The sequence below is a fragment of the Oncorhynchus clarkii genome, chromosome 28, assembly GCF_045791955.1.
Source record: "Oncorhynchus clarkii lewisi isolate Uvic-CL-2024 chromosome 28, UVic_Ocla_1.0, whole genome shotgun sequence".
Lineage (NCBI taxonomy): Eukaryota > Metazoa > Chordata > Actinopteri > Salmoniformes > Salmonidae > Oncorhynchus > Oncorhynchus clarkii.
In genome coordinates, this window is record NC_092174.1 from 24,549,795 (window position 1) to 25,703,227 (window position 1,153,433).

The window sequence follows — 1,153,433 nt, forward strand, 5'->3', positions numbered from 1 at the left end:
TCACAAAAACAAAAAACAGGGTTGATGTGTTACGCTCGATCCGCTCAGTTTTCCACTACAAAACACCAGAAAATGGACAGAAAGTGTAGAACCAGCTCAACTGCTTTACACTAAGATTTGACTATTAGATACGGATGATCAATACAGAAGTGGTCCGATGAAGCTGATGCTAAGCTACAGGACTGTTTTGCTTGCACAGACTGGAATATATTTCCGGATTCATCCGATGGTATTGAGGAGTTTACCACATCATTCACGTCTTCGTTAATAAGTACATTGACGACGTTGTCCCCAAAGTGCATATCCAAACAAGAAGTAATGGATTACAGGCAACATCCGCACTGAGCTAAAGGCTAGAGCTTCCGCTTTCAAGGAGCAGGACACTAATCCAGATGCTTATAATATCTCTCCTACGTGAGAATGCTGTTCATTGACTACAGCTCAGCGTTTAACACCATAGTGCCCTCCAAGCTCATCAGTAAGCTAAGGACCCTGGGACTGAACACCTCAATTTGCAACTAGATCCTTGACTTCCTGACGGGCCGCCATGAGGTGGTGAGGTTAGGCAACAACACATTCGCCTTGCTGACCCTCAACACCAGTGTCCCTTAGGTGTGCGTGCTCAGTCCCCTCCTGTACTCCCTGTTCACCTCCCACTGTGTGGCCACACACATCTCCAACACCATCATTACATTTGCCAACGACATGAGGTGGTAGGCTTGATCACAGACGACAATGAAGCAGCCTATAGGGAGGAAGACAAGAGACCTGGCAGTGTGGTGCCAGAACAACAACATCTCTCAACACGCGTAAGACAAAGGAGCTTATCGTGGACTACAGGAACGGAGGGCCGAATACTCCCCCATTCACATCAACGGGCTGTGGTAGAGCGGGTCGAGAGCTTCAAGTTCCTCTGTGTCCACATCACTAAGGGCCTATCATGGTCCAAAAACACCAACACAGTCGTGAAGAGGGCACAACAATGCCTCTTCCCCCTCAGGAAGCTGAAGAAATTTGGAATGGACCTCAAATCCTCTACAAAGTTCTCTGTATCCAACCAAGGAGCTACAGAGGGTATACGGCCCAGTACATCACTGTAGCCGAACTCCCTGCCATCCAGGACCTCTATACCAAGCGGTGTCAGAAGGCCATAAAAAGTTGTCAAGACTCCAGCGAAGTCAAGTCTGGGACCAAAAGGCACATGAACAGCTTCTACTCCCCTAACCATAAGACTGCTGAAAAGTTAATCAAATGGCTACCCTGAGAATGTACATTGACCCCCTTCATTATGTATTTCTTTATCTTAATTGTTTAGCACCGACTCCCTTGCTCTGACTCTATGCACACTCACTAGACTCTACCCACACACTCACACATACTACACTAAAACTCCCGCACGCACGTGCGCACACACACACACACACACTCACTCACACTCTCTCTCTACATATGCTGCTGCTACACTGGTTATTATATGTCCTGATTACCTAGTCTCTTTTACCCTACCCACATGTACAAACTGTATTACCTCAACTACCTCGTACCCCGGCACATTGACACGGTACTGATACTGCTTGTATATAGCCTCATTGTTTTTGCGTTAATATTTTATACTTTTTTTAAAGCAAATATTTGTCTTACTTTTTAACTCTGCACTGCTGGGATTGGGCATAAGCGTTTCACTGTAAAGTCTACATCTATTGTATTCGGCGCATGTGAGCAATAAAATTGTATTTGATTTGATGTTCAATGTTTCTTTTGAAAAATATGTAAAAATGAATAGTTTCACCATGCTTTACAATGATGGTAAAAACTTTGAGAAACGTTAGCGTTAAGGGGCTTAAAGTCAGAGGATGCTTAGAGGGACTGAATTTTGGCACTTTAGCAAGTCTTTATTCGTCTTATAATCTGATTTATTGAATTTTCCATGTGGTCTATGTTAAAAGACACTTCATTTAATATAGAAGGCTTTTAAAATTCAACATTTGTGCACAGTTTCAACTTAAAATAGCAAAGGGACACGACCAAACTGTGACACTAGGGTAGAGTTGAACATAGCCTCACAGCCTGGGCTTCCGAGGCTAAATTTAACATAATCAAGTCATACAATGTTGAAAGGGAAGTTCAACCTCCAGGTCTGCTACTATGCCAGAGGACAAGGCTGCTTTGTCTGAGGAGCCCTTCCTTGATACAATATGTCTAGTCCTTTTCTCCACACATGACCTAAGACATGCAAGGAATACCCTCACCCCTCAGACAGAAAACCAGTCTCAGGCATGCAAGGAATACCATCACCCCTCAGACAGAAAACCAGTCTCAGGCATGCAAGAAATACCATCACCCCTCAGAAAACCAATCTCGCAAGGACACCACATACAATCTATTCCAGCCCTAACAAAGTAAACTCGTCACTCAAAAAATTATTAGCTATGGTCTGTGAAACTATGTTCTTATGGGATGCCAAAGAAATCAGCTTCAACATAGAGTAAATAGTAGGCAGCTGCCTGCCACTGGGTTATTAACTTGTCAGGCAACGCTCACATTTGGGTGTGAGAGTAGGTGCACGTGTATGACCGGTTATACTGGAAGTTTAGTCTTGTTCCCAGGTGTGATATTATCAGCACTGGCACGGGAAGATTTTTTTTTTTTTTTACAACTCAGTCCTTTACTCCTTTCAGTTTTAAATCTCAAAGTAGCTGGGAAATATTCTGACACCCATTGCGTGAAACAGCAACATGGCCAGCTGTAGCCCAATAGGCAACACTATTCACACCATGCTAACAATTATGGTCTAGAGCAGGAAGTCCAGATTTAAGCTTATGATCCCAGATTCAGCTTAGTTGAAAATTGAAGTCTCCCTTGTGCATGTGCTCGTGAGAAATATTTTAAGACTATTATTCTGGATTCAATTACTGTGATCATGTTCCTGGGCATCAATGCCAGATAATACCCTACAGTGTTTTTTTCCTCTCTCAATGTGTTAACTGCAATAGTGTCCACCAGAGACCCTTTCCTCAGTCAGCCAGTGTAGGGGACTTCTAGTTTTGCGCTCAGTGGGCATTTCATGCAATGAGAAGAATTTCAAAGGAACTTGGATGACCTTAGGATTTCACTTCCGAAATGCCCTGGTTCCTATACCGTCGCATTAGTCCTACATGCCAAATTCTGGCATTTCAGTAAACTGGTTGAGACAAGAATCAGAAAGTCAAGTTTGTGGTAAAATAAAGGTTTAAATGTAAAAAACAAAAACCAGGTTCAGCAAATGCAGCTTCTACCAAATCAGGTGCCATAACAGTATATCAGGACAAAAAAAAAGGATAAAACTCCTTCATGAGTCTTACAGGAACGCTACAATTGGCAAGACAGAGCCGAATGTAAAAGACAGTGTTTGGAGCCAGACATCTAAAGAATGTACCAGACAACATGATCCAGGAATGTGTCAATCTGGAGACAGAAACATTGCCATTTAAATACACTTCCTAGTTTGTTAACATTGAAACAGTACATAGTTTAAAAGGCAGGTCAACATACAAAGTACACAAACTAGCCATAGGTTTTATTAAGAAAGTGACACATGCCACCCAGCCCTAGTCTTCAGTGTCAATATGTTCTTTAGAGCATTTCAGTTCAACAGACTGCAGGGAAAGAGACCAAATGAGGACTTAGTTACGTTACAAATACTCCCCACTAGAAAACAACCAACACGAGAGGGGAAAGACCATACCCTGTCAGACATTCTCCCCCCCCCCCCCCCCCCCCCCCCCCCATATGTTAACACCAGATTTAATTCCATGTTAAGTTGACCAGCCAACTTTAAGCTACATAAAAATGCAAGGTTAGAATCATTTCAGTGGAAAATAAAAATGACAAATACAGTACTAGTTTGACTTTTCAGCCATTTAAAAAATAAAAAATTTAAAAAAAAGAGGGTGAGGGGAAGGGGACTAAGTCCAGAGAGCAGTGAATCTCATTGGGTCTAATAGTCCACAGGTTCATCTCCCTCCTCGCTGAGCAAACAGGTGCGGATCAGAGCCTCCGTCACGGCATACGGGTCGCAGTTGGCCGACGGGCGGCGGTCCTCAAAGTAGCCCTTCTTCTCCTGGCCCACGGTGCGAGGGATGCGGATACTGGCGCCACGGTTGGCTACGCCAGCAGAGAACTCGTGGATGTTGGAGGTTTCATGGTGGCCGGTGAGGCGACGGGCGTTGTCAAGCCCCCCTTTAGGGTCGTAGGCGCGGATGTGGTAGCTATGCCTCTTCCCCAGCCTCTCAATGGACTCCTCAATGGCCCTGAGCAGAAAAGATAATTAAATTAAAACACAGAAAAGTAGACAGGTGGGTCAGCACCATTTGCATTACATAGAGAACATTCAAGTAAGTCTGGCTTAATTCAACATCCAAAAGACATACAGATTGGGTGCTCGTGAACAAACGATGCATGCCAATTTCTCATTAAACCTTGCATGAATGCATCTTGATATGAGCCAGTACTCACTTTAACCCGCCTTCTTCCCGCATCTCTTTGGTGCTGAAATTGGTGTGGCAGCCAGCACCGTTCCAGTTCCCAGGGATAGGCTTGGGGTCAAATGAGGCCACCACGCCAAAGTCCTCACACACCCGGTGGAGGATGAAGCGAGCCACCCAGAGGTGATCACCCATGGTGATGCCTTCACAAGGACCAACCTGGAACTCCCACTAAAAATGGACAAAACAAGTGTTTGAGTGCGTCAGTCTTTTGAGTCAGACTTTTCTATTGGCGGATCCTATGCAATCACAGAAACGCCAAATTTTAAAACAGTATTTGACCTTACCTGTGCAGGCATTACTTCAGCATTGGTGCCACAGATCATGACCCCAGCATACAGACAGGCTCTATAGTGGGCTTCCACAATATCTCTACCATAGGCCTTGTCAGATCCCACTCCACAATAATAGGGACCTATAGAGAAACATGGTTAGATAACAATTCAGATATTTAACAAACTAATGCATCTGCTGCGAGAGCAAGTTGTATAAGGTCAGTCAAAGGTCACTATGATAGGTTTTTACCTTGTGGGCCAGGGAAGCCGTTGTTGGGCCAGCCAAATGGGTGTCCATCAGTGCCTAGGATTGTGTACTCTTGCTCCATGCCAAACCAAGGGACCTGGTTCTCAACCAGGTCCATGACTTTCTTACAAGTCAAACGAAGGTTGGTTTCTGTTAAATAAATGTACCCATATTAGACACAAAAGCAAAAAAATTACAATAAATAAAAGTAACCTTAACAAGACCGAGGCACACCAATAATTCTAGGTTACCTGCAGGCTTGTGGTTGTACTTCAGCACTTCACACAATACCAATTTGTTGGGGTCTTTGCGGAAGGGATCTCTGAACATTGCAGAAGGAATCAAATACATATCACTGTTTGAGCCCTCAGACTGGTAGGTGCTGGAGCCATCAAAGTTCCATTCCGGCAGTTCTAAAGAATCAAAGCAAGTTATTTAGTTAACGCATGTCAGTCAAAACAACTAGGCAGGCTACAAAATAAATTATGCCTACAACCCCCAGAACTCAAATGCCAACCAACAAAGAAAAAAGTAAAGTAAACCCTTCCGTTCTAATTATTACATACCTTCGATGCTCTTGGGCTCCGAATCCAGCGTTCTGGTTTTGCAGCGGAGTCCCTCTCCGGTTCCATCGATCCAGACATACATGACTTGGACTTTGTCTCCCTGAGGGAGTTCCATGTACTGCTGTTTAACAGCCTTACTTAGTTCGGCGCTGGCGGACATAGCCATCTTGTTTGTTATAAAACACCTAAGAAATGACGAAAAGACAACAGGCACGATGAGACTACATCAAAGCAGCCGCTTACTTGACCAGCATTGATTTGTTTGAATAAACATGTTGCATAACAGCGCGTTCGGAGACAGGGTTGTGTATTGTTCCAAAACGAATCAAAGCACGCACGCGAAGATAGCCATTTTCTTTAGTGTAAATCCATGTCAGAGCTAAAACAGCTGTTAGCACCACTTCAAGTAGAGCAAGTCTGACAAAGATAAGTCAATGTCTGCCATATTGATCACATATTACCATTCCTAGATTGTTAGGCTGTGAACCACCATAATCCATGTTGTACTAATTAACACATTTCCCAACAATAATATTTTATCATCAACCTCCTTTATTACCCAATGAAACTGACTACCTCTTGGGTCTTCTGGGGATTGCAGAAACACCACCCACTGTAGTCATGGCTACACACTATTGCAATTCTAATATTACATCGCACATTTCCTTCAATTTACAGAACAATTAACCTAACACAACATCATAGAGAGGATATCAATACATTAGGAAAGACACCACAAACTTCACTTAATCTGACAAAAAAAAAATAAGCATTTCCATATCAGGAAAAAGTGACCAAACAAGGTGTCATGTACTTCTCTGGAACGGGAAATAACTTGGCTACAATAGAATAGCTGAAGTAAAAAAAGGTAGGTTATACTATATCATAAGGAATAAATAGAAAATTACCTGGAAATACGAGAAATTTTAAATAAAATTTAAAGGACTGGCAAGTCCAATATAATGTCAAAAAATATCCCGATAGTTGTTCTCTCATTCTAGCTTCGACTTCTTGTTTCAGTTCAATTTATAACAAGAGAGTTGGAGCTCGGAGTCTTTGATTGGTCAGAGAAAAACACGATTTGTTTATTCCAAAGTGAGTGACAGCACACCCGGCTCGATCATTGGACAGGGTTCGAGTCGCAACGCCCTCTAGTATGGTTAAAAAGCATTGCGTGTCATTTTGTGTGACTGATACAATGTATCCAGTACGGTACAGTTAATACAATAACCAGTGTAGGCTATTTAGTACCTACACCATTACAAAGAGCAGAAAACTTTAGGTTACAAAGTACTACAATAGATAGAAATATATGCATATTTAAAGCCAATCGAGATTTGATGGGAGATAGACCTAAATTCCATCTCAGGGAAAATAAAACTCCCTCAAAAAGCCTCATCATTTCTGTTGATGTAATGATGAGGCTTTTTGAGGGACTTTAAAAAAAAAATAGTTGACAGGAGCTATATTCCCAACGCCACCCTGTGGTACAAATAGGCTATTGATGTACTGAGAAACCAATAGTCAAGGCCTATAATTACAAATAACTGAATACCAATTACATTTATCTAGTTTCTCAGCTTAGAAAATATTACATTTGATGAAGAGCCTTTGTATGCTATAGAAATCATTCACATTAGCATTTGTAGGTAAATGTTTCTCATTTCTGGAACATTGATCAAATAAGAGGTCTGCACAATTAATTAACTACTACTACAGGACCTTCATTTCTGTATTATTCTGAAGTAGGCTATATCATGGTCACTGTAGAGTAGCAGAAACATTTTCTTTGGCCTTGGGGTATTGGTTTTCCATGAGGGGAGAGAAGGATGACTAGACTACAGTAGGCTACAACGTGAGAGATGGTGTCAAGACATTCCAATTTCACTCAACAATGATACATTTGGAACATTTGCCGTTTATGACATCACTTCAAGAATGCAAAACTTGTGAAAAGACTTTGCTGTAAAAAACATTACTAATGGTGTTCCTATAGGCCTAACTTTTATTTCTAAATGCACTATGTAATATGGACTACTTAACTACTTAATCTTACCAGAACGTCATTGATCAGGCCTTTTGTAAGTTTAAGACGACACACATCTCAAATGACACAAAGAACAGGTGTGTAGCTATGACGGATGCACGTTTTAACTCTGTGTGTACTAGCTTAGATACATCAAATTTGAATTTCAAATGAAAATGTAACATTTAATTTAAGAAAATTGTCTTTCACTTTCTGTGGTCTACTTTTAGGAAGACAATGTGATAAAGCACTTGCGGACCTTATCAAAGATTACAATGTTTTGAATGTCTTCAATACATTTGAATTTGCCAGTATGGACACATTTCTTCAGTTAAATCAGTAGCTACCATTGTTGATTCTGTATATCTTGGATTCACTTATTTCTCATGTATATCTTGGCCTAGGTGTTTGGTCAGACTCCGTTATGTGTTCTATCCTAAAACAATTGGTACTTGTGTCCTCAAATTCCATGCATCCAGGTAACCAAAGCATCTTTGACAAGACAATTACTTACTCACACTGATTTATGTTTATAAAACAATCAAATGATCAACAAGATTCCCATATTCAAGCTGATGAGTCAAATTGCTACTGAGTGGCCTGTCATTCATTGCAGGATGTGAGAAGAGGTGGGTTCCTGGTATGACAGATCGTATCGGTTTGTTTACTTCAAAACAGACAGCTGTATCACTACTACTTTTTGTGTAAAGAGTTCCTGCAGTTTTCACATGACAAGCTGAAAGTAAATATGTTTGGAGTAGAATGTTAAATAGGTTGTCATCTTGACACGTTGCAAGATTGTGCTTTTTTCCTGATTAAAAGAATGTTCGAAAATATTGAATATTCATTAGGCCCTAATCTATGGATTTCACATGACTGGGAAGGGGCACAGGCATGGATGGGCATGGGAGGGCATAGGCCCACCCACTGGTGAGCCAGGCCCAGCCAATCAGAATGATTACTTACTCACAAAAGGGTTTTAATCCAGACAGAAATACTCCTCAAAGTTTCTTCAGCTGTCCAGGTGGCTGGTCTCACACGATCCCACAGGTGAAGCCGGATGTGGCGATCCTGGGGTGGCATGGTTACACGTGGTCTGAGGTTGTGAGGCCGGTTGGACGTACTGCCAAATTCTCTAAAACAACGTTGGAGTCGGCTTATGGTAGAGAAATTAACATAAAATTATCTGGCAACAGCTCTGGTGGACATTCGTTCAGTCAGCATGCCAATTGCACACTCCCTCAAAACTTGAGACAATTGTGGCATTGTGTTGTGTGACAAAACTGCAGATTTTTAGAGTGGCCTTTTATTGTCCCCAGCACAAGATACACTTGTGTAATGATCATGTGGTTTATTCAGCTTCTTGATATGCCACTCTTGTCAGGTGGATGGATTATCTTGGCAAAGGAGAAATGCTCACTTATAGGGATGTAAACACATTTGTGCACAAAATTTGAGAGAAATAAGCTTTTTTCATACGGACAATTTCTGTGATATTTTATGTCAGCTCATGAAGTATTGGTCCAACACTTTACATGTTGCATTTATATTTTTGTTCAGTGTATTTTGTCTTCTCACCTGTCCATTGTGTTTTTCCCTTGTCAGATGAACTGAAGTGGACATTTGCAGACCAGTGTCTGCTGAAGAGATGCCTGGGCAGTGTGAGAGGGATGAGGCGCTTCTGTTCTTTTGTCAAAGGCACTCATGGTATGTATTTTTATTGTCTCAGATGATTTAGGTTTTAGAAACTACTTCACAATCTTTTATGGCCTTGAAAAGTATACATTTGTGTTCATACAGTTTTTAATCACTTTAGTGCAATTTTCACAAGTATGTGGTACATTTTCACAACTCTTAGTACAAAACTCAAAAGGATTTCCCCAGGTGCATGAACAATGAGAATATTTACCACGATTCCGATGAGAACCTTAAGCCAAATGCTCAAGACAGGCTTGTTGCAAACTAGCTCCTGCTAAACATTGTTTGTTTCATTTCTTTAAATTGTGAAATATGTCTTCAATGATCACACATGGGATCAAATTATGGAAATGTGATGTTCAGTCAGTTTTAACGGGTAGTGAAAATGTATTGTCTAATGTGAAATCTGTCACGAATCCCGTTTCCTGAGTCTGTTTTTTGCCTATGTTCTGTCCTGGAGAGTTTTTGTCCGGCGTCCTGGAACGCACCCTGTCTGGTTGCCGGGCAATGTAGCCAGTTGGGGTTTCTGATTACCCGCGCCTGTATCCCATCAGCTATCTGCACACCTGGTCCTGATCATCATCTCTCCTCTTCATAAGCCCGGACCTGACACCCATTCCCTGCCGGATCGTTAGCCATGAACAGTATGTTGTGCCAGAGAATCAGCCTCAAGTTGGATAGAATTTGTTATGTTGTTTGTTACGTATTGCTTGCCTTGAACTTACCGCCGTTTGTTCTGTCTTCAGTTACTCACCCGGATCATTTACCCCGTTCCCGCCTGGTCGTCGGAGGATTCCGCTTCCCCATTGGATCCACCTATTTACTCCAATCAACTCACCACCGCTACCCGCTACGCCACCTGGATATATCTACCCATTCACTTGTAAATAAATACTCACCTTCTTCCTCCTCTCCTTGTCCTGGTCTGCTTCTGGGTTCGATTTTGAAGAAACGTGAGAAAAACAGTAATGTACTGTAATTTACAGTGCCGTAGCATGCTACAGTCAAAGGGAACTTTTTAAACATGTATCTTACATTTTTTGCTATTGGAATAATTAATTGTTAAAATAACTAATTTGAGACGATATCATTATGTTGTGTTTTGGTGATAAAACCAATGTGCTTATTATATTTAAATGGTTTTGAATGTAAAACTGGCTGCCTTACAAGTGTTACCAGTTTGGTGTTTTATACTAAGATACACATACTTGTGAAAATAGTACCAAAGCGATAAAATAAAATAAATAACCTGAGATAAGAAGTTACTGAAATGTATGTGGGAGTAGCCCTTTGTGTGTGTGTGTGTCTGCATGGGTGGGTGTGTGTCTCGTGTACCTGAAGGAGAGGAGCGGGTGACGTTCACTGTGAGAGTGCAGTGATCGACTGGCAGCAGGTTGAGACAAAGAGAAACCGCTACCAGGCCCTGCTCACTGTCATCAGGACTGTCCACCTCACGGAGGGCTCCAGCATCGTGACCACCTGTTGCATCCCTGCTGGTAACACAGGAGGGTCTGCGTCCCAAATGGCACTTTATCCCTTTATTGTGCACAACCTTTGACCAAATACCTATGGGCCTTGGTCAAAAGTAATACTTTGAATAGGGTTCCATTTGGGATGTGTACAGGGGTTAGCCTAGTGGCAAGATGGAGGGCAGAAGCAAGAGGAGGAAGTGGGAGCTCAAAGATAAGTACCAGTACTCTTCTCCTCAGAAAGTTGAGTTCTGTTACCTTTGGGTCCAGCACTGGCCCCCTCCCAGTCCTGCCCATCCTCCCATCCAAGAGCCTGCCCAGCCTGGGCAGCAAGAGCAGTGATCCCATAATCCCCCCTCCCGCCTGTATGGAGACCCCGATCTGCCACCTTCCTTCTGGAAATATGATGCCCTGGATGTACATGGCCAAGCTGGAATTATACCAGGTGGGTGTTACTGACTGCAGTATGTGCTTGACCGCAAAGTGATAACATGGACAGTCGTGTATTTTCTGTACTTTTTCCTCACCCCTTGATTACAAACTCATGTATACAGTGTCAGTACAAGGTTATCCCTTTCTGGGTTTTTTTTTGTAGGTCCCACCTACAATGCATTTCTGGATAAAGACAAACTAACTTCTAATCTGATTTTTAGAATAGAGGAATTTGGAAACAGCTATGCCAGATCGTCTTGTAGTTTTACTCCTCTGTTGATTTCTCTCAGTTCACTCAGAATGAGGTCACGGGGAAAGTGAGTCGTGGAGTGACAGCGCCCTCTAGTGCTCCCACTGCTCCAGAGCAGCAGGTGAGAACGACGAGGGGGGCTCTGGCTCACTGGCAGGCCTGTACTGAGCCTCTCTCACTGAGGAGACCTGAGCCCTGCTGCCCTTAGAGGACGTCGGGATGGAAGGCTTAGTCCACCTGCACTACAAGAATACCAGTAAGAAAATAATGAGTGCCATTTGGTTGTAGTAGAAGTACTCTATGGACAAAAGTTGTACCGAATAATGCAAGGATGCGACAGAAAGTTGTAATTGTGGATGTTCTTCTCAGATCTGTACGACCTTCCATTTCAAACCTTGGCTTAGAATTACCCCAAGATGGCTGTGGAGGAGATCAGTAAAACTCAGTCTCCACTGTGACTGGAAGCCAGTACAGGGTATGACAGAAATTACATTAAAACTTTTCCTATCAGATTCAATGATAAGTCAATGAAACATACCATACTGTAAAAATGTGTCCTTTAGAGAAGCCAGTGGTGACATCCACCAGTAGTCCTGTTAAGAAGGACCACAGCTTTGCCCAAAGATAATCTATGAGACCAAGGTATTTAAGGAAGATGAAAAGTCCCACCAACCTGGACTTCTTCAAGCGTTGCCTGAAGGCCTATGATGCTCATGGAGCTCTGAAGTTCTACCAAGAGGTGGACAAGTTGCAGAACAGACCACCTTCAACAGCATTGTGGCCCGCTTCTTCAGATGATCAGACCTTGGTAACCAGTGGTGGAAAATGTACCCAAATGTCCTACTTGAGTAAAAGTAAACATACTTTAATAAAAAATGACTCAAATAAAAGTTAAATCACCCATTAAAATACTACTTGAGTAAAAGTCTAAAAGTATTTGGTTTTAAATATACTTAATTTGAAAAGTAAACGTAATTACTAAAATATACTTAAGTATCAAAAGTAAAAGTATGTTTAAATTCCTTTTATTGGGGTGGCAGGTAGCCTAGTGGTTAGAGGATAGGGCCAGTAACCAAAAGGCTGCTAGATCAAATCCCTGAGCTGACAAGGTAAAAAAAAAAAAAGTGTCCTTCTGCCCCTGAACAAGGCAGTTAACTCACTGTTCCCCAGTAGGCTGTTGTTGTAAATAACAATTTATTCTTAACTGACTTAAATAAAGGTTACATTTAAAAAAAAAAAAAATTGAGCAAACCAGACAGCATCATTTTCTTGTTTTTTAAATGTATGGATAGCCAGGGGCACACGCCAACACTCAGTCAATATTTACAAACAAAGCATGTGTGTTTGGAGAGTCTGCCAGATCAGAGGCAGTGGGAATGACCAGGCATGTTCTCTTGATAAGTACATGAATGGACCATTTTCCTGTCCTGCTAAACATTCAACATTTAACAAGTACTTTTGGGTGTCAGGCGAATTGTATGGAGTAAAAAAGTACATTATGTTCTTTAAGAGTGTAGTGAACTAATAGTCAAAAATATAAATAGTAATGTACAGATACCCCAAAAAACTACTTTTTACTTAAGTACTGTACTGTTGGTAACCACACTGAATAGATAATATAATAGTTTCCCCTCTGACAAGGAAATTCATTTCCTGCCTTATAAATTCATGAATAATCACATTTGAATCAGATTTACTGCAGGCAATGTTGTCACTATGGGCATCACACTCACGCGTAAGATTCCCCTGTGTGCGCTGGAGTTAATGACATGCGCATGCCAATATAGTTAGCCTACTATTTTTAAGCAAGTGTAGGCCTACAACTGCTAAACACTCTCCATTGCTAACAAGTTTCAGTTCTCTTTGTAGATCCAGTATTTTTATTTTCAAAAGTTGCCAAAATGCTACGTCCATCCACTTATTGTATGTCAGTGTATTCGTAACAGCCTAGCCAGTACAAATGTATGTTAGATCAAACAAGCCTCACATAGCGATTTAGCAATTCTATTTGTTGACCAATTTCGAAACTCATTGACCTCCATACAAAAAAATCATAATTTCGTGGTTTTCCTTTCCTGCACAGATTTTGGACGGAGTAAACACTCATATCGCCTCTTCCTCTCTGGTATGGCCACACACCCGCAGATTTGGTCATTGTCAATGTATTGTTTAGCGAGATCTCATATTGGAAACGTATTCAGGTTTGATTGAGAAATGCCTATGAATATTGTGGCGTTATAATAGTCTACTTTGCCTTCAGATTCAGAAATTAGGTTTTAAATGATGTATTATGTTTGCCCTGCTTGTTGAGGCAATGGTTTTGCCGAAGGAGTGTTAAGAGGTTTTCTCCTTTCGGCAAAAATTCGTCATCTCCTCCATGATCCAGAAACAGATTAAGTGGTTGAGTAGCATAGAGATTCATCTTTGTATCAGTGCCATTATAGTGTGTCAGAGACAGACAATCTCCATTTTAAAGTAGTCAATTTTCTTCATTAGCTGATTGCTCCCAACTCATATCCCACCCAGTTGACTACTTTAAAAATGGTGGAAGCCCTCAATGGCAATGTACATGTTCAAACGGGATATAGCCATGGTGAGTCCTCAATCTCTCTCTCTCTCTCTCTGTATCAAGTGGTCGAGGAGTGTGTCAATTCTTTAGTAGACAAACGGAAGATGGTCCTCCATGACTCGATAGCCTCCTTTTGGCAAGGTAGACAAGTGAATCCTACTGCGGAAGAGTTTTGATATCTTGATATCCCTTTGTATCAGACGTAGGCTATTGTCAGAGAAAAGCATGCACACATTTAAAAACTATATTCTCCTTTGATTATATACAAAATGTCTTTCACAACTAACTTAATTTGTTTATCACTTTACAAATGTGTTGGATCCACCCCTGTAAAACATAATTTGCTAATTTCTTTACACGCCGTTTTCGTTCTTTCCTCGCTGCCTCTCCACGATTGCCATTGCCTTTTTTCCCCAAAAGGAGGCAAGAGAGGACGGAAGAGAAAGAACGCAGAAGTTGAGCAAATCTAATTGATAAAATAAATGTTTCTACTTGGCATTGCCACTTCTGTAAGTTCGGAAGGCAAGGAGAGAGTATTCGTATAAATAGATAATTCTCAGAAACTGCCACCAATTGTTTTTCTTCCAATTTAAAAAATACAAAAATACATATTAGGATCTGTACATTATTTCATAATCAGTTTTTTTTTTAAATCAGATGTGCATTTAACCAACATCTTCACAAAAGTAGCATTACTGCAACAGTTTGACATCCAATAAAGTAATAAACAAATTCATATTTCAAATAGTTTCAAAGATTTCATTATGGGAACAAAGGCCTGAGTTAAACATAACACTGAAAATATATATATTTCAAATGAAATTTTACAATTATAAAATGTAAAAAAATATATACTTTTCCCAATTTGAGCGTTTTACCTGTCTCGGTAATGAGAAGGCCAAGTGGGATAAAAGGGGTGTTTGAGAAGAAGAATCTCATTCTGAAGAGAATACATTTACTTAACTTGTGCTCATCTAAGGACTAATCCTTTACTCTAAAGATGCATCATGGGTGAATACAACTCTATTTAAAAAATGTAGTGGAGTTCACACAGGAGCTTGAAAGTGTTATGTAATGAGATGTGTCCACAGACACTGTACATAATAAGGCTTTTTTAAGGATAAGAGCCTGAGATAAGAATAGGAAAGCAAACTATCAACCAGGACCTTTCTGATGTTGCACAGTCTTGAAAAACACCCTGATATTTATAATACAATTCTACTAATGTTGGAGATGATTGTGGACTATAGGAAAAAGAGGACCGAGCACGCCCCCATTCTCATCGACGGGGCTGCAGTGGAGCAGGTTGAGAGCTTCAAGTTCCTTGGTGTCCACATCACCAACAAACTAACATGGTCCAAACATACCAAGACAGTCATGAAGAGGGCACCACAAAACCTATTCCCCCTCAGGAGACTGAAAATATTTGGCATGGGTCCTCAGATCCTCAAAAGGTTCTACAGCTGCATCATCGAGAGCATCACTGCCTGGTATGGCAACTGCTCGGCCTCCGACTGCAAGGCACTACAGAGGGTAGTACAGTACATCACTGGGGCCAAGCTTCCTGCCGTCCAGGACCTCTATACCAGGCGATGTCAGAGGAAGGCCCTAAAAATGGTCAAGGACTCCAGCCACCCTAGTCATAGACTGTTCTCTCTGCTACCGTACGGCAAGTGGGTACATCTAATCGAATGGCTAACCAGGCCATTTGCATTGCCCCCCTTTTACACCACTGCAACTCTCTGTTGCTATCATCTATGCATAGTCACTTTATTAACTCTACCAACATGTACATGTTACCTCAACTAACCGGTGACTGCGCACATTGACTCTGTATCGGTACTCCCCCTGTATATAGTCTCGATATTGATATTTTACTGCTGCTCTTTAATTAATTGTTTCTTTTATCTCTTCTTCGTATCCATATTTTTTTAAACTGCATAGTTGGTAATGGGCTCGTAAGTAAGCATTTCACTTTAAGGTCTACACCTGTTGTATTCGGCGCATGTGACTAATAAGACTTGATTTGATTTAATGGTGCAAAATGTATCTTCCAGACTTAGGGTCTATACTACTGCTGGCTATGCTACTGTTGGCATAAACCTGTCCATGTAAAATAAAACATTTTATTTCAAAGTCAGGAATGGTTGAATGGTGCTGGAATGGATAGCAGCCGTTTAATGGGCTCCTGACCAATTCTGTTAGTGTTTTTTTATTGTTGTTGCTGATCTTAACATTATGTACCAAAGAAAGTTTCTGCCATTGTTTCCTGTGACCGAAATAGCTTCTGGACATCAGAACAGTGATCAATAACCTCGATTTGGATGAAGATTTCTACTTCAATGAGTCGGAGGCGCAAGACGTACGACTCACACTGGACCAGGCCCTAATCCCAGATACTCGAGAGGCAGACGTGAGAGGCAGACGTGCAGGCACCCTACGTTGGCGAGTACATAAACCACCTCTACCCTCCATTCTATTGTCGAACGAACGATCACTGGAGAACAAACTGGATGAGCTCAGTTTGAGACTATTAATGGGACCTGAACTGCAATATCGTATGTTTTTCGGAGTCGATGGCTGAACAATGTACAGTACATCTAGCTGGTTTTTCTATGCATCGGTAGGTCAGAATGGCAGCACCGGGTAAGCTCAAGGCAGAGGTGTGCTTCTTAACAGCTGGTGCACAATCTCTAATATTAAGGAAGTCTCGAGGCTCTGCTCACCTGAGTTAGAATACCTCATGATAAGCTGTATTTACCAAATGAGTTCTCAGCTACACTCAGTGTACAAAATCTCTTTCCATGACAGACTGACCAGGTAAAAGCTATGATCCCTTATTGATGTCACGTGTTAAATCCAATTCAATCAGAAGGGGAGGAGACCAGTTAAAGAAATATTTTTCAGCCTTGAGGCATCGATTTTGTATGTGTGCCATTCAGAGGGAGAATTGGCAAGACAAAAGAGTTAGTGCTTTCACAGTATTCATACCCTTTGACTTATTCCACATTTTGTTTTGTTAGCCGGAATTCAAAATAAATCTAATACATTTCTCATCCATCTACACACAATTCCCCATAATGACAAAGAGAAAATGTTTAGAAATGTTTGCACATTTATTGAAAATTAAATAGAAATATATAATTTACATACGTTTTCACACCCCTGAGTCAATACTTTGTAGAAGACCTTTGGCAGCGATTACTGAGTAAGTCTATAAAGAGCTTTCCACACCTGGATTGTGCTACATTTAACCATTAGTATTTTCAAAATTCTTCAACCTCTGTCAAATTGGTTGATCATTGCTAGACAACCATTTCTTAGGTCTTGCCATGGATTTTCAAAGTAGATTGAAGTCTAATCTAACTCTGCCACTCAGGAACATTCACCGTCCTCTTAGTAAGCAACTCCATTGTAGATTTGTCCTTGTGTTTCAGGTTACTGTCCTGCTGAAAGTTGAATTCATCTCCCAGTGTCTGGTGGAATGCAGACAACCAGGTTTTCCTCTAGGATTTTGACTGTGCTTAGCTCCATTCCGTTTATTTATCTTGAAAATCTCCCCAGTCCTTAACGATTACAAGCATATCCATAACATGATGCAGTCACCACAATTATTTTTTTTCTCCACAATTTAGTGATATCCAATTGGTAGGTCTTGTCCTATCGCTGCAACTCCCCTACAGGCTCGGGAGAGGCGAAGGTTGAGAGCTATGCGTCCTCCGAAACACAACCCTGCCAACAACTCTGCCATGCCGCACTGCCATGCAGCTTCTTGACACACTGCTTGCTTAACCCGGAAGCCAGCTGAACCAATGTGTCAGAGGAAACACCATCCAGCTGGTGACCGAAGTCAGTTTGCAGGGGCCCGGCCTGCCACAAGGAGTCACTAGAGCGCGATGGGACAAGGAAATCCTGGCAGGCCAAACCCTCCCCTAACCCGGACGATGCTGGGCCAATTGTGGGTCACCCAGTCACAGCCTGGGATCGAACCTGGGTCGGTAGGGACGTTTCAGACCTCTATGCCACTCGGGAGGCCACATCAGCCACCACTATGCTTGAAAATATTGAGAGTGGTACTCAGTAATAATTTACGTTGGATTGGATTTGCCCCAAACATAACTTTTTGTCCTGAATATAAAGTGTTAGTTAATTTGCCATATTTTATGCAGTATTACTTTAGTGCCTTGTTTCAAACAATATGCATTTAAAAATATATTTTTTTTATTCTATACAGGCTTAATTCTTCTCACTCTTTCAATTTTGTTAATAGTGAAGAGTAACTAAAATGTTGTTGATCCATCCTCAGTTCTCCAATCACAGCCATTAAACTCTGTTTTAAAGCAACCATTGGCCTCATGGTGAAATCCCTGAGAGGTTTCCTTCTTCTTCAGCAATTGAGTTAGGAAAGACACCTGTATCGTTGCAGTGACTGCATATTCATACAGCATCCAAAGTGTAATAAATAACTTCACCATGCTCAAATGGATATTCAACGGCAGCTTTTGTTTGTATTTTATTTCCAGCTGCCAATAGGTTTCCTTCTTTGCAAGGCATTGGAAAACCTCCCTGGTCTTTGTAATAGAATCTGTGTTTGAAAGTCTGCTATACTGAGGGACCTTACATATGATTGTATGTGTGGGGTACAGAGATGAGGTAGTCATTTGAAAATCATGTTAAACACTATTATTGCACACAGAGTGGGTCCATGCAATGCATGTGACTTGTTTAGCCCATTGTTACTCCTGAGCTTATTTAGGCTTGCCATAAGTGTTTCAATACAACGTCAACAGTGAAGAGGCGACTCCGGGATGCTGGCCTTCTAGGCAGAGTTCCAAAGAAAAAGCCATATCTCAGACTGGCCAATAAAAAGAAACGATTATGATGGCCAAAAGAACACAGACACTGGACAGAGGAACTCTGCCTAGAAGGCCAGCATCCCGGAGTCGCGTCTTCACTGTTGACTTTGAGACTGGTGTTTTGCGGGTACTGTTAAATGAAGCTGCCAGTTGAGGACTTGTGAGGCGTTTGTTTCTCAAAGTACACACTAATGTACTTGTCCTCTTGCTCAGTTGTGCACCGGGGCCTCCCACTCCTCTTTCTATTCTGGTTAGAGACAGTTTGTGCTGTTCTGTGAAGGGAGAAGTACGTAACGTTGTACGAGATCTTCAGTTTCTTGGCAATTTCTCGCTTGGAATGGCCTTCATTTCTCAGAACAAGAATAGACTGACGAGTTTCAAAAGAAAGTTATTGGTTTCTTGCCATTTTGAGCCTGTACTCGAACCTGCAAATTCTGATGCTCCAGATACTCAACTAGTCTAAAGAAGGCTAGTTTTATTGCTTCTTTAATCAGGACACAGTTTTCAGCTGTGCTAACATAATTGCAAAAGGGTTTTCTAATGATCAATTAGCCTTTTAAAATTCTAAACTTGGATTAGCTAACACAACATGCCATTGGAACACAGGAGTGATGGTTGCTGATAATCGGACTCTGTACGCCTATGTAGATATTTCATTAAAAATCAGCTGTTTCCAGGTACAATTGTCATTTACAACATTAACAATGTCTACACTGTATTTCGGATAAATTTGATGTCATTTTAATGGACAGAAAAATGTGTTTTTCTTTCAAAAACAAGGAAACTTCTAAGTGACCACAAACTTTTGAACGGAAGTGTATTTTTGTTCAGGGTATAAAGCATGAAGATGACATGTTTAAGCCACTGCAAATGGTTCTCAATCTCAAAGCAATTAAGATCATTGAGTGAGCATTTGTGAAGCACTATCTGCCAAGTGAGTGAGACCATGTACAGTGCATTCGGAAAGTATTCAGACCCCTTGACTTTTTACACATTTTGTTAAGTTACATCCTTATTCTAAAATGTATTAAATATACTTTTTTTCCTCAATCTACACACAATACTCCATAATGACAAAGCAAAAAGTTTGGAATGTAGTAAAAAAATATTTGCATAACTATTCATACCCGTTGCTATATAACTAGAAATATAGCTTGGGTGAAATCCTGTTTCCATTGATCATCCTTGAGATGTATCTACAACTTGATTGGAGTCCACCTGTGGTAAATTCCATTGATTAGACATGATTTGGAAAGGCACACACCTGTCTATATAAAGGTCCCACAGTTTACAGTGCATGTCAGAGCAAAAACCAAGCCATGAGGTCAAAGGAATTGTCAGTAGAGCTCAGAGACAGAATTGTGACGAAGCATAGATCTGGGGAAGGGTATCAACATTTTTTGCAGCATTGAAGGTCCCCAAGAACACAGTGACCTCCATCATTCTGAAATGGAAGAAGTTTGGAACCTCCAAGACTCTTCATAGAGCTGGCCGCCCGGCCAAAACTGAGCAATCGTGGAGAAGGGCCTTGGTCAGGGAGGTGACCAAAAACCCGATGGTCACTCTTATAGAGCTCCAGAGTTCCGCGAGAACCTTCCAGAAGGACAACCATCTCTGCAGCACTCCACCAATGAGGCCTTTATGGTAGAGTGGCCAGACGGAAGCCACTAATCAGTAAAAGGCACATGACAGCCTGCTTGGAGTTTGCCAAAAGTCACCTAAATGACTCTCAGACTATGAGAAACAAGTTTCTCTGGTCCGAGGAAACCATGATTGAACTCTTTGGCCTGACTGCCGAGTGCCACGTCTGGAGGAAACATGGTACCTACGGTGATGCGTGGTGGCAGCATCATGCTGTGGGAATGTTTTTCAGTGGCAGGGACTGGAAGATGAGTCAGGATCGAGGGATAGATGAACGGAGAAAAGTACAGAGAGATCCTTGATAAACCTGCTCCAGAGCACTCAGGTTCTCAGACTGGGGCCAAGGTTCACCTTCCAACAGGACAACGACCCTAAGCACACAGCCAAGACAACGCGGGAGTGTCTTCGGGACAAGTCTCTGAATGTCCTTGACTGGCCCAGCCAGAGCCCGGACTTAAACCCGATCGAACATCTCTGGAGAGACCTGAAAATAGTTTAGTGACGCTCCCCGTCCAACCTGACAGAGCTTGAGGGGATCAGCAGAGAAGAATGGAAGAAACTCCCCAAATACAGGTTTGCCAATCTTGTGACATCATACCCAAGAAGACTCGAGGCTGTAATCACTGCCAAATGTGCTTCAACAAAGTACTGAGTAAAGGGTCTGAATACTTATGTAAATGTGATTTCAGTTTTTTATTTATAATACATTTACAAAAAAATTCTAAAAGCCTGTTTTTGCTTTGTCATTATGGGGTACTGTGTGTAGATTGGGGGGGGAAACTATTTAATACATTTTAGAATAAGGCTGTAATGTAACAAAATGTGGAATGTCAAGGGGTCTGAAAACTTTCCAAATGCACCGTACATTGTAAATGTATCACCATAGACACTCTTGCTCATCTCAACAAAGTGCATCAGCAAATGTTTGGCATAATCAAGGTCATGTCTCCTCCTGTCATCTGAATCTAGCAAAATTGACATGCCTACACTGCAGGACATAATGGTGATAGACCTCTTTGAAAACAACATCCTTCAATACTATTGGACACGTGTTGAGCAAAAACTGCCTGTACTCAGTGGCCTTCCATCGGTCAAGTTCTGCCAGTGACGGAGGTTGTCAGGCAAATTATTTTGGCAATAAGCCTCAAAAGGAGATCAGAGCCTCTGATAGTTTGGTTTTCTGATAGGAAGATGGTCTGCATGTTTTTGGACCTCGTTTAAGGAAAATCAACATCCTCATGACACCTAAAGCCCACCATATGAGTACAATCTAATCGAAACCCTGAAATACAAGAAACGCTGGTGTCTATCAATGGAAATGCAGCCACAGTCTTTGATGGCTAGCCATATAGGCCAGCCATCATTTATCTCCTCTCAGAGTGCAACACTATCCTTCAGTTCCAAGAACCTTTACTCTGATATCTTTCACATGCAAAATATCCAGTATAGAATTTGCTACATTTTAGCATGGCTCGCACTGGTGCATCAAAGAAAAGCTTTGATTGTGATATGGTGATGACCATTTGTTAGATTGATACCTGAAACTATGAGTACATTCAACTCAGGTCACCAGTCAGGTAATCATCCATAGGGACTGGCTTATCCTCTCCAGTGAATAAGGCAACAACAAAATAATGTAAATTATTAAAGCTGCGTACAATAGGCCAAAGTTGGCAGCTAGATGATTCGGAGAGGCACACCAACATTCAAATCAAATTGAAATCAAATGTATTTATATAGCCCTTCGTACATCAGCTGATATCTGAAAGTGCTGTACAGAAACCCAGCCTAAAACCCCAAACAGCAAGCAATGCAGGTGTAGAAGCACCTGTTCAAATCCTCAATGAAATCTGAATGCTCAGCGTCTTCACTATACTCTGCTCAACACCATAATATGGATAGTTACCAGAGGTGTGGACTCGAGTCACATGACTTGGACTCGAGTCAGACTCGAGTCACAAATATGATGACTTGCAACTCGACTTTGACTTTAACACCAATGACTTGTGACTTAACTTGGATTTGAGCCTTTTGACTTGAACTGACTTGATACCCTCCCCAAGCCCAAATATAAAAAATTGTCTGTCTTTCATGTATTTCCATGGAAATATAAAGTTTATTTGGAAAGTAATAAATATATTTTTTAAAGCATTCGTTATTTGCGTCAATGTAATATACTAACTATTACTCTTGTTAAAAGTTTGAAATGCTATTACATTTGGTGAAGAGCACATTATGACTTGTTTAGGACTCGAAACTCAAAGTTTAGGACTTGAGACTTGACTTGATACTTGTCGGTCTTGACTTGAGACTTGACTCGGACTTGCCTGTCTTGACTTGGGACTTGACTTGGGACTTAAGTGCTAAGACTTGAGACTTACTTGTGACTTGTAAAACAATGACTTGGTCCCTCCTCTGATAGTTACCCCCACATTTCTCAATAGGGTTGTACTCTCTGGGTGCATGCTAGCCAGCAGATCCAACCCACTTGCTTACAGCTGCACTAGGGTCGGATAGACTTCCTGTGTAGATTAAGACATCGCAGAGTCCGAGTGAGATGTCTCTGAAAATATACCTCAATAAGAAATGCGTTGTACTCGGAATTGTCCCAACTGTTACCCGGAGGTGATTGAACGACTGCTACTTAACTAGCAGTTGTTCAATCTTCTTGTGTAAAAATTGGAATAGTGGGACAATTCAGAGTACAACACTTTTTTAAATTGAGATACGGTTTCCCTTGACATATCTTGCTCCAGCTCCGCAGTGTCTTAATCTACACAGGAAGTCTGTTCAAACCTTGTAGTTGTACACAAGCGGATCGGATCTGCTGGCTAGGTGTATGCATCTTTTAGAACATTAAGCCCCTCTCTGAGAATTACCAATAAAAAAAACTTACCCAAGATGCCAGCTTCACACATATACCACTCTTTGTTGCAGTTTGAGAAGATACTGCTTCATACACTATCAGAAGACCACTCAATCGCATCACTATCAAACAACCTTTTAGTTTGATCACTTGTAACACCGGAGGAGGTGTCACTCAAGTTACCATCTACACTAGTTTCACTAGAAATGTCAGATGTCCGTTATTGCTAGACTCTGCCAGAGCTACAGTAAAACATCTGCATGGAATTTAAGTCACCGTTTATGATAAGCCAGAGCTAAATTGCAGTAATCCAACAAACAATCAAACTAAGTACCATTTGCATTCATAGTTGACTAAATGATTGTGTCTTACCTCTTCAGCCATTGTCATCTTCTCCACATGGCTTGATTAGCTTGAAATTGGTTGTGCTCTGTGTTAATGATCACACGATACCCATACTAAAAAGGCAATCATGTCAATTGGCTGCATCTCTCAGACGACGGCACAAACAGGTTGACAAGCAGCATACCACCCTGCATCTCACTGCTGGCTTGCTTCTGATGCTAAGCGGTGTTGGTCCTGGTCAGTCCCTGGATGGGAGATAAGATGCTGCTGGAAGTGGTGTTGGAGGAGGCACCCTTTCCTCTGGTCAGAACAACATCCCAATCCCATGGCAGTGATTGGGGACATTGCCCTGTGTAGGGTGCTGTCTTTCAGATGGGACATTGAATGGGTGTCCTGACTCTCTGTGGTCACTAAAGATCCCATGGCACTTTGTGTAAGAGTAGTGGTGTTAACCCTGGTGTCCTGGCTAAATTCCCAATCTGGCTGTCACCTTATTCTCTCCCCTGTAACTATTCCCCAGGTTGTTTCTGGAAATGAGAATGTGTTTTCAGTCAACTTACCTGGTAAAATAAAAACAAGGCCTGTTTTTCACTAGTGTGGCAACACTTCATGCAATGTAAATCACAAAACATCATACGGCTACTTAGCCCTATAAATAGAATGCCAAATTCATGACAATACATTTGTCTTTGTCTTATCCATATATATTATGAATAACATATTTATAAAGACAATATCTAATGGCAAAAGTTTATTATTAATATAATGAATTTGGCATCCTATTTATAGGGCTACTTTTGAACTTCTAAAGATCAATCATGAATGAATGATTATATACTTATCTACACATTGAAATGATGGTGTACTTTGGGCAAATCAGATGTCAATGTACTATATTGAGTGTAGCCTACATAAACCCAACCTCACTATGAATGTACTTTCACATAGATTGTGGAAAATGAGTTAACTTTTAACTATTCAATGTTAAGGTAGAGCATAGGTATGCAAATGAGTATAAAAGCTGATCACTTTTTTTGTGTGTTGACATGAAAGCTCAGTAGAAATGAACACAGGGTACATAGAGGTAAGCATCTGAATGGTAGACATGTTCTCCTCATATACCAATAGGAGTCACTTTTTAGGCAGGAATCGTTGACTGTGGCTTCAGATTTGATTTAAATATACCTCTAGGTATCGCTTTATTTTGGTTGATGGCATGCCATTGAAATAAGGACATTGATTCAAATATACCATTTCAGTATCAACATTGAAACAAGGTCAAATAAAATATGTCTAATCAAATATGAAATTCAACATTATTTCAACCACCCACCTATTTAATATTGGATGAAAAACAGATGTTGATGAAACAATGACAATATACAAAAATGTCAACATCTAAAATATTTTGAAAATGGGACGTGGATTGGATGTTGCATGTTCAATATATTTACATATCCACATGACTTGAATTGTGTTGTAATTTCCACTTAGATTCTACATTAGATTTTTTACCATTCTACGTGTAATTTTCAATGCAATTTCAACGTATATATAGTTTTGATGATTATGTGTAAATGAAATTGATGTAACAACCTGTTATTCAGGTTAAATCATTGTATTTAAGTTGAAGTTTTACTCTAATGTTAATGTTTGCAATGCTGGTTGAAATGATATGAAAACAGTACTGGTTGATGACTATTTGCAAATCCAGATTGAACGTGATAATACATTGATAAATTACTTTGAAACAACATTGATTCAACCAGACTGTGCCCAGTGGGATGCTGTATGTCACAACTTCCTCCGAAGTCGGTCCCTCTCCTTGTTCGGGCGGCGTTCGGCGGTCGGTGTCACCGGCTTTCTAGCCACTGCCAATCTACTTTTCCTTTGTTCTGTCTTTGTCTTATCACACCTGTCTTTACTTAATCAATTACTTGTTTATAATTGAACCCTCTGTTCCCCATGTTGTGTTGGTGAGTGATTGTTTATTGTAATTCGGTCTGTGTTTGTGGGCTATCATTGTTGCCTTGTATATTTGTATTTTCTTGAGTAAAGTACTTTGATTACTCAGATCTGCTGTCCTGTGCCTGACTCCCTACACCAGCGACACATAGGACCATTACACTGTAATAGTTTTCCATTAAATTATTTCTCACGCAATAATTATGTTTGGAATGTCGGAGAGTGGCCTGAGTGGGGAGGGGAAAACTGAAACTTGCTGTTATTGACAGAGGTTTGGAACCCTCTTCATTATTAGTCTATATTAACTAAAGCAAAACTCCACCCATGTAAAACCTGCTGATTATAAGGTCCTGTGTAGATTGTATTTTCAACCAGCAACTATCAGGAAATAACAATGATAAAACAAATTCCACTCTTTTACAGTGTTAGATTCATCAGCTTTTGTACAATATGATATAAAAAAAATGTATTTTGACTGCACTGTGCCTTTAATAAAACCAACATTTTGTCACCTTATCTTTTGCCTCCTGCTGCCTGCCTGCCTTCCCTTGAGACCGTAAAACCTTTTCACACACTGAGCCAAGCTTATTATTAATAACCAGTATTATTTTGCTCCCCTGTCTGTGTGCCTGTCATTGTAGAGGATTATTTTCAGTGCAGTGCCAACCTCATCTCACAGATCCCGAAGATGAGATAGGTTTCTCCCGACTCCCTCTTTGTTGCTCAGGATCTGGTTATCAAATCTCTGGAGGCAGACTGGTAGGCAACTGAAAGATGATAAGTGGTACCAATTTTCCTTATTTATTACAGCAGTTTATATTATATTAGTTCATTTTTAATGCCCTTTTTCCCTTGCTGTTCTCCACATGTAGGCCAATGTGAATTTGAGCTATCTTTAGACACTATCTGCAGTATGCACGACACCTGCCTTTTACAGAGTGAAGTTGGATTATAACATGCACATAAAACAGAGATAGGCAACTAGATTCAGCCGCAGGCCGATTTTCATTGGAGCAGATGGTTGGGGGGCCAGAACATAATTCGAATCATTTGTACACTGCAAATTGACCACAACTAAGCCCCAAAAAGATTTTAAAATAATCATAATTTAATGATCACATTTGTCTCTTTTTTAAAAATTTGTGGGAATACTTGGGAACAGATTTCCTAAATTAACAGGTTTTCCTGAATTACACTATTCTTTTATGAATTCCTGGTGATTTTACAGTCTTTTCTGACCCAAAACTAAAATCCTTTCTTTGGGAGGCCCAAAACTAATCACTAAAGGGACGGTTTTGGCTCACGGGCAAGTTACCAATCCCGGCAATAAAACATGCATATTTTCCAACAGACGTTTGACTGGTTGACTTCAAATCATTAAAGTTTAATGGACACAGATGTTATTTTGTAAGGCAAAATTGTGCTGTCCTCTTTTGTACAAAGTAAACACTTGTTCTTTATAATTTTGTTCTTTATAATTTATTAGACGTGGCACAGCAAAGTAACAAAACATTATGATGTTGTACTATTATTATTAAGTCTATTTGAGCAGGGACAATGTTCAACAAAACAGAAGTCTCAGTACACTTGAGAAAATATGCGTAATACCAGATTCAGCCAACAGATCATTTCCGTCTGCAGTCCCCGGGCGGGTGAACATATAAACCATAAAAACATTATTTACGAACAGACAACATCAGTACAAACATCAGACATACATTTTTTTGAATCTTTTTTTAAGTTCGGGACATACAGATGAGTTTTTCCACCAAACTTTTGATTTAACATTCTGTCATAAAGAGCACATGTTCAACTGACCAGAGTCGACTTGTAAGAATATACAGTAGTCCATAGGCCACGCGTATACGCCTATTAATGTGACATCACTGAAGAAAGCGTTCTATTCTTGTCAATCAACATTTCTGCTTAGATCTTCACAGTCTAAAGCAGTGGTTCCCAAACTGTTTATAGTCCCTTCAAACATTCAACCTCCAGCTGCGTACCCCCTCTACCACCAGGGTCAGGGTACTCTCAAATGTTGTTTTTTGTAAGCCTGTTGTTTTCTTTGTAAGCCTGTCACACACACACACACTATACGATACATTTATAAAACATAAGAATGAGTGTGAGTTTTTGTCACAACCCGGCTCATGGGAAGTGACAAAGTGCTCTTATAGGACCAGGGTACAAATAAGAATATAATAATAATCAATAATTTTGCTCTTTATTTAACCATTTTACATATTAAACCTTATTTGTTCATGGAAAATTGTGAATAACTTGAAAGGATGCACATAACTCTGCAATGTTGTATTGGAGAGAGTCTCAAGTCTTAAATCATGTTCCACACACAGTCTGTGCCTGTATTTAGTTTTCATGCTTGTGAGGGCCAAGAATCCACTCTCACATAGGTATGTGGTTGCAAAGGGCATCAGTGTCTTAACAGTGTGATTTGCCAGGGTAGGATACTCTGAGCGCAGCCCAATCCAGAAATCTGGAAATCTGGCAACGCTTGTTGCAATTTCGATGAGGCTCTCTTGTTCAGATATTGGTAAGTGGACTGGAGACAGGGCATGAAAGGGATAACGAATCCAGTTGTTTGTGTCATCCATTTCAAGAAAGTACCTGCGTAATTGCGCACCCAACTCACGCAGGTGCTTCGCTATATCACATTTGACATTGTCTGTAAGCTTGCGTCCATTTGCACACAAAAAAATCATACAATGGAAAGATCTGTATGTGGTTCTTGTTAATGCAGACAGAGAAGAGCTCCAACTTCTTAATCATAGCCTCAATTTTGTCCCGCACATTGAAAATAGTTCTGGAGAGTCCCTGTAATCCTAGATTCAGATCATTCAGGCGAGAAAAAACATCACCCAGATAGGCCAGTCGTATGAGAAACTCGTCATCATGCAAACGGTCAGACAAGCGATAATTATGGTCAGTAAAGAAAGCTTTAAGCTCGTCTCTCAATAATAAAAAAACGAGTCAAGACTTTGCACCTTGATAACCAGTGCACTTCTGTATGTTGTAAAAGCCTTACATGGTCGCTGCCCATATAATTGCATAGTGCAGAAAATACACGAGAGTTCAGGGGCCTTGCTTTAACAAAGTTAACCATTTTCACTGTAGTGCCCAAAATGTCTTTCAAGCTGTCAGGCATTCCCTTGGCAACAAGAGCTTCTCGGTGGACGCTGCAGTGTACACGTTACCACTCCACCATGTCTCTGTCAGTGGAATTCCCGCAAGAGGGTAACTGTTAATGTGATTGGATTTTAATCATTTGAATAGTCTACCTGTATTTGACATTGTATTGTTATTTTGCTGAACACTAAACGGTTAAATTTTATTTTGGGCAGTGAAACGAGTGAAACTCAGGCGAGAAAAAAAAACTAACTCAAATGTATAGCCCCATTGGAAAATATAAATGGACTGTTTGAAAATGTGAAGAAAAATAAATGTCATAAAAATATAAAAATGTGAATTGCATTTATATTTGGCGTGTCCCCCAACGGCATTACCCCCAGTACCCCAGTTTGGGAATACCTGGTCTAAAGTAAATTCCCCTGAAAATCTTTATTTGTAAGTTTTAACATTTTGAGAATATAGAGACATTGACATCAATACAACATCCCCAGTCCTTTATTCCACCCACCCACCCATCCCTTCCTCCCTCCCATGCACCCGCCAACCCATCCCTTCCTCCCTCCCATGCACCCGCCAACCCATCCCTTCCTCCCTCTCATGCATCCGCTAACCCATCCCTTCCTCCCTCTCATGCATCCGCTAACCCATCCCTTCCTCCCTCCCATGCACCCACCCACCCATCCCTTCCTCCCTCTCATGCACCCACCCACCCATCCCTTCCTCCCTCCCATGCACCCACCCACCCACCCATCCCTTCCTCCCTCTCATGCACCCACCCACCCATCCCTTCCTCCCTCTCATGCACCCGCCAACCCATCCCTTCCTCCCTCTCATGCACCCACCCACCCATCCCTTCCTCCCTCTCATGCTCCCGCCAACCCCTCCCTTCCTCCCTCCCATGAACAAAGACTTGCACCCCCCAGGATGCACCCCCCAGGATGCACACCCCCCAGGACCAGGAGAATCTAGTCCATACAGAAAAAAGAAGGCAACAGTGCTTAGATGACAGAATATATATATATATGCAATTAATTAAATAAATAAGATACACGAAAATAAAATACAATGAATACAATAAAATAGGTGTCACAATAATAATGTAATCCTATATACACACTGTAGCCACTGACATATGGCATCTGCCTATACTGAAAAAAACTATAGCCATTCTCCATTAGCAGAACAAACAACATCTGTCCCATAACAGCATCCCCCAGTCCTGGCACCCATCCATGCCCCCGCATCCAACGCACTCGACTCCAGTCAGAAGTTTGGTCATGAGTTGGTCAATTTAACCAAGTGTGCCGACGCTGAGGCAAGAACAAAGACTTGCACCCCCCAGGATGCACCCCCCAGGATGCACACCCCCCATGACCAGGAGAATCTAGTCCATACAAAAAAAGAAGGCAACACTGCTTAGATGACAGAATATTAAAAAGAACAAAGATCATTAAACAGGTATGACAGTACCAGTGGATTCCTATTAACACATCATAGCCACTTACACAGGACATGACTATACTGGCATGTGAGAGCTAAACTAGGTGAAAGATAGGCTCTCTACATGTTCCAAGAAAGGGGACCGCGTCAGGCCAAACTTCTCTCAGAAGCCCCGCACAGCGTATCTAACCATTTCTAGTGGCAGACATCATTTCCTTAACCCACTGTGTAAGAGAAGGAGGTCCTGCCGACTTCCAATTAAAGAGGATAAGACAGTGAGCTAGAAGTGAAGGAACTGCTGCTGCATTAGTCTGGTGGGTGGTAACAGTAGAAGCCAAAGGTGGTATGCCAAAGATAGCAGTGAACAGATTGGGGCCAACAGTTTTGTTACATAGATGTGAAAATGCCTGAAATATTGGGTCCCAAAACCCCCTCAGAGATTGGCTTGGCCAAAACATATGCCCCACAGTTGCTGGACTCTGATGGCATCTCAAACACTTTGGGTCCACATTTGGATATATTTTTTCCAGTCTGTCATTTGAGTAATGGAGACTGTGTAAGACTGAATGAGTCCATCCATGCCTTATGCAAAATGAGGCTCTATACTACGTTGTCATATCTCAACGGGTAGCTCGCCACCCCTGTCTTGTTCCCATGCAGACTTGGTATTTGCGCAGAAAGGCGCAATAATGTTGCATATCATAGGGGTTAAGGTCTAAGCACCTCTCAACTTAAATATTTGCAGGCAGGAGCGGAAATGAATGAAAATGTTGCTGCAAGTTGAAAAGCTGCAAGTTTGGAGATACCTAAAAAAAAGTGGGAATATTATGGTCAACGCTCAGAGTTTCAAATGAGACAAATGTGTTATCAAGGTCAGTAAAAAACACCAGGCCATTTCTATGTCAGGACTGGAATGCAGTGTCTGTCTGTGAGGCTGGGAAGATATGATTAGATGTTAATGGGGAGAAGCAGCTTGCTTGGTTAAGTGATTTTGGAACTGGGACCAGATTTTAAGGGAGTTCTTGACAATGGGATTCAAAACATGGGTGCTGAGGTTTATAGGCAGTGGGGAGCACAGGAGAGAGACCGGAGCATTTAGAAGGCTTGACTGTAACTCCATGATAGCCCAAGGTGGACCATCCTTGTTTTGAAATGTGGAAACCAAATAAACACATTTAGAAATGTTTTCTGACCCGTAGTAGTTTTATACGTTTTAGGTCTCTCTTGATATACCTTCCTCATTCTTGGATTTGACTTCCAAATGAAGTTGGAAATGCAGCTGTTCAGTTGTTTGTACATTGACTTGGCCAGATTTTTTTTTTGATTTGGAATAAGTACAAAAACCTAGGTAGGACAGTCATCTTGACAGAGTTAATGCGACCTGCTAATGAAATGGGAAGGGACAGCCACCTTATGAAATCCTGCTTATTGCGCTCCAGGTGTGTTTTGAAATGTTGTTTATTTTTTTCTGCAGTTGGGTTAATACAACACAGTTTAATTCAAATGTATATAAATTCTCCTCATTACATGGTTATATCTATGTAATACAATATTTATATAAAATCTTGGAGTGATTTTGAGAATAAACAAAACCAATTTATATAGAAGCTGTATTTGTCTCATCAACCGTGTTATCATCTTCAACACCATTACCCTACTCTCAACCCTGTTACATGACCATTTTTCTGATAAAATACTGGAACGTTTATGAAATATGAATTTCTTTGTTGAGCTCAGTCTGAAATATTTAGAGTAATCATGAGAATATTGATTTGAGTTAAAATTCTGAAGTGAAACCATACTTTTATTTTTTTTTAATGATGAGGCTGCTGACACACAAAGTGTCGATTTCAGGCTTTAATACAGCAAAAGTGTGAGATTTTATAAACATTTTATATTTACAATTATTGAATTAGTTTGAGGGACATATGGTAAATGTTGATTTTATTACAAGTATCTTTTATAATAACATTTAGACAACGTCCATATTGTCCATAACTGGGTTGAAGACAAATGGTGTCCATATCAGAAGATAATGAATAATAATAAGTCTTTGATGCCTGAGATGGGAAAATATTTAAGTATGTCCTTCATGTCATGGGGTGTTAAAAAAAAAAGATTTATTTTGGTAAACAAGTTGAAAAATGTAAAAGTCCAAATGGTACCGTTCTGGTGGAATGACCCACACATAGAAACGACGACATCATACAAACATCAACTACACCACACCTGGCCAGACCCACTAGCCCTCACCACACCTGGCCAGACCCACTAGCCCTCACCTCACCTGGCCAGACCCACTAGCCCTAACCACACCTGGCCAGACCCACTAGCCCTCACCTCACCTGGCCAGACCCACTAGCCCTCACCTCACCTGGCCAGACCCACTAGCCCTCACCACACCTGGCCAGACCCACTAGCCCTCACCACACCTGGCCAGACCCACTAGCCCTCACCTCACCTGGCCAGACCTACTAGCCCTCACCACACCTGGCCAGACACACTAGCCCTCACCACACCTGGCCAGACCCACTAGCCCTAACCACACCTGGCCAGACCCACTAGCCCTAACCACACCTGGCCAGACCCACTAGCCCTAACCACACCTGGCCAGACCCACTAGCCCTAACCACACCTGGCCAGACCTACTAGCCCTCACCACACCTGGCCAGACATACTAGCCCTCACCACACCTGGCCAGACCTACTAGCCCTCACCACACCTGGCCAGACACACTAGCCCTCACCACACCTGGCCAGACCCACTAGCCCTAACCACACCTGGCCAGACCCACTAGCCCTAACCACACCTGGCCAGACCCACTAGCCCTAACCACACCTGGCCAGACCCACTAGCCCTCACCACACCTGGCCAGACCCACTAGCCCTAACCACACCTGGCCAGACCCACTAGCCCTAACCACACCTGGCCAGACCTACTAGCCCTAACCACACCTGGCCAGACCCACTAGCCCTAACCACACCTGGCCAGACCCACTAGCCCTCACCACACCTGGCCAGACCCACTAGCCCTCACCACACCTGGCCAGACCCACTAGCCCTCACCACACCTGGCCAGACCCACTAGCCCTAACCACACCTGGCCAGACCCACTAGCCCTCACCACACCTGGCCAGACCCACTAGCCCTAACCACACCTGGCCAGACCCATTAGCCCTCACCACACCTGGCCAGACCCACTAGCCCTAACCACACCTGGCCAGACCCACTAGCCCTAACCACACCTGGCCAGACCCACTAGCCCTAACCACACCTGGCCAGACCCACTAGCCCTAACCACACCTGGCCAGACCCACTAGCCATAACCACACCTGGCCAGACCCACTAGCCCTCACCACACCTGGCCAGACCCACTAGCCCTCACCACACCTGGCCAGACCCACTAGCCCTCACCACACCTGGCCAGACCCACTAGCCCTCAACACACCTGGCCAGACCCACTAGCCCTCACCACACCTGGCCAGACAGACTAGCCCTCACCTCACCTGGCCAGACCCACTAGCCCTCACCTCACCTGGCCAGACCCACTAGCCCTCACCACACCTGGCCAGACCCACTAGCCCTCACCCCACCTGGCCAGACCCACTAGCCCTCACCTCACCTGGCCAGACCCACTAGCCCTCACCTCACCTGGCCAGACCCACTAGCCCTCACCACACCTGGCCAGACCCACTAGCCCTCACCTCACCTGGCCAGACCCACTAGCCCTCACCACACTTGGCCAGACCCACTAGCCCTCACCACACCTGGCCAGACCCACTAGCCCTCACCTCACCTGGCCAGACCCACTAGCCCTCACCATACCTGGCCAGACCCACTAGCCCTCACCACACCTGGCCAGACCCACTAGCCCTCACCACACTTGGCCAGACCCACTAGCCCTCACCACACCTGGCCAGACCCACTAGCCCTCACCACACCTGGCCAGACCCACTAGCCCTCACCACACCTGGCCAGTCCCACTAGCCCTCACCACACCTGGCCAGACCCACTAGCCCTCACCACACCTGGCCAGACCCACTAGCCCTCACACCCATCTCCAGCACCTTATTACTTTCCACCACATGGCAAAACTGTCTCTTCGTTGCACACGCACTTTCAATTTTTAGATAGTAAAGCATTTTACCTTTCCATTGCGTGAACATCAGAGGATAAGTTGATTTCCAGTTTTTAAAGTATATGTTTTTTAAGATGATTGTTGAGAAAAGTACTGTCCAACCCATCAGGTATCTCACTGCACCCTCATGTGCCATGTCTTGAAATAGGAAGACAGACAAATTAAAAGTACATTTACATTGTAATACTTCTGACAGCAATCTTTCCAGCTAAACCCTCAATTCCTATTGTGGTACGTCTATATTTCTCAAATGTTAACTATTCTTTTATCACAAAAAGATTTCCTCTTTTTCTTCTTGAAACATGTGTTGATCATCTTCTCCTGGTTCATCTGTAAATTCCGGAATGCCATGAAGGACATTTTGACCAGGAGCCAGTTTGAGGCCTACCTCAGATACAACTGGACTGACATCTCTCTAAGTAAGTTCCCCTGTTTAGCTTTACCATTCCGGTATTTGACTTGTGGTGTAGCTAATGCTATTAGGGATAGATTTAGAGTTAGGGTTGACAGTTTATCCTCTGTCGCCCATCTAGTAACAAAGGTGTCTTTTCCCATGTTTCTCAGAGTGCATGTCGTTAATGAAAATGAGACCCTAGTCTCAGTAGGACTTCTCTGTCAAAATAAAGGTTTAAAAATAATGGAAAGCCAGCAGATTGAATCAGTCAGCTTGTGTTCAGAGGATGGAGACTTCTCCCACATGAAAAGGTGGGTCGACAACCACAAACTGATAGCGGTGGAATTCCAAGTCAACAATCTGTCATTTTACCTGGAGCGAGAGAGTTAACTATTGAATATGGAGAGGATTTTATGGAGAAGGATTGTTTGCTAACTTGAATTGAATTGTTCAGTCAACTGAATATGGAAAACATATTCATATTTTATGAATATTTTGCCTACTTACCATAATTGGATCGTTAAGTGACTACTGTGAGGGTGTGTTCGTATCAGGAACATGGCTGACTCAGGCCCTATAATGGCATCAGTGGGCATGAAGTGGAGAATGACGATGCCCTCCACCAGAAAGCTGAAATGATCTGCAAACTGTTCCTCAAGTCAGAGATCTCTCCCGAACTCAGGGTATGTTTTCTTACTAACTCATACTCTGACTGTACTGTATCCGTATCTGTACTCTGTACTGTATCTGTACTCTCAGTCGCCCTGATCTCCCATTGGAACGCTCTTAACATATTAGAGCTGATCAATAACACGTGAAGTACTTACCTTGCTATTTACATTGCAATTCAAGGAGGATGATATTAGATTAAAAACTATTGAGAACACAGATATTGTTAAAATTCCAGAATTTTAAATCCTCTATGTCTATCTCATCTATCTCATGATTCTGATTTACCGGTATCTGATAGTGTCCTCATTGTCTCCTATAGATCAACATAGCAGAGAGTGCCAGGGAGTCCATCCAGCAGGCCTTTGCCATGGCCAAGGTCGACCGAGGACTCTTCTATGAAGCCATTATGGCTATCTTCCCTAACCACATCTTGTGTTGGAAAAAGTAAGTGTTAGGGCAACACCTTGTCCCAAGTGTGCCCAGCACCTTCTAAAACGCTCCCCGCCTTTTGCCCACAGGAATGATAAATTATGACTAAGGCCAAATGTTTTTTACCAACCATGTGACCTTTTACTATCTGATGATGGCTGTATTTGCCTTGCAGGTTCTGTAGCCAAAAGGAGAAGAAATGTATAGTTGGAGATAATGCTGAGAAAGAAGCCTCCACAGCTCTTCCTGACTACCTCCATCGATTCAACTCTGACTGGTACCAAAAGGTCCAAACTACCATGACAAGTGAGTCCTGAGGGATGTTATTTCAACACAGTGTTTCATATAAAATGATGAACCCTTATATAGTTAGGCTTATGGAAAGCTAATTATTTAGTGGTGTGTAGAGTTTTGTGTGGTAAGTCTGTTTATTTAAGTACACTAAGATTGTCTTCTATCTCTGTTCACAGATAAATACACCATCCTTAGGTTTACAGTGCATTGTGGTCTCAATATGGTCCTTGCTCAAATCCACTCCTCAGAGTAAGTTCTAAGTTCCCAACCAACTGTCATGAAGTAGTGGTGACCCATGCAGTGACCAGTTCAGTTGTTTCTCTGGGTTTTTATTGACTTCTGTACTTCCCTGTACTTACTGTTCATCTGTTATCATTTATGTTAGATTTCCACCACTGGAGGTGTCCAACCAACACAGAAAGTCTGCATGTCCCATTCTCAGGTAAGCATATAAATGCACCTCATAGAGCTTAGTGGTACATATCTATTACAGTACTGCAATAACAGTTAGGTTAGGATAAGTCAGCACCAACAGCTACAATACAGATGTGAATTGGGAAAGCCTTTTTAAACACGCCTGCTCATTCACCAGCAGGGGGAACCACTGACCAATACAGAACACTGCTATCAGATCTATTATGGCATTGATTATTTGCCATATAGACTTTTAGCATGCAATATTGTTTTGGTAGTTATTTCTCTAATTCCATTAGTAAGAAAATATATTTACTGTGGTCAAAAGTTTAGTACGGACTGTGTGTTGAAGTGATGTGTGTTGAAGTGTCTCATCCTGTATAATAATCTCACCATGGAGCTTTGTACTCTTTGTCCCAGGAGGGATAGAGGTTTGTCTGAGGATAAGATCAGTAGAGACAAAGCATTAAGCGAGATTCACTTTCCATACAAGTCTTTCATCCATGACACTGACCCTTCCCTTCCCCCCAACCTCCCAACTGCACAGACTAAATCTTTTCCCCCTCTCAAAACACTCCTCCCCTCCCCTCTCTTCTCTCACCCATCATCCCCCTCCACAACCTCAACCCTTGTTGTCCCATGTCTGTCATATATCAGTATGTCTGGCGATACTCAGGACCCATCTAAACTCAGGATAAGAGTCCACCTTAAAAATGAATGAGGCTAACAATGTCCCTGTCTCCTAGCTTTAAATGTCCCGTGCATTATATCTCTAAGCCAATGACCCAAAGTCTTCCCCTGTGACTAGTCACCACTGGAGTTGTAAATCAAAGCTAAAGGGGTCTTTTAGGATGCTGCTTCCCTAATCCGCTTATCACTTTATTTGGATCATCAATAACCAAAGACTGCATACATTAATTCATATGGCATCATTAAATACTGTAAATTGTGCTTGAAAAGGCCATTTGCACCAATATTGCTTGGATTCAATACTCAGTGCCGTGACTCAGATCACAAAGTACATAATTTTCATTTAGAATTTGTTTTACATTGTGGTTACAGTGAGGTCCAAAAGTATTGGGACAGTGACACCTTTTTTGTTTTGTTTTGGCTCTGTAATCCAGCACATTGGATTTGAAATTATATTATTATAATTATAGAGGTTAAAGTGCAGGCTGTCAGCTTTAATTTGAGGGCATTTCATCCATATCGGGTGAGATGAGAAAGTTACAGAGGCATAAAGATCATGCTAACCTGCCCTTTTTTTCTTTCTTTTTTTTTCTCCCCAATTCCGTGGTATCCAATTAGTAGTAGTTACTGTCTTGTCTCATCGCTGCAACTCCCGAACGGACACGGGAGAGGCAAAGGTCGGGAGCCATGCGTCCTCCGAAACACAACCCAACCAAGCCGCACTGCTTCTTGACACAACACACATCCAACCCAGAAGCCAGCTGCACCAATGTTTTCGGAGGAAACACCGTACACCTAGCGACCTGGTCAGTGTGCACTGCACCTGGCCCGCCACAGGAGTCGCTAGTGCGCGATGAGACAAGGATATCCCTGCCGGCCAAACCCTCCCTAACTCTGGACGACACTGGGCCAATTGTCCGTCACCCAATGATCCTCCCGGTCGCGGCAAAGCCTGGGCTCGAACCCAGAATCTCTGGTACACAGCTAGCACTGCATCGCCTTAGACCACTGCGCCACCCGGGAGGCCAAACTCCCCTTTTACTGGTAGTGGATGTTAGCATGTGTGATCTTTGTGCCTCTGTAACTTTCTTACTCATCATCATTCACGATTCATTCAGGATTATCCACAGTCATGGTAGCATCCACATTAATGTAGCATCCACATTAAGTGTTCAGAAACATACTCTACTGTTATAAAATTGACTTTGACTCCAAAATGACACAATACTGTCATGTATTGTCATGTTGTGTGTTTCTGTCCTTTCCCTTCACCCTGTCTCCCTCTGCTGGTCGTTGTTAGGTTACCTTTTCTCCCCCTCTTTCCCCCAGCTGTGCCTTGTCTCCTCCTAACTACCCATTCACCCCGTTTCCCACCTGTTCCCTTTTTCCCTCTGATTAGGTCCCTATATCTCTCTCTGTTTTTGTTCCTGTCCTTGTCGGATTCTTGTTTGTTGTGTTTCATGCCTGAACCAGACTATCGTCATGTTTGCTGTAACCTTGTCCTGTCCTGTCGGAATCTGCCGGTCTATCTGAGCCTACCTATGTTTGGTTATTAAAGAAGCTCTGTTTAAGTTAATTCGCTTTTGGGTCCTCATTCACTCACCGTAACAGAAGAATCCGACCAAGAATGGACCCAGCGACTTCGGATCCTCTCCACTCAGCCGTCGAGATCCAGGGAGCGATGCTAGGCAGACACGAGCAGGAATTGTCTGCTGCTCGACATGCCGTTGAGACCCTGGCCACCCAAGTCTCCAACCTCACAGAACAGGTTCACCATCTCCGCCTCGATCCACCGGCCACTTCCAGGGCTTTCGAATCTCCGGAGCCCAGAATCAATAACCCGCCGTGTTACTCTGGGGAGCCCACTGAATGCCGCTCGTTCCTCACCCAGTGTGATATTGTGTTTTCTCTCCAGCCCAACACTTACTCCAGGAGCACTGCTCGTGTCGCCTACGTCATATCTCTCCTTATTGGACGGGCTCGTGAGTGGGGCACGGCAATCTGGGAGGCAAGGGCTGAGTGTACTAACCAGTATCAAGACTTTAAGGAGGAGATGATACGGGTTTTTGATCGATCTGTTTTTGGGGAGGAGGCTTCCAGGGCCCTGTCTTCCCTATGTCAAGGCAATCGATCCATAACAGACTACTCTATTGAGTTTCGCACTCTTGCTGTCTCCAGTGGCTGGAACGAGCCAGCCTTGCTCGCTCGTCTTCTGGAGGGTTTCCGCGCAGAGGTAAAGGATGAGATTCTCTCCCGGGAGGTTCCTTCCAGCGTGGATTCCTTGATTGAACTCGCTATTCGCATTGAGCGACGGGTTGATCTTCGTCACCGAGCTCGTGGAAAGGAGCTCGCGCTCTCCGTCGCCTCCCTCTCCGCATCACTACCATCTTCCTCTGCCGGCTCGGGTGCTGAGCCCATGCAGCTGGGAGGTATCCGCATCTCGACTAAGGAGAGGGAACGGAGAATCACCAACCGCCTCTGTCTCTATTGCGGTTCCGCTGGTCATTTTGTCACTTCATGTCCAGTAAAAGGCCAGAGCTCGTCAGTAAGCGGAGGGCTACTGGTGAGCGCTACTACTCCTGTCTCTCCTTCAAGATCCTGCACTACCTTGTCGGTCCATCTACGCTGGACCGGTTCGTCAGCTTCCTGCAGTGCCTTAATAGACTCTGGGGCGGAGGGCTGTTTTATGGACGAGACCTGGGCTCGGGAACATGACATTCCTCTCAGACAGTTAAAGGAGCCCACGGCCTTGTTCGCCCTGGATGGTAGTCCTCTCCCCAGGATTCAGCGTGAGACGCTACCTTTAACCCTCACTGTTTCTGGTAATCATAGTGAAACCATTTCTTTTTTAATTTTTCGTTCACCTTTTACACCTGTTGTTTTGGGCCATCCCTGGCTAGTTTGTCATAATCCTTCCATTAATTGGTCTAGTAATTCTATCCTCTCCTGGAACGTCTCTTGTCATGTGAAATGTTTAATGTCTGCTATCCCTCCTGTTTCCTCTGTCTCTTCTTCACAGGAGGAGCCTGGTGATTTGACAGGGGTGCCGGAGGAATATCACGATCTGCGCACGGTGTTCAGTCGGTCCAGGGCCACCTCTCTTCCTCCACACCGGTCGTATGATTGTAGTATTGATCTCCTTCCGGGAACCACCCCCCCCCGGGGTAGACTATACTCTCTGTCGGCTCCCGAACGTAAGGCTCTCGAAGATTATTTGTCTGTAGCTCTTGACGCCGGTACCATAGTCCCCTCCTCCTCTCCCGCCGGAGCGGGGTTTTTTTTTGTCAAGAAGAAGGACGGGTCTCTGCGCCCCTGCATAGATTATCGAGGGCTGAATGACATAACAGTGAAGAATCGTTATCCGCTTCCTCTTATGTCTTCAGCCTTCGAGATCCTGCAGGGAGCCAGGTTTTTCACTAAGTTGGACCTTCGTAACGCTTACCATCTCGTGCGCATCAGGGAGGGGGACGAGTGGAAGACGGCGTTTAACACGCCGTTAGGGCACTTTGAATACCGGGTTCTTCCTTTCGGCCTCGCTAACGCTCCAGCTGTCTTTCAGGCATTAGTCAATGATGTCCTGAGAGACATGCTGAACATCTTTGTTTTCGTTTACCTTGACGATATCCTGATTTTTTCACCGTCACTCCAGATTCATGTTCAGCACGTTCGACGTGTCCTCCAGCGCCTTTTAGAGAATTGTCTTTTTGTGAAGGCTGAGAAGTGCACTTTTCATGCCTCCTCCGTCACATTTCTCGGTTCTGTTATTTCCGCTGAAGGCATTAAGATGGATCCCGCTAAGGTCCAAGCTGTCATTGATTGGCCCGTCCCTAAGTCACGCGTCGAGCTGCAGCGCTTTCTCGGCTTCGCGAACTTCTATCGTCGTTTCATCCGTAATTTCGGTCAGGTGGCAGCTCCTCTCACAGCCCTTACTTCTGTCAAGACGTGCTTTAAGTGGTCCGTTTCCGCCCAGGGAGCTTTTGATCTCCTCAAGAATCGTTTTACATCCGCTCCTATCCTTGTTACACCTGACGTCTCTAGACAGTTCGTTGTCGAGGTTGACGCGTCAGAGGTGGGCGTGGGAGCCATCCTTTCTCAGCGCTCCCTCTCTGACGACAAGGTCCACCCATGCGCGTATTTTTCTCATCGCCTGTCGCCGTCGGAACGTAACTATGATGTGGGTAACCGCGAACTGCTCGCCATCCGGTTAGCCCTAGGCGAATGGCGACAGTGGTTGGAGGGGGCGACCGTTCCTTTTGTCGTTTGGACTGACCATAGGAACCTTGAGTACATCCGTTCTGCCAAACGACTTAATGCGCGTCAGGCGCGTTGGGCGCTGTTTTTCGCTCGTTTCGAGTTCGTGATTTCTTATCGTCCGGGCTCTAAGAACACCAAGCCTGATGCTTTGTCTCGTCTCTTCAGTTCTTCAGTAGCCTCCACTGACCCCGAGGGGATTCTCCCTGAGGGGCGTGTTGTCGGGTTGACTGTCTGGGGAATTGAGAGGCAGGTAAAACAAGCGCTCACTCAGACTCCGTCGCCGCGCGCTTGTCCTAGGAACCTTCTTTTCGTTCCCGTTCCTACTCGTCTGGCCGTTCTTCAGTGGGCTCACTCTGCCAAGTTAGCCGGCCACCCTGGCGTTCGGGGTACGCTTGCTTCCATTCGCCAGCGTTTTTGGTGGCCCACCCGGGAGCATGACACGCGTCGTTTCGTGGCTGCTTGTTCGGTCTGCGCGCAGACTAAGTCCGGTAACTCTCCTCCTGCCGGCCGTCTCAGGCCGCTTCCTATTCCCTCTCGACCGTGGTCTCACATCGCCTTAGATTTTGTCACCGGACTGCCTTCGTCAGCGGGGAAGACTGTTATTCTTACGGTTGTCGATAGGTTCTCTAAGGCGGCTCATTTCATTCCCCTTGCTAAGCTTCCTTCTGCTAAAGAGACGGCACAAATCATCATCGAGAATGTTTTCAGAATTCATGGCCTTCCGTCAGACGTCGTTTCGGACAGAGGTCCGCAATTCACGTCTCAATTTTGGAGGGAGTTTTGCCGTTTGATTGGGGCTTCCGTCAGTCTCTCTTCCGGCTTTCACCCCCAGTCTAACGGTCAAGCAGAACGGGCCAATCAGACTATTGGTCGCATCTTACGCAGTCTTTCTTTTCGTAACCCTGCGTCTTGGTCAGAACAGCTCCCCTGGGCAGAATACGCCCACAACTCGCTTCCTTCGTCTGCGACCGGGCTATCTCCTTTTCAGAGTAGCCTCGGGTACCAGCCTCCGCTGTTCTCATCTCAGTTCGCCGAGTCCAGCGTCCCCTCCGCTCAGGCTTTTGTCCAACGTTGCGAGCGCACCTGGAAGAGGGTCAGGTCTGCACTTTGCCGTTATAGGACGCAGACTGTGAGGGCTGCTAATAAGCGTAGAACTAAGAGTCCTAGATATTGTCGCGGTCAGAGAGTTTGGCTCTCCACTCAGAACCTTCCCCTTAAGACGGCTTCTCGCAAGTTGACCCCGCGGTTCATTGGTCCGTTCCGTATTTCTCGGGTCATTAATCCTGTCGCAGTTCGACTTCTTCTTCCGCGATACCTTCGTCGCGTCCACCCGGTCTTCCATGTCTCCTGTATTAAGCCCGTTCTTCGCGCCCCCGCTCGTCTCCCCCCCCCCCCCCCCCCCCATCCTTGTCGAGGGCGCACCCATCTACAGGGTCCGCAGGATTTTGGACATGCGTCCTCGGGGCCGTGGTCACCAGTACCTCGTTGATTGGGAGGGGTACGGTCCTGAGGAGAGGAGTTGGGTTCCCTCTCGGGACGTGCTGGACCGTGCGCTGATCGAGGATTTCCTCCGTTGCCGCCAGGTTTCCTCCTCGAGTGCGCCAGGAGGCGCTCGGTGAGTGGGGGGGTACTGTCATGTATTGTCATGTTGTGTGTTTCTGTCCTTTCCCTTCACCCTGTCTCCCTCTGCTGGTCGTTGTTAGGTTACCTTTTCTCCCCCTCTTTCCCCCAGCTGTGCCTTGTCTCCTCCTAACTACCCATTCACCCCGTTTCCCACCTGTTCCCTTTTTCCCTCTGATTAGGTCCCTATATCTCTCTCTGTTTTTGTTCCTGTCCTTGTCGGATTCTTGTTTGTTGTGTTTCATGCCTGAACCAGACTATCGTCATGTTTGCTGTAACCTTGTCCTGTCCTGTCGGAATCTGCCGGTCTATCTGAGCCTACCTATGTTTGGTTATTAAAGAAGCTCTGTTTAAGTTAATTCGCTTTTGGGTCCTCATTCACTCACCGTAACAAATACGTTATTTACCATTAATTTCTGTTGGGCACAAAATAATCTGAAACACAACGAAAACAAACTGCAAATGCAAATGTGGCTGACTGTGAGCCAGGCCTAATCACCCAACATCAGTGCCCAACCTCACTAATGCTCTTGTGGCTGAATGGAAGCTATGTTGTAACATCTAGTGGAACGCCTTCCCAGAAGAGTGGAGGCTGTTATAGCAGCAAAGGGGGGACCAACTACATATTAATGACCATGATTTTGGAATGAGATGTTCAACGAGCATGATACTTTTGGTCGTGTAGTGTACTTGGAACTGAGGTCAAGATATGATTTTTGAATGGAGACGATGATATTTAATTCCCATAATGCCTTCTGGAAGGATGAGGCATTCTGCCTCTTCTATGTCAATATCAGAGCTGCTGGCGGAGAAAGAGGCTCAGTGCTAGGCATCATGGGTTTTATTTAATCCAGCTATTCTCTTTGTGATAATAACTTTTTTTGCTTCATTCTGGACCTTGTCTGTCAGCTTGACATAGCAATATCTTCCAATTCCACTGTTTCATAGTCAGTTTCATTTATTTCAAAACACCATTTCACACCCTGCTGGCTTTAACTAGGTATTATACAGCATTTGGGGAGAGGGCTGTAGATTGAATCGTGACAGAGACAAGGTCTTTTCCGGTGAAAAATAAGTGAATATTGTAAATGGCAGACTGTATAACATGTTTTTTTGTCCCTTTTCTCCCCATGACTTTTTATTGTTTACTATTCTTGTCTCTTATATCCTTGCTTTCTTTCATAACTTGATAAAATTCTGCTTGTTCAAAAGGCATTGCCATTCATTTTATCTGTCATTATTGTTGGATTTTAGCATAGACTGTACACTTTGGTGATGTATCTCCAAATCAGTAGAAAACAATCAACACAAAGGTTTGTTTTTTGAATCTCAAGCTTGTAATATTTCTTTGTAATATAATTGTTTAACCAATGAAGTTTAAATCAGAAGGGCTGATGTGAATTTTGTCTATTGGATTCCTTTTTGTTATGTATAATAGAGGAAGAAATGCACTTTTAAAGGTCCAATGCAGGCTTTCTTTTTTATCTCAATAGCTAATCGTTTTGGAGTAAAAAGGAAGTACCTTACTGTGATTGTTTTCAATTAAAATGGTCAACAACCAAAAATATATAGCTTCTTAGCAAAGAGTACTGTCTAGGAGTGGTCTGAGTGGGAAGGGGAAAACTGAAAATGTGCTGTTATTGACAGAGAGGTTTGAAACTCTCTTTCTTATTGGTCAATTAACTAATTTACCACATGGTGATGTCACCAGGCAGGCCCGAAACTCCATCCCACCAAAGCAGGCTGAACTTTCGGGTGGTCTTTTGAAGTAGCTCTTACACAAAAAGGGTATTATCATAATTTTCACAATTTCACAGTATTATTCCAACCTAGTAGGTGGAAATATATATAAAACACAGGGGAATCATGGGTATGACTGTACTGGGCCTTTAACCAAATATTTATTTAATGAAGATTTTAAATTCAGCTTTTTAATCTAATCCTCTTCAGTCTGTTCTTTTCCCTTTTGAGTTGTCTGATATTAGTCTGTCCTTCAGTAAAAACCCAGCCACTGGCAAAAATCAAATATTATGCTAACATATTCTGCATCTTCCAGTGCCTCAGTGTATAATGAGACTAATATCCCCTAAGCATTACTGTGATTGGAGAGTTTTGGAAAGGGACTGCTGGAGTTTTGGCTGTTACTTTGGCTGGGGGCACAGCTGTTGTCCTCTTTGACACACAAAAAAAGACAATTGTGATTTGATGGCAACTACTTCTCAGCTGAAGGTTGTTGAACTGTGGTGAGAGTCTTTGTGCTGTATTCATGAAACACATCTCAATAATTGTGCATTCAAGTATCTTATTTTAACCTTCAAACTAAACCATACAAGTAGCCTTCAGCCTCATCTTAGTACAATCAGGACTGTAGATTACTGGAACCCTCCTCAGCTTTGTACATTGAACAATTGCCAGGCAAACCCATTCTGACATTAACAGACAGTTATGGGTTTTACTGTCTGTGAAGTATTGATTCATACTTCATATCCTGCCTGTTTACAGTCTGATCATCACCTGGTGCTACCCTCCAGTGCCCTCCGGGGCCCCCTTATGGAGCGGGCTGCCCAGGACCGGGTGTGCCAGGCCAGCCGGTGGTCCTGCCTGTTTACAGTCTGATCATCACCTGGTGCTACCCTCCAGTGCCCTCCGGGGCCCCCTTATGGAGCGGGCTGCCCAGGACCGGGTGTGCCAGGCCAGCCGGTGGTCCTGCCTGTTTACAGTCTGATCATCACCTGGTGCTACCCTCCAGTGCCCTCCGGGGCCCCCTTATGGAGCGGGCTGCCCAGGACCGGGTGTGCCAGGCCAGTCGGTGGTCCTGCCTGTTTACAGTCTGATCATCACCTGGTGCTACCCTCCAGTGCCCTCCGGGGCCCCCTTATGGAGCGGGCTGCCCAGGACCGGGTGTGCCAGGCCAGCCGGTGGTCCTGCCTGTTTACAGTCTGATCATCACCTGGTGCTACCCTCCAGTGCCCTCCGGGGCCCCCTTATGGAGCGGGCTGCCCAGGACCGGGTGTGCCAGGCCAGTCGGTGGTCCTGCCTGTTTACAGTCTGATCATCACCTGGTGCTACCCTCCAGTGCCCTCCGGGGCCCCCTTATGGAGCGGGCTGCCCAGGACCGGGTGTGCCAGGCCAGCCGGTGGTCCTGCCTGTTTACAGTCTGATCATCACCTGGTGCTACCCTCCAGTGCCCTCCGGGGCCCCCTTATGGAGCGGGCTGCCCAGGACCGGGTGTGCCAGGCCAGCCGGTGGTCCTGCCTGTTTACAGTCTGATCATCACCTGGTGCTTCCCTCCAGTGCCCTCCGGGGCCCCCTTATGGAGCGGGCTGCCCAGGACCGGGTGTGCCAGGCCAGTCGGTGGTCCTGCCTGTTTACAGTCTGATCATCACCTGGTGCTACCCTCCAGTGCCCTCCGGGGCCCCCTTATGGAGCGGGCTGCCCAGGACCGGGTGTGCCAGGCCAGCCGGTGGTCCTGCCTGTTTACAGTCTGATCATCACCTGGTGCTACCCTCCAGTGCCCTCCGGGGCCCCCTTATGGAGCGGGCTGCCCAGGACCGGGTGTGCCAGGCCAGCCGGTGGTCCTGCCTGTTTACAGTCTGATCATCACCTGGTGCTACCCTCCAGTGCCCTCCGGGGCCCCCTTATGGAGCGGGCTGCCCAGGACCGGGTGTGCCAGGCCAGCCGGTGGTCCTGCCTGTTTACAGTCTGATCATCACCTGGTGCTACCCTCCAGTGCCCTCCGGGGCCCCCTTATGGAGCGGGCTGCCCAGGACCGGGTGTGCCAGGCCAGCCGGTGGTCCTGCCTGTTTACAGTCTGATCATCACCTGGTGCTACCCTCCAGTGCCCTCCGGGGCCCCCTTATGGAGCGGGCTGCCCAGGACCGGGTGTGCCAGGCCAGCCGGTGGTCCTGCCTGTTTACAGTCTGATCATCACCTGGTGCTACCCTCCAGTGCCCTCCGGGGCCCCCTTATGGAGCGGGCTGCCCAGGACCGGGTGTGCCAGGCCAGCCGGTGGTCCTGCCTGTTTACAGTCTGATCATCACCTGGTGCTACCCTCCAGTGCCCTCCGGGGCCCCCTTATGGAGCGGGCTGCCCAGGACCGGGTGTGCCAGGCCAGCCGGTGGTCCTGCCTGTGGGTGGGTGGTTCTGCTGGATCGGGTTCAGTCCCTCCTGCTGCTTCTGACATATCAGCTATGTTTATTAAGAGGATGACAAGTATATCAGGTCCCATAAGCAGGCCCTCATGCGCAGGAATTCCTTTGTTACTTTGCGAGGAGGGTGTCATCAATCTTGCTGCCAACGCTCCTCTCCTGAGCTGTTTATGTCAAACTCAGATTCCCTTCCTTTCTGCCTGGCCTCTTCCGCCTCTCCTCCTCTCGCCTTGCAGAGAGAGAGCTCCTCACTCTGACGGAGGGAGCGACAGAGCGGCAGTCACTACGGGTGGATAGTCTAGGTCTAGGAGTAAATGAGAAAATGTGATGAAAAGATATTGACAGGTGGTGCTTTGGCTTGTAAAGTTTCAAGTTGTGTTAATCGTATGTACGGGATACGCATAGTATACATCGTCCAACGAAATGCCTTCTTTCTCGACAATGCAACAACAATAAGAAATAGTAAAAATTAAGAATACGAACATAAAGTAAATGGCAGTAGAATAGAATAAACATTTTTGCATAAGTATAATACAGGAAGGCTCAATTTACAGTACAATATTTACACATATATTAGAGAGTGAGGGGATGGGGTGAAAAGTGTATAAATTGAGCAGTATAAGAAGAGTCTGGTAGCAGCAGTGATGTGTGTTAACGTGCGGAGAATCAGAGCAGGTGGTCAGTCCAGTTCAAGTGTTCATTTGTCTGATGGATTGTAGATATAAACTGTCTCTGAGCCTGTTGGTATCAGACCTCATGTTCCGATACTGTCTGTCCGACGGTAAGGGAGAGAACAGCTCATGGCTCAGGTGTGTGTGGTCCTTGATGATGCTACATGCCTTGCTCAGGCTTCAGTTTGAGATGATGTCCTGGATGGGTGGAAGCATGGTCCCTGTGATGTACTGGGCTGTCTTACCGCCCGCTGGAGGGCCTTGTGGCCGTAAACTGAACAATTCCTGTACCAGGCTGTAATGCAACTGATGCTCTCGATGGTGCAGCGGTAGTACTTGGAGAGGACCTGGGGCATACCAAATTTCTTCAGCCGCCTTAGGATATAGAGACGCTGTTGCACCCTCTTGTGGTGTTCTCAGTCCATGTCAAGTCCTCGATGATGTGAAGATTCCTTAAATCAACAATCAACTCCTTTTTCTTGCTGACGTTGAGAGAGAGGTTGTTGTCATGACACCACAATGCCAGTTCACTTACCTCCTCCATAGCTGACTTGTCGTTGTTGGTTATCAGGCCTACAACCGTGGTATCTCGAGCAAACTTGATGATGGAGTTGGTGTCGTGTAAAGCCACACAGTTGTGGGTAAACAGAGAGTACAGCAGAGGACTGAGGACACACCCCTGGGGAGGCCCTGTGTTAAGAGTCAGTGTGGAGCAGGTGTTGTTGTCAACCCTTATAGCCAGAGTTGTGACTGAATACATACATTTCTCTCTGCTGTGCATTCTAACACACACACACACACACACACACACACACACACACACACACACACTTGCAAACACACCCTTTCCAGGCAATTGGACACACTTGTGTTGTGTACTGTATGTGCTTCACATTTATTTCAGTATTTTAATTTGATCTTCTTATGTAATGAAATCATATCTTCCCACAAGTTCCCACAACCCATTATCCGTAGCAAGTGAATCCTTAATTCCCCTTAGCATGGCCACATGTGGTTGCTGTAGATGTATGTACAGTACTATAGCTGTAGTGTCTCCTGTCCTCTACTGTACTCCATGTACTGAGCCTGAGACTGTGTTTAACAGAGATGGACTGTGATGTATGGCCTCCCCACTCTAGGATTGACTGAGGTCAATGACTTCATACATTTGTTTGACAAGTCTGTTATTTCTTTCTTTAGTGAAAGTTCAAATCAATACTCAGGGCAATAGTACTGCCAAGATATCTTATGATGGCTTTTCATTCTAGAATATTTGAAAGTTAGGCTGAAATGTTAAGGAGAGATGAGAGAAATGAGAGATGGAGAGAAAAGAAGGAGGAGAAATATAAGGTTGCATTCAAATTGTGGCTGTCTCTCCATTCTTAAAAAACTTTCTCAGAATGTGGATGATGATAACCATAGAAATATATGTTATGTATCTATATGGTGATAAACCAGACAATAATGTTCTGAGGATTACTGATTATCTATGCAATGGAGGAGAGGGAACAGTCCATAGAAATATAATTACTATTCTATTGAATTACTCTTCTATTTCTATGGAACAGCCTCAGAGACTAGATTTCCATTTTATTCTCAAATCAAGGCCAAGCTGTTTCATTCGTCAGTCAACAATAGGCAATAACAGGGGAGGTGTGAGGCTGTGCTGCCTTTGTGTGCAAACTGTGCATACAACGCCAAAAATATCAAGTCAATCTCATACATTAACATTGCAAATGTGTTTGCCAATGGTTTCCCAGACACTGTATAATTGGCTAGGAGATATTGTTAGTTCAGGTGTTCCACGTAATTGAATTCTGTAATGCAAATCCTGTGAATGTGAAATGGCAAAATAATTTATTGAAAATAATAATTGTGTATCTGAGGTTTCTTAGAAAGGGACTGATCAAACCTCTCTAGATTGGTGAGTTCATTTCTTTTTTCTATCAATGTGTAATATTAGATGCAATTATAGTTGCCTAATTGTTTGGCTAATGCATTTTACATAATCATGTGGAACACAATAGTTTTTTTTCAAAAGTCCATAGTGGAATCAGTCCACTTGTGTGAGTCCACTTTAATAGATGGTAGTTCGTATTCCTCATGTGTTCTCATTTTGATTATCACCGTCCTTAGTTGGAGTTAGAGGAGCATAGTTTATCCAACTTTTTGATTAATAGCTTGTCATATTTCAAATGTTAGAGGTGGTTTTCAATTATAATTATGTCCCTGTGTAAGTGATTCGGTTTGCTAGTATTGTCGGGGAAACTTGCATTGTACTTCAAAGATTACAGATTTGTACCATATTTCATTTTCAAATTAATAGACTCATTGAATGACATTATATTGATTACCTAGATTTATTGTTAATTTTCCACAACTACTAATATGTGTTCTGTAAGTGTTCTTGTTTGTGTGTTTGTGAGAACGTACTTCTGTGAGTGTGTCTGTCCCTCTTCATATGCGCATGTGTAAGTAATAAGTTTACTGCATCCAGCTGGACAGAACTGTTGACAGAGCCAGATGATATATCTGATAATAGTTGGGGGGAAAAGCCTTGACTTAGTTTGATTCAGCTGCACGGTGCTGACCTGCTGCCTCGGCCCAATCAGTCACCTTGTCCTCCCTTTGACTTCTCACCCCCTGATCCTTCTCTACTGCCCCAGAGGACCAAGAGAAAACAACCAGAGAACAGTTCGCCTGTCAACTATCTCTAGCCTTCCCTTAATCCCCTCCCAACTGCTAAAAGCTTTTAGTCACTTCCAAACTCCCCGTCTCCTCTCTGCTAGAAATGAGATTGGAAATGGAGGCGATTTGACCTCCTATGCATCATGACTTCTGAATCTGTGCTTTCTAATTCGATGAATGTGTATTTGCCTACAGATCAACTCTCAGGGATAAGCCCTATATGTTATTTTTCCTCTGCATTTATTAGACAGTGTGAGTAGTGCCTAACAACGATCAATGACGGAGATGTTCCAATGACAGAGACGTTCCAATGATGGGACAGAGAGACAGAGTGCTATTTGCCATTACTGACATCTTCATCCGATAACTTTCCTTGTTTCTACACCTTTGTGAATGCTGGCATCTGTGGTGTTTCCAGGTGGATACCCTGCAGTGGACTGGGAATTCACAGTATTCAGACTAGGCCACAGCAGCTTGAGCAGGTGGAGAGCGATAGCCAGAGAGAGAGAGAGAGAGAGAGAGAGAGAGAGAGAGAGAGAGAGAGTCAAGAAAAAAGAAAGACAAAAAAAAGAAAAAAAAAGAAAAAAAAAAGAAAAAAAAGAAAAAAAAGAAAAAAAAAGAAAAAAAAAGAAAAAAAAAGAAAGAAAAAAAAAGAATCAAGACCTCCTTTGTGTTTTGGGTATCTCATCATGAATAAATACTGAAAAAGAGACAGCTAGTGAATAAAAGAACGACATGAATCAAAACCAAAAAGTAATTGATTGCGAGCAGAGCCTGCTGCTGGAAAGACTATTGTAGCACTTTATCCACTGAATAACAAAAGCACAAATAGGAAAGTTGGAGAGAAAAATCTATAAAAAGGCCATGTAGATATCAACCTTTCAAACACGTACCCTCGATAAATGCCAAAGTATTTCTGCACTCTCAGCTAGCTTACTCAATTTAATTAATTCCCCACAATTTCAATTACATTTGAATATGATTTATACCAGCAAGTATGACAAACAGGCAAAAAAACTGTGCTCCAAGTAATAAGAAAATATTTTCCTTTGTTCTCATCTGATACACAATGTACTCTATGCCTCATATATGTTTATTTTTATGAAATGTTTTTGCCTTGTCCTGGCTCAAAGGTTCATACAGTACCCCCGGCTCTGTTGAACCTTTTGTAGTAGAGAATAACTTTTGTTCCTAGAACACTCGTAGACTACCAGTTTCAGGGCACGTTTGCTTTCTCTGTGGGGGAGAAACGTCTGGTTTGAGACTACGACACCAGAGATTGTCCTTCTTCACGTAACACATTCATATGGATTAGTATCTATCAATGTCCCCGCTCGCTATTTCTGCTCTAATTAGACAGTTAGACAAATGTGAAATAGATTAATTTGTAGATACACTATAATTATCTTGGACTTTTACGACTTGCAAGATGTAAGTTTCACATCTACTAGTTTTGGTCTAACCTCTAGGTCAGTGCTGACTCAAAGACACACACACACACACACACACACACACACACACACACACACACACACACACACACACACACACACACACACACACACACACACACATTGTCTCTCTTTTATCTACATCCTTTCATCTGTGCCATCCTTACACTGCTCTCTGCTCCAGAGATGCTCGCTGTGTCTGACTTCCACACACTCATCCACTGGCTGCTTTGTACTGTATATGAGATGTATATGAGATGTTTTCCGTGGTGTACGTTTTAATTCCAGGCAATTCAGAAAGAAAACTAAATTCCAATTACAAATGTTCCTCATTGAAAAGCATTGAAAGGACTTCCTCAATGGACTAGAATTGAAATGGAATTGGCCTCAACCCTGGTACATACTCTGTTGAGGCGTCAGTACAATGCTACACAATTAGACAATAGAGCAACGCTTCTTAAACCATTCTTGAATGCAGCTTCGTGAATCAAACTCATCAGAAACACATCAGTATCAAGCATTAAATGGCTTTATTGTGCATTATGACATCTGAACATCCTTCATGACAATATGGTAGTCTTGTTGGTAATTGATGGACAGTAGTTGTGTCCTGAAGAGGGAATAACTTTAGGAGTAGTTTGCCTCCTGCGAATGTCTTCAGTTATTTTTTGTCAGCACTTGTACAGACAGAGTCGATGTTTGTAAGGGCCAAGAGAGTAAACTCAGGCTAGTTAACAGAGCCTGTTGCGTTGCCAGAGACCCACAGTGTCTGACCCTCTCCTCTTTTGTCCTTACTGGCACTGTGCTCTGTTTTTCTTTATCTCTATGGCAACCACCAGTGCATGTCATTGTGTTGGTGTTTGTCCACTGCTAAGGTGTTGCCTGCGTGTTTGATAGACCACAGCAACACAAAGGCTTTGGGAACCACTCTGCATCTGCATTGCCCATTTTCCACAGTCTGCTAGCATGCCACAGTTCATTCTGTACCCAAGCTAAATTACTGCCCTCACAACCTTTACCAACATATCAAAGGGTCCTTTCACTTAGCAGACAGCGGGAACACTGACATTTGCATAGTGCGGAATAGAGAGGATACAACCTGACAAGTGGTGTACTGCAGGCCTATATTTGTGATTGTGGATACATGTCATTGTACTGTTTTTAAAATATACATTTCAATTGATTGATTGACAGACCCAGAGCAACGTTCCTGTCATGTAGCTCTATGGGTTTTCCGTCTGAAAAAATTATTATAGCCATTTTCCTGCAATGAAATGTGAATCTAATTCTTGCAGAGAAAAAACATGTATTGTAGTTTAGGGAGACAACGGTGCATGGATTTAACAATCAATAATACAGAAAGCCCGTTAAAATGGCATGAAATAATATCTGAGGCTAATGTGCCACAAATTCTCATCTAAGACCCGGTGTTCTAACCTCCTTAGCGCAGCCCCTTGAGGAAATGGGGGATATGATTAGGAATTCGTTAGCAGGCTTCTATTTTTATGCTGATGACACACTTTCTCCTCCCGGGCTCCCGATGTTGCTGGCTCTTGACTTTCTCACTGTCTTTCTAAAACTAGATCAGCTCTTTACCACCATGTTGAAACGTGACATGAAGTTCACCGACTCAAGCGCCCAGAGGTGCAGAGTGATACCAGTAGAACTGAGAAAGGGGGAGAAATGAAATAAAAACCCTTTCATCTAGTCTGGTCACACATGTTGACTTCATTCATGATCTTCTTGAATTTTTTAAATAAGAAACAGCTACAAAGCACATATTGGCAGACTTGATTTAGATTTTATTCTTTACAGTCCTGCGTGCAGCTCGATTAAGCCTATTGATGAAATGACACACAAAGGACAGACAAAACCAATACACAGAGCTAAATGGTTTTGTTGCTATTCAGCCTGTTTATATTGTGTGTGTATCCCATCATGTTTGGAGTAGATTACAGTGTCCACAGCCCCTCCTCCTCTGGCTTGGTCGAGCCCTCTGTGGTTCAGTTATTGTGTACTTTCCAGGCAGGCAAACATAGCCTTTTCACACTATCGTGCCAACCCCAGCCGTACTGTGCTGGCTTGGTTATTTTCCTTTCACAGCACAATTCCTTTCCAGCGTAGTTCCAGCAACTATGGTGGATGCATAAGCGGTGCAATACAGTTTAACTCTGCTTGGTTTGGCTCGGCTTAGTAGTGTGAAAAAGGTAAGGCTAGCCTTGCAGCTCATAGGCCCTGTGTGCTGAGGGAATGGACAGACAGTCACTAGCCAGCCGCAGCATTTGTTTCCCATTGAAAAGGATTACAGATCCTGACGGCCATGATTAATCACCCAGCAGCAGACATCTGAATACGGCCCGGGAAAGGTTCAACTTTTTAATTCATCCCACACGCAATCTATTCAAACCAGCTGTTGGCAGCTCTCCTCTCTCTCTCTCTCTCACTTTCTCTCGCTCCCTCTCTTCTTCTCAGTGACCACAGCCTTCCACCGTCTTTCTCTCCTCATCTATGCCTCACATAATTATCTGGGGAAGACTGCTTGTTGCAATTGTGCTGGTTTTGGACGTCATTTGGGGCTTTTTTTCTGTTAGAGATGGATTTCTTTCTTCCTTTGTGAGAGAATAGTTAATTTACTTTTTTGTTGATGCGTTTTGGGATCACTGTTCTCTCGGCAATGAAAGACCTTTATGGAGCTCTGCGCATCACATTGTTTGCTATGTGGGTGAGCACGGTCCTCACTAGGAAAATACAGTTCTTCTCAGTACAAGGTGTAGAAACATCAGAGTCAAATCAGTTTTGAAAAACACATTTTATTTTGAAACAATAACACGTATATTTAGGGGTCATTATAATATAAATAACTACTGTATATGTTTGGAAGCAAAGCTGTCACCATTTTCATAACCAGCAGCCATATGATCCTTATGAGTCTTATTAAGAGTCAGCAGGTTATATCATGGTACAGGCAGATATCCCAGAAGCCAAATGAACAGGGACAGCTACACTGCTTAATGCAACGTAGCCTAGCAACAGATACCGTGATGGCTGTTGGAAACATACTCTCATATTTATGTTTACATGAGAGAAGGATTTGTCTGTCAGCCTGATGGTTCCTAATGTTCTCTTCTCTCAGGAGCATTCTCTCTGCAGCGAACCCTGGCTGACACCCTTAAGGACAGCCTGTCCCGTCCTCTCTTCCCAAAAGTCACGAATAGTTCATTCTTTAATACTGTAAGTATGTAAATAATGGTAATGGCATTTGATGTGGAGCACGGTAGCTTGAAAAGCACTGAAAACAAGATGTGCGTTGAAAATTGTGAGCATGTGAAACAGTAAGAAATTGAGAACTTACAGTATCAAGAGAAGGCTTATTGGTTGGATCAATAAGTAAGCACTATAAATATAACATGAGGGAGCAAAGAGAGAAAGTCATTTTACAATCAACGTACTCTTCATACCTGGGAAAAGGTTTTATGGCACAACAAAGTGCATTTTACAACATCCACTGGATCTGGTGTCATGTCCATATTGGAATTATATAACAATCTAGACACAAGCGTTGGATTTCCTGGATGTCGATAATTCGTTTCTGGATCGTTTTTTTCTGGTCAGGTCACGTGGTCAGAAAAAACTCCTAGTCATTGATCAATAACATCTTGGGCCTGTTTCCCAGTTTTCCGTGGAACATGCTTTTTACATAGTCTATAGGCTTAATCGTGTCCGGGAAACTGACCCATACAGTAGCCTATATGTACTGTATATATGACTTAACAGATCTCCTGTCTCTCTTTACTGTATGCAGAGGTCCTCTAGGGACACACAAGGCCTACATCAACTCAATTAACTGGGCACAGCCCCAGTATTACCACCATAGATTAGATTTCACTGTGCGTTGTTTACCGGAGAAGAGTGGCCCGCAGAATAATATCTTCACAATTTGTGTTAAAGGAAAATGATGATGTTATCTTAGTGCAGAACAATAAAGATAGACCTACTCCTGCGTCTGGGTTAGAGGGGGGAGGAGGGACTCGTAGAAATAGAAGTCAACCTTTTGTCGCAGAGTTCATACACCTGGGAAAGTTATGATCTTGTCTCCATGGTTACATTAGTGCTGTTGAACTGGTGGAAACCAGATTGTTTAGCTGATGGACCTTTACATGGACTCTTGTCACTTCCTCTTTTGATTTTCAACCAGCATACAGTAAGACTAAATCAACCACCACAAATACTTTTAGGTATTTTGCCAGGACTGAAAGGATGAAAAATAAGTGAAAGACGTGTACTGCACTTGACTAGTGGTTGACTTAGAAAAGGCAGAATGACAAAGTGTCATCTCATCCAGTGAAGGTCGTCTAAAACTGTTAGTCTCTGTCATTACAAACAGAATGCATGAACGCAGCTTTGGCTACGTGCTAATGGTTTCCCCTAAAGATCGATCATTGCTGTGTTGTTAGCCACATGCTAATGTATTTATATTATGAGAGCTCCTCAATGGCATGCTGTTAGCTTCATGCTAATGGCCTTAAAAGAGAGTTAATCACTGCTGTGCTGTTTGCCACATGCTCATCTATTGCTACAGCATCACAGTGATGTGTTCCAGAGGTTAGCAAAACAGTGACTTAACACATGATCACTCTTTATGAGTCTGGGGCCAGGAAGAGAGAGAGGGCCCACAGACGATGCTAAAAAGACGCTAATGACAAGCCATTCAAAGCAATCCAATTATGCAAAAGGGGTCTAAACAATTCCATCATCCCCTAAATTAGATTGTCCTAACGAGATAAAGGCACCAATTAATCCTGGATTAATATCCACAGCTCATTTTCCCGCAGAAAACACTCTAATATGCAAATGAAAAATAGAGAGAGACATACAAGTGCCCTTCTGCAATTTCAGATAGGTTGTTGTGTTTTGGGTTTAATTGAGCTTAGCATAGAGGTCTGTCAAAAAGGAAGAAAGATAACAGGGAATGGGTGTTGGGAAAAGGAATAATTACTAGCACATCTGAATTGAATTCAGTGGGTTCAGTTTGAGGAAAGGGTCACAGGTGTTTGTGAAAAGATCCTTCACATACTAAGGGATTCTGACCAACTCAGGAAAATGAGAAGAGCATCATTAGAGTCAACAAGTGTGCCTCTGCTTCTGCGTCTGCAGTACTTAGGTTGGAATGTTAACTCAGCAGATTTCAAATGTCCATATATGCCTGGGATTGCTGGCATTACTACTGCTTAAAACATTCCATTTCAATAGATAATAATTAATTAAATAGATACATACAATTTAGACCTGAGCGCTTTGTAGGACGTGCACCAGTCAGAATTTCTCTGCTTTCTTTAAAAACAAAGCAATTAAGAATTCAGTTCATCATCATCATCATTATCATCTTCACAGTCCTAATTGTTTGCCTGCCAGCTGTCGAGAGTGGTGATAATTGAGTATTCTGACAAATTTTTTACAACAGCTTTTCTCAAAACAACCTTCCATCATGACTGAGTGCTTGTTTACAGAAAGGCACAATTTAGAAAGCTGTGATTTTAAGACATTCACTCAAATCTTCCATTCCCCTGATAACCTTATCATTTCAGTTTGAGACTAATGGTCGAGGGAGAGAAACAGCCATGATTGCTGGTCTCACTAAAGGTGAGACATTTAAACCTAATGTGACAGGTTATAGGATCCTAGGCTTATCTTCATTTTTTGACAAAAACGTTTTTTTAAACTTTAGAAAAGTACAGAGTCAGAGCTTAAAAACTGGAAATCATACATTCTAATTAGAGAACGTAATGGGAAAGTAATGCTGCTTTGAAAATGTAGAAACTTGTTCACCACCTTTGATAAAAAAGCCTAAGAAGATTTTGGTGCTGTTTATACCCATTCAACATCGTCCACACTCTTACTCTTAAGCCTTAGCGCCACCCATCTCTTCAGGAATTTACATGTAAACTCATGTGAGTCAGCATGGCATTGTCCTCCAGAAAGCAGGCTCTCACAACTTTCTGCCACTGAGCTTTGTCGATAGCACCAGCTAAATTCAGGGTAACAATGTTGTTGATAGCTAAAGCAACACTTTTGCAGTTGTACATACAGTTGAAGTCGTAAGTTAACTTACACTTAGGTTGGAGTCATTAAAACTATTTTTTTCAACCACTCCACAAATTTCTTGTTAACAAACTATAAGTCGGTTAGGACATCTACTTTGTGCATGACACAAGTAATTTTTCCCACATTTGTTTACAGACAGATTATTTCACTTATAATTCACTGTATCACAATTCCAGTGGATCAGAAGTTTACATACACTAAATTGACTGCGCCTTTAAACAGCTTGGAAAATTCCAGAAAATGATGTCTTGGCTTTAGAAGCTTCTGATAGGCTAATTGACATCATCCTAGTCAATTTGAGGTGTACCTGTGGATGTATTTCAAGGCCTACCTTCAAACTCAGTAACTCTTTGCTTGACATCATAGAAAAATCAAAAGACTTCGCCAAGACTTCAGAAAAGAATTGTGGCCCTCCATAAGTCTGGTTCATCCTTGGGAGCAATTTCCAAATGCTTGAAGGTACCACGTTCATCTGTACAAACAATAGTACGCAAGTATAAACACCATGGGACCACACAACCATCATACCGCTCAGGAAGGAGACGCGTTCTTACTCCTAGAGATGAACGTACTTTGGTGCGAAAAGTGCAAATAAATCCCAGAACAACAGCAAAGGACCTTGTGTAGATGCTGGAGGAAACAGGTACAAAAGTATCTATATCCACAGTAAAACGAGTCCTATGTCGACATAACCTGAAAGGCCGCTCAGCAAGGAAGAAGCCACTGCTCCAAAATCGGCAAAAAACCCAGACTACGGAGAATGGAGAATAAGAGCACCTCCTCCCAGCTGCCCACCGCACTGAGGCTAGGAAACACTGTCACCACCGATAAATTCACTACAATGGAGAATTTCAATAAGCATTTTTCTACGGCTGGCCATGCTTTCCACCTGACTACCCCTACCCCGATCAACAGCCCTGCACCCCCCACAGAAACTCGCCCAAGCCTCCCCATTTCTCCTTCACTCAAATCCAGATAGTTGATGTTCTGAAAGAGCTGCAAAATCTGAACCCCTACAAATCAGTCGGGCTAGACAATCTGAACCCTCTCTTTCTAAAATGATCTGCCGAAATTGTTGCAACCCCTATTACTAGCCTATTCAACCTCTCTTTCTTATCGTCTGAGGTTCCCAAAGATTAGAAAGCTGCCGCGGTCATCTCCCTCTTCAAAGGGGGAGAAACTGGTCATGGGTGCACTTCAGCCAAGCTCAAGGTCCTAAACGATATCATAACCACCATCAATAAGAGACATTACTGTGCAGCCGTATTCATCAATCAGGCCAAGGCTTTCGACTCTGTCAATCACCACATTCTTATCAGATGACTCAACAGCCTTTGTTTCTCAAATTATTTTCTCGCCTGGTTCACCAACTACTTCTCTGATAGAGTTCAGTGTGTCAAATCGGAGGGCCTGTTGTCTGGACCTCTGGCAGTCTCTATGGGGGTGCCACAGGGTTCAACTCTCGGGCCGACTCTCTTCTCTATATACATCAATGATGTCACTCTTGCTGCTGGTGATTCTCTGATCCACCTCTACACAGACAACACCATTCTGAATACCTTTGGCCCTTCGATGGACAATGTGTTAATCAACCTCCAGACGAGCTTCAATGCCATACAACTCTCTTTCCATGGCCTCTAACTGCTCTTAAATGCAAGTAAAACTAAATGCATGCTCTTCAACCGATCGCTAACCGCACCTGCCCGCCTGTCCACCATCACTACTCTGGACAGTTCTGACTTAGAATATATGGACAACTACAAATACCTAGGTGTCTGGCTAGACTGTAAACTCTCCTTCCAGACTCACATTAAGCATCTCCAATCCAAAATTAAATCTAGAATCAGCTTCACAACAAAGCATCCTTCACTCATTATGCCAAACATACCCTTGTAAAACTGACCATCCTACCGATCCTCGACTTCGGCGATGTCATTTACAAAATAGCTTCCAACACTCTACTCAACAAATTGGATTCAGTCTATCACAGTGCCATCTGTTTTGTCACCAAAGCCACATTTACTACCCACCACTGCGACCTATACACTCTCGTTGCCTGGCCCTCGCCTCATACTCGTCGCCAAACCCACTGGCTCCAGGTCATCTACAAGTCTCTGCTAGGTAAAGACCCACCTTATCTCAGCTCACTGGTCACCATAGCAGCAGCCAACCGTAGCACGCGCTCCAGCAGGTATATCTCACTAGTCACCCCCAAAGCCAATTCTACCTTTGGCCGCCTTTCCTTAAAGTTTCCTCTGCTGCCAATGACTGGAATGAACTGCAAAAATCACTGAAGCTGGAGACTCATATCTCCCTCACTAGCTTTAAGCACCAGCTGTCAGAGCAGCTCACAGATCACTGCACCTGTACATAGCCCATCTGTAAATAGCCCATCCAACTACCTCATCCCCATACTGTATTTATTTATTTATCTTGCTCCTTTGCACCCCAGTATCTCTACATGCACATTCATCTTCTGCACATCTACTATTCCCGTGTTTAATTGCTATTTTGTAATTACTTCGCCACCATGGCCTATTTATTATCTTACCTCCCTTATCCTACCTCATTTGCACACACTGTATATAGACTTTTTCAACTGTATTAGTGACTGTATGTTTGTTTATTCCATGTGTAACTCTGTGTTGTTGTATGTGTCGAACTGCTTTGTGTCACGCCCTGACCGTAGAGAGCCATTTTATTTCTCTATTTGGTTAGGTCAAGGTGTGATGTGGGGTGGGCATTCTATGTTTTGTTTTCTATGTTTCTTTATTTCTAGGTTTTGGCTGGGTATTGTCCTCAATCAGGGACAGCTGTCTATCGTTGTCTCTGATTGGGAATCATACTAGCCCTTTTTCCCTCCTTTCAGTGTGGGTAGTTGACTTTTGTTAGTGGAACTATAGCCCTGTGAGCTTCACGGTTGTTTCTTTGTTTGATGTTTTGTTGGCGACATTTTAAATAAAAGGAAAATGAATGCTCACCACGCTGCACTTTGGTCCACTTCTTTTGACGACCGTGACAGAACTACCCACCACCAAGGGACCAAGCAGCGTGGCCAGGAGGAGCAGGGATCCTGGGCCCGGGAGAAGAGAGAATGGAGGACATCTTGGACATTGGAGGAGGTTGTGGCAGGGGACAAGACCCTGCCATGGAAACAGGCTGAAGTAGCGAGGGAGGAACGACTTCGCTACCAGGAGTCACGTTAATGGAGCAGGCACGAGAGGCAGCCCCCCACGGGGAGTTTGTCTGAGTCAGGTTGGAGACCTGAGCCAACTCCCCGTGCTTACCGTGGCAAGTGTCATACTGGTGCGCTACCTTCCAGCTCCCCGAATCGGCCAGGTTACATTGGGCATCCAGACAGGTCGGAGGGTGCCGGCTCACCGCATCTGGCCGCCAGTATATCTCTACGGCCCAGGATATCCTGTGCCGGCTCTGCGCACTGTGTCTCCAGTGCGTCTGCACAGCCCAGTGCTTCCTGTGCCTGCGCTCCGCACGTGAAAAAGTAACAGTGCGTCCTATGCCTGTGCAGTGCGTCCTGTGCCTGCGCTCAGCCCATGCCGGGCGAATGTGGAGGGGTCCCTTACCTTCCAGTATCTCCTCCCAAGTCCAGGAGTCCAGAACCCATTGAGCCTAAGGGAGAGGTGCGAGTGGTGTATACCAGATCTCCAGTGCTCACCCACAGCCCGGTTCAACCTGTGCCTGCACTCTGGAGGGTCCGGGCTAAAGTGGTCAGCCAGCCTGGAGGAGTGGTGCCAAGGCTGCGCACCAGAGCTCCAGTGCTCCCCCACAGCCCTGTCCATCCGGTGCCTCCTCCACGCACCAGGCCTCCTGTAGGTCCTGTGGCAGCCCCATGCACCAGGCTGTCTCTCCGTCTCCTCCCTCCAGGTTCTCCCGTCTGTCAGGAGCTGCCAGAGCCGCCCGTCTGTCCGGAGCTGCCAGAGCCGCCCGTCTGTCTGGAGCAGCCGGAGCCTCCCGTCACTCAGGAGCTGCCGGAGCCGCCCGTCAGTCAGGAGCTGCCGGAGCCGCCCGTCAGTCAGGAGCTGCCGGAGCCGCCCGTCAGTCAGGAGCTGCCGGAGCCGCCCGTCAGTCAGGAGCTGCCGGAGCCGCCCGTCAGTCAGGAGCTGCCGGAGCCGCCCGTCAGTCAGGAGCTGCCGGAGCCGCCCGTCAGTCAGGAGCTGCCGGAGCCGCCCGTCAGTCAGGAGCTGCCGGAGCCGCCCGTCAGTCAGGCGCTGCCGGAGCCGCCCGTCAGTCAGGCGCTGCCGGAGCCGCCCGTCAGTCAGGCGCTGCCGGAGCTGCCCGTCTATTTGGGGCCCGCTGCAAGGGTCCCCAGTCCGAGGTCGGTGACGAGGGTCGCGCTCCTAAGGCGCCACTTAAGCGGGCCAAGACTATGGTGGAGTGGGGTCCACATCCCGCGCAAGAGCAGCCACCGCGGACAGATGCCACCCAGACCCCCCGCTATGGGTTTAGGTTTTGCGGCCGGAGTCCGCACCTTTGGGGGGGGGTACTGTCACGTCCTGACCTTAGTTTATTTTTTATGTCTCTATTTTAGTTTGGTCAGGGCGTGAGTATTCTATGTTTTTGTTCTATCTTTTGTATTTCTGCTTTTGGCCTGGTATGGTTCCCAATCAGAGGCAGCTGTCAATCGTTGTCTCTGATTGAGAACCATACTTAGGTAGCCTGTGTTCCCACTATGATTTGTGGGTAGTTGTTTTCTGTGTCTGTATTTTCCATACAGAACTGTTTCGGTTTTCATTTATTTTTCTTGTTTTTTTTTATTCTGTGTTCAGTTTAATAAATACATTATGGACACTTACCACGCTGCGCATTGGTCTGATATTTCATACTCCTCGTCAGAGGAAGAAGAAAATCGTTACACTCTCTACTATTATTCTGATTTTTCACATTCTTAAAATAAAGTGGTGATCCTAACTGACCTAAGAGAGGGAACTCTTACTAGGACTAAATGTCTGGAATTGTGAAAAACTGAGTTTAAATGTATTTGGTCAAGGTGTATGTAAACTTCTGACTTCAACTGTAGCTATATCGTTTCAAAAAATTAGCAAAGGTTGATCTATAGTGAGTGCCAAAAGATTGAGACATTGACCGTTTTGGCTCTATACACCAGCATTTGAAAGGGTACTATGAGGTTAAAGTGCAGACTGTCAGCACTTTAACCTCAAGGTGTTTTAATCCATATTGGGTGAAGCTTTTAGAAATTACGGCACTTTTTGTACATATTCCCCCAATTTTAGGGGACAAAATGTATTGGATGAAAATACCCTCAAAATAAAGTTGAAAATCTTGCACTTTAATAGCCTTACAGTCACTATCATTTAAAATCCAAAGTGCTGGAGTACAGATCCATAACAACAACAAAAATGGGTTTTTGTCCCAATACTTTTAGAGCTCACTGTATATACTGACTGACCATGAAAGCATCCATTCTGTTCTAGGCAGAAGCCTGTAACATGACAGAACAATCAGGACTCATCTCTCGGCATATCCAGCCCCTCATTATCTCAGTCAATCATGTCTAGCCTAGAAGGATCCTGTCTTTCTTTTCAGATCACATGCAAATGTATAATTAAGGCACATGAAAGTTCACGTGAAAGCCTAGTTTGGAAATGGAACAATATATTTTTTGGACTTTGCACTTTGAAGAATGGTGATGTTACTTTTTTACATGCCTATACTGATTGAATCTTTCTCTTTTCATTGACCTTGTCTCTGTCGGGAGAAGGAAAAACATGATTATTTTGTTTGACATCATAACTGGCTGTACATACACTGATGATGTTTCATAAAGTGACAACAAAGCAATCTAAACACAGCTGATCTTAGCCCTGCTGTTCCTGTTATTGTGTCCGCTTTGACTTATCACGGAACCCAGAACTAAATCTTGTGCCAGACTAGTTTGAGTGAGAAAGTGAGTGAGGAAGTTACAGATGCACAAAGATCATGCCTCTAAAACATGCAAAAATTTCACCATTACCACAGGGGAGGTTAGCATTTTGGGGGGGGGGTGGGTATGATATTTATGCCTCTGTAACTTTCTCACTCATCATCATTCACGATTCATTCATGATTATACATAATCATGGTAGCATCCAAATTAATGTAGAAGTGTCCAGAAACATATTACATTCTTATTTACAATCAAATTGACTCCAAAATGACACAATACATAATCTACCATTCATTTCTGTTGGGCACAAAATAATCTGAAAACACAACCAAAACAAAGTGCAAATACATCCAACAAGTTTGTAGAGTCACAAGCTTGATGTTATCATTGAGTTCCAGGAATATGGGACCAAATACTAAACTTTTGACTACATTTAAAATATTATAAGTACATTTGTCCCAATACTTATGACACCTTCAAATTGGGGGACTAGATACATAAAGTGCATTATTTTCTAAACTGTAAAACACACTCAAATAAAAAGTGACATTTGATGTTAAATCCAAAATGCTGCAGTTTAGAGCCAAATTAAAAGTATTAGCTTCACTGTCCAAATAAATAGGTAGGGGAGGGAGTGTATATATTGTGACAGTGTAATTTTCACATAGGGTTTGTATACACTATGTAGATTGCTTACAGGGTCAGTAGTATTCTCTCTTCATGTTTTTAAGTATGTGATGCCTCCTCACTCACTTTGAGCCTCTGGAATGAGAGAGAAAAGACTAAACCAATGAACTGTGACACGGAGAAAAGATAATCAGAGATCAGAGCCTTTCTTTCTTCCCACCTCTCACTCCCCTCACATCTCCCCTGCTCTCCCTCTCACCCTTTCCATGTCTTCCTCTTTCTCTCTCAGTGCTGTGCAGTAGTTATTTTTCATCTCTGTGAGGCGAGGCAGTAAATACCATGCTCCTCAGACCATGGACCCGATATGACCCTGCAACCTCTGTGTCTTCAACGTCTCTCCCAAGGTCCCTGGTTCCAGTGCCCTCCTGATGCACCGATACTATGGCTGAAGCGCGGCCCAGGCATGTAATTCACCTTGCTGCTAGATCGCCTGCCAGCAGCTATTGATTTTTGTTTCCCCAATCTCCAGGAGAGAGGGAAAGAAAAGATTAAAAACACTTTGTCAGTTTGGTGGGGAATAAGAATTCTGTGCAAGGGGATACCTAGGAGGGCAAGGGGTCAGGGCTGAGGCACTGTATGTCTTTATGGCTTTAACCATTTCCCTGCCAAATACATTTTTAAAAACATATCTCTCTATTCTGTCTCTATTCTGTTTCTGTGATTTCCTGCTTAGTGGGAAGGAAATACTGCAGTACTGGAGAAGGGATGAAGGTAGGGGGCTTGTTACATTCCACCCCCCCCCCCCCCCTGTTCCTGGTAGTCTAGGTTCTGCTTTATGAGTGTGTCTAATGGTTATGAGTCAGCACTCAACATTTATATCTCATCCCTGCCAGTTAGGAAGGATGACATGATCAGGCCCTGTTCAGTGCAGAATATGACATTGTCTTAACCTAGTGTCGATGTCCGCGCCCGCATGGAAATCTATTTAGCATAATAAAAAAGTCCCCATCAAAATGTGTCTGTTCAAACTGGAGATATCTTTTGCATGGGCTGCTTCTCAATCCATCGCATCTGCCAATGTCGGCTTGCCACATCTGCAGTGGAAGGTAGCAGAGCTACAGCAGTGTTTGTCAGACCAGGAGACATCCCAAATATAGGTCTTCTCACAAAAAATGTATGTAGTGTCCGAACGGAATATGACCTCACCATCAATAGCAGAGAATCCCACGAACACCTACAGCACCAGTCAAAAGTTTGGACACACCTACTCAAGGGTTTTTCTTTATTTTTACTATTTTCTATATTGTAGAATAATAGTGAAGACATCAAAACTAGGAAATAACACATATGGAATCATGTAGTAACCAAAAAACTGTTAAACAATCTTCAAAGTAGCCACCCTTTGCCTCGATGACAACTTTGCACACTCTTGGTATTCTCTTAACCAGCTTCATGAGGTAGTCACCTGGAATGGATTACAATTAACAGGTGTGCCTTCTACGTTGTAGTACAAAAAATACAAACTGGAATGAGTAGGTGTGTCCAAACTTTTGATTGGTACAGTATATGCTCACACGCTTCTCGGGACTCATCTGAAGTTTTTACGGTCGATATGTCAACTTCTGTCTGTAGCATCCGCACGGTTTGGGCTACAAACTAATATGACCCCACCATCAAAATCCACAAGCCTCACAACCCGTTCTTTTATAGCTCAATACTCACAACACTCTTGAAGGTAACCCGGTACCAGTTTGGGGAATGAAACAAAAGATGGGTTTAATATGGGTAAAAAAGATTTATATAACAATTTCAAGATCTTTTGGTAATGACCTTCGGTGGCTTGCTTTTGGAGTGCAGGAGTGATTGTTAAGTCATAATGTCAGGATGCTCTCGATGTTGCAGCTTGTAGAACCTTTTGCGGATCTCAGGACCCATGCCAAATCTTTTTTAGTTTCCTGAGGGGGAGTAGGCTTTGTCGTGCCCTCTTCACGACTGTCGTGGTGTGTTTGGACCATTCTAGTTTGTTGTTGATGTGGACACCAAGGAACTTGAAGCTCTCAACCTGCTCCACTACAGCCCCGACGATGAGAATGGGGGCGTGCTCGGTGCTCCTTTTCCTGTAGTCCACAATCATCTCCTTAGTCTTGGTTACGTTGAGGGATGGGTTGTTATTCTGGCACCACCCTGCCAGGTCTCTGACCTCCTCCCTATAGGCTGTCTCGTTGTTGTCGGTGATCAGGCCTACCACTGTTGTGTCGTCTGCAGACTTAACGATGGTGCTTCTCGGTAGAAATGGTACGAATAGGGAGGTTCAAGACCCTGGTAAGACATCATGCTAAAATAGAAGGATATATTGCAAAAGGAAATGTATTGGGAAAGATGGGTTAGTCTTTGGATATCTGAGGGTGGAATTAAGATTGTAGTCTTCCAGGAACAAGGCCTAACAAAACAAATAAACTGGTACTTATATGTTTTTTTTAAAATGTTTTTTATTCCATTTCTGTAACCTCTAACTTCAGTGGACTAAATCAGGGTCACACAGTGTTTCTTGGTAGTCTTAAACAATTCTACCTTGAAACAAAAGTATACACCTCATACACATGGTTATGGGCTTAAAAAACATGACACATGTACCATGTCAGATATAGGGCTCTAGTTTAATCAACCTAACGCAATGGTAAATCTAAGTGCAGGTGGTAGTGCTATAAGTACAGGGGTGTGTCACAATTATTGGCGCACTTGCTGGCATTTGCACAAAAGGGCTGGGTTTTGGGTGTGTCGAGGCTAAGTTGTGGATGTGTTGAGGCTTGGCCCCTCACTGGCCAATCAGAATGTGCTCCATGGAGAAATACAGTTGAAGTCGGAAGTTTACATACACCTTAGCCAAATACAATAAAACTAAGTTGTTCACAATTCCTGACATTTTATCCTAGTAAAAATTCCCTGTTTTAGGTCAGTTAGGATCACCACTTTATTTTAAGAATGTGAAATGTCAGAATAATAATAGTAATAATAATTATTATTTATTTCAGCTTTTATTTCTTTCATCACATTCCCAGTGTGTCAGAAGTTTTCATACACTCAATTAGTATTTGGTAGCATTGTCTTTAAATTGTTTAACTTGGGTCAAACGTTACAGGTAGCCTTCCACAAGCTTCCCAGAATAAGTTGAGTGAATTTTGACCCATTCCTCCTAACAGAGCTGGTGTAACTGAGTCAGGTTTAGTGGCCTCCTTGCTCGCACTCACTTTTTCAGTTCTGCCCACCAATTTTCTATGGGATTGAGGTGATGGCCACTCCAACACCTTGACTTTGTTGTCCTTAAGCCATTTTGCCACAACTTTGGAAGTGTGCTTGGGGTCATGGTCATTGGAGTCAAGCTTTAACTTCCTGATGTCTTGAGATGTTGCTTCAATATATCCACATAATTTTCCGGCCTCATTATGCCATCTATGTTGTGAAGTACACCAGTCCCTCCTGCAGCAAAGCACCCCCACAACATAATGCTGCTACCCCCGTGCTTCACGGTAGGGATGGTGTTCTTCGGCTTGCAAGCCTCTCCCTTTTTCCTCCAAACATAACAATGGTCATTATGGCTAAACAGATCTATTTTTGTTTCATCAGACAAGAGGACATTTCTCCAAAAAGTACGATCTTTGACCCCATATGCAGTTGCAAAACGTTGTTTTACTGTGGATATAGATACTTTTGTGCCTGTTTCTTCCAGCATCTTCACAAAGTCCTTTGCTGTTGTTCTGGGATTGATTTGCACTTTTCGCATCAAAGTAAGTTCACCTCTAGGAGACAGAACGCGTCTCCTTCCTGAGCGGTATGACGGCTGCGTGGTCCCATGGTGTTTATACTTGCGTACTATTGTTTGTACAGATGAACGTGGTACCTTCAGGTGTTTGGAAATTGCTCCCAAGGATGAACCAGACTGGTGGAGGTCTACAAAAAATTTTCTGAGGTCTTGGCTAATATCTTTTGATTTTCCCATGATGTCAAGCAACGAGACACTGAGTTTGAAGGTAGGCCTTGAAATACATCCACAGGTAAACCTGGAAAAATTACTTGTGTCATGCACAAGGTAGATGTCCTAACTGACATAGCCAAAACTATAGTGGTTGAAAAATGAGTTTTAATGACTCCAACCTAAGTGTATGTTAACTTCCGGCTTCAACTGTGTGTGGTTGCATCAAGTTGTGTGTTTTTACGGTCGTTTATGTATTGCCTTGGAATCAACTCCAATTCCAATGTTAGTAATTTATAGTTTGTTAAATGTCTTACAGAAACAAAATAACAAAATGTAGACCTATCTTTGCTAAATATGTTAACTTCAACCCATTTTCAGTCCACATTGTTTTAAGTAATTGCATAGTTTCAATAGCATTCACACTGATTTAGGGGCTAGGACTACTGTAAATTATATCATGGCTGAGCATGGACATGCCAAAAATTGTCAATAAACAGATTAAATTAATTATTGATAAGGCCTAAAAAGAGAGAGAATAATTCCAGTGGCAACCCGTCATTTAGGGCAGTTGTGTTGAGTTAATAAATCTGCATACAAACATGGTCTCTTTTTTGTTTTCTTGAGTAAGACAGCGCCAAAGAAAATCTATTCTATGCTGCTGCATAAATGATGTAATATGCCAGGAATATATGTATACTGTAGCTAAGAAAGTAATACTAAGTGTATGTTGTGTAATAAGATGTTAGTAGCCCATGTGCCTCACCCTAATAATTTGGTCTATTTACCCCTCTTAATTTGACCTACTGTTCTGACTTGGTGGTGCAGCCTATAATCTGTTTTAGATAAATGTAATCATCGAATATTGTAAGAGTTTTCTTTGTCTGCTTATATGCCTCCTTTATTTATCCTACGGTTCTGACTTGGTGTACAGGGACTTGGTGTACACTGTAAAAACTGCCCATTTTCTTAATTCTGTCCTATACATTTCAAAAGTGCTGAACAAATAGTTATAGTGACTACATCCGTCCTAGCTCGCTCATTAATGTCTTAATCGAAATTACAGATTGCCTCTTATCCGCTTGTCGTCCCCTTATGCCATAGTTTGTACATCTCAATTGTCATTAGAAACCACATTTGTTTAAGCAAATCATCCATATCAGATATGTTTTTTTAAAGGCAGTAAATGAGGCTTCACTGCCAGACAATGCTCTGCTGATAGCCAGGTGTAGCAGTGGTAAAGTGCAATTCATGTATTGTTTCAGTGTTGTGTTGTTTCACTTTGCTGGCATGCATCCCACTTTTTTTTTTTGCTACCACCAAGATTTACAAACAAAAATCGCCACTGCATATCAGCTATGGTTTTTAAAAGGTAGTAAATGAACTGTTTCGCTGCCAGACAAGGCGCCGCTGATAGCCAGGTGTAGCAGGTGTAGCAGTGATAATATGTTGGGACTGCTGTTAGGATAGCTTTATGTAGGCCCTAACAGTTTGTGGGCGCCGTTTGTCACCATTATAGTGCAATTCGTGTATTGTTTCGTGTTGTGTTGTGTATGGGCTTTGCTGGCATGCATCCCACTTAAAAAAATAAAATCCCCACCAATATTTACATGCTAAAATCGCCACTGAATAATTCTAATCAAATTCTAAACAAAACAAAACAACTTATTTTAAATAGGCTATGTCACACTTACAGGCACCATCCTTTCTCCCATTGGGCATACAATATTAAAACAACGCGGTCTACGGATGTTTTTACGCACATCCAAACGTTTCACAGTAGCTGGACAAAGTTCCAATAAAAATAGAAAGGGAGAATGTCCACTCGTCTTTATACTACTTCCAAATATGTTTTATGAACATCATCTGAACCATTTAACAGATCAGACCTCAGACGCCACGGACATTGTCACCATTATACTAGGAAGGTGAATCATTCTAATACGTTTGGTTGTAATCAAATTAAACGAAAAACAAGCTATATGTTTTTTTTAAACAACAATAAATACATGTAAAATGTAATGATATCGTAAAATCGGCAGGATAAAAAAGACACCTTGCCGTTGACCAAACCTCCGTTATCTGGAACCTGTAAAATGTAATGATATCGTAAAATCGGCAGGATAAAAAAGACACCTTGCCGTTGACCAAACCTCCGTTATCTGGAACCTGTAAAATGGCTTGTTTTCCGTTTCAAATGTTCAAAACCCAAGCCCTCCCTCAGGCCTAATATAACTTCTAAACATGAGGTTTATGATGGGCATGGACACGTAGCATACACCATGGAGAGGTTTTTATGCACTTCCAAAATCGGACCTGCATAGCTAAAATAATATGGACCTGACTACAATGCAACGATTAAAAAGGAATGTCAGCTCACTGTTTTACTCCTCTCAAACTTTATATTTTAATAATTCTTTGGTGAGTAAGATTTATTTATTTATTATATTTCAAAATACGAATTGTACATGCACCAAAAGCACATTAGTCTACTCTTGTTCCATGCGCCTATGGGCAGTGTGGATCACGGCTGGATAGGCTGCGTTTCCGCTGTCACAATTCATACCATAACCAACTGCGTTACCGCTAAAACCAGCTTTTATAGTTGGTCTTAAATATCCCTCCCTATCAGTGCTGCCTGAAATTAGCACTTTGGATAATATTTTTACGGACACACCTCAAATATTCCCACCACGCCAATCTGAGCGCAAGTGATCTGATTTAAGACAGATAAATTGCTGAACCTGGCGTTAGGGCTGGAAAGTGCCAGCGCACCAGTTTTTACATGATCAAATTGCAAACTAACGTGTGTTTGACACTAGCGCTGCTTTAACAGCCGAAAATAGAGCCCATAGAGTTGACATGTATTGAATGTTGAGTTTGCGTCCCAATATTACACTTTATTTACATAACAGAAGAATGAAACATAACAGAACCGTTTGTCATAGAAACACCGGATTTTCAGCAATAATTTTGTATGTATGTTTATGTATTATGAAATGATGAAAAATATTAATCATATTCCACCCATGAGGCCACTAGGGCATTTGACTACATGAAAGGGCTAGACTGTTGAGAATGAGTTGGCTGTCCCAGAAATTAGGGTTGATATAATTGCCTTACATGACCATTATTTTATAGAGATTAAATATGTATCTATTGGGGTGTAGGACATGTGAATGTAGGGATTCGGCTGACATTTGTTCAATATTTGATTGGTTCTACAACTCTGGAATATCATGTCCCACCTTTAATCCGGATGTTCAATTTCCTATTGGGTTTAGATCAGTCCATCTGTCTTCAGTTTCTAATGTTGCATGCTAAGCTCTCTAGCTCTGAGTAGAGGTCTTGTCATGTCCGTTCCAAAATGGACCCAGGGATTTTCTCCCCGGTTCCTACCCAAATATATATATTTTTAAATATGGAGACCTGGTCCGAACAGACCCGAGGACAACTAGACCCGGCCCCGTATAGGCCTGGTCGTTCTAGACCCGGTCTGATCTGATCCGAGTAAGGGGAGGTAGTAGAAAACCTGTTGGCTCTTGGTCATTATAGCCTATCCGCCTGATTTAACATTTAATTCTTCCATTGACTGATCTAAGTGGCACACACAGAGCCAGAGGCTATTGCCGCTTTGATGACTTGTGATTGGCCAACAACAACATCAAACTCTCATAAAAAGCCTGAGCAACAACTCTCTAGGGTCCTTACCGTCAAATCCGTTATAATTACACATACACAAGACCCGTGACAATCAAATCAGATCTGACCCGGATCCAACAGCACATTATGGAATTTCGGGCCGACCCGGTCGGGTCCTGGATATTCAGGTCCGGCTGGACCCGTGAATACCTCTGAGTATTTTCACTTAATCTTAGTGGAAAAAGTAACACCTTATATTAACAGCCTCAGTAACAAAATATATGGGTTGGGTAAATTGTAAATGGTAAATTTAGAATATTCTTCTAAATGAGAAGTCCAAGGAACCGCTCATGACTGATTTCCATCCTACTGCTTCCTACTAAATGTCTGTCTGCACCATGATAAACTGTTGTCATGCAACGCTTCTCTATCATATTTAGACATTTTTATTTTAATGTACTTTTTGATCAAAAATATTACAGATTTTTTAACAGATCAACATCTCTTTAGCATAATTGAATGTATCTCATCAGCCCATAGAAATCAGCCTGCTTGTGTTGTATTGCGTTCTGACCTCCAACAGATAGAATGCTTGGAAGTACAGTTATCCTAAGAGAACTGGTGGTCTGCTCCAAGGCATGTCATTGTATTCTCTCATGCATATTCACTTATTAATGTAAACCTCTGAGCATGCAGATTAGTCATGTCTCCACAGTGGACTCTTTTACCGTGTCCTGTTGTTTTTGTTTGATTATGTGCTATTTGTGCACCCTTTTGTACTGTGTGTGTGCGTGCATGCGTGCGCGCAGCTAGGTGGTACATGCTTGTGTGTATATGTGTGCATGCGTACGTGTGTGCGTGCATAGCTAGGTGGTATAGTACGTGCTCGTCCATGCCTAGACACATGGCTTTGTCTTGTCCTGGCACCATGCTCAGCTCACCAGATGTTCCCCTGTTTCATCATGCTCCTCTAGCACTACATGTTACAGAGGACAGTTGTGCTGTGTTAAGAGCTTCTCGCTGGCTGCTCAAAATACAACCTGCACTCTTTCATTGTAAAGTCTTGCTCTGTAGAGAAAGACATTATATGGAATAATATTTATATGGAATAATAGTGATTGACAATGTCTTGATTAAAAATAGGTCAAAGAAAAAAAAGACTGACTATGGCTGTCTTAATTAGCCTACCTGTGATCCTTCTGGGTTCAGTGACATGGTACAAGTGGTTACCAACCGCATTATTAAGTGTTGTTTACTGTGCTCTGGGCCTCACTGGTTATAAGATCACAGGTGGTGGACCTTGTGTAATGGAGAATTGTCATGATAAAGGGGAAGGATGCACACACAAACACACACACACACACACACACACACACACACACACACACACACACACACACACACACACACACACACACACACACACACACACACACACACACACACACACACACACACACACACACACACACACACACATGCTAAGCAGCTGAGATACACCCAGGTTGAATTGGAGCAAGCTGTCCCCCTTGTCCACCCCGCCAGTCACCCACCCTTCACACACACCCACTCACAAACACATAAAGTGGAGCTGTCAAATAAGGCACCACTTGTTTTGAAGGGGAAAATTCAGACTTATTAATTCAAAAATGAAGCATGCCTTGGGATTTTTGGAGGGAGGCAGACATGAAAACAAGGAAAACTCTTCTGACAAGGAGAGGAGTAGTCTCTTTATTAATGCAAATGAGTGTGTGAAAATTCAAGGAGCTGCTAGTGGGCTCTGAGGCTCCTACATCAGTCACATCAGCCTCCCACTCCCCAGCAGGCAGAATTAAAGCAGAGAGATCTATAAGACCTAGGAGCATAACAGCTAAAGGGCCTATAGCTAGTGTTAACAGGCTCATAGGGCATGGAAGTCCTGTGGCTGGCTGGCTGGCATTTACTGTGTATATCACTGATTTCTGTTTGTTTCACAAAATTATAATAATCCCTTTATACTTTTAACATTGGAAGTAAATGACCATGACTAGGTTTGTATGTGGCATTAGCAGCCATATACACCAGCCATGAACTTTCTCAACCTTCAGTCTCTTGACCGTCCATCTACTGATGATGATTAATGATGTTGTTGTTTTTAAATAGCTTGTTTTGTTGTTGTTGCTTTGCAGCACTTTGAGATTTCTTTATGTAATGAATAGCGCTATAATAATACATTATTATTATTATGTTAGATTGCCATATCTGTATTCTGTATTTTTCTTGACTTGAGTGCTGGAATAGAAGATCAGTGCAGTCTAGAACCTGAGCTATGAAATGTTGAGTTCACTCCTGCCCTCTCATCTGTTTGAGGCTTTATTAAAGTTTAATTAGTGCCCATCTCGACCAAATACCACTGCCTGTGTGTGTGTGTGTGGGGGGGGGGGGGGGGGGGGGGGGGGGGTAGTTTTAAGCTGAGCCCAGGTCTTTTCTCATTCTCTCTCTGGGCCCCACTTTATTCATGCCTGAGGGACACTGGAAGCAGCAAGCAACTAAATTTTTCATCAAGGTTACTTCCTGGAAAGATGGACTCTTATGTACCTTACAGTCATGACTTTCCACGTCAACCTGTATATAACTTGCATTTTCCTGACCTGCAGTTCTTTACAGTGAGTTGTTTGATCATGGTACTGCTAGATAGGGGAGTGTGTACAGTAGGCTGTGTAGCTGACGATAGGGATTTTGTTCAGGAAGTATTCGATACCCTGAAGTCTATCAGAGTCTGTATTGTCTTTTTTTCTCATTCAAATGGTTTGGCTGGGGATGATTTTGTATAATTGGAGGCAATGGAACTAGCTCCTATTGTGACTGGGAATCTAGAACTGCTTAAATATGAAACGTTTTAGTTTTTTACGAAAACAACTCTTCCCATTTACTGTAAGGAAGCAGGAAATATCAAATATTTATACGATTTTTTTTGTGAGCTTCATTTGCAATTCTAATCAAATCGGGCTGAATCTTTTTGGGAGACTTCTAAACACTGCATCAACACATTAGGTTTTAATAGAGGGGATGTGCAATGTCAGTCCATTTTTTTTCATTTCGGCTCCACTGCTGTTTTCCTGAATTTGGAAGTGGTGTAGTGCCACAAACAAGGTCTTGTTTATTCAGTTATCCTTCTAATATCTGTCTTATAACCGTAATGAAGGGATAAAATACTTTTTTAGAGAATGATATCTACTCCAGCTAACCGACTCCACTATTGGGCCGGTATAGCTCCAATCAAACCGCTGAACATTTATCCCAGTAATATCTGAAATATATTATTTTCTCTCGTACATTAGTAAATAAACAGAATTCTGAATTTGAGTGGAACCTGTGAGTGACTGAGTGACAGATGTGGGTCACCATTATGGAATCAAATTCCAATTAAATGTAAAGGCTGTTACACACAATACTCCACAATAGATTTATCCAACACTATTGCTCCACCTCAAGGCTCTTTGGAAAGAGATTACAAAGATAGATATATGATATGTTCATATGGCAGAAATCCATCACAGTTTTATCACATAAAGGGGCATTGGTGTAAAGAGAGGGCAAACTCCTGAGTGTAGTGTCAAGGTGCAGTATAGAGGTCACACACACACACACACACACACACACACGCACACATGCACACTCACACAGACACGCATGCGCGCGCACACAAACACACACACACACACACACACAGACACACACACACACACACACACACACACACACACACACACACACACACACACACACACACACACACACACACATACACACACACACACACACACACACACACACACACACACACACACACACACACACACACACACACAGACACACACAGACACACTCACACACAGACACACTCACACAGATGCGCATGCGTGCGCACACACACACACACACACAGACACACACACACACAGACACACTCACACACAGACACACTCGCACAGATACGCATGCACACACACAGACACACACACACACACACACACACACACAGACGCACTTACACACAGACGCACTCACACAGATACGCATGCGCGCGCACACACACACACACACACAGACACACACACAGACACACTCACACACAGACACACTCACACAGATACGCATGCACACACACAGACACACACACACACACACACGCCCTGCCCCATGTGACAATTACTGCCTCACCTCCTATTCAAAACTTTATGAGAAAATGGACTGAAGAATTTAACTCTGGTCATAACAGGAGAGAAGGGCAGTGCCATGATAGCATAGATCAACTGTCCTGCTCTTTGGTATCAAAGACATCCAAAACAACAACTTTGGTGTTAACACAAATGTTGTTTCCACGGTTAGGACCAGGTCCTTTCATTTAAAGTAGTCTTCATAATAACATACTATATACATACTATATCTATATAGACCTAAATACATAACTAGAGCTGTACCGAAAATCTGCTTGATCTGTTTTAGGGTAAAATGAAAAGTAAACATATTTTTACTTGGCATATTGATTGATGTGAATAAGTAATAGCCAGGTTAATCTGTAGTGGAACAAGACAATGCATTATTTAAGACAGGGGAGTGTCTGTTCCTTGTGACATAAAAAGCAGACATCAGTAGCAGAGTGTTGGTGCCAAGCAACATGATTTATTACATATTCAGTCTCTATCCATCATTGTATTGCCATGCACCCCGTCCAGACCCAATGTTAACCGTCATATATCCTTACGTTTATTGCCGCGTCCCACCTTCCCGAGAAATATGATCGACGTTTCTACAGAAGACCGAGGTAGGACTTACTTCTTTTCTTCTTCTCCAATCGTGGTTTAGGGGGCGGAGGCTTTTATTCCATACTCAGGTTATGTGTCAGTTGCTAGACATAAGCGAAACAGTAACAGTTTACAGTTGGTGTTACTTTCAACATCTAACCCTCAGAGAGAGTGACTACATGTTTCGTCCATCAAGCTTTCAAGGAAATTGGGAATTGCATATTACAGGCTTTGCGCACGTCACTTTTGACACGACACGAACCTTTAAGTTGAATCTGCTTTTTTCTACAGTAGGCTAGCTGTGCAGGAGTGGTCAGAGCCAAAACCAGCTATTCAGATCGGATTTCACCCAAACCAGCTGGGAGAGAGCATTTGTCATTTTGATTCCCTCCCCGATCCAGGAAAGCTTAGTCTACCAGGGAGAGAGAAAAGAGAGAGAGCGGGTGAGAAAGGAGGAGAGACGGGGGGGTTCCAAAGGAATTTCCAAGGATATTTATTCTGTTGCCGTAAGAAAAGTGTTGGTCAGTTGGGGGCGAGGCAGAGACCGCGGTCAAGGATGGACGAGCAGCCTCGGTTGATGCACTCCCACGGCGTAGGCATGGCCGGACACCCCGGCCTAGCACAGCATATGCAGGACGGCACGGGAGGGACGGACGGAGATGGAAGAAAGCAGGACATTGGAGACATATTACAGCAAATAATGACCATCACAGACCAAAGCCTGGACGAAGCGCAGGCCAGGTACGGTGGTATAGGAAATTACAATATGTTCAAAGCGTTATCAAAATAACATATTCATGAATTAAGAAATAACTACTGTGCTGTACATTGTAACAATATGATGTGCGTTCATTTCAGTGGGCTATCCAACGAAACAATTAACGCCCACCCCAACGCAACAACTACTCGTAGAGGATAACGTGCCTGACGTTAAAACTCCCTTCAGCCTAACAGTTTTTATCTTGTGAAAGTGAACTTTTATATTAACAGTGTTATCAAACATGTTTTAATGTTTAAACGTGAATGACACTATTAAACTACTGCAACTATGGCTATTCTGAACTGTGGAGCGGGTTGCATCCACTTCTCAATTTCCAAATCGCTTTATCTTGTTACAAACGAGATTACGCAGTAATTCCTCGCCGTAATACATGTTGCGGATGCATTGCTTTTGGATACTTTGTTTCTTTTTAGCCAATGGCAATAAGGATTATCAAAGCACCAGTGCTGTGCGTCGAAATTGAGCCAATGACATCTATTCACATGCTCCTGTGCAAGAATAGATTACATAGGATAGACTTTGTCCTATTCATTACGAACATCCCACTGTGTTTTGAAATTGCAATGACCCTTTCATGTTAATAAATCATAGTTCATTGGGGATCAAGTGTAGTGGCACGACAAGGGTTCCAGATGTGGTTTGATGAGACAAAAGTATTTTCTACATTGAAGAATAACACTATGCTATACAATAGGTGTTTAGATTAGATCACTTTGATTGAAGGGTTGGTTGGTTTAAGTGTGTAAAATCTGAACAAATATACAATATCAATACCCAAGATGAGCTTTACTTTTCCTCGTCAAATTGACAGTGATCAAACCAGTCTGCTCATTTTAGATATGATACAAGCACAAGCAGAACACTTTACCACTAACTATTACCATCTCCTGGTCTTATTGAATATGGTTTAAAGTTGTGTGTTTTCTCTTTTTATAGGAAACATGCCCTGAATTGTCACAGGATGAAACCGGCTCTCTTCAACATCTTGTGCGATATAAAAGAGAAAACAGGTAAGGTGAAATTCTACCACATTAAAACAATGACTTGCATCAGCATTTTTATAAAGCAATTATGGCCTGGACAACTTGTGGCCTACACTATTTATAACACCATCGTTTGAATATGAGAAATGTTGATATCATATTTCTCTACATATGTGGTTCAGGTGATCACCCCATAGTCTAACAAAATGGTTCTATAATACAACATGATGCTTTGTGGCATCCTACTGTATCTACTATTATCTTTGCATTGTCACTTTACAAATGACCTCAACTAACCTGCACATTGACTCGGTACCTGTACCCTCTGTATATAGCCTCATTATTGTTATGTCATTTTCTTGTGTTACTTTGATTTGATTCGATTTTTTTAAACTTGAGTTTATTTAGTAAATATTTGATTAACTCTACTTCTGGATCTGCATTGTTGGTTAAGGGCCTGTAAGTAAGCAGTTCACGGTAAGGTCCACACCTGTTGTATTCGGCGAATGTGGAAAATAACATTTGATTTGATTTACATTTATTCCCTCAAAACCAAACATCCTTATGTGTGTCAGTCGGTATTTGAATTTGTATTTAATATGGTGAGCCATAGCAGCCACAAACATTCAGAACAGACAGTAGAGAGGACAGGACTTTACCGTGGGACCAAGTTGTTGTCATTGAGCCATTTATTAGGGCTGTACTTTATTCAATCAGTTCTGCATCATCATGTTTTTCCTTGCCAAGTGTTTGTTTGTGATGAGCTTTTAGTGTTTCTACATGCTGATGCTGGCCAGAGGGACTCTCTCTGTTTGGGTTTGAAGCGAGGGTCAAAGTCATGTAGAGGAATTTGGGAAATATAGGCACTTAACACAAGATTAAAAGAAAGATGTGCTTGTCTCTGTTTATGAAAGAAAGCATGTGAATATGCCTGGAAGAACAGTTCTAACCTACTAAACATGTCTCTTTAGAAAATGGAAATCAAACTGCAATCTCTAATACATCTCTCTGAAGGCAATAATCTCTGAACATGCCTTTTAACGGGATCCTCTTTTCAAATTATTAGAGGATGTTATCACTTTAAAGTGAGAAGTGTTACCAGCTACTATTATGACGGTCTATAACCAGCCAGAGAAATCCGAAAACAAATGGAAGATCAATAAAATGAGTCCGTTGTATCGTCTTCCTAATTTGCCCTAAAGGCTAATTTACAGACATTTCATTACTGTGAGTCAGACTCTGGCGCAGGGCTTTAAAAAGACGAGTTATTAACAGAAGACACTGTGTGATTTTCATTTTAGAAAAAAAGGGAGAGAAGAAATGAAGTCCATTCTGAGAAGTAGCCAGTGAGGTTGGCCCCCTGCCCACGGCCCCCTTACTTCTCAGGAGAATGCTTAGAGCAGGGAGAGAATTATGCCTGGCTCTTTTTAAACTGCCTGGCGTCGCTCTGGGTTCAACCAGAGTTCGTTTCCAAAATGAAGAAGAACAAAGTGACTTGGCCTTTTTCCTGCCCCCCCCCCCCCCCCCCCCCCCCTCCTCCCCCTCCCCTGCTTCTCGTCTCTTCCCACTGTTCCTGGCAACCAGGAACCTGGGGGCTTCTGACTAAAGCAACTCTCTTGGCCTGCTGACTCTCTACGTCTTAATTTAGAGGGAAAAAATGGTGTTGAAGGTAACGTTTCAACATAGATTATCGTAGATTTTTTTGTTTGTTTTCTACTCCCTTTTCTAATATCTTGAGTGAATTTAGTTTGGCTAATGTTTTGGTCTCTGTCGAGTGTTTAGCCTCCTTTGACAGGGTTTCAGTTGGTCGGTCGGAATTCAATGTACTTTGGCCCTCAGGATAAAAGCACCATGGGGGAATCCCTTTTGAGGAGTTTACTGGTTTAACCCCCCCCCCCCCCTCTCTCTCGTTGTTACATTTTATCTGGATGATGCTTCTCTCAATGAATGAAGATGTGCTATCAGCATGTGGCTAAAGTATTTTAGTGCAAAAACAGAACGCTTTGTTATTTGGATGAATTTTATCCAAATAGAAAAAAGGTCTTAGACCACTTGGTATCACACTATTCCTTCTGTATCTTTTCACACGTGTGTCTAGTTTCTGTTCATCTTGCGGGCGTAGATAGTTACCCCCCTGTGCAGACAGAAGCCCAGAAATCCACTGCAGCGACAGTAGAAAATGACTCAAACCTTCACCATGACATTTACAGCCAAATGTGCTGAGCGCAGTGTGCAAAAAGAACAGCCCGTAATTTGTCAGGTCTTTTTTAGATTATTTTATAAAGAGTCAGCTTCTCCTCAGTTTTACATTGTTGCAGCCAGAGTCTCTGGAGGATTGAAAGGAGAGACTATTAAATCAGCAGGCTTATGCGACTGTTGTGTCCCCTTCCGTGAAAGCACTAAGAGGATATTATAGATATGCCCCTGTAGGTTGAATATGACGCTGTAGGTTGGCTTTCCTTCTGTAGATCGGATTTAGCATTTAAAGAAAACGTTTTTAATTCAATTGTTTTAAGTATCATCATCTGGATATAATGCAACATGCAACAATTGCAAAGATTTTACTGACTTATAGTTCATATAAAGAAATCAGTCAATTGAAATAAATAAATTAGGCCCTAATCTATGGATTTCACATGACTGGGAATACAGATATGTATCTGTTGGTCGCAGATACCATTCAAAAAGTAGGGGCATTGATCAGAAAACCAGTCGTCAGCATCTGGTGTGACCACTATTTGCCTCATGCAAAGTGACACATCTCCTTCGCATAGAGTTGATCAGGCTGTTGATTGTGGATGGTGGAATGTTGCCCCACTCCTCTTCAATGGCTGTGCGAAGTTTCTGAATATTGGTGGGAACTGGAACATATTATGTAGATTATGTCTGCCCATACCATAACCCTACCGCCACCATGGGGCACTCTGTTCACAACGTTGACATCAGCAAACCACTCGCCCACACAAGGCCATACATGCTGTCTGCCATCTGCCCGGTACAGTTGAAACCGGGATTCATCCGTGAAGAGCACACTTCTCCAGTGTGCCAGTGGCCATCGAAGGTGAACATTTGCCCACTGAAGTTGGTTACGATGCCTCACTGCAGTCAGGTCAAGACGCTAGTGAGGACAACGAGCATGCAGATGAGCTTCCCTGAGACAGTTTCTGACAGTTTGTGGAATTATTATTTTATTGTGCAAACTCACAGTTTCATCATCTGTCGTGGTCGCTGGTCTCAGATGATCCCACAGGTGAAGAAGCTGGATGTGGAGGTCCTGGGCTGGCATGGTTACACGTGGTCTGCGGTTGTGAGGCCGGTTGGACGTACTGCCAAATTCTCTAAAACAAAGTTGAAGGTGGCTTATGGTAGATAAATTAACATTAAATTCTCTGGCAACAGCTCTGGTGGACATTCCTGCAGTCAGCATGCCAATTGCACGCTCCCTCACTTGAGACATCTGTGGCATTGGGTTGTGTGAAAAAAACACAAATTTTTGAGTGCCGTTTTATTGTCCCCGGCACAAGGTGCACCTGTGTAATGATCATGCTGTTTAATCAGCTTCTGGATATGGCACTCCTGTCTGGTGGATGGATTATCTTGGCAAAGGAGAAATGCTCAATAACAGGGATGTAAACACATTTGTGCACAACGCTTGAGAGAAATAAGCTTTTTGTGTGTATGGAACATTTCTGGGATCTTTTATTTCAGCTCATGAAACATGGGACCAACAATTTGCGTTTATATTTCTGTTCAGTGTATATGTGTCTATGTATGCATGGCGTGTTCCCTGGTTGCTTCTCTCCTTGGTGTGGCATGTAAGTGGTGGGCGCGTGTTGACAGCAGCGATATGGCCTTCCTTTGGAAAGCAGCTGACAACTGAGGCAGGACTGCAATTCCAATAGCAGACAGAACAGGCCTTAACTCCTGACCCTACTCCCCGACCCCCCACGCCCAGCCCACGCCCATAGATTTGTGCTCCCCATAGATCTGTGCTGCGGTCAGCCAGGTGTCATGGCAGAAGATATTTAGCCAGCTTTAACAAGCATAGGGCTGCTCATCAGCTGTGAAATTTACAGGTGGGTTGTGTTACTGTTTTCAGCTATTTCAGGAAAGCGTGTTTTTATTTGTAAAATTCCTGAAAGTGCTTAGCATTGTGTTTTTATTTGCCATGTGTGTATGTATGTGTGTGTTACCTGTACTTGTGAAACCATTGCGGATAGTGGTGCTGGCACGTACAGGTTGACAAAGTAAGAGAAGCCAGACACTAAGACTATGTTTCTGGGTGTCAGGTTACAGGCCAGAACTCTCTCTCTCTCTCTTGTCTCTCTCTCTCTCTCTCTCTCTCGTCTCTCTCTCTCTCTCTCTCTCTCTCTCTCTCTCTCTCTCTCTCTCGTCTCTCTCTCTTTACCAGGCCAATGTGTGTCGACAGCCACACATTACTCCCAGACTCTGGTCAAATTAATATCTCCTGCATGTTAAATATGATCCCACTTTGAGTTGTCAGAGCTAAAGACCTGGCGAACTCAGTGACCCATGCCATCAAGCTACTAGTTTTCACATTACTGGATAATATGATTGCTGTGCTTTCGATGTTGAGCATATTGCAGCACTGTAAATTGTACCTGTGATTGAAGTTGAAGTCTGGGTTGGTTCTTATATACTTAAACACATCTGGAGAACACTGGTATCCTTTCATTAGACTAGGGCAAACCTGCACATATTTTATTTGACCACATTTGCTTTGATGGCTATGTATTTACTAGCTAATGATTTAGTGGTGGACTTGCAGTAGATTTAGTGATACTAGAACGTCATATAACTATTCGGTTGGTTCCATAGCCCAGTAAGCTACTGTAGTAAATGCATCAGCTACATCAGTATTGTGGATTATGGTCTGCTTGGTTTAGCCACGGAGAGTCTGGACTGGACACTGGTGTTGTGTTGTTGTAGCTGCAGTTTTTCAGTATTTAATTGACATGGCAGTCCATGATGAGTTCAGAGGTCAGTGTTCCCTCTCTTTGTTACTCTCCACTCATCTCCGCTGACAGATGGAGGCATTAGTCTGTGATGTGCCGCGGTCTGTCCTGAAACTAATGGCTATGTCCTTGGTTTCCCCACCGTGTTAGCAGGCAGACAGTATATCTGGCCTGCCCTGTTGGAAGTGCAGAAGCAGCATTTTATCCCATCCAGGGTTTTAGTTTCAACAGAAATAAGAGTGAACACAGCTCTCTCTGTTCTCTCATAAATGGTACCCAAAAATCTTTCAAAGTTTTTCCAAAAACGTACGTAGTTTCTACATTGATTAGCCTAGTAGTTTGAACTAACCTCTCAACGCTCTCCCTAGCAAATGTAAATATAGGATAATGAACAAGAGTGGATTTATTTTGTATTTTCAGAAAATATCTGTTGTACAGAAATAGACTAGATGCCTTTACCGGTGGGAAAACTAATGCTTTGTCTTTCCCTTCTGGGATGCTGAAGAAGATTCTCTTCCTATCTACGGTGTAGGACTTTGACAGAGCTAACAGACAGACACACTTCAGAATCACTTCAGTTGTTCAGAGCCGGCAAGACATGACCAGTGTTTCTGCTGTTCCCCATTCTACCATCATCTGAACCCACACTTGCAATTAGAACAGCTTATAAATTATGCAAATGGTGAGTGTGGTAATTGAGACATGTTAATCATGTTTTAATAGGCTAATTACACCCTGTATATCTGAGGTGGGAGCTGGTAATTTGCTATGATAACAGGTCTAGCGATTGGAATGGTCATATGGGGTGGCAGGTAGCCTTGTGGTTAGAGCTTTGGACTAGTAACCGAAAGGTTGCAAGATTGAATCCCTGAGTTGACAAGGTAAAAATAAGTTGTTCTGCCCCTGAACAAGGCAGTTAACCCACTGTTCCTAGGCCGTCATTGAAAATAATAATTTGTTCTTAACTGACTTGCCTAGTAAAAATAAGGTAAAATAATAAGAAGTTGGAATAGTGTGTGTGTGTGTGTGTGTGTGTGTGGGAGGGTACACTGTTCCTCTGGGTGATCAACAAATTGTTATATTAATACAAATAATTTCCCTTTGGGTGGAATAATGTTCAGTATCGATTCCTCAGGTGAATGTGTCATTTTTTTGGAGTGTGCATAAATACCTAGATATTGGGAGTATTTCATGAAGCTAAAGGGGAAGTTGTTCCCATTGATTTTTGCCACTTGAAATAGCCCATCATCCCTGTATCTACTGTTCAGTTTGTGCTCAACCAAACATTTTCCTCTTGTGTTCTCCCCAACATGTTATACGCCCTACCACTCTATGGGAACAGGTAGGATAAAGAGAGAGAGAGAGATATTTCATTGTACAGTACTTATTCAACAATCATATGAATGTATTGTATTTCTATTTACAGTCTGTTTACTGCACTCCTCTCAATTTGGTCATCTGATACAGCAGTATCGTATCGGCCATTCTGCAAACGCGGCTTTTATAAAAGGCTTTGTTCTTACTTGTCTGACAGATATCATATTCAGATCCATTACGGTAAGAATGTCTTCCCACTTATCTGACACTAAATTGCTTTAGAGAGGAAATTTGCTTCACAGCGCAGTGGAGTTTTTAGTTTTATCTGATGTTTGTCTCTAATGCAGTTTTCAATCCTAGAAAACAACAACAATAACAAATGAATCACAGTGGAGAGTCTCCTCGACTATAGTTCTTCTTTGGGAGCAATTTGAAGTGGTTTTCTTAGATGGTTTTCAAATGTTCATTCATGCAGTCTGAAATTCCATCTGCTTTATTTCTGTCTAAAAAAGGTGGTCAAATCACACTCAGTTACTGCAGGTACTGTGTAGTTCATATGTGGAATTGAAATGTGTGAAATTGAAATTTCTCAAAGTTTGTACTGACAGATATTGAATATCGATATAGAATATGCATAAAATGCATCCCCCAATTACGTCTGCCTAATGTCTCAGTACATGTTTAGATGTTTAATACCTTCAAACACCAGGTTAGGCATACCTAACTTCAAAATAGGCAATGGTATCATCACTGTCATTAGTCAATGATAATTCTTCACGTTTTACCAGTGAAATGACCAAACTGCATCTGCATGTCAATCATTTGATCTCAATCAGTTTAATGGGAATGTGCATTTAGATGTTCTTTAGTTACTGTTTCGTGAGTAAATTAGAGCTTATGGTGTTAGCAAACTATATAGCCTTCCTGTATTTTGTTTAAATCAAAGCCCATAGTGTGCGCGTGCTGTTGAGTTTTGGCCCCAAGAAATGAGGTGGTGTTTGTGGTGTAACAGTAACGTTATACTATCATTGTGATCTTCCAAGACATTGATTCAGTTTTGATCTAACTTTACTAAATGAGCACCAGTGTGAGAAGTTGCGCTCCGGTGTGCTCCGGCAGCACTCTCTTGATGTAGAAACAAGAGACGATGTGTGGTTGTTTTATTGAAATCTCTGAATATTTGGCCAAGGAAACATTTCCGGTTGGTCTCAGGGAATGTAAATCAGTTAGGTTTGGAGTTTTTTAAGACTAGATTGAGTGAAGTATAAGCAAATATGTTGAATGAGCAAGTAAGAGCTTCACAAGTTTGATGAAATTACCTGATATCTTTCAGTCTAATAAGGCTATTTACGTACTGTTATAGATCTTAATCAGAAGCACGCTGTTTGGAAGTAATTAAGTGGTTAGGATGCCTAACTGTCCTCTCCAAGTTCAGCTGGAATATTGTCCAAAAGGATTTGAGAAAAATAATTGGTTCACGATAGGCCTATCACATTTGCCTATGTCTCATCTTGCACTGCGCAGGATATCAGATCTCAACAATGATTGGAGAAGTGTTTAATATCACCAGTGGGCTTAGCTACCTCATCCTTATAATATACAGTGCCAGTCAAAAGTTTGGACACACCTACTCATTCAAGGGTTTTTCTTTCTTTTTACTATTTTCTACATTGTAGAATAATAGTGAAGACATCAAAACTATGAAATAACACATATGGAATCATGTAGTAACCAAAAACAAATCAAACAAAATATATTTTATATTTGAGATTCTTCAAAGTTGCCACCCTCTCTCAACCAGCTTCACCTGAAATGCTTTTCCAACAATCTTGAAGGAGTTCCCACATATGTTGAGCAACTCATCCCAAACCACCTCAATTGGGTTGAGCTCAGGTAATTGTGGAGGCCAGGTCATCCTCAGCACTCTGTCACTCTCCTTCTTGGTCAAATAGCCCTTACATGGCCTGGAGGTGTGTTGGGTCACTGTCCTGTTGAAAAACAGGACAATGACCCACTAAGCGCGCAAACCAAATGGGATGGTGTATCGCTGCAGAATGCTGTGGTAGCCATGCTGGTTAAGTGTGCCTTGAATTCTAAATAAATCACAGACACCATCACCAGCAAAGCACCCTCACACTATCACACCTCCTCCATGCGTCACGGTGGGAACCACACATGCGGAGATCATCCGTTCACCTACTCTGCGTCTCACAAAGACACAAGGTTGGAACCAAAAATCTCAAATTTGGACTCATCAGACCAAAGGATAACATTTCCACCGGTCTAATGTCCATTGCTTGTGTTTCTTGGCCCAAGCAAGTCTCTTCTTATTATTGGTGTCCTTTAGTAGTGGTTTCTTTGCAGCAATCTCCTCCTCTGAACAGTTGAGATGTGTCTGTTACTTGAACTCTATGAAGCATTTATTTGGGCTGCAATTTCTGAGGCTGGTAACTCTAATGAATGTATCCTCTGCAGCAGAGGTAACTCTGGGTCTTCCTTTCCTGTGGTGGTCCTCATGAGAGCCAGTTTCATCATGGCGCTTGATGGTTTTTGCGACTGCGCTTGAAGAAATGTCTTGAAATTTTCCACATTGAATGACCTTCATGTTTTAAAGTAATGATAGACTGTCATTTCTCTTTGCTTATTTGAGCTGTTCTTGCCATAATATGGATTTGGTCTTCTATATACCACCTCTACCTTGTCACAACACAACAGATTGTCTCAAACGCATTAAGAAGGAAAGAAATTCCACAAATTAACTTTTAACAAGGCACACCTGTTAATTGAAATGCATTCCAGGTGACTACCTCATGAAGCTGGTTGAGAAAATGCCAAGAGTGTGCAAAGCTGTCATCAAGGCAAACGGTGGCTAATTTGAAGAATCTCAAATATAAAATATATTTTGATTTGTTTAACACTTTTTTTGGTTACTACATGATTCCATATGTGTTATTTCATAGTTGAGATGTTTTCACTATTATTCTACAATGTAGAAAATAGTGAAAATAAAGAAAAACCATTGAATGAGTAGGTGTGTTCAAACTTTTGACTGGTACTGTACATACTTTCAAGTGCAACGTGACTGCAAGAGACAGGTTGGAATGTCTGTCTGAAATACGGGACAAATCAACCTTTTTTTCTAAATTGGTGGTGTTTGAATTTGTTGATAAAATGCGGGAAACGATTGTTTGGTTGCGGGATGCGGGACATAGGGTCACATGTGGTCACCTTATGTCCTACGTGCATGCCACTACATAGTAACACTTGTAAATTCTTTAGAATGAGGGTTCCTTATTCACAGCTGTCGCTTGTTAGGATTTATTTATCTTGTTTGTAGGCTACTATGTAGTAATGTGGGCTGCTGTACCGCAATGTATTTCAACCTTATCCAATCAGATGTATTTTTAAATATCTTGGTTGATTGCCATATAAACACCCCGTTTATTTATATTGTTTAATTTGAGTGTCTGGGATCATGTCTCTTGCGCCCTCTGCTCACATTTGACTAGTGCAGCGTTTGGCAACATGGTGGTGTATAAAGGAACCCCCATGGCTGCGGTGAAGAGTCAAACATGAAATGGTGAGAGGCCCTTCCCTGCCCGACTTCGTAAAAATGACACAAATTAATACACTCTACTTAAACCAGAACAAGAGTAATGGTTGCCTTTCGCTGCGGCTTAGGAGCACTGTCAGTCGCTGCTCACTGCCCAGATGGAATCAACACCAATCAATGTTGCTGCTCCCTCCCCGCCTCTGCTCTCACTGGTTAGGATGGTAATAGGACTGCTGTAAAGACACACACATGCATACACATACACACACACAATGTATTCTTTCACACTCACACATGGACGTGGAAGTGTAAAATCAATGTCTGTGTGTGTTTGTGTGTGTTTGTGTGTGTGTGTCTGCGTATCTATCATATTTTATTTACAAAAAAAAAAATATATATATATATATATATATATATATATATTTTTTTTTTCGCACTGTAATGCAGTGTTTGCCACCAACGAAAGCTACTCAGTGTATTTCTATATTATTTACATGGTGGCATGCTTAATCAGGTGCTACATAGTCAGATGGGGAAGCGCACTGGGCCCGATGCTTCAGCAGTGATTGGATGTTTCAATTACTGATATTAATGCCTTGGTGTAGTGACTCATGCAGTGCAGATAGCACCATTCATTTCCATCAGGACAGGGGGGTTAGATGGGTGTGGAAATGTCTCCCTCATCGCAGAGTAGTTTCCCATTTAAATGCCGGGAGGTGCTGACACAGACACACACGTGCCTTGCGCACACATGTACATGCACACACACACAGACAGACACGCATACACACACATGCACACACACACTCCCTCTCTCACTCTTTCACACACACATGTTCAGGTGGATTGAGAATGGAGGAGAGGTTGCCGTGGGTAACGCATAACGACGAGGTACTCTCTCGCTCTCTCTGTTAGTTATTCTAATTTATGTTAATAAACCTTGCCGTTGCCGTGAGAGACAAAGGGGCCACAGATGAGTCTCTGTCAGCCTCCCACCTTCAGCAGGAGGAAAGGACCAGACAAATAACAATGCAGAGAGAGAGAGATTGAGCGAGACAGAGAGAGAGAGAGAGAGAGAGAGAGAGAGAGAGAAATTTAGCATCCATCCTGAGTCGTTTGGGGTCTGCAGAATCAAACCGCTTCACATCCACAATCCCCAGTGTGCGTGTTTGTGTGAGTCTCTGTACTCCGTCTATGTGTTTGTGTCGCTGGGGAATTTAAATGTGGTTTTGGATCACTTCCCGAGGTGGACATGAGTGACATCCCAGGTAGTGTTTAGCACAGCGGGGTGAGAGCAACAGTTTTAACACAGGTCAGCGCTTGGCTGCTTGGCAACAGATCACAGGAAAGGTCATGTCTGGGAGCCAGATTGTAGGGGTCCTCTGAAGTCCCTTTAAAACACCCAGGGAGAGTTCTTCAAGGAGGGCTGGAAACCCAATAACTTGGACTTAAAGAGTGTCCTGTGACGTAGACTTGGTAGTAAGAACACAAAATACTGTTGTTTCAGATGGTGAATCAGGAGGACCAATGCTATTTGGTGTAGTTTAATTGTGTTGTACCGATTTTCACAGTTCTATTGTGAGAAGGATGTGAATGTATAATCTGAAATGGTTTGGCTATTTGTGGTGTGTGTATGATATGTCCAAACTAATATATGTTGACCATGATGACAACCTTTAGGATGGAACTAAATCTCATGCTACAGATTAAATACACTTTGCATCATGCAGCTTATTCTCACTATGTCGTACTGCATATATCCCAAAGATGTTAAGCTGTTGGTTCCCCCCACCCATCCCTGCTGTCTGCCAGCTTGCCTTTGGCAGTGTTAGTTCTGGACAGTTAACTCCCACTGATATGATGTTAATTGCTGTCATTTTCCTTTTTAGCTTGAGCATAATCAGAAAATTATAGACTTCTCTAACATGTAGTATTAGACCACATCCCCATCACATGGACACCTTACCCTTGGAGCACGGAGTTGGGAAAGGCACAGGTGGCAGGTTTATGTGAGTGTGTGTGTTTGTGTGTCTGTCAGTGTGTGTGTCGCACTATTTGAGGAGGGGGCGAGATGCATTGCATAACAACCTCCCCTCGGAAAAATGGAAAGTGAGTCGAGAGGCATGTGTTGTGAATTTAACGACACTTCACGTGAGTATGTCTCCATCAAGTGTAAAGCTGACATTTCCCGGCCCTGTTTCCCTATCTGACTATCTCTATACGTTTTGACATATGATTGATCATCAGATGTTGTTCTTCACTTGCCTAGGTGTAATTTCTCCTTCATTCTCTTCCTCTCTCGTCATCACTGCTATGCTCCATGGTAAACATGGCTGTTTTACGACCCAGGGGCGTAAATAGATGTTGTGGTGATATTGAGGGCTGGCTAACTACTGCACTCACACCACCGAGGCTAGGCCGTACTTTTTGAATGAACTTAAATGTATTTAAACGATATTAAAGTGTTTACCGTCTATTAAAACAAATTGGATTTGAATGTGTAGCCAAAACCCATCAAAATAAAATTGGGATGTGCAAATGTAGCCATAGCCTACACATGTTTTATTATTATTATTATTATAAAAAATGTGTTATATACAATACATTATAATACATTTTCCAGACCTTTTTCCTCTCAAATGTCAACACTAATATCCAAAGTTATTTTGGCCAATATTGTGTCACTGTTGATCTGAGGAGGATTTAAATTAACTCTTCTATTGTGACCTTTGATCTTTGATCTCCTTCTGCCCTCTTTACAGCCTCTACTAGCCTGCTCGTTTTATAGGAGATGGCCTTCGACAACATGTTTAGCAGTCTCCTTCCACGTATACATAAAATCCTATTATGTCCCTTTATAGTGTCCCTCCTCTCCTTCCTCCTCTCTCTTCACCGATACTAAGACAATTCGTAAAATACATTTCAAAATTTGCCTTGAGTCTACAGGTATGTGATGCCGCGGTTTGACACGCTTCCAAATCAACCACAAAACCGGGAATCCAAAGCTCCGATAGTATAAAAACAAACAGAAATTTATTTGCCAGACTAAGGCTACACGTTTCCAATTTAAAGCCTAATTTCTTATGCTATATTCCAGCCATGAATAAAGCAAAAGCGATCCGATTTAAACAGAACACATCAGGGTATAGTAGCAGCTTTCTTTAGATCAGATTTAAATAGAACACATCAGGGTGTAGTAGCAGCTTTCTTTAGATCAGATTTAAATAGAACACATCGGGGTATAGTAGCAGCTTTCTTTAGATCAGATTTAAATAGAACACATCAGGGTGTAGTAGCAGCTTTCTTTAGATCATATTTAAATAGAACACATCAGGGTGTAGTAGCAGCTTTCTTTAGATCAGATTTAAATAGAACACATCAGGGTATAGTAGCAGCTTTCTTTAGATCAGATTTAAATAGAACACATCAGGGTGTAGTAGCAGCTTTCTTTAGATCAGATTTAAATAGAACACATCAGGGTATAGTAGCAGCTTTCTTTAGATCAGATTTAAATAGAACACATCAGGGTGTAGTAGCAGCTTTCTTTAGATCAGATTTAAATAGAACACATCAGGGTGTAGTAGCAGCTTTCTTTAGATCAGATTTAAATAGAACACATCAGGGTGTAGTAGCAGCTTTCTTTAGATCAGATTTAAACAGAACACATCAGGGTGTAGTAGCAGCTTTCTTTAGATCCGATTTAAACAGAACACATCAGGGTGTAGTAGCAGCTTTCTTTAGATCAGATTTAAATAGAACACATCAGGGAAAAGTAGCAGCTTTCTTTAGATCAGATTTAAACAGAACACATCAGAGTGTAGTAGCAGCATTCTTTAGATCCGATTTAAACAGAACACATCAGGGTGTAGTAGCAGCTTTCTTTAGATCAGATTTAAATAGAACACATCAGGGTGTAGTGGCAGCTTTCTTTAGATCAGATTTAAATAGAACACATCAGGGTGTAGTAGCAGCTTTCTTTAGATCAGATTTAAATAGAACACATCAGGGTATAGTAGCAGCTTTCTTTAGATCAGATTTAAACAGGACACATCAGGGTGTAGTAGCAGCTTTCTTTAAATCAGATTTAAACAGAACACATCAGGGTATAGTAGCAGCTTTCTTTAGATCAGATTTAAACAGAACACATCAGGGTATAGTAGCAGCTTTCTTTAGATCAGATTTAAACAGAACACATCAGGGTGTAGTAGCAGCTTTCTTTAGATCAGATTTAAACAGAACACATCAGGGTATAGTAGCAGCTTTCTTTAGATCAGATTTAAACAGAACACATCAGGGTGTATTAGCAGCTTTCTTTAGATCAGATTTAAACAGAACACATCAGGGTATAGTAGCAGCTTTCTTTAGATCATATTTAAACAGAACACATCAGGGTGTATGAGCAAAACAAATGAAAAATCAAAGGTGGATCGGCGATGGCTAGAAGACCGGTGACGTCGATCGCCGAATGCCTCCCGAACAAGGAGAGAAGTCGTGACAGTACCACCCCCCCACCCCCCACCCCCCCCCCACCCCCCTTGACGCGCGGCCCTAGCAGCGCGCCGACACCGGCCTCTGGGACGACCCGGAGTGCGAGGTGCAGGGCGATCCGGACGAAGATGGTGGAACTCCTGCAGCGTACTCCTCCTCGCCGGGCACCTAGCACCTTTCCTCCGGACCGTACCCCTCCCACTCCACGAGATACTGAAGGCCCCCCGCCCGACGCCTCGAATCCAGTATGGAGCGAATGGAGTACGCCGGGGCCCCCTCGATGTCCAGAGGGGGTGGAGGAACCTCCTGCATCTCAGACTCCTGGAGCGGACCAGCCACCACCGGCCTGAGGAAAGACACATGGAAAGAGGGATTAATACGGTAATCTGGGGGAAGTTGCAACCTATAACAAACCTTGTTCACTCTCCTCAGGACTTTAAATGGCCTCACAAACTGCGGACCCAGCTTCCGACAGGGCAGACGGAGGGGAAGGTTTCGGGTCAAGAGCCAGACCCGGTCCACCGTGGCCTCACTGCGGTGACGGTATGCGTTCTCTTTTTGGCGCAGCACGGCCCGCTGAAGGTGAACACGGGCAGCTTCCCATGTCTCCTCCGCATGCCTGAAACGGTCATCCACCGCAGGAGCCTCGGTCTGACTCTGATGCCAAGGTGCCAGAACTGGCTGGTACCCCAGGACACACTGGAAGGGAGAGAAGTTAGTGGAGGAGTGGCAAAGCGAGTTCTGTGCAATCTCGGCCCAGGAAACGCCGCCCACTCCCCCAGCCGGTCCTGGCAATAGGACCGCAGAAACCTGCCCACATCCTGGTTTACTCTCTCCACCTGTCCATTACTCTCGGGGTGAAACCCTGAAGTAAGGCTGATCGAGACCCCCAGAGATTCCATGAACGCCTTCCAGATCCTAGACGTGAACTGGGGAACCTCGATCAGACACTATATCCTCAGGCACCCCATAGTGCCGGAAGACGTGCGTGAACAAGGCCTCCGCAGTCTGTAGGGCCGTAGGGAGACTGGGCAGAGGGAGGAGATGACAGGATCGCGGTGTCCACAACGACCAGGATCGCGGTGTTACCCTGTGAGGGGGGAAGATCGGTAAGAAAATCCACCGACAGGTGCGACCAAGGCCGTTGTGGAACGGGTAAGGGGTGTAGCTTCCCTCTGGGCAGGTGCCTAGGAGCCTTATACTGGGCGCACACTGAGCAGGAGGAAACATAAACCCTCACGTCCTTAGCCAAGGTAGGCCACCAATACCCCCCGCTCAAACAGCGCACTGTCCGACCGATCCCAGGATGACCAGAGGAGGGTGACGTGTGGGCCCAATAGATCAACCGGTCACGAACAGCAGACTGGATGTACAGATGCCCAGCGGGACACTGGACGGGAGCGGGCTCTGCACGTAATGCCTGCTCAATGTCTGCGTCCAGCTCCCACACTACCGGCACCACCAGGCAGGAGACGGGGAGTATGGGAGTGGGATCCATGGACCTTTCCTCTGTGTCATACAGCCGGGACAGTGCATCTGCCTTCACGTTCTGGGAGCCTGGTCTATAGGAAAGGGTTAACACAAAACTGGTGAAAAACAAGGGTTCAGTCTCCTCGCTGCTCGGATGTACTCCAGATTGCGGTGATCAGTCCAGATGAGAAAAGGGTGTTTCTTCCCCCTCAAGCCAATGTCTCCACGCCTTCACGGCCTTGACGACAGCCAACAGCTCCCGTCTCCCACGTCATAGTTTTGCTCCGCCGGCTGAGTTTCTTCGAAAAGAAGGCACAGGGGCGGAGCTTTGGGGGCGTACACGAGCGCTGAGAGAGCACAGCTCCTATCCCAGCCTCGGACTCGTCCACCTCCACTATGAACGCCAAAGAGGGATCCGGATGGGCCAGCACGGGAGCCGAGGTAAACAGAGCCCTCAGGTGACTAAAAGCCCTGTCCGCCACAGCTGACCACTGCAAACGTACCAGGCCCCCCCTTCAGCAATGAGGTAATGGGAGCCGCTACCTGACCAAAACCCCGGATAAACCTCCGGTAGTAGTTGGCAAACTCTAAGAACCGCTGCACCTCCTTTACCGTGGTGGGAGTCGTTCAATTACGCACGGCTGAAATGCGGTCACTCTCCATCTCCACCCCTGAGTTGGAAATGCGATACCCTAGGAAGGAGACGGACTGCTGGAAGAACAGGCATTTCTCAGCCTTGACGTACAGGTCATGCTCCAACAGGCGACCAAGCACCCTGCACACCAGGGACACATGCTCGGCGCGTGTAGCGGAGTATATCAGAATGTCATCAATATACACCACTACACCCTGCCCGTGCAGGTCCCTGAAAATCTTGTCTACAAAGGCTTGGAAGACTGATGGTGCATTCATTAACCCGTACAGCATGACGAGGTTCTCAAAGTGCCCTGAGGTGGTACTGAAAGACGTCTTCCACTCGTCTCCCTCCCAGACACGCACCAGGTTGTAAGCGCTCCTGAGATCTAATTTAGTGAAGAAGCGTGCCCCGTGACTCAATCGCTGTGGCTATGAGTGGTAGCGGGTAACTATACCTCACCGGGATCTGGTTTAGACCCCGATAGTCAATACACTGGCGCAGACCTCCCTCCTTCTTCTTCACAAAAAAGAAACTTGAGGAGGCGGGTGAAGTGGAGGACAGAATGTACCACCGACGCAGGGATTCTGAGACATATGTTTCCATAGCCTCCGTCTCCGCCTGTGAGAGGGGATACACGTGACTCCTGGGAAGTGCAGCGTCTACCAGGAGATTTATCGCACAATCGCCCCGTCGATGGGGTGGTAATTGAGTCGGCTTCTTTTTGGAGAAGACGAAGGCATATTCGGCATATTCAAGGGGAATGCACACGGTGGAGACCTGGTCGGGACTTTCCACCGTAGTAGCACCAACGGAAACCCCTAAACACCTCCCCGAGCACTCCTGCGACCACCCCGTGAGAGCCCTCTTTGGTTAAGGAACAGTGGGGTCATGACAAGCTAACCAGGGTAGGCCTAGCACCATGGGAAATACAGGAGAGTCAATAAGGAAGAGACTAATTCTCTCCTTGTGACCCCCCTGCATCACCATGCCCAGAGGAGTGGTGGCCTCCCTAATCAACCCTGACCTTAATGGTCGACTATCTAAGGCGTGAACGGGGATGGGCATAACCACGGGAACAATGGCGATCCCTAAACTATGGGCGAGCGATCTATCTATAAAATTCCCAGCCGCGCCTGAATCGACGAGCGCCTTATGCTGGGAATGCGGGGAAAACTCAGGAGAAGTGACATACACAAAATATGTGCAACAGAGGGCTCTGGGTGAAATGGTGCCGGCTCACCTGGGGTGACGCATGAGCACCCTGCCTGCTGCCTCGATACCCAGAGGAACCAGCCCGGCACCGACCGGCAGTGTGACCTCTGCGGCCACAGATAATGCACGAGTTGGAACCCCCTCCGGTCTCCCTGCGCACCGCCCCTCCCAGCTCTATGGGTATCGGAGAGAGGGTGCAGGGGGATGGAACCAACAGACCCCGATCTGAACGTCCGCAGGTAGCCAGCAGGTTATCCAGCCGGATGGACAGGTCCACCAGCTGGTCGAACGTGAGGGTGGTGTCTCTGCAGGCCAACTCCCAACGGACGTCCTCGCGCAGACTGCAGCGATAATGGTCGATCAGGGCCCTGTCGTTCCATCCCACGCCTGCACCCAGGGTCCGAAACCCCAGGGCGAACTCCTGGACGCTCCTCGTCCCCTGCCTCAGATGGAAGAGGTGCTCACGTTCGACCAGTTTGAGGAGTTCACCCGCTCCTTCCGGGCTGTCTTCAACTACCCGCCTGAGGGTAGAATGGTAGGTGAACTCCTCAAACTGGTCCAACGCCGCATCTCCCTCTCTCCGAAGGAGCCAGGTGGACGGTTGCCAGGTATAAGTCCAGCTGCAACAGGAACCCCTGGCAGTTCGCAGCCGTCACATTGTTTTTCTGGGGAAGGGAAAGACAAATCCCACTGGGACCAGGAGAAGGAGGGGCGCGTAGTGGAGACCCCGGTTGTGCTGGTGGAGGCACTGGGAGAACTCCCTGTCTCTCCCAGCGGTCCATTGTCTGGACAACATGGTCAATGGCGGTGCCAAGATGGTGGAGCATTGCTGCGTGCTCCCGGATGCACTCATCCACTCCTATACAGGAGTTGAACGGTTTAGGTCCGGTACCCCGGACCTGCTCCTGCTGACTCCATAAGTTGGGTCCGGAATTCTGTAGGTGCATACTGGAGGCAGAGAAGTCAGGTGTAGGAGAGCAAAAACTGATTTACAACGGCGCAGTTTAGTAAACAAAATCACCGTAATCAGATCACTAACTCAATGGGTAAAACAAAACCTGTTACACACCACCATAATGTGCACAAGCACTACAATAAACAATACCAGACAATGACATGGGGGGAACAGAGGGTTAAATACACAACATGTCATGATGGAATTAAAACCAGGTGTGTGGGAAGACAAGACAAAACAAATGGAAAATGAAAGGTGGATCGGCGATGGCAAGAAGACCGGTGACGTCGACCGCCGAACGCCGCCCGAACAAGGAGAGGGACGGACTTCGGCGGAAGTCGTGACAGAAGGTAAACAGAAGGGAAAAAGGGGTGTGCTCAGGTGAGACTCCATATTTCTTTCAAATAACCATGAAAACCAAAAACATGATTTCATCAACCATACTCCATAATTAATAATGAAATATTTACATTTATATTCAATAAGTCAATATTTAATTATTCTAATTAGGCAAAACATAAACATTTATTATAAGACTAAAAGTAAGAGAATTTGGCTCCAGCAGATACGATCATAATGATAGATTGATATTGGGAGAGCCTATGCGTTGTAAAGGAAGGAGGGTTAAGAGCTCTGTGGATAGTTTAACCTTGATAAAACAGTTGTTTCAGGGAGCCTGATTTTCGCCCATCCGTCTTCATCCGACAAGGCCCTGCTGAAGTATGCTAATGAAGCCAGCGGAGGGGAGCACCGTGTGCGGTTAAATGGGGCGTTGCGAATGTGCGGTGTACCGCGCTGCTAGGGTGATACTACTTACTGTCCAAATTTAGTGTGTCTTCTGTGAACGAACAGAAACCCCACACATACCCCCCACTCCTTCTTTCTGTTCCTCAACGGCACCACATTCAGAATATACAGCCCCTGGGTGGATGGGGCCTCTCATAAAACATTACTACCATGTAAAAAATTTACACTTCCACCCACGTCCTTGTTGATGTTATAGCTGTTTAATGTTTTGTGCTCTGCCATTTGTGTATACAGTATGTGTGTGAGAGAGAGAATACAGAATATGTGTTTGTGTGCATGTGTGCATGTGTGTGCGTGTGAGTGTGTGTTTCCAGTTTGGTCTGTTTTATTGTGCCATTTGAGGAATATGTCTATTTATAGAGATCATTTGGAGAGTATTGGGGTGTAATAGTAATCATTTTTACCATAATAACTGTTTGTGTTTTAAGAGTAAACGCAGTGCAATGAGCTTCTGGACCCCATCACCAATAAATCAGGTTCAATGTGTCACGCCCTGACCATAGTAAGCTGGTTTTTCTCTGTGTTGGTTGGAGCGTGATGGGGACTTGAGGTGGGTCATTTAGGTGAATTTGTATTTTTATGTTGGCCTGATATGGTCCCCAATCAGAGACAGCTGTTTATCGTTGTCTCTGATTGGGGATCATATTTAGGCAGCCATTTCCCCTTTGTGTTTCGTGGGATCTAGTTGCCTTAGTGCACATCAGTAGCGTCACTTTTCGTTTGGTTGTTTGTTGTTTTGTTCAGTGAGTTTCGATTTATTAAAATTATGTGGAACTCTACTCACGCTGCGCCTTGGTCCGATCCTTACGACGAACGTGACAGAAGATCCCACCACCAACGGACCAAGCAGCGTGTTCAAGAGGAGCAGGGATCCTGGGCCCGGGAGAAAAGTGAGTGGAGGATATCCTGGACCTGGGAGGAGGTAATGGCAGGGGACAAGACCCTGCCATGGAAGCAGGCGGAGGCAGCAAAAGAGGAACGGCGACGATATGAGTGGACACGGCTAGCACGGAAGCCCGAGAGGCAGCTCCAAAAAGATTTTGAGGGGGAGGCCCACAGGGAGGCACAGAGGGAGATTGGTGGAGTCAGGGTTTAGACCTGAGCCAACTCCCCGTGCTTACCGTAGGGAGCGTGTGACTGGTCAGGCACCGTGTTATGCAGTGATGCGCACGGTGTCTTCAGTGCGCATTCATAGCCCGGTGCGCTCTATTCCAGCTCCCCGCATTTGCCGTGCTATAGTGGGCATCCAGCCAGGACGGGTTGTGCCGGCTCAGCATTTCTGGTCTCCAGTACACCTCTTCGGACCAGGATATCCTGCGCCGGCTTTACGTGCTGTATCCCCAGTGCATCTTCACAGCCCAGTGCGCCCTGTGCCAGCACCCCGCACTTATCGAGCTAAAGTGAGCATTCAGCCAGGACGCATTGTGCCAGCTCTACACTCGTGAACTCCAGTGCGCCTCCACAGTCCAGTACGTCCTGTGCCTCCTCCCCGCACTCACCCTGAGGTGCGTGTCTTCAGCCCGGTGCCACCTGTACCGGTCCCACGCATTAGGCCTCCAGTGCGCCTCCACAGTCCAGAGCTTCCGGCGACAGTTCCCAGTCCAGAGCTTCCGGCGATGGTTCCCAGTCCAGAGCTTCCGGCGACGGTTCCCAGTCCAGAGCTTCCGGCGATGGTTCCCAGTCCAGAGCTTCCGGCGACGGTTCCCAGTCCAGAGCTGCCGGCGACGGTCCACAGTCCGGAACCTCCAACTACGGTCCACAGTCCGGAACCTCCAGCGACGCTCCCGAGCCTCCAGCGACGGTCGGCGGTCCCGAGCCTCCAGCGGGGGTTCTCAATCCAGTTCCTCTGGGGACAATCCACAGTCTAGAGCCTCCGGCGACGATCCACTGTCCGGAGCTTCCGGTGATGCGCCCCGCTCCGGAACCACCCCCGACGCCCTGCGTCATCCATCATAGATGCCCACCTGGACCCTCCCCTATTGAGTCAGGTTTTGCGGTCGGAGTCCACACCTTTGGGGGGGGGTGGACTGTCACGCCCTGACCATAGTAAGCTGTTTTTTTCTCTGTGTTGGTTGGGACGTGATCGTGACTTGGGTGGGTCATCTAGGTGAATTTGTATTTCTATGTTGACCTGATATGGTTCCCAATCAGAGACAGCTGTTTTTCATTGTCTCTGATTTGGGATCATATTTAGGCAGCCATTTCCCCTTTGTGTTTTGTGGGATCTTGTCTATGTATAGTTGCCTTAGTGCACATCAGTAGCGTCACTTTTCGTTTGGTTGTTTGTTGTTTTGTTCAGTGAGTTTTGCCTTATTAAAATTATGTGGAACTCTACTCACGCTGCGCCTTGGTCCTATCCTTACGAAGAATTTGACACAATGTTTTATTGTTGTTGTTTAATATATATTTGCTTCCACTGTTTGGTGTTAAAACTGGGAAAATATTATCGTCAGCTTTTGGTATGTTGAATTCATTGGTTTTGGCTTCATTTGCCTGATAAGTTGTGTAGGTGTTTGTGTTTGTGTTTTGTTTGTTTATTTATACTCACGTGGCAGCATTATGATTGATTTCCTCTCTCACTCTTTATTTTGTTGTTCACTTCACAACTCATTTCAGAAAGTAGGCCACTGGAGAGGCCTGGCTGGAACAAAAACCACACATCTCTCCTCCATCGTTACCGACACCACACATATAAAGCTGTCAATCAACTATTCTACTGCCTGGCCCTGTGTTATGACATACTGGCTGTGTGGGTGGGTCCTCAGCGTGATGGATGGCACCCACAGCCTATCAGGCAGCACAGAGCATCCATCTCTGTCTGGAGCCTGTAAAACAAGCTTGGGAAAGCAGCCATGTAGTTCTAACCACCATTGGCCTCCACTAAAAAAAACATTAACATTAATGAAGGATGGCTTTTAAAGTTCCCTAGTAATAGGCTGGAATTAAATTTATGAGTCAGACGGTTGGCCGGAGAGACGTTGTGATTAACGGTTGTGGTGGATGGATGGGAAAGAGACCTTTAAACCGTTCAATTTGAAGGGGAGATTTGACTGGCAGATGAGCGTCAACATAGAACATGCTTCTGTATCATCATGCCTCTCACAGTCCTCTTCCTTCTGTCATCGAGCTGTAAACTCTTTCTCCTGTCTCCTCAGTGGCTTATTGGAGAAACAGAAAGGTGTGTGATGTTTGAAGTGACCACAGAAATAAAAGCTGCCACTCTGTGTTGTTGTTTTGATAGTGACGTTCACATTGGACCCCACTGTTATTGAAAAGCCTTTCTGAAATGCTTGCGGTAGGTAACTGCTGAGCTTTTTGTGCTAGTGAAAATAGCCACACTATTTTAATACAGTCTACCTGCCACTTTACCTGGCTGACAGGTCATTTTAAGACAGGTGACGTCAGGCTGCCATTGACGACGGCACGGCACCTTTCAGTGGTGGTGGAGGCCATAGATTACTGTAGCAGCACAGGGTAATCAAACACTAAAAAGTTCTGATTGCACAGGCAGAACATCTATTTCAGAATGCTAAAGCATCCTGCTTATGCTATTCAACACTGCAGTCCACCACTGTATACTGCAGGAAAGATTGTCATAGTGCATCAAATGGAGAGGGGTTTTGTTTTACTGCCACCTCCTGTCATCAGGACTGGCATTTTAAAGGGAGATTTAGAAATCTATTTGGACCAAACTGTGGCCTGGTATGTTACATAGTAGTAAGAAATATCAGCAGACCATGAACAGCCTCTCTCTCTCTCTCTCTCTCTCTCTCTCACATTCACTCACTCACTCACTCACTCACTCACTCACTCACTCACTCACTCACTTACTCACTCACTCACTGACGTTTTCTCTCTCTGTCCCTCTCTCTGCTCGCCCCATCTCTGCTAACCTCTGATGCCATTAGGAAGGGTTGAGGGGGAGGCGGGGAGGGTGGGAGAGAGGGTTCTAGGCTTAATGAATTCCACTGCGTCCTCCCACTCCCCCACCTAGTTAACCCCACCCCCTTCGATGCTCAGGGTGTCAAATTAGAACCGCCTGGAAAGGAAAGCGCAAGGAGATGGGAATGGAGCGTCTCCTCTCTCATCCACGCCTTTGAATCACCTTCAAATCACCTAATGCAACATGACATTCATGAAGGAAACCTACAGAGCTACAGTAGTACTGATTTCATTACCATTCACTCCAAGTTGTTATACCGACTCAGTGTTACTACAATACACGGTACCTACTCAGTGTTACTACAATACACGGTACCTACTCAGTGTTACTACAATACACGGTACCTACTCAGTGTTACTACAATACACGTTACCTACTCAGTGTTACTACAATACACGTTACCTACTCAGTGTTACTACAATACACGTTACCTACTCAGTGTTACTACAATACACTGTATCTACTAAGTATAACCACAATACACTGAACCAACTCAGTATAACTAGAATACACTGTATCTACTCAGTGTTACTACAATACACTGTATCTACTAAGTATAACCACAATACACTGAACCAACTCAGTGTAACTAGAATACACTGAACCAACTCAGTATAACTAGAATACACTGTATCTACTCAGTGTTACTACAATACACTGTATCTACTAAGAATAACTACAATACACTGTATCTACTCAGTGTTCCTACAATACACTTGTATCTACTCAGTGTTACTACAATACACTGTATCTACTAAGTATAACTACAATACACTGTATCTACTAAGTATAACCACAATACACTGTATCTACTAAGTATAACTACAATACACTGTACTTGTAACGATTGTCTTCCTCTTCTGATGAGGAATAAGAAGGTTTGGACCAAAATGCAGCGTGGTACGTGTCCATGATAACTTTAATAACTCAGAACACGAGAAAATACCAAAAGAACAAAGTGCAGGAAAGAAATGAAAATTGAAACAGTCCCGTATGGTGCAAACACAGAAACGGAAAACAACTACCCACAAATCATAGTGGGAAAACAGGCTGCCTAAGTATGGTTCTCAATCAGAGACAACGATTGACAGCTGCCTCTGATTGGGAACCATACCAGGCCAAAACCAGCAATACAAAACATAGAAAAAAAACATAGAATGCCCACCCCAACTCACACCCTGACCAAACTAAAATAGAGACATAAAAAAGGAACTAAGGTCAGGATGTGACAGTACCTACTCAGTATAACTACAATACACTGTATCTACTAAGTATAACTGCAATACACTGAACCTATTCAGTATAATTACAATACACTGTATCTACTAAGTATAACTACAATACATGGTACCTACTCTGTGTTACTACAATACACTGTATCTACTTAGTATAACTACAATACACTGAACCTACTAAGTATAAATACAATACACTGTATCTACTAAGTACAACTACAATACACTGACCCTACTCAGTATGACTACAATACACTGTATCTACTAAGTATAACTACAATACACTGTATCTACTAAGTATAACTACAATACACTGTATCTACTAAGTATAACTACAATACACTGTATTTACTCAGTATAACTACAATACACTGTACCTACTCAGTATAACTACAATACACTGCATCTGCTAAGTATAACTACAATACACTGTATCTACTAAGTATAACTACAATACACTGAACCTACTAAGTATAACTACAATACACGGTATCTACTAAGTATACCTACAATACACTGTATCTACTAAGTATACCTACAATACACTGAACCTATTCAGTATAACTACAATACAGTGAACCTACTAAGTATTACTACAATACACGGTACCTACTCAGAATATTCAGAGTATCAGTATTATCTCCTGATACTAGAATTGTAGCATACTCCACTAACCTAACCAACGCTGATCACAGTACTGTATATGGGCTACCTGATGTTGTTATTTAGTTCCATAATGGTTTGATGGCTGACATTCCTGACTTAACAGAGATGTGTCATCATCGTGCCGCCCGGTGCTTACTCACTCCTCCTGAGCCATGCGTTTAGTTTTCCTTGGCAGGCTCAGGCCACAGCTCATTAGACTAAGAGAATGCGCCGCCTTAATTAATGATATGTAAATATCCTTGAATTGGCCACATTTGCATATTAAGAGAGATTTGCGGAATCTGTGGAGTAATATATTTTAATTAGGGATTAATTAAAAAATAATGGGAATTTAATTTTGCCTGGCAGGTTGTGTTTGGTGTGAAGCGCACGTCTCGCTCAGTGTCTGACTGCTGAATCAAGCTATACCAAAACATGAAGGAAAGGAAGCTTTTCTCTCTCGCGCACACACACACAATCCACACTCCTGGAGCTGCCAAAGGCCTTCCCAGGGGGTCTCCACATCACAACATGCTAGCTTGGAGGGGGGAAATCAAACAATATCACACACACCACATACATGCTTTGTGTGGGGTGTGTGTTGATGGGGGGTGTCCCAGATTGACTTAATTTCCTCTCTCTCATCTTTTCCTTTTTTCTTTCTAGAGTATAGGGAATGGCCCTCAGACACGGAACACTAGTTGTGTTGGCAATTATGTTAATAGAATGCCATTAGGCCATGATTCTGTATGAGCGATTGGGGAGCGAGGGCACGTTTTCACAGACCAAGTCAATGCCAATACCAAGTCAATGCTGCATCTGCTTGACACCTTTCCAGTGGACTCATTTACATAAACATACAGCCCTACTGTACCTGGCAAATCATGGAGATCGTTCTCTTTTCTTTGTTGTGATTACAATCAGTCTTGTCATAAACTAACACAAAGCCATGTGTCATGAAATGAGACAAACTGTTAGTCATAGCAGATGTTCATACTGCTTTAGGGTTTCATTACTAAAGCTTTTATGACACAGATAGATGAAGAATTACAGAGACCTCTGAAGTAATTCAACTGATGAGGGTGTATTGTTTCTAATAGGTGTTGTAGAATAGACATGTATTAATAAGGTCTATGTTAGTAATAGCTAGAACTAGAGCAGGAGTAGACACACGAGGGAGAGAGAGATCCTTTGGCATTTCTGATGTGTAGTCAGTAGCTTGCTGACGTTATTGATCCAGGACCTCTGGATTCATTATGAGAGCTGCTGGTGGAACTGCAACCGCACACCCACCCACCCACCACCCTGCACCCCACCAGAGCTTTATTTATGCTCCTCCTCTCCTCTCCTCTCCTCTCCTCTCCTCTCCTCTCCTCTCCTCTCCTCTCCTCTCCTCTCCTCTCCTCTCCTCTCCTCTCCTCCTGCATGGCACAGCCTCTCCTCTCCTCTCCTCTCCTCTCCTCTCCTCTCCTCTCCTCTTTTATTCTCCATGCATTATTCTTTTATTATTATTTTACAGCCGCCTTATCGGGTGTATTTCAGCGTGGATAAGACCTGTCATCTTTAGGCCCTGCCTGGGAATTTGATGGGGGGAGGGGAGAGGAGAGGGAGGGAGTGTGAGAGAGAGAGTGAGAGTGAAGGGGTATGAAGTGCCCCAGTCACCCCCTCCGCTTGGTCTGTGAGATGGACTCTCTTTCTCTCATCCCTCTCTCTGTCTCTCATCCTTAATGAGAATCCCCCTCTAATTGTGTGAGCGGGCAGCGGTGCGGTGTGCAGGCGGGGGTGAGGGGAGGGAGGCTGGCGGGGTTATATTGTGATACTGGCTACGTGACCGCTATGCTGATGGAGGCAGGGGATCAATAATTTATGCCCTGACCTTAATGGTAGTGTTAAAAAGCTCATCCGTCTGGAGTCTGGAGACTCAGACCCTTAAAGGTGCAGCGCAGAATAAATTGAGACTGAGGAGTTAGCTGGGGCCATAGGTAGGCGTGGGGGATGGTGGGAGAACAGAGGATAGATAACAGAGGAGGAGTGGTAGGAGAGTCTTTCATCAGTGGCTCAGTCTAAGTCCTTTGAAAGGGATAAACTTTGATTTGATTGTCTACTACATTGTCTCCTTCGTCCACATGCATTTCCCCAAACATTCATCCTCTTGGTTATTTAAATGAATGCTGCCATAAGCTTTGGCTTGTATTTTTGTCTGGTTGTGGAGGGGGTGTTGGTGGTAATCCGTTCCATGAAAAATCCATCCCTCCATTTTATCCACTGAGGCTTACAATACTTGACCCAGTCAGAGACACCAGAACTGAACAAAGATAGAGGGCTGTAATGATGCTTTACAATACTTGACCCAGTCAGAGACACCAGAACTGAACAAAGAAAGAGAGCTGTAATGAGTAGCTTTAATCTGGTTCTGGAGCTTGTTTTCCTCTCCCAGCCTTGAGGCCATACACATTGAGAATTCGGACATCCATCGATTTGATTCGGGATATTAATGTCAAGCCCCCCCCCCCCCCCCTCTCTCTCTCTCTCTCTCTCTCTCTCCTCAAGCACAGGCGGACAAGGCTTTCATTCCCCTGATGGCAGGATGCAACCATCTCAGTCCCCCTCCTCTCCTACCTCACCCCCTCCATCTCCCTCTCTCCACTCCCCCCTTAGGGCATGATATATTAGATATAACCAATTCAATTTTATGCAGCCAGGACAGACGCCCTGGGGACATAAACACGCAAATGTTTAATACACTCCTCACCAGGAAGTCCAATGCAGTGGGAGCCTGGCGGAGCCTGCTGCCTGCCCGCGGCTGCCCAGAGTCTCCTCTCACACACTCAATTATTCATGGAACGGCCAAAGTGACTTCATTAAATAATAAAGACAACCTCCCTCCACGCAAAGGAATGGGACAAGGACGAGTCACGGAAGGAGGTAGCTTTGCCAAAAGTCATATGTTGTAAAAATGAGGTAGAAAATAAACAGGTGGACTAACCTTCCGTCATTCTGGCTGATGCAATATGATGAAATGTAACATTTATGTGAATGCGCAACCCCTTATCGCCTTTTGAAATGACCAGTTTTATAAGACAGCAAGAGAAACTGTTTTAAGGCTGGGGGTTAGCTAGGGATTTAATCATCAACTAATCACCATGGGAGGTCAGAATCCAGCATAGGCATAGTTGAACTACTGCATGCTACTTTGAAAAGGCTAATTTCCTCAGTATTCTGTATTTCTGCCACCTCCAGGGTCGCTCTGAGGAAGTACAGTCCTCTGTCTTTGACGTGATGAAATGTGGCGTTATCTTTTACTTGGTTTCATTAGATTCACTAGAGATTGCACACTCTGGCTCTCCCTACCCTCTAAAACTGGCTGGTCTAGCCCGCTCTGCTCTGCTCTGCTCCAATACGATGACAAATCCACTGGCCCCGGGGCAAATATATTTCCTTCTCCTATCCCGAGATCGTTTCTCGGGTTCATGCCTGTTTTAATGTGTAATTAATTATTCAAATTAATTTTGAATCACAAGTTACATTTGAGTGGCTCATTCAAGGGCACAGGCAGTTTTTCCCGCTAATGGCTAGTAAGCTCCGCCGTTAGATTGAAGAATAGGCCCATTGTGTCCTTTGGTGTGGTGGCGGGCTGCGATAAAGGATGGCGACAAACTGAAGTGTTTAAATCTGCGAATTGAAATGAATGCCCCCTCAAAGCCAGCATTGCTGATGATACATTAAAGCTAATACTCTGGGAAACAAAGACTAATGTTTGTTTACACACATTAAATACATTGAAAACAGAACCCTTGGAGAGAATGGAAAGATTGAATTTCACCAAAGCAGATTTTCCCCTCAGAACTCAAATCATAGAGGAGGGAACTCTTGTACAACAACATAGGGTCACGGTGTTCATTTCTAACTTTGCATAGAGTTGATTATCATAATTTTTTCTACTCCTTTCTTTAGAATCTATTACATCTTTAATGCCTCTATGGTCATTTCATCCTTTAATGCTTCATATTTAATGTTGATATGTCCCTTTCCTTCTCTTGTGCTACTGACATGTTGAGACCCCTTCAGAGGTCATGCATCAACTCTCATCTTTTATTTACACTAATTTTTATTTATTCATGTTACTTTTGCATTTAATAATTTAGTCTGTTGAAATGTTTCTTTTTTCACCGCTAAGTGCCCTCCAGTGTGACACATTGTGACACTTAAAAGTGTCCTGTGACAAGCCTTTACAAAATATGCTGTTGTTGTTGTCAGTAAAGTCTGATGAATATATTGATTGAAATTACCCTGCATTTGCACTTGTAGCTAATGGCCAGAACAGAGACAGACCGAGCCATTGTAATTGGCAGAGACTACAAGAGTCTCTTTTTGTCCCTTTTCCCTTTCCCTTAGAATTTACTGCCGAAGGCTGAGAGTGGTATTTATTTTCCTCAGTCTCTGCTCTGCTATCCCGGAGTTGGCAGAGTGATTTTGTAGAATAGAAACATTATAGACTGTTACTGTCAAAGTGTTAAATGTGATGTATAGAGCTAGGGGTTCAGAGGGAGGAGGAGGAGGGGATGAGGAGGAGGGGGAGGTAAGAAGGTGAGCAACGGCACCGCCAGGCAGCCGTGACTGCAGCAGCAAGTTGCTCTGGGAGTGAGGGGAGAGAGGGTGGGGGGGAGATAGAGAGGAAGCGAGATGAAGTAGAGAGAGACGATGTAGAGAAGAGAGAGACGACAGAGAGAGAGACGAGGTAGAGAAGCGAGAACAAGAGAGGGAGGGAGAGAGAGAGAGACAGAGAGACAGAGAGAGCGGGATGTGAGGGATGGCAGGGTAATGTAGCGGGAGGTAATGGTTTCTCTCAGCCCACTGGAACAGAGGGGAGATCATTAGGGGGAGGCTGTCGCCCCTCACTGTCACCATCCCCGTGCTGTGCCTCGACGCCGTTTACCCCCCTCACCTCACCAAAAGCCCCCGTCAGGGTGGCGAGACAGGGAGGTAGACACACAGTGTTTGTGAGGAGAGACAGAGAATGGGGGAGACACAGTGTGTTTGTGTGGTGGTAGCCCACCGTAGCAGAAGCACATTGGCAGAGTGGCGCTCCAAGGAGGCGATAGTGATTTGATGAGTGGCTCATCGTACGCTCCCTCATAGGGAAGGATAGACCACATGCTTTGTTTTAGTGGCACTCCCACACAGACAGGCAGACACACATATATATATTGACTCACTCCTCCTGCATCCCTTCCATTTGGATTAGATGCATTCAACTGTACTCTGTGTTCTATGATTCAACTGTTCATTTGGCACCAATTTAAAAATGATTAACAAGTATTAGTGAGGACGTTTCTCTGGTTGCTTCCCTAGACGCAAATTCGGCAATATGTACAGTGCATTTGCAGACTTGAATTTACATTTGATTCAGACCCGTGTCATTTTTGTGTGTAAATTTCTTCCACTCATTAGAGTCAAATAAAGTAATGTTTGCGCCTGAACGTGTACGGACTAAAGGTGCCGTGGGTCGGGCAGGGAGGAATCCTCCTCAGACAGAAACGGTTAACAGCTCTCTGAGCTGCAGGTCGATTTATCCCCTGGTGAGCTCCCAGCTCTCTGTGACAGGAGATTGGACGTCATTAGTCCTACACTCTGCCCACTACACTGCCTGGGGGAGAGAGAGAGGGATATGCTGGGTTCTTGAGGGAGCTTGTCTGGTATTTTCTGTGTCTACATTGTATATTATAGAGACATTGTATATTGTCTATAGCCTACTGTTTATAGACATTTTATCAGTGGAGGTCGGTGCTGTTTAAGATGAGGCAGGATGATAAAACAAATTATGAGCATGGCCTTATTTCTATTACAGCATATTGGATGACTGTTATTCATATTCCATTCACTCAGCTCAATGTAACATCGATAGGTTTAGGCTACTACATGACATTTTTCTATGACCATCATGAGGTTGCTACAACATAGCCTTTGAGTAATCAAGGTGACAGACAGTGACACATTCGTTACCGCCTTGTACACTCTTGCCTGCATCTAACTGATCTAGGGTTTAACCATTAGTCCAACAGTTGCAAACAATAGTTTCTAATGGAGATATTCAGGTATGTTTATCCCCGTTTGCTTCCGTTTGCTTCCGTTTAAGAAAGGGTTTTCAACAGAATCCGCGGAATGAATACACCCCTGATCACATGCAAACACAGTTGACTTTCATAGCTGCCACATACAAACAGCATGATGCATTTTCTTGTATAATTCCTTCTCACATCTACGCATTCTCCTCCTCTCACCTTTTCCCTTTGCTTGTGGACTTCAGTGCACAACAAATCACTGTCTGTGACCAGGCGTTCACTAGCTAAGTGAAAGTGAAAGTGAAAAATATACAACGAAATATAGCTCTCTCTCTCTCTCTTGCTTCTTCATTTTTAAAGAAATGAATTTGTTCAAAACTCTTTAACTATTGCTTTCTCTTTGATTCAACTACTCACCACTGCAGTGCTATCTAGCTGTAGCTTATGCTTTCAGTACTAGATTAATTCTCTGATCCTTTGATTGGGTGGACAACATGTCAGTTCATGCTGCAAGGGTTCTGATAGGTTGGAGGACGTCCTCCGGAAGTTGTCATAATTACTGTGTAAGTCTATGGAAGGGGATGAGCCTCCTAGGTTTTGTATTGAAGTCAATGTACCCAGAGGAGGACGGTTGCACTATGTTACTACCCTACTGAGTGCTGTTGAGGCTACTGTAGACCTTCATTGCCAAACAGTGTGTTTTAATCAATTATTTGGTGACGTGAATATATTTACTATAGTTTAATCTAAAAATGATGACTTTTTTGTGTTTTTTACCCCCTTGTCTCATCGCTGCAACTCCCCAACGGGCTCGGGAGAGGCCAAGGTCAAGTCTTGCGTCCTCCGAAACATGACCCACCACACCGCGCTCCTTAACCTCTGAACGCTTAACCCGGAAGCCAGCTGCACCAACAAGTCGGAGGAAACAAAGTCCAGCTGGCGACCCAAGTCAGCTTGCAGGTGCCCAGCCCGCCAGAAGGAGTCGCTTGAGCGCGATGAGCCAAGTAAATCCCCCCTCGGCCAAACCCTCCCCTATCCCAGATGACGCTGGGCCAATTGTGCACCACCCTATGGGACTCCTGGTCACAGCCGGTTGTGACACACCTTGGGATCTAACCCGGGTCCGTAGTTACGCCATAAGCACTGCGATGCCTTAGACCACTCAGGAGGCAGAAAGGATCTCTTTATTTAATCTTTCATAATTTGTATTTGTATTAAACTCACTGAGAAGGATGGTCCACTCCTTCCTTCTCTGAGGAGCTCCCACTGCATTGTATAGAAATTGTAACATTGTCCTGTATATCTAAGATTACGAGAGCTTGGGAAGCAACTACAGCAGTTGATTGTCATGTCATAGCATCTCTGTATTTTGATATTTTATTTTCCCTCCGCTCAGTTATAATGGTTAAACGTTAAAGACAACATGACTTAATCCGTTTCACTGATCCTCCACATGTCTTATTCAAGACTGATTCATACTGCGGACGGGGAAAAAGCTTGTGAGAAATATGATAACACTAATAAACCAGACCAATTACTCCCCATTGACAACCTTCAAAACCCCTTTTTATGGCTGGTTCAGTCAAATAAAACTTAATTGCACCAGTGGAAGAGGACACTGTCATTTTTGCATATATTTTCCAAGCCGCTGAGATTTTATATGATCACGGTTATTGCACCTCTGACATTTTCTACTTTATTGAACAAGACTTTAAATTCTGGTAGGCAGTATATAAAAAGTGAGGAATTTATTTATCTGTTTCAGAGACCTGACTGAAACAGACTGTGACGATTGTTGGTGTGGGTGTCTGCTATTCAGAACCAATAACTCATTCATTAATTGGACCTCTGAAAGCAGGATGTTGTGGTATAATCCCTATTTGAAACATTAGGGAAAATCCCACATTAAAAAAATCCACCGTTCTCTCACCTGTCTGTGTGTAAGAGAGAGGGAGAGAGAGAGAGAGAGAGAGAGAGAGAGAGAGAGAGAGAGAGAGAGAGAGAGAGAGAGAGAGAGAGAGAGAGAGAGAGAGAGAGAGAGAGAGAGAGAGAGAGAGAGAGAGAGAGAGGGGGGGGGGGGAGAAGGAGAGAGAGAGGTAGAGAGAGAGGGGGAGAAGGAGAGAGAGAGAGGGAGAGAGAGAGAGAGAGAGAGAGAGAGAGAGAGAGAGAGAGAGAGCGAGAGAGAAGGAGAGAGAGAGAGAGAGAGAGAGAGGTCCTGTAATTAAAAGGAGGTGTCTGTCAGGGCGGCTGGGTCTTTGTGTGGGCCCATATGTTTGGGTGCTGATACAGGGAGGATTATTCTGTTTGGAAGGCTGATAGCAGCCTGTTTATAACCTTGGCACAGACCAAGCCCCAATCTGTCAGGAGCACATCTCTTCCCCCTCCTCCCTCACCACTACTGTAGAAAGTCTACACCCCCTTGGATTTCTTCACATTTAGCTGTTTTACAAAGTGGGATTCAAATGGATTTCATTGTAATTTGTTTGTCACAAAATACCCTGTTAAAGTTTTATTTAAAAAATAAATAAAATTAAGATGAATGAAAAATATAACACTAATATACCTTGATTAGATAAGTATTCACCCCCCTGACTCAATACATGTTAGAAACACCTTTGGCAGCAATTACAGCTGTGAGTCTTCTTGGGTAAATCTCATAATATCTTTGCACACCTATATTGTGCAATATTTGCCCGTTATTATTTTTATAATTCTTCGAGCAGTCAAGGTGTTGGGGATCATAGCTAAACAGCAAGTCTTGCCATAGATTTTCAAGCAGATTTAAGTCAAAACTATTACATGGCTCTTCCGGAACATTCACTGTCTTCTTAGTAAGCAACCCCAGTATAGATTTGGCTTTGTGTTGTAGGTTATTGTCCTGCTGAAAGGTGAATTCCTTTCCCAGTGTCTAGTGAAAAGCAGACTGAAGCAGGTTTTCCTCTACGACTTTGCTTGTGCTTAGCTCCATTCCATTTCTTTTCATCATGAAAAACTCCCCAGTTTTTGCCGATGTTAAGCATACCCATACCATGATGCAGCCACCACCATGCTTGAAAATAAGGAGATAGTTACTCAGTGATGTGTTGTGTTCAATTGCCCCAAACCTAAGTCTTTGCATTTAGGCCAAAAAGTGTATTCCTTTGCCATGTATTTTTTTTTCAGTATTACTTTAGTGCCTTGTTAAATACATATGCATGTTTTTAATATTTTTACTCTGTATATTTGTATTCTTCTTTTCACTCTGTCATTTAGGTCATTATTGTAGAGTCACTACAATGTTGTTGATCCATCCTCAGTTTTCTCCCATCACAGCCATTGAACTCTGTAGCTGATTTAAAATCACCAATGACCTCATGGTGACATCCCTGAGGAGTTTCCTTCCTGTCTTGCTGCTCAGTTTTGTTTTTTTACCTTTATTTAACTAGGCAGATCAGTTAAAGAACAAATTCTTATTTTCAATGACGGCCTAGGAACAGTGGGTTAACTGCCTTGTTCAGGGGCAGAACGATTTTTACCTTGTCAGCTCGGGGATTTGATCTAGCAACCTTTCAGTTACCTGAAGGACGACTGCATCTTTGCAACAAAATGTGAAAAAGGTTCAAAGGGGTGTAGACTTTCTATATGTTCAGTGTGAAATGTTTTCTACATATGCAGAGCGTGCCATACTTTTACACCATTTAAAGGTGTAGTGGTGTGTTGTTGCTACCTTTTCCCCCTCCTATTCTAAACTGAACTAGGCACTTAATGTGGCCTTGTGATTGTATTTCTTATCCTCTATCAGTCTTACAGTTACAACTCTCATTATTTCTTTGAACATTCTGCTATTGACTGTAAGTTTACACTCTGAAAAAAGGGTTCCAAAAGGGTTCTTAGGAGAACCCTTTTTAGTTCCAGGTATAACCATTTTTGGTTTCTACATGGACCCAAAAGGGTTTTACCTGGAACCAAATCTAATTATTCAAAGTATTCTCCTATGGGGACAGCTGAAGAACCCTTTTAGGGTTTAGATAGCATCTTTTTCTCCCTAAGAGTACACCTAGTGTGTAGTTTTTGCCAAGGTTTTGTGTGTTTAAAAGTAATTTCTTTTGGGTTTTGAGAAACATTTGAGAGCATATTTTCGTTATCTCTAGAACATTCAAATTAATCTAGTATTATGCAAATGTGGAAAGCACTAACAATAGTTCTATGAAATAGTATTTTAAGATACAGTACTTTGAAGGCATTCAACAAATTATGGATTGTCCAACCAACACTGAAGACATTTTAATCTACACCCTGATTTAGGTGTCAGGCATTACACTTACACACACAGAGAGAGAGCGAGAGAGAGAGAGCGAGAGAGAGAGAGAGAGAGAGAGAGAGCGAGAGAGAGAGAGCGAGAGAGAGAGAGAGAGAGAGAGAGAGAGTGGGAGAAGGAGAGAAAGAGAGGGAGAGAGAGAGAGAGAGAGAGAGAGAGAGAGAGAGAGGGGGGAGAAGGAGAGAGAGAGGTAGAGAGAGAGGGGGAGAAGGAGAGAGAGAGAGCGAGAGAGAGAGCGATAGAGAGAGAGAGAGAGAGAGAGAGAGTGAGAGAGAGAGAGAGAGAGAGAGAGAGAGATAGTGAGAGAGAGAGAGAGAGAGAGAGAGAGAGAGACAGAGAGAGTGAGAGAGCGAGAGAGAGAGAGAGCGAGAGAGAGAGCGAGAGAGAGTGAGAGAGAGAGAGTGAGAGAGAGAGAGAGAGACAGAGAGAGAGAGACAGAGAGAAAGAGACCTTAACCAACCACAGGGACTGCTACGGTTTGAGTGGCAGGAAAAGGAAACTGTCAACATGTGACATTTCCTCCCGCTTCTTCCGTCTGATAAATTAAAGTTACACCGTGTGCGCGTTGTAGTGTTGTGTAGCAGTGGAAGGGAAGGCTGTGCTGTGCATCAGAAAGCCTGGCATCGCAGTGTCTCAGGAGATATCAAGCAACTAGGTCAGACTGATAATGTAATCCGCTGACTGCAAGGATCCTCAGACCAACACATCCACAAAGAAAAAATGACAGGAAAAAGGAAATATAGGAGGAAATATAACTTTATGATGATGTTGTTGCACTTGCTTTGTCTTAGTGTTGCTGCCTAAATAAAAACAGAGGGGGGAATCTGTTATTTCACTTTTTTAGGAGAGGAAACTGATGTTGTGATGCTTTCTTCAACAATAGGGACATTTAACATGATCATTATCAGAATTATTATAGTATATAGTGTGTTTTAAATGATAATGGGAAAGGTAAATCCACATTGATACTCTTACATCAGTTTTCAGATGCTCCCATGGTTTAAAAATACGCAAAATATATATACACAAAATATAAATAATAATAAAAATACACAAAATATATATATTGTATATTTTTTATTACATTTTTTTTGCTATTGTAAGTAGCGTTATCTAGTGCTAGTCGGCTGTAGTTTGTTCTCCATCTTTCAAAATAGTGAAGCAACATTTTTTCTCATGCTCTGTCTTGTCTCTCTACCACAGACATATAGTGAGCAATATGTTTGGAACATGAAATCGCAATAAAATCGCAGTATCAAATCACAATACATATAGAATCGTGAAAATCGCAATAAATGATCATGACTCAGGATATTTTTATTTATTTAACTGGGCAAGTCAGTTAATAAATTCTTATTTACAATGACGGCCTAGGAACAGTGGGTTAACTGCCCTGTTCAGTGGAAGAATAACAGATTTTTACTTTGTCAACTCGGGGAGTCAATCTAGCAACCTATCGGTTGCTGGCCCACCGCTCTAACCACTAGGCTACCTGCCGCCCCCAAACGCACTTTCCCATTGTTTTTGATATGACCCAGATGCAAACACAGGAAGTGAATAGTACAGTTCTCAATAATGTATTATAGCACGGGGCAAAGGGCAGATCGAGGACAGGCAGAGGTTCGTAATCAGATCAGAGTCATGCAGGTACAGGATGGCAGGCAGGCTCGGGGTCAGGGCAGGCTAAATGGTCAGAACCGGGAAAACTAGGAAACAAACACTTGAGAAACAGGAAAACGGGAAAGCACGCTGGTAAGACCTGACAAGAAAAGATGAACTGGCAACAGACGAACAGAGAACACAGGTATAAATGCCCAGGGGATAATGTTGAAGATGGGTGACACCTGGAGGAGGGTGGAGACAAGCACAAAGACAGGTGAAACCGATCAGGGTGTGACATGCATATCGTATCGGCACCCTAAGTACCGTGATAATATCGTATCGTGAGGTCCCTGGCAATTCCCAGCCCTACCCACAACATCAGCCTATACTGTACATTATCCAGCATACATACCGTATATCAATAACATCACAGTCTCATTCCTGGGAGGAGAATGAGGATGAGAAGAAGTTACTGCATCAGCAAAGTGCATTTTCATTCAGATGCATTATTCCAGAGAGGGTGAGGGAGAGAGAGCGAAGGAAAGAGCGAGAGACGGAGAGAGAGGGAGAGATACAGCCCGACTGTGACAACTCTCCCTCTCCGCAGGTGTGGGAATCAAACGGGAGCTAAAAATAAGCCTGGCAGCTGGGAGTTATTCACAGTGACGGGAGGGGGAGGAGAGGGGTTGTGGTGGGGAATCAGGGGGTCCAGCTGGGGAGGCAGGTGTGTACGGGCTGACCGACAGAATACACCTTATATCCCACCGTGACTTAAAGACATCTTCACTCGGATTCTGATATGTAGTTGGTGGTCTTTCTGTAGCCTTGACCTAGCCTGGTCCCAAATCTATTTTGTGCTGTCTTGTCATTTCCTATGGTTATTGTCACACCAAGACAGCAGATCTGAGTCTGGGCTAATGTTGACTAGGGCTGTTTTTATCGAATACAACATACATGTATTGTGAAACATGAAGTCGTATGAGTGCCTTCTGATGAAGATCATCAAAGGTTAGTGATTCATTTTATCTCTATTTCTGCTTTTTGTGACTCCTCTCTTTGGCTGGAAAATGGCTGTATGTTTTTTTGTGACTATGCACTGTCCTCAGATAATTGCAATGTATGCTTTCGCTGTAAAGCCTTTTTGAAATTGGACACTGTGGTTGGATTAACAACAAGTTTATCTTTAAAATGGTGTATAATACTTGTATGTTTGAGGTTTTTAATTATGAGATTTCTGTTTTTTTTATTGGGCACCTTGCAATTTCACTGGCTGTTGTCGAGGTGGGACGCTAGCCCACATATCCCAGAGAAGTTAAGCACATTGCTCAATGAAAATAAACCATGGGGAAAAGCGTCCTCCATTTGCTATGTAAGTGCATAGATGACATGTATTTTTTCCGTCTGCCCCTGTTAGGTGCATGATAATGGTCCATTCTACATCAAAATCAAGAATAGCATGATGGGTGAAAATATTACCCTATCACTTGTGAATTATATATTATCACTCGTGAATGATGCCCAGCAATAGAAACAATGCCTTTTTTGCGTAAAACAGTTTTTGTCATGCTTGTATTGGTTGTATTCATTTGGGATCTGTAGCATCCCACAACAGTCCCAGACTATGTTTGGAATATTTATTTATCGCACAGAATAGAATAGTTCAACTTTTGTACTATAGGGGATAGTAGATTGACATAGGCTAGTGCTTTTGCTGTTCATTAGGCCTACTCATCTTGTTGGCTGACAAAAAATAAATGTGGACAGTTCTTCCAATATCTTCAATGTGCACCTCGGAATTGGATAAGGACGCAGAATGTGTCTGTTTTCACTTGTAGCCTGTGAGAAAGACCCTATCACCTGATGGAGAGCCATGTGAGTGAAACGGTGATTCGGAGCGCTCAGCACTTAGGGAGAAGAGAACAACGGCCACTGGCTGCAAAAGACATGGAGATACCGCCGTGAAATTTTAGGCATTATCAAGTGCTTGTCGAATTGTGAATGAGTGACTGATGTAGTGTGTACAGCCTGGGGAAAAAGCAAAGCAGAGGTCATGCCTTTTAAGCAACTTTTTTCAATTCATCATTAGAGTTGCATCTTGCAGGCTTACAATGTATTAAAAATCAAAACACACTGCCCAACGTTTGTAGAACAACTAAATAATAACTCTAAATTAAGCATATAGAAATACCTATTGCTTTGTTAACCGCTCAACAGCGCCGTATGTGCTCAAATCGTTTGGAGAAAATATTATTTCTATTTTATTCAGCTTTGTTCAAATGTATTCTTCCTACTCTAAAATGATGCCATGGAATCAAATCTTGTCTGCTAAATGAACTAGTGTAGCCCACAGCCATTTGCCATGGCCAGATCAGGACCCAACATAAGAACAACTCAGAGTATGCTATTCTGTTCTTCTGAAATAGAGTACATTTTCATCATTTCATGTTTCTTTAGATCTGTCTAATATAAATAAGGGACTTATTGTGAAGGTGTAGGCTATATTACATGGATTTATTCGACTTTTTAAAATGTAGATTATACAAAGGTCTGCATCAGTGTGTTGAAACCAGGAGATGCTAAATGTGTTTATGTTAATTAACGGTCAATTACCGTGAGACCGACAGTTATTTGCTTGACAATCACCGGCTGACGAAATTTTGTAACCGCCACAGCCCTAGTATTGACCTGTCTATAATATTTTCTATTAACAGAGTTATCACCCTCTTGGGGTGGCAGGTAGCCTAGTGGTTAGAGCGTTGGGGCCGTAACGAAAGTTGCTGGATCAAATCCCCAAGCTAACAAGGTAAAAATCTGTCAATCTTCCCCTGAACAAGGCAGTTAACCCACTGTTCCCTGGTAGGCTGTCATTGTAAATAAGCATTTTTCTTTTTCCTTTTTCTTAACTGACTTGCCTAGTTAAATAAAGATTAAATATATACTGTATATATATTTAAATATACAGGACCAGGTCCGCTCTATTTGTGTGATGTTCAGGCATGACACTCCCTTGTCTGCATGGTGTTGCTAGTACTCCTTTTTGGTGATTGCCCCAGGGCCAGCAGTACTGTAGATTGGAGACTTGACCCTTCCCTGACAGTTAAAGAAAAATATTTAGACTATGTTTTTCAAAAGGGATGACTTGGCAATTGGCTTTTGGTACAAAAATGCAGTTTTCTTTCATCTCATCGACTTGATCTGTCTCTCATGCAAATGACATTTTATATCTCTGTTTTGCATTAGAACTTTTCGCTCCCGTTAGCCTGTACCCTCGCCATGGCTGGAGGCTAATCCCATGACCCTACTGCCAAACACACACACACACACACTGATGATTGACAGCAGGGGCTCCCTATGACCCACTATTCTTGCATCAATTCAACCCCCCAACGGCCTGTGGCTATGATTAATGACTATCTGGGTCTGCTACATTGGCGGTAGTTTTGGGCAGGGTGTGGGGTGTGTGAGGGGCCTGTGCCAGTGCCACTGTCTGCTAGGCATGGCCATAGATTGCCTGTCATATCCAGTATCTTCCTCTACAGTCCTATAGGAACCTCCCCCGTCTCCCTCTCCCTCTCCCTCTCCCCCTCCCCCTCTCCCTCTCCCTCTCCCCCTCTCCCTCTCCCCCTCTCCCTCTCCCTCTCTGGATGATGATCCATGCTGCTAATTACTGTGATTAGGCTGATTGCTAATCCTTTCTATTGAAGGCAATAGTGGTTGACTAATGAGAAGAAGAAACTTTGCGATTGAAGTCTGAACGAAGGGTCAGGGGGTAGTGCGCTCTTAGTCAAAGCTCAAATGTAATAATTTCACAGCGTTGTGTCATATTTCTGCTTTATATTATGTAAGCGGACTAAAATTAGGGTAAGGATGTAAAATAGACAGTCAACACTCTGAAGGAAGGAGATTATTGGACGTTATTAAATACTTGTTTCTTTTCTCCTGGTTAAATATTGGCCCTGTCCAAGCTGACCCCTTGTAATACAGTGTGATGGCTCACATTGTTTTCCTCCTGTGACTGCCAAGAGCAGAGTAAGAGTTAGCAGCAGCAGGACTCAGCCGCAAGAACAGTTACCCTCCTGGGGATCTCAGGCAGCTAGTGACAGCCTCTAAACAAATCTCACTCTCCAGACGGACTTCAGCCTTGATGGCATTGGAGCCTCCCTGATAAATGCAATGAGGCCATATTTACACCCAGAGCAGCTATAGCTCTCAAGATTTACAATATTAATGGTCCTCACCCTCTATCACTCTATACTCTGTAGTGTTCAGTCAGAGAACAGACAGTCATGGTATCACATGTACAGTACATACATTCATTGAGGATCCTTTCCTCTTGTTCTTTGCTTTCTGTGGATCTGCTAAATTCTTGTTACCAACCAGCTATACTGTAAAATAACATTAAACAACAACAGTGTGTGGGAAAATCAGTGTTCTTCCATCCCCTTAATGTTTCATATTTATATATATACATATATATATATATATATATATATATATATATATATATATATATATATATATATATATATATATATATATATATATATATATATATATATATATGAGAGAGAGAGAGAGAGAGAGAGAGAGAGAGAGAGAGACCACCACCACCACCACAGGTAATAGTGTGGTTGTTTACGAGTGGCCATATGGTGGATGTCCTCTGCCTGGTAGCTGCAGGGAGACTTTCCCCTGGAGATGAGATGATTCTGAAAATATATCTATTTCCCACCAACCCATCCTCACCTGTTCCTTGTTCCAGGACCCTTATCTCCCTCACAGGGGTGTAAACACCCCCCTAAACTGCAGAGGAAACTCAGGAATGTCCCAGGTAGGCCTAACCAAACGCTGTCAGATGGAGTCAGTGTCTCCCCCAACTCAAAAATAAATCCGCCCGCCCTGGCTTGTACAGCCCCGTTCCTTGCCTGCCTCCAGATGTGGCTTAATTTACTGCGACTCGGGCTAATTACTGTAATTAAGGATTAATTACTGCTAATTACCTTCGCATAAACTCATCACCAGTCAAAGAGTGGAGCCTTATGAAATGTGCCATGCACACGAACACATACCACGGGCCCCAGAAGGAGCATGTTGTTGGCTTCTCGTTGGATGCCTGATTGGTGTGTTGCTGAGAGGCCTTGTGTAGAGCCACAGTAAAGGGCAGGACTCCAGCTACTCATGGACAGTCACCTCTGAGCTCCATACGGTCCTACTTCTAACTATCCATCGCTTCCCCAACTCCTGGATCACTGGGTCTGTCTCTGGCATCTGCTGTCATTTGCTGCATGACTTGCAGGCTAACAAGTCTTTGCCGAAAGTTAGGAAAACCATTCAGTGCATATTGATAAGGCCTTGAGTTTTTTGTGACCTCACCAAGAAAAAAACTCATGGCCCTACTTATGACTAATTCTGACTACCCACCCATATTTTGGGGGTAATCTAATGGGGGAACCCTAAAACAATCAGGTGTGCTCCCGAGTCTAAGGCACTGCTTCTCAGTGCTAGAGGCTTCCCAACAGACCCTGGTTCGATTCCCGGCTGTATCACAACCGGCCGTGATTGGGAGTCCAATAGGGCGGTGCACAATTGGCCCAGCGTCGTCTGGGGTAGGCCGTCATTGTAAATAAGAGTTTGTTCTTAACTGACTTGCCTAGGTAAATAAAGGTTCAATAAAAAATAAAAATTCCCATTTCCTTGCAGACAGTAAGTCAGTCAGTGTGTCGTGTCGGTTATAATTAGTTAGAGCTAGGATAGGTAGATGGTAGACGCCAGAGGCAGCTATTTTAATGAGCGTACCCCCCACTGATTCCCCCCTTAGGAATGGAGATTAAGTCACAAGCACCCGGTCCCTATGGTACACCAGTGACACACACACAAGCGCACACACACACACAGAATTAACAACCTTTTTAAAAGGGACTCCTCCTGTCAATGTTATTTGATTGATCATCTAGAATTGGGAGGAATGTTGATAATTAAATGTGATTTAAATCTCTATGGTCTTCCTCAGATGAATAAGTCCTAGGCCCTATAGTATATGTGTCACATACACCATGTAACAGAACACATCAAATATATGACATTTCAACACAGGTCAACACAAACAGATAGTAAGATAACAGGTCACTGTAGTAATTCACCAGCTCGGTGACTCACTACACTCAAGAGCACAACTGGTTTCATCTCTCTTAGATGAGAGACCATTAGTAAACTAAGCATTATTCACTTGTTTTTAATAGACCAGCAAAGCTACCAGTCACTGTGTTGCTGTGTTGTACTCTATGTTGTCAGCTTACATAGGGTACATAATACTTCATATAGAGGCCTTTGTCTCTCTCATAGTCTATTGACTACACTGCTCCCTGCTCAGGAACACTCGTGACTGATCAAGAATGAGATATTCAGCCACCATGATTTCCACTGCCGCCCCGGGCAGATTAAAACTGCATGGGCCAAGCATGGGTTTAATTAGATCAAGACGATATATATTTGAAGACACCTTAAGAATGGACCGATGATTGCTGGGGGGCTAATGTATTGCCTATTTTAAATAATGAATAATTTTAATGAAGGGGCCTTTAGAATGCTTGGTGGGGGTGGGGGGGTGTTCTGAATGGTCTTTCCTCCTCTGGCGGGAGGGAAGCATTGGCTGCTGCTGCCTCGTTATCGGGACCGGCCCCTCAGGCCTCAGCCTGGCCTGCGTAAGCCTCAGATGACCACCATAATTACTGTTATTATGAGTAGCTGGAGGGGGAACTTGTCCTGAAAAACACCCACTAAGCTGAGTGCCCTACGTGGACTGTGTCTTGCCCTGCCATGCTCCCTTTACCCTGCCTTGCCTTTCTTCGCCTGGCCTGTCTCATGAGGAACCACTGGTCGCAGAGGGGGGTGAGAGGGTAAAGGAAGGAATGAGGGGGGAAGAGAGGGAGAAGGAACGGCCACCAATCCGCCTAATGTGACGCCTGTCAGCTCGTCTCTTACCAGCTGTCACCTCCCAAATGCACTGGGGTTCATTATTTTAATTGACTCCTCACTTTCCTATTCTATTTCAATTTTTCGCCTTTCCTCTATCTCTCCATCCATCCATCCCTCCCAATCTTCCTTCTTCCTCCTCTCTTTCTTGTTCCCTTCTTTTTCATTGTCCTTGTCGTCGTCTGCCCGGGCCTCTGTCAGCTGCTATAACACTCTGGGTTCTGCCCACTTTTGAACATGACACTGGAGATGGCAGATAAAGCATAAAGCAAGTGTTTTAGAGGGTCTTTATGGCTTTACCCTTGTGTACCGGAGTTGTTCTAGTCCCCATTATCTAATGATAGAGTGGACATTTTGGGCCATGGAGACTTTCCTGTGAACACAGTGAGGAGTAAACCTTTCTAAGGACAAAACTGCTTTGTGATTTTTTTAAAGGAACAGAACATGCTTGTTGACTGACTTTAATAGGTACTGTGCCACCGATGTCGGTGGACACCCATGCATTTAGTAACTATTGCTGAGCATCAGTAGCTTACGCGTCTATCAGACGAACCACATTGAAATGAATAGAATTCATTGTTTCTATGCTAACAGATTATTCATACCATGCTGCCATCACATGCAGAGCAGTGGATTATGTTGATGGCTTGAACAATGAATCCTTAAGGACCAGGGAAGTCAGTTGACAATTTGTTTTAGTTGTGATACTCGTCATGTCCATTGTAAATCATCACACTGCTTCCTCAGGATTCCAGATTGTTGTTTTTTCTGTCCCAGAATGCTGTGTGGCAGGGATGAATGGTGGTGATGTTCGATTATCATGTGTCTGTCGCTACCATTCCCGCTGACTGGCCTGTGGCAGGCCCACACACACACTCACACTCACACACACACTCACACACACACACACACACACACACACACAGGGTTTGTGATAGGCCCACACAGACAGGCACTGCGCGCCTGCGTCAGGAACACGGCTGATTTATGAACTGCTGAAACCCTGGATGACGTGTGCCCACAGAATCAATACAGACTGTGCTTATAGGCCTTTGCCTGACGCTGTGACGTGGTCCAGAGATATGCACACACACGCAGACATACACACACACACCCACAGAAACACACACACGCACACACAGCATTGCGGAGGAGTGTATTGCTTTACTGTATCGACATGAAATGGATCCGATCCAGCATTGGTTGCTAGCTGCCAGTCAAAGGCGAGGAGGGTAAACTTTCATCATGGCTGTCAGGGACATCAGTGCTGCCTTGTTTGGCCGTTCATCTTCCTAATTGTGACAGAATACTTCAACATCATTAATTAAACATGCTTTCATTTGAAAGCGCTCACTGGGAGCCAGGGCTGGAGGCTGAGAGAGAGGGGAAAAGTCTGCCAATGTGCAGAGAAGGCTGTTTTATGTATGGGCATTTTCTCTGTGTGTGTGTTTGTGTGGTAGGTTTGTGTTTGTGTACATACTAGTGCTTTGCAAACATCTTGCAGCCCAGTAAGACAGAAAGGTATGACTATGAGCCATCATTTAAACAAACAATAATCTTAATTCAGAACATGAAATTATTTCAGTTATTTCATCAGATGGAGGGTTACTTCACCATTTTTATTTTTCATATTGCTGCTCTGTGGGGGAAAGAGAGAGGTTGAATTAAACATGAGTACAGATGGAGGGAGAGGGGGATTGGGAGTCCTCTCACTGTTCAATTAAAGTCTGTCTGTAACGGTCAAGATGAAATGATCGCAGTCTTTTTATAGAGACACACTGCTAGTCTAAGAATACTGGCCTGAGGGACCTATCAATGAAAACAGTAGGACCAATGGGAAACAGAAGGAGACATTCTAACAATAGTACAGTATATTAAAGGGGCAATCTGGGATTGGTACATCAATTTTTGGACATTTAAATGATTATATAAAGCCATTGTTTCTTGAAGAATCCGCCTCCTATTGCCAGATGATTATGATGTAGTGTTTTAGGGTGGCAGAGTTCACTCTATGATGCTGGACTGGCGTTGAGGACTTTCATCTAATTCATGGCCATTACTGAACAGGAATAAGTCAATCTGATGGCTATGGTTAGAGTAATTATGCCACAGCACAGTGAATTGTATCATTATCTTTATTCATTGTATTTATTTAATCAATTTCATGCTTTTAGTGTTGCACTGGAGGATACTGTGAAGGAATAAATCACCATTTGCCTCATTAGGTTTCCTCTCCAGTTGGAGGTGGTCTACATGTTGTTGTCAGAAAAACCTCACAGTGTTCTAGTTTTCCTACTCTGCAAGAAATAGCAAGGCAATATTTGATGTGTTGCTCTCTATCTCGTCTCAGTCTTTTAGATTCAGAGTGGACAATTAGGTTAGAGACAGTGACATTGACTGAGAGATTGTTGTTTGGTCGGTTGGGAGGGTTCTACAGCTGATGAACGAGAGATTAGTTAGGAGATGACTGACTGAGGTGAAATATCTTTAGGGCTTTTTAAGTTTGAAGGAACGCAAGCAGGAGAAATATTGCAAGTGGACAGTAGTCAACACCCACAACGCATGCAAGCAAACACACCCACACACATACACACGCATACACACGCACGCACGCACACACGCACGTACACACACACACACACGCACGCACGCACGCACGCACGCACACACACACACACACACACACACACACACACACACACACACACACACACACACACTCTCCTTTCTGAAACCCTGACCTTTCCAGTCTTCTGATAACCATTGACATTTTCCATTTTCCCTCCTGAGTCTGCATGCTCAGATGGTGAAGCTGATCGGGTGTGGATGGGGGGGGGGGGGGGGGGGTAGAGGCTTCATGGGAGAGACAGGTTTTCCGTGAGGGCTTGGGAATCCATCTTGACCCCACTCTCACTTGAGAGGTCAGCAGGCAGACAGCATATCTCTGTGGACATAGCCACAGACAAAAGCATAGAGCAACATACAGTAACATGGGCCAGACAGACAGTGTACTCCAGCACATCTCTCTCAGCAAGCCACCTCTTTCATTTACTGCCATTCTGTTGAATTGTCACTCTTAGCAATTGTAAATACGGTATGTTTAAAGGTAGTGATTTACCCCTTATAGTAGGTATGCATATATATTAATTGATGCAGACATGTACTATGTCCAGGCAGTGTAAAGATGGTGGATGAAATGAACAGGCTACCCCTGGTTGTTTTTACCACCTCTGAGAGGAGACAGATAGCTCTGCTCCTTTACTTAGGGAGCCTTCTAGTGGCAGACAGAGGAAGAGCAGTGTGGTCCATGTTCACACACCACTCACAGTCCTGCTAGTACCATAGTGACTCACAGCGCTGCTGGTACCATAGTGACTCACAGCGCTGCTGGTACCATAGTGACTCACAGTCCTGCTAGTACCATAGTGACTCACAGTCCTGCTAGTACCATAGTGACTCACAGCGCTGCTGGTACCATAGTGACTCACAGTCCTGCTAGTACCATAGTGACTCACAGTCCTGCTAGTACCATAGTGACTCACAGCGCTGCTGGTACCATAGTGACTCACAGCGCTGCTGGTACCATAGTGACTCACAGTCCTGCTAGTACCATAGTGAAACACAGCCCTGCTAGTACCATAGTGAAACACAGTCCTGCTAGTACCATAGTGACTCACAGTCCTGCTAGTACCATAGTTAAACACAGTCCTGCTAGTACCATAGTGAAACACAGTCATGTTGGTACCATAGTGCAACACAGCCCTGCTGGTACCATAGTGAAACACAGCCCTGCTGGTACCATAGTGAAACACAGCCCTGTTGGTACCATAGTGCAACACAGCCCTGCTGGTACCATAGTGAAACACAGCCCTGCTGGTACCATACTGAAACACAGCCCTGCTGGTACCATACTGAAACACAGCCCTGCTGGTACCATAGTGAAACACAGCCCTGCTGGTACCATAGTGAAACAGACCCTGTTGGTACCATACTGAAACACAGCCCTGCTGGTACCATAGTGAAACAGAGCCCTGCTGGTACCATAGTGAAACAGAGCCCTGCTGGTACCATAGTGAAACAGAGCCCTGCTGGTACCATAGTGAAACAGAGCCCTGCTGGTACCATAGTGAAACAGAGCCCTGCTGGTACCATAGTGAAACACAGCCCTGTTGGTACCATAGTGAAACACAGTCCTGCTGGTACCATAGTGAAACACAGCCCTGCTAGTACCATAGTGAAACACAGCCCTGCTGGTACCATAGTGAAACACAGTCCTGCTGGTACCATAGTGAAACACAGCCCTGCTAGTACCATAGTGAAACACAGCCCTGCTGGTACCACAGTGAAACACAGCCCTGCTAGTACCATAGTGAAACACAATCCAAAATATACAGTGTTGTCCTCACTAGATCACACTATTGGCTGAAAGGGGCTGTAGTGGACATGTTTCTCTCTCAAAGATGCTCCACTTCATCGTTTGTCAGACATGATAGACATGATTTCACTGTGGAGCACACACCACAGGAGGTTGGTATCACCTTAATTGGGGAGGAAGGGCTCGTGTTAATGGTCAGAGTGGAATCAGTGGAACGGTATCAAATGCCATTCCATTTACTCTATTCAAGCCATTATTATGAGCCGTCCTCCCCTCAGCAGCCTCCACTGATACGCACACCATTTAACTGTATATACCACAGGAGGAACAGATGAAGGAATGTTATCTTCAAACAACCTTTGGTGTTTGCGTTTGTAGATGGGTGTGTGGATTTGTATGTGTGTCTGGGTACGCGTGTATCTGTGAATGTACGGGGGTGACAGGTGTTGCTTATATGTTCCTCTGAGTGCATATACCATGGAACATCATTTTGCACTCTGTGGTACTGGCTGATGTTGGTGTGTGGCATGTCACAGCCACCTCTCCAGTGGAGCAGCGGGCGAGGGGGGAGGGAGCAGAGAGCTAAGTGCCTATGGGGGTGTGGCCACCACTCCTATCACTGAGACTGGACACCCCAAACTGTGTGACCAGGGCCAGAAGTGGGCCGGTAGCCTAAATAGGACTGACAACTACCTTGTTAGCACCCTTTCAGCAGCCGTTAGGGGAGTCTTTCAATTTTGCTGCTTGTTTGCTAACTGTTATTCAAAATCTACCGTAGCATTGATTTAGTAAGTTAGAAACGATGGTTGTGGTGTGACAGTGACCCATAAATAAGACTATACCGGCATAGCTTGTCTGGTGTTAATAAATCGTTTTTGTTCCTTATCACTGAGATGATCCACATTGATATTAGACTCTTCAGCTGCAGTAGATCATTATTGTACCATTTTTCCCCCGGTAAGGTTGTGATGATAGTATTAGTTTGCCTGACCAGGAAGATTATTATCTTTTTATGAAAATGTGTTATTGTTTTAGCCACTAAGTAAACATCATAATCTGCTCTTCAGGAGTGCAAAGAAAAATGAACTCTCTTGGAAGTCTGTGTTAATTATTTCCCTGAAATGATATTCAAAATCAATGAGATGATAGTTTTATTATCGTGGGTGCTGCCAGGCTCAGTAAGATCCAGGTTTTTATGGCACAGACGTGGGCTATTAAAGAGACGGTCATATTTCAGATGGAACAGGTTGAAGACTATAGAAAGAAGAAAGTACAGTGGTAGACTGCAGTCACTTCACTTCTCATCCAAATAGTATTTGTTTTATCACAGCGCTGTCCACTAATGTTAACTTTGCCTCTTTCCTTTGCAGTGCCACTGCTAACAATCAGATGTTGTGCTAGCGTCAGTATCAGTAGTTTGTTACTAACTGTTATTTTTCTTCTCTATTGTCTCTACAGTGCTCAGTATCCGTGGTTCCCAGGAGGAGGAGCCTCCAGATGCCCAACTCATGCGATTGGACAACATGCTTCTGGCGGAAGGTGTGTCCGGACCGGAGAAAGGGGGCGGGTCTGCGGTGGCGGCGGCTGCAGCAGCAGCTGCAGCGGGAGGAGGAGTGGGCTCAGACACCAACTCGGCAGAACACTCAGACTACCGGGCCAAGCTGACTCAGATCCGCGGGATCTACCACACAGAACTGGAGAAGTATGAACAGGTGAGGACAGACCACGCCCCCCATAACCGCTCTCTCCCTTCCCATAAACCCCTTCGGCTCTAAGAAGACCCTCACAACTCCTCTCACTTCGTATAGGCAACCCCTCTCTCCCTTAAATCCTGTCTGCTCTGAGTTCTGCCATCTCTCTACATACTGACGACCAAGCCACTTGTAACTGTCCTCTCTCCGCTCTAATAGACAACCCCACCGCCGTCTCACTACACTCACACTACACACACGTTTTGTTATACGCAGATAATTCTTCTCAAATCAAACCCCCCAAAGCACCTCCTGAGTAACCACGCTTTCAGAAATCACTTTTCAGCTGGCAAACATTTTATCAGTCACACACTCATCCTTCGCCAAAGAGAGCATCCTGTCATATATATTACCGCCTGTCATCATCTCAAGCAGACTCGTCATCACTACCTGTCACAGTGTTACTTATGCACCTGAGTATACCCATGTCACCGCTATGTGTACTACTGATACAGTGTGTAAGAGCGGAACGGCTGTTGCACTGAACTGTGTCTCGTTTCAACTGACGCGACCCCGGTGCTGACAGTCAACAGACTCCCCTGTCCCCAAACACAGCAGACACTTCCCAGTGACTGATTCTGACAGAGAGAGAGAGAGAGAGAACGAGAGAGACACAGTGAAAAGACAGAGAGAGAAGTGAAGAGAGAGAAACAGAAAGATAGTTCAAACCTGGTGAACAGGAAAGAAAGCCTCCTGTCATTTTAGACATCTTCATTTTTTTCTTAACTGTTGAAGAAAAGTCTCCTCAATATACAAAGAAAGTCTCAGCTTAGTTGTATAACTAATCCACTGCTTTTGTGTCTGCCACAAACAACACTGCAATACGTGTATTACTACTACTACTCTTTAGTACTTGTAGTACAACTACTAGATTTCGTCATTGTCGAATGAGAACCTATTTTCTCCAAAACAGAAACTTTTCAGGAAATGGAAAAAACAGATTTCTTCCCCCATTAACGAACATACAATTATGAAGCTATTTTGAATCGATTTTCTATAGTCTCAAAATCTTCAATATTATAATCATTCAAATTGACAAAAGTGTTGTTTTCCAACAGCGACATACTACTACTTATGAAACTAACATTACTTACAATGCTTGCAGTGTCTTACTTATCTGCTGTGTTCAAGTCAGTGAGATTGCTATCTGCCTCATATGAGTGCGCCTGTCGGTCTCTTTAGGCATGTAATGAGTTTACCACCCATGTGATGAACCTTCTGAGGGAGCAGAGCCGCACACGGCCCATCTCGCCCAAAGAGATAGAACGCATGGTGGGGATCATCCACCGCAAGTTCAGCTCCATCCAGATGCAGCTCAAACAGAGCACCTGCGAGGCCGTCATGATCCTACGCTCCCGCTTCCTCGATGCCAGGTCTGTGTGTGTGTGTGTGTGTGTGTGTGTGTGTGTGTGTGTGTGTGTGTGTGTGTGTGTGTGTGTGTGCGTGTGTGCGTGCGTGCGTGTGTGTGTGCGCGTGTGCGTGCGCATGTGCGTGCGCGTGTGTGTGTGTGCGTGTGTGTGTGTGTGTGTGCGTGTGTGTGTGTGTGTGTGTGTGTGTGTCTTTCTCTTTATTGTTATGAAAACCTTTGTTATGATGCAGTTACATTATTTGGACAGCAATTGCCTTGTGATAGTAAATATGTTCTCTTTCTCTCTCCCCCTTATTCTTCTCTCCCCCTTTCTCTTCTCCCCCCCCTCTCTCTCTCTCTCTCTCTCTCTCTCTCTCTTTGTCTCCCTCTCTCTGTCTCTCTCTCTCTCTCTCTCTCTGCAGACGAAAGAGGAGGAACTTCAACAAGCAGGCAACAGAGATCCTAAATGAGTATTTCTACTCCCACTTGTCCAACCCCTATCCCAGTGAAGAGGCCAAGGAAGAGCTGGCCAAGAAGTGCTCCATCACAATGTCACAGGTATGTGCCGCCAGTCGCAAGCCTCGTATCCATCCTGTGTGTGATGAAGCGAACTCTAATCTTCTGTTGTGCGTGTACATGTATGGAAAACACAGTATGGCTCCTATCATGCCACAGGAAGTCAGCTAGCATGGGGTCATACAGCTCCAATGTTTAATGCTGCATTCTGTAATGGAATCACATAGGCTGTCTTATGATAGCATGTGATAGCTTTCTCAAACAATTGTTTCAACACAACAAAAGGCGATTTACTATAGACATTTCTTCTCACATAATTTGTACTTTAAATGTTTCACAGGTATCGAACTGGTTTGGAAACAAGAGAATCCGATACAAGAAAAACATTGGCAAGTTCCAAGAGGAAGCAAACATGTATGCCGCGAAGACCGCCGTCAGTGCAACCAGTGTATCAGCCCATGGCAGCCAGGCCAACTCCCCCTCCACCCCCAACTCTGCAGGTCAGTATCAATACCAGCCAGCCATAGTGGATGTGACCAGTATGGTACCAAGTCAGTACTGTTAATGTTAGTTTGGCTGCGTACCCCCAATTCAACATGAGCACAGATCATCATTATCAAGAGCTGAAGCATTATATATGTTACATTGGGAGGGATCCACATTGCAGTAGTATGGACAAATCAATTCAGAAATACAACATTTTTGGGCAGAAAGGTGTAGAGCACTGTCATCTCAACCCTGGGCCCCAACTCAAGAATACAGTCGCTGTCTCTGTTCCTTTTGACTAACAAAATGCTGTCTGTACCCCCCCCCCCCCCTTTTCTGAACTAACCCAATAACTTCTGGCCCAGTGGTACGGTCCGTCTCTCTCTCTCTCTCTCTCTCTCTCTCTCTCTCTCTCTCTCTCTCTCTCTCTCTCTCTCTCTCTCTCTCTCTGGGGTTTGTCTGGTTAACACACCATTTCAGACTCATTCTTGGTTAGAGAAATAGTTCATCCATCCTGTGACTTGGTTGACCTCTTGTGTGTCATTAAGCTATTGACGGGGCGCTCCAGCCTAGTCCTTTGTCATCATGGTGACCCTTCAGCTATATTGGATTATGGCCTTGTCTTGTGTTTTTTTTCTGCCTTCAAATCAAGTTAGGCTGCGTTCTCTTTTAACATCTGTGGATTTTGTCTCCATTAAAAGGACAAAGAGGATTCTTTCAGTCTTCCTGTCGATCAATTAGCACTTCCTTAATGATCCAACCAGTCCGGTAGCAAGGAACTTAAACAACAAGACAATCCATCTATTCTGTTTCAGTTTCATCCCGGTTTTAACCCCTAACCTTATTCTTAGTAATATGATTGGCATCCCAATTACCACAGGAGTAACAGTTGGTGTAATGTTGATCATTAGTACAGTATAGTTTTCTTAGAATACCCCTTAGCCAGATTTTTCAATTACTTTTCCATAGGTACATACAGTATAGTAGACGGTGGCTGGTCACTGATGTGGTTCCCTGTTCACTACACCATATTTTGCTTTCAACCCTCTCCTACTAACCCAACTGACTGCACTTTTTCTGCTGCATGATCGTGTTAACCCCTCTTTCCTTTTCTTCTCTTCTCTCCCTTCCTCCCTTCCCCCTCTATCGCTTCCTCCCTTACCCCTCTCTCTTCCTCCCTTCCCCCTCTCTCTCTTTCTCTCTTTCATTCTCTGGCCTCTCAGGTTCTGCTGGCTCTTTTAACATGTCAAACTCCGGAGACTTGTTTATGAGTGTGCAGGCTCTGAATGGGGACTCATACCAGGGGGCCGGGGTTGGGGCCAATGTTCAGTCCCAGGTAGGACCCTCGCAGAGACTAGTACGTTATCTACGTAATCCATACATTAGTACACTAGTTGTCATGTAGATAGATACCTAGCTAGCAGTCATACACTAGTAGCCTATTAGTGGCCTGTTGAAGACAGTCATTGAACCTCGGCGGGCAGCCTTATGAGGTCTAGTATTAAAAGACTGAATATCCCTGCTCAGTTGTTCAAGCACTGCCCGGGCTACGAGGTTTCATTGAAATCTGAATCCCAATCTCTTGACCTAGTCCGTGAGACAGAGGTCATTTGTGATTTTAGCCGTACACTGATGTGGCGGCCATTATCAGGCTCATGAATGAATAGACGACTGCAGACAGATTTGGAAACAATACAAGACTCGTCAACACTGCTGACAACAGTTGTCATAGCCACTGGTGTACAACAGTCCTCTGACCTTGCCCTGTTGGACAACGATGACTAGCACAGAGTTTTTTTTTAGTTTTGTGATTGGGAGAAAGTCTCATTCACCATAGGTTGGAAGAGGACTGAAGAGTGAAGAGTCTGCTTCGTCTCTCCATCCATCCCGCCTTTATTTTTAAATCAACTCTCCAAATGCTTGAGGTGTTTCATGAATATGCATAGTATTAACCCCTGGGGTGGACAAGAGATCTCCTCGGTTGACCTTGTCAGGAGGTCATTTGGCTGCACACTCATTCCGAGCCACTGAGGAGAGGAATTTTGAGTCGTAGAAGCAATTTGATTTGTTTAATTTTCATTCCTTTTTGAATTGTAATAGGATATTCATATGCGTTCCCTTGTGATGATATTTGTGGTTGTTTGTCGTTGTTCTGTTGTGATATCTATTGTGTTGAACCTGTTTTACAGGCCAAATCATTCTAAACTGTTGCTGTGGTAACCTTTCCCAGTGCATGATACCCTTTTGCTATCAGACTGACCTTTCTTATGCATGAAGGTCTTTTTCATCTAGAGCTTTTGTCTGTCTGACCCGCCCTTTTCTCTACGTGTGTCTGTGTGTGCGTTCGTTCCAGGTGGATACTCTTCGCCATGTTATCAGCCAGACAGGAGGATACAGTGACAGCATCGCCGCCAGCCAGATGTACAGTCCACAGGGCATCAACGTAAGAACACCACCAAACAACAACTTTCTTTAATTTCATCACAATATTGCCTAGTCTTACTTTGGTCTCTTTGAAAGAAAAATAACTATTTCTATACTATACTTCTATAGCTATTCTTCTTTTGTTCCAATGCAATGTGCTCATACATTTAACCAACAATTCCATAGAAAGCTGCCTTTATTAGGGTTTCAGTTTTTCCCCTTGCCCAATTATTTGGAAGCCAATGTGTGTGGGATGCCACTTAGTTAGCAGTGGCCTGTTGGTGGCTGGGCTGTTGTCCAGGCGACAGCCCTTGTGTACTGGTAATGCCCCGGGCGCCAGGTGAAGAGGCAGGAGTCAGACGGAACGAGAGGCGGCCGGCCAGGCGTACGGACACGCTCAGAGCCTGCCTGTCTGGGGACATTAGTGTTAGCGAGGCACCTGCAGCCGACAGGAACAAGGCCACAGGTGACACCCTGCCTGTCCAACACTCAGCTCACGTGGCACCAAATGAAAAGAAACACAGACCTAATTTCTTCCCCATTCCAAGAGCCCCCCAAAAAATAATCGCCCCAGAGTACAAGCTTCAATCAAATCTATCTACCACCCTAAAAAAGAATGCCATGTTCTGATGGGGTTTTGGTAGGGCAAGGCTGGGAACACTGGAGGGTGTGTGTGTAGTGTTAAGATCTACAGTGACAGGCTGTGTTGTAGAGAGGGGAATCAATAAGGCAGTCACAGCAGGGTGAGAGGGGGTCTGGGCCAGCAGTCTGAGTGCATCGGTCGCGTCATTCGTCCAACAACCACAATGACACTGACAGCAGCGAGCCCTGTAATGTCCAACCCAAGATGCTAAAAAAGGAAGTGATGGTGGACTGAAGACGTTCTACTGAGCTTCCTCAGTAAACTATGCTGTAACTAAGCTACATGAGGGCTGATGAAAATGTGCATTGTTAAGATCACTGTCTGTTATTCAGTGGATACATAGTAGGTGGTTTCTGTGAGGCAGCCTTTGACAAACCAATACGGGCATTCACATTTGCAGCACATCAGTCGTCAACACCTAACTGTGTGTAGATATTATGACCCTCTGCCCCCATACCTCAAAATCTGAGCCGAATCCAAATGAACTTTTTATGCAATTATGTTTTCAAACAATGTATTCAAATATCGAAATATGATGTCCTTGTAAGACACTTCATTTATATTGTAGAATCATATTATTATTTTGATGTTTAGAGTTTTCTATAGAAGCTTTTAATCTTGGATGGATCTTTTATTGTGCAGCTAAACAATTTCCACTCATTCTGAGGTTTCTAATGACTGAGCTGAGGCAGTGAGCAGCCTTCACATGCCGGAGCTCTAACAGTAATTACGGCTGTGAAATAGGCGAAAGGTGTCACCAAAGCTGAAGATTTTAAAAGTGTTTTTTGCCCTCTTCGGTTCTAAATGTGATGAAAGACTTGCTCTATGTGAAATAACAGGGTTTGAAAATAAGAGGGTGCCAAAGCCCATCTCCAACAGCTTTCAATGATGGCATGGAAATTGCTATTAATGTCCCAAATGCTCTTTAAATCGACCTATCTTCCCGGGATTGGAAATTGCCTCCTATTTTACGCACCCATTATATTTTCATCCCAATAGCCGATGTGATAATCTGCTATAATTGATTCTACCATCAACCATCTTGTAGGTTTTGTGTGTGAGAGGTCTGTGCGTTCTCAATAACATTCTCTATTGTCTCTACATGAGGCCATTTTGAGACAGATGGGAGATGAAGTCTTGATAGAGGAATTGTACTATAGTGTATTTTGAAGATGCGCAATCCGGCAGAGTGCAAAAGGGTACATTTCAGTTAAAGAGTTTCATGTTAGCTACCGATGCAGCTAAGAAAATATACATATGTGTTGTTATTTCCGTATCTTTTAGGACATTTGACCTGAAGCATACAACAAATTGTCTCACAATTGAATCTCTAGATTGAAAAATATAAATTTTTGAAGGACTTTTGTCTTTGACTCCACAGACAAACGGTGGCTGGCAGGATGCTCCGACCCCCTCGTCAGTGAACTCGCTCACAGAAGGACCCGGAAGTGTTCACTCGGATACCTCCAACTGATTATTTTATCCTCCACACCTTCCATTCCCACAACCCATCGATGAACTGGCAGAGCCAATCACAGTATTAAACATAGAGGCATACTACACAGTGTCCTGTAGATTTCAGGGGTGCATAACTAAAACAACCTTTCCTAAGCTACAGTACTATGGGACATTTGAGATACATACAGTAATAGGAATGTCAGAACAAAAATCTAAACAATGCAAAAAGGATGAATACAAATGTTTGTTCAGATTTCACAGGATATTTAGAGGGCTCCGGTTGCTTACTCACCTGTGATGGTTTCACTCATATTGATGATATTCAGTGACAAGATCAATTCAGACAACCCAATCTGTATATTTCGATTTAAATGCTTCATTCTACCTCTCGGCAACTAAAAAGTAAAACAAATCATAAGAAAGAACATTCATTTGTTTTCTGACTAAAACATGAACTTTGTCATTGTATGAAAGAAGCACTTCGTCATGCTTTGTTTTGTGGTCCCTCACCCAGTCTATGGTACGACATTTAGGCTTTTAATGTTGCTCCCTTGTTTACAGTGTGTGCTTTAGAAACGGTGTTCGCTTTCCCCTCTCCCACAGAGAAATAACCAAGACGACTTAGAACTTGATTTACTACATCTTTTTCTATTCGTTTCTCCATAGAAGACTTGTTGGGAAAGCAGGTCAGCCTAGTGAACTCTGAGGACCCTTCACCCTGACTAGCAGGTCTTCAATCTGGGTGGAAGGCGTTAGAAAAGGAAAACACGCTGGTATGAGAATGCACATTGGCTGATCTAAGGGCTTTAATGGAAATTGAGTAGACAATTTAATATACATTGTAGATGTGTGTCTTCCTGGTTTATAAACTTACAGTGCCTTGCGAAAGTATTCGGCCCCCTTGAACTTTGCGACCTTTTGCCACATTTCAGGCTTCAAACATAAAGATATAAAACTGTATTTTTTTGTGAAGAATCAACAACAAGTGGGACACAATCATGAAGTGGAACGACATTTATTGGATATTTCAAACTTTTTTAACAAATCAAAAACTGAAAAATTGGGCGTGCAAAATTATTCAGCCCCCTTAAGTTAATACTTTGTAGCGCCACCTTTTGCTGCGATTACAGCTGTAAGTCGCTTGGGGTATGTCTCTATCAGTTTTGCACATCGAGAGACTGACATTTTTTCCCATTCCTCCTTGCAAAACAGCTCGAGCTCAGTGAGGTTGGATGGAGAGCATTTGTGAACAGCAGTTTTCAGTTCTTTCCACAGATTCTCAATTGGATTCAGGTCTGGACTTTGACTTGGCCATTCTAACACCTGGATATGTTTATTTTTGAACCATTCCATTGCAGATTTTGCTTTATGTTTTGGATCATTGTTTTGTTGGAAGACACATCTCCGTCCCAGTCTCAGGTCTTTTGCAGACTCCATCAGGTTTTCTTCCAGAATGGTCCTGTATTTGGCTCCATCCATCTTCCCATCAATTTTAACCATCTTCCCTGTCCCTGCTGAAGAAAAGCAGGCCCAAACCATAATGCTGCCACCACCATGTTTGACAGTGGGGATAGGGTGTTCAGCTGTGTTGCTTTTACGCCAAACATAACGTTTTGCATTGTTGCCAAAAAGTTCAATTTTGGTTTCATCTGACCAGAGCACCTTCTTCCACATGTTTGGTGTGTCTCCCAGGTGGCTTGTGGCAAACTTTAAACAACACTTTTTATGAATATCTTTAAGAAATGGCTTTCTTCTTGCCACTCTTCCATAAAGGCCAGATTTGTGCAATATACAACTGATTGTTGTCCTATGGACAGAGTCTCCCACCTCAGCTGTAGATCTCTGCAGTTCATCCAGAGTGATCATGGCCTCTTGGCTGCATCTCTGATCAGTCTTCTCCTTGTATGAGCTGAAAGTTTAGAGGGACGGCCAGGTCTTGGTAGATTTGCAGTGGTCTGATACTCCTTCCATTTCAATATTATCGCTTGCACAGTGCTCCTTGGGATGTTTAAAGCTTGGGAAATCTTTTTGTATCCAAATCCGGCTATAAACTTCTTCACAACAGTATCTCGGACCTGCCTGGTGTGTTCCTTGTTCTTCATGATGCTCTCTGCGCTTTTAACGGACCTCTGAGACTATCACAGTGCAGGTGCATTTATACAGAGACTTGATTACACACAGGTGGATTGTATTTATCATCATTAGTCATTTAGGTCAACATTGGATCATTCAGAGATCCTCACTGAACTTCTGGAGAGAGTTTGCTGCACTGAAAGTAAAGGGGCTGAATAATTTTGCACGCCCAATTTTTCAGTTTTTGATTTGTTAAAAAAGTTTGAAATATCCAATAAATGTCGTTCCACTTCATGATTGTGTCCCACTTGTTATACAAAATACAGCTTTATATCTTTATGTTTGAAGCCTGAAATGTGTCAAAAGGTCGCAAAGTTCAAGGGGGCCGAATACTTTCGCAAGGCACTGTATGCCCCACGACCCCTTTGATATCTTATCAGAATGTGGGAGCGCTGTGGGCCCACAAGCACTCACAGGGCTCTGTTCCAATATCCATACGAGTGTACCACTTAAAATGCATGCCCAATACATGCTTCATTCGAAGTATGCTAGTGTCGATATTGGAACAGGGGAACAGAGTGTGTGCTATTGATTGTCTGAGGGCCTGTGAACAAGAGGAGCGCCCTCCTTTTAAACAACCACCTCATTGAGTATCCATGTGTCTCATCAGAGGTAATCGTGTGAAGTTACAGTTATGTCGTGTAAAAAATAAATCATAAATACAATAAACACCTGTCATCAAAAACCCATACGAGCTTGATTCACATTAGTCACCTAATGTTACTGTTAACCAAAACCTTTATACTTATTGATCTATTGTTGACATTTTATGTGTACTTTCAAGAGGTCCTAACCCATCTAGCTATATTCACTCATGTACTTACATGTTGGATTTTTTACTGTACCTTTTGCTAATTTTCCCAATTCTGGTGGGGGATGATAACCAACTGAGCAATGCTGCCTAATTGAAAAACAATGTTGTTGATACAGTCCAATTCAGAAGAAACCATTTCTGTTGAAAAATCTTTCAAGGATCTGTGTAGTAACTGAGTTTGCTTTTACGTACATTGCATCAGAATCCAGTTAAACAGGGAAGTCGTTACGTTAATAGGATTTAAAACATAAATCTGCGGATGCAGGTAACACCAGGACTGAACTTACAGTAGCCATGATGCACAGGTCATGCATGAGATGCTTTGTACTCCATGATTATGTTGAACAGACACAATGTTTTGAAGTCAGTGTTCAATACTGTTCAATGCTGTTCAATACTGTTCAATGCTCTTCAATACTGTTCAATGCTGTTCAATACTGTTCAATACCCTCTCATACAATGGAACTGTACTATTCTTTAAACCCAGAGTTGATTTCTGTTTCTCTTTCCAGGCATTTTTGGGGCAGTTTAATATGTATTACAGTATATGACAGCATTCTTTCTTCCACTGTATTAAGAACCAAAAACCTACATTATAATGTCACCTGTATCCTTGCTTTTCACTTCTTCAACTGACTTGTATGAATCCTCAGAATTCATAAGCATATTGAATGTTGATGTGCTGAAAGGTCTAATGTCCATAGCAAAACTAGAGGATGGAAAATTCTTTCAGACAAACAAAGATGATATTTGGACATTTGATATACTGTATAGTACTTGTCCTTTTGTTGTGTGGACTATATAGTTATTCTTTAGTATTTGGTTATTTACTTTTTATGGTATGCTATTGTATGTCATGGTTCCCATATTCTTGTCAATTAGCTCTCTCATGATGTGATTATGTGAACATTGCCACATTGTACTTGACTTGCTTTGTTGAACAATAATTTATGCAGTTTCAACATTAAACTTATTATACTATGTAATACACCAAGACAAATCAGTGGCATTTTATTATTGAACATTTGAGTGAGAAAACAAGAATAATACACTGTTGGTTGCCAGTTGGCAAAATTGTATATATTTTGACATGTGATATAGATTGAATGCACATATTGTAAATTCAGCTTCACAAACAATGTAAGTTCAAGTTTTTTAAAAAAGCTCACTTTTCATTTCCCTTCTAATTCATTGTTTTGTTGTGCCGAAGTAGAAGTATTCATAATTTATTCATTTTGAATAACTCTCAATAAAACTGTCTGTAACTCCCCTATGAAATACAAGTGAATCTCAACTACTTGATAGTCTGTACAGGGGCCCTGAGCTCAACAACCCATTTGCTCCACATCCAGATTTAAAAATATGCTTGTTTGCCAATAAATGCAATATGATAATGACGCATATAAAATAGCTTTTTAGTTTTGATAGCTGAAAAAAAAGGTTCAGGATTCAGTCATTTGTAAAAAATAAAATAAAATGTTTCCTTTGTTGCATGTAATGTGTTCTTTAATAAAATACTGCAGTGTTTTTTAACCATTTGTCATACATTTACATATTTTTTCCGATAGTAGTCTGGTTCACTTGGTCTTGTCCCAGACCTGCTGTTTTCGACTCTCTAGAGACAGCAGGAGCGGTAGAGATACTCTGAATGATCGGCTATGAAAAGCCAACTGACATTTCCTTCTGAGGTGCTGACCTGTTGCACCCTCGACAACCACTGTGATTATTATTATTTGACCCTGCTGGTCATCTGTGAACATTTGAACATCTTGGCCATGTTCTGTTATAATCTCCACCCGGCACAGCCAGAAGAGGACTGGCCACCCCTCATAGCCTGGTTCCTCTCTAGGTTTCTTCCTAGGTTCTGGCCTTTCTAGGGAGTTTTTCCTAGCCACCGGTGCTTCTACACCTGCATTGCTTGCTGTTTGGGGTTTTAGGCTGGGTTTCTGTACAGCACGTTGTGACATCAGCTGATGTAAGAAGGGCTTTATAAATACATTTGATTGATTAATTGAAACACGTACAGGTAACTAACTGCCTGCTTAAAGGAGTCACCGACATAAAGTGTCTTAATAGGGCATTGGTCCACCGCGTGCTGCCAGAACAGCTTCAATGCTCCTTGGCATAGGTTTTACAACTGTCTGGAACTCTATTGGAGGGATGCGACACCATTCTGCAACGAGAAATTCCATTATGTGATGTTTTGTTGAGGGTGGTGGAAAGTGCTATCTCAGGCACCGCTCCAGAATCTGCCATAAGTGTTCACACACACCCTTAATTAAAAAAAACCTAAGGTCGATGTCTGCAGAAATCCAGTTAGCATCATAAAATAATCTCCATATCGGTCTCCTCGCAAAATCGTCGGTAGCGTCTATGGAATGATGAGACTCTCATGATGGTGTTCTCCGTTTTGCTCAAAGACCTCCACAAGTGTCAGGAGACTTGTCTGAATTCGGTACAGCCGATCTGCCAACTTCTGTCTGTACCGTTCTAACAGTTTGGGTTACACACTAATATGAGCCTCTCACGAACATGTACAGTACAAGTCAAAAGTTTGGACACACTTGTTTTTTTATTTTTTTATTTCACCTTTATTTAACCAGGTAGGCTAGTTCAGAACAAGTTCTCATTTACAACTGTGACCTGGCCAAGATAATGCAAAGCAGTGCGACACAAACAACAACACAGAGTTACACATGGAATAAACAAACATACAATCAGTAAAACAATAGAAAAGGTCTATATACAGTGTGTGTAAATAAGGTAGGATAAGGGATGTAAGGCAATAAATAGGCCATAGTGGCGAAATAATTACAATATAGCAATTAAACACTGGAATGGTAGGATGTGCAGAAGATGAATGCGCAAGTAGAGATACTGGGGTGCAAAAGAGCAACATAAATAAATAAATACAGTATGGTGATGAGGTAGATTGGATGGGCTATTTACAGATGAGCTATGTACAGGTGCAGTGATCTGTGAGCTGCTCTGACAGCTGGTGCTTAAAGCTAGTGAGGGAGATATGAGTCTCCAGCTTCAGTGATTTTTGTAGTTTGTTCCAGTCATTGGCAGCAGAGAACTGAAAGGAAAGGCGGCCAAAGGAGGAATTGGCTTTAGGCGTAACCAGTGAAATATACCTGCTGGAGCGCGTGCTATAGGTGGGTTCTGCTATGGTGACCAGTAAGCTGAGATAAGGCGGGGCTATCTAGCAGAGACTTATAGATGACCTGGAGCCAGTGGATTTGGCGATGAATATGAAGCGAGGGCTAGCCAACGAGAGCATACAGGTCGCAGTGGTGGGTAGTATATGGGGCTTTGGTGACAAAACTGATGGCACTGTGATAGACTGCATCCAATTTGCTGAGTAGAGTGTTGGAGGCTATTTTGTAAATGACATCGCCGAAGTCAAGGATCGGTAGGATAGTCAGTTTTACGAGGATGTGTTTGGCAGCATGAGCGAAGGATGGTTTTATGCAAAATAGGAAGCCGGTTCTAGATTTAATTTTGGATTGGAGATGCTTAATGTGAGTCTGGGAGGAGAGTTTACAGTCTAACCAGACACCTAGGTATTTGTAGTTGTCCACATATTCTAAGTCAGAACCGTCCAAAGTAGTGATGCTGGATGAGCGGGCAGGTGTGGGCAGCGATCGGTTGAAGAGCATGAATTTAGTTTTACTTGCATTTAAGAGCAGTTGGAGGCCACGGAAGGAGAGTTGGAGGTTAGTTACTACAGTGTCCAATGTAGTATACAGAGTATACAGAGAAGAGAGTCGGCCCGAGAATTGAACCCTGTGGCACCCCCATAGAGACTGCCAGAGGTCCGGACAACATGCCCTCCAATTTGACACACTGAACTCTGTCTGAGAAATAGTTGGTGAGCCAGGCGAGGCAGTCATTTGAGAAACCAAGGCTGTTAAGTCTGCCGATAAGAATGTGGTGATTGACAGAGTTGAAAGCCTTGGCCAGGTCGATGAATACAGTTGCACAGTATTGTCTCTTATCGATGGCGGTTATGATATCTTTTAGGACCTTGAGCGTGGAGCCATGACCTGCTTGGAAACCAGATTGCATAGCGGAGAAGGTACGGTGGGATTCTAAATGGTCGGTAACCTGTTTGTTAACTTGGCTTTCGAAGACCTTAGAAAGGCAGGGTAGGATAGATATACTGTAGGTCTGTAGCAGTTTGGGTCTAGAGTGTCTCCCCCTTTGAAGAGGGGGATGACCGCGGCAGCTTTCCAATCTTTGGGGATCTCAGACGATACGAAAGAGAGGTTGAACAGGCTAGTAATAGGGGTTGCAAAAATGTTGCCGAATAATTTTAGAATGAGAGGATCCAGATTGTCTAGCCCGGCAGATTTGTAGCGATCCAGATTTTACAGCTCTTTCAGAACATCAGCTATCTGGATTTGGGTGAAGGAGAAATTTGGGAGGCTTGGGAATGTTGCTGTGGGGGGTGAAGGGCTGTTGACTGGGGTAGGGGTAGCCAGGTGGAAAGCATGGCCAGCAGTAAAAAAATGCTTATTGAAATCCTCAATCATCGTGGATTTATCGGCGGTGACATTGTTTCCTAGCCTTTAGTGCAGTGGGCAGCTGAGACGAGGTGCTCTTATTCTCAATGGACTTTACAGTGTCCCAGAACATTGTGTAATTTGTGCTACAGGATTCAAATTTCTGTTTGAAAAAGCTAACCTTTGCTTTCCTATCTTCCTGTGTATATTGGTTCCTAACTTCCCTGAAAAGTTGCGTATCGCGGGGGCAATTCGATGCTAATGCAGTATGCCACAGGATGTTTTTGTGCTGGTCAAGGGCAGTCAGGTCTGGAGTGAACCACGGGCTATATCTGTTCCTGGTTCTAGATTTTTTACATTTAAGATGGTGAGGAAAGCACTTTTAAAGAATAATCAGGCATCCTCTACTGACACACCTACTCTACACCTACTCATTCAAGGGTTTTTCTTAATTTTTTACTAATTTCTACATTGTAGAATAATATTGAAGACATCAAAACTATGGAATAACACATATGGAATCATGTAGTAACCAAAAAAGTGTTAAACAAATCAAAATATATTTTATATTTGAGATTCTTCAAAGTAGCCACCCTTTGCTTTGATGACAGCTTTGCACACTCTTGGCATTCTCTCAACTAGCTTCACCTAGAATGCTTTTCCAACAGTCTTGAAGGAATTCCACATATGCTGAGCACTTGTTGCCTGACTTTCCTTCCCTCTGCGGTCCAAATCGTCCCAAACTATCTCAATTGAGTTGAGGTCGGGTGATTGTGAAGGCCAGGTCATCTGATGCAGCACTCCACCACTCTCCTTCTTGGTCAAATAGCCTTTACACAGCCTGGAGGTGTGTTGGGTCATTGTCCTGTTGAAAAACAAATGATTCTCCCACTAAGTGCAAACCAGATGGGAGGGCGTATCGCTGCAAAATGCTGTGGTAGCCATGCTGGTTCAGTGTGCCTTGAATTCTAAATAAATGACTGACAGTGTCACAAGCAAAGCACCCCCACACCATCACACCTCCTCCTCCATGCTTCACGGTGGGCAACTGCACCGCCCTCAACCGTAAGGCTCTCCAGAGGGTAGTGAGGTCTGCACAACGCATCACCGGGGGCAAACTACCTGCCCTCCAGGACACCTACACCACCCGATGTCACAGGAAGGCCATAAAGATCATCAAGGACATCAACCACCCGAGCCACTGCCTGTTCACCCCGCTATCATCCAGAAGGCGAGGTCAGTACAGGTGCATCAAAGCTGGGACCGAGAGACTGAAAAACAGCTTCTATCTCAAGGCCATCAGACTGTTAAACAGCCACCACTAACACTGAGTGGCTGCTGCCAACACACTGACACTGACTCTACTCCAGCCACTTTAATAATGGGAATTGATGGGAAATGATGTAAATATATCACTAGCCATTTTAAACAATGCTACCTTATATAAATGTTACTTACCCTACATTATTCATCTCATATGCATACGTACACACTGTACTCTATATCATCGACGGTATCCTTATGTAATACATGTATCACTAGCCACTTTATACTATACTATGCCACTTTGTTTACATACTCATCTCATTTGTACATACTGTACCCGATACCATCTACTGTATCTTGCCTATGCTGCTCTGTACCATCACTCATTCATATATCCTTATGTACATATTCTTTTTCCCCTTACACTGTGTACAAGACAGTAGTTTTGGAATTGTTAGTTAGATTACTTGTTATTACTGCATTGTCGGAACTAGAAGCACAAGCATTTCGCTACACTCGCATTAACATCTGCTAACCATGTGTATGTGACAAATAAAATTTGATTTGATTTGATTTGATTTGATTTGATTTGGGAACTACACATGCAGGGATCATCCGTTCACCTGCTCCGTGTCTCACAAAGACATGGGGGTTGGAACCAAAAGTCTCAAATTTGGACTCATTAGCCCAAAGGACAGATTTCCACCAGTCTAATGTCCATTGCTCGTGTTTCTTGACCCAAGCAATTCTCTTCTTCTTATTGGTGTCCTTTAGTAGTGGTTTATTTGCAACAATTCAACAATGAAGGCCTGATTCACACCTGATTCATTCTTCTCTGAACAGTTGATGTTCAGATGTGTCTGTTACTTGAACTCTGTGAAGCATTTATTTGGGCTGCAATCTGAGGTGCACTTGACTGTAATGAAATGATCTTCTGGTAATGATGGACTGTCATTTCTCTTTGCTTATTTGAGCTGTTCTTGCCATAATATGTATTTGTTCTTTTACCAAATAGGGCTTGTATACCACCTCTACCTTGTCACAACACAACTGATTGGGTCAAACACATTAAGAAGGAAAGAAATTGCGCAAATGATCTTAACAAGGCACACCTTGTTACATGCATTCCAGGTGACTACCTCATGAAGCTGGTTGAGGCAATGCCAAGGGTGTACAATGCTGTCATCAAGGCAAAGGGTGGCTACTTTGAAGAATCTTTGGTTACTACACGTGTGCTATTTCATAGTTTTGATTTCTTCACTATTATTCTACAATGTAGATAGAAGAAAAACCCTTGAATGAATAGTTGTGTCCAAACTTTGACTGGTAATGTGCATGCCCACAGGCCTCACAAGACTCATCTGAAGGACCCCCGGTACCAGTTGACATTTTTTGGGGGAAGTACAGTGCATTCGGGAAAGTATTCAGACCCCTTGACTTTTTCCCTATTTTGTTACGTTACGGCCTTATTCTAAAATGTATTAAATACTCCAGAGTAGCGCAGCGGTCTAAGGCACTGTGTTGCAGTGCTAGCTGTTTCACTAGCGATCCTGGTTCGAGTCCAGGCTGTCGCAACCGACACAATTGGCCCAGTGTCGTCCGGGTTAGGGGAGGGTTTGGCCGGCAGGGATGTCCTTGTCCTATCGTGCTCTAGCGACTTCTGTGTCGGGCCGGGCGCATGCATGCTGACACGGTCGCCAGGTGTACGGTGTTTCCTCTGACACATTGATGTGGCTGGCTTCTGGGTTAAGCGAGCATTGTGTCAAGATGCAGTGCAGCTTGAATGTGTTGTGTTTCGGAGGATGCACGGCTCTCGACCTTCGCCTGTCCCGAGTCTGTACGGGAGTTGCAGCGATGAGAAAAGACTGTCACTACCAATTGGATACCACGAAATTGGGGAGAAAAATGGGTAAAAGTAAGAAAAATAATAATGGAAAAAAATTATTACATTTTTAAAAAATCCTCATCAATCTACACACAATACCACATAATGACAAAGTGAAAACAGGTTTTAGAAATGTTTGCAAATGTATTACAAATAAGAAACTGAAATACCTTATTTACTGTACATAAGTATTCAAACACTTGCTATTAGACTCGAAATTGAGATCAAGTGCATCCTGTTTCCATTGATCATCCTTGAGATGATTCTACAACTTGGTTGGAGTCCACCTGTGGTAAATTCAATTAATTGGACATGATTTGGAAAGGCACACACCTGTCAATATAAGGTCCCACAGTTAACAGTGCATGTCAAAGCAAAAACTAAGCCATGAGGTCAAAGGAATTTCCCGTAGGGCTCCGAGACAGGATTGTGTCAAGGCACAGATCTGGGGAAGGGTACCAAAACATTTCTGCAACATTGTGGCTGTAATCGCTGCCAAAGGTGCTTCAGCAAAGTATTGAGTAAAGGGTCTGAATGCCTATGTAAATGTTTCCTTTTTTTAAAATAAATTACAAAAGAATTCTACAAACCTGTTTTTGCTTTGTCATCAAGGGGTATTATGTGTCGATTGATGAGGTCGAATAAAAAACATGATTCAATGTGGAGGTGCTGACTAATGGCAAATAAACTATAAACTATAAACATAAAGAGAGCCGCACACTCCATATATAAACTCCCAGTAATTTATTGGGTAAATCACCAACGTTTCGGCATCACTGTGCCTTCTTCAGGGTGAAAAACAACAATTTAATTAATTTTAGAATAAGGCTGTAACGTAACAAAATGTGGAATAAGTCAAGAGGTCTGAATAGCTTCCGAATGCACTGTATATGATCATAGGAGTCACATCTGAGAAGGAGAGCATTGTGAAGGGTTTGGGCTCTCACAGTTTATATGCTAAAATACCCTTTAGTTATGGAAATGTTGAATCCTGGAGTGTTTGGTTACACTTCACATGAAGCACATTCAATTTCAGTGTCTTCCAAGAGCTTTTGTGTCAATAAAATCCCCACAACGTTTAGACAAACCAATGGTCCCCCTTTACCACATGTTATCTGACATTTCCACAGCTCTTTCAGTAGAAATAAACAGGGCCACGGTACAAAGTGTCTAGCCAGATGTGCTCTTCAGAGAGCATCCCTGGTAAGGTCTGGTATGGCCTTCTTCACACAGAGGGAAGAAGGCCATTGCCATCCAAAGCAGTGATATTTCACATAGTTTATCTGAATTGGACGATATTGGACATATTGAAAAATACAATAAAAAACATGGCTATGGATATGTCTGTGCTATGCATACCACTACTATGGTGTGGTGGTTTAAAGATTGTGAGGAGTTTATTCTCTCCACAGGGTTGATTGGATAAGGACTGGCAGATGGAGGACTGCAACATCTCACAAGTTATGTTTAATACTGTATGTAGGTCCTCCAAGAACCCAATCACCTCCTCTTATTGTCTAGTACCTTGAAATTAGATCTGAATGAAACAGGCAGCGGAGCCGGATTGGCCATGTCGCTGTTGGGTTTCACCCTATACTACCAACAACGACATTGACATTATTTGGCTGGACAGTGGCATGTCTGGCAGAATTACTTTCACAACTGCTACATATTCATAATTACCTAAATATAGTGTGTGATGGTGGGGGAGAAAGGGATATTGGGCAGAGAGGGCTGTAGAATAGATGGACACTAGGCTTGACTGCTGAGCGATGGTGAAATGCCAGCACTGGACTGCCCACCGGCCCCAGGGCTGCGAGGAAACAAAACCCTTTCTCTCAGAGCAGAGACAACATCAAAACAATTTGACCACACATACTTGATCAGTGTCCAAACCTTGATCCCTCTCAGCTCAGGCTAAATTAGAATGCTGAAAACTAAAGGAGAGCATTGCCCGTCACTTGATGTTCATACTATGGTATACGGTTTGTGACATGATCAAAGTCTGATGTCCATTCCACAGAACCATACTTGACAGCTTGTTGACACTTCCAAATGTTTAATGTACCACAAGAACCTTATCATTTAATTCAGGACATTCAATGACAATGGTCTGCAATGAACGTCAAAACTCATTATTTCCATATTTAAGAACTGAACTCACATGGACAAATCAAATCAAATGTTATTTGTCACATGCATCAGAAACAACAGGTGTAGACTAGCAGTGAAATGCTTACTTACGGGTCATTTTCCAACAATGCAGAGTTAAAGACAAAGACAATAATAATACAAATAAAAATAGAAATAGTGACACGAGGAATAAATACACAGTGAATACCGAATAACAATAAAGAGTAAAAATAACATGTATATACTGTATACAGGGAGTACCAGTACCGAGTTGATGTACAGGGGTATGGGGTAATTGAGGTAGCTATGTAAATATACTGTAGGTAGGGGTAAAGTGACTAGGCAACAGGATAGATAATAGACTGAGCTGTAGCAGCGGTGTATGTGGAGCCGTAGCAGCAGCGTACATGTGTGAGTGTGTGTGTGACATCAGTATGCGTGTGTGCTCATATTGTGTGTGGGTGAATGCCAGTAGTCCGGTTAGCCATTTGATTAACTATTTAGCAGACTTGTTTAACAGTCTTATGGCTTGGGGTAGAAGCTGTTCAGGGTCCTGTTGGTTCCAGACTTGGTGCACTGGTACCGCTTAAAATGAAGTAGCAGAGAGAACAGCCTATGGCTTGGGTGGCTGGAGACTTTGACGATTTTTTGGGCCTTCCTCTGACATCGCCTGGTATAGTGGTCCTGGAAGGCAAGCCTGGTCTCATAGACTAGACGTAACACAGTAGATGTAAATCCGGGACATTCAAAACAGTATGATATGTTACACTTGGTATGGTTACATAAAACAGATGGTTACTTAAGGAAAAAAATGTAAGTAGAGTGTGTGGTCGGGCATATAACGGGAATGTCTAGCAACCCAAATGTCTAGCAACCCTCTCATCAAGGACAACTTTAGCATTTTAATAATTAGCAAATACTTAGCATGTTAGCTAACCCTAACATGTTAGCTAACTACTTATTACTACTTTTTAGCTACTTTGCAACTACTTAGCATGTTCAGCTAACCCTTTCCCTAACCTTAACCCTTTTAACTAACCCTAACCCTAGCCTGAACCCTTTAACCTAACTCATAAACTTAACCCTAAACTCTAGCCTAGCTAACATTAGCCACCTAGCTAGAATTCCTAACACATCATATGTTTTTGTACACATTTGAAACATATTGTACGTTTGGCAAATGTGTTACATATTGTACATTTTTCAAATTCGTAACATGTAATCCAAATTGTAATTTGTAAAATATCATACGAAATGAGTGATGGATATTCACAAATTAATACATACCATAAAAACATAACATAGGCTAAATAGAGTCTCTCAGATTATCCTACAGAATAATGCGAAATGCTCTGAGACCAGGTTGGGATGGCAGGGAGCTCGGCCCCAGTGAAGTACTAGGCCCTACTCACCACCCTCTGTAGTGCCTTGCGGTTGGGTGCCTTGCAGTTGCCGTACCAAACAGTGATGCAGCCAATCAAGATGCTCTCAAATCTTTTCAGCCTTCTGAGGTGGAAGAGGTGCTGTCGTGCCCTCTTCACAGCTGTGTGGATGTGTATGGACCATGTTACTTCCTTAGTAATGTGGACCCTGAGGAACTTGAAGCTCTCGACTACAGATCTTTGAATTCTTTTTAGAAACCCTGGGTTAGTGTTAAACTACCATTCCTTAGAGGTGACACATCAAACTGGCAGATCAAAATCAAATGTTTCTCTCTGTTGACATCTGGCTCTCCAGCTGTTATCACACCCTTGTTTAATAATTACAGCTACTGTGGATGTGGATGGGCCCGCTCTGTGAAGCATGGCGAAGGAGGGTGGCCCAGACACCTTCTCCAACCATCTTAAACAACCCCCAGCAGCCACCACTAATGTGGAGCGACAGAGCTATTCCACAACAGACCTCCTGGTGTAAAACAAAATAAACAAAAAGGATCCTGTCTGGTTTTATAAAATGGGAGAGGAGAGGGTTCTCGGATTCTTGGCCATGACCTCTCAGAGGAAGTTGGGATATACAAAAAACAAATTTCCAATTCACACATGAATATAATATGCACTTGTATGTGTGTGAAATAGGACAAATATAAGCATCCACCTTATTACATTAACTTATATGGTTAAATGTTTCAGTGGAACATTAGTGTTTGGTACATGTGTGGGGCCAGTGGACCTCTGAGCAGAGGCCAGCTCTGCAGTGTGGTGTGTGTGTCTGTGTGTGGGGAGTGGCCCTTAATCTTTTAACAGACGGCCCTCTTGTGGTGAATGAATATACTACATGGATGTACTCACCACCACATCAGTAGCTCTATGCAAAAACAAATTCACACCGCAAGATGGCAACGTTAATCCATTTCCCTCAGTATAATGAGACAAATTCACATGGGAGTTTAGACTGATTTTGAAGGTTGAAATACGAGCAATTAGATGGACTATGTATACATGATTTAAAGAAATGTTTTACTTTTGTGATCTTTTAAAAGTGCATCCATGCACGTATTTACCTATGACTTTCTCTAACGCTTGGATAGGGGTTTCATCCATTATAAGGTGTTTCATGCATTGCCTGGAAACCAGGCATTGAATTGCATAGAATTTCACATTGGGCAGCTTGAATCAGGAAGGTTTCCTGTCATGACCTCTACAAGCCAGAAAGTTCAATACGATTTTATTTTAACGTACTTTACCATGCAGCTGTTCATTTTGGCGGTAGGAATGTAAGACAATATATCCAAAGGAGAGTATAATTACATCAGCTTTTGAAAGCACTGGTAGTGCATTCAGAAATACAGTTGAAGTCGGAAGTTAACATACACTTAGTCATTAAAACTAATTTGTGTGTGCTGGGATGTAAGGGAAAAGGGTGTATTCTTATTCATCAGGATGCCTACACATCTGCTGTTGCTACATTAAGTGGCAGCATAGGCCTCTCCAACCCAGCTCCTCTTTAAATATTACATTTCAATTGTTTTGCCCACCCAAGCCAAGCTGGTCAACCTCCCATCCTTGCCCACCCAAGCCAAACGTGTCAAAACCTCCCGTCTTTTCCCGCCCCCCCTTTTTCGACACATTTACACCCATCCTTACATCAACTTACTAGTCCATTTTCCTTCATTCACATACAACATATTCATTCTCTACCGCCCTCCTACACATATTCACTCTCCCTCACAGTCCCATTCATTTGCAGTCACACACACCTCCCTCAATAGAACCGTTTACATACATGCTATATTTCCCCCTTTGTATTGTCTTTGTCAGAAATTGTGAAAAACTTAGTTTAAATGTATTTGGCCACGGTGTATGTAAACTTCTGCCTTCCACTGTATATCACTACGTGCGCGAGCTCGATGCATGCATCTCTTGCATGTATTTATTTTTTTTATCTTAGAAGCATGCTTCAGGGGAGCACTACCAGCATCTTGTAAAGTTGACAATAATATTGTTATGGGGATATTGTCTCACATTCCTACCGCCAAAAGGACCAACTGTATAGACAAGCTGTAAAGTAAGTTAAAATATAATTGTATTCAACATTCTGGCATGTAGAGGTCGTGAGAGGAAACGTTCCTGATTCAAAAGCAAATTTCAATTCAACTTTGTGTTTCCAAGCAATTTCACGCATTGCTTGTTAAGGCGAGAAGAGAACATTCTTTCACAGTGGCGCTCCTCCTCCCTCGTGATTCGACACTCCGCCACGATCTTCGACTGACTTGTGAGTACTGCGGCTCTGAAAACGAGTTCGGGTTCAAGAAAACAACATGGCAGACGATTTGACCATTCAAACTGGCGGAAAAGACGGAGGAATTGTGGTAATTACAATGAAATTGGTTGGGAAAGTGATAGCCTACCGAACTGATGTGATAGAGGTCGACATAAAATGAGTGCATGATGTGTAAACCTCATGTGCAACAAAGTATCTAACGTTGTAGTCTACTGTGTTCTTGCATGCATTGAACTTAAACAGTAAATAAATAATATTTGTAATGAATACTATATTTTCCCTCCTAGATCAACGATGACTGGCCAGGTTACAGTTTAGAGCTTTTTAACTATCCAAAACACTATTCTGGAGATCTAGAGTGTGTTTACATCCCACATGGTGTCATCATGGACAGGTAAACTATATAGCATGAATGCAGTAACGTTAGGCCTATATACGAATTCACTTGCATATTTCTTTCTGTGTGATCACTGACATTGGGAAACTACAAGACTATCAGTCGCCCACTCCTCAGTGGTTAAACGGAACAAGGGACAAGGAAGGGCAGTAATTAAAATCCATTATCAGGATGTTATCAGAGTGTGTGAGAATGTAAAGCCAATAGCCTACCTACAGCATACAGAGATGGAAGTTAGTCACTTGAATGTCTGTGACTCTCATAATCACTTAAAATCCTTTCCTGCAGTCAAATGACCAAATCGCCCTCTAGTGGTCTCATGGGTGGAAGGTTATTCATATTACCCACAGAAAAAAGTGTTCCTATGTCATACGGTTTTATTATATTTCAGTCTTCTGAGATGTACATAAAGTGTAATATTGGGATACAAACTCAAAATGGAATACATTTAAATTATATCTGACATGGTACAGGTGTCTTCTTTTTTTAAAGTCTATAACCATGTGTATATTTCTGTTTTAAAGTACATTTGTTTAAGACTACCAAGAAACACTCTGTCCCTGATTTAGCCCACTGCAGTAAAAGGTTAAAAGACCTTCGCTCGGAAAAAGAAAAAAGCCAAATGGGCCAATTGTGCGCTGCCTCGCTCGTCTCCCGGTCACGGCCGGCTGTGACACCGCCTGGGATCAAACCCGGGTCTGTAGTGCCGCCTCCAGCACTGCGATGCAGTGCCTTAAACCACTGCGACACCCGGGAGGCCAGAGATTCCGTTTTTAGTTCAAATTATTTGTTTGCAGTATGTGAACTATAAGCTAAGACAGCTTTATAAGCTGTTTATTCACTTGTGGGGTTTGAAGACGTGTGAGAAGACAACATATTTGGTGAGAATTACAGCAGGGTACAAAATCTATTCTAGCTCTTAAAGGGGCAGTAGCCTAAATTGGGTGTACAGTTTTCCATTCCAGAATTATTTAATCTATAGTTATTCTTATGCTATTTATTCTGTTACTATTGACATGTAAACATTATTGGTATCTTCTCATCTTTTAACTAAATGGAATCTATTCGCTTCCAAAATGTAAGTAGGTGTATATAAAGCTTTCTCATAACTCCGTACTGATGGAATGGCTTGGCACTTTGTAAAAACCCAGAGTGCATTGAGTGAATGTTGGAAAAGGTTACTTTATAAACCTAGCAATGTGAATGCAAAGAGGACTCGGATCACAAAATAGGTGAACTGAACTGGCAAAAGAGCTGAGTCCTCATTCAAAGGCAAGGGCAGTGTGAAGACATAGAGAACGTAGTTATTTTGCTTTTTTCTACCCCGGAGTTCACTTTAAAGAGGACTGAGATTGGTTCTTTTAAAGAGAACTATATGTAAAAACACCCTTATAAGCTGACCAAACTGCCCACATTGCAAAATAAATGTACACATACATGTTATTCAATAATTTCATACAAACTGTTTCAGCGTGTCAACGGGCGTGTGCGTAGCCAGTCACTAAAATAAACTATTCTAATATAGAACTAGGTTCTATAAGTAGAGCACACATGATTTTGTGACTTAAAATGGGTCAAAATTCTACAAAGATCCAGCAAAAAAAAGGACCATATGCATCTCCGGTAAAATAGCAATCCTATTTTTTTCTCCCAAATTAGCAAGCAACCGCAGCAAGCAACAGCAGCAAGCAACAGCAGCAAGCAACAGCAGCAAGCAAGCTAAATGTTAATGAAAGGTTTCATGTGTGTTTCGACCTGACCCCAAATGAATATAGTTGGTTCATAGTAGGTTTTGGTTATTTTAACCTGCATGTCATGAACGCGCCTGGTGGGGATAGACAAAGTCAAAATGCGGACACACTCGCCGAGGCTGTTTAGTCAGCATGTGAGTCACACAATTTTACATCTAACTAAGATGTTTGGTAAAGTATTTCTTAAGTGAAAAAATGTGCAAGTCTCGTTGAATGACAACAAACACATAATTGAAAAATCCTTACCGTATTTCCCACTCCTACTATGAGTCGTACTGTTGACTTCGGCTACCGAACTACCGACTCTTTTAAAATGTGCTCGAAGAGCCGGATAAAAAGCTGCCGACAATCAAAATGAACAAAAACGTCACAGAATTGTCATAACTGTTTTTACTGGAAAGCATGTGACAGGCTTTACTCCTTTCCTTCACATACTTGTGTTGCAGGACAGAACGGCTTGCCCGTAACATAATGGGTGACCTGGGCGACCATGACATTGTGGTGCTATGTGTTCTGAAAGCCGGGTACCAGTTCTGTGCTGACTTGGTGGAGAGGATCAAAGCACTGAGTCGTAACTCAGACCACACTCTACCCATGAGTGTCAACTTCATCCGCCTCAAGAGTTATGTGGTAAGGACCTAAATAACACTTTTTTTTAGTGCTGGACAAGTGGAAAATTCCTCCATGATGCAATCCAATCCAAGACCCTGTGAAATCAGATACATTTTTCTTGAGGTAAAATTGTCACAGCTTGAATTGTAGTGTTTATTTTTCCGGTCCTTGTATGCCTGGTATGGGCTTCAGTCATGGCTGTTGTCATTTACAGCTGGCATTAATATACTTTTTATGTTATGACAGTATTATTAATGTTCTATATTACTGTAAGCTTTTACACCAAACTTGACCAAATCTTTCACTTTCTTGTAGAATGATCAGTCCACAGAGGATCTCCACATCGTTGGAGCAGAAGACCTCTCTTTCCTGACTGGAAAGGTAAGTAGCCCTGCTGTACACAAGAAATATAACATAAATAAATACTATTTCAAATATACTACTGTTCAAAAGTTTGGCATACTTAGAAATATCCGTGTTTTTTAAAGAAAAGCAACATTTTGTCCATTAAAATGACATCAAATTGACCAGAAATACAGTGTAGACATTGTTAATATTGCAAATTACAATTGTAGCTGGAAACGGATGATTTTTTATGGAATATCTACATAGGTGTACACAGGCTCATTATCAGCAACCATCATTCCTATGTTCCAATGGCACATTGTGTTAGCTAATCCAAGTTTATAATTTTAAAAGGCTACTTGATCATTAGAAAACCCGTTTGCAATTATGATAGCACAGTTGAAAACTGTTGTTCTGATTAAAAAAGCAATAAAACTGGTCTTTAGACTAGTTGAGTATCTGGAGCATCAGCATTTGTGGGTTCGATTACAGGCACAAAATGGCCAGAAACAAAGAACTTTCTTCTGAAACTCATCAGTCTATTCATGTCCTAAGAAATGAAGGCTATTCAATGCAAGAAATTGCCAAGAAACTGAAGATCTGGTACAACGCTATGTACAACTCCCTTCACAGAACAGCGCAAACTGGCTCTAACCAGAATAGAAAGAGGAGTGGGAGGCCCTGGTGCACAACTGAGCAAGAGGACAAGTAAATTAGAGTGTCTAGTTTGAGAAACAGAGTCCTCAACTGGCAGCTTCATTAAATAGTACCCGCAAACACCAGTCTCAACAGTGAAGAGGTGACTCCGGGATGCTGGCCTTCTAGACAGAGTTGCAAAGTGGCAAAGAAAAATACATATCTCAGACCTGCCAATAAAAAGAAAAGGCTATGATGGGAAAAAGAACACAGACACAGGACAGAGGATGATTGGAAAAAAAGTATTATGGACAGACGAACCGAAGGTTGAGGTGTTTGGATCACAAAGAAGAACAGACTGAAGAAAATGAAAAGATGCTGGAAGAGTACTTGACACTATCTGTCAAGCATGGTGGAGGCAATCTGGGGTGCTTTGGTGGTGGTAAAGTGGGAGATTTGTTGTGGGAGCAGCTTGACCGTAAGCCGTATGGTACGTAAGAAGTGCCCATCAAACCAATCCAACTGCTGAGAGATGGGGTGAAATCTCTTCAGATTACCTCAACAAATTAACAACTAGAATGCCAAAGGTCTGCAAGGCTGCAAATGGAGGTATCTGTGATGAAAGCAAAGTTTGAAGGACACAATTATTATTTCAATTAAAAATAATGTTTATAACCTTGTCAACGTTTTGACTATATTTCCTATTCATCTTGCTACTTATTTAATGTATATTTTCATGGAAAACAAGAACATTTCTAAGTGACCCCAAACTTTTCAACGGTAGTGTATGTATATAAACTCAGCATAAATAGAAACGTCCTCGCACTGTCAACTGCGTTTATTTTCAACAAACTTAACATGTGTAAATATTTGTATGAACATAACTAAGATTCAACAACTGAGACATAAACTGAACAAGTTCCACAGACATGTGACTAACAGAAATTTAAAAATGTGTCCCTGAACAAAGGGGGGAACAAAACCAAAAGTAACAGTCAGTATCTGGTGTGGCCACCAGCTGCATTAAGTACTGTAGTGCATCTCCTCCTCATGGACTGCACCAGATTTGCCAGTTCTTGCTGTGAGATGTTACCCAATTTTTCCACCAAGGCACCTGCAAGTTCCCGGACATTTCTGGGGGGATTGGCCCTAGCCTTCACCCTCTGATCCAACAGGTCTCAGATGTGCTCAATGGTATTGAGATCCGGGCTCTTTGCTGGCCATGGCAGAATACTGACATTCCTGTCTTGCCGAAAATCACGCACAGAACGAGCAGTATGGCTGGTGGCATTGTCATGCTGGAGGGTGATGTCAGGATGAGTTTGCAGGAAGGGTACCACATGAGGGAGGAGGATGTCTTCCCTGTAATGCACAGTGTTGAGATTGCCTGCAATGACAACAAGCTCAGTACAATGATGCTGTGACACACCGCCCCAGACCATGACCCACCCTCCACCTCCAAATCGATCCCGCTCCAGAGTAAAAGCCTCGGTGTAACGTTCATTCCTTCGACAATAAACACGAATCCGACCATCACCCCTGTTGAGCCAAACCGCAACTTGTCAGTGAAGAGAACTCTTTGCCAGTCCTGTCTGGTCCAGTGACGATGGGTTTGTGCCTATCTTACAACAGGCCTACAAGCCCTCAGTCCAGCCTCTCTCAGCCTATTGCGGACAGTCTGAGCACTGATGGAGGGATTGTGCATTCCTGGTGTAACCCGGGCAGTTGGTGCCATCCTGTACCCGTCCCGTAGGTGTGATGTTCAGATGTACCGTTCCTGTGCAGGTGTTGTTACACGTGGTCTGCCACTGCGAGGACGGTCAGCTGTCCGTCCTGTCTCCCTGTAGCGGGGCTATCAGGATGAGGGGTAGACCATTTGCTCTCACCCTCTCCAGAGTATGGGGGGATCAGGCCCACTGGAGGGAAAGTGTACAGAAGCACGTATAGCCACTTGTGGGTCAGCGCGTCCACACTTAGAGGAGCGTTGTGATCTCTCATCGCGAAGAACAAGCGTTAAGATCGACGGAAGCCCTGCCATAACGCCACTACACCACCTCGACAACTTCGGGATGAATTTGCCACTCCCCGGATTGTGGGTTCCACCTCGACAGTAAATCTTCAACTGGGTTTAGTATGCCTGGCACATCAAATCAAATCAAATGTATTTATATAGCCCTTCGTACATCAGCTGATATCTCAAATTGTTGTACAGAAACTCAGCCTAAAACCCCAAACAGCAAGCAATGCAGGTGTAGAATCACGGTGGCTAGGAAAAACTCCCTAGAAAGGCCAAAACCTAGGAAGAAACCTAGAGAGGAACCAGGCTATGTGGGGTGGCCAGTCCTCTTCTGGCTGTGCCGGGTGGAGATTATAACAGAACATGGCCAAGATGTTCAAATGTTCAAAAATGACCAGCATGGTCAAATAATAATAATCACAGGCAGAATAGTTGAAACTGGAGCAGCAGCACGGCCAGGTGGACTGAGGACAGCAAAGGAGTCATCATGTCAGGTAGTCCTGGGGCATGGTCCTAGGGCTCAGGTCCTCCGAGAGAGAGAAAGAAAGAGAGAAAGAGAGAATTAGAGAGAGCATACTTAAATTCACACAGGACACCGGATTGGACAGGAGAAGTACTCCAGATATAACAAACTGACCCTAGCCCCCCGACACATAAACTACTGCAGCATAAATACTGGAGGCTGAGACAGGAGGGGTCAGGAGACACTGTGGCCCTATCCGAGGACACCCCCGGACAGGGCCAAACAGGAAGGATATAACCCCAAGCACAGCCCCCACACCACTAGAGGGATATCTTCAACCACCAACTTACCATCCTGAGACAAGGCTGAGTATAGCCCACAAAGATCTCCGCCACGGCACAACCCAAGGGGGGGCGCCAACCCAGACAGGAAGATCACATCAGTGACTCAACCCACTACATGAGCACGCCCATGTAATGCTTTGTAAGTTAGCAGTAAAACCTTGAAATCAGCCCTTGCCTTGACAGGAAGCCAGTGTAGGGAGGCTAGCACTAGAGTAATATGATCAATGTATTTTGTTCTAGTCAGGATTCTAGCAGCCGTATTTAGCACTAACTGAAGTTTATTTAGTGCTTTATCCGGGTAGCCGGAAAGTAGAGCATTGCAGTAGTCTAACCTAGAAGTGACAAAAGCGTGGATTAATTTTTCTGCATCATTTTTGGACAGAAAGTTTCTGATTTTTGCAATGTTATGTAGATGGAAAAAAGCTGTCCTTGAAACAGTCTTGATATGTTCTTCAAAAGAGAGATCAGGGTCCAGAGTAACGCCGAGGTCCTTCACAGTTTTATTTGAGACGACTGTACAACCATTAAGATTAGTTGTCAGATTCAACAGAAGATCTCTTTGTTTCTTGGGACCTAGAACAAGCATCTCTGTTTTGTCCGAGTTTAAAAGTAGAAAGTTTGCAGCCATCCACTTCCTTATGTCTGAAACACATGCTTCTAGCGAGGGCAATTTTGGGACTTCACCATGTTTCATTTGCTCTGAGAGACAACAGATCTTCTCTGCTCCATAGCAAGATCTCTCTCGCCAGAGAGTGTTGTTGATTAGACCGCATTCTTCCTTGGCTGTTGATATAAGCCACCATAGACTTATTGTCTGACCTGACCAGGACATGTTGGCCCTGTAGGAATGGACGGAAGTGCCTGAGGGCTAGTAACACAGTGTAGAGCTCGAGAACGTTGAATGGGCTGTACTAATAGATTATGACCATATGCCGTTCACTGTACACCCTTCGCCTTTCTCCCGTAGAGTGCTAGGGCGGCTTCGGCACACTTTGTGAATGTCCATGGGGCAAGGGAACAGACCGTCTGATAAAGTGAGATATTCGTAGGCTATGCCCTCGAAGCCGAACCTTAGATATCTCCTGTGTGCAGGATAAACTCAAATGTGGAAATAAGCATCCCTAAGTTCTACTGTGGTGAACCACTCATCAGAGTTGAATCAAACAGCATACCATGCGTTAGCATTCGAAATCTGTAGACTCTCAGATGCTTGTTGAGGTGCCATAAATCCAAGATGGATAATGGCTGAAGAAGCCCTGGTGAGCTTCCTCCTTTGGTACCACGTGTATGGCTCCCTTGGTCAACAGAGACTGAATCTCGTCTCTGAGGACTCGGATCGCTTCCCTGTGTGCAGTGAACTGCACTGTTACCATGAAACGCGGGGGACCCCTGCAATTTGTAGTCTGCACACTTGGTCTACTGGATGTAAGACCCATGGGGAGACTGCACATGCGCACCACTGCTCTCTGTGAGGGGCAAAGGAACCCGCCTGTCCCCTGGGGGCAACACTGCATGTGGGCAACCTGTCCCATGGAAGGGACCGGGGCCTGCCGGGCCTGGTGGCCCAGACAAGGACGCCCTCGAGACTTGGGGAACATTGGTGTTGACCTGCCCCAACAAGGGCTTATGTGTCTTATGGTGGGGGGCTCCTGTGCTACACTTCTGCCGTGTGTAAATGAGCTTGTGTGTCCCGAGGAGACTCTGTTTGTCGAGGCCAGAGGAGCTCTGCCAGCTTTTCGAGCCCCGGCCTTGCGCTAGGTGTGCCGCTTCTTCCCATTCCCTCCGGGTGGAGCCGAGGGGGTCTCCGCTGCTCATTGCTTGGAGTGACACCTGTGCCCTGAGGCAGCGCGTTGCTGGTGAGCGGACTATGTTTGTCCCTGGGTCGGCGTGGCCAGAGAAAGCTGCTGAGGCGTCTTAGGGATCCTTCTGTTCTGGGAGGGAGGCCTCATGGTTTCGACCTGGGAGAACGTGGGCATAGGGGCTTGTTTCCGTGGTAACTTGAACCTGGTCTGTATCTCCGATATGGCTGGTCCAATCAGTCTGGTGGAATTGATCTGTACACTCAGGATCTTTCCCTTCTCCCTCTGACACCCTTGCGTTGTTCAGCTAGAGGACTTTCTGGCCAAAGGTCACATGCGCCATGACCCTCCCAGAAGCGTCAGCGGTACACTTGAGGGTCCGGGTGGTTTGGTCGGCAAGGTGACTTAGCTTCATTAGCTTGGAAGGTGGGGGAGGCGTAGGATACTCAACATCAAGTTAGGTGGCAGCGGGTCTGATTGCCTCGAAGATGTGGAGGTCAGTTATTGACTCCTGGCCCACCTCTTCAGTCAGTCTGGCTAGGTAGCACAAACTGAGCAGAGGGGAGAAATTCTTCAGGGGCGTAATCCATCTCCTGGTCAGAGAGGGCGCTGCCTGATGCGGCTAGAGACATGCCCTCGTCCGCACTTCTGGATTTCGTCGGAATCAAGGTCCACGCCCTGGGAAAGGTGGGGGTTCTCCGAATCATCCTGAAGCAGGAGATGCCTGAGTAGCTTCTCCTTCCTCTGAGAATTTGTTATCAACAGAGTCGTCCTCGAGCAAGGACGAGGCCTGGGCAATACTTTCCATGTACTTCGCTCTACGTCTAAGGACACCGGAGCCCAGCTGAGCGCAATGCACAGAACTAGCGGGGTCAATGAGGGATGCGGATGGGAATCCGTTCCGGATATGCAATGACCACAATTGCCATGGCAAGCTTTGCTAGGCTTGCGCTGCTTTTTCTCCCCCTTCCCTGACAACTTGGCCGATAAGCCTGTTGATATCTCGTTTCGACCGGACGAACAGAGCAAATGGAATTGCCGTGGGGCTAGCTAGCCACGCGCTACCACTACAACGTGAAGTTGGGAGAGACACGGGGTAATTTGAGCTTGAGCCGGGTAAGTAGAAACAGAAATCTTTATTTACCAGGGTGGTGGGAAATAAATCCTGTCTTTATACTTTTGGTGTATTGAAAGTAGTGCCAACAGTGATGCTAGCTAATTAGCTGGCTATCTTCACCTGAGTGAAGATGGTGGGGTAACACACTGAATAAATAGCACCGCACATTCCTAGCTAAACAACCTAAATGGGATTTTAGCCCAGAGGTTGCTAGCTAAAACACCAGTGGTGCCATTAGCCCACTAACTAGTCAAGACATTCAAAAGTTCAGCTAGCTAACTCCGAACGGTGGGAACTGACTGAGAGCTAGAGACCCTGGGTAGAATGTGTGGGAACCTGCTATTAGCGGGATGCTAAAGCAGTGGAGCTAGCTAGCTTACAACGACAATTGTGTGTAGGCAACAGGTGTACTGTAGCTAGCCAACAACTGAGGTAACTTCACTTGGTAAAGCAGAATTCCTGAAAATAGAAAATAAGCCACTCAACGCTCCGTGGTGGGGTGGTAACCCACACCGAAAGGAAGTTAAGTTCAGAGCTAGGTTTCTGAAGAAAGCTGCTTAACGAGTTAGTAACCAAATAGACTTGTGAAGAGGCAGAGAATGAGAAAACCAGAGCAGTGCAGGGTGTTATATAGACACGGGGCATACACCCACAAAGCTCTGATTGGCCTGTTAGGCGTGATTGAATAAGGCTTCAACCAATGACCCGCAAAAGAAGACGTGTCCCATAGTGAGATGTCGATTCTGAGTCGACTGAAATATAACCTTTATTAGCAGATATATTTATGAGCCAATACCGGTACTGATTTTTTTTTAAACTAAAATGTGTCTTGAAAGCAGTGGATATGATCATGATCATGTGTTTCTCAGTAATAGTTGTTGTTAATCTGAATTTGGTGAGATTTGGGCAGTGTCTCTCAGCAACCACAATGGGGCAGTCTTCCCCATGTCTCTTCTCAGAAGAAGTGTCACAGAAGCTTTGGAGCTCAAATCAACGGCTGTGGTTAGTATGGCCCTGATCAGAGCTATGACCACATTTTTCCTTTTCTGCCAAGACTAGAATTTATCACTATTTCTGTCACTGCTGCGACCAATAGTCCTGCTACTTATATAGATTATATTAGCAGCATGCTGTACATTTTGTTTAAATATCTGCTGATGTCATACTAGAAATGTCACTATTGCTCATTGTCTCTGAAGAACAAGACAATGGTTTAGTCTAATCTGTTTGTGTGCATACAGCCATTAATGGGATCAAAGGTCAGCGAGGGAGATGCTGCTGGCATATAAATCAAAACACACACACACACACACAAGCTGTACACACACTGGTACACCCTGTAGTGAGGTGTGGCCCGGATGTCAGTGTGTAGGAACATGCTGAACCACTGAATTATGGGGTGGTGAGTTTAACTCATTGCTCTATTGCTTTTCTTCACAGAGAATATTTGGACTGTGTGTGAAATATTTTAGAATAAGTAATTGCGGCCTAGGGAAAGTTGCCACTTTTTATTAATGATGTACTGTAGACACTAGCTAGAGATTATGCTAATTGATCATTAATGTTATTATGTCACACCTTCCAGTTTGTATCCATGTAGTTAACACTGTCTGGATTGAGGATTAAGGTTAATAATTCTTTACTGTCTGGAAGGAATTAATGACACTACTGAGCCCCAGACAGACAAAGCATCAACTCAGCATGGCTTCATTTCTGCTTGACTGCATCCTTTGTTTCACGTGAAATGACAGCACTACTACTGTATGTAGCTAAGTTTGTTTTCACACATCATGTTTGGGATGTCTTCTCTTGAGAATGCCTTGGTTCATATTAAGCAGATAAGCAAGGCATCCTTTAGACATGCCTTGTGTAATCACTAATATCATGTAGTAAGTCACACTGCTAGCATTAATAATCAGGAGGAGTATGATCATGCCCCTGGATGACGGGGTAGGAAGCCGTTGTTTTGCCCAGATGCCAATATTTTGTCCCCAACATGTGGTGTCTGGTATTGGCTGGCTGTCCCTTCCTGAGTGGGTCAACAGTGTGAAGCATGCCTCTGATTTTAATTTTGCAATATCAGGAATGTTCTGTTCTTCTGTAACTGGAAAACAAGACTTTTAATCATAATGAATCACTTTGTCTACAGGGAAAACACCAATTGAGTAGCTAGTATTATGAAGCCATTAGTCACTTGTATGTTACTGACTTCACAATATCTTTGTGTGAGCATAGGGGCAAGTCCAGAGTTATGGTAAAATCTCCCACAGTTACTTATACGACCACATTTTCCCCGAACTGTTAAATATCTGCTCCACATTACGATTCAAATATGTTTGCAGAAAGAATGGGGTGTCAGCTTTGACATGACTCCTTGAGTTTAAAAACAAATATTTTGGTTATTGAACTAGAGTAGGTGAAGTGGAATTACATCCGATAACAAAATTAAGTCCCTGATCTGTATTATACAGAAATGCATAATTATGGATATGAATATCATTCTCTTCATGGTGATGTATCCTGAATAGGTACTCAAAGGTGGAAATATGTAATATCCGTCTTTTGCATGTTTGGGTATTATTCCACACACTGGCTATAATTGTAATAAGCTCCACCCCCAAACATGACCTAATTTGCTTGGTCTGGGCGAGACCAAATCTGAAACAATCATAGACGTCTATGTTTCACAAATTTGGACATCACAGTAAAGTTCGGTAGAGTACAGGAAGGTAGATATGTACAGTACAATAAAGTACATTATACTGTATTCTACTCTACTGTTCTGTACTATCCAAACTTGTGAAACATAGACGTCTATGATTGGTTCAGACTTATGAGGCGCATTCGCGTACTGAAGGGACGCATAGGGTGTGAGTAGCTCCGTTCTGTACCGACAGAACTGATTATATGTAGAAACCAGACAGAGTTTAAATTAATCCTCTAATGGGGCCTCACAAGTGGCTCAGCGGTCTAAGGACTACACTACAGCCTCGTGTTCGATCCCAGGCTGTGTCACAGCCCGCCATGACCGGGAGTCCCATGAAGCGGCGCACAATTGGCCTAGTGTCATCCGGGTTAGGGGAGGGTTTGGCCGGCCAGGATTCCCTTGCTTTCCTTGTCTCATCGTGCTCTTGCGACTCCTTGTGGCGAGCCGGGCTCCTACAAGCTGACAACGGTAGTCAGTTGGACGGTGTTTCCTCCGACACATTGGTGCGGCTGGCTTCCGGGTTAAGTGTGTCAAAAAGCGGAGCGGTTTGGCAGGGTCGTATTTTGGAGGGTTAAGTGTGTCAAAAAGAGGAGCGGTTTGGCAGGGTCGTATTTTGGAGGACGCAGGGCTCTCGACCTTTGCCTCTGTCGAGTCCGCGGGGGAGTTGCAGTGATGAGACAAGATTGTAAATATCAATTGGATACCATGAAATTGGGGAGAAAAAAGGGGTAAAAATAAATAAATCCTTAAGCCTCTAAAATCAATAGATAAATATATCCCCAAGCAACTGGGAGATAGTGAGTGGTCAGTTGTGTACAACAGCGAACCAATCAGTTGGTAACGCAATGCAGTGACACAAACGCAACAAGCCATGGCTTCCCCCAGAGGAAAAGGAGCAACAAACGAGAGTAATGAACAGCTAAAGGGTATCCAGGAAAACATAGCTAAATTGCTCTCAATGCCCACCAAAACAAATGAACTGAAAATAGAATGAAATGAAAGTAGATTCACTTGAAAAGAAAGTAGAGGCTATCGTGTCAGATACGCACAAACAAGGTGTGCGCATGAATGAACAAGACAACAAAACGTTATTTTTTGGAAACACTGTTTCAAACTTTAGAAGATGAATTGGACCGGCAAGAAAATAGAATGAGATGAAACATGAGAATATTGTCCTTACTGGAAGATGAGGAATAAGGAGACCTTTCCAGCTACGTGGTCAAACTGATATCAGAAGAACTTCACGTGAGTATATCACCAGAAGATCTGTAAAAAATGCCATAGGAGCGGCATGAAACAGAAGAACGCTAAATACCCTTGCATGGTAATCTTCAAGCCATGCAACTTTCAGACCAAAATCAACATTTGAAGGGTTAAGGGGGAAGGAGATCAAAATCCACAGCCAGTCTATTCAATTCATCCAGGACATGTCTGCTAGGCTGAGAAAAAAATGCAAGAAATACATTCTGATCAGACAGTCACTAGAAGAAAAGGGATCAAATCTCAGCTTCCCGACAGTGCTGTGGATATGGAAGGGAACTCAAAGGATGGATTTCACAAGCACCGATAAAACCCTAAACAAGCTGCAAGAAACGTTTCCAATTGAAGGAGTAGAGCCCCTTGCACTGAGGAGAGGATAAAGAGGAAGAACATCGATAAGCACACTAGGCTACATACAGTGATGCCTAAGACCAGTTTATCGTAAATTGAGACAATATTCTTTCCACCTACCCCCAATACAATCTATACTCTACTTTCCCCAAGTAACTATTCTTCTCTATGAAGTAACCGTAGAAGTAGCCAATGCTAATGGGCTACATAAACACTGAAAAGACAATACAAAGGGGGAAATATAGCATGTATGTCAACTGTTCTATGGAGGGAGGTGTGTGTGACTGCATATGAATGGGACTGTGAGGGAGAGTGAATATGTGTAGGAGGGCGGTAGAGAATGAATATGTTGTATGTGAATGAAGGAAAATGGACTAGTAAATTGATGTAAGGATGGGTGTAAATGTGTCGAAAAAGGGGGGGGGCGGGAAAAGACGGGAGGTTTTGACACGTTTTGCTTGGGTGGGCAAGGATGGGAGGTTGACCAGCTTGGCTTGGGTGGGCAAAACAATTGAAATGTAATATTTAAAGAGGAGCTGGGTTGGAGAGGCCTATGCTGCCACTTAATGTAGCAACAGCAGAGGTGTAGGCATCCTGATGAATAAGAATACACCCTTTTCCCTTACATCCCAGCACACGGACCAAGGAGGACGTTTTTCTAATTTTGAATTGTATTTTACATGGGGAAAAATACACAAAAGTGGTGTTTTTACAGTTGAAGTCGGAAGTTTACATACACCTTAGCCAAATACATTTAAACTCAGTTTTTCACAATTGCTGGAATGTAATCCTAGTAAAAATTCCCTGTTTTAGGTCAGTTAGGATTACCACTTTATTTTAAGGATTTGAAATGTCAGAATAATAGTAGAGAGAATGATTTATTTCAGCTTTTATTTCTTTCATCACATTTCCAATGGGTCATAAGTTTACATACACTCAATTCGTATTTGGTAGCATTGCCGTTAAATTGTTTAACTTGGGTCATACGTTTTGGATAGCCTACCACAAGCTTCCCAGAATAAGTTGGGTGAATTTTGGCCCATTCCTCCTGACAGAGCTGGTGTAACTGAGTCAGGTTTGAAAGCCTCCTTGCTCACACACGATTTTTCAGTTCTGCCCACAAATTTTCTATAGGATTGAAGTCAGGGCTTTGTGATGGCCACTCCAACACCTTGACTTTGTTGTCCTTAAGCCATTTTGCCACAACTTTGGAAGTATGCTTGGGGTCATTGTCCATTTGGAAGACCCATTTGCGACCAAGCTTTAACTGGTGTCTTAAGATGTTGCTTCAATGTATCCACATCATTTTCCTGCCTCATGATTTGCCACATCTTAAATTTAAGCCTACTAGAGAGTGTGTGCCGTCAGGCCTGGAGGGAAGCTAAAGTCATTCCACTAACCAAGAAGAGTAAAGCCCCATTTACTGGCTCAAATAGCCGACCAATCAGCCTCTTACCAACCCTTAGTAAACTTATGAAAAAAATGGTGTTTGACCAGATACAATACTATTTCACAGTAAACAAATTGACAACAGAATTTCAGCATGATTATATGAAAGGACACTCAGCAAGCACAGCACTTACACAAATGACTGATGATTGGCTGAGAGAAATTAATGATAAAATGTCTGTGGGAGCTGTCTTGTTAGACTTCAGTGCAGCTTTTGACATTATCGATCAAAGTCTGCTGCTGGAAATGTGTTATGGCTTTACACTCCCTGCTATAATGTGGATAAAGAGTTACTTGTCTAACAGAACACTGAAGGTGTTCTTTAATAGAAGCCTCTCAAATATAATCCAGTTCGAATCAGGAATTCCCCAGGGTAGCTGTTTGCTTTTTTCCGTTTTTACTAATGGCATGCCACTAACTTTGGGTAAAGCCATGCTGATGATGCAACACTATACACGTCAGCTACTACAGCGACTGAAATGACTGCAACACTCAACACTCAACTCAACAAAGAGCTGCAGTTAGTTTCAGAGTGGGTGGCAAGGAATAAATTAGCCCTAAATATTTATAAAACTAAAAGCATTGTATGTGGAACAAAACACTCACTAAACCCTAAACCTAAACTAAATCTTGTAATAAATAATGTGGTAAATTGAGTAAATTGAGATGACTAAACTGCTTGGAGTGACCCTGGATTGTAAACTGTCATGGTCAAAACATATTGATGCAGTAGTAGCTAAAATGGGGAGAAGTGTGTCCATAATAAAGTGCTGCTCTGCCTTCTTAACAACACTATCAACAAGGCAGGTCCTACAGGCCCTAGTTTTGTCGCACCTAGACTACTGTTCAGTGGTGTGGTCAGGTGCCACAAAAAATAACTTAGAAAAATTGCAATTGGCTCAGAACAGGGTAGCACGGCTGGACCTTGGATGTACACAGAGCTAATATTATATTAATATATTAATAATATTAATACCTCTCCTGGCTCAAAGTGGAGGAGAGATTGACTTCATCGCTACTTTTATTAATGAGAGGTATTGAGATGTTGAATGCACCAAACTGTCTGTATAAACTACTGGCACACAGCTCGGACACCCATGCATACCCCACAAGACATGCCACAAGAGGTCTCTTCACAGTCCCTAAGTCCAGAATAGACTATGGGAGGCACACAGTACTACATAGACTACATGGAATTCTATTCCACATCAAGTAACTCATGCCAGCAGTAAAATTAGATTTAAAAACAGATTTATGGAACAGCAGGGACTGTGAAGCAACACAAACAATGGCACAGAGACATGCATACACACACAATGACACGCACTATACGTACACATGGATTTCGTACTGCAGATATGTGGTAGTGGTGGAGTAGGGGCCTGAGGGCACACAGTGTGTTGTGAAATCTGTGAATGTATTGTAATGTTTTTAAAATGGTATAAACTGCCTTAATTTAGCTGGACTCCAGGAAGAGTAGCTGCTGCTTTGGGATCCATAATAAATACAAATACAAATGTTGTCTTGGGATGCATGCGCATCCACAAGTACAGTGAAATGCCTTTCTTGCAAACTAAAAGATTGGTAGATAAGTCATTATGTATTCCTACCCATGCATAACTGCTTCCTTTCTCTTTTTTCTATGACATGCTCACAAAAGAACGTCCTAATCGTAGAGGTGAGTCAACATGCTTTTCCCCCCCTTCCTCTTCTCTATTTAAGTCTGAGTGCATCCATCAAATACTCCATCACTTTCTCCACATGTTTATCCAGGCCATGGGGGAGCAGAGGACATTGCCTCATGGCTTTCATTCTCTGTATGTAGGTCTAGGTTCTACCAGACCAGGGTCATATTCATTGGGCACCAAACTGAAGAAAACAGACAAACAGGGAAGGACTATACAAACTTATCCAATAAGAAACGCTTGTTTTCGTTATAAGTTGAAAAACATTATGGTGTGCTCTAATGAATACGACCCTGAATTGGACATAGTAAAAACTTTTTTAATTGACTATCTCTGTCCATTAGGGAAGTTTGATTGTCCCTTCTCAGAATTGATTCAAGAAACTTTCCTCTCAGCAGCACAGTAATTGGGAGCCTATTATAGGGACCTCTACTTTGGGAAGGATTCTCTTTGAAATGACTGAAAGCATTACTGTCATACAATGAGTGCTTACATTAAGCAGAGATCTTTAGAACTAGCATATGAATACAGCTGTGTTCATTAGTAGTCTATACAGAAACATGGATAAAATGTACAGAATCAAAGTAAATTGCATTTATAATGGGGGAGGGGCAGTAATTGGAAGTTGGGTATGCGGTCTATCAAAATAAGCCCTCATCAAGTCCATACCCCTTCCATTTTCAATTACCCTCTTTATAGTTTGTGCAGCCCTGTTCTTTGTATTACAGAGTAGGTCTTCATATTAAAAGGACATAGTCTCTAATTTCTAGTTTCATCCTCATTATTATTATAGGGAAATGTGTTCTATGTCATCCCCCTCACAATCTCCCACCTACACACACCAGTCCTGGGTTAAGCTACTATTTCAGTTATTTCAACTTTACTTTTCAATACATTGCAAAACAAGTATTCAAATAAGCTTTATTTGAAAAAACAAGTAGTTTCATATTTTAATTTGGGAGAATCTCTTAGACAATTGGTTAAAGTTATGTATACTAACCTTTAGGTATAAAATAGTAAAGAATGGCTACTTCTCAGAAAGTATTAATCTGTCGAGGAGTAAAACAAGGCTGTCTGCTTTCGCTATATCTATTTATTATGGCCATCGAAATGTTAGCTATTAACGTCAGATCCAACAATAATATGAAGGGGCTAGAAATCCAGGGCTTAAACACAAACTTGTCATTGTATGCTGAGGATTCATGTTTTCTTTTAAATCCACAATTTGGATCCCTCCACAGCCTCAGAGGATCTAGATAATTTTTCTTACCTCTGGGTTACAATGAAATTATGATAAGTGTACTAGTAATATTACGTATTGGATCACAAAAAAATACATATTTTACAGTACCGTGTAGTTTTCCATGGCCTTTTTCCCTTTATTATTGCCATTCTTTAAGCAAGCCATAGAAAGTTGCTTGATATTTCAGTTTAATTGACTTGGAAAAGACTGAACAAATATTACAACAAATTGTAAATTATATCATAAATAGGACTGGTGGAGTTACTGTAGTTGGGAAGAGATTTTCGATGTACCGATTCCATGGCACATGGTTTATGAACTGATACACAAAATGACGCCGGATTCAAAACTGTTTTTAAATGTAAAATTACTAAATACAATTTTTGCAACAAATAGAATGTTATATGGAGGATACAACCATACCAGCTCTGCAGATTTTGCTGCGAAGTGACAATCATTAGATCACTTGTTTTGGTACTGCCCATACAGTGGGGCAAAAAAATATTTAGTCAGCCACCAATTGTGCAAGTTCTCCCACTTAAAAAGATGAGAGAGGGCTGTAATTTTCCTCATATGTTTTGGTTACCCTTTCCCAGATCTGTGCCGTGACACAGTCGTGTCTCGGAGCTCTCCGGACATTTCCTTCGACCTCTTGGCTTGGTTTTTGCTCTGACATGCACTGTCAACTGTTGGACCTTATATAGACAGGTGTCTGCCTTTTTCAAATAAAGAATTTACCACAGGTGGACACCAAGTTGTAGAAACATCTCAAGTATGATCAATGGAAACAGGATGCACCTGAGCTCAATTTCGAGTCTCATAGCAATGGGTCTGAATACTTATGTAAATAAGGTATCTGTTTTTTATTTTATATAAAAATAAAAAATACATTCTATAAACCAGTTTTCGCTTTGTCAATATGGGGTATTGTGTGTAGATTGATGAGGGAAAAAATAATTGAATCCATTTTAGCATAAGGCTGTAGCGGAACAAAATGTGGAAAAGGGGAACTGTTCTGTTGGGAAACAAATGATAGTCCCACTAAGCACAAACCAGATGGGATGGTGTATCGCTGCAGAATGCTGTGGTAGCCATGCTGGTTAAGTGTGCCTTAATTCTAAATTAATCACAGACAGTGTCACCAGCAAAGCACCCCCACACCATAACACCACCTCTTCCATGCTTTACGGTGGGAAATACACATGCAGAGATGATCCGTTCACCCACACGTCTCACAAAGACACGGTGATTGGAACCAAAATTTCCAAGGGTGGCTGTATGAATCTCAAATCTCAAATATATTTGGGTTTTTTTTCACACTTTTTTGATTACTACATGATTCCATATGTGTTATTTCATAGTTTTGATGTCTTCTATATCTTATATATATATTCGACAATGTAGACTATAGTAATAAATAAATAAAAACCCTTGAATGAGTAGGTGTTCTAAAACTTTTGATGGTAGTGCATATATTTAACAGAAAATATATGGGGGTTGAAAATGATGCAGACATTTATATTGATAGAAGCCACAATCTATCTGCAATATTAAGATTGATCTACCCCTAAAAAATATTGGAAGGTATTTGGAAATACACAAATACATTGACTCAAATACAAGGGAGTGGTTTTGAAAATAGTATTCTAAATAAGTATTTGAAAATACTTTCAAATACAATTTGGGCGACTATTTGGTTTTTAGAAAATAACATGAAATTCTGAAATAAAAGTAAGTGTTTTGGGTTGTGTATTTGAACCTAGATCAGACATGCACACACACACACAGAACAATGAAGAAGGGTGGCTATGTGTCAGATTATGAATAGAGGGACCACACAATAGAGCAGTGATCAGCTGACATAAACAAAGTCAGACAACAAGACATCAGAGTGGATCCGTGCCACAACTCTGGGAACCATAACAGCCTACCCCTCCACCCCAAACCGATGACTGAAACCACCAGTTTCACTAGATGTGTTCCCGGGTGAGATGGGTTTCAGTCTAACCCTGGGTCACACTTTGGTTGTCCTCCATTTCACTGTGAGCTCAGACTGCTCAGTGGGAGCGGGGCTACACACTCAGTGTACACACACACTCTTGCACGCATACACACACTCTTGCACGCATGCACACACACACATGGATTTTTTAAAGCACTCTTATTTGTTTTGTTAGTGTGAAAAACCAGTGAGCTCTCAGCTTGGTGTATATTTGACTTTGAGTGTTGACAGCTAGTCACATAGTCCTGCTGCTACAGTTTTTTTGTGTTTGTTGTCCTCCGCAGGCAATTGTAGACACAGGCAAGACAATGAAGACTCTCCTAAAACACGTGGAGGCCTTCAGGCCCAAGATGATCAAAGTAGCAGGGTGAGTCCTGTTATAAAACCACTAACACCACAACAGACCAGGTGACCTTCGCTTAGTCACTCAATTCCATCTTTCTAGTCTAGACAGAAGAAATGAGCAGAGTGTCAGTGTGCTACAGGTAGGGATATTGGGGATGTTACATGCTTGTGTTGCGTGTGCCTCCTGTGTTCTGTTTCAGTTTGCTGGTGAAGAGAGTGCCAAACAGTTCAGGATGTCTCCCAGATTGTATGTAGCAGTTCTATCCATTTTGCTTTTATGTTTTCATTATTATATGTTATATGTCCATGTAAGAATGATTTACTTGTCTTATATTACCTGTAACATGACCAGTTACAGGTAATAGCTCAGTTTTAAATGGTCTGTTCACAAACAGATGGTTTGTTTGTTGTGTTTTGGGAACATTGTTGCAGTGCTAATCCTTCTGCCACATCTCTTCCATTTCAGATGTTGGTTTTGAGATACCCAATCGTTTTGTAGTTGGATATGCCTTGGACTACAATGAGTATTTCAGAGACCTCAATGTAAGTTTTTCTTTATTCAAAACTGATTTTAATTTCAGTGATGTACTTCACTGGGTCCTCATTCACCACCCTGATTGGCTGATGGGATGTCTAGAGCACAACCCTCTTACCCAGATGAACAGTCATTGGTCTATTATAATCAGATCGCATTCTGACTTCATGTGGGCCAAAAGTTCCATCCCACCTGAAAAGGCTGAAATTCCAGAATTTTGTTTTAAACAGCTCTTACAGAAAAGGGGCATTATCATAATTTTCACAATTTCAGAGTGTTATTTCGACCTCAAAGTGTGGAAATATCATCATAAAAAAACAGGAATCTATTTTTAACTGCACTGCTCCTTTAAAGCGCAGTGATATTTGTCATATGACTTCCTTTTCCCTCAGCATATCTGTGTGATCAGTGAAAGCGGGAAGCTGAAATACAAGGTCTAAGAAGTGATGTTTATAGGATTCTGCAGAGGAAATGTTTCCACAAGAAGCTTGGACACTTCCCATGAGAGGCCATGCAGTAACAACGGTTATCAAACCCAAAGACCCTCACTCTCGCTCTTTGCTGGTTGACACACCTCAGGGCCTACCCATAGACCATTGGACTCGTTGCATAATAATTAGAACCTCCATAGTTATTTTTATAACAAAGCTGTGAACCTGTGATGTACTGTTACAATGTTCATGAAACCTGTCTGTGTTGATGAAAAATATATAATGAACAGACATTGTTATGTAGAATTTGTAGCCATCAATGTTTCAGTTTAGTGACATTTGTTTATCTCAACTTACTGCTACTGTATTTTGTGGGACACATTTGGCCCATGTAAAGGTGGGCACCGTCCGGTAGATTGAATAAAAAAAATACAATAATAATTATAATGTTTTATCGTCACATACATCGGATAGGGGCAGCGAAATGTGTTGTTTTACAGGGTCAGCCATAGTACTGCGCCTCTGGTGCAAATTAGGGTTAAGTTCCTTGCTGAAGGGCACATTGACCGATGCCATTTGTTCTTATGAATTCCTACTGTCCTTTTAATTCAAATTCAGCTGCTTTTCTGACAAAAGGGAATTGCACTGTATTGTGAGGAGAATGTATTTCAACCTCCATTGGTCATCTCATTAATTATTGAATAAACGTAAATGAACCTATGCTGTATAACAGGGTATGAGACATTGCAATGAGGTTTGTTCTTTCTGCATAGTAAATAGTGTCTTTTTGCTTTTGATACTTTACTGTAGAGGTTCTCACAAGATAGAAACCCACTGTACACGTCTCCCTGAGGCCTAGTTTTTATTTTATTTTTTACATTAAGTTCTGAAGTCTTACTTTATTCAACCAAAATTATCTTGTGATGAGCATTATTGTAGTATACCATAGTCATGGCATATTTAATATCCCTGAGATACTATTACATGACAACACAACACAATTGTTGTCCTCATTTTCTGTTCCTGGACAAACAAGGAGTCATTCTACAGTGAGTATAGCAAACATTAGGAACACCTTCCTAATATTGAGTTGCATGGACTACAATGTGTCAAAAGTGTTCTACAGGGATGCTGGCCCATGTTGACTTCAATGCATTATAAACCAGTGTGCCTGGCACCTACCATTCCCCATTCAAAGGCCCTTATACTTTTCCTCCCCTTCATCTTCACTGATAGACTGAGGTGAAAGCTTCAATCTCATGAAAAGAGCAGGGGTTCTTTATTTTTTTCTCCCAATTTCAATTATGATCTTGTCTCATCGCTGCAACTCCCCAACGGGCTTGGGAGAGGCAAAGGTCGAGTCATGCGTCCTCCGAAACATGACCCGCCAAATCACGTTTCTTAACACCCATCCACTTAACCTGGAAGCCAGCTGCACCAATGTGTCGGAGGAAATAACTTTCAACTGACGACCAGAGTCAGCCTGCAGGAGCCCGGCCCGCCACAAGGAGTCACTAGAGTACGTTGAGCCAAGTAAAGTCCTCCCGCCCAAACCCTCAACTAACCTGGACGACGCTGGGCCAATTGTGAGCCGCCCTATGGGACTCCCGGTTACAGCCAGTTGTGACACAGCCTGGGATCAAACCCAGGTCTGTAGTGACGCCTCAAGCACTGCGCCACTCGGGAGGCCCAGAGCAGGTGTTCTTAATGTTTTGTATACTCAGTGTATTTTCCCAGTTCTTTGGTCATAAGTACCTGGCCCTCCTGGAAGCCTTTTAGAGTTCTGGTTTCTCACCTTGTAGTGGTGAAGTGGATCAAAGAGACATCTTTACAAGATTTGAACTTTGAACTCACCTCAGTATACTTTGACCAGGTAAATGCACTGAAAAACTAGGTTAGTGACAGAAGGACTAAATACTCAAAGGACCAAAAGTGAGCAAGTTGTGTGTGAACTGCGGGGCCCTTTGTATACACCTGACACATGATTCCACTGTGTTTGAGAAGCAAGACAAGCATCGTTATAAAAACAAAAAGGTTTGGTCTGTTTACCTGTTAGTGAACTAACTCTTATTGTATTCGATAAGTGATGGCCTCTCCATATAAAACTGAGCCATCTGAGATTACTCTAGGCCTACCTCTTCCAGATGTTTATTATTTTGGTTATATCATGTTTCGTACACCTTCTAAAATACAGCTGACATGCACTGTGTATTCACTATTTAGCTATATAAGAATGCTTCCTAACCACCCCTGCCCCTGGCAGAACAGTTGGAAGTAGAACTCACAGCCGTTGGAAGTAGAACTGGCCAGGGCAACATTATGAAAGTCCCCTGGCCAGGATGACCTCCTTGACAAAGGTCACCAATCCCAGGAACAGGTGGCCCCTTCTGTTGGGAGGAATGAATGGGACATTTGTCTTGGCCCTGAAAACACAGCAGTTTTTAGTCCCTCCTTTCTGGTTTATGTGTGTACGTGTGTGCAAGTGTGTGAGTATGCGTAAAATGTAACAAACCACAACACAGACCATGTCATTTGAATTCCACACTGATCTAACCAAACAGATCAAAGTATTAAATGTTAAACTAGCGCCAATGTCAAATTACCAAAAAAAAAAGCAAAACAGCAAAACCTTAACCTAAAATGCTGTAATTCCAGTATAATTCAGTCGGCGAGCCCAGCCAGTGTATGCCAGATTTTACTGTGGAGGAAAACCAGAGGGTCATGATGATTGTGTTGATGATTATGGTGGGTAGGGGGAACTGTGCATGCCTCTCTCATTCTCTCTCTTTCTCTCATACAGTGGGAATACACATTCCACGCCACTGCCATACACATGCCAAACCCTTCTCACCCCACTTTGAACCAGCCACCATGTGACTCTTGTAATCTAGCCAAGCAGTTGCTGTTGTTGTATGAGTGTTTGTGTGTGATAGAGAGAGATTCCGACAGACACAGGGTGGCTCACAGTTGAGTAGTTTGACCAGCATTGATGTCTGATACAAGCAGCACAAACTGGGAAGTTGTCTTGAGGTTTTATAAAAACATTTAAAATCAAACTTTTCAAAGTGATCATGTTGCAACAGGCAGATTTCAGAACTATTTTATCCCCGTTATTTTTTATTTTCTGAAAGTCCAAAAAGTTTCTGCCTCATTGGAATAACAAAAACACAACCTTTGTGGATGAGTTTCTCTTGCGACTTTGTAATGAGTTATACGATTGGTCAAGTTTGAAAGCGGAAGTTACTACATTGATTGTGATTGGCGCTGGCGAAAGGAGGATGATCTTTGGGATTCGGGAACGGTGGAAGCAAAATTCCAACTTCCAGCAGCCGCGTGTGTCTCCCTGGAGTTGGGCTGGGATACTTTGCAAACAACTGTGTATTTCGTGAGGATATTGAAATATGATCGAAACATATACAGGACCAAAATATTTTTTTTATTTTTTTTATGGGAAATAAATACGTTCCAACACAGTATGTAACGTCGCTTTTCACAACAGGTAGGTTGTCCCATTATTAGCATGCTAGCTAGTAGTTAACCTCAAATTGCATCGATAGGCAGTTTTTTATTATTATTATCACCAACGACAAGTTACTGAAGAATAGCTAGCTAAACAGGTTCCACATAAGGTTGGAAAGTTTCTTAGTTAGATTACAAAATTACACTTACGAGAACCCTGTTGTATCGTGTCATGTAATTTTAACGTTCACTCACCCCACAACGAAGTTGTTTGTTGAAGAAAACTTCGTTTGATTTAGTATTGATCAGAGCCAGCTAACGTTAGCAGGTTAGCTGCTTCAAGTTAGCCGGACAGCCAGGGCACTGCTTGAGGGCAGGAGGAACATCGGCGTGCCTGTCTTTTGTTTGCCACTTGACATATTTTATACTTGATCTGATTAGAAAATAAGTTCACAGTTAGCAAGTTGACCAGTGAAATACGTTAGTTAGCCAGCTAGTAAATCTATTTTCGTTCTCGTTCCATTATTAACCGAATACGAGAACAAACTACTACTTTTGTATAAATTCTGTAAAAACCTGGTTGCATCGAAGCTAGAGATCAACAGGGTGGCGCGTTTTGCCTCACTCCGCTAGCGAGTCTCATCGATCGCCTTCTCCTGCCCACTTGTTGCTTCTGGTAGTAACGTTAATCATTCATACGGCAGTTTTGCTGAAAGTTAATACTGATACTTGATACTTCAAACATTAGCTTGCTATCATGTTCACATTTTTATCAATGTTGTGATCATATAATAAAAAACTATTGATAAAAAAAGTTGGTGCCCCCTAAAATGGGATTATACAGTAATGACATAGCTAAACAAAACAAGTGTATTTTGTGTTTTCATACAGCAGTAACTAGCTAACGCAATTCGTTGAAATAATCTTGTTTCACATTCAGCTCAACCATTTGGACCAAAGACTAGATAAAGGATGGCTGTGTGAACTGTAGAGACGAACTCTACTTGGAGGACTCTACTGCTGTCTATTTGGTGGGATCTATAGCTTTCGATGTGGACACTAAATGATTGTCACCTCTTGTGTGAAGTGAAATGATGGCGTCACATTGGAAAGGTCCATGCGATGAAGAGGACGAGGGACTGACCAGATCCTCTTTGTGCGAGGTACATAAGCCCCACACACATTCATGCCCTAAATTCCAACAGCTTACCCCCTCCCCACACACACACACACACATTAAAGGTTGTTTTTGGGTGACCCTAAACTCTTGTCATGGAAATTGGGGTCCTGGAGATTATTCATTAGATGTAAGCTCTGTGCCCTCTAAAACACAAACCATTTGCAAATCTGTTTCTTGGTGTCATCTCTTTGAGGACAATACACCAATCCATAATATGTGTTGTGAATTGCATGCCATTTTTATTTGTAGTTTGTATTGACCGTCGATGGGGAAATCAATAGAAAAGGCTGGGAGAATTGTTTCTGGCAGATTTTCTGTCCATGTTGGACACATTGTTGCAAAGGCTTTTCTAAACTGTCTGAGAATATGCCTACCTCATCCTCCCATACAGTGGGCCTCATATTTTAACATTAATCTCCAGGTGTTCATGTCACATCCGCTCTTTTATTATCTCTCTGGTCTGTTCCTCATCAATGTTTTTCCTTGGCCAATCCCCCCCACACTTCCCCCCCTCTAGTTCTCTACAATCCTATATTCTCCAATTCTCCTCATCATGTCCCACTCTCGCTGTCATCTAGTCTCCCTCTGTTTCTTATTCTCTCCCATTCACAACTCTTTCTTCAGATTTTCATTATTTTTTGATTTGAATTGGCCCCATTCACTAGCAGGAGAGCAGTCTTATAGCATACCTGTATTGTTGTGTGTGATTAGGCAACAACCTTTACACTCACTCCTTCCTGTTTGGTGTGGGAGACTTTCCTGAAAGGTTTGACACTTTAGCACAGCTGCTTCTAGTTGTTGTTATTGCATCCCTCTGCGTTGTTTGGCCCTGGGAAGTGAGAAGGCCCTCCATTGGTGCTTGGTAATAAATGTAGAGGGCACTCATTGCTGGTGATGCCAAGGGTGTTTTTCTGAGACCTTTCACTCAGAACAAATGATCATCAAAGCACAAAGATAGTTGAAGCTAAAAGTGAGCCTGCCCATCCATCCTCTGTTCCTTACTGTAGATAGGGGTGTGACGGTCATGGAATTTTGGATGACGGTAATTGGCGAGCCGAAGTTGTTTGTAAAAATGTTTGCCCACATTTTCTCCTCCCCTCCTGACTGCATGTGCTGCCATAGACATATAATGAAATAATTATATTTCTATGTGTGCTGCTGCTGCACTTTGCGTTCACCTTTCTGTGTGCTCATTTGCTACAACACCTTGCTTGTTTCAGCAAGGAGCAACAACGTTTCATCCCATTGTTAAGAGTCCATGTTATCACAGAAACTCACTCAACAAATGCACAGCCGTACTGTCTTCAGTTAGCTGTTCGTTCCAAGCGATAGATAGATATCTATATATATATATATATATATTTTTTTTTTTACAGTTGTGACAGTTATTTTATTGTCATAATAGTCTGCATCATAACCATCGGTTATACGGTAATTGTGCCTGCCTTTAATTGTAGTAATTGGAAAGGTCAACATTTTGTTTCATGGGCTGTTACTTCTGAAGTAGACTCAGACACCTCAAGTTTCATCCTCAATAGTTTGACTGTTCTCCTTTTTAGTTTGAGGTCTCCTTTTACACTGTAGGTTGTCTGTCATCTGAATGAAGACCTTTGTCTAAACGTCTTCAGCCCACGCTCCTTTCGAGTGGAAGGTCACCTATTTATAGGATCTGCAGAATTCGGGACACATCATTGGCATGGCCCCTTCCCCTTTAATCTAATATTCAGCCCTCCACTTCAGCCTTTTCCTCTCTCTGTTGAGTAGAATCTGAGGGAGAGTGGGGTTAAAATGGATAAAACCAATAGAACAGTGAAAAGCTATAGGTTAGTTAATCATACATAAACTATTCCCACATTATAATTACACATGAATGCCTTAATAGTTTCAGTTTAGGTAGAAAATCCACAGCTGAAGTCTTTTAGACTTTCAATATTAGCAAACTGTTTTCGAAATGTTATCACTGGGCGTCCCATTTGTAAAGATTTGTATCCCTGTAATCAGACTACCCCTCAGTCCCACACTCGGTTACTAATTAATGTGCTTTTTTGGAGCTGGAAACCCCCTGGAGGGTGTCTACAGGACTTACTGGAAATGATGACAGGAAGCTGACAGGCTTTGATTCATTGATTTAAGAACAAACTCCTGAGTGTGTTACAGTGCCTTCAGAAATTATTCTTACCCCTTTACCTTTTCCACGTTTGTTGTGTTACATCCTGAATTTAAAATGGATTCAATTGAGATTTTGTGTCACTGTCCTACATATAATACCTCATAATGTCAAAGTGAACTTGTTTTCAGAAATGTTTACTAATTCATTAATGAAATTAAATGCTGAAATGTCTCAAGGCAATAAGTATTCCACTCCTTTGTATTGGCAAGCCTAAAATATGTTCAGGACTAAAAATTAGCTTAACAAGTCACATAAGTTGCATGGACTCTGTGTGCAATATTAGTGTTTAACATGATTTTAGAATTACTACCTCATCTCTGTACCACACACAAACAATTATCTGTAAGGTCCCTCAGTTGAGCAGTGCATTTCAACCACAAAGACCAGGGAGATTTTCCAATGCCTCACAAAGGAGGACACCTATTGGTAGATGGGTAAAATAATAAAGAAGACATTAAATATCCCTTTTAAGCATGGTAAAGTTATTAATTACACTTTGGATGGTGTATCAATACACCCAGTCACTACAAAGATACAGACGTCCTTCCTAACTCTGTTGCTGGAGAGGAAGGAAGCCGCTCAGGGATTTGACCGTGAGGCCAATGTTGATTTTAAAATAGAGGTTAATGGCTGTGATAGGGGATAACTGAGGATGGATCAACAACATAAATGAAAGACGCATGTACAGAATAAATAGTATTCTAAAACATGCATTCTTTTTGCAATAAGGCACGAAGTAAAACTGCTGAAAATTGTGGCAAAGAAATGAACTTTATGTCCTGAATACAAAGCGTTATGTTTGGGGCAAATACAACACATCACTGAGGACCACTCTTCATATTTTCAAGCATAGCGGAGGGGTGCATCATGTTATGGGTATGCTTGTCATTGGCATGGACTAGGGAGTTTTTTAATACACAAAGAAATGGAATAGAGCTAAGCACCGGCAAAGTCCTAGAGGGAAACTTGGTTCAGTCTTCTTTCTAACAGACACTGGGAGACATTCACTTTTCAGCAGGACAATAACCTAAAATACAAGGCCAAATATGCATTGGAGATGCTTACCAAGATGATATTGAATGTTCCTGAGTGGTCTAGTTACAGTTTTGACTTTAAATTGGCTTAAATCTATGGCAAGACGGATCAACAACCAACTTGAGGGCTTAAAGATCCAATCCAGGTGTGCAAAGCTCGTTGGAGATATACCCAGAAAGGTAATCGCAGCCAAAGGTGATTCTAACATGTATTGACTCAGGGGTGTGAATACTTATGTAAATGAGTTTTCTGTATTTAGTTTAATACATTTTCTAAGAATTCTAAAATATGTTTTCACTTTCTCATTATGGGGTGTTGTGTGTAGATTTAATTGAATCCATTTTGAGTTCAGGCTGTAACACAACAAAATGTGGAATAAGTCGAGGGGGTATGAATATCTTCTGAAGGAACTGTTTTGATGTTTTGCTCTGTGGAGGTACAGTACTTTAACCTCAGGTCAGGCTCACTTTATCTCCTAGAGGATGCCCGAGTCTTACTACAGCTTGATGACACATCCCTGACTTTCAATTGACGGAAACATATTTTTCATGATTGGCAGCACTACTACAAGCCTACTACAATATATGTAGCCCCTTTTTCTTATAGGCCTAGAAGAAATGTGACTTTGCTTGACATTGTCAAAAAGAAGCGAGTGGGGGGAAAACAAGCCGGTTCCCCAGTCACAGTCAAAGTAGGTTCTGCTCTTCACAAGCACTTGTTCCAGGGCATACAATTCACTTTCTGATCCACCAGCCAATTTTTTTTCCCGGCTAAAATTTCACCAACAATACACAAAAAAATGAATGAGCGTTCTTTTAATGTTTCTAAAACAATAAATGTATCACTAGTAATAAGTAATGTGGTATTTAATAAAAAATGTGTGACCTGTGTATTTTTTAAAGTATCACAGAGGAGACCCAGAGGAAATCACTCGAGTCATGTTTGTTCCTGTGAAGTCTGTTTAATCTATTATATAGAAACCTATTTTTATCAAGTTGCCCCTCACAGATATTTGAGAGTAAACCGTTGTGTAGCTAGAACAAAAGAGACATAGTATAGTGATGCATCCAGTCTAGCTATTCTCCATGGTAAGTAGTGTGTCATTATTGAATGGGATGTTTTTCTCTGAGGAGCCCTGACCATTAAAGGCTCTACTAGGCATATCCTCCTCTCCTGTGATCTGTACCTCATTAAAGCCCATGGCTTAACTAGTTTAGCAGCCATTTACAGAGCATCATATGGCTGTCTGATGGATAACGGAAGGGAAAATTGATCTTCAATTGGATAGAGGGTGGCTCTTACTTCCTGTAGCCTTTGGGTTGTCTGTTACGTTCAGTCTCTGGTAAATATAGGGTTAGCTTAGGCTATCTTTTTTCCCCTTCTCCATTCCACTTTAAGGCTGGACACTGAGAAATGTGTAAACTTTAACACTGTGTAAAGTCTATATTGCATAATTAACCCCGCCTTTTTAGATGGCACTCCTAATCAACAAGTCAGTCAGACTACTATTTCAATGAACTGAATGAGTTCATTGATGGTGGCTGCAAAACCTAATATGCTTCTATTAGACTCCCATCACATTACAAAGCCAGATGGCCAGTGTAATGTCTCAAGGGTGAGGAGTTTGGGTGTGCATGTTTACTCTACTGCTGGTTGTGTATATATTTTTTGAAGGCTTAATACTTCTGCATGGCGTAAAACAATTGTTTTGACATTGTCTATTTGCGCCAGCCAACCTTTGTTCAATCTATTTCAGCACTGCGATAGTGGAGAGCACTGTGCAGTGGGCACGCCCAGCCCTCATTAAGAGATGTGACACCTGTGTGGAGAGAAATGTTTTTTAGGAGCAGACCTGCAGGGTGAACAAATGCCATTTTCATTTGTTTATTGTTCCCATTCCCCTTTCCCTGAAGTTTAGGGAATTGTAAAACAATAGGGCATAAAACCTGAACTGCAAGTACTGCTTCGGGACATTCTGATTATACACCACAACCTTCAGCCAGGAAGTGGAAGCATGACTGGCTCACAGAAGATCTGAGGGGGCTGCCGTTCCCATGCTTGGAACAACCACTCACTCATAGTTAAGGCAAGAGGGGCTTGGCTGAGAAGTCACGCCAAGCTCAACCCCAATTGTCCCAGAAATGTTCCTTCCTCTAGGCTGTCAAATATCTCATGTTCCTTTCAAACGATCTTTCGGCACATGTGGTAGGTCCTAATCATCTTAAAAGGCCAGAAATCACAGAATGGGGCAACTCCCTTCTGCACCAAGATTACAGGTACTGTAAAATTGTATTACATATTAGGCTACATAACACGTACAAGGTATGTGGGTAACTAATGATACTCAAGCTAGTTAGCGCCAGCATTACTAGACTGAAACATCCCAGGCAAACTCACACCAGAGGCCCTCTGCAGCATCATCTCAGGCTTTTCACAGTGAAGTGCTTGGTTTAGACTGGATGTGGTGTAGAATTTGGCAGCCCACAGAGAGATTTCCTTTTTCACACTGAGGTCTGATGTATTTAGGCCTGATGTCTTGTGGTCTGTGCAGTGTGTCATGGTGTGATGTCATCGGAGTCTCTAAACATAGGGGCCATGCGTCAGTGTTTTCTCATACTTGTGAAAGACTAACGAGATAATTGCCTTCATCCCTTCTTTGTTTGAAGAAAAAAAATACTTGGAGAACAGTCGTTGTCCAGGCTTAGCTTAGTACCAAAGTGTGTGTGTGTGTGTTGTAGTTTTTGTGGCATGGAGGGATGGGCCACAGCCTCAACCTTAAAAATGACCATAACCACTCCGTCTCTAAAGCATGTTACCTAATATGCCAGTACAAGTATGCCAGAGGCATTGTTGGATAACGATGCCAGATAATGTTTTAAACCACATTATGGCTGTCTCCAGCTAAAAAATAAAATATCATATTAAAAAAGTAATCTCTTCTTTAGACCAATCGATTGGTCTACATTTTTAATGGTGTCTTCTTCCATATATTGACACATTCTATTTGTTTTAATCCAATCAACTATATTCGCTGAACTTGTCTGATGCTTTAAGCAAACTGTTTGATTAAATAAATAAGACACACAAATGACTAGAGGAAGTCCGACCGGCAATTGATTTGATTCTGCAGGGCCGGGATCAGACTTTTTGCCCTGTGTTAAAAAAATCAAAAAGACAGCAGTGTCTCTCTCTCTCCTCCCTGCTGCAGCGACCGCCACAGAACATCAGTGTTTATCGCGTTGTCACGTGACCAAATACCTATTCTCACAGGACTAGTATTACTAGAGAACATTGGTTATGGACTCCAGAATGTCCGTTATTCCAGAGGACGATTCGGACAGGATTCGTTTTTCCTAAACTGCCCCCTGTAAATCTTTTTTTTTTTTTCAAGAAATTGACAGTTACGATGTAAGCCTGGAGGTTTTTATTCTAGGCATAAAGATGGAGTAAGTATTTTAGCATGTCCAGGTGGTAGGGCCACACACAACTCGAGCTTGGTTCCCAAGTTTATGAACCATACCAAACCATCTTTGGTATAGTGTCGCCATAATATTTGAATTAAGGAAGTGTGATATTAATCTTTAGGATATTTTAGCAGTCCGCAGTAGACATCCTAAATGCCCCTCAGCTTTCAGATGTGAGCTAAACAGTGCAATTTCACTTGAGATGAGTTTTAAAGCTTTGGATGAGAAAGTGAACTTATCCTTTCTGAACGTTTAGGTTAGTTGTATGCTGCTGCTTTGTGAGCTATTAACAGCAAGGTTTGCTTTAAATACATTTTTCTGATGCATTTGGCAATATTCAATTCATACGCACAAAAGCATTCACTGTGAAAGATGATAGGCTACATGTAGGCCATTCATATATAGCTTAAATGCAGAATTTAGTTCAATCTATCAAATCAGTTATTGTTTTCTTGCGTAAACCGCTAGCAACACCTGTCAAACTCTGACATTACTTTCAAAACATAGGGATGTCGATTTGCACGGGACTCGTATTATCAGAGGACCTTGGAGTTCACCAAAAAACAGGTTATTCTGTCTGGAATTGTTACTCTTCTGTCATGTAAAAATGACTGCCATGGCAGATTCGGACAGGACTAAAATGAGATGTAGTGTTTTGTGCTCTTGCACAACATTTCATTACCCGATCTCCCCCAGTAAAACAAATCCTTTCAGAATAGTGAACTATAAGGCCTGACCTATCGCATATCAATAAATTGGTTATAACTAACTCTAAACACTGTAACGTGATAGAAAAATGGATGCAGAGAACATGTCAAATAAACTAGAAATGGGGGAACGTTTACTGGTGGCTCATGAGGTAAAGGGAAAGTCAGATGTGTGGAATAAATTTGACTAGTTGTGGAAAATACTGGAGATCAAGAAAAATAATGTAAGGAGAAGGCTCTGCTTGCATATTATGTGTGCCAAACAGATGCTGTATAGAATGTATGAATGAATACAATGTAAACACAAAATAAATTATAAGCGTAGCAGGTTCTGTAACGTTTTTGTTGAGCCTTTATTACAGCAAAGACTAAAAACAGTTGCGTTCATTCGTGAAAGTTTTATTTGTTTAAGCTAATTATTCAAGGCTCGCTTTATTTGACATTAAACCTAAAATGCTTGATTGCATTTCAAATCATGAATGACTGGTATGCTGTGTGATGACATGAAGGAATGAGTGATGGATTGATACAGTAGCCTAAAGAAGTATTGGAATGTAGACCTCAGTAAGTTACGGTATTAGCATTTCGCCTCACTCGCATCTGCTAACCGTGTGTGTGTGTGTGACTAGTCAAATTTGATTTATTAAGACTAAACAGAATGCGGTCTTAGGCCTACAGCTCAATGGTGGTTATACAAGGCTGCTATAATAAGCCTACGAATGATAATGACATTACTTATAATAACAAAGATCAAGAAAAAGGAGCATTTACTATTAATATTATATATCTTTTGGACAGTTTGGAACAGCTTAAACAACACTAAATACATTATAAATAGTACAAGACATGTTGTTCTAATGAAGAAAAAAGTGTAAAGCCTTTATTAAAGCAAATTTGTGGAATTGGTGACTAAATGGGGTAAGTCCTAAACCACATTCAAAGTCATGTTATGTCTCATGTTGTCCTTAAACATTTAGTTCTGTAACCTAAGAGTCATGTTTTCCCCGATATGCTCGACAGCACATTCAGTAAGTGGTGACCATGGCACAGGCTAGGAATCCATTGAGGTCCTAAGCTCCAAAAGACTGATGTATGACTTCTGATGCTCTGATCTGCTCTCTTTTCCACAGTCTGATATGAAATGAACCAGATCTTTATTAAGTTCAGTCAGTGCTTCACACACTCCCTGTTCCCACTGCCACACCCAATGCAAACACTAGACTCTGCCATTCTGGTAGTGATTCATACACTGAAAGGCATGTGTGATTATTTGTGTGTTTCTCTGTAATGTGCTTGTATTTTGTAGTTGATGTGTGATACATGAAGTTAGTGTTTGCACTGAACTGATAGTAACCCATGTTCTCATTTTGTCTCAATAGCCAGAGGCAATAGATGCATCACATTTTATTCATCCTCCCCATTTAGGTTTCCATTGTAACCATCAAACTTGCCCCAGTCATAATCAGTGTTTAACTGGAGAGGCAGTGCCTCTGTTTGGTTGTCTAGTCCTGCTGCTTTCAGCATGCAACTGGCACATTGACTCAGCTGAGAGGGAGGAAGGCGAGAGCCGGTCGGACTATCAGGGAATGTTTGCATGTCATTTATTGGCTGGGGGTCGGTCACAACAGCGTTAACTATGTGAAGAGCAATGACAGCCCTGCTAGGCATGCGTCTGTTTCTCAGGACTGAATAGCGGACAGCCAACAACCCCCAGCCATCCTCTCTCCACAACTGAGGACTGGAGATGTCTGGAATGAGATCCACGGCTAAATTAGATCCGGTGAACTAGGGTTGGCATGCCCGAGGGATCGGAAGGCATTTGAGGCCTGCACAGTCCTTCTCCAGTGACTTTCACCTCATTTATCACCTGATTTTTACAGGGCCCTCCATAATTACTGGCTACCTGTGATGCTTATCTGATGTTACATAACAGCACAACATACAGGGCCCTCCATAATTACTGGCTACCTATGGTGCTTATCTGGTGTTACATAACAGCACAACATACAGGGCCCTCCATAATTACTGGCTACCTATGGTGCTTATCTGGTGTTACATAACAGCACAACATACAGGGCCCTCCATAATTACTGGCTACCTATGGTGCTTATCTGGTGTTACATAACAGCACAACATACAGGGCCCTCCATAATTACTGGCTACCTATGGTGCTTATCTGGTGTTACATAACAGCACAACATACAGTACCCTCCATAATTACTGGCTACCTATGGTGCTTATCTGGTGTTACATAACAGCACAACATACAGTGCCCTCCATAATTACTGGCTACCTATGGTGCTTATCTGGTGTTACATAACAGCACAACATACAGTGCCCTCCATAATTACTGGCTACCTATGGTGCTTATCTGGTGTTACATAACAGCACAACATACAGTACCCTCCATAATTACTGGCTACCTATGGTGCTTATCTGGTGTTACATAACAGCACAACATACAGTGCCCTCCATAATTACTGGCTACCTATGGTGCTTATCTGGTGTTACATAACAGCACAACATACAGTGCCCTCCATAATTACTGGCTACCTATGGTGCTTATCTGGTGTTACATAACAGCACAACATACAGTGCCCTCCATAATTAGTGGCTACCTATGGTGCTTATCTGGTGTTACATAACAGCACAACATACAGTGCCCTCCATAATTACTGGCTACCTATGGTGCTTATCTGGTGTTACATAACAGCACAACATACAGTGCCCTCCATAATTACTGGCTACCTATGGTGCTTATCTGGTGTTACATAACAGCACAACATACAGTGCCCTCCATAATTACTGGCTACCTATGGTGCTTATCTGGTGTTACATAACAGCACAACATACAGTGCCCTCCATAATTACTGGCTACCTATGGTGCTTATCTGGTGTTACATAACAGCACAACATACAGTGCCCTCCATAATTACTGGCTACCTATGGTGCTTATCTGGTGTTACATAACAGCACAACATACAGTGCCCTCCATAATTACTGGCTACCTAGGGTGCTTATCTGGTGTTACATAACAGCACAACATACAGTGCCCTCCATAATTACTGGCTACCTATGGTGCTTATCTGGTGTTACATAACAGCACAACATACAGGGCCCTCCATAATTACTGGCTACCTATGGTGCTTATCTGGTGTTACATAACAGCACAACATACAGTGCCCTCCATAATTACTGGCTACCTATGGTGCTTATCTGGTGTTACATAACAGCACAACATACAGTGCCACCTGTAATTGTTGGGACAGTGAAGTATTTTTGTTCTTCTTTTGGCTCTGAAATCGATGACTGAGGTTGAAGTGCTGACTGTCAGCTTTAATTTGAAGGTATTTTCATCCATATCAGGTGACTCGTTTAGACATGACAGCACATTTTGTACATAGTCCTCCCATTTTAGGGGACCAAAAGTATTGAGACAAATTCACTAAAGTGGCTGATTTTAATAGGAATACAGATGAAAATCTGTTTCCCTTTCATTTGGGACTTTTTATTGTACTGATAAACACATTTTTTATTTTTAAGTGCGTGCTCTCTCTAACCAGTAATGATGTCATTCACGAGGCAAGATGGTGGCAGCCCAGTCAGTTCCCTGAGGCAATAGATCATATTTGGTAGAGATGTGAGAGACCTTTTTTTTTTTAAGTGAACTAATACAGTTTTGGTGGCAACCTGCTTTGAAAACTGTATATTTAGCATTAGCACAAAGTACTAGGGTAGTGAATTGATGATAGCTTCAGCTGTAAGCTAGCAAGAAAAATTAGCCTACAAAGCTGGAAGCTACCGGTATCCTCTTGCATCGTAAAGTGTTCTAGCCTGTAAGGAAATTGTTTTGCGAACAGTAATAAGTTTAAACATTTCTACATGCCGTGTGGCATTCTTCAAGTGTGTTAAACTTCTGTGCATCGTGAGTGGGGAGCTAACATGATGTAGCCCAGACTTCCAGTGCAGGCTACGTGCTTTTGTGCTGTAAGGGGGGCATCCGCTGTGCTGATACAGTTGAGCCGTGCGGCACATTTGACAGAACTACCGAAAGTAACACATTCTAGTATCAAACGGGTTTTCATGTTCTAGTATTTTCGGCAGTGGTGTAAAACTACTTTACAGTACTAATAAGTTGTTTTGGGGGGTATCTGTACTTTACTATTTATGTTTTTAACTTTTACTACACTACATTCCTAAAGAAAATAATGTACTTTTTACTCCATACATTTTCCCGTACACCTAAAAGTACTAATTACATGATAACAGGAAAATGGTCCAATTCACACACTTATCAAGAGACATCCCTGGTCATCCTACTGCCTCTGATCTGGCGGACTCATTAAACACAAATGCTTTGTTTGTAAATTATGTCTGTGTTGGAATGTGCCCCTGGCTATCCGCCAATTTAAAAAATAATAATAAACCTTTTGTGCCGTTTGATTAATATAAGGAATTTGAAATGGTTTATACTTTTACTCAAGTAGAATTTTACTGGGTGACTTTTACTTGAGTCATTTTCTATTAAGGTATCTTTACCTTTACTCAAGTATGACAATTGAGTACTGTTTCCACTACTGATTTTCAGTATACCATGCAACACTACATTAGACCAACTCCTTGAATACCCCATTCCTTGAAGTTTGCTGTTGTCAAAAAAACACAATTTTGCTCAATCTGTATTGTTTTACCATTTTAGTGTGTGTATTTTACTGTGTTTGTACTCCGGATATCACTTTTCAACAGTAAAAGTCATTTAAAAAAAATTGCTGGTGGAAGTCGACGTACTGTTGTCATTCATAAACTCTTCAATTGTAATAAAAAAAAAAGAAGAGCTGTCTGATTCAAAGATGGCTTTTTACTGAATAGCATACATATTTTTACAGGTAGGTGCGGATCAGCATAGTTGGGCCTAACTTACAGAAGGACCCGCATACTACATAGCCTAATTATTCTGAAACATTCCATGGATTTGAGTGGAATGAATGTAGGAAAAACACCTACACACAAACGGGGAAGTCGTGCTGGAGCCAGGGAACAACATTTACAGCTGGGGAAGACACGCAGTCAGAAACCTGTTTGGCCAGTTAACTTCCCACCCAACCAAACTGACTCGGGTGTCACACAGCTGCACCTGCAGCTCGGTTTCACAGCAGCCATTCTGCCATTGGCTCGTACTCCCATGATAAGGTTGAGCCCCCCGATGTCTTTTGTACCTCTGCTCTGTTCAACATGTGTTTTGTTGACCACAGAGCTGGAAAAGATCCCAAAGGGTTCTGTTGTTCCGTTGACATAGCCTACGTGTTTAGCCCCAGTAGATCTAATTCAACTGATTTTACCAACAGAAAGATGTAGCAAAATACCAGTCTCAACATGGTAGAACCCTTGAGGCTGTTGATTTGCATAACTTATAAGCTGTTAAACTAAAAGTTATAGAACGTTCTTCCTGTATAATGTTTTGCTGACTGAGTGTTTAGAAATCAGAGGGTTTGAATGTTTGTGAAAAGTAAACTGGCTCCCGCTTTGCTTCTGCAATGTGTTTTGAGTCCATCAAATGTATTGCTTTGATCCACAAAACAACCATGAAATGAATGTCCTAATCAAAATGACCTGTGGTTTGTTTTTTTTTGCTGTGGATATGATGTTGTCATGTCAGAGCGGAGGCAGTTTGCTGAAATATATACATTTAGCCATTGAATTTGTTGGCCCAGGTTGGCTTTGGTTAGCATGTAGCTGAATCCATTTTCTGACATCTACTACTTATCACATTTCCCCAGGCAGCAGCAGGGTTTGTGTGAATGCAAGCTCATCACATTCCTCTTATTGTGGGTGAAGCGCAGGGCCAGGAGGAGGGACGTTAAGGGGGTCGGAGGGGGTGTGTGTAGTTTTTGGTGAGTGCTGTGCTGGAGAGGGTTGCAAAATTCAGGGAAATTTCAATACATTCCCTTGTTTCCCAAAAATCCTGGTTGGAGTATTCTGGATTTTCTGCTTCCCTTCTGATTCCGGGAATCCTACAACTGGGATTTCAGGAAAACCCAGGGAATTTATTAAAAGTTCCCATAATTTTGCAACCCTGGTGCTGCATGAGGCCAGGGAGAGGGGGAGGTTTGAGGTTGAGTCAGAGAGCAAGCAAAGCAGGCAGGGATTGACTGTTTGAACAGTGAGTTTCCTGAAAGTTGTTCTTTGACTGGAAATTTGAGCTTGGGGACTAGGAGGGAGAGGATGGGAGCTGCACCACAAAGGTGTGAGGCTATAAATAACCACTAAACACAGGGTGGGTGTTTGAGGCCCCAGGCTCTGCCCTACTCTACAGTAACACTGGAAATGTGACACCAGCACTATGGCACGATGACTCTGTTACAATTACTCACTTAGATGAGCTAGCACAGATGAGGTAGCTGTAACTCCTTGGTCGAAGTACTGGAGGCGTTTCTGTGAATTTCCTCTAGATGCCATGTTTTTGTTGACCTAGCTAGTCTAGACACATGATGTCAATTTAACTTTGTTATTATTACTGTTGTTTATGAACCATTATTCAGCAGGATACGGAACATAGACAAGACACTGAGTCGTTGCCAGACTCGTGATTTATTTTCCCCGAAGGAATAAATGTATTTATACAGCATGTGTCGATTTTAGTCTCTGCATTAACTTGGTACTACTTTCATGCAATCCTTACCTTTCTCAGTGAAATATGAGTAGCTTAACGCTGAACCACCTGCAGTAGATCTTATTTCAGTCTGTCATACAGTTGTGTTCAGTATAATAATAGCATCTCTCTCCCTGTCTCCCGCCTGCCTTTCCTTGCTCCCCTCTCTCTTTCTCCTTCTCCCACCAGAATAACGTGCCAGAGTGGCGTGTGCAGGGGGATTCCCCTGCAGGCCTGTTCAACCTGCAGGGAGAGGAGGAACCCTTCTCTTGGCCAGGGCCTAAGACACTCCGTCTTCGACGCACCTCTCAAGGCTTTGGCTTCACTCTGCGCCACTTCATTGTCTACCCACCCGAGTCAGCAGTGCACCCGTACCCCTTCCCGGTAAGCACCACATTCAGGGTTGCATGAATATCCCAAAGCCCTTCCATTTAGTTTATTGAATTTTGCTGTAGCATTTTGTATGATGTCATTAGCTAGGTTTCCATCCACTTGGCAATCAGATTTTCATGTGCATAATGAAAAATCTGCATAAAATCAATATGTGCATTTTCCCACCTTACGTGTTTCTATCAAATTGACCTGTTGCGGCTCAAAGGCTGTGCTTGATGACCTAGTGCACATGAAACAAACTTTTGCTGTTAAATTAAAAAATAAATAATACAAGTTTAAATGTGTTTCCATCACATTTTCAAATGTGCGTTATATTGAGAATGTGCCCACTCTGGTCTTGGCTAGAGGTCAACAGATTAATCGGAATGGCTGATTTAATTAGGGCCGATTTCAGGTTTTCATAACAATCGTAAATCTGTATTTTTGGACACCGATTTGGCCGAATGTATTATTATTATTTTTTTTACACCTTTATTTAAATATGCAAGTCAGTTAAAAACACATTCTTATTTTCAATGACGGCCTAGGAACGGTGGGTTAACTGCCTTGTTCAGGGGCAGAACGACAGATTTTTACCTTGACAGCTCGGCGATTCAATCTTGCATCCTTACGGTCAACTAGTCCAGCGCTCTAACCACCTGCTTTACATTGCACTCCACGAGGAGCCTGCCTGTTACGCGAATGCAGTAAGAAGCCACGGTAAGTTGCCAGCTAGCATTAAACTTATCTTATAAAAAACAATCAATCAATCATAATCACTAGTTAACTACACATGGTTGATGATATTACTAGTTTATCTAGCGTGTCCTGCGTTGCATATAATCGATGCGGTGCGCATTCGTGAAAAAGGACTGTCGTTGCTCCAACGTGTACCTAACCATAAACATAAATGCCTTTCTTAAAATCAATACACAAGTATATATTTTTAAACCTGCATATTTAGTTAGTATTGCCTGCTAACATAAATGTATTTTAACTAGGGAAAATGTGTCACTTCTCTTGCAACAGAGTCAAGGTATATGCAGCAGTTTGGGCCGCCTGGCTCATTACGAACTGTGTGAAGACTATTTCTTCCTAACAAAGACAGCAAACTTCGCCAAACGGGGGATTATTTAACAAAAGCGCATTTACGAAAAAAGCACAATCGTTGCACGACTGTACCTAACCATAAACATCAATGCCTTTCTTAAAATCAATACACAGAAGTATATATTTTTAAACCTGCATATTTAGCTAAAAGAAATCCAGGTTAGCAAGCAATATTAACCAGGTGAAATTGTGTCACTTCTCTTGCGTTCATTGCACGCAGAGTCAGGATAAATGCAACAGTTTGGGCCGCCTGGCTCGTTGCGAACTAATTTGCCAGAATTTTATGTAATTATGACATAACATTGAAGGCTGTGCAATGTAACAGGAATATTTAGACTTATTGATGCCACCCGTTAGATAAAATACGGAACGGTTCCGTATTTCACTGAAAGAATAAACGTTTTGTTTATTATGATGTTCCTAGTTCGAGCCCAGGTAGGAGTGAGGAGAGGGACGGAAGCTATACTGTTACACTGGCAACAGTATAGCTTATACTGTTACACTGGCAAGAACATCCAATAGTCAAAGGTATATGAAATACAAATCGTATAGAGAGAAATAGTCCTAGAATTCCTATAATAACTACAACCTAAAACTTCTTACCTGGGAATATTGAAGACTCATGTTAAAAGGAACCATCAGCTTTCATATGTTCTCATGTTCTGAGCAAGGAACTTAAATGTTAGCTTTCTTACATGGCACATATTGCACTTTTACTTTCTTCTCCAACACTTTTTTTTTGCATTATTTAAACCAAATTCAACATGTTTCATTGTTTATTTGAGGCTAAATGGATTTTTATTGATGTATTATATTAAGTTCAAATAAGTGTTCATTCAGTATTGTTGTAATTGTCATTATTACAAATACATTTTAAAAAGTCGGCCGATTTAATCTGTATTTTTGGTTCTCCAATAATCGGTATCGGCGTTGAAAAATCATACTCGGTCGACCTCTAGTCTTGGCACATGCTCTCTAGCCAACAGCTCGCAGATACAGTGTGGGTAGGATATCCCTCAAACTCAGCTCAGGACCTCGAAGCTAGTTCCACTGCATATTTTTCATTGTTTCCCTTTAATCAGGGACTGATTTAGACCTCGAACACCAGGTGTGTGTGCAGTTAACTATCAGGTAGAAAAGAAAACAAGCAGGCTCTGGACCTCTTAGGGTAAGAGTTGAATACCCCTTACCCCACATGAGATTATTATGGACAAAATAGCGAGATTATTTAGATTTGTCAAAAGGCAGACAGGCATCAATCGTCTTGTATCCAGAATGAGATCCTCAATATTTATAGAAAAGGAGTATCAAGCTCATCACCGTGCACTTTCACCACCCTGTGAAGTTCATCATAATTTATTTAATCTGTGACCTAATAATCGGCATGCTTTCCCGAGCCGTAGTGGGAGGACCACACAACATGTCATCGCGTGACTCCAAGTTTACTTCGATATGATGATTTTTATATCAATATTTGTGCATTAAGGCATTTACATTGTCATTTCTTGCATAATATATTTTACAGACACAAGATCCCACCTTGTCTTGCATATTTTGTTTAGTCAACATTTGTCAAGTTTACTGACAAATTAGCTGTTTCCATCAGGCCTGTCGTGACATTTTATAACCAACATGTATTTTATCACGTTAAAAGGTTGTATGGAAACATGGTTAATGTGGAAGAAGTTGCAACAAAAGAGAGTGTAATTCCCCAACCAGAATTTCCATTGAGTAAAACGAATGAATCCCTCTAAGCAACTTTATGACCCATCATTGCTGGTGGCAAATAACATTTATCTTGTCTTTTTACAGGAGGAAGAGCATGGCCGCAGAGGTAAGCTGAATGACTCTACCTTGCACACAGTTCCTTCCTCCTCTTTCTGTCCTTCAGTACTGCATCGTCAATCTGCCTCCCACTTTGTATGATTTTTTCCATCTGTTGACGTAGCTCTTTTACTTCCTTGTTATGCACATGGAACAGGGTAGCTGTTGTGTTAAGGTGACCTTTGTAGAGGCCTGACTGAAACGGTTTGGCCAGCATCACCACCTGTTACTGTCCTCAACTGACCTTTATCCAACTGCACTTTGTTGTCACCGCACAACAAAAAGTTGCCCAAAGTCCTTGTTTTTAGGTTTGTGCATTTTTCCTGTATGTTTGTAGGTATGTGCACTTGTGCATTGGTGTTTTTGTTACTTTTAGGAAATTAGTCCTGTTGAAAAATAATTTGTAACCCCTGATCCATTTCACCACACATCAGTTACCCAAGTTTTTTGTGTGTGTGTGGGAGCATGCAGGTGTTTGTTTTTATAGCACACTACTTCTGTAAAAATAAAGCTCGCCATCTCAAATGCTCGAATGTTTTGCATGTTTTAATCCAATCATGTCCACACTGAGGAATCAGTTTGGCCTGTGGTTTGCTGTTCCACTGTGTCTCCTCCTCTAAACACTGCTGTGGTAGTAGGAGTGTGTTTTTAGATCTCCCCGTGGATTGTTTGTGTGTTTGGTAACACTTTACTCGACACCCAGCGTCGTAACACATTGTGACACGGTCTTAATCATGTCATGTCTTAACAGCTGACATAACTTGTCATAATATGGTCAGAACCAATGTTCCCTCTAAGCTGCGGGCGCGCAGTAGACCCTTACAGCTCTCCCAGGACTGCCATGCAGAAATATCAGCCCACGGAGCGAAGGACGAGATTGAACTTCACTCAACTTTCTAGAGCAGTGTTTTTTTTTAACCGTTTCATGTGTCTGAAGTAGGGATGCACGCTATATCGGTGAACATATCGAAATCAGCCGATATTAGCTAAATATGGCAACATCGGTATCGGCCCAATGTCTAGTTTAACACCGATGTGCAAAAACGGTGTCAAAGCTGACGTACATATCTATATAATGTGGGTACATGACGTAATGACGCCACGTAAAATGTTGCGCTACACGTGCAACACAGCATTCCTAACCTAGCCCACAATGTCTGCTGTGTGGATTGAGCAGTCAACAAGTCAAGCAGTCATTTGAGAGACTAAGAAGATTTCAGCTAGACAACTCCAAGGCGAAATCCATTAACTCCAAGATAATGGAATTCATTGTCCTTGACAATCAACCGTTCTCTGTCGTGGGGGATGTTGGCTTTCTTGACTGGTCGAGCACTGGTACACACTACCGGGTGTGCTATTTTTCAGATATTGCCCTACCGGTATTAACTTCAAGACATAATATGGAACGCTGTTATGGTCTTTGCCTGTCTCAAAAGATGCACATCAAATAACACTATTTGACGCGTTAAATAAGCTTTTAATTTGACACGTCAAATAACACAGTTCTCTTATAAAAATGTTGTGTGTTCTGAATTTGCACGTGCAAGCTAAGCACCACCACTACTATCAGTAGCACTGTCAAACCTGTGCAAAAAAGTCTGAGAACGCCACGAACGATGTGTTTACAATGCCGCGTTCGTAAGAAAGCATTATTTGTTCAACCACAACTTCTGGGGTAGCTAGCTAGCATCAATACAATCAGCCTGAAAACAATGATCAGAAGAAACTGCAATCATTTTCATTATTCTTAGCAATGATTTAGGAGTCCTTGTGAGTAAGTATTTGCTAGGTAGCCACTTGTTGTTTGCCTATTGAAATTGAATTATTCATGAGAATAAATAGCTAGCTAGCTACTTAACTCTGTTGCCCAAAGCTAACCTTATAAGCAGCCAGCTAGCTTCATCTGGCTAGTGAGGCTCGACCGCACTGGGTTATGTGATGTGAAGCTAGCCACAATAAGGATTAGGCACAATTGTGGAATTTGCGGTTTGCCTTCAAAATAAAAGTACCCCTTTGAAAGTGATGCAGAAGGTTACAATTGGTGGAATCATGCCATATTTAAACTAGATACTGTTAAACAAGGTTGGAATGTGAAGCAACGAAATGGGGTATCAGTCTACTCGGTGACACACAGAACACAACTGTGAAGAGTTTACGCAAATATTAGCGTTGTAGCTCTTATTGCAGGACTGTGACTTTGTGAAATCACCTCCCCAGTCAGCCTGTTGTGTGTATTAACATTCATATTGCACTGTACAGCTTTACCTAAGGATTGGGGATCAATGAAATGGGGTATCAGTCTACTCAATACCCAATATAGTTTTTCAAAACATCCTCAAGAGTTATCATACTCCAAGACATCCAAGCAGTATTGTTTTTCCTCAAGAATAGTGTTCAATACACATAGGTTGACAATAAATGTGGCTCAATTCAGTTGTTTCAGAGTCCCGCAATAACAGTTACGATGCTAATGTTCTCTGGGTGTCACTGAGTAGACTGATACCCCATGTCATTGATCTACAATCCATAGGTAAGGCTGTACAGTGAAATAAGTATACCCACAATGCAGTTCTAAAGTATAATACACCCAGTGTGATTTCAACAGGTTTTTGTCAAATTAACAAATTGCCTTTTGTTGAAATTTATATAACATTCCAACCTCGTTTAGCATGATCTATTAATTTATGGAATAATTATCTCTACCATTTGTATTAGTTTGCGTCACTGTCATTGACATGCTTTTATTTTGAAGGCTAACCGCAAAGTCCACTATTGTGGCTAATTCTTATTGTGGTTAGCTTCACATAGATGAGTCCGACCACCATTAATCAAATAAGAACTGTCTTGTAAATTAGGGTCATTTTAGATGACGCATAGCTATATAGTTAGCTGGCTAACAACTATAGCTACTGAAAAAGATTGTCGTTTTGGGGGAAAAACATTGTTTGCATCCATGGGCTAGCTAGCTTTTTTTTATGTCCAACTCTGTAGGTGCGTGAGAACTTTACCAGCATCATAGCATACGTATCGATGAATCGTTGTGACATGAAATACGAGTGATTGATCTCACTAATGTGTAATAACTACGTAAAAAATGTATGAACGCGTTATATTATTTTGTGATGTGCCGTCATATTCAGGTTCTGATTGGTCAACAAGCTTATTTGGCACGTCAAATAGTGTTATTTGAGACATCTTTTTTGACACGCAAAGACCCAAATGGCGTTCCATAGAAATCCTGGTTGAGAATGAAACGACTTAACAAATGAACAACAAAATAGCACAGCAAGTAAGTGAAAGAAAATAGGTTTTGATGATGTTTTACTGGTAATTGGGGACATATGTAAATGCAAACAAAATCACTTTTTTTTTTTGTGTGTGTGTACCCTTTTTTAACTAGGCAAGTCAGTTAAGAACAAATTCTTATTTACAATGACGGACTACCCAGGCCAAACCCGGTCGATTGTGGGCCGCCCTATGGGACTCCCAATCACGGCCGGATGTGATACAGCCTGTATTCGACCAGGGACCGTATTGACGACTCTTGCACTGAGATGAGGTGCCTTAGACTGCTGCTAGTGTGTGTGTGTGTGTGTGTGTTAACTATTTAACTGTACTTTAATGCTTAAAAGGCTTTTTTTTGTTATATCAGGTATCAGGTTTTTTTTTGGCAAGGGAAATATTGGTATCGGCCACATGTCATATCGGTGCATTACTAGTTTGAAGGCACAAACTCTGTCTTTCCACCATACCCAGAGAGCAAACCAAGTGCACAATAGGCCTACCGCTGGCCAATCGAATGGCTCAGGTGACAGTGTCTGCAGTAACATAGCAGGCATAACAGAAAGCTTCAGCAAAGTTGATATTGAGAAACTGTCAATGAATATGGCAGAGAGATGCTGTTTTTATGAGTGAGTTCATGTTTATTCTACACTTTTTCCACCCAGCGCTACAACCAAGCACTGAATGAGTAGGAAAGTACAGTGCCTTGCGAAAGTATTCGGCCCCCTTGAACTTTGCGACATTTTGCCACATTTCAGGCTTCAAACATAAAGATATAAAACTGTATTTTTTTGTGAAGAATCAACAACAAGTGGGACACAATCATGAAGTGGAACGACATTTATTGGATATTTCAAACTTTTTTAACAAATCAAAAACTGAAAAATTGGGCATGCAAAATTATTCAGCCCCTTTACTTTCGTTGCAGCAAACTCTCTCCAGAAGTGCAGTGAGGATCTCTGAATGATCCAATGTTGACCTAAATGACTAATGATGATAAATACAATCCACCTGTGTGTAATCAAGTCTCCGTATAAATGCACCTGCACTGTGATAGTCTCAGAGGTCCGTTAAAAGCGCAGAGAGCATCATGAAGAACAAGGAACACACCAGGCAGGTCCGAGATACTGTTGTGAAGAAGTTTAAAGCCAGATTTGGATACAAAAAGATTTCCCAAGCTTTAAACATCCCAAGGAGCACTGTGCAAGCGATAATATTGAAATGGAAGGAGTATCAGACCACTGCAAATCTACCAAGACCTGGCCGTCCCTCTAAACTTTCAGCTCATACAAGGAGAAGACTGATCAGAGATGCAGCCAAGAGGCCCATGATCACTCTGGATGAACTGCAGAGATCTACAGCTGAGGTGGGAGACTCTGTCCATAGGACAACAATCAGTCGTATATTGCACAAATCTGGCCTTTATGGAAGAGTGGCAAGAAGAAAGCCATTTCTTAAAGATATCCATAAAAAGTGTAGTTTAAAGTTTGCCACAAGCCACCTGGGAGACACACCAAACATGTGGAAGAAGGTGCTCTGGTCAGATGAAACCAAAATTGAACTTTTTGGCAACAATGCAAAACGTTATGTTTGGCGTAAAAGCAACACAGCTGAACACACCATGCCCACTGTCAAACATGGTGGTGGCAGCATCATGGTTTGGGCCTGCTTTTCTTCAGCAGGGACAGGGAAGATGGTTAAAATTGATGGGAAGATGGATGGAGCCAAATACAGGACCATTCTGGAAGAAAACCTGATGGAGTCTGCAAAAGACCTGAGACTGGGATGGAGATTTGTCCTCCAACAAGACAATGATCCAAAACATAAAGCAAAATCTACAATGGAATGGTTCAAAAATAAACATATCCAGGTGTTAGAATGGCCAAGTCAAAGTCCAGACCTGAATCCAATCGAGAATCTGTGGAAAGAACTGAAAACTGCTGTTCACAAATGCTCTCCATCCAACCTCACTGAGCTCGAGCTGTTTTGCAAGGAGGAATGGGAAAACATTTCAGTCTCTCGATGTGCAAAACTGATAGAGACATACCCCAAGCGACTTACAGCTGTAATCGCAGCAAAAGGTGGCGCTACAAAGTATTAACTTAAGGGGGCTGAATAATTTTGCACGCCCAATTTTTCAGTTTTTGATTTGTTAAAAAAGTTTGAAATATCCAATAAATGTTGTTCCACTTCATGATTGTGTCCCACTTGTTGTTGATTCTTCACAAAAGAATACAGTTTTATATCTTTATGTTTGAAGCCTGAAATGTGGCAAAAGGTCGCAAAGTTCAAGGGGGCCGAATACTTTCGCAAGGCACTGTATAGTTTATCTTAATGGCCACAAGGAGTAATAATGATTTGTTATTTGATGAGCTGGTTTTCACAATACATTTTTCTCAATGTTGTTTTTTAATTTGAATTGGTCCGAACATGTACTGTTTCTTCTTACCTTTGGGAAACTCTGATTTAGCAGACACATCCATTTTTGTGTGAAAATATTTGAATATATCTTATAGGCTTGTGTTATTATTAGCGGCTTGGGTCTTTTTTAATATTGAGGAATATTTCACTTTCTCTGTTCATAGGAGTAACAAATAGGCAGAAATAATGCGGTGCGACATGAGTTTCGCCATCAGTTGGAAAACTGTCCCTTTTTTGGCAGTGTCAGCGTACCCTCAGTCTGCTGCTCACTCCCTCCACTGAGACTGACCATCAGATGCAGACACCATCAGCCCAGTAAAATATAAAGCTTTTAAATGATTTTAAATGCTCACTCATCCGTGCCTCACAATTAATACAACAACGGATCTATTACCAGGTGTGATCAAATAGCCAACCTCAATTATTTTTTTTTTTTTTACAAAAACAAACTATGCAACAGATTTAGTTATATATAGGCAGAACGCATCGGAGTAGGATTCTATTCCATTGACACGCACTACTGTACTCTACACAGACCGGTGCAGCATAAACAAACAGAGCGTCAGTAGGCCTATATGTAAATAGACTATTGCCATATGGATCTGTGCCATTTACTTAGACCTGGACTGTGTTTACAGCAGGAGATGCGTTTGTTTTGAGATCAAAGTGAGAGCTGCATGTAGCCACGTGTGCACATTTTGTTCATATCCTTTGCTACTTGGTGAGTTATTAGCCCAGTTATAGATCATTTGTAGTCTGCAATAGGGGAGTGATTGCTTCCTTCAAGAGCACAACATATCCATCCTTGAAAAGCAAGTCAGGTAAAGAGCTTTTTTTTGTCTTAAAGGGGTAATGTTGTAGTTTTAAGGCAGGCTTGAATAAGCTAAATAGCCAATAGGCATACTTTTCCCATTCTCTGTAATAAAGTTATGGGAATAATAATGCATTTTCTATTTTGTGAAGTGGTTTCTGGCATCAAACACAACTTTTTCAGTCACCTCCTTGTCTGAAGGACAAGTGGATAACCAGGTTAATGTCAAGCTCTGCATGTCATTTAAAAAGAATGGATGCTACTGTGATATAACAGCTATTTCCATGTTAAAATGTTATGGGAGGCATTTTCTCCATAGTTTTTGATGGTAGGCCACTCTGGTAGGCCTACATTATGATCACATGGCCACAGTAGCCTACTTGGCCACTGTTAACACTAAATTTAAAGCGGCCACAGCCTCGGTGTTCGCTGTAAACGCCCGCTGGAAGTTGCACAGAATTATCACAACGTTCAGGTTTACACTCAGCAGATCTGCAATGTTCTCGTGCTGAATTAGTTTTGAGGGAACATTGGTCATGACCCATATATTTACACCTATTATTGGTACATACACTATATACAAAAGTATGTGGACATCACTTCAAATTAGTGGAATCGGCTATTTCAGTCACATCCGTTGCTGACAGGTGTATAAAATCGAGCACACAGCCATTCAATCTCCGTAGACAAACATTGTCAGAATGGCCTTACTGAAGAGCTCAGTGACTTTCAAAGTGGCACCGTCATAGGATGCCACCTTTCCAACAAGTCAGTTTGTCAAATTTCTGCCTTGCTAGATGCTCTTGTCAAATCACATTTTATTGGTCACATACACATGATTAGCAGATGTTATTGCGGGTGTAGCGAAATGCTTTGTGGCTGAACGGAAACAAGTCCCCCCAGCAATGTTCCAACATCTAGTCGAAAGCCTTCCCAGAAGAGTGGAGGTTGTTATAGCAGCAAAGGGGGTGACCAACTTCATATTAATGCCCATGATTTTGGAATGAGATGTTCGACGAGCAGGTCCCCACATACTTTTGATCATCTAGTGAATAGTATGTTATTTTATGGCTAGTTATGATGCCTGCATAAGTGTCAACTCACATTTATTCAAATGTTTTTTTCCCCCTGCCAAGAAGTTCTTTCGTTTTGAAAGTTTGTTTCTTAAGTCCTTTTGTTGTTGTAATTAATTATAATGAATTTTTTTATTTTTCATATTTTAAATAACTTGCAGAAAATACACTTTGATACTATCATGAAGCATTATGACCATCCTCAGTACTTGACAAAGAAAATGCACTCTGACACTCAAGAAGCATTAGACTGTTATAATCATAGGCCTGTCACATACAGTGCCTTCAGAAAGTATTCAGACCCCTTGACTTTTTCCACATTTTGTTAGGTTATAGCCTTATTCTAACTTGTTAAATTGTGTTTTCTCCTCACCAATCTACCCACAATACCCCTTAATGACAAAGCAAAAACAGTTTTTTAGAAATGTCAGCTAATTAAAATTTTAAATAAACTGAAATCACATTTACCTAAGTATTCAGACCCTTTACTCAGTACTTTGTTGAAGCACCTTTGGCAGCGATTACAGCCTGGAGTCTTCTTGGGTATGATGCCACAAGCTTGGCACACCTGCATTTGTGGAGGTTCTCACATTCTTCTCTGCAGATCCTCTCAAACTCTGTCAGGTTGGATGTGGAGCGTCGGTGCACAGCTATTTTCAGGTCACTCCAGAGATGTTCGATCAGGTTCAAGTCCGGGCGCTGGCTGGGCCGCTCAAGGACATTCAGAGACTTGTCCCGAAGCCACTCCTGCGTTGTCTTGGCTGTGTGCTTAGGGTCATTGTCCTGTTGGAAGGTGAACCCTCGCCCCAGTCTGAGGTCCTGAGTGCTCTTTAGCAGGTTTTCATCAAGGATCTCTCTGTACTTTGCTCTGTTCATCTTTGCCCCGATCCTGGCTAGTCTCACAGTCCCTGCCCCTGAAAACATCCCCACAGCATGATGCTCCCCCGACCTGGCACCACTGTAGAGATGGTGACAGGTTTCCTCCAGACTTTACGCTTGGCATTCAGGCCAAGGAGTTTAATCTTGGTTTCACCAGACCAGATAATCTTGTTTCTCAAGGTCTGAGAGGCTTTAGGTGCCTTTTGGCCAACTCCAAGCGGGCTGTCATGTGCGTTTTACTGAGGAGTGGCTTCCATCTGGCCACTCTACCATAAAGACCTGATTTGGTGCAGTGCTGCAGCGATGGTTGTCCTTCTGGAATGTTCTCCCATCTCCACTGAGGAACTCTGGAGCCCTGTCAATGACCATCAGGTTCTAGGTCACCTCCCTGACCAAGACCCTTCTCCCCCAATTGCTCAGTTTTGGCCGGGAGGCCAGCTCTAGGAAGAGCGGTTCCAAACTTCTTCCATTTAAGAATGATGGCGGCCTTCTTGGGGACCTTCAATGCTGCAGACATTCTTTGGTACCTTTCCCCAGATCTATGCCTTGACACAATCCTGTCTCTGAGCTCTACAGGCAATTCCTTCGACCTCATGGCTTGTTTTTTGCTCTGCCATGCACTGTCAACTGTGGGACCTTAATATAGACAGGTGTTTGCCTTTCCAAATCATGTCCAATCGATTGAATTTACCACAGGTGGACTCCAAGTTGTAGAAACATCTCTATGATGATCAATGGAAACAGGATGCACCTGATTTCGAGGCTCATAGCAAAGGGTCTGAAGACTTATAAGGTCTTTCTGTGTTTTTTTATTTTTAAATTAGCAAACATGTCTAAAACCTTGTCATTCTGGGGTGTTGTGTATAGATTGCGGATTTCTTTAATCCATTTTAGAGTAAGTCTGTAACATAACAAAATGTGGAAAATGTCTAGGGGTCTGAGTCCTTTTCGAAGGCACTGTACATGCCCTTATGTCAGTCATCAGTCATAGAGGTTGCTTTGCTCCTGAACTCTGCTCCTGCGTTCATCCCAGTCATCAACACTTTGGTAGGTGCATATCTGACGTCAATTTGTGCGCAATTACAATGATTTAATATTGTAATTTTTTTAAATTGTACTAAACGTAAACATACTGTTGACAAGTAGGAATGTGGAGTGTTTTGTCTTGTGTGGTAGGTTTTGTACATTTTGATTAGTCTTATGTAGGTTTCATGATCAGTTTTCATAACCAGCCTAATTATAGGTCACAACAGGTTTAAATGTGTCAAGACGGTGTTATGACATGGTTATGACCGTGTCTTAACATGTTATGATGCTGGGTGTAAAGTGTTACCGTGCAGAGGAAGGGGAGGAAACCGGTTAAAGAAGGATTTTTAAGCAATTGAGACATGGATTTACTATGTGTGCCATTCAGAGAGTGAATAGGCAAGACAAAAGATTTAAGTCCCTTTGAACAGGCGAGTAGTAATTGTCAGGCGCACCGGTTTGTGTCAAGGACTGCAGCGCTGCTGGGTTTTTCGCACTCAAGTTTCCCTCGTATATATAGAATGGTCCACCACCCAAAGAACATCCAGACAACTTGACAAAACTGTGGGAAGCATTGGCGTTAAATTGGGCCAGCATCCCTGTGGAATGCTGTCGACTGCTTGTATAGTCCATGCTCCTACACACTGAGACTGTTTTGAGGACAAAGGGGGTGAAACTCAATATTAGCTAGTTGTTCTTAGTGTTTTGAACACACATACGTACAATCCTGTTCAGAAATGTTAAAGTAAATTGTTTATCTATGTGCATATAGACTAAGGTTATTATTATTTATTTTTTCAGTGGAAATATCTTGAAATAAATTAGAAACCCACACACTGCTCTTGCTACTATCACTTATTTACATTAAAGCTTTTGTATCGGCCTCTTGGTCTTCCTCAAAAGCTCTGTGGAAATATGCTAGGATTTTTTTTAGATTTAAGACATTCACCAAAGAAATATGGAGGAATGTCTAAATTCTCCTCTGAAGGATTGGATGATGTAGGAAGATATTTTCTGTCTGAACATACTGTAATGGAGAAATACGATGAGCTCTTTGACAGCCACTAGGATTATCCAGAGAGGGAGACCATAACTTCCATGACTGGGTCTCATGCGTCTGGCCCTCAATAAGGGCAGGGGGAAATATGAAGAAATCCCGGCCTTGCATTTTGTAATGCTAGACCCTGGAAAGACTGACTGAGGACAGGCATGGGGACCTATTGGCTTGCCCTGCTGTGACCCAGAGTAGTGAACACGGCCTAAAATGAACACCGCCCACTAGCCACATGTGGGTAGATTTGGCATTGGCAGGTAAGATGTCCATTTCACCAGCCAGGTTGGTGGGTGGTCAGGGCTCCACAGTGTGAGCATTCCAATCGAATGTGTGAACACAAGTAGTCCAGTATGATCACATGTATAGGAAAATAAATGCTGCAGTAGCTGTTTCAAAGTATTTCTGCCGTTTTGTTTCATTGCTGGTAAATTGAATCGCACTGTCAAAGAACTATGAATCCTATATTGCCTGTTCCACCTCGCACTGCAACACTGCCTGGCTGGGGGTTGTGTGCATGTGAGGAGCTGCGCACAGGCATACAAGTTGGTATAATTTACTTGAAACCGAAGTGAGACTTTGTCCTTGTGTTTTGGCTATTTACATTGTTTTGTTTACAAGCTAGGTTGTTTTTCTATGTTTGAGTTTCAACTGCTAGAGAAGACTGCTTCTACTAGTCAGACTCAATCTCACAGACGCATGCATGACTCGAGTCATGTTACCATGGTAACCTCCCGCCCTTAAAGGGGCAGGTGAAAATTTCTCATCTGCGATATTTTGGTTAAAACACTCATGTCACAAAAACAATTAAACAATATACCACATTACTTCTTACGAGTAATACATTTGTTTTAGAAACATTACAAAGCATACATTTAAAACATATATATTTTGGCTAGCAGTGTTTTCCTCTGGAAACTTTTCCCACACAGCTAACAAATGTATCTGTGGGGGGGGTTCTGGAGTCCTCTCCCAAAACAAAATATGTTTAAGTACTAAAAGGCTTGGTTCTAGTGACTTTTTAAAAGGAAAAAACTCAAACCATCTAAAATATAATTTCCACCCCCAGAAATGAGCTCAATAACCTATTGGTAAAATTATTATAGTTTGCAGGATGCAATTTAAGGTTGAGTGCTGCAACGATCTAAAGAAACACTACATCGACTGATCAGTAAAAGTTATCTTGACAAAGTTAACAGGAACATTTGACTGAACATGAATTAGAGCCCACTTAATTCATGTTCATCACAAAAGGAAGGCTTGGAAATCTCTGTTCTGACAAAAACCTAGTTCTGACATTGTTTACAGCCTTTGTCAGAGCAATTTATTCTTCTGGGCTTTTGGAAAAAGATTTCCAAAGCCCTCCTGTAATTGAGCTCTTTATTAACGGGAGGGCTGTTGATGGAGAGCCACATGCAGTCGGCTAGATGCTCTCCCTGCAGTCTGTTCCTCAAGTCTGTTTTGACCTGCAATAACAGAAGGACTAATAAGAGAAGGGAGAGGGACAAAGGATCTACTTTCCGTTTAAATGATTTTAAATCAAAATCAAATCAAATTTATTTATATAGCCCTTCGTACATCAGCTGATATCTCAAAGTGCTGTACAGAAACCCAGCCTAAAACCTCAAACAGCAAGCAATGCAGGTGTAGAAGCACGGTGGCTAGGAAAAACTCCCTAGAAAGGCCAAAACCTAGGAAGAAACCTAGAGAGGAACCATGCTATTGTGGGGTGGCCAGTCGTCTTCTGGCTGTGCCGGGTGGAGATTATAACAGAACATGGCCAAGATGGTCCTAGGGCTCAGGTCCTCCGAGAGAGAGAGAGAGAGAGAGAGAGAGAGAGAGAGAGAGAAAGAGAGAATTAGAGAGAGCACACTTAAATTCACACAGGACACCGAATAGGACAGGAGAAGTACTCCAGATATAACAAACTGACCCTAGCCCGCCGACACAAACTACTGCAGCATAAATACTGGAGGCTGAGACAGGAGGTGTCAGGAGACACTGTGGCCCCATCCGAGGACACCCCCGGACAGGGCCAAACAGGAATGATATAACCCCACCCACTTTGCCAGAACACAGCCCCCACACCACTAGAGGGATATCTTCAACCACCAACTTACCATCCTGAGACCGAGTATAGCCCACAAAGATCTCCACCACGGCACAACCCAAAGGGTGGCGCCAACCCAGACAGGAAGATCACATCAGTGACTCAACCCACTCAGGTGACGCACCCCTCCCAGGGACGGTATGAAAGAGCCCCAGTAAGCCAGTGACTCAGCCCCTGTAATAGGGTTAGAGGCAGAGAATCCCAGTGGAAAGAGGGGAACCGGCCAGGCAGAGACAGCAAGGGCGGTTCGTTGCTCCAGAGCCTTTCCGTTGACCTTCCCACTCCTGGGCCAGACTACACTCAATCATATGACCCACTGAAGAGATGAGTCTTCAGTAAAGACAAAGGTTGAGACCGAGTTTGCGTCTCTTACATGGGTAGGCAGACCATTCCATAAAAATGGAGCTCTATAGGAGAAGGCCCTGCCTCCAGCTGTTTGCTTAGAAATTCTAGGGACAATTAGGAGGCCTGCGTCTTGTGACCGTAGCGTACGTGTAGGTATGTACGGCAGGACAAAATCAGAGAGAGCAAGGAGCAAGCCCATGTAATGCTTTGTAGGTTAGCAGTAAAACCTTGAAATCAGCCCTTGCCTTGACAGGAAGCCAGTGTAGGGAGGCTAGCACTGGAGTAATATGATAATTTTTTGGGGGTTCTAGTCAGGATTCTAGCAGCCGTATTTAGCACTAACCAAAGTTTATTTAGTGCTTTATCCGGGTAGCCGGAAAGTAGAGCATTGCAGTAGTCTAACCTAGAAATGACAAAGCGTGGATTAATTTTTCTGCATCATTTTTGGACAGAAAGTTTCTGATTTTTGCAATGTTACGTAGATGGAAAAAAGTTGTCCTTGAGATGGTCTTGATATGTTCTTCAAAAGAGAGATCAGGGTCCAGAGTAATGCCGTGGTCCTTCACAGTTTTATTTGAGACGGCTGTACAACCATTAAGATTAATTGTCAGATTCAACAGAAGATCTCTTTGTTTCTTGGGACCTAGAACAAGCATCTCTGTTTTGTCCGAGTTTAAAAGTAGAAAGTTTGCAGCCATCCACTTCCTTATGTCTGAAACACATGCTTCTAGCGAGGGCAATTTTGGGGCTTCACCATGTTTCATTGAAATGTACAGCTGTGTGTCATCCGCATAGCAGTGAAAGTTAACATTATGTTTTCAAATGACATCTCCAAGAGGTAAAATATATAGTGAAAACAATAGTGGTCCTAAAACGTAACCTTGAGGAACACCGAAATTTACAGTTGATTTGTCAGAGGACAAACCATTCACAGAGACAAACTGATATCTTTCCGACAGATAAGATCTAAACCAGGCCAGAACTTTAACGGAAGACACTGGTATAGTCAGTGCTATTGCTGCCAGCTGGCTAAGGCAGGGGTAGAGCTGCCCCCACTCAAACTGCGAGTCCAGCTTTGTCATTGCCGTCAGCTGGTCCATCCCCTGAAGTACACGAAAAACAAAAATATGTACAACATTTAAGAACCAAAAGAGTGGTAGTTCAACAGGAAAAAGGTTTGGTGAACACTGTCCTAAAAATGTTCTTGTCAAGTTTCACACTCATGCCATTCCTTGATTGCGCCTACTAGCACATGTTGCTTGAAAGAGGGCCACTTGCAGCTCTGCAGCCTCTGGTGCTTGCAGCTCTGCAGCCTCTGGTACTTGCAGCTCTGCAGCCTCTGGTGCTTGCAGCTCTGCAGCCTCTGGTGCTTGCAGCTCTGCAGCCTCTGGTGCTTGCAGCTCTGCAGCCTCTGGTACTTGCAGCTCTGCAGCCTCTGGTACTTGCAGCTCTGCCGCCTCTGGTACTTGCAGCTCTGCCGCCTCTGGTACTTGCAGCTCTGCAGCCTCTGGTACTTGCAGCTCTGCAGCCTCTGGTACTTGCAGCTCTGCCGCCTCTGGTGCTTGCAGCTCTGCAGCCTCTGGTGCTTGCAAGAGGCTCTGGTTAAAGGTGTTTATCCTCTCACTAGAGAATTCAGCCTGAGGTCTCCCAACACACTGAAGGCCCCCAGAATCTCCAGGTGTTGGAACGTCCGGTCTAGGCTATCCTGGAGGCCCCCAGAATCTCCAGGTGTTGGAACCTCCAGTCTAGGCTGTCCTGGAGGCCAACAAGATATGGATCCATGTCCCAATTACAGCTCAAAACAGAAAATAAGTTATTAATAGCTGTTTGTTTTATTTTATCCAACACATGATGTAACGTTGTTTTCATTAGCATTTGAAAACAAATGTTTTTACCTCCTCTCTGAACCCATCCCAGAACTGCTCCCTGGTCTTTGTCTTCTCCTCCTTGATGTTGAATGCCCCCAGACCCATTGGGTCATCGAGGTCCTGGTGGAGTTGGCTCAGAAATGACCCCAGGGGCTGAGAATCACCAGAATGTTTTTAATGGTGTGGAGTGATTTGTCACAGGGACCTACAACACAGTTGTTTTGTTTGAAGTTATGAAGTGTCAGTAGTTCTTAAATATTTCATTGCTAAGTGCTGTCCTGTGACTCTGTTAAACTGACACATTTGCACATGTTTGAACATGAAGATAATGTACCTGCTCTGTTATGGCCTGGAAGTTGACATCCTCCTTTGCAATACGTTTGAAAGCCACGTCAGGTGGGGCAGCACATCCGCCTGCAGGTAAATTGCTGCCACAAATCTGTAGAGATGGGAAAAGTGTTTCACTCCACAACGATACATCAATTGACAATACAAAGCAGGTTTTAAAAGCCACATTGCGGACCATTCAAATAGTCTTGAGACACTGAAAGCAGTAACCGCAACATAGTACATTATTTAATTTGGAGTCCACTATAATCTATAATACATGTAGTCTTACCTTTACGTGGCACAGGAAGCATAGCGGCCCTAGGTAAGAAAGATGAGCAGAGTAGCCAAGTGAAGAAATGTGATGCATAATCTCACCTTTATTTTTAATTACCCAAGGCCCAGGGTTGCTGAAGCAGCTTTCAAAACTTCTGTCTTGTTACTGCTTTTGGCTAAGTTACTATGGAGCTGCTGCAGGTGCTCCTTGAAGGTGTCCATATTAGCCTCCCGGGTGGGGCAGTGATTACTGTACTGCAGCGCCAGCTGTTCCACCAGAGACCCTGGGTTCGCGCCCAGGCTCTGTCGCAACCGGCCGCGACCGGGAGGTCCGTGCAGTGCCTCCTTGATGGCTGCAAAGATGGTGTCTGCCTTGCCATCAGGGACTGACACCAGGTCCAGGAACTGGGTGTAAAGGTGTCTCTCTTGGTTCATGTATCTGGAAAACATACACAAATCCATACACAATTTAATTATTACTCATGATACACAATTTCGTTATTACTCATGGATGCAGTGACTGTAGAATATCAATATTAAAAATAAATTATACCTGACATGTAAATCCAGCTGCTTATTAGTTGCCACGTCTGTAGTTTCATCAGCCAATGACTACAGATGACAATGACTACAGATGGCATGTCGGATAGGCTCCTCCACAACTTGAGTCAGAATCTTCAACATTACCTCCACTATTATGTGTGACCTACAGTTTGTGTTCTTGCCAATGTGAAATAAGTCTGGTGACATTTAAATATCAAGTGAAGAAAATATGAACAAAAACACAGAATTATTGAGCACTGATTCATCTTGAGCTTTGTGAAATGGTCACAACCCAGCAATTCAGCAAGGTCCAGCAGTTGTGGGAAGTTTGTATGATGGGCCTGCTCCCACTTTGTTAGATGGTACAGACATTTCAAACCCGGCCTCGTACTCAAGCTCTGTAATTGGCTTGAACGCGACCATGACTGAAGAGCCTGTGAACAGCAACAGGCATAATGCGTTATAATTGAGCCTCGGTTAGTGCACAGTCTGAGACATCTTTTACATTAGAAGACATTTTGAGAAATGGAAGAAGTCTTTACCTTTTTGCCAGCATTGCATGAGCCCTCATACTTTCCAGGTGGTGCTCTGTCCCTGGGTGCCGGTTAATGTAGTCCAGCCGATGACTCTGGGTCCCCTATTTCAATAAAAGGGCGCTTTGGCAGACCCCTCTTAGCAGCCTGCCTATGTTGACGGCACAGGCGGCAGAACATTCCTTGATGGGATGTAAAGTGTAGATTAGTGGAATTACTGGTGTCTGGAGCGATACCTATTACAGATAGCAAGCATTACAACAATACACATAAAGCTGTAGACTAGTACAGACCTAAATATGCACAAACATTTCTAGCCCTTAGCCTAATTAACAGAAATTTGACTAACCATGTGGCATATTCTATAGCCACGGCTTCAGTCTGTACATTTTAAGCCACTTTTGGCCCCATCTGGATTGCTGGTGGTGCGCCCTTGGCCTTGCTCCTCTCTCCTCCTCTCCTTTAATCTTCTCCTATTTTTTTTATCCTCTCTGCTCTCCTCTGCTCCACTCTGTCCCTCAGGCATCCCTACCTCACTCCCAGGATTCTGCCTCTTTTCTGTCCAGTAAAGCAAGCCATACACTTGTAATAAAAATGATAGCTGAAGCTTTTAAAGAGTTAACTAACTAAAAAAAGTGTCATTTAGTTCGGGCTGATTTGACGTTAGCAATCTAAGTTAACATCACCTGACACTCTTGTCCCTGCTCCCCCTTTCTCTTTCGCTGCTCTGGCTGGAAATATTTCAATAAACTCAAACTTCTACAAATAAATCAAAGTCGAAGACTGATAAATATAGCCATCTTGCTTGCACTTGCTAGACTAGTAACGTTAGTTAGCCATGTTTCTATCAACAACATAGTTGTGGATATTGGATAGCTAATTGCCGTTACAATTGTGGCAGCAATATTATAGATCTAAATTACATTAGTAGAGTTTTTAGGTTATAGCTAGCTAATGTAGTTAAGTAGTTGGTTAGCTAACATTAATCAAGCAAACAACCTGATGTACCTTTCTTGCAGTTTCTCATGCAGGTGCACTCTGAAGTGATTGAAGTGAATTGTGTTTCGCGCCGCAGTGTCTGTCTGTATCGAGCACTGGTCACAGGCTGCCTGCCACAGCTCACAGAGCTAAATAACCTTCAGAACGGTGTTGGACCCAGACAGATCATCTATTTACCAATAAAAGCAAATGTGATTTACAGAACTTTTTTGAAACTATGTTTGGTAGAAATTAGATGTTTTCTTTTTGTGTGGCGCCAATGATTCTGCCGTGGTGCAGCGCCACACGTAAATGAACGCAGAGGAAACATTGTTGGTAGTTTTTAAATCTACCTGCCACAGTGGCTGGTGGACTTTAAAAGTACATTTTATGCCCTGGTATTGAAAACAACCTGAGATACTCACAAACTGGCTTGGCTGTGCTACCACTCAGGGGGTGCAATTTCACAATTGGAATGTGATACATCTCCAGCACATCTAAAACCAAAGTTGCGCCCCTGCTACCACTACAGGTTAGCTATAAACAATGTTACTGCATTAAAAATCATGTAGCTCAGAGAGGGAGAGGGGCAGATCTTAAATCACTACTTTCAGTTTTGCATTCGTCTGTGTGCTTGTTTCTGATGTCACGTAGGTTACGTCTTCAATCTCTGTCATATTACAGTATAATGTATAGGTGGCATATAATATTCCCAGATATGTGAATGTGTGGTGTGACTGTCTATGGAGACTAGTTTGCTGACTGGGTTATCCCAGGACTGCCATTGTGAAGGCTGAAACAGGGCGCGTTCGACATTGTAGCCGAATTTAAAGGCGAGTCGAGACTGACTAACCTTGCATCATAAATAACTACTCTATATTATTTGTAGTTCAGTCACTCACAATTTACCCATGATACATTGCAGTTTTGATGCTCTCAAACACAGCCAAAGCCTTCATGAACATGCCTACTGCTGTGAACCCGGTGTTGCATCATTGGAGTCTCCCTCCCCTGACTGACTGGTGGATAACACATGTCTCTGGTGCACCCTCTACTGGCTATTCCATTTAATTTGTCTTAATGCATTCCATGATTCCCTGCTGGGAACAACTTGAGATTGTTCTAATAAAAAACAGTATGAAGAGGAAATGAAATGAAAAGGACTGGGGTCAAGATGATTTACAAATGATTTACACTGTCTGGGACTGACTGAGCTCATGTTAGTGTTGGAAATAGTCTCATCAGCAGTCACTGAGTTACTGCTAGTATCAAATCACTTTATACTTTTATTATCAAGCAGTAGGGTTGTTATGGTATGCTGTGGTTCTACCACTTGCCACAAGAGGGAGCCTGGTAACACTGATGTTGTTGGGAGGTGAGGCTCCTGTTGCGTTATACATAACACATTCATATGTGATTGTGAGCAACAATAGGTTGTGTTTGTTTTAACACGCTGTCCAGGTGATGGTGGTGCAGGTATAGCATGCATAGCCTTGTCTCTTCTAAGAAAGGTTCAGTGGCTCAACTCTAAGGTGAGGAAAATCAGATATGTGAACCTGTTATAACTGTTTACAGATGTGTCCCTCTCAATCTGTCAAACACCCACAGGGAGAAGGAGAGAGCAGTGAGTGGGTGCTCCGTGGCGTATCAAACACCCACTCCCATCTTTTTCAATCACTTTTCTCTCTCTCTCTCTCGTTCTCCCTATCAATCTCTTGCTTCTCTCAATCACTATCAAACACATATCACTAATGTGTTTTATTTTGTATTGAAAAACCTGTATGGCAAATGATGTTGCTGCCACCGTCAGTGCTTACCAATGATACTTCATGCTTACCATTTGAGTATGGTTACATGCACACAATAATACGATTACTGTGAATAGTCAGATTAATATAATAGTTCCCTTAAAGCGTTTACATGCTTTGCAAGAATAACGATTTCCCTAATAATTCTGTTTACATAGCCTTAGGGCTGTCCCCGACAAAAACAAAATATTGGTCGACCAAGAGTCATCTGTTCTTTTAGACCAATCGATTAGTCCAAATTGATTAAAACACATAGGATATACAGACACGTCCTATGTGTTTTAATAAAATCAACTTTATGCACTGAGCTTGTCTGATGCTTTAAGCTCACTGTTTGATTAAATAATTAAGACACACAAATGACAAGAGGGAGTCCAAACGTAATTGATTTGATTGTACCTGGCAGGGCTCAGACTTGCTGCGCTGTGTTTAAAAAAGAAAATGGCAGCGAGTGACGGTGTGACTAGCACTTGTTGTCTCGCTCTCCTCCCTGCTGCCGTGACCACCACAGAACATCAACAGTGTTTATCACGCTGTCCGTGTTGCTGAAGCTGCATCATAATTACAGGCATTTCTGACTGAAAAGTTGTTACCGAAGTACCTCAAATGGATGCAGAGGGTGTGACAAACTAAAAACTGAGGAATATTTACTGGTTGCTCAGGAGGTAAAGAGAAAGTCCGATGTGTGAAATCAGTTTGACTAGTTGTGAAAAATACTGGAGCTCAAGAAAGTTGCTTCCATCTGGCCACTCTACCACAAATGCCTGATTTGGGGGAGTCCTGCAAAGATGGTTGTCTTTCTGGAATGTTCTCTCATCTCCACAGGACCTCTGGAGATCTGTCAGAATGACCATCAGGTTCAAAGGGTCTGAATACTTTCCGAATGAGCTGTAGATAAGTGTGCCTTTCCAAATAATGTCCAATCAATTGAATTTACCACAGGTGGACTCCAATCAGGTTGTAGAAACATCTCAAGGATGATCAATGGAAACAAGATGCACCTGAGCTCAATTTAATTTGCAAATATTTCTAAAAACCCTGTTTTCACTTTGTCCTTTATGGGGTATTGTGTGTAGATTGATGAGGGGAATAAAACATTTAAAACATTTTAGAATAAGGCTGTAAATAACTAAATGTGGGAAAAGGGAAGGGGTCTATATTTAAATCTAGGCTTAAGTTAAGGTAGTAAGACTAAACAGGATACGCTCTTAGACTTACAGCTCGAAGGCAGCTATACTAAGACTACAAATGATAATGACATGACTTATTATAATGATGATCGTAATAATGAGATCACGAAAAGGGAAGGTTATTATCATATCATTTTTCAGAAAATCTGGAACAGTGTAAACAATAAATAAATGATAAATAATACCAGAGAGGCTGTTCTAACAAAGTTTTTAAAAAGTGTGAAGCCTTTTATTACAGCGTAGCAAAGATTGAAAACAGCCAAATTTGTGAAGTTATTTATCCGACATGTAGTTGCATGTGGCTTGGTGCTCACGGAATCAGTAGACTGTTAAACAAACCGGCAACAGAAGCAGGACATGCCGTATTTCTGTAGATATACAGTATATGGATTATTCATAAAGCCATTCCCATTAAGCAGTTAGGCTATTGATTATAGACCTAATAAAATGAGTTTCTTAGACAATTAAGTCAAGGGCTGTTTTCTCGTCTCCTAACTCCACCGCTGCCATATTGTTCTCAACACCAATATGCTGGTTAACTTTGCTATTATTCACATAGCAACATGGTCTAGGAAAAGGTGCCAATTCAGCAGCGCCCTGATATTTCATAACCGCGGACAGCGACCACTATCGCGGGATAAATAATATTTGTTATAAAATATTATTTTTATTATGGTTGCAGCTGTTCCTATGTAATATAATCATTTTCAGTAGCGAATGTCTTTTTTTAATGTGTTTTTATTGAATATTATAACATACAATCTACTTGCAGTGAAGCCGCTCAACATTTCCATCACATTAGTCATCTAACAGACTCCCATCCAGAGAGACACACAGAAGCAACCAGGGTCAACGCCCCCCCCCCCCCCCCCCACACACACACACATACGGTCGAAAACAGGGACCTGAACCAGAGAACTATCACCCCCCGACTAAGCTCCCAACCGCCAGGCCACCAGCCCTCCAAGAGCTGCCCCTCAACCATCTGACACCGCCCCCCAAGCCCCCGCCCCCCAAATGCACCAACAAAATTAAAAAGAGAAAGAAAGGAAAACCGAAAACATCCATGCAAAAAAAACTAAAGACAACTAAAGTCATAACAGCAAGGCCAACTGAATATGTTTGAGTGCATGTATGGCACTATTTATGTGTGTGTGTCTGGGTATGTACACGTGTGTGCATTTGAATGAGTGTATGTGTGTATGCATGTGTAGAAACACCTGTGTGGTATCAGCCTCAGGCAAACGGGTGTTAGCTGTAACAACACTGTCCCTCGGTGTCATTCAAACTTACGTTTGTTTTGTTTTAGCAAGTCTTAGTCATGGCCTGTGCCACCCCTACGGCCTCCACAATGGATTAGTCCACTCAAAGCCGCAAATCAGCCTGGTGTCTTGAAAAATGTTTTTGTTGTTGTTGTTTCTGGTCAACTAAAGAAATATCGGTCGACCAACAGCCGATCGACCAAACAATCGACCAGTCGACTATTTATTTCACCTTTATTTAACCAGGTAGGCTAGTTGAGAACAAGTTCTCATTTACAACTGCAACCTGGCAGTTGTACTAAATGGGGTCAGCCCTACGTGACCACTAATGAAATCAGGCTACATGATGGGACTTTGATAAATGCAGAAATTCTGCTATAAATGTTTTATCACAGTGACCATGTTATCTTTATGGAGCATATTTGATTCTGAGTTCGGACATAAAGTTTGTATGTGAAATATTGTCAGTTTTTCCAAACTCATGCTAGCACATGCGCATATCAGATACCCATCTATAACTCTAAGACGTTTACATGTCCTAATAATTTTTTTTAAATACTCAGAAAACCAGGTGTTTTAATCGGCGTATGTTTACTTCGAGTATGACTGTACGTCGATTTAAGATAAAGAGAGTAGTGTGTTTACATGACTAATGCCGTAGTCTGCCTACTGCCATAACCAGTTTAATATCAAATGTACTCACTGAGACTTCCACATAAGATACAACATTCCTATTCAATAATAATTCACCAACTTACACAGTGATAAGTAGTTGGACAGAGCTTTGTGTCTAGTGAGCCTGGAGCTGTGTTTGTTTATTGGGAAGGAGTGGGAGTTGTGCAGCTGAGCTCACTCTCTGTCTGCTCTCCCTCCCTCTTACTCCCTCACTCTCCTTTGCTTTCCTCTCCTATGCAGCTGCTAGGAGACGGGGTAAGAATGAGCAAACAGGTTCTCCAACTAAACTCAGATGTATTCATTTCCCTTCCCCAAATCCCCAACAGCTCACCCACCATATTAGGAGGCTTTCTTCCGTTGAATTCCTTCATTATCATTCTCATTTAGTCTTGTTGTATGAGGAACAGCCAATGTGACACACAGAGAAACCAAACCACTCTGTTATTCTGCTGTCACTGTAAAGCAGTGCTTCTGAATGTTGTGACAGTTCCTCCTTATCTATTGCTCTATATATCACTTTCTCTGTCTCATCCTGTTGCTCTTGCTCCTACTCACTCTTTCTCCCCTTAGTAAATGTCTACAATTTAGGGTTGTGTCTGGTAGCTGTTCATGGGGTGTCTTGTTAGGCTGGCTGCTTTGAGTGCGTCTCAGTCTGGGTGGTGTTTAACTGATAGTTGTGGGTGGGTGGTGCATTCTAGTTTGGGTCCTCTGCTCTTAGTGTATTGTAGGTCTGCTGAGGTCAACAATGTGTCTTTCTAAAGGGAAATTAATCTGACTTACTACCCTTCTAGACACTTCATGGTAACATCCTATTGTACCTAATCTGGGCAGATATGTAGTATGACTGGGATTATTCATTTAATGACTACTGTGTCACTGTTATGAGCAGATCTGGTATGTCACCACCATGTGACCTCCAGAGGAATGTGTTTAATGGTTGCTGATGATGACACTTTGTCTTTGTTGTCAGGGAGACAACGGAACAGGCTGGAGCCAATGGACACCATCTTTGTGAAGCAAGTGAAGGAGGGAGGTCCTGCCAACGAAGCTGGACTCTGTACAGGTAATTGATTAACGGCAACGCACTGAAATTGTACCTTCCTATGTTCTCTGGTTTCTGTTTTTATCATTGCTAGGTGACGTCATAGAGGTAGATATTATAGAATCAATATATTAAAGCAATTTTGTGAGTTTTGGAAAAAGAATATCAACTTGACTGTATTCCCCTACAATACAGCAGGACTACAATACTTATGGTGCACTATTGGACATAGTGTTGGTCCAATCCCATAGATCTGAAAATTATGATTTCAGTCCACCCTATGCTGGGCAGTTTGCTCAGAGATTCTCAGTAGTTCGCTCAGAGATTCTCAGTAGTTTGCTCAGATATCCTCAGTAGTCTTCTCAGATTTTTTCATTCGTTTTCTGTTTGTGAAGTTGTTAGTAGAGGCAGACAGCTCAGCTTCCTCAGGCACTGAATTATAGTAAACACACATCAGATGACTGATCAGTTTCCTTTCCTCATTCCCCTCTGACTGTCAGCCTAGTTGGGAAGCTGCCTCTTACTAAGGGACTACTACCCTACAACAACCTCTCTTTAAAGACACACATACACCTGCCATTAATGCTGTCACTCACATATTACCAGTCTAACTTCTAACCCTCTCTCTCCTTCTAATTGTCAACAGGAGACAGGATAGTAAAGGTGAATGGAGCGAGTATCATTGGGAAAACCTACTCTCAGGTCATAGCCTTGATCCAAAACAGGTGAGGGCTCAACATAAAAATACCTTTATTGTTCTCAGTGACTGATTTCCCGCTTGTCTTTTGTTTACCTTTTATGTCTTTGTGTTTCTATTACAGTGATGCCTTTCTTGAACTCTGTGTTATGCCAAAAGATGAAGACATACTGCAGCTGGTAAGTTTGTAAAGATCGTTACTGCAGTGATTTAGTCTCTTCCTATATTTAGCCACTATAAAACAGAAGTTCTTCTGTCTGCGTCTCTTTCCACTTCTAAATCATCAACTCAGTCGCTATTATTGTGATCAAGCATTAGATCAGTGAATCAGTTCTAGTTTCTCTGTGAAGGGTGTATGTGGGGAGACTAGTCCTGCTCCAGAGGGGACGGGCAGTACCCTGATGAACCCCCCCCCTCCCCCCCCCCCCCCCCACTTCAGAGTGCTCTATCTGGGCCTCATAACCAGGCCACCACAGCCTGTCCTCTCCACTGACTGCTGCTGGAGCTCCAAGTGCTGCTAATGCTTCTCTGCTGCAGGGCTGACCTCATTCTGGGAGCTGGAAGGGTCACTTTGAGACATAAACACTCTCACACACTTCAGAAACTCACACACTTCATAAACTCACACACACTTAATAAACAAACAAACACACCACACAAACACACACGCAGAAACTCTTAAGTCTCGACTTTTGACATGGAGAAGAGTTGCATGTTAGTAGGTCTGAGGCAAGATGATTTTTTTCTACTCAGGGGAGAAATGATTTAGAATCTAGGCAGCTGGGTACTGGCATAAATGCATATGTAAACTAAAGCATGCTACAGACTCCCTGCTGGTTTCTGTTTCTCGCCCACTATGTTCTTATGCAACAGGGATCAGCATCAGACATGCTCTCCAGAGCATGTGACAGGCAGTACTCCAGGTTTGCGCCTTCACAGCCAATCACCCACAGCCAAGAGTTGATCCTTACCTTTTGGAAAAATGTTGTGCACAAATGTTTTTCCTCTTGCAAATAATCACGTTGTATGAAAGCATTTTCAGACATTCGTCTTCTGCCTGATCAACACATTTTGCCATGGGGCTGAGAGAAAATTAGCAGTTTAATTTCCTGTAATAAAAATAAAAAAAGAATAGCAATAATTGTTTTATTGCAGCGGACGTGATTTAGTAGAGGCGGTGCAACGCTGCTAAATGCATATAGGGGAAACACTGGCACTTGTAAAGTATTGACTATCTCTAAACTTTTGTTATCTCTCTCGCATGGGTGAGATCAAAATAATAAGTCAAATATAGAACATTTTGGAGAAAGGAAAGAATGCCGTTCCTTACTAATTGTGTACTCCACACGCACTAATAAAAGTTGTTCATCTTAATGCATACCATCTCTCTTAGTACAGTTCTATTCAGAGAGGTTGGCTGTGTCAACACAGGTTCCACCCTTTTGCACCACACTAGCTGACCTGTCACACCTAGCCTGTTGTCAACTGTAGCACAAACTGTCCCCATCAGCTTAATGACTCCAACTCCCTATTGTCTAACAGCTGAGCCTATTAACACTGTGTTGGAATGTTTACCTTACCAAAGGCTCTGTGGCCACTCATTGACACATGCTCCCCGTCGCATAGAATAGCTAGAGAGAGGTTACAAAGGAATTGGCCATGGAGGCATTGCTGCGTGAAATCGGTGTCCGGTATAAATAGTTGAGTAGAGAGCCTAAGAGGTTCAGCTTGCCTTCTGCTGACATTTCATTTTAGATTAGCACAGGGGGCAGGCAGAGATGGGCAGATGTCAAATGGAGCTCAATTGATGCCGGAATAGCAGGGAAATTTAGGTTGTAGCATTCTCAAATTTGCACATCTGAAACGGAGAAAAACAACATCTACTGAGATTGTGGGAGTTTAGTGCTCTTGGCAGCCAGTTCATTCTCTTCACCTCCCTCCCTCCATCTCTCTCCGTCTCTCTCCTCCCACAGACTAGTCTTGCATGTCTCTGTACTGTAGCAGTGAATTGAGTGCGGTTGAAGGAAGCCCACATGACGTTACCTTCTCAGAAAGTAACGTGCCTGTGCCTCCACTCTCATCATTAACTTTTCATGCACAATAGCTACTGGCAACTAGAGGTGCCTGATTAGCATTCTGCTGCAGGTTCAGTAGGAAGGTAAACTCAGTTTGCTGTGCTGCTAAATATCTGTGCGTAATGAGTATATGTTTATAAGTAACAGAAAGAGGAGTACTCTCACAGTAGTATTGTCATTTAAATAAACACGGTGGAATCATCTTATTAAGAGCCTTCATTGTCTCCCTTACTCCTCAAGTCTCACTGTTGGCTTGCCACAGGTGACACCATTTAGGAATGAGGGTGGGTTGGATCATACACTGGGTAACTGTCCTATTAAGATATTTCACAGAAGCCTGAATTAAAACAAAGCAAGCTTCAGTACCTGAGCCCCTCAAGCTGGCATACATCATCATAGAAGAGTAGAGCCTGTAAACATCCATCTATTCCCTCTGCTTCCTCTCCCTACCCTCTTTCCTTCTCTCCCTTCTTATTGGCTCAGCCACCTCCCCCTCTCCCTTCTCTTTTCCCATCCCCCACTTCTCTACTCTCCCTCTCTCCTCCCCTTCACTGGGCTGTGTTGCACATCTGTTGCTTTAGCTAGCGGCCGCTGGTCCACAGCGCTAGGATAGCGGGGCGTATGAAAAGGCTAGCCACTGCTGAGGCAGAGTATCACGCTACTGATGCAGCTGTGCCTGGGTTGGAGGATTAACATCGCGGCTCGCTGGGTGGCTGACATTATTAACTAGAGGAGGAGGAGAGAGACTCCAGTACACACACAGAAAACCAGCTACAGCGGAACACGTCAACAGCAGTAAAATCAGTGGCTTAGCAAGATAGAGACGCTGAGTGAGGGAGTGGGATGGAAGATCATCAAACCAGCTGTAGTCAGCTGACAGTCCCTTAGTTGTGAACAGGTTGATGCTGCTGAGAAGGAGGGAGAGCAGAAGAGGATGGGAAGCAGGATCATCTGAGCTGAATGTAGAATCAAGCAGCTGCTTCCGTCATGTGAGCGATACCAGATAGAGTGGATGGAGAGTGTGAGTGATACCAGATAGAGTGGATGCAGGGATGGAGAGTGTGAGCGATACCAGATAGAGTGGATGGAGAGTGTGAGCGATACCAGATAGAGTGGATGGAGAGTGTGAGTGATACCAGATAGAGTGGAGGCAGGGATGGAGAGTGTGAGCGATACCAGATAGAGTGGAGGCAGGGATGGAGAGTGTGAGCGATACCAGATAGAGTGGATGGAGAGTGAAGGATACCAGATAGAGTGGAGGCAGGGATAGAGAGTGTGAGCGATACCAGATAGAGTGGAGGCAGGGATAGAGAGTGTGAGCGATACCAGATAGAGTGGAGGCAGGGATAGAGAGTGTGAGCGATACTAGATAGAGTGGAGGCAGGGATGGAGAGTGTGAGCGATACCAGATAGAGTGGAGGCAGGGATAGAGAGTGTGAGCGATACCAGATAGAGTGGAGGCAGGGATAGAGAGTGTGAGCGATACCAGGCAGCAACTCATCCAGTAAGTGCTGTAACCTGGCTGCTGCAGTCGGCTGGAGGGAGCAACAGCGAGATGGAGAGCTCGGTGTTGTCGGAGGCAGCAGGCTACCTCTGCTCCTGCCACCTACACCTCGCCCAGGTCAGACTGGAACACACAGCTGGCATCGCTAATATGACAGTCCTGCCACGGCCAACGTCCGTTCCCCGTTTTCGCTTTCCCTCGATGTGACTGCAGCTCTGATGGATTTTTAGTGCTTTGACTCCAGGGCCCCGGCATCAGTGATCAAGACTACCACTGTTCTCTTTTCTTTTTTATAGTGTGTGTGTGTGATTTGCTGCTAGCCGTTTCCCTATTCTTCTTCTCCTCTCACTGCTCTCGTTTTCTCCTGCTGTAACTAACGCTAGCCTTTTTCACGGAGACCACTGATCTGGTAAGCTAGCTGCAGCAGGGATGATGACAACCTGACCACACATGTTGATGTTGTGCTCCCCCTGTCTAATTCTCTCTTTGTAATGCATGTTGTCATGTTTTTGTTTGAGAATGGGTTGAGGTAATGTACTGTAATGTTCTCACTTAGCTGCTTTGCTAGTTAGTAGTGTCATTCATTCGATTGCCATGTTAGTAGGCTAATTCCAGGCTACTTCTGAAATGGAAAGCTATTCCCTATTTAGTGCACTAGTTTTGGTCTGCATATAGGGAATAGGTTTCTATGGCTTTGGTCAAAGTAGTGCACTACATAGGGAATAGGGTGCCATTTCAGACGCAGACATTGATAAAAGCCCTTGACCCGTGAACTCTCCACTAGTGCCCTATTGGTGAAGGGAGGGTCTAGTGATTGCCTGTAAAACACTGATTGTGGATACAGTTGAGGCTTACGTAACAATCGTAATACAATGCCAGGTGCTGGGGTTTAAAGTCCACCTGATTCTGATGTGTCACTTTTTGGGCTTGCTAGTTGCAAGACAAACAGAGAAAAGTAATATGGAAAGGCATTTGACAAATGGACGAAGGCTGCACAGCCAGCTATACGGAATCTACCATTGATGGAATCTATGTGTGTGATCATCGTTGTCTGCTGGCGTTTCGCTGGAAGGAGTGTTGAGGTATCATTGCTGGAGTGTTGACAATCTGCCTGGGAGTATGATAACGGAGGTTAAGTTTAGCGCTGTGAGGACAATTGTGGGTTCTGGGCGTCTTCCGCCCCCCTCTATCTCTGTGAGTCTCAGGTCTCGCTCTAACAGTGCCAGTGCTGTCAGCCAGAAGGTGGGTAAACCAAACAGATAGGCTACCTTCCTGTATATCACTGTTTGGTCTTGCATGCCAGTCTTGTCTCTTTCCTTCTTTCTTCCAACACATCTGTTGCTTCTTGTCCACTCTATTCAATCACAGATCACCTGACTAGCTATGCCTGCTGGCTGGCTGGCTACTCAGTAGTGTTTCTGTTTGCTCTTTCATATCTTTTATAACAGAAATCAGTAGGGGAAAAAAGTTCCCGAAAAACATTTCCATCATTGGATCATTTGCTCATGTTGCGGCAGCACAGCATGCTCTTGTTGCATAGTGAACAGTTAGCTAGTTCTCTGGCTACTGTTATCTAAATATGGTGAGAGCAGATGAACAGTACCCAGAGAACTAGCTATCTAAATATGGAGAGAGCAGATGAACACCAGTGACTCTCCTGACCTGCTAACCGCCTCCGCACTCACACTACAACATTCAGCTCCCTGCCTGCCTACCCACACACACAGCAGCTATCATTAGTAAATGTTCACTGCTCCAGTTCTTTACCAGATGTATTAGAAATGCAATGTTGAATATTACACACATTGCTGATTCCATTTAGCTCCCTACCCCATTTTGCTCCTGTTCGCCCTATATTTTCAGATCTGAAGAGTCTAGTCTAGATAGATCGAGGCAGTGTAGAGTAGCGCTTCCACCATATTGCTTCCACCCTACAAATCTGCCAACTTTGAAGGGTTAGGGCCAATGGGAAGGGTTAGGGCCAATGGGAAGGTTTAGGGCCAAGGGGAAGGGTTAGGGCCAAGGGAAGAAGCGGTAGGGAGTGAATTGGGACCAGTGGACAGTGTTATTGTATCTTACCCTCTCATCTTTCTCTCGCCAGGCCTATTCCCAGGATGCGTACCTCCGAAGCCGCAGTACCTACAGTGGAAACGCCCGTCACATCCCCGAGCCGCCCCCCATATGTTACCCTCGTGTAGACTGTAAGCCCCCAGGGATGGCCCAGGCTACAGAGACCCCCTCCCCAGTTGGAGTGGGGGTACAGGGAGCATGCCGGGGGGCAACACCACCAGCCACGGGGTACCGCATGGAGATTCCCGTGCCCCCCTCCCCTCCTCCTCCTGCACACCCGTACCCCAAATCCCAGACCGCGGCGTGCATGCGCAACGACAGCGTGAGGACTGTGGTAGTTCCTCCAGAGCTGGGCCGTATAGGACCCGCACACAGAATAGACTATAGCCTGGTTGGGTCCCCTGACCCTGGCCTCATCAGAGTGCGTCCTGGGTCTGTGTCCCACTACCCCCTGCCACGGAAAACAGACATCTACCCCTCTGGGGCGAGCCTCCTCAATTACAGTGCCCCGCTACACCAGTACTCCCCCAACCCTGTCTCTCACCAAAACATAGACTGGCGGACGTACCAGACCTACAGGGAGTACATCGATAACAAGAGTATACACGCCTATGGCAGCCGGACCATCCAGGAGAGACTAGAATGCCTGCGAGCCGCCAGCCAGAACACCTTCAACTCCTCCCACCACATCCCCCGGGGTGGCTGGGGCCCCAACCCTAAGGGTCTCCGGCGCAGGAGCACCTCCCACGACCGCGCCTACCATGGACCTCCGCCCCCCTTCCCCCACATGCCCCCCCGCAGCTCTTCCCAGGACCGTATGAGTATGGCGGAGCGGGGGGTCCACCCCAGGAACTGGCCTCCTCGTAGTGTGTCCCAGGATGGGTTAACACACAAGGCCCGGGCTCGCTCCTCTGACTGTGACTATGTGGACTCTGTGGAGCTGGGCCGGCCCATGGTGGATAGACGAGGCTACGCTAGCAGGCCGGACCAGGTTACACGCCCCAGCAGGCAGAGCCTCTCCAAACAGGCTGTCCATCACCGACCCCCTGCAGGGTATGGTAGGGACAGCCTCCGGGGAACGCCAATGCCCAACCCTACCCTCTATGCTAAAGGACCAGAGCAGCTCCAGCACCAGCCTCACAGCGTTCCTAATATGACCCAAGACAGACCCTCTCACCTGGGGAAGATTATCAGCTTGGAGCCCTCCCCAACCGACCAAAGAGCTGGGGTCAAAGATGTGAACCATGTGAGCCAGAGCAGGGGGCGGCCGGAGACCATGCAGCCAGCAGGGGAGGTGCAAGGGAGAGAGGTGGCAGCGGTGGTGGGCCATAGGTCCTTGTCCTTAACCGCCTCCCATCAGAGACCACAGAGGCTTGGGATTCTCAAAACCTCCCACCACCACCCACCTCGCACAGAGCCCCAGGCCCAGGTGAACGGTCGCGGCCCTTCGGCCTCAGAATTGGGCGTAGTCCTCAGGGAAAAGTCTCCTGGGTCGGTGAAGAACCCCAGCCCCCTGCGCCACCCTTCCTACATCCTGGCGGTGAACGAGGAGGACGGTTCGGAGCCAGCAGCAGACTCTGTGTGCTGGCTGCCCAACGATGCGCGGCGGGAGATGCACATGCGGCGGCTGAGCAAGAAGCAGGAGAAGGACCAGACCTCATGCTCCTCCAGCAACCTGGAAGAGTCCCTCGACTCAATCCCCTTTATCGGTAAGAGGCCGAACACTAACTTCACAGTTGCGTCCAAAATTGCTTCCTATTCTCTATTTGGTACACCACTATACTTCAAAAGTAGTACATTTTTATAGGGAATAGAGTACCATTTGGGAAATGACTCTATCCATTTCATCGGTAAGAGAGCTCTAACATCATGGCACTGTGCAGTCAGTCTCCATGGCACCAGAAGCACCAGGCATGTAGGCAGGGAAAAGAGTAGACTAGGGGGCCAGTAGCAGCAGCAGTTTGTCAGTACAGATAAGAATGGGAGGGGAAATTGCTGGGGAGAAATGACAAATCATTATATTTAGAAACATGGTTTTATAGTGTTTTTTACATTTCATACTGGGCCCATGTTTACCACCTGATCAATCCTTGACTAGCTAGATGTACAGTATGTTGTTAAGAAGCTTTGGTGGCAGGCAGTGAGTGTACAGGGTTTTTTCTGCCATTGAAATCCTTTGGCAGGCCACCTAAGAGTTTTTTTTTCTCTCTCTTAGTTCGCCGAAGTCCAAACTATGTAATAAAAAAAACTGTTGCATATACCCTGACTCTGCGTGCAATGAACGCAAGAGAAGTGACACAATTTCACTTGGTTAATAATGCCTGCTAACCTGGATTTCTTTTAGCTAAATATGCAGGTTTAAAAATATATACTTGTGTATTGATTTTAAGAAAGGCATTGATGTTTATGGTTAAGTACACATTGGAGCAACGACAGTCGTTGATTGATTGTTTTTTATAAGGTAAGTTTAATGCTAGCTAGCAACTTCCCTTGGCTTACTGCATTCGCATAACAGGCAGTCTCCTTGTGGAGTGCAACGAGAGAGAGGCAGGTTGTTATTGCGTTGGACTAATTAACTATACGGTTGCAAGATTGGATCCCCCGAGCGGACAAGGTAAAGATCTGTCGTTTTGCCTCGTTCCTAGGCCGTCATTGAAAATAAGAATGTGTTCTTAACTGACTTGCCTAGTTAAATAAAGATTAAATAAAGGAGTAAAAAATAAATAAATATATATAAAAAGAATCGACAAAATCGGCGCCCAAAAATACAGATTTCCGATTATGAAAACTTTAAATCGGCCCTAATTAATCGGCCATTCCGATTAAACGGTATTCTAGAACCTCTAGTTGTTACACGTGGTCTGCCACTGTGAGGACGATCAGCTGTCCGTCCTGTCTCCCTGTAGCGCTGTCTTAGGCGTCTCACAGTACGGACATTGCAGTTTTTTGCCCTGGCCACATCTGCAGTCCTCATACCTCCTTGCAGCATGCCTAAGGCACGTTCACGCAGATGAGCAGGGACCCTGGGCATCTTTCTTTTGCAGTGTTTTTCAGAGTCAATAAAAAGGCCTCTTTAGTGTCCTAAGTTTTCATAACTATGACCTTAATTGCCTACCGTCTGTAAGCTGTTAGTGTCTTAACGTCCGTTCCACAGGTGCATGTTCATTCATTGTTTATGGTTAATTGAACAAGCATGGCAAACTGTGTTTAAACCCTTTACAATGGTTCTTACGAATTATCTTTGAAAGATAGGGTCCTGAAAAAGGGAAGTTTTTTTGTTTGTTGCTGATCTTATATACAGTACCAGTCAAACGTTTTTACTTTTTTCTACATTGTAGAACAATGGTGAAGACAACAAAACTATGAAATAACACATATGGAATCAAAGTGTTAAACAAATCAAAATATATTTTAGATTCTTCAAAGTAGCCACCCTTTTCCTTGATGACAGCTTTGTCACACTCTTGGCATTCTCTCAAACAGCTTCACCTAGACTGCTTTCCAACAGTCTTGAAGGAGTTCCCACATATGCTGAGCACTTATTGGCTGCTTTTCCTTCACTCTGCGGTTCAACTCATCACAAACCATCTCAATTGGGTTGAGGTCGGGTGATTGTGGAGGCCTGGTCATTTGATGCAGCACTCCATCACTCTCCTTCTTGGTTAAATAGCCCTTACACAGCCTGGAGGTGTGTTGGGTCATTGTCCTGTTGGAAAACAAATGATAGTCCCACTAGGCACAAACCAGATGGAATGGCTGTGCTGGTTAAGTGTGCCTTGATTTCTAAATACATCACTGACAGTGTCACCAGCAAAGCACCCCCACACCATCACACCTCTTTCTCCATACTGTTACCAGATATAAAGTATGCAGAAAAGGTAACAGACCTATGTATTTTAAAATATACAGTGGGGCAAAAAAGTATTTAGTCAGCCACCAATTGTGCAAGTTCTCCCACTTAAAAAGATGAGAGAGGCCTGTAATTTTCATCATAGGTACACTTCAACTATGACAGACAAAATGAGAAAAAAAATCCAGAAAATCACATTGTAGGATTTTTTATGAATTTATTTGCAAATTGTGGTGGAAAATAAGTATTTGGTCAATAACAAAAGTTTATCTCAATACTTTGTTATATACCCTTTGTTGGCAATGACAGAGGTCAAACGTTTTCTGTAAGTCTTCACAAGGTTTTCACACACTGTTGCTGGTATTTTGGCCCATTCCTCCATGCAGATCTCATCTAGAGCAGTGATGTTTTGGGGCTGTTGCTGGGCAACACAGACTTTCAACTCCCTCCAAAGATTTTCTATGGGGTTGAGATCTGGAGACTGGCTAGGCCACTCCAGGACCTTGAAATGCTTCGTTGCCCAGGCGGTGTGTTTGGGATCATTGTCATGCTGAAAGACCCAGCCACGTTTCATCTTCAATGCCCTTGCTGATGGTAGTCTTTGTTACTTTGGTCCCAACTCTCTGCAGGTCATTCACTAGGTCCCCCCGTGTGGTTCTGGGATTTTTGCTCACCGTTCTTGTGATTAGTTTGACCCCACGGGGTGAGATCTTGCGTGGAGCCCCAGATCGAGGGAGATTATCAGTGGTCTTGTATGTCTTCCATTTCCTAATAATTGCTCCCACAGTTGATTTCTTCAAACCAAGCTGCTTACCTATTGCAGATTCAGTCTTCCCAGCCTGGTGCAGGTCTACAATTTTGTTTCTGGTGTCCTTTGACAGCTCTTTGGTCTTGGCCATAGTGGAGTTTGGAGTGTGACTGTTTGAGGTTGTGGACAGGTGTATTTTATACTGATAACAAGTTCAAACAGGTAACGAGTAACGAATGGAGGTAACGAGTGGAGGACAGAGGAGCCTCTTAAAGTAGTTCCCGGGAAAATGTTGTCCAAGGTTGCAATAGTAACCTTAGCAATGGTCAATGGATTCTTTTTTTTTAACATTGTATTTAGCAGTATAGATTTTGTTATTATGTATGAGCAAAAGAACATGGCAAAATTCATAGAATTGCAGGAAATTAGATTTAAAACTGCAACATGCGGTCTACACCACCAAGATGGGGGGGGCCTCTAAACATTTTTCTCTCCCCCTGCCACGCCCACAACCTAATCTATGATGTTGATGGTGATATGAACACTTGTACTCATAACAAGTGCTCTAAATGTCACTCTGGCTAAAGCCCGTGTCTAAAATTATTTTTTGCATTTGTGCATTTTCCTTTTATCTCTTAATTTTGCTGATAAAGCTTTCAGCATTTTTAGCATTTCATAAACAGCTGAATTAGACAACGTTTCCTTAAAGGGACAGTGGGATGAACACGTAGCTTGTTCTGACTATCCTGTCATTACACTGAGCTCACAACCTGCAATATTCAAGTTATTTTGTTTCAGGAGTCAGTCATACTTGTTTTTCTTCAATCTTGTGGACAGCTAAGACATGGATGTATTATTACTGATTTGAAAAGTTGGGTCAGGGTGTACTCTAGCTAAAATACATCATATTTTACTGGGCCACTCAGTAAGTGCGATCAGTAAGGTAGGACACGCCTGTTTGCTGATCCACTTACAGTGTTCTAGAAGGACGCTGAAGAACATTGTGCATTCTACAGGTGTGTGTTCTCTGGAACTGGGTCACAGTGAGGCAGCAGAGATGAGGCATGGTGATTTTTAGTATGGCCCATGGGACAGAAGTTAGCTAGAGTTTGGTCGTAGAGCCAGCCAAGCCTGTTGTATTGTACCACTGGGATACGGGGGCAGCAACTACCACTAAGCAATTCATCATCAGACATTCAGATATAATTTGCGCTTCAAATCACATTTTATTTGTTACATGCGCCGAATACAACCGAATACAAATTGAGTAGACCTTACCGTGAAATGCTTACTTACAAGCCCTTAACCATCAATGTAGTTTATGAAAAACAAGAGTAAATATTTACTAAATAAACTAAAGTAAAAAATAAAATGGCAACAATAAAATAACAATAATGAGGCTATATACAGGGGTACTGGTACCGAGCCAATGTGCAGGGGTACAGGTTAGTTGAGGTAATATGTACATGTAGGTGGAGTTAAATTGACTATGCATAGATAATAAACAGAGTAGCAGCAGCATTCATACAGTCATTCCTATTGATGGCACAGAGGATTACCAGCAATAGTGTGTTTTAAATATGTGATATTACAGTAAATCAACTCTGTCATGGTTTATACCGGGACTTGTTTTACTGAGGCCTGTGTGTGTCAGTCATGATGAACCCGTATGTAGCCTGGGCTTATTGTGTTAGCGTGATGTACGCTGAGGCTTGTCATATCTCATTTAGGTGTTGGTTGAGGTGCTGCTCAGCTGACAGGAGTCTTTAAGGCGTCTGCATGTTTCCCACCCGAAACAGTTCGGTAGAGTTTATGCGTATATTATTTTTCGGCTGTTCGGGCATTCCATTTTTTTTCTGGAGGCAAGCTAAAGTTATGAGCCAAAGTCTAGGCCCCTTCAGTGATTGGTCAACAGTAGGGATTCTTCAATAAAATATTTGTCATTCAACGAGGGACGACTCGTTTTGATGCAAATTATTTTGAGAAATACTGCACCAAACATCTTAATTTGATGTAAAATCTCTTGCAAAAACGTCAAAATTAATGACAGAGTTCTTCTTGATTTATCTTAGATTAATTCTGACTATTTTGATAAAGTGTATACTGGCTACAGCTTCTCAAAATGGACAAATAGTACTATTGTGCTTTTTCAAGCGACGATCTTAATAAGGATCGTACCCCCTTCTTTTTGCCTAAAATGAGCTACCCAAATCTAACTGCCTGTAGCTCAGGACCTGAAGAAAGGATATGCATATTATTGATACCATTAAGGAAACTTTGAAATGTGTGTAAATGTGAAATTAATGTGGGAGAATATAACACATTAGATCTGGTAAAAGATAATACAAGCAAAAAACATGTGTTTTTTTTAGCTCCATCTTTGAAATGGAAGAAAAAAGACATACTTTCAGATAGGAGTCTAGATGTCATTTTAGCCACCAGATGGCAGCAGTGTATGTGCAAAGTTTGACTGATCCAGTGAAGAATTACATTACTGCACAATATTTTTTTATCTCGTTTGCCCAAATGTGCAGAATTGATACATTTTCAAGTACATAACTATAGAGAACATACAAAAATTATATGGTAATAAAACATTTAAGTTTACTCACTCCCATGAATGTCATACATGATGGATAATTAGCTTATACACTAACTTTCAAACCTAGATAGCTGGGTGGGGTGTGTGTGGAGCCAGACACAGCACTGGGGTCAAAATGTAGACCCCAGTTCCTACATTTGAACATAAAAATGTATTTTATCAAGCAAAACTATGCTACATTTTATCTCTGGGACCCTCAGGATGACAAACACAGAGCAAGATTACTGAATGTAAGTACATTATTTAATAGACGATTTGCCTATTAGAGACAATATAATTTTATCACTCACATTTCTTGTGGACGCCCCTCCACACAGCACTTATGACCCCATCATCTCTGTTATACCAGCCTGCCTTACTGGTGATGATGACCTGAAATGTATTTTTGTGTCATCCAGCATGTAGCGGTTACATATCTACCTGTCATGGTACTTCCATACTGCTACTGCTGGTAGTGGAACAGGCAGGGCCAAGCCAGGTGCAGACAAAGCAGACAGTGAGGATGATGGGGCAGCCACAGCACCACAACTCTGGGCCTGGTGCCCATGATGTGATTCAGAGAACAGAGGTCTGATTGAGCCGCTCTAACCAGCCCTCTGGCTCCCATCAATGAGCCATTTGAAAGACCAGCAGGCCACTGTCTGTACGGTTGGAGCCCTCCTCGTCATGTGAGGTCAGATTCCATTCCAGTGGCCCAGAGTGGCAAAGCCGGTCGCTCACTAGTCTTCTTTAGCCAATGCTCTGGTCAAGGTTACATTCTTTACCCTCTTGGATCTAACAGCTGACAGTCTCAGTCTGGGTTTTATTGGGATTTAAAACATGTGGGGTGTTATTAGAATAAGATCATCCATCTTCCACTGAATTTTAGTTTAAAGAGTTCAAATGTGGATTTAACTTCGACTGTCTCAACTAATATTGTTATGAGGGTCTTCAAATGCGATCCCTCGTTGAGGATTTATCTTGCAATGTTTCACCTTTGAGCTTTGCATGGAACTCCAGGACTTGTATGGGAGTACAACCACTGCCAGAGAATCTGGAATGTTGTTTCCATCCCAGAGTGAGGAGGTCTGGTACTGGGTCAGTCTGATTCTGACCAGGCCAGGTGCGGTGATGGTCCTCTCCCAGCATGCTGCTGGTGGACAGGCTGGGCATGGGGCTGGGGTCCTGGGCTTGGCTGGACCAGTGGGCCTGGTGCAGGGCTGGCCAGAAGTGTGAGCTTCGCTATCTGACGCTGGAGGAACCAGACGGCGTGTTGAGTTCCACAGACGGGAAGGGGGCCGTGTGTAACCTAGAAGAAGTACAGTTTCTTGTATGCAGTTATTTTCCATCTCAAAAGGTTAAGTGGGTGGTGTAGTTACCTCCTTTGTATGCTCTTTGATGTAGACACCATCAATGGGGTTGTTGTACATTTGGCCCATGTTGTTGTCTAGCTGTATTTCATTTAACACTAGATCTAAAGATATCAGGGGGTGTTTGTCTCTACAGAGAGGGTGAAACTGCCTATGGGGTAGGCCTATATTGGTGACAGATACCTATGGGGGTAGGCCTATAATAGTGACAGATGCCTATGGGGTAGGCCTATAGTAGTGACAGATGCCTATGGGGGTAGGCCTATATTGGTGACAGATGCCTATGGGGTAGGCCTATAATAGTGGCAGATGCCTATGGGGGTAGGCCTATATTAGTGACATATGCCTATGGGCTAGGCCTATAATAGTGACAGATGCCTATGGGGTAGGCCTATAATAGTGACAGATGCTTATGGGGTAGGCCTATAATAGTGACAGATACCTATGGGGTAGGCCTTTATTAGTGACAGATGCCTAATAGGTTAGGCCTATATTAGTGACAGATGCCTAATAGGTTAGGCCTATATTAATGACAGATACCTATAGTTTAGGCCTATATTAGTGACAGATGCCTATAGTTTAGGCCTATATTAGTGACAGATGCCTAATAGGTTAGGCCTATATTAGTGACAGATGCCTATAGTTTAGGCCTATATTAGTGACAGATGCCTATAGTTTAGGCCTATATTAGTGACAGATGCCTAATAGGTTAGGCCTATATTGGTGACAGATACCTATAGTTTAGGCCTATATTAGTGACAGATGCCTATAGTTTAGGCCTATATTAGTGACAGATGCCTAATAGGTTAGGCCTATATTAGTGACAGATGCCTAATAGGTTAGGCCTATATTAATGACAGATGCCTATAGTTTAGGCCTATATTAGTGACAGATGCCTATAGTTTAGGCCTATATTAGTGACAGATGCCTATATTAGTGACAGATGCCTATAGTTTAGGCCTATATTAGTGACAGATGCCTAATAGGTTAGGCCTATATTGGTGACAGATACCTATAGTTTAGGCCTATATTAGTGACAGATGCCTATAGTTTAGGCCTATATTAGTGACAGATGCCTAATAGGTTAGGCCTATATTAGTGACAGATGCCTAATAGGTTAGGCCTATATTAATGACAGAAGCCTATAGTTTAGGCCTATATTAGTGACAGATGCCTATAGTTTAGGCCTATATTAGTGACAGATGCCTAATAGGTTAGGCCTATATTAGTGACAGATGCCTAATAGGTTAGGCCTATATTAGTGATAGATGCCTAATAGGTTAGGCCTATATTAATGACAGATGCCTATAGTTTAGGCCTATATTAGTGACAGATGCCTATAGTTTAGGCCTATATTAGTGACAGATGCCTAATAGGTTAGGCCTATATTAGTGACAGATGCCTAATAGGTTAGGCCTATATTAGTGACAGATGCCTAATAGGTTAGGCCTATATTAATGACAGATGCCTATAGTTTAGGCCTATATTAGTGACAGATGCCTATAGTTTAGGCCTATATTAGTGACAGATGCCTATAGTTTAGGCCTATATTAGTGACAGATGCCTATATTAGTGACGGATGCCTATAGTTTAGGCCTATATTAGTGACAGATGCCTATATTAGTGACGGATGCCTATAGTTTAGGCCTATATTAGTGACAGATGCCTATGGGGTTACATTGCCGCTGCTCCTTTACAACCCTTCTCCTTGGCCCTGGTTGAGGTGAGAGATGGGTGCAGCCTGGGAGTCTGGAAAGAAGGAACTAGGGCAGTGGCTTTTAAATTTAGCTCCACATGCCCCACGGCTGCAGGTAGAGAGCAGCTTTGTACTCTGAGCTGTTTTGGGCTTGGAGCGCCAGGGGTGGGCGGAGTCGGAGATGCTGCACTACTCAGCAGTTAAGTTTCACACTTTAAAAAAAGGGGGGGGGGGGATATGTCAGAGAGGGGAAGAGAGCCGGAGAGATCCTCATTTCTAGCAGCCGTGTTGTTGGTGTAGTGCCATGCAAGGGTTACATTGGGACTCTTCTTAATGCTGCAGTGGTCTACTTGCTGAAGATGCAAAACTGAAATATCTCAGGAAGCTGAATAATTTTTTAAATCCATTATGATGAGGAAGTTCATGGGGTTGATCATGATGATGTTTGTCCATCATGTAATACCGAAGTGTGTGTTGTGTGATTGCAGACGAGCCGGCTAGCCCTAGTGTTGACCATGAGGCCACGTCCATTCCTGCTTCCGCCGTGATATCTGGCGTTCCAGCCGTACTCCCCCTGAACCCAAGCTCCTCCCCGTGCCCTTTCATTCGCCGACAGATGTCACATGACCAAGGTAAGAGGCACTCTGGGGGTGGGGCTCCTGGTTGTCATAGTTATGGTGCAGATACAGGTCTGTCTGTTGCTGTGTTGTTAATGCCGTTGTCTGTTTCAGTCATTAGTGGCATCTGAAACATGGTACCCTATTCCGTATGTAGTGCACTAATGTTAACCACATCCCCATGGGCAAAAGTACTGCACTATATAGGAAATACTACCGTTCCGTTTCAGCCACCTCCATTGTGTTGTTTTCTGAGAATGCATGACATTGACCCAGTTCTTTGTACAGGCTTGAAAGCAGCGAGGATGTCACCTTCATCAGTGCTGAATCACTTTGAAGTAAAATTTGCAGTTTGACATTGCTTAGAAATCCCATTCACTTTGGGCTGTGCATTTCAACACAATTCTGTCCTGAAAAAACTTTTGGCCGGTCATGCTTATCGGTCTGTAGGTTAATTTGCATAATGTTTGTGGAATTAAATTGCCCTGTGTGTTTTTGTTAGTCTTTTATTTATCCCACGCACAGCTTACAGAGCCTAGTTTGAGGAGCGGAATAGCCTACCACCTGTCAGACAGGATACAGAGCCTAGTTTGAGGAGCGGAATAGCCTACCACCTGTCAGACAGCTTACAGAGACTAGTTTGAGGAGAGGAATAGCCTACCACCTGTCAGACAGCTTACAGAGCCTAGTTTGAGGAGTGGAATAGCCTACCACCTGTCAGACAGCTTACAGAGACTAGTTTGAGGAGAGGAATAGCCTACCACCTGTCAGACAGCTTACAGAGACTAGTTTGAGGAGCGGAATAGCCTACCACCTGTCAGACAGGATACAGAGCCTAGTTTGAGGAGCGAAATAGCCTACCACCTGTCAGACAGGATACAGAGACTAGTTTGAGGAGCGGAATAGCCTGCCACCTGTCAGACAGCTTACAGAGACTAGTTTGAGGAGAGGAATAGCCTACCACCTGTCAGACAGCTTACAGAGACTAGTTTGAGGAGCGGAATAGCCTACCACCTGTCAGACAGGATACAGAGCCTAGTTTGAGGAGCGGAATAGCCTACCACCTGTCAGACAGGATACAGAGCCTAGTTTGAGGAGCGGAATAGCCTACCACCTGTCAGACAGGATACAGAGACTAGTTTGAGGAGCGGAATAGCCTACCACCTGTCAGACAGGATACAGAGACTAGTTTGAGGAGTGGAATAGCCTACCACCTGTCAGACAGGATACAGAGACTAGTTTGAGGAGCGGAATAGCCTACCACCTGTCAGACAGCTTACAGAGCCTAGTTTGAGGAGCGGAATAGCCTACCACCTGTCAGACAGCACCAGAGTAGCTCCTCAAGGCTACTGGAGTGAAGCCTGCTTTTGGAAGCTCAGTCACTGCACAACATGTAACATCTCTATATGCGATCGCATGGTACACTTTGGTGGCCACAATTAAAAAGTAGCTATTTTTATTTCCCAATCTCAACTTGTAAAGTTTGTCTCCCATTCGCCATTAGGAGGCATAAACTATAGCCTGCCTACTGTCAGTGGTCACCACCACTTTGCAATGTGAGCTTGAGGCAGTAGACCTGTTTGAAACCTGATCGTTTTACTTCAAAAAATGAGGCATATCTTACCTTGTTCAAAGTAGCCTAGTGAAAATCCATCCATAGAGACGTGGAGGCAATTATTTAATAAAGTCTTCCTCTAGCCATTAACCAGCATTTCTCTCCTGTTCTATTGGTTTTCATATCAACTTTCTTTCATTGTCCAGAAAGCCAAAGGCACAGTCCTAGTCATATAGCAACCCATCATGGTAGTTACTCTTTCTAAGTTTCTAACAGCGATGTTCATCCCTGTCACGTGTGGAACTGCTCACATTAGGTCTGCTGTTTACAACGGTGTTTTCCGCTAATTGTATTTGGGTAAATGTTTGAAAATGACGTTTTATCTGCTTAATTACAGGAGTTGCATGTTCAATAACAGGCTATTGTTGCATGTTTTCATTAAGCTCATAATGAAAAATGTCCTGTCCTTGTATGCATGCATAGTATCAGAGAGGAAGAGTCAACGCGAGAGGTTTCACTCTCGACAAAATCTGTCCAAAGTAAGCCCAATGCGTTTCAATGGACTTATTTTGGGCCTAAGCTTGTTGACTGCCTTCCCGCCGACACTTCCCATTGTTAGTGCGGAAACATACGCATCTCGTCATTATATACAGATATCTGATAGTATTTTCTGTTGGTCAAGTCATTTTACCATTGGGGATTTTTTTTACTCTTTGTTGACTGGTTAATGAGGGTCAGTTAGTCGGCAGAAAAATGGGCCGAATTTGAATCTCTAGTCCTGTGATATTGAGCTCTAATACCACCACTGACCCTCACCAATAACACCCAGCTGGAACATCACTCTGCCCTGACTCCTTAAAACACTTATGTACCCCTGTTGCCATGACACAGCCCTTCACACTGTCGTTGTATACATCTTCCGTTCTCAAGAGTCTCTCAGAAATGCTATCCTGGAGTCTGATGCTTCGACCAAACAAGAACGGTCCAAATCCTGTGACGAGGGTCTGGATAACTACAGAGAGGAAGGCAGAGGGTAAGTCCCTTTTGAAATTTGGTCTGATTTCTCATGATACTCTTTTCCAATGGTTCTCTGTTCATCCTCCTAATATCTGCCATTTTGTCCCCCTCCTTCTCTCGGTCTCCAGCCGGTCCAACAGTAAACACATGCCTGGACTGAGAGGCCTAAGAAAGGTGAGGACACGGATCTATCCAGGGTTAATTAACCACAACATGTCGGCTGTGTTTATAACAACTGTAAAGGGTTATAACAGCTCTATAAAGGTTTATCCATGACATGTTGGCTGTGTTTATAATGTCTGTTAAATTGCTAGGGACTATTATGATTAAGGTCTTCTGCTTTTCCCCACATTGAGTGTCCAACGGCGTGCCAAGCTGCTACTTTTTAATTCAGTCTTTCTACTCTCCCTGTGCCTTTGAAATGTTTTCTAATGACATTGACAGGATGTGTTGTGTGGTTTTTGGCTCATCTTGATTTCCTCAGCCATAATGAACTCGCCTGTCTGTGATTTTCCTGCGGTAGTCAGGCTTTGATGCTCCCGAGACTCCTGGGGATTGACGCTCTTTAAGAGTACAGGCTCGCTGTTTCTGCTGATACTCCTCTTGGTGTGTGTGTGTGTAGGCTCTGGATGGACACAAGTCGTCTGATGACTCTGGTTCCAGAAGGGACTCCTCTTCAGATATCTTCAGTGACTCTTCTAAAGAAGGCTGGCTCAACTTCAGGCAGCTCAACACTGAGAAGAGCAAGGTATGTGTTTTTATATTGTCAAATCATGTGGCGGTCTACTGTGCTGATCTGGTTACAATCCACCATAGATGCTGGAAAGGACCATGTGAAACAAAAATATCTACAATAGTGTGAAAAAGAAAACATGCACGCCCACCCCCACAATGCAAACAATTTTGATCTTCACGCAGAGCCTTATCTCGTTTCTTTCTCTCCCCAACTCTCTGTAGCGTGTAAGCGGGGGTTCGAGGTCGTGGAAGCAGATGTACGCTGTGCTGCGAGGCCACGCCCTCACGCTCTACAAGGACAAGAAGGACGGCGTCTCTCACGCCTCCTCCCACTCCCAGTCCGACGACGACCCACAGCCAATCAGCATCAAGGCCTGCCTGATTGACATCTCCTACAGCGACACAAAACGCAAGAACGTGCTGCGGCTGACCACGTCCCACTGCGGGTACCTGTTCCAGGCGGAGGGCAGGGATGACATGCTGTCTTGGATCAGAGTCATCCAGGAGAATAGTAATCTGGATGATGAGGTGGGTTCTTCTGGGAAAGATGCTACGCTCTAATCTACTGCATTACTAATCTAATCATAATCACATGATGTCATTGTAGTGCGTTTCAATTCTTTGGTGACCAATCTTAGATTGAATCATTCTTTGCTGAGCACATGTTTTTATCCAAAGTGACTTGCATACAGTAGCTAGCATTTATACCAAGATTCAGGTGCCCAGGTCATAACCTTACCTCAAGGCAGTTGTTTGAAATGCCTGTGTCCTTTTTTTGAAGCAGTCACTTGTGAGTAGCCTGCATTTGCACTTCTTGGATCTCATTTACACCAGTCATTGTCACTGTCCTTGGTCACTAGAAGAAACAATAGATTTTGGACAGAGAGACTAAACCATCTTCGTTCACTGCTCCTCCCCTTGGGTTAACTGCTATGAAGAGTTTGTCCGGTTGCCTTGGTGTTCCTGTTCTGTGGGTAGACTGACTACTACTGCCTTAAAGTAACAATGTCAAACCATTTTAACACTAGGGACAGTTTCCCTAACATAGATTAAGTCTATTCCTGAAAAAGCATTGAACATGTATTTTAATCCAGAATTATGCTTAAACTGTCTGGGGAAACTACCCCTCGACTACTAATGCTTACTGTATGTATGATATCACTAGGCTACAGAAAATACAAAAACATCCCCTGCTGGACTCTAACAAGAATGTTTTACTGTTGCTGTTCTATCACCTCGTCTGTTGGCCTGTGAAATGAGCTAACAGTTCACTTGCTTGTTCAGCGGTTTGCCCCTTCTCAGTTAGCCTTCCTTGGGTCTTTGTCTGTGGTCTCATTCTCCCACAGAGTCTCACTACTGGAGACGAGCCCATGACTTCTAAATAGCACAAACAGGATTCAGTGTGGTAAACTACTAAATCATGTTAACTTTAAACTCTCTGCACAAACGGTAGATCAGTGATTAACCCTTTTAGGTTTGATTCTTTACATGGACTGACTTTGTTGTCTGTGATGTGTTTCAGAGTGCTGGTATAACCAGCCAGGACCTGATCAGCAGAAAGATCAGAGAGTACAACACCATGATGAGGTATGCAGCCTGACACACGCCCTCTTTATTTCACCCACAATGCAATGTCCCTTTAGACCCACTCCTATGCACAAGCCATTCAAGTCACACATAGTATTATTGAATGTACTAGAATATCATATTTGTGTCTCTGTGTTGGATCCAGTGCCCCCAGCACCAAGACTGAGCCTTCCCCCAAAACCCCCCGGCAGTCCCTCAGTATCAGACACACCCTCCTGGGGGGGAAGGGAGAAGGCAAGAGCCCACACTCACCCAAAACAGGAGAGAGGGGTAAGATTACAAAAGAGGGCTTAAAGCCAGCGATTACATTTACCACCAGTAGACATGCTGTGTCCTTTACAAACAGCTGAAAAGGAGTGCATAGTGCCGAAGGTATAGCTGTTCTACACAGTAAAGGTGCACAGTAAATATGGTAGGCCTTCATGTGGAAATATGTTATTGAAAATGTTTATCTTTGGCCGCCTGCAGAAGCAGCTGTTGACCCTCCAGTAGCTAGTGTGGTTTGAGTGTGTACCTTTAGTGTGGATTAGCTCTGACACGGCTGCTTTGTGTGTGTTCTGTCAGATGACTCCAGTCCTCCACGGGATAAGGCTGCCTGGAGGAGGGGCATCCCCGGGATCATGAGGAAGCCCTTTGAGAAGAAGGCCACAGCTGGGGTCACCTTTGGGGTGCGCCTCGATGACTGCCCATCTGCACAGACCAACAGGGTAAGTGAGAGAGTGTGCGTGTGTTCACATGTGAGAAAGACATGGTGGAAATGATGTTGAATGAATTGAGCATGTGTTTTGTTCCCCTTTGATGGTCTTACATTTGCGAGGTTTAAGTTCTATGTTATGTTTATGAAAGTGGTATCTATTTATTTGTTTCTTGATTCATCCAATATGTATAATGCTAAAGGCTTAATGCCGTGTAGTTTATTCCCCTCATCGTGGAGGTGTGCTGCAAGCTGGTAGAGGAGAGGGGGCTGGAGTACACTGGGATCTACAGAGTACCAGGGAACAACGCTGCCATCTCCAGCATGCAGGAGGAGCTGGACAATAAAGGACTGATGAGTGACATCGACATCCAAGAAGATGTGAGTGACACACACAGACACACACCAACCTCTCCTTGTTCCAGTCTGTAATCCCCACATGTTTTAAGCTAACAACCATCATTCCTGTTCCCAAGAACTCTAATGCGTCATGCCACAATGACTACCACCCTGTAGCGCTCACATCTGTAATCATGAAGTGCTTTGAAAAGCTGTTTATGGCCCACATTAACTCCACCATCCCAGCCACCCTAGACCCACTCCAATTTGCATACCACCCCAACAGATCCATAGATGACGCAATCTCAATTGCTCTCCACACTGCCATAACCCACCTAGATAAGAGGAATACCTATGTGAGAATGCTGCTCATTGACTAAAGCTCAACGTTCAACACTATTGTCCCACCCAAGTTCGTCACCAAGCTTAGGACTCTGGGTCTGAACACCTCCATCTGCAACTGGATCCTGGACCTCCTGACGGGCTGACCCCAGGTGGTGAGGGTAGGCAACACAGGGGCCCCACAGGGATGTGTGCTTAGTCCCCTCCTGTACTCTCCGTTTACCCACGACTGAGTGGCCAAGCACGACTTCAACACAATCAAGTTTGCTGACAACGCAACGGTGGTAGGCCTGATCACCGACGACGATGAGGCAGACTACAGGGAGGAGGTCAGTGCCCTGGCAGTGTGGTCCCAGAACAACAACCTCTCCCTCAACGTCAGTAAGACCAAGGAGCTGATGGTGGTCTACAGGAAACGTGGTGGGGGGGGGGGGCGATCATGCCCACATTGACAGAACTGTAGTGGAGCAGGTCGAGAGCTTCAAGTTCCTCGGTGTACAAATCACTAAAGTCTTAAAATGGTCCAAACACACATGCACAGACGGGAAGAAGCCGCGACAGCTCCTCCTCCCTCCCAGGACGTTGAAAAGGTTTGGCATGGGTCCTCAAATCCTCAAAGTTCTACAGCTCTACCGTTGAGAGCATTTTGACTGGCTGCATCACTGCCTGGTCTTGCAATCGCGCCGCCATCGATCGCATGGCTCTACAGAGGGTGGTGCGGACAGCCCAGTACATCACTGGGGCCGAGCTCCCTGCCATCCAGGACATCTGTATCAGGCGGTGTGAAAGGAAGGCCCGGAAAATTGACTCCAACCACCGAAGCCATAGACTATTCTCTCTGCTTCCGCATGGCAAGCGGTACCAGTGCATCAAGTCTGGTACCAACAGGCTCTTGAATATTTTCTATCCCCAAGCAATAAGACTGTTAAATAGCTAACAGAATAGCTACACAGACTATCTGAGTCTACCTTGTATCTTTATTGACCTTTATTTTTGCACTGTCTCAATGCACATTCACAGGGCCCTACACACATACACACACACACACACACACACACACACACACACACACACAATTCAATCTGCTCATAGACACGTAATATGCACGTACATTTATACTGACTCTACACATACAAACACACCCACTCACATACAAGCTGCTGCGACTCTGTTTATTATATATCCTGTTGCCAAGTCACCTTACCCCTATACATATCTACCTCCATCACTCCAATATCCCTGCACATTGTAAATATGCTATTGGAACTGACCCTGTATATAGTATGCTTGCTTGCTTGCTTGCTTACTTACTGTGTTCCTCATGCTTCTTATTTTTTGCTCTGTGTTACTGTTTTCTTTAAGTATTACATTCTTATTGATTTATTGCATTGTTGGGTTTTGAGTTTGCAAGAAAGGCACTTGTCTGTACTTGTGCATGTGACATTAAAACTTGAAACATACATATATATCTCCCATACCTCACAATAACTCCTTTAATGGTTTTCTCACTTGTTTTCCCTGACAGAAATGGAGGGACCTAAATGTGATCAGTAGTTTACTGAAATCCTTCTTCCGGAAACTTCCAGAACCCCTTTTTACAAATGGTGAGATACTGAACACATAGTAAATGCATGCATATAAAGAAAAGACAATTGGTTAAGAAAGTTAATTAATCCTATTTATTTAGTCATGGTTGTTAAAGGAACTAAGTGGTCCTTGTATTCTATTTACAGAAAAATATGCAGATTTTATTGAAGCCAATCGAACAGAAGACGCAGTGGAGAGGTTGAAAGAGCTCAAGAGGCTGGTAAGTTACTGTTCATTCTATGAGGGTTTTATAGATCTATAGGAATAAGAGCTTCATATAGTCTAGTGGTAGGTTTTAATTGTTGCATTCAAGCATTGAAGGTTGGTTCTCTTCTCTTCGCAGATCCTTGAATTGCCTGAGCATCACTATGAAACCCTCAAATTTCTCTCTGGACACCTTAAGTTGGTCTCTGAAAACTGTGAGAAAAATAAGGTATGTCCGTGGGATAAAATGTTTTTTAAATGGAGCCTTTTAATATAGAGGCCTTGTGTATGGACTTGACTGAATGCCACTCACGTCTCTCCCCCCCCCCCCCCCCCCAGATGGAGCCTCGTAACCTGGCCATCGTGTTTGGTCCGACTCTGGTCAGGACCTCAGAGGACAACATGACCAATATGGTCAACCACATGCCAGACCAGTGCAAGATAGTGGAGAACCTCATTCAGCAGTTTGACTGGTTCTTCACTGAGGAGGGGGACGATGACCCTGTTGTACGTAGCATCTCTCTCGCCATCTCGCTACTGCTTTCTCACCCCGCCCACACACCTATCTAAACACACTCGGTCATGCTACTCTCAGCTGGTAATAACACACAATGTTCAGTGTGTGATGTAGTGGATGTTTGTTAATCTTGCTGGTTGGCTAAAGTGTTGTATGAGGTGAACATTTTTCTCTCTGCATCCCTCGTTGACTTCTTTCCTCTACGTTCCTCTCCCTCATTGGATCTCACTCCTGCAGACCTCAGTGGAACAGGAGAGTACAGTGCAGTCTCAGCCTGTGCCGAACATCGACCACCTGCTGTCCAACATCGGCCGGACCACAACAACCACCTCAGCTGCGGAAGTCTCAGGTAACTCACCTTTTTCTCATTGTTACCACGCCTGGCGTGGCTCTAATGCAACACTCCTGTGACCGTTTTACCAGTATACTAATGAGCCTCAGAAAAAGGGACACACGCATTTCCTGGGTATGTTCAGAATGTACCTGTTAGTCCTAAAATAAGAGGCTTCTTGTTTGCTTTCCATCAGATGATCTAAAGCTAAGCAAGTCTACTGAAAAGTCTCGTGCTTTTGTAAAGGCAAGCTATTTTAGCAATTCTTCAATGGAAGGATTTTCGGTTATCCAATTGGAAATTGCTGAAAAGAATTTGCAAATGTTGTTAAGGTCTGTTTCGTTGTCATTCTTTTTTCATTTGCCCAAGACGATAAATTGTCTTTTACGTTAGATCATTTTCCCAGTTCTCTCTTTTTGCTTTTTTATGATTATTTTTTCCTTTGCTCATGTCATCTCTCCCTGTGCTTTGCTCATGTCATCTCTCCCTGTGCTTTGCTCATGTCATCTCTCCCTGTGCTTTGCTCATGTCATCTCTCCCTGTGCTTTGCTCATGTCATCTCTCCCTGTGCTTTGCTCATGTCATCTCTCCCTGTGCTTTGCTCATGTCATCTCTCCCTGTGCTTTGCTAATGTCATCTCTCCCTGTGCTTTGCTCATGTCATCTCTCCCTGTACTTTCCTCATGTCATCTCTCCCTGTACTTTCCTCATGTCATCTCTCCCTGTGCTTTCCTCATGTCATCTCTCCCTGTACTTTCCTCATGTCATCTCTCCCTGTGCTTTCCTCATGTCATCTCTCCCTGTACTTCCCTCATGTCATCTCTCCCTGTACTTTGCTCATGTCATCTCTCCCTGTGCTTTGCTCATGTCATCTCTCCCTGTGCTTTGCTCATGTCATCTCTCCCTGTGCTTTGCTCATGTCATCTCTCCCTGTACTTTCCTCATGTCATCTCTCCCTGTACTTTCCTCATGTCATCTCTCCCTGTGCTTTCCTCATGTCATCTCTCCCTGTACTTTCCTCATGTCATCTCTCCCTGTACTTTGCTCATGTCATCTCTCCCTGTGCTTTGCTCATGTCATCTCTCCCTGTGCTTTGCTCATGTCATTTCTCCCTGTGCTTTCCTCATGTCATCTCTCCCTGTGCTTTGCTCATGTCATCTCTCCCTGTGCTTTGCTCATGTCATCTCTCCCTGTGCTTTGCTCATGTCATCTCTCCCTGTGCTTTCCTCATGTCATCTCTCCCTGTGCTTTGCTCATGTCATCTCTCCCTGTGCTTTGCTCATGTCATCTCTCCCTGTGCTTTCCTCATGTCATCTCTCCCTGTGCTTTCCTCATGTCATCTCTCCCTGTGCTTTCCTCATGTCATCTCTCCCTGTGCTTTGCTCATGTCATCTCTCCCTGTGCTTTCCTCATGTCATCTCTCCCTGTGCTTTCCTCATGTCATCTCTCCCTGTGCTTTCCTCATGTCATCTCTCCCTGTACTTTCCTCTTTATGTTGAGATGAAGACTCCTTTTCTTTCAGTTATTTTCTTCCCCTCCCATATAAACCCGGCATGTTCTTTCCCCCAAAACAACAAACAAACAAAACAACAGAGTGGAAGTATTAACCCTTCTGACCCCTACCCTTGGTTTGTGTGTAGTGTGTTTTTTTCTCCCCTGTACCTGTCCAGCACTCACACATTGACCCAATCTGACACAGGCCAAGTGGGTGGCGTCTTTCACTCGCTGATGTCACTGGTGGACTCTGTAATGTCAGTGGTGGACAGCTGGGACTGTAGGAAGAAGGACGATGAGTGTTGTCCCCAGTGTAGCTGCCTAGTCTGCAGAAACCCTCAGCTCTGTTAACTTGGGGGGAAACATGAAGGAGCGGAGAAAAACAGAAAGAAAGAGACGTCGATGTTTTGTCATTTCCTGTTGGTGTGCACGTTTTTCACATTTCTCTAAAATGAAAATACCTTATAACCTAATGGAAACATACAGAGCAGTGCCTGCAGTAGTTTCTTCTGAAAGCCTTTCTGCTGTCTCTTGTCTCTAAAGCTGATCGCGAGGACAAGTAGCATGGTACGGTCAAACCACGGTTTCACTACCGCCTGCTCATGTGGCATTACTGTCATGGTGTCTGGGGGGGGTTGTAGTGGTGGGGGGCTGAGCTGGCTGTTCTCTAACACATTCAAAAGACATCTAGGAGAGATCAGAACATAGTTACACACACACACACATTGACTAGGGTGGTTAGAAGGATGCCGGTGAGATAGTAAGTAAAGTTGCTCTGGTTGCTTTTGTCCCTTTCTGCCCTCCTGTCACATTTGACTCTCAATCATACATTTGAGATGGACATCATAGGGTGAATCTCGAAGGTATTGTACTATTTATTGCGTGCAGTCTACTCAAAACGTTAGATGGAAGCAAGGACAGCATTGGGGGAGACGGTCTGAGGAGATCTCTCCTTGCTTCCCTCTGATGTTATGTGAAAGAGGTGAGGAGATGATTCAAGGAATCAGGAAAAGACTTCTGAGATTCACCCCTAGTCTTCTTAATGAACCACTTTTTTTCTCAGCATCAGAAACACCAACTACAGCCGAACACTGCCACCTAGCTCCTCCCTCACTGCTACGTACTTCTACCACAACACACCGACCATCCACGTCTATCAAACACCCACCTTCCCCATCAGAATCCTTGTGTAGCACACTGATATACACAACAGATTTGGGGTCAGTTCCACCTATATTCCAAATGATTACGGTAAAATAGCATTTCCTATATGGAGATATTCCATGTTCCATGTCCAATACAGCTGACAAGAATTTAAATGGAATTGACCCCAACTCGGACACACACAACTCGGAAATCAAGCAAACACACTTAAAGGAAAATTCCGTTGTTTCATTAGTATATTATTGTTGATATAGTCCCAAACTGTTTTGCATGTCAGCGATCAAGTTTTGAAGATATAGAATTTTCTAAATATAGAAATAGAGTCGTTATGATGCATTTTTCATCATACAGTGCATTCTGAAAGTATTCAGACCTTTTGACTTTTCCCACATTTTGTTACGTTACAGCCTTATTCTAAAATGGATTACGTTGTTGTTGAGGGAAAAAACAACAATCTACACACAATACACCCCATAACACCCCATAATGACAAAAGCAAAAACAGGTTTTTATCAAAATAAATATGGAAATGTTACATTTACATAAGTATTCAGACCCTTTACTCGGTACTGTGTTGAAGCACCTTTGGCAGCGATTACAGTCTGGAGTCTTCTTGGGTATGATGCTACAAGCTTGGCACACCTGTATCTGGGGAGTTTCTCCCATTCTTCTCTGCAGATCCTCTCAAGCTTTGTCAGGTTGGATGGGGAGCGTTGCTGCACAGCTATTTTCAGATCTCTCTAGAGATGTTCAAGTCTGGGCTCTGGCTGGGCCACTCAAGGACATTCAGAGACTTGTCCCGAAGCCACTCCTGCGTTGTCTTGGCTGTGTGTTTCGGGTAGTTCTCTTGGAAGGTGAACCATCACACCAGTCTCAGAACCTGCTCCAGAGTGCTCAGGACTTCATCAAGGATCTCTCTATACTTTGCTCCGTTAATCTTTCCCTTGATCCTGACAAGTCTCCCAGTCCCTGCCTCTGAAAATCAACCCCACAACATGATGCTGCCACCACCATGCTTTGCAGTGGGGATGGTGCCAGGTTTTTCTCCAGACCTGAAGCTTGGCATTCAGGCCAAAAAGTTCAATCTTGGTTTCATCAGACCAGAGAATCTTGTTTCTCATGGTCTGAGAGTCTTTAAGTGCCTTTTGGAAGACTCCAAGCGCGCTTTCATGTGCCTTTTACTGAGGAGTGGCTTCCGTCTGGCCACTCTACCATAACGCCCTGATTTGGTGGAGTGCTGCAAAGATGGTCGTCTTTCTGGAGGGTTCTCCCATCTCCACAGAGGAACTCTGGAGTCTGAGTGACCTCCCTGACTAAGGCCCTTCTCCCCCGATTGCTCAGTTTGACCGGGTGGCCAGCTCTCGGAAGCGTCTTGGTGGTTCCAAACTTCATCCATTTAAGAATGAAGGAGGCCACTGTGTGTAGATTGAGGATTTTGTTAATCAACTTGAGAATAAGGCTGTAACTTAACATGCACTGTATGATTCTGTGTTTTGCATCATATGTATCATACTGGCTGTATGATGCATTAAATACCAGCAGATGGTTTTTGCATGGAGTTTTCCTTTAAGCCGTACCCCCCCACCCCCCACCCAACACACACTATTCTGGCTTGATAGTTGCAATATTTATGTAGGGAATGATTTCTTTGATAAGGTTTTTGTACGGACCCTGTTTTGTAGTGTTTTTGGTTGTCAATCATATTCAATTGACCTAACCCAGAATGTTCACGAGTGCTACAGGGATTATAGAATAGAGTTCGAGACATATTGCACAACCTGCCCATTTTATCGTGGCTAGCCTGTATGGGTGGAACAACTACAACACACAGAGACGTGTTGTCATCCCTTCCTATGTGATTGATGTCTCTGAGATGAGAACAAATGCCCTATTGCTGGTGGCTGACTGTGTATTGTAATCGTTTGTGACTGATGTAACCTGTGGTCCGTGATGTGTTGATGTACCCTTTGGGTACGTCCTGTTATGAGCATGAGCTGCTTCCTGTCCTAGTGCACACTGCCGGGTTTCATCTTGTTCCTGTCATCCCTCCATTCCTGGCCACCTCCTCTCTTCCTCCTCTCTCATGGACAGTGCCTTTCTTCTGTTTCCTTCCTTCATCTCTGTGAGCTACAAATCCCCTCTGTTGAATCTCCTGCCCCCTCACAGTGCAGGTTTCTGTCGGTCTCTTCACTCTACCCTGTGATCTGCCTACAGTCTGTCCTCTCTCCCTGACTTGATAATTGTGTTCAGCAGATTGTAAATGCTTTAAAGATGGTTTCTCATGCCTTCTCCTCTCCCAGATTCAGCATGCAGTGACTCCTCCAAATCAAAGGTAAGTGGCACCAAGTTTTCTGTCCATCTTTTACCTCCTATTTTCTCTTTTTTGTTGCCATTTAGCAGATGGTCTTATCCAGATTGATTAGCAATTGACCATTCAGTTTCAGAGCAGAATTTGAATTTATGTAACCAGGTAGTCCAGTTGAGAACAAGTTGTCATTTACAACTGCGAGCTGGCAAAGATAAAGCAAAGCAGTGCAACAAAAACAACAACAGAGTTACACATAAACAAACGGACAGTCAATAACACAATAGAAAAATCTATGTACAGTGTGTACAAATGTAAAAGAGTAGGGAGGTAAGGCAATAAATAGGCCATAGAGGTGAAATAATTACAATTTAGCATTAACACTGGAGTGATAGATGTGCAGATGATGATGTGCAAGTCGAGATACTGGGGTGCAAAAGAGCAAGAGGATAAATAACAATATGGAGATGAGGTATTTGGATGTGCTATTTACAGATTGGAAGTGTACAGGTACAGTGATTGGTAAGCTGCTCTGACAGCTGATGCTTAAAGTTAGAGAGGGAGATGTAAGACTCCAGCTTCAGTGATTTTTGCTATTTGTTCCAGTCATTGGCAGCAGAGAACTGGAAGGATAGGCGGCCAAAGGGGGAGTTGGCTTTGGGAATGACCAGTGAAATATACCTGCTGGAGCGCGTGCTACGGGTGGGTGTTGCTATGGTGACCAGTGAGCTGAGATAAGGCGGGGCTTTACCTAGCAAAGACTTATATATAGATGACCTGGAACCAGTGGGTATGGCGACGAATATGTAGTGAGGGCCAGCAAACGAGAGCATAGACGTCGCAGTGGTGGGTAGTATATGGGGCTTTGGTGACAAAACAGACGGCACTGTGATAAACTACATCCAGTTTGCTGAGTAGAGTGTTGGAGGCTATTTTGTAAATTACATCGCCGAAGTCAAGGATCTGTAGGATAGTCAGTTTTACGAGGGTATGTTTGGCAGCAAGAGTGAAGGAGGCTTTGTTGCGAAATAGGAAGCCGATTCTAAATTTAATTTTGTATTGGACATGCTTAAAACATCTCTGGGATATGTGGGACGGTAGCGTCCCACTTGGCCAAAAGCCAGGGAAAATGCAGAGCGCCAAATTCAAATAAATTCCTATAAAAATCAAACTTTCATGAAATCACACATGTAAGATACCAAATTAAAGCTACACGTGTTGTGAATCCAGCCAACATGTCAGATTTCAAAAAGGCTTTTCGGCGAAAGCAAACGATGCTATTATCTGAGGATAGCATCTCCGTAAACAAAAGAGAGAAAACATGTTTCAACCCTGCAGGCGCGACACAAAATGCAGAAATAAAAATATAATTCCTGCCTTTTGACGAGCTTCTTCTGTTGGAACTCCAAAATGTCCCATAAACATCACAAATGTATCATATATCCAAAATGTGGAGCTTGTTTGGAGCTTATTTGGAGCTTTTGATCCAGAAAAACACTGGTTCCAACTTGCACAACGTGACTACAAAATATCTCAAGTAAATAATCGATAAAATTGAATCTGTGTTCAATACAGGAAGAAAACAAACTGACGCTAGCTTTCTGGTCATGCGCCTCTATCAAACAGTACACATGAAGTGACCCTCGTTTTGAACAGGGCTACTTCTTCATTACACAAAGGAAAAACCTCAACCAATTTTTAAAGACTCCACATCCAGTGGAAGCGGTAGGAACTGCAAGAAGGTCCCTTAGAAATCTGGATTCCCAATGAAAACCCATTGAAAAGAGAGTGACTTAAAAAAAAAATCTGAATGGTTTGTCCTCGGGGTTTCGCCTGCAACATACGTTCTGTTATACTCACAGACATGATTCAAACAGTTTTAGAAATGCATATCTTACCTTCTGGGGATGAGTAGCAGGCAGTTGAATTTGGGCATGCTTTTCATCCAAAATTCCAAATGCTGCCCCCTATCCTAGAGAAGTTCATGTGAGTCTGGGAGGAGAGTTTACACTTGAACAAGACACATAGGTATTTGTAGTTGTCCACATATTCTAAGTCAGAACTGCCCAGAGTAGTGATGCCACCCGGACAGGCGGGTGCGGGCAACAATCGGTTGAAGAGCATGCATTTAGTTTTACTAGCATTTAAAAGCAGTTGGAGGCCACTGAAGGAGTGTTGTATGGCATTGAAGCTCATTTGGAGGTTTGATAAGTGTCCAAAGAAGGGCCAGTTGTATACAGAATGGTGTCATCTGCATAGAGGTGGCTCAGAGAATCACCAGCAGCGACATCATGATATATATCATTGATATATACAGAGAAGAGAGTAGGCCTGAGAATTGAACCCTGTGGCACCCCCATAGAGACTGCCAGAGGTCCAGACAACATGCCCTCCAATTTGACACACTGAACTCTGAGAAGTAGCTGGTGAACCAGAAGAGGCAGTCCTTTGAGAAACCAAGGCTATCGAGTCTGCCGATAAGAATACAGTGATTGACGGAGTCGAAAGCCTTGGCCAGGTCGATGAAGACGGCTGCACAGTACTGTCTTTTATCGATGGCAGTTATGATATCGTTTAGGACCTTGAGCGTGGCTGAGGTGCACCCATGACCAGCTCGGAAACCAGATTGCATCGTGGAGAAGGTAGGGTGGGATTTGAAATGGTCAGTGATCTGTTAACTTGGCTTTCGAAGATTTTAGAAAGGCAGGGCAGGATGGATATAGGTCTATAACTATTTGGGTCTAGAGTGTCTCCCCCTTTGAAGAGGGGAATGACCACGGCAGCTTTCCAATCTTTGGGGATCTCAGACGATATGAAAGAGAGGTTGAACAGGCTAGTAATGGAGGTTGCAACAGTTTGGGCTGATCATTTTAGAAAGATAAGGTCCAGATTGTCTAGTCCAGCTGATTTGTAGGGATCCAGATTTTGCAGCTCTTTCAGAACATCAGCTGTCTGGATTTGGGTGAAGGGGGGGGGGGGGGGGTTAGGCAAGTTGCTGCAGGGGGGGCTGAGCTGGGGTAGGAGTAGCCAGGTGGAAAGCATGGCCAGCTGTAGTAAAATGCTTATCGAAATGATCGATTATCGAAGATTTATCGGTGGTGACAGTGTTTCCGAGCCTCCGTTCAGTGGGCAGCTGGGAGGAAGTGCTCTTATTCTCCATGGACTTTAGTGTCCCAAAACTGTTTGGTATTAGTGCTGCAGGATGCAAATTTCTGTTTGAAAACGCTGGCCTTAGCTTTCCTAACTGACTATTGGTTCCTGACTTCCCTGAAAAGTTGCATATTGCGGGGGCTATTCGATGCTAACGCAGAACTCCACAGGATGTTTTTGTGCTGGTCAAGTCTGGGGTGAACCAAGGACTATATCTGTTCTTAGTTCCACATTTTTTGAATGGGGCATGCTTATTTAAGATGCGAGGAAAGCACTTTTAAAGAGCAACCAGGCATCCTCAACTGATGGGATGAGGTCAATATCCTTCCAGAATACCCAGACCAGGTCGATTAGAAAGGCCTGCTCGCTGAAGTGTTTAAGGGAGCGTTTGACAGTGATGATGGGGTGGTCGTTTGACCACGGACCCATCGCGCACGCAGGCAATGAGGCAGTGATCGCTGAGATCCTGGTTGAAGACATCAGAGGTGTATTTAGAGGGCAAGTTGGTCAGGATGATATCTAAGAGGGAGCCCATGGTTACCTATTTAGGGTTGTACCTGGTAGGTTCCTTAATAATTTGTGTGAGATTGAGGGTATCTATCTTAGATTGTTGGATGGCCGGGGTGTTAACCTGTTATGGCTGCAATCCCCCTATCGGGATAAGTGTCATCATCAACACCCGCTGAATAGCATAGCGCTACATACAATAAATATTACTATAAATATTTGTATTCATGAAATCACAAGTGCAATATAGGAAAACACATCTTAATCTTTTGTTAATCCACCTGTCGTGTCAGATTTTGAAATTATGCTTTACAGCGAAAGCAATCCCAGCGTTTGTGTAAGTTTATCGATCGCACGATAAAACATTAAGTACACTTAGCATCAGGTAGCTTGGTCACGAAAATCAGAAAAGCAATCAAATTAATCGTTTACCTTTGATATTCGGATGTTTTCACTCACGAGACTCCCTGTTACACAACAAATGTTCCATAAAGATGATTTGTTTGCCGCGTTATGTTCAGAAATCCACAGGAAAGAGCGGTCACGACAACGCAGACGAAAATTCCAAATAGTTTCCATTATGTCCACAGAAACATGTCAAACGTTTTTTATAATCAATCCTCAGGTTGTTTTTAAAATATATAATTAATAATATATCAACAGCAAATGTCTTTCACAGTAGGAGAGGGGAAAACAATGGCTGTCCAAATTCTGTTGAGCAAGCAAAACTCATCTGACCACTTGACGCGATGTTATCGTTCTGGCTCATTTTTCAAAATAAAAGCCTGAAACTATGTCTGAAGACTGTTGACACCTTGAGGAAGTGATAGGAAAAGGAATCTGGTTCATATCCCTTTAAATGGAGAAAAGGAAGGCTATGGAACATGGAGTTTTCAAAATAGAAGCCACTTCCTGCTTTGATTTTCCTCAGGGTTTTGCCTGCAATATCAGTTATGTTATTCTCACAGACAATATTTTGACAGTTTTGGAAACTTTAGAGTGTTTTCTATCCAATACTAATAATAATATGCCTATATTAGCAACTGAGACCGAGGAGCTGGCCGTTTACAATGGGCACCTTTTCATCCAAGCTACTCAATACTGCCCCTGCAGCCATATGAAGTTAAGCATACCCCAGTTTAGGTCACCTAACAGTATGAATATCCCAGTTTAGGTGACCTAACAGTAGGAACTCTGAAGATAGATGGGGGGCAACCAATTCACATATGGTGCCCAGGGCACAGCTGGGGGCTGAAGGGGGTCTATAACAAGCGGCAACAGTGAGGGACTTGTTTCTGGAAAGGTGGATTTTTTAGAAGTAGACATTAGTGATTGGTGTGTGTGACTGACGTCCTGGTGTTTTGTCCCAGCAGGGCTTGTGGGGCTCTGGGAAGGACCAGTGTAGCAGGGAGATGCTTCGCTCCTCCTTCTTTGTCAGCCGCAAGCGTAAGAAGCCCAAGGACAAGGCTCAGCCCAGCAGCTCCGACGACGACCTGGACGCCGTGTTTGCTAAGAAGGAGCAGCCAGAACAACAGAGCATGAGCCACCAGGACCTCCACCCAACCTGGTCCCCAGACAGCCAGACGGATGTGGAGAGGGAGGCCAGCGAGAGAGGGGAACAGCCAGGGGACAGGGTCCAAACCAACGGGAAAGAGTCCCGTTCAGACGGCCTCATGTCTCAGCCCTCTCCATCCCCCTCTCCCAAACACACCCCATCCCCCTGCCTCCATACCTCCTCCACACGCTCGCCCTACACCTCCCAGTCCCCCCGCCTCGGCCACCGCAGGCAGGTGGCCCACCAGTCATCTCTGTCGGACCCACCCTCCAACTACGATGAGGTCTCAGACCTGGGCACCATGAACAGCACCAGCTCTCAGGCATCTGTGACGGGACCCAGGGTGAGGCATGTCAGGACAGGGGCCCTGGGACCAGAAACTGGGGCCAGTGGCCTGGGGGCCGAGGTCAGCTCCATCACTTCAGATTACTCCACCACCTCCTCCATGACCTTCCTCACCGGGGCCGAGCTGAGCACGCTCTGTCCAGAGGTACACTCGGTGGCCGAGAGCAGGGGAGGAGATGACGCTGATGATGAGCGTAGTGAGCTGATTAGTGAGGGCCGGCCCATGGAGACGGACAGCGAGAGCGACCTATCGGTGTTTATTGGGAGCGTGAAGGAGACCCGGCCGGGGAAAGATTTCTGCCAATCAGACGTGCCGGATGCGCCCAGGCCCCTCCCCTCCCACAGACTCATCGAGTGTGATACTCTCTCCAGGAAGAAATCTGCTGCGCGTCAGAAGACTGACAGCGATTCCTCTTTGGACGGAGGGCAGAGCGACAAGGATTCCAATAGGCTGTCTCGCGTTCTGGGGGTGGTTAAGGGGCGTTCCACCAGCAGCCTTAGCTCCTCCTCCCGCAGCGAGTCAGAGAAGGGGATTGAGCCTGCATGGCGTCTCAAGATCACAGACCGGCTGAAGTTCCGTCTGCGGACGTCTGTAGACGACATGTTCGGGGTGGGTACCCAGCAGAGCCGCTCTCCAGAGGGACGCAGGGACAAGAAGAAGAACATCAGACGCAGACACACCATGGGAGGCCAGAGGGACTTTGCTGAGCTGTCTGTGATGGGGGACTGGCAGGGGGGGATGGGCGGGGGCTCGCGGGCAGAGCTCTCGGCCGTGGACCGGCTGAAGCCCAAGTGTTCTTCCCAGGACTTCTCCATCCGGGAGTGGATTGCCCGCGAGCGCCACCGCACCTCCAACCCCGAGGTAAGCCTGGACTTCTCTGAACACCAAGGGGCACTGCTCCTCCTACGCAACCCCGACCCCCAGAACCCCAACCACCAGGTCCAGGAGGCCCCGTCGTCGTCCCTCTCAGACCCCCTCTCACCACGCCCAACTCCAGCTGAGCTGCTGAACGGAGACACAGGTCCCCAGAGTAAAAGCCTGAATCTGTCGGCCACCGCACACCCACACAAACTCTCTGGTGCTCAGGTGGTCCAGTCTCGCTTCTACCAGTACCTGTGAGAGGTGGTGTCTGTCTGTCTTTCTGTCTGTGAGATGTGTATGTGTTTGAGAGTCTGTGAGTGGATGTGAGTGATGTTTGTAAGTGAGCATGTACAGGTACTGTGAAGTGACGTTAGTGTTTACTCAGTCTTTTTGGTGGTGTGTGTTTGTACGCTTAAAGTAATAAGGGTTACTGCACAGGGGTGGTTTATCTGACTGACACAACAAGGCATGGAACAAAACATTCAATTCATGTTGATACATTTTCTCCTTTTTTATGACAAATGACAGACTTTGGGATGGGCGTTGGGGTAGAGATATCCTCACAGAAATCCCTGTTATGCTGAAGATTGCGACTCGAGGGCCTCTTGCTCATGGATGAACTGATGAGTCAGAAAGTTGATTGGTGTAAGGAAGTGTAAACATGGCTGGTGTTTCAAGTTAAAGATTGTGAAAAGGTTGGTAAGTGAAAATACAGTAACTGACTTGTAGGCTACAGTAGTGAAAAAATACAGATTTTTTTTTAAGTATTGCAGATGAGCTATTTTTGTTGTATGAGGGTCTCGGTTGGTTAAAAGTGAGTCCTTCAGTAACCAAATTTTAAGAATGTATGACGTGCTTGCTGTAATACTGACTAAAGCTTTAGTTGCTTGTTCACATTTTAAATTGTACAGATTCCACTCCCTTTCTCTCTACTTGAAGTGTGTTTTTATTTTCGGGATAGCCTGTGTTTTGGACTGCCATATGTGCTCTGTGACGGCCGTCGAGTGACCTCTTTCAAGGTGCATTGTGACAAGACTCTGGACTAACGGCGTCATGAAAATACAAAAAAAACTGTTTTTATTCCACCCTGTTAAAAGCAGTGAACTACTTCACTCTAATTCAATATGCTGTGTGCTTGTGGTTTCATGCTTTGGTAAATTAAGGGCATCAGATGGGGGGGGGGGGGGGGGGGTCAAAAGGGAGAAAAATATGAATAATCAAATCAGAAATCATGTTTCTTTCGCAATAGGAAGTGCCTCATAATGAAATGTAAAGGGTGCCAAATCGTCTTTGTTGAGATGCATAAAGATTTTACTGTGAATGACATTATCGTGGACTCACACTGTCATTCTACAGGTTCTATCTTAAACAGAGGAACGCCGAGCTTCCATTTCCTAGGCATTCCACTTTGGTCTTCACCTTTTTTATACTTTTGTTTTTTCATTTTGGATTAGCAGAACTTGAATTTAAAATATTTCTGTATAAAGTACCATAAATGCCATGTTTTAGCTGCCTTTTTGTTTCATTTCCATCAAATTTCCAAGTAAAAAGTACAGTATTGAGATGTTGCTGATGGTTAGATTACAGACTGGTGATAGTCCAGTGGTTCTCTGGGAAGCGATGAGAGATTCCTCCCTGCATGTGAAAACGCTTCATTGAGCTGCCGGACCGTTTGTATCATTATGGCATGTTCTCTCTGAGTGGAGGGACATGGGCTCCTAAACACTGGAAATAAATCTTATCAATGGCTACAAGCATATGGCTGGTGTTTTTACAATCTACTGCACTACCTTCCCTGGTTAGTTCCTACTAAACAGTATTGTTATATAACCATCATGCCCTAATGTCTACCTCAACATCCGTTATGGTAAACTTCCTTCTTTAGCTGGGCAGTGTCCAATGAAAACAAAGCCACCAAGAACAAAATGTACAAGTAAATTTGAAAATGCTTTATGTACAAGTCACACACACACACAGTTCTAGTTAGACTTTTCAACATTTTGTAAAACAGCTGACAACTTTCACTGACTACTAACTGAAGTGAGGTCATGGGGACAGTGTCAAGCCACTGAACACTTCATTTAAATGAGCTGATAGAGAACCAAACATTAACTCACCAACAAAAAAAACATTCTAAAACCTACACTGAATATGCCTCATGAACCTTTTGATGTAGTTACAACAGCCAGAACTGCCATGTTTGTGTCTATTATACAAGAATAATAGTACACAATTGCAGTACATTTTCAACCATATGGACTAGTCTGAGCAATGATTCAACTCAAGTAAATTATGTCCAATGTACAAATCTTTCTTAGATGAAAAATTAAATGTTACAAAAGTGTTATAGTCCTTGACATGAATATGTTTACCCCCAGTAGTAAGGCACAGTGACTAAGCGCTCGACACAATCAGTAGCACTGAAGAATCTGCACTACAAATTTTAAAGCAATGTTCCCACATTCAGAAGTTACCTTTACATTTCAATTGCGCTATAGCACAGATCTTCAGCGCTACGGATTGAATTGTGCCCTTCCATAACACTAGAGCAACCACTCCAAATGTATTACTTTAACTTTGGGATCATAACATTGTACCCTCAGTCATTTGAAAAGGAAATCATGGGCCGATGTGACCACCATACATTAACTCAAATCCACATTACTTACTGAAGGACATATTGAACATTACAAACAGCAATTAAGAGAAATACATTGTTCTGTGTGCTGCTGTTTTAACATCAGAATCATGGACACAAACTCTGCTGGAGTCAACCGGTAGCTCTTCCATGTTTACTGCAATGAAAATGACCCTTGATGTTCGTTGCCCACTATAGATTTACTTGTGTGTGTGGTGGGAGAGGAAATGCAGTCAGACAAGTTGGAGTGGTGGTTCACTACTTTAGCTGTCCACAAGGGGGGTTACTAGAGGGCTCTTCAGTGACCAGATTATTTGTTCACTGCTAAGACTTTTTTTTTTTTTTTTACCAAAGTCAACAACATCCACGATGGAGATGTCTTGCTGGCCAGTCCAGTTGTCAGCCAACCAAAAGTGATGAAGAATAAAGAGTGAGGTCCTTGGTACATGCAGGTACTGTGCTCTAAAGAGGAGCCCAAATTATACAGAGGGTGGAGTAGGTTGGCCTGCTCATAGATCTGGCGTGCCAATGCCAACACTAAATGAGCATTGTCACAGCTGACCATCAGAGTTGGCAAGACAGCACAAACCGATCTGGGCCAAGATAGGGGTGGGGGTAATGAGTCGAGAAGGATTTGTTGCATATTGTGCTGTGGTAGCTGGAGTGTTAACCACGTGTCAGCTGGTTTAAACATCTCCCTCATCCTCCTTATCCTTCTTCTCCTCTCTTGGTAAGTCCGGCAGTCGGAAACACTCCTCAAAGAAGTTAACTAGTGATTGGCTCAGGTGTTGCCGTGTGCCATCGCTATGCAGGAAGTGTCCCTCATCTGGGTAGATCTACAGTACAGAGACATTACAAAATAAAAGGCACGTAGGTAGGTAATAATATTTGGCACACTGCTCATAATGCCTTCATAACAATGTCCTAAACATATTGTCAAGCTTACCTGTAGAGAGTAATTTGCCTTCTCATTGATTAAATGGTTGATGAATTTTGCAGAGTGCTGGAAATGGACTTTCTCTTTAGGGAAGGAGAGAGAGTAACATGACATGTAAGATGTGTATATTCAGTCACAGTACTTCAACATTCAGCCTCAAAGTTAATCAGTTAATAAGACTACTTTGACAGTAACTTAGCCAATGCCCAAATAGCAGTTGGCAAGACAGCACAAACCGATAGATCTAGGAAAGGCTAACTTATTGATAGTAATGACTGTACCATCAGCAGTTGGATGGATGATCATGTACTTCCTGTCCATTAGGTGAGCTGCCCGGTGTGCTAAACTTGCCACCTGAAGGAAAGAGGACAGCGAACGGCAGCATGAAATACAGATGATTTAACATCTTGTCTGACTAGCGGATAAAGTGTACGAAGTGATGGATCTTTACCGAGTATACTCGAGAGTCTGTCTTTGGTGATCCAAGGTATCTCTCTGAAAATGCTGAAGCTGGTGTATAAAGAAGGAACACACAATAGCATATTATAAAGGCACTGTTCAAACTATAATACATTGTTTGTGGTGAGAAATGATTCATGCAGCAAGAACTGATGCAGCAAAAGCAAATCATTACGTTATACCATATAACTTGAAATCTGTGATGGGCGAGACGGCTGCTCCACATTTAAGCAAGGAGTCTTCAGAACTTAAAAGCAGGGTGGCTAAATATCCTCCATAAACCTATATAAACAGATAAGGTACAGTTAGTGAGGGACACTTAATAGTATCGTGTTCCTTGAACAAACAGTGTAGAAATACATTGTTGAAATATCAAGGCTCGAGCCTTCACATACACCACTCCAAAGACAAACTGCATACAAATTCTAACTTTCTATAGACAAATGAGGACTGAGTTCCAAACTGAAACCTGATTGAAATATTTGTTGTTGCTGGGCCGTAGTGTGTAGTTGCTCTCGTAGTTATGAATCCCAAATGGGACCCTATTCCTTTTATAGTGCAGCATAGAGCAGAAGCTCGCCACATATCTAAACTCAGCAAAAAAAGAAACGTCCTCTCACTGTCAACTGTGTTTACTTTCAGCAAACGTAACATGTGTAAATATTTGTATGAACATAAGATTCAACAAATGAGACATACATTGAACAAGATCCACAGACATGTGACTAACAGTAATGGAATAATGTGTCCCTAAACAAAGGGAGGGTCAAAATCAAAAGTAACAGTCAGTATCTGGTGTGGCCACCAGCTGCATTAAGTACTGCAGTGCCTCTCCTCCTCATGGACTGCACCAGATTTGCCAGTTCTTGCTGTGAGATGTTACCCCACTCTTCCACCAAGGTACCTGCAAGTTCCTGGACATTTCTGGGGGGAATGGCCCTAGCCCTCACCCTCCGATCCAACAGGTCCCAGATGTGCTCAATGGGATTGAGATCCAGGCTCTTCGCTGGCCATGGCAGAACACTGACATTCCTGTCTTGCAGGAAATCACGCACAGAACGAGCAGTATGGCTGGTGGCATTGTCATGCTGGAGGGTCATGTCAGGATGAGTCTGCAGGAAGTGTACCACATGAGGGAGGAGGATGTCTTCCCTGTAACGCACAGCGTTGAGATTGTCTGCAATGACAACAATCTCAGTCCAATGAGGCTGTGACACACTGCCCCAGACCATGACGGACCCTCCACCTCCAAATCCCGCTCCAGAGTACAGGCCTCGGTGTAACGCTCATTCCATCGACGATAAACGCGAATCCGACCATCACCCCTGGTGAGACAAAACCGCGTCAGTGAAGAGCACTCTTTGCCAGTCCTGTCTGATCCACAGTGGGTTTGTGCCCATAGGCAACGTTGTTTTCGGTGATGTCTGGTGGGGACCTGCCTTACAACAGGCCTACAAGCCCTCAGTCCAGCCTCTCTCAGCCTATTGCGGTCAGTCTGAGCACTGATGGCGGGAATGTGCGTTCCTGGTGTAACTCGGGAAGTTGTTGTTGCAATCCTGTATCTGTCCCGCAGGTGTGATGTTCAGATGTACCGATCCTGTGCAGGTGTTGTTACACGTGGTCTGCCACTGCGAGGACGATCAGCTGTCTGTCTGTCTCCCTGTAGCGCTGTCTTAGGCGTCTCAAAGTACGGACATTGCAATTTATTGCCCTGGCCACATCTGCAGTCCTCATGCCTCCTTGCAGCATGCCTAAGGCACGATCACGCAGATGAGCAGGGACCCTGGGCATCTTTTCAGAGTCAGTAGAAAGGCCTCTTTAGTGTCGTAAGTTTCCATAAATGTGACCTTAATTGCCTACCGTCTGTCAGTAAGCGGTTAGTGTCTTAACGACCGTTCCACAGGTGCATGTTCATTAATTGTTTATGGTTCATTGAACAAGCATGGAAAACAGTGTTTAAACACTTTACAATGAAGATCTGTGAAGTTATTTGGATTTTTACAAATTATCTTTGAAAGACAGGGTCCTGAAAAAGGGACAATTCTTCTTTTTGCTGAGTTTAGATATGTGGGAGTGAGCTTCTGCTCTATGTTCCAGACAGAGTAAAACCCTCGCCTACTCTTTCTTCAGCTCAGATACTGTACTTGAATTGACAAGAAGAGGAGTAAAGGGAACTTTTTTTCTTCTTTTTTTTTTTTACATGGTTTGAATAAGTAGCTAGCTTCTTTTCTTCAAGCATTGATTCTCCTTACCTTTCCATATACTCCAATTCGACTTTTGTCGATGTACATTTCTTTCGATATCAGTCTAGAATAAAGAAGAATAAACAATCAATGCTTTGTTGGTATTAGATTTCAACAACACAGTAACGTACTATAATAAAACATTTTATCAGTTTTTCCCACTGTAGTTAAACTGTACCTGCAAATAGCAACTGTAAGATGTGGTAACATGGTGTTAGCATATAAAGAGGGAGCAATTATTTGAATTCTCAAAGAAGATTATACTGTGTCCAGGTGTGTCTCTCTCTCCTTCCCACCTGAGGGCCTCCATCTGGTCCCTCTCCTCGATCACGCCCAGTTTCCTCCTGATGCGGTGCAGGAGGTTGGTGCCCTGGAACCCGGACCCGTGGCCGTCAAAGCGGATCACAATGGTGCTATAACTGCTCACCAGCACCGTGGCCCAGTCCACACGGAACTGCTCTGTCACCATCTGTCCGCCAGGCGTTCCGTCCCTGGGGGAAACAGGACAGGCGGAATCAATGATCCATTATAGCGCTCTGTGATGGTCCAATGTCAAAACAGAATATGCTATAATTATAATATAATCTCTACTGGGGATTGTATGATATTTTTTATCTAGATTAACATAGTAACTGTATTGTGTGTGTGCGGGGGTAGTTGTTGCCATACTTACACTAGTAGCAGGAGGGGGTAGTGAGCTGTGTCTATGAAACCAGCTGGCTTCAGAATCTGCATCGTCAGAGCTGCAAGAAACAAGACTAAATCAAATGTGGTTCTTCTTAAATGATCATATCAAATCTCCTAACTAATGCCATTGTTAGAGTGCAGCCCAGTAGTGCATATCAGCATTTATGAAGACATTATACAAAAGGTGAGTCTAATCTTGAATGCTGTGTCATGACTGTCCTGTGAGGATACAAATAGGTCAGATCAGCTTGGCAATGGATGACTTCAACCTCTCACCGACAGAGAGGGGAGAAGGTAACTGGTGGGGGTTGACACCTCATGCCCTTTTTTAAATTGGAGGAGATCCAGGGTCTCCCTCTCCAAATTCACCAAGGAATGTGCTTTGTCTCCAGAGATGTTTTCCCGCCGAAACTCAAACACATTCTAAAGCGAATACTAGAACATTATTTGTAACATAGAATGTGGGGAATTGTCAGAGGCGATCTAAAGAATAATAATGTCATATGGGTTGTTATTTTGTGATGTCATTAAAAATGTTAAAAAGGAAATACTGTAACTTGAAGATTATATATACACTACATGTACAAAGTCTACATCCTTAACGTTGTGTATGAAATATGAAAAATTATGAAATTATTTTTGTTAAGATAAGAATGGGATTTTAGGAGCCATTAGAGATCATTTGTCTCCTATAAACTTTGCACAGTAAGTAGCCACGCCCGAGTGAGGTCAGAGCGCGTGTCAGCCTGACGGAACCACCCCTTTCGACCAGAGTGCATAAAGGATTGGTAAAGAAATTAACTTTCAGACCAGAGAGGCGTGTAGCTGCAGCTCACATCCAAAGTGGTTCGAACTCTGAATATGAACATAAGGTAGAGGTGAGAAGCTCACCTCCCGGACAATCATTGGTAAGGCTGATTAGCTGTCCTAAGTAAAGTATCTAGAAAAGTGAATTTAAGTGGGACCATTCTACTACTCTTCTCAAATCACTGTAGTATGCTACTCTCACCCCCCAATGGGAACCATCGACAAGCTGGCTAGCCTATCTTCAAAGAGGCAGTTTCAGGAGCGATTGGAAGGTTTGTGTGATTACTATGAGAGTACAGTGGCAAGAAAATGTATGTGGACTCTTTGGAATTACCTGGATTTCTGCATACATTGGTCATAACATTTGATCTGATCTTCATCTAAGTCCCAACAATAGACAAACACAGTCTGCTTAAACTAATAACACACAAACAATTAGACGTTTTCATGTCTTTATTGAACACTGTGTAAACATTCACAGCGCAGGGTGGAAAAAGTAAGTGAACCCTTGGATTTATAACTGGTTGACCCTCCTTTGGCAGCAATAACCTAAAACAAAATGTTTTCTGTAGTTGCCGATCAGAGCTGCACATTGGTCAGGAGGAATTTTGGACAATTCCTCTTTACAAAACTGTTTCAGTTCAGCAATATTCTTGGGATGTCTGGTGTGAACCGCTCTCAAGGTCATGCCACAGCATCTCAAATCGGGTTTAGTTCAGAACTCTAACTGGGCCACTCCAGAAGGCGTATTTTCTTCCATTCTTTTGTTGATTTATACTTCTGTGTTTTGGGTTGTTGTCCTGTTGCATCACCCAACTTCTGTTGAGCTTCCATTGGCGGACAGAGAGTCCTGCAAACTGTGTTGATAAACTTGGGAATTCATTTTTCCGTCGATGATAGCAAGCTTTCCAGGCACTGAGGCAGCAAAGCAGCCCCAAACCAGGATGCTTCCTCCACCATACTTTACAGTTGGGATGAGGTTTTGATGTTGGTGTGCTGTGCCTTTTTTCTCCACACAGTGTTGTGTTTTCCTTCCAAACAACTCAACTCAACTCACTTGTTTAATCTGTCCACAGAATATTTTGCCAGTAGCTCTGTGGAACATCCAGGTGCTCTTTCGCGAACTTCAGACGTGCAGCAATGTTTTCTTTTGGACAGCAGTGGCTTCTTCCGTGGTGTCCTACCATGAATATCATTCTTGTTTAGTGTTTTACATATCGTAGACTCGTCAACAGAGATGTTAGCATGTTCCAGAGATTTCTGTAAGTCTTTAGCTGACACTCTAGGATTCTTCTTAACCTCATTGAGCATTCTGTGCTGTGCTCTTGCAGTCATCTTTATAGAACGGCCACTCCTAGGGAGAGTAGCAACAGTGCTGAACTGTCTCCATTTTATAGACAATTTGTCTTACCGTGGACTAATGAACAGCAAGACTTTTAGAGATACTTTTGTAACCCTTTCCAGCTTTATGCTGGTCAACATTTCTTCTGAGATGTATTTTGTTCGAGGTATGATTCACATCAGGCAATGCTTTTTGTGAAAACTCCAATTTTGTGAGTGTTTTTTATAAGGCAGGGCAGCTCTAATCAACATCTCAAATCTCGTCTCATTGATTGGACACCAGGTTAGGTAACACCTAACTCCAATTAGCTTTTGGAGAAGTCATTGGCCTAGGGGTTCACCTACTTTTTCCAACCTACACTGTGAATGTTTCCATATAGACAAGAAAAATACAATAATTTGTGTGTTATTAGTTGAAGCACACTGTGTTTGTCTGTTGCTGTGACTTAGATGATGATCAGATCAAATTTGATGACCAATTTATGCAGAAATCCAGGTAATTCCAAAGGGTTCACATACTTTTTCTCCACAATTTCGTGGTATCCAATTGGTAGTTACAGTCTTGTCTCATCGCTGCTACTCCCGTACGAACTCGGGAGAGACAAAGGTTGAGAGCCGTGCATTCTCCAAAACACAACCAAGCCACACTGCTCACTTAACCCGGAAGCCAGACGCACCAATGTGTCGGAGGAAACACTACCATGTCAGCGTGCACTGCGCCCGGCCCGCCACAGGAGTCGCTAGTGCACGATGGGACAAGGACATCCCTGCCAGCCAAACCCTCCCCTAACCCGGATGACGCTGGGCCAATTGTGCGCCGCCCCAAGGGTCTCCTGGTCACGAACCCAGAATCTCTAGCGAAACAGCTAGCATTGCGATGCAGTGCCTTAGACCACTGCGCCACTCGGGAGGCCATATGATGACATATATAATGTCATCATAAAGAATTTAGATGAAAAGGGCATTGTCTAGCTTCCTATGCATAGTTGCACCATGGAGGGATACCTACTGTAATCGTCTATGGTGATGGTCTCGTACTCCACTTTGGGCATCTGCATGCTGTGGTACGTGTTATTCACTCCCTCGTTAGTCTCCAGGTCCAGGACCTCTGCAGTGACATGGAAGAAACAGTCTCATTGTTCACTTACAGTATAGTCTGAGTGGCAGCTTCATGAAGCATCAAACACATTTCCCATTGAATTTTTTGTGATGTGATATTAAAGACACTATACTGAATAAAATGCCCCTCTGCTTCAGTGCCCTTTATGGTACGGGTCAGGCTTCATAGCACTCACTCTGTCTGTCTTTTGTGCTGTAGATGGCAACACTGGGTACATCGGGGCCTGGATGGGTATACATGGGGGTTGGGTGGGGGGCAGAGAAAGAGAGAGAGAGGTGGAGGTTATTATAGGAATAAACACTTGAAGGTTCATATAAATGGCCTCTAATGGAAAAGCCAACAAAATACACATTTCACTGTATTTAAAAAACAGAGATTGTAAAAAAAATGCCTCTCACTCTCTTTCCATCTTTAGTAATGCAAGTCTAGAAATAACCCTTCTCAGCCAGCCATGTGTCATTACTGAGAAGCCACTGTCTGTCTGTAGCACCCTGGGGAGCAGCTGAATGAATACCTGGGTGTTATTATTACTCCTAACAGACCAGGGCTGCTCTCCACTCACAAGATCGAATTAATGAAAAGGTTGTTGCCCTTTTTCCTCTCCAAAGCGGACCCTCTAAACAAATCAGCTGCCATGGCAACTGCACCGGTAGGAGAGAACGATGATTAACGTTCTCAGAGAGAATGAGAACACAGACATAAAAAAGGCCATGCAGCGCTGAGCCCGTCCTCATCTGTCCCTCCCTGGGCCCTGCTCTCATTTCAGACAGAACCTGTCTGACACACAGGAAGCAGGGCAGGACATACTATGCCAACTACTGTAGTTTGATACAGCAGGAACACTATAGGATGCAGGCTGGCAGTTCACATTGAGCTACATCTGATTGGCAAGTAGAAACAGTGGTTAGTGGTGTACTGCAGTCAGATTCAATACAACCTTTTGCCATAGCATTGAACATTAATTCAATTTAATATTTTGACTCAGATGTTTTATTTATGTTATATATTTGACACTAAACACCCCACTAAAACCTCAGCAGCATAGCCAAAGACTTTTTATTTATGTATCACAAAAATCTACTGATTCAGGAAAGTACAACATATACTGCTTAGTGTTCAGGATTCAAGGTCAGGAGCACTCACCTTTACAGTTAAGCAGGAAGTACTGAATGTTGTGGCTGAAGGAGCCCTCCACATAGCCACACTTGAACTCACATGAGAGACAGCGGCGGTTGAACGGGCCTTTAGTGTCCGCACTGATATAGGATAGATACAGTAAACCACGCTATTAGCATTATCTGGAGTATTTCTGCTGTCTTATCTGGTGTCCTATGTGAATTTAAGTTCTCTCTCTCCCTCCCTCCCTCCTTGAGCCCTGGGACCATGCCTCAGGACTACCTGGACTGATGACTCCTTGCTGTCCCCAGTCCACCTGCTGCTGCTCCAGTTTCAACTCTTCTGCCTGCGGCTATGGAACCCTGACCTGTTCACCGGACATGCTACCTTGTCCCGGACCTGCTGTTTTCGACTCCCTCTCTCTACCTCACCTGCTGTCTCTAACTCTGAATTATCGGCTATGAAAAGCCAACTGACATTTACTCCTGAGGTGCTGACCTGTTGCACCCTCTACAACCACTGTGATTATTATTATTTGACCCTGCTGGTCATCTATGAACATCTTGGCCATGTACTGTTATAATCACCACCAGCACAGCCAGAAGAGGACTGGACACCCCTCAGAGCCTGGTTCTAGGTTTCTTTCTAGGTTTCTTCCTAGGTTCCTGCCTTTCTAGGGAGTTTTTCCTAGCCACCGTGCTTCTAGATCTGCATTGCTTGCTGTTTGGGGTTTTATGTTGGGTTTCTGTACAGCACTTTGTGACATCAGCTGATGTAAAAAGGGCTTTATAAATACATTTGATTGATTATACCCTGTTAGATAAAAACAATTACATAGTGATCTCTCACAGAATAAACCCTCTAACCCTACCTGTAGAGGTGTCGTCGTTTTGGATCATCCTCTGTGCTCAAAAAGTATCTGTAAAACATTGTGATGAAAATCAGTTTGGAGTTCGATGACTATTACCTGAACAAGAGAAGGTAAGTTAAGTTCCCATGGTAACATTTGATCAACTATAAGTGATAACAAATTATATGTATTTAGGAATCATAGTGGTACTATTTGGTCACGTTACTGTAATGTATGGGTGGAGAGACTTACATGAGCTGCTTGTCTTGGCTGTAAGCTAGTATCTGAGTAACGTCCCAGTCTCCTGATGTCAGGGACTGCAGAGTGTCTGTGCTGGTGTTGGGCTGGAATGGAACAATACATGTCAACATGACAACTACAGGTTAAAGAACAGTTGGCTACAGTTGGCTCTGGCAAACAAACAGCAGAGACCTGAGGACACCATCCAACCTGGAACTGAAACAGACCAGATACAACTTCAATAATCACTGAGGTGTCGAAGCCTTTGAGTCCAACAAATGGCAGGAATCTCGCAGGCTACCCCACCCAAATCCAGAGGCTTTTGAAGCCCTCTCCCACTGTTCAGAGACCACCCACTGGCATTTTCCACAAGAAATCTGCCTCCAGAAATAAAAGCTTTTCCCAAGTGGGTGTAATACCTACTCCTGTTGCTTGCTGCTGGGGTTCCACCTGGCGATCTGTTCACCGTCTGCCCTGTCTTGTCTCTCCCTGTCTGGTACAGGTACCCCCCACCACACTCCCCCCTCTCTCCTGAGCTTTCGTTCACCTCCAGCACACAGGCACCGTTGGGGAGAGTGACTGAACTTACAATGGCTAGCCCCAAGTCATTATGTATTTTTTATTGTGCATTGTACTATTTGCCTTATGACTCCTGTATGCTTTGTTGACTATGAGCTTTCTTGTTTACCCAACCGTGCTACATACTATGTTTGTTCCCACACTCAGGACTGACACTCTATTGGTTACACAGACTTTTGGCCTCCTTATAACCACCTCTCGCTGGCTTTGTATTCATGTTTTTTTTTTTTTCCTGCTAGGTGACCTAGACTGGGACATGTTTAAACCAACCGGACCAAGTCCTAAAGCAATGGGACTCCCTAAATCTTTCTCAGATTATTACCAATCCCACAAGGTATGACTCCAAACAGCCAGAAAAGGCTACTTTCCTCGATGTTATCCTCACAAATAATCCTGATAGGTATCAGTCTGGTGTTTTCTGTAATGACCTTAGTGATCACTGTTTTACAGCCTGTGTTCGTAATGGCTGTTCAGTGAAATGACCTGTCCTGATTTGTCATCAAAAATTTTTAATGAGCAAACCTTCCTTCATGACTTGGCCTCTGTAAATTGGTACAGAATCAGCTTGATCCCCTTTTTTTTCAGTGGTATTGTTAACAAACAAGGCCCCATAAAGAAAACGAGAATTAAAAACAGGTTCAGCCCCTGGTTCAACCGTGATCTTGCATCTGTGTTCTTTTTTGCCCATCTTAATATTTTATTTTTATTTACCAGTCTGAGATACAGCTTTTTCTTTGCAACTCTGCCGAGAAGACCAGCATCATGGAGTCGCAACTTCACTGTTGACGTTGAGACGGGTGTTTTGAGGGTACTATTTAATGAAGCTGCCATTTGAGGACTTGTGAGGTGTCTGTTTCTCAAACTAGACACTCTAATGTACTTATCCTCTTGCTCAGTTTCTATTCTGGTTAGAGCCAGTTTGCACTGTTCTGTGAAGGAGGTAGTACCCAGCATCGTACAAAATCTTCAGTTTCTTGGCAATGTCTCACAATGAATAGCCTTCATATCTCAGAACAAGAATAGACTGACGATTTTCAGAAGAAAGGTCTTTGTTTCTAGCCATTTTGAGCCTGTAATCGAACCCACAAATGCTGATGCTCCAGATACTCAACTACTTTAAAGAAGGCCAGTTTTATTGCTTCTTTAATCAGAACAACAGTTTTCAGCTGCTAACATAATTGTGAAAGGGTTTTCTAATGATCAATTAGCCTTTTAAAATGATAAACTTGGATTAGCTAACACAACGTGCCATTGGAACACAGGAGTGATGGTTGCTGATAATGGGCCTCTGTACGCATATGTAGATATTCCATAAAAAATCTGCCGTTTCCAGCTACAATAGTCATTTACAACATGACCAATGTCTCCACTGTATTTCTGATCAATTTTATGTTATTTTAATGGACAAAAAAATGAGCTATTCTTTCAAAAACAAGGACATTTCTAAGTGACCCCAAACATTTGAACGGTAGTGTACATAACTCCAGGAAGGAGGACAGTGTTGTTCTACCTGGGAGGTTGACATGGAGATATGGAAGAACTTGCCCCTCCCACCCTGAGGTATAGCTCTGGTAAAGAAGAACTTGTATCCATCATGGGAGAAGAGTGGCGCTTCGTTCTACAGTAGGGAGAGAAAGGAGGAGTGAGTCTGAGTACATGAGACAACTAAATCGGTAAAATGCACTTCTGTCCCTCCAACCGCCTCCCCTTCTTCTGTAAGTGTTGACTGTAATGTATGGGTTGTTTGTTTATGTGTGTTGTGAGTGATAAATGTTATAAAATGCTTTTACTGTTCATATCACTTACCTGTTTGTGTAGCCAGCTATCACTTTCATCCTCATGTTTCTGGAAAAGTATGAGATAGCAAGTAAGGGCTAGGAGCCAGTGTAAGAGGGTGGCAATGTGTGCATGCATGCATGCATGTTTGTGTGTGTTCTTGTGTGTGTGTTTGTGTGTGAGTTTCACCTTAGTGCAGACTCCTGTGGTGGCCTCACACAGTGTCAATATGGAGTTGTTCTGGGCTCTGTTCAGCCAGTTGACTGCCAGCTTTGTGGTGGTGGCCCACATAACCATTGTGATGTAATATTCCATTCTACAAAAATAACACAATGGGATGAGTTACAAGTTTAGGTAAATTAATTTCCTATGTTTCAGAATTGCCATGGTTAATGCGGTATACATTATGATGCAAGCTTATTCCATGATGAATATGGCCCGTAGTCCAAATTTGGCCAGCAGGTGATTTTATATGCCCCCACCAAGTAAAAAAAACACTTTTTTTTTTTTTACTCCATGCATACACACACACACACACACACACACACACACACGTATATATATATATATATATATATATATATATATATATATATATATATATATATATATATATATATATATATATAGACACACATATATATATATACACATATATAAACATACAGTGGGGCAAAAAAGTATTTAGTCAGCCACCAATTGTGCAGGTTCTCCCACTTAAAAAGATGAGAGAGGCCTGTAATTTTCATCACAGGTACACTTCAACTATGACAGACAAAATGAGAAAAATAAATCCAGAAAATCACATTGTAGGATTTTTAATGAATTTATTTGTAAATTATGGTGGAAAATAAGTATTTGGTCACCTACAAACAAGCAAGATTTCTGGCTCTCACAGACCTGTAACTTCTTCTTTAAGAGGCTCCTCTGTCCTCCACTCGTTACCTCCACTCGTTACTCGTTACCTGTTTGAACTTGTTATCAGTATAAAAGACACCTGTCCACAACCTCAAACAGTCACACTCCAAACTCCACTATGGCCAAGACCAAAGAGCTGTCAAAGGACACCAGAAACAAAATTGTAGACCTGCACCAGGCTGGGAAGAAGGAATCTGCAATAGGTAAGCAGCTTGGTTTGAAGAAATCAACTGTGGGAGCAATTATTAGGAAATGGAAGACATACAAGACCACTGATAATCTCCCTCGATCTGGGGCTCCACGCAAGATCTCACCCCGTGTGGTCAAAATGATCACAAGAACGGTGAGCAAAAATCCCAGAACCACACGGGGGGACCTAGTGGATGACCTGCAGAGAGCTGGGACCAAAGTAACAAAGCCTACCATCGGTAACACACTACGCCGCCAGGGACTCAAATCCTGCAGTGCCAGACGTGTCCCCCTGCTTAAGCCAGTACATGTCCAGGCCCGTCTGAAGTTTGCTAGAGAGCATTTGGATGATCCAGAAGAAGATTGGGAGAATGTCATATGGTCAGATGAAACCAAAATATAACTTTTTGGTAAAAACTCAACTTGTCGTGTTTGGAGGACAAAGAATGCTGAGTTGCATCCAAAGAACACCATACCTACTGTGAAGCATGGGGATGGAAACATCATGCTTTGGGGCTGTTTTTCTGCAAAGGGACCAGGACGACTGATCCGTGTAAAGGAAAGAATGAATGGGGCCATGTATCGTGAGATTTTGAGTGAAAACCTCCTTCCATCAGCAAGGGCATTGAAGATGAAATGTGGCTGGGTCTTTCAGCATGACAATGATCCCAAACACACCGCCCGGGCAACGAAGGAGTGACTTCGTAAAAGAAGCATTTCAAGGTCCTAGAGTGGCCTAGCCAGTCTCCAGATCTCAACCCCATAAAAAATCTTTGGAGGGAGTTGAAAGTCCGTGTTGCCTAGCAACAGCCCCAAAACATCACTGCTCTAGAGGAGATCTGCATGGAGGAATGGGCCAAAATACCACCAACAGTGTGTGAAAACCTTGTGAAGACTTACAGAAAATGTTTGACCTCTGTCATTGCCAACAAAGGGTATATAACAAAGTATTGAGATAAACTTTTGTTATTGACCAAATACTTATTTTCCACCATAATAAGGTACACCTGTTAATTGAAATGAGAAGATGAGAGAATGCCAAGAATGTGCAAAGGGTGGCTACTTTGAAGAATCTCAAATATAAAATAGATTTTTGGGTTACTATTATTATTATTATTATTTTATAGTTTTGATGTCTTCACTATTATTCTACGATGTCGAAAATAGTCAAAGAAAAAAGAAAGAAAAACCCTTGAATGAGTAGGTGTGTCCAAACTTTTGACTGGTACTGTGTGTATATATAGTTGGATATAAAAGACTGTAAAAACACCAGGAAATCATCTCCAAGTGATTTTAATTTTGGAAATCTGTTTCAAAGTATTCCCACGCATAATAGAGAGATACTGTATATGTGATCGCATACAAATGTAAGCAAGATTTGAAATGATTATGTTTTAGTCAAAAGTTATTTCTGTGCTTCTTGCGGTCAATTTGCAGTCTACAAATGATTTGTAATTTTGTTCCGGCTCCTGACCGCACGCTAAAGAAAATAATTGTCCCGCGGCTGAATCTAGTTGATGATCCCTGCCCTATGGGATAATAAAGATTATCTTGAACCGTGCAACTGTGTCATTCAGTCAGTGAGACACTTACCCTATCCTGGGGTCGTCTGGTTTCTTCATCTCCACCGTGTGAAGGGGGCCGTTCAAACTCACTACAGACAGGTGTACTACAGGGTTCTCCTCCCCAGCCTGCAGGGGAAAAGACAGGTTACGTCAGAAATCATATAATTCAGTGGGTTATACGGTATCTATATGGATCATTTTTGTCTTTGTGAAGTCAACTGTCAGATCCACACAACTCTGTAGAAGAGTTTATCCCTTTTCTGTTCTGACCTGGGTTTGAACCAGGGACGATCTGCACAACAACAATTGGTACTCATTCAATACACTCACCCAAAAACGTCAGGGCAGTGTAGGGCAAAGAGGACAGAGAATATAAACAAGAGGCTGTCTCTGGGATTTACCTTGGGGTAATGGTACTCCAGCCCTATTGGATACGGGGCGCCAGTGAAAATAGGGACCTCCATCTTGGGCACCAGGGTGTCGTTGATGGTGGCGTAGGACAGTCTGAGACCATCTGGAGACCACCAATGGGCTATGTGGGTCTGAAGGATCTCCTCTGAAACAACAAACCCCATAAACAATGAACTACTGTATCACACTGTATAAAAAATAAGGTGATAAATAACATCCATTCATCTTCAAGGCAGGCTTTAAGACTATAAGGTTACCAAGATTAATAATAAAGCTAATAGTCTGTTGTTTACTGATACGATGTACACTGAACAAAAAGTTCAACGTTTCAAAGATTTTAGTTACAGTTCATATAAGGAAATCAGTCAATTGAAATGGATTCATTAGGCCCTAATCTATGGATTTCACATGACTGGGAATATAGATATGCATCTGTAGGTCACAGAATACCTTTAAAAAAAGTTAGGGGTGTGGATCGGAAAACCAGTCAATATCTGGTGTGACGACCATTCACCTCATGCAGCGCGACACATCTCCTTACATAGAGTTGATCAGGCTGTTGATTTGGCCTGTGGAATGTTGTCCCACTCCTCTTCAATGGCTGTGCGAATTTGCTGGATATTGGCGGGAACTGGAACACACTGTCGTACACTGTCGTACACGTCAACACAGAGCATCCCAAATGTGCTGAATGGGTGACATCTGGTGAGTATGCAGGCCATGGAAGAACTGGAACATTTTCAGATTCCAGGAATTGTGTACAGATCCTTGTGACATGGGGCCGTGCATTGGGCCTCAGGTTCTCATCACGGTATCTCTGTGCATTCAAATTGCCATCGTTGGTCCCCCCCCTAAAATGCAATTGTGTTTGTTGTCCGTAGCTTATGCCTGCCCATACCATAACCCCACCACCACCATGGTGCACTCTGTTCACATCAGCAAACCACTTGCCCACACAACGCCATCTGCCCGGTACAGTTGAAACCGGGACTCATCGATGAAGAGCACACTTCTCCAGTATGCCAGTGGCCATCAAAGGTGAGCATTTAACTGAAGTCAGTTAAGACGTCGAACTTCAGTCAGGTCAAGACCCTGGTGAGGACATGTTAGATAAATATGCTTTTTGTGCGTATGGAACATTTCTGGGATCTTTTATTTCACCTCATGAAACATGAGAACAACACTTTACATGTTGCATTTATATTTTCGTTCAGTATATACAGTTGAAGTCAGATGTTTACATACACTTAGGTTGGAGTCATTAAAACTCGTCTTTCAACCACTCCACAATCTTCTTGTTAACAAACTATAGTTTTGGCAAGTTGGTTAGAACATCTACTTTGTGTATGACACAAGTCATTTTTCCAACAATTGTTTACAGACCGAAGAACAACATTTCAACCATTAAGCACAGGGGTGGCAGCATCATGTTGTGGGGGTGCTTTGCTGCAGGAGGGACTGGTGCACTTCACAAAATAGATGACATAATGTGGAAGGAAAAGTATGTGGATATATTGAAGCAACATCTCAAGACATCAGTCAGGAAGTTAAAGCTTGGTCGCAAATGGGTCTTCCAAATGGACAATAACCCCAATCATACATCCAAAGTTGTAGCAAAATGGCTTAAGGACAACAAAGTCAAGGTATTGGAGTGGCCATCACAAAGCCCTGACCTCAATCCTATAGAACATTTGTGGGCAGAACTGAAAAAGCCTGTGCGAGCAAGGAGGCCTACAAACCTGATTCAGTTACACCAGCTCTGTCAGGGGGAATGGGCCAAAATTCACCCAACTTATTGTGGGAAGCTTGTGGAAGGCTACCCTAAACGTTTGACCCAAGTTAAACAATTTAAAGGCAATGCTACCAAATACTAATTAAGTGTATGGAAACTTCTGACCCACTGGGAATGTGATGAAAGAAATAAAATATGATATAAATTATTCTCTCTACTATTATTCTGACATTTCAAATTCTTAAAATAAAGTAGTGATCCTAACTGACCTAAGACAGGTAATTTGTACTAGGATTAAATATCAGGAATTGTGAAAAACTGAGTTTAAATGTATTTGGCTAAGATATGTGTACATTTCCGACTTCAACTGTATGTCGTCATATCCCAAAGTCACTTCATTAGCTGTGTGTGCTGATAAAGGTTATTTCCACCACACAACACAGTAAACAGATGCTGATGGAGCAGATGTGTTGTGGCCTGTCTCTGATTTATGGCACCCATTTACTGTACTGTCACTGGAGTGGAGGTCCATTACTCATAGCTAGTGATGAAATATGTTGCAGGGTTACCGACAGAGATACAGAGGGATGTAGAATGTCAGATTATGTTCTGGGTCAATTTATTTCTTTATCATCCATCAGGTGTGGAGGGTGCATGTCAGAAGGTCATTTGAAAACAGAGGTAAAGAAAAGGACAAGATAAGTAATTAAATTAATGGAGTTATATGCCCAGTCAAATATAATCCACAAAAGCCCACCAGGTGGAAGCACAGACCTTCCAGGAAAGCTTCCTATCAAAGGAATCGTACAAACAGCAGCCTTTCCCTGAGACAAACACAATATGACTCAACTTCGGTTGACAGAGGATGAGGATGGTCTATGAAGGACGATGAAGACCAGCATACAGAGATTGTGTGGGAGAGCGGTGTACGATGATTTGACAAACATGTTGACTCGTCGTTCCCCTCTCTAGGGATGAGATATGGATCATTAAATAACTGATTGAATGCTCTCAAGGACAATGTTCAACACAATCTTCAGTACAGTATGACAGCATATATCCAACATAATCTATTGATGCATAGCAAAATACCATCTGTATGAGGAGTCGAAGCAGGGTATAGGTGATCTGAAAGAGCTGTGCTCTCTGCTGACCCACTGATAATCAATGGGAGGAAATATTGCTGAAACTGGCCTTGCATTTCAGAGCTTTGGTGAAGGAGTTCCGAGTTCAGTGGGTCTGGTTACTTACTGTATTATATCAGTCTCAGTGTGGTCATGGTGACAGCATGAGGACCATGACCCAGATCTCCACAGCCCTCAAGGAGAGACAGATGGTCTACTAGAAAAATGTCTATATGTTTTCTTCCACTTTGAAAATGTGGAGCACCAAAAAATAAGATGTTTTTAATTGAAATACAGCCTATATTGGGCCTATATGAATTCGAGCTACTTTTGAAGCACATTTTGTGCCCTAGAAACTAATAAGTAAACTGTAAAGACATTAGTTTATTATAAAAGCTAAAGTGTTATATGAATACCTGTCATTGTGTGTGTAGGCACTGTATATACTGAATGTGAAAATACAGTATTATGCTTACTATGCACAGTAGCCTAATTCCCCTCAAAGGAAGTGTTGCTTCGATCCAGTGCACATATCTCCACATCACCAATCAATAACACACTTCCTATTCCAATACATAACCCCATAGACAGACAGACAGCTTCTTGTTTCCTGTCGCGACACGTCTGGGGTGATAAATCGGCACTGGGGTGTTGAAAAGAGATCCACGCCCTGCGCTGTCAGTTTTGTGTGACACTCTCTCTGCTCTGACACTCTCTCTGCTCTGACACTCTTTCTGCTCTGACACTCTCTCTGCTCTGACACTCTCTCTGCTCTGACACTCTCTGCTCTGCATGACAATCACTCCTGTCCTGCATGGCTGGAACATAAACCTGTCTCATTACTATACTACACCACACTCACACCAATCATTCTGCTCTGGTAAGACAGGGAGAGGGACACACACTCACACGCACACACCAGTCTGATGATGTTGCTCTGAGATTTTATTTTACTTGATTTATTTCACCTTTATTTTTGCAGGGAGTCCCATTGAGACCAATGCCTCTTTGTCAAGGTAGCCCTGCATGAACACAATTTATCAAATGTACAACATTCAAACATAAATCAGGTTCTGCAGTTCAAGAGTCACTGTATAACACTAGTGGCATACAAATATTATGCAACTACACTACATGCATACAAAAGTATGTGGACACCTGCTCGTCGAACATCTCATTCCAAAATCATGGGCATTAATATGGAGCTGGTCCTACTTTGCTGCTATAACAGCTTCCACTCTTCTGGGAAGGCTTTCCACTAGATGTTGGAACATTGCTGCAGGGACTTGCCTCCAATCAGCAACAAGAACATTAGTGAGGTCAGGCAGTTCGACACTGATGTTGGGCAATTAGGCCTGGCTCGCAGTTGGCGTTCCATTTCATCCCAAAGGTGTTCGATGGGGTTGAGTTTGGCTCTGTGCAGGCCAGTCAAGTCTTCCACATCGATCGACAAACCATTTCTGTATGGACCTCGCTTTGTGCACGGTTGCATTGTCAAGCTGAAACAGGAAAGGGCCTTCCCCAAACTGTTACAACAAAGCTGGAAGCACAGAATCATCTAGAATGTCAATGTATGCTGTAGTGTTAAGATTTCCCTTCACTGGAACTAAGGGGCCTAGCCCGAACCAGACCATTATTCCTCCTGCACCAAACTTTACAGTTGGCCCTATGCATCTAGAGATGAATTTGGTGCGAAAAGTGCAAATCAATCCCAGAACAACAGCAAAGGACCTTGTGAAGATGCTGGAGGAAACAGGTACAAGTATCTACATCCACAGTAAAACGAGTCCTGCATCGACATAACCTGAAAGGCCGCTCAGCAAGGAAGAAGCCACTGCTCCAAAACCACCATAAGAAAGCCAGACTATGGTTTTCAACTGCACATGGGGACAAAGCTTGTACTTTTTGGAGAAATGTCCTCTGGTCTGATGAAACAAAAATAGAACTGGTCATAATGACCATCGTTATGTTTGGAGGAAAAAGGGGGAGGCTTGCAAGCCGAAGAACATCATCCCAACCGTGAAGCACGGGGTTGGCAGCATCATGTTGTGGGGGTGCTTTGCTGCAGGAGGGACTGGTGCACTTCACAAAATAGATGGCTACATGAGGAAGGAAAATTATGTGGATATATTGAAGCAACATTTCAAGACATCAGTCAGGAAGTTAAAGCTTGGTTGCAAATGGGTGTTCCAAATGGACAATGACCCAAAGCCTACTTCCAAAGTTGTGGCAAAATGGCTTAAGGACAACGAAGTTAAGGTATTGGAGAGGCCATCACAAAGCCCTGACCTCAATTCCATAGAAAATGTGTGGGTAGAACTGAAAAAGCCTGTGAGAGCAAGGAGGCCTACAAACCTGACTCAGTTACACCAGCTTTGTCAGGAGGAATGGGCCAAAATTAACCCAATTTATTGTGGGAAGCTTATTGAAGGCTACCCGAAACATTTGACCAAAGTTAAACAATTTGAAGGCAATGCTACCAAATGTGTCAACTTCCCCACTGGGAATGTGATGAAATAAATAAAAGCTGAAATAAATCATTCTCTCTGCTATTATTCTGACATTTCACATTCTTAAAATGAGGTGGTGATGCTAACTGACCTAAAACAGGGAATTTTTACTGGGATTAAATGTTAGGAATTGTGAAAAAACGGTTTGCCAACAACACCCGTGCCAATATGTCCTCCAAACACCTTCTTTGGCATTATCACTTAAGTAGAAACTTCTCGGAGCAACAACGGCTCAGCTGCGAAGTGGTAGGCCAGACAAGCTCACAGAATGGGACCGCCGAGTGCTGAAGCATGTTGCGCGTATATATCGTCAGTCCTTGGTTGTAACTCAGTAGTGAGTGTTGAAAACTGCCTCTGGAAACAATGTCAGCACAAGAACTGTTTGCCGGAAGCTTCATTAAATGACTTTCCATGGCCGAACAGCCGCACACAAGCCTAAGATCACCATGCACAATGCCAAGCGTCGGTTGGAGTGGTTTAAAGCTCGCCGCTATTGGACTCTGGAGCAGCAGAAACAGTGATGAATCACGTTTCACCATCTGGCAGTCTGACGGACTGCCCCAATGAGACAGAACGTGTCTCCTTCCTGATCGGAAGAACGTTGCCAGCCAGTATGGCAATGGAACATTTAGAACGAATGACTGGGTCACATCCATAGATATAGAACAAAAAGACTTGTCAGACCCAAAACGACAGGGTTGCGTCTCTGGCAACCAAACCAATACAACCAACGACCAGTCGGCTTTGGTAGCAACCCTAGATTTGTGTCGGGACTATATATTTATTAATATTTATAGTATATATTTATATATATATAGCTTGGAAAGACAGTACTGTGCAGTACCGAAGAGCCCTTACTGCTGCTCGATCATCCTATTTTTCTAACTTAATTGAGGAAAATAAGAACAATCCGAAATTCCTTTTTGATACTGTCGCAAAGCTAACTAAAAAGCAGCATTCCCCAAGAGAGGATGACTTTCACTTTAGCAGTGATAAATTCATGAACTTCTTTGAGGAAAAGATTATGATTATTAGAAAGCAAATTACGGACTCCTCCTTAAATCTGCGTATTCCTTCAAAGCTCAGTTGTCCTGAGTCTGCACAACTCTGCCAGGACCTAGGATCAAGAGAGACGCTCAAGTGTTTTAGTACTATATCTCTTGACACAATGATGAAAATAATCATGGCCTCTAAACCTTCAAGCTGCATACTGGACCCTATTCCAACTAAACTACTGAAAGAGCTGCTTCCTGTGCTTGGCCCTCCTATGTTGAACATAATAAACGTCTCTCTATCCACCGGATGTGTACCAAACTCACTAAAAGTGGCAGTAATAAAGCCTCTCTTGAAAAAGCCAAACCTTGACCCAGAAAATATAAAAAACTATCGGCCTATATCGAATCTTCCATTCCTCTCAAAAATTTTAGAAAAGGCTGTTGCGCAACAACTCACTGCCTTCCTGAAGACAAACAATGTATACGAAATGCTTCAGTCTGGTTTTAGACCCCATCATAGCACTGAGACGGCACTTGTGAAGGTGGTAAATGACATTTTAATGGCATCGGACCGAGGCTCTGCATCTGTCCTCGTGCTCCTAGACCTTAGTGCTGCTTTTGATACCATCGATCACCACATTCTTTTGGAGAGATTGGAAACCCAAATTGGTCTACACGGACAAGTTCTGGCCTGGTTTAGATCTTATCTGTCGGAAAGATATCAGTTTGTCTCTGTGAATGGTTTGTCCTCTGACAAATCAACTGTAAATTTCGGTGTTCCTCAAGGTTCCGTTTTAGGACCACTATTGTTTTCACTATATATTTTACCTCTTGGGGATGTCATTCGAAAACATAATGTTAACTTTCACTGCTATGCGGATGACACACAGCTGTACATTTCAATTAAACATGGTGAAGCCCCAAAATTGCCCTTGCTAGAAGAATGTGTTTCAGACATAAGGAAGTGGATGGCTGCAAACTTTCTACTTTTAAACTCGGACAAAACAGAGATGCTTGTTCTAGGTCCCAAGAAACAAAGAGATCTTCTGTTGAATCTGACAATTAATCTTAATGGTTGTACAGTCGTCTCAAATAAAACTGTGAAGGACCTCGGCGTTACTCTGGACCCTGATCTCTCTTTTGAAGAACATATCAAGACCATTTCAAGGACAGCATTTTTCCATCTACGTAACATTGCAAAAATCAGAAACTTTCTGTCCAAAAATGATGCAGAAAAATTAATCCATGCTTTTGTCACTTCCAGGTTAGACTACTGCAATGCTCTACTTTCCGGCTACCCGGATAAAGCACTAAATAAACTTCAGTTAGTGCTAAATACGGCTGCTAGAATCCTGACTAGAACCAAAAAATTTGATCATATTACTCCAGTGCTAGCCTCTCTACACTGGCTTCCTGTCAAAGCAAGGGCTGATTTCAAGGTTTTACTGCTAACCTACAAAGCATTACATGGGCTTGCTCCTACCTATCTCTCTGATTTGGTCCTGCCGTACATACCTACACGTACGCTACGGTCACAAGACGCAGGCCTCCTAATTGTCCCTAGAATTTTTAAGCAAACAGCTGGAGGCAGGGCTTTCTCCTATAGAGCTCCATTTTTATGGAACGGTCTGCCTACCCATGTCAGAGACGCAAACTCGGTCTCAACCTTTAAGTCTCATCTCTTCAGTGGGTCATATGATTGAGTGTAGTCTGGCCCAGGAGTGGGAGGGTGAACGGAAAGGCTCTGGAGCAACGAACCGCCCTTGCTGTCTCTGCCTGGCCGGTTCCCCTCTTTCCACTGGGATTCTCTGCCTCCAACCCTATTACAGGGGCTGAGTCACTGGCTTTACTGGGGCTCTCTCATGCCGTCCCTGGAGGGGGTGCGTCACCTGAGTGGGTTGAGTCACTGATGTGGTCATCCTGTCTGGGTTGGCGCCCCCCCCCCCCCCCCTTGGGTTGTGCCGTGGCGGAGGTCTTTGTGGGCTATACTCAGCCTTGTCTCAGGATGGTAAGTTGGTGGTTGAAGATATCCCTCTAGTGTTGTGGGGGCTGTGCTTTGGCAAAGTGGGTGGGGTTATATCCTTCCTTTTTGGCCCTGTCCGGGGGTGTCCTCGGATGGGGCCACAGTGTCTCCTGACCCCTCCTGTCTCAGCCTCCAGTATTTATGCTGCAGTAGTTTATGTGTCGGGGGGCTAGGGTCATTTTGTTATATCTGGAGTACTTCTCCTGTCCTATTCGGTGTCCTGTGTGAATCTAAGTGTGCGTTCTCTAATTCTCTCCTTCTCTCTTTCTCTCTCTCTGAGGACCTGAGCCCTAGGACCATGCCCCAGGACTACCTGACATGATGACTCCTTGCTGTCCCCAGTCCACCTGGCTGTGCTGCTGCTCCAGTTTCAACTGTTCTGCCTTATTATTATTCGACCATGCTGGTCATTTATGAACATTTGAACATCTTGGCCATGTTCTGTTATAATCTCCACCCGGCACAGCCAGAAGAGGACTGGCCATCCCACATATGCTCTCTCTAATTCTCTCTTTCTTTCTCTCTCTCGGAGGACCTGAGCCATAGGACCATGCCCCAGGAATACCTGACATGATGACTCCTTGCTGTCCCCAGTCCACCTGACTGTGCTGCTGCTCCAGTTTCAACTATTCTGCCTTATTATTATTCGACCATGCTGGTCATTTATGAACATTTGAACATCTTGACCATGTTTTGTTATAATCTCCACCCGGCACAGCCAGAAGAGGACTGGCCACCCCACATAGCCTGGTTCCTCTCTAGGTTTCTTCCTAGGTTTTGGCCTTTCTAGGGAGTTTTTCCTAGCCACCGTGCTTCTACACCTGCATTGCTTGCTGTTTGGGGTTTTAGGCTGGGTTTCTGTACAGCACTTTGAGATATCAGCTGATGTACGAAGGGCTATATAAATAAATTTGATTTGATTTGATTTGATATTGTGGAAGGATGAAATAGTATGAATAAATTAATCAAAATAACGGTTTTATTGAAAATATGTAAATAATTATTTTAATATGTTGGTTACCCATTGTATAAAAGTGATAATGCCCTTGAAGCCGGTGTTTGGAGGAACCAGTTGAAGTTTACATACACTTAGGTTGGAGTCATTAAAACTCCACAAATTTCTTGTTAACAAACTATAGTTTTGAACAAGTTCCACAGACATGTGACTAACAGAAATGGAATAATGTCTCCCTGAACAAAGGGGGGGGGGGGGGGGGGGGGGGGGGGGGTCAAAACCAAAAGTAACAGTCAGTATCTGGTGTGGCCACCAACTGCATTAAGTATTGCAGTGCATCTCCTCCTCATAGACTGCACCAGATTTGAGATCCGGGCTCTTCCCTGGCCATGGCACAGAATGAGCAGTATGGCTCGTGGCATTGTCATGCTGCAGGGTCATGTCAGGATGAGCCTGCAGGAAGGGTACTACATGAGAGAGGAGGATGTCCTCCCTGTAATGCACAGCGTCAAGATTGCCTGCAATGACAACAAGCTCAGTCCAATGATGCTGTGACCCAGACCATGACGGACCCTCCACCTCCAAATCGATCCCGCTCCAGAGTACAGGCCTCGTGTAACGCTCATTCCTCCGATGGTCGGATTCGCATTTACCATCACCATCGGTGAGACAAAACCGCGACTTGTCAGTGACTGCACTTTTTGCCAGTCCTGTCTGGTCCAGCAACGTTGGGTTTGTGCCCATAGGCGATTTTGTTGCCGGTGATGTCTGGTGAGGACCCGTCTTACAACAGGTCTACAAGCCCTCAGTCCAGCCTCTCTTAGCCTATTGCGGACAGTCTGAGCCCTGATGGAGGGATTGTGCGTTCCTGGTGTAACTGGTGTTTTTCAGAGTCAGTAGAAAGTCCTCTTCAGTGTCCTAAGTTTTCAGAACTGTGACCTTATTAATTGCCTACTGTCTGTAAACTGTAACCTTAATTGTCTAACGTCCTAACGACCGTTCCAGAGGTGCATGTTCCTTAATTGTTTCTGGTTCATTGAACAAGCATGGGAAACAGTGTTTAAACCCTTTACAATGAAGATCTTTGAAGTTATTTGGATTATTTATGAATTATCTTTAAAAGACAGGGTCCTGAAAAAGGGACGTTTATTTTTTTGCTGATTTTACATTTAGCTAACATTAGATAGTTAATCCAGAGATTCTTATTCTGCCTCGATTTGGTAGTCTCGTCCAGATCATCATGGCATTTGTAGTTATTTATGATAGCCACATTAGCAGCTAATTAGCATTTCATTTTTAGGGGGTAAATACAGGCGAATATAATGATAAAAGTCACCTTGTCCTCGAGATATTTACAAAGTGAATGGTGAAAAAATGATTGGAACCATTTCCCTGTTTGACCTTTATGTTTTATGGGTATTATGACTCATAATGTGGTACTCTATGGGCCTACATAGTGATAGAGGAGTGACCTTAGGGTAAACAAGTGTGTTATAATGATTTTATAATCCTCTCAAAAACTGATTTGGGATCAAGAATGCCCTGTGGTTGAACTGCAGCGACTAGCAGAGAGAGGAGGTACTACCTTCACCTTAAACCTAAGCCTGCTGTTATGAAACTCAGTCAAAACACTATAAAACCTACACATCCCATCCAGTAATGAAGTTATATAACGGGTTACATCGAAAGTTTTAAAACCATCAGCCAGCCAACAAAACAAATCAAAATGGGGGAAAATGTTAAAGAAATGAATGAAAAAATGAATACAGTAGGTAGATCTATAGAAAGCTCACATACAATATTGAGCAGGAAATATTTAATATCACGTTACAAATGGAGGCAGAGTAGTGTAGATGACAGCCAGCTGCAGATTGCAGCGATGCAGACATGAATTAATGAATACTGCCTAAACACAGAGACAAGCTAGGGAGCTCTGGGGACAAAGATAGTGAAATGCAACCAGATGTTTGTCTTTAAAAGGAAATAATTTACAAACACAACCCATAGATAGCCTGCTGTCTTGGAGGAGAGGGAAAAACTGATCTTAAAAACAGCAGGTAGCTTAGCAGTTAAGAGCTTTGGGCCAGAAACCAAAAGGTCACTGGTTTGAATCCCTGAGCTGACTAGGTGAAAATGTGTCGATGCGCCCTTGAGCAAGGCACTTAACCCTAATTGCTCCTGTAAATCGCACTGGATTAGAGCGTCTCCTAAATGACTAAAATGGAAACAAAATGGTCTCTATTCTTTGTTATGGTTGTATTATTCCTTATCCTTGTTTGAAACATTGTACAGCATAGATGGAGGGGTTTCTTTGTGATTCCATGCCCTGTGTTTCAATACCGCTGCAATACTGGGGTGTAACTAACAAGCGTTCTCTATCCAGATAGTATTTGTAGTTCTGTATGCAGTAGTGATGCTGTATTTGTAGTTCTCCTACCCTCATACAGCCAGTCACTCAGGCCGTTGAAGATGACTCCCTCCTTCCCTGTGGACACCAGGCGAATGGTTCTGCTCTCCACCGTTGCTCTGTAGTAGATGTTGTTCTCAAAGATAAAGATCTGGGTAAAAAAGGGACATGACGCTGGAGTGAATACAGCATCGTACCATTACATTTCAGAGATTTTGCTTTTGCTTCTTGCCAGGCTTTCAAATGCGTTCTTTTCAGCTTGACAATATGGCTGCCTTATAATTACTACAGTAGATAAAACATAATTACTACCTTATAATAATAAAACTGTATAACCCTTAATGAATTACTAGATAAAGAAAAAAGACTGACACTGCTTCTGGGTAATTTTCATCACAGTGGGACATTCACTCAGTACTAAAAACACCCATCCATCCTTCAGCCTGGAGACATTTCCACTCACACAAATAGACTCGTCAACCCAATCTGGACTGAGTGACAAAACATGCCTTAAAGCATTGAATACAGCAGATATAAAAGGAAGCAGATTTCATTAGAGGTCATATTCCACTCCATCTACAAATAGAGTAGTAAGCAAAACACCCCTCTGCTTCGAATGAAGGTACTGTAGCTGTCAGAATCACTGAAGGGGCACACACACACACATCCATGCACACACATACACCTACAAACACACAACCATGCACACACACACATTCTGGGTGATTGAGAACTGGGGTGGGGAGGTTGTGGGGAGTGGGGAGGTTGGCATTACTGTGTTAAGCTGCTGATGCTATGTTGGACTGCTGGTGCATGCCCACTGTGCCCATGGTACCATAGTGAGTAGTAGGGATTAAGAAGACTACTGCTGGGGAGTGGATTGACAGACTACTGCTGTCAATCCACTCTCCTCTCCTGTCCTTCAGCTTCACCCTGTGTCAGTGGGAGAGGGTTATATCTGAGCTGTGTCCGTCAGACAAACTCTCAAACATTGATTTACTCTCTTCATTTTCTATACCCTTTGTACATGGGGCTTGTGTGTGTGTGTGTGTGTGTGTGTGTGTGTGTGTGTGTGTGTGTGTGTGTGTGTGTGTGTGTGTGTGTGTGTGTGTGTGTGTGTGTGTGTGTGTGTGTGTGTGTGTGTGTGTGTGTGTGTGTGTGTGTGTGTGTGTGTGTGTGTGTGTGTGTGTGTGTGTGATGTGGAACCAGGGGACAGAGAAGCATCCTGCTGTGATCATTAAGCCATGGGAAATTACTCTACATGACAGAGGAATCAGCACCACTGGATCCAAACACACGTTTCATATGCAATGTCATATAATGGACAATCTGACAATTGTGACAGGTTTTAATATGCAAAATCATTACGTCCAGAAATGGGAGAAGAATAACTATCTGGTATTATCAGGTGAGAGTAAACACATCGGCTCAGACAGTTCACCCATACAGCCCCATCTCTTCATTAAACAAACACGCAGATAAACATCAAAACAAAAATAAACCAATCAGGTACTATATTACCATATGCAAATGTAGCCGCTTTCTCACTTGGCAGACGACGAAATCTCATATTGTAGTAGCTTCAAATATTAATATTTTCTCCCTCTAAATGTGTCTGTAGCCTAATGTAGACAAATGATATGATAAGAGCAATTACAAAACCTACAGATTTGCAATAAAAGGTGGAGAAACACAAGGGAATACAGCCCATTAATGTTGTTCTGTAATTAGTCCTGTCTAAAGTGCTGTGTGTTATGAGGTGAATGAGGAAGTGTGTATTAATGAGGGAAAACAACAAAGATATTGTAGCTGTGAGAGACACTGCTCTTTTTAAAAGACCTCTCTCCTTTCCCACAAAAACAACAATGTTGTTGTTTTAACCATAGTAACAGCATTTTGACATCACATCCAAAGTGGTGCTGTGGAGAAAGGGAAAGCATAGAGGGGCTTATCATGGTGTCTGTCAACTCTCTCCCTTTGTCATACCTTCAAAATGCTGGAACAACATTTGTTTCAAGTTCAAGGCTGGAGCATATCGGTAATTGAGGTGTGTGTGTGTGTGAGCGCGTTTGTGTGCATGTGTGTTTTTTTCAGTGAGACAGTGAGGGTGTAGACATGTGTGTGGGGTCTCTTACCAGCTGTTGGCCCTTAGGTCCCCATCCAGCATACTGCAGCGGGGCATTCCGTACCTCAGGAGGATTCAGACTCCATGTCTCCCTGTGGAGATAAAACACACACTCTGTCATGGTGTCTGTGTGTGTATGTGTTTCAGGGTGTGTGCCTCAGACTGTGCACAAAAATACATGGAATCTTCCAGTGAGCTATCTAGGTTGCTTCTGTAATGGTAAAATCAATCATCCAAAGCTAAATTTAGCACTAGAAAAGTTTCCTTAACTTTAATACTAAGTATAAATATGGAACAAAAAGCAGGCCAGACAGAGTGTGTGACAATACAACCCAGCAAACCAGGAATATTCCCAGAACAATTAAGATCAAGTTAAGCTTTTTTAAATCTAATATTAGGTGATAACATCCCAAAAACATTCGGAGAACATTTTTGATCTAATAAATTTATTTAACAAAAATGTTTTAGATGAAATATCATTGGAAGGTTCTAACATTCACCAAAATGTTATGCACAACATCTGTAACAACCACCACAGAAACTTTCCCCAAAAGTTTGTTTGAAACAATTGACTGATGTTCTATAAAAGGTTCCCAGAATGTTTCATTATGGTGTGGGAAACAGTCTGGTGGGAACATCACAAAATATATGTTCCCAAAACATAAAAACTGTCCAGTTGTGCAGATGATTCTACAATGTTTCTTTTAGGGTGCAAAAAAAAAATCACCTGACGTTGCAAGAACGTTCCAAGAACACACTTTGTCTGTTCTTAATAAGGTTCCCAGAATGTTTCATTAGGTTGTGTTAACATTGTTAGGACATGACAAGATATACAGTTGACGTCGGAAGTTTACATACACCTTAGCCAAATACATTTAAACTCAGATTTCGCAACAGTCGATTTAGTGTATGTTAACTTCTGACCCACTGGAATTGTGATACAGTGAGTTATAAGTGAAATATTCTGTCTTTAAACAATTGTTGGAAAAATGACTAGTATCATGCACAAAGTAGATGTCCTAACAAACTTGCCAAAACTATAGTTTGTTAACAAGAAATGCGTGGGGTGGTTGAAAAACAAGTTTTTAGGTGTAGGTGTATGTAGACTTCTGACTTCAACTGTAACTAACCCAGGGAAATATTGGTAACTGGGTTGTTCACCATCACTTTATTCATCCTCTTTATATACAGTACCAGTCAAAAGCATGGACACACCTACTCATTCAAGGGTTTTCTTTATTTTAAACATCAAAACTATGAAATATCACATGGAATCATGTAGTAACCAACAAAGTGTTAAAAAAAAATCTACATTTATTTTATATTTGAGATTCTTCAAAATAGCCACCCTTTGCCTTGATTACAAGTTTTCACTCTTGGAATTCTCTCAAACAGCTTCATGAGGTATTCACCTGGAATGCATTTCAATTAACAGGTGTACCTTGTTAAAAGTTGATTTGTGGAATTTCTTTCCTTCTTAATGCGTCTGAGCCAATCAGTTATGTTGTGACAAGGTAAGATGGGTATACAGAAGATAGCCCCAGCTCAAATAAGCATAGAGAAATGACAGCCCATCATTAGTAGAATACATGAAGGTCAGTCAATCCGGAAAATTGAAAAAAAAAATTGAATTTGAAAGTTTCTTCAAGTGCAGTCGCAAAAACTATCAAGCACTATGATGAAGCTGGCTCTCACGAGGACCGCCACAGGAAAGGAAGACCCAGAGTTACCACTGCTGCAGAGGATAAGTTCATTAGAGTTGACTGCACCTCAGATTCCAGCCCAAATAAATGCTTCACAGAGTTCAAGTTTTTCGTAGAGTTCAACATCAGCTGTTCAGAGGAGACTGCGTGAATCAGGCCTTCATGGTCAAACTACTAAAGGACACCAAGAAGAAGAAGAGACATTAGACCGGTGGAAATCTGTCCTTTGGACTAATGGGTCCAAATTTGAGATTTTTGGTTCCAACCGTCGTCTCTTTGTGAGATGCAGAGTAGGTGATCGGATGATCTCTGCATATGTGATTCCCACCATTAAGCATAGAGGAGGAGGTGTGATGGTGTGCTTTGGTGGTGACACTGTCTGTGATTAAACTAGACTTAACCAGCATGGCTACCACAGCATTCTGCAGCGATTCGCCATCCCATCTGGTTTGCACTTTGTGGGACTAGCATTTGTTTTTCAACAGGACAATGACCCAACACACCTCCAGGCTGTGTAAGGGCTATTTGACCAAGAAAGAGAGTGATGGAGTGCTGCATCAGATGACCTGTCTTCCACAATCATCCGACCTCAACCCAATTGAGATGGTTTGGGATGAGTTGGACTGCAGAGTGAAGGAAAAGCAGCCAACAAGTGCTCAGCATATGTGGGAACTCCTTCCACTGTTGGAAAAGCATTTCCGGTGAAGCTGGTTGAGAGAATGCCCAAGTGTGTGCATAGCTGTCATCAAAGCAAATGGTGTCTAATTTGAAGAATCAAAAATATAAAATATATTTCAATTTTTTAACACTATTTTGTTTACTACAAGATTCCATGTGTTATTTCAGTTTTTTAACTACTTAACTACTATTCTACAATGTTAGAAAATAGTAAAAATAAAGAAAAACTAAGTAGGTGTGTCCAAAATTTTGACTAGAACTGTACATTTCATACTTTTCCTCCTCCGTACTGGTCCCCCGTGAGAATCGAACCCACAACCCTGGAGTTGCAAGAGCTACAAACTGAGCCACACAGGACTGATTATGTGCTGATTATCACAATGTCTCTATTAGCTTGCAAAAAAACATTTGCCTAATGTTCTTTAAAAGTTCCTAAAACATTTATTTAGGTTGTTGGAACTTTGTGGGGATATGACAGGAGATGGTTCCTATAACACTAAAACTGGCCAGTTGTGCTGACATTCAGATAATGTTTGTATCAGGGTGCATAAACAATCCTTTGATATTGCAAGAATGTTGACAGAACAGCCTTTGAGTTCTTTAAAGGCTCCCAGAACATTTAATTAGGTTGTGGGAACAGTGTGGTTACATCACAAGAGATAGGTTCCATGTTGGCTAGATGTCCTTTCAGTGGTGGACCATCCTTGATACACACTGGAAACTGTTGAGTAAGAAAAATCCAGTAGCGTTTTGGGGCATATTTTGTCTGTACGCAACATTTATAAATGAGGCCCCAGGTGAGTGTTTTTGATACCCTAAAATAAACATTGGTTGATTAATCCGCACAACTGGACAGTTTTTGTGTTTTGGGAACAGATTAAATATGTTTTAGGAATGTTCTTGCACCATCTGGCAGATGTTTTATGCACACACTCTATAATCATCACCACGACTGGGCAGTTTTTGTGTTAAGAGAACATTTGCCGTGACCTAACAAATGTTCCGGGAACCCAATTTTGGTTTGCTGGGAAGAGACCATTACATTGGCTGATATTAGGGATGGGGTTTGAACTTCATCCACCAGTTGGCAGCACAACCAACCAGGTGCACAGATGTGACCACCGACACTAAGCACTTATGTAGCAGAAGGTCAAGCTGTCCCCGAAAACATTCAACAGTTTCCTGTTTCATCTAATACTTAGACAAAAATAAGATGAGAGTCTAAGAGAGTGAAAGAAAGAAAGAAAGAAAGAAAGAAAGAAAGAAAGAAAGAAAGAAAGAAAGAAAGAAAGAAAGGAGAGAAACAGAGACAGACAGACTTACGGTGTGATGAGACTACAGATGATGTAGAAGGCCGTGTAGGAGTGCTGGTAGACCTGCAGAGACAAACACAACTTCAGCATCCAGCATTCAACCTCGCATGGCAGAAACAACCCATAAACTCTGCATCTGAGACAAAATAAGAAGTGTGGTCCTTTCTACTTACTGGAGCCACGTTGTAGGCCAACAACACATGTTCCAGGTCTGGAGATATGTGGTACTTGGTGGCTTTGAACATTTCCTGGATAACAAAGAAGCATGTTTGAGGCATATTTATTACAAAAGGTCATCATACATTTTTCAATACCATATCACCTACATGTTCGGGAATAAAATTAGCTAATACTCACAAACTTCCTGTTCTCCACCAAAATGACCCTCTCCTGTGTTTCGATGTTGAGTTTGACCACGTCCCCTTCTCGTGTTCGATACAGCAGTACATTGTCTGGAAATAATAAACAGCATTGAAGAGAGAGCATTACATTGTGGAATACGTATCCAGCTGTTTCAAACAGTACTTACAGTGCTGGATCAGGCATTCTAACCTCCGGCCATAGTGGGGCCATGAGGGACCAGCCTTCCACACCAGACTGAGAGCAGATATCTTTTAGGGGGGGCACCAAGGTACAACTGGAGCAGGCCTTGCTGGCATCCTGTTACCTCTGCAGCATATACAGGAGCTGTAAGGTGTGGATACATACAGTGTGATCCCACTGGGCACAGACGTCAATTCAACGTCTATTCCAGGTTGGTTTAACGTATTTTCATTAATATGACGTGGAAACAATGTTGATTCAACCAGTGTCTGCCGAGTGGGATGGTCCAAGTGGTAGACCATTTTCACATTATTGTGCCGACCCAAAACATATTAAGCTGGCTCCGGTATTTGGTTCCTATGGTGTATGCATAAAAAGGCAAGGACAGTACAGCTTGGCTTGGTTCCACTCAGCTCTGCTCCACTCAGCAGTGTGACACTGGTAGTGTTGTCCTCTAGACCAGAACCGATTCCTCAGTCTCACTGTGTCCTGTTCGGATAAACCCCTCTACCAAGAGAAGTGCAGAGAAAAGGTTCTTGCTGCTCTCTCCAATGTTTGAACCCTTCAAATAAAAGTTGATTGAATAGCCATCTCATCTCCCTTACTTACTATTTGCCATCGCAATAATACTGGAAGGACTTCATATTGCTAGACATAATTGAGATTATTTAGATTTTGTGGTAGTGTGTTTTTCTACTAAATTAACTTCAAGTTTGTTTGCTTTTGTATTCTGTTTTGAAAACCTTTTCCTGCTCTAGTCCAAATATTTGCTCAGTCATGACAGTTCCGCTCACAAAACGATCAAAATGGATGCATTAGGAATAATGGAAAGTGTATGAGTATCCTCAGTGGCAGGTAGATTAGTGGTTAGAGCATTGGGCCAGTAACCGAAAGGTTGCTAGATCAAATCCCTGAGCTGACAAGGTAAAAAAATCTGTCGTTCTGCCCCTGAACAAGGCAGTTAACCCACTGTTCCCCGGTAGGCTGTCATTGTAAATAAAAATTTGTTCTTACCAGACTTGCCTAGTTAAAAAAAACTGCTGAAGGCCTGACATCTTTAACAAAAGCCATTCATTAAATTGCTTTAATCAATGAAAATTAATGAGAGCAGAGTACAGTACACAGTGTCCCTATAAGACCACAGACAGAGTGAAAGTGACTGAGTCTCCTTCCTGTTTCTGTGTCTTAAAGGCAGGGCTCGAAATTAACAATGTCCCGTTGTCCCGAGGACAAAATATGTCTGGAGAGTCTTCAAAACAGACTCTGGGACAGTTCTGTGACAATAGATCCAAAATTCATACAACCACTGCACATCAAAAACATTTAAAAAGCAATGAGGCTGATGCAACGGATCAGAATGTTTAGCTTAAAATGATGATAAACTATTACTTCTTCACATTTTACGCGCAGAAATGTGCACACAGCAGTAAGCTATGTGCAAATATATATATATTTTTTTTAGCAGGAACACAATGTTCTAAAAAGTGCATCACACATGCGAGCGGTTTCACGTGATAGATGAAAATATCCATGCGAAATGTTGAAAGAGGGGAGATCTACAGATGCAACAACTAGCATGGGTTGCTAATATGTCTAAGATTGTGTCTGGCTGCTGGACAATAAAAGAAAGCTGGTTTCAATGGCATAAGGAAGTGTTTATCAAATAATTCCCTAAAAATGTCTATGGTCTGATATTGGCTAGGCTACTTGAATCATGCCCCATGACCTACAGGTTTTAAATGCTGATTGCCTCCACTAAGATTGCAAGCTGGGTGATACTTGGTGCAAAACAGATACGGGTCTTTCTCTCCGCTCTTGTAATTGATGAATGACCAGCTTGCAAGTAGGCCTTCTCCAACAGAATCAATCCTTTAGACGTTAATGTTAATTATCCTACATTATATTTGTCAAACATGACTGGAGATTGTCCTATATTAATGTAAATAAAAAGTCACATTTTCTGGCACCTCCCTCATGTCAAAATTGATGTGGACACATCACCTAAGCTACACTGAGATGTATGCTAATTTTATATGTACAGGTAACTGCAAAAATAATGGACAATTCAACATAAAGGATCTTAATAGTATCAAGGCACAAGGCGAGACCCAGATGCAGACACAGGAGGCAGATGGTCGCAGTCATTATGTTTATTAATCAAAAGGAGTAGGCAAGAGTAAGGTCGTGGACAGGCAAAAAGGTCAAGACCAGATCAGAGTCCAGGAAGTACAGAGTGGCAGACAGGCTCGTGGTCAAGGCAGGCGGGTACAAAGTCCAGAAACGGGCAAGAATCAAAACCAGGAGGACTAAAAGAAGGCGAATGCAAAAAGCAGGAGAACGGGGAAACCGCTGGTTGACTTGGAAACATACAAGACGAACTGGCACAGAGCGACAGGAAACACAGGGATAAATACACTTGGGAAAATCAGCGACACGTGGAGGGGGTGGAGACAATCACAAGGACAGGTGAAACAGATCAGGGCGTGACAAATAGGGCATTGGGTCACCAAGAGATGCCAGAACAGAACTTGGCATAGATTCTACAAGTGTCTGGAACTCCATTCTACTGGAGGAATGTGACACAACACCATTCTTCCACGAGAAATTCCATAATTGTTTTTTTGTTGATGGTGGTGGAAAACGCAGACTCTGGCGCCACTCCAGAATCTCCCATAACTGTTAAATTGGGTCGAGATCTGGTGACTGAGAGACACACACACGCTTTAAACTCCCTATGCTCCTTTGAAACCCCTCTTTTAAAGTCACTGAGAACTCTTCTTCTAGCCATGGTAGCGAAAATAATGGACAACTGGGGATTTTTATACATGACCCTAAGCATGATGGGATGTTAAATTGCTTAATTAACTCAGGAAACACACCTGTGTGGAAGCACCTGCTTCCAATATACTTTGTATACCTCAAGTGTTTCTATTATTTTGTCAGTTACCTGTACATTCATGTAAAATAAATGTGAATATTATTCCAACGTTGGCCATTTTAGAGGCAAATTATTTTATGTGAATTTCTGGCTCAGTTGACAGACCCATTTATCCATTTCAGTAGTAGACCTACTTTTATTAGTGTTTTAAATCACTGTGAATGACCTACAGTTGAAGTCGGAAGTTTACATACACCTTTGCCAAATACATTTAAACTCAGTTTTTCACAATTCCTGACATTTAATCCTAGTAAAATTATCTGTTTTAGGTCAATTAGGATCACCGCTTTATTTTAAGAATGTGAAATGTCAGAATAATAGTTGAGAGTGATTTATTTCAGCTTTTATTTCTTTCATCACTTTCCCAGTAGTTTACATTAACTCAATTAGTATTTGGTAGCATTGCCTAAAATTGTTTAAATTGTTTAACTTGAGTCAAATGTTTTGGGTAGCCTTCCACAAGCTTCCCACAATACTTTGGGTGAATTTTGGCCCATTGCTGCTGACAGAACTGGTGTAACTGAGTCAGGTTTGTAGGCCTCCTTGCTTGCACAGGCTTTTTCAGTTCTGCCCACACATTTTCTATAGGATTGAGGTCAGGGTTTTGTGATGGCCACTCCAATACCTGGACTTTGTTGTCTTTAAGCCATTTTGCCACAACTTTGGAAGTATGCTTGGGGTCATTGTCCATTTGGAAGACCCACTTGCGACCAAGCTTGTCTTGAGATGTTGCTTCAATATATCCACATAATTTTACATCCTCATGATGCCATCTATTTTGTGAAGTGCACCAGTCTCTCCTGCAGCAAAGCACCCCAACAACATGATGCTGCCACCCCCGTGCTTCACGTTTGGGATGGTGTTCTTCGGCTTGCAAGCCTCCCCCTTTTTCCTCCAAACATAACGATGGTCATTATGGCCAAACAGTTCTATTTTTGTTTCATCAGACCAGAGGACATTTCTCCAAAAAGTATGATCTTTGTCCCCATGTGCAGTAGCAAACCGTAGTCTGGCTTTTTTTAATGGTGGTTATGGAGAAGTGGCTTCTTCAGGTTATGTCGATATAGAACTCGATTTACTATGGATATAGATACTTTTGTACCCGTTTCCTCCAGCATCTTCAAAAGGTCCTTTGCTGTTGTTCTGGGATTGATTTGCACTTCTCACACCAAAGAACGCGTCTCCTTCCTGAGCGGTATGACGGCTGCGTGGTCCCATGGTGTTTATACTTGCGTACTATTGTTTGTACAGACGAATGTGGTACCTTCAAGAGTTTGGAAATTGTTCCCAAGGATGAACCAGACTCGAGGAGGCCTGCAATTTTTTTCTAAGGTCTTGGCTGATTTCCTTTGATTTTCCCATGATGTCAAGCAAAGAGGAACTGAGTTTGAAGGTAGGCCTTGAAATACATCCACAGGTACACCTTCAATTGCCTCGAATTATGTCAACTAGCCTATCAGAAACTTCGAAAGCCATGACAATTTTCTGGAATTTTCCAAGCTGTTTAAAGGCACAGTCAACTTAGTGTATTTAAACTTCTGACTCACTGGAATTGTGATACAGTGAATTATAAGTGAAATAATCTGTCTGTAAACAATTGTTGGAAAAATGTATTGTGTCATGCACAAAGTAGATGTCCTAACCAACTTCCCAAAACTATAGTTTGTTAATAAGAAAATTGTGTAGCGGTAGAAAAACAAGTTTTAATGACTCCAACCTAAGTGTATGTAAACGTCTGACTTCAACTGTAGGTCCTACAGTAAACCTATGTTGGCATATCAAAACATATAAAAAATAAACAAAGTATTTTAGCATTTAGGATGGTTCATCTTCAGTTTGGAACGGTTGAAATTGCACTTCGGGACAATTCTGGGACGGTGATTAAAAAAGTTGGTCTTAAGCCCTGCTCAAAGGAGAGGTTCAAAGAGACCGGTGACAAGCGGTGGTCAAAGAGAAACGCTGAATCAATTATGCATCACTCTGAATGAAACCAACGCACCACATATTGATGAGGACTACTGAAGTACAAGGTTGCACGATCCTACGCATTATCACTGCTCATCAGAACCAAATGTTGAGCTGATTGCATTAACTTAACTTTGACACGGAGGAATGTCAGACAATGAATCACTAAGATTTTATCGGAGAAGAATGATAGAGAACATTCCAATGTTGCTTTAGAAAAATACACACTTTGAAGTTTGTGTGTGTGTGTGTATTTCTGCTGGTGAGGTTAATTATCATGGTCCATTTGATGAGGGAAAAGCCCTTTAGCCTGCTGTTTAACTTCTCTGCAGACACCATTTCCCTGCATTGTCCTTTGACTGTCTTTTACACAAAACACTGGACATCAGCATGTTGCCAAAGTCATGGCAGGGCCGACTGGGCCAAAATATTCTGCCAAGATTTGAATTTTCAATTCAGTTTAAATTCTCTTCCGAGATATCCAGACTGAGTGAGTAATTATATTATATTGTGAAAAGGTTACTTTCTGGAGAAGAAGATAAGCTATGTTACTGCTGCATACAGTGGATAAAGTTGTATATAAATCAGTATGTAAAAGTATGTGGAAATAAAATAAATTCTGGCACTACTTTTGTGCTTAATGGAGAGTCAATGAAAAAACAAAGTAGTTTGAGTCTCTAACACTAGAGGGCGAGCAGTAGCTTGGTCCAACCTTCATGTGTTCTGCAGCTTGCTTTCCACATTACGTTGTCAAGGTTAAAAAAGGTCATATCAGACCAGCCCTACATCTGTTTAATTTGGGCCTGTCCTGTACATGCTCTGCATACATTATAGCTACAATACTGTATGGTGCATAACGGCATAAACAGGCACATTTCAAGGTTTCACTGGATGGCATGGCTCTATCTCTCTGTATAACGCTTACTTAGTTCTGTGGGCTGTCTGTCTCTGTTGTGTTGGAATAACCATGAGACTATAACCATGTAATCCTTGAGGGCTTGATAATAAGCATTCACAGTAAACACATTGGCTGAGTGATCTATTATGCCTTTAAATCAGGATTTGGGTTTCTATGATTATGTTTAAATTCAATAGGCAATTGAAGTGCTAGTTAGGTTTCAATATGTTTTATGTGTGGTCCTCTTGTTTGATAGTAATGGCTGTCTAATGGGAAAAGTAATACGGCTTGGAATGCATACGGAGATAGAGTCATTGCCTTAGCGACCGCCGTCTACAATATGTAAATGTGGTGCTCTAATAATGTCAACTGATACGTAACAGTTCCTGGTTGGTGGGTGCTGTGTTAGCTTCAGTTTCTATTGGCAGATGAAAGGGCAGGGCGTAACTATAACAACTCACCACTGAGCCATGTAGCGTCGGGGTCGTGCACGTGAAGATCTCCTCCGAAGACGTCCTCAATGGTGACTTTCTTCTTGAGGGCAAGGCTATCATCTGCAACTGCCAGTGGAATATATCAACAAAACAAAAGTGGAAGAAGTCATAGAATTAATCAGGTACAAGAATATGATACTGTTATGTTTCAATTCTCTTTCACATAAAAAAAGGGACCTGGCCACCTTTGTTACCTGGTGACGGTCACTTTTCCTGCAAAAAGTTGCAGGGAGTCATAAAAATAGGGTAGGAGACATCTGTCAGAGTCTGACTATTATGCACTGTCTCTGTCTCTGGAGATAGTAGGACTGTAATTCCCATATCACAGGCACAGTGATTAAGGAAATGTTACAAAGAAGAAAGAGACACTTGAGACACTCCATTGATCCGCCAGCATCAACTCACAACAGCATGGCCAGTTTTTCCAGGCAGCCGTAACTCCCTCTAGCTGCACAGGGTAAACAGCTGAGACCGGTCAAGGTAGACAGCAGCGCTAGAGGGTTGAGTTACATAGAGAGACTGTGTGTGTGTGTGTGTGTGTGTGTGTGTGTGTGTGTGTGTGTGTGTGTGTGTGTGTGTGTGTGTGTGTGTGTGTGTGTGTGTATATGCCCCTTCAACCCCATATGGGAGCTTTACATATTTATCTTCTACATTCACCTGTCAGTTTATTCAGGAAAAGACATTAGAGTACCATCAGTAAGAGATTCTAGAAGGGATGTATGTGATGTATGTGTGTAGAGTACCATCAGTAAGAGATTCTAGAAGGGATGTATGTGATGTATGTATGTAGAGTACCATCAGTAAGAGATTCTAGAAGGGATGTATGTGATGTATGTGTGTAGAGTACCATCAGTAAGAGATTCTAGAAGGGATGTATGTGATGTATGTATGTAGAGTACCATCAGTAAGAGATTCTAGAAGGGATGTATGTGATGTATGTGTGTAGAGTACCATCAGTAAGAGATTCTAGAAGGGATGTATGTGATGTATGTGTGTAGAGTACCATCAGTAAGAGATTCTAGAAGGGATGTATGTGATGTATGTGTGTAGAGTACCATCAGTAAGAGATTCTAGAAGGGATGTATGTGATGTATGTGTGTAGAGTACCATCAGTAAGAGATTCTAGAAGGGATGTATGTGATGTATGTGTGTAGAGTACCATCAGTAAGAGATTCTAGAAGGGATGTATGTGATGTATGTGTATAGAGTACCATCAGTAAGAGATTCTAGAAGGGATGTATGTGATGTATGTATGTAGAGTACCATCAGTAAGAGATTCTAGAAGGGATGTATGTGATGTATGTGTGTAGAGTACCATCAGTAAGAGATTCTAGAAGGGATGTATGTGATGTATGTATGTGTCAGTGCCAGTAAGTAGCTTTTGCAGAGAATTGAGAGAACTAAAAATAACACATTTAAAAATGTAACTACATATATACAGTACCTTTGCAAGTCTCTGAATTTGCAAATGATCTTCATCTGTTGGTAAAAGACCATTGAGAGGGATTCCCAACATGAGGCAAACAGCACCTCTGATGCACTGGCAATTGTAAAAATGACTAGAGCTATTACTGCATAATAATCTTCATTAAACAAGACTGAATGACATTTTACATTAAAGCCCCATTACCTAGTGAGAGGATGACCTCACTTCGTCCTTCTGAAAAACCAATATGCAATCTCCAAGCTGACACATCTCAACATCTCTACTCCTGTCTGTCTTTGAATGAATGGGTTTAGGAAATTAAATTACCTACTGGGCTGTCTGCTAGCAAGGCCAATTGCAATCTCTAACTAGAAGTTTTCTTTTGGTGGCCTGACTCAGGTACTTATGTACTGTAGGATCTTAATTTGACCAGTTTCTCACAGCAGAACAATAATCCAGCAGCAACAGGAAATGTGAATTATTATGTGGATTATAATGAATGGAAATATTTGTAGGGATTGATACATCTTTAGTTAGGGCAAATCAAGTCAGATATTTTAAAGTGGAAATTACAAACTTTAGAAGCCTTTTTTTAACCTTGTCTACACCACAAATGAGCATTTTCTGCTATGCAGTGTAATAGGTGTTAATAAGTGTAATGTAATAAGTGTAATGTAGTGTGATGCAGCATTGTGTGTTACATACTTGGGGTGAGCAGGATGACAGAGGTGACGATCAGAGACAAGATGATGCAGATGACCAGCAGGGCGATGACTATCCCCTTCCAGTTCCTCTGTGGAGGGGCACTGCCCACCAGGTCCTGCAACACAAACACACACAAAAGTTAATAGAGGTCAATGGGGAGAATGAAGGGGAGGCGATGAGTACGGTTACATACACACAATACAGTGATTATTGTGGATAATCAGATTAACATAGTTCTATTAAAACGTTGACATGCTTTGCAAGAATAACGATTACCCTAATAATCCCATTTACATGGACACATCTGAAATCAGGCTACCCGATGGCACTAAATACAGACCCGTTTACATGGATACACATCTGAAATCAGGCTACCTGATGGCACTAAATACAGAACATTGCCAATCAAAATAAATGTTCTACCACAGCGAACATATTATTTTTGGGAAGCATATTTGATTTTTAATTTGTATAAAGTTTGTATGTGAAAACTACTTCTAAGACGCATCCATTCAGTCGTTCCGAACTCACTTCACTCACGATAAAGAGGGAGGCTCGCTCGGCTGGTGCTTGCACATGCGCAGATCATATACGATTAAGGTGTTTACATGTCCTAATAATTCTAAAGATTGCTCAGAAAACAAGTTGTTTTAATCTGCGTATGTTTACTTCGATGTTGACCTTACACCGATTAAGGTAAGCAGAGTAAGGTGTTTACATGACTATTGCATAATCTGCCTACTGCCATAATTAGTTTAATGTCAAATTATTACTGTGCATGTAAATGTACTCACTGACTGCGTTTGTGCTACTACTGCAACACTCCTGTGATAGGCTCCCAGCCACACAGCTGTTGAAAGAACCTAGAGGGAATCTAAGTGACAGAATAAGCTCTGATGGGGGAATTGACAGGAAAAACCAGGAATACGCTGAAGACAGTTCCTTATGTTAAAATGTGCTGCGTTGGGAGATCCAGAACACCTGAGCATATCCCCAGAGTCTTTCACACCTTTACACCGTTCCCTTCCCTTCCCACTCTTTCTGTAGGACAGATCACCATCCTGCAGCTTCTACAGTCATTCTACCTCCTCTAGTATTGTATTACAGTACCCCATGGTCCTAGTGCTCAGGATGAGTCACTTTGCAGCCTCTTTGCCTGGGTTGAGTGGCGTATGTACTATGTGCTCTTGCTCCATGCAGAACGAGAGAGAGAAATGATGAGCCTCTCCTGTCCTTTCCTCAGAGACAAACAAATGATAGACAGTCTATCAACCCTAATACTATACACACATACAATCAATTGCACATGACATACAAAACCTAACTATATCCCTATGGAGGTGCAGTGGCTGTATTGGTTACCCGATAAGACTGACAATCGAATGTAAACTGAGGCAGATAATTCACTGCACACCATCTCAGTTCAGAGTGTAGAGGGATGAGTGTCCTATAGGTGAATCAGGGTTAAGACTTTGCTCTATCTGTTGGTATCCCAGGCTGATTCTAGCCTGGTTCCAGTCTAGACTACTTCCAGAGGCATGACAACTGAGTTGGCTAAAGCACTTAAGAGGTCTGGAAGTAGGCTAAACTGATTAATGCAAATATCTCTGTATGGTGTCTCCTCATTAGGGTCTATGTCCCTCTCCCCTCCACTGAGCTCTGAGCAGTGGCTGGAGCACAGCATGTCACTGTGGGCACATAGAGATCAGGCTTAATTGGCAACAAGGTAATCAACAATAATAATATGGATCAGTGTTGCTCTATATCTTTCTGTTGAGGCCGTGGTGCGTGGCAGTGGTGCGTAGTACGTGGTGGTGGTGGTGCGTGGTGACTCATGCGTGTGTGTGTGTCAACACCAGCAGGTGCATATATTATTGCAATAGAGGCATCTCCCTCATATTAAACTGATAATGAGATAAGGGTCTGAGATAGAGGAAATGAATATTCCTGTGTTATCACCTCCTAATGGAAAAACCCCAACACTGTGGGTTCATCGGGGAATCACTGTCTGCTGCCCTCTGACCTCCACAAGGAATAAACCATTTTAGTCTATTGAAAGACCAAATTTCAGAGAAAACAAGCACTCATTAAGATCAGGTGAAGCGAATTAGTGTGCGCGGCCAACTCACCTGAACACACTTAACAGGACAGCGGATAGAGAGAGTTTTGTTGATGCTGAGAACGGAATGTATATGTTTGTAAATAACAATCTTAGAACATTCTCAGAATGTTGAAGTTTTAATGAACATTTTTCTTAATGTTCTGAGAACGGAATGTATGTTTTTTTTTCTTCTTTATTACTTTCCCCTAACCATTCTACCCTAATTGGAGTAAACTAATGGACAACAATACTTAGACTTCTACTTCCAGCTTATACATACTATATACATTTTACATTAGTTATCTTTTTTTAGGTTCACCCTTCACCTACCCATCCATCTCTGAAAACCATCCAGTTTGTATTTCTACTTGCCATATATTTTTAAAATGTGCTGAACCTTTCTTTTCTGATACTTTCTACAGATTATAAATAAAGATGACAATTTTTACTAAGAGCATTATTATATAATTGATCGATTAACTAGTTTTGGGTAAATGTGATTTTTTTTATCCATTCCTGAACCTGTGACCAAAAACAAGCTACTAATGACTCGGTCTCTTTGAAGCAAAATTTATAGAGATGGGGTGTTTGTATCCCCCTTATACAGTGGGGCAAAAAAGTATTTAGTCAGTCACCAATTGTGCAAGTTCTCCCACTTAAAAAGATGAGAGAGGCCTGTAATTTTCATCATAGTTAAAGTGTACCTATGATAGACAAAGTGAGGGAAAAAAATCCAGAAAATCATATTGTAGGATTTTTAATGAATTTATTTGCAAATTATGGTGGAAAATAAGTATTTGGTAACCTACAAACAAGCAAGATTTCTGGCTCTCACAGACCTGTAACTTAATCTTTAAGATGCTCCTCTGTCCTCCACTCGTTACCTGTATTAATGGCACCTGTTTGAACTTGTTATCAGTATAAAAGACACCTGTCCACAACCTCCACAAAACTTGAGTGTTTTCTATCCAAATCGACTAATTATATGCATATCCTACCTTCCTAGCTTCATATCCTAGCTTCTATCCTAGTTTACTTTGGGCACACATTTCATCCGGACATGAAAATACTGCCCCCTATCCCGAAGAGGTTTTAAGAGGGATAGGCTCTTTAAGAAGAGCTCTCCAATAGGTGTACCAAAACATTCAAAGGCCATTTTCTCAAAAGTGAGGTTACAAGTTTGTCAACTTTCAAAGCAGAATTACTTTCCCATTGTTCCTCAACTGTAGTGTATGATATACCATTTTCTAGTTTTGAGCCTCTACTTTAATCCAATGTAAAGAACACAATTTCAAATGTTGCTACATATGACTGAATCGAGCGGGTCGGTCACATATAAGGTCCCACAGCTGACAGTGCATGTCAGATCAAAAACCAAGCCATGATGTTGAAGGAATTGTCCGTAGAGCTCTGAGACAGGATTGTGTCGAGGCACAGATCTGGAGAAGGGTACCAAAGAATGTCTGCGGCATTGAAGGTCCCCAAGAACACAGTGGCCTCCATTATTCTTAAATGGAAGAAGTTTGAAACCACCAAGACTCTTCCTAGAGCTGGCCACCCGGCCAAACTGAGCAATCGGGGGAGAAGGGCCTTGGTCAGGGAGATGACCAAGAACACGGTGGTCATTCTGACAGAGCTCCCAAGTTCCTCTGTGTAGATGGGAGAACCTTCCAGAAGGACAACCATCTCTGCAGCTCTCCACCAATCAGGGCATTATGGTAGAGTGACAGAAGCTACTCTTCAGTAAAAGGCACATAGCAGCCCGCTTGGAGTTTGCCAAAAGGCACCTAAAGGACACTCAGACCATGAGAAACAAGATTATCTGGTCTGATGAAAGCAAGATTGAACTCTTTGGCCTGAATGCCAAGTGTCACGTCTGGAGGAAACCAGGCACCGCTCATCACCTGGCCAATACCATCCCTACAGTGAAGCATGGTGGTGACAGCATCATGCTGTGGGGATGTTTTTCAGCGGCAAGGACTGGGAAACTAGATCGAGGGAAATATGAACAGAGCAAAGTAGAGAGACATCCTTGATGAAAACCATCTCCTGAGTACTCAGGACCTCAGGGCGAAGGTTCACCTTCCAACAGGACAACAACCCTAAGCACACAGCCAAGACAGCGCAGGAGTGGCTTTGGGACAAGTTCTGGAGAGACCTGAAAATAGCTATGCAGCGATGCTCCCCATTCAATCTGACAGAGCTTGAGAGGATCTGCAGAGAAGAATGGGAGAAACTCGCCAAATATACTGTAGGTGTGCCAAGCTTCAATAAAGTACTGAGTAAAGGGTCTGAATACTTATGTAAAAGTGATATTTCAGTTTGAAATGTTTTATACATTTGCAAAAATGTCTAAAAAACAGTTTTTTCTTTGTCATTATTGGGTATTGTGTGTAGATGAGGGGGAAACGATTCAGTCTATTTTAGAATAAGGCTGTATGGAGAGAAACAAAATGGTGCAGTTTGAGGCCTTGTGGCCCGCGTAACTCAGTTGGTCGAGCATGGCGCTTGGAGTGGCAGGGTTATGGGTTTGATTCCCACAGGGTACCAGTATGACAATATATGCAGTCACTACTGTAAGTCGCTGTGGATAAGAGAGTCTGCTAAATGACTAAAATGTAAAGGTAATGTGGTGGAGAGTGAGATGTGGGTCTGGGCAGGTGTGATGTAGTTGCCGTTTGTATGTGTATGTCTGTATAAAAAAATACAAAATAATCTTACAAAAAAATTAAAAAAGGAAAAATGAAAGCTTGCAACAACCATGTGATTATTCATTATGAGTAGGAATTATTTTATTTATTTTGTTTCCATTGTTCATTGTAACCACAATGTCACAAATAATTGAACACACACACACACACACACACGAGCAGATTATTAAAGACATTTTCAACCTGTTAAAGACAATCAGAAAGAAAGTTGGTACTTATTTATTTTGATCCAAAGCCATGAATGAGTGAATCACTCAGCTTTATGCTGACAAATATAGTTTTATGCTATATGATAGCCTACTAAATAGGCTAAGCCTAACTAATATATTAAAGTGCCTAAATAAACTAAAACATTTCATAAATAAAATAAATTAATTAAGTAGCTCAGGTCTTGAAAACATGGTCAACCTTTTTCCGCTTCCTATCCTCGCCGGACTCTTTCATTCAGTTTCTTCTTCACATCAGCAAATAAGGACTCTGTGTTTCAGAAATTCACTTTATATAGAGGGGCAATCAAGCCAGTTTGCTATTTAGAATTCTTTCTTTCTGTTTTTAGAGGGAGAGAAACCAAAAGCTCACCGTGCCTGGTAACAGGGTTGCAGCTGGCTTCTCTCTGAAACCACAAATCCATCTGTAGGTGACGCCACACAATTACCAGGCGGATAGTAGGCCTCTTGAAGCGATAGAGGAAATCAACAAGATCCACAAGTATTCTTTCACAATAACTAGTCTTACTGTATGTTATCTGCAGTTTTGAGCTGCACTGTCCCACTCCATGGTGGATAACACCCACTCTTCGTTTATGTAATGGGCTTCAAGGCACAAGTATCCAAATTTTCGAAAATTGTCAGTCCACATGTCAAGTGTAATTGCACATTCTATTTACCCAAGCTCTCTCAACTACGGGACCACCCACCAGAATTTTTTTTGTTGTTGCCTGATGCAGGACTCTAGTGCCAGAGGAGAGAGACTCTCGGACTGAAACATTCACATCTTAATTTATTTACAAAAGGATAGTCTAATAGGTGTGAAAAATCTCCCAATTTGTACCACAGTTTAGACTACTGATAGATCAGCATTCTAACTCCCACTTGTGACAGTGTTGCACAATGAAAGAATGGCGTAATTTACCACCATCTACAACAAACTGCTGCAGCATGAGCTCAAAACTTTAAATTGAGAAACCACTGTATACTATCCCTAACATCAGTACCCCGTAGCAACGGATGTGGGATGCATACACGCACACACCCTACCCCCACAAACACCTCTACCCCTCACACACACACACACACACACACACACACACACACACACACACACACACACACACACACACACACACACACACACGTCCCCCATTGACCCTTCTTCCCAGGTACCTCTGTGCAGTCAAATTTGACTTGTCACTTAAAACTGTCACAATGTTTTACTGATGCACAATTGAAAGCATCCTGTCGGGTTGTATCACCACCTGGTATGGCAACTGCACCGCCTGCAACAGCAAGGCTCTCCAGAGGATGGTGCGGTCTGCCCAACGCATTACCGGGGCCAAACTACAGCTTCTATCTCAAGGCCATCAGACTGTTAAACAGCCATCACTAGCACATTATAGGCTGCTGCCTATAGGCATAGACTAGGAATCCCTGGCCACTTTAAGGAATGGAACACTAGTCACTTTAAAAATGTTTACATATCTGGCATTACTCATCTCATGTGTATATACTGTTTTCTATACTATTCTAATGTATCTTATTCAGTTCCGCTCTGACATCACTTGTCCATATGTAAACGTCCTCTCACTGTCAACTGCGTTTACTTACAGCAAACTTAACGTGTAAATATGTGTATGAACATAACAAGATTCAACAACGGAGACAAACTGAACAAGATCCACAGACATGTGACTAACAGAAATGGAATAGTGTGTCCCTGAACAAAGCGAGGGGTCAAAATCAAAAGTAACAGTCAGTATCTGTTGTGGCCACCAGCTGCATTAAGTAAGACAGTGCATCGCCTCCTCATGGACTGCACCAGATTTGCCAGTTCTTGCTGTGAGATGTTACCCCACTCTTCCACCAAGGCACCTGCAAGTTCCCGGACATTTCTGGGGGGGAATGGCCCTAGCCCTCACCCTTCGATCCAACAGGTCCCAGATGTGCTCAATGGGATTGAGATCCGGGCTCTTCGCTGGCCATGGCAGAACACTGACATTCCTGTCTTGCAGGAAATCATGCACAGAACGAGCAGTATGGCTAGTGGCTTTGTCATGCTGGAGGGACATGTCAGGATGAGCCTGCAGGAAGGGTACCACATGAGGGAGGAAGATATCTTCCCTGTAACGCACAGCGTTGAGATTGCCTGCAATGACAACAAGCTCAGTCCAATGATGCTTTGACACACCGCCCCAGACCATGGCGAACCCTCTACCTCCAAATCGATCCCGCTCCAGAGTATCACCCTTGGTGAGACAAAACCGCAACTTGTCAGTGAAGAGCACCTTTTGGCAGTCCTGTCTGGTCCAGCGACGGTGGGTTTGTGCCCATAGGCGACGTTGTTGCCAGTGATGTCTGGTGTCTGGTGATGTCTGGTGAGGACCTGCCTCTCTCAGCCTCTTGTGGAGAGTCTGAGCACTGATGGAATTATTGTGCGTTCCTGGTGTAACTCGGGCAGTTGTTGTTGCCATCCTGTACCTGTCCCGCCACTGCAAGGACGATCGGCTGTCCATCCTGTCTCCCTGTAGCGCTGTCTTCGGCGTCTCACAGTATGTACATTGCAACATCTGGCCACATCTGCAGTCCTCATGCCTCCTTGCAGCATGTCTAAGGCACGTTCCCGCAGATGAGCAGGGACCCTGGGCATCTTTCATTTGGTGTTTTTCAGAGTCAGTTGAAAGGCCTCTTTGGTGTCCTAAGTTTTCATAACTGAGACCTTAATTGTTTAAGCCCTTTACAATGTTTAAACCCTTTACAATGAAGATCTGTGAAGTTATTTAGATTTTTACCAATTATCTTTGAAAGACAGGGTCCTGAAAAAGGGACGTTTCTTTTTTTGCTGCGTTTATATAGTCTTAATTAATTCCTACTTAGATTTGTGTGTATTTGGTATATTTTTATTTTACCTTTATTTAACTAGGCGAGTCAGTTAAGAACAAATTGTTATTTTCAATGACAGCTGTGTTGACTAGTTCAAGTAGGCCTACGCTCAATTAGTCATTTACTGATTTTAGTCGATCGATTTCCACGCTGGTTGTGAAAAGCATAGGTCATCTGTGTCTGGTTCTCAATGTTTTCCGTGGTTGGCTACTCTCCGACATGTTTTGGCGTTGACTGCATTGGTAGTATTTGTCAATAAACTTCTCTAGCCTTGTTGTTTTGAGTTGTTATCCAGCTTGGATATTATTGCCCAGGAGTGAGCTGATCAGCGTTGGCATAATGTGCTACTATTTAGTTGGTTTTGGGGACATCGTATCCTACGTTTTCTTCACAAGGCATTCAGCACTGCCATCTTCAGTTCACCATTAATGTTTTTAAATAACCTTCTCTGAACGTTACAAAAGTTATCTTAACGCTCTCGTAAACATTTTGAAAACACGTTATGCTGAAGTACTGAAATTTCCACAGAAGAACATTGTTTCTTAATATTCTTGGGACAATTTGAAAACATGAATTTAAATAGAACCATGAGGAAACATTATGCTGAAGTTCTTCCCACAGAAGAATGTTGTTTGTCAACATTCTCTGAAATATTTGAGAACATTCCCATTGTTAAACCAGTTGGAGAACGATCCTAAAAAACAATACCAAAATAAAAATGAAATGTAACCATGTTTGAACTTTTAGGAAACGTTCTGATAAAGCAATGAAATAGGTACCAAGAAAATAATGTTTTTTTTTGTCAAGTTCCTTAAATGTGCTGAGAATGATCCAAAGCCAAGCAACTATCCTGCATCATTCCCAGAAGGTTATATGCAAAATAACCATAGGACAACCACACTCTCACCAAGCTCTAAGAAACATTTGGTTCTCAGAATGTTATGTGCTAGCTGGGGAGTCTTCTCCTCCTTTCCAGTCTATTCCTTCGCTTTATGTTATCAACATGCTCACAGTAGGGCTGTTCAACATGGGTTTGGGGCGGGATGCTCACAGTAGGGCTGTTCAACATGGGTTTGGGGCGGGATGCTCACAGTAGGGCTGTTCAACATGGGTTTGGGGCGGGATGCTCACAGTAGGGCTGTTCAACATGGGTTTGGGGCGGGATGCTCACAGTAGGGCTGTTCAACATGGGTTTGGGGCGGGATGCTCACAGTAGGGCTGTTCAACATGGGTTTGGGGCGGGATGCTCACAGTAGGGCTGTTCAACATGGGTATGGGGCGGGATACTCACAGTAGGGCTGTTCAACATGGGTTTGGGGCAGGCCTGTATGAGCCTTTGAGAAGTAAACAAAATTGCAAGTATTTCAGAAACATCCCTACACCTTACTTCCTAATCAAAATACACAGTTATCTTTATACAAGTTGCCAACACTACATCATCTTAGAACAGAGACTATTTATATCTCTTTTGTTTGTTTGTGTGTTTCTCAGTTCCTGTAGCAACTTGTGTGTCGGCCAAAAGTTCCTTAGTTCATCGTTTCACCAACACCTGCCAGCTGCTGGTGTTATCTGAACCACCCACCTGGTTACTGCTAGCTACTGTCAGTCCCCTCCATATCTCATCCTCTAGCAACAATAGAACAAACGCTGCTGTGACAATAGGTGAATTTAGGCCCATTGCCTCCACATAAAACATACCAGGTTGTTTGTGTTTGTAGCCTGCAGACACACAGTACCTGTACTGAATATAAAGGACCAAATGATTTGTGTTCATACTCCTTCATGCACTGAAAGAGTCAAATTGGATGGAAAAACATAAATGAATAATATATGCCATTTAGCAGTCACTTTTATCCAAAGTGACTTACAGTCAATTGTGCATACATTTTTCATATGGGAAGCCCCAGCATTAATCAAAGCCACAATCCTTGGCTTTGCGAGCCCTATGCTCAACCAACCGAGACACACAGTACCACACAGAACCACAAGCACTTTGCCATTCATAAACATGCACTCTAATCAACATAAATTCACTAAACTAGTTTGTACAATACTCTTCTATTGTTGTTTACCATCTCAACAAAGAGAATAATTCTGAGCTAACAAAAACTGAAAATACTCTACTGAAGTTTTTTTTAAATGATGTACCAACCAACAACCCTCCCCACGGAATAATAGAGGCAGACAAAACTCAGATGTTATTTTTGTCCTATCTGCCAACAAACAAGCCATACTGATGTAGGATCTTAAATTTGAGCCAGTTTGCTACAACAGGAATATAATACTGCAGCAACAGGACATTTGAATTATTATGTAGATTATAATTAATTGACATTTTTGTAGAGGTTGATACATTTTTCATTAGGGCAAATGTCGAAATTAAAGTGGAAATTAAAAACTTTAGAAGCCTTTTTAAAACTCAAACACACTAAACGTTTGCATTTCCTGCTCTACAGGAACATTCTCAGCAACACAAGAGTGATCAGATTAAGATCTGTTTGCTCCAGCTCTACATTACACAGACATCTGCACAAACATCTGCACAAACATCTGCACAAACATCTGCACAAACATCTGTACAAACATCTGTACAAACTCCAACTTTGGCTTTTCTCCAGAAGGTAGACTCATCCACCCTCACCAAAAGGGGTCATGAGCCCACAAAGAGTCAAGAATACTTTATCTGAACACAAGACGAAGTGCAGAACTCTTGAGAGCGCTTACTTGGGCATGGGAAGGGAAGTATCATGAATTCAGCTGTCCTCGTGTGTTAGCCTGTGTGAAAATCAAGCCAGCATGCACCGAGTTTGATAACAATAAGAGGCTCCATAAGTAAATGAGGCCCAGAGCCATTTTCACCTCCGCTGTTCTCATCAGACAAACACAAAGCCCCTGTAGTGCATCTCTCCCTCTCTCTCTAGTTCTCTCCCTCTAGCTCTCCCCCAAATGACTAAACAAAAAGAGTAGGAAACCACCAAGAGAAAATAACCAATTCTGTCTTTCCATTTGTCGTTTTATGCATTCTATTTTCAGGTGTGGACTGTAAAAGTTAGCCATCCACCTAGTCCCTGCACCTCTACATGAGTGGCTTTACTTCTCAAAATGTCTCTCTCTGTCTCTCAGTCTCTCTCTCCATCTCTACCCCTCTCTGCTGTGTAGTGTAAAATGGATGTTCCACAGGAACCAGGTGAGTCTTGGAAGTCAGAGGGGCAGAAGCAGAGTGGGGGTACTGTATCTCTGACAGGTGGATAGGGAACAGATACATATGGGGTTGAAGAAAATGATTGGAGAGTGGAGAGACTTGAAGTCATGGTTCTGAAACACAGGCGTAAACACTTGAACAGGTGACCATGCAGTTCCAGACAGGTTAGTCTGGTAGTCTTCTGACACCTGTCACATGATCTATCACTCAGCTATCACATAGCCATAGCGATGGCCTGAGAGGGGTCAAGCCCTTCCCTGTGAGTGGGGGTAAACTTCTCCGCTGAAACGCCATCATCAATAAGTCATGGGCGTTAACTAGTGAGATTAAGAATGCATGCCAGCCCAGCAGGGCATTGAGTTTACATATCAAATCAAATGTTATCGGTCACATGCTTGTATACCACAGGTGTAGACTAACAGTGAAATGCTTACTTACGGGTCCTTTTCCAACAATGCAGAGAGAAAGCTAGGGCATCTGTCTGAGGCTATTCAGTGTGCCACCGGCACCGTCCGCTGCTCCATTCGGAAAAACTTGAACGCTTCTGTCCTCCTGCAGTCAATCAAGGTCTGAATAGGGCCAATTAAGTCTATTGTCTGAGGACAATGGGCACCAACTGCTCTTTGAATCAAATACCTGCTGTGGACATTATGATAAAGAGGTCAATTCTGATTGGGGCGTATAATATTTATGTTGAAAGATGGGTAGGCCTACAAATCAAGGTGTACCTTTTCCATACAATATAGAGTACTGTACTCAGCCAAAGAAAAACATGTTTGATAACTTCAAAAAAGTGAAGGTACACATAGCCTAAACTCCAGAAATTCAGAAATCCTCACAACTTATTAGTGTTGATCAGTTGAGCGGAGTTCACTGAAATGACTCATACAAGTGTCCTTTCACTGTGTTGAAATACAATGGTGAAATACACAAGAATAAAACAAGTGCATTGTGTTGTCCTCTTTTAGAATCCAGACAAAATCGATTAAATTATTTATACCTCAGCCTTTACTCCTGTCTGTGATTTATTGTTTTCTCTATCAGAAAGAAAGGAGGACCAAGGCACTTCATTTGTATAGCATGTTCAATGGAACAAGACGTTATAACTCTGATACGTTTCGGCTGCATGGCATTCGTCAGTGAGTACAAAGACGCATGAAGAGTGCCTTGGTCCTCCATTCTTTTTGATGACCAATTTACCCCTTTCACAAAAGCGCATCTTCTATCTACAAAAACCTAGTATTGTTTACCCTAGCAGCGCTTCCCTTCTTTTTTTCTATTTCATATCCATGTTCTCTCATGAGCTACACCTAGAGAACGTTCTGTTTTGCTACAGTGAACACTGTGGTAACCTCCTTAAATACCTTGCCATGGACAAATGGTGAGATCACTAACAATTCATACATGTAGACATCACTGACAATGCCACACAGAAAAGTAATCAGAAACAAAACAAATACAAAAAGACAGAAATTAGTCCTTCGCTTCCTTCTTTTGAGTGAGTGTGTGTGTTTGTGTGTGCCTGTGTGTGTGTGTGTGTGTGTGTGTGTGTGCGTGCCTGTGCGCATACGTACATGCGTGCGTGTGTGTGTCAGTGTGTGCCTGCATGCGTGCCTTCCTACCTCCTCTTCAGTTACCATCAGTAAATTGATATCTGACATTGAGCACAAAGGGACAGACTGTGTACTGTCTATAAGACTGACTGCAGGAGGTCTTTCAGCATGTGTTATTGACAGAAAAGTGAACCCAACCTCAATGCAATAAAGTTCATCTCTATCTGTCCACAGCTGTGCCACCAAGGACCATGCACTGACTGCAATAACTATAACACAAACATCAACCTCTTATTTGTCACTTCTCAACAACTGAACAACTGAAAAACACTTCCTGAACACACAGAAACATAGTTTTAATCATGAGTCTTTTCGGAAATGCATTATTTTCAGAGCAGTTCAAGAAGCAGAAACGCTCAAGGCGACAAGACGAAAGAGAAAGTTTATGTATATTCAACTGTTTGAATGAATTTCCAATTGCAGAACTCAACACCCCAGAGAAAGCCCCTGATACAATTATCTATATTATGATTTAAATCTTTTTTGACCTTTATTTAACCAATGAAGGCCTCCTGTGGAGACAGGGGCTGAACACCCCCCCAAAAAACCCAATGAAAGACAAGACGAACAACAGATAGAAGACACTGGCAACAGCACAAATACAACAGCAAACAAACAGTGGATGTCTGTGTGTGTGCGTGCAAGCATGTGTGTGGTACGTGTGAAGTAAAACACGTTCAGTTGTGTAAAGTACTTAATAAAAAATACTTTGAAGTGCTACTTAAGTAGTTTTTTTAGGGTATCTGTACTTTACTTTACTATTTATATTTTTGACTATTTTTACTTCACTACATTCCTAAAGAAAAGAATGTTGTTGTTTTTTCAAATACTGTATATTTTTAATCTCACTTTCCACCTACGATCTAAATATACTTTCCTGCAACCCGCCTCACCCAATGTGGTACGGATCTGCTATTTTTAGACGTTATAACTGGAACCTCCATCAGAAGCTAGCCAGCTAACTAGCTACTAGCTAGTAGTCACTGTTAGCCACAGCTGGCGGTCTTCACCTTCACCCTCAGTCTGCACAGCGCGATATCAACCCAGAGCACATCGGACTGCTTTTCTCCACCACATCGCCGGATTCCTGCCGCAAGCTCTGGGCCATTACACCGGATCATCACAGCTAGCTAGCTGCAACCAAGTAGCTACTGCTGGCTAACACCTCTGTAGGCACCAGTTAGCCTTGACCTAGCCTCGAGCTAGGCCCATCTCCCAACAGGCTTTTCCGTTGAGATGTCGCCGTAGACCCATCTGCTATCCCCGGCCCGCTAGCTTTCTGAATGCCGTGCCTCCCACTCGCTAGCATAGTAGCGACTAACAAACAGCTCCCTGACTCACCTATTGCTGCTCATTGGACCCTACGATCACTCGGCTACACATGCCTCTCTCTAATGTCAATATGCCTTGTCTTCTGCTGTTTTAGTTATTTTTATTGTTTTATTTCACTGTAGAGACCCTAGTCCAACTCAACATGCCTTAGATAGCCCTTTTGTCACACACCCCACACATGGTTAGACCTCACCTGGCTTAACTGGTGTCTCCAGAGATACAAGCTCTCTCATCGTCACTCAATGCCGAATTTTACCCCCACTGTATTCACATCCTATCATACCCTTGTCTGTACATTTTGCCCTGAATACCCTATACTACCATGCCCAGAAATCAGCTCCTTTAATTTTCTGTTCCCAACGCACTAGACGACCAGTTCTTATAGCCTTCCTCCGTACCCTTATCCTACTCCTCCTCTGGTGATGTAGAGGTTAACCCAGGTCCTGTAGCCCTCAGCTTTACACCTTTACACCTACCTACACTTCTGTAAACATAAAAGCCTTGGTTTCATGCATGTTAACATCAGAAGCCTCCTCCCTACAATTGTTTTATTCACTGCTATAGCACACTCTGCCAACCCTGATGTCCTAGCCATTTCTGAATCCTGGCTTAGGAAGACCACCAAAAACCCTGGAATTTCCATCCCTAACTAATACATTTTCTGACAAGATAGAACTGCCAAAGGGGGAGAAGTTGAAATCTACTGCATAGATAGCCTGCAGAGTTCTGGCATACTATCCAGGTCTGTGCCCAAAAAGTTTGAGCTTCTACTTTTAAAAATCCACCTATCCAGGAATAAGTCTCTCACTGCTGCCGCTTGAAATAGACCCCCTTCAGCCCCCAGCTGTGCCCTTGACACCATATGTGAATTGATTGCCCCCCATCTATCTTCAGAGTTCGTACTGTTAGGTGACCTAAACTGGGATATGCTTAGCACCCCGGCCGTCCTACAATCTAAACTAGATGCCCTCAATCTCACACAAATTATCAAGGAACCTACCAGGTACAAACTTAAATCCGTAAACATGGGCACCCTCATAGATATCATCCTGACCAACTTGCCCTCTAAATACACCTCTGTATTTCAACAAGGATCTCAGCGATCACTGCCTCATTGCCTGCATCTGTAATGGGCCCGCGTCTGTAATGACCACTGTCAAACGCTCCGTAAAACACTATAGCGAGCAGGCCTTCCTAATTGACATGGCCCGGGTATCCTGGAAGGATCCCATCAGTAGAGGATGCCTGGTTGTTCTTTCAAAGTGCTTTCCTCAACATCTTAAATATGTATGCCCTATTCAAAAAATGTAGAACTAAGAACAGATATAGTCCTTGGTTCACTCCAGACTTGACTGCCCTTGACCAGCACAAAAACATCCTGTGGCATACTGCATTAGCATCGAATTGCCCCCGCGATATGCAACTTTTCAGGGAAATCAGGAACTAATATACAGTCAGTTAGGAAAGCTAAGCCTAGCTTTTGCAAACAGAAATTTGCATCCTGCAGCACTAATCCCAAAAAGTTTTGGGACACCGTAAAGTCCATGGAGAATAAGAGCACCTCTTCCCAGCTGCTTACTGCGCTGAGGCTAGGAAACACTGTCATCACCGATAAATCTACGATAATCGAGAATTTCAATAACCATTTTTCTACAGCTGGCCATGCTTTCCACCTGGCTACCCCTACCCCGGCCAACAGCTCTGCACCCACCGCAGCAACTTGCCCAACTTGTTCAATCTCTCTTTCGTATCGTATGAGATTCCCATAGATTGGGAAGCTGCCGCGGTCATCCACATCTTCAAAGGGGGAGACACTCTAGACCCAAACTGTTATAGACCAATATCCATCCTGCCCTGCCTTTCCAGCCTTCGAAAGCCAAGTTAACAAACAGATCACCAACCATTTCGAATCCCACCGTACCTTCTCCACTCTGCAATCTGGTTTCTGAGCTGGTCATGGGTGCACCTCAGCCACACTCAAGGTCCTAAACTATATCATAACCGCCACCTCCAAACAAGTTTCAATGCCATGCAACTCTCCTTCCGTGGCCTCCAACTGCTCTTAAATGCTAGTAAAACTAAATGCATGCTATTCAACCGATTGCTGCCCGCACCTGGCCGCCCGCCCGCCTGCCTAGCATCACTACGTTGGACGGTTCTGACAGAATATGTGGACAACTACAAATAGCTAGGTGTCTGGTTAGACTGTAAACTCTTCCAGACTCACATTTAGCATTTCCAATCCAAAATGAAATTTAGGATCGGCTTCCTATTTCGCAACAAAGCCATCTTCACGCATGCTGCCAAACATACCCTTGTAAAACTGACTATCCAACCAATCCTTGACTTCGGCGATGTCATTTACAAAATAGCCTCCAACACTCTATTCAGCAAATTGGATGCAGTCTATCACAGTGCCATCCGTTTTGTCACTAAAGCCCCATATACTACCCACCACTGCGACCTGTATGCTCTCGTTGGCTGGGCCTCGCTTCATATTTGTCACCAAACCCACTGGCTGCGGGTCATCTATAAGTCTTTGCTAGGTAAAGCCCCGCCTTATCTCAGCTCACTGGTCACCATAGCTACACCCACCCATAGCACGCGCTCCAGCAGGTTATTTCACTGGTCATCCCCAAAGCCAACACACCCTCCTTTGACCTCCTTTACCTCCAGTTCTCTGCTGCCAATGACTGGAACGAATTGCAAAAATCACTGAAGCTGGAGTCTTATATCTCCCTCTCTAACTTTAAGCATCAGCTGTCTGAGCAGCTTACCGATCACTTTACCTGTACACAGCCCGTCTGTAAATAGCACAACAAACTACCTCATCCCCATATTGTAATTTATTTTTTTGCTCTTTTTAACCCCAGTATCTCTAATTGCGTATCATCATCATCATCTGCACATCTATCACTCCAGTGTTTAATTGCTAAAATGTCATTATTTCACCAATATGACCTATTTATTGCCTTACCCTCCCTAATCTTACTACATTTGCACAGACTGTACATAGATTTTTCTATTGTGTTACTGACTGTACGTTTGCTTATCCCATGTGTAACTCTGTGTTGTTGTCTCACTGCTTTGTTCTATCTTGGCCAGGTCGCAGTTGTAAACGATAACTTGTTCTTAACTGGCCTACCTGGTTAAATAAAGGTGAAATAAAATAAAATAAAATATTTTTTTAAATTGACTTTTTACTCCATACATTTTCCCTGACACCCAAAAGTATGGGTGGTTAGCAGGACAGGAAAGTTGGCAAATTCACGCACTTACAGTGGCTTGCGAAAGTATTCACCCACCTTGGCATTTCCCCTATTTTGTTGCCTTACAACCTGGAAATAAAATAGATTTTTGTGTTGGGGGGGTGGGGGGGGGGGGGGGGGGGGATATCATTTGTATCACAACATGCCTACCACTTTCAAGACACTAAATATTTTTTAAGACCAAGAAATAAAACAAAAAAAACAGAACTTGAGCATGCATAACTATTCACCCTCCCAAAGTCAATACTTTGCAGCAATTACAGCTGCAAGTCTCTTGGGGTATGTCTCTATAAGCTTGGCATATCTAGCCACTGGGATTTTTGCCCATTCTTCAAGGCAAAACTGCTCCAGCTCCTACAAGTTGGATGGGTTCGCTGGTATACAGCAATCTTTAAGTCATACCACAGATTCTCAATTGGATCGAGGTCTGAGCTTTGACTAGACCATTCCAAGACATTTAAATGTTTCCCCTTAAACCACTCGAGGGTTGCTTTAGCAGTATGTTTTGGGTCATTGTCCTGCTGGAAGGTGAACCTCTGTCTCAGTCTCAAATCTCTGGAAGACTGAAACAGATTTCCCTCAAGAATTTCCCTGTATTTAGGGCCATCCATCATTCCTTCAATTCTGACCAGTTTCCCAGTCCCTGCCGATGAAACACATCCCCACAGCATGATGCTGCCACCACCATGCTTCACTTTGGGATGGTGTTCTCGGGGTGATGAGAGGTGTTGGGTTTGCGCCAGACATAGCATTTTCCTTGATGGCCAAAAAGCTACATTTTAGTCTCATCTGGCCAGAGTACCTTCTTCCATATGTTTGGGGAGTCTCCCACATGCCTAATGGCGAACACCAAAAGTGTTTGCTTATTTTTTTCTTTAAGCAATGGGTTTTTTCTGGTCACTCTTTCATAAAGCACAGCTCTGTGGAGTGTACGGCGCTTAAAGTGGTTCAATGGACAGATACTCCAATCTCCGCTATGGAGCTTTACAGCTCCTTCAGAGTTATCTTTGGTCTCTTTGTTGCCTCTCTGATTAATGCCCTCCTTGCCTGGTCCGTGAGTTTTGGTTGGCAGCCCTCTCTTGGCAGGTTTGTTGTGGTGCCATATTCTTTCCATTTTATAATAATGGATTTAATGGTGCTCCGTGGGATGTTCAAAGTTTTTTATATTTTTTTATAACCCAACCCTGATCTGTACTTCTCCACAACTTTGTCCCTGACCTGTTTGGAGAGCTCCTTGGTCTTCATGGTACCGCTTGTTGGTGATGCCCCTTGCTTAGCGGTGTTGCAGACTCTGAGCCCTTTCAGAACAGGTGTATAAATACTGAGATCATGCGACACTTAGTTAAATAATGTCTACCTGTGTGCAATCTAAATATGTGACCTCTGAAGGTAATTGGTTGCACCAGATCTTATTTAGGGGCTTCATTGCAAAGGGGGTGAATACATATGCACGCACCACTTTTCTTTTTTTTCTATTTTTCATTTCACTTCACCAATTTGGACTATTTTGTGTATGTCCATTACATAAAATCCAAATAAAAATCCATTTACATTACAGGTTGTAATGCAACAAAATAGGTTAAAATGCCAAGGGGGATGAACACTTTTGCAAGGCATTCTATCAAAAGAACATCCCTATTCATCCCTACTGCCTCTGATCTGGCAGACTCACTACACTTTATGTCTGAGTGTTGGCGTGTGACCCTGGCGATCCGTCAATAAAAACAAAACAAGAAAATGGTGCCTTCTGGTTTGCTTAATATAAGGAATTTGAACTGATTTTTACTTTGATACTTAAGTATATTTTAGCAATTACATTTACTCTTTGATTTACTTTTGATAATTATATTTAAAACCAAATACTTTTAATCAAGTAGTATTTTACTGGGTGACTTTCATTTTTACTTGAGTCATTTTCTATCAAGGTACTTTTTCCACCACTGAACATGATTTCTTACATAAGGCAATGCAAACCAATAACATTGGGTGACAATTAGAAACAACTACATGCCAAAACAACCTGTTAATCTATTTGTCCCTTGAACTTTGAACACCAGGTTCTAGAGTTTTGGGTTGGCTTGGGGGGAATTCTGGGGGCTGAATAATGAAATGACCTTTATCTGTGCTCTGTAAACATTTCTGGGACTGTTAGCACAACACAAGGTTGAGATCTGAACATGAATGTGTTTTGAGCTAGAACAGAGGATAGACAAAATGGCAGTTTTCCTAAAATGGCCTTATAAATAAGAATCTAACAGTGCTTGAGCCTGCGTGTTGCTAGTTATGTCCACCAGAGAGCACTATAGAGATCACAATGGAGAGTTAGACATCTCTGATTGGTGACAAAACGAAGGGCTGTAAGATATAGAGTCAAGAGCCTTCAGTGTAGAATTTGAAACAGATATTTGGATGTTTTGACTTTCTCTATTGAATGTCCTTCCAAGGTAATTACATGGTTTTCAGAGTGTTTAATATTGGAAAATACCATGCATTTTGTTTTAGAGGAATTCCGAACAAGATTAAATCATACAAATTCTATTAAACAACATTAAAAGCTGTTTGATTATTTTCAAAAAGTTGAAGTCAAACTGCTGCCAGCTGAATAGAGAGCAGTGTCATCTACATGAAAATAATCTGTCTCAATAGTCTCCCATAGAGAATAAATAGAAGGGGACCTAAAATGTATCCTTGAGGCACACCCGAGCAGAACTCTACAATGTCTGACATACAACCACCTGCCTTAACACACAGGGTTCAATATGACAGGTAGTTCACAAACCACTCTAGAGCATGAACAGTAATCTGAATACACTCCAATCTCTACACCAAGACAGTACCGACCACAGTGTCAAACGCCTTTGGCAAGTCTATGAATACAGATATAAAATGCAGTTTCTTATCCAAAGCAGAGTGAATATCATTCAAAACCTTCAAAGTTGTTGTGACAGTTCTGCGGCTAAACCTGAAATCTGATTGCATACCACTCACAATATTATTTTCCTGAAGGTAGACCTTAAGCTGCTTATTGACTAGGGACTTCAATACCTTTGCCAGAACAGACTATTTAGATATGGGCCAATAGTTATTCAATAGAGTGGGATCGCCTCCTTTCAAATGAGGTAGGACAAATGCTGATTTCCACAACTTAGAGATTTAATTACATTCTAGGGTGAGGTTAAAGATGCATGTTAAGGGGGGGGCAACGTTTGCTCAGAGGTAACTATGTGATACACAGCTTGGCTGTTTGGGCATAACTGAAAGTGTATTGATTTGCTGGATGAACTTTCTAAAATCTTATTGCTATGTAGACAGAGAGGAATCTACCATGCTCTCTATGGAATGTATAATAATCAAGATCAATAAATTAATCCTCTGGGTAATTCATCTTTGCAAATGTGTAGGACGCAACACACTTCTCAATGAGTGTTGGGGATAAAGATGTTATAGGGCATCACCTTGATGTACTTGAGAAGAGGTAACTATGAACACGTTTTGGAGGGCACACACATTATAGTCTTATCAGATAATAAAAGGTAAAGCTTTAGAAAGAGAAATCTTGCGGCTTAAAAGTGAGGCCACTGGTAACACCACTGAGTGCCAATGGTAACACCACTGAGTGCCACTGGTAACACCACTGAGTGCCACTGATAACATCACTGAGTACCACTGATAACACCACTGAGTACCACTGATAACACCAGAATGTCGTCTCAAGAACTTCAACTGGACTAAAAGGTATTTGAAATCCTCTAAAGAGTCAGACAGGGCCAGTGAATTGTAAAGAATAAGGAGAAGACTGACATTTGGGCTTTTCTTCGGAGCTACACTAGGCTACACTACGCCAAACATTAGGAACATCTTCCTAATATTGAGTTGCACCACCCCTTTTGCCCTCAGAACAGACTCAATTTGTCAGGGCATGGACTCTAAAAGGTGTTGAAAGTGTTCCACAGAGATGATGGCCCATGTTGACTCCAATGCTGGCTGGATGTCCTTTGGGTGGTGGACTATTATTGATACACACAGGAAACTGTTGAGCATGAAAAAAAAACAGCAGAGCTGCAGTTGTGGACACAAACCGGTACATGTGACACCTACTAACATACCCTGTTCAAAGGCACTTAAATATTGTCTTGCCCATTCACCCTCTGAATGGCACGCATACACAATCCATGTCTCAATTGTCTCATGGAATAAAAATCTTTCTTTAACCTGTCTCCTACCCTTCAGCCACACTGATTGAAGTGGATTTAACAAGAGACATCAATTAAGGGATCATTTTTGGAGCAGACCTTTAATTGTTTGGGACCAAACATGAATACATCTTCTATCTACTACACATTTTAATGTGATTGAAAATCTAAGATGACAATAATGACCTTTGTGAAGAGAAAGATGAGTGACTCTTCAAAGTGTACTGGGAACCTTACATCTGGAATCCACATTAGACGAAACAGTACTACGGTTGGCCCAGTACATTTGTTATTGTTTTTGTTTTGTTTATGAAACGGGAGGAGCATTCAACAATGTCTAAAAAGACATATTCAGCTGTTCTATTGCGCATGCAATGATATGCAATGATTTCAATGGAACAAATAATATTGTTGGAAGTCATTTCTTTGTTGAAATATCGCAAACGGACGTGGCAGTTTCACCATTACTGACTCCAGCTTTAAGGGGAGGCAGCAGCGCTACATTGTATCTTCAGGGGTAACTTTACCTCTCTAACTTCATATACTATTATTTTTCAAATGAAAGCCCCTGTGAAAACTGTCAGACAAGACTGCATTCTTCCCAACATCAAAACAGATTGATATATGGCAGGAAGTTGATAATCAAAAGCTTAGGAGTGTATGGGACAGAACTTGAGGGTACAATTAATGAACAGTAAACCTGAGGAGTGGTTCTGAGCCACTTTAGGGCAACATAAGGGCGCAGCTGGATTATAATCAGGTTCTAAAAAGGACACCTTACTATAAATCATTATTTTGTTAGGTTACAAGATTAGTCTAATAATTGATTAAATTGTTCCCCCCCCCCCCATCAATCTACACACAATACCCCATAATGACAAACAAAAACAGGGTTGTCAATTTTTTTCTCTCTAATTTATTACAAATTAAAAACTGAAATATCACATTTACATAAGTATTCAGACACTTTACTTAGTACTTTGTTGAAGCACCTTTGGCAGCGATTACAGCCTCGAGTCTTCTTGGGTAGGATGCTACAAGCTTGGCACACCTGTATTTGGGGAGTTTCTCCCATTCTTCTCTTCAGATCCTCTCAAGCTCTGTCAGGTTGGATGGGAAGTGTCACTGCACAGCTATTTTCAGCTCTCTCCAGAGATGTTAGATCGGGTTCAAGTCTAGGCTTTGGCTGGGCCACTCAAGGACATTCAGAGACTTGTCCCAAAGCCACTGCTGCGTTGTCTTGGCTGTGTGCTTAGGGTCGTTGTCCTGTTGAAAGGTGAACCTTCGCCCCAGTCTGAGGTCCTGAGCACTCTGGATCAGGTTTTCATCAAGGATCTCTCTGTACTTTAATCCGTTCATCTTTCCCTCAATCCTGTCTAGTCTTTGCCGCTGAAAAACATCTCCAGAGGATGCTGCTGTCACCATCATGCTTCACCGTAGGGATGGTGCCAGGTTTCCTCCAGACGTGATGCTTAGCATTCAGGCCAAAGAGTTCAATCTTGAATTCATCAGACCAGATAATCTTGTTTCTCATGGTCTGAGAGTCATTTAGGTGACTTTTGGAAAACTCCAAGCGGGCTGTCATGTGCCTTTTACTGAGGAGTGGCTTCCGTCTGGCCACTCTACCACAAAGGCCTGATTGGTGGAGTGCTGCAGAGATGTTTGTCCCTCTGGAAGGTTCTTCCATCTCCACAGAGGAACTCTGGAGTTCTGTCAGAGTGACCATCGTGTTCTTGGTCACCTCCCTGACCAAGGCCCTCCTCCCACGATTGCTCAGTTTGGCCGGGCAGTCAGCTCTAGGAAGAGTCTTGGTGTTTCCAAACTTCTTCCATTTAAGAATGATGGCCACTGTGTTTCTAAATACCTGTTTTTGCTTTGTCATTATGGGATATTGTGTTTAGATTGATGGTGATTGATGTATTTCTTATCCATTTTAGAATAAGGCTGTAACATAACAAAACGTGGGAAAAGTCAATGGGTCTGAAGACTTTCCGAATGCACTGTATTGAGAAGGTTATCCTTGCCCAGCCACCTGCACAGGCCAACAGACAGAAGGCACAGACAGGCAGCTATCACATTTTGGCTAAAGGTTAGCTAACTTCACCATAGAAGTCTGGCATAGACCAGGATGATGCCAAATTGTAAAAATGATTTCTGCGACACAACACAATAATTACCAATATTTGCATCCAAAAACAAGAGAGGGAGTTGTTTGAAGACAAGGTAGCATGGTTTCAGAGGAGATTGAGTGAGTGGGAGGTATAAATACGCTCTATGCCTCTGCATCTGCAAAGGTATGATGAGATGAGAATAGCAACTGTATGTTTGGCAGTAGAAAGGGCTAAGACACTGCACACACACATTTATCTCTGTGTGTGTGTGTGTGTGTGTGTGTGTGTGTGTGTGTGTGTTCATTCTCTGATATGATTTCAGAAACAAAAATGCACCTAGCACCAGTGTTAACTAGCTAGCTACTATTTAGGATTCATGGGAATATTGGCGGTTAGCTGTGCAGCACAGAGCTGATATGGCTAGCCAGTGAAGAATTGAGATGTGTCTCTAGTCTATCACCCTTACCCCATCCACTGCCTTTAAATGATTCAAATGTAAAGTACCATCCAGATTTCAGACCTTACAGAGTTTGAAGAAGTTACGAGAGAAAGAACAGAAAAGGGCAGCAATGTTATCTGGCTGAACAAAGAGACATCTATGGAGTTCGATAACAAAGAGCTGCAGACAGTTTTAGAATGGGTGGCAAGTAATAAGCTAGTCCTAAATATAATCAACAGCGAAAAGCATTGTATTTGGGACAAATCATTTGCTAACCCCGAAACCTCAAGTAAATCTTGTAATGAATAATCTGGCAATCGAGGAGCTACAGTAGACTAAACTGCTTGGTGTAACCCTAGATTGTAAACTGACATGGTCAAAACATATTGATGCAAAGGAAGCTAAGATAGGGAGAGGTATGTCTGTGATAAAGCACTGCTCTGAAGTCCTACAGGCCCTTGTTTGATCACACTTGGACTACTACCCAGTTATATGGTCAAGTACCACTAAGGACATTAAATTACAGTTGTCCCAGAACCGAGCAGCACCGCTGGCCTTTAATACTGGCTCAAAGTAGAGAGATTGACTGCATCACTACTTGTCTTTGTGAGAGGTATTGACATGTTGAATGCACCGAACTGTCTGTTCAAACAGCTAACACACAGCTCAGACACCCATACATACCCCACAAGACATGCCACAAGCGGTCTCTTCACAGTTCCTATATCCAGAACAGATGCTGGAAAACGCATACAGCCATACTACATACAGCCATGATCACATGAAACTCTCTTCCACATCAAGTACCTCAAGTGAGCAGTAAAATCAAATTAAAAAAACATAAAACCTCACGGTAGAACACGGATACACACACACACATGCACTCCCTCCACACACACACACAGCAATATTGTAGTATTGTAGTAATAATGTTTTGTATGATATATTGTTTTATTTATTATGTAGGCTGTTGTGTTTAGATGTAATTGTTTTAATCCTGCCTTGGCAGCAGCTAATGAGGATCCTAATAAATACTAAATAGCCTATTATTTATTTGTAAAGTCTAATCCTTTTTAAGCTTGCTGAATATTCCAGTTGAGAATGCAAATAGCCAGCAAGCCTGGAGTATTCATTAGAGCAGGAGAAAACTATCACCCTGACAACAGACTTTGACCTTTCTCTTGAGTCTTGATAACCGGAATGTTCAGCGAGTGTTGGGCACAACCTCTGAAGAGATAGATACAGTACATCTGGAGACTCCCCACACTGGCTGATCTTTGAAGGATCCAGCACAAATCGAAAGACTATTAGCAAGATGTTCCTTTGACTTCCAATTTGCATTCCGGCAGCTACAGAGAAAGAGTTTGTGTCAAACACTTATTTAGTTCAGGTATTATTTCACCTCTGGTTAAGTCTGTGATACAGAAACCCACAAGAATATTGAAAAGAAGTTAAATTAACACTATCTGATGGGAAATTGGGGACGTATGTACTGTAGACTAATCTCCAGACAGACAGACAGAATTTCATCCCTTCATCAATCAAACACACATACTGAAATGTGATTGTGTTCATGAGATTTTCTGCTGAACCTACTCAGCACACATGTTAATCCCATCCAGGAACATATTATCAGTGCCGACACATTACGGAAATATCCATTCAAAAACTACCCAGAGGTCTTGTCTTAAAACCTAAATCAGAATCACTGCTAGCTAGCCAGAGCCGTCTGCACGGTCTTCACCTGAACAAATAGGCAAAATCACAGGCTTCGTCATGCACTTGAGGGGGTGTTGCTTACTAGTGCATATGCGTCACACACATTTTTTTTCTAGCAGCCCAGGTGGGAAAATGGAAGAAACAAATAAATGTATATTGCATTGCCATCTACAAGGGCTGTATATTACATTTTAATTAGAAGAATTTAACCAAATTTAACTTGCAAGATGGTCTTTAAGGTCAGAGAGCGATTGCCATGGGTCTTGAAGCATTTTCACACTGATATCCTGTTGTCTATAAGCAACAAATCAAGGATGGTTCTTTATTGATCTTGACAAGTATACAATATACAGGATGCTCACTCATATTTTCGACATTAAAACCCCATCAAATATTCAAACAGAAGTTCCAAAGTTTTGCCTATATACACAATGACTCCGCCATGAGCCACGGCCCTTACTCACCCACCACCAACAAAAACCCTCAAGTTATACATAAATATCTAATTTGTCTACAATGGTCCATGCAAATGTTAACTGATGAGGATGTTGCATGTCTTAAAAGTGAACATTGACATCAATGACCAGCAACATATTAACATCAGGTTGGGTAAGATTGTGTTTCTTTTTTGTCCTTTTTTTTTACAGAAATTAGAAAAGCTTCAGTAATTATTCTCATGGCATTGTATACAACTCCACATGCAGACTACTGTGAGAAAAGAGAAAAACATGTATGCACTCACTACTGTAAGTTGCTGTGGATAAGAGAATCTGCTAAATGACTCAAATGTAAACTGTAAAGACAGACGAAAGCTTGAATAGCTCCCGATGTCTGCATGACAAGATATTTGCTAAATACATAAATACATCTATTAAGCTATAAAATGTCTGTCAGTGAGCAGAGAAAAGGATCAGACCCAGCCCTCACTGTCAGCAAACATCTGTAGATTATCCTGACCATGTCTTGAATAAACGGTGCAGTTTCTTAAAATGTATTTTAAATAGTTTATTAACATATTTGTCTACGATTTATGAATAACCAATACACTAGTAAAACATTCCATACCTGCTCTTCTTGCTTTTGAGTCGCATTTGGCTCTTTGGGAGTAGTCATGATAACTAACTACACAGCGTAGAGATCACAGCTGTCAAGTCCTGAACAGACAGGTGCGGAGTGCTGCGAACCGTACCGTGCTTTACATTTCAATGCAGAGAGAGAGCGAGAGAGAGAGAGAGAGAAAAGAGAGAGAGAAAAAAAGAGAGAGAGAGAGAGCGCTCAACTTCACACCAATCCCCGAGATGTCACACGGACGGACGCCTTTTCTTGTTTTGACAAGGACTATAATTTGGTAAAGCAATCATCGCTGCAGCTGACTGCATATGGCACTGGCAGTTGCTTCAGCACAGAGAAAGTGACATTTGGTGGGTGGTCGAGCAATTCAGCTTTCTCCATTATTATTGTTATTATTATCACCATCATCATCACATCTGATGTTCAACCAGTTCTCTGACCACTTCTGCACCAGTGTTGCTGCAGATGACAGTTGAAACTTGACCCCAAAAAGTGTAATAAAAATGCATTTAGAATATCCTCCTACAGTAATAAAATGGTAGATCAAACGTGAAGGTAAAAGTGAAATAGTTAGGCTATAAAAATAAAGTGTTGTCAGTCAGATTTCTTAGGTCATGTTTTGCTGATCTTTTATTTTACTTTATGAATAATTAAATATTTTGCACTGAACTAAAGATTAATCTACACTGCAACTACACAAGGTGTTCTCCAACTGAGGCAACTATGCAAATAGGGTTGGAATAGAAAGCAAGAATTACAAACATGCATAAAAATAGTAAAAATTATACTACACACCCACAAAACTTAGAAACCATCAATGCACTTTCTTAAAAAAAAGTTATACATTTGTCTGTCTTAAAACCTCTCATTTAGTTTCTGTAACACAATTAAGCCCAACTAATTAGACAATCCTTACATTTTGATCACATTGACATTGTTAATTAATGTTGGCACTGTTCCTACCCCTCTCCTGCTTTTCTCCCTCCTAACGCTTACAGGTCTTGCTCAAGGCTAATTCATGTTGAACCACGTTTTGCCCTCTATATTGTCCTGGAGTCCCTGTGCCTCCGCGGTACCCATGGGAGCACACGGTTCTGTCCTTCAACCACAGAGCCTAATTTTAGAAGTCTGCCAATCCAGCCCTCTCCTCCTCCCCACTGCACAATGAGCTGTGAGGACTGAGGAGCCTTCCGCTCTGAGACCTGATGTGTCTACCTATTCAGCTCACTTTGAGCAGCCGGCACCCCAGCCCTATTGCCAGCAATGGCGCGCATGGACACACGCTCACATAGAAACACGGGTCTGCATTGCTGGGGAAGGTGATTCAAGTTTCAAGAATGAGAATGTGAGTTCTTACATGATCTTGGTTATTAGTGTTTATGCTTTTCAGGTTCTCCTTTATTCATTACTGGAAAAACTTGAAAGCGTCTCTGCACACTTCTAGTCAGATCCACATTTATTTTAATAGTAGCTACTGTAAGCTTTCAGCTTGCTCTGATGAAGGTCGACTGACGAAAGCTTAGATATTATTAAAATAAATTAGGATGTGACTGGAAGTGTGCGGAGACTTTTTCCTGTTTCTCCTGTTGGGCATTTTATCTCCAGCACCTTCAATAATGGGTTTTGGGTGTGCGGTAGATTTAGCCTATTATCCTCATTTAAAGTTTCTCCAGTTCCTCATGCAATCATTACAACTATAGATTATGAGCCACTGGTTCTGCATAATTTGGTAAGCAGCAAGTTTATAAGATTGGAGCTCTTGACTTTTCCTCACTTTATAAACTAACAATGATGTAGTCCAATGGTCTGGTAAATAACATTGTGTGCTGATTTAATTGATAACCATATACTCTATCTGCAGGTTGAGGGAGCACATATCCTCACCTCGTGAGAGAGATGCTGAAGGTAAGCGCAGCGGACACCTCAATTACAGTCTCGAAAACGTCACCCTAGGCAGCAGAAAACTTGTGTAGAAACCGGTGTGTCCTCTTCAGACAAACAGCTCTCCCAAAAAATAACGAGGCAGACATGCCAGAACGTCACAACTCGAAACAACATTTTGCAGGCAAAACCTTTGCAGTGGTTTGAGTTAAGGTAGTTGATGCAAACTAGCCACTTGTGAAATGCAATCATTAAAAATAACCTCTGTGAGGTCTCCATCTTGCTAGCTACTATTTTTATTTTTAAGCAGATAAGGACACAAGCATTGACATAGTCTCTCTATGCGTAAAGAGTTTGTCCTTGAAACCAGACCCTAGTCACTGTTGCCTAGCAACAAAGAGATAACAGCAAACATACAGGTAACTTAGTCTAGTTAATATGGCCTCCAGTGGGGTTACTGCTGCATTCTGATTGGCCAAGATATATTTTTGTGATTCTGACCATTGACCAAGGTATTCTTGATGATGATTCAATGATCTGGTGGTCCCTTTGTTGAAGCCCCCATTCAGAGGAAGGCCAGAGAGTAATTGACTCACAGTGATAGGTCTAACAAATGGGGGTTCGTTTTGGGGACCATTATCATTTCTCCTTGTTATTTATGCAGTTAGTTAGTTATGCAGACAAAGACCATGAGTCTCTAAAAATAGAGGAGCCTTGAATGGATTACACCTCTCAAATCAATCAATAAACACCTGTTTACTCTTCAAGACCACAGAGAAAAAACATAATAATTGTAATGATGTTTGTACTAATTAGTAAGCAGTGTAGGCATCTCCTCCCATATGCATACATGGCAATATAATTTAATTAGTATAATTTATATATGAAATACTCACAATAAACACCCACAATGAATACCATTCTACAGAGCATTCATCTACAGTAAGTCGAGTCTCTGAAAAGAAAGTGTGGCCATGCAGCCCCTTAAGAAGTGATGTTACATAATACTACTCCCACATGTAGTATAAATAGTTCCCATTCCTTCCCATCAGACACTCTGTTTTTACTGGGGCTGCCTGCATCTCAAGCACTCTGTAAACTCCATAGAGATACCTTATCTCTATGCCAGTATACACCTTGTTCAAAAGGAGATCTTACAGATGTAGGTAGGATCTCAATGTGATCCTCCTTGCTACAGCAGGACATAATCCTGCACCAACAGGAAATGTGAATTATTATATGGATTATAATTAAATTGACATTTTTTGTAGGGATTGATCCATTTTTCATAAAGGAAAATCAAGTCTGAAATTTCAAATGTGGAAATTACAAACTTCAGAAGACCTTTTAAACCTCAAATACGCTACAAGTTATACATATCTGGCGTTGCAGGAAAGTTCTCCTTTAAAAGGGTGATCATATTAAGGCCAGGCACGTCAGGCTAAAATTATTGCTCGGCATCTACTTATCAATTTTAGGATTTATTGGTATTTTGGTCCATTAATATTAGTATTTTAAAAAGTAAAAAAGTTAATGAAAATATATATTAATGCATCCTGAGCTCTCCTTTAACCTCTCATATTGCATTGCACTAGAGGATAAGTTCCCTCGGCTTAGACCTGTGTAGTTTGACGGCCCTCCATTGTTATCTTATCTTATCTACCACTTATCTTTATCTTTCTTGTTTCTTTTAACTTTTACGCCCTTAATCTGGCATATGTAGCCCATTTCTGTGTTATCTGCATCTTAAAGGCAGTCAACATTTCATGAATTGTAACCTCTTAACATGGAAATATATTCATAATTTCAAAGCTCACACTATATGTGGTAACTTACTTTGAAGAGATGGTGATTGGGTCTAAATGGATGTTTGGCAGTCTAAATTCAGTGTACTTGTCTTTAACTGCCATTTTCCCGAAAGTCAAACTCGTTTCACACACCAGCTATTTTTTTCTCAGCCTCAGAAGCATATTTATCCACAATCTGCTATGTATAAATCTGGTCCTGGAGTGTCTTAACAAAATTCAATATTTAGGCTGATTCTAAAAATCTGCCAGAAAAAATGGATTTGTGTGATATGAAAATAGGCACATATTTAATGATATCACATAATTTGCATATTTTAACAATATTTCAGAAACATTTTAATACAAAAAAAGTATCATATTTGTGTCCACATTCAACTGGTAAAAGTTGATTGTGATATGATTAAGGGGGGGGGGGGGGGTCTAACAAATGGGGGTTCGTTTTGGGGACCATTATCATTTCTCCTTGTTATTTATGCAGTTAGTTAGTTATGCAGACAAAGACCATGAGTGACAAAGACCATTGTGATATGATTAAGGGGGGGGGGGGGGGGGGGGGGGGTCTAACAAATGGGGGGGGGGGGGGGGGGAATCCCTATTAGGGTGTGATGCCTGGCCTTAAGATGATACATCTGTAGTTCAGCCTGCATGCCTGCTTATTTGTATTAAACTGATTCTATTCTCACGATCATGAAAAGCCTATACCCTATTACTGTAGAGGTCAGAGCCAATCTCAACCGAGTGACCGCCCTCTTGCACTAGTCATCTGTGGGGAAATGGTAAACTCACCCCTCTATTGAGTAGAGTAGAGCTGGGAACATACGCCTGGCTCAGTGATGGAAGCTTGAATTAGGAACAAACCAATATTTGTACATTGTCTCATATAGAGGAGATGTCTAGAGGAATATCTGTAGGCTGTGTGTGGGTATGTGATACCTCCACTTATAAACAGGAACCAGTGATGAGCAGCAGTTTTCAGAACCAACTGTGGACAGCTCCATTGACAGATTTCAGCACCACATGAGATGGACAGCTTCCCTGGCAGATTTCAGCACCACATGAGACGGAGAGCAAATGGACAGACATTCACATTTAATTGGAGAAATCTAACAATGGTGGTTCAGTGGAGTCTTTTGTAGCCGTTCGAGCATGCATACACACTGACTGTCTGAAGCAACATTTTAGATGATTTATTTATATTCATTTTTCCTCTCCGTCCAAGGACACAAACACAATAGTGGTCTTAGCACTAGAACCTTCCCTTTGTGTTGACCATCATGTCAGTCAATGATCCGTCAGTCCACAGTGCTGCCCCAGCCTGTATGCTAGCTCCCTCCAGTGATCACCAAGGGAAGCCACACCCCTGTATGTTGGTCAACACCATTTACTTCAACAACCCTATGACAACTCAATGTACATTGTTAAGATACTGTACATTACCACTCAGTCATTACCCAGGCAGTTTTTGCTATTGGATGTAGAAACTAAAGACACACTATAGTAATATTCCACAAATAGGAGGATTATAGTGTCTAGACTGGTGTTACAGTTCAAAGGGTATCTGTCTTATACAATCCAGGTTGCAGACAACAACCACTTTGAACCAACTATGTCTAAAACAATGTTAAGAGCTATCTCTCAGGAAAGATTAGACCTATTGGCCTGTATGTTAATGGTGTGTGTACATGGGTGCATGTGTGTACTGATTCTCATGGCCAAAATAATCGCTGCATAAAGAACTCGCCAACTCACTGCACATCTTCAGTCCACTCATGTAACACACTGTGTGCCTTCAAGCTCTACCCATATTAGACTCTGTGGATCAATGAGGTAGTTGTGAGGGGTCTCAAGGTTCCCATACTGTGGCTACAGGAAGGAACAACGTGTTCCCAGGGTAACCACAAGACCAAGCCAGCTGTCCGACCAATCCAGCCAGAGTCCATAGTCTGTCATGCCCCCTTTGCCCTCTGGCATCACTCCAGTTGGCCGTCGCTGACCGCCCCCGACCGACCTTCCCTGACTGTTTGGCTTTTCACACCATGCACTTACACTTTCCAATTGGCAGCACACAACACCTGCCTAAGCTGCCTCTCTGTTCCAATTTAACATAGCACTGAGCAACCCTCCATCCCATCCACAGCGCTTCTGTTCTACACCTTGGCAGAGGCTGTAAAGTCAGAGAGAAGGTTAAACTAGTAAGATTGGGGAGTAGCGGCATAGTTTGTCACAGTTCATCTGTATTCTAAAAGGTTGTCCATTCAGTTCTGTAAAAACATGTGGTTCCATCTGTCATGTAATAATGATAGAGAGGGAGAAGTTTGGAAAAGAGTCTGAATAAAGTCGTTTTTCATCGCCCAGTCATTACAGAGGGGTAATTAACAAGTCTAGGGCTCCTTCATCAACCTCATTATCTCCCTTTTACCATGAGGGGAGTTTCACAGGGAAATCATTAATTTGCCATGAGTGTCTGTCTCTTATACACACACACACTCATATACATGTGCACGCACACACAGTGAGCACAGAGACAGGCACACACACACACACACACACAGCAGTGTTAATATCCAATGGTCATCTTAATAAGGAGACTTTCATTGCTATCATTAACCTTTTGGCTACTTTCATGGCTTTTTGTACGGTAGGCTTATATGAGTTTGATGTCAGAGTCCCTTCAGTTACAAAGGAACTTTTCAAAGCGTGCGTGTGTTCAGTTGTGGAGTGAAAAGTGTTTGTCTGATGATTGCAGCTTTACACTGTAAACAGTGGTGTCTGCTTACCCATGTGTGGTCTCTAGTCCCATGGTAAATCAACACAGGCTTGGAGCCAGTCTGCATCATGTTTACTTATGTTATGACTCCACTGGTGTCTTCTTCGTCTCATGCTTCTCTCATATCCTCATATCTAGTGTGGGGAAAACCAGGAGTAGACAGATGTTGTGCCATCTCTTCCATCTCTGTGATGAATATTTAATCAAAGCAACTTTTGTGGAATAGTTTAGTGACAAACAAAAATTACCCAAAATGACCTCTTAGCAACTTACTGCAATTTGTCTTCAGGCAGACTATTAACCAAAACAGTTAAATCATATCGAAGGCAACAAAACTCTTAAAAACTCATGACAAATCATGACAGAAGAAACAGCAGTACATCACTCAGACTTTTATGTTGAGTGTGTTAAAGACATGAATAGGTTCTCCAAATAACAAGAACAAGTATTTCGGAAGCTAAATACCAAGAATTCCTGTTCAGCAGTGTGAAACGTCACAAAACGATCAGATAGAAATGTATTGTGTAGAACAGATAAGTTTGTCTTTCAGGTAGAATAGACATTGTGTCAGCTCTATTCCTTACATTTCTACCTGCAACATTGATACATTGAAATCTGTATCCACAGGTCAAATCAAATCAAATCAAATCACATTTTATTTGTCACATACACATGGTTAGCAGATGTTAATGCGAGTGTAGCGAAATGGTCATCTTAACAGTTTGCAAAATATCTGCAACGTTCACCTGAATAAATCCACCCCTGATCCACACCCTCTTCATCATGACTCATGAATATGCTGTTATGGTGACATAAAACAGATTTATGAGCCTCATCAACTTTATTCATCCTCATTAACTGCTTACAAAGGAGTCAAACAAAAAAGTCAAAGGACCTTTAAAATCAAAGCTATTTATTGGCAAGTAGTTACCATGGTAATCTAGCATGGCGTGAGCACAAGAACAGCGATAAAATATGAATTAATAGTAACAGGGGGCTTTGCAGAAGCAGGTCAAGGACTTAATACATTATCTACAGCAGAAAAAAAAAACATAGCACGCCAAATCTGACAATGACCATAGGAGTTGGCTAGCCTGCACAAACAAATATCGGATCAGGCTGGAAGAATGTACAGAACTTCAGGAATAAGATGAAATAATATGACTCAAGGAGGAGAATGTTGTTGATCAATCTAAAGATACAATTTAACAGACCCTGGTTCATGCCATGTGAAAGGGGAAAGGAAGCTAAATATATCCTGGGGCAGAGTCAAAGGCATGACGAGGAATACATCCATACAAAATGTCCTCAGTAATTACTGTTCAAGGAGAGGAAGGAAGAAGGATAACCACAGAAACAAACGTAGGATATGCATGGAATAAAGGAGAATCCGGTGTAGGCCAATTCAACTGTGTAGACTAAGAATGATATTTATATCAGATTTAATCCTTTCAAAAAAATCATTATCTAACTGTGTGTTACGTTTTGAAAGCCTCTCTCACTGTCATCCTCAGTTTTCTCAATTGGTAATACAGTTCCTCTTCTCTACAGACCAAACTAAAACACATGTTCCAGAGTGGTGGGTCACATGTTTTATTTTTTAACTCCTGGAAAAACTCCTGGCCTTGGGGATGATGAAAACCCTGTCAAACTGCATCAACCTGGTACTTGTTCATATTCATTACATTTTAAAGAAGGACTAGGGGGGCTTCCTATATTCCTGTGCAGACTCCCATACAACCAGATGTTCCGGTTCAGGGGAAATGGAAAGAGAGCCTGTGACGCACGCAACTTCCGCTTTTGGATGTTAACCTGGTGACACTTGGTTGAACAGTGCAGAAGAGAACCTCTGACTGTTTTTTTCCTTCTCGTCAAGACCAGTATGTAGGGGATCTAGTGTAGTTTAAGGCGCTTATTTTACACCTGCTACATGAGGTTACCTGTACACAGACACAGAGAAAGCAACATGATTGGACAATAAAACTCACAGGGCTGAGCTTGCTTTATGCAGGATTGCCTCATGTAGTCCTGCCCAATGCAACTGTAGGCCTAATTAAACATTTACTCACAGTCTATGTCATCTATTGTGTTTATTGATTTTGAATTGAAAAAGTCTATGTAACCTAGTCAGCCCAAGTTTGAATATAAACCAAATGATCCCATTCACATTTTCTCACAAACAAATGGGCTATAAATATACAACCTTACCGCTTAGTTTACCCTGGCCAGCCCAGAGGAACAGGGTGCATACTCTGTCAGACACCATGAAAGCCATTTCATTTTTACAATTATTGTCCAAGAAGTGTTTAAAGGCCTGTTTAATTCTAACAGCTTTAAAAATATATATAATACAAATCCCCAAACCTCTTTTTGTTTTGTTTTATAGCACTATTAAATGCTCCAGGGCTTAATTCACATTTTGCCATGTTTTACTAGATTTACAACATAAAACAACATTCGTAAAGCAAACATTATCCCTTAGACGTAGCAATCTTTACTAACGACATGTTACTGGCATGACACTGAGTAAAGCCAGTGTGTATGTATGCGGATGACACTATATACACACTATATACACATCAGCTACTGTACAACAGCGACTGAAATGACTGCAACACTTAAAGAGCTGCAGTTAGTTTCAGAGTGGGTGGCAAGGAATAAATTAGTCCTAAATATTTCTAAAAACCTAAAAGCATTGTATTTTGCACAAATCATTCACTAAACCCTAAACCTCAACTAAATCTTGTAAGAAATAATGTGGAAATTGAGCAAGATGAGGTGACTAAACTGTTTGGAATAACCCCTGACCAACTGTCATGGTCAAAACATATTGATACAACAGCAGCTAAGACGGGGAGAAGTCTGTCCATAATAAAGCGCTGCTCTACCTTCTTAACAGCACTATCAACAAGGCAGGCCCTAGTTTTGTCGCACATCGACTAGTGTTCATTCGTGTGGTCAGGTGCCACAAAAAGGGACCTAATGCAATTGGCTCAGCACAGGGCAGCACGGCTGGCCTTTGGATGAACACAGAGAGCTAACATTAATAATACGCATGTCAATCTTTCCTGACTCAAAGTGGAGGAGACATTGACTTCATGTACATGTACATGTATTTATGAGAGGTATCTGTTTTTTGTTTTTAATAAATGTGCAAAAATGTATACAAACCTGTCTTTGCTTGTCATTATGGGGTTTTGTGTGTAGATTGATGAGGGGGGGGGGACAATTTTATAAATTTTAGAATAAGGCTGTAAAATAACTCATGTGGAAAAAGTCTCTGTGTCTGAATACTTTCCGAATGCACCGTATATGCAAATGAGATGTGTCAGTACTGCTTGAGGAAAATGGTGGTCACTCTAGACACTGACTGGTTAACCTTTTTTTAAAGGTATCTGTGACCAACAGATGCATATCTATATTCCCAGTCATGTGAAATCCATAGATTAGGGCCTAATGAATTTATTTCAATTGGCTGATTTCCTTATCTGAACTGTAACTCAGTAAAACCTTTGGAATTGTTCCATATTGCATTTATATTTTTGTTCAGTGTACTTCAATTGTTAAAGCATGTTGCAGAACAGTGATTAAAATCGTTTTTCAGAATATTGACCAAACAATATTGACTCCACTCAGTCACTGACAAGCCAGTGACGGAGTTGACAACAGATACCACAAAACAGACATATTTTTGTTTATTTTTTACAAATAAAAGTTCAATTCAAACATTTGTCAAATATGGAAAATTATTCATTTGAAAATCCCCAATAAAAAACAAAAAGTTACCCTGCTTGCTAAATAAACACAGAAGGAAATTGGATAGCGCGCTTTGTGTGTTGTGCCTGGCCCACACAACCTGTGATTTCAGTGAATCTGATTGGTCAAAACAAGCAAAGAGCCTGCAGCAGCACTCCGATGTGAAGGACAGAGAAATTGTGCACCAGTTGACAAATCATGAGGCAAATCGGTCTAAAAAACAGCACTTTGTCCCTTTTAATTTGAACCAAACTTGTCCATTATTATACACTTTACATTACTACTAACTCATCGGATGCTTCGCTGTAAGTGTGCTTTATTTGGGGTATAGCAACTTTGTTCTTTCTAGCCTGTATAGCATAACACTATTCAAATAAAAACTATTTGTTCTATTGGTAAACATCGGGGAAAGGTTTTCTGAATACTGCTTTTCTTTTCAAGCTGAGAAGAGTTATTTGGACCACATATTGCCCAATGTCAGACTCCTTTTATGTTAGCTTCTCTATACAGAACCTAGCTGTGAATTTCAGCAATTAGGCCTTCTGTTTTGTTACAACAGTAAATTCCCAGCTCCTATTACCTTGAATGGAAAAAAATATTTTTTCATTACTATGCAACTTGTTCCTGGAATGTGCAGCAACATTTGTTTACATTTCATCATTTATTTGATGTGCAATGAAAGATAGAGAAGTGTACCAAAACTCATTTGTTGTAAAGCCCTATTTCTTCAAAGTTAGAATGCAACAACAAACACCTCAAAAGGTTTGACTGGGGGCAAAGGATAGATCACACTGATAAATGTCTGAACCATCTGAGACAGTGAATAGCAAGTCACAACACCCATTCTTCAACTAATATACTAACAATCTTGGTAATACACGAAGATAATACAAAAAACAGTCCAACAATACGTTCCCAAATACATAAATATAAATCTACAAAGCTCTATACAGCAGTCAAATCAAAATCTAGCAACATCAGAGTTTTCAAAGTAATTCATTCACACCAAGGAAATATTAATACGTAGAGAGGCCAAACATACCTTTCATACTCTTATCCAAAGTGGAAACTTGCGAGTTTTCATTCCGAGTGTTAGGAAGGGCTGTTAGTATGAGCCAGACATATGGACTGGCTGAGAAAAGCTGATTCAAGATCTGTCCATAGTGGAGACACACCTTACCCCATCATGGTGAGAGCCATCATACACTCAGTGATTCAGCATAAAATCCCCACAATTCACACTAACGAACTGAGTTTGTGTGCATAAGTGTGTATGTGTGCACACACTTAGTCTAGCTTAGCTCAGCTAGACACAGAGACACTGCCCTCCTTTCTCAAGTGTAGACAGGCGCCATTGTAAGGACCCCATGTTGAGCTAGCCGGCAGTGGCTAGAATGTGACACACCCTATCAAACTAAAGCAGGCCGGGTCAGTACACAGGGTGACTCTTCAGTATCAGATAGAACTAACTGTCTGACAGTTACGGATGGCCGCACACACACTCTCTCTCTCTCTCGCTGACACACACACCGCAGCGCTGCTAAAACACAACACTATGGGAGTCTATGGGAACAAGCCAGCCAGCCCAGCAGTCATGCAGGCTCTCAGCATCATCTCCTTCACAACAATCAGCACTAAGCCACTTACCAGGGCCATTATCTCCCTCTCCCCATTCAGTCCAGATCAGCAATAACCGTCACCACCACACAGCAGCCACATTACAGCTGCTCTATACCCTCCATGGGCTGGCTGTTTATTCTTTCTGCTTACGTGCCCCTCTCCCTTCAGCTCCCAGGGGGAATTCACTTGTACTTCACACTTATAGGACAGAGTCGTCTCTCTCATTCACCGTTTATGAATACAATGAAATAATGGTCCAAAACAGAGTGTAGGTAGGCTCAGTGGTGGCTGTTTGGGTCTGAATGTGTTTAATAGAAATGAATTGGTATTGTATTGTCAGTAATTGTTGTAAAATGCACAGTAACAGAGCTGACACACTGGTCTTTCTCCATCACCATGGTGTTTTATGTTCAGTTCCAGATGGATTACCAATACAACACTGGTCTTTCTCCATCACCATAGTGTTTTATGTTTAGTTCCAGATGGATTACCAATACAACACTGGGATTTCTATTAGTGTGAATATTATGATTTTATACTCTGAAACATGTTCTGGTATATTTCATTCTTTATGAGTGTAGAATTTTGTGAAGTAAGAATTCATCCACACGTTATAGTCTCTCTAGACAGACGGGTTGCCTCCCACAGTGTACCAATGCTCCAGTTTCCACGTTTGTAGAAGTTCCTGCGTAAATTGGGACAGAGCGGACGTGTCGGAAATGGGACGCAGCGTCACCGATGACGTCACTGGTTTATGACAGTCATAAATACCTCTTCCCCCCTTTTTCCTCTCTCTACCCTACTGAGGTTACATTTGCAAAACCCTTGGTTAACATAGAGATTCTGGGAACATCAGAAGGTGGGGGGAAATTAACTATATTCTAGTAATCCGACCAATTGAACACATGCGGTGGTACTTAATGAATATGATGTCAGTTCGGTTGTTATCTGAGACATTCTCATCAATGATAAGATGACAAAGTCTACAGTGGAAAGTCTACACATCAGAGTTATTGGATTCACATGGAATTGTTGTTCAATTTAAATGTTTGAATATGAAATTATTTGTGATGTGATTAATTGTGATTTTAGCTTCTAAAATGTGAGATGTGGGTTTTCATAAGATAGGGCTGCTCACTCAGTGGCCCGCCCACGTGAAGAGACAGAGGTTGTAAACTATGAAACACACCCCTTTTCTCCCTTCCTATATATAGAACTTCCTGTTCCGGGGATGTAGGACGACGGTCCTATGTCAGAATGGTTCAGATAATAACTACAGAACGAAGCCAAAATCAGCGTGAGCTTTGGTTGCGAATGGTATGAACTTTGAACTCTTATTCACTACAGAAGTGATACCTCCTAGCCGTTGAGTTAGCAACCGCAGCTGCAAACGCAGGTTAGGAAGGAACAGATAGAGTACCCCGTCTACCACACAACGACGTTACTACAATGTATCCAATTGACCACCAGAGACATTCTTCAAAGGACAAAGGACTCGGTTTGGCAACACAGCCTTCCATCTACCACCAACCTACTGAAGCGCGGCTCAGAGTAAATATTTATTGCATTTTCCTTTTCCAAATGTGCGGTAATTTAGAATGCATAACATACTGTATTTACGATAGCCCAGCTTCTTCCCTTTGTTCCTCAGTCATCCCACTCCTTCACTCAACCCAGCCCCTTTTCTTTTGTGTAACAAGCTGTAATATCTGTTCCGCCCGCTAGGGACGTTTTCCTTTATGATGTAATTTGTAATCAAGTTATGATTTAATTATGTGTATGTGTAATTCTGTGTGATTAGTTAGGTATTTAGTAAATAAATAATTAAACCCAATTTTGTATTGCTGATTCAAATTGTTAGCCAGGGTTCGTGCAGATAACTAAGAATTTACAACTTTCAGATGAGACTGAATTAAGGTGACGATTGATATTGACTGCTGTTGATGTAAAATACTACTAGGTCTTTAAGAGTTTATTCGGAAGATAACAGCTCTATAAATATTATTTTGTGGTGCCCGACTCTCTAGTTAATTACATTTACATGATTAGCTCAATCAGGTGATATTAATTAGATAAATTATTTTATAGAATAGCATGTCATATCACTTAATCCGGCATAGCGAAAGACACGACACTATGAACGCGACCCAGTCATTCGTTCCAAATGTTCAATTGCCATACTGGCTGGCAACGTTCTTATCCCTTGCATGCTAGCTAGCCAACTCCGGTAACTTACAGTCACGTCAAAAAGTGCAGCCAGAATAACAGCAAAGTAACTGTTTTCTAGTTAGATTTATTTGGATACATCCATAACAATGAGCTAATGATGCGCGATTATGCCTGGCATAGAAAATGTACTCGTCAGGACACTGTTCAGTCAAAAGATAGACAATCCACGGCATTCGTTTGAGTTGATTTTTATAAATGAAACCATACATTCTCTGTTATCCACCACAGCTGAGATAGCCAAAACTCCTTATTGTATGTCCCATTTATCTGTGCATTCCCCTGGACGGTGCATTGGTTGAAATATCTGTCGGAGTCTGTGCTACTACTTCTGCTGCCTTGCTTCAGCCTTTTGGGTGTTGATGATGCTTCAGTGTTTCTCTTTGTTTTCGGCAAGGATGTTGCTCCAGTGTTTTCTGTCTGTCAGTGAGGGACGCCAGTAGCGAACCTTTGCGTCGTAATCTCCCTCACTTCTAGACTGGACTGTCGTGGACCTGATGCTGTGATTTGTGTATGTAGTTGTTCCCGATGCCCTGCAGATCTTGGGTAGAAGTGCCAGATAGTTCACTCCCATCAGCTCTGATGTGTATCAGATCGAGTCCCCGATACACTCTCCTCTCCTTGGGTGGAGATAAAAATGCAAGGGCGTTCTCTGGGCATTTCGATAGATATTTCTCCAGTGATGCCACCGGGCATAGTGGGTTCCCTGGCTGCTCGAACATTGTCACGACTTCTACAGAAGTCGGTTCCTCTCCTTGTTCGGGCGGTGTTCGGTGGTCGACGTCACCGGTCTTCTAGCCATCATCGATCTATTTTTCATGTTCCATTTGTTTTGTCTGGTTGTCGCACTCACCTGGTTTCAATTACATGTTGTATATGTTCCCTCTGTTTCCCCCATGTTCTTGTCGGGAATTGTTTATGTTAAGTATGTGTGCTTCATTGTACTGGTGCGTTACGGGTTTTTGTGCCCATGTGTTTTGATATTTTTGTACGCCGGTAGTTATGTTCATTAAACGGCTCCGGCTATTTACCACGTTCTGATCTCCTGCTCTTGACTTCCATACCACCAGTTACGCAGCCTTGACAAACATGAATCTCCTCTTGGACTCCCTGCCCCTCTCCCTTGGGTCCAGATGATCTCCTGCGTTTGACTTCCATGCCACCAGTTACGCAGCCTTGACAAACATGAATCTCCTCTTGGACTCCCTGCCCCTCTCCCTTGGGTCCAGATGATTCCTTGAGGCCTCGTTGTATGCGAGAGTGGCGTATCGGAGTGAAAGAATGCGTTGTTATAACATTGTTTTCCAGTAGCCTAATTACGAGTGCAACTTAGAAATAACACAAACAGGCTATGAACAACATACCTTAGACCGTTCTCGGCTGTTTTTACAAGGAATGAGGTGGGCTTTAGTTTTCTGTTCCTCTCTTTTCCTCTTTGACCCAGATGTAACTGGAGGTTGAACCACACTTTCTGGACCAGACCCCTTGTTGTACCGGGATTCAGAGCCTGGGAGTTTTAGAGCTGGGGCATGTCCTTATCGGTGATGGGAGGGTGGCTGTTTGTGATATATATTTTCCTTGCCTTCTTAGCTGTTTGATGTTGCCCAGAAATCGTAAATTCAGTGTCCTTCATAAGGCAACAGCTGTGACCGATGGGTGGGTCATTTAGAAACTGGTTGAGCCCACTCCGGAGTGCCAGGTAGTTACTTATGCTGTACTGTTCCCCCTTCCCATTTGGTACATTTCCATAAAACTGTCAGAGAAGGATGTTATACTCTTCCTTAGTGACAGTTTTGAAGTCAACAACTTTTTTATTCTCTGCTAGCCAACTCTCGAAGCACCGCACAGTCCAGTTTGTATTTTTAACTGCGTTTTCGTCATTGCGGCTTTTCTTTAGGTCATTCAATGCAGTATCCCCCAAATCTGTATGCCTGGATACTCTTTCTCCCATTCATCCATAAATCATGCCGTCAAAAAGATCAAAATAAATGTTCCACTCATCCATTTTAGTTTTCGCAACAAGTATCGATTTAGCCAGTCAACTGAACAAAAAAGTTGTGTATGTTGCTATGACAACCAGCTCAATGTGCTGTCTGTCTCATTCGGACACATTCACTTTATATGGAACAGCTGGAGATCGAATTTGATGATTGAAACAATGTTACAAACGTCGAAGAGACAAACTGCAAGGTTTATACAAATCTCCACTGTTGAAAACCAAGTGCTAGGAAATAATGTCTAGATGCTTTTTATAGTGGAGATCAAGTTTATAAATTGCCTGGCAGGATTTATGAGAGTGGATTGCGCAGTGAAATGGAACAGTGGAAATAGGCATCTCAACGTCATAGATTTAGCTGGTGGTAACTTGTGGCACAGACACCGGCTGGAATGCTTTAAAATATATATATATATATATATATATAAGCATTCAGGATTAGACCCACCCGTTGCATAAAGTGCAGATAAATTCATAAAATGTATCATTTGACACAATATCTCATGGTTGGCCAAATGCCTGACCAAAATGGCTGACATTTATTCCATCATAAGAATATACATTTTTCCATTAGTATTCAAATTCCTAATTCTATGGTATTCGACGCTTACCCTACGAGGTCAAGAGGCTGATGGTTTTCTGTTCTACCTGATACTTAATTGCACCCACCTGGTGTCCCATGTCTAAATAATACTGTGATTAGAGGGGAACAATTTAAAAAAGCAGTGGAACTGGCTTCGAGGTCCAGAGTTGAGTTTGAGGGGTCTAGACAGTATTTTGGCCCAAGCACAGTTGCATTTCTCACACACTAACTTGCCAGTTTTGTCACAAGCCAGTTGGACACATCAGCGGAACCAAACAGGTAGAACAATGCCATCTGTTCTCATGCTATCAACAAAGACTTCATCCTGTATTGAAATAGACCATAGTTCAGTATGAGTGCAGACTGGGGATATTTAGATTAACTCATCCAGCAATAGAGTTATTATATTCCCATGATTTGACAAACAATCTGGGGAGCAGGATGAACATCAATCATGTCAGATCTGTTCTCTGTCTCTGTGGGGCTCACTCAGAGGGGTTGCTGGTTTTCCAGAATGGGAAATCACGATTTTGAGTTTCATCTCTCCCCACCACCCCTCCTCTTTTAAAATGAGGCAATCATTATCTACTCTAGGGATCATTATCTAGATTCAGCCACGGGACAATATTTTCTTGAGCGGATGGTCAGGGGCTGGATCATACAAATAATTTGTAGAGTACAAGAAGCCCAAACAGATATAATGTTTGACAAAATTAACATTTCAAACCTTGCTTTCATTTTTTATACAATCACGTGTGTCTGTATTATTCGTGGGAATACCTGGAAACAGATTTCCAAAACTACAATCACTTGGAGCTGATTTCACAGTCTACGTCCAACAATGTAAAAAAAAGATTTGCTCTGAAAACTTGGGAGCCAAATAAAACCACCCACGGGCCGCCAGTTGGGGAACCCTGATCTACTTTATATCTCTCTCTTATATCTCTCTCAGCTAGTTCCATGTGAGTCTCAGACAGAACATCAAGAGACCAGCGGTACAGCCACTAGACTCCCTGAACAGGGAAAGGCAATCTGCTCTGCTGTCCTGAAAGTTGTGTGGTCTATGCATCCATGAAGCTTGAAGCTCTACTGCTGTTGCCTGGGAGGAGGAACAGGGGCTGAAGTGAAAACAGAGCAACTGCCAGGACAATGTAGGGTGGGGCGAAAAAGTATTTAGTCAGCCAATTGTGCAAGTTCTCCCACTTAAAAAGACGAGAGGCCTGTAATTTTCATCATAGGTACACTTCAACTATGACAGACAAAATGAGGGGGGAAAAAATCAGAAAATCACATTGTAGGATTTTTTATGAATTTATTTGCAAATTATGGTGGAAAATAAGTATTTGGTCACCTACAAACAAACAAGATTTCTGGCTCTCACAGACCTGTAACTTCTCTGTCCTCCACTCCACTGTATTAATGGCACCTGTTTGAACTTGTTATCAGTATAAAAGACACCTGTCCACAACCTCAAACAGTCACACTCCAAACGACACTATGGCCAAGACCAAAGAGCTGTCAAAGGACACCAGAAACAAAATTGTAGACCTGCACCAGGCTGGGAAGACTGAATCTGCAATAGGTAAGCAGCTTGGTTTGAAGAAATCAACTGTGGGAGCAATTATTAGGAAATGGAAGACATACAAGACCACTGATAATCTCCCTCGATCTGGGGCTCCACGCAAGATCTCACCCCGTGGGGTCAAAATGATCACAAGAACGGTGAGCAAAAATCCCAGAACCACACGGGGGGACATAGTGAATGACCTGCAGAGAGCTGGGACCAAAGTAACAAAGCCTACCATCAGTAACACACTACGCCGCCAGGGACTCAAATCCTGCAGTGCCAGACGTGTCCCCCTGCTTAAGCCAGTACATGTCCAGGCCTGTCTGAAGTTTGCTAGAGAGCATTTGGATGATCTAGAAGAAGATTGGGAGAATGTCATATGGTCAGATGAAACCAAAATATAACTTTTTGGTAAAAACTCAACTCGTCGTGTTTGGAGGACAAAGAATGCTGAGTTGCATCCAAAGAACACCATACCTACTGTGAAGCATGGGGGTGGAAACATCATGCTTTGGGGCTGTTTTTCTGCAAAGGGACCAGGACGACTGATCCGTGTAAAGGAAAGAATGAATGGGGCCATGTATCGTGAGATTTTGAGTGAAAACCTCCTTCCATCAGCAAGGGCATTGAAGATGAAACGTGGCTGGGTCTTCAAGCATGACAATGATTCCAAACACACCGCCCGGGCAACAAAGGAGTGGCTTCGTAAGAAGCATTTCAAGGTCCTGGAGTGGCCTAGCCAGTCTCCAGATCTCAACCCCCTAGAACATCTTTGGAGGGAGTTGAAAGTCCGTGTTGCCCAGCAACAGCCCCAAAACATCACTGCTCTAGAGGAGATCTGCATGGAGGAATGGGCCAAAATACCAGCAACAGTGTGTGAAAACCTTGTGAAGACTTACAGAAAACGTTTGACATCTGTCATTGCCAACAAAGGGTATATAACAAAGTATTGACATAAACTTTTATTATTGACCAAATACTTATTTTCCAACATAATTTGCAAATAAATTCATAAAAAAATCCTACAATGTGATTTTCTGGATTTTTTTTCTCATTTTGTCTGTCATAGTTGAAGTGTACCTATGATGAAAATTACAGGCCTCTCATCTTTTTAAGTGGGAGAACTTGCACAATTGGTGGCTGACTAAATACTTTTTTGCCCCACTGTATATATTTTTTTACAAAATTCAAACCACAGTGCAGTGACCACAAAACTACCACTAACAGATCCCGAATCATATAAATAAACCAAATACCTAATTCAACAGCACTAACGTTAGTAGGAGGACCTATGCATCTTTATATGATTTGCCACTGATATAAATCGCTCTGCACGTCATCGTTGTTAACAGTTGGCTTCACTGCTCTGATAGCATATCTAGAACCAGACTACAAGATGCCATGTTGAAAAAGTGTGATGGCCTAGATGGAGAAATTGTACAATGATTGCTCTGCATGTACAAAGCGCGAACTCTAAAATACCATACCTGGCAATAACAACAGATTGTTGGATGTCTATGAACATGCTGTCATGCATAACTGCAATGAGCCATCACACTGTAGAGAAGTGGGACATGAAGTCCCATGTACTGCCAACTGAGAACATGGAGGAAAGGATCCTAAAACAGCATTAACTACTATCGTTGGTGAGTGTGTGGGGGACAGCAGTAAGATGGGCGCTGTCTGATAAGTAGCCAGGACTGAGGAAGATTGAACTGCACTGCCACCTAGCAGTCATATGCAGGATTATATCTGAACTGTGCATCCACGTAATTTTATGATTTTTTCTTATCGTTTAAACTATTTAAAAAATGCAGTTTAAACAAAGAGCAATTGTACATTTGTCACATCCCTAATAATTAGGCAGCTAACCTACAGTAAGGTCTGTCCAAGCATTCTGAGTTTAAGATGGAGAGAGTCAAATCTGATTCAAGGCCTATATTGTGCGGGTATACAACCATTTCCCCTTTATATGGTAGTATATATTAGAGGTCGACCGATTATGATATTTCAACGCCGATACCAATTATTGGAGGACGAAAAAAGCAGATACCGATTAAACGGCCATTTTTTTAAAATGTATTTGTAATAATGACATTTACAACAATACTGAATGAACACTTAATATAATACATCAATAAAATACATTTTAGTCTCAAGTAAATAATGAAACATGTTCAATTTGGTTTAAATATTGCAAAAACAAAGTGCCGGAGAAGAAAGTAAAAGTGCAATATGTGCTATGTAAGAAAGCGAACGTTTCAGTTCCTTGCTCAGAACATGAGAATATATGAAAGCTGGTGGTTCCTTTTAACATGAGTCTTCAATATTCCCAGGTAAGAAGTTTCAAGTTGTAGTTATTATAGGAATTATAGGACTATTTCCCTCTATACCATTTGTATTTCATTAACCTTTGACTATTGGATGTTCTTATAGGCACTTTAGTATTGCCAGTGTAACAGTATAGCTTCTGTCCCTCTCCTCGCTCCTCCCTGGGCTCGAACCAGCAACACAACGACAACTGCCACCCTCGAAGCAGTGTTACCCATGCAGAGCAAGGGGAACAACTACAAGAAGGCTCATAGCGAGTGATGTTTGAAATGCTATTAGCGCGCGCTAACTAGCTAGACATTTCACTTCGGTTACACCAGCCTCATCTTGGGAGTTGATAGGTTTGAAGTCATAAACAGCGCAATGCTTGACGCACAACGAAGATCTGCTGGCAAAACGCACGAAAGTGCTGTTTGAATGAATGTTTACGCGCCTGCTTCTGCCTACCACCGCTCAGTCAGATACTTAGATACTTGTATGCTCAGTCAGATTATATGCAACGCAGGACACGCTAAATAATATCTAGAAATATCATCAACCATGTGTAGTTAACTAGTGATTATGATTGATTGTTTTTTATAAGATAAGTTTAATGCTAGCTAGCAATTTACCTTGGCTTAATGCATTCGCCTAACAGGCAGTCAGTCTCCTTGTGGAGTGCAACGAGAGAGGCAGGTCGTTATTGCGTTGGACTAGTTAACTGTAAGGTTGCAAGATTGAATCCCCCGAGCTGACAAGGTGAAAATCTGTCGTTCTGCCCCCGAACGAGGCAGTTAACCCACCGTTCCTAGGCCGTCATTGAAAATAAGAATGTGTTCTTAACTGACTTGCCTAGTTAAATAAAGGGTATAAAAAAAATAGTATGGATTCTAGAGTAGTTCCAGTTTCTCTTCACTGTAAGGCTTTAATGCAGACAAAAATACTTTGGGATGCAACCTGAATATTTCCCTCATGTCTAATTTATCAGCAAGGTACAGAGGAGACGAATGGTGAGAAGACAGGAGCAAAGAGAGGAGAGAGAGCTCTTCCTTCTGCCTTGTAGGCTCACACACAGTCTTTCAACCGACTGTGAGTAACCTGCAGTGCCACAGAGTCTAAACACAGTTACTTATGAGAGTGAGTCAAATGAGCAAATATGTCCCGAAAAAGACATACAGAGAATGTGTGCAGTAGTGTGCTGTATTATATGCCATTTTATTTAAATAAAGTGTGCAACATATCATCAGGAACTATATTTCCTTGATGAACATTGAGCACATTGTTTAATTGATGCAGTAGGCGACCTGTGCCAGTATTGATGTAGCCCTCTCTGCCCTCGGTGGGTGTGTAGTCCCGGAGCTGTGGTGCTATCATGGCAGGGTCGATAAGAGAACTTGCCGGTGTGACACAAAGGATTACTGCTGCCTACCTGCTCTCATCTAAGAAAAAACCCAGGCTTCGTCCCAAATAGCACACTATTCCCTATTTAGCTCATTACTTTTGACCAGGACCCATAGGGATCTGGTCAAAAGTAGGGTACTATATAAGGAAAAGGGTGCCATTTGGGACGAAGCCCCTGGCTGGACCTGTCTTGTCTCCCTGGGTCTGTCCCTAATGGCAGCAATTTGAGACTCAGACCCAAATATATTGGAAAAGAGAAGCAGTTAACATTATGGTCCCTGCTGTATAAAAACTGTGCTGTCCCACATTTAATTAATTTGCGATACATTTAACTTGGCAGTTGACACTTGGCAATTTTGTGTTTGTCAGGTGGCTTGTTTCAGGTCAGGCTGGTCTGCCTCTCCCAGCGGCAGTAGAAATCTCAATGAGCACAGAGGCAGGAATTTGGGTCTCTTTTACATTCTTGTTATTTATGGAGAGGTGCTTTTTAGGTGATGGATTGATGTGGTCAGTCTTTGCCTTACTCCTTCATGTGTTACTAGCTATAACACTACCTCTTCCTTTCTGTATTTCTATCAGCTGACCTGCTCCATGCCTCCTTACCCATCTTGCCAGTGTGTCTAGCTACCTTTCTCCAAGTTGGTTGATGATATTGGCTGGAACATGAGAGCCTCTAGTTGCCATGTTTATGTATTGCATGGAATGGAGAGGCAACCGCTTTAGCTGCAATGCCTTTGTACCTCTAGGTCATCCCTAAGAAATTATCCCCTTGACACAAAGCATGTGCATAAAATCACAGTTTACCACCTTTCAAACAATGCTGTACATCATTGCTTTCAAAGCAACGAAATAAAATAAACAATTGGCTATGTGAACATGCAAACTGTACTGCAAAGTTTGCATTTGACATTTTTCTGAGTCTGAAAGATAAGTGTTAAAACAAAAAGGCACAATAAACATCAGGATAATGATTAGATAACATAATAAGCATTAAAGTGTAAATATTAGGGATGTGTATATCTAGATACATGGGCTCCAATACAATATATACAATTAGTTTGAAACGATTCAGTTTTATTAGTTGCAAGCTAAGCTTTTGCCAATAATATTTCCTCTAAAAGAAGACATCTCCCAGACAACTGGACTGTCATCCATGTCTAAACTTCCAGAAACTAAACAGGGTTTCAGTTCAAGAGGACAGGAAATGGGAACAGGCAGGAGATGTAAATAAAGAGAGTTATATTTAGCCAAAGACCTGCACTGTCTGACACATGCAGAGAGAGAGAGAGAGAGAGAGAGAGATAGAAGAATGAGAGAAAAGGAGCGAGAGAGAGTTTCTAAAAGTGACAGAGAGGTTTAAGATCCCTGGTGATGTATACAAAAAGGTGGAGTGAGTCTGCTCCTGTGGGAGATGCAGATGCCGGGGGTGAACGTGTGCGTCGGGGGGAGTTACTGTACTGCCACAGGAAAGAGAAAAGAGTCAGACTAGTCCAGTGCTGACAAAAGAACATATTCTATCAACCACTATGAATATTTAAATCAGATAACGGTCAAACTCTAACTTCAGCTAACAGTCCGAATTTCAGTTACAATTCAATGCAATTCACCACAAAGCAAAACAAAATATTGCTTCCCTTGTAAGATGAAAAAGCACATACTCAGGCGATCGACAGATTACAGTAACTAGAAAGGTGACCGAATTTCAGTGCAAACAGGCAATTCACCAAAAAGGCAAACAGAATCAACATTCACCAACGACTATCAGTTGCCAGAATACTATCCTCAACAAGCAATTATTGACCATGTCCTAATGCAAACACTAACAGCAGTATAGTGAAGACAAGTCTGTTTACCAGTAGAGTGATAACAGACGCAGGAAGGCAGCACTATCCTTTGTCCGAAATATGTTTAATTGTCGTGACAATGGCATAGGTGTTGGCAAGACAGCACAGACAGATCTGGGACTCAGGCTAAGGCAGCGCCACTATGCGGGGTCCATGTTGATGTGCTGTTGACAGACAAGCCCATAAAGGAGTGTGTCGATAGATGGCATGGTGTCGACAGACAGACAGACCTTTGAGAGGCTTGGGCATTTTCAGAGCAGAGGGGGTGGATGGCCTGTTGAGAGGAGAGGCCTCACGGGTCGGGCAGCAGGACCAGGAAACAGGTTGATAGATACTCAGTGACAGACATACAGGGTGTCCAGATTAACAGAGCCTTTAGGACTAGGAGGTGAAAGGGCTTTGTATTTTTATGCTGCCTCCAGAAAACACAGAATAGACCCAGTTTGGGCTTTCATCTAGACCTGTTTGTCAAAGGAGAAGAAAGCCAACTGCCATTGTAGGCCGAAGCATACAATGACAGACGTGACATCCGCCATCATGGTTTAAGTGAGTGGCCTGCTGCTGGTAGGGGCATGTGCATGCTGCGTCATCTCCAGATGGCAATCAAACGGCAGCAAGCAAGCAACGTGTGAGAAGAGATTACGCTTCACCCTCTCCACCTTTGAAACCATGGCAACGCAGAGCAGGAGGTCCTGGCTGAGGAAGAAGCTGTGGTGTGGTGAGGAGGAGATGGCCTTGGTGGCCACATATATTATATTAGCATAGAATAGATTTACTACATGTAGTCAGTCTACTTCTATGGGTGGCAGGCTGCTATAATATATTGCATGTTCTTTCTAACAAGAAGCATGGCCTGGATGGATATACATTATACACACAAAAGTATGTGGACACCCTTTCAAATTGGTGGATTTGGTTATTTCAGCCACAAATGTTGATGACAGGTGTATAAAATTGAGCACATGCAATCTCCATAGACAAGCATAGGCAGTAGAATGGCCTTACTGAAGGGCTCAGGTGACTTTCAATGTGGCACCGTCATAAGATGCCATCTTTCCAACAAGTCAGTTCCTCAGATTTCTGCCTTGCTAGAGCTGCCCCGGTCAACTGTAAGTGCTGTTATTGTGAAGTGGAAACGTCTAGGAGCAACAACGGCTCAGCCGGAAAGTGGTAGGCCACACAAGCTCACAGAACTGGACCACCGAGTGCTGAAGCACGTAAAAAAAAAATTGGGGCCTATTCTTGGTTGCAGCACTCACTACAGAGTTCCAAACTGCCTCTGGAAGCAACGTCAGCACAATAACTGTTCGTTGGGAGCTTCATGAAATTGCCGAGCAGCCGCACACAAGCCAAAGATCACCATGCACAATGCCGGAGTGGTGTAAAGAGCGCCGCCATTGGACTGCCAGGAGAACACTACCTGCCCCAATGCATAGTGCCAACTGTAAAGGTTGGTGGAGGACAAATAATGGTCTGGAGCTGTTTTTCATGGTTCGGGCTAGGCCCCTTAGTTCCAGTGAAGGGAAATCTTAACGCTACAGCATACAATGACATTCTAGACGATTCTGTGGCAACAGTTTGTGGAAGGCCCTTTCCTGTTTCAGCATGACAATACACAAAGTGAGGTCCATGCAGAAATAGTTTGTCGAGATCGGTGTGGAAGAACTTGACAGACCTGCACAGAGCCCTGACCCCAACCCCATCGAACACCTTTGGGATGAATTGTAAATGGGACCGCAAGCCAGGCTTAATCTCCCAACATCAGTGCCCGACCTCACTAATGCTCGTGGCTGAATGGAAGCAAGTCCCCACAGCAATATTCCAACATCTAGAGGAAAGCCTTCCCAGAAGAGGCAAGGCTTTTATAGCAAAGGGTGGACCAACTCCATATGAATGATTTTGGAATGAGATGTTTGACAAGCAAGTGTCCACATACAGTGCCTTGCGAAAGTATTCGGCCCCCTTGAACTTTGCGACCTTTTGCCACATTTCAGGCTTCAAACATAAAGATATAAAACTGTATTTTTTTGTGAAGAATCAACAACAAGTGGGACACAATCATGAAGTGGAACAACATTTATTGGATATTTCAAACTTTTTTAACAAATCAAAAACTGAAAAATTGGGCGTGCAAAATTATTCAGCCCCCTTAAGTTAATACTTTGTAGCGCCACCTTTTGCTGCGATTACAGCTGTAAGTCGCTTGGGGTATGTCTCTATCAGTTTTGCACATCGAGAGACTGAAATTTTTTCCCATTCCTCCTTGCAAAACAGCTCGAGCTCAGTGAGGTTGGATGGAGAGCATTTGTGAACAGCAGTTTTCAGTTCTTTCCACAGATTCTCAATTGGAATCAGGTCTCGACTTTGACTTGGCCATTCTAACACCTGGATATGTTTATTTTTGAACCATTCCATTGTAGATTTTGCTTTATGTTTTGGTTCATTGTCTTGTTGGAAGACAAATCTCCGTCCCAGTCTCAGGTCTTTTGCAGACTCCATCAGGTTTTCTTCCAGAATGGTCCTGTATTTGGCTCCATCCATCTTCCCATCAATTTTAACCATCTTCCCTGTCCCTGCTGAAGAAAAGCAGGCCCAAACCATGATGCTGCCACCACCATGTTTGACAGTGGGGATGGTGTGTTCAGCTGTGTTGCTTTTACGCCAAACATAACGTTTTGCATTGTTGCCAAAAAGTTCAATTTTGGTTTCATCTGACCAGAGCACCTTCTTCCACATGTTTGGTGTGTCTCCCAGGTGGCTTGTGGCAAACTTTAAACGACACTTTTTATGGATATCTTTAAGAAATGGCTTTCTTCTTGCCACTCTTCCATAAAGGCCAGATTTGTGCAATATCCGACTGATTGCTGTCCTATGGACAGAGTCTCCCACCTCAGCTGTAGATCTCTGCAGTTCATCCAGAGTGATCATGGGCCTCTTGGCTGCATCTCTGATCAGTCTTCTCCTTGTATGAGCTGAAAGTTTAGAGGGACGGCCAGGTCTTGGTAGATTTGCAGTGGTCTGATACTCCTTCCATTTCAATATTATCGCTTGCACAGTGCTCCTTGGGATGTATAAAGCTTGGGAAATCTTTTTGTATCCAAATCCGGCTTTAAACTTCTTCACAACAGTATCTCGGACCTGCCTGGTGTGTTCCTTGTTCTTCATGATGCTCTCTGCGCTTTTAACGGACCTCTGAGACTATCACAGTGCAGGTGCATTTATACGGAGACTTGATTACACACAGGTGGATTGTATTTATCATCATTAGTCATTTAGGTCAACATTGGATCATTCAGAGATCCTCACTGAACTTCTGGAGAGAGTTTGCTGCACTGAAAGTAAAGGGGCTGAATAATTTTGCACGCCCAATTTTTCAGTTTTTGATTTGTTAAAAAAGTTTGAAATATCCAATAAATGTCGTTCCACTTCATGATTGTGTCCCACTTGTTGTTGATTCTTCACAAAAAAATACAGTTTTATATCTTTATGTTTGAAGCCTGAAATGTGGCAAAAGGTCGTAAAGTTCAAGGGGGCCGAATACTTTCGCAAGGCACTGTACCTTTGGTCATGTAGTGTACCAGAGACATACACTGAGTGTACAAAACATTATGAACACCTGCTCTTTCCGTGACATAAATTGACCACGTGAATCCAGGTGAACGCTAGGAGCCCTTATTGATGTCACTTGTTAAATCAACTTCAATCAGTGTAGATGAAGGGGAAGAGACAGATTAAAAAAGGATTTTGAAGCCTTCAGACAATTGAGACATGGATGGTGTGTGTGTGGGCAAGACAAAATATTTAAGTGCCTTTGGGGGGGGGGGGGGGGGGGTATGGTAGTAGGTGCCAGGTGTAGGGCTTTAACAGTCACAAATTTTCATCAGCCGGTGATTGTCAAGCAAATAACTGCCGGTCTCACGGTAATTTACCGTTAATTAACATAGACACATTTAGCATCTTCTGGCTTCCACACACTGATTTGGTATTTGGAGATTTTATTAGGATCCCCATTAACTGTTGCAAAAGCAGCAGCTACTCTTCCTGGTGTCCACACAAAAAATAATACAGAATGACATAATACAGAACATCAATAGACAAGAACAGGTCAAAGACAGAACTACATACATTTTTTTTAAAGGCACAAGTAGCCTACATATCAATGCATACACACAAACTATCTAGGTCAAATAGGGGAGAGGCGTTGTGTCGTGAGGTGTTGCTTTATCTGTTTTTTGAAACCAGGTTTGCTGTTTATTTGAGCAATATGAGACGGAAAGAAGTTCCATGCAATTAGGGCTCTATATAATAAATACTATACGCTTTCTTGAATTAGTTTTGGATTTGGGGACTGTGAAAAGACCATTGGTGGCAGTTCTAAGATAAGAGTGTGTGTCAGAGCTGTGTGTAAATTGACTATGGAAACTATTTGGGATTTTCAACACAATGTTTCTTATAAAAAAGAAGAAGTGATGCAGTCAGTCTCTCCTCAACTCTTAGCCAAGAGAGACTGGCATGCATAGTATTTTTATCAGCCCTCTGATTACAATTAAGAGCTAAATGTGCCGCTCCGTTTTGGGGCAGCTGCAGCTTAACTAGATCTTTTCTTGCAGCACTCGACCATACGACTGGACAATAATCAAGATTAGACAACACTAGAACCTGCAGAACTTGCTTTTTGGAGTGTGGTGTCAAAAAAGCAGAGCATCTCTTTATTACGGCCAGACATCTCCCCATCTTTACAACCATTGAATCTATATGTTTTGACCATGACAGTTTACAATATAAAGTAACGCCAAGTAATTTGGTCAACAGCCACACCATTCATTACCAGATTCAGCTGAGGTCTAGAACTTAAGTTCTCTCAGTTTTAGAGATGTTGAGAACCAGTTAATTACTGGCCACCCATTCCAAAACAGACTGCAACTCTTTGTTAAGGGTTTCAGTGACTTCATTAGCTGTTTGCTGATGCGTATATGGTTTAATCATCAGCAAACATGGACACACATGCTTCGTTAATTGCTAGTGACAGGTCATTGGTAAAAATAGAAAGGAGTAGAGGGCCTAGACAGTTGCCCTGCGGAACACCACACTTGACATGTTTGAAATTAAAGAAGCTTCCATTAAAGAAAACTATTTGAGTTCTATTAGATAGATACAGTTAAAGTCGGAGGTTTACCTTAGCCAAATACATTTAAACTCAGTTTTTCACAATTTCTGACATTTAATCCCAGCAAATATTCCCTGTCATGGGTCAATTGGGATCACCACTTTATTTTAAGAATGTGAAATGTCAGAATAATAGTAGAGAGAATTATTTATTTCAGCTTTTATTTCTTTCATCACATTCCCAGTGGGTCAGAAGTTTACATACACTCAATTAGTATTTGGTAGCATTGCCTTTAAATTGTTTAACTTCGGTCAAATGTTTCGGGTAGCCTTCCACAAGCTTCCCACAATAAGTTGGGTATATTTTGGCCCATTCCTCCTGACAGCGTTGGTGTAACTGAGTCAGGCTTGTAGGCCTCCTTGCTCGCACACGCTATTTCAGTTCTGCCCACACATTTTCTATAGGATTGAGGTCAGGGCTTTGTGATGGCCACTCCAATACCTTGACTTTGTTGTCCTTAAGCCATTTTGCCACAACTTTGGAAGTGTGCTTGGGGTCGTTGTCCATTTGGAAGACCCATTTGTGACCAAGCTTTAACTTCCTGACTGATGTCTTGAGATGTTGCTTCAATATATCCATGTAATTTTACGTCCTCATGATGCCATCTATTTTGTGAAGTGCAGCAGTCCCTCCTGCAGCAAAGCACCCCCACAACATGATGCTACCACCCCAGTGCTTCACGGTTGGGATGGTGTTCTTCGGCTTGCAAGCCTCCCCCTTTTTCCTCCAAACATAACGATGGTCATTATGGCCAAACAGTTCTATTTTTTGTTTCATCAGACCAGAGGACATCGCTCCAAAAAGTACAATCTTTGTCCCCATGTGCAGTTGCGAAACGTAGTCTGGCCTTTTTTAATGGCGGTTTTGGAACAGTGGCTTCTTCCTTGCTGAGCGGCCTTTCAGGTTATGTCGATATAGGACTCGTTTTACTGTGGATATAGATACTTTTGTGCCCGTTTCCTCCAGCATCTTCACAAGGTCCTTTGCTGTTGTTCTGGGATTGATTTGCACTTTTCGCACCAAAGTACATTCATCTCTAGGAGACAGAACGTGTCTCCTTCCTGAGCGGAATGACGGCTGCATGGTCCCATGGTGTTTATACTTGCGTACTATTGTTTGTACAGATGAACGTGGTACCTTCAGGCATTTGGAAATTGCTCCCAAGGATGAACCAGACTTATGGAGGTCTAGGATCTTTTTTCTGAGGTCTAGCTGATTTCTTTTAGATGTTTCCATGATGTCAAGCAAAGAGGCGTTTTCAACCACTCCACACATTTCTTGCTAACAAACTATAGTTTTGGCAAGTCGGTTAGGACATCTGCATGACAAGTAATTTTTCCAACAATTATTTCACTTATAATTCACTGTATCACATTTCCAGTGGGTCAGAAGTGTACATACACTAAGTTGACTGTGCCTTTTAAACAGCTTGGAAAATTTGAAGTTTGAAGGTAGGCCTTGAAATACATTCACAGGTACACCTCCAATTAACTCAAATGATGTCAATCAGAAGCTTCTAAAGCCATAACATAATCCAAAACTGTTTAAAATGCACAGTCAACTTAGTGTATGTAAACTTCTGACCCAATGGAATTGTGATACAGTGAATTATAAGTGAAATAATCTGTCTGTAAACAATTGCTGGAAAAATTACTTGTGTCATGCACAAAGTAGATGTCCTAACCGACTTGCCAAATCTATAGTTTGTTAGCAAGAAATGTGTGGAGTGGTTGAAAACTAGTTTTAATGACTCCAACCTAAGTGTATGTAAACTTCCGACTTCAACTGTAGCTCTGAATCCACGATATCGCAGAGGTTGAAAAGCCATAACACATACGTTTTTTCAACAACAGGTTATGGTCAATAATATCAGTACAGCACCGACAATCTTCTTTTTATCCATTTCTATCAACCAATCATCAGTCATTTGTGTCAGCGCAGTACATGTTGAGTGCCCTTCTCTATAAGTGCGCTGAAAGTCTGTTCTTAATTTGTTTACAGAGAAATGGCATTGTAATTGGAGATGTGGAGATTCTGCAATTCCATCAACAACCATGTTGTTCCGCCTTGATTGTCCCTCAAGATAGTCTGATTTATCTGTCATTGTTATCATTGATTCACACACAGAACTGACCTGTCCTCTCTCAATGACTTACAGATTGCTGTCATCTTGCCATTCTCCTGTTTCAACTCATTGAGCAGACCCTGGGACAACTGCAAACTGTTCTTCAGGTCGTGGACCTCTCTGGTCAGGTCGTCCATTCTTTTATTAGTAGAATCCACAAGTATTTGGACAAAACACTTGAAGATATTTTCTTGTTGTTGTAACAACTGCTTGTAGGTCTCTTTTTGTATGTTTAAAAGATCCTTCATGTGTGATAGAGAGACACCATTGTCTTCAATGGTACTCCGGCCGGCTTTGGTCTTCGTCATGGTAGCTAGCAACGTGTTACTCCTCGCAGTTCCAGACAGGGCAGGTCACGGGGAAGATTGAAAACAACAAACAGCAGGGATCTAGACATCCACAAACATGGAACAATCCGCGGTCCCAGCGACAATTGCTAACTTGAATGCAAACTGCATTCAAGAAAAGCATAGCATGATATGCTAGCATGATATACAGCTAGCTAAAAATATTTTTTTAAATATGGCTCTCTGTCACGTGATCGGGTCTTTCTCACAGGCTATTAATTAAATCAGACACATCGTGGACACAACTGCGCGCACGTCCTTATCCAATTCCGGCACGCATATTGAAGATATTGGAAGAACTGTCTACATTTACTTTTCATCAGCCATCAAGATGAGTAGGCCTAACAAACAGCAAAAGCACTAGCCTACAGTGGGCTCCAAAATTACTGGCACCCCTGACTGGCAGACCCTGCACAAACAATGCTTAAACAAATATAAACAATATAATTATAGAGATAAACTCAAAATACCAACATGTGAGAAACACTGTACTTTATTAACCTCTTGGATCTCTAAGGGCGCTATTTCATTTTTGGATAAAAAACGTTCCCGTTTTAAGCGCAATATTTTGTCACGAAAAGATGCTCAACTATGCATATTATTGACCGTTTTGGAAAGAAAACACTCTGAAGTTTCAGAATCTGCAAAGATATTGTCTGTAAGTGCCCCAGAACTCATTCTACAGGCGAAACCAAGATGATACGTCAACCAGGAAATGAGCAGAATCTCTGAAGCTCTGTTTTCCATTGTCTCCTTATATGGCTGTGATTGCGCAAGGAATGAGCCTACACTTTCTGTCGTTTCCCCAAGGTGTTTGCAGCATTGTGACGTATTTGTAGGCATATCATTGGAAGATTGACCATAAGAGACTACATTTTCCAAGTGTCCGCCTGGTGTCCCTGCGTCGAAATTGGAGCGCAAAGCCAAGTGCAATTATTTTTCCATTTGAGAGCAAGGAGAAACCAGGCTTCCACGAAGGATATATCATCGAAGTTGTGGAAAAACACCTTGAGGATTGATTCTAAACCACGTTTGCCATGTTTCAGTCGATATTATGAAGTTAATTTGGAAAAAAGTTCGCGTTTTGAGGGCTGAATTTTTTTTATTTTTATTTTTTTTATTTTTTTTTTGGTAGCCAAATGTGATGTACAAAACGGAGCTATTTCTAATACACAAAGAATATTTTTGGAAAAACTGAGCATCTGCTATCTAACTATCTCTCCTCATTGAAAACATCAGAAGTTCTTCAAAGGTAAGTTATTTTATTTGAAGGCTTTACTTGTTTTTGTGATAGTTGCCTGCTAAATGCTAACGCTAATGCTAACGCTAAATGCTACGCTAGCTAGCTACTGTTACACAAATGATTGTTTTCCTATGGTTGAAAAGCATATTTTGAAAATCTGAGATGACAGTGTTGTTAACAAAAGGCTAAGCTTGAGAGATGGCATATTTATTTCCTTTCATTTGCGATTTTCATGAATAGTTAACGTTGCGTTATGGTAATGAGCTTAGGTTTATAAATAGAATCCCGGATCCGGGTTTGGTCGTCGCAACAGGTTAATGTTTCAATAGAACCAACCAAAATAATGTATTAATTGAATTAAAAATCAATGTCCTCCAAATCAAGTTTTCACAATTAAATGGCACCCTTAAAGATGTACCAAAATTAAACCACAAATTAAATTTCACTTTTACCCCATTTTCATGGTATCCAATTGTTTAGTAGCTACTATCTTGTCTCATCGCTACAACTCCCGTACGGGCTCGAGAGAGACGAAGATTGAAAGTCATGCGTCCTCCGATACACAACCCAACCAAGCCGCACTGCTTCTTAACACAGCGCGCATCCAACCCGGAAGCCAGCCGAACCCAGAGTCTCTGGTGGCACAGCTGGCACTGCAGTACAGCGCCCTTAACCACTGCGCCACCCGGGAGGCCCACTTATTTAAGTTTATCTAAGTCTGCAGGAACAATATTGAGCCATTACATCACTTCCTGTTTCACTAGGGTATAACAATTAGGTAACACACATGCAATATTCCTCTGTCATCCAACTCCATGAAGAAAACAAAAGAACTAGCAGTTCAAAAGAGACAGATGGTCATAGACCTTCCTAAATCTGGTAGTGGCTACAAGAAGATCCACAAACAATTGAATATACCACTGAGCACTGTCAGGGCAATTTTTAGAAAATTCAAAAGATATGGAACAGTTGAGAACCTCACGGGTAGAGGACGCAAATGCATTTTGCCCCCCAGGATAGGGAGGAGGATGGTGAGAGAAGCAACAAAATCCCCAATAATTACTGTGAAAGAATTGCAGGCCTTAGTGGCGCCACCTCCACATCCACAGGCTCTTTGGAAGGGTTGCCAGAAGAAAGTCCTTTCTGACCCCAAGACACAGACCCAAGCGCTTAGAGTTTGCCAAGCGTCATTTAAATTATGACTGGAAGAAAGTGCTCTGGTCAGATGAGACCAAAATTGAATGTTTTGGTCAGATACAGGATCAGCATGTTTGGCGTCGAAACAGATGCATACAAGGAGAGGCACCTCATACCCACGGTGAAATATGGAGAGGGTTCAGTGATGTTCTGGGGCTGTTTTAATTCCAGAGGTCCAGGGGCACTGGTTAAGATTGATGGCATAATGAATTCTACCAAGTATCAGGCAATTTTTTTCTGACAATCTGGTTACCTCTGCCAGAAGGCTGGGACTTGGCCGTATGTGGACTTTCCAACAAGACAATGACCCAAAACATACCTCAAGATCCACACAGAAATAGTTCTGTGACAACAAAATCAATGTTCTGCCATGGCCATCTGTTGCCGGACCTCAATCCAATCTAAAACCTGTGGGCTGAGTGGAAGAGGGCAGTTGATAAGCGCAAACCCAAGAATGTGAAGGATCTTGAAAGGATCTGCATAGAGGAATGGTCCAAAATCCCTACAAATGTGTTCCTTAACCTTGTCAAACATTACAGGAAAAGACTCCATGCTGTTTTCCTTGCCAGAGGTGGTTGCACTAAGTACTAAATGAGAAGTGCCAATAATTACAAAACCTTGATTTTGGTTACATTTATTTTGTATTAAATATTTGAATGATTTTGGTTGGTTCCATTGAAACATTAATAAAGTACACTGTTTCTCACATGTTGGTATTTTGAGTTTCTCTCTATAATTATATTGTTACATTTTTTTAAAGTATTGTTTGTGCATTGCCAGTCAGGCGATAGACTCCGGTGCCAGTAATTTTGGAGTCCACTGTATGTCAATCTACTATCCCCCATAGTACAAGTTGACCTATTCTATGCGAGAAATTGTCACGGTCGTCCTCCTCTTCATCTGAAGAGGAGAGGCGAAAAGGATCAGAGGACCAATATGCGGCGTGGTAAGTGTCCATGGTAAATCTTTAATAAAGAAAGTACTGAACACTGCATACAAAACAATAAACAAATAACGACCGTGAAGCTACAAATTAGACCTGTGCTGACACAAGCCACTAACATAGACAATCACCCACAAACAAACAGTGCAACCCAGGCTACCTAAGTATGATTCTCAATCAGAGACAACTAATGACACCTGCCTCTGATTGAGAACCGTACTAGGCCGAAACATAGAAATGCCCCAAAACATAGAAAAACAAACATAGACTGCCCACCCAACTCACGCCCTGACCATACTAAATAAATACAAAACAAAGGAAATAAAGGTCAGAACGTGACAGAAATAAATATTCCAAACAGTCTGGGACATTTGTGATATGCGATAGATCCCAAATTAAAACAACCACTAGCATAAAAAAAATACATTTTTAAGCAATGAGGCTGACGCAACAGATCAGAACATTTAGCTTAAAATGTTGATAAACTATTAGGCTATTCCTTCACATTATAAGCACAGCAATGTTCACACGGCAGTAGGCTATAAGTGTGATCGTTTCATAATATATATTTGTGAAATCTGCTCAGTTTAGAAATGGACTATTATCATGCACCTGTCTCAAAACAGGGGCAGGGGAAAAATCTACACTGCTCAAAAAAATAAAGGGAACACTAAAATAACACATCCTAGATCTGAATGAATTAAATATTCTTATTAAATACTTTTTTCTTTACATACTTGAATGTGCTGACAACAAAATCACACAAAAATTGTCAATGTAAATCAAATGTATCAACACATGGAGGTCTGAATTTGGAGTCACACTCAAAATTAAAGTGGAAAACCACACTACAGGCTGATCCAACTTTTATGTAATGTCCTTAAAACAAGTCAAAATGAGGCTCAGTAGTGTGTGTGGCCTCCACATGCCTGTATGACCTCCCTACAACGCCTGGGCATGCTCCTGATGAGGTGGCAGATGGTCTCCTGAGGGATCTCCTCCCAGACCTGGACTAAAGCATCTGCCAACTCCTGGACAGTCTGTGGATGGAGCGAGACATGATGTCTCAGATGTGCTCAATTGGATTCAGGTCTAGGGAACGGGCGGGCCAGTCCATAGCATCAATGCCTTCCTCTTGCAGGAACTGCTGACACACTCCAGCCACATGAGGTCTAGCATTGTCTTGCATTAGGAGGAACCCAGGGCCAACCGCATCAGCATATGGTCTCACAAGGGGTCTGAGGATCTCATCTCGGTACCTAATGGCAGTCAGGCTACCTCAGGCTACCTCTGCGGCCCCCCAAAGAAATGCCACCCCACACCATGACTGACCCACCGCCAAACCGGTCATGCTAGAGGATGTTGCAGGCAGCAGAACGTTCTCCACGGCGTCTCCAAACTGTCACGTCTGTCACATGTGCTCAGTGTGAACCTACTTTCATCTGTGAAGAGCACAGGGCGCCAGTGGCGAATTTGCCAATCTTGGTGTTCTCTGGCAAATGCCAAACGTCCTGCACGGTGTTGGGCTGTAAGCACAACCTCCACCTGTGGACGTCGGGCCCTCATACCACCCTCATGGAGTCTGTTTCTGACCGTTTGAGCAGACACATGCACATTTGTGGCCGGCTGGAGGTCATTTTGCTTGGCTCAGGCAGTGCTCCTCCTGCTCCTCCTTACACAAAGGCGGAGGTAGCGGTCCTGCTGCTGGATTGTTGCCCTCCTACGGCCTCCTCCACGTCTCCTGATGTACTGGCCTGTCTCCTGGTAGCGCCTCCATGCTCTGGACACTACGCTGACAGACACAGCAAACCTTCTTGCCACAGCTCGCATTGATGTTCCATCCTGGATGAGCTGCACTACCTGAGCCACTTGTGTGGGTTGTAGACTCCGTCTCATGCTACCACTAGAGTGAAAGCACCGCCAGCATTCATAAGTGACCAAAACATCAGCCAGGAAGCATAGGAACTGAGAAGTGGTCTGTGGTCCCCGCCTGCAGAACCACTCCTTTATTGGGGTTGTCTTGCTAAATGCCTATAATTTCCACCTGTTGTCTATTCCATTTGCACAACGTTCTTAATATTAGGAAAGTTGGAGAAATATATATAGTAAGCCAAGCCTAAAGAAAGTTGATAGGATCCTCTTCTTTTTAATAGATGCCATCACTCTGTTTTCTCACGCAATTGCATAGCCTATAGAAATGTTACGGAACATGAGCTCATGGGCTCTCATTAAGTGTTTGATTAGATTTTCGATTATATTTGCATTGATGTCAGAATGTTTGAGGGACAATAGAGTACTGAGTACCAGGTAGTTAGCAAGTTTGGTAGGCTACTAATGACCATCAGCTGCATCAGAGCTTGGATAAGCCTAATTAGCATTTGACTGCCTTCAAGACTCGTGACCGCCGGTGTGACGGTAATACGGTCACCTTAACACCCCTAGCAGATTTGTGTCAAGAACTGCAACGATGCTGTGTTTTTTACGCTCAACAGTGTCCTGTAATTATCAAGAATGATCCACCACTCAAAGGAAAAAGGACATCCAGACAACTTCACACTACTGTGGGAAGCATTGGAGTCAACATTGGCCAGCATCCCAGCATCCCTGGCCCGACGAATTGTGGCTATGAGGGCAAAAGGGAGAGGGGGGGGGGGTACAGGTGAAGTCGGAAGTTTACATACACTTAGGTTGGAGTCATTAAAACTAGTTTTCAACCACTCCACAAATTTCTTGTTAACAAACCATAGTTTTGGCAAGTTGTTTAGGACATCTACTTTGTGCATGACACAAGTAATTTTTCCAACAATTGTTTACATACAGATTATTTCACTTATAATTCACTGTATCACAATTCCAGTGGGTCAGAAGTTTACATACACTAAGTTGACTGTGCCTTTAAACAGCTTGGAAAAGTTGAGAAAATTATGTAATGGCTTTAGAAGCTTCTGATAGGCTAATTGACATCATTTGAGTCAATAGGAGGTGTACCTGTGGATGTATTTCAAGGCCTACCTTCAAACTCAGTGCCTCTTTGCTTGACATCAAGGGAAAATCAAAAGAAAATTCTAGACCTCCACAAGTCTGGTTCATCCTTGGGAGAACATTTCCAAATACCTGAAGGTACCACGTTCATCTGTACAAACAATAGTACGTAAGTATAAACACCATGGGACCACGCAGCCGTCATACCGCTCAGGAAGGAGACGCGTTCTGTCTCCTAGAGATGAACGTACTTTGGTGTGAAAAGTGCAAATCAATCCCAGAACAACAGCAAAGGGCCTTGTGAAGATGCTGGAGAAAACAGGTACAAAAGTATCTATATCCACAGTAAAACGACTCCTATATCGACATAACCTGAAAGGCCACTCAGCAAGGAAGAAGCCACTGCTACAAAACCGCAATAAAAAAGTCAGACTACGTTTTGCAACTGCACATGGGGACAAAGATCGTACTTTTTGTAGAAATGTCCTCTGGTCTGATGAAACAAAAATAGAACTGTTTGGCCATAATGACCATCATCATATTTGGATGAAAATGGGGAGGCTTGCAAGCCGAAGAACACCATCCCAACCACGGGGGTGGCAGCATCATGTTGTGGGGGTGCTTTGCTGCAGGAGGGACTAGTGCCATTCACAAAATAGATTGCAACATGAGGGGGGGAAATTACGTGGATATATTGAAGCAACATCTCAAGACATCAGTCAGTCCAAATGGACAATGACCCCAAGCACACTTTAAAATTTGTGGCAAAATGGCTTAAGGACAACAATGTCAAGGTATTGGAGTGGCCATCACAAAGCTCTGACAATTTGTGGGCAGAACTGAAAAAGTGTGTGCGAGCAAGGAGGCCTACAAACCTGACTCAGTTACACCAGCTCTGTCAGGAGCCAAAATTCACCTAACATATTGTGGGAAGCTTGTGGAAGGCTACCTGAAACATTTCACCCAAGTTAAACAATTTAAAAGGCAATGCTACCAAATACTAATTGAGTGTATGTAAATTTCTGACCCACTGGGAATGTGATGAAAGAAATACAAATTTAAATAAATCATTTTCTCTACCATTATTCTGACATTTTACATTCTTAAAATAAAAGTGGTGATCCTAACTGACCGAAGACAGGGAATTTTTACTAGGATTAAATGTCAGGATTTGTGAAAAACTGAGTTTAAATGTAATTGTCTAAGTTGTATGTTAACTTCCGACTTCAACTGTATACAAATGAAAGGAGCTATGGGAGGATAGGCTCATCGTAATGGCTGGAATGGAATTAATGGAACGGAGTCAAAATGTGGTTTCCATATCTTTGATATGTTTGATACCGTTGCATTTATTCCATTCCAGTTATTACAACGTTTTCCTAATTTCCATGGAGCTGAGAGAAATGTTTCAGTGTGAAAGCTAATTTGCTACGGATCTACGCATTTTGCCATGGCTAATTCTGTGTTCTTAAGCTCAAACATTACAACAAAACCAATGGAGGTCCCAATCTGGGCATGTACCCTGCATTTTCCTGTCAGTAATCTATATATGCCAGAAATACTCCTATATGCAGTGTTTGTCATTCAGGCGTGTTTCCTGAAAGCTTTACTTTACTTTATTTCCCTCGACAACCCAGACTCAAGCCACTCCTATAATATTAAAGTGCTTCCTTTGACAAATGTCATTTGTTCAAGAAAAACTCACCACTATTTGGTTTAGCTGATCCTGCAGAACCTGAATATATCCAAACTGTGTCCCTCCTAACACGATTGTGATGCCTGGGATCTGGGCCAAGCTTGATTCAGGGCTGACTGCACAAATCTAGAGTGTGTCCTTAAAGTAGCTTCTATCCAGACCAAAATGTTCAGCTGGCTGGACTGGCAAGGGTGGGTCCTCAGAGCAGAACAGACCAGCAGAAGTGTATTCTATTCTCTGACTAACAGGCAGATGGAGCTGGGTCATTCTCATGAAACCATTAAAATACCATGGCAGTAGTGATTTTAAATATAAAACATGTAATTTAATAATGTAACAAAATATCCTAATAATGTTCTCTACCAGAGTAAAATGAAGATATTTCAGAAAAAAAAAAAAATATTTTCTAATAGATGTTTTTAAATGACAGAACAATTATTAACTGAATATTCATGTATAATAACGAAATGAAAAAATATGAAGTGTCCATGACCGATGTTCTCATCCTACGCAACATTTTTGAAGGACTGTTTACACACACACAGAGAATTTTAAATAAAGTTTGATTTTGAATGACGCAACACATTTGCCAGTACCATCAAGATGGCTACCAGGTAAGCAGATCTCTTTATATTTATCCAGTTAAGTTAAACATTCGCTTGTCAGACTGCGTACACGACAGTATCATTACTGATACAGGTAGTTTTCCACATTTAGAAAATATACTTCATTAATGTCTAAATATGTACATTGAGAAAACATTTTGCTTTGTCATCATGTCTTCTCTATTGTTAGCAATCCTTCGCAACACCATTCTCACTTACCCCTGCAATTTAAGGTCAGTTGCGGTAGAGAGAACTGTTTCGGTAATGAGAATTTAATCATACAGACTATATTTTTAAATATAATGAACTATTAATTGAAATATTATTTACTAACTGTTGATATTTTGCTTTATGTCCTGTTAAATTACAGACAGTCAGCAAGTGACAAAAATAAAGCTTTAGCGAAGGCTAGGCTGACAAAGTTCAGAGAAAAAGTTTACACCAACCCAGACCTGCTGAAAGAGTAGAGAAGGAAGGACAGAGAGAGGTTAGGGGTTGGAGAGGTTACAGCAAGCGTAATTAGCATATATAGTCTATAGGAAGCCTATGCCCCATACAGCATCTATAGGAAGTCAATACCCTACAGTGCCCTCTGCTGTACAGTTCCTACTGGTCCAACCAATCTCTGAAACACACACAAGCATACACACACACACACACACACGGTCAGTAAGCCATTCAGTGTCTACTATAGGATGACGTGTCCATAACAGTAAGATTTTTCCCATGTTTTGAGACATGCTCATTTCATGTCATGCATCCTTCCCATTTCCAGATATCAAAAATGAAAGCAAAATTGTAAAATCAAGAAAACTCCAGATCTGACAAAGAAGCAACATGAAAAGAAAGAAAGAACAGTGGCGGGAAAACTCAAAAAGGTATTACAGAAGAAACAGCTAAAAGCTGTATTGGACATGACATCATCAAGCCAGGAAGATGATACACTTCAACATGTCCAAGAAGCAAAATGAAGAAGTTATTCAAAATCTTCAAGAAGACACAGCCTCCCCAAGAGAACAGCCATTCTCAACTCAGCAGGTAAATATCCCTGCCATCAACTCAACTCCTAAAAGAAGATATACATCTCTACAGACATCTCTACAGACACCAGGACCAATGAAGACATCTACCCCAAAGGAATCACCCAAAAAGAGGAACAGAAGAAAGAAAACATTATCAAAATTGAGGTCAAAGTTGCGCTACACAGAAGAGAAGCTGCTGGAGAGGACCAAAAGAGAAAAGCTTCCTAAGGCTGTGCTGAATGGCACAGCCAAGTGGATCAGGTCAGACTTTCTATTGTGATGAATTACCCATTATAGGTGAGCATTAAATGTGTCAGTGCACAATAGTAATTACCAACATAATTGCCACAAAAGTAGCAACAATTAGTCTAATTGAATGTTATCTTATTGTCAGTTAAAATAAGTGTTCAAGAATTCACACAGCACACCATACTCTCCAGTGCCCCACATCAATGAAATCCAAGCTTAACAATGACCTAGTGTATCAGGTGATTCGATTAAAATCAAATACAAGAAACTCAAAATTAAGTAAACATGTATGAATCAAATCGACAACTCTCTGTCATGAGATACCAAGGTATCCTGCACAGTTCACACTCATGTGTCACCTTTCATTGTCAGGGGAGGAAGAGCTCAACAGTAGGTGGTGTTTGAGTTCCTCTGTTGGCTGGCTGGGGACCCAGGAAAAGTCAATATGGCTCCTGCTCACAAAGGGAACCTGCTCCACAGGTCACTATCCTTTAAATGTCGGCATATTTTAGACTACAGCCGGCCCGCGATGATTAATTAAAGTCACTTTTTTGGATTTCAGCCCCGGCTGCCATTAGCAGTAGAGGGTAATGAGAGAGAAATAACTCTGGCTGATATCCCAGGGGACTCTATAATACTGTACCACAGAATCCGGTTACTGCTGTTAACATACTGTACATAAGTTAGATGGTGAGCATTACAGTGTCGAGGACACCAATAATCAGGGGTGCAACTTTCACTTATCCCCCCCAATTTTATTATTGGAATGTGATACAAAACGAGACATATGTGTGCATTAGGACAATGAGGATGCCTTCAAGCGGTCAGGAAGGCTGTTTGGAGTGTTTATGCAACTGGACAAAAAACACATAATAATATTTTAGTTTTATGTTCCCCCCAATTCTAAAGCCAAAGTTGCGCCCCTGCCAATCATAATTACATTACAATGTAAAAAACTGCATTCCAAATTTAATATGCTGCAAGTCAGGAAGATTTTCCTCTCAGAAAAGAAATGTGAATTCCCACTGAGGTCAAGAAAACAAAATTTCAACCTAGGAACCGTGAAACTCCTCAACTTATGAGGCAAAAAGTAATTTCATGCTCCAGTACTCCTAAGGGGACATCAGGAGGACTGAAGGTGAGCTGAAGGTGAGCTGTGCACTCCTAAATATGTTACAGGAAACATAGCAATCTGAGAATGGTTCCTCTGTTTTTTTAGTTACACATTGGAAATAACCCCTGGAAATAACCCTAGTAACCCTAGTAAAAAAAAATACACCTATCCTTAACCATGTTAAGTGCAATAAAATCCTGAAATGTAAAGATATATGAACCGGACCCTATTACTATTACTTATAGCACATAACTCATTAAATGCAGAGACCGTTGTGGCAGTAGGACATTGGGGAATATGACACAGTCTAACAATGTCATTACACAGAGTAATTAACACCTATGCGTGGTGTTGTGTGGTGTGGTGATGTGTCATTTTGTGTGATGTGTTGTGCTGTGTAGTTCTGTGCTGTGTCCTTTCGTGTTGTGTTTCTTTCAGTGTCAACAGTATCAGTGACAGAGGCAGTGTGTTCACTCCCTCCCTGCTTGTCATCACAATACACATCAATAATGCAGAGGAGACATCCTCCTCATGCTGACAGCTTCACTATCTCTGGAGAGAGAAAAGAGACTAGATGGACACTCAGGTGGAGCTCAAATGACAATCAAATCAAATGTATTCATATAGCCCTTCGTACATCAGCTGATATCTCAAAGTGCTGTACAGAAACCCAGCCTAAAACCCCAAACAGCAAGCAATGCAGGTGTAGAAGCACGGTGGCTAGGAAAAACTCCCTAGAAAGGCCAAAACCTAGGAAGAAACCTAGAGAGGAACCAGGCTATGTGGGGTGGCCAGTCCTCTTCTGGCTGTGCCGGGTGGAGATTATAACAGAACATGGCCAAGATGTTCAAATGTTCATAAATGACCAGCATGATCGAATAATAATAAGGCAGAACAGTTGAAACTGGAGCAGCAGCACGGTCAGGTGGACTGGGGACAATGTGTAAACACTGATGTCAAATACGTGCCTTCATAATGCAGAGCATTAAGTGTTCAGAAACTATAGTGAAAATGAACTAAATGTTTGCATTTAAATTAAGCAGTTGTCATTGGGCATGATACTAATGCTGAATTCCCTTCCTTATGCTGGCTACAGCTAGACCTACTCTGCAGCAGCTTAGCTGGAAGAGTCACTTTAGGCGGCCAATTCTTCACAGGATCCAAGTTTCTTTTTCAAGCCTGAGACATAGGCTTGTGGCGAAATCTGCACGAAGCATTCACCGTGCACTGCCACTTTAAGAGCGCGTGAGCAGTAAGGAAGGAGAAAATAAACAGAGCTCGTTCAGCTCTTTGGGGAGGGGCTCTTTGGTGGCGCGACAGTTTGATTGTGTGTGCTGTGCTGCAGAAGTTTTGTTTGCAGCAGACCGTGGTGAACCATCCAAATGAAATGTTGGGAATTGACCTCATGGGAAATATTTACAAGATTCTCTGAATCAGGATATTCAAGGAAAACTGCACCGGTTCAAAACACAAATGGAAACTAACCATCATCAAGTCATACTCTTTCTTGAGGACGAACAAAAACAGAGAGCAGAGGAGTCAGCCTCTGTTGTGAAGGGAGTGTGTTCTTATCTGAAGGAAGTTATGGAGGACATGAAGAACTCTCTCACAGGGGAACTACGATTTTTGATTGAACAGACTCAAAAGGACACCGTTAATGAGATGGAAAAAGCACAGAAGGCCACAGACCTTCAACTGGAAGGGCTGCACCAGGAGGTAATGCAGTGCTTTTCCCTTCTGGACAAATCTTCTGCACCTCCCTCAGGTTTTACCTCTGCCACTGGCTTGGCCAGTAAGGTAATAGGAACAGGTAGTACTACAAAAACCCCTCTGAAGATACTGTTAAACAACAGAACTCCCGCTGCCACTGTCATGCCTCCTCTAGAGCGCTCCCTCCCTATCAAACTACTTTTCCCCACTTTTGGCAGCCCAGAAGATGATGTTGATCCACTGTTTTTCTTATCTAAGTGTAATGATTTTCTTTCTATCCGGCCCCTTACTGACTTGGAGGTTCTTGCCACCCTCCGCAGTGTTCTCCATGGTACAGCAAGAGACTGGTGGGAGATAGCCCGTGAACATGTGTCAACCTGGGAGGAGTTTCAAAAAATATTCCTTTTAGCCTTCCTCTCAGAGGACTATGGGGATGAACTGGCGGAACGTGTTCGTAACAGAGTCCAGGGTGAAGCAGAGCCCATACGGGACTTTGCCTTCTCCTATCGAGTTCTATGTAGGAGATGGAAGGCTGACATTACTGAGCAGGAGATGGTCAAACTCCTTAAGAACATGGTTCCCCGCCTTGCTAGTCAACTTCGAGAATGTGTGCAAAATGTGGATGATCTGGTGCGTCTTGGGACTCAGTTTGAGAAGGACTGGAAGCGCCACCTCCAAACTAAAAACCTGGTTCCCTCATCCCAGTATAGCATACAATTGGGTCAGCCTTAATGCCCACCATGAAGCCTTTAGACAGCACAGCTAGCGGTCTTATTCCTATTCCGCAACAACTATTGGTTCCTCTGACTGTTAGGAACTGGAGAGGGAAGGCCATAATCGACACAGGGGCATCTTACACCCTGATGCAAGAGGCCCTGTGGCAGAACATGGCATTACCTCATGAGGAGCTACGAACATGGGAGGAGGGACCATTGTACTTGGCCAATGGAGAACCTACCACTCCCTTGGGCTGGATTAGTATAATAATAAAACTGCATGGTGAGACTATTAACCTTCCTGTGGCAATTCTTGCAGATTCAAGCCTTGCATTTGCTGTAGTCCTTGGCCTAGACTTCCTGTTCTTCAGTGGACTGACCATCTCGATGTCCGAACCCTCCTATCGGCTGCACTCTGACTATTCTCAGCCTCATCCATTTCAACCTGGTAATGCACTGATTTCAGGTTGGAGCCTGCTACATTATGCAGAGTCCGGACAAGGTCAAGTCAGAGACAGAGAAAATATAAAGAGACAAAGACAAAAACATGTTCCACCAGTGAAGTCTGAGAACCCAACTATCACCCTGATTACCGCCGTACCCCCCCTTCTATCCGAGAGCAAAAGCGAACCTGATGCTGATTTCTACATCAAACAAGCGGTGGAACAGGCATGTGTGTCGGATGATGAAAGGTGGCAGCTATCCCAGATGTTGGACAGTGAGGTCTGTACTCTTACACTCGGCCGTACAACCGTCTTCAAACACAAAATCTATACCCGGCATGAGGTCCCCATTAAGCAGCGTCCCTACAGGCTGTCCCCCGCCAAACTGGCCATTCTCAATGAACAGCTCAAAAGCATGTTGGAGAATGGAATTGTGGAACCTTCTTTTTCCGGATGGGCTTCTCCGGTTGTCCTGATTCCTAAGAAAGATGGTGGATATAGATTCTGTGTGGACTACAGGAAGCCGAATGCCATAACAGAAAGCGATGCCTACCCTCTACCAAACATAAATGACATACTGGAATCTCTGGCAGGAGCATCCATCTTTAGTAATCTGGATCTGAACAGTGGCTATTGGCAGGTGTCAATGGATCCCGCTAGTCAGGACAAGACTACCTTTGTCACCCCTGCTGGTTTGTACTCCTTCAAAGTCATGCCTTTTGGTTTGAAGAATGCTCCAGCAACCATCCAAAGGTTGATGGAGACTGTCCTGGGAGATCTGAGGGGTAGAAATTGTCTTGTGTATCTGGATGACATCATAATCTACTCCTCCTCTGTCACGGATCATCTGCAAGACATTCAGTCCGTCTTCGACAGACTAAAGGCTGCAGGTTTGACCTTGAACTTGAAGAAGTGTCGTTTCTGTCTGCCAGAACTCAAGTTCCTTGGTCATGTGGTTAATGCTGAAGGTATCCATGCAGATCCAGCCAAAGTTGCAGCCGTGCAGGAATTCCGAATTCCCACATCCCTCAAGGCTGTTCAGCGGTTTCTGGGTATGGCTGGATGGTACCACAGGTTTGTGCCTGACTTTTCAAAGGTATCCGAACCCCTCAATCACCTTAAGAAGAAAGGTGTGAAATTCCAATGGACCCCTGCATGCCAAGGTGCATTTGAAGCACTCAAAAACAGTCTAATTACTCCTCCAGTGCTTGGACATCCTAACCTGAATGCTCATTTCATTGTGTACACGGATGCAAGTCAAACAGGACTTGGAGCAGTCTTGGCTCAACAAACAGGACTTGGAACAGAAGAAGTTCTTGCCTATGCAAGTCGCACCCTTAATTCAGCCGAGAGGAATTATTCAACGACTGAAAGGGAGTGCCTCGCTGTGGTCTGGGCTTTGGAGAAATGGAGCTACTACTTGGAGGCAAAGATCTTCACCGTTGTCACAGACCACGCTGCTCTGCAGTGGGTTCTGGCATCAGGCAAGACCAACAGCCGTCTTATTCGCTGGTCTATCAGACTGCAGAAGTTTGACTTCATCATTGAGTATCGCAAAGGAAAACTGAACGTTGTACCAGATGCCCTTTCTCGGATTACAGAGACTGCCAATGTTTGTCCTCCCTTGTGCAGTACCTATACTACCGCTAAATGTCTGGATGATTCCTTTCCTCTGGATGATGAGAGTGTATGGAGAGCACAGCAGAAAGATGCTGCCATCATGGCGATCCACAAGAGTCTGTCTGAAGACTCCAAGAGTCGCTTCAGTGATAAGTATAGCATAATTCAGGATAAAGTGTAGATGGAATACACAGCACCCATTATCGCGTCTTCATTCCCTCTACATTGAGTGACCAGATAATCCAAGCTTATCATGCCAAATGACAAGTCTGCCAGGCATGTGGGTTGATACCCGGAAGTTTGTACAAGTGTGAAGTCTGCAGAAATACAAACCAGACATTGGCAGACCTGCCGGGAAAATGCAGCAGACCGTGGTGAACCATCCAAATGAAATGTTGGGAATTGACCTCATGGGACCTTTTCCTCCCAGCCGGGGGACACGGAATGAATTTTTATTGGTGGTAGTGGACTACTACACACACTGGGTGGAGTTGTTTCCCCTCCGCAAAGCCACTGCATCAGCCATTGCTCTAATTCTGCAAAGGGAGGTTTTTACCAGATTCGGAATTCCGGACCAAATCCTCTCTGACCGAGGTCCGCAGTTCATATCAGGAATATACAAAGAGCTCTGTACCTACTGGGGTGTAATTGCCAAGCTGACCACAGCCTATCATCCTCAGACCAACCTGACCAAGAGGGTAAACCGAACCCTGAAGGGGATGATTGCTTCATTCGTGGTGGATCAGCACACAAGGTGGGATCAGCATCTCCCTGAATTTCGCTTTGCACTGAACTCTGCCGTGCAGGAGACTTCAGGGGTCACTCCCGCCGAACTCCACCTGGGAAGACCACTAAAAGGTCCGATGGACAGGGTCTTGCAAAGTTCAAATGTTTCACCTGACTGCCCAGCGTTTGATGCCGTACAACACCACCACACCTTGCTAGCCAGAGTGGAGGCCAGCAAAACCAAAGCCAAACAACGACAGCTGAGAAACTATGACAAACATAGACGAGACGTGTGTTTTCCACCCCAGGCTCGTGTCTGGGTACGTTCACATCATCTGTCAAAGGCATCTAAGAAGTTCACTGCCAAGCTAGCTTCGAGATGGAAAGGTCCATACCGTGTAGTGCAGCAGTTGGGACCAGTGAACTACTTGGTCTGTTTGGAGGACACTGGGGAAGATGTCAGGACAGTGCATGTTGTTGACCTAAAGCCCTGCTACCCTACGGCAGAAGAGCTGGATCGCAGGCAAAAGCAACACCTGCAGGACCTCTTCGTGGAGGACTCTGATGAGGAGGACTTCCCTGGTTTTGTGTAGCAGGAACATGAACCTGTCAAAGCCTGCATCCTCTCTGTTTCTACAGGCATTGTTTTTTCATGGGGGGAGGAGTGTGGCGAAATCTGCACGGAGCCTTCACCGTGCACTGCCACTTTAAGAGCGCGTGAGCAGTAAGGAAGGAGAAAATAAAGAGAGCTCGTTCAGCTCTTTGGGGAGGGGCTCTTTGGTGGCGCGACAGTTTGATTGTGTGTGCTGTGCTGCAGAAGTTTTGTTTGTTTTCAGCGTGTGTAGTTTATAGAGTGTTTAACTCAATCATCAGTGTAATCGCTCTAGGTCGTGGTTGTTTTCGTTTGGGACCGCGGCCGTTATGGATCGCATGGATTAGTAGCAACATTGTTGCGAAGCTTTAACATACAAACCATCGGACAGTCAGACAGTACACCTGCACGCCTGAAGACCACAGCTAAGATCTCTCGTTCTCTTTCTCTTTTTCTCTTCCCTCTATCGTCCCAGTGCTTTACCCTGCAACAGACTCTTTATTTTTCCAATGCTCTTCCTATTGAAGTTCATTAGAGCTGGACTATTATTGCCCTGCCAGAAGTATTTGGACATTTTCGTTAAAAGGGAGGTTGCTTGCAAGTTGTGTATTGTTATGTGAACTGTATTGAGGTGTACTAATGACATGTGGCCGAGAAGACTGTGGACATTTTTAAGGCCTTTGTTGTGTCGATGAACACCCCCACATTCATACCCTCTGCACTCATCCACTAGACAATAATACAGATTATTGCAAATCCTATGTTGATGACTGGGTTCATTCTTGTATGAAGTTGCTGTTGAATTGCTCTGCCATTATTAGTATTAGTATTATTGTATGAGGTATTCTTGTTGGTGTTACCCCTGTGCTGTGATGTGGGTTTTATATGGTGTGTATTCTCTTTTCTCTCCACTGGCTATCTGGTAAACAGGCTACACTCTAGGCAGTCTCTTCTGCTGATGTGTGTGGGTCTGGTAGTGGTTCTCTCTATTCTACTCTTTTCCTTTCGGCATGGTTAATACCTGCCTGGCGCCCGAACAAAAGCTTTCTTTACCCCTCTCTAATAAATACCGCTACAGGCTATACTGCTCATTGTCATTCTACAAGTCATAATTATTATGGCTAAACCACAAAGCAAGACTACATCAGAATTGTCTTCAACATATCCAATATATGGGCTACAGCGCATAATCATCTATTGGACCTCCACATGTAAGTCCTTGCAAAACAAGAACCCATGAAAACTTGCCAACTTCGATTAGATCATTAGATTGCAAAAGAAGGCCAAATCACTGAATGTATTACATTGGGTTTTCATTTGCTTCTAAACTACAAATAGAATGTTTAACTGTAATTAGTTTCAAGCAGGGACAGTTTCAGGCATAAGTGACATAGCAGTCGCTTAGGACCCCTGGTCGCTAGAGGGCCCCAGACACCCCCCAAAAAACTAAAGGTGGTGTCTCTACTTGTCATTGAGAGTAAGAATAGTAGAATACACCAGGTGCAATTTCAAAATGTTATTGTGCATAAGCAGTTTTATTCTTGTTATGTCAGTCGCTGACAGTCACCTAATTAGCCATGTCAGCTAAGATTTTTTAAATTGGTAGTAAGTCAAGCCAGCTATCTAATCATGGCCCAGGGGCCCTGACCTACAGGGGGCTCCCATTGATCCCAGGGGGCTCCCCAGTCATTCTCAATCAGCTATCATATTAACATGGCATAAGTCACAGAGGTAGAATTGCATGACATATGCTGTAAAACTTGCTTTAAAAAAAAGGTCCAATGCAACAGTTTTTATATCAATATCAAATCATTTCTGATTAACAATTAAGTACCTTACTGTGATTATCTCCAAAGAAAATTGTCTTCGATTATAGTCACAGCCGTGTATATACCCCCCAAGCAGATACCTCGACGGCCCTGAAAGAACTTCAAAGGACTCTATGTAAACTGGAAACCATATATCCTGAGGCTGCATTTATTGTAGCTGGAGATTTTAACAAAGCTAATTTGAGAACAAGGCCACCTACAGTTGAAGTTGGAAGTTTAAATACACCTTAACCAAATACATTTAAACTCAGTTTTTCACAATTCCTGACATTTAATCTGAGTAAAGATTCCCTGTTTTAGGTCAGTTAGGATTACCACTTTATTTTAAGAATGTGAAATGTCAGAATAATAGTAGAGAATTATTTATTTAAGCTTTTATTTCTTTCATCACATTCCCAGTGGGTCAGAAGATTAAATGCACTCAATTAGTATTTGGTAGCATTGCCTTTAAATTGTTTAACTTCGGTCAAAACGTTTCAGGTAGCCTTCCACAAGCTCCCACAATAAGTTGGGTGAATTTTGGCCCATTCCTCCTGAATGAGCTGGTGTAACTGAGTCAGGTTTGTAGGCCTCCTTGCTCGTACACGCTTTTTCAGTTCCGCAGACAAATTTTCTATAGGATTGAAGTCAGGGCTTTGTAATGGCCACTCCAATACCTTGACTTTGTTGTCCTTAAGCCATTTTGCCACATATTTGGAAGTTTGGAAGACCCATTTGCGACCAAGCTTTAACTTCTTGACTGATGTCTTGAGATGTTGCGTCAATTTATCCACATAATTTTCCTTCCTCATGTTGCCATCTATTTTGTGAAGTGCACCAGTCTCTCCTGCAGCAAAGCACCCCCACAACATGATGCTGCCAACCCCGTGCTTCACGGTTGGGATGGTATTCTTCGGCTTGCATGCCTCCCCATTTTCCTCCAAACATAAAGATGCTCATTATGGCCAAACCGTTCTATTTTTGTTTCATCAGACCAGAAGACATTTCTCCAAAAAGTACGATCTTTGTCCCCATGTGCAGTTGCAAAACTTAATCTGGCTTTTTTAATGGCCGTTTTGGAGCAGTGGCTTCTTTCTTGCTGAGCGGCATTTAAGGTTATGTCGCTATAGAACTCGTTTTACAGTGGATATAGATACTTTTGTACCAGTTTCCTCCAGCATCTTCACAAGGTCCTTTGCTGTTGTTCTGGGATTGATATGCACTTTACGCACCAAAGTACATTCATCTCTAGGAGACAGAACGCGTCTCCTTCCTGAGCGGTATGACGGCTGCGTGGTCCCATGGTGTTTATACTTGCGTAATATTGTTTGTGCAGATGAACGTGGTACCTTCAGGTATTTGGAAATTACTCTCAAGGATGAACCAGACTTGTGGAGGTCTACAAATTTTCTTCTGAGGTCTTGGCTGATATCTTTTAGATTTTCCATGATGTCAAGCAAAGAGGCACTGAGTTTGAAGGTAGGCCTTGAAATACATTCACAGGTACACCTCTAATTGACTCAAATGATGTCAATCAGAAGCTTCTAAAGCCATGACATCATTTTCGGGAACTTTCCAAGCTGTTTAAAGGCACAGTCAATTTAGTGTATGTACACTTCTGACCCACTGGAACTGTGATGCAGTGAATTATAAGTGATGTCCTAACCGACTTGTCAAAACTATAGTTTGTTAACAAGAAATTTGTGGTGTGGTTGAAAAACGAGTTTTAACGACTCCAACCTAAGCTTATGTAAACTTCCGACTTCAACTGTAAATTCTACCAGCACATTGACTGCAGTACCCGCTCAAGCAAAACACTGGACCACTGCTACTCTAACAAGGGCCTCCCCTGCCCTCCCTTTGGTAAATCTGACCACGACTCCTTGCTCGTACCGTCCTGAAGGCATAACCTCAAACAGGATGTTCCAGTGACTAGAACCATTCAACGCTGGTCTGTCCAATCAGAATCTACGCTTCAAAATTATTTTGATCAAGTAGACTGGAACATTTTCCCAGAAGCCTCAGACAATAACATTGATTTATATGCTAACTCTGTGAGTGAGTTTATTAGGAAGTGCAAGTTATACCCACTGTGACTATTAAATCCTACCCCAACCAGAAACTGTGGATAGATGACGGTATTCGCACAAAACTGAAAGGGGCGAAACATCGCATTCAACCATGAAATGAGGTCAGGGATTATGGCAGAATATAAACAGTGTAGTTATTCCCTCAGCAAGGCAATCAAACAAGCTAAATGTCGGTACAGGGAGAAAAATAGAGTCGCAATTAAACGGCCCAGACAGTATGTGGCAGGGTCTACAGGCAATTATGGACTACGAAAAGAAAACCAGCCACATTGTGGACACCGATGTCTTGCTTCCAGACAAGCTAAACACCTTCTTTGCCCACGTTGAGGATAATACAGTGGCACCGACGCGGCACGCTACCAAGGACTGTGCCTCCCCCTCCTTCTCCGTGGCAGACGCGAGTGAGACTCTTAAACGTGTTAATCCTCGCAAGCCTGCTGGCCCAGTCGGCATCCCTAGCCGCGTCCTCAGAGCATGCGCAGACCAGCTGGCGTGTTTACGGACATATTCAATCGCTCCCTATTCCAGTCTGCTGTCCCCACATGCCCCACATGCTTCAAGTTGGCCACCATTGTTCCTGTACCAAAGAACGCAAAGATAACTGAACTAAATGACTATCGCCGCATAGCACACACTTCTGTCATCATGAAGTGCTTTGAGAGACAAGTCAAGGATCATATCACCTCCACCTTACCTACCACCCTAGACCCACACCAGTTTGCATACTGCCCCAACAGATCCACAGACAATGCAATTGCCATCTCACTGCCCTATCCCATATGGAGAAAAGGAATACCTATGTTAGAATGCTGTTCATTGACTACACCTCTGCATTCAACACCATAGTACCCTCCAAGCTCATCATTAAGCTCAAGGCCGTGGGTCTCAACCCCGCCCTGTGCAATTGGGTCCTGGACTTTTACGTGCCTCCCCCAGGTGGTGAAGGTAGGAAACAATATATCCACTTCACTGATCCTCAACACTGGGGCCCCACAAGGGTGCATGCTCAGCCCTCTCCTGTACTCCCTTTTCACTCACGACTGCGTGGCCATAAAACGTCTCCAACTCAATCATCAAGTTTGCAGACTACACAACAGTAGTGGGCTTGATTACCAACAACGACGAGACAGCCTACAGGGAGGAGTTGAGGGCACTCGGCGTGTGGTGTCAGGAAAAACAACCTCTCACTCAACGTCAAGAAAATAAAGGAGATGATCGTGGACTTCAGGAAACAGCAGAAGGAACACCCCCCTATCCACATCGACGGGACAGTAGTAGAGAAGGTGGAAAGTTAAGTTCCTCTGTGTACACATCAGGGACAAACTGAAATGGTCCACCCACACAGACAGTGTGGTGAAGAAGCCGCAACAATGCCTCTTCAACCTCTTTTCACCTAAAACCTAAAACACTCAAACTTTTACAGATGCACAATCGAGAGCATACTGTCGGGCTGTATCGCCGCCTGGTACGACAACTTTACCGCCCTCCAGCGCAAGGCTCTCCAGAGGGTGGTGAGGTCTGCACAAAGCATCACCAGGGGCAAACTACCTTCCCTCCAGAACACCTACAGAAACCGATGTCACAGGAAGGCCAAAAAGATCATCAAGGACAACAACCACCCAAGCTACTGCCTTTTCACCCCGCTATCATCCAGAAGGCGAGGTCAGTACAGGTGCATCAAAGCTGGGAGCGAGAGACTGAAAAACAGCTTCTATCAAGGCCATCAGACTGTTAAACAACCATCACTAAGAGAGGGTGCTGCAAACATACAGACCCAAATCACTGGCCACTTTAATAAATGGGTTCAATAAAAGGTATCACTATAATTTTAAGTAATGCCACTTTAATAATGTTTACATATCCGACATTACTCATCTCTTATGTACATACTGTATTTCATACCATCTATTGCATTTTGCCTACGCCGCACGGCCATCGCCCATCCATATAGTTTTATATGTACATATTCTTATTCCATCCCTTTACATTTGTGTGTATAAGGTAGTTGTTGGGGAATTAGATATTACTGCACTGTCGGAAACTAGAAGCACAAGCATTTCGCTACACTCGCATTAACATCTGCCAACCATGTGTATATGTGACAAATAAAAATGTATTTTGTTTTACATTTAAATGGTAAAAGAGAAACAAAAATAGCTTCTTAGCAAAGAGCAATTTCTCAAGCAAGAATTTTGCTAGGACTGTCTGGGAGTGGCCTAAATAGGAAAGAAAAAAAATAGAAAGAGTTTTAGAACTTTTTCTTATTGCTCTAAGTTTAATAACTAATGTATGGCATCCAAACAAAATAGGCTGACATTTCAGGCAGTCTTTTCAAACAGCTCTTAGCTAAAAGGGCATTATCATAATGTTCACAATATTATTCCAACCTTAGTGTGGAAATGCAGTACCAGTCAAAAGTTGACACACCTACTCATTCAAGGGTTTTTCTTTATCTTTACTATTTTATACATTGTAGATCATGTAGTAACCAAAAAAGTGTTAAACAAATCTAAATAGATTTTATATTTGAGATTCTTCAAAGTAGCCACCCTTTGCTACTTTTAAGCAGTTATAGTTGGCAAGCATCACAACATAGAAAGTGACACAGCCTATTCAGACACTACACAAGGCCAACCATCCAGACACAATACGTTTCTTGAATAGCAACCACGCCTTGACTGGTGGAGCGTCTAACGCTCTGAATTCATAGCCTACTGATCTGAGAATCACGGGGTAACACATGCTGTTTTAGTTGCAAAACCATTTAGGCAAGAGTGAACCAAGAACATAATTGCAGCAACATGATAGTTTAGGTCTAGAGTAAAATTATTGGGCAGACAATAGAAAGCAGATAGGGGCTATACAGGTGATCTGTTAAAGTTGTCAACGATTATCAGATGAAGGTTTGAGTGATCAAATCCATAGGCCTACACCAATAGTTTAATTGTTTAGAGGTCTTACACGCTCGTCCTCGCTCGCATTTTTCTTTCGGTGGGGAACATGGGGTCTGCCGTCGGCCACGGGCTGCGGGGTCTTCCGTGTGTTGTTCTCCTCGTCCGCTACCTGTCCGCCGAGTAGGTGACTGGCCTCAGGTGGGTGTGGGAAAGAATTCTTCGTATTGATCTTACCGGCGAATCTCTGATACAGCGAAGCCATAAGTACAGTCAAAACCACTACAGCATGTCAAAGCAAGAGAAACCTCTCGTCTACGGGGACGAGTGTAGGCTACTGCTTCTTTTCTGTGGCTTTGGAGAGATCCGACAGCGGGGGGCCAATTTATCCTCTGGAATAAAGCGGAGATGGTTCCAAAGAGAACAGGTAAATTATCCCGATAAAATAACTTGTAAAAACTGAAAACGTTTCCCTGGTTGAATTATAAAACAAACAGCCTAACAAGCAAGTCCTCATCGATTGGATGTGTTTTGTCCTAAGGGAGCGGTGAGCAAGGCTACAGTAGGACGTTAATAGTCTGTGTCTGTATTCAGAGCACGTTGGTTCCCCTCTTCAGTTCGTTGATGCCTTCTCACAGCGCGATAGCAGCCCGTCTCTGTGGGTTTCCAATCTGATATTCAATACAGTCTCAGAAAATTGAACCCAATCAAAATAACTAAAGGCTGCTAGACTTTCAACAGCTGTTTGGCGGCAAGAAAGACCCGGTGTGTGTGTATGTGTGAAGGACGCCGAGAACCAGTGGCGCCTCGGTGGACGCGTTCTGCATGAGAAGTGAAGTAAACGGACTATGCACAACCTATTATCTCAACAACACACCGCAGACTATAGCATACTGTACATAATGCACATTAATATGGGGTAGAGAAGATTTCCTTTAATCCAATATTGCATTAGTCAATAAATAGTCCTGTCTCAAATGTGCTAATAGGCTACAAGCAGTCATGTAATCTGTAGAAATATTTTCGTTATTCCGTTCATTCCAGTCCCAATAACTGTTAATCCAGGACGGAGCTCGAGTGCCTCTCTGTGGCTCAATGAGAAACAACACTCATTCAGCAGAGGACGATGTTTATGACAGTTATAGTTTATAGTCTACATTGTATTTTATTCAATTTGTCTGAGCTTCTTCTCCACATTTGACTCTAGAAGGCCTTGGCTATCTCTAACACGAATTCAACACATTCCTCTTGAATCCAGATACAAAAAGCGTGTATTAAATCACGTTCTCTGGGAATGCGATGAGTGCGATTCAGTACCATGGACAGCGCCATAAACAGCACCCTGGACGCAGGTTGAGATTAATATGTTCCTAGATAAAAAAAAAAAAAGTCTAATCAAAAATTAGCTTTTTGGTATTAATTTAAGGTTAGGCATAAGGTTAGGAGTGCGATTGAGGTTAGGTTTAAAATCTGATTTTATTACCGTGGCTAGGCTACTTAATGACCACTCTGTAGAGCTGTCTCCAAGACAAGATTTATCCAAAAATGTCAACCTGCGCTATGGACATCAACTGTGAACCCATTCAGTGAGCTTATATCATAAAAATGACAGTGTGTAGCTAATTATTGTGACTCAGAAGCACAGCGAGACCAGCTAGTCTTCGCCATCATATACCTTTCCTCACCTGCCCTAGTGGCCTTTTAGTAGTCAGCATTGTAACCTATGAGGATGGAGTTGTGAGGGATTCAAAGAAAACTCAGGCATGTCGGTGCATGCTGTTAAATGTATAATGTATTGGGGTGTTTGTGACACAGGAGGCTACTGAAGGGAGAACGACTCATAATAATGACAGGAACGCAAATTAATTGGCATCTAACACCTGCGTTTGATGTATTTGATACCATTCCACCGATTCCGCTCCAGTCATTACCAGGAGCCCGTTCTCCCTAGTTAAGGTGCCACCAACCTCCTGTGGTATGTGACCATGGTCAGTGGGGACAGGCAAATGTGGAGAGCTGAGAGCCTCCTCAGTCAGTTTCAGAGTGTCAAAGCACCCTGGCAGGCCTCCTCCCTGTGACAGCTCAGACCTCCATACTGGTGTTATGGTGGATTTCTGAGAAATGGGTCATCTACTGCACACACAAGTACAACTTCAAAGCAGCACCACTCAGTATGATACCAAATAGACCATGCTGCAGACGCCATCAAGCGTTAATGTCATTTGACTAATAGGCTAGGACAGAAATCTATTGAAGTGGATTAAAACTATCCTCCTGATTCATTTCACAACTGTCTCATCTGCACAGAGAGACTAGAGTAATCACATGCTCCATCCTAATTAGAAATGACAGTTGGGAAAATATTGTAGATTCCAAAGTTAACAATGAGTGGGTTTCAATTAATTTTCCTTTTTCCATTGCGAGTCATTTTCATATCATTCCCCAGAGCCGCTGGAGGCTCATTGATTCATGAATTGAATTAAAAATGCATCCCTCCCTCTTCACTACAAAAAAACTTTTCCATTCCAAAACCAAGGGCCTAGAACACGTGTCAAACTTATTCCATAGAGGGCAGAGTGTCTGCAGAATTTCGCTCCTCCGTTGTACTTGATTGATCAATAAGGTCACTGATTAGTTAGGAACTCCCCTCACCTGGGTGTGTAGGTCTTAATTGGACACAAATTGAATGGAAATAATGAATATCAGCTTACACTTGGCCCTCCATGGAATGAATTTGATACCCATGGCATAGGATAAGGGTCATTGGTTGGAAAGGGTCATTTTCAACCATAAATGTTTATAAAATGTCATAGGTAAAAGTACTTTGGTTGGTAAACATTCAATTTTTGCTACAATATTCAGTGTACTACTCTCTAAAACGACTCTCTAAAACGAATGGGACTCTCTAAAACAATGGGTTGAATTGAGATATTCAATATAAATACAAAAATATGTGGTCACCCCTTCAAATTGGTGGATTCGGCTATTTCAGCCAAACCTTTTGCTGACAGGTGTATAAAATTGAGCACACAGCCATGCAATCTCCATAGACAATCATTGGCAGTAGAATGGCCTTACTGAAGAGCTCAGTGACTTTCAAAGTGGCACTGTCATAGTATGCCACCTTTCCAACAAGTCAGTTCTTCAAATTTCTGCCCTGCTAGAGCTGTTATTGTGAAGTGAAAACGTCTAGGAGCAACAACAGCTAAGCCGCGAAGTGGTAGGCCACACAAGATCACAGAACGGGACCGCCGAGTGCTGAAGTGCATAGCGCGTAAAACCGCCTGTCCTCGGTTGCGACACTCACTACCGAGTTCCAAACTGCCTCTGGAAGCAACATAAGCACAATAACTGTTTATTGGGAGCTTCACGAGATGGGTTTCCATGGCTGAGATGCCGCACACAAGCCTAAGATTACAATAAACTATGCCAAGCATTGGCTGGAGTGGTGTAAATCTCGCTGACACTGATGAATCATGCTTTACCATTTGGCAGTCCGATAGACAAATCTGGGTTTGGTGGATGGAAGGAGAAAGCTACCTGCCCCAATGCATAGTGCCACATTTAAAGGTTGGTGGAGGAGGAATAATGGTCTGGAGCTGTTTTTCATGGATCGGGTTAGGCCCCTTAATTTTGGGGGGTGGATGGAAGGCATATAACACAAACGTAGAGCAACCCAAATGTTGCGATTTCCAATCTCATTACAGAAAACGTTCACATGTTAGCTAACCTTTCCTCTAACCTTAACCCTTTTAGCTAACCCGTCGCCTAACCCTAACCTTAATGCTTTAACTCCTAAACTTAACCCTAACCCGTAGCCTAGCTAATGTTACTGTAGGTAACTTTCTCTTGCCACTTTACCTTCACCTATTGTGTTGTACTATTGGAGTTGGTGATACTAGTTCAAATTAGAGGCCAAGTTATTCTACTTCTTACTGTGAACAACTTAATCAAGCCTAAAAATATACAAAACTGTCACATTAATAAAGGTAGTTGTGTCTTGAGTTACTTGAACTAGCATTGAAATTTGAGCAGTGAGGTTAATTTCTCCCCCCTTGTCTCCACTTGTTCCAGTTTGAAAGACATCCCACTGTGACACCCTGCAGATATAAATAACTTGGTGTGAACCTCCCTACACCAGGATGATCAACATTCGCCAGGATATTATTCAGGAGTGTACATCACCATTTTAGACAAAGGTCAAAAAAGTACCCAATTCCAAATGTCATTGCCTCAGTAAAAGTATTTATACCTTAATAGGAAGTTACTCAAGTAATAGTGAAAGTCACCCAGTAAAATACTACTTGAGTAGTACCTGACTTTCTGCCGAAGTCGATGCCTCTCCTTGTTCGGGCTGTGCTCGGCGGTCGACGTCACCGGTCTTCTAGCCATCATTCTTCCCTGCCTCCTATACACACACGACTCTGACAGAATCTCTGACCCAACATGAAGTCAGCAGGAGAAGGTACCCCAGCCATGGAGGTGGAGGAGCGCGTCATTGAACATACGGAGATGATTTACAATCTGAGCGCCGCCATGGATCGCGGTGTCCAGAATATGGACCGCTGGGAGACACAGGGAGTTTTTCCAGCGCCTCCACCAGCACAATCGGGGTCTCCCCTGAGCGCCCCTATCCTGCCTGAACCCAGCAGGATCCATCTATCCATGCCACAGGTGTACGGCGGAGATGCTGCCGGCTGCCAGGGTTTCCTCCTCAAACTAAGCCTGTATCTGGCCACGGTCCACCCAGCTCCATCGGACCGTGAGAGTTACGCCCTCCTCTCGTGCCTCACCGGGAAAGCCCTGGAGTGGGCCAGCGCTGTGTATGGAGATGGAAATGTGGCGTTGGACCATTTTGAGGAGTTCACCCACCGTTTCCGGGCAGTATTCGACCACCCACCCGAGGGCAGAGCGGCGGGTGAGCTCCTCTACCATCTGAGGCAGGAGACTAGGAGCGCCCAGGAGTTTGCTCTGGAGTTTAGGACCCTGGCTGCCGGCGCTGGATGGAGCGACAGGGCCCTGATTGACCATTACCGCTGTAGTCTACGCGAGGATGTCCGTCGGGAGCTGGCCTGCAGAGACACCACCCTCACCTTCGACCAGCTGGTGGACCTGTCCATCCGGCTGGACAACATGCTGGCTACTCGTGGACGTCTAGATCGGTGTCTGGTTGTTCCATCCTCCCGCACCCTCTCTCCTGTACCCATGGAGTTGGGAGGGACGGTGCGCAGGGAGACCGGAGGGGGATCCCGCTCGTGCACCATATGTGGTCGCAGAGGACACACTTCTGGTCGGTGCTGGGTTGGTTCCTCTGGGAATCGAGGCAGCAGGCAGGGCACTCTGGCGTCACCCTAGGTGAGTAGGCACCATTCTCATCCAGAGCCCTCTGTTGCACATATGTTTGTCTCTGTCACTTTTACTGAACTTTCCCCGCGTTCCCAGCATAAGGCGCTAGTAGATTCAGGCGCGGCTGGGAATTTCATTAATAAAGTGTTAGCTCATAGTTTAGGGATCCCCATTGTTCCTGTGGATGTGCCTTTCCCCGTTCACGCCTAAGATAGTCAACCATTAGGGTCAGGGTTTATCAGGGAGGACACCGCTCCTTTTGAGTATGATGACGCGGGGGGTCACAAGGAAAAGATTCTGCGTATTCTGTGGTGCTGGGCCTACCCTGGTTAGCTTGTCATAACCCCACTGTTTCTTGGCCAGAGAGGGCTCTCACGAGGTGATCGCAAGAGTGCTCAGGTAGGTGTTTAGGGGTTTCCGTTGGTGCTACTACGGTGGAAAGTCCAGACCAGGTCTCCACCGTGCGCATCCCCCCCAGAATATGCCGATTTGGTAATTGAGAAGGTGACTCCATTACCACCCCATCGACGGGGGGATTGTGCGATAAATCTCCTGGTAGACGCTGCACTTCCCAGGAGTCACGTGTATCCCCTGTCGCAAGGGGAGACGGTGGCTATGGAGACATGTCTCTGAATCCCTGCGTCAGGGGTACATTCGGCCCTCCATTTCACCCGTCTCCTCGAGTTTCTTTTTTGTGAAGAAGAAGGATGGAGGTTTGCACCGTGCCTTGATTATCGAGGTCTCAATAAAATCATAGTGAAATCACACTTATCGCTACGGCGATTGAGTCAATGCACGGGGCGCGTTTTTTCACTAAACTGGATATCAGGAGTGCGTACAACCTGGTGCGTATCTGGAAGGGAGACGAGTGGAAGACGGCATTTAGTACCACCTCAGGGCATTATGAGTACCTCGTCATGCCGTATGGGTTGATGAATGCTCCATCAGTCTTCCAATCTTTTGTAGATGAGAATTTCAGAGACCTGCACCGGCAGGGTGTAGTGGTGTATATTGATGACATTCTGATATACTCGGCTACACGCACCGAGCTTGTGTCGCCTGTTGGAGCATGACCTGTACGTCAAGGCTGAGAAATTCTTGTTCTTCCAACAGTCTGTCTCCTTCCTAGGGCATCGGATTTCCACATCAGGAGTGGATATGGAGAGTGACAGCATTGCAGCCATGCGTAATTGGCCGACTCCCACCACGGTAAAGGAAGTGCAGCGATTCTTAGGATTTGCCAACTACTACCGGAGGTTTATCCTGAGTTTTGGTCAGGTTGCTGCTCCCATTACCTCAATGCTAAAGGGGGGCCCGGTGCGCTTGCAGTGGTCAGCTGAGGCGAACAGGGCTTTTAGGCACCTGAAGGCTCTGTTTACCTCGGTTCCTGTGTTGGCTCATCCGGATCCCTCTTTGCCGTTCATAGTGGAGGTGGACGCATCCGAAGCTGGGATAGGAGCAGTGCTCTCTCAGCGCTCGGGTGCGCCACTGAAGCTCCGCCCCTGTGCCTTCTTTTCGAAGAAGCTCAGCCCCGCGGAGTGAAACTATGATGTGGGGGACCGGGAGCTGTTGGCTGTCATCAAGGCTTTGAAAGCGTGGAGACATTGGCTTGAGGGGGCTAAACACCCTTTTCTCATCTTGACTGACCATCGCAATCTGGAGTACATCCGGGAAGCGAGGAGACTGAATCCTCGCCAGGCAAGGTGGGCCATGTTCTTCACCCGTTTTGTGTTTACCCTCTCTTTTTTCTAAGTCCTGTCGTCTCCTCCCTTTGCCCGGTCTCCCTACGGCCTTACAAACTGCGGAGGCCCCGTTTCCACACGTCTTCCGGCACTATGCTGTGCCTGAGGATATAGTTTCTGATCGGGGTCCCCAGTTCACGTCAAGGATCTGAAAGGCGTTCATGGAACGTTTGAGGGTTTTCTCAGGTTTTCACCCCAAGAGTAATGGGCAGGTGGAAGAATCCCAAATATAAAATATATTTAGATTTGTTTAACACATTTTTGGTTACTACATGATTCCATATGTGTTATTTCATAGTGTTGATGTCTTCACTATTATTCTACAATGTAGAAAATAGTTTTAAAAAATATAGAAAAACCCAGGAATGAATAGGTGTGTCAAAAGTATACAGTACCAGTCAAAAGTTAAGTATCAAAAGTAAAACTAAAAAGTATAAATAATTTCAAATTCCTTATATTAAGCCAAGCAAACAGTACCATTTTCTTGTTTTGAAAATGTACGGATAGCCAGGGGCACACTCAGACATCCTTTACATACGATGCATGTGTTTATTGAGTCCGCCAGATCAGAAACAGTAGGGATGACCAAGTGTTCTCTGAATAAGTGCGTGAATTTGACTATTTTCCTGTCCTGCTAAGCATTCAAAATGTAATGAGTACTTTTGTGTGTCAAGAAAAATGTATTGAGTAAAAAGTTCATTATTTTCTTTAGGAATGTAGTGAAGTAAAATATAAACAGTCAAGTAAAGTACAGATACCCCCAAAAACTTCTTAAATAGTACTTTAAATAATTTTTACTTAAGTAGTTTACACCACTGATGTTAGATTCACCCATGTTTTTGATTATCATGCAGGTTTGTCTGGACATTGTAACTTTTGAAGCTCATTGTAAATACATATGTGATTTCTGTCTCAGGGGATTGCACTGTGTGCAAGTGTTCAATTTAGACCACAATTAGTTGAATTAGGTGTTAGTGAAGGGCTGGAACAACAACCTGTAAACTACTGTCAGTGTATAAAAAACCCTGTGGCTGTCATATCAAAATGTGCCCTCATGTAATGAACACGCTTATGAATGTTGGAGGTTAATCTCCTTGATCGGTCCCTCACTTGGGAATTGCTAGAATGGCGCTGAAGGGAATAGCAGACGTATTCCTGACCAATTGTGCTATATTGTGTGTGTTTCGTTTTTGCGCTGATCTTAACTTTTTTTGTAAATATTGTTTCCGCCAAGTCCAAAAAGAGCTTCTGGACATCAGAACATTGACCACTAAAGGAAGAGGCGGCATTATAGAGGCTGGCATGCGGGACACCTGACGAGACTACATTGGCGAGTGGGTAAACCGCTTCTACTCTCCATTCTATTGGCGAACATGCAATCACTGGAGAATAAACTGGACGAGCTCCGTTCGAGACTATCCTATCAACTTGATCTGAAGAAAGGTGTTGTACATAAACTTTTTGTCATCTGTAGCCGCTATGACTTGAAATGGCGTCCCTTCCATCACACTCCCGCATTGTCTCTGTGCTGCTGTAATATTTGTTGCTACTTGGCTACCTGATCATCTTAGCTTTTTACTTTTAATAACCATTTAATCAAACTCTGTATTTACCAAATTTAGTTTTGTACTCAACTTTTTTCATTAAACTTTTTCACCCCTTTATCTGGACATGCGGGACCTCCACCAGCCGAAAAAGCTAAGTAACATTATGTCGTCTAATTGCAGTAGCTGTACTCATAATATGCCGTATCGCCTTACGGTGACGATAGCCAAGTTGCAAGCCCGGCTTCAGGCTCAATCCTTAGGCAATGGCAATAAGTGGATGAAAGGATGAAACAGTGTCTGTGCCACCAGTAAGTACAGGTAGTCATGTTTATCCCGCAGCCGAACAATTTTCTCACGGCTTCTGGAAAGAAATGCTTTCGGCATGCTCAACCGGTATCACTCATTCAGCCAATATAAATATTACCTCGGTTTTCCCCACAAAGCAGCAAGTCGGTGTCATAGCATGAGCCTTCTCAGGTCTCTCTTCCACCCATTATGGGGTCTGAGCCGCCAAAGCCTCCCACCATTAGCTCTGACAAAATGAAAACCCGCAATATTAGAAACATTTAGCGATCATACATTGTTTACCAGGGGGCAGGGCTACCGCCATAAAGGCTAATCTGAAGATTGTCTGGCGAAGGCTAAAACTGATGAGTGTAGAGAGCACAAGGATATACAGTTGAAGTCAGAGGTTTATGTACACCTTAGCCAAATACAGTTAAAAACTCAGTTTTTCACAATTCCTGACATTTAATCCAAGTAAAAATTCCCTGTTTTAGGTCAGTTGGGATCACCACTTTATTTTACGAATGTGAAATGTCAGAATAATAGTAGAGAGAATTACTTATTTTAGCTTTTATTTCTTTCATCACATTCCCAGTGTGTCAGATGTTTAAATACACTCAATTTGTATTTGGTAGCATTGCCTTTAAATTTTTTAACTTGGGTCAAACGTTTTGGGTTGACTTCCACAAGCTTCCCACAATAAGTTGGGTGAATTTTGGCCCATTCCTCCTGACAGAGCTGGTGTAACTGAGTCAGGTTTGTAGACCTCCAACTTCCTGACTGATGTCTTGAGATCTTGCTTCAATATATCCACATCATTTTCCCGCCTCATGATGCCATCTATTTTGTAAAGTGCACCAGTCCCTCCTGCAGCAAAGCACCCCCACAACATGATGCTGCTACTCCCGTGCTTCACAGTTGGGATGGGGTTCTTCGGCTTGCAAGCCTCCCCCTTTTTCCTTCAAACATAAGGATGGTCATTATGGCCAAACAGTTCTATTTTTGTTTCATCAGACCAGAGGACATTTCTCCAACAAATACGATCTTTGTCCCCATGTGCAATTGCAAACCGTAGTCTGGCCTTTTTTATTGCGGTTTTTGAGCAGTGGCTTCTTCCGTGCTGAGCGGCCTTTCAGGATATGTCAATATACAGTGCCTTGCGAAAGTATTCGGCCCCCTTGAACTTTGCGACCTTTTGCCACATTTCAGGCTTCAAACATAAAGATATAAAACTGTATTTTTTTGTGAAGAATCAACAACAAGTGGGACACAATCATGAAGTGGAACGACATTTATTGGATATTTCAAACTTTTTTAACAAATCAAAAACTGAAAAATTGGGCGTGCAAAATTATTCAGCCCCTTTACTTTCAGTGCAGCAAACCAGAAGTTCAGTGAGGATCTCTGAATGATCCAATGTTGACCTAAATGACTAATGATGATAAATACAATCCACCTGTGTGTAATCAAGTCTCCGTATAAATGCACCTGCACTGTGATAGTCTCAGAGGTCCGTTAAAAGCGCAGAGAGCATCATGAAGAACAAGGAACACACCAGGCAGGTCCGAGATACTGTTGTGAAGAAGTTTAAAGCCGGATTTGGATACAAAAAGATTTCCCAAGCTTTAAACATCCCAAGGTGCACTGTGCAAGCGATAATATTGAAATGGAAGGAGTATCAGACCACTGCAAATCTACCAAGACCTGGCCGTCCCTCTAAACTTTCAGCTCATACAAGGAGAAGACTGATCAGAGATGCAGCCTAGAGACTGGGACGGAGATTTGTCTTCCAACAAGACAATGATCCAAAACATAAAGCAAAATCTACAATGGAATGGTTCAAAAATAAACATATCCAGGTGTTAGAATGGCCAAGTCAAAGTCCAGACCTGAATCCAATCGAGAATCTGTGGAAAGAACTGAGAACTGCTGTTCACAAATGCTCTCCATCCAACCTCACTGAGCTCGAGCTGTTTTGCAAGGAGGAATGGGAAAAAATGTCAGTCTCTCGATGTGCAAAACTGATAGAGACATACCTCAAGCGACTTACAGCTGTAATCGCAGCAAAAGGTGGCGCTACAAAGTATTAACTTAAGGGGGCTGAATAATTTTGCACGCCCAATTTTTCAGTTTTTGATTTGTTAAAAAAGTTTGAAATATCCAATAAATGTCGTTCCACTTCATGATTGTGTCCCACTTGTTGTTGATTCTTCACAAAAAAATACAGTTTTATATCTTTATGTTTGAAGCCTGAAATGTGGCAAAAGGTTGCAAAGTTCAAGGGGGCCAAATACTTTCGCAAGGCACTGTAGGACTAATTTTACTGTGGATATAGATACTTTTGTACCCGTTTCCTCCAGCATCTTCACAAGGTCCTTTGCTGTTGTTCTGGGACTGATTTGCACTTTTCGCACCAAAGTACGTTCATCTATAGGAGACAGAATGCGTCTCCTTCCTGAGCGGTATGACGGCTGCGTGGTCCCCTGGTGTATATACTTGCATACTATTGTTTGTACAGATGAACGCGGTACCTTCAGGCATTTGGAAATTGCTCCCAAGGATGAACCAGACTTGTGGAAGTCTACAATATTTTTTCTGCGGTCTTGGCTGATTTCTTTTAATTTTTCCATGATGTCAAGCAAAAAGGCACTGAGTTTGAAGGTAGGCCTTGAAATACATCCACAGGTACACTTCCTATTGACACAAATTATGTCAATTAGCCTATCAGAAGCTTCTAAAGCCATGACATCATTTTCTGTAATTTTCCAGGCTGTTTAAAGGCACAGTCAACTTAGTGTATGTAAACTTCTGACCCACTGGAATTGTGATACCGTGAATTATAAGTGAAATAATCTGTCTGTAAACAATCTTGTGTCATGCACAAAGTAGATATCCTAACCAACTTGTGGTTGAAAAATGAGTTTTAATGACTCCAACCTAAGTGTATGTAAACTTCCAACATCGCACCAGCGGTGTTAGGATGAAACAGTTAGAGATCACCAAGCACAACATAGCTTCAGCGTGAAACTTAGCTAGAAAGATGTTTCGGCATCGAGTAATTGTCTCTGGCCCCCTCCCAGTTAGGGAGAGTGAGGAGCTCTACAGCAGACTTGTTCAACTCAATCACTGTTTGAAAACTGTTTACTGCTCCTCCCAAAATATTTAATTTGTAGATAATTGGCCCTCTTCCTGGGACCAAGCCTGGCATGCTGAGGAGTGACGGATTCCATCCTAGCTGGAGGGGTGCTCTCATCTTATCTATCAACATAGACAGGGCTCTAACTCCACAAAGAGATAGGGTGCAGGCTAAGCAGCAGGCTGTTAGCCAGTCTGCCAGATTAGTGTAGTCTGCCCCTAGCACAGTCAGTGTGGTCAGCTCAGTTTTCCACATAGAGAACGTGTCTGTGTCTAGATCTAGGTCTCCCAAAACTAAACATGGCGGTGTTCGCCTTAGCAATCTCATTGGAATTAAGTATTCTTCCATTCCTGTCACATCTCAAAAACAAGACTACTAAAATGGTAGTTCCCTCACTTCCCAGGCAGTAATAGTCAATGAACAAATCACTGATCATAAACTCCAACGGACAGAAACATGGCTTAAACCTGATGAATTTACTGCGTTTAATGATGCCTCTCCTCCAGGTTACACTAGTGATCATATCCCCTGCACATCCTGCAAAGATGGAGGTGTTGCTAACATTTACGACAGGAAATGTCAATTTACGAAAGACTGCATTTTTGTCTTTTGATGTTCTAGTCATGAAATCTATGCAGCCTGCTCAATCACTTTTTATAGCTACTTTTTACCGTCCTCCTGGGCAAATTTTATGAAAATCAAATACAGAAATATTCTACTTACATAAGTATTCACACCCGAGTCAATATAATAACTTTTGGCAGCGATTACAGCTGTGAGTCTTTCTGGGTAAGGCTCTAAGAGCTTTGCACACCTGGAATGTACAATACTTGCACATTATTATTTAAAACAATCTTCAAGCTCTGTCAATTTGGTTGTTAATCATTGCTAGACAGACATTGTTAAGTCTTGCCATAGATTTTCAAGCCCATTTAAGTCAAAATTGTAACTAGGCCACTCAGGAACATTCAATGTAATCTTCATAATCAACTTCAGGGTATATTGGGTCTTGTGTTTTAAGTTTTTGTCCTGCTGAAAGGTGTCTGTTGGAAAGCAGACTGAACCAGGTTTTCCTCTCGGATTTTTCCTGGGATTAGCTCTATTTCGTTTATTTTTATCCTGAAAATCTCCCTAATCCTTGACGCTGACCAGCATACCAATAACATGATGAAGCCACGACCATGCTTGAAAATATGAAGAGTGGCACTCAGTGAAGTGTTGTATTTGCCACAAGCATAACGCTTTGTAGTCAGGACATAAGGTTAATTTCTTTGCCACATTTTTGGCAGTTTTACTTTAGTTCCTTATTGCAAACAGGATGCATGTTTTGGAATATTTTTTTATTCTGTACAGGCTTACTTCTTTTCACTTTGTAGTTACTCCACAATACTAACCTAAATGACAATGTTGTTTATCCATCCTCAGTTATCTTCTATCACAACCATTAAACTCTAACTCTTTTAATGTCACCATTGGCCTCATGGTGAAATGGTGAGCAGTTTCCTTCTTCTCTGGTAACTAAGTTAGGAAGGACAGCTGTATCTTTGTAGATACAAAGTGTAATTAACAACTTCACCATGCTCAAAGGGATATATTCAGCAGTGATGAATTCGTGAATTTCTTTGACAAAAAGATAATGATAATTAGAAAACAAATGATGTACTCCTCTTTGAATATCCGTATTTCTCCAAAACTTTGTTTTCCTGAGTCTTCAAAAAACTGCCAGGACCTCGTTTCAATGGACACACATTTTTTTTATCCTGTATCTCTTGACACATTCATGAAAATCGTCATGGCCTCTAAACCTTCAGCTGTTTACTGGACTCTATTCCAACTAAACTATTGAAAGAGCTACTTCCTGTGCTTGGCCCTCCTACAGTATGTATAACATAATAAACATCTCCCTACCCTCTAGATGTGTACAAAACTCACTAAATGTGGCAGTAATAAAGCCCCTCCTGAAAAAGCCCCACACCCCCCCAAAAAACTATTAGCCTACATCGAATCTCCCATTCCTCTCAAAAAGGTATATCATCCACTACAGTTGAGGAACAATGGGAAAGCAATTCTGCTTTGAAAGTTGATAAACTTGTAAACTTCTTTGTTTGCACCCATTCAGCATCGTTCACACCCTCTTAAGCTTTAACCCCACCCATCTCTTTAAGGGTTGAGCCGAGCGTTCTGTCCTTACAACAGCAGTCAAGCACCCAAGCTAACTGGCAAACGTTGGCTAGCTTGCTAGCTACTGCCAGACACAAATGAAAGAACAGCTCACTGACCATTTTACTCACCCTAGCGGAGCTGGTTAAGCTGCTTTTCTGTTATCCAAAGCATTGGTGATGGCAACTGTGCTGCTGGCAACAATTAACTTTTTTGCCAACGTTTACTGACACCGGCCATATTCAACGGGTGATGAGCATTTGTAAATTCGCACTCTAGCTAGCTAGCTAAACAATGAAACGTAATTCCAACTCATGACGTTACTACCCTGCATGAATCTGCAGGTAGTTAACCAACCAGGTTCAATATTAGCTAGATAATATTAGGCTATAACTAGAAAAGCAAATAGCTCTGAGATAAGAATAATATTACTACACAGATCATACACATAACATTAGCTAGCGAGCCAGCCAGCTAACGTTAGCTAGCTAGCCAACAGTACACTTTAACTTGAAATGAAAACAACTTTCTGACAACAAAATTAGAAATGTGTAATATATGAACATGTAGCAAGCTAGACTCTCTTACCCGTACATATGGACGGACGCTTCTCACTCTCTGTCACGGATGCCATGGTTGCCCTTAGTTTGAAGATGTAATCCGGAGACGGGTGTTCTCCATCTCCTTAGCTATCATACACTAATTCCATTGTTACAAAAGTCAGTCCTCCAGAAAGTGGAGAGCAATACTTATGCAGTTCCACTACGCGATATACATTTTTTTAAAGCCACGTTAGATAGGATTACCTACACATACTGACATAAGTGTGCTATATGGCAGACCAATCTGAACTCATCTCTCGGCATGTCCAGCAGCTTTTTCTATGGCTAAACCAACTAGACTCGTAATTTAACATTTGTATTCATATTTACAAATTTGCATACAAGTTTGTTATTAAGGCACATGAAAGTTCACATGTTCCAAAAGGCATTTCTGCCAGAAAAAAGCATTTTGATAAAAAAAAATTACGTTCAAATGGCTCTCCTGTGAAGTAGTGACGTGCGACATACACCTAGTTTCCTGAAATGAGTCACATATGCTGCTGCTACTCTGTTTATTATCTATGCTGATTGCTTAGTCACTTTTACCCCTACCTACATGCACATACAGTATTACCTCTACCTCGTAACCCTGCACATTGACACAGTACCAGTATATATAGACTTGATACTGTTATTTTATTGTGTTACCAATTTCCTTTTTTATTGAGCACATTTCTCTTCCTTTTAACTCTGCAGTGAGGGTAGAGTTGAAATCTACTGCAGAGATAGTATGACAGAACTCTGCAGGCTATCCGGGTCTGTGCCCAAACAATTCGAGCTTCCACTTTTAAAAATCCACCTTTCCAGAAACAAGTCTCTCACCGTTGCCACTTGTTATAGACCCCCTTCAGCCCCTAACTGTGCCCTGGACATATGTGAATTGATTTCCCCCCATTTATCTTCAGAGTTTGTACTGTTAGGTGACCTAAACTGGGACATGCTTAACACCCCGGCCATCCTACAATTTTAGCTAGATGCCCTCAATCTCACACAAATTATCAAGGAACCTACCAGGTACAACCCTAAATCCACAACCATGGGCAACCTCTTAGATATCATCCTGACCAACTTAACCTCTAAATACACCTCTGCTGTCTTCAACCAGAATATCAGCGATCACTGCCTCATTGCCTGCGTACGTAATGGGTCCACTTATCACTGTCAAACGCTCCCTAAAACACTTCAGCGAGCAGGAATTTCTAATCGACCTGGCCCGGGTATCCTGGAAGGATATTGACCTCATCCCATCAGTAGAGGATGCCTGGCTGCTCTTTAAAAGTGCTTTCCTCACCATCTTAAATAAGCATGCCCAATTCAAAAAAATAAAATAAACTAAGAACAGATATAGCCCTTGGTTCACCCCAGACTTGACTGCCCTTGACCAGCACAAAAACATCCTGTGGCGTTCTGCATTAGCATCGAATTGCCCCCGTGATATGCAACTTTCCAGGGAAGTCAGGAACCAATATACACAGTCAGTAAAGAAAGCTAAGGCTAGCTATTGCAAACAAAAATTTGCATCCTGTAGCACTAATTTCAAAAAGTTTTGGGACACTGAAGTCCATGGAGAATAAGAACACCTCCCAGTTGCCCACTGCACTGAGGATAGGGAACACTGTCACCACCGATAAATCTACAATAATAGATCATTTCAATAAGAATTTTTCTATGGCTGGCCATGCTTTCCACCTGGCTACCCCTACCCTGGCCAACATCTCAGCACCCCCTGCAGCAACCATGGCCTCCAACTGGTAAAGTCCCGCCTTATCTCAGCTCACCATAGCAACACCCAACCGTATCACGCGCTCCAGGAGGTATATTTCACTGGTCATCCCCAAAGCCAACACTTTCTTTGGCCGCCTTTCCTTCCAGTTCTCTATTGCCAATTACTGGAAAGAATTGCAAAAATCACTGAAGCTGGAGTATTATATCTCCCTCTCTAACTTTAAGCATCAGCTGTCAGAGTAGCTTACCGATCACTGTACCTGTACACAGCCAATCTGTAAATAGCACACCCAACTACTTCATCCCCATATTGTTACTTTGCCTCTTGCTCTTTTGCACCCCAGTATCTCTACTTGCACATTATCATCTGCACATCTATCACTCCAGTGTTAATGCTAAATTGTAATTATTTCACCTCTATGGCCTATTTATTGCCTGTACATAGATTTTTCTATTGTGTTATTGACTGTACGTTTGTTTGTGTAACTCTGTGTTGTTGTTTTTATTGCACTGCTTTGCTTTATCTTGGCCAGGTCGCAGTTGTAAATGAGAACTTGTTCTCAACTGGCCTACATGGTTAAATAAAGGTGAAATAAAAAAATAAAAAAGAGTTGGGAAAGGGCTCCAGTAAGCATTTTGCGATGAAGTCTACACCTGTTGTATTCGGCGCATGTGACAAATACAATTAGACTTCTTTGGTACAATAGACTGTGTTTAAAGGACTCATGCATAGGGTTTTTGCGGGACCGTATTACCTCCACACCGGAGGTCACGAGTCATGAAGGCAGTCAAATTCCATGTGACCGTTTAGGTCACTGTAATTTCTCCAAGCTCTGATGCCGCTCATGGTCATTAGTTAATCGACCAATCTTGCCAACTGCCTGGTACTCAGCACTCTATTGGTCCTCTAATCACTCTGACATCAATGAAAATGTAATCGAAAAGTCGAATCAAATCACTTAAATGAGCGCCCATGAGCTCATGTTGCCCAACATTTCTATAGGCAATGCAATTGCACGAGAAAACAGAGTGATGGCATATACTAAATAGAGGATCCCTTCAGCTTTCTATAGGCTAGGCCGAATTTATTTATTTCTCATCTTTCCTAATATTAAGCACATTGCGTATCTTTACAACAGGAGTATGTATAGCCTACCTGGCTGGCATGAAAATGAATCACGGGAAAGATCGTTCTCCATCCGCTATTTATTTGCATAGATGACATGTACAGTCGTGGCCAAAAGTTTTGAGAATGACACAAATATTAATTTCCACAAAGTTTGCTGCTTCAGTGTCTTTAGATATTTTTGTCAGATGTAATTATACTTCAGTATTTCATAGTAACAAGCAATTCATAAGTGTCAAAGGCTTTTATTGACAATTATATGAAGTTGATGCAAAGAGTAAATATTTGCAGTGTTGATCCCTTCTTTTTCAAGACCTCTGCAATCCACCCTGGCATACTGTCAATTAACTTCTGGGCCACATCCTGACTGATGGCAGCCCATTCTTGCCTAATCAATGCTTGGAGTTTGTCAGAATTTGTGGGGTTTTGTTTGTCCACCGGCCTCTTGAGGATTGACCACAAGTTCTCAATGGGATTAAGGTCTGGGGAGTTCTGGCCATGGACCCAGAATATCGATGTTTTGTTCCCCGAGCCACTTAGATATCACTTTTGCCTTATGGCAAAGTGCTCCATCATGCTGGAAAAGGCATTGTTAGTCATCAGACTGTCCTGGGATGGTTGGGAGAAGTTTCTCTTAGAGGATGTGTTGGTACCATTCTTTACTCATGGCTGTGTTCTTAGGCAAAATTGTGAGTGAGCCCACTCCCTTGGCTGAGAAGCAACCCCACACATGAATGCTCTCAGGATGCTTTACTGATGACATGACACAGGACTGATGGTAGCGCTCACCTCTTCTTCTCCGGACAAGATTTTTTCCAGATGCCCCAAACAATCGGAAAGGGGATTCATCAGGGAAAATTATTTTACCCCAGTCCTCAGCAGTCCAATCTCTGTACCTTTTGCAGAATATCAGTCTGTCACTGATGTTTTTCCTGGAGAGAAGTGGCTTCTTTGCTGCCCTTCTTGACACCAGGCCATCCTCCAAAAGTATTCGCCTCACTGTGCATGCTAATGCACTCACACCTGCCTGATTCCATTCCTGAGCAAGCTCTGTACTGGTGGTGCCCCGATCCCGCAGCTGAATCAACTTTAGGAGACGGTCCTGATGCTTGCTGGAATTTCTTGGGCACCCTGAAGCCTTCTTCACAACAATTGAACCACTCTCCTTGAAGTTCTTGATGATTCGATAAATGGTTGATTTAGGTGCAATCTTAATGGCAGCAATATCCTTGCCTGTGAAGCCCTTTTCCTGCAAAGTAATGATGACGGCACGTGTTTCCTTGCAGGTAACCATGGTTGACAGAGGAAGAACAATGATTCCAAGCACCACTCTCCTTTTGAAGCTTCCAGTCTGTTATTCAAACTCAATCAGCATGACAGAGTGATCTCCAGCCTTGTCCTCGTCAACACTCACACCTGTGTTAAATAAATAAAATAAAATAAATAAAAAAAGAGAGAGAGAATCACTGACATGATGTCAGCTGGTCCTTTTATGGCAGGGCTGAAATGCAGTGGAAATGTTTTTGCGGGATTTGCATGGCAAAGAGGGATTTTGCAATTAATTGCAATTCATCTGATCACTCTTCATAACATTCTGGAGTATATGCAAATTGCCATTGTGAAAATTAATATTTGTGCCATTCTCAAAACTTTTGGCCACGACTATATTTTTTACCGCTGCCCCTGTTTCGAGACCGGTGCAAGATAATGGTCCATTCTAAATCCAAACAATTTTCACATATTTAGTATACATAAAGACAAGATTAAATCAAGAATAGTCTGATGGGTGACAATATTAGCCTTTCACTTGTGAATTATATATTATCACTTGTGAACGATGCCCAACAGTTTTTTTGGCAAATTTTTCTAATCATAGTCGCACACCTCATGTAGCCTAGACCTATATGTTTGATAAGGTTTGTATCCCAACTAAATTGGCCCAAAAATCTCTTAAGATAAAGCGGATTCATGTGCTTAACAAGGGGTTTAGTGCCTAACTGGCATACATAAACAGCGCATGAGTTTCAAGTTTGGAGAAGATCATTTTAACCATAAAAATGCACCTTAATAATAAAAGCATTACATGCATAAATCCCAATTGCGGTCACGTTTGATAAATTGTAGCATTCCTGCTTATAGCCTTCTGTCATGTGCGCATTGCTGCGCCTATAATGTGAAGAAAAAGCTAAATAGTTTATCAACATTGTAAGCTAAAAGTTGTTGTGCCAGCCACATTGTGTAAAAAAATATTTTTGGTGGTTGTATTAATTTGGGATCTATTGCATCCCACAACTGTCCCAGATAATGTTTGGAATTTTTTTTCTCACACAGAATAGGTTGACTTTTGTACTATAGGGGATAGTAGATTGACATAGGCTAGTGCTTTTGCTGTTCGGTAGGCTTACTCATCTTGTTGGCTGATGAAAAGTAAATGTGAAAAGTTCTTCCAATATCTTCAATATGCACCTCTCAAAATTGGATCACCCGATCATGTGATACCACCCTCCATCCCACTGCTGGCTTGCTTCTGAAGCTAAGCAGGGTTGGTCCTGGTCGTTCCCTAGATGGGAGACCAGATGCTGCTGGAAGTGTTGTTGGAGTGCCAGTAGAAGGCACCCTTTCCCCTGGTCTATAAAAACCTTATCCCAATGCCCCAGGGCAGTGATTGGGAAGATTGCCCAGCGTAGGGTGCCGTCTTTCGGATGGGACGTTAAACGGATGTCCTGACTCTCTGTGGTCACTAAAGATCCCATGGTAAGAGTAGGGTGTTAACCCCGGTGTCCTGGCAAAATTTGCAATCTGGCACTCATACCATCACGGTCACCTAATCATCCCCAGCTTACAATTGGCTCAATCATCCCCCTCCTCTTTCCTGTCCCTATTCCCCAGGTCGTTACTGTAAATGAGAATGTGTTCTCAGTCAACTTACCTCGTAAAATAAAACATAAATAAATGCAGAGCACTCAGGGAGAAGGGCACAACAAAAGCATAGATTTTTTTAGGGTGCATTACGGCCACGAAGGGGATGCCACCGGGAAATTCAAGGCATTATAAAGTGCTTGTCAAATTGTGAATGAGACAAAAATGAAGTGTACAGCCTGCGCAAAAAAACAAAGCAGAGCTCATGCCTTTCAAGTAATTTTTCAAATAATCATTAGTCGCATCATGAAGCCTTAAAATGTATTTAAAATCAAAACATCTCGCCCAACGTTTGTAGAACAACTAAAGTTACATTAATAATTCTAAATGAAGGATATAGGAACACTTATTTCTTTGTTAACCGCTCAACACATAACAGCCTCATGTGCACACAAAGCTGAATAAAATAAATATTTTATTCATCTTTGTTCAATTGTATTCTTCATACTATAAAATAATTCCAAGGAATTCTAAGCAAATATTGTCTGCAAAACGAACTAGTGCAGCCCACAGCCATAAGGCATAGCCACCCCAGGACCTAACATAAGGACAACTGAGAGTATGTTATTCTATACTGAAAGACAACATTTTCTGTATATAATTTTTCTTTAGACCCGTCTAAAATAAATAATGGATTTATTGTGAATGTGTAGGCTATATTACATGGATTTATTAGACTTTTTAAAATGTAGATTATACAAAGGTCTGCATCAGTGGCTTGTGTTGAAACCAGGAGATGCTAAATGTGTTTATGTTAATTAATGGTCAATTACCGTGAGACCGACAGTTACAGTGGGGCAAAAAAGTATTTAGTCAGCCACCAATTGTGCAAGTTCTCCCACTTAAAAAGATGTTTGTAGGTGACCAAATACTCATTTTCCACCATAATTTGCAAATAAATTAATACAAAAATCTAACAATGTGATTTTCTGGATTTTTTTTTCTCATTTTGTCTGTCATAGTTGAAGTGTACCTATGATGAAAATTACAGGCCTCTCTCATATTTTTAAGTGGGAGAACTTGCACAATTGGTGGCTGACTAAATACTTTTTTGCCCCACTTTATTTGCTTGACAATCACTGGCCGACAAATTTGTGACCGCCACAGATACAGGAAAAACAATATATATATTTTTACATTTATTAAAAATGACAAGTGTTGATGTCTCCACATGTTTCTGGTTTTGAGGCTTGGGCATCTGGTGACTGCAGTTCATCTGTATAATCCCCTGCAAGGAGAGAAAGGAATCAATAATATCATAATGCTCTATTCATTTCACTAAATATATACATACAATGCATTCGGTATACAAAGTATTCAAACCCCTTGACTTTTGCCACATATTGTTACGTTACAGCCCTATTCACTACACAGCTATTTTCAGTTCTCTCCAGAGATAATCGAGCGGGTCCGGTCTCTGGCTAGGCCACTCAAGGACATTCAGAGACTTGTCCCGAAACCACTCCTGCGTTGTCTTGGCTGTGTGCTTAGGGTCGTTGTCCTGTTGGAAGGTGAACCTTCGCCCCCAGTCGGAGGTCCTGAGCGCTCTGGAGCAGGTTTGCAATAAGGATCTCTCTGTACTTTGCTCCGTTCATCTTTCCCTTGATTCTGACTAGTCTCCCAGTCCCTGCCACTGAAAAACATCCCCACAGCATGATGCTGCCACCACCAGGCTTCACTGTAGGGATGGTGCCAGGTTTCTTCCAGACATGGGGATTGACATTCAAGCTAAAGAGTTCAATCTTTGTTTCATCAGACCAGAGAATCTTGTTTCTCATGGTCTGAGAGTCATTTAGGTGCCTTTTGGGAAACTCCAAGAGGGCTGTCATGTCCATTTTACTAAGGAGTGGCTTCCATCTGCCACTCTACCATAAAGGCCTGATTGGTGGAGTGCTGCAGAGATGGATGTCCTTCTGGAAGGTTCTCCCATCTCCACAGAGGAATTCTGGAACTCTGTCAGAGTGACAGAGTTCCTCCCTGACCAAGGCCCTTCTCCCCCGATTGCTCAGTTTGGCTGGGCGGCCAGCTCTAGGAAGAGTCTTGGTGGTTCCAAACTTCTTCTATTTAAGATTGATGCAGGGCCCTGTGTTCTTGGGAACCTTCAATGCTGCAGAATGTTTTGGGTATCCTTCCCCAGATCTGTTCCTTGACAGAATCCTCTCGGAGTGCTACGGACAATTCCTTCGACCTCGTGGCTTGGTCTTTGCTTTAACATGCGCTGTCAACTGTGGGATCTTATACAGACAGGTGTGTGCCTTTCCAAATCATGTCCAATCAATTGAATTTACCACAGGTGGACTCCAATCAAGTTGTAGAAACATTTCAAGGATGATCAATGGAAACAGGATGCACCTCAGCTCAATTTAAAGTCTCATAAAAGGTCTGAATACTTATTTAAAATGAGGTATTTCTGTTTTGAATGGTTTATACATTTGCAAAAAAATCTATAAGCCTATTTTTGATTTGTCATTATGGGGTATTGTGTGTAGATTAATGAAGAAACATTTTTATTTAACTATTTTAGAATAAGGTTGTAACGTAACAAAATGTGGTAAAATACAAGCGGTCTGAATACCTTCCAAATTCACTGTATATTCCTGTTTGATATGAATTTATGTAATAATATTGGACATGTTATCCTTTATCACATGCCACTATTTGTTTTGTATCCAATGCATTTAGCTTACATTTGGATGAAGCAGCCTAATCGAGTTAGATTGCATCATGTCACCTTTCAATATTAGTTATCAACGAATATAAAACCATGTTAATTTGAACATCGGTGTCATTTAATAATATGCACGGTTGTGAAAGTTGTATGAATAAATCATAATGCAGGCCTACTCATTAGAAAAAAACAGCAGCTCAAATGCAATATTGGCTTCACAGTGAAACACTGTCTATTAATCATTCTGAAAACAGTCAGTAAAATAGCTTATTTAGCTATTTTTTTTAAATGTAACCTGCATGATATCATGCATGCAAGCTTACCTGTCATGTTCACAACCATGGACCAGCAGACCAATCAATATGCAAGATAAGGACCCTATACCGTAACCTAATTATTCTGGTTTGTGTCAACTTCATTAATTAAAAGGTACTGAGGAGATCGATTCTGCTACTTGTTTAGTTATTATTCATGTCAGAAGAACACTTTCTGTTTCCAGGTAATAATATGGGGGCAGACGAAGAACCCTTTTGGAACCCTTTTTTCTTAAAGTGGCTACAAATGTCTAGCGTTTGGTGGAATGTGAATCCGTTATCACCTAATGCTGCCTTCAAATCCTGTCCCAAATGCCAGTAACCTACAGAAAAAGTGCTACCTATTAATGTAGGTGCCTTTGGAGGCAGGTAGACAGCAAGCAGCTGTCTTTGGATTGGTTAAATAATAAAGATTGCCCAGCACTGTGCGTGAACTCATGACGCTAGGAGCGAAGCATGCGGCTCAGACCACAATGCTATGTCAGTTTACAATGCTTTATCAAGCCATGAGAACTGATGATACTTGATGGTATGAGGTCTGTTGGTTTGCAGAGCCTTCCCCAAACCATAGCCCCCTAGGCACGGTACTACATTGTATAGCCTACAAACTTATTTGAAATATTCATTCAAATCTTCCTGCTCCAGGATTATTTTCCTCCTGCGAAAAAATGGGTCATATTAAAAGCCGACATCTGTAAGGACCTAATAATTTCCCTGACTCATCGCACAGCCAGGGTTGTGATGGGATTGCACTGTCAGATTAGATATGGTGAGCTGTGTATTCATAAAATAATGCTAAACTCCTCTACAGATGTAGGATCTTAATTTGATCACTGTTGCAGGAGAAACTTTTAGTGTATTTGAGGTTAAAAAAGGCTTGGGAAGTTTGTAATTTCTACTTAGAAATGTTAGATTTTTTCGTAAGGGAAAATCAAGTCTATCAACCCATACAAAATTGTCCATGAATTATAATCAACATTTAAAAAAAAATATGTACATCCAACCCATCACGTGCACGACAGAAGCACGTATCAAACAAAAAAGGAATATCTGCCATTCTGGTATGTGCATGGTGATTTAAAATAATATACAATTTCATTCGATTTTAATTACAAACAAAAAAGATACATCTTAAACTTCAAAGGCTTGCGAGTTGTAACGGGTTTTAAATGGATTTCCATCAGCATTACAACCATAAAAATTATAGAATCTATTAGACCAGAACTGTCGCTTGCTTGAAGGTTGACAACACATGCCTTCCTCACTGTGTATCAAAATGTAATTATACCTCACTGAAGGCCAAACGTAATAGGATTCTGGAAGCGGAATACGTTCGTTATCATTCAATTATACTTCAACACTCCATTACAACACTTTTCATTTCAGCCTGTTGTAACGTTGGTGAATGCAATTACAATCTGTTGCAAGTCAAAGCACTTTATAACTGCTGTGACATGTTCTATCAAGAAAAACTGTCTCCACAGATCACTGGAGCTGGTTAAATTAGTTGAACTTACAATTCAATGCTAATTCCCTTCTTATTCATGTATTTACAAACAACTGAAACCTAATGCATGTAGTACAACCAAGAGACCAATCTATGTAGTATATTGCAAGTGAGACTGTCCACAACTGTAGATGTTTCTATAGTCCATGTCCATGATAACTTCCCAGTAAAAATAAACCTGTCTCAGTTTACACAGTATGTGCAAATCAATATTAATGTGAAAATGCATAGCCTATTGCTCTCTGAAAGGATTGACACCAGTCCTGAAATATCTGCCATATAAACTTTAATCGTGCTTCCAAAAGAACTGCTCTGAACCATCCAGTACATTCCAGAATGGAAGACACACTGACTTATAGTCCAAATTGAAATGGCAGAAGATAAGGCTGAGGAAATTGACTTTTAATGCAGGATGATGTGGAGCTGACTGAACGGTCTATAGCTACTAGGCTTGACTGCAGTGTGACACCAGATGATGATGAGGAAGATGAGGAAGAGGCCACATGTAAACTTGTTAGACAGTTAGCTGCTGCCAAAACAGTAAGTGCACAATAGTCAAACCTTAACTCCAAGACGTCCTACCCCATGATACAGAATAGCAAAGATATTCTGAGGCTTGAGGTACAAAATGAAGAGTCTTGTTATAACAAAAAATAATAGAGCATATGCAGAGCTCGCTCCTGTGATTGGCACAGTCAATCACAGGAGACAGCAAAACCCTCATCTTCCACACCCGTTCTGCACCTCACACTGCTCAATTCAGCTGTTGCGTTCGTTGTCTTTCTTTACTGCTTCATTTTGGGAGCCTCTATTTTCCCGCGGTTATCATTAACACCCCCACATGGCTCTACAGCTGTGTGTTCTGACTGAGAGCCTGAGAGACTTTGAAACAGCACAGATCACCTCAAAGCTGTCAGACTCTGTGGTTTTAACATTGCCATAGTGTATGGTGGTTATATACTGGTGTTGGCTAAGGAGCCATGCATGCCAATGTGTCATAGTCATTCAATTACATAGATTTGATGCTTCTCGCCATTGGAATACCAGGTATAACTTACTTCCTATGTAATGAATTCAATGGTGTGAATCAAAAGACACAACCTATAGATAATCCGTAGTATATCATTCACAGTGATTATGCACTGTCAAAAGCATTTAGTTACGGAAGGGATAATCAACAAGAGGCTATGCATTCTATGGAAAATAATGAATGACGTGGAAGGTGTTTTCCATGACGCGCTAGCAAAAGCAGTTGAAACAGAGAACATGTAAGAATGAATTATAGCCATTGAATTCTACCGTGCAAATATACAGTGCTCTACTTAAGTGATAATGCCCGAGAAGCGGGTGTTAGGAGGATATATTGGCAAACTTGCTGCACTTAATTTTTAGTTGACCTTTTTTTTCAATTGACATTTCTTTGTATATATCCATAAAATTGATGCCAGCTGATTCATGATTTCGACTGGCTGAGAAACGCTGCCTGCCTGTCTCATCCCGACACGTTCATTACTATGATATGTTGAATATTGAAACAATGTTGCAAAATGTCAGAGAGACAGCAAGGTTTAAACAAATCTCCGCTGTTGAAAACTAAATGTTAGACTTAAAGAAGTGTGAAATAATGTCTAGATGCTTTTTATAGTGGTGATCAAGTTTATAAATTGCTTGGCTGGGCTGATGAGACAGTAGATTGAGCAGTCAGATGGAACAGGGTAAATAGGCAGAGTAAATAGGCATTTTAACATCATAGATGGTAACTTGTAGAATAGGTGGTAACTTGTAGAATAGACACTGTCTGGAATGCGCTTCTTAAGGCAAATAATGCACACTCTAGAATGCCCTTCAAGCCAATCAGAAACAAGTATTCATGGTATAAAGTACTATACATCATCCTTACCCCACTTGGGGCAAGAGTCAAATCAGGTGTTATTGGGTTAAGGAAGAAGATAGAAATCAGATATGTTGGTGATGTTCAACCTCATCCTCTGTGTGAAGTGTTCATTCAGTTCATCCAGAGTTTCTGTTTGCAACAAGTTGATCCACAAACAAATGTATCACCCTATACTCCAAGACAGATTTGAAACATGATCTACTTTAAACATAGAATAAAAAAAATCTAAATCCAAAAAGCCCTCACATTCTCTCTAAAATACTTATTCTATTCACCCACAAGTCTCAAGATAACATTATTTTCCTCAGTGCATACTTGACATGGAATGCTTAGCTCTCGGCGGCAGGTCTCCTAGCAGTTTAGAGCTTTGAGCCAGTAAACAAAAGGAATCCCCGAGCAAGTTGGAAAAATCTGCCATTCTGCCCTTGAGCAAGTCAGTTAACCCCCAACAACAACTCCTCTCTGGGCGCCAATGAACATTCCGGTTGAATGCATTAAATTGTGCAACTGACTAGGTTATCCCCTTTTCCTTTCCTCACAATTTGCTCTATGCATTAGTAGAAACCAAAACGTCACTGAGAAAAATATTATTTTACACTTAACATATTTATTCAAAGGCAAATCAGAAATTAAATGATCCAGCAGCACATGCCCATCAAGAGCGTCGGAAATAATGTCTGTCCCTTGCGGTCCTGTTGCTCTTACAGAAACGTGGCAGTCAGCAATAAGAGTCCCCTATAGACAGACAATGTCCCAGGCAGCATCACAGTATGTATCCTAACAAGGCCATGCTTACCTTTCTGGAGGAGCTGGTGGTGTCTATCTTCAGCTGGCCAGTGGCTATGAGAACAGACATGGTGACTGTGGAGCGTTGTGTCTTTCACTCTCACGCAGTCTCACGACTGGCTTCAAAGTCCCAGACACACCTTCTCCTCTGAAGTTAGGGTGAAGGCAGGGGTGTTGGGGGAAGCGCTTCAGGAGGGGGGAGTGTGGCCTGGGGGTCCAGCAGCCTGGCTAGAATGACTCTCCAAGCGGAGAGAATGAATCACACACTCTCACACAAGCACACACACACACACACCAGTGTCGCTCCTACAAGGAGGGGTGGAATTCCTCTGCACAGACTCTCGGTCACTCCAATCTGTGCCCCTATAAGCCACCCCCTTACTCTAAGGACTTTCCCAGAAGAGTGGGGGAGAGGTTCAATGGAATGAGGAAACTAACACACACATGCTCACAAACACAAGTTGATATGCAATAACGCCGATTACCCATCAGTCGGAATAGTGCATGGCATGCATTTGTTTGGATGTGTGAGCCCTGCGTGGACATGCAGGCATGCACATACTGCACATGCACCCAGTTGAGTGAGTGTGTACGTTACCAAGAAATTGATTAATTCAGTCAGCTCCCTGGTTAGACTGTATTTAAGCACAAGTCATTTTTATTCTTCCCCCCTCCCCTACTCCAATCCACCCAACCTAAAAGGACAGAAGCCTGGCATCATACAACATTGTTGGTTTATTTACATAGTAGTTTGTGTATTGAATCCATCCTGGGGCTGAGACTGAATAACCAATTTACCCTCCAAACCCAAAGACAATCTGCATGCTGCACTATAGGAGTTACGCAGGGAGGAGATACGGAGGGTGAATGAAATGGGAATGGCTTTTGGGAGATTAGGATTCATTAAAATACGTCTTCAATGAAAGAGAAAGCCAAACAGTGCTGCTGCCTGCTTCCCAAACTAATCTAATTTACTCAGTAGAATGTGACCAAGAGAGAGAGAAGAAACAATACTTAGCACAGAGAGCATGTATAGCATGGCATGAATACCTAATTCATTAAAAAGTGTGTGTGTTTATGCCCAAGACCACTTAATCGTAGTCATATATCCACACTAAATATCTTCCATGCAGTCAGAACTTGACAATTACTGTTATTGATATTTGCTGCGCTGTGCTTGCATATCAGATCAGACGTTGCTGGGTTGTGAACATTCAGGGCACGTGAAAATCAAATGTCTACAATGGATACTGCGTTGTCATCAGAGCTAGCTTTCCAGTTACACCTGTATCTTTCAGCTTCCGTTTTATGGAGCTTGGGTCCTAATCCAAATACACAACATTCATTCAAACCATCATAAAAAATTGCCTTGCCAAATAGTCAGTGAAACGACAAATGAAAAGGAAGAGAAGCTCAAGTTCTTATTTCATGGATGAGGGTTTTATTTTGTCCCAAGAGAGGCAGTAACTAGTTTGGGGTTTCACTCCCTCTCATAAATACTGATAAATTAAAATCATCTAAAAAGTTATTTTCCACTGCATTTTGATGTGTTTAAATAGGCAGTTCTCCGCCAAAGGTTATCGCTCCTGTGCTGCCAATCAGGCCCAAACCGCCTGTCTTTAAGTTACATACTGACAAGCTCATTTTAACAAGCTTCTGGGGAATGGGCAATTATTGATAAAACAGTGAGGTGGTCAAAGGCTGATAATGAGAGGCAATTCTCACAGAACTCAAGACAAGGATAGAAGAATCAGAACACAGAGCATGAAATGGTGGAATCTCTCACGCTAGTGCTAAAGAATGCTATTACAGCAACATTTTATCTAAAGAGAAAATGTTGTTCTTAGCAAGCTGATTTCCTACTCTGACATTTCTCCTGGGCCCTTTAAACTCACTCCTAATTGAGCATCTCCTAAATTCCTTTATGTCAGATTTACAGCTGTGAAATACCTCTGATCACAAACATAGTATAGTAAGTCATTGTAATTGCAATGAAAAAAGGTCACTGCTGTTATTGCAGCAGTTATTGCAATGAAGCGGAGAGGTGTTATTCTCACACTGACAGATGGTAAATGTTTCTTTGAAATGTGTCATTTAGACACAAACACAATATGCTATAATTTCCCCTTCGCTTTTCCCACTTCCCATGTTTTTGCTGATCTTGCAAATCTCTCTGCGCCTCCACTCAACCCTTTTAGCGTCTAAGCTAACACATGCAATTGTTTTAACATGGTCATGCCAAGGATCATTTAGCTATTTGATTTTGAAGGTACAAAACATTTTTTTTTATTAAATATTGAATTTGGCATTACTTCTATTAGCCCATAGAAACGCAATGAATAACAGATTCACTATATTGAACAAGAGAAATTCAAAATGAAGTTTGTTCTGAAGTGTCTGTCCTATATCTGAGATAAGGAAAAAGGAAACTATATATATTTTTTGGGGTGGGGGACATGTATTTAACCCCTTATTTTAGACACTAAACTATCTCCATATATACTTACATACATTTTTTTAAACTGGTACCGCTGACCTTCAGACAAGTCTTGTGTGGGTTGTGGGCATCCTAGAACAAAAAAACGATATGTGTGTGTGAGTGAGAGACTCACCTTTCCAGATTAGTGTATAGCCCAAACTGTTTGGATGCTACAGACAGAAGAAGTTGGCAGAAGAGGCTGTACCAAATTCAGACCAGTCCCGTGACGCTTGTGGGGGTCGTAGAGCAAAAACGGAGAACTAGGGTTTTCCCCCCCCGACAATTTTTTTTTTAACTTGCTCAACCGAGAGTCGTCCTGTTCTTTCGACCAATCGATTGGTTGAAATGTTTAAACATATTTTTACATATAGACAGACACATAAAATCTACATACAGTATGTACTGAGCTTGCCTGATGCTTTAAGCACACTGTTTGATTAAATAATTAAGACACAGTGCCTGTGAGACTGGCGCACGTTGTCTCGCTCTCCTCTCTACTGCAGCGAAAAGGCACCACAACACAGCAAATGTTTATTACGCTGGTCGTGCTGAAGCTGCAACATCAATGCAGCCATTTAGTTACTCGTTTCTGACTGAAAAGTTTTGTTACCGAAATCCATAATTTGTTTAGGAAAAACATTCCCTATTCCCTCAACCCTTGCTCTTATGTGAAACATGTAAGCGACCAATAGAGCCTGACCTATTAGTCTAACATAATCACATCAATAAATTGTTAATAACAATCTCCGAGAACAGTAACATGTGACAGAAAAATTGATACGATGGACGTGAAAAAGAAACTCGAAATGGGTGAATGTTTACTGGTTGATCAGGAGGGAAACAAGAAGTCAGAAAGACATTTTTTAATTTTTTAAACTAGGCAAGTCAGTTAAGAACAAATTCTTATTTTCAATGACAGCCTAACTGCCTGTTCAGGGACAGAACGACAGATTTGTACCTTGTCAGCTCGGGGATTTGAACTTGCAACCTTCCGGTTACTAGTCCAACGCTCTAACCACTAGGCTACCCTGCTACCCTGTGGAAACTACTGGAGATCAAGAAAAAGGATGGTTATGGAGCAAGCGTTGCGTGAGTATCGTGTTCCTAACAGTTAGATTGCAATATTATACTTTTTTCTGACCATTTGGAACAGACTAAATAAACAACACTAAATAAATAACTACCAGAGAGTCTGTTCTAATGAAAGAAATATGATATATAAAGCCTTTATTACAGCAGACTAAAAACAGTTGCATGCATTCGTGTATTGCAGTTTATTTACTGTTTTGGCTAATTATTCAAATCTCCCTTTGTTATTTCATTTAAAAACTAAAATGCTTGATTGCATTTCAAAGTATGAATGTCTTGTATGCTGTGTGATGGCATGAATGAATGAATGAATGATTGATTGATTGATTGACAGAGTAGCCTATATATTGAAATATAGGCCAAAGTAAGTTACCGTATTAAGACTAAGCAAGACGCGCTCTTGGGCCTACAACTCGATGGTGGTAATACAAGGCTACTATACAAATGATAACGACATAATGATAACGACATCATAATAATAATAGTGATAACAATAGATCAAGAGCGCGCCATGTTTCTCATCAAAAGAAGATGATGGCGCCGACAGACACGGCAGCTCTCATTCCAGCTCCTAAGCAACTTTGCAGTATTTTGTGTTTTTTGTAAGAAATAACACGTTCTGGGCTAATAATGTGTTATTACATACAGCAAGAAATAACTTTTGGATATATATTGGTAACTCACCAGCATTACGACTTTCCCGAATTGCATCCTTTGTTAGTACCCCCCAGGGCAATTGAACTTAACCCAGAGGCTGCCTTAAGACGCCACCGGCGGAGAAGAGTGCACTTCTAGTCTGACTCAGGAGGCAGGCACAACATCCACAGCTTCTGAGTATATTACTCGCTAATGTTCATTCTCTGGACAATAAAGTAGATGAGCTCAGGGCGAGAATATGCTTCCAGAGAGAAATCAGGGATGGTAACATACTTTGTTTTACAGAATCATGGCTCTCTTGGGATATACTGTCTCCGTCCATACAGCCAGCTGGGTTCTCAGTTCATCATGCAGACAGGAATAAAGAACTCTCCAGTAAGAAGAAAGGCAGGGGTGTATGTTTCATAAATAACTATTCATGGTGTGATAGTGGTAACATACAGAAACTCAAGTCCTTTTGTTCACTCAACCTAGAATACCTCACAATCAAATGCAGACCGTATTACCTCCCGAGAGAATTATCTTCGGTTATAGTCACTGCCGTGTGTATTCCCCCTCTAGCCGATACCACAACAGCCCTCAAGGAACTACACTGGACTTTGTGCAAACTGGAAACCACATATCCTGAGGCCGCATTTATTGTAACTGGGGATTTTAACACAGCAAATTTGAGGAAAACACTACCGAAGTTCTATCAACACATTGACTGTGGTACTCACTTAGGAAAAACATTAGATCACTGCTACTTTTTGAGATGCCTACAAGGCCATTCCCGCCCTCCCTTAGGAGCAAAATGGAGTCGTGATCTGATTTGCCTCCCTTCCTAAAAGGCAGAAACTCAAAAAGGAAGTACCCATGCTAAGGTCTATTCAAAGCTGGTCTGACCAATCAAAATCCATGCTTAAACATTGTTTTGATCACGTGGACTGGGATATGTTCTGGGTAGCCTCAAAGAATAACATTGATGTTTACATGGACATGGTGAGTGAGTTTATAAGGAAGTGTATAGTGGATGTTGTTCCCACAGTGTCTATTAAAACCTACCCAAACCAGAAATTGTGAATAGATGGCAGCATTCGTGCAAAACTGAAAGATCTAACCACCGCATTTAACCATGGCAAGGTGACAGGGAATATGGTTGAATACAAACAGTGTAATTATTCCCTCCGTAAGACAATCAAACAGGCAAAACATCAGTACAGAGACAAAGTGAAGTCACAATTCAACGGCTCAGACACGTATGTGGCAGGGTCTATAGACAATCATGGATTACAAAAGGAAAAACAGCCACGTCGCGGACACCAATGTCGTGCTCTCAGACAAGCTAAACACCTTTTTCACCTGTTTAGAGGATAACACAGTGCCACCGACTCGGCTCGCTCCCAAGGACTTTGGGCTTTCGTTCTCCGTGGCCAACGTGAGTAAGACATTTAAGTGTGTTAACCCTCGCAAGGCTGCCGGCCCAGACGGCATCACTAGCCGCGTCCTCAGAGCATGTGCAGACCAGCTGACTGGAGTGTTTACAGGCATATTCAAATTCTCCCTATCCTAGTCTGCTCTCCCCACTTGCTTCAAGATGTCCACCATTGTTCCTGTCCCCAAGAAAGAAAAAGGGAACTGAACTAAATTACTATTGCCCCGTAGTACTCACTTCTGTCATCATGAAGTACTTTGAGAGGCTAGTTAAGGATCATGTCACCTCCACCTTACCTGACACCCTAGAAATACTCCAATTTGCTTACCGCCCAAATAGGTCCACAGATGATGCAATCGCCATCGCACTGCCCTAACACATCTGGACAAGAGGAAACCCTATGTAAGAATGCTGTTCATCGACTACAGCTCAGCATTTAACACCATAGTACCCTCCAAACTCGTCATTAAGCTCGAGACCCTGGGTCTCGACCCACACCCTGTACAACTGGGTCCTGGACTTTTTGACGGGACGCCCTCAGGTGGTGAGGGTAGGAAACAACATCTCCACCCCGCGGATCCTCAACACTGGGCCCCCACAAGGATGCGTTCTCAGCCCTCTCCTGTACTCCCTGTTCACCCATGACTGCGTGGCCATGCACGCTTCCAACTCAATCATCAAGTTTGCAGACGACACTACAGTGGTAGGCTTGATTACCAACAACGACGAGATGGCCTACAGGGAGGAGGTGAGGGCCCTCGGTGTGTTGTGTCAGGAAAATAACCTCACACTCAAAGTCAACAAAACAAAGGAGATGATTGTGGACTTCAGGAAACAGCAGAGGGAGCACCCCCTATCAACGGGACAGTAGTGGAGAAGGTAGAGAGTTTTTTAAGTTCCTAGGCGTACACATCACAGACAAACTGAAATGGTCCACCCACACAGACAGCGTGGTGAAGAAGGCGCAACAGCGCCTCTTCAACCTCAGGAGGCTAAGGAAATGTGGCTTGTCACCAAAAACACTCAAGCTTTTACAGATACAGGATGCTCTCGATTGTGTCCGGCTTTATCACCACCTGGTACGGCAACTGCTACGCCCACAACCATAAGGCTCTCCAGAGGGTAGTGAGGTCTGCAAAACGCATCACCGGGGGCAAACTACCTGCCCTCCAGGACACCTACACCACCCGATGTCACAGGAAGGCCAAAAATATATTTTCATTTGTTTAACACTTTTTTGGTTACTACATGATTCCATTTGTGTTATTTCATAGTTTTGGATGTCTTCACTATTATTCTACAATGTACAAAATAGTGAAAATTATGAAAAACCCTTGAATGAGCAGGTGTGTCCAAACTATTGACTGGTACTTTATATGGATGATTTATAAAGCCAGGCACATTAAACAGTTAGGCTATGGATTTTTGACCTAATTAAGTTAGGGTTTCCTCTCTCCTCACTCTTCTTAGACAGTTAGGTTAAGGCAAGGGCAGATTCCTCGTCTCTGCTGCTGCTCCCTCTGCCACATTTGTCTCAATCCCAATATGATGGTTAACTTTGCTATTATGCACATAGCATCATAGGGAAAGGCGGCAATTCTACGGCGTACTAAAGATGTTTCAGAACCTCGGACAGTGACCGTTTCCAATGCGGGAGAAAGCACATTTGTTATAAAATAACATTTGATTTATTAGAGTTGCACCATTATTTTTATATAATATAAACATATACAATTTCTTAGAGTGATGGGCTGTACTATCCCCATGGCCTCTGCAATGGATTAGCCCACCGAGACAGGCGCGAATCAGATAGGTGTCTTGTGCACAATGAATAAAATGAATAAATTGCAACTGCTCGACTAAAGAAATCTCGGTCGACCAACAGCCTATCGACCAATGGGGTCAGCCCTACGGAGAACGCGATCATGTTCATAAGAGTCTCATCTTTGCACATCTGAGACGCAGGCCATGAAAATAAACAGATCTAAAAAAATAAATAAAAAAGAGCTTAAACAGACTGATTTTGTATTATTACGTTAATTAGATGTCCACATGGCCATAGAAATTGTAGGAGAAGGTTTAAGAGGCTAAATTAGTGTTTGAATAATGGGAGACGATGCCCGGAGCATAGAACGATAAACACTTAGGGACAGTATTAACTCAAGAACCCCACCGCATTGCTAATGCTAGTGGATTCACCTCACACCTCTAATGAGGGATGGACAGAAAGAAGCAGTGAGAGGCTAGCTCTGCTCATTACAGAAAAGCAGCGTTGTGCCAGGGAAATAGTAATGAAGTCATCATTAAAAAGGTACAATAAATGTACGTTTTGGGTGTAACCCACTATCTCAAACTGAGGTTAGGTGGTCATCTGCCCAGGTAATGGCTTTAATCAATTAATAAATCAAAAATGATCCTAAGATCCTTTCTGGTAAACACTATACAAGGCATATAAACATGTACTGTATAGGAGCTGTAACAAAAGACACTTAGTATCCCGTATTGCAGTTTTCCCTCCATTTTCCAGCATCTCATTAATGTTTTACATATTAATCACCGCTATAAAACAGACACACTCTAGGATGCCAGCTTGGGCCAAGGCTTGTGTGAAATATGAATATACTAATGAAGAAAACAGAGGAAAGAATGGAGAAAGAGGATATCCAGAGAGAAACTGTGTGTGTGTCTCAGACTAACTCATGAGAAAGACCTGGCCCTGTACTCGACCTTGAGTCAAACAATTGGCTCTGTTCCCGACTATTTTCCATCCAGAGGCCAGCAACACATCCTTAACCTTCACCTGAATATTTCCCTGGGAATATGAAGGAATTATGCATCTGTATGCTCCTCAGTTAGGGCCAGTCTCATGAGAGCTGGGAAATGGCCACTCTTGCTAAGATATTGATAGTCGGACAGGCTTTTATTTATAGCAATAACCATACTGCAAATAACTTACTGTCTTAGATGTACAGCACATGACAAGATCATGATAATAAAAATATTGACAACATTGTTTGTTACAAATCAAGCAGGATCACTATGACATGTTCTTGTACAGGTAACAGTGTGAATGTCGTAAGACAAGAGGTTCCCTAAGGGCCAGAGAAGAGGTGATTATGACCAGGATGTGGGAATGGGAACTGCATTAAGCACTTTAGGGTGGCCCTACTGGCCCAGGCCACAAAACCTGGACAGCTTTCATAAATATGGTCCATGGCTAGAGAGGAAGCCATCCATGTCGCACCGCCAATCCCCAGTGCAGCACTTGTAAATGACAGACATGAATGTTGTGGTCCTCTTTGGAATATTTTTAAGGAGACCACAATGCTCTCGTGTGAATTCATTATTTTTAACAATGCTCTATTGGCTCCTGATATGAAAATGTGCAACATTGTGTGTGTGTGTGTGTGTGTGTGTGTGTGTGTGTGCGCATTGTACACAGTTTATATGGGCTATTACTTAGCTGTGGGTAAGCAGTAAGATGTTTTCAGTCTGGCTGTTCAAAGTCATTCAAGTTCAGTTGATGAATACAGAAACCTATTACAAAGGCTTTTTACCAGCTAACTCTCAGAGGACCACATATTCTGTCTGCATACAAATGAATGTGAGTGAGTCTGTGGCTCCAAATTGCACTCTTAAAAATCACAATGGAATCTTTCATTTACACCAAAAAAAACTGTCAAAAAGCTGTGAGAAAGGTTAACTAAAACTTTGGCATAAAAAGGGCCTTGCGGGTGAAACTAACTGTATCATCTGTTTGGAAAAGGATGTGCCATAATTTGGTACATTTATTTATGACCTAGTCAATGTGCTTGAATTACATACTGTTTACACACTTGAGCAATAACACAATTGTATATAATTTAAACACAGATCTCTATAATTCTGAATATTACGCTGTGACTTATAAAACAGTTTTCTACCAGAATAATACAACAATAAAGTTGTAAAACTCCTGCCTCACTCCCTGCTACTTTCAGACAGCAGCAATCTGGCAATGCAAATCAAAGTTTAGACCCAGTCCAGAGCCAACTACTTGCCTCCAACGTGTCAGACAGAGCAAGCAACACCGGAAGAAGAGCTAAAACTACAGTATATATCTGACAGGGATCCACACTGAGGGAGGCTATGAAATATTCCCTGCTCCATTGGCAAAGGGGCAAATTAATTTCAGTTATTCTATCGAGGCAGCCTGTGCCTGAATAGACTTAAATGATGCCGTCTAACCTTTCCAGCAGATTCATTTGATGAGGTAGGCCTGTTAAGGGAGGGGCCCCATCAGGCATTAATATAACAAATGCTGACGATTCAGCAGGTCCTTTGACAGTTTGAGGCATGGGCCAATTGAAAGACAAAGTACAGAAGAAAACTGTAGTTTGTCTGATATAAAAACAAGGGAACCTGAGAGTGTGCTCTGGGAGTTAAGAAACACTGAAAACGTGCCACAATTAACATGAGCATTGTGCTCCCTGAAGAAAGGTCAGAGAAGAGCTACAGTTGCAACAGGTAATGCCAAGAGCCTTCCATTAACAATCCTAATGGAAGTTCAAAAATCCTGATACAACTTCAGATTTTGCAAGCGTTTGTAAAATGTCAACAGTCAATGTCAACTGTCATACTGAAATACAAGGAGCAATGTTCCATTAACAATTTGCTCGGGTCATAAAGTAAGTACACACACTAAATGCCTATTCATCCATGGATCCATCCAACTTTAATAGGTGATTGGCTGAGGAAGAAGGGTATGGAAATGAGTCAAATTACTAAAATAGCAGAAACTGACAAATGCCTTGCTTTTTTGTACAAGTCTCATAGGACAGAGAATGATTTACTTCAGATAGTTCCTCTTCACTTTACAATCCATATGATTTACATACGTACCTGTGTTGTAATCTCAGTCACTGTCATGGCTGCAATGACTCACATCAAAGAGGGAGAGAGAGAAAGGGAGGTGGGGGGAGACAGAGAGGAAGAACGCGAGAGAGGACCAACCAACAGAAGCTTGTCTTTATGTCACTAGATACAAGGCCATCCAATTACCTTTTTTCACCTCTACAAATCAATGTATAAACTCAATTTTACTTTGACTGTCATTGGTAAAGCTGTATCCTTTCATTATACATCCCAGGCAATTTTCATTAAATGGTGAAAGTGAGCACTCACAGCTGGCTTATAACAGCAGGGACTTAATGAACCTTATTGAAGAGAAATCGGCATTAACTCTGAAATTACAAAGACTATTCTCAGAGGAGACAGACTGTATTGGATACCCACAACCACACTTATTAATTTATGTTCTATCCAAATTAGTCTTGAGATTATGCTAGAATTATTTATCCTAACTTCTATCTGTGACTATGTAGAATAATACACTGGGTGTCTTTATAAAGTTAAGAAAGAGTTACGTTTCTCTAACCTAAAAATGTGCTACTCTGTGTATCATGTTTGCCATCCTACAGAAAAACAAGTTACTAAATAGATGTAATCTACCGGTGCCTCTCAATGAACAGATTATACAACGTGAGAAAGTAGTCTAAAGGCTGAAAATGAAAAAGATAACAATGAGCATGTAGTGAAAACACCTGACAACAACCAGAACAGGTTAGAGGTGACAGTTAAGAGGTCAGTACCATATCCCTCCAGCAGAGGGCAATCTCACTAGCATTATTGGAACCTATGCCATGACATTGCTGCTATACCATTTGAATGATAATTGTCATCACGCCACTTTGACTCATTATGTTGGTTGTGATATTGATGCATTAGTGAATTAATTGAAATCATGAATGAAGACACCACAGAACAGATAGAATACTAGCATTATTGCCAGTGTATCACCATAGTGGTTGATCAATTACAACACAAATGTGCCAAACCAAGGTAATGACCAACGTAAAGATAGAGGTAGTAGAGGTCTTTCAGTAGTTGAACTGACAAGGCTGCATGCCGTGATCTTCCTAATCTGGCTGCATGCATGTACAGTACGTTTCTGTCATAAAACTGTCAACACATAATCTGAAGACATTTGTTGGGAGGTCATTTTTATTTTTATTTGTTTATTTCACCTTTACTTAACCAGGTAGGCGGGTTGAGAACAAGTTCTCATTTTTAACTGGACCTGGCCAAGATAAAACAAAGCAGTGTGACACAAATAACAACACAGAGTTACACATGGAATAAACAAACGTACAGTCAATAAAACAATAGAAAATAATCGATATACAGTGTTTGCAAATAAGGTAGGATAAGGGAGGTAAGACAATAAATAGGCTGTAGTGGCGAAGTATTTACAATTTAGCAATTAAACACTGGAGTGATAGATGTGCAGAAGATGAGTGTGCAAGTAGAGATACTGGGGTGCAAAGGAGCAAAATAAAATAAATAAATAACAGTATGGGGATGAGGTAGTTGGATGGGCTTTTTTCAGATGGGCTATGTACAGGTGCAGTGATCTGTGAGCTGCTCTGACAGCTGATGCTTAAAGTAAGTGAGGGAGATATGAGTCTCCAGCTTCAGTGATTTTTGCAATTCGTTCCAGTCATTGGCAGCAGAGAACTGGAAGGAAAGGCGGCCAAAGGAGGAATAGGCTTTGGGGGTGACCAGTGAAATATACCTGCTGGGGCGCGTGCTATGGGTGGGTGCTGCTATGGTGACCAGTGAGCTGAGATAAGATGGGGCTTTACCTAGCAAAGACTTATAGATGACCTGGAGCCAGTGGGTTTGGAAACGAATATGAAGCGAGGGCCAGCCAACGAGAGCATACAGGTCACAGTGGTGGGTAGCATATGGGGCTTTGGTGACAAAATGTATGGCACTGTGATAGACTGCATCCAATTTGCTGAGTAGAGTGTTGGAGGCTATTTTGTAAATGACATCACCGAAGTCAAGGATCGGTAGGATAGTCAGTTTTACGAGGGTATGTTTGGCAGCATGAGTGAAGGACGCTTTGATGCGAAATAGGAAGCCAATTCTAGATTTATTTTTTGATTGGAAATGGTTAATGTGAGTCTGAAAGGAGAGTTTACAGTCTAACCAGACACCTAGGTATTTGTAATTGTCCACATATTCTAAAAGTCAGAACTGTCCAGAGTAGTGATGCTGGACGGGCGGGCAGCGATCGGTTGAAGAGCATGCATTTAGTTTTACTTGCATTTAAGAGCAGTTGGAGGCCATGGAAGGAGAGTTGTATGGCATTGAAGCTCGTCCGGAGGTTAGTTAACACAGTGTCCAAAGAATGGCCAGTAGTATACAGAATGGTGTCGTCTGCGTAGAGGTGGATCAGAGAATCCCCAGCAACAAGAGCGACATCATTGATGTACACAGAGAAAAGAGTCGGCCTGAGAATTGAACCGTGTGGCATCCCCATAGAGACTGCCAGAGGTCCGGACAACAGGCCCTCTGATTTGACACACTGAACTCTGTCTGATAAGTAGTTGGTGAACCAGGCGAGGCAGTCATTTGAGAAACAAAGGCTGTTGAGTCTGCTGATAAGAATGTGGTGATTGACAGAGTTGAAAGCCTTGGCCAGGTCGATGAATACAGCTGCACAGTATTGTCTTTTATCGATGGCGGTTATGATATCGTTAAGGACCTTGAGCGTGGCTGAGGTGCACCCATGACCAGCTCGGAAACCAGATTGCATAGTGGAGAAGGTACGGTGGGATTCGAAATAGTCAGTGATCTGTTTGTTAACTTGGCTTTCGAAGACCTTAGAAAGGCAGGGTAGGATAGATATACTGTAGGTCTGTAACAGTTTGGGTCTAGAGTGTCTCCCCCTTTAAAGAGGGGGGTGACTGCGGCCGCTTTCCAATCTTTGGGGATCTCAGACAATATGAAAGAGAGGTTGAACAGGCTAGTAATAGGGGTTGCAACAATTGCAGCAGATAAGTTTAGAAAGAGAGGGTCCAGATTGCAATGCCCTCTAGAGGTAGTCAAATCAAATTTTATTGGTCACACACACACACATGGTTAGCAGATGTTAATGCGAGTGTAGCGAAATACTTGTGCTTCGAGTACTGGCAGTGCAGTAATATCTAACAATTCCCCAACAACTACCTAATACACACAAATCTAAAAGGGATGAATGAGAATATGTACATATAAATATCTGGACGAGCGGCAGAGATGGTCTAAAATACAGTATATACACATATGATATGAGTAATGTAAGATATGTAAACATTATTAAAGTGGCATTATTTAAAGTGGCATTATTTAAAGTGACTAGTGATCCATTTATTAAGTGGCCAGTGACTTTGGTCTCAATGTAGGAAGCAGCCTTTCTGAGTTAGTGATTGCTGTTTAGCAGTCTGATGGCATTGAGATAGAAGCTGCTTTTCAGTCTCCCGGTCCCAGTTTTGATGCACCTGTACTGACCTCGCCTTCTGGATGGTAGCGGTGTGAACAGGCCTCTGGAGAGCCTTGCGGTTGAGGGCAATGCAGTTGCCGTTCCAGGCGGTGATACAGCACGACAGGATGCTCTCGATTGTGAATCTGTAAAAATTTGTCAGGGTTTTGAGTGACAAGACAAATTTCTTCAGTCTCCTGAGGTTGAAGAAGCACCTTCTTCACCACACTATCTGTGTGGGTGGATCATTTCAGTTTGTCTGTGATGTGTACACCGAAGAACTTAACTTTCCACCTTCTCCACTGCTGTCCCTTCGATGTGGATGTGGGGTGCTTCCTCTACTGTTTCCTGAAGTCTACGATCATCTCCTTCGTTTTGTTGACGTTGAGTGAGAGGTTATTCTCCTGACACGACACGCCGAGTGCCCTCACCTCCTCCCTGTAGGCGGTCTCGTCGTTGTTGGTAATCAAGCCCACTACTGTTGTGTCGTCTGCAAACTTGATGATTGAGTTGGAAGAGTGCATGGCCACGCAGTTGTGGGGGAACAGGGAGTACAGGAGGGGGCTGAGCACGCACTCTTGTAGGGCCCCAGTGTTGAGGGTCAGCGAAGTGGAGATGTTGTTTCCTACTTTCACCACCTGGGGGGGTCAGAAAGTCCAGTACCCAATTGCACAAGGCGGGGTTGAGACCCAGGGTCTCCAGCTTGATGATGAGCTTGGAGGGTACTATGGTGTTGAATGCTGAGCTGTAGTCAATGAACAGCATTCTTACATAGGTATTCCTCTTGTCCAGATGGAATAGGGCATTGTCCAGTGTGATAGCGATTGCATTGTCTATGGACCCGTATGCAAACTGAAGTGGGTCTAAGATGGCCGGTAAGGTGGAGGTGATATGATCCTTGACTAGTATCTCAAAGCATTTCATGATGACAGAAGTGAGTGCTACAAGCGGTAGTCATTTAGTTCAATTATCGTTGCCTTCTTGGGTACAGGAACAATGGTGGCCATCTTGAAGCATGAGGGGACAGCAGACTGGGATAGGGAGCGATTGAATATGTCCGTAAACACACCAGCCAGCTGGTCTGCGCATGCTCTGAGGATGTGGCTAGGGATGCCGTCTGGGCCAGTAGCCTTGCGAGGGTTAACACTTTTAAAATGTTTTACTCACGTCGGCAAGAAGAATGGGAGGGGGGTGCACTCCTTGTTAGCGGGCTGCGACGGTGGCACTGTATTATCCTCAAAGCAGGCAAAGATGGTGTTTAGTTTGTCTGGAGGCGCGACGTCGGTGTCCGTGGTGTGGCTGGTTCTTTTTGTAGTCCCGTGATTTCCTGTAGACCCTGCCGCATACGTCTTGTGTCTGAGCCATTGAATTGTGACTCAACTTTGTCCCTGTACCGGCATTTCGCTTGTTTAATTCCCTTTCGGAAGGAATTACTACACTGTTTAATTTCAGCCATATTCCCAGACCTCTTCCATGGTAGAATGCGGTGGTCCGCGCTTTCAGTTCTGTGCGAATGCTGCCACCCATCCACGGTTTCTGGTTAGGGTAGGTTTTAATAGTCACAGTGGGTACAACATCTACAATGCACTTCCATATAAACTCACTCACCGAGTCAGTAGATAAATCGATGTTGTTCTCTGAGGCTGACCGGAACATATCTCAGTCCACGTGATCAAAACAATCATGAAGCGTGGATTCCAATTGGTCAGACCAGCGTTAAATGGTTCTAGTCACTGGTACATCCAGCAAGATGGCGTCGTCGTCAGATATGCCGAAGGGAGGGCGGGGAAGGCCTTTGTATGCATCGCGGAGGTAATGCATACAAAGTAACATATTGTAGGTTGAATATTTAATTTTGCACAGTTTGTCCAGACTATGAGATTAATAAAAATAATAAAATTATGTACTCCAATCTCAATTAATGTGTTTTATTGATATTTCTCCCAGGAAATGAACTGCCCAACAGTTTCCCAAATAAATGTGGACAGTATCATTATCTCTTGGGAATCAAAGCAAAGCTTTCACCTCTGTTTTCAGCAAGAGGACAGACTGTATGGTCCTCTGGGGATATCTTCAGAAAATGACCTTAATTGATCCATATTGTGCACTTGTTCACTACTGCATTGGATTGGTGTAGGAATGTGCTAGAGGGAATTTCCTTTCAAATCCATGAAGGGAAGTGAACAAGTACACAGAAAGGAGAAGGAACAGATTATTGAGACGCAACCATAGTAAATCAAAACAACCAGAGATGGAAGACTACAGTTCAGGTGCAGTACAGATCTGCACAAGTGATGCCATGCCACAAAACACAAGGACCAATGATACCTGTATTATGGAAACTGATATTACCCCTTCAAATCATTTTAAGTGGGGATTAAATGGCAATATTTGTATGTTTCTCATAGATACAGATACATTTTCCCCCATAAACTTTATGTTCAAATCATCCTAAAGTGTCTAAAATGTATTGCGTAGCTCAATAATTTATGATGATTTGGATATTGGGGATATAATTTTGGGGATATTGAAAAAAAAGTTAGCATTTGAAGACAGTGCCAAGTAAACAAAAGCAAAGCATGGATTTCTGTCTTACGTTGTCCATAGATTGCTTACAGTGTAAGTAAATCAAGATGTCATTTAGTGGTAATTTGGGTTAACTATCCCAACACTAGGCAGTTCAGTCACCTCATGATCCAGCAAATACACACCAGCACCTTGGACAGCTACCAGTCAGCTGTTCAGTGAGATTAGCTTTAGTGTTTCTAAAATTTTAGTAATGTAGCAGATGGGGATCTGTGAAACTCACTCCTCAGCCTGAAGTGTCTCCACTTGCGCTGCCATGTTGGCGTGAGTGGGTAAGACACTTTAGGAGGGCGGTCACGTGTGTTTGTGAGGCAGAGTTTGGGTTCAAGCCTTGGTATGAGCCGAATCAAGGGGAAGCTGCACTCGCTAAGGGACAGATTGAAATGTACTGGCTGGTCCAACTCAAGGTGTCATAAATAAAATGCACTCCCCTTCCCAACATTACAAATATTTTCACATGATCTTCTCCTTGTACTGTAAAATAAATGTAATATCCTCCCCCCTCATCGAATTAACTCAAAATAATGTTTTCAACCAAAAATAACTGTAGCAACCCTGTGTTTATAAAACATGGATATCGACTTCAGTATGCTTTTGTGGCACAGTTGATGCCACGCGCTGCTCCGGTCCAGAAGGTTGAGGGTTTTCCAACCACCACAGATGAGCTCATTCTCTCTGCCTGTTTCATTACACCACAATCAGTCGGCTGCAGACAATGATCAACTAAGGGGAAATCAGATTTTCAACATTTTGATGCCATATTTATAATTGTATAAAATATATGCAATTCATTTCCCACTTACAGGTTTCTGTGCCACCTCACCACACAACCAATAAAAAAAAGCATACCGACCTCGGGCACTACCATGGTTTGCATTTTCAACACCACAATAAATAGACTATGTCAATCTCGACAAACAGAAAATACATCCCTCCCTACCTGGTTGGCTTACCCAGTATTGAAGGGTTGGCTTGACAATCTCAGAATGTCAAACTTTTTAGTGTTTTGCAACCAATCACTCTTTCTGTTCATGAATTGGCCGCTGCACAGTATGGATTGATTGATTTTACTTGTCAGTTAAAAAAATAAATATACACACAAAGTCGGGGACTTAGTTCCATTTTGATCCCCTATTTTCTACATAAATACAATTACATAGACACATCACAGATATAGAGACAGAAAAATGCTTAACCTACAGATGAGTATGAGGAGGGAGTTTAAGTCCAATTCTTACACGCTTGTTTGGCTGGTAACTTATCGTTTAGATGTTTGGGGCTGCTGGTGAACCATGATGTGCAGGCATAATCAAAGTGACACTGGACTGGTGCACTTGACAAAGTCTTTAGGGGGAATAGCTAGGTTTCCATCCAATTAGCGACAGATTTTCATGTGAATATTCTAAAATCTTCATAAAAACAATATGCCATTTCAGAGTTTCCTTTAGGAAAATTTGGCACCGGACAACATGACAGGGAGGATTTTAATTTACCGGACATTTGAGAAATTGTACGGACATACATATGCATTCAGATCCGACCTTGGTCAGCCTGTCCCATCAATAAACAATGGATGTTGGCCAAATGAGCCACATTTACATGTCCTTAAAACAAAAAATTAGAAAAACACTATCCCTTGTGTTTCGATGTGTAGCATATGCAGAACTTTATAGCCTATCTTTTTTAGGCTACTTTCCTAAAATAATAATTATCCACCTCACAGTTCAGCTGTCAGAGATTTAAGCACTAAATGTATCAGGGCGTTGCAAGCAAAGGCTTAGGTGTCCACTGTATGAGATATATATATATGAGCCTATAAAGGAAGAGAAGCACATGTCTAACCCTAGAGAGAAATAAATAGATGTACAGAAGGAGGCTAATTCGTACATTTTCTATCAGAATATTTTGAATAATGATAAGCATTATATTGCTACATTATAGGAGTAACTCTGGTAGGCCTGGTCTTCCTAACTTCAAGTTAAACTGTCAGAGTTAGTTGGAGCGCCGGGTGCACTACCTTCATATCATAGGCCTGCAGTAGATAAAGCTTAAGAATACCCACACCATACCTTCACAAACGTTTCTAAACTTTATTAAGGTAATATCAAAAGTCAGTCAAGCCATTGTTTATAGGGAAAATGTGAGCAGAAGTGTGAATGTAAGCCAGGGAAAAACCGCACTACCCTCCCCTGTGCCCAATAAAAATAACACAACCATCCCCAAAGCAAAAAAAAAGTTTGACTCCCCTATTTTGGACAACCCCTCCCCCCAGTGAATGTTGATCTGTCTAAGCAAGCAGCGTGACGTCCTTTAAACTAAGAGCAATTAACCTGGTTATTTTATTTATTAGCTATATTAAATAACAGAGGAAAAGTTGGGGCATGTATTCCCTGGGCTCACTGCTGAAAACCAGGGGTGCAACTTTCACTGGGGATGGGACATGTCATCCCCCCACATTCTGAAATTGCATTTTTAAGTCCCCCCCAGCTGTATCATTGGAATGTGATACAAAACGAGGCCACGGTGTGCTTTATCCAACTGTATAAAAACAAGAATTATGTTCCCCCCAACTCTAAAACCTAAGTTGTACCCCGGGTGAAAACACAGTGTTTGAAGTTCAGCAGGGAAAGGCTAACAAGAACAATGCCATCCCCTGGGTAGCATAATGGGATTCACTTGACATCAAAGAACTGCCAATCAACCACTAATGGACTTGGTGGTGCACGGTTTGTTCCAGTTGGCATCTCTTTAGCGCTGGAATACAACACAAGGCTCGCTATTGTTTGTTTTTTTAGGGGGGTTGCAGTCACCACTTTCTGGCACAATAAAATAAAACAAAACAGCCATAATGGGCACGGCTGCGCGGGCATCGGTCTGATCGGACCGATGTTAAATTGTTGAATTGAAAAACTGTGAATGAAAACACCTGAACAGACCAACACGGGTCTCCTTGTCTCGAATCATGTTTTTCGGTGTGGGCGAGCTGCCAGACTACCACGGTGTCACCCAATGGGGCGAAAACGGATTTTAATTTACAGCAGCAACAGCGAATCTTTCTTGGGCGCACATAGTGTGGAAAGTAGACTATTCAGCACAACTAAAAGGAATTGGGAACATATAATTGATATGAACCTACTCCTTGCTGTCTAAATATATGGTATGTTTTAATCAAATACAAAACAGTGGCACCTGGTAAGGCTACTCTGTACCTTTTGTATACGAAAAGGAGAAGACCTTTGAGGTGGATGAATTTCACGCACTCATTTTACGCAAAGGTTTGATAGCATTGCCTACCTTCTCTCCCTTAGTGGAGCCCCTTCGGTAGTTGCCTGCACCTGCTGAGGAGTTCATGTTCTTTCGATTGGTAGGCTACCTGAAAAACAGAGCTAGCTATATGCAGAGCTATACAGCTGTTTCGTTCATAAAGTACGTTCATCTCAACATGGCCACTCGAAAATGAAAACACACAGTGCGAGTAGAAAAGTGTGCACGAGGCAAACTAACCAGAATCAGTTGTCGCGCCAAATTTAGCAGAATCAATCGTTCCCTCGAATTTCCTCTTCAGTGTGGTATCATTAAGTGATGTTAATCAAACGTGTAGTTGGCCTAGTTATTTATTATGTTAGAGTAAATAAAAATATTCTTCACTTTGTAGTCCACGTTTCACAAACTGCTCATTCAGTAGCATTCAGTCCACACTGGTCTTTGGCGCTCGAGCCTTCGAAGCCAGTGATCTCCGGGGGAAAAAAGCGCACGTGTCTCCAAAGGCTGCGTGTGAATCACTTGCAAAGTGTGTTTGTTTTTCCAGAATGGTTATTATTGCAAGGCTTTTTTTTTAAGTGTTGCTCCACCACTGCAGCTAAAAGGTACGGCTCCTCCACTCTCAGGAAGCTACAAAGGTAAACATGTCAACGAGTTTGTTTAGTGTTGCCTCAAGCACACTCATGGAATGGCGCAATACATACTGCAAAATACTTATGTCTATCTAGACTGAGCAAAAATATAAACCCGACATACAACAATTTCAACAATTTTACTGAGTTACAGTTCATATAAGGAAATCAGTCAATTGAAATTAATTAATTAGGGCCAAATCAATGGATTTCACATGACTGGGAATATAGATATGCATCTGTTGGTCACAGATACCTTATAAAAGGTAGGGGTGTGGATCAGAAAACCAGTCACTATCTTGTGTGTTCACCATTTGCCTCATGCAGCACCACACGTCTTACATAGAGTTGATCAGGCTGTTTATTGTTGAATGTTGTCCCACTCCTCTTCAATGGCTGTGTGAAGTTTCTGGATATTGGCGGGAACTGGAACACCCTGTCATACATGTCTGAGTATGCAGGCCATGGAAGAACTGGGACATTTTCAGCTTCCAGGAATTGTGTACCGTGGTAGAAATTCTATAGGAAGAGAGACTGCAGATTCTTTCAAACAACTTTATTATAAGATTAGCAAAAATTAAGCAATCAACAACCCCTCAAATGGTTCATGATTGAAAAGCTCAACGAACAGAGCTGTCCCTCTCCTTTTATAGAAAGTACATTGTTTTATCTTTGTGACAGTTAGCAGATGTGCAGAAACAGGCCCTGGGAACAGAGTTGTAAAAAGTAATTTAGCTCGTCTGTGTAGATCAAGATAGCTGATATTGCCACCATTCTCTGTTCCTCCCTGCACTTCCCAATTAGCTAAATTCTTGTCGAGCGTGAACACGGGAGGTCACAAACTGCGGTCACACCCAAGTGGCTCATTAATCTGTACGCTCAGATTTATGACTAAGTCACATGACAAGTTTGTATCAGTAAAAATACTAGCATATAATAATGGACAATTTAAGTAAAAAACAGCCTAGTATGACTAATTGTAATGAATATCAATTTCCTCCACAGTACAGATCCTTGAGACATTGTGCATTATTATGCTGAAACATGAGGTGATGGCGGCGGATGAATGGCACGACAATGGGCCTCAAGATCTCATCACGGTGTCTCTGTGCATTCAAATTGCCATCGAAAAATGCAATTGTTCTTGTTACCATAACCCCACCGCCACCATGGGGCACTCTGTTCACAACGTTGACATGAGAAAACCGTTCGCCTACATGATGCCATACACGCTGTCTAAGTTCTGCCCAGTACAGTTGAAACCAGGATTCATCTGTGAAAAGGACACTTCTCCAGAATGCCAGTGGCCATAGAAGGTGAGCATTTGCCCACTGAAGTCCGTTACGACGCCGAACTGCAGTCCGGTCAAGAGCCTGGTGAGGACGACGAGCATGCAGCTGAGCTTCCCTGAGACCGTTTCTGACAGTTTGTGAAGAAATTCTTCGGGTTGTGCAAACCCACAGTTTCATCAGCTGTCCGGGTGGCTGTTCTCAGACGATCCCACAGGTGAAGAAGCCGAAGGTTGAGGTCCTTGGCTGGCGTGTTTACATGTGGTCTGCGGTTGTGAGGCCGGTTGGACGCACCGGCAAAATGGAGGTGGCTTATGGAATAGAAATATACATTAAATTCTCTGGAAACAGTTCTGGTGGACATTCCTGCAGTCAGCATGCCAATTACACACTCCCTCAACACTTGGGACATCTGTGGCATTATGTTGTGTGAAAAAACTGCACATTTTAGAGTGGCCTTTTATTGTCCCCAGCACAGGGTGCACCTGTGTATTGATCATGCTGTTTAATCAGCTTCTTGATATGCCACACCTGTCAGGTGGATGGACTATCTTGGTAGAGGAGAAACGTTTCTGGGATCTTTTATTTCAGCTCATGAAACATGGGACCAACACTTTACTGTTGCGTTTATATTTTTGTTCAGTGTAAGTACCACCTCTGTTTGCATATCTGGCTGTTTTGGATAACTTAGAGTCTGGAAATCTAGCCTACAAAGGGTTCACGTCGAGAGACAATTTACAGGATAAAGGCAATTAGCATGAGAGCAGGGGAGATTAAAGTGTAACTTTTCCTGTTGGAAGTAAATATAACTTTTCCTGTTATAAGAAGGTAAAGTGTGACATAGGAGTGTCACAGCAGGGGGTTAAGTGGTGAGACAAGCTGACTTCTAAACTTCCATAGGCTACTGTAGCTAATTTGGTTGGTGCAACCTATTAAGGAGGTTGCACGGAAAAGCTAGAGACCAGTGTGCATAGACCAAGTAATGAGGAGGACATGGCAGAGCACGGCTCACTCTGCGCCCCTTGTAAATTAATATGCTATTGGATTACAGGAGATAAAGTAGACTACATTTGTAATAAAAGGAAACTGGACACCATTGTTGTACCAATATAGTTACTAAGTAGTTACAACAAATACATAATTGTCTTCCTCTGTCTCATATAAGAAATAAGTTAAATCAGGTTTGACACTAGGCTGTGCAGCCAGTGACTCCACCAAGCCACCAATTACAGATCAGCACCTTGGACAGCAACCAGCCAGGCGGGAGCTACAGTAGAAACAGTACACTGTGGTGGTGATAATAGAGGAAACAGATTGAGAGCCATAGGAGGTTGAACTTCAGATGTCTTACACTGCTGTTCAGTAACAGTTGGAAGACTAATTTTAGGGACACCATAACTAAGACTTAAAACCAGGCTACATTTTAGATGGGCAAGATAAAGGAAAAGAGGTCATGTACGCAGTATATACAAATATTCTTGGATGTCATTGCAACCCACACAGTCAGTGTTACTGCTCCCTGTCCTGCTGTGTGAATATGTTACTTAAGTAACTTGTCTTTATGTCTGTGTTACTTAAGTAACTTATCAGTAAAATGCTTTACTGTTTATACAGTGAAGTGTTTGAGTGGGCTTGAGGAGAGCAAATGGAACTTCTACACCTGTGAACAGCTCTTGAAAATAATAGAATATGGCAAAGTGTCCGTTTTGGTTTTTAAAGATACAGTGATTGACTGTTCTTCACCACATAGTGTTTAGCTGTGCTAGAACGAGACAGAACAAGAGTGCGATCAGTGTCCTAATTTAGTTTAACAGTCAAGTATCTTATTACACCACTGTTTCCATTAGGGGGAACTGTGACAATTATAGCGTTAACCCAGAGGTGTACTTCATGTGATATTAATGTGTCTCCACTACTGGTGCACACCGACTGATCATGTATACAGTGTTTTTGTAGTTTCCATATGTATCGATTGACCAGTATTAGAAAGTATCAGTGTTTCAAGGTTTCTGTTGTCCCTGTCGGGAAGAAAGCAGACGAGTTCTACAACCTCGGAAGCATATTCTCCGATGTTGTTTCCGCTATGATCAGTATATTCTGTATATAACGATGCTGACTGTGTGTTTCAAAAGATGTAATATAGTTTATAGAAAGATATGGATATGGAGTATGGATAAAACTGATGATGGTTGACATTTTCAGGTCTTGCAACACTTTGATTTACGAGAACATTTATTTCATGACCGTGCATACAATTAGTCTTATATTTTTGTTACTACAGCTGTAACAGAGCTGGAGAGAAATCCAGTTCCATTCTCAGTGAGGTCTTTCAGAGTCTCCTTTTCTTCATTAGAATATCAATAAAGCTGAGCACAGGGGCTACAGAATTTAATCGCTCAGGGGGCCACAACTAATCTAAAAGACTTCTGGTTTTAAGAAATGTGCACTTTGGGGACTGATATAAGAATTCAAACACCAAGCTCCAAGCCCATGAGTAGTAATGACCCAAATGACAGTGAAATCTAAGTCTACAATCAACTTCAGAGGCTATGGTTTCCTCTAACCAATACCTCTATCTAACCTTGACTGTGCGCCTGAAGAGGTGATCTAAGGAGTGAGGTGAACAACATTGCTACTGCTCTCAGTTTCTCTTTCTGTCCTTCCTTTGGTTCAAGCATATGTACAGTTCAGTGTGCCTCGTGGTGAAGAGTAGAGAGGAAGGAGGAAGTAGTGTATTAAATGTAACATGTTGACTCACTGAAAGCCTATCTCAACAATTAATGCATAATCCCACACTATCACATTGATACTCAAGAGAATTCAATTGATGAAAGTGTAATTTCCTGTTGGGTCATCCTTATACAAAGCAGAGAGAGAACAGTAATTATATTCAAGTACTGCATGTTCCTCAGTGGAGAATCAACAACATGCACACCTGCATCAGTTTACAGGGGCAGGTTTCGTTGTGGGTGTCCGACAGCTCTGATTAAGGACAGAACCGCCACAGTGACTTCCTGCAATATCATCTTCCTTCTATGCAGCCAGGCACACAGCTCATATTAACCACTCCTCTGAAGTCTTTGCAGTAATTAGAATTGAACCCACATGTCAACATAGACAGCTGAGAGGTGGGATTGACATGGAAATGCACTGTCTACTACTTACTGCAGAGTACAGTACCCAAAATGTTAAAACTCCTTTTTTTTCAAATCAAATTGTATTGGTCACATACACATGGTTAGCAGATATTAATGCGAGTGTAGCGAAATGCTACACTCACATTAAAATATCTAACAAGTAATCTAACAATTCCCCAAAAACTACCTAATACACACACAAATCGAAAGGAGCGAATGAGAATATGTACATGTAAGTATATTTTTATTTTATTTTACCAGGCAAGTCAGTTAAATGCAAATTAATTACTTAAAAATCATACAATGTGATTTTCTGGATTTCTGTTTTAGATTCCGTCTCTCACAGTTCAAGTGTACCTATGGTAAAAATTACAGACCTCTACATGCTTTGTAAGTAGAAAAACCTGCAAAATCGGCAGTGTATCAAATACTTGTTCTCCCCATTGTAGAAGCTGTTTTTCAGTCTCTCGGTCCCAGCTTTGATGCACCTGTACTGACCTCGCCTTCTGGATGGTAGCGGTGTGAACAGGCAGTGGCTCGAGTGGTTGATGTCCTTGATGATCTTTTTGGCCTTCCTGTGACATCGGGTGCTGAAGGTGCCATGTAGGGCAGGTAGTTTGCCCCCAGTGATGCGTTGTGCAAACCGCACCACCCTCTGGAGAGCCTGGCAGTTGCCGTACCAGGCTGTGATACAGCCCAACAGGATGCTTTCGATTGTGTATCTGTAAAAGTTTGTCAGGGTTTTGGGTGACAAGCCTCTGCACTGTATGGTCTGGGAATGTCATAGGCCATGTGTCAAACCCATTCCACGGAGGGCCAAGTGTCTGTGGGTTTTCTCTCCTCCATTGTACTTGATTGATGAATTAAGGGCACTAATTAGTAAAATACTCCCCTCACCTGGTTGTCTAGGTCTTAATTCAAAGGAAAAAACAAAAACTTGCAGACACCCCTGTCATAAGTAGATTTTGTGAAAGAACATTAGCTACAATATATACCAGCCAATGTCATACTCGATAAGCGGACCTTGGTTTGGATCCAGACCCAGAACCTGGTCCATACAGTCCCCAAAAAACTCAAACAAACAATTCTCAGTAGGGTTTGAACGAACTGCTGTTGGGAGTTGTAATAGTAGAAAGCACAAGGTGCAATTTCGAAATTTGGTAGTGTATGGGCAGTTTTCCTCTTGTTATGTCATTCACTGACAGACCTTAGAGACCTACATATAACCTGTCAGAAATGTCCAGTTGACCAACTATCCCATGTCAGTAGGTAGGTAAATTAGGCTAAACAGCTATTTAAATATGGTAGATTACTTACCCAGAGGCCGCAACCCCCAAAATCAAGCCCCCATAGATGAATTAAAATATATATATATTTCATCTTTATTTAACCAGGTAGGCCAGTTGAGAACAAGTTGTCATTTACAACTGCGACCTGGCCAGGATAAAGCAAAGCAGTGCGACAAAAACAACAACACACAGTTACACATAAACAAACGTACAGTCAATAACACAAATATTTGCAGATGGGCTGTGTACAGCTGCAGCGGCCGGTAAGCCGCTCTGACAGCTTGACGCTTAAAGTTAGAGAGGGAGATATAAGTCTCCAACTTCAGTGATTTTTGAAATTTGTTCCAGTCATTGGCAGCAGAGAACTGGAAGGAAAGGCGGCCAAAGAAGGTGTTGGCTTTGGAGATAACCAGTGAAATATACCTGCTGGAGCGCGTGCTACGGGTGGATGTTGCTATGATGACCAGTGAGCTGAGATAAGGCGGCGCTTTACCAGTGGGATTGGCGACGAATATGTAGCGAGGACCAGCCAACGAGAGCATACAGGTCGCAGTGGTGGGTAGTATTTGGGGCTTTGGTGACAAAACCAAAACCTTGTTGAGACGTTCAAGCTTCATATGGACACACATAAGACATGGAAAAATGTGCAGAATTGCAGGAAATTTGCATTAAAACTGCTAAATGTTCTCTCCGCCCCATGGCAAAATGTGTAGAATTGCAGGAATTTTGCTTTAAAACAGGAACATTTTCTGTCCACCAACAAGAGTGGTGTGAACCTTTTAAACAGTTTGGGGTGGCATAGGTCCCGGGGTGGGGGTTTGTTACTACGCAATAAATTACAATATCCATCCGGACCACCTAGGAAATGTGTGTGACTGGACCTTCTGCAATATTTTTTGAGTTCCGCTGATATACTGTATAAAGTAAATCAATGTTACTTACAGCAGTGACTACACATCTGTTCTGTTCTGCATATAACTTGCTTGCTGCTCCTGAGGGACGGACAACTTGGGGACCGTTTGAGTAATCTGATTGTATAATCAACCATCAATTCTGTCCTCCATGAGAAAAAGTTTGTTTGTGCTTGAACACACACGCACACACACACACACACGCGCACACACACACACGCACACGCACACGCATACACACGCACACAATTTGCATTGTCCCCACCCCCATTTTCACACCGTTACTATTCTCTGTTTATTATCTATACATAGTCACTTTGCCTCTACCTACATGTACATATTACCTCAATTACCTCAACTAACCGGTGCCCCCGCACATTGACTCTTTACCGGAACCCCCTGTATATAGCCTCACTACTTGTTATTTTATTGTTGCTCCTTTTGGGTATTTTAACAGAAGAATTATAACTGCATTGTTGGTTAAGGGCTTGTAAGTAAGCCATTTCACTGTAAGATCTACTACACCTGCTGTATTATCTCTCCTTATTGGACGCATGTGACAAGGGCTGAGTGTACTAACCAGTATCAGGACTTTAAGGAGGAGATGATACGGGTTTTTGATCGATCTGTTTTTGGGGAGGAGGCTTCCAGGGCCCTGTCTTCCCTATGTCAAGGCAATCGATCCATAACAGACTACTCTATTGAGTTTCGCACTAAGAGGTAAAGGATGAGATTCTCTCCCGGGAGGTTCCTTCCAGCGTGGATTCCTTGATTGAACCATTGAGCGACGGGTTGATCTTCGTCACCGAGCTCGTGGAAAGGAGCTCGCGCTCTCCGTCGCCCCCCTCTCCGCATCACTACCATCTTCCTCTGGTAAAAGGCCAGAGCTCGTCAGTAAGCCCTCTCCTTCAAGATCCTGCACTACCTTGTCGGTCCATCTACGCTGGACCGGTTCGTCAGCTTCCTGCAGTGCCTTAATAGACTCTGGGGCGGAGGGCTGTTTTATGGATGAGACCTGGGCTCGGGAACATGACATTCCATAGCGAAACCATTTCTTTTTTAATTTTTCGTTCACCTTTTACACCTGTTGTTTTGGGCCATCCCTGGCTACATTGACTCACCGGTTAGACTATACTCTCTGTCGGCTCCCGAACGTAAGGCTCTCGAAGATTATTTGTCTGTAGCTCTTGACGCCGGTACCATAGAACCCCCTGTATATAGCCTCACTACTGTTATTTTATTGTTGCTTGGCCCGTCCCTAAGTCCTTTCTCGGCTTCGCGAACTTCTATCGTCGTTTCATCCGTATTTCCTCTCACAGCCCTTACTCTTATAACTGCATTGTTGGTTAAGGGCTTGTAAGTAAGCATTTCACTGTAAGATCTACTACACCTGCTGTATTCGGCGCATGTGACAAATAAAATGTGATTTGATTTGACTATCACATTATAATGCCTTTAGGGGATATTAGAGATGCTCAATTGCATGCATCCAGCATGACCATCTGTTTTGTGACACATCATAACTTGCTTACATGTATCATGATATTCAGTACAGTTACTGTCTGTTTGCCTATGCGGTTAACATAAATCACATGTCGTGTAATATGTCAGTAACATCCAAAGTAAAGTCCCATTGTCATTGCTGTATTAGAGTGATAAATCACCCCATTAAGGGGGACAGTTGATGTCACATTGCACAATGCCACAAGGAATATGGCCTTTTCACAATTCCATCCTCCTCGCGTCCTCTCTCCTCATCTCCTTCTCAAAACCCATTGGATGTGAAAGGCTAGAGCCCCCCCCCCCCCCTAACCTTCTCCTCCAATGGGTTTTGAGAAGGAGAGAGGACGCAAGGAGGATCAATTGAGAAAAGGCCTATGTGTTTTTCCATCAGAGGGGGACAGTTGATGCAGTTGCACAATGCCAGTAGGAATGTGTTGCTCCATATTAAGCCTCACATAAGCCCACAATTCAGTATCAATTCAGTCTCTGTTATGTTTTTATTGTAATCTTCTCTCTCAAAATGAAAAATGTATTGAAGAATAAGCCCAGAGAAAGATTTGAATTTGGACATTAGAACACGAAAGATTTGAATAGTCTCAAATTGCAATTTTTTGTTCTGATGAGCTAGACAAGCATCAAATAATTATAACTAGTATGAATGAATACATAACATGTTGGGAATCGATGTCAGGGCTTGGTGAAAAGGTTTTCATGTTAGATGTGTGTTGCACAGATACTAAAGCGCCACCATATATTACAGTACTTAAAGCACTGTCCGTGATTTGCTCGCTAAACTACTGGGAATATGGGATACATTGCACTCTCTAAGATCAAATCTGAGCTCTTGTAAGGATACTCCACTGACAGCCTCACCAGATCAGTCCCTGGACCTCAACTTTCATTCATCACCATGACAGCACAGTAAGCCATGTGCTTTTCTATGGTAGGATTGGATTGTGAAAAGCGATTCACATTGCTCATATTGGCAGAAATACAGTACACAGATGTTTGTGGGTTACAGTATGCACACACATATACACATTTAAAATGCCCCCTTAAATATTACTCATCAAAGCCCTTTGTCTCTGTGTTTTGTCTGACAGTTCATTTATCACCAAGAATAGGGAGACTCCTTGTATTTCATTGTACAGTTGGATACTACATTTAATTACAGTAACCATTGTGTAGTCTTTCAGTTTGGGACAATGGTGATTTATTTAACAAAAGCTTCAGTATTTTGGGTGCAGTCATTTATCCCACTTAAGTGTTTATATTTATGTGGAGACAGCAATATATGTACTCAGGTAGTAGCACATTTTCTGTATAGACTGTTTTGAGTCGTCAGCAGAACAGAATTCTGCATGATGCTACAGTATTGTAAATTATAGTAAATATTTTTTATCAATGGTTCAAATTCAGTTGGAAATGAACTGGAAAGCAGAAAAACTTCACCTGGCTGTCCTAGTTGTCAGGTGCTCTGCTTTACTGCTTGTTTACCATTCTATTCTGGGGTAGACAGCTGATGTGTCTGAGCTATGGAAATTGCCTTCTGTACCAGTGGGGTTCTCAATTTTACCATTTCAAAAGGCCCTGCAGGCAAAAGGAAAACTGTTTTCACTATTTCTCTCTCTCTCTCTAATCTTGTCAGCTGCACATGGGTTGGGACTTGGGACAAAATAAACAAGACAACTGACACTCACTTTTGACATCACTATCAATCCTCAAGACCTTCAGACATCTATGGCATGGCAGTCTTGTGTCTCCTCACCTGCCTCATCAAATTTGGAAAAGATCTTTAAGGTGCAAGTAGAAATTCAGGCTTTAATGGACCTGGGTGGCATGACTTATTTATCAGGTTCACACTCCTGGTTTGGAGATAGTTTTCATCCAACCACTGTTGGTTCACAGGCTCCACCCTCTCCTGTCAGAGATCCCTTTAAAAAATACATGAGCGCATAAAGGTCCCACTGGGCACAGATATAATTTCAATGTCTACTTTTGATTTACATTTGGTTGTTATCAACTAACATGAATTCAACATGAAATCAACAAAACCTTTCACCATGTCATTAGATTTAGGTGGAAAAAACGAATTAATTAAAATAATTAAATAACTAACTAATAACTAATTAAAAAATATGAAATTCCCTTACATTGATGACTTTTTGACCATACAATCAATTTTACAAATTGATTCAACATCATCACATAAAAAAAATTGTTTGTTGAAAGTATGGGGAAGCAATGTTAATTCAACCATTTTTTTCTCAGTGGGTTGTGATTAAAGGTGGTCTGTGTTTTCAGATGGATGGAAAGGGATGCCCCAACTTGGCAATCTATTTCAGTAAGCTTGCCAGAGGTATTTATTTGAATGTTTACACTGCTGGTGAAGCAAGTTGACTTTCTAGTAAATCCCTTTAGATGAGATTATAGGAATTCTCTCAATAAAAAAGGGACAGATCTAGGATGGAATCAGTCTTATACATGGGCCAAACTATGGGTAAGCAGAACAACAGTAGTGATATCATCACCTCCATCTGTGATGAGTAGTTGCCTGGTGAAGTCTATGCCTTACCTAATGTGTGAACCTAAGGGGGGGATCAGAGATCACAAATGTGGACCAGCTCAGGAGGGGTATCGGACTGGAGGAGGATATTGCGTCTGCAGTGGAAGACAGGCAGCTCTGGAGGACCCACTTTTTATCCCATAACAGACGACCAAATCAGCACCTGTACACAGAATCAGATATCGTAAATGTAATTCAATGGTTGCATGCATATTAAGAAGTTCTCTAACTTCCATCTTACTGAAAGGGACCAACTTACAGTAAAGTTGGCATACAGACAACCTACATTCTGCTTCCCTGTGACTGTCACCCTAGTGGTGTGTTTCACTTCCTATGCTCACATAATGAATTATTCAACAGCTCGTCTCTTCACACTCCCTCTACCCCAGTGTAGAGATTTAGAAAAGCATTCATTGCATTGGGCTCTGTACACTGGCCTACATTTCCAAAGGGTTTTGGTCGTTTCAAATATATGCTTTTAATGATTAACAGGGAAAGGCAAAGTTAAATAGGTGGGGATTTATATATTAGCTAATGCTCTCAACGTCCGGCGGTCTGTCAACTTTAAACTTTTACAGTACAGTAATTACAGTACAATAAAAGAAGGTGTTCTCGCTCCTATAAGTCGCCAGTCATGAACACTTCCCTTATACACTTCCCGTACAGGTTGGCTACATTCAAAGTCCAACTGGATGTGTCTGACCAGTCCTATACTCTCTGACAGTGTTGTTTCGGTTGAGATCGCAGCTCATGCTAATTATCTATGTCCATGTGAACCCAGGGTGCAGGATTCCATATGTTTGTGTGTGTGCTGTGGTGGCTGTCGGTGTACAGTCTTTTCTATCTCCAAACACACTTCATCTTGCGTCCTTGGGGAGAGTTGATAGAGATCTGGACCTAAGATGCTGTGATCTGTGTGTGTAGCAGCAGATTGCATGAGGTGGGAGGTTGTCATTCCCTCTGATCCTGCATCACAGATTGTAACCTTAGAACCATATCTAATCCCAGATTGGCCCCAATGCCCCGTTCATAATGTAGAATGACAAGTTATTTGCAACTGGGGGTCTGGATATGGACACGATAAAGGAGTTCAATACACAATATGCAGGCGTTTTTAATATAACTGACGTGGGTGGTTCAAATCAGAATTTCTGTGATACCAAACCAGGACACTCATTTTACCGCAGGATAATCCCTTTGTTATGTATGTTACATGACATACCCACATGCTCTTCATTGCACAAGTCACAAAAAGCTGGGCTTCGAGCTACAAAAAGCCCAGGCATGACAACATATTGTCTGACTTTATGTAACCATAAAATGTTCTCTTGTAAAAATCTCTTAAAGTAAAACCACTTACCCTGACTGCACATCTTAAAATAACTTAGTGAAACTAATGCTGTGTGAACAATTAGAGTGCTCAAATGCAAAGCCTAATCTTTTTAAAGCTGCTGTTACAACTCTCAGAGGACGCCTTGCAGGGAATGTTTCTTGACTGGCCAACCATAAAACACTTTAGTGTTTAATTACATTAGGGCTCCCCTGAGATGCTCTTGTTTGACTGAGAGTTAAAATGGTCCTATGAACCCTCAACCGCCACAAAACGCTGGCCATATTTTACAGAGCATGATTTGGAGAAAGCAGAGCACTGCCGTTACATAGGCGAAGTGACTGAACACTCAACCTTGTTTGGCTGTGCTTCAAAGTGTGGCCATGTTGGCTACTGTGGTAGCCATTCTGCTTCTGCTGCGCCGGTTCTGTTCAGCACAAGAAATACAAATTATTACACTGTCAAAGTATCGTTCAAACTGTATGTACAGTGCATTCTGAAAGTATTCAGACCCCCAAATTACAGCCTTATTCTAAAATGGATTAAATAAACAAAGAATCTCAATCTACACAAACCATAATGACAAAGCGAAACCAGGTTTTTAGAAGTGTTTGCAAATGTATTAAAAGTCAAAAACAGAAATACCTTATTTACATAGACCCTTTGCTATGAGACTGGAAATTGAGCTCAGGTGCATCCTGTTTCCATCATCCTTGAGATGTTTCAACAACTTCATTGGAGTCCACCGGTGTTAAATTCAATTGATTGGACATGATTTGGAAAAGGCACACACCTGTCTATATAAAGGTCCCATAGTTGACAGTGCATGTCAGAGCAAATACCAAGCCAAGAGCTTGAAGGAATTGTCCGTAGAGTTCTGAGACAGGATTGTGTTGAGGCACAGATCTGGGGAAGGGTACCAAAACATTTCGGCAGCATTGAAGGTCCCCAAGAACACAGTGGTCTCCATCATTCTTAAATTGAAGAAGTTTGGAACCATCTAACCTCTTCCTAGAGTTTGCCTTTATGTTAGAGTGGCTAGACGGAAGCCATTACTCAGTAAAAGGCACATGACAGCCCCCTTGTAGTTTGTCAAAACGCACCTAAAGGACTGTCAGACAATGATAAACAAGATTCTATGGTCTGATGAAACAAATATTGAACTCTTTGACCTGAATGCTAAGTGTCACGTGTGGAGGAAACCTGGCAGCATCCCTACAGTGAAGCATGGTGGTGGCAGCATCATGCTGTGGGGTTTTTCAGCGGCAGGGACTGGGAGACTAGTCAGGATTGAGGGAAAGATGAACGGAGCAAAGTACAGAAAGATCCTTGATTAAAAAAAAATGCTCCAGAGTGCTCAGGACCTCATACTGGGGCAAAGGTTCACCTTTCAACAGGACAACGACCCTAAGCACACAGGCAAGACAATGCAGGAGTGGCTTCGTGACAAGTCTCTGAATGTCCTTGAGTGGGCCAGCCAGAGCCCGGACTTGAACCCGATCTAACATCTCCGGACATAACGGAAAATAGCTGTGTAATGATGCTCCCCTTTCAAGCTGACAGAGCTTCAGAGGATCTGCAGAGAAGAATGGGAGAAACTCCCCAAATACAGTTGTGCCAAGCTTGTAGCGTCATACTCAAGAAGACTCGAGGCTGTAATCACTGCCTAAGGTGCCTCAACAAAGTACAGAGTAAAGTGTCTGAATACTTAAGTAAATGTGATATCATTTTTTTTATTTGTAAAAATTTGCAACAATTTCAAAAAAGCAGTTTTTGCTTTGTCATTATGGGGTATTGTGTGTAGATTGATGAGGGGGTAAACTATTTAGTCCATTATAGAATAAGGCAGTAAATAACGTGGAAAAAGTCAAGGGGTCTGAATATTTTCCAAATGCACTGTAGATTGGTGAAGTAGATTGGAGAATTTGTGTTAGATCATAGCTCTCCACTAAGAGCCATGTGTGCTATTTTTACTTCCCAAACTTACCTCCATATGAACAAACATTCACCACATTCTCTATGGCTGGTGACATGGTAGCTGTGCAATAAACAGAGGAAAGTCTTGAGTGTAACACACAGCCTTACAAATAATCACATCCAAAACAATTCAAACAATTCCATTCCACACAGAAATGATAACATGAATAAAGCCTGAGAGCCTTTTCCATGAATAATAATAATAATGTATCATAGTTATAAACAAACTGTCATAGATGTTTCTGCACTGGGTTGTATTACTGTTACGACTTCCGCCGAAGTTGGTCCCTCTCCTTGTTCGGGCGGCGTTCGGCGGTCGAAGTCACCGACCTTCTAGCCATCGCTGATCCTCTTTTCACGTTCCTTTGGTTTTGTCTTGTCTTGTATCACACCTGGTTCCAATCCCATTCATTACATGTTGTGTATTTAACCCTCTGTTCCCCCTCATTGTCCTTGTCAGTGATTGTTTGTTTGTAAGCATTGTGTAAGATATGTTCTGTTGTGCAACGGGTTTTGTTCCCACTTGTATTATTTTGTATATTTTGGTTTTCGGAGTTTTTGAGCACTTATTAAACTGCTCCGTTTATACCAAGTTCGATCTCCTGCGCCTGACTTCCCTGCCACCAGCACACACCCTTACAATTACTATGATTAGTTCATTTCCATATGGACATGAAATGACCCTGAACCCAACATACAATTTAAAGGAAGTGTTGACATTTAGACAAATTGAAAACAGTCAACGCTGATGTGTTTTGTAATCTTACAGCTACTGTCTTCACAGGTTGACAACCATCAGTCGAGGCTAATCCCACTGCAAGGACATGCTGATGCTTTTTTATTTTATTTTAGAGAATGTACAAATATTTCATGTTTCTGCTCTAGTTTTCACCTGCTCTGGGTGTTGGTTTGGCTGACACTATTTTAGTTACAAGTATCTTGGGAGTCCATTTCCAGGTATTCGCTCACAACTGCTCAATGCTGGGAAATACTCCAGCCATACTCCAGTCTCCCAAGTCTCTAAGTCTCTCTATTGGGAAATATTGGGATATTTCAAATATTATCTATGGTTGGCTGCTTGGTATGGAGGTAATTTGCAATTCTTTATAGGCTTATAATGAATGTTTTTTTCATTGGTTGTTTGATGCAGCAAAATGAACTTCATTGGCTTTGAATGGCAATGAAGATGTCTAGACAGTGTTGTTGTAATATCTGAATAATAATAATGAACTCCATATCAAGCAGCCAACTGTCTGGGAGACTGAGGACTCTTATCATCAATCCATAATGATAGTGTTCAGACAGCATTTTATTATCTCTTTAACACAGATAATGTCAAATCTATTAGCAATTAATCTTCAAAAGCTTTATTGACAAATGCTATCCTAAGCCATTAACGCATGAGAGACAACAGACAAAGTTTCAACCAATTATAACAGCACAACACATTAGACAAACACACTTTATATTTGACTTTGCTGGCCTTTGCTTTATATGTCAAGTAACTTTCAATTGGAATTAGGGGACACACTACAAAACTTTGTTCCAACTTCAGGTAAAGGAAACCTGTGTGTAATTGTGCATTGCATACTGTACTGACATCTACACAAAGTCATATATAAAGTCCAATTCACCATGACACTTTTGTGAAAAGTAATGAAATAGACCTTTGAGGAGAAATATGTCAATAACAGAGGTATTCAACCGGGGTCTGCAGCCCCTTGATTATTTGCATTAATATCGCTAGCAAACACACAGAATAAACACATTTTGGAATTATATACCTACAGTAGAAAATAGGATCATATTTTATTGTTAATGATGTCAACTTTATTTCTTAACTCCTAATATTGAGCAAATGTCACATGTGCTCCTTCTCCGGCCTCTAGGTCACCAGGCTGCTCATTATGGTGCACACCTGTCACCATCGTTACGCGCACCTGTGTGTCATCAGACTCACCTGAACTCCATCACCTCCCTGATTACCTTCCCTATATATGTCACTCTCTTTGGTTCCTTCCCCAGGCGTTATTGTTTCTGTTCCAATGTTTAGTCTGTGTGTTGTTCGTCTTTATTTTTAAAATCTTTTTTATTTATTTCACCTTTATTTGACCAGGTAGGCCAGTTGAGAACAAGTTCTCATTTACAACTGCGACCTGACCAACATAAAGCAAAGCAGTGCGACAAAAACAACAACACAGAGTTACACATGGGATAAACAAACGTACAGTCAATAACACAATAGAAAAATCTGTATACAGTGTGTGCAAATGAAGTAAGGAGGTTAGGTAATAAATAGGCCAATAGTGGCGAAGTAATTACAATGTAGCAATTTACACTGGAATGATATGTGCAGATGAGGATGTGGAAGTAGAAATACTGGTGTGCAAAAGAGCAGAAAAACGAAAAATATGGGGATGAGGTAGGTAGTTGGTTGGATGGGCTATTTACAGATGGGCTGTGTACAGCTGCAGCGATCGGTAAGCTGCTCTGACAGTTGACGCTTAAAGTTAGTAAGGGAGATATGTCTCCAACTTCAGTGATTTTTGCAATTCGTTCCAGTCATTGGCAGCAGAGAACTGGAAGGAAAGGCAGCCAAAGGAAGTGTTGGCTTTGGGGATGACCAGTAAAATGCATTTAGTTTTACTTGCATTTAAGAGCAGTTGGAGGCCACGGAAGGAGTGTTGTATGGCGTTGAAGCTCTTTTGCAGGTTTGTTAACACAGTGTCCAAAGAGGGGCCAGATGTATACAGAATGTTTCTTGTTTTGTTTTATATTGCATTTATTTATTTATTAAAACACTCACTCCCTGAACTTGCTTACCGACTCTCAGCGCACATCATTACAGCAAATTACACTCATTGGAGCCAATTACACTCACGCACTTGCGAATAGGCTACCAGTGCGGCAAGAGGCTGCTGGTAAGTTTTCTTGATTTGGACATACATTTTTTTGCTAATACATGGCAAACCTTTGTTTAAGGCCCAATGCAGTCAAAAATGTGATTTTTCCATTATTTTAAAAATATTTCTACACTGAGGTTAGAATAATATTGTGAACATTATGATAATGCCCTTTTAGTGTAAGAGCTGTTTGAAAAGACTGCCTGTTTTGACCTGTCTGGTGACATCAGTTAATAGATCAATAATAAAGAGTTCTTAACCTCTCTGCAAGTAACAGATTGTTTTCAGTTTCCCCCTCTCCACTCAGGCCACTCCCAGACAGTCCAAGCAAAATTCTTGCTTGAGAAATTGCACTTTGCTAAGAATATATGTCTGTTCTTCACAATTTTAATGTAAAACAATCACAGTAAGGTACTTAATTGTTACCCAGAAATGGCATCCTCTATGGACCCAATTTGAGGTACTGGGTCAATGGTCTCAATCAGCAGGGAACCCCTATCCTCATTACTGATGAAGTCAGCTTGGGGAACCAGTGGGGGACTCAGAAATATCGTGTTGGGCTTTTTGTCTGAGTGCTATAGAGCAGGGGGATGGTTGATGGACTGAAGATGATCATTGGAGTGGCCTTGGCCATGAAAAGAAAGAAATGGCATGGTACAAAGTTTGATGAAATGTCCCTCATAAAACACTCACAATTTCATGAGTATACTTTTCAGCACCAAACTGTACGGAGACATACTGTACATTTATAAATGGACATTCTAATTTATTATTTTGTCAATAGTTTGAAATAGCCTTCCTATTTTTTTCCTTCAAATGAGTGATGTCTGCTGTGTTGACTGTATCGGATGTACAACCCTCTGTCAGATGACTGAATGAAACATTTATGGACAGATACTAAGGGGGAACTGGGTGGATTTATATATCATAGATTCGATTTGTTTTCATTCCACAAAGTTTGCAGGGTTAGACACAATGTCACACAATGTCATTGGAGTTTGAATTTACTGTGATGTTTTGCTGCACTTCTCACACATGTCAAATGCATTCAAATCAGTGTTTCTGGTTTATTGTGGTGCTGTGTTTGTCCATACTATAATCTCTCGTGGACAGATGCACTGAAAATAAATGGTGGTATCATCTGTCGACAGACTGTTGGATGGGACAACTAACAAGGAACTTTGTTCCTAAGCAGATTTTTCTTCAGCGATCATTTGGACATTCAGTTCACGCTGCCTGTTCCGTGGGTAAACAAATGCTCCTACCACTGTCTATCCCAAGCATTTTTGACCTGTGTTTTGGCTTACTGCCCCTCATACTGCTTGTATCCACAGTTCTAACTTGGAGGTTGGTGATCTCCCATCCGTTTAGTAAAGTGCAGCCAAGTTCTCCGCCTCTCTGTTTATCGTACTGGTGCATGTGTGATCAAGCCTGTATTGCTTGTGTGTGCTTGCCATTTCACTGGCAGAGCTTGTTTTCAGGATGAGGGGTGTGGGTTGTGTTTGTGAACTCATTTTAGCTCACAAGCTTGTAGCACAGCTAATACTAGATAGAAAAACACAGCAAAGCTCAATGTGGAAGAGGAATACATATCAAGCACTACACTCCATGAACTACTCAATCAACAAAAACAGTTCTATAAAGATCTAATAGATCTGCAGGAAAATAACTAAGTTCTTCCTGCAACTCTTTATGGATTCTACCAACAAAAGGGTTGATGATCTGTTTAAGGCTGTAATGGAATTTAAACACAGTTTGGAATTTACGCAGTCAGAGGAGGAGGAGCTAAAGGGCGCGAATGTCACCAGGCAAATCGCATTTAAGACCATGTCTGAGGATTTGGCGCTCTTTCAAAGGAGACTACCTCAAAACCAATCAAGGAGCAATAACATTGTAATCGATGGAATTGAGGACGTAAAGGATGTGAAAATTGGCATGAAACAGAAGTCAAGGCCAAGAAACTCCTGGCAGATCAACTCAAACTGGACCCTAAACTCATCGAAAGGAGGAGTGCATAGGAATGGTACTTTCTTCCCCGATGGATGGCCCAGATCTATAGTGGTGAAACTGCTCAGGTTCAAAGACAAGGAGGAGATTCTCAGGAGAGCCAAGTGCCTGAAGGGAACCAAAATCTTCATCATTGAAGACTTCTCCGAAAAGGTACGCCTCAGAAGAAAGGAACTGCTGCCACGACTAATTGAGGAACGGAAGAAAGGCAACATCACATACCTGAAGTATGGTCATCTGGTCGTTCACCACCCCTCTCGTAGGCCTATGGCAAGTGACTCCGCTATAGTCAACTGAGTTGGCCCACACTGTCACGCTGTCTGTTTCACCTGTCTTTGTGCTCGTGTCCACCCCCCTCCAGGTGTCGCCCATCTTCCCCATTATCCCCTGTGTATTTATACCTGTGTTCTGTTTGTCTGTTACCAGTTAATTTTGTTCGTAAGAACCTACCATCATTTTGTTTCCCTGTTCCTTGCGCCTATTTTCGTGTTTCCCGGTTCTGACCGTTTCTGCTTGCCCTGAGCCTGCCTGTCGTCCTGTACCTTTGCCCAACTACTCTGGATTACCGACCTCTGCCTGACCTGACCCGACCCTGCGCCCGCCTGCTGTCCTGTACCTTACACCCTCTTTGGATTATTGACCACTACCTGACCTGACCCTGACCCTGAGCCCGCCTGCTTACACCCTCTTTGGATTATTGACCCCTGCCTGACCTGACCCTGACCCCGCCTGCTTACACCCTCTCTGGATTATTGACCCCTGCCTGCCTTGACCTGTCATTTGCCTGCCCCTGTATAAGAAACAATGTCTGCACCTGGGTCATACGTGATACAAACACACATTTATTCTACTTTGTCCATGTGTTTCACCTAACCTCATGACCAAAAACACACATTGCTCTAAATGTCATAACCTTCTAAAGTGTCACTGTTATGTGGACTGTGTCAATGTACATTCCATCGAAAGTGCACCCCATTGATTAAACTAACACAAATGTATGGTTGTATTGGACATGTGAGGCAACACTTGTTTCCGTTCCACAATCTGGATGAATGAGACTGTGTATCTACCTTAGTATGGGAGGACATCAATCCTGATAACATGGTCTTTAACCCATAAGATATTAATGAAGAGAACAATAAATATAAGGATTGTGTTGGGTCAATTCAATCATTTCATTTGAACATTCGCAGTCTTCCTTAAAATCACAACCACCTTGTTCATTATCTGTCTTCTCTCAATCATTCATTTTTCCCTTGCTGCCCTTACAGAAACATGGTTGACTGAAGAGACTACCATGCTTTATGACATGTCTCCTTATAATGCTATTCACCACTGTAGAACATCAAGATTGGGAGGAGGAATGTCCATTTATGTTGAATTTATGTTGAATCTCTTTTCATAGAAATTCACTCCTGCAGAGTACGCCCTGACCTTCCGGACAGTAGCCATGCAAAACAGTCTTAAATTGCAATAAATCTGTCCAATTAGCTGATTCGCTTTCAATACATCCACTCCTTTCGACACACCCACTTGCCGGTTGCAGCTACCCATAGTTGAAACAATACCCCTCAGCCATACTCCAACCATTCTCTACATTACTCAAAAGGTCAAGCTGTTCATTTTGGGGGACATACAAAATTCTGAAACAAAACAGGCAAAGATCTGAGTCTTATTGTTGGTTTTCTAACACAAAATGTTTCTGAATAATTAGCCCACAGACTTCCAAAAGGTTAAAGATTCTTTCATCTCCCCTGTGTTATGACCTAACTTTAGTTGACTGAGGGATATGCAAATCTTTGAAAACATGACTACATTGATGAAAGGAGACAAGTAAACGATAAAAAATGTATTCACAACAATTGGTATCTGGTGCTGTGAACTCAAACACTTCCATGTGGATATACAGTACCCCTTCAAATGCATCTTGACGTCAAATACAAAGTGATCAAAGCATCAAAGATACAATGTGAAATCTAATCCATATACTAAACTAATAACTGTCTCAATGTTAATTTTCAAGGGCTTGTAATTTGCTTTGTCGTTATTGGACCTCCTGCTCTGCTTAGTGGGATGAAATGAAAGACCCCTGTGCCATGTTATTCATTGCTATTTAATTGCCTATTTACCACTGACTTTCATATCAACTACTCCCATTATCCAGAGACAGTTAAAACATGTTGTGAATAATGAGTTCTCGAACATCAGGTGAGCTACACAGAGGACGATGCCTACTGTATGTTCTATCTAATTCTGTAGTGCCATACTTAAGCTCCAGTTAACTATGCTACAGTAGCTTCCAACAGGATCCGATGTCACCCCAATTCCATCTAAAATGCTTGAAAGCCATGTCATGTCAAACACAGAAGAGGGACCTCTGCCAAAACTGCCTGGCTGTCACACCCTCTGGTGTGGAACAGAACATGACTTACAAAAAAAAAAAACCTGGGTAATTGAAACATGTTTTATTCATTTTTTCTTTAAACAATAATGTTGTAACAAGGTTGTGCTGTATGTAGGATGTGTGAGTCCTTCTCTGCCATCAATGAAGGACCAACATAACATAATAGGGCCCATTGCTACTGCAAGGACACCGGTGGTTTGAGGCACTACAGTGGATAGTATAACAAAAACATGACATTGAATATAATCATGTAGAATAACCTCTAACCCCACTTGGACTAGTTTGATATGTCTTAATATTCACCCAGACCTTGGGAATATGCAAAACCCACACAGGCACCTGGCCTTGGCTTGATAGAACTCCACAATTGATTTCAGCACTGTAGGTGTCCTGGAGGGGTACAACTCATCTGTAGGAGTACTTCATGGACATCTGAGAGCTCTTGGCATAGTGAGTGAGCAAGAGAGACAGAGATTATTGAGTCCTCCAGAGTGAGGCATCAGGGCCAGGGGAGTCTACTGGACTTAGCTCTCATATCCTCTGGCTGGGGAAGAGTGTGAAGTAACACCAGGTGGAGGAGTGGGAGTATTAGCAGACGGGAGAAGAAGAAGGGCAGCTTTGGCTTGAACAGAGCCAAGAAGCAATCACATCAAGATTCATCCCATTTAAATTGAGATGTCAAAGGGGAGATGGAGTGGTCTGGAGAAGTGCACTCACCTCGTATCATCAACATGTCTGTTTTGACAGACAAAATAATGTTTTTCACATTCAGGCAACAGATTGTGTTTACCCTGTCTCGTTACCGAAAAACTCTGCCCCCTCCTGCTGCTCTGTTTATGTGAATGCGAATAAAACATATATTTTTAATGTCTACAGTATCATTGACCATTTCATCTTATTGCTGCTTTCAAAATTCTGTTGTTTCACAACACTCAAATGAATATGTCACTTAGCGAAGCAGTAGGGAGAGCGTGGGCTGTGTTAGTGGAACAATTTAACTACTGAGTATCGACCCCAAGGTTGTTTTCATGTCCTGTTCCTGTATGAGTGTGCATGCGATTAAGTGTTTTAGTGATTTGCGACAGCAGGTCCATGTTGTGCTTATCTGTGAATGAATGATGGCCGGCTCTGCTATGATGAGCTCATTTGAGTGTGCCTAGCAGTGTTACATAATTACGGAGACATGCGCCGATGGCTAATCAGTCAATCATTCACCTGGAATCGGCACTGTCTGGTCGCGTACCAAGTGCCTTTTTGTCCCAGACACTACATGAAAGACGCCCATAGAATCACTAACCTGGCAAAGGTTCAATGTTTCCCATGCAGTTTGGATGGAAGTGGATCCAAAGTCTGGTGATTTCTATCAAAGCAAGCTGTGATAATGGTGTTAGGAATATAGTCATCTCCACTTAGACGCGTGGCATTGTGGAGCACTGTTGATGCAGAAAGGCAGACTGGACTTTACAGACAGTAACTGTATTTCTGTGTTTTCCCAAATCATAAGGTGACAGGTTGTCTGGAGAAGAGAAATCAATGCATCACTAAATGTCTCATCACCAAACCCTTTCTATTCACATATCAATCTGACCATGTCCTACATATTAACATTACCCCAAGCAAAGAAAAACATATTTCTGATTCTTTCTGCATGAACTTGATCATTAGACCCTAGCCTTATGCCTCATTCAATCAGCACCACATGTCATCCTGATTACCCTGCTTGCTTGGACATGCACGATACATATATCAATATTCTTGATTTTAGCTACAGTATCATGGATGTCTGATTGGTTTCATCACACACCTCTCGCTCACACAGCTCTTAAGATACATTTCCCCATGATTATAAATAGCTTCTAATTAGCTCCAGCCATGGGCAACAGAGTTGTTCATCAAACAGGGACCATGGTGCTCTGAAGCCCTTTTTACACTGCAGATTTATGGAGAAATCAGGAGGACTCAATTTGAAAAATACTTTCTTTTTTTAAACGATGGAATTCATTTTCCCATTTTTTATCAGTTCTGAAATAATTCTGCTGTGGTGGAATCAATTTCCTTTGTGGATTCTGTGAACTTTAAAAAGAGTAACTTCAGTATTTAACCTCACCTCCCTTTTCAAGTTCCGTTACATAACTGTGGTAACAGTTGATAAATAAAATCTATGAACAACAGCTACTTTCGGAACATTTCCAACTCGGTGTAACCATTTGTAAATGGACGTAACACGTTTGAATATAATATATAAAATGAATAACCTTCCTCTGGTTGGCTGAATCAGATCCCTCAATCTACACTCATTATCTGTACATGGGCCAGATTGATTGGTTCCTCCATTTTACACATCACCTATTGGTCAGTAACATAAAAGAGAACTACTACCTAATTACATGGTCTATCAATAGCTTAATGAAGTGCTTTCATATCTGTCCACCATGCATGAGCACGTCTCATATCTGATTTCCCTGTGACCTACAAAAAGCCACGCGGTTGGTAATCTCTTCCTTCTCCCAGAGGAAGACTTGCCTCCAAGCATTTCTTTGGGTAAATGCTCATTCAATTTCACATTTGAGAAAGAATGAGGTGAAAGGGGGAAGGAGACACAGACAGACAGGCAGACAGAGAGATAGAGAGAGACTCATTCTAGATCATTGTGATGCTTAAATGACAACGAGAGACTGTATAGTAAGTACATGCATATAGACTGTAGGTTGGCATTGGTGTATTTTATGGCAAGCCGGGTCAATCTGTTCTCACACATCTGACAGGACATAATGGAGCCCAAGGGCTCCAACAGAACTACTAATACATAGTCTCTTGATTACAAAGATAATCCTATAATTTGAGGGAGGTAAATAATGTTTAGTCAGTATTTAGATGGTTTTGTACACCACACTGGCTTTACTATTGCAACATTTATTTGTAAACATATTGGTTTGCTCAACATCCCATTGATTTACAGTTGAAGCAACAGAGGATTATTTTAACAGGGACAAACAGTTTATACTTCCCTCACATCAAAAACATGAACAAACAACCTCATGCACCCCTCAAAGACATGTTGCACCTATCATTTCCTAATGATAAAAACACCTACACTGCCAGGGAGAGCTCTCAATCAACAGCTTCAAAGAGTTTTTAAAGATATTTATTTGGAATATACAGGTAACGGCCAAAATAAAGAAAACACTTGAGAGTAAATGAGGGATACCAAGTATATTGAATGCAGGTGTTTCCATACAGTGGTGGTTCCTGAGTTAATTTAGCAATTGACATCCCATCATGCTTATTGTCATTAATAAAAATGCTCAGTTGCCCATTATTTTGGCTACCGTGGCTAGAAGAAGAGATCTGTGACTTTGAAAGAGGGGTTTCAAAGGGTGTCTGTCTGTCTGTCTGTCTGTCTGTCTGTCTGTCTGTCTGTCTGTCTGTCTGTCTGTCTGTCTGTCTCAATCACCAGATCTAAACCCAATTGAACACTTATGGGAAATTGTGGAGCGGCGCCTGAGACAGCGTTTTCCATCACCATCAACAAAACACCAAATTATGGAAGTTCTCATGGAAGAATGGTGTTGCATTCCTCCAATAGAGTTCCAGACACTTGTAGAATCTATGTCAAAGCACATTGACGTTGTTCTGGTGGCTCGGTGGCCACCAGACCAACACTTTGTGTTGGGGTTTCCTTTATTTTGGCAAGTAACTGTATATGTTTTACATTCTGCATCTGGATTCCCAACAGTCATATGAACACATCTTCCTCTTTCAGTCTGTTCACCCCCACCATAGGCTCTGGCCAATTCCATGGTAACAGAATCATACTGAGATTGTGATTTTTCACTTTATAATGTATGCCAAACAAAAACCATTAATTTCAAAGCTTAAGAAACCATACAACTCTATGCATATAGACTACTTTGCTTACCTGGCAAGACAGTAGCTCCAGTAGTTATTGGGCGCGATCCGCTGCCCAGGCGTTGCTGACGCATGCCAGATCTTACAACTCCTGGATAGGTATTTTAAGTATCAGCTAACCACATCATATGTTATAGCAATCTGTCAGACGATGACAGTTGATGATGTGGCATGCAACCATTGGTTGATGCATTCAACGTCTTGAGCAGGGGAACGCGACTATTACCTCATCAAAAACTAAATGTCTCTCTCTCATTGGTGTTCTGCCACAATATACATGGAGTTATGCCACACATGGATTTCAATACCTTAACCATAAAACATTTTATGAAAAAGGCTTGATTGATTAGGAACCCATTTATTGACAAATTAACCAATAACAATCCATTAATAAAATCAATCAACACACACCTTCTGTAGTAAGAAATATTTAACTTATTCCTACATATGCCTACTGGAAAGAGAAATAACTTCCGGCGCCGACAGAGATCGCCGCCTCGCTTCGCGTTCCTAGGAAACTAATACTGTACATGATGTTTAATTGTTTCTATTTCTCCTCCTCCCTCCTATGGTGATGATATGGCTTCACAATGCCTCGCCAGTAGTTGTATTTCCTGTCCTGCAAATAAGTCACGTCAACACAAAGGCACTAAACTCAATGGGACACCAAACAATTGGACAGATTGCCTGCCTGTCAGTGTTTGCCAGAGCGGTCAAGTCTGCTCAATAGATGGATTTCAAATCCCTTTTGTGTGTCTGTCCTTTCTGAGGTTTTTAATGCCTTTGAAAAGTATAGTCCTCAGATTTCATTATAACAAGTATTGATTCCCAACACCTCGCAGGACCATCACCAACTCTCCCTCCTGGCCCTCTCTGGGCTGCCTTGCTAATCACTGCATGACTAAAGCTGAAGCAGAAACAGATAAGAAGTCATGAGGGATATTCAGCACTGTGATATGGAAAGAGAGACGCAGGGAAGATTATTTTGGAGCTATTAACAGACTGTGAGCAGTGAATAAACATCCTGCTCTTGCTATTGCCACAGGGTGAGCAGTGAGCATCATTCCCAGGAGCTGTCACATATACGAACACTGAATAAACAATCATTGACTACTAAGTATCTGTTTTCTATGGAGTGGCATACAATGTTTGTACATCCCAATAGCGTTTAAAGCAGTGAAGTGCAGGAAACTATTTTTTAAATTTTATTTCACCTTTATTTAACCAGGTAGGCTAGTTGAGAACAAGTTCTCATTTACAACTGCGACCTGGCCAAGATAAAGCAAAGCAGTGCGACACAAACAACAACACAGTGTTACACATGGAATAAACAAGAGTACAGTTAATAACACAATATCATTTATTTTTTGTCTATATACAGTGTGTGCAAATGCCCGTGAGGAGGTAAAGCAATAAATAGGCCATAGTAGCGAAGTAATTACAATTTAGCAGATTAACACTGGAGCGGTAGATGAGCAGATGGTGATGTGCAAATAGAAATGCTTGTGTGCAAAAGGAGCAGAAAGTAAATAAAAACAGTATGGGATGAGGTAGGTAGATTGGGTGGGTTATTTACAGATGGACTATGTACAGCTGCAGCGATCGGTTAGCTGCTCAGATAGCTGATGTTTAAAGTTAGTGAGGGAAATATAAGTCTCCAGCTTCAGCGATTTTTGCAAATTGTTCCAGTCATTGGCAGCAGAGAACTGGAAGGAAAGGAGGCCAAAGGAGGTGTTGGCTTTGGGGATGACCAGTGAGATATACCTGCTGGAGCGCGTGCTACGGGTGGGTGTTGTTATCGTGACCAGTGAGCTGAGATAAGGCGGAATATTCAATATTCCCATAGGAAGACGGATGTTTAACATGTTTGTGTCAGTGTTTAGTGATTACTTGCATTAACTGATGCATTAAAGGGTCATTTACACTGGCCCCTTGCTGCCAAATTAACAAGGCAGTGGGCTGAGTGTCCTCTCTTGTGCAAACGGACAAGTAATCCTGTTAAACTGATTAACCTTTAAACAGTATTGTCAGCTTTGTGAAATTAGATAGTTACACTGGACATTAAGTTTACACTGAAAAACAGCCCGAGCTTTATGGCATCAGTAACCTGAAATGCCTCCTGTTGTTGGACGATAATCCTACAGGACAAGCTGCATCAGGTGATAATGTTGTGATGGTTTTGACAAAAGACAGGACCTTGTGTGTATACAGTAACAGGGGGACATGGTTCTGAACCACAAAACCAGTGACCTGGTCTCCCTACAGAGAGGGATAAAGTCCACTATCAATGGTTTTACCCTGCATGGTCTTCAGCCTGATAGAAATAATCAGGGATGGAGCTTACTCAATTTTGTATATGGTGTCATACTGCCCCCTACCTCAAACAGAGGTCATACAAGCAGGAAAAAATGTGTTGTATACACAGAAGAGAATAACATAGGGGAGCACAGTACTGATATATCACTGATCTGAACTGTCAGTTTTGTTCAAATGAGTATTATTACAATGTCATTACCTACTAAGGTGTTGCAAAATCAGACACAGCAGTCATCTGTTTTAGAGATATGATCTCTGTTTTGTGCAATCTACTGCACATAAAAAATAAAATACAAAATCTAAGACAGCAGTTGTTCATGACTGCAGACCTCTTGTCAAACTGATACATCCTGATAACTAGTTATATTTATGAATCATATAAGTTTTAGATTGAACCTATATATATATATATATATATATATATATATATATATATATATATATATATATATATATATATATACTCTATAGCAGTGGTTCCCAACCAGGGTACTAGGACCCCTTGGGGTACTTGGTTTATTCATAAGGGGTACTTGAGAAGCCGCATGAGATCATAGGCCTACTAGTAAAATGTGGCGGTACTTCTAGGGTACTCCAGGCAGAGCAACATTTAGTTGGTGGTACAGTAACCGAAAAAGGTTGGGAAACACCACTGCTCTATAGGACTGAGACTACACGTGTACAACCACATGGTGGCAATATTGATCAATTTATCAAGCCCTGTTCTGTACAGCCGATATGTTTCAACCTGAGGTTCAGCAGTAAATACATCTGAATCCCTTCAGGTCGAAGCGCTTCTCACCCGTAATGTTTGCACAGCGGTGACGAACACGGGATATTCTTCTTCTTCTTCTGTGGATTTTATATGGTGGTTGGCAACCAACTTTAAGGTGTATTACCACCACCAACTGGACTGGATTGTGGACCAGAGACACGGAAGGTCTAAATCCTACCCAATATTCTCATTTCCCTAAGGAAACAAAATACATAATTAAATACTAAATCCCCGGTTTTTATTAACCCCTTGGCTGCTGATTACCGATTGACAATTCCAACATTAGCATGTTTAAGATTCTGCTTGGTGATAACATCCACCTCCTCATTCCCTCTACTCCCACATCACAAATACGCCTATCTGTCTCAACCTATACAAGCACTGCAAAATCTCATACAATACATCCTGCTCAGAGACACAAAATAATTTAAGCTCATCAGTGCTGCACAGGAGTCAGAGCAGATGACAACCCTGCCAGGCCTCACCTCCTCCACCCACTCTAGGGCCAAGAGAATGGCCAGCAACTTCATTGTGTAAACAAATAAATTATCCATTGCTCTTTTTGTCTCTGCCACCTTCAACTCAGGAACACTAAAAGCTGCACCTCTCCTCCCTTGTCCTTAGATCCATCTGTGAATATATTCAAGAAAGCATGGTTAGCTATTGTGTTCTTAAATATTCACTTATAACGGAATCTACTCCTTCCTCAACAGCTCTTACCCTCTCAAGCAACATAGATCTATCACTGTCAGAGGGAGCAACCAAGGTGGTATAGCAGGAAGAACCACAGAGGGGCTAAACTCCCCTCCAAAGAACCCCATCTCTCTCGCCCTGCCATTGCCTATCCACCCAAAACTTTATTCAGATTTTGCACTCAGGTGGAGTACCTTTTTTATAGGATTTGTAACCTTACGTAAAAAAAAAAAAAAAGATTTACCCAATACGTCATGGCTAGCTGTTGTTTACTTAACTTTAACGGCATCTCTCCCAACTCTACCTGCATCACTGCCACCGGGGAGTTGCTGAGGGCTCCACAACACATTCTTAGGACTTGGGCCTGGATTACATCTAGCTTTTTTAAAGATGTCTGAGCTGCTGATCCATATGATACACTTCCATAATCAGTGATGACCTTAACGGCGCTATAAATAGCAATTTCAACGCCATTCTATCTGCCCCCCACTCCATTCCTGACAGGCAGCGCATCACATTCAATATTTTATTTCCTTTGACAAATACTGTTAATATGCTCCGCCAATGTTATTCGAGTGTCAAACCAGACCCCCAGGAAGGTAAACACTCCCACCCTCCCCAGATTCCTTCCATACAACTTCAAGTATATTTCTTCCCCAACCTTCCTTCTAGAAAAAAACACAGTCTGTGTTTTCTCGACTGAAAACTTGAAGCCCACCTGAGGGACCACTGCTCAACTTCACTGATCACTTCTTGAACTCTCCTGGCTGTATGGGCAGTTGCGTGTAGTCATGGACGCCAAAGGAAGCTTCCCCCCAAAAATGACCAAGATTTTTTTTACATTCTAAAATCTTTTGCCAATTTTCCTTCATTTCGCATAGAGGCTGAATGTATCTCACAGGAGAAAGCATCCGAGCGAGCAAAACAGTATCCCTCTGTCTCTACCAGTGGTGTAAAGTACTTAAGTAAAAATACTTTAAGTACTTTTAAGTACTGCTTAAGTAGTTTTTGGAGGTATCTGTACTTTACTTTACTATTTATATTTTTGACAACTTTTACTTTACTACATTCCTAAAGAAAATTATGTACTTTTTACTCCATATATTTTCCTTGACACCCAAAAGTACTCGTTACATTTTGAATGCTTATCAGGACAGAAAAATTGTAAAATCCACGCACTTACCAAGAGGACATCGCTGGTCAGCCCAACTGCCTCTGATCTGGCAGACTCCCTAAACAAACATGCTTTGTTTCTAAATTATGTATGAGTGTTGGAGTGTGCCCCTGGCTATCCATAAATAAATAAATAATATAAGGAATCTGAAATGATTTATACTTTTACTTTCAATACTTAAGTATACATAAACCAAATATCTTTTGACTTTTACTCAAGTAGTATTTTACTGGGTGACTTACACTTTTACTTGAGTCATTTTCTATTAAGGTATCTTTACCTTTACTCATGTATAATTGTAACGGAAATGCTGAGAGTCGGTGCTGGTGAAATATTTAATAAAACAACAAACATTGAACGATTGTCACAGTTGTCGTAAGAACGGGACCAAGGCACAGCGGATGTTGAGTTCCACATATTTATTGCAAAGTGAAACTTAAAGAAAAAACAATAAATCAATAATCAAACAACTAAACGTGACTACATGGTGCACATGCACAAACACAAAACAATATCCCACAAACACAGGTGGGAGAAATATCTACTTAAATATGATCTCCAATTAGAGACAACGATTACCAGCTGCCTCTAATTGGGAATCATAAAACATAGAAAATATAAACTAGAACACAACATAGAAATTATAAACTAGAATACCCCCTAGTCACGCCCTGACCTACTACACCATAGAGAAACAAGGGCTGATGTCACAGATGATGTCATCCGCAAACAATGACCTCCCAATATCAGGTCCCACTCAACAGAATACATCTTGAATCATAATGGAGAACAACAAAGGACTAATGACACTTCCCTGCGGAGTACCGTTATCTAGCTCATAGCTGTCTGACATAGAGCTCCCCACCCTCACATCTATTGATCGCCCAAAAATAAAATATTTTATCCAATTAATAACACTTCCTTCAACCCCCATGATATCCAGCTTGATAAGCAGGCCTTCCTTCCACATTATATCATAGGCCTTCTCTACATCGAAGAAAACAGCTAGCACCACCTACTTATTTGCCTGTGCCTTCCGTATGACTCACTTGAGGCACAGTACAGGATTCATCATTGCCCTGCCTTTCCTGAATCCACTTTGATCTGGTGACATTAGTCCTATACTCTCCAGAAAGTAAGTCAGCCTTTCCGTTATCATCCTTTCCATAAGTTTACATACATGAGATGTCAACTAGTAGGGTCTTTCCCTGGTTTCCGTATCGGCACCACTACAGCCTGCTTCCAACATCCAGGCATGTTCCCTTCCTGCCACACTTTATTGTAAAGGCCCAATACTTTCCCCATTGCAGTGTGACTGAGATGAGCCATCATGATATAACACATATCATCCTTCCCAGGAGATGTTACCCCAGCTTTAGCTAATGCTCTCTTCATCTCAGCCAACATAAAAGTGTCATTCAATGCATCCTCCACCCTCTCTCTCTGATCCAGGACTCCTGGATGTTTTCCTCTGACCCTCTCTCTCCCACGCTGCCCCTCTTCTGTCAGATTATTTGAGCTGTGCAACTTCACAAATGCATGGGCTAACATCTCTGCCTTCTCCATATCTCTCACTGCAACAATCTCCCCACTTTTCAGCACAGGGAGATCCTAATCTTGTCTGACCCTACTCATTCTCTTAATCATCCCCCACACCTCTCCCACAGAACCGGCGCCAACACTCCCTCTTAGCTGTCCTAATGATCGTCCTTACTATGGCTTGTGCTTGTTTACTGAATCAGGTGCTGGTAATTCTGGAACCTTTTCAACATTTTGAAGGCCCTGTTGCTACTCTTCACAGCTTCTCTACACTCTTCAGTCCACCAGGGAACTGTGTTGCTCTTTTCCCCCCTGTACCCATAGGAATCACCTGCCTTGTGGCCCCTTCTATTGCTCTTCTTACTCCATTATTCACTGTTTCTATATCTGAATTGAGATCAACCTAAGACAGCTCCTGTTCACTCAACTCCTGAAACTGACCCCTCTCCACAAATATCCATCTCCTCAATCCATTTCCTACTGAATCTTCCACCCTCGTTCCTACAGTACACATGATAGGATAGTGATCACTATCCTCTGTAGATTCTTCCAAAACCTCCCAACTGCATCTGCCTGCCATTGAACTTCAGATCAGAGTAAGCTCTAGAGCAGATTAATTTCCAGTTACTGGGTCAAATCCTGGTTCCCCTCCTGTTATTAAGACTCACAAGCCATTTATCATCAAGTACTTCCTCCAACACTTGTCCGTAACCCTACCCAGAGCGTACAATGAGCATTAAAATCCCCACACCACATTATCTGTCTCCTATCTTGACCTTCTACATTCCCGAGGGCCAGCAACTCTAGTCTCTTACACGGGTTGTAAAAGATCACTAATACCATATTCCCCCCTCCCAACCACACCTCTACCACTACATTCTCCTGTTCAACTCCATCTCCCACCCACCTGTATGGGATCCCCTGCTTTATAAAACTAGCACACAACCCTCCTCCCCTGCCACCCTATCACTACGGACTGCAACTTAACCTTGTATTACAAAATCTAGAGTAGGTTTACGCCATGGCTAGTAATTCCTCAAGAAACTGTTTGAACTTTTCCCCATTAGCCATCAAACCTCTGGCATTGAAGGATTAACAGCTTTATCAAAATGAACCAATACATGATTCCTGGCTTAACTGATTCTCAATCTTATCAAATCAAATTGTATTGGTCACATACACATATTTAGCAGATGTTATTGTGGGTGTAGTGAAATGCTTGTGTTCCTATCTCCAACAGTGCAGTAGTATCTAACAATTCACAACAATGCACACAAAAGTAAAAGAATAGGACGAGCAATGTCTGAGTGGCATTGACTAAAATACAGTAGAGTACAGTATATACATATGAAATTAGTAAAACAGTATGTAAACATTATTAAAGTGACTAGTATTCCATTTAAAGTAGCCAGTGATTCCATGTCTATGTACATAGAGAAGCAGCCTCTAAGGTGCAGGGTTGAGTAACCGGGTGGTAGCCGGCTAGTGATGGCTATTTAACAGTCTGATGGCCTTGAGATAATAGCTGTTTTTCAGTCTCTCGGTCCCACGCCTTCTGGATAATAGTGGGGTGAACAGGCCGTGGCTCGGGTGGTTGATGTCCTTGATAATCTTCTTGGCCTTCCTGTGACATTCAGTGTTGTAGGTTTCCTGGAGGGCAGGCAGTGTGCCCCCGGTGATGCGTTGGGCAGACGGCACCACCCTCTGCCGTCTGAGGACGCAGCTAAGGATACCGCGCTTGCGGGTGGTGCAGTTTCCGTACCAGGCAGTGATACAGCCCAACAGGATGCTCTTAACTGTACATCTGTAAAAGTTTGTGAGGGTCTTAGAGGCCAATACAAATTTCTTAAGCCTCCTGAGGCTGAAGAGTCATTTTTGCACCTTCTTCACCACACCATCTGTGTGGACCATTTCAAATTGTCATTGATGTGTACGCCAAGGAACTTGAAGCTTTTCACCTTCTCCACTGCGGTCCCATTGATGTGGATAGGGGCATGCTCTCTCTGTTGTCTCCTGAAGTCCCCGATCAGCTCCTTTGTTTTGTTGACGTTGAGGGAGAGGTTATTTTCCCGGCACCACTACGCCAGGGCGCTCACCTCCTCCCTGTAGGCTGTCTCGTCATTGTTGGTAATCAGGCCTACTACTGTTGTGTTGTCTGCAAATGTGATGATTGAGTTGGAGGTGTGCATGGCCACGCAGTCATTGGTGATTAGGGAGCACAGGTGGGGGCTGACCACACACCCTTGTGGGGCCCCTGTGTTGAGGATCAGCATAGTGGAGGTGTTGTTTCCTACCTTCACCACCTGGGAGTGGCCCGTCAGGATGTCCAGGACCCAGTTGCACAGGGTGGAGTTCAGACCTTGGGCCCTGAGCTTTATGATGAGCTTGGAGGGCACTATGGTGTTGAAGGCTGAGCTATAGTCAATGAACAGCATTCTTACATACCTGTAGGTATTCCTCTTGTCCAGATGGGATTGTGCATTGCAATGGCGATTGCGTCAGCTGTCGATCTATTGGGGAGGTATACAGATTGAAGTGGGTCTAGGGTGTCAGGTAAGGTGGAGATTATATAATCCTTAACTAGCCTCTCAAAGCACTTCATGATGACAGAAAGCGGGCAAAGAAAGTGTTTAGCTTGTCTGGGAGCAACACGTGGCTGGTATTCCCTTTGTAATCCGTGATTGTCTGTATACCCTGCCACATATGTCTCGTGTCTGAGCCGTTGAATTGCAACTCCACTTTGTCTCTGATTTTAGTAATGTTTTGCCTGTTTGATTGCCTTACAGATTGAGTAATTACACTGTTTGTATTCAACCATATTCTCAGTCACCTTGCCGTGGTTAAATGTGGTGGTTCGCTCTTTCAGTTTTGCACGAATGCTGCCATCTATCTATGGTTTTTGGTTTGGGTAGGTTTCATATTGGGAACAACCTCCCGTATATACTGAACTCAGTCACTGTGTCTGTGTATACGTCAATGTTATTCTCAGATCCGGAACATATCCAAGTACTCGTGATCAAAACTATCTTGAAGCATGGATTCTGATTGGTCAGACCAGCATTGAATAGACTTTAGCACCGGTGCTTCCTGTTTGAGTTTCTGCCTATATGAAGGGAGGAGCAGAATGGAGTCGTGATCTGATTTGCCGAGGGGGAGGGCAGGGGAGGGCCTTGTAGCCATCCATAAGGGAGAGTAACAACGTTCAAGAGTTGTTGTAGCGCAAGTACTACAGGCAATTGTTGATAGAACTTCGGTAGCATTTTCCTCTAATTAGCTTTGTTAAAATCCCCAGCTACAATAAATGTAGTTTCCAGTCTGTGAATCACGCTTCACCATCTATCTGGCAGTCCGGTGGACGAATCTGGGTTTTGGCGGATGCCAGAAGAACGCTTTCTGCCCCAATGCATAGTGCCAACTGTAATGGTTGGTGGAAGAGGAATAATGGTCTGGGGCTGGTGTTCATGGTTCGGGCTAGGCCCCTTCGTTCCAGTGAAGGGACATCTTAACGCTACAGCATATAATGACATTCTAGACGATTCTGTGCTTCCAACTTTGGGGCAACAGTTTGGGGAAGGCCCTTTCCTTTTTCAGCATGACAATGCCCCTGTACCAAAGCGAGGTCCATACAGAAATGATTTGTCGAAATCCACCGAAGAACTTGACTGGCCTGCACAGAGCCCTGAACTCAACCCCAGTGAACACCGAATTTGAACACCGACTGCGTGCGAGGCCTAATCGCCCAACATCAGTGCCCGACCTCACTAATGCTCTTGTGGCTGAATAGAAGTAAGTCCCCCCAGCAATGTTCCAACATCTAGTGGAAAGCCTTCCCAGAAAAGTGGAGGCTGTTATAGCAGCAAAGGGGTGACCAACTCCATATTAATGCCCATGATTTTGGAATAAGATGTTAAACGAGCAGATGTCCACATACACTACGACCATATAGTATCTCCTAGTCTGACCATTATTTCTGTTCCAGCTAGCTAATAGACATAATGTTAGTAGAACATTTCACCACTAGACACTGTTTTGGGTGTTTTCCCAGGCTCCCTACATATTTCTGATTGATGCGGGGGTGTTTCAGACATAATTATACACTATAGCTGTATTTTTGATTTTTTTTTAGAGCCAGGAGAGTTCAACAAATTACATCATTTGTTGATTGAGCCTGCTGTCTGATCTAAAAAATAAAAAAATGATGTCTAAAAATGAGCGAGTAGATATGGTTGTAGATATGGTTGTTTTTATTCAATGGAGCCATTGGACTTGTCTCAACGATGTTCCTATCTGGCAGGACATTGTAGGATATATAGGTTGACTCATTTTCCCTGGTTTTGTAAAGACTACAGCCTGACGTGAGCCCTATTTCATTGTTCCCTCCAACGAAGGCAGGCTTTTCAAACCGGGGGCATTACTAGTTTACAGGTTCATGGGAGCTATGTTACCATGCACTGTCTATCCGAGATTGCTAAATAATTAGCTACAATGGCTGCTTCTGCTTCTGTTCTTTTGCATAGGAACATACAGCCCTATTTATTTCAGCTGGAATTCACTGAAGAGGTGTTGAGACCGCAAGAAAAAGACCAGTAATTAGCGTCGGCAGCCTAGACCAAGAGAACCAGGACACAGGAGGGCAAAAGACAAACCAATACGTTTTTTTGCTGTCGGTAGCTAGCTAGCAAAATAACCTCTCATTTTACACGAGGCAGTGTTGTTCAGTAAAGTACAATTTAGTGATTGATTCGGCCTTAACGAGACTTGCTAGTACCACTGCAAGCCAAGATAGCCAAGTTTAGCTAGCGAGCTTTGTTTGCTATACCTAAAATATATTTCAGTCTAACGTTATAGCTAGATAGCTAACTAGCTCATTAGGAGCAAAACTGGATAAATTATTTGATGATGATGACAAAGAGTAAAGGATTGACTTTAGCTTTATGACTCATTAGTCTTACAGTAACTATACCTGTGTGTTGGAGCTGTCTAGCTAATGTGTGTCTATGAGATTTGTAATATTCTACACCATGCTGCTACAGTAGGAATAGAGACAGTACACAACGATTGCCTATTAATGTCTAATAGCGTTTTGTATTTCTCTCACACGCTTGGATACAAAGAAGTTGAAGACTCTCAAGAGGAGATGTGAAAGGTCCCATAACAACAATCTCCCCTCGTATCAAAGTGACAACAAACTTCTCACTTCACCACCCAAATACCCCATATGCAAGTATTCCCTTTATGGAACTGTAGTATTTATTATAGGCATGAGTAGTATATTTTTATTGTACAGTATAAATGTCATATATTGCCATAACTGTCCCTGCATACTGCTGTGCAAACTCATGTTGGTCTCCAGAGCAAATAAACTTTGTCTTGAATACAAGCCGACTCTACACATAATACACATAATTTTCCTTCCTCGTGATGCCATCTATTTTGTGAAGTGCACCAGTCCCTCCTGCAGCAAATCACCCCCACAACATGATGCTGCCACCCCCATGCTTCATGGTTGGGATGGTGTTCTTCGGCTTGCAAGCCTCCCCCTTTATCCTCCAAACATAATGATGGTCATTATGGCAAAACAGTTCTAGGGCATTTCTCCAAAAAGTACGATCTTTATCCCCATGTGCAGTTGCAAACAGTAGTCTGGCTTTTTTTTATGGCGGTTCTGGAGCAGTGGCTTCTTCTTTGCTGAGTGGCCTTTCAGGTTGATGTCGATATAGGATTAGTTTTACTGTGGATATAGATACCTTTGTACCTGTTTCCTCAAGCATCTTCACAAGGTCATTTGCTGTTGTTCTGGGATTGATTTGCACTTTTCAAACCAATTTTGTTTCTGAGGTCTTGGCTGTTTTATTTAGATTTTCCCATGATGTCAAGCAAAGAGACACTGAGTTTGAAGGTAGGCCTTGAAATACATCCACAGGTACACCGCCAACTCACTCAAATGATGTCAATTAGCATATCAGAAGCTTCTAAAGCCATGACATAATTTTCTGCAATTTTCCAAGCTGTTTAAAGGCACACTAAGTTGACTGTATGTAAATTTCTGACCCACTGGAATTGTGATACAGTGAAATAATCTGTCTGTAGACAATTGTTGGAAAGATTACTTGTGTCATGCACACAGTAGATGTCCTAACCGACTTGCCAAAACTATAGTTTGTAAACAAGAAAATTGTGTAGTGGTTGAAAAAAGAGGTTTAATGACTCCAACCTAAGTGTATATAAACTATAAACTTCCGACTTCAACTGTACAAGAGTTAGCAATATCTATACCACAATGCAGTTGTGAGCAAACTACAGTGCCTTGCGAAAGTATTCGGCCCCCTTGAACTTTGCGACCTTTTGCCACATTTCAGGCTTCAAACATAAAGATATAAAACTGTATTTTTTTGTGAAGAATCAACAACAAGTGGGACACAATCATGAAGTGGAACGACATTTATTGGATATTTCAAACTTTTTTAACAAATCAAAAACTGAAAAATTGGGCTTGCAAAATTATTCAGCCCCTTTACTTTCAGTGCAGCAAACTCTCTCCAGAAGTTCAGTGAGGATCTCTGAATGATCCAATGTTGACCTAAATGACTAATGATGATAAATACAATCCACCTGTGTGTAATCAAGTCTCCGTATAAATGCACCTGCACTGTGATAGTCTCAGAGGTCCGTTAAAAGCGCAGAGAGCATCATGAAGAACAAGGAACACACCAGGCAGGTCCGAGATACTGTTGTGAAGAAGTTTAAAGCCGGATTTGGATACAAAAAGATTTCCCAAGCTTTAAACATCCCAAGGAGCACTGTGCAAGCGATAATATTGAAATGGAAGGAGTATCAGACCACTGCAAATCTACCAAGACCTGGCCGTCCCTCTAAACTTTCAGCTCATACAAGGAGAAGACTGATCAGAGATGCAGCCAAGATGCCCATGATCACTCTGGATGAACTGCAGAGATCTACAGCTGAGGTGGGAGACTTGTCCATAGGACAACAATCAGTCGTATATTGCACAAATTTGGCCTTTATGGAAGAGTGGCAAGAAGAAAGCAATTTCTTAAAGATATCCATAAAAAGTGTTGTTTAAAGTTTGCCACAAGCCACCTGGGAGACACACCAAACATGTGGAAGAAGGTGAGATCAGATGAAACCAAAATGTAACTTTTTGGCAACAATGCAAAACGTTATGTTTGGCGTAAAAGCAACACAGCTCATCACCCTGAACACACCATCCCCACTGTCAAACATGGTGGTGGCAGCATCATGGTTTGGGCCTGCTTTTCTTCAGCAGGGACAGGGAAGATGGTTAAAATTGATGGGAAGATGGATGGAGCCAAATACAGGACCATTCTGGAAGAAAACCTGATGGAGTCTGCAAAAGACCTGAGACTGGGACGGAGATTTGTCTTCCAACAAGACAATGATCCAAAACATAAAGCAAAATCTACAATGGAATGGTTCAAAAATAAACATATCCAGGTGTTAGAATGGCCAAGTCAAAGTCCAGACCTGAATCCAATTGAGAATCTGTGGAAAGAAATGAAAACTGCTGTTCACAAATGCTCTCCATCCAACCTCACTGAGCTCGAGCTGTTTTGCAAGGAGGAATGGGAAAAAATTTCAGTCAAAACTGTGCAAAACTGATAGAGACATACCCCAAGCGACTTACAGCTGTAATCGCAGCAAAAGGTGGCGCTACAAAGTATTAACTTAAGGGGGCTGAATAATTTTGCACGCCCAATTTTTCAGTTTTTGATTTGTTAAAAAAGTTTGAAATATCCAATAAATGTCGTTCCACTTCATGATTGTGTCCCACTTGTTGTTGATTCTTCACAAAAAAATACAGTTTTATATCTTTATGTTTGAAGCCTGAAATGTGGCAAAAGGTCGCAAAGTTCAAGGGGGCCGAATACTTTCGCAAGGCACTGTATGTATTCTACATTATACTATAACATCAGTCTAACTGAATTTGGATGTTGTATATTGTGTTGGTTGAATGTTCCAGGCAGGTTCCCAAATGTTCTTTAGCTGGTGAACTTATTCTTGTGTTGGGTAATGTTAGCTGGTTTAGAAGATGTTGGCACTGTGGCGATGTTGGCAGGAATGATAGGTTTGGGGAGCTGTGACTCTGGTTCCTTGTAGACAACCGTCTGGTCCACACCACAGCCAGGCGGACAAGCCTCTTCCTGAAGTGGTGGGTTCTGGGCTTGTACCCTTTCTTTACCACCCACTGCATCAACCTCTTGCAGAATATTTGTTGGTACAGCAAGTCTTCTGGAAAGACATGAAGACTGATCATGAGGATGTGTAGCCATACAAGAAACCATGGTCATCTGTAAACAAAAAAGGATACAGTAGACTGTTATGTGTTTTGTTACACTCAGAGTCAATCATGGGGCATTGAAATGGGCTGTTAACAAAGATGTGAAAAGTTTTGTCGTGTTTAAGCACCGGCAGTTACGAATGTAACTATGGTTCTACGAATACCTGGAAGACCGTCAGTACATTAAAAGTATGGATTATATCCCTCGCGGGGCTCCGCGCAGGTTGAGTAATAATAACAACTAAGTCACGCTTGTGACGTGACAGAGTGGGAATGTAACCTTAGTTACATTCGTAACTTCCGTTCTACTTCATACCTTTCAGGCCGTCTGTACGGTTGAAAGTATGGATGACTCATACCAACAAGGTCACGAGGAATAGCACTACTAACCTCTGATAAATGCACCAGTGCCACTGTAAAAATGGAAGAGCCCATGGTGTGGCAGGATGCGACGTTAACTTTGTCATTCCTTGAGAACATGCAAGGCGACGACCAAGTAGAAGCTGCACATATCTTATTCAGGGGGACGCCTCTCAGCAAAGCCTCTCAGGATGTGGCGACACTTCTGGTTGAGTGACATATCACACCTTCTGGGACAAAGAGCCCTACACCCCAGTAGGCCTGAGTGATGACATCTACAACCCAGTGTGAAAGCAAGACCTTTTGACTTCCCACCAAAGGAAAGAAAGAGCTGGTCTGACTTCCTGTAGTGCTTCAAGGCTTGCATATAGTGTTTTAGGGAATGGACTGAACACAGGAGATTTTCTCGCTCCTATTCCTAATTCTGGAAAGGAGGGGGGCAGTAGGCCGCCAGCTCGATGGCTTGATTGATGTGAAGGGGTGATAAAATCTTAGGAAAAAGGTCTGGATAGGTGTGACCTTATGGCCCTATGTTGTCCGCTTTCTATCGTAGGCAGACCGGGCACATAGAGAGCGTGTGGAGCTCACTCACACATTTCGTTGTCCAACTTCTCCGTATGCTCGAAAGGAGGTCCCAGGATGCTGCGCGGACAGTCCTGGGGGGATGCAGCCTGCGGACACCTTGTAAGAATTGGTAGTGGGCTCCTGCCGTTTTTCCATCGATGCGTAAATGGTTAGCCTATATGGCTGAGGCATTCCCCTTCAAGGTAGAGGCAGAGCGACCTGAGTCCAGTAGTTTCTGAAGGAAGCTCAGTGTAACAGGTACAGAGCAGGACACAGGTTCCTCCCCCCTGGTAGAGCACCATTCGGTAAACAGCTTCCAGCGACCAGCATACATCATCCTGGTCGACGGGGCTCTGGCATTCTGTAACGGATCGCAGGATCGCAGCCGATCAGTAGAGGGTCGGCTCTTCAGAGGCCACGCCCATAGCTATAGTTGGTCTGGGCTGGGATGCCATATCCTGCCGTCCAACTGTGAGAACAGGTCCTGTCTGCGAGGGAGTTGCCATGGCTCCAGAAGAGGGTTGGAAACCAGGGTCTCTCTGGCTGTCTGGGGGCTACAAGCAGTAGCCTGTGCTGAGCCTGAGAGACCATGTGCAGCATTGCTAAGTACAGAGGGGTTGGAGGGAAAGTATACAGTAGGCCCTCTGGCCATGTGTGAGATAAGGCGTTCACGCCCAGGGAGAACCAGAGGGAGCAGTTGGATGTTTGCTCTGAGGCGAACAGGCGAACGTATGCTGTTCCGAACCGCTGCCATATCATCTTCACTACTTGTGGATGAAGTCTCTATTCCCCCGGGTGTGGTATCTGTTGCATTCACCTTGCCTGGGAGATTAATGGCTCGTAGAGAGGCCAGATGTGGTAGGGCCCATATCAAGAGTTGTTGGGCCACATGTAGATACCGTACAGACCTCGTTTCGATTTGATGGTTGATGTGGAACACTGTCGATGTATTGTCGTGTGTATTGTCCGGCAGAAAGTGATTCAGGGCTAGGTAAACTGTCTGAAGTTCAAGCATGTTGATGTGCACTTTCCTCTCAGCGAGGGCACCACTCTCCCCGTACAGACCTGTGTTGCTACACTGCTCCCTAGCCTGTTAGAGAAGCGTCAGTCATCACTTTTTATTTTTTATTTCACCTTTATTTAACCAGGTAGGCTAGTTGAGAACAAGTTCTCATTTGCAACTGCGACCTGGCCAAGATAAAGCATAGCAGTGTGAACAGACAACACAGAGTTACACATGGAGTAAACAATTAACAAGTCAGTAACACAGTAGAAAAAAAAGGGGAGTCTATATACATTGTGTGCAAAAGGCATGAGGAGGTAGGCGAATAATTACAATTTTGCAGATTAACAACACTGGAGTGATAAATGATCAGATGGTCATGTACAGGTAGAGATATTGGTGTGCAAAAGAGCAGAAAAGTAAATAAATGAACAGTATGGGGATGAGGTAGGTAAAAATGGGTGGGCTGTTTACCGATACATACATACTGTTTACCGATACTTACATACAGACTATGTACAGCTGCAGCGCTCGGTTAGCTGCTCAGATAGCAGATGTTTGAAGTTGGTGAGGGAGATAAAAGTCCCCAACTTCAGCGATTTTTGCAATTCGTTCCAGTCACAGGCAGCAGAGAACTGGAACGAAAGGCGGCCAAATGAGGTGTTGGCTTTAGGGATGATCAGTGAGATACACCTGCTGGAGCGCGTGCTACGGATGGATGGGTGTTGCCATCGTGACCAGTGAACTGAGATAAGGCGGAGCTTTACCTAGCATGGACTTGTAGATGACCTGGAGCCAGTGGGTCTGGCGACGAATATGTAACGAGGGCCAGCCGACTAGAGCATACAAGTCGCAGTGGTGGGTGGTATAAGGTGCTTTAGTGACAAAACGGATGGCACTGTGATAAACTGCATCCAGTTTGCTGAGTAGAGTGTTGGAAGCAATTTTGTAGATGACATCGCCAAAGTCGAGGATCGGTAGGATAGTCAGTTTTACTAGGGTAAGTTTGGCGGCGTGAGTGAAGTGCGGAATAGAAAGCCGACTCTTGATTTGATTTTCGATTGGAGATGTTTGATATGAGTCTGGAAGGAGAGTTTGCAGTCTAGCCAGACACCTAGGTACTTATAGATGTCCACATATTCAAGCTCGGAACCATCCAGGGTGGTGATGCTGGTCAGGCGTGCGGGTGCAGGCAGCGAACGGTTGAAAAGCATGCATTTGGTTTTACTAGCGTTTAAGAGCAGTTGGAGGCCACGGAAGGAGTGTTGTATGGCATTGAAGCTCGTTTGGAGGTTAGATAGCACAGTGTCCAAGGACGGGCCGGAAGTATATAGAATGGTGTCGTCTGCGTAGAGGTGGATCAGGGAATCGCCCGCAGCAAGAGCAACATCATTGATATATACAGAGAAAAGAGTCGGCCCGAGGATTGAACCCTGTGGCACCCCCATAGAGACTGCCAGAGGACCGGACAGCATGCCTTCCGATTTGACACACTGAACTCTGTCTGCAAAGTAATTCTTGAACCAGGCAAGGCAGTCATCCGAAAAACCGAGGCTACTGAGTCTGCCGATAAGAATATGGTGATTGACAGAGTCGAAAGCCTTGGCAAGGTCGATGAAGACGGCTGCACAGTACTGTCTTTTATCGATGGCGGTTATGATATCGTTTAGTACCTTGAGCGTGGCTGAGGTGCACCCGTGACCGGCTCGGAAACCAGATTGCACAGCGGAGAAGGTACGGTGGGATTCGAGATGGTCAGTGACCTGTTTGTTGATTTGGCTTTCGAAGACCTTAGATAGGCAGGGCAGGATGGATATAGGTCTGTAACAGTTTGGGTCCAGGGTGTCTCCCCCTTTGAAGAGGGGGATGACTGCGGCAGCTTTCCAATCCTTGGGGATCTCAGACGATATGAAAGAGAGGTTGAACAGGCTGGTAATAGGGGTTGCGACAATGGCGGCGGATAGTTTCAAAAATAGAGGGTCCAGATTGTCAAGCCCAGCTGATTTGTACGGGTCCAGGTTTTGCAGCTCTTTCAGAACATCTGCTATCTGGATTTGGGTAAAGGAGAACCTGGAGAGGCTTGAGCGAGTAGCTGCGGGGGGGGCGGAGCTGTTGGCCGAGGTTGGAGTAGCCAGGCGGAAGGCATGGCCAGCCGTTGAGAAATGCTTGTTGAAGTTTTCGATAATCGTGGATTTATCGGTGGTGACCGTGTTACCTAGCCTCAGTGCAGTGGGCAGCTGGGAGGAGGTGCTCTTGTTCTCCATGGACTTCACAGTGTCCCAGAACTTTTTGGAGTTGGAGCTACAGGATGCAAACTTCTGCCTGAAGAAGCTGGCCTTAGCTTTCCTGACTGACTGCATGTATTGGTTCCTGACTTCCCTGAACAGTTGCATATCGCGGGGACTATTCGATGCTATTGCAGTACGCCACAGGATGTTTTTGTGCTGGTCGAGGGCAGTCAGGTCTGGAGTGAACCAAGGGCTATATCTGTTCATAGTTCTGCATTTTTTGAACGGAGCATGCTCATCTAAAATGGTGAGGAAGTTACTTTTAAAGAATGACCAGGCATCCTCAACTGACGGGATGAGGTCAATGTCCTTCCAGGATACCCGGGCCAGGTCGATTAGAAAGGCCTGCTCACAGAAGTGTTTTAGGGAGCGTTTGACAGTGATGAGGGGTGGTCGTTTGACTGCGGCTCCGTAGCGGATACAGGCAATGAGGCAGTGATCGCTGAGATCCTGGTTGAAGACAGCGGAGGTGTATTTGGAGGGCCAGTTGGTCAGGATGACGTCTATGAGGGTGCCCTTGTTTACAGATTTAGGGTTGTACCTGGTGGGTTCCTTGATGATTTGTGTGAGATTGAGGGCATCTAGCTTAGATTGTAGGACTGCCGGGGTGTTAAGCATATCCCAGTTTAGGTCACCTAACAGAACAAACTCTGAAGCTAGATGGGGGGCGATAAATTCACAAATGGTGTCCAGGGCACAGCTGGGAGCTGAGGGGGGTCGGTAGCAGGCGGCAACAGTGAGAGACTTATTTCTGGAGAGAATAATTTTCAAAATTAGTAGTTCGAACTGTTTGGGTATGGACCTGGAAAGTATGACATTACTTTGCAGGCTATCTCTGCAGTAGACTGCAACTCCTCCCCCTTTGGCAGTTCTATCTTGACGGAAAATGTTATAGTTGGGTATGGAAATCTCCGAATTTTTGGTAGCCTTCCTGATCCAGGATTCAGACACGGCAAGGACATCAGGGTTAGCAGAGTGTGCTAAAGCAGTGAGTAAAACAAACTTAGGGAGGAGGCTTCTGATGTTGACATGCATGAAACCAAGGCTTTTTCGATCGCAGAATTCAACAAATGAGGGTGCCTGGGGACATGCAGGGCCTGTGTTTACCTCCACATCACCCGCGGAACAGAGGAGGAGTAGAATGAGGGTGCGGCTAAAGGCTATCAAAACTGGTCGCCTAGAGCGTTGGGGACAGAGAATAAAAGGAGCAGATTTCTGGGCATGGTAGAATATATTCAGGGCATAATGCGCAGACAGGGGTATGGTGGGGTGCGGGTACAGCGGAGGTAAGCCCAGGCACTGGGTGATGATGAGAGAGGTTGTATCACTGGACATGCTGGTTGTAATGGGTGAGGTCACCGCATGTGTGGGAGGTGGGACAAAGGAGGTATCAGGGGTATGAAGAGTGGAACTAGGGGCTCCATTGTAAACTAAAACAATGATAACTAACCTGAACAACAGTATACAAGGCATATTGACATTTGAGAGAGACATACAGCGAGGCATACAGTAATCACAGGTGTTGAATTGGGAGAGCTAACTAAAACAGTAGCTAAAACAGTAGGTGAGACAACAACAGCTAATCAGCTAGCACAACAACAGCAGGTAAAATGGCGTTGACTAGGCAGGGAGGGTCGGATTAACTACACACAGAGCCTGAGTGCGGCTGGGGCCGACAGATAAAACATAAACAAGCAGAATGGAGTACCGTGATTAATGGACAGTCCAGCATGCATCAGCTATGTAGCCAAGTGATCAGTGTCCAGGGGGCAGCGGTGGATGGGGCAGGGAAGCTGGACTGGCGAGTATTATCCAGGTTAAAAAACTGGCTGGCTGTGCAGAAGGTAAAAGGTAAAAGCCGCTAGCAGTGGCTAACAATGACTGAATAGCTTGTAGCTAGTTAGCTGGTTAGCTTCTGGAGGTTCTTGAGTGTGTTCTAAAAATTAAAAATAATAGCGATTCCGTATCACATTGGGTGAGGCAGGTTACCGGAAGGTATAAACAAAATAAAAATCGAAAAGAGATTGAAAGTAAATATGGGTCCAGTGAGTGTTTGGGACGCGACGATTCAGACGGTTAGCAGGCCTGTGCTAACAAATGAACAGTTAGTAGGCCGGGGCTAAACAAGGTAGCAGTTAGCGGACCGGGGCTAAACGAGGTAGCAGTTAGCGGACCGGGGCTAAACAAGCTAGCAGTTTGCAGGCCGAATTAGCAAGCAAGGAGATAGCAAGGGCTAGAAAGTTAGCCTTTGGGGGGCGTCGCGAAGGGGTGAGTCTGTTTATGCCTCTTCATGCGGTGACATCACTAGTTCTCGCCTCACGGGAATTGATCAGAGAGGGACACCTGTAATCAGGTAGGTGCTCTCCCTCTATGGCCGCAGAGTAGATTAGCACGCACTTGTCACCTGTATTTTGGGGTCCAAAAGGAGGTTGTTGAACCACACTTAAAGAAAGCAGGTCGAATGGTGCCGCCGCGGAGGCCGCTGTGAGCATGCCCAAACATAGTCTTATTTATACGAAACACACACAAATGGCCATTGTTTGGTAAGCCAAGCTGACAACATACAGTGGCAGCTAGGTGGAGTTGGTAAACAAACTGACGACACACAGTGGTAGCGAGGTTGAGTTGGTAAACTAGCTAACTAGCTTGTAGCATGCTAGTAATACCAGGGGAGAGGGAATACCAGGAGGAGGCAATCCGAATCTCACGTTTTACAACTCAATCGCTGGTTGAAAACTGTTTTCTGCCCCTCCCAAAAGATAGAATTTGTAGATAATTGGCCCTCTTTCTGGGACTCACCCACAAACAGGACCAAGCCTGACCTGCTGAGGAGTGACGGACTCCATCCTAGCTGGAGGGGTGCTCTCATTTTATCTACCAACATAGACAGGGCTCTAACTCCTCTAGCTCCACAATGAAATAGGGTGCAGGCCAGGCAGCAGGCTGTTAGCCAGCCTGCCAGCATAGTGGAGTCTGTCACTAGCACAGTCAGTGTAGTCAGCTCAGCTATCACCATTGAGACCGTGTCTGTGCCTCGACCTGGGTTGGGCAAAACTAAACATGGCGGTGTTCGCCTTAGCAATCTCACTAGGATAAAGACCACCTCCATTCCTGTCATTATTGAAAGAGATCATGATACCTCACATCTCAAAATAGGGCTACTTAATGTTAGATCCCTTACTTCAAAGGCAATTATAGTCAATGAACTAATCACTGATCATAATCTTGATGTGATTGGCCTGACTGAAACATGGCTTAAGCCTGATGAATTTACTGTGTTAAATGAGGCCTCACCTCCTGGCTACACTAGTGACCATATCCCCCGTGCATCCCGCAAAGGCGGAGGTGTTGCTAACATTTACGATAGCAAATTTCAATTTACAAAAAAAAAATTGACGTTTTCGTCTTTTGAGCTTCTAGTCATGAAATCTATGCAGCCTACTCAATCACTTTTTATAGCTACTGTTTACAGGCCTCCTGGGCCATATACAGCGTTCCTCACTGAGTTCCCTGAATTCCTATCGGACCTTGTAGTCATAGCGGATAATATTCTAATCTTTGGTGACTTTAATATTCACATGGAAAAGTCCACAGACCCACTCCAAAAGGCTTTCGGAGCCATCATCGACTCAGTGGGTTTTGTCCAACATGTCTCTGGACCCACTCACTGTCACAGTCATACGCTGGACCTAGTTTTGTCCCATGGAATAAATGTTGTGGATCTTAATGTTTTTCCTCATAATCCTGGACTCTCGGACCACCATTTTATTACGTTTGCAATTGCAACAAATAATCTGCTCAAACCCCAACCAAGGATCATCAAAAGTCGTGCTATAAATTCACAGACAACACAAAGATTCCTTGATGTCCTTCCAGATTCCCTCTGTCTACCCAAGGACACCAGAGGACAAAAATCAGTTAACCACCTAACTGAGGAACTCAACTTAACCTTGCGCAATACCCTAGATGCAGTTGCACCCCTAAAAACTAAAAACATTTCTCATAAGAAACTAGCTAGCTCGCTAAGCTAATAACCTTCCTAGGACATGGTTATCTGACTAGTTTGCGTTTCAAATAGTCGAAGGACGACTAGTGCCCAATGGCTTCGATAACGAGCACAGCAGTGGAGGATATCTTGACAAGGTTAGCACCGGAGAACGGTGGCCAAAACACGCTAGCTGGTGGTTAGCGGGCTAAGTCAGCACAAGACAAGGAAGCCCGATATCCTAACATAAAAGGGATAGGTAGGGGAGAGCTGTCACACAGATTTGGAGGACGAATTTGGCACTCTGACGCACAGGTCACAGGCTGTTGGACAGACTGACAGTACACACAACTCACACATAGTTTAGCTTACCCTTCTGGGACCTGGGAAGATGCAATCTGAAAAATAAGAGCCGCGTTGCAGTCAACTTCCGCAATACGGCTAAGCCAACTTTGAGCGAAGAAATAAGAGACAGTGTGTGGTCTGTCGTACGGTTTTATATGAACCGCAGGCACGTCCTCCCACGCTGTCACGTCACCATCGTGACTTTGTTGTTATTATTACTCGACCTGCGAGGAGTGCCAAGGATGTAATCCATACTTTCAACTGTACTGACGGACTAAGAGGTATGAAGTAGAACTATAGTTTTGATGTTGAGTAGACAAGCACTGCCAACAACAGAGTAAATAGGCTAGAAGAGTATACTAACAGCACCACTCCCCCGTGCCAAAGAATTGATTGCAAGGGTGACAAGTTTGAGCAGCACATGGCTTGTAGACCATTTATTGTATTAGTGATTTTGTTTTCTCAAGGGTGTATTGCTGAAATTGGTGCTAATGCCACAGCAGAAGTTGATGGGATTGGACTCGAAATAGAACACATAGTCATGTTAGCCTCTGCAGTAGTTAGTTAGCTAGCTGGCTAATGATTAGATATGTTCCAGTAAGCTGTAGCTAACATAACCTACCAACACTAAAGTTAGCTTGCAAAGTTACAAATAACTTCGCCAGATAGCAGCTGGCTAAATACACTGCTCAAAAAAATTAAGGGAACACTAAAATAACACATCCTAGATCTGAATGAATGAAATATTCTTATTAAATACTTTTTTCTTTAGATAGTTGAATGTGCTGACAACAAAATGACACAAAAATTGTCAATGGAAATCAAATTTATCAACCCATAGAGGTCTGGATTTGGAGTCACACTCAAAATTAAAGTGGAAAACCACACTACAGGCTGATCCAACTTTGATGTAATGTCCTTAAAACAAGTCAAAATGTGGCTCAGTAGTGTGTGTGGCCTCCACATCCCTGTATGACCTCCCTACAATGCCTGGGCATGCTCCTGATGAGGTGGCGGATGATCTCCTGAGGGATCTCCTCCCAGACCTGGACTAAAGCATCCGCCAACTCCTGGACAGTCTGTGGTGCAACGTGGCATTGGTGGATGGAGCGAGACATGATGTCCCAGATGTGCTCAATGGGATTCAGGTCTGGGAGGAACGGGCGGGCTAGTCCATAGCATCAATGCCTTACTCTTGCAGGAACTGCAGACACACTCTAGCCACATGAGGTCTAGCATTGTCTTGCATTAGGAGGAACCCAGGGCCAACCGTACCAGCATATGGTCTTACAAGGGGTCTGAGGATCTCATCTCGGTACCTAATGGCAGTCAGGCTACCTCTGGCGAGCACATGGAGGGCTGTGCGGCCCCCCAAAGAAATGCCACCCCACACCATGACTGACCCACCGCCAAACCGGTCATGCTGGAAGATGTTGCAGGCAGCAGAAAGTTCTCCACGGCGTCTCCAGACTCTGTCACGTCTGTCACGTGCTCAGTGTGAACCTGCTTTCATCTGTGAAGAGCACAGGGTGCCAGTGGCAAATTTGCCAATCTTGGTGTTCTCTGGCAAATGCCAAACGTCCTGCATGGTGTTGGGCTGTAAGCACAACCCCCACCTGTGGACGTCGGGCCCTTATACCACCCTCATGGAGTCTGTTTCTGACTGTTTGAGCAGACACATGCACATTTGTGGCCTGCTGGAGGTCATTTTGCAGGGCTCTGGCAGTGCTCCTCCTGCTCCTCCTTGCACAAAGGCGGAGGTAGCGGTCCTGCTGCTGGGTTGTTGCCCTCCTACGGCCTCCTCCATGTCTCCTGATGTACTGGCCTGTCTCCTGGTATTGCCTCCATGCTCTGGACACTACGCTGACAGACACAGCAAACCTTCTTGCCACAGCTCGCATTGATGTGCCATCCTGGTTGAGCTGCACTACCTGAGTCACTTGTGTGGGTTGTAGACTCCGTCTCATGCTACCACTAGAGTGAAAGCACCGGCAGCATTCAAAAGTGACCAAAACATCAGCCAGGAAGCATAGGAACTGAGAAGTGGTCTGTGGTCCCGACCTGCAGAACCACTTCTTCATTGGGGGTGTCTTGCCTATAATTTCCACCTGTTGTCTATTCCATTTGCACAACAGCATGTGAAATGTATTGTCAATCAGTGTTGCTTCCTAAGTGGACAGTTTGATTTCACAGGAGTGTGATTGACTTGGAGTTGCATTGTGTTGTTTAAGTGTTCCCTTTTTTTTTTTTTTTTTTTTTTGAGCAGTGTACATTGACTGGCTTTGGAATCTCTGGCCAGCGTAGTATGAAAGCTAGTATGAAAGCCGACCAGCTCTATTCGGTCTCATGTAGCAACATTTGAAATTATGTTTTTTACATTGGATAAAAGTAGAGACTCAGAGCATTTAAAAAAAATATCATACACTACAATTGAGGAACAATATGAAAGTAATTCTGCTTTGAAAGTTGATAAACCTGTAACCTTGATTTTGAGAAAATGGCCCGTGAATATTTTGGTACGTACTGGAGAGCTCGTCATTGTCTGCACCCATTCAACATCATTCACACCCTCATAAGCTTTAGCCCCACCCATCTCTTTAAGAATTCTTATCTGAGGCTATGTACTAAACAACCAAAGATTTCAAGATTAAAGGCTGGCTTACACTACGGATGTGTTCATAAATTTAATCTGGAGTGCCAGAGTGTGCTCTTGGCGTTTGTAAACTCAGAACGTTGTCAGATTGTCCATTCATAAAGCGTTTCGTTCTCGGAGAGGTAGGGTTGATCTGAGTGTTCTGACCCTAACAACAGCAGTCAAGCACCCAAGCTAACTGGATAACGTTGGCTAGCTTGCTAGCTACTTCCAGACACAAATGAGAGAACAGCTCACTCTGACCATTTTACTTGCCATAGCAGAGCTGGTCAGACTGTTTGTATGTTTTCCAGAGCATTGGTGACTGCAACTGTGCTGCTGCCAATCATTTTGTTACGCTTTTATGCCAACATTTACTGACACCGGCCATATTCAATGGGTGTTGAACGTTCGTAAATTTTTCAGTTATTCTGCGCTCTGGCACACTCAGACGAAAATAGATAGCGAATTTACCAGCTACGTCTATGTCGCAGTGACGTCATAAACATTCTATTGAAAAAGTTACTTGCATAGTGGAGTCTTTTGTTTAGACATGTAGCTAGCTAGCTCAAAAATTAACCATTATCCCAACTCATAAGGTTACTACCCTGCATGAATCTGCAGGTAGCTAACCAACCAGGTTCAATGTTAGATAGCTAACATTAGGCAATGCAATGGGCTCTGAAATACGAATAATATTACACAGATCATACACATAACATTAGCTAGCTAGCCAGGTAACATTAGCTTGCTAAGTAACAGTACACATTAACTTGAAATTTAAACAACTTTCTGACAAAATTAGAAACGTGATTTCTGAAAATGGAGCTAGCTAGACTCTCTTACCCGTACACATGGATGGACGCTTCTCCCTCTCTGTCACGGGTGCCATGGTTGCCCTTAGTTTGAAGATGTAATCCGGATGTGTTTTATGTGTTCTCTTTTCAACTCCATCTGCATATTTGCAATCAAAAGCCAGAATTCTCTCCATCTCCTGAGCTATCATTCTCCACTGATTTCAGAACTTGGTCCTCCAGAAAGTGGAGAGCAACACTTATGCAGTTCTACTACGTGATATCTTTAATTTAAAAAAAGCTGTGTTAGAAAGGATTACCTACACATACTGACCAGCTCATATTATAGACAGAAACGTGCTACATGGCAGACCAATCCGAACTCATCTCTCGGCATGTCCAGCCCACTCATTATCTCCATGGCTAAACCAACTAGGCTCGTAATTTAACAATTGTACTTGTATTTACAGATGGCATACAAGTATGTTATTAAGTCATATGAAAGTTCACATGTTCCAGAAGGCATTTCTGCCAAAAAACACATTTTTATTTAAAACCAAGTTTACATTCAAATCGGGCTCCTGTGAAGTAGTGACGCTGGACATATGCCTAGTTTCCTGAAATGAGTCACAAATGTAGTTTGCTAACTAGCTAGCACTTTAGCTAGGTAACTTTAGCTATGTATTTTCTGCTGCGGCGATGTTGGCGGATGCCTTCCTCTTTGAAGTGAAGGGGAAAATCAATGGAACAGAATACATTTTCAACGTTCGACAACACCATCAGTTTCAAAATCCCAGAAATGCTGGCTATAAACACAGACATTTCGATATTTCTCAATATCAACTGGATCCACCTCCAACGGGGCGGTACTACATCCTGAAATTGCTAAGATTTCTGGATGTTGTGGTTTGATTTCAACCAGGAAATGTAAATGGCCTGTTTCTACCGGTGAGATGCAGAAACACTTGTATTTGCTTGTAGTGAGGAAATAATTGTATGACACATATGATATGTTAATAACATATGAATGGACAAATATAGTGAAACAGAGCAGCGGTGAAATGTCCCTTTAAGCGTAGCACAGAGAACTTTCGACCAACCTTTACTTGGCGATGCTTCCTTAATTCCAGACATGGAAGACAACAAGTCTTCTAAACTTCAATATCTAGCTACAGGGGGTTCTTTTAAATTGAGAAAATGGTCCGTTATTAAATTAAATCAATGTTTTGCTCCATGAAGTAATCCAACAATGGGTACGCCGCCATCGTGTCTATTTCCTGTCTCAATCAATGAGTGAAGATTTGAAATAGACATGAACGGACACTTTTCTAAATTGGAACCCCCTGCAACTAGACATGGAAGATTAGAAGACGTGTTGTCTTCCATGTCAGGAATAGAGGAAGCATCACCAAGTAAAGCTTGGTTTGAAAATCCTCTGTTCTACACTTATCATTAGCTACCTAATAACACCTATCAGCCAGCTGGAACAGTAATAATGGTCTGACTAGGTGATATTTTAAATAGCTACCCCATCTGATGATCTCCAGATACATTAAATAATCTGCAAACCACAGAAAAAAAGTAATCAGTGGTACAATTTTATGAAATATCATTTGGATGTTATCAAACTTCAATAAACAAACATTGATGATAAAGTAATGCCGTGTTCACACGTTAGTCGGAACTAGGAAACTAAGGTTTTTTGACTTGCTAACTGGTTGTAGTTATACACACGCTGCCTTCAAACAGTTAGCAATTCGAAAATGTCTGAGTTCTAACTAGGATGTAAACACTGCATAAATATACCTTGTGAGCATTTTGGACCACACCTGAATAGTGCTGAACAATTAGTGCTTTTTAAGGTCGGTTCAGTTTTGGTTAGATTATTAAAACATGAACTACACCATGCATTATGTGGTTTGAATGCTGTAACGACACAGAATAAAACAATGAATACAAGTCTCATTATGGTAGTGACTGCCCATTACTGCTTACCACTTATTAACCATAATTTATTCACATTACTTTAATAAAATATTTCAGTTGTTGTGTTTTACATTTTTTTTATTTGATTACTTTATTATTTAATTCCAAGTCATCATCTCATCTCTATAGAGCTGCTGCCTAACCTGTCTGACAAAATCACTGTTTTGTAGTTCTTCAACGTTAATAAGGCATAATTTTCTGACTGCTGAATACCAACTATCAATCACTTAGATGCTGAGTTTTCAGGGAGATACCTCCAGAAGCAACAGCTGCTCTCTATATCATGTTGCGATCCCACACTCTTCCACAGCAGCATAAAATAAAGAAATATACCGGACAATAGATGCGCACTAGATTATGGTTATTGTAGTTAATTACCACGTTACATGCGTTAACTATGTATAATATTGGTCTGTTGGAAACTACAACTCCATACTACATCGCACAGTTCAGACTGGATCTGATATCTCTCTCGAGAAACTGTGAAATGTGCGTATTGAGCTCACAGAAAAAAACGAAACACCCTTACAAAAAAGATTGCCGTTTTGAAACTGCAGAAAAAGTGCAGTAACTGCTGTCGAGTCTGGTGTTTTGGACGCAGTAATTGCAGAATAACTGCAGTGTATTGCAGATTAACTGCAGTTGAACTACAGTTACACTGCAAAATTACTGCAGTAAAAAAACTGTTATTTTGGATGCAGTATTTGCAGCATACTGCAGTTATACTACAGTGTACTGCAGTTATACAGCACTCTGACTGCAATTTTTTTAGCAAGGGCAAATGGAATTCAAATAATTTAACCAACATTGGTCAATTAGTTGTTTAAAAACTGAAAAATAACCCACATTTCAGGTAATCACTCAGCACTACACCCCAAATAATTGTTCAAACAGTATGGTCCCAAAACTGTTGAGGCCATACTTGTGAACATAAGAAAGCATTTAAAGGTAAATGGGTTCTCACACACAAAATGCATATCAGCCAATGAATAGCTTTAATTTACTTGACATACTGTAAATTGAGAAATGTTGTGACTACACTTAACAAAATTAAATCGAAATTATATTACCAAACAAAGATCAATGACAAACACAATAGAAGAATACTTTAAATGATATCATGTGCAGAAAATCCAGTTCATCTCCATCGTTCATTGAAGTTCATGGGTGATTTCACACTCTACATTCTAGCTTCCTGGTCTCACAGGAAGCTAGAATGACGATGTATGCGGATGGTTTCACACTCTACATGACAGATTTCACACTCTACATGACAGCACCCAAAGTCACTATCAGAATGGGTGACTCATAATAAACTGGTCTAAAATACATCTAAAACTAAAAGCATTGCAGTTGGTTCAAAACATTCTCTAAGACCTAAACCTCAACTGGAGTTATACATCAAGGGTGTGACCATTGAGCAAGTTGAGGAAGCTAAACTCCTAGGTATAACATTGGATGGTCAGTTATCATGGTCTAGTCATATTGGCAAAGTTGTTGTGAAGATGGGGAGGGGTACAGTGCCTTCAGAAAGTATTCACACCCCATAACTTTTTCCACATTTTGTTGTGTTACAAAGTGGGATTAAAATGGATTTAATTATCATTTCTTGTCAACGATCTACACAAAATACTCTGCAATGTCAAAGTGAGAATTAATATTTTTTTATTAAAGGGAAAATAAAATACTATCTTGATTAGATAAGTATTCAACCCCCTGAGTCAATACATGTTAGAATCACCTTTGGCAGCAATTACAGCTGTGATTCTTTCTGGCTGAGTCTCACACCTGGATTGTATAATATTTTCCCATTATTCTTTAAAAAAAATCTAGTTCTGTCAAGTTGGTTGTTGATCATTGCTAGACAGCCATTTTGAAGTCTGCCATAGATTTTCAAGCTGATTTAAGTCAAAACTGTAACTAGGAAGAGTGGTACTCAGTGATGGGTTGTGTTGGATTTGCCCCAAACATAACGCTTTGTATTCAGGACAAAAAATATATTTCTTTGCCACATTTCTTGCAATATTACTTTAGAGCCTTATTGAAAACAAGATTAATGTTTTTTTTATTAAATACAGGCTTCCTTCTTTTCACTCTGCCATTTAGGTTAGTATTGTGGAGTAACTTCACTGTTGTTGATCCATCCTCAGTTATCTCCTATCACAGCCATTAAACTCTGTAACTGATTTAAAATCACCAATGGCCTCATGGTGAAATCTGAGTTAGGAAGGGCACCTGTATCTTTGTAGTGACTGGGTGTATTGATCATCCAATGTGAAATTAATAACTGCACCATGTCAAAGGGATATCCAATACCTTTACTTTTTTGTCCTTAAGCCATTTTGCCACAACTTTGGAAGTATGCTTGGGGCCATTGTCCATTTGGAAGACCCATTTGCGACCAAGCTTTAACTGATGTCTTGACATGTTGCTTCAATATATCCACATAATTTTCCTACCTCATGATGCCATCTATTTTGCGAAGTGCACCAGTCCCCCCTGCAGCAAAGCACTCTCACAACATGATGCTGCCACCCTCGTGCTTCACGGTTGGGATGGTGTTCTTCGGCTTGCAAGCCTCCCCCCTTTTTCCTCCAAACATAACAATGGTCATTATGGCCAAACAGTTCTATTTTTGTTTCATCAGTCCAGAGAACATTTCTTCAAAAAGTACGATCTTTGTCTCCATGTGCAGTTGCAAACCGTAGTCTTGTCTTTTTCGTGACGGTTCTGGAGCAGTGGCTTCTTCCTTGCTGAGCGGCCTTTCAGGTTATGTCGATATATGACTAGTTTTACTGTGGATATAGATACTTTTGTATCTGTTTCCTCCAGCATCTTCACAATCTGTTGGTGTTGTTCTGGGATTGATTTGCACTTGTCGCACCAAAGTACGTTCATCTCTAGGAGACAGAATGAGTCTCCTTCCTGAACGATAGGTATGATGGCTGCGTGGTCCCATGGTGTTTATTCTTGCGTACCATTGTTTGTACAGATGAACATGGTACCTTCAGGCGTTTGGAAATTGCTCCCAAGGATGAACTAGACTTGTGGAGGTCTCCAATTGGTTGATTTCTTTTGATTTTCCCATGATGTCAAGTGAAGAGGCACTGAGTTGAAGGTAGGCCTTGAAATACATCCACACGTACACCTCCAATTGACTACAATGATGTCAATTAGCCTATCAGAAGCTTCTAAAGCCATGACATAATTTTCGGGTATTTTCCAAGCTTTATAAAGGCACAGTCAACTTAGTGTATGTTAACTTCTGACCCACTGGAATTGTGATAGAGTGAATTATGAAGTGAATTGAAACAATCTGTCTGTAAACAAATGTTGGAGAAATTACTTGTGTCATGCAAAAAGTAGATGTCCTAACCGACTTGCCAAAACTATAGTTTGTTAACAAGAAATTTGTGGAGTGGTTGAAAAACTAGTTTTAATGACTCCAACCTAAGTGTATGTAAACTTCCAACTTCAACTGTACCAATATGTGCCATTCTTTGTGAACCATTGGAAGACCTCACTGGACTTTGTGGTTGAATCTGTGCTTGAAATGTACAGCTCGACTGAAGGACCTTACAGATACATGTACAGTGCCTTGCGAAAGTATTCGGCCCCCTTGAACTTTGCGACCTTTTGCCACATTTCAGGCTTCAAACATAAAGATATAAAACTGTATTTTTTTGTGAAGAATCAACAACAAGTGGGACACAATCATGAAAGTGGAACGACATTTATTGGATATTTCAAACTTTTTTAACAAATCAAAAACTGAAAAATTGGGCGTGCAAAATTATTCAGCCCCCTTAAGTTAATACTTTGTAGCGCCACCTTTTGCTGCGATTAGTCGCTTGGGGTATGTCTCTATCAGTTTTGCACATCGAGAGACTGAATTTTTTTCCCATTCCTCCTTGCAAAACAGCTCGAGCTCAGTGAGGTTGGATGGAGAGCATTTGTGAACAGCAGTTTTCAGTTCTTTCCACAGATTCTCGATTGGATTCAGGTCTGGACTTTGACTTGGCCATTCTAACACCTGGATATGTTTATTTTTGAACCATTCCATTGTAGATTTTGCTTTATGTTTTGGATCATTGTCTTGTTGGAAGACAAATCTCCGTCCCAGTCTCAGGTCTTTTGCAGACTCCATCAGGTTTTCTTCCAGAATGGTCCTGTATTTGGCTCCATCCATCTTCCCATCAATTTTAACCATCTTCCCTGTCCCTGCTGAAGAAAAGCAGGCCCAAACCATGATGCTGCCACCACCATGTTTGACAGTGGGGATGGTGTGTTCAGGGTGATGAGCTGTGTTGTGTTGCTTTTACGCCAAACATAACGTTTTGCATTGTTGCCAAAAAGTTCAATTTTGGTTTCATCTGACCAGAGCACCTTCTTCCACATGTTTGGTGTGTCTCCCAGGTGGCTTGTGGCAAACTTTAAATGACACTTTTTATGGATATCTTTAAGAAATGGCTTTCTTCTTGCCACTCTTCCATAAAGGCCAGATTTGTGCAATATACGACTGATTGTTGTCCTATGGACAGAGTCTCCCACCTCAGCTGTAGATCTCTGCAGTTCATCCAGAGTGATCATGGGCCTCTTGGCTGCATCTCTGATCAGTCTTCTCCTTGTATGAGCTGAAAGTTTAGAGGGACGGCCAGGTCTTGGTAGATTTGCAGTGGTCTGATACTCCTTCCATTTCAATATTATCGCTTGCACAGTGCTCCTTGGGATGTTTAAAGCTTGGGAAATCTTTTTGTATCCAAATCCGGCTTTAAACTTCTTCACAGCAGTATCTCGGACCTGCCTGGTGTGTTCCTTGTTCTTCATGATGCTCTCTGCGCTTTTAACGGACCTCTGAGACTATCACAGTGCAGGTGCATTTATACAGAGACTTGATTACACACAGGTGGATTGTATTTATCATCATTAGTCATTTAGGTCAACATTGGATCATTCAGAGATCCTCACTGAACTTCTGGAGAGAGTTTGCTGCACTGAAAGTAAAGGGGCTGAATAATTTTGCATGCCCAATTTTTCAGTTTTTGATTTGTTAAAAAAGTTTGAAATATCCAATAAATGTCGTTCCACTTCATGATTGTGTCCCACTTGTTGTTGATTCTTCACAAAAAAATACAGTTTTATATCTTTATGTTTGAAGCCTGAAATGTGACAAAGGGTCGCAAAGTTCAAGGGGGCCGAATACTTTCGCAAGGCACTGTATGTATGTATGTATGTATGTATGTATGTATGTATGTATGTGTGTGTGTATGTATGTATGTATGGTCCAAACACACCAAGAGAGTCGTGAAGAGGGCACGACAAAACATATTCCCACTCAGGAAACTAAAAAGATTTGGCATTGGTCCTGAGATCCTCAAAAGGTTCTACAGCTGCAACATCAATGCCTGGTACGGCAATTGCTTGGCCTCCTACCGCAAGGCACTTCAGAGGGTAGTGCGTACTGCCCAGTACATCACTGGAGCTAATCTGCCTGCCATCCAGGACCTCTACACCAGGCGGTGTCAGAGGAAGGCCATAAAAATTGTCAAAGACCCCAGCCACCCCAGTCATAGACTGTTCTCTCTACTACCACATGGCACCCGGTACCAGAGTGCCAAGTCAAGGACAAAAAGGCTTCTCAACAGTTTTTACCCCCAAGCCATAAGACTCCTGAACAGGTAACCAAATGGTTACCCGGACTATTTGCATTGTGTGCTTCCCCCCAACCCCTCTTTTACGCTGCTGCTACTCTCTGTTTATCTTATATGCATAGTCAATTTAAATATACATTCATGTACATACTAACCAAATTGGCCCGACCAACCAGTGCTCCCGCACATTGGCTAACCGGGCTATCTGCATTGTGTCCCACCACCCGCCAACCCCTCTTTTTACGCTTCTGCTACTCTCTGTTCATCATATATGCATAGTCACTTTAACGATACCTACATGTACATACTACCTCAATAAGCCTGACTAACAGGTGTCTGTATATAGCCTTGCTACTCTTTTTTCAAATGTATTTTTACTGTAGTTTTATTTCTTTACTTACTTACCCACCTACACACACACACACACACACCTTTTTCCCCCCGCACCATTGGTTAGAGCCTGTAAGTAAGCATTTCACTGTAAGGTTTACACCTGTTGTATTCGGAGCACGTGACAAATAAACTTTGATTTGATGTCTAGACACTAAGTCAAAAGTATGGACACACCTATTCATTCAAGGGTCTTTCTTTATTTCTACATTGTAGAATAAAAGTGAAGACAACACAACCGTGAAATAACACATTCGGAATCATGTAGTAACCAAAGAAGTGTTAAACAAATCTAAATATATTTTATATTGAGCTTTCTTAAAGTAATCACCCTTTGCCTTGATGACAGCATTGCACACTCTTGGCATTCTCTCAACCAGCTTCACCTGGAATGCTTTTCCAACAGTCTTGAAGTAGTTCCTACATATGCTGAGCACTTTTTGGCTGCTTTTCCTTCACTCTACGGTCCAACTCATCTCAAACCATCTCAATTGGGTTGAGGCCGAGTGATTGTGGAGGCCTGGTCTTCTGATGCAGCACTACATCACTCTCCTTCTTGGTCAAATAGCACTTACACAGCCTGGAGGTGTGTCATTGTCCTCTTGAAATTCAAATTATAGTCCTACTAAGCGCAAACCTTTTTGGATGGCGTATCGCTGCAGAATGCTGTGGTGGCCATGCTGGTTAAGTGTGCTTTGAATGATATATAAATCACAGACAGTGTCACCAGCAAAGCACCCCCACACCATCATGCCTCCTCCTCCAAGCTTCACGGTGGCAACCACATGTGCGGAGATCATCCGTTCACCTACTCTGCGTCTCACAAAGACACGGCGGTTGGAACCAAAAATGTATTCTTATTGGTGTCCTATAGTAGTGGTTCCTTTGCAGCAATTCGACCAGGAAGGCCTGATTCACACAGTCTCCTCTGAACAGTTGATGTTGAAATGTGTCTGTTACTTGAACTCTGTGAAGCATTTATTTGGGCTGCAATTTCTGAGGCTGGTAACTCCAATGAACTTATCCTCTGCCACAGAGGTAACTCCGGGTCTTCCTTTCCTGTGGCGGTCCTCATGAGAGCCAGTTTCATCCTAGCGCTTGATGTTTTTTGCGAGTGCACTTGAAGAAATTTTCAAAGTTCTTGAAATTTTCCAGAAGTAATGATGGACTGTCATTTCTCTTTGCTTATTTGAGCTGTTCTTGCCATAATATGGACTTGGTCTTTTACTAAATAGGGCTATATCCTGTATACCACCTCTACCTTGTCACAACATCACTGATGGGCTCAACCGCATTAATAAGGAAAGAAATTCCACAAATAACTTTTAAGAAGACACACCTGTTAATTGAAATGCATTCCAGGAGTGTGATTCCATGTGTTATTTCATAGTTTGGATGTCTTCACTACCATTCTACAATGTAAAAAATAGTAAAAATAAAGAAAAACCCTTGAATGAGTAGGTTTGTCCAAATTTTTGACTGGTACTGTATGTCAAATCAGGTAATGCCAAATTCCAGTCTGAAGGAGGTGAATTACTTTCCCTCAGTCAAACCACAATAGTGTTTGTCATTTTGGCAGTGAAGATCGGATTTTGGCAGGATTTTTTTGCAGATCATTTATTAGTGTTCAGAATTGATCAAAATGCCAGTCTAAATTAATAAACCGGCCGCCAGTTGAATAGCCCTGGTGTAGTGAGAGAGGAAGAGGCGAAGTTAGAGGGATAACTTGGCCCAGAATCTGTCTTCTGCAGCAGGTGGTGTTTGTTAATTCACCAAGTGAGGAATCTTGTATGGAGGTCAATCAGTGTTGAATTTGTGGTTTAGTTGATCAAATATAGATTTTGTAATGATTAGGTTGTTATGAGTATACTGATATAAGTAGGACATGTGAAATTCCAACAACATTGAGAAAAAATACTTATAATAATATTGGAGTTTTTTCTTGTCATCACTACTTACCACAGCCACAAAGTTATAAACACCGTCTATTTCTACAATTTATCTTCTTAAAAAGTGACTTTAAACATAACCTTAACCACACTGCTAACCTTATGCCTAACCTTAAATTAAGACCAAAAAGCAAAAAAAATAATTCATGAACTACTTATGATATAGCCAATTTGTACTTTGTGTTTGTAGTAACTAGTGGAAACAGTTATGCCTGTTGTTCACACGTGTATCTGCCAATGTTGTGTATAAACCCTGGATGATTGACAGAGGGGCAGTATTGAAGCAACCCCGCAGCCATCTTGGTGAAAAAAGGATTTTGGAAGCTATAGAAATGCATTTATTAATGTCTACATCCGTTTTCGACAAGTTTAATATATTACAGACACTTCAATGCTTACTTTTAAATTATATTATGTGAGCTAAACATAACATAAAAAAATAAATACAACACTTCCTTAAAGTATTTATTTTTATTGAGTACTAATGTTACTGTCCTCACTACAACAACAACATGCTTAAATACAAGTAATTTTGTCATTGAACCATTTAATTGAAATACCGTAGAATTCCATTAATTCCTATTGAGGACTGCTTTTCTGAGGAGTGCCAATATAGCCGATCTGTGGCTTCGAAGGCCAATGGATAGCATCTGCAAATCCAGGGTTTATATATATATTTCGAATTTTTACATTTAATCTTATTTAAGTATGCAAGCCAGTTAAGAACAAATTCTTATTTACAATGACGGCCTACACCGATGCTTGGCCAATTGTGTGCCGACCTATGGGACTCCCAATCATGGCCGGATTTGAACGAGGGTGTCTGTAGTGATGCCTCTAGCACTGAGATGCAGTGCCTTAGACCGCTGCGCCACTCGGGAGTCATTGGTATCTGCCCTCATTGGCTAGAATGGTCCCACCTGATTTTGCCTCCTCCCAACTGCCTTCTATTTAAAAGAAAAAGAAGGGAAAAAAAGTATTTTCATTGTTAGAGCAGACACTTGACTAGAGTATCTTGTCAATTTAATGCATACTCTGTGGTATAGGCTACTAGAACTATCAAAGACGGTTTAGAAACTCTGTGGTACTTTGGTATAAAAACAATGCCCACTGCAGTCCGTTCCATCGAGATTCAAAAGAGTGCCACCTTTTAGAAGTGTCCGATACACTTTCCGTGTTTATTAAAAATGCCATATTCCTCCGCGGGGTCAGGGAGTATAGTTTTTTATATGGATGTTGCACTTAATTGAGGGCGGTTTAAGATTCATAATACAACTGAAAATGATAAAATCATCTTGGTAACCATTACCTCTCCAAGTGTATCTCTTCGATATATGTAGCAATATGTTGGACCTATATTTTTCGGAGTCCACTAGGAGGTTATTCGGTGTTGCTTTAAACGTGGCCACTGTAAAGAGATTCACCACGATATAACTTATTTTTTTTTTTACATTAAAGATAGACGTAGTCATTTAGCCACCGTCCGTATTTTTATTATAGTGTAGAAAAAAAAATGTTTTTATGTTTTGCTAAACTCTTTTAGGTTAGTCTTTCCGGCTTGTCAGTTCGCTCTACTCTGTGGCGGCTGAAGAAAAAAAGAACCAGTTGGCAAGCGAAGCGAACGCTCGGAGCCAGCAGCAAACTAGCCATTTCATCGTTTATTTTTGTCGTAAGCATTGGCTTACTTGTGAAGATAGTTTCGTTTTATCCTAAAGACTGTTTGGAGTTTGTCTGCCTTGGATTACGGATATTACACATTTTCCCTGTATTAAACATTAACTGTGCTAGCTAGCTAAACATTTTATTTGTGCGACGACAGCTGTCATTTGGAGAAGGAAAAGTGATCCGTCATGCGTGTGCAATGAAGATGATTTCTACTGGATTTACATTTTAACATCATTCAAATGGGCGACGTTAACGTTCAATATTTGAGAACTGCGGTGGTATTGCCTTAGTAACTAGTGTGGCCACCTAGCTTGCTACTTATACTTATCGTTGGACAGAAGACAGCTAGTTAGCTGGCTATATCATTCATTCAGCCTCATAAATACACTAACTACAAAGTGATATAACTATAGCAATATCGCTTACAATTTTGGACATGAAGAAAATAACCTACTATTCATAGGGTTGAAAGGTAAGTTGTCATATCTACCTTGGTATTTCATCATGTACTCGGTAGCTAGCAACGTTATTTTCCGGCTTTGCAGCGGTCTGTGCTCGAAGGTTTTTGTCGCCGCCTTGTTTGGTCCGAACGTCCAACACAACGTTCGACATTACAGCAGCGAATCAGCCAAACTATCAGTATTTTCTGCTTGAAAATTAATTATTAGACACGTGAATACTTCAGCTGTGGCTAAAATACAAGGCCAACGTGTCCTTTGGACCACCTATGCTGTTGCTTCTGAACATAGTGTAATGTTATGTAGTTATCTAACTAGGTAACGTTGGCTAACCTCGTACCTGTGAACTACTAGCTAAGGTAACGTTAGCTAGCTATAGTTGTCCAGCTAGATAACGTTGGCTAGCAACAGTTATGATCTCGGTATGCATTTATTTTATTAGTGGTCTCATACCAAAGAAAATGCAAACGTTAGTTATCGAAATTTAGCAACCTAATTAGCTAACTTTGAGTAGCTAACTAGCAGGCTAGTTGATTTGCTAGCCAAAACCTTTGATGCACATGCTAGCTTGGTACTGTAGTTAGCTAGCTAACTTAGTAGGCAGCTGTGGAATCGTGAGTGACTTGACTTTGAAGTTGAGCATATTATAAAAACCCAAGCCAGCCAGCCTATATGTCAACTAAGCAATATGTTGATGTTTACCAACGTTAACTGGGTCATTGAAATGTGCGTTTAGTTAGCTATTTAGCTACGCTAGTCGTTTAGCTAGCTGGCTAGTGGCATCCCATTTGTCATATATCAAATGCATTTATCAGTTAATGTCCCCGTGTGTCACATTGTGTCCCACCAATTGGGATATCACCAGTCTTACTAGTATGCACATCATTTTCCTCATTTGCAATGTCATGTAATAGCCAAACAAAGACTACAAAGCACCTAGCTAGATTTGGCTGACTTGAGCATGCAGTTGCTTTGTGCTCTAGTGTAACAAAGGTAGCCCACTTGTCTTGGGGGTCCCAATTCTGCCCGCTGCCTTATGAAACAAAAGTACTTTAATACTAATGTAGTATTTGTGTTGCAAATGAATGAAACATTGATTAACTTTCAATTACATATGTTTAGTCTGTTTACTATAATTGGTCACCACACTTTTTGATTCCACTTTTTGCCTGTCATGGATCCACTTCACTATCCACCTTTTGGCCATTCACTTGTGCCTTTCGTAATTGTGGTTGTTGGCTAAGTAGGGCTATAGTTTGCATGGGGACCAGATGGGTGAATTTATAAATCCACCAACCTCTGGGATATTATTGTTTGTGTCTGAAGATGGTCCTCTCTTCTTAGGGACACTACAAGTCAGAATGTTGAATAAAATGACGTGAACTTACACTGCCGGTTGTCTGTGTGGTTGGTCCTTTTTCGGGTTGAAATTTTAGACAATAGACACACAGGAAAGTATTATTATTTTTTTCAAAAGCTGGTAGTGCATTCAGATCTGTCATATGCAGCATGCGCACACGATGTAAATACATGCATGCGACACAAGCATACTGGCCAAGCTTGTGCAAGTGGTTACATGGTTGTGTGGATGCTTCAGGTGATAGAAATGTGTACTTTTATTCAACATTCTGGCATGTAGAGAACCTTAGAGGAATGTTTCCAGAATCAAACACTATTGTCCCAGACGTTGGTGGATTTAGAATTTCACCCATCTGGTCCCCAGGCAAGGCTATAGTGAACATTCGTCTTTCCAGAATTCATATATGTCATTGATGTGTTCTCAATGTTTACATGTTCAAGCTGGCTGTCAAGCCTATTGCTCTGTAACCAGGCAGGGGCACAGAATGTATCAGCCTACTTGATTGTGTAACACAAAGACCACATTAACGGCCACTTTGATTGCGTTGTAAGAATGGTAGCTAGATGGTAGGCAATTAGCTTACCAAAAACCATCCGGTCGGGTTCACATTGAGCAGCAGCCTAAACAATTTCGGACAACCCCAAGCTCACTGAATTGCTGTAGTGACATTCACCTGATGCCTTCTCTCAACCATTGGCTACACTACATCTAGTCCTAGCGCGATCTTCTCACACAATAAAGACCGTGTTGGACAACAACAGAGGGCAAATATAGGTTCACAGTCTTGGAAAAGGCTCACCTCGCACAGGTAGTTAATCAAAATCTTAAATTTAGTGTGAGGTCCCCCTGATGATGCAGAGCAGGATACAGTGCAGTGGAGGGATGGATCCGGTAAAGTAGGCTAGTTCCAGGAAGAGACCGTGTCTCATTGGCAGCTTGGTTCCAGGTCGTTCCATGTTATTTCAGCAAGCCATGATATCCAGCAAGCCATGATATTGTTCTGAAATCATTTCTGTAGTTAAACATAAGCAATAATATTTTGTTGAAGTAAAATTTGATCTCTGAGAAATTAAGATAATTATAGTACCTATGAATTAAAATGGACAATTTCGGTTCAATTAATAATTTAATATATTAATCCTAACATCCAGTTTTGACCATATCTTTTTCTAACGTAAGTAAGACATGAGGAATCCCCAAAAAATTGTTAAACTACCCACGGAAACCCCACATCCCATACCAACAACGAGTATATATTATAAGTTCTTTTTTTCAGACAACTAGTTCAGAGTATTGTTTTTTCATCCTCTAATCATGTATTCTCAGTGGATTTGGTGATGTTTTTTTCCACATGTTCAGAGAAATTAGTAATTGAAGTAAATTTTTTCCTTCATTCTGATATTACCAGGTTCTGACCACTAGATGGTGCTGTTCCTGCTATTTGGTGATAACATTTTTATATATATATATATATATATATATATATATTGCTCAAAAAAATAAAGGGAACACTTAAACAACACAATGTAACTCCAAGTCAATCACACTTCTGTGAAATCAAACTGTCCACTTAGGAAGCAACAGTGATTGACAATAAATTTCACATGCTGTTGTGGAAATGGAATAGACAACAGGTGGAAATTATAGGCAATTAGCAAGACACCCCAAGGTGGGGACCACAGACCACTTCTCAGTTCCTATGCTTCCTGGCTGATGTTTTGGTCACTTTTGAATGCTGGCGGTGCTTTCACTTTAGTGGTAACATGAGACGGAGTCTACAACCCACACAAGTGGCTCAGGTAGTGCAGCTCATCCAGGATGGCACATCAATGCGAGCTGTGGCAAGAAGGTTTGCTGTGTCTGTCAGCGTAGTGTCCAGAGCATGGAGGCGCTACCAGGAGACAGGCCAGTACATCAGGAGACGTGGGGGAGGCTGTAGGAGGGCAACAACCCAGCAGCAGGACCGCTACCTCCGCCTTTGTGCAAGGAGGAGCACTGCCAGAGCCCTGCAAAATGACCTCCAGCAGGCCACAAATGTGCATGTGTCTGCTCAAACGGTCAGAAACAGACTCCATGAGGGTGGTATGAGGGCCTGACGTCCACAGGTGGGGGTTGTGCTTACAGCCCAACACCGTGCAGGACGTTTGGCATTTGCCAGAGAACACCAAGATTGGCAAATTCGCCACTGGCGAGATCATTCATTCAGATCTAGGATGTGTTATTTTAGTGTTCCCTTTATTTTTTGGAGCAGTGTATATATAGTGCCAGTCAAAAGTTGACACACCTACTCATTCCAGGTTTTTCTTTATTTGGACTATTTTCTACATTGTAGATTTAATAGTGAAGACATACAATCTATGAAATAACACATAGAATCAGAAACCAATAAAGTGTTAAACAAATCAAAATATATTTTCTATTTGAGATTCTTCAAAGTAGCCACCCTTTGCATTAATGACAGCTTTGCACACTCTTGGCATTTTCAGCCAGCTTCATGAGGTGAGTCACCACATGAGTCACCTGGAATGCATTTCAATTAACAGGTGTGCCTTGTTATCAGCTCATAAGTGAAGCGAAACGACAGTCCATCATTACTTTAAGACATGAAGGTCAGTCAATCAGGAAAATTTCAAGAACATCAAGCGCTGTGTTGAATCTGGCTGTCATGAGGACCGCCACAGGAAAGGAAGACCCGGAGTTACCTCTGCTGCAGCGGATAAGTTCATTGGAGTTAACAGCACCTCAGATTGCAGCCCAAATAAATGCTTCACAGAGTTTAAGTATCAGACACATGAAGGACACCAATATGAAGAAGAGACTTGCTTGGGCCAAGAAACATGAACAATGGACATTAGACCAGTGGAAATCTGACCTTTGGTCTGATGAGTCCAAATTTCAGATTTTTGGTTCCAACCGCTGTGTCTTTGTGAAATGCAGAGTAGGTGAACGGATGATCTCTGCATGTGTTGTTCCCAATGTGAAACATGGAGGAGGTGGTGTGGGGGTGTTTTGCTGGTGACACTGTCAGTGGTTTAATTAAAATTCAAGGCACACTTAACCAGCATGGCTACCACACCATTCTGCAGCGATACGCCATCCCATCTGGTTTGCGCTTCCTGGGACTTTCATTTGTTTTTCAACAGGACAATGACCCAACACACCTCCAAAGGTTATTTGACCAAGAAGGAGAGTGATGGAGTGCTGCATCGGATGACCTGGCCTCCACAATCACCCGACCTCAACCCAATTGAGATGGTTTGGGATGTGTTGGACTGTAGAGTGAAGGAAAAGCAGCCAACAAGTGCTCAGCATATGTGGGAACTCCTTCAAGACTGTTGGAAAAGCATTTCAGGTGAAGCTGGTTGAGAGAATGCCAAGAGTGTGCAATGCTGTCATCAAGGGAAAGGGTGGCAACTTTGAAGAATCTAAAATATATTTGTATTTGTTTAACACATTTTTGGTTACAACATGATTTCATATGGGTTATTTCATAGTTTTTATATCTCCACTATTATTCTACAATGTATAAAATAGTAAAAATAAAAAACCCTTGAATGAGTAGGTGTGTCCAAACTTTTGACGGGTACTGTATATTCATACACACACACACTACATGACCAAAATTATGTGGACACGTGCTGGTCGAATATCTCATTCCAAAATCATGTGCATTAATATGGAGTTGGTCCCCCCCTTTGCTGCTATAACAGCCTACACTCTTCTGAGAAGGCTTTCCACTGGATGTTGGAACATTGCTGCAGGGACTTGCTTCCACTCAGCCACGAGCATTAGTGCGGTCAGGCACTAATGTTGGGCAATTAGGCCTGGCTCGTAGTCAGCGTTCCAATTCATCCCAAAGGTGTTCGATGGTCAGGGCTCTGTGCAGGCCAGTCAAGTTCTTCCACACCTATATCGACAAACCATTTCTGTATGAACCTTGCTTTGTGCACAGGGACATTGTCATGTTTGAACAGGAAAGGGCCTTCCCCAAACTGTTGCCACGAAGTTGGAAGCACAGAATCGTCTAGAATGTCATTGTATGCTGTAGTGTTAAGATATCCCTTCGCTGGAACTAAGGGGCCTAGCCCGAACCATAACAAACAGCCCCAGTCCATTATTCCTCCTCCACCAAACTTTACATTTGGCACTATGCAAACCCAGATTCGTCTGTCGGACTGCCAGATGGTGAAGAGTGAACTCCTTTCCACTGATCCAGAGTCCATTGGCGGTGAGCTTTACACCACTGCAGCCAACGCTTGGTCTTCAAGCCAATCTTAGGCTTGTGTGCAGCTGCTCGGCCATGGAAACCCATTTAATGAAGCTCCCGACAAATAGTTATTGTGCTGATGTTGCTTCCAGAGGGAGTTTGGAACTCGGTAGTGAGTGTCGCAACCGAGGACAGACTATTTGTACTCGCTATTTACTCACACCTGGTCCCATTCTGTGAGCCTGTGTGGCCTACCACTTTGAGGCTGAGCCGTTGTTGCTCTTCACTTCACAATAACTGCACTTACAGTTGAACGGGGCAGCTAGGGCACAAATTTGACGACCTGACTTGTTAGATTATGACGGTGCCACGTTGAAAGTCACTGAGCTCTTCAGTAAGACCATTCTACTGCCAATATTTGTCTATGGACATTGCATGGCTGTGTACTTGATTTATAGACCTGTCAGCAACAAGTGTGGCTGAAATAGCTAAATCTACTAATTTGTAGGGTTGTCCACATACTTTTGTTTAGACCCCCCCATTGTTAAAGAGAGACTTCACCTAAATTACAAAATGACATTGGTCTATTGTTTAACTGGCCACTATTTCAAATGCTACCTTATTAGAATTTGTGGCATAAATCCAATGCAATGCAATTGTAGCTGTATTAGCATTTTGGCGCTTCGTATCCAAATCATCTATAAGTAACGTCATTGAGTCTGTTACACAATATATCTTTTGATATTTTAGATTTGGACATTAAGTATGAACATGCTAATATACAGTGGGGCAAAAAAGTATTTAGTCAGCCACCAATTGTGCAAGTTCTCCCACTTAAATAGATGAGAGGCCTGTAATTTTCATTATACAGTGGGGCAAAAAAGTATTTAGCCAGCCACCAATTGTGCAAGTTCTCCCACTTAAAAAGATGAGAGAGGCCTGTAATTTTCATCATAGGTACACTTCAACTATGACAGACCAAATGAGAGAAGAAAATCACATTGTAGGATTTTTTATGAATTTATTTGCAAATTATGGTGGGAAATAAGTATTTGGTCAATAACAAAAGTTTATCTCAATACTTTGTCGTTGCCAACAACGGGTATATAACAGAGGTCAAACGTTTTCTGTAAGTCTTCACAAGGTTTTCACACACTGTTGCTGGTATTTTGGCCCATTCCTCCATGCAGATCTCCTCTAGAGCAGTGATGTTTTGGGGCTGTTGTTGGGCAACACAGACTTTCAACTCCCTCCAAAGATTTTCTATGGGGTTGAGATCTGGAGACTGGCTAGGCCACTCTAGGACCTTGAAATGCTTCTTACGAAGCCACTCCTTCGTTGCCCGGGCGGTGTGTTTGGGATCATTGTCATGCTGAAAGACCCAGCCATGTTTCATCTTCAATGCCCTTGCTGATGGAAGGAGGTTTTCACTCAAAATTTCACGATACATGGCCCCATTCATTCTTTCCTTTACACGGATCAGTCGTCCTGGTCCCTTTGCAGAAAAACAGCCCCAAAGCATGATGTTTCCACCCCCATGCTTCACAGTAGGTATGGGGTTATTTGGATGCAACTCAGCATTCTTTGTCCTCCAAACACGACGAGTTGAGTTTTTACCAAAAAGTTATATTTTGGTTTCATCTGACCATATGACATTCTCCCAATCTTCTTCTGGATCATCCAAATGCTCTCTAGCAAACTTCAGACGGGCCTGGACATGTACTGGCTTAAGCAGGGGGACACGTCTGGCACTGCAGGATTTGAGTCCCTGGCGGCGTAGTGTGTTACTGATGGTAGGCTTTATTACTTTGGTCCCAGCTCTCTGCAGGTCATTCACTAGGTCCCCCCGTGTGGTTCTGGGATTTTTGCTCACCGTTCTTGTGATCATTTTGACCCCACGGGGTGAGATCTAGCGTGGAGCCCCAGATCGAGGGAGATTATCAGTTGGTCTTGTATGTCTTCCATTTCCTAATAATTGCTCCCACAGTTGATTTCTTCAAACCAAGCTGCTTACCTATTGCAGATTCAGTCTTCCCAGCTTGGTGCAGGTCTACAATTTTGTTTCTGGTGTCCTTTGACAGCTCTTTGGTCTTGGCCATAGTGGAGTTTGGAGTGTGACTGTTTGAGGTTGTGGATAGGTGTCTTTTATACTGATAACAAGTTCAAACAGGTGCCATTAATACAGGTAACGAGTGGAGGACAGAGGAGCCTCTTAAAGAAGAAGTTACAGGTCTGTGAGAGCCAGAAATCTTGCTTGTTTGTAGGTGATCAAATACTTATTTTCCACCATAATTTGCAAATAAATTCATTGTGTGATTTTCTGGATTTTTTTTCTCATTTTGTCTGTCATAGTTGAAGTGTACCTATGAGGAAAATTACAGGCCTCTCGTCTTGGCTGACTAAATACTTTTTTGCCCCACTGTATATGAATACTATAAATTAAAATGGCCAATTTGGGTCCAACCAATTAGCTTAATTTCTCTCAACAAAACAATATTGCAGGAATGCTTATGTTACTAACAGAAACCATTTCAGAACAATCCAGATGGGGGGTGTCAATCGTCTTTGTGCTTTTTGAGGTGGAATGACCCCTCAACTGTCTGAGGGGAAAGGTTGTCAGACGTGCCCTTCGAAAGACAGGAATAACATCTTTAACAGACACAGTAAGACTAAAGCTGAGCTGAAAAGTCAATACAAATGACTTTTTTTTGTTCCCAGTGTTTCTCACAATAAAACAAATAGGCCTACTGGTTTACAGTGTCTTGTCATACTGTTAAAATATGATACAGAACAGAACCACAGTGGAGAAAACTAACTAATCCACAGGGAAGTAAACATAGAGCAAGCTTATTTCAGTGGTAAGTACAGGCAACTTCAGAGGCTGAAAGGAGAGGAAGGCAAGAACACAAGCAAGGCATCGAAGGACGAACGGTCATCCAGACAGAGACAGATCGTGGTGGTAGGTAGCTCAGGAAAGGACAGAGTAGTTACATCGATAACACTCAAGAATAGGTTGAATGTTTCTTCAGCTGAGAATACTTTTTTTAAGGACACCTAGAAAGGTCAGAGGTACATTTTAGGCATTTCCTCAACAGTAGCATATCTGGAAAAATGGGATCTTTAGGAATTGATTGTGTTCAACATTTCAGGCAATGTGATAAATTGTCCTGAAGGACTGCATGTCTTATTCACATACTGATTCAAAAGTACATCAAGTAACCTATGTATCTAACCAGGCATGATTGTCTACTGATACCACTCTCCCCATCTCTTCCTTCCATTGAGAAGAATGTCATCAGAGGATAAGACTGTGGAGCCCTCTGACCAGGGACCCTCGCTGCCCTCTGTTAGTGCAGGGGCCACGTCCACAGGAAGTCCTGCCCAGACAGACAAGCGCCCCAGGGGCAGACCTCGCAAGGATGCTGCCACCACCATCGTACCCCAGGCTCCACCCACAACTACATCCAAGACCAGGAAGAAGTATGTTGTTTACCCTCCATTTCTTAACAATTGCTATTTATCATAAGACGCCTGTGAATGTAGACTTTCTCTCATGTACAGTAGACATAGACTTGCCCAAGTCATCACAACAGTCTTGTGTGCAGTTAGCCTGCAGTTTGCTTATCTGGTTGGAACTATGAGCTAGTGGCTACTCCGCTGCCTCAAAAGCTCTTAAAACATCACACAGATACTATCCAAAGCATCAGGCAAAGATCTCATTTAGCAGATGCTGTTATCTAGAGCTATTCTGCATGCTGAACAATGGTATAAATCCAGGAAACTTGAGCACACAAGCTTTCCCAGGTTTTATTGTATGCAGCAGTACCAACCGGCCTCCTTCGTCATTTCCATGGCAACACATAATGCAGCTCAGGGAGCCCTGCTGTGTATTATGATGCCTACAAGGTACCTTACTCTCTGCTCACACACTCCATATCCTCAATATCCTAATATGTTGACCCCCAGATGAAATTAGTCAATCAATCTATAATCAAAATGATATGTTTATGCCATGGCTATAAGGACAGCTGAGACCATTCCGGTCTCGGTCACATTAGCTGATAGGTTGTTTGGTGGGAGTGGATAGCATGTCATTGGTCCCATTGTTTTACAGCATGCAAGGGATCAAAGGAATACATAGCCTAGGCCTGCTATCTATTGTTTGGTTGTATTTCCCAGAATGAGCTGACCCTGGGACGGTGGAGGGAAGTATGCATTATTACTAGGACTGTCAAACTATTATAAAATGTGTAATTGAGCTGTGATTCATCTCAAATTCTCAATTTGCTCAAATTGAACTGCAATTTAAGATTCTTTACACAAAAACCATTACAAGACTCTGTCTTGATTTTATCCAAAGTAACGGATAGCAAAATCGGGTAAATTGATAAAGCACACTTTTTTTTAACTGCAATGTCAACCTGTTTTGATATTGCATTGTTTTTAGCTGCATAGATGATGTATTTCAAGTTTTCAGTGTATTTTGAACGCTATCAGATAATGCGATTAATCACGCTAAATATTTTAAATTATTACTGATTATGCATCTCACGCAGCATCCTTAAATGAGGGGGAGGGGCTGCTTTCGGTATATACCCCAGGTTATTTATTACCGGTATGTTGTTTTTGCAAGGACAATAAGATGTGAAGTGTTCATATCAGGAGAATTAACATATTTATTCTAGAGCTAGTGATATTGTATTGTCTTTGCGACATGTATCAACCGGGCACTATTTTGCAGTGGTGGAAGAAGTACTAAATTGTCATACTTTAGTAAAAGTAAAGATACCTTAATAGAAAATGACTCAAGTAAAAGTGAAAATCACCCAGTAAAATACTACTTGAGTAAAAGTCTAAGTATTTGGTTTTAAATATACTTAAGTATCAAAGTAAATGGAATTGCTAAAATATACTGAAATATCAAAAGTAAACGTATTAATAATTTCAAATTCCAGACAACACAATTTTTCTTGGATGATTTATTTATGGATAGCCAGGGGAACACTCTGACTTTAATTTACAAATGAAGCATTTGTGTTTAGTGAGTCCTCCAGATCAGAGGCAGTAGGGATGACCAGGGATGTCTCTTGATAAGTGTGTGAATTTGACCATTTTCCTGAAAAAAATGTAACAAGTACTTTTGAGTGTCAGGAAAAATGTATGGAGTAAAAAGTACATTATTTTCTTTTGGAATGTAGTCAAGTAAAAGTTGGCAAAAATATAAATAGTAAAGTACGAATACCTCAAACTACTTAAGTAGTACTTTAAAGTATTTTTACTTAAGTACTTTAAACCACTTCTATTTTGATGCAAATTACTCTTAAGGATACAATAGGCATCCCTTAGAACAGGGGTATTCATCTCTTGGCCTACTTGGTCCAGAGCATCTTGGTTTTCTGTTCTACCTGATAATTAATTGCAACCACCTAGTGTCCCAAGTCTAAATCAGTCCCTGATTAGAGGGAAGATGAAAAAATGCAGTGGAACTGGCTTCAAGGACCAGAGTTGAGTTTGAGGGCCTTTAGAAGTTAGAAATTGTTTGATTTCGAGACTGGGTTGGTTGTCATCCACCATTTCAGTCCCGAACAGGGAATCCATGCCAGGTTTTCTTGTCAGCTCCCTGATAGCTGGAACTACTTACAGCATTATTTTCACTCCTCTTTTTTTCTCTCTCTCTTGTTGGGGATCATGGAGAGAAGTTGCAGAGGGGATGGGGAGCTGGATGTTACAGTCCTTTAGGGTGTTTTGACATTTAACGCTGCAATATGTATCTTTTTGGACCACCTGACCAAATAAACATAGAAATGTGAGTTATAGGTCTGTCATTCTTATTGAAAGCAAGTCTAAGAAGCGGTACATATGTTCTATGTGCGATTTTCTATGCTTCCCGTTCTTAAAGGTGCAATATGCAGAAATGGCTCCGCCATTTCCTGCTTTCAAAAATGTGTATAGTTTGCCTAATTTCAGTTTGCAACAAAACAAGCAGTGCTTTGTGTAGGGAATCATTGTACCATCTAAACTGCTGTGAAATATCTTTTAAATAACCAAACATTTTGTATTTCCAGCTGTTTGAAGCTGGTGTACAAAACAGAAAGTAAAAGATGCAGAAACAAAACTAAACAATGGGAAGCGTGGAAGTAGCGCACATAACTTATCTATTGCTTCTTAGACTTGGTTTCAGATGTATAACTCACATTTCTATTTGAATTTGGTTGGGTCGCCAAAAATGTTACATTTAATTTTCTTTTTTTGCATCTTCTACTTTTGGTTTTGTACACCAGCTGAAAATACTATATTTTGGGGTATTGAAAATATATTTCACAGCAGTTTAGCTGGTACAATGACTCTCTACGCTATACATTGCTTGTTTTGTCACAAACTGAAATGTACATTTTAACAACCACAAAATGGTGGAGCGATTTCTGCATATTGCACCTTTTAAAGAAAAGTCAAAAGAAAAGGCTATACGAGAGCATATGGACACCACTGTAGGCACACCACGCTGGGAATGGTCACAGACAGGGTTATGATGGTATGAAGTTGCGTCTGCTTAGTCTATATGTCAGATACTGTTATGTATCTCCTGCTCATCATATACAAATACCTTGGTTAATAATTAGGTAGCCCTGGTAATTGTGGAGAAGGTGATATTTGTAGAGAAGGTGATATTCATGTAGTGATGTCAGATCAGATGCATCAGCCACTTAATAGAGGGTAACTTTATGGTTTGTGTGTACTACCTATGATCTGAATATGGCTGATATCAGACAGCTGGACTGTCCTCAAACAGACGTATCTCTCTGCTGCAGACGTTGGGCACTAGAGAAGCCCCTTACCGCCTCCCTCCTCCCAGGCAGAGAGGAGCTTGAGATGTCTTGGAACAGTGATGCATTTTTAATCCTGGTGTCAGCTACTCTACACCCCGTGCCGTCATCACAGGGATGCTCCTGCCCCTTGGCTTGGAGGTTTTCCCCTTTAACTGTAGGTTAGAACATTATGGATGGAGCTCTCATCACTGTGCTTTATTAGACCTGGGCCTATATTGGGCCTTATTGGCCCCTTGCTTAAATATTTGTGGCCATGACTAGGCCTCGTTTCTGGAAAAAGATCAGGGCTCTCTAGTGTCTTCATTAATCATGTATTGATTTGGTATTTTCAGTTAGTGTTTTTTTTCCTCATTTTTTTCCTGCCCACGCAGAAGCTTGAACTGTGTCTTTTAGGCTTCCATCTTGTTGCTTCTTATCTGGAGTGGGAAGTCATCTGGAGGGAGGAGTTGACTTGGCATCTGGCCCATTGTGATTTCTCTCTCCAGTGGCATCGAAAATTACCCCCCCTCCCACTGCATCCTCCCCACTACCCCCGAGAAACGCTGGCTGCTCTCATTTGGAGTGTTTGCTCTTGAATTTAGCAGGCCCACTGTGCGTGGCGCTGTTTAATTTAATCCATGACAATTAGCACCTCGACTCGACATGGTGGCTCTCAGATTGGGTTAAAACAACTCCTACTGGAGGACGCTGACACGGACAGATCTCTCCTCTGCTGTGTGTGTGGTGGGCTTCATTGATGTGTTAACTTTGCTTTCCAGACAGTTGGTTTAAATGAAAAGAGGTAAAGGTGACAACTCTGACACTTGGTTGCAAGTGTCAGAGTTGTGGCTGTAGCAACTGTCTGTGTGTCTTCAACTCTGCCCTAGTGTCACTGACCGCTAGGATGCCATCATTATCATCAAAAGTGACGTAGCCTAGAAAACAAGTGAGAGGTGAGGAGTGGGAAAGGCTAGATGATGTGAGACATGTAGTAAAGAGAGCCGTGTGGATTTCAGAGCCGCTCAACAGGAGGTCACGTCAGATATGAGTCAGGCCATATTCCATTTATAGCGGGAAGATCATACAATTCTGACATTTCTGCCCTCTGCTAGGCAGCCTAATGGTTTTAGCCTGACGACATGGGTGTGTATGATCCAAATGATTTGGTGACATTCTAGCCTATGTCTGTAGGCCCCTCCATAGACCCCCAAATACTGGTATGGACAATAATAATACAACTGACTGGTTCAAAGATCATTGTCCTCCTTCTGTTTGTACTACTGCAGCTGCAGCCATATGGCATTTCTGCTCATTTACAGCTTGTCGCTGTGTGTAGCACAACCTCTGTCCATATTACACCTCTCATCATCCAGATTGATCATAGGATGTTTGTGTTAAGCATAAGTCTGTAACTTCTGCTTGTCCATAACATAAACCCACCTCCACCAGGGGCCCTCTGTTCACAACGTTCGTTGACATCAGCAAACTGCTCGCTCAACGCCATACACGTGGTCTGCGGGTGTGAGGCTGGTTGGACGTACTGCCAAATTCTCTAAAACGACGTTGGAGGCGGCTTATGTTACAGAAATTAACATGAACTTCTCTGGTGGACATTCCTGCAGTTAGCATGCCAATTGCGCGCTCCCTCAAAACTTGAGACATCTGTGGTATTGTGTTGTGTGACAAAACTGCGAATTTTAGAGTGTCCTTTTAATGTCCCCAGCACAAGATACACCTGTGTAATGATCAGGCTGTTTAATCAGCTTCTTGATATGCCACTCCTGTCAGGTGGATGGATTATCTTGGTAGAGGAGAAAAGCTCACTAACAGGGATGTAAACAAATATGTGCACAACATTTTAGAGAAATAAGATTTTTTAAAGATTTTGTGTGCATACGAACATTTTCTAGGCTCTTATTTGAGCTCATGGGACCAACACTTTACGTGTTGCTTTAACATTTTTGTTCAGTGTATATTGAAGATAATTGAAAGTCGGGAGGGAGAATCGTGCTCCTCCTCCTTGCCCCCTCCCCATTTCCTCTTGCCCCCTCCCCACACCCCCATGCCCTCCATGGTACGAGCAGCTTGCACCAACACATACCACTCTGCCTTGCCTTGCCCAGCGGCCTGAGTGCCTCCATTAAGAATCAGTGACAGCTGTGACTATATTTAACTAATTCATGATCAACTCCCACCAGCCTCCTAAGGGAAGCCAACACAATAACTTTTCTATTTTTCTTCATCTCTCTTTTTCTCCCTTTTCCCCCTCTTTTTCTTGCTCTCTCTTTCTCTCGCTCTCTCTTTCTCTATTCAAAGTGCTTTATTGGCATTGGAGATATATGTTTACATTGCCAAAGCAAATGGAATAGACAATAAACAAGGGAAACATTAGTAAACATTACACTCACAAAGGTTTTTAAAAAGAATATAGACATTTCAAATGTTATATTATTGTCTATGTACAGTGTTGAAACAATGTGCAAGTAGTTTAAGTATGAAAGGAAAAAGAAACAGATAAATATAGGTTGTATTTACAGTGTTGTTTGTGCTCCTCTGGTTGCCCTTTTCTCATGGCAACGGGCCACACATCTTTCTGCTATTTCGCCTGACCGATATGGGAGTTTAACAATGTTTGATATGTTTTTGAATTCTTTGTGGTCTGTGTGATCTGTGGGAAATATGTGTCTTTAATGTGGTCATACATTTGGCAGGATGTTAAGGAGTGTAACTGGCCTCCTGAGTGGTGCAGTGGTCTAAGGCACTGCATCAGTGCTAGCTGTGCCGCTGGAGATCCTGGTTTGAGTCCAGGCTCTGGCGCAGAAGACCCATTGGGAGGCGCACAATTGGCCCAGCGTCGCCCGGGTTAGGGGAGGATTTGGCCGGCAGGGATGTCCTTGTCCCATCATGCTCTAGCGACGCCTGTGGCGGATCAGGTGTACGGTGTTTCTTCTGACACATTGGTGTGGCTGGCTTCCGGGTTAAGCGGGCATTGTGTCAAGAAGCCATGCGACTTGGTTGGGTTGTGTTTCGGGGGAAGTATATTATTATTTATTAAGTATAATTTGGCAGAGTCTCAATTGGGTGTTTGTCCCATTTTCTGAATCCTTGGTTGGTGAGTGGACCCCAGACCTCACAACCATAGAGGACGATGTGTTCGATAACTGATTGAAGTATTTCTAGCCATATCCTAATTGGGATGTTGAGTTTTATTTTACTTTTGATGGCAGCCTTGTGGAAGTTAGCTGTGGTGTTGATGTTTATGCTGAGGTAGGGGTCATTCTTTGTAGGTTCTAGGGCAACAGTGTCTAGATAAATATTATATTTGTTGTCTTGGTTACTGGACCTTTTTTGGAACACCGTTATTTTTGTCTTATTGAGATTCACTGTCAGGGCCCAAGTCTATCAGAATCTGTGCAGAAGAGCTAGGTGCTGCTGTAGGCCCTCCTTGGTTGGGGACAGAAGCACCAGATCATCTGCAAACAGTAGACATTTGATTTAGTAGGGTGAGGCCGGTTGCTACAGACTGTTCTAGTGCCCTCACTAATTCATTCTCTCTCTCTCTCTCTCTCTCTCTCAGGGGGCGTACCAGAGGTAGAGTGGTTGTGGAGGAGGAGGACAGCAGCATGGACGGGACGGAGGCAGCCGCCTCAGGGAGCCCCCCTCAGGACACAACAGGTCAGTCACCCTCCCCATGTGAGACCTAGGTGGTCACCTTTAGTCCTGTCTATTTTGGTCTTGACTGCACTGGTGAGTGGTATGGAACTCCAGCTGAACTCAGAGCGTACACATCCTGACTGACGAGAGTATACAGATATACAGGTAGTGTTTCTGAAAATGCATACTACCGTGCTCCGAGCATGCAAATTGGAGCACGGGAGAGTCCCAATCAAAGTATGCGAAATGGAGCGTGGCGGGCGCTTCTCAAATCTATATTTTGAAGCATTGATGCTTCAACGGTAAGTATGCAAAGAAATATGAAGCAACCACATAAAAAATGACAAAACGTTTATTGAAATCAATGGCAGACATTATTTGAGCGGAAGCGAGAGGATATACAATAACTTTGGAATGAAATGTTGCCTACAATATTTTATCTTGATACGTTAGTAAATACATGCTGTGTTAATGTTACCTGCCTACGTACCATAGATAGCAAGCCCATAATAAGTCAATAGGGCTAACAACTAGTACTGTTAGCTTGCCAGATAGCCGCGAAGAATTGTTAGCTAGCTACCCACAAAGAATTGTTAGCTAGCTACCCACGAAGAATTGATCTATCTTGCATAATATTAGTTTTCGGTCATTTTTGCCTGTTAACCAGTCTGGTTAGCTACATTATTAGGATTCACATACAGCTAGCTGATAGTTATGAAGTGAAACAGTTGCTTCGTGTGTATCTTGTTTCATCTATATTGCCATTGTTGTCCTGGCTGGAAGACGGTTCAGAGAATGAGTACTGTAAGTCAATAGGGCTAACTGGCTAGCCATGAATAATTTGTAGCTACCCATGAAAAATGTACAGATCTTCCTTGCATAACATTAGTTTTAGGTCATTTTTGCCTGTTTAACTAGCTGACTTGCTAGATTATTACGATTCACATATCTAGCTGATAATTATTAAGTAAAATGTTTACTTTGTGTATTTCTTGATTTGTCCATTGTTGCCATTGTCCTGGCTAGAAGAAGGTTCCGTGAATGGGAAGGTGAAGCGTGAGGTAATACAGTAGGGGGAGTGCGAGTGCTTCTCAAATGTATTGTTTATACGTTCTCCACACTCTCGTCCTCACAAGAATGTACTCAAGAGAACGTGTTCGGAGAATGCACTCGGAGCACGAGAGTGTGGAGCACGGTACTATGCATATTGAGAAACACCCAGAGTCTCGGTCTCTGTCTGTCTGTCACTCTGTCACTCTGTCTGTCACTCGGTCTCTCTCGGTCTGTCTCTGTCGGTCTCTCTGTCGGTCACTCGGCCTCTGTCTGTCTGTTTCTGTTAGTTTCTGTCGGTCTCTGTCAGTCTCGCTCTCTGTTGTTCTCTGTCTGTTTCTGTTTGTCTCTTGGTCTCTGTCTGTCTCTTGGTCTCTGTTTCTGTTTGTCTCTCGGCCTCTGTCTGTCTCTCGCTCTCTGTCTGTCTCTCGCTCTCTGTCTGTCTCTCGCTCTCTGTCGGTCTCTCGCTCTCTGTCGATCTCTCGCTCTCTGTCGATCTCTCGCTCTCTGTCGGTCTCTCGCTCTCAGTCGATCTCTCGCTCTCTGTCGGTCTCTCGCTCTCTGTCGGTCTCTCGCTCTCTGTCGGTCTCTCGCTCTCTGTCGGTCTCTCGCTCTCTGTCGGTCTCTCGCTCTGTCGGTCTCTCGCTCTCTGTCGGTCTCTCGCTCTCTGTCGGTCTCTCGCTCTCTGTCGGTCTCTCGCTCTCTTTTGGTCTCTCGCTCTCTGTCGATCTCTCGCTCTCTGTCGATCTCTCGCTCTCTGTCGGTCTCTCGCTCTCTGTCGGTCTCTCGCTCTCTGTCGGTCTCTCGCTCTCTGTCTGTCTCTTGGTCTCTGTTTCTGTTTGTCTCTTGGTCTCTGTCGGCCTCTGTCTGTGTCTCGGTCGGTCTCTGTCTGTGTCTCGGTCTCTCGGTCTCTGTCTCTCTCTGTCTCTCTGTCTGTTTCTGTTTGTCTCTTGGCCTCTGTCGGTCTCTCTCTGTCACTCTGTCTCTCTCTCACTTTGTCTCTTGGTCTCTGTCTGTCTCTTGGTCTCTGTTTCTGTTTGTCTCTCGGTCTCTGTCTGTCTCTCGCTCTCTGTCGATCTCTCGCTCTCTGTCTGTCTCTCGCTCTCTGTCTGTCTCTCGCTCTCTGTCGGTCTCTCGCTCTCTGTCGATCTCTCGCTCTCTGTCGGTCTCTCGCTCTCTGTCGGTCTCTCGCTCTCTGTCGGTCTCTCGCTTTCTGTCGGTCTCTCGCTCTCTGTCGGTCTCTCGCTCTCTGTCGGTCTCTCGCTCTCTTTTGGTCTCTCGCTCTCTTTCGGTCTCTCGCTTTCTGTCGGTCTCTCGCTCTCTGTCGATCTCTCGCTCTCTGTCGGTCTCTCGCTCTCTGTCTGTCTCTTGGTCTCTGTTTCTGTTTGTCTCTTGGTCTCTGTCGGCCTCTGTCTGTGTCTCGGTCGGTCTCTCTGTCTGTGTCTCGGTCTCTCGGTCTCTGTCTCTCTCTGTCTCTCTGTCTGTTTCTGTTTGTCTCTTGGCCTCTGTCGGTCTCTCTCTGTCACTCTGTCTCTCTCTCACTTTGTCTCTTGGTCTCTGTTTCTGTTTGTCTCTCGGTCTCTGTCTGTCTCTCGCTCTCTGTCGATCTCTCGCTCTCTGTCTGTCTCTCGCTCTCTGTCTGTCTCTCGCTCTCTGTCGGTCTCTCGCTCTTTGTCGATCTCTCGCTCTCTGTCGGTCTCTCGCTCTCTGTCGGTCTCTCGCTCTCTGTCGGTCTCTCGCTCTCTGTCGGTCTCTCGCTCTCTGTCGGTCTCTCGCTCTCTGTCGGTCTCTCGCTCTCTGTCGGTCTCTCGCTCTCTGTCAGTCTCTCGCTCTCTGTCGGTCTCTCGCTTTCTGTCGGTCTCTCGCTCTCTGTCGGTCTCTCGCTCTCTGTCTGTCTCTCGCTCTCTGTCTGTCTCTCGCTCTCTGTCGGTCTCTCGCTCTTTGTCGATCTCTCGCTCTCTGTCGGTCTCTCGCTCTCTGTCGGTCTCTCGCTCTCTGTCGGTCTCTCGCTCTCTGTCGGTCTCTCGCTCTCTATTGGTCTCTCGCTCTCTGTCGGTCTCTCGCTCTCTGTCGGTCTCTCGCTCTCTGTCGGTCTCTCGCTTTCTGTCGGTCTCTCGCTCTCTGTCGGTCTCTCGCTCTCTGTCGGTCTCTCGCTCTCTGTCGGTCTCTCGCTCTCTGTCGGTCTCTCGCTCTCTTTTGGTCTCTCGCTCTCTGTCGATCTCTCGCTCTCTGTCGGTCTCTCGCTCTCTGTCGGTCTCTCGCTCTCTGTCGGTCTCTCGCTCTCTGTCGGTCTCTCGCTCTCTGTCTGTTTCTTGGTCTCTGTTTCTGTTTGTCTCTTGGTCTCTGTCGGCCTCTGTCTGTGTCTCGGTCGGTCTCTCTGTCTGTGTCTCGGTCTCTCGGTCTCGGTCTCTGTCTCTCTCTGTCTCTGTCTGTTTCTGTTTGTCTCTTGGCCTCTGTCGGTCTCTCTCTGTCACTCTGTCTCTCTCTCTCACTTTGTCTCTCGGTCTCTGTCTGTCTCTCGCTCTCTGTCGCTCTCTCGCTCTCTGTCTGTCTCTCGCTCTCTGTCTGTCTCTCGCTCTCTGTCGGTCTCTCGCTCTCTGTCGATCTCTCGCTCTCTGTCGGTCTCTCGCTCTCTGTCGGTCTCTCGCTCTCTGTCGGTCTCTCGCTCTCTGTCGGTCTCTCGCTCTCTGTCGGTCTCTCGCTCTCTGTCGGTCTCTCGCTCTCTATTGGTCTCGCTCTCTGTCGGTCTCTCGCTCTCTGTCGGTCTCTCGCTCTCTGTCGGTCTCTCGCTCTCTGTCGGTCTCTCGCTCTCTGTCGGTCTCTCGCTCTCTGTCGGTCTCTCGCTCTCTTTCGGTCTCTCGCTTTCTGTCGGTCTCTCGCTCTCTGTCGATCTCTCGCTCTCTGTCGGTCTCTCGCTCTCTGTCGGTCTCTCGCTTTCTGTCTGTCTCTTGGTCTCTGTTTCTGTTTGTCTCTTGGTCTCTGTCGGCCTCTGTCTGTGTCTCGGTCGGTCTCTCTGTCTGTGTCTCGGTCTCTCGGTCTCGGTCTCTGTCTCTCTCTGTCTCTCTGTCTGTTTCTGTTTGTCTCTTGGCCTCTGTCGGTCTCTCTCTGTCACTCTGTCTCTCTCGGTCTTTCTCTCTCTGTCTGTCTCTCTGTCGGTCTGTCTGTCTCCGTCTGTCTGTCTGTCTCGGTCTGTCTGTCTCGGTCGGTCCGTCTCGGTCCGTCTCTCGGTCTCGGTTTGTCTGTCTGTCTCTGTCGATCTCTCGTCTTGGTCTGTTTTTCGGTCTGTCTTTACTTTCTCTCTTGCTTCCTCTCCGTTCTCCCTCTCCTCGGTCTCTCTCCCTCTCCTCGGTCTCGCTCTCTCTGGTCGGTCTGTCTGTCTGTCTGTCTGTCTGTCTGTCTGTCTGTCTGTCTGTTCATCTGTCTGTTCGTCTGTCTGTTCGTCTGTCTGTTCGTACGTTTGTTCGTTCTGCACTGGTTTGTTCTTCACTGGTTGCCCTTTCTTGTGTCAACAGGTCACACATCTTGCTGCTGTGATGTCACATTGTTGTATTTCACCTAATAGATATTGGAGTTTATCAAAATTGGATTTGTTTTCACATTTTTTGTGGGTCTGTGTAATTTGAGGGAAAAATTGGTCTCTAATTTGGTCATACATTTGGCAGGAGGTTAGGAAGTGCAGCTCAGTTTCCACATTTTGTGGGCAGTGTGCACATAGCCTGTCTTCTCTTGAGAGCCAGGTCTGCCTACAGCGGCCTCTCAATAAAAGGCTATGCTCACTGAGTCTGTACATAGTCAAAGATTTATTTAATTCTGGGTCAGTCACAGTGGTCAGGCATTCTGCCACTGTGTACACTCTGTTTAGGGCCAAATAGCATTCAAATTTGCTCAGTTTTTTGTTTAATTCTTTCCAATGTATCAAGTAATTATCTTTTTGTTTTCTCATGATTTAGTTGGGTCTCATGGTTTAGTTTTGTTGCTGTCCTGGGGCTCTGTGGGGTTTGTTTGTGTACAGAGCCCTAGGACCAGCTTGCTTAGGGGACTCTTCTAGGTTAATATCTCAGAAGGTGATGGCTTTGTCACTCTCTCTCTGTCTTATACTCTCTCTGTCTCTTACTCTCTCTGTCTCTTACTCTCTCTGTCTTTTACTCTCTCTGTCTTTTACTGTCTTTGTCTGTCTGTCTCTCTGTCTGTCTGTCTCTCTGTCTGTCTCACGCTCTCTCTGTCTCACGCTCTCTCTGTCTCACGCTCTCTCTGTCTGTCTCACGCTCTCTCTGTCTGTCTTACGCTCTCTCTGTCTGTCTTACGCTCTCTCTGTCTGTCTTACGCTCTCTCTCTGTCTTACGCTCTCTCTCTCTGTCTTACGCTCTCTCTCTCTGTCTTACGCTCTCTCTCTCTGTCTTACGCTCTCTCTCTCTGTCTTACGCTCTCTCTCTGTCTTACGCTCTCTCTCTGTCTTACGCTCTCTCTCTCTGTCTGTCTCTCTCTCTCTCTGTCTGTCTTACGCTCTCTCTGTCTCTCTCTATCTCACGCACTCTCTCTCTCTGTCTTACGCTCTCTCTGTCTGTCTTACGCTCTCTCTCTCTCTGTCTCACGCTCTCTCTGTCTGTCTTACTCTCTCTCTGTCTGTCTTACTCTCTCTCTGTCTGTCTCACGCTCTCTCTGTCTGTCTCATGCTCTCTCTGTCTCACGCTCTCTCGGTCTGTCTCACTCTCTGTCTGTCTCAATATTGCCAAAGCAACAATGTATACAATATACATTGTAACAAAATTATAAACGATAGCAAATAATAATATAAAATTGTAGTAAATAATACAAAATACAAAAATAACAACAATATAGTAGAAATGTAATAAATATGAAAAGCTAAACATGGAAAATGAAACTATAACTAACTTATAACTAAATAACTGTCATCTTCACCATTACATCAGTACTACAGCTACCATCATGATTACTACTACTACTACCACCACCATCATTAAACTGCTATCATCACCCTACTACCCATACCACTACTATTTGGAATGATAAACAACAATAATAATATAAATAACAATAATGGTAATAACAACAATAGTAATAACAATAATACTAATAATAAGTAAGTTACTATTAACTATGCAGATGTTATTATCCAGTATCCCTCAGGCTATGGCAGGCAAATCAAATCAGAGTTTATTTGTCATGTGCGTTGACAAATACAGTGAAATGCTTACTTACAGGCTCTAACCAATAGTGCGAAAAAAAAGGTGTGTGTGTAGGTAAGTAAAGAAATAAAACAACAGTAAAAAGACATTTGAAAAAAGAGTAGCAAGACTATATACAGACACCTGTTAGTCAGGCTTATTGAGGTAGTATGTACAGTGCATTGCGAAAGTATTCGGCCCCCTTGAACTTTGCGACCTTTTGCCACATTTCAGGCTTCAAACATAAAGATATAAAACTGTATTTTTTTGTGAAGAATCAACAACAAGTGGGACACAGTCATGAATGAACTTTTTTAACAATTCAAAAACTGAAAAATTGGGCGTGCAAAATTATTCAGCCACTTTACTTTCAGTGCAGCAAACTCTCTCCAAAAGTTCAGTGAGGATCTCTGAATGATCCAATGTTGACCTAAATGACTAATGATGCTAAATACAATCCACCTGTGTGTAATCAAGTCTCCGTATAAATGCACCTGCACTGTGATAGTCTCAGAGGTCCGTTAAAAGCGCAGAGAGCATCATGAAGAACAAGGAAGACTGATCAGAGATGCAGCCAAGAGGCCCATGATCACTCTGGATGAACTGCAGAGATCTACAGCTGAGGTGGGAGACTGTCCATAGGACAACAATCAGTTGTATATTGCACAAATCTGGCCTTTATGGAAGAGTGGCAAGAAGAAAGCCATTTCTTAAAGATATCCATAAAAAGTGTTGTTTAAAGTTTGCCACAAGCCACCTGGGAGACACACCAAACATGTGGAAGAAGGTGCTCTGGTCAGATGAAACCAAAATTGAACTTTTTGGCAACAATGCAAGACGTTATGTTTGGTGTAAAAGCAACACAGCTCAACACCCTGAACACACCATCCCATCTGTCAAACATGGTGGTGGCAGCATCATGGTTTGGGCCTGCTTTTCTTCAGCAGGGACAGGGAAGATGATTCAAATTGATGGGAAGATGGATGGAGCCAAATACAGGACCATTCTGGAAGAAAACCTGATGGAGTCTGCAAAAGACCTGAGACTGGGACGGAGATTTGTCTTCCAACAAGACAATGATCCAAAACATAAAGCAAAATCTACAATGGAATGGTTCAAAAATAAACATATCCAGGTGTTAGAATGGCCAAGTCAAAGTCCAGACCTGAATCCAATCAAGATTCTGTGGAAAGAACTGAAAAGTGCTGTTCACAAATGCTCTCCATCCAACCTCACTGAGTTCGAGCTGTTTTGCAAGGAGGAATGGGAAAATATTTCAGTCTCTCGATGTGCAAAACTGATAGAGACATACCCCAAGCGACTTACAGCTGTAATCGCAGCAAAAGGTGGCGCTACAAAGTATTAACTTAAGGGGGCTGAATAATTTTGCACGCCCAATTTTTCAGTTTTTGATTTGTTAAAAAAGTTTGAAATATCCAATAAATGTCGTTCCACTTCATGATTGTGTCCCACTTGTTGTTGATTCTTCACAAAAAAATACAGTTTTATATCTTTATGTTTGAAGCCTGAAATGTGGCAAAAGGTCGCAAAGTTCAAGGGGGCCGAATAATTTCGCAATGCACTGTACATGTAGGTATCGTTAAAGTGACTGTGCATATATGATGAACCGAGAGTAGCAGAAGCTTAAAAAGAGGGGTTGGTGGGTGGTGGGACACAACGCAGATAGCCCTGTTAGCCAATGTGCGGGAGCACTGGTTGGTCAGGCCAATTGAGGTAGTATGTACATGAATGTATAGTTAAAGTGACTATGCTTATAAGATAAACAGAGAGTAGCAGCAGCGTAAAAGAGGGGTTAGGGGGGGCACACAATGCAAATGGTCCGGGTAACCATTTGGTTACCTGTTTAGGAGTATTATGGTTCGGGGGTAAAAACTGTTGAGAAGCCTTTTTGTCCTAGACTTACAGCCAAATACATATTTGGCTACAAGAGGAGCCATTGCTCCTTCGCCCATGAGTATTTTTAGTTTTTCCTCTGGGTTTAATAAGTTAACATTTTGAATAAATGTAGTAATTTCTGTGAATAATTCATATCTTGGCGAGGAGTATTTCTCACCTTAAAGTTGGATTTAGGGGGACGCTATTTTAATTTTTGGATGAAAAACGTTCCGTTTTAAACAAGATATTTTGTCACGAACAGATGCTCGACTATGCATATAATTGACAGCTTTGGAAAGAAGACACTGACGTTTCCAAAACTGCAAAGATATTGTCTGTGAGTGCCACAGAACTGATGTTACAGGCGAAACCCAGATAAAAATCCAACCAGGAAGTGACGCATTTTTTGAAACCGCCTCATGCCAATGACTCCTTATATGGCTGTGAATGAGCTACGAATGAGCTTACGTTTTCCCCAAGGTGTCTACAGCATTGTGACGTCTTTTTAGGCATTTCCCTTGAAGAATGGCTGTAAGGGACCATATATGGCATGTGGTCACATGGTGTCTCCCGCAGAAAACCTTGCGTAAAATACTGAGGTAACCATTTTTCCAATCGCTTCTTATGAGAAAGCAACTGCCTCGACGGATATATTATCGAATATATTTATTAAAAACACCTTGAGGATGGATCCTAAACAACGTTTGCCGTGTTTCTGTCGATATTATGGAGCACATTTTGAAAAAAGTTTGGCGTTATATTTGTAGCATTTTAGGGTCGATTTCTCAGCCAAGCATGATGAACAAACGGGAGCTATTTCGCCTACAAAAATAATATTTTTTGAAAAAAGGAACATTTGCTATCTAACTGGGAGTCTCCTGAGTGAAAGCATCTGAAGTTCTTCAAAGGTAAATGATTTAATTTGGTTGCTTTTCTTATTTTTGTGAAAATGTTGCCTGCTGCCAGCAGAGCCTAGCATAGCATTATGCCATGATAAACTTACACATGCTTGTCTAGCGTTGGCTGTAACGCATATTTTGAAAATCTGAGATGACAGTGTTGTTAATAAAAGGCTATGCTTGTGTTTGAATATATTTATTTCACTTCATTTGCGATTTTCATGAATAGGAAAAGTTTATAGGGGTATTTATGTCCGTTGCGTTATGCTAATGCATTTGAGGCTATGATTACGCTCCCGGATACGGGTTTGCTCGTTGCAAAAGGTTAAAGGATAAAGTGCATCTCCGTTTCTACCTCCCCTGTTGTGTGGTGACCACTTACACACTCATCTTTGGGTAGCCATGTCTTTTTATGTCTACCGGTTTCTATTGCCAATTGGTGGTCACTCAGCCTGTACTTGGTAAGGATCTGTCTCTGCTTTGTATCTCTGACAGAGTAGAGATAATCAGCCAATTCATATTCTCTGTTTAGGGCCAGATGGCAATTTAGTCGGCTTCTGGATTTTGTTTCGTTTTTCCAATGTTGTAAATAAGAGTCCTTTGATTGGTTCATGATTGTGTTTATTGGAATTCTTTCTTTTGAAGCAGTGCTGGTGTCAGCTTGGTTGGTTAGGTCCAACACCAGCTGACTGAGAGGGCTCGTTTCTGGGCTCAGCTCTTGGGTTTGAAGTGCTTTAAATTGCAGACTTGAATTTGGACATGAATTTAGATGTAGGCAACATGTTTATGATATTTTCTGTATTTTTATTACCACTGGAAAGCGGCCACATTCTGCCCTACGTGCATTAGTTGGTGTATTTCTCTGGACTTTTCCGACAGAATTCTGCATGTAGAGCTTCAATTGGATGTTTGTCCCACATATTAAAGTCCAGTTTATTGAGTGGCCCCCAAACCTCACTTCTGTAAATAGCTATTGGTAGGATTACACTGTCAAATATTTTGGTCCAAATTCTAATTGGGATGTTGATATTGAAAATGTTCATTTTTATTGCATATAATGCTCTGCAGGCTTTTTCTTTTAGTGCATTCACTGCCATATTAAAGTTTCCCGATGCAGATATGGTCAGACCAAGGTATGTGTAATTTTTAGTGTGTTCAATTATGGTGTTGTTCAGGGTGAATTTATATTTGTGTTTCTAACATCTATTTTTTTCGGGGGAAAATCATGATTTTCTTTTTTTATTTAATTTTTTTATTTAATTTTTTATTTACTGCCAGGGCCCAATTATGGCAATATTGCTCTAGAATATTAAGGTTCTGTTGAAGACCTTCTTTGGTTGGTGATAGAAGTACCAAGTCATCAGCATATAGCAGGTATGGTTTACCTCTGTGCCAGATAGTGTGAGTCCTAGGGCTGGAGAGTGGTCCAACGTGTGCTAATTCATTGATATAAATGTTGAAAAGATTTGGACTCAAACTGCATCCTTGTCTCACACCATGACGTTGTGAAAGGAATTGTGTTCTTTGGTTTTTGTTTTATTTTTTATTGCACACTTGTTTTCTGTGTACATACATTGTATGAAGTCATACACCGTACCACCAAGCCCACTTTGGGGAATTTTGTAGAATAGGCCTTTGTGCCAAATAGAATCGAATGCTTTTTTAACGTCAATAAAGCAAGCAAAGATTTTGCCCTCTTTTTTTTGGTGGATGTGTTTATTAGTGTGTCTAAAAATGCCACAGAAAATCTTTCCCAAGTTGCTGTTTACCCAAATTCCTCTGTAATTATTGGGGTCTAATTTGTCTCCACTTTTGTGGATAGGGGTGATGAGCGCCTGGTTCCAGACATTAGGGAAGCAGCCAGAAGATAAACCATGTTGAACAATTTATGCACAGCATTTTGCAACTCAGGTGTGCTGTTTTTCAGCATTTAATTTCTGATGTTATCTAGACCACAAGCCTTCTTTGATTTTATAGATTTGAGCTTTTCATTTAGTTCTGGGTGGGTTATTGGGTAATTTAATGGATTTTGGTTGTTTTTAATGAATTTCTAATTGGTTTTGTTGTAAGTCTTTTTGTGGGATGTTTTTGTATAGATTATCAAAATAAGTTTTCCAAATTCCTTCATATTGTATGGCTAATTCTTGTGGCTTTGTCGTGCTCGTTCCACATGTCCCAGAACTGATTTTGGTCAATTGCGTTTTCAATTTCATCAAGTGGTATAATTTGGTATAATTCAATTTCTTGCATTTCAGTGTTTGTTTATACTGTTTCAAAGTATTCATAGTGTAGTTCTGGGTTGTTTTGCTGCTTACGTTTTTCATTTGACATTTGTCTTAGTTTTATAATTGTTTTACATTCGTTATCAAACCATTTCTTTGGTTTTCTCAAATTTGCTTTCGATGTTGATTTTTGGAATGTGCAATTTGATGTTTTGAGTAGCCAAATTGACACATTTATTGTTTTGGTATTGTGAGTTATTGAAGAACTGTATAGAGTTCATCATTTCATTTGAGTTCAATGTTTCAATGAATATCTCCGCAATGTTTTGACCCCACCTGTACGGTTGGTTTATGTTGTAGAGTTTATTGTGCTGTTTTGACCCCACCTGTACGGTTGGTTTATGTTGTAGAGTTTATTGTGCTGTTTTGTTTAATGAATATTGCCGGTTAATTTCTTCAGAAACACGTTGATCTGGCTGTGATCTGACAATGGTGTCTGTGGTCTGACAGTGAATGCACTAATGGAGGAGGGGTCAATGTCATTGATGGCATAATCGACTACACTTGTCCCAAGAGCTGAGCAGTAAGTAAACCGACCTAAAGAGCCCCCTATGATTCTACCATTAAGCATGTACAGGCCTAAGGCTTGACAGAGATGCACTAACTCCTTCCCATTTTTGTTCAGTATTTGGTCAAGACTGTTTCTATTATTTATAATAGGGCTACTGTTCAAAGAGGGGTGTCCAAATATGTGGTGGTTACCTCCCGCATCAGTGTAGTCAGGCTCAGAACCTTTTCTTGCATTGAATTCTCCACAAGGAAGCACTTTACCCTCTGCCTAAAATGTAATGATTTCTGTATGGAGATTGTCAAAAAACTGATCATCATAATATGATGAATCTGAAGGGGGATCATAAGCTGCACATATGTATACATCATTGTCACAATAGATTGTACCTTTGTTACGTTTTAGCCAAATGTGATTTAGTACCATTTTTCATTTCATTCAGTGCTAAGTCCTGCTTATTCCAAATGATGATTCCACCTGAGTCCCGGCCCCGTTTAACATTTTTATGTTTGATTGATGGTAGTAAAATTTCTCTTTAGCCTGAGGGACACTGAGTATTTGTCTCCATGACACCATGTTTCCAGTAAGATTATGATGTCCTGGCCCTTGATGTTTTTAATCAATTCTGGATTTGTTTTATAACCAAAATGTGAAGAGTATAGGCCCTGGATATTCCAAGAGCTGATAGTTAATGATCTCATTTCTAATAAGTGATATTCACTGGTTTGAGTAAAGTACATTGAAAAAAACGTAATATATCTATATATACACACACACACACACACACATACACCATTACATATAATAATTATTATAATACCAGTGCCAATAAAATAAAGAATAGTTGTAAACAAATTCATAAGAATGGAATAAGATTACACCAAAAATAAGTACAACGCAATGCAGAGTTGCAAAGAAAAAGCCATATCTCAGACTGGTCAATAAAAATAAAAGATTAAGATTGGCAAAAAAACACAGACACTGAACAGAGGAACTCTGACTAGAAGGCCAGCATCCCGGAGTCGCCTCTTCACTGTTGACGTTGAGACTGGTGTTTTGTGGGTACCATTTAATGAAGCCTCCAGTTGAGGACTTGAGGGTTCTGTTTCTCAAACTAGACACTCTAATGTACTTGTCCCCTTGTTCAGTTGTGCACCGGGGCCTCCCACTCCTCTTTCTATTCTGGCTAGAGCCAGTTTGCACTATTCTGTGAAGGGAGTAGTACATAGCGTTGTACCAGATCTTCAGTTTCTTGTCAATTTCTCACATGGAATAGCCTTCATTTCTCAGAACAAGAATAGACTGACGAGTTTCTAGACATTTTGAGCCTTTAATCGAACACCCACAAATGCTGATGCTCAAGATATTCAACTAGTTTCTAAGACAGTTTTATTGCTTCTTTAATCAGAACAGCAGTTTTCAGCTGTGCTAACATAATTACGAAAGGGTTTTCTAATGATCAATTAGTCTTATAAAATGATCAACTTGGATTAGCTAACACAACGTGCCATTGGAAAACAGGAGTGATGGTTGCTGATAATGGGCCTCTGTACGCCTATGTAGATTTTCCATAAAAAATCTGCCGTTTCTTGCTACAATTGTCATTTACAACATCAACAATGTCTACACTGTATTTCTGATCAATGTTATGTTATTTTAATGTACAAGAAATGTGCTTTTCTTTCAAAAACAAGGACATTTCTAAGTGACTACCAAACTTTTGAACGATAGTGTACGTATGTCCCCATGGCCAGTAAAACATAATCAAGCCTATTTATTTTACTTACTTGCTGTGCTGTTTCGTTGTTCATTTGTTCAGTCGTTTCATTCTCAACCAGGATTTCTATGGAACGCCGTTTGGGTCTTTGCTATAGAACGCCGTTTGAGTCTCTGCGTGTCAAAAGATATACTATTTAACACTTTTTGATGTGTCAAATAAGCTTGTTGACCAATCAGGACCTGAATACAACATACATTTTTAACGTAGTTATTACTAGAGGTCGACCGATTATTATTTTTCAACGCCGATACCGATTATTGGAGGACCAAAAAAGCCGATACTGATTAATCGGCCGATTAAAAAATAAATAAATAAATAATAATAAAAAAAATGTCTTTGTAATAATGACAATTACAACAATACTGAATTAACACTTATTTTAACTTGATATAATACATTAACAAAAATCTATTTAGCCTCAAATAAATAATGAAACATGTTCAATTTGGTTAAAATAATGCAAAAACAAAGTGTTGGAGAAGTAAAAGTGCAATATGTGCCATGTAAAAAAACTAACGTTTAAGTTCCTTGCTCAGAACATGAGAACATATGAAAGTTGGTGGTTCCTTTTAACATGAGTCTTCAATATTCCAAGGTAAGAGGTTTTAGGTTGTAGTTAATATAGTATTTATAGGACTATTTCTCTCTATACCATTTGTACCTTTGACTATTGGATGTTCTTAAAGGCACTATAGTATTGCAAGTGTAACAGTATAGCTTCCGTCCCTCTCCCCACCCCTACCTTGGGCTCGATCCAGGAACACATCGACAACAGCCACCCTCGAAGCAGCGTTGCCCATCGCTCCACAAAAGACGCGGCCCTTGCAGAGCAAGGGGAATAACTACTCCAAGTCTCAGAGCGAGTGACGTTTGAAACGCTATTAGCGCACACCCAGCTAACTAGCTAGCCATTTCACATCGGTTACACCAGCCATTAGGATGATAGGCTTGAAGTCATAAACAGCGCTGTGCTTGCGAAGAGCTGCTGGCAAAACGCACAAAAGTGCTGTTTGAATGAATGTTTACGAGCCTGCTGTCTACCATCGCTCAGTCAGACTGCTCTATCAAATCATACATTTAATTATAATAAACACAGAAATACGAGCCTTTGGTCATTAATATGGTTGAATCCGGAAACGATCATTTCGAAAAAAAATGTTTATTCTTTCAGCGAAATAACCGTTTGTTATTTTATTTAACGGGTGGCATCCATAAGTCTAAATATTCCTGCACAACTTTTGCATTGCACAACCTTCAATGTTATGTCATAATTACGTACAATTATGGCAAATTAGTTCGCAATGAGCCAGGCTGCCCAAACTGTTGCATATACCCTGACTCTGCGTGCAAAGAACGCAAGAGAAATGACACAATTTCACCTGGTTAATATTGTCTACTAACCTGGATTACATTTAGCTAAATATGCAGGTTTAAAAATATATACAGTGGGGCAAAAAAGTATTTAGTCAGCCACCAATTGTGCAAGTTCTCCCACTTAAAAAGATGAGAGAGGCCTGTCATTTTCATCATAGGTACACTTCAACTATGACAGACAAAATGAGAGAAAAAAATCCAGAAAATCATTGTAGGATTTTTAATGAATTTATTTGTGAAAGAATTCACCCCCTTGGCATTTTTCCTATTTTGTTGTCTTACAACTTGGAATTAAAATACACTGCTCAAAAAAATAAAGTGAACACTTAAACAACACAATGTAACTCCAAGTCAATCACACTTCTGTGAAATCAAACTGTCCACTTAGGAAGCAACACTGATTGACAATACATTTCACATGCTGTTGTGCAAATGGAATAGACGACAGGTGAAAATTATAGGAAATTAGCAAGACACCCCCAATAAAGGAGTGGTTCTGCAAGTGGTGACCACAGACCACTTCTCAGTTCCTATGCTTCCTGGCTGATGTTTTGGTCACTTTTGAATGCTGGCGGTGCTTTCACTCTAGTGGTAGCATGAGACGGAGTCTACAACCCACAAAAGTGGCTTAGGTAGTGCAGCTCATCCAGGGTGGCACATCAATGCGAGCTTTGGCAAGAAGGTTTGCTGTGTCTGTCAGCGTAGTGTCCAGAGCAAGGAGGTGCTACCAGGAGACAGACCAGTACATCAGGAGACGTGGAGGACACCGTAGGAGGGCAACAACCCAGCAGCAGGACCGCTACCTCCACCTTTGTGCAAGGAGGAGCAGGAGGAGCACTGCCAGAGCCCTGCAAAATGACCTCCAGCAGGCCACAAATGTGCATGTGTCTGCTCAAAAGGTCAGAAACAGACTCCATGAGGGTGGTATGAGGGCCCGACGTCCACAGGTGGGGGTTGTGCTTACAGCCGAACACCGTGCAGGACGTTTGGCATTTGCCAGAGAACACCAAGATTGGCAAATTCGCCACTGGCGCCCTGTGCTCTTCACAGATGAAAGCAGGTTCACACTGAGCACATGTGACAGACGTGACAGTCTGGAGACGCCGTGGAGAACGTTCTGCTGCCTGCAACATCCTCCAGCATGGCCGGTTTGGCGGTGGGTCAGTCATGGTGTGGGGTGGCATTTCTTTGGGGGGCCGCACAGCCCTCCATGTGCTCGCCAGAGGTAGCCTGACTGGCATTAGGTACCGAGATGAGATCCTCAGACCCCTTGTGAGACCATATGCTGATGCGGTTGGCCCTCGGTTCCTCCTAATGCAAGACAATGCTAGACCTCATGTGGCTGGAGTGTGTCAGCAGTTCCTGCAAGAGGAAGGCATTGATGCTATGGACTGGCCCGCCCGTTCCCCAGACCTGAATCCAATTGAGCACATCTGGAACATCATGTCTCGCTCCATCCACCAACGCCACGTTGCACCACAGACTGTCCAGGAGTTGGCGGATGCTTTAGTCCAGGTCTGGTAGGAGATCCCTCAGGAGACCATCCACCTCCTCATCAGGAGCATGCCAAGGCGTTGTAGGGAGGTCATACAGGCACGTGGAGGCCACACACACTACTGAGCCTCATTTTTACTTGTTTTAAGGACATTACATCAAAGTTGGATCAGCCTGTAGTGTGGTTTTCCACTTTAATTTTGAGTGTGACTCCAAATCCAGACCTCCATGGGTTGATAAATTTGATTTCCATTGATCATTTTTGTGTTATTTTGTTGTCAGCACATTCAACTATGTAAAGAAAAATGTAATAAGAATATTTAATTCATTCAGATCTAGGATATGTTATTTTAGTGTTCCCTTTATTTTTTGGAGCAGTGTATATATAGTGCCAGTCAAAAGTTTGGACACACCTACTCATTCCAGGGTTTTTCTTTATTTGGACTATTTTCTACATTGTAGATTTAATAGTGAAGACATACAATCTATGAAATAACACATATAGAATCGGATAGAAACCAATAGTGTTAAACAAATCAAAATATATTTTCTATTTGAGATTCTTCAAAGTAGCTGCCCTTTGCATTAATGACAGCTTTGCACACTCTTGGCATTTTCAGCCAGCTTCATGAGGTGACTTTAATTTTGAGTGTGACTCCAAATCCAGACCTGGGTTGATAAATTTGATTTCCATTGATAATTTTGGTGTGATTTTGTTGTCAGCACATTCAAGTATGTAAAGAAAAGTATTTAATAAGAATATTTCATTCAATCAGATCTAGGATGTGTTATTTTAGTGTTCCCTTTATTTTTTTGAGCAGTGTAGATTTTTGGGGGATTTGTATCATGTGATATACACTATATGCCTACCACTTTGAAGATGCAAAATATTTTTTATTGTGAACAAACAAGAAATGAGACAAAAAAAACTTGAGCGTGCATAACTATTCACTCCCCCAAAGTCAAGAGCCACCTTTTGCAGCAATTACAGCTGCAAGTCTCTTGAGGTATGTCATTAAGCTTGGCACATCTAGCCACTGGGATTTTTGCCCATTCTTCAAGGCAAAACTGCTCCAGCTCCTTGAAGTTTGATGGGTTCCACTGGTGTACAGCAATCTTTAACTTCTTACGGGCAGGTGGGATGGTAGCGTCCCACCTGGCCAACATCCGGTGAGATTGCAAAGCGCGAAATTCAAAAATACTAAATTCAAATATTTAACATTCTTGAAAATATATATGTTATACATCAAAATGAAGCTTAACTTCTTAAGTCATACCACAGATTCTCAATTGGGTTGAGGTCTGGGCTTTGACTAGGCCATTCCAAGACATTTACATGTCTCGAGTGTTGCTTTAGCAGTATGCTTAGGGTCATTGTCTTTCTGGAAGGTGAACCTCCGTCCCAGTCTGAAATCTCTGGAAGACTGAAACAGGCTTCCCTCAAGAATTTCCCTGTATTTAGCGCCATCCTTCAATTCTGACCAGTTTCCCAGTCCCTGCTGATGAAAAACATGCCCACAGCATGATGCTGCCACCACCATGCTTCACTGTGGGGGTGGTATTCTCGGGATGATGAGAGGTGTTGGGTTTGCGCCAGACATAGCATTTTCCTTGATGGCCAAAAATCTCAATTTTAGTCTCATCTGACCAGAGTACCTCTTCCATATGTTTGGGGAGTCCCCTACATGCCTTTTTGCCAAAACACCTTTGTTATTTTTTCTTTAAGCAATAGATTTCTGCTGGCCCCTTTTCAGTAAATCCCAGCTCTGTGGAGTGTATGGCTTAATGTTGTCCTATGGACAGATACCCTAATTGCCGCTGTGGAGCTTTGCAGCTCCCTCAGGGTTATCTTTGGTCTCTTTGTTGCCTGTTAATGCCCTCCTTGCCTGGTCTGTGAGTTTTGGTGGGCGGCCCTCTCTTGGCAGGTTTGTTGTGGTGCCATATTATTTCCATTTTTTAATAATGGATTTAATGGTGCTCCGTGGGATATTCAAAGTTTCAGATATTTTTTTATAACCCAACCCGGATCTTTTCTTCTCCACAACTTTGTCCCTGACCTGTTTGGAGAGCTCCTTGGTCTACATGGTGCAGCTTGCTTGGTGGTGCCCTTGCTTAGTGGTGTTGCAGACTCTGGGGTCTTTCAGAACAGGTGTGTATATATATACTGAGATCATGTGACAGACCATGTGACACTTAGATTGCACATAGGTGGACCTTTTTTAAACTAATTATGTGTCATCCTTAATCTTCACCATTACATCAGTACTACAACTACCATCATCATTACTACTACTAACACCATCACAAAACTGCTATCATTACCATCACCATACTACCCGTACCACTACTATTTGGAATATTAATCACAACAAAAGTAATACCAATAATAGTTACAACAATACTACTAATAATAAGTAAGTTACTGTTTACTATACAGATGTTATTATTCATTCTCCCTCAGGCTATGGCAGACATACATATTTGGCTACAAGAGGAGCCATTGCTCCTTCGCCCATGAGCATTTTTTGTTTTTCCTCTTGGTTTAATAAGTTAACATTTTGAATAAATATAGTAATTTTTGTGAATAATTCATATCTTGGCGAGGAGAATTTCTCACATTAAAGGATAAAGTACATCTCTGTTTCTACCTCTCCTGTTGTGTGGTGACCACGTACACACTCCTCTTTGGGTAGCCATGTCTTTTTATGTCTACCGGTTTCTATTGCCAATTGGTGGTCACTCAGCCTGTACTTGGTAAGGATCTGTCTCTGCTTTGTATCTCTGACAGAGTAGAGATAATCAGCCAATTCATATTCTCTGTTTAGGGCCAGATGGCAATTTAGTCGGCTTTGGGATTTTGTTTAGTTTTTACAATTTTGTCAATGTGAGTCCTTTGATTGGTTCATGATTGTGTTTATTTGAATTGGTCATAAGGTATGAGTCATTTTTTTGTGTGTTCAATCATGGTGTTGTTCAAGGTGAATTTATATTTGTGTTTCTGACATCTGGGTTTTGGTCTGGAAACTCCTGATTACATTTTTTTTGGCAACATTGCTCTTGAATATTAAGGTTCTGTTGAAAACCTTATTTGGTTGGTGATAGAATAACCAAATCATCAGCATATAGCAGGTATGGTTTACCTTTGTGTCAGATAGTGTGAGTCTTGGGGCTGGAGAGTGGTCCAACATGTCTGCTAATTGATTGATATAAATGTTGAAAAGGTTTAGACTCAAACTGCAGCCTTGTCTCACACCTCAACGTTGCAAAAAATAATTGTTCTTTAGTTTTTGATTTTTATTGCACACCTGTTTTCTGTGTACCTTAATTTTATAAAGTCATACACCTTACCACCAAGCCCACTGTGGAGAATTTGTGCCAAATAGAATCAAATGCTTTTTTAAAAGTCAATAAAGCAAGCAGAGATTTTGCCCTCTTTTTTTTGTGGGTGTGTTTATTCATTAGTGTGTCTAAGGTGTGTATATATGTTCAGTAGTGTAATGGTTATGGAGAAAGCCTATTTGACCTTTACTTGTAAGACAAATTCTTGAAGGAAGGTTTGGATTCTTGAATTGAAAACGCTACAGAAAACCTTTCCAAAGTTGCTGTTTATGCAAATTCCCCTGTCATTTTTAGGATCTGATTTGAGGAGATGGGGGAGATGAGCCCCTGGTTCCAGACATCAGGAAAGCAGTCAGAAGTTACACTGAACAAAAATGTAAACACAACATGTAAAGTGTTGGTATCATGTTCTGTGAGCTGAAATAAAAGATCCTAGAAATGTTTCATAAGCACAAAAAGCTTATTTCTCTCAAATTTTGTGCACAAATTTGTTTACATCCCTGTTAGTGAGCATTTCTCCTTCACCAAGATAATCCATCTCCTGACAGGTGTGGCATATCAAGAAGATGATTAAACAGGTTCACCTTTATTTATTTAACCCTTATTTTACCAGGTAAGTTGACTGAGAACACATTCTCATTTAGATCAATGACCTGGGGAATAGTTGCAGGAGAGAGGAGGGGGGATGAATGAGCCAATTGGAAGACAATAAAAGGCCACTCTAAAATGTGCATTTTTGTCACACAACACAATGCCACACGAGACGTGTTTTGAGAGAGCGTGCAATTGACATGCTGACTGCAGGAATGTCCACCAGAGCTTTTGCCAGATAAATTATTAATTTCTCTACCATAAGCCGCCTCCAACGTCATTTTAGAGAATTTAGAGAATCCAGCAACTTCGCACAGCCATTAAAGAGGAGTAGGACAACATTCCACAGGCCACAATCAACAGTCTGATCAACTCTACGTGAAGGAGATGTGTCACGCTGTTTGAGGCAAATGGTGGTTACACCAGATACTGACTGGTTTTCTGATCCACGCGCATGCATACCTTTATCTTTGACCAACAGATGCATATCCCTATTTCCAGTCATGTGAAATCCCTAGATTAGGGCCTAATGAATTTATTTAAATTTACTGATTTCCTTACATGAACTGTAACTCAGTATAATCTTTTGAAATTGTTGCATGCTGCATTTTAGATGCTCATTCAGTGTAGTACCATGTTGAACAATTTAAGCACAGCATTTTGCAACTCAGTTGTGTTGTTTTTCAGCATTTCATATCTCATTTTATTTAGACCACACGCTTTCTTTGGTTTTATAGATTTTAACTTTTCATTTCGTTGTTGTTGGGTTATTGGGTAATCTAATAGATTTTGGTTGTTTTTAATGATTGATTCAAGGATATTCAATATTTCGTGAATTTGTAATTGGTTATGCTGGAAGTCTTTTTGTGGGATGTTTTTGTATAGATTATATTCATTTGTCTTCCAAATTCCTCCATGGCTAATTCTTCTGACTTTGTCATGCTTAAATTGTTCCACATGTCCCAGAACATATTTTTATCAATTAGGTTTTACATTTCGTCAAGTGTCTTAACGGTATAATTCGATTTCTTGCATTTTAATGTACAGTCGTGGCCAAAAGTTTTGAGAAATATTAATTTTCACAAAGTCTGCTGCCTCAGTTTGTATGATGGCAATTTGCATATACTCCAGAATGAAGAGTGATCAGATGAATTGCAATTAATTGCAATGTCCCTCTTTGCCATGCAAATGAACTGAATCCCCCAAAAACATTTCCACCGCATTTCAGCCCTGCCACAAAAGGACCAGCTGACATCATGTCAGTGATTCTCTCGTTAACACAGGTGTGAGTGTTGACGAGGACAAGGCTGGAGATCACTGTGTCATGCTGATTGAGTTTGAATAACAGACTGGAAGCTTCAAAAACAGGGTGGTGCTTGGAATCACTGTTCTTCCTGTCAACCATGGTTACCTGCAAGGAAATATGTGCCGTCATCATTGCTTTGCACAAAAAGGGCTTCACAGGTAAGGACATTGCTGCCAGTAAGATTGCACCTAAATCAACCATTTATCGGATCATCAAGAACTTCAAGGAGAGCGGTTCAATTGTTGTGAAGAAGGCTTCAGGGCTCCCAAGAAAGTCCAGCAAGCGCCAGGACCATCTCCTAAAGTTGATTCAGCTGCAGGATCGGGGCACCACCAGTACAGAGCTTGCTCAGAAATAGCAGCAGGCAGGTGTGAGTGCATCTGCACGCACAGTGAGGTGAACACTTTTGGAGGATGGCCCGGTGTCAAGAAGGGCAGCAAAGAAGCCACTTCTCTCCAGGAAAAACATCAGGGACAGACTGATATTCTGCAAAAGGTACAGGGATTGGACTGCTGAGGACTGGGGTAAAGTCATTTTCTCTGATGAATCCCCTTTCCGATTGTTTGGGGCATCTGGAAAAAATGTTGTCCGGAGAAGACAAGGTGAGCGCTACCATTAGTTCTGTGTCATGCCAACAGTAAAGCATCCTGAGACCATTCATGTGTGGGGTTGCTTCTCAGCCAAGGGAGTGGGCTCACTCACAATTTTGCCTAAGAACACAGCCATGAATAAAGAATGGTACCAACACATCCTCCGAGACCAACTTCTTCCAACCATCCAGGAACAGTTTGGTGACAAATAATGCCTTTTCCAGCATGATGGAGCACCTTGCCATAAGGTAAAAGTGATAACTAAGTGGCTCGGGGAACAAAACATTGATATTTTGGGTCCATGGCCAGGAAACTCCCCAGACCTTAATCCCATTGAGAACTTGTGGTCAATCCTCAAGAGGCAGGTGGCCAAACAAAACCCCACAAATTCTGACAAGCTCCAAGCATTGATTATGCAAGAATGGGCTACCATCAGTCAGGATGTGGCCCAGAAGTTAATTGACAGCATGCCAGGGCGGATTGCAGAGGTCTTGAAAAAGAAGGGATCAACACTGCAAATATTGACTCTTTGCATCAACTTCATGTACTTGTCAATATAAGCCTTTGAGACTTATGAAATGCTTGTAATTATACTTCAGTATTCCATAGTAACATCTGACAAAAATATCTAAAGACACTGACGCAACAAACTTTGGAAATTAATATTTGTGTCATTCACAAAACTTTTGACCACGACTGTATGTTTATACTGTTTCAGAGTTTCAAAATAGTCATAGCGTAGCTCTGGGTTGTTTTGCTGCTTATGTTTTCCATTTTCCATTTGTCTTAGATGGTTTCTAATTGTTTTACATTCGTTATCAAAAAAAAACATTTCAACAACTTTTAGATTCTTCTTTCTGATGTTGTATTTCTTTGCTTTTCTCAGATTTGCTTTTGATCCTCTTTTTTAATATTCAATGGATTTTTCTAGGAGCTGAATTGACATCTTATTTATTGGTGAGTTATTGAAGACCTGTATAGAGTTAATTTCATTTGAGTTTGTTTCATTTAATTTCTCTGCACTGTTTGAAGCCTATCTGTACGATTTGTACATTTTGTTGGGCTGTTTTTTTGAGTGATTATTGCTGGTAATTTTATTTCTGAAACACTTTGATCTGACAATGGTGTCTGTGGTCTGACAGTGACACTAATGGAGGAGGGGTCCATGTCAGTGATGTCATGCCTCTCTCTCTCTGACTCTCTCTGCATCCCTCCTGCGCTCTCTCGCTGCCTCTCCCTCGCTCTCTCTATAGTTGGAGGGATTCTGTTCATTTTGCCAATGGCTTTTTGTTCTCAGCTGTGTGTGTGCATTCGTGCTGGGGGTGAGAGTTGTTATTTTACCTTGCTTTAACAATGGGTATGGATTTTTTTGTTCTCAATTCTGAATAACAAGTTACACAATCACTCTATTCTGTTATTACATTTAATGACTGGCCTCTAAAGTTCCATTTTGGCTGTTCTTGCAAGCTGACTCTGCAGTAGCATACTTGCTGCTTTCTCACCAGGTAGTTGGATCAAAATGGAACTTCCCTCACAATGTGTCTTTAAAATAGTCTTGGCCCTTCGTACAACTGAGATCAAGAACATACAATCTATGAATAAAAGGGTCGACACCGAGGTCATGACATAACATTAGTACCAATCCTTCCTGTGTCTGTCTGACTCTCCTTTCTTGTAACGTTACCATTTCTTTCAAGCCAATCGCCATAGCAATTAGTTATTCATACATTGCTGACCATCAAACCTGAACACGGAACTCTACACTACCTGTCCAAAGTTTTAGAACACCTACTCATTCAAGGGTTTTTCTTTATTTGTACTATTTGTTTACATTGTAGAATAATAGTGAATACATCAAAGCGATGAAATAACACACATGGAATCATGTAGTAACCAAAAAATTGTTAAACAAATCCAAATATATTTTATATTTGAGATTCTTCAATAGCCACCCTTTGCTTTGATGACAGCTTTGACACTCTTGGCTTTCTCAGATCTAGCTTCACCTGGAATGCTTTTCCAACAGGAGTTCCCACATATGCTAAGCACTTGTTGACTGCTTTTCCTTCACTCTGCGGCCCGACTCATCCCAAACCATCTCAATTTGGTTGAGGTCAGGTGATTGTGGAGGCCAGGTCATCTGATGCAGCACTCCATCACTCTCCTTCTTGGTAAAATAGCCATTGCACAGTCTGGAGGTGTGTTGGGTCATTGTCCTGTTGAAAAACAAATGATAGTTCCTCTAAGCCCAAACCAGATGGGATGGCATATCGCTGCAGAATTTTGTGGTAGCCATGCTGGTTAAGTGTGCCTTGAATTCTAAATAAATCACCAACAGTGTCACCAGCAAAGCACCCCCACATCATAACACCACCACCTCCATGCTTTATGGTGGGAACAACACGTGGAGATCATCCGATCACCGACACCGTTGTCTCACAAAACCACGAGCGGTTGCTCCAGACCAAAGGACAGATTTCCTCCTGTCTAATGTCAATTGTTTGTGTTTCTTGGCCCAAGCAAGTCTCTTCTTCTTATTGGTGTCCTTTAGTAGTTGTTTCTTTGCAGCAATTTGACCATGTAGACCTGATTCACACAGTCTCCTCTGAACAGTTGATGTTGTGATGTGTCTGTTACTTGAACTCTGTGAAGCATTTATTTGGGCTGCAATTTATGAGGCTGGTAACTCTATTGAACTTATCCTCTGCAGCAGAGGTAACTCTGGGTCTTCCTTTCCTGTGGTGGTCCTCGTGAGAGCCAGTTTCATCATTGCGCTTGATGGTTTTTGCAACTGCACTTGAAGAAACTTTCTAAGTTCTTCAAAATTTCCCCTGACTGACCTTCATGTCTTAAAGTAAGGATCGACAGTTGTTTGCTTCTTTGAGCTGTTCTTGCCATAATATGGACTTGGTCTTTTACCAAAAAGGGCTTTCTTCTGTATACCCTCCTATGTTGTCACAACAACAGATTGGCCTTCCTTAAGGAAGGAAAGATATTCAACAGATTAACTGTTAATTGATATGCATTCTAGGTGACTACCTCATGAGCTTGCTGAGAGAATGCCAAGAGTGTGCGAAGCTGTCATCAAGCCAAAAGGTGCTTATTTTTTTAAATTTTACTCCCCTTTTCTCCCCAATTTCGTGGTATCCAATTGTTAGTAGCTACTATCTTGTCTCATCGCTACAACTCCCGTACGGGCTCGGGAGAGACGAAGGTTGAAAGTCATGCGTTCTCCGATACACAACCCAACCAAGCCGCACTGCTTCTTAACACCGTGCATCCAACCCGGAAGCCAGCCGCACCAATGTGTCGGAGGAAACACCGTGCACCTGGCAACCTTGGTTAGCGTGCACTGCGCCCGGCCCGCCACAGGAGTCGCTGGTGCGCGATGAGGATATCCCTACCGGCCAAACCCTCCCTAACCCGGATGGCATTATGACAATTGTGCATCGCCCCACGGACCTCCCGGTCGCGGCGAGCCTGGGCGCAAACCCAGAGTCTCTGGTGGCACAGCTGGCGCTGCAGTACAGCGCCCTTAACCACTGCGCCACCCGGGAGGCCTAAGGGTGGCTATTTTGAAGAATCTCAAATATAAATATGTTTTGATTTGTTTAACACTTTTTTATGTTGTCAAATATTAAAAAGAAAGAAAAACCCTTGAATGAGTAGGTGATCTAAACCTTTTGACCGCTAGTGTATGTACCTTGGAGAAGACCTTTGACCCTTGGCATTGGGACTAAATAGCTTAATTTAACCCCAAATTGTAGTAACACGCTAGCTAAATGCTCATCAAAATAACAAACCACCAATAGATGGAATGTAACTACCAAAGCAGGCCAACCACAGATCACAAACCCAAACCACTCCGAGGTTACTGGTCAGACATCCAATTATAAGCCAATGTTCAAAGTCTCTGTGTAAAATGCTATTCCAGAGGCCAATAGCCACGACAGTGTTTTCAGGTTTATAGTAACACTCTGCTCTGTCTGATGTGTGTCATTGGTGGTTCTGTCGACGTTGTTGTTGTCATATATGACAGGCAGCCTGCCTCTGGGCTCCCCTTGGGTTTACAGCAATCAGTGCTCTAGCATATGGTCTCCAAATTCCCACTATCCATCTCTTTCTCTAACAAAGTGGGTGTTTATGTTTCTGACCTGGAGTAAACTGCATGGAAGAAAAGTCAAGACCAGTCAACTTTTTCAGTTAGGGTTCATGGCTGTATTCTCAATCACTTTTGGTAGATGGGTGATTACTTCAGGGCATGGTTTGAAATGTCATGTTAACCATTGACACAAATATACATTACTGGTAGGATTATATGGAAACATACTCGTGAGATTCTATGCGTAGATATTCATGTTTTTCTACCCCTAAACCCTGTCCCCTGTGTCTCCATCCACCATCAGATACACCAGCCAAGCAGCCTGTGGAGAGTGTGGAGGTGGGTGCCACTGAAGGACCAGGGGAGGGGGAAGAGAAGCCCTCTTCTCCCCAGGTCCAGAGCCCTCAGACTTGTGAAGCAGCTGAGCTTTCTGGTCCTATCACCAACAGAGGAGTTAAAAGCAGGTCAGTCTGAGAATTCCATCACAGCAAGTCATGGCTATGAGGGGTGGATCTGTGTTTATGTACGGTGTATATTGATTAATGTGATACTTTTGGTCATGTAGTGTATGTGGACACCTGCTTGTCGAACATCTCATTCCAAAATCATGGGCAATTAGTGCATTCGGAAAGTATTCAGACCCCTTCACTTTTTCCACATTTTGTTACATTCCAGCCTTATTCTTAAATTTAAAAAATATTTTTTTCCCCTCATCAATCTACACACAAACCCTTAATGACAAAGCGAAAACAGGTTTTTAGACATTTTTGCAAGTTTTATTACAAATAAAAACAGAAATACCGTATTTACATAAGTATTCAGACCCTTTGCTGTGAGACTCGGAATTGAGCTCAAGTGCGTCCTGTTTCCATTAATCATCCTTGAGATGTTTCTACAACTTGGTTGGAGTCCACCTGTGGTAAATTCAACTGATTGGACAGGATTTGGAAAGGCACACACCTGTCTATATAAGGTCCCACAGTTGACAGTGCATGTCAGAGCAAAAACCAAGCCATGAGGTTGAAGGAATTGTCCGCAGAGCTCCGAGACGAGAGGATTGTGTCGAGGCACAGAACTGGGGAAGGGTGCCAAAAAAAATCTGCAGCATTGAAGGTCCCCAAGAACACACTGGCCTCCATCATTCTCAAACTAAAGAGGTTTGGAACCACCAAGACTCTTCCTAGAGCTGGCCGCCCGGGCCAAACAGATTCATCAGGGGAGAATGGCCTTGATCAGGGAGGTGACCAAGAACCCGATAATAGAGCACCAGAGAGATGTAGAGATGGGAGAACCTTCCAGAAGCACAACCATCTCTGCAGCACTCCACCAATCAGGCCTTTCTGTTAGAGTGGCCAGACGGAAGCCACTCCTCATTAAAAGGCATATGACAGCCCGCTTGGACTTTCAGACCATGAGAAACAAAATTCTCTGGTCTGATGAAACCAAGATTGAACTCTTTGGCCTGAATGCCAAGCGTCAAGTCTGGAGGAAACCTGGCACCATCCCTACAGTGAAGCACGGTGGTGGCAGCATCATATTGTGGGAATATTTTTTAGTGGCAGGGACTGGGAGACTAGCAAAGTACAAAAAGATCCTTGATGGAAACCTGCTCCAGAGCACTGAAAACGTGATATTTCAGTTTTTCTTTTTTGATACATTTTCAAAAATGTAAAAAAAAGCAGTTTTTGCATTGTCATTAGGAAATCAAATCTCATTTTATTGGTGACATATACATATTTAGCAGATATTATTGCTGGTGTAGTGAAATGCTTGTGTTCCTAGCTCCAACAGTGCAGTAGTATCGAACAATTCACAACCACACACACATCTAAAAGTAAAATAATTATGGGGTGTTGTGTAGATATTTTTTTTAAATCCATTTTCGGATAAGGCTGTAACGTAACAAAATGTGGAAAAAGTCAAGGGGCCAGAATACTTACCGAATGCACTGTATATGGAGTTGGTCCCCCCTTTGCTGTTATTACAGCCTCCACTCTTTTGGGAAGAATTTCCACTAGATGTTGGAACATTGCTGCGGGGACTTGCTTCCAATCAGTCACAAGAGCATTAGTGAGGTCGGACAGTGATGTTGGGCAATTAGACCTGGCTCGCAGTCAGTGTTCCAATAATTCCAAAGGTTTGATGGAGTTGAGGTCAGGGTTCTGTTCAGGCCAGTCAAGTTCTTCCACACCGATCTCGACAAACCATTTCTGTATGGACCTTGCTTTATGCACAGAGCTGAAAGAGCCAGGAAAGAGCCTTCCCCAAACTGTTGCGACAAAGTTGGAAGCACAGAATTGTCTAGAATGTCATTGTATGCTGTAGCGTTAAGATTTCCCTTCACTGTAACTAAGGAGCCTAACCATGAACACCAGCCCCAGACCATTATTTCTCCTCCACCAAACTTTACAGTTGGCCCTATGCATTCGGGCAGGTAGCGTTCTCCTGGCACCCACCAAACCCAGATTTGTCAGTTGAACTACCAGATGGGTGGTGCAGCGTCATTCATCAATCCAGAGAACGCGTTTCACTGCTTCAGTCCAATGGTGGCGAGCTTAACATTGCTCATCCTGATCTTAGGCTTGTGTGCGGCTGCTCGGCCATGGAAACCCATTTCATGAAGCTCCCGACGATCAGTTCTTGTGCTGACCTTGCTTCCAGAGGCAGTTTTGATCACTGTAGTGAGTGTTGCAACCAAGGACAGACAATTGTTACGCACTTCAGCACTCGGCAGTCTCATTCTGTGAGGTTGTGTGACCTACTTTGGGGCTGAGCCGTTGTTGCCCCTAGACGTTTCCACTTCACTTATAGTGTACCGGGGCAGCTCTAGCAGGGCAGAAATTTGATCAACTGACTGGTTGGAAGGGTGGCATCCTATGACGGTGCCACGTTTAAAGTCACTGAGCTCTTCAGTAAGGCCATTCTACTGCCAATGTTTGTCTTTGGAGATTGCATGGCTGTGTGCTCGATGTTATACACATGTCATCAACAGCTGTGACGGAGATAGCCGAAGGGGTGTCCACATACTTTTGTGTATATAGTGTATGTATCCATCGTTCTTCATCAGTACACATTCAGTATGTAGACACCACAGCTTGCATGCATATTCTCAAATACACACATGTATTTCCGGTGTGTCAGAGCATTGAGTTACCAGCCGGGAGTGGGACAGGAACATTACCCCCCCCCCCCGTCATAGGTGCCACTCTGTTAAAGGTTGTAATCAATCTTTCAGACTGACTGCATTGTCGATGCTGGTGATGGAGGATAGAGGGGCGGGCGGACCGACCAGTTAAGCAGGCAGCATCTCTCCAGGAATCTTATTAACAAACCCATCTCCTCCCTCAGAAACCAACCTGATAAATTTGTACAACCTGTTCTGGTCTGATCTGCCTGGTTTGCTTTACTTTCCTTCACTCCCAGCCTGTCTGCCGCTCCCTCTATGGCGGCTCGAGGTCCTCTGTTTTGGATCCTCGGCTGGATGGATGTTACTTAATCTATTGATTTGAGTAGATGTATATCAAAGGCCCATACTACGTGTAACTTTCAATTCCCACAGATGTTTGTTGTAAGAAAGGAATACTGTTGGGAATTGCAACACAAATATAGACGTGTGTGTGCACCCTTGCTTTGTTCGCGCCTGACCGTGCCATACCAAACCGAAGAGGAGTAATTCACGGCCAGCCACTGACCATGATGCATGGCTGAATGTCCCACTGGGTATATATAATTAACTGACAGTCCCTCTCTCCCTCTCTCAGTGAGCAGCTCTGTGCCTTCTGTTACTGTGGCAGCCGTAGTCTGCTGGGTCAGGGGGATCTCCAAGTGTTCGACTCCTCGCCTGGACACGAGCGCAATGCGACAGGAGGAGGAGGCCAGGCCAACGACCACAGCAAGGCCAGCAAAGGATACGGCAGAGATGACAGCGGTGTTGACAGACCCACTCAGCCCAGCGATGCAGCCGGAGATGCCAGCTCAGGACAGAGAGGCACACAGAAGTAAGTAGGCCTGGCTGGCTGGATGACACGGCTGTCTGAAAGGGTTTGGCTGGTAGAGCTAGCCTGGTCCGGTCTGGGCGAGCAGGGACGGTGAAATCTGTGATGGCCTCTGTAACCGGTTAATGAGCTGTATGGAACGAGAGCTGGGCTCTCTGCTGCTTTGATGTCACAGGCTGTTTATTTGGCCAGCCTTGCCTGTCCATACAGACAGACGTCTTACCAATACAGACTCCTGTCCATACAAACGTCTTACCAATACATACGTCTTACCAATACAGACGCCTGTCCGATACAGACTCCTGTCCATACAGACGTCTTACCAATACAGACGCCTGTCCATACAAACGTCTTGCCAATACAGACGCCTGTCCGATACAGACGCCTGTCCATACAAACGTCTTGCCAATACATACCTCTTACCAATACAGACGCCTGTCCGATACAGACTCCTGTCCATACAAACGTCTTACCAATACATACGTCTTACCAATACAGACGCCTGTCCGATACAGACTCCTGTCCATACAAACGTCTTGCCAATACAGACGCCTGTCCATACAGACGTCTTGCCAATACATACGTCTTACCAATACAGACGCCTGTCCGATACAGACTCCTGTCCGATACAGACTCCTGTCCGATACAGACCCCTGTCCGATACCGACCCCTGTCCGATACAGACCCCTGTCCGAAACAGACCCCTGTCCGATACAGACCCCTGTCCGATACAGACCCCTGTCCCATACAGACCCCTGTCCCATACAGACTCCTGTCCATACGGCCTTGCCTGTCCATACGGCCTTGCCTGTCCATACGGCCTTGCCTGTCCATACGGCCTTGCCTGTCAATACGGCCTTGCCTGTCAATACGGCCTTGCCTGTCCATACGGCCTTGCCTGTCCGTCCATACGGCCTTGCCTGTCCATACGGCCTTGCCTGTCAATACGGCCTTGCCTGTCAATACGGCCTTGCCTGTCAATACGGCCTTGCCTGTCCATACGGCCTTGCCTGTCCATACGGCCTTGCCTGTCAATACGGCCTTGCCTGTCAATACGGCCTTGCCTGTCAATACGGCCTTGCCTGTCAATACGGCCTTGCCTGTCAATACGGCCTTGCATGTCAATACGGCCTTGCCAATAAAGACGCCTTACCAATACCGATACAGACTCCTGTCCATACAAACGTCTTACCGATACAGACTCCTGTTCATACAGACTCCTTTCCAATACAGACACCTGGACAGGGAGTGAGCAACATGACACTGAAACATCAAAACAAAGGGACACAAAAACAGCAGCAAACAAAGATGTGTGTGCAACATGTCATCATAGTGGATGATTTCAGCTGGCAGCTGAACTCTAATCTCAGAGTTGATGTCTTGAGTGTCTGCTAATGTATTGCATATGCGTGGAGTAAGTGCTTTGTGTACTATTTCATCCTCTCCTGTGTCAGAGGAAGGGTCTGAGTGCGTATATGAATGCTCGTGAACCCCGCCTCACCTCTCGCCTCACATTGTGCTAATGTGATCAATTATCTGAGAGGGTACCAGACATTAACTCTGAACTTTCCAGGGCTAAATTAGCACCCTTTCCCTCGCAAATTAAATCAACAATCCACACGCAGGGCAGAGAGGCCTGTGCATTCACTCTCCTCACAGGCCTTAATGGATGACCATACTCTGGCTTAGCAGGTCATATTAGCACTCTGCTCTTGAAAGCTAAATTAGCGCCGCTCTGCTCCCCCTTGGCAGGCCTTTTCTGCCTGCTGGGGTCCCCAATGGTCCTACTATGCCATGTAGAGTAAGACTAACACGTAAGTGCGTGTGTGCGCGTACTGTGCACTGTGCCAACAAAGGACCCTCCCTGGACGTGTTTCGGACAGCTGTCTAATTTGTTTGTGTTCTTTGGAGCCAATAGTGTCTTTCCCTGGGGTCCCTGTGACGTAATGTGCACAGAGAGCAGAGCGTACATATATACACACACATCCACCGCAACACGCCTGGCAGCGATCCAACGCCAGCCAGGCATTATTGTTGGAGCAGTGTGATTGGTAGTGTCTCTAGGCTAGACTGTGCCACAGAGAGAGAGAGAGGGTGGCAAGAGGACGGAGGGTGAAGAGGAGAAGGACATTTCAAGAAAAGGGATAGAGGATGGAATTGAATGCTAGCCTATTTTGCACAATATGTACGCTCCGGTCAGGAGGGCCATAACAATGACAAGGCATTATACAGTGTATATCATTATGACTTCTTCATCCTCACCCTAGCCTTCACTCTCTCAGTTTTGGCTGTTTGTGTGTTTACTGTTTACTGAAACCAACTAGTTCTTTTAAATGCTAATTCCCTCTTGCCATATTTTCCGCATGCTCGGCAACTCACTAGAGCAGGGACTCTGGGAACCGTTTCCCTTGCAGCAGATTTCATGAGACAGAACAGCCAGCCTCTTGTGTGTCACGACCCGCTTTCACCCCCTCCTCCTCCTCTACTGCTCTCTCCCTTCTCTGCTCTCTAACATTTTTCCTCTCATCCTATCTCTCCTCCTCTCTTCTCTGCCTTATTTCTTCTCATTTATGCTTTGCATCACTTCTTTTACTATTTAGTTTTCTATCCCTCTCTTCGTTCCTGCCCAGCTTGCCTCACTTTGCTTTTTCAACTCTTTCTACCTCCAGTTATTTTAACTCATCTCTCCCTCTTCATCTCTCTTCCAGTGGAGCTGAGAGCCATGGGGAGTTACCCGACCCAGACAAGGCCAGCAGGTTGTGGGATGAGCTGGCTCACGTCGGCCTCCCAGGAGATGTGGACGTCCAGTCTTTCTTTGAGGAGTCGGGGCAGTGCTTGGCGCATCACTGTTGTGCGTTGTGGTCGCAAGGCGTGTGTGAAGGCGAGGGACAATCACTGCTCAACGTGGACATAGCCATCGACTCAGGGAGCACAGAGGTGAGCAGCCCACAGTCCTCTCATGATAAAACGTCTATTAAGTAAATGGGATTATACACTCTATAGAGAATATGATTTAACTGTGTCTATAGATAAGGGTTTCCGTTAGCAAAATGTGACCAGCAGCATTTTAATTGACCAGACATTTGAGAAACTTACCAGACCCATATGTAATGCATTGGCTGTGTAACCTAGTTAGGGCGTCCAACCACTTGCTCAGAATGTCAGAAATCAAATTTAGATTGCAAAGGTGTGTGTCCTTCTTACCGAATTTGAAGATGCTAGAATAACTGTCCACATTTACGTTTCCTCAGCCAACAAGATGAGTAATGAACAGCAAAATCACTAGTCTATGTCAATCTACTATCCAGCATAGTAGAAAAGTGTACCTATTCTGTTGGTCAGCTTGTCGTTCTATGTGAGAAAGAAATGGCCTATTCCAAACAAACTCTGGGACATTTGGTATTTGGTATTTTTTAGGATCCCCATTAGCTGTGGCAAAAGCAGCAGCGACTCTTCCTGGGGTCCACACAAAACATGACACAATACAGAACATTAATAGACATCTCAAGGACAGAACTCAATTGGAAACAAGGCATACGTGCCTACATATCAATACATACACACAAACTAGGTCAAATAGTGGAGAGGTGTTGTGCCGTTAGGTATTGTGCCGTTAGGTGTCGTGCCGTTAGGTGTTGCACCGTTAGGTATTGTGCCGTTTGGTGTTGTGCCGTTTGGTGTTGTGCCGTTAGGTGTCGTGCCGTTAGGTATCGTGCCGTTAGGTATCGTGCCGTTAGGTATCGTGCCGTTAGGTATCGTGCCGTTAGGTGTCGTGCCGTTAGGTGTCGTGCCGTTTGGTGTCGTGCCGTTTGGTGTCGTGCCGTTTGGTGTCGTGCCCGTTTGGTGTCGTGCCGTTTGGTGTCGTGCCGTTTGGTGTCGTGCCGTTTGGTGTCGTGCAGTTTGGTGTCGTGCAGTTTGGTGTCGTGCAGTTTGGTGTCGTGCAGTTTGGTGTCGTGCAGTTTGGTGTCGTGCAGTTTGGTGTTGTGCCGTTTGGTTTTGTGCCGTTAGGTGTCGTGCCGTTAGGTGTCGTGCCGTTAGGTGTTGTGCCGTTAGGTGTTGTGCCGTTAGGTGTTGTGCCGTTAGGTGTCGTGCCGTTTGGTGTCGTGCCGTTTGGTGTCGTGCCGTTTGGTGTCGTGCAGTTTGGTGTCGTGCAGTTTGGTGTCGTGCAGTTTGGTGTCGTGCAGTTTGGTGTCGTGCAGTTTGGTGTTGTGCAGTTTGGTGTCGTGGAGTTAGGTGTCGTGCAGTTAGGTGTCGTGCCGTTAGGTGTCGTGCCGTGCCGTTAGGTGTTGTGTTGTGCCGTTTGGTTTTGTGCCGTTTGGTTTTGTGCCGTTTGGTTTTGTGCCGTTTGGTTTTGTGCCGTTTGGTGTTGTGCCGTTTGGTTTTGTGCCGTTTGGTTTTGTGCCGTTTGGTTTTGTGCATTTTGGTTTTGTGCCGTTTGGTTTTGTGCCGTTAGGTGTTGAGCCGTTAGGTGTTGCTTTATCTGGTTTTTTTTAGGTTTGTGGTTCAGGTTTGCTGTTCATTTGAGCAATATGAGATGGAATGGAGTTCCATGCAATAATTGCTCTATGTAATACTCTATGTTTCTTGATTTTTTTTGGTTGCCCACTTTGTCAATGAAGTAATCATTAAAATAATTGGCAACATCAAATTGTTCTGATTCGATGGAATTTGTCTTTCTGCCCATAATTTCATTTAAACAACTCAAGTTTTTGTCCCATCAATCTTTATATCGTTGATCTTGGCTTCATAATACAGTTTCTTCTTCTTATTGTTGAGTTTAGTCACATCTCCTAATTTGCAGTAAGTCAGCCAGTCAGATGCGCAGCCCCTCCTTTTGCCCCATCTCTTTCAACCATTCAGTTTATCAATTCCTCATCAATCCATGGAGCCTTAACTGTCAGTTTCTTAACAGGTGCATGTTTATCAATAATTGGAAGAAGCAATTTCTTAAATTCATCAAGTGCAGCGTCTGGATGCTCCTCATTAATCACATCAGACTAACAAATATTTTAACATCATCCACATAGGAGTCACAGTAAAATCTTATACACTATTTTAGGCCCAGCTGTTGGAACTTTGGCTTTCCTGGATCTAGCCACTATATTGTGATCACTGCATCCAATGGGTACGGATACAGCTTTAGAACAAAGTTCTACAGTATTAGTAAAAATATGATTGATCTTGTTCCTGTAGTGTTTGTAAACACCCTGGTAGGTTGATTAATAACCTGAACCAGATTACAGGCACTAGGCACTGGTTACAGTAAGAAGCTTCCTCTTGAGCGGACACCTTGATGAAAACCAGTCAAGATTCCCCATGAAAGTAGACCTCTCTTTTTACATCACATACACCGTCAAGCATTTCGCACATATTGTTTAGATATTGACTGTTATTACTTGGTGGCCTACACTACCGGTCAAAAGTTTTAGAACACATTTCTTTATTTGGACTATTTTCTACTTTGTAGAATAATAGTGAAGACATCAAAACTGTGAAATAACACATGGAATCTTGTAGTAACCAAAAAAGTGTTATATTTTATATTTGAAATTCTTCAAATAGCCAACCTTTGCCTTGATGACAGCTTTGCACACGCTTGGTATTCTCTCAACCAGCTTCACCTGGAATGATTTTCCAACAGTCTTGAACCAGTTCCAACACATGGAACATATATGGCTACATATGAAGCAATTCCCACAATAGGGCTATTTTCTGTATACCTTGTCACAACACAACTGATTGGCTCAAACACATTAAGAAAGAAATTCCACAAATTAACTTTTAAGAAGGCACACTTGTTAATTGAAATGCATTGCTGGTAACTACCTCATGAAGCTGGTTGAGAGAATGCCAACCGTGTGCAAAGCTGTCAAGGCAAAGGGTGGCTATTTGAAGAATCTTACATATAAATTATATTTAGATTTGTTGAACACTTTTTTTGGGTGCTACATTATTCCATATGTGTTTTTCATAGTTTTGATGTCTTCACTATTATTGTACAATGTAGAATATAGTAAAAATAAAGAAAAACCCTTGAATGAGTAGGTGTGTCCAAACTTTTGACCGGGGCGGCAAGTAGCCGAGTGGTTTGAGTGTTGGACTAGTAACCGAAAGGTTGCAAGATCGAATCCCCGAGCTGACAAGGTAAAAATCTGTCGTTCTGCCCCTGAACAAGGCAGTTAACCCACTGTTCCTAGGCCGTCATTGAAAATAATAATTTGTTCTTAACTGACTTGCCTAGTTAAATAAAGGTAAAATTTAAAAAAAATAATTAATTAAATATATCAACATCCGAAAAGAAAAGGCTTTAGATGTGCCAAGTGAATCTGCAACCACAACACTTCAATAACACTTGACATAAGATCTTCTCTCAGCATTACAGGGATATGGCTCTGAATATATACAGCAACACCTCCCCCACAAGCATTTCTGTCTCTTCTATAGGTTTTAAATCAATGAATGTTATCTGATGCAGCAAGTTATTGATTTCATGAATTTTATTTCTAAGGATACATATATTAATGTGCGCTATTTTCAGGCCTTTCCTGGGTAGCTTATCAGAGACAGACATAACACTGAAAAGAGCAGACAAAGCAAGAGAAAGAAATATACATTCAGCAGTCCATTAATAAATTGGTGTGTGTGCATGTGCGTGCTGCGGGTCTGAAGCTACAAACCCATAGGCTTGGCTCTCATCCCTACCAGGCTTCTGGGAGAGAGGGTGGACAATGAGCCTGTCATAGTGGATGGAAGCAATGTCCCCACGCGCTCTAGCAGCTTTCATGGCTGGGATCAGTTCTTTACTCTTCTGGCGCACAGCTTCAGGATAGTCCTCGTTGAGGAAGATATACAGTTGAAGTCGGAAGTTTACATACACCTTAGCAAAATACATTTAAACTCAGTTTTTCACAATTTCTGACATTTAATCCTAGTAAAAAATTCCCTGTCTTAGGTCAGTTAGGATCACCACTTTATTTTAAGAATGTGAAATGTCAGAATAATAGAAGAGAGAATGATTTATTTGAGCTTTTATTTCTTTCATCATGTTCCCAGTGGGTCAGAAGTTTACAAACACTCAATTAGTATTTGGTAGCATTGCCTTTAAATTGTTTAACTTGGGTCAAACGTTTTGGGTAGCCTTCCACAAGCTTCCCACTATAAGTTGGGTGAATTTTGGCCCATTCCTCCTGACAGAGCTGGTGTAACTGAGTCAGGTTTGTAGGCCTCCTTGCTCGCACACACTTTTTCTGTTCTGCCCACAAATTTTCTATAGGATTGAGGTCAGGGCTTTGTGAGGGCCACTCCAATACCTTGACTTTTTTGTCCTTAAGCTATTTTGCCACAACACTTTGGAAGTGTGCTGAGGGTCATTGTCCATTTGGAAGACCCATTTGCGCCCAAGCTTTAACTTCCTGACTGATGTCTTGAGATGTCGCTTCAATATATCCACATACATTTTCTGCTTCATGATGCCATCTATTTTGTAAATGGCACGAGCCCTCCTGCAGCAAAGCACCCCCACATTCAGAGGTCTGTAACCACCCGTTCAGAGGTTTGTAACCACCCATTCAGAGGTCTGTAACCACCCATTCAGAGTTCTGTAACCACCCATTCAGAGTTCTGTAACCACCCATTCAGAGTTCTGTAACTACCCATTCAGGGGTCTGTAACCACCCATTCAGGGGTCTGTGAGCTTTGTTGGTGCTAATGCTACAGTAGACACTGTGGTAAGCCACCATGAATCTATACAGCCTTCACTGTTGGGTGGCCTTTTCCTTTTCACAGCTGAGAGAGGAGAGAGCAGCACTGACAGAGACCATCTTTACCAGCCTTCCTGATCATCTCTCTCTCGTCTCTCTCTCGCTCCACCTTCTCACCCCCCTTGTCACCCCCATTAGCAAATCAGCAGCTCCCTTCTCAACTGAATAAAAACATCAGCCCTCCTTGTTTCCTTCATCTGCTCTGGTTAGAAAAGAGTTGAGGAGTGATAACAATATGGTGGAAGCTCATCATTAGGCTGACTTTTACCTGGTCAGTTGGTTCAGGTTAGTGCAGATGAAGGAGAGGAGGCAGGACTGTGTTTGGGGAAGAACTCCTGGGAAAGTCTGAAGAGACCAATACATGTGATATGACACTTTGGGAGAGAAGTGTGAACATCAATGGGCAAATCATGGTGTGACAAATGGAGCAGAATTTAAGTTTTTGATCAAGAAGAACTGAGAGAATGGATGGGTCGTTTCAAGGGAAACGTGTACAGAAAGGGGAACCATAGACTTGCATGAGCAATGTTTTTTGCTACAGAAAATAGTTTACTTTAAAACTCTTATGTTTCCCATTGTAGTAGGGTTTTCATATTGTGTCTATAGGTATGGTAAGAGTCTGGATTATCCTATTATATCAATTGTAATCTGACTCCCGGTTTAGACCAGGTTACTTAACGCGCTTTGTGCTGATGTAAAATAAATGCATATGATTGATTGACTGGCTGACTGACTCCTCTCTGTCCCCCCTCTCTCTAGCACTGTGCATACTGTTAGTCTGACTCCTCTCTGTCCCCCCTCTCTCTAGCACTGTGCATACTGTTAGTCTGACTCCTCTCTGTCCCCCCTCTCTCTAGCACTGTGCATACTGTTAGTCTGACTCCTCTCTGTCCCCCCTCTCTCTAGCACTGTGCATACTGTAAACGCCTTGGAGCCTCCATCAAGTGCTGTGCTGAAGGATGTGCTCGACTGTACCATTACCCCTGCGCGGGGGCGGCTGGGACTTTTCAGGATATCAGGAGTCTCTCCCTCCTCTGTTCAGATCACATAGAACTGGCCATCAGCAGATGTGAGTCCAGCAGCATTAGATATACATCTTCAGTTGAAACATTGCTGTCATAAGTAGGACCCAGAGTTTTTCTGGACCAGGATAAACTCTGGGCCCAGACATTAGCTACTCACAATCTCCATTCCTTAACCAAAAACATTCCATCTGAAATGTGTCCCTTTTCTCTTTTTCTCCCCCCCCCCCCCTCTCCTGCTCTCCCTCCCTCTCCTGCTCTCACCCCTCTCCTGCTCTCCCCCCTCTCCTGCTCCCCCCCCTCTCCTGCTCTCCCCCCTCTCCTGCTCTCCCCCCTCTCCTGCTCTCCCCCCTCTCCTGCTCTCTCCCCCCTCTCCTTCTCTCACCCCTCTCCTGCTCTCCCCCTCTCTCCTGCTCTCCCCCCTCTCCTGCTCTCCCCCCCTCTCCTGCTCTCTCCCCCTCTCCTGCTCTACCCCTCTCTCCTGCTCTCCCCCTCTCTCCTGCTCTCTCCCCCCTCTCCTGCTCTCCCCCTCTCCTGCTCTCCCCCTCTCTCCTGCTCTCTCACCCCTCTCCTGCTCTCTCACCCCTCTCCTGCTCTCCCCCTCTCTCCTGCACTCTCCCTCTCTCCTGCTCTACCCCTCTCTCCTGCTCTCTCCCCCCTCTCCTGCTCTCCCCCTCTTCTGCTCTCCCCACCTCTCCTGCTCTCCCCACCTCTCCTGCCCCCCCCTCCTGCTCTCTCCCCCCTCCTGCTCCCCCCCCTCCTTCTCCCCCCTCCTGCCCCCCCCCCCTCCTGCTTCCCCCCCTCCTGCTCTCTCACCCCTCTCCTGCTCTCCTGCTCTCTCACCCCTCTCCTGCTCTCTCACCCTCTCTTTCTCTCTCACCCCTCTCCTGCTCCCCCCCCTCTCCTGCTCTCTCACCCCTCTCCTGCTCTCTCACCCCTCTCTTGCTCTCTCACCCCTCTCCTGCTCTCTCACCCCTCTCTTGCTCTCTCACCCCTCTCCTGCTCCCCCCTCTCCTGCTCTGTCACCCCTCTCCTGCTCTCCCCCTCTCCTGCTCTCTCCCCCTCTCCTGCTCTCTCCCCCCTCTCCTGCTCTCTCACCCCTCTCCTGCTCTCTCACCCTCTCTTGCTCTCTCACCCCTCTCCTGCTCCCCCCCTCTCCTGCTCTCTCACCCCTCTCCTGCTCTCTCACCCCTCTCTTGCTCTCTGACCCCTCTCCTGCTCCCCCCTCTCCTGCTCTGTCACCCCTCTCCTGCTCTCCCCCTCTCCTGCTCTCTCCCCCTCTCCTGCTCTCTCCCCCCTCTCCTGCTCTCTCCCCCCTCTCCTGCTCTCTCCCCCCTCTCCTGCTCTCTCCCCCCTCTCCTGCTCTCTCACCCCTCTCTTGCTCTGTCACCCCTCTCTTGCTCTGTCACCCCTCTCCTGCTCTCCCCCCTCTCCTGCTCTCTCACCCCTCTCCTGCTCTCCCCCCTCTCCTGCTCTCTCACCCCTCTCCTGCTCTCTCACCCCTCTCCTGCTCTCACCCCTCTCCTGCTCTCTCATCCCTCTTCTGCTCTCTCATCCCTCTCCTGCTCTCTCCCCCCTCTCCTGCTCTGTCACCCCTCTCCTCCTCTCTCCCTCTCTCCTGCTCTCTCCCCCCTCTCCTGCTCTCTCCCCCCTCTCCTGCTCTCCCCCTCTTCTGCTCTCCCCACCTCTCCTGCTCTCCCCACCTCTCCTGCTCTCCCCACCTCTCCTGTTCTCCCCCCCCCTCCTTCTCCCCCCTCCTGCCCCCCCCTCATGCTCTCCCCCCCTCCTGCTCTCTCACCCCTCTCCTGCTCTGTCACCCCTCTCCTGCTCTCTCCCCCCTCTCCTGCTCTCTCCCCTCTCCTGCTCTCCCCCTCTTCTGCTCTCCCCACCTCTCCTGCTCTCCCCACCTCTCCTGCTCTCCCCACCTCTCCTGTTCTCCCCCCCCTCCTTCTCCCCCCTCCTGCCCCCCCCTCATGCTCTCCCCCCTCCTGCTCTCTCACCCCTCTCCTGCTCTCCCCCCCTCTCCTGCTCTCTCACCCCTCTCCTGCTCTCTCACCCTCTCTTGCTCTCTCACCCCTCTCCTGCTCCCCCCCCTCTCCTGCTCTCTCACCCCTCTCCTGCTCTCTCACCCCTCTCTTGCTCTCTCACCCCTCTCCTGCTCCCCCCTCTCCTGCTCTGTCACCCCTCTCCTGCTCTCCCCCTCTCCTGCTCTCTCCCCCTCTCCTGCTCTCTCCCCCCTCTCCTGCTCTCTCCCCCCTCTCCTGCTCTCTCACCCCTCTCCTGCTCTCTCACCCCTCTCTTGCTCTGTCACCCCTCTCTTGCTCTGTCACCCCTCTCCTGCGCTCCCCCCTCTCCTGCTCCTCCCCCCTCTCCTGCTCTCCCCCTCTCCTGCTCTCTCCCCCTCTCCTGCTCTCTCCCCCTCTCCTGCTCTCTCCCCCCTCTCCTGCTCTCTCCCCCCTCTCCTGCTCTCTCCCCCCTCTCCTGCTCTCTCCCCCCTCTCCTGCTCTCTCACCCCTCTCTTGCTCTGTCACCCCTCTCCTGCTCTCTCACCCCTCTCCTGCTCTCTCACCCCTCTCTTGCTCTGTCACCCCTCTCCTGCTCTCTCACCCCTCTCCTGCTCTCCCCCCTCTCCTGCTCTCTCACCCCTCTCCTGCTCTCTCACCCCTCTCCTGCTCTCACCCCTCTCCTGCTCTCTCATCCCTCTTCTGCTCTCTCATCCCTCTCCTGCTCTCTTCCCCCTCTCCTGCTCTGTCACCCCTCTCCTCCTCTCTCCCTCTCTCCTGCTCTCTCCCCCCTCTCCTGCTCTCTCCCCCCTCTCCTGCTCTCCCCCTCTTCTGCTCTCCCCACCTCTTCTGCTCTCCCCACCTCTCCTGCTCTCCCCACCTCTCCTGCTCTCCCCACCTCTCCTGTTCTCTCATGCTCTACCCCTCTCCTGCTCTCTCACCCTCTCCTGCTCTCTCACCCCTCTCCTGCTCTCTCACCCTCTCTTGCTCTCTCACCCCTCTCCTGCTCCCCCCCTCTCCTGCTCTCTCACCCCTCTCCTGCTCTCTCACCCCTCTCTTGCTCTCTCACCCCTCTCCTGCTCCCCCCTCTCCTGCTCTGTCACCCCTCTCCTGCTCTCCCCCTCTCCTGCTCTCTCCCCTCTCCTGCTCTCTCCCCCCTCTCCTGCTCTCTCCCCCCTCTCCTGCTCTCTCACACCTCTCCTGCTCTCTCACCCCTCTCTTGCTCTGTCACCCCTCTCTTGCTCTGTCACCCCTCTCCTGCTCTCCCCCCTCTCCTGCTCTCCCCCCTCTCCTGCTCTCTCACCCCTCTCCTGCTCTCTCACCCCTCTCCTGCTCTCACCCCTCTCCTGCTCTCTCATCCCTCTTCTGCTCTCTCCCCCCTCTCCTGCTTTGTCACCCCTCTCCTCCTCCCCCCCTCTCCTGCTCTCTCCCCCCTCTCCTGCTCTCTCCCCCCTCTCGTGCTCTCTCACCCCTCTCCTGCTCTCTCACCCCTCTCCTGCTCTCCCCCTCCCTCTAGTTCCAGACGACTCTATCTGTGCACTTTGTGACAGCCCCGGGGAGCTCCCTGACCAGCTCTTCTGTACCAGCTGTGGGCAGCACTACCACGGGTCCTGCCTGGACATGGCTGTGACTCCGCTGAGGAGGGCCGGCTGGCAGTGCCCCGAGTGCAAGGTCTGCCAGACTTGCAAGTGAGTCAGCTTTCCACTGCCCCATCCGTCCACCCACATACCTGACCCTGTATTGAGTTGTGTGCGTGTGTGTTGCCGTCATGTGTGTGTTGCCGATTTAGTTTGTGCTACCTCTGGTTTGTGAGTGTGGCACTGTTCTCTAGCCTTTGACCTCAACCAGACCAGTCACTGGTAGCAACTGAGTCTGCGATAAATTGACATCCTCTCTGAAATGCAGATTAGGCTAACACAATGACTCTTTTGCCGTGTGATTTCTCAATATACATTAGTCTTGTAGATAAGGGCACAACCATTTTTAACACAACAGGAGCCTATAGACTACAGAGCCAAGACAAGCCATGTTGATGCTGTCCATCTGTTATGTCAAAGAATACATCTCATTCATACCTCCTCTCCTTTTCCATGTGCGTAGGAACCCGGGTGAGGACGATAAGATGTTGGTGTGTGACATGTGTGACAAAGGCTACCACACCTTCTGCCTGCAGCCGGCCATAGACGACATCCCTACCAACGGATGGAGGTGTCAGGTGGGAGATGTAACGGAAGCTGTGTTGTGTGTGCTGTGTTGTAGGTCTATGGTATGACTACATCATATAGAGATGTTTGTTCTTCTATGGTATGTGAAGTGGACTAAAGGTTTGTCTTCATTTTCTGTGTCAATTTGTAAGAACGTTGGTTTAAAACTCCCACAGTTCCCATTGAGACATTCAGCTGTCGTCTAGGCTACCCGTGTTGGGAATATGACCTTTTTGGTGGTTGTATCTGTGCTTCCTGTGGTAAGGAAATTACTCACACATGCAGCCCTTTAAAGGGTACATTTTAGCCTCAGACCCTGTAGCATTTCAGATAATGCCTGTGTGTGTGAACTGGTGAGTGTGTGTGGACTGGTGGGTGCGTGCGTGTGTGTGTGTGTGGACTGGTGGGTGCGTGCGTGTGTGTGTGTACTGGTGTGTGTGGGTGTACTGGTGGGTGTGTATGTGTGTATTGGTGTGTGTGTACTGGTGGGAGTGTGTGTGTGTGTGTACTGGTGTGTGTACTGGTGTGTGTGTACTGGTGTGTGTGTACTGGTGTGTGTGTACTGGTTTGTTTGTGTGTGTGTGTGTGTGTGTGTGTGTGTGTGTGTGTGTGTGTGTGTGTGTGTGTGTGTGTGTGTGTGTGTGTGTGTGTGTGTGTGTGTGTGTGTGTGTACTGGTGTGTGTACTGGTGTGTGTGTGTGTACTGGTGTGTGTGTGTGTGTGTGTGTGTGTACTGGTGTGTGTGTGTGTACTGGTGTGTGTGTGTATGTACTGGTGTGTGTGTGTATGTACTGGTGTGTGTGTATGTACTGGTGTGTGTGTATGTACTGGTGTGTGTGTGTACTGGTGTGTGGTGTGTGTGTATGTACTGGTGTGTGTGTGTACTGGTGTGTGTGTGTGTGTGTGTGCACTGGTGTGTGTGTATGTACTGATGTGTGTGTGGGTTTGTGTGTATTAGTGGATGTGTGTGTGTACTGGTGTGTGTGTGTATGTACTGGTGTGTGTGTGTGTGTACTGGTGTGTGTGTGTACTGGTGTGTGTGTGTACTGGTGTGTGTGTGTACTGGTGTGTGTGTGTGTGTGTACTGGTGTGTGTATGTGTGTGTGTACTGGTGTGTGTGTGTGTGTGTGTGTGTGTGTGTGTGTGTGTACTGGTGTTTGTATCTGTGCTTCCTGTGGTAAGGAAATGACTCACACATGCAGCCCTTTAAAGGGTACATTTTAGCCTCAGACCCTGTAGCATTTCAGATAATGCCTGTGTGTGTGAACTGGTGAGTGTGTGTGGACTGGTGGGTGCGTGCGTGTGTGTGTGTGTGGACTGGTGGGTGCGTGCGTGTGTGTGTGTACTGGTGTGTGTGGGTGTACTGGTGGGTGTGTATGTGTGTATTGGTGTGTGTGTACTGGTGGGAGTGTGTGTGTGTGTACTGGTGTGTGTACTGGTGTGTGTGTACTGGTGTGTGTGTACTGGTGTGTGTGTACTGGTTTGTTTGTGTGTGTGTGTGTGTGTGTGTGTGTGTGTGTGTGTGTGTGTGTGTGTGTGTGTGTGTGTGTGTGTGTGTGTGTGTGTGTGTGTGTGTGTGTGTGTGTGTGTGTGTGTGTGTGTGTGTGTGTGTGTGTGTGTGTGTGTGTACTGGTGTGTGTACTGGTGTGTGTGTGTGTGTACTGGTGTGTGTGTATGTACTGGTGTGTGTGTGTGTACTGGTGTGTGTGTGTATGTACTGGTGTGTGTGTGTATGTACTGGTGTGTGTGTATGTACTGGTGTGTGTGTATGTACTGGTGTGTGTGTGTACTGGTGTGTGGTGTGTGTGTATGTACTGGTGTGTGTGTGTACTGGTGTGTGTGTGTGTGTGTGTGCACTGGTGTGTGTGTATGTACTGATGTGTGTTTGGGTGTGTGTGTATTAGTGGATGTGTGTGTGTACTGGTGTGTGTGTGTATGTACTGGTGTGTGTGTGTATGTACTGGTGTGTGTGTGTACTGGTGTGTGTGTGTGTACTGGTGTGTGTGTGTACTGGTGTGTGTGTGTGTGTGTGTGTGTGTGTGTGTGTGTGTGTGTGTGTGTGTGTGTGTGTGTGTGTGTGTGTACTGGTGTGTGTACTGGTGTGTGTACTGGTGTGTGTACTGGTGTGTGTGTGTGTACTGGTGTGTGTGTATGTACTGGTGTGTGTGTGTATGTACTGGTGTGTGTGTGTATGTACTGGTGTGTGTGTATGTACTGGTGTGTGGTGTGTGTGTATGTACTGGTGTGTGTGTGTACTGGTGTGTGTGTGTGTGTGTGTGCACTGGTGTGTGTGTATGTACTGATGTGTGTGTGGGTGTGTGTGTATTAGTGGATGTGTGTGTGTACTGGTGTGTGTGTGTATGTACTGGTGTGTGTGTGTATGTACTGGTGTGTGTGTGTGTACTGGTGTGTGTGTGTACTGGTGTGTGTATGTGTGTGTGTACTGGTGTGTGTGTGTGTGTGTGTACTGGTGTGTGTGTGTGTGTGTGTACTGGTGTGTGTGTGTGTGTGTGTGTGTGTGTGTGTGTGTGTGTGTGTGTGTGTGTGTGTGTGTGTGTGTGTGTGTGTGTGTGTGTGTGTGTGTGTGTGTGTGTGTGTGTGTACTGGTGTGTGTGTGTGTGTACTGGTGTGTGTGTGTGTACTGGTGTGTGTGTGTGTGTACTGGTGTGTGTGTGTATGGTGTGTGTGTATGTACTGGTGTGTGTGTATGTACTGGTGTGTGTGTATGTACTGGTGTGTGTGTGTGTGTGTGCACTGGTGTGTGTGTGTGTACTGGTGTGTGTGTGGGTGTGTGTGTGTATTAGTGGATGTGGGTGTGTACTGGTGTGTGTGTGTATGTACTGGTGTGTGTGTGTATGTACTGGTGTGTGTGTGTACTGGTGTGTGTGTGTGTACTGGTGTGTGTACTGGTGTGTGTATGTGTGTGTGTACTGGTGTGTGTGTGTGTGTGTACTGGTGTGTGTGTGTGTGTGTGTGTGTGTGTGTATTGGTGGGTGTGTGTGTTGGTGCGTGGGTGTGTGTGTATTGGTGGGTGTGTGTGTGTATTGGTGGGTGTGTGTGTGTGTGTGTAGTGGGTGTGGGTGTGTACTGGTGGGTGTGTGTGTATTGGTGGGTGTGTGTATTGGTGGGTGTGTGTACTGGTGTGTGTGTGTACTGGTGTGTGTGTGTACTGGTGTGTGTGTGTGTATTAGTGGGTGTGTTTATTGGTGGGTGTGTGTGTGTATTGGTGGGTGTGTGTGTGTGTATTAGTGGGTGTGGGTGTGTACTGGTGGGTGTGCGGTGGGAGAATCAAACCGCATGCGTCGTCATCCCCTGCCTGTGGCCTCTACCCTCTTCCTCTGTTGGGGTAGGTGGCGCACAGTGCCTGTCTCGGCTGCCAATCAGCTGCTGTTGTGGTGGGTTAACATCCTATCAGCTGCAGCGGTGGTGGCGGGTGGGGACCAGGCACCTGCCAGGTGGTGGAACATCCTCACATTCACTCAGTTTCTCCCTCTCTCTCTGAGTCAGCAGCACGGCAGGAACACCTTCCACACAACACAAGCAGCAGCCAACCCTCTCCATCTCTCCTCTCTCCCCCACTCTTGAGGCTGCTGCTTCACGCCCAGGCACTTTAGTTCTGACTGAAGCCTCATCTGAACGTCTTGGAGATGAATGAAAACCATATGATTAAGAATCATTGCTCTAGTTTCCGTTGTGTTTCTATCTCTTTCCTACTCCAGAACTGCAGAGTGTGTATCCAGTGTGGTACAAGGACGAGCGGTCAGTGGCACCACACAAGCCTGCTGTGTGATAGCTGTGTCCAACATCAGGACCCCGCCCTTACCTGTCCACTATGTGCCTGTATCTTGGACCCTGAGCACCAAAAAGACCTGCTCTCCTGCCACAGCTGTAAAAGGTAGACACACACGTCCATTGTTCATTCTGTTGTATATCTCCTGATGGAGTTGTTTTAGCCTCGTCTTTTTCCATGGATGTGTGTTGGAGTCCTACATCTTCATCTGTCCTCTGCTTCTAGATGGCTCCACCTGGAGTGCGAGCGCCAGTCGTCAGGCCAAGCAGACATCCAGCCCAGCCAGGGCTATGTGTGTTCAAGCTGCAGGCCTACTGGATCACCACCACAACAGGCCCCACTGCAGGCAGAGGAGGAGGCGGAGGAGATGGACACAGGAGGCCTAGAGCTGAGCCCACAGGCTGCTATTCAGATGCACACAGAATCAGAAGCGGTTGTTCCAACGCACACAGATCTAGAACCTGGCGCTAAGCAACTGTGGTCTCCTTCTCCAATGCACAACGACCCAGAAACGCAATTACAACCCGTTCCAATGCCCACAAATGCAGAACCAGAGCCTGTCCAAGCCACCAACACTGTCTGTGAGAACGCCCTTGCGGATAGGCAGCCACAGCAGGCTACATCAGACCAGCAGCCTGGTAAGTCTCTCTTTTGTCTGACTGGGTTATTTGTGTCTACTCACAGAGGCAAACTGTGTATTATGGTTACCAAGGTTAGCCATGTGTTTGTTTTCCTGTATCCCCCTTAAGAGCGGTTTGGCAGGTGGACTCACTAGAGCGTGAGGGATTTGTTTGTCGCATGGCTTGGATTATTACTTTAGGATTGTTGAGAGGTGGTATGAAAGGAGAGAGGTGTGGTTTTCTGAGCATCCACGGTCGAGCAGCAGTATCACTGATTAAGTTATAAGTCCCTTGTTGTGTGTAGATGAAGGCAGTTTGGTCTGGATGAAGACCAGAGGGAAGCGTTGCTCTGTCTGCTCTCTCTCTTATTCTCTGCCATGGCTCACATCAGACTGACAGCCATTCATTATCAGGGGCTTGGTTTCTAAAGGCTTCAATAACCAGATGGGCTTCCATTATCACAAGATTAAAGCCATGAAAGCATTGTCTTTGTAATTATTTTGCTGTGAAAAAGCAGCACTTTATAGCCTATTCTTCCGTTGGTTCTCCTGAGGAGATGGAGTTTCTTGTTGCTCTCTGTCCTTGTTTCATAGCATGACCTGGGTGAACAGAACACCTGCCTACTGGTTCGTGTTCAGTAGGGTACAGTACACCACACTGTGGCAAAATGTTTTGCAATGGAAAACAAAAATCTGTGCTGTTAATTAGAAGTACAGGTTAGAAATAGAGGTCGACCGATTATGATTTTTCTATACCTATTATTGGAGGACCAAAAAAAGCCCATACCAATTAATCTGACGATTTTGATATATATTTGTAATAATGAGAATTACATCAATACTGAATAAACAATGAACCCTTTTATTTGAATTTAATATAATACATACACAAAATCTATTTAGTCTCAAATATATAATTAACATGTTCAATTTGGTTTAAATGCAAAAACATGAAGAAAAGTAAGAAAGCTAACGTTTAAGTTCCTTTTTAAAAATATTTTTGATTTATTATTATTTTTTTACCCCTTTTTCTCCCCAATTTCGTAGTATCCAATTGTTTTTAGTAGCTACTATCTTGTCTCATCGCTACAACTCCCGTACGGGCTCGGGAGAGACGAAGGTTGAAAGTCATGCGTCAACCCGATACACAACCAAACCAGCCGCTCTGCTTCTTAACACAGCGCGCATCCAACCCGGAAGCCAGCCGCACCAATGTGTCGGAGGCTACACCGTGCACCTGGCAACCTTGGTTAGCGCGCACTGCGCCCGGCCCGCCACAGGAGTCGCTGGTGCGCGATGAGACAAGGACATCCCTACCGACCAAGCCCTCCCTAACCCGGACGATGCTAGGCCAATTGTGCGTCGCCCCATGGACCTCCCGGTCGCGGCCGGTTACGACAGAGCCTGGGCGCGAACCCAGAGTCTCTGATGGCACAGCTGCCATCCGGGAGGCCCACACGTTTAAGTTCCTTAATCAGAACATGAGAACATATTAAAGCTGGTGGTTCAATATTCCCAGTTCTTCAATATTCCCAGTTAAGAAGTTTTAGTTTGTAGTTATTATAGGAATTATGACAAGTCAACTATTTATCTCTATACCATTTGTATTTCATATACCTTTGACTATTGGATGTTCTTATAGACAATTTAGTATTGCCAGCCTAATCTCGGGAGTTGATAGGCTTGAAGTCATAAACAGCGCTTTGGGTCAAGCATTGCTAAGAGCTGCTCGCTAACGCAGTAAAGTGCTTTTTGAATGAATGCTTACGAGCCTGCTGCTGCCTACCACCACTCAGTCAGACTGCTCTGTCAAATATCAAATCATAGACTTAATTATAATAAACGCACAGAAATACGAGCCTTAAATCATTAATATGGTCAAATCCGGAAACTATCATTTCGAAAACAAAACTTTTATTCTTTCAGTGAAATACGGAACCGTTCCGTATTTTATCTAACGGGTGGCAACCCTAAGTCTAAATATTGTTGTTACATTGCGCAACCTTCAATGTTATGTCATAATTATGTACACTTCTGGCAAATTAATTACGGTCTTTGTTAGGGAGAAACACAGTTCGTTGATGAGCCAGGCGGCCCAAACTGTTGCATATACCCTGACTTTGCGTGCACTGAACGCAAGAGAAGTGACACAATTTCCCTTGTTAATATTGCCTTCTAACATGTATTTATTTGAACTAAATATGCAGGTTTAAAACAATATACTTCTGTGTATTGATTTTAAGAAAGGCATTGATGTTTATGGTTAGGTACATTTGTGAAGCGAATGTGTTTTTTTCTAGAATGCGCTTTTGTTAAATCATCCCCTGTTTGGCAAAGTTGAATTAGGCTGTGATTCAATGATAAATTAACCTCTAGTGACACCCCATCCCGTGAACGGGACCGTTGTCATCATCTGACACGAATTAGCATAACGCAACGGACATAAATATTGCTAGAAAATATTCTTATTCATGAAAATCACAAGTGAAATATATTGAGACACAGCTTAGCCTTTTGTTAATCACCCTGTCATCTCAGATTTTCAAAAATCTGCTTTACAGCCAAAGCTAGACAAGCATTGGTGTAAGTTTATCGATAGCCTAGCATAGCATTTTGTCCAGCTAGCAGCAGGTAACTTGGTCACGGAAATCAGAAAAGCAATCAAATTAAGTAGTTTACCTTTGATGAGCTTCGGATGTTTTGACTCACGAGACTCCCAGTTAGATAGCAAATGTTCCTTTTTTCCAAAAAGATAATTTTTGTAGGCAAAATAGCTCCGTTTGTTCTTCACGTTTGGCTGAGAAATCGCCCTGAAATTGCAGTCACGAAAACGGCAAAAAAGATACCTAATTAGCTCCATAATATCGACAGAAACATGGCAAACGTTGTTTATAATCAATCCTCAAGGTGTTTTTCAAATATTTATTCGATAATATATCCATCGGGACAATGTATTTTTCAAAACATGAGGCACTTCCGGATTGCATTTTTCTCAGGCTTTCGCCTGCAACATCAGTTCTGTTATACTCACAGACAATATTTTTACAGTTTTGGAAACTTCAGAGTGTATTCTATCCTAAGCTGTCAATTATATGCATATTCTAGCATCTTGTCCTGACTTAAATATCCTGTTTACTACGGGAATGTTTTTTTCCCAAAAATGAAAATACTGATTATTTGCAACGCTGGACAAGCTAATTAAACTTGTAATATCATCAACCATGTGTAGTTAACTAGAGATGATGTTAAGATTTATTGTTTTCTATAAGATAAGTTTAATGCTAGCTAGCAACTAACCTTGGCTCATTGCAGCCACAAGGTCCTTTTGATGCTGCACTCGCGTAACAGGTGGTCAACCTGGATTGGATTGCAATGTAATCAGCCATAATCAGCGTCCAAAAAGGCAGATTACCGATTGTTATGAACTTGAAATCGGCCCTAATTAATCGGCCATGCCGATTAATCGGTCGACCTCTAGCTAGAACCTCCCTATTTCACTCCCTTTTAAGAAATATTCTCTATTGAGCACGCCCCTGGCCTATATTCCTCCTCTCTCTGTTATTATACCTTAGCAAGGCTTCTCTTCTCAATAGTTTCCATGGGCAATGCTCACATACGTACTAGTAGCTATGCAGGCTACATCTCTAGCATGAAAGGAGTGACCCTGAACGGAGTGACCCTGCTCTATAGACCCTAGGAGGGGCAGTACATATCCACTCAGGCCTGTGGGGCTGTGAGTGCCTGTGAGTGCTGTAGCAGGTGAATGAGCTGCAGGGTATTACTATGGGACCTAACCTGGATGTCCACCCTCTGTCTAGACTAGACCTGACAAGACACAGGCAGACAGATCAGGAATCTGTGGTGGAGGGAGGGGAGCAGTGCTGATGATGACGGATAACTAGGGCTGGGCAATATGGCCTAAAACTCATATCTTGATTTTTTTTTCTCTCCAAACTTCTGGGCAATTCACAATATATATCTTCATTCATACAGTTAAAGGTAAAATCCACTGCATTTAAAACAGTCAACAATAATGTAATGAATTCAGAGGTTGTGTAATTATACCAATGCTAAATATATTCCTTCCACAACCATAAGACCCTCTAATAATTACATGATTTTAATCATGATCAAAATAGCTTTTTTTTAATCACTGATCTGGCTTTCAGGTCCGTCTATAAAAATGTGCTTTTTGTTACAGATTTAACCAGAACCATGCATAATGTATATGTAGCAGGCATTATAGAAAATGAACACGGGTCTCATAAACCATCTCTCAAGCACAAGCCCACGTGCTAGTGAGTAGCCAGCTAATATTTAAAGTTTAGTTCATTTAGATCTAGGTGTAATTGCACTGTCTCTGAATTCTGCTAACAAGGCAAAACAGTTGAATTGTTATGAATAGACCCTTCTGTCTGTCTCCAACGTCATGATAGCCTGTCCACTTTGTTCAGATGTTGAAATGTAGTGGTCTACCTTATTTCTCAGAATGAGTTGCCAATTCCTTATGTACTTGTTATATGGTTCTTGCAGGTTTATAAAACACACACTAAACAGCTAGTATAGCAGTCTTTATTTGACTAAAATGCTGGTAGCCATATGTGGTATCGTATTGTGAGTGCGACAAACTGACCATTCATTTTCCAGAATGAATGTTCATTCGTTTTAGTAGTGTCTGCTCTGCTCAAAATGTGAGGAGTTGAAACGGTTGGAAAGGTTAACTTCTCTATTACAATAAAGAATGTCTCCATGTGTTGTGGTGTCCATATGACTTCTGTTGGACCAAACCTCAAATGCAAATAGCGAGTTGAAACCGTTTGTCAGAGAGGAAGAAGTGATCTCTCATCTTTGTTGTTGTGATTGGTAGGGGAGGGGCTTGGGAGAAAGAGGCGAAGCGAGATGTTTCACTCTCGCCAAAATCTGTCCAAAATAAGCCATATGCGCTTATTTTGAAACTAAGCTTGTGGCTTGCCTTTGGGACAACTCCCATTGTTAGGGCGGAGCATCTCGTCATTATATACAGATCTCTGGTGTAAATGGGAACGTGCACAGCACAGAAGGAGCGAACAACACCAAAAAGACAAGATGAGAAGGGGACATAAACGCTCGTAAAAACATAAATTGTAATTAATTGAATGAATTCTACATATTGCCCAGCCCTACGGATATCCAGGCAGTAAGACAGTGACGGGTCTGTGCTTCGACATTCGTGGCTGTTTAAAACACCCCTGCTCCTTTCTTTACCACACACTCTCGCGTTCACAGACACACAGAAACACAGACAGGAAAGGGAGCGAACAACTTTGAAATCCTATTTGTATGTGTGGGGGCTCCTGTCCTAAGCAGCAGTGGTGTTGTTTTCTTGTGATGCTGCTGTGTGAGCTGCTGGCTGTGATGGGAGGCTGGTGATTAGGCCTGTGTGATGGGAGGCTGGTGATTAGGCCTGTGTGATGGGAGGCTGGTGATTAGGCCTGTGTGATGGGAGGCTGGTGATTAGGCCTGTGTGATGGGAGGCTGGTGATTAGGCCTGTGTGATGGGAGGCTGGTGATTAGGCCTGTGTGATGGGAGACTGGTGATTAGGCTTGTGTGATGGGAGGCTGGTGATTAGGCTTGTGTGATGGGAGGCTGGTGATTAGGCCTGTGTGATGGGAGACTGGTGATTAGGCCTGTGTGATGGGAGGCTGGTGATTAGGCCTGTGTGATGGGAGGCTGGTGATTAGTCCTGTGTGATGGGAGGCTGGTGATTAGGCATGTGTGATGGGAGGCTGGTGATTAGGCTTGTGTGATGGGAGGCTGGTGATTAGGCCTGTGTGATGGGAGACTGGTGATTAGGCCTGTGTGATGGGAGGCTGGTGATTAGGCATGTGTGATGGGAGGCTGGTGATTAGGCTTGTGTGATGGGAGGCTGGTGATTAGTCCTGTGTGATGGGAGAGGTGATTAGGCTGGTGATGGGAGGCTGGTGATTAGGCCTGGTGTGGCTTGTGTGATGGGAGCCTGGTGATTAGGCCTGTGTGATGGGAGGCTGGTGATTAGGCATGTGTGATGGGAGGCTGGTGATTAGGCTTGTGTGATGGGAGGCTGGTGATTAGTCCTGTGTGATGGGAGGCTGGTGATTAGGCCTGTGTGTTGGGAGGCTGGTGATTAGGCCTGTGTGATGGGAGGCTGGTGATTAGGCATGTGTGATGGGGGGCTGGTGATTAGGCTTGTGTGATGGGAGGCTGGTGATTAGGCCTGTGTGATGGGAGGCTGGTGATTAGGCCTGTGTGATGGGAGGCTGGTGATTAGGCATGTGTGATGGGAGGCTGGTGATTAGGCCTGTGTGATGGGAGGCTGGTGATTAGGCCTGTGTGATGGGAGGCTGGTGATTAGGCCTGTGTGATGGGAGGCTGGTGATTAGGCTTGTGTGATGGGAGGCTGGTGATTAGGCCTGTGTGATGGGAGGCTGGTGATTAGGCCTGTGTGATGGGAGGCTGGTGATTAGGCCTGTGTGATGGGAGGCTGGTGATTAGGCCTGTGTGATGGGAGGCTGGTGATTAGGCCTGTGTGATGGGAGGCTGGTGATTAGGCCTGTGTGATGGGAGGCTGGTGATTAGGCCTGTGTGAGGCCTGTGTGATGGGAGGCTGGTGATTAGGCCTGTGTGGTGATGGGAGGCTGTGTGGCCTGTGTGATGGGAGGCTGGGAGGCTGGTGATTAGGCCTGTGTGATGGGAGGCTGGTGATTGGTGATTAGGCCTGTGTGATGGGAGGCTGGTAGGCCTGTGTGATTGGTGATTAGGCCTGTGTGTTGGGAGGCTGGTGATTAGGCATGTGTGATGGGAGGCTGGTGATTAGGCATGTGTGATGGGAGGCTGGTGATTAGGCATGTGTGATGGGATGCTGGTGATTAGTCCTGTGTGATGGGAGGCTGGTGATTAGGCCTGTGTGATGGGAGACTGGTGATTAGGCCTGTGTGATGGGAGACTGGTGATTAGGCCTATGTGATGGGAGACTGGTGATTAGGCCTGTGTGATAGTAAATAACTTCTTGGGCACTTGGTCTACCAGCCTTTCATCTCTCTATTGATTGGAGGGGAGGGGCCTCCCTCGAGGCCAGAGGCTGAACACCAAGGGTAATATCCCTAAACTATACTTGATGCTTTAGCTCTGAAGTCAGGCGTACTCGATCTGGCCCCTACATCCTCTACTCCACTCACTGCCCCTTCCAGTTTCACACATGTAGAGAGAAACTGTATCGGATCAATATCGTGCCAAATGTATTGTGTGAACACAACATGCATTTTGTATTTGTGTATCATGATCTGTACAAATAAGTACCAATCCACAAATGTAATTCACCAATCCACAAATGTACATCACCAATCCACAAATGTACATCACCAATCCACAAATGTACATCACCAATCCACAAATGTAAATCACCAATCCACAAATGTAATTCACCAATCCACAAATGTAAATCACCAATCCACAAATGTACATCACCAATCCACAAATGTAAATCACCAATCCACAAATGTAATTCACCAATCCACAAATGTAAATCACCAATCCACAAATGTACATCACCAATCCACAAATGTACATCACCAATCCACAAATGTAAATCACAAATGTACATCACCAATCCACAAATGTACATCACCAATCACCATCACCAATCCACAAATGTAAATCACCAATCCACAAATGTACATCACCAATCCACAAATGTAAATCACCAATCCACAAATGTAATTCACCAATCCACAAATGTAAATCACCAATCCACAAATGTACATCACCAATCCACAAATTTAAATCACTATCCACAAATGTAAATTACTATCCACAAATGTAAATTACTATCCACAAATGTAAATCACAATCCACAAATGTACATCACCAATCCACAAATGTAAATCACTATCCACAAATGTAAATCACTATCCACAAATGTAAATCACTAGCCACAAATGTAAATCACTATCCACAAAGGTAAATCACTATCCACAAAGGTAAATCACTATCCACAAATGTAAATCACTATCCACAAATGTAAATCACTATCCACAAATGCAATTCCAAATCAAATCAAAGTTTATTTGTCACGTGTGCCGAATACAACACCTTACAGTGAAATGCTGACTTACAGACTCTAAGTGCAAAAAAGGTATTAGGTGAACAATAGGTAAGTAAAGAAATAAAACAACAGTAAAAAGACAGTGAAAAATAACAGTAGCGAGGCTATATACAGTAGCGAGGCTATAAAAGTAGCGAGGCTACATACAGACACCGGTTAGTCAGGCTGATTGAGGTAGTATGTACTTGTAGATATGGTTAAAGTGACTATGCATATATGATGAACAGAGAATAGCAGTAGCGTAAAAGAGGGGTTGGCGGGTGGTGGGTGGGACACAATGCAGATAGCCCAGTTAGCCAATGTGCGGGAACACTGGTTGGTCGGCCCAATTGCGGTAGTATGTACTAGAGGTCGACCGATTATGATTTTTCAACGCCGACACCGATTATTGGAGGACCAAAAAAGCCTATACCGATTAATCGGCCTATTTTTTTAAATGTATTTTTTTAAATGTATTTGCATTAATGACAATTACAACAATACTGAATTAACACTTATTTTAACTTAATATAATAGATAGATAAAATCAATTTAGCCTCAAGTAAATAATGAAACATGTTCAAAATGTCTTGTCGTCAAATCCCTGCCAAAAGTCAGGTGACCTAAGTGCTTCCAAATATGGAGTTGCAGGTTTGCCATATCTGTCATGTTTGCGCATATCTCTCCTATGTGCAAATCTTTATGGCAGTCATTTTACTTAAGCCCCTTGGAAATGACCTGTAAATCTAAATTCTAATGCAATAAATCGATTTACAAATACAAATCAAAGGGTGTTTGTTTGTGGATAGTGAATTGCATTTGTGGAAAGTGATTTACTTTTGTGGATAGTAATTTACATTTTTGGATTGGTGATTTACATTTGTGGTTTGGTACTTATTTGTACAGATCATGATACACAAATACAAAATGCATGTCATGTGTTCACAATACATTTGGCATGATATTCATTCCATAAAACTGCATCAACTCTGAACTCTGTCTGTATGCACCATCCATTCAAATGTCATATTGATACCTTGTGGCTCTTGTCGGCAGTTGATGAGGGAATTCAGGGAAGTCTTATATATTCAGAATGCAGGTATACAGTGCCTTGCAAAATTGTTCCTCCCCCTTGGGGTTTTTCCTATTTTGTTGCATAACAACCTGTAATTTAAATATATTTTTATTTGGATTTCATGTGATGGACAAACCCAAAATAGTCCAAATTGGTGAAGTGAAATGAAAAAAATTACTTGTTTAAAAAAATTCAAAATAATAAAAACGGAAAAGGGGTTCGTATGTATTCACCCCCTTTGTTATGAAGCCCCTAAATAAGATCTGGTGCAATCAATTACCTTCAGAAGTCACATAATTAGTTAAATAAAGTCCATCTGTGTGCAATCTACAGTGCCTTGCGAAAGTATTCGGCCCCCTTGAACTTTGCGACCTTTTGCCACATTTCAGGCTTCAAACATAAAGATATAAAACTGTATTTTTTTGTGAAGAATCAACAACAAGTGGGACACAATCATGAAGTGGAACGACATTTATTGGATATTTCAAACATTTTTAACAAATCAAAAACTGAAAAATTGGGCGTGCAAAATTATTCAGCCCCTTTACTTTCAGTGCAGCAAACTCTCTCCAGAAGTTCAGTGAGGATCTCTGAATGATCCAATGTTGACCTAAATGACTAATGATGATAAATACAATCCACCTGTGTGTTATCAAGTCTCCGTATAAATGCACCTACACTGTGATAGTCTCAGAGGTCCGTTAAAAGCGCAGAGAGCATCATGAAGAACAAGGAACACACCAGGCAGGTCCGAGATACTGTTGTGAAGAAATTTAAAGCCGGATTTGGATACAAAAATATTTCCCAAGCTTTAAACATCCCAAGGAGCACTGTGCAAGCGATAATATTGAAATGGAAGGAGTATCAGACCACTGCAAATCTACCAAGACCTGGCCGTCCCTCTAAACTTTCAGCTCATACAAGGAGAAGACTGATCAGAGATGCAGCCAAGAGGCCCATGATCACTCTGGATGAACTGCAGAGATCTACAGCTGAGGTGGGAGACTCTCCATAGGACAACAATCAGTCGTATATTGCACAAATCTGGCCTTTATGGAAGAGTGGCAAGAAGAAAGCCATTTCTTAAAGATATCCATAAAAAGTGTTGTTTAAAGTTTGCCTCAAGCCACCTGGGAGACACACCAAACATGTGGAAGAAGGTGCTCTGGTCAGATGAAACCAAAATTGAACTTTCTGGCAACAATGCAAACGTTATGTTTGGCGTAAAAGCAACACAGCTGAACACACCATAGCCACTGTCAAACATGGTGGTGGCAGCATCATGGTTTGGGCCTGCTTTTCTTCAGCAGGGACAGGGAAGATGGTTAAAATTGATGGGAAGATGGATGGAGCCAAATACAGGACCATTCTGGAAGAAAACCTGATGGAGTCTGCAAAAGACCTGAGACTGGGACGGAGATTTGTCTTCCAACAAGACAATGATCCAAAACATAAAGCAAAATCTACAATGGAATGGTTCAAAAATAAACATATCCAGGTGTTAGAATGGCCAAGTCAAAGTCCAGACCTGAATCCAATCGAGAATCTGTGGAAAGAACTGAAAACTGCTGTTCACAAATGCTCTCCATCCAACCTCACTGAGCTCGAGCTGTTTTGCAAGGAGGAATGGGAAAAAATGTCAGTCTCTCGATGTGCAAAACGAATAGAGACATACCCCAAGCGACTTACAGCTGTAATCACAGCAATAGGTGGCGCTACAAAGTATTAACTTAAGGGGGCTGAATAATTTTGCACGCCCAATTTTTCAGTTTTAGATTTGTTAAAAAAGTTTGAAATATCCAATAAATGTCGTTCCACTTCATGATTGTGTCCCACTTGTTGTTGATTCTTCACAAAAAAATACAGTTTTATATCTTTATGTTTGAAGCCTGAAATGTGGCAAAAGGTCGCAAAGTTCAAGGGGGCCGAATACTTTCGCAAGGCACTGTAAGTGTCACATAATCTGTCACATGATCTCAGTATATATACACCTGTTCTGAAAGGCCCCAGAGTCTGTACCACCAAGCAAGCGGCACCATGAAGACCAAGGAGCTCTCCAAACAGGTCAGGGACAAAGTTGTGAAGTACAAATCAGGGTTGGGTTATCTGAAACTTTGAACATCCCACAGAGCACCATTAAATCCATTATAATTTTATTTTGAAAGAGTATGGCACAACAGCAAACCTGCCAAGAGAGGGCCGCCCACCAAAACTCACTGACAAGTCAAGGAGGGCATTAATCAGAGAGGCAACAAAGAGACCAAAGATAACCCTGAAGGAGCTGCAAAACTCTACAACGGAGATTGGAGTATCTGTCCATAAGATCACTTTAAGCCGTACACGCCACAGAGCTGGACTTTATGGAAGAGTGGCCAGAAAAAAGACATTGCTTAAGAAAAAAATAAGCAAAAACGTTTTGTTTCACCAAAAGGCATGTGGGAGACTCCCCAAATATATGAAGAAGGTACTCTGGTCAGATGAGACTTAAGATTGAGCTTTTTGGCCATCGAGGAAAACGCTATGTCTGGCGCAAACCCAACACCTCTCACCATCCCCACAGTGAAGCATGGTAGTGGCAGCATCATGCTGTGGGAATGTTTTTCATTGGCAGGGACTGGGAAACTGGTCAGAATTGAAGGAATGATGTATGGCGCTAAATACAGGGAAATTCTTGTGGGAAACCTGTTTCAGTCTTCCAGAGATTTGAGACTGGGACGGAGGTTCACCTTCCAGCAGGACAATGACCCTAAGCATACTGCCAAAGCAGCACTCGGGTGGTTTAAGGGGAAACATTTAAATGTATTGGAATGGCCTAGTCAAAGCCCAGACCTCAATCCAATTGAGAATCTGTCGTATGACTTAAAGTTTTCTGTACACCAGCGGAACCCATCCAACTTGAAGGAGCTGGAGCAGTTTTGCCTTGAAGAATGGGCAGAAATCCTAGTGGCTAGATGTGCCAAGCTTATAGAGACATACCCCAAGAGAATTGCAGCTGTAATTGCTGCAAAAGGTGGCTCTACAAAGTATTGAATTTGGGGGGGTGAATAGTTATGAACGCTCAAGTTTTCTGATTTTTTTGTCTCATTTCTTGTTTATTTCACAATAATAAAGTGGTAGGCATGTGTAAATCAAATGATACAAACCCCCCAAAATCCATTTTAATTCCAGGTTGTAAGGCAACAAAATAGGAAAAATGAATACTTTCACAAGCCACTGTACATTCAGTGCTCCCAAATTCCCTATCAGGCCTAGGCTGTTTGGTGCCGTGTTATGCTAAGTGAGTTGTGGCATAGCACAAGGCAAGATTGATTGTGCGATCATGCTGTATTCTATATTTCTTCCACCCAATATAATGTTAATTAAAGTTATTAAAATGAGCTGTCCAGATCCTCCTCATCCACTAAGACCTAACAGCAGGCTTATCATGACTATAATGATAGACAGCAGAGTTTTCCACAAGCGCCGGCTGTCGGCTATACAGCCAATTGCTCATTTTCAGCAGGATACTTTTCCCACTTAAATTAAGTAGGCTACTTTTCAATTCGCTAGTCAGAGAAGTCTGTCGAGCTCTCTCCCACTAGAATGAACGATATGCATCTTCTAGAGATCTATTGATAGCACAGGCGCCTGTCAATCACAAAGTGAGCGATGACAGGGAAACACTGCTGGTTTTGACATTCTGCTTTCTGTTCCTCCTCTTTGTACCCGGTGTGTGTGTTGTGTGGGCTGTGGTTGCAGTCTAATTTCTTTACACGGAGGGAGAGAATATGAATTTGCACGTCCTATATAATCTGGTAGTGATGAATCGAAAATAAATTCACTTAGCCTATTGTTTAAAAAAAAAAAATGCGTGTAGAGTCCAACAATCACGTTGTGTCCAGCCAGTGGCTCTCGTCAGTCACTGGCCTGAGCATTTTGGCATTCCAGTTCAACATTTGCCTGCTCTGTTGTCTTGGTCTACCATTGAAGACTACACTTGTAAATGTCATGCTATTTGTATTTGAGTAATATGATTGGCCGTTCATTCAAGCACCACCACACTCCCACAAGTCCCAATTTATGGAGCACTCGAGCAGTATATGAGATGATGCCTTCACAACACACGCAAGCCTTCCAGAGCAAAAATTAAGCACCCATCAATCTACTCATTGAGCTTATTTATTTTAGGGAAATGTATTTATTAAAGTTAACCTTCAATAGTGAACAGCAATGTGCTGGCTGCTGTTGATTGTCTGCAAATGAAAGCTACAAAAAGACACTTAGCATTGTCTAAGACATTGCATCTCAGTTCGAGGCGTCACTTCAGTACCTGGTTTGAATCCAGGCTGAATCGCATCTGGCTGTGATTGGGAGTCCCGTAGGGAGACGCACAATTGGCCCAGCGTCGTCCGGGTTTGGCCCGGTGTAGGCCGTCATTGTAAATAAGAATTTGTTCTTAACTGACTTACCTAGTTAAATAAAATGTCAAGATCTCTTTTGGAACATTTGTTTTTAAGGAGCAGTGTCCTATTTTCAAATATTCTCATAATGACATACTTTAGAAGAAGAAAAAAATATATGAATACAATGCAATTCTAAAGAAGAGTAATGACTTGCCTTACTAAATTATATTATACTTATTTTTCATACATACCTAACCAAACATAGCCTATTAATAGCTGAATATACCTATAGGCTCTGCATGACCCCAATGCATTTAAGAACAACACCATGTCCTGGCCAGTAGAAATGCTATTTGGGCAAGTAGATTTTTGGCCAGTGAGAAAAAAAATGTAACATTGGACCCTGGCGTGTTTCATATGCAGCCACCAAACTAGCATTGACCACCTAACCACCCCCATCACCGGCTTCAGTAGAAAATGTATCGGCAACGTTATCCCCACGGCGAGGGTTCACTGCTTCCCCAATCAAAAACCCTGGATTATCACAGAGGTTGGCGCTAAACTAAAGGACAGGGCTACTGCACACAGAGCTAACGCAGACAACCCTGAGGCTACGGCCGAGGACAGGAATAAGTAAAAGAAGTCTCCTCCTCAGAGACATCAAATGAGCAAAAGGACAATATTGGAATAAGGTGAAATCATACTACACAGGCTCTGACGCCCACCGCATTTGGCAGGGGCTACAGTCTGCCCAACGATGCCTCTCTACCAGACAAACTCAATGCATTTTATGCACGCTTTGACAACAACTACATCGTGCCTGGTGTGAAACCGTCACCGACCCAGAGGATTGGGTGATCTCGCTCGCCGGGGCAGAAGTGAGAAAGGTCTTTAGTCAGGTCAACACCTGCAAGGCCGCAGGGCCCAAAGGTATTTCAGGGCACATTCTCATAGCATGCACAGAACAGCTGGCAGACATACAGTGGGGCAAAAAAGTATTTAGTCAGCCACCAATTGTGCAAGTTCTCCCACTTAAAAAGATGAGAGAGGCCTGTAATTTTCATCATAGGTACACTTCAACTATGACAGACAAAATGAGAGAATTAAAAAATATATATATATATTTGCAAATTATGGTGGAAAATAAGTATTTGGTCAATAACAAAAGTTTATCTCAATACTTTGTTATATACCCTTTGTTGGCAATGACAGAGTCTTCACAAGGTTTTCACACACTGTTGCTGGTATTTTGGCCCATTCCTCCATGCAGATCTCTTCTAGAGCAGTGATGTTTTGGGGCTGTTGCTGGGCAACACGGACTTTCAACTCCCTCCAAAGATTTTCTATGGGGTTGAGATCTGGAGACTGGCTAGGCCACTCCAGGACCTTGAAATGCTTCTTACGAAGCCACTCCTTCGTTGCTCGGGCGGTGTGTTTGGGATCATTGTCATGCTGAAAGACCCAGCCACGTTTCATCTTCAATGCCCTTGCTGATGGAAGGAGGTTTTCACTCAAAATCTCACGATACATGGCCCCATTCATTCTTTCCTTTACACGGATCAGTCGTCCTGGTCCCTTTGCAGAAAAACAGCCCCAAAGCATGATGTTTCCACCCCCATGCTTCACAGTAGGTATGGTGTTCTTTGGATGCAACTCAGCATTCTTTGTCCTCCAAACACGACGAGTTGAGTTTTTACCAAAAAGTTATATTTTGGTTTCATCTGACCATATGACATTCTCCCAATCTTCTTCTGGATCATCCAAATGCTCTCTAGCAAACTTCAGACGGACCTGGACATGTACTGGCTTAAGCAGGGGGACACGTCTGGCACTGCAGGATTTGAGTCCCTGGCGGCGTAGTGTGTTACTGATGGTAGGCTTTGTTACTTTGGTCCCAGCTCTCTGCAGGTCATTCACTAGGTCCCCCCGTGTGGTTCTGGGATTTTTGCTCACCGTTCTTGTGATCATTTTGACCCCATGGGGTGAGATCTTGCGTGGAGCCCCAGATCGAGGGAGATTATCAGTGGTCTTGTATGTCTTCCATTTCCTAATAATTGCTCCCACAGTTGATTTCTTCAAACCAAGCTGCTTACCTATTGCAGATTCAGTCTTCCCAGCCTGGTGCAGGTCTACAATTTTGTTTCTGGTGTCCTTTGACAGCACTTTGGTCTTGGCCATAGTGGAGTTTGGAGTGTGACTGTTTGAGGTTGTGGACAGGTGTCTTTTATACTGATAACAAGTTCAAACAGGTGCCATTAATACAGGTAACGAGTGGAGGACAGAGGAGCCTCTTAAAGAAGTTGTTACAGGTCTGTGAGAGCCAGAAATCTTGCTTGTTTGTAGGTGACCAAATACTTATTTTCCAACATAATTTGCAAATAAATTCATTAAAAATCCTACAATGTGATTTTCTGGATTTTTTTTCTAATTTTGTCTGTCATAGTTGAAGTGTACCTATGATGATTACAGGCCTCTCTCATCTTTTTAAGTGGGAGAACTTGCACAATTGGTGACTGACTAAATACCTTTTTTGCCCCACTGTATATATGGTAATTTTCAACCTCTCCTTGTCCCAGCCTGTAATACCCACATGTTTTAAGATGACCACCATGATTCCTGTCCCCAAGAACTCTAAGGCTTCATGTCACTTCTGTAATCATGAAGTGCTTTGAGAAGTTGTTAACTCAACCATCCCAGACACCCTAGACCCACTCCACATTAACTCCACCATCCCAGACACCCTAGACCCACTCCAATTTGCATACCACCCCAACAGATCCATAGATAACGCAATCTCAATCACCTCGGCCACACTGACTCGCAACACAGGGGCCCCACAGGGGTGTGTGCTTAGTCCCCTCCTGTACTCCTTGTTCACCCATGACTGCGTGGCCTCGTACGACTCCAACACCATCAGGTTTACCACGAAAGTGGTATGCCTGATCACTGGCAACGATGAGTCAGCTTTCAGGGAGAAGTTCAGTGACCTGGTATTGTGGTGCCAAAACAACAACCTCTCCCTCAATGTCAATAAGACCAAGCAGCTGATGGTGGTATACAGGAATTGGGGGGGCGAGCACGCCCTCATCCACATCGACGGTGCTGCAGTGGAGCAAGAGGGTGGTGCGGACAGCCCAGTACATCACTGGGGCCGAGCTCCCTGCCATCCAGAACATCTATAGCAGGTGTGGTGTGGTAGGAAGACCAGTAAAATTGTTATAAACTCCAACCACCCAAGCCATAGACTATTCTCTTTGCTTCTGAAAAAAAAGTGGTACTGGTGCATCAAGTCTGGAACCAACAGCCTCTTGAACAGCTTCTATCCCCAAGCAATAGGTCTCTCTTTATGTAGTGTTTTCTCTCTTGTCGTGATGTGTGTTTTGTCCTATATTTTTATTAAGATTTTTAATCACAGACCGTGTCCCTGCAGGAGGCCTTTTGTCTTTTGGTAGGCCGTCATTGTAAATAATAATTTGTTCTCAACTGACTTGCCTAGTTAAATAAAGGTTAAATAAAAAAACGGATAAATAGCACACGGACTGAGTTTACCTGGTATTTTTATTGACCTTTTATTTCTTTTGCACTCTCACAGGGTTTTTCACACACACACACACACTCCATCATCTGCTCAGTTACACATAATATGCACATACATTCATACTGACTACACACGTAAACCCACTCACATACAAGCTGCTGCTACTCTGTTTATCTTGTTGCCTAGTCACCTTACCCCTATACATACTCCATATACACAAAAGTATGTGGACACCCCTTCAAATTAGTGAATTTGTCTATTTCAGCCACACCCATTGCTGACAGGTGTATAAAATCAAGCACAGAGCTATGTAATCTCCATAAACGAACATTGGCAGTAGAATGCCCTTACTAAGGAGGCTCAGTGACTTTCAACGTGGCACGGTCATTGGATTCCACCTTTCCAGCAAGTCAGTTCATAAGATTTCTGCCCTGCTAAATCTGCCCCGGTCAACTGTAAGTGCTGTTATTGTGATGTGGAAACGTCCAGGAGCAACAAAGGTTCAGGCATCGAAGTTGTAGGCCACACAAGCTCACAGAACGGGTTCCAAACTGCCTGGAAGCAACATCAGCTCAAAAACTGTTCGTCAGGAGCTTCAGGAAATGGGTTTCTATTGCCGAGCAACCGCACACAAGCCCAATATCACCATGCACAATGCCAAGCATCGGCTGGAGGTCTGTAAAGCTCGCCTCCATTGGATTCTGGAGCAGTGAAAACACATTCTCTGGAGTAATGAATGACACTTCACCATCTGGCAGTCCGGGGGCTGAATCTGGGTTTGGCAGATGCCAAGAGAACCCTACCTGCCTAAATGCATAGTGCCAACTGTAAAGTTTGGTGGAGGAGGAATAATGGTCTGGGGCAGTTTTTCATGGCTCGGGCTAGGCCCCTTAGTTCCAGTGAAGGAAATTCTTAATGCTACAGCATACAGAGTTCTGTCTTACTATCCAGGTCTGTGCCCAAACAATTTAGGCTTCTACTTTTTCAAGTCCACCTTTCCAGAAACAAGTCTCTCACCATTGCCGCTTGCTATAGAACACCTTCTGCCCCAAGCTGTGCCCTGTACACCATATGTGAATTGATTGCCCCCCATCTATCTTCAGAGCTCGTGCTGGTAGGTGACCTAAACTGGGACATGCTTAAAACCCCGGCCATCCTGCAATCTAAGATTGATGCCCTCAATCTCACACAAATTATCAATGAACCTACCAGGTACAACCCCAAATCCGTAACCACGGGCACCCTCCTAGATATCAGCCAAACCAACCTGCCCCCAAATACACCTCTGCTGTCTTCAACCAGGATCTCAGCAATCACTGCCTCATTGCCTGCGTGTGTGATGGGTCTGCGGTCAAACGACCACCCCTCATCTCTGTCAAACGCTCCCTAAAACACTTCAGCGAACAGGCCTTTCTAATTGACCTGGCCCGGGTATCCTGGAAGGATATTGATCTCATTCTGTCAGTAGAGGATGCCTGGTTATTCTTTAAAAGTGCTTTCCTCACCATCTTAAATAAGCATGCCACATTAAAAAAATGTAGAACCAGGAACAGAAATAGCCCTTGGTTCACTCCAGACCTGACTGCCCTTGACCAGCACAAAAACATCCTGTGGCGTACTGCATTAGCATCGAATAGCCCCCGCGATATGCAACTTTTCAGGGAAGTTAGGAACCAATATACACAGTCAGTTAGGAAAGCTAAGACTAGCTTTTCAAACAGACACTGTCCATGGACTTTACAGAGAATAAGAGCACCTCCTCCCAGCTGCCCACTGCACTGAGGCCAGGAAACACAGTCACCACCGATAAATCCGCAAAAATCGAGAATTTCAATAAGCATTTTTCTACAGCTGGCCATGCTTTCCACCTGGCTACCCCAACCCCGGTCAACAGCCCTGCACCCTCCACAGCAACTTGCCCAAGCCTCCCCATTTCCCCTTCACCCAAATCCAGATAGCTGATGTTCTGAAAGAGCTGCAAAATCTGAACCCCTACAAATCAGCCGGGCTAGACAATCTGGACCCTCTCTTTCTAAAATTATCCGCCAATGTTGTTGCAACCCCTATTACTAGCCTGTTCAACTTCTTTCGTATATTCTGAGATCCACAAAGATTGGAAAGCTGCCGCAGTCATACCCCTCTTCAACGGGGGAGACACTCTGGACACAAACTGCTACAGACCTGTATCTATCCTACCCTGCCTTTCTAAGGTCTTCGAAAGCCATGTTAACGAACAGATCACCGACCATTTCGAATCCCACCGTACCTTCTCTGCTATGCAATCTGGTTTCCGAGCTGGCCATGGGTGCACCTCAGCCACGCTCAAGGTCCTAAACGATATCATAACCGCCATTGATAAGAGACAATACTGTGCAGCTGTATTCATCGACCTGGCCAAGGCTTTCAACTCTGTCAATCACCACATTCTTATCGGCAGACTCAACAGCCTTGGTTTCTCAAATGACTGCCTCGCCTGGATCACCTAAATCACAACTATTTCTCAGACAGAGTTCAGTGTGTCAAATTGGAGGGCCTGTTGTCCGGACCTCTGGCAGTCTCTATGGGGATGCCACAGGGTTCAATTGGAGGGCCGACTCTTTTCTCTGAAAACATCAATGATACCACTCTTGCTGCTGGTGATTCTCTGATCCACCTCTACGCAGATGACACCATTCTGTATACTTCTGGCCCTTCTTTGGACACTGTGTTAACTAACCTCTGGACGAGCTTCAATGCCATACAACTCTCCTTCCATGGCCTCCAACTGCTCTTACATGCAAATAAAACTAAATGCATGCTTTTCAACCGATCACTGCCCACACCTGCCCGCCTGTCCAGCATCACTACTCTGGACGGTTCTGACTTTTAGAATATGTGGACAGTTACAAATACCTATGTGTCTTCTTAAACTAAACTCTCCTTCCAGACTCACATTAAGAATCTCCAATCCAAAAATAAATCTCGAATTGGCTTCCTATTTCGCATCAAAGCGTCCTTCACTCATGCTGCCAAACATACCCTCGTAAAACTGACTATCCTACCGATCCTTGACTCCGGCGATGTCATTTACAAAATAGCCTCCAACACTCTACTCAGCAAATTGGATGCAGTCTATCACAGTGCCATCCGTTTTGTCATCAAAGCCCCATATACTACCCACCACTGCGACCTGTATGCTCTCGTTGGCTGGCCCTCGCTTCATATTTGTTTCCAAACCCACTGGCTCCAGGTCATCTACAAGACCCTGCTAGGTAAAGCCCCGCCTTATCTCAGCTCAGTGGTCACCATAGCAGCACCCACCCGTAGCACGCGCTCCAGCAGGTACATTTCACTGGTCACCCCCAAAGCCAATTCCTCCTTTGGCTGCTTTCCCTTCCAGTTCTCTGCTGCCAATGACTGGAACAAACTGCAAAAAATCACTGAAGCTGGAGACTCATATCTCCGTCACTAACTTTAAGCACCAGCTGTCAGAGCAGCTCACAGATCACTGCACCTGTACATAGCCCATCTGTAAATAGCCCATCCAACTACCTCATCCCCATATTGTTATTTATTGTATTTATTTTGCTCCTTTGCACCCCAGTATCTCTACTTGCACACTCATCTTCTGCACATCTATCACTCCAGTGTTTAATTGCTAAATTGTAATTACTTCGCCTTACCTCCCTAATCTTACCTCATTTGCACACACTGTATATAGACTTTTTCCTATTGTATTATTGACTGTATGTTTGTTTATTCCATGTGTAACTCTGTGTTGTCGTTTGTGTCTCACTGCTTTGCATTATCTTGGCCAGGTCGCTGTTGTAAATGAGAACTTGTTCTCAACTAGCCTACCTGGTTAAGTAAAGGTGAAATTCATATAAAAATAAACAATGACCATTCTGTGCATGCAACTTTGTGGCAACAGTTTGGGGAAGGCTCTTTCCTGTTCCAGCATGGCAATGCACCCGTGCACAAAGCGAGGTCCATACAGAAATGGTATGTCGAGATCGCTGTGGAAGAACTTGTCTGGCCTCCACAGAGCCCTGAATAATCCCATCGAACACCGTTGGGATGAATTGGAACGCTGACTGTAAGCCCAACATCAGTGCCCGACCTCCCTAATGCTTGTGTGGCTGAATTGGAAGCAAGTCCTCGCAGCAATGTTCCAACATTTAATGGAAAGCCTTCCCAGAAGAGTGGAGGCTGTTATAGCAGTAAAGGGGGAACAACTGATTTTTGGACTTAGATGTGCGACGAGCAGGTGTTCACATACGTTTGGTCATGTTGTGTATCTACAGTATCGCCACACATTGTAAATGGGGTATTGGAACTGACCCTCTGTGGTATGATATTGGATCTGACCCTGTATATAGTATGCCTGTTCACTTATTGTGTTCATGTTTCTTATTTCTCGTGGGTTTTTTTGTGTGGTTTTTGTGTGTACTACATTGTTATTGAATTTTGCATGGTTGCGTTTTGAGTTTGCAAGAAAGGATATTTCACTGTACTTGTGCATGTGACATTAAAACTTGAAACTCTGTAACGGAGTGGTGGCGCTTAGGCTATTTACTGTGCTTTGATTGACGAACAACAAGCTTCACTAGTTTATAGGTGTCGTCGAACTGACTGAATAGTCGATCTCGTGTATCCTTGCCGTTTATAAATTATACAGCGTAGTTCTATGTCCATGGTATCGCATCGGTCATGAGGAAACTAAGGGTCTCATTTGCATTTTCAATATGAAGTCCATTAGGACATGCCAGGCATTGACGTGAAATGGATACTTCGGGATTTTGGCAATGAAGCTCCTTATCTACTTCCTTAGAGTCAGATGAACTCATGGATACCATTTTGTCCCTGCATACAGTATTTACGAAGTTAGAGGTAATTTAATTTTGCGAGCCAATGCTAACTAGCGTTAGCGCAATGTCTGGAAGTCTATGGTATCTACTAGCATGCTAGCAGTTACCTGGAAGTCTATGGTATCTGCAAGCAGTTACCTTAGACTTCCAGTCATTGCGCTAACTCTAGTTAGCAGTTGTACTAACACCAGTTAGTAACTTCCTTCAAACTGTACACAGAGACATAAAAATGGTATTCACAAGTTAATCTGATTCTGGGGATGTAGATAACAGGCTTCATTGCTAAAATCCTGAAGCATCTCTTTAAAGTGAGTGACTCATCAGTAGCCTACCGAATCGCATTGTTAAGAGAGCCTTTCATTTGGCTCCCTAATTTTCATACTGGTAGACTGTTTGGTGATTATTTGCAGATAAATTCTGAAAACATTTGATGAAGATGGTGAATCCTCCCCACTGCATGAACAGTAGGGGGGGGGACTACTTTTTCTGTTTAGCTGGCTACTCCATGTGCTTGTGGAAAACACTGAGATAGCCTACTGTAAGATCCATGGTGTGAACACAAATTAAACCTGACACGATTTCTTATCTGTGTTAACTAGAGCTGTGTGTGTACCTCTACAATCGCTTCCTTCTATAGGGAGATGAGGAGAATAATGGTTTGGTAGCAATCAGCAGTAAGAGACCATGGGTTCATGATAACAGTAATCAGCAGTAAGGGTTCATGATAACAGTTATCAACAGTAAGGGTTTGATAATGATGACACAACCCCTCGGTGGTGGATAAGACAAATAGAAGACCATTTAACATGCTCACTCATCTCCAAATTGATTCTCTGGGTGTTTAGTCACAGCTGTAATATGGGCAATTCCATGGTAACGGAATTACGCTGACACTGAGATTTTCACTTTAAATTGAATACCAAACAAAAACAATTGATTTCGAAGTTTAACCAACATTTAACCATTTTACAAAAACACATTTAAGAGAAGAACTGTGCAGATACAAACTTTAGTTGATTTCCTACTAAGTTATTTTTTTATTTAACCTTTATTTAACGAGTCAAGTCAGTTAAGAACAAATTCTTATTTGCCTACCCCGGCCAAACCCTAACCCGGACGATGCTGGGCCAGTTGTGTGCCGCCCTATGGGACTCTCAGTCATGGCCATGTTGTGATACTGCCTGGATCCGAACCAATAATGTTAGCACAGCTGAAACCTGTTGTCCTGATTAAAGAAGCAATACAACGGGCCTTCTTTAGACTAGTTGAGTATCTTGAGCATCAGCATTTGTGGGTTCGGTTACAGGCTCAAAGGGCCAGAAACAAAGGCTTTCTTCTGAAACTCGTCAGTCTATTTTTGTTCTGAGAAATGAAGGCTATTCCATGCAAGAAAGTGCCGAGAAACTGAAGATCTCATAAAACGCTGTGTACTACTCCTTCACAGAACAGCTCAAACTGTCTCTAACCAGAGTAGAAAGAGGAGTGGGAGGCCCCGGTGTACATCTGAGCAAGAGGACAAGTACATTAGAGTGTCTAGTTTGACAAACAGACCCCTCACAAGTCCTCAACTGGCAGCTCATTAAATGGTACCCTCAATACACCAGTCTCAACATCAAGAGTACAGAGGTCATTTTGGGGATGCTGGCCTTCTAGGTAGAGTTCCTACAAAAGAAGCAGAAAGAAGCAGATATGGCGGAACTCAGATTTTCACTTTGTCGGGTGGTTGCGGATGGGTTATTTAGCAATTGTGGCTGGTGTGGGGGAACAAACAGCTGACCCGCGCACCACTAACACGTACTGATCTACAGCTTTCTTGGTCCATAAACTTGCAGGAAGATTCTTAAGTAGCTACATTTTAGCAAATGTATTGAAAATGAAATAAAGACGACATTTTCCCCCACAAATCTACACCCTATAATTTAGCTGATACAGCTAGCTAGCAACACCACAGGTGAATAGGTTAGTTATTGTAATCTTTGCTAACAGGTCACATAGCTATCTACTTGGCAAGCTAGCTAGCTAACTTATTGCATGCATGTCCGGGCTCATCGACACAAGCCTTATTATTAGTGAATTAAACAAAACTAATATTTGCAACAGGAGTTTGATTTTGGTCACTGTGTTACTGTCCTCTGCATTGTGCAGTGGTCGTGGGTCAGGCGGTGAGTGGCGGCTAGCATAGCAACAGTTTTACTATGTGGAGGGACTACCACCGTCACTTGCCCAGACAGAGATCAATTAACCAAATATAGATGGAGATACAGTGAAACAAAATCACATGAATTGATTATCAGACAAGTCACAGGCTTTTAGTGCCAAAATGCAAAACATTTTGGGACTATATCAACAATGGATTAATTTAACAAATACCAAAAGATAGTTTTGGCTGAAATTTTCCGATAAGCTACTTAACATGCTATCAAAATGTGCTAATCAGTTCTGCTCAAACTTGACTAAATATGATCATGAGCACTCACCTCAACTTAGCTAACATTTTCCCAGCCTAAGAAAAATTGTAGCCAAATGGAGATTCAGTGAAAATAATGCTTTTCTTAGACTCAGAGCAGCGTGATGGCATTGTCCCAATCCAAATGGTGCTGAAATGATCAAGTTTCCAACACATGGCTATTGCTTTAAATTGATTATAAAGATTGGATATGACTTTGGGAGTTTTATTAAACAACCATTTGAAACATGCCTTCAATTGCATTAGCCTAATTTATTCCAATATGTTCTTTGTTCAGTTGATCATAACTCGGCCTGAGGTGAGTTTTCCAGTCTCCTCGCTTTTCTAAGACTAGGGCTGTTTCCTCGTCTACGCTGCTGCCAGCCTCTGCTGCCAGCCTCTGATTGCCTTGTTCTCAACACCAGTTAAACCACCAGTTTAAATCAATATGCTGTTTTCTAGAAATCAGGATTTTTTTTCGGGTTCGTGCTCATTACATTTCTGTGTCGGACCAGGCTTGGGCTCAGGCTTAAGCTCACCGGGGTTGGGTAAGACCAGGCTAGAATTTTCGGGCCTGGCGACAACTCTAGCTCAGAGCCCTGATATGTAGCAGTTTGTCATGGTTATTCCTATCCCTTCCCCAGCCAGCAATAATGCTGACATGGCCTACGTTTGAACAATAGTAACAACATGGGAAGTTGGGAAAAGTGTTTGTAGTTCATTGTGCCAAGTTGCCATCATGAATTCTCAGGATAGATGTGAGGAGCTACCGGAGAATGTTCAAGAATGCAATGACAAATCATTTTATTGCAACACAGTCCATAGAATACTACGTTGCTTGATTGCGACAAAATTGCTTGCATTGTGTGTGTGCACCACAAGGTCTGTTCTCCACAGTTGACTTGAAGTGTGCGGTAGCTCACCTGAAGTGTTTAATAGCCTGCAGCTCAGGACCGTTAACCTCCGCTAATATTGAGTTAATAAAGTCTTCCTGTCCAGTGTTGGCCTAGATTGATGTCTTTGCCATGAGAAAATTTGGTATTTTTATGTGACAGATTCATTATTTAGTAATGGATTATTTGGTTACTTTGTGGCAATGGAGGCTGCTGATGGGAGGACCGCTCATATTGATGGCTGGAATGGAGTCAATGGAATGGTATCAACCACATGGAAACCACGTTTGATGTGTTTAATACCATTCCATTGACTCCATTCCAGCCATCATTATGTGCCGTCCTCCCCTCAGTAGCCTCCACTGCTTTGTGGGGGACTTGGCTGGAAATATGCAAGTCTCAGTGGTTCGGTTTAGTGTGTGAGCGAGGGACAGCCACTGTAATCAAAGGCTGCTAGCTAGGTTTGGATTTACAAATCAAAAGCTATGCCACTTTGGCTGTTGGGACTTAGGGTGTGATTTGAAATAATGCACAGTTAAAACTGACTCATTCCATGCCTACCGAGTGGTGCAGCGGTCTAAGACACTTCATCGCAGTGCTTGAGGCGCCACTTCGGACCCGGATTTGATCCCAGGCTGTGTTACAACCGGCCGTTACCGGGAGTCCCATAGGGTGGCACACAATTGGCCCGGCGTTGTCCGGGTCTGGCCGGGGGGTGGACTACACTTGGCCCATCGCGCTCTAGCGACTCTTTGTGGTGGGCCGAGCACCTACAGGCTGACTTCAGTCGTCCATTAAACAGTTTTTCCTCCGTCACATTTGTGTGGCTGGCTTCCGGGTTAAGCTGGTGGGTGTTAAGAATCGCGGTTTGGCGGGTAATGTTTCGGAGGACGCATGACACAACCTTCGCCTCTCCCGAACACGTTGGGGAGTTGCAGCAATGAGACAAGATAGTAATTGGATTGAAATTGGATATCACGAAGTTGGCAGGAAAAGAGGGTTTAATACAAAATGTTTAATAAACTGACTCATTTCACTGCCAATAAGCCTGCTGGGCATCATAATATTTCCACCTGTATTGGCCCCCTCTAATATTTATTTATTTATTTCACTCTCACCTCTCTCTCTTTCACCTCTCTTGCGCCTCTCTCTTGCTCTGACTTTGCTCTTTCTCTCTCTGTCACCCACTTTTTCATTTTCATTCCATTAATGTTTAATTATGTCCATATCCTGAGATGAAAATTATGACTCTAATCTTTCCCAGATAATCGGTAGTTATGTAACAGGCTGCGTCTGGCCATATGAACAGTCGATGATGGCGGCATGGCAGCTTGGTTTTTCTCATTCCCTTCTTCTCTCCTAGGTGTGTCGGTGGAAGCTGCTGCTGTTGAGGGGGTGGAGCAAGAGACTGAGGTGTCTGTCAACAAGGACCGGAGCCAATTACATACAGGTAGGTCTCACCACCACCTTAATCCATTACTATAGCCAAATATTAGCTTTACTTTCAATGTATAGTTCTTCCTGTACTTCTATTTCCACTTCCTCACAATAATTGGTAGTCATTTTTGAATAGGCCCTATACCAGCTTAGTTTAGGCAACTTCTGTTGCTTGACATATTGGTGTTAAATTAGCCTATGTTGTGCATCCATTCTGGTTTATCATTGATTGGTTTCCATGATTACATTATATTGACGTGTTCTGTGTTGTGATCTCTGTTTACTTTCTCAGAAATGCAACCAGCAGCAGAGACCCTGATCACTTCAAAAGAGAGTCCTGAGTCTCCCAGGTTGAACAAGCAGGAGCCTGAGCAGCCCATACATCTGCCAACCCAGACTCTAGCAGAGCCAGAGCAGCCACAGGATATGACAACAGGAATGACCAAGTCAGCAAACACAGAACCCTCTTCTGAAAAGAGGGTGGTCAAACCCAGACCCAGCACAGAGGACATTAAGGCCTTGACCCCACCCACCACCACCACCACCACCAAAGAACCTATTACTGCATCCGTAACCATCAAGGAAGAACCCATGGAGGCCTCAGCCTCTGAGCCTTCGGAAGTGGAACAGGTTGAAGGTCCTTCAGGTCTGGAGACTGCAGCGAAGGAGGCTTGGAGGGAGAAACAAATGTCTGGGATTCTGACTGATGGGGTTTCGACAGTGGCCGGCGCCTCGGAAGAGATGGACACCACACCTGAGACTGAGAGCAAGCCTAACCTCTCCCACCTCAGCCCCCCCATCAATGATAAGCCCTACAAGACATCTATGGAAAGACTGGCAGAGATGGCTGCCTCCCCTACCCACTCCTCCCCTAGGAACAGGGGTCCCTCTCCCAGGCAGCCTCCCCAACCTCACCACCCCCACCCTACCCTGGGGGAAAACGGCAGCAGCTTCTCCTCCACCACCCTCATACCACTCACCCCTAAGATTGGCATGGGCAAGCCAGCCATCTCCAAGAGGAAGTTCTCCCCAGGCAGACCCAGGGTGAAGCAGGTAAGACATTGGTAGTGCTGGGTGGGTGGTGGGCGTTATCCCAAAGCTACAGAATCTCTTTTAGAATCTCTTATTTGCTTATGTATTTAATTACTTGTAATGTATTACTTATTTATGTATTACATAGGTCTGTATTTATTATATTTTCAAAAAGCATGTATAATCCCGGGTTGAAAAGCGTAGAGTAATTGTTTTATGCCATTGATCCTCTGTTTGGTCAATGTGTGGGTGAGTGTGCATATCTGATGATGAGAGGTGGATAAGCATTCTGAATGCTCTGCCCCAGAGTGGTGACTTGACTCAGGGGTTTGAAATAGGAACAAAACAAGTGTTGCGGCTGCAGAGAACACTTAACCCGGAGAACTTGCCAGTGGTGGCAGTTGAGAACCATTGTGTCTGTTGTATCATCAGCAGAGTTCAAGGCCGTTCTCACCCTTTCCCCTCAGTTTTCACTTGGTCTGTTGGACTCTAAAAGTCACACTGTGCAGAATGAGAATGCTTATAGAGTTGTATTCCTTAGGCCATATGCAATCACCCTCATCAAGACCGTTCACACACTTTACCCCCCCTCTACATAATCTACCATACTTTCTCTCACTTTGTCTACACACAGACACACGCACTGCCCCACAGCCCTATAGGAACACACTGCCAACATACATACACAGTAATAGCACACTACTTTTTATAGATCCATATAGCCTATATACAAGACTGCAGTATAACATCAAGAATTCAATTGCACCTGTCCTAGACTAGTGTGCCCTCTCCATGGAAATCCTAGTACATGTCTTGTGCATTCTCCCTTGAATACCTTTCATTAGGGTTTTGTTAAGCACATTCCACTTTCATCAAGCCGCTAGTCAGGGATACTGTATGCGGGTTGGGACAAATCTTACGTGCTTAGAACTGGGATATTAATCACACCCATGGCTATGATATATTATGGATGATTCTGAGACTGACTAGAGTTAAGCTTTGAAACACTGTGTTTTTCTCTCCAGATATATCCTATTTCTTAAATAAACGGTGGGTGTAGACTTAGACTAATTTGTTAGTTCAGGCCTGGAGGATATCTGATGTGGAAATTTGAATACAGTGCAATCTTGTGTACATTCAGATTTAGTGTCTTCAAGTCTAGCATGCTTCTGTCTTGAGGCATGCTCTGTCAGTCGTGCTGCCTGACGTAACCAGGCGTTGTTTTGTCAAAAAGCCAGTGGTATGAGTGAGGCAGTGACATGGAGTTGCCATGGCGAGAGGATGCTGAGGTCTCTTCCTCCTCCTCCTGCTGCTTTTACACGGTGCCGTTACCTTGGCGAATGCTGCTGTGCTGTGTGAACTCAAGGTTGCTGTGCCAACTAACACAATTCTGCTTAACCCATGCAAATGCTGTCTGAATATCTACCTCCAAACATGCCTCAACTTATATGCATGAGAGATCTCTAGGCATGGCTTCAATATATAAAGCATCATGTGCATCATATCATCCTGGCTTTACACCCCAAATCAGAACAGAATCATTAACTCTGCTTTTACTTGGGGTGTGTTGAATTGTCCCAGCAAGCTTCTTCAGCCACTAGCCTTTTTTTAAACTCACTGCATCTTTAACATCACTGTCTCTTATGTTTACACCATCGCTGGCTTGGTTTTTAAGTTGCTGCATTTTGTCGCCCTCCTCCTTCCTTCCTTCCCTCTCCCACTCTCTCCCCCCCAACCCGACCCCCCCCCCCCCCCCCCCTACCTTTACCTTAGGGCGCATGGCATGGGAGCCCCCATAGCAGTGTGAGCTCTCCCTCCTGGTCCCCAGACCAGCCAGAGGGGTGGGACATCTCAAATACCAGGCAGCTCTCCTCCGGCTGCGGTAGCCCCGGGTGGAGCATCCGAGTGGTAAAGAACCATGGCTCTCTCTCTCTGGAGACCACCAGAACCACCACAGGGCCATGCCACGGCAGCGCCCTGTTTATCACTTAGGCTTTGTGAAGTGCACTGGCAGAGTGATGATTGATGTCACTATCTTAATGATGAACTTTCGTCATTAATCATCCATCATTCACCTATCAATGCGAAAGGCTAATTGGGGAATGGTGGATGTGAGCCTATAGTAGCTTAATTCAACTCCCCCTTAATGGCAGAATACCTCACTTTTATCCGCCAGAGACAATCCCTTTCTAGGCTTTGTACATGTAACGTTAACCCAAAGCATGGTGCTATAGCTTGGCCTACGTTTGCAGCCCAAGGCAGAAGGATTCATCTGTGTTTGTTTCTTAGTTTGTTTGTTGTTTTGTTTGATTCATACATTTGTGGGTAAGTTTGGGACAGGGTGGAGATGGGGATTTTATTAAGTGGGCTGTGTGGGCCTGCCTAAGTGGATACTGTAATATGTCGCCATGGTGACATTAGCGTCACAAGCTCTAGCTCTAAGTGAGGTGGTAATTGCTGGGTCTTAGCAGGGGTCCAGGGCAGGTTAAATGGCACCATACTGTGTGTCAATCAGGACGTCAGATGGCTGGGGGGCTGGGAGGGACTGGTCTGGAGCTAAATGGGGGATCGGGGGAGAGGTTTGGGTGGTGGGGGAGATTCATGGAAAGTAGACCCCAGTTTGACAGTCGTGATTAGGCCCAACCAGCCACCAGCACCGGAAATGTGTTGACAGCATAATGGAGCTCAAATGGCCAGAATAACATTAGAGGCCCTCTGTCGACAGCCTGGACAGAGAGCCTGGACTCTTTTGTGTTCGAAAGGCTGCCTCGCAGAATGTTGCAGCAGAGAAAGAGGCCTAAGAAAGATCAGAACGTCAACAGGGCTTATTTGATGAAATGGGTTTTGTGTTGTCACCACTGGACAGACTATGCTCTGAACAGTTATAGAATGTAGAGTAGTCCTAGTTGAATACATTTTCTTCTCTCCTGAATCTGAAATGACTGCTTTTCCCCCAGCATCAATTTATGGTTTTTAGCTTGAATGAAGTGCGATTCTAATATTTTTTTAGGTTTGGACTTTTGCAAAACAAACCATTTCTTATCTGTGCGTAGGCTTTGCTTGCACTAGCAACGTTCTACTACCTACCATCCAAGCAAACAACACTGGAGGGGAAATGTCATTACCTCTGTGGAAGTAGACCGAGCTGTTCTTCCTGTTTTACAGTCTTATCTCACTAGATGCCAGCAGCCTCACAGCTCCACAGTGGGCTGCAGGAAAGGTTCTCTACGGCAGACTTTTTAATTAAGCTGACTTCATCGCTCAGGTCTAGCAAGCCAGGACGCACGCGCGTGTTTCTGTGTGAGACCGAGCGCGACCTGTGCAATTGTGTGCGTTTCTCTCCGTGTGCTGTGCGTGAGTATGTGTGTGTGTTTTCTCTTTGTGTGTGTGTTAGTTTAGAAGGAGCACTAAGGTGTGTGTGTGTGTTTCTCTCTGTCTGCAGGGTCGAGGGTCAGGCTTCCCTGGGAGGAGGCGACCCAGAGGGGCGGGGCTGTCGGGCAGAGGAGGGCGGGGCCGAGCCAGGGGGAAGAACGGCGCCAGTCCCACAGTCAACCCAGGGGTAGGCTATGTCACCAACACCAACCAACCTGATCACTTTAGTTGACACTAATCCATTACAATGAATTGGTAGGCAAATCACTGTTTTATTTACCCCTTATCCATTAGTGTCCTAGGTTCCCTGGTGTGTATTGTAAACAGACCAGATTATGTTCTAGCTGTAAAGACTGCAACATAAAAACACAATCCTCCCAGTGGGCATGTTACTCAATAGCAAAGGGTATTGACACAGCATTAGTGTCGCAGTCTAATGCTAATCAATAGCGATATCTTGGCATTGTCTTGTGATGCTGTCATCTTCACGTGCTGTGAGACAATCACATGTTAGGACATGCCCTATAATTAAGCCCTATGGAGATGTAGGCTATACCCCTGTATTATTGGTAAGAAATCAGAGGATAATTTTTCTCATACAGGGACACAATCCTCCTCAATCCATACTGACTGTGAATGTGTGCATCATGCTTCATAACATGCAGGTGACCTCCATGGAATCACCATACCAGGTAAAGGAAGAAGAGGAGAATGCCATGCACAACACTGTGGTCATATTCTCCAGCAACGACAGTTTTACATTGAAACAGGTGGGCATGTGTATTCGTACACAATTTATACATTCACTGTACCTTTAACAATTATTCAATTATTCCCTCTTACCTAGTACAGTGGGACTTTGAATCTCTATTACTGTATGTAAACTCCATTTGTTTCCCTCTCAGGACATGTGTGTGGTGTGTGGGAGTTTTGGTCTGGGTGCTGAGGGTCGTCTCCTGGCCTGTGCCCAGTGTGGGCAGTGCTACCACCCATTCTGTGTTGGCATCAAGGTAAGCCTTACAGTGGCAGAGCCACTCTGAGGTCTTCATGAAGATTGATACTACATAAGAACAGGAAACATGGGAAGTCCAGTTATGATTGGGCTCAGGGTTAATTGTCTACTGATTTCAAATCCTTTGAATTGTGTAGCCAAGATTTTAACCTGGATATGACTGATTCAGTGTGTGTGAGTGTCAACTGGATTAAACGGACCATGTTACCTCTGTAATCAGATGACGCTCGGCTCAAGTTGCTTCTATCCTTCTATCTTAATGCTGCCAATTACTGCAAACAAAACTCTTTGGTGTAGCTCAGCTGGACAGTGATATATCAATGTCCATTACTGTAGGACTGTTTTACTGAGACAAGCGCACGCAATGTGGACTTTTGCCAATATCCTCACACAACCCATCTGATCCTGTCCTTTCCTCATCCCAGATCACCAGAGTGGTGTTGAATAAAGGCTGGCGCTGTCTGGAGTGTACGGTGTGTGAAGCGTGCGGCCAGGCCACCGACCCGGGCCGTCTGCTGCTGTGTGACGACTGTGACATCAGCTACCACACCTACTGCCTGGACCCTCCGCTGCAGAACGTTCCCAAGGACAGCTGGAAGTGCAAATGGTGTGTAGCTGCCTGCTGCCTCATCTGTGCACCCCCTCAACCTCTTCCTATTATTATAACATGGCTGTGTCCCAAATGGTCCCCTATTCTCTATATAGTATAACATCAATATGTTAGTGAAAAGTCAAAGTACCAGTAACACAACTTTATTATTTGCCGTCCCCTCACACAGAAAAACCTTTTTCCTCCATGAATGATTGAGTTGTTATTTCTCAATGCCCTGTACTTAGTGTACAACCACCTGAATGTACTACTCACCTCTTCATTGACACCTGTCCTCACTCCCTCTCCTGTGCCCTCCTGCAGGTGTGTGTCCTGCACCCAGTGTGGTGCCACCTCGCCAGGCCGGAGGTGTGAGTGGCAGAATAATTACACCCAGTGCGCCCCCTGTGCCAGCCTGGCAACGTGTCCCTTCTGTCTCCAGGACTACAGCGAGGGCGAGATTGTGGTGCAGTGCCGCCAATGCGACAGGTGGGCCCCCTGCTCCTCCCCAACCAGCCAAATGTCTTTATTATTATATTATTATAAGATTATTTACATGTTAACCACCATTTCATGTGAAGTGCAGTCTGTCACATCAGAGACTTACAGCCCCTTTATGGTACCCTTAACCCCAACCCCCTTCCTCCCCTGCCCCTTTATGGTACCCTTAACCCCAACCCCCTTCCTCCCTTGCCCCTTTATGGTACCCTTAACCCCCTTCTCCTCCTGCCCCTTTATGGTACCCTTAACCCCAACCCCCTTCCTCCCCTGCCCCTTTATGGTACCCTTAAACCCAACCCCCTTCTAGCCCTGCCCCTTTATGGTACCCTTAACCCCAACCCCCTTCCTCCCCTGCCCTTTTATGGTACCCTTAACCCCCTTCTTCTCCTGCCCCTTTATGGTACCCTTAACCCCAACCCCCTTCCTCCCCTGCCCCTTTATGGTACCCTTAACCCCCTTCTCCTCCTGCCCCTTCGTGGTACCCTTAACCCCCTTTATGGTACCCTTAACCCCCTTCTCCTCCTGCCCCTTTATGGTACCCTTAACCCCAACCCCCTTCCTCCCCTGCCCCTTTATGGTACCCTTAACCCCCTTCTCCTCCTGCCCTGTTATGGTTCCCTTAACCCCAACCCCCTTCCTCCCCTGCCCCTTTATGGTACCCTTAACCCCCTTCTCCTCCTGTCCCTTTATGGTACCCTTAACCCCCTTCTCCTCCCGCCTCTTTATGCCCTTAACCCCAACCCGCTTCTCCTCCTGCCCCTTCATGGTACCCTTAACCCCCTTCTCCTCCTGCCCCTTTAACCCCCCAACCCCCTTCCTCCCTTGCCCCTTTATGGTACCCTTAACCCCCTTCTCCTCCTGCCCCTTTATGGTACCCTTAACCCCAACCCCCTTCCTCCCCTGCCCCTTTATGGTTCCCTTAACCCCAACCCCCTTCCTCCCCTGCCCCTTTATGGTACCCTTAACCCCCTTCTCCTCCTGTCCCTTTATGGTACCCTTAACCCCCTTCTCCTCCCGCCTCTTTATGGTACCCTTAACCCCAACCCCCTTCCTCCCCTGCCCCTTTATGGTACCCTTAACCCCCTTCTCCTCCTGCCCCTTCGTGGTACCCTTAACCCCCTTTATGGTACCCTTAACCCCCTTCTCCTCCTGCCCCTTTATGGTACCCTTAACCCCAACCCCCTTCCTCCCCTGCCCCTTTATGGTACCCTTAACCCCCTTCTCCTCCTGCCCTGTTATGGTTCCCTTAACCCCAACCCCCTTCCTCCCCTGCCCCTTTATGGTACCCTTAACCCCCTTCTCCTCCTGCCCCTTAACCCCCTTCTCCTCCCGCCTCTTTATGGTACCCTTAACCCCAACCCCCTTCTCCTCCTGCCCCTTCCCCTTAACCCCCTTCTCCTCCCTCCCCTTTATGGTACCCTTAACCCCAACCCCCTTCTCCTCCTGCCCCTTCATGGTACCCTTAACCCCCTTCTCCTCCCGCCCCTTTATGGTACCCTTAACCCCAACCCCCTTCTCCTTCTGCCACTTTATGGTACCCTTAGTCCCAACCCCCTCCCTTACCTTGCCCCTTTATGGTACCCTTAATCCCAACCCCCTTCCGTCCCTGCCCCTTTATGGTACCCTTAACCCCCTTCTCCTCCTGCTTCTTTATGGTACCCTTAACCCCAACCCCCTTCCATCCCTGCCCCTTTATGGTACCCTTAACCCCCTTCTCCTGCTTTTTTATGGTACCCTTAACCCGAACCCCCTTCCTCCCCTGCCCCTTTATGGTACCCTTAACCCCCTTCTCCTCCTGCCCCTTCATGGTACCCTTAACCCCCTTTATGGTACCCTTAACCCCCTTCTCCTCCTGCCCCTTTATGGTACCCTTAACCCCAACCCCCTTCCTCCCCTGCCCCTTTATGGTACCCTTAACCCCCTTCTCCTCCTGCCCCTTTATGGTTCCCTTAACCCCAACCCCCTTCCTCCTCTGCCCCTTTATGGTAACCTTAACCCCCTTCTCCTCCTGCCCCTTTATGGTACCCTTAACCCCCTTCTCCTCCTCTCCCTTTATGGTACCCTTAACCCCCTTCTCCTCCCACCCCTTTATGGTACCCTTAACCCCAACCCCCTTCTCCTCCTTCCCCTTATGGTACCCTTAACCCCCTTCTCCTCCCACCCCTTTATGGTACCCTTAACCCCAACCCCCTTCTCCTCCTGCCCCTTCATGGTACCCTTAACCCCCTTCTCCTCCCGCCCCTTTATGGTACCCTTAACCCCAACCCCCTTCTCCTTCTGCCACTTTATGGTACCCTTAATCCCAACCCGCTTCCTTACCTTGCCCCTTTATGGTACCCTTAATCCCAACCCCCTTCCGTCCCTGCCCCTTTATGGTACCCTTAACCCCCTTCTCCTCCTGCTTCTTTATGGTACCCTTAACCCCAACCCCCTTCCTCCCCTGCCCCTTTATGGCACCCTTAACCCCCTTCTCCTCCCGCCACTTTATGGTACCCTTAATCCCAACCCGCTTCCTTACCTTGCCCCTTTATGGTACCCTTAATCCCAACCCCCTTCCGTCCCTGCCCCTTTATGGTACCCTTAACCCCCTTCTCCTCCTGCTTCTTTATGGTACCCTTAACCCCAACCCCCTTCCTCCCCTGCCCCTTTATGGCACCCTTAACCCCCTTCTCCTCCCGCCCCTTTATGGTACCCTTAACCCCAACCCCCTTCTCCTCCTTCCCCTTCATGGTACCCTTAACCCCCTTCTCCTCCCTCCCCTTTATGGTACCCTTAACCCCAACCCCCTTCTCCTCCTGCCCCTTCATGGTACCCTTAACCCCCTTCTCCTCCCGCCCCTTTATGGTACCCTTAACCCCAACCCCCTTCTCCTTCTGCCACTTTATGGTACCCTTAATCCCAACCCGCTTCCTTACCTTGCCCCTTTATGGTACCCTTAATCCCAACCCCCTTCCCGCCCTGCCCCTTTATGGTACCCTTAACCCCCTTCTCCTCCTGCTTCTTTATGGTACCCTTAACCCCAACCCCCTTCCTCCCCTGCCCCTTTATGGCACCCTTAACCCCCTTCTCCTCCTTCCCCTTTATTGTACCCTTAACCCCCTTCTCCTGCCCCTTTATGGTACCCTTAACCCCCTTCTCCTCCTGCCCCTTTATGGTTCCCTTAACCCCAACCCCCTTCCGCCCCTGCCCCTTTATGGTACCCTTAACCCCCTTCTCCTCCTACCCCTTCATGGTACCCTTAACCCCCTTCTCCTGCTGCCCCTTTATGGTACCCCTAACCCCCTTCTCCTCCTGCCCCTTTATGGTACCCTTAATCCCCTTCTCCTCCTGCCACTTTATGGTACCCTTAACCCCCTTCTCCTCCTCTCCCTTTATGGTACCCTTTAACCCCCTTCTCCTCCCACCCCTTTATGGTACCCTTAACCCCAACCCCCTTCTCCTCCTTCCCCTTCATGGTACCCTTAACCCCCTTCTCCTCCCACCCCTTTATGGTACCCTTAACCCCAACCCCCTTCTCCTCCTGCCCCTTCATGGTACCCTTAACCCCCTTCTCCTCCTCTCCCTTTATGGTACCCTTTAACCCCCTTCTCCTCCCACCCCTTTATGGTACCCTTAACCCCAACCCCCTTCTCCTCCTTCCCCTTCATGGTACCCTTAACCCCCTTCTCCTCCCACCCCTTTATGGTACCCTTAACCCCAACCCCCTTCTCCTCCTGCCCCTTCATGGTACCCTTAACCCCCTTCTCCTCCCGCCCCTTTATGGTACCCTTAACCCCAACCCCCTTCTCCTTCTGCCACATTATGGTACCCTTAATCCCAACCCGCTTCCTTACCTTGCCCCTTTATGGTACCCTTAATCCCAACCCCCTTCCGTCCCTGCCCCTTTATGGTACCCTTAACCCCCTTCTCCTCCTGCTTCTTTATGGTACCCTTAACCCCAACCCCCTTCCTCCCCTGCCCCTTTATGGCACCCTTAACCCCCTTCTCCTCCCGCCACTTTATGGTACCCTTAATCCCAACCCGCTTCCTTACCTTGCCCCTTTATGGTACCCTTAATCCCAACCCCCTTCCGTCCCTGCCCCTTTATGGTACCCTTAACCCCCTTCTCCTCCTGCTTCTTTATGGTACCCTTAACCCCAACCCCCTTCCTCCCCTGCCCCTTTATGGCACCCTTAACCCCCTTCTCCTCCCGCCCCTTTATGGTACCCTTAACCCCAACCCCCTTCTCCTCCTTCCCCTTCATGGTACCCTTAACCCCCTTCTCCTCCCACCCCTTTATGGTACCCTTAACCCCAACCCCCTTCTCCTCCTGCCCCTTCATGGTACCCTTAACCCCCTTCTCCTCCCGCCCCTTTATGGTACCCTTAACCCCAACCCCCTTCTCCTTCTGCCACTTTATGGTACCCTTAATCCCAACCCGCTTCCTTACCTTGCCCCTTTATGGTACCCTTAATCCCAACCCCCTTCCGTCCCTGCCCCTTTATGGTACCCTTAACCCCCTTCTCCTCCTGCTTCTTTATGGTACCCTTAACCCCAACCCCCTTCCTCCCCTGCCCCTTTATGGCACCCTTAACCCCCTTCTCCTCCTTCCCCTTTATTGTACCCTTAACCCCCTTCTCCTGCCCCTTTATGGTACCCTTAACCCCCTTCTCCTCCTGCCCCTTTATGGTTCCCTTAACCCCAACCCCCTTCCGCCCCTGCCCCTTTATGGTACCCTTAACCCCCTTCTCCTCCTACCCCTTCATGGTACCCTTAACCCCCTTCTCCTGCTGCCCCTTTATGGTACCCCTAACCCCCTTCTCCTCCTGCCCCTTTATGGTACCCTTAATCCCCTTCTCCTCCTGCCACTTTATGGTACCCTTAACCCCAACCCCCTTCCTTACCTTGCCCCTTTATGGTACCCTTAATCCCAACCCCCTTTTCCTCCTGCCCCTTTATGGTACCCTTAACTCCAACCCCCTTCTCCTCCTGCCCCTTTATGGTTCCCTTAACCCTAACCCCCTTCTCCTCCTGCCCCTTTATGGTACCCTTAACTCCCTTCTCCTCCTTCCCTTTTATGGTTCCCTTAACCCCAACCCCCTTCTCCTCCTGCCCCTTTATGGTTCCCTTAACCCCAACCCCCTTCTCCTCCTGCCTCTTTATGGACCATTAACCCCCTTCTCCTCCTGCCACGTTATAGTACCCTTAACCCCAACCCCCTTCTTACCTTGCCCCTTTATGGTACCCTTAATATCAACCCCCTTCTCCTCCTGCCCCTTTATGGTACCATTAACCCCAACCCCCTTCTCCTCCTGCCCCTTTATGGTACCCTTAACCCCAACCCCGTTGTCCCTCTGTCGTAACCCCAACCTCTTCTCCCTCTTCTTCCTCTCCCATAGATGGATCCATGGTTCCTGCCAGGGTCTCCATTCGGAAGAGGACGTGGAGAAAGCAGCAGACAGCAGCTTTGACTGCACCATGTGCCGTGTCCACAAGACCTCCAAGTGTAAGGACTACTAGCTACAGTATAGCCTTCTGAAACCTTGCTACACTATCTGAGCCTTGCAGGCTGCAGCCAATTAATCATTGGCTTTTGTGTCCCTCTTCACTGCATCAACAGCACTAGTGTCCAAGGCCAGAGACTCCATTGAGCCGGCAGTTATGACGCAAGTTGTCACAAAGGCTAAAGAAATGGGTAAGAAGAACATACGTCTGTCTGCCTTTTGTGTTTTTAGATATTTCTTCTAGATATTTCTTGTCGATTGAGAGATATCTTCATCTCAGAGTGGCCTTTTAACTCTTCAACTTAAAGGAAAACTCCACCCAAAAACTATCTTTTGGTATTTGTTTTATTAGTGCATGGTTGACATAGACCCAACATATTTTGCTTGTCAGCAATCAAGTTTTCAAGGTCTGTAACTTTCAATATACAGAAATCATCCCTGTATGATGCAAACACAGCATCATATGATGCAAAGGTTACATATCTTGAAAACGACTTTCAATCAACTTGGACAATCCAGTACATTCATTCATTCCAGTTCATCTAGGGCCATCATACATTACCATAACCGTGTGAGTTGTGTGTGTGCTTGTGCTTGTGCCTTTCAGACTTGGCGAGGACGTACACTCAGGACGGTGTGTGTCTGACGGAGTCGGGCCGGTGTCAGCTCCAGAGCCTGTCGGCCCCTGCGTCGCGGCGTAGGAAACCCAAGCCCAAGCTGAAGCTGAAGATCATCAACCAGAATAGTGTGGCAGTGCTGCAGGCCCCCCTGGACCTGCTGTCAGAACACTCCCGGGACGAGGACATGGAGGACCACAGAGGTGCCTGACTTTATTGATTTTTTTTCACAATCGTTTAATGGATCTTACCCCCAGCTCAGTGTACAGCAAAAACAAAACAATAAATAAGGCCCCTTTTACAAAACATATGCAGTTTAGACATTGTCATTGATTGTCTTGAGAATGTAACCAGAGGGGCCTGACTTTAAATACAACAAGCTTGTCAGAAAACACTATGGACCAGTTTCCTGTACACAAATGAACACTAGTCCTGGATTAAGAAGCACCTTTCCTCTGAAATGGCAGTAGTCCTTCACATTCTCAAATTCACATGACTCTTGACAGCAGACGAATAGGTGGTGGGGTAGAGTTGGGGGTGCACTTAATTATGAGGTAAATTCCCCAAATGGAAAATTCCAGAAGTTCAATTAGGTTAATCTCTTGAAGATGACTGGAGTTGAAATTGAATTGACCCTGGGTGCTATTGCTTGGGGGCGGGGGTCTGTTGGTCCAGTCTGCAGACTGCTGGGTACTTCCCCTTGTATGTCTGCTCATCACCTCTCACTCATTCACTCACTCGCAGAGACGGACCTCTCTCTGGACTGCGAAGGGAAGTCTGACTCGAGCCCGGAGCGAGAGCCAGCAGAAGACAAGTCCAAGGGGGCCGACGACAGCAAGAAGAGGAAGAGGAAGCCGTACCGGCCGGGTAGGGCACCTGATTGGAGGAGACAGCTCCTCTGGAGCGTGAAATGGTGCAGTACGTGCCGCACAGCTAGCCAAGCTCAGGGATGACAAGACAAGGCCTTGGAAGCAAAGAAAGAATGAGGGCTCATTCCGGGGGTTATAAATGGTGTTTTCTGTAGTCTTGATTAAAGATTCCTTATTCCTTACCTGATTAAAGTTTCCTTATCTAGTGAAAAGCATTGATCCGTGCTTTATTAAACCACCAAGAAGAAGACCCACGTGTTCGTTTTCCTCCCAACACCAATTTCCAAATTGAACCGAGATCAGTAGCATTCTAATAAAAGTTCCCTATGACAATTTGTATATTTTACTTGCTAAGAACCAGCAATCTTATCTCCCCCAATTTGTTTATAAGCTTTTCACTGAACAGTTGGAGAGTATGGAGTGATTGTTAGTTGTGTTGGTTCATTATTGAAAATATTTTTCTCAGGCATCGGTGGCTTCATGGTGCGCCAGCGGAGCCGTCCAGGTCAGGGCCCAGGCAAGGCCAAACGATCCCTGAGCAGGAAGGATTCCTCTGGCTCTGTTTCTGAACCCCCCACAGGGAAGGAGGAGGGTCAGTTTTCACACAACTCATCTACCCAAGTCCAATGCATCTTCAACTGCTTTTGCCTGAATATCCTATTTCTACCTCTGTTGTACAAATAGAAAAATGACTCCTGTTTTAATCATTGGTGCTCGTGATTTTTGTTTTCTTGTAGAATACATAAACCTAATAAACAGATTCTATATTTTTAAGGACAAGATTCTGATCCAAATGTTCTGCCCCTACTGCAGGCTGGGGAGAGGTGCTGCCTGACACCCCTTTGGAACAGACTCCCCCTGGGCTGGAGGCCCCAGAGAAGATCAAGAAACGCTATAGGAAGAAGAAAACCAAGCTAGAGGAGGCCTTTCCCACCTACCTGCAGGTCAGTCCCACATCTACATTATGACTCCGACATTTGTCTCAGGGTTTATGTGATTTGGAAGATGTCTTGTTGTTTTTAGATCTGAGGGAATATGTGCAGCCATGATTTCCTTTCATAATTATAACATTACAATCAGGCAACACAGCAATTTGGTAGGCAAAGTGTTTGGAGTAGAGGCTGTCTTGCTGCAAAAAACATCTTAGGATCCTCCATATGCAGATAAATAATTGTCTGAATAAGCTGCCAATCCAAATGTCAACCATTTTCTGTATTTAAAAATCGAGGCAATAGATGCAGTAGCACCCTGACAGCCTGGAACGTCATGTTGCATTTACATAAAAAGTAGTTATCTCACCCAATGGGAGGCCTGAGAATACAGATAATACTCAGCATACTGCCTGGCAACAACTTAAAGATGGACCATTGGAGACGGCAGCCCCGTCTTTGTGCTTTCTTAAAGTACTAGAGAATGCCTACAGGCGTTACCCTGAGTGGGTAGCTTTACATCCTCTACTACTCTTCCTCTCCAAATGACCCCGGTTTGGGTTGGGAATCGATGCATTACGTTTACATAAATGTTTTGTTATTTAGCAGTCTTATTCCGAGCGACTTACAATTAGTGCATTCGTCTTAAGATAGCTAGGTGAGACAACATATCACAAACGTATCAAGAACATTTTCCCCCAAGTATTTTTTTTTTAAAACTCTGTTTATTAAGTTTTGAACATACACACACACAGACAAGACAAAGCAATATAAATAATATACTCAACTAGAAAAAATAATTAAAATAAAATAAAAAATACAAAGAAAAATACAAAGAAAAAAAATAGCTTTAAAGATACCATACTTTAGACAAGTTAAACACACCGGGCAGAAGGCTACAGAGGTTAAAGGGGCAATCTATAGTACAGGGACAGGGCAAACATCTCACCATTGTTCAAGGGATAAGGGTGGAGAAATGCAACCACTCACAGAGAGTCATGGCCACAGACCGACCATCCACTGGACAAAAAAAAAAGTTTACAATGCTTTAAAATAAAAAATGATTATTCATGAAGGCGTGAACAAAATGTAAAAATAACTGGGAAAAACAAGCTCACACTTCAGTCTCTGCCTGGGCAAGATGAACAAGGCATCTGCGGACCACAATCAATAAGCACATAGATCTTAATGCCCCCCCCCAGCAAAAAACACAGAGAGAAACTCCAACCCTTAAGTCACAGACTTATTTTAGTATTAATTGGAATGCCATCAGAGGATGGACTGTTTAAAGTAAGACCGGAATGGAGCCCAAGCCTCATCAAACAGTTTGGGGTTCCCACGTGAATTGAATTGAATTTTTTCTAGTTTCAGAGAGCACAACACATCCCTCACCCAATATTTATAAGATGGGGGAGCTGCCATCTTCCAGTTCTGTAGTATTAGCCGTCTAGCTAAAAGAGTTGTATAAGCAACAGTGTCCGACTGGATTCTTGATAGGGGGGTACCCATGGGCAGTACTCCAAAAAGGGCTGTAAGGGGAGACGGCTCTAACAGTGTCATATATATCAGAGAAACATTTAAATATTAATTCCCAGAAACCTGACCGTTTATGACAGCCCCAAAACATATGCAACAGTGTGGCTGGTTCCACCTTACATCTGACACAGGTAGGATCAAAATCAGAGAATATTCTTCCAAGTTTGGCCCCCGACCAGTGGATACGGTGAACCACCTTGAATTGAATGAGGCTGTGTCTAGTGCTAAAAGAGGACGAGTGCACCCTGTGCAGTACAGATTCCCAGACGTCTTCCCCAAGTTCCTCCCCCAAATCCTTTTCCCATCGAGTCTTTAAAGGCACCAAAGAAGGGTTCTGTAAGTCATGAATGATTGCATATACATCTGAAATTGCGCCCCTAGGAAGCTTGTTCAGCTCCAAGATGCTCTCTATAGCTGTATTGGGAAATCCAGGTGTGTTAGCCCTGACAAAGTTTCTAGTCTGGAGATAGCGGAAAAAGTGGGATTGGGGGAGATTGAACTTTTCCTGCAGCTGAGAAAAAGAGGCAAATGTACCATCAAAGAATAATTGGGCTAGCGAGGAAAGGCCTAGTGAGTGCCAAATGCCAAAAGCCCCATCATTCAAAGATGGAGGAAATAAAATGTTCTGATTGATTGGGCCTGATAGAGAAAAGCCTCGGAGGCTAAAGGCTAAACGGAACTGATTCCAAATTTTAAGAGACTGCTTTACAATTGGGTTGGCACACCTTTTGCCTAGGGACACTGGGAGAGACGAGCACAGCACAGAGGAAAGTGCTGCAGGTTTACACGATTCAGACTCCATCTGGACCCAGAGTGGTCTAGGGCCAGTAGGATCAGTCTGCAGCCAGTACAGAACGGCTCTAAAATTTGCAGCCCAGTAGTATGTCTGAAAATTTGGTAGAGCTAAACCCCCCAATGACCTAGGCTTCTGTAGATGTTTTCTACCAATCCGTGGTACCTTGCCATCCCAAATAAAATGCATGAATGTTTGATCCAGTGAAATAAAAAAAGATTTTGGAATAAAAATGGGTAAACATTGAAATAAATATAAAAATTTGGGCAACACATTCATTTTAATGACATTAATCCTTCCGATAAGAGAAAGGGGTAGCGAATTCCAAAAAGTAAAATATTGTTTCAATCTGTCTGCTAGAGCAACAAAGTTTTCCTGAAACAAATTTGAATATTTCCTTGTCACTTTTACTCCCAAGTAAGTGAATTGATCCTGGACAATCCTAAACTGAGAACTTGTGAAAGAGCACTTTAAAGCAGCCTTGTTTACCGAAAAAAGCTCACTCTTGCCTAGATTCAGCTTGTACCCTGAGATTGATCCAAACTTTTTAAGAACAGATAGGGCACGTGGCAATGAGGTATCGGGATTGGAGATAAACAAAAGGAGGTCGTCAGCATATAGCGAGACTTTCTGTTCCCAGCCCGCCCTGATTATGCCTTGAATGGCATCATCAGAGCGTAGTGCAATGGCGAGAGGCTCGATTGCCAAAGCAAACAACAAGGGGGAGAGTGGGCAACCCTGTCTGGATCCGCGGTGCAAGGGAAAATAGTCAGAGGACAAGTTATTAGTCCGTACCGAAGCCATGGGGGAAAAATAAAGAATCTTTATCCACGCAATGAATTTGGGGCCAAAGCCAAATCTATAAAGGGCAGCTGTTAGGTAATCCCACTCAACGCGGTCAACGCTTTTTCGGCATCAAGTGAGACCACCACCTCCGGGTCCCCCGACGCTGGGGAGTACAGTATATTCATAAGGCGCCTAATATTGAAAAATAAATGCCTATTTCTCACAAAGCCAGTCTGGTCAGAGTGTATTACTTGGTGTAGCGAGCCTTCCATACGGATGGCTAAAAGCTTAGCTAGGATTTTGTAATCACAGTTTAAAAGCGAGATTGGGCGATAGGATCCACAATCCAGGGGGTCTTTGTTTTTCTTTAGTAGTAATGAAATTGAAGCCTGATAAAGACTAGGCGGCAGCTTTGAAGTATTGAGGCACTCTGCAAATAGTCGGGACAAGAATGGGCAAAGCAGACCAGAAAACGTCCTGTAAAATTCGGTTGGAAAACCGTCCGGACCCGGTGATTTACCACTTTTCATTGCGGACACTGCTGTTGCAATCTCCTCAAGCGTAAATTCTTCTTCTAGACAGTCATGGGAGTCTGTATCAATTGAAGGCATATTCAAGCCATTAAAGAAGGAGTCAATCAGCAAAGGGTCTTGAGGGGATTCAGAGGTGTATAGTGCAGAGTAAAATTGTTTAAATTGATCATTGATCTCTTTATGTATAACTGTGGTGGCACCAGACGGGGTCCTTATTTGTGGGATTAGCCGTGAGGCCTCAGATTTACGGATCTGATGTGCAAGGAGTTTACTGGCCTTGTCGCCTTGTTCATAGACTTTGTATCGAGCTCGCAAGAGTAACTGTTCAGCTTGCCTGGTAGAAAGCTCATCAAATTCAGATTGGAGTAGTTGGCGCTCTTTATGCAGATCAGAGGAAGGATCCGTAGCATACTTCTCATCCAATGTGGCTATGGACTCGCTCAGGTCCCGAAGTCGCTGGGAGCGAACTCTGTTTTGGTTGGCTGTATAAGAAATCATTTGGCCACGTAGGTATGCTTTGAGAGACTCCCATATGGTAGAGCAGGACATACCTGGTGTTGAATTAGTTTCTAGGAATAAGGCAATTTCAAAAGAAATGAAATTGACAAACTCCTTATCTGAGAGTAAAATGGGGTTGAGACGCCATTGATAACACCTAGGAGGTCGCTGGGGAAACTCTAGTTCAAGCACTAATGGTGAATGGTCAGAGATAACAATACTCTCGTAAGTACACTGCCGAAGGTTAGGCAGAAGTTTTTTGTCCAAAAAGAAGTAATCAATCCGGGAGTATGTTTGATGAACATGAGAATAAAAGGAATACTGTCTATCTGTAGGATGTAGGAAACGCCAGGCCTCAAACATAGCATATTTCTGAAGAAAGGATTGAATAAGTAGGGCACATTTAGATGGGCCTGTATTTGTTTGTGAGGACTTGTCCAGAACTGGGGACATTTTACAGTTGAAATCCCCCCCTAAAATCAACAAATGAGAATCTAAATTGGGAATAGCAGACAGAAAGGAAGAAATGAAACTTGTGTCATCCCAATTGGGAGCATAAACACTAGCCAAAACAAGAGGGGTAGAAAACAGTTCACCAGTTACTATGACGTATCGTCCCTTAGGATCAGCAATAACCTCAGAAGCTACAAAGGGAGTAGCTTTATCAACCAGAATAGCAGCACCTCTTGATTTACTATGAAAGTTTGAGTGGAACACTTGACCAACCCAGTCCTTACGCATCCTAAAATGCTCACCAGTCCTCAAGTGAGTCTCTTGTAGAAATGCAATATTTGCATTCAAACCCTTTAAGTGTGTCAACACCCTCTTACGCTTCACCGGGTTGTTAACCCCTTTGGTATTCCAAGAAATGTACTTGATCGTATTATTTTGGCCCCTCTGGGCATTCCCGTTATTCAACCCTGTCATTAGAGCATAGAATGGAAAAGCAATGAGCGCCCAAAACCCCCAGAATAACTTGTCTCAGAGTAATAATGTACGGTGGTAAATGTTTGGAAAAAGTACAGAAAAAAAAACAGAAAAAAAAACTAAAAAAACAGAATGACAACATTAGAACTGAACAATTCAACCTGCCCCCCCACCCCCTCCCCCCATCCCAGACAATACCTCCCCAAATGAGGTACAAGCCTAAATAGAACATGTTCTCTTCGCACAGTATGTCTGTGAGAGTGCGGTCTTAAACCTAAACCCACAGTCCCGCTCTTTAAAGTCGCGTTTTGTTAGTGGATCAAGCAGCAAAAAGAAAGATTTGTATGTATTTTTTTCAACAAAAAAAAAAAAAAAAGGCGAATCCCTTGTGCAAACGGAATGACAAAAGCACCACTTGTAGATGTATATAATTGTATTCCCCGTCTTATAACAGGCATTGAGAGAGAAAATAAATAAAATGTATAAAGGCTCTCAGCCAAAAATCTAATTTGAAGTAAGGAAATCGTAGTTAGACAATCAAAAATAATAGTAATTATAATAGTAGTCTAGTTGAAGCTGAGACAGCTTACAACCAATACCAAAAAACTACGTGTGCGCAACGTTGAACGTTTGCTGGGCATAAATGACGCTCAAAACTTTTAAAATTAAAGTGAGGCCCCAGAAACCGTGTAGCCTCGGGAGACATTTACTGTTTACTGGGTCAATGCAAACGGATGCAGTAAACAAATAACCAAAACTATTTTGAGTCGCTGAGACAATGTGTAAACAAACTAAATAGGTGAGCGAGATAAGGCACGCACACTAGATAATCAAAACATTAGATCACATCAAATAAGCCTGAATAGTTTCACCAACTATACAAGACTAGCCTGTTATATCTAAACATAATTGTACCACAAGTGGGGTACTTACAATCCACACTGTGAGCATATTCAAGACTTCTTGATGTGACGTTGAATGTGAGCCATAGCCTCATCCGGAGATTCAAATGTGTGGTCTTTACCCTCATGAGATATCCATAAACGGGCCGGGAATCGCAGTCCATACTTCACACTTGGATGGTCGCGAAGTACTCGTTTGGCCTGTCCGAAAGCTGCGCGCTGCCTGGAAACAGTGGGGGAGTAGTCCTGGTAAATGGAAAAGCTCTGTCCTTGAAAGCTCAGAGTGGTATTGCGGGCTCTTCGGAGGATCTCCATCTTCTCATGAAAAAAGTGCATTCGAAGAATTATGTCACAGGGCCTCTCCCCATCCCGGGGCTTTGGGCGCAGCGACCGATGGGCTCGATCAATCAGGGGCTTTTCATCTAAGGCAAGAACATCCTTCAGCAGCCCTGAAACGAAATCCGTGGCGCGATGCATTTCCGCGGACTCTGGGACTGATACAAGTCTCAGATTATTACGGCGAGAGAATCCCTCTAAACTCACGCAGCTCTCCCTCACCTTTTTCAAATCCGCAGCTAGGCGTTTAACTTCAGTCTCCAGGGATGTAGTTAAATCGGAGACATTAGTAGCGGAGGCCTCCAGTGCTGTAATCGTTGTAGTGTGTGACGCAGTTGTTGTTTTGAGTAATGTAATTGCCGGAACAGTCTCGTTACGCAGGATGGTTAAATCTGCTTTTAAAGTATCAGAAACCTCCTGTATTCTGGCCTCAATCGTAGCAACCACCTGTGTTTTCATTTCAACTATCTCAGAGCGTAGTAGTTTGATGGCCTCGAGAATGTTCATTTCAGCGCCGCCAGGCCAAGCCGCGCCCCCGGGTAAAGTGTGCGTCCCCGGGCCCTCAGACTCAGGAGAGGGCGGTGATGAGAACGGGTCTTGTAGGCCGGGTTTTCTCAAAGTCGTGCTCTTGGCCTTATGTTTGGTCGACATGCTGACATTCGGAAGCAAAGTAGTCTTGGTTTTTACGGAAAGGGATCACCAAATTAATATTTGAAAATAAATACGGTTCTGCTGCAGAATTCACATAAACTTTAAGAATACCACGGGAGCAAACGGAGAACACGTCAGTCACACATGGCGTCCCCTACCATCCCCCAAATGTTCCTTCCCTCAAGTATTAATCAGCAAAGTCAGTGCTAGTAGGAAAGGTAAGTGCCATTTGTTGGGGAGTGGGGGTGGTTGGGGAGGGAAGGCGGTTGGGGAGGGAAGGTGTTGGGGGAAGGCGTGAGTTCCTCTCTCTCTCTCTCTCTCTCTCTCTCTCTCTCTCTCTCTCTCTCTCTCCCCAGTCTCTCTCTCTCTTTCTCTCCCTCTCCCCAGTCTCTCTCTCTCCCCAGTCTCTCTCTCTCTTTCTCTCTCTCTTTCTCTCTCTCCCCAGTCTCTCTCTCTCTCTTTCTCTCTCTCTCTCTCTCTCTCTCTCTCTCTCTCTCTCTCTCTCCCCAGTCTCTCTCTCCCTCCCTTCCTCTCTCGTCTCAAACCCCGAGCTCTATGTCACCTTGTGTTGGCCCGAAACAGATGAGATGTGAGGAGGTGCATTAAGCCATGGACATCTGTCACTGCTGGTCTGTACTCCACAGCAGGAGGGCCAGGCCCAGAGACCAAGTAAAACCTAAAGGGCCCCGACACCCAACACAAAGGAGGAGCACATTGGATTAATGATTTAAATGGTAAACTAGGCTTTTAATGTCCCAGCACAGTGGTTTGGCTGCAGCAGTCATGTGTCCATCCGCTGGGGAGATAAGACATTGCTGATGGGGAGATAGCTACGTGGATCCATCTACACTGGTAGAGAGAGAGAGAGTCCACTGACACGACTATTGGCAAAAGCAGCAGAAGTGTTTGCCTCAATGCGTCCCCTTGTCAACTTTGTTCTGCATAGCATATAAAAAAATAAGAAATACAAACAGAAGGGATGGATCATGTTTCTGTGCCTCTTGATAAAAGGTGGGAGATATGAAAGGTTGTCAGTTATCCTGAAGTATGGTGTGTCTATGGAGAATTGACCCATGCTGTGTTGTCTAGGAGGCGTTCTTCGGTAAGGACCTGCTGGATAAGAGCAAGCAGAGCAGGCAACAGGCGGTGGAGTCTGGCCTAATGGAGGAGGGCCAAGCAAGGGCCGGAGCCGGGCCCCAGAGGGACAGGAAGCAACCCACCACCAGCTTCCTGGACCCCTCCTCGTACCCCCTCCTCAGTGTGACCTCGGGCACGTCCAGACCCACCAGACCACCAGGACCTCGTATGTACTACACAGATACACATAGAGACACAGACACTCACACACACACACACACTCTTTTCCATTGATCCATGCTGTGGTTCCTGACTGTCTGTCTTCTCATCCACAGAGCCCTCTGAAGAACCTCTAGTGGATCTGTCGGAGGTTCTCAACACGGATGCAGATCTCCTGGGAATGCTGGGGAAACAGACAGGTGACTCTGGTATGTCACTGATCTCTGAGGCTGTCATCGTGGGAGGAGTTTACTGCTAGCCTGGGATGTCTTGCTGTCTGTCTTTTCAAAATGTCACTTTCTCTTGTCACATACTTTTCATAATTATTTTGGACATCTTGTGTTTTGTTTGATCTTTATTTGACGTTGTTTCAGGTGTGTTTTGTGCGTTTTTGTTTGGTTTCAGTTTGGTTTCCTTGCTCTGTCTCCACTCTGTTTTATTCACTCATCTTGTGTCTTGATTTGGGTTCTGTTTCTGTAGGTCTTGATTTTTTCCATTTCCAGGTTGACACCTCACCTCCTCCTTTTGGTAAGGGCTCCATGGTATTAGTAGCAATAGTACATTCACATTCATTTACCGTTTCTGTGGCAAGCTTTTTAATTAGGCTGACTTCATCGCTCGAGTCTAGGAAGTTGGGACGTGTGTGTGTGAGTGTATGCGTCCGCACATTGGGGTGTGAGAGTGCTTCTTTGGGCTCATCTTTACATGCATGCTCTCATGTCAACAATAGCCTTCTCACATATAAAAGGTGTCCCCATCCTTTGTTTGGTTTTTGGTTCAGTTTGTGACATTCAAGGCAAACCGACTTTAGAAACGTGAGAGTGATTCAGATTCTCAATGAAACAATCGGTCAAGGACGGGCTCTATTCAAACTCAGAAAATGAACAATTTAGAGGCAAACGATTTAGAGAGAATGAGAGGCCTTGGTGAGTGGCCTTCAATATAGTGATGACACCGAAGGTCTCAGTCTCTCTCGTCCCTGCTCTGTGATTGGTGGAGAATGGCTTAGCAACTCCACTGAGACCAATATGCTTCCTTTGTTCTTTCTCAGTAAATACTTAAGATTCCCTCAGTATTTATTTGATTAAATAAAAAGTATTGGTAGCTCAGTTTGCAGCAGTCGTCCTGATGTTGATTGATAGATGTATGGATGGTTGTAATGTGTTTTGAGAGGATAGTAGAGATTGTGTTGAGATTCAGAGATTCATCTCAAAGGATAGCCTTCATGAGTAATCCTGCTAAGCTAGCACCGTTATCATCTTAATTTAATTTCCACACAATGCAGATATTCCCCTTATTTTATTCAAATGAGATTCAAAGTTTATCAGCTAGACAAAGTTCTAATGAAAATTGCTGAAGGATACATGTTTTAAACTACATTATATGGAGAATAAACACAGAATCACAGATTGATTGCAGTAATCTTTGAAGTCCGTCTACCTTGCATAGTTGTTAGTGTGTATATTTGTTAACACGTGTGTTATTCAATGTGTGTTTTGTATGTGTCTGTGTGTGTACATATGTGTGTGTTTCCTCAGCTGGTCTGGACATTGGACCCCTGACAGACAGCTCCCCAGCGCTGTCTCAGTCCGGCCGGAGGCCACTCCGTACGCTCCCAGATGAACATCTGGACGGGATCCTCAGTCCAGAGCTGGAGATGGCTGACGGTCTGGAGATGGCTGACGGTCAGTAAGGGGCCTGGTGGTCAACACCAGGTCTTGTGCTGACATCTGTTTTTCAGAACCCACATAGACACTTCACTTCTTGGTATAGCTCTGATCACTGAGTATCCATTTACTGAGGTAAATAATCTATTTTTCTTCTGGTTTTAGAATCGATTCTCAGCAAACTCTACAAAATACCAGGTTGGTTATTAGTAACCACTATTTTTGTAATCACTCTGTCCGTTCCTCTCCTTCAGAGAACCGGGGTTAAACATAACCGAACGTTAGTATTATCTGTCTCTATCCGTTTTAACTGTGTTGTCTTTGTTGGTGCCCCCCCATAGAGCTGGAGGGGAAGGACGTGGAGGACCTGTTCACTGCCGTCCTGAGCCCCAGCCATCCACCACAGCTGCCTCACCCCCACGGCCCACCTGGAGCCAGCCTGACACACCCACATGCAGGTATGATACCTATATTGATCCTGTAGCAGTTACTGGCAGTCTTTCGCTCTTATCTGAATATTTTATCAGACCTATGTGACCAGCTGGGTCTTCAGTGTACCACCAAACAGCCCACTGAGATAAAGCCTAGGCATTAGCTCTGGGAGCCAATCCAAGTATTCAGGTCTCAGGTGAGGTTGCTTGTCACGTGAGCATGGTTTGCCCAAAGGTTTGCCCAAAGTAATGCATTGATATAATAATTTGTTTTTTCATACAGGGAATGCCATGTTTCCACGGATGCCAATGATAAACGGGCTTATGGGACCTAACCAACGATTCCCTCTGAATCCGTCCCATCCCGGAGCAGAATCATGTATCCCAGATAACTTCTCCCCCCTACACCGCATGCCTTTCACTGACAATCCAAGGTACTAACTGCAAAACTTTCCTTGCTCTGGAAAGCACTCTCTCTATTCACATAATGATCTGACAAACTGTAATGAATGCTATGTCATACATGCCGGATTAGTATTTGAAGGTATCTGCCTAACATTTACATTTTAGTCATTTAGCAGACGCTCTTATCCAGAGCAACTTACAGTTAGTGCATTCATCTTAAGATAGATAGGTGGGACATATCTCAGTCATAGTAAGTACACAGTATGTAGCATAACTACACGATTCAAACACCTCAAATTGCAAGCATTGCTAGTGACTCAGTTACTGGAGGAAGCTTGTGGTCTACCAAATAATGAAAATGATAACTACATGTTTTTTTGTACAGTACCAGTCAAAAGTGTGGACACACCTACTCATTCAAGGGTTTTTCATTATTTCTACAATTTTTTACATTGTGGAATAATAGTGAAGACATCAAAACCATGAAATAACACATATGGACCCATGTAGTAAACAAAAAAGTGTTAAACAAATCAAAATATATTTTATATTCTTCACCCATTGCCCTGATGACAGCTACTGTATGCACACTCTTGGCATTCCTTCACTCTGCAGTCCAACTCATCACAAACCATCTCAATTGGGTTGAGGTCGGGTGATTGTGGAGGCCAGGTCATCTGATGCAGCACTCCATCACTCTCCTTATTGGTCAAATAGCCCTTACACAGCCTGGAGGTGTGTTTTGGGTCATTGTCCTGTTGAAAAACAAATGATAGTCCCAACAAGCACCAACCTGATGGGATGGCATATCGCTGCAGAATGCTGTGGTAGCCATGCTGGTTAAGTGTGCCTTGAATTCTAAATAAATCACAGACCGTTTCAGTTCCTCCATGCTTTACGTTGGGAACCACACATGCAGAGACTATCCGTTCATCCACACCGCGTCTCACAAAGACACGCCAGATGGAATCATCAGACCTAAGGACAGATTTCCATTGCTAATGTCCATTGCTCGTGTTTCTTAGCCCAAGCAAGTCTCTTCTTCTTATTGGTGTCCTTTAGTAGTGTCTTCTTATTGGTGTCCTTTAGTAGTGGTTTCTTTGCAGCAATCGACCATGAAGGCCTGATTCATGCAGTCTCCTTTGAACAGTTGATGTTGAGATGTGTCTGTTACTTGAACTCTGTGAAGCATTTATTTGGCGTTTCAAAATTCTTTAAAGTTTCCGCATTGACTGACCTTCATGTCTTAGTTATTATGTACTGTCGTTTCTCTTTGCTTATTTGAGCTGTTGTTGCCGTAATATGGACTTTTACCAAATAGGGCTATCTTCTGTATACCCCCTCAAACGCATTAAGAAGAAAGATATTCCACAAATTCACTTTTAACAAGGTACACCTGTTAATTGAAATTCATTCCGGGTGACTACCTCATGAAGCTAGTTGAGAGAATGCCAAAGCTATCTTCTAGGCAAAGGGTGCCTACTTTGAAGAATCTCAAATATATTTAGTGGAACACTGTTTTGGTTACTTACATGATTCCATATGTACTATTTAATAGTTGTGATGTCTTCACTATTATTCTACAATGTAAAGAATAAAGAAAAACCCTTGAATGATTTGGTGTGTCCAAACTTTTGACTGGTCCTGTATATTTCTCAAATTCGTGTTCTTGTGTCCTTCCTATAGGGACAGGAAGTTTAATCAGATGGCCAGAGAGGCAGTGGGTTCGTGGCAGGGGGCTCCTGGCCCTGTCCACGGTGGCCCAGGCCCCACCCCTCTTCCTGGTGCTGAGGGGGGCGAGGCGGAGGCCATGTCCAATGCCCAGAGGAGCACACTGAAGTGGGAGAAGGAGGAGACTCTGGGGGAACTAGCCACTGTGGCCCCTGTCCTCTACACCAATGTCAACTTCCCCAGCCTCAAGGATGAGTTCCCAGGTGTGTGTGTCACAGTCACATCTTTGTGCATATCCAGCCATTACCATGACTTCATTTACAATTGAAGATGGTATGAGAATTGAAGATGATATCAGATGTCCTTCTTGAGCTGCAAGCATGTTGTTGGTCTAATATTTAAAAGAATATTGTCACTTTAGACTGGTCTACAAGAGTCAAACAGATTGCAAAGCTGTGGAGGAAAGCAAGTTCGCAAGACAGGGCCCCGTATGTGGTAAGATGCCTTTAATTCTGCTTAGATTACATTGTCCCCAGTAGACATCCATTGGAAATGTGAGAATCCCAAATAATTGAGTCTGATCTGGTATTTTTTTATGAGTCAGACTAAAAGTATTACATCATTTTTTGAAAAAGCCAGCGCTATTTCAAATCCAGCCGTTCACAGATGACCCTATTAACAGAAGAACCACAGTTCTCAGCGTTAACCTCACACAGAACCTGTAATTACGTTCAGGAGAAGTAATTTTATCTGGCAGAAGCCATGTTTTAAGGACATGCACTTGATAAAAAAATCTACTGAATAAAACAAACTAGTAATAGTCTCCTAAGATTTCCATGGCACCAACTGAAATTATTTATTCTGTTTGTGTCTGCACGCGTGTGTGTCTGCGACTGATTTTGCTCTGCAGCAAAAAGCGAGGGACAACAGGGCTGCTCTGCGCATCAACAAGGTTCAGATGTCCAACGAGAGTCTGAAGAGGCAGCAATCGCAGCAGCTGCCGCTGTCCCAGCTGTCCCAGCTGCCCCCGGCCTCACTGCAGCCTCCCGACGAGGTGTTTGACCCCAACATACCGCTAGACACAGACTTGCTCTTTAAGGACCCTTTGAAACCCAAAGAGTCAGAGCATGAGCAAGAGTGGAAGTTTAGACAGGTAAGGTTGTATTCAGAGAGGTGAGGTAATAGTGTGTGCAGGCAGGTTAGTATGCTAGTGTGTGTGAGAAGCAACCAGTTCAGATGCAGTTTAGGAAGTCTTCTCCCCCCTCCAAAAAAAAACAAACACAGTAGTTAAATAGTCTCCTTGTTGGTCTTTTGGGATTTAGGGTGCTAAGCAAACATGCATTGCTTGTTCAGGTTACTATTTGAAAGACTAAAACATGTTTTGCCCTTTCATCCTGTTCCTACAACAGCAAATGAGACAGAAAAGCAGGCAGCAAGCTAAGATCGAAGCCACCCAGAAGCTGGAGCAGGTGAAGAATGAGCAGCTGCAGCAGCAGCAACAGCAGTCAGGCAGCCAATCGGAGGGAGACGGTAACAACAGCGGCAACCAGAGTCCTTCCTCCCTGCACGGCAGCAACGGCAGCATGTCCCCCATGCAGCACAGCACCGGGGGGAAAGAGGGCTTCATCCAACGTCAACTCCCAGGAACGCCCACCTCGGGGCCCCCTGAAGATGTGTTCCTGCGGCCCCCTCCTCCCCCTCCTTCAGGGGGGTCCTCTCAGCCCCAGTCCCCCCAGGTGTTCTCCCCTGGCTCATCCAGCTCCAGACCCTCCTCTCCCTGGGACCCCTATGCCAAGATGGTAGGGACCCCCAGACCTCCAACTCTGGGGCCCAGCGCCTGTCGCAGGATGTCCATGGAGTCTGGCAAGTCTCCCACCTCTTTGATGGAGCAACAGGACAGAGGGAGGCTCACGTCTCCGGCTCATGAGGCTTTTGGCTCCCCCACGTCTATGAGTAGGGAGATGGATCCCTATGCCAAGCCCCCTGACACCCCCAGGCCTGTTGCTGGGGACATTGACCCCTTCCTAAAGCCTATGTGCCCACCCAGAGTCAACCAGGGTCCCCAGGGAAGGCCCCTGATAGGCTCTCCAGTGCGTGGAGACCCTTACTCTAGACCCATGATCCGCCAAGAGGCCTACCAACGGATGGCTCAAAACAGAATGATCCTGTCAGACCCTTACTCCAGACCTCTGTTAGCTCCCATCCCGGGGAGCAACGAGCAGGGCTCAGTCCCTCAGTCTTTGTTCAAGACCCCCATGCCTCCACCCCAGGCCCAGGACCCCTTCAACAGACCAATGCCTCATCCCCCAGACCGATTCTCTCAGCAGGGAGACCCCTACGCTCAGGCCCCTCTGACCCCTCGACCTCATGATAGCTTCACCAGTCCACCGAGGATGGCCCAGCACCATACCCAGGGCCACCCCTTCCCCCAGCCCGGCCCAATGGCACAGTTACCCAACCGAAACCCTTACGCCCATGCTCCCTCTACTCCAAGGCCCGACCACTTCACATATGACCCCTTTGCCCAACCCCCAGGACCCTCATCAGACCCCTATAGTCAGATGCCAGGTACCCCTAGACCTATGAATGACCTTATCAGCCAACTTCCTGGAAACAGACCATTCTTTGAGTCCGGCTATGCTCGACCTCCAGGCACTCCTCGTCCAAACGACAACTACAGCCAATCCTCTGACCCTTATTCCCAGCAGCCCAACACCCCTCGCCCTGGTATGAACCATTTCCACCACCCTCACCCACACCCCCAGCCCCCCGGTCAGAGGATGTCCCCCGGGCACTCCATGGATCCCTACACACAGCAACCTGGTACCCCTCGGCCCCCCAGGTTCTCAAAGTCCCTAGGCAGCCAGAGACTAGCCCCCATGGATCCCTACGCTAGTCAACCTGGAACACCCAGGCCTTTGAGCGGTGACATGTTCTCCCAGACCCCCAGGCCTATGCTGAATGACCCGTATGCCCAGGCTCCAAGCACCCCGCAGCCAGGGATGGGGTCTGACAGGCTGAGCAGACTGCAGGGGCAGAGGCCTGGTCCCATGGGGAACCAGGATCCCTTCTCCCCTCCTCAAAGCGTTAGGCTCCAAGATGCTCCCTTTCCACACCCTGGGTCACAGACACCAAAGCATCACGGTGGGATAGCCGATGAGGGATTTTCTCCATCGCCGTCCAGACGGCCCAACCAGACGTCTATCCATGATCCTTACGAGCAGGCGCCCATGACCCCACGTCCACAGCCAGCAGACAGACCAGATATGAAGGAGCAGCAAGGCCAGGACCCTGGAGGACAGCTGCAAAACCCCTCCCAGATGCCTGGAACCCCCTCTGAGGTTCAGAGTGTTTCTCTGGCCGACAGTGAGGAGAGACTCAAACAGGTAGGACTGACGCTATTTAAACTGCTCTTATCTTCATTTAAAGTATTATCTTCCAGATAAATTTCACCCGTTTCAGTATTCACTTAAATTAACATTTGTATCCCTTGGCAAGCTTGAAGCCACGGTAATTAATAGCTAATACAATTCAATCACTTTTTTTTTTCAATCAAATATTCAGTAGAGTTCTGGCATGAAACATGAATTATCTAGTTGGAGGTCTGACAGCTCGTGTTGTTTTATTTAGCGTCAACGCATCCGAGAGCTGATCCTGAAGCAGCAGCAGCAGAGGAGTGCCATCCGCCAGGAAAACGCTGGTATCATGGCCCCTGGCCCTGGGACACCTCGACCCTGGCCGCACGAGGGCCACGGACAACAGGGCGAGATGTTCAGCCGGCCCCCTCCACCTTACCCTGGGCCGGGCCCCATGAGCGGACCAATGAGGTTCCCTGGATCTGGACCCTTCCCAGGGGACCAGCGAGGCCCTTTCCCTAATGAGGGCCAGTTCCCCATAGGACAATACTCGGGTGATCCTAATATCAGACATCAGGGGCCAAGGTTTGTAACTGATATTACTGTCCTTACAGACTTAATAAATAAGACTTCTTAGTCTACGAAAAAACAGAGTCATTCTAGATTGAATGTTTCGGAGGTAACTCGGCACTGGAATATGTGTTGAAATGTATTTTTTCTTTCGATTGCTCAGGTTTGCATTTCCACCTGGTGGGCCGGGACCTCATGGTAGCCAGGAGTTCTTCCCCAGAGGCCCTCACCCCATGCAGGACATCCACCCGGGGATGAGACGCTCCATGTCTGTAGATATGGCCAAGTCCATGGGGGGCAACCCTATGGGGCTCCCCCAGCATTTCCCTCCTAGTGGTGTGCCAATGCAACAGCACAACATTATGGGCCAGCCTTTCATCGAGCTGAGACACAGAGCCCCTGACAGCAGGCTTCGTCTCCCTTTCGGGTCCTCTGGCATGCAAGGGAACAACATGGATCCCGACCTCCAGCCCCAGAGGCCTCCTGGTTTCATGGGAGGGCTTGAATTCCGCTTGCCTCCAAACCAAGGCCCCAGGATGATGATGGAGTCAATGGGGGACCAGCAGATGAGCCAAGGCCTGCTGTCCTCCAACATTGAGAACTTCCACCAGCATCAGCAGGCCCAGATGCAAGGGGGAGCCATGCCAAGGCAAGCCCAGCTAATGAGGTCCATGAGCCAGCCTGCTTCGAACGAGACCCAGGGTATGTCAGCTTCCATGATGATACCTGGGCCTTCTGCTGGGAAGAGTGATGGTCAGGGAGGAGTCTCCATGGCTACCAACAATGACGGAGTGGATGACAAACTGGACACAGACGAATCGGCCGTCAAGGACCTGGAAGATGTTGAGGTGAAAGACCTAGTCGATGCCGATCTGGACAACCTAAATCTGGATCCGGAAGAAGACGGCAAAGACCTAGACCTAGAGACCAATGACCTGCACCTGGACGACTTCCTGACGTCGGGGAAGTTCGACATCATTGCGTACACGGACCCCGACCTGGACGACGTCAAGAAGGACTTGTTCAATGAGGAACTAGACCTTAATGACCCCATGGAAGACCACAGCGACGCCTGTGACTTCCAGAAGGCCTTGTCTGCGAAGAGGAGTTCTAGCTGTGGCGGTGCTGCATCTTCCTTCTCCAATTTGACGTCTGGAATGGGGAAGTCAGAGGAAATGGCGGAGAAGACAGCTGATGTGAAACAGGAAGTGAACTGCCGCCAGAGCTCCGCCTCCTCCCTGCCTTTCGAGTATAAGATCAAAATGGAGGACAAAGACAACCTGTCTCAGATGTCCAATGAGAGGACAGAGCAACAAGCAGACGGAAACACTAACAAGCAATCAGGAGTGCTCTCTGCCTCCACGCCAGTACTCTCTAGCTTACTAATCAAGCAGCAACCAGAGGACTCCACCTGTGACAATCAAGGCAGTGGTAACTCTATGACACAGCCAAACCAAGACACTCAGAACAACTCTGGACTTAGTATGGGATCTCAAACCATGGATCCAACTAACAGGGGAGAAGAAGAAGGAGAAGCATCCATGTCTACCTTTGAGATGGACCAGAGTGGGTTGACCCCGGCCCAGCAGGCCCTGTTGGCCCAGACATTGGGCCAGGCGGGGCCAGGGGGGCACAGACCCCTGCTGCTGGAGGAGCAGCCCCTCCTCCTACAGGACCTGCTGGACCAGGAGAGGCAGGAGCAGCAGCAGCAGAGGCAGATGCAGGCCATGATCAGACAACGCTCCTCTAGTGACGCTTTTTTTCCCAACATTGGTAACTAGACATTTTTTGTTTAGGCTAAATGCTTTATGCCAGTTCAAACGAGTTATTCACTTTCACATTGATATGAGTCGTAAAACAGTATAAATGTCAGTGATATGCATAGAGGAATTTGTGTCTTATGTAATGGGCAAGTTGCTGACCACACTTTTTTTTGTCTGCAGATTTTGATGCCATCACTGACCCTATAATGAAAGCAAAGATGGTCGCTCTGAAAGGCATCAACAAAGTCATGGTTCAAAACAACATGGGGATGACACCAATTGTCATAAACAGGTTTCAACCTGGTCCTGCGGCACCATGTCCTGAAAGCACCCCTGTTCCTCCACAGGCCGTTGGACAGGTAACTGAAACACTTAACCAAGTCAGCTCTCTTAAGTCGTCTTTCATACACAAAGCATACTAGGAAAACACAAATTATAATATCAATTTATTGTTTGTCAATTTCAAACCAGGATGGCAAGCTGACACCCTCAGTGACAAGGCCCAATCCTCCCAATTTTGGACCAGGTTTTGTCAGTAAGTTCACCTCTGTTAACATTCACAATCGTCAGTAAATGTATCCTTTTGATTTATGAGCCATAGTTCAATAATGGTATAAATCTGTAAAAGTAAAAAATTCTGTCTCCCCCTCAGATTTTCTTGGCTTTACCAGGCTTAGCCCAAATTGCTTTTGTAATAAATATTGTTAATGTACATATGTACTATGAAAACGCACTCTGTCGCTTCCCTCAGACAATGCTCAAAGGACTCAGTACGAGGAGTGGCTCCAGGAGACCCAGCAGCTGCTCCAGATGCAGCAGAAGTTTCTGGAGGAGAAGATCGGCGCCCACAGAAAGTCCAAGAAGGCCCTGTGTGCCAAGCAGAGGACGGCCAAGAAGGCTGGAAGGGAGTTCCCTGAGGAGGACGCAGAGCAGCTCAAACACTTGACGGAGCAGCAAGGTGTAGTGCAGAAACAGCTGGAGCAGGTACGTAATGTCACTTTCTTCATCAGTACTATACCACTGTCTTACCATAACACTAGGCTATGCCCTCAATTCAACCCTCAAACTGCCCTTGCTTGGAACTAAGTTTTGAGACCAGACCAAAATGTTGACTTTTTTTCCTTCAGTTGACCAAACATCCTTTCAAAGCTCCTTGTAATTGTCCTAATTATGTATTGAATTATGTCAATACAAATGTTGAATTGTTATTGTCTGTCTTGCCAGCTGTTTGTCCATGTTCTTATGTAATATATATTTTCGGTTCTTGTCCTTTTAGATCCGGAAGCAGCAGAAAGAGCATGCTGACCTGATCGAGGAGTATGGTGTGAAGCAGCAGCAGGGTGGCAGTGCCATGCCTCCCACTGTGATGCCAGCAGCAGTGCCAGGAATGCCACCAATACAAGGCGGCCCTGCCGGCATTGTACCGAGTGGGCCTCCAATGAACCACCCATCTATGAACCACATGGTGCAGCAGGTGCCAATCCATCCAGGCCAGCCAAACGCCCCCCCAAAACGAATGCCCGTGCCCAACGCACCAGCAGGCTGGCATCCTGGAGCTCCCATGCCCATGGGTGGACCCAATATGCCCCCTCAGGTTCCCATGGGAAACCCAGCTCAGCAGCCTCAACTGCCCATGGGCAACGTGCCTCAGCAGCCCCCACAGATGCCCCAGCAGATTCCTCCCCAAATGCCCCAGCAGATTCCTCCCCAAATGCCCCAGCAGATGCCTCCCAAAGTGCCCCAGCAGATGCCTCCCCAAGTGCCCCAGCAGATGCCTCCCCAAATGCCCCAGCAGATGCCTCCCCAAATGCCCCAGCAGATGCCTCCCCAAATGCCCCAGCAGATGCCTCCCCAAATGCCCCAGCAGATGCCTCCCCAAGTGCCCCAGCAGATGCCTCCCCAAGTGCCCCAGCAGATGCCTCCCCAAATTCCCCAGCAGATGCCTCCCCAAATGCCCCAGCAGATGCCTCCCCAAATGCCCCAGCAGATGCCTCCCCAAATGCCCCAGCAGATGCCCATGGAAAACCAGCCTCAGCCTCAACCCGGCGGGGTCAAACCCCCACAGGGCTCCGGTTTGAAGTTTGACGACAACAACCCGTTTAGTGAGGGCTTCCAGGAGAGAGAGCGTCGGGAGAGGCTGAGAGAGCAGCAGGAGAGGCAGAGGGTTCAACTAATGCAGGAAGTAGAACGTCAGCGCGCCCTAAAACAACGCATGGAGATGGAACAGCAAGGCATGCTGGGGCCTGACGGGGGGAACACGGTGCCTCTCTCTCAGATGCCGTTCTTCAATGCTGAGCTGCCCCAGGACTTCATGCAGCATTTAGGACCGATGTTTCCCCTGCAGCAGCCCATGCAGCCAGGGATGGGCTCTCCTCCCGGGGCCTTCATACAAGGCGGAGACCGGAGGCCAATAATGGGTAATGGGATGATTCCTCAGGACATGGGACCTGGTTTTGGGCCTGATAACATGGTACTACAGGGTAACTTCGCCCAGGGTCCACACAGACCCCGGAGGTTCAGCGGCCCAGGCTTGATGCCACAGATGCCCGGGGAAGGCCCTCCATTTGGGAGCGGCAACTCCACCACGCCCCTGCCTTCCAACTTCCCCGGCTCGGGTCAGTCTCTGATCCAGCTCTACTCCAACATCATCCCGGATGAGAATGGCAAGAAAAAAAGAAACAGGAAGAAGAAGAAAGACAATGACGATGCAGATTCTGTGAAAACGCCGTCCACGCCGCGCTCTGACCTGACTGCCCCTCTGACGCCCTGCCGGTCAGACACATCCTCCACACCCACCAGGAACAACGCCCACCTTTTCGGGGACAATGACCTTTCCAGGTCCCCCTTACTTGGCTCCTCCACCTCTACCCCCAGCCATAGCCACTCAGAGCTGGAGAGGCAGCTCTCTGGAGGGCTGGGTGGAGGGCTGGGTGGTGTTGGGCAGCCTGTAGGGATGGGTAGCCTCCCATCAGACATCTCCCTAGCCAGGGCCCAAGCTCTGGAGCAGGAGCGCATCCTCAGCAACATTAAGCTGGAGCAGACTGAGAGCATCGAGTGCCACGGACCCAGAGATGGCACCTCCTCGCACATGGGCTCAGGGATGGGCACGGTGAAGGAGGAGGGTGGAGCTGCAGTACAGAGCCCCTCCCACGGCGGGGGAGCAAAAGGGGAATCTGGGAGTAACAACGAGCTCCTCAAACACCTGTTGAAGAACAGGCAGACGCCTCTTAATGGACCAGGGCTTCTCCACCAACGGTCAGACAAGAGCCTGAGGTCTGAGGAAGAGGAGGCGGATGCAGACTGCAAGGCCCTGCTGCTAAGGCAGAGCTCCATGGACAGCAACGGGGTGAGTCGGTCTGGTAGATGAGGCACGGCAGTGGAGGTTGGTGAAGGCTCATTGTAACAGTTTGGATGGAATAAATGGAACGATCCAGTTCCATTAATTACAATAAGTCTATCCTCCGATTTCTCCCTCCACCAGCCTCCATTGAGTCACAGTGACCGCTAGCTTGCTACGTAGGTAGATGAGCAGCCAGTGTGAGTCACAGCCAAGCCAAGTAGGCTCTTAGTCTGGTTCAGTGAATCAGTCCAATGGGTTGCTGCCTGTGACAAACTGTTGTGAGTCATAGTAGGAGGCAGTAGTTTAGGCTGAGTCGTGATTCATGAAATGGTCTCTCAGATCATCTCCTGCTAAAAATAATGGTGGTGTTGGTGGAAGTACCCAAAAGGCTTGAGAGTTGTGAATTGTAAAAGTTATTTATGAACAGCGTGGTATCATATCATGTTTTTTTTATATAGATATTTTTGTGATTGCCGATAAACGAGACACTGCTTTCTTACCAGTGTCTCTATGACAATTGACACATTACTCATCTACCTCCTCCCAGGCGTATTCAGACGGACAGCTCTCTGGCCTTCCAGAGTTCCCAGGACCACTGCTCACAGGACAGGATAAGAGGAAAGGCAGGAACAGGAGAAACCCCAAAGGAGGAGAGAGGCCCGCCTCTCGTTACAAGAAGAGGAAGAAAGAAGGGGAGGAGAAGCAACTGGTGCACTCCAGCACTGATACACTAATGACCCAGCTCAAACAGGTAGGGAGTAGACTTAAACATCACATAACACTTATAGGCATAGTCACATTAACCATACCTACACATACATATTACCTCAATTAGCCTCGCTACTGTATATAGCCTCGCTACTGTTATTTTTCACTGTCTTTACTGTTGTTTATTATTTCCATATGTATCTTTTGTTTACTTAATACCTATGTTTTACTTTAAAAATTAAGCATTTCACTGTAAGGTCTACTACACCTGTTGCATTCGGTGCACGTGACAAATAAACTGAAAGCTGTTGATACTCTACACACACGTCAGAGACTAGACTTCTTCTTATACCAATAGGCCACATTCAGCATGTTACATTTACTCATCTCACATTAAGGGGAGCTAAATGATCCCTTCAGAGATGTTTCCTTCCACAGCTCTGTCTTTAACAGCGCTGTGATGCATCGACCACAGAGCTAGCTAATTACAGATAGGACGGTGCCCCGGGTGTGTGTATACTGATACCATTACATGCATCATAGCCACATTACTGCTGTGTTAATGGACTAGCTAAATGAAGCTGCTAGGTTTGACAGTTATACACCCAGGCATTACTGGTGGTTATTATGGAGAAGAATGGGACATATTATAACCCCCCCCCCCCCATGGTGCTCTTCATTGATTAAATCTGTATGCAGCCGCATCACTTCATAAATGGCTTTAGTTAATTGCGATAGAAACTACACAGTTTGATTGCATACCGGTATTCAGTTTGATGGCATGGAGCCATGATATGGTCTCCTGGAGGGCAGGGGGACCATATAAAAATGATGTAAATTGAAACAAATGGTATCCTACCCTACTGGGTGCTGCTACACCATACTGTCTGCATATCACTGATAAATGAGACATAAATAATATTGTTTTTCTCACCAAACGTTATTATCAAACAGTCAACCAGCTCTTTTATTACAATTTCCGTGCTGTTTTGTTGAAGTTTAAATTACTGTCATTTTGATAAGTAATTGCTGTCTTCGTTTCCTTCCTATGTGGGAAGGATAATTGTAGAAAATGAATTGAATGGGAAATCTAGACTTTCCAAACACGCTTCAATTTGAAATACCCAGTAATCGCTGTAATCAATCAACAAGGATAAATTACCCACAGACTTCCACTAAACACATAGCCGCCACAGCGGAGTTGAAGATGTGAATAATACCCCAGGTATGTTCATTTGATTTGGTGCTATTTGTGTTCATACAGTGAGCTCCAAATTGGGACAGTGACAAAAGTTTTGTTGTTTTGGCTCTGTACTCCTGCATTGGATTTGAAATGTTGCAATGACTGAGGTTAACGTGCAAACTGTCAGGTATAATTTGGGGGTAATTTCATCTATATCTTGTGAACCGTTTAGAAATTACAGCACTTTTTGTACATTGTCCCTCCATTTCAGGCGACCAAAATTATTGGGACAAATTCACTTGTGTAATAAAGTAGTCAAAAGTTTAGTATTTGGTCCCATATTCCTAGCACGCAATGATTACATCAATCTTTGGACTCTACACACTTGTTGGATGCATTTGCTATTTGTTTTGGTTGTGTTTTAGTATATTTTGTGCCCAATTTTATTGTAAATAAGAATAGAATATATTTCTAAACACATCTACATTAATGTATATGCTACCAAGATTACGCATACAGTACCAGTCAAAAGTTTGGACACCTACTCATTCAAGGGTTTTCTTTATCTTTGCTATTTTGTACATTGTAGAATAATAGTGAAGGCATCAAAACTATAAAATAACACATATGGAATCATGTAGTAACCAAAAAAAGTGTTCATCAAATCAAAACCCTTTGCCTTGATGACAGCTTTGCACACTCTTGGCATTCTCTCAACCAGTTTCACCTGGAATGCTTTTTCAACAGTCTTGAAGGAGTTCCCACATATGCTCAGCACTTGTTGGCTGCTTTTCCTTCACTCTGCGGTCCAACTCATCACAAACCATCTCAATTGGGTTGAGGTCAGGTGATTGTGGAGGCCAGGTCATCACCCCATCACTCTCCTTCTTGGTAAAATAGCCCTTACACAGCCTGGAGGTGTGTTTTGGGTCATTGTCCTGTTGAAAAACAAATGATAATCCCATTAAGCTCAAACCTGATGGAATTGCGAATTGCTGCAGAATGCTGTGGTACCCGTGCTGGATAAGTGTGCCTTGAATTCTAAATAAATCACAGACAGTGTCACCAGCAAAGCACCATCACACCACCTCCTCCATGCTTCACAGTGGGAACCACACATGCAGAGATCATCCGTTCACCTACTCTGTGTCTCACAAAGACACGGCGGTTGGAACCAAAAATCTCAGATTTGGACTCATCAGACCAAAGGACAGATTTCCACCGTTCTAATGTCAATTGCTTGTGTTTCTTGGCCCAATCAAGTCTCTTCTTCTTATTGGTGTCCTTTAGTAGTGGTTTATTTGTAGCAATTTGACAATGAAGTCCTGATTCACCAATCTCCTCTGAACAGTTGATGTTGAGATGTGTCTGTTACTTGAACTCTGTGAAGCATTTATTTGTGCTGCAGTTGCTGAAGGCTGGTAATTCTAATGAACTTAACCTCTGCAGCAGAGGTAACTCTGGGTCTTCCTTTCCTGTGGCGGAAGAAACTTCCAAAGTTCTTTACATTTTCCACATTGACTGACCTTCATAATGGACTGTATTTTCTCTTTGCTAATTTGAGCTGTTCTTGACATAATATGGACTTGGTCTTTTACCAAATAGGGCTTTCTTCTGTATACCACCACTACCTTGTCACAAACTCTTTAAGAAGGAAATACATTCCACAAATGAACTTTTAACAAGGCACACCTGTTAATTGTTATATCATTGTGTTGATGTCTTCACTATTATTCTACAAAGTAGAAAATAGTAAAAATTCAAGAAAAACCCTGGAATGAGTCTGTGTCCAAACTTTTGACTGGTACTGTAGTCCTGAATTAATTGTGAATAAGGATGAGTGTGAAAGTTACAGACAAAAAATAATATCGTGCCACCCTCCCAAATGCTAACCTCATCTGTTATCGTAATGGTAAAAGGTTAGCATGTCTTGGGGGTGTGATATTTGCGCGTCTAACTTTCTCACTCATCATTATTCACGATTGATTCATTCAGGACTATCCATAATCGTGGTGGCATCCACATTAATATAGATGTGTTTAGCAACATATTCAATTCTTATTTACAATAAACTCCAAAATGACACAATACATTATTTACCATTCATTTCTATTGGGCACAAAATAATCTGAAACACAACCAAAACAAACAACAAATGAATCCAAGTTTGTAAAGTTAAAAGCTTGATGTAATCTATTGCGTGCTACTGTAGGAATATGGGACCAAATACTAAACTTTAATGCACATAAGTGAATTGGTCCCACTTTTGGTCCCCAAAATGGGGAACTTGGACAAAAAGTACTCTAATTTCGAAAACAGTTCACACGATATGGATTAAAATACCCTCAAATTTAAATTGACAGTCTGCACTTTAACCTCATAATCATTTTATCATTTCAAATCCAAAGTACTGGAGTACAGAGTCAAAACTACAACAAAAATGTTCACTGTTCCAATACTTTTGGAGCTCACTCTATATCTCAGGTAATTATGGAAGTTGGCAGGCAGTTTTACACCACCAAGGAACATTCCTCTCACTTCACATATAGTTCTATCATCATTAGCACATTCAACCTCTCGCCTTTCTTCTCCCCTGGCTGTAACTCTTCCCTAGGTCATTACTGGAAATAAGAATGTTGTCATATTATCTGGTCAAATATTAAAGGGTTAAATAGATAAATAAATATGCGTAACCTCCTCTCTGTTTCTCTCCATCTCCCTTCCTCTCTCTCGTCCTACAGCAGTTGTCCCTTCTGCCCCTCATGGAGCCCCTGATAGGGATGAACTTTTCTCACTTTGCCCCCTACGGCAGCGGCCAGCTGAACGGTGAGAACCTCCTGTCTGGGACATTTGGCAGTGGCTCTCTGGACGGAGTCTCTGACTACTACTCCCAGCTCACCTACAAGGTGAGGCCTCACCTCCAACTGTTTATTTTGTTATTTAAAAAAAAAATCCTACTTATCTTGTATTTTTATTTAAAAATAGACAGACTTTGAATGAGCTAGGGAGAGATGGAGGGATCCCACACAAACATGTACTGCATACTGTGTGCGCAGGTGCTGGCACTACCCACTAGACCAGCCCCAGGCACAAGACACTTTAATTAAGATGAAGTTGAATGATGCCTTTGGTGCCTTTGAAGCAGTGATTTGAGGTTGCAAGAGACGACTATGATACAATATTATATATCCCCTGTTGTAGTATGTTGACATGTATTCCTTGGCCTGTTTCTTCAAAGCAGAACAATCTGAGCAACCCCCCCACCCCGCCGGCTTCACTCCCTCCGACTCCTCCACCTGTAAACCGACAGAAGATGATCAACGGCTTTGCCACTACAGAGGAGCTAGCCAGCAAAGCTGCTGCAATGGGTGAGCACTGGGGAGGGTTCAGAGGTCACAGGTGACCAGGGGTTATTGGTAGATTAGTTCCAGCTTGCTGAATCTCTGAAGCTGTTTTTTTTTACCTCAAAATAATGTATCAAGGCCTCCCGGGTGGCGCAGTGGTTAAGGCGCTGTACTGCAGCGCCAGCTGTGCCATCAGAGTCCCTGGGTTCGCGCCCAGGCTCTGTCATAACCGGCCGCGACCGGGAGGTCCGTGGGGCGACGCACAATTGGCCTAGCGTCGTCCGGGTTAGGGAGGGCTTGGTCGGTAGGGATGTCCTTGTCTCATCGCGCACCAGCGACTCCTGTGGCGGGCCGGGCGCAGTGCGCGCTAACCAAGGTTGCCAGGTGCACGGTGTAGCCTCCGACACATTGGTGCGGCTGGCTTCCGGGTTGGATGCGCGCTGTGTTAAGAAGCAGTGCGGCTGGTCGGGTTGTGTATCGGGTTGACGCATGACTTTCAACCTTCGTCTCTCCCGAGCCCGTACGGGAGTTGTAGCGATGAGACAAGATAGTAGCTACTACAACAATTGGATACCATGAAATTGGGGAGAAAAAGGGGTAAAAAAAAAATATATATATATATATATAAAATAAATAAAATAAAAATAATGTATCATACACAGCATTCTGAAATGTGTTGAGAAGGTTATGCTGTTTTGAAAGTTCATAACCTTTCCCCAACCCCTATTGAGGAAATGGCCATGAAAGTTTTTGCAACAATTTCCAACTGTAGTGTCATGCTGTTAGGACCAATCTTAATGTCTCATTCATATGTTCCTCTTCTATGTAGTGTCCAAAAATCTGGTCTCCAAGCCGCTCCACGTCCCATTTAGAACCGAGGAGGACCTGCTGGCCCGAGCCATTGCTCAGGGACCTAAAACTGTGGACGTGCCAGCCTCCCTTCCCACGCCCCCTCACAACAACCAGGAGGAACTCAGGTAAGTAAGGCCTCTGCTCCCCATAACAGGGCAATTAGGAGTATGGTTGCAAATTACAGTAATTTCCCCCAAATTCCCAGGTTTTCCAGAAATTCTGCCCTCAAGATTCCCGGAATCAATAGGGAATTAGCAGAAAATCTGCAATCCTCCTACCAGGGTTTCTGTAAAATCTGGTAATTTCAGCAAAATTACCAGAATTTTGCAATCCTAATTAGGTGGGATGTCTTTGGTTATGCTTTACATCTTAAAGATGCCGTATTACTTTCTAAACCTGTCATTGTGATTACAGTGTATTCTGTAAATACTTGGCCGCACAATCATTTTCCCTACTGGGACAAAGATTCATTTGAATTGCACTTCATAGGCAGTGCAGTGGACACTTTGTATACTAATATTTGTCTAAAAACATGCATTCTCCTTGATCTGGGTACTCGGACGAGGCTATGACATTTTTGTTGTTGTTTTGGCTGTGTATACAGCACTTTGGATTTGAAATGAGGTTAAAGTGCATATTCCTAGCACGCAATGATTACCTTTTATTTTTATTTATGTTTTTTAACCTTTATTTAACTAGGCAAGTCAGTTAAGAACAAATTCTTATTTACTATGACAGCCTACCCCGGCCAAACCTTAACCCGGACGATGCTGAGCCAATTGTGTGCCGCCCTATGGGACTCCCAATCACGGCCTGTTGTGATACAGCTTGGAATCAAACCAGGGCCTGTAGTGATGCCTCTAGCACTGAGATGTAGTGCCTTAGACCACTGCGCCACTCATCAAGCTTGTGACTCAACAACATTTGTTGGATGCATTTGCTGTTTGTTTTGGTTGTGTTTTAGATTATTTTGTAGCCAATAGAAATGAATGGTAAATAATGTGTTGTGAGATTTTGGAGTCACTTTTATTGTAAATAAGAATAGAATATGTTTTTAAACACTTATATGAATGTGGATGCTATCATGATTATGGATAGTCCTAAATTAATCTAGAATAATCATGAGTGAGAAAGTTACAGATGCACAAATATCATACCCCCAAGACATGCTAACCTCTCACCATTATAATAACATGGGAGGTTAACATTTTTTGGGGGGTATGATATTTAAGCCTAATTTATCACTCATTATTCACAATTAATTCAGGATTATCCGTAATCATGGTAGCATCCACTGTCCCAATACTTTTGGGGCTCACTGTATATGATTCAAGCTTTCAGACAGACTACACAACAATTTCTACATAATGTTCTTAGCTTTGAGAACTCTGATCGAGACAATTTACAGTTGTGAACGCAATTATATTTGTGTGAAAATAGCCTATTTGTCTAAAAACAGTTATTTTCCTGTATGTACTCAGACTAGGTTGTAGATATACCATACAATCTTTCACAGACTCCAAAACAATCTCAACACAATGTTCTCAGTTTAGGGAAGCCTGGGATATGCAATGTTATTTTTTGTGAAAAATAGGTTGACCAACATTGTTGTTTTGATACATACTAATGTTATATAATGTTTCTCTCAACCCCCTCCCTCTCTGTCACAGTAACAGGCTTGGACAGGAGCATTGTAAGGACCGGGACACACCAGATAGTTTTGTCCCCTCCTCGTCCCCAGAAAGTGTGGTTGGCGTGGAGATAAGCCGTTACCCAGACCTGTCATTGGTGAAGGAGGAGCCCCTCTCCCCCGTCCTCCCCATGCTCCCCACACCCTGGGGGAAAGGTAAATAAATAAGGTTACACTTTATTTTAACATAATAAACCATTTACAAAAAGATTGCACACCATTTAGGATTAGGGTTCAATACTGCTCACTAGAATAGGGACTGTGAAATTACTTTATGATCAAATCACGTTTTATTTGTCACATGCACAAATACAACAGGTGTCGACCTTATCGTGAAATGCTTACTTACAAGCCCTTAACCTTTTTTTTTTTTTTACCTTTATTTAACTAGGCAAGTCAGTTAAGAACATATTCTTATTTTCAATGACGGCCTAGGAACAGTGGGTTAACTGCCTGTTCAGGGGCAGAACGACAGACCTTGTCAGCTCAGGGATTTGAACTTGCAACCTTCCGGTTACTAGTCCAACGCTCTAACCACTAGGCTACCCTGCAGCCCCCTGCTGCTCTCTGTGGGACGGTCCCACCTGGCCGAAAGCCAGGGAAAATGCAGAGCGCCAAATTCAAATAAATTACTATAAAAAATCAAACTTTCATTAAATCACACATGCAAATTAAAGCTAGACTTGTTGTGAATCCAGCCAACATGTCAGATTTCAAAAAGGCTTTTCGGCGAAAGCAAACGATGCTATTATCTGAGTAAGCACCTCCGTAAACAAAAGAGAGAAAAGCATATTTCAACCCTGCAGGCGCGACACAAAATGCAGAAATAAAAATATAATTCCTGCCTTTTGACGAGCTTCTTTTGTTGGCACTCAAATATGTCCCATAAACATCACAAATTGTCCTTTTGTTCGATTAATTCCGTCGATATATATCCAAAATGTCCGTTTATTTGGCGCGTTTGATCCATAAAAACACAGGTTCCAACTTGCGCAACGTGACTACAAAATATCTCAAAAGTTACCTGTAAACTTTGCCAAAACATTTCAAACTCCTTTTTTAATACAACTTTAGGTATTTTTTTACGTAAATAATCGATAAAATTGAAGACGGGATGATCTGTGTTCAATACAGGAGGAAAACAAACTGTAGCTAGCTTTCTGGTCACACGCCTCTATCAAACAGTACACTTGAAGTTACCCTCGTTCTGAACAGTGCTACTTCTTCATTACACAAAGGAAAAAACTCAACCAATTTCTAAAGGCTGGTGACATCCAGTGGAAGCGGTAGGAACTGCAAGAAGGTCCCTTAGAAATCTGGATTCCCAATGAACACCCATTGAAAAGAGAGTGACCTCAAAAAAATAAATCTGAATGGTTTGTCCTCGGGGTTTCGCCTGCTAAATAAGTTCTGTTATACTCACTGACATGATTCAAACAGTTTATAAACTTCAGAGTGTTTTCTATCCAAATTTACTAATAATATGCATATCTTATCTTCTAGGGAGTAGCAGGCAGTTGAATTTGGGCATGCATTTCATCCGGATGTGAAAATACTGACCCCTGTCACCAAGAAGTTAACCAACAATGCAGTTCAAGAAATAGAGTGTAGATAATATATACTAAACAATCTAAACTAAAGAATAACAATAACCAGGCTATATACAGTGGGTACCGAGTCAATGTGTAGGGGTACAGGTTAGTCGAGGTAATTTAGGAGTAAAGTGACTATGCATAGATAATAAACAATGAATAACGTCATTTTGTTTTTTACTTGGAGGGGGGGGGGGGGGGTTGTCAATGTACATAGTCCGGGTGGCCATTTGATTAATTGTTCAGCAGTCTTATGCTTTGGGGGTAGAAGCTGTTAACCTCTCTGATCTACCCATCCCGGATCCGGTATCGTGAAATCAAGCTCATTACCATTACGCAACGTTAACTATTCATGAAAATAGCAAATGAAATGAAATAAATATGCTAGCTCTCAAGCTTAGCCTTTTGTTAACAACACTGTTATCTCAGATTTTCAAAATATGCTTCTCAACCATAGGAAAACAATCATTTGTGTAACAGTAGCTAGCTAGCGTAGCATTTAACGTTAGCATTATCGTTAGCATTTAGCAGGCAACACTTTCACAAAAACCAGAAAAGCATTCAAATAAAATCATTTACCTTTGAAGAACTTCAGATGTTTTCAATGAGGAGACTCTGTTAGATAGCAAATGTTAAGTTTTTCCTGAAAGATTATTTGTTTAGGAGAAATCGCTCCGTTTGGTGCGTCACGTTTGGCTACCAAAAAAAAACGAAAATCCAGTCATCAATTACGCCAAACTTTTTTCCAAATTAACTCCATAATATCGACTGAAGCATGGCAAACGTTGTTTAGAACCAATCCTCAAGGTGTTTTTCACATATCTCTTCGATGATATATCCTTCGTGGAAGTGTGCGTTCCGTTCTGAATCCCAGGACAAATTGACCGCAACTGGAGATTACGCACGAATTTAGACAAAGGCCACCGGGCGGACCCCTGGAAAATGTAGTCTCTTATGGCCAATCTTCCAATGATATGCCTACAAATACGTCACAATGCTGCAGACATCTTGAAGAAACCACAGAAAGCACATGGTCGTTCCTGCTGCATTCACAGCCATATAAGGAGACATTTGAAAACAGAGCTTCAGAGATTCTGCTCATTTCCTGTTTGACGTTTCATCTTGGTTTCGCCTGTAGAATGAGTTCTGTGGCACTCACAGATAAAATCTTTGCAGTTTTGGAAACGTTAGACTGTGTTCTTTCCAAAGCTGTCAATTCTATGCATAGTCGAGCATCTTTTCGTGACAAAATATTGCGCTTAAAACGGGCACGTTTTTTTATCCAATAATGAAATAGCGCCCCTATAGGCTTAACAGGTTAAGGAGCCTTTTGGACCTAGTCTTGGCGCTCCGTACCGCTTGCGTGCTTGTAGCAGAGAGAACAGTCTATGACTTGGGTGACTGGAGTCTCTGATAATTTTTTGGACCTTCCTCTGATGGCAGGAAGCTTGGCCCCAGTGATGTACTGGGCCGTACGCACTACCCTCTGTAGCGCCTTACGGTCAGGATGCTCTCGATGGTGCAGCTGTAGACCTTTGAGGATCTGGGGACCCATGCCAAATCTTTTCAGTCTCCTGAGGGGGAAAAGGCGTTGTCGTGCCCTCTTCTCAACTGTCTTGGTGTGGTTTTCTCCATGATGGTGATGTGGACACCAAGAAACTTCACACTCTCGACCCACTCCACTACCACCCTGTCGATGTGAATGGGGGCGTGTTTGTCCCTCCTTTTCCTGTAGTCCACGATCAGCTCCTTTGTCTTCCTCACGTTGAGGGAGAGGTTGTTGTCCTGGGGACCATACTGACAGGTCTCTGACCTCCACCCTATAGGCTGTCTCATCGTTGTCTGTGATCAGACCGACCACTATTGTGTTGTCAGCAAACTTAATGAGTTGTGCTTGGCCACGCAGTCATGGGTGAACAGGGAGTGCAGGAGGGGACTAAGCACGTACCCCTGAGGGGCCCCCATGTTGAGGATCAGCGTGGAAGATGTATTGTTTGCCTACACTTACCACCTGGGGGTGACCTGTCAGGAAGGATCCAGTTGCAGATGGAGGTGTTTAGTCCCAGGGTCCTTAGCTTAGTGATGAGCTTTGTGGGCTCTATGGTGTTGAACGCTGAGCAGGTAGTCAATGAACAGCATTCTCACATAGATGTTCATTTTGTCCAGGTTGGAAACGGCAGTGTGGAGTGCGATTGAGATTATGTCATCTATGGATCTGTTGGAGTGGTATGCGAATTGGAGTGGGTCTTTGGTTTCCGGGATGATGGTGTTGATGTGAGCCATGACCAGACTTTCAAAGCACTTCATGGCTACCGACGTGAGTGCTACGGAGCGGTAATCATTTAGGCAGGTTATCATCGCTTTCTTGGGCACAGGGACTATGGTGGTCTGCTTGAAACATGTTAGTATTACAGACTCGGTCAAGGAGAGGTTGAAAATGTCAGTGAAGACCCTTGCCAGTTTGTCCGCGCATGCGTGATCACGCTGTCGTCCGGAACAGCTGGTGCTTGTTGCTTGCCTCGAAGCGAGGATAAAAGGCATTTAGCTCGTTTGGTAGGCTCGTGTCACTGGGCAGCTCACGGCTGTGTTTCTCTTTGTAGTCCATAATAGTTTGCAAGCCCTGCCACAGACGAGCGTCAGAGCCGGTGTAGTAGGTATTGACGCTTTGCCTGTTTGATAACGGGATTTCTTATAAGTGTCCCGATTAGTGTCCCGCTCCTTGAATGCGGCAGCTCTAGCCTTTGGCTCGGTGCGGATGTTGCCTGTAAATCCTTGGCTTCTGGTTGGAATATGGTCACTTTGGGGATGACGTCTTCGATGCACTTTTGGATTGATGCCGGTGGCTCCTCAATGCCATTGGATGAATCCCGGAACATATTCTAGTCCGTGATAGCAAAACTGTCCTATAGCGCAGCATCCACGTCATCTGACCACTTCCGTATTGAGCAAGTCACTGATACTTCCTACTTTAGTTTTTGCTTGTAAGCAGGAATCGGGAGGATAAAATTATGGTCAGATTTGCCAAATGGAGGGCGAGGGAGAGCTTTGAATGCATCTCTGTGTGTGGAGTAAAGGTGGTCTAGAGTTTTTTTTCCCTCTAGTTGCACATGTGACATGCTGGTAGAAATGAGGTAAAACGGATTTAAGTTTGCGTACATTAAAGTCCTCGGCCACTAGTGGCGCCGCTTCTGAATTAGCGTTTTCTTGTTTGCTTATGGCCTTATACAGCTCGTTGAGTGCGTCTTAGTGCCAGTGTCGGTTTGTGGTGGTAAATAGACGGCTACGGAAAAATATAGATCGGAATTCTCTTGGTAGAAAGTATGGTCTACAGCTTGTCATTAGGTACTCTACCACAGGTGAGCAATACCTCAAGACTTCCTTAATATTAGACATTGCGCACCAGCTGTTATTGACAGATAGACACACACACCCACCCCTCGTCTTACCAGATGTAGCTGTTCTGTCCTGCCGATGCACGGAAAACCCAGCCTACTGTATATTATCCGTATCTTCGTTCAGCCACGACTCTGTGAAACATAAGATATTACAGTTTTTAATGTCCAGTTGGTAGGATAGTCTTGAACGGAGATCATCCAGTTTATTCACCAGTGACTGCTTGTTAGCCAATAGAACGGATGGTCGAGGCGGGATACCCCCTATATTTCCGTCTATTCTTCCCGCAAATGACAGGGATTTGGGCCTGGTCTCAGAGAAGCAGTATGTCCTTTGTCCAGTTTGAGGTGGGTAATTGCTGTTCTGATATCCAGAAGCTCTTTTCGGTCATAGGAGATGGTAGCAGCAACATTATGTACAAAATAAGTTACAAACAATGCGAATAAACACACAAAATAGCACAGTTGGTTTGGAGCCCGTAAAACGGCACCCATCCCCTCCGGGCCATTATGGCAAACTGTAAATGGGTTATAAATGTGGGAGTAATGATTAATAAATGGTTTACTACGGACCTTTAAAATAAGGTGTTACCATGAATTTACCTCTCAAGGGTAAGTGGGACGCTAGCGTCCCATCTGGCCTACATCCAGTGAGATTGCAGAGCGCCAAATTCAAATACAGAAATACTCATTATTTGAGAACATAGCCCAGTTGACAAATCATTACAAACAGTAACCAGCCAAGCAGAAGAGTTACAAAACTCAGAAATAGAGATATAATTAATCCCTTACCTTTGATGATGTTCATATGGTTGCACTCAGAAGACATTAATTTATTCAATAAATGTTCCTTTTGTTCGATAGTCTCTTTATATCCAAAAACCTCAGTTTTGTTTGCGCGTTTTCTTCAGTAATCCACAGGCTCAAACGCAGTCAAAACAGGCAGACAAAAAATCCAAATTGTATCCGTAAAGTTCAGAGAAACATGTCAAACGATGTTTATATCCAATCCTCAGGTTGTTTTTAGCCTAAATGATCTATAATATTTCAACCGGACAATAACGTTGTCAATATAAAAGGGTAACAAGAAATGCACTCTCTCGGGATTGCGCATGAAAAAGCTCTGTGACACGTCAGGGTCCACTCATTCAGACTGGTCTTACTCCCTCATTTATAAGAATACAAGCCTGAAACCATCTCTAAAGACTGACATCTAGTGGAAGGCATAGGAACTGCAAATTGAGTCCTAAGTCAATGGATTCTGTAATGGCATTGAATAGAAAACTACAAAACCAACAAAAAAAACTACTTCCTGAATGGATTTTTCTCAGGTTTTCGCCTGCCAAATCAGTTCTGTTATACTCACAGACACGATTTTAACAGTTTGGGAAACTTTAGAGTGTTTTCTATCCAAATCTACCAGTTATATGCATATCATATCTTCTGGGCCCGAGTAGCAGGCCGTTTAATTTGGGCATGTTTTTCATCCAAAATTCCAAATGCTGCCCCCTACCCTAGAGAAGTTAATATGAATATACACAGCCTTGGTCATTTGTTTAAACTGGTAATAAATTATCAACTGTAAACAGAGATGTGCCTTTCTCACTACTATCCGCACATCAACATCAATCAAATGATATTTATAAAGCCCTTTTACACCAACACTGTCACAAACTGCTTTACAATATCAATGAAAGCAGTAAGTATTAATGAATCCTCCTTTAAAAAATTATTCCTAATGTCTCTGTTGCTCTTCCTGTAGGATCAGAGGTTAGGCTGAAGACTGAGCTCAAGACTGAGCCCTATGGGATGTTCTTTGGCTCCCATTTTGGCCCGCCGTCTAACGACACTAAACCAGGCCTGGTGTCTGTAGCCATCACCCTGAGACCAGCGGCTGCTGAGGTGAGTATTTCTGTTCTTTTGGCTTCACTTCCCCCTGCTTTCATAGAAGATCAGCAGGGAGGAAATGGTCTAGGTCCTTTTTTAATGTTTGTTGGTTATTGTTGGTAGCTTATTCCCCTTTTTCCTATAAACGTTTCACCTCAGTCATTTCACTACTGGTCGAATATGTAACAATGAAAACATCACCAGGCTTAATTGTAGGAGTTGAAGCCAATTCTTTGTTCTCTCTGTACTGTGCATGTGCCAGTGGCTTGATTGGCAATATCTACAACATTGTGTTTTTGTTCTCAGAACATCACAGGTGTGGTAGCTGCCATCTCAGAACTGCTGTGTGTGAAGATCCCCAGCAGCTATGAGGTGAGCAGCACCCCGGGCCCAGACAGGGGGCCTCTGGCCATGCTCAGCGGCCTGAGGGTGGGCCCCCAAGGAGGCCTGGTGCACCGGCCGGGGGCCCCCATGATGTATCCGGGCCGTGCTGGTGCTGGAGACATGGGGGGCCCTCACGGAGCCCCAGGCCAGCTCATCAGGCCTGGGGGAGGAGGACCACAACAGAGGATGATGATGCAACAGCAGCAGGGACATCTACAGCAGCACATCCGCTTCCATCCTGATGGACCAGGTGAGAGACTGGGCTACATCCCTGCACCTTATCGCCCCCTTATGTCGAAATACAGACATAACAGGGGAGGTGTTTCTGCTCTTGTGTGCTTGTCTTGAAATGAGACACTGCTGAAATTCATGTCCATCCAAACCTGTTTGTTTGTTAGTTTTCCAACTTACTTTTCTGAAATTAATCATGTCTGTCTTCAAGCACGACACCACAGTACCTTTTACAAATGTGCATGGCAACAGAATATATATAATATATATTTACCTTTATTTAACCAGGAAAAGCCCATTGAGACAGTCGATTTTGCAAGGGAGACCTGGCCAAGAAGGCAGCAGCAATCAATACGACATCAGATTTAAAACATGCACAACAATATAATTCGGCCTACAAGAAACATTTACAATCCTCGTCATTGTTTCCCCCCTCGTTGTCCATTTTCATAATTAGCCCCTTTTAACAATGTTTACAAATGGTCTGTTTCTTCGGCCAGCGAATCATTATCCTTCTGTCAGGGGTCTAAAGGCTGTGTGTGTCTGGCCCACCAGGTAATGATTGGGATACGTATTGATCACACAGCGATACACACAACTAATGAAACTGAGTACTCCTCCTTCCTGTGCCCGACCTCACTCGTACACACACACACACACCTGCTTATCGCTGCTGTCAAAGTGTCAGACCACAGGCCTAATGAATGTGGTCAGTTAGCTTGGACCCATAGACCACAAACAGCCAGATAAATGATTAAGTGGACACCTCATCAGTGGGGTAAAGATATAGGATATTCCTCTCAATTATCTAGTGTTAATTGTCATGGGGTCTTATAACAAGGAGGTTTTTTATCTTTAAACCGATTTCCTGTTGTTCTAAGACAATTGCATCATGGCCAGCTATGGTCCTCGCAAAACTAGAACCAAAAAAATACCATGATCTTCACTAAATCTAATCCATAGAAGGGTCCTTAGAAGGAAGGATTGTTGACATATATTTAATATTTGGATCTTAAAGCATAATTGAGAAGTAGTGAATAGTTAGAATATTTGTGACACAATATTTAATCTGTACGTGCTACAAAACAAAAGTTGGTGTCATATGAAGCTTTACCGCTTTCTCTGTGACATGAGTAGTATTTTGATGCCATTAGCACATTTCTTACATACATTTATGAATATTGAAAAATATAAACATTTTGAAAATTTACCATTTTTGATTTGGCTAATTTGTCAATATATTGTTGAACATAATATACTCTAAGGACATATTGAAGTTCCAGGGTGGGACAAGAACTGCCTTTAAAACGTTGTAAAAATCAGGCGTTTGAAATGGTTATTTGGTCCAAAACAAGACTGCAGCAGAGCTCCACTCATTTATTTGAAGTAATAAACCTAGCAGCAGTACTGCACTGGCCTGTTATGCATCTACCATAGTTGGAGGAGCTGTGTCACAGAGAGCTGTCTGTGTGTTTCAGGTCCAGCTGCAGTCAGAGGCCCTCATCAGAAGACCCCCGGCAGCCCAGGCTCCAAGCCCCAGTGGTGCTGCCACTGTAAGGTGGTGGTGCTGGGAAATGGAGTCCGCAAGTCCATCAAAGACCTTCCAGTACACAAACAGGTAACGTACCGCCAGAGCTTTCATGTAGTCAATTACTACATGTTTATCAGGCTGAACTCATACATTACAAAGACTGTTATCTATAGGTCAACACTTAGCGATACGTTGATATTTTGATCTTGCGGCCCATGTTAGACAGTCGTGTCTATATCTATCTATTAGTCCACATGTTCTGTCAATACAGATTGATCAATTACCTTGTTGTGATGTTGCCCAACCAAGCCATGCTCTAAATGGGTTTATTTACTATCTTCTTGGCCAACCAACCAACCCAGTAAAAGCCCTTCTCTCAATCAGTCAGTCAGCCGTGGATTACTGTTTTTAGTCTGTTTCTCCAGGGGGCAGGAGAGTACAGACGGGTCATGACCAGAGGCTCAGACCTCACTTCATATGATGGATTAATCCACATTATGCCTTTGGGGGTGCACACACACACACACACACACACAGACACACACACACACACAGACACACACATACTTCCGTACATGTCCGTACACACACGTACTATAGAGCCTCTAATTATGCTAATCCCCCCCATTGGAGTGAAATCCATATCGGTGCAATTAGTGGTTTAAGCGGTAGCATGCCCTCCAACTGAAGTCTGGGGAGTTCACAAATGGTTAAACCCTGGTTCATTTGAATATTGGAGCTGTTTGATTATTTAATAAACCCTTTTAGCATTGATGAAAGTTTCTGAATGGGCATCGATTTGGCCTTTGATATCTCATTGAGCTCCCTCGCTACATCTCCTAACATGCCTGGCTTCCCTCCTCTTCTTCAGGAACAAGAAGGATTGTTGCGTTCCGAGGGGAACTTGGTCTTCTGCAGTCACAGCTGCTTCCTCCTCTACTCTGCTTCCTCCTCCTCCTCCTCTTCCTCCTCGTCGCAGGCCAGAACCACTACAGACTCCAAGGTTTGTCCTACTAAGAATGTCCTACCAATACCTACCAATTCAAATACAGTGGGGCAAAAAAGTATTTAGTCAGCTACCAATTGTGCAAGTTCTCCCACTTAAAAAGATGAGAGAGGCCTGTAATTTCCATCATAGGTACACTTCAACTATGACAGACAAAATGAGAAAAACAAATCCAGAAAATCACATTGTAGGATTTATAATGAATTTATTTGCAAATTCTGGTGGAAAATAAGTATTTGGTCAATAACAAAAGTTTATCTCAATACTTTGTCATTGCCAACAAAGGGTATATAACAGAGGTCAAACGTTTTCTGTAAGTCTTCACAAGGTTTTCACACACACTTGCTGGTATTTTGGCCCATTCCTCCATGCAGATCTCCTCTAGAGCAGTGATGTTTTGGGGCTGTTGCTGGGTAACACAGACTTTCAACTCCCTCCAAAAATGTTCTATGGGGTTGAGATCTGGAGACTGGCTAGGCCACTCCAGGACCTTGAAATGCTTCTTACGAAGCCACTCCTTCGTTGCCCGGGCGGTGTGTTTGGGATCATTGTCATGCTGAAAGACCCAGCCATGTTTCATCTTCAATGCCCTTGCTGATGGAAGGAGGTTTTCACTCAAAATCTCATGATACATGGCCCCATTCATTCTTTCCTTTACACGGATCAGTCGTCCTGGTCCCTTTGCAGAAAAACAGCCCCAAAGCATGATGTTTCCACCCCCATGCTTCACAGTAGGTATGATGTTCTTTGGATGCAACTCAGCATTCTTTGTCCTCCAAACACGACGAGTTGAGTTTTTACCAAAAAGTTATATTTTGGTTTCATCTGACCATATGACAATCTTCTTCTGGATCATCCAAATGCTCTCTAGCAAACTTCAGACGGGCCTGGACATGCACTGGCTTAAGCAGGGGGACACGTCTGGCACTGCAGGATTTGAGTCCCTGGCGGCGTAGTGTGTTACTGATGGTAGGCTTTGTTACTTTGGTCCCAGCTCTCTGCAGGTCATTCACTAGGTCCCCCCGTGTGGTTCTGGGATTTTTGCTCACCGTTCTTGTGATCATTTTGACCCCACGGGGTGAGATCTTGCATGGAGCCCCAGATCGAAGGAGATTATCAGTGGTCTTGTATGTCTTCCATTTCCTAATAATTGCTCCCACAGTTGATTTCTTCAAACCAAGCTGCTTACCTATTGCAGATTCAGTCTTCCCAGCCTGGTGCAGGTCTACAATTTTGTTTCTGGTGTCCTTTGACAGCTCTTTGGTCTTGGCCATAGTGGAGTTTGGAGTGTGACTGTTTGAGGTTGTGGACAGGTGTCTTTTATACTGATAACATGTTCAAACAGGTGCCATTAATACAGGTAACGAGTGGAGGACAGAGGAGCCTCTTAAAGAAGAAGTTACAGGTCTGTGAGAGCCAGAAATACCAAATACTTATTTTCCACCATAATTTGCAAATAAATTCAATTCAAATCCTACAATGTGATTTTCTGGATTTTTTTTCCTCATTTTGTCTGTCATAGTTGAAGTGTACATATGATGAAAATTACTCTCTCCTCTTTTTAAGTGGGAGAACTTTCACAATTGGTGGCTGACTAAATACTTTTTTGTCCCACTGTACATGAGGCACTTTGGTGTGCACAAGAATCAAAGGCATGTAAAGGTGTTGAAGATTGCATAATATGTCAAGTCAAATCTGTGTTGAATCCTCTTCTTGCCTCTTCAAAGCTGTGCCTAGAATGAATGAATGAATTGAAATGTGCAGGTCATCATTACATTATTGTCTTCTGCAGGACACGGTAGCCCTCCTGTCTCCAGACTCGGACCAGAAAGTGAGCCTGTCTAAAGCCCTCCACCAGTACAGCAACAACATGTCCTCTCTGGATGTCCACTGTCTGGCCCAGCTCCAGCTCAAGCAGTCCCCTCCCTCCACCCCACCCATCCCCTTCCCCCCAGCCAGTGACACCCCAAAGACCCCTAAGACAGAGGCCAAGTCAGACACCATCAAAGTGACGGTGAAGCTGAAGGCGCGGGGCCCCAGGGCTCAACAGGAGGGCTGGCACCAGGGGAAGAGACACAAGGGTCTCCATTGGAGGAAGTGGACAGTGCAGGTGGTGGTGCCCAGAGGAAGCTCCCAGCTCCCTGATGAGGACCAGATAGATGAGCTGCTGAGGAAGCTGGGAGCGTCTCTCCGTCCCGGGGCCAGTCTCAGGGACCAGCGCCGCTGCTGCTTCTGTCACCAGCTGGGGGACGGAGTCACTGATGGCCCTGCCCGACTCCTCAGCCTGGACCTGGACGTGTGGGTGCACCTCAACTGTGCCCTCTGGTCCAACGAGGTAGGTAGCCCAGTGGATAGAGAGGTGGACTGCTGGTTTCAGATCATTACTACCATCCACTACAATCATGCCCCTTCTTTTATTAAAGTTATATTGTGTTGTATATCTATTATTAACGTTGTATTGTTGTATAGGTGTATGAGACGCAGTCAGGCGCTCTGATCAATGTAGAGCTGGCGCTGAGGCGGGGTTCGGCGGTCCGCTGTGCCTTCTGCCAGCAGATGGGCGCCACCAGCGGCTGCCACCGCCTGCGCTGCACCAACATCTACCACTTCACCTGCGCCCTGCAGGCACACTGCATCTTCTTCAAGGACAAGACCATGCTGTGCCACGCCCACCGACCCAGAGGCTCCACCCACGGTGGCTCTGGCCACGTCCTGGAGCACGAGCTGCGCTGCTTCGCTGTGTTCCGCCGTGTCTACATCCAGAGGGACGAGGTGAGGCAGATGGCCAACGCCGTACAGCAGCCCGAGCTGGGCTACACCTTCAGAGTGGGCAGCCTGGTGCTCTATGCCGTGGGTCAGATCACCCCGTCCCAGATGGCCGCCTTCCACTCGGCCACAGCCATCTTCCCCGTGGGCTACGAGGCCTGCCGCATCTACTGGAGCATGCGCCATGGCAACCGTCGCTGCCGCTACCTGTGCTCCGTAGAGGAGAAGGAGGAGCAGCCGGAGTTCAGCATCCGCGTCATTGAGCAGGGATACAAGGACCTGGTCCTCACTGACTCCACCGCCAAAGGTGGGCTGGGATGGATTTGTCTTAGGCCAGGCTTTAGATTAGGCTTGTCTAGTGAAGGTGGGCTAGCTAGATTGGTTTTATGACATGCTTAGTTAGCCTTGTTTTGGCTGTAGCCTCTGCCGTTTATGTATCTGGGTTAGCTTAGACTAGGCTTGTTTCTAGTTCATTTTCCCTTTCAGATTCTCTTTTACGACAATAAATGTGTTCTGTAGGAGTCCCTATAATATATAATCTATGACCCTGCTGTTTCCTGTCTGTCCATCAGGAGTGTGGGATAAGGTCCTGGTTCCGGTGGCTGACAGGAGAACTGAAATAGGAACTTTGAAACTCTTCCCTGTCTATCTGAAAGGAGAGGACCTGTTTGGGCTCACCGTGTCTGCAGTTACCAAGATCACTGAATCGGTTTGTATCTGTTTTTAGTTATATTAAAACAATTTAGATTTAGATTAAATGATCAATGTTCAAATGGCGCTATAGGTGTCTGTAGCTGCCTATTTAGGTAAACGACTCTTAAAATACCCACACCATACTGTATTGTAGACACTGAAGTGAGGAGTGTTCCAGTCTCATTTCCCTATGCTGTTGGTTGTGTTCCAGCTCCCAGGGATAGAGGCCTGTGACATGTATACCTTCCGTTACGGCCGTAACCCTCTGATGGAGCTGCCCCTGATCTTTAACCCCTCCGGCAGTGCCCGGGCCATGCCCAAAACCAGCTCCCCATCCACTGCCGTTGTCATTAGGTATTGTGGAATTTCCACAACAATTTAATCTGTGGATTGAATGTACTTTGGTTTAGCACAAGTTATCTTTCTATAACAATATGTAGGCTTTGTTTTGTACTTGTTTTGTTAATTGTACTATACCCTCCTCTACACACACACACACACACACACTCTCTCTTAGACCCCTGCCGGTATCCAGCACCACCAATACCTCCTCCAGGTGTCAGAACACAGCCCAGGGGGAGGGAGGTGTACCCCACACCAAGCCTCCCATGGTGCACCACAGGTCATCGCAGTACCGCTGGATGAAAAGTGAGTGGAGGGCCAACGTCTACCTCGCTGCCTCCAAGATCCAGGTGGGTCTACTGGACATGATCTTCTATGTTCAGCTCTGTAGCATTCCCCTTCTAAAGTAGCAGAGTGAATATGACACTGAAGTATGACAGCACGAGAGTAAGGGGACTTACTGTTGGACGTGGACAAACTTTCTGGTTGCTGTGTCCACAGGGCCTGGGTCTATATGCATCCAGGGACATAGAGAAACACACCATGGTGATTGAGTACAACGGAACCGTCCTCCGCAACGAGGTGGCCATCAGGAAGCAAAGGACTTACAAGTCTCAGGTAGAAAAATGTTTTTACATATTTTTTTTTACTCAAGGCTGTACTAACTACTGTGTTGTGGAGAGGGAAGGCTGAATAATACATGTTTGCTATATTATCTCATGTGATGATTCCAGTTGGTCTAAGTGGTTACTTTTCCCCTACAGAATCGTGGCGTGTTCATGTTCCGCATCGACAGTGAACATGTCGTTGATTCCAGTCAGACAGGGGGTCTAGCAAGGTAAGCATATTCTTTACATAAGTCAACGGAAGTAGCCTTACTGTGTGAACCTTGGCTTCTGCAGGCCGGAACAGCTAATAGGAGCAGGAGGCAGCTTGAAGTACACCCCCTGGACAGGACGCTAGTCTATCATATAGGGCCTTGTTGTATTGTTTACATAGTCACATTCCATCTGATTCACATTCTAATCTTAACTGATTTATTTGTCGCTCAATGTCAGGATGGTGGTGCAGTACTTCATTTACAGGGCTCCATATGTAGCCTCGAGTCTGATTACACAGAATGCACAATGAACCTCTCATTCAAAAATGTCATAAAACATTCCGTCATTATGTGCAATGCTACGTGTTTGTTTTCTTATACAGGTACATCAACCACTCTTGTACCCCAAACTGTGTCGCTGAGGTGGTAACCTTCGAAAGAGGTTATAAAATCATCATCACCTCCAACCGCAGAATCGAGAAAGGAGAGGAGGTGGGTTCTTTTTCCTTCCAATTGAAAATCTCTACATATGCTATGAATGGCGGTTTCATTGTCATCACGGTTTTCTTTTCATTATTTTCCAGCTTTGTTTCGACTACAAGTATGACTGTGTGGACGGCCAACACAAGATCGCCTGTCACTGTGGAACAGCAGACTGCAGGAAATGGATCAACTGAGAAAAACCTCAAATGACAACAACAAACATAAATGCATTCCTTGCCATATTATGCAGATGCCCTGATCTCTGTGTAGAAAGAGTGAGGTGCTTCAGACTTTGTTAGAACGAGCAGAAGGCCTGAGTAAACCCTAAGAGTGACGCGTGAATGGATTCCCATGTTTGGAAGCATAGACTGAAGATGGACAGAAGGAAAGGGTGTGGAAAGAGGAGAGCAGGAAGAAACAACAGCACATAGACATGTGATTCGTGCCATATTACGCGAGAGGATGGGTTTTGATGGAAGGACTGTCAATGAGTGCAGCGTCTGTGTATTAGTGAGATGATATACAGTAGGGCACAGATGAGAATCCACCAGCGAATGAGGCGAGCGCACTGTGCAGGGCGTGGACCCTATTGGTTGTTAAGGGCAGGCCCTTTTGTTTAAAACTTTAAATGTAAAACCATTTGACTAAATGTAGACATCACTGAATGGGGAATGTACAGCAATGACTACCGCGAAGGGAATAAATATTAACTTGCACTAAAAAAAAAAAAAAAAAGACACACGTACACACAAACTTTAAGATACTTGATTCCATGAGTCAGTTTTATCATAGGTTTCTGTCATGTGATTTGAGTGAAATTCGAGAGGACGTTTTGTATTTATTATTGAATGAATGAATTTTTTTCTCAAAATGATGAGACAGTAAAAAGAAGGTTAAACTGATATTGTTTTCTGAAGATTGAAGAAATTATGTTACTTGTGTACAAATGTATATAAAGAAAAATATAGGAATAACTGACCAAATACTACCTTAACCTTCTTGATGTTTGGGTGTTTTTTAATTATTATTTTATTTTTTGTCATTGCAGTTTATTTAAGAAGGATGTCATAATATCAGTTTCAGAGTATATATTATGATTATTCTGTACAGAATTTGTAAAATAACCACAATAATTCACAAAGTATTTTTGTTGTATTAAAAGTATGGTATTGTAGCTTAGTGTTTTTGTGATTTACACGTACTTTGACCACTCAAAAAGAAATATTTTTGGTGACTGAGTGTGGAAATGAGTTATTGGTTAAAGAATAAAAAATGGTAAAGACATCATTCTGACATCTTTGCTGTTAATCAGGTTTGATTTTATAGAGCTGTGAAAAGGTTTTAAACCACCCAAACACAATTTTAACTTCTTTTTAACCCAAATATGTGTAGGAATATAACCTTGTTTTTTCTGTTTTTTTTTTACATAGAAATTGTGTACAGACGTCGTATGACATTGCTTACTGCTTCAGGCGTTTGAAATTAAAGTGTACTGAAAAAATAAAATCATGTTTCTTGCAGAGGAAAAGGTCGGGACATTTGGTGGTGCTACATTTTGAAAAGAGATGACATTCTACTTAATCAGAAATGTATGTGATATTGGCACATCACAAGCCACATACAGTAGTTAGATGTTTTGCGAGCACAATTTCAACTCGACTGTAAAATATTGGAGACAGTCTTAGAACTTGTAATGTATATGGCATGTATTTTTTTAACTTTCCGAAGACTCAATTGTATATATTTTCTCAATGAATGGTTGTAACAAAATTGTTTCTTGGATATTTTTCTTCTCTTGTATAAAATGACATCGTCCTACCAGTGTGTTTGTGCTACATTTTTCTTGGTCCTGTAGTCTCAAAATGTTTTTAAAAATGCATTTAGAACTGTACAGAGAAATATGAGGGTTGGAGTTTGGAATTGAATTTAGAAGCATTTACAAAATAAACTATTTTACATCTTAATTATTTTGTTTGTGCCTTCAGAAATCGCACACATCTGCCTGACCCATAGGAAGGACCCCCTTGGAATAGACTAGGCTAGAGTATTGTAAGACACCCACTGGCCAAATATGGCAACTACAGCTCCACCACTTTCACCACCATACACATTTTGTTAATATTACATTCATAATATATTATTTAACAACTGAAGACATCGGTTAAAAAATATAATCTATAAAAGTATGGCCTGCCATTAATTAGGTCCATGTTTAAATGTATAAACGAACTGAAACGAGAGCTGTTAGAGAGAGCAAAAACGTAATCGAGGGCAAACAATGCATTCTATCAATAAGGCTCATGCATCATCTATTCTACGTACATGCAACAGATGGACTGACGGAGAAAGAATGGCTGAGATCTGCCTTGCTGTTCAAAGGATAGCAGCAAAATATCCAACTGGAGGCTACTTGTTTTGCTCACGTTAACGCACACACTGCATGTAAGAAAGAAAGAACGTGTGTATGTGTTCCATTTCAATCATTGTCCCGTTTCCTATTCCTTTCTGAGTTTGGAGATCTGAAATGGTCAGCCAGTGAAAGTCGTCGTCGTCGTCGTCCCCCACCCCACCCCTAACATATCCCTTTGAATAAAATGTGATGCTGTGCTCTGCTTTATCAATCAATGTTTATATTTGTGGAGGAAATGGAAAAGGTAGGAGTTAGGATCTAGGGAAGGAGTCAAGGAAATAGGAACCAATAATGAAGCCATGCTTTACTGACATCTGTTAGTGAAAAGCAGCGCGCTCAGTCTTCTTGATGTGAACACACCCCTGGTCTGTAATGCGTCGGTAGGCTATACTTCCTGGTAAATTAACTAGTTTTTTTCTAAAGAACGTTGACTTACAACTTCGTTTTCAGATAAAGACGTATGGTATAATATCACGCAATTTACTCAAACTCGTTAAAAACTAAGAAAACAGGGTAATTCGTCTGAAAATGGGAAGCACCGTGATGGAGTCCAACAAGAAGGATATGAAAACCTCGAAGAAAAAGAGAACACTACGCCTAAATATGCCAGTAAGTTCGTAAATTATAGTCTGTTGTTTGACACCTACAGGTGTTTGTTGACGTGGCATTGTGGAAAGAGTAGCTTGTGTGTGTGATTATCGCAGTGAACTGCATGATCTGTGTTTGTAAAGTTGCAAAAAATGTAACTTTCAAGTATGTTCGTGTGTCCGCATTGTTACATCAATCACCCGGGCATCTTTTCCAATTCACAGCGTCTAGACCTCAGTTGAGGTCATGTTTTTATATATATATATATATGTGTGTGTGTGTATATATATATATATATATATGTGTGTGTGTGTATATATATATATGTGTATATATATATATGTGTGTGTGTATATATATATATGTGTATATATATATATATGTATGTATGTATGTATGTATGTATGTATGTGTATATATATATATATATATATATATGTATATATATGTGTGTGTGTGTGTGTGTGTGTGTGTGTGTTTTTTTGTAATGACATCATAATCAAAAACAACATTGTTCAGGTTGCCTTTTTTGACAGATTATTTTCACAAACCTGAACTTTGGACAGGCATGAGATGATGCTAGTTTATACTCAGACTTAACTCATCCTGTACTGGTCTATTTACACAATCCAAATACCACTGAGGTCTAATCGGGGCTTGATTCATTCCTTAAATGCACCAGCATTGTTATTCCGTTACTGTTATTCAGTTATTGTTATAATCAGTTACTGTTTAGAACAATTATTTCCAATCTAGTTGGCTTATGGGCAATAAGGTATTTGATGTTTTTGTGTGAGAATAAAGAGGAAGCTGGGGAAACAGCTGGAAACACACTGCTCTGGTCTGCTCTAAACCACTGAGTCATAATGCATTGTGTCCCTGCACCGTAACTAGGGGCAACAAAGAAGCTAGAGCGAAAGTCCTGATTTTATTGGATTTCAGAGTATTATTCTGGTTTCCCCTTGCATCATGTCCTCTCTGCTCAAATGAACCAAGTCACTGATCGCATTGGCATCATATCAGCGTGTTTAACCTGAAACAATGGTGAGCAGTGAGCACTGTGTACAGTCTGGTTAAACCAGGCTAGCATTATTATGGGTTTTCTTTGTTTCCCTATACAATATCTGATAGTATAAATATATGTGCATTATCTAAGCTTGCATTTTCTATATTAAGAAAATGCCGCAACATCTGCAGAGAAAATGGGCCCTAAGTTATTTGAATGACAGTGAATTATTACTGTCGGTGCTGACTGCTGCTACATTCATGTTGCTGCACCTCATTGGTCTTCTTTGGATGGCATCCAATAGATCCCTCCCAGGAGTAATGCATGGATTAAAAATGCCTCTAGATGTGTAGACGCATCTGCTTTTCCACGCAACTACATTTGTTTATTGCTATGAATTATTGCCTTTTCTCCTTTTGAAACATGATTGACTTGCAGAACTTGAAAGTTATACAGTAGGTCTATACGGAAAGCTAGGGTAAATGTATTTCCTGGTAATGCCATGCCCCAGTAGTGGTTTAACACGTTTCTCCTCTTTCAGAGCTTAACATGTCTCGCCGGAAGCAGATTGCACCTAAAGCCGGAAAGACCTTTTGGTCCAGTCAATCACTCTCTGGATGTAACATCGATAGTCCATTTTTCTTGTCAAAATTGGCTAAAAGCCTTCTCTGTCTGCAGGACGTAAGTGCTTTCGCCTTCCCCATACTGGACGGCAAGTCTGGAGGCTCGGGCAAGGTGGCAAACCAAATGTAACTGGTATTTTCTTCATACTCGTGGTTACACACAATTAAGTTGTTCTTGACCGACAGCATTGCGCTTCTCACCTTTACCCTTAATTTTAAAGGCCCAGTGTGGTCCAAAACATGATGTTCCTGTGCTTTATATATATTTCCACACTATGATGTTGGAATAATACTGTGAAATTGTGAAATTATCATAATGCCCTTTTAGTGTAAGATTTGTTTGAAATTTCAGCCTGTTTTGGTGGGATGGAGTTCTGGCCTGCCTGTTGACATCAGCAGATGGTAAATTAGTTAATAGACCAATTTAAGAAAGAGTTTTAAACCTCTCTGCCAATAACAGATAGTTTTCCCCTCCATTCAGAACACTTCCAAACAGTGATCAAATTCTTGCTTGAGAAATTGCTCTTTGCTAAGAAGCTATTTTTGTTTTTCTTTCATCAGTTTGTTTTCAATTAATTGCAGTAAGGTATTTAATTGTTACCCAGAAATTATTTGATATTGAAATAAAAACTGCTGCACTGGACTCTATTGAATGGTTTTAAGTTATCTGAGCACTGTGTTTGGACACAGGCAGTGTGACAGACATTGTTCTGGAGCCCTCTGATGGTACTTCTAGTTGGGTGGGTAGACTTCTGATGTCCTGTGGAAATGGATGTCACATGACAGTGAGTTTGTAGACGAAGTGATCTCTCTGGACTTAATGAAGGTTGCTCTGCTCAGTAGCAGGAGCTCAGCATTATACTGAGACATGGGTGTTTTAAAATAGTAGAAAGCGTGCTAAGTTTCAAGACTGGTTATCAGCAATGTAGGGCTATCCATGGAATGCCAATTTATTTTAATTTCTACCGATCTGTGTGCCAGTTAAGGTTTTGATAAGCACATCTTCGTGAAACCGTTTCATTAAATTTACAATAACGTCTTCATATCTCAATCATTGTCATTTGGTTAATCACATCTCTATCCAGCACCTCAAATGTTCTACTGCTTGAGCTCCTATTCCACTTATAGAATATTAGCTCAAAAGTATTGTGTAGCTCCTGCACCTAAATATAAACAGTACCTTCACCCAAAATGAGTACCAGAACCTATTTCAGTCCAAGTCAAGCACTGATAAGAAGCCTATTTTATGACGTTTCCACTGGATCAGAGCTTGACATTTCTAACTTTCATGCTGAGTGGTTATTGAAAGGGAGACCGCTGGAAAGATTTTTCAAATACTTTGAACTATTGTAATTCTCAATGGATGTAAAAACAGACTTTGTTTGCTTGCTGTTTCAGGTGAAGAAATATAACATTGGGAAGCTCCACAAGTCATTAGTGGTGATGCGTTAAGCCAATCAGATCCCCAAATGGGAACATCCTCAAATGGGCACATCTGTGAGCAGGCCAGGTAGCCTATAGGCCTACTTCTAAACTCAGCAAAAAAAGAAACGTCCTCACTGTCAACGTCCTTATTTTCAAATAAGGACGTTGAATGTTATGTTCATTTGTATGAACATAACATTCAACAACTGAGACATAAACTGAACAAGTTCCACAGTCAGGTGACTAACAGACATGGAATAATCTGTCCCTGAACAAAGGGGGGTTCAAAAAGTAATAGTCCGTATCTGGTGTGGCCACCAGCTGCAATAAGTACTGCAGTGCATCTCCTCATGGACTGCACTAGATTTGCCAGCTCTTGCTGTGAGATGTTACCCCACTCTTCCACTAAGGCACCTGCAATGTCCCAGACATTTCTGGGGGGAATGGCCCTAGCCCTCACCCTCCGATCCAACAGGTCCCTGACGTGCTCAATGGGATTGAGATCCGGGCTCTTCACAACATAGATGGCATCATGAGAAAGGAAAATTATGTGGATATATTGAAGCAACATCTCAAGACATCAAGTTAAAGCTTGGTCGAAAATGGGTCTTCCAAGTGGACAATGACCCCAAGCATACTTCCAAAGTTGTGGTAAAATGGCTTAAGGACAACAAAGTCAAGGTATTGGAGTGGCCATCACAAGCCCTGACCTCAATCCAATAGAATATTTGTGGGCAGAACTGAAAAAGCGTGTGCGAGCAAGGAAGCCTACAAACCTGACTCAGTTACACCAGCTCTGTCAGGAGGAATGGGCCAAAATTCACCCAACTTATTGTGGGAAGCTTGTGGAAGGCTACCTGAAACATTTGACCCAAGTTAAACCATTTAAAGGCAATGCTAGCAAATACTAAATGAGTGTATGTAAACTTCTGACCCACTGGGAATGTGATGAAAGAAATAAATCATTCTCTCTACTATTATTCTGACATTTCACGTTCTTAAAATAAAGTGGAGATCCTAACTGACCTTAGACAGGGAATATTTACTAGGATTAAATGTCAGGAATTGTGAAAAACGGAGTTTAAATGTATTTGGCTAAGGCATTTAGCCAAGACTCCTGAACAGGTAATCAAATGGCTATCCGGACTATTTGCATTGTGACCCCCCCTGCCCCCCCAACCCCTCTTTTTATACTGCTGCTACTCTAAGTTTATCATATATGCATAGTCACTTTAACCATATCTACATGTGCATACTACCTCAATCAGCCTGACTAACCGGTGTCTGTATGTAGCCTCGCTACTTTTATAGCCTCGCTACTGTATATAGCCTGTCTTTTTTACTGTTGTTTTTATTTTTTTTACCTACCTATTATTCACCTAATACTTATTTTTTTGCACTATTGGTTAGCGCCTGTAAGTAAGCATTTCACTGTAAGGTCTACCTACACCTGTTGTATTCGGCGCACGTGACAAATAAACTTTGATTTGATTGTGTAAGTAAGCTTCCGACTTCAACTGTAAGTGTGCCTTGAATTCTAAATAAATGACACTGTGTCACCAGCAAAGCACCATCCCACCACCTCCTCCATGCTTCACTGTGGGAACCACACATGCAGAGATCATCCGTTTACCTACTCGGCGTCTCACAAAGACACAGCGGTTGGAACCAAAAATCTCATTTTGACTCATCAGACCAAAGGACAGATTTCCACCGGTCTAATGTCCATTGCTTGTGTTTTTTGTCCCAAGCAAGTCTCTTCTTATTATTGGTGTCCTTTTAGTAGTGGTTTATTTGCAGCAATTCGACCATGAAAGCCTGATTCACACAGTCTCCTCTGAACAGTTGATGTTGAGATGTGTCTGTTACTTGAACTCTGTGAAGCATTTATTTGGGCTGCAATTTCTGAGGCTGGTAACTCTATTGAACTTATCCTCTGCAGCAGAGGTAACTCTCTGTCTTCCTTTCCTGTGGCGGTCCTCATGAGAGCCAGTTTCATCATAGCTCTTGATGGTTTTTGCGACTGAATATTTCTTCAAGTGCAAAGTTCTTAATGTTCTGCATTGAGTGACCTTCATGTCTTAAAGTAATGATGGATTGTCGTTTCTCTTAGCCCTATTTGGCAAGAACAGCTCAAATAAGCAATCTTCTGTATACCCCCCTACCTTGTCACAACACAACTGATTGGCTCAAATGCATTAAAGATTTACAAATGTACTTTTATCAAGGTACACCTGTTAATTGAAAATGCATTCCAGGTGACTACTTTATGAGCTGGTTGAGAAAATGCCAAGAGTGTGCAAAGCGGTCATCAAGACAGGGTGGCTACTTGGAAGAATCTCAATTATAAAATATGTCAAAACTTTTGACTGGTTGTGTGTAAAGTGCATTCAGAAAGTTTTCAGACCCCTTGGCTTTCTTCACATTTTACTACATTACAGCGTTATTCTAAAATGTGTTAAATCACTTTTTTTCTCCCCTCATCAATCTACAGTCTACCTCCATAATGACAAAGCAAAAACAGGTTATATGTAAGTTTCAGTTGAGCAGTAACACAATCTCGGTTGACCAACAGCCTGAAGACCAAACAATCGACCAGTTGTCTAATTGGGGTCGGCCCTACAGAGATGTTTAGACAACTTCTTGGTTGTGCAATCTCTTACTATATGTGCCGTCTTTGGTTTTGAGTTGGTAGCGGTTTTGTTTAGCTTTTTCTCACTTCTATCATGCTTTTCTACAAAGCAAGCTTCTCTTCCTTCTCTGTCTTTAAGTGCCTTCAGTAGTTATTTTCCCAACAACCTCAGTCTTTTTCTCTGAATTATAGGATTTGATTCCTTCGTGATATTTTTTTTTCAACTGTTTGTAGTGAATTAGCGCTCGCAAGAAAGGCATTTCACTTGTGCATGTGACCATTAACTTAACTTGAACCACCGGTCTTTCCTCATGTTTTGAACTAGCTGATAGATTTGTTGATAAAACTCTCCAATCTGACTAGCTTGCCTAAACACGTTGTTGTGCAATAAGAAAGTTTGTTGGCAAACAGAGAAGTAGGGTGTGTGCTGTCTCTCTCAGATTTGTTACAGGATTGGCCAAACAGAAATGTCTGTAGAGTAGGGCCAGTCTTAAGCTAATATCATGCTCAAACATTGTGGAAAGGAAATTAGAGGCTCAGGACTGATTTGGTGATATGTTGTACAGTACCAGTATATCTGGACCAATAAGGAATGTTTAGAGAAACTTCTCCCAAATGCACTAGGCGTGGTTGTAATTTGCTCTTGGCAATACTTTAAGTTTGTAGCCTGTTTTCTGTCACCTAAACACTTCTCTGCAATATTTTACTGTTTCATCTAAAAACACTGCTAGTGTTTTATCACAACATTTTCGCATTCGCTTATTAATATATAGTAGCACAATCCCCAATAGGCTTTAACTTACAGTGGGGCAAAAAAGTATTGTCAGCCACCAATTGTGCAAGTTCTCCCACTTAAAAAGAGAGAGGCCTGTAATTTTCATCATAGGTACACTTCAACTATGACAGACAAAATGACAAAAAAAATCCAGAAAATAACATTGTAGGAATTTTAATGAATTTATTTGCAAATGATGGTGGAAAATAAGTATTTGGTCAATAACAAAAGTTTATCTCAATACTTTGTTATATACCCTTTGTTGGCAATGACAGAGGTCAAATGTTTTCTGTAAGTCTTCACAAGGTTTTCACACACTGTTCCTGGTATTTTGGCCCATTCCTTCATGCAGATCTCCTCTAGAGCAGTGATGTTTTGGGGCTGTTGCTGGGCAACGCGGACTTTCAACTCCCTCCAAAGATGTTCTATGGGGTTGAGATCTGGAGACTGGCTAGGCCACTCCAGGACCTTGAAATGCTTCTTACGAAGCCACTCCTTCATTGCCCAGGCGGTGTGTTTGGGATCATTGTCATGCTGAAAGACCCAGCCACGTTTAATCTTCAATGCCCTTGCTGATGGAAGGGCACATGGCCCCATTCATTCTTTCCTTTACACGGATCAGTCGTCCTGGTCCCTTTTGCAGAAAAACAGCCCCAAAGCATGATGTTTCCACCCCCATGCTTCACAGTAGGTATGGTGTTCTTTGGATGCAACTCAGCATTCTTTGTCCTCCAAACATGTCGAGTTGAGTTTTTACCAAAAAGTTATATTTTGGTTTCATCTGACCATATGACATTCTCCCAATCTTCTTCTAGATCATCCAAATGCTCTCTAGCAAACTTCAGACGGGCCTGGACATGTCCCCCTGCTTAAGCCAGTACATGTCTGCTGGCACTGCAGGATTTTGAGTCCCTGGCGGCGTAGTGTGTTACTGATGGTAGGCTTTGTTACTTTGGTCCCAGCTCTCTGCAGGTCATTCACTAGGTCCTCCCATGTGGTTCTGGGATTTTTGCTCACCGTTCTTGTGATTATTTTGACCCCACGGTGTGAGATCTTGCATGGAGCCCCAGATCGAGGGAGATTATCAGTGGTCTTGTATGTCTTCCATTTCCTAATAATTGCTCCCACAGTTGATTTCTTCAAACCAAGCTGCTTACCTATTGCAGATTGTCTTCCCAGCCTGGTGCAGGTCTACAATTTTGTTTCTGATGTCCTTTGACAACTCTTTGGTCTTGGCCATAGTGGAGTTTGGAGTGTGACTGTTTGAGGTTGTGGACAGGTGTCTTTTATACTGATAACAAGTTCAAACAGGTGCCATTAATACAGGTAACGAGTGGAGGACAGAGGAGCCTCTTAAAGAAGAAGTTACAGGTCTGTGAGAGCCAGAAATCTTGCTTGTTTGTAGGTGACCAAATACTTATTTTCCACCATAATTTGCAAATAAATTCATTGTAGGATTTTTAATGTGATTTTTCTGTATTTTTTTTCCCTCATTTTGTCTGTCATAGTTGAAGTGTACCTATGATGAAATATTACAGGCCTCCTCTTTTTAAGTGGGAGAACTTGCACAATTGGTGGCTGACTAAATACTTTTTTTGCCCCACTTTGTAAGTGTATGAAATTCTCATTTTCAGCCTCTCACTTTTACCCATATATTTTTTTGCAACACAGGTTGTTGCACTGCTTTTTCACTGACCGCCAGGTACGGCTTAAAATTAGGCAGCCTTACTCTGTGTTTCCCCCTCAGACATGTTTGACGGAGCTCCTTCTCAATCTGTAGCACATTTACCCACAACACAAAGCAAGGCTTTAACCTGTTTCCCAGATAGGCAGTCCACTGTAAGCTAGATGGTGTCCTACAGTCATCTGTAATACTATTGAACACAGGGGTTAATGTTCTTGGTCACTGCAACGGAGTTCCGTCATATAGGATTTTTTTTTAAATAATTGAAAAGCACTGGAATAGGTAAAACTTTGAAGTTTAATGGGTGCCCCCGAGTGGCGCTTTGACAAGGTTGTCAGGTGTACGCGTTTCCCCCAACACATTGGTGCGGCTGGCTTCCAGGTTAAGTGGGCATTGTCAGGAAGCAGTGCGGTTGGTTGTGTTGTGTTTTTCGGAGGACGTTACCCTCTCGACCTTCGCCTCTCCCGAGTTCGTACGGGAGTTGCAACGATGAGACAAGACTGTAACTACCAATTGGATACCATGAAAAAGGGGTAAAACATTTTTTGCAGTTTAATACATAATACTCCCTAAAAGCATAATGGTCATAACCTCTTCCGTGGGAAAAAATAAATAAAAGTAAACTGCTCCCTGCAGACAATCGATCTTAGATCGACTTAAAGGAAAATACCACTCCAACTATATGTTGGTATTTGTTTCATTAGTCCTCTGATGCAACCCTAAAATGTTTTTCGTGTCAGCAATCAGTTTTCAAGTTACAGAACTTTCAAAATATCAGGAAGTGCCACAGTATGATGTTTTTTATTTTGGGTTCAACCCCTGTAAACATCTCTGGACCTGGGTAGTCAGAGCATTGTGAGGAATCCTGTGTCACCCCCAGGTGCTCTGTCATTTGCCATCTGGCCTTATCGACCCCTAAAACCAGCCAATGGTGTTATTGGCTGGATAGAGCTCACAACATGATACTTCCTTGTGATGCTTGGGGAGTAGTGAACTCTAGTTCAACTAGTAATTTAACTACATTTTGCAGTAGCTTCGTGGTAGTTTAACTCAATTCAAATCTAGGTAGTGTTTTCAGTTCACTGCAAAAAAAGTTTAGCTAACTACTGGAACTGCACACTATTTTTGCAAAAAAATAAAATATGGGTGAAGTAGGCAATTTCCTTTTTTGGAACCAGACCTGCCTCGTTCCTACTTGAAACAGTTTTTGTGTTCAAAAGGCTAAATTACACATTCTGTTAACTTATGACCCCAAAGTGAACAGTTCTTGCAATTTGTAGTCTTGACATTTTCAGAATTACATATGATAATTTTTCACAAAGTAGTTTAGTGATGAGCTACGTTTTCAAAGTAACTTTAAATAAACTGTTTTTTTTCTAATAGTAGCTTAACTTAATCAGTGTGAAGTAATCGGTAGCTTGGTAAACTTTATTTTCAGAGTAGCTTCCCCAACACTGGGTGGTACTACTGTACGCATGCAGTTCCGCGGGGTAATGTGATAGGTCACATGGTTTCATATCTCAGACAAAGAGAAGTGACTTCACCGATGCCGTGGGCATCTCCTACAGACTCAAGCCTTATATATTCCACACAGGCTCTAATGCATTATAAATCCAACAAATTGAAATAGTGAGGTGAAACATTTTTATTTTATGCTAATGTGGACTTGTGGTTTCTTTGACTACAGTCCACAAAGCCTCTGTCACAATATTCCCAGGTGTCAATATATCATTCTGCTTAACTGTATAGTGACACATTGTGCATAAACAAACAAGGTATTTGCATGAGTGTATGTCAATTGATTATCTTCCCCTCTCTTCTATCTCAGGGAGAGGTCTGCAGCCACTCTGTCAGCCCAACTAAAGGACTCTTTGTGAGGGGTGGTCCTGCCGGTGTCAGCCAACCCTCCAGTCCCATGGCTGCCCCTGCCCACTCCCAGTCCCGGATCAGCCCTGGCTCATCCAGAACCATTTCCCCCTACCTCTCCACCCACCAGGTCCCCTCACCGCCCAAATCCCCCCTTTGCCTCAGCTTCAGTGGTATATTCCGCTCTTCGCCCAACTCATCATCCAACTCTAGCATCAAGCTCTTTTCTAGGACCAGGAAAGGTAATACAAATAAATGTATTTCAAAGAGCCGACTGTTTCCTGTATTTGCTGACAAACCTCAAGGCAGGAAGTTATCAGCATTATTGTGGTCTTAGACTTTGATTTTGACAGAATTATCAATGACTGAATTATGTGCAGACACACTGTAATAATATGGAATAAATACCATAGCAAACACAGATGGCTCATCAAAAGAAAATGGCCCTAGACAGTCCTAGTGCATTAGTGCTAAAAAGCCCTGCAAGAGCTGTAGGGGGCAGCAGTCCCCTTCTGGAAAGCAAAAACAATGCAAACCTCACCATCTTATTGCCATGTCCTGAGAGCTCAGTGACCCATCGTGACCAAGACCATTCTGGGTCTTAAGCTTAGAGAGGGCCATACAGTATTATTCAAGGACTGCAGACAGATGTGCTTCCTTCCTTATATAGACTCTTATCAGTGTCAACAACTTCCTTTTGGTGTTAAAAGAAAAAGTGACAACATAGAGGGCATTGTTTAGCTTATGTTTTCTGACTTTCATGGGTGGCCTCTAAAGCCAGAATGTCATATTGTCTTGCTGGCCTCTGGGATTCATTGAACTAGTCCAAGCACATGTTTTTCTAGCTAATCTCCATAGAATTATGTGACCACCAGAGTTAAGAGTCAAAATGCCACCCTGGTAGTAATGTTGATTAGTATTTACTCTTTAAAACATTAGAAAGGCCTTGGATGACAGCTACAGTACTAAAGGAAACTGTAGATTGAATTAAAATTAATTGAACAGTCATGACTGTTTAAACCAGTGTTATGATTATGACAGTGTTATGTAGCCTTTATGACTTTAGGTTTCAAGTTAACTGTTACCAAAATAATGACTGGTTGGAAGTGATTTGTTGAGTAGTAGAGAGTAGCTTCCTTGTCAAATGGCCAGAGTGCAGAGTTAACCGAAGGACTTAAGCTCTTCAGTCTCAGTACTTGTATAGTTAATGGTCTAATTAAAATCAGTCTGTTGTGCATAGAAATACTTTGGTTAAAACACCTAAAAGGGGAGTCACTTTCCCTGGCTGGTGTTCACCCATTCTTCCCAGTTCCTATGAAGTCTTGTTTGGCAGCGTATAACGGAAAATGAAATCTGGGGCCAGGCCTTAGCTTGGGGCAAGCTCTGTTTTCTCCTGAAGATTAATATGGGTCACCAACAGTACTGAAACTCATACAGTGACTGGGACCACGACTCTTGAAGGTTCATGGTGTATTTAAACTATTGTTGTTATCGAGCATCAGTTGCCACAAGAGTGTGCTATGCCCTGTTCATTTATTGCTCTCTTCCATCCATCCATCACTTTATAAGAAATTGTTTAGGGCTTGGATGTCAAGAATTCTATATTTTCTACAGGGGCTTAAATGCATGGCATCTACTGACTTTTGGGTTTTATAATATAATAAGCTATTTGTACTCTTTCTCCCCCCTCCCCAGCGTAAAAACAATTGAGGTGTCATAGGAGCAGGTCAAAGTTAACACTTGACTGCATCTCCACATTCATGCTCTGCTGAACTGTTTGACTTGTTCGGGCTGATCAGTTGCATAACCATTTTAATGGATCTGGGGTAGTGTAGAAGCCAGTCAGAGTCATAACTAACTGGGTCATCACAGGGTGTGTGGCACCCATCTGATCAGATGACTCCACCGGCGCCAGGCCAAACCAGGGAAAGACCTTGGGGCGTCCCTTCAGTCAGCTGAGGATGGTTGAGGTGATCTGGGGCTGGGATCAGCACTTTTTAAAGGTCAGTCTTCCTGAGTTCGCTACAGTACTGGGACAGTGAACTGACCTAACTGTCGCTCTGTGAGACAGAATGTTCCACTAGAAGTACACACAGAGCCTTCACAAAGTATTCACACCCCTTTACTTTTTCCACATGTTGTATTACAGCCTGAAATGAAAATGGATTACGTTTGGGTGTTTGTGTCACTGGCCTACACACACTACCTCATAATGTCAAAGTAGAATTGTTTTTAATTTTTCCTTAACAAATTAATCAAAAATGAAAATCTGGATTGTTTTGCGTCTATTATTCAACCATTTTGCTATGGCAAGCCTAAAAAAGTTCAGGAATAAAAATTTGCTTAACAGGTCACTTAAGTTGCATGGACTCAATAAAAGTGTTTAACATGATTATTTTGACTACCTCCTCTCTGTACCCTACACATACAAGGTCTTTCTGTCGAGCAGTGAATTTCAAACACCGATTCAACCACAAAGACCAGAGGGCACCTATTGGTAGATGGGTAAAAAAAAAGCAGACATTGAATATCCCTTTGAGAATGGTGAAGTTGTTAATTACACTTTGGATGGTGTATCAATACACCCAGTCACTACAGCGATACAGGCGTCCTTCCTAATTCACTTGGAAACTGCTCCGGGATTTCACTAAGGATGGATCAACATTTTAGTTACTCCACAATACTAACCTAATTGACAGAGTGAAAAGGAAGGAAGCCTGAACAGAATACAAATACTCAATCATTTTGTTTGCAACAAGACTCTAAAGTAATACTGCAAAGAATGTGGCAAAGCAAATAACACTTTGTATTCAGAACAAAATTGATGTTTAGGACACGTCCAATACAACACATCACTGAGTACCACTCTATATTTTCAAGCATAGTGGTGGCTGCATCATGTTATGGGTATGCTTGTAATTGTGAAAGACTGTGGAGTTTTTTAGATACATTTTTTTTTTAAATGGAATGGAGCTAAGCACAGGCAAAATCCTGAAGGAAAACCTGCTTCAGTCTGCTTTCCACCAGTTATGGGGAGATGAATTCACCTTTCAGCAAGACAATAACCTAAAACTACCAAATCTACGCTGTAGTTGCTTGGAAAAGACTTGGAAAAAGGGTTGTCTAGCAATGATCAACAACTAATTTGACAGAGCTTAAAGAATTTTGAAAATAATAATGTACAAATGTTTCACAATCTAGGTGTGGAAAGCTCTTAGACTTATCCAGAAATACTCACAGCTGTAATCACTTCCAAAGGTGCTTCTACAAACTATTGTGAGTACTAAAGTAAATGAGATATTTCTGTATTTAATTTTCAATACATTTGCAAAAATGTCTAATGTTTTCACCTTGTCATTATGGGGTATTGTGTGTAGATGGGTGAGAAACATCTATTTAAATTGAGGCTGTAACACAACAAAATGTGAAATAAGTCAAGCGGTATGAATACTTTCTGAAGGCACTATTATGACACCTTTTGTTTTTATATAGATCAGGAATGAGGGGTCACAAATAAAACTGAATTTATCATGAGGGGGGCTGCAGTGCCCCCCTCCCACATTTTAGCAGCCCCCCTTGTGACAGTGAAGGTTTAAAAAAAACAACGCTGTTTTCAAGTTCAGTCAATTGTGCACATGGTGCCATGGTGTAGAGAAAATGTTGCAGTTTTAAAGCAAGTTTGCTGCAATTGTACACGTTTTGCCAAAGGGTGGAGGCAAATGTTTGCTGTGCTTTTTTATATGATAGTTGATGATCAATGGGCCCACCCCCGGCCGGTATTTCAACATTGCTAACAACGTTTACATAGCTATACTAACTTGGTGTAAAAATACTTTAAAGTTCTACTTAAGTTGTTTTTTGGGGGGATGTCTGTACTTTACTATTTATTTGACTACTTTTACTTCACTACATTCCTTAAGAAAATATTGTATTTTACTCCATACATTTCCCTTGATACCCAAAAGTACTCGTTACATTTTGAATGCTTAGCAGGACAGGACAATAGTAGAATTCACTCACTTATCAACCGAACATCCCCGGTCATTCCTACTGCCTCTGATCTGCCGGACTCATTAAACACACACATGCTTTCTGTAAATAAAAAAAACAAGAAAACGGTGCCGTCTGGTATCTTTACTTTTACTCAAGTATGACAGTTGCATACTTATTCCGCCACTGCTTACCAATCTAAAACAATTTAGCTGACATGGACAAATTGAGTGACTGCTGATGCACAACAACATTTCGAAATAACACCATGTATTCTATTATTGTAACTTGTTATTTTTGTGTGAAATAGATCCGCGGGCCTACAAGAGGGGGGCTTGTAGGATGCCAGTAGCCCGTCCCTGATTTAGATATAGTGTTATGAGTATGTACACGTGAAGACCGAGACAGATGTGAGTGGTGATTTGAATGTGTTCGTTGGGGTTGAGGGGGACGCAGACACTTAGCCAATCACTTTGGCCTCCTTTTATAGGCTGCTGAAATGCGTATTATTTTAGACGCCACCCACAGCTGCACCTGACGCCACTACTAGAGCTCTGCAGAGAGAGTAGCAAAATAGAGCAGAGCGAGAGACAGTCCAACCAAAACAGAGCAGAAAGAGAGGAGGAGCAGAGTGAAATTCAGCAGAGCGAGTGAGCGAGAGGAAGAGGGCCTGTGTGTGCTGTGTTAAACTGTGCTACGCTGTGCATTATCACTTGGGAGTGTTGGACCTAGTCTCACACAGAATTTCCACACGTCCTATCTTTCTTTCCCTGCTTGTGAGCTGCCATAGACACCAATACCGTGAGAGCTTTCTGGACTCACTGAGACATTTTAATGAATGAGCTTACAGAAATAAGAAAATATCAGAAGAGATCCTTAACTTTCCAAGAAATGCAAGCATGAAGACCAACCATGTCTAAATGACAGATGGCACATCAATGGGAAGGAGAAGAGGCATCTCTTAACCAGAAGAACAGATCTACTCAGGAGAATAAAGAAGACCTTCATCTAAGATAGCCCATTGACTGAAGAGGGCCCTCTAATCCAAAGCACATCCTGCTAGGAAAGGTTCAGCTCTTTCCAGAAGACCAACACAAGGGCATCCAGAGCTGGAAGAGTAGTCTTGCTCATGAGACTTTCAATAAGCTCCTGACTGGTAGGGAAAGACCCTTCTCCGGACATATCTTTAATTTCATTTTGGCACAGATCTTGTAATCTTTAACACATTTAGTTTTATTCTATTTAATAACATGGATCAGACGGAGTAGCAATTTCGTCACACTTTTGGTTATTGGTGTTCTACAGTTGTGACTCGTCCCGGATGGTCATGGTTCATATTGGGTGTTGAAACCATCGCTTTAACCCGCTGGTGTCCATGAAGAGGTTCGGCAGCCTGAGGAGGAGTAAGAAGCGGAAGGAGCAGGACCTGCTAGCGGCAGGAAGACGCCAGTCAGAGCCACCATGTCTTCCTGGTAATGTCTGGGTGCGCATGATCACACTACTTCAAGTGTCTATAAAAGTGTGTAACTGCATAGTATATGATGGGCCACAAGCCCTAAGATAGTGCATGTTGAACGGAGAGGAGAAAAAAAACGCAAGGAAATCAAGCTGCAGCGGCAGCTGTACAGATAACTCATCCAAAGGCTTTTGACTTCTCAAACAAGGCAGAAAGCCAGTAGTGGTGTGTGGGTAAAATCACCAGCGAAGACTAGCCATGGGGGGAAAAAGGTATATTACAACCTAATGTGTTGTGATAATTGCGTTGTTTGCTCTGTAACCGGTTAGTTTATATATATATATATATATATATATATATATATATATATATATATATATATATAGGCTCTCTCTCTCTCTCTCTCTCTCTCTCGATCACACACTACCTTTCAAAAGTTTGGGTCAATTAGAAATGTCCTTGATTTTGAAAGAAAAGCAAAAAAAATGTTGTCGATTTTAAAATAACATCAAATTGATCAGAAATACAGTTTAGACATTGTTAATGACTATTGTTGCTGGAAATGGCTATTTGGGGGGGGTTAATGGAATATCTACATAGTGGGCCTCTGTACGCCTATCAGCAACCATCACTCCTGTGTTCCAATGGAACGTTGTGTTAGCTAATCCAAGTTTCTCATTTTAAAAGGCTAATTGATTATTAGAAAACCCTTTTGCAAGTATGTTAAAAGAACTGAAAACTGTTGTTCTCATTAAAAAAAGCAATAAAACTGTCCTTCTTTAAACTAGTTGAGTATCTGGAGCATCAACATTTGTGGGTTCGGTTACAGGCTCAAAATGTCCAGAAACAAAATACTTTCTTCTGAAACTCGTCAGTCTATTCTTGTTCTGAGAAATGAAGGCTATTCCATGTGAGAAATTGCCAAGAAACTGAAGATCTGTTACAACGCTGTGTACTACTCCCTTCACAGAACAGCGCAAACTGTCTCTAACCAGAGTATAAACTTGGATTAGGTAACACAATGTGCCATTGGAACACAGGAGTGATGGTTGCTGATAATGGGCCTCTGTACGCCTATGTATGTATATTCCATAAAAAAATCTGGGCCTTGCATTGCAGTGCTAGCTGTGCAACCAGAGACTCTTGTTTCGCGCCCAGGCTCTGTCGCAGCCGACCGCGACCGGGAGGTCTGTGGGGTAACACACAATTGGCCTAGCGTCGTCCGGGTTAGGGAGGGTTTGGCCGGTAGGGATATCCTTGTCTCATCGCACACCTGCGACTCCTGTGGCGCTGGTGCGCCAGGTGCACGGTGTTTCCCCTGACACATTGATGCGGCTGGCTTCCGGGTTGGATGCGCGCTGTGTTATAGAAGCAGTGCGGCTTGGTTGGGTTGTGTTTCGGAGGACGCATGGCTTTCGACCTAAGTCTCTCCCGAGCCCATACGGGAGTTGTAGCGATGAGACAAGATAGTAACTACTAACAATTGGATACCATGAAATTGGGGAGAAAAGGGGGTCAAATTCAAAATAAAACAAAAATCTGCCGTTTCCAGCTACAATAGTAATTTACAACATTAACAATGTCGACACTGTATTTCTGATCAATTTGATGTTATTTTAATGGACAGAAAATGTGCTTATCTTTCAAAAACAAGGACATTTCTAAGTGACCCCAAACTTTTGAACGTGTGTGTGTGTGTGTACAGGCCTAAGGTCGAGACAATAAGAAGACAGTGGCAGAATAAATTTAACCACACCTTTTTTTTTCATTACAAAACTGGAGAGCAACATCTGTCTGGTGAAGTCCACAAAACATATTCATGGTCAAGCAAGTGAATGTTTCAACTAAACAACTATGGATTTAGAACCACAGAGTTACCGCAAGTCACAAAGAAAACAAGTGCCGTTTCCGCTATTCAAGCATTATTTCAACATCATCTAATCGCCTATGCTTAGTCTAATACAGTGAGAACTAAAAGATACCATAAACGATTTAGTCCAAACAACGTAAGCTAAATATGATGCGGCTGTCCCTGGCACTGATGTGTACGCATGCAAGTAGAAAAAAAACGTGTTGACCCGCCCTACTTGTGGAGAGATGGCAATTCCATTATTTTTCTTGTTGCCTAAACACGCTTTTAGTTTTTGTTTCCCTAGGCTACCTAGCTAAAACACTTGCCCGCTAGCCTAACTTCCTTTCATGATCCGCCAGGCCAGCTAATTAACATTAGCATACTACATCTAGCTTCCATCCTCTCAGGCCAGTGGCACAACGTATGAATTTATGGTTGGATCAGAATCACTGTTACAATCATTGGCCAGTACAGAGAATTAAGTAAAACCACAAATCCAAATCCATATCTTCAACCATGGCTAATTTAGGTTAGGGATGATTTTGGTTAGCTAGCTAGCTGAGGAGGACAACGACACAACGAGATGCAGCAATTCAAGTTTTTTTCTGTCAATTACTTTTGGCTTCTGATGTGATTGCTGTGAAGCCAAATCCAAACTGGCTTCCCTTTTTTGGTGCGCCAGGACCATTCACAGCTGAACTCACTCAGTTTAGCTCAACAATGATTGGCTATTATTTTTTACTTTTTTATCAAGAGAGGCCAAATGCTTGCTGGCTTCCCTTGCATTCAATGCCACGAGCAGCAACAATGTCATTCTCTTTTTGACCAGACCGCATCAGATAGATTGACTACACATACTGAGACAGAGGGGCACTGTTTCGTTCGCTTGGATACTTTCTCTGGTGAGATACATTCAGCCTCTTGCAAATTGAAGGACTTTTATAAAACACAGAGACGAAGGACACATTATTTGTATGTTTCTTCTTGGTCAACATTTTTGGGAAGCCTGGCTTCCCTTGAAAACCATGCATATATGCTGCAGAAAGCTAACACAACATATCATGCCATATCATGCCCCGTCGCCTTATTATTTCGGCCACTTACATAACGAGCAATTTTAGTTAGGGGTTTCATTAACGCAGAAATCTTTGTTTTTCACGCAGGAAAAATATAAAATGTATAAATATCCTGCTGCGTTTTGTAAACGCAGATCTAAAATGCTAATTGTAAATGTGTGCTCCGCATCAGACACATTTTGTGCTTCAGTTGCACTTTTCCACTCGGCTGACAATTCACGAACGGGCATTCTATCAGCAGACAGAGCTCTGACTGATATATGTAGCTACTTTTTGCTGCTACTTTTCTCACTGTAGCCAGCCTACTTTTCTCACTGTAGCCAGCCTACTTTTCTCACTGTAGCCAGCCTACTTTTCTCACTGTAGCCAGCCTGCTTTTCTCACTGTAGCCAGCCTGCTTTTCTCACTGTAGCCAGCCTACTTTTCTCACTGTAGCCAGCCTACTTTTCTCACTGTAGCCAGCCTACTTTTCTCACTGTAGCCAGCCTACTTTTCTCACTGTAGCCAGCCTACTTTTCTCACTGTAGCCAGCCTGCTTTTCTCACTGTAGCCAGCCTGCTTTTCTCCGGTAAAATGCCAGATTCACTTTTAAACAAAACAATTGGAAATGTATCTGGCTACATTCTATGATAAAGATTAGAAATATGATGCCCATGCATTTTTTTTCTGAAAAAAATACCTTGCTTTTTCTTTGCAAGGTAATTTACTTGTGTGGCTGCCAGCCAAATAGTGTTGCAGTTCTGTTGTCATCTGATGACCACAATTAAGCTATTTTCTGCAGAACGTGTTGCACTAATGTATTTTCTGTGAAGGAAAACTATAGTTGCACGTCCTTGATCACTCTATTGAAGCAAACAAAACTTGATATTCAATAAACGTTCAATAAACGTGACCATTGTCAATATATACCTGGACTCTCCTGCTCCAGCTTTCTCCTGTTGTGCTATGTACAAACAAACACGTGACTGTTTCAACCATTCTGGGGAACTATGGTAAGCTTCATAATGTCAAATAATGTGACAGGTGAAATGAAGAGCGCAATCTGCTTCATCTCCCAAATATTAAAATGTATTGAAAAAGGTGGATTATTAATCATGGAATATCAGTCGGACTCAGTCAGAATAAATGTTTCTTATCCGAGCAGTTAAATGAATCCTCTACTGATTCAATAGTAGTACAGTATCAACAGCATCCATTTTGTAACTAGTGCAGTAAGGTAGACATCACTCTGACCCCCTGTTTATCTGGACAGTAAAAACAGCATTCATTTTGTAATTAACACAGCACCTACATACAGGGCTGCTGACAGCTGAGGTATTTATGACTGGTGTCCCTCAGGTTTTAGACAGGGGACTCTCGTTTCAGTCGCATAAAATGCCTAAAGTAGAGAGGATTAGTGTGTTGAGTGAAGCAGTAGCCAGGCAATTGGGAGTGTAACTAAGACTGCAGAAATTGCTGTTTTCTTGGAGCGTTATACATTTGTGAATATGTACATTTGTAGATTGTAGGAATACAATTTAACAACAAAAATACAGTGAGGATATGAGAAATAGCCTAACGGTTAGAGCGTTGGGCCAGTAACCGAAAGGGCACTAGTTTGACTCCCAGAGCCAACAAGGTGAAAAATTTGATGTGCCCTTGAGCAAGGCAATTAACTGTAATTGTGGAGACCCTGGCCGTGACCCTACTCTGAGTGGGATATGGAAAAAACACATTTCCAATTCACACATCTGTACATGTGAAATAGGACAGATGTAGGCACCCACATTATTATTATTATTATTATTATTATTATTATTATTATTATTATTAAATATGGCCATTTCTGGATAAATTATTTCTTCTTAAAATGTGAGTATGAAATATACTTCCAGTACTGTATAAAAAACACAACAGTAAACCAACATGTTTTGACTTTTTATATTAACTCCTAAATCAAGATATAGATTGATCTATTTTTTTTTCTGGAATAAATAGAATGGTAATTCATAGTCCTTCTACTTGAACATGGTGATAATCCAACTCTGTTATTCTTTGCCCACATTGGCTAGTCTCGGTGGAATCGTCGCTGCTCTATTTTGGAACGTTAAACTATATGAAAATAGACAGTGGCCCGGCTGGCGGTGGCGCCTCTCTTTCCAGAGTCTCAGGGAGAGGGCAGCCTGGTATCAAATGTCAGTCGGTGATCCATCAGGAGACATGATGCTTGAGTCAATACATTGCATTCAGTGCAAAAACATATGTGACAGACAGACATATACAGATGTATTGCCAGCAGCATACCACCCTGCATCCCACTGCTGGCTTGCTTCTGAAGCTAAGTAGGGTTGGTCCCTGGATGGGAGACCAGATGCTGCTGGAAGTGGTGTTGGAAGGCCAGTAGGAGGCACCCTTTCCTCTGGTCTAAAAAAATATCCCAATGATTGGGGACATTGCCCTGTGTAAGGTGCTGTCTTTTGGATGGGACGTTAAACGGGGTGTCCTGACTCTCTGTGGTCACCAAAGATCTCATGGCATGTATTGTAAGAGTAGGGGTGTTAATTCCGGTGTCCTGGCTAAATTCCTAATCTGGTCTTCATACTATCACGGTCACCTAAACATCCCCAGTTTACAATTGGCCTGTTCACCACCCCCTCCCCCCCCCCCTCCCCTCTCCCCTGTAACTATTCCCCAGGTTGTTGCTGTAAATGAGAATATGTTCTCAGTCAACTTACCTGGTAAAATAAGGGTTAAATAAATAAATAAAAATATATATATAGTTTCTAGAACTGCAGTATATAGTTTCTAGAACTGCAACTCATTGTGTCCAATTGAGGTCAAACATGCTTTTGGGCCGATTTGACTTCAAATTTCATATGCCAGGTCATGACGGTCCCCTGGTCACATGTATAATTTGGGAAGATTCAACCCTCTTAATCGTTCGAAATGGCCCCTACAACCCCCAATTAAGTCAATTATTTTATCACAGGAAATTCAATGACTCTCTTTAAGGGACTCTCTTTCTACAATGCCCTGAGTTTCAAGTCTTTGCGTTAAGAATTTACCATTCTACAGAGGATGGAACATGGAAGACAGTGTTTTTGTGTAACTGCAGGGAGAGAAAGACCATGTTGAGGATGAATTAAGCCACTACCTATTAACACAGGGCATCCCTATAAGGTCACAATGGGGTATGTTAGCTAGCTATATCACAGTTCACTGGGCATCATGGTTATGTAAGCAGTGTAGGTGATGATTTTCTATGGAAGAAAGGCCTTGTTCTCTGTGGGACCAAGTTTTCACTGTGAAGAGTTCATTTGACATGGTGTAGGCTTGCGTTCATCGGGAGCGTCTGCTGAATGTTCCCATACTTGAATTGTATTTCTAGCCTCAACCGTTTTGCCAATGTCACTCAAAAGCACCTTAACTCCGCTTCAAGTGAGGCATACCTTTCTGCCATGTAGTGTTAATGATTGTTAATTGGGTTAGGGTTATGTCAATTTAGATTTCAATCTAAACCTAGATTCAAGTCCTCATCCCGGCTCAACCGGTTCTTAACTGACTTGCATTGTTAAATAAAGGTTCAAACAAATATAATAATATATCTATCTCCCTAACCCTGGCCTTTTCTCAATTAGATTTGCTCACCTGCTTCCTTTCTAATCCGTGAACATGGATGGAAATGCACTTCCCCACTCGCATGTCATCAGGCAAACGTCCTTTTATAGGGGTGGATCCCAAAATAAATGTGTAAAATGATCAAAACAAATTAAGTTAGTTTTGAAAGAGACATTTTAGAGAGAAACCAATAAGTAGCATATTGATTTTAAACGTGTGCATGTTTTTCTCTGACAAAACAAATGCTGATTCAAAGGGTGTGTGGCAGATTTCAAAACTCTGATACACATGAGCATCCTCGATGAAAGGTGGCTATCAAGGAGGGGAGGGACAAAAAACGTATACAGAACGCTGCAGCCCGCCTGGTTTTCCACCTTCCCAAGTTCTCTCGTCACCCCACTCCTTTGTACACTCCACTGGCTTCCAGTTGAAGCTCGCATCCACTACAAGACCATGGTACTTACCTACGGAATAGCAAGAGGAACTGCCCCTCCCTACCTTCAAGCTATGCTCAAACCCTACACCCCGAGCACTCACTTCATTCTGCCACCTCAGGTCTCTTGGCCATCCCACTCCTTTGAGAGAGCAGCTCCCACCCAGCCCAGTCCAAGCTGTTCTCGGTCCTGGCACCCCAATAGTGGAACCAGCTTCCGCTTGAAGCTAGGACATCTTCTGAAAACATCTGAAACCCTACCTCTACAAACATCATCTTAAATAATCCTCCTCCTCAACTTGGCTGAATCCTAACCTTAACTTTAACCTTAACTTCTTGTTCACATCCCACCTCAACCCTAACCCTATAGCTTGAGTTAGGGCTGAGCCGGTATGTGAACATGAACTTAACCCTGTCTGTCTGAGAGGTGGAGGTTGAAGAGCAGAGGGGGAACGAGAGAGGGGAGGGGCAGGGAGGGAGTGAGAAATAAGGGAAGGAGGGTGGATGAAGAGTAAGTAGAAAGAGCGATAGGGCGGGAGAGAGGGGATTAGAGAATAGAGAGAACAGCTATCTGTCTGAGTTTATGCCAGTCTTTTCACCAATTTTGCCTTGAATGCATATCTATGCCTCCAGTATTCTTGATGAATTTCAATTTTGATATGCATTTTTTTGCATTGAATGCAATGTATTAACGTATGCATCATGATGCATATCTTTTTGCAGAAGCATCACAGACTGATGCTTATCAATGACATCATGTTGCAACGGGTCATCATGCTTGGGATTTTATGGATGGTGGCTTTTGGGAAATCTTACTGGATGCTTGGGGTGTTACAGACAGTGACTTTGAGTGACACTTTGCCATGAACTGCTCCTGATTTTAGCCCCAGTCTGACATGGGAACATTGGAGGAAGGGGTTATGGCCCCAGCTGTCATAATGATGTAAACCCATATGTAACAACAATTATTCATAATTTGATGGGTGCTTCTATTTGTTTAATTTTAGATGCATGTGTGAATTGGAAATGTGTTGTTTTTTTTGCATATCCCCACTCCCGAGACACCCTTGGAAAGTGGCGCCACGGCCATTCTCAATGGCGATTCTAGAGCCATTAGGGTTAAGTGCATTGCTCATGGGCGCATCGACAGATGTTTCACTTTGTTGGCTCTGGGATTCGAACTAGCGACCTTTTCAGTTACTGGCCCAACGCTCTAACAGCTAGTCTAACTGTGTGAAGCCATATAGTGTGCTTTCTACTACTTTCAAGAGTAATTTTAAAGCCAGACTGAATTCCTTTAAATCTTCTTTTTTTTATTTTTATTTTTTTATTTAAGTTTGTGAACCACTGCTTTAGACTAGGCTGGGTTTAGACTAGCCTAATGTTGAAGCCAAACTGCATTGAGAGACATGCCTTTCTCTTAACACCTAATGGAAAGAACACTGGCCAATATGACTCCGTCAGCATCGTGGTTTACCATTGCCCTTTACACACGAAGCTTTTGTGTTTTCCAAAGGTAGTGAGAGTCATTTGAAATGTAGATTTTTAGATGTTAGTTTACCATCTGAGAGGCCCGTCTGTAACGTCCAAGGGCCTGTGCTGGTCAATGGACTAGAGATTGACGAACACTGATATAGATTATTCTAATATCTTCAATATCCCATGGGGTGTATTCCCCCTCCCCTACCTGTGTGTTTGGGTGAGGAGGGCCTCCCTCCCTGCTGTCCCCTGTGTTATATTCTCCTGTGGAATGTGCCACAACAGCATGGCTAAAATAAGACACCAACACGACTGAGAGGGGGCTGGTATTAGCCAGCTAAATGTCAGATAGTGGGGATGGCTGGACTGTGAAGACATGTTTTTGTTTGACATGACGAATGCCCTTGCAGATTTATCCTCTTCAATCAAGTTGACCTTTCTTTAGTTTAGATGGGATATCGGTTTACTATTTACTTTTGATGGGTTGAATGTTACTGGCATTTAGTATTCAGTCCCTTCTTTATTTTACAGTTGTATTTGCATCTATGTAGAGGGAGAAGCCAGTGTGTGTGCGCTGTGTGATTCGCTCTTAAGTCTCTAAGCAGACATTTTATTTATAACTGTTTGTACTGTGTTATGGAACCGTGGAAGTCGTTGGTTTGCCAGATCAAAGATTTACTCTAACATTTTAGATTTGATTTGTTTATTTCCAAAATGCTTTATCCACCCATGTTTCACACTTGTGTTCTTTTCATCAGAAATAAATGCTTTATGTATGTGTAAAATATCACTGTCTTCAGATTTTTTTTATTCATATATTTTAGATATGTATTACGTTTGGTTTTGTTGCAAAACACTATCCATTGTTTAGCTGGAATGGAATGGTTGGTTCCTGTATAATATTTAACAGAATTCTAATACATCACAAATCTAGCCTTGTGCTATAGTGTTTGGTTAAAGTTTGGCCTCTTCGTATGTATGTGTGTGTGTGTGTGTGTGTGTGTGTGTGTGTGTGTGTGTGTGTGTCACATTTGATTGTGGTGAAGCTTGCAACCTCAGAGGTGTTTTGAAACTAAATGAGACTGTCTCTCTGAATGAAACCATCTAGTGATAGGTTAAACCAATGACTGTATATATGAATGGACAATGCCATTGATCACGTGACACCAGTCATTCATTTGTGAAGACTCAACAGCGCATTGAAGCCAAATTTAGTTGTTTAAGTTGGGGTCTCATGGAGACAAAACATACGCAGTTTGAGCTACTCTTTGGAGTGACCGTTGCAAGCTCTGTGCTGCCACCTCTCATTTAATAACTTGAATTGAAGACCGACTGGGGTATTGCAGGCTACCATTAGCAACTAAATTATCTACTTCTGTGTGCGATTTTAAAAATATATATTTTCTTCAAGGACATGCATTTAGTATATTACTAGCAGTTATTTGTACCGTGATTGTTTTAAAAATGGTTTTTATTTATACTAAGATTGACCATAAATATCGCCATTTTCCCTGTCATTATAATGGGGGATCCTGTTTTCTGCTAACAATGCCTGTAGTACCACAGTTGGCCTTGAACTTATGTGGCTTCAATGAGCGGGCAGTCGTTCTCCCCTGGGTTAAACACGTCTGTCATTTAATAACCCATTCCACGATTAGATGTGGGAAAAACACATCTCTTTCATAAGTTCTTTAAACCAAAAAAGCTAATTACCAACATTTCTGAAAAGGGATATATAGCGTTTTGGAATTCAATCAATTAAACTCTCTTCATTTGAGTTCAAGTGATCAATAATCACCTCAGCTGTTATGATAGTGTGCCTTTTTATAAGGCATTCATGGCCTGTGCCTATAGGTGATTGTTTGTTAGATTCGTGAGTGGTGGCTTGAATGTCAAAGTGAAGCATTGCTGATAAGTTACTGGAGGTGAGCAGAGCCCATGAGAGTCCCATGGTGGAGTGGATGAAATGTGAACCAGGCTGTACACATCACCCACGTCACTGGAAGTATGGCCTTAGAAATATGTCAGCACAGCAGGGTGGGCCTGGAGCCTGTGGGTGTTGTATGTCAACCCGCACCCTGTGCTGGGTCGTGACTGCTGAGGGGCATGTAAGGGTGTCATGTGACTGAGCGACGGCCTCGACCTGCCATAGACACTGCCAGAGCAGGAGCCTCCCAGCCTCTCGGGCAGCTGTCCAATATAGGATGCCCAGGCTAGATGATATATCACTACTACTACTGTATTATACTGTAGACTAGATATCTGTTCTTTAGGCTGGGCAATGGTGTAGTGGTAGTAGTACATGAAGCTAGATAGGGAGGGAGGATAACTATATTCCACTCTACTGCAAGAATATTAGTTTTCTACACATTCATTTGATTGATTTGTTTGAAATCTGAACCAGGTTTGGATTAATTTTTGAGGTATTTGAAGATGTTCTCTGATACTGTTTGGTTGTCCAACCCGTTCCTGACAACCTTCATACGGTACAGCCAAATGAGTCTATTGTATTGTCATAAGACTCACAAGCTTTGCTTACACTGCACTGTGAATATGATCCACTGAAATCAGTTGATTGCTGTGCTTTAGGACAGGACGGGTTGATATTTTCTTGGCAGGTTTCCAGGCCCTGGCAGCGCTTAACCATGCTCTGCTAATGATACATGAGGATACTTAATGATATTGAAATCAATATTCTTCTGAAAAGCTAAATCTATTGGGGACCCACTCCACTATTACAGTATTATGTGACAAGCACATACTCTATTGCAATGGAATATCCCAATTAGAAAGGCCACTATTTTAAAAATATTTTAGTTTCAACTTTATTTAACCAGTTGAGGCCAGTTGAGAACAAGTTCTCATTTACAACTGCAACCTGGCCAAGATAAAGCAAAGCAGTGCGACACAACACAGTTACACATGGAATTAACAAATGTACAGTCAATAACACAATAGAAATTGAGTTGAGATCACCTGTGAACATAGCAACCGCACTACAGGAGATTTCTAGGGGAACTATGTATGCATGACAGGCCTGTGTGGATCAGTGCTAAATGTCAATCGTTCTCTGGTCCTTGTCTTTCCTCCCCAGTCTCCGGCCTCTCGTCTTCCCCCACCCCACCCAGCACCCCCAGCCTGCACATGCTGTTCCCCCAGGAGGTTCACCAGAGTGCCCCAGAGCGCCTGGAACGCTCCCTCTCATCACCCCCACCAGACACCGGACAGCGCCTCAGCCTGCCATCCTCTGCCAAGCCCCCCATGTCCTCCTCCTCTCCGATACCCTACGCTTTCCCACTGCCCCAAACTACCTCACAGCCAGTGAGTGATACCTCCTTACTTCCTACTACACCAACCTCTTGGTTACTGTGTTTGTTAGTGGCAGTGATAATTGACAGTATTGAAGCAATATTTCAGTGTTGCCAAAGAAATGTGGTTTAAGGGGGAAAGCTGATGTGAGTCTCCTCGACCTATACAGTGGTAAAATATATAAATGACTAGAATTAAGTGATTGTTTCAGCAAAGACTCTTTGTTCAGCTCTAACGTTCAGCTCAGCAGAGTTCAATTACTAGCCTAATCAAGATGTTCAGATAGTCAGTGTTTGAACTGATATGTCTGTTATGTTCCCCTCTCCTGTTGGACAGAGACCTTGATTTGATTGATGTGGTATCTTGTTAAAACTAATAATTCAAGTAACTGTGTGTCTGTCTATTTGAGCTATAGAATTATATCTACCCTGGCAGTGTAAGTCAATATTTCATCACCATCACTCTTTTTGTTGTTTCTTATTACACCCAAGGCATCATGAATACAGCCATAAGTCTCTCCCTTGCTCTCTCGCACTCTTTTGATCTCTGTCTTGGTCTCTCTCTTTTATTTATTAATTTATTTCCATCCACACACACCAGGCTCTTATCCAAATCAAAGGAATGTCTCTGCTAAATCCAATCTGGAAGCATTTTAATGAAACAGCCCTCCATCTCAGATTTACAGCCCCATGTTTATATACAGCACATTCCCTTCCCTGTGGCAGTGCAGCAGCAGTAGAGTGGGATGGGATTCATGCTGATCGCGGGTTAGACAGGCTAGATTTATGACAGTGCAGTAGTGGTTTTGGCTGGAGAATTGCTGTGTCACCATGAGGTATGGGGTGACTGGGGGGTTGGTTAGGTATCCCAGGCGTGAGCTATCAGGGCGGTTTCTTCTACTGCAGTGCGTTGTCAGTGCACTGGTAGGGTCTAATCAAGGGGCTAGGGGAGACTACTAATACAAAAAGATGGTTTTGAATCCTCATATGCTACAAAGAGCACAATATGATTCGGCTCATAGAACGTGCCATGATGATGAAGTGCTTTGTAGCATAGGGAAAGAGGCAAATGAACTGCACACTGACTTATTTTGTTATTGGATCATTTTGCTGCAGTACACAACCTCTGCACCATGTCTTAGTCATTGTGCAGTAGCCTACTTCATCCCTTGCTATTATTATTGTAAATAATTGTCAATGTAAATAACTATGCATTGTGCAAATTGTTGCATTTTAATGTCCTGCAAAACAGTTATGGGCATAGAAAATGACAAGGAATCCTTGGCTTCTCGCTGCTAGGCAACATAAGGGATTTCCTAATATGGTGAAGAGCCTTGGTCGTTCTGCATGGAGGGTGTGTCTCTAGAGCGTGATCATAATAATAAATGAAACCTTAACGATTTCCGTTGTCGTTCACAATACACACAATGCGCAGAAAAATATCTACTTGAGACGATACACTGCTTTTTAAATTCAAGTATTATTTTGTTTATTTATCCGGACATGTTGCACACTGTTTATTTATCCGGACGTGTTGCTCACTCCTCTGTTTTGGTCAGTAGTATGATCCTACTGTAGGCAACGGCTTTATTGACTGCAGCAAAATAGATTTAGGAATGTTCCACTACTACAGTTAAGGGGCGTGTAGTCTAATAATAATGTGCCATTAAAGTTACTGGCAGGCAGAGCTCCCGATATGAATTGCCCACATACAGTAGAAACTTGTACAAGGGCACTTGAATGAGTTGCGTGCAGTGCGTATTGTGCGTATCAGACGGGGCTTGCTTTTCTTTTTGTTGGTTATGCGTAAGGACATTTTAGTCTCAGTCTCTCAAGATGTATGATTTTGTCATGGTGGAACGTGCCAGCAGTTATTGAATCTACATTGTTTTTTCGTCCACACTTTGGCAAACGGCTAGCTGTTGTGCGCCTGCAGCGCGCGACTGCTCTGATATTGGTGTGCCAGATTTGGAGCGCGTTCTTGACCCCCTCTGCCTCTTATTCTTACAGAATTTCTACGGTTTATTCGAAGGCATGCTGGAGAAACTTGACCTAAACGATGATGGTGTTGGTAAGTAAGTGCATTTTACTGCATTAATAACCCACATTTTGATTTAATTTGATTGCGTTGCCTATAGCCTTTTATTTGACGTTTTTGCAATTTTATTTGGATATAGTTCAAGACCAGGCTCAATGATACCGATTGCTTCTTTGTGAAGTGCTGGTGTGAATTGTAATGTGAATATTAGTTACATTTAAATATATATATGAATATATTTTAGTCATTTAGCAGAAGCTCTGGATGACTTAAAGTAGTGAGTGCATACCTTTTAATACCCTTTCCTACTGGTCCCTCATGGGAATCAAACCACAACCCTGGCGCATGCTCTACCAACTGAGCCACATGGGACCAGTTACAAGCTATTGAACACCTGTCGCTACATATCATCAAATAATTCATATTTAAGTCCTATTGTGCAGAATTTGTTTTGATCATAACCCAATTATTGCCTGATGATAGCGCCATAGCAGCTAAGTAGGGGTGCTGAACCCCCCCCCAAAAAAACCTTGCAAAAGTAGTGCCCTGGGCCTTTACTAGTCTGTATTAGTTGACCAATATCTGTAGTGTGCCCCGTTGGTGAAAAGCACTCTCATCCTCAAACCTATTCCTGCGGCTATGGATAGCACAAAGCCTCATGCAGGGGAATCAAACTCAACACATGGGTGCACTTTGTTAGAATAAGGCCCCCCCCCCCCAGCCCCAGACGTGACCTCATTGGTTCAGTATACAGTATAATGACTAGTGAAATTATTTGATGTACTGCATACACAGTGTGAATATATATTTTTCTACCCATCTTTCCAGCTGCTGAACCAGACAGAGATATTTACATGCGCTTTATGAAGTCCCACTGCTGCTATGACATCGTTCCCACCAGCTCCAAGCTGGTCGTGTTCGACACTGGCCTACAGGTAAGCCCTGCTCACAAGATGATGTATACGTAACTTTGAGAAGCACTAACTAACTTTGACCTAAGTTTGACAGTATCTGTTTATCTAACAGGGTGTGTCCACTGAGGAACATTCTTATGGGTATTGAAGTGCATCCTTGGTCTAAAGGCATTGGAAATTGCATGGTTAATGTTCCATGAGGAGAGCATTACTATTGACTCATAAAAGGTTAAACAGTAATCATAAGGAAGAACAGAAACACTGATGTTTAGGAGCTCAGCCACCAAATCCATTAACCTCATGGTTCCAGTTTCCTTATATGAAACCCATCAAACCAGAACGCTTTATTGTTTTATTTAGGATTTACACTAAACATTTTACAAGATGTGGAATACCATCAGTATATTTTTTTGTTCTCGGATTATGATCCCTTTTCACAGGTGAAGAAGGCGTTCTTTGCCTTAGTGGCCAATGGGGTGCGTGCTGCCCCACTATGGGATTCAGAGAGGCAGTGTTTTGTGGGTAAGGCACACCCTTCGTGTAGTATGATTTTCCCATGATGTTATGCAAAGATGCACTGAGTTTGAAGGTAGACCTTGAAATACATCCACAGGTACACCTCCAGTTGACTCAAATGATGTCAATTAGCCTATCAGAAGCTTCTAAAGCCATGACAACATTTTCTGGAATTTTCCAAGCTGTTTAAAGGCACAGTCAACTTAGTGTATGTAAACTTCTGACCCACTGGAATTGTGATACAGTGAATTATCAGTGAAATAATCTGTCTGTAAACAATTGTTGGAAAAATTACTTGTCATGCACAAAGTAGATGTCCTAACCGACTTGCCAAAACTATAGTTTGTCAACAAGAAATGTGTGGAGTGGTTGAAAAACGAGTTTTAATGACTCCAACATAAGTGTATGTAAACTTCCGAATTCAACTGTACATGCTGGTAGATAACAATTATCTCCAGATTAAGTACAACATTTGTCACGTTTCTTAAATAAAAAAGATTTGTTGAGATTACTTGTAATAGCCATGGCCAGTGGAGCATGGTTTGTTGGCTAGAGGTCAGTTGGCAACCTAATGCTTTATGACGGCTCTATGACAACTGTTAGTCATTCTATTATCTATAGGCATGCATTTCTCATTTCAGGAATGTTGACAATCACAGACTTCATCATCATACTACACAGATACTACAAGTCACCGTTGGTACGTTTGAGTGGACGAACCGATTTTAGCAAAATATTTGTTTACCATGAAAATTCCTATGTTGGATTTCTGTAGATTATTCTTTAGATGTCAATATAGTTTTATTGTTTATAGGTGCAAATATATGAGTTGGAAGATCATAAGCTTGAGACATGGAGAGGTATGTAACGAGCTCTGGTTTAAATGATGACATGAAATGACATGTACAGAACATTTAACTCACATTGTTTTGTCTCTCCACAGAAGTATATTTGCAAGAGACATTCAAGCCTTTAGTGAACATATCACCCGAATCAAGGTACGTTCTCATAACATAACAAAGGTTATTATACAGGTAAGAGTGTGTGCATCTGTCTTGAATATACGTGGATGTGAAGACAATTCCGCAATTGTCTTTTCATTTGCGTTTTATGTCTGTCTTTGCAGCATATTTGATGCAGTGTATTCCCTCATTAAAAACAAGATCCACCGGCTGCCTGTCATCGACCCTGTGACGGGGAACCCACTTTACATCCTCACACACAAGAGGATCCTCAAGTTCCTACAGCTCTTTGTAAGTCTAAAACCATGGGCTCTATTTTCGGATGGCGTTAAGGCGGCGCTACTGTCAAACGCACGTTAGTTTGTAATTTTGTCATGTGCGCACTGGCGTTTCCCGGCCCTAACGCCAGGTTCGGCAATTTACCTAACATCGGCACACTTCCGCCCAGATGGGAGGGGTGGAAATATTTGAGGCGTTTCCTTAAAAACATGATCCAAAGTGCTAATTTCAGGCAGCACTGATAGGGATATTTAAGACCAACTAAAATCTGGTTTTAGCGGTAACGCAGTTGGTTATGGTATGAATTGTGACAGTGGAAACACAGCCTATCCAGCCGTGATGCACACTGCCCATAGGCGTATGAAACGAGATGTGATTTGGTGACTGTATACTTCCCATTTCGTTTTATTTGATTAAAAACCAATCATAGCCTCCCTTCCAGTCAATGAAGTCTGTTTTGTTTTTGTCCTGCTCAATGTGATCAAGTAGGCTAGTCAATAAGTGTTTGGGTCGTCATGAGACTGCTTGGAAATAAATCTTAAATCACCAAAGCTTTAATCAATATATCAATTTTGAAAGGAGCAAAACAGTGAGCATATCAAGAAGCTGATTAAACAGCATGATCATTACACAGGTGCACCTTGTTCTGGGGACAATAAAAGGCCACTAAAATGTGCAGATTTGTCACACAACACAATGCCACAGATTTCTCAAGTTTTGAGGGAACTGGCAATTGGCATACTGACTGCAGGAATGTCCACCAGCGCTATTGCCAGATATTTGAATGTTAATTTCTCTACCATAAGCTGCCTCCAACCTTGTTTTAGAGAATTTGGCTGTACGTCCAACCGGCCTCACAACCGCAGACCACGTGTATGGCGTCGTTGGCGAGCCGAATGCTGATGTCAACGTTGTGAACAGAGTGCCCCATGGTAGCAGTGGGGTTATGGTATGGGCAGGCATAAGCTACATACAATGAGCACAATTGCATTTTATCATTGGCAATTTGAATGCACAGAGTTACCATGACAACATCCTGAGGCCCATTGTCGTGCCATTCATCCCCTGCCATCACCTCATGTTTCAGCATGATAATACATGGTCCCATGTCGCAAGGATCTGTACACAATTCCTGGAACATGTCTAAGTTCTTCCATAGCTTGCATACTCACCAGACATGTCACCCATTCAGCATGTTTGGGATGCTCTGGATCGACATGCACGTCAGCGTGTTCCAGTTCCCGCCAATATTCAGCAACTTTGCACACCATTGAAGAGGAGTGAGACAACATTCCACAGGCCACAATCAACAGCCGGATCAACTCTATCTGAAGGAGATGTGTTGAGGCAAATGCATGAGGCAATGATGGTCACACCAGATACTGACTGCTTTTCTGATCCAAGCCCATACCTTTTTTTAAGGTATCTGTGACCATCAGATGCATACTTGTATTCACAGTTATGTGTAATCCATAGATTAAGGCCTAATTTATTTATTTAAATTGACTGATTTCCTTATATGAACTGTAACTCAGTAAAATCTTTTAAATTGTTGCATGTCGCGTTTTTATATTTTTGTTCAGTGTATATAAAATACTATAAGCAGTATAAAGATGAGTGGACATTCTCCCTTTTATCTGTATATTGGATCTTTGTCCAGCTACTTGTGCACCAGAGGCATGGAATAGTCTACAATCCACGCTTCATCTAGATATGTTAGTGCCACTGAATTCATTTAAAATATTGATGGGAGACTCTGTTATGGAGGAGTGTAAATGCTTGTTTTAGGCTGGACAATGTTGTTTTGTATTGTTGTATGTTTTAATTATATAATGTATTGATTGTTGCTGCCTTCTTGGTCGGGTCCACCTTGAAAAAGAGGCTCTGGGTCTCAACAGGCTTTTCCTGGTTAAATAAAGGTTAAATAAAAAATGTGCTTTTGAAAAGCTTGGATGTGCATAAATCCCTCCAATTATGGCGTCTGTAAGTGCATTTACACATAGCCGATTTAAAACAAGTTGTTTCATTTTGTTTACAATTTGATTTGAATTATTCACTCTTTTTAGGCCTTATCAATAATTAATTTGATATTGCTTATTGACTACATTTGGCATGTCCATCCTCCACCATTAGGCAATGTACAGTAGGCCTAGCCCCTATATCAGTGTGAATGTAATTTACAGTAGGCCTAGCCCCTATATCAGTGTGAATGTAATTTACAGTAGGCCTAGCCCCTATATCAGTGTGAATGTAATTTACTGTAGGCCTAGCCCCTATATCAGTGTGAATGTAATTTACAGTAGGCCTAGCCCCTATATCAGTGTGAATGTAATTTACAGTAGGCCTAGCCCCTATATCAGTGTGAATGTAATTTACAGTAGGCCTAGCCCCTATATCAGTGTGAATGTAATTTACAGTAGGCCTAACCCCTATATCAGTGTGAATGATATGTATATATTTCCACATTGAAGCCATGCAATTACTTAGAACAAGGTGGACTGCAGACAGGTTCAAGTTAACATATTTATAATAGATAGGATAGGTCTACATGTTGTTCGTTTGTTTCTGTAAGCTGTTTAACAAACTATAACGCACTAACATTGGAATTGGAGTTGATTCCAAGGCAAAAAAGTGATCCTCTCTTGTGTTCCAGTCATAGATAGATCGATAGGTGTTATATTTTATCTTGTGTGTTCCAGGTGCGTGAGATGCCCAAGCCGGCTTTTATGAAGCAGACTCTAGGAGAGCTGGGCATCGGCACCTACAAGAACATAGCCTTCATCCACCCTGACACACCCATCATCAAGGCCCTGCAGATCTTCGTAGAGAGGAGGGTGTCTGCCCTGCCTGTTGTGGACGTATCTGGTACGTGTTACTGTAAAACACTTTGTGACAACTGTTGTTAAAATATACTTTACAGGTACATTTTACTGACTGAGATTCAGCTCAACTCTGGTTATGTTTCAATCTCATCACAGGGAAAGTGGTGGATATTTACTCCAAATTTGATGTCATAGTAAGTTTTGATTTTCAAAATACAGCTTGGTAATCCTGTTACTTCCCCCTCAAAAAATATATTGTGTGAATGTTTTCCTTTTAAAAAGCCATGAGTGTCTGTGTATCATGTGTATAGAACCTGGCAGCAGAGAAGACTTATAATAACCTGGACATCACAGTGACCCAGGCTCTGAGGCATCGCTGCCAGTACTTTGAGGGGGTCATGCAATGCCACAAGCTGGATACACTGGAGACCATCGTGGACAAGATTGTCAAAGCAGAGGTGTGTTCAAACACATACATACAACACAACAATAACACGTAAACTCAACAGAGACACAACATGCTCACTGTCCCTAGGTATCACATCCGGCCGTGATTGAGAGTCCCATAGGGCGGCGCACAATTGTCCCAGCGCCGTCCGGGATTTGGCCGGGGTTCTTAACTGACTTGCATAGTTAAAGGTTAAAAAAGGTGTTTTTAAATAAACAATTTCTCTCCTTTTCTCTTTTAACTGTGTGTGTGTCTCTTTGTACGCGTGTCCCTATATATGTATGTATGTGTGTGTGTGTGTGTGTGTGTGTGTGTGTGTGTGTGTGTGTGTGTGTGTGTGTGTGCCAGGTCCACCGGCTGGTAGTGGTGGATGATCGCTCGGCCATCGAGGGCATCATCTCCCTGTCTGACATCCTGCAGGCCCTGGTGCTCAGCCCAGCAGGTATAGATGCTCAGCATTCCTAACCCCCTCCTAATACGACTCTTGGACCCTGAGCTCCCTCCCCGCCCTGCCCTGTCCTGCCCTGCCTCGCCCTCCTCACACAGGTAGGACACAAACACACACTCAGGCATTTGCTGGTTGGCTCCCACATGCGGATGGCATGGGCTTGATGCCAGGCTGCCTGTGCCCTTGAGCCATCCTGTATGCCAGCTCGTGACAGTTTGGTGTGGGCTTGGCTGTGTGTCTGTGTCCTGACTCAGGACCATGTCCTTTCCTCTCGTGCTACCCTCAGATTCTAATAGAATGTTAATGTCAACGTCTTACTTGACATTATGCTTGGTAGCCTTTCTTTGTTGTCTTGGTATTTTGTCTATCTGCTTATAGTTTTGAATAATGAAGAAGAATGATGTAACATAAAGAATGTAGAATAATGTAAGATAATGAGTTTGCATGTTTTGTTTTTTGGAAGGAAATGCCTTTGCTGGTGCAGTCATAATGAATTTAGAAATTGCATTTTGAATTGGCTGGTGCATCAGTTCCCAGATTTGAAAACTGCAGTGAGCAGACTCATCAACTCCGATGTGAGCGTGAAAGAAACATGAAGCATCTTGCACAACTATCTCCCTGATGCAAATAAGCCTACTATTGTTTATGTTGGACATTAACCTAGTCCTAGATCTGTCGCTATAGCCAACACCTATGATCATTATAATGCCAGCACAAACAGATCTGGGACCAGGCTAGTGGGATGTATTCTTGTGTCCTTACTTCACATGTCTATTCTTCCCTCCCCTAGATGCCTGCAGAGAGGAGGGCCTCCTGGAGTGAGACGGGGGGCTACTGCTGCTGGAATCACAGAGGCTGTCCTACAATATATAACTTGTATTTTACAGGTAGCCGCCAAGATAAAGGAAACATTTGAGTAAATTAGGGATACAAAGTCTATTGAAAGCAGGTGCTTCTAAACAGGTGTGGTTCCTGAGTTAATTAAGCAGTTGACATCCCATCATGCTTAGGGTCATGTATAAAAATGCACAGTTGCCCATTATTTTCTTACCGTGGCTAAAATAAGAGATCTCAGTGACTTTGAGAGAGTGGTCTCAAAGGAGCATAGGGGTTTAAAGTGGGTGTGTGTCTCCAGTGACCAGATCTCAAGCCAATTAAACACCAAATGATGGAATTTCTCTTGGAAAAATCCCTTCAAATATAATTCCAGACACTTGAAGTGTGCATTGAAATGCATTGAAGGTATTCTGGCGGCTCGTGGTGGCCCAATGCCCTATTAATATATTGATGTTTCCTTTATTTTGACAGTTACCTTTACGTCCAGAGCCCTTCATATTGATGCACTAGACTTTGAAACCAAAGGGCTGGATTGGACTGCTACTGGGGAGGTAAATGGCTTTAATACTGGAGGACCAGCATCTCTCTGTCTGAATGGAACTGAACTTGATTCTCTGTGGGGCTGAGCCAGTCTGAACTGTGGTTATGTATGTATAGGAGGGCTATATACATTTTGGTGTTTGTCTCAGTATCATGCTGCTCTGTCGTGTTAACAGTGCCTAGTCACTGGATAGTTTCAAACCTTCAATGAACAAGTAGATTTGACAGATATTGCCAAGGCATCTTACTTGATGATACACCCAAGCATGTGTCTAAGTTCCCCACAGGAAATAATAACCTGTTTGTATCGGTGGAGCTGGAACATACTGGACCACTAAAAGTGATGTTTGAGTAAATAACGTCTATATTCTATGCTGTCAAACACAGACCATTTAGACAATATAATTGCATTCTTCATTTTAGTATCAAATGTGGCCATATTATAGCATGTTCTATGATAAGCCACATGTTGCTATAATGAGTTGTTGTCCACACCCCTTTTAGGGGCTATATGCAGTCTCTTTGTCCAATCCTTAGTCACAGTGCCTTTTGCTTGCCCTGACCCTGACCATGGAAGCAAACGCCATTCTCTAACCATAATACATCAAAACGAAGGGTTCTTGAATAATAAGCAAGATCTTGTCAAAAATGTGTTCTCATTTAACCTGAAGGAGAAATTGCAGGTGTTCATGCTTTATCTGGTTATGATTGGAGGGGTTTTGTTTGTATATGAGTAACATGCTGTGAAGAGAGACAGAACAGGAAAAAGGCTTTATTTTTTGGATATATATATATATATATATATATTGTATTCATTCTCGATAACACTTGGGTTGAGATTTAGAGCCATTTATTTTGCCCACTTTATGCACTTGAGCCATGGATCACTTCCATCTACAACATCTACAACATCTATAAAGCAAAATGGTGGATTCTGAACTGCTCTTGACCAGACTCCTGTGCTGTGGCCAGAGAATACACCTCTGACAACTCATCTCTATTGTTTCACTGTAAATAAGAAAGTTTTCAGGAAATGTGCCAGAGAAAGCTTTATTTTTATGTAACCATAAAGAAATCATGTTAAAATAACTGCAGTTTTAATATTATTTTTGTAAATATATTGTGGCAAAAGGAGCCAATATAAATAAAGATACTTTCTATTCAGAACAAGATGTACATGTGCAAGCATGAGAAACGACACTATAACAGTTACGAATGTTGTTCTTTACTTTTCTATTTTTCTGCGTGCAGAAAAATAAACGATGACACTGAATGTATTTTTATGTAATGTGTTTATTGAATGTTATTTTTGACTGTAGATTTGCACCACCATATTTAACTGTTTTGCAATCCAAATTAAACCTGTTTGGGTAAATCAATTAGCTTTTTATGATAATCCTGAATGCGGCAGGTTGCCTAGTGGTTAGAGCGTTAGGCCAGTAACCGAAAGGTTGCTAGCTTGAATCCCCAAGCTGACAAGGTAAAAATCGGTTGTCCTGCCCCTAAACAAGGCAGTTGTAACCCACTGTTCCTAGGCGGTCATTGTAAATACGAATTTGTTCATTAACTGACTTGCCCAGTTAAATAAATAAAAATGTAATTGATGTAATCTTTTTATGACTGCCATGCACATGAATTATTTACCTTCATACAGTATAACACATGTTTATGCACTTCTCTAATAGACCTTACTTGACAGACATGGCTAAAAGACTTTTGATGATAATCATTATTGCGACATTCGATGTCTGAACACTGCCACCTACTAGTGGTTAAGAGCTGCACTGCAGGCATATCCGCAGCTATTTTAAGATTGGCCATCACGTGGAGTCCTGAGAGTACTCGAATTTAGATAGCAGGTTAAGTAAATTTAGTCTGAGGCTCAGAGCATACCAACAGACGTTTCTCCCTCTCCTCTTTTGAAGTTCCATGCTAGAAACTATTGGAGTGATCCTATGACATTGAAATTGTTTACACATTAGGGAGTTGCTTCTATACTTAGAATATTTCAAGGAAATAAAATGTCATCAAGCCACACACATACCAGCAAACATCTCCCTCCAAAGCTGTTCTACATCAGCTTTCAAGTTAAGGGTAGAGTTCCTCAGAAAACACTATTGACCTTCCCGAGACCATTCCAAGGATTTCTGAACACCAGCCACAAGGTGACAGTCTAATACAAGTGGTATTTGTCACTAGCCACCATGTGATTGTATGATATATAGACAGACTGTGAAGGTTAGTAGAATGTCATTTCATAGCACTCATATGACACCAGATATTCTGCTCCAAATTCACCAACAAAATCATATTTATTTATAGACATGATATATTCCATATATTCACAGGCAAGATAAACAAGCAGGAGGCTGTCAGTCTCTATGTGGGGTAGGAATGGCACTGTAATCTCAATGGATCTGGATCTACTGCAAAGGTAAAAACTAGTATTTTTCTAGATACTGGTCTTGGATCAGCAATGAGGATGAAATCTCCCAACACCTTGTAGCCCTAAAGCAGGAGGACTTATTGGCTTGCTGGCCTTTGTCTGATCTGACTGCTTATCTATCTATCTCACACACACACACACACTGGACGTTCCCTTGAAAGTGTAAGGGTGATTTAAAATTCTCCTTCTTCGAAGCTTGTCATGTATTTTATATGCATGGAGAGAAGGGCTTGAGAGGGGCTCAAACTCAAATGAACTTCACTCTGTTCCTCTCCTCAGGCATATCTCTCATTCTCTCTCCATCCTATTCCCTCTCTCTCTAGCATTAGTTTTACTGCATCATGACTTTCACTAATTCTGTGAAACAGCACACGTCCCTGGCCTTTGAAGACAAGTGTGATATGAATGAGGAGGAAAGAGGGTGTAAAAACCAGACCTCGGGGCATTTGGTTTTTACACGTTGCATTTATCTGCAGTCGGAGAGGGCGAGGGCTGAGAAACTCTGCGTTTCAGGGGGGGCTTTGATGTCTTGTGGGGTGCAGCTGCGGTTCCTCTGCAGAGCTCATTAGAATAGGAGGCTGCGGTTCCTCTGCAGAGCTCATTAGAATAGGAGGCTGCGGTTCCTCTGCAGAGCTCATTAGAATAGGAGGCTGCGGTTCCTCTGCAGAGCTCATTAGAACAGGAGGCTGCGGTTACTCTGCAGAGCTCCTTAGAACAGGAGGCTGCGGTTCCTCTGCAGAGCTCATTAGAACAGGAGCCTGCGGTTCCTCTGCAGAGCTCAGTAGAATAGGAGGATGCGGTTCCTCTGCAGAGCTCATTAGAATAAGAGGCTGCGGGTCTCATACAGCCATGTCAAGCCAGCCACCCGTATGGACTGACTAGAAAGCAGCACACAGCCACACAGATGAGGAAAAGCACTATGATCACACTTCTCATAAAGGTCTCTCTCGCTCTCTTTCCCTCCCTCTCTTTCTCTTTCCCTTCCACTCCCTCCTCTCTCTCTTTTTCCCCTCCCAATCCCTCTCTCTGTCATTCTCTCTATGTAGTAGTGCACAGACAGGGTGGATGACATATTTGAGATCAATATTGGTGTCCATTATTTTTCCATAAACATAATATAACACAACCCCATCTTAAACATGAATGATTTTCTTTTGAGCAGAACATTGGTTCACAAGCTGAATATCACCACCCAAAACAATATCAAACCACATGCTGAAGACACACATCACAAACTGCAAACTCATACTGCAGGAAAGATGTGGTTTATTGGGAACAGCATGATCCCATCTAGCTTATTGTGATACATACATAGCATAAACAATGGTAACACATTTGATTTGACCTCTTAAGTGCCACAGGTTGAGGATTATATTTACAACACTATAACCATGGTGTGATGTAGGCTCCATCCATTTAAACAGAATCACAGAAGGGAATATGAGAATGACTCCTCCTCACATACAAACCTTTACACATTTTATCTATGAACAAGTCAGTTAGTGACTTTTTTTATCTTATGTTTAAACTCCTGAGAAAAATGTCATACTAATTTCTGTTTTCATATGAACATATCACTGGAGGGTTTATCATGAGTAGGGGGATTGACCTCTGTTATAATAGAAAAAGAATGGTGCCCTTGGTTATGATGATAGAATCTAGCAGGTCAAAGCACAAGACGTGGAGACTTTTCTGTCACTACATAAGCTTGATAAGGAATTCATTACTATGTTAACAATTACCACACATACATGTATATCAATCAAGCACCGGTTAACACATGTCCAGATGGATGTATTCGGGTGCTACGGTGTCTACTGAAATGTTATGAACAACACCAAGCAGGCTAATATTTACTGTCTCCCAAATAGCATCCTATTCCTGACATAGTGCACTATTTTACTATGGAGTCCTTTGGTCCCTGGTCAAAAGTAGTGCACTATAAAGGGAATAGGTTGCCAGACATTGTCTTTACAACAACCTTTCCTGCAAAATCTCACTCCGACAATATTTAAAAGAAGTGAAAGTGAATTGGCATGTGTTTATCTCTTCATGCTACACAATGTTACTTACAGGTTCACTTTGGTTTACAGCTTTCTATAACAATGCTGTATCTGTGTGGCAGTTTGAAGCTGTGAGTTAAGTTAAATCAGGACTAATACAGTACAGCAGTGTTAAACCAATATTAACACATGAACATGTCTTACACAGAAATGTTACTCTACTGTTGATACAATAGCAGCCCCAAATAGTGTATTGTTACAATGTGGTTCCTTGAATAAAACGAAAGATACGATTTCTCAAGACATTTGAGTGTCTCCATGATCTTAACTTTTCATCTCATCTATGATTTAAATATCTGTGTTCTGGTACCTCTCAATAAATAAAAATCATAAGTTGGTATGTGTAACATCTAACATAAATATGGGTAGACATAGTGAATACTCATTCTATGAAAACTTCAGACGACATGTGTTTTGCGTTGATAAATGAAGACCGAAACAAAGAGAGAGATTTTTGGTGAGAGAAATCATTGCGATGAGTTAACATTTTCTCGACACATACTTATCTACATAAACGTGTGTGTGTGTGTGTGTGTGTGTGTGTGTGTGTGTGAAAGACAGAGCAAAATAGTAAATATTATGGATAGTAAGCCTTTCCAAGAAGGTTATGTCATCTCCAACACTAGACAAACACCTAAAGTATTCTGGGAAATGATTGTTTACTCTAAAGAGATGTTGTGATCTGTGCCATTGCAGCGACAGACTCGGAGCAAGGGGGCTCAAATATATCAGTTACTGGGAATACAATGGACGTCACTTCAAAACAATAGAGAGTCTTTGTGTCCAATAGGGATTTTTCTTGTTGGGTATCCCATGTTGGAGTCTGCTACGGTTTGAGAAACTGAGAGAGGTGCACATTCGGAGGTCCTCCTAGATGTGGAATCAACCATTAGCGTAGGCCGTTGGGGGGTATGTGGGGCCTCTTTGTCCCCTAGATCAGAGCCCAGCGGCAGCTGGAGGACATGTTCTGGGAGATTTGGCAGTTTGGTTCAGTCCCCTTTCAGCGGTGGCTTGGTCTGGGTGGGTAAGACCTTGAGTTCTGGTCATACATATGGGCAGAGGGGAGGGGGCAGAAGAGAGAGAGAGAGGGAGAGGGAGCGAGAGAGAGAGAGCGAGAGAGAGTAATAAAAAGAGGCAGTGAGAGTACAAGAAATGCATTTCAGAGACATCTGACGGGGAGGGAGGGACGTGAGGCCAAACAGAACCACGCCAGGCCATTCAGGGACACAGTTCTTCCTCCAAGTGAGACATCTTAGAACAGGCTGTAGAGGCGCCTCTAGCAACTGGAGAGGGAGGCTCACTGTCACTGAACCTTTGGAATGAATCCACATCTTATGTTTGACCCCAACACCTTTATCTCTTTTTGTCTGTATCCACATTTCTGCTCATTCTATGACTTTCTCTCCCTCTTTTTGTCTCTCACACATTCTCTTTCTCTGTATCTACCTCTATCCCTCGATCCCCCTCTGATCTCGACTAAGCCAGAAATCCAGCTAGGTGGAATAATATTTTTCACTTTCTGTCAGAAACATCTGATCAAACAGGGGTTTGGGCTGCCAAAAGCTCTAACCAACCTGCTGTTCACGCCTTCAATACCTCCCTCTCTCCTCTTTTCAATACCTCCCTCTATCCTCTTTTCAATACCTCCCTCTATCCTCTCTTTAATACCTCCCTCTATCCTCTCTTCAATACCTCCCTCTCTCCTCTTTTCAATACCTCCCTCTATCCTCTCTTTAATACCTCCCTCTATTCTCTCTTCAATACCTCCCTCCATTCTCTCTTTAATACCTCCCTCTATCCTCTCTTTAATACCTCCCTCTATCCTCTCTTTAATACCTCCCTCTATCCTCTCTTTAATACCTCCCTCTATCCTCTCTTTAATACCTCCCTCTATTCTCTCTTCAATACCTCCCTCCATTCTCTCTTTAATACCTCCCTCTATTCTCTCTTTAATACCTCCCTCTATCTTTCTCTTTAATACCCCCCTCGATCTTTCTCTTATTACATTTCATATGGGTCAAATGCAAAAAAATGTACTCTACTGCATTGTCCAACAAATCTCTCTAAGAGAGGGAGAGGAAGTTGCGTCTGTGGCGCCTAGAAGACGTGTTGTCAGAGCTGGTGTGTGTAACTAACTGTTCTGTGTTCAGAGTTCAGTGATGCTCCTGGTATCCTGGTATATTGCAGTATAGAAGTGGTGGGTGGACAGACACACCGTGCTGGTTAGTAGCGAGCTCCTTCCATTATACATTCAGAGAAGCTGTTGTGTGGAGGAAGTCCTTTGAAGGCGGGTTGAAGGGAGTCCCCATAGCGGAACCTTTTGAAAAAACATTTTTGGTTCCAGGTAGAACCCTTTTGGGTTCCATGTAGAATCCTTTCCACAGAGGGTTCTACATGTAACACCAAACAGTTCTACCTGAAACCAAAAAAGGGTTCTCCTATGGGGACAGCCGAGGAACCATTTTGGAACCCTTCTTCTAAGAGTGTCTATGCTTTCTTTTGCCTCACCGACACATGCTACACAAGTCTACATGAGCACACAAAGGTTTCATGCTACAACTAGTACTCAAGCAGGCAGAACAAAAACGACACCAACCCTCCCTTCCTCTCGTCTCTTTTCAAGCCAAACTTTTTGTGATTACAGTTAAATGGCACGACTTTCATGACATATTTTCTTCTGTGTGGGCAGTGACTCCGTTTCCTGCTGTTGTTTGATTTGTGTCTCTTTTTTTAAGTGAGGGGTGAGGAATAGGGAGTTTTTTCCGAGAACGGGGAGAGAAGCTTTGAAGACAGGCAGGTTGGGGATCTTGGAGGGGGCCTTTGAAAAGAGAAAGGAGTGAGAGCAGGAGGGAGGAAGGACAAAAAGAAAGAGAGGGGGGGGGGGGGACTCCTTCACTTCTGTGTAAGGTAAGCTCCGATGGTAAGGCTTGCGGCCCCCAGTGCAGCCAGGCCAAAGACAGTCTTGATGGACGGCCATGAACAGAACACGGAGTCCCTCTGTCTGTCATAGAGCTCAACAAAGGCCTCCTGAAAGATAGACAGTGAGAGAGGCAGAGTTAAAGAGACTGAACAGGATCTTAAGCACTTAGAAATTTGTAACATATTGTACGAATTTGAATTCGTAACATATCATACAAAATGAATGCCATTGTACACAATTGTGCACAAAATTCGGGGACCCGTTTTGGCTTGTGAGCACAACTTTCAAAACTACTGGCTGACATTATACAAAACCTTTATAATGCATCTTTAATACAAGCAGTGTGTGTATTCCCATGTTCAAAGCTTGCTGGGGGGTCTCCTTTGGAAGTGTCTGCAGATCTAAATGCCCTTGGCCACCATCCAACTGCTGTGTTATTACATGCATGCAGGAAGCCGGATCCATTTCAAACCAGCGCCCCTCACACCCCTTGTGCCTACCCCTTCATAAACACCACACACGCATGAACCAACGCACACACACACACACACACACACACACACACACACACACACACACACACACACACACACACACACACACACACACACACACACACACACACACACACACACACACACACACACAAACCCTGGGATACTCATGGAAACAACCCAAGACAAATACTCCACATGAAAACACACACTCTCAAACCCATGTCATGTGATACACTACTTCCTATTGATGTATTGATGGGAGCTACAGTATACTGTATGTCAGGGATCATCAACTAGATTCAGCCGCAGGCCGATTCTTTTCTTGAGCGGAAGGTCGGGGGGCCAGAACATAATTACAAATAATTTGTAGACTGCAAAGAGACCACAAGAAGCCCAAACATATAATGTTTGACTCAAACATAATCATTTCAAATCTTGCGTACATTTGTAAACGATCACGTGTCTCTCTATTATGTGTTGGAAAACTTGGGAACAGATTTCTTAAATTACAATAAATTGGAGCTGATTTCCTGGTGTTTTTACAGTATTTTATGTCCAACAATTAATTTAAAAATTATTTAATTTTTATGCTCAGAAAACCTCAGGGGGCAAATAAAACCACCCGCGGGCCAAATTCGGCCCGCAAGCCACCAGTTGGGGTCATTAATATACACTGCTCAAAAAAATAAAGGGAACACTTAAACAACACAATGTAACTCCAAGTCAATCACACTTCTGTGAAATCAAACTGTCCACTTAGGAAGCAACACTGATTGACAATACATTTCACATGCTGTTGTGCAAATGGAATAGACAACAGGTGGAAATTATAGGCAATTAGCAAGACACCCCCAATAAAGGAGTGGTTCTACAGGTGGTGACCAGACCACTTCTCAGTTCCTATGCTTCCTGGCTGATGTTTTGGTCACTTTTGAATGCTGGCGGTGCTTTCACTCTAGTGGTAACATGAGACGGAGTCTACAACCCACACAAGTGGCTCAGGTAGTGCAGCTCATCCAGGATGGAACATCAATGCGAGCAAGAAGTGGCAAGAAGGTTTGCTGTGTCAGCGTAGTGTCCAGAGCATGGAGGCGCTACCAGGAGACAGGCCAGTACATCAGGAGACGTGGAGGAGGCCGTAGGAGGGCTACAACCCAGCAGCAGGACCGCTACCTCCGCCTTTGTGCAAGGAGGAGCAGGAGGAGTACTGCCAGAGCCCTGCAAAATGACCTCCAGCAGGCCACAAATGTGCATGTGGTCTGCACAAATGTGCAAACGGTCAGAAACAGGCTCCATGAGGGTGGTATTAGGGCCCGACGTCCACCGGTGGGGGTTGTGCTTACAGCCCAATACCGTGCAGGACATTTGGCATTTGCCAGAGAACACCAAGATTGGCAAATTCGCCACTGGCGCTCTGTGCTCTTCACAGATGAAAGCAGCTTCACACTGAGCACATGTGACAGACGTGACAGTCTGGAGACGCCGTGGAGAACGTTCTACTGCCTGCAACATCCTCCAGCATGACCGGTTTGGCGGTGGGTCAGTCATGGTGTGGGGTGGCATTTCTTTGGGGGGCCGCACAGCCCTCCATGTGCTCGCCAGAGGTAGCCTGACTGCCATTAGGTACCGAGATGAGATCCTCAGACCCCTTGTGAGACCATATGCTGGTGCGGTTGGCCCTGGGTTCCTCCTAATGCAAGACAATGCTAGACCTCATGTGGCTGGAGTGTGTCAGCAGTTCCTGCAAGAGGAAGGCATTGATGCTATGGACTGACCCGCCCGTTCCCCAGACCTGAATCCAATTGAGCACATCTGGGACATCATGTCTCGCTCCATCCACCAACGCCACGTTGCACCACAGACTGTCCAGGAGTTGGCGGATGCTTTAGTCCAGGTCTGGGAGGAGATCCCTCAGGAGACCATCCGCCACCTCATCAGGAGCATGCCCAGGCGTTGTAGGAAGGTCCTACAGGCACGTGGAGGCCACACACACTACTGAGCCTCATTTTGACTTGTTTTAAGGACATTACATCAAAGTTGGATCAGCCTGTAGTGTGGTTTTCCACTTTAATTTTGAGTGTGACTCCAAATCCAGACCTCCATGGGTTGATACATTTGATTTCCATTGATAATTCTTGTGTGATTTTGTTGTCAGCACATTTAACTATGTAAAGAAAAAAGTATTTAATAAGAATATTTAATTCATTCAGATCTAGGATGTGTTATTTTAGTGTTCCCTTTATTTTTTTGAGCAGTGTATTTATGGCAAACACCATATAGCAGCTGTGATTCTCCATATACAGTGAGTACCAAATCTATTGGGACAGTAACAAATGTTTTGTTGTTGTGGCTCTGTACTCCAGCACTTTGGATTTGAAATGATACAATGACTATGAGGTTAAAATGCAGACTGTCAGCTTTAATATGAGGGTATTTTCAATCATATCAGGTGAACTGTTTTGAAAATACTGCACTTCTTGTACATAGTCCCCCCATTTTAGGGGACCGAAAGTATTCATACAAATTCACTTGTAAGTGTATTAAAGTATAGTAGTCAAAAGTGTAGTATTTGGGCCCTTATTCCCAGCATGGAATGACTACATCAAGCTTGTGTCTCTACAAACTTTGGATGCATTTGCAGTTTGTTTTGCCACTAACTTTCTCACTCATTATTATTCACGATTCATTCAGGATGATCCATAATCATGATAGCATCCACATTAATGTTGAAGTGTTTAGAAACATATTCTATTCTTATTTACAATAAAAGTGACTCAAAAATGACACACTACATTATTTACCATTCCTTTCTATTGGGCACAAAATAATCTGAAACACAACCAAAACAAATTGATGTAATCATCATGTGCTAGGAATACGGGACCAAATATTCAACTTTTGACTACTTTAATGCACATATAAGTGAACTTGTCCCAATACTTTTGGTCCCATAAAATGGGGGGACTATGTACAGAAAGTGTTCACCCGATATGGATGAAAATACCCTCAAATGAAAGCTGACAGTCTGCACTTTGACCTCATAGTCATTGTGTCATGTCAACACGTGTCACTCTCTAAATACTTTAGGAGCTCACTGTAGATGCTTCATGGTCCTACAACAGGCTGTTAAAGGTGCAACTGCTTCTCCCTAATCTCAGTGAATACAGCCTTTTATAAAACCACCACATATTGTATGTCCTTTTATTGTACAGTATGATATTCACCCTGGCTCAATGTATTTATGGCCCATTTGTTGTATGAGGAAATCAAGACGTCCGTTTATAAACCTTCAGGCCTTGACAGTGGAAACAGCTGTACAGGAAGCTACAACACAAAGATCCCCCCCAGAAAACCCCATAAATGGTTGCTGTTGATTGTTCTGTATCAAACTGGTCAATGTGGGAAGGAGTGCACCATTGGCTATAAGAGGGGTGTGAGGGTTGAGGGATCAGGACACATGATTGTGTAGCCTTTTCCTCAGAGCTGAAGGAAGCCCCGTTGCTCAAACCCCTGCCCTACAGTAAATCCCTAAACCTAGACTGGTAATACATTGTCGTTACAGCAGTAGCACTAACCCTAACCGAGACTGTCTCAACATTGACAATCATATAAGATAATAAACAATTCATTTGAGATGCAATGGATTATAGGTACAAAACACACACCCATCACCTCAGTAGTGGAGTACTGTTATGACTGGTAACCTGAATTCAATTCTACTTTATTAGTCCCCTGAGGGCCAAGTCTACTTCAGCCTGTCCTGATTAGATCAAGGCTACATTTACCTACATGAATTATGTTATGCACTATTTGTAAAGCAACACAAATATATGTTTGTTTTAAATTTGCCCTTGAGAGAGAAACTGGGGCATCTTCTTTGAAGAGTCACACTGTTAGCAAATATTTCCAGAAAAGCAACGCAAAGCCTCACAGGATGACTAAAAAAGGCAATCTTTTTCAAACGGCTACAGAAAAGTATTTCCTGACTCCCTCCTCTCCCTCTCCTTTCCTGTAGCATTCCTGGGGCCAGAGGCCATTGACACAGTCAGGAGAAAGATCAGATCAGCAGTGTCTTCATGTTAGGCCCTCTGGTACCGAAACAACCATTCCTCGTCAGACACCATTCACTTAACCAACAGACAAAAATATAGAATTAAATGCAAAAATGACCAATTGAAAAGGCATGTACTGTGGGTCATTCAACACACTGAAAATGCTCCCTCTCCCCCTCCCTGATAATACCCACCCACCAACACACACCCTTCCATCCCTCTCCCTTCATCCTATAAGGCAGTTTTCAGGTATTAATTAGGGTACCTCAGTCAGACCTCCTACTGTGAGGAATGTGTTCACAGTAAGGCTCCTCTGGCAAAAACACAGGTTTCCTGATAACCCACTTTTCCCACCCACCAAAGGAAAAAAAGTTTGCTGAGACAACTACACAGACCTGGTACTGGATGCTTCTACCAGCACGACATCTTACTGCCCTTAGTATGATACAGCTACAGTAGGTACATGATTCAATGGCAGAGAGACAATGTGCATCATGTTTGAGCAACCAAAAATGCAATGTCAATGGAATGTGCAGCCTGTCAAAATAATTAAAGTGGAACTAACAGCATTTTCACAACATTAAATCTTATTCAAATCTGTTCTTATACACTCCCAGGAAGAATATGATACATTTTGAAAAATGTTCTGACAAGCCAGTACTTAGATATGGTAATTTTCACATTTTCATAAATTCTTAGAATGTGTGGGAATGACGTATACTAAGGCATTTGTTGAAATTCTACAGCAATATAGTGTTGGAAAGCGGTCGTGCGTTTAAATAATTCATTAACACTGCAATAAATAAAACCTAATTTAAAAAATATTTTTTGTCCAGGACCGGTGTCTACGCAGACCGGTGCACCATAGCCAATCAAAGCTACAGAAGTCCTTTATGCAAACAAGCCATTTGCCACACAGGCCTGCCATCATTCACTTTCAACTGGACTGTGTGGCACAACAACTTTAGAACGCATTCGCCATAATCCACAAAATACACCTGAATGGATTTCTGCAAATACAGTGCATTCAGAAAGTACTCAGGCCCCTTCCCCTTTTCCACATTTTGTTACGTTACAGCCTTAAATAAATAAAAATCCTCATCAATCTACACACAATACCCCATAATGACAAAGTGAAAACAGGTTTTTCGAAATGTTTGCAAATGTGTTAAAAATACAAAACAGTAATACCTTATTTACATAAGTATTCAGACCCTTTGTTATGAGACTCGCAATTGAGCTCAGGTGCATCCTGTTTCCATTGGTCATCCTTGAGATGTTTCTACAACTTGGTTAGAGTCCACCTGTGGTAAATTCAATTGATTGGACATGATTTGGAAAGGCAAAATTGGACATGATTTTGGGCGTGCAAAATTATTCAGCCCCCTTAAGTTAATACTTTGTAGCGCCACCTTTTGCTGCGATTACAGCTGTAAGTCGCTTGGGGTATGTCTCTATCAGTTTCGCACATCGAGAGACTGAATTTTTTCCCCATTCCTCCTTGCAAAACAGCTCGAGCTCAGTGAGGTTGGATGGAGAGCATTTGTGAACAGCAGTTTTCAGTTCTTTCCACAGATTCTCGATTGGATTCAGGTCTGGACTTTGACTTGGCCATTCTAACACCTGGATATGTTTATTTTTTAACCATTCCATTGTAGATTTTGCTTTATGTTTTGGATCATTGTCTTGTTGGAAGACAAATCTCCGTCCCAGTCTCAGGTCTTTTGCAGACTCCATCAGGTTTTCTTCCAGAATGGTCCTGTATTTGGCTCCATCCATCTTCCCATCAATTTTAACCATCTTCCCTGTCCCTGCTGAAGAAAAGCAGGCCCAAACCATGATGCTGCCACCACCATGTTTGACAGTGGGCATGGTGTGTTCAGGGTGATGAGCTGTGTTGCTTTTACGCCAAACATAACGTCTTGCATTGTTGCCAAAAAGTTCAATTTTGGTTTCATCTGACCAGAGCACCTTCTTCCACATGTTTGGTGTGTCTCCCAGGTGGCTTGTGGCAAACTTTAAACGACACTTTTTATGGATATCTTTAAGAAATGGCTTTCTTCTTGCCACTCTTCCATAAAGGCCAGATTTGTGCAATATACGACTGATTGTTGTCCTATGGACAGAGTCTCCCACCTCAGCTGTAGATCTCTGCAGTTCATCCAGAGTGATCATGGGCCTCTTGGCTGCATCTCTGATCAGTCTTCTCCTTGTATGAGCTGAAAGTTTAGAGGGACGGCCAGGTCTTGGTAGATTTGCAGTGGTCTGATACTCCTTCCATTTCAATATTATCGCTTGCACAGTGCTCCTTGGGATGTTTAAAGCTTGGGAAATATTTTTGTATCCAAATCCGGCTTTAAACTTCTTCACAACAGTATCTCGGACCTGCCTGGTGTGTTCCTTGTTCTTCATGATGCTCTCTGCGCTTTTAACGGACCTCTGAGACTATCACAGTGCAGGTGCATTTATACGGAGACTTGATTACACACAGGTGGATTGTATTTATCATCATTAGTCATTTAGGTCAACATTGGATCATTCAGAGATCCTCACTGAACTTCTGGAGAGAGTTTGCTGCACTGAAAGTAAAGGGGCTGAATAATTTTGCACGCCCAATTTTTCAGTTTTTGATTTGTTAAAAAAGTTTGAAATATCCAATAAATGTCGTTCCACTTCATGATTGTGTCCCACTTGTTGTTGATTCTTCACAAAAAAATACAGTTTTATATATTTATGTTTGAAGCCTGAAATGTGGCAAAAGGTCGCAAAGTTCAAGGGGGCCGAATACTTTCGCAAGGCACTGTAGTGCACTAATGTACTTTTGACCAAGACCAGAAGGGCTCTGGTTAAAAGTAGAGCACTATATAGGGCAGAGATGGGGCCACAAAAAAAATCTCAATTTATCATGGGGGGCTGCAGTGTTTCGCGGGTCTGCGTACCCACATCTATACCCACACATGCAGTCTTCCATAAAGGCCAGATTTGTGCAATATACGACTGATTGTTGTCCTATGGACAGAGTCTCCCACCTCAGCTGTAGATCTCTGCAGTTCGTCCAGAGTGATCATGGGCCTCTTGGCTGCATCTCTGATCAGTCTTCTCCTTGTATGAGCTGAAAGTTTAGAGGGACGGCCAGGTCTTGGTAGATTTGCAGTGGTCTGATACTCCTTCCATTTCAATATTATCCTTGGGATAAATGTGTTCTCTGTTTGTCTGTTGCCAGTTCGTCTTGTCAGGTCTTACCAGCGTGTTTTCCCAACTCCCTGCTTTCTCATGTTCTGCTTCCTAGTTTACCTGGTTCTGACCATTCTGCCTGCCTTGCCCTGACAAGTTTACGAACCTCTGCCTGTCCTGACCCCAAGCCTGCCTGCTGTTCTGTACCGTATGGACTTTGCCCTGGATTGCAGACCTCTGCCTGTCCTGACCCCAAGCCTGCCTGCTGTTCTGTACCGCATGGACTTTGCCCTGGATTACAGACCTCTGCCTGCCTTTGACCTGCATTTTGCCTGCCCCCTGTTTGGGTCAATAAACATCTGTGACTCTAGCTGTCTGCATCTGGGTCATTTCCTGAGTTCTGATATTCTGAGCTATCAGGTAGAGATTCAACTTGATATAATTGATATAACCTGGAAATCAACCTATTTGGTGTTGTAGCTTCTTTCAGCATTTTTTTCAATGCTAGATGCTTCAGGTTAATCCAAATTCTGGTGAAGCGATTGAATATGATTTTATAGTTGTAAGAACTTAAAAGAAATTGGTCTTGGATAACCCACATTTCTCTTGTAATTGATTGGATAACAGTAGAGAGCCATCATAGCACATATGCTCAAAGTTCATGATGCCACTTTGGAACCGGGACTTAAAAGTATTATCTTTTTACTGTTTTATTTCTTTACTTACCTATTGTTCACCTAATACCTTTTTTGCACTTAGAGCCTGTACGTAAGCATTTCACTGTAAGGTCTACACCTGTTGTATTCGGCGTGACAAATAAACTTTGATTTGATTTGGAGGTAATGTGGGGTTGTTCCAAAAAGGGGTGCCTGGCCACACGGGTTTCTTCCATTTCATGAATTATATACATTTTCCCAAATACAAATTTAATTGAAAATCATTGGATTGTCTTTTTTTCTTTAAAGCCTTGGACCCAAAGTAGTGAATATATATATACATATATTTATTTATTTATTTTTTTAATTTTTTTTTACTCTTCCAACCACAAGGCCAGTCTGTTGTCCATTGTTTTAGTGAATGCAGTTGTGCGGCCCAGCTTTACAAGGTACGTGTAAAACATTCAATTTGACTCTTGAGACTCTTGAGACTCTTGAGCCTTATTCTAAAATGGATGAAATCGTTTTTTCCCTCATCAATCTATACCCCATAATGACAAAGCAAAACATTTATTTTATGTATATAAAAAAAATTAACTGATGATACATTTGCATAAGTATTCAGATCCTTTACTCAGCACTTTGTTGAAGCACGTTTGGCAGTGATTACAGCCTTGGGTCTTATTTGGTATGATGCTACAAGCTTGGCACACCTGTATTTGGGGAGTTTCTCCCATTCTTCTCTGCAGATCCTCGCAAGCTCTGTCAGGTTGGATGGGGAGTGTCGCTGCACAGCTATTTTCAGGTCTCTCCAGAGATGTTCGATCAAGTTCAAGTCTAGGCTTTGGCTGGGCCACTCACGGACATTCAGAGACTTGTCCCGAAGCCACTGCTGCGTTGTCTTGGCTATGTTCTTTGGGTCGTTGTCCTGTTGGAAGGTGAACCTTCACCCTTGTCTGAGGTCCTGAGTGCTCTTTAGCAGGTTTTCATCAAGGATCTCTCTCTGTATTTTGCTCCGTTCATTTTTCCCTCTATCCCTCTGACTAGTCTCTCAGTCCCTGCCGCTAAAAACATCCCCACAGTATGATGCTGCCACCACCATGCTTCACCGTAGGGATGGTGCCAGGTTTCCTCCAGACGTGACGCTTGGCATTCAGGCCAAAGAGTTCAATCTTGGTTGCATCAGACCAGAGAATCTTGTTTCTCATGGTCTGAGAGTCTTGAAGTGCCTTTTGACAAACTTCAAGTGGACTGTCATGTGCCTTTTACTGAGGAGTGTCTTCCATCTGGCCACTCTACCATAAAGGCCTGATTGGAGGAGAGCTGCAGAGATGGTTGTCCTTCTGGAAGGTTTACCCATGTCCACAGAGGAACTCTAGAGCTCTGTCAGAGGGACCATCGGGTTCTTGGTCACCTCCCTGACCAAATCCTTATCCTCCAATTGCTGTTTGGCCTTGTGGCAAGGTCTAGGAAGACTTTTGGTGGTTCCAAACATCTTCCATTTAAGAATGATGGAGGCCACTGTGTTCTTCGGGACTTTCAATACTGCAGAAATGTTTTGGTACCCTTCCCCAGATCTGTGCCTCGACACAATTCTGTCTCAGATCTCTATGGACAATTCCTTCAACCTCATGGCTTGGTTTTTGCTCTGACATGCACTGTCAACTGTGGGACCTTATGATACCCCAAGCGACTTACAGCTGTAATCGCAGCAAAAGGTGGCGCTACAAAGTATTAACTTAAGGGGGCTGAATAATTTTGCACGCCCAATTTTTCAGTTTTTGATTTGTTAAAAAAGTTTGAAATATCCAATAAATGTCGTTCCACTTCATGATTGTGTCCCACTTGTTGTTGATTCTTCACACAAAAATACAGTTTTATATCTTTATGTTTGAAGCCTGAAATGTGGCAAAAGGTCGCAAAGTTCAAGGGGGCCGAATACTTTCGCAAGGCACTGCATATAGTACCTCTATTTGCTTATTTGAGCTGTTGTTGCCATAATATGAACTTGGTATTTTACCAAATAGGACTATCTTCTGTATACCACCCCTACCTTGTCACAACACAACTGATTGGCTCAAACGCATTAAGGAAAGAAATTCTACAAACCTTTTAACAAGACACACCTGTTAATTGAAATGCATTCCAGGTGACTACCTCATGAAGCTGGTTGAGAGAATGTCAAGAGTGTGCAAGGCTGTCATCAAGGCAAAGGGTGGCTACTTTGAAGAATCTCAAATATAAAATATATTTTTTATTGTTTACCACTTTTTTGGTTACTACATGATTCCATGTGTTATTTCATAGTTTTGATGTCTTCACTATTATTCTACAATGTAGAAAATAGTCAAAATAAAGAAAAACCCTGGAATGAGAAGGTGTGTCCAAACTTTTGACTGGTACTGTATGTGAAAATGTTAATATTTTCTCCTACAACCTTATCTTAATAATCCATACAATTTACTATTCTCCTGAAAGAATGCATGTAAGGCACCCAGAAATGTGATATCGCTGTTGGAGATGCAAAAAAACAAAAAGGAACCGTATTACGTATGCTGTGGTCCTTTGACAAAGTGACACCATTTTGGGCTAATGTCTGTGCTATCATATCATTGTGTCTAGTCATTTATATCCAACCGTCTCCACAACTGTGTATGTTTTGGAAAAGTAAATATTGGTGACCAAAGAAAGTTTTGTTAACCTATGTGTAATTGCTGCAAAGAAAATTCTAACTATCATTTGAAAAGCATCATGCTCACCTTCAATAACTGTCAAGATGTGCCTAACTAGTGGCATGGAAGTCAAACGCAGGAGATCATCTGGACCCAAGGGAGAGGGGCAGGGAGTCCAAGAGGAGATTCATGTTTGTCAAGGCTGCGTAACTGGTGGTATGGAAGTCAAACGCAGGAGATCATCTGGACCCAAGGGAGAGGGGCAGGGAGTCCAAGAGGAGATTCATGTTTGTCAAGGCTGCGTAACTGGTGGCATGGAAGTCAAACGCAGGAGATCATCTGGACCCAAGGGAGAGGGGCAGGGAGTCCAAGAGGAGATTCATGTTTGTCAAGGCTGCGTAACTGGTGGTATGGAAGTCAAACGCAGGAGATCATCTGGACCCAAGGGAGAGGGGCAGGGAGTCCAAGAGGAGATTCATGTTTGTCAAGGCTGCGTAACTGGTGGTATGGAAGTCAAACGCAGGAGATCATCTGGACCCAAGGGAGAGGGGCAGGGAGTCCAAGAGGAGATTCATGTTTGTCAAGGCTGCGTAACTGGTGGCATGGAAGTCAAACGCAGGAGATCATCTGGACCCAAGGGAGAGGGGCAGGGAGTCCAAGAGGAGATTCATGTTTGTCAAGGCTGCGTAACTGGTGGTATGGAAGTCAAACGCAGGAGATCAGAACGTGGTAAATAGCCGGAGCCGTTTAATGAACATAACTACCGGCGTACAAAAATATCAAAACACATGGGCACAAAAACCCGTAACGCACCAGTACAATGAAGCACACATACTTAACATAAACAATTCCCGACAAGGACATGGGGGAAACAGAGGGAACTTATATAACATGCAATTAGGGAATTGAAACCAGGTGAGTGCGACAAACCAGACAAAACAAATGGAAAATTTAAAATAGATCGATGATGGCTAGAACGCCGCCCAAACAAGGAGAGGAACCGACTTCGGCAGAAGTCGTGACAATGACGAACTGGAGGGCTGAACTATGTAGTTATATTAGATTCTGAGTTTTTGAAAGCTGGGCAGAGAAGGGACGTGTTTGATAAGGTCTGTTAGTCTTATATTGACCATCTTGAGGATTGTGACATTTCCATGTGAGCGGGATTTGATGTATGTATGTGTATTGAAAGGGGAAGCTACTGTGTATTTTTGTGTGTTCGTGGACAAGCGTGAGCATGTTGTGGCGTGTATCAATTGTGGTAGTTGTGTTGTTTTTGTGTTGTTTCAGTTTATTTCGGTTTCATTCTTGCTTTGTTGTTTGTACTTATATATATTTTTTAAAGAGAGTTATTATATATTCCGGTCCTATACATTGAATGTTTTGTATGCGACAACTGGGTTAACATTCCATTTCGAAAAGCCCAGAAGGGTGATGTGTGTAATAACTTCGGACAGGAAGCACCAGGGGTTGAGGGGCTACAGAGGGTCAGTCAGTCAGGTGGATATCATAAGACCATGGTGTGGTACTGTATCATGCTCTCTAGTTCAGCTCCCAGACACCAGTTAGGATAACATGTGACTACTGTTGAAAAAAACAACAACTAGAGGTTAGTCTCTCTCTCTCCCTGTCCTTCACTCTCCCTCTCTCCTCTCTCTCCCTCCCTCTCACCCTTCTTCCCTCCCCTTTGCCAAATGCAAGGTCCGAGGAGACAGGGAAGTGGCCTTTAGCTTACGCTGAGATAGTGAAATATCATTATGCTATCCACAGTAACAAAAACAAGACAAGTAGTTTGCCCTTCACCAAGACCATCTTCTAGTTTCAGTAGGTGATTGGCTGGGGAATCAGTCCAAGGTTACCTTTCTTTCAGCTCTGAAGATCACCAAGAGTGTTTTGTTGATTAACATTTTTTAAAAGGTCAGTAGGAGTCACACGGGTGCCAAGAATCTAACAAAAATATATCCCAACCTTATGTCAGGCCCAGTAAATCTTTTTTGCTTTATATTTATGACAACATTCACATTGCCACATAACACATCCCTTGGAGACCCACAGCAGTACTCTCTGGGAAAAAGGAGAGAAACAAAATGAGGGAAAGAGAGGATCACTGGCTTGACACCATGTATTCACAGTGTCTTGGTTACCCCTGTAGCTTGCCACATCTCCTGATGCCATAATATTACGACATTAGGTTTACTTTTCTCACCAGTAGGACTGTCTTCTCTTGACCTCTGGTTTACTTTTCTCACCAGTAGGACTGTCTTCTCTTGACCTCTGGTTTACTTTTCTCACCAGTAGGACTGTCTTCGCTTGACCTCTGGTTTACTTTTCTCACCAGTAGGACTGTCTTCTCTTGACCTCTGGTTTACTTTTCTCACCAGTAGGACTGTCTTCTCTTGACCTCTGGTTTACTTTTCTCACCAGTAGGACTGTCTTCTCTTGACCCCTGGTTTACTTTTTTCACCAGCATGACTGTCTTCTCTTGACCTCTGGTTTACTTTTCTCACCAGTAGGACTGTCTTCTCTTGACCTCTGGTTTACTTTTCTCACCAGTAGGACTGTCTTCTCTTTCTTGACCTCTGGTTTGCTTTTCTCACGATGCAGATCTTCAGCATTGTCTCTTGTAGAGTGTCCCTTAGTGTAGCGGGAGTTTAACTATACTGTCCCTAAGAGTGGAACAGGAAATTCCCAAATTCCTCTCCAGTCCTGGGTATCCTGGGTTTCCCCTGTTCGTTAGTGTGAATGGATAACTAGCCCACACTTGCCTTGTGTGTGAAAGAGGAGTAGACAGACAGACAGACAGACAGACAGACAGACAGGCAGGCAGGCAGGCAGGCAGGCAGGCAGGCAGGCAGGCAGGCAGGCAGGCAGGCAGGCAGGCAGGCAGGCAGACAGACAGACAGACAGACAGACAGACAGACAGACAGGCAGGCAGGCAGGCAGACAGACAGACAGACAGACAGACAGACAGACAGAGGCAGTTGATTTAAACACCACCAGGCAGCAGGGCCTTTGCCAAAACAGATCAATTATTAAGCCAGTTATCTTTGTTGTTTTACATTTCACTGGCTAATTACGGCCAGCCTGGGAGTTCTCTTCTCCTTATTACGGCCACAGAGAAGGAGGGATGAGAGGAGGAGGAGGATAAAAGATGACATTCATCTAAACGTTGTGTCTTCAGAGCAACATCCACTAAAGCTAGCGTGTCCCAATGATGTGTCTGCTCTACACTACCATAACATACACAAAGGGTATAGCACATACTCTGCAGACAGGACATTAAAGTGTGTTGTCTAACGAGGATCTAGCTGTTTCCCCTAAAGCTCATTAAACATAAAACTCAAAGAGAAAGAAGTCTGTGAGGGGAAGAGGGTGGGCAGAGAGAAAGAAGTCTGTGAGGGAAAGAGGGTGGGCAGAGAGAAAGAAGTCTGTGAGGGGAAGAGGGTGGGCAGAGAGAAAGAAGTCTGTGAGGGGAAGAGGGTGGGCAGAGAGAAAGAAGTCTGTGAGGGGAAGAGGGTGGGCAGAGAGAAAGAAGGAGGCAGATAAGGGAAAGGCTAAAAGTACAGAAAAACAGAAACTATAAGCTAGCTATTGGGGATAATCTCTCATTGAGTAAATATTGCTACATTTGTTTATTGATCAAGCAGGAAATCCTGCCTGTATCTATACATATTTATGTTTAAAATGTGCAACTAGGGTTGTTGCAGTGACCATATTACCGCCACATCGGCGGTCACGAGTCATGAAGGCAGTCAAATTACACGTGACCGTTTAGTCACGGTAATGAGGTTTTTCCAAGTTCTTATGCTGCTGATGGTCATTAGTAGCCCACCAAACTGGCTAACAGCCTGTCACTCAACACTCTATTGTCCCTCTTTGTTAACCACTCAACACAGAATAGGCGCATGTGCACACTCCCTCAAATCATTTGGAGAAAATATCCTTTCTATTTTATTCAGCTTTGTTCAATTGTATTTTTCATACTATAAAATAATGCCACAGATTCTAAGCACATCTTGTCTGCTAAATGAACTAGTGTAGCCCACAGCCATTTGCCATGGCCAGATCAGGACCCAACATAAGGGCAACTCAGAGTATGCTATTCTGTTCTTCTGAAATAGACTACATTTTCTTCATTTCCTGCTGTTTAAAATAAATCATGGATTTATTGTGAATGTGTAGGCTATATTACATGGATTTATTGTGAAGGTGTAGGCTATATTACATGGATTTATTGTGAAGGTGTAGGCTATATTACATGGATTTATTAGACTTTTTAAAATGTAGATTATACAAAGGTCTGCATCAGTGTGTTGAAACCAGGAGATGCTAAATGTGTTTATGTTAATTAATGGTCAATTACCGTGAGACCGACAGTTATTTGCTTGACAATCACCGGCTGACGAAATGTTGTGACCGCCACAGCCCTACGTGCAACCTAAACAGATGCCGTCCAGACATCATCCACACAATCCTGTCCACTCCAGACGAAATAGGTGACAAGACGGCAACCTTGAGTCTGAGGCGACCAGGTCGCTCGGTGTGTTAAGAGTCTCTGGAGTGTCATCCATTGACCTGCTGTCTGCTGGAAAACAGATGACTGAGGAGTTTTCAGACACTCATTACCCAGAAAAAAACGTGGCGTCAGCAGCATAGACTCAGGAGATAAAGCTAGGGACACTGTCTGAGTCCTTGGATAGCATCGGTATTAGGAAACACGCAGAAGCAAACTGAAAGCATGGCTGTAAAGTCACAAAGAAAATAGAGAAGGGGAGCTATAATCAATCCATCTGGAATGTTCGTTTTGGGGGGGGGGGGTTAAAACAACAACAAGCAATATAACTTTTAATTGATCATACTAAATCAAATCATAGAGAATGAGTATCGAATGGGAAGAAAGGTCACTTAACTGTACGTTGCTACTGTAGAGATGCCTACTTAGGACAAGGACATACTGAAAAACATGTAATGCATTATCATGACAATATGCCTGCTTCCACCTAATGGCAAGTTTCAATGCTTGTCTGACCATGATCATCTTTGATAAAGAGGACATGACTGTATGTATAAATTAAGTAATATCAGCAATCATGCTGGATTGTTTGGCCATATGTCTGTGTTTTAGGTAGTGGCTGCACTATTGCTGGGGGAAAATGCCATGGAACAAGTGAACTCTATCCTCTCTCCAAAATAACCTGCAAATGGCCCTGTTGCTTCTGATAAATATTAAAATATGTGTCAGCATCATGGGTGTGTTTACAAAACAGTGAGCTCCCACGGGTCTTCTTCTCCTCTCCTGGAACATGTAACGTGATAGCCCAGTAAATCACCAGAGGCTGTCATGACGGTTCACATGTTGATCATCTCAATTATTCATCTTTTAATACCGCCAGGAGACCACTTTATGCATGTGACAGACATACTGTTCCACGGGAGTAGGGAGTAGGAGTAACTGTAGGCCTGCAGTGTATTTTGGATTTATGTTCCTCAGTGACTGTAAAACAAGAGTGAAATCAGATCCTATTTAGGTGGGTGTATGACACCTTGGCTCTTTCATATCATATACTGTTGACTCTTTGAATTGTAAAAACAACTCTCATATTCTACAAACAACCTTTGTTACCCTTGACTGAACTCCAGTGTAATTTGATTATAGTTGGTCCTGTATTGTAACAGAATTCATTGTATGCGACATCTTTGATCCTGAAGCAAACCAAGAGCAGTTTGACCTGGCTGGATGCAGACAGACTGCGTCTCCTATCTGATTGGTTAGCTTTCTACCTCCTCCTGTCCAGGCTGGGTGGATTAGTTTATCGGCGCTCTGCAGCACACCTTAGTCTACGCTCAGAGCTCAGAGAGCATATTATTTACAGGCACAGTGGGGCACATTCTGAATAAACATGACAGAGAAAATGCATCAAAGGAAAGGCCAAAAGCCACAGACATGCTTGGCAAGTCAGACAATACCTTCTCTAATAGTCTGTCTGACCTTACAAAGATATCTTCTCAGGCTCTTCTCTCTAGCTCTCCTCTCAGTAACGTGATGACCATCCAACTCCACATTAACCTCACTTTCCAGACAAGCATTCAATAACACCAATGCAACACAAACAAGCAAAGCGTTCCCATCACATATAAAGCTTCCCTTAGTGCTCTAACAAAAGGAGAGCATCAGCTGTGAGCCTCTGCTGTCTGTCTGTACACGCAGGGTAAGAAGTGGAGCAGGAGCAGGAAGTGGCTGAAAGGAACACAACCCACTGCTGGTCTCTCTCCCTGCTATAAATAACAGCAGGCTAGCTGGCCAGGTCAGAGCTGCTGCTGCCCAATCTAATAAAGCTGCTCTCTCTCATCTCCCCATCTCCAGAGCCCTGGCTGTTTAATAGGCCAGCGATGACGCGTGACTAAGAGAGGAGAGAATGGAACAGAACAGGGTGGCTGAGTCACCACGTACCTCACCCCGAAGCAGTGGGGAGGGAGGGTGAGGTATGGGTCATTTGGGCATGAGGATAGGAAGTCTGCCACTTTGTTCTCTCCCTGGATGCCCAGCAGAGTGGACTGATAGGATTGCTAGATATCCTAGTGATGACGTCTGTTGGCTTTAACAATTTAACACTGATACCATGGGGTTTATTGAAAATGAGTCAACTGTGGGTTCTTTGCCTGGATTAGGTGCACAAGAAGATTATACCTAACTGGTTTGTTTTAATCATTTAATCATCATGGACAAGAGAAGGACATCTTGAAAATAGATACTTAGTGGTGTGTGTGGTATCTGAAGCACGTCAAAGTAAAGTCCCCTTACATGGAAAAACGTATGCCGCAATGCTTGATTACCACCCTGTGGTAAATTGTTCAAGCAATGATTAGAAACCAGGTTTCACAGCTGCTCATTCCCAGTCCTGTGCTGCATTCCCCATTTACTGCCAGCACTCTATCAGACAGAAATCAGTGCAACAAGGGGGTGGGATCCAAAATTATTGACACAATGCTGTGGCAACTGAGCGAGAGTTGGATGCTCCCCAGCCTTGCCCAAGCCCCAGTGCCACTGTAGGCCTGATACAGCCTCACAGACTGTGGGAACTGGCAGATTCTCAGGTGGCCTGTTGCTTCTCTTCTTTTGTGACAAGTACCCCCTGTGGGAGAGGTTCATTTCCTGTGACAACGGCTGCACCAACGGTCTATCCTTCAGACCACACCTCACACCATCTCTGTGGGCTTCTCTCATATGGTTATTATGATGTGTTTATTACACTGCTTATGAGCACTTAGAGTGTTTTCTGTGGAGTTACTGTGTTTTCTGTGAAGTTACTGTGTTTTCTGTGGAGTGGATACTTGTGCTTTTACTGTTTCCAGGCCCCTGACTGAGTTTTACGCAAACTTATTGGAAAAAGTTTGTGTTCTCTAGGAAAAGCATGCGTCAGTTCCCCCTTGTCTACCCTGGCTAAACGCTCAGTGGATCAGTTGTTGTGAGATCACTTCCTGTGGGGGCGGGTGTGGAGATGACGATAACATCACTGTCTGGTTTGAGGCTGTATGGCTTCTCTGCTGTGGTAAAGCCAACCATGATCCATGACTAAATCACAGAGGCTGTATGTTCCTGTAACTAAGGGAGGCCTCCAGACAAGCCAAACACTCCTTCAAACTAATACCATGGAGAAAGGGTGGAGGCACAGCTGGAGTGAACTCGATCTGCTAGTGTTTAATGTTTGCAGGCCTACCTAAAACCAGTAAGGCTAACCAATAGACTACACAGGCAGTTCAACTTCAAAGATAGCTCACACAATTTAATTCAAAGAGCTACTAATATGCTTTTAATACTAATATGCTTTTAATACTAATATTTATTATTAAGAACAAAAACGACAGATTTTTGTCAGCTCGGGGATTCGATCTTGCAACCTTTCGGTTACTAGTCCAACACTCTATGCTTTTAATACTAATATGCTTTTAATACTAATATGCTTTTAATACACACCAAAAAGGTAGTGTGGTGCTTACTTAACATTATATGCTTTAGTAAATGAAATCAAGCTTTTCAAGAGTGAGCTAATTACACCCCCTCAGTTTATGAGGTTTGGTAGTAGCCCACATTATCATCATCCAAGAGAGACTTATCTAAGTCAGTGGAGGAGTAAGTATTAGCTTGAACATCAAAGCCTGACAGCTGCTGTATCACAGAGTCTCTCCTTTCATGACAGCGATGTCTTGTAATGTAGAGTGAGCCTGTGATGATCTCTCGTCAGTTTTGGCATCAAGATAGAAGGGAGCAGGTTTCGTGATGTGATTGGTGTACATGAGGCTGCGGTTTCAGGTTCGTCTTTTGGGACATGTAAATGAGAGGCCAGTCTGCTGGGAGCTGCAGGATCTCAGATGACTGCTTATTGTCAGGTAAAACAATAATCTTCATGAAGTAGGCTCTCCCTCTGGAACGGCTTTGGTGAGGAAAGGAGCTGAGATTCACTAACCTGCATCTGAAATGGCACAATATTCCTTATATAGTATGGGCCCCTAGTCACAAGAAGAGCACGATATAAGGAATAAGGAAGGGAATTAGGGAATTATGAAGGACAAAAGTTGTTGATTTACCGCAGACTGGGATTCTGGAATGCGTGACAAAGCTGTCTCTCTTTCTCGGAGCATGAGGTCATTGTCAAACAGGGGGAGTACGAATGTGTTTCACACAAAACCATTTTCAGACTGAGTTTGACAAAAGCATGACCAAAACGATACTTTTTCAGTCGTTCAATATTGTCAGAAACGTCCGTCATGCCAAAACCAACTAATTTTATGTCTCCAGCAACAACAAAAAATACCCTCTTCTCCCCCTCCCCTTCCGCCTGGGAAACAAGGTAAAAGTTCACCAATCCTCTCTCTCTCTCTCTCTCTCTCTCTCTCTCTCCCTCTCTCTCTCTCTCTCTCTCTCTCTCTCTCTCCTCTCTCTCTCTCTCTCTCTCTCTCTCTCTCTCCCTCTCTCTCTCTCTCTCTCTCTCTCCCTCTCTCTCTCTCTCTCTCTCTCTCTCTCTCCGCTCTCACTCTGTCTTCAGAAACCAGCTGATTTTCATCCCAGGCCAAGGGGAAGGAATGAGAAGAATGCATTGATGTGAGGAGACAAACAACTCCACTCAGTGTCTAAACTGAGGGGGCTATGACAGCTTTTCACCCTTAGATGACCTCATCTGACTGCCTATCTCCCTCAGATGAGCTAGCTAGCTTGCTGCCCATGAAGAACATAGCTTAGCTCACTACTCCACCAGCATTACACAATAAAAAATAATACACCCTCGTTAAGGACAGGCCAACACTCCTCGATTGCCTGGTCTGATGTGTTAAGACAATGAGAAGCAGAAGGACAGAAAGACACAGTACACTGAGTACATCTTTGCCTCGTATTTCTTCAGCTCTGCTGCAACTAAAGACCTGAATAGCCTTCTCTGTTCGGTTAGCCATTTCTTCATGAACTACTCATTGGAGAGAGCATAACACATTGTAAATATTGGGCCTGTGACCTTCACTGTCTATGTGCAGAGAGTCAAAATGGAAACAGGCCCAGCCCGTCTGATCAACGTCAATAAATCGTCTATTGTGACATTATAAGTCTAGTGTGAAAAAGTGTGGAGAGCTAGGTGTCATTTTCACAATAGAGTGAGGCTTCTAGCATTTTTTTCAACAGCTCCTTACTCCCTGGTACACACATAAGGATCCACGGAATATGTCAATGGAGTGGCAACAAACTGCCTCTATTTAGAGGCCAAATAAACAAGTACATGATGTCCTGAATGCTACAACTGAAAAGATCTGAACTAAAATGTTCGCTTTTCTTAAACCAAGAAGTTACTTCAACTTGCTTGACAAGTGAAAAATTGACTTGAGACTATGGGCCCATAATCAATTTTCTGATTATAACCATTTGTAATGTAATGTTTAATGATTTTACTGTTTTTCTTTGCCAGTTTATTATCAGCAGAAGAAACTGAGGGGAAACAGATGACTCGTTTCAGATTACTTTTCACATTCAAAAACAAGTTGTACATCCAAATCATTACACAAGTGTGTTCCAATTCTTGGTTTGGCACCAGTTATCCAGATTCTGTCATAATTTACCCTTAACCTACGCAATTACTTTCTGGCTGTGACAACCCTTTACCCTGGTATTAAGCCATCCATCCTCACTGGCCTTGCCACTCATTACCCTGGTATTAAGCCATCCATCCCTCACTGGCCTTGCCACTCATTACCCTGGTATTAAGCCATCCATCCCTCACTGGCCTTGCCACTCATTACCCTGGTATTAAGCCATCCATCCCTCACTGGCCTTGCCACTCATTACCCTGGTATTAAGCCATCCATCCCTCACTGGCCTTGCCACTCATTACCCTGGTATTAAGCCATCCACCCTCACTAGCCTTGCCACTCATTACCCTGGTATTAAGACATCCATCCCTCACTGGCCTTGCCACTCATTACCCTTGTATTAAGCCATCCATCCCTCACTGGCCTTGCCACTCATTACCCTTGTATTAAGCCATCCATCCCTCACTGGCCTTGCCACTCATTACCCTGGTATTAAGCCATCCATCCTCACTGGCCTTGCCACTCATTACCCTGGTATTAAGCCATCCACCCTCACTGGCCTTGCCACTCATTACCCTGGTATTAAGCCATCCATCCCTCACTGGCCTTGCCACTCATTACCCTGGTATTAAGCCATCCATCCCTCACTGGCCTTGCCACTCATTACCCTGGTATTAAGCCATCCATCCTCACTGGCCTTGCCACTCATTACCCTGGTATTAAGCCATCCATCCCTCACTGGCCTTGCCACTCATTACCCTGGTATTAAGCCATCCATCCCTCACTGGCCTTGCCACTCATTACCCTGGTATTAAGCCATCCATCCTCACTGGCCTTGCCACTCATTACCCTGGTATTAAGCCATCCATCCTCACTGGCCTTGCCACTCATTACCCTGGTATTAAGCCATCCACCCTCACTGGCCTTGCCACTCATTACCCTGGTATTAAGCCATCCATCCCTCACTGGCCTTGCCACTCATTACCCTGGTATTAAGCCATCCATCCTCACTGGCCTTGCCACTCATTACCCTGGTATTAAGCCATCCACCCTCACTGGGCTTGCCACTCATTACCCTGGCGTAGCACAAGCTGTCTCTTCCTGGTCCTGCAGCTTGTGTGGCTTGATGCTATGCCAGAGGACCACAGTGTCTGTGTGATGTGGTAGAGCTAGAGCTCCTGTTTAGCCTGTGGTCCTGTACTATGGCCTTAATTAAGCAGGCTGTTTGTAGTTTGATGAGCCCCCCCTCACCCCCCCCCCCTCCTTCTTCACTCCAAACCCGCCTCTCCCTCCTCACCCAACCTCCCAATGTATCTCCTTCACTCCCTTGCCTCCCTCCCGACCCGTCTACCAACCTGCCTCCCCAACCTTCCAACCCTTCCTCTCCTCTCCTCACCTGTTAACATCACCTATTGATCAAAGCCATTCTAATCACTACTTCTGTGGTCGGTAGTTTTTATCCAGTGGCACTTTTTTACCCACACGCCCTTTTTGTAATGGAGCACCGTGTGCGCAATATTCTTCATCCATTAACTTGGAGCTAGATTAAAGAACAGGGATAGAAGCTCAAAGGATCTTGTTTCTGCATGGCTGGACTGAACATACTGTGTCAGTCCCAAATGGAACCCTAATCCTTATTTAGTGCACTACTTTTGACCAGGGCCCAAGAAGCCACTGTATGATGGATGGATAGAGGGATGATCGAACAAGTCAAACGAATTGCCAACTGTGTGCCCTAGTCAGAATATAAATCAAAAGATGTGTCAAGAGTTTCTTGAGTGTTCTGTACTAAGTGTTCTGTACTGAGTGTTCTGTATTTGTGACCTAACGGAAGGCCCTTTGGTGAGTCAACAACATTTGAAAGAGAAAGGTGTTGTGGTTCTTTCTTCATAACACTGGGTGTTTTTCTTTTGTAGCGCTGCTGCTCACCACCAAGTGTCATAAAATTGCTGAGAAGATAAATGAAACCCGTTTATGGGTCTTATTACTGACTTAATGAACTTGTGTTGGCAATATTCATGGACGTAAACCATGTCTAGACGTGTCTATGGGCTGCTTGTATTGTTCTTCTTTGGTCCTAACAAGCAAACAGGAGCACTTCATAACTGGATCTAGTCATAACAAGGTTTTTTGAACTTTCTCACTTAAAACTATGATGCTAAACAGACCAGTGTAGAATAGAGGGGTAGTGTGCCGTCCTCCTGATATACCGCAGTCTATCTCCGATACTCCTCCACCATCCCCTTGACAGTGACAAGATTCCTAGATTAATATAATGTAGACCCTTCAGAATAGCATAGACATCTTCTAGGAGCCTGAGGAAGAGTGTTAACAACAAAATGGAACGTTTTCTCCCTTAAGCTGACAGGATCTGTTTGTTGGTGTGTGAGGAGGACATGTGGCTCATTGCTTGAGAAGTTTGAGTGAAATTTACTTGATCGATGTGGGACACTTTGGCGTACCCTCCCCGTACCGTAGGTGGGAACGATGCCCCAGTGAGCTTTCGTCTCTTTGACATGACATGCGCATCACTTTCCCCACACCATCAAAGGTCTGGAGGAGTTCCCTCGGTTACAAGAAATCACATGAAGAACGAGCAGAAAATATGCCTACCTCACAACACTATTGTGAGTCTACTTACCAATCATCCTAATTTCGTTTGGACACATTGTGCTTTGCTCAGCATTTCAGAGAAATGTCGATAATGCCCATGCTGTTTGTTAATGACCAGTGTTGTGCCCAGTGGCTTGTGGGATTTCCCAGCGGTGGTGGCTGGGCTGGGCTGTTGTGGCTGTAGTTGTATCACCATGGTATCGCATGGCTAACAGGAAGCTAAGATACGCAGCCCAGGGCCATCTGGCCACTGCCCTCCATGGCACACATGTCACCCTGTGACAACACAACATTATTGATTCAGACCACTACATCCACTTCTCTCTGTATGTCTGTACTGTATGTGTGTGTTTGTGTGTCTGCAGTGCACAAGGCTACTGTGACAACAGAAGATAATTGATTCACACAAACACATCCACTACTGTATTTTCTGTTTCTGTGTCTGTGTCTGTGTCTGTGTGTGTGCGTGCGTGCATGGCTACTATTTGGTCAGTGAACCTTAACAAGTGCTAGGCTTACTCTCCATGCCACAGTCTCCCTGAGAGAGCTTTGTACGGCAATGATAAGGCACATATAGTAATATTATTATTATTATTTTATTGTGTCCCTTTCGGGAAACGTGTCTTGCATCTCAACAAATCCCAGCTCGGCATCACCACATAAGTGCATAAATACATACATCAATCACAAGCAAGAACTACAGCAGACAACACGTGGATACAGTTCCTAATTCAGATTGTGAGTTCACATTCCAGTGGGGCGGTGGGTGGGGGGGTATATCGTTGAGTGTATATTGTACAGCGTTAGCCAATAGCCATGGTTGTCTTCTAAATAATGACATAGATGGACTTTTCCCTGCCAGCCTTTTTGGAACAGGTCCCAAAATATCCCTAGTAGCCAGCTACTGGGCGAACCTTTCAACCTTCCCCACACTGATATATAATGCGACCCGTTGGTGTTTGCCCAGTGTCAAAGTCAACTTATGTCTCAATAGACCCTCATTATCTACTACCAAGTGTGACTGTCTACTACCAAGTGTGACTGATATATGAAACAACCTTTTTATCTCCAACTTCCAAATAGTTCATTAAAGACACATATATTATTCTAAGTATGTGACGATGTGTGATGTTAGTGGTGGTGGTGCCATGATACCGTGCAGTGTTTTGTTAATACGGTAATAAGACAAATAAAGGGCGCAGGGGAGCAGTAATAGCAACACATCTATATTTACAGCCTCTTACATGGCCCTGCATTTTTCATGGGTCTCTACTGTCACCTGACACTGCAAGCCAGGTCACAAGATAGTAAGTGTTTGTGTGTGTGTGTGTGTGTGTGTGTGTGTGTGTGTGTGTGTGTGTGTGTGTGTGTGTGTGCGCGCCTGTGTGCGTGTGTGTGCGCGCACGTGTGTGTGTGTGTCTGTGTGTGTGTGTGCGTGCGTGTGCGCATGCTCGGCGTATGTGTGTGTAAGGTATCTCCCAATCACTACATCAGCAGCCCTGGGGCTCTATTTGGGGGATATCCATTTAGTGTCACGAGTTTATTGTGCCCATATATTACGAATCTATGTGTTCTGAAATGGTAGTGCCTAAGAGACGCACAGTACAGCATAATGGAAGAATGGGTCAATAGACACAAGCACAGGGTAAACATGAACAACCACATCAAATACATACAATGCTCTTAGAGCTATGGGCAGTATCCTGAATTTCCGGATGACTGACGTGCCCAAAGTAAACTGCTTGAAAGTAAACAGCCCAGAAGCTAGGACATGCATATAATTGGTAGATTTGGATAGAAAACACTCTGAAGTTTCTAAAACTGTTAAAATAATGTCTGTGAGTATAACATAAATGATATTGCAGGCAAAAACCCAAGGAAAATCTATTTGGAATTCTTTTTTTTTAGGTCACAAGCCTTTTCAATGCTAGCCTATGAGATAGACAAAACAATAGGCCCCAGATTGCAGTTCCTATGGCTTCCACTAGATGTCAACAGTCTTTAGAAAGGGTTTCAGTAGTTGTAGTTTATCCAAGGTGTTCTCATCAGGACAGGTAGATTTTGTCTCGCCTGAACGAGGGCGCGTTCTTAGTTATTTTCATTTTCTATTGAACACCGTTCTTTCCGTCTGAAATATGATCATTTATTTACATATTAGGGTACCTGAGGATTGATTAGAAACATTGTTTGACTTGTTTGAACGAAGTTACCGGTAGGTTTTTGGATTCCTTTGTATGCATGTTAAAGGAGTGGATTACTGAAATCAATGGCGCCAACTAAACTTACTTTTTTTGGATATAAAAGTAGCTGTGTAGCTGGGACCCTTGGGATTGCAAACAGAGGAAGATCTTCAAAGGTAAGTGATTTATTTTATTGCTATTTGTGATTTTTGTGAAGCCGGTACTGGTTGGAAAAGTATTTTGATGTGGGGCGCAGTCCTCAGATAATCGCATGGTATGCTTTCGCTGTAAAGCCTTTTTGAAATCTGAAAACGAGGTTGGATTAACAAGAAGTTAAGCTTTTAAATGATGTACGACACTTGTATGTTCATGAATGTTTAATATTACAATTTTGTCATTTGAATTTGGAGCTCTCCAGCTAGCTCCTGCTAGCGGGATCCGAGCCCTAAGAGGTTTTTTAAAACGCACACACTGTGACAATGTACAATCACATGAACAACACTCATGCTGTATATGCAAGCATACAACCAGGGATGGGCAAAACTTACAAAATACAGTTACAAAATACCATAAATATCAATGTATTAAAATAAACTTCAAAATACATGGTATTTTGAAATATATTTAATTAAAATACATGCATTTTGTATTTTAAATTACAGAAATACATTTGCAAGTAGCCAGCCTGAACAGCAACAACATTTTCAGTAACCGTTATAGAAACGTCTTACTTGCTATGACAGTGATATGTGTTGTTTATCTAACTTAGTTGAATGCACTGACTGTAAGTCACTCTGGATAAGAGTGTCTGATAAATGACCAAAATGTAAATGAACATGTGAAAATGAACATACCAAATTGAACTGCAAAGCACACTGGGTATTATTATTGGCCTAATTTCGGGGTCATGTCTAGATGGGATACATTCATAATTCTCCTGACTTGCTGCGTAAGTTTTCCTAAACCTGCTAAGTATTATTCTCATTAGAATAATACTCAGCATGCTTTGTAATTGTCCATTTGAACATAAACATTTGTATTTAGTTAATTTAGCAGATGCTCTTATCACACCATAGTGTCATCAGACTTCTGATACCAATGCAGGGGACAGCAAAATTATTAACCACTACAGAAAATAGTATAGAAAGTCTTTTGAAAATACAAATTACAGCTCTCGAAAGTAGTTCAGCCCAGTGTAATACAAATTACAAAAAACGTTCAAATACATGGAACAAAAATACTGCCCATCTCTGAGTTCAACCATGGACTAACAGGCCCACAATAACAGAAACCCACTGTTATACACCCATACGGAAACAGACACACAGTCTACTGCTCTGCTGGTCTGTGTATGAACTATGCATGGCCTGGCCAAAGCGATTGTCTACGAAATAACAAACCGCCAAGCGTCCAGTGCCGTCCACACCCTTGGCTGTTCTGGTCTGGTCGCTCAGGAAAGCTATACCCAGGACTTCTCCATTATTTATTTACAGTCTCTGTTCCTGAGCAGACATTCCAAGGACTCTCCTAAGAAGAGACAGAAATAAGCACAGGACAGGAGGGGTGTGTAGGAGTCTGGGGGAGGAGAGGACCATAGGCCATATCTTCTCACTCTAGACATAAAACACAGAAAAAGTCACTTGTACGGTATCACCCATTCAAAGTTAGTTAGAAGGTGTAGGTTATATACCGAGTATACAAAACATAAGGAAAACCTGCTTTTTCCATTTGATTTATTTATCTATTATTTTACCAGGTAAGTTGACTGAGAACACATTCTCATTTGCAGCAACGACCTGTGGAATAGTTACAGGGGAGAGGAGGGGGATGAATGAGCCAATTGTAAACTGGGTATTATTAGGTGACTGTGATGGTTTGATGGCCAGATTGGGAATTTAGCGTAGGACACCGGGGTTAACACCCCTACTCTTATGATAAGTGCCATGGGATCTTTAATTACCGCAGAGAGTCAGGACACCCATTTAACGTCCCATCCAAAAGACAGCACCCTACACAGGGCAGTGTCCCCAATCATTGCCCTGGGGCATTGGGATTTTTTTTAGACCAGAGGAAAGAGTGCCTCCTACTGGCCCTCCAACACCACTTCCAGCAGCATCTGGTCTCCCATCCAGGGACTGACCAGGACCAACCCTGCTTAGCTTCTAAAGCAAGCCATCAGTGATATGCAGGGTGGTATGCTGCAGGCATAGAATCCAGGTAAAAGCTATGATCCCTTATTGATGTCACTTGTTAAATTCACTTCAATCAGTGTACATGAAGGGGATGAGACAGGTTAAACAAGGATTTTTAAGCCTTGAGACAATTGAGACATGAATTGTGTATGTGTGTGCCATTCAGAGGGTGAATGGGCAAGACAAAATATTTAAGTGCCTTTGAATGGGGTATGGTAGTAGGTGCCAGGTTCATCGGTTTGTGTCAAGAAGTGCAACGTTGCTGGGATTTTCACGCTCAACAGTTTCCTGTGTGTATCAAGAATGGCAACAGTTTCCTGTGTGTATCAAGAATGGTCCAACACCCAAAGGACATTCAGCCAACTTGACACATCTGTGGGAAGCATTGGAGTCAACATGGGCCAGCAATGCTTTCGACAGAGTCCATGCCCTGACAAATTGAGGCTGTTCTGAGGGCAAAGGGGGGGGTGTCACTGAATATCAGGAAGGTGTTCCTAATGTTTGGTATACTCAGTGAGAGCTCATCTCAGGGAATTCATTTTGAGCTCAGGTTACTGTCGTAAATGAAAAGAAAAGTGTCCTTCAAACAGTATTATATTTATGATCTTGATTGATGTGCTGTGGTAGCGTAACGTCATATAAAAACTAGTAAAGTCATGTCAGGGAAGATATATGCAACTTTATCACTCAGCAACAAACACAGTAAGGCAAGTTGCCTCTCCCTAGAAACACTCTAATAGCAAAATAAATGGTAGTCATTGAGAAAGGGGATGGAGAGAAGAAAGTGACTTCACCAGGCCTGGTCCTGAAAGAGTGGTTTCATGTCAGAGAGGTCTGAGTCAGAGAGTCAGAGACCTGGCTGTGTCAGTAGGAAATGTTCCTGACATTACAGTGGCTGACTCTCTGTCTCTCTCTCTTTTTCTCTCCCTCTATTTCTCTCTTTCGTGCTGACGAGTGTAAACAGAGTGGCAGATGGTGAGCGACCAAGGCCCAGTCAATCTCTGCTTTCTGCACTCCACTCTGCAGAGGGGTACAACAGAGGGGGAAAACTTGGCTGCTCCGGCTAAGGCTAAGCTCAAACATGCTTTTAATCTCCCTCATACAACCCCCATTCCCATAGGCCACATCCGCAGAGACTATGAGTCTCCCATACATTCTGGTTGAAGTGATAACAGTATTTTTGGGGGATGATTTGTGGTTAGCTGGATCAGGCTTCTGAAGCCTCACCGATCATCTCTGGCTAATGGCTGCTTGTTCCCGTTCCATCATGATATAAACCTAAAAAGTATCAATCCCTGCAGTCCTCTGGGGCTTGGATGGACTCTATAAACAAACACATCTCTCAAGAGGAATAGCTGTCTATGCTTCCCAAATGACACCCTATTCCCTATTCAGTGCACTACTTTTGACCAGAACTCTGTGCACTATATAGGGAATACTATGTCAGCCAGGCACAGGAGAACCAGGTTCTCCCTTTCATCCTGTGCAAACGTGTCACCCTGATGGATATTAATGACTTCCCAACCGTCCCAGTTCCCCTCAGCTCGAACAGAGAGGTAGAGCATAAGAAGAAGGGGGGCAGACAGACCATATGCCCACAGCAGCACACTGCCCTAGCAACACCTCCCCCGCTCACCCCACCTTATCGTGAAATTGGGATTACCCTCTTCATGATTGACCCAATCATATTTGTTCTCCATTATTATGACAAACACCTGCCCTCAGACAAAAACACCTGGTTCACAACGTTCTAGACTACCCTGTATGTGGTGTTTAGACTGGCCAGGGGGATGTCTGCCTCCCCCCACCCTCCAATCACCTGGCTCCAAACCTCCAGATGGTTTCCCAGGTGCTCTCATCCCTTCTCCCTCTACCCCTCCACCTACCATATACACACCCAAAAATAAACAAGTGGTTAGAAGTGAGAGAGGAGTTCAGTGTCTTAAAATAAATTCTGAATCTTTTGTGAACCAGACTTTTTCAGAAAAGCAACCAATCTTATGTTAAGGTTAAGCCATTATTTTTGCAATTGTCTTAACTGTAGGCCAGGACAAGCTGTGGGACCGGTGTTGTATTTTAGCAGAGTACATTTTGGCCAGACCCCCCTTCGCCCCCTCAACCAGACTACTCCTTGAGGTCAAGTGTGTAATTTCAGAAGGAAGTTGGCAGCTGTCTACCTGCCAGGCTGCCACTATCCAATCACTTGTCTTGAAGCGTCCCACAAATAAACACAGGTGTGCCACACGGAGTCACACGTAAGTGGACATGGAACCAAAACACTATGTCTATGTGTGTCACTGTCTGTCTCACTCAGAGACATTATTATCCTATCAAAATATACCCTTTCAACCAGCTGCAATTACTCTTACCACAAAATACAGGAAATGGGTGAATTTATCCAGGTAAAAAATAGCAGGACAAAAAAAGGCACACAGACAGGACAGGATAACACAACACAAACTTATGAGCTATAGGCCTACAGACACCAGGGTGAGTCTTAAGGAGTTTTGGTGTGAGGGGGAGTAATCATCACAACAATGTGAGCCATCCCAACCCAGACGGATTACAAACAATTGAGACCTTGTTCTTTCTGATGAGACAGATAGTTTTTGTTTTGGGAAAAGTATTATACTCGGCTCATGCACCGGTGATTCCCTGATTCCCAGACTCAACAGCGGCCAGCGACTTACTTATTTAGAGCTTTGAGACTATCTTCAAAATAACAGGAAGCATGCTGATGGTGAGGTTTTCCACACCAACCTCATGTGTCTTAATGTCACTATTAGGTTAATTAGCTTTCCACTTCTTTCTGTTTTTAGAGGAAAAGAAAACATCAACATGCAGCTGTAATTACCTCCGTTTCAGACACACAATAGCACAATGTTCCCTATTCACTGCTGGTGACCCTAAACTATATGTATATACTGTATTCTATACTATGCTACTGTATCTTAGTCCAATACAGCTCTGACATAAACTAAACAAAAAAAGAAACGTCCTGCGTTAATTTTCAGCAAACTTAACATGTGGAAATATTTTTATGAACATAACAATGAGCTACAGGCCATAAATGCAATGACAACTGAGACATAAACTGAAGAATTTCCACAGACATGTGACTAACAGAAACGGAATAATGTGTCCCTGAACAAAGGGGGGGGGGGGGGGGGGGGAGTCCAAAATCAAAAGAAATTGTGCGTTCCTGGTGTAACTCTGGCAGTTGTTGTTGCCATTCTGCACCTGTCCCGCAGGTGTGATGTTTGATGTACCGACCCTGTGTGGGTGTTGTTACACGTGGTCTGCCACAGCGAGGACGATCAGCTGTTCATCCTGTCTCCATGTAGCGCTGTCTTAGGCTTCTTACAGTAAAGACATTGCAATTATTGCCCTGGCCACATCTGGAGTCCTCATGCCTCCTTGCAGAATGCCTAATGCACGTTCACGCAGATGAGTAGGAACCCTGGGCATCTTTCTTTTAGTGTTTTTCAGAGTCAGTAGAAAGGCCTCTTTGGTGTCCTAAGTTTTCATAACTGTGATCTTAATTGCCTACCGTCTGTAAGCTGTTAGTGTCTTAACAACCTTTCCACAGGTGGATGTTCATTAATTGTTTATGGTTCATTGAACAAGCATGGAAAACAGTGTTTCATCCCTTTACAATGAAGATCTGTGGAGTTATTTGGATTTTTACGAATTATCTTTGAAAGTCAGGGTCCTGAAAAAGGGACGTTTCTTTTTTTGCTGAGTTTATATGTATATATTCTTAATCCATTCCTTACTTAGATTTACATGTATTTTGGGTATATGTTGTGAAACGGTTGGATATTACTTGTTAGATATTACTGCACTGTCGGAGCTAGAAGCACAAGCATTTCTCTACACCCGCAATAACATCTGCTAACCATGTGTATGTGACCAATACATTTGATTTGATTTGATTTACTACCTCTGATAGCTGATAGTTAATATTCCATATTGGTTGTATACCTTTTAGAACACACACCTAATGACATTTTACTTATATAAGAAGACTGAAATCTTAGGGCCTTTTGGGGGCCCTAAGATAGATTTGGTTGGGGGGGGGGGGGGGGGGGGTCCCCTCCCCTCCCCTTGCCGGCAAAACATTTGAGTGGTCCCCCTCTTGATGGCAGAGAGAAAAATGTAAAGACATGCTCCCGTACTTTGGCAACTAAGAAAGTATTTTTTAAACCCCGCTTTGGGCAGGATGTGTCAATGTGTAGTTCATTCGTGCATAATCTATGAGCAGAATTACTGTAAATTACTTCAGTGACTGATTTCTTGAAGCTGTGCCGCGCAATTTTTGGTATATTTCCCCCCACATGGGCCAGCCCCCTGGCCCTCGCAGTTGAGAAGCCTGCCCAGCATTATCCAATGACATTGCAGAGCAGGCCCAATGGCTCAGAGGATACATCAGAGAGAGATTGAGCAATGAGGTGGTGCACATATCTGTGCATACAATATGTGACGTGGTACGCAATTCTTTGGGACCACTTTTGGCTCATGAGTGCTACTTTCAGAACTACTGGCTAAAAAGTATACAAAAGTACCGGATAATCTCTTTAAAGCTGCAATATGTCACTTTTTGGGTGACCCAACCAAATTCATATAGAAATGTGAGTTATAGATCTGTCATTCTCATTGAAAGCAAGTCTTAGAAGCGGTATATACACTACCAGTCAAAAGTTTGGACACAACTACTCATTCCAGGGTTTTTCTTTATTTTACTATTTACATTGTAGAATAATAATGAAGACATCAAAACTATGAAATAACATATATGGAATCATGTAGTAACCAAAAAAGTGTTTAAAAAATAAAAATATATTTAACATTTGAGATTCTTCAAAGTAGCCACCCTTTGCCTTGATGACAGCTTTGCACAGCTTTTCGTTTTTGAGTCTTTTACTTTCAGTTTTGTACACCAGCTTTAAAAAGCAGAAAATACAATATCTGTGTCACACCAGTCCTTGTGCTTGTCTCCACCCCCCTCCAGGTGTCACCCTTCTTCCCCATTATCCCCTGGGTATTTATACCTGTGTTTTCTGTCTGGGTCTCGCCTTGTGTTGTTATAGTACGAACTGGCCATGACTGACCAAGCAGACTTGGACCAGCTCCGTCCTGTATCCCTGCAGGGAGCTACCATTAGGAGAGGAGGAGCTACTTCAGAACCTGATGGAAGGGTTCCGATCTCTGGCAGAACGCCACGACCTGGGGTTCAAGGCATTGACGGAGCAATTCCGTGAATTAGCTCGCAAGCAGCACGCCACATCTGAGACCTCCCAGCCACTCAGTAGTGGTGGGTCTGTTCAACCTACCCTGGCTCCCCAAGAACACCGCTTACCTCCTCCGGAGTGATATTCTGGCGATCCTAGAACCTGCCGGGAATTTCTTTCTCAGTGCTCCCTCAGTTTTGAGCTCCAGCCATCTTCATTCCCTTTGGATTGATCGAAGATAGCATATCTAATTATGCTAATGTCCGGAAGGGTACTCTCCTGGGCGATGCCGTTTGGGAGCAACAGTCCGCCGTTTGTCATAATCTGGAAGATTTCATGATGGAGGTGATGAAGGTATTCGATTCTCCGGTGCCCGGGAGAGAGGCGGCCCAAAAACCAATGAAGGTACATCAGAACTCCCGTAGTGTGGCAGACTATGCGGTAGAGTTTTGCACATTGGCCGCCGAGAGTGCCTGGAATCCGGAGGCTCTGTTCGATACCTTCCTTTACGGACTGTCGGAGGAAATAAAAGATGGAGTTACCATTGGACCTCGATTCCCTCATAGACAGCCACCTGTCTGGTTAAGAGACCAATTTCTTCAGTAGGTACAAGTGTACAAGTGTAGGTACAAGTGCTCTGGGGAGCCAGACTAGGAATCCTGTAATTCCCGTCACCTGCACTCCCTTTTTAGTGATACTGATGTGGGGAGACCAGTCTAAGTCTCTCCGGGTGCTCATTGACTCTGGGGCGGATGAGAGTTTTATGGACGCTACCTTAGTTTCTGAATTAGGTATCCCCACTCAACTCCTCTCTGTTCCCATGGACGCTAGAGCACTGGATGGTCACTCACAGCATTGTTCCTGTTAATCTGCGGGTTTCAGGAAATCACAGTGAGGCTATACAGCTACACCTCATTGAATACCCCATGTTCTTGTTGATTTGGGATACTCTTGGATCCAAAAACACAATGCCGTTATTGACTGGACCACGAGTTCCATCCTGGGTTGGAGTCCGTTCTGCCATTCCCATTGCCTCAAAGCAGTGCAGCCTTCCCTGAGACGTCCTCCTCAGGGCTTGAGTCAAGCCTCGGACTTCTCTGCCGTCCCCACAGAGTAACACGACCTCCTGGAGGTCTTCAGCAAGGCACGGGCTACTTCTCGTCCCCCGCATCGTCCCTATGATTGTGCCATTAACTTTCTCCCAGTCACAACACCACCTCGTGGTCGGCTATATTCCCTATCCGGTCCGGAGACCAAGGCCATGGAGGAGTATAATGAGGATTCTCTGGCTACTGGAGGCATCTGTCCTTCTGCATCTCCTGCCGGCGCAGGGTTTTTCTTTGTGGAAAAGAAGGACAAGTCTGTGCATTGACTACCAGGGCCTTATGACATAACGATCAAGAATCGTTACACCTTACCACTCCTCTCCTTGGCTTTCGAACCTCTCCAGGGGGCTACCATCTTCTCCAAGCTGGGTCTTCGGAATGCCTACCACCTAGTTTGGATAAGCGAAGGGGATGAGTGGAAGACAGCCTTCAACACTATAGGGCAGAGAGAAAAAATGTACAGCTTTAAAGCAAATTTTCTGCAATTCTAAAAAAAAATCCAAGACATATGCAATGATGATGTCTGAGTGCGAGTGACTAACAAAACCAATGGGAGCCCCCTGTAGGCCAGGGCCCCTCGGCACATGCCCAGTGTGACCAGTCAGTATTCAGCCATGATTACTATACGTTTAGATAGCTGGCTAGACTAACCTAACAATCAAAAAAGTGTTAGCTGATATTGCTAATTGAGTGACTGTCAGTGACTAACATAACATGAGAAAAACTGCTGATGCACAACCAAATGTTGAAATTGCAACTTGTGTATTCTACTATTCCAACTCTCAACAGTAAGTTGAGGGACCCACTGAGATCCTAAAAATATACAGTTGAAGTCGGAAGTTTACATACACCTTAGCCAAATACATTTAAACTCAGTTTTTCACAATTCCTGACATTTAATCCTAGTAAAAATTCCCTGTCTTAGGTCAGTTAGGATCACCACTTTATTTTAAGAATGTGAAATGTCAGAATAATAGTAGAGAGAATGATTTATTACAGCGTTTTTTTCTTTCATCACATTCCCAGTGGGTCAAAGTTTACACTCAATTAGTATTTTGTAGCATCGCCTTTAAATTGTTTAACTTGGGTCAAACGTTTCGGGTAGCCTTCCACAAGCTTCCCACAATAAGTTGGGTGAATTTTGTCCCATTCCTCCTGACAGAGCTGGTGTAACAGAGTCAGGTTTGTAGGTCTCCTTGCTCGCACATGCTTTTTCAGTTCTGCCCACAAATTTTCTATGGGATTGAAGTCAGGGCTTTGTGACGGCCACTCCTATACCTTGACTTTGTTGTCCTTAAGCTATTTTGCCACAACTTTGGAAGTATGCTTGAGGTCATTATGATGTTGCTTCAATATATTCACACAATTTTCCTGCCTCATGACACCATTTATTTTGTGAAGTGCACCAGTTCCTCCTGCAGCAAAGCACCCCCACAGCATGATGCTTCCACCACAGTGCTTCAGGGTTGGGATGGTGCTCTTCGGCTTGCAAGCCTCCCCCTTTTACCTCACAACATAACGATGGTCATTATGGCCAAACAGTTCTATTTTTCTGTCATCAGACCAGAGGACATTTCTCCAAAAATTACTATCTTTGTACCCATGTGCAGTTGCAAATCGTAGTCTGGCTTTTTTATGGCGGTTTTGGAGCAGTGGCTTCTTCCTTTCTGAGAGGCCTTTCAGATTATGTCGATATAGGACTCGTTTTACTATGGATATACAGTGGGGCAAAAAGGTATTCAGTCAGCCACCAATTGTGCAAGTTCTCCCACTTAAAAAGATGAGAGAGGCCTGTCATTTTCATGATAGGTACACTTCAACTATGACAGACAAAATGAGAAAAAAAAGGCCAGAAAATCACATTGTAGGATTTTTAATGAATTTATTTGCAAATTATGGGTGAAAATAAGTATTTGGTCAATAACAAAAGTTTATCTCAATACTTTGTTATATACCCTTTGTTGGCAATGACAGAGGTCAAACGTTTTCTGTAAGTCTTCACAAGGTTTTCACACACTGTTGCTGGTATTTTGGCCCATTCCTCCATGCAGATCTCCTCTAGAGCAGTGATGTTTTGGGGCTGTTGCTGGGCAACACGGACTTTCAACTCCCTCCATAGATTTTCTATGGGGTTGAGATCTGGAGACTGGCTAGGCCACTCCAGGACCTTGAAATGCTTCTTACGAAGCCCCTCCTTCGTTGCCCGGGCGGTGTGTTTGGGATCATTGTCAAGCTGAAAGACCCAGCCACGTTTCATCTTCAATGCCCTTGCTGATGGAAAGAGGTTTTCACTCAAAATCTTACGATACATAGCCCCATTCATTCTTTCCTTTACACGGATCAGTCGTCCTGGTCCCTTTGCAGAAAAACAGCCCCAAAGCATGATGTTTCCACCCCCATGCTTCACAGTAGGTATGGGGTTATTTGGATGCAACTCAGCATTCTTTGTCCTCCAAACACGACGAGTTAAGTTTTTACCAAAAAGTTATATTTTGGTTTCATCTGACCATATGACATTCTCCCAATCTTCTTCTGGATCATCCAAATGCTCTCTAGCAAACTTCAGACGGACCTGGACATGTACTGGCTTAAGCAGGGGGACACGTCTGGCACTGCAGGATTTGAGTCCCTGGCGGCGTAGTGTGTTACTGATGGTAGGCTTTGTTACTTTGGTCCCAGCTCTCTGCAGGTCATTCACTAGGTCCCCCCGTGTGGTTCTGGGATTTTTGCTCACCGTTCTTGTGATCATTTTGACCCCATGGGGTGAGATCTGCGTGGAGCCCCAGATCGAGGGAGATTATCAGTGGTCTTGTATGTCTTCCATTTCCTAATAATTGCTCCCACAGTTGATTTCTTCAAACCAAGCTGCTTACCTATTGCAGATTCAGTCTTCCCAGCCTGGTGCAGGTCTACAATTTTGTTTCTGGTGTCCTTTGACAGCTCTTTGGTCTTGGCCATAGCGGAGTTTGGAGTGTGACTGTTTGAGGTTGTGGACAGGTGTCTTTTATACTGATAACAAGTTCAAACAGGTGCCATTAATACAGGTAACGAGTGGAGGACAGAGGAGCCTCTTAAAGAAGAAGTTACAGGTCTGTGAGAGCCAGACATCTTGCTTGTTTGTAGGTGACCAAATACTTATTTTCCACCATAATTCGCAAATAAATTCATTAAAAATCCTACAATGTGATTTTCTGGATTTTTTTTCTAATTTTGTCTGTCATAGTTGAAGTGTACCTATCATGAAAATGACAGGCCTCTCTCATGTTTTTAAGTGGGAGAACTTGCACAATTGGTGACTGATTAAATACTTTTTCGTCCCACTGTAGATACTTTTGTACTGGTTTCCTCCAGCATCTTCACAATGTCCTTTGCTGTTGTTCTGGGATTGATTTGCCCTTTTCACACCAAAGTACGTTCATCTCTAGGAGACAGAATGCGTCTCCTTCCTGTGCGGTATGACGGCTGCGTGGTCCCATGGTGTTTATACTCGCGTAATATTGTTTGTACAGATGAACGTGGTACCTTCAGGCGTTTGGAAATTGCTCCCAAGGATGAACACGACTTGTGGACGTCTACCATTTTTTTTCTGAGGTCTTGGCTGATTTCTTTTGATTTTCCCATGATGTCAAGCAAAGAGGCACTGAGTTTGAAGGTAGACCTTGAAATACATCCACAGGTACACCTGGAATTGACTCAAATGATGTCAATTAGCCTATCTGAAGCTTCTAAAGCCATGACATAATTTTCTGGAATTTTCCAAGCTGTTCAAAGGCACAGTCATCCTAGTGTATGTTAACTTCTGACCCACAGGAATTGTGATACAGTGAATTATAAGTGAAATAATCTGTCTGTAAACAATTGTTGTAAAAATTACTTGTGTCATGCACAAAGTAGATGTTCTAACCAACTTGCCAAAACTATAGTTTGGTAACAACAAATTTGTGGAGCTGATGAAAAACAGGTTTTAATGACTCCAACCTAAGTGTATATAAACTTCCGACTTCAACTGTATATATTTATTTATTATGGTCAAGTGCCCCTAAACAAAGATGCCCAGGGTCCCTGCTCATCTGTGTAAACGTGCCTTAGGCATGCTGCATGGAGGCATGAGGCCTGCAGATGTAGCATGGGCAATAAATTGCCATGTCTGTACTGTGAGACGCCTAAGACAGCGCTACAGGGAGACAGGATGAACAGTTGATCGTCCTCGCAGTGGCAGACCACGTGTAACAACACCTGCACAGGATCGGTACATCCGAACATCACACCTGAGGGACTGGTACAGGATGGCAACAACAACTGCCCCGAGTTACACCAGGAACGCACAATCCTTCCATCAGTGCTCAGACTGTCCGCAATAGGCTGCGAGAGGCTGGACTGAGGGCTTGTAGGCCTGTTGTAGTAAGGCAGGTCCTCACCAGACATCACCGGCAACAACGTCGCCTATGGACACAAACTAGCATCAAAAGTTAAAAAAAATAAAAATTGAAAAGTATTAATAGGAGACTGAATGCGATCGGACCACCATCTAATTGGCCTCTGTACACAGTAACTCTTACAGAATTTCCATGTGGATTGGGATAAAGCCTATTGGATGACAATGTGTTCATAACTTAGACAAAATAATTAATAATTGACTTTTTTCTCCACAACATAGGTACAGCAGATCCCATTATTGTATGGGACACTTTTAAATGTACTTTTAGAGGCCATTCAATACAATACAATACTCATCATTAATTTAGGTCAAAAGAGATTAGACTAATAAAGGAAATAGAGGAAATAACAGCGCAGGTAGATGATAATGGAAACTGAACTATAGAGGCACATAATAAGTTAGCAGAAAAACACAAATATTTGGAGGTACTTATTCAAGAATGATCAAGTGTAATGTATTACAAATATAAAGCTAATCAGATGGAAAATGGGGAAAAATGCAACAAAACAATCTGGAATTTTCAATATCGAAAAGCTACCAAAAATAATTTATAGAATCTTGTAACAAATGATGGACTCATCCATTATTCACCAAATTATATTTTGAAAGAGGAAGCAAAATATTTTAAGCATATGTTTTCTTTTCAGTCTCCTCCATTTACACTGAATGATGTTAACTGTAAGGTTTTCTTTCCTAATAATAATAATGTAAAATTAACAAATGTTCAGAAAGACCTCTGTGAAGGCCAACTTACAGAAGAGGAACTTTTTGAGGCAATTAAATATTTTCAGTCTGTAAAAACACCAGGGCTTGATGGTACCAGTAGAGGTATATCAGACCTTTTTTGATGTCCTCAAAGATGCATTATTGGCATGTTTTAATTACTCCTATAAAAACGGTAGACTTTCAGGTACTCAACAAGAAAGTCTGATTTCATTACTACTAAAACAGAACCTAGGTGGTACTGTAAGTATAAAGATCCAGTCCATTTAAAAAACAGGAGGCCTATACCACTTCAATGTTGTGATGCGAAAATCCGGGCGAAATGCATAGCACATAGAATAAAAAAAGTCTTACCATATATTGTTCATCCTGATCAGACAGGTTTTTTACATGGACGATATATTGGAAATAATATACGACAATTACTTGAAACAATTGAACATTATGAAACATCAAAGATACCAGGCCTGGTCTTCATAGCATAGCATAGCATTTTGAAAAGGCATTTGATAAAGTACGACTAGAATTTATTTATGAATGGCTGGATTACATTCATTTCGGTGAATCTCTTATACAATGGGTTAAAGTTATGTACAGCAACCGAAGATGTAAAATAGTAAATAATGGTTACTTCTCAGAAAGTATTGAGCGTTTAAGATGAATAAAACAAGGCTGTCCGTTGTTTCCATATCTATTTATTATGACCGTTGAAATGCTAGCTATTAAAATTAGATCCAACAAGAACATCAAGGGGTTAGAAATCCAGGGGATAAAAACAAAAGTGTCAATGTATGCTGATGACTAGTTTTTTTATTAGTCCTCAATCTGGATCCCTGTACAGTCTCATTGAAGATCTTGTTCACTTTTCTAGACTCTCTGGGACTAAAACCTAATTATGACAAGTGTACCATATTACGTATTGGATCGTTAAAAGGGAAAGGGGGATACCTAATCAGTTGTCCAACTGAATGTATTCAACTGAAATGTGTCTTCCGCATTTAACCCAAACCCTCTGAATCAGATAGGTGCGGGGGGCTGCCTTAATCGACATCCACATATTCGTCGCCCAGGGAACAGTGGATTAACAGCCTTGCTCAGGGGCAGAACGACAGATTAATACCTTGTCAGCTCGGGGATTTGATCCAGCAAACTTAAGACACAGTGTTTACACTACCTTATAGTTTACCAATAAAGTGGGTATATGGTGAAGTAGACATACTTGGTATTCACATCTCAAAAAATATAAAGGAACTTACCACAATCAATTTCAATAGAAAGTTTGCAAAAATAGATAAGCCCCTCAACCATGGAGAGGAAAATTTTAAAAATCACATTCATTAACTCTTTGGTCCTATCACAGTTTACTTACTAATTGCACTGCCTACTCCAGATGACTCGTTTAAAAAAATAAAATAAAAATCATATGAGCAAAATATATTTCATTTTATTTGGAATGCTAAGCCAAACAAAATTAAACTTGCCTATTTATATAATGAATATGAGTTTGGGGGGCTAAAATTATTAAATATTAAAGCTTTAAACCTCTCACTAAAAGCTTTACTCATACATAAGTTATACTTAAACCCTAAATGGTCCTCCAGTAGATGATTAAGAAAGGCTCATCCAGTTGCTCAAAAATGGCCTTTTCATTTATACAGATTACAATTTCTCATTTCCGACTGATTGAAAATAAAATTTGGTTTAAAGTATCGCCCTTTCTTAAACAAGCCATACAAAGCTGGCTACAATTTCAGTTTTATCCTCCAGAAAAGATAGAACAAATATTATAACAAATGCTATTGTTAAACTCAAATATACTGATTAATAAAAAGAGTATATTTATTAATTATATTGTGAATATAAACGGTAGAGTTGTGTCACATCAGCAGCTATCGAAAATATATGGGAATGTCTGCTCAATCAAAATGTATAACCAACTGATTGCAACATTACCACAAAAATGGAAGAGGCAAATGAAAAGGGAGAAGGTTGTTTGCCTGACATATATTAAAGATACAAATTGGCTGAAAGGAATTAGCATAAATAGAAAAATATAGTAGTTTCATTTGAGGACAAAAATGTTGACAGCTGCGCTATACAGGTTGCAAAATAAATGGGAGGAGATTTTTGATATACCGATTCCATGGAACATGGTTTATGAACTGGTACAAAAAAAACAACACTTGATACAACACTTAGAGTTTTTCAATTTAAATTATTATACAAAATTCATGTCACCAACAGAATGCTATATATATGGGGCGTACAAGAATCTCAGCTGTGTAGATTTTGCTGTGAAGAGACAGAATCACTAGATATTTTATTTTGGTATTGCCCCTATGTAGCTTGTTTCTGGTCACAGGTTCAGGAATGGTTAAAAAAAAATCACAACATTCACTTAAAAAAGACAAGGCTGCCTATCATACATTCTTCCACTCATTGCACCTTGTTGCCCCTTGTATCCCCCGTAGTTGCAATGCAACCACAACAGATAGACTTCAGTACTCAGCGTTTGTCCAGGTCCCTTTTCAACAGGACCTCGGGAGATGCCTTCAATACCGTCCAACAGGGACAAGTTAACCGTACATGTTTTAATGCTTAACCATCACGCTTTTTCTGTTTTAACCTTACCTACTTTCACTCCACTCATAGACGTTTATCCCTCCCTGGACAAATGTTGCACTTTCCTCACGTGAGACCATCTTGTCGAGCTGATCATTTCAAACCACACTGCTCTCATTGGGCAAAAAACTGGTTGAATCAACATTGTTTCCATGCAATTTACACCAAATAAGTCAATGTGATGATGTTGAATCAATGTAGAAAACTGCTTGGATTCATCAACGGTAAGGGAATTTCGTCTTTTTTTCACCCACCTTTTAACCTAAATCCAATGACAGGTGACAGTTTTGGTTGATTTCACGTTGAATTCATGTTAGTTGGCAACTCAATCAAATATAAATCAAAACTAGACGTTGAACTGACGTCTGTGCCCAGTGGGCTGTTTCATCCATGGCAATGATGTTGCTCTCCTTTCTCTTCTTTTGCACAATCTTCACGATTACTGAAGTTCCCTCCTGAACAATTCATTTAGACCCGTCGTTAATTTGAAACAAGTGGTTATTTTCTGAAATGTGTGCCGATGCCCAGCCGTTAAAAGGGACAGGCGGCTATCTGAGACTCAGTGTTTAATTGATATTTTAAGTGACAAGCACATTTAATTCATTGTTTCTGGAATGTCATCTGAGCCTCACTTACATCACAGACAATTTTTGGGTGGGATGTTCAATTTGGTCACTTATCACAAGTCCCTGGTAAAATGACACAGAAAATTGGTTGCATATACCTTCCCATAATACGGAATTAACCTTCGGATTAAAAGATTCTGTGCCCTTCAGTTCTCATAGATATAGCACATGAATATCCTGTCGCCTCAGCCTTGAAACACTACTGTCTATTCTGACCTACATACAACAGTACATAGTGAGACGGGTAGTCGGGTATACAGGCTCCAGAGACCTCTAACACACAGACACACACGGCAGCCACAGCCGTATCCCGTCATCAGCCGTATCCCGTCATCCCAGGCACAGGTTTCAAAAGAGACAAAAGGGCTCCAACTGAACCAAAATGCACTGGAGAGTGCATGTTACATGTTAAATAAACATACAGGCTGGCTGTAGTCTGTGGTTCTGTAATCCTGGAGGCCTCTCTCTCCTCTCCGTGCTTTCCTTTGATATGTGGCACAACATGCCACCTTCAGGGGCAGACGAGACTCAAGGGGAATGTTAAACGCTCCTTCCTTTAGAGATGAAATGCTCCACATAAATCATTGATTAGCCTCCACCCCTCCAATACTCACCCCCTCTACCACCTTTAGCTAGATAGCTGAAATGGTGCAAACAAATGTTATGTTCTCATTAAGAGTACTTTTGTCAATTAGGGACTACTTTTTGTCAGTTTGGCCTAATATCTGCTGAGCTGTAGAAGAGAGCAGTCGTAAAGGAGTGCCACGCTGTTCATCTTCAGAGGGGAAATAGCAGTAACAAAAGAAAAACAGAACAGAGGTTGTTGTGGATGTGAAGTTGGTGATGCATGCTCAGTTATTTGATGATAGATGATAAATGCATTGTGTGTGCACGTGCGTGTGTGTGTGTGTGTGTGTGTGTGTGTGTGTGTGTGTGGGGGGGGGGGGGGGGGCTCTCAACTTTGTTTTGGTTGGAGGATTCTATGGGTCATGTGAATCTCTGACAGTGGTCCTCATCTCTTGTCCTGTCTTGCCTGAGGGCTGGTAGCCTATACTATTAATTTGATGGCACCCATTCCCCTGACATGTGTCTGTCCAGCTCTGTCCAGCTCTGTCCCGCCACGGATGTGGAGCGAGACAGATACTGTATAATGATCCTGCCCTACTAGTGCCTCATCAGCTCTGGTTACAGTACAGACTGTTCTCTGCAGATAGTGTCACAGACATCTGTGACATATGTGAAAGCAATGCAGTGTTTAACAGAAGTATAGCAGGTTTAACCAAGGCCGGCTAGATAGATAGATAGATAGATAGATAGACAGACAGACAGACAGACAGACAGACAGACAGACAGACAGACAGACAGACAGACAGACAGACAGACAGACAGACAGACAGACAGACAGACAGACAGACAGACAGACAGACAGACAGACAGACAGACAGACAGACAGACAGACAGACAGACAGACAGACAGACAGACAGACAGACAGACAGACAGACAGACAGACAGACAGACAGACAGACAGACAGACAGACAGACAGACAGACAGACAGACAGACAAATACATTTAAATTCCTGACATTTAATCCAAGTACAAATTCCCTGTCTTAGGTCAGTTAGGATCACCACTTTATTTTAAGAATGTGAAATGTCAGAATAATAGTAATTATAATTATTATTATTTATTTAAGCTTTTATTTATTTTACCACATTCCCAGTGGGTCAAAAGTTTACATACACTCAATTAGTATTTGGTAGAATTACCTTTAAATTGTTTAACTTAGGTCAAAGGTTTCAGGTTGCCTTCCACAAGCTTCCCACAATAAGTTGGGTGAATGTTGGCCCATTCCTCCTGACAGAGCTGGTGTAACTGAGTCAGGTTTGTAGGCCTCCTTGCTCACGCACGCTTTTTCAGTTCTGCTCACAAATTTTCTATGGGTTTGAGGTCAGTGCTTTGTGATGGCCACTCCAATACCTTGACTTTGTTGTCCTTAAGGCATTTTGACACAACTTTGGAAGTATGATTGGGGTTATTGTCCATTTGGAAGACCCATTTGCGACCAAGCTTGAACTTCCTGACTGATGTCTTGACATGTTGCTTCAATATATCCACACAATTTTCCTGCCTCATGATGCCATCTATTTTGTGAAGTGCACCAGTCCCTCTTGCTGCAAAGCAGCCCCACAACATGATGCTGCCACCCCCGTGCTTCACCGTTGGGATGGTGTTCTTCGGCTTGCAAACATCCCCCTTTTCCTCCAAACATAACGATGGTCATTAAGGCTAAACAGTTCTATTTTTGTTTCATCAGACCAGAGGACATTTCTGCAAAAGCACAATCCTTGTCCCCATGTGCAGTTGCAAACCGTAGTCTGGCTTTTTTATGGCGGTTTTGGAGCAGTGGCTTCTTCCTTGCTCTTTGTTGATATAGGACTCACTTTACAGTGGATATAGATACCTTTGTACCTGTTTCCTCCGGCATCTTCAAAAGGTCCTTTGCTGTTGTTTTGGGATTGATTTGCACTTGTCGCACCAAAGTATATTAATCTTTAGGAAACTGAACACGTCTCCTTCCTGAGCTGTATGACGGCTGTGTGGTCCCATGGTGTTTATACTTGCGTACTATTGTTTGTACAGATGACCGTGGTACGTTCATGCGTTTGGAAATTGCTCCCAAGGATGAACCAGACATGTGGAGTTCTACAATTTATTTTCTGTGGTCTTGGCTGATTTCTTTTGATTTTCCCATGATGTCATGCAACGAGGCACTAAGTTTGAAGGTAGGCCTTGAAATACATCCACAGGTACACCTCCAATTGACTCAAATGATGTCAATTAGCCTATCAGAAGCTTCTAAAGTCATGACGTCATTTCTGGAATTTACCAAGCTGTTTAAAGGCACAATTAATTTAGTGTAAGTACACTTCTGACCCCCAGGAATTGTGATACAGTGAATTATAAGTGAAATAATCTGTTTGTTAACAAATGATGTAAAAATGGCTTGTGTCATGCACAAAGTAGATGTCCTAACTGACTTGCCAAAACTATAGTTTGTTAACAAGAAATTTGTGGAGTGGTTGAAAAACTAGTTTTAATGACTCCAAAGTGTATTTTATCTTCCGACTTTAACTGTAGATAGATAGATAGATAGATAGATAGATAGATAGATAGATAGATAGATAGATAGATAGATAGATAGATAGATAGATAGATTAGTTTATTAGTCACATGCACATGGTTGTAGATGTAATCGCAGGGTAAGGCGGAATTCTTATGGTCTGAGCTCAAACAGTATTGGTCAAAAAACGAGAAGTAAATGACACAATAATAAACATAATAATAATAATAATATACACTGAATGTACAAAACATTATGAACACCTGGTCTTTCCATGACATAAACTGACCAGGTGAATCCAGGTGAAAGCTATGATCCCTTATTGATGTCACGTGCTAAATCCACTTCAATCAGTGTAGATGAAGGGGAGGAGACAGGTTAAAGAAGGATTATTAAGCCTTGAGACATGTATTGTATATGTGAGCCATTCAGAGAGTGAATGGGCAAGATACAATATGTATGTGCCTTTGAATGGGGTATGGTAGTAAGTGCCAGGTGCACAGGTTTGTTTCAAAAACTACAATGCTGCTGGGTTTTCAAGCTCAAGAGTTTCCTGTGTGTATCAAGAATGGTCCACCACCCAAAGGCCTTCCAGTCAATTTGACACAACTGTGGGAAGCATTGGAGTCAATATGGGCCAGCATCTGCTTTCAGACCTTATAGAGCATGCCCCGATGAATTTAGTCCGTTCTGAGGGCAAAATGGGGGGTGTAACTCAATATTTGCAAGGTGTTCTGCCTTCAGTCGGCTACAGTCGGCTGAGGCGGGCTTTAGAGCGTGGGGAGGTGTGACAGATACTGTAATATCTTATTGGCCAGACATGCCAGACAAACAGCCTGAACATCAAATCAGCAACACTAAAATATGATGTCGTTAATATCCAGACATTCCCACCGCATCATACGTAATGTAGCCTAGCCTATGGATAAATCAACGTGATATCGGGCAATTCAAAGGAGAGATTACACCTACCCATCCCCCGTTCTCTTGAATCCAGTTGTGCAGCGGTCCATTTAGATACTCCGTCATCCACCCAGCGATGTGGTCAACCTGCGACGTCATTTCCTTGTTCACGCATTCCACACATATTGTGCCACCGAACTCGAAGAAGGCGACAATTCGTCCCCAGTTAACCCCGTCCCTGAACAGCTCGTCTATCACCTCTCTGAATCTCCTTTCTGCCATAGAAGACGTGAGATACAATTGGTGTGACATCTCCGCAAAGTCGGGCTGGTACAGGCGTTCGAGTTCGTCCCCGGCCTCACGCAAAACTCTGTGAATAGCTGCAAGCGGGTCCGTTTGGGAGAGCGGTTTGGGAAGATGGGGGACGCTGCCCGGTCTGGCGTTATTGGCCCCGTGGCACCGCCGTGCCAAACCAGGCGGAGGAGAAATCATCGACCCATTATTATCAGCATCTTCCTCGGCATTCTCGAAATCCCACGCATATCCCATTTTCAAGAGTTTGTGACAAATGTACTTTTCCACTATACAGCGGTTGTCGTCGTTTGCCATTATGATTGGCACTGATAATGACCTCCACAATCCTAGTTTTTAAGAATAATACATCGTACTTATCAACATGCACTGCGCCGCGCAATACATCAGATCAGACAAAAAGTGTATTTCTGAGAAAAAGCTCTGGTCAAGTTTATAGGATACTATCGAACCGTGCAGAACGAAACACTGCAACGGGAGCGATGTGCGTGGATTGAAAAACGGTCCCTTCACCCAACTAGGCTGAAACCGTGAAAAAGTCCAAGTATATCCACGTAAGAATATCAAAATGTTTCCCCAATTGTGCTATCAAAAGGAAATATTCGAAGCCTTGATCAAAAAGTGGCTACAGTTATCTGTAGACTCCCAAATCCAGACAGCCAGAAATACGGAAGAGATTAAAATATTCTCGATGTGCACATAATGTAGTCTACACTACAAAAAAATAAAATAAATACATGACCGAAAAACCACATAAGAAGATCAACGTCGCATGCATCCAGAATATTGTTACGCGTACGGAGAGACGTTTCGAGGGACTGTGCAGTGAAGACTGTATCCCACAATAATATTGCGGTCTGTGTTCCAGCTACACACTGTGGGTTGGTTGAACATTCTTTGCTGCTTTGCTGGTGAGGTATTTCTTACGTCACCCATAGAAAGTTATCACTTGTGCATTTGGAAACTCCACGTAGGCCTATGTGTCGTTCCTATTTGGTTACGTTTTATCTGTAGAGAAATGTTTGCCATGATAGGATTTTAACCTTTAATTCTTATCTAATGCAGAAAATGTTGCTATAACCCTAACATTTCCCCAATATTTTATGGGTCGAAATATGGCGAATAGCCATTTAAACTATTACGAACAGTAGCCTATCAATTCGGATCAAGTTGTAGAAATAGGTGAACCTTGCCTTATTTGAAGAATTAGAAGCTTCAAGCTTGCTTTCTTTGGCCCTGCCTGATTAACAATTGCTGAGCCCTTACTAGACAGGACTACACCATTCTGATTCCCCATGAGGGGACTGCTTTTATCTAGCATCCTTATGGACATCCATCCATCTCATTGGTGGACATATATTTTGATGTTCTCTGTGTTTTTCTCTTTCTTCCAGTGTGTCTGTGTATATCTCGCTCAGTCACTCTACCTGCCTATATCTTCTACACATTCTCTGACAGGGCAACGCAGCCTCTAAATCCCCATGCAGTCTTCCTGCTGATCTGAGGGCACTATACCATAGCTACTGTCTGCCCAGGCTGTTCTGTTCCCATGGAAGATGAAAGAATACTCATACAGAATACGTAAAACTGAACCCCCCCCAACAACTGCCCGGCCACAAGCACCTACTGTACATCAAAACTGTATAATGGTATGGAGTGGCACAGAACACCCACTCCACTCAGCTTCTGAATAGACAGGAGTCAGTTCAGAATCCAGCAAACACAGCTACACGTACAGTATAGGTTATACAGAATCACATAAAAGTTATTTAAAATAGACTAACCATAGTTGTGTTTTAAAAGGCCTGAGTCAACAGTACTGAGAGCAGACAAAAACATAGAGGGCATTTAGCAGAGGAAATGTCATTTTCCAAGGTTATTTATTTAGTTTTATCATGTAAGAAAATAAGACAAAGCAACATTGTTCTACTCCTTACATTTTTCTTTTCAATGGCACACAAGGTGAAATTCGTACACATTTGGCCAAAACAAAACAACCAATAAGATAGGAATGATATTCAGTAGCACTGTACTTAAACATTTTATAATCTTCTTTTAAATATCTCTGGACAACATCAATGAATGGGAAAACTAGAGCGTGACTGAGCATTTTAACAATGGTACAACTTGGTTGTAGTGTTTTAACATATTGTAAGCATAGGCTTGATTTGCAAAGCTTAAAATGTGTTCAAACAAAATAGCTTTTCCCATGAGCTACATATATCAAATGTCTATAAACATCAACATATATGTGTTGCTACCTAAAGATGACAGAGAGTCAGAGCTAACAATGTACAGATGAGGAAATGACAGGTATCGACACACTAAGCGCGGGACAGTGACAATGTGCCTTGAACCAATGTTAAATGAGAACCTCCGAGTTGAATCATCCATTCTCACGTTCTTATTTTGGGTTTAAGTAAGGCCTTTTTGAACAAAAACTAATCTGAAATTGACGAACAAAAACACACCAAAAGAGTTGGCATTTTCGCAGAAAAATCGAATTAACTGGTAAACCACAAGCGGCTTAAGCCACATTATTTTCTGTGAATAAATTCTATTATTTTATCATTAACATCATTCGTAGTTCTCTCTTAAGGCTTGGAATGGGTCCCCACAGTTGTAGTGCTTGGCTGAACTACAAACGGTTTATAGGACAGTACAGACCAGCAACATCAAACAAAATAAATCACAAGTAGTTGCATTGCATTTACAGAAATGGTCTCTTAATACATTTTGGCATTCAAATATTGGTGGATTTAAAAAAGTATACTTTCTGATTCGTAGCCTATGGTTTGCATTAAAGGTCAGTACATTCTCCCCACAGTTGATGGATGGAAGGAAGACTTGCATGAGTTCACATTTGATCTTTTCTCTCCCCATTAAGCAGAATATTGAGAAGGTAAAAAGGTACTGGGATGTACGGGATGTTTAAAAGGCTTGGAGTTAGAGGACTTCAGGAAGGAACTGTGAATACTTACTGAGACAAATTACACAGTTAAGAGAGTATAGGATAGTGTCCACGGTGACTGAATGAAATGTAAAATTAGACAATACAATAGCACACATAGCTCCTTTATGTTGCTCTGCACAGACAGAGTTTGCCAGTCCCTCTTAATCTCTTGGCCTCTATATAAAATAGAGCTCTAGTGCCCTCTCCAGGCCTGAAGGGTCTTTGCTGGAACCTGCGAGTCACACCCCATGCCTTGTCCAGACACTACCCCATCACTTTAATCACAGAGCCCACTTGGATGCTACGTGGCAAAATATGTGCACAGATCACACATACATAGAGATCAACAACTGATAAGACATCATAGGAAGACAGGAAAGAGTGAATGAGGCTGGTATCAGATGTTAGCGGATTTGTTCTCATACTACATCGCACGACTGTCCTATGCCTACCTTTTACATACCGCTTCTACCTCAGGTAAGAAACACAAGTAAAATGTGAAAGTGGAATGCAAATAAGAGGAATAGAGGTTTTTCTTTTTTCCCCAGCCACCACCAGTGTCCAATGGCTTCTCTCTCTCCCTGGAGTAGGTTTGGTCAATGTACAGTCATTTAAACACATTGTAACACTGAATTAAAATCTTTCCCTTCGGCTTCTTCACACGGCTCCTACACAGCACACACATTCTCTCGTACTTGCACATACAATCATTTTACCTAAAAATGCCTTCGGTGATCATTTCCAGGAAGTAAATTTTAATTTTTGCTTTGCCTTCTCTCATCACTGTTAAATCACATCTAAGCTCCGTTAATGCATCCACAGCACGGGCCAATACGCCACTACATAAACAGCACATGGAAGGGCACTGGGTGACACAGAGTAAATAAAGAGAAGCTTTGCCTGCAAAGCTTGGGAAGGAAGGAGGAACACATTTGGTGAAAATAACAGTAGTTTGACGTGATAAAGATAGCTTACTCAGAATGGTCTGTATGACACATGGTTTGTTAGTGCTCTTGTTTCTTCTGATTCTTGGGATTGCAGGTCAACATGCTGACATAACCAGTCAGACTGGCAATCCCTTACTTTCCTCTCTGCATGGAAAAAAATAGGAGGATAGGGTGGCCCAAAAGTAGGCTAAAGTTTCAGGTGTTGACAAGGCCTACTTTAACAGCAAGCTAGTAGTGTTTAGTCTGCCCTCATAGACCCTTGTGTAAAGCAGCCTTAACAATAAAAGCAGGTATACAATTAAAACGTTTGTAGCACTTGAGTAAACAATATCACTGGAATGATGAAAAAAGGTGGACAAACAAAATAACTGCCAAGAATTGTATGTGTTAATAATAAGTAACAGGACACCTGCCATTTTCTTTACTTCGGTATTATCACTGGCGCACAAGATATCTGGCCATTTAGCCTGTCCAGGGTTGTGCCCTCTAAGGAATGGAGGGGAGGGGAGGGGAGAGGAGATGAGGGCTGGCTGGGGTGAGTTCTCCAGTGGCAATAATAGTGGAGGATGGGGGGGGGGGGGGGGGTTGTTGTTACTCCCTCTTGTCCGCTGCTTTGGCCTGCTCCCTCTGGATCATACAGCGACGCACAATGCTGTCGAAACTCCCCAGGTAGAACAGAGCAATGGTCCGGAACAGCCCCATGGTTACAATCTGCACAGAGATCAGAGGCCACATTAACAATTTGGGCTCTAGACAGTAAGACAGTTTTGGGACAATCTATTATTATGTTATAACCATAGAATTGTCATATTTCTATCTCTATGGTTACAATAGATGTGTAATAGATACAAAATGGCTTTGGTAAGTTGATAGTTAAGATTCAGTTAATACATGTTTATGAAAATAGTAATATTTGGGGTGTGTTGTAGTGAGACAGTGACAGTGCTGTTCCTGTCCTGTCGTGTAGTTACCTGCTGGAGGCCCTCTGTGATGGAGGTGACAGGTGACATTCCACAGGTGAGAGCTGAGAGCATGTAGCCGTCAGGCCCCACAGAGCTGTTAAAGTTCCCCTGCTGTGGGGGGCACAAAGACATGACCGTCAGAAAAACTGCTCTATCACACTTTTAGAGAGCACATTTCTCTGGGTTTCTGACTAGAAGTTATTTATTGATGAAGGTTTTTATGTAGGCCTGAGGCTTGGTGAATTTCATAGGGACATTTGCTGAGAATGCAATGTCTTACCACTGCATCCTTGACAACGATCTTAGCCACCTGCTCCGGCTGAGTCACCCCAGATGTCTCAGAGATCAGCCTAGTCTCTAAAGGCTATGGAAGGACAAAGAGACAAAATATAACTTGAGGCGTTAGAATAAAATATAAAATATGAGAGAGTTTACACTTTCCCCTTTTCATGAGGAGACTCACCTTTGTCCTATTCTCCTCTGCTAGTCCTGGAGTGTCAGTGTCAGGGGGGTAGGCCACCGTTACATAAATGTTATATGGCTTCATCTGCAAGGACGAGTAGAGGAAAGAGTGCTCTCAGCCTTAAAAAGACTTAGGTCAAATTCTCAACATAACATTTGGATATTGGCCCCCAATGTGGGCAGGAAAAGGAACAATTGGATACTACTCACCTCCATCTGCAGGGACTCAGCCAGCCCACGCAGGGCAAATTTGGATGGAGAGTAGGCTGTGTAGCCGAACAGGCCGATCTGGCCAGCCTGAGAGGAGATAAACAGTATGCGTCCCATCCTACGCTCCTTCATTGTGGTGATTACAGCCCGTGTGGGATACACACTGCCCAGGTAGTTCACCTCCATCATACTCTGTTATAGACAAGGGAAGGATCACAAAAAGTAATGAATGTATTATTATTAATAAAAAAAGGTATATTACTACTCATAGACTGAATAATATACATACTATCAAAGAGTATTCACTTGAGAAAAAACAGCCTCCTAACATGGTAATTGTTATATTTCTGAGCAGTTTCCATGGTAATAGCGTTTCTATGGGGTGAGGTCTAATGACTTCAGACCCTTAACGAGGCATGTGACCAGCATTGGAATGCCAGGATGAGAAGGAACTAGCTAGCAGCACCAGCACAGCCTAGCTCCCTCCAGGAAATCTAATTAAGTACATTAAATACATTAGGATGTGGGGAACACACACACAATCACATTTTCCATTGGTCATGATTATTATCTTAGTATCAGAATAATCCCTTCATGCACACACACTCGCAATGTGTACACACAACCTAATTTCCCTGGGTCATTATTGCGGTATTGGTACCACCCCTTCACTGTCAGAGAGTGAAGAAACCTGCCACCTCTTCAGCCTGGAATTAAACCTCCCTCTCATTCTTCCACTGCAATTAAATCTGCAGCAGTCCTAGACTGCAACCGAATCTAACCTTCTGGCTCACTAGCTGCCTCTAAACTGAAAACTGAACCCTTGGTTCCACCTTGGACAGACATCAAACCCTTTGAATCTTCAATCTGGGAAACATCTTGTCTCATTGCCTATTCAGAGTTAGTTTCAAATTATGTTCATTTTGGCACAACATCAAGGTTTTCTGAGGCACACACTAAGGAGTTGGGTTTCTGCGTTCTCCCTTCCAGACCTGTCGGTCTATTCCCCTCATTAGTTACAGTACTTACTCTGAAGCGCTCCACCTCCACCTCCTCAAACTTCCCAGAGAAGGACGTCCCAGCACAGTTCACCAACATGTCCACCGGACCAAGCTTTTCTTGGCACTAGATGGATGAAATTATATTGATATTGTTTACTTGCAGAGAATTATTATAAAAGTTAGGAATTGATATGATGGAAAAGGCCCCTATCACTTGTGATTTACCTGCTTAATCACACTTTCCACCTGTCTGTAGTCCTTGGATACGTCAACTGATATGCAGAGCACCACCTGAGTGGAAGAGGAATACAAATACCAAAACAGTCAGCAGTCAAGTGAGTTGCTAATGATAATCATCCAGGTCAACATTCAATGATTTACTTGCACCCCCCCCAAAAAGCAAGAACAACAAAAACATTGTCTTTCTTCCACGTTGTCCCAAAACATGTACTGTAGCAACGATATACATACCTGCTTGTCATTAATGGCACATTTCTCCACTTCTTTTTTCGCTTGAACCAATTTACTCTAAAGGAAATTAAAGAATGATTGATAAATGTGCTGACTGAGTCAAAAAAATATATACACAATACACTTCAAAAGTTTGGGATCACTTCCAAATTTCCTTGTTTTTGACAGAAAATATATTTTTTTGTCCATTAAAATAACATCAAATTGATCAGAAATACAGTGTAGATATTGTTAATGTTGTAAATGAATATTGTAGCTGGAAACGGTAGTTTTTTAAATGGAATATCTACATAGGCCCATTATCAGCCACCATCCCTCCTGTGTTCCAACAGACGCCTCACAAGTCATAAACTGGCAGCTTCATTAAATAGTACCCGCAAAACACCAGTCTCAACGTCAACAGTGAAGATGCGACTCGGGATGCTGGCCTTCTAGGCAGAGTTGCAAAGATAAAGCCATATCTCAGACTGGCCAATAAAAATAAAATATTAAGATGTGCAAAATAACACAGACACTGGGCAGAGGAACTCTGCCTAGAAGGCCAGTATCTCAGAGTCGCCTCTTCACTCTTGATGTTGAGACTGGTGTTTTGCGGGTACTATTTAATGAGCTGCCAGTTGAGGACTTGTGAGGTGTCTGTTTCTCAAACTAGACACTCTTAATGTACTTGTCCTCTTGCTCAGTTGTGCACCGGGGCCTCCCACTCCTCTTTCTACTCTGGTTAGAGACAGTTTGCACAGTTCTGTGAAGGGAGTGCTACATAGCGTTGTATGAGATTTTCAGTTTCTTCATAATTTCTCACATGGATTAGCCTTCATTTCTCAGAACAAGAATAGGCTGATGAGTTTCAGAAGAAAGTTATTTGTTTCTGGACATTTTGAGCCTGTAATCAAACTCACAAATGCTGATGCTCCAGATACTCAACTAGTCTAAAGAAGGCCAGTTGTATTGCTTCTTTAATCAGAACAACAGTTTTCAGCTCTGCTAACATAATTGCAAAAGGGTTTTCTAATGTTCAATTAGCCTTTTAAAATTATAAACTTGGATTAGCTGACACAACGTGCCATTGGAACACAGGCGTGATGGTTGCTGATAAAGGGCCTCTATACGCCTATGTAGATATTCCATAAAAATTATACCGTTTCCAGCTACAATAGTCATGTATAACATTAACAATTTCTACACTGTATTTCTGATAAATTTCATGTTATTTTAAATGGACACATTTTTTTTGCTTTTCTTTCAAAAACAAGGACATTTCTAAGTGACCCCAAACTTTTTAACGGTAGTGTATATAATTATAAGAAGCATGTGTGCGCCTAAATTGGGAAATGTAGACGCACACAAAGACATTTTGGAGCACATTTTGTAGACGCACTAGTGTTCCTAAATAAAAGTTCCAGGTCACAGCAAAATATTTAGCCGCATATACAAGTAAAATGGTTGCACTGTAGAGCCCTGCAAGGATGTTGATTTGAAGTGGATTTCTACTCACCTCGTCTCTTGCCACTAGTGTGATGAAGGCTCCTTGTCTGTAGCACTCCATAGCGATGCTTTTCCCTATTCCACTGGAACCTCCAGTGACCTGTGGGTTGAAAGGTGGTGGTAGGTGAGAGAGGAGGGTCATTCCCTTTAAAAAGTTAAATACAAGGGATGGTCCCCTACGGTCAAAGTCCAACTTACAGTAAATGCAGTAGGTCATTAGAATGTAGCTTTTTTTCCAAGTTAGTATATGTGTTTCTGCTAAAATGTGTAGTCATTTCTATGAAATTGAGTGTCATTGACTTATTGCCATACTAGAGTTTTCACTTTAAGCTTGCAACACATTGTCAACTCTGTTACAAGCTGTTAATTAATTGTGGGCGTGTTGTACTTGTAGATGATCTGCTGCGTGCAAGCGCCTTTACTTACGAAACACCTTCACCACCCTATAAAATCTACGGTGCAATGGTTATGCAATGCAACGTAGCTAACATAGTACATTGTTTCTAACTAGCACGTCTGAATATGATACCGTTGTCTAGTTAGGACAATGAGCACTTACCACGACGTGGGCCCCATTTAATTTGAGAGGTTTGGGGCTAATCAAAGGGGATATCATGTATAACAGCAACACGAAGGCAACGACGAATGCAACAACGACTAGAAGCATAATGAAAGGCAAAAGGAGCCACCAGGAACTGAAGAAAAGCCAATCCGTGATCGTTGAACTCAATTCTTCCTCAGAGGACATGGGTGAAGCTGGCAGTTCGGTTAGCTTCTAGACTCAGTAGGAGCGAATCGCGGGGGCTTGCCCTTGTCAAAAGGGGTGGCGATTAAACACAGAGGAGTTTTCTAGCAGTATATTTGGCAGCGTGTCAGCGGGTTTACTTCCAAGAGAAAATGCCGTGGTGGACCTTGGATCTACGATATTTTCCTGCCTAGCTGCAATATGAACCAAAACAAGTCGTATTGTGCACTTTGAACGGATGCGACAATTTGACCACCGTTCTAGGTATTTGTAGTTTTTACGCCACGAAGCAAACTGCCACCTAACCGAGGTTTGCTCATATTAAGGACAACACTTCCCAAAATGCAATGGTGTACTTCCTTATTGTTGGTGCACCCATTTTATTCTACCGACATAACTATCTCCATCGCCAGATCTTGATCTGTCAAATGAGATATATTTGTTTATTTAACTAGACAAGTCAGTTAAGAACACAGTCTTATTTACAGTGACGGATATTGGCATTTGTAAAGATTCATTTGAATCCTCAACCTGGACCACGAGACAATACTTTGTTAATTAAAAAGTCAAGTTCTCAATATTACTTTTATTTACATATGCATGGGAAAGAAAACCATATACATTGACTTTTCCACTCACTGATATATACTATATCATTCTCTACACTTTTATAGTGAGTTAAAAAGATAACACAAGATGTCCAACACTTTGAAAGATTTGTCTTCGGAATACAATCTCTATAAGATAAGAGTTTACATGAAATGTGCAAATATATTACATTTCAATACAACGATGACAAAACACAATATAGCTGTGCCTCTGGATATCAACTTCCACATTTTTAAATGAACCAAACAAAATAACAATGTATATGTTCTTACTACCTAAACTTGTTTCAGAAGGCACATGGTGCGCATTGCCACGTCTTAAAATGTAGTACTGTAAGTTCAAGCGAGCTGCATTCCACCAATGCCATAACAAAAAAGGACATGACGCTGTTATGTGCCTAAAATGTCAATTTCAGGTTACCTCTACAATTCCATTCACAAAAGTATCAGCCCCATTGTTTCTTCAGCACTGTTAGACAGTGTGACTGGATCTCCATAAGGCATCACTTTTCAGTAGTTCATGTTGGGAAGATAAGCAATATGTAACAGGGAAATGTGGATGGTGTGGATGGTCAGGGGGAAAAGTACTGAATCCTAGTCTATAAGGTGTCTGGTCCAGTACTTTTGGTGATCCTGACAGTTTAATCAGAATGACAATGAACAAACCACAGAGTGGCCTTCTTGAGAAAATAAAAAGTACATATACACACTATGTCCCAAAGTAGTTTCCACCCCGATTGTTGTCGGTAGTTCTTTTAACCCTAGCCGAAGCCCCACAAATATCTTGTGCATGTAGAATGACATACATTTGCAGTGCTTCAGCTACCCAAACCCATGTCTTTTACATCACCTTGAGACTACAAAGGCCTTTGAAAGTACAAATGGCATGCATTGTAAGTTTCATTCTCTCCAGACCAAAGAGCCATACATCTCCATAAAGTATCTACTATAAAATGAGTTCTCTCTTGTGTACAAAAATAAGTAGAGTATATGGGTGCTTACAATGACAAGTGAGGTGCAATTTGATTGATGGCAAGTGGTACTTGAAAACTGAGCTTAGATATTTATTGGGGAAGTTAGATAAGCACTCTGCACAATAAGCAGCATCTTAATTTGGTTAACAAGCTTGTATCGGTAACTTGAATCAAACTCCCATTGACTTCAAAGCATGACATATGCAAATGTTTGAGTTGAGCATTGTTCTCAAGTTAGGATTCGGGCCAAGATGCTGCTAAAGAGATTCCACAGAACATATGCCTATGTAACACCAAGGTTCTTAATTTCCATGCTGCGTTCCATCCACAAATCAGGTCTACCTCAGACATCTTGCAGCAGTGAAGTGATCTGTAATTGTTTGAACATGGGGGGCATCTAAGAAAATATCCACCTTTGTTTAACCCCTTATGTGGTCAATAGTCAAGCTCAGTAGAGCCATAGAAATTGACTTAAATGGGGATATCGGTTCTAGTAATTCTATGAGTAGAGCAGTCATGTGGCACACTTCTGATGAGCCAACAGAGCATGAAGGGGAGAATGAACACTTTGATACAATCATAATATTTGTTTTGGTAAAAAAAAAAAAAGAAGCCACGTTTAGCCCTCCTGTCCAAAGTCATCTGTGAATTTTCTCAGTTTGTCCAAATCATGATCGTTGACAGTTGGCTTCGTGCTGGACAGGGACCTCAGCATGTCAGACTACAAAGAATAAAGAGAGACATGATCAAGGGTTATTCAACAGTCTTGTTTTCCCAAAAACATTACCATTGAGAAAGAGAAACAGATAATTTTGCACACTCACCATACAAACGACTGGCTCACACAGCTTTTCCCCAGGGACCTCCATCCATGTCATCTCGACGCCGTTCGGGTCTCCCGGGGAGCACGGGGTCAAAAAGTCATCTACCAGGATTTTGGGGTTGTCTCTCAATGGCCCTCGTACCTTCAATAACAAACACAATTTATTGTGTTAAAAATAACAAAACTCAATAGAACAATGGCATAGCTTGATATAAAGATTAACACTGAAGAATACACAGACGTTGTTAACTGGTCGTCAATATGGCGACGTACCCGTTTGAAGTGAGTGGCTGACTGAACTTTCCTGACGGGCTGCATAAGCGCATCTCTGACGATGACGCTGATGTCGGCCCCCGAGTACCCATCTGTCTTCTTTCCCAGGGTGACAAAGTCAGAGTCGTTGAGGCTGGTGGGGGTGGTGCCTAGGTGGAGCTTGAACATGAAGGTGCGGGCGTGTTCCTCTGGCAGGGGGATGTAGATCCTCTTCTCAAACCTGAGATAAAAGTTCCAATGCAGTTTTCTCAATATCAAATCATTTCTGGGTAACAACTAAGTACCTTACTGTGATTGGTCAAAAATAAACAAAAATGGCTTATTAGCAAAAAGCAATTTCTCAAGCAAGAATTTTGCTAGGACTGTCTGGGAGTGGTCTGAGTGGAGAGAAGGGCAGTTGGTGGTTATGACATTTTGTCAGTCAGTTATTGCCATGAAAAAGACTGCCGGTCACACGACAATTGACCATTAATTAACAAACACGTTTAGCATCTCCGGGCCTCCACACATACAAGCTGCTGATGTGCGCCCTTGGTATCGTCTACATTTCAAAAAGTATAATAAATCAGTTAAATATACACCATCACAATAAATCCATTACTTTAGGTAGGTCTAAAGAAACATTATGATATGAAGAAAATGGATTTCAGAAGAACAGAATATGAGTTGGCTATGCGCCATGCCATAGGCTTGTTCATTTAGCAGACAGGATGTGCTTATAAGTCCAGTGCCATTATTTTATATTATAGGATTTCATAGTAAGAAGAATCCAAAGGAAAGGAGTAGGTGGCCAGTACATTGCAATAAACTTGACTCAACTACTAACAGAATATATTTACAAAATAATGCATATGGGAACAGCCAGCATAGTGCATCAGGACGCACAACTGCAATGCGTTTTGACTACTAGTCTTCCTCAGGCAGTACTCTGTGAGAAGAATATAACAGAACTTAGCTGAATAAAATAGAAAGGATATTTTTCTGATTCCAGAGCGAGAGTGTGCATATGAAGTGGCTAGGTTGAGCGTAAAAGTGAACATTTGAAATAGGTCCTATACGCTAGATTTACAGTTATTTGACAACTTCAGTTATCAAACCATAGAATTCCTTCGGAATCAATATATTTGGGCTGCATGATGAGACTATAGGCTATTGAGGATATGAGAAAGTAGCAAAAAAAGCTGAAGCTCTCTCTGTTCCTTGCCTCAGGCTGCACATGCTGTTCTCTCATCAAGTGATCATACTTTCACCCATCAGACTATTCTCAATTGAATCTTGTCTTTACCAATATGTTAAATGAGTTTAGATTTAGAATGATCAAATGGGCAGGAAGAGGGCAAGAGAAAAAAAAGACATGTAACCTAAATGCACTTGAATAGCGGATGGAGGCCACATTCCCACTGGTTCGTTTCACTCATGTTGGGTAGGCTACTCCGGTTATTTCACAGTGGTACAGGTGATATTCCACCCAAACTCTGTATGCCATGAGCTCTCCAACTCTGTTCCTGCAGCTACCCAGTGTTTAATTTAGGAAACCAAGTGAAATCTGTTCAGGAACATCAATAGAAACATGTTTCATTAAACTGTTGACAGCTCCTCCCTCTGCGCGCTGGAGAACGGAATGAAGGAGAGGAGATGGAAATGCATGGCGGCGAGAAATTCTCTAGCTAAAAAGGTCATGTGTCAGGCTATTATAAAAAATACCTATTTTATTGGGCACATACACATGGCTAGCAGATGTTAATGAGAGTATAGTGAAATGATTGTGCTTCTAGTTCCGACCGATCAACATCAAATACATTATAATTGTTGGCTAACTCTGAATTTGTTTAATTTAGGCTAGACCAATTATGCATGAAAGATAGCTTTAAAAAAATGCAGATTTAAGATAACATGCATATGGGTGTTTTGAATTAATCATCACCTTAGAAAGCACTGTCCATTTCGTTGCGTTAGGCTTTGAAACAACATCCACAACAACCATATTCTCCACTTCGTTTCAACCCGTTGTTGAACTTTTCTTCAAATTATCAATCACAGCAAGGTGAGTTTTAAAAGCACATACAAGTGTTTGATGTGATTTTCGATTTCATTTGCATTGATGTCAGAGTGGTTAGAGGGACAATAGAGCCCTGAGTACTAGGCCATTAGCAATCTGATGATCATTAGCGAGTTGGGTACTATCTCCAGAGTGCATAAAAGGAGATTACCATGACTCAAATGTCGCATAGAATTTTACTGCGGTCATGACTGCCGGTAATGTGGTCAACAACCCTAGTGGGGAGGTGGAAAACTGAAAACTAGCCGTTATTGGTGGGTAGTTTGTATCTCCTTTTATTGTATTGGTCTATCAACGATTTACCGGCTGGTGATGTCACCAGGCAGGCCAAAACTCCATCCAACCAAAACAGGCTGACATTTCAGGCAGTCTTTTCAAACAGCTCTTACACTAAAAGGTCCTTATCATAATGTTCACAATATTATTCAAACCTCATAGGTGTGGAAAAATATATAAAATCACAAGGAAATCACATACTCTACAGAAAGAAGAATACATTTACATTCCATACAGGGTAGATCTGAGCAGCAACACAAAGATAAGAAGCAGTGCTGCTGAGTCACAGTATTCTAACTTCAGAGATTTCACATTATTATTACCCAAACGAGTTAAAGCAGGGTGGTACATCTTACCATACATTTGTAAGGCTGTTGTGTCACAGTCAATAACCATAAAGGACAAGTTATTTGGTACACAGTTGGGAAGGTAGGCTAAGCCAGTGTAAGAATGTGTCATTACCGTCTTCTGATGGCAGAGTCCAATGTCCAAGGGATGTTGGTGGCCCCTAATACCAGTACCCCATCGTTGTCATTCCCCACTCCTGAGGAAGAATATCTTATTAACATTTCAAAACCAGTTTAACTTAATATGACCAACACCCCAATACAGTCCACTATAATCTACATACACACACAAGTTTGGGTACACCTACTCATTCAAGGGTTTTTCTTGATTTTACTATTTTCTACATAGCAGAATAATAGTGAAGACATCAAAACGATTAAATAAACACATTGAATCATGTAGTAACCCAATTTGAGATCTCAAAGTAGCCACCCTTTGCCTTGACAGCTTTGCACACTCTTGGCATTCTCTCAACAAGCTTCATGAGATAGTCACATGGAATGCATTTCAATTAACAGGTGTGCCTTCTTAAAAGTTAATTTGTGAAATTTCTTTCCTTCTTAATGTGTTTAACCCAATCAGTTGTGTTGTGACAAGGTAGGGGTGGTATACAGAAGATAGCCCTATTTGGTAAAAGACCAAGTCCATTCTATGGCAAGAATAGCTCAAATAAGCAAAGAGAAATGACAGGCCATCAATACTTTAACACATAAAGGTCAGTCAATACGGAAAATTAAGAACTATGAAAGTTTCTTCAAGTGCAGTCGCAAAACCCATCAAGCGCTGTGATGAAACTGTCTCTCCACAGGAAAGGAAGACCCAGAGTTACCTCTGCTGCAGAGGATAAGTTCATTAGAGTTACCAGCCTCAGAAATTACAGCCCAAATAAATACTTCAGAATTCAAGTAAAAGACACATCAACAGTTCAGAGGAGACTGCATGAGTCAGGCCTTCATGGTCAAATTGCTGCAAAGAAACCACTACAAAAAAGGACAATAAGAGACTTGCTTGGGCCAAGACACACAAGCAATGGACATTAGACCGGTGGAAATCTGTCCTTTGGTCTGATGAGTTCAAATTTGAGATTTTAGGTTCCAACCGCCATGTCTTAGTGAGACGCAGAATAGGTGAAAGGATGATCTCCACATGTGTGGTTCCCACCGTGAAGCATGGATGAGGAGGTGTGATGGTGGTGACAACGTCTGTGATTTATTTAGAATTTAAGGCACACTTGACCAGCATGGCTACCACAGCATTCTGCAGCGATATGTCATTCCATCTGGTTTGTGCTCATTTGTTTTTCAACAGGACAATGACCCAATACACCTCCAGGCTGTGTAAGGGCTATTTGACCAAGAAGGAGAGTGGTGGAGTGCTGCATCAGATGACCTGGCCTCCACAATCACCCGACCTCAACCAAATTGAGATGGTTTAGGATGAGTTGGACTGCAGAGTGAAGGAAAAGCAGCCAACAAGTGCTCAGCATATGTGGGAACTCCTTCAAGACTGTTGGAAAAGCATTCCTCACAAAGCTGGTTGAGAGAATGCCAAGAGTGCACAAAGCTGTCATCAAGGCAAGGGGTGGCTACTTTGAAGAATCAAAAATATAATTTTTTGTTTAAACACTTTTTTTGGTTACTAAAACGATTCCATTATGTGCCATTCCACTTTTCACTGGTTGTGTGTGTGTGCACAATGCCTTCGGAAATTATTCAGACACCTTGACTTTTTCCACATTGTGACATTACTGCCTTACTCCAAAAATTGATTAAAATTTTTTTTTAAAAATCTTTAGCAATCTACACACAATACCCCATAATGGCGAAGCGAAAACAGGTTTAGAAATGTAAGGAAATGTTTAAAATAAACAATTACCTTAATTACATAAGTATTCAGATCCTTTGCTATGACACTGGAAATTGAGCACAGATGCATCCTGTTTCCATTAATCATCCTTGAGATGTTCCTTCAACTTAATTGGAGTCTACCTGTGGTAAATTCAATTTATTGGACATGATTTTGAAAGTTTGGTACCAAAACTCTTCCTAGCTGGCCGCCCGGCCAATCTGAGAAATTGGGGGGCCTTTATCAGGGAGGTCACCAAGAACCCCATGTTCACTGACAGAGCTCCAGAGTTTCTTTGTGGAGATGGGAGAAACTTCCAGAAGGACAACCATCTCTGCAGCACATCACCAATCAGAACATTATGGTATAGCGGCCAGACGGAAGCCACTCCTCAGTAAAAGGCATGACAGTCCACTTGGAGTTTGCCAAAAATCACCTAAAGACATAGACCATGAGAAACAAGATTCTCTGGTCTGATGCAACCAAGATCAAACTCTTTGGCCTGAAGGCCAAGCATCACGTCTGGAGGAAGCTTGGCACCATCCCTACGATGAAGCATGGTGGTGGCACATCATGCTGTGGGGATGTTTTTCAGCGGCAGGGACTGGAAGAGTAGTCAGGATTGAGGGAAAGATGAACGGAGCAAAGTACAGAGAGATCCTTGATGAAAACCTGCTCCAGAACACTAAGTACCTCAGACTGGGGGAGAAGGGCCAGGAAGCAGCAGCGACTCGATCAATAAAAAAGTGTTCAGATGAAGCAGATGCTAAGCTACAGGGCTGTTTTGCTAGCACAGACAGGAATATGTTATGGGATTCCCCCAATGGCATCAAGGAGTACACCACATCAGTCATTGGCTTCATCAATAAGTGCATCGATGACGTCGTCCCCACAGTGACAGTACGTACATACCCCAACCAGAAGCCATGGATTACAAGCAACATCCTCACTGAGCTAAAGTACAGAGCAGCCGCTTTCAAGGAGCGGACTCTAACCCAGAAGCTTATAAGAAATCCTGCTATGCCCTCCGACGAATCATCAAACAGGCAAAGCGCCAATACAGGACTAAGATCGAATCGTACTACACCGGCACTGACGCTCGTGGGATGAGGCAGGGCTTGCAAACCATTACAGACTACAAAGGGAAGCACAGCCGAGAGCTTCCCAGGGACACGATTCTACCAGACTAGCTCAACTACTTCTATGCTCGTGTCGAGGCAAATAACACTGAAACATGCATGAGTACACCAGCTGTTCCGGAAGACTGTGATCATGCTCTCCACAGCCGATGCGAGTAAGACCTTTAAACAGGTCAACATTCACAAGGCCGCAGGGCCAGATGGATTACCAGGACGTGTACTGCGAGCATGCGCTGACCAACTGGCAAGTGTCTACACTGACATTTTCAACATCTCCCTGTCCGAGTCTGTAATACCAACATGTTTCAAGCAGACCACCATAGTCCCTGTGGCCAAGAACACTAAGGTAACCTGCCTAAATGACTACTGACCAGTAGCACTCAGGTCTGTAGCCATGAAGTGCTTTGAAAAGCTGGTCATGGCTCACATCAACACCATTATCCCAGAAACCCTAGACCCACTCCAATTTGCATACCGCCCTAACAGATCATGCAATTTCTATTGCACTCCACACTGACCTTTCCCACCTGGACAAAAGGAACACCTGTGAGAATGCTATTCATTGACTACAGCTCAGCGTTCAACACCATAGTGCCCTCAAATCTCATCAATAAGCTAAGGACCCTGGGACTAAACACCTCCCTCCGCAACTGGATCCTGGACTTTCTGACAGGCCACCTCCAGGTGGTAAGGGTAACAACACATCCACCACACTGATCCTCAACACAGGGACCCCTCAGGGGTGCATGCTTAGTCCCCTCCTGTACTCCCTGTTCACGCATGACAGTACGGCCAGGCACAACTCCAACACCGTCAATAAGTTTGCCAACAGTGGTAGGCCTGATCACCTACAAGACAGCCTAGGTCAGTAGGTCAGAGACCTGGCCGTGTGGTGCCAGGACAACAACCTCTCCATCAATGTGATCAAGACAAAAGGAGATGATTGTGGACTACAGGAAAAAGAGGACCGAGCACACCCCCACTCTCATTGACGGGGCTGCAGTGGAGCAGGTTGAGAGCTTCAAGTTCCTTGGTGTCCACATCACCAACAAACTAACATGGTCCAAGCACACCAAGACAGTTGTGAAGAGGGCACATCAGAACCTATTCCCCCTCAGGAGACTGAAAAGATTTTGCATGGGTCCTCAGATCCTCATAAGGTTCTACAGCTGCACCATCAAGCTTCCTGCCATCCAGGACCTCTATACCAGGTGGTGTCAGAGGAAGGACCTAAAAATTGTCAAAAACTCCAGTCACCCTAGTCACACTGTTCTCTGCTACCGCACGGCAAGTGGTACCGGAGAGCCAAGTCTAGGTCCAAGAGGCTTCTTAACAGCTTCTACCCCCAAGCCATAAGACTCCTGAACATCTAATCAAATGATTACCCAGACTATTTGCATTGCCCCCTCTCCCCTCATTTACACCGCTGCTACTCTGTTGTTATCATCTATGCATAGTCACTTTAATCATGTACATATTACCTCGACTAACCGGTGCCCCCACACATTGGCTCTGTACTTGTACCCCCCTGTATATAGTCTCACAATTGTTATTTTACTGCTGCGCTTTAATTACTTGTTACTTTTATTTCTTATTCTTTTTTTAACTGCATTGTTGGTGAGGGGCTCGTAAGTAAGCATTTCACTAACGTCTACTCCTGTTGTATTCGGCGCATGTGACTAATAAAATTTGATTTGGGGTGAAGGCTCACCTTCCAATAGGACAACAACCATAAGCACACAATCAAGACAAAGCAGGAGTGGCTTCAGGACAAATCTCTGAATGTCCTCAAGTAGCCCAGCCAGAGCCCAGACTTGAACCCGAACATCTCTGGAGAGACCTGAAAATAGCTGTGCAGCAATGCTATCCATCCAACCTGACAGAGGTTGAGAGGATCTGCAGAGAAGAATGGGAGAAACTCCCCAAATACAGGTGTGCCAAGCTTATAGCGTCATACCAAAGAAGACTCGATGCTGTAATTGCTGCCAAAGGTGCATAAACAAAGTACTGAGTTAAAGGGTCTGAATACTTATGTAAATGTGACATTTCCTTTTTTCCTTTTTTAAAATAAAAACATGTTTTTGCTTTAACATTATGGAGCATTGTGTGTAGATTGAGGGGAAAAAACATTTAATCAATTTTAGAATAAAAGGGTGTAACATAACAAACTGTGGAAAAAGTCAAGGGGTCTGAATACTTTCTGAAGGCACTGTGTATGTATGTATGTAAGTAAATTGTTCTCTCACCCTGCATCTGAACCAGAAACTCTGTCTTGATGCGGCGAGCTGCCTCACTCTCGTTCTCACTCCTGGAGCCGCACAGTGAGTCTATCTCATCTATGAAGATGATGGAGGGTTTGTGCTCCCGTGCAAGACTGAACAAGTTCTTTACTAACCTGGAGAGGAGAAAGGAGGCTCAAAGAAACATAAAGCTGATCATATTATTTTCCCCAATAGACACATGGAGCTGGTGTCCCGCACACAGATTAAACTTAAATCCAGGACTAAAAATGTTTTTCCCCAACAGAGAATAGAATCTCTATCGAGTTTGCTTTTTAGTCTAGGACTAGGCTTAATCTAGGCCTAATTTACAACCATTAAAACAGCATCATTGGATTTATATCTACAAATAATCACTAATGTTTCCCTGGATTAAGGGTAAAATCTCACTTTTCACTCTCTCCCAGCCACTTGGACACCAGGTCAGAGGAGGAGATAGAGAAAAAGGTGGAGTTGTTGGCCTCTGTGGCCACAGCTTTAGCCAGATAGGACTTTCCTGTACCAGGAGGACCAAAGAGCAGGATCCCCCTCCATGGCGTTCTTTTACCTGACAGACAGACACATGTCTTTGGGAGTGGTCGTGAATAACAGTGGGGAAGAAATAGGCTAAGCTTCTCATTTTCAAATGAATGAACAGTAATAATCAATTGATTCTATACAATGTTGTTGGATAGACTCATTTTCAGTAGGTTCCAAAGGCCCAACAAATTAGCCAATAGTGGAAGTTTCAGCATGTTTCTCATACATTCTGATATTACATCATCATTAATTCTCTGGAGATTTGAGGCAGTAAGAATGCATTATTACCTGTGAAAAGATGTGGGAATTTAATTGGCAAAATAACAGCTTCTTTCAGTGCCTCTTTGGCTCCCTCTAAACCGGCAACATCATTCCACTTGATGTTTGGCTTTTCCATAACGATGGCGCCTAAAAAAACAAAATCCAGTATGAAGGGAACATACAAATAATTTTACAGTAAAGGAAAATATTCAGATACATTCATGTGAAAACCTAATAATAAACTGATTTATTAGACACCTCAACCGGGTGAGGTAAAAGTAAAGTGAAACTGAGCCAAATAACCTCCTATAAAATTGGGACAGAGCGTTGTAATGCAATTCAAAAGTAAAACTTTCACACAGTATGTCAGTGATACAACTAACCTGAAAGTTGGTTTTGGAACTTCTTTTTCTCTGGGTCGTCGCCTTCATCGCTCTCATTTCTGCACAATAATAATCCATCTCAATTATGCTGAAGAGCACACGTGTACACAATATGTTTTTGATCCAACTAATTGACTCATCACATTCCAATAACCCTCCCACCCACACACTCACAGCCAAGCCTCATTGCATGAGCAAAGACTGCGCGCACACACACACACACACACCCTTTGTCGTCAGCTTGGGACTCCTTCACAGGCTTGGCGGGTGGAGCCTTCTCTTTCTTCTTCAGATAATCTTTGAGCTTCTCTGCTCTGTCAAGGTACTCAGCACACTTGGCCCTGATGCTCTGTTTGGCTTTGTCACCCTGGGCTTCATCTGGAAGGTGAGGAATGCAAGGATTGTATTAAATTCGGTCTCAAGTATGTGTTTTTATTTAGAAAATAATCACAATTACAGTAATTCCCCTGGACTGTGTGAAATGGAAAAATGCATTCTGCTGACAAGGATTACAACTCTAAAAGATGAAAGAGCAGCATGCAAATATCTCATTGTCTTGAAGCATACATTTTACTACGTGTAGGAAGTACTGAACAGCGTGTTGGTATAGACGCAGGGCCTCGTCGTAGTTCTGAGCTTTATCCTCCTGGGCTGCCTTGCTGGCCAGATCTATGGCTTTCTGAAAAACAGAAACGAGAAAGTTATTAAAAAGCAAATACATAAGGAAAGCAACAAATTGAAAGAGGATTAGCTGCAAGAAGTTTGATTTTGCTAATCAGAATTAATTGACTCTTCAAAGCTATAGGACTTTCACTAGGGACAGGGGGACATGTCATGAATTTAATGCAATTGTAATCTTCTTTCTATGAATTCGGTGCAAGCGTTTAATATAATACAAGTAACATAATACAGAAAACACTTAGTATTCAGAGGAATGTACTGTACATCAAAGCTGGGACCAAGAGACTGAAAAACAGCTTGTATCTCAAGGCCATCAGACTGTTAAACAGCCATCACTAACATTGAGTGGCTGCTGCCAACATACTGACTAAAATATCTAGCCACTTTAATAATAAAAAATTGGATGTAATAAATGTATCACTACTTATCACTACTGCATCTTGCCTATGCAGCTCAGCCATCGTGCATCCATATATTTTTATGGACATATTCTTATTCCATCCCCTTACAATGTGTGTGTATAAGGTAGTTGTTAGGTTACTAGTTAGATAATACTGCATGGTGGGAACTAGAAGCACAATCATTTCACTACACTCGCATTAACATCTGCTAACCATGTGTATGTGCCCAATACAATTTGATTTAAAGGCCTGTCACATCTGCAGCTGGCTTTCACCATCCCTAAAGAGTGGTTATCAATCAGAGCCCTAATAAAAAGGGGCTTGTCAAAGGTGATAGACCAATATCATCACAAAATGCATCTTCAATGACATGAATCAGCCAGGAACTCCTCCCTTCAAACTGGTCTCAGAGCCTTTCGAATTATTCTGCATTTACACTATATGAAAAAGTATGTAGACACCTGCTCGTCGAGCATCATTAATATGGAGTTGGTCCACCCCTTTGCTGCTATAACAGCCTCCACTAGATGTTTGAACATTGCTGTGGGGACTTGCTTCCATTCAGCCACGAGCATTAGTGAGGTCAAGCACTAATGTTGGGCGATTAGGCCTGGCTCACAGTCGGCGCTCCAATTCATCCCAAAGGTGTTCGATGGGGTTGAGGGCAGGGCTCTGTACAGCACAGATCATCTAGAATATCATTGTATGCTGTAGCGTTAAGATAATTCCAGTGAAGGGTTAAGGAGCCAAGCCTGAACCATGAAAAACAGCCACAGACCAATATTCCTCCACCAAACTTTACATTTGGCACTGCGCATTGGGGCAGGTAGTGTTCTCCTGGCATCCGCCAAACCCAGATTAATCCGTCGGACTGCCAGATGGTTAAGCTTGATTCATCACTCAAGAGAACGCGTTTCCACTGCTGTCAATGGCGACAAGCTTTACACCACTCCAGCCGACACTTGGCATTGCACATGGTGATCTGTGTTTTCATGGCTGCTCAGCCATGGAAACCCATTTCATGAAGCCCCCGACGAATAATTAATTTTGCTGAAGTTGCTTCCAGAGGCAGTTTGGAACTTGGTAGAGTGTTGCAACTGAGGACAGATTATTTTTTACACGCTACGTGTTTCAGCACTCGGCAGTTCCGTTCTGTGAACTTGTGGCCTACCACTTCACAGGTGAGCTGTTGTTGCTCCTAGAAGTTTCTACTTCACAATAACAGCACTTAGAGTTGACTAGGACAGCTCTAGTAGGGCAGAAATTTGATGAACTGACTTGGAAAGGTGGCATCCTATAACAGTGCCATGTTGAAAGTCACTGAGCTCTTCAGTAAGGTCATTCTACTGCCAATTTTTGACCTATGGAGATTGCATGGCTGTGTGCTACATTTAACACACCCATCAGCAACGGGTGTGGCTGAAATAGCTGAATGCACTCATTTGAAGAGCTGTCCACATACTTGTGTGTGTGTATGAATACGTATATACATACACCACCGGTTAAAAGTTTTAGAACACCTTGTCATTAAAGGGGTTTTATTTATTTTAACTATTTTTCTTCATTGTAGAATAATAGTGAAAACATAAAAACTATGAAACAACACATATGGAATCATGTAGTAATCCCCACCCCCCCTAAAACAAATAGTTTTTATATTTTTATATTTGAGATTCTACAAATAGCCACCTCTTGCCTTGATGAGCTTTAAAAATCTCGGCCTTCTCTCAACCATTTTCACCTGGAATGCTTTTCCAATAGTCTTGAAGGAGTTCTCAAATGCTGTGCAATGATTGGCTGCTTTTCATTCACTCTGCGGTCCAACTAATCCCAAACCATCTCAATTTGGTTGAGGTCGAGGGGGGATTGTGGAGGCCAGGTCACCTGATGCAGCACTCACTCTCCTTCTTGGTAAAATAGCCCTTACACAGCCTGGAGGTGTGTTGGGTCATTGTCCTGTTGATAAACAAATGATAGTGGGACTAAGCCCAAACCAGATGGGATGTCGTATCACTGCAGAATGCCCTGGTAGCCATGCTGGTTAAGTGTACCTTGAATTCTAAATAAAAATCACTGACAGTATCACCAGCAAAGAGCCCCTACACCTCCATGCTACACGGTGGGAAATACACATGCAGAGATCATCTGTTCACCCGAACCGCATCTCACAAAGACACGCCGGTTGGAAACAAAAATCTCCAATTTGGACTCATGAAAGCAAAGGGCAGATTTCCACCAGTCTAATGTCCATTGCTCGTGTTTCTTGGCCCAAGCAAGTCTTCTTAATAGTGTGCTTTAGTAGAGGTTTCTTTGCAGCAATTCGACCATGAAGGCCTGATTCACGCAGTCTCCTCTGAACAGTTGATGAGGAGATGTGTCGGTTACTTGAACTCTGTGAAACATTTATTTGGGCTGTAATTTCTGAGGCTGATGACTCTAATGAACTTATCCTCTGCAGCAGAGGTTACTCTAGGTCGTCTTCCTTTCCTGTGGCGGTCCCCATGAGAACCAGTTTTTTCATAGCGCTTGATGGTTTTTGCGACTGCACTTGAAGAAAGAAAGAAAGTAAGAAAGGACATTTTCCGGATTGACTGACCTTTAAGTAACGATGGACTGTCATTTCTCTTTGCTTATTTGAGCTGTCCTTTACCAAATAGGGCCATCTTCTGTACCCCCCCCCCCCCCCCCCCCCCCCACCTTGTCACAGCACAACAGGTTGGCTCAAAACGCATTAAGGGAAGAAATTCCACAACTTAAGGCACACCTGTTAATTGAAATGCATTCCAGGTGACTACCTCATGAAGCTGGTTGAGAGAATGCCAAGAGTGTGCAAAGCTGTTAAGACAAAAGGGTGGCTATTTGTAGAATCGCAACTATATTTATATTTATTTAGAAATTGTTTAACAATTTTTGGGTTACTACATGATTCCATGTATTATTTCAAAGTTTTGATGTCTTCACTGTTGAACAATAATGTAAAAAAAAAAAAAAAGGTAAAATAAAGAAAAACCCTTGAATGAGTAGGTGTTCTAAAACTTTTGACCGGTAGTGTAAATCTGAGACACTCCATTTAGTATGATATGTTACTAATTACAATTCATATTAAATGTAAAAAATGTATTTAAAAAAAATAAAACGTTTTTAAAAAAGTACAAATCTAAAACGCCCATTATGTTACAAATTCTAGGTAGCTAGGGGTTAGGGTTACATTTGGGAGTTAGGTAAAAGGGTTTTAAGGTTAGGGTTAGCTAAAATGATAAAGTTTAGGGTTAGCTAACATGCCAAGTAGTTGCAAGGTTGCTAAAAAGTAGTAAGTAGCTGAAAAGTTGCAAATTAGCTAAAATTGGCCGCGATGAGATTCAAATTCACAACCTTTGGGTTGCTAGACATTCGAGGTATGTAACCATACAAAACCTAACATGTCATACTAATTTGAGTGTTATTTATTTTATTTTTTAAATTTTAAACCTTTATTAAACTAGGCAAGTCAGTTAAGAACAAATTCTGATTTACAATGATGGCCTACCCAGTTCAAACCCGGATAACGCTGTGCCAATTGTGCGCTGCCCTATGGGATTCCCAATCACGGCCGGATGTGAAGAAGCCTGGATTTAAACCAGGTACTGCAGTGACGCCTCTTGTACAGATGCAATGCCTTGACTGCTGCGCCAGTACTTTACTATGTTATTTCTAGTCTATGAGACCAGGCTGCTCATTCAGATAAAGGCCTGCTAAAATTAAAGCACATTATTTTATAAAATGCTGAGGGTATGAAAAATATTGTTCCAAAGCTAAGATGTTTAAATTAGTGTTTTGAGTGGCCCAAATAAAATGTTAAGGATGTTTTGTTTTTTAGGACTTCCATTTTTCATGTACCCTGAAAACAGTATATGGGGCCAGGAGAGACTAATGCACCGCTTTGTTTTGTTTCAAATGCTACTGCAAAGCTTAACAAAATTACGTGAACAAATCAACTGAAAGACTTGGTTTGAAGCAGAATTTGACCGGCAGAATTTTTTGTTAACCGACATTTGAGAAATTTACCAGACCCATAAGCATTGGGTGCGTAACCGGATTAGAGCATCCAGCCACGGTGCTCAGCAATGTCAGAAATCACATTTAGATAATGGTTACACATCTTACCTAATTTTGATGCTGACTGACACATTTACTTTTCCCTCTGGAAACAAGACTAGTAACAAACAGTAAAATCACCAGCCTATGTCAACCTAATATTGCCCTTAGTAGAAAAGTATACCTATTCTATTGGTGAAAACAAATGTTATTTGTCACATGCGCCGAATACAACAGGTGTAGACCTTACAGTGAAATGCTTACTTACAAGCCCTTAACACTTATTTTTCTTAACTGCATGGTTGGTTAAGTAACAAATCAGCAGTAAAATAACTGTCGCGAGACTATATACAGGGGTACCGGTACAGAGTCAATGTTCGGGGGCACTGGTTAGTTGAGGTAATTGAGGCAATATGTACATGTAGGTAGAGTTAAAGTGACTATGCATAGATAATAACAGAGAGTAGCAGCAGCGTAAAATAGGGGGTGGGCAATGCAAATAGTTTGGGTAGCCATTTGATTAGATGCTCAGGAGTCTTATGGCTTGGGGGTAGAAGCTTATTAACAGCCTCTTGGACCTTGGACTTGGTGCCCCGGTACCGCTTGCCGTGCAGTAGCAGAGAGAACAGTCTATGACTAGGATGGCTGATAATTTTTTGGGCCTTCCTCTGACACCGCCTGGTATAGAGGTCCTGGATGGCAGGAAGCTTGGCCCCAGTGATGTACTGGGCCGTGTGCACTACCCTCTGTAGTGCCTTGCGGTCGGAGGCCGAGCAGTTGCTACACCAGCCAGTGATGCAACCAGTCAGGATGTTCTCGATGGTGCAGCTGTAGAACCTTTTGAGAACCCGAGGACCCATGACAAATCTTTTCAGTCTCCTGAGGGGGAATAGGTTCTGACGTGCCCTCTTCACAACTGTCTTGGTGTGCTTGGACCATGTTAGTTTGTTGGTGATGTGGACACCAAGGAACTTGAAGCTCTCAACATGCTCCACTACAGCCCCGTCGATGAGAATGGGGGCATGCTCGGTCCTCTTTTTTCTGTAGTCCACAATCATCTCCTTTGTCTTGATCACATTGAGGGAGAGGTTGTTGTCCTGGCACCACATGGCCAGGTCTCTGACCTCCCCCCTATAGGATTTCTCGGCGTTGTTGGTGATCAGGCCTACCACTGTTGTGTCATCGGCAAACTTAATGACGGTGTTGGAGTCGTGCCTGGCTGTGCTGTCATGAGTGAACAGGGAGTACAGGAGGGGACTGAGCATGCACCCGAGGGGCCCGTGTTGAGGATCAGCGTGGCGGATGTGTTGTTACCTACCCCTATCACCTGGGAGCAGCCCGCCAGGAAGTCCAGGGTCCAGTTGCAGAGGGAGGTGTTTAGTCCCAGGGTCCTTAGTTTATTCATGAGCTTTGAGGGCACTATGATGTTGAACGCAGAGCTGTAGTCAATGAATAGCATTCTCACAGGTGTTCCTTTTGTCCAGGTGGGAAAGGGCAGTGTGGAGTGCAATAGAAATTGCATCAACTTTGGATCTGTTGGGGCGGTATGCACATTGGAGTGGGTCTAGAGTTTCTGGGATAATGTTGTTGACGTGAGCCATGACCAGCCTTTCAAAGCACTTCATGGCTACAGACGTGAGTGCAATGGGTCGGTAGTCATTTAGACAGGTTACCTTGGTGTTCTTGGGCACAGGGACAATGGTGGGCTACTTGAAACATGTTGGTATTACAGACTCGGTCAGGGACAGGTTGAAAATGTCAGTGAAGACACTTGCCAGTTGGTTTGCGCATGCTTGGAGTACACGTCCTGATAATCCATCTGACCCTGCGGCCTTGTGAACCCTTCCATGTTTAAAGGTCTTACTTCCATCGGCTATGGAGAGCGTGATCACACATAGCGTGTTGTTCTTCTGTGAGAAAGAAATAGCCTGATCGTGACACCAGTGCTTCATTTGCAATGGTGCCCTGAGGACAAAAATTCTATCTACATAACCAAAATATAAAACTATAAGAGAGCTATAAATACATTATAACTTGTAATAACCTGATGTAATAGTCAATAGAAACATTTGCACACTTCACACAAACTAATTTAACAGCGTTTTAAACTGCCCTATAGGCACCAGGGAAGACATGTGTAATTTGTTTTATTACAGGTTAGAGGTTGACCGATTAATTAGGGTCGAATTTTTGGACACCGATTTGGACGTTTTTTTTACACCTTTATTTATTAATTAGGCAAGTCAGTTAAGAACACATTCTTATTTTCAATGTGGGCCTAGGAACGGTGGGTCAACTGCCTTGTTCAGGGGCAGAACAACAGTTTTTACCTCGTCAGCTCCGGGATTCAATCTTGCAGTTAACTAGTCCAACGCGCTAACCACCTGCCTCTCATTGCACTCCAAGAGGAGCCTGCCTGTTACGCGAATGCAGTAGAAGCCAAGGTAAGTTGCTAGCTAGCATTAAACTTATCTTATAAAAAACAATGAATCAATCACAATCACGAGTTAAACTAGTAATATCAACCATGTGTAGTTATCTAGCGTGTCCTGCGTTGCATATCATTGATGCAATGCAGAGGGATGATTTAACAAAAGCACATTGGCGAAAAAAAAGCGCAATCGCACACGACTGCACCTAACCATAAACACCAATGCCTTTCTTAAAATCAATACACAGAAGTATATATTTTTAAACCTGCATATTTAGCTAAAAGAAATCTAGGTTAGCAGGCAATATTAACCAGGTGAAATTGTGTCACTTCTCTTGCGTTCATTGCAAGCAGAGTCAGGGTATATGCAACAGTTTGGGCCGCCTGGCTCATTGCGAACTAATTTGCCAGAATTTTTAGAAATGAAGACATAACATTGAAGGTTGTACAATGTAACAGCAATATTTAGACTTATGGATGCCACCCATTAGATAAATTATGGAAAGGTTCCGTATTTCACTGAAAGAATAAACGTTTTGTTTTCGAAATGATAGTTTCCGGATTCAACCATATTAAATGACCAAAGGCTAGTATATCTGTGTGTTATTATGTTATAATTAAGTCTATGATTTGATATTTGATAGAGCAGTCTGACTGAGCGATGGTAGGCAGCAGCAGGCTCATAAGCATTCATTCAAACAGCACTTTCATGCGTTTTGTCAGCAGCTCTTCGCTGTGCTTCAAGCATTGAGCTGTTTATGACTTCAAGCCTATAAACTCCCGAGATTAGGCTGGTGTAACCGATGTGAAATGGCTAGCTAGTTAGCGGGGTGTGCGCTAATAGCGTTTCAAACGTCACTCGCTCCGAGACTTGGAGTAGTTGTTCCCCTTGCTCTGCATGGGTAACGCTGCTTCGAGGGTGGCTGTTGTCGATGTGTTCCTGGTTTGAGCCCAGGTAGGGGCGAGGAGAGGGACGGAAGCTATATTGTTACACTTGCAATACTAAAGTGCCTATAAGAACATTCAATAGTCAAAGGTATATGAAATACAAATGGTAGAGAGAGAAATAGTCCTATAAATACTATATTAACTACAACCTAAAACCTCTTACCTTGGAATATTGAAGTCTCATGTTAAAAGGAACCACCAACTTTCATATGTTCTCATGTTCTAAGCAAGGAACTTAACCTTTTTGGGATAGGGGGCAGCATTTTCACTTTTGGATGAATAACGTGCCCAGAGTGAACTGCCTCCTACTCTGTCCCAAAAGCTAATATATGCATATTATTATTAGTATTAGATCGAAAACACTCTGAAGTTTCTAAAACTGTTTGAATGATGTCTGAGTATAACAGAACTCATATGGTAGGCGAAAACCTGAGACAAAATCTAACCAGGAAGTGGGAAATCTGAGGTTTGTAGCTTGGTCTACCGAATACACAGTGTCTATGGAGTCAAGTTGCACTTCCTACAGCTTCCACTAGATGTCAACCATGTTTCAGGCTTCTGCTATAAAGGAGGGGGGAATGGGAGCTGAATGAGTCATGGGTCTGGCAGAGTGTCTCAGGCTCGTGATGCGCGCTCCCGACAGAGTTAGCTCTTGTTCCAGTGCTTTTCTTCAGACAATGAAATTCTCTGGTTGGAACCTTATTGATGATTTATGTTAAAAACATCCTAAAGATTGATTTCATACATCGTTTGACTTGTTTCTACGACCTGTACTGGAACTTTTTGAGTTTTTGTCTGGATGAAGTACTCGCGCCTCATGAAGATGGATTGATGGGCTGAACACGCTAACAACAAGTGGCTATTTGGACATAAATGATGGACTTCATGGAACAAATCAGTCATTTATTGTCGAACTGGGATTCCTGGGAGTGCCTTCTGATGAAGATCATCAAAGGTAAGTGAATATGTATAGTGTTATTTCTAACTTCTGTTGACTCCAACATGGCGGATATTTCTTTGGCTGGATTGGGCTCTGAGCACCGTTCTCAGATTATGCTTTTTCCGCAAAGTTAAAAAAAAAATCTGACACAGCGGTTGCATTAAGGAGAAGTATATCTTTAATTCTGTGAATAACACTTGTATCTTTTATCAATGTTTATTATGAGTATTTCTGCAAAATCACCGGATGTTTTGGAATCAAAACATTACTGCATGTAACACGCCAATGTAAACTGAGATTTTTGGATATAAATATGCACATTATCGAACACAATACATGTGTATTGTGTAACATGATGTCCTGAGTGTCATCTGATGAAGATCATCAAAAGGCTAGTGATTAATTTGATCTATATTTCTGCTTTTTGTGACTCCTGTCTTTGGCTGGAAAAATGGCTGTGTGTTTTGACTTGGCTATGACCTTTTTTTGACTTGGCTATGACCTTTTTTTTTTACTTGGCTATGACCTTTTTTTGACTTGGCTATGACATATCATATGTTGTGCTTTCGCTGGAAAGCCTTTTTGAAATCGGACACGATGGGTAGATTAACAAGAAGCTTTTCTTTAATTTGCTGTATTGGACTTGTTAATGTGTGAAAGTTATATATTTCTAAAAAATATTTTTGAATTTCGCGCGCTGCCTTTTCAGTAGAATGTTCTCGAGGGGTTCCGCTTGCGCAACGCATGCACTAGAAAGGTTAAACATTAGCTTTTTTACATGGCACATATTGCACTTTTACTTTCTTCTCCAACACTTTGTTTTTGCATTATTAAACCAAATTGAACATGTTTCATTATTTATTTGAGGCTAAATTGATTTTTTATTGATGTATTATATTAAGTTAAAGTGTTCATTCAGTATTGTTGTAATTGGCATTATTACAAATAAGTACATTTAAAAAAAAGTGTTTAAAATCGTCCGATTAATCGGTATCTGCCTTTTTTTGGTCCTCCAATAATCGGTATCGGCGTTGAAAAATCATAATCAGCCGACCTCTATTACATAACTGTGGTGTGTTAAACCTAAAGCCGGATTTACTAAATGTTGTGGAAACAAGCGGGACCTGAAGAGTTAATTAACCAACCCTGCGAATCGATTTTTTGGTATCTCATATTTTTATATTTCAAAAGGGAAGTGAGGTATGTTGGAAGCTTGTGGAGCACAGCTTTGTAAAAAGGGGAATAATTAAGTGATCTACAGGACTTTAGTGAGGTCCAGGCGACATTCTGATACAGGATGCAGTGATGAGTACTAAAACTGTCACCTGTAATAAAGTGAAGAGCGCTATGGCAGACAGCACCCAATGGTTTAAGAATAGTGGCTGCCGCATTCTGGTAAATGGTGTCACCAAAGTCAAGAACAGTCAGGAAAGTTGACTGCACAATCTGCTTCCTTCTGTTCATGTAGAGGCAACATCTATTTCTAAAAAAAGAAGCCCACTTTAAAACCTTAGCTTTTTAACTAGCTTATCAGTATATATTTTTAAACATATCTTTAGCAATCCAAATACCCAGATATTTATTAGCGGGAACCTGCTCAATGAGAGAGCCACCCGAAATGGGTGAATATGTAGCCCATCAGATCTTCCGTGAATTAGAGAACAAATTTAGTTAGACAATAGATCCCAAATGCATACAACCAGTAGGACCAGGATACATAGAAAAAACACATAAAAAAGCAAATGAGGCTGATGCAACAGATAACGGTTATCTTAAAAATGTTAAACTATTTATTTATCCACATAAACGTACAAGGTGCTCGAGTGAATGTTCGTTCCATAATGCAATTAATGGGAGAACACCACTGTAGCAGCAGCTTTCAAGCGGTCTGACAGATTTTCCGCTCATAGTTTATTACAGGCAGAGCATACACAGCCTATGAAACTACAGTGGTCAATTCAATTCCGCTAAACCGGTCAATATAATTCCATCGCCTAGTATTTCTATCAATCAATTCTTCTCCCGGACAATTGGCTGGTGCCAGGTTTACTTCATCAGCTTTTTATTTATTTTCTATAAAAATGTAAAATACTTTAATATAGATATCACACACACAAAAAAAGTATATATGCCCCAATCACTTCAATAATTTTTTGTTGGCTAAAGATAGCTCAAGTTGGCATTGACTTTTGAAACAAATCATTTCTCTTTTATAACTTTTTCTCGCATCGCTGCAACTCCCGTACGGACTCGGGAGAGGTGAAGGAAACACGATCCTCCAAAACACGATCCAACCAAGCTGCACTGCTTCTTGACACAATGCCCGCTTAAGCCGGAAGCCAGCCACACCAATGTGTCAGAAGAAACACCGTACACCTGGTCCGCCACAGGCATCGCTAGAGCTGCCGGCCAAACCCTCCCCTAACCCGGGTGACGCTGGGCCAATTGTGCGCCGCCCCATGGGTCTCCCGGTCGCAGCCGGCTGCAACAGCGCCTGGAGTAATTCAACATAATGTTTGATATAGAAGACTTCATAAAGACCATCAAAAGTTTTTAAAAAGCTAAATAAAACTTAGTTATTTGGTTCAAGGTGCAACACAACATTGATTATTTAATGACCTTTACTCAAGTTCGGTCTTTCATCAATCACTTAAACATGCTAAATAATTATCTTGTACCTACCTCGATGCTTATTTTTGTTATAAAAAGATTGAACAAAAATAAACGCAACATGTAAAGCGTTGGTCCCATGTTTCATGAGCTAAAATAAAATCTTAGAAATGTTCCATATGCACAGAAAGCTTCTCAAATTTCGTGCACAAATTAGTTTACGTCCCTGTTAGTGAGTATTTCTCTTTTGCCAAGATAATCCACACAACACGATGCCATGTCTCAAATTGAGGGTGGGTGAAATTAACACGCTGACTGCTAGAAAGTCCACCAGAGCTGTTGCCGGAAAATGTAATGTTAATTTCTCTAACATAAGCTGCCTCCAACGTCGTTTTAGAGAATTTGGCAGTACGCCCAAACCACTTCACAACCGCAGACCACATGAATGGCGTCATGTGAGAGAGCAGTTTGCTGATGTCAACATGGTTAACAGAATGCCCCACTGTGGTGGTGTGGTTATGGTATGGGCAAGCCTAAGCTACAGACAACAAACACAATTGCATTTTATCAATGGCAATTTGAACACACAGAGATACTGTGACGCGATCCTGAGGCCCATAGTCGTGCAATTCATCCACCGCCATCACCTCATGTTTCAGCATTATAATGCACAGCCCCATGTCGCAAGGATCTGTACACAATTCCTGGAAGCTGAAAATGTCCCAGGTCTTCCATGGCCTACATACTTAGACATGCGAATATCTTAAGGCAAGGGCTGATTTCAAGGTTGTACTGCTAACCTACAAAGCATTACATGGGCTTGCTCCTACCCATCTTTCCGATTTGGTCCTGACGTACATACCTACACATACGCTATGGTCACAAGACGCAGGCTTCCTTACTGTCCCTAGAATTTCTAAGCAAGCAGCTGGAGGCAGTGCTTTCTCCGATAGAGCTCAATTTTTATGGAATGGTCTGCCTATCTATGTGAGAGACGCAGACTCAGTCTCAACCTTTGAGTCTTTATTGAAGACTTATCTCTTCAGTAGGTCCTATGATTGAGTGTAGTCTGGCCCAGGAGTGTGAAGGTGAATGGAAAGGCACTGGAGCAACGAACTGCCCTTGCTGTCTCTACCTGGCTGGTTTCCCCCTCTCCCCCCTGGGATTCTCTGCCTCTAACCCTATTACAGGGGCTGAGTCACTCGCTTAGTCCCTAGGAGGGGTGCGTAACTTGAGTGGGTTGAGTCACTGACGTGGTCTCTGACATGCCCCCCCCCCTTGGGTTGTGCCGTGGCAGAGATCTTTGTGGGCTATACTCGGGCCTCGTCTCAGGATGGTAAGTTGGTGGTTGAAGATATCCTTCTAGTGGTGTGGGGGCTGTGCTTTGGCAAAGTGGGTGGGTTTATATCCTGCCTGTTTGGACCTGCTCCGAGGTATCGTCGGACGGGGCCACAGTGTCTCCCGACCCCTCCTGTCTCAGCCTCCAGTATTTATGCTGCAGTAGTTTGTGTCAGGGGGCTAGGGTCAGTCTGTTATATCGGGAGTATTTCTCCTGTCTTATCCAGTCCCCTGTGTGAATTTAAGTATGTTCTCTCTAATTCTCTCTCGGAGGACATGAGCCCTAGGACCATGCCTCAGGACTACCTGGCCTGATGACTCCTTGCTGTCCCCCAGTCCACCTGGCCGTGCTGCTGCTCCAGTTTCAACTGTTCTGCCTGTGGCTATGGAACCCTGACCTGTTCACCGGACGTACTACCTGTCCCAGACCTGCTGTTTTCAACTCTCTAGAGACAGCAGGAGCGGTAGAGATACTCTGAATGATTGGCAATGAAAAGCCAACTGACATTTCCTCCTGAGGTGCTGACCGGTTGGACCCTCAACAACCACTGTGATTATTATTATTTGACCTTGCTGGTCATCTATGAACATCTTGGCCATGTTCTGTTATAATCTCCACATTGAAGGAGTGGGACAGCATTCAACAGACCACAATCAACAGCCTGAGCAACCTTATGGGAAGGAAATGTGTTGCGCTGCATGAGGCAAACACACATGTATATGTACACATCTTATCAGGAAACTAGGCCTTTGTCACTACTTCATAGGAGAGGCATTTGAATGTAAACAATTTTTTTTATTAACATGAGTTTGGCAGAAATGCCATTTGGAACGATTTTCATGTGCCTTAATAACAAACTTGTATGCCATCTGTAAATACAACAACAATTGTTAAATTACAAGCCTAGTTGGTTTAGCCACAGAACAAGACAGGGACTTTCCTGCTAGCCATGATTAGCTGTGATAATGGTTGGGCTGGATATGGCGAGAGATGAGTTCGGATTGGTCTGCCATGTAGCACGTTTGTCTATAAAATGAGCTGCTAAGTATGCGTAGGTAATCCTTTATAACATGTTTTTTCTTAAAGATGCTATTTGCTTTCTGGATTTCAAGTTTTGAAATCAGTGGAATGTCCGATGGAAGCAGAGTATGATAGCTAAGGATTAGATGGAGAAGATTCTGGCGTTTGACTGCAAATATGAAGAGGGAGTCGAAAAGAGAACACACAAAAGGCTGTTGTATAAAACACCTGTCTCCGGATTTTATTTTCAAACTAAGGGCCACCATGGCATCCGTGACAGAGGGAGAAGCATTCATCCATGTATTCGTGTAAAACAGTCTAGCTAGCTACTTTTTTCAAATATTCTAAGTTTCTAATTTTGTCAGAAATCAGTTCCCTTTTCAAGTTAAAGCGTACTGTTAGATAGCTGGCTCCCTAACTAAGATCACATGTATGATCTGTATAGTACAATTGTATTTCAGAGCCATCTGCATTGCTAGTTATAGCCTAATCTTGGCTAATATTGAACCTAGTTTGCTAATATTAGCTGCCAGCAGATTCATGCAGGGTAGTAACGTAATGAGTTGGGATTATGGTTCATTGCTTAGCTAGCAAGATAACCGTGTAAACACGACTCCACTATGCAAGTAACCATTTCACTGTACCGTTTACACCTTCTGTATCCTGTGCATGTGACAAACATTGATTTTATTTGAAAGTGTTCACCAGTGACGGTAATGTGAAGAACAACATGACCTGCACCAAAGTCAAATTAGGATATAACGTTAGGCCAATGAGACAGTGTCCCACATTTTAAAATCCTCCGGGGAATGCCCTGCTTTTATATATTCACACTCACAAGCGTAATCTATTTTCTGTCATTAGCTCGCCATTAACGCTTATTTCATGCGAGTGTATTTTCCTGTAATAATGAATACCTAATTATCTCAAGTTAAGACGTCGTCAGCTAACTGGCTAACCAGCTAACTTAGCATTAGCTAGTTAACAAGCTAGAAACGAACCAAAACATTGTTCATTTGCTTAACAGTTAACTAGTCAATTACATTATCATGGTACTAGTTTATTGACATTTCAGATTGTCTTGGCCTTGCTGGGGGCGCGCAAGTCATCGAGAACACAAGGCAAGCAGTCAATTATTGTACACATTTACACCAACATGAACATGTCAACTTTGCTACTGTAACTAGCTTCTAGGAAACGTGCATGCAATCAAGTTTCAGGTAACAGTTAACGTTAAAGTTAGCTAGTTAAACAGGCTTCAACGAATTCTAGTGACTAACGTTAACGTTAGTTGCTGCTCTGTCCTCAAATCGGTAAACTCGCAGTAACAAAAGAACTAACGTTACTCAGCTAGCTAGCTAACGTTACCTAACACGTTAACATAACTTCACCGTAGCCAGATAGCTAAAGCTAGCTAGCGCACATCGACACTGGTATAACGGCAAGTTGGCCATTTGATTACCTAGTTAACAAGATAACCAAAACGAATCACGAACAAAAGTTAGTTATATAGCTAAACTGTGTGTGTTGCTAACTAGCTACAATAGTAGGCAGCTTTCCCAACTTACCTGTAAATTGTTGTTGGCAGCCATAACGGCTAATTACTTGTCAATAAAATAGTTTCGAATATAATAAGCGGCAAAACAGGCCTTATATTTGTTAATAATTAAAACTACAGCCCAACAGTCGCTATTTAATTTAAAATCAACTGGATTGTTTTCCTTTTTCAGGTCGTTGAATAACACTGAAGCTTAAAAAAAAATCCGCACTCGGGGTCGCCACAGTCATAAACCCCGCCCATTTATACAATTTATTTTATTAAATTATTATTTTAAATCTAACAGTAAATGCTTTACCCTACATTTTGTTTTCACGATATAGATTTTTTTTTTTACTTTGTGGCTGTGCTATCCCAGTGAGACACATTATGAGATGTGTAGTTGATTTCCGTAGAACTCTCACGTGAACACGAAATGACGTAACTGGTCGTCAGAGGTGCGTTCAGTTTACTTGAATGTTTGTTGCATTGTTAACTGGCGTCCAATTTGTCTTCTTAATAGTGACTATAAATAATTGAAGAAGTCCTGGATGCAATCATTGATGAAACACAGTATGGCTTTGAGGAACAGACATATTTCTAAAAAGATATGACTAGTATTAGACATACTTGAGTACTCAGAACTAATAACCAAGGATAGGTTCATAAACTCAGCGAAAAAAGAAACGTCCTCTCACTGTCAACTGCATTTATTTTCAGCAAACTTAACATGTGTAAATATTTGTATGAACATAAGATTCAACAACAGACATACACTGAACAAGTTCCACAGACATGTGACTAACAGAAATTGAAAAAAAAAAAGAAACAATCTGGTGTGGCCACCAGTTGCATTAAGTACTGCAGTGCATCTCCTCCTCATGGACTGCACCAGATTTGCCAGTTCTTGCTGTGAGATGTTACCCCACTCTTCCACCAAGACACCTACGAGTTCCTGGACATTTCTGGTGGGGAATGGCCGTAGCCCTCACCCTCTGATCCAACAGGTCCCAGACGTGCTCAATAGGTTTGAGATCTGGGCTCTTCGCTGGCCATGGCAGAACACTGACATTCCTGTCTTGCAGGAAATCACGCACAGAATGAGCAGTATGGCTGGTGGCATTGTCATGCTGGAGGGTCATGTCAGGATGAGTCTGCAGGAAGGGTACCACATGAAGGAGGATGTCTTCCCTGTAACGCACAGCATTGAGATTGCCTGCAATTTCAACAAGCTCAGTCCGATGATGCTGTGACACACCGCCCTAGACCATGACAGACCCTCCACCTCGATCCCGCTCCGGAGTACAGGCCTCGGTGTAACGCTCATTCCTTTGACGATAAATGCGAATCCGACCATTATCCCTGGCGAGACAAAACCGCGACTCGTCAGTGAAGAGCACTTTTTGCCAGTCCTGTCTGGTCCAGCAACGGTGGGTTTGTGCCCATAGGCAACGTTGTTACCGGTGATGTCTGGTGAGGACCTGCCTAACAACAGGCCTACAAGCCCTCAGTCCCGCCTCTCTCAGCCAATTGCGGACAGTCTGAGCACTGATGGAAGGATTGTGCGTTCCTGGTGTAACTCGGGCAGTTGTTGTTGCCATCCTTTAACGGTCCCGCAGGTGTGATGTTCGGATGTACCGATGTTGTTACACGTGGTCTGCCACTGCGAGGACGATCAGCTGTCCGTCCTGTCTCCCTGCAGCTCTGTCTTAGGCGTGTCACACTACAGACATGGCAATTTATTGCCCTGGCTACATCTGTACTTCTCATGCCTCCTTGCAGCATGCCTAAGGCACGTTCACGCAGATGAGCAGGGACCCTGGGCATCTTTCTTTTGGTGTTTTTCAGAGTCAGTAGAAAGGCTTCTTCAGTGTCCTAAGTTTTCATAACTGTGACCTTAATTGCCTACCGTCTGTAAGCTGTTAGTGTCTTAATGACCTTTCCCCAGGTGCATGTTCATTAATTGTTTATGATTCATTGAACAAGCATGGGAAACAGTGTTTGAACCCTTTACAGTGAAGATCTGTGAAGTTATTTAGATTTTTACAAATGATCTTTGAAAGACAGTTTATTTTTTTGCTAAGTTTATTATTATTTTAAATAAAGCATTTGACATCTTCCACTCCCTTGAGAAATTTGGTTTGGGGATTTTTTCTGTAAGTCTATTAAGACTCTCTATACAAATGGTAATAGCTCTATCAAATTGAAATATGGCACCTCGCCTAGATTTGAGTTAAAGAGAGGAATTAGGCAAGGTTGTCCTATCTCTCCATATCTGTTTTTATTAATCACCCAAATTCTTACATTCTTTAAATAATGGTCCTGTACAAGGTATTTCCATAGCTGGTAAAGAAATTATTTTAAGCCAGCTGGCTGACGATACTACACTTTTTCTGAAAGACGCTAACCAAATTCTCATATTGATCAATGTGATACAATCATTTTTCAAAGCGTCTGGTCTATATCTAAACATGAATAAATGTGAACTCATGGCTGTCAAAGATTGTGACACCTTCATATTATGGTTTTCCAGTGAAAGAAGAACTTACATATTTAGGCTTAACAATTACTAAGGATCAGAAGTCTAGAGGCTTACTAAATTTGAACCCTTTTATTTAAAAAACCCAGAAGAAGCTAAATCAATGGCTAGAGGGACTTCTTTAAAAATGAGAGTCGTAATAACCCAGGCTGAAGGTATCTCTATCTTTATATCTTGACGGTAAAATAAGCAAAGAGATAGACCAGATGCTTTTCAACTTTGTGGAGAAACCGTACTCGTTACATTAGGAAAACTTCCGATGACCACTTATGAGTATGGTGGGCTGAATTTTCTGGACTTTACTACCTTAAATTATACTTTCAAGATCAATTGGATAAAACAATTCCTAAGAAGACCCACTTCTATGTGGCATTGTATTCCTCATCATGTCTTCTATACTTTTGGTGGCCTTAACTTCATGTTGGTTTGCAATTATAATATTGACAAAGTTCCAGTGAAACGTTCTGCTTTTCATCAGCAGGGTTTCTTGTCATGGTCCTTAATTTATATGCATAATTTCTCCACACAGATATTACACAGTTGAAGTCGGAAGTTTATATACACCTTAGCCAACTACATTTAAACTCAGTTTTTCACAATTCCTGACATTTAATCCCAGTAAAAATTCCCTGTCTTAGGGTAGTTAGGATCACCACTTTATTTCAAGTATGTGAAATGTCAGAAAACGATTGATTTTAGTTTTTATTTCTTTCATCACATTCCCAGTGGGTCAGACGTTTACGTACACTCAATTACTATTTGCTAGCATTGCCTTTAATTGTTTAACTTGGTTCAAACATTTCAGGTAGCCTTCCACAAGCTTCCCACAATAAATTGGGTGAATTTTGGCCAATTCCATCTGACAGAGCTAGTGTAACTGAGTCAGGTTTGTAGGCCTCCTTGCTCGCACACGTTTTTTCAGTTCTGCTCACAAATTTTCTATAGGATTGAGGTCAGGGCTTTGTGATGGCCACTCCAATACCTTGACTTTGTCTTTAAGCCATTTTGCAACAACTTGTGGAAGTATGCTTGGGGTCATTGTCCATTTGAAAGACCCATTTGCGACCAAAGTACGTTCATCTGAACGCGTCTCCTCCCTGAGCGGTATGATGGCTACATGGTGTTTATACTTGCGTACTATTGTTTGTACAGATGCACATGGTACCTTCAGGCATTTGGAAATTGCTCCCAAGGATGAACCCGACTTGGGGAGGTCTACAATTTATATTCTGAGGTCTTGGCTGATTTCACCATGATGTCAAGCAAAGAAGCACTGAGTTTGAAGGTAGGCCTTGGTACACCTCCAATTGACTCTAATGATGTCAATTAGCCTATCAGAAGCTTCTAAAGCCATGACCAAATTTTCTGGAATTTTCCAAGCCGTTTAAAGGCACATTCAACTTAGTGTATGTAAACTTCTGACCAACTGGAATTGTGATACAGTGAATTATAAGTGAAATAATCTGTCTGTAAACAATTGTTGAAAAAAAATGACTTGTGTCATGTGTAACCGATGTGAAATGGCTAGCTAGTTAGCGGTGGTGCGCGCTAATAGCGTTTCAATCAGTCACGTCACTCGCTCTGAGACCTGAAGTAGTTGTTCCCCTTGCTCTGCAAGGGTCATGGCTTTTGTGGAGCGATGGGTAACGATGCTTCGTGGGTGTCAGTTGTCTGTGTGTGCAGAGGGTCCCTGGTTCGAGCCCGGCGAGGGGAAGGATGAAAGCTATACTTTTACACATGCAAAGTACATGTCCTAACCGACTTGCCAAAACTATAGTTAACAATATATTTGTGGAGTGGTTGAAAAACTAGTTAATGACTCCAACCGAAGTGTATGTAAACTTCCGACTTCAACTGTATATGGAATAATCGGGATATATTGTATAAAAATACTTTGTTTTTAGAATATTGGTTCTGAAATAATATCCTATTGGTGAGCCAACTTGTAAATGCAGAGGGTTTTTTACTTAGTTGTAAGGAATTCTTATCACTTTACAAGGTCCCTGTAACACCTAAAGATTTTTCAATTGCTTTAGATGCCATTCCCTCAGGTGTTGCTTTATTATTCAGGAACGTGCCAAGACCTGACCCTCAGAGCTTACCTTCTGCTAACCCTGTTGACTCATCAGTAGGAAAGATTTGTTTCTCTTTTGGTCCAGTCAGTGACCTTGTTTCAGCAGTATGTTGTACCTTATGTCATGCATTATTGGAATGGTTTGATTGATAATATCTGTTGGAAAAAAGTTAGGATGTTGCCACACACATACCTACTATTAACAAAATTAAGGAAGTTTCCTTTAAAATTGTTCAGAAATATTATCCTGCCAACCACTATATGAATAAGTTTAAGGAAAACATCAACTCAAATTGCTCCTTTTGTAATGACCACCCAGAAGCGATGTTGCATCTTTTTTTGGCATTGTATTAATTTAAGGAAACTGTGGCAAGACATCAGGAGATATATAATTGAACACATTTATGAAGATTTAAAACTATTGTGGAGAGATGTACTGCTTGGATTCTTTACCTATGATAGAAATAAGCTGAAACAATTTTATGTAATTCATTTCATTAGGCCAAATTTCATATTCACAAATGTAAATTTACATCCAAATCACCACTTTTCGAACTATATTTTAAGAAATTGAACTATATTTTAAGACAATTAAATACTCTAACAAAAAAGCGGTTAGAATTGTAAGTGTATGTCCCTTAAAGACCTTGTGTAATGTGATATTGTACCCCCTAGCCCAATTGTCCTTTGTATATTATTTATATATACACACTTGTGTTCCCACATACTTCCTGTATTGATTTGTTGTTTTAAAAAAGTTTGTTACATTGTGGAACGACTTGTACTGAACAACACGTTTCCGCAAAACATTGAACAGGCTTTGAGGTATGTTTGGTGGGTGTGGCTTGAAGCTGTAAGTGTAGTTTTTAAAGGGCAGTGGCCATGCTGACAGTGTTCCTCAACTCCTCTCCGTTTTTCGACTGGTCGTTCAGGACAGCACCGTTTCAGTTCAATTGAACGTCCCAGAATGTTAAAACGTCACACAGCCCTGTTACCACAGCAACAAAGTCATAATTATGGCTAAACCCTGCTTATTTCTAACATTTCTCTTCTTAACATCTGATTATAAACCTAACCACACTGCTAATCTTATACCTAACCCTAAATTAAGACCAAAAAGCTCATTTTTGTTTTCATGATTTCTTAAGATATAACCAGTGAAAACCCTTAAAGGGCGACTGCACTTTCTGATTTGGCTTTGCTTTCGATCATCAAAGGTGAGTTGGTTTAGGGGTGTGGTTTGAAGTGGGTGTCTCTTGTGCGTGTTCACAGGTGGGAAGAGTTACACAAATTATTTGTCAAATTAGCTTCAGCTGGCTGGTGTGCACCCCTGGCAAAATTGGTTTGACTTTTGATAGCCTGAGGAGCTAGTTAGCGACTGCCAATAAATTACACAATGTAAAGGAGGCAATATTTATGTTGCACACCTTTTAGTTCTCATTAAATAATTTCAATATTTGTATATGAATTTCTACAATTTATAGTTGGTTTGAGGTTGTCCCATGTACATTGTGTCATTTACAGATGGTCCCTAACTAGCCCCATAGGGATATCCAAAGTCAAACCAAATTTTACCACAGGCATTAAGATTGTCAAGTGAAGCTGTACTCTGAATTGATTATTAATGGGTGCTGCCAGCCAGGATTGAAACAAACCCATTTACCACAAGTCTCACAAAACTCAACACTGACTTCATAACCAAAATTATTTTTAGTACATTTTGTCAGTAGGCTAAATGTTTGACACATATCGATGCTGCATAGGCTGTTTTCTAAATGAGAAGTTGTTAGGGGCAGTTGCTCTTTAAGACATTCATATACAAAAGCGGTTAGTTATCAGTATCTTTTCACTCACCTTGTATTCGTCTTCAGTGGGGTTTATTGTTGGTTGGGATCCAACCTTGTATTGTAGAGGGATGAAATGTCAAATAAGGATGATTCATGTTGACATGAGAAGGATATGCACATCTTCTATTAGCTTTATCCTTACCACAGAGTTGCCGGTCAGATTCATGATAAATATATATAGTAGGCATAACATTGGACCTACTTGTTAGACTACATTATTTATAAAATGTTCAACCGTCTAATAACCTCTTTCTTTTCTAGATACTCCTGTAGTTCTTCCACTCTGTCCAGGTACAGTTTGCACTTGTCCCTGATCTTCTGGTTGCCCTCTTTACCCTGTGGTTGACCTGAGAGGGAGAGAAGTTGGAAGAGACGGTTAACACTGTGTGAAGGCAATGGTTTTGCCCAGGTATTTTACATTTTATCACATGCTCTTATCCAGAACAACTTACATTTTTCTTACTAGTTCTACAGTGGCAATCAAACCCACAACCCTGGTGTCATGCTTTACCAACTGAACCACAAGGCTATACCAGTAGCCTGTAAACTCAAGGAGATGGAAGTGAGATATCCCACTCCCTAATTTGTTGTGGGTCAAAGTCAATACACTAAGCAGATCAGAGCCAGCTGTTGTCTATGGGAGAGTCACCCAATAAGCAGACTGGACATTTTTTTTTCAATGGCCTGAGTGAACGATCTTCAATTATCCACCATCTTTGGTAGTAGGTGGTGACAATATACCTAATAGGTGTAGAAGAAGGGGAGAGTAGGCCTATACCTATGGGTAAACTGTAAGCCCCTTTTGTTTCACAGTAGGCTGCTGCCTAAGGCCAAATCCTGATTTTGATTTATGTAGTGAAATTCCTTTTTTTGTGGCCTGCCTGTCAAGACTGTAATAAACATTAGCCTTTTACAAAACTATTTTGTTTAACTTGTGATTCATAAAACAAAAGCATCTTTACACCATTTTGTATATCAGTTAATTGTATTGACTCCTTGTTTGTCACTGGCTCCCTGGGTACCAGAAAGTGACCAATACCTGAATTAGGCTACAATTTATCAGTAGGCCTAGGCCTAAATAGTATATTTTTTGTCATTTAGAAGATGCTCTTATTCAGGGCGACTTGCATGGGCAATTGGGGTTGGGTGCCTTGCTCAAGGGAACAGTGACAGATTTTTCACCTATTCAAGTTGGGGATTTGAACCAGCAACCTTTTGGTTGATGGTCCAATGCTGTTCACCGCTAGGCTACCTGTTGCTGCTGCATGCAAGTACGAGCTGTAGGCTAAATGATATGCATTTACTTAATCAGCATGCATTGACATAAGAGCATCTGATAAAATGTAATATTCACAGACAGAGACTAGACTGTCATCATCATGTCTGTATGACATTTCCTCAGGAGTCATGGTTACATACATTTTACAATGTGCAGGAAGTACTTGACAGCATGTTGGTAAGATTTGATAGCCTCCTGGTAGTTCCCAGCCTGGTCCTCTTGGGAGGCTTTCTGTGCTACAGCGATAGCTTTCTGACGAGAGGGATGAGTTGGGCAGAAAAGAGTGGGATATAGAGATGAGTAAGGTAGAAAAGAGAAGGAAAGAGGGATGAGTTGGGTGGAAGAGAGGGATGAGTTGGGAACTGCTGCACTCAGTCACAACATGTCATGTCATTGTTCATCACATATTTTCCTATTATGTCTACATTGCTTCATTTGAATGAGACAGACTCACAATTATTATGCTCCGATTAGATAATAGAATACATGAGATGTAGCATCAGCATCACAAGCCACTATGGAATTTATTAGCTGTGTGAAAGTTAAACACTATTTTATTAAGTAGCTGACAATGGCCTTTACTTGTTTGCATGTTTTTCATGTAGGCCTATTTATAACGTATTGTGCTCTATTACTCTATAAACAAGTTGATTAGCTGATCAAAAGTGACAACAGCACGAACACAAGCGACATTTGCTCGACTAGAGTTCTATGTTGGCATATCCCCAAGACAGCTTGACCGTCTCATTCTGACAAGTGGAATCAAACCCATAAGCCCATAAACATGTATTAATCATTTACAATAAAACGTACATCAGCCTACCAAGCTAATCACATCAATTGTCAGTTAATCTATACCTGTAGATTTGTTGGCTCCATGGGAAGTTTCATACGGTCAGTTGCTCCTGAGAACCAACACAGTCTGAGCCCCTTGCCTTGATATTACTGTTTCGTTTACACAGCTATTTCCTTGTTGCTCATCTCACAGCACACACGCGTCAGAGACTTGCCTGTAGAAAATAATGATCATAATGCTGAGGGCTGAGACTAGTGCCGCGTTCAAAACTACTCGGAACTCGGAATCCTCCGATATGCGACTTTAGTGCGTCGGAGCTCTAGAAAGATGCCAGAGTTTCTGACTTGGAATTCCGAGTTGGATTTACCGTTCAAATGCTTTTTTTCCCAAGTTAAAAGTTGTCTTGAATGCACTGAAGACGGAAGTCGACGATTTCAGAGTTTCCAGTTGTTTTGAACAAGGCATGAGAATCCGCCTGCCTGTGAGTCATTCATGATGATAAAATTGTTACATTGAGATAGATAGAGGACTCCTCTTTATGTCTGTGCCACTATAGCGTATGTGACAGCTTGGAAATTGCCATTGAAGCTCAATGGCTCTGCCCATAGTAAACAGCCTTTTGGTTACTAGAGGCATCTATCATTATTCATGGATTGTTACGTAAGTATAGTCAGCAGTCCAGGAAAACATGAGAAGCGCCATTCGCCGTAGGCATTCACTTTAGGCTAATATCTTTCTCCCATATCTGTCATCCAGTTTGAAACTCCCCCCGAGGGGATATAAATCAGAAAAAAGTATACATCAAATCTAGATAAAGTGCCGGTATGAGTTTTTTTTTGCTCAGGAATATTGTAAATTCCTCTCTTGCAAAACTCCCTCCTGCAGTGGTGTTAATCCCCACAAGGTGTCCCCCTAGTACCAGTGGTTTACATTGGGATAATGTGGAATCTACTGCCTCACAGGTGGACTCATTAGGTACTACAGTGTGTATATATATATACTTTTGTTTAACTAGGCAAGTCAGTTAAGAACAACTTTGTATTTTCAAAGACGGCCTAGGAACAGTGGGTTAACTGCCTTGTTCAGGGGAAAACGACAGATTTTTACCTTATCAGCTCGGGGATTTGATCTTGCCACCTTTCAGTTACTAGTCCAACGCTCTAACCACTAGGCTACTTGCCACCCCATGTGAGTAGACCATGTATTTTTAAGATACTTTTGATCCTGAAGTGTATTTGAACACCTGCTCGTCTCATTCCAAAACCATGGACATTAATATGTAGTTGGTCCTCCCTTTGCTGCTATAACATCCTCCACTCTTCTGGGAAGGCTTTCCACTAGATGTTAGAACATTGCTGGGGGGACTTGCTTCCATTCAGCCACAAGAGCATTAGTGAGGTCGGGCACTGATGTTGGGTGATTAGGCCTGGCTCACAGTCAGTGTTTCCAATTCATCCCAAAGGTGTTTGGTGGGGTTGAAGTCAACGCTCTGTGTAGGCCAGTCAAGTTTTTCTACACCGATCTCGACAAACCATGGGCATTGTCATGCTGAAACAGGAAAGGGCCTTCCCCAAACTGTTGCCCCAAAGTTGGAAGCACAGAATTGTCTAGAATGTCGTTGTTTGCTGTAGCGTTAAGATTTCCCTTCATTGGAACTAAGGGGCCTAGCCCAAACCATGAAAAACAGCCCCAGACCATTATTCCTCCTCCACTGAACTTTACAGTTGGCACTATACATTTGGGCAGGTATCATTTTTCCTGGCATCCGCCAAACCCAGATTTGGCCGTCAGACTGCCAGATGGTGAATCGTGATTCATCACTCCAGAGAATGCGATTCCACTGCTCCAGAGTCCAATGGCAGTGACCTTTACACCACTCCAGCCGACGCTTGGCATTGCGCAGGGGGATCTCAGGCTTGTGTGCAGCAGCTCGGCCATGGAATCCCACTTCATGAAGCTCTCAACAAACAGTTATTGTGCTGACATTGCTTCCAGAGGCAGTTTGGAATTTTGTAGTAAGTGTTGCAACCGAAGACAGACAATGTTTACTCACAATGCTCTTCAGCACCCGGCGGTCCCGTTCTGTGAGCATGTATGGCCTACAACTTCGTGGCTGAGCCATTGTTGCTCCTAGATGTTTCCACTTCACAATAACAGCACTTACAATTGACCGGGGCAGCTCTAGCAGGATAGACATTTGAATGACTTGTTGGAAAGGTGGCATCCTATGACAGTGCCACGTTGAAAGTCACTGAGCTCTTCAGTAAGGCCATTCTACTACCCATGTTTGTCTATGGAGATCGCATGGCTGTATGCTCGATTTTATACACCTGTCAGCAACGGGTGTGGCTGAAATGGCCCAATCCACTATTTTGAAGGGGTGTCCACATACCTTTGTATACACGTATAGTGTATCTGAACTGCAAATGTAATATCAGTGAGTGAATATTGTAATTGCAACAAATAGTTCACAAAGGTGGGAGCTGATAACACAAACAATCTAAACAGCACATTATTTATGTTGCCCAATTGAATATATAAGCCCAATGTGTAATTTAACAAATTCTGTAACTACCTTTGGGTGGTATTTAATCTGCTCATAATCCACTATGTTTACATCCTGCACATAATCCCTGACCATGGCACTGGAAATAGCAATGGTATGCAAGAGAAAGGAGTGTATCTCTGGATGAATCTGGGTTATGTTTGCTCGGGTTGGGTGTGGCACAAAATGGCCTGCTGGGGTGTTGGGAGTCTGTTTTTGGATGAGATGGATGGATGTGTTTTCAAACATTGTGATCTGCCGGTTACATTCCACTTTTTCTCTCTGTCAACAAATGCTCATACAGCCTCCTTTATTTGCAGCTAATTAAATCAAGATTCAGTGGATCCCTGCACATTCATATACTGTTTGTGTGGTCTTATTATAGTGGCCTTAATGCAATATTACATTTTACTGTGAAACAAATCAGTGATCAGTTGAAGAATGGACATCATTCAGGAATCACAATTATTTTATGATGCTGTATTTTGAAAGAATTGTCAACTTTGTCTAGAGCATTTCCATCAAAGGAGCCATGAACACCAACATGTGAAGTTCATGGGAGCATACCGAATTTGGTGTGAAATGAAAGCTAAGAGTCTATATTTTGGGGATATGAAGGCAAAGATACATTTTGCAACAAGTTTCCTTCTTAAAATTAGGCATAAGTAAAGGGACAGATTTACGAATAAACAGATGGAACAAAGGTTTTAAAAAACATCTATCAGTTAAAGTATTATAAAAGGTATCAGAAATACATTAAAACGCAATAATGTTGACATAAAGACCCCTGCCAACTAATATCAACACTCATATTTAGTTTGAAAAATTGTTTACCTTATGTAAATTTAAGAAATATTGCCGTGTGCCTTGTAATTCTGTTGACCAAAAACTCACAATACATTTTCTAAAGTTCACAGAAGTAACAAGTAATGGTAGACCTATCAATTAGTTATAGTGATTTTACTGATATCAATTTTGTTTATGAATTATTAAATGAATGAAACTCGTAATTCCGATACCAAATTGGTAACGGAACTACCAAGAAAGTGAGTAACGGAATTGCTTCAACTGAATTGGCTGCAATGGGAAATCATAATAGTCACAAGCCACAGTTGGGTCACTTGCTACAGTCCTCCCTTCCACTGGCATACTGTTATGTTAAACTCATAACTGTTTTTAGACTGTAAATCTCTCTGGATAAGAGTGTCTGCTAAATGACAACATTTTTAAATGGGGTCGAACCACGAGTGTTAAAACAGTCTGAATCTGGACAACCCATCCCTCTCTCTCACTCTCCAGTTAATGTAACCTTTCCTGGATCTTACTGACACCTGCCCATGAGCCCCCTCTCCATTCCATTTACTGTAACCAGCAACCTCACCGAATGAGCATCGAACGACACCAGATGTCCATGGACATTGAAAAGTGGTTGACATTTCGATGCACAATCGAGAGCATCCTGGCGGGCTGTATCACCGCCTGGTACGGCAACTGCTCCGCCCTCAACCGTAAGGCTCTCCAGAGGGTAGTGAGGTCTGCACAACGCATCACCGGGGGCAAACTACCTGCCCTCCAGGACACCTACACCACCCGATGTCACAGGAAGGCCATAAAGATCATCAAGGACATCAACCACCCGAGCCACTGCCTGTTCACCCCGCTATCATCCAGAAGGCGAGGTCAGTACAGGTGCATCAAAGCTGGGACCGAGAGACTGAAAAACAGCTTCTATCTCAAGGCCATCAGACTGTTAAACAGCCACCACTAACATTGAGTGGCTGCTGCCAACACACTGACACTGACTCAACTCCAGCCACTTTAATAATGGGAATTGATGGGAAATGATGTAAATATATCACTAGCCACTTTAAACAATGCTACCTTATATAATGTTACTTACCCTACATTATTCATCTCATATGCATACGTATATACTGTACTCTATATCATCGACTGTATCCTTATGTAATACATGTATCACTAGCCACTTTAACTATGCCACTTTGTTTACATACTCATCTCATATGTATATACTGTACTCGATACCATCTACTGTATCTTGCCTATGCTGCTCTGTACCATCACTCATTCATATATCCTTATGTACATATTCTTTATCCCCTTACACTGTGTACAAGACAGTAGTTTTGGAATTGTTAGTTAGATTACTTGTTGGTTATTACTGCATTGTCGGAACTAGAAGCACAAGCATTTCGCTACACTCGCATTAACATCTGCTAACCATGTGTATGTGACAAATAAAATTTGATTTGATTTGATTTGACATTTGGTCAGGCTCAGTCCACCCTGGCATTGATGTTAATGTCCACAGACAGGCAAGACTGGGCCAAATCTGAACCTATCAATTTGGATAGTTCAGTACAGTACAGTGAGCACAGTACTGTACAATACAGTACAATATAGTACAGTGAATAGGGGACAGTACCGTACAATACCATACAGTAAAGAAAAGTAGAGTATAGTAAAGTTTATTGTACTGTACTCTATTGTACTGAACTATACTGTACTGTACTGAACTCTAGCCTACTCTGCTGTGCTGTGTTGTACTGCTCTGTACTATACTGTGCTCAGATGTGCTGTCCAAACTTGTGAAACATGAGGAGAATGACATTCATATCCATAATTATGCATTTCTGTGTAGTACTGATCAGGGATCCCCATGATGTCATTCCTTTACCGGGTGTAAAACCACTTCACTTACAGTAGTATAATAACCAAAATGTATTTTTTTCAAACTCAAGGTGCCACGATATCTAAGGAATTATTGAGGTATTGCTCAACTGAGGAAGAGTATCTCATGATATGCTGTAGGCCACACTATTACCTAGAGAGTTTTGTATTTTTGTATCTGTATTTCTTGTAGATGTCTACATACCACCACAGACCGATGCTGGCACTAAGACCGAGCTCAATGAGCTGTATTCCGTCGAAAGCAAACAGGAAAATGTTCATCCATAGGTGGTGCTCCTAGTGGCCGTGAACTTTAATGCAGGGAAACTTAAATAATTTTTACAAAATTTCTATCAGCATGTTAAATGTGCAACCAGAGGGAAAGAAACTCTGGACCACCTTTACTCCACACACAGAGACACGTACAAAGCTCTCCCTCCCCCTCCATTTGGCAAATCTGATCATAATTATATCCTCGTGATTCCTGCTTACAAGCAAACAAAAATAAAGCAGGAAGCACCAGTGACTCAGTCAATAAAAAAAGTGGTCAGATGAAGCAGATGCTAAGCTACAGGACTGTTTTACTAGCACAGACTGGAATAAGTTCTGGGATTCTTCCGATGGGGGAGTACACCACATCAGTCATTGGTTTCATCAATAAGTGCATCGACGACGTTGTCCACACAGTGACCGTACGCACATACCCCAACCAGAAGCCATGGATTGCAAGCAACATCCTCACTGTGCTAAACGCGAGAGCTGCCGCTTTCAAGGAGCGGGACTCTAACCCGAAAGCTTATAAGAAATCCCGCTATGGCCTCCGACGTAAGTGTCAATATAGGACTAAGATCGAATGGTATTACACCGGCTCTGATGCTCGTCAGATGTGGCAGGGCTTGCAAACCATTACAGACTCCAAAGGGAATCACAGCCGAGAGCTGCCCAGTGACCCAAGCCTACCAGACGAGCTAAACTACTTCTTTGCTCGCTTCGAGGCAAATAACACTGAAACATGCATGAGAGCTCCAGCTGTTCCAGATGACTGTGTGATCACACTCTCCGCAGCCGATGTGAGTAAGACCTTTAAACAGGTCAACATTCACAAGGCCGCAGGGCCAGAGGTATTACCAGGATGTGTACTGCGAGCATGCGTTGACCAACTGGGAAGTGTCTTCACTGACATTTTCAAACTGTCCCTATCCGGGTCTGTAATACCAACATGTTTCAAGCAGACCACCATAGTCCCTGTGCCCAAGAACACAAAGGTAACCTGTCTAAATGACTACTGACCCATAGCACTCATGTCTGTAGTCATGAAGTCCTTTGAAAGGCTGGTCAAGGCTCACACCAACCCCATTATCCCAGAAACCCTAGACCCACTCCAATTTGCATTCAGCCCCAACAGATCCACAGATGATGCAATCTCTATTGCACTCCACGCTGCCCTATCCCACCTGGACAAAAGGAACACCTATGTGAGAATGCTATTCATTGACTAGAGCTCAGCGTTCAACAACATAGTGCCCTCAAATCTCATCAAGAAGCTAACGACCTTGGTACTAAACACCTCCCTCTGCAACTGAATCCTGGCCTTCCTGATGGGCCGCCGCCAGGTGGTAAGGGTAGGTAACAACACATCCGCCATGCTGATCCTCAACACAGGTCCCTCAGGAGTGTGTAGTCCGTCCCCTCCTGTACTCCCTGTTCACTCATGACTGCACGGCCAGCCACGACTCCAACACCATCATTAAGTTTGCTGATGACACAACAGTGGTAGGCCTGATCACCGACAACGACGAGCCAACTTACAGGGAGGAGGTCAGAGACCTGGCCGTGTGGTGCCACGACAACAATCTCTCCCTCAACATGATCAAGACAAAGGAGATGATTGTGGACTACAGGAAAAAGAGGACCGAGCACACCCCCATTCTCGTCGACGGGGCTGTAATGGAACAGGTTGAGACCTTCAAGTTCCTTGGTGTCCACATCACCAACAAACTAACATGGTCCACGCACACCAAGACAGCCGTGAAGAGAGCATGAGTCTTAATAGATTTGGCATGGGTCCTCAGATCCTAAAACGGTTCTACAGCTGCACCAACGAGAGCATGCAGTTGGTTGCATCACCGACTGGTATGGTAACTGCTCAGCCTCTGACTGCAAGGCACTACAGAGGGTTGTGCGTACAGCCCGGTACATCACTGGGGCCAAGCTTCCTGCCATCCAGGAGCTCTATACCAGGCAGTGTCAGAGGAAGGCCCTAAAAATGGTCAAAGACCCTAGTCATAGACAAGTCTAGGTCCAATAGGCTTCTAAACAGCTTCTACCCCCAAGCCATAAGACTCCTGAACATCTAATCAAATGGCTACCCAGACTATTTGAATTTTCCCCACCCGCCCACCCTGTCTTTTACGCTACTCTCTGTTATTATTTATACATAGTCATTTTAATAACTCTACCTACATGTACATATTACCTCAATTACCTCAACTAACTGGTGCCCCCGCACATTGACTCTGTACCGGTACCCCCTGTATGTAGTCTCTCTATTGTTATTTTAATGCTGCTCTTTAATTACTTGTTCCTTTTATTTCTTATTCTTATTCGTATTTTTTAAACTGCATTGTTGGTTAGGGGCATGTAAGTAAGCATTTCACTGTAAGGCGAAATACCTGTTGTATTTGGCGCATGTGACTCATACAATTTGTTTTGATGTCATAGCTGACACACTATCCTTTTTGCAGACATCTTTTAAACTTAATTTGGAGGAGATATCTGAGTGTTTGGAAAACATGGTCGCATTAAAACCTGAGGGGAGATTTTACCATAATTCTGTTACCAAAGTTTTCATCTTCAAAGTTCTTCCACCAAATTTGTTTTGTACATTTTTAAGTATAAGTTGTTACAAGTAGTCATTGTGCATAGACTTGTATGGTTTGTTAAACTTTGAAATCAAGGTTTTGTGTTTGGTAAACGCATAATTCCATTAGCGTGGAATTGTCCTCTAAAATGTCTACTCTGAATTAGGCATACTAATTATTTTCATTTTGGCTGTGATTCAGTGCTGACATTTCTAGAGACCTTTGGACCGAAGTAGTCACTGTTGTTGACACCTGATACGGCTCTGGGTGGCAGAGTTTGGTCAGGGAGAAACGTGAACAAGCTCTTTTTCACGAAGAAACATGTTGTTGAAGGGGATCACAGAGGAAACAGCAGCAGAGCAACAAGTCTAACTTTTACATCAAGAGCCGCACACTGGACGCACGAGTCGTTCTATTGCCAGGATCAAAGGATCCGCAGTGTTTCATGCGTGGAGAGTGCATATTATTTCATTACGATCAAGAAAACATGAACTTGAACTGCGAGTTACTATTTGAATTCAGCATCTACAGGGATTGTTGAGGTGGAACATGGCGAAGGGGATGAAGGTAGCTCATCCCGCCGCTTTATTATGTACTTTTACGCTCTTGCTTTGGGGGGACGTTTACGCGCAAGTGGCTTTTAACGAAATAACGGGGTTTAGTTTGAGTCCTCCGTACTTCAACCTCGCGGAGGGGTCACGGATCTCCGCCACCGCAACGTGCGGTCAAGATGAAACGGGGAGACCGAGATCTGATTTGTACTGTAAACTTGTCGGAGGACCTACATTCGGACTTCCTAGTCAAACCATACAGGTGAAGAGTGAACACAATTGACAGTTTTATGATTGTGGTTTCATTTTGAAACGTTAATATTGTTGACAACTTTTCTGCCTTTGCTTTTTCAGACAGCTAATAATGTTTACAGTTCAAATGTAAGTTGCAAGTATGCAAGAAATTGGCATGATGAGTGCGTGCGTAAAATACAAAATATTAATGCGCATGTGTTAATAGAGTTGTTCTGAACATGAAGTGAATGGAAAGCCTACCAACAGAGAAACAACAATCCATAAAATCGTATTTGTATTATCCAATCGAATTGGAATCAAGTTGGTTCCTTGCAAACTAGTGATTTTCTTATGATGTTGCCTTCCATACATATATATATATATATATATATATATATATATATATATATATATATATATATATATTCCCATGTGAACTACCATATTTAGTTACACTGTTATTACAGTTGAATCAATGCTCCTTGCTTCCTTTCTCTTGCGCCCAGGCTCCAGAATGAGTCACAATAGCACTATGGGAAACATGGCAATTCTGCCTGCTCTAACCAAGTTTACACCATTGTGTTTAACTCCTGAGGTCTCTAAAGCGAATGCCCTCTTAATAAACTTGCCCCTTCAGGAGTTTGAATACCTTTGGAACACTTAAGGCCCAGGGGCTTTAGAACCTACACAAACAAGGCCTATATATGGCTTTTTACCATTATTGTATAGAAAGACTGTTACAGTCATTTCAGATATACTTTTTACCGTTGTTCACACTATGCATGTAATTACTTGCACTGTCTGCAAAGTGTTTGTCTATGTTTGCATGTTTTGTATTTTGTGTAACTTTTATGTACATTGTGACTGGCCTATTCATGGACTTGAATACATGTTTACTATGCACTGAATGTGTTGCTTTGTGTTGGTGGGACTCTTTATATGTTTTTATGTGTTTTGGGCTCAGAGTAACACCATTTAATTTGCCCTTTCCCTGCAGGGACAGTATTGTGACCGATGCAACTCCAACGAGCCTAACAAGGCCCACCCGGTGAGCAACGCAATCGATGGCACCGAGCGCTGGTGGCAGAGCCCACCTCTCTCCCGTGGACCCATGTACAATGAGGTTAATGTCACCTTGGACCTTGGACAGGTGAGTGAGAAATCCTGGTGGTCTTACATTGGTTCCTACTCAGCCAAGTGCTCTACCTTCACGGTAGCTGTTCATTGATTGACAACGTTGACAACGTTACCATGGTGAGAGTATGAAATGTGACAGTGGGATGTCATGGGGTGAATAGAGACAAGGTTTTCCCTTTCTCAGCTAATTCGAGGTGCATTATGTCATTGGTGTGAGGTGGCAACCTGCCTTCAGTGATGTAGACAGACATCACACTACCTAGTGGTCATCTTAAAGAGGGACTGAGAGGATGAATGGCAATGAGTGGGAAGTTCGTTTTTCGGCTTCTTCAGTGCACTGTTCAGTGTTTGAGTTGAGAGTTGAGTTCAGTTGAGTTGAGTTCAGAGTTGATTCTAGCCATCGTCGACATGAGTGTGTGGAGATAATTGCTGAATGCTGATGTGAAGCAGAGTGGCTGTGTGCAATGTTCACAAAAATTTTTTTGGGCACTGAGCAAATTTCAGTTCTGCGCAGCGCAAACTTGAACATTGTGAAAATTCTGTGCAACTTCCAGTACGCATTTACTGTGAACACTGAGGCTGTACCCGCTTTAAGTTATAGTTTTAACATTGGCCAAGTAGGCTACTCTGGTTTTCAGTGGAGGCTGGTGGGAGGAGCTATAGGAGGACAGGCTCATTGTAATCGCTGGAATGGAATAAATGGAATGGTATCAAACCACATGTTTGACTCCATTCAATTTATTCCATTCTAGCTATTACAATAAGCCTGTCCTCCTATAGCTCCTCCCACCGGCCTCCACTGGTGACTATTTGATCATAATGAAGGCCTACCAGAGTACCCTACCATCAAAAACAATAGAGAAAATGCATCCCATGACATTTGAACATGGAAATAACTATTCTATCATTCATCATACAATAGCAGACAATATGTGGTGTTCAATGTAGGCCTACATTCCATGAGACTTAAAAAAAAATATGCAGGGCTTGACATTAACCTGGCTATCCACTTGACCTTCAGACAAGGAGGTGACTGAAAATGTTGTTGTGTTGTTTTGATGAAAGAAACCACATTACAAAATAAAATGCATTATTATTCTCATACCATTCTTACAGAGAATCTGACAAATTATGCTACCCTCAGCCTATTGGCTACTTAGCTTATTCAAGCAAGTCTCTAAATACAGCACTGCCTCTTTAAGGGAAAAAAAGCTTTTCACCTGACTTGCTTTTCAAAGATGTCTAGAAATGTACACGTTTTATTCTCTTGTAGGAAGCAAACACTTCCCTATTGCTGACTATAAATGATCTAGCCTAGTGGTTAGAGCGTTGGACTAGTAACTAGAAGGTTGCAAGTTCAAACTCCCGAGCTGACAAGGTACAAATCTGTTGTTCTGCCCCTGAACAGGCAGTTAACCCACTGTTCCTAGGCCGTCATTGAAAATAAGAATTTGTTCTTAACTGACTTGCCTAGTTAAATAAAGGTAAAATAAATAAAAATATAACTGGGCTAACAACTCACTAACTAGCAAAGGATATGAACAAAATGTGCACATGTGGCAACAGCTCTAGCTTTAATCTCAAAACAAGCGCATCTACTCACGACAGCTCATGTTGTAAACACAGTCCAGTTCAATGTAAATGGCACAGATCCATATATGGCAATGATCTATTTGCAAATAGGGCTACTGCAGCTTTGATTGGTTATTCCGCACCGTCTGTGTAGAGTACGGGCTGAGTTGTGCATGTCAATGCAATAGAATCCTACTCCGATCCATTATGCCTACAACAAAATATCTTGCATCATTTGTTTTGTTTTGGTATGTTGGATTGAAAGCTAACATTGCATTTATTCGATCACAATTGCCACAATAAAGGGAAATGTTGATAGTGTTAACAGGGAAAACTCAAGAACAGTGGTCACCAAACTTTTCTGAGTCATGATCACTTTCTGAGTCAAAATGCAACCCGAGATCTACCTTTTTTTTACCATGACTTAAAAAACGTAAGCCTATGCAACATTAACCAAATAAAACAGTACTGTAGCAATGAGGTTTGTGCAGTAAGCTAATAGGCCCAATACATTATCACCGCATATTAGCTTTGCTGGAAAATGCCCTACCAATACATTTTTGTTCGGACCATTTAAAACAAAAATGATCTATTTTTTTCAACAAGGTAGGCTATATGATCACACCGGTAATAGATCCGTTGTTGTATTACTTGTGAGGCACAACTGAGTGAGCATACATTTAAATAATTTATATTTTAGTGGGCTGATGATACCTGCATCTGGTGGTCAGTCTCAGCGGAGGGAGAGAGCAGCAGACTGAGGGTACACTGACACTGAACAAAAAGGGACACCGTCTTCCAGCTGATGGCGGAACTTGTGTCTCACTGCATTATTTCTGCCTCATGCACAAATTCATGTTACTCCTTTGAACAAAGAACGTGAGGTATTCCTTGATATTAAAAAATACCCAAGCCGCTGATTATACAACAACGCAAGCACATCAATACATTTTCCTACTCATTCATTACTGCTGCAGTGCTTGTTGTAGCGCTGAGTGGAAATAGGAATATCGCGCATTTTATGGCTTATAAAAGTGTTGACAGTGCTGAGTAGGAATTTAAACATGAACTCACTCATAAAAACAGCAGCTCTTTGCTGTATTTGTTGACATTCTCTCTCTAGTCATGGTTTTAAACGTTTTGAAATCTCACAGTATCAACTTTGCTGTAGCTTTCTTTTATGCCTGCTACATTACTGCAGACACGTTAATCTGAGCCATCCAATTGGCCAGTGATAGGTCTATAGTGGATTTGATTTTCTCTCTAGGCCTGCCAGGAAGGCAGAGTTTGTACCATCAGACACATGAAATGGTTCAAAATGGCAACAGTTCACCTACCCGGAACAAGGCTTTATCATTTATCATTTGTTTTTTTGCACAAATGTTTGGCGATCGATTAGGAATGCCTTGGAGATCGATAAGTCGATCACTATTGTCCGGTTGGTGACCACAGGTCTAGAAAGTGGAGTGAAGTTCAATCTTGTGCTTCTCTCCATGGGCTGTTATTTCTTCTGTGTGGCAGTCCTGGGGAAGCGGTGCAGCCATCTCGGGCTACTGCGCACCGACGCATGCGTGCAGTTTAGAGGGAACATTGGCTGTGTGTATGTGTGAATGCATTTGGGATTGCGATTGACTCTCCGCATACAGTCAATGGTGGGTTTTCTTCTATCAGTCTGCTTATGCTTTAAGTTACAAGTGTAAGTAAACCTGTCTGAGAAAGACGGGCAGCTGTAGTCATGTGAGTGATGTCCCACAGCTGGCTGCATGCCAGGAATCAGATCATGCTCCTGTGGCTGGAGGATAGGTAACCATTAGGACCTGTGGCTGCAGCAGGAGTTTGGCTCACAGCCCATGAAATTGCACCTTACGCTCAATTGTCCACGGTGAGGGGGAAAAGGGAGAAATTGTGTCCAGGGATTAGGGATCAGGGGGATTTTAAAGTCTGATCTGGGGTAGTAGGTCTGGTTTGGTTGGGTGGAGTGGGTTCAGGGCTGGACCTGTTGTGATTTGGAAACAGGTAATGTCTGCGGTTAAGGGGTGGGAACCAAATGGAGACACCTATAAAGTAAATCTTCCTAAAAGTGAGTACCACACTTCATCCATGTTCCCCAGGAGCACTATGGGAAGAGAATGGGTAGCAGTGGCGAATTCTTCCATATCTGTTTTTAGCTGGGCTGAGCTGAGTTGTGCGGAGCAGCAGGGCTTGAGAGAGGCTAAATATAGTGCCCGCATGGCTTGAAAAAGCGTGGACGCATGCAGGGCGCGAGGGACGTCTGCGTTTAAGATGTGGTAATGCTCAGTTTATTTGGGAGCGGGGAAAGTGGCATTACTGCATTAAGGCGTGCTATAAAGGGCATGGGGATGAAGTATTCTCAGAAACTACCAACCACACGGCTCCCCCCTCCCCATTTGTCCCGCCCAAACAGCAACTGACTGATTCCTCACGAAGCCTGGACAAAACAAAACAACCATGCTTTTTGGTATTTTCACGAGATCGGTCCTTTGGTGAAATATTGTTGACATATATTTGACATTTGTATATAAAATAATTGAGAAATAATTAATAAATGTTTGGAATTTAAAAGTTCCTTTAAATCTCCATAGTGTTTAATCTGTCGGTGCTAAAAAGCTAAAAAAAAAATGAATTAAGTTTTATGCTTGCTCTGTAATATAAGTTGCATTATGATCTCAATAACAATTTACTTATATCTATTTATGAATATTGAAAAATATAAACATGCATATTGAAAATAAACCATTTTTGATTTGGCAAATTTGGCAATTAATTGTTGAATATAATATACTCTACAGGCATATCAAAGTTCCAGAGTGGGATCTCTGCTAGCTTAAAAGTTATGGCCCATTTTAGACAGAGAAATTGGCGTAGTAGGCAATGCAACCAATAACAGCCCTCCTTTTACTTGTGTCATTGCACATCCTGCAAATTAGCAGCAGAAGGCGACCATTTTGAATACATTTTCACATTCATTTAGTTGGAAATGCTTACAAATTGGATCATAACACTAAAAGTAGCAAAGATCCCACTTTGAAACTTTGAACTTTGATGTCCATAGAGAATATTATTTTCAACAATTCTTTCTTTGTAGCACCTACAGATTAAACATTATGGAGTCTTAAAGGAGGTCTGTCATAAATATGCCAACTTTAATTATTTCTCAATTATTCTTTAAGATATGTTAACAACCTTCCAAAGGACCATTCTATGGATTAAATCTTTTTTTTTGTCCATGAGGAGTCACTCAACTGTGATCCAGTGAGGCTCCAGACCAAGCTCACCTGGCCCCTCCCCCCTTATGTCATCCATTTGTTTTTAGCTTCCACTAAGTCTTTTGTCAATGCCAAGAATGTATTTATGAGGCTGTGTGTGCTGAGATTCAATCTGCTTTCATTAAAAATCTTGCAGCTTTAAAACAGCTGGTTTTATTGGAGTGTTGCCTTCCAAGGTTATCGTTTCACAAATTAGAGCGGACTGATTTGGCAGCATTGACCTGAGACTTAACAATTCAATGCGAGGCAAACAAAAAAACTAGATTGGCCAATATGCTAATTGGTTAAACTGCATAAATATTATGTTCTTCACAAAATCATCCCACCTAATAGAGAAACAGCTGAAAACTGAAAAACGAAGTTAAAGCAGTATTCTTCCATGATAATTGTTAAATACTGTATCCCATAGAATAATTAAGTTTGGTAAAGTTGTACAATGTTATTTTGTGGTTATTAACTCTGGGTATGCATTCTTGTGTAGGCCATGTGTTCACATCAGAGGTGTATGTAGATAAGGAAAGGTGTTGTCGATGCCTCTGAAAGAATTCAGTCAACCACACTTCCATGTGCTTTCAGCACAGATGTCTGTCAAATAGTGTTGGTTCCTATAATCCTTTGATGATTTTACAGTCATAATAAAGCATTTGTCAAAATAAGTAAATGTACCTCCAAGAAACAGAAAGATAAAGAATGTCAAGTTTATTTCAGACTAACTTGTCAGATCCCTTTCGCCCTTAACAATCTATGCCTACTTCTGCTCAGGTTTATTTAATGCTTGGATAGAATTGATCAGATTTATGTTGCCTGATAGAAGCAGTTCAAAGCCTTTGTAGATTCAGTTAAGGCACAGAACATATGATGCGGTCACTGATATTTGTAAGGGCTGGATCCAGTTAAATGAATGGTCTTTGTGGTCTCTTCTAAGACTAACACAGGTGCTTGCTCCCTCCTTCCCTCCCTTTGCCAGTCTTACCTCCATCTTTCCAAGCGGATAAATTAGATAATGGCGCCGTCATTGTTTATGTCAAACCAACCAAGTTCAAAGGGAAGCCGGGTGGTTTTTGACGTGGCCATTTCTGACGGTTCTGTAAAGCAGTGGCACGTTTGAAGCAGCACCAATCTGTCAAGGGCTGATTCCAGCTAAGCTTTTGTGGAATGTTGAATGATATAATAATAGCACAGAAAGGTGAACCCATTTCCTTTGTGGATTAACATGGTCATACGTTTGAAGTTTTTAGAAAAGAAAAGAGTCCGAATTGACCTGGAACTTTGTATTAGACAAAATACAGTATGTCTTTGTATTTACTTGCTATACATCTTGTAGTCAGTCAGTCAGTGTGAAAGAGTACAACTCCCTTGGGTGTAGCTCCTTGTGCAAATCAACCCAACCACACCGCTGGATTATGTTGACTGAGGCGAACAGCTCTCACACTTAAGTAGCCGCCTGCCTGTGTTATCTTGTGGGCTTTTGACCTGTGACCCGTGACAAAGCCTGCCATAAATCAGGAGGTGACTTTCAACTCCCTCCTACTATGGGCAGATCCTGGGTGTAGGGGTGCTTCTTGATTTGTGTACTCTACAGTAACTGGATCTGGTGGAGGGTATTGCCTTAGTCAGTTTGTCTTCAGGGCATTGGAGCAGCTCACCCAGAAAGACAGTCAACACGTTGATTAGAGCCTTCTGCTGTGAGTTTCATGATGCAGTAGATTTGACCCAATAAATCTAATTCAACATCTTGTTCATTTTTTATTGACTTAACGGAGGCACATTTTCTTAATTACAATATAAATTAAAACTCTTCAAAACCACGTATGTCCTCCACAAACGAACACAATGAAATCCTCTCCACAAAACAGTCTGTCTACCTGTACAGCGAGACTTGCCCTCCCTTGTTAAAACTATTTACAGGGTGTTGTGGCGACTCTTTGTCCTAGTGAACATTGGCACCATGGATGGATCGGCCCCACAGCCGCCCATGCAGTCAGTTTTTTCTGGGGAATGTATTTTAGGAGCCCTGACCACATGTGCTTATCTGCCTGAGTGCCCTGGACCATGTGAGACAGAGATGCCTGGGCTTACTGCTGTCTGTCATACCACGTTACTGAAAGGCCTCTGATTGGTGGGCGCTATCCCATTGAATGGACACTAATTGGTTTGTGTGAAGCTCTGATTGAACCCTGATTGGTTGCTATTTCAGGGGGTTAGGATTTGTTTGTGTGAGATTTGGTATTTGTCATATCATGTACAACACTGATGTGAGGTGGGCTGCGATTGGCTAGGTGTGAGGTACTCATGGTTCTGAATGGTGAGCGTAGGTATCTGATTGGAGAGTGTCTCTGATAAGTAAGAGTTTGTTCTGATAGGTGGGTTTTGATGCTGTACTTGTTCTCTACTCTGTAGGGTTTGGTGATGAGTGTGTGGTACTTATTGCTGGATGGCTGAGTGACTTGATGGTAAGATAAGAAAGTACTATATCAGGATATATATATACAGTGTGGAGAACAAGTATTTGATACACTGCCGATTTTGCAGGTTTTCCTACTTACAAAGCATGTAGAGGTCTGTCATTTTTTTAATCATAGGTACACTTCAACTGTGAGAGACGGAATCTAAAACAAAAATCCAGAAAATCACATTGTATGATTTTTAAGTAATTAATTAGCATTTTATTGCATGACATAAGTATTTGATACATCAGAAAAGCAGAACTTAATATTTGGTACATGAACCTTTGTTTGCAATTACAGAGATCATACGTTTCCTGTAGTTCTTGACCAGGTTTGCCTACACTGCAGCAGGGATTTTGGCCCACTCCTCCATACAGACCTTCTCCAGATACTTCAGGTTTCGGGGCTGTCGCTGGGCAATACGGACTTTCAGCTCCCTCCAAAGATGTTCTATTGGGTTCAGGTCTGGAGACTGGCTAGGCCACTCCAGGACCTTGAGATGCTTCTTACGAAGCCACTCCTTAGTTGCCCTGGCTGTGTGTTTCGGGTCGTTGTCATGCTGGAAAACCCAGCCACGACCCATCTTCAATGCTCTTACTGAGGGAAAGAGGTTGTTGGCCAAGATCTCGCGATACATGGCCCCATCCATCCTCCCCTCAATACGGTGCAGTCGTCCTGTCCCCTTTGCAGAAAAGCATCCCCAAAGAATGATGTTTCCACCTCCATGTTTCACGGTTGGGATGGTGTTCTTGGGGTTGTACTCATCCTTCTTCTTCCTCCAAACACGGTGAGTGGAGTTTAGACCAAAAAGCTCTATTTTTGTCTCATCAGACCACATGACCTTCTCCCATTCCTCCTCTGGATCATCCAGATGGTCATTGGCAAACTTCAGACGGGCCTGGACATGCGCTGGCTTGAGCAGGGGAACCTTGCGTGCGCTGCAGGATTTTAATCCATGACGGCGTAGTGTGTTACTAATGGTTTTCTTTGAGATTGTGGTCCCAGCTCTCTTCAGGTCATTGACCAGGTCCTGCCCTGTAGTTCTGGGCTGATCCCTCACCTTCCTCATGATCATTGATGCCCCACGAGGTGAGATCTTGCATGGAGCCCCAGACCGAGGGTGATTGACCCTCATCTTGAACTTCTTCCATTTTCTAATAATTGCGCCAACAGTTGTTGCCTTCTCACCAAGCTGCTTGCCTATTGTCCTAGCCCAACCTAGCCTTGTGCAGGCCTACAATTTTATCTCTGATGTCCTTACACAGCTCTCTGGTCTTGGCCATTGTGGAGAGGTTGGAGTCTGTTTGATTGAGTGTGTGGACAGGTGTCTTTTATACAGGTAACGAGTTCAAACAGGTGCAGTTAATACAGGTAATGAGTGGAGAACAGGAGGGCTTCTTAAATAAAAACTAACAGGTCTGTGAGAGACGGAATTCTTACTGGTTGGTAGGTGATCAAATACTTATGTCATGCAATAACATGCAAATGAATTACTTAAAAATCATACAATGTGATTTTCTGGATTTTTGTTTTAGATTCCGTCTCTCACAGTTGAAGTGTACCTATGATTAAAAAAATTACAGACCTCTACATGCTTTGTAAGTAGGAAAACCTGCAAAATCGGCAGTGTATCAAATACTTGCTCTCCTCACTGTATATAGTTTAGGATGACCGCATTTCTGAAGCTTGCTGGTAGTGGTTAATTTATTGTAAGTTATGAAGACTTCCTGTTGAACTTAATCCACTCTCTATCTTTCCAGACCCTGCTGCCTCCCACTGAAGTTTTGTCTGATTGTTTTATACCCACATTTGTCCTGGAATCGATGTAGGCTGATGTAGGCTGTATTGTGTGACATCTGTGCTGTTTTCACAAAGGGTTGGTTCTTTTCAAGGCTTCTCTGAAAGTGATCTGGCCTTTTCTTTACAGTGGGTAAATGGATTGAGGAGGTGCAGTGAATTGGGCAGACTGTGTGGAAAAGACCCTCCTGTCTGCCTCCCCGTCTTCACACACACACACACACACACACACACACACACACACACAGCTTCATACAGAATTCTCCATCCCCACCCCACCCTGAATACCTACCCATCTTCCATGATAGCTGCATATGATGGAATACAACATGATTCCCTGTGTGTCTGGTTCTGTGTTTGAGTATTCATGGTGCAAATGCCTTCTAATGCGATGCAGTAGCAAACAGCTAATGCTAACAGTCAAAATGATACATAGACAGTGATAAAATGGATTGTTCAGAGGATTGTGTTATAGCAGATATATAGGTATGTGTAGTGTGATGTTGTTGCAACAGCAGCCTGCAGTATTAACTGTATATGTGTTTGTTGTGTTGCTAAGGTGAGCGTACAGGACTGAGTTGAGCAGGGTTTTGTTCTCTCACTGACTGCTACAGTCTATTTCCCTGATAGCCTTGGTACTGACTCAACATGCATATATCAGCAGCATAACTTCACAATTAGGCCCTGGAAAGAACCAGGTGCTTATCAAACCACAGAATACTTTTAGGCGCAAGTACTCTATCATACATGGAATGGAATCAGAACGTAGATCATAAAAAGCAAGAATCAAAATAATCAAAAACATATTTGGAATGGAATAACTTGTGTTACCACTTACGGCATGTTACCAATTTTGTTCAAATACAGTGTCATCATTATTTGGTTCTTAACAAAATCTTAAATTGAATATCCTTTCCTTATGTTGGTGGTGGTAATATTGATGATACATTGTCTAAATAGGCTTCCAATATCATTCCTATACCTTTGTCAGTGTTTACTGTATAGCTGGCATAGTCTAACTCTTGGGACACATGTTTGGCTCCCTAGCTGTTGCTGTGGTGATGATGGAGGTGATGTAAGTAGCTGTGTTTAGCTGGTGGGCTCTGCTCTGCTCCGCTCTGTGGTGGGCGCCATGCCAGCTGCAGTCGGGTGTCTGTTGCACATATTTACAGCCCCGCTCCCTGGGCTCGGCCTTGCAGGCAGCCCACACAGTCTGGTTAGCAACCTCACCCTGGCTTCATGTCTGGATCACATTGTTGGACAGGAATGCCACTACCTCCTAAACCTGGAGCTCCATTGTGGAAAAGCAGAATGGGTTTATCTTAACCCACCTTTTCAAGGCCCGTGGAGGCGATATACATAGTGTTACATAGAAATGCTTATCAGAGGTTGTAGACCTACTGATACAGTCATTGACGCAGGTGTGGGCAAAGATTTTTCCGATATGTATTTTTGATACACGATCACTGATGCGTCCTGTTTGTTCTAATTTAGATCGGTTGTTATAGTTTTATTGTGGTGCTGGTTACAAACACAATATGTTGTAATCAGGTGTTTAAATGTAATCCATTTACTAAACGTGAACTCTGAACAAGCCATTATAATGGGTAAGCCACCAACACAATCATACCTACTGAACAAACATACAGGAAACATTCTCAGTCAATGGCAGAGCAGCAGCTGTACCTTTTACAATAGGCTCCTTGCTTGTATAAACTTGCATTCATCACATTTTCACAGTGCATACAATTACCTCTTGTGACTATCTTTGGGCCAAGCCCACATGTTTGGAGAGACTATTTTGAGTATATAGCTTTAAAAAGGATCATTGAGTCCCTGGAAAGAGGTGGAATGTATGCCCACCATGGAGACAGAGAGAAATACCCCCATGACCCACCCCCCTCGCCACTATCACCACCTGTTCCACTTCAGACAAACAGTTGTAGATTGCATTGTTTCAATCCAGACTAAAAACACCCCAGCCCCATTGCGCTGCAACTGTCTGTCTGTCTGGCAGGCTGGCAGGCTGGCAGGCAGGGCCTGATCCGCTCCAACAGAAGGCGATGGCTCCTAGCTCTGCCGTGGTGCATTCCTCTGCCCTAACATCAGACACAAAGAGATCTCTGTCAGATAGATTCTACTGTATCTGTTAGGCTTTTGCTTTTTACAGTAGCCCTCCTGAACCCTCCTGGCTGACTGGCTCCTTCCTGCCTAAGACTTAGAGATTATTTGTTTCTGGACTGCAATTGAACACCTGTCTGCCCTACATTTTTAGAATAACAAGCACATGTAATGACAAACAATGTTATCTAGAGACCATAGACAGTAGGATTTCAACTCTATTAGTTCATTTAATTGAACTTCTTTAAGCCCAGTAATAGACCTATTGGCAGCAGACATCGTAGTAGGTGGTGTCTTAATGTAACAATCTCACAGAGTACTCAGTATTCAATTAATGAAAGACTATATCAACCCAGTTCATTGAGTTCATTTGATCAACATGGTTAGATTACAGTATGATTGGACAGGTCCACAAGGCAGACATGGCATTAAGTCATAAAGTCACGCAACCAGCCTATTTTCCATAGGCTCTAATACTGTATTAGTTTCTAAGTGTAGACTATTTGTTCAGTGGGAGTATAACCCTGACTGCCAGGCTCCGTTACCTGAAGCACAGGCATGTGTGAAGTCGGGGCAGGAATTCTGCATGGAGCCAACAACACGGCAGTTGTCCGTCATTATACAATTGTTAATGTGCTATAATTCAGGCAATATTTTTTTCTCTCAATAAAACATTGAGTATCTCACTCCATTATGCGGCTGTGTTACATTTATCAGAACTGTATTTTTTTGTTGAGAAGGTGAGACCACTCAGTAAACATGCAGTGAGAGGAAAGTGAGAACACTAGGGTGTGATTAGGCTTGGCCGGTATCCAGATTTTCATATGGTCATTCCCTCCTTCATACCCTCCTCGGGATTTACGGTATTAACAGCATGGCTCACGAGTGGGCACTAAAAATGCAAGGAAAGCCCATTGGACCTCTGTTACACAAACTAACAATCACATAGATGCTGTTAGCTAAATGCTAACAAGCGAAAACGAACATAAACTAATTGTAAAGACAGGCAAATCCAGCTCATAAAGTTACACAAGCATAGCTAGTAGCTACCGAATGTCATTTTCGGTGAGTGGGGACATTAACAAGTGAAAGTGAATGAGAGAATACAAGTGTAACTTCATCATCTTATGTGCACCACACAACAGAGACTCGCTGATAGATATAGACTGCTATGGACTCACCAGCTCCCGATGTCTGCTATGTACAAACAAACACGTGACTGGCTCAACTGTTCTGGGGAACTACGATAAGCTTCATATTGTAAAATAATGTGACAGGTGAAATGAAGAATGCAATCTGCTTCATCTCCTAATGTATTGCCCAAGTTGACTGCCGGAATTAACTTAAAAATCTACAAATATTCAAATTTATTGAAAAACTTCAAATAAATAGTTTTGATGGTATTGACGTGGTTGAAAAACCATCCTGTGTCTTTTTCCAAATACCCTAGTATTTGGAAACATTATTTATGGTATACCGCCCAAGCCTAGGCATGATGGTGCAAACACTCAGTAAACATGCAGTGAGAGGAAGGTGACAACACTGGGGCGTGATGGTGAGAACGGTGTAATGGTGGGAGGTTGCTGAGGCCTCTGCCTGCTCTATTCTCTGGGGTGATAACTGAAGTTTAGATGAGAGATCTGGACACTTAACGCCCTGTGTATATGGCTTGTTTATGGGAGTCACCGGCAGGAATTTGGACTGGGGCTAAAAGCTGAAGGAGTGAGATGTGACAACAACCTTTTTGACCCTCCACACCCACCATCCTCCATAGATATGACTAACACTCCTGTTCCTGTGGCCCAGGCCTTTAGATTTAGGGTGGAGATCACTTCAAGTGTTATGATGAATAAAACCAATATCCCAGTTCATGTTGAGTTTTATTGTTCACAGGGCTTGTCTATTCAATTCTGCTTCATGTCTTTGCAGCACATACCAGGAGTCTGGACCGGTACTGTTATCATGTCACCAAGATATTTCAGGCTGTTCCAAACAGAAAGTGCTGGATAGCAGTCAAGTATGAATATTTAGACTGGCAGGACGGGGGGATGGAACAGAGCCCTGAGACAGAAAATAACAGAACACTGCCAGGCCAGGCCATTCTCTCTCTCTTGTTCTCTCGCTCTCTCTCTCTCTGTCTGCCAGGAGACAGTTGTATTCTTCTGACAGGTTGTCTCTAAGCCTTTTCTCAGTCATTATTTTTTTCTCTATGGATTATACACTCTGTCCTTTCGTATATTATTGTTTTATTAATAGGGAGAGAGAGACAGAGGGAAAATACTTGTTTAAAGAAGGCCAGTGGGGCCAGGATTCGGTCCCACACAGGTAGCACAGGTAGGGGCACATACTGTGTACTGTATGTGTGTTTGAGGCAGCAGCCTCAGCCGCTAGACCTAACTCATGTTCTGTCTTTCTGAAGGGTTGGTTTCTTGTGAGGTTGAGTCATCATGGTTTAAATTCCAATCAGGGTTTGGCTCAATTGAATCGAGACTGCCTCAAATTCCAATTCTTGAATTTGAATTGAAGTAGTAAACATGATACAGAATTGCAATTTGAATTTGAATTCAGTGAAATTCTATGTTATATTTGGTGTAGTCTATACAAAGATCTTGTAGATAAAACATCAAACATGTTGTTATATACAGTACCAGTCAAAAGTTTGGACACACCTACTCATTCAAGGGTGTTTCTTTATTTTTACTATTTTCTACATTTTGTAATAATAGTGAAGACATCAAAACTATGAAATAACACTTATGGAATCATGTAGTAATCAAAAAAGTGATAAACAAATCAAAATATATTTTATAGGTATATTCTTCAAAATAGCCACCCTTTGCCTTGATGACAGCTTTGCACACTCTTGGCATTCTCTCAACCAGATTCATGAGGTAGTCACCTGGAATGCATTTCAATTAACAGGTGTGTCTTGTTAAAAGTTGATTTGTGGAATTCAAATCAAATTCTATTTGTCACATACACATGGTTAGCAGATGTTAATGCGAGTGTAGCAAAATGCTTGTGTTTCTAGTTCTGACCATGCAGTAATATCTAACAAGTAACTTAACAATTTCACAACAACTACCTTATACACACAAGTGTAAAGGAATGAATAAGAATAAGTACATAAAAATATATGGATGAGTGATGGCTGAACGGCATAGGCAAGATGCAGTAGATGGTATAGAGTACAGTATATACATATGAGGAGAGTAATGTAGGGGATGTAAACATTATATAAAGTGGCATTGTTTAAAGTGGCTAGTGATACATTTATTACATCCAATTTTTAATTATTAAAGTGACTTTGATGCACCTGTACTGACCTCGCCTTCTGGATGATAGCGGGGTGAACAGGCAGTGGCACGGGTGGTTGTTATCCTTGATGATCTTTTTGGCCTTTCTGTGACATCGGGTGGTGTAGGTGTACTTGAGGGCAGGTAGTTGGCCCCCGGTGATGCGTTGTGCAGACCTCACTACCCTCTGGAGAGCCTTACGGTTGTGGGCGGAGCAGTTGCCGTACCAGGCGGTGATACAGCCTGAGAGGATGCTCTCGATTGTGCATCTGTAAAAGTTTGTGAGTGTTTTTGGTGACAAGCCGAATTTCTTCAGCCTCCTGAGGTTGCTTCTTCGCCACGCTGTCTGTGTAGGTGGACCATTTCAGTTTGTCCATGATGTGTACGCCGAGGGACTTTGCACCTTCTCCACTACTGTCCTGTCGATGTGGATAGGGGGCTGCTCCCTCTGCTGTTTCCTGAAGTCCACGATCATCTCCTTTGTTTTGTTGACATTGAGTGTGAGATTATTTTCCTGACACCACACTCCGAGGGCCCTCACCTCTTCCCTGTAGGCAATCTCATTGTTGTTGGTAATATATTCGACCACTGTAGTGTCGCCTGCAAACTTGATGATTGAGTTGGAGGCGTGCATTGCCACAGGGAGTACAGGAGAGGGCTGAGAAAGCACCCTTGTGGGGCCCCAGTGTTGACGATCAGCGGGGTGGAGATGTTGTTTCCTACCCTCACCATCTGGGGGCGGCCCGTCAGGAAGTCCAGGACCCAGTTGCACAGGGCGGGGTTGAGACCCAGGGTCTTGAGCTTAATCACGAGTTTGGAGGGTACTATGGTGTTAAATGCTGAGCTGTAGTTGATGAACAGCATTCTTACATAGATATTGCTCTTGTCCAGATGGGTTAGGGCAGTGTTTAGTGTGATTGCGATTGCATCGTCTGTGGACCTATTGGGGCGGTAAGCAAATTGGAGTGGGTCTAGGGTGTCAGGTAGGGTGGAGGTGATATGGTCTTTGCCTAGTCTCTTAAAGCACTTCATGATGACGGAAGTGAGTGCTACGGGGCAGTCGTTTTGCTCAGTTACCTTAGCTTTCTTGGAAACAGGAACAATGGTGGCCCTCTTGAAGCATGTGGGAACAGCAGACTGTGATAGGGATTGATTGAGTGCCGGTGGCACTGTATTATTCTCAAAGTGAGAAAATAAGTTGTTTAGTTTGTCTGGGAGCAAAACACTGTGGTCCGCGACTGGCCTGGTTTTCTTTTTGTAGTCCTTGATTGACTGTAGACCCTGCCACATACCTCTCGTGTCTGAGTCGTTGAATTGCGACTCTACTTTGTCTCTATACTGATGCTTAGCTTGTTTGATTGCTTTGCGGAGGGGATAGCTACATTGTTTGTATTCGGTCATGTTTCCGGTCGCCTTGCCCTGATTAAAAGCAGTGGTTCACGCTTTCAGTTTTGCGCGAATGCTGCCATCAATCCATTATTTCTGGTTGGTGAAGGTTTTGATAGTCGCTGTGGGTACAACAACACAGATGCACTTGCTAATAAACTTGCTCACCGAATCAGCGAATTCATCAATGTTATTGTCCGGTGCTTTGCGGAACATATCCCAGTCCAGGGGATCGAAGCAATCTTGAAGTGTGGAATCCGATTGGTTGGACCAGCTTTGAACAGACCTGAGCATGGGTGTTTCCTGTTTTAGTTTCTGTCTATAGGCTGGGAGCAACAAAATGGAGTGTTGGTCAGATTTTCCAAAAGGAGGGTGGGGGAGGGCTTTGTATGCGTCGCAGAAGTTAGAGTAACAATTATCCAGGGTTTTACCTGCCCGTGTCGTGCATTCGATATGCTGATAAAATTTAGGGAGCCTTGTTTTCAGATTAGCCTTGTTAAAATCCCCAGCTACAATAAATGCAACCTCGAGATATATGGTTTCCAGTTTACATAGTGTCCAAGAATTTATTTCAGGACCGTCAAAGTGTCTGCCTGCGGGGGGATGTACACGACTGTGATTATAATCGAAAAGAATTTTCTTGGTAGATAATACGGACGGCTTTTGATTGTAAGGAATTCTAGGTCAGGTGAACAAAAGGACTTGAGTTCCTGTATGTTGTTATGATCACACCACGTCTCGTTAATCATAAGGCATACACCCCCGCCCTTCTTCCTACCAGAGAGATTTTTGTATCTGTCGGCGCGATGCATGAAGAAACCAGGTGCCTGTACCGACTCTGATAACGTATCCCGAGTGAGCCATGTTTCCTTGAAACAAAGAGCGTTAGAATCTCTGATGTCTCTCTGGAAGGCAACCCTTGCTCGGATTTCTTCTACCTTGTTGTCAAGAGACTGGAAGTTGGCGAGTAGTATACTCGGGAGCGGTGCGCGATGTGCCCGTGTACGGAGCCTGACAAGAAGACCGCTCAGTCTGCCCCTTCTGCGGCGCCATTGTTTTGGGTCACCGGCTGGGATCCGATCCATTGCCCTGGGTGGTGGACCAAACAGAGGATCCGCCTCGGGAAAGTCGTATTCCTGGTTGTAATGTTGGTAAGTTGACGTTGCTCTTATATCCAATAGTTCCTCCCGGCTGTATGTAATAGAACTTAAGATTTCCTGGGGTAACAATGTAATAAGTAATACATAAGAAAACAAAATACTTGTCACGATCGTATGAGTGAGACCAAGGCGCAGCGTGAATAGAGTTCCACATATTTTTAATGTACTTAAACTCACCAAAACAAAACAACAAACAACCAAATGAACCGTGACGCTACTAGTGTGCACAAAGGCACCTGACTGTAGACAAGATCCCACACCAGAAAGTGGGGGAAAAGGGCTGCCTAAATATGATCCCCAATCTGAGACAATGATAAACAGCTGTCTCTGATTGGGAACCATATCAGGCCAACATAGACATACAAAAAAAAACTAGACATGCAAAGACCTAGAGTACCCACCCTAGTCATACCCTGACCTAACCAAAATATATAGAAAACAGAGATATCTAAGGTCAGGGCGTGACAATACTGCATAGTTTCCTAGGAACACAAAGCAAGGCGACCATCTCTGTCGGCGCCGGAAGTATGCGTTTGAGCCAATCAGTTGTGTTTTGACAAGGTACGGGTGGTATATAGAGATATCCCTATTTGGTAAAAGACCAAGTCCATATTATGGCAAGAACAGCTCAAATAAGCAAAGAGAAATGACAGTCCATCATTACTTTAAGACAATAAAGTCAGTCAGTCATAAAAACCATCAAGCACTATGATGAAACTGCCTCTCATGAGGACCCCCGCAGGATAGGAAGACACAAAGTTACCTTTGCTGCAGAGTTCATTAGAGTTACCAGCCTCAGAATTTGCAGCCCAGAAGAGTTCAAGTAACAGACACATATCAACATCAACTGTTCAGAGAAGATTGCATGAATCAGGCCTTCATTTTTGAATTACCGCAAAGAAACCACTATTAAAAGACACCAATAATAAGAAGAGACTTGCTTGGGCCAAGAAACACGAGCAACGGACATTAGACCGGTGGAAATCTGTGCTTTGGTCTGATGAGTCCAAATCAGAGATTTTTGGTTCCAACCGCTGTGTCTTTGTGAGACATGATGATCTCCGCATGTGTGGTTCCCACTGTGAAGCATGGAGGAGGAGGTGTAATGGTGTGGGGGTGCTTTGCTGGTCACACTCTCAGTGATTTATTTAGAATTCAAGGCACATTTAACCAGCATGGCTACCACAGCATTCTGTAGCGGTACGCCATCCCATCTGGTTTGCGCTTCGTGGGACTATCATTTGTTTTTCAACAAGACAATGACTTCAACCACACCTCCAGGCTGTGTAAGGGCTATTTGACCAAGAAGGAGAGTGATGGTGCTGCATCAGATGACCTGGCCTCCACAATCACCCGACCTCAACCCAATTGAGATGGTTTGAGATGAGTTGGACTGCAGAGTGAAGGACAAGCAGTCAACAAGTGCTCAGCATATGTGGGAACTCCTTCAAGACTGTTGGAAAAGCATTCCTCATGAACATGGTCGAGAGAATGCAAAGAGTGTGCCATCAAGAGAAAGGGTTGTTACTTTGAAGAATCTAAAATCTAAAATCTATTTTTGGTTACTACATGATTCCAAATGTGTTATTTCATAATGTTGATGTCTTCACTATTATTCTACAATGTAGAAAATAGTCAAAATAAAGAAAAACCCTTGAATGAGTAGGCATGTCCAACATTTTGACTGGTACTGTACATGCATATAAACTATTGTTGAAACAGTTCATTTTCAGGGCAAACTCTTAAAATGAATGATCAAGTAAAGCAAAACCTGTATGCGATTTTTCAATGTTATTATATTTCATGAATGACTTTTTTCAGAATGCATAACATCCTCAAGTTGACCCTGAGGCCTTCAAAAAGAAGCAAAACAAATGACATGGTTGGTGGAAATATAATTTGCTATTCTAAGCACTAAGGTTAAAAGATGTCATGTACTGTCATGTTGTGTCTTGTCTCTGTCCTTTCCCTTCACCCTGTCTCCCTCTGCTGGTCGTTGTTAGGTTACCTTTTCTCCCCCTCTTTCCCCCAGCTGTGCCTTGTCTCCTCCTAACCACCTCGTCACCCCTTTTCCCACCTGTTCCCTTTTTCCCTCTGATTAGTCCCCTATATCTCTCTCTGTTTTTGTTCCTGTCCTTGTCGGATTCTTGTTTGTTGTGTTTCATGCCTGAACCAGACTGTCGTCATGTTTGCTGTAACCTTGTCTTGTCCTGTCGGAATCTGCCGGTCCGTCTGAGCCTACCTATGTTTGGTAATTAAAGAAGCTCTGTTTAAGTTAATTCGCTTTTGGGTCCTCATTCACGCACCGTAACAGAAGAATCCGACCAAGAATGGACCCAGCGACTTCGGATCCTCTCCACTCAGCCGTCGGGATCCAGGGAGCGATGCTAGGCAGACACGAGCAGGAAGTGTCTGCTGCTCGACATGCCGTTGAGACCCTGGCCACCCAAGTCTCCAACCTCACAGAACAGGTTCACCATCTCCGCCTCGATCCACCGGCCACTTCCAGGGCTTTCGAATCTCCGGAGCCCAGAATCAATAACCCGCCGTGTTACTCTGGGGAGCCCACTGAATGCCGCTCGTTCCTCACCCAGTGTGATATTGTGTTTTCTCTCCAGCCCAACACTTACTCCAGGAGCACTGCTCGTGTCGCCTACGTCATATCTCTCCTTATTGGACGGGCTCGTGAGTGGGGCACGGCAATCTGGGAGGCAAGGGCTGAGTGTACTAACCAGTATCAGGACTTTAAGGAGGAGATGATACGGGTTTTTGATCGATCTGTTTTTGGGGAGGAGGCTTCCAGGGCCCTGTCTTCCCTATGTCAAGGCAATCGATCCATAACAGACTACTCTATTGAGTTTCGCACTCTTCCTGTCTCCAGTGGCTGGAACGAGCCGGCCTTGCTCGCTCGTCTTCTGGAGGGTCTCCGCGCAGAGGTAAAGGATGAGATTCTCTCCCGGGAGGTTCCTTCCAGCGTGGATTCCTTGATTGAACTCGCTATTCGCATTGAGCGACGGGTTGATCTTCGTCACCGAGCTCGTGGAAAGGAGCTCGCGCTCTCCGTCGCCCCCCTCTCCGCATCACTACCATCTTCCTCTGCCGGCTCGGGTGCTGAGCCCATGCAGCTGGGAGGTATCCGCATCTCGACTAAGGAGAGGGAACGGAGAATCACCAACCGCCTCTGTCTCTATTGCGGTTCCGCTGGTCATTTTGTCACTTCATGTCCAGTAAAAGGCCAGAGCTCGTCAGTAAGCGGAGGGCTACTGGTGAGCGCTACTACTCCTGTCTCTCCTTCAAGATCCTGCACTACCTTGTCGGTCCATCTACGCTGGACCGGTTCGTCAGCTTCCTGCAGTGCCTTAATAGACTCTGGGGCGGAGGGCTGTTTTATGGACGAGACCTGGGCTCGGGAACATGACATTCCTCTCAGACAGTTAAAGGAGCCCACGGCCTTGTTCGCCCTGGATGGTAGTCCTCTCCCCAGGATTCAGCGTGAGACGCTACCTTTAACCCTCACTGTTTCTGGTAATCATAGTGAAACCATTTCTTTTTTAATTTTTCGTTCACCTTTTACACCTGTTGTTTTGGGCCATCCCTGGCTAGTTTGTCATAATCCTTCCATTAATTGGTCTAGTAATTCTATCCTCTCCTGGAACGTCTCTTGTCATGTGAAATGTTTAATGTCTGCTATCCCTCCTGTTTCCTCTGTCTCTTCTTCACAGGAGGAGCCTGGTGATTTGACAGGGGTGCCGGAGGAATATCACGATCTGCGCACGGTGTTCAGTCGGTCCAGGGCCACCTCTCTTCCTCCACACCGGTCGTATGATTGTAGTATTGATCTCCTTCCGGGAACCACCCCCCCCCCCGGGGTAGACTATACTCTCTGTCGGCTCCCGAACGTAAGGCTCTCGAAGATTATTTGTCTGTAGCTCTTGACGCCGGTACCATAGTCCCCTCCTCCTCTCCCGCCGGAGCGGGGTTTTTTTTTGTCAAGAAGAAGGACGGGTCTCTGCGCCCCTGCATAGATTATCGAGGGCTGAATGACATAACAGTGAAGAATCGTTATCCGCTTCCTCTTATGTCTTCAGCCTTCGAGATCCTGCAGGGAGCCAGGTTTTTCACTAAGTTGGACCTTCGTAACGCTTACCATCTCGTGCGCATCAGGGAGGGGGACGAGTGGAAGACGGCGTTTAACACTCCGTTAGGGCACTTTGAATACCGGGTTCTTCCTTTCGGCCTCGCTAACGCTCCAGCTGTCTTTCAGGCATTAGTCAATGATGTCCTGAGAGACATGCTGAACATCTTTGTTTTCGTTTACCTTGACGATATCCTGATTTTTTCACCGTCACTCCAGATTCATGTTCAGCACGTTCGACGTGTCCTCCAGCGCCTTTTAGAGAATTGTCTTTTTGTGAAGGCTGAGAAGTGCACTTTTCATGCCTCCTCCGTCACATTTCTCGGTTCTGTTATTTCCGCTGAAGGCATTAAGATGGATCCCGCTAAGGTCCAAGCTGTCATTGATTGGCCCGTCCCTAAGTCACGCGTCGAGCTGCAGCGCTTTCTCGGCTTCGCGAACTTCTATCGTCGTTTCATCCGTAATTTCGGTCAGGTGGCAGCTCCTCTCACAGCCCTTACTTCTGTCAAGACGTGCTTTAAGTGGTCCGTTTCCGCCCAGGGAGCTTTTGATCTCCTCAAGAATCGTTTTACATCCGCTCCTATCCTTGTTACACCTGACGTCTCTAGACAGTTCGTTGTCGAGGTTGACGCGTCAGAGGTGGGCGTGGGAGCCATTCTTTCTCAGCGCTCCCTCTCTGACGACAAGGTCCACCCATGCGCGTATTTTTCTCATCGCCTGTCGCCGTCGGAACGTAACTATGATGTGGGTAACCGCGAACTGCTCGCCATCCGGTTAGCCCTAGGCGAATGGCGACAGTGGTTGGAGGGGGCGACCGTTCCTTTTGTCGTTTGGACTGACCATAGGAACCTTGAGTACATCCGTTCTGCCAAACGACTTAATGCGCGTCAGGCGCGTTGGGCGCTGTTTTTCGCTCGTTTCGAGTTCGTGATTTCTTATCGTCCGGGCTCTAAGAACACCAAGCCTGATGCTTTGTCTCGTCTCTTCAGTTCTTCAGTAGCCTCCACTGACCCCGAGGGGATTCTCCCTGAGGGGCGTGTTGTCGGGTTGACTGTCTGGGGAATTGAGAGGCAGGTAAAACAAGCGCTCACTCACACTCCGTCGCCGCGCGCTTGTCCTAGGAACCTTCTTTTCGTTCCCGTTCCTACTCGTCTGGCCGTTCTTCAGTGGGCTCACTCTGCCAAGTTAGCCGGCCACCCTGGCGTTCGGGGTACGCTTGCTTCCATTCGCCAGCGTTTTTGGTGGCCCACCCGGGAGCATGACACGCGTCGTTTCGTGGCTGCTTGTTCGGTCTGCGCGCAGACTAAGTCCGGTAACTCTCCTCCTGCCGGCCGTCTCAGGCCGCTTCCTATTCCTTCTCGACCGTGGTCTCACATCGCCTTAGATTTTGTCACCGGACTGCCTTCGTCAGCGGGGAAGACTGTTATTCTTACGGTTGTCGATAGGTTCTCTAAGGCGGCTCATTTCATTCCCCTTGCTAAGCTTCCTTCTGCTAAAGAGACGGCACAAATCATCATCGAGAATGTTTTCAGAATTCATGGCCTTCCGTCAGACGTCGTTTCGGACAGAGGTCCGCAATTCACGTCTCAATTTTGGAGGGAGTTTTGCCGTTTGATTGGGGCTTCCGTCAGTCTCTCTTCCGGCTTTCACCCCCAGTCTAACGGTCAAGCAGAACGGGCCAATCAGACTATTGGTCGCATCTTACGCAGTCTTTCTTTTCGTAACCCTGCGTCTTGGTCAGAACAGCTCCCCTGGGCAGAATACGCCCACAACTCGCTTCCTTCGTCTGCGACCGGGCTATCTCCTTTTCAGAGTAGCCTCGGGTACCAGCCTCCGCTGTTCTCATCTCAGTTCGCCGAGTCCAGCGTCCCCTCCGCTCAGGCTTTTGTCCAACGTTGCGAGCGCACCTGGAAGAGGGTCAGGTCTGCACTTTGCCGTTATAGGACGCAGACTGTGAGGGCTGCTAATAAGCGTAGAACTAAGAGTCCTAGATATTGTCGCGGTCAGAGAGTTTGGCTCTCCACTCAGAACCTTCCCCTTAAGACGGCTTCTCGCAAGTTGACCCCGCGGTTCATTGGTCCGTTCCGTATTTCTCGGGTCATTAATCCTGTCGCAGTTCGACTTCTTCTTCCGCGATACCTTCGTCGCGTCCACCCGGTCTTCCATGTCTCCTGCATCAAGCCCGTCCTTCGCGCCCCCGCTCGTCTTCCCCCCCCCCCCCCCCCCCCATCCTTGTCGAGGGCGCACCCATCTACAGGGTCCGTAGAATTTTGGACATGCGTCCTCGGGGCCGTGGTCACCAGTACCTCGTAGATTGGGAGGGGTACGGTCCTGAGGAGAGGAGTTGGGTTCCCTCTCGGGACGTGCTGGACCGTGCGCTGATCGAGGATTTCCTCCGTTGCCGCCAGGTTTCCTCCTCGAGTGCGCCAGGAGGCGCTCGGTGAGTGGGGGGGTACTGTCATGTACTGTCATGTTGTGTCTTGTCTCTGTCCTTTCCCTTCACCCTGTCTCCCTCTGCTGGTCGTTGTTAGGTTACCTTTTCTCCCCCTCTTTCCCCCAGCTGTGCCTTGTCTCCTCCTAACCACCTCGTCACCCCTTTTCCCACCTGTTCCCTTTTTCCCTCTGATTAGTCCCCTATATCTCTCTCTGTTTTTGTTCCTGTCCTTGTCGGATTCTTGTTTGTTGTGTTTCATGCCTGAACCAGACTGTCGTCATGTTTGCTGTAACCTTGTCTTGTCCTGTCGGAATCTGCCGGTCCGTCTGAGCCTACCTATGTTTGGTAATTAAAGAAGCTCTGTTTAAGTTAATTCGCTTTTGGGTCCTCATTCACGCACCGTAACAAAAGAGTATATGAACATTGTTTTCAGAGAAAAGTGATATGTTCTTTGGTATCTGGAAGTGTGTCCTGTCAGATTTAATGAAACTCTCATGTTCTATGACTGAGTGGAATTTCTTTGAATTGCACTGAGTTAAATTCTACTTCCCGTCACTCAAACTCATATTCAAATTCTACATCTTGTGGGGTGTGGCCAGTTTAAATTTAATTTCAACTCATGAATCACAGATTATCCATTATATTGATTGACCAGATGTTCGAGTGGCCCCTCTAACAATGGAAATACATGTCCTCATTGGGAGGAGGTGAGATCAGGTGGGACAATTCTAGCCATTGAGAGGGCAGATAGGCCTGTGAACAACAGGCACAACCCCAAACGCATCTCCAATATAAAGTGTTTTTTATCAACGTTGGCGGGATGTCACGTGTCCTACTTATATCAGTACACTCGTCACAACCTAAGCCTTACGAAACTTCTATTCTATCAAATTAGCCTCATGTTACAAATAAACTATAGTGTTTTTTGTTGACTAAATTCAACACTCTCTCATTGACCTCAAAACAAAACCTGATTGTTTGGTGGGTGAAAAACTAAAAAACACCACATGCTGGAGGAGACAGATTTTGGACTGAGTTTCCCCTCTCGCTTCGCCTCTTCCTCTCTGGTTGAATGCAAGGGGCCAGGGTTCCGCTCTAGAATCACGGTTTCAACTGCCCCTACAGTCTTGCTTCGGTATTGCAGTTTAAGTGATGCCTGGCTCAGAAAGACTATTTCCATAGATGATCACATAGAGAAGTCAGATTAGAAAATTCCTAATAAAACACTTTAGTTGTAATCATTGTGCACCAAAAATACATAATAATTCAAATAATTGTTGCTGAGGTAGTTTTTTTTTCTTCATCACTCATTAACATTTTATATTCACCCAATGTCTGCCATGTTTTTGGATGACGTGATGACACGAATGCGATGTTGGTCTGTCAAAACCGAATGCAACCCGTTTATAGACAGTCCATGAATTGGCATATGCGAACGTGAGTAGATTATCAAAAAAAACAACGGTCAGACTTGAGTTCTTTATACCTCATTTGTTGATTGTTTGGTTGATAGGCTGTTGGTCGACCGAGATTTATTTTGTACAAGACACCTGTCTGATTCATGCCATTCTTTGTGGACTAATCCATTGTGGAGGTCATGGGGATGGCACAGTCCATCACTAAGACATGTGCTACTGAAGATGTATAGGGTTATATTACTTAAGAACAATGGTGCAACACTAATAAAAAATTATATTATTTTATAACATGCGTTTCTCCCACGTTGGATAGCGGTCGCTGTCCGCGGTTCTGAAACACATCAGTGTGCTGTTGAATTGATGCCTTTTCCTAGACCATGTTGCTACAGAAATAAGACCGATCCTGCTTCTGTTTGAACGTTTGTTTAATAGCCTACTGATTCCGTAGGCTATCAGTAGGCTATTAACATTAACAAACATTCAAACAGAAGCAGGATCGGTCTTATTTCTGTAGAGATATATGTTTGTTTAATAGCCTACTGATTCCGTGATTCAATTCCAAAATTCTGAATTGAGCCCAACCCTGATGCCAATCCACAAACAGGATTTGCTTTTATTCTATGAAGTAATTCATGTTTTATACCTGTACAAAGACAGAGTTCACTTTTTTATTTTTGATTACCACATTTTGTGATTTTTGTTGGACTTTAGGGATATTTCATAGGTAGTTACTAGAGAATCTGTTTGTGGTGGATATTTTTAATCTCACAAATGTATCTGTTTGGTCTCTGTTTTATGTGTGAGCTGCGTTCCTCTGGCCTAGAAGATTGTCGCTGTTGTGTGCCACTTGTCAGGGACAGGTTCCTGAAAGCAGTGGCATGCCCTGGCATGGTGACATGGGGGGAGAGGGGGGAGAAATGTGACGGCATGGCAGGAATCTGAAACAGGCCCACATGCCAGTCGGCACGTCTCTGGCCACCCCCCACCCCCCATCCCAGTCCCACCATCATCGCATCCCAACGCGTGTGAACGAACATCTTCCTGCTCCTTCCTCTTCAACAAACCCAGTCTATTGATAGCAACCTCTCAGCTCTCAGCCAAGACTTTGCCTTGTGTCTGTTTTTAGGTCTGACAATATGCAGCCTACGTTTTGTTTGTGTACTCTTGAATCTCAGATTATATTTTTTTGTTCCTTGTGCATCCTGTAGAATGGTGGGTGGAAGTGTTCTCTGATTAGCTTTGAGACACTCCCATGAGCAATAGAGGTCAGAACAGGCTGTTTACCAACGGGGTTAAGACAAGAGCTATAAGATTGCTCACAAATCATTGTCTTTAAGACTTCCACTCATTCATTTTGTTTCTAAACTTAGATCTTTGCACACTTATCTAGGCTACTTGTTGAAAGCAGAGGTTTTGACCAGCTGCTTGGAGTGTTCTGTAATGGTTTTTGTGTGTTGACTTGGCAAGACAAGACCAGGCTCAACATACTATCTGACCCCCTGAACCATCCTCAGATCAATCAAAGCCAAATTAACTACTGGTCATTTCTCAAGGTGGGGGGATGCAATCCTTCCAAGTTAATTGTGGAGCCTGGTTGACAAGTCTCAGACTCCTTGGCCAAGAGTTTGCTTTGCTTTGATATCACTATTAGCACAGCTCTTCCTCGTGCAAGGAGAGACAAGGGCAGACGGAGAACTTGAACTCCAATCACAAAAGCATGCTGGGGTTTTGAAGACTAAAGGATCCCCGACTAGTGTGGGCCTGCCTTTATCCTTTTCAACTTTGCCAAAAGCAGCCAGTCTTAAAGCAGGGCCATTCTTTTTGAAGATCATGTTCTTTGTTAGATACAGTTTTCATGCAGTATGTCAAGCTCATGTGTTCATGCTCTTTTATGTTTCTCTCTCATGTTTTAGGATCTCTGCTAATAATGAAATCTTTTGGAAATAATTTCAACTTGCAGCCTTAAAAGCAGAAAAGTGAGGGTGGGGCGGTCAGGTGTGTTTGTTTACACTGCAATTGCCACTTCTGTGTGGTCTGATGTCATAAGTTCTAATTCCGAGCCGTGCAAGCTCCATGGCAACCACCACAAAGATGGCTTTGACTGTTGAAAAAAAGCAGCTTTTCAATTCTATGTAACTGAACTGAAGCAACCCACTATTGAGCCCTGATGATGATGATGGCGAGAGAGGAACATTGAGTGTGGGAACAGCCATGAGGGTCGTACAGAAAGGGTAGTGTACACTGGGGAACAATCATCATCATCCGGTGCTCTTGTAAAGCCTGTGTTCTTTGAAAGGAGAAATCTCTCTGCAGAGGGCATGGAGGATGGGTGTTTCAGAAGCACCTGCAGCAGTTCCATCCACTCTCAACACAGGTCTCATTGAGCCTCTATAATTTCCAATGGTTGTCTTTTACTGTACCATACTATGTGAGCACTTGAGGGCCACATGGTTGTGATATGAGAAATACAAGTTTCAAGTCAACTGTTATTAAAAAGGAAGGAAAGCAGACACAGAATTTGATTAGAACGTTTGACCCAATGCCCAACGGCTAAGCCAGCAGATTTCAGGGCATTAGGCTGTGGTGGTTTTCGCTAGCCGGAGGAGGTACAGGTCGGGTAGATTATTGTTGTTGAAGTGATTGTGCTCTAGCCTTCACGTGAAAGGAAATGGAGTATTGTCTGAGGCTGAGCCGTCTGCCAAGACTGAGCTGGTGTTAGTGGACCAAGGCACAGGAAACCACAGCGTTTTGAACCAACAACTTCTACTGCCAGAATCCATTAACAACTTGTTTGTAGCCCTTTGTATTACACTGCTGTACTCTTTGTGTTAATCTTATTTTCAGCTCTTCCATGTGGCCTACGTCCTGATCAAGTTTGCCAACGCCCCGCGGCCTGACCTGTGGGTCCTGGAGCGCTCCCTGGACCATGGGAAAACATATGCTTCATGGCAGTACTTTGCTCGTAAGTGTTGCTGTTTATTTTCAAATTAACACCATAAGCACAGTATACACATTTCTGTATTATGCTTGTGCTTTTTAAGGCTCTTGGTTGGGCGGGACTGACATTTACGTTTGAGTCATTTAGCAGACGCTCTTATCCAGAGAGACTTACAGGATCCATTAGGGTTAAGTACTTTGCTCAAGGGCACATCGGCAGATTTATCACCTAGTTGGCTATGGGATTCGAACCAGCAACCTTTTGATTACTGGCCCAGGCTAGGCTACCTGCCGCCCTAACTTGAAAACGTTTAAAACAGTTGAAAACAGCATTATTGGAACATGAAGATGACCTATCGTCCAGTACATGTTTTTTCATATACCTTGAAATTCAGATGTGTTGCTGCTTAATGCAGACTAGAGGGAACTGGCAAACATTACCACACAGATGAAAATGTCATATTGTGACGAAATGTCTTCGTAAAAGATTTGTGAAGCCCATAACGTGCTGATCTACAGAGCTGTAATACAAATAATTAACCATGAGTGCAAAAAGCTTGGTTTATGAGTGACTTAGGATGCATCTATGATCCAGTCAGTAGGCCTAGTCTCTCCTATATACCGCCCCCTGGCCTACACAAACTCACCAGCCTGCTCTCAAAGTGAAGACATGTCCCGTCCCTGTGAGGCATGTGTGTGAGCACACACACCTTCCCAGCAGAAACAGCTGTGCCTCATCTCTCCTTTTGAAGTTCATTTTAGGATTGTCTCTCTCTCTACGATTTATATACTCCTGGCTCTATGTATTAAATAGTCTTGATTCTTGTTATTCAGTAGATGTATCTTCATAAAAATGGCAACGATTTTTCACTGTTCAACATTCCAATTTCGATTCAGGGTTACAGTCAAGGCCCTGCAATAGACTAGCGTCCTCTCCAGGGGGTGTACTTGTACATCAAGCTGCCTCATGCTACAGAAACAGGATATAGACTCCTGCCCTATGGGCCGTTCTGGCTCAGACAAGGCTACATGCCTTTTTTCTTCTTATAGTGATGGATAAGATCAGAGGCAAAAGATGCAGATGAATTTGATGAAGAAAGTATTTTAGACAAATAACCACCAAGGCCTGTCACGGTGGGCCCCTGATAGAGAGATGATGGTATTTGACCACAGGAGGCTGCTGAGAGGAGGACAGCTCATAATAATGACTGGAATGGAGTCAATGGAATGGTATAAAAACACATGGAAACATTGTGTTTGAGCTCGATTACCATTCCATTTATTCCGTTCCATCCATTACTGTGAGCCCGTCCTCCTTCCAATTAAGGGGCCACCAACCTCCTGTGTATTTGACAGACCACTCTGTGTTCTTGATATCAGATTCTGAAAGGGAGTGCATTGAGAGGTTTGGCAAACAACCGAATGGACGCATAGTTAGAGATGACGACCAGATCTGCACCACAGAGTACTCTAAAACTGTCCCATTGGAGAACGGAGAGGTGAGAAACTGAATTGGGAATGGGAATAGTTGAATCCTGTGAAATGTACCTAAAGACTACTACTTCTGTAGATTGATGGGGATATTGTTGTCTGAGTGATGTTGTGTTGTTGTCCAGATTGTGGTGTCCCTGGTCAACGGTCGCCCGGGCTCTAAGAACTTCAGCTATTCTCCAGTGCTGAGAGATTTCACCAAGGCCACCAACATCCGCCTGCACTTCCTCAGGACCAGCACTCTGTTGGGGCACCTCATCTCCAAGGCCCAGAGGGACCCCACTGTCACACGCAGGGTGAGACTGAGTCGCACAACAGCAGCACAGGCACCCAAATCAGTTCATTACAGTTCAGATCAATTCAGTTCAGTTCAATACAGCTCAACTCAACAAGAAATGCATCGTCAGCAGAGTACAAAACACAATGACGTTGTCTCACACCAACCTGTTATATGCAGCCTACCTGCTGCCTCATCAAATCAAATGTAGCGAAATGCTTGTGTTCCTAGTTCCAACAGTGCAGTAATATCTAACCATTCACAACAATATACACAAATGCAATTAAAAAATAATGCAATTAAGAAATATATCAATATTAGGACGAGCAATGTCCGGAGTGTGTGTGTACATGTACCAGTCAAACGTTTGGACACACCTACTCATTCCAGGGTTATTCTTTATTTTTAAATTATTTTCTTCATTGTAGAATAATAGTGAAGACATGAAATAGTTTGAATGATTTATTTAACTCCTTTGGTTACTTCTTTGGTTACCCTGGAATGAGTAGGTGTGTCCAAACGTTTGACTGTGACTGTACCTGTATAAATGCATCTTAAATGATGCTAGTGAGGGTCTGTGGCCTAGACCATGACTAAAAACCAGTTAATCCAATGTGACTCAGATCAGCTGCGGTGCCAGACAGTGGCTGGGTTTGTTTAGGTGAGGTTGATATGTAGTGTTTCAAATAGAGCTGATTGTTTTGGTTCTGCTACAATATTCAGACGGTGTTGTTCCCTCTCTGTGTGGTTGACAGTATTACTACAGCATCAAAGACATCAGTGTCGGGGGACGCTGCGTTTGTCACGGCCATGCACAGGTGTGTGGGGGACGTAACCAAGGCAACCCGAATCGGTGAGTTGAGCCCTTTTCTTACCTTCACCTGTAACATCAAGCCTCTGCACTTGTTTTTGACAAGCTAAAACATTGTTTATTTTTAACTTAGGTTCTTATTGTTGATGCTTACAATTGAATTATCTGTCTATCATTCATTTACTGTAATACGCGTATTATGTATGCAAACGTTTCCCAAAAGAAAGAGGAGAGGATCCATTGAGCAATCCAGAATGATAAACTCTTCTTTTGTAGATTGTTTATTCATCATTTACAGGTTTGAATGGATGTGTTGTGTTCAGTCAGTTGGTTTTCTGGAACGTATGGGATAAGATTAAAACTGTTGTTGGTGTAGTTTAGAGTATCTGTGTGTGAGATTGAAGAGATAGTTGGTGGTTTGATAGAAAGGAAATTACCTCATCTGTTTGTTTCCTGGCATTGCCATTGTAAAAAGGCAACAGGTTATTTTAGTTATACTGATTAGTAGTAATTGTAAGTGTGATGTAAACCGTTGGCAAGAGGCCAAGATGATGTTGTTATAGAGGTGATGTATTTTATCGGCAATGAAAAACAATAAGGGTTAATGACATCATACTGTAGTTTGACAGTGACGACTGATCTATCCTTTGTATTTGCTTCACTCACTTTGGAAGTTATTTGACTGTTTTACACCTTACACTGCATGAAGATGCTTTTGAGTAGAGATGCTCTATATTGATTATATACAGGTAGGCTACATGACATCCTCTCTTCAAAATGAAATTACATTTTATTTTCACATGATCCGAATACATCAGGTGTAGTAGACCTTACAGTGAAATGCTGAATACAACAGGTGTAGTAGACCTTACAGTGAAATGCTGAATACAACAGGTGTAGTAGACCTTACAGTGAAATGCTGAATACATCAGGTGTAGTAGACCTTACAGTGAAATGCTGAATACAACAGGTGTAGTAGACCTTACAGTGAAATGCTTACTTACAAGCCCTTAAACAACAATGCAGTTTTAAGAAAAATAGAAATATAACAAATAATTAAAGAGCAACAATAAAATAATAGTAGCGAGGCTAATATACAGGGGGTTCATGTACAGAGTCAATGTGCTGGGGCACCGGTTAGTTGAGGTAATTGAGGTAATATGTACATGTAGGTAGAGGTAAAGTGACTATGCAAAGATAATAAACAGAGAGTAGCAGCAGCGTAAAAATGGGGGGTAGGGTGGGGACAATGCAAATAGTCCGGGTAGCCATTTCATTAACTGTTCAAGAGTGGGGGTAGAAGCTGTTAAGAAGCCTTTTTGACCTAGACTTGGCATTCCGGTCCCGCTTGCCGTGTGGTAGCAGAGAGGACAGTCAATGACTAGGGTGGCTGGAGTCCTTGGCAATGCTTTGGGCCTTCCTCTGACACCGCCTGGTCTAGAGGTATTGGATGGCAGGAAGCTTGGCCCCATTGATGTACTGGGCCATACGCACTACTCTCTGTCGTGCCTTGCGGTCGGAGGTCGAGCAGTTACCATACCAGGCAGTGATGCAACCAGTTAGGATGCTCTTGATGGTACAGCTGTAGACCTTTTTGAGGATTTGAGGACCCATGACAAATCCTTTCAGTCTCCTGAGGTGGAATAGGCGTTGTCATGCCCTCTTCACCAATGTCTTGGTGTGTTTGGACCATGTTAGTTTGTTGATGATGTAGACACCAAGGAACTTGAAGCTCTCAACCTGCTCCTCTACAGCCCCGTTGATGAGAATGGGGACGAGCTCGGTCCTCCTTTTTCTGTAGTCCACAATCATCTCCTTTGTCTTGATCACATTGAGGGAGAGGTTGTTATCCTGGCACCACACTGCCAGGTCTCTGACCTCCTCCCTGTAAGCTGCCTGTGATCAGGCCAACCACTGTTGTGTCGTTGGCAAACTTAATGATGGTGTTAGAGTCGTGCTCAGTACAGGAGGGGACTGAGTACGCACCCCTGAGGGGGCCCTGTGTTGAGGATCAGCATGGCAGATGTGTTGTTACCTACCCTTACCACCTGGGGGCGGCCGTTAGGAAGTCCAGGATCCAGTTGCAGATGGAGGTGTTTAGTCCCAGGGTCCTTAGGTTAGTGATGAGCTTTGAGGGCACTATGTTGTTGAGCACTTAGCTGTAGTCAATGAATAGCATTCTCACATAGGTGTTCCTTTTGTCAAGGTGGGAAAGGACAGTGTGGAGTGCAATAGAAATTGCATCATCTGTGGATCTGTTGGGGCGGTATGCAAATTGGAGTGGGTCTAGGGTTTCTGGGAAATGGTGTTGATGTGAGCCCTGACCAGCCTTTCAAAGCAGCACATAGCTGCAGACGTGAGTGCTACGGGTCAGAAGTCATTCAGGCAGGTTACCTTTGTGTTCTTGGGCACAGGGACTATGGTGGTCTGTTTGAAACATGTTGGTATTACAGACTCGGTCAGGGACAGGTTGAAAATGACACTTGTGCCTCCCGGGTGGTGCAGTGGTTAAGGGCGCTGTACTGCAGCGCCAGCTGTGCCACTAGAGACTCTGGGTTCGCGCCCAGGCTCTGTCGTAACCGGCCGCGACCGGGAGGTCCGTGGGGCGACGCACAATTGGCCTAGCGTCGTCCGGGTTAGGGAGGGTTTTGGCCGGTAGGGAAATCCTTGTCTCATCGCGCACCAGCGACTCCTGTGGCGGGCCGGGCGCAGTGCGCACTAACCAAGGTTGCCAGGTGCACAGTGTTTCCTCCGACACATTGGTGCGGCTGGCTTCCAGCGTTGTGTTAAGAAGCAGTGCGGCTTGGTTGGGTTGTGTATCAGAGGACGCATGACTTTCAACCTTCATCTCTCCCGAGCCCGTACGGGAGTTGTAGGAATGAGACAAGATAGTAGCTACTAAACAATTGGATACCACGAAATTGGGGAGAAAAAGGGGTAAAATTAAAAAAACAACAACAAAAAAACACAAAAAAAGAAAAAAGAAAATGACACTTGTCAGTGCATGCTCAGAGTACACATCCTGGTAGTCCGTCTGGCCCTGTGGCCTAGTGAATGTTGACCAGTTTAAAGGTCTTACTCACATCGGCTATGGAGAGCGTGATCACACAGTCATCCAGAACATCTGATGTTCTCATGCATGCTTCATTGTTGCTTGCCTCGAAGCGTGCAGAGAAGTTATTTCGCTGTTGCCTGTAATCCATGGCTTTTGGCTAGGGTATGTACGTACGTACGGTCACTGGGGACAACGTCATCAATGCACTTATTGATGAAGCCAGTGACTGTTGTGGTGTACTCCTCCATGCCATCGGAAAAATCCCGAAACTTTTTCCTGTCTGTCCTAGGAAAACAGTCCTGTAGCTTAGCATCTGCGTCCTCTGACCACTTCCTTGTTGAGTGAGTCACTGGTACTTCCTGCTTTAGTTTTAGCTTGTAAGCAGGAATCAGGAGGATAGCGTTATGGTCAGATTTCCCAAATGGAGGGCGAGGGAGAGCGTTGTACGCATCTCTGTGTGTGGAGTAACGGTGGTCTCAAGTTTTTTTTTTTGTCTTCCTCTGGTTGCACATTTTATCATGACACAAGGCGAGACCCAGATACAGATGGTTGGAGTCTTACAATGTTTATGAATACAAAAGGAGTAGGCAAGAGAATGGTCGTGTACAGGCAAAAGTTCAAAACCAGATCAGAGTCCAGGAGGTACAGAGTGGCAGACCGGCTCGTGGTCAAGGCAGGCAGAATGGTCAGGCAGGCGGGTTACAAAGTCCAGAAACAGGCAAGGGTCAAAACCGGGAGGACTAGAAAAAGGAGAAATGCAAAAAGCAAAAGAACGGGGAAAACCGCTGGTTGACTTGGAAACATACAAGACGAACTGGCACAGAGAGCCAAGAAACACAGGGATAAATACACTTGGGAAAATCAGCGACACCTGGAGGGGGTGGAGACAATCACAAGGACAGGTGAAACAGATCAGGGCGTGACACAGTTAACATGTTAGTAGAAATGAGGTAAAATAGATGTAAGTTTCCCTGCATTAAAGTCCCCGGCAACTAGGAGCGCCGCTTCTGGATGAGAATTTCCTGTTTGTTTATGGCCCTATACAGCTCGTCGTCTTAATTCCAGCATCGGTTTGTGGTGGTAAATAGACAACTACGAAAAATATAGATGAAAACTCCCTTGGTAAATAGTGTGGTCTACAGCATATCATGAGATACTCTACCTCAGGTGAGCAAAACCTTGAGACTTCCTTAATATTAGATTTTGTGCACCAGCTGTTATTTACAAATAGACACAGACCGCCACCCCTTACCGGAGGCAGCTGTTCTGTCTTGCCGATGGACCGAAAACCCTGCCAGCTGTATGTTATCCATGTTGTCGTAAAACCACGACTCGGTGAAACATAAGATATTACAGTTTTTAATGTCCCGTTGGTAGGATATTCTTGATCGGAGCAAATCCATTTTGTGATCCAATGATTGCACGTTGGCTAATAGGACTGACTAAGAGGGGGTTTACTTACTCTCCTACGAATTCTCAGAAGGCAGCCGACCTCCGCCCACTTTTTCTCTGTATTTTCTTCACGCAAATTACGTGGATTTGGGCCCGTTCCAGAGAAAGCAGTATATCCTTCGTGTCAGACTCGTTAAAGAAAAATCTTCTTCGTTCAGTTCGAGGTGAGTAATTGCTGTGCGGATGTCCAGAAGTTATTTCTGGTCATAAGTGATGGTAGCAGCAACATTATGTACAAAATCAACGCAAAAAATGAACAAAATAGCACAGTTGGTTAGGAGCACGTAAAACAGCAGCCATCCCCTCCGGCGCCGTTCTTGGAGAGTCATACGTGAAAGAATGATGCAGGAAACCCAGATGTCTCTTCTTTTCTCCTCCTGTCTTTAGGCTGCAGTGCGAGTGCAAACACAACACCTGTGGTGAGTCATGTGACCGTTGCTGTCCAGGGTTCAACCAGAAGCCATGGCGGGTGGCGACAACAGACAGCCCCAATGAGTGCCAACGTGAGTACCACCCTCCACCATCACTCTCCTCTCTTTGCTACCCTTCACCCTTACCCTCCTCGCTTTATCCCCCTCAACTCTCCTCTCTCTGTCACCCTCCATTGTCACCCTCCTCTCTTAGTCAGTTTCCATCCTCACCCTCTTCTCTTTGTTCTCTGACTGTTCTGTCTGTGTCCCAACGTTAGTGCCATGCTCCACCCTCGCTCTGCTGTATCTGTTCTCTATTCACACTACTGAGTCAAACCAAGCCAAACCAAGCTGTACTGAACGGACCTGCTTGCACATCCACGACAATACATAATTACTGGAACTGTGCTGAAAAGTACAACTTGTAAAGAACTAATAGCCAAGCCAGCATAGTTTGGTTTGTGATGCCACGATATTGTTAACTAGGTATGTGGGTATGACCGTTGTTTACTATCTCTGCTTTGTCACAAAGGAGTTTTATATGCATGTATTTTTTTCTTTCCATGGTAGCAATATCTTATCTTTATGATTCTCCCACCATCTCTTCTACCGTTAGCTTCAGTGCTAAATGCCCTGATATGGTGTTGGAACTAGGAAGAGTCCTCAGCAAACTGTTGAGGGCGTTACTCATGTGGTATGTGGTGATGAACTGCACTGTATCCAGTCTACTGTAGCTAGCCCAGTGCCACTACTGATGTACTCTATACAGCCGGCCAGTCAGTCCCAATGCCAGCTGGTTCCAAATTGCCTTGGCCTGTTGACAAGATCCTGAGTTGGAGATGTTGAAACTTGACCCTGCAACTCTACAACCGCAGAACAAGAGAGAGCAAAAGAGAGATAGCAAGGGAGAAGTCTGTAATTCAATCAGTACACCCACGTATTACAAATGCACCCTAACCATTCATAAACATTAACCAGGCAGATTTAGGAGGAGGTTTTACAGGAGAAATTAGAGGAAGTACAGTCCTGTTAAAAGGCCTCACATAACAGAGAACAAAACAGAAACAATGTCTGATAAAACTGCAGTTCCTCACAATAAAATTACAGCTCTTAATAAAGATTGTTTAAAAAAGAAACCGCTCTATACGACATTAAAACAAATAGTTTTGAGCTTGATAGACTTTATAGTTGCACTTTTTGGAACGGATATTAACGGATAGTAACATATAGTAGCTAGATATAATATATAAAATACAGTACTGACTCTTACCTGCCTGTGTGTGCGTGTCTGTTTCATGTGTGTCTCTGATTTGTGTGTTTGTTTCTGTTTTTTCTCACAGCCTGCCAGTGCCATTCACATGCCACTGAGTGTTATTATGACCCAGAGGTGGAGCAGAGGACAGCAAGTTTAGACACCTTCGGCAGTTACAACGGCGGAGGAGTGTGCATCAACTGCCAGGTATTAAGCCCGTTTCAAGTTCGAATAGATTCCTGTGTGTGTGTGTGTGTGTGTGTGTGCGCGCGCATGAGAGATAAGCGCCATAGACTATATTTTGATATCCTCATCAATATATGTCCATCTTTTGGATTTTATGCGGGGCATGCAACATTGTAATTTGGCATTTTGTATGGTATGTATAGCATGCATGTGGGTGCTCTTTAAGATGAACCTGGAGCATGCCTACACTAGAATGAGAACAGGGGTAGTGTTCAGTAGGCACAAAACAGAAGTGAATGGAGTGAAACTAGGCACTACTTGCATTTGATATGATTTATTAGGATCCCCATTACCCGACGCCAAAGGCGACAGCTAGTCTTACTGTGGTCCGACATTAAATGAAAAAGACATTACAGACAAAATAGTTTACAATTTACATACATTTAAAAACATTAACGTGTGTGTGTGTGTGTGTGTGTGTGTGTGTGTGTGTGTGTGTGTGTGTGTGTGTGTGTGCATCTATCAGTTACACATACATGTCAGTACATACACACACAACAAGTAGGTCACAACAACAACTAACAGCAGGGGTCTAGACAGCCACAAGCCCGGGACAATTCATGGTCCCAGCCACAATGGCTAACCGCGTCCCGGGCTGCGTTCAAACCTTCATGAAAACCTTGCTAGCTTGATAGGTAGCTAGCTAGCAGCTAGGCTAGCTGCTACGCCTAAAACAACAAATCGAGCTCTCTCTCATTCCGTGTTCAACAGGAAGTGGTCACAGATCTATTAGAGGCATTTGTCCAATAAAAAACACACATATTTTTGTCTGTGCCATTGGAAAACGTTTTGCTATTTTGTGCCCTAATGAACATGACCCAGATCTACGAGCATGGAGGTCTGTAATGGAAGTTTCAATAAGCACGGATCAGTTTTAAGTCAACGTACACACGGTGGATATTCTCTGTACTAAACTCCTTGTGCAAACGGCATGAAGATAAATCCCTCTCTGTGCAAACGTTGGCATGTCTTCCAAATCAAACAAGATGTCAGCCAGCTCATTTTGACTAAATCTCCCAAGACAAAGTAATGTTTCTCAAAAACAATTATGAGATGCACTATTATCATTTGGGACTAAAATGCCCTTGCAGGAAGCATGTTTAAACAAGCCATCTACACTGCATGCACACTCAGTGTGAAAGAAGATAAGGTCCCAAATGCAAACAGATAGATTAGCAACTGTAAGGTGTGTTTGATACAAACATTTATCTATAGTTTTAGAAAACAGTTTTGCATTTTGTCTTCTTGCTTTAGAGGAACCTTAGTTGCCCTCTAAAACATTGTGTCCCTCTGACACACTCACTCCATTCATTCTAAAGCAGGACAGGAGTGTGTTGTGTGACGTTTGTCTGATATCTCTTGTCTATTTCCCTCTCACTAGCACAACACGGCGGGGGTGAACTGTGAGCTTTGTGCTGACGGATTCTACAGACCCCATGGAGTGCCTCCACAGTCTCACAGTGGCTGTATTCGTGAGTGAGACCCTTCCTTCTCTTCAAACTGTATTTCTCAGTTTTTCCTTTCTCTATGGTCGTAGTGTCTTCCTTTTTTCCTAAGTGCCTAATGATGTGAACGTATCACATTTAGTTGCAGTACAGTACCATTCAAAAGTTTTTCTTTATTTTTACTATTTTCTACATCAGTCAACGTCAGTCAATCCGGAACGTCAGTCAATCCGGAAAATGTAATGAACTTTGAACGTTTCTTCAAGTGCAGTCGCAAAAACCATCAAGCGCTATGATGAAACTGGCTCTCATCAGAACCGCCACAGGAAATGAAGACTCAGAGTTATCTCTGCTGCAGAGGATAAGTTCATTAGAGTTAATTGCACCTCAGATTGCTGCCCAAATAAATGCTTTACAGCATTGCATTCAAGTAACAGACACATCTCAACATCAACTGTTCAGAGGAGACTGTGTGAATCAAGCCTTCGTGGTCAAATTGACACCAATAAGAAGAAGAGACTTGCAACACAAGCAATGGACATTAGACTGGTGTAAATCTGTCCTTTGGTCTAATGAGTCAAAATTTTAGATTTTTGGTTCCAACCGCCGTGTCTTTGTGAGACGCAGAGTAGGTGAACGGATGATCTCAACATGCATGTTTCCCATCATAAAGCATGGAGGAGGTGGTGTGATGGTGTGGGGGTGCTTTGCTGGTGACACTGTTGGTGATTTATTTAGAATTCAAGGCACACTTAACCAGCATGGCTACCACAGCATTCTGCAGCGATACGCCATCCCATCTGGTTTGCGGTTAGTGGGACTATCATTTGTTTTTCAACAGGACAATGACCCAACACACTTCCAGGCTGTGTAAGGGCTGTTTGACCAAGAAGGAGAGTGATGATGCTGCATCAGATGACCTGGCCTCCATAATCACCCGACCTCAACCCAATTGAAATGGTTTGGGATGAGTTGACCGCAGAGTGAAGGAAAAGCAGCCAACAAGTGCTCAGCATATGTGGGAACACCTTCAGGACTGTTGGAAAAGCATTCCTCATGAAGACTGCCAAGAATGTGCAAAGCTGTCATCAAGGCAAAAGGTGGCTACTTTGAAGAATCTCAGATATAAAATATATATTTTTTGTTACTACATGATTTCATATGTGTTATTTCCTAGTGTTGATGTCTTCACTATTGTTCTACGATGTAGTAAATATAGTAAAAAAAAAAGAAAAACCCTTGAATGAGTAGGTGTCCAAACTTTTGACTGGTACTGTATATAAAAATAGTTGGGGTATTAATGTTTAGTAAAGAGCTAGTGTAGCTTGCTTTCTGACCTATGACTAATACGTAAGACCAAAATGGAACAGAGACTTCCATAGACTTTGGTGTTGTTTCTGACAGGCACACACATACACACAGTGGCACCAACCACTAGCACTAGCCACTTGTATTGTTGCTAAATTCAGTACCACACTTGTTTACATTGCTAGCATAGTATGTCGTTGTTGTTCCTCGCCACATAAATAGCTGCAAGTTGTGATTGGGCTTTGAGAGGTGATGGAATTAAAATGGTTGCCCTCAGTGCTTAGAAAAGAGCAAAGAAGCCACAAACTCAATTAAGGTCAATGCCCATTCGCCACTCACTGTGTTGTTGCAAACTGTAACCTGTTCCGTTGGCTGATATTGAAACCTGTAACAAATGAATGATTTAACGTGATAGAAAATCCATAGATATTGTTTTACCTGCTCATAGCTAACAAAGACAATAGGGATCATTTATACTGAACTCCTTTGGACTCCCATTGTATAGTATATGAAGACATGTTATTGTATATGGTGACATGTTAGATACAATTCCTGTTTTCCTCATTTGATACTACCTCGACCAATTAGTCACTCATTCTGCCGAGCATATGTAAACCAGTGCTCAGTAGTTGTAAACCAAGCCTGTGTTAGGGTAGGTGGCAACGAGCCACGTTCGAGTGATTCATTATACACAGATAAAAGTAAAGGGGCTAACTTGGTATAGAATTTCTTAAAGAACTCAGTTGTAAACCCATCAGGCCCTGGAGCCTTGCTGCTCTGCATTGACTTGATAGACTGAAGGCTGAGAGGGGAATCAAGGTCATCTGCAGTTTCAGGCTCAACTGTGGGAGTTTCCAGTTCACCCAAAATGTAGTCATATTGGCAGTATCTGATGGAAATAGAAAGGAATAGAAAGATTTGAAGGTGTCATTGATCCCCGTAGGGTCAGAAATCAAGCTATTAGAGGAATCATTCATTTTGGGAATCAGACGGGTAAACTGTGTTTTAACTGGTGTATGAGCAGACTACTTGCCCTGTCGCCATGTTCATAGTAGGTACCACGTGAATGCAATAGTAACCGGTTTGCATCTGTAGTGGACAAGAGATTGAAGTCGTATTGTAAGTTCAAGCGTTGCTTATATTGCTCTGGGGATGGCGTCTGGGCATACTGATGGTCTAAGTCAAGGAAGGCTTTAGTGAGTTCTAGTTTAGCTTTCTAAATGTTGTTTAAATGAGAAGAATAAGAAATAATTTATCCTCTAAGATAGGCCTTAAGTGATTCCCATAAGAGAGAATGAGAGGTTGAGCTTGTCTGATTTGAAAAAAGAAAATGATCAGTAGAAGTGGAGATAACGTTACAGAAGTCTGCATCAGACAGGAGAAGAGAATTGAATCTCCAGAGAGGAGTAAGAGTCTGTCGAGGGCTAAAGGTCCATAGTCAGAAATTACAATGGGTAAATATTCAGAAGAGGTGACATTTGGAAGTAACTTATGATCAATAAAGAAATATTTAATACGAGAAAAAGAATGGTGTACATGTGAAATGAAAGAATACTCTCTTGCCTGGGGATTCTGACATATCCAGGGATCTGTACACCCATTCTGAACCATAAAATCTGAGAAGGACTTTGACATAGCAGAGGGAGACATAGTTCTGGGGTTGGAGCGGTCTAAAGCCGGGCTAATAACACAATTCAGATCCCCGACAAATATCAAAAGATGGGTGTTCAGAGAAATGATTTTCCTCAGCAACCCATTGGCAAATTCAACATCATCAAAATTAGGAGCATATACATAGACCAATAATACAGGTGTGTGCCAAATGGTGCCAGTTATGATTAAATATCTCCCATTACTGTCTGAAATAACATTAGTAGTAGAGAAATGTATTCTTTTACTAACCAAAATTGCAACCCCTCTGGCTTTGGAGTTAAAGTCTGAATGGAAAACCTGACTAAACCTGGAGTTTTGCAGCCTTGAGTGATCTTTAATGTGTAAATGGGTGTCTTGTAAAAAAATACCACATCTGCTTTTAGCTTTTTCAAATGAGAGAAGACCCTAGACCTCTTGACAGGATTGTTCATTGCCTTAGTATTCCAAGATAAAAAACTTTATAAGATTAAAATATTGAAATGAAAAAGGTGTGACAACAGACCAAGCATTTGCAAAGATAAGAGAAAACTGATTAAAAAAGCGAAGGGAAATTTAAAAAAAATAATTTAAAAAATTTGGACCGAAAATGTCACTCCCCCTCCCCTCCCCAGCGAATAGAAACAGCGCAGCATCGGTGCATATAAACGGAAAACCTTCCTATCATAATGCAGAGAGGCTCCGTAGCACCAGTCGTGAAATATATTTTAAAAGGCATTCACAAAATGGTAAGGTAGGTCAACGCGCAGCTCCAGCTGCAGGACGCCGACCATGATGATGATCCCGGGGATCAGGAGCGGACCTGGAACCTACCGAACTGGCTGAGGCGCGGGAGTATGACCACCTAGAGCACCAGAGAGAGAGCATACGTGACAGTACCCCCTCTCCGGCTCGTTCAGCTCCAGCCACAGGACGCTAACCCCAGGGACGATCCTGGGGATCCGGAGCGGACTGGTCGCCTCTGCTGAGGCGCAGAAACCTGACGAACCGGCTGAGGAGTGAACCTGATAAACTGGCTGAGGCACAGGAATCTGTTCACCCAGCTTCGGCATGGGAGCCTATCGAACCCGCTGAGACATGGGAGCCTACAAACCGGCTGAGGCCTCCCAGGTAGCACTGGGTCCAACACCCGGACCCAACATCACCCCCAACACCAAAACAAAACAAAAAACAGTCCCTGATGTTTCCATTTGTTGAGTCGTCATTCTGTAACGATGTACGCTGAGAGTCGGGAAGCAAGTTCAGGGAGTGAATACATTTAATAAATAAACAAAACAAGAAACACAAAGAGCGTACCAACATGACAGATACAGGAACAATGATGACTGGGGAAGAAACCAAAGAGAGTAACATATATACATTTGAAGTCGGAAGTTTACATACACCTTAGTCAAATACATTTAAACTCAGTTTTTCACAATTCCTGACATTTAGTCCTAGTAAAAATTCCCTGTCTTAAGCCAGTTAGTATCACCACTTTATTTTAAGAATGTGAAATGTCAGAATAATAGTAGAGAGAATTATTTATTCGTTCATCACATTCCCAGTGGGTCAGAAGTTTACGTACACTCAATAAGTATTTGCTAGCATTACCTTTAAATTGTTTAACTTGGGTAAAACATTTTGGCTAGCCTTCCACAAGCTTCCCACAGTAAGTTGAGTGAATTTTGGCCCATTCCTCCTGACAGAGCTGGTTAAACTGAGTCAGGTTTGTAGGCCTCCTTGCTCGCACACACATTTACAGTTCCGCCCACATATTTTCGATAGGATTGAGGTCAGGGCTTTGTGATGACCACTCCAATAACTTGACTTTGTTGTCCTTAAGCCATTTTGCCACAACTTTGGAAGTATGCTTGGGTCATTATTCATTTGCGACCAAGCTTTAACTTCCTGTCTGATGTCTTGAGATGTTGCTTCAATGTATCCACATAATTTTCCTGCCTCATGATGCCATCTAGTTTGTGAAGTGCACCATTCCCTCCAGCATCAAAAGCACCCTCACAACATGATGCTGCTTCCCCCGTGCTTCACAGTTGGGATGGCATTCTTCGGCTTGCAAGCCTCCCCCTTTTACCTCACAACATAACGATGGTCATTATGGCCAAATAGTTCAATTTTTGCTTCATCAGACCAGAGGACATTTCTCCAAAAAGTACGATCTTTGTCCCCATGTGCAGTTGCAAACGGTTTTGGAGCAGTGGCTTCTTCCTTGCTGAGCAGCCTTTCAGGTTATGTTGATATATGACTTGTTTTACTGTGGATATAGATACTTTTGTACCCATTTCCTCTAGCATCTTCACAAGGTCCTATGCTGTTGTTCTGGGATTGATTTGCACTTTTCACACCAAAGTACGTTCATGTCTAGGAGAACGTGTCTCCTTCCTGAGCGGTATGAGCGGCTGCGTGGTCCCATGGTGTTTATACTTGCGTACTATTGTTTGTACAGATGAACATGGTACCTTCAGTCGTTTGGAAATTGCTCCCAAGGATGAACCAGACTTGTGGAGGTCTTGGCTGATTTCTTTTGATTTTCCCATCACCGTCAATTCGGCGGCCTTGTTCATCCGCAGCGGCTCGGACACCATCTAGGACGGCGGAGAAGTGGGCCAGAGCAGCGTCGATGGCAGTTTTGAGCTGAGTGGCAATGGTAGCTGTAATTTCCGAGACCAGAACCGTACGGAGGTTCTGAAGATCTCTGGGGAGTGTGACCACATGAGGCTCTGTAACAGTTGGACTGTAGTCGGCCCCATTACCATTCACATTTGCCATCGCAGTTGAAACGTTAGTTACAGGTCTTCTGCTCCTCAGGTCGTGTGACATTTTAATCAAAAAGTTAACTTACGAACTCATCAATCAAATATGATATGTAAGAGAGTGGAATGCAAATGACACATTTGGAAAAATGAACTAATGGGTAGGAGCCTCATCCACGAGCTTCTTATCCATTCACATGCTGAACCGGAACTCCAAGAATGATATTTTTTCTGATCATAACCTAGGCCTACGTCATAAAGTGGCAACAACACAGTGGATTTCAATGCAGATATTCATGCATATTTGGTACATCATGTGTGAATTTCATAAGGGCTTGTGGTTCGTGATCTGTGTAATACATAATATTTGTCTATGCAGGATATATACTGCGTACTGTAGCTGTCAGAAGTCATAATCTTCAAAGGTCGGTAGATGAAAGATGCGTCACATCCCTTTTTATAAGTCTAGAACCCAGAGAACATATACAGCTGTTGCGGTTTTCTTCCGGTGAAAGAGAGGAGGACCAAAATGCAGTGTGGTTATTTATAAACATCTTTAATAAAGATGAAAATACGAACAATATACAAAAACAATAAACGTGAAAAACCGAAACAGCCCTATCTGGTGCAATAAACACAGAGACAGGAACAATCACCCACGAAACACTCAAAGAATATGGCTGCCTAAATATGGTTCCCAATCAGAGACAACGATAAACACCTGCCTCTGATTGAGAACCACTCTAGGCAACCATAGACTTACCTAGACTACTTCACTAAACCACAATCCCATAACCTACAAAAAAAACAGTAGAGTAAAACTGTGTTCCCATAGTCACCTTGTTAGCCCTCCTCTGCATCTAAAACCTCAGATGAGAAGACATTCATATGAATCTTACATTTTAGTATAATGTTCTCATATTCAATCAAATACTGTAATTTCAAGGAAAACAATGATGCTTCAATTTGAGATTGTAAACACTAGCCTGTGACCAATTGAAATGCAGATCCATCATAATTATGAAGGGAACATGTCATACAACAGGCAAATGAATGTGGTACTGGAGTGTAAGGTAACCCATTTACTGTAGTAATCCATATACAGCTGTAGTAGCCCAACTAATAATAGTAAATTAAATGACAGTAACAGGTTGACACGTGGCTTGTGATCCCTTGAAAGCACAACAGAGGTCAACAGGGTTAACTCATGATGATAGATGCATCCCTAGAGTTACAGCAGGCTTTACTAAAGCAATACAGCATTTTGAGATTATTCTAGAAATCAGGAGATATGGTTTACCAGGTAATCCATTTGAACAACTGAAAAACGTTCAACAATAAAACTAAACATATATTTTTTATAGCCTAAACTGTATCTTTGTTCATCTAAAAAGGTGAGAATTAGTTCACTATAAAGTAGGAATAGGGCCATAGATTATCCTAGAAAACCACCCCTATTGTGTGACAAATGACAGAAGCAGGATGTGGCTGCACCAGCACAGCAGAAACCATCTCTCTTGTAAAAAGCCCTACGGACCTTATTAGAGAATAGAATTAATGTGTAAAGTAAAGGTCATTTGGTATTTGTCAGGATACATATTTTTTGTTCATTCAAGTAAGAAGAACCTGTGTGGGCTTCTTGGAGAAAAAAGGCAATTATTATATAGAACAGAATGCATGGAAGGCAATTTAATTTTCAAAACAAATTGCTCTTGTCTATGTTTGTCACTGTAATGATTGTCCTACTCTTCTGAGGAGGAGTAGGAAGGATCAGATGAATATGCAGCGTGGTACGTGTCCATGTTAATATTTATTAAAACTGAACACAAAATCAAAATAACAAGAGAACGAACGAAAACGAAACAGTTCTGTCTGGTGCAGACACAGAGACAGAAAACAATCACCCACAACTCAAAATGGGAAAACAGGCTACATAAGTATGGCTCTCAGTCAGAGACAATGATAGACAGCTGCCTCTGACTGAGAACCATACCAAGCCAAACACATAGACAAAGAAAGAATACCCACATCACACCCTGACCAAACTAAAAATAGAAACATACAAAGCAATCTACGGTCAGGGCGTGACAGTCACGGCCGTCTTCCTGGAAGGAATAAGCGGACCAAAGTGCAGCGTCGTGAGCGTACATTTTCCTTTATTATGGAATGACGCCAACAAAACAAGAAACCAGATAAACAACCATGAAGCTTACAAGGGCTAAATGCCACTAACACAAGTCAACTACCCACACTGAAGTAGGGATAAAGGGCTACCTAAGTATGATTCCCAATCAGAGACAACGATAGACAGCTGTTCCTGATTGAGAACCATACCACCCCACATCACACCCTGACCTAACCAAATAGAGAAATAAAACGGCTCTCTAAGGTCAGGGCATGACACATGTTTATGTGAACAAGCGAAACACTTATAATTTGATAATGACGGTCCATTTGATATACAGTTGAAGTCGGAATTTTACACACACTTAGTCATTAAAACTTGTTTTTCAACCACTCCACAAATTTCTTGTTAACAAGCTATAGTTTTGGCAAGTCGGTTAGGACATCTACTTGGTGCAATTAAATTAAAACATTCTACTTTTTTGATTTTTTTGTTTTGTAACGCTTTGGCAGAGTTTACAATTACCTGTCTTTTCCATTTGAACCTGTCTCAATCTGTTTATCGTTCTCTCTCTTAAGTAGAAGTAGTAATGCTTAATTACACAAGTAATTCTTCCAACAATTGTTTACAGACAGATTATTTCACTTATAATTCACTGTATCACAATTCCAGTGGATCAGAGGTTTGCATACACTAAGTTGACTCTGCCTTTAAACAGCTTGGAAAATTCCAGAAAATTCTGTCATGGCTTTAGAAGCTTCTGATAGGTTAATTGACATCATTTGAGTCAATTGGAGTTGTACCTGTGGATGTATTTCAAGGACTACCTTCAAACTCAGTGCCTCTTTGCTTGACATCATGGGAAAATCAAAAGAAATCAGCCAAGACCTCAGTAAAAAAATTGTAGACCTCCACAAGTCTGGTTCATCCTTGGGAGCAATTTCCAAACGCCTGAAGGTACCACGTTCATCTGTACAAACAATAATACGCAAGTATAAACACCATGGGACCACACAGCCGTCATACCGCTCAGGAAGGAGACACGTTCTGTCTCCTAGAGATGAACGTACTTTGGTGTGAAAAGTGTAAATCAATCCCAGAACAACAGCAAAGGACCCTGTGAAGATGCTGTAGGAAACAGGTACAAAAGTATCTATATCCACAGTAAAACGAGTCCTATATCGACATAACCTGAAAGGCCGCTCAGCAAGGAAGAAGCCACTGCTCCAAAACCGCCATAAATAAGCCCGACTATGGTTTGCAACTGCACATGCGGACAAAGATCGTACTTTTTTGAGAAATGTCCTCTGGTCTGATGAAAGAAAAATGGAACTTTGACCATAATGACCATCGTTGTGTTTGGAGGAAAAAGGGGGATGCTTGCAAGCTAAAGAACACCATCCCAACCGTGAAGCGTGGAGGTGGCAACATCATGTTGTGGGGTTGCATTGCTGCAGGGGGGAATGGTGCACTTCACAAAATAGATGGCATCATGAGGCAGGAAAATTATGTGGATATATTGAAGCAACATCTCAAGACATCAGTCAGGAAGTTAAAGCTTTGTCGCATATGGGTCTTCCAAATGGACAATGACCCCAAGCATACTTCCGAAGTTGTGGCAAAATGGTATAAGGACAACAAAGACAAGGTATTGGAGTGGCCATCAGAAAGACCTAACCTCAATCCTATCAAAAATGTGTGGGCAGAACTGAAAATGCGTGTGCGAGCAAGGAGGCCTACAAACCAGACTCAGTTACACCAGCTCTGTCAGGAGGAATAGGCTAAAAATCACCCAACTTATTGTGGGAAGCTTTTGGAAGGCTACCCGAAATGTTTTACCCAAGTTAAACAATTTAAAGGCAATGCTACCAAATACTAATTGCGTGTATGTAAACTTCTGACCCACTGGGAATGTGATGAAAGAAATAAAAGCTGAAATAAATCATTCTCTCTACTATTATTCTGACATTTCACATTCGTAAAATAAAGTGGTGATCCTAACTGACCTTAGACAGGGAATTGTTACTTGGATTAAATGTCAGGAATTGTGAAAAACTGAGTTTAAATGTATTTGGCTAAGGTGTATGTAAACTTCCGACTTCAACTGTATTTTCTTAAACAGAATATTTAGTTAAAAAAATAAGGTGCACATCTCTTAAATTAAAGAAAATGAAAATAACACAAAACTGTGACAATACATATTTGTGTGTGTCACATATAATCTGACTGAGAGACCATTTAGCAGGAGATTGATAAAACACAATCCTGATGTCACTGTGCTGTTTATGCCCACATAGTATGCTCATTTAATTTCCATTCTGATGTCAGTCTGGATGAGAAACTAATGCATCGCATGTATAGGAAATGCTTATAAGCCCTGAGCTCAACAGCGGAAGGTGTTTTCTTGGGAAAACACAGACTGTGAAAGCTTGTTAGCTCCATCATCATTTTCTTTGATTGTTGTCATATACAGTGCATTCGGAAAATATTCAGACTCCTTCCCCTTTTCCACATTTTGTTATGTTACAGCTTTATTCTTATTCCTCATCAATCTACACACAATACCCCATAATGAAAAAGCGAAAACAGGTTTTGGACATTTTTGCCTATGTATAAAAAATAAGTATTTAGACCCTTTGCTATGAGACTAGAAATTGAGATCAGGTGCATCCTGATTATCTTTGAGATGTTTCTACAACTTGGAGTTCACCTGTGGTAAATTCAATTGATTGATTTGGAAGGCACACACCTGTCTATATAAGGTCCCATGGTTGACCGTGCATGTCAGAGCAAAAACCAAGCCATGAGGTCAAAGGAAGGAGGTCCGAGACAGGATTGTGTCGAGGAACAGCTCTGGGGAAGGGTACCCAAGAACACATTGAAGGTCCCCAAGAACACAGTGGCCTTCATCATTCATAAATGGAAGAAGTTTGGAACCACCAAGACTCTAGAGCTGGCCACCCAGCCATACTGAGCAATCGGGGGAGAAGGGCCGTGGTCAGGGAGGTGACCAAGAACCCGATGGTCACTCTGACAGAGCTCCAGAGTTCCGTTGTGAAGATGGGAGAACCTTCCAGGACAACCATCTCCAACCTGAATTCCAAGAGTCATGTCTGGAGGAAACCTGGCACCATCCCTACGGTGAAGCATGGTGGTGGTACCATCATCAGACTTTGTCAGGATTGAGGGGAAAGATGAACGGAGCAAAGTATTGAGAGATCCTTCATGAAAACCTGCTCCAGAGCACTCCGGACCTCAGACTGGAGTGAAGGTTCACCTTCCAACAGGACAACGGCCCTAAGCACACAACCAAGACAACGCTTCGGGACAAGTCTCTGAATGTTCTTGAGTGGCCCAGCCAGAGCCCGGACTTGAACCCGATCTAACATCTCCGGAGAGACCTGAAAATAGCTGTGTAGTGATGCTCCCCTTCCAAGCTGACAGGGCTTCAGAGGATCTGCAGAGAAGAATGGGAGAAACTCCCCAAATACAGGTGTGCCAAGCTTTTAGCGTCTCACCAAGAAAACTCAAGGTTGTAATCACTGCCAAAGGTGCTTCAACAAAGTACTGAGTAAAGTTTCGGAATACTTATGTAAATGTGATATTTCCGTTTAAAAATTGTAATACATTTAAAAAAATGTCTAAACCTGTTTTTGCTTTGTCATTATGGGGTATTGTGTGTAGGTTGATAAGATTTTTTTTTTAAATCAATTTAAAATAAGACTGAATTGTAATAAAATGTGTGTGTGTGTGTGTGTGTGTGTGTGTGTGTGTGTGTGTGTGTGTGTGTGTGTGTGTGTGTGTGTGACTACAGCCTGCAGGTGTGATGCCAGGACGACTGCTGCTTGTGAGATGGGGACAGGACGCTGCCGATGCCGAGCAGAATTCACGGGAAACAACTGTGAACGCTGTGCAGATGGTTACTATGGCTACCCACAGTGCATCAGTACGTAAACTCTCCTCATTTCTAAGATGTACCAATTATTTGTATAAAGCGATTATTTGGGATTGGAAATGTGTTGTACGCAGAGGGAATTAATGACTGAATGAATGGCTGGCTGGACAGACACACTAATTAACCAACGAACAACAAATAAATGACTGAATGACCAGTGGGAGAATGAACAAACGTATGAATGAATAACAAATAAGAAGGCGTATAATATAGCCCTGCCCTAGCTTGGTTTACATTTGGACACAGGGTGAGGAAGGAAACTCCTTCAGAAGCTCTTAATTGAGGAAGTCCTGCTTTTGACCTCAGAGGAAGCTTTACTATACAGTAAGAGCCCATGCAGAATGTTGTGAGGAGTTGGGATCGGAAGAAGGCTAATTGACCTCATTCCTATATAACATGTAAGAATTTTTGTTGAATTATTTCATGTTTTGGATCAACATTCCCAGATCTAAAGAAAAAAAAACAAGTATGCAGGATATGTTTTCTGTGGAGCTGTGTGAGGGAGCTGGCCGACGCCCTCTCACATTGACGAGACAGAGATGGTGATAGGCTATTTTTATTAAAACTTTCATGCAGTACCAGCAGTCCTCCTCACACTGAACATCATCCTCCATTTTTAAAGAAACTGAGCACTTGAAGCAGAAGCCACAGGTGTGTGCAATTAGCTAAGTTGAAAGGCTCACAAGTAGTCAACTGACAATTAAAGGGACATTCTACATTCTATGTGGCGACGTCCTTTAAGTAAGGGCTTGCCAATCATGGACTTTGGTCTGACACCATGAGAAGCACGAGGAATGTTCTGATTACAGAGATGAAATACTGTACATTCACACAAAAGTAAAGTTTGAGTTGATTGGAAAATATAAATTAACTGGATTTGCATGTAATAATGAATTTACATTTTAGGATCATAGATATATAAACACACAATAAATACATGAATACAAATTACAGTGAAGGCTACTCATCCAAAGACTGCAGTACTGCTACAACATATTCTCAGAAGAAATGAAATATCAATCCTTTACCACACTCTCCTCATTCTGTCGTACCTTCTCCTGAGCACGTCAACACAGACACACGCCTGACCCTGCATGTCTTTAGGTTGAGTTGTTCGTTCTTCTCGTATTCTGATTATTGACCTTTAGACATTGTGTCAGTGCGTGATGATGCATAAGGTCATGTTTCAACTCTGTATTCAGAACATTCCTCATGCTTCACATGGTGTCTGACCAAAAGCCATGATTGACAAGCCCTTACAATCACCATGTGTCACACTATGTGTTTGTGAGAGAGTTTGGCAGTTATACTGTACTGTCTATCTATTCTCCCAAAGTAGCTTGTCTATTTTCTTAAATGACCAAGTCCTTATTAGAAACACAGTTGACTAATACATGTTACTTTCATGCCCACACTCATGTCTTTCCACCGTTGCTATATTAACAAGGACAGTGTCATCTTGAAGATGCGTTCTGTTCCTCACTGTTTACTGATATTGTAAATCTGGAATCTGTTTAACTGATGTTCTCTGGAACAGTCCACTCCCATAGAAAGTGAAACATGATGTTGTCCTGGCTAAATTCCACAACGAACCTCCTCATCCCCATAGTCTAATCATGCCTTCCACAGTAAAAACAAAAGGGGCTGTATACATATCTTGATTACCCCGTTGATTTAGCTATGGTAGACACAAATCATTAACTAAACCTTTCATGTCAACTTTTATACAGAGGTTTTATACAGAAATTCTAATGAGTGAGTAATCGACCCCAGGTGGTTAGCTTTCCCTTGTCATATAAACAGAAGATTTAATGTGGAATGAAGAATTTGGGTTGGCATTTTATTAATACAGTACAGAGATTTATTACTGGATGCGATTATTAAAAGCAGGATTTTATATTTTGGAGGCTGTGAGTGCTCCAAGAGCAGTCTAAACATGAATAGTAGACAGACTCCCTGGTAGTAACTAAATCAGGTTCTGTTTGGGGTGGGCTGCTATCATCAACAATATCTCTATTTGCCAGGAGGTTTTCTTTTTGGTCTTTGTCTTAAAGCTCATGAATCAGTCTGATTAAAATGATGTTGCAGTATTTTGCATTTTCATGGGGTGCTCAATACAATTTATTTCCTACTAGCTCTTAGCTTGTTCCTCGTACCAAGTAGATTACAAGATTACTGGGGTAGAGCACAGCACACAAACCACTGTAGATATTAATGGTGTTGAAATAGATTTGACGCTTTTCTTTTAAATCAGGATATCCAATCTACCAGCCCACCACTAAATCTCCTGCTGGCCATATAGTGGGTAAGTGTTGTACACATTATACTATAATGTAACCACAGTGTAATGTAATCTAACATACCCTTTTATAACAAAACAAAACATGACCACATAAACAGAAACAACCAATTTTTTCTCGTTATATGTTAGTCTGATCACTCTGATAATGATCTTGTTTATCTGATTTAGTTTGTCGCCTTCTTTATAGTGCAACACCTCTCTTTTTCTCTCTTTCTCCCTCCCTCCCTGTACCCCCCCTCTCGCTCTCTCACTCTGTCTCTGTGTCTCCCTCTCCTTCCCCCTCCTTACATCTCTATCCACAGGGCCCACTGCCTGCCCTGCTGGTTATTTCGGACCACCCAGCTGTCAACGTGAGTGTGATTAGACTACCCTATGCTATACTAACAGCTTTTACAGCACCTCAGCTCTGACTCCTGTAAGGCAGTAGGGCTCCTGACACCTCTAAAGGAATGAGGCTGAGAATCTATCTTTGTCTCTGTGTTCTCTCTCTCTCTCTCTCTCTCTCTCTCTCTCTCTCTCTCTCTCTCTGAGATGTCCTGCTTATAGAGAGCACTGCCTCAAACTCTTTCTGTGGGCCATGCCTTTGAGTTATATATGGACAGGTCATAAAACAGAGGATTACTAGACCTTTTAGGGGACCACTCAATCCAAATGGGTTTACTTTGTGTCAAACTGCACTGTGTACTCATCTGATTTCAAGATCCTGACTTTGGAATATCAGCATGTTTTCTTTAATGGGGTTCTGAAGGTTAAGTGCTCTTTCTTGCCTGATGGTTGCCAGCATGTCTTCTTCCCATGATGCCACTGGGTCAGCTGGGATGGTTCAGGGAGAAACAAACAGACATTCTATTAATATCTATGAACGGTCCCCTCCCAAATTTCCGGTTGACTTTGTTTTCTCTCTTGCTGGGATCAACTTGGGGGAAAATGCCAGATTAGAAAAATAGCTTGTTTTTATTTGAAACAAGGATATAAAGGATGTCTTTTACTCTGTCTCAGTCTCCGATTTGTATTGTTTGTCTGGGAATGTGGGCGACAAAAATCATTTACTTTCATCCAGTGTCCTGACAAGAAGGAATTTAATCTTAAACTGTGTTAAAGAAAGGCCCATTGCTAATGACACATGTCGTGGGAAAGGCTGCGGGGCTTCCCATTATATATTGAGCCTCAATCTAGCTTTTCTGGTGTTGTGTGATGAAATGTGTCTTCTGTGTTTATTTACATTCAGATAGTGTGTCTGCAGTCAATAATGTATTTTTATTTTGTATTTATTTTCAGAGTGTTTGTGTGACCGACGTGGATCAGTTCTGGAGCTGTGTGATGCGTCAGGGCGCTGCGTGTGCCGTGAAGGGGTGGAAGGCCGGCAATGTGACCGCTGTCGACCAGGACACCACACCTTCCCTAACTGCCAAAGTGAGGAACCGTTCCCTCTCACCAAACCACAGCACAAATAGATCAACAATTTTCATTCTCTAAACCTCTTTGAAGTAAATTTTACAGCAAAATATGACCCCACAAGATGAATTAATTAATTTGTTTCATTATTGACAAAATTCAACCTGTAGTAGACAGAAACAGTAATCTCTTTCCCACCACTTATTTTCACAGTGACAGTGTGTCGTTGTGACGGTGCAGGTGCGACTGACAGAGTCTGCAGGCCCAACGGACAGTGCCATTGCCATGCCAACTACGTGGGACAGCAATGTGACCAGTGTGCCCCCAGTTACTATGGATACCCAGACTGTGCCTGTGCGTGTTTTCACCCTTTTGTTTTGGCCACACCCACGGGAGGGCTATTGCACTGCAGACACTGATTCGCCCACATCAACCTTTACATGACCTAGCTGCTGCAGATGGAAAAACTGATGCGTAGTCTCACAGGGTTTAATGAAGCCTATTCAGCACTGTAGCTACAGATTCTCCCACAATGACCCTTAAAGACCATGTTGATTTACCCCACATAAATAAAATCTGTCTTATCTAGTCAGTCTATTTTTATGATTTACCCATAGTTGTCTGAACAAAACAAATCACTGAAAGCAAAGCCGACCCATATAGACTTGATCCATTTAAACATGAGTGCATTCCTGTCTTTAAAAGATACATATTGCAGATTTACTATGATCTGTGCTGTTAGAGGCATTTGATTTGACACTACGTCATCTCATTCTCCCATGACACATCTCACAGTCCCTCTCTCTGTGCCTTTCTCTCTCCCCAATCTGCCAGTTTTCTGGGGAGGGTTCCTATGACCCCATGTGTAACCCAGTATCAGGCCATTGTCTGTGTCATCCTGGGGTGGTGGGCCAGCAATGTGATCGTTGTTCTGTGTCAGGCCTTCGCTTTCCACAGTGTTCAGGATACCTCACTAGATTCTTTCTTTGCGTTTAAAAAAAACTCCCTTCATATTTTGGGGGTTTATTTAGACAGCATAGAAGTAGAGGGGGATATAGACTCAGTGTACAAAACATTAGGAGCCCCTGCTTGAATCAAGGTCTTTCCATGACGTAGACTGACCAGATGAATCCAGGTGAAAGCTATGATCCCTTATTGATGTCACTTGTTAAATCTACTTCAATTAGTGTAGATGAAGGGGAGGATACAGGTTAAAGAAATATTTTTAAGCCTTGAGACAATTGAGACATGGATTGTATATGTGTTCCATTCAGAGGGTGAATGGGCAAGACAAAAGATTGAAGTGACTTTGAACGAAGTATGGTAGTAGGTGCCAGGTTTATCACGCTCAACAGTTTTCTGTGTGTATTAAGAATGGTCCACCACCCAAAGGACATCCAGCCAATTTGACACAACTGACCCATAAGCATGTATCCAGTATCCCTGTGGATCCCCTGTTTTCAATACTCCAGTACCCTCCCCTTGCGGGGATAATGGCACTGAGCCTTGGAGAACACATCTTAGAGGATCTTAGACCATTCCTCCATACAGAATCTTTCCTTATCCTTTGTCTGCACTTATGGACTGTTTTTCAATGGGTTTGAAGTATAGAGACTGAGATGGCCATTGCAAAATGTTGATTTTATGGAGCCGTTAAGCCCTGAATTTGACTAACTACCAGGATGTTTTAGCCTAAAAACTGGTTACCTCTGCCAGGACTGAAACTTGGCCACAAGTGGATCTTTCAGCAAGACAATACCCTAAGCACACACCAAATCCACAAATAAATAGTTAATTGACCACAGAATCATTGAAAACCTGTGGTTTGAATTGAAGAGGGCAGCCCATAAGTGCAGATGAAGGATAACAAGAATCTGAAAATATTATTTATAAAGGAATGTCTATGTCGTTAAATGCTGGAGTATTGAAAACGGGACCCAATATTTTTTACCCCCATCTTTTTGAGATTTGTATTACTTGTTAAACAAAATCTCTTTCTCAGAGAAATTGTATTAGTATAGAAGAATATAATACCAAACAAGTTTTACATACAATAAAGCTCAGTATTTGTATTTATTTTAAATAGTGTTTTTGCTAATCTTTATCAAGGGATCCAATAATTCCGGACCCCCCTGTATTTGGTAGAAACTAGATGTGTTACCACAAGACTCGCTCCCAAGTGGCTCAGCGGTCTAAGGCACTGCATCTCAGTGCTAGAGGCGTCACTACAGACCCCGGTTTGATTCCAGGCTGCATCACAACCGGCTGTGATTGGGAATCCTATAGGGCGGTGCACAATTGGCTCATTATCATCCGGGTTAGGGTTTGGCCAGGGTAGGCCGTCATTGTAAATAAGAATTTGTTATTTACTGACTTGCCTAGTTAAATAAAGGTTAAATAAAAATGTTAAAAGACCACCGGCTCTGTTCTCTAAACAATTCCATTGACTACCTGTAACCTAAACCATCTTTGTGATGTGGAGGTAGAGCTGGTCTTAAGATATGCTATCCCCACGGGAGATGGTTCAATGGTTATGTTTCACGGTGGGTGTTTGACCAAATATTAGGCAAACATTTCTCAATGTGATTTATACAACGTGTAAAATTGATAATTGTAGAGAGAGTTTTCATATCCAGCCGTGTGATATAAGTTACTTCAGTCACCCCTGGTGTGACCTTGCCAACAAAGTACTGTTCTGTAAATGTATTCCGTGGAGCACAGCTGTCTTTCTTCTTCATAAAATAACAATTTGCGTGAAGTTTTTACAGACGTTTTTATATCTTCTATTCCAGCCTCTATCAGCCAGTGTAACCCAGCAGGGTCAGAGGTCACCACAGCAGATCCACAAACGGTATGCAACCTATGCCTCCCACAACATGGCTGACTGAGAAATACTTTGTTTTTTTTGCCTCCCCCAACAGGCCCACTGTAAGCCTCTTCGTTCTTTATATTCTTTATAGTTTTATTAGCTGAGGTAATGGGAGGACCTACAAGAGAAAAAGCGACTTCCTTAAATATTACAGAGGAAAAAGATGCAGCAATGCTTCTGAAACACAGGATTTCCAGAGGTGTGGCGGGGTTGCTTTGTGTGAAATGTTTTGTTGGAAAGAAAACATCACTACCATTGTGAATGGTTATTGAAACATTTTACCTTAGTTGTAGGGTTTTGTTTCCGCATTTAAAAAAATCATATCTACTACTGTTTAATAAGCAATACACTGTAAGTAAGTAGCCTTGTCTAAGCCAGAACGGCCCATGGGGCAGGAACCTATCTCCTCTTTCTGTAGTGTGAGGCAGTAATTCACCCCCTGGACTCCCCCAATCCGTCTCCTTAGAGATAGCAGGAAGGCCAAAACATTTTTGTTAATAAAAAAAAATAAAGTTTTCCCTTTTTGACACTTCAAGGGGTCTTAAAATGATCAAATATCTAAATGATCTTTGGGATGTGTCTGTCTGCACGTGTGTCATCCTGATATAGGGTTCCTGTGGCTGCCTGCCCAATGTGGATGGAATTCTGTGTGATACATGTAAACCGCTCTACTGGAACCTAGCAACAGAGAACCCCAGCGGCTGTATAGGTGGGTGACCTGAATATGATCTTACTCGACTAATGTATCTCTGCAGCTATACTGTCCTGCTCCACTCATAACAGATACTCATTTTAAAATGAAGCCTTCATGACATCCGGATGTACACTGAACAAAAATATAAATGCAACGTGTTTCATGAGGTGAGGGTGTGGGTGTGACTCGGGGTGTGACTAGGGTGGGTAATCTAGGTTGTTTTATTTCTGTTGGCCTGGTATGGTTCCCAATCAGAACCAGCTGTTTATTGTTGTCTCTGATTGGGGATCATATTTAGGCAGCCATTTCCCCACTGTGTATTGTGGGATCTTGTTTTTGTGTTGTTGCCTGTGAGCACTCCAGAACTTCACGTTTCATTTATTCTTTTTTGTTTTTGTACGGTTCACTTCAAATAAAATATGTCGATCCGATTTCACGCTGTGCTTTGGTCTGAATGTGATTACGATGATCATGACAAGACCACATGTAACCACGCCAGCCCAGGACTTCCTCATCCGACTTCTAAACCAGCGGTATCAATTGAAACCAGCCTTCCTGACAGCTGATGAAGCTGTGGGTTTACAAAACAGAAGAATTCCTGCACAAACTGTCTCAGGGATGCTCATCTGCATGCTCGTCATCCCCACCAGGGTCTTAACCTGACTGCAGTTTGGCGTTGTCACTGACTTCAGTAGGGGAATGCTCACCTTCGATGGCCACTGGCACGCTGGAGAAGAGTGCTCTTCATGGATTAATCTGGTTTCAACTGTACCGGGCAGATGGCAAGCAGTTTTCTGATGTCATTGTTGTGAACGTAGTGCCCCATGGTGGCGGTGGGATTATGATTTGGGCAGGCATACAGTTCATTCAGAAAGTGTCCAGCCTTATTCTAAAATTGATTAAATATAAAATGTTCCTCATCAATCTATACACAGTGCCCCATAATGGCAAAGCGAAAACAGGTTTTTAGAATGTTTGCAAATGTATTAACACTAAAAAACCTTATTTACATAAGTATTTAGACCCTTTGCTCTGAGCTCAGGTGCATCCTGTTTCCATTGATCATCCTTGAGATGTTTCTACGACAGGATTGGAGACCACATGTGGTAAGTTCTATTGATTGGACATGATTTGGAAATGTGCATGTCAGAGCAAAAAGCAAGCCATGAGGTCGAAGGAATTGTCCGTAGAGCTCCGAGACAGGATTGTATCGAGACACAGATCAAGGAAGCATACCAAAACATTTCTACAGCATTGAATGTCCACAAGAACACAGTGGCCTCCATCATTCTTAAATGGAAGAAGTTTGGAACCACCTAGATTCTTCCAAGAGCTGGCCGCCCGGCCAAACTGAGCAACCGGGGAGGTGACCAAGAACCTGATGGTCATTCTGACAGAGCTCCAGAGTTCCTCTGTGGAGATGAGATAACCTTCCAGAAGGCCAACCATCTCTGCAGCACTCCACCAATTAGGTAGATTGGCCAGATTGAAGCCACTCCTCAGTAAAATGCACATGACATCCCACTTGGAGTTTGCCAAAAGGCACCTAGAGGACTCTCAGGCCATGAGAAACAAGATTCTCTGGTCTGATGAAGCCAAGATTGAACACTTTGGCCTGAAGCGTCACGTCTGGATTAAAACCTGGCACCATCCCTACGGTGAAGCATGGTGGTGGCACCATCATGCTGTGGGGACTAGTCAGGATCGAGGGAATGATGAACAGAGAAAAGTAGAGAGATCCTTGATGAAAAACTGCTCCAGAGCACTCAGGACCTCAGACTGGGGCTAAGGTTCACCTTTCAACAGGGCCCTGAGCACACAGCCAAGACAACGCAGGAGTGGCTTCGGTCTCTGAATGTCCTTGAGCCGCCCAGCCAGAGCCCAGACTTGAACCCGATCGAACATCTCTGGAAAGACCTGAAAATAGTTGTGCGCTCCCCATCCAACCTGACAGAGTTTGAGAGGATCTACAGAGAAGAATGGGAGAAACTCCCCAAAATACAGGTGTGCCAAACATGTAGCGTCATACCCAAGTAGACTCGAGGCTGTAATCACTGCCAAAGGGGCTTCAACAAGGTACTGAGTAAAGGGTCTGAATATTTGTGTAAATGTTATGTTTTTTGTTTTTTTTCCTTTCACATTTTATTTTCCTTTATCTCTTTGGTGTTTAACTGACAGCAGTCATTTAAACTGTGTTTCAGGAGGTAAAAGCTCAAGGTTTTAAATGAATATCTTTGTGAAAGTCCAAGAATAACCTTACAGTGGAATTGTAGGACATACAATACCAGTCAAAGGTTTAGACACCTACTCATTCAAGGGTTTTTCTTTATTTGTTATTATTTCTACATTGTAGAATAATAGTGAAGACATAAAAACTATGAAATAACACATATTGAATCATGTAGTAACCAAAAAAGTATTAAACAAATCAAAATATATTTGAGATTCTTCAAAGTAGCCAACCTTTGCCTTGATGGCAGCTTTGCACACTCTTGACATTCTCTCAACCAGCTTCATGAGGTAGTCACCTGCAATGCATTTAAATTAACAGGTGTGCCATGTTAGAAGTTCATTTGTGGAATTTCTGTCCTTAATGCATTTGTGTCAATCAGTTGTGTTGTGACAAGGTAGGGGTGGTATACAGAAGATAGCCCTATTTTGTAAAAGACCAAGTCCGTGTAATGGCAAGAACAGCTCAAATAAGCAAAGGGAAACAACAGTCCATCAATACTAAGTCATGAAGGTCTGTCAGTCCACAAAATGCCAAGAACTTTGAAAGTTTCTTCAAGTGCAGTCACAAAAACCATCAAGCACTATGAGGAAACTGGTTCTCATGAGGACTGCCACAGGAAAGGAAGACCCAGAGTAACCTCTGCTACAGAGGATAAGTTCATCAGAAATTGTAGCCAAAATAAATGCTTCAGAGTTCAAGTAACAGACACATCTCAACATCAACTGTTCATAGGAGACTGCATGAATCAGGCATTCATGGTCGATTTGCTGTAAAGAAACCACTACTAAAGGACACCAATAAGAAGAAGAGACTTGATGGGCCTAGAAACATGAGCAATGGGCATTAGACTGGTGGAAATCTGTGCTTTGGTCTGATTTGTCCAAATTTTAGATTTTTGGTTCCAACCGCCGTGTCTTTGTGGATGTGGACTAGGTGAACGGATGTGATGGTGTGGGGGTGCGTTGCTGGTGGCACTGTCAGTGATTTAAACTCAGCAAAAAAAGAAACGTCCTCACTGTCAACTGCAATTATTTTCAGCAAACTTAACATGAGTAAATATTTGTATGAACATAACAAGATTCAACAACTGAGACATAAACTGAACAAGTTCCACAGACATGTAACTAACATAAATTTAATAATGTGTCCCCTGAACAAAGGGGGGGTCAAAACCAAAAGTAACAGTCAGTATCTGGTGTGGCCACCAGCTGCATTAAGTACTGCAGTGCATCTCCTCATGGACTGCACCAGATTTGCCAGTTCTTGAGATGTTACCTCACTCTTTCACCAAGGCACCTGCAAGTTCCCAGACATTTCTGGGGGGAATGGCCCTCACCCTCCGATCCCGCTCCAGATTACAGGCCTCAGTGTAGCTCATTCCTTCAACGATAAATGCGAATCTAACCATCACCCCTGGTGAAACAAAACCACGACTCGTCAGTGAAGAGCACCTTTTGCCAATCCTGTCTGGTCCAGGCGACGTTGTTGCCGCTGATGTCTGGTGAGGACCTGCCTTACAACAGGCCTACAAGCCCTCAGTCCAGCTTCTCTCAACCTATTGCGGACAGTCTGAGCACTGATGGAGGGATTGTGCGTTCCTGGTGTAACTTGAGCAGTTGTTGCCATCCTGTACCTGTCCCGCAGGTGTGATGTTCGGATGTACCGATCCTGTGCTGGTGTTGTTACACGTGGTCTGCCAGTGCGAGGACGATCAGGTGTCCGTCATGTCTCCCTGTAGTGCTGTCTTAGGCGTCTCACAGTACAGACATTGCAATTTAATGCCCTGGCCACATCTGCAGTCCTCATGCCTCCTTGCAGCATGCCTAAGGCACGTTCACGCAGATGAGCAGAGACCCTGGGCATCTTTCTTTTGGTGTTTTTCAGAGTCAGTAGAAAGGCCTCTTTAGTCTCCTAAGTTTTCATAACTGTGACCTTAATTTCTTACCATCTCTAAGCTGTTAGTGTCTTAATGACCGTTCAACAGGTGCATGTTCATTTATTGTTTAGAACTCTCTGCATGAAACATCTGCCCCCCACATCCTCATAAATCTACCATGTACAGAACTGCCTCTCCTCAACCAGCCAGTGAGTACAGTGTAGAAACAGCCCCAGCCTTTGTCCAGATACCTGTCTAAAGTTACAGTTCTGCAAGAATGTTATCACCACTGCTTGCCTGCCTGCTGCCAGGAGATACAGTATATGGATGGAGGGAAGTTAGAAAGAAGATATTTTAATATTTAGGAATTCCTCAGGTTTTACTGTGGCCGGATGAATACTGAGGATTGTTCTCTGATGGTTGACAGGGTTAGGAGAGTAAGAGAGCAGTGGCTCCCCTGGTCTTTTGTGGATATGTGCAGCTCAGAAGATTTACATTTGTTGTTGCTGCTGTTTTTCACCCATGAAAGTGGTGAAATCCTGTAAATAGAGTCTTGTTTCCTATACCCTCCAGTGCCCTACCTCTTCATTTCTCTCGCTCCCCCCCTCTGTTTCTCACTCTTTTAATCTTCCCTCTTACTGTGTTTGTTATTCTATCACCTCTCTGCTTATGCTCTATTGTATTGTCATTGCATCGCTGAATAATGTGTGACTCATTTGTTTCAAGTTGTACCTATAGAGCAGACTTTCTCACTTTATACTTCCTATCTCTCCCAGAGTGTCACTGTGATGTCAAAGGGACCCTGAGTGGGGTAGGAGAGTGTCAACAGGTGAGTCTGTCTACCTCTGTCTGCTCATACTCTACTGCCATATGTCCAGCACACCAGTACTAACTGATTTATACACAATATTACCATAAATCGCTTAATGTTTAACTAAGGGGTCCATTTGTTTTGGATATTTTCCTTTAAACCATGGCATTGTTGAAGGCCTTTCTCTAACGCACGGTATATATGCACGGTATAATTCAGTGGCTATTGTTTGAGCTGCTTTTGAAAGCAAAGTCGAATTGAAAACATTATTGGCATTGTTGAATTCGATTTTCATAATGGCAAACAAGTCTGTTGTTTGGTTACCAGTGAAATAACTGTAGCTATCTAGTAAACTTTCTAGCTACTTCAGTGGATGTTGAACATATTTCTACCGGCAAATGTGTTAAATTACAGCCATGGTATAAAAGGGATAATCAATTCAGGGCTCTGTGCGTTCTCTGGAAAATAATGCAACTAGCGCGTAGTTCATTATTTTCCATAGAAGGCATAGTCCCTCGTTGATTATCCCTGAATTATTACACTACTAAATCACAATTTACTTTGCAAGGTTCACCTCTCACAAGCAGTTCCCCATTAACTTTAGCATTGTCTACTATTGTAGAAAAGTGGGCAGTGTTTCTGCAAGCCCAACGTGTGCAGCCATACCTGTGACACATGCAAGGAGGGCTACTACCTGCTGCAGAAGAGGAACTATTTTGGCTGTCAAGGTGAGTCACCTACCATGAAGCAGACTGGCTTCCTATGAATACACAATCTTCTTTTTATCTTATCAGTTTGTCTAACGTGTGGGGAAGTAGCTTAATCAACCATAGAATGTGTCACAAAGGTGTGTCTTTGTCTCACAAAGACTGTCTCACTTGACTGAACATATTGTGTGAGTAATATATCAATAATTAACATGTAAGGTAGTGAACTACCTCGAGTCAGGAGTTGACTTTATGATCTGTTATGGTTGTTTTAATCAGAATGACCTCATTGACCTGCTGCCTCTCTCTGATAGGCTGCCAGTGTGATGTGGGTGGGGCCATCAGCAGAGTGTGTGACGAGATGTCTGGACAGTGCCAGTGTCGGAAGAACATAGTGGGCCGCACCTGCAATGAGTAAGGACTGACTGAAACTAAACACACAATGACAGGATTTTATTGCTTCTCAAGTTATCACATAAATTAATGTTTTTTTCTTCCATTGAAACTCTAAGCGGGCGAGCCGCTTAGCATTTTGTCAGTGTCTAGTTCTGAGTGACTAACCAACATTTCTGTTTTGGGGTTTTTAAACAACTAATTGACCAACATTGGTTAAATTATTTGAATTCCATAACTTTTTTTCTATGAGGGCAATGCACAATTTATCTAAAGATAAATCAGATCAAGCCCAAACTGTGTGTGTAACATCTGCTTCCAACTCATACTCTCAAACACGTAGATCCCTTGAATGCAGCTCACTCTCCAGATCCCAATCATCTGAATTCTGATCACCTGTTCACACACCTACCTGTATGTTATTATCAAACACTATTTAGTTCAGTTCTTTGTACCCCATCACTGTGAGGTATTGTTTGTTTTGTGACACGCTTCTATTCTGAGCTCTGTTTTTCACATAATGTAATCCTCCCGTGTATGATAGTTTTTGCCTGCCTCACTAACGATGCCTTTTGCCTATTCCCTGACTGTACTTTAGCCTATCAGATTTCCTGTTATCAACCTATTGCCTGATCTCCCAGACGACGTTACTAGCCTTTTCCCTGCCTGTACTGTTGCCTTTTTGGACCCACTGTGTATGACCTGCCTGCCCCTGGACCCAGCTACCTGCCTCCTCCTGTGTATGACCTTCTGCCTGCCCCTGGACCCAGCTACCTGCCTCCTCCTGTGTATGACCTTCTGCCTGTCCCTGGACCCAGCTACCTGCCTCCTCCTGTGTATGACCTTCTGCCTGCCCCTGGACCCAGCTGCCTTCCTCCTCCTGTGTATGACCTTCTGCCTGTCCCTGGACCCAGCTACCTGCCTCCTCCTGTGTATGACCTTCTGCCTGCCCCTGGACCAAGCTACCTGCCTCCTCCTGTGTATGACCTTCTGCCTGTCCCTGGACCCAGCTACCTGCCTCCTCCTGTGTATGAACTTCTGCCTGCCCCTGGACCCAGCTACCTGCCTCCTCCTGTGTATGAACTTCTGCCTGCCCCTGGACCCAGCTACCTGCCTCCTCCTGTGTATGGCCTTCTGCCTGCCCCTGGACCCAGCTACCTGCCTCCTCCTGTGTATGACCTTCTGCCTGCCCCTGGACCCAGCTACCTGCCTCCTCCTGTGTATGACCTTCTGCCTGCCCCTGGACCAAGCCACCTGCCTCCTCCTGTGTATGACCTTCTGCCTGCCCCTGGACCAAGCTACCTGCCTCCTCCTGTGTATGACCTTCTGCCTGCCCCTGGACCCAGCTACCTGCCTCCTCCTGTGTATGACCTTCTGCCTGCCCCTGGACCCAGCTACCTGCCTCCTCCTGTGGTCCTTTATAAATAAACACCTGCTGCGCTTGAAACTAGCTCGCTGTCTCCCATTGTGTTCATTACAGTGTGATGTAGTACAGAGTTGTAGTTTCCAACAGGCCAATATACATATACACAAAAGTATGTGGACACACCTTCAAATTAGTGGATTTGGCTATTTCAGCCACACCCGTTGCTTACAGGTGTATAAAATCTCCATGGTCAAACATTGGCAGTAGAATGGTCTTACTGAAGAGCTCCGTGACTTTCAACATGGCACCTTCACAGGATGCCACCTTTCCAATAAGTCAGTTCGTCAAATTTCTTCCCTGCGCTGGTCGACTGTAAGTGCTGTTATTGTGAAGTGGAAACGTCTAGGAGCAACAGCGGCTCAGCCGTGAAGCGCGTAGCATGTAAAAATCGTCTGTCCTTGTTTGCAACACTCACTACCGAGTTCCAAACTGCCTCTGGAAACGTCGGCACAAGAACTGTTCCTCAGGAGCTTTATGAAATGGGTTTCCTGAGGCAGATTATCATGCGCAATGGCCAAGCGTCGGCTAGTGTTGTAAAGCCCGCATCATTGGACTCTGGAGCAGTGGAAACGCGTTCTCTGGAGTGATGAATCACGCTTCACCACCTGGAAGTCCCGGCGGACGAATCTGGGTTTGGCGGATGCCAGGAGAATGCTACCTGCCCCAATTCATAGTGCCAACTGTAAATTTTGGTGGAGGACGAATAATTGTCTGGGCTGTTTTTCATGGTTCAGGCTCCTTAGTTCCAGTGAAGGGAAATCTTAATGCTACAGCATACAATGACATTCTGGATGATTCTGTTCTTCCAACTTTGTGGCAACAGTTTGGGGAAGGGCCCTGACCTCAACCCCACCTAACACCTTTGGGATGAATTGGACGCTGAATTGGGATGAATTGAACGCTGACTGCAAGCCAGGCCTAATTGCCCAACATCAATGCCCGACCTCACTACTGCTCTTGTGGTTGGTTGGAAGCACATTTCCACAGAAATCTAGTGAACATCTAGTGAAAAGCCTTCCCAGAAGAGTGGAGATTGTTATAGCAGCAAAAGTGGGGGACCTACTCCAAATTAAAGCCCATGATTTTGGAATGAGATATTTGACGAGCAGGTGTTCAAATACTTTTGGTCATGTAGCTTAGCAGAGAAAGCGTGGTAATTAACTACAATGACCATAATCCATTGCATGCCTACTTGTCTGGTCTGAGACGGAGAGAAGAGAAAAGAGGGATAGAGAGCAGTTGCTTCTCTATCTGAAAATAAATAATCTAAGTGATTGATAGTTGGTATTCAGCAGTCATAAAAATATGCCTTATTTACTTTGAAGAACTACTAAAATAGTGATTTTGCCAGACAGCATAGGCAGCAGCTCTATGGAGATGATGACTTGGAATGAAATAATCAAGTCATGAAATAGTCTTAACACAATTGTAATATACACAACAACTGAAATATTATGTTGAAGGAAAGCAATGTGATTAAATGGTGAGTGATAAGCAGTAATGGGCAGTCACTACCATCATGGGACTTTTATTAATTGGTTAATTCTTTGTTACAGCACTCAACCCACATAATGCATTTAACGTAAAAAAATATATATCGAAGTCGAACACCGTAATGAATTATTAATAATCAAACCAAAACAACCTCAAAAAGCACTATTTGCTCAGCAGTCGGGAGTTTACATACACCTTAGCCAAATACATTTAAACTCAGTTTTTCACAAATCCTGACATTTAGTCCGAGTAAAATATCCCTGTCTTAGTATCACCACTTTATTTTAAGAATGTGAAATGTCAGAATAATAGTAGAGAGAATTATTTATTTCAGCTTTTATTTCTTTCATCACATTCCCAGTGGGTCAGAAGTTTACATACACTCAATTAGTATTTGGTAGCATTGCCTTTAAATTGTTTAACTTGGGTTCCCACAATAAGTTGGGTGAATTTTGGCCCATTCCTCTTGACAGAGCTGGTGTAACTGAGTCAGGTTTGTAGGCCTCCTTGCTCGCACACACTTTCAGTTCTGCCCACAAATGTTCTATAGGATTGAGGTCAGGGCTTTGCGATGGCCACCCCAATACCTTGACTTTGTCCTTAAGCCATTTCGCCACAACTTTGGAAGTATGCTTGGAGTCATTGTCCATTTGGAAGACCCATTTGTGACCAAGCTTTAACTTCCTGACTCAGGTCTTGAGATGTTGCTTCAATATATCCACATAATTTTCCTGCTGCATGATGCCATCTATTTTGTGAAGTGCATCATTCCCTCCTGCAGCAAAGCAACCCCAAGTACACAGCTCCATGGCAGAGTATGTAGAATCACATGAAATGTGCTTTAAAACTGCAAAAATGTATCTCAGCTCCATGGAGCATTTGTACAATTGCAGGACATTTGTTTAAAAAATTTAAAATGTTGCTACACCGCCAAGATGGGGGCCTCACAAATGTTCTCTGAAATTCAGCCACACCGATGAGCTGACCATGTTCTGGCCAAGCCCACCACCTAAGGCTCTTCTTGATCCTGAAAAAAACCTGGATATGGAGCAAATGTTGTTACATACTGATGAATGGCAAGAAACAAACTGAAAAAGTAAATGCATTATAAATGAAGACTGCCATGATTATGTTCCAAACATATGAAACATAGCTTAAGTGTTTTGTTTTTACTCTTTCCCTCCTTCTCGCTCCTCCTGTCTGACAATACCAGGCCAGCACCTAACTACTACTTCCCCAGCCTGCACCACCTGAGGTATGAGGTGGAGGATGGCATCACCCCTAACGCCAGGCCTGTACGCTTTGGCTACGACCCCAAGGAGTTCCCGGAATTCAGTTGGAGAGGATACGCCATCATGTCCCCAGCACAGGTAACACACATGTTGATCTTGATAAAAGGACCTCCAGTCTGTGCTTGCCTGACCTGCCTGTCATTTCAATGATTTAGTAGTGGCTTTTTTCTTTTTGCTTTAAACCTCATTTCTGCTGTACGTTGTCTGTGGAAGTGCTCCTACAAGCATTTCTTATGATCTATATTCTTTGTGGTTCCTCGCAGGTTAGAACTTGTCGAATGTGTTGGGTCTGGCGGTCGTGGATGGTTGTTGGGTTTTGTGGTGAATGTTGTGGTGGCTGTGTTTTTCTTTTGAGTGTGTTGGTGAGAATGTTGGTTGTAGCTTTCTGGAAAGAAGCAGGCCATTCTCCCAGTCAGTCTTAACCCTTGGTGTGTCTGAAATGGCACCCTATTCTCTATTTAGTGCATTACTTTTGACCAGGCTCTGGTCAAAAGGAGTGCACTATATAGGGAATAGGGTGCCATGAATTCAGACTCCACCCCTGTTTCTCCTCAGCCAGAGGTGATCCTATCGCTAGCTGTGGGTTTCCCCGGCCCCTTCCACATAGTGTTTCGCTACATCACCACTACCCCCCTCAGGCCCACACAGGGATGGCGGCACAGGGGGCTAGTCCGAGCCAGGATCTTGGTGGTGGACGAGTCTGGTTTTCACTCTTGCTGTGACTGTAAGTGATGGGTGTTTCCCCTTTGCTGCCCAGCTAGCTCTGCTATAAACTGGTCTTAGATCTGTTTGTGCTGTCTTACTACTCCTGTGGTCATGGGACCAGGCTAGCTCTGCTCTGCTCTCCTCTGTTGATCATATTAGCTTACTGCTTGCACTTCTTCTCCTCTAACTCTTTCTATATCTCCAGCTGTCTACCAGCATGGCCTTCTATTCTACTAACAGTAGAGAGTAACACCCACCCCCTCCCCCCGACCATCACCACCACCATCCTGCACCCCCTCCATAAGTCTGTCTAACTCCTGTCCCTGCAGAGTGAAGTGAGAGTAACAGTGCATGTGGACAAGGCAAGGCGATCCTTGTTCCGACTTGTCCTGCGGTACGCTAACCCCAGCAGCCAGGACAGTGTGACTGGTAGTGTAACGGCTACCTATATTCGAGGTGGCCAAGGTAAGGCTGCCTCTCTAACTCCTGCTTCACACAAGTCATATTAATCTCCTACCAATCGAACACAAACAGTTTTATCTCCCATACACCCTCAAAAACACAGATACTGTACATAGATAAGCCTACTGTATAGGCTGTTAAAGGGTTTGAGCTTTCATCGAAGTCTTTCGTTGATCCTTGCTCTTTTGTTTGGCAATGCATTACTACCCTGAAATGGCATGGAGTGCCTAGACACACCCTTGATATTCAGTGTACCTTGAACTACATAAAAACATGTCAACATGTGTGCTGTTAGCTGTGACGTCTTGTGTTGCTGTGTTTAGCTGCATTCAGCTGTATCCTGACCGACTGATTGATTGTATCCTGCAGGGTCAGGTCAGAGTAAGGAAGTGGTGTTTCCTCCTAGCTCCTCCCCTGCCTACCTCACAGTCCCTGGTGATGGCTTCTCTGAGCTCTTCTCTCTGACCCCTGGGAAATGGATCATACGCATCCGGGCAGAGGGGCTTCTACTGGTGAGACCAGAATCTGTAATAACATACAGACCAGAAAATAAGGATGCAAAAAGGTAGATCATACATCTGTTATTTTCTCTCTCTGCTCTTCACCCCCTCCCAGGACTACGTGGTGCTGCTGCCAAGTGATTACTACGAGGCTCCCGTCCTCCAGGAGAAGATCACCCAGCCCTGCACGTACACATCCACCGCCAACAGAGACGCAAAGTAATCCCTGTGTTCCCCCAATCCTCTTTACCATGCCATACTATTCTGTCATGTGAATGTTGGCTCCAGACAGTGTGCCTGTTGAATGTATGGACGCATGGGGAGTGAGTAGCTCCGTTTTGTACCGACAAAACTATATGTAGAAGCCAGACAACAGAGTTTAAATTAAGCTTCTAAAATCGACAGATCAATATATCCCCAAGCAACTGGGAGAGAGTGAGTGGTCAGTTATGTACAACCGCGAACCAATCAGTAGGTAACGCAACACAGCGACACAAACCCAACAAGCCATGGCTTCTTCAGAGGAAAAGACAAGGAGCAACTTGGAGACGGAAACGAGAGTAATGAACAGCTAAGGATATCCAGGAAAACATGGCTAAAATGCTCTCAATGCCACCAAAACAAACCAACTGTTACAATCTGTTGTTAAGAAAGTAGATTTGCTCTAAAAGAATGTGAAGTCTATCGTGTCAGACATGCACAAGGCGTGCGCATGAACGAACAAGACAACAACATTTGCCTTCTGGGAACAGGGTTGCAGACCTTAGAATATGAACGGGACCAGCAGAAAATAGAATGAGATGAAACATGAGAATATTGTCCTTACCAGAAGAAGGAAAAAGGAGACCTTTCAGCTACATGGTCAAACGGACATCAGAGGAGCTTGGCGTGGATATATCACCAGAGAATCTGGAACGATGCAATCGGATCGGCGTGAAACAGAAGAATGTTAATCTTCAAGTTGTGGAACTATAAGATCAAAATCACAATTCTGCAGGCACAGGGGAAATCAAAATCCACTGTCAGTCCATTGGATTCGTCCAGGACCTGTCTGCTAAGCTGAGAAAAAAAACGCAAGCAATTCATTCCGATCAGACATTCAATGGCAGAAAAAGGAATCAAGTCTCAACTCTGCTTCCCAGAAGTGCTATGGGTATGGAAAGGAACATGAAAGATGAAGCCCTTTCCAGTTGAAGAAGAGCTCACTGCTCTTCTTCAAAGTGTGAAACGAAGTGTGAAAAAGCGATAAACACACTAGGCTACATACAATGATATCCCAAGACCAGCTTATCAAAGTAATGATAGAAGTAGCCGATGCCAATGAGCTACATGGACATGGAAAGACAATACAAAAGAGGAATTATAAACTGGTTGGTTTGAGTCCTGAATGCTGATTGGCTGACAGCCGTGGTATACCACGGGTATGACAAAACGTTAATTTTTTACTGCTCTAATTACGTAGGTAAACAGTTTCAAGTAGCATTAAGGAACCTCAGGGGTTTGTGATACAGTATATGGCCAATTTACCACGGCTAAGGGCTGTCTCCAGGCACTCCGCATTGCATCGTGCGTAACAACAGCACTTAGCCGTGGTATATTAAACATATACCCCCGCCCACACACTCTGTGGACCCACTTTCCCCAAGTAGACCCCTATCAGCCACTATACGTTAATTTAATTTACAAGGTAATACAAACTGACCACAGTACTTAAGTGGCATTTTTCCTCCAATTACATAATCCAGTCTTTTGGTACATTAGGAGAGGAGTTGGAGCTTAAAAGCCCTAAAAAGGCATAGTGCCTCAAAGTACAAAGAAGTACTTTGCTTTATGTTTTTTTTTGTGTTCTGTCTATTCAGACCACATGCTCAATATGCATGTATGCATCTATGTATATGTGTATGTAATGTATATAATAACTATGTATTCATACCATGACTCCCATTTCATGGAATGCCCAACGCCCTCATATGACATGTCTGCTAAAATATTTATGTTCCAGAATCATATGGTTCTGGAACAGCAGATGTGGTTTTCCTTCAAGAGTTACATTCAAAATAAAAAAGAGAAATGTCATATTTCTGCTGCCAATGACTGGAACAAACTGCAAAAATCACTAAAGCTGGAGACTCTTATCTCCCTCACTAGCTTTAATTAAGCACCAGCTGTCAGAGCAGCTCACAAATCACTGCACCTATACATAGCCCATCCAACTACCTCATCCCCATACTGTATTTATTTATTTATCTTGTTACTTTGCACCCCAGTATGTCTACTTGCACATTCATCTTCTGCACATTCTACCATTCCAGTGTTTAATTGCTATATTGTAATTATTTTGCCACCATGGCCTATTTATTGCCTTACCTCCCTTATCCTTCCTCATTTGCACACACTGTATATAGACTTTTACTGTATTATTGATTTGATTTTTTATTTATATTTTTTTAATACATTTAGTTTATTCCATGTGTAACTGTGTTGTGTGTCGAACTGCTTTGCTTTATGTTGGCCAGGTCGCAGTTGTAAAGGAGAACTTGTTCAACTAGCCTACCTGGTTAAATAAAGGGGAAATAAAACAATATTTAAAGAGGAGCTGGGCTGGAGAGGCCTATGCTGCCACCTACTGTAGTAACAGCAGAGGTGTAGGCATCCTGATGAATAAGAACACCACATTTTTCCTTATATCCGAGCACACCTTACATGGTGACAAATACACATATCACACCAGGGGCAAATCTGGTGTTTTTAGATGGAATTGAAGCTATATCCAGACAGGAACTATTATTTTAGCAGACGACCTAAATCATATATTCTATAAGATTGACTGACGGCGTAATAAAAAGGCAAATACATTTTTATCTCAGTAAATAATTAACTGGACACCTGGAGACTGACTCCCAACTGCAAAAGTTCTAAGTAAGAAAAGCTATTCAATCATTTTTATTTCCAAAAATGCACTCAAATTTACTGGGTTCAAAAATCCATAAAAAGTGATATAGGATCTTTCTCCGTTATCATGCTTAATTACACCAATCGCAAATACACTTAGCGACAGAGTATGGAGAATGAACAGAGTACATCTTCAAGACCCGAAATGTATTTAAATACGTAAATATATATATATATTTTTAAACCTTTACCATTACAAATGTAGACATGGAGAAAAGCTAGTTCCGGATTATAATTTGGAATGATTTTAAGGCGTACATTGGGGGAATGATAATCTCATGTTCTACAAAAGTTAAATCTGAGTTATACATTTTTATTAAATTAATAAGTATCTTAGAACTAGCCCATTAAAACAATCTTTACAAAGTAAAGACAAAAATAAAATGTCTGAACAAGTAGGAATATGGTGTTTTACTTTTGAAGAGAGCCAACAACTACAGGTTAAATTCAAATAAAGCATACTAGATAATGGCAAATAAACCTGGTAAAAATCTCACAGCCCTCACAAATGAATACACACCAAACCAGTTATAATCTTAGAAGATAAAGATACAGATGTGTTAATTATAAACAATGTGATTAATTACAATTTTAAAAGCTTATTAGAAAATCTAAATCAGAGTTAAACAGCAGGATCACCCCAAAATAATTATTAGACACTGTTAAAACATTCACGCAGAGAAAAGCACCAGGAATGGATGGCTTTCCCATAGAATTGTATTTCATATTTTTGTACAAAATAACGCCCCCATTTACACAAATGACAACACACGTCACTCAATTCAGTGCCTCCTAGTTTAATGTATCAAAGAGTTCTCAGTTATGTTAAAATCAGATACATCTGGAGTATCCTGCTGATTACAGAACCATAAGTTGAATAAAGTGTGACAATAACATTTTAACAAAGCTCATAAGCAATAGAATGGCAAACATTTTACCAGACTTGATACATATTAATCATACAGGGTTTATTAAAAACATACACTTACTGTCAGGTTCGTTGAATGGAGGAGACCAAGGCGCAGTGTAATATGAATACATATTACCTTTAATAAAGACGGACACTAAACAAAATATACAGAATAACAAAAACGTGAAGCTTTAATATAAATGTGCAGACACAGGCAACTAGACATAGACAATAACCCATGAATTACCCAAAGAATATGGCTGCCTAAATATGGTTCCCAATCAGAGACAACGATAAACAGCTGCCTCTGATTGAGAACCAATCTAGGCAACCATAGACATACAAAACACCTAGATAGTAAACAACCCTATAAACATACAAAACCCCTAGACAGTCCAAAAACACATACGTTACCCATGTCACACCCTGACCTGAGGGACGTGGACCCCGCTCCACTTCTGACTCGGCCCACTTACGTGATGTCTCTGGAGCGGGAACCCTCACCGCCGACCCCGGACTAGAGGACGCCACTGGACTGATGTTCGAGTCTGGAGTGAGTGGCTCCTCTGGACTGGAGGGAGACTCTGGCGGAGCCGGACTGGAGGGAGACTCTGGCGGAGCCGGACTGCGGCCCGTCGCGGGAGGTCCCGGTCTGCGGCCCGTCGCGGGAGGTCCCGGTCTGCGGCCCGTCGCGGGAGGTCCCGGTATGCGGCCCGTCGCCGGACACTCTGGACTGGCGAGGCGCACTGTAGACCTGGTGCGTGGTGCCGGTACTGGTGGTACCGGGCTAGGGACACGCACCTCAGGGTGAGTGCGAGGAGCAGGAACAGGGAGTACTGGACCCTGGAGACGCACTGGAGGCCTGGTGCCGGCACTGGTGGTACTGGGCTGGGGACACGCACCTCAGGGCGAGTGCGGGGAGTAGGCACAGGACGTACTGGGCTATGGAGGCGCACTGGAGGTCTGGAGTGTAGAGCTGACACAACCCGTCCTGGCTGGATGTTTATACTCGCCCTACAAATGCAGGCGCTGGCACAGGACGTACTGGGCTGTGCAGACTCACAGTACGCAAAGCCGGCGCAGGATAACCTGGTCCAAGGAGGTATACTGGTGACCAGGAGCGCTGAGCCGGCACCCTCCTTCCTGGCTGGATGCCCATTCTAGCCCGGCCAATGCGAGGAGCTGGAACAGAGCGCACCGGGCTAGAACAGCACACTGGAGACACCATGCGCGTCTCTGCATAACACGGTGCCTGACCAGTTACACGCTCCCCACGGTAAGCACAAGGAGTTGGCTTTGAGTCTCCCTCCTGACTCAACCAATCTCCTCGTGTGTAACCCCACCCCAAAACATATTGGGGCCGCCTCTCGGTCTTCCGTGCAAGCCATGCACCTTTATATCTTTGCCGTTCTTCCATTCTCCTGTATCCCTCCTCGCACTGTTCCAAAGAATCCCATGCCGGCTCTGGCACTCTCCCTGGATCGATCGACCACCTCTCAATCTCCCAGGTTGTTACCCACTCGTCCTTCTCTCGGGTCCATTTCTCCATTAAGCACTGTTCCTCCCATTCACTCTGCTTGGTCCTTATGGTGGGTTATTCTGTCACGTTCGTTGAATGGAAGAGACCAAGGCGCAGCGTGATATGAATACATGTTACTTTTAAAAGACGGACACTAAACAAACTATACAAAATAACAACACGAACGTGACGCTTTAACTTTCCATCTGAAATAGCACATTTTAATACAAATATTATATAAATGTCCTAAAGCAAAAATATACACAAATAATACATTATCGGATGAAATTGCTTTAGAAAGGGGCACAAGACTGAGATGTCCTCTCTCCCCCTCCTGCTTGTACTGGCAGTTGAACCACTAGACAGGACCCACAGGTAATAGGTATCAGTATTGGTAAACAATATAAACTAAACTTATTTGCAGACAATCTTCTGATATACCTGACCAATATTGAAAAGTCAATGCCCCCCTGCTAAAAATATTTTCAGAATACTCTAAAATCTCAGGATATGAAATTTACGTGGGAAAAAAATGAAATAATGGCAATAGGCTAAATAAAAATAACTCATGATCTACAGCAATCCTTTAAGTGGACTACAAAACATATCAATTACTTAGGATGTTTAAAAAGTGACAACAAAGATATAAAGATAACTTTATCCCATTACTCAACAATATGAAACCAGACCTTATTAAATGGAACAATCTTCCCATAAATCTACTGGGTAGACAAAACTTTTTCAGGATGGCATGGCTCCCAAAGTTTATATTCTTATTCTTGGAAATAGCAATTAACCCACCGAAGACGTTCTTTAAAAAAATACATATGTTTGAGTTATGTTGTTGTTTGTATGTTTTGTTTTGTTAATACATATTTTATAAAATCTTACAAAAAACATTTTGTACTGTACATGCTGTAGACTGAGTGATGTTGTCTTTGTCTCCTCTGTGTTTTCCAATGTTTTTTTTATTTTTTAAATGCATGTCATCCCCAGACTTTTAACCACTCTTGTGTCTCCCTCCCTTGGTCCAGCTGTCTGCTGTATAAGCATGTGGCGATGGACAGGTTGAGCTCTGTGCTGGGCTCTCAGGGCCAGTTTTCCAGCCGGAGGAGACGCAGGAGCAGACAGGCTCGTGTCCGCCGGCCCACCCCAGACCACCCTGACATGGCCTCTCTCACCGGGAGACAGGTGGGTCTAGGTCTGGGGCTTTGCTGATCCACGCTCACACACATGCATGCTTGCACATACGCACACACACAAACACGCTCACAAACATACTTTTTGTTGCTATGATTGGATAGTTTATGGTTAAAAACAATATTCTAGTTTGACGGTATGTTGACAGTGTGACACTGGGAGAATGTATCTGACCTCCCCTATGTCTGTGTGTGTCCTGTAGGCCCAGTTACAGCTGAACCTGCGTGTGTCTCGCCCCGGTCCCTACATCCTGGTCCTGGAGTATGCCAGCGAGGTGGACACGGTCCAGAACGTCAACCTGATCATCACTGGCCAATCAGAGATCCAGATCCAGGCCAGAGCCAACATCTACAGCTGCCAATTCAGGTTTGTGGGTTTACTGTATGTGAGTGTGTATTCATGCATGCATTATTCATTCCTGTCCTTCTTGAACACAATATATTGTTTATATAGTATGTACTTGAGAGGCAGTTTTGGCAAGTCATTTGTGTGTCATTTGTGTAATAAACCTGTTTTAATGCAGCTCTCCAGCTCTATAATGCCATTGATCATTGAGAGTGTTTACCTAATACAGCTTCCTGTGTCGGAGTGTGGCAGTAGATGGAATAAATCGCATGGCAGTGTTCCAGCTTACCCATAAGGCCGAGCTCCTTCTCCAGACCTCCACAGCCTCACTGTTGCTGGTGAGAATGAACTACGCCTCTCATTGCATGACAATAACTTGTGCATCCTCTTCTGCTTTGTCGTCCATGTCTTATTTTGAAGTGTGCATGTTATTTAGTAAGAGGAAGGGTACCGTCCCTATAAGCGAGTTTATAAAGTTTATATTAAAATTAAGTATACTTTTATTTCCTGTCACTATATTAACTGTATATTCCTCTCAGTATAAAGTGTATGCAGTGCCTGCGGAGGAGTTCTCCATGGAGTATGTGGACCCCAAGGTGCTTTGTGTATCTATCCATGGACGCTTCACAGAGGACAGGTAAGCCATTTTATATAATAATACTATGTTTTTCGATTGCCAGAGAACTTAGTGACTTCTTCAAACACTCTCTAAAATAGACAGCTGGAGCCTTTGACAGCTAGTCATCAGCAGCAATTACCAAACGTGGCAGTAAAGGTAGTGTTTTATATTTTACAGGCAGTCGGCTGTTGTGCAACCAGTACCCCTGTCTCTGGGGGTGGATACTAGCTGTTGTATTGTAGATGCTTATCTTCCACACCTGTTTTCCAGGTGTGATTCCATGCATTCCTCAGGCAGGGCACAGAGTCTCCTACCTGAAGCTGTCTGATCTATGGGCCAACCTCTCACTTTCCCCTCTCCCTCTCCTAACCCCTCTCCTACAGTATGTATAGACTGTACCCTCTCCCTCTCCTAACCCCTCTCCCTCTCCTATCCACTCTCCCTCTCCTAACCCCTCTTCCTCTCCTCTCCTATCCCCTTTCCTAACCCCTCTCCCTCTCTTAACCCCTCCCCTTTCCTATCCCCTAACCCCTCTCCCAACCCCTCTCCTAACCCCTTTCCTAACCCCTCTCCCGCTCCTATCCACTCTCCCCTCTCCTAGGCCCTCTCCCCACACACCTCTGTTCTCCAGAAAGCACAACTGTGCTTGATTAAGCTTGCCTGGTGCAATGGAACCAATGGAATAGTCCCAAAAGTGCACATCTGCACTTTTGGAACGAGTATATGAAATAAAGCAAATCATATTTGAACCCAGGTCTGACAGCCAGGGACCACGCCAGGATTTACTACCATGTTTGCTCCTGATGACTAGCTGTCAACAGCAACAGTTTTGTTATTGTACAGCTGGTTTTTCTGGCTGATTTACTTTACCCACTGACTGTAAATTGACTGCCTGCCTGGCTCCACTATTGTTGAAGGCAATTAGCAAGTTCATCTTTTATTGAAAATAGTGAAGGGGGGATCTATTGTCAAGACACTTGAACATTACAGAAGGCCTTTACTTTCATGGTGCTCTGCTGTTTCCACTAAAACAAATACGGAGGGAAAGCATTAAAAGATCAGGCCTGAGAAAAGAAAAAGCTTGCCATGTGTTGGTGATAAGAGCAAAGATAAGGACTTAAAACTGAGAAAAGAAAGAGTGAGCGTTTGACTAAAAGGGATGTTTTGTCAGATTGTGAAAGGAGCCAGGCTCCAGTATTAGACTTCAGTAAGAGGAACAAAGAGAAAGGGAGAGGTAACCTTTTACTGCAGTGTACTAAATCAGGGTCATACAGAGTGTTTCTTGGTACATTAGTCTTAAACAAATCTACTTTGAAACAAAAGTATTCTTCTCAGACACACGTTTATGGGCTTTAAAAAAGAAGGCAGTTGTACCATGTCAGATATACAGTGCCTTGCGAAAGTATTCGGCCCCCTTGAACTTTGCGACCTTTTGCCACATTTCAGGCTTCAAACATAAAGATATAAAACTGTATTATTTTGTGAAGAATCAACAACAAGTGGGACACAATCATGAAGTGGAACGACATTTATTGGATATTTCAAACTTTTTAACAAATCAAAAACTGAAAAATTGGGCGTGCAAAATTATTCAGCCCCTTTACTTTCAGTGCAGCAAACTCTCTCCAGAAGTTCAGTGAGGATCTCTGAATGATCCAATGTTGACCTAAATGACTAATGATGATAAATACAATCCACCTGTGTGTAATCAAGTCTCCGTATAAATGCACCTGCACTGTGATAGTCTCAGAGGTCCGTCAAAAGCACAGAGAGCATCATGAAGAACAAGGAACACACCAGGCAGGTCCGAGATACTGTTGTGAAGAAGTTTAAAGCCGGATTTGGATACAAAAAGATTTCCCAAGCTTTAAACATCCCAAGGAGCACTGTGCAAGCGATAATATTGAAATGGAAGGAGTATCAGACCACTGCAAATCTACCAAGACCTGGCCGTCCCTCTAAACTTTCAGCTCATACAAGGAGAAGACTGATCAGAGATGCAGCCAAGAGGCCCATGATCACTCTGGATGAACTGCAGAGATCTACAGCTGAGGTGGGAGACTCTGTCCGTAGGACAACAATCAGTCGTATATTGCACAAATCTGGCCTTTATGGAAGAGTGGCAAGAAGAAAGCCATTTCTTAAAGATATCCATAAAAAGTGTCGTTTAAAGTTTAAAACAAGCCACCTGGGAGACACACCAAACATGTGGAAGAAGGTGCTCTGGTCAGATGAAACCAAAATTGAACTTTTTGGCAACAATGCAAAACGTTATGTTTGGCGTAAAAGCAACACAGCTGAACACACCATCCCCACTGTCAAACATGGTGGTGGCAGCATCATGGTTTGGGCCTGCTTTTCTTCAGCAGGGACAGGGAAGATGGTTAAAATTGATGGGAAGATGGATGGAGCCAAATACAGGACCATTCTGGAAGAAAACCTGATGGAGTCTGCAAAAGACCTGAGACTGGGACAGAGATTTGTCTTCCAACAAGACAATGATCCAAAACATAAAGCAAAATCTACAATGGAATGGTTCAAAAATAAACATATCCAGGTGTTAGAATGGCCAAGTCAAAGTCCAGACCTGAATCCAATCGAGAATCTGTGGAAAGAACTGAAAACTGCTATTCACAAATGCTCTCCATCCAACCTCACTGAGCTTGAGCTGTTTTGCAAGGAGGAATGGGAAAAAAATTCAGTCTCTCGATGTGCAAAACTGATAGAGACATACCCCAAGCGACTTACAGCTGTAATCGCAGCAAAAGGTGGCTCTACAAAGTATTAACTTAAGGGGACTGAATAATTTTGCACGCCCAATTTTTCAGTTTATGATTTGTTAAAAAAGTTAGAAATATCCAATAAATGTCGTTCCACTTCATGATTGTGTCCCACTTGTTGTTGATTCTTCACAAAAAAATACAGTTTTATATCTTTATGTTTGAAGCCTGAAATGTGGCAAAAGGTCGCAAAGTTCAAGGGGGCCGAATACTTTCGCAAGGCACTGTATATTTGAAATGTATTCAATTTTGAGTTTGCAGTCCAATATTACACTTTATATATACTGAACAAAAAATATAAACGCAACATTTAAAGTGTTGGTCCCATGTTTCATGAACTGAAATAAAAAATCCCAGAAATGTTCCTAATGCACAAAAAGCACATTTCTCCTTTGCCAAGATAATCCATCCACCTGACAGGTGTAGCATATCAAGAAGCTGATTAAACAGCTGTACCTTGTGTTCGGGACAACAAAAGGCCACTCTAACGTGCAGTTTTGTCACACAACACAATGCCACAGTTTTGAGGAAGTGTGCAATTGGCATGCATATTGCAGGGATGTCCACCAGATCTGTTGCCAGAGAATTTCATGTTAATTTCCTTACCATAAGCCGCTTCCAACATCATTTTAGAGAATTTGGCAGTACGTCCAACCGGCTGCACAACCGCAGAACACATGTAACTACGCCAGCACAGGGCTTCCTCATCTGAAACCAGCCTTCCGGACAGCTGATGAAGCTGTGGGTTTGATGACAGCTGATGAAGCTGTGGGTTTGATGACAGCTGATGAAGCTGTGGGTTTGCACAACAGAAGAATTCCTGCACAAACTGTCAGAAACTGTCTCAGGGATGCTCATTTGCGTGCTTGTCATCCTCACCAGGGTCTTAAAGTGTTGAGTGAGTGTGCAATTGACATGCTGACTGCAGGAATGTCCATCAGAGTGGGTGCCAGAGAATTTAATGTTCATTTCCTCTACCATAAGCCGCCTCCAACGTTGTTTTAGTGAATTTTCCAGTACGTCCAACCGGCCTCACAACCGGAGACCATGCCAGCCCTGGACCACCACATCCGGCTTCTTCACCTGTGGGATCGTCTGAGACCAGCGACCTGGAAAGCTTAGTAAACTGAGGAGTATTTCTGCCTGTAATAAAGCCCTTTTTGTGGGGAAAACCGCATTCTGATTGGCTGGGCCTGGCTCCCCAGTGGGTGGGCCTATGCCCTCCCAGGCCCACCTATGGCTGCTCCCCTGCTCAGTCACGTGAAATCCATAGATTAGGGCCTAATGCATTTATTTCAATTGACTGATTTCCTCATATGAACCGTAACTCAGTAAAATCGTTGAAATGGTTGCATGTTGCATTTGTATTTTTGTTCAGTGTACATCACAGAAGACTGAAATGTAACAAAACTATTTGACATAGAAACAATGGAAAACATTCCACCCATGAGGCCACTAGCTCATTTGACTGCAGGAAAGGGCTTTGGGGGTAAATATGAAGTCTTTAGGGGAATGCAGCGGGATCAGTGGGTTCGCTCTGTGTGTGGTGTGAGTAATTTAGTTGGGATTTATATACATTAATGTGATAGTTATTCTGATGTCATCATTTGAAAGCTGCTTACTCAAGATTTCACAGGTCACAGCCTTTAACTGGTCACTGACCCTGGTAATAACCCATCTGTGTTTCCCAGTAGTGCTTGGCAAACACTTCAGAAGCCCTCGGAGGCTGCATCTGAAATGGGCCCTGGTCTAAAGTGCACTCTTTAAAAAAAAAGGTGCTATCTTGAACCAATAAAGGTTCTTTGTCTGTCCCCATATGAGAACCCTTTGAAGAACCCTTTTTAGTTCCAGGTAGAATCCTTTTGGGTTCCATGTCGAACCTGTCACGTTCACTGTCTTCAAACTCCCCGTCATAAATGAGCCAAGGCGCAGCGTGTATGTAATTCCACATCTTTAATAAAATGAAACCTTCACAAAAAACAGGTAAACAGAAACCGAACGTGATGCAACCGTGGCACACACAAACACACACAGAAAATAAATAATTACCCACAACATTAGGTGGGAAATGATGATACCCAATCAGAGACAACGATAGACAGCTGCCTCTGATTGGGAACCACACTCGGCCAAATACAAAGAAATAGAAAACATAGAATGCCCACTCAAATCACACCCTGCCCAAACCAAATAGATAAATAAAACGGCTCTCTAAGGTCATGGCGGGACAGAACCCTTTCCACAGAACCAAAAGGGTTCTACCTGGAACCAAAAAAGGTTAACTTATGGAGACAGCCGAAGACTGTAGTGCACTATATATAGGGAATAGGGTGCCATTTTAGATGCGCCCTCAGAGTTGCTTTAACCAACCTTCCCCTCATCTGTTCTGTTCCCCCTCCTCTCATCCCTCCTTCCATCCCTCCCTCCAGTCAGTACTGTGTTCCCAGCCAGTATGACAGGCCCTCCTCAGCCCTGGTTCTGGATGCAGCTCGTGACGGGCGCCTCTCCTCCCACCGGGTCGTCCCCCAGCAGAGGGAGATTGAGGAGTGGAGACAGAGACGACAGTCAGGGGCAGGGGGGTTCCCTCTCCCTGGAGTTCAGAGTGAAGGGGTACTACTAAAATCTCCCCAGGTACATGCATGGAGATGGCCCACATAATGCTGCTGCTGCTTAGAGTGGGACCTGGCACTGGAAAGCATGTGGGGCTTGAGACATGAAGCCCTCAGCTTCACTAACATTAATGGCAGTAACTCTGACATATTTAGTTCTAAATATATTATAGCTGTATGTTAGATAATGAGCATGTTTCAAATTATGCAAACACACTTTCTCTCTTCTCTTACTGTCTCTGTGGTATTGACCAGAGGATGTTTCTCAACATGTGTTCATCCTGTGTTGTGTTTCTCCAGAATGAGATCAGTTTCAGTGCCAGAGTGGAAGCTCCTGGCAGGTATGTGTTTGTGGTTCACTACTGCCAACCTGAACACACCACCTTCCCTGTAGAAGTGCGGGTGGAGGCTGGACGCACCTGGACTGGTGAGTTTGGTGCGCAATGTAGGTGTATAAAGAGGTTGACCCAGATAGAAATGGTTGGATAGATAGTGTATATGATACAGGAAATCTACAAAGAATGAATGTGATCAATTGTCATGAACATAGTAGCTAGTTCCTTATTCTATGGTATTGTTGTAGAAGGAAAGGTTTTGGGGGGGTTCTAGTGGTCTCTGGTGATGGGGGTGATTCTCTTTTAAGAGCAGATTAGGCATCTGACTCTCGCCCCACATGACAAGATGATCAAAGGCCTCGGACACACTTTTGATGGGAATGGGGGTTGATGGGGAGGGATTACCGCGTGGCGCAACTGATGTCTTTTCCCCTTCTCTCTTTCTACTCCTCCCTCTCTCTCCTTTACCTTGCCTCTGCTCCTCCCCCACATCCCTCTCTCCCCCCAGGCTTTGTAAACGCCTCCTTCTGCCCTGGTGTCTCTTGCTGCAGGAAGGTGGTCATCGCTGAGAGGCGCATTGCTCTGGACCTTCCCCAGCAAGACCTGGCCATCTCTCTCAAGGTTCCACCCAGGAAGACTCTCACTCTGGTCAGTCACATACAATTTGTTGGTCAGTCATGGTCACTGGGTCAATTCCTTACTCTGGCAATGTTCAATGTCTATACTAGCATACCACTAAGAATACATGCCCAAATTGTTGCTTCAATGGCCTCCTGGGTGGCGCAGTGGTCTAAGGTGCCACCAGAGATTCTGGGTTCGAGCCCAGTCTCTGCCGCAGCCGGCCGCGACTGGGAGGCTCATGGGGCGCTGCACAATTGGCCCAGCGTCATCCGGAGTTAGGGAGGGTTTGGCCAGGCAGGGATATCCTTGTCTCATCGCGCACTAGCAACTCCTGTGGCGGACCGGGCGCAGTACACGCTGACCAGGTCGCTAGGTGTACGGTGTTTCCTCCGAAAACATTGGTGCAGCCGGCTTCCGGGTTGGATGTGCATTGTGTCAAGAAGCAGTGCGGCTTGGTTGGGTTGTGTTTCGAAGGATGCATGGCTCTCGACCTTCGCCTCTCCTGAGTCTGTTCTCGACCTTCGCCTCTCCCGAGTCCGTACGGGAGTTGCAGCGATGAAACAAGACAGTAACTACTACCAATTGGATACCTCGAAATTGGGGAGAAAAAGGGGTAAAATAAATTAAATTAAAAAAAAAAAAAAAAAATGCTGCTTCATTTCAGCATGTTAATGTGGATCGTAGAAGAGAACAGAGACAGTTTGTCAGTTGATCATCTTTGCCCATACTGTAAGGTGGTGAACAGATATTCCTGTCTTAAAGAAAACCAAAGACTAGGTGATGCCTGTAGTGTAATTTAGGAGCCAAGAATCTCGGCCTTTAGTATGCTGTATTAGAGGTTTACAAGGTTGGCACTGTGAGACTCTCTCCTCTGTGTTATATCATGTCCCAAACAACAACAATGCGGTACTGTATTCTACCTGGCAACACTCCACTGCACACTGTTAGAGCTTTCCAACCTTGTAACAAAGTAAAACACACAGCTACGTTTGTATTTGCTGTAGAGCAGGGGTAGGCAACTAGATTTAGATGCGGGCCAATTTTTTGGGTCGGAGTAGATGGTTGGGGGTCTGGAACACAATTATAATCATTTGTACACTGCAAATTTACCAAATTTAAGCCCAAAAATAGAAAGAAAATTACATAGAGACAAGATTACATACCCTATGTCTATTTTTTTTATTTGTGGGAATACTTGGGGACAGATTTCCTAAATGAAACACATTTTATCTGGATTACTGGTGATTTGAGTCTTTTTTTTCCCAAAACAAAATATTTATTATTATTACATATCACTTGTGTGCCTATTTGGGCTTACGGGCCTCCTGTTGCTGACCCCTGTTGTAGGGTGTTTAATTAAGTAATAAGGAGTGCCTGGATACAGCCCTTAGCCGTGCTATATTGGTCATATACCACAAACCCCTGAGGTGCCTTATTGCTATTATAAACTGGTTACCAATGTAATTAGAGCAGTAAAAATAAATATTTTGTCATACCTGTGGTATACAGTCGAATATACAGTACCACGTCTGTCAGCCAATCAGCATTCAGGGCTCGAACCACCCAGTTTATAATGCAGCATACCCCACGTAGTATGCCACTGCAGACCAACAACAACAAAACAGCTCTACGTATCACTGAAATGCCCAGTCTTTTGTTTGTTTTTAAACATTTTTTCAATTTAAAGTCTGTCAGATAAAACCGTTTCTTAAGCTATGATAAGTATCAAAGTGGAAGTATTTCAGAGAGACAAGCCTACAGCATCGTTTGGTTTTGACAAGATTTGTTATGTTTTGTTCCTTTTCTTCAGGATTATATCTTGGTGGTTCCTGATGATAGCTACACCCCTGATCTACTGAAAGAGAAGCCACTGGATAAGTCATCTGATTTCACCAGACAGTGTGAAGGTCAAGGCTTTTATATAGAGTAAGTATTCAGTTCACTGACCGTGCTCTCAAGACTTAGCCCTAGCAAAACAACCTGCCTTGTGGAATGGGTTCAACTGCTTTGCTAGTGATTTGAAGATTAGATGAATGAGTATGATTGATATTGTAGGATCATTTGATGTTTATTTGAAACTTAAGTATATTTGAGGTATTTGCTTCCTACACTAATATATTACCAGAATATCCTTCCTAGGGAATCCCATCCACAATACCATCCTTGGATGTTATTCTAAATAAAGCCCTCTTTTACAATACATGTTAAAGGTAAAGGTAGACTCTGCCTGCATCGCAGTTTCTAGCTGTGCCACTCGAGATCCTGGTTCGAGTCCAGGCTCTGTCGCAGCCGGCCTCAACCGGGAGACCCATGGGGCAACGCACAATTGGTCCAACGTCACCCGGGTTAGGGGAGGGTTTGGCTGGCAGGGATGTCCTTGTCCCATCGTGCTCTAGCGACTCCTGTGGCGGGCCGGGCGCAGTGCATGCTGACATGGTCGCCAGGTGTACGGTGTTTCCTCCGACACATCCCGAGTCCGTACGGAGTTGCAGCGATGAGACAAGACTGTAACTACCAATTGGATACCACAAAATTGTGGAGAAAAAGGGGTAAAAGTTTTTAAAAAATGATTAAATAATTTGTAAAGATAGACTCAGCGATTTGACGTATTTGCAGAAAGTAAACATCATAGTGGGTACATTTTCGCAACAACACCACTGTTTGGTGCCCTGGCAACTTTGCTCTGAACAGCGTGAGGCGAACCCGTGCACATGCGCAGATACTGTGTGTGACTGTGTGAGAGCGAAGTCTTGTGTCTCGTTCATCTCAATATCTGGGGTGCTCCTCTTGGAAATGTCATTTTGCTTTGTCTACCTTTAAATGTGTGGATGTAAAAACTGTAACTGGAGAATTTCAGAATTACTTTTTTTGATTGACCCCTGACCTGAATGTTCTCGTCCTGATCCAACTTCCCACAGCCCTAGAACCTCCTCCCAGTTCTGCCAAGTCTCAACACGCTCCCTGGTAGCAGCCTACAGTGATGGGGCCCTGCCTTGCTACTGTGATAAGTCAGGAGCCACGGGGCCCACCTGTAACCCTGTAGGGGGCCAGTGTCCCTGTCGGCCCCATGTCATCGGTCGACAGTGTACACGATGCGCCACAGGATACTACGGCTTCCCCTACTGCAAACGTGAGTGGATTTGACTTACTAAAATGTCTCTCTCACACACACACACACACACACACACACACACACACACACACACACACACACACACACACACACACACACACACACACACACACACACACACACACACACACACACACACAGTGTCCTACCCTAACCTGTCTATATCCTTTGTTCCCCTTCAGCCTGTGAGTGTGGCCAGCGGCTGTGCCATGAGGTGACAGGCCAGTGTATCTGCCCGCCCCAGACAGTGAAGCCAGCCTGTGATGTGTGTGAGAGCCAGACATTTAGCTACCACCCTCTAGTGGGCTGTGAGGGCTGTGACTGCTCCCCCAGCGGAGTCAGGCCCAACGCAGGGAGAGACTGTGACCGCGATACCGGACAATGCATGTGAGTGGCCTTCTGTCTGATCTGACATACATCATACAGTATGTGTCACTAATGCCAGTGTGTATCATATGTGGTGATTGTGAATTATTGTTAGATTATTGTGTGTTTATTCGTATATGCCTATTCCCTCCAAATAAAATGTAAGTGTGACCATAGCTCTTTAAATTTGACCCTGTTCTGACATGCTTTGTGTGTGTGTGTGTGTGTGTGTGTGTGTGTGTGTGTGTGTGTGTGTGTGTGTGTGTGTGTGTGTGTGTGTGTGTGTGTGTGTGCGCGTACGTGCGCGTGCGTGCCTGTAGATGTAAGCCCAGGATCGGGGGGCGCCAGTGTGACCGGTGCGCTGCAGGTTTCTACAGGTTCCCTGAGTGTCTCCCATGTAGCTGTAACCAGGGAGGAGTCACAACAGACGTCTGCCACCCTGACACAGGGCAGTGCCTCTGCAAGGTGACTGACTATACACGATAAATATACTACTTGTAAAAAGAAGAATGATTATCTACAGTACTGTATGTGTACATTTACAAATAGAAAGACTCTGTACACTGCCATATAATTCCCTTAAGTGTTTACGTACGCCATAACAATATTTTGACCACTGGCTTTCGCAGTTTAACATGTTTTTTCTGTTGTTGTAGAGAAACGTCCAGGGAGCCCTCTGTGATGCCTGTAGAGACGGGTCCTTCCACTTTGACCCCTCCCACCCCAGGGGCTGCATCAGCTGCTTCTGCTTTGGAGCCAACAGCCAGTGTCAGAGCACCCGCAAACGCAGGGGGAAGGTGCGCGTGTGTGTGTGTGTGTGTGTGTGTGTGTGTGTGTGTGTGTGTGTGTGTGTGCATGCATTTGTATGGTTGTGTGTTTGTATATGTGTGTGTGAAGATTTTAAGGTGTTTTCATTGATACATTATTGGGTTTCTGGGGCCTGTTGCACAAAACTAGGATAAGGGATTAAGCCAGGATATCTTGGTGATCCTGGCTCAATTGATCCGTAATCCGGTTGCACTAAAGATGGATAGGGGGCAGGAGGATATGTTATGGTATAAATTACCATGGAGATTTATTCTGTGGAGCTAGCCTGCTCCAGACCAGGCTAAATTCCAGGATCTATTTAATCTCATCCCTAATGTCAGTCAGCAGTCACCACAAATGGAAACCAATAGTTATTTCACTGCTCACTATACATTGTTATCACATATAACTAGACCCACTGTTATTTAAACGTTTGTGATCATTAATTTCAATGATTTTGGATAAAAAATGATTTTTAGATGATGTTGCTATCATTAGATAATTTACAGTTTCCCATAGACTATAAGGCTATATATAAAATGCTAGAATATTAGGGCCACAGAGGGGAAAAAAACACAAGTCATAATATTGTAACCAGTTGTTTTAAAGGAGGACAGTTGTTAAAATGACAGATGTGGGGCATTTCGTGAAATTGTACTTCAGTATGGTTTCATAAACAAAGACATGCTGATGTGCCAGAATATTAAGTATCACATTGTCATAAGTATCAAAACTGTAAAAACAATATGTAGCTTTTCTGCAGAAAGAACCAGCCTCATAAATTTATGACTTTATCCTTTTTCTTCAGTGTGGCCCTAGTACTCTGTCATATAAACAAATACACATTCCATATGAATATAAAAACACAATGTGTAACATTATGTTCCTTTATTGAATAAGGACAAAACAAAGCAGGTAAACCATCAGCTCCTTTCAAAACTGAAGTCACAGTGACTCTACAAGATGGAAAGCACAGAATCTAAGCATATTATACAAAATGATACATATACAGACCTTTGAATGTGTATAACACACCCTGCATGTCTGCACACTAAAATAAATGCAGGACAAATCCATACACATCAACTGAACAGACAAATGAATGGATGCAGTAGCCTCCCTGCAGCCTTGTATTACACACAGTATACCGCACAAACATCATAAGAGGCCAAATTCGTCAAAAAACGAACCCAAAAAAACCCAAATTCCTCTGCCACCGCAGGACATATTTAACCAAAATTGAAAGCACACATACTAACTAAAATAATTCAACACATATTGGTCCCTCAGCAGCCGACCACTGTCGTCATCAGGGAAGATTGCCGGATTGTCCCAGTCCATGGCTGGTGGCACTCTGGGGGCCCTCTCCTTCCTCAGGCAGGCCACATTGTGAAGGACAGCACAAGCCACAGTAATATCACATGCCCTAACAGGGCTGACCCTTAATTTGTGAAGGCAGTGAAAGCGTGCCTTCAGGAGGCCAAAGGTCATTTCAACTCTGGCCCTGGTCCTGGCATGGGCATGGTTGTAGGCCTGCTGTGCTTCCTGGGGGTCTGTGAAAGGTGTCAGGAGAAAAGGCTGGCAGCCATACCCCCTGTCTCCCAGCAACACACCAGAGAATTCACCTGTCAACACAAAATCTCATCATTACTACCTCATAAACACAGTGATATTCTTGACACAGCCATGATGGTTATAAATAGGGGTTGTGTGGCTTACCTTGTGATAGGCACTGATAGATTTCAGAGGCCCGAAAGATTCTGGAGTCATGGACTGAGCCAGGCCATTTTGCCACAACATTGCTGATCACACAGTCAGCATTGCAGACCATCTGAAATCATAAGATGAGGAATATTACACCAATCAATGCACATCACTGGCAATGCAGAGTGTTCGTCAATGGACAATATCAAAAAGTTATGTTCACCTGAACATTAATACTGTGAAAGGATTTCCTATTCACAAAATCGGCCTCATGGGCACCTGAGGGGGCTTTTATCCTTATGTGTGCAGTCCACTGCACCAATGACATTGGGGAAACCTGTCACACAAAGTAATGAGTATCCTACTATGTGTTAACAGTTGTCCTGTAATTTGTAGATCCTCTTACCTGCAATCCTATAGAACTCCTCTTTGATGTCACAGAGTCTTCTGTGGCCAGGGAAGGAGATGAAGACATCTGCTAATGCTTTGATAGCCAGACACACACTCCTTATTGTGCGGCAAATTGTGGCCTTGTTCAGCTGTTCTGCATCCCCCACTGAGTACAGGAAGGCTCCACTAGCAAAAAAGCGCAAGGCCACACAAACCATTTGCTCCACACTCAGTGCATGGCTCCGTGCAGTGCGGTGCTTAATCCTGGGACCCAGTAGTCTGCATAGATACCTGATGCCATCTGCAGAAAACCTGTATCTTTCATATAGATGGTCATCAGGGAAGGCCAGTGGGTCCAACCGGTCCCTGAAGACCCTTTCTCACCTGAAGGCTCTCCTCAGCACAAGTGCTTCTTCATCCACCACATCTCGCACGAATGGGCATGCCATTGTCAGAGCAGAAAGGAACACACAATTTTGGGCCTTCATATAGGCTAGTGGCCACACCTGGTGCTGGGGGGGGTGGGCAAAAGAGGGCGATGCCTTATAACGATGACTTGGTTGTACTGATTGCTGGGAAAATAAAAAAAACCTTAGAAAGATGCCACCGTCCTGTGTGCTCACAATAAGAGCTCATATGTCATGGCTCACTTGACTTTACGAGAATATACCTAATTTTTATTTTGAGCTGTGTCATCTTCTTGGAGCTGGGGGAGGAAAGAAAAATAATGATTAATACATTTGTGTTACAGTTAGCATACAGTGTACATTGAAGGCATATCTCACCTCCCTCTCAAGTTTTTTTATTTCAAGGTCCAGTTTCCTAATTGTCCTCTTTTTTATTTCGAACTCCAGTGCAAGATTTTCCATCTTTTTCTTCTTGTACTGAATGTCTATGTCTGCCAGTTCTATTTGGCACCGGAGGTGGTTGCCATACAACTTTCTGATAGCTTGTGAGCTCTGTGAACACAATACAATTAGCGCAGCTGGAATTTGGCAGGATGTGGTGTCCTTTTATTAATACGCACTATGTTGCCAGGCTGGTTTTCCCACTGTATAGCATCTGGGTCCTGTAAAAGAAATTAGATTTTTTGATTTTGATGAGGACTCCTCACCATTGTAGAGTAAATAGTACTTTCACAGTCTTAACATGATACCTCATGCCTTCTGGAATCCAGAGAGATGGTCTCCTCCTCATCATCGTCTCCATCATGTGCTGTTGCTGCTGCACTGGGGCCTTCACCCTATCACATTTAATCGGATTCATATTGAAGCTAGTAGACAAGACATGCCAGGCCTACAGTATGCCTTTGATGGAGTACTCACTGGATCAGCATCGTCTGGTGCTTGTGCTGGTGGCTCTAACAGGAACACAGTGCTGCCAGACACTGCAAGGCAATAGGTAAACCAAAGTCAGACAGTCCAAATTGATTCAATATGAATGTGGTTGTATCCCATGTAGAGATGGAAGGACATACCTTGAATGAAGCGGGTGGCATCTTGGGAGGAACCTATGCTCGTCTCTTTCCCCCCAGGGATCCCCTCTAAGACGGGCCTGCCTTTATTTAGCTCCAAGGCCATGTCCTCTGCTGGGGTAAGGTCAGCCTTTGGTGACCCACCACCCGTGCCTTGTCTGTGGGTATTCTTTTTCACTGCTAAAACAGTACAGACAATGTGTGAGCAGGCACCTTCTGGGTACAATATATGCTTGTGCTTTGTTAAATATTAGTCAGGGACCATACCATTCTGCAGAATGTTCTTGTATTTGATTTTGACCTGCTGCCATGTCCGTTTTGGCCCGTTCATGTTTAATCTACACACACACACACACACACACACACTTAATGGAGTCACACTGCAAAAAAATTACTTGGTATTTTTGTCTTGTTTTCAGTAAAAATATCAAACATTTTATCATAGCTTTATACAGTGTGATGGAGTTACTTTACACAATTTCACTCATATCTGCAGTGCATTTCAATAAAAAAAATTAACCGTTTCATAATTACAGTACAACTGCATTTTTGGAGATGTGAATTAAATATTTGAATTGTAATTGTGATGTTTCAGCGGAGCGGTGAGTGTGTAATTGTGCACTACTTACGCATTCAGGCGGTCTGCAATACTTTGCCACGCTTTTTCTCTTTGCTTTATCACTGTGGCGGTGTTGCCTTTCTTCTTAATTATATATTTTACCTCCTCGTATGCCTCCATGAGGATTTGTGCTTCCGACGGGGAAAAGTACGCGGCTCTAGTTGCCATGGTAAATCAGTTAATCTGTGATCTGTGGCGGGGTCTATTTGAGTGAGCCGTGAGCGCGCACCTATCCAGGATTGGTTTCACCTGGCTTAATGAATCCGTGTCTGCTCATCCTGGCTTGGTCTTTGTGCAACCAATTAAGCCTGGACGCACATGTTTTGGCTTCATTGAGCTCAGCTGAGTCATTTATCCCGGATGTCTTAATTCTACTTTTGTGCAACAGGCCCCTGGTCTATAGAAATCTAAAATGGCGTGTTATTATTATTATGTACTTGTTCAGACACATGATCCAACAAACACTGATCTCGCCACATAACCAGTGTTGCATCAACCCAAATTCCATAGACTGGATATACCCACAGCTTTGCCACACCTGCGGAACATAAACCCATTGCGCTCCATTGCATACCACAGCATGCTATTCTATTCCTATAATGGTATTTCACCTAATCACAGAGCTATAATATATAGTACAATTCTCTTTCCATCCGCTTCCACTAGTTTGTGGACATGCGTGGCTGGCGTCTGGAGAGAGCTGACCAGGAGGAGGTGACATCAGTTCTCAACCCATCCAGTAACACAGTGGTAGCAGACATACAGGAGCTGCCTGGCACTACTCAGCTCCTCCACTGGGTGGCGCCTCCATCCTACCTGGGAGACAGGGTGAGTGGAGCGAGTGGGACTCAGGAGGAGCACAGGTACTGTTGATAGAATAGTTCAGTTTAATAAAGAGGATATGTTTCAGTAACATTTGGAAGGTCTTTTTATATTAGACTTGAGCATTTTAAGCTAGAATCCTTAGTTACTACATCCATTTTTGGGCTCATGAGGTTAGTTCAACTGTCATACACTGACAGAACCCAAAATTTAAGCTTGTTTTGCTCCAATGTTTGTAAACAATGTAAATGTAAACAAACACTATCTAGCGTTAAAACTATAATTTTGATATGATGGATGGTCAGTCCTTGCATCCATAGCTCTGCCTGTGAATTTGAGAGTGGTTACATTTCTCACTCATCTTTTTTTTTTACCAAAACAGAGGCGCGGCGATCGCTTTATTGTTTTAATTAAGGACTCTAGCTTTAACATTTGATCAATTGTTATTTAGTGGTGAATTCAGTGTCAACAGGAAAAGTATACGAGGAGTCAGTCTTAGCAGCTGCCATAGAGCCTAACCAATAGTGCTTTGACCTGGGGGGTATACTACAAAGTAGGATCTATGCGTTATCCAGCTAACTTCAATAAACAACCAGAAATAACTCAACTTGGATGTGTGTTCTTGGTTGCTGAGTCAATTAGACCATGCCCATTTCAAGCTTGTCTTAAATATACCATATATACCCTACCATTCATACGTTTGGGGTCACTTAGAAATGTCCTTTTTTTTAAAATAAAAATAAAAGCACTTTTTTTTTATCCATTAAAATAACATCAAATTGATCAGAAATACAGTGTAGACATTGTTAATTTTGGAAATGACTATTATAGCTAGAAACGGCTGATTTTTTATGGAATATCTCCATAAGTGTACAGAGGCACATTTTCAGCAAACATCACTCCTGTATTCCAATGGCACGTTGTGTTAGCTAATCCAAGTTTATCATTTTAAAAGGCTAATTGATCATTATAAAACCATTTTTGCAATTAGGTTAGCACATGTTGTTCTGATTAAAGAAGCAATACAACTGGCCTTTTTTTTTTTAGACTAGTTGAGTATCTAGAGCAGGGGTGTCAAACTCAAATACCCAGTGGGCCAAAATGTAAAACCTGAACAAAGTCACGGGCCAACATTGAACAAATTAACCTTTTAATATGGACCCAAACAAGTTTTGCTTTAACATTGAATATGGAACAAGCATCGCTTATTACCATACAATATATAATTTAATAGTGGAGACATGCAAAATCGAATTTCAAATGAAAAAACACATCAATGGCATTCATTTATTAAATAAATAAAATTTAAATAAAAATTGTATGCCTCTTTTCTATTTGCAGCCTTCTGATTTAAATACCAAAATAAACTTTTTCCACTGGCTAATAATTTTACAAATAAAATGATAATAAATCAATCAACCATTCAAGCCCATGCCTTGTAGCAAGAAAAAGTGCATAAAGAAAACGTTAATTATTGCACACTGGTCTAATCTGATGTGCCCAAGCCAGATACCTGGCATCTCTTCTTGGATGCTAGTTCATCAATGTCTGGGCTCAAGCTCTGAGCTGAAGAAATCCTCAGTATCGAGCGAAGATGTTCATCAGTCAGACGTCTCCTGTGAGTTGTTTTGGTCATCTTCATCGAGGAGAAAAGTTGCTCGCATAGATAAGTGCTGCCGAACATGGAGAGCATCTGAGCAGCTTGGGTGCGGAGCTGAGGCATTGTGTCAGGGATGAACCGTGGAAACTGTGCAGCGCCCACAGCATCATACTTTGACTTCAGCGTGTCGTTGCACTGGAGTTCAATCAGCTCCATTTGGATGTTGGTTGGTGCATTTTCCACATCAACTGCGAAGGGATTACTAAGCAGTTCAAACTTGCATTTCTGGGCATCGAAGTCGGCAAATCGCCGGCTAAACTCAGCGGCGAGAACACTGAGTTTTTCAGCAAACTGTGCGCATGGGAACACGGCGGTAGAGATCTGCGCTTTTATGGATTGGCAGCAGGGAAAATGGCAAGGGTTTCCTTGCAGCATCTGATTCTCCCACAGGCACAGTTTAGTTTTGAAGGCCCTCACTGCAGCGTACATGTCTGTGATGATGCGCCCCCGCCCCTGAAGCTGCAGGTTCAGCGCATCGAGATGGCTCGAGATGTCACAGAGAAAGGCCAGCTCACACAGGAACTTTTGCTCCCGGAGCTCTGCTGTATCCTTCCCTTTGGTTTCCAGGAATTGACATATTTCCTCACGCAGCTCGAAACATCTGTTCAGTACTTTTCCTCTGCTTAGCCATCTCACCTCTGTGTGATACGGCACGTCTGCGTATTCCGAACCACACTCCTCCAGAAAAGATTTAAACTGGCGGTGATTTAGACCTTTGGCTCTTATAAAGTTAACTACCTGTGTTACTGTGGTCATAACATGTTCCATCTTTAGGGCTTTGGCACACAGTGCTTCCTGATGTATGATGCAGTGGTAAACAGTTAGCTCACCTGCACAGTTCTCTTCCCGCATCTTCTCCCGAACCATGCCCACCAGTCCACTCTTTTTACCGCACATCGCTGGCGCACCATCTGTCGTTAATCCAACGAGTTTATCCCACGGCAGCTTTATTTCAGTTACACATTTGGAAATCTCCTCAAAGATTTCCTTTCCTGTGGTTGTGCCATGCATTGATTTGAATCCTAATAGCTCCTCCGTAACACACAGATTTGAGTCCACTCCACGGATGAAGACTGACAGCTGAGCAGTATCAGATGCGTCGCAGCTCTCATCCACAGCGAGGGAGAACGCAACAAAATCTTTTCCCTTTTCCATCAGCTGGTCATACAGATTGGTGGCAAGATCACATGTGCGATCAGCTACTGTGTTCCTGCTCAGGCTCACGTTTGAAAATGCTTGTTTTTTCTCTGGGCATACGAGGTCACAAACCTTCATCATGCACTTTTTCATGAACTCTCCCTCATTAAAGGGCCGGGCTGATTTTGCGATCTCTGCTGCCACTATATAACTAGCCTTTACAGCAGCCTCGCTTTGTAATGTGGCTTTTTTAAACATATTCTGTTGTGAAACCAAACTTCTTTTCATCTCCTCTACTTTCTGGCTCCTTTGAGTCATGTCCAGGTCCTTGTATTTGTCATGGTGTTTCGTTTCATAGTGTCGTCTAATGTTGTACTCCTTACTTACAGCCACGTTGACTCCACAAACAAGACAAACAGGTTTGTCTTTTACATATGTAAACAGATATTCTGCCTCCCACTTGTCCAGAAAGCTCCTGTTTTCTGCCTTTCTTTTCGCCATTTTTGGGAAGGGTTAGCTCGCTGCCAGTTGTAGCGTCTATGTTGCTATGACTACTGTCACAAATGAGAGAGCGTTTCTGGGTCCTGTCCTGATTGGCGCGCGAAAACAGCAGAGCATTATGGGATTCGTAGTATTAGTGGTGAATGCGCTGTATAATACCCGGCGGGCCAGCTCTAGTAGTAATTTGGTATTGTCTCGCGGGCCAAATATAATTACCCCGCGGGCCAAATTTGGCTCACGGGCCAGAGTTTGACACCCATGATCTAGAGCATCAGCATTTGTGGGTTTAATTTCAGGCTTAAAATGGCCCAAAACAAAGAACTTTCTTCTGAACCTCGTCTATGTATTCTTGTTCTGAGAAATGAAGGCTATTCCATGCGAGAAATTGCCAAGAAACTGAAGATCTCGTACAGCGCTGTGTACTACTCCCTTCACAGAACTGTGCAAACGGGCCCTAACCAGAATAGAAAGATGAGTGGGAGGCCCCGGTGCACAACTGAGCAAGAGTACAAATACATTTGTGTCTAGTTTGAGAAACAGACGCCTCACACGTCCTCAACTGGCAGCTTCATTAAACAGTACCCGCAAAACACCAGTCTCAACGTCAACAGTGAAGAGGCGACTCCGGGATGCTGGCCTTCTAGGCAGAGTTCCTCTGTCCAGTGTTTGTTCTTTTGCCCATCTTAATCTTTTATTTTTATTGGCCAGTCTAAGATAAGGCTTTTTCTTTGCAACTCTGCCTAGAAGGCCAGCATCCCGAGTAGAGCAGCGGTCTAAGGGACTGCATCTCAGTGCTAGAGGCGTCACTACAGACCCTAGTTCAATTCCAGGCTGTATCACAACCGGCCGTGATTGGGAGTCCCATAGAGCAGCACACAATTCGCCCAGCATCGTCTGGGTTAGGGTTTTGGCGGGGTAGACCGTCATTGTAAATAAGAATTTGTTCTTAATTGACTAGCCTAGTTAAATAAAGGTTAAATAAATAAAAAATAAATAAAAAAACTCCTTGTTCCTGCTTTGTAATATACCCCCCAGTTCTGCACTGATTCAGACCATAGAATTAGAATGATTGCTAAGTCATTCATGAATGTTCTATTCATTCTATTTCTATAGTTTAGACCCAGTCCCAGTGACTCTGACGGTATGCTCTGCTCCTGTTTCAGGTGTCTTCCTATGGGGGCTACCTGACCTACCAGGCCAAGTCATTTGGGATTCCTAGTGAGGGGATGTCTTTGCTGGACCGCAGACCTGATGTCTTGCTCAGTGTACGTACAGTATGACATATCATCACTCACGGCTAATTATGACATCTCTCTTATTGGTGTATAAGTCATGTATAACTCACTTCCTGTTGTGAGTAACCCAGTGTTGTTTCTCTGTGATGTCCTCAGGGCAAGGAGATGGCCCTGGTCCACATGGCCCCAAAGACCCCCGAACCAGACAGACTCCACCAGGGCAGAGTCCAGCTAGTGGAGGTATAGAAAACAGTTTTTCCTACCTAAAACGTGGTCAAACTGAGTCCTTATTCCATTCTATCTGTTGTGAACAACACCTTTAAAGCACTTCAAAGTGTACACTCCCTCACTAATACCTATCTGTGTGTTATGTGCAGGGGAACTGGCGTCACGCCGGCACCAACCGGCCTGTGTCCAGGGAGGATCTGATGGTGGTCCTGGCTGGGCTGGTGGCTCTGAGGGTGCGGGCTCTTTACTTCACCCAGAGCCAGAGACTCAGTCTGGGGGAGGTAGGCCTGGAGGAGGCTACAGACACGGGGTCCGGTGGCCCTGCCAGCACCGTGGAGCAGTGTGCCTGTTCCCCTCTCTACAGAGGAGACTCCTGCCAGGTTTGACTCGGGCCGTAATGATCTTGTTCACTCCTAGTCCCCTAGGTGTTTCATATTGACATACAGGGGTCATACAGGCATAAGCAATATGGTTAAAGATTTGAAGAGTACTTCTGGGGTGCCTTGGAGTCTTATTTTGGAAATGGTAGTATGTCCAAGGCAAGATGGACTTTTAGCTCTCAGGTGCACAACAAGCAGGGCTGGGAGCTTGGGCTAAAGGCCAGTTTGGGATTGGGAAGGAGAGGTGGGAAAGACAGTGGGAGAGCGAAAAGGATTAGGAGAAGGTAGTAGAGAGAGAAAGAATACAGGAGGGGCTGAGAGAGAGAGAGGTGACGACTGATAGGTCTAGTCATTTTAGAAAAGAGAAGAGTTGTAACACGCCCAAACAATGGTGCCACGCCCCGGGGTGAGTGAGGTCACTGGCAGGCAGAGGAAAAACCCTTCAGCCCATCATAGAGACGACGGTTTAAACAAACCTGTGTGGAATGTCCTGGAAAAAAACCAATCACCATGTACAATCACCATGACATAATATTAGACATTCAATTACTGCTGTAAAGTGCTCCACTGTGGCATGGTAACAGCAGTTAAAATAAAATAGAATAAAAAAACATTTACAGTACGATGGTCATCAAGTTTCAACAGAATTCTTCCCCTTGGGGTGTTTAGTGCATGGGTGGGTCTCTGTAAGCATTTTCCCCCTGAAAATCCACATATTAAATTGCATGTAGATGAAACCATTTTTGGTGTGTAACCCCTAGGGATGGGTGGCTGACAGTGAAGATGTGGTCTTGTTACCCTGGCAACAGTGTCCTGATGACTTTACAATGGATTTTCATTTGACTTGATTGAGTTGTTTTTCCCCATTTTGTGGTTGTGCTCTAAGCAGTGTTATTCTGTGTGTGTGTGTGTGTGTGTGTGTGTGTGTGTGTGTGTGTGTGTGTGTGTGTGTGTGTGTGTGTGTGTGTGTGTGTGTGTGTGTGTGTGTGTGTGTGTGTGTGTGTGTGTGTGTGTGTGTGTGTGTGTGTGACATCAACGTCCTGTAATCAGGTGTGTTCAGAGGAAATGGATAATATATAGCCGGCGGCAGTAATAAAAAGGAGAGGCACGCTGACACACAGCCAGTGTGGTATCTGGCAACCTGGGACGGTGTTACTCACCACCCTCAACCAGACAGACACAATGTGTGTGTGTGTATTCTAGGTGTGAGTGATCTTTTGTACTGTCTGGAGGTCTATGAGTATTATTCACAGGACCACACAATCACACTGGCATACTCACAAAGATACCCTATGGACACACATTAACACACACGATCCAAAACACACTCATTCAGTCTCTCAGGTGGAACCACACCCGAGCAACATTAGGATTTTTCTTTAGACTGTTTGTTAGTGTAAGCGAAGTTGTATTTTTGAAAATAGTTATGAGAATAAATGTGTGTATGATGTGCACATATGTCAGTGTGTGTGTGTGTGTGTGTGTGTGTGGGTGCATGCTGCTACATTGCTCTGACTGCGGCACTGACTCAGGTGCTGTACATGAGTGATGGGGCGTGTCCTCTACGTGTGAGTCTGTGAGTGTTTAAGAGGCAGAGGCAGGGAGTTATTTCAGACTAAACGGGAGTGATGTCAGGCACGAGTGCACACAGACACCAGAGAGGGAGAGACGTGCTACTACAGGTCCTGCTATGGGGAACCTTACTGGGACTATGCAGCGCAGGACACAGACCATATTCCAGGGGAGAGAGGAACCGCTATCCCAGACAGTATGACCGAGAGGCACAGAGAATAGATTATCCTTTCATACATGACCAGGGAGGACAAAGAATACATTACCCTTCTGTGAATGATCAGGAGACCCAACGAGTCCAGTACCCTTCTGTGAATGATCAGGGGACCCAACGAGTCCAGTACCCTTCTGTGAATGATCAGGGGACCCAACGAGTCCAGTACCCTTCTGTGAATGATCAGGGAACCCAACGAGTCCAGTACCCTTCTGTGAATGATCAGGGGACCCAACGAGTCCAGTACCCTTCTGTGAATGATCAGGGGACCCAACGAGTCCAGTACCCTACTGTGAATGATCAGGGGACCCAACGAGTCCAGTACCCTTCTGTGAATGATCAGGGGACCCAACGAGTCCAGTACCCTACTGTGAATGATCAGGGGACCCAACGAGTCCAGTACCCTTCTGTGAATGATCAGGGGACCCAACGAGTCCAGTACCCTTCTGTGAATGACAGAGGACAGACTGTTCAGTACCCTTCTGTGAATGACAGAGGACAGACTGTTCAGTACCCTTCTGTGAATGACAGAGGACAGACTGTTCAGTACCCTTCTGTGAATGACAGAGGACAGACTGTTCAGTATCCGTATTTTGACGACCAAGGTTCCAGTTCTCAGATCCAGGTAAACCCATGGAAGTCAAGCAGTGGTGAAGTCTGCTGGCTTACAAACGGATGTACTGTCTGTAATGTATGTGTGGCTGCTCTGTGCATGAGTTAGACCTGTAGGACATCAGTTGACTTCCAGACTGTTATCTTACAGAGCAAAGGGTATGTTTGGCAGTGGTGCGTGGTGTGATGTCTTGTATTCAGCGTGGTACTGGTGACACACCCCACCTGGGAACAGTTTGGAACATTTGTGAGATCAGTCATTCTCTGTTGCTAGGCAGTTTGGCTGAGGTAAACTCAGACAGCTTTTATCTACTCAAACACTGCCACTTTGAATGGTAAAATGTTATTCTGTGTGGGAATTAAGTGTGTTGTTTTGAAACGTGTATTTAGTATTGTGTTCTGTTTGTGATAGAACTTGTGTGGCTCTTTCATATTTTTTGTTATTCATCCATTGAGTCCCATTGAGCTAGACATCACTTTTAAAGCTCTGACTTTCCATGAAGTATTGCTGTATCTACTGAATGTATTTGATGTGTCTGTATTCTTGTCTGATGTTTGTGTTTCTCTGTTCCAGAACTGTGCCACTGGTTACTATAGAGACGGCAGTGGACCCTACCTGGGTCTCTGTGTGCCCTGCTCCTGTAACGGCCTGGCCAACGAGTGTGACGAGAGGACTGGGAGGTGTCTGGTAAGAACACACATGTACACACATGTACACACATGTACACATACACACACACACACACACACACACACACACACACACACACACACACACACACACACACACACACAGGTTCTGACTCAGCACTCGAGAGTGAAGTGACCATAACCGCATATGAAGGTACAATACCTAAGTCATCCCATCTGACTCCAAGGTAAGCCACAGTCCAGTCATCAGTCATAGTCTGGACATCTTACCCATGCCACTGGGCATTTCTGTGGGTCCCCCATGGGCATCCCACCCTATCCGGGTGTTACCACATACTGTTCTGTACCATAGCAGGCTAACCACATTAAAGTATTGACTGATGTGGGTCTGTGTTAGTAGATGTGATCACATGTAAATGTGATATGGGTCTACATTAGCCCCTAGGGGAGACTTCATCTGTCTCCTTCTGTCACGGATGGCAGGGTGGAGTGGAGGGTGAAAATCTAGATCTCTAAAATCCCATGCAGCACTCTATATTCTCCTCTCTCTCGTTCTCCCTTTCTCTCTCTCTTATCTCCCTCTATCTCGCCCTCCCCTCCCTCCCTCTCTTTCTCTCTCACCATCTATTTCATTCTCGCTCGCTCGCTCTCTCTCTCTCTCCCTCCATTTCTCTCTTATCTCCTCTCATCTTACACAAGCCCCTCAAGAGCAGTGCCTCTCTCCAGGCCTAAGGAACCCAGAGCACTACGGACAGACAGACGCACATGGCTGAGCACGGTCTCTCTCTGCAGTGAATGTCCATCAAAATCACTTTAGTGAATGGATTAGAACAGAAATGTTTGGAATCTCCCTATCATCATCCTCCTCTCTCATAAAAACAACCACCCTCCTTTGTGGTAAAAATAAGATTTATGTAATGTACAGTTAGATAAACCCTGTGGTGGGGTATGGCAGTGTGGTTTTGTCCACAAAAGGACAAAGAGTGTTTAGACTCACTATGATCTTTATTATGGTACTTTCAATAAATTAGTGAGGCTATAGATTCTCTTTGTTACTTGGTTATTTAATAAGAGAGCACATCTTGTGCTGGTCACTGTCTAAACAGATACGAACATGTACACTATGATGGATCACAGCTATATTACTTTAAGACTCTACTATTTAGATTCTCTTATTGGCATGCTCAAGTGCTCTAACCATGTTTTTTACTATTCCTGTGGACAGAACTGCCAATACGACACGGCTGGAGACAGATGTGAGCGCTGCAAAGAGGGTTACTATGGAGATGCTGCCCAGAGGTCATGCCGGGTGTGCCCGTGCCCCTTCAGTGTGCCAGCTAACAGGTCAGTGTCACCAAAGAACCAATCAGTGGCAAGCTCAACCATAGTAGATGCTTCTTTGGTGGAATCAAACCTGTGTACTGACTTACTGTTGTTGGCCCAGTATTCAAGTGTTTAAATGTACTCTTTATCATTCCACTATAGTTTTGCAGTGGGTTGCAGAGAGGCTGCTGGAGGGTTCCAGTGTGTTTGTAAACAAGGCTACGCAGGAGACAGGTGTGAACGATGTGCCCCTGGTTACTATGGTGATCCATTGACAGCTGGAGGAAGCTGCAGACCTTGTGACTGTAACGGCAATGGAAACAGCTGTGACTCCAGGACTGGGGGTGAGTGGTGATGTGACTGAGACATGATGACACATTCAGAAAACCCGCACCATTGAGTGTATTGGTATAGCTTTATTCTCAGTTCATCATTATTATTATTTATTCAATGGCATTGTAGTTACTTTTTTTTGGGATCATGAATGCATAATTCTGCTCTTTCTACAGTGTGCAAGAACACTTTGGAGCCAGGGGACACTAACACTGATGAGCAGTGCCAAGGTTAGTGTCTGTTGTGTAACGTCTGATGGGTTCAACGAGAGGACAGGACATGGGGGCACCTACCTCGTCATGATCAACTACTGATTACACTTGTCTATGTGGTTCTCAGAGTGTGATGACTGCGCCAAGACCTTAATAAATGACCTGCAGCGTCTGGATGAGGAGCTGGCGAGAATTAAGACTCAGCTGGACAGCGCCAGTATCTCCGCCTCCTCCCGGGACAGACTCGGGAAGCTGGAAAATGCCATCACAGAGACCAAGGTACTAATGCGTTAATGGCCTATATGTACTGTTACTGTAATGAAGTGTACCACCATGCCCTCTGGCTACACAGGCCACAGAGAGGGAGGGAGTAGTAATTTATATACACACACAGTGTACACTTACTTCTCAATGCACGCACACATGCACTTGTGTGCTAACACACATTTCAACACACCCACACGTTTGTTTTACTATCCTTGTGGGGACCAAACAATTGATTCCCATTCAAAATCCTATATCCCCTAACCCGTAACCTAACCTTAACCCTCCTTCTAACCCTAATTGTAAACCTAACCCTAAACCTAACCCTTACGCATAACATTTGTCCTTGTGGGGGACCGGCAAGGTAACCCCACTTGTCCCAATTTTCCTTGTTTGACTATCCTTATGAGGACTTCTTTAAAACCAGAAACACACAAACATATTATCAAATTACATTTTATTGGTTGCGTTTCAGATTTCAGAATCCTCCTGATCAGCTAATTTTTTTAAATTAAAATGATTTTTATTTTTTATTTCCCCTTTATTTAACCAGGTAGGCCAGTTGAGAACAAGTTCTCATTTACAACTGCAACCTGGCCAAGATAAAGCAAAGCAGTGTGACAAAAAACAATAACACAGAGTTACATGTGGGATAAAGTCAGTCAGTTTGTCCCAGAGCTGTGGGTCAACACATGTCAGAGACCACACTGTACGTCAGTGGTAGTGGTCTGGTCAGGACTTGTTGTAGCAGCAGCTCCTACACTCCATGTGAGCATACGTTAATGTGAGCATTTATGAAGCTAACAGGAGTAAACAAGACACTCTGTCAACCTCTCAAACAGCCTGAGGAGTCAACAACCTGATCCCACTGTACTGGAGCTCTCTCCCTCCTCTCTCTGTCTGTCTCTCTGTCTGTTATTTCACTTGCTTTGTCAATCAGAAAATAACAGTAAACATGACTCTCTCACTCTTTCTCCTCTCCTCTCCTCTCCTCTCCTCTCCTCTCCTCTCTTCTCCTCTCCCTCCCTCCCTCCCTCCCTCCCTCCCTCATGTCATAATAAAGCATTGAACAATAGGCTGTGTGCTCTCTCCACAGTCTCTGGTGAACAAGTTCAGTTCCAGTGTGAACAGCCAGAAGCCTAAGGTTAGCCAACTAGAGCAGGACACTCTCAGTGTCAACGAGGATATCAACGCTCTCAAAGGCAAGGTACTGGACTGGAACTTCTTGATGTCTTTTTATTAGGGTTCGTCATGAGTGGGGGAAATTGTGCATATGTTTTGGTGTGTATATGCTGGCTGTGTAGAGCTAATGTGTGTTTGTTTGTTTGTTTGTTTGTTTGTTGTCCATTCAGGCAGATGACAGGGCTGTGGATGCCCAGAGAGTCCTGGAGGATGTGGGTAAGACTCATCTGAGAGCTAAAGACCTGGATACTGAAGCTAAGAACCTGCTCAAGAAGATCCTGGGTAAAAAAAAAACTATTCCTGTTTACTCGCTTTTTCTCTTTTTCAATCTCTTTGTCCACCTCGGTCTGTCTCTCTATCATATTATCCTCTTTTGTTTTATTGTGACTTTTATTTCTCTGTTTTCTCTCTCACCCTCTCCTTTCTTTCTTTCTTTCTTTCTTTCTTTCTTTCTTTCTTTCTTTCTTTCTCTCTCTCTCTCTCTCTCTCTCTCTCTCTCTCTCTGTTGCTTTCTCCCCCATCCCACCCTCCCTTTTATCTAAACCTGAATGTGTGTTGGGTGTAGTCCTGCTACAGCAGCTGACAGAGTCTGGCTCCAGTGGCGGTGTGGTGCCCAGTGAGAACCTGGCTAAGATGTTATCTGAGGCGGAACGCATGGTCAAGGAGATGGAGAAGAGGAACTTCAACCCACAAAAAGATGCAGCTGAGATAGAGAGGGATGAGGCCCAGAAACGTAAGACTTCTTCCTGGTTCATTCAATAACAAAAACTCTTAAAATCCCTAAAAGCTATTCTTTCAAAAGATTAGAATATCGACGTCTGATGTTCGAGAACACTACCACATTAGGTTGAGCTAAGATACAGATAAGAGGCCTAATGTCACAATAACGATGTCTACATTGTTTGATACCATCAGCAACCAAATAAAATGGTGAGATTTAAATAAAAACTTCAGGCGAGAATGTCAGTTTCTATTTCTATTCGAATCTGTTCCTCTCTCCCAGTGCTGGACTACATCAAGGCCAATGTGACGAAGCAGTATGATCAGAATGAGGCAGCAGCCAAGAGGGTGAAGGGTCTGCTGAAGGACTATGCAGCTAAATTGAAGGACCTGGAGGAGGCGCTGAAACAGGCTGGGGACATGGTCAAGAAAGCCAACTCTCAGAATGGACTCAACACCGAGGCACTGGAAGACATCCTGGTAATAATAAAAGTCCCAGTACCAGACTTCTAACATGATGATACTATGAAGTCATGTATAGGCTGTTAGTGTGTGCAGTAACCATGTCTCCGTTGCTATGGTTAATTCATGGTTGGTATCAGTATTGTTTGCCCAATTACGTTTCCATTGGCTTAATGTTCTCTTAACCAATTGAATCGTGTTTGTTCTTCAGAAACGTATGGAAGATCTGAGGAAAGAGCGTAAGAAGGTCCAGGACCAGATAGCCATGGCAGAAGATCAGTTGAAGGATACAAAGGACCTCCTTAGAATGTTGGATGACAGCAAGACAGTAAGCACACAGACCAGCCATGACAATACATCAGGGTTCCCCTTTTATGAAATATTGATTGTTGGACATAAAAGACTGTAAAAACACTGTGACCCTGTCGTCTTCCTCCTCTCTCCAGGAGTATGAACAGCTAGCTGCCCAACTGGACGGGGCCAGGACTGCCCTCACCAAGAAAGTCAACTCTATGTCCCAGGCCGCGGCCAAAGAGGACATTGTGGAGCGAGCAGAGAAACATGCTGAGAACCTGGCCAAGCTGGCCAAGGAACTACAGGAGTGAGTTATAGGGAATTGGGTCCTGGGTTATGAGGACAGTGCAGTTTCTGCTGGTTGTATAGCTCAAGTTCAAAGCATTTTGTGTTTTAGGTAATGGAAGTCGCCAGATATTGTTAAAAATATAAATTTTACAGGATAGAACAAAAGATGCCAGATAATAGCTCAGCACAATTAATGAGAGCAATAGAGGCTCAGTGTAAACGACCTACTATTGGAGCCAGGCATTGTGGTTCTGTAACAGGGATGTTTATGTTGGGTGGTTTCCATCCTCAGTGGGTCGTGCCAGATAGATCTGCGATCAGATAGATCCCCCACAGGCTGCATGTTTGTTTTCCTGCTTTGTTGAAAATCCATATGCGTGTGTTGACCTGTGTACTCTTGCTCTGCCTCCTTTCCTCTCTTCTCCCTTCCTTCTCTCTCTACCCCCTCTCTCCTCATTTCCTCTCTTCTCCCTTCCTTCTCTCTCTACCTCCCCTCCTTTCCTCTCTTTCTATCTTCCTATGTCACAGTGCTGTGAGGGACTCGAGTGGCCGCTCTGATGTGCGTGATGCCATGGACGCCATTAAGGCCTACAAGAACATCACAGATGCAGTCAACGCTGCAGAGAAGGCAGCCAAGGAGGCCAAGGATGCAGCTGACAAGGCCCTCAAGGTCAGTTCACAGTCCAGCCACTAGACCCTTATCACAGAGATAATGAATCCTCAGCACCTCAACTTTTATGTGGCTTTGCTTTACCTTCTGTTTGAACAATATTCTTAAACTTCTGTTATTATTTTGCAATATAGGATGTGAAGAAAGAGGACCTGACAAAGAGAGCTAAGAATCTGAAAGACAGCGGGAACGACCTACTGAGGGAAGCAGAGGATGCAGAACAAGATCTCAAAGGTATGCTGCTATAAGTTCTAATATAGTTTTTAGAGTTGGCAGGGAGCCAACCAAATATATGTGGCTTAAATGACTTTGAACTGAACTCTGGTTTGACTCCACAGAGGCCTCTGATCACCTCACTGCCCAGAAAAAACGCCTGAAGGACACAGAGAAGAAGAAGAAAGCATTGGAGAAGGACCTTATGGACGCTCAGGCAGAGCTGAACAACATCGTGAGAGGTAAACCGGCTCAGATAGTAGGAGGAAGTCTGATAGATCAGCTCAAATTATAGAGAATTACTGATCAATGGAGGAATATACCCCTCTCCTCCTTCCCTCATTCCCTCTCTTCTCTCCTCCCGTCAGATGACATAGGAGACATGTTGGACGAGGCGAAGAGCAAGGCAGCGTCAGCCAATGATACGGCCAGCACCACCATGGACAGACTGAATGCCATCAGAGAGGAAGTGGATAAGATCAACGTCATGCCCTCCGACTCCAACCTCAGCAGCGTCATGGATGATGTGAACAAGTCAGGTGAGGGATCACTCCACTAACGCACGTCTGCATAGGATGGAGGGAATATACACCCGTAGACAGGGCTTCCTTGTAAAAAGAGATTTCTATCCTGTACCAATGAGACTCACCTGGAAAATAAAGGTTGAATTAATACTACTTGTCTTATTTGCTGATATTACCATGCATGTACAGTACTGTATGTACAGCGATGTTTGTCCACTCTGTGCCTGTTTTGTACAGGTGTAAAATGGTTAAAAGGTCTAACTATACTCTCTCTCTCTCTCTCTCTCTCTCTGTATCTCCCTCTCCCCCTTCCCTCTCTCCCCATCCACAGTGAAGAATCTGTTGAACACAATCCCGTCTCTGCAGGATAAGATCTCAGAGGTGGAAGAGCTCAGCTCTCAGCTGTCCCCCGTCACCAACATCTCAGAGAACATCAAGAGGATCAAGGAGCTGATCGAGCAGTCTAGAGACGCAGCCAACAGGGTAAGAACAGAACCCACACACACCCACACACACACACCCTGGGTCTATACCCCACCAGATATGCCCACTGTGTATTACCTATTCCCCTTCCATTGGCCATACAGTATACAGGTGAAAGGATTGCAGGTCTAGGTCTTGACAGAGGCCTTTGGTGAATATGTACCATCATTTGTTATTCCCATAAAGGAAAACAATGATTTAACTTTACACTGCTGATCCCTTTAACCATGTACAACCTCTCTCCTCATCTCCTCCCCCTGTCTCTCCAGATTGTGGTCCCTATGAAGTTCAGTGGTGAGGGCCATGTGGAGCTGCGTCCCCCCAGGGACATGGAGGACCTGAAGGCATACACTGCCCTGTCCCTGTCCTTGCAGAGACCAGTGAACCCCGACATCGGCAGAGGGGATGGAACACGCAGACGCAGACAGGACAGCACCACCACAGATAAGGGAGACATGTTCGTACTCTACCTCGGCAACAAAGACGTGAGTGGACTGGACAGCACTTGGGTTGCAAAAGGAGGGTATATTATCTAAAACCTTCAAAGTTTACAAGTAAACTACCAAAATGTTGGTATCTTTCAAGGATTTTATGTAATCTATCACAAGACATCTAGTTGCCCTTTTGGGTACTTCAGATTATCACAGGTGTCTGTAATTATCTCTGGCCCTCTGTGTGGGATTATCATATGAAAATATACAAAATAATAATTTAAAATCATTTTAAAATAGAATTACAATACTGTAAAATATTATCCTAAATATAAACCATCAACTTAGTGAATAACAATGGTGTTTAATATGAGTGTTTCAGCATGAAATATTATTTATATATATATTTTTTTTTAACTTTGATTTATTTGACTATGTCAATATGTATTTGAAGTCAATTTTTGGTCCTGAAACTGGTGGCAGTTGTGAAAAAATAAATAGTTGGAAGAGTTTTCTCTCTTGGACCATGTGGTCTATCTAATAGAAACTCATTGACAGTGTGGACACATACCTTTTTTCTAAGTTGTTCAAGTATATATTACCAAAGTTACGATAGATTGCCATAGATTTTCTGTTAATTACCAAAATTACTGAAGGTTCCGGTAACTTTGGTAAATTACCAGCAGCTTTGTTGCCCTAGACAAGACACAACCTGGCCCTTGTAGTTCCTTGTTCTCCTAGTGAAAATAACTGGATGGTATAGATTTGGCAATTTGCTTTATGGTCATAAAACTCTCTCTGGCACTTCAGTCGCCATCCTCATGATACATTTGAGTCATTTAGCAAACACTCTTATCATTCTTTTTCATACTGCTCCTGCGTGGGAACCCTGGTGTTGCAAGTACCATGCTCTACCGACTGAGCCACACTGGATCCTGTTATATAGGATCATTTGTATACTTCTCTATTGAAATAATGGCACCGTATACATTTGACAGTTTGCTTGTGGTTGGAAATGCTCCCACTGATGGTCCTCACCTCTCTTCTCCACAGTCATCTAAAGACTACATTGGCATGGCCCTGAGGAAGAATGTGCTGTTCTGTGTGTACAAGCTGAGCGGAGAAGAGTATGAGATCAAGACGGACTACATCACTAGGTCTCCCTCTGAGCCGGCATTCTTTGACAAGGTGGACCTGCACAGGTAAAACCATACCTTCGTCCATCTCAAGTCTTAGGAATTGGAAATGTTATTTGAGTGAGTAACCCTGATCTAACGTTGACCTTTTTTACAATCTCTTAGAATTTACCAAGACGCACAGGTGATCCTCACCAAACTGTTCACATCTAATGACCCGGACCCTCCTCAGACCAGCAGTAAGCAGGGAGAGCTGACCAGGAACCTTCTAAACCTGAACCATAGTGACATGGTCTTCTATGTCGGGGGCTATCCCTCCAACTTCACTGTAAGCAACCCAAAACATTGACTGGAAATGAACATTTCAGTTCCTAGGTGACAGTACTATTCCTGACTATTTAAACATTCTCAGTCTTATTATACCTGAATATGCTTTGCTTCTATAGCCTCCAGCCTCCCTCAACTACCCAAACTATAAAGGATGCATCGAGCTGTCCACCTTCAACGACAGATTCATCAGTCTGTACAACTTTAAGAAGGCTGTCAAGATCAACCTGGAGACTCCATGCAAGAGGTTGGTTTAGAGCTACTGAAAGCCTAATGAGTTATTGACGGGAGATAATGCTTCTGGATCAGAGGACAACAAAGACCAAAGGTCCCATATTCAAAATGCCTCAGAGTCCTTGTTATACAGTCAATCTAACCTGTCAGTCACTTGACTGCTAAACGTCTGAAGGGGTTAGACTATTTACGCTGGATGTGTAACCTTTTCACAGTGTGACATGCTCCTATTCATTTCAACGAAACCTGGGCTTTAGCAGCACGGCTCCCTGAGAGGCTCACACTGCACAGCGTAAAATTAGGCCGCAGTTCTATTTTCGCGCCTGAGAACACTGCCAGCGCACATCCAGTGTAGCATCTAAAAACGTATAGTTTTCCTCATACCCCAGGTAGTTATGAGTGTTGACATCTTCTAACCTTAACCCTATTCTGATTGAATCCCCCTGTGCCCAGGTATATGCAGCCAGTGGTGTTTGACTACTTCGAGGGGACTGGCTATGCCAAGGTGTCCACCCAAGGTGTCATGGTGTCCACCCTCCTCCTGACCCAGACCATCTCCACTCGCTCAGAGAATGGGCTTCTCCTCTACATTGGAAATGAGGTAGGCTCCTTATTCTTTCTACTGGGAAACATTTGGTGTGGTAAAGTTGATGACACTTGAATAGCTGTTGAAATTCTGTACTGTTGTCAGTCTGTCCACTGGCTGTGTTTAACGTTGCTTGTTTTCTTCTTTTCGTAGTACAACTACTACAGTGTGACGTTCGAGAGAGGCTACGTTGTCATCCACAGTAACCTGCTCAGAGAACCAGCACGAAGCACCACCAAAGTCTTCCCAGTGGTAAAGGCAGTTAGATGCTAGATAGATGGATGGGTGGAATAATTTGTCTGTTTGATCCTTTTTGATGTTTGGTTAATTGTAGAATTTGCATTGTTTTTGCTTAAATGGTTCCCCCTGATTTTTCCTTCTCTTTAGGATGCAGATTCGGCAGAAGTGTTGATCATCATGGAGTCTAAAGGAAGCCAAGAGATGAAGATCCGTGTAGCAGGAAATGAGGTGGTCAAGGCTAATGTCCAGTACACCCCTGGTGACTATGCAGACTACTACATCGGTGGCCTACCACAAGCCCTGAGAGAAAGGTGAGTGCTTTTCATCCACTTACTAGGAACATTATTATTATGTTTGGCCCATGTTTGGTATTCCATTTTCCATGATCAAACTCTGCCCAGGTTACATGGATGTTGAGTAAGTTTTAAATCGTTATTGGTAGTACACTGTTTTCCTAAACCTACACCATACCAGAGGAGTCTAAATAAAATTGTGTTTCGTGTGTTCTCGCTCACAGACACAACATCACCTCCCAGCCACTGAAGGGCTGCATGAAGAACGTCAAGCTCAACAGCAAGTACCCCAACTTCCAGGAAAAAGTGGGCATCAGCCGGGGCTGTCCCAAGGACCTCCTGGTAAGTCTTCACCTTTCACTAAAGTTTTCAATCGTGGTCAACACAGTAAGTCAGTGTTTTCGGGTCAATTTGAATTGAAGGTAGCTAATTCAGTTTGAAAGTAATTTGTCTGTAATTTGTTGAGTTGATTTTAAACTTTAAAAAATGTTAAAACCTTTGAAATAAATATATTTTACTTTTAAGTTTATTGATAAGTCATTGAAAATAGACTGCCTTTTTTCAATTATTGAATTCTCACATAAAATCAATACCATGGAATTATATTTTTATTCATACCACTATGATATTTACTTACTGGAAACTATAACTTATACTGTCAAAAAGCCATTTCTGCGTGCCAGTACCATTTCTGTGTGCCAGTACCGTGTATTTTGATGCTGTAACTGACTCCAGTCCACTGTTAGTAACAGCTTTATAATGTCTCTGTGTTCCAGGCATCTCGTAAAGCAGAGTTCAACGTGGGCAGTTCTCTGTCAGCTGCTCTTAAAGGCTTCAGCCTGGCCAATGATATCACAGTCTCACTGGGATTCAAGAGCTCTGAGAAAGAGGGTCTTCTACTGCAGAACACCGAGTCGGTTAGTAGACTACAACACCCATTTTTCTCTGTCTCTCTCTGTCTCTCTCTGACTCCCTCCCTCCCTCCCTCCCTCCCTCCCTCCCTCCCTCCCTCCCTCCCTCCCTCCCTCCCTCCCTCCCTCCCTCCCTCCCTCCCTCCCTCTTCCTTCCTTCAACAGTTGCTTTAACAGTTTAGCTTTAGGATACAGCAAATGTAAGTGGACTGACTGTTTGAAATAATCGTTTTCCCCACCCGGTCTCCGACAGAGCATTGGTGCCATCGAACTTGCCTTGGTCGACGGCTACGTGGTTCTGACATTCAAAGACGAAGTTTGGAAATCTTTGAAATCAAGCAAGCAGTACCAGGATGGCAAATGTCATTACCTAACTGCCACCAGGAGAGTCTCTCCTCAAAGGTAGAACATCAAACAGTCAAGATAGATTGATAGAAGTCTATGAAAACCACATGTTCGGAAAAAAAGTGAAATGTTAAATTTATCCAGTTCCATGATGGATTGGTGAAGATTGAGACTTACTATATGATTGTTGTGACAGTACAGTACACACTCGCTATACCGATTGGTAACCACTGACACATATACTGTAAGTACCATATATGTGAATGCATGTCTCGTGTTGCCCTACAGTATTGAGCTCCGGATAGATGAGGATGATTTGGGAGGGCAGATAACCTCAGGTTCCTTCAGTTCAAACCCAGACTCTGTGTTCCTGGGGAAAGACACCTTCAAAGGCTGCATCTCCAACCTCTACCTGAGAAGGTAAGCTCCCATCACTGTGTATTATTACAATGTCTAACGGTAGTAACAACACAGCAGTAGTAATAGTTGTTATATACATGTAGTGATCATCATGGCTGTCATCGTAGTTTTATTTATTCAAGCTTTATTGAAGCAGGGAGTAATATTGAGACCCTTATGCAAATGAACTCTAAACTCTACAAAAAATACACATTGAATATGAAATGCAAGTAATTAATTACAAAATAACATAGCATAACGTAGAAGTTTATTTTTGCAGGAAGGTTTCATGGTAGTTTTAATGTTGACATTAAACATTCAATAGTTCACGTTTCATAGTGCACTGATGTCCTGATATTAGATACTATCCTGGTTGTATCACCTCCTGAAAGTTGCTGTGTGTGTTGTGTTGTGTTGCAGGCCTGACTCTCTGTACAGAGCAGAAGACCTGAGTCAGTTCAGCTCTACAGGAGATGTGCTGCTAGATATGTGTAGTGCTGACAGACCTCCACAACTGATGCTCGACCGAAACACCTCCAGGAAGGTGAGAACGAACAGTGAACTCAGCTAGCCCAATTTACAACGATTCACTTACAATAATGACCTACCTACAGTGCCTTGCGAAAGTATTCGGCCCCCTAGAACTTTGCGACCTTTTGCCACATTTCACGGCCAGGTCTTGGTAGATTTGCAGTGGTCTGATACTCCTTCCATTTCAATATTATCGCTTGCACAGTGCTCCTTGGGATGTTTAAAGCTTGGGAAATCTTTTTGTATCCAAATCCGGCTTTAAACTTCTTCACAAAAGTATCTCGGACCTGCCTGGTGTGTTTCTTTGTTCTTCATGATGCTCTCTGCGCTTTTAACGGACCTCTGAGACTATCACAGTGCAGGTGCATTTATACGGAGACTTGATTACACACAGGCGGATTGTATTTATCATCATTAGTCATTTAGGTCAACATTGGATCATTCAGAGATCCTCACTGAACTTCTGGAGAGAGTTTGCTGCACTGAAAGTATTTTCATTTTTATTTTTTTATTTTACCTTTATTTAACCAGGCAAGTCAGTTAAGAACAAATTCTTATTTTCAATGACGGCCTGGGAACAGTGGGTTAACTGCCTGTTCAGGGGCAGAACGACAGATTTGTACCTTGTCAGCTCGGGGGTTTGAACTCGCAACCTTCCGGTTACTAGTCCAACGCTCTAACCACTAGGCTACCCTGCCGCCCCAAGTAAAGGGGCTGAATAATTTTGCACGCCCAATTTTTCAGTTTTTGATTTGTTAAAAAAGTTTGAAATATCCAATAAATGTCGTTCCACTTCATGATTGTGTCCCACTTGTTGTTGATTCTTCACAAAAAAATACAGTTTTATATCTTTATGTTTGAAGCCTGAAATGTGGCAAAAGGTCGCAAAGTTCAAGGGGGCCGAATACTTTCGCAAGGCACTGTAACTGATGACTACCTTTATTACCAAATAACTTGTGAGACCGTCAAGAAAGCGTCATGTTTTTTTTGTATGTTTTGTGTTCGTCAAACCAATCACAATTGTATTTTTTTTCCCTTGTCCTAATGTTGGAACGAGACAATCCAAGTTTCCAATAACATTGTACTATGATTACCTACTGTAGCAACAAACCAGTCGTTGGTGTCAGTTATCACTTCAGCATCTATCCCATGCTTCACATGCATGTTGCGTTTATGTGCTGTTCACAGTGTTTTGTGCTGCTTTGTTTCCAGAGATGAAGAGAAGGACGACCTGCCAACTAATGAGGATGAATTGATATTGACATGAGAAATATGAGCATCTCACACAATGTTTGCACAAGCCCATTGCTATTGTACTGCATGGACATCCACATCATCATGACTACTATTATTAAATACAAACTAACTATTAAAAACAATTATTTAATGAGCATTGTTTCGCTTTTGATTTGTACACTGTTCTATCTTAAGCATGTTTCATGACAATAAACCAATTTTCTGAACAGTGATTAACAAGCATCTATTAACCCACTCATTCACTATCATCATCAGTCCATTTGGTAACAACCAGCCTGATGTTAGGTCATTGCCCTGCCCTCACTCATTTTCTGCTCTCCCTATTAACAATGACTAGGACCAATGAACTACTGAATGATCTATGGTCTATACAGAGATACTATCATAATAGGATATACTATCATAATAGTATTATACTATGGAATGACAGAGGGTGTATTATTGGAACATTGCACTAGGAATGAACAGTATTAGTTATGGTCTGTGAATACCTGGAATGTATACTGGAACATTACACAGAGTATTGAGTAAAGCAGTGCATCATTGTCATGCATAAGCAGTGTTAGAGTTTGTGTGTGCATCATAGTCATGCATCTCTTACTGTATGCCAGAGGAGGCTGGTGTGTCAATAATGTCTGCAATTGAGTGAATGAAATGGTATCAAACACCTGTCAATCAATGTCACTCTAAACACGTCAGCTCTGTTGATTAAAATGCATTAATAGACCAACTCTTCCCCAATGAAAACATGCAATGACTAACAGATTGGCACAACTGTATGCTAGGATTACAATTACCCCCATGAATAATATAATATCCATACAGTTTTGGTGGAGTATTTAAAATGGTGCCAAGCGTGAGTGTCCTATTTGGTTGTTTATAAGCTATTTCTTCATATGCATTTTTATTCATGCAAATACAGTACACGCAAGCAGGTCTTATAAAGATTATGTGTATACTAAGAGCATAGACATGGCACACACATGTTCAGAGGCAATTATGATGAGGTATCTTGCCAAAAGAATGTATGCCATATCAAAAGCTACACACACTGGCTCCTGCCCTCATTCCTTCCCTCCACACCATACCTAAACTGAAACAAAACAACAAAATGGCAGACTGGGAAGTATCATGTCATTTTTGTGGAGGAAACATGACTTGTGATACATCTCACACATCTTAGAAATGAGAAGATCGTGATCGTGATTCAGGTTTCAGTAAAGAGATGCAAGCCTATCAACAGATTACTATTCAAAGCAGCTTTCACCCCCAAATGGGAGACATCTTTAACAGTTTCTAACTCCCAGAGGCCTACAGTAGACAACAAGGAGGACTCGGGAATGAGAATGGGCTCATAACTGTTTTCTGTGGAACACTGAGTCTCCTTGTTCAGTTAGTTGACCTTGTTCAGTTGGTTGACGTTAAGGTTTCATTGAGCAGAGTGTCATATTCACCAAAGCTCTATATCCTCCTAAATCTGTCTTTGCATTTCAGAATCACATTTCCATTGACTAAGGCAAGTCCCACCCCAGTGCTTTGTTGGAGGTTAATCGCATACACATATTTAAGCAATTGTCTCTAATATTGAGTTCCCGTTTCTCTGTGCCTGTTTGTGTTCTGTATAGGATGGTGTTATTGAGGTGTCAGATGACAGTCTCTCTGTGTGTGCACACCCTGCCCTGGTTGAACATGCTTACCACATTGGGGGCACTGTGAGTAGCCTGAGCTATAGCCTCACTCCCCAGGAACTCCAGCCCAGGTGAGTGGACACGCTCACACATTCTCTCTCTCTCTCTCTCTCTCTCTCTCTCTCTCTCCTTACTTCCTTACCTACTTACTTACTTACTTCCTTCCTGACTCATGTGTCTTTCCTCCACCAGACCTAATTTCTCCCTGGACGTGAGGACCAAGTCTGCCAAAGGCCTGTTGTTCTATGCAGCCACCAGAGGGGGGAGCTCTCACGTGGCTCTCTACCTGTCCAAGGGCAGGATCAGACTGTCAGTAGACAAGAGCAAAAAGATCTTCAACAGGGAGAAGTACAATGATGGAAAGTGGCACTCGGTCAGTGGGTTACAATCTAAGACAATCTGCACTCAGTAATGTTGTTTCACGTCATATATTCACAAACAGTTGTTTGCAGTAGTTGTTCAGTAGTTTTTCAATGTTTCATGAGAGAAAACTTACCAAATCACTCCATGGCACTATAATCAGTCAGTGACAGGGATGTACATTTATTTGTCCTCTGTGGTGACCTCACCTCTGCAGGTAATATTCAGCCTAGAGAAGAAGAAGTTCCGGTTGGTAGTGGATGGTATCAGGGCTCAGGGTGGACAGCTAACCACCTCCATGGAATTGATCTCTCCTCTTTACATGGGAAGTGCTCCTGATTCCTTGAACAAAGAACTGAAGGTAGCCAACACACACACACACACACACACACACACACACACACACACACACACATGGACACCAGTGGAGGCTGGTGTGGGGAGTTATAGGAGGACAGGCTCATTGTAATGGCTGGAATGGTATAAAAGGAACCGAGTCAAACGGGGTTTCCATATGTTTGATACCATTCCATTGATTCCATTCCAGCCATTACAATGAGCCTGTCCTCCTACAGCTCCCCCCACCAGCCTCCACTGATGGACACACACAGGCACACACAGACACAAACACACATACAGTATACACTCACACCCCCAATATTGTATTGTATTTTCTCTTTACTTTCAGTGGAAGCGCCTCCCAAAGCAAAGTGTGATTGGCTGTGTGCGCAACTTCAAGATGAATGGCACTCCCATGCCAGAACCAACCACCAATCATGGTGCTGGTCCCTGCTTTGACGGACAGGCACAGAGTGGGGCCTACTTCTCAGGAAGAGGGGCATATGTCATTATCAGTGAGTAGAAAACAAAATATTGAGATTGGTAATATGGTGCAGGATAATCTCCATTAACCCAGACGTAAAATCTTGCATAATTTGGTCAACTGCGTGATTAACTTCTGTGTTCATACGTGTTAGAAATTTAGAGTTCTGGCAAGAAAGGAAGTCTCCACCCTCGCAAAAGTAAAATCTCAGCCAAAGCCCCCCCTCCGATCCGTGTGGGCACACGCGCCAAACACTCGAGGCGAAGAAGTTCAAGCTTTGCCTTCACCCAATTCTGATATGTTTAAATAACCAGTGATGAAAACCCCACAACCAGAACTACTGCAGCTCGTTATCTCACACATCCCATTCAGTCCCGTCAGATTCTTCAGTCTACATGCTGAGTCTGCCCACGGGAGATTAGGTGCATGATGAAGATGAGAATCATAACAACGATGAGGCTGATGATGATGTCTGTTCCAGATGATTCCTTTGTTGTGGGCTCCAGCTTTGAGGTGGTGTTTGACATCCGTCCCAGGAGTCTGACTGGTGTTCTGCTCCATGCGGGGGACTCCAGCAGGCCTCGCCGTGGGCCCAACACTGGACACCACCTCAGCCTCTACATGCACAGAGGCGAGGTGAGCCTGCCCTGCACTATGCTGTCTGGACTGGGCCAGTCACAGCCTTGAAATTGTTTCCTAGACACATGATTCCTTGGACTAGTTTGACCCCTCAAGTGCTAGATTTGACCTTTCAAGCTGACCTTTCAGACATCTCAATGGTTACATTTGACTTTCAAATCATTTAAAACGTGATTCTAGTTCAGGCTGATTTTAGGCTGAGTTTCCTTGCAGACACTGGTACCTGAGCAGCCATAAGTCTGTTGTGCAGTGTTGTGATGCACATGTGTTTCTCCAGGTGGTGGCACGGGTGAACAATGGAGCAGGTGAATTCAACGTGTCCGTCCAGCCCAAGCAGCCCTTGTGTGACGGAATGTTCCACAGAGTTGCAGGTACAACTTTAGTTATAACATTTTATAACGTGCCTCTATTCAACTAGCTAGCTACAAATTCATAGTAATAAGTATATTTAATATGTAATAAGTGACGCCCATGGGGAATGAGTGTGTTTGTGTGTGTTTCTCACTTCAGTGATCAAGAGGAACAATGTTGTGGAGATGCATGTGGACACCGAGGGTGACCACAAAATAGGACCGTCCTCCTCGTCCTCTACTCTAACCAAAGACCCTCTCTATGTAGGCGGCATTCCAGGTAGGTACACTGGAGGAGAGGACAATGGATTTACAACTACATTCAAACTCTTTCAGACCTGGAGTCCACTGAAATGAAGCCCCTCTTGTATTTTACACAAATAATAACCTTTACATCCTATAGGACGGTGAATGATAGATCAGAGATAGAATCAAAGATATAGTCACACTGAATTTAGACTCCATCACTATTTTGCCTCTTGAATACAGTACTGTATCTGACTCTTTCTTGTGCAGAGACGTCCATGCACCTGACCCTCCCTGTCACAGAGTCCTTCGAGGGCTGCATCCAGAACATGAAGATCAACGAGGACCCGGTTTCCTTTGAGAAGCTCTCTGGGGTGTTCGGTCCAGTCAACCTCAGAGAGTGTCCTGCTGAGTAGAGTCTAGTCCATGACCACATCCTGGGATGTTCACTGTCTACTGGCTGCCATGTGCAATCTAATCTAAAGACAGAGAATGTGTGTGTGTGTGTGTGTGTGTGTGTGTGTGTGTGTGTGTGTGTGTGTGTGTGTGTGTGTGCGCACGCACTCACATTTGTGTTGATAGGTATACGAGCGGCTCAGAGATTCATGTATGTTGCTCTGTATGAGGAAACTAAAGATAAAGAGAGATGAGCTAGTCTGTAGTGTTACACTATAGTATATTTATTTTGTGATAAATGTGTTCATTATCACCATCTTGTTATTGAATATATTCTAATATTCTAATGTTGTACCATCTGGGTTAGACATGTCTGTTTCACCCCATTAGGCTCTTCCGTTGTGCTTCCTGTCCTCCTCCCCCATAGTATATAAAAGCTTTCCTTAGATTTTAGAGTGGATGTGGTGTGTGTTTGGTCAGTATTGCATCATGGCCAGCAAATTTAAGCAACCCTGCACTTTAAAAAACAAATGCCATGTTGACCAGTTAACAAAGAAAATGTCAGTCACAACAATGGACTCGATTTAAATGACCATTCTGTATCTCTTGTGACATGTAACTCTGAACTGATCCATTTTTGTATGTAGGGCCTACTATAATTGCATTGGGATATTTCTTTATGTGAATGTTGTCTTTCAGAATAATTTTTAATCATCAATATGGATTCAGGAATAGTCAATTCTTGGTGAAAATTCTTGGGGTGGCAAGTAGCCTAGGGGTTAGAGCGTTGGACAAGTATCCAAAAGGTTGCAAGAATAAATCCCTGAGCTGACAAGGTAAAAATCTGTCTCTCTCTCTCATTGAAAATAAGAATTTGTCTAGTTAAATAAAGGTTCAAAAGCAAGACATTTTCCCTCAGTAGATTAGTCTCGAAAATGATATTCAACTGAATTGGGACCACTGAGAAATGTAAAAAAACTAAATATTTATTTTGGTTTTCTCACATACAAGTGGATATACCTCAGACTAAGCTATGTATATAATTGTGTATAATACTTGTTTACTATTTTCCATAATGAAACATTCAGTGCAAATGTATTCACTGTTGGCAGTTACACCAGCTACCATTTACTTTACACTTGGCCACCCTTTATTGTACATGTATGCATTCCTACCTTTTGACCACTGATATCATTCAACATTTGTGAGTGGGTTAATCATGTCTGTCCATCTGTCTGTCTTCATTGCCTATTTATGTCAATTCTGAATGCTTGTAATTCTTTTGAACTTGGTGTTTAAATTTTATGTGTAACCTTTTAATAAAATACAGCAGACAGCATGCCCATATCCAATATTAAAGTGTTTTGGATATTATTCTGTACATTATGCACATGAGTTGATATATAGAATATAGAGCATATTACCCTCTCCCTGATGTTTTACATATACCTGCTGGAGCCAGACAGTATTGGAAATGTTGGATAATTAGTGCTTCTCACATGTGCACACTTAACGCTCATTGGCTAGTCCCTGTCGACAAGAAAAATATGATCGCGCAGCGTTTCTATTTCGGCACGTACCCCGACCCAGAGAAAACGGACATACAAAAGGGTGAAGAAAACGATGTAACTCAACGGTATTGTTGTACCGCAAACACTTTTTGCTAGAATTAAAGTATTATTTATAAGAACATGAAATAGCCGTTGTTAGTTCGAAGTGGGTGGTGCTAGCAGGCTACTGTACAGCAGTTGCAACGAGACGAGGTGCAGTGCACACCTCCCCCACAAGTCTAGCCGCTGTCACTTCCATTCCACCGGTGTGTTTTGGTTCGATAGGCGGTGCGCGCTGACAATTTGTCAATCCGTTGTCGACACTAAATAGACGGGTTGTGATCGATGGCGAAACCAGAACCAGCCCAGCAACATGTGGAGGAGAAAGCGGAGCAGATTGACGACGCAGAGTTGGCATTTAAAGGAATAAACATGCTGCTCAACAACGGATTCAAGGAGAGCGACGATCTGTTCAGAAAATACAGGTCAGACGGTCCCGTTCCGTAAATAATGAGATGATAGACTATCACTGTAATTGGTTAATTAATTTAGGAAATATTGTAATTGAGGAGCTATCATATTTTGTTCCGTGATCTGTTTATTTTTTTCGATTGTGCAAGCCCACGTGAAACTGATTATTATAGGCTAATGTGTTGCAATGTAAGTTAACTCATGAGTTTCACGTTTCAATCACCTACTACAGCAACAGCTCTAACAAATTACATCTTGACATTGGGTTCCAAGTGGCCCATCCAAGTGTGCGAGATCACAATGGGGACTCATACTGCCCCTCATCAGTTGTCAGTGTGCATTGATGCTTAAACATGAGACAAAAATAAATCACATTTTAGTCATTTGGGCCAAATTTGTACCTTTTGGCTAGTATTGTGCCTACACACGTGGTATTCTGTGTGTGTGCCTGCACACGAGTCCAAGTACACACACACACACACACACACACACACTTTTATTGGTGTATCCTCAAGCGGACCAAATAAGGAGGGTGCCACTGAGGGAACCTACACATCTCATGACATACTGTAGCCATGACTCAGTGAAGTGTGAAAGTCGTCCATTACACAGCAGATAGCAGCAAAGCACCTTCCTCTAGTGTCAGTCTCTGTCACCCCTGCAAGCTCTCTCTCTCCCACAGAGCTCTGTCTGTTTGTAGACACCTCTCTCTCTCCCACAGAGCTCTGTCTGTTTGTAGACACCTCTCTCTCTCTCCCACAGAGCTCTGTCTGTTTGTAGACACCTCTCTCTCTCTCCCACAGAGCTCTGTCTGTTTGTAGACACCTCTCTCTCTCCCACAGAGCTCTGTCTGTTTGTAGACACCTCTCTCTCTCCCACAGAGCTCTGTCTGTTTGTAGACACCTCTCTCTCTCCCACAGAGCTGTCTGTTTGTAGACACCTCTCTCTCTCTCCCACAGAGCTCTGTCTGTTTGTAGACACCTCTCTCTCTCCCACAGAGCTCTGTCTGTTTGTAGACACCTCTCTCTCTCCCACAGAGCTCTGTCTGTTTGTAGACACCTCTCTCTCTCCCACAGAGCTCTGTCTGTTTGTAGACACCTCTCTCTCTCCCACAGAGCTCTGTCTGTTTGTAGACACCTCTCTCTCTCCCACAGAGCTCTGTCTGTTTGTAGACACCTCTCTCTCTCCCACAGAGCTCTGTCAATCTGTTGTTAAATACCTTATGTTGTTTCTCCCCACAGCTAGCTTCTTATACACCTCACTCTTGTCATGCTAGATCATTTAATTCAGTGTTTGTTTGTAGTTCTGTCTTATGAAATGTTTCCCTTTTCCCCTCAATGTAAAACTCTTGACTCCAAGGACATTTGCAATAGTTTATATCAGTATCACTTCACTATTCTGCTATTTTGAGAGGCTTGTTGTGATGAGCAAGCCAAACTGGGCTAGGCATATACAGTGAGCTACAAAAGTATTGGGACAGTTACACAATTTTGCTGTTTTGGCTCTGTACTCCAGCATTTTGGATTTGAAATTATACATTGATACACAAGTGCAGACTGTAAGTGTAGAAAAGGCCCATGGAGTTGGTGGAATAATCCTTTAATTCAGACCAGATGAGTCCACCTGGACCTACTGGAGAATTTGGATACTGAAGCCTTCCTCATGGCCCTACGGCGGTTTATCTCCCGACGGGGGGAAACCCTACGAGATCCTGGCTGACAGAGGTACGAACTTCCATGGCTTGGAGGAAGCCTTCCAAGCCATGGAACCCAGCCTCCAGGATCAGCTGATGGACCAACAAATCTCATTCAAATTTAACCCTCCAGGCGCTCCTCATTTTGGAGGAACATGGGAGCGAGAGATCAAATCTGTAAAGACGGCCTTACGAGTCGTCCTAGGGGACCAAACTGTCACTGAAACTGTCTTGAGGACCGTTCTGATAGAGGTGGAAGGGATTTTGAACTCCAAACCCTTGGGATATCTCACTGCAGACATCGCTGACCCCGATCCGGTTACACCGAATATGCTCTTGATGGGACGCCGAGATGCGTCACTTCCTCAAGCCATGTATGCTGATACCAACCTCGAAGGCAGACGCCGGTGGCGACACAGCCAAATCTTAGCTGACCATTTTTGGGCCCGATTCATTTGGGATTACCTACCAAGTCTACAGCACAGAGGGAAATGGCGGAGAGAAATGACCAGCCTGGAAACTGGCCAAGTAGTAATGTTGGTGGACCCTCAGCTGCCTTGAGCCTCCTGGCCGGTGGGCCGTATAACTAAGACCATGCCTGGGACCGATGGTCGTGTTAGATCAGTGGAGATCCAGGTGAAGAACCGGACATATATCCGGCCAGTTGCCCGACTAATTCCTCTCCCTGAGATGACAGAGGACGGGGAGCAATGAGCCTTTTTTGAGGAGTGTGGAATTTAACAAATTTCCGGGGTGGCTGTAGAAAAGGCCCATGGAGTTGGTGGAATAATCCTTTAATTCATTGCCATTTACTCAGCTGGGCCAGGGGCGCTTTAATTAGGTCAGGTGGAAATGTCAGACAGATCTCAACTCCATAAAAGGAGGAAATTGCCATCGCCTGATCTCGCTGCTTTCTCTTCCTTAACTCCATCTGATCCAGAAGTTCTGTGCGTCCATGAATCCACGTAAGTCCACCGACTATGTTACCTTTCATCTGAATTATCTGTGGCGATCGGGAGAGTGGGCCATTCAGTTATTGTTAATAGATATTACCGCGGAGCGCGGCTTGGAGCGCAGCTTCAAACATATTGTGTAATGTGAATTGTCAATGATCACGGCCCTACGGATCCTCATAGGCCAATTATGCAATCGATATGGTTAATGTGTATTGAAATGAATTATATGTACACATGCAGACAATTGAAAGAGTGAAATGAGAAACGTCATTGTTTGCTAACTGATTGACTTTGATCATGGGGATTATAGATTGTATCACCATTCACTGTTTGTATTCTTTCATAATTTATGATAAATAGTTACGAGCCTAAATGACTCGTGGATTATTACTATTGACTTCTTAATGAACTGGACTGTTGAATTCCCTAAATTATTTTAATAATGAATGATATGATTTGATCTTTGATTATGAATTTGATTGGATACATGTTATTTGTTTCCTTTGTGATGCAGCACAGACTACTCAGTAAATATGCCACTTTATGGTTAAAGGAATTCCTGCCTCAGTCTCATCCATTCCTCTGTCACCTGACACTTGACCACCTGTTCACCTTCACTGTCAGTCATCCTACCTTTCCAGCTACCCACACAGATTCCACTAATCTTTTAGTAAGCTTTAATTTTTGGGGTATTTTCATCCAGATCGGTAAACCATTTTGGAAATTACAGCACTTTTTGTACGTAGAGCACCCATTTTAGGTGACCAAAAGTATTGGGACAAATACACTTATGTGTATTAAAGTAGTCAGAGGTTTTTAGTATTTGCTCCCAAATTCCTAGCATGCAATGATTACATCAATCTTGTGACGCTGGATGTGTTTGCTGTTTGTTTTGGTTGTGTTTCAGATTGTTTTGGAGTAACTTATTGTAAATAAAAGAATATGTTTCTATATACTTCTACATGAATGTGGATGCTACCATGATTCCAGATAGTCCTGAATGAATCGTGAATCATGAGTATGGTTGCAAAGGATCAGAAACTTAGTGGTAAATACCTGGACATTTTCCATGGGAAGTTACGCCCTGCAATTTGGGGAATTTTGCTTAAATTCATTAAAAAGTTCAGCTTACAACAGTTGTGGGATACACAAGGCAATTTTAGTGCACTCTTCCATCACATGTACAGCTGATTCTCAAGATCTTGCACACTAATGAGATGCTATTGAGCCCACACGACTAAACTGTCTGAGCATGCTCTCTGGTAAGTTTTGAATACAATACTGGGTGGGGTGAATATATTTTACATGACAAACTATTTTTTGTTAACTAGTAAATAGTAGCCTACAGCAAAGTGTTTAAATTAGTGATGCACCGATATGACATTTTTGTCGACGATATCCAATATTTTCCTTGCTAAAAAACCGACACCCATAACCGATATTTAAAATTTTACCGGCCTTTTAGGCATTCTAGTACAGTTAAATAGTTAACAAACACACACATGGACGCAGTGGTCTAAGGCACTGCAAGAGGCGTCACGACAGTCCATGGTTCGAATCCATGCTGTATCACATCCGGCCGTGATTGGGAATCCCATAGGGCTGCACACAATTGGCCCAGCGTCGTCCGGGGGAGGCCGTCATTGTAAATTAGAATTAGTTATTAACTCATTAACTGACTTGCCTAGTTAAATAAAGGTTACACACACACACCACACTGACCAAAAAGTAATTTTTTTGTTGGCATTTAAGTATGTCCCCATTACCAGTAAAACCATCATCAAAACCAATTTCTTTCACTTACTTGCTGTGCTGTTTTGTTGTTCAGTCGTTTCATTCTCAACCAGGATTTCTATGGGACACCTTTTGGGTCTTTGCGTGTCAAAAAAGGTACACGTTAAATAACACTTTGTTACACAGTGATTACACTATTACTCGTATTTCATATGTCACAACGATTCATCGATACGTATGCTATGATGCTGGTAAAGTTGTCTCGCGCAGGGAGCACGTGATGCCGCGGAGCGGAGCAGACATTGACAAACCGACCTCTTCAAAGCTATTCTATTATTACCTAAATAACAACATTGAAACAATATTCTAACATCGCTGATAAATTGTCAACCTTCCCAAAGAGCCATGGACCTCCGACCGAGAGACAAGAAGGACGACCAAAACGTTGTTGATTCCCAAGATAACGATAAAGCTACAGCTAGCAAGATTAGCATTAGCCCTCATAAGTCAGACGACTGTTGCTCTCGGCAGCCTCTTGCGAGCCTGACGACATGCTGGCTACTATCCTCTGGGAAATTCAAGGTCTTTCTATGAAAATGTATAAGAAATCGGCTGAACTCCATTCTTCCATTGACGACCTGAAATCCTCCATGAATGATCTTCTTTTGAGAACGACTGAGGAAGAGTTGCGCATTAGCACAGTTGAAGATACCATCACTCGACATGACCAGATTCTAGGTATAAGCAACTTCACCAAGCCGCTGGAAATCGAACGCGCCCACAGAACATCAGCGCCGAAACCCCGGCCAGATGAGCCCCCACGGGCCGTCCTGATCAGGTTCCTCCGTTTCCAAGACGGAGAGAAGATACTACAACTCGCAAGAGCCAAAGGGGACATCACCATTGATGGCAAGAGGCCTTTTCCCGGATATGAGCGCGGATCTCGCCAGACGTCGCAAGCAGTTCAGACATGCCGCCAAAGCACTGAAGGAGAATAACATCACCACCTCATCCACCCTGCGCGGATGAAAGTTCAGTACAAAGGCCGAAGCCATTGGGAGAAGTGCACACCGGGAGAAGTGCACACTTTTCTCAAAGAACTGCGCAACGTCTGAGCCAGGACAGTCTCTCTGGGGGATAAGATGCAGTTTGTTTGTTTTCTGATATCTTCCGGTCGCTATAATTAATTTGTAAATGTTCAACTAACTGCATCTTTCCGGAGTGAGTTCTATTACATTTACAGGAGAGTATATTTTGGTTTAGTCCATATCCACTGGGCGAAGCAAATAAGTGGGTTTATGCCCACTGCTTTCCCCCTCATTTATGTTAATCTTTTGAAAAGAGACTCAAGCAGCCCTTACCGTGGGCAGTAAATATTCAGCCATAAATAAATATCTATTCACAATGTTTGTTTTCAACTTAGAGAGCTCGCAGGTTTTAGTTTATGCCAAGGTTTAGCTAGTAATAGCAAGATGGAAAGCGAGCAGCAACGTATCTCTACAAGTGTATTCATGTTTGATTGTTGTTTTAGTCTGACAATCGGGGTGGGTGGGATTTAAAAAAATATATAAAATCTTCCTTTTTTCTATGTTTATTGTTTCCTTCCTAAAGAGACAGATGGGCCACTTCGGGCCACTTCTGTGTTCAAACCAAAGTTGAAACATTTCCTAACTATCTACATGTGATAGATTTCCATTCAGTTACATATTTGAAACCCAACCTATCGTTAATCCACTAAAATATGTGACATTCAACGTAAAAGATCTTAACTTCTTGACGCTACCCATCCCTTAAGCGGGATAATTGTCATCAGAAACCGCTGAATAACATAGCGCCACAGTCAAATAATATTACTAAAAATATTCATATTCATGAAATCACAAGTGCAATATTGCCTTTTGTTAATCCACCTGTCGTCTCAGATTTTGAAATTATGCTTTACAGCGAAAGCAATCCAAGTGTTTGTAAGTTTATCGATCGCATGACAACATTAAGTACACTTAGCATCAGGTAGCTTGGTCACAAATCAGAAAAGCAATCAAATTAATCGTTTACCTTTGATCTTCGGATGTTTTCACTCCAGAGACTCCCAGTTACACAACAAATGTTCCTTTTGTTCCATAAAGATGATTTTTAAAATCCAAAATACCTCCGTTTGTTTGGCGCGTTATGTTCAGAAATCCACAGGAAAGAGCGGTCACGACAATGCAGACAAATTCCAAATAATATCCGTAATGTCCACAGAAACATGTCAAATGTTTTTATAATCAATCCTCAGGTTGTTTTTAAAATATATAATAGATAATATATCAACCGCAAATGTCTTTCATAGTAGGAGAGGGAAAAACAATAGCTGTCCAAACTCTGTTGCGTGAGCAAAACTCATGTTATCTTTCTGGCTCATTTTTCAAAATAAAAGCCTGAAACTATGTCTGAAGACTGACACCCTGAGGAAGCGATAGGAAAAGGAATCTGGTTGATATCCCTTTTAAATGGAGCAATGGGAGGCTATGGAACATGGAGTTTTCAAAACAGAAGCCACTTCCTGGTTTGATTTTTCTCAGGGTTTTGCCTGCAATATCAGTTATGTTATATTCAGACAATATTTTGACAGTTTTGGAAACTTTAGAGTGTTTTCTATCCGACTGTCAATTATATGAATATTCTAGCATCTGGTCCTGAGAAATAGGCTGTTTTACTTTGGGAACGTTATTTTTCCAAACATAAAAATAGTGCCCCCTAGCTTCAAGAGGTTATTAACAGCCTGATTAAAAGGAAAAGAGTCTATACATACCTTAAGAAATTAAAGGCTGACATTGTGTTTTTACAAGAAACACATCTTACAGCCAGTGAACACAAGAAATTGAAGAGGGAATGGGTAGGACAAGTTTTTGCATCCTCTTTTAACTCCAAAGCAAGAGGAACTGCAATTGTAATAAGTAGACACATCCCCTTCTGTGTCAACACCATCTCAGATCCCTCTGGCAGGTTTGTTTTGGTGCAGGGGCATATGTTTTCAGAGTCTTGGATCCTATTGAATATTTATGCTCCTAACTTCGATGACCATATGTTTATTCAGAATGTCTTCCTTCAGGTCGTTCAAGTACCACCAGGATGGCTACTGGTTGGAGGAGATTTTTATATTTGTTTAGATACAGTTCTTGATAGGTCCTCTGATAAACCCTCACTTCTTACTAAAGCCGGCAAGCTCACCATGTCATTCATGAAAGATCTCAATTTACTAGACATCTGGAGACAGTTGCACCCACAGGATAGGGACTACTCTTTTTATTCACACCCACACAAGACACACACACGCATAGATACCTTTTTACTATTGACACAACTGGTTCATACAGTGTTAGATGTTGAATATCTCCCCAGATTGCTTAGTAACCATTATCCTCTGGTATTATCAATCTCCATTCATACCAAGGTAAATGGAGCATATAGATGGAGACTAAATTCTACACTCCTAAAGCAACCTGAATTTTGTGCATTCATCAAAGAGCAGATCAATATTTTTACTTTGACAAACAAACCCTCCGCTCCTAACAGGCCTTCAATGTGTCCCAAAGAATTAAACTGAGGGGACAGATCATTTCCTATACTAAAGGGCTGAAGAGAACACGGTGCGGAACTGAGTGCCCTTGAATCTGAAATCTCCGAGCTAGAGAGAACCTACCAAAGAGGCCCGACTAAAGATCTATACAGGCTTTTGGTAAATAAAAAACTGAAATATAATATTCTGAACACGTATCAAGCTGAGAGGGCCATCACTAAATCAAAACAGCGTTATTACGAGCTTGGAGAGAAAGCTCACAGTAAGGACAATTAAGGAAACTCTTACTAATGAGATCTTTCGACCCTACTGAAATTAATAATACTTTTTAAGAAATACTATGAAGACTTCTACACTTCCCAATCAAGCAATGATCTATCAGAGATCGACTCTTTTCTCTCCTCTCTCAACCTCCCAGGGGAAGACAGCGAACGCCTGAGTGAACACTTCTCAGTTCCTGAATTGTTGGAGGCCATTTAATCCTTACCTTCTAATAAATCTCCTGGGGAGGATGGCTTCCCTCCAGAGTTCAATAAAGTATTTAGGGAGCTATTGGTCCCCTGCCTTATGGAGGTACTTAAAAAAGCCAGGGAAGACAACTGCTTTCCAGAGTCTTTCTCTCAAGCAGTGATTACTGTAATCCACAAGAAAGGGAAAACCCCGCTAAAGTGCGCCTCCTATAGACCAATCTCTCTCCTTAACACAGATTGTAAACAGTTCACCAAGATGCTATCTAAGAGACTGGAGTCATGTCTTCCCCTGTTGGTCAACCCAGATCAGACTGGCTTCATAATTAATAGATTGTCCTCCAATAATCTCAGAAGGTTCTTTGATATAATTCACCTTGCTAACAAAAACAAAATACCTAGTGTCACAGTCTCCCTCAACGCTGAAAAAGTTATTGTCTCGCGTCTTGTAAAAGTTTGGTTTAGGTACCGTGTTTGTAAATTTGATAAAATCACTCTACAAATCTCCTAAAGCTAGGATTGCTACCAATGGGATTACTTCCTCCTCTTTCCCTCTTTATAGGGGGAACAGACAAGGTTGCCCAATGAACCCCCACCTCTTTGCCCTCGCCATCGAACCGTTGGCTGAGGCTATTAGAACGTGCCCTGACATACATGGCTTTGAGGTGGGCCCCTATACCCATAAATGATCACTCTTTGCGGACGACCTTATCTTATTTCTAACAAACCCAGAACACTCCCTCTCTCACTTGCAGATCCTACTACAGTGTTATAGTTCTTTCTCTGGATATAAGGTCAATTTTGATAAAAGCGAAATCTTACCGTTGTCTGTCTTTGACCATCATACCATCAAGCACAAGTTTCCTTTTAGATGGTTGCCTATGGGCTTCACATATTTGGGCATAATGGTGGATGGTAATCTGAACAAACTCTATAAACCCAATCTGGCCAGTTTGTTTCAAAAGGTGGAGGGTGACCTTTGTAAATGGATGGACTTACCTCTCACTCTACTGGGTAGAATCAATGTAATTAAAATTAATGTCCTGTCCAGATTTCTATATATGTTTCAATCTCTCCCTATTCCTGTTCCCGCAGCATTCTTTTCCTCTCTCGACAAGCTTGACCAGACGCTTTATCTGGCACGGCAAAACCCCTAGGGTTGGCCTGGATAAACTGACCCTTGATTACAGTCAAGGGGGCTTAAACCTCCCCATTTTTAGAATGTACTACTGGGTGGCACAGTCTAGGTTTCTGGCTGAGGTTTGACAATGGTCCCTCTCCCTCATGGTTGAACATTGAAAAGCTTGAGGTAAATGATGACACTGGGGCAGAATTGTTTTACAAATGGGACAGAAAATCTATAAAAACCATCACAGACAACCCTTTAATCATACATTCTGTCCTGGCATGGTGCAAACTACATGAGCTGTTCGGACGAGGGGGATTCCTTTCCCCTAAAACCCCTTGATGAAACAATAGATTGATCCCTATGTTTTTCCAGAATAGTAACTTTAGACCATGGTCTGATAAGGGGATCACTTTTCTGGAACATTGTTACGAGGGAGTTCTTATGTCTTTTGATCAGCTGAAACAGAAATACCACTTGCCTAACAGGGACTTCTTTAGCTACCTACAACTACGGAACTTTATTAGGGTGACTCTCAAGGGACAATGGAACCTACCTAAGATGTCACCTATTGAACAACTCTGCCACGCAGACCAACCACTGTTCAAGACCATTTCCCGTGTTTACGATGCTCTTATGTCAGGACTAACACTGCCTGAGCTAGATAAATCCGACTTAGATGGGAAAAAGATCTGGGTATTAATCTTGATGAGGGTCTATGGAGTGACCTATGCAGGGATGGTGTTACATCCACATTGAACTCCAGATACAGACTGATCCAGTTTAATTTCCTCCATCAGCTCTATATCACCCCATCTAGACTGCACAAGTTCAACCCAGATATCTCCTCCCTATGTTTTAGATGTGGCTCAGATGAAGGAACATTCCTCCATTCCACTTGGCAGTGTTCAAAACTACACGGTTTCTGGCAGGGGGTATGCGATACCATATCCTCAATTCACGGGGTTGCATTCCCTTTAGACCCGGAGGTCTGTCTACTGGGCAACTTTACTAACACCAATCTTAGGCAAAGCCATACTATAAAGCTAACAGAAATATTGCTAACGATTGCCAAGAAATGTATTGCCTTGAAATTGGATTCCTCCCTGCCAGTTGCAATGTGGCGATGGGAAGTTAATAGTTGTATCCCACTGGAGAAAATCCCACTGCTTGAGGAATAAGTTAGACATAATCACTAGTTAACTACACATGGTTGATGATATTACTATTTTATCTAGCTTGTCCTGCGTTGCATATAATTGATGCGATGCCTGTTAATTTCTCATCGAATCACAGCCTACTTCGCCAAACAGGTGGTGATTTAACAAGCGCATTCGTGAAAAAAATCATTGTCGTTGCACCAATGTGTACCTAACCATAAACATCAATGCCTTTCTTTAAAATCAATACAAAAGTATGCAGATTTAAAAATATATATTTAGTTTAATATTGCCTGCTAACATGAATTTCTTTTAACTAGGAGAATTGTCTATTTTCTTGCGTTCCGTGCAAGCAGAGTCGGGGTGTATGCAGCAGTTTGGGTCGCCTGGCTCGTTGCGAACTGTGTGAAGACCATTTCTTTCTAACAAAGACCGTAATTAATTTGCCAAAATTGTACATAATTATGACATAACATTGAAGGTTGTGCAATGTAACAGCAATATTTAAACTTAGGGATGCCACCCGTTAGATAAAATACGGAACGGTTCCATATTTCACTGAAAGAATAAACGTTTTGCTTTCGAAATGATAGTTTCCGGATTTGACCATATTAATGACCTAAAGCTCGTATTTCTGTGTTATTGTGTTATAATTAAGTCTATGATTTGATATTTGATAGAGCAGTCTCACTGAGCGGTGGTAGGCAGCAGCAGGCTCGTAAGTATTCATTCAAACAGCACTTTTCTGCATTTGCTAGCAGCTCTTCGCTGTGCTTCAAGCATTGAGTTATGACTTCAAGCCTAACAACTTCCAAGATTAGGCTGGTGTAACCGATGTGAAATGGCTAGCTAGTTAGCGGAGTGCGCGCTAATAGCGTTTCAATCGGTGATGTCACTCGCTCTGAGACCTTGAAGTAGTAGTTCCCCTTGCTCTGCAAGGGCTGCGGCTTTTGTGGAGCGATGGGTAACTAAGCTTCGAGGGTGGCTGTTGTCGATGTGTCCCTAGGTCGTGCCCAGGTAGGAGCGAGGAGAGGGACGGAAGCTATACTGTTATACTGGCAATACTATAGTGCCTATAAGAACATCCAATAGTCAAAGGTATATGAAATACAAATGGTATAGAGAGAAATAGTTATATAATAACTACAACCTAAAACGTCTTACCTGGAAATATTGACGCGTCATGTTAAAAGGAACAACCAGCTTTCATATGTTCTGAGTTAGCTTTTTTACATGGCACATATTGCACTTTTACTTTCTTCTCCAACACTTTTGTTTTTGCATTATTTAAACCAAATTGAAAATATTTCATTATTTATTTGAGGCTAAATTGATTTTATTGATGTATTATATTAAGTTAAAATAAGTGTTCATTAAGTATTGTTGTAATTGTCATTATTGCAAATAAATATATAAATACAAATATTAATCGTCCGATTTAATCTGTATCGGCTTTTTTTGTCCTCCAATAATCGGTATCGGCGTTGACCGATCATGATTTTTCAACCTCTAATTTCCACCCCTCCTCCAGTGTTCTACAAGAACACAGACACAAGGGACAACAGACACATCGGTCTCTACATTGCAGATGAGCTGAAGGCAGTCCTCAATGACCTTGGACGACAGAAGGTATTTGCACTGGTGACAGACAAAGCTGCAAACATGAAAGCTGCTTGGTCTAAAGTGGAGTGCTGCTCATGCATTGAATCTGCTCCTCAAGGACATCATGGCACTGAAAACAATGGATACACTCTACAAGAGAGCCAAGGAAATGGTTAGGTATTTGAAGGGTCATCAAGTTATACCAGCAATCTACCTCACCAAGCAAAGTGAGAAGAATAAGAGCACCACATTGAAGCTGTCCAGCAACACCTGTTGGGGTGCTGTTGTCATCATGTTTGACAGTCTCCTGGAGGAGAAGGAGTCTCTCCAAGAAATGGCCATATCACAGTCTGCCTATATGGACAGCCCCATCAAGAGGATCCTCCTGGATTATGTATTTTGGGAAAGAGTGGTAAGCAGTCTGAAACTTCTGAAACCTATAACAGTAGCCATTGCACGGATTGAGGGAGACAATGCCATCCTGTCTGATGTTCAGACTCTGTTTGAAGATGTAAGAGGAGAAATCCGTACTGCCCTGCCCACTTCACTGTTGCTCCAAGCAGAGGAAACTGCAGTTCTGAAATACATAAAAAAGCATGAAGACTTCTGCCTGAAGCCCATACACGCCGCAGCGTACATGTTGGACCCAAAGTATGTTGGCAAGAGCATCCTGTCTGGTGCAGCGATCAGCAAGGCCTATGGTGTCATCACTACCATGTCTCGCCACCTTGGCCGTCTGGCGAAGTACACTTCCAAGCAAGGGTTTTGGGATGGAGATGCAGTATGGCAGTCGTGCCATCATATCTCATCAGCGACCTGGTGGAAGGGAGGCTCTTTCCCGTTGACCAATACAAGGGTTGAAAAATAAGTAGACATTTTGAGCTTGACAACAAGCCATCCTCAACAAGGTTGGAAAGTGAGTGAAGATGAGGCCTCAGTCTGATGATCAAGAGGTGGACATTGAGGAGGTCCAGGGATAAGACATGGAAGCCTGATAGTCTAGACACTAAAGCTTTGGTTGTCTTCCTATCATTTTATATGTTGAAAAGGTTTTTTGGGAGATGCGATGGATCATTCAATATTCCCTTTCTTTTGTTGTTCAGGGAAATCATCCCATGTTAAGAGTCAACTCTTTTAATTAAAGTTCAATTCGTAACTGAAATTGTTTTTATTTCTATTGGAAGGATTTAATAATTTGCAATTATGTCTACTTATAAGATAAAAGGTTTGTTTCTGTCTCCATACGGTAAATATATCCAATGCAAAAAAACATCTACATTTAAATGGTATTAATATTAATTTGCATATATTCCCGTTAATTCCCACGGAAAGTTTCCACCTCTGAATATTCCCCAAAATGTGCAACCCTAATGATGAGAGAGAAATGGATGCACAAATATCATACCCCGAAGACATGCTAACCTCTCATCTTATTGTAATGGTGAGAGGTTAGCATGTCTTGTGGGTATGATATTTGTGGGTGTACATTTTTCACTCATCATTATTCATGATTCATTCAGGACTATCCATAATCATGGTAGCATCCACATTCATGTAGAAGTGTATAGAAACATCGATATTTTCATTTCCAATAAAAGTGATTCCAAAATGACACAATACATTATTTACCATTCATTTCTATTGAGCACAAAATAATCTGAAACTCGACCAGAACAAACAGCAAATGCATCCAACAAGTTTGTAAAGTCAAAAGCTTGATGTAATCTATTGCGTGCTACTGTAGGAATATGGGACCAAATACTAAACTTTAATACACAGAAGTGAATTTGTCCCAATTCTTTTGGTCCCCTAAAATTGTTGGACAATGTACAAAAGTGGCGTAATTTCTAAACGGTGTACCCAATATGGATGAAAATACCCATAAAATTAAAGCTTACAGTCTGCACTTTAACCTCAGCCAGTGTATAATTTCAAAGGCCACTGTATATTAGAAGGATAGTTTAATTACTTTATTTTGCTGTACATCTGTACTTTATCAAATAACGTATTCATACTTGCTTTTTAGCCAAGATCACAAACCAGTTGGGAGAATTGCATCTGAGTTAGCAGTGGTTAGCTGCTATGCAAGCAGGCCACAAACATTCATGTCAGTCATTGAATGTTCTTTATTAACTAAGGTTACGCTCTGAGAGGAAACAAGTTGCTGTTCACGTGATTTGCTAGTACCACCTCACTCCTCAAATATCATCGGCAACCTAATAATTGTCATCACTGTCCATACCTAGATCGACAGCGTGATTAGGCCTAAGTCGGTGTTCTTGTCTCACTATGAAAGGTCTTGCATTGGAATTATAAGTGACTTACAGTTGTGCTCTAATATATTGGCACCCTTGGCATTCTCTTTCCAAACTGGTTCAATGGACGGACATGTTTACCCTGTCAGTACCTGCAACTTAAGGTGAGATAAATTACACAATTAATGAGAATCACCTGCCTCCAACCAACCAAATTAATTTGAATTCTTCTGAATTATTTAGTCCAGAACATTTATTTGTATTTATTTTTAATTTGAGGTGAATTTCAGTTTTGATTGCTGTGCTGTTGTAAGTTTTCAATTTCAAATTATTTTAAAAGGAAGTAGTGAATCATTTTTAAAATGTTGAAGGGTGCCAATGTATTAGAGCTCACCTGTATATTAAATATAGTATTGTTCTAAAACTTGATAGGCAATAGTATTAGGCAATGTACTGTAACTAGGCTACACAGGCAGCAGGTGAAGTGCCAATCAGTGAAAGTCAGTGATTACAGATTACACACAGCAGGCTTAAACACACACACACACACAGCCTTGTCTCCTGCTGATTTCTTAAATGTCACCTCTCTCACTAATTACATTGAGCTCAGAGCTCCAGAGAGAACGACACACTGTGAACTGTACGTCATAAGAGATGGAGGGAACTGAAAGTAGACCGCTGTCGACAAAATCCAGGCTGATCAAACTTCTGTTCACCTCCCACATCCCATATTTCTATTCTGCAGGCTTCAAAATTAAAACATAATATGGATAGAATCTAGCCAACTACGTTCTTGGAAATAATAACCTTCCAGACTTTGAGAAATGAATGCAACTACTATGACATGTTATCTTGGAGTACAAATCACATTTCTTAAGTACTTGCTTTTGCGTGACTCGCGCCTTTTAAAGTCTCCTGGTCATTTGCATGTAAAAGGACCCATGAGCACCAACATGAAGTTCATAGGAGTATGTCGGTGGTCAAATGAAAAGCTAAGACTATATGTGTTTGAGAAATTGAGGCATAAATACATTTTTCAACCATTTTCCATCCTAAAAATTAGGAATAAGCAATGGCTTTGATTTCTGGTCAAACATGTAGAAAATGGGTCTTAAAAAACATCTACCAGAAAGTCTTAAAATGTATTAGAAATGCATCAAAAGAAAATGTTGACAAAGACCCATTTCAACAATGTGTGTGTGTGTGTGTGTGTGTGTGGACACCCCTTCAAATTAGGTATTCAGCACACTCGTTGCTGACAGGTGTATAAAATTGAGCACACAGCCATGCAATCTCCATAGACAAAGTTTGGCAGCAGAATGGCCTTACTGAAGAGCTCAGTGACTTTCAATGTGGCACGGTCATAGGATGCTACCTTTCCAATAAGTCAGTTTGTCAAATTGCTGGCCTGCTGGAGCTGCCCCAGTCATTTTAAGTGCTGTTATTGTGAAGTAGAAATATCTAGGAACAACGCCTGATCCGCGAAGTGGTAGGTCACACAAGCTCACAGAACGGGACCGCTGAATCGCACAGCGCTTAAAAATCGTCTGTCCTCGGATGCAACATTCACTACAGAGTTCCAAACTGCCTCTGGATCAATGTCAGCACAACAACTGTTTGTCTGGAGCTTCAGGAAATGTGTTTCCATGGCCGAGCAGCCGCTCACAAGCCTAAGATCACCATGCGCAATGCCAAGCATCAGCTGGAGTGGTGTAAAACTCCCCGCTATTGCACTCAGGAGTGTGTACTTAATCAATGTACTTACTATGACTGTGATTTGGTTTTCCCAACTAGCTATCTTAAGATGAATGCACTAACTGTAAGTCGCTCTGGATAAGAGCCAAATGCCTGCTAAATGACTAAAATGTAATCACTTAATAATTCATAAACAAAAGTTTTACTTTTTAAAAAGAAGTTTTACTTCTGTGAACTTTCATTATCCTCCCTCATGGGGGGCAGGAATGAAAAAAATACACTATATAAAATATAAAAAATGTCCCTTCACTAGAACCAAACCATGAAAAACAGACCCAGACCATTATTCCTCCTCCACCAAACTTTACAGTTGGCACTATGCATTGGAGCAGGTAGCGGTCTCCTGGCATCTGCTAAACCCAGATTTGTCAGTCGAACTGCCAGATAGTGAAGCATGATTCATCACTCCAGAGAATGTGTTTCCACTGCTCCAGAGTCCACTGGTGGCAAGCTTTTCACCACTACCAGCCTCAGAAATTACAGCCCAAATAAATTCGTCACAGAGTTCAAGTAACAGACACATCTCAACATTAACTGTTCAGAGGAGACTGTGTGAATCAGGCCTTCATGGTCAAATTGCTGAGAAGAAACCACTACTAAAGGACATCAATAATAATAATAAGAAACTTCCTTGGGCCAAGAAACACAAGCAATGGACATTAGACCAGTGGGAATCTGTCCTTTGGTCTGATGAGTCCAAATTTGAGATTTGTGGTCCCAACCTCTGTCTTTGTGAGATGCAGAGTAGGTGAACAAATCTCCACATGTGGTTCCCACCCACCGTGAAGCATGGAGGAGGTGGTGTAGGGGTGCTTTGCTGGTGACACTGTGATTTTATTTAGAATTGTGAAGGAAAAGAGTGAAGGAAAAGCATTCCAGGTGAAGCTGTTTGAGAGAATGCCAAGAGTGGGCAAAGCTGTAATCAAGGCAAATGGTGGCTACTTTGAAGAATCTAAAATATATTTTGAATTGTTTTAGCACTTTTTTGGTTACTACATGATTCCGTATGTGTAATTTAATAATTTTGATTTCTTCTTTTTTTTTTTGCAATGTAGAGCAGATATTTATGTTTTTGGAAAACATGGACATAAAAAAATCAGCGATTTTACCCGAAATTCTCTTACCAAGCTTTGCATCGGCACAGTTCTAGTAAATATGTTTTTGTAAATTGTTATAAGTAATCCTTGTTCATAGAGTTGTTTGGTAATCTTTTGAAATCAATGTTTTTTTTTGTTGGGCATACATTTTTTAAGTGAAATAATCTGATTCAGCGCAATAAATCAACTCTGATATCCTCCAGCCATACCATCGGAGTTTGATTTAGTTTAACTCTAGCCCTCACCACACTTTACCTGTCCTAGCTGTCTTTTCTTAAGAGATGGATCTGTTTCAGCTGTGCTTTGCAAGCCAAACGTCTATCTTAGTCTATTGACATTTGACAAGGCTCTTTCCTCAACCATTTCTGTTTCTCCGTCTTTCTTCCAGGACCCACAGTCCACTGATGAGTTTCGGAGCCAGTTTTGTCAGCTTTCTGGTGAGTAGTGGTGGAGAGGACAGAGGAGGTCAACATCTCGTACTGATTTACTGTATCACTGCTATTCTCATTTGATACTTCTGCAATGCAGACCATTGGAGTTAGGGAACAGGAAGAGATATCTATGTATTACGGAGTTTGTATTGTATGTTTTTTATTGAATGCCAACGTGTTCAGTTGTTGGCTTTTGACAGTACATCTCTATCTCAAACATAGGCCAACGTGTTCGTTCAGTTGTTGGCTTTTGACAGTACATCTCTATCTCAAACATAGACCTAGTCATAAAGCATCTATTTATTCAGCCAATCTGTACATCAGAAGGTCACACAGATAATAGCACACTAGGGATATCCTGATCAGTAGTCCTGCTGTGCATCCCCTGCTGCTGGACCACATACTGAGTCATCAATGATTCACCAACCTGATATAACTGGCTCACTGTGGGCTAGAGAACTGACTGGGAAAAAATGATTTTGTGCACCTCTGAAAATATTTGGATGAAATATTACTCTGGGAAGTCCATGACTCATATAGTTGGTTGTCTAGCTGTGCTTTGTATTGTTTTATGTAGCTGCTGATAGGATCTGTTTCTATTCAAACAATATGACTGCTACAGGATGATATCATGACGAATGAGATGACCGCTATGCTTTGTGTATTACTCTCAGAGAAAGGCCCTGACTGACTGGTACTGTGATTGTGGCTGTGTGTGTAGAATGCCATGATGACGTTTGAGGAGGAGAAGATGCAGATGGCCTTTGATGACCTCCGAGCCACTGAGAGACTGTGTGAGAGCGACAACACTGGGGTCATAGAGACCATCAAAAAAAAGATCAGGAGGAGTGTGGGTGAAGTGCAATACACACACACACACACCTAATGAACCTCCAAGGATCTCATAACTATTGACTGCATAGCACCTCACACAGCCCCTCTAAATTCACACGAGAGGGTTGTCAGATTGTTCGTTCGTAAACTGAGTGTTTCACTCTGAGTGTTCAGAGTGCACACTGGACACACTGGCCGAGGAGTAGGGTTGATCTGAGTGTTCTGACCTCACAACAGCAGTCAAGCACCCAAGCTAGCTTGCTAACTATTTCCAGGAATGTGTGTGTGTTTAAAAAAATATATATATATATGCGCCCACACACACAGTTGAAGTCAGAAGTTTACATACACCTTAGCCAAATACATTTAAACTCAGTTTTTCACAATTCCTGATATTTAATCCTCGTAAAATTCCCTGTCTCAGGTCAGTTAGTATCACCACTTTATTTTTAGAATGTGAAATGTCAGAATAATAGAGAGAATGATTTATTTCAGCTTTTATTTCTTTCATCACATTCCCAGTGGGTCAGAAGTTTACATACACTCAATTAGTATTTGGTAGCATTGCCTTCAAAATCGTTGAAAGTGGGTCAAATGTTTCGGGTAGCCTTCCACAAGCTTCCCACAATAAGTTGGATGAATTTTGGCCCATTCCTCCTGACAGAGCTGGTGTAACTGAGTCAGGTTTGTAGGCCTCCTTGCTCGCACATGCTTTTTCAGTTCTGCCCACAAATGTTTTATGGGATTGAGGTCAGGGCTTTGTGATGGCCGGCCCAATACCTTGACTTAAGCCATTTTGCCACAACTTTGGAAGTATGCTTGGGTTCATTGTCCATTTGGAAGACCTATTTGCGAACAAGCTTTAACTTCCTGACTGATGTTTTGAGATGTTGCTTCCTTCCTCATGAAGCCATCTATTTTGTGAAGTGCACCAGTCCCTCCTGCAGCAAAGCACCCCCACAAGATGATGCTGCCACCCCGTGCTTCACGGTTGGGATGGTGTTCATCGGCTTGCAAGCCTCCCCCTTTTTCCTCCAAACATAACGATGTTCATTATGGCCAAACAGTTCCATTTTTGTTTCATCTGACCAGAGGACATTTCTCCAAAAAGTACGATCTTTGTCCCCATGTGCAGTTGCAAACCATAGTCTGGCTTTTTTATGGCGGCTTTGAGGCAGTGGCTTCTTCCTTGCTGTTGATATAGGACTCGTTTTAATGTGGATATAGATATTTTTGTGTTTCCTCCAGCATCTTCCCATTGTCCTTCTGGGATTGATTTTCACTTTTTGCATCAAAGTACGTTCATCTCTAGGAGACAGAACGTGTCTCCTTCCTGAGCAGTATGACAGCTGCGTGGTCCCATGGTGTTTATACTTGCGTACTATTGTTTGTACAGATGAACGTGGTACCTTCAGGCATTTGGAAATTGCTCCCAAGGATGAACCATTATGTCATTTTCTGGAATTTTCCAATCTGTTTAAAGGCACAGTCAACTTAGTCTATGTAAACTTCTGACCCACTGGAATTGTGATACAGTGGGTCAGAAATAATCTCTGTAAACAATTGTTGGAAAAATTACTTGTGTCATGCAAAAAGTAGATGTCCTAACCGACTTGCCAAAACTATAGTTTGTTAACAAGACATTTGTAGAGTGGTTAAAAAATAAGTTTTAATGACTCCAACCTATGTGTATGTAAACTTCCGACTTCAACTGTATATAACATTGACAATGTTTACTGACATGCGTATTTGGCCTTGCTCTAAAACTTGGATGTTGACATCTATAGATGTCACTGTGCTCACTGTCTGTTTTGCCTTCCTCCAGGACTCCCAGAGGTCAGGGGTGGCAATAGTAGACCGTCTCCAGAGACAGATCATTGTGGCAGACTGCCAGGTGTACCTCGCTGTCCTCTCTTTCATCAAACAGGAACTCTCATGTAGGCTTATAGCTGACTGATGAACCATATGTATTTGACTGATTGGCTGCACTGTGTTGTTTCAATATCCGCTCTTGCATACTGATTTATAATGCATGTCCAATAAGTTGTATTCTATAATGCACATTGGTATGTAGACCATGTCTCTCAGGACTAAAACGTCCTGGTTTATGTGTGTTATTTCTCATGGACTTCCCCTCTCCCAAACCCACCCAGCATACATCAGAGGAGGCTGGATCCTCCGCAAAGCCTGGAAGATGTACAACAAGTGTTATAGCGACATCAGCCAGCTGCAGGATTGCAGCAAGAGGAGGTCCTCCGACCAGCAAGGGTCTCCCTCTCCATCCACTGAACAGGCCAACCGCAACCACGCCACGCCCCCAACCCAGATGACCAATGGGGTGAGCCCGGAGGCCCTGGAGAGGCTCAAGGGCTCGGTCAGTTTTGGCTACGGCTTGTTCCACCTGTGCATCTCCATGGTACCGCCACACCTGCTGAAGATCGTCAATCTTCTGGGTTTCCCTGGCGACCGCCACCAGGGGCTGTCCGCCCTTACGTATGCCAGTGAAAGTAAGGACATGAAGGCCCCCCTAGCTACGTGAGTAGGGGTACCACTACTGACAACAGGGACATTGGGTGTCAAAATGCATTTTTTTTGTGTCTTGGTTTATTTAGACTTTTTCTGACTGTGGTGACTGTTTGATTCTGCCGACACATCCACAGCAGACGCCAGAACACACATTCTGCCTCCCAAATGGCATCCTATTCCCTATATAGTGCACTACTTTTTGACATCAATAGTGTACTATGCAGGGAATTGGGTGCCATTTGGTAGGCAACTACAGCCTTTAACATGCCTGAAACCCATTAGTCAGGCCAAGATGAAGGGCGGCAGGTAGCCTAGTGGTTAAGAGCGTTGGGCCAGTAACTGAAAAGTTGCTGCTTCAAATCTCTGAGTTGACTAGGTGAAACATCTGTCTGTGCCCTTGAGCAAGGCACTGAACCGTAATTTGCTATGGATAAGAGCGTCTGCAAAATGACTAAAATGTAAACTGCTTTAATAATCGAGAGGAGCTGACCCTAGCCCCTGGTTAAACTGATGCCTCCCATCAATGCCTTGGCAGAAAACAAAGATTGTTTTAGGAGGAGGGGCTCCCGATTGGTGCATCGGTCTAAGGCACTGCATCTCAGTGCTAGAGGCGTCACTACAGACCCTGGTTCAATTCTAGGCTGTATCACAATCGGTCGTGATTGGGAGTCCCATAGGGCGGCGCACAATTGGCCCAGCGTCATCCGGGTTAGGGTTTGGCCGGGGTAGGCCGTCATTGAAAATAAGAATTTGTTCTTATCTGACTTGCCTAGTTAAATAACATTTAAAAAAGTGAGTACACATGTTCAACATTTTAAGATAAGATTAACTTTATTTTGCCTGAAGGAAAATTTGTCTTGGATATTCAAGTGCTGTTGCTTTCACATCTAAGCTGCATGTAACGGTTGATTCTGCAGATTTTTGACTGTTATCTGCCGACTTATCTGCTGAGTTTGGTAGCAAGCTTTTCAACTTGAAATCAGTCGTATGTTTACCGACAGATGTGATATGTCTTGGTTTCTTGACTGACCCTCTGAATGCTGATATTCACCATTAAAACTCTCATGAACACATTGACATGCACACTAATATCCAATTATTATGTTGGATACTCAAGTATTCTGTTTTTGAGTTGGAGCATATAAATATCATATCCCGTTTACAATAACCCAAAAAGTTTATAGCTGTTATGAGAAACCCAGATAAGATGGCTGGGATATCCTGATCTTAGACGGGATACGTTTGTGTGTTTTCATCTGATTGTCAAACAAATCCCTTCAAAAAGTAGGCTACCTCAATAATTCCATAATCATTTATTTGCTGATACGCCGTACTGGACCATACAGACTACTGGCTACATTCACCCCTAATTTAGACAACGTTCTACTTATAGTTCGAGCTGACATGCAGCTTCTCTTGTCATAACTTGTTGCCCGAGAAGACTAAATAAAGTAGTGCTCACCAGAATTTCTAGCATTTGATAGAAAGAATGAATGCATTAGTACTTTACCATGTTAGCTAGATTACTATGTTTATTTTCGGGTTTGGGTAGAACATGCAGTAACTCCAACACAGTGGAAAGATTGGTCCTGTGCAAAATGTCCAAATGTCATCAGCTTGACCGGTTTTAAGGAAATGAATAGCTGAGAAAACGATTAAACATTTCTGATAAGACTTCAGTTTGTCTTGGTTGCATATGTTATGTGGTTGAAATACTATCTGCTTGCATAACATTAACACAATACATTTGCATTTTCTCAAGAGATGCTGAAAGAAATCAAATTTCTCCACTCCTGTTCCTAAGATTCTTTTTTTTAAACATTTGTATAATTTTACTCCAAGAAATGCATACTTCTGCAGGAGTTAATATTATATTACTCTACATGTGAGATGTTATAGGCCTACAGTCAGTGTCCATGTTTCAGGTACATTCCATTTAACCCATATGAACTTAAATTAGAAATATTATTTTTATTCATGGTCACTTGTGAGCGGGATATCAAAGGTGCCTGGAAACAGCTTATCCCCGAACTATCCCTTAAGTGGGATATGAGGTACTATCCAGAATACTGTGCGCATGTAAACGTGGTCACTGTTGTCATGTTGAGCCAGTAACCGAAAGGTTGCTGGATCAAATCCCCAAGCTGAGGGGTTGGGTTAAATGCGTAAGACACATTTCAGTTGAAGGCATTCAGTTGTTCAACTAGGAATTGTCCTTTCCCTTACCCAATAACGAGGATTTCTGTCCCCCTGTGGCAGGTTGGCCCTCTTGTGGTACTATACGGTAGTGCATCCCTTTTTTGCCCTGGACGGCTCAGACACACAGGCCGGCCTGATGGAGGCTAAGGCTATCCTCCAGAGGAAGGAGCCTGTATACCCTAACTCCTCCCTCTTCTTGTTCTTCAAGGGCAGGGTGCAGCGCCTGGAGGTAATGACCTGGGTCATGTTTAGTAGAAGGAAAGCATTTAAAAATGAGTTAAACGAGGTACAACCTGAACGCCTCTAAGTTATTTTTGTGCTATAGTGTACCCTGCCAAGAAATGAGTATAAATAACAACACAAGGTAACCTGTGTCTAGGACTGTGGCTGTACTGTGTTGGTCTTCTTCCCCCTCTCTCCTCTCCACTTCCAGTGCCAGATCAACAGTGCCTTGATGTCCTTCCAAAATGCCTTGGAGCTGGCTACAGACCAGAGGGAGATCCAGCATGTGTGTTTGTATGAAATAGGTACACGCTTTTATCCCTCTTCACTTCAACATCATCTCTAACTAATGCTCTCCATTGCCTTGTTGTTTCTGAGTGACAGTCCATTCTCTCTGCTCTTCTCAGGGTGGTGCAGTATGATCGAGCTGAGGTACAGTGACGCCTACAGGGCCTTTCAGCGTCTGGCAACTGAGTCGCATTGGTCCCAGTGCTACTACGCCTACCTAACTGGAGGTGAGAGGGCAAAGGTTAGAGGTCACTCAATTGGTGTTGGGGTTAGAACATCCTCTTGTTTTCATTCTTTTCAAAGGGAAATTAAGTACTGGGAATGCTAATTCAGCTGAATGAAAAGCTTCTGAGCCTATTAGCGATAATGGCATACATCCCCTGATAACGGTAATATGTTGGCGTTGAGGTACCCTGCAGATTCTAACCCCTGGGCCTTGTCTCTGTGGTCCACTATAGTGTCCCAGGGAGCATCAGGAGATCTGGAGGGGGCTGCCGCTGTCTTCAAGGATGTGCATACGCTTCTGAAACGGAAGAACAATCAGATAGAACAGTTCTCTATGAAGAGGGTGAATGTGGGACTGGCAACAGCACATTTCTATAGATCTATACTACTGTTCAAAAGTTTGGGGTCATTTAGAAATGTCCTTGTTTTTTAAAGAAAAGCTCTTTTTTTTGTCTTTTTTAAAATAATTTAAAATTGATCAGAAATACAGTGTAGAAATTGTTAATGTTGTAAATTACTGCTGTAGCTGGAAACAGCAGATTTTTTGATGGAATATCTACATGGGCGTACAGAGGCACATTATCAGCAATCATCATTCCTGTGTTCCAATGTTGTGTTAGCTGATCCAAGTTTATAATTTTAAAAGGTTAATTGATCATTAGAAAACCCTTTTGCAATTATGTTAGCACAGCTGAAAACTGTTGCGCTGATTTAAAGAAGCAAGACAACTGGCCTTCTTTAGACTAGTTGAGTATCTGGAGCATCAGCATTTGTGGGTTTGATTACAGGCTCAAAATGGCCAGAAGCAAAAACCCTTCTTCTGAAACTCGTCAGTCTATTCTTGTTCTGAGAAATGAAGGACATTTCTAAGTGACCCCAAACTTTTGAACGGTGGTGTATGTGAATTATTACTTCTAATGAGAATGAATCTTTTTCATTGTTGTACAGTTTCAAGGTGATCTGAAGTCATTATATGGAGGGAAATTGGCAGTTGATTATGTGGTAGGCAGAATTTTGCTTCTTGACTGAGATGGTAGTGTGTGTGCAGGCGGAGAGGCTAAGGAAACACTCCCCATCCAGAGAGCTGTGTGTCCTGGCTGTGATCGAGGTACTTTACCTGTGGAAGGCTTTACCGAACTGCTGCACCTCTAAGCTACAGATCATGAGCCAAGGTACACAGTGTGAGAACATACATCGACAAACTACACATGATCAAACTCTCAGTCCCAACTACCATGTTTGCAACACAAATCAATTATAGACTATTCTCTTTTGGTTGTGAAGGACCGCACACATACAGAACAATTTGTGTGAGTCGTTGTTGTGGTGCCATAAAAGTGCATTCCTGTGAATGTGGAAGGAAACTCAGTGGGTTGTCTGTCTCCTTAGTTCTGCAGGAACTAGATGACGTCTCAATTGCTGGCCTGAAAAACCTGCTTCTTGGTGACATACACAGATGTCTCGGCAACATAAAAGACGCCATTGAGGTTCTGTCTCACCACCCCATTGATATGTATTGAAAACAAAGTACACACATCATATGTATCTGCAAATATTAGTGTAATGAGAATAGTGAATGTTTACTACTCTTCATTATGTTTCATTGAACATTGCAGTGCTTCCATCTGGCTGCCGGAGATGAGGTGGGTCGTCAGAACAACTCCTATGTGCAGCCCTACTCCTGCTACGAGTTGGGCTGTGTTTTACTGGACAGCCCTGAGGTGAGCTCAGTGTATACAGTGTGTTGCTATATTGTATTGTGCAATGTGTCAACCCGGAGGAGAGAAAGTGTATGTTAAATACAGTAGTTGATTGAGTATATCTGATTGTGGTTTTCTTCTCTGCTCAGTCTGAAGCGAAGGGCAGAGCTCTGATGCTTCAGGCCAAGGTACAGTAGAACTTTCTTCCACCTATAGTGTATTTTTGGAACTTGTAGTTGTCAGTTATAGGATCTGGAATGATGTGGGACTGGCATTCATGATATGCATTTGAAATGATTTACGTAGCCGACGTGAGTAAGACCGTTAAACAGGTCAGCATACACAAGGCTGCGGGGCCAGACGGATTACCAGGATGTGTGCTCCGGGCATGTGCTGACCAACTGGCAGGAGTCTTCACTGACATTTTCAACATGTCCCTGATTGAGTCTGTAATACCAACATGTTTCAAGCAGACCACCATAGTCCCTGTGCCCAAGAACACCAAGGCAACCTGCCTTAATGACTACTGACCCATAGCACTCACGTCCGTAGCCATGAAGTGCTTTGAAAGTAATGGCTCACATCAACACCATTATCCCAGAAACCCTAGACCCACTCCAATTTGCATACTGCCCAAACAGATCCACAGATGATGCCATCTCTATTGCATTCCACACTGCCCTTTCCCATCTGGACAAAAGGAACACTTATGTGAGAATGCTATTCATTGACTACAGCTCAGCGTTCAACACCATAGTACCCTCAAAGCTCATCAAGAAGCTAAGGATCCTGGGACTAAACACCTCCCTCTGCAACTGGATCCTGGACTTTCTGATGGGCAGCCCCCAGGTGGTGAGGGTAAGTAGCAACACATCTGCCACGCTGATCCTCAACACTGGAGCTCCACAGGGGTGCGTGCTCAGTCCCCTCCTGTGTACTCCCTGTTCACCCATGACTGCATGGCCAGGCACGACTCCAACACCATTAAGTTTGCAGACGACACAACAGTGATCACAGACAACGACGAGACAGCCTATGGGGAAGAGGTCAGAGACCTGGCCATGTGGTGCCAGAATAACAACCTATCCCTCAACGTAGCCAAGACTAAGGAGATGATTGTGGACTACAGGAAAAGGAGGACCAAGCACTCCCCCATTCTCATCGACGGGGCTGTAGTGGAGCAGGTTGAGAGCTTCCAAGTTCCTCGGTGTCCATATCAACAAAAAACTAGAATGGTCCAAACACACCAAGACAGTCATGAAGAGGGCACGACAAAGCCTACTCCCCCTCAGGAAACTAAAAAGATTTGGCTTGGGTCCTGAGATCCTCAAAAGGTTCTACAGCTGCAACATCGAGAGCATCTGGTTGCATCAGTGCCTGGTACGGCAATTCCTCTGCCTCTGACCGCAAGGTACTACAGAGGGTAGTGCGTACGGCCCAGTACATCACTGAGGCTAAGCTGCCTGCCATCCAGGACCTCCACACCAGGCGGTGTCAGAGGAAGGCCCTAAAAATTGTCAAAGACCCCAGCCACTGACTGTTCTCTCTACTACCGCATGGCAAGCAGTACCGGAGTGCGAAGTCTAGGACAAAAAGGCTTCTCAACAGTTTTTGCCCCCAAGCCATAAGACTCCTGAACAGGTAATCAAATGGCTACCCGGACTATTTGCATTGTGTGCCTCCCCCAAACCCTCTTTTTACGCTGCTGCTACTCTATCATATTAGCATAGTCACTTTAACTATACACTCATGTACATACTACCTCAATTGGGCCGACCAACCAGTGCTCCCACACATTGGCTAACCGGGCTATTTGCATTGTGTCCCGCCACCCGCCAAACCCCTTTTACGCTACTGCTACTCTCTGGTCATCATATATGCATAGTCACTTTAACCATATCTACATGTACATACTACCTCAATCAGCCTGACTAACCAGTGTCTGTATGTAGCCTCGCTACTGTATAAAGCCTCGCTACTGTATATAGCCTGTCTTTTTACTGTAGTTTTATTTTTTTACTTACCTATTGTTCACCTAATACATTTTTTGCACTATTGGTTAGAGCCTGCAAGTAAGCATTTCACTGTAAGGTGAACCTATTGTATTCGGCGCACGGGACAAATAAACTTTGATTTGGAATATTTCCTTACCAGTATGTGCCCTTTTGAGGATGTTATATGTGATGTAGTAATCTGTGTTTGTTTCTACAGGATGACTTTGCTGGCTATGACTTTGAGAACAGGCTCCATGTACGCATCCACTCAGCTCTGGCTTCCATGAGGAAGGAGGTGGCCCCACCTTGACTACTGCCCCATTCCTCCACCATACATCCACCCTAGCTCTGCGTTGAGGGTAGAAGGATCTGGAAACAACTACAGAAGCCATCTTGATCTTCACTGTGATGGTTCACTGCAATGTGTTTGTTTCAGTTGACTTATGTTTGTATAATGAATGTGCCATCAAGTTTGTAATGCGTAGTTTACAGTAAATCTCCTGGAGGGATAGTGCAGACTACTGGAGTGTAATTGTGTGTTTCAACCAGATCAAATATGTACAGTAGTTGCTGCTGGGAGGCAAATGTAACTCTTTTTACCAAGGAAAAATATATTGGGGGGGAAATCTGTCAGTGAGACAGCAGGTAGTCTAATGGTTAAGAGTGTTGGGCCAGTAACTGAAAGATTGCTGGTTCAAATCCCTGTGCCGACTAGGTGAAACATCTGTCGACATGCCCTTGAGCAAGGCATTAACCCAATTGCTCCTGTACGTCGCTTTGGATACGAGCGTCTGCTAAATGGCTAAAATGTGAATAGTACAATATCTTTCTCCCATAAGATATGAAAGGGTTCTGATTGAAAACTGTGTATGACACTTCATTATAAAGCAGTGAACTTGTGCCATAGAAACCCTACTGTCTAGGTTTCTGCCAGATGACCTCAAAGTCCTGTTGCTCTTACAGTAGTAAACAATCTGAATGCACAATCCCTGTGCTACTACTCATCACCTGGCCATTGTCACTGTAAATTGACCTTAGGTAATAGACATTGTGAATCCATTAAAGATATCCTCAAACATGTTACAACGTTGTTACTTAAAACATGTTTTTACTGGTTTTAATAACAAGTCTATTGATATTGAAAGGGAAAACCCCTATTCATATCACTGTAAATATACTATAGATATGGTACTAGCTAAATTACATTGTCCTTTTGGCACTCACTTATGTGTATAACATCTACACTCTGCTGTACTTGTATTTGCTGGAGACTGGTTTTCCTTTGCTGTGTTTTTTTTATGTATAAGATCATGTGTTAAAACAATACATCTCTTAAATCTATGGCCATTTTATTTCCATAATGTGTTTTAAGATGCATGTAGTCTCATGATTTATTTATTTGTTAGGGACAGTACATCTCAATTAACATTTCTGTAAATGGCAGATTTGGCCAGTTGGCTAGTTTTCATCTGTAGCTTAGTTCTTTGGCAGTTAGTGATTTTTTTTTTAATATATATTTTTTTATCACTAACAGGCTTTAAAAGAATAGAAGCAATACATTTGAATTAGTTCTGAAATAATGATTGACTGTGGTGTTCAGGCAGGCCTTCAGGTGCTTTACCGTTGAAAGTTAAATCAACCCTTGCCAAAAGTGATAGAACTGTCCATATTATTTGATATAGAAATATGATAACTTGGCAGGTAACCTATCTGATATGCCTCGTTCAAAACACCTGGTAACTCATTAGCAGTTAAATGCCTCATCCGCGTAGAGTGTTTGATTGGGGGAATGAGCAAGGCTGTGGTCAAGTATCAACCAGAAACTATTCCTGCCTTCACAGCGGTCTTCTTCAGAGACAGTAGGCTATTCTGTGCTTGAATTCTAGTAGACCACAGTAGTCTGATGCATGTAACACTTTGAAACATATGATTATTGACCTAATCACTTTGCATTGTTTCGCAGAGAAACCAAGCATGACTATTGATGATCTTATGAAACAATGAGAGCCTTTTGTGGCCCTGAATTCTAAGTTACTTTTTCTCATCAGCTGTCATGCTGCTTGTTGTTGGTGGTGTTGTTATTGTTTATCAAAACGGGTCAATCAATTATAATTCTATCACGGTTGGATTTACAAACTGGCATGCAGGGTATGTGCCCCAAGCAAAATCAGTTCCTTTTTGTTTTCATCTTGTAAATCATAATCTGCTTTTAATGCTGCCCCTGGGGATGGGTTAAATGCGGGAGACACATTTTGGTTGAATGCATTCAGTTGTGCATCTGACTAGGTATCCCCTTTCCAGTCTACATGAACAAGAATAAAGCTGTAAAAACAAGTACAGTTGTGGCCAAAAATTGATAATGAACCAATATTAATTTCCACAAAGTTTGCTGCTTCAGTGTCTTTAGATATTTGTCAGATGTTACTATGGAATACTGAAGTATAATTACAAACATTTCATAAGTGTCAAAGGCTTTTGAGAATTACACGAAGTTGATGCAAAGAGTCAATATTTGCAGTGTTGACCCTTCTTTTTCAAGACCTCTGCAATCCGCCCTGGCATGCTGTCAATTAACTTCTGGGCCACACTGAAGGCAGCCCATTCTTGCATAATCAATGCTTGGAGTTTGTCAGAATTTGTGGGTTTTTGTTTGTCCACCCGCCTCTTGAGGATTGACCACAAGTTCTCAATGGGATTAAGGTCTGGGGAGTTTCCTGGCCATGGACCCAAAATATCAATGTTTTGTTCCCCGAGCCAATTTAGTTATCACTTTTGCCTTATGGCAAGGTGCTCCATCATGCTGGAAAAGGAATTGTTCGTCACCAAACTGTTCCTGGATGGTTGGGAGAAGTTGGTCTCGGAGGATGTGTTGGTACCATTCTTTATTCATGGCTGTGTTCATGGCAAAATTGTGAGTGAGCCCACTGCCTTGGCTGAGAAGCAACCCCACACATGAATGGTCTCAGGATGCTTTACTGTTGGCATGACACAGGACTGATGGTAGCGCTCACCTCGTCTTCTCCGGCCAAGTTTTTTTCCGGATGCCCCAAACAATCGGATTCATCAGAGAAAATAACTTTACCCCATTCCTCAGCAGTCCAATCCCTGTATCTTTTGCAGAATATCAGTCTGTCCCTGATGTTTTTCCTGGAGAGAATTGGCTTATTTGCTGCCATTCTTGACACCAGGCCATCCTCCAAAAGTCTTCACCTCACTGTGTGTGCAGATGCACTCACACCTGCCTGCTGCCATTTCTGAGCAAGCTCTGTACTGGTGGTGCCCCGATCCTGCAGCTGAATCAACTTTAGGAGACGGTCCTGTAGCTTGCTGGACTTTCTTGGGCGCCTTGAAGCCTTCTTCACAACAATTGAACCGCTCTCCTTGAAGTTCTTAAGGATCCGATATATCGCTGATTTAGGTGCAATCTTACTGGCAGCAATATCCTTACCTGTGAAGCCCTTTTTGTGCAAAGCATTGATGACAGCACGTGTTTGCTTGCAGGTAACCATGGCTGACAGAGGAAGAACAATGATTCCAAGCATCACCCTCCTTTTGAAGCTTCCAGTCTGTTATTCGAACTCAATCAGCATGACAGAGTGATCTCTAGCCTTGTCCTCGTCAACACTCACACCTGTGTTAACGAGAGAATCACTGACATGATGTTAGCTGGTCCTATTGTGGCAGGGCTGAAATGCAGTGGAAATGTTTTTTGGGGATTCAGTTAATTTGCATGGCAAAGAGTGACTTTGCAATTAATTGCAATTCATCTGATCACTCTTCATAACATTCTGGAGTATATGCAAATTGCCATCATACAAACTGAGGCAGCAGACTTTGTGAAAATGTATATATGTGTCATTCTCAAAACTTTTGGCCACGACTGTACAGCCGCAGGTCACTGTCCAAGGTCCTGAAATGTTCCCCCACCCAAAGCGAATTCTGGAGTGGGAGCCAGGCAACCTGCTAATGGAAACTAGATGTGAGGACGTCAGGGAGCCTTTCCCCTTCGTCCCTAGTGACCAGCCCTACAGCAGCCGAGACATCCAGGCTACGGACACAATGGCAGGGGCATCTACTGACAGTGAACAGAAAGAGTGTGGCCTGCAGGTCTCTGCCACCAGCATCACCCTGTCCCGAGGGCCCATCCCAGCAGACATTGCCCAGGGCCTGGCAAGATTGACCCAGAGTTGTCCCCTCAGGACTCTCCTCCACTCGGGGCTTCCTCCAGCAACTCCTGTTCAAGCATCCGTTCTAGAGGTCGACCGATTTATGATTTTTCTACACCGATACCGATTATTGGAGGACCAAAAAAAGCAGATACAGGTTAATCGGCCAATTTTTAAAAATGTATTTATTTGTAATAATGACAAGTACAACAATACTGAATGAACACTTATTTGAACTTAATATAATACATCAATGAAATCAATTTAGCCTCAAATAAATAATGAAACATGTTCAATTTGGGTTTAAATAATGCAACAACAAAGTGTTGGAGAAGTAAGTAAAAGTGCAATATGTGCCATGTAAAAATCTAACGTTTAAGTTCCTTGCTCAGAACATGAGAACATATGAAAGCTGGTGGTGCCTTTTAACGTGAGACTTCAATATTCCAAGGTAAGAGGTTTTAGTTCATATAGTATTTATAGGACTATTTCTCTCTATACCATTTGTATATCTTTTGACTATTGGATGTTCTTATAGGCACTATAGTATTGCCAGTGTAACAGTACTGGCAGTACTCTCCTCGCCCTTACCTGGGCTCGAACCAGGAACACATCGACAACAGCCACCCTCGAAGCATCGTTACCCATCACTCCACAAAAGCCGCGGCCCTTGCAGAGCAAGGGGAACAACTACTGCATATACCCTGACTCTGTTGCAAGAGAAGTGACACAATTTACCTAGTTAAAATAAATTCATCTTAGCAGGCAATATTAACTAAATATGCAAGTTTAAAAATATTTACTTGTGTATCGATTTTAAGAAAGGCATTGATGTTTATGGTTAGATACATGTTGGAGCAACGACAGTCCTTTTTCAGAATGCGCACCGCATCGATTATATGCAATGCAGGACACGCTAGATAAACTAGTAATATCATCAACCATGTGTAGTTAACTAGTGATTAGGATTGATTGATTGTTTTTTATAAGATAAGTTTAATGCTAGCTAGCAATTTACCTTGGCTTCTTACTGCATTCGCGTAACAGGCAGGCTCCTCGTGGAGTGCAATGAGAGGCAGGTGGTTAGAGCGTTGGACTAGGTAACTGTACATTTGCAAGATTGAATCCCGGAGCTGACAAGGTAAAAATCTGTCGTTCTGCCCCTGAACGAGGCAGTTAACCCACCGTTCCTAGGCCGTCATTGAAAATAAGAATGTGTTCTTAACTGACTTGCCTAGTTAAATAAAGGTGTAAAAAAAAAAAAAAAAATTGGCCAAATCGCTGTCCAAAAAGACCGATTTCTGATTGTTATGAAAACTTGAAATCGGCCATTCCGATTAATCAATCGACCTCTAATCCGTTCGGCCCTCTTTAAGCGGGTCTCCCTCAGTAAGATCAGCCAGGAGTTGGATGCGGTGCCTATCTGAACTGGCGTGCTCCCGACAGAGTCCCTAATCATCGTGCAGACATAGGAAGTACCCGAGATGATTGTGTTCCAGGCTGATCCCCAATTGGCTGAGAACACAGTCCCTGTTAATCTGATTTGTCCCTCTCCTTCTGCAATGAGAGTGGAAATCAAATCTTCCATGCTGGCTTGTCCACTTACTGTTGCAACTGTGGAGACACAATCCTCCAATCTGATTTGTCCTTCTGTGGTCCCAGTGGAGACCGAATTGGCCAATATGCTATCCCTACTGCAGTGACTGACGACATCATGGCCCATGTTTTTGTGTGCCTTCCTGTTGTGTCACTAGAGGAGACAAGCATCCCCAGTGTGCAGCTCCCACCGCCCGCTACTGCCTTAACAGCGGAAACTCAGTCCCAGTCTGCTCCACCATGCCTACCCACCTTCACGCCCGCAGGAGACACCAGAACCTCCTTCCTAGTCTACCTTTCACTGCCTGCTCCAGAGCTGGCCAACACCCCCAGTCTGGTGTGCCAACTGTGCCTGGGACCAGAGGGAAAGAGCCTCCCTTTCCTGTATGTCCCTATGACCTCAGCCGACATTCCCAGGGCCCCAAGTCTTGTAGCTTCCAGCCCAGCTCCAGCTCAGACTGCGGCTTCGGCTGCTGTTTCAGAGATACCAAGGACCCCATGTTTTGTGACCAACCTCCCTGGAGTGACAGATATCCCCAGATCAACGAGTTATGTAGCAGCTGGAGCTCAGGTGCTAGCCCAGGAGCCACTGATGGCCCCCAGCTATTTGGCTAACACCACTGGAATCCAGGCGCCACAGAGAACCCCCAGCTATGTTGCTAATACCGCTGGAGTCCAGGAGTCACCGAGCAGGAGCCTTATTAAGGGCCCCTGTTTGGTGTGCCGTCCCTTCTCTCTGTATCTCCAGGGAGCGCCTGGGATTGGCCACAGTACCCACTCCCCAGGGTAATGGCAGCCTGCTGCTGCAGAGACACAGGACATGGCTCTGCCCAACCATGGACTGCAGACTAACTTCATGCCCCAGTGTTTTCACAGGCCCAGTGAGACATTTCAGTGCGTTAATTTAATGTTCAAATCATTGCACTGTCAGTAGATTTTAGTTGTAAAGTATATTGTAAAAAAAATCTGAGCTATACATTTGTTGGCTCGTAGCTGTACACGTGATTTATCTATAGGTTTTACCTTAATATTTCAGACATGATATACTGGGGGATATTTGTGAGACTTCCATCATGTCTTATGGTTTCTCTCTTTCCCTGTCTATCTCCTCAGGCATGTGTAGCAGCCTCAGTGGGACCAGCAGCCACTGGCACCTCTTCCACCTGACTGGGTCCGAGTCCCAGGGCAGGATGGGTGGCATGATCTGCTCCTACCAGAGCTCCCTGACCATGATGCACTATAACTCCCTGGAGCAGAACCTCCCCATGTACTAGGACTGTGGCCAGTACTCTAGCATCTGCTGCCACCCCACTCCTTGTCGTCCCACGGCAGCCTGCAAACCGACCACATGGCTGAGCCCCATTGCCCCGCTCACAAACTGGGAACCTCATCCCCAATCGTGCTACTCTGACCCCATCTTCCACTTCCCCCAGCAGTACCGCCTGGGGGAAATCCCCTTCCAGGTGAGGCAGCAGACTCAGGGGCTGCAGCAGCGCCACAGCTCCCTGCTCTCATGTGGGCACCAAGAGGAACTCAAAGGGTGGGCTCCTCACGCTGGGTCCCTGTCACCAACGTGGGACAGAACCAGGGAGGGTTACAGCAGAAGGACAGCATCCGCAGATGTGAATCGCTTCACAACAAAGGATCAGACACACACTCCAACAACAATCAAAATAGATACATGTGTTGCCGCTATGAAATGTATGGTTGTTATTTTTTGTTTATATATTGATGAATTTCATCCATGACTACCATGTATGTAGGAACATAAACTTATGGTATTAGAAGTGGTTGAAGAAGCTGTGTTATAGAGAAGAAGATGCTGTTATATATGGACTCTCTTTTTTTCTTGCCACAGGCTGTTAGGAACTACAATCCCCAGAGCAACCAATCCTGTCTTTACATGAGAAGGACCTACTTTTTGTAGTTGCCATTTTCTCCTTTGCATTCTTTTAAGATGATAATATTCAATAAAGATATTTAATTCCTGCATTGCATGAATTATCTGTTATCTGCCTCAATTTTGATATTGTACAATCACGCAATCAATTACTACAAAAATATAGAATTTAAGGTAATTGCAGCTATATAAATGCTGTAGATGGAGGGTAAACTTCCACATTGATACAAAAGACTGACAATGTGAAGCTTCAGTATTGGGGAATGCACAGTGTTGTCCACTCAATCTATGATTAGAACCATTGGAACACTCACAAAATGAGTCATAGAATGTCACATCCACATTGCTTAGTAACAGATTCCATGGGTGTCAATGTGGGTTTAATAAACAAAACAATCACCATTACCTTTCAAATCTGTCTTGCTTGAGATCAACAGAGGATGAAGTGACTGAGCCGTAGGCAATTTGAACCTTTTAACCTCTGCTCAGTTACTTGTCCAAACTCAAAATGACCTGTTTGCCAGGCTGTTGTGATGCAGATCCATATTTTGCATGGGGTAAGCAATACATTTTTAAAAAGCTAGATTAGCCTACAAGTAGCTATTTCTTTGTTTTCCTGCTATTGAAGCTCAACACATTTTATTATCCACATCTAATGAGAATAGTTAGAACATATGTATTTAGAGAAAAGCACAACGATATGGTAACGTTAGACTAGAAAGTGATAGCTACACTAACATTTTATTTTGGCTATGTAGTGGTGGATGAGCCAAGTAATGGAATCTCAACCATATGGCCCATGCCTGTCGGTTGCCACCAGCAACAACAAGCAAAACTCTCCATGCCAGTGCCCACTGCCAGTTACCACCACCAACAACAAACAACACTGTCAACATCAGTGCCCATTGCCAGTCCAATGAAGGGGGATTTCAACTCCACAGTCGGACCTGCATCCCCCACTGAGCCAACGTACAGTCCCCCCAATCTGACTGGGACAACAGCTGGTTCAGAACCAAAGGTGACGGTCAAATCTCCCCCAAACAGAATGTCAGAGAAAATGAAGAACATTCTGATCCGCCAAGGATCAGAGAATCCTGAGCTCACAATTCTGCCCAGCAACAGGCAGAGTGCCCTGGTTCGCCTGGCGGGTCAGTTAGAACCAGGAGAAATCCCTTCTTCTGTACCCATCCGTTTTAATGCCATCCCTGGGTATGGATCACAACCTGTGACACAAGTAGTTTCACATCCAGCTGCTGCTCCTCCTGCTACTCCAGGGGCACTCATCAAGGCCTCCAGTCCTCCCCCGATGACAGCTTCCCTACCTCCAATCCCTGAGAGTGTGCCGGGCTGCACCAGCCACTGTACCATCAAGATAAAGCTGGACAACCCCAGTGCAGGGATAGTGGTGCTGCAGAAGGTCAGCCAGCCCGCCCAATTCTCCAGCCCCCCCTTTGCAGGCCACAGATCAGACGTGGTAGGGATGTTACCCTTCAGCCATCCACCTGGGGTCAAGGTCACAGTGGTCAACCCTGTCCCTGTGGGAATGGTACAGCAAATATGCAGCAAGGTATTCAAAAGGGAAACAGTCAACTTGGTGAAAAACATATTGTATATTCATTCTATATTAGCAGACTGGATGTTTTACAAGTATTGCCAGCTAGGGTCCATACAGTGCTACCAGCACTAACTTAATCTATTCTGCTATCCCTTTACTACACACACTAACTATATACACTGAGTACACAAAACATTAACAACACCTGGTCTTTCCATGACATAGACTGACCAGGTGAATCCAAGTGAAAGCTATAATCTCTCACTTGTAAAATCCAATATTTTTTAAGCCTTGAGACAATTGAGAAATGGATTGTATATGTGTGCCATTCAAAGGGTGAATGGGCAGGACAAAATATTTAAGTGCCTTTGAACAGGGTATGTATGGTAGTAGGTTCCAGGCACACTGGTTTGTTTCAAGAACTGCAATGCCACTGTGATGTTCACCCTCAACAGTGTCCTGTGTGTATCAAGAATGGTCCGCCACCCAAAGGACATCCAGCCAACTTGACACAACTGTGGGAAGCATTGGAGTCAACATGGGCCAGCATACCTTTGGAACATTTGACACCTTGTAATCCATGTCCTGATGAATTGAGGCTTTTATGAGGGCATAAAGAGGGGGGGGGGGGCTTCAGTATTCCAGTGGAGCCAATTACAGTATGCTTGTGGTGGCCAGGCCTCAGACCCACGTGCCTGTATTTATGGGGCCACAGTGTCCTCCTCCTGGGGTTGTGATGGTAAGGGCCCCTATGGAGTATGCCTGGCCAACTGTGAAATCCAACCATCCCTACCTACGTTGCAGAGGTACTCCACCTTAACTTGTTATACCCCTCTGTTGTGGCACCACTAAGAATACTTCATGAAAGCAAAGAATTCATTTTAGTAGCCTCCTCCACTGCAGCTACCCTGGGTTAAATGCCCCTCCCCTTTTTGACTACCAGTAACTGCTAACTGCTTTGTAAATTAGGTATCATACAGTAATTCACTATTTTAATGAGATGGATTGATGTTTTGGATAAACAAGGATCTGTATTCAGTAATGACCCTTGGTCTGTTTTCACAGGCAGACAGCTAAACTTTACTTGACCCTTTGGTGGATCTTCAATTGCAAATAAAACCACTCTTTGCAAACATACAGCTGCTGCTTTTCTTGCTGTGTCTTATAACTTAGGCAAGTTAAGACACTGTACATCTTAAAATAAATAACTACTGTTATTCGCTAAGAGGTCAGAGAAAATCTTTGGATAAATAAGTCAATAAATCCAGAGGGTTTTATAGATTTAGATAGAGGGTGAAAATATTTCCAGAACAACAGGGTGTGTTATAAATATGTTTGAATCTCATTTAATATCAATCACAAAGCTGATAAAGCCAATGGAAACCGATAACCCAACACATCTGTCAGATATCGATGTTTTATCTACTGTATGTCAAATCAAGCATTATTATGACGTAGCCCACGCACTGTATGTAACCCCCCCAATTGTGACACTGAGGTCAACTTTTACGCGCAAACGGACTGTATATAACCAACAACAAAATGCGGCATGTTTGCCATGTTTTGAGAACCGTCCTGTAAACACAGTGATGAGGTAAGTGTGAAACGAGTAATTTATAAGTCTATAATATGACCTACGCTAGTCTAAATGCATCTAGGCTGTGTGCGGAATGGAATCAAACGTGAAATATTTAGCTCTCTGCTCTTCTCTTCATCTCACCATTATAGAGATTAGCAATAGCAGGTGCATCACGATTGCACTGACTTTCACACAAGTGTCCCTGGTTGCGAAAATGAACCACCCGCCGACGCTTATCCTACCTTGGGGGTTGAAGAGCTGGCTAGTTGCCGTCAGTCGCGCGGTTCTACTGGAGGAGCCTCCAAATGTCATGGCGTTCATAGCGTCTTACAGCGGCCAGCTTCTGCAATTGAAGAAAGGTGCAGTGCTTATCGAAAAATTAATTCCCCAAACAATGTTTAGTATATTCATATGAACTCTAAGCTACATAAACATTTATCTGTGCAGTTGAATTACATGTAATTAGTTATGGTTTATTGTGCAGAAAATCCAAATCTTGATATTCAAGAGCTCTCATACATCTTCAGAGATTTAAGGGGTAAGTCCTTCCTTGTTCCACAAGTCCAAAATACCTAAATGTATACCCTACACTTTCCATAATATATTTCCACTGAAAAGATGCAATAGATTGGTCATGTAATGAGATGTGTTTTCTAACTCCCATCTCTCTGGTGGGTCTGGGGTTGTGTTTGGAAGGAGGTCACACTAAGGACTACCAGGGAACCATCTCCTTCACTGGTCTGGCGGAATCTGTTTTGAGTGAATGCTCTCACAAAATATCTGAGGAACGAGACAACGCAGCACTAGGTCTGTCTGCATCTGATACATCATCAAGCCATGTACACTGTGAGGAGCCTGGCCACCAGGCCATGGAGGATAATGCGGTCAGCAGTTCAGTGGTCCAGTGTGCCGTGTACCAGAAAGATCCTTCAGTCTGCGGCGTGGTCGACGTTGAGAACACTGTGCTGATCCGCACTTCCAGGGCTCCTTCCGAGCATGTGATTATAGTTCACTCTGAGTGTCTCCCTGAGACGCTCATCTTCCACAGCAAAGCCTTGCCTTCATCCAACGGATCCCACACAACATGTGACCTGTCCCCTGCTCCTAGTCCTGTCCCTGGTGATAAGGAATGGGAGGAACCAGAGGGAGTGTCTAGTGTGGTCATGTTTTATAAGGTTCCCTTGTTTGAGGACCTGCCTCACCCACCGTCTGTGGGGGAACTCCCCTCTGTTGCTGTTGTGGAGACTGTGACTGATGAGGATATATCCTCAAGCAGTGACACATTTCCCTCGCAGGAGAAAATGTCTGGCACTCAATCTGTTCAGGTCTTTTTCTCAGCAGCCTCTGAGGTAGAATCATCTGGTCAGATGAGAAATTCAACAAGCAGCTTTGAGGATCTGGCTGTGGACAAAATATCTGATGTGATCATACCTCAGAAGGCCTCTTCCTATAAAGAGCTGCCTCAGTCAACATCACCTATAAAGCAAACTTCAGTTGTTTCCCCTGAATGTTCGGGAAGTGATATTACTGCAAAAGCTCCATCTGAAACAGAACTAGTTGATGCAGCACAGAGCGTGCCCTCAGTCAGGATACCCAGTAGAGAGGAGAGTGTGGGGAGAACAGCAGAGACACCAGAGAGATACACATCTCCCAGAGTATCACCAAGAGCTTCTCCACAAACTTCGCTGGTACCAGGTACAACTGTCATCCATACTCTGAAGAATGAGCGACTAATAAGCTACTAATAAGAAATGTTTTAGGTAAAAAATTGGCAAAACCTCCAAGGTGAAATGTATACAGTATGTGCCAAAATTTGTATCTACATCCACAGCTCATGTTGGTGAATCCAGTCTGCCTAGGATTCCCTCTGCACCATCAATGGACAGACACCCAGTTTCTCAAAGAGTTTCTCCCCAATCCAGTCAGTCCAGGATTCCCCCTGCACCATCAATGGAGGAGCTACTGTTGTGTCCATCTGCTTCTGTTGGTAGAATTTCACCAGCAGTTCCAAGATCTTCAAGAAGTAGTTTGTCAGAAAGAGCTCCATCTAAAACAGTAGTTGGGAGAACAGCAGAGACACGAGAAAAACACACATCTCCCAGAGTATCTCCACAAGCATCTTCTGCAATGATTGATGATCAGGTGACTAATCCAGAGACATCTGAAAGATTACTGACAACCTCAACTCTGCATTCAGAAGATTTCAAGTTTGGTGAGATTATGTACTTTAATCAACTCATACATTGATTGATTTTATGGGGGATCTATGTTGATATTATAGTGTTTTTATAGATATTGGAATGAACCATGGCTTAAGCCTTACAATTTATATTATTGTTATAAGCATGCATTTCCTTTCACAACTTGGCCCATGGAATCACACAAACTGAGGAGAGACCAGCGTCACATGGAACTACACAAACTGAACTTTCAGCATTGCATAGAACTACACAAACTGAGAAGAGACCAGCAACCCACAGAACTACACAAACTGAAGTTTCAGCATTCAATGGAACTGCACAAACTGATGAAAGACTAGCATTGCATGGAACTACACAAACTGAAGAGGGACCAGCGTCCTCCCGAACATTACCCTCAGCCTCTCCTCTGCCTGGTAATTTTGGATATGGAAAATTACTCAGCTCATTATCTATTCTATTATTTGTATTATAATCTGATATTATCAAATTCCATTTATCTGTTGGGATACATATACATATAAAAAACATGAGCTGGCGCACACCCAGAGGAAATAATTTTATGTGGAGGTGCTGACTAACGGCGAACATAACATGTTTTAGGATTCTGATGTTCCATGGCAGCACCGCCTTATAGTGAGAAAACATAATACATTTTAGGAATTATACACAGAAAAACTAGACTCATGTATATGTACCACACAATATATTTAAAAAAAGAGTTGCACATTCCATATATAAACTCCCAGTAAATTATTGGGTAAATCACCAACCTTTCAGCATTACTGAAGAAGGCACTTTGATGCCGAAACGTTGACGATTTACCCAATAAATTACTGTGAGTTTATATATGGAGTGTGCGACTTCATTTTTATAGATTATGTGGTACATATACATGAGTCTAGTTTTTCTGTGTATGATTCCTAAAATGTATTATGTTTTCTCACTACAAGGCGGTGCTGCCATGGAACATCAGAATCCTAAAACGTGTTATGTTTTTCTCATTACCAGGCGGTGCTGCCATGGAGCATCAGAATCCAGCAGAAGAACTGGGATTGGGACCTTCACCTGCTGAGGATGTTACTGAAGTAGCAGAGTGGGTCAAACCAGACAACATAGAGACCAGCAAATCATCCGACTTGGTCAGTCCTCAACATGTAGAGAATGCACCAATACCACAATTGGTCAGTCCTCAACATGTAGAGAATGCACCAATACCAGAATTGGTCAGTCCTCAACATGTAGAGAATGCACCAACATCAAGATTGGCTTGTCCACCACATGAAGAGGCATTAACATTTGAAAATCCTCAAGAGAGTGTTGAAACAGAAGAGAATGTTGAAACATCAAATGTGGAGGTAACTTCCAAACCCCAGCCTGAAGACACTACCAATGCTCCACCCTGTCCTGGGCCAGAGACACCACAGATGATCCAGGAAGAATCAGCCTCTCAGACACCTGAGGAGGAGTCTGTCCAGGAGGAACTAACCACCAAGACACCAGAAGAGGAGTCTGTTCAGGAGGAACTAACCACCAAGACACCAGAGGAGTCTTTCCCAAGAGTCCCCACACCTCAGTTCCTCTTGCCAGTTCATACTGCAGAGGGCTGTCAGCAGAACCGAACCAAACCTGCTAACCTGATCAAGATGGCTGTCGCTGAGAGGAATCACCTGATCAAGAGACTTGCCAAGTCAGACCCACTGAAGAACAGATTGGGTAAGGCCCGCAGTTCACATTGCAAGGAACAGTACTTTGTGTTTGGTGAGGGCATGGTAAACTATGTTGAGGTGATACATTAATAGCCTCTGCATGTTGTCTATTTCAGATGGGTCTAAGTCTGCTACCGGAGTGAGAGAAGTGTCCTACGCCACCAAGTTGATGAAGCAAAGGTCCCAGACAGCCCCACAGCCCAACCTCAAACGAATGTTGAGCCTAACAGGTTATTATATATCTGATAAGATAAAAGATTACTGGCCCTTGTCGTGTCTTTGGCTATGCCGGATTATGTGATATGACATGCTATTCTATAAAATCCTTCCTCCGTAATTAATATTACCTGATTGAGTTAATCATGTAAATGTAATTAACTAGAGAGTCGGGGCACCACAAAATAATATTTATAGACCTGTTATCTTCTAAATAAACTCTTAAAGACCTAGTAATATTTTACATCAATAGCAGTCAATATTAATCGTCACCTTAATTCACTCATCTGAATATTGTAAATTCTTGGCTATCTTCACAAAACCCTGGCTAACAAGTTGAATCAGCAATGCAAAATTGGGTTTAATGATTTATGTACTAAATACCTAACTAATCACACAGAATTACATATACACAGAATTAATTATACCTTGATTACAAATTACGTCATAAAGGAAAAAGTCGCTAGCGGACGGAACAGATATGACAGCTGGTTACTGTAACGATTTTCTATATGAGAAGGAGAGTCGGACCAAAATGCAGCGTGTGGTTTACGATCCATGTTTATTAATAATACGAAACACGAATCAATGCAAACACTACAAAAATAAAGAACGTGATGAACGTAACGAAAACCTAACAGCCTATCTGGTGAAAAACACATAGACAGGAACAATCACCCACAAACACACAGTGAAACCCAGGCTACCTAAATATGGTTCCCAATCAGAGAAAATGACGAACACCTGCCTCTGACTGAGAACCATATCAGGCTGAACATAGAAATAGACAAACAAGACATGAAACATAGAATACCCACTCAGATCACACCCTGACCAATCAAAACATAGAAAATACAAAGTAAACTATGGTCAGGGCGTGACAGTACCCCCCCCCCAAGGTGCGGACTCCGGCCGCAAAACCTGAACCTATAGGGGAGGGTCTGGGTGGGCATCTGTCCGCGGTGGCGGCTCTGGCGCTGGACGTGGACCCCACTCCATGACAGTTTTAATCCCCCTCCTAAACGTCCCTAAATAGGTTACCCACCACAATGATAACATGGGACAGAGGGACAGCTCGGGACAGAGGTAACTCGGGACAGATAGGTAGCTCAGCACTGAGAGGAAGCTCAGCACTGAGAAGAAGCTCAGCACTGAGAGGAAGCCCAGGCAGGTAGTAGAAACTACCAGAACCTGGCTGGCTGGCGGTTTCAGCAGATCCTGGTCGACTAGCAGATCTGGGAGAATCTGGTCGACTGGCGGATCTGGGAGAATCTGGTCGACTGGCGGATCTGGGAGAATCTGGTCGACTGGCGGATCTGGGAGAATCTGGTCGACTGGCGGATCTGGGAGAATCTGGTCGACTGGCGGATCTGGGAGAATCTGGTCGACTGGCGGATCTGGGAGAATCTGGTCGACTGGCGGATCTGGGAGAATCTGGTCGACTGGCAGATCTGGGAGAATCTGGTCGACTGGCAGATCTGGAAGAGTCTGGACGACTGGCAGATCTGGAAGAGTCTGGACGACTGGCAGATCTGGAAGAGTCTGGTCGACTGGCAGATCTGGAAGAGTCTGGTCGACTGGCAGATCTGGAAGAGTCTGGTCGACTGGCAGATCTGGAAGAGTCTGGACGACTGGCAGATCTGGAAGAGTCTGGACGACTGGCCGATCTGGAAGAGTCTGGACGACTGGCCGATCTGGAAGAGTCTGGACGACTGGCCGATCTGGAAGAGTCTGGTCGACTGGCAGCTCTGTCTGCTCCATGCTGACTGGCTGCTCCATGCTGACTGGCAGCTCTGGCTGCTCCATGCTGACTGGCTGCTCCATGCTGACTGGCAGCTCTGGCTGCTCCATGCTGACTGGCTGCTCTGGCTGCTCCATGCTGACTGGCTGCTCTGGCTGCTCTATGCTGACTGGCTGCTCCCTGCTGACTGGCTGCTCCATGCTGACTGGCGGCCCTGGCTGCTCCATGCTGACTGGCGGCCCTGGCTGCTCCATGCTGACTGGCGGCCCTGGCTGCTCCATGCTGACTGGCGGCCCTGGCTGCTCCATGCTAACTGGCAGCTCTGGCGGCTCCTTGCAGACTGGCAGCTTTGGCGGCATCCTGCAGACAGGCAGCTCTGGCGGCTCCTTGCAGACTGGCAGCTCCATGCAGACTGGCAGCTCTATGCAGACTGGCAGCTCCATGCAGACTGGCAGCTCCATGCAGACTGGCAGCTCCTTGCAGACTGGCAGCTCTAAGCTAACTGGCAGCTCTAAGCTAACTGGCAGCTCTATGCTAACTGGCAGCTCTATGCTAACTGGCAGTTCTGAACAGGCGGGAGACTCCGGCAGCGCTGTAGAGGCGGAAAGCTCTGACAGCGCTAAACAGGCGGGAGACTCCGACAGCGCTGGAGAGGAGGAGGGCTCCGACAGCGCTGGACAGGCGAGGCGCACTGTAGGCTTGATGCGTGGTACTGGCACTGGTGGTACTGGGCCAAGGACACGCACAGGAAGCCTGGTGCGGGGAGCTGCTACCGGAGGGCTGGGGTGTGGAGGTGGTACTGGAAAAACCGGACCGTGCAGGCGCACTGGAGCTCTTGAGCACCGAGCCTGCCCAACCTTACCTGGTTGAATGCTCACGGTCGCCCTGCCAGTGCGGCGAGGTGGAATAGCCCGCACTGGGCTATGCAGGCGAACCGGAGACACCGAGCGCAAGGCTGGTGCCATGTAAGCCGGCCCAAGGAGACGCACTGGGGACCAGCTGCGTAGAGCCGGCTTCATGGCATTAGGCTCGACGCTCAATCTAGCCCGGCCGACACACGGAGCTGGAATATACCGCACCGGGCTATGCACCCGCACTGGAGACACCGTGCGCACCACTGCATAACACGGTGCCTGTCCGGTCTCTCTAGCCCCCCGGTAAGCACAGGGAGTCTGCTCAGGTCTCCTACCTGGCATAGCCATACTCCCTGTTAGCCCCCCCCCAAGAAATTTTTGGGGCTGCCTCTCAGGCTTCCATCCGCTACGTCGTGCTGCCTCCTCGTATCTGCGCCTCTCAGCTTTCGCCGCCTCCAGTTCTTCTTTGGGGCGGCGATATTCTCCTGGCTGAGCCCAGGGTCCTCTTCCTTCTAATTCGTCCTCCCATGTCCATACCTCCTCTTTGGGCTGCTCCTGTTGTTTCTTCTCCCGCTGCACCTTAGTGCGGCTACACTCCCCTGGTTTAGCCCAGGGTCCTCTCCCGTCGAGGATTTCCTCCCATGTCCAGAAATCCTTATTGCGCTTCTCCTCGCGCTGCTCCTGCCTGTTGACACGCTGCTTGGTCCGTTGGTGGTGGGTGATTCTGTAACGATTTTCTATATGAGAAGGAGAGTCGGACCAAAATGCAGCGTGTGGTTTACGATCCATGTTTATTAATAATACGAAACACGAATCAATGCAAACACTACAAAAATAAAGAACGTGATGAACGTAACGAAAACCTAACAGCCTATCTGGTGAAAAACACATAGACAGGAACAATCACCCACAAACACACAGTGAAACCCAGGCTACCTAAATATGGTTCCCAATCAGAGAAAATGACGAACACCTGCCTCTGACTGAGAACCATATCAGGCTGAACATAGAAATAGACAAACAAGACATGAAACATAGAATACCCACTCAGATCACACCCTGACCAATCAAAACATAGAAAATACAAAGTAAACTATGGTCAGGGCGTGACAGTTACACAAAAGAAAAGGGGTTGGGTTTGAGTGAAAGAGCGGGAAGACTGAGGGACAAAGGAAGAAGCTGTGCTATTGTAAATACAGTATCTTATGCATTCTAAATTACCGCCCATTTGGAAAAGGAAAATGCAATAAATATTTACTCTGAGCTGCGCTTCGGTAGGTTGGTGGTAGATGGAAGGCCGTGTTGCCTAACCGGGTCCTTTGAAGAATGTCTCTGGTGGTCAGTTGGATACGTTGTAGTAATATCGTTGTGCGGTAGACGGGATACTCTGTCTGTTCTTTCCTAGCCCGCGTTTGCAGCTGCTGTTGCTTACTCAACGGCTAGGAGGTATCACTTCTGTAGTGAATAAAAGTTCAAAGTTCATACCATTCGCAACCAAAGCTCACGCTGAGGTTGGCTTAGTTCTGTAGTTGACATGTTAGTCCTTTTAACGCAGAGGCTACATTTTCGTCAATGCTTTATATAGTGGAGCGAGAAGGGTGTGTCTGAAAAGTTTTATAACCCATGTCTCTTCACAGGGGTGGGCCACTGATTTGGAAGCTAAAATTACATTTCATCTCTCCATCAATAATTTTATATTCAAACATTTAAATTGAACAACAATTCCATGTGAATCCGATAACTCTGATGTGTAGACTTTCCACTGTAGAGTTTATGTCATCCTATCATTGAGGAGAATGTCTCAGATGACAACCGAACTGACATCATATTCATTAAGTACCACCGCGTATGTTCAATTGGTCGGATTACCAGAATATAGTTAATTTCCCCCACCTTCTGATGTTCCCAGAATCTCTATGTTAACCAAGGGGTTTTCAAATTTCACATCAGTAGGGTAGAGAGAGGAAAAAGGGGGGAAGAGGTATTTATGACTGTCATAAATCTATCCCCAGGCCAACGTCATGACACCTTAAAAACTCACTGTATGATATTTCCTAGTATCATTGATATTTTATTATTGACACCTCTGAAACATGTATTTTCTATCCACCTCATTTTCGAACGTTGCTATGGGCACAGCCAAACAACAGAAGTGATGGATTTGACTTCTGCTTTACTTCCCTACTGCAGCGTGCTGGTCGCAAGCTTGCGAGAGTAAATTATTTGAATGATTTGAGTATAATTTTATATTTATGGAATTCAAGCTCACTAACGTTAGCTAGCTCTGTTGTGATAATAACGTTGGTTGTGTTGTGTCAGAGGTAAGCCAATCAATATAACAATAACTACACTGAACAAAAATATATATGCAACATGCAACAATTTAAAATAATTGACTGAGTTAGTTGATATAAGGAAATTGGTCAATTGAAATACACTGAACAAAAATATAAGCATAAATTAAAAATGTTGGTCCCATGTTTCATGAGCTGAAATAAAAGATCTCCGAAATGTTCCATTGCACAAAAAGCGTATTTATCTCAAATTTTGTACACACATTTTTTACATCCTTGTGAGTGAACATTTCTTCTTTGCCAAGATTATCCATCCACCTGACAGGTGTGGCATATCAAGAATCTGATTAAACAGCATGATCATTACACAGGTGCACCTTGTGCTGGAGACAATAAAAGGCCACTTTAGAACATGCAGTTTTGTCACACAACACAGTGCCACAGATGTCTCAAGTTTTGAGGGAGCTTGCAATTGGCATGCTGATTTCAGGAATGTCCACCAGAGCTGTTGCCAGATAATTTAATATTAATTTCTCTAACATAAGCTGCCTCCAACGTCGTTTTAGAGAATTTGGCAGTACGTCCAACAGCCTCACAACCACAGACCCCATGTAACCACACCAGCCCAGGACCTCAACATTCGGCTTCTTCACCTGCAGGATCAGCTGAGACCAGCCACCCGGACAACTAATAGAACTGTGGGTTTGTGCAACCGAAGCATGTATTTCAATTGACTGATTTCCTTATATGAACTGTAATTAGGTAAGGTCTTTGAAATTGTTGCATGTTGAGTTTATATTTCTGTTCAGTGTAAATACTGTTTTAGGGATGTAGGCTAAATATGTACCTGTCAAAGTGCAAGAAAAAAAAGTTAACGGTTATGAATGGCAGATCCAGCCTGCACTCTGTGGTCCCTGGGCAGGCAAAGCTCCACTATTTATAATTAGGAATATATAATTTATGATTTATGATTCAGAATATATAATTCCATAATCATGGCACGCTTTGTCTTAGAGCAATTGAAGATTGAAAGCAAAAATCATAATAAATACCAAAAATACAAACCGAATATCCACCGAATATCCAATATATAACACATTTTACCTTGGTGGTCAAACTCCTCTTTTGTTTCATGCCGAAATAACTGCATAGCCTACAGCCTAGGCCTGATTATGCAACTATTTGGATCTGTTTGGGTCTATTCTCTACAGTTTAGAAAGTCCAGAAAGGTACATTAGCAAGCCACTCATATGGTGTATTTTGTTAAGATATGCCTGCTACTATAGGAAAATATGGACTTCTCCTTTCCAACCCCCCGCGCGTTCTTAATGCTGTTGCCTATTTTACGTCCCGAGGTAAAGTTGGTATTATATTCACACATTCGGACATTCAACAGACATTCAACAGACATTTGCCAAAAGCCATTTCAAAATGTAAAAATCCATAACTAATTCACTGTTTGTCACAGAATCATCAAACTAGTTATGATTTATTCTATAAATGATAGCTTACTTTCACAACCTTTTGTTTTGAGTAGAAATCCCAGTTTTGATTTGATCGAAATACATAAAATCTATGAAATGCCATTTAAAGCTATATGAAGCAATAACGCTTTCACTGATTATTACATAATCATCAAACTAGGTATGATTTTTCTATAAATGTCTAGTATAGTTTTACAATCTTTGCTTTGAGTAGAAATTCCAGTTTTGATCTGGTAGAAATACATAAAATCTCCAATATTGCATTTAAAGATGAAGAAATCAATAACTAATTTAGTGATTATCGCAGAAAAAAAGTGAAAATATGCATTTATTTGCAACAAATCATTTCAAGTGCAATTTCTTCTATATGAAGTTAGACAATGTTCACATAAAGTTGTACAATGTTTACAATCTTAAATTGTCTGCCAAATCAATGTTTGCATTTTTAGTGCAACAGTTCCACATTTTAAAGTAGTTCCAAGGCACAACAGTCATTTATTTATACACCTCTAATATAACAGCAAAGAGGTCTCTTCCAATCATTTTCTATTTTGGCTTTGTTGAAGTCCTTCTTTGTCATCCCCAGACAAGCTGAATGGTACCATCTCCTGAGGTAATAGATTAAACTGTTCAACACTTACAGCCAAATGTTTAATAGTATTCTCAGAACACATTCTGGAAAGTCAAAAGATTCAGTGGTCACTTTATTAGGTACAACCCCATTTGCATCTGGAACAGCATGAATTCAAAACTGTTGATGAAACTGGGAAAGGAGATAGACTGTTTAAGTCCAGTTGGAGTTTATTACAGTCAGTACAAGTTTTTTTTTTCACCTCCCTGCTGAAATATGTAGTGCTGATTTGGGCCAGTAATTTTTTTTTTTCATGATCTTTTGTGAAACATCAAATTTGAACTTAGGCTTTGTGCTAGCAGTTTAAGAGAGAAAGAGAGCAAATAGCAAAGGGACAGCCTGGGTGAAGTCCTAGATTTTAATGGTTAGTGCCAGTAGATTGCAGAGGGGTTCACATACAGTTCAGAGGTAAATCATAAGGTATACATTCAGCCCAAAAACAAAACATGTACCGTCCACTTCTTATATTAGTGCTCTTTTTTGATATCCACCCTCTGGTATCTTTCATTACCCATGCTAATATATATACAGTATATACGTACACTACCATTCAAATGTTTGGGGTCACTTAGAAATTTTATTTTTTGTCCATTTAAAATAACATCAAATTGACTAGAAATACATTGTAGACATTGTTACTGTTGTAAATGACAATTGTAGCTGGAAACGGCAGATTTATTGATGGAATATCTCCATATGCGCACAGAGGCCCATTATCAGCAACCATCACTCCTGTGTTCCAATGGCACGTTGTGTTAGCTAATCCAAGTTTATCATTTTAAAAGGCTAATTGATCATTAGAAAACCCTTTTGCAAGTATGTTAGCACAGCAGAAAACTGTTGTTCTGATTAAAGAAGCAATAAAACTGGCCTTCTTTAGACTAGTTGAGTATCTGGGGCATCAGCATTTGTGGGTTTGATTACAGGCTCAAAATGGCCAGAGACAAATAACTTTTTTTCTGAAACTCATCAGTCTATTCTTGTTCTGAGAAATTAAGAATATTCCATGCGAGAAATTGCCAAGAAACTGAAGATCTCGTACAACGCTATGTACAACTACCTTCACAGAACAGTGCAAACTGGCTCTAACCAGAATAGAAAGAGGAGTGGGAGGCCAACAAGTGCTCAGCATATATGGGAACTCCTTCAAGACTGTTGAAAAGCATTCCTTATGAAGCTAGAGAGAATGCCAAGAGCGTGCAAAGTTGTAATTTGAAGAATAGAAAAATATGCAATATATTTAGATTTGTTCATCACTTTTTTGGTTACTACACGATTCCAGATGTATTATTTCATAGTGTTAATGTCTTCACTATTATTCTACAATGTAGAACATAGTAAAAATAAAGAAAAACCCTTGAATGAGTAGGTGTGTTCAAACTTGACTGGTAATGTGTATATATACATCTCACAAAAGTAGTGCACTGGGCCATTAATAGTCCTGTATTAGCGGAACATTGTAGCCATCTGCAGCGCGGGCAAAACTTTTTTTACAGACCCCCCTACGCTCTAGCACACAAGACGAAAGACAGAGGGAATTTATGAATGCACCTAGTATGTAAAATATGTTATTTTGATTGTTCTATCATACACTCTCGTCAACTCACAGGTGGACCGACACAGGAACATTCAGGCCAGACCGCGCAGACTGTCCGTAAATTAGACACTCCCGACACTCAGCAAATCAAAATCCCCAACTATCTCCTTGTGGAACGTTCATCCGGAACCTCGGACATAGCTTCTTCCCAAGAGAGAAAGCCAGCAGATCAAGAGAGTTGTGTGGTCAGCAGGGGACGCTGTACTGGTTTCCTGTCCTTCTCTGTGCCAATTGACAGTTTCTGCGGAGCAGAGTGGGGCTGTCGACCGCAGTTCCTGCAGATCACAACCGATGATGGACACGTAGTCTATTCCCCTGCGTTCATACAGGCTATCAACCCATGCAGACCTGGTGCAGATGAGGTCGCGGAGAGGACAGACACACGCCCGACAACTTCACCTGCCCACATGGAATGGTCTTTTAAAATCAGCATAAAAGGTAAAGAAGTGTAATGCTATGCCGTCCTCCTGCAAAAGAAGATCTACGTGAATACTATTTTGTTGAGTGCATTGATTACAGTATTATTGTCGTCATGGTAACTATTTATACATTTTCTTCCAACACAGGACAGAGTGTGGGGGATGATGAAGTTAACCAAGAAAAGTGATAGATCAAATTTCAGTTTTTCCATCCACATTGAACTCTTGTAATAAATGCAATTCATCCGAAGACTTAACTTTTCTGTTTGTTTTTCAATTAATTGGGTGTATTTATTTGTAAACAGTAACATGACAACTTAAATTTGCATAAATTAAACATTTCCAGATTTGTTTCCCCTCTATTCAATTGTGAAAATAACACTTTTCTCAAGTAGGCTTTTTTATGCTTTACATTTGCAAGTTTGACTGTAAAATACTAAATAATTTTGTTATAAACCTAAATTACCAATTTAGGTTTAGATCATTTGTCAAAAAACAAAGTATTAATGATTGACAACCTTGGGGAAAAGCGGTGGTGTTATGGTACTTGCGGAGAAATCAGCACCAGGGACAGCGCCTATTTAGCTCGTAGAGTGATGTGCTAGGACGATTTTTTGGCAGCTGTCTAGTGACGATTTCTGCCAGTGCTTTTTGTTTTTCTTCATCCGCCACTGAAACAAAATGTCTCAACGGTTCATAACTGATTTTATAAATGTAATTGATTGCCTGGCTATTTGATTAATTATTTAATGGATTTATGATGTTTTAATATATATATATATATATATTTGTTTATCCATAAGTTATGACTTTTGAGAACTTCAGAGCTTCTTGTCATATGAATTCTAATGTAGCGAAAGGCCATTCCATTCCAACCATTATGACTTAGTTACTTCAGAACATTGTTAGGTCCGCGATAGCAACGAAAGTCGACAACTCAGACAACTCAAAATGAGCCGCTATGACCAATAACCTGTAAACTGATCCTACTCTGATAGATCGACAGACAAATTTACAATTTGCAAATTCAAGGTAAGTTTTGTTATATTTTGCTACAGAGCCATGCTCAGTTGAATGAATCTGCCTCATGGGCGATCAATTGCTAGTCTGGGTACCACAGTACAAGTCTGTTTAGCTAGCTATCATTCCACTCATATGCTAAACTGTCATGATACGGAGTACAAGGAGTGTAATGTTAGCTAAACAGATTTGTACCCAGGCTAATCCGTTGCTACTTTAATGCGATGTTGCATTTACTTTGCGTTTCTTCTTGTTACAGACACGGTCATGTCTAAACACGTCAAACCTCTCATCCCAAACGGCCTGATAACCATTCTGTCAGGCTTCAGTCGAGCATACCTAAGGAAGAGGCCAACTGACCTAGGACTATTTGCCATGTACTATTGTATGGAACTGCGGAAATACAGAGATGGTATATTAGCTCACCATGGTCCCACAAAGACAAAAATATGACTGATTATATAGTGTAGAGTGCATTTTATCATGTGTTAAGCGTTCTGTAGAAATACATCTGATCAAGATTTAATTTTGTTTGGTAATGCAGAAATACAGACCTGTTCACCAAACAAGCTGGTGAAAGAATTTCATAAACATAGAGGTAAGTCCAGAGATGATGCACCCTGTATTTCTATAGTCGTTGTTGCAAACAAAACACATACTTTTGCAATCACATTCCCAAACATTTCTCCTCCCCCCCAGCCAAGAGACTCTGTGACAATGCCTATGAAGAGGAACTGTTGAAGTATGGATACAAAGTGACCTCCAAGGAGGATGTGACTTTTAATGCCCTGAAAATCACCTCTCAGGACCTGCAAATACTAGGCAGTAGTGAGAGACAGATCAACAGACGGTACTCAACCACCACTAGCCCATGTGGAGAACAAGTGAACAATATTACAGCTCCTTCCGCCATGGACCAGCAGGTGAACCAAACCCTGGGGGCTGCAGCCATGGAGCTAGGGGCACTGGTTGGCAACATTGTCCCCACAACATCATCAAGCCCTTTTCAACCAACCAACAATAACGCCAATACCCAACATGTGGCACAGTCATCCTCCCAGGCAGTAGCAGGTCTGGCATCCACTGAGAACAAGACTGGTGAAGGTATGTGTGCTCTAAGATTCTGAGGCCCAACTATGTATGGTAAAATCACATTTGCTTTGCACTAGGGATCTAATGTGTTCCTCTCCCTCCCACTGTTTTCCCCACAGTTGCTTCACAAGATAAACCTGGCTCAGCAGAGATATTGGCCAGCAGCAGGTGCGAGGCCAGTATTTCTGGACAGGCCTGTATTCCCCAGCATTATACACCCACCAGCCAGGAGGGGGGGTATGCCTGTGCCATGCCCACAGAGATACCCTGCTACCCCAGATTTCCCCAGAATTACCCGACATACCCTCCACCACCACCCTACCTCCCAGGCTTTCATCATTATTATTTGGACCTCATGTCTGGCCAATATGTCCAGCCGTCCTGCAAATGCCAGCGATATGGCAGAGTGGTATATCGTCCCCCTGGTCAGCCAGTGCTGCCCCAGTGCCACCATGCCGCTCCACTGCCAGTGCCGCAGTGCACTCACCAGCACCTCAGCCCTTCTGCAAGCTGCATTCAAGTGGCTCCAACCATGGGGCCCTCCTTCCCCTATGGAGTGCAGAGCCCTTTCTCACGGTGCATCCCTGTGCCTGTCCTCGCCAACCACTTTGGCTCCCTTTACTACAGGCCCAAGCAGAGACCCAGGATGGCCACAGGTGTGCCTGGCAGCAGGAGTGAGTGCCTACCCACATCCAGACGTCTCAACTGCACTTCCTGCAACGTGAGTGACAGCTCTAGCTATGGGCCAGAGCCCGCCACCCAGGCCTCCTATCATGGTGGACATCGAGGACAGTGTGGGGGTGACGTCATCCATGGACCAGTCCCTGCCGGTGCACTAAGGTCCCTGTATGCCCCTGTGCCGTGCCCCATTGGACTGCAGAGAAGGGATGCCCCGGCTCAGCGACCATGCAGCGCCCCGACTAGGAGGGTTGTTCCATTGACCACGCAGAACCAGAATAGCCCGTTCCCATCCTCATAAGGGACAGGTTTGGAACTAGATTTATTCTGTGAATGGATAGCTGCAATTTTTTTGATTTAATTTAATCTTATTAAGTCTTCAGTTTGATACAATTTTGCCTTGAAGCTTTTGTTAATTGGTAGTATAATTAAACTAGTGGAAAGTTTTCGTCATGGACATATGAATTTGTAGACACAGAATATTGTTAATCAGAATAAAGATTTCTCAGGTGACTAAACTGCTGTTATTTTTCTCTTTACAGAATGCCCAGACAGACTGAATGCAAAGTCCTACAACTTTATCATCGTTTTTTATGATCAATAAAGTATTTTGCAGATTCGTTTTTAATGATCATTATTGTAGAACTGAAAATAAGTGTTGTATGCTTAAAAGTGTCAGTGAGAACGACTGTGCTTTATTATGCGTAATTACGTAACCATTTTCTACTGCTGATATGTCGTGGCATGTTGAATATTTAATTTTGCTGAAATGGATTATAATATTGTTGAAATCTAGGCTGCACAAAATACGCAAATGTTGCATTTCTTTTCAATTTGTCCAATACATTTTTATGAGGTTAGTGCCATTGTGACGTCACGCAGCCGCGGAATTTTATATCATGGATTTGAATCAATCCAATATTGTCGTCCTCGATGTGGCTCAAGAGGAGTTACACCTATCTGCAAAGGTATGTTTTCACTAATCAAAAAAATATGAATCCATTTCGAATAATCTGACTTGATATCTAGCTACCTAGATAAAAGTCTTAACCAATTAAATTGTCTGCATCCATTTGATTGTACAGACAGTGTGCACTAGGCTGAGCAGGATAGCCTGTCTGATTATCAGGTTAACAAACACTGCAGCTAAACCATCATCGACACTTTTCCAGATGGCTTCCAGGAGTACGCCACACTTCAAGCCCCCGTTGACCATCATCATCCCATACGGGCTGAAGAGTTGGCTAGAATGTCTTTGCAGAGCCATATTCATTGAGGGACCAAGGCAGATACCGGAATTTATTGCCGCCTATTGCGTTGAGCTGCTGGAATTTAGAGAACGTGAGTGGTGTGGACTGATGTAGATGCAGTCATATACAGTGTTTGCAAAAAACCCAAAAGTAGTTGATGTTCACCAACACACAAATTATTTGATGTAGCCGAGCCATTTTTTTAGTAGACCCAAATAACATTTAAAGCTAGAATCCTTAGTTGCACCATCATTTTTGGATTTATAAATTAATGATATATAGGTCTACCCATTGATTTTTGAAGACCATAAATGCCTCATGAGCTTAGTTAAACTGCCAGAACCCCAAATATAAGCGTGTTTTGCTCCAATGTTTGTACACAGTGTAAATGTGAACAAACACTGGATAGCCTCAAAACATGCTTAAAACTATCATTGTAATATCATGGATGGTCAGACCTTGCATCCATAGCCCTGTCTATGAATTTTTGAGAGTGGTTATATTTTTTCCAGGTCCATCCTTCAGCCTTTTAGCAAAACAGAGGCGGGGCAACCACTTTGTTATTGTTTCAACTGCGTATTCTAGCTACATTTTGAATTCATGTAGGCTAGGCCTATAGTCTCCAAGCTCATTCTAACATGTTAAAGGCTATCTCTTTAAAGTGGAACAGGCAATTAACTCTATTTTCTTTTGCTTCAGGCAATCCTTTGATGGATACCAAGGATGTTACACATCTGTACCAGGAGATACGGGGTAAGGAATATTCAGCCAGTCGTAGTGCGCAATGTTACCTTTGCATTATCATTGCACATTCATTGCATTTAACAATTTCATTAAAACCCCATATTTAAAATCAACCTGCATATAAAATGCTTTCAAATAAATACAGTTGAATGTTTCACAGACATTGCTCACAATTTACAGAATTATTATTCTTTCAATAGAGGCAAATTACGTCAAAGACTGGATAGTATGCCCAGTGCCACAAGCTGCCATAGACTGCTGCCTGACTGAGGAGACCCTGTCAGTCAGCCAGAGGACCAATCCAAGGTCGTTCAAGGTCCCCTCCAGCAAGCCCATGGGTGAGCCAGATAAGCAGGTTCAGACTCTGAGCAGTCTCCCTGGAGAAACCCACCATAGAACCCACCCTGGAGATGGACCTCAGTCCAGCCCAACCGACCTTGGAGGTCAACCCAGCCCAGCTGTGGAAGAGGAGGCCCAGGCCCGGCCAGGCTCTGCTGTGAAGTCAGTTGTGTTCCAGAGAGCTCCATCATTGGACAGTCTACTCGAGGCCAACCATTCTCAAGTCTTGATCAGCGCTCCAACCGATGACATCATCATCTCCCACTCTGCGAACCTTCAGGAGACCATTGTCTTCCGAAGCAACAGTCGTCCATATTCAGGTGTATCTCCCCGAGGTAGTTTGACTAGGATTCCTTCGGTTGGTGAGGTTGTTAAGATCGGGGTGAATGACACAACCGAAGTGATGTCTGATGTGGTGGTGTTCCACCAAGTGTCCTCAGTGGAGAACCTGCCCTGCACGCTGTCTGCCTTGAGTAATACCTCTTTAGCTGCTGAGGAAACAGTGGATCAGTTGATGAGAAGCAGAGAATTCTTACTGGAGAATGTGGTGTCTGGCTCGCCGTCCATTAAGATGGTGGCTTCAGCTGCAGCTTTGCAGCAGGCAAACACGGAGAAAGTATCCTCCTCAGAGATAGTGGGAGTCGGCGCAGCACGGAGAGTGTCCTCAGTCAGGATACCCAGTAGAGAGGAGAGTGTGGGGAGAACAACAGAGACAATAAAGAGATACACATCTCCACAAATATCTCTTCTGTCAGGTATAATATTAATCTATACTCAAAAATGATTTGACAGTTTGGTACAAACTGTTTAGGGACAATGTATTACAAGATGTATAGTAAAGTTTAAATCCTTTGCAATTGCATTCTCTCTATCCTCACAGCTCATTCTGCTGAATATCTGAAGGCTACATACAAGCCATCCACCCCCAGCCTTGCCAGGGTTTCCTCTGCACCTTGTGGTGAGAGAGAGGCAACAGCAACTATTTCACCTAAATCCAGTCTGGCCAGGGTTTCCTCTGTCTCTACTGGTGAGAGAGCAGCAGAACCAGCCTGCAAAGAAGTCTTCTCTAATGTGGAAGAGACTTACACATTACCATCAACAGAGGACCTACTGGTGTCTTCAACTGCTTCAGTTGGTAGAATTTCACCAGAGGTGTCTGCAATATTTTCCAAAAGTGTTTTATCAGGAAGAGCTTTCGCTGAACCAGAAATAGTTGGTGCAGCACACAGAGGGTCCTTAGTCAGGATAACCAGTAGACAGGAGGGTGTGGGGAGAACACCAGATATTCTGGGAGATGTGCATCTCTCTGGTGTATCTCCACAAGCATATTTTGTGTCAGGTAACGAACATGTCTATATCACAGTTCTGAAAAGGAAAAAAACAAAATGCGTTATAGATGTTCTGTATTCTCTGTTGATTTGAAAAGTAATGTCTGTGTTTTATAGACTCTCCAGTGATGTTTGAAGAAGAGGACTGTTGTGTAATCACCACTCACTCTGCTTCAGTGAAGAAAGCAGTCAAATTGGCCCACTCAGAAAATATCTCTCCTACTACTTCACCCAGCATAGACCTGGCCTGGGAGGAGCTTCTGCAGACATCAGCATCCGACGTGGATAAAGTAGCCCTCAAGGCTTTCGAGATTGTGAACCAAAAATTACAATGCTTAGGGATAGAAATATCTGAATTGGCCTCATCCAACCCTGTGGTTGTGTCTCAGTCTCTTAACACTCTCTCTTATAAGGATCTCTCTCACTCGCTTTCAGCTGTGGAGGAATTCTCTACTGCCTCAGCAAGACACTCAGAAGGTGACATCTCTGAAACAGCAGTAGAGGGAGAAGCAATCTCTGTTAGGGAGATTACACCAGCAGTGTCTGCAAGGTGTTCTACCAGTAATGTATCAGAAAGAGTTCCCTTTGAAAAAGTAGTTTTGGGAGCAGCAGTACCATCATTGGAGGAGCTATCAGAGTCACCAACTGCACTTGCCTTTGTGGGTGAGGCTTCACCAGCAGTGTCTGCCAATGATGTATTAGAAAGAGCTCCCTCTGAAACTGCAGTAGTGGGAGCAGAGCTACTAGAGAGACACACAACTCCAAAAGTACCTCCACAAACATCATTTGTGTCAGGTATGAGTCACTTCCTATCTAAAGGTTTACTTATTGTGTACAGTACAAGCACATGCTACTTGATGATATTGATGTAAAAGGAACAGTACCCTACTTTATTTAGGTTTGTTTTTTTGTGTCTCTCTCCACAGCTTATTCTGATGGATTGATGAATGCTACAAACTTGTCACCTCAATCCAGCCTGGCCAGGATTCCCTCTGGATATATCAGTGAAGGTGTGTCACCAGCAGTGTCTTCAATATGTCCTGCTAGTGACTTGCCAGAAAGAGCTTCCTCTGAAACAGCAGTAATGGACTCAGCGCCCAGAGTGATCCACTCTACACCATCAATGGATGAGCTACTGGTTTTACCAACTTCTGTTGATGGGTTTTCACCAGCAGTGTCTGCAAGATCTTCAAGAGGTACTTTGTCAAAAAGGGCTCCCTCAAAAACAGCAGTGGAGGGGGTAAGATATTCTGAAAGTGGTTTATCAGGGAGCGCTTTCTCTGAAACAGAACTAGTTGATGCAGCACAAAGCGTGTCCTCCGTCAGGATACCCAGTAGAGAGGAGAGTGTGGGGAGAACAGCAGAGACACCAGAGAGACACACATCTCCCAGAGTTTCTCCACAGACATTTTCAGGTACAGTATTCATCCAACTCTGCGATATACTACTAATAAGGTCCATGTCACTAATTTGGTTAAATGTTTAAGAAAATGTCAGGATAGCATCACAACATACAAAAAAAAAAACAGTATTTCCTCAACTCATGCTGACGTTGCTCCAACAGCTACAGGCTTGTCATCTAAGCCAGAGCCCCCTCTGAGTGATTCTCCGACAGAGTCAGGATCTTTGGAAGTCATCTTTAATATGGAGGAGACTTATACAACACCATCTATGGGGGAGATTGTTCCACCAACTCCTGCTGGGGATGGCATTTCTGCCTCTACTGGTGAAAGAGCAGCAGAATCAGCTTCTAGAGAACTGTTGTATATGGATGAGACATATAAACCACCATCAATGGCAGACCTACCAGGGTCTCCAGCTGCTGTTGGAGGCATTTCACCAGGAGTGTCTGATAGATGTTCAGAAAGTGACATGGCAGAAAAAGATCCCTCAGAAACAGCAGTAGGCAGTCACACATCTTCCAGAGTACCTCCTAAAGTTCCTCCACAAACATCCTGGAGCTCAGGTACACTTTTCAAATATCTTGAATGAAATATAAGGTTGGTTGTCATGTTAGTAGTCTGGGTGAAATTAATTTTAAAATACCACAGCATACTCATATAATGTAATCTGGTCTGTCTTTTCTAAATCCATGTTGATGTTACTCCAACAGCTACAGGCTTGGCATCTAAGTCCAGTTTGGCCAGGGTTCCCTCTGTGTCTCTCAGTGATGGTGCAAAAGTACCAGCTCAGATAGACAAAACACTGTCAATGGAGGAGCTACTGGCGTCTCCATTGTACTCTCAGTGGGCAATGTCACCAGCCAGTTCTGAAAGAGTGTCCTCAGTCAGGATACCCAGTAGAGAGGAGAGTGTGGGGAGAACAGCAGAGACACCAGAGAGACACACAACTCCTGGAGATTCTCCAAGAGTTACTCCACAAACCTCTCTTGTATCAGGTACAATTGTCATCCATACACTAAAGAATGCTCAAATAATAAGCTACTAATACAGCATTTCTTAGGTAAAAGGAGCTAAACTTGTAAGATATAATGTATACACTACATGCCTGATTTTGTATCTGCATCCACAGCTCATGTTGTTAAATCTCTGTCTGGTACAGACATTTCTCAACAATCCAGTCTGCCTAGGATTCCCTCTGCACCATCAATAGACAGATACACATCTCCCAGAGTTTCTCAAAGAGTTTCTCCACAATCCAGTCTGGCCAGGATTCCCTCTGCACCATCAATGGAGGAGCTACTGTTGTCTCCCTCTGCTTCTGTTGGTAGAGTTTCTACAGCAGTTTCAAGACGATCTTTAAGAAGTAGTTTGTCAGAAAGAGCTCCTTCTGAAACAGTCATAAGGTATTCTGAAAGCATTTTATCAGGAAGAGCTCTCTCTAAAACAGAACTAGTCGATGCAGCACAGAGAGTGTCCCCAGTCAGGATACCCAGTAGAGAGGAGAGTGTGGGGAGAACACCAGAGACATGCACATCTCCCAGAGTTTCTCCTAGAATTTCTCCCAGAGATTCTCCACAATCCAGTCTGGCCAGGATTCAATCTGCACCATCAATGGAGGAGCTACTGGTGTCTCAATCTGCTGCTGTTGGCAGAGTATCTCCAGCCAGGAGTGGAGTTTCTCTAGTAATGTCTCTAGGAATTTCTGCAGCTAATGTGGTTGGGCCAGTGTGTTTCAAAGATGTGTCACAGATTATGCCGACTAAAACACCTGGTAAATATTCCATTAGATTACAGGAATTCAGCTTTAATAATTGAATACATGTTACATTGTGCCAATGTCTTGATTTATTGTGTTCAATCCATTTCTATATATTCATTTTTTTCAATATTTGTTTGAAAATTAAAAGTTTCAACTTTGATGTTGCATTATATTGTCATTTTAGAGAATCAGGGTTCGGCCTCCTCCGTCAGGATACCCAGTAGAGAGGAGAGTGTGGGGAGAACAGCAGAGACACCAGAGAGACACACATCTCCCAGAGTTTCACCAAGAGCTTCTCCAAGAGTTTTTCCACAAACCTCTCGTACATCGGGTACAATTGTCATCCATATTTCTGAGGAATGCTCTACTAATAAGCTACTAATAAGACATTTTGAGGAATTTTAAGGCATTGTAAGGCAACATTTTTACAGTATGTGCCTACTTTTGTATCTGCATCCACAGCTCACGTTGGTGAATCTCTGTCTGGTACAGACATTTCTCCACAATCCAGTCTGCCTAGGATTCCCTCTGAACCATCAATAGACAGACACACATTTCCCAAAGTTTCTCAAAGAGTTTCTTCACAATCCAGTCCCGCCAGGCATCCCTCTGCACCGTCAATGGAGGAGCTACTGTTGTCTCCATCTGCTTCTGTTGGTATAATTTCACCAGCAGTTTCAAGAACATCTTCAGAAACAGCTCCTTCTGAAACAGTCATACGATATTTTGAAAGTGATTTATCAGGAAGAGCTTTCTCTGAAACAGAACTAGTTGATGGTGCACAGAGAGTGTCCTCAGTCAGGATACCAAGTAGAGAGGAGAGTGTGGGGAGAACACCAGAGAAACCAGAGAGACACACATCACCCAGAGTTTCTCCTATAACTTCTGCAAGAGTTTCTCCAAGATTTTCTCCACAAACATCTCTTATATCAGGTACAATTTGTAGAATTGTCTACAAATTGTTTGGCTGAAATGTTTACAGTATGTGACAAATGTATGCACGCATGACTGTAAGTCTCTTTGGATAAAAGCGTCTGCTAAATGACATTTTATTATGTGTATCTTCATCCACAGTTCAAGTTGGTGAATCTCTGTCTGGTACAGACATTGCACCACAATCCAGTCTGCCCGGGATTCCATCTGCAGCATCAATAGAGGAGCTACTGATGTGTCTAACTGCTTCTGTTGAAAGAATTTCACCTGCAGTTTCAAGATCTTCAAGAAGTAGTTTGTTAGAAAGTGCTTCCTCTGAAAAGGCAACAATTAAAGCAGTATACAGAGAAGAGAGTGTGGAGAGAACAACAGAGAGTCACATAACTCAACAAGTGTCTTTCAGAGCTCCTTTGGCAACATCTAAGACAAGAGTCCTTTCTGATGTGGCAGTTTTGTACAGACCATCCATTGCTGAAGGCCTTTGTCTTGAGGTCTTGGACATGGAGTCTGACCAGGTGAAAACACCAATGAGTGCCATAGCTCCCTCTCACACTGCAGCAATGGAAACAGCTCAGGATACAGTCAGGATACCCAGTAGAAAGGAAAGTGCAAGGAGAGCAGCAGAAACACAAACATATTTTGCATCAGGCAAGTATCAAGATTAATACTGAAATATTAGCAACGAAAACAAAAATATTTTCTGAAGATTTCTCTTCCCAATCTCATAGGATTATTGGACAACAGTACACAAGTTTCAGGAACTTCAGTCCGCCTTCATGAAGAGGTGACTGCCCACCCTACCGAAGTGCAGCAGGGGACCCTGCAACTTGGAGTTTCTCTAGGAGTTTCTCTAGCCAATATGGTTGGGCCTCAAAACACACAGTCACAGAGTGTACAGACTGGACCAGGTACATTTTCCCTCAGAATTCAACTTTAATAATTGTTTTGAAGACATTTAGGGATTTCCCCTCCAATGCCAAGGTATTCACACCCCTCAACATTTTCCACATTTTGTTGTGTTACAGCTTTGTTTGTCACTGGCCTACACACAATACCCCATAATGTCAAAGTTGAATTATGTTTTTACACATTTTCACAAATTAATTAATAATGAAAAGCTAAAATGTCTTAAGTCAATAAGTATTTGTTATGTCAAGCCTAAATAAATTCAGGAGTAAAAATGTGCTTAACAAGTCATATAATAAGTTGCATGGACTGTGTGTGCAATAATAGTGTTTAACATGATTTTTGAATGACTACCTCATCCCTGTACCCCATACATACAATTATCTGTAAGACCCTCAGTCGAGCAGTGAATTTCAAACACAGATTCAAGCACAAAGACCAAGGAGGCTTTCCAACACCTTGCAAAGAAGGGAACCTATTGGTAGAGGGGTAAAAAAAAAAAAAAAAGCAGACATTGAATATCACTTTGAGCATGGTGAGGTTATTAATTACACTTTGGATGGTGTATCGACACATACAGGCGTTGTTCCTACTCCATTGCCGGAGAGGAAGGAAACAGTTACTGAGTTTAATGGTTGTGATAGGAGAAAACTGAGGATTAATCAACAACATTGTAGTTACTCCACATTACTAACCTAAATGACAGTGAAAATAAGGAAACTTGTCCAGAATACAAATATTCCAAAACATGCATCCTGTTTGCAATAACGCACTAAAGTAAAACTGCAAAAAATTGGCTAAGAAATTAACTTTATGTTCTCAATACAAAGCATTATGTTTGGGGCAAATCAACACATCACTGAGTGTCACTCTTCATATTTTCAAGCATGGTGGCTGCATCATGTTATGGGTATGCTTGTCATCGGCAAGGACTAGGGACTTTTTTTTAGGATAAAAATAAATGGAATAGAGCTAACCTAGAGGAAAACCTGATTCTTCTTTCCAACAGACACTGGGAGACAATTCAATTTTTCAGCAGGACAGTAACCTAAAAGACAAGACCAACTATACACTGGAGTTACTTACCAATATGACATTGAATGTTCCTGAGTGTCCTAGTTACAGTTTTGACTTAAATCATCTTGAAAATCTATGGCAAGACTTGAAAATGCCTGTCTAGCAATGATCAACAACCAACTTGACACAGAGCTTGAAGAATATATTTTTTAAATGTGCAAATATTGTACAATCCAGGTGTGCAAAGCTCTTAAAGACATACCCAGAAAGACTCACAAATGTAATTGCTGCCAAAAGTGATTGTAACATATATTTCTGTATTTGACTTTCAATACATTTGCAAAAATGTCTGAAAACATGTTTTCACTTTGTCATTATGTGGTATTGTGTGTAGATGGGTGAGAAAAAAAATCATATTTAATCCATTTTGAATTCAGGCTGTAACACAAAAAAATAGAATAAATCAAGGGGTATTAATACTTTCTGAATTCTTTGTATGTGTGGATTTTGACATTTTGAACTTTGTTGCATTCTGTTGTCATTTTAGATTATCATGGCCCGCCCTCACATAGCGTTCCTATTGGAGCAGGACGTGTCACTCCTGATGCTCAGCCTGCCTTCGAGGATTTTACCAATCAGGTCTGGACACTATACCACTTGGACAATGAGACGGAGGAGGGCACACTGTCCACTAACACTATCTCCCAGCCTCCGTTCAATGGAAGTGCTTTCATTCGCAACTTTGGGTCTGGTCAAGTGTTACTGGCAGAGAGGTCCCCTTCCCCTCAGCAGTCTGACCCCCAGCCCCAGCCACCACCTTTCACAATGTACCCAAGAAGGGCCTTCAGACCCAGGTCACAGAGCTCAACCCGCCGCCCTCCACCCCAGCATCCGACTATCCTCAACCTGGAGATCAGCATCCCCAACTACTTCCTGTTCCTCGATGGCAACCAGGTGTCCATGAGCCAGAGCGCTCGTGGTGTTCCGGCCTCAATGTTTTCCAGGTCGAGATCTGCTGTGGTCAGGACGGACGACCCCCCGGGGTACCTGTCCTTCTCCGTTCCAATGGAGATGGTGAGCGGAGGTTCCGGTCGGGACGGTCAGGCCCAGTTCCTGCAGGTCATCAGTGATGAAGGAAACACTGTTTACTCCCCCGCTCTCATACACATTGTCACCTCTGAACCCACAGAGAAAGAGGACCAGGAAGAATCCGGGAGGTGGCCAACTAGTGCCCCATTTAATTGGTAGGGGACTGTCGTCTAGTATCAATGAACATGTTTGCATATCATTTAAAACGTTCTCCCTCTTCATTAAATAAACACATGTTTTAAGTGAGACTTTAGGCTAGTTGCTAAGCTGAAAAAGTAAGGAAATTCACAAGCTCAACAAGGCCTAACTTCAACCATCCCCCTGGGCACAGATATCAATTCAACATCTATTCCATGTTGGTCAATGAACTGACGTGGAAACAATGTTGATTCAACCAGTGTGTGCCCGGAGGAATGTTAGTATTATGCGCGGAATTTAATCCACAATTTACGTAATGCTTCAGGGAAATACAGATAGGGTGGTGGAAATAAGAGAAACAGGACACAAACTAAGGTAACATGAAGCTTTTATTTAGCAACAATAGAAATAACCTTGATTCTGTAATGTGCTAAACAAAAAGTGAGAGTAGCCTCTAGCTAAAACTGCATTCACAGGGTGTGCTAGGTCCAGTCTACTGTACTGATAATCAAACCTAAACTACCGCTTTACCGAGGTTACAACAGCAGCTATTCACAACCAAGGAGAGGAATGTTATGCAGTGGATGAGTGAGTTGAACAGTGGCTGTGTGTATCCCAAATTGCGCCCTTTTCCCCAATAGGGCTCAGGTCAAAAGTAGTGCGCTATGTAGGAAATAGTTTGCCATTTGGGACATAGGCTTACTGTGTGTCTATGGGTGTAGTGCAGCTAATGCTTGCATAGTCAACGTTGTGCTTGTACTGTATTTGCATTCAGTGTGTTAGGGGTAGTTAAAACAGTTACATGTACCTCTCAGATTCACATTTTTACTTTAGAGGAAACTTTTGCACACATAAAAATATATTCATATAGAGCCAAGTGGTCAAACTAAGTTCTCAAGTGTTATGGAAGCAAGAGCCATAATTCTAAGTACAGTACAGCTATTCCCCTCTATTCATAGTATCCTAAATTCCTCAAGTACTACATTGTATTACAGCTCAGAAGAATAGAAGAGCTCTATCAAATAATATGTACAGACATTTATGTCCTCAGCCATAGTTGCTGAGGTCCGAGCAGCTGTGATACAGTGTGTTATAATGACTGTTTAGTTTGTTAGCAAATAGCAAGGACTGCAGGAACTTGGAACAAGTCTATTTCACACACTATTTGAAAGCTCTATTTTCCTTAAACTGATACTGTAGATACACACATTTGTAAGTAACAGAACTGAGCACAACACATTCAAATGGACATAATTCTCACAAGCGTTTTGGTGAGAGATACTAGAGACACATCAAGAGGTGTGTCACATTCAATCCACTCCCATTGTTAAAATGACTGGCAGGTTACACCCTATAGTTTAATAATAATTCTATACACACTGGTCAATGATCATCGCTTATTGACTCATGAGGGCTTCACAATTGTGCTTTGAGTGACACATAGGAGATACAGTGCCTTGCGAAAGTATTCGGCCCCCTTGAACTTTGCGACCTTTTGCCACATTTCAGGCTTCAAACATAAAGATATAAAACTGTATTTTTTTGTGAAGAATCAACAGCAAGTGGGACACAATCATGAAGTGGAACGACATTTATTGGATATTTCAAACTTTTTTAACAAATCAAAAACTGAAAAATTGGGCGTGCAAAATTATTCAGACCCTTTACTTTCAGTGCAGCAAACTCTCTCTAGAAGTTCAGTGAGGATCTCTGAATGATCCAATGTTGACCTAAATGACTAATGATGATAAATACAATCCACCTGTGTGTAATCAAGTCTCCGTATAAATGCACCTGCACTGTGATAGTCTCAGAGGTCCGTTAAAAGCGCAGAGAGCATCATGAAGAACAAGGAACACACCAGGCAGGTCCGAGATACTGTTGTGAAGAAGTTTAAAGACGGATTTGGATACAAAAAGATTTCCCAAGCTTTAAACATCCCAAGGAGCACTGTGCAAGCGATGATATTGAAATGGAAGGAGTATCAGACCACTGCAAATCTACCAAGACCTGGCCGTCCCTCTAAACTTTCAGCTCATACAAGGAGAAGACTGATCAGAGATGCAGCCAAGAGGCCCATGATCACTCTGGATGAACTGCAGAGCTCTACAGCTGAGGTGGGAGACTCTGTCCATAGGACAACAATCAGTCGTATATTGCACAAATCTGGCCTTTATGGAAGAGTGGCAAGAAGAAAGCCATTCCATAAAAAGTGTCGTTTAAAGTTTGCCACAAGCCACCTGGGAGACACACCAAACATGTGGAAGAAGGTGCTCTGGTCAGATGAAACCAAAATTGAACTTTTTGGCAACAATGCAAAACGTTATGTTTGGCGTAAAAGCAACACAGCTGAACACACCATCCCCACTGTCAAACATGGTGGTGGCAGCATCATGGTTTGGGCCTGCTTTTCTTCAGCAGGGACAGGGAAGATGGTTAAAATTGATGGGAAGATGGATGGAGCCAAATACAGGACCATTCTGGAAGAAAACCTGATGGAGTCTGCAAAAGACCTGAGACTGGGACGGAGATTTGTCTTCCAACAAGACAATGATCCAAAACATAAAGCAAAATCTACAATGGAATGGTTCAAAAATAAACATATCCAGGTGTTAGAATGGCCAAGTCAAAGTCCAGACCTGAATCCAATCGAGAATCTGTGGAAAGAACTGAAAACTGCTGTTCGCAAATGCTCTCTATCCAACCTCACTGAGCTCGAGCTGTTTTGCAAGGAGGAATGGGAAAAAATTTCAGTCTCTCGATGTGCAAAACTGATAGAGACATACCCCAAGCGACTTACAGCTGTAATCGCAGCAAAAGGTGGCGCTATAAAATATTAACTTTAGGGGGCTGAATAATTTTGCACGCCCAATTTTTCAGTTTTTGATTTGTTAAAAAAGTTTGAAATATCCAATAAATGTCGTTCCACTTCATGATTGTGTCCCACTTGTTGTTGATTCTTCACAAAAAAATACAGTTTTATATCTTTATGTTTGAAGCCTGAAATGTGGCAAAAGGTCGCAAAGTTCAAGGGGGCCGAATACTTTCGCAAGGCACTGTATGTTTAGGGACTACTGAATGGTTGTTGCCTTTACGGTCATTCAATTCCCAGCATCATCCTTACCCATGCAAAGGACTATAGCAGGTTCAGAGCAGGCTTTGAAATGATTAAAGCCAGAACTCTCCCTTGACCTTGCCTATGTTGACATCATCTATATCATAACACATTCTTCCTGACCGCATGACCTGACTAGGATTAACTTTCTCCCCCTTCAATGAACCCTCTGAGAGAAATGCCAAAGCTCCAGTGTCAGAATATAAAAAATTGCAGAGAGTTAAGACGAGGTGTGTACAGATATAGATGTGTGTGTGGTGTGTGTCCTGTAGGTCAGTATATATCAGGCAGCAGGGAGTAGTTCCGGTCCCAGTAGCTGTTGGAGTAGAGCCAGTCCTGAGCTTTGTTGTGGGGGTTGGTGCCCTGGTGGAACCACCTATATGGGAGCAACAAGAGAAACCAAGTCAGACAAACTACAACAGAGTGTCCAGGCACAGGCATGAGTGTCCAGGCACAGGCATGAGTGTCCAGGCACATGCATGAGTGTTTTACATGATGATTGTGATAAATACAAACCCACACCAACAAATTTCGTAATATGCAGTAGTCAACTCCTGATGGTGGGATTTAAATCAAATCAAATCGTATTTGTCACATGCGCCGAATACAATAGACCTTACCGTGAAACGCTTACTTACACGTCCTTAACCAACAATGCAGTTCAAGAAATAGAGTTCAGAAAATATTTCCTAAATAAACTAAAGTAAAAAAAAATTGTAGCAAGAAAATGACATAACAATAATGAGTCTATATACAGGGGGTACCGGTACCGTGTCAATGTGCGGGGATACAGTTTAGCCGAGGTAATTTGTAAAGTGACTATGCATAGATAATAAACAGAGAGTAGCAGCAGTGTAAAAACAAGGGGGGTTGGGGGTCAATGTAAATTGATTAATTGTTCAGCCGTCCTATGGCTTGGGGGTAAAAGCTGTGAAGGAGCCTTTTGTTCCTAGACTTGGCACTCCGGTAACGCTTGCAGTGCGGTAGCAGAGAGAGAACAGTCTATGACTGGGGTGACTGTAGTCTTTGAAAATGTTTTGGGCCTTCCTCATACCACCTAGTATATAGGTCCTGGATGTCAGGAAGCTTTGTCCCAATGATGTACTGGGCTGTACACACTTCCCTTTGTTGCGCCTTACGGTAAGATGCCGAGCAGTTGTTATACCAGGTGGTGATGCAACCGGTCAGGATGCTCTCGATGCTGCACCTGTAGAACTTTTTGAGGATCTGGGTACCATTGCCTCATCTTTTCATCAGTCTCCTGAGGGGGAAAAGGTGTTATCATGTCCTTTTCACAACTGTCTTGGTGTGTTTGGACCATGATAGTTTGTTGGTGATATGGACACCAAGGGCCTTGAAACTCTCAACCCACTCCACTTCAGCCACTTCGATTTTAAAAATGGGGGCCTTTTCGGCTTTCCTTTTCCTATAGTCCACAATCAGCTCTGTTGTCTTCCTCAATATTGAATGAGAGGTTGTTGTCCTGGCACCACACTGCCAGGTGTCTGACCTCCTCCCTATAGGCTGTCTCATCATTGTCTGTGATCAGGCCTACCACTGTTGTGTTGTCAGAAAACGTAATGATGGTGTTGGAGTTGTGCTTGGCCACGCAGTCGTGGATGAACAGGGAGTACAGCAGGGAACTAGGCATGCACACCTGAGGGGTCCTAGTGTTGAGGATCAGTGTGATAGATGTGTTGTTGCCTACCCTTACCACCTAGAGGCGGCCCGTCAGGAACTCCAGGATCCAGCTGCAGAGGCAGGTGTTTAGTCCCAGGGTCCTTAGCTTAGTGATGAGCTTTGTGAGTATTATGGTGTTGAACACTGAGCTGTAGTCAATGAACAGCATTCTCACATAGGTCTCACATCGTTTTGTCCAGGTTGGAAAGGGCAGTGCGATGGAGTCATCTATGGATTTGTTGGGGCAGTATGCGAATTGGAGTGGGTCTAGGGTTTCCGGCATGATGGTGTTGATGTGAACCATGACCAGCCTTTCAATGCACTTCATGGCTACTGACATGAGTGCTACGGGGTGGTAATTATTTAGGCAGGTTACCTTTGCTTTTTGGGCACAGGGACTATGGTGGTCTGTTTGAAACATGTAGGTATTACAGACTCGGTCAGGGAGAAGTTGAAAATGTCAGTGAAGACATGCTTGAAGTACACGTCCTGGTAATCCGTCTGGCCCCGCGGCTTTGTGAATGTTGACCTGTTTAAAGGTCTTGCTCACATCGGCTACGGAGGGCGTGATCACACGGTCGTATGAAACAGCTGGGGCTCTCATTGTTGCTTGCCTTGAAGCGAGCGTAAAAGGCATTTAGCTGGTCTGGTAGGCTCGCGTCACTGGGCAGCTCGCGGCTGGGTTTCCCTTTGTAGTCCGTAATAGTTTTCAAGCTCTGCCACATCCGACGAACATCAGTGTCAGTGTAGTAGGATTCAATCTTAGTTCTGTATTGACACTTTGCCTGTTTGATGGTTCATTGGAGGGCATAGCGGGATTTCTTGTAAGCGTCCGGATTAGTGTCCCGCTCCTTGAAAGCGGTAGCTCTAACCCTTAGCTCAGTGCGGATGTTGCCTGTAATCCATGGCTTCTGGTTGGGATATGTATGTATGGTCACTATGGGGGTGACGTCGTCGATGCACTTATTGATGAAGCCGGTGACAGGTGGTATACTCCTCAATGCCATTGGATGAATCCCGGAACATATTCCAGTCAGTGCTAGCAAAACAGTCTTGTAGCATAGCATCTGCGTCATCTGACCACTTCTGTATTGAGCGAGTCACTGGTACTTCCTGCTTTAGTTTTTGCTTGTAAGCAGGAATCTGGAGGATAGAAGTATGGTCAGATTCGCCAAATGGAGGGCGAGGGAGAGCTTTGTATGCGTCGCTGTGTGTGGAATAAAGGTGGTCTAGAGTTTTTTTCCGGGTGAGACCGAGTCAAGACCGAGGACCGGGAGGGGGAGAAGGGGTCAGAGACAGAGTCAAGACCTCAAGACCGAGACCAAAAAAATGCAAGCGCAATTCCAGACCATGATTGTAATTTTGTCAAATCACCACCATAAGATTTCAAAATGTCCAGTATTTCTGTGTTCATATTTCAGAACAACACCTTGATTCTTAAGACATTAAGAATAGTAAAAAAAAATGCATGCTGCGGGAAAATAGAGCCACTACAAATTATTACTAACCAAACACAGTGGGAAACAATGGGCCTTCTACGCCTTCAGAGAAGCATTTATAAAATAAGAATTATATTATTTTCAATTATGTTCTGATTCAATCATGATTTTTCTTCACTTGTCTTTGGGAGGTAAATCTAGCTAGTGTTAGGGTTTGTTTCCTCATCAATCAGCTACTCATTGGTGAAATTAGCATTATGACAATATCTTTAATTAAATCATTCAAAAACCTTTATTAATACAATTGCAGACAGAAGTTGACAAAGTAAGTAAGTTCTGCCCCCACCAAAAGGTCTCCAGTGGATTTATTAAACCCTAAGTCGCGCCCTGTCATCATCCTCTACTCCTGGGACCTAAACCATGCCTACAAAGCTGTATAAACAGGGCTTTTATTGTTAGCTAAACACTTAGCAGTAAATGTCCCCTTAACCCAAAGTTGATTTATTGTGGAATGTTTACCTAGTCTTATCTCCTTCACTCCCCTGCAGAGTTCTGTCTAAGTCACACATGTCTAAGAGAGGACTCTTAGACATGGATTTTTGCAACATGAAATCTAATTCAAATCTGTTCACATACACCCCCAGGACGAATGACACTTTTTTATGACAAGCAACCACTTAGATATGGTCATGTTTTCATACATTATTAAAATGTTTGGATATTATGTATACTAAGGCATCACGACACCACTGGCCCTTCGTGTTCTACAAAAAGTGCACTTCCCTACTGGTATTACGGTTACTGTCCTTTCAGAATTACAAACCTGTCACACACTGAAGCCCTATAGGTTCGCCACTGCGCAAACATGTCTGTAATAGATACAGTATAAAGGCTGTTAATTAAGATAATGTTTCAATAAAGGAGTGTATATATTTGGCCTGGTAAAGCGGTTTAATGGGCTGAATGAATGGAAGCTGATATAATTATGAGTTTTTTACTCTGCTGGTCTCGGGAAGAAATTATGAGTCCTCACTGTCCGAGACCGAGTCAAGACCGAGTACAAATGTATCCAATACCAGTAAGAGCTTTGCACACCTGGATTGTACAATATTCGCACATTATTCTTTAAAAAGAAATTCAAGTTCTGTCAAGTTGGTTGTTGAACATTGCTAGACAGCCATTTTTCAGTCTGGCAACAGATTTAAGCCAACTTAATTCATAATTGTAACTAGGCCACTCAGGAACATTCAATGTTATCTTGGTAAGTGACTCCAGTGTACACTGAGTATACAGAACATTAAGAACACCTGCTCCTTCCATGCCATAGACTGACCAGGTGAATCCAGGTGAAAGATACAACTCAATAGGAAGGTTTTCCTAATGTTTGATATACTCAGTATATATTTGGCCTTGTCTTTTAGGTTATAGTCCTGCTGAAAGGTGAATTTATCTTCCAGTGGCATTGGAAAACCTCCCTGGTCTTTCTGGTTGAATCTGGGTTTGAAATTCACTGCTCGACTGAGGGACCTTAAAACCTGTTAAGCCTAGCCCCTCCTTTTTCGAACATTCTGTTAAAAATCGCGCAACTTTTCAGCGTCCTGCTACTCATGCCAGGAATATAGTATATGCATATGATTAGCATGTGTGGATAGAAAACACTCTGAAGTTTCTAAAACTGGTTAAATCACGGCTGTGACTATAACAGATCGTGTGTTTCATCGAAAAGCGCAAGAAAAACTGCTCACTGAAAGCTAAAAATAATATCCATGCGTCACTTTCATAGGATTGTTAAAAGGGCACAAAATTAATTATGGACCTGCATGCAATTCTTACAGATTCCACACGATGTCGCCATTGTCGTCATTATCCGGGGAGTTTTTTGTTGGTAAATCCAACTAACTGGATTCCATTTCTTCCGGTCTCCGCCAGGATGTTTTGAAGTGCACATTTTCGGCCATTGATTTGAAGACGAGGAGCTATTGAATACACATCGCCCTGTGATCATTTTGATATATTATAAACGTTTACTAATACCTAAAGTTGGATTACAAAAGTATTTCGAAGTGTTTTGTGAAAGTTTATCGTCGACTTTTTTAATTTAAAAAAATGACGCTGCGTTTTAAAACAATGTTTTTTTCTGAATTACACAGCTTCCATAGATGGCTATTTTGGGTATATATGGACCGATTTAATCGAAAAAAAGACCCAATAGTGATGTTTATGGGGCATATAGGAGTGCCAAGAAAGAAGCTTGTCAAAGGTAATGAATGTTTTATATTTTATTTCTGCGTTTTGTGTAGCGCCGGCTACGCTAAATCTTTTGTTTACGTCGCATTCAGGCATTTTGGGGTGTTGCATGCTATCAGATAATAGCTTCTCATGCTTTCGCCGAAAAGCATTTTAAAAATCTGACTTGTTGGCTAGATTCACAACGAGTGTAGCTTTAATTCTATACCCTGCATGTGTATTTTGATGAACGTTTGAGTTTTAACGAGTACATTTAGCATTTAGCGTAGTGCATTTGCATTTCCAGGTGCCTAGTTGAGACATCTGCGTCTCAAGTAGGATCCATAAGTTAAAAATAATTGTGGGGATGAAGTAGTCATTCAAAAATCATGTTAAACACTATTATTGCACACAAAGTGAGTCCATGCAACTTATGTGACTTGTTAATTAAGCAATTCTTTACTCCTGAACTTATTTAGGCTTGCCATAACAAAGGGGTTGAATATTTTTTGACTGAAGACATTTCAGCTTTTCATTTTTAATTAATTTGTAAAAAATTCTAAAAACGTAATTCCAATGACATTATGGGATATTGTGTGTAGGCCAGTGACACCAAATATTTATTTAATGTATTTTAAATTCAGGCTGTAACAACAAAATGTGGAAAAAGTCAAGGGGTGTGTGAATACATTCTGAAGGCACCGTACTTTTCAGGAGTCAACTACATTCAGATTGTGCAGATGCATGATCAGTGTTTCAATCAATGCATTTGCTGCCATTCTAAAGCTGTCCTGAGGGAGGCAGTGTAGTGCAGCATTCAAACAGTGAACCACAACAACAACCAAAAGACACAGCAGACAAGCAGAGCCAAACCTGGGGCCAAGAGCTGGGTTCCTTCACAATGACAACACGGGGGAGAGCAAAACACACAGCACATTATGACACAAGTGTGGGATAATTAGCAAAGCAGGCCTTGCATAGTGTTAACATACATCCAATGAGACTTTTGCACAGCAGAAGCAAAGGTTCCAGGAGGTAAAGAGGACCCAATCACTCACCTTGTTTTCCATTCCTCGGTTGATTTGGAGCGATTTTTCCGGGACAGTCTTTGTTTCTCCTCTACCCTCTTCTTCTCTGCACTTGCCGAGTCTGAGAAATATTTGAACATATCAAAATATAAATGACTGAACACCAGATGTGGACACAATGCTTTGATCATTCACAACAACACAATGCCCTGTATAACTTTACCACCATACCTATGTCTCCTTTTTCCATGTGTCTGATGTCAGGCCTGAGTCGACAGTCTGTGGGGGGTAGGACACCCTTCATGCCTTCCTCCAGCTCATTCAGCTGCATGGCAAATGTGGAGAAAGCATAGAACTACGAGAGAGAGAGAGAGAGAGAGAGAGAGAGTGGATTCAACAAATCAATAACTGAGTCAAACTGACAACCAGTTGAATCAGTCAAGAAGGGTAAAATATCATCAGTACATCCCAGATTTCTGCTTCCTAGTAATCCTCCTAATACAGTACTCTATTATGCCTGTGATCCCTTCAGTTGTCTGGTCGGGGGGCTATCCCCCAGAACTGCTCTTGTCCCATTATCTCTCACCCCCTGCCGCTCCTCCCCTCTCACCTCTGCAGAGTTGTCTGGTCGGAGGGCTTTCCCCCAGAACTGCTCTTGTCCCATTATCTCTCACCCCCTGCCGCTCCTCCCCTCTCACCTCTGCAGAGTTGTCTGGTCGGGGGGCTATCCTCCAGATCAGCTCACTTCCTGGGATGACCTGGACCGTGTCTCCGTCAGGCAGGGGCATCTCCTCTGGCTCCTCGTCTACACTGGTCTGGAGGGATAGACAGGGGGACACACGCAACCTTCAAACAGGTATGGCTTACAATAGCTACTTATTGGGTCATATCAAGGGTTTTAACTCCAAAACTAGTTTAAAGGTTGCTTAAATACCACTCATTCATGAGAATGGAGCAAAAGGATCCATTTCAGGCAACATTTTCATGGTGTGAAAGCAATGTGTTAAGTTCCAAATTTACCATAAACCTCATTGTAATCTAGCAGCATGATTTAATTTGAAATGTTTGCGGCAGTGCGCTATTAAGAATTTACTATTTATATATTGCTCAGTTTACTAAACTCTAATCAAATATTCACCTGCCTATAACACACATTGTTCAATAAAAGTTTGAAATGAAATCACACTGCCAGATTACAAGGAGGTTTTTGGAAAGGTATTTTAAGTATCAGCTAAATCACGTTTTATTGCAATCTGGTGCCCGTTGGCACAGTCGATAACGTGACACGCAACCATTGGTTGATGCATGCAATGTCTGAGCAGGGGAATGCTACCATGGTGTTTAGACCACGAAAATGTCACCCTTAGTGGCTTATTGAGTAATATTTATTTCCATTTATCATCTGAATCTATGAATAGTACTGAACAGCACTGGACTGACATAAGGTATAGTATATAGCTTATTTCACGTAGCAGATAAGGAAAATAATTCAAAGATTATAATAGTTACATAATCACCCCAATGGGGCTCGAGGCACTTCCTTGTTTTTTGATATGGTGCGTTTCTGATTAGTGCACATCATACTGTACCTGCATGTTGCTTTTCTTCTCCTCTGAGTTCTTCTTGTCAGATTTCTCATGAGCATCAAAAGTGTCAGCGTCCACAGTGTACAAGCACTCGGTCCATTTACCGTAGATGGCACAGAGCTTCTTTTTGCTGCACACACAAGTGTCACACGGGGCCTCAAAATGTGTTGTAGCCTTTTCTTTGGTAATTAGATGTCCCATCAGTGAGGAACACAATCCGGAAAGAATCAGGTTGTAACATTTATTTAAAAAAAGGTGCAATATGCAGAAATCGCATTTCCTGGTTTCTAAAATTCAGCTAAAGCTGGTGTACAAAACCGAAAGTAAAAGACGCAAAAATGAACCTTAAGAATGGGAAGTATAGAAATACAGCACATAGAAGAGATATAGTGCTTCTTAGATTTGCTTTCAATGAGAATGACATATCTATAACTGACAGTGCTATGTGTATTTGGTTGGGTCACCCAAAAAGCTACATATTGCAGCTTTAACCTTTATTTATCCAGGGAGTCCCATTTGAGGTCAGGATACCTTTTTACCAGGGAGACCTGGCCAGCAATGCAATACAAAAAACCTTCAATTCGTAACAAAAGAAAAGCCACAATACCTTTTATCTAGAATGTAGCCCTCCACTTTGTGTAGCTCTTTGCCAAAGAGGCCACATGGTTTGAATATCAGGCTGCATCTCTCTCCGGTCCTGTCACAGAAAGACAAGGCTTTGTTTTCATATTCTCGTTCACTATTTCCCACTGTGAGACAATGCTTTCAAACAACTACCATGTAGCTGCTCAGTCTATCTCCTTTGTAATGGCAAGTATCTGTCCCAGTTCTGTTACACTGCTCAATCAACTGGAAACAAATGTGGATCCACACTACTGCACACACACGGCAAGGTAGTCTCCCTTACTTGTGGTTGATCACCTCCACATTGCCGTACTGCTCGATCCACAACTGGCCCACGATGATGTTGTGGACACAACAGGTGGGGTTTGTCCAGGTGTACGCTTCGTTGTATCTGCAGAGACGGAGAACATGTCATAGCAGCAGATAATCTCTCACCAACCACGTCCACTTAGAGATACCAACTCATACCAAACTACTCCAGGGAGATTACAAATGTCCATTAAGCTTCAATTTATTAATTTCATCCAGCCTTCAGAAAAAAACTCCCAGAATAGATTTGTTACTAGCTTTACTGGGAGATAAAGGACAACGCTACATGTACACTGTGGAGGGAATCAGCTCCAGACTCACTTGGGTAGCTCCAGGCTGATGATGCCTTTAGGCTCCGCCTCCACACTCTTGCCCCAGAACTTGAGTTTGGGGTAAATGGAGCCGTGGAACAGGAAGTCCTCCTGCAGGCCCTCAGCATGGAAGGCGCTGACGGGGGGGTGGTGGCTAACCTGCTCCGACATCCACCTGAACCCTAGGTCCTCTCTGAAGGGACAGGAGGGAGGGGGTTAATGGTACATACTTAGTCATCACCTTCTGTCTTCAAATGTCTTCAGACATCTGACACGTTGAGATGTATTTTGATGAGAGGTATTTTGAAGACGTCTTGAGTCACAAACTAGTACGACTAGTGGTACCAGACCAACTCACAACAAATACAGAAAAGTCAACCTAAGGTCAAACCTGATGAGCTCATAGGTTTCTCCCAGTAGTGGGTTGAAGGGTTTTCCCGTCCTCTCCCACTGTGAAGCTACAGCAGACACAGCAAACGCTGCAACACACTGAAACCATCACAGATGAACAGAAATGTGTAATGTTAGTGGCTATAGAGGAGCACAGCAAAAAGATTAGGTACTATGGCTGTAATTATGAGTGAAGACTCGTGTGTCTATCTAAGAGGATGATAAATGGGTGCTCGCTACCTTCATCCTCTCCATGGAATCTGTGGTGGTGTTCGCTTGGTGGATGAGGTACGTGTGCTCCATGTACTCTGTGAGCCGCTGCAGGAAACTAAGGGGCTCGTTTAAGATCACTGGCATTGCTATCTTAGACAGCTCCTGGTTGGGGACAGAAGAGAGGAGCCGAAGAGTCAAAAACAGGGGTAAGGAAACACACAAGCAATGAAGTTCATTCACAGCCCACACAGACAAATATACACTGAATGTACAAATTGTTCCTTTACTTTCCATGACATAGACTGACCAGGTAAATCCAGGTGAAAGCTATGATCCCTTGGAGTCAACATGGCCCAGCATCCCAGTGGAATGCTTTTGATCCCTACCTTGTACATTAGAGTTCATGTCCCAACAAATTGAGGCTATTCTAAAGGCAAAAGGGGGGAGTGCGACACCCTCGGAAAGTGCCATTATTGATGGCGACTCTGGAGCAATTAGGGTTAAGTGCCTTGCTGATTGATACATTTTACCTAGTTGGCTCAGGGATTCAAACTTCAGTTACTGGCCCAATGCTCTAACCGCTAAGCTACACTGGTAATAGAATGAAATTCCCTGTAAAGCACACATAAATCAAATCAAATCAAATTTTATTTGTCACATACACATGGTTAGCAGATGTTAATGCGAGTGTAGCGAAATGCTTGTGCTTCTAGTTCCGACAATGCAGTAATAACCAACAAGTAATCTAACTAACAATTCCAAAACTACTGTCTTGTACACAGTGTGAGGGGATAAAGAATATGTACATAAGGATATATGAATGAGTGATGGTACAGAGCAGCATAGGCAGATACAGTAGATGGTATCGAGTACAGTATATACATATGAGATGAGTATGTAAACAAAGTGGCATAGTTAAAGTGGCTAGTGATACATGTATTACATAAGGATACAGTCGATGATATAGAGTACAGTATATACGTATGCATATGAGATTAATAATGTAGGGTAAGTAACATTATATAAGGTAGCATTGTTTAAAGTGGCTAGTGATATATTTACATCATTTCCCATCAATTCCCATTATTAAAGTGGCTGGAGTTGAGTCAGTGTCAGTGTGTTGGCAGCAGCCACTCAATGTTAGTGGTGGCTGTTTAACAGTCTGATGGCCTTGAGATAGAAGCTGTTTTTCAGTCTCTCGGTCCCAGCTTTGATGCACCTGTACTGACCTCGCCTTCTGGATGATAGCGGGGTGAACAGGCAGTGGCTCGGGTGGTTGATGTCCTTGATGATCTTTATGGCCTTCCTGTGACATCGGGTGGTGTAGGTGTCCTGGAGGGCAGGTAGTTTGCCCCCGGTGATGCGTTGTGCAGACCTCACTACCCTCTGGAGAGCCTTACGGTTGAGGGCGGAGCAGTTGCCGTACCAGGCGGTGATACAGCCCGCCAGGATGCTCTCGATTGTGCATCTGTAGAAGTTTGTGAGTGCTTTTGGTGACAAGCCGAATTTCTTCAGCCTCCTGAGGTTGAAGAGGCGCTGCTGCGCCTTCTTCACAATGCTGTCTGTGTGAGTGGACCAATTCAGTTTGTCTGTGATGTGTATGCCGAGGAACTTAAAACTTGCTACCCTCTCCACTACTGTTCCATCGATGTGGATAGGGGGGTGTTCCCTCTGCTGTTTCCTGAAGTCCACAATCATCTCCTTAGTTTTGTTGACGTTGAGTGTGAGGTTATTTTCCTGACACCACACTCCGAGGGCCCTCACCTCCTCCCTGTAGGCCGTCTCGTCGTTGTTGGTAATCAAGCCTACCACTGTTGTGTCGTCCGCAAACTTGATGATTGAGTTGGAGGCGTGCGTGGCCACGCAGTCGTGGGTGAACAGGGAGTACAGGAGAGGGCTCAGAACGCACCCTTGTGGGGCCCCAGTGTTGAGGATCAGCGGGGAGGAGATGTTGTTGCCTACCCTCACCACCTGGGGGGTGTTTCGATGAGAGGTGTGAAATAACATCAGCAAAAAGCTATAGTCTAGACCCCAGCCTGGAACACTGTTTGAGACCAGTACTGACTGGTCTCTCGAGTGTCATTAAAGGCACACATTTCAGCAGGAACCCTGGGCTAAAATAATAGAGTGCCATGGATCAAACTCATTAAGCCCCATATATAGGACAAACATAGTCAAGGTAGTTTCTCCATTGCCAATGGTGGCATCTTCCTCTACACCAGAGTTGTGTCCCAAATGGCACCCTATTTCCTATGAAGTGCATAACTATTTACCAGGTCCCATGGGTCAAAGTATTGCACTACATAGGGAAGTGTTGCCATTTGGGACACAACACAGGATTCGGTGGGAATCAACCCTTTTAATTGGTGGATTTATAGGAAGTGTAGACTGTAGATCTAATCATATTTCATCCAGGAAGTGGAGAGAGGGTATTAGGATCCCTACAGACCACTACTGACGGACAGAGTATTTTACAGCAGGGTTTCTCAAACTCAGTCCTGGAAATCCTGTTTGTTTGTGTTTGAATTCTTGGCAGAGAGAAAGGCATGTTCGCTCACTGTTTGATTTAAACTTTTCTGGGGGGAACAGAAAACAGTGAACAAACATCCCTTTATTTCTTTGCCCAGCCTGATACATTTGTATCCAGCTCTGGTGCTTTTTGGGATGTGCCAACTCCGTACTGTACTTTTCTTTAAATAAATAATGAGTGTGAATTCTCACCATGCCAATGCATTTCTTCAGGATGCTCCAGATGCTGACATCATTCCTGGAGAACATGGGCGCTGGTAAAGACGTTCTGTGGGATAGAATAGAAACGGTCATACAACAAGGTCAAATCTAAATGTAGTACTCTCACTGGCTCAGACAGTCCTTGTTTGTATTCTCCTGACCCTGTCTCTTAGCCTGGTCCCAGATCTGTTTGTGCTGTCTTACCAACTACTATAGTTAACTCCTATGGTCATTGTCACGCCAAACAGCACAAACAGATTTGGGACCAGGCTAGGAGACAGTGTCAGGAGAATACAAACAAGGACGATGGTGACAGAGTAATTGATGAGGGGTTTAAGCCAGAGTCTCTTACAGTGGCATACTTCCACGAGGCCTAGATGTAGCTACTGTATAGATAAGTCACAGGCTCTTCCTCCTACATTTTAGCAACACTCCAGGCTATCACATTTATCAGATAGTGGTACAGTATCTTGTTGTTGTTGGTGAGGTGTGACTCCACTTTTTAAGTATGTGCATTTGCATTTAAGCTTGTGTCCCTGGTTTTATGTGATGTTCTCGACTTTGTTCATGGAGAACCAAGTTTAGTATATACAACTACGGTCTTTAACGTTGTGTCTTCAGGACCTTTAACATTTTGGCATGTTTCTAAAATAAAATTGGTCACCATTTAGTTATGCAAACAGCTGTATTACATTAACCTTATCTGGAATATCAGCGAGGGCTTGACGTACTATTTGGAAACTGAGTTGCCTCGTCTTGCCTTGCCATTAGGAAACAGAGTTACCTGACACCCGACAGCTAACGAGCTAACTGTAGCTGCTGCGGTCAAGCCTCGTGCAATAACCATGATTAAATGGGAGAGTGTGCGTGTGTTCCTGTGTGTGTGTGTGTGTATGTATGAATTAGTGGTGCACGGGTCAGCTGTTTGTTCACCCGCACGCAATTGCTAATAACCCATCTGCAATGGCCCGACTAAATGTGATAAAGTGAAAATCTGAAGCCCACACCCGACCGACCCTAACCCGCAAATATAGAACATGTGATGTAGACTACAGAGACGGCCTAACTATTTTTTGCCTTGGGGTGCAGGATTTCTTTTTTGCCTCATTTAGACATGTTTCTGCTTATAATTTCCGACATATTGGTAGTCTATTTGTTAGTCAACTTGTCTATAATTAGATACGTGCAGCTTCTCTTATGTCATTATATGTTGCCATAGAAGACTAAATAAACCCTTGCTTATGAGAATAATGTCATAAATTATAGAATGAATGCTTCAATCTAGTTGACATCAGTAAAGATTTCTGTCATGTCCGCTTCTTTCGCAGAGCAAATACATTTAGGGACAGGGGAGAAGATGCAATTACACTCCCCCCAAAAATTTATATTTTCTGTGCAAAATAGAACGCTGTGAAAACAAGCCAACATTTTTCTGATAAGATTTCAGTTCAACTTGGATGCATATTTTAGGAGGCTGAAATACTATCTGCTTTTATGATGCAAAAAAAAAAAAATAGCACCTCTACAGACACCTCTCCCTAACTACGCATTCGCATTCTCTCAAGATGCTGAAAGAAATCCCATTTTTCCAAGTCAAAATGAATATTTGATGTATAATTTTACTGCAAGAAATGCTTAATTCTGCAGAAATAATATTAAGACTATGTGAGAGGTTATAGACCTACAGTGAGTGTCCAGATTTCAGTTTCCATTTAACCCATCTGAACTGTATGCTACAGTTTCCTTGACGTGCCATAGGCCTATTTGAAGACCACGTCGTATGGCTGTCAAATTGTTATAGCACCTCATAATCATCACACACAACATAGCCGGCACTGCTATCATCCTCTTTTACCACTTCACCAAATCTTTTCCAAACATGAGTTCTGGCCCTCCTTTTTCTTTATTTTCAACTCTCCATTTCACAGCTTTTTATTTTATTGAATTAAATTTCGACATTGTCCTTTTTGCCTCAGTCGATCAATGTTAACTTTCACTGCCCGTTCCCAAAAGCGTTTGGTGTGTAGGCTATTAGTATGCCAGATAGCCTCAAAGTAATGAAAGAAAAACCTCAATGTTGCCTATAGATGCACAAGAATGATACATTTATGGATTTTTTTATGTATTGTTTTCTCTTTATTCAACACGACCGCCACACACCGGCCCTTCATCCACATTATATTTCATGACCTAAACCCACCTGCCCCAGGCTGCGGGTTATGAGTCAACCCGAGCATCACTAGTGTCTGTGTATGTATGAGTCAGACGGTGTGTTTGCTCAGAGAGGAGCAGAGAAGCAGCTACATACAATGAATACTGACGCTCCAACTAAACAGACGAAACAGGCAATTGAGAGAAGGAGGGAGAGGAGGAGAGAGGGAGATTGAGGAGAGATGGAAAGAGGAGGGCCGTAGGGATAAATCCTAACCCTCTCTCTTATCAATAGCGGAATGAGCAGGCCAGTGGAGCATGGCGGAGCAGTACTTCTGTTGGCTACACAACACAGCATAACATATTAGGCTGAATGAACTGACTCCTCCTGTAACTACGTACACTCAGTCTAAAGCGTCATTCACTTCCCATAGCTATGTTTTACATTTCCTGTTGAATCAAATCAAACCTAAATATGCCTTTTTGCATAATCAAGGATTTATCGTACGCTTGTGGGCCACAGAAGATCACAGAAGTGATTACAAATTGAGGTATCAAATTAAAAACTAGGTCTCCTTAACATACTACAGTATGGTAGAACATTTTTCTTCATCTACTCAAAACACACAATAATGATAACGCAAAAACGGTTATTTAAAAAAAAAGATCTGAGCAAAAAAATAAAAAATAATGAAATATCCCATTAAAATAATTATTCAGACCCTTTTCTCAGTACTTTGTTGAAGCACCTTTTGCAGAGCTTACAGCTTCGAGTCTTCATGGGTATGACGCACAAGCTTGGCACACCTGTATTTAGGGATTTTTTTCCCCATTCTTCTCTGCAGATCCTCTCAAGCTCTGTCAGAATGGATTGGGAGCGTCACTGCACAGCTATTTTCAGGTCTCTCTAGAGATGTTCGATTGGGTTCATGTCCGGGCTCTGGCTGAGATTCAAAAAGGAGTTCTTCAGGGTTCAATTTTGGGTCCATTATTGTTTACTTCGCATGTTAATGACATAGGAAACTAGTAAAAGAGATTTTAATCTCAATGTGACTCCATGTTTAAATAAAAGTTAAATTTAAAACAAGACTAGTCAGTGAATACCAACCAAAGCGCATCCCAATTAGCATTAACCCATCATAATGCAACAAAATACTATATGCCAAAATGTCTCTGAACCAAACTTATATCCCGGACAAGCCCCCACTTGTTACGAACCGGCTCTTAGCCCGTAACAAAGAGGGTGACAAAGCAGATATAAAGAAATAACAAAAAAGTAACCAATATACAAGTAACAATAGTGTGTGTCGTCAGTAGTGTAAGTGAGTGGATGCGTGCATAGATGGTGATAACGAGGGGTGTTGAGTGGTGCCAAAAACAAACAAACAAACAAAGAAGCCCCAAAATGCCACAATAAAAAAACAACAGTGTGTCTGCGTGGAGAGTCTCCTTGATGTATGGGGGAAAGGTGTGTTAATCCCCAGGACACACCCGAGCCCAGGTGTGTCCAATTTTGCTGATGACCCTAACAGCTCCGCCCACCGACATCTTATTAAGGAAACAAGAAAATAATTCATCACAGGGGGAGGATCGTCACAGGTGTGATGCTACAAGCTTGGCACACCTGTATTTGGGGAGTTTCTCCAATTCTTCTCCAAGGATCCTCTCAAGCTCTGTCAGGTTGGATGGGGAGTGTTGCTGCACAGCTATTTTCAGGTCACTCCAGAGATGTTCGATCAGGTTCAAGTCTGTGCTCTGGCTGGGCCACTCAAGGACATTCAGAGATTTGTCCCAAGCCACTCCTGCGTTGTCTTGGCTGTGTGCTTAGGGTCGTTGTCCTGTTGGAAGGTGAACCTTCACCCCAGTCTGATGTCCTGAGTGCTCTGGAGCAGGGTTTCATCAAGGATCTCTCTGTACTTTGCTTTGTTCATCTTTCCCTCAACCCTGACTTGTCTCCCAGTCCCCGTCACTTAAAAACATTCCCACAGCATGATGGTACCACCACCATGCTTAACCATAGGCATGGTGCCAGGTTTACTCCAGACGTGATGCTTGGCATTCAGACCAAAGAGTTCAATCTTGGTTTCATCAGGCCAGAGAATCTTGTTTCTCATGGTTTGAGAGTCTTTCAGGTGCCTTTTGGCAAACACCAAGCAGGCTGTGATGTCCCTTTTACTGAGGAGTGCTTCTGTCTGGCCACTCTTCCATAAAGGCCTGATTGGTGGAGTGCTGCAGAGATGGTTGTCCATCTGGAAGGGTCTCCCATCTCCACAGAGGAACTCTGGAGCTCTGTCAGCGTGACCATTAGATTCTTGGTCACCTCCCTGACCAAGGTCCTTCTCCCCCGATTGCTCAGTTTGGCCAGGCGGCCAGCTCTAGGAAGAGTCTTGGTGGTTCCAAACTTCCAAACTTCTTCCGTTTAAGAATGATGGAGGCCACTGTGTTCTTGGGACCTTCAATGCTGCAGACATGTTTTGGTACCCTTCCCCAGATCTGTGCCTCGACACAATTCTGTTGTCTCTGAGCTCTGCGGACAATTTCTTCCACCTCATGGCTTGATTTTTGCTCTGACATGCACTGTCAACTGTTGGACCTTATATAGACAGGTGTGTGCCTTTCCAAATCATGTCCAATCAATTGAATTTACCACAGGTGAACTCCAACCAAGTTGTAGAAACATCACATGGATGATCAATGGAAACAGGATGCACCTGAGCTCAATTTCGAGTCTCATAGCAAAGGGTCTGAATACCTCTGTAAATAAGTCATGTTTTAAAAAAATACTTAATACATTTGAAATAAATGCAAAAAATAAGTTTTCACTCTGTCATTATGGAGTATTGTGAGTAGGATGATGAGGGAAAAAAAATATTCATGCATTTTTGAATAAGGCTGTAACGCTACAAAATGTGGAAAAAGTCAAGAGGTCAGAATACTTTCCGAATGTACTGTATCCACACACAGCCACAGACACAAACAAGGGTCTGACAGGATTTATAATGTATAAACAAGCTTCTCATCAATCTCTTTCAATACACACAAAGGTGCATGCGCGCACACACACACACACACACACACACACATGCACACACACACACACACACAGACACACACACACACACACACACACACACACACACACACACACACACACACACACACACACACACACACACACACACACACACACACACACCCCTTTCCTCACGGTCTTTGTTTCTCTAAGCTGGCAAGTACTTGCAAGTAAATTATTCACTGTTCAATTGTTGGATTAAGAAAAAGGGCATGCCACCATCCTCATCCACGTAAAGAAAGTAGGTTTCTGCTCTGACCCAGTGTACGAAGCACCAATAAGCCACTAGTCTGCTGAATCCGAATGACATAACTGTGGATGGAAAAACAAGAGAAACCTGTCTATGGGGCTTGGGTGCTCAAACAAAAAACACTGGAACAGAAAGACAGACAGACTGGGTTATCACATTACATACTATACTGTAGAGCTGCTGGCTGCTGACAGTCTATTCTGAGCACCACAACAGTCATCAAAGACTTATGCTAAGTGATCAAATATTATACATTATAGTGACATTATTGACATCAGCAGTAACAACATTGTGACTGGTGAGTCTTTCCTACAAAGTAATTTTCTACAAAATGCCACACGTGATAAAAACACACTTTTGAAATGAAATATAACGATCAACTAAAAATAATGGAATTGAGCCAAACACGGATGCAATCCTTGCTATTACACACACTGGAGAAGAAAGGAGACAAGAAAACCAAGCTGGAAACCACGTGGGAAACAAGCCGTTACATCACATTAAGTAGAGCGTGATCCTACCTGTGCTTCTTTACTCCATTGCACTGGGCCTTCTGGTTACCATGGTTACCCTCCCCGGACATTCCGCTGGCGGTGGCCGTTCCCTGAGGGTGGTACGGCAATGGAGGCTGCTGCTGAACAGAGGAGGCTCTCTCCCCTCTTCCTCTTCCTCCTCTTCAATCGAGTGTCTGACCACAAACAGGAAGCCGTTCAGAGAGAGAGAACGCTTGTTCTCGGAATCTGCAGGAGTGGGATGCCAGTGGCCAGAGAGACAGAGGGGGTCATATCACCTTTGAGCTCAGTCCAAAACATGGTAAGCTTAGCTGAAACCTAGTCCAAAAACTCTATTCTTAGACCTGCAACCTGCCTGCACACTCCTCCACCCAGTAGTGACTGACTGAACTCTCCCTTCCTCCTCCTCTCCCTCCCTGGAGCCTGCGAAACCCCACCTGTGGGATAGTGTTCCAATGAGAAGCCACATAAATGCTCTGCTTCCTCCGGGTGCTGTGTCTGCTGTGGTTAGTACAGTACTCTGGCTCCGCCTCTCACCAAGACCTCACTCTACTGCTACTAGGGACAACACAGGTATTAACACCCAGTAAAAGGGGGAAGGGAAACAGAATCTCTAGACAATGAGGAGGAGCTGAGGTACTGGGGTTAGGGAGCTGGCATGACTAACTAAATATTCAAGAACTTAATTATAGTGGCAATACAAATGCATTTTTTTGACATGCCAATAAAGCATTTAAATTCAAAAATTGAGCTGGCATGATCAGTTATGGGAACAACAAAGCTTCAAATCTCTCGTTATAGAGTAATGCTATTTATAAACGTGGGTCATGTGGCTTAATCCAAAACCAAAGTTCAATCAAAGAAATGGACAAAATGCATTGATGTATCTTTATTATGTAAACAAACAAGATACAGGTCTCATAATGCTCCATAACATGCTGGTCGATCTTCATCATCTCATTATAGATGCAGTAAGCATGGTATATTTATAAGAAGAGAGAGAGAGAGAGCTCTGACCAGTAGATAACTGTGGATGGATGAATAATGCAACAATCCTAGAGTAACAGGGATCACTTTAAAAGGCACAAACTGTATAGCACAGCAGCACGCTCCTATTGTAGCCTGTATACAATATCAACCACTATACTGCAAGGCACTAGGGCAGAGATCAACTAAATTCAGCCTTGGGATGATTTTTTTCTTGAGTGGTTGTTCAGGGGTCCGGAACATAATTACAAATAATTTGTAAACTGCAAATTGACCGAAAGTAGCCAAACAGATCATAGTTGAATAAAACAATTTGAAACCTTGCTTACATTTGTATACAATCACACATTTCTCTATTATGCGGGAATACTTTGGAACAGATTCCCCAAATTAAAATCACTTGGGGACGATTTTCTGGTGTTTTTACAGTATTTTATGTCCAACAAAAACATGTAAATAATCACCTGCGGGCCACCAGCTGGGGAACCCTGCTCTAAGCTATAGTGCATTCGGAAATTATTCAAATCCTTGACTTTTTCCACATTTTGTTACGTTACAGCCTTATTCTGAAATGGATTACATTGTTTTGTTTCCCCTCAATCTACACACAATACCCAATAATGACAAAGCAAAAACAGGTTTAGAAATGTTTGCAAATTTATTACAAAAAATATATATTTATTAAATAAAGTAACCTATATACAAGTAACAATGGTGTGTGTAGTCAGTAGTGTACTGTGTCATGACGTTGGCCTGTGTGTAAGGTTTATGACCACCCCCATAAATACCTTTCTTCCTTCCCTCTCTCTTGACTCTACAGAGGGACTCTTGAATAGCCTTTGTTAAACATAGAGAGTCTGGGAACATCAAACAAGTGGAGGGAAATGAACCGTATTTCGCTAATAGAACCAGTTGAAAATATGCGTTGGTACTTTAATGAATATGATGTCAGTTCGGTTGTCATCTGAGACATTATGACTGATGACAGGATGACCTAAACTGTATCTGGGAAATTCTGCACATTATAGTTATCAGATTCACATGCAATTGTTGTGCAATTCAAATGTTTAAATATAAAATTATTTGTGAAAAGATGAAATGTAATTTTAGCTTCCAAATGAGAGATTTGGGTTTTCATAAGGTTAGGGCTCTGCTCAATCAGTGGCCCGCCCCTGTGAAGAGACATGGGTTATAAACTATGAAACACACCCTTCTCCCTCCACTATATAAGCCCTTGATGAAAATTTAACCTTCTGTTCAGGGTACATTAGGACGACAGTCCGATGTCAGAAGGATTCAGATAATAACTACAGAACGAAGCCAAACTCAGCGTGAGCTTTGGTTGCGAATGGTATGAACTTTGAACTCTTATTCGCTACAGAAGTGATACCTCCTAGCCGTTGAGTTAGCAGCGGCCGCTGTAAACCCGGGCTAGGAAAGGACGGACAGAGTATCCCATCTACCACACAACGACGACAACATATACCGTTCACCACCAGAGACACTCTTCAAAGGACAAAGGACTCTGTTGGGCAACATGGCCTTCCATCTACCACCAACCTATTGAAGCACAGCTCAGAGTAAATATTTATTGCATTTCCCTTTTCCAAATGGGCGGTAATTTAGAATGCATAAGATTCTGTATTTGCGATAGAGTAGCTGCCTATGGCCCGATAGAGACATCGCTTCTCCCTTTGTTCTTCAGTCTTCCAGCTCTTTCACTCAAACCCAGACCCCTTTTCTTTATGTAACCAGCCGCCATATCTGTTCCGTCCGCTAGGGACGTTTTCCTTTATGACATAAGTTGTAATCAAGGTATGATTCATTCTGTGTATATGTAATTCTGTGTGATTAGTTAGGTATTTAGTAAATAAATAATTAAACCCAATTTTGTATTGCTGATTAAACTTGTTAGTGAGGGTTCGTGAAGATAACCAAGAATTGACAACTTTCAGATGAGACTGAAATAAGGTGACGATTAATATTGACTGCTATTGATGTCAAATATTACTAGGTCTTTAAGAGTTTATTCGGAAGATAAGTGCTCTATAAATATTATTTTGTGGTGCCCCGACTTTCTAGTTAATTACATTTACATGATTAGCTCAATCAGGTAATATTAATTACAGAGAAAGGATTTTATAGAATAGCATGTCTTATCACTTAATCCGGCATAGCCAAAGACACGACAACTGTAAGTGAGTGGATGTGTGCGTAGATAGGGATAATGAGGGGTGTTAAGAGGTGCCAAAACAAACAAACACAAAGCCGCAAAATGCCATAACAAAAAGCAGTGTCTGTGTGGACAGTCTCCTTGATGTATGGGGGAAAGGGGTATTTATCCCCGGGACACACCCGAACCCAGGTGTGTCCCATTTTGCTGACGACCCTAACAGCCACACCCACCAACATCTTATTAAGGAAAACAAGAGCAGAGAGAAAGAATTCGTCAGACCGAGTGGGAGGGTCGTCACACGTATGACGCTACATGCTTGGCACACCTGTATTTTGAGAGTTTCTCCCATTCTGTCAGGTTGGATGGGGAGCGTTGCTGCACAGCTATTTTCAGGTCTCTCCAGAGATGTTCGATCGGGTTCAAGTCCGGGCTCTGGCTGGGCCACTCAAGGACATTCAGAGACTTGTCCCAAAGCCACTCTACTTTGTCTTGGCTGTGTGCTTGGTGTCATTGTCCTGTTGGACCCCAGAACACTACACCAACAAAACCCCAAAAAATGTATATATTCACCAGGGCAGAATGTTTGTATTGAAGCTGCCCCACTGCCCTAACCAACCTCGTCCTCCCCAGACCTCAGAAACCTTTGCTGACAGGAAGCAACCTTGAAGAGGAAATACATAAAAAGAGGACAGCAGGGAATAGATGACAGGACAACAATACACAAAATAAACAGTGGCCGGTCACGTGAACGACATGCATACGTCACAACACTCAGGAACAACGCACATGAGAAAACGTGTCCACCAGTATCTGCATAAACCTCTTCGTCATCCAGATAAACAGCACACCCCGACCAGACCTGAGACAACCCTATTCATAAGGCACTGAAAAGTGGCAGGTGCTGTTAAGCAGGCTCAAACTCATAACCGGTACAGAGTGGAGGGTGTAATAAAGGCAGATATTTTGCATGCCCCACGCATCAGTGACACCTGTCAATAGCCCATTAACAGCTCAAACTTGCTCACAAACCTCGCTGCTCCGACCTGATCAACACAGTCCTCCATCCAAAGGAAGAGGAAATTAATCTGGCTTAGTGACACGGTTTACCTTACGGTAGTCCGTACAAAATCTGTTTGTCCCATCCGGTTTACTGACCAAGATACACAAAGCCCAGCTGTAGAAAGAAGGCTCTGCAATATCACTCTCCAGCATGTACCTGACCTCAGCATCCAGACAACTCAGTTTCTCTGAACAAACTCTATAGAACAGCTGACGGATGGGGTCAGCTTCCACTTCGTCAATATTGTGTTTTATTAAAAGGAGAACCAACAATTGGCAGCAGAGCAAGAACCTGGTCACCTGGACTAAAGTGACGAGGCTCAGCTCGCCGATAAAATATTTATTTCATCCTCCCCTGTGAAGTTTACTGCTTTTCTTCAACATCTCACCAGCGCCGTACAGGCGTAGCTGGAAATCACAGACATAAGATAATAGGGACTGAGGTGGCTTGGGAGACTTCCAGTCATTCTGGAGCACTGCTAGAATGCACACTATGTCCGAACACTAGGTAATTGGGACTGAAACCTGTGCTCTCCTGTGAAACCTACACGGCAACCCCTCCTCCCAATCCTTATCTCTGTACAATAAGCTCTCAACAAAGACTTAAGAGATTGATGGAACCGTTTCAGGGCTCCTTGACTCTGTGCACTATAAGTGCTAGCAAAATTGTGTATAAAATGGAGTTGTTGGAGAACCAAACAGATTAGAGGTGAAATTAGAACCTTGGTCACTCTGAATAACCTTAGGGATTCCAAACAGCGAGATAAACTGAGTCAAAGCTTTTAGCACAGACTTAGTCGTGATAGACCGGAGAGGATAGGCAGCAGGAAACCTAGTGGTCTGACACATCACAGTGAACAGGTAACTACTACCATTCTTAGAGTGATTCTTAGAGTGAGGCTGACTACGGGAATAGGAAACAGTGGTACCAGCGTAATAACATGATTAGGTTCACCCATTAATTGACAGGTGTGACAGGTTTTGATGAACGCAGAAACACCAGTGTCTCCATGGGCGCGGCCCAAATCTCTTCAAACGCCCTCACTCAGTCCGAATACAGGGTTCTGCAAAGCCACTTTTGTGAGTCAAAACATACTCGTCCGTCAAAAACCACAGCTTCAGACAGTCTTCAGTCTTCAATCGTTAATGTACGTGGCTATCCAATCAGGGACTAGGTCCTTATATTGCGCTAGCATAGTCAGATCACACAGCCCCTGGAAAGTGCGGTTATGAGAGGCGGAACACCAGCAATTAAACTGTGAAGATAACTCTCACACAAACTCAACATGAGTCTGTTTATCAGCCCTTTTAAAGTTTTAAATTGTTGGTGGTAAGCCTCAGGATCCAATTCGTAAATCTGAAACACAGCCATTTTAACCTTAGCATGACTGACACTGTTGGAGCTGAATATGCTTCCTGCGCTTTACCAGTCAACACACACTGCAACATTAAAGTGCGATCAGAATCAGGCCAACTCCTAGCTTCAGCAACATGCTCAAACAACGTCTCAGGGTCTTTCTTATACAATTTTGTCAACAGCCGTAAGTTTCCAACAATATCAAATGTGTCTGGGGCCCGACCGAGAGAGGAGCGACCCCTAGGTAAATCAGGGTCATCTTCCCTAAACAAACTCTCCCCCGAGAGCTTTCCATCCCTAACCAAGTCTAACCGCTCTTGTTGCAGCTTGACTTTAGCGTGCTCCAATTCCTGTTTAAATTCCAATTTATTTTCATGCTTAACACGATCATGCTTTAGCGTATAACAATATGCAATCATGCTCTAACTAACAGAAGCAGTTCTTTCTGCGGTTCAAAAGAAAGACGACTAGGGCTAAACGGGGAGATAGCTGGGGAGGTGGTGAGTCCTTGGCAGAGGCTGCCCCAGTGGTAACTACAAGTATAACCCTCTCCATCAGATTGGCCTTCAATATTTTTTTGACATTTATCACCAATTTCAACCTGATAGTGTTCAGCGATCTTAAACAGCTGTTCTTTACTACATAATTCTAACAGTTCCTTTGATGGAACGCAAATGAACTCATCTACATTAGATGCCATAGTCACAAGTAACTGCAAAATAAAATCTCACTCTTCCCCTCTGCTGAGCACACTAGACCTGACCACAACAAGAGAAGCGCCAATCACACTGGGCACCACAGGAGAGAGAGATGAGAGAAGGAGCTTCCCCGAATCCTACAATAACTCAACCCTAGTCTTTGTGTGGATTTGCGGTGGGTAATTACGCACTAGGAGCCCGCTGGCACATAAACCCCCCACCCTGGCGGGTCCCCCCGAGCCACGAATGTGCCCCCCGAGACAACTGCTCCGTCCACAGACATCACACAAAAATAGCAAACAAAGTAACCTTGCCCAATGTAGTCCAAAGTGGAACATGACGTTAAGCCTAAAAGGGGAAAAGAAAGGCTATAGCGCCGAGTAGCAAATACACAGCAGATTGTACTCACCTCCTCGCACCGTTGTCCCAACATCGAGTAGTTTCCAGCCTGGGCAGGGGCCTGGAAACTAACCAATGTTCCTCTCACCAATGCAGCACACAACCACCTCATGGGTGATCAACGCTGCAGGAATTGTATATACTTTGCCCTGTTCCGAGATGGGGTTGAATGTCCTGACTTTCAGTGCAACAATTTCCTGCTCACGGAGGGCTACAGAGAGGAAGTCGATACTGATTTGCACAGGCTACTGAGAAAGCCAAGACTTGCAATTTTGAATGGAGTTGGCGGGACCTTTGTTGCTGAATCGCGGGATAATCCTCTCCTGAACCTGGGTGGCCAGACAGGGAGACAAGTCGCCGCTGATAGTGGAAGTTGAGGTCGGTGTCCTCCACTTTGAGCCCTCTGCAGTGAAGCGATTCATGAATGAGCTGCCAACATTGAATAGCTTAGCTGCTCTGGAGCCTGATGTCCCAGCTCTATCTTCCAATGGAGCGTCTCTATCTTCTCTGGAGCCTGATGTCCCAGCTCTATCTTCTCATGGAGCGTCTCTATCTTCTCTGGAGCCTGATGTCCCAGCTCTATCTTCTCATGGAGCGTCTCTATCTTCTCTGGAGCCTGATGTCCCAGCTCTATCTTCTCATGGAGCGTCTCTATCTTCTCTGGAGCCTGATGTCCCAGCTCTATCTTCCCATGGAGCGTCTCTATCTTCTCTGGAGCCTGATGTCCCAGCTCTATCTTCTCATGGAGCGTCGGAGGTTCCTTCTGTATCGGACAACTTTGTAGTGGCATCGCCGGGGACTAAGGTGGTTTCTGCTTCACCGGGGTCTACGGTGGGCTCTGCTATTCCTATCATTTGTGTGTGTGTGTGTGTGTGTGTGTGTGTGTGTGTGGGGGGGGGGGGGGTGTTGGGGCTAGGTGTTGGGCTGAGGGTTCCGGCTCTACACGGAAAACTACCATCAACCATTAGTATGGGAAGCTCCATGGTTAGATCGGTGGAAGTCCAAAAATACCTGTACACTTTGTACACTAATGGTTTGTACACCTGTACACTTCAGCATGACTTTGATTCAATTCAGAAATCACTTACAGATCTTAAATTAGTGTTAAATACAAGTAAAACCAAGCTCATGCTGTTCTCTAGGTCACATAATGTTGACCCTGAGGACCTGCATATTTGCACTATAAATGGAGCCCAAATTGAGCTTCTTTCTCAGTATAAGTACCTGGGTGTCTGGATTGATGACAAGTTGTCCTTCGTAACACATATAAAAAATCTGACTAAGAAGTTAAGATCCAAGATTGTTTTTGTTATATCGAAATAAAATTATGCCTTAGTATTAAAAATAGGAGAAAGATTGTTTGAACAAAGCTTCTCCCTGTATTGGATTTTGGTGATATTGTTGACAAGAAAAGGCAAACTGTTTTAAAACCCTTGCACGCAGTCTACCATTCAGCAATACATTTTATCACCGGGGACAATTTTAGGACTCATCATTGTAGTCTGTTTAAAATGTGGGATGGACCATGTGCCTTTTACTGAGGAGTTCTTCTGTCTGGCCACTCTACCATAAAGGCCTGATTGGTGGAGTGCTGCAGAGATGGTTGTCCTTCTGGAAGATTCTCCCATCTCCACAGAGGAACTCTGGAGCTCTGTCAGCGAGACCAGTAGGTACTTGTTCACCTCCCTGACCAAGGCCCTTCTCCCCCAATTGCTCAGTTTGGCCAGGCGGACAGCTCTAGGAAGAGCCTTGGTGGTTCCAAACTTCCGTTTAAGAATGATGGCGGCCACTGTGTTCTTGGGCACCTTCAGTGGCTCAGACATTTTTTGGTACCTTTCCCCAGATCTGTGCCTCGACACAATCCTGTCTCGGAGCTCAATGGACAATTCATTCAACCTCATGGCTTGGTTTTTGCTCTGACATGCACAGTCAACTGTTGGACCTTATGTAGACAGGTGTGTGCCTTTCCAAATCTAGTTGTAGAAACATCTCAAGGATGATCAAGGGAAACAGGATGCAACCGAGCTCAATTTCTAGTCTCAAGGCTGTATAAAAAACGAGTAGTTTTTTGTTGTTGTAGAAAACTCCCCAGAGTTTTAGCTTCGTCATAATGGGCTAATGGGTGTGAAGATTGACGAGGAAAAAACATATTTAAATACATTTTAGAATAAGGCTGCAACGTAACACAATGTGGAAAAAGGGGACGGGGTCTTCATACTTTCTGAATGCACTGTACACTGTGCTGGAGCTGGCCACTACAGAGTGCTATATCTAATTCAGTACTCAACCATTGGTAGTTCACATTAAGGCCAAGCATAGAGTAATTACTGTAGATAACAATTCCATTTCCTCTGGTTATATCAAAATCAAATGTATATGACACATGCTTCGTAAACAACAGGTCTAGTCTAACAGTGAGATGCTTACTTAACAACAATGCAGAGAATAAAGAAAGAAAGAAATAATAGAAAAATAACACAAGGAATAAATACACAATGAGTAACGATATATTGGTTTCATACACGGCCTACCAGTACCGATTCGATTTGCATGGGTACTAGGTAGATACAGTATGTACATATAGCTAGGTATAAAGTGAATAGGCAACAGGATAGATAATAAACAGTAGCAGCAGCGTATGTGATGAATCAAACAGGGTAGTGCAAAAAGGGGTCAATGCAGATAGTTAATTAGTTAACCAATACCTACCCAGACTAACTATTTGGCAGTCTTAAGGCTTAGGGGTAGAAGCTGTTCAGAGTCCTGTTGGTTCCAGACTTAGTGCATCGGTACCGATTGCCGTACGGTGGAGAACAGTTTATGACTTTGGTGGCTGGAGTTTTTGACAATTTTTAGGGCCTTCCTCTGACACCGCCTGGTATATTGGTCCTGGATGGCAGGGAGCTCGGCCCCAGTGATGTACTGGGCCATATGCATTACCCTCTGTAGCGCCTTGCGATCGGATGCCAAGCAGTTGACATACCAAGCAGTGATGCAGCCAGTCAAGATGCTCTCAATGGTGCAGCTGTAGAACTTTGAGAATCTGAAGGCCCATGCCAAATCTTTTCAGCCTCCTGAAGTGGAAGAGGAGTTGTTGGGCATTTGTCACGACTGTGTTGGTGTGTGTGGACCATGATAATTCCTTAGTGATGTGGACCCTGAGGAAATTGAATCTCCACTACAGCCCCGTCGATGTGGATGGGGACATGCCCTGTAGTCCACGATCAGCTCCTTTATCTTGCTGACATTGAGGGAGAGGATGTTGTCCTGGAACCACACTGCCAGGCCACTGACCTCCTCTCTATAGGCTGTCTCATCGTCGTCATGATCAGGCCAAACACTGTCGTCTTGTCAGCAAACTTAATGATGGTGTTGTAGTCGTGCGTGGCCACGCAGTTGTGGGTGAACAGGGAGTACATGAGGTAAGTAAGCACGCAACCCTGAGGGGCCCCCGTGATGACGGTCAGTGTGTCGGATGTGCTGTTGCCTATCCTCACCACCCGGGGGCGGCCTGTCAGGAAGTGCAGGATCCAGTTGAAGAGGGAGGTGTTCGGTCCCGCGCTTAGTGATGAGCTTGGAGGGCACTATGGTGTTGAATGTTGAGCTATAGTCAATGAACAGCATTCTCACGTAGGTGTTCCTCTTGTCCAGGTGGGAGAGGGCAGTGTGGAGTGTATTAGAGATTGCGTCATCTGTGGATCTGTTGGGGTGGTATTTGAATTGGAGTGGGCCCAGTGTATGTGGGATGATGGTGTTGATGTGAGCCATGGCCAGCCTTTCAAAGCATTTAATGGCTACAGATGTAAGTGCTACGGGCGATAGTTATTTAGACAGGTTACCTTGTTGGGCACTACTTGCTTCTTTCTTCAATAAGTAACATTGCATGCATCAATGACGTCAGACAGTGGTATGTATGGAAGTGCTTTGAAATGTGCATGACCCATGTATGTGAGACCTTAGATGGCTTAAAAGTTCTGCATGGTCAATACGACAACTGCAGTGGCCGTACACCATTTACAGTGGTACGGCCTCTGCAGAACTCAGGGCATTCATACTTCTTGCGCTTCGTGGAGCAGAGCTGTTGTGAAGTAAGTTGTCAAGGAAGTGAGTTTGTGTTTATACAGGACCTCCCGCACCCACCTACTGTCAAGCAATCGTGTCAATTCATAGCTACAGTATATTGAGCCCTCAGCATTGTTAGAGCACTTGGGAGGTGCATGGTGATGCGGTATGGAGCTCAATTTGACCTCCGCAAACATCCGGAGCCTCGGAATCGCATTTTCGAAATAAGCATAAATGGGCTTTTAGCTTAAATGTCTCCTGCAACAGCTTGCTATTACTATGATCTAAGTTGCTAGAAATGTGTATGTCACATGTATGAGAGACCTTAGAACGATTAGGTTACATGTCTCTTGTATGTTTTTTTTATGCAATACGTGCAACATTTCATTTATGTCTAAATGTCATCCACCCATTTAAGTCATATTACATATTACTATGAATCTTGTATGTGTATTTGTTGCCATATGTATTACTTACAAGTTCCAGGTAGAACATAAGAATCTTGTTAAATTCTTCTATATCTTTTCAATAAGGGATAATATTTCAGCCTTAAGAAGAAGCAACAGCTAGCTGACTCAGCCTTGGGATTCATTAGCAGAGGCCATTTTGAGGTTGTTACTTCTCTTCGACACTAGTTCTAAGGGCAATTATTTGAGCCCAACATGGAGACAATTAGCCAGTGTAGCAGTTTGGGTAACCAGCTGTGTAATGCATCACTGGGATTGGTCATTAGACAGGAAGATGTGAAGGGAGACTGGGGTGGCTGAGGTGCCCTGGGGACCTTCTGGGGCAATGGACCAAGCTGTGGGCGCTTGAGGATGTGAGGTGAATTATGTTCTGAGACACACACTCTAAAGTTGCTCTTAACTTCAACTTGCTCTTTGTGTGATGTTCTCATGTGATAGAACTGCCTATGGTCATGAACAATCCATATACAATTGAGGTTTTATGATATTGCATAATCAAAGATGGTGAAAATGTGTGTTTACGAGGACCATCTGAAGGATAGGCTACCCATTGCTATGGCAGTCAGCATAAAATCATACAACACAATTATTAACTCTCTGCGAAAGAATACTGCCAACCAGTTACAGTATAAAGGACAAAACAAAGAGTGAAATCTCCCTCATCCCCAGAGCCTACTGTCTGCTGGAGAAATATGTGTTGCTGGAGCCTAAAGGTGTCTGTGCTGCTGATAAAAATAAACAATGCGTCTATATAGGATCCAGCCTATTCTTCAACACAGAAACAACTCCACAGGGGAAGTGCTTTTCACTTCTGACAAGAGTGGGGACGAGCTATGGTTAGGGAACCAGATAGTTTCAATGAACAATTCAGACAGAAGGACAACTCAGCTTTATAGTTAATTGCTGCAGAGCCACGATAGTCAACCCATTATTTATTCAAACCCACTCACCACTTACACTGCTGCTATATTGATTAATATTACCATTAATATGTATCCTTTTTACACATTTACATATACAGTACCCCCTGCACATTGTAATTATGGTACTGGTACTTTTTCTTTTCGTACTTCGTGTGTTTTCTTACTTTATATTCGTACTTTATATTATTTCCTCTCACCTTGATACTGAATATTGAGAACTGCATTGTTGGGAAAGAGCTTGTAAATAAGCATTTCACTGTACTGTTTTACACCTGCTGTATCCTGTGCAAAGAAACGTTGAAACTATAAACTGGCTGTGTACTCCAGAAGCGTTAATAGATCGTTTTGTATAGAGGTGTTTATAGAGGTCTTTCAGAAATGATCCGAGTCAACAACAGTTAGAGGTCAAAGAAAAACAGGATAGCCTGCAATTAAAAATCTGAATACTCTGAATGAAAATATCAGATGTTGGAGAACTTATACTGCCCCTATTCCCTATATAGTGCACTTCTAGTGCTCTACCCATTAGGCTTTGGTCAAAAGTAGCGCACTATATAGGGAATAGGACGCCGTTTGGGATGCATCAAGTGTTTAATGAAGACCCGTTGGATTTGACTGACCTGACAGGGCATCATAGCAGTCATCCTCTGTGAGTGTGTTTTTTTTGGCTTTACAGAGGGACTGCTGGTCTACTTCCTGGTGCTCTGTAGCTAACGTCTGGAGAGCCTCTGACCGTAGCTTGTTCTCCTCTACTTCCTGTTCCAACTTCACACACACACACGTTGGCACTTTAGACAAGACATGGCATAGAATGCCCTAATAAACACTATCCCACACAACATTAATTTGACATTTGTTTTAATAGATCTGATAAACAGTGAGATGTGTTTGTGTGGTATTGATCACTCCCTCTGTAGAGTTTGTAGTTGAAGCTGCTCCTGAGGGGTAGGCAGGTCATTGTTCTAAACCCCGTCCTACAGATCCAGTTTCCTCCACTCGGAACCAAACACCCCCATCTCATAGAGCAATGTGGGCCAGGATCAAGTGTCTTTCCTGGGCAACCTGAGCTCGGTTGCTGGCCATTCCCCCCTGTCTGATGCTGCTGTTATGGATCCTCCACTAACAGGAGGACAGTATAAAAAGGCACTATGACAAAACAAAACTCTTACCAAGCATCAGCATAAGTCAGAACCTGGGCTTTGACCACTCAAGAGACCGCTGGAAAGAAAGTCAACCTACTTCGAGTTACAGTTTCTCCTTTGATGCGTTTCCAGAGAAAATAAGTACTATGGTAAATAAATAAATACTTGATCTAAAATACTTTCCCTACTGATCTACTGAGGGGGAAGTTGATTGAATTCCATGAGTAAAGAAAGCACAGTAACTGAAGACAAAAACAAAGTGAGTCAAGTCTCCACAGAGTGAAAAGATGCCAAAGTCACCATGGGAAAGGATGACAGGCAAACAGCCTCAGCCTCAGCCTCAGCTGTCTCCATCAGAAACTGGAGCCAGTAAATCTGAGATAGCGGCCACCATCTTCAATTAAAGTTATGAGAAAAAAAACGTCAATTATCCTGCCTGAAGAACTGTTTCACATTACACTGCCCACGTAGCCTACACACAATCATGTACACACACACACACACACATACCGAGGGGCAGTTTCTAATAATAGGTGATGTTTCCTTTATTACAAACTATTGTGGCTGTCTGACATTCACCTTGGTGCGTTACTGTATGACTTATTCTGGTACAATGCACACATTGTTGAGCTTGTTGTCATCACAGTCAAAAGGGCATGTGGACAAACAATACCACAACCTCTGCAAAACACTAACGTATTTAATAACCACTAGGTCATAGCTACCTGAGAGGTAGGGGGACAAACAGTGAGAGGGTACTTGTTATCTATTCTATATGATGACGTAAAGGATTAGTGAATATTATATATCATGGCTCTTGAACATAACCAGGAGGTAAAATAACCACTTTAAACCCAGAGGCCAGATGGCAATTCCAAGAGAGAATACAGAGGACGATAAACAAAAACCCTTCAGTACCAGAAGAGTCACTGGAGAGTGCAGAATGTTGAAGTCCTCAGATTGTTTCTTAAAATGTCAGGACACTTACATAGGTAGATGGTAAATTGAAAACTCAAAGTCGTTGCCTTGTAAGTTCACAATAGTAGGTGCTGATTCATACAAAAACATTCTCCATCCCTTCTAACCCAGACGATAGATCAGACAATTATCATAATATACTGTCTGTATATTATAATTGTCTGTCTGTTCTCTATAGCTCTAATTGGAGTCTAGCCCAATGTTAATTACCCCAGCCTGCTCCAGTGCTGCGGCTGAGGTCAGAGAGATGAGGAAGACTCCTGTGAATCAATATGCTAATACAGGTTGTGCTGAGCTGCTTCAAAAAGAGCTCTATTTGTGATCATTAGATGATCAGATTGGCAGGTGGGATGCAAAAAAGGTGAATTTATCACAACAGATAGGGTCCTTACTTTCCATCCGTCCTTTGATGGAACAACACATCAAACAAGGTAAAAGGCCAGGTAAACATGTTTTATATACAATACCTGAAACCACATCAAAATTGAATCCTGAATTCAATACAACAGGATTCATTTTTGTCAAACCCATTCCTTGTGTAAGACTTACAAAAAGTCTAGTTTGAATGTAGAATGGCTGAGTCCTGATTTTTCATCCTTCTCCCAAATGGGAGTGGGCAAGTCCACACTTTGGGGGTGGAGAATTGGGACTCACTTTCTGAAGGGTGGAACATCAATTTCTTTTAAGAAATGCGGGTGAATTATATCCATCCTATAAATAGATGCCTTTGACATTCTGCTGAATAGATGCCTTTGATTCTGCTGTCTGGCACCATAGTGTCAGAAACAGTCCATTTCAGTCCACAGTCCACAGTCCCCCCCCCCCCCCCCCCCCCCCCCCCCCCATACAAGTTACAGTGCAGTAGGCCTGTCAACACATTCACATCAGCTAAAAAGACATCCTCTAGAGATCTCAATGGAGGTTAGGGAGAGTTGGTACTGTAGCGAGAAGGAGAACAAAACCAGATGCTGTCTTAAATAGGTCAGGGTTAGTTCCAGTCTGTATGCTCTGGAAGGGGATTTGCTTAGATATACCATAAATAATGGAAAATATCAGATACAAGGACATTTCAATTAGGAATGAGCCTCTCTATTGACCATGGCCAGTTGTTTAATGCTGAAAGATGCTTTATCCCCCACATCTACCCCTCTCCATTTTCAACTTAGATCAAGGAATATCAACAGTAGAACATTCTAGATTTAAATCTAGGACATAAATGATGAGAAACTGCCATTTTGATTAGCATAACATATGCTGCCTTTTATATCCACCAGATGAAACATCCTTACAAATAGCATATTCTCACTCTGCCTGTGAAATAAGCACCTGTAAATACTACATTTTCTCTACTCAGAACAAGGTAGTCTTGCTCATCTATGTAGCTACAGAAACTAATTGAGCTCACGTTGCAGCAGGAGCCCGAGCCAAGGCTCACAAGACCATCTGAAGCGGTAGCTTGGCTCTGGAGAACCATCCGGGAATACTTTGTTGTGTAACGTGCCCCAGTGCTTTCTTTCTCTCCTACCCTCCTCTCCTCCCCCTATCCCATCCCTCCAGCCTCTCGCCTCAGCACACACAGCGCTATTTCAAGCTCCGCTGAGGCTCTGTGGCTGTATTGTACTCTTTCGAAAGCCTCAGAGAATCACAGCTCCCAGTCTCGCTGCCCGGGACCCTGAAGCTGCAAGCTTTAACTTTGTTTTCACGCTAGAGAGGAAAGAGATTCTGGGGCAAACGGGTCCTATTGAATACTAGATACACTACTGTACAGTGTTGACATCTAAATGGGGTTCTTTGGCACTAAGGGGTTTCGTCTCTTCACTACCCTCCCAATTGTGCATTTAACTAAACATATTTACATAATGGAGTAGAATTAACCAAACATGGAAACAACAACGAAAGGTCCTGGGGTCTGTTTAGTAGAGTGCAATGTTACTGAACATTCTAATCAAGTCATCTCTATTTATTATACAGTTGAATTCGGAAGTTTACATACACCTTAGCCAAATACATTTAAACTCAGTTTCACAATTCCTGACATTTAATCCTAGTAGAAATTCCCTGTCTCAGGTCAGTTAGGATCACCACTTTATTTTAAGAATGTGAAATGTCAGAATAATAGTAGAGAGAGTGATTTATTTCAGCTTTTATTTCTTTCATCACATTCCCAGTGGGTCAGAAGTTTACATACACTCAATTAGTATTTGGTAGCATTGCCTTCAAAATGGTTGAACGTGGGTCAAACGTTTAGGGTAGCCTTCCACAAGCTTCCCACAATAAGTTGGGTGAATTTTGGCCCATTCCTCCTGACAGAGCTGATGTAACGGAGTAGGCCTCCTTGCTCGCACACACTTTTTCAGTTCTGCCCACAAATGTTCTATGGGATTGAGATCAGGGCTTTGTGATGGCCACTCCACTACCTTGACTTTGTTGTCCTTAAGCCATTTTGCCAAAACTTTGGAAGTATGCTTGGTGTCATTGTACATTTGGAAGACCCATTTGCGACCAAGCTTTAACTTCCTGACTGATGTTTTGAGATGTTGCTTCAATATATCCACGTACATTTCCTGGCTTATAATGCCACCTTTTTTGTGAAGTGCACCAGTCCTTCCTGCAGCAAAGCAACCCCCACAACATGACGCTGCCACCCCCATGCTTCACGGTTGGGATGGTGTCCTTCGTCTTGCCACCGTCCCCCTTTTCCTCCAAACATAATGATGGTCATTATGGCCAAACAGTTCTATTTTTGTTTCATCACTCCAGAGGACATTTCTCCAAAAAGTACAATCTTTGTCCGCATGTGCAGTTGCACAGTCTGGCTTTTCTATGGTGTTTTTGGAGCAGTGGCTTCTTCCTTGTTGAGCGGCCTTTCAGGTTATGTCGATATAGGACTTGTTTTACTGTGGATAAAGATACTTTTGTACCTGTTTCCTCCAGCATCTTCAAGGTCCTTTGCTGTTGTTATGGGATTGATTTGCACTTTTTGGACCAAAATACGTTCATCTCTAGATGACAGAACACGTCTCCTTCCTGAGCGGTATGACGGCTGCGTGGTCCCACAGTGTTTATACTTGCGTACTATTGTTTGTACAGATGAACGTTGTACCTTAAGACTGATTTATTTTGATTTTCCCATAATGTCAAGCAAAGAGGCACTTAATTTGAAGGTAGGCTTTTAAATACATCCACAGGTACACCTCCAATTGACTCAAATGATGTCAATTAGCCTATCAGAAGCTTCTAAAGCCATGACATCATTTTCTGGAATTTTCCAAGCTGTTTAAAGGCACAGTCAACTTAGTGTATGTAAACCTTCTGACTCACTGGAATTGTGATACAGTGAATTATAAGTGAAATAATCTGATTGTCATAACCAAACTATAGTTTGTTAACAATAAATTTGTGGAGTGGTTGAAAAACAACTTTTAATGACTCCAACCTAAGTGTATGTAAACTTTCGACATCAACTGTATTTTCAACATATCTGAACATTTGACCTCCGAATACAGCCTGGTCACATGCTGTGATCACAGCGACGAAATTCAGACTGTAAAAGAAACATGACAGGAAGTGTTTAGGTTAATCTTCAGGTCCCATGCAGTGAGCTGGCCCGCTGAGAGAGGTCAGTGCGGAGAGCAGGGTGCAGACCTGGGCTCAGGTCACCATCTCCCCTGGTGAGAGATGAAAGACAGGGTGACTCATTGAGGAGACGAGGGGTTATGGCTGCCTGGCATCTGTCTGTGATGCTGTTCCCTGAGGGTTTGGAGGCGGCTGTCATTCTGTTTTGTGGACATACTGTACGTGAATGACTTTAGAAGTCTCACACAAAACCACTGATACTGGTGACAAAAACCAAGTGACAGCAGTTGTTCTTGTTCCTACAGATTAAAATATATATATAACATGGAGCCAGTGTTTTTGTTGTGACTTAGGTGTGAGGCAGAGATCGGTGTCAAAGATGTTACTGAGACAGTTGCACAGACGTGTGTGTGTGTGTGAGCATCAGACTCCACTTTAAGGAGTTTCTGCACCGCCTACATACAATACAGTCACTACTGTGATATCAAGTCTATATTGGAAAACAAAGCAGGAAAAACAAAGACAAACGAGACATCCACAATTCAAAGGCCAATCACACGCTCTCGCTCCTTGCCTGAGATAAATCATTTGGACTTCTTTGATAATAGTCCAAATCTGGATATAATGAATGATCTGGGTCAGGGAATATTCACCCACTGGAGAGGGGACTGGAACTGCATCTAAACCACCAAATGACTCACATCATCTTCATATCACACATCTGTGAGAACTAAAAGCTGCTCATAACACAACAACAATCACAACAAACCCAACAACATGTGGCTCAATGTTAACTTTGGATCCTGATCATAATGTTTCCTTTGTCAGGAAAATCTTCTGGCCATACCATTTCAACATGACATGGGGTCAGGAGTTTTTCCTGATCAGTTAAGCAGTCCGGAAACACCCCCAGATTCATCAGTATTACATGACTGTGGCCCTGAGTTTTCCTTGGTCAGATACAGTCAGGAAACACTTAGGGCACTATTAATCACCCTCTCTGAGGGTCTCAGGTGGAGTTGGGATATGCAAAAAACTCATTTCCAATTCAGACATGCATATAATACACACTTGTAGATGTGTGAAATAGGACAAATATGAGCTCCAATCAAATTATTATCATCATCATCAACAGGCAAAGAATGGCTATTTAGGCAGCAGCTGCAACAGTAGAAACAGTAGTAGTGAGAGCTGTGCCGTGGTAGGAACAGAGGGATGGAGATAAATGGATTAATGTTAATACTGTCCATCTCTACCTCCTGGACACTCTGCTAGGTGTCTTAATCCCATTAGTCTGATCTCACACATCCAACTCAGAGATGGAGCCGACACACATCGTTGTGCTTGTTCAGACATCTCGGTGATCCGTTGTCCAAGCAACCAATCCCGTTTCGACTGTCTGGCCAGTGAGCCTTGTTTATGACACTCACTTTGCATTGCTTACTATGGATAGAATCTTCTAGAACGCTGCTAGATATTCTGAGCGCTATCAGACAGCACTAGCCCAGGATCAGCAAGCAGAAGGCAATGTATCCGACCACTGTATCCGACCACTCATTTGAATGCCAGCTCAAAACGGTCATTTTTAAATCAGAAAAGGTGAGAAGGAAATAAACTTTTTCCAGACATACACTACATGGCCAAATGCTTGTCGAACAGCTCATTCCAATGGGCATTAATATGGAGTTGGTCCCCCCTTTGCTACTATACCACCGCCTCCACTCTTCTGGGAAGGCTTCCACTACCTGTTGGAACATTGCTGCTATAACAGCCTCCACTCTTCTGGGAAGGCTTTCCACTATCTGTTGGAACATTGCTGCTATAACAGCCTCCACTCTTCTGGGAAGGCTTTCCACTAGCTGTTGGAACATTGCTGCGGGTACTTGCTTCCATTCAGCCACAAGACCATTAGTGAGGTCGGGCACTGATGTTGGCCAATTAGACATGTACGCAGCCAGATTTCCAATTCATCCCAAAGGTGTTCGAGGGGGTTGAGATCAGGGCTCTGTGCAGGCCTGTCAAAGTCTTCCACACTGATCTTGACAAACCATTTCTGTATGGACCTTGCTTTGTGCATGGGGGCATTGGCATGCTGAAACAGGAAAGGGCCTTCCCCAAACTTGAAAGCACAGAATCATCTAGAATGTTATTGTATGCTGTAGTGCTAAGATTTCCCTTCACTGGAACTAAGGGACTTAGCCCAAACCATAAAAAAACAGCACAGACCATTATTCCTCATCCACCAAACTTTACAGTTGCCAATATGCATTGGGGCAGGTAGCGTTCTCCTGGCATCCGCCAAACCCAGATTCGTCCGTCGGACTGCCAGATGCTGACGCGTGATTCATCACGCTAGAGAGCATGTGTCCACTGCTCCAGAGTCCAATGGCCGCGAGCTTTACACCACTCCAGCCGACACTTGGCATTGCGCATGGTGATCTTAGGCTTGTGTGTGGCTGGTCTGCTATGGAAACCCATTTCATGAAGCTCTCAACGAATAGGTCTTGTGCTGACGTTGCTTCCAGAGGCAGTTTGGAACTCGGTAGCGAGTGTTGCAACCGAGGACAGACGCACTATGCGCTTCAGCACTTGGCGGTCCAATTCTGTGAGGTTGTATGGCCTACAACTTCGCGGCTGAGCCATATTTGCTCCTAGATGTTTCCACTTCACAATAACAGCACTTAGTTGACCAGGGATGCTCTTGCAGGGCACTAATGTGAAACATGGACTTGTTGGAAAGGTGGCATTTAGTGTATGTTTCTTACCATGAAGCTGCTGAAATACTGGCTGATTATTGCAGTCATATCATCAGTGACTTACTACATTCAAACCAGGACTTCAGCCTTGCTCTTTCTGTATTGCAGAGGGACTCTATTGTCATACAACCTTCCCTCTGGAAATGTCATAGCACCAGATGTTGAAGTCCAAGTTCACTAAACACAGCAGCGCTGTGAGCACAGCTTGTCCTTACTGTATGTAAAATGTATTGCTAAATCCTCTACAAATTCACAACTCATTTTTTTAATCAAAACAAACAGTTTCAGCTCTTCGTCAGGTACCTCTTATAATGCTCTAACAATATGACAGAGTACACTGCAATAAAACCCAATGTCATAAAATGCATATTACCAGATAAAAGTTGTAAATGCACTGAACACTATGCAAAAAACTCTTCATGCACACTCAATGGCACACTTCACCATCAGAGCAGTCAAGATGACTTGTTCTGAATGTAAAATGCCTGTTTTTAATGATCTACGTATATTGCAAAAGAGACCCTACCCTGGTCTAAATGGTGAATCCCTGTTTAAATAAAAGGTCAAATAAATACATTTAAGAAACTCTCACTTGAACAACCTTCAAGTACTTAGCTTCAGAATGAAACAAGCACAGTTTATAAAGAGCAGCCTAATGCAAATAGACCCATAGTAGTTCAGAAGACAATGAAAAACAAAGGGAAGATGTTTGTCTGTACCTGAGTGGATAGAGGGTGCTGCTGTCACTTTTCCTCCTCCTGTCCTCGGGATGCTCTGCTGGGTGGTAGAATTGTGCCTGCCTCTGTGAACGTACGTACGTGCGTGCGAGTGTGAAAGCATGTGTCTTTGCTTGAGTGTTAATATGCACGTGCAACAGTTCCGTCTCCAAATGCCTAGCGTTTCCCTTAAGCAAGAGCGTGTGTGAGTGTGTGTGCCTGCACTGATCTGCAAGCAGAGTGCAGAGCTCAGCATAAAAGCGGATCTTGCTCGGCTGTGTCCTTGCTACAGGCTCGCTAGTGATTACCACTCTGTTCTACTGATGTCCCAAGGGCACGGTCGCGAGGACAGGTGCGCACACACACAAACAAACCCTCCCTTCTACACATACACAGCCCCTCAGTTTACTACCCCTCCCTTGTCACACAGCTACTGGCCAGTCACAGCAGGGGGAGGGGCTTCTATAACCCATTCACCATGAATGCATGAGCCAATAAGAACACAGCCCACTTGTAAACAATTGTGTAAGCATCAATACGACTGAATGGGCCTGGGCTAGCTTAGCTTGTGTTCACACAAGCAAGGCTAACTGAAACCAACTGTCACTTTTCTGGAGTAGAATATTAAAAATAAGGTAACAATGGAACTCTGTGATTGGCTAGCCCTGAAGAAGTTGGAATCTGTGTTGGTTTGAGTTCCGGTCTGTGTGTGTGCGTGTAGACTAGTGGTTTCAACCTGTGGTCCGCTGTGCAGATGGTCTGCAAAATGTTTTAGTGTTTATTTATTTTAGATCAAGAGCTTTTGATAGTGATTTGGTGGTCTCCAGAACGGAAATATTTGGGATCCGCTGGTGTTGACTTCATCTGACCTGGAGGGAGTCTGTGAGGTCGCCAAGATCTATCTTCATCCCCCTCCTCATCTGTCTGCTTCTGGGTAGTGACAGCTGCTGTTGGCCACATGCTCCTCCAGGGCATCCAAGCATCTCTGTACACATGTACATACAAGCACAAATAAAAACACTCCACAGAACTAGGCCTATGTGTTGTAAACTATAAAGTACGTTGTCCCAAACCACATAATCTATACTAGGAGAACATCACTTTTCTTATAGCCTCTGGATCCATCTTGGATGACACCTTAAAGTGATGGAGACCAAAGATCAAAGCACTGGCGGCTGAAGAGGCACTAGTCCCATGCTTTAACCTGGAGAGGAACATGAATGACGTACAATCTAAATGAGTGACAGACATAAAAACAATAGACATTAAAGATATGACAGTAGGTTTTTCTAATGTCAACATAATGTGACAGATATGCATTGCAAGGATGGAGGAGGGTAGGCATGTACATAACAGTGAAAGGTTAACTAACTGTCTGTTGTGCTGTCCACATCTTAATGTGTGGTAGAGCATGGAGAACACAGTGCCCTGGTGCCTACCTACTCTGCAGTGAGCTTTCATCAGATCCTTAGAGCCTTGTCAGACACCAACCACTGTATCCGTTCTGGAAACAAACACACAAAGATATCCCTGCACTGCCTCAGGCTCTTCAGGGGAAAGAGGAGCAGGTTGCTGTGTATCCAATAGGGAGGGAGGGATAGGGGAGTAAGGGTGGAAGTAGCTTAAAGACTCACTGTCTTGGATACCAGAATATAACTCCGTTTGAATGACCACCCAATAGGAATGCCATCCCAGAAAACTGGCACTCTGAGGGTCAAACGCAGCATCACTACATTACAATATCAGTTTTCTAAAGTTTCAGAAACACTAAACATCAGTTCCCAAATATAGTAATTCTATAGTAGTTAATTCCATTCTGTTCGAGATTGTACAGTATATTTCAAAATATATTAATATTTGCTTAGAATAAATACAAAAGACACACAAATACTTTCCATAGGCCTTCAAAGTTCGGCACAACACAAGTCGTATCCTCTAGCGGAATAATTTTTTGTTTTGTTTCAGTAGATTCACAGAATCAGCAGCTTTTTGCTCCAATGTTCCTCTCGCATCTCACCTTGTCATGACTGCCCACCAGAATCTGCTTAATCTCCTCACTGCAGGCCAGGTCAAAAACGGTTTGGTCTGCAACAGAACATAGCCATTTATCAGTAATTTATCAATGACATCCTGCTAGCTGACAGGGAGGGAGGCAGTGAATAGAACACATATGCGTCCCAAATGGAACCTTATTCTAGTTCACTACTTTTTAACAGGGAGAATAGGGCTCTGGTAAAAGGCAGTGCACTATGTAGGGAATAGGGTGTCATTTGGGACTCACCATAGACACCAACTAAGTAGATTTTGCTTTGTAAATGTTAGGCAAAATCTATATGACTGTTCTATACATTATGAAATGCAAGTGATTTGAAACTGCATCCAGGCTCTTCGTAAAGTAATATCCATGCAAACATGCAAGTCACAAGCCTATTTAATATTTATTAAAAAGGTATTCCATAGTTATAAAAATAATGTGTTTAATTTCTTCAGTGGACATATCAGTTGCTACATACTGCTCATTCTTGATGCTGGGGCTGGCTCCAGACTTGAGCATCTTTCTCACACACTGCTTCTGCCCCCTGTAGGCAGGTCTCTACAGTGGATGTCTGGAGGCCGCATCTTGCAGAGCTGAGAAAGGTAAGACATCCAAAGTGAATGAATGAATTAAGCACATGGTGTCTATACATTCACTTAACATGCATGACACATGTAAGTTAACTCTGCATGTAAGCAATTGATAAATGTGCAAACTAAATTTGTATAAAACCAAACAAGTTTTTGTGGCAGAATCTTGCATCCTCTCCTGAAGGACAAGGTTGACCTCTTCAATTGCAAAGTCAGTAACCAAGCTGATGACAATGTAAGATGAAATGTAACATGATATACAGTGTTAATCATCAAGAAGACCATTTGGGCAGTCAGCCGAAAGCCAGGCTTCTACTCTACTCCACCTTGAAGTTGAGAGGTTCAGTGGAGGGCCAGGGATGATCAGATGCTGACCAGCTGAGACAGGCTGAAGATGTCTCCCTCTCTGTCCACCCCCAGAAGCTTCGCTTCCTTCCTCTTCTCCTCTCTAATCTCTGCAGCTGTGCACAATTGAAATAGGGTTTGTAAACCAGGGTCGTGTTCAGTAGGGCAAACAGTAGTAAAATGTTATGCAACGGAAAGGAAAATATGTGTACTTATTGTACAAGTTCACGAAGTACCTCCCCATCTCATTCTGTTTAAAATCTCGCTCGACCCACTGAAAATGTGTGTTCTTATTGGACAAGTTCAGAAAATACCATGCCATTTCAAAACTTTTTTCATCTACTGAACACAACCTAGTGCAGGGATGAAGCGAGACCATCAATCACACAACTTACCCTCGTGCATGGCGATGGTCTCATTATCCTCGTAGACAGATTTAGGGACCTGGGCTGTCCCGTAGATGATAGTGGCACAGGTATCATAACATAAAAATAACTACTTCCTGTAAAAGAAACAGGATTACATTATCCATAGAAATGCAATACTAAGTAGCTGTGCATACCGCACACCTGAACACACATTATATTGTACACACGTGGAAGTACTGGAAAAAGCACATGAAATTATGAAATGTTTATTCCCACGTTATTCTGCAAATTCACATCAGCACCATCCTAACACACATACACAATGCTTAAACGTTCATTTGAATACAACTAAGTACTCTATAAGTAAAATTATGTGTAATACATTAACAATTGACAAGTAAGTCTGTACTCTCACCTTGAGTAACTCCTTCACAACATCTTTGTGTCCAAAGTAGCAGGCCAGATCCAACCTGACAACAACAAATTGCTCAATAATTGATGTAGCCTATCTGACATTACAGACTGACACTTACTAAATCTGCAACAACGTTACAATTTGTGCTGTGACTTAATTAGCATATGAAAATAATGAAAAGCATCATGAAAATAAATACACTTCTGGGTTCATATCGACTCACCTCACCTGGGCAAAGTGTTATTGTTAGATTCCATGAGCAACAGGTGATTAAAAAAACATTAATCAATCAGCTTTGATATCCGGGAAATGTGCCTATGTTCCGGGGCTTGAAATCAATATTTGGTGGTTGCAACAGTCGCCCACAGAAAAGTCACGTTTTAGAGGAGTGTGTGGTCGGCTACGCTAGACTGTTTTGCTTCTAAACGTTCGTTATTAACTTAATTTCAATAGTGAGCAGGACATATATTCTAACTTACATTCGTTTCGCAGTAAAGAACATCCACTATAGAAAAGGTTGCGTTGACAATTGACAGCGCATATCGTGAAATTGGATCTCAGCTGACAAGGACTGGAACTTGTGGACACACGTGATCAATTTAAAGCGTTTCATCGTCATTGTAAGAAACGTTTATTTCTAGAAAATGTGTTTTTAACAAAGATTATCTAAATTTCAAAATCACAGAGAATTAAGAAAAGCCATTTAATAGAACATGCTCTCACGCATTTGAGCAAGTGTTGTTCTCCAATAGTACGCTAGATGGAACTATTGCAATGAACCCCACCCTATGTGTGGTTTCATTGTTCAGGCCATTAGGCTTTAGACAAAATGTACACTTCGTCAATGAAAGATCAACCCCAAGCTTCCTAGATTGTTTTAAGGTAAACAATTATTGTAAGTTATTATTTGTGTGAGGTCATTCTATCATTTTTACCTCCACACTAAAACACAAGCCTACCTGGAAGGGAAAAAAAGTAAAGCAATGCCAACTCTTGCCCACTTTTTCTGGGGCCTCATTTATCAAAGGTGCCTACGCACATACAATTCTCTAAAGCTTGTGTGCACCAATAAGATTTCCCGAAAAGGTTGGCATTTACAAAGACCGGATAGGAAGCCAGACATGGCACTCCCTCATTTTGTGTTTTATAATATAATACCACAGAGTCCTAATACCCATAAAACCTAGCCATCAAACAGGGAAATGGTTCCAATTGTTTTGCCACCATTCATTTTTCCCATAGAGGATATTAGAAACACTTCAAATTAGGGCTGTGTTGCATGTATGCTTACCCTGTCATGATGTTTTTATAACTGTGTAAATCTCTAGGACAAGGGGACATTTGATCAATATATTAATCTGTATTTACACCCCCCCCCCCCCCCCCCCCACACACACAAATTAAATGCTAATTAGCTGGTAATGTGGTTATCATAAGGACTTACAAATGCTATGACGAGCTGGACAAGCCTGCTGAGGTAAGAACCTCTGGATTAACTATATGTTAGCTAAATGTAGTAATGAATAAATTGGCAACATTTCTTTAAATTGACAATTCTGTGAACTGTGTTGTGAAAGTTTTAAATTGACACAATAACTGATAGCAAAGGTGTCAGCTAGAGATGATGTGAAGGAGCTTTCAGGGATTTGTAGTTTTGCATGTCTACTTTGATGCTAATTAGAATTTTCGAATCTGAGAGTAAATACAGCCAAATATATTATAAGTTGCCTTGTCCGATAGAGATTTACATGGTTATCAAAATGTCACACCAGGGTAAGCCTACATGAAACACAGACCTTAGCATAGAATTAGAGCACATAGAGCAGAGCTACTGCTTCTTATATTTGCTTTCAATGGGAATGAGAGATCTATAACTCACATTTCTATGTGAATTTGGTCGTTTGTCCAAAAAGTTACATCGCCCACCAGGTGGTAGATTGCCCACCAGGTGCCCTTAGAGAGTTCTTCAATGAGTTTGACACCTTGATAAGCTAATTTCCTGATGATGGCTCACCGTTCTTCTTGGCAACTTCAACCTCCCGACATCTGCCTTTGATTCATTTCTTTCCCTTGCACTCTTTCCCTTGCCTGTTTGACCTCACCCTTTTCCAGTTCCCTCCCACACACAAGACAGGCAATACTCTTGACCTCATCTTTACTAGAGGCTGTTAGGCTACTAATCTCACTGCAACCCCCCTTCAGGTCTCTGATCACTACTTTTTATTTTCTGTCTCTCTCCTCTAACCCTACCCACTCAACACCCTATCCAGATGGCCATGCGCCATCCCAATCTTTTCTCTCTCTCTCTCTCTCTCTCTCTACTCTTTCCTCTTCTATTCTATCATCTCTCCCTTCTGCTAAATCCTTCTCCATCCGGTCTCCTGATTCTGCCTCTTCGACCCTACTCTCCTCCCTTTCCGCTTCCATTGACTCGCACTGTCCCCTTTCCTCCCGGTTGCCTCGGCCCTCTCCTCCTGCTCTGTCACTGAGTGACTCATTGCGAGTTTACAGAACAGGACTGCAGGCAGCTGAGCAACAATTGAGTTCCAATTAAACTTCCGGAGGACCTAGCATCCTTTGTCCCTCCTCTCTACCTTCTCTTCCTCTGTATCTGCTGCTAAAGCCACTTTCTTTCACTCAAAATTTGAAGCTTCTGCCTCTAATCCTAGGAAACTATTTTCCACCTTCTCTTCCCCCCTTAATCCACCACCCCCTCCCTCCCTACAAAGCGGTCAAGGTAGTTCTCTGTGAGTGGGACCAGTGGACTCAATAGGCTGAGTGAATGAGGAGCGGATGTCGTCAACCTTCTTTTCAAAGTGGTTGACAAAGTCATCCCTCTCTCACCAGATGAGATCCTGCGACTTGTGAGGTCCGGCCGCCCGACAATCTGCCCGCTCGACCCCATCCCCTTCTCCAGACCATCTCTGGAGACCTTCTCCCTTCCCTCATCAACTTATCCCTGACCACTGGCTGCATCCCATCTGACTTCAAATTGGGCTGAGTTGATCCCTTTCTCAAGAAACCAACACTCAACTCCTCTGATGTCAAAAACTACAGACCGGTATCTTTTCTTACAAAACACTTGAGTACGCTGTCTCTGACCAACTCTCTCGCCATCTCTTTCAGAATTACCTTCTTGACCCTAACCAGTCAGGATTCAAGATGGGTCACTCAACTAAGACAGCTCTTCTCTGTGTCACGGAATCTCTCTGCACTACCAAAGCTGACTCTCTCTCCTCTGTTCTCATCCTCCTAGATCTATCTGCTGCTTTCGACACTGTGAACCATCAGATCCTCCTCTCCACGCTCTCAGGGCTAGGCGTCTCAGGCTTTGTCTTGGATTGCATCCTACCTGGCAGGCCACTCCTACCAGGTGACATGGAGAGGATCTGTGTCTGCACGCCTTTCTCTCACTACTGGTGTCCCCCAGGACTCGGTTCTAGGCCCTTTAATCTTCTCTCTATACACTAAGTCACTAGGCTTCTTCATATCCTCACATGGTCTCTCCTATCATTGCTATGTGGATGACACTCAACTATTTTTCTCCTTCCCCCCCTTTCTGACACCAAGGTGGTGACACGCATCTCTGCATACCTGGCAGATATCTCAGCTTGGATGTCTGCCCACCACCTCAAGCTCAACCTCGACAAGACGGCGATGCTCTTCCTCCTGTGGAAGGCTGCCCACTCCAGGACCTCTCCATCACTGTTTCCCCCTCCCAGAACGCAAATAACATTGGCGTGACCCTGGACAACACCCTGTGGTTCTTTGCAAACATCCATTCTCTGCAAACATCAAAGCAGTGACTCACTCCAGCATGTTCATGCTCTACAACATCCGTAGAGCATGAACCTACCTCAAACAGGAAGTGGCACATGTCCTAATCCAGGCACTTGTCTACTCTCATCTGGACTACTGTAACTCGCTGTTGGTTGGGCTCGCCGCTTGTGCCATCAAACCCCTGCAACTCATAAAGAATGCTACAGCCCACCTGATGTTCAGTCTTCCCAACTTCTCCCACATCACCCCACTCCTCTGCACACTCAACTGGCTTCCAGTTAAAGCTCGCATCCACTACAAGACCATGGTACTTGAAGCAGCAATTGGAACTGCCCCTCCATACCTTCAGGTTATGCTTCCTTCTGAAGCTAGGACAGCAGAGTCCCTCCCCATCTTCTGAAAACATCTGAAACCCAACTTGTTCAAGAGTATCTTGAATAATCCCAAAGCACCCCCTCTCACACCCCTTCCTCATCCTGATGCTGCAGCCCGGCCTGCCTAGTGTTCAACCTTCCCAAGATCGCACACTTTACTGGCTTGCAGTCAAAGCTTGCATCCACTACAAGACCATGGTAATTGCCTATGGAGCAGCAAGAGGAACTGCCCCTCCCTACCTTCAGGCAATGCTCAAACCCTACACTCCAACCGTAGCACTCTCTTCTGTCACCTCTGGTCTTTTTGCCCTCCCACACCTATGGAAGGACAGCTCCCGCTCAGCCCAGTAAATTCTCTTCTCGGTCCTGGCACGCCAATGTTGTAACCTGCTTCCTCCTGAAGCTAGGACAGCACTGCCCACATTCCGAAAACATCTGAAATAAATGTGATCAAAATGCCATTGCGCTTTCTTTTAGAGTCTATCATGATCCAGTTCCAACATCTCAAAATCATACAACAAATTAGGGTGTTTTTGTTATGATAAAAAGGTGAATGGAGGGCGTTTTCCAGCCTGGGTCGTAGCGCTCGTCCACGAGAGCATAAATATAGTGTGGCTCTGATTTTATCAATGGAAATGTGTATATGTTGCGTGAAACAGTTTGATAAATTTGTTTGGCAAGAAAATACTACAATCTCCACATGTATACCAGAATTTAGTAAGAAATGTATGCAAGGTTGATAAATGAGGACCCTGGAAGGCAGACAGACAGAGAGCGGTCTCGTTAGTAGTGATGCTGTGAGTCCCGGAAGCCCGTCTGCAGCCATTGAAACTAATGAGGGTCATTTTCCTGTCTGGCGCAGGGGGCCACACACTCTCTCCTGGGGCTTTGAAAGTCGGGCACACTGCAGGGCATGGCACACCATTAAGGGCCGCTCCAAGGGGGTGACCAGAGGCCACTTAGGAAATGACGTGACAGGCAGAGATGAGTGTAGTTGTAACTTAGTATTCAGGGAGGGAGGAAGGTAGAGAGCTTCTTTGCTTTTGACTGAATAGTGGTGACCTATGTGGACATTTGCTTATACTCATTCTCCCTATGCAATCCTTTTCATTAGTTCATTTTTTAGTTTATTTGAATTCTATGCCAGTTTTCCCCATTTAGAATCACTCCGGACAAATAAACTCAGTGTATTCTAGAAGTGTCATTAATAGACCATGATGATGGCTTTGAACTTGATTCAGAGAAAGAGAAGGTATCAAAAACACACCACTCCACCGCATGCATTAATTAAACCATATTCATCAAACCAGACCTGGTCAGAGAGAATGATGCTGAGTTTTTTCCCCTCTAATTAGATTTGTAATTATTGTAAGCTGTAATAGTTCTTCAACGTCAGTCTGGACCGAGTGTGCTCTTGAACATAATCCTCCTTAAATGATAAGATAATGGAGCCAGAAAGAGGCCACCATTTCTTAAGGAACCAGCAGATATAATCCTCTACAGGGACCTTTTAGGGAGAAAGATGGAGATAGATATTATTCTGAAATCCGCTAAATGTGTTTTAACAGTAGTTACTGTACCTCAGTCCTCATAGTTTTGTTTAAATTAAATATTCCAAAACGTGTCTATTATTATAGAGAGATACACAATGTATCGCACTGATTAAAAACCAATATAATATACAAGTGAATGCTGTATACAGTATGTAAAGTTAAATTATATATTTAATTTGGGGACAGATTTAAGTTTGATGGGGGGGTCAAGAATAGTGGAGGGTTGGCAAACTTTTTTTCTTTGGGGAGGTCCACCCCCACCCCCTGGTTTACATTCACACTTCTGCTCACATTTTCTGTATAAACAATGGCTTGACTTAGTTTTGAAATGTTTGTGAAGGTTTGGTATGGTGTGGCTATTTTTGAGCTTTAGCTACTGCAGGCCTATGATATGAAGGCAGTGCGCCCTGGCGCTCCAACTGACTCTGACAGGCGAACTTGAGGTGAGGAAGTGAGTTTCAGGCCTACCACAGTTACTCCTATAATCTAACAAAGTAATGCTCGTCTTTATAAAGAATATTCTGATTGAAAGCTAACGAATTAGACTCCTTCTGTACATCCTATATCTGTATAGCAGATGCAGTAGCCATATAACATAAAGAACTACATATTGGTGTCATAGCATGCCACCGGCATATCTCTCTGGGGTTAGGCCTACGTTACTCTTCCTTTATTTGTGTGTATATGTGTGTGTGAATATATATATATATATATATATATATATTTACACACACACCTTTCTCAGCAAAAAAAGAAACACCCTTTTTCAGGACCCTGTCTTTTAAAGATAATTTGTAAAAAGCCAAGTAACTTCACAGATATTCATTGTAAAGGGTGTCCTATGCTTGTTCAATGAACCATAAACAATTAATGAACATGCACCTGTGGAATGGTCGTTAAGACACTAACAGCTTACAGACGGTAGGTAATTAAGGTCACAGTTATGAAAACTTAGGACACTAACGAGACCTTTCTACTGACTCTGAAAAACACCAAAAGAAAGATTCCCAGGGTCCCTGCTCATCTGCGTAAACGTGCCTTGGGCATGCTGCAAGGAGGCATGAGGACTGCAGATGTGGCCAGGGAAATAAATTGCAATGTCCGTAGTGTGAGACACCAAAGGCATCGCTACAGGGAGACAGGACGGACAGCTGATCGTCCTCGCAATGGCAGACCACGTGTAACAACACCTGCACAGGATTGCTATATCCGGGCATCACACCTGCGGGATAATACAGGATGGCAACAACAACTGCCCGAGTTACACCAGAAACACACAATCCCTCCATCAGTGCTCAGACTGTTCGCAATAGGCTGAGAGGCTGGACTGAGGGCTTGTAGGCCTGTTGTAAGGCAGGTCCTCACCAGACATCACCGGCAACAACGTCGCCTATGGGCACAAACCCACCGTTGCTGGACCAGACAGGACTGGCAAAAAGTGCTCTTCACTGACGAGTTGCGGTTTTGTCTCGCCAAGGGTGATGGTCGGATTTGGGTTTATCGTCGAAGGAATGAGCGTTACACCGAGGCCTGGAGTGGGATCGATTTGGAGGTGGAGGGTCTGTCATGGTCTGGGGTGGTGTTTCACAGCATCATTGGACTGAGCTTGTTGTCATTGCAGGCAATCTCAACCGTGTGCATTACAGAGAAGACATCCTCCTCCCTCATGTGGTACCCTTCCTGCAGGCTCATCCTGACATGACCCTCCAGCATGACAATGCCACCAGCCATACTGCTTGTTTTGTGCGTGATTTCCTGCAAGACAGGAATGTTAGTGTTCTGCCATGGCCTGGGAAGAGTCCGGATCCCAATCTCATTGAGCACGTCTGGGACCTGTTGGATCAGAGGGTGAGGGCTTGGGCCATTCCCCCCAGAAATGTCCGGGAACTTGCAGGTGCCTTGGTGGAAGAGTGGAGTAACGTCTCACAGCAAGAACTGGCACATCTGGTGCAGTCCATGAGGAGGAGATGCACTGCAGTACTTAATGCAGCTGGTGGCCACACCAGATACTGACTGACTTGTGATCTTGACCCCCCCTTGTTCAGGGACACTATTCCATAGTGTCTGTTAGTCACATGTCTGTGTAACATGTTCAGTTTATGTCTGTTGTTGAATCTTGTAATGTTAATACAAATATTTACACATGTTAAGTTTGATGAAAATAAATGCAGTTGACAGTGAGAAGATGTTTCTTTTTTTGCTGAGTTTATATATAGCTGTCCTATATTGGCCATATCACAAACCCCTGAGGTGCCTTATTGCTATTATAAAATGGTTACCAACATAATTAGAGCAGTAAAAAGACATGTTTTGTCATACCTGTGGTATACAGTCTATACCACGCCTATGAGCCAATCAGCATTCAGGGCTCGAACCACCCAGTTTATAAATCTACAGTACCAGTTACATGTTTGGACACACCTACTCATTCAAGGGGTTTTCTTTATTTTTACTATTTTCTACATTGTAGAATAATAGTGACGGCATCAAACTGAAATAACATATGGAATCATGTAGTAAGCAAAAAAGTGTTCAACAAATCAAAATATATTTTATATTTGAGATTCTTCAAAGTAGCCACTCTTTGCCTTGACAGCTTTGCACACTCTTGGCATTCTCTCAACCAGCTTAATGAGGTAGTCACCTGGCATGCATTTAAATTAAAAGGTGTGCCTTGTTAAAGTTAATTTGATGAATTTCTTTTTTTAATGCGTTTGAGCCAATCAGTTGTGCTGTGACAAGGTAGGGGTGGTATACAGATGATAGCCCATAATAAGAACAAGTCCATATTATGACAAGAACAACTGAAATAAGTAAAGTTAAACGACAGTCCAAGACATGAAGATCAGTTAATACGGAACATTTCAAGAGCTTTTAAAGTTTCTTCAAGTGCAGTCGCAAAAACCATCAAGCGCTATGATGAAACTGGCTCTCATGAGGACCATCACAGGAAAGGAAGACCCAGAGTTATCTCTGCTGCAGACATTAGAGTTAACTGCACCTCACATTGCAGCCCAAATAAATGCTTCACAGAGTTCAATTAACAGACACATCTCAACATCAACTGTTCAGAGGAGACTGCGTGAATCAGGCTTTCATGGTCGAATTCCTGCAAAGAAACCACTACTAAAAGGACACTAATAAGAAGAGACTTGCTTGGGACAAGAAACATGAGCAATGGACATTACACCGGTGGAAATCTGTCCAAATTTGAGATCTCTTTGTAAGACGCAGAGTAGGTGAACAGATGATCTCCGCATGTGTGCTTCCCACCGTGAAGCATGGAGGTGTGATGGTGTGGGGTGCTTTTCTGGTGACACTGTCAGTGATTTATTTAGAATTCAAGGCACACTTAACCAGCATGGCTACCACAGCATTCTGCAGCGATACGACATCCCATCTGGTTTGGGCTTAGTGGGACTATCATTTGTTTTTCAACAGGACATTGACCCTAAACACACCTCCAGACTGTGTAAAGGGCTATTTGACCAAGAAGAAGAGCGATGGGAGTGCTGCATCAGATGACCTGGCTTCCACAATCACCCAACCTCAACCCAATTGAGATGGCTTGAGATGAGTCAGACAGCAGAGTGAAGGAAAAGCACTCAGCATACAGTTGAAGTCGGAAGTTGACATACACATAGGTTGGAGTCATTAAAAGTCATTTTTCAACCACTCCACAAATTTCTTGTTAACAAACTATAGTTTTGACAAGTCGGTTAGGACATCTACTTTGCATGACACAAGCAATTTTTCCAACAATTGTTTACGGACAGATTATTTCACTTATAATTCACTGTATCACAATTCCAGTGGATCAGAAGTGTACATACACTAAGTTGACTGTGCCTTTAAACAGCTTGGAAAATTCCAGAAAATGATGTCATGGCTTTAGAAGCTTCTGATAGGCTACCTACCTTCCATCTCAGTGCCTCTTTTCTTGACATCATGGCAAAGTCAAAAGAAATCAGCCAAGACCGCAGAAAAAAATGGTAGACCTCCACAAGTCTGGTTCATCCTTGGGAGCAATTTCCAAATGCCTGAAGGTACCACGTTCATCTGTACAAACAATAGTATGCAAGAATAAAGACCATGGGATCACGCAACCGTCATACCGCTCAGGAAGGAGACGCGTTCTCTCCTAGAGATGAACGTACTTTGATGCGAAAAGTGCAAATCAATCCCAGAACAACAGCAAAGGACCTTGTGAAGATGCTGGAGGAAACCGGTACAAAAGTATCTATATCCACAGTAAAACGCGTCCTATTTCGACATACCCTGAAAGGCCGCTCAGCAAGGAAGAAGTCATTGCTCCAAAACCGCCATAGAAAAGCCAGACTACGGTTTGCAACTGCACATGGGGACAAAGATCGTACTTTTTGGAGAAATGTCTTCTTGTCTGATGAAATAAAAGTGGAACTGTTTGGCCATAATGACCATCGTTATGGTTAGAGGAAAAGGGGAACGCTTGCAAGCCGAAGAACACCATCCCAACCATGAAGCATGGAGGTGGCAGCATCATGTTGTGGGTGTGTTTTGCTGCAGGGGGGAGTGGTGCACTTCACAAAATAGATGGCATCATGAGGCAGGAAAATTATGTGGATATATTGAAGCAACATCTCAAAACAGTCAGGAATTTAAAGCTTGGTCGCAAATGGGTCTTCCAAATGGACAATGACACCAAGCATACTTCCAAAGTTGTGTCAAAATGGCTTAAGGACAACAAAGTCAAGGTAGTGGAGTGGCCATCACAAAGCCATGACCTCAATCCCATAGAAAATTGGTGGGTAGAACTAAAAAAGTGTTTGCGAGCAAGGAGGCCTATAAACATGATTCAGTTACACCAGCTCTGTCAGGAGGATTGGACCAAAATTCATCCAACTTATTGTGAACAGTGAATTTTTACTGGGATTAAATGTCAGGAATTGTGAAAAACTGAGTTTAAATGTATTTGGCAAAGGTGTATGTAAACTTCCGACTTCAACTGTATTTTGGAACTCCTTCAAAACTGTTGGAAAAGCATTCCTCATGAAGCTGGTTGAGAGAATGCCAGTGTACAAAGCTGTCATCAAGGTAAAGGGTGGTTACTTTGAAGAATCTCAAATATAAAATATTTTTCAATTTAAGGCTTTTTGTTTACTGCATGATTCCATATGTATTGTTTAATGTAGAAAATAGTAACAATAAAGAAAAACGCTTGAATGAGTTGGTGTGTTCAAACTTTTGACTAGTACTGTCTATCCCTGATCTGTTTCACAAGTCTCTGCGCTTGTCTCCAACCCCCTCCAGGTGTCGCCCATCTTTCCCTTTATCCCGAGTGTATTTATACCTGTGTTCTCTGTTTGTCTGTTGCCAGTTTGTTTTGCTTCGTCAAGCCTACCAGCGTTTTCCCCGTGCTTCCGTCTTTCTCTAGATGATGTTTAATAGTTTTCCCAGTTTTGACTATGCTGCCTGCCCTGACCATGAGCCTGCCTGCCGTTCTGTACCTTGGCACACCACCCTGGATTACTGATCTCTGCCTACCCTGACCCTGAGCCTGCCTACTGTTCTGTACCTTTCGGACACTGCTCTGGGTTACTGACCTCTGCATGCCCTTGACCTGTCGTTTGTAATACACTTTTGTTACTTCAAAACTGTCTGCATCTAGGTCTTCTCCTATGCCTTGACAGGTACTCTGTGTGTGTGTGTGTGTGTCACATAGAAAACACCTAGGCCTATGCAATGCCATGATACATTTAGTGCTTAAGTCTCTGACAGCTGAACCATGATGTGGACAATTGTTATTTTAGGAAAGTAGCCCCCCCAAAAAATAGGCTATATAGTTTTACATATGCTACATATCGAAACATACGGAATAAACATTTTTGTAATTTTTTATAGCTATTTTTAAAGACTAAATGTGGTTCATTTGGCCAGCATCCCTCGTTAATTGATGGCACTGGCTAAATAAAAATGTTCCTTGTCATGTTGTACGGCACAAAATTTTCCTAAAGGAAACTCTGAAATGGCATATTGTTTTTATGAAGATTTAGAATATTTGCATAGAATATCTGTCGCCAATTGGATGGAAACCTAGCTATAGACACACTAAAGACACTGGCAAGTGCGCTGGTCCAGTGTCACTTTGATTATGCCTGCACATCATGGTTTACCAGTAGCCCCAAACATCTAAAGAATAAGCTACCTGCCAAACAAGCTTGTAAGAATTGGACTCAAACTCCCCCCTCATACTCATCTGGAGGTCATACTCATCTGGAGGTCATACTCATCTGGAGGTTGGGCATTTTTTTGTCTTTATCTCTGTAATATGTCTATGTAATTTTATATTTATGTACAAAATAGGGACCACAATGGGAATAAGTCCCCGACTTTGTCACCTTAAAAAAATATTTATGTTCCCAAGGCAACTAGTTCAAAGCCTAGGGTTGTGAAATGTCTGTACTAATAAGCAGGACACTCAAACATCTAAGGAAAGATACAGCCATGGGCAAGATGTGCAAACAACTACTGTATACCATTTTGCCAAACTACTGTTACTGCTGTACTGTTATAGAGTAGAAAAAATCTTCTACACAGTTGCTTAATGTATTTTGATTATTCAAAAAATGCACCTTCCTCTTGTTTAATTTCTATTGTTTACTTCCTGATGTGATCGACAAGACCTGTAAAACCTCATATAGCAGACAAACAGACCAGATGGATGGGGTGGGGTGGGGTGACAAACCCATACAGAGAGTGATGGAAAGACAGACACACACACACACACACACACACACACACACACACACACACACACACACACACACACACACACACACACACCTGACTCAGTGTGAACACATCACTGGGACCTGGCTTGATCACAGCGTGCTGCTTACCCACTGGGCACAGACGTCAGTTCAATGTCTAGTTTGGATGTTCCTTTGGTTGAGTTATCAACTACGTGAATTCAAAGTCATCAAAATATTACACCATGTCATTGAATTAGGTTAAAAGGTGGATGAAACAATCCAAAATTCCATTACGTTGATTCCTTTTTTAAATTCAATCAGTTTTCCACATTGACTCGAAATCTCATTACATTTTTTAGGTTGAAATTATGTGGAAAAAAAGTTGATTCAACCAGTTTTTGCCCAGTGGGTAGACACGTGTTTCTCCTTACTGCTGGATGTGCAAAACATCAGGTCTGAATTGGAATAACAAAGTTACGCTTTTGCTGTTGTACCAGAGGTTTTGAAGGTCACATTGTTGTCTGGGAAAGATATTTTTTTTTGCAGGAAGCTAAGTCCGGGAGTTTGTTTTTCTGTAGACTGCTGTATGTGGAGAGGTTGACAAACATTACATGTAAGCAGTAAGGTGACCATGAGCTGTCTAAGAAAAGTAACAATGCCCTTATGTACATGGAGTCAAGTGTTGCCATAGAAAATCACAATGCATGCAGGTCACCTTCAGATGACCTGCCAGAGGCCATTTAGTTTTGTTCATTGATCACATGACACCATTCATTCCTATGTGAAGACTCAATAGCGCTTTGAAGCCAAATTAATTCGGTTAAGATGGCATGTTATTTTTGATGTATGGTTGGGTGTGTTTGGCAGTACAGTATGTTTCACTTGGCTTGATTGAGGCAGTCGCCTCGTCACTTGTACCAATGGATTTTGATGGCACGTTTAAGCCAATGCAAATGGTTCTCAATCTAAGCAATTAAGGTTATTGAGTGAGCAGTTGTGAAGTGCAACATCATCTGCCAAGTGAGTACTCCTTGAAGTGACGTTGCAAGCTAGTTCTGTTCTGCCCCCTCTCATTGAGTAGCTCAAGTTGAAGGCCGACTGGGGTACTCCAGGCTGCCATGAGCAACTAAATGTTTATTTTTTATTTTTTTCTATTTCACCTTTATTTAACCAGGTAGGCCAGTTGAGAACAAGTTCCTCGTGATCCTTATAACTTCTTCTGCATAGCCGCGGGAAGTAGAGGTGCTCAGGGTCCTGCAGCACCCCCTGAAGAATCAACAAATATATATATATATACTGTATTAAAAATTAAATACAAATTCTCACAAAAGTAGCGCACTGGGCCTTTACTAGTCTTGTATTAGTGGACCAATATAGCCCTCTGTAGCTTGGACAAATGTTTTTATTCAGCACCGCCCGAACAATAGGCTAGAGAAATCATATCCTCAACTAACTCTTGATCAGTTACTTTTGGTTTGTGATTTTTATTTTTGTCTCAAAGAGTGTTGTCAGTCTTTAAGGGTGTACTGCTACACTGCTATGGGATTAGCCAGCAGGCAACACTGGTATTCAGCCCTAACTAAATAAAACATTTAACTGCTCAAAGTGTAGTCATGTGGCATGCCCTTTGGCATCTAAATTAGCTCTAACCTACCTGCAGGGAAATACCAACACTGTGCCCTCACCAGGCGGTCCTGGATCCTGGGCTGGCTGGAGGGTCGTGGTGATTGCAGCTACACACTGGGTAAGTTATTTACCAATTGATGGAAATGTAGAGAGGCCAAATGCATGTCTATTTTATTAATGTGCTGTAGCCTATGTCTAATAGGTTTTGCAAGGGTTTATGCTCAAAGGAAGCAAAAGCTGTATAATCAGTAAACATGGACTGATGAATTCAAGGCGATTCAAGGCCATGGTCCTCATCAGAAACACATTGCTTTTTTTTTTACTGCTCTAAATCTGACAATTACACATTATCATGTGTGGAAGACTGTCCCCATTTATTTATCCATGTCTGAGCAAAAAGGGTCCAGATTATTTATTGATTTTGTGTTCTGGAACAGAAGGATCATCTGTATAATTTCCTGATTGTGGAAATGACTATTTGGGCACAAATTGGTTGAATCATCATTGTTCAAATGTAATGTGTCAACATATTGTGACATGGAATCTTTGTGGAAAATAACATTGGATTTGATAAAAGTAATAAACTGTTTTGTTTTGAGGGTGTAAATTCAACCACTGGATTGTGTCATTATTGTAACCCATTTCAACATAGATAAACCTTTGTATAAAAAATATGTTGAATTATTAGTATCTTTGAAATAACATCAGACCTTCAATGTTATATCCACTATCAGGAGAAAAAAAACTATAGTCTGGGCAGTACCTCTTACTGGAGAGTTGATCTACAACATTTCATTAGGTTTCCCATTCAGGGGTTTAACTAAGCCTAGCTTTTATATTTGTCACTGACTACTACCACTGTGCAATTCTGAGAATATTCACTGTTTCTATCAGTCATTCAAAAGGGTAGGTTTAACAGAGCAAATTAAATGTAACCATACTTTATAAGTACAGTGGGGCAAAAAAGTATTTAGTCAGCCACCAATTGTGCAAGTTCTCTCACTTAAAAAGATGAGAGAGGCCTGTAATTTTCATCATAGGTACACTTCAACTATGACAGACAAAATGAGAAAAAAAATCCAGAAAATCACATTGTAGGATTTTTAATGAATCAGGGTGTGACATTTGTTTAACACTTTTTTGGTTACTACATGATTCCATGTGTTATTTCATAGTTTTGATGCCTTCACTATTATTCTACAATGTAATTTTTTTATATATTTTTTAATTTTTTAACTTGAATGAGTAGGTGGTAAAGAACTTTTGACCCGTAGTGTATATGAAATGTTTTCTTACAGAAACATATAATGATGCAAGGAGTAAGTAGCCTATGGCTGTGGTCCATTCTGATTTTCAGACAGAGCATACATTAAAAGAAAAGAAAGGTATAACTACCAATTGTCAAATATAATTTGGAGTTCCTTCATATTCTTAAAACAACATTATGGCTTAAATATCTCTCTGCATTAGTTGCTAGATATGTTTGCCAACTGCCTGACTACAATTTCTTATGAGTGTAATAAGCCTCATGTGTTTTCAACATCAGAGGCACTAATATGCATATAACCAGTGAGGATGAAAGTGAGCCAATTGAGAAACCACCAAGCAATGCCCAGTCCAAGACCACATAGAGGCAGAGTTTACCTCCTGCACCAGTCATTAGACCTCAACAGTGTAGCAGAGAGATACCAGTGAGGATTGAGCCACTAGATAGCCAGAGTATTCAACAGCAGCCTTTTGCCGCAGCAGCCAATGTGTGATCGTAAATGTGTTACATGTAAGGGATAAAAATAAATACAAGTTTCACACAAAATATTCTTCCAACAGTTTAATGTGTACAACCAAAATTGTTAGGAGCATATTTAGTGTGTAACTTTTTTAATGTACTTTTTATAGAGTTTACTTTTTGTTAGTCAGCCCCTCTACCAAGATTTTTGTGGTTGTGTCGGCTCATGCTTTATACTAGACATGTGAGGGATAAACCACAACTGGTTGGACATTTGGGGAATTAGGAGATATTATAACTTGGGGTTAAATGTGCATTCTTCATTTTTTGCAGCAGTTCTGAGATTTTAACATCATTAGACACACTTAAGCATCAACAACAGCTGATTTTGCTGCAACTGCAAAGCCTGCAGTTGAGTGGTTCAACACCATCAGAGCTTCCGGACTTGACCGACCTTGGGTTTCTGGGGTCCTCGCTGGAATACTGGAAGAGAGTCTAGGGAATGATTGCTGGGCAACCAGACCTCAAGTAAAACCTGTCTTGGGAAATGGTGCAGCGGTCTAAGGCACTGCATCTCAGTGTCTGGTTCAAATCCAGGCTGTATCACATCTGGCCGTGATTGGGAGTCCTATAGGGTGGCGCACAATTGGTCCAGCATCGTCTGGATTTGGCCAGGGTAGGCCGTCATTGTAAATAAGAATTTGTATTTAACTGACTTGCCTAGTTAAATAAAGGTTACATTTATTTAAAAAAAAGAAATAATATAGTGTTGAAAAGCTATTCACCCGAACCAAACCCTGTTCAATCTGACCCCGAACGCAGTTCCACCTCAATTTCAAGGCCTGGGTTTACCATTACTTTGGTACTTTACCCCTTCTGATGAATAACCCTGTTCTGAAGCAGTACTCTAATCAGTATTATCTTCATGACATACCAGTTTGTTGTCTTTCAGACCACATCTTTTGGACTGGCTGGAGGAATGACCACCAAGGAACGAGACTGTGTGGAGAATATGAACAAAACTCCTGACAAATGACCATGAATATGAACTGGCGAGGGGCCAATGGGAAGCAGGCATTCGAACGGCTTGCCCTGAAAGGCATAGTTCTCAGTAAGTTCCCTTTCAGGGCTACTGCATGGGAAAGATAGGCAAAATGTCACAATTTATACATTAATCTTAAAAGGAGTGAACAATGGTGCCAGGGAGAAGATGGCTGCCGTTTTACGGGCTCCTAAACAATTGTGCTATTGTGTGTGTTTTCGCGTTATTTGTAACATATTTTGTACATAATGTTTCTGCCACCGTCTCTTATGACCGAAAATAGATTCTAGACACAGGACAGTGACTACTCACCTCGTACTGGACAACGTTTTTTTTTATTGTAACAAGTTGGACATTAAGGATTTACTTCAGACACCCAGCAAGGCCCAAATCCCTGTCATTCACATAAAGAAAAGATGGAGATTTCGGGGATGTAGGTCAGAGTGCCTTGTAAGGATCCGAAAGGCGAGTGGGTAGTCTGCCTCTACCATCAGTCGCATTAGCCAACGTACAATCATTGGATAACAAAATGAACGAGCTACGAATATCCTACCAACGGGACATTAAAAACTGTATTATTTTATATTTCACCAATTTGTGGCTGAACGTCGACATGGATAGCATACATCTGGCAGGGTTTTCGCTGCCGACCAAGTTGAATACAAAAACACTGGTTAACTTCACAAACAAGATGAACTGGCAACAGACAAACAGAGAACACAGGTATAAATACACAGGGGATAATGGAGAAGATGGGCAACACCTGGAGGGTGTGAAACAGATCAGGGGGTGACAGTTACAGCTGTTTGTACTTTTGATATAGTATATTGCAACTGAATTGAAAACTATCGGGGTGTATGGGTAATATTAATATGAATTAGCATTGCTCTACTTCTGGGGGTATTCTGGCAAGACACCGGCTAGCTAGCTAAATAAAGAGATGTATGTATTTCATTATGTAGCCCGGGGAGAATTTGGCATGTTCTATCAACGGCCCTAGCAAAGGACTCTCGAATCCCATTGTGATGCAGGGGGACATTATTTGGCAAGACATGGTCCCTTAGAGTTATTTTTATTAATCTTTATTTTACAAGCTATATTGACAGATAACATGTATTTTTATCTTGTACACTAAGGACCTGGGGAAGAGTTTCAAGGGTGAAGAGAAGAATATGCCTATTTGAACGGCAGAAAAAAATTAGTAGCTCGCCACGTTTCATTTTGTTAAAGTAGCTCTCATGCTAGAAAAGGTTGGAGACCCCTGCATTATAATCACAACAGACAAATAAACTTGAAGTGTATTCTAGAAGTGTCATTAATAGGCATGATGATGGCTTTGAACTTGATTCAGAGAAAGGGTAGGCACCAAAAACACACCACTCCACCGCATGCATTAATCAAACCATATTCATCAAACCAGGAATGGTCAGGGAGAATAGGGGGAATGATGCTGAACTCGTTCACTGTAATTAGATTTGCAATTATTATAAGCTGTAATAGTTATTTAGCGTCAGTCTGGGCCGTGTGTGCTCTGGAACATAATCGTCCTCAAATTACAAGATAATGGAGCCAGAGAAAGGCCACTGCTGCTTACGGAACCTGCAGATAAAATCCTCCAAAGGGACCTTTTAGGGAGAGAGGGCTAGGGAGAGAGGGCTAGGGAGAGAGGGCTAGGGAGAGAGGGCTAGGGAGAGAGGGCAAGGGAGAGAGGGTTAGGGAGAGAGCGAGGGAGGAAGATCGATAGAGATATCATTCTGAAATCCACTAAATGTGTTTTCACAGTAGTTACTGTATCTTAGTCCTCATAGTTTTGTTAATTAAATATCCCAAAACGTATTATGGAGAGATACACAATGTATTGCATTGATTTAAAACCAATATCATATGAGTGAATGCTGTGTGATATGTCAAGTTAAATTATATTTTTTAATAGTACATTTGAATTTTTTTTAGAGGATGTAAATGTACATGTTTCCAAGGCAACCAGTTCAAAGCCAAGATGAGTGCCTTATCTGTACTAATGAGCAGGACACTCAAAACATCTAAGGAAAGAAACAGCCATGGGCAAGATGTGAATATAACTATACAATTTTGCCAAACTACTGCAATACTGTTTAAGAGTAGAGAAAAGCTTAAACTCAGTTGCTTAAAGTATTCCCCCAACAGTGAAATGCACCTTCCTCTTGTTGACTTCCTAATATTAGGCAGTAGACCTGTGATCCCTCATATAGCAGGCAGACAGACAGACCGATGGGGTGGGGTGGGGGTGACAAACGGATACATAGTGACACATGCACACACTCCAGACTTACTGGTAGCTGCCTTGATCACTGCTTACCCACTGGGCACAAACTTCAGTTCAACATCTAGTTTTGATTTACATTTGGTTGACTTGTCAACTAGCATGATTTCAACATGAAATCAACAAAACATTTCACCATGTTATTGGATTTAAGTTCAAAGTTGATTGTTTCAATGTCATCACATTGAATTATTGGGTTGAAATGTCATGGAAACAACATTGATTCAACCAGTTTTTGCCCAGTTGGTAGGCACATGTTGCTCTTTACTGCTGGAGGATGTGCAGAACATGAAGCATCAGGTCTGAATTAAAATCACACAGTTAGGCTTTTACTGTTGTACCAGAGGTCATGAAGGTCACATGGTTGTCTGGGAAACAAATATTTTTGGGCAGGAGGCTAAGAAGTCAGGGAGTTTGCTGTTTTTTTTCAGTAGGTTGCTGTATGTGGAGAGGCTGACAAACATTACGTGTAAGCAGTAAGGTGACCTTGAGCTGTCTAAGAAAAGTAAAAATGCCCTTATATACACGTATGTGGAGGCAAGTGTTGCCATAGAAAATCAAAATGCATGCAGGTCACCTTCATTTTACCTGCCAGAGGCCTTTTAGTTTTGTTCTGTTTTCTTCATTCACTCCTAAAACAGGACCTTATTTTATGCCAATCATCTGTTGGTTGTTTTGTCTCCACCAGTGTTGTCAGACCATGACCAATGACAAAGCCATTGAACACGTGACACCATTCATTCTTATGTGAAGACTCAATAACGAATTGAAGCCAAATTAAGTTGGTCAAGATGGCATCTCATGGAGACATAACATGTGCAGTTTGAGCTACTCCATGAGGTGACGTTGCAGGCTAGATCAGTGCTGCCACCTCTCATTGTGTAGCTGAAGTCAAAGGCTGCCCGGGGTACTGCAGGCTGGCTGCCGTCAGCAACTAAATAATGTAACTTCTTCTGTGTGCGATTTAAAATTATTCAGTTCAAGAACATACATCTGCTGTATTAGCAGCAATTATTTGTACCATGATTGTCTTCGATTTTTTTTTTATTACCACAAAGATGGATTACGAAGATCAACATTTTTCCATTCACTATAATGAGGGATCTTGTTTTCTGCTAACAATGCCTGCAACTTCCTTTAATGAGATGGGGCAGTCGTTCTCACCTGTCCATGACATATCCAGATGAAAGTATATTGAACAGATTAATATTTCTCCAGCAGTAGGCTATATTTTATTGGTTTCTCGAAGTAATAGACTGAAATGTACACCAATATTACGTCATAGAAACTTAATTAAAGCAATAATATGAATACAATAACTTGTTTAAAAATAAAATATATACAACAAGATAACAATAGGCTAGAGAAATCATACCCTCAACTAACACAGTTCCTCTTGATCAGTTACTTTCAGTTAGTGATTGTTTTGTCTCAACCAGTGTTGTTTCAGCCTATAGGCGTGTCATGGTACACTGCTATGGGATTAGCCAGCAGGTGAAAACGGCATTCAGCCCTAACTAAATAAAACATTTAGCTGCTCAAAGTGTAGTCATGACGTGGTATGCCCTTTGGCATCTAAATTAGCTCTAACCTACCTGCAGGGAAATGCCAACACTGTGCCCTCAGTAGGCGGTCCTGGATCCTGGGCTTTCAGCAGGCTGGAGGGTTGTATGTTATGTAACTTGCATGTCAATTGATGGAAATGTATTTTTATTAGTGTTCATTTGTGAGATGGGATGACCATGCCTGTTGCAGGTAGCGAGGCCAAATGCATAAGTCTGTTAATGAATTTGGTGTAGCCTATGCCAAAGGAAGCAAATGCTATATAATCAGTAAACATGGACTGATAAATTCAAGGCAATTCAGGTTCATGGTGCTCATCAAATCAAATCAAATTTTATTGGTCACACACATGGTTATCAGACGTTATTGTGAGTGTAGTTCAATGCTTGTGCTTGTAGTTCCTGACAGTGCAGCAATATCTAACATGCAATCAAACAATTCCACAACAACTACCTAATACAAACAAATAGTTCCAACAGTGCAGTCATATCTAACAATTCCCCAACAACTACCTTATACACACAAATTTAAAGGGATGGAATAAGAATATGTACACATGTACATATAAATATCTGGATGAGCAATGACCGAGTGGCATAGACAAGATGCAATAGATGGTGTAAAATACAGTATATACATATGGGATGAGTAATGCAAGATATGTAAACATCATTAATAAAGTGGCATCCATATAGTGACTAGTGATTCATTTGTTAGAGTGGCCAATGATTTCAAGTCTGTATGTAGGCAGAAGCCTCTGTGTTAGTGATGGCTGTTTAATATGATGGCCTTGAGATAGAAGACATTTTTCAGTCTCTCGGTCCCAGCTTTGATACAACTGTATTGACCTCGCCTTCTTGATGGTAGCGGGGTGAACAGGCAGTAGCTCGGGTGGTTCACCAAGCAAGCGGCACCACACAGACCAAGGAGCTCTCCAAACAGATCAGGGACAAAGTTGTGGAGAAGTACAGATCAGGGTTGGGTTATAAAAAAATATCAGAAACTTTGAACATCCCACGGAGCACCATTAAATCCATTATAAAAAATTGAAAGAAAATGGCACCACAACAAATCTGCCAAGAGATGGCCGCCCACCAAAACTCACATGATGGCACATGGTGGCAAGGAGGGCATTAATCAGAGAGGCAACAAAGAGACCAAAGATAACCCTAAAGGAGCTGCAAAGCTCCACAGCGGAGATTGGAGTATCTGTCCATAGGACCACTTTAAGCCGTACACTCCACAGAGCTGGGCTTTATGAAAGTGGCCAGAAAAAAAGCCATTGCTTAAAGAAAAAAATAAGCAAACACGTTTGGTGTTCGCCAAAAGGCATGTGGGAGACTCCCCAAACATATGGCAGAAGGTACTCTGGTCAGAGGAGACTAAAATGTAGCTTTTTGTCCATCAAGGAAAACGCTATGTCTGGTGCAAACCTAACACCTCTCATCACCCCGAGAACACCATCCCGATAATTTTCATCGGCAGGGACTGGGAAACTGGACAGAATTGAAGGAATGATGGATGGTGGTAAATAGAGGGAAATTCTTGAGGGAAACCTGAATAGTGATGCATGCTCAAGTTTTCATTTTTTCGTCTTGTTTCTTTTTTTACAACATCACAGATTTGATATGTGTTGAGAATGACTGAGCTGCAGTATAACACAATCTGAAGACATTCTCAAGGCAAGGGAAGACAATATACAAATATTTTGTCTCTTCTCTCTGCAGCTGTGAAAAAAATATTGTTCTGTATGATCAGGACAATATGTTGTGCAACAGGAAAGGAAAGTGTTCTAATTGGACAAGTTCAGGAAGTACTATCCCATTTCTAAACTTTTTCCACATACTGAACATAACCTTGTACAGGGACAAAGAGATACCATCAATCATTCCTCTCATCATCATCTGTGACAGATTTAGGGACCTGGGGCCTCATTTACAAACGATGAGTACGTACAAAATATACCCCAAAGCGTGCGTGCACCAGTTTTCACGCAAAATCTGGCATTTATAAAAATATTACTTGATGTTAAAATGTGCTTAAACTACCCGCAAATTTTAGACCATGCGTGCGCACAATTACTGGTGGTTGAAGTATTGCATTGCAAGCAGGAAATGGGTAACTTGGGGAGAAAACGTTACCTGAAAACAAAAAGTTTGGTAAGATTTAGATATGTGCATACTGGCTATCATTAGGCCAACACATTTTGAATGGAAATAAGTGGGCAGAATTTTTGTTTTGTTATTCAATAAAAACATAAACTTTAGAAAGGGGCAGTTTTGCCCCACTATTGGGGAAAAACGTCCCCCCCAAATTAGTGATTAGTGTGTTCAAATTAATTGTATACATTTTATTTGGGCATTTTTGAGTAATTGATTCTTAAACGCTAAAGTCTAGGTATCTTATTTTAAATAAATAAATAAAATAGTGGAACAACATTACATTGCACTATTAATATGCTCAGTATGATGAGGTGTTCATGTATGGCCCCTCTTTTTATTTTTGCCCTACCTATCCAAATCATCCTAAAGTATCTCAAAATGTATTGTGTAACTCAAACAAGTTACAGTGCCTTCAGAAAGTATTCACACCCCTTTACTTTTTTCCACATTTTGTTGTGTTACAATGTCGGATTCAAATTAATTTCATTGTCATTTTTTTGTCAACGATCTACACAATATGTATATATGATTGGATAAGTATTCAACCCCCTGAATCAATACATGTCAATACACTACCTTTGGCAGTGATTACAGCTGTGAGTCTTTCTTTGCACACCTGGATTGCACAATATTTGCCTATTATTCTTTTAAAAATTCTTCAAGCCAATTTAAGTCTAAACTGTTACTAGGCCACTCAGGTCATTCAATGTCGCTTTGGTATGCCACTGCCATGTATGTTTGGCCTTGTGTTTTAGACAATTGTCCTGATGAAAGGTGAATTTGTCTCCCAGTGTCTGTTGGAAAGCAAACCGAACCAAGTTGTCATCTAGGATTTTGCTTGCGCTTTGCTTTATTCCATTTATTTGTATCCTTAAAAAAACTCCATATTCCGAGTCGATACCCATAACATGATGCAGCCACCACCATGCTTGAAAATACTCATTGATGTGTTGTGTTGGATTTGGCCCAAACACAATCCTTTGTATTCAGGACAAAAAGTTTATTTCTTTGCCACATTTTTTTGCAGTATTACTTTAGTGCATTATTGCAAACAGGATGCATGTTTACGAGTATTTTTTATCCTGTACAGGCTTGCATCATTTTACTGTCATTTATGTTAGTATTGTGGAGTAACTACAATGTTGATCCATCCTCAGTTATCTATCTCAGCATTACATTTTTTTTTTACAATCACAATTTTCCTCATGGTAAAATAAGTGAGTGTTTTTCTTCCTGGGAAAATCAAAAGAAATCAGTCAAGAAAGACCTCAGAAAAGAAATTGCAGACCTCCACAAGTCTGGTTCACCTTTGGGAGTAATTTCCAAACGCCTTGAAGGTACCACATTCATCTGTACAAACAATAGTACGCAAGTATAAACACCATGGGACCACGCAGCCATCATATCGCTCAGGAAGGAAACTTGTTCTGTCTCCTAGAGATGAATGTACTTTGGTGCGAAAAGTGCAAATCAATCCCAGAACAACTTCAAGGACCTTGTGAAGGTGCTGGAGGAAACAGGTACAAAAGTATCTATATCCACAGTAAAACCCAGTTCTATATCGATTTAACCTGAAAGGCCGCTCAGCAAGGAAGAAGCCACTGCTCCAAAACCGCCATAAATAAGCCTGACTACGGTTTGCAACTGCACATGGGGACAAAGATCGTACTTTTTGTCCTCTGGTCTGATGAAACAAAAGTGGAACTGTTTGGCCATAATGACCATCATTATGTTTGGAGGAAAAAGGGGAAGGCTTGCAAGTCGAAGAACACCATCCCATTCGTGAAGCATGGGGGTGGCAGCATCATGTTGTGGGGGTGCTTTGCTGCAGGAGGGACTGGTGCACTTCACAAAATAGATGGCATCATGAGGCAGGAAAATTATGTGAATATATTAAAGCAACATCTCGAGGCATCAGACAGGAAGATAAAGCTTGCTCGCAAAAGGGTCTTCCAAATGGACAACGACCCCAATCATACTTCCAATTGGCAAAATAGCTTAAAGGACAACAAAGTCAAAGTATTGGAGTGGCCATCACAATAGAAGATTTGTGGGCAGAACTGAAAAAGCGTGTGCGAGCAAGGAGGCCTACAAACCTGACTCAGTTACACCAGCTCTGTCAGGAGGAATAGGCCAAAATTCACCCAACTTATTGTCGGAAGCTTGTGGAAGGCTACCCGAAACAATTTAAAGACAATGCTACCAAATACTAATTGAGTGTATGTAAACTTCTGACCCACTGGGAATGTGATGAAAGAAATACAGGCTGAAATAAATGATTATCTCTACTATTATTCTGACATTTCACATTCTTAAAATAAAGTGGTGATCCTAACTGCCCTAAGACAGGGAATTTTTACTAGGATTAAATGTCAGGAATTGTGAGAAATTTAGTTTAAATGTATTTTGTTAAGGCGTATGTAAACTTCCGACTTCAACTGTATATATAGACACACCCTATGTGTTTTAATAAAATCAACTATATTAATTGAGCTTGTCTGATGCTTTAAGCGTGGGGTTTGATGCCTCGAGGGTGCCAGAGATCTAGATAACCAGAAGAAAATAACCTTGCCCTGACCCAACTATTCAAATCAAATCAAATCAAATTTATTTATATAGCCCTTCGTACATCAGCTGATATCTCAAAGTGCTGTACAGAAACCCAGCCTAAAACCCCAAACAGCAAGCAATGCAGGTGTAGAAGCACTATTCTTCTCCCATTCTTGCTGGCTTTCGCTAGCTTGCTAGCCCAGGCCTGCTAACTGCTAGCTTGCTAGCCCCGGCCTGTTAACTGTCTGAATCGCCGCGTCCCCAGCCAGCCCAACCACTCACTGGACCCACACGATCACTTGGCTACGCATGCCTGTCCCTAATATCAATATGCCTTGTCCATTACTGTCCTGGTTAGTGATTATTGTCTTTTTTCACTGTAGAGCCTCTAGCCCTGCTCAATATGCCTTAACCAACCATGTTGTTCCACCTCCCACATATGCAATGGCATTACCTGGTTTAAACGTCTCTAGAGACTATATCTCTCTCTCTTCATTACTCAATGCCTAGGTTTACCTCCAATGTACTCTCTTCCTACCATACCTTTGTCTGTACATTATGCCTTGAATCTATGCTATCGTGCCCAGAAACCTGCTTCATTTACTCTCTGTTCCGAACGTGCTAGACGGACAGTTCTTATAGCCTTTAGCCCCCTTATCCTACTTATCCTCTGTTCCTCTGGTGATGTAGAGGTTAATCCAGGACCTGCAGTGCCTAGCTCTCATTTGGTGCTCTCATTTGTTGACATCTGTAACAATAAAAGCCTTGGTTTCATGCATGTTCACATTAGAAGCCTACTCCCTAAGTTATTCACTGCTTCAGCACATTCTGCCAACCCGGATATCTTAGCCGTGTCTGAATCCTGGCTTAGGAAAACCACCAAAAACTCTGAAATTTCCATCCCTAAATATATAATTTTCCGCCAAGATAGAACTGCCAAAGGGGGCGGTGTTGCAATCTACTGCAGAGATAGCCTGCAGAGTTCTATTTAACTATCCAGGTCTGTACCAAAACAATTCGAGCTTCTACTTCTAAAAATTCACCTTTCCAGAAACAAGTCTCTCACCGTTGCCTCTTGCTCTCACCCTCTGCCCCCAGCTGTGCCCTGGACACCATATGTGAATTGATTGCCCCCCATCTATCTTCTGAGCTCGTGCTGTTAGTTGACCTAAACTGGGACATGCTTAACACCCCGGCCATCCTACAATCTAAGCTTGATGCCCTCAATCTCACACAAATGATCAATGAACCTACCAGGTACAACCCCAATCCATAAACACAGGCACCCTCATAGATATCATCCTAACTAACTCGCTCTCCAAATACAACTCTGTTGTTATCAACCAAGATCTCAGCGATCACTGCCTCATTGCCTGCATCCGTAATGGGTCTGCGGTCAAACGACCACCCCTCATCAATGTCAAACGCTCCCTAAAACACTTCTGCGAACAGGCCTTTCTAATTGACCTGGCCGGGGTATCCTGGAATGACATTGATCCCGTCAGTAGAGGATGCCTGGTTATTCTTTAAAAGTGCCTTCCTCACCATCTTAAATAAACAAGCTCCATTCAACAATTTTAGCACTAGGAATAGATATAGCCCTTGGTTCACTCCAGACCTGTCTGCTCTTGACCAGCACAGAAACATCCTGTGGTGTTTCTGCATTAGCATCGAATAGCCCCTGTGATATGTAACTTTTTAGGGAAGTTAGCAAGCAATATACACAGGCTTGCTAGGAAAACTAAGGCTAGCTTTTTCAAACAGAAATTTGCATCCTGTAGCACAAACTCAACAAAGTTCTGGAACACTGTAAAGTCCATGGAGAAAAAGAGCACCCCCTCCCAGCTGGCCACTGCACTGAGGCTAGGAGACACTGTCACCACGATAAATCCACAATAATTGAGAATTTCAAAAAGCATGTTTCTACGGCTGGCCATGCTTTCCACCTGGCTACCCCTACCCCGGTCAACAGCCCTGCGCTCCCTACAGCAACTCGCCCAAACCTCCCCCACTTCTCCTTCACCCAAATCCAGATATCTGATGTTCTGAAAGAGCTGCAAATTCTGGACCCCTACAAATCAGCCGGGTTAGACAATCTGGACCCTCTCTTTCTAAAATGATCTGCCAAAATTATTGCAACCCCTATTTCTAGCCTGTTCAAACTCTTTCAAACTCAAACTCTTTCGTATCGTCTGAGATTCCCATAGATTGGAAAGCTGCCGCGGTCATCCCCCTCTTCAAAGGGGGAGACACTCTAGACCCAAACGGCTACAGACCTATATCTATCCTACCCTGTCTTTCTAAGGTCTTTGAAAGCCAAGTTAACAAACAGATTACCGATTACAGATTGCCACGCTCAAGTTCCTAAATGATATCATAACTGCCATTGATAAGAGACATTACGATGCAGCCGTATTCATCGCCCTGGCTAAGGCATTCGACTCGGTCAATCAAAACATTCTTATTGGCAGACTCAACAGCCTTGGTTTCTCAAATGATTGCCTCACTTGGTTCACCAACTACTTCTCTGATAGAGTTCAGTATGTCAAATCATAGGGCCTGTTGTCCAGACCTCTGGCAGTCTCTATGGGGGTCCGACAGGGTTCAATTCTCGGGCCGACTCTCTTCTCTGTATACATCAATGATGTCGCTCTCTCTGCTGGTGATTCTTTGATCCACCTCGACGCAAACGACACCATTCTGTATTCCTCTGGCCCTTCGTTGGACACTGTGTTAACTAACCTCCAGATGAGCTTCAATACCATACAACTCTCCTTCCATGGCCTCCAACTGCTCTTAAATGCAAGTAAAACTAAATGCATGCTCTTCAACCAATCGCTGCCCGCACCTACCCGCCCGTCCAGCATCACTACTCTGGACGGTTCTGACTTAGAATATGTGGACTACTACAAATACCTAGGTGTCTGGTTAGACTGTAAACTCTCCTTCCAGACTTACATCAAACATCTCCAATCCAAAATTAAATCTAGAATTGGCTTCCTATTTTGCAACAAAGCATCCTCCACTCATGCTGCCAAACATACCCTCGTAAAACTGACTATCCTACCGATCCTCGACTTATGCGATGTCATTTACAAAATAGCCTCCAACAACTCTTCTCAACAAAATTGATGCAGTCTATCACAGTGCCATCCGTTTTGTCACCAAAGCCCCATATCCCACCCACCACTGCGAGCTGTATGATCTCGTTGGCTGGCCCTCGCTTCACTCTCGTCGGCTGCATGGTGCTAGGGGGAAGATCAATCCCGCAGTCATAGGGGCGGTGCGGCAGAAGAGGCCTGGGAATTGCTGAACATCTCCCGGAGATCCTGGTACTCTGCAGAAATAGCGGAGAGATTCGGAACCACCTCCGAGAACCCAGGAAGACTTCCCGAGGCAGGTTGCGCTGACTTCAGACAATGGCCGTTTTCGAACGGACTCCAGCCCATGATGGCACCCGTTGACCAGTTGATGAGTGGGTTGTGTGACTTGAGCTAGGAGAATCCCAAAAACATGGGGATCAGAGGGGACTTGATGAGCAGGAACTGAACGGTCACGCTGTGATTCCCTGACAGACGTAGGTTGATGGGAGTGGTGTTATGGGTGACCCAACCTAAAGAGCGCCCGTCCAATGCTCTAACATCCATGGGAATGGAGAGGGGGGCTGAGTGGGGATGTTTAGCTTGGAAACCAGTGTGGCGTCCAAAAAATCTCTCATCGGCTACAGTCAATGACCAAATGTCCCCCATAACAGACAGCTCCTTGTGCTGATCTGGTGTTGCCGTTCCGCTGGCGACAGCCCAGCCTTGCCTAGTTGCATGGGCTCGGGAAACAGTGCCTCAGACCTCCTCTATGACTCTCGAGGAAGGTCGGGAAATCTCGGGTGCTCTCGACCACAGGACCATCGGGGACTTCCGGGATGACTTGGAGGCGAGGGGGAATCCCTGGACGTGCGAGTGAAATCAGATTTCCTCTATCGCCCATCGATCCGGGTGGTCAAAGCGATGAGGGAGTCAAAATCTGTAGGTAACTCCCGAGCCGCAAGCTTGTCCTTAACCCCCTCCGAGTCACCATGCAGGAACAAGTCGAGCAGTGCTTCCAGCTTCCACGCACTCTCCGCTGCCAACGTACAGAAATCCACTGTGCTGACTATGCAGTTGGCACTGCAGTTGGCACTGTTCGACAGTGCAGGAACACTGTTCGTTCTCCAGAAGCTAATCCGAGAAGCTGTCTGGATTATCTTTCGGGCAACTTCTCACCTGGAGAATGGGGCATCAAAGACCTTCCTCACCTCTCTCATGAACCCCCCCAGGCTCGCGCATATGACCAGATGCTGTTCCCATATGGCGGTATTCCAGGTGAGAGCCCTTCCAGACATCAGCATGATGAGATAAACTATTTTGGAGCAATCTGAGGGGAAGGAGGAGGGCTGAAGCTCGAAAATGAGGGCAGACTGAGCTAGAAACGGATGAGAGTTGTTCGGCTCTCCATTAAAGTGTTCCGGAGGAGGTAACCGGGGCACCCGGGAAGTTAGAGTGGCCAGTGGAGTGGCGCTGCTAACTGCAGAGTTGCTGAGGGGCGGTGGGGTTACCACCGTGGCAGGCTGCCAACCAGACGACCCGCGGAATTGTCCAACACCCGGTCATGGCGCTCAGCCAACGTTTGGACCCCCTCCATCAGCCAACGAAGCAATTCCCCATGCCTACCAATGGAGGCTCCTTGGGAGGAGATGGCGTTGCGCAGATGGTCCGGGTCTGCTGCTGTCAGTCATGGACAGTTTGTACTATCAGGTATGAAGGTAAGACCCAGATGCAGACCACATCAAATAAACAATAGTTTAATATTCCAACAGGGGCTGGCAATAGACAGGTTAAGGCAGGCAGGAGTCAGTAACCCAGAGGGGGAGCAACGATACCGGGCGGCAGGTAGGTTCAGGGTCAGGGTAAGGCAAAGGTCGGTAATCCAGAGGGGATCAAAGGTACAGGTCGGCAGGTAGGCTCAGGGTCAGGGGCAGACAGAGTGGTCAGGCAGCCGGGCTCTGAGTCCGGACAGGCAAGGGTCAAAACCAGGAGTGGTGGAAAGAAAGACTGGAAAAAGCAGGAGCTGAGACACAAAACGCTGGTTGACTTGAACGAACAAGGCGAACAGGCAAGATACAAACAGAGAACACAGGTATAAATACACAAGGGATAATGTGGAAGATGGGCGACACCTGGAGTGGGGTGGAGACAATCACAAAGACAGATGAAACAGATCAGGGTGTGACAAATCCGGAAATTTTTAAGAACTTTTAACGTTTGCAGTTGCAAAAACGATCAAGCGCTATGATGCAACTGGATCTCATGAGGACCGCCGCAGGAAAGGAAGACCCAGAGTTACCTCTACTGCAGAGGATGAGTTCATTAGTTACCAGCCTCAGAAATTGCAGACCAAATAAATGCTTAATAGAGTGCAATTAACAGACACATCTCAACATCAACTGTTCAGAGGAGACTGTGTGAATCAGACCTTCATGCTCCAAAGAAACCACTACTAAAGGACACCAATAATAAGAAGAGACTTGCTTGGGCCAAGAAAGATGAACAATGGACATTAGACAGGTAGAAATCTTTCCTTTGGTCTGATGAGTCCCAAAAAATTTTAGATTTTTGGTTCCAACTGCTTTGTCTTTGTGAGACGCAGAGTAGAATAACGGATGATCTCCGCATGTGTGGTTCCCACCGTGAAGCATGGAGGAGGAGGTGTGATGGTGTGGGGGTGCTTTGCTGGTAACACTGTTGGTCGTTTATTTAGAATTCAAGGTACCAGCATGACTATCACAGCATTCTGCAGCGATACGCTTTCCCATCTGGTGTGCGCTTAGTGAGACTGTCATTTGTTTTTCAACAGTACAATAACCAAATACACCTCCAGGCTGTGTAAGGGCTATTTGACCAAGAAGGAGAGTGATGGAGTGATGCACTAGATTACCTGGCCATAACAATCACCTGACCTCAACCCAATTGAGATGTATAGGGATGAGTTGGACCGCAGAGTGTAGCAAAAGCAGCCATAGGTGTCCTGGAGGGCAGGCAGTATGCCCCCTTGTGATGTGTTGGGCAGACCGTACCACCCTCTGGAGAGCCCTGCAGTTGTGGGCGGTGCAGTTGTCGTACCAGGCAGTGATACAGCCCGACAGGATGCTCTCCTTTTACAGATTTTGCATCTGTAAAAGTTTTTGAGGGTCTTAGGGGCCAATCTGAATTTATTCAGACTCCTGAGGTTGAAGAGGCGCTATTGTGCTTCCTTCATCACACTGTCTGTGTGGATGGACCAATTCAGATTGTCAGTGATGTGTATAACAAGGAACTTGATCCTTAACTAGCCTCTCAAAGCATTTCATGATGACAGAAGTGAGTGCTATGGGGCGATAGTAATTTAGTTCAGTTACTTTTGCTTTCTTGAGTACAGGAACAATGGTGGACATCTTGAAGCATGTGGGGACAGCAGACTGGGATAAGGAGAGATTGAATTTATCCATGAACACTCCAATCAGCTGGTCTGCGCATGCTCTGAGGACGTGGCTAGGGATAAGTCCCAAGATTTCTTTGCTCAAGCAAATAATTGTGCCGGAATTTAGCAGTGGTGGAAAAAGTACCTAACTAACATACTTGAGGGAAAGTATAGATACCTTAACTTCTTTGGGACTGGGGGCAGTATTTAGTAGCTTGGATGAATAAGGTTCCCAGAGTCAACTGCCTGCTACTTAGGCCCAGTTGGTAATATATGCATATTATTAGTAGATTTGGATCAAACAAAACATACATGTATTATGTAAAATGAGATCCCATGACTGTCATCTGATTCTGCTTTCGTCATAAAGCCTTTTTGAAATCGGACACTGTGGCTGGATTTACAACAAGTTTATCTTTAAAATGGTGTGAAATACTTGTGTGTTTGAGGAATTTCAATTATGGGATTTCTGTTGTTTTGAATTTGGTGCCCTGCACTTTCACTGGCTGTTGTTGAGGTGGGACGCTACCGGCCCGAATATCCCAGAGAGGTTCATAGAAAATGACTCAAGTAAAAGTTAGTCACCCAGTGAAATTATAATTGAGTAAAAGTCTAAACGTATTTGGTTTAAAGCATACTTAAGTATCAAAAGTAAAATTATAAATAATTTCAAATTCCTTATATTAAGAAAACTAGAGTGCATCATTTTCTTGTTTTTTTTATTTACAGAAAGCCAGGGGCACACTCCACCATTCAGACATAATTTACAAACAAAGCATGTGTGTTTAGTTAGTCGGCCAGATCAGAGGAAGTATGGATGACCAGGGATGTTCAGTTGATGAGTGCATGAATTGGACTACTTTCCTGTCCTGCTTAGCATTCAAAATACTTTTGGGTATCAAGGGAAATGTATGGAGTAAAAAGTATAATATTTTCTTAAGGAACGTAGTGAAGTAAAAGTAGTCAAAGATATAAATAGTAAAGTACAGATACCCCCCAAAAATGACTTAAGTAGTACTTTAAAGTATTTTTACTGAAGTACTTTACACCACTGGAATTTTGTATGAAATGTACACATGGTTGATAAATGAGGCCCCAGGCAGGGCACGCAGACAAAGTGGTCTTGTTATTTGTGATGCTGTGAGTTCCGGAAGCCCCTGTCTGCAGCCATTGGGACTAATGAGGGTCATCTCCTTGTCTGGCGCAAGGGGCCAAACACTCTCCTCCTGGGGCTTTGAAAGACGGGCACTCTGCAGGGCATGGCAGGCCATTAAGGCCCTCTCCAAGGAGGTGACCAGAGGCCACTCAGGAAATGAGGTGGCAGGCAGAGATGAGTGTAGTTTAAACTTAGTATTCAGGGATGGAAGGGGAGAGCTACTGTGCTATTGACTGAATAGTGGTGACATGTGGACATTTGCTTATACTGACTCATTCTATGCAATCCTTTTTATTATTGCTCTTAATTTTATTAGAATTATATGCATCTGTCTTTCCCATTAGAATAACTCCAGACAAATAAACTCAAAGTGTATTCTAGAAATGTCATTAATAGGCCATGATGATGGCTTTGAACTTGATTCCGAGAAGGTACCGGTGAGGAAGACATTCTCACTGGACAGTGTTTTAATCCCCTTTAATGTTTTACTATATGATATTTTGTATGTTCACTGTTTTTACCTGGGCCCAGTCTCAATACACTTTTCATATCCAACCAGTATCACAAGATCTCTATTGCCAGTTATACCCTAAACAACTTAATTATTTTCACCTGTTAGTTGTGCAGGGCTGGTGGCAGCCATTTTGTGTTGATTGGCCACACCTGTCCTTGATTGTATGGTTGCCCTTTAAATAGAGCTGTGTAGAGCAGACTGAACAAGTGGAGGCGGAGAAATGGCGTAAGTGCGAGTGAAAAAGCTAGTGAGAATGAATGGGCAACAGTGAGAAAGGCTAAAGTTTATGTGGAAAAGAAGGCTGGTGAATTGTTTCTTGTGGAATACGGTTTAGGGAAAGGGATGTTCATCTGGGAAACTCTTTTGAGGTCACAAAGATGGCAAAAAAAGTAGCTGGGAAAGATGGATGCTGTCAAGAGTAACCAGGAGTGGTACTGTGTTTATATGCTGCTCCCGAGTGGTGCAGCGGTCTAAGCCACTGCATCTCAGTGCTAGAGGTGTCACTATAGACCCTGATTCTATTCTAGGCAGTATCACAACCGGCTGTGATTGGGAGTCCCATATGGCGGCGCACAATTGGCCCAGTGTCATCCGGGTTAGGGTTTGGCCAGGGTAGGCCGTCACGGTTTCCATTGATCATCCTTGAGACTTTTCTACAACTTGATTGGAGTCCTCCTGTGGTGAATTCAATTGATTGGACATGATTTGGAAAGGCACATACCTACCTGTCTATATAAGGTCCCATAGCTGACAGTGCTTGTCAGAGCAAAACCATGCCATGAGGTAGAAGGAATTGTCTATAGAGATCTGAGACAGGATTGTGTCGAAGCACAGATCTGGGGAAGGGTCCCAAAAAATGTCTGCAGCATTGAAGGTCCCAATGAACAGTGGGCTCCATCATTTGTAAATGGAAGAAGTTTGGAACCACCAAGACTCTTCCTCGAGCTGGCCGCCCGGCCTAACTGAGCAATCGGGGGAGAAGGGTTCTTGGTCAGGGAGGTGACCATGAATCCGGTGTTCATTCTGACAGAGCTCCAGAATTCCTCTGTGGAGATGGGAGAACCTTCCAGAAAGACATCTATCTCTGCAGCACTCCAGCAATCAAGCCTTTATGGAAGAGTGGCCAGACGGAAGCCACTCCTCAGTAAAAGGCACATGACAGCCTGCTTGGAATTTGCCAAAAGGCACCTAAATGACTTTCAGACTATGATAAACATGATTCTCTAGTCTGATGAAACCAAGATTGAACTCTTTGGCCTGAATGCTAAGCGTCACGTCTGGAGAAAACCTGGCACCATGCCTACGGGGAAGCATGGTGGTGGCACCTTCATGCTGTGGGGATGTTTTTAGCTGGGACTGGGAGATGAGTCAGGATCGAGGGAAAGATGAACAGAGCAAAGTATAGAGAGATCCTTGATGAAAACCTGCTCAGGACCTCAGACTGGGGCGAAGGTTCACCTTCTAATAGGACAACAACCCAAAGCACACAGCCAAGACAACGCAGGAGTGGCTTTGGGACAAGTCTCTGAATGTCCTTCTGTGGCCCAGCCAAGCCCGGACTTGAACACAATTGAACATCTCTGGAGAGACCTGAAAATAGTAGTGCAGTGATGCTCCCCATCCAACCTGACAAAGCTTGAGAGGATCTACAGAGAAGAATGAGAGATACTCCCCAAATACAGGTGTGCCAAGCATGTAACGTCATACCCAAGAAGACTCAAGGCTGTAATAGCTGCCAAAGGGGCTTCAACAAAGTACTGAGTAAAGGTCCTGAACACTTATGTAAATGTGATATTTCTGTTTTTCATTTTTTATATATATATGTACAAATAAAAATAAAACGGTTTTTGCTTTGTCATTATGGCTTATTGCGTGTAAATTGACAAGGGAAAAACATTTAGTACATTTTAGAATAGGGCTGTAACGTAAGAAAATGTGGAAAAAGTCAACGGGTCTGAATACTTTCTGAATGCACTGTAAATCAGAAGACGGTTACCAATAGCTAGAAGCGAGGCAGCCCTCTCCGTCGGCGCCATTATATATAGAGCAAAGGGAGTAAAAGGGCGTGCATTAGGGATATTGAAGTTATCGAAGCATGCTGTGCATTGCTATAATATGTGGAGCAGGGCACCAGTAAAAGGAGAAATCTCTGGTGTACCGATGGCTATTATCGTCAGTCTTCTCTGGCAGGAAATCCCAGGAGCAGTCGACATGCGTTGCTTGACCCGTATGGTGGATGGGAACAGGAAGGAAAGTTTTTTAGAGATTTTACTGATGTTTGAAGAGCGTTGACCGACACGTGAAGCTGGGGTATATACTGTACGATACCTATATACAATGTGGCAAGTGTTTTCAGGCTAAATAAATATGTTTCTGAAGAGTCAGAGAGACGGAGCTGTAACAGTGGTGGAAACTGTGGTGGGAATCACGTAGCTTGAATTCCAGGATGGCCCAGATCAAAACAGGCTAAAGTTGTCAATTAATCATTTTTATTCATTTTATTTAACCTTTATTTAACCAGGTAGGCAAGTAGAGAACAAGTTCTCCTTTACAATTGCGACCTGGCCAAGATAAAGCAAAGCAGTTCGACACATACAACAACACAGAGTTACACATGGAGTAAAACAAACATACAGTACAGTCAATAATACAGTAGAAAAATAAGTCTATATACAATGTGAGCAAGTGAGGTGAGATAAGGGAGGTCGAGGCAAAAAAGGGCCATGGTGGCGAAGTAAATACAATCTAGCAAGTAAAACACTGGAATGGTTGATTTGCAGAGGAAGAGTGTGCCAAGTAGATATATAAATAATGGGGTGCAAAGGAGCAAAATAAATAAATACAGTAGGGAAAGAGGTAGTTGTTTGGGCTAAATTATAGATGGGCTATGTACATGTGCAGTCATCTGTGAGCTGCTCTGATAGGTGGTGCTTAAAGCTAGTGAGGGAGATAAGTGTTTCCAGTTTCAGAGATTTTTGTAGTTCGTTCCAGTCATTGGCAGCAGAGAACTGGAAGGAGAGCCGGCCAAAGGAAGAATTGGTTTTGGGGGTGACCAGAGAGATATACCTGCTGGAGTGCGTGCTACAGGTGGGTGCTGCTATGGTGACCAGCGAGCTGAGATAAGGGGGGACTTTAGCTAGCAGGGTCTTGTAGATGACCTGGAGCCAGTGGGTTTGGCGACGAGTATGAAGCGAGGGCCAGCCAACGAGAGCGTACAGGTCACAGTGGTGGGTAGTATATGGGGCTTTGGTGACAAAACGGATGGCACTGTGATAGACTGCATCCAATTTATTGAGTAGGGTAATGCCTCCTTCCTGGTTGAAATACATTTCATGGATAAAGATGTGTTTTTAGAAGATCCATTTGCGCTCAAGGTGATGTTAGAGGACACACTGGGAAAGGAGTTAATCAAAGATTGTTATGGCGTTGCTTTACTGTATGTCAGAAGAACTAAAGGAAAGTGAATTGTAGCTCTGGGAATTAATGGAGTATGACGTAGAAAGAATTTCTGAAAAGGGCACTGATAAAAGGTGGCATCGCGGTGGAAAGCTGTGGTTTATGAGATACGCTGTGAGAGCTTTGCAGTGTCGTAAATATAAAAGTTTGGCCACGTGGAAAGTGTGTGCAGACAGAATAAATATGTTGTGGAAGAATCAGTGGATACAGAGGGGAGTGACATTCCTGCAGTAGTGCCATGTAAGGGTGAAGGAGGTTGAAGCAGCAAGAATCCGGGCAGTACAGCAGGTATCCTATACAGAGGCAGTGCAAATAGCTGAGGACATGTCCTCAAAGCATTCTCAGACCAGCTGGCGAGTGTCTTCACAGACATTTTCAATCTCTCCTTGTCCCAGTCCGTAATCCCAACATGTTTCAAGTTGACCACCATTGTCCCTGTTCCCAAGGTAACCTGCCTAAATGACTAACGCCCTGTAGCACTCACATCTGAAATAATGAAGTGCTTTGAAAGGCTGGGCATGACACACATCAACACCATCATCCCAGACACCCTGGACCCACTCCAGTTCACATACCGCCACAACAGGTCTCCAGATGATGCAATCTCAATTGCACTTCACACTGCCCTCTCCCTACTTGTGCAAGGCAGGAAATAACTATGTAAGAATGCTGTTCGTAGACTACAGCTCAGCATTCATCACCATAGTCCCGTCCAAGCTCATCAACAGGCTGGGGACCCTGGGACTCAGCACCTCCGTCTGCAACTGGATCTTGGACTTCCTGACGGGCCGGCCCCATGTGGTGAATGTGGGCAACAACTCCTCCGCCACACTGACCTTCAACATGGGTTGCCTCAGGGTTGTGACTAGTCCCTTCCTGTACTCCCTGTTCACCCACGACTGCATGGCCATGCATGACTCCAACACCATCATCAAGTTTGCTGACGACAAAGTTTGTCGCAAAGTTCTGTATCCAGTTTTCAAGGAAAATAAATTGAAAGGGAAACGCATAGCTCTCGTAGTCAATAAACTGTATATTGATAACAAATTGTTCAGAGACACAAAGACTACTCCATGGCTATTCTAAAAATTACAAAGTTCTCATAGAGGAGGCAAATAAGGAAACACACAATTCCAGCCCTGTTATGGATTGTAATAATACAATATCTTCAAATATAACATATTGGAACACAAAATCCCTAATTCAACATGGTGGAGATAAAAACACAGCAGACAGAAGGCTCAGTATGTGGGTATGTGTGAATGTATTTAGATGGATGGTGTGGTGTGTGTTTTTTGGTGTTTGGAAAAGTTACATATCCCAGAACCAATGTATGTCTGTGAGCAGGGGTTGTGAGAGAGATTTCAAGTTTGTGCAGATGAGGGATATACATTTTATAATTAATGATACATCTTATGTATTTATTGTCCTAATATGGTGGAACAACATTTTAAAAAAATGATATATCTAATTTATTTATTTCCTATCATGGGGAGTGGAGGCCGGGTGGTCCGGCTTGAATTCACCCACTTAGACGCAGCTACTCCTCCGAAGCATGGATAGAATAAGGTTCCTTTGTCTTCAACCTCGTGTTGCATTTTGGGTTCGTTGACTACTCAGACCTTTGCTGCAGCTCGGGTCACTTAGTGTGATATGTTAATTCTTAACTCACATGTCTTATACACTCGGGTCAGAAGTGGGCGTAACCGTAAAGGTCTAGATTTGACTCAAATCCAATTTTAGACAACTACCTTCACATTTCAGCTTTACCAAAACATTCTCTTTGATTTGGACATTTTCCACACAACGTACAATGTATAAACATCAAGCATATACTAGGAAAACTCTTAAAGTTACAATGTTTTCGTAATAAAGTCATCCTTTAACATTTAATAACAAAACAAAAATGACATTCATTTTCATATTCCATCTATTGTCATTGCCACCATTGTGGCTGACAGAAACCATTGTTCCAAAGTCCATTTATTGCATGTTGAATGTTCTGAGGCTGGTTCTCTATAGTGAGAGGACAAAGGAATTGTCTGTTGCCTAAGATTTACAATGGGCGTGAGGGGTCATCAAACCCCCACATCTTCATACTCCTAGATCTCTCCTCCTCTGTTGGGGGTGAGAGATAATCTGTAGGGTTATGGTCTCCTGTAACCTGACCTGATCAGGACAGTAATGACACTAGACACCCACCTGAACGACCCAGATACTAAGGAAAAGTCCCTATCTGTTTTATGGGCCTGCTGTAAGCGGCCTGTATGCAGCCAACATGCGGTCAGAGACCTTCTTGGAGCAGCACCACCCCCTCAATATTCTGAGCCTGCCTGGCAGGGTTGGTCCTGAAAAGCCAGAGCCCCTGATGGGGAGCATAATATACAAGGAAATTCTCGAAACTGCTAATGAGAACCTTGACGACCTTGTACCTGTGGGGATTCCGGTAGGTGCCCCCATTCAGGCAGTGGCAGTGCTGGCAACACTAGCTGCAGTAACCCATGGGGGGAGGTCACACTCGGAAGTGCAGAGATGGGGCATATTATTGTGGCCACGGTAGCACAAAATCAAATGTCTGACTGCATGGAGAGTATGGTCTGACTGCACAGAGAGCTTGGTCACTACAGGGGTGTCACATTCATCATAAGGAGGCGACCAAGGTGCAGCGTGATACGAATACATACTCTTTAATAAAACGAGGAAACACTAAACAAACGTGTCGCTATTTAAACCAAGTGCTGACACAGGCAACTACACAGATAATAACACACAAAATACCCAATGACTATGGCTACCTAAATATGGTCCCCAATCAGAGATAACGATAAACAGCTGGCTCTGATTGAGAACCAATCTAGGCAACCATAGACATATAAACACCTAGACTGGTTAAAACCCCACAAACATACAAAACCCCTAGACAGGAAAAAACACATATCACCCTCGTCACACCCTGACCTAACCAAAATAATAAAGAAAACAAAGATAACTAAGGTCAGGGTGTGACAAGGGGACCATATGTGTGAGTTTCATTGGAAGGGGTTATATCTGACCTCCATAACCTAGGACGTGACAATGGTTAATCAAATCTCCCCATTTCTGCCAATTTTTGTTCAGTTTTGCAGGCCTTCTCGTACAGCTGCAACTGTAAATGCATTCACAAATCAAGACCTTTCTTGAGTTAGGCTCTAGGATGGTGCAACTGTTGAGGATCTTAGTCTATGGTTGTTTTGGGGGAAAGGGTTTGAGTGTGTTAGTGTGTGTGTGTGTGTGTGTGTGTGTGTGTGTGTGTGAGTGTGTGTGTCCCACAACTGTTGTGAGGGAGGAAAAGATGTTAGGGACAATATAGGATGAATCCCAATAAGTGTTTGCTAAAATAATAATTGCTTGCCATAATGTCATTTTGATAATGGCGAGAGGTAAAACTATTTTGCATAAACTGCCTACAGTACTACAAATATGAATTGCTAATTACAGAAAATAAGATTTTTTTAAATTGTTACGGATACAAGTATCCTGTGTGTGTATCCTGTGTGTGTGTTTCTTTTCTCTCCTTCTCCCCTCACTGGTGAAAATCATCACTCCCCAATCAGTCACCAATCATCAATCAGAAGACACACCTCCTCCTGTTTCCTACCCAATCACCGTTCCTTTCCATTTGTTTAAAAACCCTGTCAGTTGTTTGCTGAGGAGCTCAATCTCTCTGTAAATGCCATGTCTGTAGGTCTCTCTGTTTCACGCTCTCTTTATGTATTGACTTCTCTTTTGTTTGAGCACCTCCATAGCACTTTGTCATCACCTGTGAGTATTGTTTTTGGTTATGGTGTTTGTTTGCTGGTGGGAAAAGGGGAACCAAGACAAGTCACCCATGGGCATACACTACCTGTAGGTAAACTTTGTTAAATACACTAGTTAGAACTGGGCGGACCACCCACTGTATTTTTGGTTAGTTAGTTAGCTGTTGTTAAAATAGGCTAGTCTAGCTTAGGGGTGTTTTTGAATACTTATTGTTTCTTTCCTTGGGTCCAGCTCAGCCACTTTTCCTGCTCCCCCCATTACCGTGTGTTTATTAATAAACCCTGAGTTTGACGGTAGATTTCAGTTGTCGTAGTTATTACGTTCTCACTTTTACTTTGTCACTATTAGAATTTGTATGAGTTATGTTACGGGTCTCATTACCATTCCCCCCTAGACTGTCGGGCCAAAAGGGATTCGTAACAACAACAAAAAAAAAATATATATATATATATAATAGAACGTTGTGTGGCCTAAATGCTCTACTGAAATAACCATATTGAGAATGGAGTCCTATTTAAGTAACTGAATCAAATATGAAGGAATTTAATATATTCTTGTCAACAGCTAGTGTTTGTTTCATTACCTGTAGCCTGATTTTAAATCGACTGAATTCTAATAATAGCAGATAGGTAATCAAATTTGATTGGTCACGTACACATGGTTAGCAGATGCTAATGTGAGTGTAGTGAAATAATTGTGCTTCTAGTACTGACCATGCAGTAATATCTAACAAGTAAACTAACAATTTCACAACAACAAAGGAATGACTAAGAATATGTACTTATAAATATATGGATGAGCAATGGCCGAACGGCATAGGTAAGATGCAGTAGATACATATGAGATGAGTAATGTAAACATTATATAAAGTGGCATTGTTTAAACTGGCTAGTGATACATGTATTACATCCAATTTTTTTATTATTAAAGTGGCTAGAGATTTGAGTCAGTATGTTGGCAGCAGCCACTCAATGTTTGTGATGGCTGTTTAACAGTCTGATGGCCTTGCGATAGAAGCTGTTTTTCAGTCTCTTGGTCCCAGCTTTGATGCACCTGTACTGACCTCGCCTTCTGGATGATAACGGGGTGAACATGCAGTGACTCGGGTGGTTGTTGTCCTTGATGATCTTTTTGGCCTTATTGTGACATCGGGTGGTGTAGGTGTCCTGGAGGGCAGGTAGTTTGCCTCCAGTGATGCATTGTGCAGACCTCACTACCCTCTGGAGAGGTGATTCAGCCTGACAGGATGCTCTCGATTGTGCATCTGTAAAAGTTGGTGTGTTTTTGTTGGCAAACCCCAATTTCTTCAGCCTCCTGAGGTTGAAGAGGTGCTGTTGCGCCTTCTTCACCACGCTGTCTGTGTGGGTGGACCATTTCAGTTTGTCCGTGATGTGTACGGCGAGGAACTTAAAACTTTCTACCTTCTCCGCTACTGTCCCGTTGGTGTGGATAGGGGGGTGCTCCCTCTGCTGTTTCCTGAAGTCCACGATCATCTCCTTTGTTTTGTTGACGTTGAGTGTGAGGCTATTTTCCTGACACCACACTCCGAGGGCCCTCACCTCCTCCCTGTTGGCCGTCTCGTCGTTGTTGGTAATCAAGCCTACCACTAGTGTCGCCTGAACTTGATGATTGAGTTGGAGGCGTGCATGGCCACGCAGTCATGGGTGAACAGGGAGTACAGGAGAGAGCTTAGAACACACCCTTGTGGGGCCCCAGTGTTGAGGATCAGCGGGTAGGAGATGTTGCTTCCTACCCTCACCACTTTGGGGCGTCCCGTCAAAGTCTAGGACCCAGTTGCACAGGGCGGGGTCGTGACCCAGGGTCTCGCGCTTAATGACGTGTTTGGAGGGTACTATGGTGTTAAATGCTGAGCTGTCGTTGATGAACAGCATTCTTACATAGGTATTCATCTTGTCCAGATGGGTTAGGGCAGTGTGCAGTGTGATTGCGATTGCGTCGTCTGTGGACCTATTGGGGGTAGTAAGCAAATTGGAGTGGGTCTAGAGTGTCAGGTAGGGTGGAGGTGATATGATCCTTGACTAGTCTCTCATGATGACAGAAGTGAATTTAGCACAGTTACCTTAGCTTTCTTGGGAACAGGAACAATGGTGGCTCTCTTGAAGCATGTGGGAACAGCAGACTGGGATAGGGATTGCTTGAATATGTTGATATCCCTTTCAATGGCCAATAGGGATGCACAGGAACACAACGGTTTCAAAACATGAGTCACTTCCTGATTGGATTTTTCTTAGGCTTTCGCCTGCAATATCAGTTCTGTTATACTCACAGACAATATTTTTTTACAGTTTTGGAAACTTTAGAGTTTTCTATCCTAAGCTGTCAATTATATGCATATTCTAACATCTGGTCCTGAGAAATAGGCCGTTAGTGTCCCACCTGGCCAAAAGCCAGGGAAAATGCAGAGCGCCAAATTCAAATAAATTACTATAAAAATCAAACATAATTAAATCAAACATGCAAGATAGCAAATTAAAGCTACACTTGTTGTGAATCCAGCCAACATGTCAGATTTCAAAAAGGCTTTGTCGAAAGCAATCAATGCTATTATCTGAGGATAGCACCTCCGTAAACAAAAACCCTTCAGGCGCAACAAAACGCAGACATAAAAATATAATTCATGCCTTACCTTTGACAAGCTTCTTTTGTTGGCACTCCAATATGTCCCATGAACAATCCAAATGGTCCTTTAGTCCGATTAATTCCGTCGATATATCCAAAATGTCCATTTATTTGGCGCGTTTGATCCAGAAAAACATTGGTTCGAACTTGCTGTATTGTAGTGTTGTATGTGACTTCAAAATATCTCAAAAGTTACCTGAACTTCGCCAAAACCTTTCAATCTACTTTTGTAATACCTACATGTTATTCAACTAGGTATTTTTTTAAAGTAAATAATCAATAAAATTGAAGACGGGAAGATCTGTGTTCAATACAGGAGGAAAACAAACTGTAGCTAGCTTTCTGGTCACGCGCCTCTATCTAACAGTACACTTCAAGTGACCCTCGTTCAAGATGGCCGTACTTCTTCATTACACAAAGGAATAACCTCAACTAATTTCTAAAGACTTGATATCCAGTGGAAGTGATAGGAACTGCAAGAAGGTCCCTTAGAAATCTGGATTCCCAATGACACCCCATTGAAGAGTGACCTTAAAAATAAAACAAAATCTGAATGGTTTGTCCTCGGGGTTTCACCTGCTAAATACGTTCTGTTATACACAGACATCATTCAAACAGTTTAAGAAACTTCAGTGTTTTCTACCCAAATTTACTACTAATAATATGCATATATTTGCATCTGTGACAGAGTAGGAGGCAGTTCACTCTGGGCATGCTATTCATCCAAAAGTGAAAATGCTGCCCCCTATCACAAAACACCAGTCTCAACGTCAACAGTAAAGAGGCGACTCCGTCATGCTGGCCTTTTAGGCAGAGTTGCAAAGAAAAAGCCAGACTGGCCCAAAAAAAATATAAGATTAAGATGGGCAAAAGAACAGACACTGGACAAAGGAACTCTGCCTAGAAGGCCAGCATCCCGGAGTCGCCTCTTTACTGTTGACGTTGAGACTGGTGTTTTGTGGGTACTATTTAATGAAGCTGCCAGTGTGACAGGTTAAAGGAAAAAGGAAATATTCATAGCCTGTTATACATTAAAAAGTATTAGTAAGTTCATAGTATGTGAGGATCTTAAAACATCTAAGGTTAAAAAGATGCATTCAGTATTAGTTGATAGAGATTGATAACATTCATATAATTGCGTTAAAGTTCAAATCCGTCAAGCGTACAAAGGGTACGAATTGAGTAATGTGTAAACGTTATATTGATTACTTTATTTTGTGGTGCCTAAAAGTGTTAATCTGTGATCTACAAAATGCTCTTAATCTATGAGCCGGAGATCGATTGCTCTGGTCTCCACCCATATTCCTGGGTAATTCGCGGTCTTTTCTCATTGAACTAAAAGTTGAACACCGTATCGCTCTCGTGATTATTTCTCCCCTGTTTTCTGGGGCGTAACACCAGTTGAGGACTTGTGAGGCGTCTGTTTCTCAAACTAGACAGTAATGTACTTGTCCTCTTGCTCAGTTGTGCACCGAGGCCCCCCACTCTTTCTATTCTGGTTAGAGCCAGTTTGCGCTGTTCTGTGAAGGGAGTAGCACACAGTGTTGTATGAGATCTTCAGTTTCTTGGCAATTTCTAACATGGAATAGCCTTCATTTCTCAGAACAAGAACAGACTGACGAGTTTGTTCTTTGTTTCTGACCATTTTGAGCCTGTAATCGAACCCACAAATGCTGATGCTCCAGATACTCAACTGGTCTAAAGAAGGCCAGTTTTATTGCTTCTTTAATCAGGACAACAGTTTTCAGCTTTGTTAACATAATTTCAAAAGGGTTTTCTATTGATCAATTAGTCTTTTAAAATGATAAACTTGGATTAGCTAACACAACATGCCATTGGAACACAGGAGTGATGGTTGCTGATAATGGGCCACTGTACGCCTATGTATATATTCCATAAAAAAATCTGCAGTTTCCAGCTACAATTGTCATTTACAACATTAAGTTAACAATGTCTACACTATTTCTGATCAATTTTTTGTTATTTTATCACTGGACAAAAAAATAGATTCTTTCAAAAACAAGGACATTTCTGAATGACCCTAAGCTTTTGAACGGTAGTGTATATGTATACAGATGTATTACCCCAAAATATGAGGGATTGGAAATGATGCAGACAATTACATTGATGGAAGCAACAATCTATCCGCAATATTAAAGCTGATCCACTCACTGAAATTTATTTTCATTTATGGAAAAAGTTTGCTGACAACACAAGGGAAGTATGTCTGATTACCAACAGTGAAGTGACATGCTATAGGGTGGATGTCAGATGACTGACATTGTGGTGCCAGGACAACGACCTCTCCCTCAATGTCAGCAAAACCAAATGTCCATCAACATCGACGGGGCCACAGTGGAGAGGGTCAGGAGCTTCAAGTTCAGTGATGTCCACATCACTGAGGACTTAAAATGGTCCTCTCTCACCAGAAAGTTGTGAAGAAGGCACGACAATGCCTCTTCTCCCTCAGGTGACTGGAACATTTTGGCATGGCCCGTCAGATCCTCACAAACTTTTACAGCTGCACCATTGAGAGGTTGTATCACCATCTGGTATGGCAACTGCAGTGCCAGCAACAGGAAGGCCCTACAGACGATGGTGCGGACTGCCCAGCGCATCAATGGGGCGACTTCCCAGCCATCCAGGATGTACATGCCAGGCGGTATCTGAGAAAGTGCTGAAAAAATGCCAAAGACTTCAACAACCCAAGTCATGGACTAGTCGCCATGCTCCTGTCCGGCAGGCAGTACCGGTGCATCAAGGCTCACTAAACAGACTCCTGCATTATTATCTATTATGATCTACAGTACCAGTCAAAAGTTTGGACACCTACTCATTCAAGGGTTTTTCTTTAATGGACTATTTTCTACATTGTTGAATATTAGTGAAGACATTAAAAATATGAAATAACACATGTGGAATCATGTAGTAACCAAAAAAGTGTTAAAAAAAATCTAAATATATTTTCAATTTGAGATTCTTCAAAGTAGCAAGCCTTTGCCTTGACGGCTTTGCACACTCTTGGCATGTCCTCAACCAGCTTCATGAGGAATGCTTTTCCAACAGTCTTGAATGAGTCTCACGTATGCTGAACATTTGCTGGCTGCTTTTCCTTCACTCTGCGGTCCAACTCATCCCAAACCATCTCAATTAGGTTGAGGTCGGGTGATTGTGGAGGCCAGGTCATCTGATGCAGCACTCCATCACTCTCCTTCTTGTCAAATAGCCTCTACACAGCCTGGAGGTGTGTTGGGTCATTGTCCTGTTGAAAAACAAATGATAGTCGCAACTAAGAGCAAGCCAGATGCGATGGCATATCGCTGCAAAATGCTGTGGTACCTGTGCTTAAGTGTGCCTTGAATTATAAATAAATCAGACAGTCACCAGCAAAGCACACCCACACCATCACACCTCTTCCTCCATGTTTCATGGTGGGAGCCACAGATGCGGCGATCATCCATTCACCTACTCTGCATCTCACAAAGACACGGCGGTTGGAACCAAAAATCTAAAATTTGGACACAACAGACCACCGGCCTAATGTCCATTAGTGCTTGATGTTTTTTACGACTGCACTTGAAGAAACATTTGAAGGTCCTGATTGACCTGCATGTCTTAAAGTAATGATGGACTGCCATTTCTGTTTGCTTATTTGAGCCGTTCTTGCCATAATATGGACTTGGTCTTTTACCAAATAGGGAAATTTCTGTATACCACCACTACCTTGTCAAAACACCACTGATTGGCTCAAACACATTAAGAAGGAAAGACATTCCACCAATTAACTTTTAACAAGGCACGCCTGTTAATTGAAATGCATTCTGGTTGAGAGAATGCCAAGAGTGTGCAAAGCTGCCTAAAGGCAAAGGGTCGCTACTTTGAAGAATCTCAAATATATTTGATTTGTTGTAATGGTTTTCCTCCTAGTCTGAAGAGGAGAGGCGAGAAGGATCGGAGGACCAGTATGCAGCGTGGTAAGTGTCCATGGTTGTTTAAATAAACACATTAACTGAACACTCCATACAAAACAATAAATGTAACAAACCGAAAACAGTACCGTGTGGTGTAAAACACAGACATGGAAACAATCACCCACAAACAAACAGTGAAATCCAGGCTACCTAAGTATGATTCTCAATCAGACAACTAACGACACCTGCCTCTGATTGAGAATCATACTAGGCCGAACACAGAAAACCAACCTAGAAACACAAAACATAGAATGCCCACCCAACTCACGTCCTGACCAATTCAAAAAATAACACATACTAGGGTCAGAACGTGACATTTGTTTAACACTTTTTTGGTTACTACATGATTCCATGTGTTATTTCATAGTTTTGATGTCTTCACTATTATTCTCCAATGTAGAAAATAGTAAAAATAAAGAAAAATCCTTGAATGTTTAGGTGTGTCCAAACTTTTGACTGGTACTGTATGTTATTATCTATATTATTATTGCATTGTTGGGAAAGAGCACTCAAGGGGGAGAATTTCACTGTACTGTTTTACACCTGTTGTATCTTGTACACATGGTAAATAAACTTGAAACTTGTCCCGAACCCTTTACAGTGTTTTAGGTGCCAAACTTATGTTCATGTTGCAGCAGTGTGTAGGAGGGAGATTCCTAGATGTGAGATGTGTGCAGGAGGGCATGATGCAAAGGAATGTGTAGTATTGGTGGAAAATGCTGTACGTGTGAACTGTACGGTTACCCATGTTTGCTGAGATCAGAAGTGTCCGGTGAGATGAAGGTAGGTCGAAGTTGCCAGGTTCAGAGTTGTACAGAAGGTAGTGAAGCATTTATTTGTACAGAGGCAGTGAAAAGAGTAGTGGTCCTCTAGTCCTCTAGATGGGTCCAGGGCGAGGGATTCTAAAAGGTTCCCTGTGAGTAGGTCGAGGCCAATAGAGTAATAGGAATAACATGTTATTCAGTAAGGTTGGCTTCTTAGCCATGATTATCAACTGTAAAGCAGAAATGGAAGCCAGGTGTAGGATCAGATAGGGCCAAAGTAGTGAAATAGTGGTGAGGTTTTAATGGGTGTAGGGTTAGTTGGTACAGTAGGGCATTTTTTCTTATCTTTTCCCCATACTTTCCCCCCACCCCTTTTTGTGTCAAAGTGTAATTAAGTCACACTCCAGAACAGTAGGTGAACACACAGCGCACACAGTACTGTAGGTTTGAGCCATAGTACCATAGAAGAAGATTGAAAAAGAAGGCTACTAATTTTACCTGCTTTAAAAATAAATATCTAATTCTTGAAAAACGATATCCTTTAAAAGCACTGAAGCACACAGTAAGGCCAGCTCTGTCACAGTACCCCCAAAAACACCACCACCGCATGCATTAGTCAAACCATGTTCATCAAACCAGGCCTGGTCAGGGAGAAGAGTGATGCTGAGCTCGTTCCCACTAATTAGCCTGGCAATTATTGTAAGCTGTCACAGTTATTTAGCATCAGTCTGGACTGTGTGTGCTATGGAACATAATCCTCCTCAAATGACAAGATAAAGGAGCCAGAAAGAGGCCACCGCTTCTAAGGGAACCTGGAGATAGAATCCTCTAGTCTACAGGGACCTTTTAGGGAGAGAGGAAGGAGGGGGGGCTATTATGCTGAAATCTGCTAAATGTGTTTTCACAGTAATGTTAATTCTACTTTTTTTCTTTACATTTTTGTCATTTAGCACTTATCCAGAGTGACTTACAGGAGCATTTAGGGTTCCCTTGCTCAAGGGAACATTGACAGATTTTTATTTAGTCAGCTCTGGGATTCGAACCAGCGATGTTTTGGTTACTGTCTTAACGCTTTTTAATGTTTTTAATTGGTCAATCCATTTGAATTCAAATCACTTTTGACAGCATCCCTTTTGATTTGAACAAAACCTTCCATGTCCTTGGCAGAAGTGGTCAGAAAGTGACGTTTTGAACGTGAATGCCAAAACATTCGGGAGATAGAGGTGCTTAAATTCGTAAACTCCACAATACCATGAGACATCCATGTCTTCATCACTGGAAAAGATAAACAGTTCAGTTTGAAATTATTTCAAAGCTTACAAATAGGGTTGTCAAACTATATATTTTTTTTTACTGTGTAGGATTGATGGTCAAATTTAAAACATATATTCTCATTCAAGTCAACATTCTCTGTGTTGACCATTTGAAAGTGAAAATATGTTTATCAGCCAAAACATGACACCCACCCTGTATTCAAGAGCATGTTGTGTCTCACCCAATGGTGTGCACAAAAAAACTCAGATAATGCAAAACAGGGTGTAAGCTACAGCATATGCAAGTTTGTGCATTTTTAGATACAGTGCCTTGAGATAGAATTCCTACCCCTTGACTAAATACATTTATTTTTATTTCACCTTTATTTAACCAGGTAGGCTATTTGAGAACAGGTTCTCATTTACAAGTGCGACCTGGCCAAGATAAAGCACAGCAGATTGACACATACAACCACACAGAGTTACACATGGAATAAACAAACATACAGTAGAGAGAAGAACAGTGTGTGCAAATGAGGGAGGTAAGGCAAAAATTAGGCCATGGTGGCGAAGTAATTACAACATAGTAATTAAACACTGGAATGGTAGATGTGCAGAAGATGACTGTGCAAGTAGAGATACTGGGGTGCAAAGGAGCAAGATAAATAAATAAATAAATACAGTATGAGATGAGGTAGTTTGATGGGCTATGTACAGGTGCAGTGATCTGTGCTGCTCTGACAGCTGGTGCTTAAAGCTAGTGAGGGAGATATGAGTCTCAAACTTCAGTGATTTTTGCAGTTTGTTCCAGTCATTGGCCCACATTTTGTTGTGTTACATAATCTATTAAATACATTTTGAATTCAGACTCTCACCCATCAACACAACCTCATAATGACAAAGGGAAAACATGTTTTTAGAAATGTTTGCACATTTATTGAAAATGAAATACATATCTCATTTACATAATGATTCACACCCCTGAGTCAATACATGTTAAATCACCTTTGGCAGCAATTACATTTTTTTTTGTATTTCTGGGTAAGTCTCGAAGAGCTTTGCACACTTGAACTGTACAATATTTGCCCTTGATTCTTTTCAAAATTCTTTAAGCTCTGTCAAATGACTTGTTGATCATTGCTAGACAACCATTTTCAAGTCTTGCCATGGATTTTCAAGCAGATTTAAGTCAAAACTCTGCCTCTCAGGAACATTCATTGTCTTCTTAGTAAGCAACTCCAATGTATATTTGGCCTTGTGTTTTTGGTTGTTGTCCTGCGGAAAGGTGGATTCATCTCCCAGTGTCTGGTTGAAAGCATACTAAACATCGATTTTCTTTAGGATTTTTCCTGTGCTTAGCTTCGTTCCATTTATTTTTTTATCCTGAAAAACTCCCCAGTCCTTAACGATTACAAGTACACCTATAACATGATGCAGCCACCACTGTTTGAAAATATGGAGAGTGGTACTCAGATGTGTTGTATTGGATTTGCCCCAAACATAACACTTTGTATTCAGGACAAAAGTTAATTGCTTTGCCACATTTTTGCAGTATTACTTTAGTGCTGAGGAGTATTTATTTCTGCAAAGCTCTTTTGTGGGGAAACACTCATTCTGATTGGCTAGGCCTGGCACCCCAGCGGCTGGGTCTGGCTGCCATGTGCGTGGGCCTATTCATGGCTCCACTCATGCCCAGTCATGTGAAATCCATAGATTAGGACCTAATACATTTATTTAAATTGACTGATTTAAAAAAAAATAATAATAATAATTATATGAACTTTAACTCTCAGTAAAATCTTTGAAATTGTTGCATGTTGCGTTTTTATATTTACTATGTTCAGTATATTTAGGCTTGCAATATCAAAGGGTTTGAATACTTATTGACTCAAGACATATTAGCTTTTAGTTTAAATGAATCTGTAAAACTTTTGAAAAACATTATTCCACTTTGACATTATTCTCTTGAATATTTTGGCATTCATGTCCAAAAAGTCACTTTCTGAGCACTTCTACAATGGGCAAATATGTATGGAAGGTTTCGTTCAAATCAAAAGGGTAGCTGTCAAGAAGTGAATGAATAATAATGGATTTAAATATTCCAACACTTATCTTTTATTATGAAGAGATATACAGTGTATTGCATTGATTGAAAACCAACACAATATACGAGTGAATGATTTATGATATGTCAAGTTAAATCATATTTTATTTTTGAATAGTCAATTTAAAGGTTTTTTAGAAGATGTAAATTTAGGTGTTTCCAAGGCAACTATTTCAAAGCCAATGTGAGTGCCTGATCTGTACTAATGAGCAGGACACTCAAAACATCTAAGGAAAGAAACAGCCATGGGCAAGATGTGCATACAACTATACAATTTTGCCAAACCACTGCTATACTATTAAATAGTAGAAAATAACTTCTACACAGTTGCTAAATGTATTTTGATGATAAATCTTCCCCCAACAGCAAAAAAACACTTTCCTCTTGTTTACTTCCTCTTGCTTACTTCCTGATCTGAGGCAGGAGACCTGTGAAACCTTATATAGCAGACAGACAAGATATACAGAGTTTGACAGACAAACAGATACAGAGAGACAGATGAAGTCATTAGAGATCAATAATCCCTCTGCATGTCTCCTGATCATGTCACTGATATCTACCTTGATCACAGCAAACTGCTTTGCCACATGTTGTTCCTTTCTGCTGGATGTGCAAAACGAAGGATCAGGTCTGAATTGGAATCATACAGTGAAGATTTTACTGTTTGGTACCAGATTTCCTGAATGTCACATGGTTGTCTGGTGGACAATGGCTTGTTTGCAGGAACCTAAGAGGCATAGAAATAGAATGACTATTAAAGGCTTGGAACTTTTAACCCTGGAAATTTGACTGGTAAACACATGGGATATTTTAATAATAAGTAGGCTATTATTACTAACACATAATTCCAGGTGAACAAAAGTGTGCTGCATCTGATGACCTGGCCTCCACAATCATCCGAGCTCAACCCAATTGAGATGTTTTGGGATGAGCTGGACCGCAGAGTGAAGGAAAAGCAGCCAACAATTGCTCAGCACATGTGGGAACTCCTCAAAGACTGTTGGAAAAGCATTCCAGGTGAAGCTGGTTTAGAGTGCCAAGAATGTGCAAAGTTGTCATCAAGGCAAAGGGTGGCTACTTTGAAGAATCTCAAATATAAAATACATTTTGATTTGTTGAACACTTTTTTTTTTTTTTGGTTACTTCATGATTCCATATGTGTTATTTTTTATGTCACTATTCTACAATGTAGAAAATAGTAAACATAAAGAAAAACCTTAATGTGTACTGTAGGTGTCAACTTTTGACTGGTACTGTATGTTGCTATATCTTTCTGTCCTCATAGTTTTGCTCACTGGGGACGTGATGTTGAATTTCATTTCATTTCATTCTACTTAAAAGTGGATTGGAATTTGATTGTGGATCCTTAATGGGAATGCTTGCCTCCACAAGCTACAAGAATGAATAATCTTTCCCTCTGGGATTTGTTGATTTTTAATATGGCGCTTTAGAAACCCTAACAAAAGAGCAATTTACGTGCTGTTGTAAAGATATTCAAGATTCGATTTTTGGTTAATATCCAGTGTTGAAGAAACAAGTTGTAAATGTCTCTATTGAAACTTCTGTTTTCACAGAGTATGAAGCCATTTTCCTTACAATCAACCTCATAGCATCTACAGATGGTCGAAAAACTGTGAGTTACTGGAAGTTTAACAGAACACTTCTGGCTCATAAACAGTTCAAGAGTGCAGCTAAATCCATTATAACTGAATGCTGAAATAAGGCAAATGTACTGAAGTCATATGAGATATATATATATATATATACTGGGAATTCATGAAGTACAAGATCAGAAGGTTGGCCATTAAATGAGGAAAGGAGGTTGCTTAGATCAAAAGACTTAAGGAGAATATAATCAAAGACATTGTTACCATCTTTGGACAATAGAACTTGAGTCAAGACAAGAACAAATTATTAAAATTGGATAGGATATATGAGGTCAAAGCAAAAGGAGCCTTCGTGAGATCAAGAAGAAAGTGGCTGGAAGAATGAGAACCCCAAATATTTTTTTTACTTGGAAAGCTTAACCCTTCAGTTGTCTTAAGAGCCAAAAATGACCCGCCACTATATTTAACAGCAGAGAGAACCTCCTAAATTATATTTTTTTTACTTGAAATTTGATGACCTTTCCTAGAATGACCCCAACATTAGAAAAAGTGAAACATCGCCTTTGTTCATATTTCCATGAAAGCTGTACACCACCAGGGAACAAATATTGTCTTAGGGTCATTTTTGACCCTGCAGTTATAAATTCATTTACACACCCCAAAAACCACAAAGACACACACACACACACAATGAGAAATTGAGATTGTGTGCTACTGATTGAACTTCGACAAAACTAAAACTTTATTGTGCATGTGCAGCATCTCCCCTCCACGACCTCACACATGACTCAAGTTTACAGACAAAATGTTAAAAATCTGACAAAATATACAACAATTATGACAAAATAAACATTTCTTGAAAGCATTGTTTACTAATGGGGAATGCTGTCATAGGCTATAAAGGTGCTGCAGATGACAGTCCCCCCCAGTTCTCTCTTTGCTGAAGTCATGAGTGCACGTTTCAGTGCCCAGAATGTCATAGATCAGATTTTTTTCAGATGTCCAGGAGGAGCAAGAAAACAGTGATTTAGAAGAGGACGAGGTATCTGAAGAAGTAGATGGGGAAGAATACAACCCAGAGCATGATGCATCATCTTCAGATGAAGAAGAAATCCCCCAAGCTGAAAGAGGGACATTTTTGTCAAAGAACAGCAAAATAACATGTTAGGGTTGAACATTTTGGGAAATACTCAGTGGTGGGAATTAATGGTAATATATGGGAATTAATGGAAATATATGTACATTCATATTAATACCATTTAAATGTAATGTTTTTTTGAATTGGATATATTTACCATATCATATGTCTCTGGTGCGTAAGGTACTTGGGCGACTGCTGGAGCATGAACTGTATGTCAAGGCTGAGAAATGTGTGTTCTCCAAACAAGCCGTTTCCTTCCTGGGTTATCGCATTTCCACCTCCGGGGTGGTGATGGAGTGTGACTGCGTTACAGCCGTGTGTAATTGGCCGACTCCGACCATGGTAAAAGAGGTGCAGCGTTTTTTAGGGTTTGCCAATTACTACCGGAGGTTTATCTGGGGTTTTGGTCAGGTGGCTGCTCCCATTACCTCACTGCTGAAGGGAGGACAGGCGCGCTTGCTTTGGTCAGCAGAGGCGGGCAGAGCTTTCAGTCGTCTGAGGGAGCTGTTCACCAATGTGCCTGTGTTGGCGCATCCGGACCCCTCTTTAGCATTCATAGTGGAGGTGGACGCGTCCGACGTGCTGTCCCAGCGCTCGGGCACGCCACCAAAGCTCCGCACTTGTGCTTTTTTTTCGAAGAAGCTCGGTCCGGCGGAGCAAAACTATGACGTGGGGGACAGGGAGTTGTTAACTATGGTCAAGGCTCTGAAGGTGTGGAGACATTGGCTTGAGGGGGCTAAGCACCCTTTTCTCATCTGGACTGACCATCGTAATCTCGAGTATATCCGGGCAGCGAGGAGAATGAATCAGGCAAGTCAGGCAAGATGGGCCATGTACTTTGCCCGGTTCCGCTTCACCATCTCGTACCGACCAGGCTCCCAGAACACTAAAGCCGACGCGCTGTCCCGCCTATATGATACCGAGGAGCGGTCCATCGAGCCGAGGAGCGGTCCATTCTACCTTCATGTCTCATGGCACTGGTGGTATGGGAGGTGGACGCGGAGAAAGAGAGGGGGCTCAGTACGTGCCGCGGGGTGTCCGTGACAGGCTGATTCGTTGGGCTCATACTCTACCCTCCTCGGGTCATCCTGGCATCGGGAGGACAGTGCAGAGTCTTAGGGGAGATACTGGTGGCCCACGTTGGCGAAGGACGTGAGGTTTTATGTCTCCTCCTGCTCGGTGTGCGCTCAGAGAAAGGCTCCTCGACACCTGCCTAGAGGGAAGTTACAGCCCCTCCCCGTTCCACAGCGGCCGTGGTCACACTTGTCGGTGGACTTCCTCACCGACCTTCCCCTGGCCCAGGGAGGTACCACGATCCTGGTCGTTGTGGATCGGTTTTCTAAGTCCTGACGTCTCATCCTGTTGCCCGGTCTCCCTACGGCCCTGCAGACTGCGGAGGCTCTGCACTACGGGGTGCCTGAGGACAGCGTCTCTGACCAGTTCACGTCCAGAGTTTGGAGGGTGTTTATGGAGCGGCTGGGGGTCTCGGGCTGCTTGACCTCGGGTTTCCACCCCGAGAGTAATGGGCAGGTGGAGCGAGTAAACCAGGGTGTGGGCAGGTTTCTGCGGTCGTATTGCCGGGACCGGCCAGGGGAGTGGGGGAGGTATGTTCCTTGGGCTGAGCTCGCTCAGAACTCCCTTCGCCACTCCTCGACTAACATGTCTCCCTTCCAGTGTGTGTTGGGCTACCAACCGGTCCTGGCCCAATGGCATCAGAGCCAGACCGAAGCTCCTGCGGTGGAGGAATGGGTGCAGCGCTCAAAGGACACCTGGAAAGCCGTCCAGGAATCGTTGAGACTAGCTGGGGAACGGCAGAAGAAGAGCGCTGACCAGCACCGCAGTGAGGCCCCCGTGATCGCACCGGGGGACCGGGTCTGGCTCTCGACCCGAAACCTGTCCCTCCGCCTGCCCTGCCAGAAGCTGGGGCCGCAGTGTGTGGGGCCATTTAAAGTCCTGAGGAGGATAAACGAGGTGTGTTATACGTTACAACTGCCTACATATTATCGTATTAACCCCTCGTTTCATGCGTCTCTCCTCAGGCCGGTGGTGGCTGGTCCCCTATAAGAAGGTGAGGTGCCTGAGGTCCCTCCGCTCCCTCTGGACATCGGGGGGTCCCCGGCGTACACGGTACGTACCATTCTGGACTCGAGACGCCAGGTGAGGGGCCTACAGTACCTCTTGGACTGGGAGGGGTACGGTCCGGAGGAGAGGTGCTGGGTAACGGTGGGGGACATTTTGGACCCTTCACCCCTGAGAGACTTCCACTGCCTCCACCCAGATCGCCCGGCGCCTCGCCCTCCGGGCCGCCCTCGAGGCCGGTGGCGGTGCGCTGTGGGTGCCGCACGTCAGGGGGGGTACTGTCACGACTCCCACCGAAGTTGGCTCCCCCCCTTGTTCGGGTGGTGCTCAGCGGTTGTCGTCACCGGCCTACTAGCCTCCACCGATCCCTTTTTCTTTTCAGTTAGTTTTGTCCCACCGATCCCTTTTTCTTTTCAGTTAGTTTTTTCTCATTAGTTGCACCTGTTCCTATTTTGTATGTGCTTGATTTGCTTCCCTATTTAGCTTGTGGAACCCGCCCCTTTGTTGTGACGGATTATTTTGATGTTGAAGTTTGTGTTGTTGGTGTTTGTGCTCTGGACCGTGTTACCCGTTGTTTTGGGTTGGTCAGTGTTTTGCGCCCTGCGTGTTTTTGGCATTTACTTTTGGTGCCGCATTTAAGTGCATCTTTCCCCTGGACCTCTCTGCTCTCTGCACTTGATTCCTCTCTACACACCTAGTCAGCCGTGACAATAACAAAGACATAAAAATACCTATATTTTTCCAAAGATGGTTCAAGAAAGGTATTTTGTTAGTGACACAATCATTTAACGAAAATGGACAACTATGTAATTATGTTGAGTTTTTGTATAAATATGGTATTCCAGTGACTTGAAGGAATATACCATAGTTGTTGATGCAATACCTATAGGTCTTATATGATTTGTACAGGAAAATTATGTTTATGAGAGGAATAAAGAATTCAAATTTAGTATCCTATTAGATCACGTGTGTGTATCAAGGATAAAAAGTGAACTAATATTAGGAAGATATGTACTGAGCCTGGTTTTCCTCCTGCAAAAGTATACTGGAACTCTAAATGTAATAACATTAATTGGAAAGTGGTATGGAATTTAAATAGAAAGTATTGTGTCATTAACAAAGTCTGAAGTGTCTTAAAATTATTCACTTAAATTATGCAGTTTACTAAGTGCTGTCAACATTTTAAATTAATATTGATGAAAAGTGTGTGTCTCGTCAAATTGTAAATTAAACTATAAGTCATTTTTTCTAATTCTAATTTTCAAAAAAATGTTGGACAGTTTCAGCTTGATGGTAAGGAAGTTGTACTTTTATTTAATAATCTGGATTTGGTGAAGAACAAAGTATTCCCTCTGACTATCTACTCCAATTTCAGAGCACTCTCGTCTGAGTGTGCTAGAGCACCCGATAACTGATGAATTTACAAACGCTCAACACCCGTTATATTGCCGGTGCCAGTAAATGTTGGCAAATTTAAAAAAAAAAAATTGTTGTCAGCTGCGCAGATACAGTCATCAACGCTGTGTCTTGCTCAAGGGCACATCGCCAGGTTTCTCCCTTTCTCCCAGATTTCTCCCTCCCTGACTCAGGGATTCCAACCAGTGACCTTTCAGTTACTTGCTTAACGCTCTTAACCACTAGGCTACTTGCTGTAATGTCAGTTGAGTTGATTCAACAAATCACAGCACATTGATTGGTACACTTCCTGCTTTTACTCAACGTAGAATTTACAGTATGGTTTTAAACAGATATTCCCATTCAAGTCAGCATTCTCTGATGTGTGGATATGCATTTTTTTGGTACCATTTGAAAGTCAAAATTTCAATATTATTTCCATTTTAGTACATGACACCCACCCTATATTCAAGAGCATGTTCTGTCTCAACTGATGGCGGACACAATACATCAATCTTAGATGATGTAAAATAGGGTCTATTCAACATCTGCAAACAAAAAATAATTTGAGTTTATTAATTTTTATATAATTGACGTTTAAGGTAAAAAATACATTAACTTTTTGTTGTTGAAATTATAAAATAGTTTGACAACCCTGTTTGTAAGCTTTTAAATTATATCAATCTCAACCATTTATCTTTTCCAGTGTGAAGACATGTATGTCTCAGAAGAAGACATGGTATGATGGAGTATGCAAAATAGGTAAACTTTGAGCACTTTTATCTCTTGAATGTTTTGGCATTCTGGTGCAAAATGTCCCCTACTGAGCACTTCTACAATGGGCAAATATGTATGGAAGGTTTTTTTCAAATCAAAAGGGCTGCTGTCAAAAAGTGAATGAATTCAAATGGTTTTAGCCTAAGTTAAATATTCCAACATATTTTATTATGGAGAGATACACATGTACACATTGCATTGATTGAAAACTGATATAATATATGAGTGAATGCTGTATGATATGTAAAGTTAAATTATATTTTATTTACGAATAGTACATTTTAAGAGAATGGAGAATGTAAATTGACAGGTTTCCAAGGCAACTAATTCAAAGCCAAGGTGAGAGCCTGTGTCACGTTCTGACCTTTATTTCCTTTGTTTTGTATTTATTTAGTATGGTCAGGGCGTGAGTTGGGTGGGCAGTCTATGTTTGTTTTTCTATGATTTGGGTATTTCTATGTTTCGGCCTAGTATGGTTCTCAATCAGAGGCAGGTGTCATTAGTTGTCTCTGATTGAGAATCATACTTAGGTAGCCTGGGTTTCACTGTGTGTTTGAATGTGATTGTTCCTGTCTCTGTGTTTGCACCAGATAGGACTGTTTTTGGTTTTCGCACATTTATTGTTTTGTTAGTTATTTCATGTCTAGTTCCTTTATTAAAGAAACATGAATAAGCACCACGCTGCATTTTGGTCCGCCTCTCCTTCAGATGAAGAAAACCGTTACAGAATCACCCACCACAACAGGACCAAGCGGCGTGGTAACGAGCAACAGCAACAGCAGCGAAAAGAGGAATGGACGTTTTGGACGGCAAGAGTATGGACTATACTACTTGGGAGGAGATAGACAGGTGGGCGGTCAACCCAGGGAGAGTGCCGGAGCCCGCCTGGGATTCGCTGGAGCAGTGCGAAGAGGGGTATAGGAGAATGGAGTTGGAGAGACAAGCACGGCGGCGCGGAAGGAAGCCCGAGAGTCAGCCCCAAAAATCTCTTGGGGGGAGGCACACAGGAGGTGTGGCGAAGCCAGGTAGGAGACCTGCGCCACCTTCCTGTGCTTACCGGGGGGCTAGAGAGACTGGACAGGCACCGTGTTATGCTGTGAAGCGCATGATGTCCTCAGTGCGGGTGCACAGCCCAGTGCGGTACATTCCAGCTCAGCGTATCGGCCGGGCTAGAGTGAGCATTGAGCCAAGTGCCATGAAGCCGGCTCTACGCAGCTGGTCTCCAGTGCGTCTCCTTGGGCCGGCTTACATGGCACCAGCCTTGCGCACGGTGTTCCCGGTTCTCCTGCATAGCCCAGTGCGGGCTATTCCACCTCGCCGCACTGGCAGGGCGACCGGGACCATTCAACCGGGTAAGGTTGGGCAGGCTCGGTGCTCAAGAGCTCCAGTGCGCCTGCACGGTCCGGTCTATCCGTCACCACCTCCAAGCACCAGCCCTCCGGTGGCAGCCCCCCGCACCAGGCTGTCTCTCCGGCTCATCCTTACAGGGGCTCCCGCCTGTCCAGCGCTGCCGGAGCCTTCCTCTCCAGCGTTGCCGGAGCTTCCCGTCTGCCCAGCGCCGCCTGAGCCACCCGTCTGCCCAGCGACGCCTGAGCCACCCGTCTGCCCAGCGCCGCCAGTGCCGCCAGTGCCGCCAGTCTGCCCAGTGCCGCCAGTCTGCCCAGCGCCGCCAGTGCCGCCAGTCTGCCCAGTGCCGCCAGTCTGCCCAGTGCCGCCAGTCTGCCCAGCGCGCAAGTGCCACCAGTCTGCCCAGCGCCGCCAGTCTGCCCAGCGCCGCCAGCGCCGCCAGTCAGCCAGGGGCCGCCAGTCAGCCAGGGGCCGCCAGTCAGCCAGGTGCCGCCAGTCAGCCAGTGCCCGCCAGTCAGCCAGGGGCCGCCAGTGCCGCCAGTCAGCCAGGGGCCGCCAGTCAGCCAGGGGCCGCCAGGGGCCGCCAGTCAGCCAGGGGCCGCCAGTGCCCCTCAGCCCAGAGGCGCCAGAGCCCCTCAGCCCAGAGGCGCCAGAGCCCCTCAGCCCAGAGGCGCCAGAGCCCCTCTGTCCCGAGCTGCCCCTCTGTCCAGTGGGGTCATTGAGAAGGGTTGCCATGGTTAGAGAGCCAAGGACAATGAGGCGGACTAAGACAATGAAGTGGGGTCCGCGTCCCGCGCCAGAGCTGCCACCACGGACAGACGCCCACCCAGACCCTCCCCTATAGGTCAAGGTTTTGCGGCCGGAGTCCGCACCTTTGGGGGGGGAGGTACTGTCACGTTCTGACCTTTATTTCCTTTGTTTTGTATTTATTTAGTATGGTCAGGGCGTGAGTTGGGTGGGCAGTCTGTTTGTTTTTCTATGATTTGGGTATTTCTATGTTTCGGCCTAGTATGGTTCTCAATCAGAGGCAGGTGTCATTAGTTGTCTCTGATTGAGAATCATACTTAGGTAGCCTGAGTTTCACTGTGTGTTTGTGGGTGATTGTTCCTGTCTCTGTGTTTGCACCAGATAGGACTGTTTTTGGTTTTTGCACATTTATTGTTTTGTTAGTTATTTCATGTCTAGTTCCTTTATTAAAGAAACATGAATAACCACCACGCTGCATTTTGGTCCGCCTCTCCTTCAGATGAAGAAAACCGTTACAGCCTGGTCTGTTAGATACAGCCATGGACAAGATCCGCAAACGACTATGACATTTTGCCAAACTACTGCTATAATGTTAAAGGGTAGAACCCCCCCCCCCCCCCCCCTTTTCAATTTCCACCTGAAAACATACCCAAATCTAACTGCCTGTTTCTCAGGCCCAGAACCAAGGATATGCATATTGGTACCATTTGAAAGAAAACACTCTGAAGTTTGTGTAAATGTGAATTGAATGTAGGAGAATATAACACAATAGATCTGGTTTAGATAATACAATGAACCATACTTTTTTTCTTTTTATTGTCGTATCATCTTTAAAATGAACAAGACAAAAGAAACGTTCAGATAGGATGATGGGGACAATTTCAGTGAAAAACACGAGGGCAACAGTACTTGTGCAAGGTTTCAGAATGATAACTTCCAAAATGAGTGTGCTGCATGACATTTATCATGAAGTCATCCAGGTGTCCCACACAAGTAGCCCAAATGTACCAAAAGTGGCCAAATACCTAAATGGTATTCTAACACACACCCCCCAAAAATTGAGAAAAAACATGAGAAAAAAATATATACATTTACAAAATAACAAGGGTAACTGTTTACACGCTTTCAATATTTGGAAGACCCTCAGTCCTCTACACAATATTGTGCTGCTGATGCCAGGTGCCATAGCAGTCTCTTTCTGCTGTAAAGCAGAGGGTCACTAAGCATGTGGTGAAGGTGATGGGGGACTTCATTTTGCAAAGAACACAGTGATGCATCCATGCTGTGCCCTTTTGGCCCTGAGGCACATCCATGCCTGCATAAATACAGTTGGGCAGATGAACACCACTTGTGGCAGGAGCAGAAGGGACAGAGGTAGAGGGGCCAGAACGTGGTGCAGTGGTGCTGTAGCCAGCAAGCTCCTTGATGAGCAGCTCTCTGAAGGCTAGCTGTGAGATGGGGGGGCTTTCCACAGCTCTTAGCCATTTCCTTGTGTAGGATGAATGCATTCACCACAGCAATGTTGATGAAATGATAGAAGAAGGTCTTGTACCATTTCATCGTCTTATGGAGAACATTGTAATAGCCTATCAGCGCATCTGACAGATCCACACCATGCTCTTGTTGTAGTCCTTTACTGCAGTTGGAATGGGGACATTTTTTGCGGTTCAAGCCCCAGTAGCGCCCTTCACACGCCTGACGACGTGATCGCCACTGAAGGATTTGTGGATTGTTGTGCACATCACCACCTCTCTGGTATCCATCCACTTTACAAACAGCAGGCCATCTTCACTGATCCATCGTATGGTCCCCCGCTCAGCCCGCTTAGGCATGTCGTTCACCTTCATCTTCGGAAAGCCCACCCTGTTGGTACAAATGGTGCCACAAGCCCACACATCAAACTTCCTAAGGTCTGCAAACAGGGTAGGGCTTGTGTAGAAGTTATCAACAAACAGTTTGTAGCCCTTCCCTAGCAGTTGAAAATCCAATAACTGCATTACAGAGTCATAGCTAAGTCCCTTACCAGTAGCAAAACTGTTCTTCCCCTCATAGACAAAAAAAATTGCATGTGTAGGCACACACAGAATCAGCCAACACAAACAGCTTGTAACCCCACTTGGTTGGTTTGTTTCTCATGTATTGTTTGAGGCCAATTCTGGCCTTTGAGGCTACCATCCTCTCATCTATTGACACGTTCTGGGCTGGCTGAAAATAGGTCTTGCAGGCCTCAACAATGCTAGGGTAGAGAGGTTTGATTTTGCACAGTCTATCAAAGGTGGCTCCACATCATCTTCTAGGACAGTGTGCCAATGCCCTTATGTCCCTTTTTTAGCAGTTGGCACACTTCCCCTCCTCCGCTTCTTTGTCAGTGCCTTCACACCTCCAGATGGCCCGGGAGGTGTGGAGCCGGAGACAACAGGTGTCCGGCTGGATGAACCAGCTTCAGTGGGGGATGGACACCTTGGCACTGGGTGCTCCCATTCGGAGTCAGTGTCACTGTGAAAGAAAATGTTCAGTTAGAATAGTTTCACATATGAGGCCTGTATCAACAGGTATAATAAACAGATCTATATAGAGTACAGGGAACATAAGGTTGAAGTGCTGTTCCATTTAACTTTGGCCATTGTTGTGTCTCCCCTCAACAGCCTCAAATAGGCTATTTCATGTGGGGGTGGGGTGGAGCGGCAGACACACGCATCTCGGCCATGCTCCCTCTAATCCACAATTTGTTGACTGAGTGGAAGAAGCATGGTCGCTGTGCTGAGATGTGTGGGTTTGCTGTTACCTTCTACTCCATTCCATTTATATATATATATATATATATATATATACACACACACACACAAACATAGGCTATGGGTCATACACATACATACAAACACCCCCACCCACAATGTATAGCCACACATTTCATTACATTTTTATATATTGCTACTAAAATGTAAAAAAATCACAAATAATATTTTATATTATTAATTTCAAACAACGGTATTAGCATGAGAAGAACTTACCAGTCCAAAACGATGTCCTCTCCGTTCAAAAAATATTCTTCCATTTGGGAGTCAAAGCTATGCTCGCTAACTGATTCGTCCTCCAATAGCCTCTCTGTCTCACTTTCCCGATCAATTTCTTCTAAAATTGTGTGTACATCTGTATATCTAGACTTAGATTTAGCTTTCCCTGACTTAGTCACCATGCTGTTTGATATATAAACAGCTGAAGATGCGCTTTACCAAAATAGTGCTGTGCGTAACACGCGTGGCTCCTTCCAGTATGAATCTTCAATGGCGAGTGACCCTCTTTACTCCGGAGTTTACTACATGGGTTGGTCTTCCAACACATAACCATTACATATTGCCGTTTACCTCAGCTCATTGGCTATCTACCAAGCTAGATTTCAAGTCGATCAGTGGTCATTGGGTTAAAAAACAGTCAATCAACGAAACAGCGGTCATATAATTGGTACGCAATGAGTTCATTACTTGTTGTCTTCAAATCGGTTTCTTTCAGTCAATACTTCCCTCGAAATGACCAATCAAGTTTGGTTGTGTTACAAACAACCAGTTGATTGCAATGAAACCAAACATGACTGGATAAAGTCACGTTTAGTGTGTGTATTTACATCGAATGTTTCGTCAAAAATTTAATGAGACGGAATTCAGAACACAAGCGGTTCACAAAATGTTTTGTGTTAGGCTATAAAAATTGATTTTATCAAACAAAAGACCATTCATTGTGTAACAATGAGCCTTGTGATTGTAAACAGAGGAAGATCATCAAAGGTAAACAATTTATTTTATTGCAATTTGTGATTTTGTTACGCCTGTGCTGGTTGAAATAGTATTTTGGTATGGGGCTCTGTCCTCAGATAATTGCATCGTATTCTTTCGCAGTAAATCCTTTTTTAAATCTGACAACACAGTTGGATTAGCAAGATTCTAGGCCTTTGAACCATGTGAGACACTTGTATTTCAGGACTGTTTAATATGACTATTTAATCCCACTAACGGGATCTGTGCGCAGAAAGGTTAAACAGATGCTTAATAACCCTTTAAATCCTTAAGAGTCTATTGACACACCTGTGTGTCAATCTAATTAACATAATTCAAAAATCCCCATCAAAATCTGTCAATTTAAGCTAGAGATATCTGTTTTTTACAAGGGCTGCATTCTACCACTTCCTCCTATGTCGACCGACATTAAAGGGTTAAGGTTAGAGTTAGAGGAAGGATTAGCTAACATGCTAAGTAGTTGCAAAGTAGCTAAAAAGTAGTAAGTAGATGGAAAGTAGCTAATCAGCGAAAATGCTAAAGTTATCCATGATGAGATTCGAAACACACAACCTTTGGGTTGCTAGTCATTTGTGTTATACTCTTACCCATAGAAGGCTTAGCCTTTGAGGTTAACCGAGTGGTTGAGCTAATGTTGACAACCAATTTTAAATGAAATTAAACATATGAATTATGTTTGGCATATTTTATAATCTCAACCAATGCCATTTAGAATGATCATGTGGTTTTCATTATCGGACAAACATATTTTTTAAGATATAATATGAGCAAAACCAAACCTCTCAAAGGAGCTGATTGTGGACTTCAGGAAAAGGCGGGCTAAGCAGGCCCCCATTAACATCGACCGGGCTGTAGTGGAGTGGGTTGAGAGTTTCAAGTTCCTTGTTGTCCACATCACCAACAAACTGTCATGGTACAAACACACCAAGACAATCATGAAGAGGGCATGACAACACCTATTCCCAATCAGGAGACTGAAAAGATTTGTCATGGGTCGCCAGATCCTCAAAAAGTTCTACAGCTGCACCATTTGAGAGTATGGTTGCATCACCACTTGGTATGGCAACTGCTCTTCATCTGACCGTAAGGCGCTACAGAGGGTAGTGCGTATTGCTGGGGCCAAGCTTCCTGCCATCCAGGACCTATCCACTAGGTGGTGTGAGAGGAAGTCCCAAAAAATTGTCAGACTCCAGTCTCCCGAGTCATAGACTGTTCTCTCAGACTGTTCTCTCTGCTATAGCACGGCAAGGGGTACCGGAGCGCCAAGTCTAGGACTAAAAGGCTCCTTCACAGCTTCTACCCACAAGCCATTAGACTGCTGAACACTTAATCAAATGGACACCTGGACTATTTACATTGACACCTACCCCCCCATCCATCCATCCATCTTTCTTAAACTGCATCGTTGGTTAAGGGCTTTTAAGTAAGCATTTTACGGTATGGTCTACACCTGTTTATTTCGCTGTTTGTGACAATTAAAATTTGATTTGATTTTGATTTGATTTACCACATTTCTGGTACTAATTGTGTATAAAATGGTAAATTACAAGGTTGTAAAATTTTGTTGACCTCTAAAACGTAATATAAGAATAATTAAATTACTAATATGTTGTTTTACAATTTTAAGAACACTTGAAAAATGTGCTGTACCAGGTGGTTGAGTTGCCCATTAAAGGAACGTTATTAAGTCAAAGCTAGTAATAATAGAGAAATATTGTAATGAGATTATTTTTGTCTGTGCAAATACAAAATCCTTTCAAATCCTTATAATTATTTACTGTCTGCCTGTTGTCTTCAATATGTTTTACAATATAATTCAGTACATGCACTTTAGCTTGTATTATAAGAATATAAACTGTAAACACATTAATGTACATGCATTTGAATATTCATATTTTGACACACAAATGTGTCATAGTTTATTAAGATTTTATATCAGTCCTCATTTAACTAGGCCTATCTTCCATTGTAAGTAAATTAAGTAGACATAGTATAAAATATTGTATAATGATTTTGATGATTTAAAAAGTCTATGCAAATTCCAAAGCAACATTTGATTACTCTAATTGGGCAACTCGATACGCTGGTTGAGATGTTTGCGATGCATTATCTATCAAAGTTTTAGTCATGCAAACAAAAATGGTTCACTATGGTTTTTACTGAGGGTAAATACACATTTTTCTTATTTTTTTCTTGTGTCAGTTAAAGGGTTAATGTATTTTTATGATAACAAATCTCTTCCCCCAACAGCTAAATGCACCTTCCTCTTGTTTACTTCCTGATGAGAAGCAGGAGACCTGTTAAACCTCATAGCAGACAGATAGAGGCAGGGTGACAGTCAGATAAAGAGTGACAGACACACACACAAACAGAGAGAGAGAGATCAATAACGCCTTTGCATAACTCCTTTTCTTCTGACTCACTGATACCTAAATTGATCACAGCGTGGTAAACTCATGGATACACTTGCAATGGTTGCCTAGTTTTGTGATGCAATTATTTTAAATGTTGAATATTCATTAAAATGATGCTAACTGATGTGGCTCATGCAATGGAATGTATTTTTTGTAACTGGTGAATTGAAATGTACAGAATGGTTACCTGGAGAAAAATGGGGGAGGGTCATGCTTTTTCAATTTTAGTCAAGGGGAGGGTTTAGTATTTTTTTTAAAAATCTAGTCCAGGGAGGGTCATGTAATTTGTAATATTTCTCCGTGTTTTAGAATGAGTTGCTTACTGGCAATATCAATGTGTGCCCAATGCTGCCCCTCATCGCCGATTCTCCTTTGGGCGCGCAATATCAAGTGCATCTATAGGCTATTTAGTGTGGTCTCAATCAAATGATACATAGCCTAAAAACTATGAATTGCATGCTCAGCAAAGTTAGATTTCCAAGATTGCTGCTGGGATGGTGTAAATAAAACTAGGCTGCATTACACACTGCAATGGATATTCTAACCCTGAGCCTCGGCATGCTCTGCTCTTGCTGATTAAAAACATTTTTGTGTGCTGCCTAACCAATGGCTGTGCTATGTAGGCCTATGGTGGCAGTTCAGGAGGAGCGGCAAAGGCTTCTTCTGATTTCTTTAGTTGTTGATTAGGCCTCTAGTCCATAAAATGTGTGCAGACTATGTAAAAAAAATAAAAATTATGAATACATTTATTTTATATGTGAGTAGGTATATCTACGTATATACTGTATGTTTGTATGTGCATATGTATGTATGCGTGCATGTATGTTTATGTAGAACATACATGTCAGAACAATAGTTGAGAGAATGATTATTTAAGCTTTTATTTCTTTCATCACATTCCCAGTGGGTCAGAATGTCACGGTTGTCATAAAGAGGAGACCAAGGCACAGCGCGTTAAGCGAACATAACTCTAAAAGAGAGAACACTGAACAGAACTAAATAAAACAACAAAACGTGAAGCAATATGGCTCGTGCAGAACAGGCAACTAAACATAGAATAACAACCCACAAACTAACCAAGGAATATGGCTACCTAAATATGGTTCCCAATCAGGGACAACGATAAACAGCTGCCTCTGATTGAGACCCAATCTAGGCAACCATAGACATATAAACACCTAGACTAGACAACACCTAGACTAGAAAAACCCCTAGACAATACGAAACTAAACAAACCACCCTTGTCACACCCTGACCTAACCAAATAATAAAGAAAACAAAGATAACTATGGTCATGGCGTGACACAGAAGTTTACATGCACTCAATTAGTATTTGGTAGCGTTGCCTTTAAATTGTTTAACTTGGGTCAAATGTTTCGGGTAGCCTTCCACAAGCTTCACACAATAAGTTGGGTAAATGTTGGCCCATTCTTCCTGACAGAGCTGGTGTAACTGAGTCAGGTTTGTAGGCCTCCTTGCTCGCACACGCTTTTTCAGTTCTGCCCACACATTTTCTATGGGATTGAGGTCAGGGCTCTGTGATGGCCACTCCAATACCTTGACTTTGTTGTCCTTAAGCTATTTTGCCACAACTTTGGAAGTATGCTTGGGATCATTGTCCATTTGGGAGACCCATTTGCGACCAAGCTTTAACTTCCTGACTGATGTCTTGAGATGTTGCTTCAATGTATCCACGTCATTTTCCTGCCTCATGATTCCATCTATTTTGTGAAGTGCACCAGTCTCTCCTGCCGTAAAGCACCCCACAACATGATGCTGCCACACCCGTGCTTCACGGTTGGGATGGTGTTCTTCGGTTTGCAAGCCTCCCCCTTTTTCCTCCAAACGTAACGCTGGTCATTATTGCCAAACAGTTCTATTTTTGTTTCAACAGACCAGAAGACATTTCTCCAAAAAGTACCATCTTTGTCCCCATGTGCAGTTGCAAACCGTATTCTGGCTTTTTTATGGCGGTTTTCGAGCAGTGGCTTCTTCCTTGCTGAGCGTCCTTTCAGGTTATGTCGATATAGAACTCGATTTACTATGGATGTAGATACTTTTGTACCTGTTTCCTCCAGCATCTTCACAGGGTCCTTTGCTGTTGTTCTGGGATTGATTTCACGTTTCACTCCTTCCTGAGCAGTATGACGGCTGAGTGGTCCCATGGTGTTTATACTTGCGCACCATTGTTTGTACAGATGAACGTAGAACCTTCAGGTGTATGGAAATTGCTCCCAAGGATGAACCAGACTTGTGGTGGTTTACCATTTCTTTTCTGAGTTCTTGGCTGATTTCTTTTGATGTTCCTATGATGTCAAGCAATGGGGCACTGAGTTTAAAGGTAGGCCTTGAAATACATCCACAGGTACACCTCCAATTGACTCAAATTACGTCAGTTAGCCTATCAGAAGCTTCTAACACCATGACATCATTTTCTGTAATTCTCCAAATTGTTTAAAGGCACAGTCAACTTAGTGTATGTAAACTTCTGACCAACTGGAATTGTGATTAAGTGAAATAATCTGTCTGTAAACAATTGTTTACAAATGACTTGTGTCAAAGTAAATGTCCTAACCAACTTGCCAAAACTATAGTTTGTTAACAAGAAATTTGTGGGGTGGTTGAAAAAGGAGTTAATGACTACAACCTAAGTGTATGTAAACTTCCAACTTCAACTGTATTTGCAAAACAATATACTTTATGGGGGATTGGAAATGATGCAGACAAATACATTGATGGAAGTTACAATCTATCTGTCATTTTAAAGCTGATCTACCCCGTAAGTAAAAAAAAAAATTAAAAAAAATATTCAGACCCTTTACTCAAAACTTTGTTGAAGCACGTTTGGCAGCGATTACAGCCTTGAGTCATCTTGGGTATGACTCTACAAGCTTGGCACACCTGTATTTGAGGAGTTTTTCCCATTCTTCTCTGAAGTTCTGTCAGGTAGATGGGATCGTCGCTGCACAGCTATTTTCAGGTCTCTCCAGAGTTCGATCGGGTTCAAGACCAGGCTCTGGCCACTCAAAGACATTCAGAGACTTGTCCCAAAGCCACTCCTGAGTTGTCTTGTCTGTGTGCTTAGGGGTGTTGTCCTGTTGGAAGGTGAACCTTCTCCCCAGTCTGAGATCCCGAGCACTCTGGAGCAGGTTTTCATCAAGGATTTCTCTGTACTTTGCTCCGTTCATCTTTCTCTCAACCCTGACTAGTCTCCCAGTCCTTGCCGCTGAAAAACATTCCCACAGCATGATGCTGCCACCACCATGCTTCACCATAGGGATAGTGCCTGGTTTCCTCCAGACGTGACCCTTGGCATTCAGGCCAAAGAGTTCTATCTTGGTTTCATCGGACCAGAGATTCTTGTTTCTCATGGTCTGATTCCTTTAAACTTCAAGCGGCCTGTCATGTGCCTTTTACTGAGGATTGGCTTCCATCTGGCCACTCTTCCATAAAGCCTTAATTGGTGGAGTGCTGCAGAGATGGTTGTCCTCCTGGAAGGTTCTCCCATCTCCACAGAGGAACTCTGGAGCTCTGTTAGAGTGTCCATCGGGTTCTTGGTCAACTCCCTGACTAAGGCCCTTCTCCCCGATTGTTCAGTTTGGCTGGGTGACCAGCTCCAGGAAGAGTCTTGGTCCTTCCAAACTTCTTCCATTTAAGAATGATGGAGGCCACTCTGTTCTTGGGTACCTTCATTGCTGCAGAATTATTTTGGTACCCTTCCCCAGATCTGTGCCTCGACGCAATCCTGTCTCGGAGCTCTACAGACAATTCCTTCGTCCTCATGGCTTGGTTTTTCTCTGACATGCACTGTCAACTGTGGGACCTTATATTGACAGGTGTGTGCCTTTCCAAATCATGTCCAATCAATTGAATCTACCACAGCTGGACTCCAATCAAGTTCTTGACACATCTCAAGGGTGATCAATGGAAACAGGATGCAACTGAGCTCGAGTCTCGCAGTAAATGGTCTGAATACTTATGAAAATAAGGTATTTGTGTATTTTTATTATCTTATCTAAAAACCTGTTTTTGCTTGTCATTATGGGGTATTGTTTGTAATTGATGAGGAGAACAATTAATTTAATCCATATTAGAATAAGGTGAAGGAGTCTACATACTTTCGAATGCACTGTACATTCTATATACATTTTACGGACACAATATATTTTACAATAGTTATCTTTTATTTGCTTTTACTCTTATCCTTCCACTACTCTCAACCCTTCCCATCTATTTCTGAAAACCATCCATGTTGGATTTTTATATATTTTACAACTGTGCCAAATATTTTACAACTGTGCTGTGATGTTTCACAAAAGATCTGAACCTTTTATTCTCATAGTTTATTCAGATTGGGTCTGAATATTTATGTAAATGTAATATTACAGTTTTTTTGTCAATCAATTCCTCCACCCGCCATGCACTCTTTAAATAGCCTACCTCTGTGGCAGTAGAGGGCTGTTAAGTTAAAACCAAGACTCGATGCGACCCTATTTGATTATGAGAACGGTAGCAGGGTGTGTCCCGCAGGGTGTGTCCCGCAGGGTGTGTCCCGCAGGGTGTCTGGGGGAAGCTGAGTATCTTGGCTATTGATCTGTGCCTTAAAATCTTTGGTGTGACTTACTCCCATATATGGGCATATGAATGTATAATGTATGAATGGACTCCACAGATCACGAGGATGTCTTATTTATCTGCCTGTGACCTACCATTATTGATCATCAGCCCTGAGAGTCAAAATGTTTATTTTACACAACGTTTTCACCAAACAGCAAATCTCACAAGGTAAGCTTCAATTTAATCTGTGTTTTAGCTATAGCTACATGGGGATATGAAATGAATCCTTTGGTTGGTAGGAACAAATCTAGCCTATTGCCAATGTTATCTGATGTATGACTTAATGGCAACATCGAATGTCCACCTAGTAACTATGTCTTTGCTCATGAAAAATATGACAAACACTTGGATAATCCCCTGTATGTCCTCTGACACCACCACAATGTTTGAGAGAGGTTGGTGTTGTAGAAATGTAGTTTTTATAGTGAACAATAACTTTAAGGTACATCCAGTGTGCAAAAACAGTGCAATTACCACATTCGGACACCTTGGAGAGGTTGAAAGGACATTTGAATATACTCTGGATACCCCATAACACCACCACACTGTTTGAGTGAGGTTGATATGGTAGAAGTTGTGTTTTTAGACTGAACAAATTGCATTTAGGGATTGCAAATCTGTAATAGCACTGGAATTATTTAATTTACAGACATATGCCACTTTGGAGAGGTTTAGGGACACTTGGAAACGTCCTGTGACCACACCTGACACCACTTACTAAAACATCTGCCATTTTCTAGTTGTTAGGTCTATCAATCCCATTTTTTCCTGATATTGTTCACATGTTGTGGAAGCCATCTGATGTGTTTCCAGCTCTTGGCAACAATAATTGTCAATTAAAGATTACTTTCAAAATAAAAAAAACAAAGTTGATTTTGTGTGCGCTTGATCTTGTGTATTCTGAACTATATCACTCCTATGTATCTTCTGATAATTTCCTCCTAATCTTACAGATGTCTTCTTTCCAAATATACCAAGTTCTGGCATGTCAGAACCATGTAATTACACATGAATAGCAGTTACTTTTGGGTATGTCTATTTAGGTGGAAATATACATTTTGCCATTACATCTAAGAGGTTAAAAAACAAGACTAGAATTGAGGGGGTATGAGAGAGTACGCCATAGGCCTACCTTTTATTACAGAAAATGGCAAAAAGCTCAGGCCTACCCCTTGTTAGCTTAAGACTTTGAAGGAAAAAAACTCATCCGATTATATAAAGTGATCTATAACAGCGCTTTGGTCCGCAATGTTTTATGCTAGAAACAAGCTGTAAAATAGGCCTACCTTTGACCCAAATTAAACAATTTAAAGGAAACGCTACCAAATACTAATTGAGTGCATGTAAACTTCTGACCCACTGGGAATGTGATGAAATAAATAAAAGCTGAAATAATCACTCTCTCAACTATTGTTCTGACATTTCACATTCTTAAAATAAAGTGGTGATCCTAACTGACCTAAGACAGGGAATGTTTACTGGGATTAAATGTCAGGAATTGTTAACTGAGTTTAAATGTATTTGGCTAAGGTGTATGTGGACTTCCGACGTCAACTGTATGTGTTTTGTTTGTAGGAAGCTTTATGTGGAGAGGCATACCAACATCAATTGTAAGCCTAAGCAGTAAGGTGAGGATGAGCTGTCTGAAAGAGAAGAAAACCAACACCTTTATACATATGTGGAGTGTTGCCATAGAAAATGCCAATGCATGCTAGTCACTGGTGTTTTTTTGCTTGCACCAGTGTTGTCAGCCCATGATATATCATATAAGCTGTCAAATAAAGAGTCGCACACTCTACAAATAAACTCCCAGTAACTTATTTTTATAGTTTATAGTTTTTTTTGCCATTAGTCAGCACCTCTACATAAAATAATTTTATTTGGGTGTGCGCCAGCTCATGTTTTTTACAAGCCCATGATAAAACAACATGAAAACATTTTGAACAGATAAATACTTATTTAGGTTGGTAGTAGTAGTAGATTGGTTCCTCGCATTCATAGACTGAATTGTACACAAATGTACAATCAAAGATTATTATCAAATAGTAAAATCATATCATCCTACAATATACGCAAAAAAATAACAATAGGCTAGAGAAATCATACCCTCAACTAACACAGTTCCTCTTGATCAGTTACTTTCAGTTAGTGATTGTTTTGTCTCAACCAGTGTTGTTTCAGCCTATAGGCGTGTCGTGGTACACTGCTATGGGATTAGCCAGCAGGCGACAACGGCATTCAGCCCTAACTAAATAAAACATTTAGCTGCTCAAAGTGTAGTCATGACGTGGTATGCCCTTTGGCATCTAAATTAGCTCTAACCTACCTGCAGGGAAATGCCAACACTGTGCCCTCAGTAGGCGGTCCTGGATCCTGGGTTGGCAGCAGGCTGGAGGGTTGTGGTGATGGCAGCAACACACTATGTAGGTTATTTACATTGTATATCAATTGATGGAAATGTATCTTTATTAGTATTAATGTGAGATGGGATGACCATGCCTGTTGCAGGTAAAGTCTATTTTATTAATATGCTGTAGCATATACCTAATGGATTTATCAAGGGTTTATGCACAAAGGAGACAAATGCTGTATATTCAGTAAACATGGACTGATGAATTCAAGGTGATTCAGGTTCATGGTCCTCATCAGAAATACATCGCCTGCATGTGTGAATTGGCATGATTCATCATGAGTGCTGTATAAGAGAGGCTTACACTACAGAAATAAGGTGCACCTTCATTATCTCTCTGCTCTAAATCGGACAATTACAGATGTTTGGAAGACTGTCCCCATTTATTTATCCATGTCTGAGCAAAAAGGGTCCAAATCGTGAATGGTTGGAAATTTTTGATTGATTTTGTGTTTTGGAACAGAAGGATCATCTGTATAATTTTGTGATTGTGGAAGTGACAGAGGTACTACTCTCCAGCAGTCAATCTACCTGGTGTGTGTTGTGTTCCAGACTGGTCCCAAAGACTACACCTAACATAGTAACACTCACATTAGTATGATATGTTGTAATTGGTATGCTTACATAAAATAGAAGGTTGCACAAGGCAAAAACGAAAGAAAGGTGGTTGGTTGGGCGTATAACATGAATGTATAGCAACGTTAGCATTTTAGCTAATTAGCAACTTTGCAACTACTTAGTATGTTAACCCTAACCCTAATCCTAGTCTTAACGTTTTTAGTTAACCCATCCCCTAACCCTAAACTTAACCCTTTTAGCTAACCCTGACCTTCACCTAACTCCTAACCTTAACCCTAACTTTAACCCCTAACCAATGCAATCGTACGAACTGCAATTCGTAGCATATCATACTAAATGGATGAGGGACATCCACAAATTAACAAATACCATACAAAACATATCATACTAAATGAAGTGTTTACCTACAGAATAATATGAAATGCTCTGAGACCATATTGTGTGTTCAGACAACATCACAGAATGGATATGTGTTGAGCATTACTGAGCTGCAGTATTAACCCAATCTGAAATAAATGCTCAAGGCAAGGGAAGACAACAAGTATTCAACAATGCCATGGTATCCATATGTGGGACTGTGGGACAGAATATCCTTTTATGCTTTGAATCAAAATGCTGAATATGTTTTGTATTCTGTACATTTACGAAATGAACAAAAAACATACTTCAAGTCAGACCTTGGAAGTTGATGACATACAGTGCCTTGCGAAAGTATTCGTCCCCCTTGAACTTTGCAACCTTTTGCCACATTTCAGGCTTCAAACATAAAGATATAAAACTGTATTTTTTTGTGAAGAATCAACAACAAGTGGGACACAATCATGAAGTGGAACGACATTTATTGGATATTTCAAACTTTTTTAACAAATCAAAAACTGAAAAATTGGGCTTGCAAAATTATTCAGCCCCTTTACTTTCAGTGCAGCAAACTCTCTCCAGAAGTTCAGTGAGGATCTCTGAATGATCCAATGTTGACCTAAATGACTAATGATGATAAATACAATCCACCTGTGTGTAATCAAGTCTCCGTATAAATGCACCTGCACTGTGATAGTCTCAGAGGTCCGTTAAAAGCGCAGAGAGCATCATGAAGAACAAGGAACACACCAGGCAGGTCCGAGATACTGTTGTGAAGAAGTTTAAAGCCGGATTTGGATACAAAAAGATGTCCCAAGCTTTAAACATCCCAAGGAGCACTGTGCAAGCGATAATATTGAAATGGAAGGAGTATCAGACCACTGCAAATCTACCAAGATCTGGCCGTCCCTCTAAACTTTCAGCTCATACAAGGAGAAGACTGATCAGAGATGCAGCCAATAGGCCCATGATCACTCTGGATGAACTGCAGAGATCTACAGCTGAGGTGGGAGACTCTGTCCATAGGACAACAATCAGTCGTATATTGCAAAAATCTGGCCTTTATGGAAGAGTGGCAAGAAGAAAGCCATTTCTTAAAGATATCCATAAAAAGGGTAGTTTAAAGTTTGCCACAAGCCACCTGGGAGACACACCAAACATGTGGAAGAAGGTGCTCTGGTCAGATGAAACCAAAATTGAACTTTTTGGCAACAATGCAAAACGTTATGCTTGGCGTAAAAGCAACACAGCTGAACACACCATCCCCACTGTCAAACATGGTGGTGGCAGCATCATGGTTTGGGCCTGCTTTTCTTCAGCAGGGACAGGGAAGATGGTTAAAATTGATGGGAAGATGGATGGAGCCAAATACAGGACCATTCTGTAAGAAAACCTGATGGAGTCTGCAAAAGACCTGAGACTGGGACGGAGATTTGTCTTCCAACAAGACAATGATCCAAAACATAAAGCAAAATCTACAATGGAATGGTTCAAAAATAAACATATCCAGGTGTTAGAATGGCCAAGTCAAAGTCCAGACCTGAATCCAATCGAGAATCTGTGGAAAGAACTGAAAACTGCTGTTCACAAATGCTCTCCATCCAACCTCACTGAGCTCGAGCTGTTTTGCAAGGAGGAATGGGAAAAAATGTCAGTCTCTCGATGTGCAAAACTGATAGAGACATACCCCAAGCGACTTACAGCTGTAATCGCAGCAAAAGGTGGCGCTACAAAGTATTAACTTAAAGGGGCTGAATAATTTTGCACGCCCAATTTTTCAGTTTTTGATTTGTTAAAAAAGTTTGAAATATCCAATAAATGTCGTTCCACTTCATGATTGTGTCCCACTTGTTGATTCTTCACAAAAAAATACAGTTTTATATCTTTATGTTTGAAGCCTGAAATGTGGCAAAAGGTCGCAAAGTTCAAGGGGGCCGAATACTTTCGCAAGGCACTGTAGTTATTACACCACATAAATAGGTTGGCATTGTTCTCTATTGGCACACCTACTTTATTATTATACAACAGTAAATAAGGGGGTCAGCAGGGGCATAGAACAGTATATTTTCAATAGTTATTTTGTGTCTGACATCTATAAATGACTTTGAATTGCCATGGTAACAAACACTCACTGGCAATTGTTGAATTGCTTGTGCATTATGGAAGCAGACTTTAAAAGTACGTTTGGAGGGCTACTTTGTTTTTCATCTCATCTGTCTACTATTTTGTGAGATGGTTATATCCAGCAGACATTTTCACTGGGGTCCTACTAAATATCACAAACTATCGAAAACAAAGTATCACAAAAGGCCCCCAGATGTCACAACATAGACAATAAAACTACTGAAAACTTCCACAATGCACAGCAAAGTAGAACAAAATCCACAAACATATATAAAAACTTCAAACACGTCTGTTCATTTCCACGACTCAAAAGGTTACATTTTATTACAATGCAGTGACTTAAACAACTCTCTTTACACAAGCCACAGTTTGCTGGGAGAAAACTAGTGTTCAGTATCCTTGAGACAACTATATTTACAGTTTTATGAGTGTGATGCAGTAACATGATGTGTGGAGTCATTGACATCCTCTGCAGCCTCCATCTACTAACACTTGAGGACAGACAGAAGAGATGTATGGGGTGCATAAGCCAAGTACTGTATAATCCCCAGGCCTAGAGCATTCACCTGGCTGCTGTGTATAATCAGTGTAATGTACAGTGTTCTGCTCTGCTCTCCATATGCAAACTAAGCTTTGAACTTACATTTGTTAATCCATTGACTCGTTCTCTTGAATAACAAATACCTGTGGCAGGGCCCAGGCCACTCAGGTAAATGTTCCAGACACTCTTACTATAATTAAAGTACCTCTACATTTAGGATTATATTAGCTTTATGACAATATGTAATGGCTCACCCTTATATGTTCCAATTTCTATTTCAATTTCAATAATTTTATTGGCATGACAAAAATGAGTGTGTTACCAAGGCAACAGTAACCAAATTTCCATCCAACCATTTAATATGGATTAATTACCTGACGCATGAAAAAAGGAATACAGTCTTTTCACGCCATTTCGATACAGCTTTGACCGGAAATTATTTTCACTAAACCTAACCCTAAACCTTTTCCTAATCTTAACCTAACATGATATGTTAATTCTCCTGACCTGCTACAAAAAAATCACTTCTGGTCGTAGCTGTATCAAAGTGGCGTGTTTCTCATGAAAAAAGTAATGACTGGGCTGATCAGTGTTGCCATGTTTTCATTTTTTTCAGGTAAAATTGGGCTACTTTGAATGCGATGTCGCAAGTGAAAATCTATTGGTCGCGAGTTGCAAGTTTTTGAGCTTCTTCTAAATTGTATCGCAGCAGTCATGTAATTTCTCTTTAAAAAAAATTATCTATCAATTTCACAGTTACCTGCTGCTGCTGACTATCAGGCAATGAATCTGATAAATCAGTAAGTGAGTGGTGGGGAGAGAGGGGCGGGCCAGAGGGGTGTGTTTGTATGTTGAGAGAGCGCAGCAGGCAGCTGTGTGAGTGAGAGGAGAGCAGTGCCAGCACATCATGACAAGTGATGTGACAACAACGAGCTAACAGCATTAGCTAGCTACAGTGGGGCAAAAAAGTATTTAGTCAGCCACCAATTGTGCAAGTTCTCCCACTTAAAAAGATGAGAGAGGCCTGTAATTTTCATCATAGGCACACTTCAACTATGACAGACAAAATCAGAAAAAAAATCCAGAAAATCACATTGTAGGATTTTTAATCAACTACACATAGACAATAACCCACAAAACCAAAATGGAAAATGACAACCTAAATAGGATCCCCAATCAGAGACAACAATAAACAGCCGTCTCTGATTGGGAACCAATTCAGGCCACCATGGACCTACATTTACCTAGACAATACCAAAACCCCATAGATATACAAAAAACCCTAGACAAGCCAAAAACACACATACCACCCTCGTCACACCCTGACCTAATCAAAAATAATAAAGAAAACAAAGATAACTAAGGTCAGGGCGTGACACTAGGACGGATAAGAACGTTGACTGAATAATCTGCTTTCTACTATTTAGCTAGAGGCAGGACCTATTTCTATAGAAGCCCATTTTTATTCTCAGCTTAACTAACTCAGAAATATGCTTTTTAAAATACAGCTTTTCATTTATCCAGATGCCCAGATATTTGTAAACAGGGACACGATCAATGTGATCGTGAAGCCTGGCAAGACACGTCAACCAATCATGCATTGCTTAGGCAGAGCTCCAAAGGTGCTCACCAGGTTAGTGCCATAGGAGCAACAGTGAGTAAGGACAAAACAATGTCAACAAACAAGCATTGGGGACAAAACATTTTTGAACGTTTGCATTTTGAACGTTTGCAGGATGCAGGTTTAGACAGCATTTTTCTGTTATTTTGAGATGAGCCAAAGCTGCAGCAGAGGGGAGAAATGGTCAACAATTGTTAGTTTTCCATCCAATTGGCGACAGATTTTCATGCAAATATTCAAAAATCCACATAAATAAAATATGCTAGAACCATGTACCGAATAACAAAAATAGAGGTTAAATTGGTTTCCATCACATTTCCAACTCTACTGATGGTTTTGTCACAAAAAATGCATGTATATTGTAGCCAACAGCTTGCAGAGCTACAGTGTGAGTATAGCCTACATGATGCGATTATTATGAACAAAAGCAAGATTATTTTAATTTGCCAAATGGCAACCAAGCATCGATCATCATGTCACCAGAACAAGACCCCTCAATATTTATTGGAAAGCTCATCACCTTGCACTTTCTCCACCCTGTGAAGTTCATCATCATTTATTTCATATATAACCTAATAAACTGCACTACGAGTCGTAGTGGGAGATCCACACAACATGTTATCATGTAACTCCAAGTTTACTTCGCTATGATGGTTATTATATCAATATTTGCACATAAAACCATTTCCACCGCCATTTCTCATATAATTAATTTTACAGACACAAAAAGATCCCACCTTATCTATCGTATTTTCTTCAAGGTTCATTTTGAGAAAAGTCCGCTAACCTTGTAAGATACCTAGCACATGGTTTCCATGTGTTTGATGCCATTCCGATCGCTCCATTCCATCCATTGTTATTAACCGTCCGCCCCTCAGCAGCCTTCTGTGCTACCTAGGTATAACTAAATAGCAAGTTAAATTTCTCTCACAATTATACAGCCAACAACATATTTATAAAAACAGCATATTATTGACCTAAAAGGTTAGCTGTGTTAGCCCAGTCGCTAGCTTATCCAGGGTCAGTGATACATAGAGCAACCATGTACTGTCTATCTCGATGGGAACAACTGCAATCATTTTGCAAGCAACATTGCTAAAATGAATGAAATAAAATAAAATGAACCGCATAGAAAGATTTTATTTAATATATTTATACAAGTTGTGGGGGCGGGGGTGGGTAAATCATCTCTAATATTGCAGATAGATTACAGCTTCCATCAATGTAATTGTCTGCATCATTTACAATCCCACATATATATTTTTGTAAACATATACAGTATATATAAAATATATACACTACCTGTCAACATTTTTATAACACCTACTCATTAAAGGGTTTTTCTTGCAAATAGGTAAACTGGGATATGATTACAGAGTTAATTAGGGTGATTTTTCCACAAATAGACCAGTACTTTCCTTTCCTCGGTAGCATGATCTTAGTTATTTTTTGCTAACTTTCTATTAAAATGTATTGTAATGAGATACAGAATATGTCCACTTCACCATCAGACCATTTTATTGGTAAACTACACGGTAACGTTTAAAAAAATATATATTTTACCTTTATTTGACTAGGCAAGTCAGTTAAGATCAAATTCTTTTTTTCAATGACGGCCTAGGAACAGTGGGTTAATTGCCTTGTTATGGGACAGAACGACAGATTTTTACCTTGTCAGCTTGGGGATTCAATCTTGCAACCTTTCGGTTACTAGTCCAACGCTCTAACCACTAGGCTACCTGCCGCTACATAATGTAAAAGTATTTCAACTGGCAGCTTCATTAAATAGTACCAGCAAAACACCAGTCTTAACATCAACAGTGAAGAGGCAACTCCGGGATGCTGGCCTTCTAGGCAGAGTTGCAAAGAAAAAGCCATATCTCAGACTGGCCAATAAAAAAAAAAATAGGATGGGCAAAAGAACATAGACACTGGACAGAGGAACTCTGCCAAGAAGGCCAGCATCCCGGAGTCGCCTCTTCACTGTTGACATTGAGACTGGTGTTTTGTGGGTACTATTTAATGTAGCTGCCAGTTGAGGACTTGTGAGGCGTCTGTTTCTCAAACAAGACACTCTAATGTACTTGTCCTCTTGCTCAGTTGTGCACCGAGGCCTCCCACTCCTCTTTCTATTCTGGTTAGAGCCAGTTTGCGCTGTTCTGTGAAGGGAGTAGTACACAGCGTTGTACGAGATCTTCAGTTTCTTGGCAATTTCTCACATGGAATAGCCTTCATTTCTCAGAACAAGAATACATTGACGAGTTTCAGAAGAAAGTTATTTGTTTTGGGCCATTTTGAGTCTGTATCAAATCCACAAATGCTGATGCTCCAGATACTCAACTAGTCTAAAGAAGGCCAGTTTCATTGCTTCTTTAAACAGAACAACAGTTTTCAGCTGTGCTAACATAATTGCAAAAGGGTTGATCAATTATCCTTTTAAAATGATAAACTTGGATTAGCTAACACAACATGCCATTGGAAAACAGGAGTGATGGTTGCTGATAATGGGCCTCTGTACGCCTAAGTAGCTATTCCATTAAAAATCTGCCGTTTCCAGCTACAATAGTCATTTACAACATTAACAATGTCTACACTGTATTTCTGATCAATTTGATGTTATTTTAACGGACAAAAAATGTGCTTTTCTTTCATAAACAAGGACATTTCTAAGTGACCCCAAACATTTGAACGGTAGTGTGCACTGTAACTCAACATATAAACAATGTGTGAGTTTAGCTATTCTCGGCTTAAGATAACAAGTGCCCATAAACCTTCTCTTAGTACGTCCTACACTACATATAGAAAAGTATGTGGACACCCCTTCAAATTAGTGGATTCGGCTATTTCAGCCACACCCGCCTTACTGAAGAGCTCAGTGACTTTCAACGTGGCACCGTCATAGGATGCCACCTTTCCAACAAGTCAATTCGTCAAATTTCTGCCCTGCTGGAGCTGCCCCGGTCAACTGTAAGTGCTGTTATTGTGAAGTGGAAATGTCTAGGAGCAACAACGGCTCAGCCACGAGGTGGTAGGCCACACAAGCTCACAAAATGGGACTGCAACACTCATTACCGAGTTCCAAACTGCCTCTGGAAACAATGTCAGCACAAGAACTGTTCACCAGAATTACACAAACTATACTATGATCTGAAAAAAAATTATGGAAAAACAAACAAAAGTTGGTTTACATACAATCACATTGTCTGACTATCGGAGAGAGTAAATTATTCCCCGAAATTAAGACATTTCCATCATTTGGACATGATAACCCAGATTTTAAAGATAAATGGGAAGCAATTCTCAAGTGTTCAACGGATTTAATATTGTTACTGATTGAGGAATCTAAACGTCAGAAAGATTCCCTAAGCAAAGATATTAAGGGGATCAAAGGAGAAATTGCTCATATTGATTCTGAGGAACAAAAACTCCCTTTAGAGAACAAATTGAAAGAGGACGTTGACAAATTGCATCGTTTTTTGAGACGTAAGATATTGGAAAAGTTTGATAGAGACAAGGATGATTACAAAGATGGCTCGTCTGTCTACTCTTGGATGCACAACAAGACTGCACGCGGGTCTTATAGGCCCACACAGACAAGTCCCGGTCCTGCTCTGTTTGTTTGCCAAGCAGCTATGATGGTGATTTTTCTGACTCTCAGGCAAATGGCACGTGATTTTTTTAGACATACAAAACTACGCAATGAGAGGCGGAAGACGAGCAGGAGGAGGAAGAGGGGGACACTTAAGGTGCCACCAACCTCCTGTGTGTCAGAAGTAGCCTACCCACACTGTATCTGCAAACTGTTTGTTAGAGCGCACATGCCAAAACCAGAGTGGGCACATTTGCTATTTAAAAAAACATCAGTAGAGTTGGAAATGCGATGGAAACCCATTTACCTTGTATTTTATATTTAACAGCAAAAGTAATTTTTATGTGCACTACTTCATCAGGTACAGCCTTTTATCTACAACAAATCAGTTTGATGGAAACATCTCAGGTGGGAATTGTGCATATGAAAGTCTGTCACAAATTGGATGGAAACGTAGCTAATGTTGAAATGTTTTTCTCTTTCATCACATAACATTTAGAACCACTGCTATAAAATACTGACTTTCTATTGTCTGACCATTACTTTATGCAGGAATCCCACATCATGGGAGCTACAGTACACTAGGTAAGTATAGGGTTTTCAACAAGAAGTAATTGCTTCACATTATTTCCCGAAAGATTACCCCATTATCTTGGTCAGCAGTTACAAAGTGGGAAACGTAATCAGGACAGTGGGACACATAATCTTCACATAATGTCTTTCACCACCATGAATGTAAGGCTCCAGAGATTGGATAACTATTGCCATGTACATTCAGATCCAGCATGACACCTGTCAATTAGGCAGCTGATGTAGGGTAGACATTCAGTCCCAAGTATGGCTATATTGGCTACTTTTACAGGATCTGAGACCCGTATTTATTGAACATGTAATCTCTTTAGAGTGTGTTCCATCTGTGTAAGAACAGCAATTCCCCTCTCCTCCTCCCTCCCTCACCTCCAAGGCTATAAAGGCTATTTATTCTCTCCTGTGGACCACAGTTGTGTGACTGGGTGAAAACTGGGTGAGGTATATGCTTCACAAGACCCAATCTGTATGCAAATGACTATGTTACTCTCCTGACCCAGCTGGGAGAATAAAACCTGACAACCTGGAAGCTGACGGGAGAGGTGGGGGTGCTGCACTGATGGGTGTGTGCGATGCAGGACAACAAAAAAATGCCCCGGCTGAAGACATCCATATCGTCTGCTAATACAGGCCTAGTGAACTACTTTTGTGAAAATAATGTTTACCAGCATTTGTAACTTGAGTCTGATAATTATTTGTACAAAACAGTTAATCTGATAATACTTGTGGAATATAAAAATACTTGCTTGACATGTTTTCTAGTTTCTTGAAATACTTTGCAAATGCAACTTCTTTCTATGTGGAATCTGAAATTCATTCCTTATATTCTGATTTGTTGTAGATAAAAGGCTGTACCTGATGAAGTAGTGCACATACAAATTACTTATATTCAAATGAATTCCTTTTACATTTTAGAAAATACACTCTTATCCAGAGCAACTTACAGTAGTGAGTGCATACATTTTCATATAATGGTACACCAACAACATCTGTGAGTATGCATGCATGTTAGGCTCTGTTTTAAAGGGAGAAATGAGAGGCTGAAACTGTGTGTGGTGTTACCTGCACCGACTTGGCTGTCCAGTGCTGCCTTCTGTGGTAGTCAGTCTCACTGTTGTTTACAGGTCCTGTCTTAACTGGAAAGAACTGGAGAAAGATGAGAGGGGCAGAGTTCACAGGATGTAACAGCAGAAGCTGTGTGTGTGTGTGTGTGTGGCTCCATTTTAACTAGTTAGGAAAGGAGAGAAATGAGAGGGACAGAGGATGCAGTACAGTGGGGCAAAAAAGTATTTAGTCAGCCACCAATTGTGCAAGTTCTCCCACTTAAAAAGATGAGAGAGGCCTGTAATTTTCATCATAGGTACACTTCAACTATGACAGACAAAATGAGAAAAAAAAGAAAGAAAGAAAATCACATTGTAAGATTTTCAATGAATTTATTTGCAAATTATGGTGGAAAATAAGTATTTGGTCAATAACAAAAGTTTATCTCAATACTTTGCTATATACCCTTTGTTGGCAATGACAGAGGTCAAGCTTTTTCTGTGAGTCTTCACAAGGTTTTCACACACTGTTGCTGGTATTTTGGCCCATTTCTCCATGCAGATCTCCTCTAGAGCAGTGATGTTTTGGGGCTGTTGCTGGGCAACACGGACTTTCAACTCCCTCCAAAGATTTTCTATGGGGTTGAGATCTGGAGACTGGCTAGGCCACTCTAGGACCTTGAAATTATTCTTACGAAGCCACTCCTTTGTTGCCCGGGCGGTGTGTTTGGGATCATTGTCATGCTGAAAGACCCAGCCACGTTTCATCTTCAATGCCCTTGCTGATGGAAGGAGGATTTCACTCAAAATCACATGATACATGGCCCCATTCATTCTTTCCTTTACACGGATCAGTCGTCCTGGTCCCTTTGCAGAAAAACAGCCCCAAAGCATGATGTTTCCACCCCCATGCTTCACAGTAGGTATGGTGTTCTTTGGATGCAACTCAGCATTCTTTGTCCTCCAAACACGACGAGTTGCGTTTTTACCAAAAAGTTATATTTTGGTTTCATCTGACCATATGACATTCTCCCAATCTTCTTCTGGATCATCAAAATGCTCTCTAGCAAACTTCAGACGGGCCTGGACATGTACTGGCTTAAGCAGGGGGACACGTCTGGCACTGCAGGATTTGAGCCCCTGGCGGCGTAGTGTGTTACTGATGGTAGGCTTTGTTACTTTGGTCCCAACTCTCTGCAGGTCATTGACTAGGTCCCCCCTTGTGGTTCTGGGATTTTTGCTCACCGTTCTTGTGATCATTTTGACCCCACGGGGTGAGATCTTGCGTGGAGCCCCAGATCGAGGGAGATTATCAGTGGTCTTGTATTTCTTCCACAGTTGATTTCTTCACACCAAGCTGCTTACCTATTGCAGATGCAGTCTTCCCAGCCTGGTGCAGGTCTACAATTTTGTTTCTGGTGTCCTTTGACAGGTCTTTGGTCTTGGCCATAGTGGAGTTTGGAGTGTGACTGTTTGAGGTTGTGGACATGTGGCTTTTATACTGATAACAAGTTCAAACAGGTGCCATTAATACAGGTAACGAGTGGAGGACAGAGGAGCCTCTTAAAGAAGAAGTTACAGGTCTGTGAGAGCCAGAAATCCTGCTTGTTTGTAGGTGACCAAATACGTATTTTCCACCATAATTTGCAAATAAATTCATTAAAAATCCTACAATGTGATTTTCTGGATTATCTTTCCTCATTTTGTCTTTCATAGTTGAAATGTACCTATGATGAAAATTACAGGCCTCTCTCATCTTTTTAAGTGGGAGAACTTGCACAATTGGTGGCTGACTAAATACTATTTTGCCCCACTTTATATAACAGCTGAAACTGTGTGTTGTGTTACCTTTGCCTGTATGGCTGTCCAGTGCTGCCTTCTGTGGTAGTCAGTCTCACTGTTGTTCATAAGCTCGGTTTTAACTGGGTAGGAGAAGAAAGAGGAGAGTGGCAGAGTTCACAGGATGTAACAGCAGAAACTCTGTGTGTGTGTTATATGAGGAACAGTGACAAAGGAAATAACAAGTAACAGTTAGGTCATACTTCCCAGAATAGTACTTACTATCATAAATCCAACTAAATGAAAGGGGTCATACATGGAACAGAACAAAAATGTAATTGTTGTTAAACATCGTTATTAAGCCCATATTTGCGGTATTACTAATAGGCTGTCAACTCAGTCACATGGGTAATGATTATCCTACTGTATGTAATGATAAACTCCCGAGTTGCGCAGCGGCAGAGGTGTAACTACAGACCCTGGTTTGATCCCGGGCTGTATCACAACCTGGGGTGATCGGAAGTCCCATATGGCGGCGCACAATTGGCCCAGCGTCGAGGGTTATCCAGAGCAACTTACAGTAGTGAGTGCATACATTTTCATATAATGGTACACCAACAACATCTGTGAGTATGCATGCATGTTAGGCTCTGTTTTAAAGGGAGAAATTAGAGGCTGAAGCTCCGTTTTAAGTAAGTAATGCCATCATTGTAAATAAGAATTTGTTCTTAACAGGCTTGCCTAGTTAAATAAAGGTTAAATAAAAATATGCTATTAAACATTAGAAAAAAACACTGAAGAACTTCCTTTTTCTTTTAATTAAATATTGATTCAATTTTCTCTCTATGTTGAAATAAAAAAAGCGTATCTCATTGGTCCGAACAATGCAAATGGCCTCATTGAAGTGACAGCACTACAAAGCTCAGGTGTTGTGGAGCCTTCCACACAAGGCTCCGTTCCAGATGAAAAGTAAAAAAGCTGACCCCCTGGGAAGAGTAAGAAGCGAAGCAAAGGAGGGGTTATACTATAACTAAATAAAAGGGGCAATTTTGGGTTAAGGGAAATGTTGGCCAATTAAGCGTTTTTTGTTGTTGTCTGAAAACAGAAGAAATGTGTATATTAACACTCAAAGCACCTATACATTGACAAGAAAGTATGTAAACCTATACCTGATGTGATGTTTATGCTCATTGTTCATCTGCTCGGATGAATTTGGGGAGTATATCTGGAAATTTGTTTTGCACATTTTCTACAAATCCAAATTGGGTCAAGGTAAAACATATGAGTTAATAAATGTGTTTTGCCACTGGAAATAACTTAGTGCTGCATCAGGATCTTTCCCTTACCGATTATCAGTTTGACTTTTCCCTCATCAAGGACCAGCTTTGCTGAAGTTCCTTTATTGGCATTTCCAATTCTTCCAGATTATCCATGGGTAGCAATCACTTCCTTCCCAAACACAGACTCAGCCTGGTCTTTTAACCATGGCTGTGCTGGAGGTGCCTGCAGCGTGACATTACTTATGCCCAAAGGGGTAATCCCCTCTGCCGATGGTCCTGGATGTATAAATGTTAACATAATCATAACATCATAGCACTGTCCAACATTAGATGACAAATACACTTTTTGAACCGCTAATTAAGCACTTCACTTTGGGGCTGGTGGTTAGGCAGTGACCCGAGAGGCTGGATTGTGGGGCACAGCTTCAAGTTTTAGAAGCAAGGCTATTCATGAGATTGAAAACCATATACACATAACCTGTTATCAATTAAATCATTTGAAAAGAGTGCGACACAGACAGAAGAGAGAGACTTTTATTCTTTCCGTTTTTTAATAATGAATTAAATGGTGCTCCATGGGACGTTCAAAGTTTTGGATATTTTTATATATCCCATCTGTGATCTGTAGTTCTCCACAAACTTGTCCCTGACCTGCTTGGCGAGCTTCTTGGTAAGCTGCTTGCTTAGTGATGTTGTAGACTCTGGTGCTTTTTAGAACAGGTGTATATATAGAGATCATGTGACAGATCCTTTGACACTTAGATTGCACACAGGTGGACTAATTATATGACTTCTGAAGGTAATTTGTTGCACCAGATCTTATTTAGGGGCTTAATAGCAAAGGGGTGAGTACATATGCATGCACCACTTTTATGGTTTACATTGTTTTGACATTTTTTAAACAAGTTTTCTTTTTCATTTCACTTCACCAATTTAGGCTATTTTGTGTATGTCCATTGCATGAAATCCAAATAGAAATCCATTTAAATTACAGGTTGTAATGCAACAAAATAGCAAAAATGCCAAGGTAGGATGAATACTTTTGCAAGGCACTGTATATGATATTGACAGCATCTTTAGGTCATTATATGCATAGGCTGCGCTGGTCGGGAAAGTGACAAGCAAAGCACATATTGAAGTTGCATTTAGAATTTTGGATGCAGATGCGCATGGATTTCAGCTGTTGCATTGCCTATTTCCAACTCCTTGGAATATCTGTCAACGATTTAACAACATTTTAAAGCTGATATAGAAGATCATCGGGGGAGATCAACTCGATGCCAATGCGAGCTGGAATTACATGCATAACGACTCAACCAAAATGTGGAGCGACAACGCATTCACGGCACGTGTCATGGTCATTCTTTTGATGATGATGATGGTAACCTTGATGGTTGTGATAGTTTTGGGAAACGCTTTGGTCATTTTCTCCTTTAAAGTAGACGAGTCTGAGGAGGCAAAGCAAAACAAAATGGGGCCTACATAAAGCTGTCCCAACAGCAGAGCTTTCTTATCAGCAAAATGGAGTGAATCCTTACCACTGCTACACCTGGCTTTTAGCAGAGCCTTGTCTGGCAGTGAAAAAGTTAATTCAGCCTAATTTACTGCTTTAAAAAATATATAGCTGAAATGGTGACTTATTTAAACAAATGTGGTTTCTACTGACAATTGAGATGTACACACTATGGCATAAGGGAATGACGAGCGGATAAGAAGCAATCTGTAATTTTGATTGAGACATTAATGACCGAGCTAGGACGGAAGTAGTCAATATAACTATTTGTTCAGAAACGTTGAGATGCACAGCAACAGAATTCAGAACATGGGCTGTTCTTACAGTACTCTTCCTGTACACCAAGTCAGAACCATAGGATACATAAAGGGGGCGTATGAGCAGACAATGAAAGCTCTTACAATATTCAATGATTACATTTCTCTAAAACAGGTTAAATGTGCACCACCAAGTCAGAAGAGTAGGCTAAGGGAGGAAAGGGAACAAATTATTAGGGTGAGTCACATGGGCTACTACCAGCTTACTACACAACATACACTTAGTTTTATTTACAGTATACATATCTCCTTGGCATATTACATTATTTATGCAGCAGCATACAAGTTGGAGACCACTGTGTTCTTGGGGACCTTCAATGCTGCATACATTTTTTGGTTACCCTTCCCCAGATCTGTGACTTGATACAATCCTGCCTTTCGATATCCTGTCCAATCAATCAATTGAATTTACAACAGTTGGACTCCAATCAAGTTGTTGAAACATCTCGAGGACGATTAATGGAAACAAGATGCACCTGAGCTCAATGTCGAGTCTCATCGCAAAGGGTCTGAACACTTATGTAAGTAAGGCATCTGTTTTTAATACATTTGCTAAACATTTTAAAACCCTGTTTTCCCTTTGACTTAGTGTCCCCCTGAGTGACAGAACAATGAGCCAATCACGGCACAACTAGAGAACATTACCAACTCTCCTTATTTTCTGCTGGCTGCTCCACCACCATCACAGAAAGCACTGAGCTAGGCTGAAACACCTACATTTTGGAGCTGCCTTACTCAAGAAAGAAAAAAAGACACTGTTTGTATGCTGCTTTATTAACTAAATTCTAAAATTGTTTTACATTGTTTGCAAACTGATATGTGACAAGTATTAATGTCCCACCTTCCCTGAATGACCCGTCGCCATTGGTATACCAGAGCACATAGAGGTGTATGGCTGTAGGCTAGTGGAGGTGTTTGCTTACTTGTGGAAACTTTTAGCGGAAGTTTCAATTATTTGTAGATACCACAGACGACGTATATAGTGATGTAGATGCCAAAGCGTTTCCCACGTAACAAAAGTTCTGATGCTGCCTAGACCTGCGCGCACTTCATGATAGGCAATGAATGAGCGTTGTTGAGCAAGACGATATATGATATTGACAGCATCTTTAGGTCATTATATGCATATTCGAATAGGCTGCGCCGGTCGGCGAGGTGACAAGCAAAGGACATACTGAAGTTACATTTTGGATGCGTGGATGCAGATGCGCATGGATTGCAGGTGTTGTATTGCCTATTTCCAACTCCTTGGAATATCCGTCAATGATTTAACACAATTTAAAGCTGATAAATAAGATCATGGGGGGAGATCAACTCGATGCCAACGCAAGCTGGAATTACATGCATAACGACTCAACCAAAATGTGGAGCGACAACGCATTCACAGCGCCTGTCATGGTCATTATTTTGATGATGATGGTAACTTTGGTGGTTGTGATAGTTTTGGGAAACGCTTTGGTCATTTTCGCCTTTAAAGTAGACAAGAGTCTGAGGAGGCAAAGCAACTATTACTTCCTGAATCTCGCCATATCGGATTTTCTTGTTGGTGAGAACATTTTATGATTTATTAAATTAAGTACATTGTTATTGCATGTTGAAGATGTCATTTGCATTACTTTTCTTATTTAAAGTAATTTATTGGTCTGTCTGTTTGAGTGAGAATCATAAACAGTACAATATGAGGAATGTTATTTGTGGAACGCAACTCAGCCTCATGTTAGTGGTACAGGCTCCCATTAAAACATTGTTATAGACAGCAGACTGCCAGGAAGTCCAGATGAACAAATCTGGGCTCCGCTCCTCTTGGCAGAGTAGAATAAAAACATTTATTCAAGCATAAGACTAACATGTATCCTAGCGGCTAGAGAAACCAGATAACAACTGGACCGTTGCCAGTTCGAATGCTGGGTCGACGGGAAGAAAAAAAAATCTGTCGAATTGAGCTTGCAACTGGAGGGTTGCTGGTATCAAACCTAGATTCCATTGCCTGCTGTTGTGCCCTTGAGCAATGCACTTACCACCCCCCCCCCCCCCCCCCCCCACACACACACACACAACATCAGCTTTCATGTGGCAGCTCCATGCACCTCTGGAAAAAAGAGGGAAAAAACGTGTGATGTGTGTCTTTCAGAGGGGTTGGGTTAAAAGTGGAAGTCACATTTTGGTTGACCCAATATTGACCAATAAAGTAATCTTAACAACTGCAATGCCTCTCCTCTCTCCCCATCTGGTTTTCCAGGGGCATTCTGCATTCCAGTGTACATCCCATACATCCTGACAGGGAGATGGATGTTGGGCAGAGGACTGTGCAAACTGTGGCTGGTCATGGACTACTTGCTCTGTACTGCCTCTGTCTTCAACATTGTCCTGATCAGCTATGACCGCTTCCTCTCTGTCACCAGAGCGGTGAGTAGGAGGAACCTTATGGCCTTGAATTAGTTCGTGGGAATGCCTTGAGAGGGGGATACCATACACACAATTGTCAGTTCTTAATTAAAGCCCCCTTGCAGTCTCTTTCATTTTATTTATGCATCATCACTGTATGTCTACTATATCACTGTTTATTTCATGAAAATAAATCCAAATATGTTTTGTATCATTTATTTCCCTGAGCCTCCTCATTAGCCGATACAGTTGCATACGTAGGATTTGTAGTACACAGAGTGACTATGACAAACGAACCGACCATCTGGATGAGCGTTTCAGACAGCGGGGTTACCCAGAGGAATGGCTGCATGATGCAAGGGAACGTTATAAAAATATGACCTAGGATGACAGCCTTATGCCCAAACCTCCCCGCCCTCCTGACCAACGCATTCAATGCTTCCTTCAGTACTCCTCACTTGGTAAACAGTTCGACCACATCATTAAAAAACACTGGTACATGTTGAGCACTGATCCACAACAGGAAAATACGTTTAAAGAACCCCAGCGGGTCGTCTTCAGACGCCCCCCAACATCAGTCACATGGTGGTGAGGTCTGATCTTCCACCAGTGCCACACAGTACATTTCTAGACAATGTGTCAGACGGTAACTATAGATGTGGCGGGTGCACCCAGTGTAACTTCACGAACGAATGCACAATGTACAATCACCCTATTACGGGCAAGCCGATTAAAATCTAATTTGATTTGTCAGATGCACATGGTTAGCAGATGTTAATGCGAGTGTAGCGAAATGCTTGTGCTTCTAGTTCCGACAATGCAGTAATAACCAACAAGTAATCTAACAATTCCAAAACTACTGTCTTGTACACAGTGTAACGGGATAAAGAATATGTACATAAGGATATATGACTGAGTGATGGTACAGAGCAGCATAGGCAAGATACAGTAGATGGTATCGAGTACAGTATATACATATGAGATGAGTATGTAAACAATGTGGCATAGTTAAAGTGGCTAGTGATACATGTATTACATAAGGATGCAGTCGATGATATAGAGTACAGTATATACGTATGCATATGAGATGAATAATGTAGGGTAAGTAACATTATATAAGGTAGCATTGTTTAAAGTGGCTAGTGATATATTTACATAATTTCCCATCAATCGATTAAGGGCATCATTACATGTTCCACAAAAATGTGATATACCTGATCAAATGTTTTGTTTTTCTTTTCTTACATAGAAGACAAATACAAGTTCTGAAAACAAGGATAGCAGAACACAGGAGTAATATCAGGGCCCTTGACCAGAGAAACCCTGTGGCTGCGCATGTCATGGACGCTCGTCACAACATTAGCTCTTTGAGATACATAGGCATCGATCATGTCAATACACCTAGGATGGGCGGAGATACTGATAATCTATTATTGAGAAGAGAGCTGATTTCAGACCATTTCTTACCTGAATATATCACTTTACTTTGATTTGTCTTGCCTTCCAGGTTACCCACTTGGTCATTTTGTAAATATATGTTATGTTCTGGAACCATTCCATGCACCCATCTCATTGTTATTTAATTATTAGAGACATGCAAATGTTTTTCACACCTAATGCATCATGTCCGCAATGGTCTTGTGAGGTGAAATGTGTATATTTTGGGATGTGAGCAGTCAGTGTGTTTGACCTGACGAAGATCCGTTTCGGATGGAAACATTGTCAAGAAAGCGGTGAATTGGGAGCTTTAACTGTGTGCTGGCCTTCTTGTTCTATACTAGTATTCTTTATTAGCCCGGCACCTATGTTTTTTAAGGATGTGCGTGTGACCACAAACTTTTCTGAGCCTCCTTTTGCGATTGAAATGCTCATTTTGATCTTGTGGGCATGTTGATACAAATGTACATATACAACCCTGATTGGTGGAATGGATCGTTTAGACCAGGGATCATCAATTAGATTCAGCTGTGGGCCGATTATTGGTATTTTTTTAAATACATTTTTAAACATTTATTTAGAATGTATTTATCTTTTCTTGAGTGGATGGTCAGGGGGATGGAGCATAATTACATATTTATAGACTACAAATTGACCGCAAGAAGGCCGAACAGATATATTGTTTGACTAAAACATAATTTCAAACCGTTCTTTCATTTGAATATGATCACATACACTACCGGTCAAAAGTTTTAGAACACCTACTCATTCAACTATTTTCTACATTGTAGAATAATTGTGAAGACATCAAAACTGTTAAATAACACATGGAATCATGTAGTAACCAAAAAAAGTGTTAAACAAATCGAAATATATTTGAGATTCTTCAAAGTAGCCACCCTTTGCCTTGATGACAACTTTGCACACTCTTGGCATTCTCTCAACCAGCTTCACCTGGAATGATTTTCCAACAGTCTTGAAAGAGTTCCCACATATGCTGAGCACTTGTTGGCTGCTATTCCTTCACTCAGCGGTCCAACTCATCCCAAACCATCTCAATTGGGTTGAGGTTGGGTGATTGTGGAGGCCAGGTCATCTGATGCAGCACTCCATCACTCTCCTTCTTGGTCAAAAGCCCTTACACAGCCTGGAGGTGTGTTGTGTGCTGCAATTTCTGAGGCTGGTAACTCTAATGATCTTATCCTCTGCAGCAGAGGTACCTCTGGATCTTCCTTTCCTGTGGTGGTCCTTATGAGAGCCAGTGTCATCATAGCTCTTGATGGTTTTTGCGACTGCACTTTTTCCGATTTGACTGACCTTCATGCCTTAAAGTAATGATGGACTGTCGTTTCTCTTTGCTTATTTGAGCTGTTCTTGCCATAATATGGACTTGGTCTTTTACCAAATAGGGCTATCTTCTGTATTTCACCTCTGCCTTGTCACAACACAACTGATTGGCTCAAACGCATTAAGAAGGAAAGAAATTCCACAGATTAACTTTTAACAAGGCACACCTGTTAATTGAAATGCATTACAAGTGACTACCTCATGAAGCTAGTTGAGAGAATACCAAGAGTGTGCAAAGCTGTCATCATGGTAAAATAAAATATATTTTGATTTGTTTAACCCTTTTTTGGTCACAAGCTGATTCCATATGAGTTATTTCATAGTTTTGATGTTTTCACTATTATTCTATAATGTAGAGAATAGTAAAAAATAAACATCTTTGCATGAGTAACCTTTGACTGGTACTGTATATATAAACTAAGCAAAAAAATAAGTCCTCTCACTGTCAACTGCGTTTATTTTCAACAAACTTAATGTGTAAATATTTGTACAAACATAAGATTCAACAACTGAGACATCAACGGAACAAGTTCCACAGACATGTGACAAACATAAATGGAATAATGTGTCCCTGAACAAAGGAGGGGGGGGGGGATCAAAATCAAGAGTAACAGTCAGTATGTGGTGTGACCACCAGCTGCATTAAGTACTGCAGTTCATCTCCTCCTCATGGACTGCACCAGATTTGCCAGTTCTTGCTGTGAGATGTTACCCCACTCTTCCACCAAGGCACCTGCAAGTTCCCGGACATTTCTGGTGGGGAATGGCCCTAGCCCTCACCCTCCGATCCAACAGGTCCCAGAAGTGCTCAATGGGATTGAGATCTGTGCTCTTCGCTGGCCATAGCAGAACACTGACATTTCTGTCTTGCAGGAAATCACGAACAGAACGAGCAGTATGGCTGGTGGCATTGTCATGCTGGATCGTCATGTCAGGACGGTCCCTCCACCTCGAAATCGATCCCGCTCCAGAGTACAGGCCTCGGTGTAACGCTCATCCCTTCGACAATAAATGCGAATCCAACCATCACCCCTGGTGAGACACAACCGTGACTCGTCATTGAAGAGCACTTTTTGCCAGTCCTGTCTGGTCCAGCGACGGTGGGTTTGTGTCCATAGGCGACGTTGTTGCTGTGATGTTTGGTTCAGGACCTGCCTCACAACAGGCCTACAAGCCCTCAGTCCAGCCTCTCTCAGCCTATTGCGGACAGTCTGAGCACTGATGGAGGGATTGTGCGTTCCTGGTGTAACTCAGGCAGTTGTTGCCATCCTGTACTGTCCCTCAGCTGTGATGTTCGGATGTACCGATCCTGTGCAGGTGTTATAACACGATCGTCCTCGCAGTGGCAGACCACATCTGTCCATCCTGTCTCTCTGTAGCGCTGTTTAGGCGTCTCGCAGTACGGACATTGCAATGTATTGCCCTGGCCACATCTGCAGTCCTCATGCCTCCTTGCCGCATGCCTAAGGCATGCCTAAGGACACTGGGTATCTTTCTTTTGGTGTTTTTCAGAGTCAGTAGAAAGGCCTCTTTTAGTGTCCTAAGTCTTCATAACTGTGACCTTAATTGCCTACTGTCTGTAAGCTGTTAGTGTCTTAATGACCGTTCCACAGTTGCGTGTTCATTAATTGTTTATGGTTCATTGAACAAGCATGGGAAACAGTGTTTAAACACTTTACAATGAAGATCTGTGAAGTTATTTGGATTTTACGAATTATCTTTGAAAGAAAAGGGGATTTTTGTTTGTTTTTTTGCTGAGTTTATATTATTGTCAAAAAATAACATTGTGATATGCAACTGCATCGAGTTTTCCCCCATCACACATTTAAACTCAATAGTGGCGAACTACGCATCACTGTGGGCAAACTACGTGCCCTCCAGGACACCTACTGCACCCGATGTCGCAGGAAGGCTAAATATATCTCATCAAGGACAACATCCACATGAGCCACTGTCTGTTCACCCCGCTACCATCCAGAAGGCGAGGTCAGTACAGGTGCATCCAAGCTGGGACCGAGAGACTGAAAAAAAGCTTTTATCTCAAGGCCATCAGACTGTTAAACAGTCATCACTAACACAGAGGCTGCTGCCTACATACAGACTTGAAATCATTGGCCACTTTAATAAATGGATCACTAGTAACTTTAGAAATGCCACTTTAATAATGTTTACATATCTTGCATTACTCATCTCATATGTGTATATACTGTAATTTACACCTCTATTGCATCTTGCCTATGCCACTCTGTCTATCTTCATCCATATATTTATATGTATATATTATTATTACATTCCTTTACTTATTTGTGTGTATTAGGTAGTTGTTGTGGAATTGTTTGATTACATGTTTGATATTGCTGAACTGTCGGGTCTAGAAGCACAAGCATTGTGCTGCACTCACAATAACATCTGCTAACCGTGTGTATGTGACCAATAACATTTGATTTGACCAGTTGTGGGATAATGTCAATGTGGCTTTGATTTGATTGTTTTTTAAATGTATTTTTAATTTCACCTTTATTTAACCAGGTAGGCTAGTTGAGAACAAGTTCTCATTTACAACTGCGACCTGGCCAAGATAAAGCATAGCAGTGTGAACAGACAACAACACAGTTACACATGGAGTAAACAATAAACAAGTCAATAACACAGTAGAAAAAAAAGAGTCTATATACATTGTGTGCAAAAGGCATGAGGAGGTAGGCGAATAATTACAATTTTGCAGATTAACACTGGAGTGATAAATGATCAGATGGTCATGTACAGGTAGAGATACTGGTGTGCAAAAGAGCAGAAAAGTAAATAAATATAAACAGTATGGGGATGAGGTAGGTAAATTGGGTGGGCTATTTACCGATAGACTTTGTACAGCTGCAGCGATCGGTTAGCTGCTCAGATAGCAGATGTTTGAAGTTGGTGAGGGAGATAAAAGTCTCCAACTTCAGCGATTTTTTTTTTGTATTTTTGAAATGGCATCATCATTTTCATAATTTCAGAGTATAATTTCGACCTCAGAATGGAAATATCATTAAAAAAGCATGGACATCATGTTTTTGACGCTGTGTCTTATTAGTGGATACTCACACTGCTCTCAGGGCAAGTCTGCCAGTTTTGACTAGCAGTTACATTTCGTAGCAGGTTCAAACTTATACAGCAGGTTAGGATAATTAGGTTAAGGTTAAGAAAAGGGTTAGGGTTAGCTAAAATGCTAAAATTGTCCAAGACATGACTCGAACATGTCAAGTTACAACCAGGCCTGCCCTGAGAACAGTCTTGGTTTCCACTAATATGAAGCTGTTTTTTTTAATGCACTGCACTTTAACTCTTGATGTTGGTTGCAATTGTTTTCATTTTGCTTGACAACTTGCAGAGGAAATGTTGCCTGAGACCGAAAGAGGTGAGAGAGGAGAGTGAGAGTTTGGTAAACCATTCCACGCATTCTCTTGAACATTTAGGCACTTAAACCTTACATTTGTTTGGTTCTTAGAAAAACAACACTAAGTGCTCAATTACTATTGAAAGGGTCAAGACTCCCGTCAGGTGTGTTGCTGGTACTATTTAATGAAGCTGCCAGTTGAGTACTTGTGAGGCGTCTATTTCTCAAACTAGACACTCTAATGTACTTGTCCTCTTGCTCAGTTGTGCACCGGGGCCTCCCCCTCTTCCTATTCTGGTTAGGGCCAGTTTGTGCTGTTCTGTAAAGGGAGTAGTACACAGCGTTGTATGAGATCTTCAGTTTCTTGGCAATTTCTTGCATGGAATAGCCTTTAATTCTCAGAACAAGAATAGACTGACGAGTTTCAGAAGTAAGTTCATTGTTTATGCCATGTTGAGCCTGTAATCGAACCCACAAATGCTGATGCTCCAGATACTCAACTAGTCTAAAGAAGGCCAGTTGTATAGCTTCTTTAATCAGCACAAAAATGTTCAGCTGTCCTAACATAATTGCATAAGGGTTGATCAATTAGGCTTTTAAAATGATACACTTGGATTAGCAAACACAACGGCCTCTGTACACCTATGTATTCATTTTTTTTTTAAATCAGCCGTTTCCAGCTACAATAGTCATTTACAACATTAACAATGTCTACGCTGTATTTCTGATCAATTTGATGTTACTTTAATGGACCAAAAAAAATTGCTTTTCTTTCAAAAACAAGGACATTTCTAAGTGACCCCAAACTTTTGAACGGTAGTGTTTTTGCATCAGTCGCATCTTTTGTGGTCATTTTGAAGTTTATAGCATAATGCATCAGCGATTTAAGCATTGTTATAGAACACTTTATATTATCTGGATTATTTGAAAATGTAAAGCAATAGGTATAATTTTCTTTCTTTTGTTGACATAGTCCCAAAATGTTTTGCTTGTCAGCCATCAAGTTTTTTAAGATGTGTAACATTCAAAATACAGAAATTGAATTTGATGGAGCGTTGGTGTTGGTGGAGTGTTGGTGGAGCGTCACAGCGCTGTCTCTCTAACAGCAACCTGTAAAGGCTCGCTGGGCATGGACAGGCTAAATATTTTGCGCCCCTGCTTAAGCATCAGCGCTCACCAAAATAGCCCTCATGCCACTGAGTGAGAAGTTATTGTTTTTGGGCAGAGTAATGTGAGGTGTTGTTGGAGATGTATCTTGGTCAGTTTAGCTCGGAAAATGCCGCCCTAGTCAAACTGCTGCTCTTGGCGGCTGCCTAATAATGCCTAATGTGAAGGTGTGGGCTTCTCCTCTTCAGCCAGAGGAATGAGGTTTCAAATCTGAAAAGCTTGGCCACCATCGCTTAAATATAATATTAAAATAAATGATAGGGAACGCACCTTATTAGGGCCTCTGACTGAACTGTCACAATCAGTTTAACCATAACAATTACAGTGCAAAATGTCTTTGTCGTAAGTAATCTGTGATGTGCAGAACTTTCAGCAACAGAATGTGGCAGAGAACGTATACATATTTATATGAACTTAATTTAAACTGACTGTCTTTCGTAGCAAACAACACCATCTCTGAAGTTAGACTTTCAGAAATGGGCACAGACACTGTCACCTGCTTTCATTGTGCCAATTTAAATAATTTGTAGCATCAGTGACTGGATGTGCATATGCCAGTTGACTGATCGTGCCTTCTCTAGTGTCTTACTTGCCCATTGGGCACAGGCGTCAGTTATATGTCTAGTTTTGATTTACATTTGGTTGAGTTGTCAACCAAATGACAAATTAGACGAGGTACGATCACGAATATCCTACCAACTGGACATCAAAACCTGTAATTTCCTGTGTTTCACGGAATCGTGGCTGAATGACGACATGGATACACTGGCAAGATGGAACAGCACGCGATGAGGGGGGGGGCATATTTGTAAATAACAGCTGGTGCACAAAATCTAAGGAAGTCTCTAGAGTTTGCTCGCCTGAAGAAGAGTATATTGTGATAAATTGCAGGGCACACTACTTGCCTAGAGAGTTTTCAGCTATACTTTCCGTGGCTGTTTATTTATCACCACATACAGATGCTGGCACTAAGACCACCCTTGGTCAGCTGTGTAAGGAAATAAGGAAACCACTCACCCAGAGGGCAGCACTCCTAGTGTAATTGAGAATACTACTACTATAATTGAGAATTTCAATAAGCATTTTTCTACGGCTGGCCATGCTTTCCACCTGGCTACCCCTACCCCGGTCAACAGCACTGCACCCACCACAGCAACTCGCCCAAGCCTTCCCCATTTGTCCTTCTCCCAAATCCAGTCAGCTGATGTTCTGAAATCTGGACCCCTACAAATAAGCCGGGCTAGACAATCTGGACCCTTTCTTTCTAAAATTATCTGCCGAAATTGTTGCCACCCCTATTACTAGCCTGTTCAACCTCTGTTTCGGGCCATCTGAGATTCCCAAAGATTGGAAAGCAGCTGCGGTCATCCCCCTCTTCAGAGGAGGGGACACTCTTGACCCAAACTGCTACAGACTTATAGCTATCCTACCCTGCCTTTCTAAGGTCTTCGAAAGCCAAGTCAACAAACAGATTACCGACCATTTCGAATCTCACCATACCCTCTCTGCTATGCAATCTGGTTTCAGAGCTGGTCATGGGTGCACCTCAGCCACGCTCAAGGTGGCCATCGATAAGAAACATTACTGTGCAGCCATATTCATTGATCTGGCCAAGGCTTTTGACTCTGTCAATCACCACATCCTCATCGGCAGACTCGACAGCCTTGGTTTCTCAAATGATTGCCTCGCCTGGTTCACCAACTACTTCTCTGATAGAGTTCAGTGTGTTAAATCGGAGGGTCTGCTGTCCGGACCTCTGGCAGTCTCTATGGGGGTGCCACAGGGTTAAATTCTTGGACAGACTCTCTTCTCTGTATACATCAATGATGTCGCTCTTGCTGCTGGTGAGTCTATGATCCACCTCTACGCAGACGACACCATTCTGCATACTTCTGGCCCTTCTTTGGACACTGTGTTAACAACCCTCCAGGCAAGCTTCAATGCCATACAACTCTCCTTCCGTGGCCTCCAATTGCTCTTAAATACAAGTAAAACTAAATGCATGCTCTTCAACCGATCGCTACCTGTACCTACCCGCCTGTTCAACATTACTACTCTGGACGGCTCCGACTTAGAATACGTGGACAACTACAAATACTTAGGTGTCTGGTTAGACTGTAAACTCTCCTTCCAGACCCACATCAAACATCTCCAATCCAAAGTTAAATCTCCTGTACTCCCTGTTCACCCACGACTGCGTGGCCACGCACGCCTCCAACTCAATCATCAAGTTTGCAGACGACACAACAGTGGTAGGCTTGATTACCAACAACGACGAGACGGCCTACAGGGAGGAGGGGAGGGCCCTCGGAGTGTGGTTTCAGGAAAATAACCTCACACTCAACGTCAACAAAACTAAGGAGATGATTGTGGACTTCAGGAAACAGCAGAGGGAACACCCCCCTATCCACATCGATGGAACAGTAGTGGAGAGGGTAGTAAGTTTTAAGTTCCTCGGCGTACACATCACAGACAAACTGAATTGGTCCACCCACACAGACAGCATCGTGAAGAAGGCGCAGCAGCGCCTCTTCAACCTCAGGAGGCTGAAGAAATGCTGCTTGTCACCAAAAGCACTCACAAACTTCTACAGATGCACAATTGAGAGCATCCTGTCGGGCTGTATCACCGCCTGGTACTGCAACTGCTCCGCCCACAACCGTAAGGCTCTCCAGAGGGTAGTGAGGTCTGCACAACGCATCACCGGGGGCAAACTACCTGCCCTCCAGGACCCCTACACCACCCGATGTCACAGGAAGGCCATAAAGATCATCAAGAACAACAACCACCTGAGCCACTGCCTATTCACCCCGCTATCATCCAGAAGTCGAGGTCAGTACAGGTGCATCAAAGCTGGGACCGAGAGACTGAAAAACAGCTTCTATCTCAAGGCCATCAGACTGTTAAACAGCCACCACTAACATTGAGTGGCTGCTGCCAACACACTGACTCAACTCCAGCCACTTTAATAATGGGAATTGATGTAAAATATATCACTAGCCACTTTAAACAATGCTACTTAATATAATGTTTCATAACCTACATTATTTATCTCATATGTATACGAATATACTGTACTCTATCATCTACTGCATCTTTATGTAATACATGTATCACTAGCCACTTTAAACTATGCCACTTTGTTTACATACTCATCTCATATGTATATACTGTACTCGATACCATCTACTGCATCTTGCCTATGCCGCTCTGTACCATCACTCATTCATATATCTTTATGTACATATTCTTTATACCTTTACACTTGTGTGTATAAGGTAGTAGTTTTGGAATTGTTAGTTAGGTTACTCGTTGGTTCTTACTGCATTGTCGGAACTAGAAGCACAAGCATTTCGCTACGCTCGCATTAACATCTGCTAACCATGTGTATGTGACAAATAAAATTTGATTTGATTTGAATTGGCTTCCTATTTCACAACAAAGCATCCTTCACTCATGCTGCCAAACATGCCCTTGTAAAACTGACCATCCTACCAATCCTCGACTTCGGCGATGTCATTTAAAAAATAGCCTCCAATACCCTACTCAACAAATTGGATGCAGTCTATGACAGTTCCATCCGTTTTGTCACCAAAGCCCCATATACTACCCACCACTGCGACCTTGGCTGGCCCTCGCTTCATACTCGTCGCCAAACCCACTGGCTCCATGTCAGCTACAAGACCCTGCTAGGTAAAGTCCCCCCTTATCTCAGCTCGCTGGTCACATAGCATCACCACCTGTAGCACACGCTCCAGCAGGTATATCTCTCTGGTCACCCCCAAAACCATTCTTCCTTTGGCCGCCTCTCCTTCCAGTTCTCTGCTGCCAATGACTGGAACGAACTACAAAAATCTCTGAAACTGGAAACACTTATCTCCCTCACTAGCTTTAAGCAGCAGCTGTCAGAGCAGCTCACATATTACTGCACCTGTACATAGCCCACCTATAATTTAGCCCAAACAACTACCTCTTTCCCTACTGAATTTTATTTATTTATTCATTTATTTATTTTGCTCCTTTGCACCCCATTATTTTTATTTCTACTTTGCACATTCTTCCACTGCAAATCTACCATTCCAGTGTTTTACTTGCTATATTGTATTTACTTTGCCACCATGGCCTTTTTTTGCCTTTACCTCCCTTATCTCACCTCATTTGCTCACATCGTATATAGACTTGTTTCTACTGTATTATTGACTCTGTTTGTTTTACTCCATGTGTAACTCTGTGTCGTTGTATGTGTCAAACTGCTTTGCTTTATCTTGGCCAGGTCGCAATTGTAAATGAGAACTTGTTCTCAACTTGCCTACCTGGTTAAATAAAGGTGAAATATATATATTTTTTAAAATAGTGGCCGGAGACTTTAATACAGGGAAACTTAAATCAGTTCTACCAAATTTCCATCAACATGTTAAAAATGCAACTAGAGGGAAAACAATTCTAGATCACCTTTACTCCACACACAGAGACGCGTACAAAGCTCTCCCTTGCCCTCCATTTGGTAAATTTGACCACAACTCTATCCTCCTGATTTCTGCTTACAAGCAAAAATGAAAGCAGGAAGCACCAGTGACTCAGTCTATAAAAAAGTGGTCAGATGAAGCAGATGCTAAACTACAGAACTGTTTTGCTATCACAGACTGGAACATGTTCCGGGATTCTTCCGATGGCACTGGCTTTATCAATATTGAGGACGTCCCCACAGTGACTGTACGTACATACCCCAACCAGAAGCCATGGATTACAGGCAACATTCGCACTGAGCTAAAGGGTAGAGCTGCCGTTTCAAGGTGCAGGATTCTAACCTGGAAGCTTACAAGAAAATCCTGCTATGCCCTGCGACGGACCATCAAACAGGCAAAGCGTCAATACAGGGCTAAGATTGAATCATACTACACCGGGGCTCCGACGCTCGTCTTATGTTGCAGGGCTTGCATACTATTACAGACTACAAAGGGAAGCACGTCCACGAGCTGCCCAGTGACACAAGCCTACTAGACGAGTTAAAGCACTTCTATGCTCGCTTTGAGGCAAGCAACACTGAGGCATGCATGAGAGCATCAGCTGTTCCAGACGACTGTGTGATCACGCTCTCCGTAGCCGACGTGAGTAAGACCTTTAAACAGGTCAACATACACAAGGCCACAGGACCAGACGGTTTACCAGGACGTGTGCTCCGGGCATGTGCTGACCAAATGGCAGGTGTCTTCACTGTTATGTTCAACATGTCCCTGATTGTGTCTGTAATACCAGCATATTTCAAGCAGACCACCATAGTCCCTGTGCCCAAGAACACAAAGGCAACCTGCCTAAATGACTACAGACCCGTAGCACTCACGTCCGTAGCCATTAAGTGCTTGGAAAGGCCATTATCCCAGAAATCCTAGACCCACTCCAATTTGCATAACGCCCAAACAGATCCACAGATGATGCAATCTCTATTGCACTCCACACTGCCCTTTCCCACTTGGACAAAAGGAACACTTATGAGGGCCTCCCGGGTGGCACAGTGGTTAAGGGCGCTCTACTGCAGCGCCAGCTGCGCCACCAGAGACTCTGGGTTCGCGCCCAGGCTCTGTCGTAACCGGCCGCGACCGGGAAGTCTGTGGGGCAACGCACAATTGGCCTATCGTCGTCCGGGTTAGAGAGGGTTTGGCCGGTAGCGCCAGCGACTCCTGTGGCGGGCCGGGCGCAGTGCGCGCTAACCAAGGCTGCCAGGTGCACGGTGTTTCCTCCGAAACATTGGTGCAGCTGGCTTCCGGGTTGGATGCGCGCTATGTTAAGAAGCAGTGCGGCTTGGTTGGGTTGTGTATCGGAGGACGAATGACTTTCAACCTTCGTCTCTCCCGAGCCCGTGAGACAAGATAGTAGCTACTAAACAGTTGGATACCACGAAATTGGAACACTTACGTGAGAATGACTACAGCTCAGCGTTCAACACCATAGTACCCTCAAAGCTCATCACTAAGCTAAGTCTCCTGGGACTAAACACCTCCCTCTACAACTGGATCCTGGACTTTCTGATGGGCAGCCCCCAGGTGGTAGGTAGCAACACATCTGCCACATCTGCCTCAACACTGGAGCTCCCCAGGGGTGCGTGATCAGTACTCCCTGTTCACCCACGACTGCATGGCCACGACTGCATTACTGTTGTTTTATTTCTCTACTTACCTATTGTTCACCTAATATCTTTTTTGCACTATTGGTTAGAGCCTGTAGCTAAGTAAGCATTTCACTGTAAGCCTGTTGTATTCGGCGCACGTGACAAATAAACTTAAATTCAACGTGAAATCAACTAAATGTCATTGGACTAAGTTGAGAGACAAAATGCCCTAACGTTGATGACTTGCCATATCCAATTAGTTTTTCCACATTGTCAACACAGATTTTGGGGGGTTGAAATGATGTGGAAACAATGTTGACTCAACCAGTTTTCCCCCAGTTGTCAGATCCTTTGAATGAGTTAAGGCAGATAAAGGAGAGAGGGATGTTGTGTATAATGTTCTGTTTTGTTTCACCAAAAGACAGGGTGAAGTAAACTCTTCACAGCACCCAATCTGAATTCAAATGACCAGATACCTATTCTGACCCAGCTGGGAGAATAAACTTGAATAGTCAGTCATTCCCCTCTTTTTACTGGCTGAAGTGAAACCTATGGTCATGTTTGTGCAGAGCCATATGACTGTGCAGAGCCATATGACTGTGCAGAGCCATATGACTGTGCAGAGCCATATGACTGTGCAGAGCCATACTTTTATAGAGTCCTTGGTATACAAGAGCGCAAAGAGGTCTATGGCTGTAGGCTAATTGAGGTGTACTAGGGGAAACTTTTAGCGCTGATCAACCGTTCTGATTCTGCCAAGACCAGCACTTACTTCATGATAGGCTATCGATGAGTGTTGGTGAGCAAGAAGATTGAGTGTATTGACATCTTCTTTAGTTCTGCGTGAGTGTGTCATATCGACCATTTTTGAGTAGGTTGCTTCTGTTGGCGACGTGTCCAGGAAAGGACATACTAAAGATACATACTGAATTAAAATAAACTATAGGGAACGAATGTATCAGATACCTTATTAGACCACTGACTGAACTGTCACAATCAGTTTAACCATAACAATTACTGCACAAAATGTCTTGGTAGTAAGTGATCTGTGGTGTAAAAAAAAGTTTTAGCAACACAATGTGGCAGAGAGTGTAGAAATATTTGTATATATTTATTTAAACCGACTCTCGTACCAAACAACATCATCTCTGAATTCAGAAATGGGCACAGACAGTGTCACCCACTTTCATTATGCCAATTTAAATCATTTGTGCCATCAGTGACTGTATGTGCATATGCCAGGTGACTGATCATTCCTTCTCTAGTGTCTTTGTATGAGGTAAAGCATACAAAGCACAGTAGACAAAGGAGAGTAATACTGTGTATAATGTTCTGTTTTGTTTCACCAGCACAACACTTAACATCAGAGGCATGAATACAAATGAAACTAGAGAGGCTGAGGCTCTCCTTTAAGCCACACGACATTACGCTTTGATCATAGACATCCTCCAGTTTCTATGATCCTCCAGTTTCCCTCCAATCAATCAGTAGAGAGAAAGAGATGGTCGGCGGCCAAGGAGCGGCATTTTGCCTTAAAGCACTTTCCTCCCAACTTGAAATAGAAGTGGCAGGCCGTCACATATTGTAGAGCATCTGAAGTGAAAAGGAAAGATTGGGATCAAGATGAAGATGTAGGGTCAGTACAGGTGGTGCAAGTTGAGCTTTTTCCGATAGAAATTGGATCAAATCTAAGAGAGCATGTTGAAGAACCTCATTGAAGCTCATGAAGCAGACTAGGCTGGGGGGATGTACCAAGACATCTCCCTAGAAAGCCCTACAAGACTAGGGCCAGGACTTGTTACTGACCTGACCAGGAAATACTCTGCCACCTAGAACTCCAACCCCTATACACTACCTGGTACATGGTCACATGGTCCTGGTCACTCCCTAGTGCAAGTTGAAGGGTGGACTGCGTACATATATTACACACTGTAAGTTTACATATATTGTGTACATATATTACACACTAAGTTTCATCCTCACAACCAGGTTTCCATCCAACCTTTTTATGCAGGTAATGTACATGTCGGATGAAAAATCTCATCCCTGATGGAAACAGCATATTTGTATTTGTATTTGTAAACTTTCCAAATGTCACCAAAACCAAAATATGCTAGACAAGGTGGGGTCTTTTTTTTTTCAACCAGTGAGCACCGAGACGTTCATGGACGTTGAAAAGTAGTTGAAATTTGGTCCGACCTGGCTATGATTTCAACGTTCACAGATGTCCACAGTTGTTTTTTGGTCATGTCCGGACCAGCCTTGATTTTAACGTCCTAACATAGATGTCCATGACTGGTTAAGATTTGGTCCAAATGTGAACCAATCATAGTTGCCACAAGTTTGGACAGCTCAGTACGTAACAGTACAGTAGAGCACAGTATATTACACTAAATAAAATGCAGAGTGTAGTTCAATACATTTCAGTAGAGTACAGTAAAGAAGTCGAGTACAGTAGAGCAGAGTAGAGTACAGTAAAGTAGAGTATAGTACATTACGGTACAGTAGCGCTACTGTGCTGTACTTTGATGTCCAAACCTGTGAAACATAGACGTCTAGGATTGGTTCAGATTCGGTCCTGTTCAGACCAACTAAATGCGGTCTTGTTTGGTGGTGGAGCTCATTAAAGTAATAGCCAGTGTGTAGAATAACACCCAAATATGTAAAGGAAGATATTGCATATTTCTACCTTTTGTGTACACATTTAGGATACATAACCATGAAGAGAATAACATTCATATCAATAATTATACATTTCTGTGTATTATAGATCAGGGACCCATTATGAAATTCCGTTAACTTAATTCTGTTATCGGATGTATATTATTAATATTATTATTATTATTATGCATTTCAATAACCAAAATAGGTGTCATAGCTGACACCATATTTTTTTCTGCAGATATCTTGAACGTTCATTTGGAGCAGATATTTAAGGGTTTTTGAAAACGTGGACGTTTTACTAAACTTTGCATCTGCGCAGTTCTTCCAGTAGATGTGTTTTTGTAAAATGTACTGTGTAAATTGTTAAAAGTAGTCATTGTGCATAAAATTGTGGTCACTTGTGCTCCCTCTTTGGCCTCTAGGTCACCAGGCTGCTCGTTATGGCGCACACCTGTCACCATCGTTACGCGCATCAGCGCATTACGACACTCACCTGGACTCCATCACCTCCTTGATTACCTTCCCTATACATGTCACTCCCTTTGGTTCCTTCCCCAGGCATCATTGTTTTATGACACTCACCTGGACTCCATCGCCTCATTGATTACCTTCCCTATACATGTCACTCCCTTTGGTTCCTTCCCCAGGCATCATTGTTTTATGACACTCACCTGGACTCCATCGCCTCCTTGATTACCTTCCCTTTACATGTCACTCCCTTTGGTTCCTTCCCCAGGCATCATTGTTTTATGACACTCACCTGGACTCCATCGCCTCCTTGATTACCTTCCCTATACATGTCACTCCCTTTGGTTCCTTCCCCAGGCATCATTGTTTTATGACACTCACCTGGACTCCATCGCCTCCTTGATTACCTTCCCTATACATGTCACTCCCTTTGGTTCCTTCCCCAGGCATCATTGTTTTATGACACTCACCTGGACTCCATCGCCTCCTTGATTACCTTCCCTTTACATGTCACTCCCTTTGGTTCCTTCCCCAGGCATCATTGTTTTATGACACTCACCTGGACTCCATCGCCTCCTTGATTACCTTCCCTTTACATGTCACTCCCTTTGGTTCCTTCCCCAGGCATCATTGTTTTATGACACTCACCTGGACTCCATCGCCTCCTTGATTACCTTCCCTATACATGTCACTCCCTTTGGTTCCTTCCCCAGGCATCATTGTTTTATGACGCTCACCTGGACTCCATCGCCTCCTTGATTACCTTCCCTATACATGTCACTCCCTTTGGTTCCTTCCCCAGGCATCATTGTTTTATGACACTCACCTGGACTCCATCGCCTCCTTGATTACCTTCCCTTTACATGTCACTCCCTTTGGTTCCTTCCCCAGGCATCATTGTTTTATGACACTCACCTGGACTCCATCGCCTCCTTGATTACCTTCCCTTTACATGTCACTCCCTTTGGTTCCTTCCCCAGGCATCATTGTTTTATGACACTCACCTGGACTCCATCGCCTCCTTGATTACCTTCCCTATACATGTCACTCCCTTTGGTTCCTTCCCCAGGCATCATTGTTTTATGACACTCACCTGGACTCCATCGCCTCCTTGATTACCTTCCCTATACATGTCACTCCCTTTGGTTCCTTCCCCAGGCATCATTGTTTCTGTTTCCTGTCTGTGTTGTTTGTGTCTCTTGTTTTGTATTGTGTTTCATTTATTTATTAAAACACACACTCCCTGAACTTGCTTCCCGACTCTCAGCGCACATCGTTACAGTTGTATGGTTTATTGAACATTGAAATCAATGGTTTTTGTTTGGCATACATTATAAGAAAAAAACCTGAGTCTGTGCAATTCAGTTATTGTGGAATTGCCCTTTACAAACCAACATCTAGACAGAATGAGTCATAACACAACAAAGCCCAAAATCATTAATCATGTCCATCATCTTTGTCTCTTGTTTCTGCCAGGTGAGCTATCGTGCCAGACAGGGCATGACCCACCAAGCCATCATGAAGATGATAGCAGTCTGGGTCCTGGCCTTTGTCCTCTATGGCCCTGCCATCATCTTCTGGGAGTTGGTGGTGGGGAAGAGCCGTGTCCCGGAGGATGAGTGCTACGCTGAGTTCTACTACACCTGGTACTTCCTCCTCAGTGCCTCCATGTTGGAGTTCTTCTCCCCCTTAATCTCCGTAACCTTCTTCAACCTCAGCATCTACCTCAACATACGTCGGAGGAGGCTCCGGAACAGAGATGAGACGAGTGGACAGGCCCACGCGCCTGATGGACAGCCCCCTCCCCTGGGGAGAGGGGAATGCCTCCGCCTCACTTCCCTCTTCTCCCGGAACTCGGTAGTGGTTAAGAAGCTGTCTAGCACTGTGTCGGTCCAGGAGAGGGGATCAGGCTCGGGGTCCTTCCACTCCCAGATCTTCCATCCCCCCTTGGAGCGGCAGGACACCTCCACTAGGGGCACACAGCGCAGCTGCCTGTCAAGGGACAAGAAGATTGCCAAGTCGCTGGCTGTCATCGTGTGTGTGTTTGCTGTGTGCTGGGCGCCCTACACCCTCCTGATGATCATCAGAGCTGCCTGCAAGGGACGCTGCGTCCAGCACCACTGGTATGAGGTCACCTTCTGGCTGCTGTGGCTCAACTCGGCCATTAACCCTTTCCTCTACCCGCTCTGTCACAGCAGCTTCCGCAGGGCCTTCGGCAGGATCCTGTGTCCCAGACGGAGGGCAACTCAGCTGGCCACCAACTGACCTGCAGCATGGCCAATCACTTAAGGTCCTCTACTGTATCATGTGATGGATTGGCCAGTAGCCAGAGAGGTGGTGACCCAAAGGAGATAATCAAGACTAAAACTGATACTTTAGCAATGAACATTTTTAATGGAACAAAACAGATTGTCTTAGATGTGATAGGCCAGTGGCCAGAGAAGTGGGGTGAATCTCGAAAGCCGAAATGACTCAAAGGTGATACTACATAAACTCAAAGGTGATACTACCCACTGGCACAAACTGGTTGAATCAACGTTGTTTCAACGTAATTTGTCAACGTCTTGTGACGTGGAATCTAAGTGGAAAATACAAAAAGTCATCAACTGTTGTTTTGAGGGTGAAATTTCTACAACAGGATTATGTCGCCATTGTAACCAAATTTCAACCTAGACAAACCTTGTATAAAATATATACCTTTAAAACATCTTTAAAAGATCTTCAATGTCATATCCACTACCAAAATAAGAAAAAAAAACAATAGGCTGGGCAGCACCTCCTACTGGAGAATGTATTTCTGTACAGATTCCCTTTGGTCTCCTACCCAAGGTTTTAACCAAGCCCAGCCCTGCTTAGCTATGATATTTGTCACTGACTCTTACCAGTGCGATATCATGAGAATGATTTTTGCGAGTTCTCCACTTAATAATGATATAGATTCGCTGTTGCTCTCAGTCATTCCAAAAGGGTAGGTTTTAAGTAGCAAATGAAAAGAGACCATACTTTATCACTCATGTACTGTATCATCAACGATGCTATTTAGGCCTATATTCAGTAGAATCTGTAAAGTCATCAACAGGTATTGTTTCAGTTCAGCAGGCCTAGGCTTTCAAACTCTGGTTGATTTGAAATGTAATGATATGTAGTGATATTGAATTGTGTTTGGTTGTCAACGCAACCAGAGATCAACATTTGAAGGAGTTGTATCTTCTTTATGTTCCGTCTGTGCCACTGACTTAATTCATCATTTCTATGTTTGATTCACGTCTCAAACTCAACCAAAAATCGAAGTTAAGGAATAGGATGGAGACGTGAATCTAACATTATTTGTAGAATAACTGGAATTGAAGCCAGACTTAAGTCAGTCGTACAGTTGGAACTTTGTATTTTGTATTTATTAAGGATCACCATTAGCTGCCTCCATCCAGGGCAGCAGCTGCTCTTCCTGGGGTCCAGCAACATTAAGGCAATTATATACAATTAAAAATATTACATGACATTTCATTTCATACCACTTTTCACAACACATTAAGTGTGTTCCCTCAGGCCACTACTCTACTATCACATATTTACAATACAACATCCATGTGTACGTGTGTGTAGAGTGTGTGTCATCTCTTCACAGTCCCCTGTTCCATAAGGTATATTTTTTAAATCTGTTTTTTAAAATCTGATTGTCCTGCTTGCATCAGTTACCTGATGTGGAATAGAGTTCCATGTAGCCATGGCTCTATGTAGTACTGTGCGCCTCCCATAGTCTGTTCTTGACTTGGGATTGTGAAAAGATCTTTTGGTGGCATGTCTTGTGGGGTATGCATGTCTGAGCTGTGTGATAGTAGTTTAAACAGACAGCTCGATGTATTCAGCTTGTCAACACTTCTTACAAAAACAAGTAGTGATGAAGTCAATCTCTCCTCCACGTTTAGCCTTTACATGCATATTATTCATGTTATCTCTCCGAAAGCAGAAGATCAATCAGAAGATTTGTTGATATTTGGTTGTGTTGACTGCATTGATCACTTGCACCATGTACTTTTAATGTAATCTCAACTGCAATCCAGGTAATTTGTTTCTGCTATTAGATGAAGCACAGTGATAACACGTTAATCTGTTGTATACCTAAGCAAAATCTCAGACAATGTTTTCTCATTTGAACTTTGCTGTGTTTTTTTTAAAGCATTGATAGGTTATTAAACAAAACATCTGACATTGCTTTTCCATTGGAATTTTGTCGTTCTTTTAGATGGTTCAAAGCATAATGACAAAATGATGAAAATTCAACTAACTTTGGGCTGTCTTTTTGAGTGGGTGGATAGGACTATAGGTTGTAATCTCATTGATCAACGTCTTAACCAAATATTACAGTACAGAATTATCCACGTTGAAATGACGTGGTGTTCCCAGGGGTAATGACCAAATCTGATATTTTACCAATGAAAATATTGGATATAACAAAACCGATTGTCATATTGACTGCTGTTTACAAAAGTATATTTGAAGAGTAGATTTGAATGTATTATGAGCATGTGTATGGCAATATTCGTTCTCTGTGAAGTCTGAATTTTGTGCAAATGTACAGTATTCATCAAATTATATGGCACCAAGGTACTATGTGGCCCATGTGAATTCATGCTTGTCATCATTTTCGTAAGACCAATATTTGGTGTATGAATAAAAAACATTCATGTTTAACTTTGATATCAACCCTCGAAAAGTTTTTCATGTAGTACCTTTTGTATTATACTGGAACAAAGCAGGTTCATTCTGGCCCACCTCTCTCTACCTTTGGTCACAGAAATATTATACTGGAACAAAGCAGGTTCATTCTGGCCCACCTCTCTCTACCTTTGGTCACAGAAATATTATACTGGAACAAAGCAAGTTCATCCTGGCCCACCTCTCTCTACCTTTGGTCACAGAAATAAAATAATAGAAAAAGCAACAGAAGTGTCGTGTTTCTTTTTATTTTCAGAAACAGGCCACTACCTTCCTCTGCTGTCAGAATTATGCCACTACTGACTTCTATAGAAAATATTTCTTTGTCATCAAACATTGGCCAACATGAACTCATATGTTAACATTTATTAGGCAGAATTACCATATTGGCAAGATTAAATTGCTTTATACAAGAAGGCATTTTATTGTATGACAAACAGGTGGTAAATCAAAGTATTTGTTTCTTTTGTACCGTATTGGATAATAAACTTGGTGTACAGGAGTAAATTTGCCACTAGATGTCACTGTGCATCTTCTAGCTTTTGTTTGTATAAACACCCTCTGTGTACCCATAGTTTATTTTATTTTTTACTTCATTTCACCTTCATTTAACCAGGTAGGCCAGTTGAGAACAAGTTCTCATTTACAATTGCGACCTGGCCAAGATAAAGTAAAGCAGGACGGCAAATAAGAACACAGAGTTACACATAAACAAACGTACAATCAATAACACAATAGAAAAATCTATGTACAGTGTGTGCAAATGTAGAAGAGCAGGGAGGTAAGGCAATAAACAGGCCATGGAGGTGAAATAATTACAATTTAGCATTAACACTGGAATGACAGATGTGCAGATGATGTGCAAGTAGAGAATAGAGATACTGGGGTGAAAAAGAGGGTAAGTAACAATATGGGGGGTGGGATGAGGTAGTTGGGTGTGCTATTTCCAGATTGGCTGTGTACACGTACAGTGATCGGTAAGCTGCTCTGACAGCTGATGCTTAATTCTTAGTTACTGACTGCATTAATACCCTCGATTGATTGAGACTAAAAATAAGCACAGATCAAATTATTCATTTGAGGCCTTTGTTTTCTTAGGCTTCAGTTACGCTTTCTGCACTCAAGCAATCCATGTGTAAAATGTTTAACCCTGTCAGTTTGATAATTTTATGCAGTGCTCTGTCATTGATTCAAAAAAAGATGTCATCAACATTGGTCTGTTAGAAAGGATAAGACACTGAGGTGCAGCCTTGTTTTGAGTACATTGCTTGGCTTCAATGAGACACAGTGCTTGACAAGATTGACAAGTTATCTGTTGTTTTTAGTGAACTTTCCAGACCAAAACTTGCAGGTAAGTTCTACAAATTGGGCCACTGCTGTGGAAAACGCTTCTGGGTCATCTACAGTAACTAAGTACTAAATCTTCCACAGACCACACTTGTTTAGTATGATGCTCCAAAATAAATTGTGGAGAGTCACTCCTGTGTTATGTTATAGATTAGTGTGGTTCTCTCAGGGTGATGGTGAGTTATTAGATGTATAATTGCAACATGATGCTAGATAGTGAGAAGGGCCTTTGGTTTGCAGGTGCCTGGGGTCCCAGAGGGGACTGCATTGCTCAAAGTGTTGCCATTGTCTGTGTGCACATCTGGGCCAGCTGGCCTTGCATGGTCAGGTGTTGGCTGCCTGCCTGGGAATAAGGCCACAGCTGCAGGGTGCAAAGCTCCTCTCCCACCCCCCTGTATGGTGGTGAGGGATAACAGACAGACCTGGGTTAAAATAGTACTCAAAATCTTTCAAATGCTATAGCTGCGCTTTACTGAGCTTGCCTGGCACAGAATAATGAATCAAATGCAAACCCCTACTATACGTCACTCCAGGTAGGTTCAAACAAATGTTCAAAGTATTTGAAAGATTGCAGATACTCTTTGAACCCAGGTCTGGGAGACAGAGACACACTTGTGCCTAGAGGCATGGGATGCAGCAGTAGCAGTAGGAAGAGCATTTCCCTATGGTAGGGATGGATTACTGCACTCATCATCAAAACACAAAACCTCAGTTCTTCCTGCATGTTTCTAAATGCTAAAACAAGCTCCACTAACGGGCATCTATTTTGCACTAGGTCAGTGAGGTTAGGAAAGATAGTGTGATTGATAGATTAAAATGTCATGGGGTTTGTGGAAATATGTTTTTAAATGTGGCCAATCAGTGTAGATGAAGCGGAGCATACAGGATTTTTAAGCCTTGAGACAATTGAGACATGGATTGTGTATGTGTGCCAATCAGAGGGGGAATGGGCAAGACAACATATTGAAGTGCCTTTGAACAGCGTATGGTAGTAGGTGCCACGCTGCTGGGTTTTTCACGCTTAACAGTTTCCCGTGTGTATCAAGAATGGTCCAACACACAAAGGACATCCAGCCAACTTGACACAACTGTGGGAAGCTTTGGAGTCAACATGGGTGTGTGTGTGTGTGCCTGTGTGTGTGTGTGTGCTTGTGTGTGTGTGTGTGTGTGTGTGTGTGTGTGTGTGTGTGTGTGTGTGTGTGTGTGTGTGTGTGTGTGTGTGTGTGTGTGTGTGTGTGTGTGTGTGTGTGCGCGTGTGTTTGTGTGTGTGTGTGTGTGTGTGTGTGTGTGTGTGTGTGTGTGTGTGTGTGTGTGTGTGTGTGTGTGTGTGTGTGTGTGTGTGTGTGTGTGGGAAGATAAAACATCTGTGACTAAATTCTGCGACCTTAAATGGAGTGCACCTGTGCCCCTTAAGTTTATAGAGCCCATTGTCGGATAAACAAAGTGGTTTTCAGATGGAGAAGGGGGCCTATATAACCCCATTCATGAGAGCCTTTCAGGAGTCCTTCATGTATAGGGCCGGATACAATGACTTCATGCTGAAAACCTCTGTTTAGGTTCTCTACGACTAATGACTAACTAATCTTCAGTCTTGACCCTGAAAAAGACTTGGACCTGAAAATGGTGTATAAGTGCTGTGCTCTACTGTAACATGATGAAGGACAGTGAAACCCCTCACAGACATTTCAGTACACAGACCTTGTCACAAAGTCATTGTCACAGGGTATTTCAGTAGAAATAAAGGCTAAAGCACCTTGAGAATAGATCCATAGGTCCACAGGGGAAAGGGGAAATCAAACACAGGAGGGAGGTGAGGCCATCCTTCTTCACCCCACACAGGGCTTGAGTGTGACCTGACCTCCTTTGAGATGGTGATTGACCAGGGTCGTTGCTGTTCAATGTGGCCCCAGGCTGTTCACTTATCCCCCAACTGAAAGGTAAATCACACTCAATATTTCATAGAAAGAATATTTAAAAAAGCTATTTTTTTGTGTGCAATTTTTCCCTCTTTCCGTTTTCCCTCCTTCCTTCCGCTTTTCCGGGACACAGCGTTTCCTGACTGGAGCTTAAATAATTCCATTGGAATCCTCTTAGGATGGGTTCCCAGCACTTGGCAATTAAACAATTACATTTAATCAGCATGGGGCAACGCTTCCAGTCACCCTCATTTCAGACGTTGATTAAAAGCAATTCTGCTGTGGTTATTGCAGACAACTTTAGAATTCTGCAGTTCACATAGGTTTACTGCATGGTGATGTGGCAGGGTGATGTGAGGGGTCAGATTGGATGGCACTATGGCAGGTTCACTGGTGTGGCGAGAGGGACGAGAAGAGGGGTTTCTGGTCCTGATAACCAGAGGAGAAATTACAGCTTCACAGTCAGTAGACCTGCATGCACTGTCCTGTCCCTAATCAGACATTGTTAAATTACACAGAGACACTTTGACTCCATGGCACAGTAGATTCAAATGAACAATAGTTAGTGGCAATAATTGCGTGTGTGTTTCCATTATAATATAGGCATGTTTGTGTGTCTGTGTTTGGATTGATGCACCTTGACAAGCTGTTCCATCATACCATGCAATCACGTCTCTCTGTATCTATGGAAAACAAGGAAAGAGCTTTGATTTGTGAATCATATTTGACATGACATCATGCCTGAGTGAATGTGCGTGGCATAGAGCAGTCTGCTCTGTATATCCTGTCTCTACTGTCTCCTTGGCTACATCTCAAAAGTCTATTCCTTGATAGGGAAGTAGCAGATGGAAGCATTGGAGGAGAAGGAACCTCAGCTCTTCAAAAAAGAGGTGAGGACAGGAACAGGAACTCGGAGGAGAGGAGAGGACAACATTAATTTAGGAAATCTCCCTTATACTGTTTCCTATCTCCCCTCTTCTCTCTCCCCTCTCCCCTGTATCCCCTCTCTACTGTTACCTATCTCCCCTCTCCTCCAACTCCGACTCCGCTCTCCCCTGTCTCCCCTCTCTACCGTCTCCCCTCTCTACTGTTTCATATCTCCCCTCTCCTCCGACTCCGACTCCGTTCTCCCCTGTCTCCCCTCTCTACCGTCTCCCCTCCCCTTCTGTCTCCCCTCTCCCCAGTCTCCCCTATTCCCTCTCTCCCCTGCCTCTCCTCTTTACTGTCTCCTATCTCCCCTCTCCTCCGACTCCTGTCTCCCGTCTCCCCTCACTTCCGTCTCCCCTCTCTACTGTGTCCACTCTCTACTGGCTCCCATCTCCCCTCCCTCTCCCCTGTCTCCCCTCTCTACTGTCTCCTCTCTCCCCTCTCCTCTCCCCTGCCTCCCCTCTCTATTGTCTCCTATCTCCCCTCTCTACAGACTCCCCTCTCTCCCCTCTCCACTGTCTCCCCTCTTGCCCCTCTCCCCTGTTTCCCCTCCTCCCTGTCTCCCCTCTACCCTGTCTCACCTCTTGCCTCTCTCCCCTCTAACCTGTCTCCCCTCTCCCCTCTCCCCTGTCCCCTGTCTCCCCTCTTGCCCCTCTCCCCCTCCCCTGTTTCCCCTCCCCCTGTCTCCCCAGTCTCCCCTCTCCCTTGACACCTGTCCACAGCACCATTGTTGTGGGTTGTGATAGAGGTCCAGGCCCAGCCTCCTCTACTCTAGTTCAACCCCGGTGCCTGTAGTGTTTCATAAGACGCCCCTGCTGGCTCTCCAGCCCTCTTAATTAGCAGCTTCCGTCAGCTGGCAGTGGCTTCTCCAAGTTTTGTTGGAGAAGCGAGTTCACACTGCACTAGATCCCTATTCTTTATAGATGGGAATATATGATGGGTGAGGTGAAGGGTCCACTGTTTTTATTTGATCAGTTGATCAGTCCTTTGTAGGACATTTATCCATTGCTTTCAGATGGAGAAATCATTTAGTGAATTGAATACAAGGTCTGTTGTTGTAAATGTACAGAGGATTGAATTAAGCTTGAGTCCCGTACCAGACAGAGAGACAGAGATATGAGTCAGATTCAAAAGCATATATGAATACATACGATTATGATTTATGGATGATACATCTCAAATATAGATTATAAAAAAAACCTTCCTCAGTGAGTCTGGGAATGTAGCATACAGCATACTCAACAGCAGTATCATACTGTCTCTGTAACAATAGTCTCTTCTAATGACATTCCCCCAGTAACTCCTTGCCTCTACACGTCTCGGGGGACAGGCGCTACAAAAAGTGATAATTACATGAAATATACATAGAGAATAAAGAGAGCATGTTTACATAACCAGGCCCATAAATATCTGACTGAGAAGACATTGTGCTCCGACTCCTTTTAAGCTGATCTCCCAGGGATGCCATTTTAATGACATGATGGTTTAAAGAGATGCTGCTCCGTCTCGTTCCATATTTAATTAACTTTTTCTTTTCTGACGCGGCGGAGAGAAGAGAGAGAGAGAGAGAGAGGAATAAAGAAAAGTGTGATAGAGACAAACACACGATAGCGGATGAGACAATAACAAACAGCTGGGAGAAGGGAGAGTAAAGAGGGGGGAACACGAGGAGACCTTGTCACACTTTTGTGAGCTGTTTACAATACAAGATATGCAAGAGAGGAGGGGGACGGTGGGAGAGAGAGGGGAGGGAAAGGGGGAGAGAGACAGAGGGAAATAAAAGAGTTGAGGAGAGTGGGTAAAGAGGTAACAGTAAATTAAACAAGGGTGAGAGAAAGTAGGTAATACAGGGATAGCGAGAGAAAAAGAAAGACAGAAGCAGGGGGAATGAGTCCTTTATCTCCCACGAGGCACCATTATAGAGCATTTCCTAGTTCACCAATAAGCACATGTAGGAAAACAAATGACAAACTAACTGGCATTATGAGGCAATACAATTAGTTCCCCTTCCTCCCAGCCTCCATAAGGCAAAACAAACAGACAAAAATAAGACTTCACAAAAACACACCTCCATTGCAATGTGTTAGGCCTCCTCTGCCAGTAAAGCATTCAATCAAATATATCATATAAAACCATGGAATGACTGACAAGTCTAATTAGCCCAGATACAACTAAATCAACTCAATTCAGTATGGCTGTGTTTCTCTGTCTTTCATTCTCCATCTATCCCTGCCCATCTTCGAGAAGTAGCTATTTTCTTACTCTGCCCTCTTCTACACCCCCACACACTCAGACTTAGAGCAGAGGCCATGTGAGCTCGGCTCTTCCTCTGTCCATCCCCCACTCCCTCCTCCCTCCTGCGGCCCTGATGGCTAATGATCCCCCCTGCGTCCTGAACTAGGAGAGGCTGAAGGTGAGTCTCTCCCTCTAGCCATCATCTTCCATCCCACCCCACTGCCCTAGCAGACCCAACAAGACAGCAAAACACTTAAAACAGGGGGATTATTTTTGTATTCTCTAAAATGAATTAAACACCAAGTAATGAAATATAGACTATGTGTGGTCAAACCCACAGGAAGACTCTTGGCTCCTGCATGCCAGTGTGATGGGAAGGGAAGGTTGAAAATCTGAGAGAGAGAGAGAGAGAGAGAGATAGTACTGTGTATATAAATAATGCAGTGTACACACAGCTACTGCAGCTAACTGTGTAAGTGGGATGTACACAGCTCAAGAGTAAGTTAAGATCTAGATCACATAGGCAAAGCTCCAACGGTATCTTCAATACATTCAGTTAATTTGACATTATGACGCATCGTTTTATTACAGACAGTTGAGGTCATGTTTGTTCTACTGTAGTAGTAGTGTTGTAGTGACATATTGTAGTACCTGTGTTGTCAGGTGTATTAGAGGAAGAGAGGATTTGTGGTGTTGCATGGGGGCGGGTGATTCACTGTTGCCAAGCTTCTGTGACTCCTCCAAGATCCGAAGGTTATATTCACAGCTACACACTTTTTTCTCCCATTATCACCTGAGAGGTTTTTCTTGCCATCCACACCTCTATAGCCCTCAATTCTCTGTATGTTAGTTTTGAAGTCACTGTGATAAGTATTTATTTCTCTTAATTAAGAAGGTCTTCTATAAAGATGGATTTTTACAAAGAGCCTATGAGTTACAGTAGAGCTGATTACTACGCATCACAAGGGTCAAGTTTGACACAGAGGAGATGAGGGCTACACGTAACCTAGTGGTTACGGGCGTAACCGAAAGCTCGCTGGTTCGCGTCACCGAGCCGACTAGTGAAAAAATCTGCCGATGCCTCCTTGAGTAAGGCATTTAACCCTAATTGCTCCTGTAAGTCACTCTGGATAAAAGCGTCTGTTAAAATGGAAAATACAGTGAATTGAAAAAAATACTAAAGGCGGCCCCTTTTCACACAGATTCGATTAGACATGGAGAGGCGACAATGTCCATTTTGCTGACACAGTTTTGAAAAGATGTCTCTCTGGACAAGAGAGAGGAGAGGGGACGGTGTGGTCATGGAGATCCTATTAAATTATTAGAAGGGATATGTCATAAACCATCAAAATTCCAGAATGGGCTGAACATGGCAGCCATATTGGTCAGGGAGAAATCCAAACCAGTCTAATTGGAATGAATGGCACTAGAGGCATAACACTGATTTTACTTATGCAGGGAAATAAAAGTAAGGCATGTGATATGTCAGAAATGATCTAATAGAATTATTGTCAACCTAAAATATTGTCATACACTACAGAACATGATCAAAAATATGTGGACACCTGCTCGTCGAACATCTCATTCCAAAATCATGGGCATTATTATGAAGTTGGCCCCCTTTTGCTGCTATAACAGCCTCTACTCTTCTGGGAAGGCTTTCCACTAGATGTTGGAACATGGTTGCGGGGACTTGCTTCCATTCAGCCACAAGAGCATTAGTGAGGTCGGGCACTGATGTTGGATGAATTAGGCCTGGCTCACAGTCGGCGTTCCAATTCATCCCAAAGGTGCAGGCCAGTCAAGTTCTTCCACACTGATCTTAAAAAAAAGCATTTCTGTATGGACCTCGCTTTGTGCACAGGGGCATTGTCATACTGAAACAGGAAAGGGCCTTCCCCAAACTGTTGCCACAAGTTGGAAACACAGAATCATCTAGAATGTCATTGAATGCTGTAGCGTTAACATTTCCCTTCACTGGAACTAAGGGGCCTAGCCTAAACCATGAAAAACATCCCCAGACCATTATTTCTCCTCCACCAAACTTTACAGTTGGCACTACGCATTGGAGCAGGTAGTGTTCTCCTGGCATCAGTCAAACCCAGATTCGTCAGTTGGACTGCCAAATGGTGAAGCGTGATTCATCACACTGTCCAATGGAGGCGAGCTTTACACCACTCCATCCGACACTTGGCATTGCACATGGTGATCATAGGCTTTTGTGCGGCTGCTCGGCCATGGAAACCCATTTCATGAAGCTCCCGACTAACAATTATTGTGCTGACGTTGCTTCCAGAGGCAGTTTGGAATATGGTAGTGAGTGCAACCGAGGACAGACAATTTTTATGAGCTACGCGCTTAAGCGCTCAGCGGTCCCATTCTGTGAGCTTGTGTGGGCTACCACTTCGCGGCTGAGACGATGTTGCTCCTAGACATTTCCACTTCACAATAACAGCATCTACAGTTGACCGGGCAGCTCTAGCAGGGTAGAATTTTGACGTACTGACTTGTTGGATAGGTGGCATCCTATCACGGTGCCACGTTGAAAGTCACTGAACTATTTTCTTGACAATGTTTTTCAATGGGGATTGCATGGCTGTGTGCTCAATTTCTATACACCTGTCAGCAACGGGTGTGGCTGAAATGTCTGAATCCACTCATTTGAAGAGGTGTCCACATACGTTAGTATATATTGTATAATCATAAATACAGTTTATACCGGTTTTATACAAATTTTCTATATAAATAGCCTCTAAAATGTATGCAAACAGACCTTAAATGTCTAAATGTTTGTTTTCTTGAAAATATGTGAGTGTTATTATATGATACATTAGCAGTAATTGTTGCATTTACAACGTATCTAAGTTCTATCATCAGCTGATTTCAGTCAGTGTATGGCAGTGGATTGACTGCATCTGCTGAATGCAATGTTGGCATATTCATTATTTTACACAATATCTTATCACAGCACTGGCAAACCAAGGTTGACCAACTCCCTGACCAAAATGGCTGACCTTTATCTCACCATAAGAAGGTTCATATCCATTCTAGTATTCTAATTCCTAATTCTATGGGCGCGGTGGTGTGAGAGATTGGGTTACCCCAGACAGTCCCCATGGATCCCCGGCTAAATGGATCTGGAGCTCATGCTTGGGCGCACATATTGAATGCCATAAGAGGTCTCCCAGGTCCCGTTCAGTGGGAGGAATGCTCAGTCTTAACCGTGGTCAGTAAAAAAAAGAAACGACAGTAAGGAGAAGCTAAGGGAGCAAGAAGAAGCGAAGGAGTTGTTTGGTGTTTGTGTTTTTTTGCAGTGCAAAAACAACGCTTTTTAAGGAAGGTGAATACCCCAGTAGGTTTTCATTATTCTTTCATGAATCGTACACTACAGTATGCCTCTGGTAGTAGAGGTCAACAGACTAGAGAGCTTCTCCTGCTGATTGCTTCTCCTGCTGATTGCTTCTCCTGCTGATTGCTTCTCCTGCTGATTGCCGCCTCACCCTACGTGGTCCTTCACTATAACCCTAGCTTCATGTCCACCTCCTGGTTCAACTCTAATCCTATCCATTACCCTAACCCTAACTATAACCCTAGCTTCATGTTGTCGTGAATGAGCCTAGTCAGTATGAACTGATGACTCCTCCAGTCCCCAGACAGAAATCTGGTAACTGAAAATAGGAAAAGACAAAAAGAATGGAAGAAGGACCACAAGTAGTTCTAAAGAGCAGCAAGACCCAGCCAAAGGCAGAGAGGGAATTCTGGGTGCGGGTGGACTGTATGTAGATTATCCTCTGCCGGATGGTGGAGGTTCATCTTATTTGACGACACCCCCGTCAAACCTCTGCCCTCGGATGGAGTTGTTAGAGTTGCCTGATGGGACGTGGCCATGAAGCAGATGACACCGCGGGTTGTCGTCACCTACGAAGGAATCAATTTGTTACCTGACTCTGTGTAGACATCACGTGTAAAGGAGAAAATGTGGTATGTAATTTTCCTTAAATATCACGTGTAGGTGGGAGGGGGTGTGTTGTGTGGCTGTACTCAAAGGAGGCATGGGCTTCAGGAGCTGATCAATGTATTAGAACAGAGCTGCCCAACCCTCGTCCTGGAGATCTACCATCTTGTGTGTTTTTAGTCCAAACCTAATTTAACACACCTGATTCTACATACTAGCTGCTCAACAAGACCTTAACTAGCTGAATCAGACATGCTAAATTAGGGTTGGACTGAAAACCTACAGGACAGTAGATCTCCAGGAAGAGGGTTGGGCAGCCCTGTATTAGAAGTTGGAATAATTTGTGGGGTAAGGTAAGAACATAACTTAATTACTATTGTTAGAAGCTACTGCATTGTAATTGCTATAGAAAAAAAACGTGAAAACCCATCAGTTGTGAAGCTGTGGAACCAAAACAGAAGTGTTACTGGTTTTCATTAACTAGTTAAATTACACTATTTGTTAAATAAGTGCTGAAGAGAAAAAGTTTCATTATAACAAATTTAGGCTCAGGGGGTTCACCTTAGGTGTCCCGCGGCCATACCATATTGTGGGCTTGAGCAGGAAACCACAGGGGAGCTTGTGGGTAACTGTGTAACAATCACACAAAAGGACTACTGAGTGTCTATAGTTTGTCCTTACTCAGACGAAGTGCCGAACCCCTGCTTTAGGCTGAGAATTCATTTCAATACATTTGTTTTAGCTGAAACCCTATAGCCGGGACTTGGCAAGTGTGACTCACCCCTGAAGTTGTGTTATCAGATCAACTATAAAGGGAAGACCAGCCGCTAGCAGGAGTGTCTGAGATTATGCCTTGCTTATAAAAATAGTTTAACCCCGTGGCTGAACGTATCCTGCGTGAACAGCGAGATAACACGCAGTAAGAGGCGGGCCACACGAAAATAGAGCAGAGGACAATTTTTTTTTATTGGATTGCCCCCTCTGTCACGTAGGATAAAGTGTCACAAACTACCCATGAAGTGTTAACAGTATGAAGGAGTGAGCTAACGTCTGTGGCAAGCAGGGATAGACCAAGAGAAGTGACCATGATAAAGTGTCAGGACTCCATTGCTAACTCAGTTTAGGGTAGGATGACAGGGAGGCCCCCTCACCAGGATAGAGGCTCATACCGCAGGATAATCCAGGCCTACAATGTGCGGTGGGAGTTGACCCGCCCCGTGTGGTTAAAAGAAGGTCCACAGGCAAAGACTACCAGCACGTGAAATATCCAAACCGCGGTTCAAACAACCTAGGAACATCATTCGTCTTGCACTGAAAGTACAGTATGTGTGTGCAGCCATATTATGGTGGATCAGCCCAGTAATGATATCTCTATAGATGCCGTGCAGGCCATGTGGTCCATTGCTCGCTGTCAGAGATGACAGGGGTCTGTGTATTTATATTCCTTTAATTGAGCCTCTGAGAGTCCCCTTGCCAAAGCGCCCACAGTCTCACTCTTGGGCAGGAGGAATTTGGAGGCATTTGCATGTGTATTTTTGTGTGTGAGAGTGTATACATGTGCGCATGTGTTTGTTTTTGTGTGTGTGCTTTTCATTGCTGAGGCTGGCGGGAGAAAGGGAGGCCTCCGTGGTTCTCACAAGTTCATTTAATTAAATCATAAATATGAGCTGGAGGCCGCCACCCAATTTAACGTAATGGATGATGTGGGCCAGTCCATCTCTGGCAACACAAAGTTCTGGACCCGTTCAGAATGCCCTTGAAGCTTATTAAAAGTGTCTGGCACGGGGAGATGCTAGCAGAGTTGTTTAATGGCTGCCCAGCTTGCATTCTGCTTGACAGTTAATGCTGGAACACTGGTGAGATGAGCCATCTATTCCATTCC

General features: G+C 43.0%; 14 protein-coding genes and 3 pseudogenes across 41 annotated transcripts; 10 read left to right on the forward strand and 7 right to left on the reverse strand.

The window, feature by feature from the left end:
• Nucleotides 1–3,541: 3,541 nt before the first annotated feature.
• Nucleotides 3,542–6,646, reverse strand: LOC139386487 (glutamine synthetase). Its single transcript, XM_071132055.1, has 7 exons — nucleotides 6,520–6,646; nucleotides 5,612–5,796; nucleotides 5,297–5,458; nucleotides 5,049–5,195; nucleotides 4,811–4,938; nucleotides 4,495–4,694; nucleotides 3,542–4,289 (listed from the first exon to the last, which is right to left on the reverse strand). The coding sequence occupies exons 2-7, from the start codon at nucleotides 5,775–5,777 to the stop codon at nucleotides 3,977–3,979; spliced, it is 1,116 nt and encodes a 371-aa protein (XP_070988156.1). The 5' UTR covers nucleotides 5,778–5,796; nucleotides 6,520–6,646; the 3' UTR covers nucleotides 3,542–3,976.
• A 1,889-nt stretch (nucleotides 6,647–8,535) lies between these two features.
• On the forward strand, nucleotides 8,536–17,831 carry LOC139386735 (regulator of G-protein signaling protein-like; annotated as a pseudogene).
• Nucleotides 17,832–20,596: 2,765 nt separating this feature from the next.
• On the forward strand, nucleotides 20,597–36,264 carry LOC139386736 (regulator of G-protein signaling protein-like; annotated as a pseudogene).
• Nucleotides 36,265–77,347: 41,083 nt separating this feature from the next.
• On the forward strand, nucleotides 77,348–136,852 carry LOC139387229 (pre-B-cell leukemia transcription factor 1-like). 3 transcript variants are annotated; one of them, XM_071133328.1, is made up of 9 exons: nucleotides 77,348–77,951; nucleotides 78,928–79,001; nucleotides 128,979–129,232; nucleotides 130,454–130,644; nucleotides 131,042–131,177; nucleotides 131,476–131,635; nucleotides 132,845–132,978; nucleotides 133,975–134,064; nucleotides 136,070–136,852. In XM_071133328.1, exons 1-9 carry the CDS (start codon nucleotides 77,767–77,769, stop codon nucleotides 136,160–136,162), a joined length of 1,317 nt encoding a protein of 438 aa, XP_070989429.1. In that variant the 5' UTR covers nucleotides 77,348–77,766; the 3' UTR covers nucleotides 136,163–136,852. The 3 variants fall into 3 exon arrangements, with proteins under 3 accessions (XP_070989429.1, XP_070989430.1, XP_070989431.1); XM_071133329.1 differs by having other exon boundaries at nucleotides 77,349–77,951; nucleotides 132,845–132,957; XM_071133330.1 differs by lacking the exon at nucleotides 132,845–132,978 and having other exon boundaries at nucleotides 77,352–77,951.
• A 15,699-nt stretch (nucleotides 136,853–152,551) lies between these two features.
• LOC139386905 (hypoxanthine-guanine phosphoribosyltransferase-like) lies at nucleotides 152,552–174,829 on the forward strand. The gene is made up of 9 exons (XM_071132780.1): nucleotides 152,552–152,693; nucleotides 152,893–152,999; nucleotides 155,200–155,383; nucleotides 155,681–155,746; nucleotides 169,514–169,531; nucleotides 173,068–173,150; nucleotides 173,329–173,375; nucleotides 173,595–173,671; nucleotides 174,056–174,829. The coding sequence occupies exons 1-9, from the start codon at nucleotides 152,643–152,645 to the stop codon at nucleotides 174,101–174,103; spliced, it is 681 nt and encodes a 226-aa protein (XP_070988881.1). The 5' UTR covers nucleotides 152,552–152,642; the 3' UTR covers nucleotides 174,104–174,829.
• Nucleotides 174,830–177,388: 2,559 nt separating this feature from the next.
• LOC139386568 (rho GTPase-activating protein 21-like) lies at nucleotides 177,389–258,812 on the forward strand. The gene is made up of 24 exons (XM_071132222.1): nucleotides 177,389–177,593; nucleotides 178,494–178,716; nucleotides 192,948–193,142; nucleotides 196,053–196,074; nucleotides 219,493–219,585; nucleotides 220,211–220,289; nucleotides 220,386–220,440; nucleotides 225,942–227,619; nucleotides 236,644–236,787; nucleotides 239,258–239,360; nucleotides 239,473–239,518; nucleotides 239,967–240,092; nucleotides 240,302–240,607; nucleotides 241,602–241,666; nucleotides 241,812–241,936; nucleotides 242,231–242,373; nucleotides 242,580–242,741; nucleotides 244,567–244,645; nucleotides 244,775–244,848; nucleotides 244,972–245,061; nucleotides 245,172–245,339; nucleotides 245,587–245,698; nucleotides 250,638–250,669; nucleotides 255,673–258,812. The coding sequence occupies exons 2-24, from the start codon at nucleotides 178,645–178,647 to the stop codon at nucleotides 257,317–257,319; spliced, it is 5,616 nt and encodes a 1,871-aa protein (XP_070988323.1). The 5' UTR covers nucleotides 177,389–177,593; nucleotides 178,494–178,644; the 3' UTR covers nucleotides 257,320–258,812.
• A 481-nt stretch (nucleotides 258,813–259,293) lies between these two features.
• Nucleotides 259,294–477,672, reverse strand: LOC139387220 (A-type potassium channel modulatory protein DPP6-like). Of its 4 annotated transcripts, none has more exons than XM_071133298.1 (26): nucleotides 383,443–383,747; nucleotides 301,472–301,586; nucleotides 299,308–299,406; nucleotides 292,860–292,954; nucleotides 292,676–292,750; nucleotides 292,513–292,565; nucleotides 288,819–288,900; nucleotides 286,714–286,834; nucleotides 274,928–275,082; nucleotides 274,555–274,652; nucleotides 272,044–272,170; nucleotides 271,885–271,923; nucleotides 271,589–271,696; nucleotides 269,512–269,603; nucleotides 269,281–269,328; nucleotides 268,437–268,549; nucleotides 267,469–267,516; nucleotides 267,183–267,281; nucleotides 264,012–264,081; nucleotides 263,635–263,829; nucleotides 263,348–263,402; nucleotides 261,278–261,377; nucleotides 261,088–261,146; nucleotides 260,918–260,990; nucleotides 260,646–260,719; nucleotides 259,294–260,535 (listed from the first exon to the last, which is right to left on the reverse strand). In XM_071133298.1, the coding sequence occupies exons 1-26, from the start codon at nucleotides 383,635–383,637 to the stop codon at nucleotides 260,386–260,388; spliced, it is 2,538 nt and encodes an 845-aa protein (XP_070989399.1). In that variant the 5' UTR covers nucleotides 383,638–383,747; the 3' UTR covers nucleotides 259,294–260,385. The 4 variants fall into 4 exon arrangements, 3 of the variants coding, with proteins under 3 accessions (XP_070989399.1, XP_070989400.1, XP_070989402.1); XM_071133299.1 differs by lacking the exon at nucleotides 383,443–383,747 and adding an exon at nucleotides 328,322–328,444; XM_071133301.1 differs by lacking the exons at nucleotides 299,308–299,406; nucleotides 301,472–301,586; nucleotides 383,443–383,747 and adding an exon at nucleotides 477,560–477,672.
• A 17,333-nt stretch (nucleotides 477,673–495,005) lies between these two features.
• LOC139387435 (histone-lysine N-methyltransferase 2C-like) lies at nucleotides 495,006–646,824 on the forward strand. 3 transcript variants are annotated; one of them, XM_071133608.1, is made up of 59 exons: nucleotides 495,006–495,720; nucleotides 504,562–504,753; nucleotides 511,657–511,754; nucleotides 538,435–538,594; nucleotides 541,892–542,128; nucleotides 544,834–545,062; nucleotides 550,792–550,954; nucleotides 554,427–554,598; nucleotides 555,011–555,125; nucleotides 558,833–559,008; nucleotides 559,129–559,541; nucleotides 586,166–586,252; nucleotides 586,532–587,292; nucleotides 590,714–590,830; nucleotides 591,309–591,413; nucleotides 591,549–591,653; nucleotides 592,081–592,262; nucleotides 592,569–592,733; nucleotides 598,124–598,230; nucleotides 598,345–598,419; nucleotides 598,836–599,048; nucleotides 599,590–599,712; nucleotides 600,181–600,306; nucleotides 600,528–600,658; nucleotides 608,695–608,908; nucleotides 609,018–609,110; nucleotides 609,382–609,429; nucleotides 610,440–610,586; nucleotides 610,734–610,766; nucleotides 610,910–611,026; nucleotides 611,283–611,433; nucleotides 613,091–613,338; nucleotides 613,497–613,570; nucleotides 613,986–614,228; nucleotides 614,485–616,461; nucleotides 616,706–617,016; nucleotides 617,165–618,774; nucleotides 618,945–619,123; nucleotides 619,236–619,299; nucleotides 619,516–619,748; nucleotides 620,041–622,110; nucleotides 622,652–622,855; nucleotides 626,737–626,901; nucleotides 627,234–627,363; nucleotides 628,169–628,316; nucleotides 629,862–630,037; nucleotides 636,628–636,767; nucleotides 637,059–637,386; nucleotides 638,846–638,985; nucleotides 639,770–639,901; nucleotides 641,697–642,239; nucleotides 642,374–642,977; nucleotides 643,243–643,379; nucleotides 643,575–643,717; nucleotides 643,881–644,055; nucleotides 644,207–644,323; nucleotides 644,470–644,543; nucleotides 644,909–645,017; nucleotides 645,110–646,824. In XM_071133608.1, exons 2-59 carry the CDS (start codon nucleotides 504,563–504,565, stop codon nucleotides 645,200–645,202), a joined length of 15,621 nt encoding a protein of 5,206 aa, XP_070989709.1. In that variant the 5' UTR covers nucleotides 495,006–495,720; nucleotide 504,562; the 3' UTR covers nucleotides 645,203–646,824. The 3 variants fall into 3 exon arrangements, with proteins under 3 accessions (XP_070989709.1, XP_070989710.1, XP_070989711.1); XM_071133609.1 differs by having other exon boundaries at nucleotides 627,237–627,363; XM_071133610.1 differs by having other exon boundaries at nucleotides 613,986–614,129.
• A 913-nt stretch (nucleotides 646,825–647,737) lies between these two features.
• On the forward strand, nucleotides 647,738–686,625 carry LOC139387529 (5'-AMP-activated protein kinase subunit gamma-1-like). 11 transcript variants are annotated; one of them, XM_071133824.1, is made up of 17 exons: nucleotides 647,815–648,027; nucleotides 649,691–649,747; nucleotides 652,762–652,776; nucleotides 657,980–658,259; nucleotides 674,995–675,221; nucleotides 677,219–677,279; nucleotides 678,075–678,181; nucleotides 678,601–678,682; nucleotides 679,318–679,376; nucleotides 679,491–679,536; nucleotides 679,620–679,674; nucleotides 679,803–679,929; nucleotides 682,617–682,782; nucleotides 682,896–682,933; nucleotides 683,051–683,197; nucleotides 683,536–683,629; nucleotides 684,426–686,289. In XM_071133824.1, exons 1-17 carry the CDS (start codon nucleotides 647,947–647,949, stop codon nucleotides 684,455–684,457), a joined length of 1,674 nt encoding a protein of 557 aa, XP_070989925.1. In that variant the 5' UTR covers nucleotides 647,815–647,946; the 3' UTR covers nucleotides 684,458–686,289. The 11 variants fall into 11 exon arrangements, 5 of the variants coding, with proteins under 5 accessions (XP_070989922.1, XP_070989925.1, XP_070989921.1 ...); XR_011629184.1 differs by lacking the exons at nucleotides 649,691–649,747; nucleotides 652,762–652,776 and having other exon boundaries at nucleotides 647,738–648,027; nucleotides 684,426–684,522; nucleotides 684,944–686,625; XR_011629182.1 differs by lacking the exons at nucleotides 649,691–649,747; nucleotides 652,762–652,776 and having other exon boundaries at nucleotides 684,426–684,598; nucleotides 684,944–686,625.
• A 680-nt stretch (nucleotides 686,626–687,305) lies between these two features.
• LOC139386546 (apoptosis regulator Bcl-2-like) lies at nucleotides 687,306–740,516 on the reverse strand. Of its 7 annotated transcripts, XM_071132187.1 has the most exons (4): nucleotides 739,390–740,511; nucleotides 691,503–692,548; nucleotides 691,358–691,453; nucleotides 690,882–691,237 (listed from the first exon to the last, which is right to left on the reverse strand). In XM_071132187.1, the coding sequence occupies exons 1-2, from the start codon at nucleotides 739,927–739,929 to the stop codon at nucleotides 692,414–692,416; spliced, it is 675 nt and encodes a 224-aa protein (XP_070988288.1). In that variant the 5' UTR covers nucleotides 739,930–740,511; the 3' UTR covers nucleotides 690,882–691,237; nucleotides 691,358–691,453; nucleotides 691,503–692,413. The 7 variants fall into 7 exon arrangements, with proteins under 7 accessions (XP_070988287.1, XP_070988286.1, XP_070988284.1 ...); XM_071132186.1 differs by having other exon boundaries at nucleotides 687,306–691,213; nucleotides 691,358–692,548; nucleotides 739,390–740,516; XM_071132185.1 differs by lacking the exon at nucleotides 691,358–691,453 and having other exon boundaries at nucleotides 688,708–691,333.
• Nucleotides 740,517–741,470: 954 nt separating this feature from the next.
• Nucleotides 741,471–749,118, reverse strand: LOC139387351 (3-ketodihydrosphingosine reductase). The gene is made up of 10 exons (XM_071133481.1): nucleotides 748,683–749,118; nucleotides 748,134–748,223; nucleotides 746,639–746,695; nucleotides 746,393–746,458; nucleotides 746,196–746,291; nucleotides 745,167–745,358; nucleotides 744,958–745,041; nucleotides 744,775–744,858; nucleotides 744,504–744,605; nucleotides 741,471–744,243 (listed from the first exon to the last, which is right to left on the reverse strand). The coding sequence occupies exons 1-10, from the start codon at nucleotides 748,869–748,871 to the stop codon at nucleotides 744,124–744,126; spliced, it is 1,080 nt and encodes a 359-aa protein (XP_070989582.1). The 5' UTR covers nucleotides 748,872–749,118; the 3' UTR covers nucleotides 741,471–744,123.
• A 1,409-nt stretch (nucleotides 749,119–750,527) lies between these two features.
• On the reverse strand, nucleotides 750,528–785,629 carry LOC139387352 (vacuolar protein sorting-associated protein 4B-like). 3 transcript variants are annotated; one of them, XM_071133483.1, is made up of 15 exons: nucleotides 785,539–785,598; nucleotides 785,234–785,385; nucleotides 784,516–784,627; nucleotides 783,343–783,443; nucleotides 783,104–783,148; nucleotides 761,223–761,334; nucleotides 760,883–761,033; nucleotides 760,656–760,714; nucleotides 760,300–760,419; nucleotides 759,883–760,039; nucleotides 759,460–759,608; nucleotides 754,344–754,425; nucleotides 751,547–751,766; nucleotides 751,275–751,415; nucleotides 750,528–751,171 (listed from the first exon to the last, which is right to left on the reverse strand). In XM_071133483.1, exons 2-15 carry the CDS (start codon nucleotides 785,264–785,266, stop codon nucleotides 751,070–751,072), a joined length of 1,584 nt encoding a protein of 527 aa, XP_070989584.1. In that variant the 5' UTR covers nucleotides 785,267–785,385; nucleotides 785,539–785,598; the 3' UTR covers nucleotides 750,528–751,069. The 3 variants fall into 3 exon arrangements, with proteins under 3 accessions (XP_070989584.1, XP_070989583.1, XP_070989585.1); XM_071133482.1 differs by having other exon boundaries at nucleotides 785,234–785,629; XM_071133484.1 differs by lacking the exons at nucleotides 783,104–783,148; nucleotides 783,343–783,443; nucleotides 784,516–784,627; nucleotides 785,234–785,385; nucleotides 785,539–785,598 and adding an exon at nucleotides 776,668–777,035.
• A 7,950-nt stretch (nucleotides 785,630–793,579) lies between these two features.
• On the forward strand, nucleotides 793,580–915,478 carry LOC139387454 (laminin subunit alpha-3-like). 2 transcript variants are annotated; one of them, XM_071133637.1, is made up of 76 exons: nucleotides 793,580–794,081; nucleotides 794,174–794,200; nucleotides 795,051–795,203; nucleotides 823,088–823,205; nucleotides 824,561–824,679; nucleotides 824,797–824,967; nucleotides 825,704–825,801; nucleotides 830,654–830,769; nucleotides 832,017–832,135; nucleotides 833,556–833,646; nucleotides 845,270–845,401; nucleotides 847,665–847,715; nucleotides 848,015–848,062; nucleotides 848,991–849,125; nucleotides 849,321–849,461; nucleotides 851,900–851,958; nucleotides 852,586–852,685; nucleotides 857,556–857,608; nucleotides 858,213–858,318; nucleotides 858,612–858,711; nucleotides 862,824–862,980; nucleotides 863,458–863,626; nucleotides 864,439–864,581; nucleotides 864,685–864,788; nucleotides 870,985–871,141; nucleotides 871,353–871,516; nucleotides 871,725–871,833; nucleotides 872,035–872,132; nucleotides 877,324–877,525; nucleotides 877,804–877,930; nucleotides 878,347–878,486; nucleotides 880,270–880,385; nucleotides 881,378–881,589; nucleotides 881,775–881,979; nucleotides 882,279–882,423; nucleotides 882,615–882,755; nucleotides 887,619–887,780; nucleotides 892,236–892,337; nucleotides 892,464–892,547; nucleotides 892,685–892,915; nucleotides 895,888–896,001; nucleotides 897,190–897,308; nucleotides 897,450–897,631; nucleotides 897,797–897,850; nucleotides 897,960–898,111; nucleotides 899,193–899,303; nucleotides 899,449–899,560; nucleotides 899,844–900,011; nucleotides 900,282–900,478; nucleotides 900,672–900,788; nucleotides 900,907–901,061; nucleotides 901,571–901,712; nucleotides 901,847–901,946; nucleotides 902,051–902,167; nucleotides 902,294–902,464; nucleotides 902,781–902,932; nucleotides 903,202–903,417; nucleotides 904,417–904,565; nucleotides 904,665–904,827; nucleotides 904,946–905,073; nucleotides 905,514–905,661; nucleotides 905,800–905,898; nucleotides 906,034–906,197; nucleotides 906,404–906,521; nucleotides 906,956–907,096; nucleotides 907,344–907,492; nucleotides 907,724–907,855; nucleotides 908,255–908,378; nucleotides 911,248–911,381; nucleotides 911,503–911,683; nucleotides 911,888–912,031; nucleotides 912,359–912,524; nucleotides 912,975–913,129; nucleotides 913,410–913,503; nucleotides 913,643–913,762; nucleotides 913,999–915,478. In XM_071133637.1, the coding sequence occupies exons 1-76, from the start codon at nucleotides 793,818–793,820 to the stop codon at nucleotides 914,142–914,144; spliced, it is 10,203 nt and encodes a 3,400-aa protein (XP_070989738.1). In that variant the 5' UTR covers nucleotides 793,580–793,817; the 3' UTR covers nucleotides 914,145–915,478. The 2 variants fall into 2 exon arrangements, with proteins under 2 accessions (XP_070989738.1, XP_070989739.1); XM_071133638.1 differs by lacking the exon at nucleotides 794,174–794,200 and having other exon boundaries at nucleotides 793,590–794,081.
• A 293-nt stretch (nucleotides 915,479–915,771) lies between these two features.
• LOC139386962 (tetratricopeptide repeat protein 39C-like) lies at nucleotides 915,772–945,312 on the forward strand. The gene is made up of 14 exons (XM_071132874.1): nucleotides 915,772–916,159; nucleotides 933,941–933,989; nucleotides 934,705–934,833; nucleotides 936,643–936,754; nucleotides 936,971–937,352; nucleotides 939,603–939,771; nucleotides 939,976–940,069; nucleotides 940,172–940,279; nucleotides 940,511–940,620; nucleotides 941,326–941,449; nucleotides 941,667–941,764; nucleotides 941,894–941,998; nucleotides 942,127–942,165; nucleotides 944,189–945,312. The coding sequence occupies exons 1-14, from the start codon at nucleotides 916,020–916,022 to the stop codon at nucleotides 944,279–944,281; spliced, it is 1,752 nt and encodes a 583-aa protein (XP_070988975.1). The 5' UTR covers nucleotides 915,772–916,019; the 3' UTR covers nucleotides 944,282–945,312.
• A 39,359-nt stretch (nucleotides 945,313–984,671) lies between these two features.
• On the reverse strand, nucleotides 984,672–1,024,809 carry LOC139386832 (oxysterol-binding protein-related protein 1). Of its 2 annotated transcripts, XM_071132679.1 has the most exons (14): nucleotides 1,024,543–1,024,809; nucleotides 1,003,253–1,003,471; nucleotides 997,249–997,324; nucleotides 994,555–994,689; nucleotides 994,316–994,413; nucleotides 993,935–994,117; nucleotides 993,588–993,695; nucleotides 993,288–993,377; nucleotides 992,684–992,810; nucleotides 991,793–991,909; nucleotides 991,326–991,449; nucleotides 991,125–991,215; nucleotides 990,940–990,960; nucleotides 984,672–985,097 (listed from the first exon to the last, which is right to left on the reverse strand). In XM_071132679.1, exons 2-14 carry the CDS (start codon nucleotides 1,003,312–1,003,314, stop codon nucleotides 984,995–984,997), a joined length of 1,335 nt encoding a protein of 444 aa, XP_070988780.1. In that variant the 5' UTR covers nucleotides 1,003,315–1,003,471; nucleotides 1,024,543–1,024,809; the 3' UTR covers nucleotides 984,672–984,994. The 2 variants fall into 2 exon arrangements, with proteins under 2 accessions (XP_070988780.1, XP_070988781.1); XM_071132680.1 differs by lacking the exon at nucleotides 990,940–990,960.
• LOC139386737 (oxysterol-binding protein-related protein 1-like) lies at nucleotides 1,012,933–1,032,074 on the reverse strand (annotated as a pseudogene).
• Nucleotides 1,032,075–1,118,786: 86,712 nt separating this feature from the next.
• LOC139387210 (histamine H3 receptor-like) lies at nucleotides 1,118,787–1,140,673 on the forward strand. The gene is made up of 3 exons (XM_071133284.1): nucleotides 1,118,787–1,119,051; nucleotides 1,119,745–1,119,911; nucleotides 1,137,932–1,140,673. The coding sequence occupies exons 1-3, from the start codon at nucleotides 1,118,805–1,118,807 to the stop codon at nucleotides 1,138,718–1,138,720; spliced, it is 1,203 nt and encodes a 400-aa protein (XP_070989385.1). The 5' UTR covers nucleotides 1,118,787–1,118,804; the 3' UTR covers nucleotides 1,138,721–1,140,673.
• The last annotated feature ends 12,760 nt before the right edge of the window (nucleotides 1,140,674–1,153,433 follow it).

Coding starts and splice junctions, on each gene's coding strand:
- LOC139386487 (XM_071132055.1), bottom strand. CDS start 5,777: ATGGCTATGTCCGCCAGCGCCGAACTAAGTAAGGCTGTTAAACAGCAG. Junction 5,459..5,611: donor GGAGCCCAAGAGCATCGAAG/GTATGTAATAAT, acceptor TTGATTCTTTAG/AACTGCCGGAATGGAACTTT. Junction 4,290..4,494: donor CGGGAAGAAGGCGGGTTAAA/GTGAGTACTGGC, acceptor TTTTCTGCTCAG/GGCCATTGAGGAGTCCATTG.
- LOC139387229 (XM_071133328.1), top strand. CDS start 77,767: ATGGACGAGCAGCCTCGGTTGATGCACTCCCACGGCGTAGGCATGGCC. Junction 129,233..130,453: donor AACTGGAGAAGTATGAACAG/GTGAGGACAGAC, acceptor CGGTCTCTTTAG/GCATGTAATGAGTTTACCAC. Junction 131,636..132,844: donor CTCCACCCCCAACTCTGCAG/GTCAGTATCAAT, acceptor CTGGCCTCTCAG/GTTCTGCTGGCTCTTTTAAC.
- LOC139386905 (XM_071132780.1), top strand. CDS start 152,643: ATGGCAGACGATTTGACCATTCAAACTGGCGGAAAAGACGGAGGAATT. Junction 152,694..152,892: donor GAAAAGACGGAGGAATTGTG/GTAATTACAATG, acceptor TTTCCCTCCTAG/ATCAACGATGACTGGCCAGG. Junction 173,151..173,328: donor AAGATGATCAAAGTAGCAGG/GTGAGTCCTGTT, acceptor GTTCTGTTTCAG/TTTGCTGGTGAAGAGAGTGC.
- LOC139386568 (XM_071132222.1), top strand. CDS start 178,645: ATGATGGCGTCACATTGGAAAGGTCCATGCGATGAAGAGGACGAGGGA. Junction 242,742..244,566: donor ACATCGACATCCAAGAAGAT/GTGAGTGACACA, acceptor TTTCCCTGACAG/AAATGGAGGGACCTAAATGT. Junction 250,670..255,672: donor GTGACTCCTCCAAATCAAAG/GTAAGTGGCACC, acceptor TTGTCCCAGCAG/GGCTTGTGGGGCTCTGGGAA.
- LOC139387220 (XM_071133298.1), bottom strand. CDS start 383,637: ATGGCTTCGCTGTATCAGAGATTCGCCGGTAAGATCAATACGAAGAAT. Junction 288,901..292,512: donor ATCTGTAGTCTCATCACACC/GTAAGTCTGTCT, acceptor TTATCTCCACAG/GGAGACATGGAGTCTGAATC. Junction 263,830..264,011: donor TACCCCCTCCTGCTACTAGT/GTAAGTATGGCA, acceptor TGTTTCCCCCAG/GGACGGAACGCCTGGCGGAC.
- LOC139387435 (XM_071133608.1), top strand. CDS start 504,563: ATGTCATCAGAGGATAAGACTGTGGAGCCCTCTGACCAGGGACCCTCG. Junction 610,767..610,909: donor CAAACTCTACAAAATACCAG/GTTGGTTATTAG, acceptor GCCCCCCCATAG/AGCTGGAGGGGAAGGACGTG. Junction 611,027..611,282: donor CCTGACACACCCACATGCAG/GTATGATACCTA, acceptor TTTTTCATACAG/GGAATGCCATGTTTCCACGG.
- LOC139387529 (XM_071133820.1), top strand. CDS start 647,947: ATGGGAAGCACCGTGATGGAGTCCAACAAGAAGGATATGAAAACCTCG. Junction 678,182..678,600: donor TGTTCGACACTGGCCTACAG/GTAAGCCCTGCT, acceptor CCCTTTTCACAG/GTGAAGAAGGCGTTCTTTGC. Junction 682,783..682,895: donor GCCTGTTGTGGACGTATCTG/GTACGTGTTACT, acceptor ATCTCATCACAG/GGAAAGTGGTGGATATTTAC.
- LOC139386546 (XM_071132186.1), bottom strand. CDS start 739,929: ATGGCAAACGACGACAACCGCTGTATAGTGGAAAAGTACATTTGTCAC. Junction 692,549..739,389: donor TTCAAGAGAACGGGGGATGG/GTAGGTGTAATC, acceptor TCTATCTTTCAG/GAGGCCTTTGTTGAGCTCTA.
- LOC139387351 (XM_071133481.1), bottom strand. CDS start 748,871: ATGTCCTCTGAGGAAGAATTGAGTTCAACGATCACGGATTGGCTTTTC. Junction 745,359..746,195: donor TGGAGGTGGAGCGCTTCAGA/GTAAGTACTGTA, acceptor TGTCTATAACAG/AGTATGATGGAGGTGAACTA. Junction 744,244..744,503: donor TCACAGAGGGCCTCCAGCAG/GTAACTACACGA, acceptor ATCTCTGTGCAG/ATTGTAACCATGGGGCTGTT.
- LOC139387352 (XM_071133482.1), bottom strand. CDS start 785,266: ATGAAACTTCCCATGGAGCCAACAAATCTACAG. Junction 783,444..784,515: donor CTTCCTGCACATTGTAAAAT/GTATGTAACCAT, acceptor TCTCCCTCTCAG/GTCAACCACAGGGTAAAGAG. Junction 759,609..759,882: donor TGGCTGGGAGAGAGTGAAAA/GTGAGATTTTAC, acceptor TCTCCTCTCCAG/GTTAGTAAAGAACTTGTTCA.
- LOC139387454 (XM_071133637.1), top strand. CDS start 793,818: ATGGCGAAGGGGATGAAGGTAGCTCATCCCGCCGCTTTATTATGTACT. Junction 900,789..900,906: donor TGTTGGATGACAGCAAGACA/GTAAGCACACAG, acceptor TCCTCTCTCCAG/GAGTATGAACAGCTAGCTGC. Junction 906,198..906,403: donor CCACAAGCCCTGAGAGAAAG/GTGAGTGCTTTT, acceptor TCTCGCTCACAG/ACACAACATCACCTCCCAGC.
- LOC139386962 (XM_071132874.1), top strand. CDS start 916,020: ATGGCGAAACCAGAACCAGCCCAGCAACATGTGGAGGAGAAAGCGGAG. Junction 934,834..936,642: donor AAAAAAAGATCAGGAGGAGT/GTGGGTGAAGTG, acceptor GCCTTCCTCCAG/GACTCCCAGAGGTCAGGGGT. Junction 940,070..940,171: donor TGTGTGTTTGTATGAAATAG/GTACACGCTTTT, acceptor TGCTCTTCTCAG/GGTGGTGCAGTATGATCGAG.
- LOC139386832 (XM_071132679.1), bottom strand. CDS start 1,003,314: ATGTCCGGGGAGGGTAACCATGGTAACCAGAAGGCCCAGTGCAATGGA. Junction 994,690..997,248: donor TGAAGAAATGCATTGGCATG/GTGAGAATTCAC, acceptor GTCCCCAACCAG/GAGCTGTCTAAGATAGCAAT. Junction 993,378..993,587: donor GTGGAGGTGATCAACCACAA/GTAAGGGAGACT, acceptor TTTCTGTGACAG/GACCGGAGAGAGATGCAGCC.
- LOC139387210 (XM_071133284.1), top strand. CDS start 1,118,805: ATGGGGGGAGATCAACTCGATGCCAACGCAAGCTGGAATTACATGCAT. Junction 1,119,052..1,119,744: donor CATATCGGATTTTCTTGTTG/GTGAGAACATTT, acceptor CTGGTTTTCCAG/GGGCATTCTGCATTCCAGTG. Junction 1,119,912..1,137,931: donor TCCTCTCTGTCACCAGAGCG/GTGAGTAGGAGG, acceptor TGTTTCTGCCAG/GTGAGCTATCGTGCCAGACA.